Here is an 818206-nt window from a genome sequence, read left to right on the forward strand (position 1 = left end):
ATTATCCTGTCCAGGAGGACCATCTTGCTCAATATCGGTTGATGACCATGCTGGACAAAAGCCCAGAAGAATCTTTGGCGCTTCAAGACTGGAAGAATGCCAGCACTATTATCATCAATAAAACACTGCCCTATCTAAAAGACAAGAAATCTAATAACATTTCGGAATCAGGTCCACCGTCCAGGTTATTTTTGCTAGAGTGCAACGTGTCCCCGCAAAGCCATTTTGGCCTTCAAACTCAAGCCGGTACTACACGGCTCTGTTTCTGGCGGGTATGGAAGACTAGGCTAGATATGATGGAGACCGTAATAGATGCAGGAGAGAAATACATAGCAGGTCACGCTGGCCTCAAAAAACTCGCTACCAGTAACAATGATACTCTTATTTTCCAAAGGGATGGATGTCAATAGTAGACCCAGGGGACCAGATTAAACAGCTTATGGTGCAATCACGCATCTGTACAAAAAGTGGGTTTTACATCGGCTTATTGAATAGGGAGCTGATCGAAGCACTTGAGGGGAATGGGCAAAGTGCATATAGCCGAAAGCAATTGTGACACCAAATTGTTGAAGTTCATGCTCAAAACAGCACTCATCCCTCCATGTAGTGTACCACCGGGTGTGCCTAGCTTGCATAGGATATGCATCATATGGTTAGATCGACTGCTGCATTGTAGACTCTGATCCCCGCAGGAGCTATGCGCTTCAGTCAGATCAGGGTGTTGCACTACCTAGAGAGCATTCGTCAACTTGAAGACACTATTCTGCAGACTTTCAAATCACTCAGAGCAACCACAGAATTCAGTATAACGCAATCCCTGAAATTAAATCACAGATTCCCCATACAGGACGGCAACTAAATACCGTGACGTCCTATGAATAAGAATAACTCCCGGAACAATCCCGCTGTTTCCTGTCTTAGCCTTGCCCTGGTTCACAGCAGGTACTTTAGGCAGCTTGCATATCACATTGGCCGGCATAGGATATCTGTTCCCAGCAGGTATCTCAACCAAATTTCATAACCATCCATCATAGGGACATGTGCATTAAGTCAGGCAAGCCTTCTGTGGGGGGTGGGGGGGGGAGCCAGTCAATATCCAGTGGATACTCTCCACCACACGCCGATTTTAGTGGCGATATCTTATTAGTCTCTGGTAGCCGAGCAGAAGGACCAGCAGCTGTGCGAGCCTAATATGATTAGCCAGTCATCGCGTCTCAGAGCCTGGCCTTCTGTTGCAAACCCGGGTACGATCCCGCTATGGTTTGAGCCGCAGTCTGCGCAATGCATGGGGTTACTCCTGTATCAAGTCTGTCTTTGTTTGTTTCTTTTGTATCAACCCGAGCTGAAAACGAAATTGTTTTCGAGTTTCGTTTCTCAACCCCTTCAAAAGCCGTGCCATCCATGTGGCATACTAGAGCTTGTTTGATTATCCTGAGCCTTAATGCAGTTTGGAAAAAAAGTAAAGAGTATCAGCAGGGGCTACCTGATGCTTTTCATCAACATTCTCATTCTGCTTGATCAACAAAAGGAGGGGAAAAATAAAGACAAACCCGGTATGGAGTCGCACAAAGGGCCCAACAAGTTGACATTTTGTCGAAAGTGACATGTCAAATGTTCTGATCCGCTCACACCGGTCGCCAGACCGCGGCCTTCAATCGGCCTGATTATGAATTGGCACGAAAATTTCAACCCTTCTGTCCAGAGGAGTTCCCCGATACTCCGTTATTGCCCAGAACTCTGTACTGCCCGTTGACAATTGTGGCTCACGCTAATCGCATGAATAATCTTTCTTAGTCATCATAAACAATCAAGAGTTCCCGGCAGCGTTACCAGTGATGCTATTCAAAATATGCCATATAGAGTGCTCCGCACTTAGTATTCAATGTCTTCAATCTTGATACTTCCAATCAGCTTGACATTTCTCACGCGGCATAGGTATCACGAGCGGAGTGTCTTCTTAACTACTAATTTACGGAGTACTCCGTGGGATTAGTTGAATTTAGTGAAATGGCCAGTATAGATGTGAACAAGGAGTTCAGATTTTGCTGTGACAATCTCTGACCTCAGTCCTCGAAACATTAGGTTGAGAACCCCGTATACACACTGCCTCACGGGTGTGGTTCTTCCACACGACAAACTCCTCTGTATGCTTGACTCAAAGAATTGAATGCGAGACCAGAGTGCCAATCAGTTTGACGAGGAAGCAATTCAGAGTACAAAATGAAACTATCTAATGCAATATTGCATGCTGAAATTGAATTGGTAGTTCTGTGTCAGCTTGGGCATGTATTCAGTGTGTTGCTTTAAGAGGAGGATGGCATGGTTACACAAGCGGGAAGTTAAGATGGGATGCGTAGGAGAGCGAGAAGATCCCGCGCCACCCTATATAATATGACGGATCAATCGAAGAAGGCCTTACTATCCCCGCTGATTGACGTCTCATACATATGAATGGCGAGGGGACAGACACCTGATATCCAACGAAGATAACATATTGACATACCTAAATTGGTTGCTCCTCCCAGGTTCTGCAGCACGGCATTGTCGAGTAACCCCGGAATTTGGCTGTATAGCCAAATAATGTGGTGCCCGCGTGGTATTTAAGGAACAAAAGGAGCGGGTGCGTAGGACGCAGGTAACCTATAAGCCTGGGAGTCTCTCTGCCGGCTTAGGATGCACATAGCCATTATAGTCGGACTATATAAAAAGCCATCTTAACCAAATTACAAAGCTCTCTTTAAGCGCCTAGGGTGGGTTTAGGGTGTGAACATAGAGTACCTGAGGGGGTATGTACCCATGTCTTCCCGGTGGACGATTTATCGAATGCTGAATATTTCTCTGAGGCAGTCTGAACTCGTCTAAATCCTTTCTTAGTTGGCAATTTTATATATACCCCTTGATCGTATTTGAATTCCATCTGTGCCACATAGCAGATGCATTTGCTCACTCTACGTAAGCCTGTTTGCCTCTTAACTACCTTCGGAGACGGCACTTGCTGCGGGTTGATCGCCGCAAAGACGCACGCCATGGATGATCGACTTGACATGCATGTTGCACAGGGCATAAGGGTTAGGTCCCTGATGAGACACCGTTACCAATGTTTTAACACACCTATTCATGTAGCCAGATAGTTTTGGCTATTTGTACGTATGATGTATGTACATACAGTCCGTACCCAACAAGAGTGGTCACTATTCTAGCTGTTACTGAGCGTCGCGGCACAACTGGACGAATGTATTAGTAGCATGGATGTTAGTCCTCCTTTTCGTCCTCAGATATTGCTTTCGTCCCCTGTTCCATGCTCTCAGGTCCTTCTAACAAAAAAGGGGGGTTGATGCGGTGGAGAGTATACGGGGTTGCGGAGTGGACTATCTTCAGGTCACATTCGAGATCCCTTGATACGCCTAAGCCAAAAGGTGGTGTGCAAAACGGCCTAGACGCCTATCCTCTCCTTATACGAAGTGCAAGAGAAAGGTCGAGGTCGGAATCTAGCCAGTGTTTAGCAAGCCGAGGCGCCTTAATTCTAGTAAGGTCCCCGTGACCGGATCTTTGAGCTAGGGCTTGCGCCAGTCCATGGACCGGAATGCTCTTAAAGGACCTCGCCCGGACCAAACGGGTCGTGATCAACCAAACGGAAAGAAATCTTTGACTGGCTGAGCTCAAGATGACAGAAGGCGTGGAACGTTACCGCAACGGACTGGATCCGGTAAAGCAAGTCGGGATTGCAAACACCACCTTCCAAGAAAAAGGAGGATAGCCGGTCCGCATTGAGAGTCTGAGAGCCGGACAGGATTTATCCGAGCTCAAAATCGGATTTTCATAATTGACGACTCAGTCGAAAACCAGGGCTTACATACAGATTATTGGAACACATTTATACCCTCCACTTCATTTCCCTAACTTCTTGTTCTGCATAGCGGGATTATTCTTTGGCTATCTGTAATCAACGAAGGAAAACAATCACTCTATCGGATATATAACTTATCAAGTCGTCACGTCACTTCGATCTGATCGCAGGGTGATCGAATCACTAATGTCAGTGATCACAGAAGTTTTCCGCCTCAATGTAAAGACGTCAATCTGGAATGTAGACACAATCGAGAGCTTTAACTGGGTACTGGATATGCATCAAATGTGCCCTAAAGAAGTAATATAGGCAGAATAACATCTTCGGGAGTTGACACAGCGGAGCCACACAAGGCAAAAGATCAACAGTCACGCTGGTGGACCAGACGGAATTCTCACGCATGAGATTATAGGAGTTGGCTAAATCGTGCGATCCTTGGTCATAATCAGGTTTTGAACCCCACAACAAGTAGATATTTCGAACAAACCATAGATTTGATTTTGTAGGTGGATGAAGACCTTGATCCTGATGCAGTCAGCACAAGCCGTTCACGTCGCGCTATCATGGAAAATCCTCCTCGTTGGGGGCAACTGCAAAGGTATTAAAACACCTGAGAAATCCAATGTGCCGACAAAAATAAGAGACAAGCAACTGAACAGTTATTTTCGTATTCCGAAGCGAGCAAGATATATTTTAAGGATGATGTGCAAAGGCTTTTAACTTGCTGATGTGAGAGTTAGCCCGGATCTGAACGGAGTCGGGGGTGGATAGCCAGGGCCAGCTTTCAGGCTGGTTTGATGCTACCAATCTTTTGCCGGCGGCCTTTCACGCGGAAGGCCATGGATAATCCTTCAAAGCAACTAAAAAATGCGTTCAATCTAATAGCGCTCGCTTCTGCTCATTACGCTTCGTTAAACATGTATGGATGACAGCAGTCTGTATCATTGGCACCGATACACCACCCCTTGTTAGTGGCAAGTTGTGAGAAATGTGCAGATAAAGTATAGTTTGTTGATTTGCAATTAGCCTGCTCTCCGATATTTAACCTGTTCAATATCTTCAAAATAAGAAGATCGCACACCAAGGGGGGGTGGCAAAGAACGAACAAGCTAATTGAAGAGCACAATATCCAGGATGCTTGATCACACACAGACATTGCCGACTACTTCGACTACGCCAGAACAGCCGAAACGACTGGCATGTGAAAGATGCAGAGGCCAGAAACTTCGGTGTATTCGAAATCGAGTCAATCAGCTTTCTTGTAACCGCTGTGAGCGGGCAGGAGCGGTTTGCATTACAAAGCCATCAATGCGAATGGGAAGACCGGGACGTTCAGATAGCCAACGAAAGGAAAATATCGCGAATCGAAAACGACGACGAAGCCAGGTAGCCCCCGACCAGAAACTTCCGGACTATATGAACACTCCAGGGAAGATAAGTAACACCGGGAGTCGCTGTAACTCACCCGCGCGTGAAGATTCGACACCGGTATTTCAGGGCCTGAATGGTCCTCGGCCAGGCTTCACTTCTCACCTGCCCTCTACAGATGTGCAAGAAATGTCGGGGGCGAAGTTCACCCCGTTTCCCTTCATGGGAGAAGGTGAAAATAACGGCGCTGAAGCAGAGTCGATGTCTTGGCTCAACTACAACGCAGTTGAGATGAACATCTCTCCGCTTGTAGAAAAATACGATTTCTTCAGGCCTTCGCTGGGTCTGAACGGAGAGAGTGACATTGGGCCAAGCATGATACACATCGGACCTCAATCCCCCCCAAGCCCAAATCGCGCCTCTGAGACGGGGTTTCAGAATATTGTTAGCGATTTTACGCATCTGGACACGGGGCCTGCTGTCGAATTCGGAGAAGTCAACATGCTTGAAGCACAGGACTTATACCAGGAATCGCTCGAACGATTGGCAAGACTCAACATGGACGTGAGCCAGCAACTCAAGCTCGAGACCAGCAGCGATACCCCGCCCAATGAGCACAACGCAACGCTGGTATCTCCATCAGAGCCAGCGCTCCCAATAGCCCAGGTAATTCGTGGGCTTCAAGAATTTCAAGATCTGCTCCAAAACTTCGTCAATTTCCAGAGTGCAAGATCCATATATGAACTAAACTCCGACAACCCAAGGCCGAATATGCGGGGAACCGCGATGAGTGAACAGACCCCTTCGGGAAGCTCTCATTCGTTGGCTGCGCTATCAATATCTCCATCTTCTTCCGATGAGTCTCTGTTGCCTATTATGATTAACGTCTCTCGAAGCGGTGAGAGTAGCACAAGACAAACGCGACGGCACCAGATAGATATTGCGGCATCGCTTTCCATGCTCATGTGTTACATTAATCTCATTCGTCTCTGTCGAACTGTTTTCTCTAATATTTGTCACTGTCTCGTTGCACTGAATCAAAAAGCCATATCTACCGCCCTTTCGGATATACGGATTAGCGGTGTATCACTGCAGGGGGATCAGAACCTTCAAATTCTAGTCCTAGTACAGGTGGTTGTGCGCATGCTTGATTGCATCGGGAATATGCTAGGACGTACGGGTCTCAGCAGTAGCGGACAGAAAAACGAAGAAAAAGGGTTACACCCACTCATTTTGCCGAGGTTGATGGAGACAGTGATGAGCGAAGAAGAAACGAATAGACAAGGTGCACGAGCTGGCGGTATAAAGGCGTTGAGAGAGGATATCCGCAAGTTGAAAAGAGTCCTTAATAGTACATAAATGCTTGGAGAGAAAGCATCCACACCGAGACGTGTTTCGTTATATTTTATTCAGGTTGTTTTCTTTGTCGAATAATGGCCAGATTGCAAGCGAACCAAGTACCTCGTGTTGGCTTTCAGGGGCTGACCATGAATAATCACATTTCACTCAGGGCAAGTAGAGCAAATATCATATGGATTAATTTGGGACCAGACCTTGATGCTTAAAGCTCTACGGTGCAATGTTACCTGTAGGTCTTGCTCTCCGTTATGGTAGATTCAACTGTAGGCAGCCGGCTCTGGCAATCGGACGACCATCGCGACTTCGGTGAAGTAGAGAGGAGAAGCGGTGTCGTGTCTCGAATAATTACTGCGCCTTTCGGAGCTAGAATCAAGGTGTAAGAAAGCTTCCCGAGTCGCATGTCCGACAACTTCAGCAGCTCAATGTTGGGTCAAAACTCTTTCGGTGGATCGGAAGAAATGAGAGCAGATATTCGCACTGTTAGGCCTGTGCACCCGATAGCTTGCGGATTCGGCTCGCATTTGGGACTCGGTGATCCGAAAACAAAGAAATTCGTTTAAGTATCCATAACGTAACCCTCGCTCTGGGATACCTTAGCACTAACTTCTCGGGCACACTTCACGTGTAACAAATGTAATGAAGAGGATCAAAGATAACCGAGGGATATTTGTTACCGAAAACGCTCTGAACGTCGCACGTCATCGGTTCGCAAGCATATGTGTATATATATATATATAGCGCACAAGCTGCAGGTTTCCCCAAAACTGGCGTTAAAATAAGGTAGGTCTCGAGTGAAATACGCAAGCTGGTCGTTTGTTTGACGTTGATCTCAAGCATTCATAGGGGAAGGGCAATATCATGTACGGAGGGACAAACTTCATTTCGGATACAATATTGCAGCTCCAGCAAACGTCCCTTTACTGATATTTCGCTAGTGCTGGATATGAGGTCAAATTGAACTATGGCGCGGGAAGTGCTCCCCAAATCTGACTGGTGTATTGCAGCCAAACTGGAGAATGGTGCCGGGACGGAGTGAGATCCTTGATGCTGGCAAGGATCGTCGACGCTGCGCATTTGAGCTGGTCAACTTGGGGGTGCTCGAAGCTGAACTTTTCGTGGCATAAAGATTGGGATTGGACTATCCGCACTCTGTACCAGCCCTGTACACCCAGCTAACGAAAGATGTTGGGTTCAAGTTCTGGTTTGTTGCTTGATTGATTGACGGCGATGAGCGATAGCCTTGAGATGAGGTTCCAATGTTACCGAGAAGCCCAGCTTACCGGCGTTGAGTTGTTCCGTTGGCCGATGTTTTAGGGCCGAGAATTGGAAGACGCTGAAAGCATTGTGGGCGCTCTCGTCAGCGAACTTTCACTCCTCGATGCCACTGCTGGCACTCCACATGTCCCATTTGCCCATCGCACGATCGCAAGTTAATCCGTTATAACCATAATTAAAACCGTTGCTTGGAGATAGTTACCCTTAACTAGGTGCTCACCACAGAGTGCATTAGTTATATAGCCTCATGATGCTCCCTCGTGCGTTGAAACGCCCGCTGCACCCCAGTGTGTCTTCCACTGCACCACTCAGCTCGACTTGTTTCAACAATAAAACACTTTGCGGTATATTCTCAGAGTTCTATTTGATGCTGAATATTTGAGTATCCGCTTCAGTGATAGTTGTTGGGCTTTCTCGCTGCGATTGACCCCAGTAACGTGCATCCAGTCTGTGTCGGTATGGTCATCCTTCACTTTAAAAATGGCCCGCAAAAGAGCCGAGCAGAGCGAAGCTTGGAGTTCTTCTTCAAATTTGGGCCTGAATCTGCAGCTATTCCCACCCGATTAAAGTCCTAAAGCGTTTGCTATATGAATCCTGCTGGCTTGAGTCACCTTGTATCCCCAGTTACTTCTCGGTTGCAGGGCCAAGCTGCACTTAGTATGGATACCTCCCAGTACGTCGGGCTGCTGATTAATGGGATGTTTCCGTATAATGACGTTCATACAATCCGGGAAGCAATCTTATAAGCTCCCGGTGCAGTTTTCCCTTGTCAGTCTTCTCGAAAGAGCATGCCTGGGCTAGCTTTTAAATTACCACCAGCCCTTCTAAACCATCTGAGATACGGCATTTAAGAAGATAGGTGTTCTTTTTGGGCATCTTTGAGGCATATATTACTCTCCTTTTCTCTATATTTTACTCTATTTTCGTTAGTTGAGGCAATTTAAGCCGTTACCTGGTGCCATGTATTTCAAAATATTTACTGTCTTTAGCTACAGCGATATTTTCTGACGTCGCAAGTGGCCAAAAGTCGGTTTTCGCCCATTTTATTGTATGATGGGCCTCCCAGCTTGAAAAATAAAATGATTTCTTATTTCTAATGTCACGGAGGTCAGAAATGCCGCCTATATGACATTGGATGAATGGAAGTCCGATATCAAACTAGCAAAGAAGGCGGGCATTGACGGTTTTATTTTCAATATTGCACCGCAAGATGACTATACAAACGCCGTAGTGCGGAAGGCGTACGAAGCCGCTAGTGAATTGGGAGATTCCACTTTGTTACTGTCATTCGATTATCTTATTATCGAGTTGATCGATACTTACAAAGCATACCCTGTACGGAGTATAACTAACTAGTTAGTTAGAGTACAGCAACAAACCATTAGCATCGACATTCGAGAGACCAGATAATGTCAGCGACTGGCCATCCGTTAAGAATTCCACCAACTGCCTCTTCGTACCATCTTGGACAAGGCTTGGGCACAAGGAATTATACAATTCCCGGACGCTGTCGACGGAGCGTTCAGTTGGGAGGCTTGGCCTGTTGGAGCAAACTCGAAACCACCCATAATTCTGACCAAGAGTCGACGAGAACCCTTGGTAATCGGCGATTTATAACTAATGCCGGCTTTAATTTGGTTCTACACCAATCTTCCTCAATGCCCAAAAAAAATGAAAAAAATAAAAAAATGAAGCTGAGTGTGGCGTGGCGACGTTAGTCCAAGTAAGTCCTCTTTGTATATATCAACCAGATTGGCTTCAACTAGCAGCGTTATTTGGTTATTACATGGAACGACTACTCCGTATAGTGAATCTCATTATATTGGTCCGATCTACTCCGTACCCCGTACCAGAATGGTGTTCCAAAAGGTGCTGAATGGCATGTCCGCTCTCATCAACATCAATCCACACCAAGGGTAGCGGGCTTCTACCTTATGATACCGATCGATACAAATCAGGAAAATCAACCACAAATACCGCCGATAGTAAAGACATCATCTTTTGCTGGTATCGCCGCAACTCTTTTAATTCTGTGAGTGTGGACGGAAGTATAGGAAATAGTCCTGCAATTGGCCAGCCGGTGCTAGAGCCAGGTTTGGTCTCCCAAGTTAATGTCTTTGTATCCGTTCTAGCTTTGGAACCCAGAGACGGCAGCATTCAAATCGGTAAACCAACCCCTACAAAGCTCAAGGCAAATGTTGCTGGCGTCAATCACTTCAACGTCAATTTTGATGGCAAGCTCGGCCATGTGAACATTGTTGTGTCAACGGCTGGGCGAGAAGTATCTCGTGCTAATGGGGTCGAAATTTCCACCGAACGTTTCGAGGGAAAGGTGGATTGAAATGCTGTTGCTAGTTCGAGCCTTGATGCGGATATGTAGGGTTACTCTGGGTGGAGGACAGACGGGGGATTGTCCCTGATGATCTCGTGTTGATCAGGAGTACAGGCCACTTGACAACATACGGGAACAATAAAACACTCCATCAGTGCCCCTTTAGGCTTTTTTGAACAATGAAAATGACAAAAATGCGAAGTATATGAGCATAAATCACATGGGGGTTGTGATTAATTCTTGACCTGAAGGGAAATAATAACATTCGAAAAGGAACGCGGTGGTTGCTCGTGTTCAATGCTTCGATTCGTCTGATACCGACGGAGTTAATAGTGTAGCTGACGGGCGCGCAGCTGGTTGTGGGTTTCTCTGGCAACCAGGAATGCCAGTGGATGGATTTAACTTCCCCACAGTTCTGGTTAGCATGGGGGAACCAACCTTGAAACCCAACCCCGGAACGCGACCTCTGACCAAACCAGACTACCACAATTCTCATCCAAAGTACCCCTCAGTAACCTCTTCTCAGACTACTTTCGATATCGAGTCCGTAAGCGGCCACCGGGAAGCTCTCAATCGAAGCCATGACGAAGAAACTGCTCTCTCGCCCATCCGAGATTAGTCTCTCCCATCGTCCATCCCCCGCCGAGCAATGCCGTCATCGATCGGAGGACAAAGCTTCCTCCGCCATCGTACCGGAAGCATATACCAAACCCTACTGTGATTTCATGACCGATAACCCGACCATTTTCCACGCTGTCGCGACATTTACCCGCCGTCTCGACGATCACGGTTTCAGCCGGCTGTCGGAGCGCGACGTCTGGACGTCAAAGCTGAAGCAGGGAGGGAAATACTACTGCACTAGAAATGACAGCGCTTTGATCGCATTCATCGTCGGTCGTGATTATGAGTCTGGGAATGGAGTCGGGGTGGTAGCAGGACACATCGACGCCCTCTGCGCTAAACTCAAGCCTGTGTCTAAGCTACCCACGAAGGCCGGCTTTGTCCAGCTTGGCGTCGCACCGTATGCGGGTGCGTTAAGCTCTACGTGGTGGGATCGTGATTTGGGAATTGGTGGACGCGTGCTGGTCCAGAACCCTAGTACTGGCGTTGTAGAGTCAAAGCTGGTCAAGTTGGGCTGGCCGATTGCCAGGGTGCCAACTCTCGCGGTACACTTTGGTGCTCCGTCGCAGGGTCCATTTAACCCTGAGACGCAAGCAGTCCCGGTGATCGGATTGGACAATTCGGATATCATTGGTCAGGATGCCAATGCTGCTGATAGCGGGATTAAACCAGGAACGTTTGCCGCTACGCAGCCGGAACGTTTGGTTAGGGCGATTGCTAAAGAGTTGGGCGTTTCTGATTACAGCACGATCATAAATTGGGAGCTCGAGCTGTTTGATATCCAAGCCGCCCAAGTTGGTGGCTTGGATAAGGAATTCATCTTTGCTGGTCGAATCGACGATAAGCTGTGCAGCTATAGTGCCTTCGAAGCTCTCTTGGCCTCATCGGAAAAGTCCTCGACCGGGATTGTCAAGATGGTGGGGATGTTCGATAATGAGGAGATTGGCAGTTTACTCAGACAGGGTGCCCGATCAAACTATATGAGCAGTGTTATCGAGCGGATCGTCGAAGCTTTTGCTCCGAATTACGGACCGAATCTCCTATCCCAAACCTTTGCAAACAGCTTCCTTGTTTCTTCTGATGTTATTCATGCGGTTAACCCGAATTTCCTGAACGTATATCTGGAGAATCATGCCCCACGTCTTAATATCGGTGTTGCTGTTTCAGCAGATCCAAATGGGCATATGACAACCGACAGCGTTAGCACCGCTCTTCTCCAGCGAGTTGCAGAGAAGTGTGGTTCTAGACTTCAAGTCTTCCAAATCAGAAATGATAGCCGTAGTGGAGGCACCATCGGTCCTATGACAAGTGCGCGAACGGGAATGAGAGCTATTGACTGCGGTATCCCACAGCTGAGCATGCACAGTATTAGGGCCACTACAGGAAGCTTGGATCCCGGACTCGGCGTGAAATTATTTACGGGCTTTTTCGATCATTTTGAGGAAGTTGATAAAGAGTTCCGACAGCTCTAGGCAGAGATGCGTTGATAATTGGGCAAAGTTCTTGAACGGGGTTTCTTTTCGGTTATGAGCACTTCTTGGTTGGTTCAAACGATCACATGCATTCTCCTTACTGGTAGTATAGATATTAATTGGGGCAGCGTTCTTGCAAGCACCTATCGATAATTGCGCAGAATTTGCTGTTACATTAATAGCTATATCATCCAATATATGGGTCCATTGAAATGTAATAGTGGTTGCTATAGGATACAGTGTTACTCTTGCGGCGATAATTCAGTCGTTAACAGTGAGCAATGCTTCTGTATGGCGAGTGGTAATGCCAAATACGGAGGCCACTAAGGATTTGTGTGGACTCGCGAAAAAGCCAGCGTCGTGATGGGGTGTAGGCGATCACTGGGAATGTAGGCCGTCGGCAAGCATATTTCACTTCAGAGTCAGGAGTATTTAACATGGGAAAAAAGGGGAAGGCAGAATAGAATTATTTGCCTAAGGGCACTAACTTAGGCTCCCATTTATAATACTAGAAACCTCTTTCAAGGCCTTCCGGGGCTACAAGGGGAAAAGGGAGCGGGATTTCTCCGTAATGATCGTGAGTTTCAAAAGTGTTCTTGAGCTCGCTACTCCGCATCACAGCAGGAAGAGGTTCGTGCCAAGACTAGCTGATAAGCTTAGCACACGGGCCACCACAAATAATTTCTTATCAGCGGTCGTTTCTCCAGGCTGATATCTGAGATTCGAGACGCTTCCCTGTCGTGAAAGAGAGGTGCTATGAGTTCGCAAACACTGCATAGCACCATGACAGAGCCCACTGAAACTTCTGCACCGCCAAAACCGGTCCACACCATTGTCCTCGATGCCGGGCCACTTATCAAGAACATCCCACCCATATCCACCCTCCTCGCACAGTCCCACGTCCTCCTCACAACCCCAGCAGTTGTTTCCGAAATTCGTGACCCGGATGCCCGCCAGAGAGTGGAAACATTATACCTACCTTTCGTCGAGCGAAGGTCACCCAAACCTGAAAGTCTGAAAGTTGTCTCTGAATTTGCAAGGAAGACTGGCGATCGGGAGGTGCTAAGTCGGACAGATTTGGAGATTTTGGCACTGGCGTATGAGGTGGAGTGTGAGAGAAATGGAGGCGATTGGAGGCTAAGAAAAGTCCCAGGACAAAAGGGAATCAATGGCGTCCCACCGTCAAAAGAGCAGCAGTGGAAGGCGGGGACCGAGCAGAATGAGGCACAGGAAAAGTCGTCCGAAACCTCAGATGAAGCGGCGGGGCCTGTGGCAGTGGATGCTTCAATAGATGATGTCGTGGAAGGTTTGGAGGAAACTACCCTGGAAGAGCCCAGCCAGCCTGCTGAACAGAGCTCTACTCCGCCTACTAATGAGCCTGAACGAATTGCGATGCCCGAAGCTGGCTCTGAAGATTCTGAGGGGAATTCGCAGGACGAGCAGGCGTCAGATTCAGATGACGGCTGGATTACACCGTCTAATATCAAACAACGGCAGGCTCGCGACGCAGCAAAAGCTGCAGCTTCCGTTGAAACAAAAACCATGCAAGTTGCAACGATAACAACAGATTTTTCCATGCAGAACGTGCTACTTCAGATGAACCTTAACCTTCTCTCGACGAACAACCTCGAAAGAATAAGGCGTCTCAAGTCGTACATACTTCGCTGTCATGGCTGCTTCTTTACTACCAGAGAAATGACAAAACAATTTTGCCCTCGATGCGGCCAGCCCACACTCACCCGTGTTTCCTGCTCTACAACAGCGACAGGTGAATTTAAGATGCACTTGAAGAAGAACATGCAATGGAACAACAGAGGAAACAAATTCAGCATTCCAAAGCCTATCGCAGGCACATCAAGCGGAAAGTGGAACGGGGACGGAGGCGGCAAAGGAGGCTGGGGAACGGAGTTGATCCTTGCGCCGGACCAAAAGGAATATACTAGAGCCGTCGCAGAAAACGGAAGAAGGGCTAGGAAAGGACGGGACCTCATGGATGAGGATTACCTTCCGGGTATCCTGACCGGAGAACGAACCCGAACTGGCGGAAGAGTCAAAGTAGGGGCCGGTCGAAACGTTAATTCGAGGAGACGAAGATAATTTGGGACTTTTTTGTGTCACGATAATTTATGATGGCATTGGCGGGATAAAAGTCATGAATCATAGTCAATAACGCATATCGAGGTCGTATTCAAACAAGAAATGTATTTCCAGAACTATGGATACCACTAGATAACGTAGACATTTCTCCCACCCAACAGGTATGATTCAACGCCATTCGCCAAAACTCGTTATCAAAGAACTTTTACACTTTCGGCTCTATTATGAAAACGCTATTAGGGGCCCGAAACCGTTTAAAAGAGAGCATAGAGCTTACCGGGTTGTTGTGTCAGTAGCAATCCATATCGTTTTTTGAGAGTGACTCGGTGTCTATCGTGTAAATTCAGTCAGCTTCTATTCCTGAAACCTGATGCATGGTAAAGGAAGCCAAAGTAGCAGGATAACAGATACCTGGAGTATTTATCATCTGGTGAGAATCGGGCTGGGTGTGCAGACTTTGTCACCTGCCCGTTGAGTACTTTTTTAAGGGTATAGACTCGCTTCCCCTGGTCGTCGAGAGTGTACATCAAATGCATCCTAAAGTAACAGGTAATCAGTGATAGCCCTCCCCAGATCCCCGATAATACATGCAACTCACTTGACGGTAGTGGTTTAAGAACAAACGCCAGAAACTGACCAGAAACTGTTTCTCGAGTTCAGCGCTGAGCTCAGATGCGATTTTGATTTTCGATCCATTTTTGGAGCTCGGATGCGGAGGATTATTTCACCGACCGCACATCACCCACAGCCCTGAAAAACTTCGCATCCTCGCACATTCCTTCGTCGAAGCACCCAACACAATCATTGGACCGCAAGCCAACCAGGCTTTCTCTGTGGCTAGTTATGATACAAAGCCATCCATAAGCTCATACATTTTTTTACTCATTCCTCCCGGATGATCTAAATGTGGAGCTATCGTTTGTAGTGTTTTGAGTTCATTCCAACATCACAATTCTCTGTCCCACTGTGAGTTGAAACATGTTTCCTTGCTCGCCCATTTTAGGTACAAGCTCTTGTCATATTTGTTCCGGTGATGACACCATTAGCAGCCTAGGCAATGGCACTGATTTCTAGCTGTTGACCAATGCTGGCTCTTTTTATGACTACAACGGTATCTGAGGAACATAGCACATAGCTGGAGGCCATTTTCAGCCCCTGAAATCCTATTGTAAATGCGAGACAAAATACTGATTGTCAGTATTTTTAGAACCCTTTTTACTCCAGAACGGTGCAATACCATGTCTACGCCGGCTCCGAGTGGTGTAAAAGATACCATGAGCGGCAACGCCGTCAAGCCAGATTTACAGGTTCCCATTGCCAAAGCTCGGCCGCATCGCCAGCGCCGACCAAATTATAAGCACATCCACCGTCATTCTCTTCCTTTAACTGTCCATCCCTTGCCTCCTTTGCTACCCCATAACCCCTTGTCAATCATCAGCATTGCCCTATCCTACCTTACCTACCTTATTTCTCCACCCTATCGTGAGACATATTCTGCATATTTTGACCCTACCATATCCTCTGTCCACGTGGTGGATCCGAAAGCGATTCGTGCCTTATGGGAGATGGGCTTCTTTGGTAAAGGAAGTCTGAGTAGAAGTGAACCAACTTGGTTGGAGCGCGAGAAGAAACGGAGAGGCTTGCTAGCGTTAGATACCAGCGAGGAAGCTACTGGAAACAGACGAACTGAACGGCGGGAATGGAAATTAGAACGGGCGAGAAAGGAAAAGGAAGCGATTGCCGAGCAGCTGCGAGCCGAAGCGGCTGCGCGCCCGGGCAAGGACGCCATTGCAGCCGAACCCACTGAACAGGTGTCTGGTTCAGATATTCATATTAATGGTTATGTTAACGACAAAAGTCCCAACATGGGTCGCAGCTCAGTTCGGAATTCGGCTTCACTGTCGAGTCACAACGCGGTGAGAGAGGGCGTTGAGAACTCAGCTGTCAATGGAACCAAAATTGTACGGTTCTCATCAGAAGTAGATACTAGAAAGTATGAGAAAGAAGCAATTTTGGAACAACCATCCAAGCTTGAAAAGCTCGATTCCTCGAAAGTTCAAGATGAAGAGCATCTTCAATTATCCAATGAGGAAGCCTTTTTCCTTGCCTACGGACTTGGTGTTCTTCAAGTCTACGATCATAATATGAGTTCTGTTCTACCTAACTCTCACCTTCTATCCTTATTTCGTCGCCATTCCTACTTTCCACCCCGTGATGAGCTCATGCATCTGGAGCCGGATGACCGCTTCATCGTCTCTTACGTTGCTTATCATCATTTCCGCTCTCTTGGATGGGTTGTTCGCTCGGGGGTCAAATTTGGTGTCGATTTCCTACTCTATAATCGGGGCCCCGTGTTCTCTCATGCAGAGTTCGCAGTCGTGGTGCTGCCTGCCTATGAACATCCGTACTGGAGTGAAACTGAAGAGAGACGGGCGGCCGTCGCGAAGAAACTCCCACATACGTGGTGGTGGCTTCATTGCGTAAACAGGGTTCAGGCTCAAGTTAAGAAGACTCTGGTCCTGTTATATGTGGAAATACCGCCGACCGCTCCAGAACCCCAAGATACGTCAGGAGAACTTGATATTGGAGCACTTTTGAAAACATATGCAGTCCGCGAAATGACCATGAGGCGTTGGGTTCCAAATCGGAGTCGGGATTGAGATGTGCCCCATGGATTATTCCAGGCTGACTTGCTGCGAGCGAAGGATGTTCGGGACCTGGGCAGGGCTCGATGAGCATGGATTTGTGTCCACGTGACCCAAAGGTTGGACGCAAAATAATTGTTCCGCAGAGGGCCGATCACTTCCAGGAAGGTTGGAAGGTTTCATCTAATCGTTCCACATCGAACTCTTGATGAATGAAGTAAATAATTCAACATTGGCGCGAAAACATTCCAGTTATTGGATTCTAAGACCATTGGACTTGGAAGACGCGTTCTCTAGGTGTTTATTAACAAATTGAACGCACTGGCCTTCTAACCAATAGGGTTCCTCTTGTCAAATATTATGTCAAAGCATATCCCGAATATTCTTTTATTGGATGGCGCTATGGGGACTGTACTCGAAGAGCCGCCATATGGTTTTACCTTTTCTGCCCAGACTCCATTGTGGTCGTCGCATCTACTCCTATCCCATCCCACCACGTTAAGCGAGATACATCGGTCCTATGTGGATGCTGGGGCAGATATTGTCCTTACGGCAACTTATCAAGCCAGCTTTGAAGGATTCGCTAGGACGGCGATTGTCCCCGCTAATGTACCTGCCGACCATAAACAGGATGAAAGGGATGGCCACGCTACGTATAGACCAATGGATGCAACTCGGTACATGCGTTCAGCAATACCTCTTGCTTATTCCTCCTTCAACTTTTCTTCAAAACCTCCACGCGTGGCTTTGTCTCTGGGACCGTATGGAGCGACCATGTGCCCTGTTTCTGCGGAGTACACAGGAATATACCCAGAGGAGATGAGCAACACGGCGGCATTGGAAGCATGGCACGCAAATCGCCTTAAGGTATATATGGAAGACCCCGAGACATGGAGAAAGATTGAATTTTTGGGCTTCGAAACTGTGCGGCGGTGGGATGAAGTTCTTGCCATCCGTGGTGCGATGGGCAAATTATTGCAGATTGCTGAATCGGGACAGTCAAGGAAATGGTGGATTACTGGTGTTTTCCCCCAGGAAGATATCGATGAGGAGGATGTCAGGCGCTGGACATCCGCCGCCTTTGGTTCAACAAGCGAAAACGGACTCCGTCCGTGGGGAATTGGTGTTAACTGCACACGCCTGGAGAATGTTGAACGTATTGTCGACATAATGGAAGATGAGTTAGGACGGGAAAAACTGACCAATAACGGGGAACGTGCGAGTGTTGGGAGTTCTTGGTCTTCTCGGCCGTGGTTAGTTTTATATCCCGATGGAACCCAAGGGGAAATCTATGATTCTACGTTGAAGACCTGGGTCAAAAAGGATGAGGAGGAAATAACAGAGTCTTGGCCTGAACGCTGTTGGAGGATTGTCAATCACATTTGGAACCGGAACGCTTGGAATGGAATATTAGTAGGAGGGTGTTGCCGCACTCGGGTGCATGATATCCGAGCATTACGGGACAGAATAGACTCGGCGTGGAGTGGGAGCTAATTCATCCTAGCCTTCCACCTGGTTTACAAGTAGTGTGTATGTAATATAAATCCTTTTCGGATGCACAAACAATGCAAATTGATACACTATTTCATTCTATTCTACCTTTTCACTCTTTTGTGTGCATTTTGACTTCTCTGTGCATTCAGGGAGGCGATTGAGCTTGGATATCAGAACAGCCACCCTGAATAGTTACAAAGCCCTCCAGCATTTCCAGCTGGCTGTGTTAGTAGTGAGCAACTGAGATGTAATTTCTTCTGGCTGCAGAATCCATTGTGGAAGAAGAGCAATGATGATAGGGCTAACACAAGGCAGTTCGAAAAAAATGATGCCACAGGATAAATGGCTGGCGAAGTGTCCATCTGTTTGCCGATCTCAAAACTGCAATATTGGATTTCCAGTTTGATCATGTGACTTCGTGACGCGCCCGCCAAACTTGAATGACAGTAATTTAACGTGTCGCGTCCTTATGGACCCACACCTGATTAATACTTTCATGTATGAAGTGGTACCAGCAAGAACAACTGGGAGAAACACATTCTCTGCGAACAATCCTGCGCTGGGTGGGAGAGATGAAGGGTTGGCTACCATGTCTCTAGCTCCAGAAACCCAGGATGATAGCCTTGATCTGACATACCTCAAGGAAGCAGCATTGGGAATCAGTGATGTGTGTCAAATGGACCCCGTTGTGACTGTCATGTTCTGGGGATTACAACTAACATGCGTGTCTGTTAACAGGAACATTGCTGGGCACCCCCAGGCGCCGGGGGAACAACTGATGCCCATGGAGGTCTATCAGCTGCAGCGCAAAAACATGGGAAATTACAAATTGATGTCATTGTCGCCACGGAGATGGTCTCTAACCCACAAAGCCCTGATCCAGATGGACTTCCTCTGTTCTCCTACCAACAAAATGCCGACACGGATATAAGTAGACTGTCCTCTCCACACGCTGAAGCTTGGAACGCAGGTCCTAGGCTCCTACCGCCAACAATGACTTCTACAGATAGCCTACCTGGGGATACTCAGGTAGTCTCGCAGTCTGTGTATGATAACATCTTAAAGCAACGCAAGGTCGAAGGCGAACTATCGATTCCTGACACTTCATGTGGACTTGCAAACGCAGATGGTGGTATCACGCAAAAAACTCTCGGCGAAGGAGATACGGGGCATCTAGACCTACTAGTGGATTTGGACGAAGACTTGTATAGCAAGTTCGTCGAAGATGGGCATACATCTGGAGCCGATGACGAACCCTCCTCCCCAACTCATTATCAGCCATTTCCAGAGTCTCAACGCTTCATTGGTTCCAGCCCTCGGAGAAATGGGGCCCATGATGCTGACGCCAGAACTCCCACTCCAGCCTTGAAACACAATCCGTTTCTAGCTGAAAGTAAGACACCAGGATCTGTGATGGCCCTGAGCCAGCTGTTTAATGCCACGCAAGCTTCATCCTCTCCGTTAGCGAACGTCCCTCGGCCAGAGTTATCCTCGGATATGCCTTCCCCTAATTTCCCTGTTCAAAGCCGGCAGACAGCTACGTCTCTCTTTTCGCCACTCCAAACTACCTCGCCAGCTCCTGGGTCCGGCTGTGTTGAGCCACAGGACGTCTATATCTCTGTAAAAGAATCTCAAGAAGCGCGTGCAAAACTAGTCGACCAGCAGGAATCGCTCTCGAAATCTAATTATGCGTCAGATAATCTCAGTGATGACGGTTTTTTCGCCAACGACGAATCGCTTCAACGTCGACTACGCGAGAAGGAAGCCGAGAATGAACTCAGAAAGCAGTTTGAATGTGTTACGGCTCCATCAAGGTCGAATTCCCGCAGAGCTCGCCAAAAAGCGGCTGGGACGTCGTTACCGAAAAACTCTCCGCACGTCCGGTCCGAAAGCATCTCGTTACCTGTGGCGGATAAAAGCGCGGAGAGGGCTCCTCAGACAGAGATTGGGCCGGAGAGTGAACTGGAGACCGAACAAGAAGATGAAATCATTGGCTCTCGAGACCCTAACCCTTCCACAGTTAATGGAGATGATGATAAAGAAAACGTTGATAATGGACCCGTTCGACTCTCCAACCCAACTGCTCTCGCACATGATGCACTCTCACAGGTGCTAGATGTCGAGGAAGGCCTTTCCACCCCTCGACCAAATTCAACTCATCTCCCGGAGCCCCTGACCTATCAGTCCCAGCCGTTAAGCACCCTTAATGGAGCAAGCGCAGCCAATGAAAGTGACGATTCACATCGGGAAATGGTGCTAAACTCCCAATCATCTACAGGAGATGTCGAGAGCACTCAACTCAAGCCCGGTTCTGGGAGAGACGATGCTGAATCATGTGACCAGCCTTTGGATACCATAATTTTGGGCCAAAATCCAATGGTTTCCAATCCTCACACACAGTCGTCACCAGAGCCCCTTGCCACGGCGGTTCGAGGATCATTAAGTCCTGACAAGGAATCAATGCGGCCCCCTGCACCAGTTACCGAGGTTCTTGCATCTTTTTCCACTGCATCAAAACTTCGGTCTCCGGCAGGACCTCTGGACTGTTCTGAAGACGTCGCTATTCCTGAGAGTGGAGTTCTTGAACGCAGCGGCCAAGCCGAAGCTCACCGTGACACCATCAATCCCAAAGATGATAATATGAACGAGGACACAATTATGGTATCGTTTGTTTACGATACCCCTACCCCACGTCCTGCCGAGACTCAATGTTTCCAGCGCACTATACCGGAAACTAGCCCAGATGATCAAAGGATGCCCTCCTCAACCCTTTTAAGCGATCCCTCTAAATCTAAGGATAGTCACGAGCTACCTGAAAGTGACGATTTACCTGCAATGTCCCATATCAATACTCAAAACGTTAGAGATCCCGCATCAGCAGGTTGGCTCCGAAGGAACATTTCGAATCGGCTTCCTTCTATTCTTTCAAGTCCAAGCGGCCGTCAGCGCCGGTCCATGACAGACATTGCCTCTGACCAGTCTCCACTACGGGCAACGCCTCAAATTCAATTTGATGACATCAGCCTGATGACCACAGACGACAAAACATTCCAGGAAATAATTTCAGAGTCGGATGGTCATGCAGCGAAAAAAAGAAAGTCTAATAGTGGCAGAGGGATTTATGCTTCTTCCAAACTCACTTTGCCTCGGTTTCATGGCCACAAAAGTCTATATGAGACGGCATCTGACCCTCTAGATGGGCCAGGAAGCGAGCGCATCAGTGGGACAGGTACCCTTAGTTCTATTAATTCTGCGACTCTACGAACTCGAAAGAAGATTAACCCAGTATCGAAAAGCATTTGGGAGGTGGATGATTCGCCTCAGAGAAAGGTGCAGGGCTGTGTGCCCCACCGAAACCCGCCAAAAATCAAAAAGCCATCAATTACCAAAGGCCTAAAAGGTGGGAAGAAGGGCTATTCAGTTGCAGAAGCCGTCGTCATCTATACTCAGTCAAGCTCTTCGCCGGTCCCAACAGAAAGGATCTCGTCCGATCCTCCAGTCCGCGAGGAGACTCCGCCCCAAGAATGCGCTGACGCGATGGCAAATCCTTCCATCAAGAAATTTGATTTTTCAAATCAAATTTTTGCTTTTTTTAACGGACAGCCGCATGGCTATTATCCGGCTACTTGTGTTGGTGTATCCAATGATGTTGGTCGTCAACGTTATCTGGTTTTGTTTGAGGATTCAGAGACACCAGAAGAGCTGGATATGTCCAGCGTGAAGAAACTCGAGCTAAATGTGAATGATACCGTCAAAGTATTTTCACTGGACCTGCCAAAAATACCTTATCGGGTCGTTCAATTGACCGATAAGCTTGCCCCAAATGCTCCATGCACTCCTGGAAGTCCGCCTCCTCTAACTGATATACATGGACATGCATCGGTGGTTCTGGCGCCAAAACAAGAACAAAAATCGCTCGGTAGACGACAGAATGTTACTGTACCAATCTCTAGAATATACCTGGACAAGAACCTCTGGTCGAGACTGGGAGTAAGGCCATATTCATTTATATCTCCGAGTAACTTGACGTCGAGACTGCAAACTCCAATGGATTGTGGTGAAACCAGCTTTGCTCCCAGTGCTGCCCGCACCCCGCACAAAGAGACCTCGGGAGTGGGAATTTTCAGTGGTATGGCATTCGCCATTTCATATACTCATAATGGAAAGGAATTATCTCGCTTGGAGCGCTTGATTCTAAGAAATGGAGGTCGAATATTGAAGGACGGGTTTGATGAACTCTTTCATCTCCCATTCTCGTCTTCCGCGGCGGACGAAAAGACGCACGACCTGGTTCTGACATCTCGAGCTGAGCAGCTCGGGTTTGTCTGTCTGATCACTGATAATTATTCCCGACGTCCCAAATATCTGCAAGCACTTGCACTCAACCTACCTTGCTTATCAGGTCGATGGGTTGATCACTGTATCTCTGACAACACAATCATTAACTGGGAACCGTATTTGCTTGCTGCAGGTCCATCCATGGTCCTTCAAAAGGCCGTGAAGTCTAGAATCCTTTCTCCTTACCCTGCATCCACAGCACGTCTGAGTCACACTATCCAACGACGTCCCAGGCCTCTCACTGGACAACATGTGTTGATCATCACGAACAGCAGGCATTCAGCAGAAAGGAACCCATATGCCTTTTTTACGTATGCACTAGGTCCCAATAAGGTTACACATATCCCGGATGTGCAGGGAGCCATTGACCTGTTGAGTCAGGACGCTTGTTCACCAACAAACCGGGAACAGGATACTTTGTCTGACTGTGTCTGGATATATGCCGGAGATGAAGAATCGGAATCGGCTAAAGCAGCGCGCAAGCTGCTCCTATATACGTCCGGATCAGCGGCACCCAGGCCTTCAGGAGCTCGAGGCCGTGGCCGTCCTCCAAAGAAGCGAAAAAAGGCTTCGGATTTGGGGGATGATAACGAATATCACGATATTGATGAGTTTCGGATCAGCGGAAGGAAGGTGAGGGTTTTGGATCACGAATATATTTGTCAAGTTTTGATTTTTGGGAATTTGTTTGATGGATGGGCGGAAATACAGCAGGAGTGTCACGAGTAAATTTGCTACTTTCGTGATTTCAAACCTCTACACCAGCATACGTTTCGAGGGGGCCATGTCTATTATTCCAAAGTTTACCGTTAACGGTCCCTTTAGAAAGACATCTTAATGGCACTTGATGCCTTCTTGTCTCGTATCAATGGGAGTTAAAATGTCGAGTCACATAATCTATCCTCATCCAATCTGCCCAACGTAGTGAGATACCAAGTAATGGCCCCGTTTACCATGGCAGTCATGCTTCCAACGGATAAACAGGGGATAAACTGTCATACGCCGGTTAACCGAGGAGAAAGCGGTAAAATACACAGAAAAGGTCCCGGCTCAACTTCTGCCATCTATGGTACAAGAAAACTAAAAAGCCCGAACTCCACTAAAAGCTAAGTTGGAATAGCATATGGCGTCCAAATCCGCTTGTTCATCATTGTTTCGCCTTGACTTTGGTCTTTTTCCGGTTCTTCAAATCCTTCATCTGAGCAACGCGCTTGATCTTCTCCGTCTTCTTCCTCCATGCCGTCCACCGATCCTTTCTCCTCCATTCTTTCACGGTGATCCCAGCCTTGTCGGGGAGACGACCGATCTCCCAGTTACCTTCACGGTACTGATAACCGGGTCTGAGTGGCGGGGTGGCGCTCTTTTCAGGCACAACAGCTACATCTTCGACCGGCATCGGGGCCGCAACCATGCCCAACCGTCTCTTTGTAGGTGCGTTTCTCGGGTAGGGAAGGACGTCCTCCCTAGCAAACGCGACGCCAATATATTTCCTTGTAGGATGCTTTTGCGGGTCGCGGTAGTACTTCACATATCCCGTCTGTAGTGCATAAATCGTGTGATCGCGCCCTATGCCGCAATTTTCTCCGGGAAACCATTTCGTCCCTCGCTGGCGGAAGATGATGTTTCCTGGGATCACGTATTGCTCGCCGGTCTTTTTGGCGCCCAGACGCCTTCCGGGTGAGTTTTTGGAGTGCGCGTTTGCTGCACCTTGGGTAGCGTGGGATGCGTAACGGAATTGAGCGCCGAGGCGGGACGGGTGTAGAGGAGTGATGTTATGGGGTGCGGTGATGGATGTTCGTTGCTGGAGGAATTGTGACGGCTGTTTAGGGGCCTGAAGGAATGGGACAAAAACTCTTTCGAGTACCCGAAAGGGCGCTCGGAACTGAGGCTGAAGCATTGTCTCCAGAGAGGTAGACCGAGACCAGTACGCAAGTCTCGATCGCGAGTTTGCGCTCGAACGTCGAATTGAGCTTGCGGAGGACGGAAAAAAGTTAAGAGGTCACGTGATACATGATTTTCGCCCAGACGGCTTCTTGGCTGATGACAAGCTTCAGCGGACAGGGAAAAGGGCGACTGCGAATCGAGACAGCTGGCCTGTTGGAGCACATCGTCACCTCCCCAGCATCCCTGTGCAGAAGGCATCGCAGGACAACACGGAGTGTTAGGAAAATGGCTCGCATATCCATCAATGCCATCTTGGCATTGCTCATCTTCATTTCGACGGCACACGCCCAATTCCAGTTCTTCGAGCAAATGTTCGGCGCTGGAGGACAGCACCGGGAATCTCAGGACCAAAGAAATGTCCCCAGCGACAGTGCCTGGTATCAAAAGACGTATGATGGGGGTATGTCTTTTACATTTTCCTAGACAAAGCTTGAAAGTTAATCACGAAATGATGTTGTAGCCCAGTGCTCCAATTATCTTTGTCCTGGAACCCTAGCTTGCGTGCATTTTCCTCATCACTGTCCTTGCCCGCATCCGCAAGTTGAAGAGAAGTTCGAACTCGGCGAGGGAAGCGCCATCTGCATTTCACGAGGCGGCTTTAAAGCCGGCGAAGCCGCACGGAAGGTTGAATTAGCTAGGAAAGGCTTGCTGTGATGGTATGGGAATTTAGTTTGATGGGAGACAAAATCGAGTTTGGTTATATTGGTTTCCTTGCATTCAGGTATCGGGATATCTTGCATGGTGTTACGGAGTGAAGTCAAGGAAGGCATGGCCCCGATAACCTCTTGAATTGACTGTCGGATTGGTTAAAACTGTCAGCGAAGGGCACTGGAGATAAATCAGATGTATAAAATAGAATACGGGTATCAAAATATAGACGTTCCCCTTCAAAAAGTTGGCGGATCCCTGAACAATTTTTGCCCTGGAAATGGAAAGCTACGCTGTGGATCACTTTGTTCAAATGCTCGCAAAATTTATTTAGAGCTTGGAGCAACATAGTTGAATATAATCCAAGTACAAAGTCTACAGTCTGTGGTGTCTACAGTTCCCATTTCTTAAGCCTTTCTAGTGGACTTTACCAGTGATAGAAGCGCCCTCGATATCCACTGGCTGATCAATACTCCTGTCTATCTTTTCTGCTCCAATTTCGTGTGATGTCATCATGTGGCCTAGGCGAATAACACTCAGCACGCCGCGCCTGTCACTCGGTAGAACCGCACGATCATCGCGAGATCCCAGAATCTCGCGGCGCCCAATCCGGAAAAGCTTCCCTCGACCTAATCAACGAGCTAGGAGGGCGCGCCCGTCAAACAGCCAGCCGCGTGATGATACCCAACAGCAGCCCGGCCAGCCCTCAGAGCTTGGTCGGTCAGCGCTTGAAGCTCTCTCCTCCACGCTCCATGATACCAATCCGCAAAATAACAGTTTACTTGCGCCGGTGCATATTCCAGAAGACCCGAGTGCTGTGCTCAAAGATGGACACCCCGCGACTCGAATATTGACCAACTCGGGATTGGTGGTCCAAAGACAGTTGGAGATGATGAACGTCCTGCTGTAGGTTTTTAGATCTTATTTCATATTGAGGAAAGAGGGTATTAAGATTCGTCTAGTGGTTTCGAACAAGCAAATAGATATACGATCCTTGATGCTCATGGAAATCATGTGGGGTATATGGCGGAACAAGACACTGGAATGGGAACCATCATGGGCCGCCAATTTCTTCATACTCACCGACCGTTTGTCACCCACATTTTTGATATACACCAGAACGAAGTATTACGGGCATGTAAAAATTCTAGTTTTATCTTCAGGAGCTAAAAGAGCGTTTGACGGCTAACAAGAATAGTTTCACCGCCCGTTTGCTTTGATAAACTCGCGGATCCGAGTTTACGATCCTCTAGAAGCGGCAGACGCGACACGGTCTACCGCAGCAGTTCATTTAGCAGCGGGGCCTACGGGAGGCGTTGCTAGACTCTCCACTTTGGATCATTCTCAGATGCGCGTGATCGGAGAAGCGCAACAAGAGTGGGCTTTACTACGGCGGAAATACAATCTGTTCCTTTTCCATGAGCCTCCAGTCAAGGAAACCAAACTCTCCACCCAAGCGATTTCTTTCTCAAGTTCTGATTTATCGAAATCTCAACAATCACAAGTATCTCTAGCATCGGGCGGCCCTTCGCAGGCCCAACGAACACAATTTGCCTACGTCAACGAACCCGTGCTTTCGTGGGATTTCTCCCTCCGAACCGCGAATGAGCAATTGATTGGTTCCGTCAACCGCAATTTCGCAGGGTTTGCCAGAGAAATCTTCACTGATACCGGCGTATATGCCTTGCGCATGGATTCTGCCGGTCTGGAAGAGCAACGGTTACGAGAGGCGACAGCGAGGGCGCAGGCTCACCCAAACATTGCACCTCCTGAATGGGAGACGCCGCCCCCTATGACGTTGGATCAGCGAGCAGTAATGCTGGCTACTGCTGTCAGCATTGATTTTGATTACTTCAGCCGTCATAGCGGTTCTCCTGGCATTCTACCTTATGGGATGTTTGGACTCGGTGGCGCAGGTGCTGAAAGTGTAGCTGGCGGAGCTGCGGCAGGGATGGCTGGGGCTGGCACTTTAGCTGGCTACGAAGGGATGAGGAGCGGGGCCTCAGCAGAACAAGATCCAAGCCAAGTCCCGCAGCAACATGAAGGGGAAGATGCTAGTCCTGGCGAAACTACTTGCGATGAGCAGGGCCCCGGCTACTGGGAAGAGCCAGTTGACGAGGAGACTTTCCAAGATCATCATCAGGATGAGTGGCCCGGAGAATCTGGGGAGGGTGACGATTCGTGGTCGGACTTTTTCTAGCCTGATATGATATCAGGGTTGTACGATATGAAGGATATAAAGACGCTTATTAAACGATCAGGAGTATCTCTGAAGCCTAAGCAGTAATGCATATCTGATGAAGTGACACTCGACATGACCCATGTTTTCATGTATTGCTTTTCCACCACAATCATCTTGAACAGTGATAACTTGTTAATTAACTAGTTAACTAGTTAACAAACATGCAGTGGGCGGATTACATAACATTGCCCCGGATTTAGCATCAAACCTTATTCTTCACCGTTCCGAATTGCCGCCGACTCCCGTCAGCATTCGACCAGGTGAGCTTCAAGCTTCCCCCAAACCACCGAATTGGCTCGGCTTTTCCAACGGACAACTCGCCAATACACAGTTTCTTCTAATAAAATTCTTTTTTATAAACACATAGTCCGTCATCTGCACCGATCCACCTCAGGTCACCGCTCCTCAGCTGCCCTCTCACAAAACCCCGCCTCCCGCCTTCGTCATGGCGTCGTCCGTCGCGCAAAGGCGCCTATTCCACGAATACAAGATGCTCTCCACCTCTCCGCCTGACGGGATCACAGCTGGGCCCGTTTCCGAAGATGACATGTTTGTCTGGGAGGCTCTGATCCAAGGACCTGAAGGCACACCCTTCGAGGGCGGCATATTCGCCGCGGAGCTCAAATTTCCCAAAGACTATCCCCTAAGTCCTCCCTCTATGAAGTTTCTAGGCGGAGGAGTATGGCATCCAAACGGTAAGCAGACTACTTGCCTTTTCCTCCCCCCTCCCTTCTCTTTGTCGTCCTCCGGAGGGTCGTCTGTTGCTGACGTGGTATCTGTTTTGTGTGTGTGTATATAGTGTATCCGAATGGCTCGGTGTGTATCTCCATCTTACATCCGCCCGGTGATGATCCGAACCACTATGAGCATGCGTCGGAGCGCTGGAGCCCGATTCAAAGCGTGGAAAAGATTTTGATCAGCGTTATGAGTATGTTGGCGGAGCCGAACGACGAGAGCCCGGCAAACATCGAGGCTGCTAAGATGTGGAGAGAAAGGCGAAGCGATTACGAGAAGAAGGTGAGAGAGGAAGTACGAAGGAGCTTGGGCCTCTGATGCTTACTTCTTTTTGCTTACATTATGGGAAAAACTATCTCGATTTTCGGCATTGCGCCCATGGACAAACCTAAGATGATTATTACTTCGACATTGGCCGAGCGCTTTAGCCAGTACTTTTGTCTTTTACTTTTGTCTTTTCTTTTTCTTTTTTTTGGGTAAGGGAACTGCATGTAAGGCGCTAGGAAATGCAGATTAGAAAGCGTGGATACTGCTTTTCACCTGGGCACTTGATATCATATTTAAATAAATCTCAACCAAGCTGAATCACCTTTTTAACTTCCTGTCCAGCCATCCTTCAATGCCACCAGCTTTCTCATATAACACTTCAATTTCCGCCTTGGCATTCACCATGAGCATTCTCTGTAATTCTAGCCTCCATTCCTGCTCTCTCTCATCTGAGAAGATCACACTATGCGATAGCATTGCTTGGGCCCTGGTCCTATCGCGAAGAGTCATAGGAATAAGCGGACGGTCAACATCCGCGTTTCCAGGTATGGCAGTATCGGAAGCCCGTAACCCCAGCCATTCGACACCGGGAACATTCAGATTCGCATTTTCATGACTTTGGGATATGGATCCATATTTATAAGTTGACATGATCGCCATCCCATCTGGATCACAGTCCACAAGAACATATATTGGGATAAAACGGGCAGGCGAGTTCCTCCATTCAGATATTGAGCGGAGGAAAGCTCTTGTGGATAGGTCCGGATATCCTTTACCCTAAAATTACATACAACCATGCTGGATCAGCACTCAGGTGGAAGCTGATGGTAGAAGGTATTCTTACCGTTATCAAGATACCTCCACCTGCGGCCGATGTCGCATGATAGTTCGATGTGGCCAGACGGTGAAATACAGCCTTCGTTCAAAGTTAGACTTATGATTTTGTCACCCAAAAAGTAAAAACCATCGTTGTTCCCTTTGGGATATTTATGTACCTCCTTTTCAATTATCAGTATCCATCTGACACCCGACAAGTCAAATCCGACTATCTCATGAGCCCTTGGGATAAGAATTCCCTATATCGTCCGTTAGCACACCTCTACATGAGCTCGCGCAGGGCTTCATGAACCTCGCCATGCTCCCCAACCTTCAGTACAGATCCATTTTGGAGGTTAATTTTGTAACGACCAACTGTCAACCCTTTCGCTGCTGCTGACTACTTAAGTCAACCCCGGAATGAGTATCATGGCTAGGGAACGAGTTTCACAATGTACCACATGCAATGCCGCCCGGTCGACACCAACCGTATAGGCGATATCATCAATATATCCATCCACCAGTCTCTGAGAACCGAAGTATGCTGGGTCAAGGTAGTATATATCTCGTTTGGAGGAGATAAATTTGCCCTCGATAGCTTCTGAAATGTGCCCTAGAATCCGCATAATGACACCTAAACTTACATTATGAGACAAAGAGTTGAGACGGCCGATAGAGTCCCAGGAAGTCTGCAACTCTGAAAAAAAGGGGGTGCATGATGTCTTACCAAATTTCCAGGCATCGGTTACCGTCTTTCCGGGCCAGGAATATGTAACACTCCACTCCCTGCCATTCGTATCTACTTGCAATGCCCCAGTCTCCTCGTTCAATGAGCAATTGTTAGCCCGTTTAGACCGGCGTTTCAGCGTCACTGACGGCCGCCCGTCAGGCTTTGACAGCTCATCGAGAACGGAAGCAAGCGTAGACTCGATGAACTGCTTGACTCTTTCCTGATGAGGGCGGCCGTTTGCATCGTCCTTCGGGTCGCCAGAAAGAGCGGGCATTGCAAAAAAAAAAAAAAAAAAAAAAAGGCACGACGAACCCCAGCGTGAGATCTCGTCGCTCTCCCACGAAGGCGATTGACGGAGGGACAGGTCGTCGTTGCGGCTCCTTCCCGCGCGGCACGTGCAATGGATGCGGCTCAATTTTTATGGGATCCGGAGAAGTACACAGCAATTTTTATCAATTATCAGGGCTGCACAGTAAAGATAGATCTCTCTACTCCGTATGCTGCAGTGGCAATGAATAGCCTCTGCATGCCCGGGAACTACAGACATCCCATGGTTAATGGCCCTTTGGAACCTGGTCATTCACCTCATGGTTGGTGAATCTGTCGGAGAACCACATCACAAGAAAGCAAGCACTATTCATATTCATTGGCTCCCAGCATGATATCATATCCGGAGTTCTCCTGTGCCAAGTGAAGAGCTGGGGTATCTCGAGAAGGTCACTTTGGTTTCTAAATGGCATCCTTACACCATGTTGCGTGCTGCGATGGTCGGAGATTGCAGCTTGGCGCCAAGTCACATCAAGCTTTTCCCGATCACCGGTTCAATCTTACTAGCGCCGATACTAATAAATACCGCAAGCCTTGACGGCTTGGCGTTCTCCTGGATCGTCGATTAAGCTTCAGGTGCCACCTGGTCCACGCCGCAGTTTCAAGTTCGCCGAACCGAGATTGGTTGCGCTTTGACTGGTACTAATAATAATACTAAAATGACGGGCCGAAACACAAGAGCGGCCAATGAGAATGGCTCCGTGCGTTCCGGACAGGGTGGAGCGGACGACCAGACCGACTATTCAAGGTGGCGTCTACTCAACGATTGTGGAAGACAAACCTGGCACTACTTGACAGCGGCGCGGGAGCTGGAGCAGTGGCCCCAGTCCATCGCTGATAAGTACCACCTTGGCCTCCCAACTGTTTGTGGTACATTCCTGCCCTGCGGCCTTCCTGTTACTAATCCAAGACTTTTTCTTGAACAGGGCCTTCCCGAGTTACCTCGTGCTACATCTCCGGTTGAAGCCGCCGAGAACGGGCTCTCGTTCCTGTCACACCTGCAATTACCCCCAGGGAACTGGGCCTGCGAGTATGGCGGTCCTATGTTTTTGCTCCCCGGTCTGGTTGTCACCTGGTACGTGACCGGGACATCCGTTCCTCCACAGTTCGCGACAGAGATCAAACGGTACCTGTTCGCACGCCAGCACCCCAAAGATGGCGGCTGGGGTCTCCATATTGAAGCCCACAGCTCCGTGTTCGGCACTGCAATGAACTATACAGCACTGCGCCTCCTGGGTGCCAGTGCAGAAGACCCTCGAATGATCAAAGCCCGTGGTTTGCTTCACAAATTCGGTGGCGCAGTGTATGGACCTCATTGGGCGAAGTTCTGGCTTAGTGTGTTGGGCGTGATGGAGTGGGAATGTGTCAATCCTTTGCCCCCAGAACTGTGGTTGGTGCAACATTCTCTTTGTCGCATTTTAATTTCCACCCCTTGCTAACCCTTGGCATGCCAGGCTCCTGCCCGACTGGGTTCCGTTCGCTCCGTGGCGGTGGTGGGTTCACATGCGGCAAGTTTTTCTTCCCATGGCATATATTTACTCTAGACGGTTTTCTCACCCTCTGGATGGTCTCACAAGCCAATTACGACAAGAGCTGTACACAGAACCATATGAAGCCATTAGCTTCGCCTCGTACAGAGGCACAATTGCAAAAGAGGATAATCACTCTCCCAAGTCCTGGATTTTGAACGTTATCTTCTGGTTTGTTGTCAATATCTGGAATGTGTACCTCCGATGGCCGGCTCTTGTGAAAAAAGCAGAGGATCGGGTGTGGTATCTAATCCAGCGTGAAGACGAAAATACAGATTATGCCGATTTGGGACCAGTCAATGCGTCCATGAATACTATTTGCTGTTACATTCATGATGGTCCTGGAAGCTTCCCAGTCCATCGCCATCTGGATCGCTTACATGACTTCCTGTGGATGAAAAGTGAGGGCATGCTGATGAATGGTACTAATGGTGTCCAGGTTTGGGATACTGCATTCATAATACAAGCGGCGGTTGTGACTGGATTTGCAAATGACACAAGGTGGCGGCCAATGCTGATGAAGGCCCTTGAGTTTCTAGAAGCCCATCAAATGCTGGAAAATATTCCAGAGGAAGAAAAGTGTTATCGCTTCCGGGCAAAGGGAGCTTGGCCATTTAGCACCAAGGTTCAAGGGTACACCGTCAGTGATTGCACTGCTGAAGCTCTCAGGGCCGTACTTCAGCTGCAGAACCAACTTGGATTTACTCCTTTGATACTTCAACGCCGCTTAAAGGACGCGGTGGACACACTTCTAGAGATGCAACATGATACTGGTGGCTTCGCGGACTACGAGCCTACAAGAGCGTCTCGACATATTGAGTTCCTGAATGCTGCCGAGGTCTTCAACGGAGTTATAGTTGGTAGCGATTTTACAGAATGCACAGCGGCAGCGATCACTGCTCTGTCATACTTTAGTAGGTTTTACCCAGATTACCGAGTCGACGATATAAAGAGAGCTCAAGATAAAGCTGTTGCCTATATCCGGCGAGCACAAGAGCCAGACGGGAGCTGGTATGGTAGCTGGGGGATTTGCTTCACATATGCGGCCATGTTTGCTTTGGAAGCTCTTGCAATGGTTGGCGAAACCTACGAAACTAGCCAGAGAGCTCGTCGCGGGTGCCAGTTCCTCCTTGATAAGCAAATGGCGGACGGTGGCTGGGGCGAATCATACCACAGCTCCGTGTCGAAAACTTACACTCATTCAAAAACATCACAGGTGGTGCAGACTGCATGGGCTTCCCTTGCATTAATGGAAGCCGGCTACCCGAACCGAGAACCACTCCGGAGAGCAATGAACGTGATCATGCTGAAACAGCAGCCTAATGGAGAATGGCTCCAAGAAGGCATTGAAGGTGTTTTCAATCAGTCATGGTACGTTGTCAGGCATTTCGATTTCAAGGCGAAAGCAACTGCTAAAAATTGATTACAGCATGATCTCTTACCCTAACTATAAGCTCTATTGGCCAGTTCGGGCCCTTGGACTTTACGCAAAGAAATTTGGAAATGAAGATATTCTATGATTGATGCCCACGCCCACCCTAATTCCCACCAAGTCTTTGGCTATTTCAGATGCATAGCTAGCGTGAACGGCATGAGTTTGGACCTCCAATTTTTCTTTTTCTTTTTTATTTCTTTTTCCCCACCTTCCTTTGTTTCTTTTTGGAGTTTATCCAGGGCGTTTCTTCTTTTCCTTTGAAGACAGATAACTAGATGTCATCCACAATACGGAGTAGACACGTTCAATACAATCGTGATCTCATCAGCTAAATGAGACTTTTGGGGGGGATCATAACCACGTGATCACCAGTTCAATTTACCAGAAGCTGCCAGAACCAACAACAGTGATCAGGAGCATTTTGATGAACATAATTAGTAGCAAAGTGAAGACTCGTGATCCTAGGCCTCAGCATTTCCCACTTCTAGGCCTGATGATTATTTCCATTGCTACATTTGGTCATCTCAAGTTGGTATTGAACTCTCACACCTCTTGAGCGGATCTACAAACCATGACGCTGCTAACCCAGAGACAGCTACGCCCCGCCTTCGTCCTGACGCCTGCTTGCTCTTCCCGCTTCAGCCCGAAACCAGCCTAATTTTCCAAATGGATGACGCTGCCCAGGGTGCAAAGGCGCTGACTGCCTCGGACTTTCCATCTGCCATAAAACATTTCACACGGGCCCTGACGGTCAACCCCCACGCGACAAATTACTACGTCAAACGGTCAACCGCGTTCTCGCGCCTGAAACCAGAGGATGGAGGACCGAACGGCGAAGCGGCTCTTCGAGATGCTGAGATGGCGGTAGCTCTTGGTATTCAGCGCGCAAGACGAGAGTTGATCATAGCGGGTCAAATGAGAAGAGCTATTGTCCTGTATCAGCTGGGCCGATTCGGAGATGCCGATTTCTTGTTTAAGATACTGAGGAATAAGCTGGGCAATGCTGCTGATACCAACTCAAAGGACAAGGCAATGGCGGCAATGGGACTCACGGATGCGACAGCGGCGACTCGTGATAGCAGCGTCAAGGACCAGGAGCTGCAGATCTGGGAGGTCAAGGTCAAGTCTCAACTTAGTAAACTAGCGCCTGGGGATGAGAAAGCGAATGTGACCATTGCGGAAATCCCTAGCGTCGTCGTTCCCGACACAGGGGTGTTGAAAGAATTGCATCAGGCTCAGCTGCGAGAAATGGAAAGTGGCGTTGAACCGTCATCGCTGCAAGTCGAAAACAAGACGCAGGGACAACAGAACCAGCAAGAGACACCTGGTAAAGCTGCCCATGGCGCACCTTCTGAAAGCCAATCGCAATCTGCTCAAGTGTCTACGTCTCAAGGGCCCGTAACCGCAAAGCACAGGCATGAGTGGTATCAGAATCATAACACTGTGGTCGTTACGTTATACGCGAAGGGTGTTCCAAAGGATAAAGCCGAAATTGAGATTCAAGAACACTCTGTATGACGACTCCTTCGATTTTTTTATGTTTCATTCCGGATGTACTGACCTTTCCACCTTTGCAGTTATCAATTTCATTCCCAACAAGCACCGGTTCCGATTTTACCTTTGACTTGGACCCGTTATACGCTGCTGTTGATACCACAGCTTCCAGATATTCAATCATGTCGACTAAGATTGAAATTATTCTCCATAAGAAACAACCTGGCCAAAAGTGGGCATCCCTAGAAGGAACTACGGGTCCCGCACCCCAATCAACCACATCTTCAAGCTTTCCTCTCCCGTCCGTTCCCACTTCGGCTCCAACCAAGGCACCTTCGTATCCCACGTCTGCTCGTGGTGGCGCTAAGAATTGGGACAAAATAGCAGCAGATCTAAGCAAAAAGAAGAAATCAAACAGTGGAGACCAAGGCAAGGATGAAGATATGGATTCCGATCTCGAGGAATACAACTCTGGTGATCCGGTCGATGGCTTCTTCAAGAAACTCTATGCTAATGCTGATGACGATACGAGGCGCGCGATGATGAAGAGTTACTATGAGAGCAAAGGGACGGCATTGAGTACTAATTGGAGCGAAGTCAGTAAAGGGCCAGTTCAAGAGCATCCTCCTTCGGACGACTAGAACATTAAATCAATATTACGACGCGACGCGTACCAATCTCCGATCATATAGTCTTTTTCTTTTTCTTTTTACCATTCTTCGTCACGCAAGGCGCTTTGGGGTTCGGATTTGGTTAATTAGGTGAAATAACTTGAAAGCTAGTGCAAGGTTGCCTTTCACCCCCTAACCTGGCCTTTCTTGCTTTATTGCCCGATAATGATCTGGAGTCAGCTGCAAAGATGTATTCTAATAAACAGAAAACTTCAACTCCAGCTACATGTTGAGATCGAGAATTGACAAGCTTGTCCAATGAATAAACATGACTTCAAGTTCTTTTCATTTGTCATGGCAAACAGCGTGCTCCCCGGACTCCCTATAATGATCAAACAAAATAATAGTATACGTCATTCACGAAGCAATAGCTCAAAGTAACATCAAGTAACCCGCCCAAACTTTCCAAGTTCACAATATGATACAATGAACCATTTTTCTCCTATATTGTACATTCCGTGCAATAAGCACAGCCTCAGACGCCTCTACCATTCAAATCCAACAGAAACGCTCCTTTTTTTCCTTTTTTTTTTTTTTTTTTTTTTCATCTGATCATGGAATCGTCATATTCTTCTTCTTTCTCTCGATACATAATGAACTGCGCGAAAATCGCCAGATCCAAAAACAGTGTTCCCAAGCTACCCAATAGCCATGATGCGTTGACTAGTAAATATCTTCCATATATCCTTCGCTGCTCACCAGGCTGACAATGGCCCCTCGTGTCCGCGCAGATGGGCGAATATGCAAATATCGAGAGCACGTAGGTTAAGTTTCCAACGCAGGCGAAAAGGAAGAAGAGAAGAGACACTCCTTCTGTACTCTTTCGGCGCCAATTCAATAGTAACTGAGGGATACGGCTACCCAGATAGAATGCTGCGCAGAGGTATCCAAATACTTGGCCCAGGGAGTCGAGAGTCAGCGCGGGATGCTCGGGCTGTCGCTTACTGCGTGATGTAGCACGCATGCTGACGTACCAGCCGAGTATACCAGCGGCGCAGACGAGTGCAATGGCAAAAGAGTTCCACACCAGCTTTTGGATTGTAGTTGTAGGTTTCGAGATGGCGCGAACGGATGGTTTAGAAGGTTCAATGAGCGGCATTGCGGGAGAAAGATGAGTGCTGTCGACCAGCCCTAAACGTTCGGAAATCGAGGAGAGAGAAGCTATAGATGTGCGGCGATCGACAGGATGGCGCTGTGGCTGCTGAGGGCCATGGTGTGTGGTATGAGGTGGGAGGAGTGCTGTTCGTTCCGTCTGAATTGGCGACAGTGGGCGTTGTTGCTCCTGCGCCTGGCCGTTTCCCGATGATGCGCCTTGAGTGGATTTCAGGCTGTGATCTGATAGCGTGAAGCCCCGGTAGTAGAAACACTGAGCCAATAAAACAATGTCGGCGAGCGTATAGTAAACCGCAAGGATGATCATAGTCGGGAGCACTCCCTGAAGGACTGCACCAAGGATGTTAAAGACATCCCCAGCCAGCCAGATGACGAGGAATAAAAGTGAGAGCCCATCGGCGGATCCACGACGGAAGTTTTCTATGATCTGAGGAGAGAATACGACGACCCAACAAGCGATTGAGATGGAGCTAGAGAATATTCAGTTAGGGAGCTTTGTTTAAATATATGGCGCCAATCCAACAAATATTTCAAGGAGGTAAGAAGAAATACCCGCAGATACCGCTAAGCGCTTCGAGATTCAGCTGAGCCGCGGGACTTGGAGGGAACATTGCGCCCTTCCAAGACTTCCTGCCAGCCAATGGCGCTTGACAATCTCGCAGTCACAATGCAATGAACTAATCCGTCAATTCTAAACGTTGAGCTATATTTGACAAGTCATAACATATAGAGCGCTGAGTAACAGGGTAAATGCTACACCAAAGCCCAAAACTGCGTTGACTGAATGGTGAAATTGGATACAAGAGTAGAGTTGGAAAAGAAACCCCATAGTCACGTGATATTAAGCTATTGGGATTTAAGGTTTTAGGTTTATGCAAAGGATCCGCAAAGTGTAATTATGACGTAACTAAAGAAACACGAGCATCATGTCCTGTCGATCGCAGCCCTTTTTTGTCTGAACTTTACAAATCCCAAGTTGCGTAGTTATTCACCGTGCGGAATGGCATTGCTTTCTTCATTCTATGAAATAGACACACATGAATGGAATAGAAAGAACTAAAACAGGTGCCAGGCACTTTTCACTGCACATCATCATGGCCTGTTGATGAGGCTATGTCTTTCCATTCATCCAAAAGTGCCAAGGTTTCCCTGCATTTCGTCCCAACACACTGAATCATGTCCGAGCCAAGTGGCAGCCGAATAGGAATATCACGAGCGGATGCCGTCCCGCTCTGAGTCAAGACATCAATAATGACGCTGCAGCCTTTGACCACATTTCCAAGTTGCTTGTTATTAACCTTGTCAAGATGATCTGCAGTCTCGTGGGCCGCAGTTCCGTCGTAATGGGCAAGGCGATTCATCGGTCGATTTCGATTGCCCAGCTGCAATAAATTGGATCTGAAGTATCCTGGTTCTATTGCTGTCACAGTGATGCCGAAAGGGGCCAATTCGTGAGTCAAGGCCTCTGAGATGCAAGACAATGCCGCCTTGGTAGCGGCATAAACTCCACAACCCGGAATTCCAATCCATCCCGCCATACTCGATACATTTGCTATTATTCCGCTTCCCTGCTGTCGCATGTAGGGGGCAACAGCTCGAACAACGTTTAACGCACCAAAGACATTGGTGTTGAAACATGAAAGGACCTCTTCGGGACTTATTATACTCTGTTAGCTAGGTCCCTGGGAATTAGGGAATGTTTGTGAGTGATAGCCTGGGCATACCTTAACTCCTCAACGGCACCTTCTTGAACGAATGCTGCGTTGTTGACCAGGATATCTAATCTTCCGTATATATCGTGGGCGGCTTTGACTGTTTCTTCGATGGTTTTGAGACCCGCTGAGACGTCGAGGTCGAGAACCTCGGCACCAGCATCCCTCAGCGCAGCGATTCTGGAAACATTGCGTGCAGTAGCAATGACCTTATCGCCTCGTTCTAGGACCTGAATAGCAATCTCTTTCCCGAAGCCGGACGAACAGCCAGTAATCAACCACACACGGGGCGCCATGTTTGCAATTGGATATACGGGCGGTATGATCACGTAGGCAACGCTAGGTATTCTAGAGCTTTTCCAGCGGAAGATGGTCCCTTGAAGTAGGAGGTATTAATGCGATGAGATGAGATACGTTCATTTGGACACTGGAAATCACACTGGTTTATATATCTCACTGACATCCTGCAATCTTTGCTTGAACCAGCGAGCGTAGCCTTCGGGGTTAAGCATTATTAATGGGATAAAAGCCGGATATCCGGTTTAAGTCCGTGAAGATGGTCAAAATTCCTGGTCCACATTCGTAGGCAACACGGGACAATGCAAGGACAAGGGTAGATTGCCATCACAATTGCTCTTGTGTGACTCAACCAACAATCAAGCTAAAGGTTCGCATGAGTCGTCTAACTGACAATACAACAGCCCTGTGTTTATAGATATGGTCTGAGGGGGCTTTAATACATACAGAATAAACTATGAGTGTAGAAATTACTGTTTCAAACCACAAAGAACTCTTCTTTTTACTTTATGTAAATAGGGGTATCAGGACAACAAAAATGCACTATAATTGCCATTCCTCAGACGTCGGTGAAGGGCGCATACTCTACAAGCCTGGTTGCTTGGCTAACCAGGCTTCATGTTCCCTCTTCTGCCTCTCCCACTCCTTTTTCAGCTTCTTATATCTGTTCTTATTCAGATCCTCTCCTGCAGCATCCTTGAGCGGGATGCCATTTTCATCCCACGCGCTATATTCGTTTGTCCGGAACATAAGCAAATGGCTAAGTCTACCCCTCTCCGCCCTTTCTCTAGCTTCTTTCTCTCTAGCCTCTCTCTCTAACTGCTTCTTTCTTGCGCGGGCCACTTTCTCCTCCCTCGCTGCCATTAGCTCTCTCGAGACCGTTCGAACGAGCGCTGGCTTCTCATGTCTATCCTCAAGATATACTCCAAGATCAAAAAGATCGACATCCCGCAAACGATCGCACAGAGCCAAAATTTCTTTAGAGACGGTGTCTGACTGTTCAAATGATTCGAGTTTGGTGCAAAAATCGCTTAGCACCCTCTCGTATGGCTTGGCCTCCTCGGAAGGGGTTGGATTCTGCTTCAAAGCTTCTTCTCCTGTCTGCGCAACTGACTTGATAGTGTCCACGGAGAAGCCAGATTTGCTTCGAGCTTTCTCCCGAAGAACGTCTCTCATGGCTGACAAAGGATAAAGGAAAGCTTTGGCGGCTTCTGGAACTTCAATACCAGACCAACCGATCTCTTCTGAAGCTGGCATAGCCGAGCCGTTTAGACCAAATATATTAACCATGCTAGTAACCCATTTAGCAACGTCTTGGACGTCTTGAGCATTTAGTTTTGACTTATCGGCGCTGTTATACTGCGTAACAAGCCCCGAAATTGCTATCATGGCGCCAGCAGTGTTAAACGAGTCGCACAAGCTGTCATGCACGGCTTTCTGCGCAGCTTTCAATTGAAGCGCCAAAGAGTCGTCTGTTGACGATGATAGCTCGTTCTCGGCCGCCAAGTTTCTTACGCTGAGGAAGAAATTATTCAACTTCTCCTCCCAAGCATTTCCTGCCTTTACGAGGTCCTCTGTGATCTCAATTCCGTCTGCCCAATTTCCCATTAAAAACACAATGCGAAGACTTCTGGGAGTCCAGTCTCCCCTTTCGAGGGCCTCGCGAATGGTGGTGAAGTTCTTGAGAGATTTCGACATTTTGGAACCTTGAATGGACAGGTGGCCCATGTGAAGGAAGTAGTTAACCCACTGATCGTGACTACATCCTTTGTGCCAATAAGCCTCACTCTGCGCCAACTCATTGTCGTGGTGAGGAAATGCCAAGTCAATGCCACCGGAGTGAATATCCATCTGTTTTCCAAGTCTGGCAGATGCCATAGCAGAGCACTCTATATGCCATCCGGGACGACCTGGTCCCCAAGGGCTTGGCCAACTCGGTTCGCCAGCCTTGGATGCCTTCCAGAGGGCAAAATCTGCTTTCGATCGCTTCTCCACTGCTTTGTTGATTAAAGCACCTTCTCCGTCAGCCTGGAGTGCAGTATCATTCCTATTCCATGGTTCCAGGCGGGCATACTGATTCCCCGCGGCTTCGAATGCAGCAATATCGAAGTAGACGGATCCATCGGCAGTGGCATAGGCAAATCCGTGTTGGACTATTTGTTCCACGAAACTGACGATCTCGGGGATGAATTCGGTTACTCTGGTGACTTCATCCGCATCCAGGATATTTAAAGCTCGAGCATCCTCCATGAACCGGTCCTCAAACCTTTGGCTTAGCTTTGTAAAGATCGAGTAATCCTCGCCGCGAATAGACGGTCCTTTTAGGTTGTCCAGATATGGCAGCACAACGTCTTGCGCTAAGTCATAGAATGTCTCGCTTAGCATTGCATTCGGATCAGAAATGATATCGGATAGTGCCTTGGCTGCCGAAGTCGCGGTCCTTATGTGCATCTTGATCTTAGCTTCCGCATCTCCCGGCTTGCCAGTTCCACCGAGAGCTCCACCGTTCAGCACAAATCCATATTTGATTTCAACCGCCTCAGGGAACGCTTTCGGTATCGGGACGTGCTCCAGCAAGGGCAGGTTCTTTCTCACGTAGCTCTCGTAGGCGGATGTGATAGTTTCGACGACTGAATCATCGATGGTAGGATGGGACGTGACATATTCCATAAACAAATGCTGCTGTCTGGCTCTTGTGATAATCTATTGCCAATCAGCTATGACTCCTCTCCTACAAGAAACTGGTAAAAGAATCAAGTGTTTTTTGTACCTTGTCGTCCACATCGGTAATATTCATAATAAACTTAACGTCGAACTTGAAGTAATCACGCAACAGTCTTCGAAGTATGTCTGTGCTCACATAGTTGCGCGCATGTCCCAGGTGGGCGTCATCGTATACCGTCGGCCCGCAAGCATACCACGTTACCTTGTTGCCGGTGGGATCGAGGGGAACGAACGGGACCTTGGATCGAGTCAACGAGTTCCATAGCTTCAACGGTGGCAGCTTTGAGGCCGATTCGGGGCTGGGAGAGGGTTGCTTCCACGGTGGTTGCTCACGCGCGGCGGCCATAGCGGGGAAAATGCTGAACGATCTCAATAGGGCGGGGCGGAAACTCGACAGAAGCTCGTGCTTGGGGCTCAGCGAGGAGAGGGTGCGACGGAAGAGGAGCATATATAGACGGGAGGAGAGCAAGACCGCGGGATTGAGGGGCGGCTATGAAGGAAGCGAATGAGTCACTCTTGGACTGCGAGGAAAAGCTAGGTTACAGAGTGGAATCGGCGGCGTTTTTGTAGATTTCTTTTTTGCTGCTCGCGGGAGGATGTGGCACTAAGCCGGACGCGGTGGAGGAAATTTTGGTTGCTTTTTTTGGCGGGGATTCGAAGCAGGCCTCTCGCCGGCGCAGCCTGGAAAGCTTTGCAGGAAAATTTCTCCTCAACCAGGCGAGAACCCACGAATGGGAAGCATCTGACGAGTGAGCGGCCAGTGTCATCGCTGGCGCAATGGTTTCCCCGTTTCTGTCCTCCGAGCCCATCGCCGAAGAAGGGTCGCTGGCCATCCTCCATCTCCGTCGCAATCTTCTCACGCCCACAATCCTGAGCACACACGACGATGAGAACCTGGGCTACAAAGAAGGAAAAGTGACGAACACGCGATACGGTTCCTTCCCACACAGCACGTTAATAAACAAGCCATGGGGATCCCAGATCATCGCCTCCAAAGTTGACACCGGTTCGAGAGGCCGAAAGCCCAAGAATGGAAACGGGGCGAAATCGTTGAAAAGAAAGGCGGACGAACTCGACGTTTCAGAAGCCAACGAAGAGTCGAGGACGACAGAAGCCATTGCCACCACCAGCGGGTTTATTCACCTATTGCGACCTACGCCTGAATCGTGGACGTCCTCGCTCCCGCATCGAACGCAAGTCGTGTATACGGCAGACTACAGCTACATCCTTCATCGCCTTCGAGTACGCCCTGGTAGCTCTATCATAGAAGCAGGTGCCGGAAGCGGATCTTTCACCCATGCAGCCGCCAGAGCAGTCTTCAACGGGTATCCGTCTGACAGCAACAACCCGAAAAGACGGCGATTGGGGCAAGTCTCCAGCTTTGAATTCCACAAGACTCGAGTGCAGAAAGTCCGCGACGAGATCAGAGGCCATGGTCTAGAAGGGATCGTTCGCGTAAATCACCGAGATGTATATAATGACGGTTTCCTATTGGGCCCACCGTGGAATGGCGAATCGCCCAAAGCAAACGCTATCTTTCTCGACCTTCCAGCTCCATGGCTGGCACTCAAACACCTAGTGCGCAACCCTTCAGACGGCTCCGAATCGCCTTTGGATCCCTCCTCCCCCGTACATATATGTACATTTTCTCCGTGCCTTGAACAGGTCCAGCAAACGATCAGCGCCCTGAGACAGCACTCCTGGCTCTCCATATCCATGGTTGAAGTCATGCACCGCAACATCGAAGTGCGAAGAGAAATTCACAGTGTCGAATGCGATGGAGGAACCCGCGGTTCTGTTCCAGGTCCAAGAAACGTCGAAGAAGCGCTTTCTAAGCTCCGAGCGGAAGAGCAAGCCAAAGCGCTTCGTGAAATGATACGAGAAAGCCAAATTCCCAGCGAAACAGACAGCACCAACCGGCCTAAAGGCGAAAAAGACACGAGCGCCCCAGACAGCGCAGCAGCGCAAACGAAGTCCGCCACCCCAGTGTCCATGCTTCAAACCCAGCCTGAACAAGTGAAGCCCTCGATACCTTCCTTCAAACAGGGGAAAGTCATCCATCGTTCTGAGTCCGAGCTTAAAACGCACACATCCTACCTTGTCTTTGCTGTTCTACCCTGCGCTTGGTCAGAGGAAGACGAGCGAAAATGTCGAGAGAAATGGCCATCAGCCAAGGTTGATCCTCCAAAGCTGACTGGAAAAAAGAGTAAAAAGCAAATGAAGCGTGAGGCTAGGGCCAAAGAGGCAGAAGCAGGAATGGTCAAGATGCAAAGTGATACCGAGCCTGAGCCCGCGGGTAAATGAACTATTCTTTATTATGCTTGCAGCCCACTTGTACCATACCATCTTTTATAAGCTGGAGGGTCAAATCTGGGCCAGCCACATATGGGATGTCATATGTATCATCTAAGTCTAAAAATATAACGGTAGAAGCAAAAAGCATGTCATGTGTATCGGGTATCCTCATAATCCGTTCTCCTGCTTAAATTTATCCCACGCTTCATTCAAGGCGCTAAACACAGCTCCAGCAATCATCCTCTGCTCGGTGGTCGCATTCACTGGAATCTATTCAATGAATTAGCATATATCTCTGCTTGTTCCAGCGAAGAGATTGCAAGGATGTCGACTAGCCACTGACCTTATCAGGATGTACCTTGGCAATACCCTTCATGTAATGAATTTTCACTTTGTTCGGCAGTACCAACTCTGCCATACTGATCTTCTTCCATCCGGCCTCCGCCCACAAAATTGTATCTAAACTTGCCAGTAAAGCGCGTAAGTTATCCTGCTTTCCACCCTTCCAAGAAGTAAGCCGTGCATCCACAGAATCTGCAAGAGCAAATCTCTCATTGTCCAAACGATCGGCAGCTTCGTTCGCCGCTCGAAGTCGGCTGACGGCTTCCGCTGGCTTCGCCGGGACTGAAGGTTGCGACCTAATAGCAGGTTTTGAAGCCCTGTTATGCGTGGTTCGCGGCGGAGCACGTGCCGACGGGATTGACTTTGGAATGGGAGCCGGGATAGATCGAATACCCCCTGCTTTTTCGCATCGAGTTCGTCCCTGGATACTTGCACTACCACCGTGACCAGATTCAACGGTCTCTTGCCAGATTTTGGCCGCATCAGTCCATTTTTCTAGCTGCTCCAGAGCTTCCGCTTTTCGCATCATTGCCTTCCCAAAAAATTCCCTCATCTCTTTCATCGGCTCTCCATTTCCTAAGTCTATCTGCTCTAACTCCCCTTTGCTAGGGCCGATTATGGATAATGCACGATCTGCATCGCTGATCGCCGTCTTTGGCTCGCCTATCTTGAGAGCAGTGAGAGCATGATTGGTAAGAAGGATAATAGTAACGGGATGGTTGCTTGGTAACAGTGAGATGGCCGTGGAGTATGCTGCATGGGCAGCAGCGTAATCGCCTCGCTTGAACGCTGCTGTACCATCCTGGCGGTGTTTATGCGAAGACAGCAGCGCTGACGTCGAGACTGAAGGAATTTGCCGTGGGGGTGGTTTGGGTCGCGGAGCAACTGGTGGCGAAGGGGTGGCACCTGTTGGCCGTTGTGGTTGAGAAGGCGGCGATTGATGGGCTGGACGAGCTGGCTGAGGTGGTCTATGTGATCCCCCCAAGAGATCGGGGTCTACTTCTGAATGGGATTGCGGCGGAGGTTTTCTTCTTCTTGCTGGGCTGATGTATGCCTGAGAAGCTTGTTCTTCAGAAGTCAAACGGGATAGTCGGGGGCGAGTATCATTCATAGCTGTATTTCTAACATCCTGCTGCAGCTGACGCGGACGTGGTGATAGCTGTCGAGAGGGAGAGAATCCTTGAATACGCCTGTGGGAGGTTATATGAGGAGGCGGTTGCGGGCTCCTACTTGGCGGTGCTCTTTGCATTTCCAACATCAGCGCCTCGTCTGTAACGCTCGTCGTGGTTGCTGAGGTTGGGCTCCTTTGCTGTCTTACTTCGATTGTTTGACTCCGAAATTCCAACGCCTCCTCTCTCATCCACCTTGGCTGGTTTGGATCTGGATTCGAATTGAATTCTTGGACAGCTTGCTGTACTTTTTTCGTCCCGCTTTTCCATAACGAATTGGCAGACTTAAATAAATTACTCCCAAACTCTGCTGCTAATTGGGCAGCATCTTTCTCCGCAGCTTGTCTCCTAATTCTGCTTGTCTCTTCAAAATGGTGCTGGTCACGCACGCGTGTAGGCAAACTAGAGTCTCGATGATCTTCGGCAAAAAGTTCGCGATGTCGATCCGGAGCTCGCCCCGAGCGCGGTTGTGCCTGCGCACTTTGACTTCTGCCTCTAGCTTTTTCCCGTGCTTCAGCATGGGCCTGGTTGAGCAGCCAGCTGACAGCTGCCTGAACATCAGTACCAGATTCAGTTGTTGATAAAGCCTGGCTGGCCTTTTCGATGGGGAATCCCATATCCACCAGCTCCGCAATAGCCCTGTCAACAGGAGTTGTGCGAGGTGGAGAATCGTTCCTATCATGTAACATGAGCGTCCCATTTCCCGGCTCATTATTTGAATTTTCCGGAACAGGTTTAGCAAACTCCGACACCGGCTTAGCAAGGGGACCAAGAATATCATCGTCATCATCATTTTGCTGCGGCGTTGTTCTAGGTTGGGTTTGCCTTTCGCTCATCTGGCCCAAGCCAAATGGGTCATCATCTTCCAGAACAAGGTCACTGCCGGCGTCGCCTGAGAACTGTAAAGCGGCGTTTGGAGCAGGAGAGGATGTTGAACTTGGAACTGGGAAATTGGTTGATTTATCCACAGGAGCCGACGCATTGAATGCGGCGAGAATATCATCTTCATCGTCTTTTCCACCAGGGCCCTGGCGTGACAAGTCGCCTCCAGGCAGCGGCTGGCCAGAGACGCCAGAGGAAGGCCTTGCCAACCCTGATGACAAGCCCTTTGATAATCCAGACTGCCCCAAGCTATCCCAAAACTGTTCGTTGCTTCCTCCATATTGCGCCTCCAGTTGTGCCCGCTTCTTTTGCTCCTCCAACGCTTTCTGCTCCGCAAGTTGTCGTTGCCGTTCGGCTAGAGAAATATTTTTCCCCGACGCACCGGCCCCAAAGCTTACCAAGCTGGCAAAGCTATCCTTTGGGGGAGCAGATGGTTTGGAGGGCGAGCCTGAGCGCATTGTCAGCCCGGAGAGAGGGGTAGAGCGACCTGAAATAGGGGGCGTAGGACGCGAGATGGGGAGATGGGCATTCGATGCCATCGGCGGACGTCTCCTGGGCCCAGAATTGCCATTGTCTGTCCACTTAAAGCCCGATAGGTCGTCCATAACCGTTCAAATAAAATGACTGCTCGGGAGGTTCTGCTCGACGTTCGCGCGGCACAAAGTGAACACCCTAGAGACAAGGTCTGGAAATCAAGGCTTGCCGAATAGCTGCATTGCTTCACCCGGCAACAACCAAACAAAGAGAAAACAAAAATTCGCTTTTTGAACCAAGTTAGATTAAGACACAACGACATGCGATTGTCACAAGTGCCAGCAAACACCATGTGCGCGCCGCATGTTCCCTTCCAAAAGTTCCTTGCCATGGCCAAAGGGAGGCAAACAAGGCAAACATTTGAGCGATATCTCGGCAACGGAGCGTCTATTCTCCGGATTTCGGATAATCATTAATCCTTCATATAGGGGTGAACGAGACGCGGCCTTCCAATATCACACAGTTGGGAGAGAGATGTTCGCGAATTTTCAATACATAGTTTATTTGAAGTGATCATCTCAATCAGAAGTAAGCCGCAAGTTAGTGTAGCGCCAATAATGCACTCTGATTGCAACATCTTACCCAAATACTCCACAGGGGGCTGATAGAATGCTTTCTTCTCAAGCAACCCTTTTGAGCAGATGGGCTGGCTTGGGGACGCTGAACCACAAACCTTGCTGTCGGGAACTACCTAGCATCCAGTTCAGTCCAGCCTAATCCCGAATCCACAGACTACCAAAATGACATAGAATGCTATCTGAATGGCTAGTTAGCGGATACTTTGCCTCTCTGATCACTGATCGACACTAAACAGACTATTCCTGGCCCAGACTGGCGATTTGACACAGCGAATGCAGAGTTCCATATATGTCCTCAACTCATTCGCCTCGCGCACTGCAAAGGCGGATACTCAGCTTTCAAGCAATTTCATCCCGCTCGTAGAACATTGAACTACATCCTGATCATTTGGCACACTAGCAGAGCAAGACCGTTGAGTGCGGACAATGCTGCTAGTAGCGGTATGTTGCCTGCAACCATTTCTGTGAACCCCTCTTTAGAAGCTCTGTTTACTCCGTACATTCTTCCACAAATCTCGGGCCGTTTGGGTTTTGCGCCATGGCCCCTTCGGCGTCCAGATATCTCCCGACTGTGGAAGATCCTAAAAAGTTCTGATATGGAAGCCACTCATGTCGCAACGCCCACAAGGTTGGCCCGTTCCCGAACCGCTAGGCATAACGGCAGACCGGGATTTAAATATAGGCGGAGGCAGATGCATAACGCCACTTCGGGGTTCTGAAAGTGCCACAAAAAATGGGAAGTCGTTGGGATACTGCGGGGTAGATCACGAAAGAAAGATTTTTACGGTCCAATGTTGCAGAGTCGGGAAGCAAGCGTGCTTTGTTCTCCGATGCTGCTGGGAAAGGCTGATCCTGTTGCAAGCTGGGAAAAGGGGGGGGGGGGAGGATTTGAAAGACCTCGACGGCTGGCTAAACTGGACCAAGAAGAAACAAGGAAGAAGCGGTGTATAAAAGGATTAAGCTTCTTATCGAAGACGAAATAATGCGATAATTTTGATCAACTCGATCAAAAGCTCGACGGAACAAAGAGCAGAGTTCATGTATGAAATGCCAGAAAGGCTGTATCCCGGAGCTTTTCGCTAGCTTTTCGTCTGGGCAATGAAAAATTCCACTATGCGAACGTCCATCGTGGGTTGCCAAAATATGTGTTGCAGGAGAAAAAGTAACCATTACGAAGTACTTCTCGTCATTTCCTCCCCATTTTTACCCCTTTCTTCAGCTGAGAGCAAGCTTTCCTCACAAACATGCTTCCAACAACGCTCGTATACTTATATGTAAATCCGTGGCAGCAAGTGCCTCAAAACATCACGGCAGCCTCGACAAAAAAAAGACCAATCATCGTAGAGGCACGGGAAAATAGAATACCACCTTCTTTTCAATGAAAGATAGACATAACTTTTATCAGTTGCTTACCACCATTCCCAGGCAGTAATATCACCGCTAAAATTTTTCGTCCGTCTCACACACACACTCCCCTCCTGCTCCTCGCAGCCCTGAAGATCGTGGCCGCAGTCTCAATGCGACACAAAACAGCGCCAAGAAAGTGTCAGGTCCACATGGCCCATGCTTCGGGCAAAGCATGACCCTCATTCACGATCGCTGAAGTTCCACTTGGGACCAATCGGGTTGTGATTTGTCATGCGGCGAGAGCGCGGCCCAAACCGACAAGATGACGGAGGCGGCTACAACTTGACTCCGGAGTGTGAACGGAGAACATGGGCTCTCAGGCGACAGCGCCAGTCAACACTGGGAGCGGCCACGCGTTTCAACGGCCATGGAAGCCCGCCCATGCATCGTTAGCCGAATTGGGGCTGCGGCCCTGTGGGCATCGATCAAGTATTTCTCCTGCGCTAATTGCCTGCACTATGGAGCTCGGTGAACAGATAGTCAGAATAGTCCCGTGTCAGCTCATCCACATTAAAACCGTTGCGCCCGCAAAAGGAGACGGCACGCACATCGACATCGCCCGAGTCCGCTATAAAGCTAACGTTGTCATCGAGGGAGAATGGTACCGCCGCGTGTATCTGGCGGGCGGAGTTTTCCGACAAGGTCGGGAATTCGGCGCCTTGCCTGTCGAAAGCGCGTGGCCGTGAGCCGCAAGCTCTTCAGAGGACGTACTAGAGTCCCGAGCCGCTGGTGATACGGGTTGATGTTGAGTACCAGTTCTCCTCCTCCCGCCGCCAAGGTGCATCTATTCAAGTTGATATGGCGGCATGGCGGGAAGCACCATGGGCCTTGGACGGAGAGCGCCCCAGAGATCGCAGGAGACAAATGACGTAAACAGCCTGATCAGGCAGTTTGAAACGCCTCTGGCGGGGCCGCATCCTCGATAGCTCAGAGCAGAAGTTGTCGATCGGCTAGTTATGTAAAACAACGACAGGGGACTCCGCAGAAGAGCTGTCAGCCCGAAGCATGCTTTGCTCGACACTGCGATGATGAGCAGACCCAAAGCAGCTTGCATCTCAGCGTGTGTCCGGTCGAGAACAATGACGGTGCGCTGTGCCTGGACTGATCAGCCCCAGGTGGTCAAGTTATACTTTGCAAGCGCATCCTGCCGCGGACAAGTGACCCTGCAAGGGAGCTGTGGACCAGACTTCTGAGGGTACATATGTTCAAGCCAACCAGCACTACTCCTCCCCGGTGACGAGCTAGTGAGCTGTAAGTTAGCCTGTTCCTCTTTTCGCGACAGCGATTCTGCCTTCGAAATTTGTTCTTGGATCTCCCAGCCTGGCGTCAGGCTTTCCCGGGCCCCCATTTGCTCCAGTCATGCCCCCATATTTTAAGCTCCGGCCGCTGATTCCAGACCGGTGGTTGTGGGCTCGCTCGCTCCATTCCGGCGGCGCTGCTGGCGCTCCCCGGGCACTGGAGGGAGATTGGAGGTGGGCACCGTGCGGCCCATTGCCGGCTTTGCCACGAACCTTCACAGGGTTTCAGTGCCCTTTTGACCAAAATAGGCGAGAGTTGGGCCTGGATAGAGTCAACCGAACCCCATATCCTCTGACTTCCCCGGCACCGTCGACAATGCTAATTAACCTTTGGGGGGAAACTTTGCGCATCCGATGGAAAGCTGCTGACGTGTTGATGACTTGTAGAGTGTATATCCGGGAAAAAAAAAGAAAAGGAAAAGAAACGAAAAAAAGTAATTATACGGCTTGCTGGCGCTGAGCCCTCTCTTGCTCCCATGTCCGGTGCGCGCGTTATCGTTGTGATGGACCGCGTCGGAAAAGCGATCCAGGCGGCCGTCCTGCAGTTGATGCCAGGAAGATAAATTTCTGCACTAGCCCCGAGCATATCTTCCAGCTGCTCGGAGACAGACCATGTAAACCAACTCGGGCTCTTTGAGTACGACGTAGCACAGGAAGAAAAAACGCGAGCATCGAGACAAAACATCGCCGTTCAGCGCAACCCTCCTCCCGGTGAACTCTCTCCCTCGGCTGGGCAGGGGCGTCAGCAGTGGCCTGCCTGGAGTTGCCCCCGTGGCCGGGCCATAAAACCCTCCTCGCGCACGGAATCGCCCCACCAACCTAAACCCGCCCTCGACTCCCTCCACCCTCGTCGCCATCGCCGTCCCCCATCCCCTCCCTCCTGGCTGGCTCTCGCTCTCTCGTCTCTTCTCTCTGCCTCGTCCTCCTCTTTCTACCCGCGTCCTCGATGGCATCTCCCCTGTCAGTTGCTTCATAAGTGGAATTTCGTTTTGTTGCTGTGCCACACCGTCCTCATGATGGGCTTATTCAAGCGCAGGGATGCGAAGCGTTCGGCCCCTGACGAGGATGAGCAAGATTCGTTTGCCTCGATAAGCAGCGCGAGGACGTCGAACGCATCGCTGAAGGCTCCATTGTCGTTGAAGTCCAGCGGCAGTCCTCCGATTCCCGAGATCCCTATCGCCCCTCCCCCGGACCCCAATATCGATCCCGCTGCCTACCTCAGGAGTATCCATTCTGTTCGCCAAAGATCCAAGTTTGTCATGCTCAAGGCCAAGACGAACCAATTGAACCATTTCGACGTGGATCTTGACAAGTTCGAAGCTACAGCACATTATGTCGTGTCTATCATCAAAGTATTTCTCTCCGGGTTTCCTCTCTCACAGCTCTCTGTTCTAGATGCTGATCCTTTCTAATCATTGTGCCGATGCAGAGAGACTACGCACCCGACTATCAATCCATTCCTCCCCATGGCCGCTGGCAGCACTTCGACGCCGGAGGCAGGCCCCGGATAAACCAGCTACTCCAATCATGGCCCAGCACCATCGACGCGCTCGAACGGACAAGGCGGCTGATCGACCTTTTCCTGATCTCAGTCTTGCTTGATGCCGGCGCGGGGAACAACTGGTCGTATAAATCCAAAGAATCGGGAAAAATATATAGGCGAAGCGAAGGCTTAGCTGTTGCGAGCCTGGAGATGTTTAAGGCGGGAATGTTTAGCAGCGACCCCACCGAACCTTGCCAGGTCGACGGTGCGGGTCTTAAGAGGGTGACTGTTCAGGCTCTGGCGAAGGGAATGCAGCATTCCGATGAGAATCCACTTGCTGGTATTGAAGGGCGAGCGGGACTGCTCACAAGACTCTCGGAAGCACTAAACAACCAGGAATTCTTCGGGGTTGATGCGAGACCCGGAAATATGCTAGGTGAGTCAACTCCTCAATAGTTTCGATTTCTTTTCTTTTTCTTTTTCTTTTTCTTTTTTTTCTTTTTTTTTTTTTTTGGGAGGCAAACCACTTATCCCACCATCCACAGACTATCTACTTTCACATCCTTCAACGCTGGTGGCATCTGTTCCCATTATCCTTGTACCGACACTCTGGAATGTTTTAATGGAAGGTCTTTCGCCGATCTGGCCACCTTCACGCACCCAAATAGATGGCGTGTCAATCGGAGATGCCTGGCCTTGCAAGGCTATGCCCCCCTCGCCGCCGACAAAGCCATGGGAAACGATAGTCCCATTTCATAAGCTAACACAATGGCTGTGCTACTCCATCATGGTCCCAATGTCAAAGATCCTGCATATTCGATTCTCCGGCGCTGAACTTCTGACTGGACTTCCCGAGTACCGAAACGGGGGTCTTCTCATTGATATGGGACTCCTTACACTGAAAGACGAGGACATGGAACGTGGTCTGAATGCCTATAAGGCCAACGCCTTGATAAAGGGGCAACCCAATATGGAGGTTGTTCCTCTATTTACAGTGGACGACGACGTGATTGTAGAGTGGCGCGCACTCACGGTTGGGTTTCTAGACGAATTGTTAGATGAAGTCAACAGGCTGTTAGAATTGCCCGAAGGCCAACGCCTAACCCTGCCACAGATGCTTGAGGCGGGAACCTGGAAGGTTAGTTGACTGTAAGGTAACTATCATCTGAACCGTTTTTGCTGACATGACCGTCACAGGGTGGTCGTGAGATAGCAGAAGTCTCGAGACCAAACACCAAGCAGCCTCCGATTATGATCGTTTCGGACGGGACAGTGTTCTGAATTTTTACCTTGATCTTCTTTTTACCCAATCCCGTTTCATTCCCTTTCCGCCTGCGAAGCTTTTTCTTTTTCTTTCCTTTTTTTTTTTCGTTTTCTCTGCGCTGACACTGTTTACGACCCCATGCTTCGACCGATGATCATCACAATCGACGGTTACGCGTAAATCTTTGCTCGGTTCGCCGCTCGGGCTTTTGATTCAAGTCCCCATTTTGTTTCCCTTTTTACCACCAGCTATGCATTTTTGTGCCCCTTCTTCCTGCTTGCGTGGATGGAATCTACATTCTCCCATCACCCTTTTTTTTTTTTTTTTTTTTTTTTTTTTTTTCTGTTTTCCTCGAGTTCAGGGCATCATTGCATACATTCAAAGGCTTAGAGAGCCTGCTGTGGGTATTTATTTGCTCCCTGATACAGGTTATCATGAGAGAAACTGTCATGATGAACGAAGTATCACTCTCAGCTGTATATAATCCATTGTTCTTGTAGCATTGTCACGTGCGGGTCGGATAGCTAAGAAAGGCAGGCAGCCAAGGTAACTGGCTAGTTTAGTTGGTTTTAGCAAGCCCAGCATGACATAATGCACCCTCACTCCACGCAACCGGCCAAGACCACTCACAAACATCCAGCTGCACAGGAGCACATCGCTTGGAATATTGTACATACATATACATCCTGCCATTCTCACCTTCACCAATCGCGACAGCCAAATTATGCACCTGTGTCATTAATGGTTGTCCAGTGAACCAATCAGCTTGACCCAATAAGGCAAAGTAACCATCGAGCAGCCGAAATTCGAGAGCATGGATACGAAGAAAAAGAAGAGGAAGGTCTTGCTCATGGGGAAGAGCGGATCGGGCAAATCCTCTATGCGCTCGATCATATTTAGCAATTATGTGGCCAAGGATGTGAGGCGACTCGGCGCGACGATTGATGTCGAGCATAGCCATGTGAAGTTCATCGGGAATCTGACGTTGAACCTTTGGGATTGCGGAGGGTCAGTCCGTCGACCAACAAGTTTAAACCCCTCCATTGTCTTTAGCAACCAAAGTGATTCCGATCCATCTGAACCGGGAGCACACGAGCTTACTTAATTTCTGTCTCACTCTAGTCAAGATGCATTTATGGAGAGCTATGTCGCAAGCCAACGGCAGAATATCTTCTCTGACGTTGCCGTCCTCGTCTACGTTTTTGACATCGAATCTCGCGAAGTCGAGCGCGACCTGGACACATACAACGCTATCATCTGCGCGCTGCAGGAACAGAGCCCTAATGCCTTCGTCTTCTGTTTGATCCACAAGCTGGACCTGATCCAAGCCGAGCACCGGCAGCGAATCTGCGAAGAGCGCTCGGCACTGATCCGCTCGCGCTCCGAGTCGTTCCAGATCGACACGTTCGGCAGCAGCATCTGGGACCAATCGCTCTACAAGGCGTGGGCGGGCATCGTGCACAAGCTGATACCCAACCTGTCCTTCATCGAACGCTTCCTGCACGCGTTTGCGGAAAAGATCGATGCGGAAGAGGTGGTTCTATTCGAACGCTCGACTTTTCTCACAATCACATCCGTCAAGTCGGATGTGGGGAACATCAACCCGATCTTCGATCGCCATGAACGATTATCAAACATCATGAAGGCCTTCAAGCACTGCGCGGCAAGGAATACGCACACCACGCCCGGTTCCGCTAACCTGGTTGTCATGCACACCAAGACTCCCCAGTTTAACGTGTTCCTGGGCAGGTTCACGGATAATACCTACATCTTCGTTGTCACCCCGCCCGGTGAGGCTGCGTACAATTGTGCGGTGCTGAATACAATGCTGGCGCGGGAAGGTTTTGCGAAAGCCGCGGCGCAAGGACAGGATGCATTCGCGTTGGCATACGGCGACCCAACCGGCGAAGGCGCTCAGGATGGGTCTGTTGCTGGGCCGGCCTAAGGCACACGACGGTTAAATTGCTTGCATGATGGTTCTCTTAGCAATGGCGTTTTATGTGGCAATGGTGGTCTGGCATGAATAGATATCCCATACCCAGTTCTAAGTTTGCTTCCTTTTTTTTAAGTTTGCTTCCTTTTTTTTTTTTTTGCCCCCTTCTTCTTCCCTCTCTCTCTCTCTCTCTCGCGGTTACGCATTCATGGTAGGTTTTACAGGTGTGAAATAGGGGCGGTGGATCCTCGGCGAGGGCGGGAGGAGTCTTCTCATTCGTGCTTGCGACTTGAAGCCTTTTTGCTATCTGATGAAACATACATCGCAAGCTATCCATAATGGTCTATGTAACTTTATCAGACACCCTTTTTTCTTTCTCCTTGTTGTCTAGACCAGCGCTGGATCTTGCAACCAGCGCCCTCTTCCACAAACCAAGGCTTGGACTGTTCGCATGAGGCAAAGAAGCTCGGTTTGCACAAGTACCATTTGGCCTAGGAATATATATGAGATGGCAAGTCAACTTCGCCGGCTGAAGTACTCCCTACAGCTTACGCAAGACGGGCACTACCCGGCAACCGACGGAAACTTCTCCAGCCGGAGTGACTCTAAATATGGTACCCCAAAGGAAAAAAAAAAAAGAAAGAAAGCTACCACATATCTATGGGTTGGCCAGATCTTTCTCAGAAAAAAATTTTGTTTTAAACTCCAAAAGTTTCCATACTACAGATATCACGGGATGGAGCCTAACCTGCAAAGCCCGTTTAGCCCGACGAAGATCGAGCTCGGGTGTGCTCCTGTATAGACTGCTCTGGTATTGATGCATGGAGAGCTAGCTATTCCGTCCCTACTCGATTGATCGGTCACTTAGGATTCAGATCGGTGATGTTGGGTGCTGAGGGGTGGCGGTTCCGATGAGCAGGGTGTTCCCGGAGCATGGCGAGACAGGAGTGAATGGTGTCATGCTGGCTCCTGCTGGATGAGCTGGGATTTTAAAACACCGGCGATTGCTGACCACTCTCCACAGTTAGAATTTGCTGGGATTGGGGGTTATTTGGTCCAAAGATTTCGATCTTGCACATCCGTTCCGAACCGGGTTTCGAGGTGCAAACATGAAGGGAGGAAAGGGGAAAAAAAAAAAAAATAAAAGAAAAGAAAATAAAATAAAATAAAATAAAAAAAGGTTCTTGGGTATACTCTGTAGTGACCCAATGATTAATTACGCGCATATACGGACAAAAATGGAAACCCAATACGGTAAGTTAAATGTCGTGATGCGGGAGCGGGTTACTTTTGTATGGGGGGGAATGGGTTTAGCATTTATATGGGTGCGGAGGAGAAGTTCCCTGGGCCACAGAAAGCAGATCACTGTCGGATTGGTTATATTCTCCATATTTATCCCTGGAAGCAGCCAGGGGTGGCACGATACCGAGCCGGCTATTGGATAAGTTTGCCGAACGAACCATGGAATGGGAGAGCTCAAAGCAGCCAATGTTGCTTCGTCGGTTAACCCTGCCCAGGGTACTCCGTACACATGATTCTTCTCTTTTGGTTGTGGTGGCCAGCCTGCAATCGTATGAAGGGAACAGAGCGCTCCGTACGAGGAGGGATGAAGGGCCCTTGAAATTGAGAGCGGTTACTAGCTCAACCCATCACGCGCTGCCAAGAGGTGAAGGTCTCCGCGCGCCTTAAGCCTGCTCTAGTTAGCTGGTGGGAGCAAGGTATGTGTCGTTACATAGATGTTGACTGTGGGCCGTTGGAGATAGGTTGAGATGACGTTTCTCGGAGGAATTTCACGCGCGAGATGCCACGATGAGGAGGAGGGGGAAAACTTTGAATGCCCAAACTGGTGCTTTTGTTCTGGAAGGATTTGCTGAGCGGAGAAGAATGAACAAGAGGCAGATCACCGTCTTGGCTTAGGTAACTAAATTGAACCCGAGCCTTGGCCTCGTCTGCGTTCAGGCGCCGGGGAAGGGCGATATATAAGTATGGATGCGATGTCGAGCATCAAGCGCAGTTGACAGCGATGGAAGGGGTCTGGGAGAGACATACCGTAGCTTATCTTCCGGCGGGGGATATGTATGTTGGCTTTAATTCTCCGAGTCGCCAGCAGATGAGATTATCACCAACAGCCAGCAGCAAGCGACGCGGGAGGTTGCTGATCGGCCTGGGTGGTGAGGTCGAAAGAAGGATGGCGACCCACTGGCGCCAAGCCCTCCAGCGTCGCATCCTGGATGGGGACGTAACTCAACCTTACTCGACCTCCCACCCCAGAAACGGCTGGGATAGTCCGGATTCCAACCTCCCAGCACGTTGGCCAGACGAAAGCTTCGTCTGCACCAGATCCCGCCGTCCAATACGGAGTACGGAGTACACGCATCATTCATCTCTCCCTCCACCTCTCTGCTTTGTTCCATGCGTGGGCGACTCCTTCACGCTATCCGTGGCAGAACCACCCCTCATTACCCGCTGTCAACTCTGGTCAGTGGATTGCGGGCGGCCAGCACGCAATATTCATGGACTCCTCGACCCCAGCCCGTCCCGACTCTACTCCGCGGATCGTCGCATCGCGCCAAGTTCTATTCTTGGCGGTGCTAGGAGACAAAAAAAATATCGAGGTGACAGGTAGCATCCGGCGGAGGCGCCAGTTGCCAATGCACGCTGGACAATGTCCACTGAAAACATGTTTCAGCCAACCATGACAGAAACGGTGGAGAATCTGCCCAAGGCCAGGAAAAAGGTACACACATGCAAGCACGCGATAACCGGGATAGTTCTCGCGAAGCAGGTTGCCTCCCCCCGCTCGTATCGGGTTCTCTTGGACGGCGCCGTTTCTCGATCTTCAATTATTAACTATCCTTACTGTAATGTGACACGGCTGGGGAATGCCAGCCTTGCCGGGACAAGGGTGTGCTTGTCCAGCCATATATGAAGTTTGGAGCCTTTCCACCGCCACCACGGTTTTTGTCTTTTATGGTTCTGTTTAAATCCCCCAGGGATTCGCTTCTCTCCCTCCCACCACTCCTCCCAGCTTGCGCTGTCTTTTGAAGGGCCTGCCCTCACCTTTTTTTCTTTTCCCCTTCTTTCTCATAGGGTGCTTTTGAGTGGTCCCCTTTTAGCTCCTTTTGTTGCTCTAATCACCTCCGAGGGCTTCCCTCGACTTGGAATCATGGAGTCGTGGGAGAAGAAAGGAGCCGGGGACGACTCCGACGGCCCCGTGACAACAAAACAGGAGTATGTAGGGCAGGGCGGCCCGCAGGTCCTCGAGGCCGAGGAAGAAGGATTTTCCCTTCATCGTGGCTTGAAAGCGCGACACATCACCATGATTGGTATGCAAGGTCTCGTGCCCTAAACGCATCTTTCAACGCTGACTACGGACGTAGCAATTGGTGGTGCGCTTGGAACTGGTCTGATTATCGGTACTGGCAGTGCATTGGCGAAGTAAGTCCTAATTCTTACCATTCTGTTGCTCGCCCATTGTGGGCTAACATTTATCCTCCAGAGCTGGCGTAAGTAGCTTCCGATCTTGAACTTATTGGTCCCCCAACGCCATCCACTTATCCTAAGTCATTGACCAAATACATAGCCGGCATCGGTACTGATCTCCTACTTGATCGTCGGGTTTGTTGTATGGATCGTGATGTGTGCTCTTGGTGAAATGGCTGCATGGCTTCCTCTCCCTAGCGGCTTTACTGGTTATGCTGTTCGGTTCTGCGATCCCTCTCTTGGGTTTGCCCTCGGGTATTGGTATGTTTGAATCACCCTTTTCCCACGCTGTCCATGCCATACATTCTCACCAACCCTGGGCGTCGCTAGCTATTACTGCAAATATATCATCATTACCCCAAACCAGTTGACTGTAGCCGCCCTAGTCATACAATACTGGATAGAGCGCGAAAGAGTCAATCCCGGTGTCTGGATCGCCATATTCCTGGTGGTTATCATTTGCATCAACTACTTCGGCATCCGTTTCTTCGGTGAATTTGAGTTCTGGCTTTCGTCTTTCAAGGTCATCGTTATCGTAGGAATTATCCTACTTTCGTTAATTCTTGCCCTCGGAGGTGGCCCTGATCATGATCGAAAAGGCTTCAGATATTGGAAAAATCCTGGGGCGTTTCGAGAACTTTACCAAACCGGGAATTCTGGTCGATTCTTGGGCTTCTGGTCAACAATGGTGACGGCCACTTTTGCGTACCTCGGGACCGAACTTGTCGGCGTGACCGTGGGAGAGGCCCAAAACCCTCGAAAGACCATCCCTCGTGCCATCAAACTTACGTTCTACCGAATCCTCTTCTTCTACATTCTCAGCGTCTTCCTTCTTGGAATGCTTGTCCCTTACGACTCAAAGGAGCTTGCTTTTGCCTCGCAACAATCCAGCTCTGCTAACGCTTCGCCCTACGTGGTCGCCATCAAATTAGCCGGTATTCCCATCTTACCCGACATCCTCAACGGCTGTATCCTGGTTTTCGTCTTTTCAGCGTCCAACTCTGATCTCTACATCGCCACTCGAACCATCTACGGTTTGGCCAGAGAAGGCAAAGCGCCCCGAATCCTGGCCCGCACCGACCGCAGAGGTGTTCCCATTTACGCCCTTGCACTGTCCAGTTTGTTTGCCCTCCTCGCTTTCATGAATGTTTCGGACGATTCAAAGACAATCTTTGGCTATTTCGTCAACCTCGTGACCATTTTCGGCCTTCTAACGTGGATCTCCATCCTCGTCACCCACATTTACTTTGTCCGCGCCCGCAAAGCCCAGGGTGTTGAGGAGACGTCTCTCGCTTTCAAAGCGCCCCTTGGAGCTGCTGGTTCCTATTCTGCATGCGCTTTTTGCATTCTCGTTTCGATTACCAAGAGCTACGATGTCTTTATTCACAACCCAGAAACTTACGGCAACTTCGACTACAAGAACTTCATCACTGCGTACCTTGGAATCCCTCTTTATCTCATCATGATCTTTGGATATAAGTTCGTTACCAAGTGTCAAGGCGTGAAGCCAGAGGAGGCAGATCTCTGGTCAGGCAAGGACGCCATTGACCGGGAAGAGCAAGAGTTTTTGGCACGGAAAGCAGCTGAGCAGGGTCAACGCTCGCAAGCGAACTGGTTCTATCGAACGTTTGTTGCTTGGTTGTTTTAGAGAGGCGGTGGGTAATGTTGCTTCTTCGTTTGTCTATGCATGCTGTCTATGTCGCTCGCCCTTATTTTACGCATGTATAATGCGGTTTAGGGTCTGTATATAAAAACTAGATATTTGTCGATATGACAAAATTATCAAAACATTCTCCTGGTATATCGCTCCGCACGTAGCTCGTTGGCTCCTTCGCTGCGAGGATGGCTGTGCCGCTAGATAATTATCTCTCGAGAAGCCTTGCGTGGAGTTGCGCTTCGTTATCCCGCGCCCTTCGCGGAACGTAGCCTTGGGGAGAACTCGCTTGCTAAGTCCGCGCTCGCCAGCCTTCTTGCCAATCGAATACGGGCGCTGGTTACCCTATTCTTAGCCCGACCACTCCCGCATTAGCTCCCGATGAGTACCTCAGAGCCAATCCTCGTGTCACTCCGCAGATTCGAATCCAACCCTGCGAATGGCCCTCAATGTCGTGTGTTCTTAGTAGCAATTGCTCCAAAAGCCGGTTGGCCTATCCTTTATCCTGCCTTGCTGGTGTGCATCATCTCTTCCTGCGCAGCTCAGATACGCCACGGCGGCTGCATGGATCCCGAAAGCCACACAGCCCCCTCACCGCTTCAGATGACGCACTCTGCTCCTCACAATTGGATCACGGCGTCCTCCTACGTTCTTTTTCTTTAGCTATTTTCTATCTTGGATCTTTCTTTATGCCCTGCCCAGGCTAAACCTTAGATCCCGCGTCGGACGCGGGCTGACGTTAGGCGGAACTGTCCGTGTTCGTTGTGCCTTGAAGCGCAGGGGAGTTGCCCGCTGCAATGACTCCACTCGGCGGCGCGATCTTAAAAGGGGAGAAATGCGTCTCGACTCTCTAGTTTGCGACGACACCTCTCATGAAATGCGGAGTAAAGCTGTGTTTACATTCAACGTCGTTTCCCGCTGCGAGGTGCGACATTGGTAGACATTCGACGGACTATATCATAGTTGTTTAATATACAGTTAAGCGCGCACAATCGTGAATTGATGCATCAGTTCTTTTTCCCGGTCTTTTTCGTCTAGCAGTTGTCACGAAGAGGTATCGTCTTATTTCTCGTGTAACACGGATGAAGTTTTAACTAACGAACCTTCAGGTCAAACTCCTAGAGTATTCGGTGCCTGATCAGGCCTCCAACGTTTCCTTATGTCGACACCTTACACTCCCAGGACGGCTCGAGGGTGCAACCAGCTCCTGTTGTCCTTGAGCGCCAAATACAATTTAGACCTACCAACAAGTGAGAAAAAAGGAACACCTGCGCAGCGCGACCGTACTCTGGGCCAAAAATGTGTGTCAGGCCTTACTTATCTCCATTTCAACGGGGGCATGGAGCATACGATTGCGGGTTTCGAGGAAATGGCCAACCGAATGCTCTCGGAATGGATACACAAGCCCAACCAGGACTGGGGTACTCTCCCTGCACCCACCCTGGCTACCCAAGGGACGAGGTCTTTTATCAATGGGAGCATGATAGAGAATTCAAAGAACATCTCTTTGGAGCAACGCGATGAACTGCTCCAGTGCTTGCATAAATTGCTCGAAGACGAAATCAGACATAGAAGGCGAAGCCCTCTTCCGCCCGCCACTGTAGGTGTAGGGGCATCTGCCACGGCACTAGGAAATAAATTGAAGGATTTGGAAACTTCAATGGCTAGGACTCCAAGCTATCCGGCGCCTGGCTCGCCAGAGATCTCGCCCTCGAAACGCAAGGCGCCACTTGATAGAGACGAGGTATTTAGCACTGCTCCTAGTTCCCCTATAATTGACCCTTCCTATCCTCCAAAATCCTTTTCCTTGGACTGTGAATTTGATGATGACGATTTGGATGAACTTCTTCCTGTTATTTCAACTGATGTTCCCGGTGAGGATCAGTGCTCGCTGCGGAAAGGAAAGCAGCAAAGGATCGATTCATTTTTTAAAAGCGTTCGGCGGCCATTGATGGATGCTTCTCGTGACTCGTCCTTCAACGATCCATTCTCGTCTACATCGAGAATAGCAACACAGACAAACATGAACGGGTACATGAGGGTCTCCAAAGTATCCACCACGAACAGCCGGCATCAAAACAACGACAAGAGCGGGTTACTGGACACCTTCTCGACTATGCAAACGGGGCTAGCACATTCTTCTTTCATGGAGGGAACTGACACCGTGGCTACGTCGTTTGAGAGCAATATTGCCAATGTGGAACGTAAACCCGATAAAGCACCGTCTCAGGTCAACGATTACACATCGGAAACCTCAACGGTGGCTCTACTAAAGAGTGCCGATTTTCAGGAGCAGTTCGCCATGCAGCTATCACCAGAACCAGCTATGGACCCTGCTGATCTTAAAATGAGGGCGTTCATCGACACCCTGGAAACATCGGGTCCATTCACATATTCGAAATGTGGCGACTGGCCCAGCAATATTCCTCTGCGATACCGGTACGAAGTTGAAAGAGTCGCACATTCTCGAGGGATGGCGATTGAAGAACTTCTCCCACAGTATAGGCTGCCGAGCCAGGACTATTCAGAGTTCTGGGAATACATTACACAAGAGAAGTCAAACAAAAAGACTAGTTTACTCGAGAAGACCAAACCTGTGGCCTGGGAAGTGGCAGTGGGTAACTTCGAGGAAAGTAGCACCAAAGACGTAGTGACTCTGACTGGCGATCTTGAATGGTGTGCGAAATCGGAGCCCGGGTATCTGAAATTCGTTTTGAAGCCACTACGGCTGGAGAGGAGCCATCGATTTGCTCGTCGATTTGGCTCAGATCGTTTCCTTGAAATCACATTCCCAGCCCTAACGAAGAGCCCTGATTATTTGAAGAACCAAGGCCCCATCGTCCTTCGAAGCATTGCAACGTGGCTAGCTACTAGCTCCCACTATCTCCTAGGAAGGACTTGGCGGGCTTTTTACCTGGAAGACGTGAAGGCTAAAAACAAAAAGGATGGTCCAAAGAGCAAAGTGCATCTTTTCGCTGTCAATGGAAATGATTTCATTGACGCTCCGCTGTCTATGACTGTCTCCCCCGCTGGCGAGATGTCTGATAAGCACACCCCGATGACCGTGGAAGCGTTGTTCAATTGGCACATACCAGTTCAGGAAAATAAAGAGTCCAAAGATTGCAAAATCTTCCAGCGTTTGGCACTGGGGCTTTCACGGACTATACCGACTGTAGTCATCCGTCCGGAACATATAATCATCCATCCGAGACATATAGACATCCCTCTAGAAGATAGAGGCAACATGAAATCCTCTCAACCTGATATGAGTGATGGATGTGCACTTATGTCCGTGTCGCTTGCAAATCGCATAAAAGACTGTCTGGGCCTTAAGGAGGAAAATCCCTCCTGCTTCCAAGGTCGGATTGCCGGTGCCAAGGGTATTTGGATGGTTGACGGCCGCAACATAGCGTTCAAAGGCGAAGAGTGCATACAAATCAGCGGCTCGCAGCTCAAAACAAAGCCGCACCCATCTGATTGCAGGATGATGCTTGATGACCATCAACTGACGTTCGAGGTTGTGTCATGGTCGAAAGAGCTTCGCCCTGTGAACCTAAACGTGCAGCTTTTGATGGTTTTGCAGCATGGCGGGGTTCAAACAGACAGACTTAAGAATCTCGTCAGATGCGAAATGAATACATGGTATCAGGAGTTCAAAGGCATTATTACCAATGAGATTGCGTCTCGTGCTTGGGTTCAAAAGCAAGGACTTTATGAGAAGCGAAAAACAAGACGCATTGATGACTTCCCTACCGAAAATGTGGAACAGGCAATTCTACTTTTGGATAGCGGCTTTCACCCATTAAAGTCAGTCTACTTAATGAATCGTCTAAAAACATTCCTTGACGATTACTGCGCTCGTCTCGACAGTTTAAAGATCAGGATTCCCGAATCCACTTATGCCTACTGCATTGCTGACCCTTACAACGTTCTGGCAGAGGATGAAGTTCATTTGGGATTTTCAAGGCCCTGGGATTCGGAGGGTTACACTGACTTGGATGGCATGGATGTTCTTGTCGGTCGAAACCCGGCTCACCTCCCTAGTGATATCCAAAAGAGACGGGCTGTGTTCAAAAAGGAGCTTCGACATTTCAAAGATGTCATTGTCTTTCCAACCGCCGGAGCGCTGCCACTCGCCTCGATGCTTTCTGGAGGGGATTACGACGGTGACCAAGTGTGGACCTGCTGGGATCCTCAGTTGGTAAATCAATTCACAAACACTCCCTTTGACCCTAAAAAGATACCAGAAAGAAAAGAATTTGGATTGATCGATTGCTCCGAAGAGTTGAAGGCAAATTTTGATTTTGATGGGTTTCTGACAAAAATGTTTGTTTTCAATGCAGCACCCTCGCTTCTTGGGCATTGTACAAATGAGCACGAGAAATTATGTTATTATGAAAATGGCATCGCATCAGAGGGCGCCCTCCGGCTTTCCCATCTGCTCGGCTATCTCGCTGACGTTCGGAAAAGCGGCCATGAATTAAGGCGGGAGACATGGATGCGCCAATGGAATGAACTGAGCAAAGATATCGGCCCAGATGCATTGCGAAAACCAGCCTACAAGCAAACAAGGGAAGAACTCGACTGTAGACCCAATGATAAAAGTATCATTGACGTTCTTAAATTTGAAGTTGTTGAGGAAGAGAAGAATCGAATCAAGGCAGATTTCTCTGAGTTCTGCAAGGCCCATCAAGAATGTCGCGATGATCCGGATCTACTTGCAGCCTGGACAGAAACGTGGGAGCGGGCCATATTTGAACGTGACAATAACAAAGATAAAACCTTGCTGAATGCGATCCAAAATGTAAAAGCCCAACTCGAGGCCGTGGCCAACGATCGACCACGCAGAAACTGTGGCAAGTCCTTCGCAACTGTCATCTCCTCGGCGACGGATATGCTTCGGAGCATCAAGCCACCGGAGATTGACCATGAATTAAGCTACACGTGGCGAAACCGGGACGACTCATGGCAGGTCTTTCTAGCATCCTGCGCGTACAGGCTATATCCGAAAGGCGACTTCCCCTGGCTGGCAGCTGGTCCTACACTTTGCGAGATCAAAGCTCGTGCGGTTGGGCCATATCGGATGGTGACTATGCCGGTATATCAGACGCTCAGGGTCAATCATCGAGCCGCAAAGCGAGTGCAGGAAGCTGCTAGTGTTAACCGTGAAGATATTGACCGAACGCTTGATGCATTGGATGTGACCTACCCTGAATTACAGGATTCTGATGACGACGAGGACGATAGTTTTGATGATTGGAAGTCATTTGCGACGTGATTAACAGCTATTCTTCTTCATATTGCCTCGTCTTGTGGGTTTATATTGACTTGGATATTGATTTTTTTTGGAGCATTTGGAGATTTGGCGCCATGAATAGAGTAACTTATTTGTCGATGGCCAGCTCCCCTTTGCATAGTGGCTCCGCATTCATTCCATTTCTTTCTTGTGAAGATATGAAAATGACGATCGAGGAGAGACAAATCGCATGACCATCAAACTAGACTCAAAAGTTCTCATCATTTTATGATTCGCTAATCTTGTAATCGTACATTCAACACACTACTACAGCGTATACGAAGGGTATATTTATGCTCTGATGGTTTCGGTGATGCGATTCGCCAAGCTTCCCGGAAAGCTTTCCAGCCGAGCTCAATCGGCACAAGGATCGGCCAACCGAACCAAGCCTGCTCGGTTGGCTAACGGACTGGCTTAACGAGTGGTTGTGGGGATGGAGGGTTCAGGAATGGATATCCGGCACAGAATTTGAGAGCCGCTTGGGCTCTTCCCCATCAAATAATTATGAGACCCCCTCAGCGTGCAGCTTGATTAATAATATCGGCCTGGGGTGCGCAAAAGCCGGGAATCAAGTATCTCGTCTGGCTAGTTCCGCGAGCATGACTGGAGATTTCTCATTTCACAATTTCCTACAAGATACTTTTGGGTCATTGGGGGAAGGAAGCCATCCTTGCTCCGGATACTAATAACTGTGGTTTGTATGGACTTCCCTGCCGTGGCCGGATTTTGGGATCAGGGTCAAGTTATCTACGGCTAAATTGTATGCATTTCGTATATAAAAGATCCAGCAGCTAGGGCCAAGGTCGTAAGTCAATCCGGGACGAACAAGCGAGAGGGCGTCTTACTTTCCTTGTCAAGCGTCAATGGATTCGGGTGCGCCGGGGCGCGGTTTAGCTGAGGAGGAGAGACGAGGGGACGCAAATATCGCAGAGAAGGGAATGGCAACGGAGCAGATAATCGTGAAGTTCGAGCCCGGTGATAAGGATAATCCTCACAACTGGTCTATGGTTTGAGGATCCGTCTGCTCCCTTTAAGAATTCTATCGAGGCTGACACACGGGCAGACGTGGAGATTGGTGATTTCCGGCATATACATCCTCTTATCCTTGAACAGCACTCTTGGTTCGAGCATGCCGGCTGGTGCGATCAAGGTTATTGCTGAAGGACTTAACGTGACGAACAAATATCAGTTGGTTCTTCCCATATCCGTCTTCCTCATTGGATACATAGTTGGCCCGCTCTTCCTTGCACCACTATCTGAAGTATATGGACGGAGACCCTTACTCCTTTGGACGTTCGTGCTCTATTTATTCTTTACTCTGGGTACAGCACTGGTGTCCAATTTTCCGGGACTCCTGATATTAAGATTCTTCGCCGGTACCGCGGCCGCAGCACCGTTGGCCATCGTGGGAGGAGTGTTTGCAGATTGCTTTCCAGATTCGGTGCATAGGGGCCGGGTCATGTCAATGTGGGCAGCGGGAACAATTTTCGGTCCTACACTGTCTCCACTCATATCAGGATTCTTGGGAAAAGTGTCGTGGAGATGGCCATTTTGGCTTGAGCTGATATTTGGAGGATTCACACTGATACCGATGGTCTTCGTACCCGAGACCTTTGGACCTGTGATATTAGCTCAAAGGGCTGCTCGGATACGAAAAGAGTTGAAAAGAGACGGTATCATTGCACCGGGATCGGCCGAGAATGTTGACTTGAAAGAGCTCTTTGCTGTGACTCTTAGTCGACCGGTAAAAATGCTTTTTACCGAGCCGATTGTGCCGGCGGTTTGCTCGTACATGGCTTACGTCTACGCCATCCTCTATCTTTTCTTCCAGGCATACCCTATCATATTTCAAGGTAAGTCGCAAGTGGTGAGGGTTATTAAGCGTGGACATAGGCTGAGAACGCACACCGTACTTTCGTAGATGAGTATGGAATGTCACCAGGGATCGCCGGGTTGGCCTATCTGCCAGGTGAGTTTCCCAGCACGCATAATCAGTACTACGCACCTTTTTCTTTTTTTTTTCTTTTCCGCTGATAGGGTCACTAGTGGGAGTTGGAAGCGTTATCTCTGCCATGATGGTCGTGCTCTGGGACGAGCGCATGCGGAAAAGGGGGAACAAGAAGCAGTCCATGGAGTACCACCGTTTGACTCTCGCCTGCATTGGGGGGCCGCTTATCATAATGTCTCTTTTCTGGCTGGTGAGCACTAAAACCACTTATCTTGGGTCAATTTCTTTTTAGTTAGCTCGAAATCAAAAATGATTAACGACAAGGGCACGCTAGGGCTGGACCGGTAGGAGATCGGTACATTGGATTGTCCCTATTCTCGCTGGACTCCTCTACGGAACTGGCAACACAACGATCTTTATGGCTTTGTTTAACTATCTGACGGACGCGTACGGGATCTACAGCGCGTCGGCAATGGCGGCGGGCGCGTGCACGAGATCGATATCCGGTGCGCTGCTGCCTCTGGCGGCGAAGCCAATGTACGAGAGACTTGGGATTGGCTGGGCAAGCAGCGTCCTGGGGCTGATGGGCCTCCCTCTGGTCGTGATTCCGTTCCTATTTTTGAGATACGGGCAACAGCTGAGGGCCCGGAGCCCGTTCTGCGCCGAGCTGGCTCGGCGGAAGATGGAGGAAGACGACGGGAGCGCAGGGAGAGGAGATTCGAGCGGTGTCGTTATCTCAGCTGTAGAGCAGACACGGCGCGCTGATCGTCCAGCGGCCTGACGACTGCCGCAAGTTACAGGACCGCGTAACCCCCCCGTACATACGATAGGTAACTACTCCGTACTCCGTACTCCGTAGTTAGTTAGTTACGTTACGGGCTGATAAATACTTTTCACGTGATATATTCCACTGTCACATGAATGGCGCTAGCGTTCTTTAGCGCGGGTCACATGCTTTTCGCCCGGGAACATCAGCATCATCGCCAGCAGCCAGCACGACAAACCCCCCCCCCCCATTCGAGCGCCCGTGTGAGCGGGTGAACTCTGCATCGCCACTAGAGAGCGGATTCCGTTGGGAAGATATTTCCCGCTGTCTGCTTCCTTTTTTCACCTCTGCCCTACCCTGTGCTCTTGTGGCCTGCTCCTCTGCTCCAAAACTGAAATTGCCCACGAGGAACCTCCGTCTTTTAAATTAGTAACCACCTGTGTCTGCTTGCTGTAGGCTATCGTCGGTTGAAACCCTTAATCTCAGTCGCACCGTCTTGCATCCATGTACGTACACCAGCAGCCTCAATTCCTCCTTTCAGTCAAATGCCAGCGTTGATTAATGGCATGGATAGAACTGATATCCATGTCACATCAACCAGCATCCAACGATATCTGGTTCTGGCGCTGGCCTAGGCGTCTCGAGACACCGGGATCGTTGGTCCGCCCTATTATTATTAACTTTCATGTGCTAACAAATTCCCACCTGTTGATGGACACAGCCGTCGTTGAGCAGTCCTCTCTCCTTCCATCTTCACCGTCTCCCGACTCTCCAGCCTCATGCTACTGACGACTCAGTCGTAGCCCCGTTCCTTGGACGCGGAATAATACCACGAATTGCAGCCATGTCGACGGCGAACTCTACCAGAATGGACGTTGACAGCATGTGCAACGACGATAGATCCACTCGCGCCACCAGCGTTCTCTCAATGGATGACATCGAGGCCGCTCAAGCACTAGAGGGTCTCCGATCAGGTGAGACCCTCCTTTCCTTCCTTCCCTTGAAGATATAAAATTCTGACCCTCTCTCTCTTGGGTAGAGTTTGCACACTCCTCCCCTTCATCGCGAAGCAACAACCGTCTGTCATCATCCGCCCTCCCGGCTTCAGAATCTTCACAGCCAGAGCCCCTGCTTTCCCTCTTGACCTCCTCTCACCCCTTGCTCTCTTCGGCCATCAACAGCTCAATGTCCGTCTATTCGTCATCCAAGTCATATTCTCCCAGATTCAAGTATGGTGCCGAGTTTATAGAACGAAACATCGGCACTCCGGTTGTAAACACCGTTGGCAGCGTCGGGCGGAGAACAGGTGTCGAAGGAGGCCTCAGATGGGTCTTACAGCGACGGGAAAACCCAGATGCGAACACTCGCAGCCCACGTTCCAGCGGAGAACGAAATTCGGACGCCATGGATATCGAGAAAGGCGTCGCCGAACCAAGGCCCACTCATACAAGACGATCTTCGGGCCTCTCAAGCGTCGAAACGTTGCCCCCATACGACACCCTTTCATCGCCCAACTATGAGGAGTTGGTGGCCCTGGACAGTAAAGGCGCTCGCACTGAATCTCCTCGAAATCAGACTTGGCAAAGTCGTTTGATGATTTCCACGTCGGGTCTTGGTGTGGCGATGAGCGAAGAATCGCTTCGTAGCTTGACATACTGCTTGAAGTGGCTGCAGTGGGCAAACACTCGCCTTGGTAATTCCATAGTAACTCTCAAGCAGGTGCTAGAGGAATGGGACCAGTCCAGGCAGCACCAATCGTCTGGCGATGCGTCAAATCCAGAGAGTCGGCCAAGGAGCCCGGCTGTTGTCTCTCAACAGATTCAGCAGGTCAAACAAGATGTTCTCCAGACTTTGAAGCAAGCCGTAGACGTGGTGTCGAAATACGCTGGTGGTGCATTGCCGGAAAATGCACGCAATCTCGTTCGTCGACATCTGACTTCGCTACCACAACGGTTTCGAGTTGCGTCGTTATATACAAACAGACAGTCAGACACTTCCGACCCTGAGTCAGACACAACCAGCACCAGTGCCCATCGTGTCCTGGTCCTTGCCGAAGAGGGATTAGATATGATGGCCCAAGTCAGTAGGGTTGTGAACGATACCCTCATTAGCGCCGAAAGCTGGTGCGAAAGATTACGAAGACCGAAGCCGTCGGTCATATCGACAGACGGCCAAGGCCCGGATCCCCCAGCCCCTGATGCTTTCGACACCAAACAGCCATTGGCCGAGCCGACACATTGTCGCGAAGTTGAGATGACAGGAATGGATGAGAAGGCGTGATTGATGAAGCCAGCTCGTGCCAGCGTGGTTATCCCGACGTGGCGCGAACGTGACTCGGTGCAGTGACACAGCCCTATTGAATACTCTCCATACACTCATGGTGTATATGTGCCCAGCTCTACTCTTCATTCCACGCTTATACGTCACCGTCACCCTCATGCTTCCCCTCCATCTTCAATTCCAATAACTCGTGACCTTGTGTATAATCTGCGATCGATTTATACCCATCTTTCTGTTCATTGTTTAATATTTTGCGGCGTTTGTTCTCTTTTGTTGTGCATGTAATCGGAGCGAGCTGTTCTTCTTTCTCTTCTACACCTACCTACCTGCACCCTCTTCCCCTAGCTGTGTTTCAAATTATATTCTTTTCCCACAGGTCGTCTCTGAAAATTGGTCTCTCGTTTGCCTTGCTCATCTTGTTTATTTGATTACCTTGAGGAAGTGCGAGCCACTATACACACTATACTCCCTTACCCCGATTCCTCTCGTCCCATCAGACTACTCTGGGTCTGGGACTGCATTATCAAAAGGCTTTTCGATTCTCTTTTATGCTTTGAATTACTATTTTGATTTAAGATTGACTAGTTAAGTTGATTGAATCTTATCTTCACTTCACAGTTCCAATTTCATGGTCCCATGGATCACATTTCTCTAGGGCAAACTGTGCCTGCGGATTAGTGCCATTTGATAGCACGTTCCATACAGAAGTGTCCATGCTCAGATGAGCATGACAATGGTGTCTGCGAGCAGCTAGATTCATGCTGGTAATGCCTACCTTGCTTGATAAGTACTGTGATTCGATATGCTAACAGACCAAGTAAATCCATTGATATAAAATAGTCGAAAAGATCCAATTATCTCCCACTCAATCCCGCCATCCAAAATCCATATTTAACGAAATTACCGAATTGCCGCTCCGATCGCTCTATTCGAAGCCGGTAGGCTCATCTCCTTTGACTAGACCATTATAGTTATTTCTATTCAGTTGGAATAGGACTGAGATCTTCCCGGGAAAAAAAAAGAAAAGCCCCGATTCCCTGTTACTCGAGCACATCAATGTGCTCATTTCTTGGTAGAAAGCGCAGGAGCAGTTGTATTTCCGGCTTTCCTCTCTCCCAGTCACCCATCCTCAATCCCCGGAACCTCCTTATGTTTCGTTGCAACCTGCGTTCTCCCTCGACCGCATGTAACCCTCTTGCATGATGTTGTTTTTCATTCATTCTTAAAAATGTTTGTCTGCGTTCTTGCGTCCTTCTTTTCATAATGCGCTTCCATCCCTCTCTCCTTTCTGCCAACCGCTTTGCTCGAACGTGTGCGTTGTTCCTCCACCCGTGCACCTGGCGTTGCCATCCACCCTCGCATTCACCAGAGTCGATGGGTGCGTTAAATGTTTCGGGTTTCATCCTGTTTACCCACATGGAATATTCCTGAAGGTCGTTTTCATCTCTGCATACCTGAAGAAACGAGTCGCGGGCGCGTCGGTGCTCGTGCAAGTGTCGATGCAAGGTATACAAGGCGAAGGGTTCTAAAACAAAAGGTGCTCTCTTTAAAAACTCCTTTTGGTCCTCTGTTGCGAACTCCATATATCCTTTATATGTAGTTGGAGGTCGTTGGCTCGTGGGAGAGACCGCATCGTCCTCACCTGTGGCGATTAGATACGCGGGGTCCCTCGTTGGGATATATACTCCGCTGGCTAGATCGGCCTCCATCATGGCTACAGTCAGACTACTCACTAGCCCGCATTGCTCGCCACATATGAGTGTTTCGTCGATAACGGCTCTCTAAAATATGTTAGCCTGGATACAAAATACAAACTAAGGAGGAGAAATAGGGGAAGTAGGGAAATATACGATTTTCACGAACCCATTCCTCTATTCGCTGCTCCTGCCAACGAGTTTCAGTCTTTATTTTCTCTGCCTCCATCAGTGATTCTCTCCAGCGACGTTTGGTGTTAACCAGGGTGACAACGTGGGCTGAGAAGCGGATCTTGAGTTCCTCTTTAGGCTGCTCTCTTTCTTGCCGACGTTGTTGTTTGCGCAGATAGGCTCGTACTATCCGTGCGGGAAAGCGTATTTTGAGGCTTTCTCCAGAGAACTTCTCTATCCGTGGCGCCCTGCGAGATGCCTGCTCCTTTGAAGTCTGGTCGTTTGGTCTTGTTTTAGTGGTGGTCGTGGTGGAAGAAGAAGCATGAGATTTTGCAATCGCGCCGTTTGCCATAACTTTTATATTTGGGCACACCGGGCTTAAGAGTGGGATGTCTTGATGAAGGGTGAATGAATATTAAGGTTATTTGAAGAAAATAATTGTCCGCTGGAGACTAGATCTGACTGTGAACTCTACCTCCGAAACAATAAGGGACGTTCTTAGCTCAGGTGGAATCTTGATTTTCACCTCTTTCCTCAAAAATCTTTTTTATTGCAATGACAAGGTATTTTTGAAAAATAGGCGTGAATGAGCATCGAGGAGTTCTCCGGGGAGTTATCTTTGGGGGTACTTATATGTTTGTCCTATGAATCACGTTCATTCTAAGTTGACCCTGATGGTTGGAATTCAACCCACAATGTCAGCACTACTTCTAGGAAAGGATCCTTTTGTGTTAGCAGCTGCAACTCGGGGTTCCGCTTCTATGGGAGCAATCAGCCTTGTACGGGCAATGAATGGGGTGGGATTGAAAGGCAGCTGTTCGTGTCCAGTGTCGTAAGAACAATCGACTGGCAACACAATGACATTTGGATCACCTGTTTGATATCAACAAGGACCAAATAATAGACACAAGGGCCATGTGGTATTTCGAACAATAGCCATTCTTTGTCGCGTGAACTATCAATGCGAAGAGCCATTCTTTTGTTTCCTCTGGATTCCGTAGTATTGTATCTTTGGCACCATGTCTTTTCTTTATGGGTCTGATGCTGCATTTTGAGCCTTTAAGAGTAATTAATATGTAAGAATATGGTAACTAGTTAATGTGACTTTAGCATGGCGATTGTTTGCTATAAGGCTCGCCGACCTTAAGAGTATTGATATTAAATTTTCAGGAGGCCTCATTTGCGCAGCTGGGCCCTTTTTACATCAAATTATCTTGTGTGAAAGGTCCATCTTCCATTCACTAATAACCACAAATCGCATACAGAAGTAATAGATGACAGTGATAGCAAATAAATCATTCATGTCCTGTTCTTTAGGCGGTCGGAGATCCACATCTAGACTCACTGACGCTATTGACCGAGTCAGAACTGAGTTTCAGAAACCAGAATATTGATATGCCTGTTCTTGACTAGAATAGGTCATAGAACGCATAGAGCTCAATCTCAAAACCCCCCCCAAAAAAAATGAAAAATAAAAAATAAAAAAAATAAATAAATAATGAAGTACTCCGTACTGCATCAAAATTAGCTGCAGAACGGATGAGATACAGCGAATTCCAGCAGGGCATTGGAATTCAACCATGTAACCAGTTAACCAGTCAAAGTTAATGAGTTTAAGGGGCAGAGGTCCCACAACGGCCCGTTACCATGGGCAGTCAACTGATCACTGCGAAAGCATTACGCTGGAGTGCGTACTGTGCAGGGTGCAGATCGCAGGGACTGCAGATCCGCAGGCTTCAGCGTGCAGCAAAGTAATTATACAGCTAACAAGCTGGGACTGTTGAACTCAGGAAGCCTGATGAGAGTTCAATTTACGAAACTCGCCGTCAGGAACTGACACTGATGTGAAGAAAGCAAAGCTGACTGGCTGTGACTTGACTGTGACGATGAGTACTTTGGGGTCATCACTCTTGCACGACGCTTCTTAAGTTAGGAGCAAATAATCCTAAGCGCCCACGCGGCTCTAGCGCCGTCAACTGGAATGCTGTCTTCCGCGCCATTTTCTTTTCGGTGAAATCCCATGTTTAAAGGGTTATAAATTTTGTGCTCCTCTTTTCTTTCCTTCTATTGTGAATAAATAACTACTCCTTTGTCCTCGAGTCCGGAATCGCTGGTTGACCAATTCACATATCCGCTCAAACCTAACCTGCAGAATGTGAAGCTTATGTCCTCCTCATTCTCTAGCCTAAAGACCCTGCAGCCGATGGCAACCACCTCTATTAACGGCTCAGTCTCACACCAGCCCTCCGACAAGCAAGCTAGCCCTTTACGATCAAGCGCATTTCTCGCCGACCTAATACCCATTCTTATAGTGCTGATCTATGCATTTGCTATTACCTGCTATTTTCACGATGGTATAATTTCCAGCTGTCGTGGAACTATCCTCCGGCGATGGAGAAGGAGAACCGGAACTGCGCGGAAAAGAGGCTATGTGAGTGTTGCCAATGACGATGGCGAGGAAGAAGAGGAGGAGGAGGGGGGGGAAGAGGCGAACAGGTCGCATAATAGTCAGTTCGCACAACTACGACATAAGCATGCTGATGAAGAGGCAACCATCGAATTACAAGACGCGAAACCGGCGAAGAAGGGAAAGAAGAAGAAAAAGAATCGACCCAAAAGCTTGGTTCTACGTGGATATACTCCACTTCCATCCTGTCCAGAGGACCTTGATCATGGCGAGGAGACGGAGATGGAAACGAGGATGCACAGGGTGCATCAGGGCTTGGAACAGCGGTGGGAACGGGCTAGTGATGTGCTACGGCTATCAAGGTACTTTGATGGTAACACTGGGCAGCTGAAAAGGTGCATTTTGATGGAGCCTGAGACCGAGTTAAGCCAGATGAGGACGAAGGAGGACAGCGGCCTATTCGAGCACATTGGAGGCCTTGGTGACCACCTGATAGGAAGATGGTTCGATCGAACTGTTCATAGGATGGTGGTTAAAGTTCTGCCTTGGTTGGAGTCAGGGAACAATGATGGCAGCGAGATATATCGGAAATAGCCGTAAATAAGGAAAAAAATCCCGCCTCGCTTTTTTCATTGTTGTCTAGCGCTGGTCACAAGGTTCATAGAAGGAACCGATCTATCTATTTCATGTGGCTTCAAATTCCATTCTTTCAAGTACGCCAGATCCAAGCAAACCCGAAAGAAGTGTGGTGAATCGAAATCCATCAATTTAGGGACAAGTGTATCCACCGTCAACGATGATATCCGTGCCAGTGGTGTAGCTCGAAGCATCAGAGGCCAAGTACACGTATGCACCGGCCAATTCGTGTGGCTGTCCCTCGCGGCCCATTGGGATCTTGCCCTGCAACATCTTCAGCGTGTCTTCACCAAGAAAGCTAGACAGTTCGGTAGCAATATATCCCGGAGAGATGCTGTTGGCACGGGCGAATTGAACCCACTCCATCGCCAGGGATTTACCTAGAAAAAGCAGAATTGAGAGGTAAGTATGATATAATTTCTTTCTTTGGCTCTTTTCCTTTTTTCTTTTTTTATTTTTTTTTGGGGGGGGGGGGGGGGGGGGGGGGGGTCAGGGAGCAACATAAAGTGGCGCCAGAACTGACAGAGATGGATGACTCCGGCCTTTGCAGCGTTATATGCCGCCTGCAATTGCGGGACATTGACAATGTGTCCGCTCATCGACGCAGTCGCGATGAAGCTACCGTACGTGAAGTTGTGGAGCTTGTTTCCATTGATATCCGTCCCTTCTTGCTTCTGTCGCCGCCAGACCGGTGCCACGGCCCGTGCGGCGTAGTAAACTCCGTCGAGGTCGGTGCTGATGACCTTGCGATAGTGATCGAGCTGGCCAGCCGTCACGGCGCCCTGGGTCCAAGGAATGCCAGAGTTGGCGACGAAGATGTCGAGACGGCCGTTGAACTCCTTGAGGACGGTCTGGACGGCGTTTTCGATCTGCTGGGGTTCCTGAACGTTGACCTGGTATGCCCTGGCTGTTGAATAAGTGAATCAGCCCAAGTCCTATGTTGTTGTTCATTGATTGCTGGGAAAGAGGAGAACCTACATCGAACACCGTATTTCTTCTCGATTTCAGCAGCGCGGTCGTGAGCCGACTTGTTGCTGTGGTACCACAGGGCAACGTTGGCACCGGCTTCAGCGTACGCTTGAGCGACGGCAAGGCCTATTCCCGCGGCGGCACCGGCGATGATGGCTGTCTTCCCCTTGAGCGAGAAGAGAGCCATTACCCCGCGGTCTGCGGATGGGGCCTGGGTGTTTTGCAGCGACCACGACGCTCCCTTGTTGGAAATGGCGCTGTCCATGGCTGGTTGACTGGATGAGATAGCACGTTGGTCCAACAAATTTGGCCAGCTAACAGAGCGTCTTGACGAAGAGCTATGAACTGAGAGAAATATACACCTAATAAAGTTTCTGAGAATGCTTCAATCGAGATTGTGGTTTTTGACACCACGCAATGAGGGGCAGATGCGGGCTTTCTATTTTATAGCCCCGCGGTGTGGCAGCTCCCTGCGCTCGCCGGCCGTGCAATTGGCGGCGCTGCACGGAGCACCGCGCAAGGTTGCTGCGTGGGAACCGCGGTGGACAACGCGCGCTGGGATGACGTCACGCGTGGGGTCGCTGGTGGCCGCATCGGGTCTAGTGCGTGGTTCCGGTGTCCGCGATTGGTCAGTAGCGTGCTTGGCAGCTTGGGGTTGTAGTTTGCTGCGTTTGCACTCCCGACGACGCTCCATCCCGGCTGGACAGAGAGCAGGACAGGTTAAACAGGCTTCCTCACGCAAAGGGGAAAAAGATCACGGCCGATGCTTCACGATACGCCGGTTTTACTGCGATTGCTTGAGTATCCGGGCATTTTTTTCTCTCTTTCGCCCCAGCGATGCGAATAGTCCATGCTTGAAGTGAAATCGGGTTGACATTTTATTCAAGGTTTACCCACTAAACAGTGGAACTGTCACCCCCCCGGTCAAGCAAACTTGAGAGGTCTCACCGAACCCAAATCGTATCCAAATTGCGATATTTTCTGTGGCATAAACGGCGAACTATGCCGAAATGCTACCATGACATTCTTCCAGTTGGAATCCTCGAACTACTACCGGTAAACGTGCGATTGAGCTGCTGTGATCTCGAATTAAGATGCTGAGCGCCAAGACAAAGTGAATTTCTAACTAACTGTGAAATTGTCTGGTGCTAATAAGTAATAGGCCCTGCAAGCTCCAGATATCGCCCTGACTGAAACTAGGTCAGGCAAGGTATGGACTGACTTCCAGAAGAGTCAATCATAGCCAAACCCCCCCCAAAAAAAAAGAAAGAAAGAAAGCAAGAAAGGGAAATTAGAAATTAACATAAATATCAGGGATGCGATGGGAGACTCCGGTTGTTATATACAGTGCTGGCCTCGCATGCCCCAGACAGAATTAGAGAGTTAAGGGGCAGTGTTATATACTCTTTCCAGCCAACTGCTTCCCAACGGGTTTGCCCAAAATATCAAGAAGAGCGTGGATTATTGTCAAGGACATCACCCTAAGAGCACCGGGTTCCAACAGTCCAGTCAATTGGGTCTCTTTTGAGCATCCTTTCTCGACAGGAATACCCCTCATGCGCTCATCAAGCCAGATCATAGCCTGAGGTGCTCCCGTGATGGTGTTGCTCGCATGATCCGCAGTCAGATCCGTTCTGAACTCGACATCAGCTCCGCCGGCGCAATAGCGATCAAAGATAGCCACCGTTTCGTTCCAAGGGCTGATTACGTCGTTCTTGGCCTTGTAGATGAGGACCGGGATCTTGGGAACGTGACTGCCCATCGAGTTATAGTTGAGGATCTCGGTGACATATTCGAGGTTAAGGATATCTGGATCCTTGAGGTACGCATACATATCGTCAAATGCGTACGTGAGGATGTTTGCACCGAAACATTGGTTATCGGCCTTCATGAATTTCTCCTTCTTCTCCTCCTTGATCTGCGTCTTAAGGATGCTCTCCACCACCGGATATTCGCGCGAAAGTCCAATAATACCTCCGGGAATCAGACCCGTGAAGATGGATTTATTGATGGAGGCGATGACGGTCGAGATCTTGGGAACTGTACCGCCCAAAGCGACGCCGGCGATCTTCAACTCGGGGGCATATGCCGGCTGCAATTCAGCAGCAAATCCACTTGCCAAACTTCCTCCAGAGTAACCCCACATCGTCACGCGTGCCTTACAGTTGACCCCAGTGATCTTGGTCGAGGCCAAAGTCGCACGGATGCCGTCGAGCACCGCATATCCCGCGCGAACGTTCGCCAAGAAGGCACCCTTGGGGCCTTCGAAATCGGGAACAGTGACAACCCATCCTTTTTCGAGGGCAGCGATCATAAGCAGCAGCTCAGCCTGTGTCACAATCGTTCCGAAGGGTCCTCCGGTCGCCGACTTCAGTTGCAAGGCATACGACGGGGCGCAGTTGATGGATGCTGCATCTTCAGCGACCTGGTAGGAGACGACTTCGTTGTAATCGGCCTTATGTGGAACAAGAACTGTTGTCACAGTAGCAGTGGGTTTGCCGAAGTTGTCCGATGACCTGTACAGGAGCTGGTAGGCGCCGGCCAAATTGATACGGAATGTGGTGAACGCAGCAATCGGATAAGGGACTTCACGGGACCGGAGAATTTCGCCGGGAGCGGCCTTCTCGTACCCCTCCGGGGGAATATAGAAGGGGTCCTTCTCTGGAAGGACGGGTCGGCCCCGGGCTTCGAGAGGTGGTGGAATGGCGTGTGCAGCCAGTGCACACAGATAAAGTACAAGGAGCCACGCCGCGCGGAAAGCCATCTTGGAGGAGGGTAATGATGGGACCGCGGGGACGCCGTTTAGAGAGATAGACGTTCAACGGCCAGTTACCAGACGCCATCTGGGGGGAGCAACCGACCTCTTATATAGGAAGAATCTAAGTATCTCCGCCCCTCCACCTGATGGACAATGCGCTGGGCCTGGCGGTTGGAAAGTCAATGCTCTTCGCATCTCTGGCCCCGCCGTCACATCGTGCCGATCCTCTCCGGAAGTTAGCCTTTTGTTTTTGTCTCCCCGTTGAAGAGCTTGTCTTTATTTTGGAAATGAAGAGCCGAGGCCAATGATTGGGCTCCCCTTGATATGCTTCCTTTTGACAGGTGAAGGTTGGGCCGGCCTATCAGCTTCCATGACGGCCATTGGAAACGCTCTGCTACGATATCTCTTCCCAGGGTTCTCATGGAATTGAGAAATAGAAAACAACACTCGCGCCCTGCGAAGATCATCTTTTCCCGCCAAATCGCTCAAACGAATGTAAAAGAGATGGGAAAAGCATGTGAATAGCCGAAGGGCCCTTATTTATTAGCATTTATTCAGAAGAGAGTGAAAAAAAAAATAAGCATGGAGCGTATCCCAATCGGGCCATCGGCCATGTTCCCTGCCCCAGTATTCCTGGGGTCCGGGTTCTCCGCACTTCGGTCTTCGCACCGGTTAACCCTGAACATCACACATCAATTTAACCAGTAGAAACGCGTGAAAATTTTTTTTCACGCAGCGAGTGAAGACTCGAAATTCGACTTGGATGGTTTCTTTGGCTTCCACAAGGAGTCGCTTGGCAGAATGATCCGAACAAGAGCCAATAATTCACTTGCTCAGTGCTGTTCTTCGGAAGCCGAACTAAAGCCTTAATCCACTTGGCACGGGGTACGGAGTACGGAGTACTCAGAGACATATTTGAGCATGTACGGAGTACTTAATAACTCGCTCCTTTATTCCGTACTCCACACGGAGTACACACCAAAGCATACGGAGCACGAAGTAAAGTGATTACTGGATATTTCGTTGGGACTGCGATTTCAAATTGAGCTCGCAATGGACCGGAAAAATGTTCAGCCTGGACTTAGGACTTGACGAATGGCATGTTCATATTCGTCAAATACGACCATAGAAAATTTAACAGCGGGGGTAGATGGGACAGGGTGTGTCGTAGTTCGTCGTCCATCCCTGGTCATCGATGGTCACACTATCAAGTGACCTTCTTCCCCTTGCAAAGGGTGAGCCTTGAGTGGATAACCGTGTTGAGTGCCGAGTACCTCTTCCATGTCAACATCCTCTTCGCGCTTTTAAACACCACCAATTACGAGAGTGTTTGGTCAACAGCTGATGGCAAAGAAGCCATGTACTCCATATCTGTAGATGGAATTTAGCTGAAAGCTCGAATACAAAAGCAGCCTCTCAGCACTATTGTCCGACTTCGATATTGATGAAAGGACTAGTTCTTTCGTCGATCGAGATCCCTTCGTTCGGGCAAAGTCGAACTCGATTTCCCAAATCGACATAAGACACGGAGAATTGACTTTCATTTTTGGTACTCTGCTTGAAACGCTTTGGCCTTTTCGATGTTCTCAAGGATGCCCTCGATGCTAATTTCTGGGAGCTTGTTCAGCCACCGGTCTCACTCTCGAGCAAGCTCTTATCCTCTTCAGATCGACCCCCGAGCCAGGAAACCGATTCAAACAAGGATGAACCTCCCAGTCGGTCTTTCAACGTTTTCTTCTTTTCCGTCGGGGAAGGGATGTGATATACACTGCACATGCTAGGCGCAGCCAGCCAGACGTACTAGTGCGGGGGAAGTTGAGCCCAAAAGACCGATGACGGAGTCAACTTTTGAAAAACAGCTTATGGACTTTCACGGAGCTGGGCTATCACCGTTCATGACCTCAGCTCTATGGGCTCCTTGTTTTGAGAGTCATGAGCCCATTATGTCGTCAACTGTTTCTCATGGATCATTAGGATATACTCCGTGATTCTACGTTGAATAGTGGCTCTCAAATGCCCAATGGAAATGGCCGTTACGCATTTTAACATTGCGCGACTTCGCATCTCCACCTGCAGCTGATGGGCGAGGTCTGCAGGTATACATTCAAGAGCACACTTGCGACATACATACGAACGGGCGTTCAACACCCAAAGGCTGATGGCCAAAGCTTCCGGCAACTTGGGCCATTGTAGTTTGGATGTTCTCCATTTGGGTTGCCTCGAGCCGGGGACGGAATTCACATCCGATACAAGGAGAGCGTAAGGTAGGCGGAAGGGCAATTCAATGCGATCCACCACGAAACCCCTTTTTCTTTTCTGTTGGGACGACTCATTCCAGGGTTGCTAAAACGCTCAGTCGGACTAATGAGAGGATTTGTTTCAAAGTGAGAAAGTAATGGATCTATTCTGTATTACGGAGTATATGGCGGCTAGCTGCTACAACCTTGGAGAAGGGCATGGCCGTCCAAGCCTAACTCGATATCCTGCGCCAGCAGATGTAGCGCAAACGTCTGAAAAAACTGATCTATCAACATCTGGCCTTTCAAAGTGTGAATATTATTATAGTATGCAGCTATAGTTGGATAGCACAACTTATTGAGTATTCACAGGCTTCGCAACTCATCTCCCTTTAATCTTTGCATTTCGATCATTTTTGAGACAATATTGCTCTATGAAGATATTGATCACCCGGTTCTTCGCCATTTTGTTTCTTCCGTCTCTGCACCACTTCCGTTTTGGCCTCCCTCGTCGTCCTCTCGGGGCCGGGTCGAGCCTGCGCCCGGTCCCAGAGGCCCCTGGTCATCACCAATCCAGTTACCCTCCTCGTCAAAGTACTCGTGCATATTTTCCGCCGTAATCCATCCTCCACTTCCAGGCATCGCAGGAGGAAGCCCGCCTGCACTGTTTCCAGGCATGATCAGACCATTCTGGAACAACACGCTGTTCCCAAGCTGCTGCTCATCTTCACCCTCTTCCTCGCCGGCGGCCGGGTCTGGGTGGAGGTTGGAGCAGGTAGATAAAGCAGCGAAGAGAAGTTCCGTGGGAGTCTGGGAAGGCTTGTCGTCTGTGAGGAGCGCTTCGTCTTCTCCCTCCCCTTCTGCCCGTGTACTAGCCGTTTGCGGGACAATGGTCAAGGAGACTGGCTCTTCCTCTACATCCTCCTCCATGTCCTCAGCATCCCCTCCCGTTGAGAGCTGCATGTATAGTCCTTGTACATCCGTTGTTTCTTGTGAGTTAGGTAGCTTGAGGCGCTGAATGGCATGGAGTGATATCGTAGGGTACGGAATGGCGACGCCGGTCGTCGCAGCCGCATTGTAGAGGAGCAATTTCCTATGGACCGCCCAAAAAAAAATAAATGGAATGGTTAGCTATCAGATACATCATTGGAACCCCAGTGCTGAGAATGTCTCATACTCAGATGTAACCCAAACGTCGACACCATCAATCACAACTTCTTTCTCTTGATCTCCGGACGCTTCGACAGTAGGCGCGCCATTTGTCGCATCTGGACCGGCAGTTGAAGGCCTAAGACCGCTCAATGCTGGGGTGGAGGTCAAATCTCCGTCCAGGATCACAACCTTACATCTCTCGCTCAGGTGGTGCAGGATCGGAGGCCCGGAGTAGAAGGACTCGGGCGTGTGGGATTGGTGCTCAGCGAGCGTGACGAAAGATGCCGGGTTCGGGGCGTCGTGAAGAACTTCCATTCTCGCGTTTAGAGCTTTGGTCGTGGTATACTTTTCTTTTGCGACTCGTGAGGTGCTTCGAATGATCCTCTTCTTTTTCTTCTAGGCGGGGGAGAGGCGACTGGTGGTGGGCAAGTAACAGTGGTTGGGTGCGACCAAGGCTGCATGACGCGAAGTCCCTTTGACTTTGTGCTGAGTATAACAAAACGCATGCGCCCAGCGGTCAGTTATACTCAGAGGTTTACGCTGTGGAAATTCATATATTATTGAGAATTTTCTTAAATATATATAATCCTATAACCAGATACATGTGGGACTTAAGATATGCCCATCTCCCGAATCCTCGACCACGCCAAACTGACCAGACCTCAAGTCTATTGCTACTACTAATAATAAATATTGATATGGCGGGCTGGAGGATCTAAAATGCTTCTAGAGCGTGTCTTACTGATTTGAGAGAAATGTCGTATGCGTTCCCCTTCGGCGATATCTCCCATGGCCCGCTTAAAAACTCACCCCGCAAGGATGGGGACCTTGAGTGAAATCAATCCCACTTTGTACTGGGGAGGGTGGACGACCGTAGCGCAATAATTTGCTACTAGGCGTGCTGAGAGTACCTGTTCCGAAACCGAGCCTTCCCGTGAAGCTCATACGGAGGATGTAAAGGTGACCTTGTGGCATGTTGTAAAGCACATCCGATGGATTTCACCTTAGTGCAAGCCCCCCAAATGCACGATCAAGCTCCTCTCCCTCGTTCTTTGGGATCATCGGAGATGTAGTCACCTTCCTGCTTTGTTCCGCCAACTGTCCTTCTAAAATGCTTGCCTCACTCTGAGCGCCAGCCTTGGATGATGAGTGGATCGGCTGCAGAAGCTTCTCCTCTCGATCTAGCCACCCAGGAGCAACACGTCGCTTTTCCGCGAGCTCGCGAGCCTTGTTTGATTCTTCCCATTCTCGGATTGTAGCCTCTGTCTCTGCCCGTAGTTTGTTTATATGATCCTCAAGCTGTTGACATGAAGCGATAATCTCATCTGGATGAGCGGCGTGGCCACCGGAAGAAACCACATAGCGGGCCTTTTCCGAGCTGGCTCCATCAGCTAGAACAGAAGGTGGGAGAGTAGAAGGGACGGATTTATAGGTGTATGGAAGGGTCATGGCCGTCGGCAAAGAGACGAACGGGGAAACTGTTAAGGGTATCTGGGCTAACAGCGGATGGGGTTCTTTTTGGCGAAAGGTCAGCTAGTTGCCCGTCTTGTCGCGAAGCCGGCTTGGCTGGGGTGAACTCACTGGACAAGTCGTACATGTTGTTCTGGAAGTTCCGGTTGAGACGGGGCTCAGCCAGGAGAAAAGGTTGCGTCTTGTACGGAGTGGACGTGAACCAGAGCAGCTCAAGCGGTAATGACCTTGGCCAGGGTTGTGTTGATGTCGCTGAGTCGGTGGTGGCGTGGAAAGTCGCGATCAGATGCTTGGCCGAGGCGGCCGCTGGCTTTTGTGGTTCTCGAAGTCCAAACAACACTCAGTGCCGCCCTAAGCGGCACTTAAACAACATCCAAACAACCAGAGCCATCAAAATTGATAAGATCTGCGCAGTTCAGCCTACCTTGTTGTCGATTCACCAGCGTCGCCAAATCCCTCGACTGACCTGCAGAGGCTACGGACGCCACTCTCCTTGCCCTGTTGCTGCCTCACCGATAGTTAAACCTTCGACCACACCCAAACGTGTGGAGAGACCTACCGTCCCACTCCCCCTGACCGCGATCACGGACTCGCCGAACCTTGATGTCGCAACGGTTCGCGACGATTCTGAGCCTCGTCGAATTCAAGTTCCTACTGGCCTGACGATATCTGTTACCCCTTGGAGTCTTCCGCGATAATTTCTCTTCACCGGCCATCCTGACCAACCAGGCAAACCTGGGTGAAAAAGGAATAATTGTGAAACAAGCCTGGTACCCCTCCACTGAGAAAGCTATATTTCTTTTTTTCTCTTCTTTTGCAAAACTGCGCGCTTGCACATCTCACCAACTCATTTTTTTCTTGCTCCTTGACCTTCTCCCAGCGCGCGTCGCTGTGTTGAAACCTGAGCCGCCATGGATGGGTCCAAAATTGTCCGGGCTGTCACCGAGAAGAAGCCCGTCCCTGAGATTGACTTCACACTCCATACTATGGAAGACGGGACCCAGGTTTCTACCCTGGAGAGAGTCTGCAAAGGTATATTTTTTCCTGCACTTTCAAGAACGCCTGGCCTCTTAACTCACAAACCACACAGAGGTGCAAGCTCCTGCATTTCACACTCCAACAAACGAACAGTTCTGGTCACCTGTGGATCCCTCCAAGCCTAATCTCGCATTTCTCAAGCAACATTTCTATCGCGAAGGACGACTCACCGAAGATCAAGCGCTATGGATCATACAAGCAGGAACAGAATTGCTGCGTGCAGAGCCAAATCTCCTGGAGATGGATGCTCCCATCACCGTGTGTGGCGACGTGCATGGCCAATATTATGACTTGATGAAATTGTTTGAAGTTGGAGGAGACCCAGCAGAGACACGATATCTGTTCCTGGGAGACTACGTTGACAGAGGTTACTTCAGCATTGAGGTATGCCGAGATCGTATTGTCTATCGTGTGTTTTCACTGACATCGTGATGGTAGTGCGTATTATATCTATGGGCTCTAAAGATCTGGTACCCTAATACACTCTGGTTGCTGCGCGGGAATCATGAATGCCGCCATCTCACTGACTATTTCACATTCAAATTGGAATGCAAACATAAATACTCAGAGAAAGTGTATGATGCATGCATGGAGTCATTTTGTGCACTCCCCTTGGCTGCCATTATGAATAAACAGTTCCTTTGCATTCACGGTGGTCTAAGCCCTGAACTACATACGTTGGAGGATATAAAATCTGTAGGTTTAGCCCCTCCACTGTTCTCCAATCACTTGATAATTAATTGGTGTGAAGATTGATCGCTTCAGAGAACCACCTACTCATGGATTAATGTGCGACATTCTCTGGGCCGACCCTCTTGAAGATTTTGGAACGGAAAAGACGGGGGAATATTTTGTCCACAACAATGTCCGAGGATGTTCCTTCTTTTTCTCTTATCCAGCGGCCTGTGCATTTCTTGAGAAAAACAACTTGTTATCGATAATCCGCGCCCACGAGGCCCAAGATGCCGGGTATAGAATGTATCAGAAGACTCGCACAACTGGCTTTCCCAGTGTCATGACTATCTTCAGCGCTCCTAATTACCTCGACGTTTATAACAACAAAGCCGCGGTTCTTAAGTATGAAAACAATGTAATGAACATCCGACAGTTCAACTGCACGCCTCACCCGTACTGGCTCCCGAATTTCATGGACGTTTTCACCTGGTCACTGCCATTTGTTGGCGAAAAGATTACTGACATGCTAATTGCCATTCTAAACACATGCTCAAAGGAAGAGCTCGAGGAGGAACCTTCGGCATTTTCTTCTGCTCCAGCATCGCCGCCTCTTCCAATGGATACTGACAGTGCAGAGTTCAAGAGACGCGCAATCAAGAACAAGATCCTTGCTATTGGGCGTCTGTCTCGCGTTTTCCAGGTTTTGCGTGAAGAATCCGAACGTGTTACGGAATTAAAGACTGCATCTGGGGGTCGTCTGCCTGCAGGGACGCTCATGCTTGGCGCAGAAGGTATCAAACAAGCGATTCATAATTTTGAAGATGCCCGTAAGGTCGACCTGCAAAACGAGCGCCTGCCGCCCTCACAGGAAGAAGTGATGAGGAAGGCGGAAGAAGATCGAAGACAGGCCCTAGAGCGCGCGGCTCAGGAAGCAGAGAATGACGCTGGACTCGCTACTGTGGCCCGGAGAATCAGCATGTGAGTCGCATTGTGGTATCTGCGCTGTTCTGGCTTAGACTAATCGATCTCAGGTCCTCTGGCTCTGGCAGACCTCGCCGCAAGGAGGCATAAGGGCGTCGTTGCAGACAGTCCAGAAAGTTGTAGACTGCGCCTAAACTTCTTGCCGTCACCTCTCCTCCTCTTGTCCTTTTGCTAAGACTCTCTGGCGCCCCTTCTCGCCAGCTAATCTATCCCAAATAAAATAAAATGAAATTGTATGGAGATGATTCACGAAGAAAGAACTTAATGATTATCCTGGATGAAACCCCTTCAGCACGTCACCAGCACGTCCTCAGCACTGCTTCCCGTTTTCGGGTCGTTTCGTGCATGAGTTGGATCCGCCGCGGGTCTCAATGATACCGATGATTTGTTTCGTGTACATCCTGAAGATTTGAAATAGTTATTGCCAGCGAAAATACCAATGGCCTTGTTAATCTTCCTCGTAGTTCCTCCTGTGTAACATTTCCGGATTATTTCTCCCAACGCGCCGTCATACCAGCCGGATGCCAAGCCCTGAGCTTCCTCGTCCGCCAAAAGTTGACCGTCAACGAAACAAACTCCCAACCACAAGGTGCTCGACTCTTCGCAGGTCCAATGCCCTCAAAACTCCGGGCTGGCCTCTTAAAAGGGCCTCTAGACCTAGCAGATTTCCTCCTCTCCTGTCCGGCGTGCTCCCCAGCCCGCCAATCCCTCCGTTCTACCGTGAATTCCTCTCCGCTTCGTCGCAAATTCCCTAGATTCCACCGACGCCTTACGTCAACAGTCTCCGCTAGTGTCGCATCCCATGAGAATCAGTTTGTTCCGGCCCGGTATAAGGAATTATATGAATCTTTGGGCCGGGTTGGCGAAGTTGCAGCAGAGCATGTTGATCTAGCACGATTGCAGCTGGCGTTGAGGGGCTTGGAGAGCGAGAGGCCTGTTGTGAGAATTGCCGGTAGGTCACGCACATATTAGGCTCAGGTTGGACATAATCAAGCCGAATTGGAGCTGACTTGTGGGTTTTGGTGTGGTGGATAGTGCTTGGAGTGGATGATACTGCGACAGCAGTCAGACTTGTGCGATTGATCCTTGCCGACCCGTTGAGTTCCAAGGCGGACTGGGAGAAGCATCTCGAAGAATACCATCTACGTGACTCGCAGGGGCTGTTGATAAGGTGTGTGCGCTTTCTAGGCTCGGCTGTCTTTGATCGTGGGCTGAATAATGCAGATATGGTGAACCTTCAGAAACTCCGGTAACCGATAGCTCATTGCCAACGATTTCCATACCATCGATAACACTGCGGAATGCGAGCATTGAAATTTTAATTTCGTCAATAAGTACTAGAACATCACATTTGCTTCCTGCTGCTATATCCAATGCCATTGAGACGCCTACGATATCCATCGGCTCATCCGACGGTGCACACCATACTACCGTTCGATATCCCGTGCACAAGACTATAGTTTGTGGAAATGGAATCGACGATCTGTTGGCATACACAAAAATAGCAAAAAATATAAATGGAAACGCCGATAAACCCATCGTCCACGCGACATTCAACCTCAACGCGAAACCGGCACCGAAAACAGGAAGCCAGTCATTATCCTTTGTCGATTTAGAACAAGCAGAATTGGCACTAGCTAGATTCAGGGAGTCAGCTCAGCATGCGACTGAATATGAGCGTGGGTGGACGAGGAGCGGTATTCAACCCCTCATTGAGTGGATGGTTGAACAATACCAAGACTCCGCCCTACGTCCAGAAGTCCGTGGACTCGCCCAGTCAGTCCTAGATTCTACAGAGAGAAATCTCGCTAGGGACGAAAATGCCACTCTACAAAAGCGAGAGGCGGAGTCGGTCTCAGAAAACGTGCGAGCAGCTTTGGAGACAGAAGTCTCGTCATGGGCGGAGAGTGCACATACGGAACTCCGACAGTCTCTTAATGATGCGTTTTCCAACCATAAATGGCGTAATCTAGTGTGGTGGAAGCTGTTTTGGCGAGTTGATGATGTTGGAATGTTGAGTGCAAGTATTCTGGATAAGCAATGGCTCCCGCAGGCGGAACGGAAAGCGATATGGCTCGGCGGGAAATTCCAGCAGGCTGGGTTACTGAACCAAAAACAATCTTTTCCGATTCAGACGACCGATGGTGCAACCTCAAATTTGAAGGAAGGCGAGGCGCTCAAGGCCCTCTCGACCGGGAAATGGCCCGCCACTATTTCACAAACCAGAGATCACCTCCTCAACACAAAGGTGCCATCGCTTCATGCGCTGGCACAAACTCTGGTGCTTAGCAGTGTGTCAACGACGACATTAACGTCCGCTTTGTCGGTATTAACGTACGTGGCAACTTCCGCTACGACTTTGGAGGAGGCCGGTACAATTGCCGCGATTGGTATAATTTATTCCCTACGACGACAACAAAAGCGATGGGATGCAGCCCGCAGATACTGGGAGAGTGAAGTGCGAGAGGAAGGGCGGAAGGCTCTGAAGGATAGCGAGGATGCCATACGGACGTTGTTAAGAGATGGCGGCCGGGCCACAGAGCCTGTCATCGACACTGAGGCCAGAAAGGGGATCGATAGAGCCAAAGTGGCCTTAGAGAGTGTAAAATAGAACTCTTATGTATTCTACGTTGAAATGTATACCCATTTTCTGGAGTCAGAACTTTCATCCATTCATTCGTTAATTCGCTCCAGCCGTCGTCAATATTCGGCTGGAAGGGTATTCAAGTGAGCTCGACGCTGCCCTCAAGGACACCACTTCTACTCCGCAGCCTTCGAGAGAGGAACTGCATCACAGGCAGCATTTCCTCTCTATTTCCCGGCATTCCGTCTCCTCTCCGCTGCCACCGTACCAGCTCCACGAAGTCAAACTCCCCTTTCGTCCGACCCGTCCCTCCGTCTGTCACCGCGCTCTCTGGGCCCCTTCCGCCGACTAGCAGCACAGGAGTCCCTGACTTGCCTCTTCTGCCATCCTCCTTTACAGCGGAAAGAGGAACAACCCCTCCCAGAGCCACAACGCCTCCAAGTTCTCTATATTCCGCTTTCTCCAGGCGATTCAACTCCATGGCCGCGGCAAGCCCCACCGCGGCACCCTGTGCGTATCCAAGGATCAGAATCTCCCTCGCCTTGTACCCCAATTTTTCAATCAACACGTTGACTATAAGCTCATGCACGATTAGGCGACTGGCACGTGTGAAGCCCGGATCCGGATCGATTGTGTCACCTTCAAATACGAGATCGTCGCCCCAGTGGTAGCCCGTGAGCAAGAACGGGAGCTGGGTAGGCGCTTGGAGAGTTATACAGGTCGTTTCCGGGAGATGTAAGGCTGAGGCAAAGGAGTTGTATGGGTTGATAGTGTCGCCGAGACCGTGAAGGATGAGAAGGATGTTTGTGCTGCTGCTCGCTTGGGAAGCGGGAGGAATGATGGATACGGTTAAGGAGGACGGGAAATCAGAGGACTGGGGTACTCGAGGCATGGCTGCAGATGAGCTGCTTCGTTGTTCTTCCTTTGTCGCTTCTTTTCCGTGTGTCTCTTCCCGAAAGCTAGGTAAATCTTTTCGACGAATCGATCTAGATCAGATTGTGAGACTTCGCGACAAGGCTATCGGGAGTTAACAGGACAAATTCAGCATCCGTTCCCGCTTTGGGCACCGCCGTGGTTTAGTCAATGCATTTCTTTTCCCCCCTTCGGATTTCCAACCGATAGGCACGGAAGCAGGATTTTAACACGCGTGACGCATTGCCGCCCGTGGTTTCTCTGAACCTCTCACGCGGCAGCAGTTATGTTAGGCTATCTACAAGCTTGGGCCACTCGGCTTGGCATGCAGACCAAGTTAAGGAGCAGTTTACCTGGGGCTTCGAACTCCCCAGCAATGGACGGAGGACGGAGCATAATCTGTTCTCTTGCTCTGCAGGACCAATAATGTTCATGTGATATCAACAGTATCAAATACCGGCGCTGTGTTCAGATATCCAGCGCACCCCGTAACTACGACCTCCTGTCCCACTCCGTCATGTTGAGACTTTTGTACCTACATAGTTACATACTGCAACCTGTCGAAGAAACAGAGCCCAAAGCACCTCTCAATCAATACAGTAGCGCATTTGGGGCTCTGGAGGGTTGAGTTCTAAACATCTAGGCCCAAGATCGAGAGCCGTGCATCATAAAAAAAAGAAAAAAAACTTTATCGGGGAACAAAATCAACAAACAAGTGTACGGGATACACTGGGAGATGATTTGATTGATCGGGCCTGCAGACGCTGGTTTTGAACCGGACGGACCAATCAGTGTTCCTTTTCTGTACCACAGCTCTAAGCTCGGCACGCGAGTGATATTACCGTCCTTCGTCTATAGTTTGCTACCAAAAAATGGGTGTTTCGGACAAGCTTTTGGGGCTGTTACCGTGTTTCTGCAGGTTGCTCTAGTTAACTGGTTGGGCTAGGGGGGCCAACCCGCGAACCTGAGCCACCAACACATCTTTTGTTAGTTGTCCTATGTCACACGGCCTCCATCGCTGGTGACCTAGACGAGGCTGCAACCGTTGAACCGCGATGCTCACTGCTGCTGAACGAGGCCGGGATGCACCGCCGGCCACCGTTCCCGACTGCGCGTCGGTTCGGCGGTCTGGGACTGTCGGGAACGGTCGCTGAGTCAGTCGTCGGAAAGCCTCCAACTTGAAGCTACACCACGTGGGGGCAAACCGGTTTGCAAATGCGTGCCAGAAAAAAAAGCAATTCTCGGTGGCTTGCTGGTCCGGTGTCAAATTTCGCTAAGGCTACCACTGGTATTCGGTGGAAGACGAGGGGATGGCTGCGGAGTCCTCGCTGCCGTGGAGTTGATTACGCGCCAAAGGATCGTTAAATTTTTCAATTGATCTTAAAATGCCCAGCGTAGTTCCTCATCAATTGCTGCGAATTCCACACCTGACCCCTTCCACTTCTCTTTCATGCCGACTCGAGTGTGCAACCGAATAAGTGGTCTGTCGATCATGCAGCCAATGCCGAATAAAGATGAAGTTTGCAAAGTACGTTTGGCCCGTGTCAACGACGATCAAAGCACAATTGGGCTGATCTTCTTGATAATAGGGAGCTGGAACAAGAACTGGTCCCAGAATGGCGGGCCAAATACCTGGACTATAAGGTACGCATGGGGAGAAATTCTTCGATGATACTTCTGGGGGGCTAATTTCGAGTTCTCTGTCGTAGCTAGGTAAGAAAAAGATCAAAGCCATTGCCCGTGCGCTCCGGGCTCTCGAACAGGCGCCCCGGACTCCAGGTCGTCGTGGTTTTATACTCTCTGGAAATGATTCTCATACGCCTCGCATCGGGCGCCCTGGTCTCCTTCAGCTTGTCTCGTATCGTGGAACGCAGTCGAAAGGTCCCTCCGATAACTGTAGAAGTAATGAGGAGGGCGACGCGCAACAGATTACCAGTTATTTCCAGCCTCATGTTGCGGTCCTACCCGAAACACGGCCGCTGAAGAGCCCTACTTCGCGGTTTGCAGACCACACTGCCGGTTATGGCAGCATTGTGACTGCAAAATCTCATGCTACTCGGTCAACTGGCCTTCCATCTCTGGAGCTTCCGGACCCCGCCCTAGATCCCAATGAGACAAGTTTTCCTCCCTGTAGTCAAATGTTCAGCGGAGGTTCCCTGAGCTCTGGTGAAACCCCTACTGCAGGGCGGGGCCGGGGTCAAAACGGCAATATTCCTCCCAGCATACTTCCGGGGCCGAGAAATGTGTTCAGACCCAGGAGCGGTTCTCTTCCTGTTCGACCTCGCGCCCGGAAAGGTTCATTCTTGCAGCGTATATTTACGTCGATGGACCATGAATCTCCGGCTGCGGATCCACCCGCAGAAGCGTTCTTTGAGCTGAGGAATAGGGAAAACGAGTTTTTCTATTTTCTGGACTCGGAGCTCGCTAAAATAGAGTCTTTCTATAGATTGAAAGAGGAAGAGGCCACGGATAGACTTGGAATGCTTAAGCAACAGCTTCATGTGATGCGTGACATGAGACTCGAGGAGCTAAGGGCCAAGGCCAGGTCACGACACCAGCGAACGTCCACCGGCACCGCAAATAATGACAACAATGACTCGAGTGCTGCGGCGAGATGGAAGAAACCGCTGAGCAGATCATTAACTACCTCGTCTAAATTTGCCAAAATCTCAAAGGAAATGGATGAGTTACCTACACCTGGATCCACTCTACACAGATCTCATGGGCCCGAGGGCTATAGGGACTTTGTTCGCAGTCAGGAGCGCGATGTCCCATATAGATCAGCCAAAGGAAAGCTCAAAGTGGCTTTGCTCGAGTTCTACCGGGGACTGGAATTATTGAAAGCATATGCCTACTTAAATCGAAAAGCCTTTAGGAAAATGAACAAGAAATATGACAAGGTAACTAATGCGCGGCCAACTGGGAGATATATGTCCGAAAAGGTCAATAAGGCTTGGTTTGTCCAAAGCGATCTTGTCGAGAACCACCTCGTAGCAGTCGAGGACTTGTATACTCGATATTTTGAGCGTGGCAACCGGAAGGTTGCTGTCACCAAACTTCGTGGCAAGACCAGAAGGTCACAGGATTACTCTCCCAACTCCTTTAGAAACGGACTCTTGTTCTCTGCCGGGCTAGTATTCGGCATCCAAGGGTTGGTTCATGCTGTTGGACACCTCTTTAATAATGACGACGACGATGATGACTTTGATGACATACGTGTTCGAACAAGCTATCTACTTCAGGTATTCCCTCCCCGCAACCCCGGTTGGCAACGTTCCTATGCTAACTGGTGTTGTAGATCTACGGTGGATATACTCTGATCTTACTTCATTTTATATTCTTTTGTCTAAATTGCAGAATCTGGACGCTTTCAAAGATCAACTATGTTTTCGTGTTTGAATATGATACCCGACACGTTTTAGATTGGCGTCAGCTTGCGGAGGTAAGGGACCTCCTAACGGCTCAATCCGTGGAATACTATTTGCTGGCGGACCTACTAACGTCGGCAGATACCTTGCTTCCTTGTCTGTTTATTAGGCTTGGTCATTTGGTTAAATTTCGGCTGGGTTAATGAAATGTATATTTATTGGCCAATCGTCTTAATTGGATTGACCATCATCATCCTCTTCATACCGGCACCTATACTTTACCATCGCAGCCGGAAATGGTGGGCTTATTCTAATGTAAGCATGCATGCAGGTTCCCCGGTTCGTTCTGTGCAATCGAAACTAACGCTGTACAGTGGCGCCTGATGCTAGCCGGCTTGTACCCCGTGGAATTTCGAGATTTCTTTCTCGGAGACATGTATTGTTCGCAAACATATGCTATGGGCGTAAGTAGATCCCCTTTTCGATTTAGCACATGCTCGAGCTAACGGTTCAAAGAATCTGGCATTATTCTTGTGTTTATATTCTGCCGGCTGGTCCGATCCTGCCCACTGCAACTCCTCTCATTCTCGGGCGATGGGATTCCTGACAACGGTTCCATCCATATGGCGTGCATTGCAGTGTCTTCGACGTTATCGAGATACCAGGAATTGGTTTCCGCACATCGTCAATCTTGGCAAATATTCGTTTTCTATTATGTACTACATGACCCTAAGCCTGTACCGTGTCAATAAAGTCGAAAGTCTTCGCGCCACTTTCATAGCGTTTGCCCTTGTGAACGCCATATATTCCTCCATTTGGGACGTTGCCATGGACTGGAGCCTTGGAAATCCGTTTTCAAAAAATCCGCTTTTACGAGACTTCCTTGGGTTCCGAAAACGTTGGATATACTACGCAGCGATGGTCGTCGATCCAATTCTTCGATTCAACTGGATCTTCTACGCCATATTCACACATGATCTCCAGCATTCTGCAATCCTCAGCTTCATCGTCTCTTTGTCTGAGGTTTGCCGGAGAGGAATATGGTCTATTTTTCGCGTTGAAAACGAACACTGCACAAACGTTTGCCGATTTAGAGCATCTAGGGACGTCCCGTTACCCTATGATATACCTACGCAAGCGTCCGTTGAGCACATGCAACAACCGAATGCAGCCCAACAACGGGTTGACGGATCCCCCATTGCTCGTGTACCGTCCACCAGGCCAGCCACAGGCACCGACGTTGAGCGTCTGGGCGCTGATGGACTCACCGGTGTGCGGCGCCGCCGTGGATCGCACCGTTCCGAAATGCACGTGCCAAGTGGAACGCTCGCGCGCATGGGATCGATACTAGCGAATGCCCACGCGGAAGATTTTGAACGGAGAAAGAGGCCCGGTGTCGTTGGCAGCGCGCTCGATCACGATGCGGAGCAGGTTCCGGCAGATGAAACGGGCCGTGGTCCAGACGTACATCGGAGGGATAGTAGTACCGATGAGGAGGAAGAAGAGGATGAGGAGAGTGCGAGTGAGGAGAATGACATCAACGCCCTAGATGATCCGTGTCGTACGAGCATGCGAAGCGGAAGTATGTTTGACGACAACGACGATGATGATAATGGAGGGTTGAGGAATTAAGGTTTGGATTCGATCCCCTCTCCTGGTTTTTTCGTTCCAAACCGTTTGGGTGTGGTTGTGGTTTCTCTTGACGCCGGCTGTGCGTTCTGCAAAGCCTTGAGACTTCAATAAATGCATTATTTGAAAGTCCTCCTGAAGCCTGGAGGCCATCGAATGTACATAGAGACGATATCTATAGAGATACACTGCTTGACGAATAATGTATGTAATTAATGTCCGTACCGATGCAGTTGATAACTGGAATAATTAGTAATTATACATCGGACATTGTGCTGCTTACACCTTCCCCCGGGGGGGTTCCTGCCTTGCTCGGTGAAGGGTGGATGGATTCAGCCTCCCTAAAGAGGGGGTTTAACTGCCATCCAATGGGTGGTGCTTGCTAAACTCAGAGCTTCATGCACATCATACAACTACACTCGGCAGGTGCCCTGATCTCGGTTGTTCAGCAAGCCCCCTCCCCCCTTCCCCTCTCGTTTGCATGCGACTGATTATAACTTCTTGCTTGGGGTCTGAAGGTCTGGACTGAGATGTGGCTTGTTGCAACACCCGCTCAACCGGGCAAGAGAGCCGGATTTGGCTCGGTTGTTGCTTGAGCTCTACCTAGTCGATGCATATCCAAAGAAACTGGAATATTCCAATGAGGTCTGTCACTGGTTGCGTCTGATTTCAAACATCCCCTTCCATTTGGGCGACCCAACGATTTCCACCGAAGGGCGGGGGAGACATGGGAGCATGATCCACGCTGCCCATCTGGTCTATTCGTGCATGCTCTATGGATCCATCGTAACCAAAAACTACACAGCTACCTAGGTACCTCGACAAAAGATGGGAAGTCACTCTAGATCAACATAGGGTGTCACAGTCTGTGATGTATATAGGAGACAAAAAGCCCTTAGCTAAAAATAATTCATACCCGGCAAAAAGAAAGAAAACACGATAAGCATACTGCAGACTGAGGAGAAGGCAAAAAAAAATGAGAAACGCAGCCAAAGAAAACCCCACGCCCGACGTGATCCACCCATTCATCTCCAATTACACCAGGACTTGCAAGCCCGTTGATTTCGTCACATATAATTAGATGGTGAAGGCATCCTTGATCTCACTGTAGATAGCACCAAGCTGGCTGGCGGTATTTTGGCCAAGTTTCTCGATTTTCTCGGTCAACTGTGCCGCCTTGTTGCCAGGACGGGTGGCTTCATAGCCGCCTTGTTGGATGATTGCGGTGTAGTTGGACGAGCCGCCGCCGTTCCAGGCGAGAATCTAGATTGAAAAAAGTTAGAAAATCTGATCCACTCACAACGATGAGGCTTTGGAGGAAAACTTACGTTGGGAGTGTCCGCTGGGATGTCAGTAAGAGCGTTCTTGGTGGCGATGGCGATCATGTCCTTCTTCAGCTTGGCAGGGCTGATGGGCGAGACAGCGAAGGCGGAATCCTGCTCCGGCTGAAGAGAGAGGAAGTATGCCAGAAGACCAGCAACATGGGGTGATGCCATGGAGGTACCAGAGATCGTGTTGACTGCATATTTGCTTCCAATCCAGGTAGAAAGGATGTTCAAGCCGGGAGCGAAGATGTCAGTGCACTTCCCATAGTTAGAGAAGTACGCACGCTCATCGGCAAGGGTGGACGCGCCAACAGTGACAGCCTTCTCGGCAGCAGCGGGAGAGTAGTTGCAAGCGTCGGCATTGTCATTTCCAGCGGCGACGGCGAAGTGAATACCCGCATCAACAGCAGCATTGACAGCCAAGTCAAGTGTGAAGGACTTGCCGCCTCCCAAACTCATGTTGGCAGCGCTGCCCTTGAACGCTTTGTTACCTTTCTTTCGGGCCTCAACCATCTTGCTAAGATGGGCACCTGCAGCCCATTCAACTCCCTTGACGACGTCAGACATAGATCCAGATCCATTGGATCTCAGAACCTTGACTGCGTAAACGTTTGCTTTCTTGGCAACGCCATACTTCTTACCAGCAACTGTACCGGAGCAGTGAGTTCCGTGACCATTGCCGTCAACATCATCATCACCGGTGGGGATGGTTTTTCCCCAGTGAGCACGGCCTTCAAAATCCACGTGCTCGATGTTGGTACCGGTATCGATCACGTAGACATCGACGCCCTCGCCGCCATTTGCGGCGTACAGGTATTTGTTAAAGGTGCCCATGGTTAAGCTATCGCGGTGGGAAACTCGAGCCAAGCCCCATGGGGCGTTGTTCTCGGTCACAGGCTCATCCCAGGCATGGACTTCAGAGTCCTTCTCAATGTATTGAACCTAAAAAGGAGTATACCTGTCAGTACGATGGTAGATAGTGGGAGGACTGTGGCCAAGCTTACATCTGGGTGTCTTCGAACTTGCTCGATGACTTCCTCATCGAAGTGTCCGGAATAGCCCATTATCGACCCGGCAATGTCATAGGTGTGCTTGAGGCCATCGAAGGCGTCGTTCTTGAAGGGAAACTGGTTGCGTTTTCTGAGGGATCTCTTGGCCATGACGGTAGTATGAAGGTCCTGGACCCAAACTTGGTGTGCCGCGGCCGATGCTGGAGACACATTCTTCTTGAAAACAACAATGTATGAATCAGGAACCTCCTTTGAGTTGTGGGAAGAGAGGATCGGAGCAGCATCCCTGTGGATGGTGTCAACCAAAATGGGGGACGGAGCCGCCAGGAGCGGCAGCAACGAGAGGGAGAGAACGCCCTTCATCTTGCAGGGAGAAAGGAAGGTGAATCTAAAGGCAAAAGACCGTTCACAGGAAGAACATGCAATGGAAACGACGGAGAGATGGGGGTGGTCGATGGATGAAGATAAATCTGGGGAGGAGGAGGAGGAGGAGGTTGGAAGTCGGGTTGGAAGAGAGGTTGGAGGCAGCTCTGGGGTGACTCTGGGAGTCGGAAACACAGGGCGGTGGATGATGCAACGCGGGTTACTCAGCACTGCATCAGGTGGCACCATTATGTCATCGTGTGGTGTGGCGGTGATTGGCTGGGGCAAGCTACCCGTCTCTCATGATTCGCAACGGCCATTCCCCATGCGGCTAGACACCCGTACCGCCACCTCCCCATTGGACGCCTCGTGGGCCAGGCTGTTGCCCCCAACACTTTACTAGTTAACTGTTCTCCGCACGGCTTGGAGAACACTCGGGCGTCGCCTCCTCTCGGGGAGCATCATCCCCAATCTCTCACGATCCAGATGTACACAAACCAACCTTTTCTTTTTTACAAAATATATATATATATATGTATATGTATAGTTAGTTATTTATTTGATTTTATTTTGATGTTTATTTTAAATTTTGTCTCAGTCTGCCCTGTGGTCGTTTGTCGTCGCTCATTAACCTTCTCTCGCATGCTGATCTCACCATCTCCCCATGTAGGCACCCATCTAACCGCAATTCCGATGATGGCAGATGCACCTTGAACGTGAGCTACACGGGACGACCCGAGCTTCAGGGATTCAGGGCATTTTGTTGGACATCTCCTGAGAGAGAAACCGGGGTCCGGGGGTGTCTTGGCTCCGCTCTCTGTGTATCGAGCCACAGGCTCAAGCTCGATCGAATCGGCTTCCATTGCCCAATACTTCCCAGGTACGGAGTGTAGCGTCATATCTTCTGAACTAGGCCACTGGGTTCCATCCTCAAGGTCCTCCGTCCGTATTTAGTGCAGAATACGGTCCAGAAAACGACTTAGAGTATATTCCGTGCCTTGGCGGGATCTATCCTTTCATTGAAGCGCGCTTGAAAAATTCGTCATTGACTATGTATGTACTCTGGACTCCGTGCGGAGTACGGAGTACAGTCCACGCAATTGGGTGCATGGGTGCGATGCATCATTTCTGTTGTGCATCCGCGGCTGCCTCCCGCCAAATGCTTCCTCATCGTGAGACAAATCCCTTAGCTATGTACGGAGTATGTAGAATAGGTATCCAGAAAGTTATATGCGGTAGCACCAGGTGGAATTTGGGGGGAAGGCCGATATTGCGAGCTTTCTGTCCAGCATCAAGGTTACTTGCAGCAATAATGTGAGACCAGAGATCCAATAACAGTGTTTGACTGCAACCCCAAGTCTTCCACTGTGGGAAGCTAGTCAAGCCAAAAGAATAAGAGATCTGCGGTCTGTCCTTTCAGAGGTTTCAACGTGAAATCAGCAGAAACCGCTCGAGTGTTTTGCTGTGTGTACTCCGTACGGAGTATATCTATCTGCCTTTGGAAGTGGGTTTTGGCCCACTGAGCGTTAGTTAGTTAAAAGTCGTAAAAGCAGGACATAACTGGTTAATCAAGTCGCAACACACAGTCCAGTCTAGCCTGTCCTCCCAAGGGGGTGATTATGTATCAGGAACAGAATCATCCCTGTTCTGCTGGTGTGACTTCATTGCCGGTTCTCGCTGGGGCGGTCCAGGAGCGGGCGAAATAAACATTTGGTGCACGTGAGCTGACCGGTAAGCCCGCCTTGCCAGCTACTCCGTACGCGTGCGAGAAAGAGACTCAGGCCGGGTCGCCCACTCTAAACGCACCCGTTGTTCAGTCAGCAGATTTAAGATTTTGCATTCAAGCAGCTTATTTGCATCTTATTACCCGGTGATATTCAGTGAATCCTCTTTCCGATGATAGGAGTGGATTGTTTCGTTCCGAGAGCTTCACAATCATAATAGCCTTCCTCGGGGCTCCTCACGCCTGAGGCAGAATTCCCTCTTCGTGGGGATGATCGCAACACGTCTGATGGTGATCTCTCGCGGTGGATAACCAGTGCTGGGACTGCAAACCCCTCGTAGAGACAATGAGCAGCGTGCTCTTACGTCCCAGGCGGCAATCGTCACCGGCAGCGACCGAACGCTTGACCTCGAAGCTACGCCCCGCAATCGATGCGTTGGCTGGTTCCATACGCGACTCCTTGTGCCTTGATGATGCATTGGCAGCTACAGAAAGCATTATTTGCCTTCGGCACGCGTTCCTCGACGATGCTCAACCCCTCGAAGCGAGAGACGCGTTCCGCCACCTCCGAGGGTTCCAAGTGCTCCTCGACTTACTTGAGCGTTTGGCCCACTTATACGAACCCAAAGCTTTCGATCCACAGCAGCGTAGGGCCGTCCTGGCTCTAGTGAAGGAGGTAATAGGTGTTCTTGGGGAAACCTTGAAAGACCACCATGGTAATAAACGTTACTTTGCACGAAGAGTTCATGGAAGTGGAGAGCCTTCCTTCGAACAAATATTGTCAAGCCTTTCTGGCAAGTTGGAGGAGAATACCGACGGAGACAAGGATCTCGAAGTTGAACAATTCTATGGCGGGCTCCTTGCTGCTGGGCTGGGCCAACAGACTGTTTCGGGCCTATTCACGTCATTGAGAAAGAAGTTTGACAATGACATAGAGGTCCTGCCCGCTGCGATCAAAGAGGCCATAGAGGATGCCATAGGATCCTCGGAGGTCGTGGAGAACCCGGAGTTTTTCGGACCTCTTCTTCAACTTTGGCTCGAACAATCCTTGGAGCTTTCTAAATACCCAATCCAACGCTTGGTTGTCCCAGCCTGTCTTGGGCGTCTTGCCGCGCAGTCTTCTCGGAATCGCCTTGCTCTTCATTCTACTGGAATGCTAACTTCCCTCTCAGGTCTCATTACCAACTCAAACCGGAACAGGGAAGAATTAGCGCTGTATTACGAGTTGGCTGTCGTCCTGAGCTCAGAAGGCTTCGACAATCTTGACGATGCGGCGGAGCTTTATCGCAAGGCCCACGGTTCCGTGGAGGCCTCTAGGTTCCTTCTGGCAACTATTAAATCGTCAAAAGAGCCTCCTTTGGTTCAATTTGACATGTCATCCCACGGTTACTCATCAATTGAATTGCCTACTCTTGGGAGGCCGTTCCCACCTATCGCATCGGCTGGCTACACACTTACTGTTTGGGCTCGATTTGATACTTTCGATCCTAAAGTCCACACCACTATCTTCGGAGCCTTTGATGCAACCCAGACATGCTTTTTGCTTGCATACCTGGAGAAGGACACCCGTAACTTGATTCTTCAAACTTCCATCACCGGTAGTCGCCCAAGTGTCCGTTTTAAATCCACGGTGTTCTCCCCTGGTGTCTGGTATCATATCTGCATTGTGCACAAAAGACCTAGGCCAATATCATCTTCGCGAGCATTACTGTTCATAAACGGGGAGCTCGTAGAGCAGCTGAAAGCAGACTATCCTCAGGTGCCTGCGAGTCGTTCAGGCCAGAAACAAGCTCGTATCCAAGCTTTCTTAGGCACCCCACAGGACCTAGCCCTAAGGGTAGGGAAAGGCCTGTCGGCATCCAGCTGGTCTTTAGCTTCAGCCGTATTGTTCGAGGAGGCGTTTACGGACGATATTATTTCTGTCCTATGCCAACTAGGCCCTAGGTATTACGGAAACTTCCAAGATTGCTTGGGCTCGTTTCAGACATATCGAGCTTCCGCAACATTGAATTTGCGCAATGAGAACTTTCATCCTGGAAAAGAGGAACACTCCGATATCGTGGCTGTAATACGCCAGAAGGCTAGTATTTTGATACCAGAGAATTCCATTTTACTGAACATTTCTCCCACCGCTGTTCTTGATGGCGATGCCAGCAATATTGATGAGTCGCAGCTGGTGAAATCATTATCGAGGAACCCAGCTAGACACCTTAACCATTTCCTGAAAGCCGGAGGGAACTCTGTTGCCATCAATAGAGCCGTTCCCGCCATAAATAGAGCGTTAACTGAGCCCCAGGGCGTTGCCATTCTCACCGGGAATCCTGTGCTGTCCCTCCCACAGTCACTGGACGATGCTGCCTGGCGCATTGGCGGCTGCGCCGCCGTCCACCTTAATATGATCGAGGCTGCCACTACTCCTGAGCATCTCCGGTTAGCCGTAGAGATTTTGTTAGAGTCAGTGCAGGATAGCTGGCGGAATAGCGAAGCTATGGAAAAAGAAAACGGTTATGGAATTCTTGGTATACTGTTGAGAGAAAAACTTGGAATTACAGCTGCCATCCCGAATGCGCCAATAAAGGTTGCATCCGTCTGTTCAAATTTGCAAGAAAGAAATGAGCTTTCGATGGAGCTGTTGATTCTGATTCTAAAATTTGTGGGATACGATTTCAACAATCCGAAGAAATCTATTATTATAAACCCGTTGGCATATCGAGTGCTGCTGGTTGATTTAGACATATGGCGCCTTGGGGATCTCCCCCTATTGGAGGTTTACTACTCTCAGTTTCGTACTTTTTGCATTGAAAGTTATTACCATCGCTTCAACGCTAAGAGGCTATCGCGGATGCGTAAGAAATACCCAAACTCTGCTACACCTCCCAGGGGGAGTACTAACCATCTGTAGGTGTAATCAAAAGATTACTGGATTCTTTGAAAGATGGAATTTTCACAGCCGATAATATAAAGCTGTTTATACCTGCATTCAGCTGCCTGACGACCTGTTGCATGATGGCCGAGATACTACGCTCAATCGCACTCTTCATCACATATTCTGTCCATAACCCGAAACCGCCGAGCAGGTTGCAGAACAAGAAGAGTACGGCAAGCATTACCAGACAATTCCGACGAGCCACTGCCCCTCAATTCCAGGGAAGAATGGCTGTTTATATATCTAAAGAACAGATAGGTGTGGAGCTCCTGCGGACATTCGCGGACATTTTCTGTGCTTCTGAAAATACCGCCAATATCCAAAAGTTTGCCAGGACGGTAACGAACAAGGTATGTACTTTTGTCATTCATACTCAACAAGTCCTAGGGGGATATCTAATTGAGATCCAGTGGCTTCTATATCTGATTTCCGAGGACAATGCGGACGTGGTAATTCAGGCAACAAGAATCCTTGCGAGGCTACTCACTGTCCATGGGTCGAGCTATACGAGAAAGTTCGACAAATCCGGTGGCTTCGTAATACTTCGACATTGTTTAAAGCGGTGGTGGAGTTTACCCGCCCTATGGCTGTTCTGCTTTGCAGTTTTGTTCGGCCAAGATGTGAAAAGTATTGATATGGAACAGGGATTCGACCGCGCAGCGTTTACAGCCTTACTCGAGAATTCAGAAAAGGTGAAAGTCGCATGCCCGGAGGTCTTTCCAGTTATCACTGGGATGCTTCAAAGTGCACTAAAATCATTTATTTTGGAGACACGTGCCGTTGAACGCCCAGAAGAGAGTGATGATGACCTCTGGCTTGGAGGATCGGGTCGAAGAGAGAAGTCGAATTCGATCTCTGGTTGGTTGTCCGCTCAAAGTACCATATCCCTTGTTAGCTGCGGTAAAATTTTGCTAATATTTACATTTAGAGGCAACTAACGGAAGAGAAGGTTTACACGAAGACTTGTTAGAAAACGTCGTCCATTTTTTGGCCAATATACACACCAAATGCTCAGACTTCCGGGACTTTGCGGCAACGTCAAACTATGTCGATGAGCTGCTCCTTGTCTTGTTTCCCGTCGTAGTCGGCTCTGACGCGGTTAATGCGAGCATGGAATTGAACTCACGCAATTCGAGCCTCACATTTGGGAGCGACAGTGTGGTTATCCAGCCACTTTCTAATGCTCGACCAGTTCTTCGTACCAGCACGGTTGAGCGCTGTGGTGGTGAGGAAGGGGGCGACAGTTTCCGGCGAGGGTCGTCTTTCATCCTAGTTTCATCCGACAAGGCTAAATACAACCCGTCCTCCGCGCGTTTGCGACATGTTGTAGAGCCAAAGGCCGACGTAGCAAGTACTGTGCCAGCGCATTCAGTTGTTCAGGAATTGCTCGATTTGGTCGTTTCTGTCTTAATGGACCAATTGTTGACTCGTAAAGAGTTCTCTGGCCTATCGATATTCCTGAAGATGCCTCCCGGGTTCATAGAGCATCAGGTTTACTTCGAGTCCTGGTTACAACGCAACATCTTGCTCCAGATTGAAAGCAATGTTTTGCTAAACCGAAAGGCACTGTTGGAACCGCGAGTTTTAAACAATCTTGCAAGGCTATTGACCCAGGTTGCAGATGCTATTTACGAAGGCTGGTTTATAGACGGAGCTACAGTGACTCTAGATTTCGCGGGCCCGATTTTGGAATACCTCCAAAAGAGCGAAGTGGCATCTTTGAAAAGCATCCGACTTTGCAGTCAAACAATTGGCAATATACGATCTATCGTCTTCCGTACGGTCTTGCTGAGGCTATCGGAAACTGAAGATGCGGCAGCCCTTTCCTTTCTAAAACGTCTTACTTACTGGCAAACAGTGCTGCTGGGTTCTGAGGAAACGCAGGCGGAACATTTGCAGCTGATGTGCTACCTTTTGTACTCCAAAATAGTCACAGAAGAAGAAGACGTCCGACTGCAGGCTGCAGGTCTATGGCGAATCATCATGGTCCAGAAACCGACAGAAACTTTGGCTATGTTGAGTCAAACCAGTTCATCCCTCCATAAACGACTATCTACCGGATTTCAAAAGCTTGTCGCCATGGACAATAGCAGTTTCCTTCGATGGATAGATGACCAACGAGATGATCTTGACTGCTTCTTCTTCGGCACATTGTCGAAAGTATGGGAGAACTTTGTGAGGCAGGAAAATAACAAGACGGATGACACTGCTAGAAATCGATTGTCAAAGAGAAAAGAGAAGTTGAAGCAGTGGAGCCAGACCGATGAAGCGAATGAGGAGATTATCCGTAGACACGATGTTACCTTTGGGCATTGGACTTCAAACATCTCGCTTTCGGAGAAACTCAAACATCAAAGATATGCTCAAGACCAGCAAGACGACTTTACTTTCTTGCTCTCCATTTTTTCTCGCGTTTACCGGAATCTCCGCCGCGAAAATGGCCTTCTCGCAGACCGCAGCGAAACTAAATGGCGTCTAGACCAAACGGAAGGTCGGAGCAGGATGCGTCAGCGGATTATTCCCGACGATACAGTTGGTAAACAGGATTATCAGCCCAAACGAAGGGCGACAGAGTCTCATCCATCAAAATCAGATACCCGGCCACGCTCCAACACAGATAGTGATGGCGTTTCTATCACTCCCTCCGAAATTGCAGCTGAGGGGCTTGAAGAAGGTTCTTTGGTGGATGATAATGGTGATGGGGCGGGAATGGATGATAGCTTTGAGATCATCGAGGAGCCCAAGGACGGCGAGGAAGATTATGAAGATAAGAATCGGAAGGTGATGAGAAGCCTCCATCGCGGAGACCAAGTGCAACATGTGTGCAATATTTCTAGAATTGTTGGCCTAGAAGCGTGCGAAGGCCTTCTAATTCTTGGGAAGGATAGCATCTACATCATGGATAACTACTTCCAGCGCCCGGATGGGGAGATTGTCAACGTCTGGCAGGCCCCGCGTGAGGAGCGTGATCCTTACGTGCGCATGATCTCGGGTCGAGAGTCAAGTGAGCGAAAGTACAACAATGGTGAGCATGAAACCAGAAGCTGGAAATGGCTTGACGTGGTTAGTGTCTCGAAACGTCGTTTCTTGTTCCGAGATGTGGCTCTTGAGATATTTTTCACGGATGGTCGCAGCTTTTTGATAACCTTGATCTCGCCGCCTGCTCGAAACGAACTGCATACCCGGCTCATTTCCCGAGCACCGCAGACCCAAGCAGCCAGCAACTCATCACAAGCTGACGATTCCTGGAGGTTCGAAGCCCTGCGAAGTCAAGAAACCAAGCCACAGTTTTTTGGATCTAAGCTTGTCAACGTGTTTGGTCAAGGAGGCTTGCACCCTGCAACCCGCAAGTGGTTAAAAGGAGAGATGTCGAATTTTCATTATTTGATGCTAGTTAACACATTAGCCGGGCGGACTTTCAATGATTTGACCCAGTATCCTGTTTTCCCTTGGGTGCTCGCGGATTATACGAGCGAAGAACTGGATCTCACAAACCCGAAGACATTTCGAGATCTTTCCAAGCCGATGGGATGTCAGACCCCCGAAAGAGAAGCTGGTTTCAGAAGCAGATATCAGTCGTTTGCCGAGATGGGCGATCATAACGCTCCTCCTTTCCACTACGGAACACACTATTCCTCCGCAATGATAGTATGCTCCTATCTGATACGACTCCAGCCATTTGTCAAATCTTACCTTCTACTGCAGGGTGGAACGTTCGATCATGCTGATAGATTGTTCTACTCCGTCCCCAAGGCGTGGGATTCGGCGTCAACCTCAAACATGACAGATGTGAGAGAATTGACACCGGAATTCTTCTATTTGCCAGAGTTCCTTCTTAATTCAAATAAGTACGACTTTGGCTTGCGACAGAATATGACCCAAGCCATAGATGCTGTGGAATTGCCACCCTGGGCTAAAGGAGATCCGAAAATTTTCATCGCAAAGCATCGTGAAGCCCTTGAGAGCCCGTATGTGAGCCGAAATCTCCATCGATGGATCGATCTTATCTTCGGTTTTAAGCAAAAGGGCGAAGCTGCACTGGAAGCCGTCAATGTGTTCCATCACCTATCCTATCAGGGAGCCAGGGATCTTGATAGTATTGACGACCCGCTTGAGAGGCTGGCTACCATCGGCATCATTCATAATTTTGGACAGACCCCGCATCAAGTGTTTAATAAGCCACATCCTCAGCGAGAAGAAGTGCATCACAAGCTTAATCAGTTAGACATTGCAGCAGAGGGCCTTACTCGGCTTCCGTTTGCGCTTTTAGGTATGGCAATAATCTCTTTATCCCTAGTTGCATCGTCTAACGGCTCTTGCAGATACCCAGGAACGAGTTGCATCTCTATCCTTTTCCGTAAAACATGATAGATTGTTATGTGCGGCTGCTTTCAGGTTAAACATCCCACCGAACTATGACAAATACATGGAATGGGGTTTCTCGGATAACAGTGTCCGCTTCTACGCGTCAGATACTAGAAGGGTGTGTTAAAACTATGCTACCACCATGGAATCGTACTGACGCTTTTCAATTCTTAGCTTGTCGGCCACTTTGAACATCTTCATATTGGACAATTGTCATGCGCACTTTTTGCTGATTCGCAAACCCTCATTACGTCTGGTGTCGATTGTGTTATATCAGTATGGTCGTATACGACGACGACGAAGTCGGTTGAATTGCATCCAAAAGCTTCGTTATTTGGACATCGAACGCCTGTGGCATTGCTGGCGGTGGCTCGGTCTTTCAGCACTATTTTGTCAAGCTCAAAAGATGGTAGATTAATGCTGTGGGATCTTAATCGACTAGAGTTTGTACGAGAGCTACCAGCTGGAGAACCTGTTGATGTGAGTTCCGATCTAATGCCCCCTGATTGATTAGCACTGTTCCTAACAGGTAAGAAGCACGCTCGGATAAATGATGCCACCGGAAATATCATGGTCTGCCGTGGTAGTCGTGTAAGTCTCTACACGCTTAACGGAGCGCTGCTACTCGAGCAAGTTGTCTGTGATCAAAACGAGGATTGCATTCTCTCGTGTGCTTTTTACGAAGGAGTCAGCAACGAATGGCTGGAGCGGGAGCTGATTTTTACGGGCCACCGTCGTGGACTTGTTAACGTGAGTCTGCATCACTCGGAACGCAGCCTTTTCCCCTTGTTAAGAGTTGATATTGATGTCTAAGCGCATCACAGGTTTGGAGCAAGACCATCCGAAACGGTCGATTCGAGTTGGATTTGATCCGTCAACTCCATCATGTCGATCAGGTCCGGGGAGACGGTGCAGTGTCTTCTACTGGTATAACGTACATTCTACCGCTAGCCCAGGCTGTGTATACAGGCGATGAGGCTGGGAGTGTAGTGAGTATTTTATCCAACGCTCGTTGATACCCACCATGTGTGTACTGACTACTTACAACAGTATGAATGGACTTGTGTTCAGCGACGTTGAAGGATTTTTTTTTTTTTTTTTTTTTTTTTTTTTTTTTTTTTTTTTTTCCCTTATTTTGGCATGTTTTATGATTATACTGATGAAGGGAATGATTTACTTTCTTTGATAGAAATGCTCTTACAGCGCGATGAAGGCTAAAGGGGCACTTTTTTATTAGGCGTTCAAAAATAGACTGGACAAGGGCGTGACATGGATGGGCTTGATTCCAAGTGAGATCATGCTGGTATGGATATTCTGTAGACGTATATGTATCTATTGTCATCTCTGTTGTATCTAGCACATTCGTCTCACGTGGAGGGTTTCAGACCCGAGCAAGGTTTGGAATAGCGGTGCCGGTCGCTGCAACCTCATTGCCGGCAGACTCCGAATCGGCGACCATTTCTAACTCTATTATAAAAATATGATGGAAGCATTTAATATTGTATTGTGTGTTTGGGAGTCACGTAGGGCACTCCCGAAAGAGAGGTGAATGGACAAAGGACTGATATCACAGCTGGGGGCTGCAGCAGTTGGTATGGATTGCTAAAGCAGCAATATGTAAATCCAGGCATTGAATCGGGTGATTCCGTGGGGCGTCCAGGCTTGGAGGTCACTTGCTGTAGTCCCGCATACTAAGGAAACGGGTTGGGTACCTCGAAGTACCTCTGTCAGAGAGTGGTTTCGATGGATTTTCCCGGTGAATGCCCCACCATTTAAGTTCGCTGGTGGGATAATGTCATGCAGGGTGGGATGTGAAGTCAAAAGTACTGCATGCCGATGCAAACTGTAAAATGTCAATGAATGGACAGCAGCCGTCTGGGTCTTGTTGAGCTTGGAAAGCAACTTGGAATTTGGAACCCCGCCACGTTAAGTACGAAAAGGTCGGTAGCTTCATCCCGACTTTTATAACTCTGACCTTTTTTCATCTTCAACCTTCTTTCGCCATCAGATACCCCAGATTTGAGCACTCTTTTTCGCTGAAACTGTTCGCAGATTGACAGCTGTCGAGTCTTGATTTGAATTGAATACCTTCCTCCGATTACCTCTTACAATTTGCAAATATGAGTTCCGCTCTCGATCAGTTGAAAGCTTCCGGCACCGTTAGTGATTTCCCTTCGCCTCGTCGGAATTGATCGATCATTTCCGGCCTTACCCTTCAATCCATCGTCTTATTTGAAGGTTACCTTTGCTGACGCCTTGTTTCTAACAATGATGATAGACCGTGGTGTGCGATTCTGGTGACTTTGCAAGTATGCCACCCACCCACCCAACGAGTGCACCGTGACGCTGGCCCAACCGAGATAGCTAACAATTTGGTGCAACAGCCATCGGAAAGTATAAGCCACAGGATGCCACGACCAACCCTTCCCTGATCCTTGCCGCCTCCAAGAAGCCAGAGTATGCCAAATTGATAGACAATGCCATCCAGTATGGCAAGCAGCACGTACGTGGTGACACTCCTTTCCTTTTTTTTTCGGTTGTGGTCAGAGTATGGGTAGCTGATGAGTGCCGCGATTCTAGAGCAGCAACCTCGAAGATCAGGTTGACTCTGCACTTGACCGGCTCTTAGTTGAATTCGGCAAAGAGATTCTGCAGATCATCCCCGGCAAGGTCTCAACGGAAGTTGATGCCCACTACTCCTTCGACACCAAGGCATCTGTTGACAAGGCCCTTCACATCATCGAGGTACGTCGCAAGGGCTGATGACGAAATGACTTGCGTACCTTGCATGGAGCTGACGAACGTCCTTTTTAGCTTTACAAATCTGTCGGCGTTCCAAAGGAGCGTGTATTGATCAAGATCGCCTCCACATGGGAGGGTATCCAGGCCGCACACATCCTCCAATCGCAGCATGGCGTCAATGTGAACCTTACGTTGATGTTCTCTCTTGTACAAGCCATCGCTGCTGCTGAGGCTGGCACCTACCTCATCTCCCCCTTCGTTGGTCGTATCTTGGATTGGTACAAGGCTGCCACGAAGAAGGAATATGCTTCTCACGAGGATCCCGGCGTCCAGAGCGTCCAGAGCATCTTCAACTACTACAAGAAACATGGTTATAAGACCATTGTCATGGGCGCCTCGTTCAGAAACACCGGTGAGATCACAGAACTCGCAGGCTGCGATTATTTGACCATCTCGGTACGTGTTCCTTAAGCTATTATTTTCTGTTGCTATCGTTGCAGCTGGCGTCAACCCGGTCCTAACAACGAGACTTTTTTTTTTCTTTTTTAGCCAAATCTCCTTGAGGAGCTGTACAACTCCACCGCCGCTGTGCCCAAGAAGCTCGATGCGGCGGGGGCGGCCAAGCTTGACATCCCCAAGCGCAGCTACTTGAACAACGAGGCCCTCTTCCGCTTCGATTTCAACGAAGAGCAGATGGCCGTGGAGAAGCTTCGCGAGGGTATCTCCAAATTTGCGGCGGACGCAGTCACCCTCAAGAACATCTTGCGGGAGAAGATCCAGGCGGCATAATTTCCGTCACCACCGATGAAAAGGAAGATAAAGCAGGTCTTTTTGGAGGTTAATAGACTGCATGGCTATCTGTAGTTAGCATTAGCTCCCAGATTGAATTGACTATGGGTTTGACGGCCAGCATCTGCAGCTTTTCGAGATCTTTCAACAGTAATACTCCCGACGAAACTTGGTGGTAGGTACCTAGTTATAAGGCTCATTGTTTCCTTTTGTAGAAGCATATGGCTTTATCGAACAAAGAAAAAACTACGTAATAGAGAAAGAGCATGCCTTCTTAGATGTAGAGATGGATTTTTTTTAACATTCTGCTGGCTGATCAAGCCAAACTCCTCTTCTGGGGGAAATTCGCGTCCCTTCCCGGTTCCAATCCGTTCGACTTCATAGAGTTGTAATCTATTCTGAGTCTATATCACCATTCTCAATTAACAACACGGTTCAAAATCTGGGAATCTTTTCATCGACCATTGAACGCTCGTTCCCCACTTGTTGTCGAATAATCTCCGGGGAATATAGGCCTGGCACACGCTGAACTAGCATCGTTCTTCATCGACTGTCGTGTTGGATACTAAAGAAAGAGATAATATCCTTGACAATATCATGGACTTCCTCCATCCGCGACACGCTCCTGGTACAATGAATGCGGCATTTTATACCGACGAGGCTACCTTAAACGAGCCTAATTTTCACCCATGCTAGCGAACTGCATCTGAACACCTACTTGTTGAACCTGGAGGACCTTGCAGGGGAAGCGCTTAGCAGTCTGCTCCGTGGACGCTTCATCTTATGGTTGAGGATCCAGACTGCGTTGCCACTTTGTGGAGACGTGGAGAGTCTGCGGCACCGAAAGAAGGCGACGATGAGAATCCAACCATGAGGGGTGAATTTGAGGACATGGCTATGGCAAAAGAAAAACCAGGGAGCGCGCTTCCCTGCCCAATGCCGTCGACAGTGTTGCTGGGTTTGAAATTTATGTTTTGTGCATGACGGAAAAATTCAACCTAGCCCCCATCCTCCCAGGCTGGGTGGACGTGGGAAAATTTGTTTGGCTATGCAGGTAGGGCGGCTATTTCAGGACATTTTCACCTTATACTGGGGCAACCTCAAAGAGCGGCGGCAAGCAGATTGAAACCCTAGCTGGAAAGTTTGCCAGCCATGTTCCTGAAGGTGAATTCACGGCTGCGGAAATTCAGAACTATCTTCTACAGCATGGAAAGAATCCCCAAAAAGCTGTGTAAAGAACTGGGTGATGAAGGCACAGTGATTAAGAAGTCATATCGGTTGGGGAAGTAGAGGGGCTTCGGGCACAGTGCCCCTACTTAACTGATTGAACAAAGCATGCTGGGTATCTAAAACTAACAAGTAACAAAATAACAATCCGCAGTAGCTCATCCTCCCATTGCTTCGATAGCTCTGTCAAAAGCCTTGATAATCGGCCCGTACAGAATCTCTGGGTCCTTGGGCGTGCCAGTGAAGATTGCGTTGCCACGTATCGGAAACAGGATCCCACGCAACTCCCTGCAAAGCGATTTGAGGCATTCAAACTCAGGGGGAAATTCCTTTGCCAAAACGAGCTCAAATAATTTGGCGTCAACCATACCTCGCTTTGTAATAGCAATGCCCTCATAACTTCCAGTGTACCACTGCATGAGCAGACTGCGTGTAGGTTGCCTCTTCGGATTGCGGGTGAACTCCCAGCCCCGGCGACCCCACTGCCAAATAAAAATGTAAAAGAATGACTCGAGATCATGCCGATAGGTATGGTCTATATTAAGCAGCACCTCAATAGCCATGAACTCCATGGTGCCGGTGCGACAGTGTGCACCACTTCGCCCGCTGCCAAGCTCCTTAGCAAGGTCCATGTCAATCAGCATTCCCGCGTGGCCAGTCTTCTTTGAATCAGTAATGATGATGTTGTTCTCAGAAATATCCTGATGAAGGATGTTTCCTTTGGCATACAGAGATCTGTGTGCTTTAATCGCATCGCGAAGCGCTTCTAAGAGTTCCGGAGGTGACTTATATTTGTATATCGGCCGGCCAGCAGGATAAATGACCAGACAGCGAAGAATACGGTTGTCATATGGGCCATCAGCGGGAGTGAGCAAACTGGCCCCCTGAGCATCTTCCACATCACATGTAACCTCATTCTGTAGTGGGTTCAATTGCTGGCTGCTGGACCTGGATCGCTTTGATGGTTTGATACTGACATCAGCTGACTTGCGCTTTCTTAATGAAGTACGTTCACCAGTACTCTGTGCGATAGATAGGCCACGCAGCCCACCAATGACTGGGAAAGGACACTGGGCGGCTGAAACTGAGAGAAAGACTGCGAAAAGAACGATGCAACGCCGGCAGTACCACGGAAAGAATAGGGCTTCTTGAACACCAAGCCCAAGCGCATATCTTTCATACTGGTGACTGAGCAATGACTGACCAACCTGGCAATTCCCTCAACTCCTTTCTGATTGGCAAGCCTGAGTAGATCGGCTTCAGGTTTCTGTCTATCAGATGTCCAGGAGAACTTGGTGACATGGTTCCAATCCTCAGAGTCTGGTGCCTTTGTGAGATAGCAAGCCGTTCCGCGGCAGACAATCGCCTGTTGATGTGTGAGGGGATCTGGCTTCAGCTGCAGCCTCTTTGCTGTTTCAGAGCCATCCTGCTTGATGTTTATGAAGCGACGGTCACCATCCCACTCTGTGAAAGTATCCAGACCCAGTTCATCCTCATTCATCATTATATAGCCAGCGATCACCTGCACAAATCGTTTCGGCTCGTCGTGGATATCAAAGCAGCCTGGACTGTAGCATCCTGAGCGGTCAAACACCCAGACCTCCATTTCTCGCCCACAGATTGTACATAGCGGCGCGTTGGTTGACAGGCGAACACATCCTGGACATATCGGGCGATCTGGAGTAACGTACTTTTAACTCCGTCTTTGGATGCCTTGAGCTCACCAATCACATCAATGTCTCTCCAGTCATGTTTCACATCTGAGGGTTCAGGCCCTCCGGTCTTTCGTTTGACAATAAGATCTGTCTGCCACTTAGACTCAGCGCCAGTAAGCTCATTTGGTAGCTTTATCGTATAGTAGCGACGTTGCTCATTCGGGAGAAATTCATCCTGCAGTCGGAATATCCAGCCCACCACATCGTCCTGGGTAGGCGAGTCGAGTAGAGTAGACCATCTGCGATCAATGTATTCGTTCTTCACCAAGTCAAAGGCTTTCTGAGCACGATCCCTCCAGTCCTTTCCCTCAAAGTATTTTTCAAAGAATCCTTCCACATCCCGATATGTGCAGTCTCTGATTTCGTCAAAGACCTTTCGCCGACTCTGTTCGCTATCCAGCTGTGACGCGGAGGAATACTCGATGGGCGTGCTTTTAGACGCGGGCGGAATGTTCGGTGGCGGTGACACTCTCGAGACCTCGCTAATAAGATCAAAAACAGCACTCCAGATGTCCAAGTCGGGTGCATCTTTGATGATGAGATTCACCAGCGGGCGGTAGTACGTGTAGTTGAAGTCGCCTGTGACGCGCGTAAAGTGGCCCGCCAGGTCAGAGGCAACGCTTTGACTATTCACTTTCGACCGCAGACGGTAAGCTGCCCTTGTTACTATCAAGGTAGTCAGGAGATGCGATACCACGTCTTGGAGATCGTGTTCAGGTCCATCTTCAGCGCCGTCAACGGAACTGACCAGCGCATATGAACGCTCCACCTCCTGGAGTAACTCTCGTACGCGGCCAAGAGAATCATTCAAGGGATAGTGCTTGATGACCTTGTGATCGTCTTCTGATAGAGACGCCATTTGCAAAAGGGAAGGGACAGAGATCTGGCGACGTCTGAAATGTTGAAGTACAAGGTGAACTTGGGCCGGGGCCCCGGGGGGTTTGCCTAGTAGTCACGTGACTAAGGTGCAAACGCGGATGTGACGATCGAAATGCCAAGCTTTTGTTCCTGATGTTAAAAACTTGGGCAGACGACGTCATCCGCAAGTGCTCCGAGGAGGATTTGGTAAGACGTATGATCTTCTAAGTTGCAGAGGGTTATTTCTATTCCCCGCGACACTGTTGCGGACACAGACCCAGAATCTGAGGAATCTGAGCTTTGAAACACAAACAAGATCATCTTTGATAGGTATTCCTAGGGCTCAAACAGGAATCGGACACCAGTCCGATGGCTGGTGCACTCCGGTGGTCGGAGATTGACTCAAGCTGATGTTCACAAGAGCTGGCGGGCCCTAGGGCCCCGGGGAAAAGGCTGACTGGGGTCAAAGGCTGTGGATCAAAGTCATTGGTGTGAGGTCACTGGACCTAGTAAAATTTGGCTAGGATTCTTGAAATGAGCGGAAGTCATTCAATTTATGCATTGACAATAGCAGACGGAAAGAGAGTTCCAGGATCATATCCATCTTGGAACAAGGATGAGTATTGGTAGGTTGTGGATACACCATCATGGCGGTCATAGCCGGACGAAATTTGCGAAAAGCATTGAGATTGATGATGGTGATGGACGCGATCTTGATGTAAAGCAGCGGCATGCCAAGGGCACGTGGAGTACGGAGTACATACGGGCTGAAAACAGCGTTGAAAAAGGGACGCTCTGAGTGGCCCCGCCCCCCAACATACAGACTTATCATCGAGGTAGCCGGGAGCTGCTGGACTTTTGTTTTTCCGAGAGTCCGGCCGGGTAAAATCAATCGGGTTTGGAAGTTCGCGGCCGCCGGTAACGTCATAGCTTTCCCCCACCCCACTTCGCTCGCTTCGACCCCTCATGGACGGCACAACCGCGAAACCCAGCAATTGCGAGGTATTAAATTAAAATCACGGGGGCAGGAGAGGGAGAAGAGAAGTATGAGAAGAGGACTGATTTCGACAGAGGAACACGTAGACCTGTCTCAATGGATTCTGAGACGTAAGGTGGCGTGGTTTGGCCAAAATAATCGGAGCAGCCAACCCGTAAACAAGCACGTAACTATGGAGTACTCCGTTATGCTCTCCGTAAAAAAAGGGCTCGACCTGCAGGCTTGGGCTGCCGCTGACTTGCCTGGGGAGGTTGACCCTGCCTTGGTATCCCAAACACTCCTAGCGCTGTGATTACGGCATCGACGCCTTTCCCTTCCGGCGTCTTCCTTTTCCCCCGCGCCATTCGATTGCCTTCCATCCCCCAGTCTTCCTTCGTCCTCAGCCCACGTCTCTCCAAAGCAGTAAAAAGAGCATCCCAAAAATAATTAATAAAAAAAAGGGCCAATAACACCTTCCATCAGCCAAAATGGTCAGAGCAGGTATGTCGCTTTTTCTCTTGTATTTTAAATCTTTTTTTTTTTTATTATTATTAGCCTACCAGCCCACGTGGTTCTCGTCCGTTTGATGGGCGCCGTGTGGATTTGGCCTTGTTCCTTGTAAACCCCCTCAAACCGCCGCTTGTCACTCCGCCACCAAGGTCCCTTGGGAGCGAGCGGGTGGGAGCTTATAGGTGGGCGCTCCGCAGGTTGCTGGTTGCTTTGTTCTGTTCGAGATCGTTCGAACGGATGGTCGACTCACCTGAACTTGGTCTGCCACCCCTCTCGTGGTGGCCGCCAGGTTTGGAATTGTCGGATAGCTATGACCCTGATAAGATTTTCCACCCAGCTTGGGGATCAAGGCCTTTTTTGGGGAGCTCTTTCGTTTTGGCTCCGTTTGATCTTCACGGTTGCAATGGCTGATTTTATGAAAAATTTTTCCCTCTCCAGTTGCTGTCCTCCGCGGTGACTCCCTCGTGAAGGGCACAGTCACCTTCGAGCAGGCTGACGAGAACAGCCCGACCACCATCTCCTGGAACATCTCTGGCCACGATGCCAACGCTCAGCGTGGCTTCCACATTCATCAATTCGGTGACAACACCAACGGCTGCACTTCTGCTGGCCCTCACTGTACGTCAATGCATTCCAGATAACCCGTTTGAAGGGAAGGTCATGAGGCCAACAGGCGGCTTTTTTTTTTTTTTTTTTTTTTAGACAACCCATTCTCCAAGAATCACGGAGCTCCATCCGACGTAGATCGCCATGTTGGTGACTTGGGCAACATCACCACTGACTCCCAGGGCAACTCCACCGGCAGCGTTGAGGACAAACAGATCAAGCTTATTGGGGAGCACAGTGTGCTCGGTGTATGTGCAAAGCAAGCTCTCCTGTAAATTCATGTGAGAACAAATGGAGCTGACTGTGTGATATGTGTAGCGCACTATTGTCGTTCATGCTGGCACTGATGACCTCGGCAAGGGAGGCAACGAGGAATCCAAGAAGACTGGAAATGCTGGCCCCCGTCCTGCCTGCGGTAAGATATTTTTGGTTTCCTTTTTTTATTGTTCTTCCTGATGCAGCAAGGCTGACTGATCCACAGGTGTTATTGGCATTGCTGCATAAGCTTCTCAGAGATCCCGAGAACTCACCCCTAAGGCTTTCACTAGATTGCGCGAAAGCATCAATGAACAGTTAATGAGATTGCTTAGCAATTAACTAGTTACCTAGTTAGCGAGGGAATGATCAAACAATCCAGTTTCTAGAGGTGTAATGAAATTACATGTCTCGGTGAATTAACTCTACAAAATAATCTGTACATAGTTCAATTTGGAGTTGGGATCTCATATGAACCAGTAACTTAACTATCTCAACGCACAGCCATTGCAGGCGCCAGTGGAGGTGCTCAGACGCATGTTGTTTGTATAGCCAGGTCACAAAGTTGGAGTGATTTGCTCTCAACGCAGCTAGACAGGAAGCTAAAAAGAGGACCAAAAGAAAAAAAAAGAAAGAAGAGTCAAGAAGTGTAGCATGAATGATGGGGTTAAGCTACCCCCTTTTGTGTTTGGGTGAGCTCATGAAGGGGGTGGAGGGCGAGGAGGGGGAGAAGACAGCTGGACACATCTCCGCCTTAGCGCACCGCTAAGTTTCAACCCCGGATGTGAATGCTGGCCAATATACTCCGTAGCACACAAATAAACCACCTATCCTATTCCTCTACCTAGCTTTTGCCTCTTTTAGTTCACGCACAGTCCCATTGTTATTCCATAGTTCCTCGCATTCTCTTTTTTTCTATTTACATCAATCCTGCAAGAGGGCTATTTTTTACTTCCAGCCAGCTAGCTGTCTTGTCCGTAGTTATCGTACAGTTGAGCTCACAACCTAACTTCTAGGGGAAGAGAAAGTTCCGGAACAATGGCTCTGCTGGAAGCTCGTGTGAAAAGTGTCCTCTCTGGCGACACGCTTGTCTTGACACATGTGACCAACCGGAGCCAGGAGAGGATCCTCAGTCTCGCCTACGTGTCAGCTCCAAGGTTACGTCGGGAAGGGGATGAGGTGAGTTCTAGTTCCTTTAAATTTGATCCTTGATTGCACATTCAAACTCCCGCCTAATTTTTGTTTTTATTTTTATCTTTATTCCCTTCCTCCTCTCTCCCCTCTTTAGTTTTGAGCTGGTCATTTGTCTAACTGCTGTTCAAATCCCTCTGCTGGCTGCTAGGCGTTTGCTTTCCAATCCCGGGAATTCTTCCGCGAACTCCTCGTCGGCAAGGTGATCCAGTTCCAAATCCTGTACTCCATCCCCACCGGAGCGAAGCGAGAGTATGGTATCGTGAAGCTGCCTGGGGGCAGGGAGTTGCCGGAGCTCTGCGTCTCCGAGGGATGGGCCAAAGTCCGTGAGGATGCCGGTCGGCGAGACGAGTCCGAAGACACTGCGCTGCTGCTCGACAAGCTGCGAGAGCTCGAGTCCCGGGCACGTGCTGAATCCAGGGGCGTCTGGGGCCAGGGTGGGAATATCGAGGTTTCGTATGAGGTTTCGGATCCGAAAGCTCTCGTGGACGGTATGAAGGGCAGTATGATTGATACTGTGGTGGAGAGGGTGCTCAATGGCGATCGACTACTCGTCCGCATGCAGGTCTCACCTGAGAATCATATCCAGACCATCCTCGTGGTAGCTGGCATTCGGGCCCCTTCTGCCAAGCGGGTAAGCGCAGATGGGACGGAGCAGGCCGGTGAGCCGTACGGTGACCAGGCGCAACAATTCGTGGAGATGAGGCTATTGCAGAGAAAGGTCAAGGTGTCTCTACACGGGACCACGCCGCAGAATCAGCTCGTCGGTACCGTCCTTCATCCCAATGGAAATATCGCCAAGTTCTTGCTCGAAGAGGGTCTCGCGAGGTGCGCCGATCATCATTCTACCCTCCTGGGTGGTGAAATGGCTACATTCAGACAGGCGGAGAAAAAGGCCAGGGACGCCCGCAAGGGATTGTTTGCTGCGCATGTTGCACCCAGAGCTACCCCTTCGGCCGGTGCGGACACAGACTTCGTAGTCAGCCGTATCTTGAACGCTGATACCATTTTCGTGCGAAATAAGTCCGGAAAGGAGAAGAAAGTCAGCCTTTCCAGTGTGAGACAGCCAAAACCTTCGGACCCTAAGCAGGCCCCGTTTGGAATCGACGCGAAGGAGTTCCTACGGAAGAAGCTTATCGGGAAGCATGTCAAGGTTACGGTTGACGGAAAGAGGCCTGCCACTGAAGGTTTTGAGGAGCGTGAGGTTGCCACCGTGATGGCTGGCAATACAAATATCGCTCTTGCTCTGGTGGAGGCTGGTTACGCTTCTGTTATTAGGCATAGACGTGACGATGATGACCGGTCTCCTGATTATGATAGCCTATTACAGGCCGAAGACGTCGCCCAAAAGGAACAAAAGGGGATGTGGTCGTCGAAGCCGCCTAAGACCAAGCAATATCAAGACTATTCCGAGAGTGTTCAAAAGGCTAAAATGGCATCTTCGGTGCTTCAAAGGCAGAAGAAAGTTCCCGGCGTTGTTGATTTTGTGAAGTCGGGCGCGAGATTTACGGTCTTGATCCCACGCGACAACGCTAAGCTCACCTTCGTCCTCTCCGGAATCCGGGCTCCTAAATCTGCTAGAAATCCAGGCGAAGCTTCCGAACCATTTGGCCAAGAAGCTCACGATTTTGCAAATCGCAGGTGTATGCAGCGCGACGTGGAGATTGACGTTGAGACCATCGATAAAGTTGGAGGATTCATTGGCACTCTTTATGTGAATCGGGAGAATTTCGCTAAGATACTTTTGGAGGAAGGTTTAGCGACCGTCCACGCCTACTCCGCAGAGCAATCGGGGCACGGCCCAGAGCTCTTTGCCGCGGAAAAGAAAGCCAAAGAGGCTAGAAAGGGAATCTGGCATGACTGGGATCCAAGCAAGGACGTGGACGAGGAATATGATGAACCGGCCCCTGCCAATGGGGCCGAGGCTGCTGAACCTACCCAGCGACGGAAGGACTACCGGGACGTCCTCATTACAAATATTGAGGACGACGGTAGACTGAAGGTGCAGCAGATCGGTGCTGGTACTACTGCGCTGACCGACCTAATGAATTCTTTCCGCGCATTCCACTTGAGTGGAGCGAATGCTAAGCCGTTGGACTCCCCTCCCAAGGCCGGAGACCTTGTGGCCGCCCAGTTCACGGAGGACAATGAATGGTACAGAGCCAAAATCCGTCGCAATGATCGCGAAGCCAAGCAGGCCGATGTCGTGTACATCGACTATGGAAACACTGAGAGGATTCCCTGGAGCCGCTTGCGCCCGCTCTCAGCGCAGTTCTCCGTACAGAACTTGAAGCCACAGGCTGCTGACGCGGTGCTTGCGTTTGTTCAGTTCCCGATGTCTCCTGAATACCTGGCCGACGCTAGACGGTTCATCGCCGAACAGACATTCGATCGTCAATTGGTCGCAAACGTTGAGCACGTCGCACCGGAGGGAACCCTGTCCATTACGCTGCTCGACCCATCAAACTCTGAGAACCTCGAACAGAGTATCAATGCTGATCTCGTCCGCGAGGGCCTTGCGATGGTCCCCCGCAAGCTCAAGGCTTGGGAGCGTTCTGCAGGTGATACAATTGGGTCTTTGAAGAAACTGGAGGAGGAAGCTAAAGAACAACGGAGAGGAATGTGGGAGTACGGCGATATCACTGAAGATTAGATGGAAAACCCCCCGCTTTTTCTAGCTGAACGTTTGATGGTAGCCATGATCTGAATAAGTAAGAGTCGGAGACATAAGAGCTTTTTTTTTTTCCCCCTAAATTCTCATGCTCTCTGTTTTGTCTTCATGCATGTAATGTCACGGAGGACGCTGCGTAAGTGGCTTGGGAGATGCCACTGACAGCGCGCATACCAGTTGAGTTTTGCTTCAACTCGAGCTATCACATACGGAGTCCTCCGAAAGCGATGATAGATACGGCAGATGACCTGTTCGAATCCCACTTTGCTTTGAAGGGTCAGCCGGGATGCTTGATCATGTCTTCCCTGTCAAGGTTTGTACGGAGTACAGTACATACATAAGCAGAGCCAGTGTACACTGCCTAAGGCCAGAACATCATTCGGGCTTTCTTCTTGTCCTACCAGCAGCAGCATCTTCAGCAAATGGCGACGGATAACCAGCACCTTGAGTTGGCCCGAGGAGGCCCGCCGAGCCTTCAGGCGCTAACTTACTCACTAGCGAGGCGAGGCGGCCGGCCTTTTTAGCCCGTTAGCTGGGTGCCCGCCCTTGCATCACACGGCCAATGGGGCTCTCGTATAGCGCGTTTTTGGGCAGCCGGGGACTCCGGTCGGCCAGCAATTTCAACTCCGCCTGGTGTGTCCAATCCTCCAGGCTGACTTGGACTTTTGTTTCTCGCTTCCCCGTCCTCCGTACTGACAAGCATTCCACTTCTGAATTCCTCAGCTTCTCATAACGTTACTCCCGAGTGGCGAGAAGGCCTCGCCCAGAGAAGGACGATCCCTGCATATTAACTTTATCTGCTTCACGGGCTCCTCCCCCAAGGTAGCGGGAAGACATGACGCTCGAACGGACTTCTACCAACCAGTCTCGTCGCAGCAAGCGCTCCCATCACTCTCATAGCAACTCCGAAACCCACTCCCGCTCGCACAACTCTATCCGCAGAACAAGGACAAATCAGTCCCTCAACGGCAAAGAAACCCCAGACCACCTCCAAGGACATCTAAATCACTTAACGCCTGACCAAGAGCGCGCACTTGAAGAGTTTAAGGCGGTTTGCGTTGAGAAGGGTCTATATACACCCGCAGAGGAGGGAAAGGCTGCTAGCCATGAGGATCCTACGTTGTTGTAAGGACACACTTCTCACAGAGTGATCTCTACTAGGGGCTTCCAGTGCAACGGCTGGACAAGCACCCCTTGAAAGGAGAAAAAAGACAAAATATGAAGGTAAAGAAAAGTTTGCTGACTGTGGTATTTTGGCGTGCGCCTCGCTTTCAGGCGGTTCTTGCGTGCGCGCAAATTCGACGTGAATGGAGCATTGGACCAGTTCAAGGCCACAGAGGAATGGCGAAAAGCAAACCAAATTGATGCGCTCTATGAGAACTTTGACGTTGATTCGTACGAGAATGCACGGAGAGTGGTTAGTTATTTTCAGCTTCTGATTCTCGGACCGCGTGACCTTTGGCCTGACATTGTGTTCATATAGTATCCCCAGTGGACTGGTCGTCGCGACCGGAGAGGCATTCCCGTTTACGTCTTCGTGATCAAACATCTCAATAGCAAGAATATGGCCGCCTACTCCTCTGGTGCCGCCTCAACCGCCACGTCCTCTACCCACACTTCCTCCACAGTACCTTCAAGACTATTACGCCTTTTTGCACTCTACGAAAATATGACTCGATTTGTCGTGCCGCTATGTTCGTCGCTGCCACGGCCTAATCCAGAGACGCCAATCTCAAGCACCACCAATATTGTTGATATTTCGGGAGTTGGATTGAAACAGTTCTGGAACCTGAAAGGACACATGCAGGACGCGAGTGTGTTGGCAACAGCACATTATCCTGAAACTCTAGACAGGATTTTTGTGAGAACACTTGAATCTCCGTATTCCCGATATTGCATTCCTTTATAGCATGGGCTAATGCTCTTCTAGATAATTGGCGCACCCTCATTTTTCCCTACCGTATGGGGATGGATCAAACGGTGGTTCGACCCGGTAACGACGTCTAAGATTTTCATCCTCTCCTCTTCCGAAGTCAAATCGACCCTCACATCGTTCATGGACCCGTCCAGCTTCCCTAAACAATACGGCGGTGAATTGGACTGGGAGTGGGGTGATATGCCAAACCTCGACGAACCCGCACAGGAGCTCGTAGGTGCGCTGGAAGAATTGGGTCCAAAGGGGGACGGAGAAATAAGCACGGAAAGCTCAAATAAGACGGTGGAGGAGAGGAAAAGAAACTTTGTCAAGGGGCCGGTGGCCTGGCTAAAGGATCGAATTGAGATTTTTGGTTCTATCGGCGGACAGAAGCGTAGGAAGACGATTCCCGTTCAGGGGGAACAGAAGCCAAGCGAATCCGACCAAGCTGTTGTCAGTGAAGCCAATGGCGTTGTTATTGAAGTCACCCCAGCAGCTACGACTGAAGGCGAAGAGAAGCTTGTTACGACACCAGAGGCGCAGGTTAATGGAACGACTGTGTCGTCGTAGCCTCTGCCGTTTTCACTCCAATTAACTATCCTGGCGTTTGGAAAAAGTTTCTCTGGGCGAATTGACTTCTTGTGCATATCCCTGGTGATATGTTGCCTTTTGGGGGGGGGGGGGGGGGGGGGGGGCTCATCTTTCGGGTTTCGCTTAAGATTTACAGCCCTGAGATTTTGCAGAGTCGTTTCTTTTCCTTCAGTGAAGACCCAAGAAGTAGCAGTAGAAGGCATAGCCATGGAGCATATCTACTACTGTACATATGAGCATCTCCTGTTAGATATAGTTTTCCATGATAAAAACTAGATTCGGGCAAATAGATATCCTGATTGATACTTTTCGCTGTCATTACCTGATGGAGAGATATAAGTGTGTACGGAGTATATCGGCGGATGTTTGCTTTGAAAATCGGTAAAAAATTTGGTTGCTGGCAAACGCCACTCCGATATTCGAGCCGCAAGTGGGCCCCAGCCACACAGGCAATCTTTGGTTATCAGGTGTGGCTAGTGCAGATTATTGTGGCAGAAAAGACGAGCTATACGAAACAGGAAGGCGGTGGGCGGCGCGACATTGAAGCTCGTCGCAAACATTGTGAGCTCTCCATGATTGCACGGCGCATAAAAAGCAATTTCTGGCTGATATCGTACGCAAATTTCCCATTTAACCTCAAACCACCCCATGCCTTTGCTGGCAAATTTTGTCTACCCATCCCAATTCGTCCAAAAACGCACTCAACCCAGCGCATAGCACCAATTTGAAAACAATTCTGGGCCACGAGACGTACGCATAGCTGCTATTCAGGAGCCATGGTCCAAGGAACTGCCCCGGAACAACCGTTGAAACGGAAACGTGGTCGCCCGCGCAAAGAAGGTGGACCAGCGAAACCTAAACCAGTCGTTCTCGACCATACCGGTCAGCCTAGAAAGAGAGGTCGACCACGAAAATACCCTCTTGATACCACTGCCCCACCCGCTGCGAAACCACAGAACGTGAGTGATGACAACTTGCAGAAGAGGGGTCGCGGGAGACCAAGGAAGAGTGACAGTTTGCCTCCAAAGCCTGTCGCAGCTCCAGGGCCAGAGCAAGGCCCAGAGGCAACTCCACGACGAGGAAGGCCCCGCAAAGAACATGGCGCACAACCGGCAGAGGTGGTTCCTGATGTGGCGGCGCAGACTGTCATGCAGTCGAAGCGGGGACGTGGACGGCCCAAAAAAAGCGAAGGCACCATTATGACCGAAGAAGCGACACAACCCGTGAAGGCGCCATCGGCGCTGGGACGTGGAAGACCAAAGAAGCTTAGTACGGCAACTTCCGGGTCAGCGAATGGACTTGCTCAGCAGTCGTCAGCGTCGTCAGCCTCCAATCCCCTTGCGAAAATGGTTGTTGGAAGTTACGAACTCAAGTGTGCTACCGTGGAGAATGAATGGCCCCATGTAGCAGTAGGCATGGAAATGACCATCCTCGAGTCTGAAGAGACCTATGGTCTTGGTTTCATTGCTGGCTTCAACCTGGGGATCGTAGAGGGCACAATGCTGCTCGCAGCTGATAAAGAGTCCCTTGAAAAACTCTACAACAAGATGTCCAAAGGAGAAAATCGGTCACTATATGGTACCTTCGGAAGTAACGAAAACGATGGAGACGATGGCGATGAGGGTCGTACGTTCAAAAAACGCAAGACTTCAGCTGCTTCATCTAAACGACTCTATATGTTCTGGCGAGGCCGCCAAACTGGCGAGGGGGAAATCTACTCCGGACGGAACAACGGCCATCTCGATTTCTCAGAAAGCAAGAAAATCGTCAGATTCAATGGTGTCGGCGGATTCCCCGCTATGGGAAATGAATGCAAATTTTCGGGGGTTAAACGGAGCGATGAAGTTTCTGTGCCTCCCCAGCCTTGGAGCGACTTTTCGGAGAGAGCTGCTGCTGAGGCCAGCGCTGCAAGATGGCGTTGAGATATCCTTTCCCCTGTTCCCTTTTTTTTTAGTATCGAGTATTTGGTTAGGATGTTTTAATTTCTCTATTTTCGTTGAGTTCATCGAGCTGGCTCGGCCGGCAGTTCTATTGACTTCAGAGGTCCAAAGGAGGAAATGTATGTGTCAAAACTAATCCTGTACTCCGTATGAATGACGGGAAACGCGTTAGGGGTTTCTTTGAATTGATGTCTTATTGGTACTTTTGAATCTTAATTTTTCCGATAAGTGAGTTTAAGCAAGTCTCGAAAACTATCGACAAATAAAGTGGTCTTATCTGAGAATCTATTTTGCAATCCAAGTTCATCGCAGGTGTTCTAGTCGTACATACATACATACACAATTAACATGACTACGATCCTACAGTCGTTTATGATTTCCATTTTAAGTTAACTTGCTTTTGTCGGACCTATTGATCTGTTAGTGGCCAAATGGGACAGGATCTACAGTGTGAATATTCGACTCACCATAGGTGCCAACACCGCGACTCCCACAGCCAACGCTACAACGGTGAGGACCAGCTGGATTTTGGAGAATCCCTTACCCAAAAGGTCAAACGGCTGGCTAGGAGCCAGCCTCGTGCCAAAAACATCGAAACCGTACGCAAATACTAGCGTTGAGCTCTCCAGCAATGTCGGGCTGGATTCTATATGTTTAATACCAACCACTTCGCGGGCGTGATTAAGATACCATTTGGGATCAAACCCTAGGAAAGGAGTGTATCTCACTAGCCCTTCCTCTACTTCTTGGGAAGTAGGGTCACGATTAACAGGTCGTCGGGGATCGAGGACGAATCGTGGTATACCGATAATGGCATTAGAGGAAGGAAGTGTGCAGAGCAATTGTCTGACTGTAATTCCTTGGCGAGTTTCTGTAACTGCCATGTTGGAAATCGCTTCTGATATCATGTATGCCTGCGAGATGACATATGGTCGAGGAAGACCCGTGCTAGCGTAAATGCTGGAGTAGTTTGCCGCGTTGTCCAACAAGCCACGATCGTTTGGTATAGACGACTCATACAGCTCAGAGATAACAAGGCGGTAGCCTTTAGCATCTGAGGTATTGGTGATATCAGCCCAGAAAGAATATGCGAACCAATTCTCCGAAATAACGGAAGCGATTGGCTGAGAGACATCAACCCCATCCTGGCTTGTAGTGTACAATATCTGACCAGAAACACCATCTAAAAGGTAAAAGGTGACGGTAGAGCCAGCAACCGCCGTGATTAGGGTGAGATTGGGGTTCAAATATTTGTAAAGAACAGATCTGTCTCCCAATACTTTGCCAATGGATGCAACTGGGTCGTGGGCCGGTCTTGCGGTGGCACGAATGATTTTCTGGCCCTTTGGAGGGAGAAATTCCCATGCCGGACTTTTCATATTCGCACCGTCCCAGCCCATCAATTTCCCATCGTCGCTGAGTGTCACAAGAATTTTATTGCCGGTAAATTGCAGCGATGATTCCGACGGTACGCCATCAGATTTAATTGCGACTGGGATTAACGAGACTGTATCTGGCATCAACACTATTGAAGAATACCTTCCAGTCGACGGTGAGCTTTCAATAATTTTACCAGACGTAATGTTTACCGTAACGAAACTGCCATCGGTCACAAAGACGATCGCGATCTCGCGCTGGGTCAGGATAGTATTTGCACCCCATGGTGCCAGATCGTCAACAGCTTTAATATTCCAAAGAATAGCACCGTGGCGACCGGAGTCCAAGGCTAAAATGCGTCCCTTTCGGGTTGCAACGATGAGCAGTTTTCCAAATCCAAACTTGGTGAGCTCTGTATCCTCACTTGGCAAGAAGCTCGACAAGATTTTGGTTGGAAGTTCTTGTAGCCACGGAAGCAAATTCTCTTGCAAATCTTTTGCATGCCGTCTAACACGGTGAATGTAAGCCGAGAGGACATCCTGATGCCCCTCAAACTCCAGTTCATGAGCGAGGGCTTCACCACCGTCCAAGTCAGCCCAAGCAGCAATAATCGCATCCGTTAATGACTCAGGTCGATGCCACGCAAGTTCACCGTTGCGAACCAGGATCCAGTCTCCACCTTCGTTAACTTGCGCAAAACGAATTGCGTAGCCAGCATCACGGGCAACCACTTCCAGCACTGCATGCTGGGCCTCCCCAGGGCTGCCTTTGATTTTCCATGTTCCAAGGACGTCCCTTGACGCGGATGAAAATAGGTCCACGGCTGAGCTCGTTATGCGGGCAAGGTAAAACTTATCATTGACTGTACGTGAAGCAAGTATGGATTTTGAGTCGAGAAGAGGGAGCTGATATGCTCTGGAAATTGCTGCTGATTTGCTGTCAAGGTGGAGTACATCTGCCCAAGATTTGGTTGCAGTGTTGTATTGCACGACAAAATGCGGCACGGTGGATGATGTTTGGACTTTGATGTCTTGGATGGTTTCCCCGCTGTTATTTTCGATACTGACAGCGTGGACAGATTTGGATCCGATGATATTGACTTTCAAAACCTTTGCGTCTTGATCCGGCCACACAATTAACGGAGTAGCTGCATTACTGCTGGCGTGTATTATTGACTCAGGGGATAAGACCTCATTCTCTGTACTGAGAATGTATTGATTGTTAAAGCGTCCGGTTTGAATATCTAAAGCTACTACTTTGATTTTGTAACCATTTCGGGAAATAGGCTGCAGGGAAATATAATAGGCCGTGGTCGGTGATATCGTCAATCGCAAAGGGATATCATCACTGCAAAATGGGGTTAGTGGGGGGTTCAATGCGCGTCTATCAGGGGACACTGTCAAACCTAGTATCTTTGTACTCCCATTTAACGCTCCCTGATACACCGTCCAGCCTTCTAATAATGCCATATTTGTTTGCAGACAGTACAATGGAATCATGCACAGCTTGCGCCGGATCTGCACTCTGAGATGCAGTGAGCTTTAAATCGACAATTGAAGCGTCATCAAGGCGTGTAGTCCATAGAAGCTTTCCATCAGATGCGCCCCAGGCCAGAACATTGCTCCCCGTCGCACTGACAACGGCGTCTTCTCCGTCTACAGCCTCTAAGAGCCTAGACGAAGCAACTCCGACGGAATAGTCCGATAGATTCTGGCGCCACACAAGGGACCCGTCCTTCGGATTTACGGCGCCAAGTATTGACTGTTCGGAAAGAGTATAGAGTAGCGAGGCACTTGAGGAAGTGCTCGGCCTGTGGAAGAAGGTTGTATGAGCTTGGGGGGTTCCTAGAAGAGCATGGTGATAGTCGATGTGGTAGGCCTCGTCAGCAAGAATTGCCCATGAGGCGGGGACAACAGATGCCAAGAAGAGATAAGTTGCCTGAAGCCGCATTATTCAACCCCTCCTTGCGACGGTCATCTGAGGAAGCGTGGTTAATTCACTGCTCAAGCACTCGCTGCCTCGCTGGCGTTGCAGCTCGCGATCCCAACCTCCAGCATGCATCACGGTCACATGATTAGACATGGGGTCACTTGTTATGACTAAGCAACTAAGGCGGCGATGATTAGTTAGTCAGAAACCCCCTGAGCATGTGATGCAGCACAATGGACTACAACAGGAGTACGCACCAAACCTCTCTCGTTCTGATCAACGTTCGGCGCCGGCGACGACACGACATGCACTGCCTACGACTATCAGGCAAGCAGCTGGTCCCGCTCGGCTGGGTGGAGGTCGTCTCGGCCTGCGCCCCAGGCGTGGGAAATGCCGTATTCCTTGAAACCCCAATGCAAGGTAGCAAGCCCATTGTGGGTTTACGAACAATCGTCGCATCGCTCCATCCTATGTGAAGCCCTTCTTGCTGACATGTGACATTCCTCACCCTGCATAGACTTACTTAAAGGAAATACCGATTTGGACATGTTAAACACGGAAGACGTGCATGATACAATTCCGCCAAAAAGCGCCATGTTGGAGCATCGGTTTGCCGAATCGAGATTCCAATTGGCCGGGTGGACAAATACCCGCCAAATACCTCTCGACGGGCTGGCGGCTGACGACAGTTAGATCTACCCGAAAAGGGCTCCATTCGAAAGGTGGTAGCGTTTCTTTGCAAAGATGCGCAGCAAGGGTTGGCGAAGGAATTGGGGTTGCCCAATCCCTGGCGATGATCATGTTTGATCAACATCTAACTTCAGCGCAGAGAGCAAGTCCATCTATGATGGCCGGTAACTTAGTTATATCAAGTGAAAAAGCTTGAATGCGTGTTCCTCGTCTTCGGCAAATAAGTCGGTCTAATCCTTGAAACCTCATCCTCAGGCAATTCACAATCAAAAAACCGCGGATCAAAATATACCAGCTCCCCTCAGGATGTTTCGCGTTTCATCGGCACCCTTTCAGCGCCAGATGAATTCCATGCAAAATCTCGAAGCTCAATACCAGCCGCATTTAGCCTCACACAAAGGGCGTGCTGCAAAATCATTCGATCCTTTCTTTATCGCATTGCTTTATGGACTCTCACCATCCCCGTACGTTTTGCTAACACACTTCGAAGGTGCATGGCTCGTGAATGGCAAAAGGATCTCCATTTACCGCTGTGGTTCTTGATGATCGAAGGCACGATACCTCCTCCCTTTAACAAATAGGAGCTCACCATGAGCGGGTGGCTTACAGGGAACATATCGGATGTCAGCGATGGAAGGATGCACAGTTTTTCTCAAGAGACACGGATATTACCGGATTCACCCTTGTTAGCAAATCCGACTACATACCCCAGCATACACCGTGCTTCCATGCAGAAGAAGTGCACACGCAAGCTTTGATTCCCCGATAGGTACACCACCATGTGTTGAAGCGTTTCATCCTCGAAGTTCGAGGCACGGCGGATCTCAACCCGAAGACAGTTTCAGAAGGGGATGCGATATATATAAATACCTCTAATGGCTACCCTATACGCCTTCCATTGGCAATATCATCCCACAACTTATCCTCAGGTTTCTTGTCACATATCCATTGCAGGATGCATTTCACTTCTAGTTTGCTCGCCCTGGTGGCGCTAACCACTCAAGCTCTGGCCTTCCCTCTCAACAATTTGCCTAAAAGAGACACGGGTCTTGCTGTCAAGCTTTCTTCCATTGGTAATACCCGAGTGAAAGCAGTTATCACCAACACTGCGGATCATGAGATCTCGTTTCTAAAATTTAATACCTTTTTCGACTCCTCCGCAACTCGGAAGGTTAGCATAGCTAAGGATGGTATGAATATTTGGGCCCCTCTCTTATGACGACGTTTCCCCTAATATTTATTAACTTTAGGGTCGGTGGTCCCTTTTAACGGACTCTATCGCTACTACAATGCTGCAAAGCTTCCTAAGGAAGCTTTCAAGACATTGGCCCCAGGTGCCAGTGCTGAAGCCACATTCGACATTGCGGAGACATCTGATCTCTCCGCCGGAGGTTCTTTCAGCGTATTCTCTGACGGCATGATCCCCGTTGCGGACGGCAGCGGAACCACTCTTACGGGGGCTATCAAGTACTCCACCAACGAACTGAAAATGAATGTGGATGGTGCGCTAGCAGCTAAAGTACAAAGTGCCATCCCAAAACTTGAAAAGCGCACCAGAATCGACCCCGACTGCCCTGGAGAATATCGCAATGTCTTGACACAGGGCCTCCAGACTGCTGCTGGATATGCCAGTCGGGCAGCTGAGGCCGCGACAAATGGTGACCAGCTTGAAGAGTTCTTCAAGACAACTGACCAGCAGACCGCCCAAAACATTGCGCAGCGCTTCCAGGCTATTGCCCAGGAGTGTGGCTCCGACTCGCAAGGAAGCACCACTTATTTCTGCGACGATCGCTTCAACGGTTGTGAACAGGGTGTCATCGCCTACACAATTCCCGCTCAGAGTGTCGTTGTCAACTGTCCAGCTTACTGGGAGCTTCCACCCGTCGTAAACCAAGGCCTCGACCCCGATCATGGATATGTTGTTGTTCACGAATTTACCCATGCTACTAGCATCTTCAGCCCTGGTACTCAGGATCACGCGTACGGCTATGAGAACTGCATCCGTCTCAGCCCCGAGCAATGCATTAGCAATGCTGATAACTACTCACTCTACGCGGCCTGTAGGTTTTGCTCTACTCCTATTTTAGAATGTTTTAACGCTAATATACAAGCAGCTGTCTCCCGTGGCGGATAAATTTACAGCAAAGTTTCTCCTACCGGTGCTGCCCGTACCGGATTAAATAGTCTATTCGCGCGTGCGAATATGTATATAGTTACCTTGACGTTGTTGATGTTGAACATCGCAGCTTGCTTCTTACTTTCTTGCATTTATGCGTTTGTCCATCTATATTTCTTCAAACCGCTCCGTGCTTGCTCGATTCCATTGCTGGAACTCGAAATAACCTTCAAGAAGCTCGAAATGATCTTATTATTACTCCACGGAAAGTGAACCAGTTCGGCTAGTAACGTGTGCAAAGTAGCTGTCTTGCTCTTCTTTATTTAAATCATAGTTCAAAACACTCAACGAAGCTAAGACATGTTTTCGATGATCATAGTTTCGCGGCAGCTGCATGTTCATTTGCTCTCGACCATCAGGATTAAACCATCAATGTCATTCGCGGTTTCAGAGGAATCAATAGTCCTTAAATCCCTGACTTAATCTATACCCTTGTCATATACCCAAAGTTTCATGGTTCAAATCTCCGTTTATATTTCTCCGAAACAAATTCTGTTTCCAGCATTGACAGCCTCAATTTCACCCTGGCCCATGCCATCCTCGATCGCCCAGGGTTTCGAACCCATGCCCATTGCTTGGAGTCCTTCATCTCTCAGGGTAGACCAATCGACCGCACCTTCAAAACCTCGTTCACCAAGCCCCCCAGCGTCCGGGAAGTCCCACGGTGGAGAATAGGCCAAAGCTGCTTCTCTTTGTTTCTTAAGATACTCCGCATTCATTTCGCAGAGAGGTGCTGCAGGGATGTAAAGGACGCTTGAGTCGCCTTTCCCACGATGTTCTTTATCCACAGAGTGAAGGGCGTCACAATGCCACGCCACAAAGTCCCCTGGCTGTACCCGTGGCATTGGAACCATGGTAGTGGAAAGTTCTAAATGAGGGTGACTTGTCTTCGAAAATTCCTGGGCGGCCCCCGGTACCGCCCCGGGAAATGTTGAATCATTCAGTGGGCGTGAGGTTTCAGGGTCAAAGAACGGGCGAAGGATGGTATATGCCGTGCTATGCTTGAGCATTGGGCACACACTTAGCGTCCCTTCTCCAGGCCCAGTGTCTGACATGGCAAGCCAGCCCTGGAAAAATCTGAGCATCGAGCAAGCACCGGGCCCGCCGTATAAATCCATTTTTGCAGTGGCACGGTGTGCGGCATCAAAAGCATCATAATCTTCCCACGATCCCTGGAGTATTTTACGGTAGACCTTTGAATATTCCGGATCCTCCCAGCGCTCCAGAGACCCGCCATCAGCATGTGGCCCTAGAGTAAATTTTGCATCCCCAGGCTCTCGGATACGAAGCCTATCCGCATATGAAAGGGTATGTCGCATGGAAACCGGAGTAGATGGATCCGACGAATGCCATAGGCCTTGCAGAAAGCGCTGGGTCTCAAGCATGTTCGGATGAGAACGCGCTTCTACCTGTGACGGAGACCAATACAGCTCATAGACAACAGGCCAATCGGACGGGAACGCCTTTACCCTCGCCTTATTGGCCATTACATAGTCCATTGCCCGCTGTTTGAGCTCAAGTGCGAACGACCTTGGAAATACTCCGCGTATAACGACGGCTCCACGCCGGCGAATGTCTGAAAGCGTTTGGGCGGACAAATTTCCAGTTTTCAGGTCATTGAAATTCAGTGACGGAATAACCTAAGTGTTCATGTCAATCCCGCTCCCGTTTATTCACTCGAATGGCGAAGCCTTACCTTGTTCCCATTGGCGCGGATTTCTACAATCTCATTCTGCAAGCTTGAGAGGAGCCGGGACCAACTCTGCATCAATGGCTGAGGATTTTGCTCAAATAGATTTTGCTTGAGTTCCTGGAACCGCACATCAAGGGCTTCCGGCTTATAATCGGGTCTCAAGCTAGGAAAAACCGACGAGATGTCCCCAGCAGCTTTGGTAGGCTGGGCTGCTGTGGACGCCGCACGGCGAAGCGGCAGGAATCGAGAGATCCGGGCCAATGCCATAGTCTTTTGACGGCACACCGAGCGTTTTGATATGTTACCGGCTTGATATATCAGGTTTTCTTGACTTGAGCTCGTGGAGACAACCCTTCACGTCCAGGACGAGAGACGTTGGGAAAAGGAGTTCCATCACACGAGGTTTTGGGCGACCGCTGAAATAACAGGAAACTAAATACCTGGTGATCCGTGGAGCTGATGTGAGTTGATCTGGATCGAGGGCGATGGCTTTGACTCTCGGCTTTAACTTAATACTAAGACGTTCCCCCGCCCGCAGTTCCCGTGACCGTGGTTTCCTTGGTTCAGTTTGCGCCTCTCACATCAGAGTTGCACACCTGTTCGTGAAGGCAGGCAGAGCGAGAAAAGGGCAAATAGCTTATAATTTGATCTTGGGTTGCACCTTGTCGTCACACAACATGGCGCAGTCGGTCAGAGGGAAAACTGCGATTGTAACGGGGGCTGGTTCCGGTAATCTCAGAGGATTTCCAAAACCCGTCCATTGATGGCATTATTGCTAACAATGTACAAAGGCATTAACTTTTGCTTTGTCAAATTGCTCCTGGAACATGGATGCAACTGTGTGCTTGCAGATCTAGCATTGCGCCCAGAGGCCAAAGAACTTGTGCTGAAGTATTCAACGTCGGCTCCTCGAGCCATATTTCAGCCAACCGATGTCACCGATTGGTCCCAGTTGGAGACGATGTTTAAGGCTGCGGAGGAAGAATTTGGGGAAGTAGACATCGTCTGTCCCGGGGCAGGTGTCTATGAGCCAGTGCGTAGGCTGACATTAATTCCATTTTAACTTCTAATTCCCATGTCTTATGAATCAAGCCATTCTCAAGCTTCTGGTACCCTCCAGGGTCGAACGAAAGCCGCGATTCGCCTGCCGGGTCCAGGTATGCACAGCTTGATATCAACTTGGTCCACCCAATCCGCACAACACAGCTGGCGATTTCTAAGTTCGCAAACTCTAGGACACCAAAGTCTATAATTCATATATCAAGTATTGCAGGCCAGATAGGATCGTTGAGCACGCCCCTTTATTCAGCGACCAAGCACGCCATCAACGGCTTCGTGCGCTCGCTTGCAAAATTGGATAAGATCGGGATCCGAGTAGCCGCTGTTGCGCCGGGTTTCATCAAAACGCCCCTTTGGACAGAGAGCACCGATAAGATGCGGATGGTCGATGAGAGCAAGGATGAATGGGTGACCCCGGAAGACGTAGCATTGGTGATGCTGGCGCTGATCGAGCGGGACCAAATCAGTGAATCCATCCTTGCTGAGCCGAAGGGAGAAGGCGTGATGATTCCTATCAAAGGTGGTACTATCTTGGAGGTCTCGAAATCTGTACGCAAAGTCTCATCGTTCAATGATCCAGGCCCATTGGGAAGGCCGGGAAACTCGATGGGGGACCACAGAGCAGCGGAGGAGGGCTTTTTGGAATTGGTTCAGTCGGGGAGCTGGGGAGAAGCTGCAAAGAATTAGTGTTCCCATACTGAGATACTCATATTACCTTGGAGTTTAAGATAGCTAGACAGGTAGCCATGTAGCTATGTAACTCGTTACCCGGAGGCCTAGGGAGCGCTTGGATGCCGGATAGCAGCACTTCTGAGACATCCTTGTCACCACGGTGCATGTGCGACCACACCGTAGCCTCAGGGGGGTTCTTCGATAATGCCGCCAATCAAGTGACGGTGCTGCCAACAGGAGCTCAAAATCCTCGAGGTCGACTCTGTATTCGAAGCGGCTTTATTCCCAATACGTGTGCAAGCTCCGAGAAATGAATGATCCCCGTGCCCAGCGTTGGTGACCAGCTTCCCAGCGTTTCCATTGGCCCAAGCGCACCCGGACCAAAATCACCCTTCTTCGAACACCATTCGGATACAATTTTTAGCCTAAAAGAGGAAAAGGAAGAAACACAGAGAACAGTGAATCGCATCCAGTGACTCTTAAAAGCACCGCCAGCTTGAAGCCTTTCTTCTCCGTACGGCACCGGAAACGTCACCTCGTCACCGTCGCGCGCCAAAGCGTTGAAAGCGGACCGCTCCATGATGCCTTGGGCATAACCCGTGCTATCACAACCATCACCCAGCACGAAAGCACTTTTCTATCTGTGCAGGGGACAGCCGTCTGAACCAGAGAGCTAACTTGTAGCCATGGACAATGAAGCTGCAGTTGGAGGGGTTTTCGCGGGGAGCGTCCAAACCACTCGTTCCCGCCGGTACGGCTACCTTGCTATCGAATTCAAGCTGCGCATCCGAAAGCTAATGTGCAAATCCTTCGTTTAGGCGACATGTAGGAAAGCGAGATGTCGGCATTGCCGGTCAGGCAAGCTGGATTAGCAGCGTGATCAATCTGCTGAACACCAGTGAGTTCGAGGAAACTTCCACGTGCTCCATTACCACAAACGGTCGCTAACGCGTTCTAGTCGTCGGTGCTGGAGTCTTAGCGATGCCTCACGCCTTGTCACGGATGGGAATTACCCTGGGCGTGTTTGTGATTCTGTGGTCCGGATTGGTTGCTGGGTTCGGTCTCTATCTGCAGGCGAGATGTGCTGAATACCTGGAAAGAGGATCTGCTTCGTTTTTCGCATTATCCCAGATTACATACCCCAATGCGGCCGTCCTTTTCGATGCGGCCATTGCTATCAAATGCTTCGGTGTCGGCGTCAGCTATTTAATTATTATCGGCGACTTAATGCCAGGAGTTGTTGAGGGATTCATGGGAGACACGGGCATGGAATTTCTTTTAGACAGGCATTTCTGGGTGACGGCTTTTATGTACGCTTCTCCGAATCCAATAGCTATGGAAATTTATACTGACGAGCGTTTTATCATAGGTTGATCATTATCCCTATTTCTTTTTTGCGCCGGCTGGACTCGTTGAAATATACCAGCGTTGTCGCCTTGATTTCGATTGGCTACCTCGTTATTCTCGTCGTTGCGCATTTTATCAAAGGAGACACTATGGAGGGCAGGAGTCCCATTAGGGTAATTCAATGGGAAGGGATAATACCCGCCTTGAGTGTCTTTCCCGTTATTGTTTTTGCGTATACGTGTCATCAAAATGTAAGTCTAGATTCGCTTTTACCCGTTGACTATGATGGTAAGCAGGAGAACTCACCATATACTGTAATCTAATAGATGTTTTCTATTCTTAACGAACTTTCTAATAACAGTCATTTCCGGACCACCACCGTGGTCGCTGCAAGTATCGGAAGCGCCGCTGCAACTTACGTCCTCGTCGCAATCACAGGATATTTGTCCTTTGGCGATGCTATCCAAGGTAATATTGTGGGGATGTATGCTCCATCTTTATCTTCCAATATTGCTCGTGCCGCCATCGTCGTTTTGGTCATGTTCTCCTATCCTTTACAAGTCCATCCCTGTCGTGCATCCGTCGATGCAGTTCTGAAATGGCGCTGGAACTCAAAAGGATCATCCGGTTCTTCAAACGTGTCGCCGCATCGTAATCCGCTTTTACCTCGTTCAGATAGACAGCCTGAGGAAATGGGCGACACTCGTTTTGCTGCCATTACAACCGTTATCATTGTTCTGAGTTATATCGTCGCTATGACGGTTTCTTCCCTTGAAGCCGTCCTTGCTTACGTTGGCAGCACCGGAAGCACGAGCATCAGCTTCATCCTTCCTGGCCTCTTCTACTACAAGATATCGTCTCCAGAATCCGCTCTTCATCAACGAATCATGAAAGAGGATGATGAGGCCGGTGCTGACGGCTTTTCGGATGATTCTGCCGATGAAGAAATCATGGGCAGCGGCCTCCTCGGCGGAAGCGGGCTTCTCTCTTCCAGCGGTATTCTGCGCCGGCGTCGAAGACACTGGAAACGGGGTCTTCTCCGTAAGCTCAGCTTGGCTCTAGCAGTGTACGGAATCGTGGTGATGGTTGTTTGCCTGGTTACGAATACATTTTTCTTGGCAACAAATGGGTCCTAAGAAACAATAATCGCCCCGCTGGTCCTCATTATCTACATTATTTCGTTTACGGGGCAGCCGGCTTTTCACAACGGACGGCAGACAATGCGATTTTAACCAACCGGAGTCATTTGCTTTGAATTGGCACAGTTTAGGCGCATTATCCCGGGTTTTGGGCTTGAAATGGACCTCTGATTTTGCTCACAAACGCTGTCCATCAAGCTGAGCTTGAGAGTATACTCTTCGATACCCTTGACCGGATTACTTTTACTTCGTCGACTAAACACTTATCATTTATCCCATTTATTACAGACACAATCCCTAAACTTACCCGGTTCTCCAGGGCCATTTCTACATTTTTATACACTCCCAGTCTATTCCCTTTCTGCTGAGTGTAAATACAGATATACTTTTCCCGATTTGGTGGAGTTGAGATTTAGCGGCTTGTATGGAGTACACGTTATTGCATTTTCTGATAGTAAACGTTCAAGTACCTTTTGGCTAGTTCAACATTGTTTTTTCGTTGGGTATTATTGGTAGTGAAACGAAATATGAAATTATATTGAAGTACTACTTGAGTGGCGACGAGAACAGTCGAATATAATGCCTAATGAATAAGGAAAAATTGGAAACTGGAAAACTGATGCCGAAAACTAAGGCAACCAAGCAAAAATTCTGCAGCCACTGGGCGAAGTTGTGCTTTCGATTGTTCAAGAGAGTAGAAATACAGAGGGAACGAGATGCTCGGTCTACAAAGGAAAGAAAACATAACTCTCGTCAATTTCTGAGTCATACGCTGCGCCGTGTTTTACACGTTCCGGCGGTTTAGTTGTTGCTCTGGCTATTGAGGATCCTCAGGATAGCCAAGAACAAGTTGATAACATCCAAGTAGAGTGAGATGGATGCGGCAATCTCCTCCTCAACATGATGATGTCGCATAACCAGCTGGGTATCGACGAGGATGTACGCACTGAAGATCAGGGCTGCAATTGAGCCGTAAATCAATTCCATCTTGCTTCCCATCGGGAAAAACATAGTCATAAACCCGAATAGGATCAAAAACCATAGAGCAAAGAATAGGTACGGTATCCAGCTGGTAAAATCATATTTGGTCTGGCAGGCGAAGAGCGTTAGAGCCAGGAAGAGGCCGAGGGTGAGAACGAGCGCTTGGATGACTATTCTCGAATTGTAGAAAGAGGTCACAACGCTGACGGCGTATCCTTCAAGGAGGGTGAAAATGCTGAGGAATAGGAGATTGCTTGGATAGCTCTTGCGTTTCCAGTATGTGAGGAGCATGAATACGAGCGCACCAATAATAGAGACGAACATCATCCAAGCGTTGGATTGGACCCATGTCCGGTAGGTATCGTTGAAGAAAGAGACGGCGCTAAGGCCAGCGGTGACGAGGAGCTGGACGGTCCTGCAGGAAGAATACCGATTAGAAATGCATGAGAACGCATAGTAGAATCCAGAAATACTCTACTCACAAGATAGAATAGACCTTGCGGATAAACTGCATTCGGATAGGAAGAGTAGCTTCAGCCACTGAGCCGCCGAACTGTCCAAAAAGCGTGTTAGAGCTGTGTCACTTTGTTATCCGCAGACTGGCAGAGTTAGCCGTACCTTGAAGTCATCGGGAACATTATCATCCTCACCCCGCGGCGCACCCATCATCGGATCCGAAGCTTGCTGGTAGGATGGAGGGGACTGAGTGTAGCGCTGCTCCTCCAGCGAATCCCGCTGGGGAGCAGGCATATATCGAGTGTTGGCTGCCATTTCTTCTGGGAGCTGCTGTTTAGATAGAAAAGCAGAGATACTGCTGGCAAAGGAAAAAGAAGCGAGCACTCCGGAGGTTGCCTTCGAATTCGATCGATGCAGAGGCGATAAGGCGTTGAGTTAGCCCATCGCGATGAAGCCGGCCAAGCCTGTGGCGCAGCTAGGGCGTCACATGATGTCATCGCTCCCTCCCCAAATTTGGGAGATCATCACAAACAACGGAAGAGGTCTTGATAATAAGTACATTTCCATGAGAACCTTCAACTACGGCAATGTTTGCCAAACTATTTGAGAGAAAATCATTTATACAAGCAACAGGAATAGTTACAGATTGAAAGCCGGCTGTGTTTGCCCGTCCATGATACCCCTCTCCTAGAGTGCCATGCAACCCCCCGGTTTTGTGGCATCCTTCCCACCGTATCTATTGTATGAATCAGTCCACCACAGCAGATTCCTCTTCCTCTTCGTCCTTCTTGCACAATGATCTTAATTCGAACAAAATTTCGTTGACACTCCGCTGCACCGGCTTGATTTGTGGGTGGTCATCGCCGCTTGCATCTCGGCCCATGGTGATGACCCCCCATTTAGCCCTCAAGCTCGCATTCCACCCTTGAGGCTTTGGTTCTCGCTTTGCAAACTTGGCTTTCATATAGTTGACCAATTTGTCGGAATGTGGCTCAAGATATCGGATCGACACGATGCCGTAGTAGTCGCAAAATCTGATATTTGCACGTGGATTACCTGGCACGTCATCTTGGACAAACACAGGGAATGAAGCCGTATAGGTCACGTTTTCAGCGTCGCCATTACCAGCGAGAGTGGTTGCTCCGGGAAGAAGATCGAGGTTTGCCTTGCATAACACTTCGTTCTTGGTAGCCCAAAAGGGGTGCGCATCCTTGTAAACCATGATGTACGCGAGGGCATCCTGGTCGTCTTTTGCGGCGTTGAGAGCCCCACTCTTTCTTAATAAGTTGGTACCGCGGTCATCTTCTCGATGGTAGCCGAAATGCGCTTCAATGTCGGACACATGGTATGTAACCGTGTTGTTCCCAGGCTCTTGGTCCCCCAGAGTCCGTTTACGGAGCGCCGGTGGGATGTATCTGTCTGCCATGGGTTTCATCCTGGTAGAGCAATGCTGCGGATAGTTTTGTCTGTCTAAGAGGCTGCTTGTAGGCAAGCTCTGAGAGAAGGATTCAAAGCTTGTGATATAGGAAGAACATAAGTGTAAATGCAAAGGAGATCAACAAAGGTTGGACTCTGGCTCAAGCAAGGATATGCTAGACCTTTGTTTAAATGAGCAGGATTCACGATATGGTTGTAAGGAAACCGTCAAAACATAGGCGTAGTTTGAGAGCTGGCAAAGACGACAAACACGCAGTCGACGAGGTAATCGCCACGACATTCTTTGCTATGTAATCAAGCTTCACAAGGTCTCAGTGAATATATTGACTGAAAGATTCTGGCTTCTGACATGATGTTTTGATTTCATCAAAAGTTGCCAGAAAGTGATCTAGATGTTACGTGACGGACTGTCACTGTGCCTCCATGATGAAATATATTAATCATACTGATTAAGACATGGCTTTAAGGGAAATAAATTCGCCCACATAGACATACATCTATTCGGCCCCGAAGGTTCCCCTTCAGTAGACAAGACCAGGTTTTGATTGACTACGGGAAGGCATCCATGGTAGGCATTTTAGCAAAACATCGTTATATCGTTATGCTGGCGGAGAAGTATCCTCTTTGCTAAGATGACATAAAATACATGTTGCTGATGGGTATTTATGGTTTAGCTCCTTGTTCCATGCGAAACCCAGTGACCAAGTAGTCCGCTCCATGTCGCCTGCCCCAGTACCCCAACTCGCCAGAGCGCCATCCAAATCAAAATACTGAGGGAAAAAAAAAAAAAAAAACTGCCTGTCGCAAATGCTACGCCTTCCGGCTATGCGTCTAGGAATAGAGAGAGTGCCTGTCGCTCAAAGAAGAACTCAGATGAAGCGTGATGCTTTAGATCACAGCTGCTCTTCAACATCGGTGCTGGAATCATTATCTTCATGTGAGTAGTCCACGGCATCAGAGTCGCTGCCGCCAAAGATATCATCATCCTCCTCCCCGTTGTCGCTGTCTATCCAGAAGTCTTCGTCCACGACTTCGGCTTTCTCGGGCTTGGAGATAGAAGTCTCATGGGTCGGCATGACAAAGCCTTTAGGGATATCGCGCTTAGACTTCTCCACATCATCTCTAACCTTTTGCTTGTACTTCTCAGGGTTGTCCCGGAGCATAACACTGGCGTTGACATTCGCGGCGGAGTTGATTTCGGCGTCGTCGAGCAGCGAAAGGATGGAAATCAAGACTGATTCGACGCGTTGGGCAGGCGACCAACGTTCTGCGGCAGACTCGCCAGACATTTCGTCTTCCCCGGGAGAATGAAGGATAGAAATGCAAAGCTCGCCATTGTCATATATATTTGGATGGAATAGCGGACGGATGAATTTGAAACCTATCATTCGAAGTAATGTTAGCCTCCGCCGAACAGGAACCGCATATCTTCGCAAATAAATTGATGTTAAGAGAGACATTGGTAATGTTTAGCCTTGGGAATTTTGCCAGTACTCACTTGGAGGAGAATAAGGGTAGTTGTTGGGGAAGGTCATACGACCTTTGAAATAGCCCCCATAGTAAAGAGAGTCCGGATTCAAGACAATGAGTGCAATATTCCAGTTGAAAATGTCCTCGTTTTTCAACTATCCCGAACCGTTAGTTCCTATGGCTAGGGATTCTTGGGGGTGGATATCCCGAAAGGCAGCTTAATTCACTCGAATCAAGACCAAAAAAGAGAAAATAATGAAAACACACCTCGACATCAACCCACTTCTCCTTTGACAGGGCCTTGTACTCGTTGAGCAGGATCCGTTGAGCCATCGGGATCCAAGTCCGCACAAAGCTTCAGCTCTGAAGAGTGAGTAACGAGTGGCGACGGGGAGGCGGGGAGGCGGGACAGAGAAATGAAAACAAATCCCGAGGTCACCGGCAAACCAAAAAGGACTTGGGGTCTGCTCAGTGTACAGAGTAAGGAGAAGAAGAAAAAGAAAACGAAGGAGACAGAAGCAAGCAGGGAGGGAAAGAGAAGAGGATCATGGCGAGAGTTTCATATTTAAAGTTGTGTTCGAGAAGGTTTCTGCCACTCACAGTGACGGAATGCGCTTCATTCACCGCCATTCACACGCAGGAAGCACCAATGAGAGCGCAATCCTTGCTTTATTTCCCCCTTGCCTGGTGGGACTATGATGCTATTTTGGGCTTCCGATCTCACCCATACAGGCGCCAGTTCCTCCGCCCTCAATGCATATACCGGCACGATAAAGAGGCTAAAGACTTATGACGACCATCAAGAAGTTCCCTCCTTTCGCACCTTGTCCAAAGAATGAGCTAGATGGAAGCCCTCTGTGTCCAATGAATTCAGGATGCCCAAGCAATGGGGTGCCCTAACCCCATTAGTCAATCGGGCTTTTCTGGCTCAGGATACTGAGCATGAAAGGTTAGCCCTGATATGCGTTTCTGGGGTTGTAGCTACGTACGATTCAAAGGTTAGAGAGGGCCAGAACCTCCCAGCCTGGAAGCTCTTTACCTGCTTTACCCAAAAGCGCCCGCAAAGGTTCACCACACTTCTTCAGCTGAGCATGTGTGTCAAGCGCTATGCCTCCGGCGTTTCCGGGACTATCTCAGGGAGCTGTCTTTTCAGTCTAACTCCTTGAGCACATCTCCGTTTAACCAAATCTTGGAAAAGGCTACCCCAGTACTCCGTGTGCTAGCGCTGACTCCCAGAATTTCTGCCTTTTCGACTGATGTCGCGATGTGTTGTATGGATGTGGCTCGATATAGCCACTTGCAAGATAAACTGGAGGAACAAGGCATGCCAACCATGAAGTTTGCCGGCCTTGATGTCCGATAAAAATCTCGAGCAGATGAATAATAGAAGAAGACCAAAGAAAGTTCGAGCACATGTCAGCATGCATAATCTGGCATTTTGTTTGCAAGTACTCCGTAGTCTACTGCCAAAAAGGGCGCTGAAGCACAAATACCGGGTTAGGATGCGGAAAGGCCAGCACACTCTCCCTGGAGCATGCACGAGGAATTAATTCCCTTTCTTTCTTTCTTTCTTTCTTTTTTTTTTCCCGGTCCATCAATGTCAAGCAACGACCTGACAGCATCGTGACCTGGATGAATTTCCGAGGCTCTCTTGATGCGTTTGTATGTACATCTTGAGCTCATCCTCCAATTGCTGTACCAAAGGTGTAGAACTGATGAAGGTTTTGGGAATAACATAACGATGATTGCTGTAATTATAGTGCGTGAGCGAGTCATTTCGGGGCGGATATTTCCCTGAATTCCATGGGTCTCAACTCTATGTCGTGCGTAATCCACACAGTTGAGCTAGCTCCAAATCCCCGTTTTCCTACGACTTGATACCTGTCTTTGAATATTTCTCCCATCCTAGCACGATAATAGCGGGAAGCAACGTAATTAGTGGTAGTCTCTTCTTCAGTTTTCTGCCTTACGGGTATCCAGATGAAGTTGGGATTGGAGAAGTTGAGTGGCTCCCATATCCGTCCAACCTGCGACAAAACCCGTAGAAGCGAAGACAATATGCTTGAGACAAGGTACAACCGGTTAATCTCACGGACGTGAGAAGGTAGAACAAATTTAATCAATATTATGTATTAGCAAAGATGATGCGAATAATAAGAATACAGAAAGACCAAATGATGCCTCTATTTCCTCATAAATTGCGCCAATACCCCGACTGTATCATCGGCGGTAACTTTTCACAACCTCGCGCGGTTGCTGGTGCATTATTAGTTACTCATCCATATTGCGTATCATTTGATTAAAGCTCGGGTTGGACACCAGACTCATCGCTGCCACATCCTTGTATAAAGCCCCAGAGTTCCTACGTGCTCTACATAAGCCATATTCTGAGCGGCTTTAACAACTCGTTAGGATCAGTCTGAGTCATATCTTTCGAAGTCCATCACATCTCATTGTTTTAGTAGTGAGATTCTTTTGCTAGTGCTTCTTACTGCGCTTTGGATGAACATTGTATAGAGGTGAAGTGTTTTTGTTGCTCAATCCTGAGCATCCACCGTGCCACGCCTTATCAAAGAGATAGAGTAGCAAATATAGACACAAAATCTGCAGAAACTTGATAAAGCACTGACCCAGAGGGGTTCAGAGAAGAAAGTTCTTAAAATAAAAGAAAACTATCTGGTTTATTCGCCCTGAAGAGCTGGCCAGAAGGAGAGGCCTAGGACCCCCTTCACCTAAGAACAGGTATGAGCATTGATAGCTTGTTGGCATCCAAATGTGGTGGCTATAGTAGAATGATATTTGCGAGGAGCGCGTTCAGGGTTGCATGGATGGAGAAGTGATGTTATCTGACGTAAAACAACGTGTTGCCTGCCATGTGTAACAACAGGCGTCAAACAGTGTTAAAAATAGCAGCTCTTGAGGAGTCACATCGCCCAAGTATAGAGAACATAAGGAAAATCTTGGGCTCCTCAGTCAATGGCAAACAACTCGAATGAAAATGCCCCAGGAGAGGGGGTGCAAGTGGACAACCTTTTCTGTTATAGAACTCTGTAAGGTGACATTCAGATATTCTGTTCGAAGGCGGTTTCGTATTCCCCAGGCGGTGGTGGGTGCGCCCTCCATCTATCCTTGCGTTACTTGACATCTTGGTCATAGCCCCAATTACTCACCAGATTGTTCGGAATGGAGGAAGGATTCCGATTCTTTTAACCCCAGGAAAATAACCCCTTAAAGGATGAGAACTCTTGACTCTTTAAGATTGGGATAAGTCATGGGTGCGTTCACAACCGTATATGAGGTGTATAGGCGGGCTTCACATATAACTATGTCAGCTGGGGGCGCTTCGACATTTGATAGGGTGCGATAAAGGAGTTCGTACGGAGTACGGAGCACCGGGATCATAGCATCTTGTCAAGTGCTGCACCAACCCTAAAGATGCTGAACTGCATTCCCGGCTACAGAATCCAGCAGTCGCTCTGAGTCATGGCTGATTTCCTATCAACACGACCTTCCTCACAGAGATACTGCTCTTTTTTTTCCTTCGTATTTGAGACACGGTGGAGCTCCAAGCGTGGGAGCTGTGCAGGTCGGGATTAATGAGTCAAAACCCACCGCGATGCACCGCTAAAACTAACTTCAACCTTCCAAGAAACCCACAGGGCCCAGCTTAACACCAGTGAATTGCTTTTTCCTCCTTCTTTTCTCCTTCATCATCTAGCTAGGCCTGCAGAACAAGCAATCTCCAGCTCTTCCTTTTCACACATCGATTCCCCGTCTTCTCCTGTTCCATTCACATATTCACAGCTTCGATCTCCGCGCGCACTTAGCATATGATAGGGCCCGGCACATATCGGCATCATACCCACAACATTTTCCCGTCGTTCCTGTCGGCTCTGCGCAGACAGTAATGCCAAACCCATATCTCTTGTAATTTTACCTTGGCTGGATTTTTTTATTCCGTATTCTGATGTGTTATTATCAATCCTAATCTCCGGGCTGGTTGGGAAAGGCGATATTGGTTTAATCTGTGTCCTTTGTTGCGACGGTGCAACGAGGGTACGAGCTAGCGACAATGCTACAAGAATGTGACGGCCCTATATGGGTCGTCGATGATATAACCAGGTGTTTTCAAGAAAAGTAAGTGGGATATACCGCTTGTGCGCATATTTTCGTCCCCGTTGGAGTTGAGGGAGAGTCATTAATACCAATGGTCGTAGGTACCTGAACCTCATTTTCCCGCTGGCATCCTGTACCATATCTCTCCTGTTTATCGCTATACGCTTCCTTAGGGATAGGCTTTCTGCGCGGAAAATAAAGCACTACAGGCCAATTCCAACAGATGTCCCTACCCGCAATGGAATGGTGAGAGAAGAATTAGCAGATGCGGAAGACGATGAAGAAAGCGACCTGATGCTTCACAAGGCGATGAGCAGGACTACGGATGCAGCTTTGGATCTGGATGCGCCGCGAGGCAAACTGCTGCTGATAATAATAGAAATACTCGCAGTAGCTGGGCAGGTCGCGGTTAACGCATGTGCCATCTCGAACCTCAAAGAACCGATTATTCCGTCTGTGGCTCGTCTGTCGGCTTGGATATACATTTTTCTATTGGTCGCTACGAGGTTAATCCTGTCACTCCACGAACGCCCTTCGGTTACCAATCTCTGGAATCATACCGCCGCACTTTACGGCCTTCAATGGCTTTTCATAGTCTTCATTTTTCGCTCGGTAATCGTCCACCCGGAAAGGCATCATGATAATTTATTTGTGATAGCCGATTTTTCGTTGTCTTCGTTCCTTTTCTTCCTGGCAGTGTCTACTAGGAAAGGCAACAGAGCAGTCCTCATTCAACATGGCGAAGACCTGATTCCCCCCAAAGACCAGTTTGCGAGTCTTTTGTCTCTCATGAGTTTCTCGTGGATGGATTCTCTGATTTGGCAGGGATACAAGAAGGCCATGGAAATGCCAGATGTTTGGAATCTGAGGCCAAGCTATCAAGCTGCTGCTGTGATCATGGACTTCCGCCGAACGCGGACTGCATCCAAGTTGGCATGGAGCCTCTTTCGTTACTTCGACCGCACACTGTTGATCCAAGGAATTTGGACAATTTTCGCTGGCTTGTTCACCTTTCTACCCACCTGGCTGTTGAAGCTCATATTGGAATATGTGGAGGATCCTTCTTCTGTGCCGCGTAATGCAGCTTGGTTCTATGTTATGCTGATGTTTTTTTGTGGGATCATACAAGCTGTTGGTGATGGTCAAGCACTATGGCTAGGTCGAAAGCTTAGTGTCAAATTTCGGGCTATTATTATCGGCGAGCTATATGCCAAAGCCCTGCGAAGAAAGGCTGGTGCCTCCTTACCCGCCCCCGTAGATGGAGAAGAAGGCAATTCCAAGAAAAAGAGCAAGGTGTCAAAGAAGAAGAAGAATAAGAAAGTTGACGATGATGACGAAGTGGAGCTTTTTGGGGATGAGAAGTCCGAATACCCTGCCAATATTGGTAAAATCATCAACCTCATGGCCATCGACTCCTTCAAAGTCAGTGAAATTTCCGCATACTTACATTTTCTCTGGGCAAGTGTACCGGTTCAGATTATTGTTGCAATATTCCTGCTCTACAGGCTTCTAGGCTCTAGCTCTTTCGCCGGTATTGCCCTGATGCTTCTCATCGCTCCGTTTAACATGTTCATTGCCTCTCAGTTTCGACATGTCCAGAACAGCATTTTGGCTGCGACAGACTCGAGGATACACGCAACCAATGAGGCATTGCAAAATATTCGCATTATCAAGTATTTCGCATGGGAACAGCGATTTGAAGATATCATTAATGAGAAACGACGGGTCGAGTTGAAGAATCTTCGCAGGCGATATATATTGTGGGCTGTTGCTGCAACGGTCTGGTATGGCACACCGTATATCATCACTTTTGCTACTTTCTTTATCTATACAGTCATTGAAGGAAAGAGGCTGGTGCCGTCAATTGCTTTCCCCGCCCTTTCACTGTTTTCGCTTCTTCGAGTCCCCCTGGATCGATTGGCAGACATGGCAGCCCATGTACTTGAATCCAAGGTCTCTATTGATCGTGTTGATCAGTTTTTAAGTGAGGAAGAGACAGAAAAGTATTGTCAACTGCGCCGTACATGCCACAGCGAGCCGTCGAAGATCGCTCTCGAGAATGCAACTCTCTCGTGGGGCTCTAGAAATAGTGCGAAGGTGGCGGATGGCAATGGTGCGACTCCGGATGCATTCCGTCTCATCAACGTCAACGTATCGTTCCAGGTCGGGAAGTTCAATGTTATTTCCGGACCGACTGGTTCTGGCAAGACATCTATGTTGATGGCACTCTTGGGTGAAATGAGACTCGTGGAAGGGGCAGTCTATCTTCCCGGTGGAACCAGTGACCGAGTAGATCTACCCATCGATCCAGTTACAGGTCTTACCGAAAGTGTGGCGTACTGTGCTCAAGAAGCCTGGCTTGTTAATGCCACCATTCAGGATAACATTTTATTTGCCCTGCCTTACGATGACGGCCGATATAACGCTGTGATCAAGGCTTGCGGGCTGGAAAGGGACTTGGAGATCCTTGACGCTGGTGATCAGACTTTGGTTGGCGAGAAGGGCATCAGCCTCTCGGGAGGACAGAAGCAGCGAATCTCCTTAGCCCGAGCTATGTACAGCAATGCTCGACATCTTCTTCTTGACGACTGCCTAAGCGCCGTGGATTCACACACTGCCAAGCATATTTTTCAACAGGCCCTGATGGGGCCATTAATGATGGGTCGTACCTGTATCCTAGTCACGCATAATGTGTCATTGGTGTTGTCACGGTGTGACTATCTGGTTGTCCTTGATAACGGGCGGGTTGTGTCTCAAGGCTCTCCACAAGACGTTGTCTCGTCCGGTGCTCTTGGCAAAGAATTTCTTCAGTCCCGACCTCCATCTCGAAGTCAGTCCCAAGCAGTCTCCGAGGCACAGTCTCGTGCGGAAGAAGCGAGCATTGAGGAACAAGAAAATACGCGCGAAACCAACAATAAGCCAAGCGATGAGAACGAAACCAATGGAGCGGCAAAGAAACCAAAGAAGTCTGGGGTTATCACGGAAGAAGAGAAAATCACAGGCAGTGTCCCGCTCTCAACTATCTTCATGTACCTGCGAGCTATGGGTCCGTGGTATTTCTGGGCCATCGCAATAACTGCCTTTTTTTGCCAGCAGTTTGGCTCTCTCGCTCCCAATATATGGATTAGGAACTGGGCGAACGCATACAAATCTACTACCGATGAGAATGAAAACCGGGGTTTCACGAACCTTCATGTCACCACGCTCAGTAACGCCAACATTCCACGGCCCTACTGGTGGCCATCATCAATGATGAAATCCACTAGTGAGGTCTCATTCAGCGTGAACGTCGATGTTGTGTACTATCTTACCGTCTACGCCCTCCTAGCGGTCATCTACATCATTGTCTCCCTCTTCCGAGAATTAGTACTCTTCTGGGGTTCTCTACATGCATCCTGGAAAATACATGGATGGCTACTACGCGCGGTCGCGCACGCAAAGTTCAGATTTTTTGATTCAACGCCTCTGGGTCGCATTATGAACCGCTTCTCCAAGGACATTGAAGCGATTGACCAAGAGGTTGCTCCTACTGCAATTGGCATGATCCATTGCATGGCTTCTGTCTTGATGATTGTTGTGTTGATATCTGTTATTACACCTGGCTTCCTGATTGCCGGAGTGTTCATCACATTACTGTACTGCGCGCTTGGGTCTCTTTATCTTTTCTCTTCCCGTGATCTAAAGCGGTTAGAATCCATACAACGCAGCCCTCTATACCAACAATTTGGGGAGACTCTGAACGGCGTAGTTACGATCCGAGCGTATGGTGACGGCGCCCGATTTATTTTGGATAATCATCGCCTCATCAACAAATATAACCGACCGTATCTTTATCTATGGGCAAGCAATCGATGGTTATCTTTCCGGGTTGAACTTATAGGAGCCATAGTATCGTTTTTCTCCGCTGTGTTTATCTTACTTAATGTTGGTCGCATAGATGCCGGAGCTGCAGGTTTGTCGTTGACATATGCCATCACCTTTACCGAAAATATCCTGTGGCTGGTTCGGCTGTATGCGGAAAATCAGCAAAATATGAACTCTGTTGAACGGGTGGAAGAATATCTCAGGGTTGAACAGGAGGCACGAGCTATTGTCCCAGATAATAGGCCTCCACGTAACTGGCCGAGCAAGGGAGCAGTGAAATTCGTTGAATATTCGACTCGCTATCGGCCCGATCTCGATCTCGTTTTGAAGCGTGTCAGTTTCTCTGTGCAGCCTGGCGAAAGAGTGGGTATTGTCGGAAGAACTGGTGCTGGAAAAAGCTCCTTGGCTCTTGCGCTCTTCCGTGGCCTTGAGGCTGAGAATGGTAAGATCATTATCGACGACGTTGACATTGGCTTGATCGGCCTTCAGGACCTTCGAGAGGCCATCACGATCGTTCCTCAGGATCCAACTCTTTTCACTGGTACAATACGCAGCAACCTCGATCCGTTCGGAGTCTTCACAGATGAGGAGATCTTTACGGCCCTTCGACGAGTTCATCTCATCGGTGCCGCCAGCTCTGCCCAGCAATCTGATGTGGAATCTCTGGTTCAGGCTACTCGGAGCTCCATCACGTTATTGGAGAGTGAGCTCATGGATTCGGACACGGATATTTCATCCAATGCCCGCTTCCGCGACAATAAAAACCTCTTCCTAAATCTCTCATCTCCAGTCACGGAATCTGGCTCCAACCTTTCTCAAGGTCAACGACAACTCCTATGCCTTGCGAGAGCCCTCCTCAAATCTCCCAAGGTTCTCATGATGGATGAAGCGACAGCATCCATTGACTACGCAACCGATACCAAAATCCAGGACACGCTCCGAGAATTGAAGGACAATACGATCATCACCATTGCGCATCGACTGCAAACAATTATCGATTATGATAAGGTTCTGGTCCTGGACCATGGCGAGGTGATTGAGTTCGATGGGCCATGGCAACTGATCAACAAAGAGGGCGGTGTGTTCAGGAGTATGTGCGAAAATAGCGGGAACATGGAATCACTGATTGAAGGCGCAAAAAAGGCTTGGGAGCAGAAGAGACTAGTTGACGACTCGTGAAGATCTGTTTGTTGACCATTGTGCCTCTTTGGCGTCTGTTTCTTTCTTTCTTTGCTTCAGAAAAAAGCCCTGGGAGTTGCTCTGGTTGAATGGGTTAAATTTTTTTTTTTTTCCCCCCCACCACATCGCGCATGCATTTTGAATACTTCATAGCCAGGTTTAAAGATAGAAATCAAACAAATCCTGATTCATTGATTGCGCGTTGCCTTCTTCATACTGGGCCATTTCCGGATGTGATAATGCCCCGAAAGGCATAAGCGACCCCATGCGGTTCCCTTTGCAATTCCTAGGTTGAACTTTGAACGAAGCCAAAGTTCCCCTTCATCTTGCCTCCGCAACCTTGTCACCAAGCCACCGGCATCGCTTTTTCGACGGTAACAAATTGGCGGTCCAGCTCGCCTTGACAGAGAGCCATCAACTCAATCTCCAAAAGTCCAAACTCAACAGAGACCGAGGGTTGACGTAGACAGCAACCCGTCCTCGAAAGGCTCTCCCGTCGTCTTGCGAGTGTGGTGGAACTCTTGGGTGGCGATTGCAAAGTCCAGAGCGTCGCGAAAAATTCAACTCGCGAGCCCATTCATGGAATAGGAATTTCCACGACACTGGTTTGGCCCGAATGCTAATGCTAAATAATTATGATTTCCTCCGTCCAAAGTGTATGAATTATTAGAGTTCGACGGGCTCTTCCCATTAGCCAGTCCGAAGTGAGAGGGGCTCGCGATGCTTATACAATTGTACTGTGCGCCGTCAGAGTTCGCCATGGGATGTCTAAATTCCGTGGGCGGAAACGGGAAGGGCGCTCTGAAGGAGTGGCGAGCGGCGATGAGTTAACTCACTCCCAAGTTTGGTGGTTGGCCGTCCTCTTATGCAGACTCCAGAATGTAACCTGCTGCGAGGCTCGACAGCCCAAAAAGCAAGTGATGATGATGATATTGACAAATAATAATGATGATGATGATGCTGATGATGCCTTCTCGCACATGGAGGAGTGGGCCTCGGGCCGGTGCACTGACAATTCACTATTGAGATTTGCTGGGTCACAGTTGGTGCTTGTGGAGTTGAGACGCAAGCGATCGTGAACTCTGTTTGGGTCGCCTGGTGAGACGCACCTTTTTTTTAAGCGATGGAGTGGTGGACGGCCAAGGAAGCACGCAGACAGCGACTAACTAGTCGTGAGCGAAGTGACGGAGGACAATTTGGCCGCAAGGCTAATGTCAGCTCCCTGCTTTTCCCAAATGAGGTTAACAAGGGGCGCTGCGAGGGCTTCCCGTTGAGAACCGAAATTTGGAATGCTTTCCTCCACACAGAGGTTCCATCGTTGAGGTTCATATCGACTACCTAACGAAATCTCCGTTCACCATGGCATCTTGCAGTGCCAGCCCTTGGCCCAGACCCAGGCCAAACGGTTCCAAATTTCCTGCGCGTTCTTCAGCTTCAACAGCTGCGACTCCGCATGCCGAGTATCCTGTCTGTGGGCCTCCACCCATGGATCGCCCAATGGCGGACCGCAACCTTGGATAAGGTTGATAGCGTCCATGGCATTGAGTGGGCTTGTCCTTGACCGTTTTAGATCTGTCCAAGGTCGTTTTATTGGCCGAGCTGCCATGCTTTCTCTGCCACTCCGCCACGAGTTTCAGCGCTGGCGTTGCTCTGCATGGGTGCTATATTTTATTATTCTTCCATCCGACTGTTTTGCTCGGCCTTCAACTATTTCGCAAATGCTGTCAGTTAAATCTCCTCCTCGCCCGCGCCCTCTTCCTCTGTCGGCACAGCTTTAACTTGGGCCGATATGTACTCCCAATCATGCGGCACCCTCCACCAGAAGTTATTGCCTCCTGGCCCACTCCGAACTATGTGAATCCGGAGTTTCAAGGCCCTCAGCTGGCCGTGGTTTCAATCACATTGCTCGTGATATCCTTCGTTGTTGTTTTTCTCCGTATGTACGTGAGAATCTGGATAAGACGCTCGGCAGGTTGGGATGACTGGCTGATGCTTCTTGTGCTGGTAATATTTATTTTTCCAGTTTTACCGCCCCTTTACCGCCATTTGGCGATTTCAATGTGGAGAGAAATTATTGTGTTTGCTGACTCAAATAGCCGATCCTGCTTTCGACGTCCGTCATCAGTATTATTGCTACACGCTATGGATGGGGTAGGTCCTCTCAAATGCTTATCTCGTCGATGCGGCACTCGCTACCTTGCAAAGATATGCTCACACTAGAACCCAGGAATCCACATCTGGGACAATAAGAAGGAATGGTTCAGACCATCTCGGATTGTGAGTTCGTTCGCATTCCCGAATATCTGCTTGTATATGATATTGCTGGGCAAGTCAACTCATCGAATCTGCTATTGAACTAGTCGAGCTGGAGCTCGGAGGTCCTATACGTTCTTCTGATCACTCTTCTCAAAATCTCGATCCTCTTATCCTACCTCCGATTCTTGACGACAAGGACCTCTAGGTTTATCACATGGGCGATGGTCGGCGTCATGGTAGCCTGGTTTATAGGTACCTTCTGGTCCTTCTAGCTGCTTTTCGGAATGTTTCCAATTAACATATAGCGGCTAGCATATGAGGTCATTATGTTGCTCAACTGCATGTAAGTGCTCCCTCACCATGAGCTATTCCATAGTTTCTATTTGCTGACATTATGCTTCCGTAGCCCCCTCCAGGATTACTGGGAGAATCCGACCCCAGATGCAAAATGCATAGATGAGTTTGGAAAACTTTTCTCTTCAGCGATTACAAATTTTGTTACGGATTTTGTCGTTCTTCTTCTGCCAATCCCGACCTTATGGACGCTGCGTCTTCCCATACGAGACAAAATCGTTTTGGTCGCTTTAATGAGTCTGGGATTTACGTATGCAGTCCCTCAATTTCACCTTGGGATGATTGCTCCGTTAATAGGGAAATTCCTTGATACTGACATCCTGATTCTATATAGCGCTTGCGCCGCTGCCGCCATAAAAGTATATTATTCTTATAAAGCAGTTCTGCTAACATATGATGTAACATGTAAGTGCCGCTCAGACCGTTGACTGGCATTCTTATCGCATAACTGATGGATCTGCGCGACTCACTAGGGGAGGGATATGGTGTCTGGTTATGGAGTGATGTCGAAATAAACCTCGCCGTGATCTCCCCGTCCGTCCCGATTCTTCGACCTCTAGCGCAGAGATATTTCCCTCGACTTGGATTCCGATCGATGCCGCAATCGTCGGATAGGACGCCCAACCGATCAAGTTTCAAGGCAACCCGGGCTATATACAGACAGGACACCATCCAACAGATCATCGATGACTCACCGGACCATACCAGCTCTACGGAGGCCTTTCAGATGTCGCCATCCCCGATATCAGTGATACAGCCTAAACAAGGCCGTCGGCCTTCGAATGACTGGTCAGAGTGTTAAGAGCAGCACACCGCCTACGGTCTCAAAAAGTTACAGCTCCATGTATTTTATTAACATCGCCGGTCACCGGCGTACATACGCGTGTTCAGCACAAATGTATATATTATAATAACCACGGGATTGGCTAATTTACACTTCCCGGCCCCCAAGGCTAAGTGCGCCGTCCTAACCATCTCCAAGTCTCCCAAAAGGCCCAGTTGTCTTGCGTTCATGCATGTGTATCTCAATTCTGTAAAACTTGATGGGGTTTTAAGTGAAACCGAGCCATGTGACATGAAGCACTCCTGTTCATAGGCAAGCCGGCCCCAAACCGCAAAGGTTCAAACTCCAGCGCGGAACCCCCAGCTGTTCTCAAGCTGTGATCGTGAAACAAAAGCTTTCGCCGGGCTGTCCCTGCTCAGGACTGCCAGACCCAGCCACTAGTCCCAATCTTGTTTAGCCCGGGATGGATAGTTGTTGCGGAATATTGATAATCCGGATGGAGTTCGGTTCGGTGGGGCATACCAGTTTAGGAAGGAGGATAACTTAAAGTTTGGCGCTTGGAAGAGGCAGGCGGCTCTGGGCTGGCCTCTTCTTGGCAACTCCAAGCCAAGCCAGGGGAGATTTCGGTCGGTGCTTTTGCTCTGGACGGGGAGGGTGAATACTTCACTTGGCGTTGGCAGATTCGTCTCACCACCAGACTTCCTCGACAGAAGAGGATCAAAGCTAAGCTCGTCTGAAATAGCCCTCCTGGTGCCAAATGCTCTCTGAGTCCCTGCCTCGCCGTGCAGGGACGATGACCAAAAAGGCCCGCAGGGGAGTCTTTCCATCTTTTGAACGCGGCTCCTCCGTATAGGGCTTAGTTAACTGCTCCTGGATTAATCACACAGCAAGCCCCGAGACAGTCCAGACCTTCGCCGTCGTCAGGCCACTTCTCCAGAATGTCACTGTGCACGGGGCAGATGAAGGATGTCACCCTGACATCCCAATCCTCTGGCAAAACTTCACCCAAGCTGCAAATTCACATCTCCTCCATGGGTTCTCTTTCACCAACTACATGAAGCTGATGGGGTTTATTCGCACCGAGGGGGCGACGGAAAGTAGCACTTATCTCCTATGAGAAGACGAGGATGGCGATTCAACTCGTCTCGCCTGTCTAGAACCCCCCCCCTCTCTCCAAAGTCTGTTGCCTTTTGTATCCTGGGACATCCTGGTCAGAAGTGTGTGTCCATGTTTTTTATGCGTCTACAGAGTAAACAGAAACTTAATCAGAAACAGCTTCATAGGCACTTCATTAATTACGGCAAATTTAATGTCTTCTTGACTATTTGATTGGGTAAGCAGCGCCGGTATGGAGTACAGAGTACATAATTCGGGATTCAAAGACAAATCAAGGACAAGGCTCCTCAGTTCACATGGGGTTAATCCGTTGCCAGCATCAGTCAATGAATTCAACAATTTTCCTAAACGTGTCATCACCACATGCCCATTTTCGAGCAAGAAAGATGTCGCATGTCCAATGGTCAAACGGCTTTGAATGCATCTTCTGGTATCTGTGGTGCTCTCTTGGTCCGCATTTGCTTAAATAAAAAGTTCTCCGTGATACGCACGGAGAATAATGGCAATGCAAGGTTACAGCCCACCCAAAGCTGCTATCTTTCTGATCAAATAGCAAAACAAGCAACCAAATATGCTCAGCCTTTTCAAGCGGATCATATTGCAGGAGAATGATATAACTGCAATACAACCGGCGTGAAAACAATCCTTCCCGGCAATGGCTAAATTAAAGGTCCAGGAGGCTAGGCTCTTCTTTCATCGACCCGCCATTCACTTGAGTAGGGGCAGCAGAGTAGAACTGGACGACACGGAACCGCGACGTGCCGCCGGTATCCGCAACGCGCTCCATCAGAGGGTTTCCTGTCGTGGATACATCGGTGGTTACCTCTCCGAACAATGACGCGTATGCTTGCTCATCCGCAAGCCTCAATTTCTCATTCACAGCTAATCGGCTCGTCTGGAGTGCTAGCTGCGCATCAGCTTCCTTTGCACCCCCATTGGCAAAATCTCGATAGTGCTGGACAGAAGCCATCTGTTCGGCGCTCGTAAGTGGAGCTGCATTTTTCGGATACTGCGGCACCCGTGGCTGAATGGCTGATCTGTGTGCGATACCACAATCGCACTCACAGGGGCGGAAGCACTTCCATTTGCATTCGTGACCGCAAGGAAGAAGCTTTAGGCACGGCCGCTCACACTTGACAGCTTTGTGCGGGAAGCTGTAGAGGCGATGTTAGCTTGAGTATATCGGACGTTTTAGGGTTATTTTGCGGCCCTTACGCGTGACAACGAAGAGGACATTTATGCCCGCAATCCAAGGAAGCCCCGCAAGGGGATAAACAGCCTCCGTCTAGCTTCTTCCACGTCTCTGGGTCTTTTCTAAGAAGTTAGAGAGCTTCGAGGCGAGGTATTCGAGAATAAAACGGTGACAGGAACAGCAGGAACAAAGAAAGGCGGCTTACCTCTCACAAGAGTTTTCTTGTCGTGCCCAGCACAAGTTACGGGAATGTAGTACCCTAACCGCTTTGGTTCCTTGCGCATGATCTGAACAATCTCCCACCAAAGACCATTATGAATTGAGAGGGCCTCTGCATTCCCGAAAATATAGAAGCCGCGTTTGGCTCGTGACAAGGCAACGCACACTCGGTTCTCGATGGAGAGGAACCCGATGTTGCGCCCGCCGCTACGCACAAGTGAAAGTAGAACAATCTCATTTTCTTCCCCTTGGTAAGAATCAACGGTAGCCACCTTGGAATATTGTCCTTGCAGCAGTGGAACCTCCTTTAGAGCTTTGAGGATTTTTTTCCGCTGGCCGTTATAGAATGTCAAAACAGTGATGTCCTCAGCAGGTATTCCGTTCATATAGAGGTATAGGTAAAAGCCTACCACCATTTTGGCTTCGCTTTCGTTATATTTGGACAGAAGGCTGTCCGACGACTCGGGCCATGAATGGCAGAAGAAATACGAGCTCACGTTGCCCATCCCGGGAACACCAGGTCGATTGAGAACATCCTCATGGTCTTCCAGATTATCATAAATTGGTGTGAGAATCCTGCGGATTTCGGGGGCCATTCGTCTTTGTTTGGCTAAGCATTTGAATTCCACGCCGTTATGAACAAGTCTTTCAAACATCGAAATGTTAAGGTAAAATGGGTCACCTTCCAACTCCTTGAGGGCACATTGACCTTGTAGCTGTTTATGATCGCCGACGAGAATGAGATGCTCTAGGCTTTCCACACATGCCGCTGCAACTGGTGCCTCTATAACCTCTGCTGCTTCTTCGACCAAAATAATTCTGGGCTTGAGACTTGAAACGAGTGCCCTGTATTTGCTCAGACCGGTAGTTGTCATGCCTATCACCCTCGCATCTCGTAAGATGATCAGATCTCGTTCCCATTTGCCGATCTTTAGGTTGGAAGCTGTGGTATTATATTCTTTCATGAGGGACCGCAGTTTCTCGCTGATAATCTCCTTGGCACGTTTCTGAAGAATCGAATAGACATTGCCGCGGGCACGCGCTGGGATTTTCCACATATCGTCGTATTTTAAGTATTGATTGCTTACCGTTTTTCCGGCGAGCATGAGGTTCGTGCGACCAGTAAATCCTTCCTTTAAAGCTATGTAGTGGCCTCTGAGATTCTCATAATCGTCGTCGTCAAGTCCTTGCTCGGCTTCAAGCTCTTTCAACTGTTCATATTCGAGATCGATCTCGTCTTCGACAAATCCGAAGTTTTCCATCTTATAGGTCGGATCGTACTTGATCATCTGCTCCCCGAGCCACGCAGAAACGGGGTCTATCTCATCACCAGAGTGAATCCAGCCCTCAGCACCTCTAAGCAGGGAATCGTGTTGGGATTGGGTGATAAGCTCTAACTTGAGAAAAAGCGCGGCTTGAAGTGGCATGCCTGACCTATCCAACGTAAAAGGCTGAATTAATTCTGCAACCTTGTCCGATAGAAGCCTATATTGCTTTCTTGCCAGGCCTAATGCTCCGCCAGGAATGAAAGGAATGTTATATTTCTTCCTCAGCTCATACACGGTTCGTTTCCGAATCTCGAGGTCCATGCTTCTTCCGCCAACTCGGACATAATTCCGTTCAAAGGTTGAGACGTGACGGAGGAGTTGATCAAGAGCATGATTTGTCTGTGCGGCAATGATGATTGGTGGGTCTTTTGGGCCTATATTTGAAAGCAGCGTTCTGATAGCGACGACGGAAACATGAGTCTTGCCAGTTCCCGGAGGCCCTTGCACAACCGACAACCTCTTGGTTAAAATATGCTGCAATGCTCCCCATTGCGATGTGTCCAGGCCTTTGGGAGGATTTGGCCACTCTCGTAGCATGTTTATATGTGATACCCCATTTGCAAGAGGGAAAAGCGGTGACGCATCAATTACAGGGTTACGTTTGACGTATTCCGGTGGCTCCACATCGTGCTTGAGGTCACAAATATACTCATGAAGCGGAAAGCTACCGTTTATTAGAAGCTGAAAAAAGCCCGAGAATAGAAGAACCTGGACATACCTTTCCTTGCTCATCTTCTGAAGGGCTAGAAGTGTATGCCTTAATGCCTCGTAATATCCGTTGCGAGACTCAACCATGAGCCATTCTTGCTGATAATCAAACGCTGCATGGTCTGGGTTGGCGAAGAAAAGGTCAATTTGGCATGGGTGTGACTTGAGACCTTCCAAAGGCCTTGCTGCAACTACTGCAACAACACATCGACTTTTAAAGTTGTCGTTGGCAGGGGTCAATGCAACAATTTTACCGGTTGTCAATCTTTGAGAATATTCCCAGACGATATTCTTGCCTGCTCGAGCAATTGAAAATTGAACCCTGATAGCAATGCCTGACTGGGCGCATGTTATTCCGACGATTCGCACCTACAAAAATAAACTTTTAACTCTTGTTTAGTCATTAGGAACGTGGAAGAGCTTTACCTTTTCGTAAATGCAAATGTCCAAAGTATCCTGCATACGAGGGTCCTGGCGGACATAAGCAACTGCATCGCGAAGAGGAGCAACTGCGTCCTCACGCAGAAGCTCGTAATGTGCCTTAAGGTACATCTCCCGAGAGCGCCAAGGGCCATTAATCTGGTTTGGCAAGAGAAAGACAGCATCGCCAGGGTTGATATCGGCATCAATGCCTAGAATCTCACCGGATGATGGAACTTCGGTTTTTCCTGTCCAGGAGCCGGATTCTGCGACATGGCTGGCAGCCTTGACATATTCTCCAATGCTCCTATTTAATGGCACTGACGCCGGCACATTGGTCGGTGTCCCGCCTCGATGGGGCAGGCCAAAGTGGCGAGATGCCATTTTACTATAGCCGATATCAAATGCTTTTTTTGAGTGAGAGGGGAAAGGCTAGAGAAAGAAAGAATTAAAAGCGTTCCGATATATTGTAGTAGGGGATAAACAAAGCGTCTTTGGTGCTGTTGGGGATCGACTTACAAAAATCAACAGAACTCAAGGAGAGAGCCACCCAGAAAGCTAATAAGTGCTGGAGGTGAACTAGGCTTCCTTCCGGCAAGGAGAGAAAAGAGAAGAACCAGCGAGATTGGCCTGTTCGAAACTGTGGACTGCGGAGCTACAGCACCCTGGCCAAAGAGGTCAGTGGGAGAAGTTGAAGAGGAGAAAAAGAAAAGACCGAAGAGGAGTAGAGAGTGAAAGAAACCCAAGCAACGGCGGCAGGGGAAGCTCCGGCGGGAAGGAGGCAGCAGCCTAGCCCTGTTGGGCAATTTGTTTCTCGGCAAAATCACTTTGCGGATTCACCAATCCTCAGCCAGTTCACCCAGAGAAGATGTCTCCCGTGAGGATATCACACAGGCTTTCCTCCTCAGTCTAGAGGAAAGATGGGTCTGGAGACGGATTGGAGGGAGAGCTTGAAGAAGTAGGCGCCCATGTAGAAAGAGGCAGAAAGTGAAAAGGTGTGTGCGTGCGTTAATGCGAAGAAACGGCAAAAGGGAGTCTCCATATGGCTCCCGTAGAGCAGCATTGCTGCTGAAAGGTAAACAAACACAAGAGCAGGCCTTGTGTGATTGAAAGGACATCCTGGGAGAGACTTCCCGGTTGATTGCATCCAGTGGACAAAGCGGTCCTGTTTTCACTGGCCTGCTTAGTTAACTGGTTATATGTTTGTAACTAGTCCGGAGGCGGCACATTGATCTTTTTAGCAACACAGGTTCCCCCCTGTATGTGCGATCTCCCTGGTTATTTCATTTATCCAGCAATAGGATGCGATCACCAAACATTATGCGGTCCTCTCTGTGGAAGCAGCAGCAGTCGTCGCATTAAAGCTGTTCACGTGGGCTGCCTAGCGCAGTAGTTTAACTGTCGGATGGCTGCTTTCTCCGAATTCCGGCGTCAAGGAAGTTCAGACGAAAGCCAGCAAGCAGATGAATTGAATGGAGATGGGCTTCTAGTTAATTCCTCAGCCAAGTTAAAGAGTATGAAGATGTGATGATCCCATGCGATGTTGCACATTGTTTAAAGCTTTCCGATACCCATCTTCTCTCACGAAAACACGCAATTCAGATGTCATTCTTACCACATGATACATGCCCTTCTTTGAATCCCTGGTTCAGCCATCCTATTAGTGAATTTCCACATGCGGCCTGGTCCCTCCCCGCTAGCCCGTTCCGGCATGGCGCCCTCGGCGGCCGCGCCGCGCCCGTGCGTGCGCCGAAACGCCTACATAAGGTGCCGTCCCTGCTCCTCCTCGCGCTGCTTCAACCACCACCGCGTCCCTTCGTCCCTTCCACCTTCCTCGCTCCCTCGCCTCGCTCTCTCGCTTTCTCGCTCCACGTCCGCTTCTACCCCCGTGCGCGTCCACCCACCCACTACGCTACGCCGCCGCCCCCTCCCTCCTTCTTATCCCTGACTTCGCAAAGCCGTGGGCCGGCCATGCCAGCTTCATGTCATGACAGCATCCCATTGGCGCCCCTGCGGTCCCACTTGGGACGGAGGAGCAAAATGAAGGGAGATACAAGGCCATTCGGGACGTGTCACCTCGCTTAGGAGGGATGCCGTGCCGTGTGGTCGACGGGGATGAGTGAGTCCGGGGCATTGCGCACCCCTCAAACAAATCATCCAATCCTCTTGAGTCGCAACATACGCTCCTGCACGCGGTAAATGGACCAAGATTCGCCCATATTCTCCATAACAAACATACACGGAAGCCCTCAAATCGAGGCACCCATAAGAATGAAACAGGTCTCAAGTCCATCCGCCTCCAGGTGGCAACAATTGGCCATGATAACCCTTTCCTCATTGCAGATGGCGAGCCTCTCTCAAATGAGACCATGGGGGCGGTATCGGGGTCGGGGGTTGCGGCGGGGTTGGGTCTGACATCCATCCGAAACCGACATTGCCTTCGAACGGTTAACCAGGTAGCGTATCCATGGCTATCCATATGTGGCGCTGTATTATGGCCCCCTTCGCTGAGAACAGCAAACCCTGCCACACTCTTCCATGCTTCTACATGGCTTCGATAACGATGGATAAGGTTGGTATCTCCAAAACCCTGCGTCTACGTTGTGATTTACTAAGGGATGTTTGTTGAAGGTTCTTCCTCTGGGTCGTGCCGGTTCGCTGCTTGCCTGGACCAAAGACCTTCTTGCTATTGCCCGCCATCTTCTCGCTTCATTTCAGTGCGGAGGCGGAAGAGTCTGATCGTCAACAACCCTCGTCGAGACGAGGGACTCCTCAAAGCAGCCAGTCCAGTCGCCGCCATCGTGAAAAGTACCCAGTCGACCAAGAAGACTCTCGTCAGTTGAAGAAGAGTATTCTAGCGATCCTGAAGGGCCTCGACACCAGCACCTCACCTACTTCAACCTTTCAACCTTCTGCTGGTGAATGAAGACATGACAATCCTTCCTGGCGAGCATTTTTGATCGACCTCGACCTCGCAATCAGAGTGGAACGGGACGGTTTCTCCGGAGCGCGAGGTAAGACTGGCACTAGGGCGTTATGGCTATTGGTGTGTTATATCGTGAAAAGCATTCCTTCATGCATGATCTTGAATCATTTTTCTGGGTGCTCTTCTGGATATGCATACACTACAATGGCCCTGGGAAGGGAAGGGTTGTCGAGCGCTTCGAGGAGTGGAACTATGTAAATACAGAGAAGCTGGGTGACAAGAAGAAAGGGGTGATTAGTGATGAAGGGGACTTTCTTAGAATTGCTGAGGAGAATTTCACTCCATACTACTTCAGATTTCTTGTGCACAGATGATGTTGCAGCTTCGCATGTTCGGAACATGGCCATATGCGAATGTATGGAGTATGGGATTGCAATGATGATGACTAACATATCAGAAAGACTTCAGTGCCCAAGTGTGCATGATCAAGCTATATTGCTTGGCATGTTATCTGGTGCCCAGAAGCTTCCTTTGTCCGCTTCTGGTTGATATTCCAATTCCTGAAAACCAAGCCTTGCCTTTTCATGGAGGGCAACATCACAGACTGCATCCCATACTGCCAGATGGGCAGAAACTATAGTGGGCAGTGAGACCATGTTTAGAGCAATGCAAGATAGAAGCACTCACCAGTCACCAGCATTCTTCCAGTCCATTCATTCAATTCCTTGGCAAGGATACAAGCCACATCAACCCTTCCATGGAAAACTGTGCCATGAATTCCCAGAGGTTTGTCTTTTGATTCTTCCTCCAGCAGCTGAACATCTCTGCTACCACCTCCATCCAAGCAGCTGACAAGATAAAGAGAGTAATGCAGAATCTAGCACTGAGATCAGCATGACTCTTCTCCAAGTTTTTGGGACAACTAACTAGAATCTTATCATCCTCTGCCAGCAACCAGTCCATCCAATTGCATATCCAGTCTTGATAATCTGGTCATCTTGTCAGCTTCAGTAATACTTGATGGCTCAGTGCACACTGACACTTCTCTTGTACCTCTCAAATCAAGAAGATACAATAGTTGCACAACTCTTCACCCCAATTAATCATGCTCTTCTGTTCCTCAATAAAGCAACACAGTAGCTCTTGCACATATGATAACTGTCTGGTGATACTGATATCTGTTGCAAACAGTGTCACAGCATTATATGCCCACATCTCTTTCCAGTTATTCTGTAGCTTCAGGCCACCATGCAGCCCATCAACCATGACCCTTAGAAATCAGTAAGGTGTCAGATACAGCACTCTCATAAAGCCAGTTTGGGTTTTTGTAAGAACCATGGCTGTGACAGCACCATTATCTGGATCCATGTCCCACCAGATCAGGTACAGCAGGTGGGACTGCCATGATGACCAGAAGTCAAGGCCAGGGACTTTCAAGCATACATACTCCCCAGGGCTTAGCTTCCACAGTCATAATAGGTGGAAGCTCAGCTTCACAGCACCTCTGTGCTTTACTACTTGTGCAGTCAGCAGTGGCTGGCCAGCCACAATGTTGCAGTACAAAAGACACAGCCAATGTACAACTGTCATGCTGCTCAGAAGGCAGCCTGCCAATATAACACACACAGTATCCATGGCCTGCAGCTGCTTCAGATGGAGTCTCACCATGACCACAGCTGCAATGCTGAGCAATATATAACCAAGAACCAAGATCTGATAAAACCATGAGCAAATCCACAGCAGCACAATGACAAAAAGCACTGCAAACATGATTGCAGCCTGAATATAGCAGTAAGCATACACATGTAATAAAGCAAGATGAGGCAAAGGCTTACCACAAAGCCAAAGCACAGAGCTCTGTTGCCAAGGTCAAAGACCATATCCCAAAAGACAGTGGTGATATGCAGGGCTGACTAGAGGACAGCCATGGCTCCAAAGACCTGGTGCAGAAGATGGTACACCTCAAGAAAGATTCTCAATAGGTCTGCAGCCATGCTAAACTGCAAAGTGAAAAACAAAGAAACAACATGAAGTAAGGTAAGAGTTCCTGTCCTTGAGCTTGCTTTATAATGATCTTGAATGCTGATAAAATTACAGGTGAACATACCAGCCCAATGCACAAGCCACCATATCATTTTGGTGTAGGTGATGGGTCCAAAGAACTGCTGACAACATATAAGATATGGTTGGAGCCTCCACTGGAAACAGGCCTGCATCACTCACTCACTGAGTATCAAGGAAAGGAAATGAAGGATCCAGTGATGCAGAGAAAGGCAGACCACAAGACTGGCGGCAACAGCAGCATATAGTGTCACAACATCCATAGTGCAAAAGGCAGAGCACAGGGGAAAACAGGATGGAAGCAGAGAGGATGAGCAGTGCAGGACCATTTAAATGGACTGCATGGACTCCAAATCTTATGACTGTGTCAAAGGCCACAGACTTCAAACATATGGTCGTGGCCCACGCCAGTGCCTCAAATCATGATTGAAGCGCCGAGCACTAATTATGGCAACAACTATTTTGAGAAACATCAGTTTCAAGTATCACTTCAAGCTATTTTTGGGCGAGCAACAATTGCAATAGCCACTTCAGAGGAACATATAAAAGAGCCTCATCTCAAGAGCTGAGATAGCTTTCCAACTCCAAACAATTCCCACCGCTCACCCAAACCCGAAACAGAAGAGAAAATACGAGGTCTCATGATGGCAGGACGTCTTGGCAAACGGAAGAGACTCAGCCGACCCAAGGACCACGACACAAAGAGGAGGGCCGCCAAGGCAGCCCGAGAGAGATTGCGGCGTGGGAGGCTGGCACTCTTCAAAAGATCTGACAGGTTATACCAAGATGCTTGCAAAACACAGGACATACATCTTTTCTGTTGCATTTTTGAGAAAAAAGCCAATGGGAAAGGAAAATATTTCACATACATCTCTCATTCAACATCATCTTGGCCTCCCACAAGAGAACAAGTAGTGAGTTTCAAGACCATTATTGAGGAGAGCCTCTGTTGACCTGTGTGTAAAATAAGGATGAGAACTTTCCACTTACCAACTATTATACACCCAAGGACTTTCTGAGGGAAGAGTCATGTGAGGAAGAGCCTCCAGAACCAACCCTCAAGCCACAGCAAAAATTGTTTGCGATCTCTAAACCCCCATCATTGGCGAGAGTTGAGCCTATGCTTCTACCACCAACCGTGGATGCGACTGGCCTTGGGATATGGGTAGAAGGCTAGACTGGCTCAAATGGTGTCCATATTGTGGTGCTTCGGCAGCTCACATTCTTTGGTTTTTCAGTCTCGGAGGGGCCGATCTCAAAACGGTGACCAGCTAGGAATTCAGTGCCGCGGCACAAGAAAGGTTGGTGGAAATGGGCGATGAGGTTTCTCCGGTCTTCATTGGGTTTATCTTGCGAGGATTTTCAGCTCTCGTACTCAGTCTCTCTCGAGTACTCCATATATACGTTTATTATTCCCATGAGTCGATGGTCATTTGCCGTGAAAGCCGTTGGGCACCCAGGCCGCAAAATGGTGTACTGAAGCTGTGGTTTCGCAACTATTTTTGTATAAAATGTAGAGTAGGATTGGGATTAAAAAGAACGGAACTATCTTTTCCTCACACTATGAAGGTAGAAATCTTGCAGGTCTGGATTGCACTCTTTTGCTTTCTGCTTTGCTGTCTTTTTAGACCAACCAGAGAAGGCAAGAGTCCTGGTAATCATAGAGGTGGTTGCGAGTACACCAAATTCATCCCATAGAAAGACTGCCATCTCATCCAGGTATAAACCCGGCTTATCAAACAATGCTCATGAAGTGTCTCTAATACACCAGGCACTCAAACAAAATTCATAGAGCTGACTGAAAACGGGCCGCCGGTGTGTTTTGCGATCGTGAAGAGCGCGGCGGGCTGAAGTGATTTCGGAGGCATGATTTCGGGCAAGGATGTGCTCAAGTTTGTACTTTGGGGAACCATAATTTATCGATAGGCTAGAGAGCCGGAAGCTGTTCAACAATGCCATTCTTCTTCTCAGCAACATACAGATGCTGGTTTCCCGGTGCAGTCGCAAAGTACAGAGATTGTCTGATGCCATTGCCTGAGAGTCTGCAGGCGCCAGTGGTTGCTGGTGTGACAATGCCCTGCTTCAGGACCCAGTCAGACACAGCATTGCCTTGCGAATCCAGCAGCTGTATCTCAACAGTGATTTGCTGCCGTCTGACCATTCCACCAGCCGTTGTTATTGGGATGTTTGCGCCAAACCCCAAGTAGTCTGGAGGGATGGCCAAAGCCAGGAGAGCTGTATTGAAGACTGTCAAGGTATTGCTTCCGGTGTCATTGAGCATTGTGATATCAATCGAGAACGCAGTGGATAGAAGGCCCCGGAACCGGCCTAATTCGTGCAAATATCTAACTGATTTAAGGTACGTATCAAACGTGTGTATTGCCGAGGAAATCCTCTTTAGAGATCTAAAATACTAACCTCGTGTCCGAGCCCTTGGGCCCGGTAGTAATTGTATACCGTGCGATGTGCGAGTTGCTGGTTCGAAGGCTGAAGGGGGGGTTGGATGTAAGTCAGCCAGTCAGCCTTCACAAGGATGGAGTAAATGAAGTAAAAAGCTTACACTTTTGGACATGGACTGAGGGGGCGCAGTAGACGGCTCTGGCACGACATCTGGAATCGTATTCTGTGAGGATAGTTGCTGGCCATAACCCTAGGTTGAAATGATAGTAAGCACAGGCAGTGGGTGGACAGATAATTGGGGAGGGGAAGGGAAATACCTCAACCCAGTATGGCCGCCGGAAATCGAGATCTCTATGGAGGACAACTTTGCCGTCCTGGATATATAAAAACCGTGCCGGAAGATCCCCTGCATGATACAGGTTGATAGCAGTCTGAAGATTTAGCTTCTGTGATTTACTGGTGGCAGGGTCATTGATCAGGTCTGCAGCTCTGCAATACGGCCTGGCACATCCCACTGGATGGGTTTGGGGCACACAGGCAGTGGGTTGAAAGGGCGGGACGACATAGTTTGCAGGATGGAGATTGAGATGGAGATGGGGATGAGGGTGGAAATGGGGATGGTGATGGTGATGTGGATGGGGATGAGGACGAGGATGGAGATGGACAGAGGATGAGGATGCGGACCGTGTTTGGGGCGGTTGGGATGAGGTCAGCGAGTACCGGGCGGAGCAACAATGTTCCTCCGCCAGCAATGATGATGAACGCATTCTTTAAAAAAGCCATAGGACCTCCCCTTTTGATGTAAGTTTGGGCCAGTGTAAGTTGCAAACCGGTAGTTAATCCCACTCCGAAACATGCCTTCAATGATGGAAGAAGATGACGACCGTGACCTTGCGGGTAAGCAGCAAAACACTCCGTCTTTCCTCCATTCAACCCCTCCTAACACCCACCCCCAGGGTCACAAGATGGCAGCTCTGACAACGACATGGACGAGACTATGAGAGATGCCGATGACATGGATGTCGATGCCGACCCTGAAAGCCCCTCCAACTCCAGCATGGCCTCCGAAAGCCAAAACGCGCAGAATCCGCAGGTCGTCCTGACACAACCCTCTCCATCAACAGCCACTCCCGACGCTTCCTTGCATTTGCGCCCCGTTCCCCGGCCCGAAGCAGTGACCGCCTCCACTTACGATATTGTGCCTACAACAGCAGCACCACACAGCACCTCGATAAATGCAGTGGCGGCCACGGCGGATATGCGCTGGGTGTTTAGTGGGGGATCTGATGGATACATTCGGAAGTTTAATTGGGCCGACTCCATCAACAGCAAGCTCATGTTGACTGTGGCCCAGAGGCATCCCTTTGTCGACAGCGTCGTGAAGGCCGGCGTTTTAATGACATACTGGGAGAACATGGATGGAAATGCGCTGTCGCCGGTCTACTCCTTGGCCCCGCAGTCAGAGGGACTCTGGCTCCTTTCCGGCCTGGAGTCCGGCGGTATTCGATTACAATCAGTACGGCACGACGAAGGAAAAGAAATCGCTCTTCTCCAGCAACATACTTCCGCTGTCTCCACTCTTTGCCTAACGGCGGATGAACAATCCTTGTTGTCTGGAAGCTGGGACAAGAAGGTCTTCGACTGGGACTTGAATACTGGACAAACCCGACGGACGTTCGGAGCCTCTGTTGGACAAATATCCGCTATCGAAATTCGACCAGAATCAGCCTTACCTGTGCCACAGGAAAGTGGAGAATACCCAATAATGAATGGTACATTTTCCTCTAAGGACTATGTGAAGACATCTGGCTCCAGCACACTGAATGGCGGAACGAATGCGCATGGCTCGGGACCAGAGTTGGGTCAATCGGCAACATCTCCTGCCGATTCTCTCTTCGAAGCTGATTCATTATTCGGAGACGATAACGCGACTGGCGACCCAGAGGTTCCTTCCGGAGGTGCTTTCGAGGCAGAGGCCGACGATGAAATGTCGCAAGCGATTACAAACGGCATACGGCAAAGTAGAGAGGAAGAGGAAGCTAATGCGCAAACGGAACCAGACGCTCAACTAAACGGGACTTTAAACCATCAATTCGCCTCTGACTCCGCGACCTTAGCAGGTACTCAGGAAGAAAAGCCACCATCTTTGCATGATGGCAATCTTCCCAATGGCACCATAGAATCCTTGACTAACGGCCTTCCCCATGCAGAAGACTTAGAGTCCTCAACTGCGTCAAAAACAATACCCGATTTATCTCCAGAGTCCGGCTCCAACATCGTTCGCGACACGACGTTCCTATGCGCATCCATCGACGGAACAATACGTGTCTGGGACCGTAGACAGCCAGATCCAATTGCCCGGATAGTGCCCCGAAACACACCACCGTGGTGTATGAATGCTTGCTGGTCACCAGACGGGAATTACATCTACGCCGGACGTCGCAACGGGACTGTGGAAGAGTATAGTTTACACAGAGGCCTGCGAGAAGCTCAGAGGACGTTTAAATTTCCTCAGGGCAGTGGCGCAGTGTCTGCGCTGAAGGCAATGCCGAATGGAAGGCATCTAATTTGGTATGTTGGCCTACTACGCTTCTCTGTCCTGCTCCTTCGCTACGTTTCATACCTTTATTGCGAGTTCTAGCAAGGCTCCAAGCTGACTGTCATAAGTGCATCCCACGACATCCTCCGTCTCTACGACCTCAAAGACGACCAGTCCACCCGCCCCTCCACGGTACCATTCCTTATCATCCCCGGTCACCGCACCGGCACTATTTCCCAGCTTTACCTTGACTCTGCGTGTAGATACTTGATTTCCACAAGCGGAAACAGAGGCTGGGAGGGTGCGACCACAGAAGTACTACTAGGCTATGAAATTGGAATTCCGCCACTTTGAGCGGCGTAACGCACAGTAGCGACCTGGATCTGGGGAGGGGCTAGGCGTTTCCGGGTTGGTTTATATTTGCTTTTTATATACCCCCCTTGCTTCCTACTGCGGCGTTGGTGATCGTGATTATTGGGCATCACAAAGGGAAATGGGCGTGGTAAGAGATTTTGAGTACGCGGATTTGTGAAATGCACCATGCCCACACCGTTGATATATGTTTGTACAGTAAGTACGGAGTAAATACGTACGAAACCATAGTACCATTATTTTACGATAAGAAGTCATGATCAAGGACGTCCCTAGAAAGAATAAATGAATTTCGTGCTCGCCAAGGTACTGCATAGATCCCGTTCCATAGATATCATCTTTTGTCCCGCTAGCTACTTAAAATACAAGATGCCTCCTCTCAGTTTCAGAACTCCCAACCTGTCAATCATCAAACCCATAATATGTAATATGGCGGAATAAATGGCCTAAAGAAAACCTTTAACTATACCGATGAAGCAAGTTGTTCAAAATCATAAAGTCGTCATTGTCTCACACACACAAAAAAGCCAAAAAAAAAAAAAAAAAAAGGAATAGATCAATCGCTCAAGTCAATTCCCTGACAAACGCCTTCCAAATTCTGCCTCCATTTCAAGTAAAACAAGCTACTTCGCTCCTGTAATCGATTCTTATTCTTTTCAAAATAAACGTATGCCGGCTCTTTTTGGCGCGCTCCATCCTTGTAGCCATCGAGCACGCCCATCACGGAATTCACATGATTCGATCGTATTGACGAGCCGAGTACATGGGTGCGACGCGATAGTATCCCAGGGCGAAGATACTTCGATGTAATGAGGACAGCTGGCGGCAAGTCGGCGTTTATAACAGTTAGTTCAGTGGGAATCCACGTCCTCACCCTATTCTTCATGTGTCTATCGAATAACAGCCGCCACCATGGCGATGGTGAAGAAGCTTCTGATGCCAGATCGTCCTTTTCTGGGATATTCATTAACCGATCGAGCTTTCCCGTGTCAACGGCCACCCCAGGAGCCCGCAAATACAGAATTCGCCCATAGGTTTGTAATTTGGCCGACGCTCTTTTCAACAAGCGCGTTATGGAGGGATGTCTATCCCTTGGGTCACTCATGTCTATTGCGTGTAAAATAACATTATATCGCTTGCTAGATGTTCGAAGGATGCGCAATGCTGCAGCGATATTGGCGGTCGGGGAACTCATGTCCCATGATTCTGGATAGATGATTATTCGGTCCGTGGCAAGAGTGCTGTTTGAAGCCAATATTTTAGCCAAAAGGAGCGTGGAACAGATATCCGCCGCGCTTGGTTTGGATAGAACTTGAAGATAGGCTTGCCTATTCGCAAGATTTATGTCTATGCTGCTGCCTATCGGAACCTGTTGGGAGTCCAATTTGTAATTCGGAAGGATGTCAAAAGGACCTGTATCTTTGAGCCCCTGCGGTGCAAACATGTTGCCTTTATCATTGGCAAAGCCATCTTCTCTCTGCCGTCCAGGCTCTGGCGAGATTGTGGCAACGGAAGTTGGAGTGGTAGTAGGTGTGTATCTAGGCAGGGCGGCTTTTATGTTGCGGACTGATTGCTGCTGCAGCACATAGCCTGATAGAAAGAGGAGAAACGTAAAAAGCCCGATGATTGACGATGATATTGCGACCGATATGGTGCCGGAGGTGACCAGGACCATGGCTCTGCTTAAGCTTCCAGTTTGTTGACGCTTCTACTTATCCCGACGGAATGGATAGAGGCGACATCGGCATCGAGGAAATCAAATTTGAAGCGTCTTTCATAAAGAGTCAGGTCTGGGTCCCGTTAGATATCCTCTTGTTGGATCTTTGCGACTATGCGATGATGAGATTCCCGGCGTCATTGTTTTCCTCAGCCCGGTTGCCCGGCCAACAGCCTTATCGATAAAATCCAAGCCTTATCGTTAAAATACGGTATCAAAGTTACGACAACGTAAAATTCGCAGCTTCAAAGCAGCTCAGCCGGTTGAAACCCATCCACTTCGACTCAACGCCCAGTGCTCTAGAAACCGATCTCTCCCATCTATTACCATTCGAACCAGATGGCTACCCACCGCGCCGATGCCAGCGCCCTCCTCGACAACCGTGGCTATACCGGCCCCTTAGTCCGCGGCGTCAATCCCGCCACTCTCTTCGAAAAAGCAGTCCGCGACCGCATCACAGACTCGTACTACTGGAAAGAGCAATGTTTCGGCCTAAATGCTGCCACTCTCTGCGACCGAGCTGTTGAACTTGGTTATATTGGTGGAACGTACGGTGCCAACCAGAAGCCGACGCCGTTTCTCTGTCTGGCGTTTAAGCTGCTGCAGCTTGCGCCGGAGAGGGAGGTTGTGCTCGAATATTTGAACTTTCATGACCCGGCAGAGGATGACGATGATAATGGTGATGAGGATGGTGGTGATGGAGCAGCGGTGTTGAAGTCAGTGGGGGATTTTAAGTACCTACGTGCGCTTGCGGCCTTTTACATTCGGTTGACGTTTGAGCCGGTGGAGGTATATAATGTTCTTGAGCCGTTGTTGTCGGATTATAGGAAGCTGAAGAGAAGAACAAAGGATGGGTTTGTCTTGACATATATGGATCAGTTCGTGGACGACCTGCTTAACAAAGATCGCGTATGTGGTACAAGTCTGTGGAAGCTGCCTGCCAGGCGGATTTTGGAGGATTTGGATATGCTGGAGGAGAGAGTGAGCCCACTGGGCGAAGAGCTAGAAGATATCGATAGGGACAGCGACCAAGATGAGAACGGAGAAGTGAGTGAAAGGGAATCGCAACGGGGAGATGATTGAGCGCGGAGATTATCACCTATGTCTTGATTCCTATGCTCGCCGCCACGCCCTGAGCCAGAGATTCACACGACGAAGATCCCCAAGGACCTGAAATCTCGAGCACGGAGAAATCTCGAGCACTTCATTGAACCAGCATCCTCACACACCTTGCAGTGACCCCTCGCAAAGCCCGCAAATATATATATTGGAAGGAGGACACCTATATTTGGCTTGACGCGGTTCGCGACTCGGGGGACTCAGTGCTCCACTGCAGCTTCTCTATCGGCTTTTACTGAAACTCGATAGCTAAGCCTGTTTCTCAAACTTCTAATGAAAGGTGGACGTGATCGAGCGACATAACCTTAAAACTACTAGGGCTGGTAGTCTCTTGTCATTGTCGCAAACCCTCCTTGGAGAAACGTTTAAAAATCGAACAGGGTGCCATTTGCTTTCGGTATTAACTGGATGCAAAGGATATATGCAGAAAAACCACATGTTTTGATGGTCTATCTCTTGTTCCATCCAATATCCAAAATATTCCAATCTTCGCCGTACGTTCCGAGAATAATCATTTATACAAGACATACGGGCTTCATCCCCTACATATCAAACAAATCCGTCAAAAATTCAAACTCCCTACCTGATGGTTAAGAAAAGAAAAAAAAGGAAACAAACACAACGTAAAAGACGCCCAAAAGGAGCTTAAAACCCTTGCTGGCGGTGCCATTTCTCCTCCCATCCCTTAAAATATGGACTATCCTCCAGAGTCGTAACATTCCAGTCCTTCTCAATGATACCTTTCTCCTCCTGCTCTTTCGCCCACTGGTCCAAGGCTGGCAACACTACATGCTCTACATGCCATGTATTCTTATATTCCATAATATTTCTCTTCCCCTCCCTCAGAATCTTCGCCACAAGCGCTGGAATGCCTGGCTCGTCACGGAACTCTGTTACAGGCGTGAAAAGTGCCTTGAAGTTAAATATGATGGAGCCAGAGAGTGGGAGACGACGGAGAGTTTGCCAGTCGACGCGAAGGTAGCAAGAAGAGAGCTGGAGGGAGTCGGACTGGGAAAGTCGGTGGAGTTCATGAGGGTCACCAGGAGGCATGAAGAGCGGTTGTTCGACTTCAAGTCCCCATGAGCCACGCTGGATGGGCTTATCAGTTGGCATTTTGGCAAAGTACCTATATAGTTAGGTTAGCAAATAAATAATGCACCATTTGGGACATGCGAACGTACCGATCCATAGAGAACTGCATCTTCTCCTTATAGTCTGGAATAGGCTCGTGGATCTCATGTAGCTGCATGCCCATTTTCGTAGTCAAATTCCATCCCAGGGAAGAGCATATCGACCCTGCCCGTAAGACATAGTTTCCAGTTTTGTCGTCTCTCAGCATTATCCCAAAGTCCTCAGGGACATTATCCATCAAGAAAACAAGGGGGTCCTTCGTATGAAGGTCCTCGACTGTATCAAGAATGCCATTTGTGAAATACCTTTTGTCCTCCGAAAGAGAAAAGTATCGTGGGTACCTGGCGCAGAGGAACTGTATCACCATCTCCATGAGCTCCTTGCACGCCAGCTCAGAACCCGGAAGTTTATCGAGGACAGACTTGCCATGTTTGGCATGTAATATTTTTCGGTGCGCAACACGGCTCTTGTATGTATTCTCGAGTTCAAGCCACCAATCTGGCTCCATCTTCGTGAGCGCTTTACTCATCATGTCAGCGAACTTCAACGAAACAGGAGTATGCACAGAACATGCTTACACATAGTTTGATGATAATTCCAACGGAATGGTCGATATGGTCTGGGCAGAGCTTTATCGATATCGAACTCCTCATAAACGCTCGGCAAAGGAATACCGCTCAAAGTTGCATAGTCGGGGAAGTTCCCCAAAGCTCTAATTTCGTCGGTGGAGAATCCTGGGGGAGTAAATTTAACTTCCGTACAAGTCCGATAATTTGCTGTCAGTGGCAGAATCGATCGTACCACATCGGAATCGCCCAGATCTTTCGGAGCGAGGACGTCTTTAACTGAAATGCCGGTCCTAGCAACATCGTACAGTGCTTCCCGGCGCAGGGGCGGTAGAACATCCCCATAAAGTGGGCCGGAAGGCTGCTTCTCAGGGGCAAGGTCTCGAGGAGGAGTTCCTGCCGATGAAACCTTTCGACCACGGGTTTTTAATCCATAAACAAGGCGCTCGCGCTGCGTTTTATGGAGGAATAGATATGTTGCCGTAATGGCAACCAAGATGCCCCCGAAAACAAAAATTGAAGTGTCCATTGTTGTCAGAAAGTTTATCTGTGCTGGTATTTGTTATCAGGCTTGGGTCTAGCTCAAGACATTAGAAAATGAGATGCAAGGCAACAGGCGCAGGATTGTAGCAGAAGCAAAACGTAAAAGATGGCGCCCGGTTTGTCAGAGCATTCCCGTGAGCTGTAGATGGTAGAATGGGATAATTGAAGCAGGTGGGAGGAGCTCCAGCGATGTATGTGACCAGGATAGGACGACACCTATTTACTTCGCATGGAGCGCAAGAAGCCTTGGGAAAGGGCTAGGGCATAAATGAGAAGGGGCGCACAACTCCCGGACGAGTTGATAGAAGACTAGGCCGGGATGACAAAGATGAAGGTCGATGTTGCACAAGGCTCGAAGCTTGACGGACATGATGCGTACGATCCAGTGGGATATCACGGTATTTTTATCTTTCAAGCAGGCAGTAAGGTTAGATGAGCCATGCGACGAGTGTGGTAGATACATTCGTATCTCCCTCAAGATATTATCAAACAAGTCACCTTATCATGGTGGATAAGGGTCGTGTACCCCGGGGGGGGAAGAGGCGAGCATCATTGCCATCGTGCCCTTCCCCGCAACGTCGAGCACAGCAGAGCGAAGGCTTCAATAAGCTAACCAGCTACCAAATGAAGATGAGGATTCCGGTGCGACGGTTAACCAGATAGCGATGCGTCCGTCTCAAGATCAGGCGGCGCGGTGGTGAGCGGGAGGATGTCGTGGCCGCATTGGGGAAAGGTTCGCATGTCCGCCGAGCGCGCACATCCCGAAACGGCAAAACTATCCCGACAAATCAGAACGCCATCCATCTCCGTCGCGGGGACCGAGGGCATCGACTGCGACGTTCTATTATATGATGAATGTCAATTCTGGTCGATTTACAACAGTCTAACGGCAACATCCCTACTATACAAGCAGTGTCGAAACAAAAAAAACACGGCTAGCAACATTTCATATCGTTCCGATCGTCATGCATGATTCGTCCATACTCCAAAAGGAGTCTCCAGAACGTCAGCTTAAAGTCTTCCTTTCGAAAGGCTTTTCCCATCCATTCCCGGCTGTTGCTGGCAACTTTCTTTCCCAGCTCTTTGCCCTCCGGCTCATGGACCAGATATCGGACCATCTCCGGGAGATCCGTCAGATTCATATTCACGGGCAGGTAGTGAACCCAAGGAGCCAGGCGGTCGTCATGCCATTCCTGGAGAATGGTTTGCTTGAGCACGGCGGATTTTGAGCGAAGAAGGCGGTAATATCGTCCGCTTAGGCCATTGCCGTCGATATCTAGGTTGTATCGTGACAGGTAGCCCGCTCCGAGGCTGTCTCGATTGGACGATGTGTTAAAAGCCGCTTCTTGGTCCTTACATGCGTCATCATCGCACTGGATCACGCTCGAGATCCGCACTTTGAGGGATGAAGAGATCTCAGATATCGTTGAATTGTACGCCTGCCATGTGTAAGGGGCCTCGGCAGCTTCACTGCCCACTGGCGCTTTCACTTTCTTCATGAGCTGGATGGTTCGATCTTTATCCTTTACCATCAAGCCAAGTCTCTGTCGCTGGAAGAGTTTCCAGTTCTCCATCGTTGTACGTCCGCCTGTGGTGGAACCTACCCAGTATAGCGTGTCTTCTTTCTCCTCCCAGTCCATATCCTCTTGCTCCTTGTACTCATGCATGTCGACCTTAGCATCATACCACGGAGCTGGGTAGAGAACATCCTGAAAAGATGATGGTTTTGCGGTTGAGAAAATTGGGAAGAGCGAATGGGCCAAATCAAGCGTTTCGGGATGTCTAAGAAAGGCATGTAGGTCTCGGAGCTCAGGAGCAAAGCATACATCTTTGCTCATGCTGACATTCGAAAGGAAGCCGAGCTCCGACATGGTGTACGATGATGGGGGCTTGGAGAACTGTCGCGCTGGAGACTCTACTGGGCATGACAAAACCAGGACATCCCACGGATTTTGGCTCCCCAACTTAAGAAAATTGACGGATTGACCAAGCTTTTCATTTTCGCTGGGTTGAACTACGGAATTGTTCCGTGCGCGCTCGATTGCCTTGTCCAAAATGTCATGAGGGACGACCATTTTTGGCTCATCAAAGCAGTTGACCGCGAAAACAAAATCGGACAAAGTCTCCAGCATTTCTGCGGTGAACCAGCTCCGTACTTGGGATCCCACCCATTGAGCAGCCTCAGCCATAGAATACGAGGCTCGATGGCCTTTGACCTCAAAACGTATCAAAGACCTGTCGCCGGCTGCAAAAGCGGACTTTACTCTACCGCGAAGGTCTGATGGAGATACACCCCAAAATGGCTCAAGTCCTCTCATAATGATATCGAATTCATCAATCAAAACAAAGTTCTGTCGGCGAGCAGCTTCAAACCATTTATCGAAATGGGGTGGAGGTGCTCGGTGGTATCTGCGGATGTATTCTGTTATGGCATCCTCTAGAGTTTCCGACTGCCGCGAAAGCGTCTTTGTGAAAGCAGCCTCCGCTTCAAAAGCTAGTCTTTCAATAGGGTGCATACCGGACGTTCCGGCCTGCGGTGGGGTGGGAACGTTTTTCACGACGGGTCGCGGAAAATGATGGATACTACGAATTATACCAATGATGCTAGGAAGGAGTAGAACGAGGACAATTAGCTGACCTTGGGATCGGAAATATGCAGGCAAGCCTAAAAGACACTGCACGACAGAAACCAGGGAGACTGTTGCTGCAGTTAAACTCTGAGGCGAAGTACCGATGAGGCTTTGTACGCTTGTTGTGGAAAAAGCCTCCAAAGTCGAGGAGGAGACCGTGCATCCGAATGAAATCTAAAGAATAGTAAGCATAAGCACAGAGTTATTCCACTAAAAGCAGAAAAAACACACCAGAAGTAACACAACAGCTGTCTCCAAAGCCAGAATCAAAGCCTGTCCAGCGGCCGCAAGCGAAAGATTTATCCGAGGAGGTAGCACAACCATGAAAATGGTTGTGATACTTAGGACTCGGAAAGCTAACGCCTCAAGACGAACAATCGTCCGTAGCGTTCCGCTCTGCTCATCATTCGAACGAATGCCATAATTTCCATTGCTTGAAAGCAAAACGAAACTAGCTGTCCGCGAAACTACAAATCCAATGCTAACGATATAGGGTGCCATTTTCGCAGAGGAGGCGAAAGAGAGGAGCGTAGAAGCGCAAAGCCCCACTGCCGTCATCCCGATAGCTTTGAACCATGATGGCGAGCTAGATTTTGTGGGTTGTTCGCTGGCAGCCCCGGGGATTGGGAGCACGGACTCAGGTCCTGCCGACTTTTGCAACAGGAACAGATACACCAGGCTGGATACTAAAGGCTTCACGACATAAAAGTCAGCAACATGTTTTTGCGTCCAGCAATGGTTTCCATGAGAAGCAGCAACACTATAAATACGGATAAACGGAATGGGAGTATCAGACCAACCACCAGTTTGTCTCAAAAAATAATCCTAGACTTCGCGACACAGACAGGAAAAAGGCAGCAATCCATAGCTTCCAGCTTACTGTCGTGTTGGCGCTCTCTGGCTGATCATGAATCTGGCTCGAAGTCCCTCCACTACTTCTGCTGGTATGATGTCGGAAAGCCCACAGAGCGACAAAGAGCCCGCACCAACACAGCCATTCCGTCCGAAGGTCCGTTTTCCACCGAGTACTGATAGAGATGCCCTCTGCGACCAGGCTGGTGAAAACGCCACTAATTAAAAGAAGGGAGATGGACTTCATGAGTTCGACGTCTCATTGCATTTCCGAACTCCCAACATAATCGCATTCATGCGCTCCGTAGGGAATGATAGGCCTGAACCAAGAGCTTTCTCTCTGTCCATGACAGGGTGGCATCAGCCGCTCAGGCCCTGGAGGGAGAGTTTTGCTTTGTAATATGCGTTTCGAGATCGTCACCCAAACATCCTTGCGCATGACAAACGGTGTTTGCAACATCGACTGGCGCTGAGTCGCTGACCCCTGCTAGCTCTCCCTCTTTTTATGGAGCCAACAGCTTGGTCCGCTGCTGATTTGTGGTTCTGCACGGGAGCACCGCGCTCGGCTCCGGACGGGCTAGCGGGCCAACATCTAACCCACCAACACGATTGGCCCTATCCAAAACTGCAGCAGGGGAATTGGGCATCGCCTTCGGTCATTAATATTGAAATCTGTTAGTTCGCTTGTGGATGACCCCAAAAGAGACGAAGACTTGCCAAAATCAGAGTTTATGGCGTCGCCCCCTTTCGGATTGTTTAGTGGCTATGGAGCCTCTAAAACAGCCCGGGGCCGCAAGGCTGGTTGGAATTTTTGGTCCTGGAGAGAGGACTTTCTGCTTCATTCCCGCTATCCTGGGCCTGGGGGACTCTTCCTCGTGTGGATAATATCAACACGCTAAGAGGTTCTGATCTCGGCCCACCCCAGCACACTTTTTGGTGTATCTCTTTCTCAACTTTCTCGTCCTTCTCCATATGAACGTGAGATAACAAGTGCTCGTTCAGTCACTCGTTGGCGAAGATATTGAGTTCTCAACGCCGGTCTCGTGAGCAAGAAAACGAGGCCGACCGCTCACTATGAATCTAACTCCTTTGCTTTGGATTGCCTGTCTTCGTGTCGGCTTGGTATTTGGTGCGGCAAATTTTGCAGTTCCATGGAGCTCGACCAAATATGGGCCTGACGGACCCTGGCAGGCAGTTAAGGTATCTGTGGGAGGGGTGGATGAAACTCTGCGTTACAATCTCCAGTCCACAGATTTGGATCTTTACCCGGGCTCAAGATACGCGTCGCAGATTCTGGTTCCCGAGGCATGCGAACCTCATGAAAGAGATGGAATCTGCGGCAAAGGGGGCGAGTGGGATATCACAGCGAAATCGACAATGGCCATCAGTTGGCCAGGCTCTTATGAAAACCCTCCAATGAACCAGACCAGTGGAGAGTGCGATTTCAATATCCAAGGGCTTACGATCAACGATATCACGGTGTGGAATACAAGCCTAGTCGCTGTCGACAATGTGACCATCACCACGGCAAAAGGCATTACCTACGGCCCACCCGTTGGCCTGCTGGCTCTTGGAGGCGACAAAACTGTACAAGAATTTACGACAAGCTCCTCGAGAACGGGTGCATTGCGCACTTATATCTACCCCGGAGGTCTGTATGATCAGGATATCATACCGTCGTATTCATACACGTTGCAAATAGGGTCTGCAGCCCACGACTATGTTGGCTCATTGGTGTTTGGCGGATACGACAAAGGAAGAATCATCGGGCCATATACAACCTCCGCCGAAACTACATTTCGCCTCCTCGATATCGGAATCGGTGTCCAAACCGGCGGCTCTCCATTCCCTTTTAAGAAGAAAGACAACCTGTTGGTTACCGGTACATCCTCCGATGACCATGTTACCGTTTACCCGGACGCGACATTGCCGTATATGTTTTTGCCTGCACAAACCTGCGAAGAAATTGTGAAGCACCTGCCAGTTGAGTGGGATTCAGAATTAAGCTATTATCTGTGGAAAACGGATGATCCTCTTTATAAGTCGATAACGTCGTCGCCTGCCTATCTTAGCTTCACCTTTCCTCCCGCGAGCGGTGCGGAGGATAATGTGGTCATTAAAGTTCCCTTTGCGCTACTAAATCTCACCCTCGAGTCACCGATTACGGAGTCACCGAAAATATATTTTCCATGCTACCCCTTTAGCCTCACAGAGAATGATGATAACTATCACCTTGGGCGAGCTTTTCTCCAGGCCGCTTTTCTTGGGAGAAACTGGTTATCAAAAATGACGTGGCTCGCGCAGGCTCCCGGGCCAGGCAGCCAGCGTGAAGGCCTGGGTAAACAACTTGAAGACATTCCCGACCGCGCCAACACACTTTCATATTTTGACCCCGAAGGCCAGTTTCAGAGATCATGGGAGAATTATTGGCAACCTTTGGAACGTGATTTATCACCGCAATCACCCGAATCGACGCCGGGCTCTCCGACCGACGACAAGGATGACAGCAGTCTCGGCACCGGGGCGAAGGTCGGCATTGCTATAGGAGCCATTGTAGGAGCTCTTATTATTCTTGGGGCTATATTCTACTTCAAACGGCGGAGCAAGCGCCCCGTTATGGGGCCAAGTCACACGTTTACTCCAGTGGAACAAGGAAAAGAGCAGCCAATTCAATACTATGGGGGACCCGCAGTCGAGATTCAAGGCTCAGAGCCGACGAGGTATGAGATGGATGCTGGCACGCGGTAACAAGGGAATATTTGGAAGAAGCAGATCAAGATGGATAGATGGAGTATGAGAAAAGATGCTGGCACTTGGTACATTCAATGTAGATACATAATATCCGGACCTAAATCGTCCATCGCTATACGCTAATTTTGTATGATTTTTTGATTCTATTCGCGACCGGAGTTATAGGGCACAGAAATCGTGAGTTATGAGTATATACATGCGGAGTACTTCATGGGAAAAATTTTACTTAGTTTGTGATTGTGGGAAGTGTTTCCTCAGTTCTCTGTCGCGTGCTCGAGGTGTGCAGGCCAGCTGTGAATTGTGCTTTGCATGAAGATACTGTAGCCCACACAGGCTGGACATGAGATTTCAGGAAGTTCTATGAGAGGCAGGACTAAAGGGATTAGTGCGATTGAACAACCATACTAAACTGCCATGAATTGCGAATGCCCACTGAACCGAGTGAGCAACCGCGATGATGAGGTTGTATCCATGGATAAAGCAGCTAACAATCTTCTCCAAAATAGCTTTTCGCTGAAAGTGCTCGAACTAACGAGCTCCCTTGGCGGGAAGCCGTCTTGGGTCGCCACGATTTGCTGTAGTTATCGAGTTTGTCTCTCGCCTTGGCCAAATTGTCCAACTGGTCGAATTTGTCTCCACAGAAAAGACCTGGCAAACCTGGCTCACACGATCCCGAATTGAAAGAAACAGCACTGCGTATCCCAGGTACTCAAGACGATAAACAAGAAGTAAGCATCTGCCGGATTCTCGGTTCCCTGTCGGGGTTGAATGACCTCTTGCTGTTGTCAGAAATCAACTCACTGGTGAGCCGAAGGAGTTAGTTTGTCAGGGAGACCCAGCAAGCTTGTAAGTAATAGCCTGCTGGCAGCTGTCTCTTAACTAGCCGGATCTCAGCGATCCATTTCTGATGATCACCTAGATCTCTGCTGGCCACGGCTCACGACAGAGGAAGACCAAGAGGCAGAATGCGCTGATCCACGCTGTCATCGATGAATCACTCGTTCGGTCCGTATTCCATGAAATCTCTCAAAACTAATGCAAGAAAGGAGAGCCTCCTTCCGAATAGTGCGGACGCCACACTAGTGGAACTGGCGAGGATCAGTGCAGTATGACAGAAAGTACACAAATATCAGTCACCTTTCATGAGTTGCTTACGAGGTTGAAGTTTCATTCCCATCCCCTCTAATTGATTCCTTTAGCCTCTGAGTACGGAGGTATTATGATAGCTGTTGGCTATCAGTGAGCAGCCCGTGCACCATCAATTAGTCCAGTTAGACATTCACATTTTTGAATGTCATTCCTCCCTTACCTAGTTATGTATAACTACAGAAGATATGGTTACAAAGGTCCTCCAACATTTTCTCTGCCTTTGTTCGGATCACGTACGGGGTATTGCTGTGAATGATCAATGGCAGGCATCTTCCCAAAGATAAACAAGAAAATCATGGCACATGATCAAAAACCCCAGCTCCAATGCTTTAATGCCCTTGAAGCATTTGGGCAGACATCCACTTCGGATATCCTCACTGCGCAGATAGATACCCTTGCTGTACTCAATAGGGTCCTACGCTCCTTGCACGGCTGAATGCTTGATAGATTTCCTAAGGAAAAAGCCAGTTGCCCACACCTTGACACCTTCATGACTAGGCAAACTGCACTAATAATCATGAAGGTTCTCTCAGACATGAACATCCCCACAGGAGCATCCTCTCATTCTTTATCAGTACAATCCAAAATTCTCATTCTAACAATGATGCTTCCTGTTATGGAGTTGCTTCCTTTGCCTAGGCTATCCGCCTCTTACCAAATTGTCACTTCTTCCTATTGTCACTCTCACTTCATGATGCTACTGAATTCACTTTAACATTTTATTTCACTTAAAAACCTTGCTCCAATGAACCTGGCAAGCCTATATCTGCATAAGCAGCAAGCATATTAAGATATTTAGGCTCTTTTCAAGGCAGTAAGTAAGTATGATGCCCTGCTTGTACGTTATTCTAATGGTTATATTTCTATACAGAGTACTACTTCAATTCATGGCTCCCCAAGCATAAAGCCTGATTGTCAACTGAGATAGCATATCAAAGGCAAAGTTATGCTCCATAAGGCAAATACTAGGACTTGTCAGAGCAACTTGCCTCCTATCAATACAGCTAATCATTGATATAGGCTATTTTGCTTGTTCTGACTGTTCTCTGATTTTGCTCAGCTTCAACATTAATCAGATTTACAGCTGAAAATCCATTGTGTTCTCTGCTTCAATATGCAATCATGCGAAGCCACTTACCTACATCAAAACAGGGGGCCTACAATGAATAAAGAGGTTGTGGGCCTAGAGAGGTTTGTCAACAGCCAAGAGCATCAGCTGTTCTAGAATGGTTCCAGAATCAACTCTTGCGCCATCCCCCCAACATACCCATGATATTTTCCATCAGGTGAACTTTGATTCTTATTAACAAGTTCTGTTCAAATTGCTGATGTGTGTGTATAGCTCACTGAGTCCCACAATGATCATGTTTGTAATACAATTGCATTATTTACTTCAAAAGGCTTGATCAGTGACCGCACATTGACATTACCTATGAAGAAAGGTTTATCCAGTACTTTACAACAAGTATCTGGATGGGCTGACCACAAAGCACAAGAAGAGGTTCATGTTGTGAATTTGTAGTCCTCTTCATGTCATGTCCAATTTCTCTTTATTAGCTTTAGCCTTTGCATAATTATCTTCAATACTCAGAAGATAGTCTTCATAGTTGATCATCAATTGTCCTTGGCCCACCAAAAGCACAGTTGTTGACATCTCAAACCCAGCACACTAAAAATCATTATTAGCAATAATGCTCAATGGGCATTCTTTATACTTATTGCTAGAGAACTCAAATGTTTAACAGACTTGTTCATATACATGTGGTGCTTGCTGGTCAATTCATTCCGCAAGCAATGGCTTAATTTATCATCTCACAGATCACAAGTGGGAGCAAGTTGGGTACAGCTTTTTGGAAAAACCACCTCACTCTTGACAAGATTGTTACAGTTTACTGAATGGCTTCAGCCTGTTCAATGGCTCAGGCTCTCAGCAGTATATTAAGTCAGCTTGAATTGAGAACAAGGAATAGAGCTGTCAAAATAATTAACTTTTTCATAGTACTATGGCTCGCAGAGCGTATTGAATGACATATACTAAGATATTGTCTTGCTAGCCTCAGGCAAATTGCCACTAGGAGATAAGAGACATGCATTGGCAGGAAAGAACCTCCTATTTTCACTGAATGCACTTCTGATGCTGCACCAAAAAGTGCAACAATTATCTCATCAAATGCCAACAATGTTGTTTTCCAAAGGAATTGTTGGTTAAGAAGCCCCCATACTGGCAAGTACATATCTATTCAAAATTGAATTTAAATCCACTAAGGGATTGCTCTCTGAAGATATATTACTGGTTGCCTGTTTTCGCACTGCAGTGATTGCATCATGGATAGGCGCCCAACTGGCCAGCATTCATATGTTGCCCTTCAATCACTTGTGGTGGGGATTGACTCTTAGTAAAGCAGGCATTGTCATCTGCATCTCATTCAAGCCTGAGGAGTTCCGCAACTTCACCAACTTTGAGCCCGCGGGCTTTGGTTTAGGATCTCTTGTGTGCCAACTTTCATCCTAAGAAAAGATCATGAGATATAATAGCTGAGCTGTTGAAAGCTTAATGCAAACATAGGTTTTTGGGTTGAATTACTGTAAGGTGTGCTAACCTCCTTAAACTTGGCTGCTTGAATCCCATCACCCCGAATGCCTCGCGTCTGATAACATACCCCAGTGACAGATGGAATGAAAGAAAAAAAAAAGAAAACCCGCCATTGGAATCTGAAAAAAGGCAGAAGTTGATAAGCAGGAATGTGCTCTAGCAGCTGCATCTACTGGATCCTACTGTGTCAGTAAGACTAGGTCATGCTGAACTGATTATACAGCTCTCTTGTGGGCTGGTTCCATGGATTAATGTATTGTTATGATTCCTGTTGGACCATACACCATAAGTCATTAACATATTACTGAAAGAATACATCAAGGGTTGCCTAATGTTATATAGTTGGGAGGCATCTTGAATATCTGCGCATCATATCAAGGCCTGCTTGGTGAACTGATAAACAATCTTGGAAATGGCATACAATGATGGACAGCAGATGGCTACATGATGATGTCCAGACCTGTAACTTTTCAACTTCAGGGACACCTGACCCATACATGAAATTATAATATCATTCATTATAGGTCTTATGCAGTCAGAGACCATGAAGATGGATTTATCTCATATCAGGAGATTTAAAACTAATAAGGATAGTTTGAACAAGGAAAAAAAATAAAGAAAATCAAAAGAATGTCAAGGCAATGGACCCCATTTTCTTACTTGGAAGTGGCCCATATACTTCCACATTCCCTGACACAAGCAGACCCAAATTCCAAATTGGTAAGCCACCTTGTCAAATAGAGACCCTTCCCATGCTAACAACACACATAGGATGATTCCAAAATGGTTGAACTCATGATTCTCAACATTTTAACTATGATCATTTTCATATCTCCTTGACAGTATCAATATTGACCGGCCGTCCAATACTATAAGTTTCACTCAAGAATTTCATCGGGATTTCAGCAATTTTTGATATTTACGGAGTATCTTGAACCTATTTCAGGCCAGGAGCATACTCACTGAATTGAGAGCCTCCTCACTTTTTACCCCACAGAAGCTGATGCAGACCTTCTATTTAATGAAAAATTAGCCAGAAAAGAATATCCTATCTTTTCTTTTCTTGAAGGATCCTAAGACTGAAGGCAGTATTACTACCATTGTTTTCAAGGACAAAAGCCAGAACACAGATCACCCGGACCTCTTATGAGGGCAGCACTAAATCCCTAACAGAAAGAAAAGGGTGGCAGGAAGCAGAAGAGCATGTGTTTTCCCATGGAATCACACAACTGTCCTAAGTTTCAAATTCTGTCACCTTCTGTACAACATTTTAACAAAAGTGTCGACTTGGTCGTTGCAAGCGCCGAAAGGGAAGCGGACAATGTTGCTTGACAAGCTGGGTTGGCCGCCTCATCCTACCATGTGACTAAGCAAAGTTCATCTTACATGTAAATTACTGGTACTTACTGGTAATATTACAGACTGAAGTAACGTGGCAGATTTACAGAGTACTCTGTACGGAGTACTCCGTACAGATTAGGGGGATTGAGGAAGGTTCGGGTATTAGGTGCTAGGCCGGGGGGTTTGGGGGTTAGGGGGTTAGGGGAAGTGGCGATTTGTAAGTTTGGTACTGAAACTTACATTATGTTACAGATGGTCAGGTCAACTTGGGATGAGCTCATCGTATCATATGTTGATCTGTACGCATGGCGGAAAGAGATAGTATACTCCAAGGACACATAGTATACATAAAGACAGAATGGTCATGATGAGTAGAAGCATTGTGTGCAACTTGTGGGGTCCGGTATGATCTGCTCAGGAGTGACGAGTAGCGGCGTGTAAAAACATGGTCTTAAGGTACCCTAAAGGGGCATGCTCTTGGGGCAAACCACAACTGAAAGGAATCTTTTTGAGCGGAAATCGATTCTTTCGATATTGCCATCGTAAAAACTTGAGACTGAGAGACATTTGTCTTTGTAGTTGGAAACGATAATTAGCTCATGTTTGCATCATTTCTCAAAAAATTCCCCTCAATACATTAAATTATCTGTCAAGATCATAAATATCGCGGACTTATGGAGGGGATGCTCTAGATGACATGTAACGATCTCCGCAAAGCAACAGTCTGGATTGCAATCCTCAGACAAATCCTCTACTGTGAAACGATGAATGGAAGAATTGGCGAGCCAATTCCTTGGCCTCTTTGCTTTTTGAGAACCGTTCAGCCAGCCATTTCTGCAGATGCAAGCAACAAAAAGGATATAGTCGCAGAGGGTCGCTTAGCAAAATCGGGGCCAAGAGAAGAGTGGCGATTGTTCATGTTGCAGGTCGGCACTCGTTCTCGGAGCAGCGCCGGGATGCGTTTCATGAAACAAAGATCGATGGCGTAACCCAAGTGCCGAATTTGAATCTCTCCCTTCACCAATGCTTCGTCTCTTCCAATCCTATTTTGAGACTCTTTAAGCGCTTATAGGCCGTATCAGAAGGATGGGATTTGTGGACTATCGCTGGACAAGCAGAGCCGTTAGGATGCATGGCGGTGTGACTAAGTAACTGCTGACCAGCTAATCTGCGGTAGCCAAATATGAGTACATAGGTGAAACAGTGTTGAGCCTGTGAATTTGAATTCAAAATATCAATTTGGAGAGGCGTATGTATCAAACACACAGCATGCATGGGTGATGAGGAGGGTAATGTACCAAGTTCGGGGGTATGGAAGCCCTGTTTGCGTGATGTAACTCTGGAGTGCTTATCCCGAACAGCATTGCAAAAAAATCAAGTCAGAGGGAGGCCAGCCCTCTGCCAAATGTGAGGAATTGCTGCTGCTGATTGGTGGTGCGGACCAGTCGGGGAGCGGCTCGGGGGGATGATTGGGACCGAATCATAACCGAGGAAAGGAGTACATCTCCAGTGTCTTTAGCCAGTAACTTGTTGCTCATCTTGCGAAAAGAGGGCATGGGATAGGAATTAGAGCTCAGGCGCCATGTGATGAGACCAGCAGGTTGACAAGTTGGTTACATTGTTCAAGATCTCCGAAAGGTAGATGAGACCAGAACAGGTCAGAAAAGGTCATCCATCCTTCATCCGGGCTGATGAACTTCCGTTTTGCCGTCAGTGTCATGACTTGATGATCTTAAAATATGGTATCGTCACCTCACAGAAGGTAACACCTACATATTCCAGGCTCCTCTCAAGGTACTCCTCTTATTGCATGTATACATACAGTTATCCCTTCAGCATACATAAAAATGTCAGCCTTTCCCTGCAGATACATAGGTACAGGCACCGACACCGTTGGACAGGCAGTCACATGGCACTGACGTCCACTTGCATTGGATGCTTTATTTCTTTTCTTTTTTCTTTCCTTGTCGATTTGGTGTGCTGCTTGTTAAAAGGTGCAACTCCGTATTTCTCGCCACCTACCTTTGGAGCGGAACCTTCGACCACGAGCTGATTTATTATTATTTGGTTCCGGCTCTGCTGCCATTAACCAGCTTTTACTTCCCACGAGGCCTACGATAAAGTAGAAATTAGATTATTTCCCTTCCCTGCGAGTAATAAGAATACTAATAAAAAATAGATGGGCTTTGCTGGCCAACAGGTGGAATCTGGAGCTGTTAATATTACGGAAGGGAGCTTCGGTCCCGGTCCTGTTGTCAGATTCATCTCGGAGAAAATATGTTCAGTGTTTCTGTAGCGGCAAGTAATTTCTGAGCTTCTGCCAGGGTTTCTCTTTAGCATGACCTCCGTACCCCGGGTACGGAGTCCGATTTGGAGTGTAAAAGGCGGCATGATGAATCATGGATTGGTCGTTCCAAGGAACCAGTCGAGGTGGGTGCGTGTACCTGAGCGTCCCACGGTACGCCCACTCGAGGGAGTGGGAGCGCGAGGGAGAAGAAGAATTGGACAGTGCGAGGGCTTAGAGAGAGCAAGAGAAGAGATCTCTGACATGGGACAAATTCCTGGAAGGCTGTGATCCACTTAAATCCCTGTTGAGCGCGCTGCTGAAACAGTGATAAGGTTGAACATAAGGGCAACTCACCCAGTCGGAAATAAAAAGCCAAGCAAACAGAGCCGGGAATTGAGATCGACCCGTGGTTGTCCAGCGTCAACTTTCCGTAGAGCTTGAATTCTCCACTTGGACACAAGCCCAGTCTACTCAGGTTCAAGAGCCGGTTTGTTCCTGGACAGTCGGATCCTATCAAGCGCGGAGAGATTGCTTGAGTGCAGACCATGAGCGATCCGGGGATTAACTAGTAGTCAATAGTTATGCAATTACGGAGTAACCGGACGCAGTTAGTTTGGACGCAGCCAATTCCGTCTTCTTGGTTTGTCCCCGGTCGCTATGATGCAGCTTAAATAAATGCTGCCCCTTGGCATCGGTCACTCATCTTCGGCCACATCAAAAAACAGAAGTCTTGTCATCATCGCCACCACCACCTCGTCCTCCTCCTCTGCTGCCGGGAACGTGGATCAGGCCTCTGTCAATTCACTGTCGTTACCTGCCCGTTTGTTTCTTTGACGGCTGGTCGCTTTGCTTTTCTTCTCCTCTGCCCCCCCTCCGACGGATGTTCTTCTCTCGTCGCGGCCCAGTTTACGTAGCCTCCCACGTTTTCTCCCGCCGATCACCTTTCATCCTGTACATAATAAGTCGACTTTCTCGTTTAGCGTCTACTCCGTAGCGTCTTGCCGAACCTCCTTCCCCAACCACACGGACAACGATGTCTTCGGCCGTTTGATGTCTCTTTGACTGAGCTCTTGAGAATTGTGGTCATAGCTGCCCCCTGCTGCATCTGTGCTCTGCGTGCAGATGGAGGTCGGGCTGGGGTCAAATACTCAAGGTCTCTCGGCGGTATCTTCGTGAATGTATGCCAGAAAACTGGATGGGATCGCTTCCTCTCCATTCAATGAGCCATTGACTCCCATTCTTTTGCTGAGCCTGTGCTGACTTGTGAATGGCGTCTACTCCCAGTGTAGGGAAAGCTTTTTGTTGGAAACGTCCGCGTTCTTTGTACATCTAAAAGCTCTTGCTCCCTCGTCCCTCCCGCAATCTCTCTCCCTCCCTGTGAGTCTGTTGCCAAAGGGCTATGCGCCTAGTTCATCCAAACATCAACATCACATCGCACCATTCCATCGCCACGGCGATGACCAGTCTCTGGGTTCAGCCCCCTTCCGCCGAGCCTCTCTCTCTCTTTTTTTTTTTTTTTTTTTTTGGCACATATTTTCTCCTTTTTTCGGCTCATCCCCCTCCTCTTCCTCTCCTCATTCTTCTCCCACACCGTTCCCTGCTTCGTTGCTGCTATCATCATCCGTGAACGTACTCATCCCCTCGTTCGATCCTGCTTTAGTCTTTGATGTTGGCTCGTTGTCCACGTCTATCTCTCAAGTCTCCGTCGAAAATCTTGCTGATATTGGCCAAAATTTCCGCAGTCAAGGTCTTATTTGGCTTCCTATCCGGTGATATCAACCACTCGGCCGTACGCAATGGCATCGGCTCTGTTCTTCGTGTTCTTGTACGTTCTCACCTTCCTTCAATCGTCAACTCCAGTCAAAGGGATTGAATTACTTTACTGCTCTCCTCTTAATACTGGATCCGACTTCGACACTGGTAAGTCTTTTGAGACGCGTTTTACCCTTGTTCTATGACGTGCAATGGCGATGTTTATACTGACGCTGCTTTCCCCCTGTTATAACAGTTATCAGTGACTTCCAATCAAATGGACGATGCCGTGAAACGTGTATCGGTAAATACTCGTTTGCAATTCTGCAAGGTAAATCTTGCTGGTGTTCGGATGCCGTTCCTGGAGATATCACGGATGTCAGCGACTGCAGCGATAGTTGCCCTGGATACCCCAAGGACAAATGTGGAAGCGTGAGAAAAAGACTCTATGGATACATCCAACTTGACAAAAGACCAACCACCACCATAGCCGGATCGACCACCTCGTTGGTTAGTACCCTTGGACCCGACACAGTTGCCACCCCGAGTTTTATTTCAGATTCTACTTCCATTTTGATCATTTCGTCGCGTGCTCATTCTTTTGAGACCTTCTTCTCTCTTTCCAGAGGAGTGCCGCTGCCATCAGGGAAACAGGGCACCAGTTCCAATGATATTTCAAGGACAGTTTTAACCACTGTTATACAGACTGGTACCCCCTCCCTATCATCATCATCATCATTATCCTCACCTTCATCAACATCGTTTGCAGACCAGGTAACAGTGACTGTTACCCTCACGCAGACTGGGAGCCCCACTACATTTTTCACCTCAACGAAGTCTTCCTTAGTATGAAAGATCTCCCCACTGAGTCCCCCCGGCACGTTCTTTTCCTTTTTCTTTTTTAATTATTTCTGTTATTATTTCGTTTTATTTTGCGATGCTTGGTTGCTTGTTTGGGGATGGAACTGCACCGCGTCTTTTGCTAGAAACTCTTTAACTTGATGGAGACTTGGCTAACATGTGTTTGTTTTACAACTCTAGACCACCAACCCTACCAGCTCCGAGACTAGCAGCGTGTCAACTCAGACTATTCCAGGAGGGATCGCGACGATAACGATCCCAAACAATACTCCTGTTCACACGTCTGACCCTCAGGCTGGCAGCTCAAACCTTAACGGAGGTCAGATTGCAGGAATCGTCATCGGTTCTCTGGCTGGCTTTGGTATTATTATTGCATTAATCTTTTTGATCGTCCGCGCCCATCGTCGTAGGGAACGACAGCGATCACAGAGAAACGAGCTTTTTAACCCTTTCCACGAACCGGCAGTCCCAACTCCCGTTTTTCGCCCTCACCTTACTACCGAAAAGCCGCCAGCTCAATCGTTTCTCCGAGTTCCAAACTCTAGAGACACACGCCTCAAAAATGGGATTTACCCAAATGGAAGCCGCCGTAGTAATGTGTCTCTGCAGGATCACCAGGATTATTCTCGACCTGTCTTGCGGGTGAGTGTTGATCAACTACTTTCCACCCCAAAGCTGACCCCGTTGAACTACAGTTAACCAATCCCGACCCCCCAAGCTCTGATTAATTGGCGGATTCTTGATGCGGTTCAGAAGCGCGGCGGCGGGTTCTCGAAACAAGCGTACACGCCACATTCCACCTTTTGATACTTGAAACGAATCTCATTTACGGTTGTTGGCTTCTCTTTTATTACAATGAAACGCATTTCAGCTAGACGGCGTAGCAGCGCAAGCTTCCATATTCGGATTCCCAAGTTAATGGCGATAGTTTTGACTCTCGACTCTATCTCGCACTTTTCAAAATTCCCCACCGGAACGAGATTATCACCTGTTGTTTTTGATGCCTCTAGCTAGGGAGAGTCATCCTAGCATGTTTCCGTGGTCCATCGGAATTTCTTATTCATCGTGATTATTGAAGATCTATTTATTTTCCTTCCTTCTCTTGTTTCTACATAGGGCATTTGGGCGAGACAAAAACAAAAGAGTTTCTACATTCCGGCGTCGGCGGCATAGTGATAGTGATGGAGGCTCTTCGGGATGCTCTGGAGTGTTTGGTTTATTATTTTATGGTTCATATCTTGTCTTTCACGCCAGGGACCCGGGGGACGCTGGTTTCGATTTACGACGACGCAGCTTTCGAGGCTCTCGTGTCCTGAACCTGTTGCATGTACTCTGATCCGTTTTCCATTGTTGCATCCCATGTTTTCTTCCGAGATTCACAAGCTTTGGTTTTCTTTAACTGTTAAGAGCATTGGAATGGTATGTGAATCTCCAAAGAAAAATGCGACTCCCCTACGTCATAGCATGTCTTCGGTAGTCAATGTGTCATAGTTGCTAGGGGCAAGGCAGACCCGGCAGAGCTGCGGAAGTTAAAGGCCTTTCCCACAAGTTTGTTCCTCGAGCATCTCGCGGCCATGACACTGGCAGGCCGGAAAGAATTCTGCTCTGTCTCTCTCAACGGTCGTAATAAACCAATGTAACACGGAGTATGAGCACTTCGTACTGCGTGGTTCGAGAGAAGATGCGTTGTGTTCGGAAAAGCCACTGTTGATCTGCCCCACTCGCGAACGACATCACATCCACAACCCCCAGCCAACTTCGTCAACTCCTCCTTTTCAGTTGTCCACCTTGTGCTAGCTCTACGATCACCATCGCTTTGACTACCCATGGTCTCCGGATGAGATAATTTTGTCCGTTATTATCTAACTAGTCTATCGCTCGATATTAATACAATCTGAAGAGATTTAGCCACCAGCAAGCGAAGTCGGACTATATTTTGACCATCTTCATTCCCCCCTTGCGAATTCTCGCCATGCTGACGAGGAAACCCCCTACAATCATCACTACCCCTGAAAAGCATATCAAGCCCTGGAAGTCGGACTTGTTATGCGAGGCATCCTTAATCGCACCGCTGATGGGTAATCCTGTCAGCGACCTGCAGCGACGCGCCTTTGGTTAGCTTTCTCGTTCAAAGCGCGTGATGGTGGAGGGAAGGAGTCAATCTTACGCTATTGCAATCACAAACATGAATGCACCCAGTTTGGGCCCCAGCTCTTCGGATTTACCGTCACAGAGCGTCACCACACACGGCGACATGAGGCTGACAAACCCCCCACTGGCCATACCGTAAACAACGCCAAAGGCGATGATTGCCGCGTTCGTCGGGTGGAAATATACCGGGAGCCAGAATGCGAGGATGGAAATGCCTGATAGGAACGCAACTGAGATCATCACGTTTAGCTGGCCCACGCGATCAGAAATAGCACCGGGGATAATTCTCCCGAAGAATGATGCTGCACTGTTACAGAAAAGAGTGGCCTCAGTTAGGTCTTCTTTTCTCTCTCTTTTTCTGTTCCTTTGGAGAGAGAAGCTGGATACTTACTTGGCGATGGAGATCGTGTACGTTGACAGCATCTTCGAAGCTCCGGCCTTGAGTGCCATCAGAGGTAAGTAATTGATGGGCGCGAACAATCCCCACCTATATCGACCTATCAGCCGGCTTTTAGGTTGAGAAGCGGGAAAGGTTTAACATACATCATCAAAAAGCAGCCCGAGGAATATAGGATCCATGCTAAGCTTTTAAAAGCCTTCGCCCCTGCTAATTTTCGATCCGATTTGCCTTTGGGTGGAATCGGACCGGAAATGCAGAGGTTTCCAATGACCAATACACATGCCATGAGCAATCCAGTCCAGCGGAGAGCGGAAGCGAATCCCACTTGGGCTATCAATCTTGAAACCACGATAGGGAAGATGATACCTCCTATATAATAACCGTGCATATGCGTTAGTCTAGGTTGCTCGGCACGTTTCTACGATAAGCACCAAGGTAGCACCCACCAAGGCTGCTTCCACTCGCAACCAGACCCGTTGCTAGTCCTCGTTTCGTGGAGAACCATTGCCCAACAACGATTAGTGGCGGTAGGAATGTCGCCGCCGCACCAATACCGTAAACAATTCCCTGCGCAAGCATAATCTGCCAATACTTGTTGCACAAGCTGAGCATAAATATGCCAAACAGAGCGAGAATCGACGCAGGAAAGATCAATTTCCTCGGTCCCAAAATATCAACGAGCACCCCCACGATGGGGCCAAGAGAAAACATCAAGAAGATCTGAATGGTGACAATCCATGATATTGCTGACGATGTATGATTGGACAGAATATCCGTTTCATAGTAGAGTTGAAAGATCCCGCATCTAGAATTCTCGTTGTCAGCCAATCGCCGGCTTTCTTATCGATTCCCATGCCGGATTTTTGAGACATACGCATTCAAAAACCCAAATGAACAGAACTGACAGCAGAATCCACCCAGGACACACAGCCAGGCACGAATTCCACCGTTTGGCGGTACATACTTGGGAGCCTCTGGTGGTGATTCCGTGCTCTCGGAAGCGGAGTTTGTTTCGCTGATCGGGGAGCCGACCTGTTTCTCCTCCTGGCCCACATCCATTGCGGTTGCCATCTTGTCCATGAACGAACAACAAGTGAAATCAATAGACTTTGAACAGTGCACTGCTGCTTGACAAAAGCAAGCTTGCGATTTTCAATGTGGGCGACCTGTGACTAAAATACTAACTTTCTGACCGTGGTACGCGGCCGAGGACGGCCGAGGCGGGAGGCCGCCGTATCGTACGCCGCGCACGCGTACAGCCCCGGTTAGAGTAATACGGCCAAACATGCCTGTTGTGAGAATCTTCGCTGTATTTTTTTGGGGCAAGACTAAGCTTGGCTGTATATATATGTTTGTTCGGATCAGAGGTTGGATTCTTCTTGCTGACTTTGCCATAGTTCATCCTGATCTTGCAATTCGAGACGCATGGCCCCAACAACAGAAATCAAATTGTGAACAAGCTATTCTTCTATCTCGTATGGAGTACTCATTCATTTATCCTACTCGCCACCTTTCTTTGTTCTTACAGAGAATATACACCCCCGCGCCAACCGCATTCAAAGGGAGACTGGAGCCCCAAGGGGAATTGTCTCCAGGTTGGCTTCCATGAGTGCCGCCGCTCTTCCAACAGTCTCAAGCACTACATGCTGCCACATAATTGTCTTCAGCGAGAAACCGGTGCCCAAATCGAATGCTTCATACTTGCGCTTCTCCCAATCCCCTCTCAACCACGGATCTGCCTCCTCCATGAACTTTCCTACAACCTCCGCCTCCCCAATCCGGCCATCTTCACCTGTGAGCTCGAACGAATAATGCTTATGCTCGGCAAATATTGCTAACGCGATTCGATCCATATTCACGGCCTTGATTATTTGACAATGCTCGAAGTTATCTGGGCATTGGTCATCATCATGGACATGAGCCGGAGACTTAATTCTCATATAGTCATCGTAAGTACCATTCAGGCTATTCCCTGATATTACAATATGCGGCTCAACATTTGTTGACGACAACAGCTCTTTGGCCGTTACTTTTGTCAGTTGCCAGCGAACGGGTGATCCAAGGATTTTCGGGCAATTCCTAAAACCTGCCTGGTCGTCTGGCTCAGAACGACCTATGAAATAGTTGACGTGAAATCCTTCGAACAGGTTAGTGAAAGCCTTGAATTGCGAAAACGCCGTTTATATATACTGCGTACCTGATCCACAAAATCGCTTCTCCATGATTAGAATTGGGACTATCGTCTGGGCCCAGAACTGCCGGAGAGCTAGGAATCCGATATAGTTGGGAACCGAAGTCAAGCCTTTGGGGCTAATCCTTGTCGTTTGCTCCAACAATCTAGCAAGGATAATTCCCGTGTTAGCTTGCCAAGATGCTTCATATGATAAGAGTTTCCCGGGGAAGCTTGTTTACCTTGGCAGCTTGTCATCTCCAAACCTGCTGGCCAACAGCTTTAGCCATGAACAGCTAAGTTCGCCAACCCAGTTCTGCATCGACGCAAAGTCTTGTTCAAATCGTTTAGGTCCCGTCAGAAGAAGGAACCTTCGATTTGTCGTGTCATAATCCTGTGAGACGAGTCGATCTCTCACGGACAGAGGTAGTTTGGGGTTCAACTCCGCACCCACAACGTGCGTACGTCGACAGAAGCGCTTGTATTTAGACAGCATATAGCTGTAAACGATCAGGCGTACCACCTGGGAGAAGTTCGAAGGATCCCAGTTTTCGGGGGAGCCGGGTGTCATCTTTTCCGCAATGGGACGGCTTTTTGAAGGGTATGGCGAACATTTTTGTCCTGACATAGATATGGTGACACCGATTGTGACATTGTGCCGGCGAAACTGCCACGAAATCTGAGGGCTTTCGTGTCCGACTAACGGCGTTGGTTTTCTCGAAACTTGGGATAACTCAGCGAGGTACGGGCTGAATCCGTCCTGCCCTAACATCACCGGCTCTTGCCAACCCAATTTCTCCAAAAGCGATTGACGACTCTCCCCACTCTTGCTTAATCCTAAAGATTCAGGGCTCTCGCCAACTTTCGTCAGCCTGCGGCACGTGGTTTTCGCCATTTTTATGAGGTCCTCGAGTTGTCCGATTAATAGTGACACCATCGTTCGAAACAATGAATTCGTGGGCTCCTTGCGAAGGTGTTGCAGGAGCATCATGATCATGGAAGCACGGAGTTGGCATGAAGTGTCTCCCACATGCGCGTCGAAAGCCATATATCCCGTGGTGGACACATTTCCGTCGTCATCATTATAGAGAGAAAGGAACAAATCCAGTGCGTCTCTTGCATCCGAGGCCGCGCATACCATGTCGGCAAGGAGACTCGGAACATAACAAGCCTTGTGGTTGGTGACCGTGGTGAGTCTGCTATGTTTTCCAACGGGAAACAGTGCTGTTGCCATGGTGGAGTTTTGAAGGCGAAGATTTCAGGGCAACATTGGCCACCGGTTGTCATGTCTGCAACAGCAACAGTTACTTAAGTACTCTTAAGTTTGCGCCTAGGAAGCCACCGTTAAATCAAGCTTCATGCCTGAGCTTGTCGTCGTCCTTTGCTCCAAATTCGTGATGTGCTTTCGTGTGGGATACGAAGCTTACGGATCCTCCTTAGGCCCTTTACGAGAGCCACAGCGTGCCAATTTCCAATGTCAGAGTGCGGAGTAGCCACGGGTTAAAGGTACCAAGATTGGACCCTACCGGGTTTAACTAAGCTAGGCTTAACATACGGAGTCGTAGAGTTACATGGTGTTGGTATTCCAGCTCTCGAATTTTCCAGCAGGAAGCTTCTGCATAGGATCGACAGCCGCAACCTTTTCTAGCGTGGATGCCCGGTGCATTTCTGTGTAGCTCCCCTATTCCGCGTTTACAGGGTTGAGCGAGTGATACATTTTTTGGGGCCCTACTATTGGCTTCGAATAGCGCCAGTGGATCTGGGGGTGGAGATTTATGGGTTGCTTCGTTTTCCTTGCACGCGTTGTATGTTTAGATGCACTCCGTACGGAGGAGTTCAAGTTGCTGATCTTCAAAAACACGACCTTGTGAATGAATCTAGGGCACATAAGCTGAGCGGCTGGGTGACCGGCCGCTCTCGCTCCGCTTCGGCCGAGCTGCATAAGACAGGGAATTGGGCTGACTCTGTATATTCGCCGAACTTGATCTCTAAATATATATCTTTAGTAACTCTTATGATATGTGTTATAGGAAACGTATTACGCATTAGCAGGAGGCCGTCACACGAAAGAATAGTGCAGGGATAGAATCAGTCAATTCCGTCTGCCACTTCGTACTTTGAAGCTCAAGGGCGTGGGAAAACACGATCCATGAGGAAGCTCCTGGTGAGAGCTTGTTACTGGGTGATTAGATGATGCTAGAAAGCGGGCCAACCGCAGCTGATCGGGTCGAGAATGTATGGGACGGAAGAAATACCGTGATTCATATTACAAGTGACGCGGATGGCGATGCAAAAATTCGACATCGCGGCCGACATGCGGACGTACGGACATGTGCGGCATTGAAACTCTCAGACGGGCCCTCGCCTAGGTTGTATTTATAGAACACCTGCCCCTATAGCTATTTCGACCTCAAATACATCTTTAGCTTCCATAGCCAGTCAAAATTTGTCGTTATAATGAATGGGACAGCAGTGACACACGGCGGACCGTTAGTCTCGTCCATTGAATTCGTCCTTCTCCATCCATTCCTCCAAGGACAAAACAGCTTAATTGCAGCGTTGATCGTGCTAGTGGCCAGTGCCTTTTTCATATTGAATGCGCAAGCACCGAAGATCCCCAACCATTCAATCTACTTCAAGAATAATGCAGGTAAGAAACTCCAGCTGATGGCTGGGGACACGAGATTTCGCAGGTTCCTCAATGGGTAAGCATATATCGAGTATCCGAAAGTCCCAGTCGGAGTGAATCTAGGGTAGCTGACACTTTTATGTTTCACATTGCAGCAAAGATATGTCCAAAGAGGGTTCCGTCAAGTTCGGACAGGACCCATTTATGGTGAAGAATGGAAGGAGGATGGAGCTAGTTGTCTCAACCCCAGAGCAGGTTAGAGATTTTCTTGCTAAAGATGCAACGGGTATATTTGTCCCTGTCCTATTTGGAGGAAAACATCTGCTAACAGTGACAACTGGTAAATAGACCATATGAAGCGGTCTGATTGCAACTTGGGGGACTATTTTGTACGGTAGGGAAATCCTCGGTGTCCACGGAGCCTTGTTGTTAGAGGTAATGGTCATTAACAACTGTGGACTTTAGGACATTGGGTAGCTGTGTCGGTGTAAAGAGCGGAGAGAAGTGGAGGACTGCTCGGCACCATCTGGAACCCCATTTCTCCTTCCCCACGGCGGCATCGATGCTCTCAAATTGTCGTGAGATGATTCTCAACTGGGCTCGAAACCTAGCCGATGATCCCATGGTTACTTCAAAAACGAGAAATGGTTTCGATTTTGATGCTGTTTCAGCTTGTCGTCAGCTTCCGTTCCGGCTGATTGCATTGGCACTGTACAAAGATATGCTCACTGAAGATGTAGGTTTGCCTCTTTGCTGATGCTTGTTCTGCTCCCAGTCATCACGCAGCTAATACGTCTCTTCCTATAGATGTTTGAACAATTATGGGCATTGAATGCATTGCATGAAAAAGTCACAAATATCGCCTTCTTTAGCAAATGGCCAACAAAGAGCTTTTACCGCTGGCTGCCAACAGAAGCAAACTCTCTGTTGAGTGAGTATGAACGAGAATGGGAAAAACTCAACCTCAAGACTATCATGGAGGCAAGAAAGGTAAAAAAGAAAAAAAAAAAGAAAAGAAAAGAAAAGAAAGCAATTCATTCTCGTATGATTGTAAGAATGGTTCTAACAAATTATTTCAAATAAAGACCGGGAAATCTTGTCCTGCTGAAGTTATGTATCAAGGAGTGGAAGCTGGGGAGCTCACATTGGACACAGTAAGTTATGCACAACCTGCAAACTGTGGAAGTACTGACACCTCGGACCGGACAGTATATGCAATCATTGGACGAAATCCTTTTCACAAATATTGATGTGACCTCGGCCATGATGGGCTACGCATTGATCAGCGTTGCGAAAAATTTGGAGGTCCAAGAGTCCCTTCGTTCCGAGATATTGACTGTCGGCAAAAGTGCCGCAGAGATTGCTGAGTATACGCGAAAAGAAGATACGATACTTCACAAGACATACTTGGAAGTACTCCGAAATAACCCCCCAACATGTAAGTTATAAACCTTGGAGATAGTCTTGGAACAAAAGTTCCAAAAAGGGCTCACAGTACACAACAGGGTACTCCCTCCCCGAGCTTACGGCTATAGATAAGCGAATTGGGGGCTATCTAATTCCCGCCGGAACCGCTGTTGTGTTAGATCTTCAACGACTGAACAAAGATTCACCCGTGTGGCAACCGGACGGTAGCGAATTCCGTCCTGGACGCTGGGACTCGATTTCACCAGTCGCAGCCCGGTACAGTCTCCACGGCTATGGCATGGGACCCCGGAAGTGTTTAGGCAAGAACTTTGCCAACATAATCATTAAGCTTCTTCTAGTCACAACACTGGAAGAGTTCACGCTTAGCGCGGGAACCGACGAGACCAAGCTGAGAAAAGATAGGTTCACTCGTACGCCAGATGACGTGGTCTCATTTCAGGTGCGAAGGAGTGGATCTAAGTGAATGTATCAGTGAGGCTTCTATTAGGAATTTATAGCATCCCTCAGCACTGAAATACATCAAGAAACCGGGATTAAGTCAGGACATCTCCACTCCGTAGTTAATGTATGATAATCATATAGTTGATGGTATTAAGATCAAGGGTGGCAATTTGAGGATTGCCTTAAAAAATATCAAGAAAATCCATGCTACTTCCGAAATCCATGTTTTGATATGCTGACAAAGCATTGAATGCATTTGTCATGTCCAAGTCGGGAATCGACAAAGACTCAGGCATAGCGTTGTTGTCGAACACCGTGCCAATAGATAGGCGGGCTCGAACTCGAGTTCTTAGACACTGTAGGAATGTCCAAAGCTTTTCCTCAACGCTGCCACTTTTGGAGGGCCGAGCTGGTTCCATTGCGACGTTATCAATTGCAGCCCATGCTTGCATGCACAATGTTTGGGTCTCAGTGTCAAGCTGTGCAATGTCAGTGGTCGAGAGTTCATTGAGGATATGCAGCATGGCATGAAATTGCGAATGCCTGCGCGTATGCCACTCGAACTGGTGGACAAGGGGATCAGTGAGGGCAGTTTGGTACATATTGATCAGATTAACTGCCGAACTCATGGCCCTAAAATATTCTAATTAGAATTCCTTTGGAAGAGCGTTCAAACGGATATCTGCTTACTGTTGGCGCGCTGAATTCCAGGAACGATCGTCCCTTGATGGCTCGGTTTCTTTCAGGAATCGGTGATAGAATAAGAGCCGAACTTTGTATTCAGTTAATTTTCCAAGTACCAGTGTGTATTTTTGGAATCCTTCATCTTTAATGCAATAGCGTAGATGGGATTTCTCATTACGCTGCACCATCTCTTCAATAATGGCTTCCATGCGAGGGGCAACGGTGCTCTGCGCATCTTTGCTTCCTGCCCGGATATCTTCCACCTTTAGAGAGGTCAGACGTCGGAGGCATAATGACGTATTGAAGCGAACAAGCTGCATAGTCATTTCAGTCACTCGTCCACGGTCTTCAGCTAATTCGGGACTTTGATCCAACAAAGCGTTCCCTGCAAAAATCTCCGTGTCATCAAGATTTGTCGGCAAGGCAGTCCCGACGTTTTTTGGCCAAGGTTCTAGAGGAAGTGGTTCCGGATCGACACCATGTGCTTCGCTAACCATCAAATCTAGACTTTATCGAGTCAGTGGGAAGGATGGCATCAACTGGCTGTGAAGCAATTGACATACTGCAAAATTAGATGCCAAAGCCGTCGGCGCCTCTCAACATCAACAGGCCCCATAATGGCCGGGGTATGATTTCCTCGCCGTCTGTTTTTCCCTGCTATAAGAACCAATGCTTCAGGATCCATGTGGAGTGCAAGGGTGCGCGAAACCCTCATGAGAACCCCAGTGAGAGCGTATAGGGACGGCACATCGGCTTCCGCGCAGCTTACAAACTATACATATTGGGTTAATGAGCCACTTCTAGACATTTTTTAGCGCGTGGAAGCTTACCAGAAACAAGCAACACGCTGTGACTGAGTTAAGAGTCGGCTTCTCGAGGATTTGAGATCTCAAGAGACTTTGTTCCAATGCAAAAGAGAATATTCGCAAGTATGAATGTTTCGTCTGCCTTTCGTCCTGAACTATCGACCGGAGAACATCGTCATTCAAGTCCCCAACGTAGTTATTGACTTGGGAAAACTGCAAGAATTCTTCCTCCGATAGACTGTTCAGAGCACCATAGAACACTGCGAAGAGAAGGGCCTCAAATGCAGCTGCTGTCCTGGTATTCTTCCAATCTTCTTGTTGAGATTCACTGGGGGATGTTCCGAGTTTTGCGGGATTGAAGTAATATGCCCTCATATCCGTCTCAAACGTAGGTTTATGGATTATACGAGTGATGGGATCAACTCGACTGCGAAAAATTGCGTACAACCTCTCTGCTCCTTGAAATTCCGGAAGGCAATCGCGTGGTTGGAAGTTTGGATCTGGCGGTGCAAACAAGAAAGACGGAGTTAACCCGGGGGTCGTGGTTTCGCACGTTGCATCGACACCGTCATCTTGGTCATGGCTTTCTAAAAGAAGTTCCAAGTCCCTATGCTTTACTTTAGTTTAGCACATTGGTGTGATAATTCTGAGAAGAGACTGGTCTTACCTGAGCTGCCAATTTTCTCCAATAGGAACCCACCATGTGCCTGGGTTCGCTATCTATGATGAGCAAGTCTCCCAAGTCCGAAATGACGCCTTCGGACACATCTCTTGAACCCGATGGAAGCGTCTCGGATTCTGGTGGAGTATTAGTAGAAGAAACGGCAGCCAGGCCGCCGCAATGGGCCACCAGCTTGGAGACTAAGGACTCCAAGTGGCTGACTCTATTTCGAAGCTCATCATGGCCCTGAAGGGATTGTGACGAGTTAGCTGGACTTTTATCAAGCGTGCTGTAGCCTGATGCGCCAGCGACTGAATTGAGGTATTCACATTCGTATCCGTAGCGGATACAGTTCTGGCAATGGGGCCTTTCACGCCCGCAGCGGATTTTTCGCCGGCGACATCTGAGGCATGATGTGACAGTTCGTTTGGAAGTAGCCATATCTCCGATATGAGCCATTTTACACTGACAACAGCTGTTCTTTCGTCCTGGCCGCTGGTGCGCTTCAGTTCTGCAGCGGTTTCAATGTGCAAGCGGCGTTTTGGCTTATATTGTCGAGCATTGTTCGGCTCTCGTATGCTGCAGACCGTGCAGATGTCTGCATTAGTCATGCCCTGCGGCGTTGACAATCCCGCTAGTCACTCAAGATCAATCGGCTGTTCAACTGTTGAAAGTTGAACTCAGCAGCCCGAGGAATGCCGATCTGCCGTATGCATAGATGGGGTTTTCATCGACTCTACTATAGTGCTTCTCCATTTTGGATCTTCTGTACTCCGTACTCCGTACTTACATCATTAAGTTACTCGTCGGAGAACTCCTCCGTCCCCCTTAGTGGGAGGTCGAGCACCCGCCGTTGCAGCGATAACTAGTTATCGGGCTCTGCGGCCCGAACTTGTCTCACACGAACCTTCTTGGGCATCATCAAGCATGAAAGTAAGCAGCAGGAATTAGTGATGAAGAGTCCAACCGTTATACCATTCTCTAGTTAACTAACATGCAGCTGGAGTAAAATTGACTTTATCACAGGTAATGTCATATTATAGGAAGGCCAGAAGGTATCATAGCGCCAAAGAATATTAACCGTCACCACAGTGAATCATCCGACGTAAAGCCTGAAAAGTATCATATAACAAGCAGCAAGTGTGTGACAACCAAATATGCGAAAAGAATTGCGAAGTCGTCATAATCCAACATCCCTCATCGGGAGCAGATGGTCCCAGAAGATCGAAACATAGCCGCCCATTTGTAGTACATACATACGGTCCTATGTACGGAGAATGGGCAATATGTCCTTGCAAGAACATACCGGTTCACCACCTACGGCCCTGGTAACCTCTCCGACCAGGCCCGGTTATCACGTCATCGTCCGAGTAGAATTCCTCCTCTACTTCCCTTGTTGTTCGATCCACCAGCACTGTTGTCGGATGTTGAGTGGTGGCCGGGAGAGCTAGTGGTTGAGATTTCACACCACGCTCGGTTTGGAAATCTCGAATCCGTTCACGCTGAGCACGTCTACAATCTTCTGAGATTCGAACAAGGTGGGCAACGTCATCCTATGGGTCGTTAGTATGGATAGACCAAATCATTGAAGCTAATATCATTAATAAAATGGACGGATTGTCTTGAAACCTACATATCGTAAATAAGAAAAGACGTAGTAGAAATCTTCCGTCTCTTCGTAGTCATAGCCTGCCTTCTCAATTGCCTTTTTGGCAACCAAATCCTTCGTTATCTCTGTCCAAAGCCTATCCTTCTTGTTCTTGACCCCCATATAGCGCTTGCCAACGTTTGGCCTCTCGAAATCGGCGTCATACTCTTCTCCGTCAGCACTGAATTTTGATCTTCGAGCGCCGTTATATCGCTGCCATATGATTTCTTGGCTTGCACCTCCCACGCCGTCCAGAGTTACTCTTTTGGTCCCGGGAGGTACATCTATCATGCTCCAATCCTTTGTTGCTCCATTGTATGCTTCACCAATGGTTGCACCAGCGGTGTGGTGACGATAATAATAGTCGGCTTCCGTCATAATGTCGGCCCTCTCACGATGGTCTTGAGCGTTTTCACGGTCACGAATGACTAGGACATCCCGCTCACAATCTTGACCAGCTCTACGGTTCTTCGAGTGCGGTAACATCACTTCATCTCTTTCATTTCGACTTCGTTGGGATAGAGATGGCTCATAATCATATTCTCGGCGATGGATGACCTCCGAGTTGTCGAAACCATGATTATGCCTAAGGGTTAACAATATTAGCTAATAGATCCAATGTCGAAATTTAATCATCATTTAGAACAAACCTTTCTCGAATATCAATTTCATCGAGCTCCTTTTTCTTCGACGATTGTAGAGGGCGCACCGTGGGAGCAGCATTTTCATAGCCTACCATCTCATTAACCGAAATGATCAAATCCAAAAGAAAAAAAAAAAAAAAAAAAAAAAAAAAAAAAAAAAAAAAAGAAAGAAAGAAAGAAAAAAAGAAAGAAATTTTTCTCTTACCATGGTCAATATGTCTGTGATGCGTTACGATGTCTTGATGGATTGGCGGAGCGTGAATAGACCGGGTTAACTCTATGGACGGCTCTGGGGAAAACGATCTATCAATGCGCCTTCTGATGATGACATCGCCTCTTTCTGATCGTCTCCCTCGACCACCTCGTTTATCTTCTGTGGCGATGAAAATACCCTCTCCCTCATCTGTCTTCGGCCTCTGCCGTTCCGTAGATCTACTACGGTAAAAGACTTCATCCTTATGCTCCCCATGGTCTATCTCGACATCTATGTCGTGAGAATGGCCCGCTGGCCTTCTTCTCGGACGCCTGGAGAAGTGATCGCTATCATATTCTCGTTCACGTATCATGACTTCATCTTCATGTCGCAGAGCGGGCCTGCGAGGTCTCGATTTTACTCTCCTGTGAATGATGCGATCATCCAATCGGGTATTTCCGTGCCCTTTCACGGGGGTACGATATGCGGGTTTCGTCAAACTCTCTATCTATTTCTCGGGGCGCATGCACACATTCACCACTGACACGTCGTTGAAGCACCGAAGGCCCTTCGCTCGAGCTCCCCATATGTCCATTAAACGCATTTTTATCCATTTCACGAGATCGTGCGTTGGTAGGCCGCCGGCGAAATTCTACATCTTCCTCGATGACGTGTTTCTGGCGGTCCCCCGGAGTATCCTTTCCTGGATGACGGTAATACCGCTGCTCTTCTTCGTAGAAATCTTCCTCAGATGCTCGTCCGCGACCACGTCGAGCCATTACGTCCGGAAGTCCCCCACAGTTGAATGATATGTAAACAATGGGAAGCTCGGGGGCAAAGGCTATGAGATACCGTGGTCCGAAACCCAAAACCAACATGGGATGCTTGGTATTTGGAACCAAAATGGACCAGCCCCTTTAACCAAGCATAGGTGAGTGAGTAGGGAATTCAAAACAAGCAACAGTTAATCCACACAGAAGTGAAAAGATTGGAGTCAACGAGAAAGAATGGTAAGGATGGCAAAGAGGCCAGGAATGAACCGCAAAGGACCTTCACAGAATCTAGAAAAGCGAAGCGACACGAAAAGCCGGCACAAAATAGGTGATCTTGCAGTGGCGCTCGAAATTGGCTTCCATGATGAGAATATAGTGACTTCTTCTCGCACCCTAAGTGCCAAGAGCTTGGGTGTGGGACCTATCCAAGATTGGTTAGAGTGTATTTGGTAGGACTGAATTGTATGGCATAGAACCAATACGTTACTGAGTCTACTGTATTGTATGTGTATCAGGAATCATACACGCCATGTTGTCCTTGAGGAAGGCGGTTGGCCGCAATATGCCAGACGTCGTAAACAGATCAATTCATAGCAAAATGGCACCGAATCTTCAACCATGGAAGCGCGAATTCATTTGTCATATGATTCTCAATAAATCGTTAACTACATCACAGATGGCCAAGGCTGCTGGTTGTAGCGAGCGTACTATCACGCATATTTGAAGAAATCTATGTTGTTTAGCAGCACCAGTCCGCCTCTAATTCATGCTGGCCAGTCTAGAAGTATTACATCTCTGATGCTTGACACCCTTTGTGATCATCTCATTGAAAAACCCAGCCTCTATATTAATGAGATGGTTGTCTTCCTTCAGGACAAATTTGATATATTAATATCAACAGCTAGCATCATCGCGCAAATTGGACCAAAAAGAAAGCTCAACAGAGAGCAAAAGAGCAGAACCCTGATCTACACAATTTCTATCTGTATAGACTGTCCAAATTTAGTTCATATCATCTGGTCTACATTGATGAATCTGGATATGATAATCAGATAGGATTTAGGCACAGTGGTTAATCTTCATTGGGCATGACACCAATTCAAGTGTCAAGATTCTACAGGGGCCAACATTATCAGATACTGTCTGTCTATATCCAGAATGACATTCTTCTTTCTTATGTCTTTACTGGTTCAACTGATGCAGCTTTCTTTAAAGATTTTATTGGGCAGCTGCTCCAGCACTGTGGACAGTGGCCAGAACCAAACCCTGTTCTTGTGATGGATAATGCATCATTTCACCACTCAGCTAGAATAAAGCAGATGTGCTTTGATGCAGGAGTGAAACTACTATATTTGCCACCCTACTCACCTGATCTGAACCCAATAGAGGAATTCTTTGCTGAGTTGAAAGCTTATATCAAGAAGAACTGGTCATTATATGAGGAGAATCCTGACCAGGGTTTCAGCGTTTTCCTTCAGCAATGTATTGATGTTGTTGGAGCAAAAAAAGAGAGTGCCGCAGGCCACTTTCGAAGTGCTGGGATATCAATTGAGCAGTGCGGTTTTGAATAGGATACTTTTATTATCTTTGATTATGACAAGACCTGTGGCATCAAGTTATATATAAACATAATATCTATCGCGATGTTGTGGATTTTCTCATAAGTCTTCGGCATTCCTTACCTTGGCAGGTGTTTCCCTACTCGGAATTAAATCGGTTGACAGCTGCACGCTTTACAATAATACAATTAACTGCTACCTATCCTATTTACCAGCAAGACTGCCTTGGCCAACCGTCAGAAGACAGGCAATGTCCTCAACCAACCACCAAGTCGTAGGCTCAACAGACGTCCTAAATTTGTTGACCCGTCTTCTTCCACCTTGACATCTTCCATATCTCGAAGGATATTCTCTATGTACTCCCCTGCGCCACTGAGTTTGAGAATAAGAGCAATCGCACGGTGAACTTTGAGTAGTCGAGGGGAAGGGGGATCGATAGTACGGCTCGGGCTAAGGGTAAGCGTACGAGTAATGGGAAGTAATCGATCACGAAGAATAGGGTCCCTTTCTGTCGATCTAATTATGTACCGGTTGTACACCCCTTCTATAGGCTCGAAATATATTTCAAATTCACCGAGTAGCCGATGATAGTGATGGGTTAACGTCAGGGCATTTTTTGGACTGTCAATATCTTGGCCCTCAATAAGGTGAGTGATTCCGGGTTCGAACATAGACAAGATTTGGATTACGTTCTTCTTCGAGTCACTCTAGGAGTCAATGTCAGTAGGGCCGAGTGTGCTCTTATAATAGGATGTCCATACCAATTCTGTATTTCCTGACGCCATAGAGTTTAGCGAATGAGGAAGTATGTGAGCAACTTCTAGATACTCGAAGTCATCAGATTCGTTTCGAAGAAGTTCTCCGTCATCATCTTTGCTCTCAATCCCATCTTGCTTTATTCGCCGCTGGGCTTCTTTCCTATCAAACCGATGGGTGACGACACAACGATGATGGTCGCGGATAAGACAACTCTGTCGGAGGATAGACACGCGCTGCGTTATACCTGTTGGTGCGGACGCCTGCATTGAGGAGAGTGAAACGGGTGTCGGCTGAGGTGTCTTCACCGACGAAGCCCTGACTGAACAGGTTGAGTTAACCAGTTTTATCAGCCATAAATGATATGTACTATAATGAACTTACGTGGAGTAAAAAAATTATCAACCATGTAGTTGGCAAAAAGCTCGACAGCGCTCCGAACTTCGTTTTTCTTGTCTGTATCAAACGAGGAGAACCCATCGAGATAAGCTAACGCAAGAGAGATATCAGGCTCGACAGTATTCCCATCCAGATGTTCGTGAATATACAAAATGAAGAAGTTCAGGAAGGCATCCTTGGATTGCGCATGCACATGCTCGAATGTTGCGTTGATTAGCATCGCGGGCATGTAACCCCTCCGTCCCGGTTTTTCTGCGCCATAATCCTCAATCAGCTTATTGAGAATGCCACTTGCTGCCTTATTTTGTGGCGAAGTTAAGGAAAAGGGCTCTGAAAAATCCAGGAACCCATTGTCGATGGGTTTGCGCATCAATATTGTGGAGCTCTTTGACTGAAGCTGGTGGTCTGAGATTGGGTTGGAGGCCAGGGTTGGCCGAATACCAACGCGGACTCGCGCGGCTTACATGCGCCAAGGCCAGCGCTGCCCCGATCTGTTTGCCCTGTTTGCACGGCCTAGCTACTGTGGAACACGTGGTGAGCTAGGCCGGATTAGGGAGAAGTCTTGGCACACCAAGGCTGACCTCCAACAGAAGGTAATATAATTGCCTAGCGGCGCTACAAAATCTCTCCATGCGCAGAGCTTTCAATACAGCAAATTCCAATTAGGATGATGTATAGCCAGCCATACTTAGTCGTCTACTCTATCCTGATGGTATTCTCTCTGCGGCATATCTGTGCCCACATGTGCAACCCATTCGCGGATGTCCCGAACGAACCGTCGGGCAGTTCCCCTTTTCACCCCCTGTTCAATAAAGAATTCAGGGTTTTGGTCCTCCGAAACCAGCTCAAGGTCGAGATGATGTGCCAGTGTTACGTCGCATGCTTTTCTGAAATCAGCTTTGTATGTCTCGTCATTCACCTTCTATTCCAGCCACTTGCAGTAATCCCTCACAGCTATATCTCGCAGTCCTGGTATCACCAGACGCTCGTTAGAAGCTGAAGGTTTGAGTGACGTAGCCACAGACGCACTCGATGTCTGTGCTGGCAAAACATTGATGCTGATTGGAGGGTATGGCACTCCTGTCTCAGGCAAGCTACTGGCATATTTATACCTCTTATCTGCCTGGTGTCGATTCTCCCGATACAGGTCCCGACGGATGCCACCAGGGACGTCATCATGACCCTCTAGAGTACCGCCATCGTTGACATACTCAACAAGCCGTGCCAGATGAGAGGACTTTAGTTTGTAATGCTGTTTGTCACTGGGGTCTTCCCAGCACCAAGAAGACTGGCATGAGCGCGCCTCACATCGCATACGCTCATAGACAAACCTCCAGTCCGATGGCCGTCCAGTGCTGTTTTCTTCAGCATCAATTTGTGCGTCACGTTCGGTAAGCATCCTTCTAGTCGCTGATACCCGGCTTCTTTTGTCGACCTGTCTTCCCATAGTCATTTCGCCACTATCATCACGCTCATAGTTGAAGGAAATGACGACTCTAAGTTTCTTGCCCATGCGAAGCAGATTGCTCCACCTCCGGAGCTGCCTCTCCACCGGTGTCCAGTCAATGTTCGTAGAGTTATAGTGCTTTTCAAGGTTATTCTGTGAACGATCATTTACAGATACAACAATGTCTGTACCATCCGATCGAACACGCTGATTACGCCTTTTCACGTGTAACGAACTTTCCATCTTTGGCTTCAGAATCTCCGTCCAGTAATCGCTAGGTGTAACAACCAAGTCCTGCTCAGTATCTCTGCACACAGATTTACGGTTGAGTACGATTTTCCACGCGATTGTGTAGCAAATATATCTTGGCGGATTCTCTTCGTATTCGTCCTCCTGGTCCCATCCAGCCAATGGGAGAAAGCCGAGCTGATCTGGTCCCTGCAAGGTAGGGTGCGGGGAGGGACTGAAGGAATATTGGGTTGACTGCGTGCCACCAAAATGCCCTGGGGTGGGGGCGTCATATAGGCTTTCATCCCATGGAACAAGCGTCTGTGCCTGAGAGGTGGTATCAAGGTCGAAGACGCTGTTCGTCATTGTCGGATGAAGTGGCACCGGCAAACCTAGCATTTGTCGTGAGATATTAGCCTGAAATCTACGGAATCAGACATGAATGGCAAGTGGGAAGGGTTTGTTTGAGTAGAACAAGTACTGTACTGTGGATTCTGGCTCTCCTGCTTGCCTCTGCAGAAGCTCCTGAAAATGTTTTGTCTCTTCCAGTGTAACTCAATGAACGTTGAAGAGAAGAAGCCGGAATGGGCACAGTAGCAGATTGCCAGATCAAACTGTTGCCAAGCTTTCATCATATGCATGGGACCTTCCAGCAACCTTGTATATACCATACGTGTATTATTTTTGATACAACAGAACCAGACACGAGACAACGCCGACAGGGGCTCACTCCCCAGAGGTCCACATTCTCGACAATCGAATGTAGAAGCGGACAAGGACTGACTTGTTCTGGAGCCAGTCTTTTGAACAGGTTGGCCTGCTAGACTGGAGCCCTGTTGGCGGCTGGTCCTAGTGATTCCCACCGTTAGTCTCCAAATAGATGTACGATTCAGCTTCAACCGGAATAGCTTGAACAGACAGGGAACTTCTTTCGAATTCTACAAGGCACCAGTGTGGCAATACTGTGGGATCGACAAGCTCATCAGAGCCGGCTGAGATTCACCCGAATGCTAACCGTGTCTGTCGCTTGCCTCTAGACTTGTCAAGACCGCGGTTCGTATTTTTGTAATGCACCATCCTTCTTTCTTGCAATTGCAAGTCTTTCGCAAAGTGCCAGTCTTCGTGCTCATCGAAACCAGCTTCAGGAATCAACTTTCTACATTTGGAGCATGGAAACATCCCCAATTGCGGCTCGGGAGAACTATCAGTTGATAAAACACCTTTGGAACCCAGCATAAGACTTTCAGCGGTATGTGTCCCTTCGTCATCTATCCCTGTGTCCAGAGGAGAGTATCGGTCAAAATCATGGTGGAGCTTCAATGTCTTGCTCGGATGCGACTCGCTCGTATTGTCCTCGCCTTCAAGGTGTCGACGAAGGGATACTGGCGTTTTCCTCTCTGTATCCGTGGCGCGCGTGAAAAAGCTGTCGAGGCTTTGGTTTCCAGAAACTCCATCCTCAAATCCGCTCACTGTAAGTGCTAAATTCATGCAGGGCCACATATGGCCCTCGTTGGTAACTTGCTTCAGCAAATCCTTAGCCAAAGCAAACAGTGGTTCTTCGTCGATGGCCATGCCCGTCGGAATAGGAACCTGGCGAGATTTTGTGTGCCCACTATGCCGATGGTGAATAGTTAGAACTTTCGGGCGGCGCTTATGCTCCAGGACGCCTTCTTCAACGAGCCGCCCATATATCTCAGCCGCGAATATTCGTAGCCATTTCTCCGCCTGCTCCAAAGAGTTGATCCCTGGACGGAATGATTTCGTCGATATCATTGATTTGATCTGGGTTCGAGGATTGACCTCACTCCAGTCATTCCCTCGAATAAGTTCGTATAACCACATCCCCGTATCATCATCCAGCTTTGCTTTAAATTGTTCCAGCGGAACACGCAATAATTCATCCACCTGTTCGGTCTCAAAGGTTGAAGCGATTTGCTTTCCTAACTTGCCACCCAACATCCTGATTTTGGTAAATTTGAAGCCACCAAGGAACTGCTGTATGGCACGATTTCGAACAATTGTCTGCTTATTGGGCTTATTGCAGGCGCTCCCTAGCTTGGCCATCATTTTATTCCGCGCAATTCCTGCAGAACACGTGTAACCTAAGCGCTCCCGGATCATAAAACGAACTGACCTGACGATATCTGCTCCAACGAGCATAACCACATCATCCCAATCCGGGTCATCCTCTTCCGTCTCTCCCTCATCTAAGTCGACCAGCTCATCCTCTTTTCCCCAATCTAGCGCCGTAGTAGGTGGGCGTGGTAGGCGCTCACTCATCTCCCTCTTGACCTCCATCTCCTGCAACATCGGATACCTCTCTAGCAGAGTCGCCCACACCAATGCCGACAAATCAATAAAAACCTCATCAATCCCCGCCTTCTCTATCCTCACCATATTTGTCCAATCCTTCTCTTTCTCTTTCACACTTCCTCCACTCTCCGTTCTCCGTTCCCCAAGTCCACACGGATCAACCTTCTCCGCCCACGCAACCAACCCATCCTTAATCGTACCCAAAATCTTCCTCGACTCCGCCCTATACGGATCCAGCGAAACCTTATCTGTCGCCACATTATGATCACCGTCCTCTCTATACGCCCATTTCCCGCCCTCGCCTTCCCTGAACGTGGCTACGTGCACCGTCATGAGCTGCGGACATCTCGCCTTTGCCTCTTTCGCTGTGATCATCCGCGATATGTTAAACGGCCGGGCGGCGTAGTTCACGGCGATCAGGGACTCCCATTGCTGGACGGCGAGGGGTTGGGTGCGCGGAGTGTTGAGTCGGACCATTTCGCATTGGGCGTAGAAGGCGTCGAGGTCGATGTGGGCGACCACGCGGAGGGGTGTGCGAGGGGAGAATGTCCGGAGGAGCTGTAGGTTGCGGTGGGTAAACTGTGAGATGTAATGGGTGTGCAATGGGGAGGAAGATATGGTGTCCATCGTGATGGCTGCGGGTATGGAAGGGTCAATGAGGCCAGTCAAGACTGAAGGTGCCATTATCTCCTGTGTCCGGTGATATCATGTTTGTGGAAGTTTCTCCATATTCTTCATCCTCCCAATCTAGCTTCAACGCGTTTGTGGAAGCGAAATGGTTTGGGACGGGTGAATGTTGTGGGAATACAGGGTGCATGGCGAAATAAGTCTCTCCCGGTCTTGCTTGGCTTGTCCAGGCGCCCAAAAGCATCCCTAAAGTTCCGGGCAGGCTTGGCTAAGGAATCCCCGAAGAGTGCCAACAGTTTGCAAATCATAGATCTGATCGCGTTTGCAGTATTTTCAAGATCACCTCTACCCTTGACCTATTTTACATTGCTATTTTACATGTGAAAAGGTTAGAAATACAGAAGAGCCTCCTCAAAGCGTGGAGATAAATTAGTAGTTATACAAAGAGCAAAGAGGGACTCATGCGAGCTGTTCAACCCTCAAATATAGGTTGGCTCAGCTCGACTCCCATATCCCTTGCCATATGTTGCATTTGAGCTTCGATCTCATCCTCCATTCCTCCTCCCCAGCCCAGCATCTGCCGAATCCGATACCAGTAGAACAGTATGTCGGAGCTGAGTAGTACAAATCTAAACACGATGTGCCGACCATAATTCTTTATCTTTTCTAACAGCGGCAAGTCGGCCGATTCGACAAGGGCACGGGAGGCCCATGTGCCCGTGATCTTGATCCGGTTAACTGGCGAGCCTAAGAACTGATTGTTTGCTTGCACGATCCTCATGTTTCGGGATATAAAGATGAGCTCGCGCGGCCATCTGGTCTCGTCGCCAAGAATTTCGCGAACGGCTTTTCGCATCGCCTGCTGCATTTCATATTGTAATTTGGCTCTGTCCTTCTTGCTTAAACCTTCGAGTGCTTTTGACGTTGTCCTTTCTCCGCCCTGGTATGGCCGGAGAAGGGTGGCGGACGCAAACAAGTCAGCGTTGTTAACGCCCCAATCGTTGACGATCTTGGTAATACTATTGTTATCGAAAGTCAATAGTGCTTTCCAGAGACGTGCGTATTGGTGCCGGAAATTAGGCTCCATGTGGACGTAGAGACCGTGATCTATGAGCACAAGCTCGGCCTTGCCGTTGGGCTGGCGGCGGACGAACCAGTTGCCAGGATGAGGATCGCAATGAAGCCAACCCCAAAGGAACATTTGCGCGGAGAACAGATCGACCATTGTCGTCATCACTTCGTTAAGTGAGAGTCCCAAACCACCACGGCGAGCTCTTCCTTTCCAGTACTCCCGTCCTGGCTTTAATCTCTCAGGAGTAGAAGTACTGTAGGATGGCCGACGAGGTGTCAACTTCGCACCGGGAAGATCCAGAGGTGTTCCATGGCATCCTGGGCTGCCTTGTCGCCAACCTCCCCGCCAAGGTCTCGTTATGGAATCTTTATCCCAAAGTCGAACACCTTCTATCCATTCAGCAGTCATGACTCGCTTAGAACTTAGTTCGCGGTAGACCTTTGGAATGTATACTCTATTTCGGAGCCGCGGCTCGGCCGCGACAAGCTTGGCCATTCGCTCAGCGTTATCGGCCTCATTTTCAAAATCTGTTTCCAAGAAAAGACGCTCACTGACAAAAGGTACCAAGCTGTAGAACGGGATATCAAAAACACGACTATAGACCCATGTAATAATCCTGCAAAACGGTTAGAGAGGTTTCACTCAGGGTGGGAAATTTGCATCGGGCGCAGGTTTGCTATAGATAATTTAAAAAAAGAAAAAGAAAAAAAAAGAAAAAGAAAAAAAAAGAAAAAAAAAGGAGTTCAAATAAATAAAACAACTCACTTGAAAGCCCACAGATCCCACTTAACTTGCGTCGCAATCTCCTTCTTCTGGATCTTGATAGCAACCTCCCTGCCATCGCTCAACTTCGCCCAGTGTACCTGTGCAACGCTCGCACTCGCCCTCGCCGTCCTCTCCATAACTCCACGGCTCGGATCTCCCGAAAACGATACTCCAAACACCTCCTCAGCGGGCTTTCCAAAATCCTCCTCGATGACGCGCGCCACGTCCTTCCAGTCGTTCTGGGGCGCATCGTCGAACATGCGCGAGAACATCTTTTGGAATTCCGGTGGCAAGATGGCCGATTGCATGGCGATAGCCTGGCCGATCTTCAGGTATAACCCGCCATTGGTGCGGAGGAGTTCGGATAGACGCTCGGCGTTGCGCGCGTGCACTGCGGCTATGGACGAGGCGAGCGGTGGGTTGGGCCGGAAGTTGAGCTTGTAGTCGAGAGCGACCAAGATGCCGAGGGCGAATGTGCGGGCGGTGCGGGTGAGGCATGAGGCGTAGAAGTAGCTGTCAATGGCATATATGGTGCCAACGGAGAGACTGAGGTAGAAGAGGCGACGGAGCCATTTGCGGGTTCGTCGGTAGGTTTTCGCGGCGGTGGGTTTTCCGAGAGAAGAGGGTGGAGGGGGGACGAAAGGCTGGAACTGCTGGGTATGGATGTGCTTTTCGCACTTGATCGGTTGGAGGCCCAATAGAGAGAGGTTCTGCAGTCGAGATCGCGAGGTCAGATGCAAGCTGGCTTTGGGAGCTCGAAAGCAGCCGCGGATCGAGAAGTTTTGGGGCGGCGATCTCAGAGAGTTAGCAGCAAAGATAATGCTCTGGGAAGATCGGAGGCTGGCCGCGAGTGAGCGGGCATAGCTGCAGCCTGCCATAGACCTGGTCCAGCAGAATATCACAGCTTCCGCCTGTGAGAAATTTCAGTGTCTGATGATGAATTCCCGCGGGCATCGAATGCGAATTCTCCCCCAGAGTTCTGCGAATTCTCAGGCAACACCGTCAAGTAACCTCGCTAGCCTGTTGCGTCAGAACCCAAAAAAGCCGCCCGCCAAGCATCCGGCACGCCGCACGGCGGCCGCCCTCGTCCGTCTCGATCCTCTGCTTCTCCACGCCCGATTCGTTTCTCGCTGCGCGAGATTATGACCGGCAGCAGCTCTGCTGGAGAGAAAACCTGCCAGGAATCTCAAAGCTCGAAGACAATCCATCATGCAGGCCGCGATGAGAATCAGACCGAGGAAGCTTCGGTCATCCGCTGTGAATGACTCGTATTCTGATCACTCCTGATTCGCTCGGTATGAGAAGGATATCAGAAGGGTGAACGAAAGCAGCCTCGGTTGAAGAATAATCAAGAGTGCAACAGCCTCTTCTCCGCCTTCATGGGAGGCCCTTGGAATGGAGTAACTACTGAGTAGCGGCCCTGATCCATCGGACGATTGCTTTCATCCATCAACTATCAGCCTTTCTTCTATCGATCTGTGCTGCTACAAAAACAGCCTGGATTTACATTTCGTCCTGCGTTTTCTGTTCAAAATCAATGAGTTATCTTTATCCTTAATTATCCGGAACAGGTCGGGATTCAATCCGCACTGAACACGCTTATCATGGCCCAGGACCCTGAGATCGTTTTGTTCCACTACACCTTCTCGCCATACGCACGGCGAGTGGCCTGGTTTGTTGACCCCGACCTCCGTCTGTTAAATCATTAACGGAGACCAGCTGATTGAACAACGTAACTAAGGTATTTAAATCTACGCGGCATTAGATATTCGCAATGTGTAGGCCAATGGTCCCCCCTTCCTCCTTCTCTCCTCACTCTCTTGAGGATGCAAATGAATACTTGGTGTCCGTTCTTCTGATTAGATGACTGCCAGCTACAACCACCGATCATGCCCCGGCCAGACCTTGCGGCTCTGGGCGTCCAGTACCGGAGAATCCCGGTGCTTATGATAGGAAAGGATATTTTCTGTGACTCCAGGCTGATCATACAAAAGCTTGAGGAGCGGTTCCCCGCTGGAAAATTAGGTGCAGACGATGGGGATGGGAAGGCGATCGAGAAGCTAATCGACATATGGACGACGGATGGAGGAGTGTTTGGCAGGGCTGCCCAGCTGATACCCATGAATACTCCTCTCACCTCGGACCCTAAATTCATTGCAGACCGCCTCGAGTTCTCGAATAGAAAACCTCTGTCAAATGATTCTCAGTCGAATCCGCGGGGAGAGGGAATGGTCCACGCCAAGCAGGCATTTGATATTATGGAGACCACTCTCCTCGCCGATGGCAGAGATTGGATCCTGAAGACAGGAAAGCCTACACTTGCTGATATCCAAGGCGAGTACGACCAGTTTTCCTTGTATCGGTCAGTATTATTGACTGGGTTTGCATGCAGGCGTATGGGTATTCGACTGGATGATTGGGCTCAAAGGAGCCCTTGATCCCGCTCAGATATCAGAACAAACATACCCCATAACCTTTGCGTGGGTTTCTCGTTTCCGGAAGGCCTTATCTGCAGCTAGGTCCACATCCCCCATGCCCCGAACCTTGACTGGCAAAGAAGCGCTAGACGGGCTCAGCCGGGCAGACTTTGCCGAACCAGAAGGCACTGTTGATCCAGCTGATCCGTTGAAATTGGAAAGGGGCGATGAAGTCCTTGTATTCCCGACAGATACCGGTGTAAACAGGAGAGACAGGGGCCATATTGTAGCTCTTAATGCGCAAGAGGTTGTGTTGCAGCGTAAAACAGCAGACAACCGGTTTGACGTGCGCCTCCATTTCCCTCGGACCAACTTTAGGATCCTTAAAGTTGATAGAATGGAAGGAGGGCGCTTATGAGATTACTCCAAGGCAAGCAAAGGAAGAATGTGATCCCCAGCCCAGGCTCTTCGGTTTTATGTTGGGAACCATCGCCCCCACCGCCTTTATTTTCCGCAGTTGAGACTGGATGCCATGGGGTAAATCAGATGCAAGCATAATTGAGAAGAGAACTTAATACAATGAACCATCTGCAGGCAAAGAACCGGGTCAAAAGTGCCGGGATGTATGACGATGAAAGAGGCAAGTTTTGTTGCTCTCCCCTCTCAAAGAGTATCCCGTAAGACTAGATTGCCACAGGTGGCGTCATGCGTAATATGTATTTCCGCCGGGGGTACCCAAAGAGCATTTCTACTTGATAGCATATATGCCAGCTCTGCACAGAACCTTCGCGACACGGGCAATTGGATGGTTGGCAGCCGACACAAACTGTACAATGGGCTGTGGAAACCCGAAAGATCATGGAGCCAGAAATTAAATACCAGATATCTGCAATGACCTAAAGAAAGAGGGGGGAGCGTATTTCCTGTGGTGGCACAGACGTAACGTTGGATCCCAAACAGTGGTCAGAAACGAATTGAGCTTTACTTGTAGAGCGTAGCAGCCGAGAACTCGCAGTGGTTAGACAGATTCGTCCTAGGCCCGTATCGACATGGGTATAAGACGATGGAAAGATTGAAACCAAAAAAAAAAAAAAAAAAAAAAAAAAAAAGGAAAAATTAAAATTGTAATTATTAAGAAAAATAAATGAAAAGAAGAGGTTGAAAAACAAGCAGAAGGGCAGAGTGATGATGCCCAATGCATGTGTGCCTAACCGTCAGAGCCGCTTGCCCAACCACGCAACTCCGAACCCCTGATTGGCCCGTGGAGTCGACCGACACTGCAGGTTTGATTTTCAGCAGACAGAACAAAGTGAAAAGATCCATGTGAGAAGGGTGAGAAGCAACTAGTTTCCGACGCTGTGTGTCCCCCTGCCCGAGAGATCCTTTCTGGTGGCATCAGGAGAGGCTGATCCACCCCGCAGGCAGGGCCCATACAGCCAGAGAAAGTACCGTATACCGGGCTGGGTCTGCGGCAGGGCATGAACGGTTGGGTATCAAGGACCTTATCCAAAGGTTTTCTTTTTTTTTTTAAAAAAAAAAGGGAAGAAAAGGTAGCCAGTAGAAAATCACAGGTGCCCCGTGCCTGGATCCTGATGGGAATGGAAAATGCATTGGGTGAAGCAGCCGGCGCATCGGGATTGGCCGCCAGGTCGCGCCAGGAATGCAATCGAGAACAAGGCCCAAAAAGTAGGTCGTCAGCCGTCGGTTTGGCTCGCAGGCTGATCGGGTGGCGAGAAAGATCCTGATAACGTCGTCCCCATCAGCTGCTGAGGGGAATGCCTTTTGTCGTCGTCGTCGTCTTCTGTCCCTTTTGGCCTCTCACGAACTACTCGGCTGACATAAGCTGGCGCGAGTCCGTGCTTCGCTTAGGCTTCCTCTTTCGTGGCACCAGCCAGGCAGCCCCCGCGCCAGCCAATCGCCCGCCGCCCTGCTGCCCCCATCGCTGGCCCCTCCCCGCGCCGTCGCCTGCCCCAACCCGCTTTAACCACCGCCCTGCGCTCGCGCACCCGGCCTTCCTCTCTCTCTCCCTCTTCCTCCTCTTTCTCTTCTCTTCTCGCTCTCTCTCTCTCTCTATCTTCTCTACCTGAACGTCTGACCACCTGTCCTTTTCCCTGCTCCTCCCTCTTCTCCCTCATACGTTGTCGACGCTCTGCATTCCCCTCTCTCCCTCCTCTCACATCCTTCTTTTCTCGTGGCGCGCCTTAAAAAAGAAAAAAAAAATACATATACAAAACAAACACGCCTCTACAGCAGATTCGCCCCTTTTATGAGGAGGCAGTGAACAACCAGTGTTGCTATTAGGGCTTATTACTCTGTCGTCTTTTTCTCTCTCCTTCTCCAGCTTGATAATATCCGTTCTCTCTCCTCTAGCGAGACGACTGCTCACCCCGTTACCCTGGTTTGACCGAAGGACCACGCTTGATCCGTTCCCTGGACTGGACCATTACCCTTTCGGATCTTAGAAAAGCCTGTTGTTCCCTGGATCCATCGTTTTTCCCTCTGGGAAATACACTTGCTCCCGTCTTGAGATACCTCAGATCCTTGGTTTCCTTTCGCGGCAGCAGTTGAACTGTTACCCGCACTGCCAATCAGCCACAGAAAAGCAAATAAAAAAAGCAAAAGAATAAAAAAAGGATCCGATATCTTGCATCCGGGATTTTCACCAGACCAAGTGATTTTTTATTTTTCTATTCGCCCTCAAAAACAAACCTGACCTTCAGCGGCCTTACTTGCCATCCAAGCGGAAAAAATACTTGCACGTGGATTTGTCCGTCCTCTTTGCCTCAGGGTCTCACTGGATTTCATTTTGTTTAATCCGTTAAAAGCAAGCAGTCATATTTTGAGATTCAACTCCCTACCAGCAAGAGCATATCATGGCACACTCAGAGCGTCAAAATGAATATTTTATTGAAAAGGACGGCATCAGTCGCGAGGTGATCCAGGCTGACATTTGCCGCTATCTTGGAAATGATGCCCTGGTTAAACCTGGGGTCCACCAGGTCCGCTTTCCCAATCCTCAGAGCCCATCAACCATCCTGCTGGCCTCTTTGTTGCGCTCTTCCACAGCTGACAATTTCGTTGCAGGGGCGCCAAGGATACTTTATTCGTGCGTATCGGAACCTGACTTCTGTATGCTCCTCCTCCTCCTTTGAAATCCCTATCCTACCGTTGTCGATTGGCATATCCGCGTTCCAGGTTCGCACTAACATCGATCTTCTCCTGTGTAGGAAATGATTGCCGATCTCAAGGCCGATTCTGCTCGATGGGAGGCGGAGACATCTCGTAGAGCCGAGAGAGGTCACCCTAGAGGTAATTACTATGATGATGCGAACTTGTCGCAAGGCCCTAACGGGGTTCCAGCTTCCTACAATTCATCTGCTATTCACGAATCCCGCCAGCAAGCAACATATGCTCCCGCTACAACCCAACCATACATGGATGTATATGCTTCAGCGCCGAGTGCCTATCCTCCTCAGCCGAGCGGACCTGGATATGGCCAGTCATTCAACCAACCTTCAGGCTATTCGTCAGATCCAGCACCATATCCCCCTGCACCAACTCAATATGCTCAAGGACAGTCATCAATGCCAGTTGTCACAACTGCAGAGATGCAGTCATCTTATACCTACGCTCCTGGGAATCCTGGCAATCCTTACCCCTATGCTGATAGCCGTGCCGCACCCCGTTATACCGGCCAAGGATATGAGAATGACGGCCCGGATTATGCACCAGTCCCCACTACGGGTATGGGCTATCCGCCCACCACTGCTCCCGACCCTCGGATGATGGACCCAAGATATTCCCCTGAGAGCGTTTATCCGGATCCTAGAGGCCCAGTTAGCAGGCCAATGCAAGCAAGGGAGAGAGATCCTCAACGCCGACCCCGCTAATATGTTACCTGTTCCAATATGGGATTTGAACTTATTCTGTGTTCTCCAATTCAAAAAGAAAAAAAAATAAAAAGGTCACATTATACAGTGGCCTCATGGAACAGCCCCAAAGAATGTGGAATTTTTACACTCTCCTTGCAGTCTGCATGACTAGTTTTTTCTTTGCGGCCCACTCTTTGAATCTCTTAGATCCATGTGCTACACTGATTGTCATGGATCGGGCCTCACTGAGATGAGAATGTGTAAAAATTGGCGTCCACCGACGTCAAAACTGTGCATTGCTTTATTCGCAACGATACAGTGAAGGCCAGATTCTCGACGCGCTATTGGAGTGGAGCTTAATTCATATCTCTTCCCGTGGACTACTATTACTTGTTCCTGGATTCGGCGCGTTACGGGCTGGTTTGGGGGTGTTGGCGGAAAAAGGCGGCTTCGTGTATGAACCTGGATCCTCCAGTGATGTTATTGAAAAAAAAAAAAAATTGCCTGGTTGTTCCAAGCTCTTATGTGAAAGCAATGTACAGGGATTAATATCTGCTTTATGTTCTGTTTTCTTTTTTCTCTTTTTCTTTTCTTTCCTTCTTCTTTTTCTTCTTTTGTCTCTTTTAAAAAATTCATGTTGCATCACTGCCTTTGTTACCTCCATGCTGGACTGGACATCTGTACCGAAGACTCCTCCCTATCTCGCTTCTGCTTTGGGAAATCTGCATCTTGGAGCCAGGCTGTCTGTTTTCATAAAGAAGGCGAGGCTATTAATGCTTAGATAATGCATGAGAGGCGTTCATAAACAGGTTAAAATGATAATATGACCTTTATGCTTTTTGTATCCAAGATGACAGCTCAACGTCTTGGGAACCAGGTCCGTTGATAGAATTTGAGAGCATATGCTATCTCTTGAATGCTGCGTTTTGCAAAATCTCGGCTGCAGAGGGAGCTTCAATTGACATCTCTAGACCCAACTACCTCAGAGTACAGATCGATGGTACCCCGTTCACGTCGACTCTCTGGGCTGCACGTTACGTAGCTCGACTCACATTACTGCTAATGCCCACAGCGACAAGTCGCCAATTCCGAAAACGTGACAGACCTTTACACCTTTTACCGGATATGAAATGTTTTAGGCCTTTTTTTTTTTTTTTTTTTTAAATTTCGCCATCGCCGCGCGCGAGAATGGCGTCGTCGAACATTTCGCTAAACTCTATAGATATAAAAATAAAGAGGAAACAGTTATGCATTTATGTACATACATGCGATACAACATAAAGGGAAAGGCAAGAGAGGGCTTCCAAAAAAAAAAAAAAAAAAAAAAAAAAGAATCAAACTCCTCTGCGGGCATTTTATTCTCTTTTTATTCCCCCTTTTTCCGTTTCTTCCTGTTTCCAGGTCTGTAAGAAATGATACACCACACCTTGCGCTCGTGGTATCGAAGGTGTAGCGCATTTTAAGGCCCTGAAAGGATTAAGGGATTGTCGTAGCGGAATGAGCGATAATTGGGTAGGATTCCGTAACTGCGAGATTTGAGAGACAGAGCTTACAGTAGCAGCTCCAGTGTGATCGTAATTTTATTTTATTTTATTTTATTTTATTTTTTTTGGAAGGTCGGCGGGGAATGTACAATGAGGCTTCGGTTACTCGTCGTCGTAACCTTGTGGTATCTTTCTCGGGCCGGGGGGAACTAGAGCGCGACAAGTGGGATAATGTTAGCCTGCTACTGTTCTGAATTATGATGCGCACAATGCCTAGTTCCGGAGGAACGGGCGGATAATTGGAAAAAAAATTGGAAAAGGCGAAGGGTGCCAGGGTTCTCAGGCTAAAGTGATGTGCTCTGAGGTGAAGGTGAAAAAGAAGAGGCAATACGCACTCGGATAACTCATGGGCACGGGAGCAGGATCAACGTCTCCAAAGTATCGTCTAATTGGAGGTAAAGCAACTAATGCGACGGGACCCAATGAGCCCATCAAGATGGAGTAGAAGATAGCCGGTCTCTCGTTCGCTGCCCAGCGCATGTAGCGGAGGGGTGTGGACCAGAATACTGGCTTGGACATGGCTACAACCTGGATGTGCGGTATTTCGAAGGCCTCAATTGAGTCGGGAAAGAGTGTATTCGGGGGGTATATCGCCGGATAGACAAAGCAATTGGGTGTTGAGGGCAAGGAGACGTTCGGCGGGTTAAGGTCTCGGAGCGATGGTGGTGATGAAGGGTTGTGCCCGCAACGGGACTGGATGTGATGCTGCTGGGTCTTGGCATGTTGGACTGGGTTCCAAACACGTAGCTTCATTCCACGCCCCAACACTCAGTCAGTCACCTCCGGATTCATGTTATTGCCAAACATACGATAAGAGAGCCACCGAGCAGTTGGCAAATCTGCCCGTTAGTCTTTCCTCCTCTGCATTGCCCGCGCGCACGGGTTAAATGCCAGTATGCGGTGGTTTCTTTCCTTGCTTGTCCTTGGGATATACTATGGAGCTGTTCAAGCGTTAAGTAGCTCTGGCAGCCGATTACTGGTGATTCAGGAGGAGTCTTCTGAAAAGCCCTTATATTCTACATTTTGGGCTGACCTTGAAAGTGCGTATTTGGTTGCTGCTGCTGAGCGGTATATCTGTCTGACCAGGTCTAACCCGGATGTGCGTAATTAGGTCGGGGCTACTCAATAACCTTTACAACTCCAAAGGACGAGAAGCTCTCGCTTTTCCAGTATGGCGTTAGGGCATATGACCACCTCTTGGTCCTACCCCCGAAATCCAAAGGTAGTGTTTCAAGGCCTCTTCAATTCGAACGCGCTTTGAAACTAATATGAAGTCTAGGACTCGGGCCGGCTTTGACGCCCAAGGCCCTCCTCGACTTTGTCAATGACGAAGGAAACATCATTCTCGCCCTTTCTGGAGGCTCGCCGACTCCCAGTTCCATAACATCCCTCCTCCTCGAGCTCGACATAAGCCTTTCTCCCGATCGGGCCCCCGTAGTCGCGGACCATTTCAATTATGATACAGTGTCCTCCGCCGATTTCCATGACACCCTACTCATTTCCCAACCTGGAAAACTGCGCCCAGGGGTGAAAAACTATTTTGCTGGTGATGGGATTATCGCATTTCCGAAATCTGCCGGTCAGCTTCTCGGGAACGCCAGTCCTCTACTTGCTCCTATCCTTCAAGCTCCGGAGACGGCATACTCGTATGATGCCAAAGATATAGATGCGCCGGTAGAAGATACTTTTGCAATGGGATCGCAGATTGCTCTCGTCTCCGCTATGCAAGCGAGAAACTCTGCGCGTGTCACCGTTCTGGGTTCGGTTGAGAGCTTGCAAGATAAATGGTTCTCAGCTACCGTTAAAGGACCAAAGCAAGGAAAGGAAAGTAAGACGGCGAATAGGGAGTTTGCGAAGCAGCTTACGGCCTGGACGTTTAAGGAAATTGGTGTCGTCAGAATGCGAAAAATACAGCACTATCTAAGCGAAACGGCCACCACAAGTCCCGCTCTTCTGAATGATTCTAGCCCGACTATGTATCGGATCAAAAATAATGTGGTATGTTCCCCTATACCTAACCTGTTACGAGTTATCAATAATACTGATTGCTGCAGACCTTCAACATCGAACTCTCCGAGTACGACTACGACCATTGGGTTCCCTTCAAGGTACCTGAAAACGATGCCCTGCAGCTTGAATTTGCAATGCTTTCGCCTTTTCACCGATTGAATCTCAAGCCTGTCTATGAGACAGAGAGCGGTGCAGTTTACGGGACCTCTTTTATTCTTCCTGATCAACATGGCATCTTCTCTTTCCGAATTAATTATAAACGTCCTTTCCTCACCAATGTGGTTGAGAGACACGAAGTTACAGTGAGACACTTTGCACACGATGAGTGGCCGCGCAGCTGGGAAATTACTGGTGGTTGGGTCTGGATTGCTGGATTGTGGTCGGTTGTTGGTGGATTCTTGGCCTTTGTTATGGCATGGCTCTATTCGGCTCCGCCGAAGGAAGAAGATCCGGTGAAGAAGAAGCAGTAGATCGGGGTATCACACACTTTTGTTGGGCTGTAAGGATTTATCATGTATAACTTGGGTTCCTTGGATGTATATTTTATGTTATAGGGCGTTGTTTTAACCAAAAAAAAAAGAAAAGTCAGCCTCGAGGGTTCATCCTATCTGTCCCTCAAGGGCAAATAAACCAAAGAGCAAGAGAGGAATATACTCTAATCGTACAGGTATATACAAGTTATGTCACGGCATATCACATCAGAAACTAAGGGTTCTTGCAGAGCACTATGCCCGAATGCCCCAACCCCAACGCCTTTCAAATAGATCTACCATCAAAACACGAAAAAACGCCATTATGCAATTAGATTTTCTTCGTCCCACACAGAAATCCCCTTCTTTATCATCATAATCCCCTTGTCTTCTCCGGATCCATCTGTGCCTCGTCGCCGCTTGTCTGCTTTATAGATTGAACGGCGGGTTTTCCGGCATATAGTTGGGGAACGGGGGTTCTCTTTTCCACGACTTCACCCGTGTCTGTATCGGTTTCTTTCGTAAGTGAAACAGGCGCATTGCCTCGGAAGCGTTTGCGCATATCGACCATTCCACGTCTAAAGTTGGACGAAATATCAGTTAGCACACGGGGCTGGAAGAAAGTTGCTGCGCGCGCGCAGGGGGTGATGTGTGACGTACTTGCATTCACTGAGACCCTTTCGGAGCTGTTGGCACTTCACGGGGAGTTGGTCAAGATGCGGTTCGCGCAGACATTCACGGGGGGTGTTGCGCTGGACCATGATGCAGTCCGACTCTTGCAGGCATTGGGCTAAGGCCAGTCCTGGATGTGCGGTATTAGCATGCAAGTTTTACCATCTGGGCTTGGGTGATGGCTTAGGCGTACGGATATCTTTGCAGGAACTCGGCATCTTTAAAGTGTATCCAATGAAAGTCTTGTGCTTGGCTCGCTCCGACCTCTCTGTCGCAATTTGAAGCCCGCTCGGGTCCGTGAACGCTCGAGGAGATATGCCTCAGCGTCGGCGTGTCTCTGATTGGCCAATCTCTTCAATTCACGTGCTTATTATATAATCAAAGGATTCATGATTATATAAGCAAAATGACGTCAGCGGAGCTAGTTAACTAAGTCAGTTTGCGCGCCTCCCCTGGCGCAGGTGCAGCTTCTCTTGAGGTTGCGTCTCGACTTGAGCTGGGGGTTGGCTTGAAGCAGGACGACATCGCACGCTTCCGGTGCCCAGTTTCCTTTCTTCATGTCTTTTTGGGATTGGGGGTTTTGCTTTGGAGTTGTAGTCGGCTTAATGTATAATAATTCCCGTCAGCATCACAATGCCTCGCGTTCCTGTTCTTGGCAGGTTATTCTGGTATGTCCTACTCCATATCCCACATGACGGAGTCACTCGGACAGCGCCTTTGTCTGCGTCGTTTCAAGGCGGCAAGTGGATTTCACTGACAGAATATTTGTTCCTAATCTAGGAATGAATACCTTGCGCTCTTTGGGTCGTTGATATTTATTTTTCTTGAAGGGTTCCTACATCTTATAACTTCCTCACTGCGTAAGCATGCATGGCTCCGATAGCTCCTATTGCGTCGAACTACACTTCATGGAGAAGTCTCCTAATGAGTCTGCTAGCTGCGCCCATCATTAGCTTCTTTTACAGACAGTCCAAGCGGCTATTCAATATCTTCTCTACACCGCAGGTCCTGGCGAATCAGCAAGAAGTTTCCGTGTCGATAGCAAAAGCCCCTGACTTTGTCGATCTGTGTGTCCTATTCGGGTATGAAGCCGAGGAGCATATTGTTCAAACTGGAGACGGATATTTGCTTGGCTTGCACAGGATATCCTGTCGAAAATCTGAAAGAGGCACCAAAGTAAATAGTGGCGAAGGAAGCATACAGAAACGAGTGGTGTATCTACACCATGGGCTTTTGATGAACAGCGAAGTTTGGGTGTGTCTGACGGACGAGGAGAGATGCCTTCCGTTTCGTTTGGTTGAGCAGGGTTATGATGTGTGGTTGGGCAATAACCGCGGGAACAAGTACTCCAAGAAGTCCACGACTCACTCCCCATCGTCAACTGCGTTCTGGAACTTCTCGATGGACCAATTTGCGTTCCATGACATCCCGGACAGCATTGACTATATCTTGTCGGTCACATCACAAACCTCCCTCTCTTACGTCGGCTTTTCGCAAGGAACAGCCCAGGCCTTTGCGACGCTCTCGATTCACCCTGGTTTAAACCAGAAGGTTAACGTATTCATCGGCCTGGCACCTGCAATGTCTCCAGCTGGGCTCCACAATGGTGTTGTCGATTCACTGATTAAGGCTTCTCCCGATGTCCTGTTTCTTGCGTTTGGACGTCGAAGCATCTTGAGCTCGGCGACAATGTGGCAAGCGATACTATACCCGCCGATATTCGTGAGGATTATCGATATGTCCCTTTCGTTGCTTTTCAATTGGAGAGGGACAAATATCAGTCTTGCTCAGAAATTGGCAGCTTATCCTCACTTATACTCTTACACAAGCACGAAATCTGTCGTCCATTGGTTCCAGATTATCCGCAACAGGAGCTTCCAAATGTACGATGACGACGTCGGGCCGACCCTGAATATTGGCGGAGTGGCGCGATATTACAAGCCTGCAAAATTCCCGACGAAGAATATCCGAACGCCAATTGTGTTGGTATACGGTGGCAGCGATAGCTTGGTTGACATTAGCGTAATGTTGAAAGAACTTCCCAACCACACCGTTGCGACGTCGATTCCTCACTATGAGCATCTTGATTTCCTATGGGCAGAAGATGTGAACGAACTGGTCTTCCCTTGGATCTTCGGGGCACTAAGGGACTATGGTCCTGATGGACAAAATTCTTTGGTCGGATCAAAATATGTAAATGGAACAAACCAGATTGACGACTTTGAATAAAGATGACGAGACGCTAGGGCGCCATGTCATGACTCTAACCCAGCAGAATGGCTACCGGCATCAGTGCCACAATGAGGTTCCCCGCCCTGATCTGCCCGCACGGGCATACATGGAGCGTGACGGAAGAACCGGGTCCACCACGATTATCTGGCGCGGGATGGTTAATTCGGTGACACGAACCGCAACTACATAGGTATTCCATGCCTGACTCTGTGATCGGCACCGACAAATCTAGATTTATATATAACTATGGCCCTATGTATTCCAAGGTCACTAGAGATACAAGGTGGGTTGGCAAATTGGTAGTTGGAAATGAGGCCGTGGAGAGTATTTCACCCTGCACACATGCATATTCGCGCCCATTCTCTACAGTGTTTTGAGGAACTTGTAGGTCAGTCTTGCATGCTGTATATTTACCAGACAGGCGTGGCCGGTTCACCGCCCTGCTAAGTCAACATACTTCATGGATACCTTATCTTCCTCTCCGTACTAAATACCTGTAGACACATATGGAGGTGATATTTTCTGAGATCCTCGTCTCAAGGTCACGATAAATCTCCCGATATGTTTTGATACGCATTCAAAGTGAGTGGTTTAAACCAACCTACATGCCATGGCCAGTTACCTCGACATTGTCAGACAGTCCTAGTACATGCTCTGGGAACCTTAACCACTAGAGACCTCATGAGATAGTGATATTCTTTGAGGTATTATTGCAAGCAGTCGGCCCTTTAGTCCATTCGGTCGAAAGGGGACGTCATCAGTGGCTTATGCCGCCTCAAGGGCTTCGAAGCATGATTTCTCGGCCCGAAAAGCTCCTGCATATGATTACAAGAAAAGAGGACGCCCATAAGGCTCTGCTTCGACGCCTATAGGTGCGAATTGTTGCGCAATTCCCCTCTGAAAGACAATTTAATGATCATGAAAGGGAATATTGGGCCATTATGCACGCCCATCCGTCCTGATCTCTATCCCGAAGAGAGAGAGGGGGGAAAAAAAAAGGTAAGGAGAAGAAAGGCGGAAACCAGGGCCGTGGAAGCTCCCCGGATTAATGGCGGCCAATTGCAACCCTAACATTTAGCTTCTAGTCTTTCTTTTTCCCGTCTTGGACAAGCCAGGACAGCGTTGAAGTGAGATGAGAAGATCATCCTGAGACGAAAATGCGCGGGAATGGCTTGGTACCGGTGAACGAGTGGTAGCCGAGCTGCCGATAACTGGGCGCGAGCGAGCAGCTGAAAAGGTGCATTGAGTGCAGTTCAGTTGTTGTGCGCTGGGGTGGTTAAGGTTTGTGTTTGCTCTCTTCAGCTCTCTCCTTCGGCCCCTCGCATCCGACCCGGCAAGTCTTTTTTTTTTCGAGGCTAACCAGTTGTTAACTCGTGAAGCCGACCAGTGACGATTCTTCATTGGCCTGGGTAGAAATTTGACGGAGTGTCTTCATGCACTCTCGATCAGACCTTGGATCCTGTGATAGGTGAGGTACCTTCAACTCCCAGTCTGCCTGTCCCGGTTCAATAATCTGCAGCTCGCTTTGATTTGGCCGAGCTCCCCCTTCAACCCTACCAAGCTTGTGGGAAATGGTCGATTCTCGTCCAATGATCGTCCAGATTGCTGATATCTCTGCCGCTGTTTTAGAGTTCACGAGTTTCAGAGCTGTGACCCTTTCTCTCCAGTCGCGCTTATGACCTAACCTGAGCTCCCAGCTCGAGAGCGATCGACGGGCCGTGTCAGAATCATTCTTTGCTTCGACGGCGAGCGTCGCCCAAGAGAGCAAAAAGCCGCTGTCAAAACGGCGGATGATATAACTACTCCCTTTCCTCGTACGACATCAGGTTCAATCCACATGCCTTTTTTTTTTTTTCTTTTTTTTCCCTTTCTTCTCCTCCTTCACCATTCCATAACTGACTGCTTAGCTGTTGTCTGCCGCTGAAGGTCGAAATATTTCTCCGACAAGGGAGTTACGAAACCGAAAGCCGTCCCCACTGCCTGGTCCTAGACAGCACTCCCCGCCTCCTTAAGACCTGCTGCTGTGCTACAACCCAGACCCTTGTCTTACCTTCACCTTCAAGGTCCTGTTGACTGGAGCAAACCTCCCGTGGATGATCTGCTTTGCCTCACCTCCTTCCGAACGACCGATGCAATCGCCCTCTCTAGGCGGCTGGCTGTGAGAAGGAGCTTGTTCGGCGTTGTGATCCGCCTCACCTTTCGTCCTCTGAGAAAGAAAAAAAAAAAAATAATTTTTTTTTTTTCTTCTACCCCTTCTCACCATCCCTTTCCTCGTCGCGTTTAGGGCCTTTTACACGGGTTAAAATACAGGGAAATAAGACCCTAGCCATCCCTGCGCAAAAGATCGAAGGTACTTTGGGGCCAACCACAAAAAAGGGATAACAAAAAGACTATTTATTCCTCCCACGCGCGAAATCGACACTCCGCGCACAAACATACGACTGGGATCGAGACAGGGCTTGCCCTCCGGGTTGCTTCGGGGAAAATTGCTGCCCAGTAACTGCTGAGCAAGCTCCGCAAAAAAATCATCTACCGAACACTCGGGAATGAACTGCACGCATCATACAACACACCTTGCCTTGTCTCAGTTATTCCTTTTTCGCTGCAATCGGTACACTTTCTCCGCGATTATCTTCCTATCAATTCTGCCATAATTAGTCCGTGCTCATCCGTCCGATCAACGCCGCGATCCTTCCATCCTCTCCCTACTTCCTTACTTCTGCGGTAGTTGGGTTCCGCTATCGACAGATTTGCCCCAGAAAATGGCATCGAATTTAAGGCTCCAGCCGCGGTATGCCATCCTATTTTAAGTGTCTCCTTGCACCTTTGAGTCACTTCTTCTCTCCTACCCCTACCATGTCCTTTCTCCAACGGTTAGCAGCTTGGCTAACGGCTCTCTGGCAAATCAGGCGGGAGTACCACATCGTCGTGCTGGGCGCTGGTAAGTATTCAATTGTTGGATTTAGTGCAACTGTGATCTGAGCTTCTTGATAGCTGATAAATATTTGGCTGCATGCTTTAGGCGGTGTCGGGAAGAGCTGTTTAACAGGTACGGGACTTGTGACCCTGTGTCTGACATCCTTATCGTCTCAGAAATCCTTTACCTCCCATTTCTAACCGCCCACTTCAAAAAACCGTTCGCTATCATCGGCGCCTAATTTGGAATTTCTATAGCACAATTCGTCCAAAATGTGTGGATTGAAAATTACGATCCGACGATCGAAGATTCGTATCGCAAACACCTTGAAGTCGATGTAGGTCCGATTCTTTCTATTCTCCTGCCTTCGCGAGAATTAACCTTCGACCATAGGGACGACAATGTGTTCTAGAAATGTGGGTTAGCCATCTTGGCTCTTTGTGAGCACTAATCTTTTGCAATATCACGGAGGGCCTCGTGTACCTCTGTCGCTACCCTGGCCTTTTAAGGTGCCCCGGTCATAATTTTGAGAATTAGCTGATGGAATCCAAATGCAGCTTAGATACCGCTGGAACGGAACAATTCAGTAAGTTCCTTGAAGACGTTGAAGTTCAGCTAAGTTTCTAGCAAGTATCATGGCTGACTCGTGTGTTTCAGCTGCGATGAGGTACATACCCCTGATTATCAAATCGTTACCAATGCCCATGACTTTGCCATAGGGCTTGAGCGTCACCTGGACTGCTGAAAGGCGAACGGACATAAGCTAACGGAACGCTCGGTTAGGGAGTTATATATGAAGCAGGGTGAAGGGTTTCTCCTAGTGTTTTCGATCACAAGCATGTCCTCCCTCAACGAGCTGGCCGAACTCCGCGAACAAATCATTCGCATAAAGGATGATGAGAACGTTCCTATTGTGATTGTAGGGAATAAATCCGACCTCGAAGAAGACCGTGCGGTTTCGCGGTCAAAGGCCTTTCAGCTCTCACAACAGTGGGGCAATGCTCCGTATTACGAAACTTCAGCGCGGAGGAGAGCCAACGTTGACGAAGCTTTCATTGACCTCTGCCGGCAAATTATACGCAAAGACATCCAAGCAACGAAGGATCGGGACCGAGAACAGAATCCAGCGAGAAGGAAAGATGGCCAGAAGCGAAGTAAAAAACCAACCAGGAAAAAGGGAAAGCGACCCGACTGCGTTATTCTTTGAGAGCACGTCCTCGCTCGTCTTCTATCCTTTTTGGCCTCTCCCCGGTTTGCAACTATTTCTTCCTGTTTCCTTTTTAATTGTCCTTTCTCTTCTCTTCCATTTTTCTTCTTAGACATTTATTCCCCTCTCTTCAGTTCTTCTATATACATGAAGCTCGACGCACATCCGTATCTATTCTCCTTTTCTTTTTTTTTTTTTTTTTTTTTTTTTTTTTCAATGGGCCCCAGCCGCATTTGGATTTATCCTTGGATATCCTCCCCGAACCGTTGGGTCGGATTCGCAGGTATATATATATATATTCTGGTCCTTTTATATTCTTTTTGTCAAAAGAAAAAGTTTCCTTGAAAATTCGATCGTTTACTCGTTTGCACTCATCCAAGCCGTACGGGAGATTACTAAAAAAAATGCTGGTGATGGTTCGCCATGTTTGGAATGCCTGCCTCTGAAATGGATGACTTTGGACTTCCTATGTATATTTCTCATACTGTTTTTCCTCTTGAGGGCTCAATGATGCCGTCATCCATTTTTTTTTTTCTTTCTTAATATACCTTATTTCTTGTTTCTTCTATTTCTTTCTGTTCTATATTATTCTACATTCTCCTTTCTTTATTTCCGGACCGGTTGTTTTTTCAACATTTTGCAGGAAGACTTCTAGGCTGAGCTCGAATTTCTTCTCTTATCGTTCACACATAGAGCCTCAGCTTCGTTTTCTTGCTCTCTACATTCCATATATCGGGCCGAATCTTGCACCTTTTTTTTTTTTTTTTTTTTGGATTCCTTCTGGCGATAATGGTATGAATAGCTTCTAGCATTCGCCTTCTTGGAATATATATTTAATAACCTTTCTTCGCTTGATGCACCATAACGCCTATGCCAGGCTCCCCTTGCCACATTACTGCTGATGCAATACTCTTCAGTGTCACATGGAATAACGCCACTGCTTCCCAATACTCTTGCAGCGCAAACCATCCTCGGGAAAAAAAACCCATGGCCCTCGGCGAGGTCGTGAGATCATCGTTGAGACCAGACCTTTGGAGAATGAAAAGCCAAAAAATCTCAAAAAACCAGGTCGTGTGGGGACAGATGCATGGAGCACTGACTCGTTCTGTTCGTCTGCGCATGACAAGGATGTACTCCGTACATGCAACCCAAACCTGACCAATGGGCCAGTGCACGCCTGAGCGTGCATAAGAGCTTGGTCCTGCATGTTTAATTGGATAGTGGCGATTCGGAAAGCAGAGCCATGCAGAAGCTTGAGTCGCCTGCGCGCTGGGGGTGGTGGTGGTGATTCTCACGGAGTCTGCTTTCCGGAAAAGCAAAAAAAAAAAAGGAAAAAAGGGTATTTGCCCAATGTATGCACAGAGTAACCTAGCCTCTGGAGAAATTGAGGGGAACTTTAAGCGACCTTTTTTTAAAAGAAAAGAAAAATTATTCGTAGCATATTTGAACGGGAACTTGGATATACATTGGTTTACCCCTGTTAAGTCTACATAAACTGGGGACAACAATTGGAAAATCATAAACAGTTGATAACCGGGGATAAAAACAAAACACCCCCATTCCTCTCATCCCTCCCCTGACCAGATGCCACCATCTATATCATACTACTTCGAAATGTTTACATTCTGAACACACCAAACTTCGTCTTCGCATCTTCGGCCCTTCCACCCATGGAAGCGGCCAAGCTCAGGCCTAGGAACTTGCGTGTGTCCGCTGGTGGGATGACACCGTCATCCCATAACCGCGCAGATGAGAAGGTTGCTTCAGACTCTGCGTCAATGCGAGCCTTGAGGCTGGGATCAGCGGATTTGCCGACAGCAGCCATAACTGAGGAGAGCTGCTCGGAGCCCATGACGCCGATCTTGGCGTTGGGCCACATGTAGAGGAAGCGAGGAGAGTAAGCACGGCCGCTAAACACGTATTAGTTTATTACTTCTTCCGCCCATCTGCTGCATAGGAAGGGAGGTGAAACGGCAAGATAAGTAAGGGGGGATATGAGGGCACCGGGGAAATATTTTTTTTTGAAAAAAAGAAATGAAAAATGAAAAAAGCAACAAAAATAACGTACCACATTCCATAATTTCCGGCGCCGGCACTAGAGCCAAAGACAACGGTGAACTTGGGGACATCCGCACATGCGACTGCGGTAACTAGCTTAGCTCCGTTCTTCGCTATTCCCCCCTTTTCTGCGTCTGCACCGACCATGAAGCCGGAGATATTCTGCAAAAATACCAGTGGAATATTTCTTTGTGCACAGAGCTCGATGAAGTGAGCGCCCTTGAGCGATGATTCAGAGAACAGGATTCCGTTGTTGGCCACGATACCGACTTGGGTGCCGTATATCCTGGCGAAACCGGTGACCAAGGTAGTTCCGTAGTCGCGCTTGAACTCGGCGAATTCGCTGCCGTCGACGATGCGAGCGATGACTTCATGGGCAGGGATCTGGCGGCGGAGATTGGTACCTACGATTCCGGCGAGTTCTGCGGGGTCGTAGAGAGGCTCCTTGAATTGAGCGGACGTGAGAAGAGGGAAGCTGGTTTTGGGATAGTTGAGGTTTGAAATGGACCTGCGAGCGAGGACGAGGGCATGGGCATCGTCGACGGCGAGATAGTCAGTAACTCCGGAGATGGAGCTGTGGAGTTTTCCGCCGCCAAGGTCCTCCGCGGAGACGACTTCGCCGGTTGCGGCTTTGACGAGTGGTGGACCGGCAAGGAAGATGGTTCCCTGATTCTCGACAATGATGGTCTCGTCGCTCATGGCGGGAACATAGGCTCCGCCAGCGGTGCAAGGGCCCATGACGACAGAAATTTGCGGGATGCCCAGGGAGCTCATTCTGGCCTGGTTGAAGAAGATTCGGCCAAAGTGGTCTCTGTCCGGGAAAACGTCCGCCTGATGGGGCAGGTTTGCACCGCCGGAGTCGACGAGGTAGATACATGGTAGCTTATTCTCCTGGGCAATCGCCTGAGCCCGTAGATGCTTCTTCACGGTGATGGGGAAGTAGGTGCCACCCTTCACGGTGCTGTCGTTTGCAACGATCATACATGACACGCCTTCCACGGTACCAATTCCCGTGATTATACCTCCAGAAGGAACTTGGTCGGCGCCATACATCTCGTGGCCGGCCAATGGCGACAGCTCCAAGAACGATGTGCCGGGATCGATCAACGCCGTGACTCGATCGCGGGGCAACATCTTTCCTCTTGCAATGTGCTTATCTTTGGCCTTCTGCGGGCCACCCTTGGCGATGGTAGAGTGAAGCTCTGACATCTTTGCCAGTAGGTCGTTCATCTGTTGGGCATTCTCTTTGAAATCGTGTGATGATGTGTCCACAGCTGTGGGCAGGACGGATATGGCGGACGCCTGGTGGGCATGGGTGTAGTTTGATATGGAGCGGGAGGAGTGGCGGAGAACAAAGAAGGCATTGGGTCGCTGTTGTCTGAGGGTGAGATGGGCATTGGAGGAGAGAGCACAGCGAAGGCTGCGGAGGAGCTTGGTGGAGGGAGCGCGGACTGAGGCCATTGTGTCTGAGGGTCCAAACGCGGGAGTGGGAGGGGGAGGGGAGAGAGAGAAGAGGACAATTAGTTCAGACGGGAGGGTGGATGATGAAAAGAGAGTTATGCTAGAGATATTGCTCCAGCCGGGGAGACCGCGAGTTCAAGAATTTTCGCCGTCTCGCGCAGAGGATTCGATCGCCTCAGTTCTCGTGCTCCTCGTCGTCTCGTCTTTCGTCGGCCGGCACATCCACACCGCAAAGCAGCGACCGCACAGAGCGTGTTTGGCGTGTTTGCTGCCGGCGGATCGGCGACAATAGCCGCTGACAGCCGACGGGCCGGCCCCCCCAGACGCGGAAGGTCAGCCGAAGCCCGCAACCGCCTTCCGCGCCGCCTTGATCGGGCATTCGAGTGCGACAGACCGTGATCCTCCTTCGCTCTGCTCATTTTTGGTGATTTTATTTTGTTTTTTTCTTTTTCTTTTGAACCGTCTTCTTGAGTCTCTCCCGTCAACTGCCACACGTCCTCTCTGAGTAACATGGCTTCTCCCTGTCTTCCCCGCCTCTTTGGCCGCACCGCCAGAACCCTCTGCAAGCCCAGACGACAGCTTGTCCCGCGCTCGTCATGGCGGGCGGCGTCCACCAAGCACCCGCAGGGCTTCGTTCCTCCAACAGAAGAAGACCTCGTGGAGTTGAGAGAGCGAGTTCAGGAATTCACCAGTAAGGCCGTTAAATGATTATCAATTGTCGCCCAAGGTGGACGTTGGTTAACCGTGCTCCGTAGGGCGTGAAATACCCGAGGAGGTTGCCGCAAAGACCGACCTCGAGAACAACTTCCCACCGGAAATGTGGCAGAAACTGGGCGAGGCTGGTTTCCTCGGGGTCACCGCAGACGAGCAATACGGTGGTCTGTCCCTGGGATACCAAGCGCACTGTATCGTCTTGGAAGAGATCAGCCGTGCGTCCGGCAGCATTGGCCTGTCTTACGCCGCCCATTCCCAGCTCTGTGTCAATCAGCTGTCATTGAACGGAACTCCCGAGCAGAAGGCTAAATATCTACCCGGTTTGATATCGGGAGAGAAGATCGGCGCCCTGGCCATGTCTGAACATTCCGCCGGATCTGATGTCGTGAGTATGAAGACGACCGCCAAGGCCGTTGACGGAGGGTATATCCTCAACGGCACCAAGATGTGGATCACCAATGGTCCCGATGCGGATTATATTGTTGTCTACGCCAAAACTGAGCCTACCGGTGGCTCAAAGGGCATCACTGCCTTTATCGTGGAGACTTCCTCCAAGGGATTCTCATGCGCACGAAAACTGGACAAGCTGGGAATGAGAGGCTCAAACACCGGTGAACTCATCTTCGAGGATGTCTTCGTGCCCAAGGAGAATATCCTTGGAGCAGTTAACCGCGGCGTCAAGGTCCTCATGGAGGGATTAGACTTGGAGCGTCTGGTCCTCAGCGCCGGCCCTCTAGGGTAAGACACCCCAGGATCTGGTGTCCAAAATCCATTTCCAAAAATTTCTCCTGCTGACGAGTTACATTTAGTATCATGCAAGCTACCCTCGACCTCGTCCTTCCTTACACCCACACCCGCAAACAGTTCAACGCCCCCATCGCCCATAACCAACTCGTCCAGGGCAAGCTCGCAGATATGTATACTAAACTCGCCGTCTCGCGCGCCTACACCTACAACACCGCCCGACAAATTGATAACTCCGCCGCTTCTCCCGAGGGCACTCAGATCCGCACCCAGGATTGTGCGGGTGCCATTCTCTACGCCGCCGAGCGTGCGACGGAGTGTACATTGGATGCCATTCAGTTGATGGGTGGTACGGGTTATATCAATGAGATCCCCGCGGGAAGATTGCTCAGGGACGCGAAGCTATATGAGATTGGCGCCGGAACAAGTGAAATTCGACGAATGGTTATTGGCAGGGCGTTTAACAAGGAGTATGCTTAAGAGAGTTTTGGGGGGGGACCTTTGTTGTCAGCGATGATACCTGTGTATATGGTCATCTACGTTAGAGCTTTATGTATAAAATTTTGCTATCATTTTATTTTCCCAGGCATTGAATTAATTTCGTCAAAATTCCAGTTGATCCCGATTTTTCTCTTTTTTTTTTTTTTTTTTTTTTCCCACGAGACGCTCAAATCCCATCTGCGAGGGTCGTAAAATGCTGTCCAAACCCAGAAGCAAAATAAAACTATCAACACCCATTATTGATCACCGGCGGATCCTTTTTACTTCAAGTTTTATGTTTTCCGCTGTCGTAATGACCTTCTTTTGCCAACTGACGTCGCTGCCGCCGTCGACGTGTCATCCGGTCCTAATTGTGGAGTAACTTTTCTTGTTTTGGCTGGCCTGCCTCTCTTTTTGATCCCCATCTCGCACCGTTGATCACCATCCTCATCTGCAGGTAGAGGGCTAGTAGCCTTCCTCTTTCTCCCTTTGCGCAGAGGCGGCTGCTTTTGTTCCTCACTTGATACAGAGTCGTTAGCGAGCATGGGAAAGCTGAGACAAGAGCTCTTAGGAGGACCCACAACGACCTCTATCCTTTGAGAGGGGAGTGGACGCGATAAATCCCTCCTTTGCTTTGTGGGGGTCGTCTTTTGGGAGGATGAACCGGTGGGAGACGGTGGTAGATCGTTGCAGCCAGCTTCGGCGCCGGGTGGAGGTGTGGGTTCCTCTGCGGTGGTCACTTGCTTCAAGCGGGACGGTGGTTTCCGTGTTACATGTCTGGATGGGGATTTGGGTTTGCGGGATTTGTCACCATGCGTGTTGGAGCGCTCGATGATTTCTTGTTCGGTGTCGTTAAAGTGGCAGGGTGGAGGCGTAAAGGAGCTATTTGGGTTCTCAGGGAAGGTATATGAAGGTCCATACTCAATATCAACACCATCCTCCACGTCTTCGTCACCATGGGATGAGAGGCCTGAGTCGTTCGTTTTAGGTCCTTGCCGTATAGCGTTTCTACCTTTGCCTGGATGATGTCTCTCCTTCGGGGGCCCGGGCCTGCCGGCGGAAGGATGATGGTCAAGAGCTGGGGGTGATTTATTACGGTCTGGGTATTTGAATAATTCACGCCAATTTCCTAACAGGGAAACCGTCTCACCCTTGCCAGCCTCGTATAACTCTTCTCGACGCAAAGAATGACATGGGGTGCGCCATACAACCCCACAGAATGAATCTATGTCCGGATAAGGCCTTCGACTATTCTTCGCGGGTCGCGCGTTGTCTTTGAGAGACGTGCGTTTTCTCTTTTTCCCAGAATATTTACCGTCGCTGTTTAGAGGTGTCTGGTCCTGTTTCTTCAGCAGGGACGGGTCGTCATCGTAATATTCGTCGGTGAGGTAGTCCCAATCCGATTCGCTTTCCAACGCAGCGTACAGAGCTTGGTCGGTAAGATAAACGGGCGAATGGACAGTTCCTTGAGCAAGATCATCCTGGTACAATGTCAACATAGGATATTCCCTTTCGTGAGGCAAAGCGGGAGCGGCTCACCGCAAGAGTGGGATCACCCTCGTCCCAGAAAATCCATTCTTCCTCGAAGGCGTCATCGTAGTATTCCTCTTCATCCGACATGATCACGGAGGGCTCGTTGAGGCGGGAATTGAACCCTGATCTCGAATCCCACACTGAGCCTCCTCAGATAGGTAGTGTGCGGAAACTACCAGCGGAAAACAACGCCAGATACAATGAGACAGATAGTCACACAGAACCGTCTCATCGAGAGCCAATGATGCTTGCCTTTCTCTGTATCTCTCTTATGTTTCACGACCAAGGTACTGCGGGGTTCATCTCTGTTGAATTTAGCTTCCGACAGGGCAAAAAGCAGCCCATGAACTTGACTAAGGAAAACTGTTTATAATGTTAGATTGTGCGTCAGCAGAAAACAGCCGGCAGCAACACGCCAACGGGATTGGCGATGCTCTCGTTTCTCTCCTCCTCTTCGCGCGCCGTCCAAGGCATTCTTCGACGTGTCCAGCTGAGATCTGACGTAGTGAGAATATCACGTGACCTCCCATGTAGAAGGAAAGTTTGCCGAGGTTGCCACGTGACTATTCGGCAGTGTACGCAGGGTACGGTAACCTTACGTCAGCGGTGTAATTTTCGGAGCCCCACGCCGAGGCTCGCTTTCCGTCGGCACCAACTCTATCTGATTAGCTCAGCCAGGCGGCCGCCGCGATCAACACGCCGATTCGGGACTTTTGGGGCGGACGAGCGCTGCGTCTCGGTGTGGGGGAAAAAGCAGGCAGGAAGGAAAAAAAAAAAGAAAAATAAGACTCCTTCATACCTTGCAACCAGCCCGGGAAGGTCATGATTTTGTCTTGATACCCTACCTTCTCAGCTTGTCCAGATACACACCCTTCTTCCAACTCGGCCAGATGTCTCTTCACTCCTTCATATCCCGCCTTCCTCCTGCCTCCAGCCTTAGCCGAAGGGCGCTCCTCAGATCGGCCGCAAGGAACTCTTCTTCCCTTTCAAGCACCGCCGGCCGGGATGGAACACCTCTCAATTCCATTCTGATCGCCAATCGCGGTGAGATCGCGCTGTATGCTCACCTCCCTCCCCGTTTCCTCACCTTTCGACTGCGTCTTGGGCGGTGAAACGGTTCGGATCAAAGCTGACTTTCGGATCAGACGAGTAGGAAGAACCGCCGGCCAGCATGGCGTCCGAGTAACCACTCTGTACACCGATCCAGATGCCTCCTCTCAACATGCGCTGAGCTCCCCTTTCGCTTTCAATCTCGGCGAGACTTCTGCGTATCTAGATGGAGATCGGATAATTGAGATTGCAAAGCGTGAGGGCTGCAAGGGAATTCACCCGGGCTATGGCTTTGTAGGGAACCCCTTTGTTCTACGTGTGTTATACTAAGATGAATCCTTTTTTTTTTGACTGACCAATTGAGCTAGTTGAGTGAAAATGCCGGCTTTGCACAAAAGTGCACGCAGGCAGGACTCGTGTTTATCGGTCCACCATGGAAGGCGATAGAGGCTATGGGAGACAAGAGGTATGAATCAACCCCAAATGCATCAAATCGAATTTTTAACTATCATCTTATAATTACTAACCACATTGCAATAGCCGATCAAAGGAAATCATGACCGCCGCCGGTGTACCCTGTGTACCTGGTTACCATGGGTCAAACCAGGATCCCGACCTTCTTCAGAAGGAAGCCGACAAGATTGGATACCCTGTTCTAATTAAGGCCATCAAGGGAGGTGGCGGCAAGGGCATGCGTATCTGCTCCTCCAGAGAAACCTTCCAGGACCAGCTCATGTCCGCCAAATCAGAGTCGAAAAATTCGTTCGGCGACGACCAGGTGCTCATTGAGAAATATATCACGACGCCTAGACATATCGAAGTGCAAGTGTTTGCCGATAAGCATGGAAACTGTGTGGCTCTGGGGGAGCGAGACTGCAGCATTCAACGCCGACATCAGAAGATCTTGGAAGAGTCCCCGGCTCCACATTTGCCGCAGGCTACGAGAAAAGACATTTGGGAGAAGGCTAGAGCTGCCGCTTTGGCCGTTGGGTATGAAGGTGCAGGAACAGTCGAATTCATCTTTGATAATGACACGGGCGAATTCTACTTCATGGAAATGAACACTCGGTTGCAAGTCGAGCATCCTGTCACTGAGATGGTCACCGGTCAAGACCTCGTCCACTGGCAACTGTTGGTGGCCGAAGGCGCACCTTTGCCCTTGACCCAGGAAGAAATCGAAGCCAAGATCGCCACAAGCGGACATGCCATCGAGGCCAGAATCTACGCTGAAAACCCAGACCAAGGATTCGTGCCTGATTCCGGTCGCTTGATCCACGTCCGTACCCCCAAGCCTACCGAGGATATCCGAATTGATGCAGGATTTGTCGCGGGCGATGAAGTTTCTTCGCATTACGACCCTATGATCTCCAAGTTAATTGTCAGGGGCGCCAACCGAACCGAAGCTCTTCGAAGCCTCGCCGCTGCTCTCGAACAGTATGAAGTTGCTGGACCGATGACAAATATTGAATTCATCAAGCGGGTATGTCGGAGTGCGGATTTCGCAGCCGGTGAGGTTGAAACAGGGTACATCGAGAAGCACCGCGAGGAACTGTTCAGAAAAGAGCCCATCGAACCCGAGGTGCTAGCTCAGGCGACTCTGGCGTGCTACCTGGACGGCAGCCTGACCGGACCGGCTGGCTCCGCCGTCGGTTTCAGCCCTGCTTATCAGCAACGACAGTTTGCTTTTGTGCAGGCCACCGCACCGGGAGAGCCGGAAGGAACCCCGTTCGACACCCAGATCGAGCAGACGGGACCCAACAATTTTAACATCACCGTCGACGGAAAAACGTTCACGAACGTTCAGAGGCGGGTAGGCACCGCGCAAAATGTGTTCACATCGTTTTTCCCCCATACAAGACTCGACACGACGGTGATCCGAGACGAAGATAACGTAACTGTATTTCAGCGGGGAAAACAGTATCGGCTAAGGATCCCACGCGCCAAATGGATGGAGAAAGCACTTGGAATTAAGGATGTTGCAAACAGCGTGATCGCGCCAATGCCATGCAAGATTCTGCGAGTAACGGTCGCAGAAGGCGACACGGTGGAGAAGGATCAGCCACTGGTTGTCATTGAAAGTATGAAGATGGAGACGGTGATCCGCGCTCCTCACAACGGCATAATATCGAAGGTGGTACATAAACAAGGGGTAAGCTCTTCCCAAAGCAGATTTCTCTGGATTCCAACACTAATTGCGGTGTTACATAGGACATTTGCAAAGCCGGGACACCGCTAGTTGAATTTGCCGGCGGCGACGAAGCGGGAAAATAGAATTTTTTGATTTTATTAGTTGATACGGAGTAGTGCGTCTTTTTTTTTTTTTTTTTTTTTTTTTTTTTTCGGTCCCCTTTTCCCGACCTTGATTTTATTTTATTATTATTTTTCCCCCCTCGTGTGGTGCGTTAGGGTAGGTAGATATGATAATACCTCAAATGCGTTTGCCAGCAATGTGTCAGAGTTTATTATGTATGTACAGTATCACATCAGTCACATTATGGAGAGGCTCAATGGGCCGCAGATGTCTCAGATGCCATGCTGTCCTTATCTGTAACAACACTAGGGGAGGTGACAAATGCACAGTTGTGGCGGTTTGCTGCCAGACAAAGAATCTAGAAGGGCTTCGATCACGCCTTCGAAGGTGGAGGCCGCCGGCAGAAATCCCTTCACCTCATCTGACCTATTTTTAACTGGGCAGGCCGATCCCCACAGCAGGTCTCCACCGCCGCCCAGGGTTGACCCCGAGTGGCCCGGAGTTCCAGGTAAAGCTGCGTTAAAGCTCTGCCCTAAACTCCTCCCGCTTCCGGGGGCCTTCGTCAGGGGGCCAGACCATCGTGAGTCTTCCCTGGCTACACGTTGCGAGTCCTCCATCAGATGACCTCCAAGGATCAGCATCGTGAAATAATACTAGGAGCTGCTTAGCCAAACCGGTGTGGCTCGTGAAAGAGTCCCAGGGAGAGAGAAAAAAAAAAAAAAAAAAAAAGGGAGGAGAAAGGCCTTGTTCTCTTCTTCAGCTGAAATTTTTTTTTTTTTTTTCTCTTCTCCCTTTCAGCTCCTCCATCCCTCCCCTAGTCCTCGCAAACTCGGAGAAGGAATCTTCTTCTCTCTTCACTTAACCTTTTGATTCTCGCGCTTTTTTGCTAGCTTTGACTCAAAAACCTTTGTGTCCCTGAGGTCGAAACTCTGACATCTGGCCCTGGTTCTTGGATTGGCTTTCTCCCATAACCACCCCTTCTTCCCTGCTTTCAAAAGGACTGGCTGCGTGAGTGTCCTGGCCGCTGAGATCATTCAACATCGTATCGTACCATTCAAGCCTGTACACTCATCGCCCTCTTCTCAATTGCTCTGATTTTGACTGTTTTTTTTAATTTTTTTAATTTTTTTTTTTTTTTTTTGTTTTTTCAATACTAGGAGTGTCGATCCTAGCCTTCCAGCGGACATAAAAGCTCTGGCCCTCACTTATCAAAAAGAGCCCTCCAGATTTTCCACAACCACCACCGGGAATGTTCCCAGTTTCAGTCTCTCGCCATGTATCCCATGGTTTGAGGACTGCTTTTCCCCGAAAACTCACCATCACAATCCCAACAACCCGTCTAACCCCCGTCGCAACCCGCTTCATCTCTTCTACCCCCTCCCTCTACGATTCCAACAAAAACCCGCCAAATAACAGCAAGAAGTATCCCTCTGAGTCATCCTCTGCAGCTGCCAGTGCCGAGGAAGCCACTGAACATGAAGGCCGCTACGCTCGCACGGACGAAAGCGTTCGCGTGGAATATCCCCCAGACGACGAGATGCCCCCTACTCCTGTAGTCCAAGGCCGCGGAGGAAGGCACTTCAAGCGAACATTGGCGTCATACTCGCTGGAGGACCGTGTCTCGGTGGTTACCGGTGGAGCAAGAGGACTGGGATTGGTCATGGGACAAGCGCTGGTGGCATCCGGCTCGGATTTGGCAATTGTGGACTTGAACAGTAAGTCATGACCTATTCGCTTCTCCACTCCTTTTCTTTTGTGCATGTTCTCGCTTTTTCATTGCCACAATGCAGCAATGTGTCGGAAGAGCCTCTGCTAACTACCGAAAATTTTCAGTCCAAGAGGCGCAAGAACAGGCCAAGAACATGCTCGCCCAGTTCCAAGCTGAGAATCCAGGTCTCGACGAAAGATCGCTTCCTAAAATCACCGCCCATCAGGCCGACGTCGGCAACCCAGATTCTGTGGATAGCAGCGTCGCGGAGATCCTCAAGGAGCACGGCCGTATCGATCATCTGGTCACATCTGCTGGGTTCACTGAAAACTTTGACGCCGTGTCCTACCCGCATGATCGCATGCAGAAACTCTGGTCCGTCAACGTTGATGGGTCATATCTTTTTGCAGTTGCTGTTGCCAAACATCTGATGGCTCGCAAGTCGCCTGGCAGCATTGTGTTCATTGGAAGCATGTCTGGTGCCATTGTTAACGTGCCTCAGCCACAAGCGCCGTACAATGCTGCAAAGGCTGCAATAAGGCACTTGGCTGCTTCCTTGGCAGTCGAATGGGCAAGTGTGGGAATCAGAGTGAACTGTATCAGTCCAGGATACATGTTGACTGCCCTGTAAGTTTTGGTTTTGTTCCCTTCTCTTCTCTCCTTGTTTGGCCCCCTTTCAGCCTTTTATAGCTACGTTACCCAATGATTCACGCTTATTCTAATCGCTGTGGCTACGCAGGACCCGCAAGATTCTTGACGACAACCCTGATCTCAAAGAGAAGTGGACCTCCCTCATTCCACAAGGCAAAATGGGTACACCTGAAGACCTCATGGGCCCAGTGACGTTCTTATTGAGTGATGCGAGCAAATATGTTACTGGGGCAGATTTGAGGGTTGATGGCGGGTACACTTTGACATAAAAGTCAATAAATGCTTACTCAAATCACCCACCCCTTTTCCCTTCGAGTCCAAGTTTTTCTCAGTCGGTTAGGTCTATTGAAGGGATGGTATTGTAACATTGGCATTGGTGTTAGGTTGTTTGAACATGGGTGTGGATATTCAGCTAGACTAGGGGTTTTTTTTGCTTCCTTCATAGAACACTCGTATCGTCCTCACAGACTTAAAACGAAAATGGAATAACAACATCCGCATTAAATATTCCCATTTTACTGGCAGGTAACCACTCTTAACCATCCAAGATAATCTCCTAAGTGCCTGGACACCGAAACCATTTTAATGGCACGCCCAACTCTTCTGCAAGATTTATTGCTGACTGCCCCAGCCCATCACGTTTGTTTGCATTCGCCCCTTTCTGAACCAAGAACCCGATCATATCTCTATTTTTCACCCATACAGCATCATGTAGTGCTGTCCTCCCAGCATATAAGCTTGATACATCCCACCCCAGCCTCATCATGTCCTCTACCAGTATTTTAACAGCGCCCAATTTGCCTCGTGCAATTGCTTGCTCCAAGGGAGGCCGACCAAGCCGGTCAACGGCGCATGAGTTCGCTCCTAACTCAATAAGATATCGAACTTTGTCCACTCTGCCATCTGTGGCTGCAGTGTGAAGTGGAGTGGCGCCGTCAGTCTTGGGCAGGAATAGATCTCCGTTGACTAGTCTGACTCGCCCAATCACGAGTTCCAATGCAGCGGCGTTATCTACTCGAGCGGCATACGCAAACGGAGTGAGGCCGAAATTGTCTTGGGCCATGATATCGGCACCCGAATCAAGTAGGAGCTTTATTACTTCTGTTCTCCCTTCGCAGCACGCCAGGTGGATCGGGCGGCGACCGTAGTAGTCCGTTGCGTTGACGTTGGCACCGCTGTCGATGAGGGTGCGTGCGATGGTGTCGTTGCCGCTTTCGGAGACAATGTGTAGAAGGGTAAGACGTTGGTCATTGGCAGAGGAGTTAATCTTGAATTTCGAAAGATGGTTAGCAAAGTAATCGGTAATGTAGAGTGACTTCCAGGCGCGGAGGCAGGGAAGTGCGCGAAAACGAGAGATGCAGAATGGTTTTGCCTGGGCGCCGCGTTGCTCAGAATCCACGGCGGGCGGATAGGTCATTTTAGCTAGAAGGATGCCGTAGAACTTCATGGCAACCGCCACCTCATCGGCGTTGAGGAGGTGACCCAGCACTTCCGATCGAAAACCATGTTCAGTTGCAAAGCCCTTGTCGTAGAGCGTTGGTGTTAGCATTTCAGCCGCGGTCCTGTTTGTCCGGAGGAAGCTATTCAAGTCTGATTCCTCGAGATAGCCCGCAATCTGAAAGATGAGCTCCCCGGGCAGATCTAAGAGAGACATCCTGTCGCTTGAGGCACATAGTCCCGTGGAGTTGTCGGCATGCGGAAAAGGCTTGGTGGGGCTTTCTCTGGCCGATGCCCAATTACACGCTCAGCAAACCATCAACCTGCGCGCGATCCAACCCAGCAAGGCGAATTTATCCTCGAGCTCGATCAGTTGCGGATGGCGTTTGGCTTTGGATGACCTCACGCCATCCTGTCATTGACTTTCCCCGCAGCCGCATCATGCCAAGCCCTTTAGCGTAACACGTTTGGTGGGGCCCCACAAACTGCGCTAAATTGCTTGGCGTGATCTGATAAGATAAGCCGCAAATCTCAATGTAACGCGTCACGCGTCGTGCGTCAGGCCGTCTTTGCGGTCCCGTGTGAAATGAAATGAATGGATGGATATTTCGGGCCTGAACCCATCGGCAAGCTGATTTGGCGAGGATGTACAGAGTGTACTCTGTACTCCATACTGATCTGGGATTCGAATGATGTGCCTTTATCCCGTCAACGTGCTGCCGGATTACTCGGTGAAGTCTGGGTTCACTAAGCCAATGAGTCCGTCCAAAGCTGTGTTAAACGTTCACGGATGGACAGATGCCTGCTGAAGTTCAGCAGTGTTTCTATTATTAAGATCTTAAATTTCATTTATTTGCTTTCTGGTTTTATTGGTTTATCGAGATCGGCTACATGGGAAGTGAGCTGTAGCGCTTCTATCTCTCTCCTGAATAAATTTTAATACGATTAAAGAATCCCTTTAAGCTCATCTCCTTTATGCCTATTTCTCTATGCAGGATTCATAGTTTCTCCTGATGACGCAAGCTCGAAGATCTAGTCCCGGCGACAGGGCTAGGAGGCATATTAAAAGGTGGCAACGACTGCTTCCCGACCGGTACTTTCGCGCTCAAGAGTCGCATGTATCCTGGAAAACCTCAGTCTTTGTCCTACCAACCCAGAAAAAGCAATGCCTTTTCGGTCTGCTCGTTCAAAGCTGAGAGTTCACAGTTCTAAGTGCATGGGTTATGTGCTGGACTCATGGACACAACGTAGTCTAGGTGCGGAAGGACAGCAGTTCGAATCGCCCTATCGGTGGGCGCCCAAAATGATGTTCGGACATCCAAGAAGAGCTGGTGGTTCGCCCTCCAGCTCCTCTATTGCATTGAGTGTTCGCATGACATGGCATAATGGTGCTGAATGAACCAGGCGTGGTATGTACATTCAACTCTCTGCAGCCCCAAGCATGCCGTGCTCCCTACCTTCCCGCTGCGACGTATCACCTCAGCCACGCCTGATGTCGGGTTGAAATGGGTGGCGGCGGCCAGCCCAGTCTCATAGATAACTAATAGCCTAGGTCAGGGTGTCATCTATACATGTGAATGTGCTCTTTCGCTTCTCCTTAACTGGGTCATCTGCACTCGTGCTTTGTTAGACCAGCGGTAGGTTGTGTTACCAGAAGCCAAATCTTGAACCGCTTCCAAAAAGCGGTGTCCAATTTAATTGCGGAAATATCCGCACGGATATCAATAACCACGTATGTACTCCGTTTCGTGCCTACATAAGGTACGGAGTACATACACATTTGAGCGAACCTTCGCTCCTTGGTATCGGAGATGCGAGGGCAGGGAGCAAAGTGGGTATGAAAAGCTGTTTTTTGGCAGCCACTGTTTAGTTACCTGAGGACCAACTAGCCCTCCCTGAAATTGTGTGCGCTTAACATTTAGTCTCAGCTTCAGATCAGAGTCAACCAAGAGGTGCTAAAGAATGACTCCGTATATGGTGCTCTGAATGATCAGGGTTGAGAAGAAATTGTTCTGCAGAAAGTTCGCTAGCCTGCATTTTTGATTGTAGGAAAGTTCGGGGGCGCTCCGATTCGCTTTGCTGCGTGAGAATGTAAACTTGAATCGTCATATTCATAGGAGCATCACATCGGCCTCGATGCAGAATGCATCGATTTTGGAACATCTTTCATCACCCCAGCCATAAAATGAAGGTAAGCTCAACTATCATTCATAGAGCTCCGTGGGGCAGCCTTCGGCAAATGGTGCTAGGCTCAAGGAAATGAACGCGCGCGCACACATACACACTCGCAGATATCAGGTACATGGATACAGCGTTTCAGGCCCTTGTATGCCGAATGGACGTTCCAGGCGATGGCGAGGTTCGAAAGGCGGCTAGATTTCTGTACGCTCGGCATCGCCGTCAAAAACACAGCGCCCCGCTAAGCGGCATATCCCCGATGTCGTAATTAGATCGTCATCGAGATTCGTCGCCCCGCTCCTGAGATCGAATATTCCCATTATTTATTGTCATACGGGAATCATTTCGATCCCTGTGTTCCGGGATCGTGTTCGTTAACAGGCTGAGCAATCCGAATTGTCAATTCCGGAGGCAAACTACACAGTTAGTCAAATAATGTTTTGCCAGCCATCACTGGATCGTAAACACCATCCTCAATACACTCGCGGCGATGACAGCATCAAGGCAGCTTTCGCTTCGGCCAACCATCCCCTCATAAGGCACTGTTAATTTCAAGGCGGCATGAAGAACTTGCAGGCGAGTTAAAAGGTCCTCATTCCGGCTCCCATAAGCATAGAAGATCAACATGGCAGGGACCTGTTTCCCGGCCACGCAATGTTCAAAAGTCGCGTAACCCCCCGAGTTTCGGGGGGAGTGGTATAACTAGTAACTAGTGAGTTGCATTTCTTGGTATCAGTTTCAAAACAATCTCACCGTCGCATTGGAATGCATCCATGGTGAATCTTGAACGTTAGCACAGATACACCCCAAGGATAGACTAAAAAAGAAACACTGAAACCAGACCGACTGGGTTTTTATTTTGGAGATTTCAATTTTAAACGGTTAGTGGGCTTGGATAAAGTGTATTTATTTGGTTGTCTCGCTGCCAGGCCCAAATGTTTTTCGGGCACGCAAATTCGGCAGAGAGGCCATCTCCTGCTCAATGTGAAGGCGTCCGGCGAGATACTTGACGGATCGGGTCATCAGGCGGAACATATTGAGTTGAAGAGTACCTAATGATAACCGTTGGCCTGCATAAGGTAAGTTTCTGTTTTCGAGCGGCCAGGGTTGGACCGCGGCGGGATCATCATATAATCACCAGGAACATCCTAGATGAGGAATCACGATCCCATCGGGAAAAGCTTCCAGAACATGAAGCTAGCTTCCATCGACTCCCGTTTTGATAGTGCCGATGCAACGTTTTCCCAATAACGTCTTCTAGGATGAGCGGTGGGCAGCAACAAGAGCGCCCACGCCTCACTACGCCATCCACCGCCTCCAGAGCGCGCAAGAACGCAGCTAGGTACTCGGTACGCCTTTCGGGTCATTTAGACGCCAAGGATGGTTCGAAGGAAAAGTGCGTAAGAGGGATCGAGATGTCCACCTGGCCGATAGTGGTTGGGGGTGGGTTTGTGGGCGGAACCAGACGAGCTAGACAGTCAGCCACGCGCAGAGAGAATGAGCTGGGCATATGACCACCTCGGTCCGGCCCTAGCCTTCGCTCTCGCAGCTGCGCGGTGCTGATTTCACAAGTTACAGTAGCTATTGGCCTGCCATCGGCGAGTGGCTGTCAACAAGTAGGTTGCAGTCGCCAACTCAACCGGCTAGTAAGCGTTGCTGTCCTTCCATGCCGCCAGATCCCCAATATATCCATTTGCTATTCATCAGCGCCATCGCCAGCATCCAGACGGCCCTGATTCTCCCCGCGTCTGCCAACTGTCCACCACGGAGATGCTTCCTCTCAGCACATTTCTTGTCTGTGAGCCCGTTCACCCTGACTTCCCTCTTTAACACCTGTAGAATCTAGCTCCCGTCGTTGACCGCCGCGTCTATCGCAGAGCTTTCATCCGAAGGCGGATGAGGCGGTCAGGTGGAGGCCTATATTGAGGACATCTACGCAGATACCCATTTGGCTCCATTTTCATTGCTTGCATGTCTTAATAGCACCCTCAACACAAGGATATCTTTTTTTTTTTTTTTTTTTTTTTTTTTTTTGCTTTTCTTTTCTTTTTCTCTTTCCCCCTGGTTTGCTCCATTCACCTATTCGTAACTCACTCTCCGTCAGCTGAATGTCTCACGTGAGCGACCTCTCGCGAGAATATTTCCTCATTTTCTTGGGCTCACCTTTTGCAATCTTCTGTTGTTCCCTTTCATTATCTTGTGCGCTGGCTTGGTGTGACATCTTCATGATATTTTAGCCGCTGGGCATCTAATTGAACGTTGAACGTACCGTGCTTGTGACGGTTGAGATGTGACGGCAATCCACGTGCAGATACACCTTCTCCAACTCTCTGAAGTCTCTACAGACTTGTTTTAAACTCTGTATCAAGCTTTTGTGCATTTGCTGTCTTTCCCACCTTGTTCCCTTTAACAACTTTGGTGAAAGGGGCTTTGGGGGGGGGCTGTTCTGTCCACCATGGCGGACCCTCTACCTCATGGGTTGGTCTCAAACACCGACCATGTAAGCTCTGATCTGAAAAGTGCGGAGTATGTTGAGATCGAAGATGTCGCCAAGCTGTGGCGAGGTTGGTGCTTTCTGCTATTTTGGAGAAATGTTCATTCACTCACCATTATATCTTAGTTTATACAACCAACAAGACTACATTAAAAAAAGGAGCGGGAAAACGGCTGGAAAACTTGTTCTGGAGAATCTGGAGTAACGGGCGCATAAGTTCCAACATCAGCGGATCGACCTTGGCCCACCTCTTTATTCAAATGACAAATGAGACTCCACTGTGGACTCGGGATAAAGAAGTATGATAGCATGCGCACCGTGTTGAGACCCACGAGCCTCTGACTTCTTCAATTAGGAATTAGGTTCTATTTCAAGGAACTCGCCTTCAACGTTTCCGCGGCTTGCAACAGACTCGGCGTCTGCCTGCAAGGACAGCTCCAGGACACAGCTTTCTGGCAATGAATCCAAGAGTCCCAGCCGGACAAGTCTTCCGCCATCTATTCTCAAAAAGCCTTCAAGGTCATCATCACAACATCGTCGCAAAAGTACTCGCTTTGCATTTGAAGAACTTCAAAATGCCAGGGAACAAGGCGATACTTGGAGAGAGTTTCGTTCATCACCGCGTTGGGCAGAAATGCCATGCAGCGAGAGGTTTAATCCGAGATCTAGATCCTATGTTCCGAATCCCAGCCCAGCTCTCTTTCAGCCTGTTCCGGGTATGCGAAAGTCAGCAGTAATTTCGGACAATAGCATATTCGATGAAAGATACCTGCGCCTCGCTTCAGCTTTCGATGGTGAAATTCGTACTCGGAAATTAACCCTGGAAGCCCGTACGTTGTCCCTTTCTAAATCGTCCCTGAAAATCTTTGTTAATTCACACATCGTCTAGTTTCTCCAACCTCCAGGAGTGCAATAAAACCAAAACCGCCACTCATAATCCCTCCACTCGCAGACACCACGTGTGACCAACCGCTGGATAATACATCACCGCACAACTCTCCGGCGAGCACGCCATCCACAGAAACCCAGCTCACTCCCAGGCCTATCCTTCAACGAGCGCCGCCGTGCCCAAAACCACCACGACCTGCCGAACCTCATCCAACAACCCCATTAGTCGATAAGAATTTTCGGGCCCGTTTTGTCGAACGACAACCCCGCGAATCACCCGTCTCTTCTCTAACCACATTAATTTCCTCGGAGGAACCTCTATCCTTGCCTGGATCCCCCGCAGCCACCGATCCAACTGACTTCATAATCCAGCCTTCGCAGACCTCTCGTATGAGAGATTCTCCTCGCGCAGAAATGGTACTCGGTCAACCACCAGAAGTATCGCTCTCCAGGACGCTCTCAGGCTCTCCACCGGCCCCTATTTCGCGTAGTGGGTCACGACTTTCAGCCCGACATGGACAAGACAGTCAGCTGAGCAAATTGATCGAGGAAAAATGCAAGGAATGATGAATTCTCAACCTTTGAGCAACAGGCCCTAGCACATAACAAATAGCAATAATGACCGTGACGAAGCAGCAAGATAAAGACTGAAGGGAACCATGAAAAAAAGATCACAGATGTTTTTGTTTCTTTTTTTTAACAAAAACAAAAAAAGAGACAAAGCTAAATAAACTACCTGAAAAAATAAGAAAATGGAGAGAAAATGATAGAAGATATGAACCAAGGAAAACAAGTATCCTTGTCTCACCTTCAGATACATGTGGAAAGGGGTGGAAGTGATGATGAGATTGAACTCCTGAAACCCTTATCAAGTAGTTTGTCCTATGTAGAACTACATGAATACAAAAATGATATTAAAGGAGGTTTAACTATTCCTTTTGGTGTATCACTATTATGACTTTTTATCTTGACACCAGCAAGCCCAACTGTTGGACCTAAGAGGTATTAGAACAGTATAGTATGTAGCTTCATCTCGATACAATCAGGACACAAGCCAGCAGAAATAATATCCAGGGCATGAAAACAAACCAAGCAAAACACTTATACAACATAAAATGCTGAGCAGCATAATGCACGTAAAATGAATTGGCCACCCAAAACACCTTGCCAACACCGTGATATGATTAACAGGATAACATGTGAGTATCTGGGGATGTGGCCATAGCCAACGCAAAAGGCTCGCCTCCACAATTATATCTCCCTTACCCATTTGAGGTAGATACCATGCAGAATCACAAGGATTCTAATGGATCTGCTGCATCTGTCCCTCTTCAGCAGCAAACTGTTCGTTCTTCTCCGCCTGCTTCGCCGCCCTGTCGCCCCTCCACCACCTCAGTCCGCACCAGACCGCGGTGATCATCCAGAATGACAGATTGATCAGATCGACGTACACGGCATGGTGCATTCGCTTCAAGTCTGCATCCTTCTTGTAGTCCTTCGAGATGTACATTTTGGCGAAGATGCCAAAGACCACGAGCCAGAGGACGAACATGAGTGAGTCAAATGCGAAGCAGGGTAGTTGGAGAACCCGGAAGCTGGAAAGTGGCCTGTGTGCGGCGCAGGGGAGGAGGATGTAAATTATGGCGGTGATTGAAGAGAGAGAGCCAATGACTGTGGCGTAGATCTAGGGGGTTATTCCGTTAGTTCATGGACGCTGTCTCTATTGGGAGGGGGGAGAGGTATCTTGCGTACCCATTTTGAAACAGAATTCATAGGAAGTCCCGATCTCCTTGCATGATTAACATCCTGGGCGTAGAGCCCAATGACGGCGATACCAAAGACAAACTGCAAAAATCGAATGCAGGACTCGAACAGCGTCGAGATAATATTTCCGGTGCTGTAGCGTTTCTTAACACCGTCTATGACGAGGGACTTGATGAGACCCATTGTATTGTATTCTTTTGATTTTATCTTTCAAAAGAAGTCGTCGCTTGAATGACTCGGAGATGTAGGTCGCAGATGATCTGTACGCAACGTTCAAGAAGGCTGTGTCTCCTTTGCTAAGAAGCAGTGGAAGGTCGATGCTTGAATTCGGAATCCGTGATTCGAGCGCTCAAGTCTTGTAATCGGGAAAGCAAGGAAAGACAGAAATTCGTCAAAGTGCGAAAATAAAAAATCAAGGGGACGGGTGAACTTCTTTCAGTGAATTAAGAGAAAGATGCAGGCAGACTCCCGGTCCGCTTCACAAATGCAAGAGCAAGGAAGCAAGAGCGCAGCACCAGGCAGCGATATGGGCGACGGCAGAGAAAGGAGTAGAAGAAGCTGCAGGTTCCGTCGAGGAACAATCTCGCTATTAACAATTCTTTGCCAGGGAATGAAGTAAAATTCAATCGAAATGAGAGAATGGATCACACAGTGAGAGTGAATACTACCCACAAGGGTGAATGAAAGACACTACAAAGCTGTGAAGAAAACACACAACAAACGGAAAAGAAAAAGGGAAATAGGAACCAGAGCGATGAGAATCGAACAGAAAGACAGGAATCCGCTGATGAAGGGTAAAAGAAGAACACCGTATCGAGAGGAGCGGCCCCGTCTATATATGTTCTTCTCCATCTGAGCAATTTGCCGGCTGCATGTCGTTCCGCGGGCGGAAGCTAATACCTACCTATTCCTGGGCTACCGCTCTTCGACATGGTGTTTTCCTTATATTTAGAAGGAAAACAGAGCATGGGATAGCCAGTTTATCCACAGGGGAGAGGAGCCAGTAGCATTCACTGAAACGGAGAGGACCCATCTGTCCAGGCTGCTTGTCCCTCGATGCTGCTTGGAAGCAGAAAATGCGAGTTTGAGCGCAATGGAGTAGTGACAATGGGCGAATCGTCAACCACCGTAGTGCCCTTGGATCAATCAGGATTCAATATTCTGAAACCGTGCAGCTCCCATGAAACGAAGACAAGGGAGAAGGTTAAAGAAGAGTGTTTAGTTCTGACCGCTTCGGCGACCAGAGCCAGTGTGACATTTGACGCTGAGTTTGTCTGGAGTTGCGATGTCGAGAAGTTGGATGGTTGGCTGGTGGTCAAAGTTGGCTGGGATGGAGACAGTCGAAGCGCTGAGGCCCTGGTGCGGCCGGGAGGTATCTTGTCGAGTTACATTAAGCGCCGGCCCCATCGAACTATGGAGGAAGTACAAAGTAACTAGCATCCTCTCTTCAGTCCTTGGATTTGCAGCTAGTTGGTTTATATTTAGTAGCTTTTTGAATTTAAAATGATAAAATCAGACCCATTTAACTCTCTCTCTCTCTCCAGCGGCAAGTAGGTCCGTTCCAAGCACCAGGTAATCAACATGCAGATCGTCGAAGACATACATTACATTCATCTAGCACCAGACACCGTTGGCATGCTCATTGGCCACCAGCAGGGAATCTTGCACGATAAAAAGGAGGTTAGGTTTCTGATAGTTTACTGGCAGTCCAGATCAGCTACCTATGGGGCATCCCAAGACGAGTCTAATGATACCTTGTGTCCTCCAAGTTGAGGGCAAAGTGATAAGAATTTAAGACACTGACCAGCTGCAGGTGTCAAACAAAAAAGAATGCAGCTTAAATGCTAAGCGGCAGCCTGTACATGGGCGAAATCCGTCGTGATCAACTTCATGTCGAGTACAGGCATCCCGTGATATGCCGAGAGTATGAATCCCCAGACACTATTCAGCGGTTTGGCTCCAATTTCACCCACCCCTTCATACACTCAGCATGCTCATGCGGGTTTTAAGCAGAAACAGATCTCCCTGACTGGAAAATGGAAACAGGGGGAAGAGACATTCCAACATCATGCCAAGGGCTTCAACCAAAAATAATGATGATGATGATGATGATGATGATGATGATGATGATGATGATGATGATGATCGTGATGACGACTATGAGTGGGGATGTGTAAGGGCAGCTTTTAAGAAGCTGAAGGGCAAAATATGGAATTGAAGATGAAGCAAGCAACAAAAAGCAGACAGGAGAGAACACAAAATTTGAAACAGCAACAGATGAAGGAGATAAAGATGCCCAGCAAGCAAGCAAAAGGTGCTATTCCTCGTGGGAACAAGGGATGAACACAATTTGATTGCTCACTTTCCCATCATCCGGCACGCCCCGGACCTTCCCCAGCTAGGCCAGTACTTGATTGCGAACTCGTCTGGGTAGGATTACCTGGATCAAGCGCCGGCGGTTGCTGTACTGAGCCAGATTGCTGGTGCTGGGGAGGTGGTGGAGCTTGCTCGTCATAGTCGTCACCTTCCATAGTTCCTCCATAGTCTTCATCCTGACCCCCGTGTCCTTCAGCAAGCTGATCCGGCATCTGCTGTCGGTCATAGTTCTGATGGTAAGCAGGTTGCTGAGCCGCCGCATTCTTCGCAGCATTTTTCGGCGCCTTTTTGCCCTTGCGTCCTTTCATCTTCGCCTTTTCCAGCAATCTTCGTTTCTCTGCCAATCGCCTCCGCTCCTTTCGATCTTTGATCTCGTATTGCCTAATCAAGGCCTCGGGAGGGTGCCCAAAAATGCTCTCATACTCGCAAAATTCACAGATCCAAATATCTTCAAGGTTGGGCGGGTGGTGTAGGTTCGTGTATTGTTGTTGTATCCGACGCTGACGTGCAGCAAACGCGTATATACTCCGGGCTGAGCGACGGGGTTTCTTTCCCTGAGCTGGGGGCTGGGAAGTCTGAGCAGGATGTGGCGGCGTAGCCCCAGCTTGGCTTTGCGGGTTCGTCTGGGATGCCATGTTTGGGCTGGTTTGTGTTCCTTGGGTTGAGAATCTTCTTTGTCCCGAAGCTGGCCCGGGGGCTGGTTGCGAGGCCGGCCGATGTTGCTGTGGAATCGGGAACGGATTTTGCGTTTGCCAAGACGCCATTCCTTTCGATGAATCCGACTCACACGTAAAGGTGAATTGTGTTTTTGCGGGTGTAGGCTTGGCCGACTCGTCTAATAAGCTTATGTTCCCTTGGCTTTTTGGTGACGATGACGGAAAAGCTGCTGCGTTGGCTATAGCAGTTGAGATTATTCCCTGATCTGGATTTTTTGCCGAGCCTATGGGAGAACACGTTAGTTTTTTCTTTTTTTTCTATTCCAACCATGATACACATGGGGAGGCTCAAAGAAAGAACGGGGCGATACCAGTCTGTTCTTGGCCGAGATGAGATGGCTCTCGACGGCTCCCCGGAGGTCGATTTCCCAGCCAGTTACTGGAATAATTGGCGAGAGGAACCCGGCCCGCAGCAGAACGAGCGGCGTTGCGACCAAATCTTCCGCGTCCGGACCCGGAGATGCCAGAGCCAGCTGGAGAGACGGGGTTTCCAGACCCATAATAGGAGCCAGTCGCACTGTTATCTTCCAAGATCCCCGTGCTTGTGCCGTTTGGACTGGAAGGGCTCATATTCAGGATATCGGCGGAAATTGAATGACAGCCTAAGCTCCCTGAGGTGGGTATTTTCCTCTTCTTTTTATTGTTCGTATTCTCGAACGCATCGTAGCCATCGAGACTATTCGAGCTGGATTTGGATGGAGTTCCCATATGCTTCACGTATTCCGAGTGTGGTAGCGAGGATCTGTCCAGGCCGGCGCTGCGTCGAACAACAACGGGGCCGTCCTCGTCGGAGTCGACACCGTCTTCATAGATATGATGATCGTCTGGGTTGGGCTCGAAGCCATAACTATTTCGTTGAACATAGACCTTGGCGTCGTTCACGTCTCCATTGCCCGCATAAGCACCGTAGAAAAGCTGGGTGACTGGGGGGGCAGGGGGATAGAGGATCGACTCGGCAACTTCGGGGGATATGCGAGAGCGTATTGGGCGCTTGGGCAATGGCCGGATCAGTCGATCAGGGAATACCGGAGACGGTGTGTCGGGAGCGGAGGTATACGTCCCGCCTAAATGGCCAAGGCATCAGCAAGTAGAGTCTAGAAAATTGACGTTACTCTGACAGGGAGGTGCTGCCGGTTTCGCCGCGCAGAGAAATGGTGGCTTCTTCTTCTTCTTCTTTTTTTTTTTTTTTTTCAAATTTTTATTTTATTTTAATTTTATTCCCCTCCACCGTCAGTCATTGTAGGGGGTTGTATATGTGTATGTGCGTTTGGCGGTGTCATAGGCCGCTGGTGTGGGTTGGGCACGTACTCAACGTAGCAGCCATAGTGATAACCCCTTGAACACCGAACAATACACAACGCGTTTGTGCTGGCAAAGAAAGAGTCTAATTCGCAGGAGGTTCTTCGACGAAGGTTGGAACAGATTTTTGTCCTCGGTTTGAATGGGGGACAATCTAATCTCCGGAACAAGCCAAGTTAGCCGCTATGACACAATCACAGGCTCAGAAGGTTCTGCAGCGTCCCAGACTGCGGGCAGGAATCCAACGGAGTCTCTCGCCTGGCCTGGAGGGCAAGCAGGCGTGATACCGACATCACAACAAGCCAGCAACACAGGACTACGATGACAGATCAGAGTGCCGTGCAGAGGCAGATATATGAATGTGTCTCTCTCTCTCTCTCTGTGTGTGTGTGTGTGTGTGCGTATTGACGGGGGACGAGGGCAGTTCCCCAGCAACAACCCGGGTCAACGGAACGGGGGGCTGGGAGGCACGTACAACACTCAGCAGGACGGGACGGGGCAGCGAAGCAGGCGAGGGAAACACTCAGCGGGATGTCTGGCGGGCGGGCAGCGAGGGCGGAGAGGGAGCGAGTTGAGTCGAGTCGAGCTGCGGTTCGGGGATAAAGGTTTCCCTGCGTGTAAAGTTCAGTTGCCAATCATGGGGAGCCGGCGCCGCACTAGCCGCTTTAGGAAGGGCAGCGCCCCCCTCGCAGGCAAACTCGGCCGGAATCAGTGAGCCGGCAGTCTCTCTACGGGACTAGTATGTAGGTGGATGCTCTACGACGGGCTGCGAGGGTCTACACGGCTATCTGTCCGTCCTTCTACGGGGCGTGGTAGTGGGAAACCAGCCAGAGCAAACGTCGGGGGGGGTGCGGATGAAGGTGCCATCTAGCAAACTACGCGCACACATTTTCCGGAGATGCAGGTCCAGATGGCAAATGGAGGCCCTGCTCTGTAACTGATCCCCCATCCGCTGCGCTGCTCCTCGACGTCAACGTGTTCTTCCGATGCCGTCGCTGCGAATTCCCCCCCCCCCCCCCCCCTTCTTGGCCCTGTCCTGTTTCGCACGCCCTCCTCTCTATCTCGAATGCCAGCAAATCAGGCACACAGAACAGCTCCCATAACTGTCACGATTGGCTCTCGATACTGTCCCCAAGGCGTTTCATCTCCTAGTCGAGAAACATCAGACATCCAGCGGAGGCACATACGAAAACACAGAGAAATAGAAACTTGAATCCGTGTGGCCGGTTCTCCCAGATTAAGAGAGCTGCTGTGAGGGAGGATGGGACGAAAACACACATCCTGAGCTTCCTGCACAAATTGTAGCTGAAACCACTACTTATTCACGAACAATCTCCTCCAGCTCCTTGAATTTGGCTCCCATGCTGAAGACAATCACCAATGTAGGAAAGGGTCAGTGTGGCTCTGAACAAACCGTTACAATAGGGAGTCAAAGAGTGTGAAGCAATGATGGGCCGGTGCAACGTAGAGAGCCTGTAGTTGGCCGTAAGACAGCATAAAGGCCGTTGAGGTCAGCGCAACGATGCGATATTTCAGTGATGATGAGCTCGCCCGGTGCTCAGCAGGATAAACAGCTTTCCCTCATCTTTTCTTGTTCACTTTTCCACATACTTCTGCTGCTTCCGTTCATCCCTGGTTTGAGAGCGGACCATTCCACAGACCCATCATTGTGGTGCTTGGAGAGAAAAAAAAAAAAAAAAAAAAAAAAAAAAAATTCAAAACCAAATTCCAAGTTCAAGGTTTGTGGCTTCTCTGGTTCGCCCATTTTCTCGAAAACCCGAGCTCGCTGACTAGCGCTGAGAATGGGCATGACGGGACGGTGCGCGGGGAATCACAACTAGCGAATGGTACTTCGCTCGCCCAGATCTCCGCCCGTCAACTTCTTCTTCCCACCTTCTCCTCCCAACCCAGCACACACCGATCCGGGGCATGTGGTCCTTCGAAAAGTTGCTTGTAATGCCGTCTGACGCTGTTTGAGCCTTTTGACTGCTTGGTCTCTGCTTCAATTGCCTTGCCCTGCCCTGCCGTGATCCGCACCCTTCTCGCGCCCGTCTGCTCCTAGCTTGACCGCCGGGCGAAATCCTCTTGCCCTCTCCTCTCCCGCCTGGAAACCCCCCCCTTTTTTTTTCTTCTTTTTTTTCCTTTATTGCTTATCCTCTTCCATCTGCGTTCTTCTACACGAAGAAGTCCGTTCGCCCAGGTTCCTCTTTCGGATCGACTTTTCAGCCATGACGCCCCGTCGATCCTCTCGAGCTCGCGGCTCGCAAGCACCTCCCAGCGCAATCCATTCCAGCTCGTCCAGTTCCATAACCTCCCTTGGACGCATCGAAAGAAACACCCGCTCGAATAACAAATTGTCCTCTCCACGAAGATCATCCACCCACCTGTCACAGTCCGTCGACGACGCCGACGCACGCTCGAGACACGACCTCCCCCAGACCCGCCAGCGAAACCGCGGTCGCGACGATGAAGACACCCATCAACCCCCGCCCGCCAACGATGAGTACGACGAGGAAGATGGCGACGAGGAAGAGATAACAAGGTGTATTTGCGGCCAGCAAGACTATCCCGGCCTCCCACCATCCTCTCGCGAGACAATCGGTCGTAGTTCCCTAAAGGCTGGAGTCAAGGAAGAATCAAACCAGGATCCTTCTGCCGCTGCCTCCGAAATTCTCTCGGACGATGCTGGAAGCCTGTTCATACAGTGTGACTCTTGCAAAGTGTGGCAGCACGGTGGTTGCGTGGGGATCATGGAGGAAGCTCTTAGTCCCGACGAGTATTTCTGCGAAAAGTGCCGAAAAGACTTACACAGGGTAATTGTCAGTGGAAATGGGTAAGTTCTTCTTCAACTGTGAAGTTCTTTATTCAATCACTTTTGATCCTATTCACTTGCTTGCGTGCTCGCCATTGAGTCCGACAAACCCTTCTCATCGGCCTCAAGCTGGCCAATCTCTCCCCCAAGGCCTTTTTTTCCCTACCATTTTAAACCCTCTCCCCCTCAAGAGCCATCCAAATTGGTCCACTTGAGCTTGACTTCTTCCTCTTTTGTTTTATCTTGCGTTAAAATGTGGTCCACACGCTTACGACCTCGCAGTCAGAAGTCCTCTCAGTACCTTCCGGTCGCCGGGACCCCTTCCCCTATCTCATCGGCCTCCTCTACCCGCGACAACTCTAGGAGCGCGAGAGATAAGAAATCCAGAGACAATGCAGACGCACCCAAACGAAGATCTACTATGAACAGCCGTGAGGCCGCATACGAAGAAGAACTTTTGCGTCGAGCAATTGAGGAGAGCAAGGAGGAGAGCAAGTCCATCATCGAGGAGACGAACAATCGTAGAGGAAAAAGAACCAGAAGCGACAGTGAAATGTATCTTACTTCTCCCCTCCTCAACGCTGCTTTTATGGACCTAGACTAACTACCACCACCCTCACAGAACCAAACAAACTGCCAAAAGGCAGCGCACCAGCTCCCCTTCTCCTTCTTCCATTGTCTCGAAACAGTCCCAGTCCCAGTCCCAGCCAGTGTCCGAGGACGAGAAATCGCGAGCAGCTGTCAACGGCAACAAGAAAACAAGAGGTATCGTGACTCGAAATCAGCGAGAGAAGGAAGCTCCAGCTTCTGAAAAAGAGCCCGAGAAAGAAGCTGAAATAGCTGGCCGACGGAAAGGAAGATCCGAACGAAGAAAAGCTGATGGTATGTTAAAACACGCCCCCTCCCTCCCCGCCCCGGGGCCCGGCCGGTGACCCAACTAATTGATGTTTTGAATTCATAGATTCAGAGCCTGAAGCCAATTCACCAACCAAAAATACTGTCAACGGCTCAGTTCCGCCTCAGTCCGCCCCTGAGACCCCCGATATCCCTCCACCCACGCAGAAGCCATCCTCCCGTAAATCTGGCCGTCCTGCACGCAGAGGCCGCGTCGGTCGCAACCAGTATACTCGAGATCGCGATATTGCCAATGGAAATGGCACGGATAATCAGACAAACTCCCCGCGCCGTGGCCAATCCCGGGATGGAAACGGAGACTCTCCACCAGGAAACGGAGCGAACGGTGTTCACGTTAACGGCGGAGAGTCTGGAAAGCCTAGCAGACCACGATACATGAACCCAAACCGAACGACGATGAACGACATGCGAAGACGAGTTGCGGCGATTCTCGAGTTTATATCCCGTATGCAATTAGAGATGGCGGCCACAGAAGAGAACGCTACCCCTCACAATGCAGCGGGCGCCAATGGCTCTCAGGCGCCGGACAGTTCTACTGTGGTGGCGGCACTGGAGGGTGCTGTCGTGAACGGTAATATTCAGGCTCCATCAGTCGCCGGAAGTGCAGAGACAACACAAGAATCCGCGACGCCCAAACCAAAAGAATTCAAAGATCTATCGAGTGTGGAGATGATGGACGAGTTGACTCGCGGCCTTCTCAAATGGCAGCAGGAGTTCGGGAAATACGGCGAAAAATGAGCCGAAGTTGCCTGACAATTTTGCCGATGACATACATACTTTTAATACCTCCCCTTCGCAAACTACTTCTGTCTACGCATTCAGCCATCCATTGCATTTTCTCAATTGTCGGGATCTTTGGGTTGGGCTCGTATGACTTTGTTTCCATTTTTCTTTTCGCCTTTTTTTTTTTTCTTTTTCGATACCATGTACAATATACGGCTACGTCTCTCACACGGGCGACAACGGGGCGCCCTGGTTTTTCTCATTTTTAACTTTTTTGGCCCTCCCGGCGACGCGATTGCATCTACATAATCGGCCTAAATACATTTCTCACCTGCGGGAGTACATCCTTTCGACATATACCTTTCTGCATATCCGCTACGAACACCACTCATCAACGTACTACCTCGCATGATCAATAACGAAACGGAATGGACGCGCTCCCCCCCCCCAAAAAAAATTATCATGACCACCATAATCTTGCTCTTCAAAAATCAAGACAAACAGGGAACAATGGAGACACGGTGTTATTACTTCAGGAAGCAAGGGGAAAACAAAACACATACATAAGGGGAGAGGAGAGGGCGCTGAGGCATAATGGCATTATACACAGCAATGTCGAGTAATGAATCGGATTACGGCGTTTTCCATTCTCCCAGGCAATTAAACACCTTCGCATACCAACCGGCCCCGATATCTTTCTTCCTTCTCCCCTCCATTGCGATTAATTGCATTTTCTTTTTCCTTCTTGATTCGGTTTACATACTACATCTTTGTGTTATTTGTTGCTTTTTTCGTCTTGCCCATCTGCTCATAAATAACTTTGAAAAAGAAAAAAAATGGAAAAGAAAAGAAAAGAGAAAAGGGGGGTTTCGTTAAAGAAGCTGATGAAACAGCAAACATGAAAATCTCCCCCAGGTCTTTCCCGCCTTTTTGCTTTTGTTCTGGACTGCCGTCTACATAGTTTACTCATTATTATGCTGGGAGTGTTTATTCTTTTGGGAGAGGGAGACCATGTATCTACGTTGCTAACATCGGGAGGGGAATGGAGCTTTTTGAACGCAAAAATATCATGAACGGTGTAACTAGCTAATTTATCGGAATACCGAAGCATTTCATTTTACTTTGGGTCTAGCACATTTGTATTCTGTACTCCTTATTCGTCTTCTAAGTCATGGCTGACAGTAATGGTGGTGGTGATTTGATGCTGAAATGACGATATACTACGCACGAAGTACACATCGGAGGCCGGGAAATCGCGGTAGTTCAGGGCCAACACCAGCATTCTCCACATTACAACCGAAACCATTGGAGTACAAGTCAACGTCATTTGATTCCATCAGTCATCTTGAGAGTACATAATTAAAACCAAAAAGCTACCAATTTGATCCGTCACTCATATCCTTGCATTTCACCGGCGGCAAAGGCAACATAAGGAGAAGAGGAAATTACAAAACGTCGTCCTCCAAAGGAAAAGGCAAATTCTCCATTATTGACCCATTAAGCCCCTCTGCACCAGAAAATAGCGGCCATTTTTTATCCTGTCATCAAAAGAAAATTCGCAAAAATCGTAACTGGTGATCGAGATTAGTAAAGTGAAATCCATGGTTGAGATGTGGGGATAACCTTACCATTGTACAGCTGGTTTAAAGGCGGGATCCATGGATAACCTTGTAGTCAACGACAAGCTCACGACCACCATCATTGATGACGAGAGCACGAACGCTACCTCTGCCATCAGAGAAGGCGTCGCTGATGCGGTTCCAGAGGCCACCCTGGTCAATGACGCGGATGCCCTGCTTGATGTCGCCAGTCTCCGTCATTGCGGTGATGCGGCCGTCATCACGGAGATCAAGGATGCGGTAGGTCTTGTAGACGGGGCCGAGCATGCTCTGGACAACGACAGATGGAGATGGGTTGGAAATGAAGCTCGACTCCTCGTGGAGCTGGCCGGTGAACAGATCGACACCGAGATAACGATGCTGACCGGTCTGGGAGGAGACAGAGACGCGGATCACCTGGCATGGGCGGCCCTGAAGGATCAAGAGGTCGCCGATGCGGATGAAGTGGCAGGGAATAGTGATCGTGTCTGATGGGCGGCCGCCACGGGGCTGGACAACTCTGACAGACTCACGAACGCCTTCACGGACCCGGGATGGACCACGCTCATCAGCAACTTCATCCTTGTGATGGAAGGGATGGAGGATGCGGTCGGCAGCGCGCTCAACACCGCGACGGAAAGAGTGGTATTGGCCGTCGTCGTCGTAGTAACCCATCTTTGGCTTTGGTGCGTCGTAAACGGGGCGGCGGTCGGTGTTTACTTCGATGTGTGTGTCGTACCGGCTGGAGCTGGTGTCGTATTCGATTTCACGAACCTGAGTGCGAGGCTTGTATGTCTCGACTGATTCGTTCACGCGGTCGTAAGACACGTCAATATCACGAGTCTGGTTCGAGTATGGGCGGACAGTTTCGTACTGGACAGCGTAGTTTGGGTCGGTGCGTCGACGATATTCTTGTTCAGTTACGTCGAGTTGAGCTTGAAAGCCTTTTCTCTCGTGGGTGTTGCTGCTACTGCTGGTGCCGTAGTATCTGCCCGGTTGGTCAGGGGCTGTTTGTTCGGAAGGAAAAGCAGATAGAAGAGAAGGATAAAACAAGGGGGGGAAGAGCTATTACCTTTCACGAGCAAGTTCTACTTCAGGATATCTATCCGGGGGGGCAGGTCTCTCCTCGTAGACTTGAAAGTCGTCACGGGTGTGGGTGCGAACAGGACGATACTCGGACGACTCGACGTGGCGGGTGTCGACCTCTTCTCTGGCGTAAGCTCGGGGGTCACGGAGCGGGCCTTCGTATCGAGTATCTTCCCGTCCGACGTGCGAAGCGGTGCCTGCTAACTTGACCTCTCCCTCTACTCTCGTGTGAGTAGTCTCAGAGACAGCGTCACTCCGGTACGAGGACGGGAAGACACTGAAGGGGATGGGGACGCGGGCGTCAAAGTCCAGATTGACTGTCCTTTGGGCGTCCTTTCTCGAATGCCTTTCGAAGTGTTACAGGAATAACAACTCGAAAGGCGAGACAAGAAAAGACTCAAGTCTCTTGACCTTGGTCAGGCTGGAGGGAAAAAGAAAGAGAATTGGAAGTGTTGATTGACACTTCTACTTCTGCTTTCTCGATTGGATGGACGGGGAATTGGAAGTGATGGAAGATGAAATGGGATGAAAGGGCAATTGGAGCGGGCAGATGGATGAAGAAGAAGAAGAAGAGGAAGAGGAAGAAGAGAGCAGGCGGGCGGACGGGGAGGGCGGGTTATATCTGGCGGTGGCCGGGGTGGCTGGTGGTTGCTGGGCCAGTCACTCCTGCTGCTGCGCGGCCGCACCTGCCACCGCTGAACCCCCCCGGTCTGTCAACAGCCGCTTTGTTGATGCTTTTCCCTTTTGCGACAGCTCGGTAAACAACGCTAGACCGCTTCAGGCTAAGCCCTACGGATTCCAGCCCCATGCAGCCGGCCAATCGCCTCCTAGCGCCGTTTTTCACATGATCCTCGCTGCAGCCGCCGTTCAGCTGGAGAGTTTCTCGCTGGAATTTCTCTCTTCCCGTGGTGAAATGACACCCGCAGTCCACCTGTCAATTTCCCTCGTGCTGGCTGCTTCTTCCTGCGCATGTCGTTCTGGCCTCTCAATTCCCCGTCTTCTCCTCCCGCCGTGCTGTGTCGCCGTTCAACCGCTGATATTTGCCAGAAATCAAGTTTGGTGCCTGGTGGGGCCCTGAGTAGCCTCCGTGGACTCCGCTAATTGGGCTGGCTTCGTCGCAACCCAGGCGATTTCTCCCACCACAGGCGATCCGAGCACGCAAGCCATTCCCAATCACTTTGTTGGGAATCTCTGAGAGGTGAGCATCACAGGAGGCCAGGCTCCTCTATTTCTGGCTATTTTGTCCGTACGAAGCTCGGAGTCGTGAGTGACTTCACATATGGACGTCCATTCATAGTACTGTGGCGAGGGGGGGTGCGCGGCGGAAACACGAGCAAGCACCATGGAACCTCAGCCAGCCAGCGTGTTTCCCCATGTCTCAAAGTCAGATTCCTTGTCAATTAATAACCTCGGGAAAGAAAGAGCCTTTGACATTGCTCTCGCCATCTGAGACCGCCGTCAACCTGCGTTGCCGTGTCAACCGTGTCGAACTCTTCTGCAAAAACAAGACACGAAACCCCACCTTGAGAGCGGATCTCCAGAAACACTCGCTCTCTCTCTTTATGAATTCCCCCACCTGCTCCATTTTCCAAACGGTGGTCAACCCGTTTCTGTCTCAACCGGCAATCGCTCTGGAGAACCTAGGCATCCGTGTTCGGAACTGCTTCCTTGCCGTCATATGTGACGGTCATCCTGGGCTTCTTCCAAGGAATCTGGCATTGACGAACTGCTGGGATCAAAATAAGCTCACTCTGCTTAGATCGAGAGCACCCTGGTGCTGGGTAACTTGACGGAACTCAATTCCTGCGAACGCTTCATGCGTTGGCAATAATCCATAGGGCTTCACTGCAGAAGTCCTACAGCCAATTATTAACAGGTAACTGTATACTCAATACACTATGCATCTCGCGGTGGTTTGTTATTGTAGAGGGTCACTTCTCCCTTCGTCAGCCAGTATAGACTGAGAGAGAGCGGTCTGATATGCCCAGCGTTTGGATTCCATGGTGCTGTTGGAAGTTTACTAAGTAGTACAGAGTACGGAGTACAGATCAACTTCTAACCTAAACTCAGCATGCAATCAGATCAGTCATCGTGATGTCTTCCCCCACAAGTACTCTGTCAGCGGCACAAATATGTTGCGGCACAAATATGTTGCGGCACAAATATGTTGCGTCACATTTGACACCACCATGGTGCTGGTTGCACAGCGATCGGAAGCGTTTTCCAGAACTATTACATAAAACGGGAACAATTAATATGATCCCAAGGGACGGTGCAGAGCGAATACCCGTCCAATTCTATGCGTTGAAGTTCCACGACGTAGGGGTATCCGACTGGAACGATTTGACTAAGAACCTGATGCAACCAGAGACGGTCCATCATGAGAGAGACACTGCAAGTGATGTCAATCGAAAGGTTTCGGGAGGCGGGAAGGTTCCAGGATATAAGCTCTCAGTAACCAACTTAACAACAGGATCAGGTCTCAGCTGCCAAACGCTCAGGGCTTTTGAGGCTTGATACCAGCCATACCAGAGCAATGCTTGATGGAATTAGTAATTACGTATGTCAAAAGAGTAGACTTATTCGCATCCATGAGCTTGGGATATCGCAGGAAAGCAAGTCTTCCAGCCTCCAGGAAGGATTTGAATCTCTTCGCAGCTCGGATGTGGTCTAGATCATAGCCAATGATGTCCAAGTTGGCCACCAGCAGTGGCGACTGTTGCTCAGCTTCGTCAAACGGCTTTCGGGTCATCTCCAAAGACGTTGAATTTCGAACCTTCAGCTTATGAAATCGGTCTTTTCCTTAAGTTAGTTATTGACTCTCTACCCTTTACTCCGTACTCCGTACACAGTTACAGTTTAGCTCCAGACTCGTTACTGGGGCCTTGTGCAATAAGTGAGGCGTCGTTTCTACCTGAGACGGACTTGGCTGCGTCAGCGATCGTTTCATCCCATCATCAAGCTGGTGCATACAAGGGCAGCTCAAAAATTCTTTCTTTGACAGCTTTTCCCAAGACACACACCCGCATGGCAGGATATTCTAAGCAATGATATTTTCGTGATGTTCAGGCGCAAACGGAGTGTCTCTCACGGGGTAAGCTGCCTTTCTTTATCAGTCTGCTATCAGCTGTGCGATAATAATCGAGGTCGTGAGCTGTCAAACCATCCCCCCCACAACCCTCCCCCCAGAGTTAAAAAGTAAATGACTGATCTGGAATTCCCTTTCTGCCAGCCTATAAATCCCAACCCGTCGCCCTCTGCACAGTCAGCGGCCGTCCAAGCATTTCGCGCATCCCAAGCCGCACACGCAAATGCAAAATTGTCCTCGTCGGCGGCCGCAGCAGCTCTACGAAAGCACACTCCGACTCCGACATCGGTCGAAGATGTCCAGACGAGGCGCATGTTACAAAGAAAGCAATCCGTTTCGTCGATTGGAACTTCCAAGGAAAGTATCCAGCGCGGACAGGATGTGACTGTGCGTAGGGCGAAAAGTATGAGCTCCATGAGCAAGAGGACGTTCAGGGATAGTTCCCCTGGGCTAAATTCTCCGGTAGGCGTTGGGCATACAGAGCATAAAGATGAGATTGATCCTGTACCTCCTCTGCCACGGGTTTACGCAACAGCTACTGCCCCCACGCATCGACGGGCCATTAGCGGCGGAAATACCGGCCGGCGTGCGATTTCTCCGCAGACACAGCTGGTTGGAACACAAGCAACCAGTGGGAACGATCCGGGTCAGCCAACGCAGGGAAATACTGCCGGACCTTCTCTTGGATTGCAGAGGAGGAGCAGTAGGAGCTCCATTAACTTCTCCTATCCCATCAATGCCCGCCCAAACTCGCCACGGCAACCGTCAATTACAAGCGTTCTTGCGGATACTCCCTCGATACGTACTTTGTCTCCTGCAGGATCGCTCAACACGAACTTTTCGCCCCATGTATACGCTCCCCAAAAGGAAACAAAGGCTGATTCGATAGGGCAAACGAGCCAGGTCGACTGGGAATATTCAACTGGCGCTGGCCATCAGTCAATACACGCGGATGGCTCCAATGCAAAATACCAGATGGAAAAGAATGTGCGGTCCCCAGAAGAAAATAAGGGACAACAATATGATCCCGATTCGCTTGACTCTCATACACTCGCCTCTGGTCACATCCCGCCTGATTTTCTGAGAAGACATCCATCTCCGATCCCTGAGACCCACGAGATAGGGGAGGGAACTAGAGACGGTGGGTTAATGCCAGAGAAACAGGAGCCTGGCTATATTTCTCTGCTTAGGGAAGAAGCGCGAAAAGAGATAAATGCTCTGGAAAACAAAAGATACATACGGAAGCGAAGAGCCTCTCCTTCTACCGTGTCTGATTCATCGTTACACCTTCCAGAGAGACAAACACAACCAGGAGCCAAGGATTGGACTCGGCCGTCAGCGAAGCGCCTTCAGGCCGAAAGGCCCTCGTCTCTTAGTCCATCCAGGTCGACAAGATTCTCAGAGCATTTGGAGATTGCCTTTCCGGGAGATCATCTTCATGAACCTCCACCGCGGTCAAAATCTCCCGTCAAGTCGGCCTTGAAAACCACCGCGCCAACCCACACTGTCCCGTCTGATCCCTCGGATACGCATAATTTGAAGATAGCAGACGTTCTTAGTGAATCCGAGGGGACATCCGTCCTTTCTGACGAAGGGTCGAGGCTGAGCTGGAAGAGAAGACCTGCAAAAGTGACTTTTGAAGATGAAGCTGAAATCCTGGGCGCCACGGCTAGTCCCCCTACCTCTCTTGATTCAATTGTTCCCTCGAGTCCACAGTCGAAGTGGAACGACAGTCTTCGTAGCAGGTGTAGCCATACCGATGACCTTGATGACGTAATGAAACCACGGCCAGCCCTTCCATCATTCGGGAGTATACGAGGTCGAAGGAGGACTGTTGAGGACGATAAATCGTTTACTATCCGACCGGAGAATGGCAGACCGCTGTTAGCAGATTCGGTGTTTGCCGATTCATTTTCAGGTGACTTTGCCATTGGTGAAGTCTTGGAATCTCACTCGCGGCAGACATGCCAGACAAGCCGGGCCGTGCCGTGGCCATCAGAAGTCACTTCACTTGACGGATCAGGATTTGACTCTCCCTCTGAGAGTGAATCATCGAGTGACGAAGCTGACCCTAGTGAGTTCATTTTGCCTGGGCAGGATATCTCGGGCTTGCGACACTTTCGGGGAAATGAATTGGACCAGCCAGACAAAAATTCAATCGCCTGTGTAGGAGAGTACAAGAAAACCGACGTCGTCGTCCCGATAATTGCAATTCAGCCTGCTACTCCAATGTTCGAAGAATATCCAAACGCTAGGCCTGAAAGGAACGGGATCCCACGTTCTTTCCCAGGCATCTCAAATTTAAAAAACAGCTTGGATATAAGCAAGAGTGAACGAAAACTTTTGAACCGACAGAAAATGAGCGAGATTAATGCTGCTAACGAGCCGATCGATACGGATTCTGAGTCCGGAGATAGCGTTTACAGCGATGCTGCAGAGAATCTTGATGACCTAGAAGGCGATGGTTTTGGCTCTATAAATGCGATTGTCTCCGGTCCTACGTCTCAGGGTCGTATCCTCCATGCATCTAGCCCGGCAGACCCTCCCATTTCCTCTGTGGGAGGCGATAAAGATGTTCCTCAGCCCAATGTGGAGATATACTCTACCGAGATTCAGCATCAGTCCCCACCCATTGCTAGCCCCCGAAAGGAAGCAGTCTCCGCTAGAACCGTCTATGATAAGGACAATTTGCGTGAGGAGCAGCCAGTCTCGAAACCTGTCCGTCAACGTTCCTTAAAACAAGCTAAAATGAACGGCGCACCTCGGTTCGGCGGTATCAGCTCGGAGAAGCCAGTTCAGGAGTCAGCCCCCCAGGAACCTAGAAGAAACACAACCGAGTCTCAAAGTCCAGCCTCCGCCACTACTCTAGATACCAGACGGCGGAATTTTAGGAATTCGGCGTTAAGTAGCCCTATTCAAAACAATCCTATATACTCGGACAGTGTGAACAAATCCAAAGCTGTGGGCCAGCAGCCTAGGAGAGCCCAAACTGTATCGTATGGCAGCCTTGCACGGCAGTCTCCTCAACGAAATCCATCAAATGGCAGCGATTCATCGAGCAGTTTCAAGCGAGAAAGACGGTCACCAGCAGGTACTAGAACTTACACCTTACGGCGGACAATGAGAAGTGGCGCTGGACATTCGAAGGCAGATGATCTCGAAAAAAGTAATCACGCAGCTGCCTCATCTTCTATTTCTCATCAGCACCACCCGTTTTCCTCTGGGGATAGCCATCCAATTCTACGAGGGACGCTACGTGGCTCCAGCTCTGTATCACACTTGAAATCGCAGTCGACTTCGTTTTCTGGGTTTAGAAGCCTAAGGTCGAAACACCCATCAGGCTTCAAATCTCGATTTGCTGATTCTAGTGATGAAGAGCTTGACGTGCAAAAGTTCACTCCAGTCCGCGGAATTCCACGGAGAAGGGGCGCGATCGATGGAGACTCAACCGATCTCGAGGATAGCTCTGATAGTGATGCTCCGCGAAACGTCGTCAGAAGATTGCGCTCTAAGCGGCCTACTTCTAAGAGGGGTGCTGCCCCGGTGCTTGCAGTTGCCGCAGGAGACACTCTATCAAACCACAAGCCAAGCGCTACAACCTTGTTGCATGATCAACAATTCCCCACATACCAGGAAAAGCCGAAAAGGGGTGTTCTCAGCCGGATGAGTCTATCGAGACGACATGCCCACGGCGAAACCAAGATCCGGAAATCGGAGATTGAGAGTGCTGCTAGAAGGGATACTCCACTGGAGAGAACTCAGCCTGAGCTTGACCGGGTGCGCGATGCCAAACTCTACATGGGTGGATATGCTTATGTGCCGGGAACTGTTACCAACATTAGCGGTCCTTCTACTCCCGTCCCCAAGAGTAAATGGTCTCGCCTTTCTCCTCGATCTGCGAAACAAACAAACAAGCTCACCCGCCAATCGGGTAATTCCAAAGTTATTTCATGGCCGTTACCTGCTCCAGGCGAGACTCCTCCTCATATACCCCGATTATCATCGAATGCTAGCGATAATGGACGAGGGCCCGGTCTCAACTCCGTTGCTCATAGCAGCGAAAACCCTCATCGACCACATACTTCCGACGGCTTGAATCGGAGTAAATCTCAGATAATTCCGCGTGATACCTCGAGTGACGTGGATTCTACCTGGACATCGCGATTTCTGCACAACCGGCACAATCGCAGAGGCACTGAGAGCGCACTGAACCCGCAAGCTGGCGGGGGTTCATCGGGGGGAGCCACGATGGCCACCGAGGGCAAGAAGAAGAGTAGATTCCCAAGACTACGGAAAGCGTTTGGATTATCATGACTCTCAATCCTGCCTTTTAAGTTATGTACGATCTATATGCCTTAATGTTGCCCCCATCCCTTTCGGATTATGTGTGGTACGGTGCCCCATTTTAACGCCATGTTATGATACTATACATAATATTAATGATTAATTTCACATGGTTGATGTCTCTTATTCTGTATAGCTGCTGCGCTTTATTTCTGGTTTATTTCTAGCTACCTTCAATACTCGCTTAGAACGGATGTGCTTAAAGGGGACTGGATATACCCATACATCTGTTACGCTTTTTGCCCTTCCAGTTTTCTACCTCCCATGAGGAGGGCAAAGCAATTCTGCCCACTGAATGCTAAATATAATGCAGAATAATCAGTTAAGGATATGAAACTACGTATGAGAAATCATTGTGAAGCTCATGATTGCGGCCTGTGGCCGTTGATGGCAATATCATCCAATGGCATGGTCATTTAATATAAATTCATTCTTTTCACCGCTAACTTGCCAATTTCGACTGTCTACGCAGTAGAAAGTCCATGATTCTCGTTATAGCCAAATCGACCAGTTGAATTAATAGCGAGTACCCTGTATTCAGTCTTTGAATACTCGTACAAATGCCTCATGATTGGTAAACAACACCGCCGATATCACGAAAGGGCAATGCAATAATTCGAAATATCACCTCAGTTAACATCTCTCTGTCGCGACCGACCGCCTGGATAACAAGGGGTAAGTTAGCCTTGTGTCATGAGACAGTTCCTCGGTCTCTCGTCTCGGTGTCTCAGGATTGAGAGTGAAGATGTTCCTGACAGTCGGAGCCTTGGCGATCGACGTCAACCTGCTCGACGATCGAGTTCGGTCAGACAACAACAACATCACATCGGTTCACTCTCAATCATCACTCACTCTCTTTCATTGTTCATGGGTATTAATAGTTAGTGTGTTTTATACATTTATTCACTCTATATCCTGTACCCGAGCTTTAATTTACCTAGTATACCATCCTATCTGAACATCATTACGGTCCCAGGCCCTCGTCATGAAGTCGCTCTCCCTACTGGCGCTCGCCGCCATCGCTCCTCCAGCGGCTGTGGCTGCTGTAGTAGACCACCAAGTTCCCTTTGAGAACAGGCCCGTGCAAGGGCTTCCAGAGAAATTCTTAATCCAGCTCGGACCCGAACAGACAAGATGGGTGACAGAAGACGAGAAATGGGCCTTGAAAATGGTAATTCTATCCCAATTTACCGACTTTCTCCTGAATTCTATTGACGGAATATTATCCTTAGGAAGGAGTAAACTTTTTTGACATCACGGCCGAGCCAGACAGAGGGTTCTCTGTTAAGAGCCACGAGCGTATCCAAGTTAGCTTTCCATCGGAAGTCAAACACCAAACGGAACTGGCGCCTCTGCTAGAGCAACTGTCCAAGGATAATATGCGCCAGAACCTTGTTCACTTTACCTCTTTCCATACCAGATACTACAAGTCGGAAACTGGTGTTCAGTCGGCAACTTGGCTGTTTGAACAGGTGGAGGAGGCCATCCAGGATTCTGGCGCTGCTCAACACGCCGTCAAAGTCGAAAGGTTTGAGCACTCATGGGGCCAATTCAGTATTATTGCAACTATCCCTGGAAGGACGAATAAGACTGTGGTCATCGGCGCTCACCAGGACAGTATCAATCTGTTCCTGCCATCGATCCTTCCCGCGCCTGGTGCAGACGATGATGGTAGTGGAACTGTGACTATCCTCGAGGCCTTCCGTGTTCTGCTGCAGTCAGAGGCGGTTCAGCAGGGCAACGCTGCCAACACCATTGAGTTCCATTGGTACTCCGCTGAGGAAGCTGGCCTTCTTGGCTCCCAGGCAATATTCTCGGACTACAGTAAGACTGGCAGAGACATTAAGGCCATGCTGCAACAGGATATGACTGGTTATGTCGAGGGCACAACTAAAGCTGGTGAGGTAGAGTCCGTAGGTGTTATCACCGATTTTGTCGACCCAGGTTTGACAGAGTTCATCAAACGTGTCATTACAGGGGTAAGTTGGATTTAAACCACGAATTTTCATAAAATCCTTTTGGCTGAAAACTTCACCCAGTACTGTACCATTCCGTTCGTCTTGACACAGTGTGGTTATGCCTGTTCGGACCACGCTTCGGCCAGCCGATATGGATACCCGTCAGCATTCGTCATTGAGTCAGAATTTAAGCGCTCCAACCAGCGGATCCACACAACGGGAGACACTGTTGATCTTTTGAGCTTTGACCACATGCTACAGCATGCAAGAATGACGCTTGCTTTCGCGTATGAGCTTGCATTTGCAGAGCTGTAGACTCCATTGACCTTTTTGCGTGCTCCAAATTTGCCCGGACACAGGTTTGTTGGGCATCCTATGATCTCTATGTTTCTGTTTGTGCGAGTTTCTTTGGCTGGAAATGATCATCATGCCCTAGAGTATAAACACCCATAAGCCTATCGATGATGCTAAGATTCACCATATTGTTTACTATCATTAGAGAACAAAGACAATGAAAGAATACACATCTTAGGTCTGACTTCCGCTCATGCTGCTATGGATTGGGTTAATGTTGTGATTTCTTTAGATCATTATTCATTGAAGCCGTAACGCGCTGGGGTTCTTTCCAGTTGCTCAGTGGATTCGAGCAGGCCGGAGAACCTAGGACGGGCTATTTTTCTATAGCGTGTGCCTTGTCTACTCTTAAACCAAATTTGGTTGAGTAGTTGAAATATATATTATTTTTTGTTTTTCGTGGCCCATGCAAAAGCTGTGAGAGACGGTTGAACACAACCATGGTTTTCCATATCCCCGTCATCAAGTAGATGGCTTTATCAAAGAGCGAAGCAACAAGAATTGACGACGTAGCTGAACCCATTAATATGCCAACATGGACCGAGAGAGGTTTGCGTAAAGTCGTAAAGGGGATACGCTTAACGTAATGCCAACCGGACGCCATGAAAAAAAAAAAAAGGAAAAAAAGAGGTATATGTTACATACATCTCGGGGAAGTATTGCCTGAGTGGGATATCAAGAAAAGGGAAAGGATGAAAAAGGGGCCCGGATGACATAGTGCGCTGAGTAACCAGGGAACGCCAGCTTCCGATAAAGTGTACATATCAGAACAGATTTCCGAAATAGCCGACCAGCAGCAACGGAATAAGGAAGAGGCCGGCAGATATCATCTGGGGGTGAGCTGCTGCTGACTTATCGACATCGACGGTATAAATATATTGGGCGGTTAGGTGGGAGGAATTGAAACAATTCCTCCTTGTTACTTGCTCAACATCTTCTGGCTCTGCGAAAGTAATATCGACGCACTATATGGGATAACAGGTCAGTCAAATAAACCTAGCTAGAAATGCGGATATGGGCGCCGTTTACATTATACAATGCAGCTCCGTGCTTAGCAATCTCAACGACTTGGATAGTGGCGTTGTCGCCAACATTCACGGTGATATTAGGGGGCAAAGGGACCTGCGGCATGCAAAACGTGCCAGGATAGGGCTCTACCGTAGGGCCGGTTATTTGGAAGGGAGAAAGCATCGGGAGACTCATGTTCAGCGGGACAGTTCCGATACCGAGGTTAATGTAGATGAGTGCCGTCTTGTGGCCAGGGAACCATCCGGGCTGGAACGACACCGCGCCACCCTTTACGGGCCATTTTGTTCGGTTTTGGGACATGGGCATTCCCCCACCTAGTTGGAATAATTTCATGTCAGGTAACTGGCTCCAATTTCAATTTCCACAAGCTGGTCAACTAACATGGATACAGCCATTGCATCCCGAAAGGATACAGATAATCTCTGTCCCCAGTGGCATTGCTGGCGTATTTCACGCTTAGCCCATCTGTTTCTTCAACTGTTCCATTTGAATATAGGTTGTTCCCGCGCCATCCCGGGTAAACGATAATAGTATGAGCACGGGCGACAGTCGCGAAAAAGAGTGAAATGACGATGGCCCACCACGAGCCTATCGAGTGTTGTCTCGTCATTGTGGGCGTGTGTACGGAATTTGCGAGCGCAGGAATGAGAGGTGGAGGATTTCTGACGGTTGAGCGCCAACCAGAGTTTCCGCACGGTCCAGGATCTTGAAGGAGCGAGGTTCTGTCGAAGCAACTGCAATTTACCACATCTGACCTGTATTTCACTTTCGACAAAGATGAAGGCACCGAGGAGAAGAAATGATGGGAGAGGTTGAAGCTGAAAAGATGACGATATCTTGGGCGGCTAAGAGACGTGCCTATGGGGCTAAGATCGACCCAGGACCCGACTAAAAAGTAAAGACCCTAGAAGAGGAGAAGCGACGAATCGCCCCTGGGGGTAGTACAAGGGTTATCTTGTTCAAAATAGACCATTCAATTGAAGGGGCAACCTCGAAGGTCAAGGCACAGTGGTTGATAGTCAGTTAACTACTCCGTAATCATCGCAAATTCTTAGAAAAAGACCGTGAATCACAAGGATAAAGATAAAAAGAATGCCCACCGGCAACGAAATATCCACCGGAGCCCTAGTACGGAATGAGATTTAAGAACTGCTCTGTAAGGAGTACGGACTTTTGCTTTCTCAAGACAGCCGTTCTCGCTCTTCAGGCCATTGTCCTTGGCCGCACTGGCCCCATGTCCATTCACAAAGCTGGACCTTGCGGAAACCAACGAATCATGGCAGAGGGCGAGCATGCAATCCGATGCATGCAAGGCTGTGATGTGATTGCGACAGGCCAATTGCATCGCTGATCACAAGAGGCCCGTTTCCTGTACCCCTGTCCGACGGCTGCGATTCGTGGAGGCGCACATCATGCAAGCGCCCACACTTGAAAGAAGGTTGCGATCCCCCGCTGAGTTTGAGTGGGGCTCGCAGTCCGACCCAAAGGTCGGTTTCCAGCTGGGAGCGCCGGCTATTGAGTGGAAGTCCTGCCACAGAACCACGGCGCTGACAAAAACCAACCAGCTCCCATCATGGCACTTCATGCAGTGACGAGCAAAAGCAGACCAAAAAAAGAGCTGCATCACGTGATAAGATTACTCAGCGAGTACCTTTGATGACTAATCAAGGCTGAGGATCCCGTGACCTCATCGCTTCCGTTTCCGACGGCAGCGCAAGTTTCCCCAACCTGCTGCGTCCTGCAACCGTCCACTGCCATGTCGCAGCCGGCAAGACGGAGGAAGGTTGTCGATAACGATGGGTGGACACACATCACCTCTACCAAGAAGTCCTCGAGTCGCCACCGCCCGCCGCAGCCCAAGGACCAGCTAGCGCCTGCAGAAATTCCTGACGGACTCACATTTGAAAAGCTGAAAGACAAGTACGATTGGCACAAGCAGCAATGGATGGAATCACACAGCTGGACCGTTCTAAAAGGATTGCTGGAGCAAGAGATTGCCCGTGTTTCGGGAAAGATTCGTAATTGTGTCTGTTTTGGGTTGGGAAGCCCGAGCGGCTTCTCCCGTGGAGGATGGGTTGATCGAAGGAGTATATCAATGTTTCAACTTGCCGCACTCGAGTTGACAGTGGAGCTTTTATGTACGTTTGCTACGATATTTATTGTTGGAGGATATACAGAAATGAGGCTGACGAATGTACTTGCGAAATGCACAAAGCCCAAGCAAAAATTATTAACCCTGATAACCTCTATGCTCAAGATCCTGTTTTTAATGACATGGATAAGAAGCTGCTAAAGTATGCTGGGTTCAACGTAGTTCAAGATCCAGATGCCTTTGCACTTGTTGCCAAAGAGACATTTTTGTATGCTCCTGGGGCTGAAAAATCTCATCTAATCGATCTTCTTTTGCGTGACCCGGGCCTATTTTTCGGAAGTACTTTCGATGACATTCACTCGGCAACCACTGAAGGTGACACATGCGCGCAATTTGTGGGGAGGAGGCGCTCACTTTTGCTTCCGGAGTTTGAACCAAACCCGAGTGCATTCTGGAGGACAACCTTGTATTGGAACGGCGAAGCACACCTACCGCCTTCCGCTGATTGAAACTCTTCTGGATGCCTATTTCGATTTAAGCAATTACACGAGGACATTCCATGTCCGTTCCACATTCCGCCGAGGAAGCCAGAAGGCCTTTCTGGCACGGTATGGGATATTTGTGCCTCCGTTGCACTCAACTTGGAGAAGGAGTAGCGATGCGATATGCTGGAATTAGCACAGAGGCTAAAAAGGCTTTTGCGTTGCCTGCGACACTACCGCTGGTTATCTGATAGTTGGCAAAGGCCGTCCTTTGACTTGATATAGGCGCACTCGCACTCATTCAGTTTCCTTATCAAAACACCGGCCTAACAAGCAAATGGACCCAGAATATTTTGCAGTGATTGGGTTCTGAATCCCTGGAATCTGCCTATGTAAATATGTACAACGAATGTTTGGCAAACTATTCTGTTCGAGGTATATATTTGCAATATTCACATTTATTTTTTGGCGGTGATTTATAATGCCAGTTTACACACCCACCAATTCCCTAGTTGATATCTTTACTATCCACCAAGGTACCAAAGAAATCTGCAATCTCTAGGAGCGCCATCTATAAACACCGCCGCGTTAGTGACATCTAGCAACCAATTTTTGAACCGCTCTGGACCAACATACCTTCTTCACTTCTTCACCATTATATCCCGGGAGATCTCGATCACCAACACCATCCTGAGCAACAACAACATCATATCCGAGCTCGTTCGCACTCCGAGCTGTTGTTGACACACAAACATGGGCCTGCAAGGTTATTAGCGTACTAAATACCATGCAGACGCTCCCCTGCCAGGGGGGAAAAAATAGCAGCCTGATATTAAAAAGTGAAAACCGTACCATGTATCCAACCAACACCACTTTCTTGCATCCCTTTCCCTTCAGCCACTCGTCCAACCCCGTCTTCGCAAACGAACTCGGGAACTCCTTGACAACCACCTTCTCCCCATCCAGTGGTTTCAGCTCGTCGAATTCTTCCGCCAGCGGGGTGCCAGGCGTGAACACTGGAGTACCCTCCGGTACCTTGTGGAGAACATGGACGATGTTTGATTTTTCGGATTTCTGCGCAGCGGCGCGGTATTTGGAGAGAAGAGAAGAGATGACAGCGCGGGATTGGTCGACAGAGCGAACCTTGAGAAGACCATTGGCATATCTGGAGAGTTTGATTGTAAGACTTCTAGGCGGTATGATGCGGAAACCGAAAGGGGCTCCTTACTCGTTTTGCGCGTCGATGATGATCAGGGTACTATCGGCAGTTGACGCCGTGAGGGGAGGGATCCCCGCCATATCTCTAAATAGAGCCATTGCCGTAGATATACTCCGTATTGGTCGGGATAAAACGTTCTGTCAGCTCTGATCTGTGAGTGCCTTCTCGTGTTCTTGCTGGATATCAAAAAATTCAAATTTTCGATCAAGGTGGGAGAGCCCACGAAGAGGAAATTGGATTAATAAACAATCGGGGGAATCTTCCTTTTCCGCCACTCGCGGGTGCTTCGTCCGAGGCGCAACGGTCCCGCCCCCGCATCTGGCTTCCCCCGACGCCAAGGCTTTCCGCCGAAGCCGGCGTCGTCAGGGGCAGGTTTCGGCGATGCGGGAGACCTGGTACATTCACTTTCAACAACTAATAGCCCGCAAGCCGGGATCACGCTGGGCCGTTCCGATGGATGACCGATTAGAGAAGCATTCGAAATGAAGAGACGAAAAAAAAAAGTTTAAATATATTATATATATACGACGCGCGTCGCTAAAATAGAAGAGGCACGATGGGGGAAAAAGGAGGGACGGGCTGAATTGGATAATTACTAAGGAGAGATGACATAGACAAAGGTTCAACTAGTGCCAATAATTGCCTTTAAACAACATGACACCGATCAAGGGGAAAAAAAGGAAAAAAAGGTATATACGCAGAGGAAATGTCCGTACGCCAACCTGCCAAGAAACCGCTTTTAAACAGCAGATGGATTCCAAGGGAGGGTTAGAGATATGAGGTTCCAGTGCTGGAAAACAATAGGAAAAGGAGACTATGTCGATCAGGGAAAACATAGGTACGGGGGAGTGAGCAAGGTGAATTCAAACAATACAGACAGGGGAATCAATATACTGCAGGGATGCATGTATAAGTATATTCACAAAAGGAAAAAGAGAGCATGCATAGTAAATTGCAAACATATGATCAAACACAAAATAGGTCAAGGTATCCAATATATGCAGAGAGATTATGAGCAGAAATGAAATGTATATACTGTACCGCTGTTCTTTGCGTATGTATGCATAGAGAAAAAAGCCAACAACAATGGCTGGATGTCTAAGCGTGTGAAATATTCACTTTATATGGTTTTCCCGCCGCAACTTGGGATCTTAATCCCGGGTTTGAGGTTTCTTCCAGGGTCCATGAGACCCCATTTGTCTTCCCACTCTTTGCCCGGCTCATTGTATTGTTCTTTCCAAGGCTCGTCGAATGCTTCAAACCTGTAGAGATACTAGCATTAGCACTAAGCACAAAAGGAAACGCAGTGATGGAGCCGGCAATTGGCGGTGAAGACCAACCAGAAATAATCCGTGCCCTTTTCCAGGGCAGGGCAGACCCAGTCTTCCATAAACTTGTTCAACTCCTTGATACCAGCAACCGCCCCAGAATTGGAGCTGGAACACTGGGAATTCCCACAGTTGCTCCCACCACCGCTAGGCCAACCGACTTCGGAGATCAGCTTTTTCGTGTTAGGCCCTCGAGACAGGGTAGAGTCTTTGTTGTCCCAAAACTCATACGTCCAATCGGCGGCCTCATCGACGGGGACGCCACCAAAGAAAGGATGAATATTGGACATGACAACATCGACAACCCTAGCGAGCCCTGCAGTCCAAGCATCACCCAAGTCCGAAGTTGTAACTGGCAGGTCGATGTTCATGTCTTTGAGCTTGGATTTGACATCTTCAAGGTAGTCGCTCAACATCTGCAGTGTGGCAGGGGACCGGTGACCGCGGAACAAGACTTCATTGCCAACGATCACTCCCTTGAATAACGATTTATCCGCTGTCGATTTGAGGATATCGTACATTTGTTCCAGCTGACGGTCGTTGGTCGTTTTGTTTTCGTTGTCGATCCACACACCCACCCAGAGTTTCATGTCTTTCAGCTCCAGCTTATCGATCGCATGTAGGACCATCTCCGTCTGGTTGCAGTCCGTGCCGTAGAGTCTCACAGTATTTGTGAGCTGCGAGAGGACTGCCATATCCCGAGTAACGTTGTTCTGGCTGGGGGGATACTTCAGACACAAAGGGTACTGTGTGCCCCAGGGAGTGTAGTCCATTCCAGGGAAGACCCTGTGCAGATTAGGGTTATCCATGAGATCCTTGATCTCCTGAGAATCTTTGTCGAGGTCCCCGTTGATCCTGGAGTCGTCATCTGCCGACTGTCCACCACCTCCCCCGGACGAGGAGGAGTTTGAACGGTTCCTTGATGGCAATAGCCCTCCAGCAACTCCACCAGCGATGCCTCCCAGGACGAGAATGGCAATGATGATACCAACAATCCACTTCAACTTCTTCTTGCTTGCTCTTTGCTCGACCAACCACTCACTCTTTTCACCGGGAAGAGCATCGTAGGATGGACCACCGTCGGGACTGCTGCTTGTTTGACCGTTCACGCGACCGCCGATGGTAGCTGCTGCACCACCGACAGCCGCACCGGCACCAGCCGCTCCAGCGCCTCCAGCCAAGCTTTGATGACTGCTACTTTTCCCAAGAGCGCTAAGGACTGATTTTCGCTTCGGGTTTGGGATGAAACCATCGTCGCCATCATCGACAATATCGTTCGGGTTGATAGGCTGGTTCATCGGCGACCACGAGGTGCGTTGCTGGCTGTAGGGACCATTGTTGAGTCCGTCGTAGTGAGGGTTAAACTGGGAGCTGTGGATGTTGTTGTTGTTGTTGTTGTTGCCGCTCCCATCGGTCGCACGGCTGAGTGGAACATTGGACGAATAGGACCCGGGTGTTCTTGACATCGACGATGCATCCATAGCGACAAGATCCGGGTTCGAAGCGTAGTACTGCGCGTCTGAATGAGGATGGTGGCCGTAGTGGTGTGTATTGTCAGGGTTGCCTCTGATCGCCTGAAGCCCGCTCTGCCGCTCGTGGGTGCTGGCTATGCCCGCCGCGATACCGGTAATGCCGCCGCCGGCAGAGAGAGGACCCAGGTTGTCGGCTCCAGGAGACACGGTGGAATCGGTGCGCGTGGTCTGCGATCGCACGGGTTGGAGAGTGGGATGCGGGCGTTGGGCGTGCGAGAAAGGCTGCGAAGCTGGCGAGTGTTCGTGGCCCTGGTGCCTCTGGTCCCTTAGCCTGCTGTATGCGCTATCCGGGTGGGCCGCCGGGTGGAAGCCGTGAGGCTGAAACGGCGCGGACGAAGGCAGCTCGTATTGGTAGTTGGAAGGAAAGGAGCTCTGTTGGGAGCCATGATTATTGTAATTCTCGTTCGAATCGCCACCGTTGTAGGAGCGTTGCGGGTGGTAAGGCATTGTCGGCGGTGCGGCGTGCACGACTCGCAGCACATGGAAGGTTTCACGGCGTCGGGCGCTGTTCCCGGGGAACGGAGCGGCTTGTGTCCACGGAAATCGACAAGCGGGGTGCCCTCAACCGCGCACCTCTCGAATTCAAGGACGCAGAGACGACGAGAGTCTGACGAGAGCGACAAGTCCGATGAGAGATCTCGTCATGAGAGAGATCTTGTCTTGAGACGAGATGCTGAGACCAGCAAAAGGGGGAAATGAGCGCAGGACACGCCGGGCTCTAGTTTCGCCTGGGACGGGGGTGGTGGGGGCTCGACGAGCTAAGCGTGAACGAGCCGGCAAGCAAGGTTTGGCTCGCGAGATGGCCGGTTACATACCAGGGCAGAGCGAACTCGCCACCCGCCGCTCCGTTCCAGGCCAAAAGGTAAATTTCTCGACGCCTGCTCCGTGCTCCGTGCCGCCACCCGCGCGTGCGCTCACTCTTAAAACGTGCCATCGTCGTCATCATCGACTGTCGTCCGCGGCCAATCCGTTGGTTGTCAAAACCGTTGCACCGGCGCGCTGCACGACATCGCCATGACAACCGCCGCTCCACGGCCCCGGGGCTGCCAATCACGCCGAGCCCTGAACACGAGCCTGCAGCGATCTCCGCATCATCGAAAGAAGGAAAACCGCTGCTGGGCAGCCCACTTGGGTCACTTGTCCTCCATCCTCCGAACTTGGTATCCTCGCTGACGCGCCCGCATAAAAGGTTGCTGCTGCACCCGCCTGCCTGCCACACGTCGTCGGGCCTCCGGAGCCGTCCATCGCAGAGACGAAAGGCAAGGAACGGCCAGCTTCGCTCGCAAACGGACCTCCCTCTTCCCCCCTCTACCTGCGTGCCGTTCAGAATCCTGGATCCGCTGATCACACTGTCTCACACTCCCCCACACCGACACTGAGACATGCTGCACAGCCCAACAACGGTCGCGTGTTTAACTCCCGAGAGAGAAAAAATAAACAAAATATAAAATAAAAAATAAGGTAAAAGGTCAGAAATAAAGGCGTAAAGAAAAATGGTGATTGAGGATTTAAAACTCGTGCTATCTTCCCTTTCTTGAGATACAGGAATCTTCGACAAGCAAGGGTTCCTACGCCCAGTGACCGCATTCCGCTTGAGCAACTATCTTCTTTTGGTATTTCCTCAAAGGACTACGGAATATTACTCGTCTTCTGGCTGGACCAACATCATTCACGCCTTATGATATCGATGCCGACAGAAACGGCAAACCCCGCCACCAGGCTTCTACATACGAACTTTTTCAGCATTTTCTCTCTCTTCTCCTGATCTACCATCCTGTGCAGTTCACAAGGCGACCAAAGCCGCCAATCCTCCGCGCGTGGATGCATTCATCGGATGCGATGGCGCGGTTTTTTTCTTTTTCTATTTCTTTTTCTTTTTTTTCCCCCGCGTAACACTCGGGGCCTCGAATCTACCAGATCGGGAATGACTTCAGGTTCCTTTTCTTCGGAGTAGTTTACAGAGACCTTTGTCGCATTGCTCGTCAATACTATCAAGGGGAGAGAAAGCATTGGTTCCCGTCTGTCCTCATTCGACTTCGATATCAAAATCTAATACGTCCATGCTACTCTATCCATATCCGCGCCATAGTTTACGAAGAGTTTATACTTCCTAGAAAATTGGTCTCTTCTGTCTATCTATAGAGCGTCTATCGACGGTCTACATCTTTTTTGGCATGCCTTCACCGCCAGCCCTCCAGCTTGCCCCCTCCTCGAATCGCACCACCTCGCATTGTGGGAAGAACATGGGTGCCATTTAAAACATCCGCTGGCGGAGTAGAATTTGCCACCAGGATGTGCGTCGATGAGTTTGGTAACATCATGGACAACAACTGGTAATGGCAACAAGAGCTTTGTCATTCTTCAAATCAGTTACGAAACCACTCCAATGGGCAGCACTTCCCAAAGTGGAATATTCCTCGTTTCTAGCCGATGCCCCGTCTTTCTCTAGACCTACTACACAGTCGACCTCATCTCAATGGCGTGAAACTACTGGAGGTTAGAGGCCCGACTAAGCTGCTTCACAGTTGACTACTTTGTGGGGTTATTATCACCATCTTATGGCATTCCGATAACCCGATGGGAATTGGCCGAGACTCAGTTGAATGGACACGATATATCAGATCAGAAGACACCTATTTTCCTTCATTGATGGGAGTTATGTTCGCCCTCGCCCAGGCTGATAAACACGGCAATGATGTAGTCGCGAGGTGAGGCCCCCTCGTCGAATGGCTAGAACTCGCGAGCGGATCCGGGGTGATGACGAATTTTTGGGTATGGGAGGCAGCCGGCTTTGCCCCCCAACCAATCGGCGCGAGAGTTGACGCAGAAGGTTGCCTGCTGGACAAATAAAATCCGAAGAATCTTCGCGTATACCAGACGGCCCTTCCAGTCGCCCTATTCCAAACCCAGCTATCGCCATTTGGGAACATCGTCTCGAACACAAACATAATGGGGCCATAATTCTCACCTTGCCAAACCGCGATGGGATCCCCTTTCAAACTGGAGATGCCCGTTCGACCGCAATTCTTAGGATCCTACTTGATCAGCATCTGCACGGGATGCGATTGCTACCGCACCGGCCAGAAGCCCCTCCCGATGGAATTTGAGAATTTATCGAGAACGGATGCCGAAAAAGCAAATTTACGATAAGAGCATAGCGAAAAGCATGCAAGGGATGCAGGCTGCTCACTCAATATGCAGCTTTCGGCAACTTGACTCCAGTCTCCATTGTTATGGTAGTAAGTTTAAGCATGAATATCTTGCGAGTGGTTGGCACCACAAATTTTGTAAATGGCATGGAAAGCCATGAGGACGAGCTCGAATCTGGCCGGCTCAATTGAATGCAAGAGCTTGAAGACAATATATGGATGAAAAGCTAGGACGGCCAACTCTGGACGTTCCTTTTCTCCAGCAGATATCCCTTGAACCATCGGGGTAGCTAGGGCTCATATCTTCAACTCACCACAAAATAAATTTTTTTTCCCATAGGTCTGGGACTACTGTTCCTGGGGTTGATGTAAAACTCGCTTGCCAGGTCCATGTGTTGGCAGAAGACAACGAGGAAAAGCCTGTTGATCCTCTCCGACATCAAGTCTAGCCTTTGCAAGAGTAAGAGAGCGGTGGACCACCCGTTCGGCGTGGCTAGATTTCAAAATATGAACAAGATGTTAAGGGTTAGCGCTAATACCCTTGGAGTACCTTCATAAAGCAACCTTTAGATGGTCACACGAAACGCAGTTTACAACTGGCACGCGTGGGTGCCCAATTTGCGGTCCTGGTGCTTGCTCAATGTGACAGGTCAGAATTACAGACTGGCCAACTGAATGTCCCGTTTGATGGCCCTCAATCCACGCGTTCGGTACGTCAGAGTATCTGGTTAATTGGAGGACTGGCGGCAACTCGACCGCATTGCATCATATCTAGTGCTAGCCACTAGAGGATGTTCTCCTTTGGCCTAACCAGTGGTCTACAAATACCTCTTTTTTGGTTTTTGGGTTTGCCCAGTGCTCTACTCCGTAGTAGAGGCCAAATCATGCCCGGGATGCCGTCTTTGCTCGTTTATCGTGTTATTTCTAGCTCCTCTGGCTAACTCGTTACCTGCGCGATATTCGTCATGCCATTTCCTTTCTCCTCCCAAAAACAATATTTAGATCTGTTGCTGTCTTACTAATTATAGGTTGCTATTTTTACCATCCTCAAACACGGCTGAGTCAGTGGCCTCAGTCCTAATCATGACTTTGTGACGAGTACATCTATTAGAGATGTACTCCGTAGTTACAGAGCAAACCGCCTAACCTTGATAAAGCCTTGGCAGCGAGCGGAGTAAAATGTGTTGATGCCTTTCACCTCGATTATTTAGTGGGCGTTCTTCACCCTCATAATACATTGCTGGGGGACCAGAGGTTCATATATCTCACCGCCAGATGATATGTTTGGTTTGTTCGCCTCGAGGCGAAACTAAAGGGAGCTTCAATATATCCCTAACAGCATTCCATTCTTCAATTCTAGCTTCACATAAGCCTTTATCGAAATGGACTTGCTCAGAACAAAAGGTGGTCCTCAGATAGAGTTGTGGAGAACCTTTCCTGAGCTAACTATATAAGTACGGCGCGACCAGCCAACTATGGATGCACTGTACAGAATTGCGTTCTCTTGGCAAAATGTGTTCCGGCTGTGATGAGATAGAAACCACTAGGAGCCGGGCTGCTTCTCAGAGAATGGAAGCTCTACAGCCTAGGAGATCATCATGCCTGAAGAAGCCACGGCGGTGGTAAAGAGAGAGGGAGGGGTAAATGGTTTTAATGGACAATGCAAGCATAGCACTTGACTCACTTTTTTGCTGAAAGTACCAACTTCGTTTGAGCGCTGTTGAATCATCTAGTGCAATCCATAGGTAACAAGACATTTACAAGTGTTTCTTGGAGTTCTTGGTCATTACATGGCTACCCACGAACCTGTCTGAACATAGCCTCTCGTGCTAGAGGACTTCTGCGCCTTTCAACATACTTCAAGCTAGTAGGTGAATTTCTCTCTTTCAAAATAAAGCTAATTATAACTAGATCATGGATGAATTGAAATTCCGGAGTTTTTGATCCCCGAGTTTGGCTTTGACCGACGATGACACACGGCTGGTATAGTAACACAGACCTCTAGCATCCGTTCTCCTTTTCCACTTTCATTCATGGACGTATGCAGTTAACATGCACGATTAACCATTTGCATTCTGACAACGCAACGAGGCTGCATAATTCTCATGCACGGGTACTTACCAGCTATATGCCCTTCCTTTGCTACCCCGCTTGAGATGAGGTGATTTAGGGGGCCGTCTGCCATCCCCTCCGTCTCAATCCTGTGGAAATGTTTTCTGTGAACACCCAACGCTAACTAGCCACTTGTCTGACACAATGATCAAAAGGAAAAGAAAACTCAAGAAGTCCAAGGACAAAGACGCACAGGCTGTTGCTGAAAGTCTCATCGTCTCCAGCAATGACGCCGTGCCCCTTACTGACTACGACTATGAGAATGATCTACGGCCTGAGTTTTCGTAAGCCCCCATATTTACCTCACCTAGCATAGGTACCTGCTAACTCGGAGAGCTAGACCATATACAGAAGACTGCTGCTATCTCCTCGTCGGAGAGAGCTGCATTCGCTATACAGTGCCAACTCATCACCTGAAAAAGTCCCCGTATTTGAGCTTCCGAGCACCGGAAAGTCTTTTAAAGTCTTATCGAGACTCTCGAATGATTGAAGTGCCAGAATTGGATGAGGATATCGGACACACACTAGTGCACTTCCTGTACACCGATGAATATCAGACGCTGAAGTATCCGATTTCATCGAAAGCTGAAACCAAGGCAACTGAATACAGGAGAAGCATCCTTGTATATCAGGCTGCTAGCGCATGCGGATTGCCTCTCCTATTGGAGCGTGCAAAGGAGCGCATAAACGAATTTGACAATGCAGTATCGATCTTCGAAGCCCTGGATATTGCGAAACTCGTATACGAGAAGCTCCAAGATGGTGACAAGGAGTGGTTTTGTGGTTACATCAGACGAAAACTCGAGAATGCGTTTGATGCCGATGAGACATTGTTTGCCCAAGACCAATTCAGAGGGTATATCGGCGAGGCTCCCACGTTTAGCCGGATGCTGGTGAAGCTCCTAGTCGAGATATACAGTGACAGACTCTCAAGAACGCGCATCAAGAACGGCCAGCGCGGGACAGATGGGATTGAGCAACCAGCTTGCAATGAGCTGGCGGAAGAGATTTCAGTACCTGACGGCCCTGACCCAGAACCGGAGGAGGTTAAGGCGCTCGAGTACCCTGAGCCAGAACTGGAGGAAGTTAATGTGCTCGACGAGTGCCCTGAGCCAGAACTGGAGGAAGTTAATGGGCTCGAGTACCTTGAGTCAGTCCCCTAGAGATAGGATTGTGGAAAGTTCTCACCACGACAAAACGCAGGAAGGGCGGCGCATACATGAAGGCGTCCAAGTACCTGAAGCAGATCGCCAACGAGAACTGCCAAGAAAGAAGCGCGGAGAAACTGGCCGGATAGGTCGGCGCGCCCGTAACGGAGGCAGGTTTACTTATAGTCCTTTCCTTCTCATATACCGCGCAACTTCAATTTTTCGGGTCGCATTTTTGTTGTACGTAGGCTTTGAATCTCTCGCTTCTTCGCCGGGAGTTTTGATATTGCGTTTCGGTTGTCTCTTTGAATCCTTATAATCTCTAGTTGTATTCTGGCCCAATTCAAGCTGCAACTGGAGCTCTGATTGACCTTCAGGTCTACCTACGGGTTGGGCTAGGTTCCCCTCAGTCAATTCCCTGGTCATAATCGGTTCCAATGAGTCGTTTCACTCGAATGTATTAGTTCACCATCTTTGCCTATTTGTCCCAGGGGTCAACAAGGTGTCTTCCTAGCCTCTGGCTTCAGGGGCTGTCCGCTCGTTCGTTGTTGGCAGCGGGGCTCCTGACCGCGTATTCAACATTTCTGAGGCGTTTTAACGCACTGTGACCCTATACAGGTCATCAAGAGGTGCCAATCAATCTATTCCGAATGTCGAACCAAAATCAACGCGGTTCGATGGGTTGAGCTGCATTACCTAACAATGTTGGAAGCATTCACCAAGGTCACCGACCAGCCACCAATAAAGCTAGTTATGTGACTCATTCAGTCCCCCTGAAGCTGGGAATAATGAGCTTGAGTATTTCGTACATCTTGAGACAGTCAAAACGGATGTAGTAGTCTAATCGATAAATGGCAAAAAAGATATGAATTCTTTTTAACTTATCTAGCTAACGTGCTGGTTCTTCCAACAGGAGGCACAGCGCCATTCCTACAGATTCAGGTATTCAAGGCGGATCGCTGATTTGGAAGGCCTTGGATGGATATTAACGCTCAGTTATCTGCCAAGCTCAGTGTTGTGACGGCGTGACAAGCATCTTCCAATATAAGCGAGCGCAATTCCAACCCTGGTGGCTTGGAATCCTAGTCTTTTGCTGTTGGTGCAGCGGAATATCATATTCACCAGCAACAAGACTCCAGACAAGAATGACTAGGGATCATGTGCAGCACAATATCCTTGTAGCAGAGAGCATCACTGGAGTCTTGCAGGCAATCAACCCTCATTAGTGCACCAGGTTGTGAGGAGGCGAAGGCAATCATCAACACAATGAGTGGATTCTGCACTGTATACTGCTCATGGGTGATAGATGCTCTATCCAAGCACCAGTATTAGTGGACGATGGCCACAAGATCTTCCATGCTCACAACTGGTTTGTGATCAATCAACAGGTCTAGGTCATACTCATTCATCAAGAAGCGCAAGATGTACCTGTGAAGTCCGTGATAATCAGGAACAAGCGCTCCTGTCTTGGATCTCACCTTGCTGATTTATTCTTTTATGAATTCATCCACATTCAAGAGTTGAAGGAATTTTCTATTCCACCCAGATAGTACTTTGTTTCTGGATCTTGAAATTCTTCAGCCACCAGTCGGTAACTATAGACTTGGAGGTTCTCAGCTGTGCATGCTGCAAGATGGGAATTGGCACCAACTTCCATAAAGATTAAAACAGCGTTGAAAAAGGGATGTTCTGAACTTACAGACCGAACAGAGGTAAATTTGTTCTGTCGCCGGCCCCCCCTATCACGTCCCTCTTTTGGTTTTCGTAGTATCTTGCAGGGCCTGGGTGCCCTTACACTTTTTTGGCTTCAATATAGGTTGGAATAAGGTTATGGCCTGCGTCTATTGAATATACCTCGTGGGATTACCCGAGTCTCGCCATGGCTATACTTAGCCAGGGACCCATGGAAAGCCAGGTGGCACAACTCCAGCCCGAAAGGTTAACCTCATACCTGATGCTATACATGGATTCGAAGCTATTAGGTTTTATAATAATACATTAACTACTCCGGGATCCGGTGGATATCTATACCACATCATATATAAAATAACATATCACACCCACATTCCACCCGCGAGCTTCACCTTATATATGCACACATTTACTGCGTCCATGGGCATGTACCACAAATTAGACAATCCCAATCTCCCTGCTTCCCATAGGTATTAACTATCTAAAGCAGCGTCAAAGCACAAACAGAGCAAGCAATCAAGGGAAAAGTTTCATTTCTATGTCCATATCCAACAATTGCAATTCTCTTTCTTCCAAAAAAGATGCCATTGCCATTTCCAATTCCATAAATCAGTCCAAAATGTTTCCTCAAATATATACGGTCCAAGAAGAAATCAGCATGGAGACAACAGCGAGACATATACAAATATATAAGCCCCCGATGAGCACAAGACAACAGAGCCAAACGGAGGAAAGAAAATGAAAAACAGCCCGAGGTATCCTCCAAAACAAGTCATTTCTATTCCCATACCCAGCGCAACAAAAGACCAACAAACAAGTCAAAAAATATGCAGTTTCCCAGTTGTATTCCCAAACAAAGTACGTGTCTTCCTTTATCCCTTTTTTTTTTGTTGTTTTTCTTTCTCTCTCGCTCTCTCAATGGTACATCCTAGTCTGCGAAGATATGTCATAACTTCCCATTAGATTGTGTTGTGCCCCTATGGTTTTGTTTCTTTTATTTCCCACTCATGGCTCTACTTCCTCTGCGTTTCGTGCAGAGGTCGATATCTCGACGGCAGCTGGAGAGTTGGACTTGTCACGTTTGCTGCGCTCCAGCCATCTGCGCTTGCCAGCGCGAGTTTCAAAGTGCGAGGCGATGGTGGTGGGCTCTTGTCCGGCAGTGAGCATAGAATTGCGCATCTTGTTTCTGTACGCATCCACTGAAGAAAACAATAAGAGTCAATTCGAAACCAAAATCACACCACGTGGAGGGAGAAAAAAAAATGGGGGCGGCAACCAAAAAACTTACAAGCCCTCTGAAGGAAGAGCGTCCGTCCCGAAAAGACCCTGCTCTGTCCCCAACTCATCCGATACCCCAAGTCATTCAGCAACACCTCCTTATCCCTCTTCCTCTTCGCGATCTTGGGCACTGCCACCGTGCCCTCGCCCTCTAGCATCGGCACGGGCACGACCGTCCGCCCTAGCGTCGCCTCTTCTTCAGCCACGCCGTCAACACCATCCGCATCGTCCACAAACCTTCTCCCGGCCCTCCCCACAGTCGACCCAAACGGGCCGTGCACGGGGAAATACGTCCGCGGAAACACCGAATTCGACCGCCGATACGAGTCGGGGATCTCCTTCATGTCGACCTGGTCGAGCATCACCTTGACGCGCACCCTGCACCCGCGCTGCGGGTCCTCGACCAGGATGAACTTCCGCCGGCGGCCCTCAGGCAGGTCGCCGAATAACGCGGAGCTATCCGCGTTCGCGTCTTCGCTCCCGTGTGGCCGGCGAGTCGTCGTCGACGAGGAGGATGACGAGGTCGCCACGCCCGTCGCCGTCTTGCCGTAGTGGTCGATGCCGGCGGTGTCGCGGAGCGGAGGGGCCATGGACGGGGCGTTGGCGGTGGACGGCGGGTTCGGGTATGAAGGGTAGCCGTGGAACATGTGGCTGGGGCGGAGATCTGGTGGGCTGGCGAAGGTGCTCGTTGCGGTTGATGGACGATGAGTACCGTTCGTATAATCATGATTGCCTATAACAATGCTCAATACGAATTTGTCGTATTAGCCTACGTTTTCGTTTTCCGTCTTTTTTTTTTTTCTTTTTTTTTTCTTTCTGGGTTTGTAGGGCAATTTCAAAAAAGAAAAAAGCAACCCCCACTTTTCAAACAAAAAAAACGAAAAGTATGGATGAAAAAAGGAGACCGTTATGTCCCAATCAGACAAAATATGGGCATGAAGAAGGATTGCACGGAAATGACCGCTTGGTTTATTTCAATCATCAGGCATAGAAGAGAACACAGGTGCGGAGAGAAGAACAACAGGTATGGGAGAACCGGCTGCCATGGTCAAAAAAGCAAATGAAAACAGCATAGATACACCGCACAAATTCATTGTACAGATACATTGCCATCTCTGGCTCAAGCAAAGGGAGAAAGAAGTTCTTGAATAAAAGCAGATCATCCAAAACCACCACGAGGGAGAATAGGCAAGATCACTTTTATCCACCAAAAGACCAAAAAAAAGGGGGATGACAAGAAAGGACAGAAAAGAAGAGAAGTTAAGGGAAAGAACAAGGACATTTTTGCTTGTACAATGAAATATAATCACATCCGGTGGAACATACCGCTAACATCTTCCGAGCCCGGTGGACCACCATCTGGATGAGCGTGATGGTGGTGAAGCTGAGCTCCTCCCATGGAGAGCGCCGGGGGCCCACCCAGCGTAGCACCACCGCCGGGAATTCCCGTCGGCGAGCCACCGGGGCCCGCCAGGTGAGAAGCGTGCTGGGCAGACACGGCTTTCCTATTATTCAACTTGGCCATCCTGCGCACCCTCCTACTCCGTAACCGCGGGTCTTGGTTACTGTTTCTCCAGCTGTCGACGGCGCGCTGAATCAGACCTCTCTTACCGCGGAGACAAGGGTTCAGCTCCGCGAGCGCCCAGCCCACGGCGTTGCATTCGGTCTCGTACACCAGACGGTTTCCCCGGTACTGATCCTTGCTACAGCAAGCCCGTGGGTACACGCAGTTCTCTGTCTTGAATTCTTGGGTCAGGTTTTCGATGTTGATGTTCTCCACGTCGCATCGGATGGTATATTCCATCTTCACCCGATCCCGAGAATACTCAAAGGCAATCCACTGTACGCCGTTGTTATCTTGCCTTACGACAAGGGGTGTCGTGGCCGGGATCGGGCCGGGAGCGGCACTGGTGTTCGACCCAGGGTTACCAGGATGGCTGTTTGGCGCTGAAGAATTTGGAGGTGCTGGGTGTGACGAGTTTAACGGCGTTCTCTGCGTCGCTGTCGTCTGCGGGACTGCAGGCTCCATCTTCAGATGCGGGCTACCTGCCATTGTGCTGTGTGGAGACGGTTGGTGCAGATGCTGCGGCTGCAGCTGTGGTGCGGTTGTCTGTGGACTTATAAGGAGAGGTTGCGATGTGAGCTGTGTGTGTTGTGGGGCGGCAGAGTGCGTCGCATATGGAGCGGAGTGGATTGGGTTCATCGGTGGGTATTGGGGGTAGCTGTACATCCCCTGTGGGATCTGGGGCGGTTGTCCATAGAGACCGCGGCCATGTTGATCGTGGGTGGGAGGAGAGGCCACAGACGCCGGGGAGTTGGACTGAGGAGTGTGGTAGATCGGGGGGTAAGGACGCTGCATTTGGGCGGTTGCTGCCATAAGATCGGGTGCTTCTAAGCTCAGTCAGTACCAGGGCGCTTCCAATGAGTTGAGAATAACCCTAGAAGAGAGAAACAAAGTAAAAAGAAAAAGAAAAAGACAGAAAAAGAAAGGTTTCTCCATGACCAGAGCTCAAGGGAAAAACCACGGCGACAAGATATGACGCGCAATTCCTTCCCTCAAACCTCGTCACGATTGATCGCACAGTTCCAAACAAACACACACAACAGAGATGAAAAAGAAAAAAGGAAACTTTTTTCTTTGGTTGATGCGTACCGCTAGATGAATAGTGTCCAGCGCTTGTCACTGCATATGCCCCAGGGTGTGACGTGTAGTAAGCTGGTTCTTGGGGAGTTGGCGCGTACGGGGGCTGCCGCTGCACAGGTAGACCGTTTCCCAGGACGTGCTGCTGACCATACGGCAGGCCGGAGGCGGACTGGTGGGGCGACGAGTTGGTGACTGGTTTTGGCTGTGCAATGCCGGCTGGTCGAGTCTGGAGCGATTGGGCGTGTTGCTGTTGTTGTTGTTGTTGTTGGTGGTGGTGGTGGTTCTGGTGAGAGGACTGGCTATGTCGCTGTACGAAAGCCAGCTCCAGTTAGCTATGTCGAATAGAGAGAGCGAGGCCCACAGCGGAAGATCCGAGCTGAGAGAAAGTAAACAAAAAAGAAAAGATGTAAAGTCAATGGAGTGAAACGGGCGGAAGGACGGTGGAGGAACAAGGTATAAATGGGGGGAAAATCCGGGAAACGCCTTGATGTTGGTGACAGGGGTGGGCGCTGGTGGCGGCGGAGAAAGTCTCTGGGGTAAATAAGAAAAATAAGAAGAAAAAAAAAGCCGTTACAACAAGGTAATAATTAAGGTGCAGTAAGGAATAGCAGAGCGGTTTTATCAACAGGTGGCAAGTCCTGGAGCGGAAATTAGAAGTAAATGAAACCGTACAGGATCTCGCGCGTCAAGTGTTTAACGGCCGGAATGCTTAGGGTCTTCTGATCAGAAGCGGACTGCGGAAAGTGGAGGCAAAACAAAGTGCGCGGTGGAATTTAGGCCTCGGGAGGTGTCAATCATGGAGAAACAAGGGTGTTGGAGTCTGTGAGAGACTTGTGTGTATGCAAGCCACCCAGGGCCAATGACGGACGGGGAGACCTTGCTGGGAATCTCTCGTGTGTTCCCGGTCGCTGTCTCTGTCGCTTGCTTTCTCTTTGCGCCTGGCTGGCTCTCTCTCTTCTCTCTTCCTCACACACACACACACACACACACTGGCGGAAGAAGAAGTAGCAGAAGAAGAATAGGACTGGACAGGCTCAGAAAGAAAGACGCAAAAGAAGAAAAAGAAGATCTGTATGTAAGCAGAAACAAGAAGCCAGCCAAGGTTTAAGTAGAAGGATCAACGAAGGCCAACGAAGATCTAGAAAAGGTTTAGGGCTGTTTTGGACTTGATTCAGGCGGGGAGCAAAGAGACGCAAGGGAGGGTCGTCGTGGGCCGGGGGGGGAAGCGAGGGAGAGGAGAGTGAGAGAGAGTGCGAGATAGCGTGTGTAGCGCGAAGGGGCCGATGGAGTCATGCCGGGGCGCACTCGACAAGGATGTAACATCAGCCTGCTGGATCCCTGTCTAGCCCGGCCAGCTTCGCAACGCTCCACCCGGGCTAGTCCCAAGCGACGACGGCCTGCTGCTCAACGGCGCACCGCCCAATCGTATCCGTGGGCGGCTGTGGGCGGCTGGTGGCTTGGATGGAGGATCAGTGGAGCTTGTCTCCTTCGGCCTCGCGCGTGAGAAGGTTTTTTGGCTGTCCTCGGTGCGTTTATTTTTTTTTTTTTATTATGATTTTTTTTTTTATTTTTTTGTACTTTTGTGTTTTTTCTCTCCAATGATGCGTGGCGGTGGTTGATTGTATTTGTGTTCGTTTGACGACCAGAACAGCGACCGGGCGGCGACAGGTGTGTTGTGGCCGGGCACTCCGCTCGCAGGCTCTCTCTCTCTCTCGGAACATTGAAAAAGGAAAAGGTAAAAATAAAATAAAAAAAGAATGAAAAAAGAAAAAGAAAATAGCAAAAATACTGAGAGGTGAAATCAACTGATATACAGAGTATGTGTGTGCATGTTCATCCTATTGCTGTTGGAGAGGATCGACGGGTTTGCTGGGATCGTTGCTTGGTGGGCACTGTGTTCCCCACGTGTGACCTAGCCTGAGAACTATGATCCGCAGCAAGGATGTGCGAGAGAGAGAGAAAATGTGTGCATGTGTGTGTGTGTGTGTGTGTGTGTGTGTGTGTGGGGAAGAGAGAGTGACAAGAGAGGGAAAAGGGGAGGGAATAAGCAGAGCATGAGACAGGACCAGGGAGAATCGTCACCCAACCAAGGAACAAGGTGGTCTGCAGAAACTCTGTATTCGAAACCGCATCGACTTTGAATATTCAATGCTAGCTTGTCTCTGCTCTCGCTCTCTCTCTCTCTCTGTGTGTGTGTGCTCTTTTTTTTTCTTTCCCCTCTGCACTCCCTCTTGGTTCAAAACAGGCTGTGCAGGAGTAAAACCCCCCCGTGTGCATGTGCGTGCGCCTCTCGGGCGACTGGTGCTAAGCGAAATATCGGTGAGAGCGAGAGACAGCGAGAGAGAGCTCAAGAGACTATACAGTTGGTTTCAGATGAAACATCCCGCAGAGCCGGCGAGAGTGTGTCTGGATGATTCGCTCTGGCCGCTCCCCTCTTGGCTTCGCGGGAAAAAGTAAACAAGCACACCTTCTTTTCTTTTTCCTTTTTTAGATACCTTTTTCCTTTTTTTTTTTTTTGTGTGTATGTTTCTTTTTTCCACCCCCCCTCTGCCATGTGAAAAAAAAGCAAGGCTGCATGGGACGTGGAGTAACAAAGCCGAACACGCAGGGACAAGAACATACAAGACAGAGAGCGTAGAAAGTACAAAATGAACAAGATCACTACTCACCGTGTCGTCGAGGGACTGCGGAGGATCGTCCTTTGTGTACTTTGGCGCTGGTGGGCCCGCGCTGGCTTGAACCATGGCTGTCATGGCCGGCGAGGAGGACAGCAAGAGAGGGGGAAATGCGGACGGAGACGGTTGTCGGCAGCGATGGCAGCGGTAAGTACTCTCCCGTAAGTGTGTTCAACGAGTGACAAAGAGACAAGCAAGAGAGAGAGAGAGAGAGAGAAAAGACAACAATAGAGTTAAGTCCAAAAAATATCGAATATAACGATTTGTACTGCACGATGTGGTAGGATCCGAACGGGCAGCTAGGGTTGGTGGAGGGGAAGGAAGGGAAGCTTTTCTGCGCGCTGAACCGGTGCTGCAGATCGTGCGAAGGGGAGGGAGACGGGTAGACGAGGATCAGCCTGGCAGCCCCAGGGGACGGGGGGGGAAGGGCAGGCCAATGGGACTTGGTGAAGAAAAGGGCCTTCGGGGGGAACAAGTGAGGGGCGTTTGGGGGCAGAGAGGTTAAGGGTGGGCGAGAGGGGCGTGTGTGGATGGCAGGCGTCGGGGGGAGCGGCCGGGGGAGTGAGTTTAACGGAGGTTGGCGGGTGTTTGGCAGGTTATATTAACGGGCGCAGTTAAGAAATCCCAACCATTTGACTCTGTGTGCGCGTGTGTAATGATATGCACGTAATTATATTCCCAAATACACACATATTACCCTGTTACCTCCGTAGTTACATACTCGCTCTCCCGCTGGCATTAACCGCCCATCTGCGGTAGAATCTCTGGCAGCCCAGCTGCTTCGAATGTATAAAGTATGTATACATGTTCAGACATGCTCGTTCCTCCATGTCTCGACCGATATTCTGGGCCCAGGCACAGCTGGCTCCCTGGCTACCTAGCTCCGGGTTAGCCTCCCTGTCGACGTTGGACGACGATACCTGCTGCAGGGAAGCTCTCCATATCTTCAAACAAAACCCACCCGTCAAGCTCTATTGTGTCCATATGTAAACTAGCGTGGGTATGGATTTATCAGCGTGTCTTGTCTGGATGCGTGAACCACGGCATTCTACGCGGTCGGAGAAATAGCCGCCCCCAGCTTACATGCCTTTCCATGGTCGTCCGCTGGCTCGTATTCATGGGACTGCGGTCCAGGAACCATGGTCACTAAAACTAAAACTCAACCCCAGAGCTATCGTCGACAATTCCGAGGTAAAAAGTCGTCGGTTGATGATGTACCTGTCTGCTCTCCCTGCCATTCTCTACAATGCCAGCCGCGGAACGTCGTCACAAGGACCAAAGGTCCGTCATCTCGCGGAGAAGAAACACAGATCTCCAGCTCCTCTGAACTATGTGGCGTGAGCCGTGAGCTCCTTGGAACGGAGCACACGTATAGAGTTGCAACCTGGTGCTTTGTTAATCCCTGGTGTCAATAATACTCCAGTTAATGACCAGTATCCCCCGTGCCGTCGGCATCTCAACTGTCGCGGCCGGGCTCTTCGTACCACGAGAGAAGATGAAGACCAAAAGCAAAAAAAAAAATAAAAAAATTTTTGATGAAAAGGCAAAAAGAAAGAAAAGCGACAGAAAGAGGTAAAAGGACACTCGACATCTTGCCCCGTCATTTGCCAGGCATCGCCAGTTCCAGATCCCTCCATCCACGCGCACACACTGGCGCTCACACACACACTACTGAAGCCATTTTGGCTCCGACGAATCGACCCATGTGCTGCGCTCCGATCGATCTGAACCGAATAATCCATGAGGCGATCACCTAGGCCTGCTCCAGTTGCTCACTAACTAGCTGGCTAGTAGGTTCTTAGACTGTTTCAGTGGAGATTAAACTATGTACTGTCGCTATGGAGTATAACGTACATAACTGCCTTGCCTGCGACATCGCCTTCAGCCTCAACGGGCATGGTTTGTGTTTCGATCGTTCGACAGGAAATCAGCCGACGGAGAAACGCGTTTGCTTCATCTTACTTCTCTTCTTCGTCGGCTGGGATCATAATGTAGGGAGCTATCGTATGATTCTGACACTGAAGAAAAAAAGAGAGAGAGAGAGAGGGGGGAAGAGAAAAGAGAACTAATACCGTTCACGAAATTAGCCCTCTGCACGACTTGTTCTCCAGCGGTTTCTCTCTGCTTCACTGCTGTTCCTCCTCCTGCTGCCATTTCTCTGCCGAGCTTTCTTGCAGCCACGCACTCTGGCAGCAGGAGAGCCCGGCCAAGGTTCTAGCGTCGTTACGATCCGCGCGCCCAACAGCCCATCATCTTCACCCGAAACACTCGCCCGCCGCCCATCTTAACCCTTCTGGGAAACTAAAACGGGGCACCTAGTGCAAGCCACCGACCTTTTTCTTTTTTTTTTTTTTTTTGGTCTCCTCAAGTTCTCGGTGTAACCCATCCGCGTCTCTCTCACGGGACTCTATGCTGTCCACGCATTGGTGGAAATAACGAGTCGGCCTCGTTTCTTTTGTTTTGCCGAATGATCCAAAATCTTCTTTCTCGAAGTCGTATTATGTATCATCTTTAGCTGTGCCGCCAAAATTTTGCGCTGTCGGAGATGAGAAGCGTCATCGCCATCTGGGCTCACTCCTGCACTGCCTCAAAACTACTCTGCTTCTGGCTCTTCGTCAAAGTAATCATATGACGATCGTACTAACGGCTCTTTTCCCTTCCCTCTTTCGAGAGGGGGAAAAAAATGCGCGCTCTCTGGTGGAGTCTTTTTTCTTCCCCGCCGGGCGACAGTCGCGGAGAAAGTCGTGGAGTATGCACTGCACATTCCATCCTTCTCGAGACCTGCCGTGACGAACGTCGTCATCAGGATCGAAATGACACCCACCTCGTCCCGGCAGTGCAATTGATCCTGCAGGAGAAAAATTAAAAAAAGTTCACCGAGACGCTTCCCGTCCTGACTGGACCGGACAACTTTCATTCAGCTGTAGTTGTCCCCTCCGCGGGCTTTTTTTTTTTTTTTTTTTTTTTTTTTTTTTTTTTTTTTTTTTTTTTTTTTTTTTTTTTTAGCGCAGGCCTGCGTGCGCTCCGGTGGAAAACGAGTTGCTGGATCGGAATTGATGGGCAAGTTTCCCGTGAGTGATTCCTCACGAGGCGCCTGATGTTGCGTGTGTGTGCGTGTTGCGTACCTTGGTTGCCCATCGTGAAGTGGATTCCCCCAATTTTACTCCCGTAATCAGGGTGTATCCCGTTCTCGACATACTCCTTTTGGGTAGCTCATCTCGACGACGCACGGGGAAGGAAAACAGTAATCTGGATGAAGCAGAAAAATGGGCAGAAAGCATGCAAGCGATTTGGTCATACGGAGTACATAATTTCACCACAAAGTTCCTTTTTTTTTCTTTTTTCTTTTTTCTTTTTTCTTTTTTTATTTTTATTTTTATTTTTTCTTTTATTTCTTTTTTTGAAGCTTCAAAAACTACTGCGTACATTCCCAAATATCCCGCCAGAAGCTCATGTTAGGAAAGGTAACGGGGGACGAAACGACCCGCGACCTCGCGCGAATGCCACCGCCCAAACCTTCGTTGGGCCAAGCAGCCACCGCGTCCCTCGCTAGCCAGATCCGGCTGCGGTTCAATGCGCCAAGTGGGCTGCTCTTCTCGCCGTTAAGGCCAATGATACGACATGATCTCCGCATCCCCTATCCCGGCGATGGCCCCACGCTTACAGGAGTTAATATTACGAGATGCTTCTCTCTCACGCTCGACCCTTCTTTTTTTTCCTTTTATGATTCAAGACGACAAGGCGACCAAGTGCAGGAGCGTGATTAACTATTGGGAATGAATTTTTGAGTTTTTTTTTTTTTTGCTTTTGAATCCTGAAAAATGCGTCGTTTTTGATCGATACCACGCTGGACTACGAATCAGCTTCATTCTCCTCTGTTATTTTATTTTTATTTTTCAAATTTTTATTTTATTTATCTATTTTCGAACATAATACTTTTATGTATCGGAGCGGGTGATGGAAGGGCGCTTGCACAATTCACTAACTCACAGCAGAGGATGGAGGATGCAGACCTGATTCTCAGCTCGCCTCAAACTGTGTCTCCCGGCCAAATTTCAGGAATGTTGCAAATTGCATAAAAAACTCCATTTACCTATTTAAAACTTTCCGGCAATATCCCGTTCTAAGAGCGATCGAGGAGATTAAAAAAAAAAAGGGAAGCTCTAGCTGACTGGCTCTGCTCCCTTTTCTGCTCATGGCCATAGCCGGTGTTGATAACGGGTTATGGATGATGACGCCTAGAGTATATTCATGACATCTCATCCTGTTCCAACGCGCAAAAGATACTCCGAGGGAGAGGCCTGCAATCGAACAGGAACATACTTTGCCAACCTCGGGAGGTGAGACTTGATTCGCTCCGTGTTATTTTTTTTTTTTTTTTTTTTTAACAATTACTCTCGTTCCTCCGCTTGGGCTAACGACGGACTACTGCGGGATCGAACGTATGTATGACATTGGTTTCATCTTTTCTTATTTTATATTAATTTTTGTTTTTTTTTTAGCCTGCGGCCCAGAGGAAGGGTGCATTCCTATTGGCCGATCAAACTTTTGGCGCTCTCTCTCTCTCTCGGGCTGGAGCCTGCAAAAAGTGTGTGAGACTGTTCGAGATTGCAATTCGATCTGTTTCGTTTTGAGGAGTGCTTCGAAAACAGGGGAGATAGAATCCAAAGAAAAAAGTTGAGCAGCAAAGGCTCTTTTAGCTTTTCTTTAATTCGGCCGGCCATGTTTGGACAGGAAATGCTTTCTTCAGTGGAGGCTATTCCTTGTGAGCTCTCTAGAAAAGCTTGCGTCAACAAGCTCAGTTCAAGAGGAACCAAAAGACAGCATCATCCCTGATGGATTATGCTTCGCAACCGCAGCCTCAACTTTCCTTTGTCTTCTCTCTTTCTTCTCTTTCTTTCTCTTCTTCTCTTTTCCTTTTTTTTTTTTTTTTTTTTTTTTATTTTTTTTTTTTTGGCTTCTGGAGAGAGACAGGAAACGAGAAATTGCCTGATTGAAACATAAATTATCGACGTTGAAATATTGGTCCAGTGGGCGTCATGCGTAATGTCATCATTCCAACGTCAGGGACGGGTTCGGCCGTCTTCGACACAGAGTATCCGAAGAGGACAGTCTGGCCAATTTTTTTTTCTTTCCCCGTCGCCTGCGTCCAGCGTAGCATTTGTTGACAAAAAGACCACCTTCTCTTTTTCGCCTCCTGATATCGCGTTGCGTCCGGCCCGTTCCAGCGCTCCGTAACTTATAGCTCAGTCGGCTATTTCATAGCAGCGATGACCAGTCAAAAACGGCCGAGAGAAGTCTGGCTGGCAAGTTCACTAAAGTAACTTACTTAACTTAGCGGCAACCTTGGCAAATTATGGGACAGACTCATTTTGAAACCTAGCGCTGATCATGCACCGGGGGGTTGTGGGAGAGGGGTTGGAGGGCGCGTGAAGTCATCGTCCCCAAAAGTTACGAAACATCTGACTTGTGGTCCGTTTATCAATAATGAGAGAAGCGATACTTCACACAGCGGCCGGCCATTACAACGGGCCGGGAAAGTATTAACCATTGATAGTATGATGATTTCGGATACGCCACCGTGCGCACGCACTCGACTGCATTGCAGACGCCTTGGGCAAGCGTTTCGCGTTCGGGCACTGACAAGAGTTCATAACTACTGGTTATGCACGGCTTCGGAAAAATAAACGACTACGGAGGACATATATTGACTTTTTGTCTAAAAGTCATCCCATTCGATTCCATTCGATCCGATTCATCCGAGGTTCTTAGCGCGATTGCGATATCATCTTGGATTCTCGCAGCGGGCTAGTACTGAAGCACTCTAGCCTGATCAACTTAGAGTGGCCCGCTAACATGAGCGAGGGAAAGGGGAGAGAAAAAAAAAAAAAAAAAAAAAAAGAAAAAAAAGAAAAAAACAGGGCGCAAGAACAAGATAAACCGATATGTACTAACCAGATGATGAGACCATTGCACTTGGGCAAGTTTCTAATTCCCGGCTTCGCAGGCCAACAGCGCATTGAGGTGAGGTTCTCCACTGGCCTGAGAGTCGTGACAATCCAATGGCCAATGGAGGGAGGCGGTGGGTTGGGCGCCTACACGTCCCAAGATGCACACACCGCCGTGTTTAGACCGACGGCCTGAGAAATGGCTTGATTCGAACGAGGGACAGAGAGGGAAGAGATCTGACTTTTGCGTGTTAGTTAGTTAGTTTTTAAGGTTATTATTGACGAGGAACAGGGATGCTATGGGGAGAAAAAAAAAGGTCGTGGGAAGGGAGGAAGCTAACGCAAGTGAAAGGGATGGCGTGAAGCCTCGAGAGCAACTTAATTACCGCCTCTCCGCCGCTGAGAGGTCGAGGCTATTCTAAAATCCCTGCCGTATCCCTGTTAGCGAACCCTCCGCTGTGGACGTTCAAGGGTGCCAGGTAGATGACTCGCAGATTTCGGAGGGCCATCCGGTACGAGACATGATCATCCCTTCTTCCCATTCCCCTCCCATACCACGATGATGATTTTCCCACCTCCCCTTTTGAAGTCTAGCGGTCGTCGGAAGATTTCACCACCAGGAATACTGAGCACTTGGCAGAGCTTGCCTTGCCATTTGTCACTCTGCATATTCGAGCTTGCGTCAATGTTGCCTTGGGCAGGCTGTGTCAAGGGCGCCCTGGTCCCTGCGAAAAAAAAAACCCAAGAAAGACAAAATGCATAATCTTGCCTGGGGAACCGTGAATATCCTTGGGCGGTTCCTGAGTGATTGTTACATGGGGGCCAGAAATCTGAAAGCTTCGATCAGTTTTTGTTTTTCTTTTCATTTCTTTTTTTTTATTTTTTTTTATTTTATTTTTTTCTCTCTCTCTCTCTTTCTCGACATCAATTTCAGGGCTTGCGCCGACGGGGCAGATATCAGTTAGTAATGGTGCGAGAATGGACTGGCCGGTTCACCAGTTAATTCGAAGCAGCGGGATATCCCGCATATTCCCTCCGCCTTCATCTTAACACGATGTACTCCGTACTCCGGCCTCCATACTCCGTATCATTCATAACATGTGTGTGAAGTGTGAATTAAGTTCTAGAACAGCTTCCTTCAGCCGAAATCCCAGTCCACATGCACCATCCATCCCTAATCGCATGTGGCCTCCCGGGCAATAATCGTCCAGAAGAAGGGGGAAAGAAAAAGAAAAGAGACCAAGTCTGACGAACAGCGTGGATGTGGGCAAATCCAGCGACGTTAGTTTAGTTCCATTGCGCATTGGCCTGGGCACAGCATGAAATTTTGATGTCGTAACTCCGTACTCCGTCGATAGTGCCCTCGTTCAGCAACGGCCTGCATGAACCGGCACCGAAGCTGCCACTCAGGCATGCCATGGCATTTGGCCTGGCCGAGCATAGGACCGGGGGGGGCAGAGGGTTGACTGGGATTTGGGTGATCGTGCTTGATTGGGTCCATCCGCAGAACCCCACGCTTCCCGCCGATTCCCTGCCGCGCACTTTCTTGCTTCCCTCTTCCGTCCAAGAGGAATCTCGAGGAAACTGGCTTATGCTGCGACTGGCCGACCAACCAGTCCCTCCCAACCAACTAACCAGCAAGCCACCCCGGCCTTCCCCCCGGTTTGACACGAACTTGACCCTCAATAAGCTCATCCCCTCACAGCACATCCCTTGACTGTTTTCCTTCTTTTTTTTTTTTTTTTGGCCCAGTGCAAAGCCCGGGTGTTACTCAAACGCTAACAGGGGGGAGATTGGACCCCGGGCAGGAGAGTGATTTCTGGTCTCTGCGCCAATGCTTCGATTTTGCTTCTAGCTGAACCTTTTTTGTGTGTGTGTGTGTGCGTGTGCGTGTTTTTGGTTTTTTTTCTTTTTTCGTCCCATTTTTTTTTGTCTCAAGAGATTTCGGACGAGAACGTTGCGACTTAGTTTAGTCGCCCATTTTGCTTTTTGGTTACGTATGTTTCCTTTTGCAGGGTGATATCCAACTCCGAGTCACGAGTTGAACCAGACAGCTAGCGGCTCGACGGCCTGGCTTCACCAACTTAACCTTAAATTTCTGTGTCTTTCTCTCTCTCTCTCTCTCTCTCGCTCCCTCAACCGTCGTCGATGCGCGATTTTCCCTTCGCCGCTTCCGACCTGCCTTGTCGGGATGGCCGCCACACCTGACCGCCCAGCAGAGACTCGGGAGCAGAAGCAGCAGACAGTTCACCCCTCTGCTTGTCCTGCTGCTGCTGCTGCTCGAATCCTTCACGGAGCTACTTGATGTCCTGCACTCATTGGCTTTTCAGGGTGGAGCTCGCCCCGGAATTGGAAAGGCAAAAGTTCTCTTAGGGAATTCACTAACATGTGATGGATTAGACTATTACTCCGTCCGGAGTTCGAGCATTGTGCTCGCGAGTTACATCAAATTCACAAGCATATCAGACAGGTGGCTCTCTCGTCTTTTGGACCGAAACATCCCCCGAGGCTGGAGCACGGGGTGGCCCTCGCTACCGCTAGCCAGCTATTCCGACTAAGCTAGCTTCTTCTCTCTTTTCTAGTCCAATGGGCGCGATATGCGCTGGACTTTTTCTTTGCTCCCCCCTTTAGCCTGTGGATGGAGCGCGCGCTTACTATCTGCGACGTTCTCCCGAAGGAGTATACGCACAATCAAAGTTGTTTCGAAGTGCCCAATCTTGACCCGCAAAAAGGCACACAGAAAACAAAAAAGGATCTCAGGTCTCCACCGAGAGAGAGAGAGTGTGTGTGTATGATAGTGCTACTTAAATCCTTCAACAGGTGGAGACGCATGCTAGCAGGCGACGCACGGTTTTCCGTGCACAGATCGTCCCCGATCAAAAGCAAATCGTTTTTCTGAAGAGGCAAATGTTGTTTCTGGCCCTTTACATTGACACGTGTGAGAGCCTATATCGCACTCTTCAAGCACCCTCCACCCAAACCCCCCCGCCGGGCCAAAAAAAAAAAAAAGGAGGGAATGGCCTAAGAAGAAAAGGCTGTCGGATTCTCCTTTCGCGCAGATTTTCTCGTGATCGAAGCAATGCGATATCCTCTTTCGGTTGTTGCAGCGGAATCGAAAAGCTTTTTTTCGAGCCCCTTGAAGTTTGAGGATGTGTAAAAACAAAAAAAAAAAGTGGACCTTGCTATTCGGTGCGCACGGGCCGGAATCCTATGAAGGCCAGACTTGCCTTTGTTATTCATTGAGCTTCGACCATGTATAGGGTTCCCTCTCATACTTCGTACCCTGTGATGTAATGCTCCCGGTGACAATTCATATACTTTCATCGGCGGGGCTCAGCCCAAAGAACAGCTGTTTTGGTTTTGGCCGGATATCATTTCGTCGGTCGTGCAACACAAGGAAGTTTCTTGAACTGGGCATGGGTCAATGCTTTGCGAGGCATGTCTTTCCTGCTCTTGATTCAAGGTTCCCTTCGGGGGTAGAGGTGAGATGTCGGAATATGCATGACTCCTGGACACGCGCATTGTCGGCATTTTGGACAGACTCCTTCATGTGGCCGGCATGTGAACTTTTGCGAAACTTTCTCCATAAGCCTGTTGAGATCTACTCCGTAAGTTGTTTTGAATTGCTGGAGACTCTGTTTCCAATTGTTTCATGCAAATTCCTCTCTCAGTCTATAACCCCTTTTTTTTTCTGCCTGCGCTATTGGGCCTATCCATTGTATTGCTAAAAGATATTCACACCAAAGATAAGATTTACCCAGAAGAGGATGTCGTTGCGTCCATCTGACCAGACAAGTTGAACTTTGTTTTCAGTGTCTCACCACCGCCTGAACCTTTCTAATTTTCGATCATTGGGAGAAAGTGAAGTGTCACAGTTGCGATATCCCCTTTGACTTCCTTTGAGCCTCTCTAGGCAAATCCTTGCTCGGCCGTTTCAACACCCATCCCTGTTTGAAGTTTGGATCATCAAACGTCCACCTGGGGTGGCATCATCACGCGAGCCTCTCCTCGCTATCTGTCTCTTTCTCCCTTTCTCTCTTTCTACCCCCCCCCCTTTTTTTCACTTTCAACATTCCCTCGGGTAGAGCGCAAAAAAGGGCGATTTTCCCTAACCAGGTGATCCACGTGTCCTTTCCCCCCTTTTTTCCAAGTTACACAGGTTGAGAATACTATGCGCATATTTTCGCCGCGGGGGGCCTGCGGCCCCCCGGGAGGTTTGAACGTCATTTGAACGTCGAGCGTTCCGATACACTGGTTCTCGCAAGATCCTTCCCCCCCCCCCCCCCCCGGTGCGCGGGATATGCAGAAGTGTGTACTCTGCGTCCGCTGGTGGGAGCAGAGCCGCAGGCGTCGTATACACGAAATCAAGCCCGCGTCGATATGGAGGGGTGTTGGCTTTCTGTTTTGTCGTACGGTGGTAGATAATAAATCTCTGGCGAGTTGCTGACGGGGAGTGAGAATGCTTTCCTGGGGAGTGGATAGGTTTAACTGAAATGGGGTCGGCTTCGACATTCGGAGGGTGTGATGGAAAGATGATAAAGGTCGATAAGGGAATATGCTAAACGCTTGGGGGATACATCTATGTTTTGAAGTGAAAGCCAACTCTCTTTTTCTACTGGTCGATATATTGCTTCTAACACAAAAGCTAGAGATGATAGAAAAGATGAAATGCTTGTAATTTGAATAGTCCGATCGTTCGATCTAGCCATTATGATATATATGTAGTGCAGCCCTTGGAATTTGCGGGGTGGAATGAGCGGAAACCTGGGCGGAGCGGGGCGGAACTTGTCCTCGACAAGTACTCCGCATACCAGGGGCCTTGCTCCTTAACCCTGAGAGGGCCACAGCTCGAAGAACAATAACATGAGCTTACCCATGTAGAGTCAGGAACCAGAGCAGGGATGAAAACATGTGTAAAGGTTTAACAAGTATGGTTGAGTTATCCCAGTCGATTCACTACCCATGAGGTTGCAAGGGTAGAATTCCAACGATCAGGTTTGACAGCTTCCTGGGATCCTTTAGGGTTGCGATTAATGTAAGTGATTTCTGAGAACCTTGTAGATACATTCGTATATAATTCATTGGAGTATTAGGTGTCGTGAAGTCTACATTTAGTGGCATTAACTTCGTAGAATCATTTAGGGGAGTTAATCCTTCATAAACGTATAAACAGTGGCAGCCTTTTTTTTTTTTTTTGAGGCATCATAGACAAAGAAAGATCAGAGAGCATTAGGTAGAGAAAAAAACATTCCAGATGCGGAAGATTTTTATAAGTAGAGTGTGAAAGATGTATGGAAAGGATTTGAAAGAATCATATGTGCAGCATTTCCGTGATCGTAGCAGCTCGCGTTTAGGAATGCAAGCTGGTGTTTTGTCGCCTCGAGTCGGGAGAACCAGCGGGTTTTCTGCGGCTCCTGTCGTCCCGCTCGTCCTCGCCCTCATCGTCGCTATCCGTGCTATCCCTATTACGACTGTAACGCCGGCTATCATTCGTATCTTTTTCTCTCTGATGTCTCCGGTAATTTTCCGCTTTGATGCTTATTAGCCATCATAGTGTTCTATTCTTGACATTGAACGGATACACTTACTCCGGATTTCTACGGACCTGTTTGCGTATTCCTGTATCTCGGCTCTTGTCAAGACTCTCAAGACTATCACAAAGCCTGGTCGTACTTCGAATCGTTCCTTGCCCACCAGAGCGGCTGGGCTGACGTATTCCCTGGATATTTTTGTCCAACGCGCCCCAGGAGGGATACCTTTCTTATTGGAATCTTTCAAAGGGGCCACGCCTTCTCGGACCGTGTTGTTATCTTCAGGGAATTTCTCTGTCGGTTGTTTGAGAATCCCCTTGGGAGCCGGAGTCCCTGAATCGTTCTTCTGGTTCAGGTCAGGGGATCCCTTTTGGGACGAAATTAGAGATTTTTGCTTTTGATTTTCGGCATCCTCCTTGCCTCTTTCACTAGGGCGGGGATCACGTCGAGCTGTAGATTTTGCGTTTGCAAGGGATTCTTTCGGGCGCAGAGAGGCTCTAAAATGGCGCGGTCTTGTGCTCTCATCTGACTCAGATTCGTCGGTCTCGCTCCCTGTGTCGTATACTGGTGACCTTCGTTCCCGGGCTTTTCGATGGCTCCTCCGTGGATCGGCTTCCCGATCAGCTCCTCTGTCAGGCTGTTCCAGCGAGTAGCCGCTGGCAAGCCCGGCGGTGGCGAGTCCACCATGCAACATATGCGAAGATTCCGAATCGCTTCGGCCGACTTTCTGATCATTTACGATCCGATGGCCGAACGAATCACGTCTGGGACCACGCGGACTGGGGTGACGGATGTGCGGAATCGTGAAAACATCGTCGTCATCTGGGTAACTTCGATATTTTTGCTCATCTCTCGAGCTATCCTGGCTATCTCGATATGAGGGCCTGTCTCGTTCTTGGTGAAGAGATACAGGAGTGCGCTTCGATGTATGGCGTCGATGGCTCTCAGGTGCACGGGACGCTTCGTTCCCGCTAGCATTGTTGCGGTCCTTAGGATCATCATCCCTCCGAAGCTTATCTTGACCTTTTGAGGCCGATGGTCGAATCTCATGTCTGTACTCACGCCAGGCTTGGGGTACGTATTCTTCCAACCCGGTTAGACTGACAGGCCGTGGCTTTTGGGAACGGGTATCGGGATGACGTGCGTGTTTTGAAGTATCTCCAAGGAATTCCTCCTTTAGGTTTGTATATGAATAGGCGTCATTGATGTCGATATCCTGGGGACGGGGCCCGGATGAGGACAAGGGGTACACCCTGCGTGAACGGCCTCCGGTCGTCATATATCCACCACGTTCACCGTGGGGTGAACGTTCTTTGTTTACCGGAACCAAACGACCAGCCCTTATGCTGGGACTAAAGGTGCGTCGTCTGGGTCGCGACGACGCCGGCGAGAGGAAACGATCAGAGTCATCGTTCGTGTAATAGCCCGGATACCTGGGAGCGTACGGTCGTTCGTAATCCGACGCGCCACTGGGGCGAGATGTGGATGAAGGTATGATCAGGCTCAGTGGCCGCCTGGTCTCTTGAGTGGTGTTGCTTCGTGGGCGGATGGTGTAATTCGATGTTGCTGCAGCACCATGTCCGGGATAGCGGTAGAATTTCGGCTGAGGATCGAGTGAATAGTTCTCAAGTGGCCTTCTTGGGTCGTACTGCCCGCGATGGGATGGGCTAAAGGTGCCATCCTGACGGGGTCTCGGCCGGATTTCTTGGAGATTTGCCTCCATCATATAAGCAACATTTCCAGTGGATGCTTTGGGATCGATGACGGTCCTAGGTTCGACCGGCATCGTAGGGTATCGTGAACTGGCCATGGATACTTGGGGGGTGTTTCGAAATGTGATCTTTTTTAATAATAAAATTGGTATATTTTAGGTCAAAAGAGCTTTCCTGTTCCAAAAATCGCGGGGCAAGAAAAGCAATACTGTCGGCTGGCTGTGCGATTGGGGGGGGGGGGGGGGGGGCTGGTTAAGGATTAGCAATCTGTAAGTGCAGCATAGCGGACCAATGATCGAAAGTCTTGGGAGTCCGGAGACAATACCATGCACTGTTCGAAATATGTCTAGCTAGTCATTTTCCGGTGGAAAATAGGTAGATGAGTTGGTCAGAGTTATCGAGGACGAATGCTTGTGTCAGCTTGGAGGGAATGCTGCGCCTGATTTAGTGTATCTGGTTGGATGTGTGGCGAACAGAGGTTGGCGTGGTGAAGTGGGAAGAGGGTATATTACTGGGAGCTAGTGCAGCAGAGAGACATTGCGGGTGGCCGGGAGAAGTGCTGGCAGACGGGCGCTGGAACATGGACTGGCGACGGCGATGGGCGAAGACGAGAAGAAGAGAAGAGGAGGAAAACGGTCGGTGGAGGGATGCGGCTCTCGCACAAACTCTGTTGGCCGTCGCGCAGAGCAGAACGAGCCAGTCGAGTTCGAAACAGTTTCTCCCGGTTCTGTTCGTGCTCGAAGACGACAGCCGTTGCTTGCAACGAGTAAAGAGGCAGACAGAACTATGTGAGTTAGTTAGCTAAGCTAACTGGTCAACGAGTTTAGTTACTTATTCAATCCTCCTTTTTCTCTCAATACAGGCAACCGATCGAAAGGCAATTCGCACAGCTAAGCACGGCAGGCTAACCATCGCTCTGCCGATCGACCACCACCTCTGGTGGGCCAAGTCATCGCGGGTGCATTTCCTTTGATTGGTGGACTCACGGTCCTTTTTCCTTCAAAAACATGTTCTCATCGAAGCCAGCTTACGGATTTTGCCTCCCCCTCCCCCACAACCAAACCGAGGGCCATTTTTCAGGGCCTGTTGAATCATGGATGATGCTGGCATATCTGCGCTCAACCCTGCCACTCCGTACAGTCCATTGACGTGATAGTTACCGGTGCGGGAGAGGAGGGGCGGTCGCCAGTTTTGGCCAACGGCCCGCCAGGCTGATTGACCATTCCTTTGGTCCGCACTATGAGAAATGAGGCGAATTCACAGCAGTCCGTCAACGGACGTTGGTCGCCTTGTTTCTGCATCTCGCGAACGGTGGAGCCTCGAAAAGGCCAAGCTGGTTCTAACAGGGAAGTGGGGAGGCCGATTGTTGGCTTCTGCTCTGGGTGAATCAACCTGTTTGGCTGGGTACCTTGATTTTGATGGATCCAGCATGAAATTCGCATGCAGGTTTCCGGTGATTATGGCACAGCGGAAAGCTTGTCTTAGCTGATACTTTTTGCAGCGCCGGGGCATTAGGATGGTGCCCGCCCCTTATCCAGAATCATGGAAAGGTCCACGGGAGCTTTTGTGATCCATGGGCCGGAGGAACGCCACCCAATTAATCGGTCTGTCGACAGGTGTGCTTCCACATCAATTGCGTTTCCCGCGTGGCCGTGCTCTTACATGCTTTCGTGGAGCCTGATATCCCGTTAACCCCGTTTTCTTTCAGATGCCTGCGCATCTGCCTCAGGGTACGCCTTGTGTCTTAGCCTCTTCCTCCGGGACCTGTGGCAGCGAGCGTTGGATATGTGATGGTTGCCTTGAGGGCCACATAGAGCGGGACGATGACTGTTGGCATCATTGAAACAGAAATAGAATAAACTCCGTTGCCGAGTTACTTGGATAACCTGATGGTCACGGAGTAGCTACTACGTGCCCTAGTGTGGCATGCGCCACCTACCTTTGAAGCAGAGCTGGCGTCTACTCAGGCAATCAAAGACGGCTCGCATTCTAGGCGCCATATATTTTGATTGCAGAACATCATTGTCCAATTGATTACTATCAGCTTGTTGTGTTGTGACATTGCCGTATCCAGAGCCGGACCGTCGCGCGCCAGCAAATATGCCCTGTCTCAGCCATAGGTGGATCTTAAGCGCGAAGACGGCGAGTCACTTCTTGTTCAGCCGCGACGACGCCTGAAGATACTGAACCTCCTTCCACCAGTTTCCTTTTTCGGAGGTAAGCGATATTTTTGCGACTTTACTGAAATGAGGCCTGGAGCCTAGGGTGCCCTCTGGCCTTTCGTCCGCACATAAGCCAAATTTTGACGGGACTGACAATTTTTCAACCTTTAAAAGCTTTGGAAATTTCTGAGGTTGTTGCGTGTGTGCCTTGCGAGGCCTGCAGCCCTACCATAAACGGTTAATCCTGTGACTCAAGCTCAGGAACCCTGACGCCCTGGGAAAAGCTTCCAGCGCGTAGTGTCGTTTCCAAACAACACTTTTGTGACAACAAGCTCTCTTCTATCTTCATGCCAGGCGCACTAACCACATCAGTTGCTCCCAGTTGATTCGCTTTTACACAGCAATTTATATTATGTGCATCTCGTCCTGCATTTCCTTGCGCCTTTGCCTCCACATACTATTAGGTACACGCTGCTTCCACATTGCCTGTGATTCGTTTGACGAGGAAAGGAAGATTGATGTGTTCGATTTCGCCTGCCTTCTGTCTTCATGGGGCTCCTTCAACCCATACCTGGTGCTCAGCATCATTCTTCTATCGCTTCACCTGTTGCTATATTTTCCCTGTCGTTTGTGGCAATGGCAGGCTGACTCTGGCCCATCTCAATCTACAGCTGCTTGTCCGGCAGCGAGGATGTGGCCTTAACAATTACGTTTTCCCTTCATCCTGCCTAAAGATGCTAAGCTATATAAATATCGGCAGATTTTCCCCCCTTCTCCTTTTCTTCAAAGCAATCATGCATTTTATTCAGGTATATCTATATATCCACATCAATCCAATGTCAACTGCAGTTTCAAAGACCCATCTACACAAAGTCGGGCTAGCCTATCGCTACTCACTTGAGACAACCTCGAACAACTTCCATTCTTTCCACTGTCTCTCGATTCCTAAGCGACACTTGAAGTTCCCGTCGTTGTACTCAGTCTCACATCATGGACTATCCGCGCCAGTTCGAACTCTCAATGAAAGAGCAAACCCCCAGCCGGGATGGTACGGATCGTGGTGCATGTGGCGGAGGGAGCGATACCAGTGTCGGACAAACGGCGCCCCAACTCCACTCATCAAAAGTTCTGCAACAAACCAAGTCGTTATCTAGACTATCCTGCTGCGAGCTTCTAGCTTCACTTCCCAGACTCCCAGATCGCGTTGTTCCCCAACGACCCGCTTATATCGTTATGAGCTGTCAGGTTCAATACCTCCCGCAACAATTTGCGCAGCCTTCTATGCGAGGTTGGTGGGTTTGTTGTCGGGAGGGCCATATCAACAATCCAAGCCTGGCTGCTGAATGCTGCTCCATATGTCACCATTATAGGTGCAGAGAGTGCAAAGTTTACACTTAACGTCCGTTAGACCCCGCCCTAAACCGTTTTGGATTCTTCCTCCCTCGGGTATTATGCTTGCGTGGAGCATAATCAAGAGAAGTTCCTCGTTGGCTTTGCGCTTTCGAAGCCAATTGAACCTGATTTGAGTCACACAGTTTTACTTGGTCCCCCAACGACTCCGGTGACTCGCTTTTGCAGTATGCGTTACTGCCTTTAAAGCATAACTGCTAGAGATTTGAAGTGGTTTTGCTTTGGTTATACTGGCTACTACTCATACAACCTGGTGTCTTTGTCTATTCTGATATTTCCAAATTATCAGGTGGTTATGGGAAGGATAAACTTTGTTCCAGGACTGTCTTAGTAACACTGTTTTTCGGAGATCTTGTACGGAGTAATCATATTTCGCCATTTCGTTTGGTGTTTTGGTTGTGTACGGTAGACTTTGACTCTTTGATACTTTAAATCTCGGTTGAAAACTATTTAGGGATGTATATATTGGGCTGATAGTTTCACTAAAGTTTCTTGCATTCCAGCATCGCCTGCTTTCCTGCTATGTATATGCTTCATAAGAGAACAGGATATCCAAACACAAAGAACTGCCCAGGCTCCACCACAACCTGCACCTCTTACAATTCAAACAAAATCCAACATCCCAAAGCCATAGAACGGTAGCACAGTAGCAAGGAAAATTCACTTACCAATACAGTGATAAAAGTAATCCGAAAGAACAAAATGTGGTATAAATAGACGATGCTAAAGTCAACCTTCCAAAAAGTGAAAAAGCGCCAACACCAGGGTATTTTATGAGTGTATGTCTGTTGCATATATTATCCTGAAATAAACCCAATCACCACGTCATTCTGAACAATCCAAGCCATTCTCTTTCTTTAACCTCTGCACCACAGGGCCAAACGCATACGCGCTTTCCTGACTACCGTAGCCCGAGCACGGGCTATATCTGAGCGGTAGCAGCCAATCAATTAAACTGTGGCCCATGACTTCTTTCAAATTTGCCAGGGGACTTCCCAGATCAAAGGGATTTTCTCCCGGTTTCGTGGATAGGATGGCAAATTCGCGAGGTGGAGCATTTGAGGTGGCTGTTCTGGTAGAACTCGAAGAAGAAGGAATAGGACTACTTGGATATATAACGACGGGAATTGGACTTTTGCGGCGGGACTGGAGTTCGTAAAAGTCCTTTGGGCGGGGAATTAGAACTGCTAAGGTCCAAACTTTGGTATGACGAGTGAGGCTCTCGATGGTGGAAGAGTTGATGAATGCAAGGTGCAGCGAGCTAACTAGCATTCCAAAGGAAAATAAGCAAAATAAACCGCATCTAATTCTAGGTGTTAGTAGCTCATTGTCAGCGCCGTTTATTTGGGGAAGAAAACTTACAGCGCTAAAGCCACCAGCCATTGCACTTCCAGGTACCCAGACTGTTTGAAATCTCGAAGTTAGCCAAAATATGTTCATAAGGGATATAAGCTGAATGATACAGCCAATCAGCAGTTAAAGAAACGGGAAAACATATCGTACATTTCTTCGATATTCGGCGATAACTATAGAAAAGACCACGACGTTGAAAGTCGTAAAGAGAAAGGTATAAAATAAGAACTGTATAAAAAATTTGAATGAACTTTCGCTAATGACGCCTCCGACCCTGCATGCATGTTAGTATTTTCAAAAAAAAGAAGTTCCGACAATGGGTCGACTCACCAGGGACAAAAATGGTCGAGTTTTCTGGTGCAGCGATCGACCTCACTGCAATGGTGAGCCCTATCCGTCTTCCATTGGCAACAGGTTGAGCACCACGGAGGCCTGCCGTCTTGTTCACATACAAATATATCTTTGCAGTAAAACGCCTCCAGGCCGTAGGCATCGATAGGGTAAGGAGCATGTTCGACGTTCGCATTGTCTGGGTAGGAAGTTCCCGGTCTGTGCCGTCGCTTTCTCCGTTTCGTGTTTCCTTCGGGTTTCCCGGTGCGCGATTGATGCCACTGATTCCCGCGCTGGAGGAACCCAGGGTTCCATATGATCGTGGTGATAACTCGGAAGTAGGACACGGCCAACACAAGCAGCAGGAGGTAGAACACGATCAGCAACCCGGTCGCGAGGCCTCTTCGGGGGGAAGGTGCACCATAGTGGAGCGGAGGACTTATAAAATAATCAACTGCGGCATGGTCAGTGCTTTCTTCAGGAGTTACCTACCGCCGGAAATAGAACTCACTGCATAATGGTCTTGTAAAGACATAACTTCCATAGGCAAGTAAACCACCGAGAACCACGGGAATGACTCGCGCCGCACCGATGTTTACTCTCTTATCTGAGGCCATTGGCCACAGCGATCCTTCAGCGTGGGCTACCGATACATCGTATTTTGTGTTGCTCGATAAAAGGCAATATAGGCTCTTCAGCCTCCAGCGGAGCTCCTGACAATGGAGTTGTCAATCAGTCGAATTCATTGGATAGCAGGTCATCACGTGGGGTAGTGCTGATTCAGCATATGCCATGACATCATTGGGCAGTTTCTTGTGCTGGTCACCTGACATGGGGTAATCGACCAACCCAAACTAAGAATAGCGCGAATCCCGTGCTTACTGTGACAACTTCACCCGAATGCTTCACAACGTCTTTGCTCAAGCAACTCTTCAAACTCAACAACTCTCGCGTCGAAGTTCATCGAGTTCCAACCAAGCCCATCATCATGACGATTGGTCAAGTTTTGCCTGCTATTCACATCTTTCCTTACACCTTGTGCGTCCACTCCTCTGCTACAATGTGGTGGGATGTCATGTCACATTCATGCCGATCTGCGGGGTAGCAACACGCTCATCCTGTCACTTCAAAAAGCGCTGTTTTCCGATAATTATAAGTTGGAGAGCCTCGCTTTTCTCGATGAAGCAGGTAGAAGCTAGATTCGATTGATACGAGCTTTGGCTGGGTGTTCTGCACCTTTATCACACTCTCCAGCCTGGCCTCGTGTTGAGCCCTTGCGGCTCCAGCGCCTCATGAAATACACATAAAAGGGACCCTTCGGATCAGTCGTCCCAAAAGCCATGTTTACCTTTCCCCTTGCACAACATCTCCTCTGTCCCGCATGGCATCTTCCTTTCAGTTTTAAACTACCCCCGGAAGAACTCCACTTCCTTGAATCGGCCTGGCCGCAAACATAGACAAGCAAAGACGCGTGCGTTCGGAAGCCACTCAGTTGTTGCCGATGGATTATGTTACCAGTTACCTCCCGGCCCTTCAAGCGCGGCTCGACAAGCTTAGATTTGCTTTACAATGAAAGCCTCCCCAGAACGTGCAACGGATGGTTATCTTATCTGGCTATGCTACAGACATCTCCCGGTGCCTTCATCTCTCATGCCTGAAGCGAGCCAAGGTGGCAGAGCATAAGCTAAAGAGAGCAATTTGCGATATTGATCTCTAATAATCATATCAAACTTTTGTCCGATGCCTGTTTCGAATTCTCAGGACCCGGTGCGTGATCATCGAATGTTTCCTTGTAATTACAATGGTACGCCTTTTTGTTTCCCCCGGAAAATTTGATTTACCATCAAGACATCCGGCCTCAGACGGACCGTCCTGTTTGCGGGTATAATGCAAGATTCCTCTTCTTGTTCCTTTGTACTTCCGCAATTCATATGGACCTCATGAACGAATGGTGTAAGTGTTCACACCGTTCGGATTTATCTTTAAAATATCCTAACTGCTTCGGCACTGTCACTCAGGGTTAGATAAAAGCCTTAAAATGTTCAGATTCGTGCTGGCTTAACGTGGTCTAACTCACCAGTTCGCTTGCTTTACTCGCCTGATAAACAGAGTAGGCGACCGAATGAACATAGCACTACCCAATATGCGTCCCAGCCGATCGGGCCTTCTAAAAAGCCTTTCATGCAGATCAGCTCTTGAAGTTTGAGCGCTCAACCTGTCCAGAGCCGCACCACAACTTTCCTCTACCCCACCAGCAGCCCAGCCGATAATCTTCTACACAATCCAACAGCATGCAGATCAAAAACATTTATACTCATAACAACAATTTGGTACCCAAAAATGCTCTACATATGCCTGGCATTGCTACCAGAAATGTCCAAATTCTGGACTGTATTCATCCATTCGCTGTCTGCGTGTGGGTTGCATTGCTTTAAATGCCCCATAACATCAAACAAAGAGGATCTGAAAAATAACAGACATTTTCACTTACACTTTATTGTGGTTGACAGTTTTATATAAACCCTCTTGTTACCTTTTGAACTGTCAATTGGTCCTTTGTGATATTTGCTTAGCTCTAATTCTATTTTGTGTGATGCTTTTTTGCGGAGCCACCTGGGGTTGTGTCTCATATTGTGTTTGCCTAGGATCTAGGCTATTTTCTCCTCTTTCGAGTGACCATGAGAGCATGCCGGGTCTCTCTGGCTCATCGATTTGATTCCTTCGTTTCGTTTGGGTTATCTCATAGTAGAGACCATTTTCTGCATCTTGAATCCAGATACCAAGCTGCAACCAGCAATGGTGTTTCGGGTAGAATTACAATTTGGTATTATTTCATTTATTTCTATGAAAGAAGGGGGAAGTCCGCGGGCCGAAAGTGGAATTTTGTTGTTTTTGTTGCCTGAAAACCGAGAATTGTCAGAAGGACCACCTTTGAACCTCGAAAATCGGAGGTCACATGACCGTCACCGCCTGCGAAGCCTCGTGAGAGGCAGCGGAATTGGCCGAGCAGGGCGCTGTTGCAGAATAGGAGCGGGAAGCGGCTTTTTGCAGCCTGGGCTACATTCGCGAGAAGTGTCTTGGTAAAGACACCAAATGCCTAGTTAGCGCCTCGCTTGGCTCCGATGACAACGGGGGTGGGGCCCACCCCGACAATTGACTCAAACCCGATGACTTAGCAAAGACTGGAGTGTTGGAATTTGGCTTTGAAGATCTACGCCGGGTGATGCTTGTTATCGCTCTCAAGGCTTTGGAGCGAAAACGCCAAGGTGGAAAGTTCGAGGCCTACGATGGGGCTTTCTGTAGGCACCTTAGCGCCTTTTTGCCTGCTCGCGACACGATGGGTCCTCCATACCAGCTGACTCCAATCGAGGCGATGCTGGTAACTCCAGGCAGTTTCTGCCCGCCGTGTTCTCCAGGCATTCATGGCACTTTGGCCGTTTTTCGCTATTTAAACCCAGCTTGACCCTCAGGTTTGAATCATCTAGCCTGTCACTCCAAACTTCGTCTTCCTTTAATCACATTGAATTCCCCAAATCTATTTGAACTTGAGAGTCAATGTTCTTCTATTAAAGGCCAATTCTTTTGTGCAAAGTGGTCTCCTCTCTCCTGTTGAAAAAAAAGGTCCCGTGTGATGCCGTACGCTACGCACTGGGTTTGCTGTCGCTGCAAATTCGGCCCAATGAGTATCGAAAACTATCCTGCCTGCATCAATTGTCAACACCGCGGAGCAAAATCACCTTGCTGCCACCACGAGTGTTTGCGAGACCACGATAGCTACCACTACGCAGCAGAAATGTCGTCCTACGCAGCACAACGCGAGCCAGAATTTGACAACCCCGCGGTAATCTCAATACCTCAAATGGGCCATGACCGTCGGTACTTCCGCGCAGCGCCAACGTACCTATATGTCTGCTGCGGCTGCGGAGATGGCCCAAAAGTCTACCAGCTCGAGCCTCGATGCGTTAACTGCTCTCATGACGCTTGCCCCTACTGCCGCTATGTCAAATAAGTTTGATAATAGCCATCTAGGGTGTAAGGATACTGTGCTCCTAATAAATTTAGTGACAATGTGCTGACTTCACTTTTTTCTTCCTAGAAATCGGTTGCGATTGTACTTGCCTGTTTATTTCGAGTCGTTCGCCATGCACCCTGCGATTCGACGAAACCTTTTCTTTTGACGAGCGTTTTTTAGCGATGTAATATTGGAATGGATACAATGACGGGATTTTTGATGCACGAGTTACGGAAATTTTCATAGAGGTTATCGGCATTCACTTGACTTGGTTAATGGACATAGCGATGGAGTTGGGTTACTGGTCTAGGCTCGGGATGTTGTGCTAGCATGATAGAAGTCTCAATGTTTAAGCAATCAATTTTTCAAATCCAGTTTCTTCTCCTTTGCTCCCGATTGACACCAATCGATTGTCGTATGATGATTTTAGAGTAATAGTACATACATGAAAGCATCAAACTTCTGTCAGCCTTGAGACCAGACGGAAATTGAGCCCGTGAAGGAGTACATCGAATACATTGCCGGTCACTTTTCAGCCTCTTTAAAACTGCCTCGCCCCACCGGCCTAACTAATTTAGCACCGCCAAGGAGGCCCGCTTTCCCCATGTGTGTTAGTTACTAAGCGTCCCGCTCGAGCCTCAATTACATAAGCGAATTGGCACGCTGGCGACTTTTGCTTTGGGGGAGGATGTACGGAGTAGCGGGCACGGACACAGACTCGTAGGGAAACATTTTTGTCGCATCATATCGTGGGACCAAAAGAACACCTGCGGGAGCCCCGATCCTTTCTTTGGATTGCGATCGCTGCCTGGGGTGGCCCAAGGTTGATACGGTTAGCCTGGTAACTGGCGGGAGTCAGCGAGACGTTGCCTAATGGCCGTTGAGTCAAGGCCGCCTTGTTTGCGTCGAAAAAGGATTTCTGGGCGACTGGCCGGACAAACACTCGGCGCTTGAATCGTTGAGAGTCCCACTATTACTCAATCCTGCATGCGCTTGACAAATTTGCATGCGGCACCCCTCGAGAGAGCGCGGGCTGATTGGAGGTTGACGATGATTGATTTGAGTCACTAGGACCGAATTCCGGCTGAGCAGGAGTCTCATCCCGTCCATGCTGCAGCATGTTCATGCATGGGATTTGAAACAAGAGGTAGGGTATTTTTATCTTCCCACCAAACTTCAGGCCTCAGGATACGGAGTCAGAGGGGCGGAAGTCGCCTGTTCTCGCGTGTGTTGACAGTGCTGGAGTGCCGCTCCCTGACTTAGACCCCACATGACATAACTATGTCGTTAGATGGTTGAACTCTTGTTACATAGTTACCTTGCCTGGGAGCCCCACTCTGAGAAACGGCGTCAGGAACTGCATTTTGGAACAGATGCCGACAGAGGTCCTGTTGCCAGACATGATCGCAAGGTCGGGAGATTCATTGCAAAACAATTATCCGGCTGAGATCAATGAGTTACGAGGGTCGTCCGGCCCAACCCGCCTGGAAAACGCCGATATGGACGCGTCGCGCTCTCCATACTATGAACTGCGATGCTCCTCGACTACAGGCGCCCGATTGGATGCACTAACTCAGACCAATGGGGGCGCATTCAGCGCGACTCAGGAACTCTTACCCTTGTCCCGTTTCTCCTTTGCATTATTGGCCCCAGCGGGCGAGGTATTTGTCGACGTGAAGTTATTTTCCTGAATCCTTCTGGTTGCAGAAATTAATCCCGTCCTTCATCCTCAGGTTCAAGGCGTTTTAAGGCTGAGCGGAGGCCTTTTCAAGCCACGGAAAATGTGATTTCCGCCAAGCGCCGCTCATCACCAAGAGAGCGTGCTCGAGCCCCACCCCCGCCAAAGCTTAAGCCAGGCCGCTGGTTTGGGGAAAGGCGTTCAGGTGGCTGTGCTAGATCGTTAAAAAGTCAGCCATCTCCTGTTCCTCAGGAAAAAACGCCCGACCAGCCCGACCAGCCAATTCGTCTCTCGATTTCCACAACCGTGGGTTGTGGGAAGGCTCGCATTCCTATCCGGCCGGGTATGGCCTCTTGCACCTGGACTGCATGCATCAAGAAGAGTTCTGGCCAAGGGGCTGTCAGGCTCCCGTGATGGCTCTCATAAGGTCGGATCCTGCGCATGGTGCCTTGGGAAATATACCAAGATAAATCGTATAACCATCTCCGCGGTCCAATCCTGACAAAGGGAAAAATAGAAAGTGGCTACCTACCATTGACTAAACTGACAGACAAGGATCCAACTAACTAGTATGGAGCATCGTCATCGCCCTGCGGTCCATGTCGGTTCAAATGATCTTCTGATAATTCCCGGGAGCGAGACTACGACAGCTGTCTCGTTGCTCTTGAATTCAACTTTCACAAGATGAGGCTTCATACCCACGCAAAGGGTTAATCTCGTCAACCTTCAAAACCCCTCACCAAGGTCAGTTTCGGGACAATCCGGAAGAACTTGTGGTCGGTCACCTGGTCGCACATAAGGCCAAGCTGAAGGAGGAACCGAAACTTGCTGATTCACGTTGCCCTTTCATACCACGCAATCTGTCACTTCACGGGACAAATTCCTTGAACCTTGACCAGGTATCATTTTATTCTCCGTTTATCCCGTTCCTGCAGCCCTGGATCCTGGTATTTGTCGCTAGATGTTTTCCAGAAGTTTCCCAAGCGTCTGCTAGCGTAAATTCCTTTCTGCCCAACCAATCAGGCAATGCTCGATGGATTTGAAATTCCTAAAACTCCACTCTTTGATGATCAAAAGTCAATCGTCTCAGTCCCTGTGCTGGCTCTTTCTAAGGCGGCAGGGTCGGCATTTTTACCCTGGTTCCGGCTCTGACCTCGGCGTCCTCCGTACAGGCTTCCCCACACCGGGGAGAGAACTCCAAATCCCTAGCCATAGGGTAATCAGTGATGATTAACTATCGCTGCTGTTCAACTCCCCTACTATTTGATACTGACCTGCAGATCCTGGAAATTGAACGATAAAATCGCTCATCCATCGATTCATAGTATCTATCTTAATGGCTACCTTCAAGACTACCTTGCCGCGAGGAACGGGGGTATTTACGCTCCACAAGCTCACATGAACCTGAAATCAGCAACCGCACAAAAAATAGAGACATAGTTTCTACTTGCAGACACTTCGCCACGATTTCTTGAGCCCGATTCCTATTCCGGCGCTGAATCTTACCCCCACCTTACTGGAGAATTCTCTGTTATGATTAGCTTCAGTCTGTCCGGCAATGGTCACAGCAGGTGACGCACTTTACCAAGTCTCTATCCCGATGCTGAATCGCTTGTTGATCCTAGTCTTGCACCCAAAATCGAGTATCTTGACGAAAATGCTTCATCATCTGACCATAAGGATGCTTGGAAAGCGAATGCTCACTTGGCTATTGATCTCTATAGGCCTGAGGGACTACCACATCAGAAGGCGGTAAGATTTGTGGTCATGACTCGATAATTGTTATTCCCAAGGACCTTGACGCATTCACTTGGGGTTGATGTGAACGGCTTACAAGCTTGGTTATACAACCGGAGGCGTGTGGCAGTGTTTGCCCAATTTACAACCCTCAAGCAATTTTCCTCCACATAAGAATTCCAGCATGAAATAGAATGGCATTCATTATATGTCTCTTACGGTGTTGGCGGCAAATAGCCTTAAAATTGATGTAGAGTAGATAAAACTGGCTACCTCTTGTGCATTCCACCCACGCTTCCCCCCCCAAAGCTTATGGCCCTCGTCGGCCTCGAGCATAAGCGCTAGCACCCTGGAGCCCTACGTAAATTAAACAGGTCCCAAAGGCTGAGTGTTAAGGAACTCTCTTAATCAACTTCGAAACGGAATGTGGCGTCGGAGAACTTCCACTACCAAACTCTGTAGCGGTCAAAACACTTTATCGTCTAAAACTACACTCCTTTTGGGACCTGTTCAAGTCCGAGAATGGCACAATCAAAACAGAATGGAAGATGGCCAGCTGTTCGGTGCACAATTTGGAATTTTGGTGATTGACAACGTCATCGCGAGTTTGATTGGCCTGCCCCAGTTTTTACCCCATGATTTCTCTTCCCCGCATTTCTTCCAAAACCCGGACGACGGCGAATTTCCCCCAACAAATGGAGAGCCAAGCATCAGACGCGATCGCGACAATGCGCAGTTTTGACGAATAATCAAGATTTATTCAACGTTTGATTTGATACTTAGTTAATGTTTCAATCCATCAAGAGAAATTGCACTGGTCGGGTAAGATCCGTAATCCGAAGGGGTATAAAGAGCAGATACAACTGCGTCGGCAGCGGGTAGGGTACGCTTCCGCCGTTATCCAGTGCGCGGCCCGCGCACCTCGTCACTTCGATACTTCAAGACGCTGAAGTAGATAAAGGGCTCGACGGCGACCTAGGACAGAGAAAATGTAACCAAACCTACGAGCTTACTCTCTCGCAGCAGCACAGTAACACTCAGTCCATCAAAATGCCTTCACAATCCGGTTGGCGGCCCCTCGACATTGCCATCGTCGGTGGTGGCATCGGCGGTTTAGCAGCTGCCATTGCGCTAAGACGTGCCGGTCACAAGGTTACCATGTATGAACGGGCGGACTATGCTGGCGAAGTGGGCGCTTCGATCTCTTGCGCTGCGAATGGAACCCGGTGGCTTCATGAGTGGGAAGTCGATGTCGCAAAGGGCGACCCCGTTATCTTGCGAAAGCTAATCAATCGAGATTGGAAGACTGGCGAGCCTGTTAGTGTCTATGATCTGGCTGACTATGAAGAGAAATGGGGACATGTAAGCGTACGCCAGAACGAGGGAGCAAATGAGTGTGCTGACGAAATCACACCCAGGTCTATAACATGTTCCACCGACAGTATATGCATGCGATGTTGATGGACAGTGCAGTCGGAGAAGGAAAAGGCGTACCCGTCAAACTGGTTGTTAACCACAAGGTTCGTCTGGAGACCATTGCGATGTAAATAAACTGACAGACCTGCTAATGTCGTTTTATGGGTGTAGTGCAAGGACCTTGATGTTGACTCCGGCAAAATCTCATTCGAAAACGGAACCACCGCGCAACACGAGGTCGTGGTTGGTGCGGACGGAATCGGATCTGCAGTCCGGTCCCTCATCGGAATCCATCCAGAGAAGAAAGCAGCTTCCTCAAGCTGTCTGCACGCCAACGTCGATACAGCAACAGCTGTGAAGCTAGGCCTTGTCGATTACTCACAGGATAGCGCGATCGAATACTGGGGAGGACATCATAACGTCAATAAGATTGTCCTTTCTCCATGCAACGGTGGTAGTCTGCTGTCCTACTACTGTTTCTTCCCCCGCGAGAAAGGAGACTATGCTGCTCAAAATTGGAACAGTGAAGCAACCGTGGAAGAGCTACTGGCTCCATATCCCGATTTGGACCCTCAGGTATTCGGACATCTAAAGATCGGAAAGGAAATCAGACCATGGCGGTTGTGGGTGCATGAGCCGTATGCTTGGTGGCAAAAAGGTGTGGCGTGCATCATGGGCGATGCTGCACATCCGGTAACACCATTTGACAACCCAGTTGAGTTGAATCCAAAGCTGACAAGCTGTAGATGATGCCTGACCAAAGCCAAGGCGCTTGTATGGCGATCGAAGATGCTGCTTGTCTTGGTCTCGTTTTCAGCGAGAAGCACTTCAACGGGGATATCCGGGAAGCTCTTGAGATTTACGAAGCAGTCCGCAAACCAAGAGCTACAAAAGTGCAAGCTGCTTCTGCTAGAGCGAGGGAAAATATTCATGAGCGTATTGGTAAGTAGCCAAAGGCACATGCTCTGATAGAAGACACGCACTAAGATAGATACAGGGTTTTCCGATAACACGAACAACCCACTGTATAAAGTCAAGGATGAGAGGAATAAGCTCACCATTGAGGAGATGAATACGTTAGTTTGCTTGTGAAACTTGTTAAAGTAGTGAGTACTAACTGGCTTGTAGTTACGATATGCATAAACATGTTGAAGAGGTATTCGCCCAACGTAGGGGTGGAAGCAATAAACTGTAGCCAACATTAGCTATTCTTTTTTTTTTCCTTTTGTTATATTTGTAGTTATAATGATCCATGAACATAATGAGATAATCTACCTTCACACGCTCTCGTCCAATCTCAATTCAGACTTCTCCCAGAGCATGGAGATAGGTCGAGTCTTAACTTTCCATCAAAGGTGAAGCAGCTGTAACCTGCCCCTGGCTAAGATGAGAGGATTTTGAACAAGAGCTCTACAAGCAGTTTCAGAAAAACACCCGTTGCAAGATATTCTAGTTTTACGATCCACTATCCGATATCGTAAGGCGATTTGAGTGGGCGGCTATAACTGGCAACACAGCGCGCTATATTAAAATCAAAGGAGTAGCACAACGTCAAATCGCATAGCTCATCAATTCGTGAAGTGGTAGAGTGCTCGCCGTTTGTCTAGTAACATAGGCCTCGCATAACGGTGAGGACGTATATGCGGGATTGCAGTTCGGGAATATCAGTGGAACGCAAATTTCGATCGCTATATCGCAACACTGTTTAATCACCGGCCGGAATGAATGGGTCTGTCAGGAACGGAAAGTTGTCCCATACGGGTAAATGTAAGCTATCCCACCCAAAGAATGCTTCTTCTTCTTCTTCTTCTTCTTCTTCTTCTTCTTCTTCTTCTTCTTCTCCTCCTCCTCCTCCTCCCTCTTCCAGGGCTTGGACCGGAGTTTCGGGAAGAAAGGTGGGAGAACCCCAGCTGTGATGGGGATCACCGGCTTCACCAAAAGAAGCAATTGAGGGCATAACGTCTGGGTCAATGTCGGCCGAACGGTTGGTGCTAAATGCTTCCGTCTCAGGGGGAATCAAACTGAATATGCGGCCAACATAGGGACTTTTGTTTCGCTTTGGCTGCAACGCGAGTCGTTGCCGTTGCTCGTTAACTGCGTTCGACAACAGTACAAGGATCTCAAAGTAATGTGCAGCTTGGGCCGACAGGAGGCTGAATATCTCGAGTATATCTTTCGCGCTAGCGAAAGCAGCTTCAACCTCAGGGTCTGGCTTATTTTTGGCGAACATGGCGAACCCGAGAACAAGAGAAGCAGCAAATACAAGCGCCCTATAAATTTTCAACAGAATTAGCGCGTGTTTCCTAGCCTATTAGCAAATTTGTAACTGGAAAGCTCTTACGTCATTATACACATATTAGCGAGGAATAAATTAGCTTTACGGGCATCTTGGCAGGCTTGTATGAGGTACACAGCAGAGTCAACGCATGCTGATGCCAGTTTTGCGTGCGTGGGGTCTTCTCGAGCGGTTGGAGTAGGTGGTTCACTTGAAAGACCACCCTGTGATCGAACCAGACGAGCAGTAAGGGTTGAAATTAAAAACGGACGGGTAGCCAACATAGTTGCAAAGTAATAGAAACAAGCAACCTGTATGCTCCCTAAAGTATGCTCTTGTTCCTCTGGTCGGTTAAGATTAGGGGATGCGGTGCGCATAGCATCAGGAAGCTCCTTGCTCCAGCGATCTAGTTTTCGGAGAAATTCTTCGGCTGCGTCGGTAGAAACCGCCTTTTGACCATATAATTCGCTGGTGACGGTATCCATTAAATCAGTTATTGCATATGAAGCTAGAAGGCGAGCCTGAGCTCTATCGTTCGGTTCTATCATTGAAACCAAACCGTCTCCCAGCTCCGAACGCAGCGACAATGTTGCTGATGGCCGCCCAAGGATTGAACTCACAAGCAAGTCCAAGACACATAGGCTCATCCAGGTTTTCAGCCTATAAATCAAGTGGTATCATCAGTCACTGTTCCCTTTATTTTAAAATATGTTCTCACTATATGCACCTTCGTTGTCGGTCGACAGGGGTGAGACATGCATAAGAGTCTTCATGGTGAAGGCCAAGGGCGACAGCAGCTCGAGTGGCCACTCCCAAATACATGAAACCTGCATTTCTTCGACATGCACCGAGCATATAGAATGCCATGAGGAGAAAAGCCCAGACCAGCTCTAAGTTTGGATCTTCTAGCATACCCGCAAAGGCGCGCTTCTGCCCACGAGTAAAGAAAAACTTCTCTTTCTGGGAAACAGCGGTACTTGCCTTGGGACATTGGGCCCCAATTGCAAGGATAAGATCTGCAACAGCCATCCTAGAGCTGTGAACGGACGCTTCTGAGTTGGCTATCTCCTCAAGCAATTGCATAGCTTCAGAGGCCGATAAGACGTCAATTATCCCGGCGGTCTAATGCAATTAACTGCTTAAGTAAATACTGGCTGCAGGCACGGGCGCCCTCCTCACTTACCGCAAGACGGTAGATTCTGAGCAAGGCCACCTTCTCGTCAAAGGTAGTATCATCCTCATTGTGCGACTGTATATCTGTTGCGGCAGATGCATTTTCCAACATACTATCAACCTTGGGGTTGTGAGTAAAGCCTGAAGGCCCTGTATATTGAACGACAGTTTCTCTGATGAACTGCAAGAATGATAGGGATGCAGCACCGCCAATGTAGACTTAGTGATTAAGCATTAGAAAAATTCGCCCTTGCAGCCTAGGGATTAATCTTTCAACATACCCCTTTCGCCTCTAAGATTGCGTAACATCCGCGGATGCGTTTTGTGCGGCGCTTCAGGCGATAACGACCGCGGATTCCCTCCTGTAGAATCCAGCGCTCGCGCCCCGGCCGCTGCTTGGGGAATTGGATGGCCGGCACCACTGTGCAACGGTGACATCTCACAGGCGTGGGCACGCCCGCGTCGGACGCAGTGACCGCATGGCACAGCGCCACTGCATCGCTTCTTGGATGCTCTGCAGAGAACGCATGCCTGGGCCGTCCTCTGGCGCTTGTCGGGATGCACCTTTGGTCGCGGCATACTTAGTGGGGCATGCTCGCCGTCTCTGCCGGCATGGTCGTGCAGTCAGTTATTTTTCTCTCAAAGAGAAGGCCAAAGCAGTGAAAGCGGGCAATGTTGTTGGTCGGCTGTCCGCAGTTCGGCCCCCGGCAGTTCCCCACTTCCTTCCCCCGGAGCCGCGCTGCTGACAAACCCCCGGCCAGAGTCACGCCGCGCTGCCTGGATGCATCGACGATATATATATATATATATATATATATTACTATGTTGGTTCAGAGTGATGTCTGCTGTGCCCCGAAAGAATGTGGCGAGGTATGAAGTTACGACAGGGAGTTTTGTCCTGAGAAACGAATTGCTAGAAACGAATACCTAAACTAGCTTTCAGGGTATTCAGAATAAAAGTGTGTGGATGTATAATAGTTTCGATAGCTAATGCTACAGAGGAGATGGGAAATATGGCAAATCGATGCTTTCGTATGGAACCAAGCAAAAGTGGAAATTGCCAATATCTCGTCTTCAAATTGATAACTACTGTTTCTTTCCTTTTCCACCCTGTTACTTTGCCAATAACGAAGTCCTTCTGGCGAGAGCTTCAGAACAGGACCGCAACTGGTGGCTACAAGGTCGAATTCCAACGAGGTCCGAGACACGACTGGGAGTCCACCCACTGCTGCCACCAGGATCGTCGGGTTATCCGTGCTTTTCTCGTCGACTTCAAATCTTAGAAGACCCTAAGAGTTAAAGCCGGAGGTACCTCTGAATAATAAGACTGCCCTGTCTGAACCGGTTAAACCAATGGAAAACCGTAGGGGGTGCCTAAGTCAAAATTCAAGTTTGGTCAAAGCCCGAAGAATACGACAGCCAAACTCCGCGCCATCGATGCTTGTAAAGGCGATGAGCCGACCTACTGCTCCCAGAGCAGGATAGACAGGCAGTTACGAAAGGGCGATTGATGGAGAATAGAAGCTGTTGGTGCAGCAAAACAAGAAAGTCGGAAGAAGATTGTGATGCGCTGGATTCCCCTCGCAAAGTGCTGGGGAAAAAGACCTTTGGGGTATTTGCTATTCATTCAAACCAATTCGAGCTGGGCGATTGCAACTCCGGCAATCTCACCTCACCTTGGATTGCCCAGGTATCGGGCCACTCTTGGAAAGGGTAAAAGGGCTACAAAAGAACAAAGCGGACCGACCCTGTTGGAAATTATAATGCTAGAACTCGGGAGGGGTCCTGGAGGAAACGCCTACGATAAGCAGCAATTTCCGTCGCAACTGTATTAAAATCTTTCACTTTATCCCGTCGCATGTCGTTGATGATTCGTTTTAGCCCGGTGACATACTCCTCTCGGTCTGCTGGCGTTTTGCCCTCTCGTAGGGAGCCCATTTCAACCAGGATTTTATCATCTGTGAGAGTTAATGGAGATGCTATGTCAGTGATTGAGCATCAGTGGGAAAAATCAAAAAGGGAGGGGAATATAACGGATAGACCGGAAAAGCTAGCGCTAAGAAAGGATAACAAAAGAGAAAAAAAAAAGAAAAGAAAAGTTAGGGTACTGTTGAAGAGGTAAAACGGGGCAATCAGATAACATAAAGAGACAATTAAAATAGTGAGGTATCAACTCCTTCAACGCACCACTCAAAATCATGTCCCGAAAATGTTGGTTCTGGCATGACTGATCGTTGCAAATACCACCTGAAACTTCGAATTCACACAACGGCCTGTTATGATCGATATTATGACTATATGTAAGGGAGCGAAAGCCTCCTTCAATATCAGTTACGAAATTGGGGTGATATCGATATGCTCTGAATAGGCGTAGGGGACTGATGTAGGGAGTAAAGTGATGACCAGTGTCTTCGACATCCTGGATACGGAAGTTAGTGCGGCAGAAAGTGTAAAAAAGGTTCAACAAAAATACCTCCATATTCTCCTCATGAATTGGCTGTGGAGATCTCTGGTCGGATAGGGTTAGTGTTTCAACATCTTGGGTTAATGGCACAGTTTCCGAGTCAACATCCACGGGCTGCGGAGGGGCAACTGGTGCTGGGCTAAAAGGGGGTGCAACAGAAGAATCAGATTGCATTTCTGCGTCAGGCTCAGGTGGTTCATATGTATCAGATGCAACTGACTGTTCTGGAGAGGAAACGAAGTTTGTTTCGCTGTTTTCTTCGGACAACATAGGTGTTTTTTGCATAGATACATCAACGGCCAGGTCCTTTGCGAGATGACCTGACTGGGTCAAGGGCGGGGATCTATCGCCTTCGGAAACTGAAGCAGATGACGATGTTTCATCTTCGTCCATCGCCTCTTGATCATCTGCACTACTTCCCATTGATTCGTCCATGGCTGAACTAGAACGGGAAGACAAAACACTACCCTCCCTCTCAGGAATAGGCATAGTGTGCTCAGACGATTGGGCAGCGACGTCCATCGCTTCTTGGGATGTTTGCGGGACTGTAGCAGCGGTGGAAACGCAGCTCTCTTCAACTAGCCTATGTGGCAGGGATAGAGGTTCATCTGGACTGCTAATAGCTTGCACGGGCGCTGTATGGTGCTCAAGAGCCTCCGGTGCCTGAGTTAAATCAGAGGTATTTTGCGTCCGAACTAGAAAGGGGTCAAGATAAGTGCCTCAGAAATACCATTAGAATAGGAAGCTAACTGACCTGGAGACTGTATGTCAGGCTCAACCTCCAGACGATCCTTGGTGAGCTGTAGCTCTTCGAACGTTAAACCTTCGGTTTCAATACCTAGTTCCTCCAATTCCTCGATTAAGCGGCGTTTCCCTGCCTTTCCTTTGGCAATTTCAGCAAGTAACTTCTTTTCTTCCTCACGAAATTGGGCTAGCCTGGCTTCGGATCTTGACAGTTCAGCCTCAAGTGCTGGGAGGCCAGACTCAATCTCCCTTTTTCGGAGGAACTTTTGTCGAAGATCTTCAGCTTTTTTCGGTTCTAAAGTAGACCACGATCGTGCTGACGGGCTCTTCGGTTGTGCGGTGAGTGGTGAACTTGGTGGAGCCATAGCCGCTGTTGCTCCAAAGGGAATTTGATTAGGAGAAACGACTGGATATTGAGACTCCTGGGTAGGGGTTGGCAGCTTCGCAAAATCTAGGGTTTTCGCAGCTTTCTGCGGGTTAGGCGTTGGTCCAGCAGATGACAGCGTAGAGTCATTCGGTGCGACAGTAGTTTGAGCTTGTGCTGCGCGCTTTGCGTCACGCCGCCTTTCTAATTCTGCGATCCTTTGCCGCATAATCATTATCTCTGATCGTATATTTTCTTCATCTCTACCTTTGCCCGGAGTCTGTGGCAACGAATTCGAAGATGCCGAACGATAAGATTGAACTGGTCGAGCCGCAATGTCCGAAAGTGGTGGTGCATCTCGAATTGTCATTTGCTTCGATTGTACTGAATTAGACACAAACTTTGCACCAGCTTGGTCGATTGACTCATCTGCATCAACATCATACATAGATTCATCTTCGCTGATGTCGATGATGACTTTATGATCAGAACTTGATATCCTGGTGCCCTGACCTTGTTGCTTTTGTGGGGGGATTTCGACAATGTCATCAGTAAAATCTGACGCACGGGGTCGTTTGCGGGGCACTCGCACAACAGAAGAGGATGCCTCAATAATGGCAGATTGGTGGCTGGTTCGGGAGGCAGGAGGTTCTGACATCATTGGCTCAGCTCCGGTCATAAATAAGCCCGGGATTCGAGGTGGACCAGCTGTTTCTGGGTCGGGAGGCCGTTCAGGTAATGGATGTTTCATAGGTAGAGGCTGGAAGGCTCGTGTATCCTGTTGGGTAGCAGCTAGGGGAAGAGTATCAATGGGTGGAGAGGTAGTTGTTAACGGTGTTCCGAAGACCGAGTCGCTAGTTGATTGGGATTGAGACTTCGTCAGTCCCATTTTCTTAAGCTGCTCTATTCGTTGCCGCGCTAACTCAGTCTGGGCTCTATTCTTTTCCTTCACACGATTTTCTTCGGATGTTGGTGCCTGTCCGCTCATCGAGACACAGTGTTCTGGTTGAGGTATGGGCTCCTGAGATGGACTGATGTTCTTGCTTGCAGAGGGAGGCGCGGCCTCTTGGTGTTGGGTAGCAATAGACTTTCCAGCCTTGGCGGCTAACATGCGGGCAATCAAGTCTTTGCGCTCTAACGGTTTGCTTGTCGCTGTATTTGAATTTGCCGTTGGTACGGCGAGCTTGGTGGTACTCTCTGGTGGTAGCATATACGTGCTGGGAGCCTGGCGCGGCGCCATTTCGACTATGGAAGTTGGAACAGCATTGCCCCTCGTGGATTCAGCTTCAGGGGCTTGGTATTCAGTCTCCTGGCTCGATGCCATAGCCTGCTTATCAGCAGAACCCCCGGTTGTGACTTTCAAACCGATACCCTCGTAGAGGTCCTTCAGAATGACTGGATCTATTCCCTCGCTAACTAACTCCCTGTACCGTATGTTGTGAGGTGCTAGATTTAGTAGCGCTCCTTGCGCCTGCATGCGCAGCTGGGTTAATGATCTTCCGTTTGGTACCTGCGGATGAGAGCCATTGGTGGTATCCTTCTCGCTTAAAGTAAAGGGATCCTTTAGAGATCGTAGTGTTGAAGTGTTAATATAGGCTGGGGCATTGGGATCACCAGAAGGGGCATTGAGGCCCGCGTATAGTGCTTGCGTGGCTGTGGTTACATTTTGACTGGACACTTCTAAGGTCGCATAATTAGCACAGCAAAGTACTAGTCGAGCTTCGTGGATTTTTACCTGGGTCGCAGTTGATCAGAGTGGCTTGCTTCTGACTGTCTCCGACTTGCTGGTTTTCAATCACAGGTGACTTATGCGCACGTTGGGAATTGGCTCGATGGTCTGCATGTGAACCATCACCATCTGCCTCCCCATTACTCAATTCACCTTCTTCACGGCCATCTAAATCCATGGCATCATGTGTTTCAACCTGGTCCAAGCCGGTTGGCCGTCCCTCCCCTATTGTCTGCTCGGAGATATTTGGATTGTGGGTGGTTTTGCCATTGCTTCGAGACTGGCTGAGTGGTCGTAGAAATGGTTGAAAATTAACGGAAGGACCAGGTGTCTGCGCGTGTGTTGGTTGGGAGTAGTAAGGGGTCGGGGTAGCATTTGGTATAGGAAAATTTTGCGGTGTTGGTAGCATCCCATTAGTGAACGTGCCCAAGCCTGGGATCTGGGCATTCGAACTGAAGCCTGCCCCGTTTGTCACATACATCGACTGTGGCGGCAGCTGGCTGTATTTCTGGTAAGAATCTGCAGAATGGCCAGATGATTGGTCTGGAAGCCACTGCGGCGGGAAAGGTGGGTGGCCTCCAAAGGAGGGAAGGGGGAAACCCGACATTTCTACGACACCGTCTCTGGCGGCGCGCGTTTGCGATGCTTCACGCAGGGCAAACAGAAGAACGACGTGAAAGCAGTTGTGACAACTGCCTTCTTACACAGAAAATAAATGGAAAAGGGAAAAAAAAAAAAAAAAAAAAAAAAGACAAGAGTTAGCACTCAAATTGCAGCTGCGCAGAAATTATGGGAGCAACCCAAGATGCAGTCGATCAGATCATCATGAAGAATAACATCCACAGCGAAAGCAGATGAGACGCAGTTGACAACTGATACGAGGGAGATGCAGATGTTTCACCCTTCCACCACTCTGTCAACTGTGAACGCGAGGTTGTCAAGGGATGGAGTTGCAAGCAACGACGACGAGTTTTCGAGGAGCAAAAAAGTGCCTGGGGCCTAAACCCTGCGAGGTCGCCCAAAGCGGCAAATCACGTGATGCCTCACCGCGCCAAGGCCCTAAGGCCATGCACGAGCCACATGCAGCCCAACTGGAACAAATGTAAACAAACAGGGTTCATCCAGCAACAATCCGATTATGATGGCAGCCCAGTCGTGTCGCGCCGGTCTGCCTGGTAAAAGCCTGTTTGTGAATTCTACACTGAGGTCCATGTTATGATGATATGAGCTTTTTTGCATTGTGTTATTTTCTGATGGTGCTTCTTTTGTTGCTTTAATTGTTTCCAATCACCTATCACCGTTACCACCTATACTAACCTACACCCACCGCATAGTCATTGATTGCTGTGTTAGCAGGATATCAAAGGAAGTCTGCTTCAAAGCGCGCCCATGCACCAATAATCTACTTCTAGTTTCATAGATACCATGAGCTCCCCTTCGATAAGCGTGGCACAGCGGCGTAAAAATCCATTTGGTCGAAATTCCCTTTCTCCTTCCCCGGCACCACGAGAAACTGCTGCAATGAGATCTGGCAGGCCCAAATCCGTTGCGTTTGCGTCACCGGCTCAAATGCATCCTGCAGGCCATACCCGGACGTCATCCTTCGCCCCGTTGAACTCGAGCACGTTTGCAGGTTCCCTTGATAGGCGGCGGTCCAACTCCGTGCGAAACAACACTCCAGCGTCGGGTACTTTTGCACCAGAGTTTATCAGATCTGAAGAGCTGCGAAGAGGCGCAGATCAGATACGAGGCCAAGAAGGAGATAATGACTTCTCCGGGAAGAGATATGTCTGGCTTAAAGATCGCGAAAAGGCATTTATCCGTGGTCTCGTCCTCGAGGAGATGGAAGACGGCTTGTTGATTGTTCAATGCGACGATGGCAGCGTGAGTCCAGCTCGCCATGTACCCGGTCCACCACTGACATTTGAGCTGCCAGCAACGCCAAATAAATGTCGAGAACGTCGACAAAGTTAACCCTGCAAAATTCGACAAGGCAGATGACATGGCCGAGCTGACACACCTCAACGAAGCTTCCGTTGTCCACAATTTGCAAACCAGATATCAATCAGACTTAATATATGTATGGGATATGTTTCATATGCCCTGAAGCGTAACTTACTAACGTACTGCAGACATACTCCGGACTATTCTTGGTCACGGTTAATCCCTACTGCCCGTTGCCGATCTATTCGAATGAGTATATCAAACTGTACAAGGGCCAAAGCCGGGAGGAAACAAAACCACATATATTTGCGATGGCCGACGAGGCTTTTCGCAATCTCGTGGACGAGGGAGAAAATCAAAGCATTCTTGTGACGTAAGGCATATTTCTGTGTCTCTTTCTAAAAGGCGTCTAGCTTATGTTGATTTAGGGGAGAGTCCGGGGCTGGTAAAACAGAGAATACCAAAAAGGTTATTCAATACCTTGCAGCAGTTGCCGCAGCGGACTCGAAGACGGGTCCAAAGCAACTCTCCAACCTTTCACAGCAGATACTAAAAGCCAATCCAATTCTCGAAGCTTTTGGCAATGCTCAGACAGTGAGGAATAATAATTCTTCACGCTTTGGAAAATTTATTCGTATCGAATTCACCAGCTCTGGTCAAATATCGGGGGCGTTCATAGACTGGTACCTCCTCGAAAAGTCTCGGGTTGTAAAGGCGAACTCTCAAGAACGCAGCTACCATATATTTTATCAGCTCTTGCGAGGTGCAGATCCGAGAATAAAGGAGCTTCTTCATCTCAACGACATGGACACCGATGACTTTGCATATATGCGAAACGGAAACGACTCAATTGCCGGAGTATCAGACGCCGACGAATGGAACACGTTGATGGAGGCCTTTGACGTAATGCATTTCTCGGAGAGTGATCAACTGGCTATATTACGCACTATTGCGGCGGTTATGCACTTGGGAAATATCGTCGTGGGTAAAGAAAGTTCGCGTTCAGACCAGGCTAAACTTCTGCCAGACTCCTATCCAAGCGTGCAGTATGCCTGCGACCTACTTGGTATACATGTCGAGCCGTTCGTAAAAGGATTGCTCCATCCCCGAGTCAAAGCTGGCCGTGAGTGGGTGGAAAAGGTGCAGACACCCGAGCAAGTTCGTTTTGCCCTCGACGCCTTAGCAAAAGGTATTTATGAACGGGGCTTTGGTGACCTTGTTACGCGAATAAACAACCAATTAGACCAGAGTGGAATTGGCGGAGATGATAGCTGTTTTATTGGGGTTCTTGATATTGCTGGCTTCGAGATTTTTGAAAACAACAGTTTTGAGCAGCTTTGCATCAACTACACCAACGAGAAGTTGCAACAATTTTTCAATCACCATATGTTCGTTCTCGAACAGGAGGAGTATGCTAGGGAACAGATCGAATGGCAATTCATAGATTTTGGGAAGGACCTCCAGCCTACCATTGATCTAATTGAATTATCCAACCCAATCGGTATATTTTCCTGCCTTGACGAAGACTCTGTGATGCCCAAAGCCACAGACAGATCATTCACTGAGAAATTACATTCACTATGGGATCGCAAGTCACCAAAATATCGATCTTCACGACTAAGCCAGGGGTTCATCCTTACTCACTATGCGGCGGAGGTTGAGTATAAGACCGAAAACTGGCTTGAGAAGAACAAGGATCCTCTTAATGATAACGTGACGCGGCTCCTGTCCACTTCAAACGACACTCATATTGCAAATTTATTCTCCGACTGTGCTGATGGCGACGATATGCGGAGTATATCGAAGAGCTGCGTGAAAAAGGGGCTGTTTCGCACCGTTGCACAGAGGCACAAGGAGCAGCTATCGGATTTGATGACCCAGCTTAATTCCACCCATCCTCATTTTGTTCGTTGCATTTTGCCGAACCACAAGAAAAAGCCGAAATTGTTCAACAATGTTCTTGTTCTCGACCAACTTCGATGCAATGGTGTGCTCGAAGGGATTAGAATCGCCCGCACCGGCTTTCCTAACCGCTTGCCGTTCGCCGAATTCAGGCATCGCTACGAGGTCCTATGCCGTGGGATGCCTAAAGGTATTCTGGATGGTCAAGAAGCCGTACATATGATGGTCGATAAACTGGGAGTCGAGAAAGCCCTGTACAGAATTGGTCGGACAAAAATTTTCTTTAGAGCAGGGGTGTTGGCCGAGTTAGAAGAACAGAGAGACACGTTGATACGAGAAATTATGACGAGATTCCAGTCGATCGCTCGTGGGTATGTACAGCGACATCTCATTAACAAACGACTCTATCGGGCGGAAGCATCTCGTATCATCCAGCGAAATTTCCACCTCTACTTAAATCTCAAGTCTTCCCCGTGGTGGACTCTTTTCATGAACATGAAGCCGTTGTTGGGTGAAACTCGCAGTGCGAGTGAGGTTAAGAAAAGGGACGAGAAAATCCAGCAGCTTGAGGCAAAGGTCAAACAAGATTCCGCCGACAGACAGAAGTTAGAAGAAGATAGACGGCGAGCAGACGCTGAAATGCAACGTATCAAGAAAATGTTAGAGAGTGAACGGGCCCTGGCCTTGGATAAGGAGGAGATCTTTAAACGGCTCCAATTGCGTGAGGTTGAGCTTACCGAGAAGTTGGCGGGAGCCATTGCGGACCAGGAAAGCTTAGAGGATCAAGTTGACGAGCTTATCGCTGCAAAGAAGAAAACAGAAGAAGAGTTGGATTTGAGAAGATCACAACTTGATCAAGCAGCACAGTTGATGGGACGGCTTGAGAAGGAAAAGAAAGAACTCCATGGTCGCATTTCCGAGCTCGACGATGAGCTTAAAGCCGTAGAAACCACTCATCAGCAGCGGGATAGCGAAATACACAAGTTGAACCAAGAGATCAAGGTGCTCAATAGCCATTTGAGCTTGAAGGAACGGAAGCTACAGGACTTAGAGGCTAAAGTGCTAAAGTCTGGACAAGACCTAGATATCAAGTTGGCGAACACAACCAAAGAGTTGCAACTTTCACAAAGCCAGGTTAAGGGGCTCCAAGAGGAGAACCGCGAGTTCCAGAAACAGATGAACACCCTATCATCGACATCTACAGACTTCGAACAGTTGGTCCGTAAGAAAGAAAGCGAGTTATCCATGCTTCGCATCGACATGAAGAAGTATGAAGCGGACAAAAAGAGCCTTGAGTCGGAGAGAGACAGCCTCTCGGCCCGACATGGTGATATGCAGCGCAGAATCCATGAATTGCAGGCACAAATAGATGCCATGAAATCAGAGAACGCCAACTTAGAGCGGGAAGCTGCGGATGCAAAGAAACTGCTTGAAGCTAGAATCTCCGAAGACGCTCAATCGGGGCAAACAAGAAAGATGCTTGAGCAACAAGTTAAGGACCTGAAAACTCAGCTGTACCAAGTGCAATCTGAACTTAGTCGCGAAAGACAATCAAGAGACGACGTTCAAATGCTTGGGGAGCATAAGTATGCCCAGCTCAAACAGGAATACGATACGCTCAATGAGTCCAAGATAACTATTGAGAAAGAAATGTATATCCAGCAAGATGCGCTGAGAAGGGCAAAGGAAGCACGAGCCGCGGCGGAAGAAGCTCGAAAGGAATTGCAATCGGAAATAGTCAAGCTGAGAGAACGGATCACAAGGGCGGAAAGTGCACGATTGGATGCCGAAACAGCTGCAGAAAAGAAGTTGATGGAACAAGCAAACGATCGTGTAGCCAGTCTACGAAAGGAGCTCGACGCAAAGGTCAGAAAACTCGAAGAAACGGAGGCCGAACGTGCACGACTAGCCAGTCAAGTCCAAAACCTCAGCCAGATAATATCAGAGAGAGAGGACTTCAAAGTTCGAAACGACCAACACAAGGAGCGCCTAGAACGGGAACTGGTCACTGTTAAAGGCAGACTCGTTGCATCAGAGAATGACAACCGGGCTCTTCTCAACAAAATTCAACAGAAGAACCTCGACATTGCGCGATCCAATTCTAGGGCAAGTGACGCACAAAGAACGAGACTAGCACAGGTTCAGGCCGAAAAGTCTCGCCTCGAAGAAGCGAACAAGCAACTCTCTCGGCAAGTGGGTGACTGCCAGCTGACTATAACATCTCTGGAGAAGCAAAAGGAGAAGCTTGCGCTTAGTCTGGAGGATTTGAACCACGAGGTTGCTCGGGAGCATAAGGCTAGTCGGAATGCAGAGAAAGCCGCCAGCACGGCAAATATTCAGCTGGCAGAGGCTCACCGGAACCTCGAAACTGAGCGACAACTTAAGACACAGGCCCAAGCCAACACTCGAAAACTTCAGGATTCTCTCGACCAAGCCCATAAAGAGATACAAGACTGCCATCAGCAGCTAATTCTACTTCATAAAGTTTTCAATCCTGAAGTTACAGAGGTACCAGCCTCGTGGGAAGCTGTGAAACCGGATCTATCTAAACAGGTTGAGATCGCGGCAATTCTGGAATCCGTTCAGGAGAATCTTCGGGTCAGTGAAGAAAAGCGCGCAAGGGCTGAGAGCCAGCTGGCCGAAATGCGTCGTCGCCATGCGGATGAGGTTGCAGAAATTGATGCACGACATTGCTCTTCGAAGCGTGCACTTTTAGAAGAGATTGACCAGAACCAAGTGGCTAACACGAGATCCCCCGGCCATTTCCGCAAGAGCTCAGAGCAATTCAAGCGCTATTCAAATCCTTCCACTCCCAACCGTCGATTCATGGAAGTTGCTGGTGACTCTGGTCGTTCTGATCGGACAGTCGATACAGTATCTTTCCAGAAGCGGATGGACCTTGCGGCTGAAGTAGAAATGCTGCAGAATCAGCTCCAGATGTCTGAGATGCAAAATCGTCATCTCCAAAGTCAACTTGAGCGGGTGAATCCTGCTCGTGATATGTGGCAGGATGAGAGCCCTTCGGTTCGACGAATGAAAATGCTTGAGAAAGAAAATGGTCGCCTGCATGAGAAACTCGACGATTCCGCCAAAAAGGTCTCTGCTTTGGAACGAACTATCCAATCAGGAGAGCTCACGCTTCGTGATGTGCAAGCCAAATCTCACGAAGAACTTTATGAGCTTCTTAACTCGCAGGAGCAATCAAGAAAATCGCTGCTACAGGTTCATAAGTCCACCCTAACCGACTTGGCCGAGGCGAAATCTCAGTTTGAGAGACTCATGCATGCGAGATCTAGCCTGGAGGTGGAATTGAGAGACGTTGCTTCTGAGCTGCACGAGTTGCATCTCGCTAGAGAACAAGATGCTGCTAGCCGTAGCCAGTTACTACAGGAATTTTCTGACCTCCAGATTCGTCTCGATGCCGAGGGTTCTAAGGTCGTAGACTTGACATCCAGCTTGAGTTTGTACAAGAGCCGGGCCGATGAGTATTTCAACAAGCTGGAACAAGCCGAGCTCGCTGTCCTCAAAGCTAGTCGAGCGGAGCAGTTTGCAAAGTCGCAAGCAAAAGAGGCCGAGGACACCTGTGCCACGATCATGGCGGAACGTAAGGAAATGGACAGTCTTGTGGAGGATCTGCAACGGCAGGCACAATTGTTCGAGGAGAAGGTTGAGGATCTCTCTGCGGACCTTGATGCAGCGCTCCAGGCTAAGAGACGGCTTCAAAATGAGTTGGAGGATTATCGCAGTCAGCGAGCAATAGATATCGAGGACAAAGAAGCCTCCATGGAGCAAACTCGAAAGAAATATCAAATGGAGTTTTCAACGATCACGAACGAACTGGAAATTGAACGGGAAAACGTTCTTCATATCCGTGGCGAGAACGCCAGGCTTCGCGAAGAATTGGAAGACCTGCGATCGAAATGGGACGATGAGGTTCTCAACAGTTCAACATGGGCCAAAGAAAAGTCCCGACTGGAGATGACGTTGCAAGACGTGTCTAACTCCCGGGATGATGCCGTCCGCGCCCACACCGACGCTCAGAGTAAAGTGGTGTCTCTCCTTTCGCAGGTGCGAAACCTTCGGACTTCTGTTGACGAGGCCACCGCGGAGCGAGACCAGGTTATCAAGGAGAAGAGAAGCCTTGAGGGACGCCTTGCCGAAGCGGCGGAGAGGTTGGAAGACCTGGCTAAGGGCGAGAGTCCGGCCATGCGGAACGCGGCCGAGATGGATCGTGAATTACTTGATTTGAAGACAAAATTAGCGCAGCAAGAAGATGTTGCGACTGCGGCGGTAGGTAAAATGAGAAGAGCAGAGGCGATGGTGACGGAGATTCAGAAGGAGATTGTGGCGGAGCGAGAGTCAACCGCCCAGCTGTTTAAAGACAAAGCTGCAGTGGAGAAGCAGCTCAAGGAGGCCCAACTGCGCTGTATTGACCTGGAGACGAAGGGCTACTCCTCGGCCAGCCAAGACGTAAGGTTCTTGTACAAACGAATCCAGGAGGTAGGTGATTTTTGCAGTCTCTGAAAAACCCCCATGCCTTTTTCCTTTTCTTTTTCTTTTTTTCCTTTTTTTTTTTTTTTTTTTTTTTTTTTTTTTTTTTTTTGGGAAGATGAATATGTGCTAATACAAGTTTGTTATTTTTTTTTTTAGCTCGAAGCACAGCTTGATGACCATGAATCAAAGCGGAATGCCGAACAGCGCTCAGTCCGCAATGTCGACCGCACCGTTAAAGATCTTCAATCTCAGATCGAACGTCGCGAAAAGTTGAACGCGCAGCTGATGGAGGACATCTCCAAGTCGCGGGACAAGATCGAACGACTGCTGCAGACAATTGACGAGCTGCAGACGAGCGAATCCCAAAACCAGCTGCAGGCACGCCGTGCAGAACGTGAACTGCGGGAAGAAAAGGAGAAGTCCCTCCGACTGGAGAGGGAGCTGGAGGGATGGAAGTCCTTACGTATAGAGAGGGGAAGCGCCATGGCACGCAGCGGCACATTTACTGGATTGAGCGACATCGGCATCGGAGAACGATTTGGGAGTCGTAGAGGCAGTGGGGTATTTGTGGGGTCCAGCACAAATAGCGCCATCGAGGTTCCCCAGAGAAAGGCGAGTAATACGAAGGGTTTCTTGTAGGTGTCTTTGGCTTTTGTTCGGGGAATGCCTGCAACGAGTTGCATCATGTAACATCATTTTTTTGTTTGTTTTTTCCTTTACGGGCGGTTACGTTACGTAGCTTTGCATGTTATGTTATGATAATGATGAAATAATGCTCATGAGCCACCGCTAAACGGGCTTTTAATTCACATTGCCTCTCTCTCTCTCTCTCTCTCTTATATATAAATATATATTGTCTATCACTCTACGGAGTTACGGAGTACAGGAGATATGTACATCTCTATTAGTAATTCTGCGGCTCAGGGCGTATTTCCAGATCGGGCCTAGTTCCATTACATAATTCATTTTTATTGCTGATCTTTACCGCCCTCCAGTTGACCAATCAGAGGCAGACATGATGACGCCATTGTAACCTCAGCTTTTCACACGGCCAATCAGCAACTCCCAGACCGCAACCGGCGGGCGTTGCGGCAGCCAGGCCGGTGGGGGGAATTGCAAGGGACTGAACATTTTTGCAGGATCGTCGCAATCATGCCGGCAAAGGCGCGATGCTAACGACCACGTCTCAGGTGGAGAGAGCCGAGCAGGTTGCATGAGCTAGCACGACACAGAGAAAACGGTCTTTTCTCTCTCGCCATGCCCTGAAGTGACAGCTCTCGTTTATCCGGTCCCCGTCCGTCAGGTACCACAAACTCGTGCCTGGAGAAAACTGAGCTGCAAGACGTAAAAGAGGCAGAAGCTCGGTTCTTCTTTCTTTCTTTTTTTCTTTTTATTTTCTATATATATCTCCTTTGCAGGATGAGGGCAGCAACGCGGAGAGCTGCCTTGAGGCCTTCAGCAGCTGCATGGTCTCGCAATCTCGAGTTCCACGGACAAGCTTCGAGGTTTTGGGGTCCAGCCCCGGTGCTGGCATCTGCGTCTACCTCTTCGACCCATCTAGGCAGACGGTCAATACAGTCTCATCAGCCAAACAGGGCGGCGCAAGCCATCGCCGCCTCCCGAGAACCTTCCGAGCAGCGAACGTACGATTCCTCGAACCCGGCCCTGTCGTTTCCATGCTTAGATGCGTTGGAGGCGAAATCTGCTCTCTTATCCGCGAGATCCCTCTCTTCAGGACCAGAACCCTCATACACAACAGGTCACCATGAACAGTTCCGTTCGCGGGAGCCCTTGCTGCTGGACTGGGGCGGCGTGCTTCCGGAGTTCGAGATCGCGTACGAGACATGGGGGACGCTGAACTCGCAGAGGAGCAATGCCATACTCCTGCACACTGGTCTATCGGCATCGAGTCATGCACATAGCACCAAGGCGAACCCAAAGCCCGGTTGGTGGGAGAAATTCATCGGTCCCGGGGCGCCGTTGGACACGAATAAATATTTCGTCATCTGCACAAATGTGATCGGCGGCTGCTTTGGTAGCACAGGACCCTCGTCGATCGACCCGTCGGATGGCAAGCGCTACGCCACGAGGTTCCCTATCCTCACGTTGGATGACATGGTTCGGGCGCAGTTCCGATTGCTGGATTCCCTGGGTGTCTCCAAACTATACGCTTCGGTGGGGTGCAGTATGGGCGGAATGCAGAGTCTAGCGGCAGGAGTCTTGTTCCCGGAACGAGTGGGTAGAATCGTCAGCATCAGCGGCTGCGCTCGGAGCCATCCTTACAGCATCGCTATGCGACACACGCAGCGCCAGGTCCTCATGATGGATCCCAACTGGGCTCGCGGCTTCTACTACGATTCCATCCCCCCTCATTCAGGCATGAAGCTGGCGCGCGAAATCGCCACGGTAACCTACCGCAGCGGGCCGGAGTGGGAAAAACGGTTTGGCAGGGCACGCGCCGACCCAAGCAAGCAACCCGCCCTCTGCCCAGACTTTCTCATCGAAACCTACCTAGACCACGCTGGCGAAAAGTTCTCTCTAGATTACGATCCAAACAGCCTTCTGTACGTCTCCAAGGCGATGGATCTGTTTGATCTCAGCCGCTCCCAGCAGCAAGCGACCCGTCAGCGGCGGGTGAAAAATGAGGAGAGAATCTCCTCAAGCTCGCGGCCGCCTCACAACGATCCATCATGCAGTCTTACGCTCCCCGCGAAACCCTACGAAGAGCAACCCGCCGAGCTAAGCGACCTCGCGTCAGCAGACTCTGCCTCTTCCCCTTCGTCTTCCTTTCAGCTTTTTCAGCCCCCTCCGGACCTAGTCGCTGGTTTGACGCCGCTGAAGGACCATCCCATCTTAGTTATGGGCGTGGCAAGCGATATCCTTTTCCCGGCGTGGCAGCAGCGGGAGATTGCAGATTCGCTCCGAGCGGCAGGGAGCGAGAAAGTCAAGCACGTGGAGTTGGGGGAGGACGTATCGTTGTTCGGCCACGACACATTCTTGCTTGATCTGAAAAATATTGGGGGTCCGATACAACAATTCTTGCAGTGAAGTGTGATCAATAGATATCTTGGCCACATTCCACCTTCTTGCCTATAAATAGCGAATTTTTTTTTTTTTTTTTTTTTTTTTTTGCTTTGCATTGGCTAGCGAGATGTTTCTATACCATTTGTATCTCTCTTTCTTTTCCTTTTCTTTTCTTTTTTTTTAACTTGAACATTTTTTGGGAACGATTTCATGAATATATATATGTATTGGACATATTTTTCTAAGTTCATAGTTGGGCAGAGGATGAATATAATGTCGACTTTTACATTATATAACCATCGCACGAGGAGCATGACAAGACAAAAAAAGATCAGGGCTGAATGACCGAACGCAACAGTTGGGGGGGGGGGGGGGGGGAAATACACCAAAACCCGAAGCCCTCAGATTAGCTCTCTCCGGTTCTCATCGATTTCCATGCAATTTTCAAAGGGCACGAGATTAGGTATCCCACAACTCGTCTTATTCTTCCATTGGAATGACAGGAATAATTTATACCGTCCATATACGGACGATATGGCTCTCCGAGTTGGGGGTATGAAAACCTTATCTCTCCCTTGAACGTATCAAGTCATCCTATTCGGATGCAATTGCCGGATATCATGCAACTTTGGCTTTAGACACAGGGGTCATCACCGGGCGAGGGGTTGGGTGGGTGTATGTCTAAGTTGGGGAAGCTGTAATTTCTAAAGTAAAGAAGATACTGAAAAAAGAAGAAAAGCAGCAAAAGCAGCAGCAGGAAGAATATGCAGTGTTGTGAGACAAAGGCCACCTATTAAATGTTCTTGTTGTCAGCTCAAATTAAATGGTTATGGAGCCCATGCCACAGAACTCCCGGACGACTTGTTGTAAGCAAATATTCTTTCATCATAGACAAGAGGGTAAATCTAGCACGGTTCTAAATAATGTACTATTTCATTTATGCATGCCATTAGCCAGATATCATTTAAAAAGAGGAATGATTGGGGGTTTGAAAGGTTCGAAAATCAAAACATCAGATTGAAAACTACAATCGAATCTTTCGTCAGTGGCATGCTACAACGCCGTTCCCTTTTGCAGGATACATGCGGAGCATAGGGCAGTTATATATACCCATTCCTCGGTATTATTTGTGTAGTCATCATTGGATCAAGGGGTGGGATCAGAAAGCGGCAAAGAGTCTCTTCAAGGTACTCACCAGAGAATCAGAGTAGTGAGTGGTCCTAGTCGATCAATGGAGATGTATAAATTCTCAGCCCCGTGCACAATGTAAACAGTTTGAGTACGAAAGTTGGCGAAAACTTCCGTGCCAGCATTCACGTATGCTCATACATTGTATGTACATACTACATGCATATATCCATACAGTGATGTAAAGACCGCTGCCTGAGCGCGGGCTAAAGACCGCAAGAATGAAGGGATAGGAGACACGTCTCTAAGATCTCTGTTCATTTGCCAATCACCGATGCCCTCGTAGATTTGTGTCTGGGCCGGTTCTTCCGCCTGGCGCTCGATGGCCGGGGATGAACTCGACCCTCAGGGCAGCTCATGGAAGCTCAGTGAGTGTTATCATCATTGAGACGCGTGTCATTGAAAGGTTGTTCCCAGTTAACTACTAAAGATGTCAGTTAGTGGTGGAAAGCTGGCATCAAGAATGATAAGCTGTTCCTCACTTACCTCTTGGGCTGTCAAACACGCATCAACACCCAACCGCGAGTACGCAGCGAGCGGCGAGAAAGAATGCATCGACGCCCAGTGCTGAGCGCTATTCCAGAACAGGAAAGGTTGCGTAGGGCGAGCGGCATTATCTCATCGCCGCAGTGAAGCTGTCCAGCACAGCAACAGATCTCAGCTCAATTGGCTGGGTATTTTTTTGGCAAACACATTTATAAAGGTTGGGGAACTTGCAAGTCACTCTCAAAATGGCTAAACAAGCAACTGTTCTCCGAAATGGAGCCCCCTTTTGGTAGGTCTCGGCGCTCCAATGACAGGAACCGAATCTGCGGACACACACTTTTTGATCCGGGGTTCGCTCATGATACTGACGACAACAACTTTCAAACCGACTGGAGATCGAATCTACTCTTAACAATGTCTTCTTGGATTCAGCGGCAAACCAACTCGCAATATGCGCAACTGGCAGGAGCGGCGTTACTCTCAGGAACTGCCGTCGCCGGTGCTATTCTTGGATATCAAGCTATTAAGCGAAAAGCGGCGGTCGAGGAGCTGAAGAAATCAATACCCGGACTCGATGATAGTAATCGTGCACTAAAGGTTGGCGAGACATTCCTATTCTCCTCGATTTTTCGTTTCCCTGTCTCTATTTTTAATATCTCAGACCAGCTGACCGACGAAAGTGAAGCTCTCAGAATTTGGCGTCGCACCGCCTCCAAGTGCACAGCAACGTAAAGAGGATGAACACAGAGCCGCCATCGCACGCAGGGCGCAGGATGGATATTATGACGAAGGTATGGCGCTAAGATATTGCTGGCCATCGTATTACGTGTCCTAACAGTTATCTTCAATAGAACTTATCCTCGAACAACTCGCCCGAAACCGAGTATTCTTAACTGATAAGGGTCTAGAAAAGTTACGCTCCTCCTTTATAATAGTCGTCGGATGTGGTGGTGTTGGTTCCCATGCCTCCGCGGCTCTGGCCCGGTCTGGAGTCGGAAGGATCAGGCTTATCGACTTCGATCAAGTAACATTGTCTTCATTGAACCGACATGCCGTTGCGACTCTTGCGGATGTGGGGATGCCAAAAGTTCGTTGTTTACAGAAAAGACTGGAACAGATCGCTCCGTGGGTACGATTTGACCCGCAAAATACTCTCTTCGCTGCATCTGCCGCCGACCAACTCTTGGGTCCTTGGTCAATGCCTGGGGACGATAACACGTCTAAGCCCGATTTTGTGTTGGATTGCATTGACAATATCTCGTCAAAAGTCGACCTGCTACGCTATTGCCATTCTCAAGGCATCCCCGTTATATCCTCTATGGGTGCCGGATGTAAATCCGACCCAACGCGAATTCTGGTTGGTGACATATCCACCAGTCTTGAAGACCCTTTATCACGCAGCACCCGTCGCCGGTTAAAAGCTCTGGGAGTAACCAGCGGTATACCAGTGGTCTATTCTACTGAAAAGCCGGGCCCAGGCAAAGCGGCATTATTACCTTTGCCCGAGGAAGAATTTACAAAGGGCGAAGTGGGCGAGCTAAGCGTTTTACCTGATTTTCGTGTGCGCATACTCCCAGTTCTGGGTACGATGCCGGCAGTTTTCGGATACACGTTGGCCAACCATGTCATCTGCGATATTGCTGGCTACCCGAACGATTACAACTCCGGCATTAAAGGCAGAGAGAAGCTATATGATTCCGTCCTTGGAGCACTTCAAGGAACGGAAGAGAGACTAGCGAAGCATGACAATAAAGACCCAGTGGGGTTGAGAATACCGATTACCAAAGACGATGTTGGCTATCTTCTCGAAGAGGTTTGGAGAGGGAAAAGCGTGGTCAGTGGCCTTACTACCCGGCTGGCCCTAGTGCGATGGGAAAGGCCAGGAGAAGGCTTTGGTGCTGATCCCAAGTGGGATCAACATGGCCAAAAGGGAGTAAAGATGCGTCTCCGTGACCTAGTGTGTATGACCAAGGAGGAAGCGCAGCGACATGAGCGAGAGGTGCTCAAAGGCGGGAAAAAGCCAGCAGAACTCTATGACGAGAGTGTGTTGATTAAGGTGCAACAAAGGATGCGTGAGGAGGAAGAATTTGAGAGGTATAGATAGTCAAGACGCAAATGTCAAAAATCCAAAGTGTACAAGTTTCCCATGGTGATAATCGATGTTCAACCCGATCTATCGAGCTAAAGTTCTGGTGTCTGATTATGTCAATACCGGAGTGACAACTCGTCCATATACGGAGTAACCCTCTCCTCCTCCGGGCTACAAATCAAAGCTCATGATTACTCCGTAGTCAGTTGGTGAATGCTTTTGCTGGCTAGACGCAGGCCGGTAGGCTGTGCTCAGGCGTAACCAACTAGCTGAGCTCCAGCCGCACCATAAATTATTTAGTCAACGCGATTCGGATCAATGAATCAGCCAAATACTCATCAAGGCATGCTTTGTATTGTTTGAGAAATTGTTTTTTTAGCAACACTGCAAGCTTCAACCCGAGTTTCGTTTTCACTAACAATCCCATTGACCAGTCGGATTATTATCCAGGCATTTGAGCGAGCAGTTATTCGGGCTGTCGAATGGTTTTGGGCGCCTGGCTTGCCATAAAATAACCACTAACCAGTTCAGTAACTATTACATTCACTAGCTGATAAACTCTTCATCCACCCATGGGTCATGGCGCCGAGAATCCAGACTCTATCGTCAGCGAGCTCACGATATTCCCGCAGCCACATCCTTCCCCAGAGAATGCCATCGCACGCACCGACTGACGCTCGCATGGTTCGCCCTGTCAACCAGTCCAGGCAGCCACTCCTCAATCTAGCCAGCAATGTCTGGTTCAACAAACCCTTAGACCACAACAAACCATCCATGAGCGGCTCCAACTTGATTCTTGCCCTCATCACAGCCCCGCGCTTCCGGCGCTACCTCATCGTTTACCTGGTGCTTTGTTGTATCTGTGGACTTGGCTGGGTTGGGATTGCTTCGCCCAGGCTAAAGGAGCACAAGGAGGTACTCAGGGCGCTGGACGTGAACAACAGACAGCGGGTAGGCGGATGGTTCGGGTCGAATTCATTGCCGAAATTCACAGATTTGGTGCACTTGGAGGCTTTGGACGAGAGGCTATTACCGTCGGCGAGACAGGGTGGGAACGGCGGAGCACTGACGGAGCAGAGAAGGTTGATTTTTGTGGGCGATGTACACGGGTGTAAAGATGAGTGTATGCGAACTTTCTCTCACTATAATAGCAGATTTGATCTGAATAAGAATCTTGCAACGGTTCAATTTTCTAATTCCGTTTCTTTCTTTCAGTGGATAGCCTCCTCGACAAGGCCTCCTTCAATCGTCAAACCGACCATCTAATCTTCACCGGTAACATTATAACAAATGGCCCGAAGAGCGTCGAAACCGTCCAACTTGCTCGCAAATACAACGCCTCGTGCGTGCGTGGGAACAATGAAGACCGCATCCTACTTTACCGCCACGAACTCCTGACCACAGGCGTTCTTACAGGCCCCAATCCCAGGCCCAACGCCAAATTTGAGTCTGGAGGTAGCGCGTTTGAAGCCGGTAAAACTAAACCTCCCGAAGGAGACCAAGAGATCCTTCCGTACGGAGATTACAAAGAGCACGTTCTAGCACAGAAGCTAAGTGATGATGACGCAGCGTGGTTACACAAATGCCCTGTAATACTCAAGGTGGGACAAATTAACGACTTGGGGGAAGTCGTCGTAGTACATGGCGGCCTTGTGCCCGGCGTCGAGCTGGAAAATCAGGATCCGTTAGCTGTGATGACGATGCGGACTTTGGACGTGGATACGCATGTCCCTAGTCCAAGGGCAAAAGGCATGGATTGGGCAAAAGTGAGAGCCCCTGAGATTTTTCTTTTTATCCCCTCATGAAGCTGAATGGTGACTAGATCTTTAACAAACAACAATCTCTCACTGTTTCCACCTCCAAAAATCCCCCCAGCTCTCAGCTAACAACTGTAATATACGGTCACACACCTCACCGTTCGCCGGCAATCCGAAGGTTTACAAAGGGCCTCGACACCGGATGCGTGAGGGGCGGGAAACTCACTGCTCTCATCATCACTGAAGGGGGTACGACGAGGATTGAGCAAGTGAGATGCAAAAATTACGTTTCAAAGCGAAGATAAACGATTAACGCGGTGATGACAAATTGGGATATACATATATATTTAATTCAATATCTTGTACATTGAGGATATTTGGGGCTAGGCAGGGTAAGCTCCCCGGGTTTTAATCTTGGTTTATACTTTTCTTTTTTTTTGGATCATTGGGAAATTGAAACTATTGTGGCATTGAAGCGCTCTTGTTGGTTGACTCCCAAAACAAGGGGCAGGAATTTTGTTCAAGTGATGGTTGAAAAGCATATCAAGAGGAAAAATAGCACTGAAATGGACCACGTGGATATGTGTCACTTCCTAATTACATATTCATTGAAAATCTCGACTCGAAATAAATAAGCAAGGGTATTCTCGAGTGAAAGGTGGGATCTTGATATTAACATTGCAAGGAGATGCACTTCGAAAATAGAGAGACGACTAGCATTTATCAATCAAAGTGTTGCCCAGTGATGGGAAATTGTGAGGAATTTCATCATTCATAAAGCTCTCTATACCCGGCATATCGTAAGTGAATATCGGGTGAAACACAAGCTATAAAAAGGAAAGGAGAGACGGCCTCTTCATGTCTTCTGAAGATCAGAACGCTGAGCAGCTTAAACATTGTGACGGCCAGGCCATCGACGATGACGACGACCACTATAGCAAAAGAGTTAGGCTCCGGCTACTTCAAGTTGAAATAGTGAGACATACTATACAGCATCCCCAGCAACGGGGCGCGCATGCCGACCATGGACGCGGAAAGTGAACCAAATACCCTATTGAAAAGCAGTCAGCTATCATTCTGGAGCGCCGTGTGTATGGGTTGTCGTATCCCAAAATTCACATACCACAACCGTGGAGACCAGCCAGAAAATCGCAGAGAGGAAGCTAAACGCCTCAGAAGCCTTCCATCTAGAACAGGTAGTGCCCCCGGTGATATTGCCCCATTCGAACACCCCGCCGCAATCCAGGTCGTTGAGAGCGTTGACTAGGAGTCCAAACGCAGCAAACCATGCAAACGACAGGACCAGATCAGCTAATATCGCGTCAGCCCTGGAGCCGCATATATGAGAGGGAGACCTAAATACATACTCGGCCACATGAAGAACGAGCCTGAGAAAGGCAGCAGCCACAGCAGAGCCAGAAGAATGGAGACGCCGGCCACAACTTCGGTATAGATCCAACGTGCCTGTGGCCAGACATCGGTGCCGTCAAAGTCATGCAGATAAGATCCTATAATACCAGCAACGACCTATCAAAATGTATGAGCGACCAGCAGGTTCCGCCTCCAATAGGTCGGAGATAAACGTACTGCTCCGAAGCCTATCTCCCCAATCCGGAGAAAGACAGAAACAACACGAGATAGAAATGGCATATTCAACCAAAGCCCTCAAAGGGAGGTTGGGTTGTCAAATGACAATCAGTTAACTATCACTCTGTTTTTAGGTGTATATCGCCCGTCCTGATCGCTTGTGCCAAGTGAGCTTTCCGCAGCGAGACAAAGGACGATGGAACAGGCTGATGCGACTACACACTGAGCTTAATATTCTTTTTAGAATACTCAATAAAGTAATTTCCAGAAGTACGAATGGTAATGAGATCAAACAAAACGCTCGTTTGGGATAGTTTGAAGCAATCGAAATACGAGGAAACAAATGGCCGGGAACCGACCTTTTAACTTGACTTTATAACATCAGATCATCGTAAGCTCTCTCATCAAGAGAGGCCCGGAAATGGACAAGATATTCAAGCGAAGCAACCTGGGATGACGCATCAGGCGCATCCGTTTTGACGCCGCGTTCCATTTACCTTTTCTTGTCCTGCTGGCCCCACCAATAGGGCTGTCAGGAGTCACGATAGCTTGATAATTCGGAGCAATCAGGGCCATTGTGGGCTTGATCGTCAGTCTTGACAACGCAACGAGCCCAGAGGAAGGGATCCATGTGGCAACAAAGTAAACTCCAAAGGACGGCGGGAAGTTCTGAGACAGGGATCACAAGCTCTTGGAGTGTGATGGAGAAATATGTATAAGAAGCCGTCTGGAGCACTGCTCCGTATCCATCCATTCGGGAAGATAATGATTAAGCTATCGGAAATCCGCGCAGCTGAAGATGAATATTATTAGTTACTTCATAGCAGATGCACCGTCGACAACCCGACTGTTGACCGTCCATCCCGGCACTCCGCACGAAGCTGCACATTTCCTCCTCGTTTCATCCCCGTTGAACACCAAGCCACACTCGAGACGAAATGCTCACATGACTGTACACGGTATGGACGTCATCCGTGGCTTGAGCCGGCCGACGATATTCCGCTCCGACCAGAGGAGTGACGTAACCAACCTTTCACCGCCCGGGAGCTCCTTGGAACGCGAACATTCATAGTATGGGTGGCGTGGAATCCGGGCCCTGCTGTCATTAAGTGGTCGGATGTGCTGGTCTTGTTCAAAGCGCATATCAATGATGACGGCGGGCCAGGTCCCACAATCGGATTGGGTTGTCCCTACTATTCATCCTGGCTTTTGACTCTGAGAGGTATTAGTACAAATCAATTCCACCAATGCTAAAACGAGCGATGGATGCCCACAGGCTGCATAGATGTTGTACTGAATGAAGTATAGATGCATATAATACATTTGGTAGAGGACACATGGAAGCCACAATGCGGCCTCTTGCTTAACCCACTGCAATTACTGTCTCCCATCCAAAAACCATTCGAACACCTTACGAAACACCATCTTCCCGCCCGTCTCTATCACATCGCCATGGCAAGGAATCACCCTCTCAAATCCCCACCCATCAATGATCCTTGCTGATTCCTTCCACTCATCCCGATTCTTGGCAATCATATACCAAAGAAACCTCTTTTGCCAAATTGCATCGCCTTTCGTAGTCGAAACCGGCATAAACATCTTTGTCAAAATGCCTTGATGTTCACCACCTTTCACCTTTTCATACTGCTGCGTGGCGGGCAGATTAAAGAACAGATCAGCTTGAAGCAAGGTCTTGGTTGGTTTGTGGAAAACAACAATCTCCCGGTTTGGATGGCTTGGGATATATTCCGTGTCGAACTCGGCGTTGAAGTCATCAAAGATCTTTGGATTGTGCCGGTTCTCCGGCTTGAATATGTAATCAATTTGCGAGGTACCTCGTGTCTTGGGATTTGCTTCTCTTTTCTCCTTTAGGCCGTGAGGTCCGATGACTTTTGCGTCTGGGTAGGCTTCTTTCCAGTCGCTGATGAACATATGGTGCTCTATATCCGGCGCGATGATGTACTTGATCGGGGAGTTGAGAGCAGTGATGAGCCCCTTGATGTGCTCTGTCAGCGCAACGGGGGAGAAGACGATGCTGGAACCGGACGCCATGCGGACTGTGGAGATGTTAGTATATGCGTGAGCGAGATATTTAGACAGGCTGTCCCTTGGAAAGCTCACCGATCGTGCCCCGACCCCCAATTCTCAGAACCCCGAACCGCGAAAATGGCAAGCTACATGTAATAATATTTTGCCCCTCCAACTCGCGGGTCACCATAACCTCCTCTGGGTGCTGCGGGGTGAGTGCAGGAGACATATTGACTGTCTGGGTCCAAAGCTGAACAGTCGATGGTTATTATCGTTTCTGAAATGATTTTGCGATTCTCCTACGAGAAGGTAAAAAGGGGATTACAGTCGAATCAAGCAAGACTGGAACATGTCGATTATTGTATCTAGTTTAGGGTTTCAGCTGACAAGCTGAAAGCTACACGGCACAAGGTGATGCAATACATCTGAGTTGGGCGGCGAGATTGCACATGTGGCCAGGTCTGTCATCAGACCGCGATCATGCTTTGGATTCTATGATCCCAACATTCGAAATAACATGGTTTGGCCTCCTGTGGCATCATAAGCTATTGTTATAAAGCTTAACCCCTTGGATTTGCCTGTTTTGGATTTCTGATTGGTTGTTCATGTGAGGAATTATCACCAGCCCCCCGCATTGGCGACCAGGAATGGGGTGAAAAGATGCCAGAGTACTTCTATCACAAAATCCAGATATAATATCATACAGGTTTATCCAAGTGCCAACAGTGATAATTGATGATTTTGAAGATGCCAGCACCCACATCAAATCCATTGACCTCCAGTTTTGGGCTGTGAAATTCCCAGCATGTTCTCATACTATTGCTCCCACCACAACATCTAAAGATAGGAAATTAGATCACATTCACATATCCAAGGCTGATGATTGAAGGCTACGGGCAAACTACTTAATGACATGTAAAAAGGCAGGTTGGATGAAGGAGAATCCTGTTAGGAGAGCGCTTCACCGCACTTTGAAGGAGGCTTTGTGAGTAAATTACAAAATAGAACTATGCAAGTAATATATACAGGTTCAATCAAACACAATGGAACATGGCCAACAATAGGCTTGTTCAATACGTCAGCATCGTGAATAAAATAAAAACATAATCTCTAAATCTTCGCAGGCTTAATTGAAGTCAAAAAACTCCGGACAAAGAATCAAATAGCCTCCCAGCCATAGCTCCAAAAGTAATGCTTAAATATGCTGACCTACAAGCATGTCTCTGTTTACCTGTGACGACTCTGCATCTTCATTTCTGTGGGGAATCAATGGTTTCTTGATGTCAAATACTTCGATTAAATTTCTCCAGGTCTCAAAGTCCAGGCTGAAAACGGCCTGATGTTTCTGAAGACCCTTGCGTTGTGCCTCGGATGGTAATGCCGGTGTGGAAGGATCTAGCAAGAAACAGTGGTCAGCTCAGCTTAAAATATGGTCTAGAGGTACACAGGTTGGTGTGCAAAGGGTTCCAACATACGTAGCGTGGGGAGATCACTAGCATCGAGAGCAACTCCGACACTCCCATCTCTGACCAAAAAGCTAACATAGAATAGATTCTCAACCGTCTGCCCGAAGGACCGAGGATTAATGCAAAATTTGAAGAGCGGGACGCCGCCATCATCCGATATATTATACTTATACATGACTTCCAGAATCTGATCTCGTGAAGGTTCACGCATGTTTGAGAGCACGTCGGTGGCGAGCTTTTCTCCTCTCTGCTGCGTGCTCACCAGGATCTTCCGGATCTCAGTGCAAATGGCTGTCAAATTAGCAGTCTCCTGCCGCCCAAGGTCTTCTGCTTGAAGTTGTTGTGGCCGGATAGCCTGAGAAGGATCTATCCTTTCCTGTCTTGCTCTTCGTTGCGTTTGCTGCCGGACTCGCTTCTGTACAGATAAGGGACCATATAAAAACCCCGAGAGTGGAGGGCGCTTATTATGGGGAAAGCAAGCTTGTCGACCCAATACGTCCCAGTTAAGAGCGTCATCATCGTCGTCGCTGTCTTCAGCATTCCTATCATGAGGTTGGCGCTGCGAGCTCAAGGTTTGACTAGGTGATCCCTCTCCCACTGGCATTGCACGCATAAACGATATACATTTTGACACAAACTCCTCCACATCGATGCCTGAATCCGAGTCTCCTAAAATGGCCTGAGCGGTTCGCTTGTACGATAAATCGGCGGCGTTTACCAAAAGACGAGAATCTATCGTTGCATCTGATGTTTGCTTCACTTGCTTGAACAGTTCATTGGCTTTTATAATGGTTTCCCGGATGCCATTGGATCCAGCTTGGATGAACTCGGAGCGCGAATCTACCAAGTGTTAGCGTATCAATACCTATTAAAAGAGGCCGAAGCGCCAGGGGTCACTACCGTTTAATTTCGTTGCAAGGTCTCTTAAGCCCTTACGGACTGCCCTTCTTTCTTCAGGGTCTTGCTCTGGGTCATAGTAATTCGTATCATTGACTAGGGCCAACGCGCGCCTGTGTGCAGCGTGGCCATCCCCACCAGGATCTTTTCCAGAAATCCTCCGTCTCTTATTCGACGCGTCACCCATATCCGACCGCGCATTTGATGATTGGGCCTGCCAGCTCTCTTGCTTCCGCTTCTCTATGCGCGACGCGCCAGGTGAGGCACCGTTTTCCTTGTCTGAGGAGAAAGAGTTTGACGGCGATACGGCATTAGAGCCTGGAGGAGTCGACGACAGATCTGAACCACTATCAGCTGCAGTATCAGCCATTGCTCTTTATCTTTCAGAGATACCCCCGAGTTCAAGGCCCCGGGGGAGTTGGATTGCTGTCCGTGGGGGGGTCTTCGAATTTTGTTGTTACGAACTGAGCAAACACCCCGGTATTTCCCAGACTGAAAGAAAGTTGGAACAAGTAGTAAATATTTTTACCAGTGCACAAGAATTCACATCCACAGCCTCTAAGCCCTCTGCACAACTGCCGTGAGAGATTGCATTGACATTTCATTACCTCACCGCTTGGCCTAATTGAATTGGCTTTCTTGACAGACACGCGGTGGTCCGTGCACATACCCCGGATTTACATAGTTCCGTCGCTGGAGCCGCTGTTAGGGCTTGGGGAAGCAAAAAGCCCTAGCGCTTGTCCCAGTGTGAACGCCAAGCCTGAGAGGAGCCAATCCGCTGGGTCGTCCAAGAGTGACATTGACATCACTCCTGTTGCTTGGATTTGCCGTGAGAAGAACGCCTTGAACCCTGCAGACAAGAGTGGTAAATAGGCACGGGCAGTGGATCAAAGATATCACAAAGAGAAATCCCCATTCCAGGCTAATCCCGCTAATAATACTAGGAGTGAGTATGGAAAGCACCTTGCTGATTTTGTGACACCTGAAGATTGGGAAGTGGTTTAGAAGATGGAGACATTCACTTTCGCGACTTCTGCTCAGGTAGCTCTGCCGATACGCGTCAAAATGTAAGCCAAAGCATTTGTGTGGTTGAGGCCCAGGTTTCCTCTCCTTTTGCGGCTACTAATGATTATTTCTAGATGTAATCTAGAAGGAAGACAGAAACAGATACCCTTTTCCCAACTGCTCCGGAACGAAAAGCTTCGACACCTTGGATCGAACCAGAGCCCGGTTTCCGACCTCTACATTACAGTGCAGCTATGGTCGAGCTGCAAGCCGTTGGGTGTTCCTATGCAAACCTCCTACAAGCCCTTTAAGACCAGTCGCACATGGAATGAATGGTTAGAAATGCCGTTCCTGATTAAGGATGCCCCGCAGAATGCTCAGTTAGGCATTACTATTTGGGACCTTGATCCAATGGGGGAGGATTCATTCCACGGCCATTCAACTCCCTTTGGCGGCACGACAATCCCCATTTTCGAAGAGGATGGAACCTTGAAGAAGGGAAAACAAAAGTGCAAGATCTACAGGCACAAAGCTGCAGATGGATACTCGGCTACCACGACTCCAAGCACTCCTGCTCCGAAGCGTCGGACTGGGCAGTTTGTTGAAGAGGGCCCCACACCCGAGGAGTTGGAATTAGAACGCCTCGAAAAGCTCCTTAAGAAACACGAAATGGGAGAGATTCAGCGGGTTGACTGGCTGGATCAGCTCGTGTTCCGAGCCGTTGAAAAAAAAAAATTGGAAGCGGAAGAAGCTGCGAAAAAACGCGCCTTAAGAAATAAAGTCTCTCGAGAGAAATTCTTAGCTGAGACAAACGGGGAGAGTAATGACATGGAGGATGACACCATAGACGACGAGAATTTTGTGCTCTACATCGAATTCCCGCGCTATGACTTCCCCATTGTTTTCCAAGATTTTCAATATCCAGCACCGCCTATTTCCTCCTTCTCTCAGCATAACCCCTCGATGAGCCAGACACTTCGCCCGCCGCCTGAGGTGCGTTTTGGACCAGGTATTGAGGGCGCTTCCGATGACGAGGATTATCCAATTATTAAGGTATATGACCCCGAAGTTGGACAGAAAGGGAATCCTTGCGAGGACAAACATCGCAGATTAGTCCGTAGCCACCGGACTGGGATTATGGACCGCGATCTCAAGCCCAATCCAAAGATTCGCGACGAGTTGAACGATATCATGTCCTACGGACCCACCCAGGAGTTGAACGCAGAGGAAAAAGATCTCGTCTGGAAATTCAGATACTATCTCACTCGTGAAAAGAGAGCACTCACTAAATTTGTCAAGTCTGTCAACTGGCAAGATGCCAATGAGGCACGACAGGCAGTTGAAATTCTTCCAAAATGGACGGAGATTGACGTCGATGATGCTTTAGAGCTGCTTGGCCCAACATTCGATAACCCGGCTGTTCGGGCTTACGCGGTTGAACGCCTGAGAAAGTCTGATGACGAAGAGCTGCTACTCTACCTCCTGCAACTCGTGCAGGCCCTGAAATACGAAGCCGTCGCACAACATACAGATGATGATCCTGCGCAGGATTCGTCTCTGACTGACTTTTTGATTACCCGGGCGGCCCAAAACGTTCTGCTAGGAAGTTACCTCCACTGGTACCTAATGGTTGAATGTGACGATAATACAGGCAATTCCTCCGCTCACCGTGAGCTTTTCGCGCGAGTGGAATATTACTTCATGGTCGAGTTAGAAAGGGTCAATCCTGACGAACGAAAGACGCTATTGAGACAAGGCGAACTCATCACCGTCCTTTCCAAGATTGCTAAGGATATTCGCTTTTCCAAGGTTAACCGCACCGCTAAGATTGAGCAGCTGAAGAGATGCCTGGCAGATCCTAAAAATGAGATTGTACAGATTGATCCATCACTGCCGCTTCCGTTGGACCCCGAAGTCCGAATCATTGGATGCTTCCCGGACGCGGCCAATGTCTTTAAATCATCACTTTCTCCTTTACTAATTAATTTCAAGCTGTCTGATGGACGAAAGTACCCTGTCATATTCAAAGTTGGGGACGACCTTCGGCAGGATCAGCTTGTCATCCAGATCATCAGTCTTATGGACCAGTTGCTAAAAAAGGAGAATTTGGACCTCAAACTCACACCTTACAGGGTCCTCGCTACCAGCGCGAATGCCGGCGCCATGCAGTTTGTCCCATCCACTTCCCTTTCTGCAGCTTCGGCAAAGTACAAAGGTTCAATTCTTGCCTTCTTAAGGGCAAATAACCCAGACGATAGTGAGCCCTTGGGTGTCCGCAAGGAAGCAATGGATACATATATCAAGTCTTGCGCTGGATACTGCGTTATTACTTACCTATTGGGTGTTGGCGACCGTCACCTGGAGAATCTTCTCCTTGCCCCAGACGGGCACTTCTTCCACGCCGATTTCGGGTTTATCCTGGGTCGTGACCCTAAACCCTTCGCTCCGATGATGAAACTTTCCAAGGAAATGATAGAAGGAATGGGCGGGGCAAACTCGCCTAATTACTTGCAATTCAAGCAGTACTGCTTCACGGCGTATACCACCCTGCGCAAATCGGCAAATCTCATTCTTAACTTGTTCAGTCTGATGGTCGACGCAAATATCCCCGATATCCGCGTTGAGCCTGACAAAGCGGTGTTAAAAGTCAAGGAGCGATTCCACCTTGAAATGAGTGAGGAAGAGGCAATTCGCCATTTTGAACAGTTGATTATCGAAAGTGTTAATGCGATCTTTGGGGCTGTTATTGACCGGATACACGATTTGGTCCAGGGATGGAGAGCTTGATAGAGTTCCCCCATATCATTCTATGCCGCCATGAAAGTTATGACCAGACCTAACGACTTAGATTCTACGTCTTTATCCATGTGGGCAAGTGAACTTACTCCTAAGGTTTTAAGCGCACTGGCCTCTAATTTTACAATACCCTGTAATCCTAGTCTGTACGGAAGAAGGATGCCTGTCGGATTCCCCTTTTTCTCGCGCTATCTTACCCAGAAGCAGAAGTTTTCAAGCATTACAGTGCTGCATCCGCTATGCAGTCCTCCTCACCTTAAGCGATATGGGAGTATTAGGGACTGCTCCCTCGCTGTACTACTAATAATAAGACCAATATTTTTGCACAACGTCCTTTTAGTTCTCTGCCACATGCGACAATGTAAGGGAGTCGAAGTAACCCCCTATTAGTTGAAGCTGAAGTTGAAAGAGATATCTCTGCCCCGGGGAATCTGTAGCAGAGGGATGTATAGAATAGTTATCCGCTTAGATATACTCCGTCCTCAGAACTAGGTGGAGCAGGTATTATTTGTGGCGGAGAGATCTGCCAAGCCTGCGGGCGTCGGCTGCTGGAGCGGCGCAGTGGATCTGCCGAGCTTTGACCGCTCTTTTCTGCCGTTCTCGGGGATATTATTCTCCGGGTATCAAGCACTTTTTTTGACCAACGGCGGCGACGACAAAGTCGTTTAACCCAGGGATAAGGTCCATTCTTTGCATTTTTTTTATTACTCAAGATTGTGTTGGTTAGCTTCCAAAGATGGGGTCGACTTTCGTCCCTCGTCAGGTCTTCAACGTGTCGGAGAATATTCCACGCTCCTACTTCCTAGGTCATCACCGAGCCGGCCTCAGGAGAATGCGCTCCATGCTAGACTCGATCGACCATGTCATTGAGTGCCGTGACTTTCGGATACCGTTTACTTCAATAAATCCGCTCTTTGAACATGTCTTAGGGGATAAGAAGCGGACGATAATCTATACAAAACGAGATCTGGCCGGGGACCGGAAACTTGCGATGCAAAAGGTGTCTTGCGGCAGCATGCTTTTTCATTTTCTTTCTTTCTTTTTTTTTTTTTTTTTTTTTTTTTTTGAGAATAAAGGACTGGCGCGGCTAATGCATTGAATGTTCTTCTTGCTCTGTCCTTTACAGATAGAGAGCCAGGTTCTTCGCTGGGATAAGCGAACGTCGAAAGTGTTTGTCATTGACAATTTTTCGAAAAGCTCCATGGCGCCCTTCATTAAATACCTTCGGACAATACCTCTCGCGCAAGACCAGGTGACCGGCTATAGGATGTTGGTTGTGGGGATGCCGAATGTTGGAAAGTCCTCATTTATCAATTACCTTCGACAACAATGCATGGACCTGCCGTCCATGTCGAAAGCTGCCAGCACTGGCGATGAGCCGGGAGTTACAAGAAAGGTCGGCAGTCCTATTAAGGTCCTTAACAGGAAACAGTGCGGGATGTATGTATATGACACCCCTGGTGTCTTCGTCCCATACGTTGCCGAGCCGGAGAGCATGGTCAAGCTCGCAACGTGTGGGATTATCAAGAGGTCCCTGGTCTCCGATCTCACAATTTCAGATTACCTCCTATACCATATTAACAAGAACAAACCATATGCATACCGGAAATACTGCGAGCCCACGAATGATATCATGGAGTTGCTCAATGCATTCGCTTTGAAGTCTGGCTGCTTGGCGAAGGGGGGCGTGCCCGATATCAATATGGCGTCCCGAAAATTCAATCATATGTGGCGAGAAGGGAAATTCAAATACTTTGTAATGGATGATGTATTGTCCATTACCACAGTCAAGCGACGAGAGTGGCAGGAAAATTTCAAGGAGATGTTTGCGGACGACAAAATCGACACGGAGGAGCAGCCGACTTCCACTATGAGTGTGATATAACCTCCATTGTCATGCGACCCTTTTGATCTACTTTTCACTATTGTTTTATATATATACCCATTACTGTTTTCTTTGGAAATTTTATGTGGTGTAAAAATACATTGATGAATTATGAAAATTGTATAATAGACAGGTCATAGAGAACAAGAAAAAGATGCCCAACTCCATCCGCAAACCATGCAGAAAGCCAAAGGGAATCATCACACAGATCCAAAGCCCCAGAATATCAAATGTGTCAAAGGATTTTATCCAGTAACTTTCGTCTTCGTCTGTCCACCAACTCTTCCTGGACCTCGTCGAGTGTAGGCACTCTCCATTCGACGCCATCGCCCCCATCCCCAGGGAGGGGCTGCCAACCCTCATCGACGGGGCCGTCCCCTCTTTTCAACATATTTTCAAACGCCTCCTTCTCCTTCTTAAACTCGTATGCGAGCAGCGTACCATCTTCCTCATCCAACCCATATCCGAAATACGCAGCGTCGACATGCTTCCTTAACATCTCATTCTGCCCTCCACCCGAGTCCTCCAACTCGTCCGCACTTCTCTTCCTCGCCGCAGCCTCAAACATCTCCTTCACACCGGGTAACTCCCTCGCTCTCCCAAAATATCTATAACCCTTCCCACCACCAGGTATCTCTCTCCCATCTTCATCATACACCCTCCCACCTCCACGCGTATAGTTGGGACCACCCAGGTTCCGTATCTGCACCTCCCACATCCACTTCTCTCGCATCAGCTTGTTGATCTCATCGTTCAGATCGCGAATCTGGTAGTCACTCAGACTCTGGTCCTGGATGCGCGTGACTTTGCGCGAGATCTCTTTGAGCACTTGGCCGCGCCATTTCTCGCAGATGGGTATGGAGTCGACAGATGTGATGGCCTTGGGGCGGCGGGTTCGACCGATGTCGAGGATTCCGAGGTCGGCAGCTTGGGCGGCGCGAAAGCGGAAAAGCATCGACTGTGCTTTTTCGCTATTGCGGGCCTGGGAAGAGAGAGCGGCGTGTGAGAGAGCGCTGGCAAAGGCGCGTTGTGGAGTGGACACTTACCATGATTGCGGGCTGAGAAGGGCAGGAGGATTATTTATCAGGAGACAAGATGGGATTGTCGATTATACATGTAAAACGTCACTCATCCGGTCAGTGGGATGATTCGAAGTGCTACCAGTAAAGATTCGTGGGACTTGGGCAAAGAGTGAAGTCCGGCATGTAGCTATGCGGAGATCGCCTTTGGGTTGGCAGCTGTTTCGACGTTGCAGTTTGGGAAATTTTAGAGTTCTCCCTCTCCCCCACACCCGCCGGACGCCAGCTCCCGTCGAATGGCCACAACGCTGGATGAGGGCAGTTAAGGGCTTGAAATATTTCCTCTACTTTTACATGAGATAAAAACTGTTTCATTTTGTGGTTCTCTAGAGTTGTTAAATGTTGAAATGGGCCGGCAGCTAAGAGGACTAACGCTTCACCGTTTTTCGAGTAAACATTTCTTTCAGTCTTTGTGTTATCAGGACTACCTTAGTTAATTGTTTACCGACGAGGTTGAAATTGAGCTCGCGGTTGGCTAGGCAGTTGGTCGCTCCACTATCAAGGACAAGAAGCTCCCGCTTAGGGGGTAAGTATTATGAACCAAGTGAGATCCTGTTAAAGAACCACCCATTGGCTTCTCTTAAGGAGCCTGGGTAGGCGGCAGTGTACCCTCAATCGCGTAGTAAGTTCGATGGATTTGCCTGCTGGCCATGTTGTCCCTTGACATTCCCGTAGCCGAGAACGTATCTGAGCCTGCCATCTTCACTCCTAACTTTGTAGTCTGTCAAGTCAGAACGTCGGAGCAGCAGTTTCAAGATAATCTGAGTCAACCCACATCAGGATGAGTATGCAATTTAGGTGTCCATGATTCATTCAGGACTTGTGGTGTGAAGGGAACGCAGCTTGGAAACAACAAGGTGTGAAGGCTGGCCAAGTTGGATCAACTGCTCATCCATTAGATCTTCTTCAGTACAGTCGGCATCAACCACAACAGAAATTGCCTTGGACAAAAAAAATATCCTCATCCGAGACCAATGAAATCATCATGCATCTGAGGGTGATTTAAAAGGTCTGAAAGGACAGCAGATTCAAGCAAACTTTAAGCGTTGTCCAAGAGAGAGTATGATGCCTAGCCCGTAGCGAGCACTAACAGCAAAACTGCTCCAAAGGGTAGGAAAAAAAAATCTTTCTTTTTTTTTTTTTTTTTTTTTTAAACCAAACTGACATTGTAGTTTCCAACTTGGGGAGTGAAAAAGCAGCTCTGTTACATGAGGAGTTTGACGGGCATGTTGTCGTCATCAATATAGCATTCTTCTAAGGCGTGTGACACCCATGTCGAGAACGGGCTTGCAGGCTGTTGATTTCGGAACAAAAGCTGAATATTTGACGCCAATCCGTCCTGCGAGAGCATTCCAGATTGGGTTGCAAGGCCGGATTAAGGTAGTTGTATGGGTTCGTGTTTCGCCGCGGGAGAAATGTTACTCTTAGTTAATAGCACCCTAGTCGCTCTTTTGAGCGGACCCTGAAAGGGGAGAACGGGCTTGGTTACGAGCTAAAGGAGCATGGGTGGTCCCGAGTGTCGGACAATCCAGCAGGGTTGCGCATCCTATCACTCGAAGGGGTTTCAACCACCCGACAGTGAGATAGCTCTAGTATTTTTAAATCTCTGGGCGAGTCTGGGCCTCGACTTCAGCCTTGCAGCGCATCTGGGAGAAGGGAGCTTGGGGGTTCACGGAAGTCCCAAGATGGACCGATCTGGCAGTCGATGCAAGGAAGACGAGAGAACAAATTGGCTTCTTGGACGAGCCAGCACGGGCGTTTCAAAAGTGATCTGCTGGTTGGCTTCAAACACAAGTATGACGACGACAGTCGATCAATCGGATGTCACCAGGGATTCGTCAGAGAGCGGTGGAGATCCCGAGCAGGATCTCTTGTTCCCCCCTGGCCGGGCACATCTTTGCGTTGGCTAAATATCAAAAGCGGACGGGCTAATTATCAGCCACTAGATCCGTTGGATGATGCGTTTCCCTGACAGGCTGACAGGACGCCAAACACGCGGAGCAGACGTACGCATCCCCGCCCCAGGGATTTCAGGACCGCTCTCCCTGTGATCAAGTCTTCGTCGCTTGCCTTCGCCGAGTGGGAACTCTAGTAGTTTCTCAAAGAGCCGACTGAGACCGGCCTCAAACTTTTTTGAGCTTCCAAGATATTCTCGACTCCATCCGACGCCAGACCGTCTTTTAAAATCTTTCTTCGAGCCCGTAGATATGAACGGACAATAAGGTTGTGTCCTCCCGAATTTGCGGATCCCGATAGAGGTACCTTGGTTCCATTGAATGCCATGCGCCCTTTTTTAAACACCCCCGACTCACCAACGCACTTTTAGCCACCGCCAACGCACTCGAGGCCCTTTTATACATCTCCTCGCCGTGCACCTCTTCCTTCTCCATGACGCTGATCCTCTTTGACTCTTCTAACAGTGCGGACTGATGACTCTCGATTGTTCCGAAGCTTCCCATCCATACACGTAAGCTGCCGTCATGATCTCCTTTCGAAGATGCCTGATCATTGCGGCCACCTTCCTCGCTTTCATGTACATCCTCCACCTGTCCGGCAGCGGCGGCAGCACTCGACAACCCGAAGAATCGAACGCTGGCCCTGAAGATAAGCTGTCAAGCGCGGACGGTTCGCTCCAGTTTCAGCCCCAGCAGATTCCTCTCGAAGACTTGGCCCGAAAACCTGTCCGTGAACGACTCCGATACCAGTTCCCTTACGACATACAATCGAAGTTCCCGGCCTACATCTGGCAAACGTGGAAGTACACCCCAGCTTCCGGGAAGTTCAAGGAAGAGCTACGCCCGTTCGAAGCTAGCTGGACTGAACACCACCCAGGATTCGTCCACCAGGTGATCACGGACGATGGGTTGATCTACGTGGTGAAATACCTCTACGCTGCTTTCCCGGAAATCATAGAGGCTTTTGAGTCGATGCCGCTACCCGTGCTGAAGGCGGACTACTTCCGATACCTTATCCTCTTGGCCCGTGGTGGGATATACAGCGACATCGACACCTTCGCTCTGAAGCCCGCAACTGAATGGGTGCCTGCTGCTGTCGACAGAACTACGATAGGTCTTATTATTGGCATCGAGGCGGACCCAGACAGGAAGGACTGGCAGACCTGGTATTCACGCAGGATCCAATTCTGTCAGTGGACCATCCAGTCAAAGCCGGGACACCCGATATTGCGGGATGTTGTGGCAAACATCACGGAGGAAGCACTGCGGATGAAGAGCGAGGGGAAGCTTAAAAAGAACAAGATGGACAAAACTATTGTCGAATTCACTGGGCCAGCCGTGTGGACAGACTCGATTTTCCGCTATTTCAATAACCCGAACTACTTTGACATGGGGAGGAGAGATGGCAACTCCACCAGCGAGATTGGCTACAAGCATTTTACCGGCATGGTTGCCCAAAAGGCCGTTGGCGATGTCGTCGTCTTGCCGATTACCAGCTTCAGTCCCGGCGTTCGACAGATGGGTGCCGAAGAGCCTGAGCACCCGATGGCATTCGTTAAGCATAACTTCCAAGGTACTCTCTACACTGTTCTTCTCGGTCTGTCGTTACGTTCTTGTTTCAATTAATTGCTGATCTTTGGAATAGGAGCATGGAAAACGCCCAAAGCATAACTTTCATCTTGAAATGAATGAACATTTTTCCGTGTTAAGCCCCCACTGCGCTCGGCCATCGCCCAAAATTTCCCCCCACGCCGAAGCTAAGCAAAACAGGCCTCTTTCCGCTGCTCTTGAATTGGTGGCAAAAATCTCTTTTTTGCGATCTGTTCAACAACCCGTCGATCCAAGACTCGGGGCAAACTTCCAAGATCGCATCCCCCAGTCATGGTGGCCCCACTCGCTACCCCTGGCGAGGCAGCGACCGGGATACACCCTTCACCTTATCACGTATCCAAATAAGTCATGACGACGACTCACGAAAGCCGCCTCCTGGCGCGCATATTCTCGAAGTTTTGCTGACATCATGTCTTGATCCTTCGATCCATCTGCAAACCTTCGCGTTTGCTGCATCGGTTTTCTCCATATCATCAGCATCACCTTCCTCATCAACGCTTCAATGCTTCATCAAATCCCTTCGCATTAGCTTCATTCGCGGACTCTCCTTTTTGCATTTCCTTTATGCCTGGTGCAATGGGAAGAAAAATAAAGAATGTCGCGAAATCCAACCATTTTAGGATGTTGGTCTTTCTTTTAGCGCCACATCGGCGGGGTGCATATTCTTGACTACTACGGATTATCTATCTTGTTCCTGCATTTACCTTCATTCACGTGGCTATATTTCCTGCCGACGTATTTTGTATGCATGGACCGTCCAGGCAAATTGGGCGGATATAAAGCTTCTTCTTTTTCATTGTCTCTTGGTTCGCGCTCAAGGGTCTGCATGTGTTATTGTTTACAGTATCTTAAAAGGATGGGCGAATGGGCTGGCGGGGCGGCGTATCTTGAAATTTTATGTTCCCCGATGTCATATCATAAAAATTTTTTTTCTTCCTTTGTTTGATCATGCTACGGAGTGCATTACTGTTTTTGTCTCTGGGTCTTGGGACCACGGCATTGGCATACATGTGTAATAATATCTACATAAGAAGAGAGGGTAGCAGGCGAATATGGAGTAAACGGAAAGGTTGTTACATGATCATAATCCATCCAGCGGGTCAAATTGATAGTCCTTGGATCGGCTTTGCATCCTTGTCGCTCATCTGCCCTGAGCCGTCCCAGATCAACAAGTGTGCCGCGAGAACGGGATTGAGAAGAGGATGGAGGGTTGTACTGCACATGCATTGATATCATCCGTTCTGTCCATCAGATGTTTGTTTGCTATTGCTATGGTACGTATGTGTGTACAATACATCCACATGATATGCCCCATGAACATCTGCTAGATACGCCAAGCAACAATCCGCCAGAGGAGAAAGTATCACAGGTGAAAAGCCTTTCTTTTTTTTTTTTTTTTTTTTTTCTTCTCGTTCGGCTAGTTTTTGTCAGGGTAGGAATGTATGGTGATAGGAAGTTATGGGTGAGCGCAGATCTTTGAAGAACAGTCCGGCAATACGCAGTTTAACAGTGGGATGAGAGGCGCGTTTTGAATTGTCGCGCGCGGAGGGGAGTTGTGCGGAGTACGGAGTACATGGGATGGATTATGAAGATCCGGGAGTCCGGGGTAGGGAAAGCGTTGGCAAATTCGGATAAGGCGAAATAATCATCCCCGGGAGGTCGGCTAGGGTCGCTAGGGGATGGGCCGGGCGGCAGGCGCCAGAGAACTGATCGACAGAGAAATGACAGATTTAATCGTTGAAGTCCTTAAAACAGGCCTCATACTTCTTTTTCATCTCTTCCGTATATACAGTTTGCGTACTTGGATCTGGTGGAGGCGGATACTCCTCGAAATTCCCTGCGTCGGCCGGGTGATCAACACGTGGTATTATTGGCCCTGGTATCCGTCGGTGATACAGATCGTCCCAGTTTATTCCTTTGAAGAACGGGTGCTCCTTCACCCGTTTTGTTCCACCCGATATGTACCCCAATCTTTCGGACGGATTGGTCTTGCATAGCGCACTTATTATGTCCCGTGCTTCTGGTGTTACGTGAGACGGGAAGCGCAGGCGGCCCTCGACGATCTGCTCATATATCCGCAAAGGGTTTGGATCCCAGAAGGGAGGCTGTCCTACTAAGAATTCATACATCAGAATTCCTAGTGCCCACCAGTCAACTGCCAGGCCATGGCCACTGTTGTGTATGACTTCCGGCGCGAGATATTCGGGTGTTCCACAGAGTGTATATGTCTCATGACTATAGAGTTGCTTCGCGAAACCGAAATCAACTAGTTTGAGGTGCCCCTCAGCGTCAAGAAGGATGTTCTCTGGTTTTAGGTCACGATATGCAACGCCCTGTACGTCGTGGAGGTATTCAAGGATTAATACTATTTCGGCAGCGTAGAATTTAGCGGTGGGCTCGTTGAATCGTCGTATGCGACGCAAGAAGCTGAATATTTCACCGCCGGGGCAATAGTCTAACTGTGGTCCAGTCAGCGCCTCGACAACGACAGAAAGTGTGAAGTAACTATTGACGAAAGCATAACGGAAAATTGCGCCTAGCCGCAATATTCGGATGGGAAAAAGGAGCTAAATCAAGGTATCACACGTACTAGCATGTAGAGGCATTGGTCGTCGGAAAAAGAGGCAATTAGAGTTGTGATGAACGGATGTCCAGCGACAGCGTGAAGAGCATTGTTCTCATTACGGACATGTTCCACTTGTTTGAGTTCGATGACTAGGGAGAAGGATATCACCGTTAATAGAGGTTTATACAGGGTATAAGGTCGCAATCGGCGAGTACACACCATCAGCTTTGCGAAGGACCTTTAGTGCGAAAATTGAGTTGTTCTTGTCCTTTACATTCTTGAGCCGAACGAGCCATACTCGCGCAAACGTGCCTGGGTTCAACGTCATATCAATAAGCACCATGTCAACCAAATCACACATGCATACATGATGTTATGTAGCACGACCGCTATGATAAAAGGCTGATTAGTTACGCACCGGTCCCCAGCGTCTTCAGTAATTCGAAATCCTCAACCTTCAAGTTGTGTTTAGGCAGTCGCTCCTTGATGTGCTCTCGATTCTCAACAATATCCTGCGGCGTCTTGGGCCTTGAGGAAGGCCAGGGCGGGAACCCGATTTTCTTGGTGTCGATGTCTTGGGGTTCGCAATGTATCTCCGGCCGACATTGCTCCTGCGGCTGCCGGATCGTCTCCATCGCCATCAGGGGAAAATGGAATGCGAGACGCGTCTAGGCGTCGTCCGTCGATGTCGTATCCCAGCTAGACCTCCCACCTTATATGGGGCGCATCCCTGAGCTCCGGGACCGATCTCAAGAACAAGCTCCGAGGGGTTTAAATGAGAAGTGTCTATTTGGCTCACTGGGGTTCAGAAGTGTGACAAGAGCGAAGACTGGTAGACCTGAGAGAGCGCGTTACCGCCATTGACTTCGTGAAATAGGCGTGGAGGTAAGGATACATTGCTCGGGTACTCTAGCTGGAGAGTAGGGAGAGGGAAGAGAGAGAGCCGGGAAGAGGTGGTTCTGGGATGAAGTAGCTAGTGACTTTTTCCAGCGGATGTTGACTCTGAGCTTATCGAGTTGTCTGACGTAGGCGGGGCTGGGTGTTTGAGGGCGGAAGCTTTTTCTCCCTTCTCTCGCTACGCCAAGATCTGGGCTGGAGCTGCGACCCGGCGGTAGCAGCCAGAACACTGACAAGAAACAGCCGAGATGAAGTCAATCCAACGTCAGGTCTCCGCCCGGTGCCCCGGGGTCCCTGATGGGAATGATCAGCTCCTTGAACAAGACCCCTTGATTTAAGCCTTCAAGCAAACTTGAAACCTTGTTGGATACATGTCAAGAATTACGTCTATCAATTGAATTGCTCCAGTTCGCGCCAGATTAAACAGAATCCCAAGAAAAACACAGGAACCACAAATGAAAAAGCCTTCCAAATAGGATCAACCGCTAAGGCGCCGAAAATGTACATCGAGGAAATGATGGAATTGTGCATATATCCCGCAAAAAAAGGGCAGGAAAAAAAAAAAAAAGGATGCTAAGAAGAGTATTTAAAAATTGCTGGGAACGTGCTCAAACCTCAACGCTTCGAATTGAGGATCAATGCGACAATGAGACTGGATTTCATCAAGCTAAATGTCAGCCAGGCTATCGATACGCGGGGTTCCAACGAGCGTGTAAAACGCACCCATAGAGACCCAAAACTTCACCGAAAATCAGGATCAGCACCATGCCCACGAATACACGCGACTGCTGCATGAAGGCTCGTGTTCCCTAAATTGTCTCTTTTAGCATTGACTCCCGCACGCGTGTTTGTTCAGAATTTTTTTTTTTTTTTTTTTTTTTTTTTTTTTTTTTTGGGGGGCGTACCGCATCTCCGACTATCCCGATGGTGTAGCCGGCCGCAAGTCCTGCAAGGCCAACGGACAGTCCCGCCGCAAGATGTACAAATCCGCTATTTTAGGCGTTGTATTAGCTGAAGTTCCTATGAGGGAGGGTAGAAGGCGGAGGGCTACGAGAACGCACGCGTATAAACTGTAATTTTGTGCTGGGGTTCCAATGTCACCAGCTATTAGAACGGCGACGACCAGTCCGTAAACCGCGATAATACCAGCCATGACAACTGGAACAAGCGACTGTCGATGAGTCAATGTGAGCCATCTCGCATGCTGCTGTGAAGGCCGACCGTGGGCACACTCACCTTCATGATAAGATCCGGGCGAAATGTGCCGACATTCGCAATTCCAATGCCGGCCTTCGCGGTGCCATATGCGGCTCCTAACGCTGTGTTATCATAGCCGTGTGAGCAGAAGACATGAGACCAAGCCGTAGGGTTTCCGACGAGGACGTACATCCGAATATCATCTGCGAGCATTGTCAGCAGGGGCAATCGAGTATGTAAAACGGTATGCATGCATGTATCTATAGGCAGGTAATGATGACGAAGGTGGCCGCCGGGGGAGGGGAGGGAAAATGGTCAACTCACCGCTGACGCTATGCCTGCCTATTATTTGCCATTATCAGCTGTGGTAGCTTTGAATGCGGGGCGGCGCAGACAAACCATTCCGAAGAACGGAGCGAACTTGGGTGTAAGCTCGCTCTCAGCCATGGTGGTGGTTGTTCTGGACCGACCAGCTTCGACAGGGAGGTTGCTCTCGACACAGAGAGAAACGTATATATAAGACTGTGTGTGAGAGAGGGCAGGTCAGAGCAGGACACGTGAGCAAGGACAGGCAGGGAGATGAGTGCCTAATCAGGTAGTATGTATTGGCCAGAGCACATTCCGACTGCCAAAAACAAAAACGGCAAAGGAGCAAGGTTGGAAACAGCAAAAACAGAGGGCAGGCGCCGGTCGGGGAATCGGGACGAAAAGCCACATATCACGTGATTTATGGATGATTAGCTTACTAATTTGCCAAGTCAAACGAGCCACAGTGGCTATGAAGGATGGAGAACAAAAGTGGATGAAGTGCCGTGGGCGCGGCTTTCCCATTGGCTGGATTTTTAATTTCTCAGCCGTTTATTGGCTGATCGCCGGAAATACTAAGATGCACCGCCACGGGCAGCCTCCGCCCCAAAGCCGCGCTAAGCCGGTTGCGGACGTGGGAGGAGAGGTCTCCTCACCAATTGAATCGCAAGCCGTGCGCCTGTTCAACCAACTGGCTCGACAACAACTCTCTCTCTCTCTCCCCCAAGGACCCTGTCATCCTCCTTCAATCAAACCCTTCCGCTCCCCTTTGCCTTCGATCCTTCGCGTGCTTTTGCTTGTTATTTTCCCTTCTCTTCTCTCTGCGTTGTTTTAGCTCCGCTCTTTTGGTCGGGCGAGGGTCTCAATTTTTCAAACCCCGGCTCCTTTCGAGAAACGTTTGCTGCCATTGAGGATGTGGATTTTCGGGCTATGATCCCCCCCCTTCCAGAACACCTCCCGTCTTCCCTTGGACCCGAGTTGTATATTTTTACTGCTTCCGTTCTTTTTGGGCATTCGTGGAGTTCTTTTATTTAATATATTTTTGTTTTCTTTCCTTTTTCAAACCGGACTGTCTCCACGACCTGATTATAAGCGTACGATACACCGAAATAGCTACCTCCACAGACATTGGGTATCCGAAGCATGACACCCCAGCGAACTGCTGACATTCACGCTAACTAAAGCTGGCATCTGTCACGCTTCAAGGTCCGTCTACTGTTGGTGTACAGTCGACACAGTCACAACAAGTGATTCGAATCCACTTCGCATTACTTCTCTTCCCAGACCATACCTCCCCTCCGCTTTGCTGCCCGTAACCATCACCTTTTAAACGGATAATGGCGGATTACGGTTCCCAGCAAGGCCGGAACCCTCGACCCAACCCATACGGCCATGCATCTTCCTTTCAACGCGATGCCGCCTTCTCAGAAATATTTGGAGGCGCCCCGCCTCCTGGTCGCTCGCAGACGATGACCTCCCAGACCCCTCAGTTCCACCAGGAACGGGCACACACGATGACCGGCCACTCGCCGGAAGTCTACATGCCTTCGCGTGGCCATCCTCCACCGATGAGACAGGCACATCACAGCTATGGGCCTGGCCCCGAATCGGGATACCACGATCCGCGGTGGCAGCCTAACGGCTCCATGCCACCGCCTCGCAATCCTCCAATCCCTCCGTACTCCAGTCGATCTCAGTATCCCATCCCGCAGCGGATGGACTCCATTGCCAGACCGCCTCCCCAGTATCCACCCATGAAACCTCCAACTCGGATTCCTCCCCCTGCCGCCTTGAATTCGGACCCGTACAGATCACGTTCTATGGCAGGACCCGGACCACGTCCCCCTCAATTCCACGCCCCGCCCAACAATTACAACCAAGCGCCTCCGAGTGCATTTAGACAACAAGGCTATCACCCAATGAGTTCTCGAACCCCTCATGGCCGAATTGTACCCGAGAGGCATGACAACGAGCGTGCAATGTCGCTGAGCTCTTACACCTCCGACCGCGATCATGCGCAGACGATCAGTTCTGGACGAGTGATTCCAAATCGGAGACGAGACTCTGGAATGGAGCGGGACCGTGCCGACCGTATGGACCGATGCCCCATGGAAAGGCCACCCTCTGATCAAATCCCTGGCCTACCAGAGATCACCCCACCACATGATCCTCACTCAAGAATCAGACACCCGAGCGAAAGCTCCATCAATTCTCGTACATTATCTATGGCCTCAACCGTCGCTGCCGATCGCAATAACAGCTTGCAGACTCCCAACTCCGTCAAGTCTGGTCACTCCGCCCCTGCGACTGTGACAGCTCATCGTAGCAGGACCCCCCTTGTCTACCCCGCCTTGCTATCGCGCGTGGCTGCAGTCTTCAAGGAACGAGTCTCCATTGGAGAGCGTATTAAGAACGACTTGGCGTACACCAACGCCTTTACTGGTGCCGAAGCCGTGGATCTGTTATCGTATATCATCAAAACAACGGATCGGAACCTAGCGCTCCTACTCGGCAGAGCGCTAGATGCACAAAAGTTTTTTCATGATGTGACATACGACCACCGACTGCGAGACGCTCCTGGAGAGCTCTACCAGTTTAGAGAAACCATGGGAGAGGAATCTCCGATTTCCGAGGTAAACGGAGTCTTTACACTCTTGACGGAATGCTACTCCCCAACTTGTACTCGAGATCAGCTGTGCTATTCGATTGCGTGTCCGAGACGACTGGAGCAGCAAGCCAGATTGAACCTCAAGCCTCACCCTGGCTTACGGACCTCCGCATCGAGAGGCAGTCTTCATGATCAGGATGAGAGCGAGGACCAGAAGCTATGGATCAACATGGTACCGAAAGAAGTCGCGGATAGCATTGATGATAGGGAAAAGAAACGACAAGAGATCATTTTCGAGGTTATGTACACTGAGCGTGATTTTGTGAAAGACCTAGAGTATCTGAGAGATTTCTGGATGCGGCCGCTGCGTTCCGCGCATAACACCAACCTTTCTCCAGTTCCCGAGCATCGTCGAGAGAAATTCATCAGAACTGTGTTTGGCAACGTTCTCGAGGTCCTGAGCGTCAACTCCCGATTCTCAGAAGCACTGAATGCACGACAGAAAGAAAGCCACGTCGTCCATTCTGTAGGTGATATCTTCCTTCAGTATGTCCCTCGCTTCGATCCTTTTATAAAATACGGTGCAAATCAACTCTACGGGAAGTATGAGTTTGAAAAAGAGCGCGCCTCCAACCCTGCCTTTGCCAAGTTTGTCGAGGAAACAGAAAGGCTCAAAGAGTCGAGAAAGCTGGAGCTCAACGGCTATCTCACGAAGCCCACTACTCGTCTCGCCAGATACCCCTTGTTGCTGGAGAATGTTGTCAAGTACACGAAAGACGATAATCCGGACAAGCAAGACATTCCAAAAGCCATTGCGCTCATCCGTGATTTCTTGTCCCGCGTGAACACGGAGAGCGGAAAATCAGAGAACCATTTCAATCTGATGCAATTAAACATGGCTCTCAAGTTTGCCCCTGGCGACTACGTGGATCTCAAGCTCACAGAAGAGAACCGCACCATGTTGATAAAAATGGCGTTTAAAAAGGGACCAACAGATTCTTCCGAGGTCACAGCCTATCTCTTCGACCATGCAGTCTTGCTTGTGAGAATAAAGGCTGTGAACAAACGCGAGGAGTACCGAGTATACAAGAAGCCGATACCTCTAGAACTGCTTGTTATTGCGCAAATGGATGAAGTCATACCGAAACTAGGTATTGCGAAACGTCCTTCGGCTAACCTGCTAGCCGCTGGCCGCGCAGCCAATGCACCACCAGCTTCCAAAGATGCTTTCCCTATCACGTTCAGACACCTTGGGAAAGGAGGTTATGACCAAACCTTGTGGGCAACGTCGCAAACTCAACGGAAAAGGTTTATCGAATTGGTTGAAGGGCAGCAACGGAAACTGAGAGAGCATAGCAGCAACTTCTATTCGAAGACCGTGCTGTGTGAAGGCTTCTTCACCGCAGTGAACAGAGTGAATTGTTTGGTTCCAATAGGTTAGTTGCTTCCACTAAAGACTTGAACTTGATAGAAAATAGTCGACTGACACTTATATAGATGGTGGTCGGAAATTGGTTTATGGAACCGACAATGGCATCTACTTGTCTGAAAGGTGGCCTAAAGACAAATCTGCTAAGCCAAAACGTGTCCTCGATGCGACTGCAGTTACTCAGATTGACACTCTTGAAGAGTACCAGCTCATGCTTGTACTGGCCAACAAGACCCTCAGTTCTTATCCTCTAGAAGCACTGGATGTGCACGATGGACAAAACCCGCTTGTACGCCGACCTAAGAAAATTCAGGGCCACGCAAACTTTTTCAAATCTGGTATCGGTCTTGGAAGGCATCTTGTCTGCTCTGTCAAGACGTCTGCCTTGTCCTCGACTATTAAGGTCTTTGAGCCTATGGAGAATCTTGCCAAGGGCAAGAAGAAACCTCTAACCAAGATGTTCCAGAGCGGACAAGATGCACTGAAGCCGTTCAAGGTAGGGTCTATGTTCAAAACTTTCTATAAATTTGTTACTAACATCATCTCTTTAGGAGTTCTATATCCCCGCAGAATCTTCTTCGGTGCATTTCTTGAGATCGACGCTCTGTGTAGGATGCTCTCGTGGCTTCGAAGTCGTTAGTTTGGAGACAACCGAACGACAGTCATTACTGGATCAAGCCGACACATCTCTCGACTTTGTCGCGAGGAAAGAAAACGTCAAGCCAATCCACATTGAAAGATTGAATGGAGAGTTCCTACTAAACTATAGTGACTTCTCCTTCTTCGTGAACCGGAATGGATGGCGTGCACGACCCGATTGGCGAATAGCCTGGGAAGGGAACCCAACGGCATTCGCGCTCTCATATCCGTACATTTTGGCCTTTGAGCCCAGCTTCATTGAAATTAGACACTTGGAGACTAGTGAGTTGGTTCATATCATGACCGGGCGTAACATTCGCATGTTACATTCGTCGACAAGAGAGGTATATATTCCCAGTTCCCAACACGATCCCTTTCGCTGGAGGCAGGCCCCGCTGACAATAAGTCGTATAGATCATTTATGCCTACGAGGACGAGGCAGGAGAGGATGTAGTGGCCAGCTTAGATTTCTGGAACAAGCCCCAATAGTCTAGTTAGAGAAAGGGGGGCGGTGTTTTTGCTATCCTTCCTCTTTGCATACTTAAATCAGAGTGCCTTTTTTTTGTTTGAGGTGACGTGTTTTTTGTGTTATTCTGGTTAAACTCAAAATACCCGATTGCCTTCCTTCCAAAATTTTACACCTCATCCTTCAAACTTTTTATTTTTTGTGGTGCCTGGTTCTTTTCTCTTTGTTGTATGCATAAGCATTCTAGTCTATCTCTTTGTTCTTGACATGAGACGAATGCACAGATAATTGCTTGCCTTGAGTGCATTAGGGTTATTATCCGTCTCCGATGCTGCTACAGTTTATACTCAATTTTTCTTTTTATCTCGCACTCCATTTGCTTGTTGTTGAACTAACTTTTCCTTTTTTTTTTTTATATATATAATCATCTTCCCTTTCTTTTCCCGAGTATCAATCTCTCCATGAAAACCCCCCCCCCCCCCCCCCCCCCCCCGGAGTCATTATTGCCTCTATTATTTAGGATTGCGCATATGTTTATGTTCAATGTCTGATTTACTCTGTAGCTCGAGTTGAGAAATACCGGTTTGTTTATTTTATTTATGTATTGCTTTACAGTGGCACCAAAAAAAAAAAAAAAGCCTACTACTTAGCTCCTTTATGAATAGTTCGGATAACCTTCTGCCTCTTGCCTTTTTTTTTTTTTTTAACCGGAGATGGAGGGGAATGTGAGAGCTGGTTTGATTGTTTAGGGCAGGCAAACTTGTCCGAGGAATAATCTATTCCGTCCCTCGTCCTCTTTTATTGCCGCGGTCTATGTCGTTCACGACTCTCATGTAATGCACATACTACCCATTGAGCTGAGAGTTGATTTTTTGGGCTGGGTGAATCATTGGCATCCTTCTCGTGCGGTGTAATAATGTCTAGTGGATGATAATGGGGCTAACTCATCCCACACGCATACGTACCTAAGTAATCCACCGATAGACCTGCTGCAGGCTCGAGGTTCAGCTTCACGCGGTTTGATGTTGTGGTGCTCGTGAATTAAACATGATGATATCGAAAATCCGTATTACGATCTTAAAAATAAGGGTATACATCACCAAGCACCAGGAACAAGGGGGAAAAGAAAAAAATAAAGAAAAAACCAGAAAGGGTTGACGGACAAAACAAATTATACCTCTATCCGGAACAAAGAATTTCATGAAACCAGAAAATGAAATCAAGAAAAAAAGAAAGAAACCGAAGGGTAGTTGGGAGGAAGAAATAAGGCTGTAGAAAGAAGAGAAGAGGTGTCCAGGCAGGCGGGAGGGCCCCTGGAGTCATGGCTAATAAAGCTACACGATTGTGTGTATGTAAAGAAATCGGAATGATCAAAGGAAGAGAATCAGTATTAAGAGCATAGTGAGTATCAGGTCTTAGTATCAAATAAAAACACAAGCTTTCAAAAGTCAAATCCATGGGTACTTTGCCCTTCTCACTGCCTCTCTCTCTCCTATTGGCATCTGCTAGGACTCAGTTGTTATATAGCCAGAACTGAGTGCATTCACACCTACCTCCCTGCTAAACAAAGAATTTAATGGTATCAAATTGCAATGGCCTTTGAATAAAGACGGCCTATGGGGGCCCTACACACGGGTATGGTAATGAAATTTAAGCGCCCACTTCCCCATTTGTTCCATCCCCGTGCTCGAGTTGTCGATTCTGCTCGCGCATGCGAGCCTCGATTTCTCTCAGCTGACTCTCGCGGGCCAAAAGTTCTTGCCGCTTCTCGTTGATTTCCCGCTGCACCTTCAGTTCGATCTCGCGGAGCTTCTCTTCTTCGCGGCGGAGCTGCTCCTCCTTTAGGCGAACGGACTGCGAGGCCAAATCTTCTGGGTTCATCGAGGAATCGTGGTTTCTACGAATACTGTTAGCATTGATGTTTCGAGATGCATAATCAGACTGGGAATCACATACGCAGCAGCTCCACCTTCCACGCTCTTGCTGAGCTTTTCGGTTCGGTAATTTTCGTAGAGGAAATCGTGAGTAATCTCTTTGAGGTCGGCAAGATGGCTATGCAAGAGAGCACTTCTGACAGCCAAGAAATCGGAGTGTCGCTGGTTCTCGACCTCAACTACACCCCATGGATATTGTCTTGCGCGGACCTTACGGCCGTTAATCTCAAGGACATCCTCAGAACCAACAATTGCAAATGGCATAAGCCCTCTGAGCTCGGCATTTTCCTCAACGGTGTCTTCGTCATCCTCTTCAACGTCGTAGGGGAAGTTATAGATGGGGATACGGTAGTGCTCAATATCCTCCATGATGAGCTTTTTCGACTCTGCGAGTTCGGCCGGGGTAAGAGAGTCTGCCTTCCCAATTACGGGGATAACATTGACACGTGGAGACAAGCGCTTCATCAACTCAATATCAAGCTCCCGCAAACCGTGACCAGTGGGTGTGATAAAGTAAAGGAGAGCGTGCACACGGTTATCACGGAATCGAGGATTACGCTTGATTCTGGATTCTTCCGCTAAGATGTCATCATACTGGCGTTCGAGATAACCGACGATTTCGGAGAAGCTGTGCAACCCGGTTAGCATTGGCTGTTCACATGCATGTTCCAGAAAACCCCTCCATACCTCTCTTCATTGTCGATCTGATCGCCAAAGCCGGGCGTATCGACAATTGTCAAGGAAATGCGGGTGCCCTCTTCATCTAGTTCGAGTTCTATGTGAGGATTAGTACAACTGGAACTTCACCTCGGAGACGTTGCCTTAAACCCACCGACAGTGACCGGCTTAATACGCACACCTTCCTCAAGGTGAGCATTTGTAGGATCGTCGGCATCTTTTCCTTGCAAAACCTTCTTTCCACAGAGTGTGTTGACAAAGGTTGTGCGGCCTAAGATGCGGAAGATTGACCCGTGGTTAGCACGCGGCAGGTGAAGTAACGACACACAAGTAAGCGTAAATGGAGTGCCCAATACCGGTTCCACTGGCGCCGCAAACCATCAAACAGAACTGAATTCCCTTCTTCACATTCTTCTTCCGGCGAATCTTGATCTGTGTTTGCAAGGTCAGCATGGGCAGTTAAGGGTGTGTCGTCGTGGCTTTCAGAAGGCCGGCAAAACTACAGCTAGAGCGACAAAGCGGGCAAAGGGCCAGCCATCCACACAAACGAAGGACGGGAACGTACAGCGTTGACTGTAGAAGCCATGGCGTGCGAGTTGGCGTGGAACGAAATCGTGAAGGACGGGGTGCAAGAAACTACGGAGTAGTCTCGCAGTCAAATGAGAAGGGGTGTTGGGTTCAGCGGCGTGGAAGCGAGGGAGATCCCAGCTTCAGGGAGGGGCAGCAGAAGATCTGGGTCCTTGATGGCTGCAATGGCAACAATTGCGAGAGAGGAGGCAGGGAGAAAAGGGTTGAAGCTGACCTGTGATGGCTTGCGAGGGTCAGTCAGGTCGTAAAAAACTAAGTTTAAGGGGCCTTCAGTTGCTTTGGTTGTCCGCTGGCCAAACAGCGCTAGGCGGGATTGGGAAGGGCAGCAGGGAGCGCCGCTAGTCCCGCTCCGGCTAGCCTGCTGTTTTGTGACGATTCCGTTTCAGGTGATTTTTCAGCAAAGGCAGCCAATGGGATCGCTGCAAGGACCGAATATTGCGCCAGGGCCGATTCTGCTTGGCTGGCCGACTGCTTGGTTTGGCTGTTTCCCCGCTCAGCCATTGGCTGAATTACGGGCATGGCGGGTAACCCGATTACCGCATGGTAACTTTTGCGCAACTATTGAGTTTCCCCCCTTTATTTTCCCCAGAGGAACCAAGCGGACAGGTGTGTGTGCCTGAGGGTCGCTCAGTGCTCACCACCACCGGCCGGAGGATCCTAGTGACTTTTTGCCCACAAACACAGTAATCAATTAACAATACGTCTCGCGTACATTAAGTTATTGGTCCCGGCTGGCATTCAGCATGTCGATACATAGGACGATATCCCACGTCCGCCCCGGCCTTGGCTCCCTGCAGCTGGTGGACGCGCTTCTGCAGCTCACGGAACAACCTTTTCCAGGAAGCTCACGGCCGGCGCTAAGCCATATCCGACCAAGCGTCCAATATGACCCCGTCATGTGACCGCACTGGCGGAGCATCGTGGATTACATAAGCCAACCTTCGCTGCGTCTGATCTGATATCATCGCCAGCCATCCATGCATCACGACCGCCAGCTTGAACGTCTGAAGGCCGTCAGGGTGGTTGCCTTAAACAGATAGGTTGGGAAGCAGAAAAGCGGTGAAGTTGAGCCTCCCGGGCGGCAGATCTGTATATGTATCGTTATATATCCTCCTTTTTTTCTTTTATGGACATCTCTGATCCATCTATTTAATCCGGCTTTCTGCGCTCTATATCGAGCCCGATACTTCATGGTATCATGATAAGGCCCTTGTTCTGAATGGAATTATGGACACAAGACAAGTAATAGATACCTCTACGGGGCCCGGCTCTCTCTCGGTAGCTTTCAACAGTGACAGCAGCTGCTTTTCGGTCGGCCTTGACTCGGGATTTTGTGGTGAGACTTCGATTCCCGAGTTCTTATCCGGACGAACCCTTGACTTACCATTGTTTTATGCGCAGTCTTTAATTCCGATCCATGTGAGCTAAAGGTGTCAAGAGGTAAGCAAGTGTGCACCGGGAATTTCAATATATACCCAAATTCTACAACTGCTAACACTGCTCCGTCAGACTTCAATGCCGGAATCGGGGTTGTGGAGATGCTTGGCCAGTCCAACTATCTAGCCCTCGTCGGAGGCGGGCGCAGGCCTAAGTTCCCTCAGAACAAGGTGTGCAACCTGCCCGTCCATCCACCATGAGTACTCTTCCGAATGGCTCACCGTCGTCTAGTTGATCATCTGGGACGACGCGAAGCAAAAGGCGGCCATTACGCTGGAGTTTCGCACTTCTGTCCTGCGAGTCCGCCTTACCAGATCCCGTGTTGTTGTTGCTTTACACAATAGCGTCCATGTTTTTGCATTTTCCGTTCCGCCACAGAAACTCTCCGTTTTTGAAACGGTAGATAACCCCCTGGGACTACTATGCTTAGGCCAGCAACTTCTCGCTTTCCCTGGTCGATCGCCTGGCCAAGTCCAAGTGGTAGAACTCGAGACTGGAAATGTTAGCATTATTCCGGCGCACAGCTCTCCGCTGAGAGCGCTAACTTTAAGCTCTGATGGAGCTTTACTGGCCACTGCGAGCGAAACAGTATGGCTCTCCTCTCCTAGTCCTTGTTACTCGTTTGGGGCCGTTGCGCTAACAATCAATACAATCAGGGAACACTCATCCGTGTATTTGCAACAAGCAACTGTGCCAAGATAGCAGAATTACGGAGAGGATTGGAGCATGCGGACATATTTTCATTGGGCATATCGCCATCTAACACACTACTTGCTGTTACATCAGACAAATCTACCCTGCATGTTTTTGATCTACCGCACGCTCGTAATCCTTCCCCAAACAGTCAGCCACCACAAGTCACAGGGGAAGAGGCATTATACAATAAATGGGGATTCCTAGGAAAGATACCCCTACTTCCGCGACTGTTCTCTGACGTATATTCATTCGCCAGTGCCCCTTTTGAAATTGGCGACGAGACCCCTCCGGGCACCGGATATATTCCGCAGCTGGGTTCTTCCTTTAGCCGACCGCCCAAAGGGGTTATTGGCTGGACTAGTGACGATACACTTTTGTTAATAGGCGCGGGTAAAGATGGAAGATGGGAGAGATTTATCATTCAGGATGGTCAGGATGGGAAGCGCGTTTGCACCAGAACTGGATGGAAGCGGTATTTAGGAAGTTGAAGCCGCTATTTCCACCCTGCAGCTGGGATTTTCTTTCCGATAATTCTCAACTGCACCAGATGCTAGCATTTAACGAACGGGATTTTCCAGTCGACCCCGTTTCCAATATACTACCACCCGGGAGACACTTGGGTGGAATGAAGGAAATTGTCTGCCAACGTGACCATCGATTGGCGGAGGGAATATTGCAGAGCGGGAACAATAGTCCCGGTGGCCTCATTCCACCGTAGGGTCCGATACCCGCGGAAGCATAGGTCTTTCGAAGAGGACGCAAGCCTTTTGCATTCGCGCAAGAATTCTTTGTCTATTTTTGTTCATCATTCCCGACCTTGCGATAGGGTGTTTTATCAATGTTTTGCCTTAATCAGCTGTAGTATAATCAGGATTCGAGATTGAACTTTTCATGGGCTGTAATCTCTTCTTCGATGTCTCCGCCCCCTTGAGGGAGATCGCGATCGCGATCTTCTACGGTGTGCATGACGTCTTTCACGCGAACGGGAACGTTCTTCGCTATGTCTCCGTCGGTGATGACGGCGATGCCGGTGTCGATCCCGTCGCTCGGCGCTATCGTTTCGTCGCCTGCTTGATTTCGATTTTGCCAGCGCTGCTGCAACCTCTTCTTTCTTTTCCTGTATTAAATATTCTTTCATTGGATCCTCATCATCATGCTCCTCAATAAGCCGTGCCAGTTCCACTTCTTCCTTCAGTAACGGCCGTTTCCTTCTCTCATCGTCACTCTTGCTCTCCGATCGGCGCCTTCTAGACGTCCTATAACCATGATGATCACGATCACGGTCCCGTCCACCCCGTTGTCTCTCCAGCTCTTCCTTATCTAATGGTGCAATATTATCTTCCAAGCCCTCCTCTTCTTTTCGTTTGTACCTCATGTGGTCAACCCTCAGCAATCTTCCCATCACAGTCGCACCACAAAGATTGTCCACGGCTAGATCGGTACTTCTCTGATCCTCATACTTTAAAAATGCAAATCCCTTGCTTTTCCCCGTATCCTTGTCGCGAACTAGATTGAGGTGCACCGGTTCACCGAATTGGGAGAATATGGTTAGAATATCACCTTCGCTAAGATCATATGGTAAACCGCCGATGTAGATATAAGCCGTGTCACGATAGTCGGCGTGCCAGGAAGCTTCTGGGGAGCTGGAGAAGAAGATACTGGGTTAGACTCAAAGGGAAGATTAGGCCGAAAAGGGGCTTTTTTTCTCACACTGCGGTTTCTAATTCCCGTTTGTTGAGAGCCTGAATCTGTCGGATGGAGTTCATTTTGACGCTTCGATAGACTCCAACTGAGACGGAATGGCGATTCCGGGAAAAGAATTCTTTCAGGAAAGAAGTGGGGAAGCTATCTTAGAGCTCAGTCTTGATATTGTGGTGAAGTGTAGACTGAGTTCCGTGGTAAAAATGAAGCGACTGTTGCGTTGCTCATCGTAGAGTCAAAACCGGAAATCATTGCATTTAGTTATTTGCAAACTGGTTACGGAAAAACCACAACGCGTGACATCAAGGGTCAGGGTCTCCGCAATGCCCTCCCAGCTCAACACTCTTTAGCTGCCGAGTCCTTCTTACTCTCCTTCGCAATTTATTCTCATAACTAGGCGCGGAGGAATATCTACTTTCATTACGCCACCCACCGTTCGTTCATTCTTCTCCGCTCTAAGCGGACAGTGCTACGCCGTCGTTTTACTTTCTCCCAAGGCACCACAGTCGCGATAACCGCAAATACTTATCCGTGCTGGTGCATAGAACCGTATACCTCCTCTTCTGTGCCCGAGGATCTTGATATGTTGTCGCTAAAATGATCGGAGTCGGACAACGAGCCTCGACTTTGAGCCAGAGCTCCGGAACCAAAAATGGCCCCGGCAGCAGACCGACTAGCAAAGACGGGAAGAAGAACCTGTGGTCCTCGATGTTAGATGGAGTTGCGAGTGGGAAGAGGTTACCGGAAAAGACTCTCCTAGTGCTAGGTATGTATCCTTTGTACTGTAGCTGCTGTGGAGCTTGCATTCATCCTGAAGAAAGGGGGTGGACTGACATCTTGACCAACGGTCATCTTATGGAATAGGAGGTACCCCAGAAAGCCAACGGGAGTTTTTAGATACTCTGTCATCTGATCCGTCTGATCCAAGGCTGCCGTCGGAGAAAAAGAAAGGAAAAGCTCCCCCCATTGCGAACCAATTCGCGCTTGGATACACATATCGGGATGTCCTCGATGCCGACCAAGAAGGTAGGCCCTCACAGTATTGGCGCATCCGATAATGGCTTTTAAGGAACTCTGTTAACAGTAGCGTTTTTGTAGATATCCTCTCCCGAGTATCTATCTATCTCCTCTCCGAACCCTCTCCAGCTTTTGCGCCGCTTCTAAAACCGCTCCTAAACCCGAAGTCTGTCCGGGAGACCTTGATTGTGATCCTTCTAGATTGGGAGTCACCATGGCTGTGGGTACGGCAATTAAGAGAGTGGATTCGTTTGCTAAGATCGGTGTTGTTCTCTCTTGATGATGATACCAAATTGGTCATGGAAGAGATCATGATGGAGTGGAAAGGACAGAGGAGAGGCACGGACTCCACATACCCAGCAGGTTCCAGTGCTCCAGTGTCGATACCTTTGGGACCGGGTGAATGGGATGAAGGGCTGGGAATCCCAATGTGTGTTGTCTGTCAAGGAGTAAGTTTTCCTTTACATTTCCTCTTTGTGTGGTGAGCTAATCAAGGGATAGGCCGAGAAAATTGAAAAGCTAGAAAAGGATCATGGTTGGCGGGAAGAGGAGTTCGATTTTATCCTGCAGTTTATGCGTACAATTCTTCTTAAGCGTACGTTCGCTGCCGTTCTCCAATGTTGACTGTCGCCTTTGCTAATCTGGATGTTAGACGGATCGTCTCTGATATACACTACACCTTTCCTCGCCAACTCGCTGCAAAGCTTGATACACTCGTCGCTTGGGATCCATTCGCTTCTTAAGAGACAGTCGTTTAAACATAACGTCATTGATAGGGACAAGATTCTAGTTCCATCCAACTGGGATTCATGGGGTAAGATTCGCATAATTAGAGAAGGTTTTGACATGGAGGGCGTAGGAACTGCATGGTCTATTGAAATCCAGGAATCTGCGGGCTCAGGAGACGAACCTGCTGAGAGAGAGCCAAACCCGGAGGACGGCACGAGTGCGGTGGCTATATACGAGCAAACAATCCAAGATCCCAAACGGGACACCGCCATCTCGAGGACGAATCAATCTGATGATCACAAAATGGAAGTCGACACGGTCGATTCCCAAACATTTTTAGGGGAACAGCTTGAGGTACTCGAACAATTGAAAGCTGAAGATGAGAAACAGGAGCGCCAGGTGCGAAAAGAAGGAACGCTTAGGGAGAGCCCTGTGATTGATGAGACTGGACGAGTCAATGAGCACATTGGACCAGTACAGTTTAACATGGGTGGTATTCAAGTCGATGCCGATGACATGCTGAGGAGACTAAAGGTAGGTCTTATCTATTCCCTCTATGCACGACGAGACTGTTGGCTTTCGTTCGCTAACAGCCTCGTTATAGGAACGGGAAGCCAGCCGAGCGTCGAACCGCAGGGAGACTCAGTCCGGGGGGGAATCACCGCTCGCAGGATCCGTTGGCTCATCACCCGTGGCTTCAACCGGGGAACCAAAGATGCAAAATCAGGCTTTGGCCAGCTTTTTCGCAGGCCTGGTTAAAAAGCCGGGCGGTAGCCCTCGATCAAACCAGACATGATACTTGATGTCGAGATAAAGGCAATTCACAATGGTTGGAGTGTTTCCTCCTTCGTTTATTGGCGGGACATGTTGTTTGTTGCAGCTCCTTTAGTCTTTTCTTTTTTAACCCGGCATCCATATCCAGCTTTCATTCCTCGCTTGATTTGGTGGACTGCCCTCCTGATATCGGCTTGGTAGATACAGTGAGTCTTCTATACCCCGTTTTCCATGGTTTTCTCTCAAGCTATAAGCTATAATTATATCAGTGCACTTTTGTAAGCCGAATGCGATGTTGCATATGTCTACATCCAGCGAGCCGCTGCTATATTTTGTATCCTATTGTGCGGAGGACATAAACTACGGCAGAGTAAGGAGATAAAAATTGAACAGGTGTCATGTACTCAATTTCTGGAATTTCTTGAGCAGTAAATACTGGTATTATTAATATATACAATTAGAATTGTGAACCGGGGAAATTTATGCTCGCGAAGGGAGAAATCGCGATATGATTATCGACCGGATGTTTACGGGTTGATATTGACGACCGGGACCGTAGTGTCGCTCAGCTTGACAGCATTAGGATTACTCTCCCCAATGCCGGAGTATTTGTTGACCCATCCGAGGACCTGCTGGTGCCAGACGAGGGAGTTCTCTCTTCCAAGGACCCTATGAAGCGGAGTATGTTAGAAAACCTGCGATGCTGGGGAAAGGACGCTGGGGAATATACCAGTGGTTCTCATCCGGGAAGTTGAGTAAGCGGCTGGGAACGCCACGCTCCTGAAGGATGTTGAAAAGACTGACGCCGTCAGAGACAGAGAGACGGAAGTCGAGATCGTTGTGGATAACGAGTTGGGGAGTAGCGAAGCGAAGAATGTTCTCTGGAGCAGAGGGGTCGAAGCGCTCAAAGTTGTCACGGGCATCCCAGAAGGTGCCGTTGAACTATGAAATATGTTAGGAACTAGGGTAAAGATCAGAGAAATGAAGGCCATACGTCGTGCTCCATAAACCAAAGCTCCTCAGTGGCGATCTTAGCAGGAGCAACAAAGGTTCCGTCATGGGAGACCAAGGCCTTGAATTTTCTTCCAAAGTCATTGCCTTGGATCCAGTTGATCATGAATCCGCCGAAGCTGGCGCCTGCAGCAACGCCGTTTTCGGTATCAATGTAGGGAATGGAGCTTTCAATGTGCTCCCAACATTTAATGAGATCCTTGTAAGGAGCGTTTCCTGTAGGCTCACCGTTAGTATGTCTCTATGCTAAAGACTAGACGCCAACTCACCCCAGTCGTTTTGAATGGCATCAGTAAAGGCCTGACCCCAGCCAGTGCTGCCAGTTGGGTTTGGAGCAACGGCAACGTATCCTTGATCAGCCCAGACCTTGGGGTTCCATCGGTAGCTCCAAGAGTCACCCCAGGCACCCTGAGGACCTCCGTGGATAAGGAACGCCAAAGGATACTTCTTGTTGGGATCAAAGTTCTCAGGCTTGACAATCCAGGCTTGGACCTGCGATGGTGTTTATCAGCAAGCATTACAGGTATAATGTGGAAGAGGGCAAGTTTACCTCTTGTCTGAATCCTTGGAAGTAGAATTCGTCGACGTCCTCGGGGCCGAGTCCCTTCAATTCGGGATCGTGTTCATTTGCATAGAACACCTTCCGTGGAGCACCACGTGGGCCAGTCGTGTAATATAGAGTATTGGACCAGAGAGAGGTACCAGTGACAAGCACGCGGTCAGAGCGTCCAAGGAAGCTGTAAGAACTGACAGAGCCGACGTTGCGCATGGCTCGTGGCCTTGTGCGTCTTCCTGCAGTGGCAGAGACAGAGAAAAGTTTCACGGTGCCGCGGTCCTCAGCGGTAAAGTACAAAGTTCTGCCATTTCGAGTCCATTGGATAGAGTCGGGAGATCTATCCCAGTCCTCCGCAACAGCCCTAATGCTTGGGGATGAGCCAAGAGTAGCAACGTAAATAATATTGCGGTCAGATTCGTAGTTTTCGCCATGCATCTGCACATAAGCGATCTTCTTACTATCGGGAGAGAACTTTGGAGAGGTGGAAGCACCACGAACACCCTCGGGGGTCGCTGGGCCATCTCGTGCGTTGATTGGAGTGAATTCAGCAGATCCATCATGGGGACCAACGAAGATGTAGCTAGTGGTTAAGTTGGCCTTAGGCAATTCGGGGGCCTTGCTCATAAAAGCAACAGTTTGGCCGTCTGGAGAGATATCATAGTGATTAGATCCGCCGAATGGTGGGTAGGGAGATTCGGCGTTTCTGATGGGGGCGACAAGGTTGTTGAGATTTCCGTTAAGACTGTACTGGCTATCTCCTTTGCTTAGCGTGCCGGAGAAAACAGCGTTGAATTGAGTTGTCAACCAAGTATCCCAGTGGCGGACATAAATGCTGTCGTAGATACGAGCAGTAGAGAGGGGTTTCTCCGCCGTCTCGGGGTTGTAGAGAGTACCGTCAGGGGTAGACTGGCCGTAGGTGACGAACTTAACGTCGCCGCTCCGTGTAAGAACGGCCTTCAGACCGCTGAGTGGGCCAGGGAAAGCAGCAGCTTTGTAGCTATAGAGTGTGTTAGTATACTGTTACAATCCCGCTTCTTTTTGTGTCTCTTACGCCTTGGAGAAGTCCTTGATATCAGAAACCCAGATTTCACAACCTCCGGGTGTTTCGGAACTGGTGCTGTTGATATAGAGGATTTCTGTGCCTCTACCAAGCCAGACAATCTCTGAAACGTTCTCATCATCGGTGAGCGTGGTGATCTTGCTACTCTCCAAGTCGATGACGTCCCATTCATTCTTCGTGGTCTCATGTTGCTCAAAGGAGTATTGAGACACATGGAAAAATGCGACTTTCTATTCAGATTTGTCAATCAAATACAGATTACACCCAAAATCACGGCCAAAATGGCAAAACTTACTCCTGACGGGTCTGGAATGGCCTCGCCTCTTCGTGGAGAAGAAATAAATTGCCTACAAAGGACCGTGTCTCGTCAGTATTCGATGATCTGGAAGCCGACTTGATTCCTATCATAGCCAGAAATTGCTTACTCTGGGGTCATAGACAGAGCTGGCGATGCCAGCGCGGCGGCCGCGAGCAGCCATTTAGCCATCGCCATTGCTGCGAGTGACGAAGACGTGGGCCCAAACAGATAACTTGCTGTTCCAAGATCTCAATGACCCATAGACAACCCTGGACCCTGTGAGGACTTGTCTATCCATCTCCCCAATGCTGGGAGCATGGGGAGGTTTAAATACATCTCGAACAGACCTCAGCTAGAGAGCCAGCAGCCCTTGTCGGCCCAACAATGGATTCAAGGTACCCGGGATAGTGGATTCCCGACACTGTCCGGAAGCCTCCCCTCATTTCGTTTGTCACGCTAAGCCGTCGAGTGATAAAATTCTACGGAGTACCTCTACGGAAGCCTCTCTGTTGTTACTCCGTACACACGAGGTATCCCGGACCCTGGTCAACCTCCCTCAAATGGGAAAGCTTTGGGAGCGGATCGCGCTGGTTGATCAAGTGAAGCGGGTCCCGTTTCTCTTCCGCGAGAAAGAGAATCCCCATCCTTTCAGGTATCATACATTCATGATATATTAGTTACGTCCTGCACTTTCGATCAACTCGACAGGGCAAATCATGGTCTGAGTGTAGTACGGGACCAGCCGTCGAGAGCCGGTTTTCGACCAGATACGGATTGCGGATCGGATTGCGGATCGGATAAGCTTAGGACGTGACATTGGAGGCATGGGCCATTCAACTCGACCCGTGGACCTGATCGATTGCCATTTTATTGAGAAGGGTATCGGATGACCATAGCGTATCAACTCAAGTCGAGGTTACAATGCCAAGTCCAAAAAGCAAAGTGCGAGTTGTTTAACAAACAGCGCCATCGGCTCTCTCGCAGAAACGTCGTGGATGACCTCCGCAATCAAAATGAGCAAGGAACATGGTGCCAAGGGAAGCCAGAAGTCGGATATTTCGAGAACAATCTGGAGAAGATCAGCACACCAGCTGACGGCATTGGCTGATTTCCCGCTGCTTTCCCTTCAACGGCCTGAAAAGGCTGGAGAGAAACAAGGATGCCCCTTGACCGTCCAGCCATTTAGGTTCGGCTAAATTAAAAGTCGCCACGATCACCAACTAACCCGTGTCTTATTCAAGAGAAGGTGCCTCTCCACTTGACTTGAGTCCTTGACTGCTCAAAACGCCGAGATAAGTTAAAGCAGCACTCCATTGGAAGAATTGCTCAAAATACTAGAGGGCAGCAAAGCTCGTCGTCTAGACAACTGAGGCCGGGGATGTTTCAATCCTTAAGAGAATTTTCCGATATGCATCTTCATGGATCAGTTATCAGGTCGTACTACTCCATGCGGACAGGCAGATGTCGTTCAGCGGGGAACCGTGCCGCTCAGCGGGATGGTCGGCTCCATGTCCTGCGAACCCCGTTCTCCGTACCCCGTATGAGCGTGCCAATCGTATTCAGGCCTTTCGGTGCCATTGACTACACCTCGGCGACCAAATGCAATTAATCCTCTCCGATTTCATCTCCCTTTTTGGGAGGCGGAGAAATTCGGTCATTGCATGGGGATGACTGGCTCATTATTCTATCCACCCTGTTAACATTCTGGAACTTCGCAAAATATACACCTATTAAGGCGGAGGGTTCCTCGGTGTTACGAGTGATCATGTGGCCATGGCAGGGCCTGTAACCACAGTTCCAGAGCATTGGTGGATTGCTTATGGACTATATTGCTGTTGTTAAGCGAAGGAAAATCATGAAGAAAGTTATTCGAGCACTTTTGTCATCAATTCCTTGTTATGGAGGACCTTGATGGCGCTCTGCCGTTACAACGATCTGAAGCCCTGCATTCATTCTAAGCTGGGTCCAAGGGCCACCAAACTGAAGCCGAACCCGGCCTCACCGGTCTCACTTTTCTTCCCAATGAGTGTGCGCACTCCCAGATTTAGGGCATTCTCGCTCAAACAATCCTCGTCAGGCGCCAGGGCACCGCGATCAACAGGGCCTTTCATCGAACCATTCAACTCCCACAAGTGACCATCATCGCCTTTAGCAAAACTAATGAAGTGGAATTCACAACTATCACTGGGAATCGGAGCCCGCGTGTCTCCCATCTGCGCGGCCGAACGATGCGCATTTTCCAGTACCGGGGAATCATAGAGCAATCTCGCACGATCAACGGGAGACAGTGGCACGGCTGCTTTGAGCAGCCTGTCCAAGCCCGACTCCGGCTGAACATAGTGGCGCGCAGGGCCATTACTGATACAGTGTAACAAGGCCATCAAGCCACAGGCATTTCCGATTGTCTGCTTGAACCAAAGGACTGGCTCGTCTGGGCCAAATCCTTCATAATCATTCCTTGATGCTTCTTCCTCGTCTCGAGCTCGATGGTAGACGTCTCCATGGCAGATGAAGATCAACCCATACGCAGGGCGGGGAATAAAGGAGAGCAACTCCGGGTCATCAATGCTGTAGACATCGTAGAATCCCAGCTTTGGAGAGACGCCCAGATGGTGTATCAAATGGGACATCACCTCTGGATTGTTTTCTGGAATGATTCCACAAGATCAGCACGCGATGGAGGTCGCGACTTGAGGGGATGAGAAGCTACCTAGCGGCACAAAGGTCTTCTTCCCATTGATATACTCGACATCTGGCCGTTCAGCAGCAGCCATCATTTAAATATATACAGAGCGACGATTATTCTGGGTTCTGGAGTGGATTCAAAACCGAAGTTATGCAATCTCGAGACTTGTGAGAGCGGATACAGCAACAGACGGCCTCTTGTCTCGATTTTGTCGTCGCTGGACTGGCAGGCAACCGCCGCACTTGCGCGGCCAGAAACACATGACCACATGGCAACGTCCCTCCATCTCAACGCCCAAGACGCCCAACAACGCTCTGCTCTCGCGCAGATCACCACTCCTCTCCAGAATCCGCTTGATCGCAACAACTGCTGTCTTTTACTTTATTCCTCCTTTAGTTGCTGCGGACTAGTCCTTTGGAAGCTGGCTGTCGGGAGCGTTGGGAAGACCTATCTGTTTCCCGCGCCGCGACTCCAACCCCATGCTTGGGCTTGGTCGAGAGCCACAATCCGGATGTAACTCAACCCAGAGCAAAAACATCTCGTTGGATAATTTCCGTCCTCGGCTCTTCCAGCCCGGTGCTACCACCCCGGCTAGTGACGGCATGGGCTGCTCCCCATGGGCCCATTTCACATACTAGTTGACCAAGGCTAGGAAATTTCTGGAAGGAGTGCGAAGGATCTTATTCACATGAAGCCAACATCTCTTGGGCAAATAATCCCAATAAGAGCGCGAGTACGACTATTTTAGCTCGTATGACCGTGACGAGCAGCTCTCGCTTTGCTTCAGGATCAGCGAGCTGGGGAGAAGGGCTTGCATCTGACACGGCGGGGCTCCAGATCCTTCCTTTCAATCAGATATCTAATGCATGCTGTCCACCTATCCTGGTCTTGCAACAAGGAAGCGATAGGTCTACAATGTACATATCCGCGAGAACCTTTTTTTTTTTGGTCCAGAGCACTGTCAGTGATTGAACGGATCGACCAGCGTACCATTGCCTTGGAAAGAGTATTTCGGAGTCATCAAGATGGAGTATCCAATCACTCCCATCATTTTTATCAACTGCGAACTGTTTCCAGCAAGCTTTAATGATCCCGGCGTCATGTCCGAGACTGGATCAGACACCGGTCAGCAAAGCCAATGTCTTAATCAGCTATGCATGTTGCAGTTCCTTGTCTTGAAGAAATCCCGGTCCCTAAATGATCCTTGGCCCTGCGCATGAAAACATGCCCAAGCGTCTGAGCCTGCTCCAAATAAACTTCATTCTTGCCGTTGTTGCGGCAATCTTCGTGGGTGAATATGACCAAAATCTTAACAGAGGCTAGTCCATATCCCTGAACAACTTATACGGGGAGAAGGATCCTATTTTAAGGGACTGGGGAAGCATTTCATCGATGTCATTGAAATTGACCCCTGGGAATTGGCGGGAGCTCCCATCGTCGTTGGTCTTCAACTCTTCAAGCTCGACGGAATGAGCAATTTTTCTCCCCCAAAAAAAAAAAAAAAAAAAAAAAAAAAAAAAAAAAAAAAAAAAAAAAGAAAAAAGAAAAATCTAGTCTCGTATTACTATGCACTGTGTGTCCTGCTAGGCAACATCCATGGATATGATCTTGCAATGCCCTGGATTCCTCTTTACCTTACACTAGCCACGGTTGAATCTTGTCCCTTTCTGTCGAATTAAACTTTGAATGGTGATGACTCTTTTGTCTTCGCGTGTGATGCTTCGTGTGGAAGACCCTGCAAGTTCCCAAAGGGCCAGTGCTGGAGTTCGAAAACTCCGTCCATGTGAGATTTGGGCAGCACTTAGTTGGGCATTGCCATACCATCCTCCGGCGTTATCGACGCCGGGAATATTCACCTCTCCGATGAAAGCCGGCTTAACAGGACCTTTAAATCTAGGGTTAAGTAGTTCCTCTTTAGTCTGAAGGTCGGCTAGAAAGTGCGCACCAATACAACAAGATGGAGACGTGATCCTTATTTGTCGACCGCTCTGGGTATTTATTATCTGAGCACAATCATTCTGATTTGGGATGCTGCTTGGTGTTGAGCTCCATAGTCCAAATATTGACGGGGATAACAGCGTTTTTGGATAATCCCGGGTACTTTGCCATTCCAGTCCACTTTTTGTGTCCAAGTTTGAATTGGGCCGAAGCAGAGGGAACAGCTCATCCTTTACAGCCTGACTTGTAGACGTGTAAATAATGTTCTGGATGAGGAATTTGCTCTGTTGTTGCACTCTGTGCAGAATACATATGTAGATATTCCAGAATTCTGAGGAGCCATTTGTTGGAAACATGTTGGAAATCAAATTTACTACAAAGAACCAGCCAGCCTAGAAAATGCAAGAGAGTGCATAGACAAGGTGAGATAAATGTGAGTATCAAGTTGGTTTCCAGGACTTATGGAACTGCTAGCTTCATTACATTCCCACGTCTCCATCTAAGTGAATATGCTCGATATTGGAAGGAAAAATTTCTCAAGCAGCTGTTCTCTGATGAAGAGAATGCGAACAATATTATCAAGTTGTACTTAGTGCCAAAAGTATGGCTCTCCAAGTGAAAGTGTGCATAGAAGGGACACCTTGTTAACTGCAACTTGTGTTCCAAGGATGAAATATTTGGCAGTGGAAAAAAATTGCAGATGATATCAGTGTTAAGCTTGAAATCCTTCTGATGATGAATTTGATGACCTCTATTCCATGATGTTGTTCCATTTGAGCTTAGATGCACTCTTTGAGGGTCAACAGTCTTCCTGTCCTCAATATATAATTGGCTGTTGAATCAAGAAAGTCTCAGAGAGTGATTTAATAGGTAAGGATGATACTAGAAGAAAGGTGATGGATTTAGAGGCGCTGTGGGGTTTGCATTGAGAGCTGGAAGATTCACAGGGATTTCCTTGAATGGCTTTATATGTCAACTATAAGTGCAACTATAACCCTAGTACAAATGCTGAAGCCACTCTGCAATCATAATCTCATTATAGATAAAGATATAAGGCTAGTAATAGCACCAGTAGAGGCACATAAGACAACAATTTGAAGGCTTTGTTTGGCGGGATCAGCCCTACATTTTATATAGTGAAGCGGGCTTGAAACTTTACGGCTCTTCGAGGCGGCTTGTACCTGGCGATAACCAAGGCTCTACTTGAAAGAATCCGCAGAGGCCATCACTGTAATTCCGGCCCTCCTCCTCGTGCAGAGACAACTCCCACGCCATGCTATTAGGAACAACCGCATATTCAAGCGCCGGCGAAGATGCTTCCCACCATCTGCGCTCCCAGCCGGCAAAGTCCACTAATAAGTGGTTGTAGTTAGAGTTTGGCGGAAACATTTCCATATGGCCTCGGCAAAAAATCGATTTTAAGCAGCAGCATCATCATCACGCAGCAATATCCGAAGCTCCCCCCACAACAGTCGAGCAACGCATGATACTGAAGGCATACGGCCACTTTCGTACTATTTCGCCCTGCCTGCCTTGTTTACTTGGACTGGTGAGCATCAAAGGAGAAATCATCCAGAAAGAAGAAAAATAAATTCGTCTCCGACTGGAATATTAACGAAAAAAGCCGACAACAATGCAAGAATTTCTCCAAACCAGCCTTCCTTCCCCGCCATTCTACATAGCCGATGGGATCTCCAATCTCCGCGACGTAGGAGGATACGCCATATCGTCAACAGCCTCCGTAAGACGCAACTTTATTTACCGCTCTGCGCACCTCTCGCGAGCCACGCCCGAAGGCGCAAAAGTGCTTGCCCAACAACTCGGGATTTCCAAGATCTTTGATTTTCGTTCCGTTCCAGAGACATTAAAAAACCCGTCCTGTGAGATTCCCGGCGCAGAGAGGTTGCATGTACCTGTTTTCACGGACCAAGACGCAAGTCCCGAAAGTCTCGCCTTGAGATATAAGCATTATGCTTCTGAAGAGGGACCCAAAGCGTTCATGCATGCGTACAAGGAGATATTGCAGAGTGGAGCAAGCAACGCATTTAAGACTGTTTTTGAACATATCAGAGACCAGCCGAACCAGCCACTGCTCTTCCACTGTACAGGCGGCAAGGATCGAACGGGTGTATTTGCGGCATTGGTCCTGCGTGTTGCCGGGGTACGCGATGACGATGTAATTGGCCAAGAGTATGAGCTCACGGAAGTGGGATTGGGCTCGTTAAGAGAAGAGTTCATACAAAATCTGCTCAAGCATCCTGCTCTGCAAGACGACCCGTCTGGCGCCCATCGAATGACTTCGGCAAAAGCTGAAGCGATAAAAGCAACGCTAGCATGGTTAGATGCTACGTATGGCAGTGTTGAGGGATACATGAAAAAGGCCATTGGCTTTGGGGACGATGATATCGCAAAAATCAGGAAAAATCTTCTCGTGGAAGAAAAGGCAATTCTTTAAGGCAAAATAGAGGATAGAGGCCAAGCGAAAGGCCTGAACTCGCCTTCATGAGACAAGCTAGAAGCGACATGATTATATTAGAGATATGGGATATGACATACCGGGTAGATATGTTGAACGATGGACTTTTATTGATAATCATTTTACCATTTTTCCCAAACTGCGGCAGGAAGTACAGTTCTCATAATCTTCCAGTGTCCGATGGCGCTTTGCGAATGCCACTTTTGGAGCTGGCCAATTTGGTTTTTGTCCAAGATATCCGGATGGCCACTCCCTGCGTTCTTGAATGTATCTTTTTCGATCTCAAATTTAGGGAACATATACGATTCCCTTGACATACTGCCCAAATAATCAGATGTGATCGGTTCTCTAAATTCTAGGGCAGATTCTGTCTTTGTGCAAAAGATAACCATATTCGTGAAGTCACCTGCTGGACCGGCAGTTGGCTGGCCTTCGCGGAAGACCCTGCACGATGGAAAGGCAGCCAATATAGTCCGTACTATCAGACCAGCTGAAGGTAACGTTAGATCACCAGCATAGTTCTGGAGTTTGATAAACAGTTGGTTAGCGTCTCATCCCATCTTATGTCAATGGGCAGGGGAAAGACGAACAATTGCAATAACTCCATCGTCTTGCAGCAAATCAAGCAGTCCGTGCATAAAGTCTAGCGTAAAAAGGTCCGCGGGTTCGACTCCGCCGGTGAAAACATCATGGACGATAAAATCGTAACGAGGGATTGGATCAAGGTTCCTCGTACGTTGGACAAAAGTAACAGCATCCTCAATCACGGTGTTTGCTTTGCTCGGAAACTTGAAATACTCCGTCGCGAGCTGGTGCACTGTCGGATCTATTTCGACAACCGTTGTGTTTATGCCATGGGCAACCAGCGCGGCAGGCGTAGTCCCGATTCCAAGTCCACTTCAGACGCATTAGCTGCGGAAACATGTTTCATGAGGTTCAATCAGCTCACATTACAAGAGCATTGGTGCCAGATCCTGCCCTTCGTGCCTCCCCTTTATCCGTCTTGATTAACCTAACCGACTCTAGCATTGTGAAAACAGCGTACACGGGGTCGCTAACCAGCTGCTTCGGCATACCAGGAGGCGGTATCCATTCCCCACCGAGAAGACTGTGGTCGCACCTCATGACTCTAAAATTAAGCTTCTTGTTTTCCAGCACCGATATGTATCCGGTTAATGAATCCTGACGGTGAAGTAAAACGTAATCATCCGCTCGAAGACTGGTATTCAGTCTCACCGTGGCAAGTCCTGAAGGGACATGAATATTGAATCCAGCGTAAAAGATCAAAGATGGAATGGTAAGTAGAAGCCACTTCGATGGTAGGCATATTGAAAAGAGTGTCGCTATAGCGAATTGAAGGCCTGTACGGGTCATTAAAACGCTTGACCCAATATGCCTAGCCAGATAGCTCCCTGTCATCCTCAAGGTGGTCGTGAACAATATGTAGGATCCCAGAAAGGTCCCATGATCAGCTATCAAACGAGGTCCGCGGCTAAGATCCAACTCCCTCAAGAACATCCCCGCCGAAGTAGCAGAAAGCGCCACCAAGGGATACAGAGTACTTAGCTCCGTGATGAGTGGTCCGAATTCAGGCCCTAGACGACTGCTTTGTTGAAACAAGAAGTATTGGATGGTCGGGATGACCCAAGCAAGCACTGGCAATAGGCTTGCAGGCCTTCCAAAACAAAGAGCCTTGATTTGATTCATCCCCAGCCAGCCTACAAGGGCGGCAATCATTACTCCTTGACGGTGAAAAGAGCTCGCCGGAACAGACCCGTAGACCGGCGACAATGTCAGTTGAGAAACATATGACGAGCTCGCTGCTAAAGCAACAATGGCTATGGCCGTAGCTGCTGATTTCATTGCGTGCTGAGTATCGACTCGTCGACTTCGGGTGTTTGGCCCCGTCCCTTGAGACTTTTTGTTTCCTGAAGCCTCTCCGCCTCCCCGACGCGGCTTGGATCCTGCCATGTTATGTATGTATGGGTTTAGATCCAAGACGGGCGTAGATAGTGGGCGGGAATAACGTGAAGCAGCCCGCTGATGGGCCTAGGCGGAGGAGTTAAAAAAGGAGACAGACACCAAAGAATAGAACGCTCAATTTTAATAGGATCAAATGTCAAAATCTGTATGCGTTAGAATTTGGACCTCCATCTTTGATATTTCGTTGAAGCATGCCGTGGCCACTGAGGTCGTTTCATGTTACACCCTAGAGGTCCACTAACTAGTTAGTTAGTTTAGCTTTCGTAGAAGCTCAGCACCCCAGCATGGCTTCAAGCTCGCGGAATTGCCACGCGACAAGGGCCTAGCCCTGATTACTATTGAGCTCCAAATGCTCTCCATACAATGTCACTCTCGGCTCTCACTTCATATACCGTGAAATCCCGCCGTTCTACATTATGCCATACTTTCCAATGAACACAGAGGCCTTTGTGGTTTCATGCCAACATCCCAGCGCCGACCACGACAATGAGACCTCATCAGACCCGCCTATACATCCTCCAGCATCTATTCAAGTCAAAAACCGCCGGAAGAGATACCTGGAATTACACCCAGAGTATTTCTCTTCTGGCCTCGAGTTAGCTGGTGTGCTTTTGTCTCTGCTTCTGCGAGTGTCGCACAACATACTAACTAGCCCTTTGCGGCGTCTCCAGACCCTCTACTTTACGATCGCTTGATCCGACGATTCCAAACGGCGAGTGAACGAGAAGAAGAGGGCCGTGCAAAGGGCTACTCCGGCGAGCTGGAAGCTGATCTTATGAGAGCCGAACTGAAAATGGAGGCTCTGACGCATCCTGATCCAAACACAACGTTTACTTACTCTCGTGGGCCGCACGGAGAAATTCTGGCTGAAGAGGAGGACGAGATCCCCGCAACTCGAGAAGAGGGAAAAGAGAGGTGGAGATCAGAGATGGAATTGAGATTTCTGAGAGGAGCAGACCAAGATTTTGATTACGCTACTGTCGACGAGTGCGACGACTACGATGACCTAAGTGAGGAGCAGGAGAAGTACTTCGATGAAGAAGAGCCGGAGTGGTTGGTCGAAATGGATGAAAACGGCAATCCAAGACTGCAAGGAGAGACTGGTGTTCAAGACTTCTGAATGCTTCGATTCAACTGCCAACGAGTTATATACCCGCTGGTTCCAGCCGTCTCATTTGGGCCGAAGTGTGGATATTGAGCATCTGCACACTTGAAAAGCTGTATTTGGCTTTTCTGTTAGTGACCATCTCGCCATTGAGAAATAATTCTGAGTTGTCAGGCACCTCAGAAGGGTGTGATCCCGTTTGGGCGTTTGCAATACGCTGTAGAGTGATTGATCGAACACCTAGGAAAGCCAAGGATCGTCAATGCTACCGCTTGCGAACGATAAATGAAAGGATGTCGGGTCGAGGGCTAGTTCCTTGACAAGCACACATCCGAGCGGGCCAGACAATTGGATTTAGGAGCTCATGGCTTTACCTGGAAGATGGTTATACATAGTTATACTCCGTACTGTTGCCTTGTTTATCAGCATGACGGTTGATGCTGTTAACTTCTGATGACGATGATGGCAGCAACAGATCCTTATGCAACATTAAATCACGATGACAAAGACGATTCTAGCTTCGTCCGCTCTGTGAACAAGGTGTCACATAAGGCCTGACATCACGGTGGATTATTAAGAGTCAGCTCATTTTGATACCCAGGTCCGCCAGTACCAAAATTAAGCATGTAGTTCTTCAAGATGATGGGCTGGCTTTATACAGTTTGTGGGATCATCAGGAGAAGTATGTGCAACCAGGCACATGTGACCTCCGATCATTTGCGAGATGGCGATCGATTCTTTCTTGGAATTGTGGATTGTCGGAGCCATTTCGCTGGCGTAAGGCTCCGCATACGGATGTTTCCCTATGTACAGGAGCACGGAGTAGCTGGTTGCATTTTTCTCATCGAACGACCGCGAGACCTGGAATCGGGCCCTAGTGCTTTTGTCACGGCAAAGGAGTTCGTCCTTGCTAGACCGGAACACCGAAAGCGAGGATTGTTTCCTAGATTCAACGGATTAGCCGTCATATCTCCTCCAAAGCTTCAGGTCATGCTATCCCAGCGACTCAGGAGGTCAGCCCGGCATGGTTCCCCAGCCGTCGCTTGACGGACGGAGTAAGTACATGCGCCAGGGAGGACAGGCAACTCCCCAGCCTTTCAATACCAGTCCGTTCCATACGGTCGATACGCAATTCCAATACCATACCGGCCGATGTTCAGACGTGACGATACGTCTGTGGGAAACAATACGGAGGTGACGAGGGCGGTACTCTCAGCCCTTGGCCGTGTCACCCACCCGCTCCCCCCGTTTCTCGTTTCCGGCGACTCCTTTCTTTTCCACCCTGCCTTGGCACACAGCGCATCGTACGTCCTTCGAGAAAATCTTGGCGCAAATCTCCTCTCTTGGCGCCCTCTCGACGTGGTGACGAATCGCACGGAGCCAATCGGCACCGTCAGACGGCCACCTTGCTGATCTTGGCCTTTTCTCAGTCAAAGAACCGCCTGTGCAACGCCCTCGTCTGGACCTTTGGTCTCTACGTTATAGCCTCAGTACTGCTTGGCGACCCTGTCGACGGCTGGTTGTTGCTTTTTCATTCTGGACTGTGGCCGGCAGACGATGCAGGCGCCCAAGGGATCACTGTCTTGGCGCTGTCTGCCATTTAAGCTCTGCGGTGATCTGCTATTAGTTCCATCGCCAAGGGCAGAGTTGTCAGCCTGGGCTTTGACAAAGCAAGCCTCCACGACATCATTCCTTCTTGTGTTTTGAAGCCATCCATCTTCTGCAAGGTGTACATATTTTTATCTTAACCGCATGTTCGGCGATCAATGAGGCTTTTTGGAGAATTGCGAGCGCTCGCCTCTCCTTTCGACTCAGCCACTGCGAGGGCGTTACCGCCTCGAAGACACCATGCTAGAGAGTTTTTGCCAATTGCTCGGCATTTTTCAAGGCGTAGATTATGAACTAATTTGCCTAGCGTCCAATGTTTCGTTTGATCATTCTCATTTCACTTGGCGGCACATGAGCATCTCGGCCAGAGAGGTATTGTCCCATGTCGCAACCAGGCCAGTACAGCGAATTATACGTACATCATATGCTGATATCTTCTTGACGGACATCCTTTGGAAGCATTGTGTGGGCTGTGTATCTCTACTTGAAAGGTGCAACACAGTCGCGTTTCTGCCCTGTTTTGTGTGCCGCACGTGTCCACACAGCCTTGCAACTACCCAGATTTCGTCTTGTTAGCTGACGAGCTTCGTAGAGGGCACAAGGGCTCCGTCCCCCACACAAAACGCAACGGTCACTTGCATGGGAGCGTGGCCCGTGTGTAGATATCTATTGGACTTCGCCGGGGCACGGCGATACATTGGCGCACTTTCTCGCGAACGGGGGCTACTGCCGGGATTTTGTCTTTGTGTTCTTCTTTTGGAGACTTGGCGGCTCTCACTCTTTATGAAAATCTTCGATTATACAGCGGCTCATATGGTGACGAATCGTTGTTGCAAATAAATCGAGGCTTATCACTTTAGTCTGTTTCATTTTCATGTTGACGGATGAAGTCGACGGCGATGAAACCTGAGCGGGTGGTCCCGCATGCCTTCTCGGTTCATCTCGAGCTCACGGTTAAACCCATAATCCAAGGAGCACATGCATTCCGCCAGGCCGGCCCTGTCAGGCGCGCGGAAAAAGGGAAATCGCTCGTTCAGGACAAGCCTCCTTACATTTCCATCCTTGGGATGAGGATCACAAGGGAAAGGGGGAGGAAGAAAAGGCAGCTATCCTTACCTTTTCCGACTTAACAACCACCCCATTCATCGCTGAAACTTCAATCATCAACCTGTAATAGTGTTTTCAACATGCACCTCTGCCGAAGTCACACAGCCCACCCACACGCCTACACACACAAGCGCGGTGGCGATCTGCAAAGTACACAGTAGCATTTTCCTCATCAGGGAATGCTCTCTCCGCGTTGTGTAAACTGTGTTCATCCCGCGGAAAAAAAGTACGACGAACCAGCAGGCCAGTTCATAGACAAATTTCAGATAGGCTGCATGATGGTGGAGAGGGGGGAAAAAAAAGAAAAAGAAGAAGAAAAATGGGATGACAAGGCGCAGGTCATCGGGCGGCAGATCAGAACCGGCATTTCGCTCCCAAGATCGTCAAGAAGGCGACGAGACAGGGTAACTCACTCATTGCTGCAGACAAAGACATTTTTTGCCTTGGCGCGCGCGAAGCTGGCGTCGAGCTATATGCTTGGGGAACCACTGTTATACAGCTGAGCATGACGCAGCTCGCCAATGCTGACAAGAATCCAAGAATATCTTCTCCCATTTCGTCTGCGTACCGCAGACATGTATTAGCTGCTTTGTAGACACCAAGATAAGTCAAAAAAAAGGAGACAGCTGGGCGGGAAAGGTATAAAAAAGTGAAGTGATTTGCAAGTCAGCAGCATGGACTGGGTAGGAAAACATGTCTAATCGGCTCGAATATATTATAATTATATTTTCCCCACCCCTGTCAAAAACAAGAAAACCAAGTACAATATAATGCTGCATCAAAGTAAAAAAAATCGATTAAAGAATGCAATCATAACAAGTTTACCACTCCAGCAGCCAAAGTATCCGTAAACCAGTAATAAACATGCTGCAAAGCTAAAACTCACATAGGACAGAGGTGGAAAACATTATGCCTTATCATGCCAAGCAAACAACCACCTCTGACAAAGAATTTTCGGAAGAATGTATGTCAGGTACGCTCTGAAATAACAAAGGGAACTTTTTGTATGACGAGGGCTGAGGAAAGATGATTGCTCTCCGGGCAAGGAGTAGGTAGAGCAACAAGTGTGAACCTGGTGAGTCTGGGCCAAGATGGATAAGTGCACCGCCAACAAAAGGGATAGACACGCATTGAAAGAATAAAGCCATTGTGCTGAAACAAGAAGCCGTATCAGATGCATAGCAAAGCACCGACCCAAGGACATCATCACGAAGAAACAGATAGCAATAGGGGATGAATGTCAAACCCACTCAGCCCATCCAGTAGGTAAATATCAACAAGAATTTAAAGTTAATCCAGGCTCCAAATCAGAAAGTCGTAGAGACGGAGGTCATCAAATTCGACGAGTTTAGTCGCTTAAAGTCTCGACATGTCGGTCCTTAGTTTGAAACCATTCGATGACCCCGGTTCATCTCGTCATTAATATCCCTCTCCCATATCAAACCGGTGCTGCGGGAGATACTTTTTCTCCGGTGGAAAATGGTGATGAATCTTTTGTACCACCATCTTGTTAGCGAGCTTACAGCTTCCCTTGCCGGCTGCGTCAATGCCGGTGACCACTTTTGAAGGATCTTTGACACGATCTGGTGAGCAGCATTCGATGGTCTTAAAGTACCGATCGCTCATGACTTCGGCGACCGTGATTCTCTTGGTCGGATCTGGGTGCAACATTCGAAGTAAGAGGCGTTTCATGCCGGAATGGTTCAAACGTCTAAAAATAGGCCCGCAATTAGGCGCTTTGTCATCCGTTACCAGTCCCTCAGGATCAGCCTGAAGAAAGGTTTGCCATCCTTCGAAAAATCTCGCGTAGTTAGTGTATTTGTTGTCAGCTGCGGGCCACGGGTTCCCTCGGTAATTAAGTGTAAGGTAGACGATCGCACAGGACCAAATATCCAGAGGTCGAGGATCATAATCACCTACAGCATTGTAAGCGATTGAACGAAAAACAAAAAAAATTGGAATAATAAATTACCTTTCTTGGCCAAAACCTCAGGAGCGATATATGGCAAGCTACCGCAAATTCCGGGAGCACACAGGCGGACTTCGCCCATGTTTTTGCCACAGATGCCACCTGCAGAGCGCAAGCCTGGATGTATCCCACTGAACACTTCAGACACACCAAAATCAGTGATCTTGATGTAGCCATCATCAGACAATAACAGATTTTCCAGTTTAATATCACGATGGGCAATGCCATTTTCGTGCAGGTATCCGACACCCCGCATTATTTGCTTGAAAAAGCAAGCATTATCCCGAGGAGTAAGGTAGTCCTTTTGCACCAATGAAAATAGTTCTCCGTAGGAACAATACTCCATCACATGATTCCATCGGCCATTGTGGGTGCAAAGGCGGAATGTCTTCACAATGTTCGGGTGGTCTAGGCTGTTTGCGATGCTAAACTCCGACTTGACCTTTTGTTCATACTCCTGTTCATCCTCTTTCTGACCGCGTTTTCTGAACTCCTTCACAGCGTAAGGCACATCCTTGTCACCGCTCTTGCGATACATGATCTTTACGGTTGCAGTCGCGCCTTTGCCAACCTCTTTGCCCCTCCGTCCCGGAAGTCTACTGGAGTTGGTATACTCCTCGTGCAAGTCGCAAGTATCAACAAAGAACCCATCTGGAAGGCTCGCGCTCATGCGTCGCGCTTTCAAGCCGGCTCCCGACACTGCGGGTATCGAAAATCCTGGTCGCTCTGGCTGTCTATGGACATCACCCAGGCTGGGTGATCGTATTCTTGTCTCCTCTCGATGAGGCTTGGGAGTAGGAGCGAATATGATCTTACTTCGTTCTCTTAGGCTCAATCCAGTAGACGATCGCATGGGTTTTTTGTATGGTATTCCATCCGTTTGCGACATCCCTAACGTCGGGTTCAAACCAGCGTTGATCGTACTGGACGGCGATGCAGGCGATGGTGGGGAGTTGGAATGGGTTGTTGTGGGAGAGTGTTGCGCGGTTGAACTGACAGAATTCTTGCGTAGTGATGAGAAGAGGCCAGATTTCGAATACGTGGGGCTAGGATTGTTCGGCTCTATCGCCTGTTCGTCTGCAGAAAGCGAGTTTGACCGACGGAATAACGACTTGAGAGATTTGGAGGCGGATTTTAGGTGCGAAGAACGACGGCGGGGAGACGTCCCAGCGTGTGAACGATCAGGAGATTTCGTGCCAGATGGGGCGGAAGGAGGAGTTGCGGTTGTGTTGATGATTAAAGGGTGTGGGAGAGCAGCTTGTTTAAGAGAGGAGTTGGCGGCCGATTTGGGGTTGCGGTACATATGAGGAGGAGTGGTGCTTCTCGGAGTGATAGGTTCAAGTGGTTCGCTTGCGGTCTCTTCATCTTCTTCTCGGATAGCATCTGGGATATCAGAGGCGCGAAGGGGTTCGGGCATCTCAAGAGCTGGACCTGGGGTAAGAGTCAGGATGACAGGCGATTCTGTGCCTGAGTTGTTCGTATATTCCTCCATGACCCTGGAATCTTGGAGAGATGGACACACTGCCTGGGTCCGACCTCGGTTCGGCATGGTAGGAGCAACAAATCTTCGAATATTCGACTGGCAGCCTACGGTCCCTCAACCTCCCAAGCGACGCTTTATCTCAATCGACCTACACCCAAACCCAGTGCTTCTCAATCCTCTTTCTTCTTCAACTAGAGTGGCGTGCAGGCTGACAAGAAACAACGACAACAGGGAGGATCCGGATTATCGAAGGGCCAGGAGCACAAACGGGGGATATATGATGTCTTGATCACCAGTGACGAGCTAGGACAAACAGGCCACAACGCAGACAGAGACTACTGCCTTTGAAGTGAGCTGACGCGGCCAGAAGCCGAGAGAAGGAGTAATAGGGCGAAGGAGAAGGTTCGTCGGGATATCTTATCCATCGAATGCAGGACCGGATGGCTTAGGCAGTGTACGGAGTAGTGCGGCGGAGTATCAAAAGCCTGCAATATGGGATGCAAGAAGTGGAGAGAGACAAGGGCTGCGAGAATTTGCAAAATAGATAGTATGATCAGATATATGGAGAGAAAGGGAGAGAGAGCTGGAAGGGCAGACAAGGACACGGGAAAGCGAGGAGGAGAGGAAAAGCGAGAACGAGAGAGAGGGACAAGGGAACCGCAGGATCTTGGAGGGGAAGTCTCCAGCACAGGGGATGGGGGCTGTAACTCTCGGTTTAGCGTTTCCCACCAAAACCCAGCGCAGGGGGGAGGAAGAGCCGGCGCGCGGCTTTGGGGGGAGGCCTTGGCCCGGTGGCTAGGGACCGGTTAAGGTTATGACGGGGAAAAATATGTAATGATGATGCGGTAAGGTAACGGAATCCACTCCCTGGGCGTAATTATCGACGATCGTGTCCTCCTGGAGATATACTCCGCACCAGCGAGCTGTCCACGAACAACCCTCACAACGGGGAAAAACGATCGTCGTAATGTATTTTATCGTGGTAAAGTCACTATCTCTATACCGCCCGGAACACCGTATGGATGCTGACCGTGTTTTCAACTGGGATGTGTGATCCTTTGGCAGCGTTGGAGAGTTCGCGATCGATCCTCTTATACGTATTCACCTCCTGTTCGAGGTGGACTTTGCGATGATTTCGTTGTGTACATATGAAGCTTGGCGGCGATATACCGCGGATACCAGTTGTTCGGGATGTCGATGCCAGGTAGTTAGGGGAAACGGGATTGGCGGTCGGCCGAGTTGCGCAACGGAAGCTCGTTACCTGGTTCTGCACCGAACGCCGCTTGTCAAGGGGATGATGGGTCGACGAATGAGTGGTTGATTCAATGTCAGAATGACCCAGGAGAATATCCCTCTGGTCAAGTCACTTTTATTAAGGTGTTTGATTATATATGGAGTAAGAGCAGTATGCTCTTGGGAAAGATGGAGAATTACGGAGACGTTGTAGAATGGATAAGCGCCTGGCTGTGGATCTCCTGACGCCTGAGATCAACCGGCCCTTTTATCTTCTGAGCCATTGCTATGGTTTCTTTGTTTTTTTTCCCTCCTCCATCCTCCGCATGCCGGGCCCTGGTTTTGATTGCCCGGCCGCTTCTTGTTGCTTTGCTGACGAAACTCGTAGCGGAGCCGAGACGACCTTACCCGCGGCAGCAGCCAAGGCGTAGAAGTGCCACTTGTCTCCCGTTCAATCTTTTCTATTGTTGCTCCCTTGTTACGCGGCAAGGCCTTTCCATCCCAAGACAATCCTTCCGTCCAATCTTGGCTCTCTTAGGTGTGCGCTGGGCATCCTGGTTCCGCTCTGCGGTCGATCATGACAGTTCAGGCTGCGCGCTATTTTCTTTTCAGGCTAACAATTAGAGTTGAAGATGAACTTGCATCCCCACATTCATAATTCTTTTTTTGGGTGAAGTTGCCAGGGAACATGTCTGCACTGTGAGGCACGGGAAAATAGTGCCGAGAGGTTATTGAGATACATTACGGCCCTTACGGTACATTACTGAACTGTTCTGTTCCATGACACTACCTTACCACCACCCTGTCATGTCCGTTTCCAAGACCCAAAAAAAAAAAAAAAATAATCGCCATCTCCCCAACCAACCTTGAAACAAATCAATTTGTCCTGTCCAGAGTACATGCTGGACAGCGGCCCAGTCTCGATTCCTTTCACTTCCAGACTCCAAGATCCTGAGTTTCAGTGAGCTCGGGTTGAAACGCCCTGGAACCCTGGCTCCAGGAAGCTACATGGATATGTTCCGCGAGCATTGAGCTATCGGTGCTTGCTTGCAAGCCATCCTGTACGGAGTCCTGTTCAAACATACATAAAGCATCGATGCCATTCCCGTTCAGATCGAGCATAATCGAACAGGATTGAATCTCAGGTAGTCATGCTCGCAGCGTATTTTTTCTAAAACTGACAGAGTTCTCGGGCCTGACTCCATTTTCAGGCATTGAATGCCACTCTTTTCGAGCTTGGGCATTCTTTTCTTTCGCTCAGTCGCCTTTGGTAAACACCGCACCTGCCCGGTGTTTGCTCCACCTCAATCCCATGCTTTTTCGTTGCAGCTATCCGGGAAGGGTAACGTCTCACACGAGCTCGAAGCCGAGTTGCATATTCATCCTCGTGTCGCCTGGACATTCAAAACAGAGCCTTTTTCTTTTTCTTTTTCTTTTTTTTTTTTTTTTTTTTTTTTTTTTTTTTTTGGTTTTTCCCTTCTTCATTGCAGAAAAGACAAAAGATGAATTACTTGTTCTGACTCATCCCCACAATGATAATTTGCATAGTTATTGAAAACAAACTTGCAGTAACCGTTCAGTTTTCCACTGTCAAGCTCAAAATGATTGCACACGATTCGCTGCCACGCATCTTGTGAGCTCCATTAAATGGCTTGCTGGACTTTTCTTCACCTTAGCTGACTTGAGTTAGGCTGTTCCAGCGCCCCTGTCGAACATAAGCGGTATTTGACCGGCTCCGCTTCCCAGTGGTGAAAAGGTTCCTGCGGTTATTAATTATTACCGCCGTCCTCCCCACAAATAACAATTATCAAAGAATAATCCCACACCTTTTTCTTTTCTGTCTTCGTGGACAGTTATTATTGACGTTCGGCCAGGGGCCTATGTTTGGGACTATTTTTGCGTTGAACAATGACTTTCCGGCTCCAAGCGGTGGTCTCAGCCAACCACTGCGTCATGACAGAGCGACATCTCGTCCTCTCACCGCTACTATTTTTCCCTCCGAGCAAATCAAGCACCTGCGGCTTCATCGGTTTCGCTCACGTGGAACACGTCTCGGCCTTCTACGGCTGAAGGGCATTTTTCGCGGCGAATCGTCTACAATTTCATATTGTTGTAATGTTAAACCCGAGCTCAGCAGGAAAAATAAAATAAAATAAAAAGTAAATAAATCCATGCACCCGTCTATGTACATTGGACGCCTAAGAGGCCGGGGGATCTGCGCGCTGTATCGGTTCCCAGACAAGAGTTGGGTAGGTGTCACGTTTGCGAGGCACATTTGACAATTCACCAAGGATTGACGAAAATCGACCGGCTGCTAGATAGGAAATTACTGTCTCAAGAAACCAAGATTCGTACGTATGATAGCACCGAAGCATGCACGCGCACACATGCAAGTCCGAAGCTACTCGGAAACATTCCCCTAAGTGGCTACCCAGAGCGATCACTTCAAAAATTTAAATTTCATTCGAGAGGTTGAGGGAGCCCAGGTTTGGATAGGACTAAACTCAGGGATTTTTCTCCGTACTCCGTATGCAGATTTCCCTTTCGCACGATTTCTTGCGCATCTCTTGCTTCGCCAAGCTGTCAGCCAAGGTGACATTGAGGTCGATCGCAAACCACCCGAGAGATTCGCGTTCCGGTCCGAATATAACACTCTTCCAATTTGGGCGGTTTGACGGACGCTGGGTGCTTGGAGGATCAGATTCGGGATTGTGAAGAATGAGCTGTCACCAAGCGATAACCATCGAGATGAAACCTTGGGCTTTGGTTGCTCCGATCATCGCCTATTTCGTAGGCCTTTCAAGAATGAAGCCGGGATGAACCCTAAGGACAAGAAATGGGCAAAGGCGAGTATGTCCTTCCCGTGCGTTGCGCATGCACTTCCTGATACTGAGAGGCGCATGTCAACAATACATGGGACTCCCGTGGGTTCCGTCAATGCCCTCTATACTCCCGGTTCCACACATCATACCTGTTTAGCGCCAGACACCCCGCCGCAAATGACAAAATGTGAAGGTGCTTGTGAGCGTTTAATAACCCGACAAAGGGGTTCTCCCACTTCGCGTGCATAGACCTAAAGAGGAGTTATCTGTGATCATTATTCCGAGGTTACCTAATGGTGTCTCCTTTTTGGCTCGAGTATCATTTAGAAAACGGGCATTTGCCGCATTATATTGAAGCACTGCAGCACGATGATCCCAGTATGCCATTTTGGCCCCGGCGCAGCTGGCCCAAGCTCTCGCAAATCCAAGTTAGGCTCCTTCCCCCTTGCTATGGGTAGTTAACACTTGATCCGAGCAGCGCCGGCTTTGGGTACCTAGGCAAGACCGTTGTGATCCCAGGCATCCAGACGCGGGTCCTTTGCACGCTGGTTATCGACTCAAGCATACTCTCTCTCAATCTCATGGGGAATAACAGGAATGGTATATCCTACGGCGCATGCCTTCGGAGCATCACGGATTGTATCTGCTTTCCCATCGACCTAGGTAGAGAGAGCTTCCGTGTCCTCTGCAGAGGGTAAAAGTAAGAAACCTGTTCCATTCGGAAGTAACGATTTTCATCCGTTTCTCCCAACTCTCCGGGCCAGCAGCTCCCCTGGCTCTGGCGCCTCACTTTGGTTGAAATCCCACACAGAGAGGTTGATTACAGGATACGGGTGGATTACAGCATCCAAGTCCCACCGATACGGCTTGTTACTGGCGGCTGCGAGGCTGACCGGGCAGAAAACAGTGCGTCATTTTTTTCGAATCGCACGGCACCGCAGCAGGCTTGGCTTGCGATCGAACTATTGGCCTCACGTGATCCACGTGCCTGTCTTCAGTTGGGGGTTGCGTTACCTTACATTACATACCGTTACACGACTCGCCAGCCAATCACACGCAACACCTCGGCAACAAAATCGCTTCGATTACCGTTTCTAGAGTCTTACCATTTGCGGCTAGCGGCAACCTGCTGGATTATGTAACAGCGGCTATTCCGAGATTTTTGCGTTGATCTGGAATCGCTCTGCGACGAAGACAACGGGAATCCGAATTCCAATACAATCGCAAGAACAATGGAGAGGTGAAACAACCTTCTGGCTCTTGAATGTGACCTCAGACGACGTCGTCATCGAGAGTCCTTGAATTCGAACCCAACCCCCCTCATCTTCCTCTCCCCCCCTCCCCCAAAAAGAAAAAGGACCCGCGCACTTAAAGCACAGACCCATTCTAAACTCGTCTGCTTCATGCACCTGTACGTCAGAATCGAAGCCAAGCCTTGCAAGCGCGGCTTGCTTGCATAATTGGACGAACATCAACAGTGGCCGGTCCTCCTCTTGAATCCGGGGAAACGAAGACGCGCTGGGGCCACCCACGTGCCCTCCTGCTTGTGTGGGATTCGCAAAGTCAGCAGAAGGAAGGACGAGGCCCTTTTGACTGCCAGCAAAGGCCTCTTGGACATATAACTATCCCAGGCCCCTTCTCCAGCGGCACTGAGTCCAGACCAGTCTGAAGACAATCATCGTGAGGGTCAGATGACAGAAAGGGCTGCTTGTGGTGGTGTTCAGCTGGGCGATGCTGCAGCCGCGGTTTGTTGGGTTTCGCCATCCCATTTGTTTCTTCCTCCTGGCGATGTCGGGATGAGGCATCCAGTTATTGCTTGTTTCGGATTTTGGAAGCGGTGAAAGTTAAAGCTAAAAATTTTGGGACGGTTGGGAAGTCATTTTTTCCCCACGAAAAAGTCAGGGGAAAGTGAAGGGCTCTGCTCAAAACGGCGACAAATCATCGCTACAGCTTAAATCATTACTTGAAAGGGAGTCGACCTTCCAGCCAATGCTCTACGGTTTAATTGACTAACTTCACGCCGGCGAAACGCCGTCATGGGGAGTCGCCGAGCTTCTCTCACAAAGGCTGATTTATCCCCAACACGGTAATTCCGGAAACACTTACCTAAACAGAGCCTGCAGCCAACCAGTTGCTCAGACATCGCTGGAAAGGAACGATTATTTTCTTGCATTTCCGCGGATGGCGCAACAGGCCTTCATTTCTTCGGTCGCCGGGGTTACATCAACCACCGACACGGGATTATGTAACTTGTCAGGCCCCGAAACGTGCCGTCGCTCTTGAGAAATAGCAGCTTTCGTCTTCAGTACTCCGTATATCCTCAAGATCTCGTACTCCGTACAGGATACTGCTACATAGGCATCTCTTAGGCAGTACGCCGTAGGCCCTTGACTTCTTCTCTCCGCTCATGGCCCAAGGTCCGAAGAAGGAACCATCAGGACAAGCTGTCTGACAACTCCGCTGTGCTTGGAAACGCTTGGGACGCTCCGCCAAGCGGAATTTCAAGACAATGCAGGTGCTCTGCAGCCGTGAGATGTGCGCGATCCATACGCGCATCCATATGCATTGGGGCCACGAGGTGTTTACTGTTGATTCCAGTTAAATCACAAAGGAGTAAGAAAGATGAGACGAATGGGTCAAAGAAAGTCAGGTAGCAATTTCGCCTTTTTTTTTGGGGGGTTCTTGCGCCCAGTTAACTACGTGGCATGTTCGGAGTATCCACCATGAAGAATTGCCGCTCGAATTATTCACGGGTGTTTGGGCTTTTTGCCCACTTTCTCAATCACTATTCCAACTTCGGGCATTTCAGGAACCCGGGGAATATATGAGAAACGTTGCAAAAATTTTGTCGAGCAATGTTCCATGGGAAATGTCTTTTGCTCTATTCTGCAGAACCTTGCTCTTCGGCCCGTTTGCTTCCTTACCTTTTTTTTTTTCCTTGCCGGGTTTGGTAACCCTGCTCGCTTGAGCAAGGCCTTTGAAACCAGAGAATTTACTCAGGTTTCCCGGATTGAGCTTATAAACCGGCCGATAGGTTGTCATGAAAACTTTACTGAGCTGTGAGCTACTGAGCCGATTTCGATAGCAAATCCTGGCCATTAACCAGCGAACTTCCGTTTGCGGTGATTTGACTATCGATTTTGGAACGATGCGACCGCATCTTTTGAAAGGAACCATGCCGGTGCTACAGACATCTTGTTTTAAGTGTTTATGCCCTTTCATACTCGTGTTGACGAACGTCCTGAGAAGGTATGCATCCTGGAGGATAGAAGAAACAAGACAAATGATTGGAAACCGTTTGGGTACCTTGGGTAAATTGAGTACAAGTTAGGGATCGAGAAACTTATCGGCGGGATTTCTTTGCGTCCAGATGATGATGGCAACTCTTGGGATTCATAACCTGGCCTCTTTCGCGTTTTGACTCTCTCAGCGCTTTGCCCAACCAGTTTCGAGGTACAGCAGAGTACCTTGTACGGAGTACATACACACACCCCCTAATGTTACCCCCTCGCCACCAAGATGCGCCGCCCCCAACGTCTCATCGCCAAAAGACACGAAAGTTTCACTCGGCCACTAACGAGAGCGTGGGAAGGGGGTAAAAAAAGAAAACAATTATGTATACTCTACTTATAGGGCTGAGATTGTCCACCAGAAATATGTAACACGTATGTTGCGGAGTTTCCAACCGTGCATATCAGCTCGCCATGGCAAGGATAACTCATCACGAGCTCCATTGCCACTGGAAAAAACAAAAGGCCTCAAGATAACGGAAGCATAGACGAATGAGATGCATAGGTTCCCTTTTAGGGGGGCGGAATCGCTCAAGACCTCCCTCATGCAACAATCCCACGCAGCATAAGGCAAGAGAGCATTTCCGTCCATGTCAATGGCAAGGATTGAGACGCGTCTCGGATACGGATATCCCCACGAGGATTTATGCTCATATCTAGAACCCTGCTTGTCTGTCTTGGGAGTTTTCCGTACTCCGTATAAGGTAAATATTGCTAGGTCAAGAAGAGAGCATAAATTCAAGCACTATCGTTGTTACACTGATATCTAAAAATTGACAGGCTCGCGTATTCCAAACATTGAAGTGTAGGTATCTAACCCGCAGATCAAAAGGTATAAAGCTAAGTACGGAGTACATCCGTATGTACCATACATACACACGCTGCATGCATGTACACTTCACGATGAAGTGGACCAGTCGTGTTATGTCTGCCGCTCTCCCCCTCCAACGACGCTATCTTGTGATGAGGTCCGCGTCGGCGCTCTGCCGCCACGGCCGCGAAAAAGTACCGGAGGTGCCGAGTTACCTTGTCTATGTGCTGCTGCCATTGCTCGCACCATTGGCATTCAATTCGTTATCTTCTCTTAAGAGCTTAATCGCTCTCTCGCGCAGGGCAAATTTCTGGATCTTGCCGCTGGCTGTCTTTGGAAACTCCGTCTCATTTATGTAAAAGACGAATTTGGGTACTATGGTAAGATAGTCAGCGACAAACCTCGAAGTGATGATCAATGCGAAAACTCAAACAAATCAAAGCAAAAAGAGGCGAGAAAACAGCGAGAAGTGACATCGGATCACGGCAATAGACAAGGTGAACGTGACCCATTGGTAAGTTTAACTCAAGATATGCTGTAACAGGATAGATGTAGCCAGTTGGATAATATCCCGATCACACGTGTGTCAAGCTAAAAAGTGAAAGTAGCGAGGCTGATTCACCAGGACATGGAGAAGTGTGAGGGGCTTTCCGCCTGCTGAGGGGTTGAGATTTTTGCAATCCGTTTTAGGGCCCGTGCGGGACCTTGTGGTCCCCTGTTTCCCTGTGCCATTGGCCTAGTTTGGTCGGCAAGGATCGGATCAAAGAGCAGTGGGACTCAAGTCCGTTCCACGACTGTGGGGGGATCATATGAACTCCGACCGAATTCCTGGAGAGATCCTTCGTACCAAAGCAAGGGGAAAACCGAAGTTGACAGAGGAGGGTATTCTCAAAAGGGAAAAGCAAAGATGACGGTATGGTAAGTAATAGTACGGGGAATGACACGAGATAGGTAGCTTTTCAGAAAACGGTTACGAACTTGGGGACTCCCAAGTTTGAGTGAGTAAGCAGGTCGAAAGATCAACACGAAGACGGCTTCGTATCGATTTTGCGGTCTGGTTTGAGTGCAGTTGAAAAAAGAAAAAAAGGGCGGAATCATGAAAGTAAGCGAAAACAAGCATCCCAAGCACTTCCGCCATCGCAAGTACTGGGTGCTTGGCTCATGCATCGCGATATCAACATGAGAAAGCGGTTGACGATCCCGACGTCGAGAAAAGTGGTCGAATAACTCATTGAATGCGACAGAGTCCCCAATCATATGTCGCCATGAGTTTGATTATCCGAGAAAGCTCAACCCGAACACGAACCATGCGTGCAAATGGCGGCGGAAACCGCCGGTCAAACTTCGCAAAGAAATTAAGGAAAATGAGATAGGAGCTTACCGAGATGATTGCTTAATTTTGATCTCACCCATGACCTGATATCATCGGGAGTGACTCTCTTTTCTCCATTTTCTCGTGCGACGACAAACGCAGCGACCACTTCGCCATATCTTTGATCGGGAACCCCCACCACGGATACGTTCAAAACCCCAGGGTGGGCGAAAAGACAGTTCTCGATCTCCAGTGGATGAATATTCTCACCGCCACGAATGATTAGGTCCTTAATACGACCTGTGATGGTGACGTACCCGTCAGGCGACATTGATGCCTCGTCTCCGGTCTAGAGAAAGCAGGGAGGGGGAATTTTTAACATCCTTCTGAAGAGGTCAAAGTAGAAGTAGAAATTAAAAGGGGTACTAACGTGCATCCAGATCTTCCCTTCATCGTCGGCTCTCATGGCTGCGGCAGTTTGCTCTGGAGCGTTCCAATATTCCTTCATGACCAGATAACCACTGACAGCGAGTTCTCCCTTGGAGCCCACCGGGAGAATTCTACTATGGTCTACGGGGTCGACAACCTTCGCTTCCACATGAGGCATCAAGCGGCCAACGGTGTTGATGCGCTTATCGATTGGGTCGTCTGTGGTGGTCATGCAAGAGACAGGGCTAGTCTCTGTCATACCATAACATATGGTTAGCTCCGTCAAGTTTAGAGTCTTGTGGAGCTTCTTCATCAACTCCGCGGGGATGCTGCTGCCGGCGGCAATCCCCGTTCGTAGATACTGGAAGCCCTCGTATGGAATAGTCCCGTTTGCTAGGAGTTCCAGCTCCTCGACAAACATTGTGGGGACACCATAAAGTGCCGTGCACTTTTCCTCTTGGACCGCTTTGAGTGTAGCGACGGCGTTGAATGATTCAGCAGGGAACACGATGGCTGATCCATGGGTGGCGGTAGCCATATATCCTAGAATGCATCCGAAACAGTGGAAAAGGGGTGGTGGACAGCAGACCACATCTTTAGGTGTGAGCATCATCCGGTCACCAATCTGAGCACCATTGTTCAAGATAGATCGGTGTGTTAAACAAGCCGCCTTTGGCATAGATGTTGTCCCCGATGTAAACTGTATATTCACGACGTCGTGTGGTTCGAGGCCCTGGGCTGGCAAAGGTCGCATATCCGATGTGAGTTCGGACATTATTGAAGGGAAGGAGGTGGTGCATGCGAAAGACGATGTATCGATGTGGCCATTGTCATTTTGAACGAGAATAACATGTTTGAGGGAAGGGACCAACGCCGATTCGAGTTTGCCGCTGCTAAGATTTGGGACAAGCTGTGTAAGCAACGGAAGATTTGATCGGGGTTCTCGTCGTGGCAGATTCGCTTCGGTGCTAATGATCAAATGGGTAGCTGCTAAATGGCTAAGAGCCGCAGCGACCTGGCTGATATTGAAATTAGGATTTAATGGAACCTGGAGAGCGATCTTCCGTTAGTCCATGTTGATGTACTTTGGACTCTTCGCCTGGAATCTACTCACCAAGACCGCTCCTAGCTTGAAAAGCGCGTATGTGGCCTATTCACAACAACGATTAGCCGACCGTTCGCGGAGATAGGAACAGGCATCGGGAGAGCCACATTGGCCGTACAATTGCATATTCGATGCCGTTCCCCAGCGAAACAGCCACCCGATCTCCCTTTTTAACGCCAATTGACGCCAGGCCACGGGCTAGTGAATTGCTCTTCAAATCCAGCTCGTTGTATGTGAGTCTTTGATTCTGGTGCTTCGAGACCACCCTGGATGCAGCGGATCAGTGTGTGGAACGCTGGAAGGGAGGTGGACGACGGAAGGGCTGACGCTGTTCTGTCTCCATGCTGGCTCACAATGCCTGCAAAATGATCCCCAACGGTTTGTTCGAATAATGCTGGCTATACGGGCTAAGCGCGCATGCAAAATTGCAGCCGGGAGCAAAGTTAGCTTTAGGTCAACGACGAGCAAGGCGGGTGTGGCATTGGGGAGCAGCGGCTAGACAAGGTGTGCGGAATATAGTAGTTACTGACCTCGGACGGGCCACGCGCGTAGCTGTATGTAAGCAAACCCCTCGACTGAAGCTTTGATCTCACGGGAAGAATTTGCACCTTGCCCAATCGTGGCAGCCTCCAGAGCTGAGACCGAGCCATTGAAGCGTGTTGATGACTGGCGTGACGAGCGTCTGGATTCTGCAGGGAAAACTGAGTCTCGTCAGAGGATCAGGGTCCAGGAAGAGGGACTTTGATCCTTGGGCAGAGCACAAAAGGACATCTTTCTCCCTTGCCCCACGACGGATCCCTGTGGTTAATCCGAGGATAATGCTGAGGCCGGTGTCGGTGCGGGACGCCGACGATGCGGGGAAGCGCGCGGTTCGGCGTTGGGGGAAGGAAAAAGGAGCGCCGGGGCGTGGAGAAGCCGCACCGAAAGGGAAGGTTGTTGCGGCTTGGCGGCCCGACGCCACGGCAGGTCTGGCGGGAAAATAATGTTCGTTGGCGCGGCGTCCATCCGCTCGACGATGTGAACCACGCCGACCAGTTCACCTTGGATGGCTGGCCGTCGGGCAATTTTTCGGGTCAGAGTGTTCTATAACTAGTTATACGTAGCCGAATAGCCGACCAGAGTGTGTTGACGATCACAGTGGACATACCTTGCGGAAAGAATCGAAAAATTTGCAGCTGTATACTCTGGATCCTGGGTGGATTTTACGATATTTAAACTTCATTGAAATGACTTAGCTGTTGTATCGAGTATGTAGCCACTGGAATTTGTGCTGGCTTTGATTGCACAGAACAGAGGTGCCGTGAAGAGGCCGTGCAGGATTCAAAAATTACAGATGTAGCAATGTCCGTCCAAACTGTCTGTTTCCGCCCGCATTGTCTTTACCATGCCCATTGCCTTGATACCTGGACCTTGAGAAACTGCTGAAGCTGTTTAAAAAAAAAAAAAAAAAAAAAAAAAAAAAAATGTGTTTCGGAACAACATGGTGGGCTGGTGTAGATGTTGCTTCTTCATGAAATCATGATTAATGCTTGTCGCCTGCCCCTTTAAACGGAAAGGTTAACTAATCAAACCAGAAACCAATCACTGCCGCATCGTCGTTACTTGAGTCCTTATATCCGGACCTCATCACTACCTTCAAAGCTCTTCAAACCAGGTACACGAACCCATGGGCGTTGGACCTGATCGCAAACTAGTTAAGTTCTGGTGCCAGTCATTCCCACGACCATCGCCAAGGCCTATGACGACGTTCACACTGAATCGAAAGCTTGAGGGAAGACCGACAGTCGCATTCCGCCGCCTCCTCCGCCGAAACGGTTTACGCTCTCAGCGAATACCCTAGCTATGACTTCAGTCCCTTCCGAAGATGCGATTAGCGAATTCGTCACCATCACAAATGCCACGAGAGATCAGGCGATCAGGCTACTGCAGGTAAATAGCTGAATGACAACATCGATATCCGTTTCTTTGCAGAACACGTTTCAGGCACAGCAGGACGACCGAACCTTGGGGCGCTGGCTTGATTTCTCCCATCATCTATGGAATGTATGACAGAGCTGACCCTTCTCTTCACCATGGTAGGCACACAATCTTGACGCGAACCGCGCCGCCAATGCCTTCTACGAGAGCGTTTGTGGCTCCCAAGCTGAGGTGAGCAGCTGCTCAAGCTTCCGAGCCTTCCTAGGAAGAACTTAATCGACGGCGTCATTCTGTTAGGGCGATTGGCCGGCGAGCTCGGAGCCACAGCCAGAAGATTACGGATATCAAGCACATAATGTCCAAAGTGAGACCGCTGCCACCCCGCCATATCCCGTACATCGTTTCCGCAAGTCGCTTCTGACAGGCGCTGTGTTTCTAGAATCGTTTGAAATCGAACGCGGCGACACCAGCTATACGGCCCCTCCGTCACGCCCTCCATCACGAGTAGGTCGCGACCCGGTCTTTGAGAGAGCCAGGGCAGGTGAAGGTGACGGTGCAGCGCATTACCGTGAGAATTTTCGGACAAGATCCAAACTTGCAAAGCCTTTCTGATTGGAAGTTCTAGCGGAAAATACCCGAAAAATGACTCTTGAGGAGCGTGAAGAACACGACGTGCAAAAGGCGGTCGCAGCCTCTCTAAATCGCAATTTTGATCCCGCTGGTCAGGAAACTGGTGTTATAAGCGTTAGGGGTACTCATTTCGGCCCTGCCAACCGCGACCACTACGATAGTACATCGTGGGCCGTCACTCCGTATGTAAATCCCAAGTCTAAAAAAGAATGCATCAACCCAGATCCGGAGGAGCGTAAAAGAGACAACGACCAGCCCCCTTTCCTTCGTCCTTTAAACCACGCCAATTACCTGGCAGCATGCATTACCATACTCCATGCCATTCCACTCTCGAGGGAAGCGTTTATCTCAAGGGATACACTTATATCAGATTACGGCTATCATCCTCAATGGTGGGATGGGGCACGAATAGATCTCCCTGCAGAGGCGTCATTGATCGACCCTGATAAACAAGATGAGAGTCCTGACGAATTATTTCTGGAAATGCAAAGATTGATGGCGTTCCTCGATGGAACAGATCGTGCTTTCGGAAGCGCAGAAGCAGTTGCGAGCATCCTGTCGGTCCAACGGGATGATCGCCTCAGGTTCTTACCTGAGTTACTGGAAAGGTGGGAACATGCGGCATTTACTTTAGAGAGCAGAAGCAATGTTTTTGAGTCAGTCCTTGTCAAAAAAGCTAGTTTTCCCAACTCACCACCCATCCGGGTGCCATTTGCTCTCGCAGACATCACGTTCGATCCTGACCATGTTGAAACCCTATACGATGTGATCGATACATCTCTCTGGCCCGATACTCCAGAATCCAGGTCTCAAGAGGCTTGGCTGGAAAAGATCGCTCCTGTTTTCGTCATGCGTCTAGCTGTTCAAGACGAACGGGAGAGACCCGTTGGAGTGAAAATCCCTGCGACGTGGTATCCGGATCGGTATATGGAGTTAAATAAAGATTTCACTCGACAGCTGCGAACTCGTCGGCTGGAAGCTGAAATCCAATTGGAAAACATAGAAACACTGATTGATACTTATTCGACCGTTGACGCTCCACATGGCCAGAAAATATCCTTCAAAACCCTTCTAGAAAATGCAATCACCGGCACCGATGTGGCCCTAAAAGGTGCTTACTTGGAAACATCTTCCGGAAACGACTACATTTCCCACACGACGACTATTACTCCAGAAGAATGCGAAAAACTGGTGCGCGACCTAAAGATTATTGCAGAAAAAGTTGATCGAAAGCTTGCAGGTAAGGACCATCATTGCTTGATATTTTTACGGAAATTGTGTTTTCTTTATCGCTAACGAGGCACGCCAGCACTACATGAGAAAAAGCAGCATGTGAAGGAAAACCTGAAGCAATTTTCTCGACACTTAACGTTCAAGGACGGAGACGGACCACCATACTACAAATATACCTTGCGTGGTGTCTGCACTCATGAGCATGTCATGTATGTCTTGAAGAGAGTCCCTGGAGCGGAGGCTTTGAGAGACACATTCCCAGATATGACGTTTGAGAGTGAATGGCAGTGGTGGCGTATCAGTTACTCCGTTGATGATGCAAAGGAAGCTATCTCTAGGCGCATGAGAGTGCCTGTTACCACTACGAGAATAGATGGAACTGAATATATTCTGGATCCCACTCAACCGAGGGTTCCATTGCCCAACAATACGGAGGTTACCGGCTATACGATAACGCCAGCTCGTGAAATTGAAGTTCTTCGTGCTGCAAAGGAAGAGAATTCTTCTGTTCTTCTTGTTTACGCCAGCGACGACGCAGTACATTTTAAAGGGTCTGGACTTCCTGAACCCTTGCAGGTAAAGCTGCTAGCTCCATTCTGTCATATATGCAGGACTAACACGAGTGTCTTAGTCTTTCCTGAACGCTGATAATGAGAGCTTCGAGAGTGAAATTCTTCAATTGAAAAAGAGACTGGAGGGGATAGAGGATGAAGACGAGGAAGGTGAGGAAGAAGACGCAGAAGAGGAATTCATCGAGGATATCGCACAAGAAAACAGCTTAAACAGCCCCAAACCAGACCACTCTCGCGAGACCCAACTTGAATTACGCTCCAATGAGGACATTGCATTGACAGATCCGGAAGAAGTGGTGGAATCTCTGTCCAACCGCCTTCGTCCGGCTAATACTCGGAAGGCCTCCATCCCGGCGATGGTCAACGAGGAACCTCGTGTGGTCACAGAGAAGGATGCAGAGAGAGCGAGTTCTGATCCTGGACACGGTGTTCCTCCTGCAGCATGAGTATGTTTATGATGAGTGGAGGACTTGCAAAGTTAACTACAGTATACCTGTATTAGACTGCGAGTTCACGGGCTAAGGAGATAGCTAGCGTCTATGATAAAGAGTATTCATAATAATAGGTAATGATATGATATCGTCTGGACCAGTAGGCCTCAGCATGTTCGTCAGTTCATTTGGACACAAATGCTCTATTTCGATTTCTGGCAAAAGCTGGTGCTATTAATGAGTGCAATAAAAAAAATGGTTTGATATTTGATTGTATCTGTTTATTAGCCTTCTCAGACTCCATACAGAGACGACTCTTGAGACGCATAATGTTAAAAATTTTTGAAGCTGGCGAGCCGTGGACTGAAAAAACTTTCTTGGCAAGGCTGTGGCTGCGTCTTTCTGGAGTTCCTCCGTAGAAGGAGTAATGGAGTAACAACGCAGTTATTCAGGACCCAAACAACCCCAAAATAATACCGATCTCTCAACATAATGGAGACTGATATTCCAGATACCATCGCGTCTACGGCTGCAGAGACAGTTGACCTTCTGGAGACGCGGCTTTGTAGAATCGAATTCCTGCTTACGGGCCGTGCAACCTGGACTGGTAAACCGGAACGGCTTCCTGCACCTCCTGCGTCTGCGTGGGAGTCGGTCGCTGCTCGCTTGGCTGAATTGGAACATGGACTGAAAGTCTTGAGCTCGAAAGTTCCTGCTGTGCAGGATGTGCTGAAACTGTGTACGGATTCATTCCTACCACCTACGTTGGCATTTGATATCCCGAGACACAATTTAGCCTGCTTGCAATACTGATACCGGTTTTCTTTTCTTACTTGCATCTCCGATTCGCGCCGCTCCATGATATCTGATATAGCTGCGTTGAATACTGACATCTATCCTCTTTGTGAACATTTCCAGATTCTCGCTACCCCGACCTTTTCCAGAGCTCCAATCCTACCACCGTCCCCAGCACTCTCTCCACTCAATCTCTCGCCTCGATCGTTCTCTCTTACGCTACCGCCTTCCCCGAGACGGCTTCTCGACTAAGCTCACTACAGGACCTACCCATTCCGCCTGCAAGCGCATCGACGAGCCTGATTGAACTACAACCCCGAATTGATCGGTTACTCAAAGAGCAGGAAAAGCAGGCGAATGAGGTGGCGGAGTTAAGGGCGAGAAGTGCACTGTTGATGAAGAGATGGTTGGAGGTGGGAATTGTAGGTGGCGGTGAGGTTTGGGGGGAATGGGAGGAGAAGGTTCGCATGGCGGAGAGGGCAGTCAGGAGGCTAGAGGCCAAAATGGTGAGGGATGAGTGAACGATGGAAAGAGGTGTAGATATGCTATGCCGGCTTCGACTTTTGCGCCAATTGTCGATGAATTGCGATATCATGCTTTGGGAGGCAGGTATGTGGGCGAACTACGTTTTGCTAATCCGAGAGTGCACTTGCTAAGCTTTAAAGGCATTACTAGGTTGCCTATTACGGAGCTGACTGAAGGAGAGGATGGTGAAACGAACAAAGAGTTCGTAACTCGAGCCGTCGAGCAAGAGTCTCAAGCGCCCCTTCGTTGGGAAAGCTTCTTCAATTTACCCAACGTCTTTGACGAGAACGACGGGGGTATCGATTTTAGTATGACCCCGGTAAGGTTTAATCATTGGCGTTCCTGAACTTCTGTCGAACCGTGAATCTTTGGCAAAAGTGTCAAAGATCCACGGATCGCATGAAAGTATCGAGAGAATGCACCGCGGGACGAAGCTACCTTTAAGAAATGCTGACGTAGTCTATTGTTGCTTAACTGCTACTTTTGTACGGAGAACACTAGATGGGAGGAGTGCTGCCAGTAATGCGGCGTGTTTGAAAAGTACTGAGTACGGATTAACATCCGTGATAAAGATCTAATCCTGTTCCTGGCAGTAGGGAAAGACTCGTGCAGATGGAACCCAAGGACGAAAGTGTCATGCCGCGCTTACTCACACCCGCGTAGATCGCGCCGAAGCATTCTCGCAATTCTGAGCCTCTGGTCTGTGAAGCCCAAGCATTCGAAAATCACGGTTCCGCGCCCACAGTCTGCACCCCCAATCAGAACCATGAATTACTCGACTTGAAACCCGCCCCTTTCTCCACACAAGGCAAAAAGGAGCGGTGCATCCTCATGACCACCGGTCCCTTGCCAACGAAGGTCCAGGATCGTTGTTGTCGGTCTGGCATTCCGGGTGGTTGAACTGTACAGACACTTACTGCACTATGTAACTAAGTTACCTCGAACCATTTTGCTGAATGACAGGTTCGGGTCTCTCCGGTGCTGGATTGAGCATCCTTCTATTCCGGGGTTGGCCAGTTTCCCCAGCGGCATGGCAGTTCGAGACTCACAACAGCTCTCAGATAATTATCTTTTCGGACGATGATATGTCATTCTCTGTCCACACAAAGGTGGTACTAAGCAAGGGGATCGGACCCGGATGCCAAGCCGTTCGGCATGAAGGCTCAATTTATTACCTTGGACTCCCACGGCATGAAGGCTACCCCTCAACCTTACTGTGAATATCTGGGCAATTTTATATTCCTTTTCCATCGATTTTGCCTGAGAGCTATTGTACATATAATTTTCCTAGGTTTAGAATGCTGTTTCCTGCAGCCACCATCTGGCATCCTCTTCAATGCAGGCATCCTAGTAGTGGGTGCTAGAGTTTATGCTTCCTAGGAAGCCGACATGGATCTTCATGCAAGAGGGGATAAAGCCATTGACCCGCTTCGTTTCTAGTCTTTCCTGAGGCGTTCTTACATGTTTACTTTTTCCTTGCAGCATTGACTACACATATCCTATGCGTCAAAATCTGTCAAATACTGCAGGGACACAGGGAGCATGGACATTCGATGTCAGCCTGTTTCACAAATTGGACCAGGCCTCTTCATTGGTGATGCTCTGAAGATTTGCCAGGAACAAGTTCCCTAAGAAGGATCATAGGTCTGCAGCTCTTATGTCTCTATGAACTTAAGGGGGCATCTTTCAAAACCTACCATCTATCATACGGATCAAACATCTCACCTGTTCAGACCAAAGGCTTCCCCGAGGATGAACTAGAGGTATTTGTTTTCTTGATGTCCCCCGCGTGAAGACGGTACCCTAAAGCATCTTACAAAGCTTCCATGGAGGGAAAGGTGGTGTAGCTCAAGGAAAAGGTATCGGCATGAGATGAGCCAATTAGGTGCAAAAAAATATCCGAGAACAAGTAGCTGGAACGGGTATGGGGTACCGCCCAATACAACATATTCCCTCGACAGCTCAGGTTTAGAAAATCGGAATTTTTGTTCTCGAGTTCTAGGTTTCAAATTGGGCGCCTAGAAAGTCGGATTCCAATAACTACAGGATTAACTTGTTATTGTTCGTTTGCAAACCATGAATGCATCAGAAGCAGGCACCATTGAATTCAAGAACACATTGAGTCGAGAAAACGCTTGCTCGCAAGAACCTGTAGTTTCGAAGTCCATCCATTCCTCAAGTGAGAACCGTTACGTGCCCTTTTTGACAGGGGTTGGCAGGGAGGAAAGGAATCGGCTGCATGTATGTTTCAGATCCCGCCTGCCTGCGGGTATTAGCGAACTTCAATTCATTGTGCTGTACGTATGTCTTGGGCGTATATGTTTACATGTAAATGCTTCCACTCCAGTGGTCCGACCTTATTGCTTGATGATGAAGCATTATTATTCCGTCGAAAGTCCCCCGTCCACACGATTAGAGGAGAAACAGCCCTATGGCGTCCTCCGTATGGAGACCCGCAAAAGAGGCGGCTGCAAACGTGATGATCGACCAAAAAAAAATAAAATAAAGGGACGAAGCCTGCAAGCCAGAATTGCGTTCGGCATGTGGAGCTGACCGCCTACCCAGTTTATGGAGACATTGCGTGTACAACATACATTGTCCGAGACTCGCTTGCAATCAACTTCTCTCAGTAGGTTCAAGCACGTCCAGATATATACCATGTTCTCCGTATAACTCCGTTTTTCGAATTTTAAATGAAAAAATAAAATAAAATAAAAAGAATAAAAAGCAGCCAATCCGACAGCGTGACAACCAAAATCAGGATGTTCATCCTAGAGAGATCCTCGGACGGATGAATTCCAGTTTAAGACGGTCGCGTAGCTGCTTGAGGTAGCAGCCGCGAAAATTTGGCCTCATGTTCAACTCACCAGTACTCCATGTTCCGTAAATGTCGAAGACAGACCGCTGCTGGTATTTAGGATGAGTGGAAGTGAAAGCTAGCGGTTAGCGCATACAATCAGTCTCCTGTCGCCGTTCAGGTAATCCTGCTCGCCTGTGCAACGAGGGTTGGTGGACGCTGAAGTCTCTCTCTGCATGATCCGGGGAAGGCCCAGTTGCAGGTTCGCCGCGATTAATATGGCCCAAGTTGATCGTCGTTCATGCTTCCAAAAGTCATGAGCCGGGCGGGCGCTCTAGCCCTCTGCAGCTGGTCGAAAGTAGGGATGGTTATGAAAGGGGCGCATCGTACAGACGAGGGGGGTTGCAGATAGCGTCCTTTTTGCAGTGGTGCACCCGAGGGAAGGGTCTTTTTTGAGACATCGCTTTTTCGTCTCCCTCTCGCTCTCTCTTTTTTTTGCCTTCGTCTTCCAGGAAAACAGTCGACGATGATGGTGTCGATTTGAAGGTGCTCCGTAGCTGGCCAACTAATTTCCGGTTTTTCGTGCAGCTTAGACTTCGGTTGCAGCTGGACGGGCTTCTCCCAGCAGCGTCTTCGGGGCGGGCAGCAGGCCTAAAGTCAACTAACTTCTAAAGGGTTATTTTTAATTTCGGGCCTGCTGCACCCACCAACCACCAACGCCGCACCGCCGGTCGCCCCAATTGGCCAGGCTCAGCCATCCTCTACCCCTACGCTTTCAACCCCCCAAGCCTCCCTCTCTCCACCGCACACCACACCACACATCATCCACCCACCCACCACCCTTCCATCCATCCATCCATAATCAATCCATCCCTTCCCATCGCTCTGTCACTCGTTTCATCGTTCGCTTTCTTTTCTCCCCACCAGACGCTTCTGCCCTCAGCTTCTCTCGAGCTGTCTCCCCTGTGTTGCCATTCTTTCTCTCTTCCCATTTTCTCTTGCTTTCCTTCTCTCCCTCCCTTCTTCAGCCTGGCGCTGCTTCGAACACCCGCGAATTTTTCGATCAAATTTCCCGTTCCCCCGTTGAGGCCCACGTCACCACCTGTCAACGGCTTTGTCTCTTCAAAACTGACAGGCAAGCTCCGTCGGACGGTCGAGAGTTTCGCTTCTCAGCGCATCTGCCACCCTTTCCATGTCGCGACCTGTTAACCTTCTCGAGGCGTCAATCCGTGATTTCAGTTCATTGATAACATCGTGACGGCACACCACCCGCAAGTCCCGTACAATCATCCATACAGAAAATTACCCCAAGACTCGAGCTCGTCGCCAGGGAAGACTCCTGGACGCAAACACCCAAAATTCCCACCCGTCCCATTTGGATTCAATATCTTTTGGTGGTGGGGGAGGAATCGCGTCGAGTTTGAATTCTTTATTTTTGTCTTAAATAAAATTGGAGCCACGACCATCTCGCTGCGATTGCTTTGATGGTTACTCGACCACCAACCCACTCCTCGCCATCCCTTCACAAGCCGCCTCCGTTCCACGATCGGCGTCAAAGCACAATGGCACGCATCAACATAGATAACTTAGTTGGCGACCCTTTTGCATTGGCATCCATCTCGATATCATTGGTACGAGCATCCACCCATCGTCGTTGATGCCTGCTTCGCGCCCTGAGAAATGCACAAATGCTAACCCCCCCTTTTTTTTTCCTCTCATCAGCTTGCATGGCTAATTACGTTCATCTCCGCTATCATCTCCGACGTCCGCGGCTTTTTCCCAAATATCTACTGGTGGACCATTGCTTATCAACTGCTCTGCATCCTCGGTATCTCATATGTGATGGCAACGGGCACGAGCCATATCTATAGCACTGCGGTATAGCTGCTTTACCATTCCATATCTATGTGCCTGGACGCATTTCACTAACGCGTGTGGTCATCTCCAGATTGTCGGATATGTCGCCTCAGCCTTTGCTTTCACCACGTTCGCGGTCGACGTCATGCTAAAAGATAAGTCCGGATCAAAGGAAGCTGCAGGAGCTGGGTTTATCCTGCTATCCATCATCAATGTACGGATTTTTTTTTTTTTTTTTTTAAAAAAAATTCTAGCGCCTATGTAAGAGAAATCATCCTAACAGTCTTCCTTTCTAGATCATTTGGATCTTCTATTTTGGCTCTACAGCTCAGCCACGTCCTCGTACCTACATTGATTCGTTCGCCATGCATAAAGAGCAGCCATCATATCTCAATCCGAGCCAGATGTCCAACCACTACAACAATCGCCCCGACACCACCCTTTCTAGCCAACCGCCGCAGATGTATACCTCTGCTCAATTAAACGGATTCGAAACGTCGTCGCCTATACCAGGTTACGGGGGCGGACAAGCAGGTCAGTCCGGAGCATCCGGTCTGGGCAATTCCCAGGTGAACTTGGCAGCCAACGGTAGCGCAACCGGAGATGCTTCCAACGAAGTTAGCCCGCCTACCGAATACCCTTACCGTGCAAAGGCGATCTACTCGTATGAAGCGAACCCAGACGATGCAAACGAAATCAGTTTTACAAAACACGAGATCCTTGAGGTATCTGATGTGAGTGGGCGGTGGTGGCAAGCGAAGAAATCGACGGGAGAGACAGGCATTGCCCCGTCGAACTACCTGATCTTGCTATAAGCGAAGAAAGGAAAAAGCAGGCAACACCACCGAACTCGATGTGTGAGCAGTTAATACCGTGCACACATCCTCCCTAATTGCTGAAAGAGGTGTTTTCTACACTTGATACCCGTTGCCTCGTTCCCTTTTTTATGCTCTTTTTCTGACCTTTTTTTGTTTCGCATCAACAATTTTTCTGGCGCAATTGGGGGCTTGTGATAAATATGTCATGTCTGATGGGCTCTTATAACTGTTTGGTTCATTCTTACGTTTTTCAATTCTCCGCTTTGGCCCTCCTGTTATTGGGAACTCCCGTACTCAGCTGCCCACCTGTTTTCATGTTTTCTTTATTAATGTGTGATTCATATTTGACCCGGATCCCCCGGAGAAAATTCTCGAACTTGTATTCGTACACCTTACGATCGGCAAAATGCTGCTGAGATTTGACTGGCGCTAAACTCATGTGTCCCTGTAGCCAATGTTCTAGACGGTCTCATCAAATTTGTCGATATCCTATCTACCCTTCTTTTCCCGCAGATGAGAAAGGAACGCATGTGTGGATTATGTATTTTCTGAAGATTTTTGGTTCCTATCAGTTTTCTTTTTTTGGTGGGCATTCTTCACATGCATAAATGGACATGCACTCCTTTCCATCTGTTTTATCCATTCGAGTGTGCAATATCTTCTCTCTTTCTTTTTCTTTTCTTTTCTCTTTTTCTGTGTGACAGGTGGTATTTAGGCCGCCCGCCGAGAATTTGTACATATTTACATATGTTTTCACCAAGAGAAAGATAGGTAGGTTGGAAGGGAATGGGACTATGCGCAGTTTATGTCTATTTGCAGACATTCTATCTACAGCATAATCTTGCACTCATGGGACTTCTGCAGCAATATGAATGTGAGCAGAAAGATATGTGGATCAAAGTGCTATGTTTTCAGCAGTAACCAGTTGTGTTTGAAAGTTGCATGCATCCAATCTGCCTTTGCTTGTTGTCCGGCATTCTTTCTTAGCAGATATATCACATCATGCAAGCATTTTGAGTATTTGCAGAGCATTTGGCGTGCCTGGACGGAATGGGGGCGAGCACTGACAGTAACGCATGATGTGACAAATATTGATATAATTAATACGAGTATAAATGATACAATAGGGCAAGGACATGAGTGATCAACTGACGGGGCAATGGGATGACAGGAACTCATCAGTCAGGAGATACAAGCACCATCATTCCTTGTCAGTGACACAGGAATTCAAACACCATTTTGTTCAAGAACCTTCACGCACGCATGAATGAGAGCTTGTTGATAGTTGACTATTAGGCATGATGCAGAAAAACAACAGGGGGCTGGTTGTTCATGCAGGGACACCGCACAATAACATGATCGACATTACCAAACATACTGCTTAATGCCAGTAAATTTTTAAATGTGTTGTGAGCACAGCAGTTTTTAACTACATTGTCTGAATTACCCATATCCAATTTTCAGTCTTCTACTCCGTACCAGGCTGAGAATTGTCCAATAGATGGCATGATTGCAGAATTTCACCCTGCGGAGGATAAAGCCTTTTTCACATTCCATGTCTTTTCTGATTTTGTGACCGTGGATATAAGCTGATAGGCTAAGTCTCTATGTACGGAGTACTCTGTATATATGTCGTAATGTGCGACATTTGTACCAAAAAGGCTTCCCAGGCATTCTTAAAGTGAGAATGCAGGACCAGCTTATCCAATGTGTTGCTTCTCGACTTGATGGTTAGTGCTAGGAGCCTTCATTTTACTGTTTCTTACTTTCATTTTCTGCCTTTTCTTTTTCTCAGTGGCTTGCTCCCGAAATCTATTCCGGGATATGTCAATCCCGTCCACTCGAACCAAAAAACGCCCTTGAAATTTTGCTCCCATTATTGTCCCCTTTTTGCCGCCCACATTATCCTCTTTCTTCTGACCTTTGCGGGTGCTCTTCCCCACTCGAGTTAAGTTCATTTAACTCACCCTGGGCCAATGGCAGCCGAGCGCGAGCTTATCTCCGTCTTAGCTCTCTTCGCTGGTTGACGGCCGAACTCTGGTACAAAGCTTGGCTTCCACTCCGGCAGCGACAGAAGCACAAAAAAAAAAAAAAAAAGGAAGGGAGATGAAATAAGAGCTCCATCAAAAAATTAAAGGGCCCCATCTCCGCCAGTGGGGATGTCCTCCACACCGGTATGTGGTGCCATATTTCTGTCACAGACCGCGGTTGCTTAAAAAGCAGACGATGAGGTGGATTGAGTATAATTCTTCTCCTCGCTTTCATGCCCGTTTGTGCTTGGGTTTCCCTTGAAATTGATTTCGTATATCCCAGCAGTTTCTTTTTGGCTTAAGACGACCTCACTATATTGATTTGATCGTTCCTTTTCAGTGGTCTCAGAAAGGCGTGTTTGAGCCTTTGTTAAATGGATATCTTTCTCAAGTTCAATTATCAACTTGCGGCTTTCTATTCTCTTTTCAGTTGAGGATAGCGGGAATCCAAGTGACAGAGGTTATCAACCGGCCGTTGCTACATCGACATTTTCATTTCAAAGGGAAATAAAGGGAATTTCACTCTAATTGATTTCATAACCCAAAAAGCAAAGCTGGACAACCGGAGCCCAAGCAAGATATTTCTATTTAGTTGTCCCGTGACGGATACTTTGCATCTGAGTGCCATTGACCGTGTAAATAGATGGCGGAAGGAAAAGAGATACCCGTTGCGGCAAATGTTCTGGGCACCATCGGAACCGTGCTATGGTGCATCCAGCTCGTACCTCAAATATGGTACAACTGGAGGAGGAAAAACACGGATGGCCTGCCAGCGTCCATGATGCTCCTATGGGCCCTATGTATGCTCCCCTAGCCTCCAGTCCCCCTGTATGCAGCAGCATTAGACGTTATATTATCTAAATCGAAAAAAAAAAAAAAAAAAAAAAAAAAAGGAAAGTGAGAAGCAAACCGCTAATGGATCGGGGACTTCAGGTGCTCCTCCATTCGGTATCTATATGATTCTACAAGTGAGTTTAGAAATGCAGTCCTTCGATCATATTTTCCGATCTAGGCCTGACTTAACGGTTACAGGGTGTCAATATACCTATTCAAATTCAACCGCAGATCTTTGGGACATTATGCTTAATATGTTGGGCGCAGATTCTTGTTTATCACCAGTAAGTCAACTGCGTACACGAAGGCTCGTACTCGTACATACAAAGTAACATATTTATATTTGTAGCAATTATACGAGGGTTAAGGCAACTGTAATTACCCTTGCTCTCGCAGTGTTGCTGGGTGGCTCGGAGGTCCTTTTTATTCTTACGTTAAGGGTGAATATGTCTCGCGTCTTAGATCACATTATCATGCCTCTGACCTCCCTTTCCTTCCAACAGATCCCGTACAGAAAAGGCATTACTTGGCCGGCGCTCTTGTTTGGGATTCTCGCCACAATACTTCTTGTGCTAGGGTTGATGTCTCCATACCAAGAAATTTGGAAAAGAAGAGGGAGGGTTGTAGGAATCAGTAAGTTTCGCAGCATCCGGCCAAATGAATAGTGTAGATCATGGCTGACCTATTTTCAGATTGGGTCTTCCTTACCATGGATACATTTGGAGCGCTATTCTCGCTCCTAGCTCTAGGTGAGCGTATAAAGGGACAAAATCCTAAGGATTTGGGTTAAGATTGGCTCACATAAATGGATACATATAGTTGTTGAAAGTTCCTTTGATGTCCTCGGAGGTGTTATGTACTGTGTTGTGTGGGTATCCCCTGGCTAAACCTGTCGCGCGAAAGGAATATGTTAACATACAGGCTTTCTAGGTTGGCTTTGGAAATAGGGATCTTTGGAAGCCACATAGTCTGGAGACTGTTGCATCGTGACCTGCTGAAGGAAGCCAAGGCCGCTGGCGTGACCATCGATGAGATACTTGAAGCTAACAAGCGGACGGTCACTCCGTCTAGCTTGGTGGAGAGTCAAGACCATGTAGGAGTGGCAACGGTTGACACAGTTGAGCAGGCTAGGAGGTAGAGGCATAAAGGGCCACAAGGGCCTCCCTTGCGAAAGGCAATACTTAATCCAATATGGATTACTTCCTCCTGGAGTTAACTACCTTCGCGTATAGCATAACGACAACAAAAGATGACTGAGAGGAAGTAGCAAAGTTGCGACAGCTGCTGTTATTTGAATTCGGATGAATGATGATTCTGAGAAGATATATTTATATAATACTGCACCCGATATTTTCTTTCATCTGCCGGTTCACGGCTCCTTCACGGAGAGAATATGAAAAAAAATAGTCAGCGATAGTTACCCCATGCTGGCGACCCAAGAAGCTTGCGTCATGCGTTCCCCAGCTTCTACTCCGCGGACATGTAAATGGGTAACGCGCGTGCACGAGCGTCTTGTTAAAGGCTATGATTCGGGGGGGTATTCACCCCTCTGCGTAAGGATCCGAGCATTGAACGGATGTACAGCCTCCGAATCGATGCCCAAAAGGCAAAGACGAGCTGGTGGCATGGTTTGATCTTTGCCTGGTAGAGATACGAAGATAATATATCGAAGGGGCTCCCCCCCGGTACTCCGACGTAATGGATGGATGTTCCATTGCATACGGAGGTAGCGAATCGGCTTCTCGGATGACACCCCCTGTTATGTGTTGGAGCCAATCGATAGCTCAAGTTCCAATTTGTCAGGGTCGCGTTGGAGCCAGCCCTCCCGGCGCCTGTACAGACTCATCAGATATCTGGTTGTTATCTTATAGTAGGGCGGAAGGATATATATATATATCACCGTGACGAAGCCTTAGAAATGGAGAAATCAAGGTGTTTGAAGAATCTTGGAGTACGCTTCCCACGCAGATAACGCGAGCAGAAGCCATCACTGCACCGGCACCTGTGTTAAGATACCAGAGCTTGCAAGTATTCAAAACAAGCTACCCGTCACTCTCTTTTTCACACACACACACACACATTCTCGTTCAACTCCAATGTCTGACGAACTTGTAATCAGAAAGTGCTCCCATATCCCGAATAATCATGTCTCAACCGAACGTGAATCAGCCAGAAGACCAACGCCGGGAAGCTGAAGCCCTGCAAGCCCCAAGAACCTGCTGTCCCCCTTACGACATCAATGATCCGGCTCAACAAGAGCTCAGCAACCTCATCCGGCCTCTCAAAATGGACCCGATGGGCGTTGTCTCTCTCGGCCGTGACGGGGTCTATCGCTCGCTGTCTGCTGGCCTCGACGAGGTTGTTGACGCGGTTGGCCTGAGTCCTAGGCTTGTCGAGGCTCTTTTCAAACGACTTCCGCCTGGATTGGGGGCCGAGCACGAAGGGGCCGACGGGACTAACGTGCCGAGGGAGCAGTGGTTTCATCCGGATAAGAGCCAACTCCCGCAAACCAGTATCCAAAGAGAGGCAAGAGGAACTGAAGAGGGAAATGGAGGAGCAGAAGAAGGAAAGGAGTGAGCATGGAACGAGACAGGATTCTATCAGAGAGGGCTGAGATGTAGCTAGTCCGTCGTTTGCTGTGGGCCTTTGGGTTGATGCTCAATGAACTTGGCAAATAGTTGGAAATCCATGAACGCTTTACGCCGATGGTCATCCAAAATGCGTCCCTCGCCTTCTTTATTCAAAAGGTCGTGTTGTCACATATGTATCTTCTTGCTCGCGTAACCTTCCTTCGAGCACATCCACAAGATATAATAAGGGCCACGACGCAGGCTGCTCCCAGGCAAGGCACCATGGCCTGGCTCTGCACATGGATGATTTTACACCCATTCAACTCCTGCCGGCTTAGCCGGAGTATGCGGATTGCTTCTTGATCCGTTCTCGTCATCCAAACAGGGAACTACAAGTTTCCCTGTAGTGATACGATACGTCCCACTGACCCCAGCATATTTACCATAAGTGTAAGAATAAGCATTCTGACTGACGCATACTACCACTGAGATTTCACCATCCTTTGCAGTGTAAAAGCAGGAAGGATTAGGAACATTGCAGCGCGAGCCGGAGAAGCTCCGCGCAACGAGTCCGTCACGCTTGCATCGGTGGAGACCAGAAATATCCTTGCTTCAAGGCCAACACCATGGCATACGGACGTCCATGATCCTAGCTGTTCGTGAGTTAGCGACGTGATTAATTTGATCCCAACAAGGTTTCTTCCACCCAAGCAGCAGAGATTCCGCCAAGTTGATCATTGGAGAGGGAGAGCAGAGAAAAGCTGTTTCGGTGAATGTATGTCCTATTAGTCACTATGTATGTACCTTTGTATGGCTTGTTCCAGGCCGTGTGGGGATGATCGGCGACGCAGAGAGAGGTATGGCTGGAGCGAGGAGGCGGGACAGAATGCAGAACTGCTTGGATTTTGCCTGCTGGTTTTGTTTCGGCTTGATGTGACTGCTCATTGGTTTGTACGGAGCATGGAGTGGTTGGATGATGGGGGTGTGAAGTGAAATGCCCTTAATGAAACATATAACTAACTGGTTAGTTCATAAAGCCTGTAGTGAGCGAGTGAGACAATGCCTCTTGACAGAGAACGTCCTCTGGTCTTTTGTCGCGTCTGCGATTCTGCTGCTGCTGCTGCTGCTGCTTGCTGGCTGGAACGGGACGACGGCGTGTGATTTCTTTTTCTTTTTCTCCTGCACGCCCCAAGCCGCCCGGGCTAGCTCCCAGCTCAACGCCGACCGACCAAATCACCCAATTCCACGAGGCGACGAGTCTCAATCCGCCTGCTCCTGGATCTGCCACCGTCTTCCCCCTTTGAAGGGCCCTGGTGTGAGCGTCCCGTCCTGCTCGTGTCTCTCCGCCACCGTCCCTCCCCTCCCCTCCCAAAAATCCATGCATCTGACAGCTGCGTGAGCCGTTCGAGGATGGATCGCATGACTGGAGACCCTGCTACGACTTCGATCAAGGCCTCTTCTTTGGGATTCTACAGTTAACTAGACACTCCTGCTGCTCCCCCCGGCCTCTCCGCCGCCTTGCTTTCTCCCAGCTTGTGCTGCGTCTGTCCGTCAATTGCTCCTCCTTGTGCTCCGGGAGGAGAGCAGGCTGATACAGACGGAGGCGTCCAGCAAGCCGCCCTCCCCCCCGGCCCAGGCCACGCAGCTGCTCCTCCGTTGCTGTGTTCGTTCCTTCGTTTCTTTTTTCTGGCCTGTGCGTGGATGTATGTGCGTGTCTGGTTCGCGGAGGGAAATTCTATTTTGAGCATTTTTGCTTTGCCGGAACCATGGCTAGCAGCAACACGAACAACAACCACCATCGCCTGTCGAGACTGACCGCGAAGCTGCTGCGACGACCGTCGACCTCCTCCTCCGCCAAGAACATCTCCTTCTCCCCCTCTTCGACCCCTGGCGTCGACTCGCTGCCCGTGGATGACCAGCCCGTTCGTGCCCACCCCGCCGATGGTGCTGCCCGTGCCGACTCGACCGCATCTCGGGTGAGGACCTCGTGGTGCAGCCTGGAGACCGTCGACGGCAACACCGCCGCCAACGGCCCCGACGAGAAACCCCAGAGGCAGACCGCCAACGACTCGCATGCGACGCCTCAAGTGCTCCCGGATCCCAGCCCATGCGGCCAAACTACCACCCAAGCTTGCCCGGCCGCCCGTCTCTCAACCCAGCCCAAAGACGCGCTCTCTTCAACGCCATTGACCGCCGAAGCCGCTCCCAAGAGAGGTCCCTGCCTCCGACGCCTCGAGGAATCCAATCTGGCCGGTGCCTGCAAGGAGGTGTTTCCGTCCGGTCGGTCCCTGTCCGTCCGGAGATCGGATTCTCGATCCACTGCTCCCCGGACACTCAACGCTGTCGACGAGTCCGGTCAGGATACGAACCTGCCATCGCCTCTCTCCGTTCCTACTGCCAAACCGACTCCTGCTCCCCCCAACCCGCCTTCGCGTCCTCCACTCGCCGTTCGACGACAATCTCTCGTCCCAGCGTCCCAGCAACGACTCATAAAAACGCTTCTGGAACCTGGAGTCGTTGGAGCCGGTGGAGACTATTTCTCTCGCGGAACCCCGTCCATCCAGCCAGATATGATCAGCAGGAAGGTATGGGTCAAGCGGTCCGGCTCGTCCCCGACGCTGGTCTCCGTGACGGAGGAAGATTTGGTGGATGACCTACGGGAGGCAATTTTAAGGAAATATGCCAACACTCTGGGACGTACCTTTGACGCGCCGGATATCATGCTGAAGCTGGTACCACGAGAGCCGTCCAGCCGGCAGAGTAATCCAGACCGTCTGTTAGGCCCTGAGGAGCCCGTTGGACGCACCCTGGACCACTATTACCCCGGCGGCCAGACGGTCGGAGAAGCATTGATCATTGAGATTCCTCAGCGGCGCACTCCGAGGCCTTCACCGCGGCATAACGTTTCGTACGTGCATCCGGATGACCTGCGCCCTGGTGAAGCCGATGAGTACTTCCCTCCAATGCACTCTATACAAACGCCCAACGTTTCCAGCTCGATATCCACCGGGAGCGTGCCTAATTCGCATCAGCATTCAATATCAGTCATCACCACCGGCCAGCTACCACCCGTTCCTTCTCCCGGCAGCCGCGGATCCTGGCATAACCTTCAACACCGACCGAAATTCCCTCGCCAACATACCTCTTCTCCCACAATCATCGGCGCAACCCCTGCCGTGAACAACATGACTGGTAGGCGAGCCCCGTTCTGAGCATGCTCCGATCTATGGTTTTCTTTCTTTCTTTTTCCTTTTTTTTTTTTTTTTTTTTTTTTTTTAATCTTCGGTTTTGGTCCTGGTCCAGTGTTAACGTAATCCGCGTCTACTTTGCCTCTTCCGATACATCTAGACACCGTCGACCAATCTGTAAATGGCGGTGTTGCTCCCGTTCCTTCGCCTCCAACTACCAGTACTCCTCCAGCTCCCGCTCCCGAACCACAGACAAAATCAGTACATACCCCTCCAGCTCGCGTCAACTCTCCTCGCCCAGTAACAAAACTCCGCAAAATGAAGAAAATGAGCAGCGGTGCTACTGTAGACTCCAGCCCTGCCTCGTCGAGCCTTCTAGACGGCACCGTCCCTCCAATCAATGTCCTCATCGTCGAAGATAACACGATCAACCTCAAGCTTCTGGAAGCTTTCATGAAGCGCCTCAAAGTCAGGTGGCAGACCGCAATGAACGGCCGTGAGGCGGTTAACAAATGGCGCGGTGGAGGTTTTCACCTGGTTTTAATGGATATCCAACTGCCCGTCATGAACGGTCTAGAGGCCACTCGCGAGATCCGGAGGTTGGAGCGAGTGAACAATATCGGCGTGTTTTCAAAGGGTGTTGCTGCGACGTCACCACACGCGATGGTCGATACGAAGGGCAATGACGTTTTCCCACCGAAACCGGAAGATGTGCTCGATAAAAAGTCGTCCGTCAAAAGCCCTGTTATTATCGTGGCACTTACAGCAAGCAGCTTGCAAAGCGATAGAGACGAGGCCCTGGCGGCTGGATGCAATGATTTCTTAACCAAAGTATGGCGTCATGGTTTTCGTTCGGCAAAATGCCTTTCTTTGTTAGACCTTTTTTTGGAATATCCCCGCTGACTTCCGCATCTACTAGCCCGTGAACATGATATGGCTCGAAAAGAAAGTCACGGAATGGGGTTGCATGCAAGCCCTGATCGACTTTGAAGGCTGGCGAAAATGGCGTGGTTTCGATTCGTCAACATCAAGTGGTGTATCGCAACAGTCTACCTCGACCGCTACTATAACCGACGCACCCTTGACGGATTCCCCTTCACCGCATTTAACAACATCAAAATCTTCGCAAGGGAATCACACCTCTACAGTGAACTCAACTCACGATGAAAAGCCGTCTCAAGACCAGGGAGAGTCCAGTCCAGCACCAGCATCGTCGAAACTCACAGGAACTTGCGTATACCTCAAAGGTAGTGGAAAAGACTCGCGCACTAGTTCCACATCGACGATCGTGCCGAATGGTGGCAGCTCTTCGACTGGGGCGTCACCCACACCGACACTGGCTGGGAGAACTCCTACAGCTGGGACTACGTCGGGAATGACTTCACTGTCATCCGTTATCTCGTCCTCCGGAAAGAGAGGAAGTCGTGCCTCAACTCCTGCAAAGAACCACGCGCTGTGAAGCTATTAGCCCGATAAATGCCCATACCCCCCCTTTTCACCCTCCATTTGTCTAAGTGGATGTCACCATCCTTTAGTAACGCCTTGTTTCTGTGGTTTCCTTGGAAACAGGACCTTTTTTGAATGCATCTAATTACCTATTTCGTTCTCCTTTTGGTTTCTACTACTCTAACCACTTTACATTTTGCTTTCTGGCGTTGAATCAGATTGGTGATGAAGCCATTCTTGGGAAATCTCATTGTTTGTCTATCTGCCTGCTTTTTGTCCTTGTTATTTTTGTTCAATTCTCTTCACAAAAAAAGGTACCTATTCTCTCAGGAAAAAAAGGCAAAAAGAACCAAAAAAAGCAATTTATCCCGCAAAGTCCACTTTTGCTGTTATTTTCTATACATATGTCACACACATGCACACATATACATACCAGTAAGGTTGTTTTTCATTTGTCTTTTTTTTTTTTTTTCTTTTTTAGTCTCTGTATCCTTATTTTCTTTTTGCCCCTAACATATGCTGGGTGGGATATATGTGAAGCGAAGTTCATAATACACCATTTGGTTCTAGTTTTGATCTTGGGAAGGAGAGCTCAACTAGGGTTCCTACGTTCCCAGAGCCAGTTCCTCCATTGAACAAGCAGGAATAAATACATAGTTTTCAACGTGAGATATGGCTTGCTTGTGTATAGTATTGAGTCTGGTGCTGTGTGTATACGTGTACTCGTTGAACCTTTTATCAGCTGGATAATGCATTTGGGAGTGAGCATAGAGGCCTATAAGTATAAAAGAACGGTGGTTACTCTGATTCTGAGTCTTCCTCCCCCCTTGCTCGAGTAGGAATGCTTCAGTGATGATGAACGGGGGAGGTCGTCGAAGGCTCCTGTTGCTGGAAGTTAGCACGGAGTATAGTGTGCGAGATAAGGTGAAGAAGTAAGGGAAAATCTTGAGGGTTCCAAGGACAGTTAAAAGGGGAATTTGTCAACCGCAACTCCACCGGTGAGTGTATGTGCACGACAGTCATTTCACGACGCCATGCCTAAGGCTCTCATTGTCAAACCGAGGGCCCCGGGTATGAACCTGTCAGAGGGAGCGTGGATCAATTATATGGGGTCGTGGACCACAGAAATCATATTTATTTACTCCGTACATTTGTTTAGTATGCATTGCTGTTGACATTACTCCATTTAGAAACTCAACAATCCTTATAGTTGGGCTCTGCTCGCTGGATATATGTAATATAGTACATTTCACAAACATGCAACAGGACATTATGCAAACACGCCATACCAACCAAAAACGGTAAGTAGGTATCTAATATACATAACAAAGGGATGAATGCACACTCTATGTGCATTAAACTTCCACCTTTGTCGGAATCTTAACCATACCTCTCTTCCTTTCATAGCTCGGTACACCGTATCTCCGACCTGGTGCATCCGCTCCACGGCCGTCAGTCCCAATTTTTTCCCGACTCACGACGACGTCGCGGAACCGGAACTCAAATCGGCTTTCGGCAGGTTGAATACGGTGGGTTAACGACTCTTCCTTTTTCTTTTTAATCTCTTTGGCCTCGGCCGCAGCAGCTTCTTCGGCCTCAAGGCGTTCAAAGAATCTTTGGTTGCGCCGGGTCGCTTCACCGCTATATGTGATATGATCGTGTTCGAAGGCTACAAGATGAGGGTGGGGGATACGGACATCAGCGGGCTGAAGGACTTGTTCCGCGTTGGGGCCCTTGCCCACCCGTTCGATTCTATCAGGGCGTTGCGTTATTTTGGCAATGGCTTCTGGTGTGTTGAATGGCTTTCCTTCTTCGGATCGTGGTAGAGCTGGAGCGGCAGAGAACACTCTGCCTGCGTCTAGTCGGGTGAACTGACGAGATTCTGAAACCGGGTAGAAGATTTGGGCTTCCGTAAGACGGTGGACAGGAAGATCATTGATGGGTTCATGGGCTACTGGCTTGTGGGGCGGTTTAACCAAGGGTGTTGTTGGGACCATATCAAGCACAGCGCGCGCGTATGGCAAAGCTGTAGGTTTTTTCTATCTTGTTGTTAGCCACTGACCGTCCAACAACTTGTTCGATATAAAAATAGATCCAATATTAGATAAAGTGATGGTGTCAGAGAGTTGTAATTTTTTCGGTAAGCATTCTCCTTCTGGGAAATTGAAGGAGTCATAAAGACTAATCGAATTTTGCTCATCATTGAAAACACGGTTTTTTGATCCCGCACAAATGGGAGGAATGGGGTAAAAAGCTCAGAAAGGTCAAGACATACCTCTTTGATCATCTTCTTTTCCAGTTCCACCAATCTCACCACTGCCGCAACTCGTCTCATATCCACACCAAACAAAACACTCACTGCCCGCACACTCTTCTCTCTAACCTTGACCTGTTCATAAATCTCATTCCGCAACTCTTCACTCAAAACGCTCTGACTGACAAAGTGTGGGTTAAGCGGGAAGGGCTTCAGAGGCTCTCGAGATTCGCGAGGAACTATGCCATCACCAGCCTCCGCAGAAGAACCCTCGGGCTTCTGCGCGTCCTTCGAGCCTTCTTCGCCTTCCGCATCTAGTGCTTGAAGGAGCCTACCCTGCCGGTCATATGCGGTAAGGTAGTTCGGGCTGCCAGGAAGTGGGTGCTTGAACGCCGCGCCGGGGCCATTGAGCCATGAAAACATGTCACGGCGTAGTTTTGTCCCGGGCGGAGCTGTGGAGCTGAATGTGCGTTGGGACTGGCGGGAGGAAGAACGCAGGGAGCATGATGTGCATGTGAAGGGAGAGAGGGAGGATGCCGATGGCGAAGATGTGGAGGCAGGTGAAATAGATGGAAGAGAGGACTTAGATGAGGATATGTGAGTGGCAAGGGAGGAGGAAAGGCGTTGAGGGTTGGCTATTCTTGGAGGCATTGTGAATGTGTGAGAGCGGGAGAAGAGATAGGGAAAATGGCAATTAAGGGGAGGGAGGAACTGGAATTTCTGTATATGAAGCAATTGATTGGTATTAACAATCCAATGGCTCTATTCCATTCATTGTGATTTCACTTCAGGCAGGGGGTCGAGTGTGGGCGTGTGAGTGTGGGATTGCGAGGACGATGCAAATTGCTTGAAGTTTTTTTTTTTTTTGGCGCTTCAACGGGATGACTCACGTGATCAACCACTTACGGTTAGCGCCATCCATAGCTCTCGGGCGTGGATATACCTATTTCCGGAACAATGTGACGAGCTTCATTTGGAAATGGCCTAGAGAAGATATCGCTTTCGCCATCATAGCACGGAGGTTTGAAAGTTGAAAGGCACAGGACCGAGACTAAAAGTATTGTATTTAAGGTGAACTGGCTTTAATGAGAGACAAAGAATGTCAAGCGCTCGAGAATGAAGTTGGAAAAGGAGGAAAAAAAAAAAAAAAAAAAAAAAAAAAAAGAGATATGCGTAACGCAAAGCCAACGCCCTGGAGATCCTCCCAACATTACCATAGGTATCTTAGTGTCAAAAGCATCATCGAAGCGCCCTTCCTTTTTTCCCCCAGAAAATGCAGTCCGATGCAGAAAAAATTGAGTCTTCTGTTTTTGCGTTGAAGAGCTTCTGATGCGAATGGTTCAATGATATCCACCTTTAAGCGAGAGAACATTGAGATCAAAGGAGGCTATCGAAGCTTGGTAAAGAGCTAAAACGCAGAGGGGAGGTAAATTCTTGACGTCGTCAGGGCACAAAGCAGACAGGTTAACTAAGAGCAAATCGAAGAAGTAAAGGGTAAAGGGGTTACCGGCGCCTACAAGCAGCACTTGTAGGCCTCCCAAATGGGAAGTCATTATGCAGTAAAAAGGCCAAAGACAGAACCACATCATCAATTGGAGGTATTCCTCCTAGTGCATAGGGGCAGCGTAAAATCCAAATAAACGGTAACGACAGCAGCGACATATAAATGGGTATACATGGCATCCTCTCAGATGTGAAATAGAATAATAACCGCCACAGACGATCCTTGCTTTCCTTCCGAGTATTCCACACGCCTTTTTCCGTTGTCCGAGAGTCAAAATGCTAGAATCAGAATGATCCAATGTGCAGTATCGTGGTGGGTGTTCTTGCAAATGGGGAATCACAAGCTCTTTTTGTTCAAGGGAGGGGGACAGGAGGTATATATGTATGCAGCAAAAAGAAAAAGAAAATAAATAAATAAAAAGGACACAAAATTAAAATAGAAATCCCGTAAACCACCCTTAAGCTGCAACGCCATAGATGACTGGCCGTACCCAGGGGCCAAGGTGGGAGAGAGTAGCAGGGGATATGTTCAAAGGCTGTGGATGCTAAATGAAACCAAAATGTGCAAAGCTGGGGACAAGCAAACCTGATAATGACAGAGGGTTAATGAAAAATAAAAAAATAAACAAATAAAATAAAATGCGACATAGACTGAGACATTTGAGAAGAGCAGACAAGGAAGACGCTCCATTCTCCAGAACCGAGATATCGCATCCCCGGGGCCGCCTCTTGAAAGACCAACAAGACACGCGCTCGATGAATATGCATGGACGTTCTTGCTAAATCTGTAACGAGAATCGATCCGCCTGAAATCCCATGCTTAGTTGCACCCAAACAATTCGGAGGAAATTTCCCTGATCTGCAAATGTCCGTGAAGAGGGAGAGAAAAAAAAAAAAAGGAAAGCAAAGTATAATGGAAAAAAAAAAAAAAAAAATTGAACAAGTCGAAGCACCGCAGCCGTGAGCCTCGCATGATCTAGTTAACGTGCAGAGTCCAGAGTTCCCTTACGCCATGACGCTTCAGTATCGCTATACATGCAAATCATGATAAAACATGAGTGGACATATGGTGGGGGCTAACGACCCATCATATAATCAGGATATCCCGCACCATTCATGGCGCTGAGAGCAGGTCCTGCTGTTGGATTTCCAATGATCGTATCGTTCAGAGAAGCCTGTCTGAGTCGACCCATGCCATTTCCGATGGGGTTAATCCCGATCCCAAGACCAGGATTTGGTACAAAGGTGTTGCTTGAAGTTCCGTTGTTGAGGCCGGGGTGGGGAGATGGAAGTCCATTCGTCGCCATTCCCATGGGTATGGGTAATCCCGGCGGTGCACTCAGACCTGGAGGTGGCCCGCTGGCAGTGGAGAATCGAGGAGTGCCGATTAATCCCGGCCCATTGATTGCATTGATCGACGCGTGCGAAGTCATTGGGTTTGTGGAATGCATATTTCCAGCTTGGCTGTTCCGAACCCCAAGCGGATTTTTGGAGAAGCTCAAACGGATACCGCCCTTGATACTGTTCGATAACTCATATCCATAGAGCTCTTTCAGGCTCTTCGTCGCCCAGGATATATCATCAAATTCAACAAAGCATATCGGTCCATTGGGTTTTTGACGGAAGATCATACGCTTATATCCCCGTTGTCTGGAAAACAAAGCTTTGAGTTCGTCTTCAGAAGTATCGGGCGGTAGATTTCCGACGTACAACGTATTGCACGGCGGGTTTTGATCGGCTGGATTGACCGGAGGATAGTTAAGGCGATGATATGTTGTCTGATGGTATCCATTATTCGGTCCGATATTGGGGAAATTGGGTGACATTGCGCTAGAAGGCGTAGGACGCGTAGAGGTTCCACTCCCGAAAGACTGTAAGGATGGGGATGTCAAATTGGTTGATAAACTTAGGTTGCCAAAATTGCTGAGAGGCATAGGAGGGTTGGTTGAACGACGCGGCATAGCCATGGAGCCGGAATGGCCATTTCGTGCGTATGCAATCGGGTCCTTCAAAAGCTCTCCTGTATCCTCGTCGACTTCTTGATCAATGACGGATTTTCCAGTGATGCGGGGTCGCCCGTTCAAGCCATCCCCGAGAGGCGACTGCGAGGAGAAAAGCGACTGAAGCCGGGAGGCTTGATCAGGAGACTGAAAATCGTTATGGCCGACGGTTCCGTTTGACGCTACACCTTGGTCAAATCTCGATAGAAGATTGGGCTGCGACGCCAACCCTGGCGGAGTAACCTGCGATAGAGAATTTATAACGCTTGAACGTGGAACTTGGTCGATGGTATTGCGTCTTTGCAGCATAGCTGTAGCGGATGGAGCGTCTAAAATGACTTCGACGATCATATTGGCTTCATTCGTAGAGTTTCGTTTCCCATTCAGCATCTCCCGCGCTTCCTCAGCAGCTGATCGTGTTTCAAAGAAGGCCACGGCAGTCAGGAGATCCCCATCATCAGGGTATGTGTTGGGAACAAAAGTCGTATTAATGAAATTTTTCGTGAACAATAGCATGGTTCGGAGTGCTTCATGACTGGTATTCCTCGGAAGTCGTCGTATTAGCATGGCAGCATGGCCGGCAGGCAAGTTGATGCTGCCGGGAGCAACGTTTTCGTTATTCATACCCGACAGTGGCCTTTCGGAATCAGCAGCGAGACTGAGGCCCGGGTTTTGTGGCTCAAAGGCAGGCGTTTTTCCGATGGGAGTGAGAGCGTAAGAAAAGGTAGAAGGTAGCGCGGAGGGCTGTGACGCGACGGGAGAAAAGACATCGGAGGGCATTCTGTTCATGGCAGATGGGAGAGGATTGGAAGTGGAGATAGAGAGGTGAGGCGCCGCCGGTGTGGAAACGTTGGAAGAGTTGCGCTGGAGTCCGTTCTCATACAGCGGCGCGGTTTGCCTCGACTGGCCCGTGCTGTTACTCATTTCTCCCGCAGTCCGGTTGACAACAAATCAAAGGTTGAATTGCCGAGTCCTCGCGTCCAATAGAAAAGGCTTCGCAGGGTGAGCGCGATCCTCGCAAGGAGGCCGCGAACTGCAGATATCCGACAATCTCGCGCAACACGCAATGTAGGTCGTTTGGAGTCTTGAGAGGTTAAGAACGAAACCAGAGGACTCCGCTGCAGCGGCACGATCGACGTCGAGGAAGGAGAGGACGAAGGGAGACGGATGTGGTTCGATGGTTCGAGGGGGTTGGAGGATCTGAGGTCAAAACGCGCGCCTGGACTTAAAGAGACGATGAATATTGTCCCTTGGCAAGGCCGATGGAATCAAAAGGACGATAAAATGGAACAAAAGTGGCAAACTGCAGCTCAAGGTGGGCCGGGTGTCTGAAAACAGAGAGGATGGGGTCAGGTTGTGGCCCTGCGGTGTTGATATGGGCAAAATCTGGGTGTGGTTATAAGAGGTATGATCAGGGCAGCGAGTCTCGACCAGGGAAGTACGGAGAGTAGTTAACTCCAATAATGGGAGTGGAGGCGGAGGCGACTCGAAACAAAGCGATCAACGAAGTGTGTTTAGTGGAGTGCTTTGAAAAATGTCGATGAATGTGGGATCTCTCGCGACATGGGCGGGAAGATGATGGGAGGAGGAAGAGGCGCCTTAGAGGAAGGGCAAAAAAAAAAAAAAAAAAAAAAAAAAAAAAGGCAAATGAAAGGGCCGGATAATCAAAAGACTCAAGGAGGGCGAGCTAAGGTATCGGGAGGAAGGGAAAACATGGTTTCGCTGGGGCAGAAATGCGAGCAGATGGGCTGTGTTCACAAGCAAGAGAAGCAAAAGGTCGGGGGCAAGAGTCTCAACTTACCACTCTTCCGTAACCACAGCTCTTGTTCCCTTTCTTTTTTATTTCTTTTATTCCTTTTTATTTTTCTCACTTCTCTTTATTTATTTTTTTTATCTGAATTAATATTGGACAGGTCGAGCAGAATCGGAGCAGGGGAAGAGGAACGCAGGGAGCGGGCACGCAGGAAGAGTTGGATGATGTGTGGTAGTCAGGGTCAAGGTTAAGATTGACGGATTTGATTGAGCAATTTGGGCCGGCAGACTTCCTGGTGTCTGGGAGTTGGTGATTCCTGGGCCGTGCAGTCGGGGGGGTTCAAGTTAAAGAGTCGCAAGGTTTCGAAGGGAAAAAGTTCAACAGGGGCCTGGAAGTCTTACATAGGCCACTTGATACATGAAGGAAGGCTTTTAGTGTACCGTTGATCGGATAATTGCCTTGATTCGATCGTACGCGAGTCCTGGTTGTTTGGTTCAATCAGACGAGACCCTGTTCTGGGTTGAAAGTTACCATCAACCAAACGGCAGGGAAAAAGCCTGTCTGGGGCACGAATTGCTAGGCTGAGGGTCACGCCAATGCTCAAGCCTTTTGATTTAATTGAGTTGTAAAATGTGGCAGATAAGGGCGCCAGGCGTGGCTCAACAGTGTGTTTCCAGGAAGAGAGCAGCGATCCGAGCGGAAAGGCGGCGGGCAGGGGCGAGCTGGGGGAGTTTCTGAGGATATGACACCACGAGCAGCAGCAGCAGCACCAGCCATGCCATCGACCCAGCCGCGACCAGGCAAACCCCTGACGTGGAACTTTCGACGATGTGTGTGGATAATATGCGGTGATTCGATGCTTGGGCAAAGTTGACTAGCGACAAATCAACCCTGGACTTAGTCTCTCAATTTAGGGCTTCGTGCCCCAGGAAGAAACCACAAATAAAACTGACAGGAACTCTGCCAAAGTATCACAAGAAGGCTGGATTGCCAATTAGACACAGCCTGTGTAAGTTTATATATATCTCTAGCTTTTGCGGGTCGAGGCAGAATATGTCTCGGCCAGCCCCCGTTTCCAAACCAAGAGGAGACAGCTTTCGCCGTTAAAAGACCTCCTTCACAGCCGTCCGCTGCATTATTAATATCATCCTCTTCACAGTGTCGTTGACCCATTGGCAGACTGGTAGGAGAGCTTGCCGGTGGCTCACGGACTCCGCCTTCGGCTGAGAGTTGTGACGTGATAGACCTGTTCTTCCCGTCCTATCTCCTGCGTAACCAGCATTGACTAGTTACCAGCAGGATACCAGTGCAGAAGTCAGCAGCAAGTGAGTGAAGAAGCCCGTCCGAGTATTCTCCATGGACTTCCCGGATGTTGCGCAGGTGTGGTACCGGCTTTACAGCTGTCGGGAAGCGTTGGGCACAAGGCGTGAAGACCAGACCGCAAAGGCCAGTGCATGGACGTCAATTTCTTATTATAAACGTACTCATAAAGACGTCTGGCGAGGAAGAGTTGGTTTTCAGCATCGTCTTCAGGGAAGCTCGACCCATGTTCTCACCTGCAGGAAGATGATGGCATCGCGAACAAGGAAAAAAACCTGCCAACCATCGAGCTACCCTTGTTTGTGCCAATTGCGAAAGCAAGCTCTTGCCGAAGCGGCTCCGGACCAACTAGGTGCTCTCTTCTCGCCTTTGTAAAAATGTGGCTACTCTCCCTTTCAGGAGAGCTGAGGGTGCAGCACATTACGGACCGGGTCGCAACCACAAGGCAAAAGCGGGGTGGGAATTCTCTCTGCAAAACCACCTCATGTACTCCGTACTCAAAGCATGTATGTACGCATCTGCAAACAGTACCTACATATAATTACATACGGAGCCTAGATATCAACCCAATGGGCCATGCTCCGGCAGGACGCTCAGATATCGTCAATAATCCAACGAGATCACAGCTGCCCCAGAAAACGAGCAAACGTGCCCACTCTTACCGACAAGTGATTCTGAACCGTTAGACGGACCCTTAACCACACCGACACTAAACCCCGAGCCCCTCCCTCGTCAAACTTAGTATCGGCTTGGCTTCCCCCCCCGTGAAAAGCAGGCCTTGCACCCAGGCCCAACATCTGACCGTGGGCCGCCTCTGGAGGCCGGGATGTTTGGGACCAGACCGGTCCACTGCTAAACCTGAACAAGGAACGCGGATTATGCTCCGACCAATCGCCGGACGGTTCTCAGGTCTTTGCTTCAGCCGTTCGAGGGGTGTGAGCATGTCTCATTTGCTGCTGGGGCGCGAAAGTTGCGGTGTTTCCATGAGAAAGAGGGTTTCTGGTTGGGCGGTGTCGTTTTGGTGTCTACGCCGTGTCGATTAAGACGAGTTCCCACATCCGCCCGCCCATCGCACTTTGGGACCGTGGCTGAATCCCTCATGCATGGGATGCTCTCGCGCACGTGTGGATTCGTCCAGCTGCATCTTCGGGTAGGGAAGGGTGCACAGCAGCAGCACAGGGCGGAGATCTGAGGAGAACGAAGCACTGCCATTAGTTAGTTGCCTCTTGGCGAGAAAGAAGCTATGCTCGACTCCATGTAAGAGTGTATATTATGTGTCCTCCGTACTCTGTTGTGTATGACAGTATTACTTTTCTCTAGAGGATCAGTAGTTAGCCGCCACGCAATGCAATTCGTGGCATGAGTCCATTTCCTTGTTGCGTCTGCTTTTCGCGCGCGGACTCGAATCAGCGGTTACCATGACGGCGATTCCTCGATAGACGCTTCCCAGCATACTGAGTACTCCCGGAAGATGTGTCCTTTTCAGTTAACAAACTAATAATTATTACTGGGCGGAGAATGGAAGTCGATATTGACATACCCCGGCGTTTGTTCAGACGGATGGACATTACCATATCTATATATTCCGATTCCGTGGCTGTCGCCCCTATCGCATTGCTTTCCTCCGGAGCAACTCCTCACTTGAAAATCTAGGGTAAGGTCTGAATGTATTGTTTCTCCGCTGGGTCTATGAGACTCGCCGTGTTATGTTTTTGGCCGGTTTCCTGTTTCTTGGGTGCGAAGCGGCATCGCTCTTGAGTGTTCCCGTTTCCGCGAGCCGCATTCCAACCAAAACATCGGCATTCACCTACCCGTAGAAGGTAGCTTATGCCTTTCGGTAACAGAGTATTTGGTGCAAACAATCCGGGATTTTGGTCTTTTTGGGGTAGCTATGGCTTGGGGGTTCGCTGTATTTGGTGTTGCGCAGGATATGCGCCTTCATCAATATCCGCAAGGACACTGGATGTGCAAGACGGAAAAGCTCGATACGGTACTGAAGTGCTTTCTAGACTCTGCGAAATTTACCCTGGTTTGTGAAACGAAGATACTACTACTCACGGCAAGGTTACTCATTCTGTTCGGTGCGGACATGCCAAATCTCGGCCAGCAACTCCCCGCCTGGCCAGATTATAGATTCCAACGAGAATAGTTGGACGTAGGTTGCAAATCGACCACCTCACCCTGATCTTGGAAGAGAGGGTTGGCACCGTCGTCACCCTCGCGGCGACTCTTAAATTCGTAAAGTAGCCAAACTCAGGTTCGACACTAGAAGAGATGCTGTTTGGATGGTATAAGACTAGAGTGACTTGAATAATACAGGGCAATAGTTGAAAGCCGCTTATGCCTATCCTCTAATGTCCGTATTTGCTTATCCGAGCGATACAAGAAGATGGAACAGTGAAAGAAAGAGCACACCAATCTTTTTTGGTATCCCATCAATAAGGTTACGCTTTCGACATCGATACCGTTCATTCGGTCCCATTTTTCTGACAAAACCACCTCCCAATCCAATGTTGGCTCCATTGTTGAAGGCAGGATTAGCGTTTATATGCCCGGAATTTTCTAGCCACCGTCACTTAGCAATATATCTCCTATGCAGCCTGTTAGCGGATGTGTTCTCAAACAAGTCTCTATAAGTGGATCTGCCTTACTATCCGGTTCCTAAATTCGTTGCAGGTAGATTCGCATGGCCCCTTTATACACTGATCACAGCTTGCTTCTTGATATCTAAACCGACTCTCTTCGCAGTTTTTGCAACCGAAGTCCTATGCAGCAGGTTAGCAGACTGGCCTTTCTTGATTGAGATGGTAAAAAGGGTCTGTCTCACCCTCTTATCCTTAATGTTAAGGCATCTCTGCTTCCTTTCACCACCTCCATTTCTTAGAACGGCAGCACAGTTTTATTCTCTGAGTAGTCTGCTGTACGTTGTACACTGGTGGCCCGAGCTGGAACGAATTTCGGCTGGCGAGGCATATGTAGTAGGAAGCGAGAGGGCAAGGAGTACAGCAGAAGCCAACACAGTGAAGGATTTCATGGTGTAGACACTCCGTAACTTAAGTGGAATACAAAATGGCGAGTAAAATCGTTAGATAGCTTTATTGAGACAACGATGGGAATGATTGAAAATCGCATCCACAGAATGGAAGGGGTTTCAAGGGGTTTACATAGACCTCCCCAAATCGTGCCAGGAATAATAGAATGACTTCGTCCCTCCTTCTCTCCCCCCGCTGACGCCAACAAAGGTCACCAGAGCAAGATTCACACCGTCACGGCAACGGTGACTCCAAGGGACGCCGGTCGTTGATCTCCCTTCCATGCAACGATAGCAGAGTAGATCTTTCAATATGGGCCAGCCTATTTCTCGGTTGAAGTCCAGATTTGTCGAAGGCTTGAAAGGAGACCATGAACTGCCTGTCTATGCTGGTATGCAGGGATCACATCGTCACGCGTTGTTGGCCAAGCGAGCTTTTCACCTCGCATGGCGCCGAAGGAATCACTGGTTGCCTAACAGAGTTCATACCTGCTAGTTTCATTAGCTTGGGCAGAGGCCTTGAGCGCGGGGGGAGATGGTCTTGTTGCTGGCCTCACCTCTTTCGAAGCTCGAGTTTTGCTCGGGCTTAACAATACTTTGTTGTCCAACAAGAACCCTGATCATGCTCTCTCTTGACAGCCCGTGCGGTGTGCAGCCGAATGAGGCTCTGCGTGGGAAGGGGAAGGCGACTGGTTGATCCAGAAAGCTTGCATTGGCGCAGTCCAAAATCGCGCGCAAGCAGCTCGGAAAGCCAAAGGATATTTTTGTACTCCGCTTCTCCAGATTTTCACAAAGCGTTCAAATGATGCTCTACACACACAATTCCCCAAGGCGGTCAATTGCTCTTGAGAGCATTCCAGATGGTGACAAAGCCACTTGGCACAGGTGTGATGTGGCAGAGGACTTGCACGCCCGGGCTATCCGGAAATATGTTGGAGTCAGTGGCTTGCCCAGAACAGGGCAGAGGCGCTTTGTATTTATAGTTAAGACACGCACTCTGTACGGAGTAGCAGCTGTCAAAAATTGGTTGGAGGACGCAATGCAACAGATTTGAGGCGGTGCAGGAATACACAGGGATTCGACCCGGTCATCTTATCATTCATATCCAGCAGGATATCTCCTGACTGCTTGACTTTTAAAGTGCGCTGCTTTTGGCAATGTTCAAGAGACAGGTTAGCTCGCACAGGTAAAAGTTTGGGTTGATTTGCACCTTTCTTGGTACACATCCTTTCATTTTGTATTTGCTGCCGTCCTTGGGGTTCAGGATCCTCGTGGAATGCCTGATGGGGCCTAGAGAAGAGCAGTAAAATGCTCGAGAAATTCATCCCTCTTTGGCGAAGGGGGACCTGGGTACTTTTATAGCGTGTTCGTGTTATCGTACGGATGAAATGAAGGCGGCCCTTTCTAAGGGGACATCGACACCATAGGAGCGCAAATCTCGATTTGCAGCATGGGTCCAACAGTGCGCGCCAAATCTCCTCATGGAAGCTAGGATTCACAAGCACAGCTTCCATCGGGCCTACGATGCAGCATCAGCATCAAAACCAGAAGTGCGTTTTGTTCGCACATTTCTCCGTATCCACCGAGGTTAGAATGAAGATGCGGAGGCCGAGTTGCGATACGCCTACGTCCGGAATCTCGTTAGTGAGGGACATGCCGATGAACATGATGGAAGTATGTATGATTGTTTCCGTGCTCATTTCCACTTTGCATGCAGAGTACCGTTCTGTATTGAAGGTTTGTTGACGTACATACGCTGTACATTCACCAGATTTAAATCAAGTCTCCTAACTCCGTGCTGTTTAGATCTATATGTATATATATATCTATGTCTCGAAGGGTACCCAAGCGCTCACTCCATCAGTAACTCGAATCAAGTCATAGACTCGTCAGCGATCTTCGATAACGGCGGATCAGGAGTCGTCGTAGTCGGTCCTTATGTTCAATGAGAACCGGGGGCGGAAGAAAAAAGAAGAAAAAAAAAAATCTTTTTTGGGAGGACGGTCTGGGTGAAAAGAGAACTGCTTCATGATTTATAGTATCCGAGAGTCTCCCTGCCACACGTGATCACATTCCCAACGTTAGTCCCAGTTACGAATTGAGGGTTGCTGAGTACTCGGGGTGGTTTGGAACATGCGATTAATCCACCACAGCATTTGTTTCCGTTGACAGAAACGAGCTCCGGGAAAACAACTTCATCGGACCATGACTGGATTCGTGACAAAGCTGGCCGAGCCCAATCACAGTTCAATTGTCATCCCCAGAGAACCTGGAGCTGTCTCCTCGAATCCATGCCGTTTGTAAAGGCGTCTTCCAGGCGGGTCAGCAAACAGAGCGACCAAGGCCCCCGGGGGAGCGCGTGATCGGACACAGTGCACAAGTCTCGTCATGATGGCATCGCCCACTCCTCGCCGTTGATGTTCTGGGAGAGTTGCAATGTCTGCAATGAGAAAATACCACCCTCCATCACCGATAATCCGGCCCATTCCCACCACTTCAGCGATCTGCTCGAGATGATCGCCAGCGCCGACGTCAGTGAAGTTATCGGCACTTTCATGGCTCTGCGGTTTGGTGTATGTCACGTAGCACATGTACCAAGTACCCGCTAGCGCGATGCGCGCTTGCTCTTCAGTTTTGGGAGAAAGGCCGCTGGTTGCTCGAAGATGGCAATAGGCGGCTGCATCCGGCGTGCCCTCGACGAGGTGGTAGCCTGGAGGGAGGGCTGGGCGAGGTGGTTCCATGGTCGGAAGAACGAAAACCAGAGAGACAACACGTATCGAGGCTTCGTCGTGCCGACCGAAAAAAAACTCCTAGGCGTCCCATCAAAGCCAGAACCAGCTGGCATCGTGGAAAAGAGCAGCGTTTGATATCACACTCCCCCACGTTCTTCGAGTCAGAGGGCCCGCCTATTGGCCTGGAGCGCGTTGAATTAAGGTGCGCCAAGCATCTAGTGCTGACGCTCTACTGGGACCGACAGGGGGGAATTTGGAATTGTCATCAAATCACCGTTGTGTTGAGCCGCAGCGGGACGCCGTGGTCAGCACATCGCCTTAACCCCTTTTTTTCATGCATATCATTCGCTTTTATCTCCGCTCAAAACGAACGGACAATGCCCGGATTGAGTTTGTGGCTTGATTGGACCACTTTTGAGGCGCAAAACAGAGCGACAGTTTCTTGAGTCTCAGCTGGGCCAGGGTGAGCTTCATGCTCTCTTCCCTGTGGTTGCAGGGATTCGGAGACACAGACCACCCTTTTGGGTGCTGAAAATAGCACAGGAATGGAATTCAGTGTGGGGAGAGTCGGGTAGGAGCAGAGGCCTGCTCATGTACAGAACAAAATCGCCAACAGCAGAAATGAGGAGAAGAACTTCTCCATCATTCGAACATGAGGAGAAATGCCGCTTTTGCAGTGGAGACACTGCAGTGTGGCCGTTGCGTCAAGAATATATTCCACCACTGTTCACAAATCAATATTTCTGCAAATGCTCATTGACAAGGATCCTCACAAGATCGGCATACTTCAGGCCCCAAAGCGTTGATGAGGCTCGGAAACAGGCCCTTCGTTCGATGCCTGTTTTGTCGCATTTCAAATTGATTTGTCGATCTTTGCCTAATACGAGCTCCACAGTGAGATTCCGCCTTTTTTTTTTTTTTTTTTTTTTCCGTCGAGAGACCTCAGAATACGAGATCTGGGCGCCCCTTATTTGGTGCTCCACAGGATCATGAGCCGATTTTCTGATAGAGACGACGTCAACCTTCGGGTTAAGATAAATGGCGAAGGAACATTCATAAAAGCAAGTGTTCCCTTCCACTTTCAAATCCAAAAGGGTTTGTTCGCACATTTTGCGGTCCAGCCGAGGCGAATCGCATCAACTTGCGGCATAGGCCACGTCGGGCACTGTTATTTCCCAGACGATTAGGCCGCGCTTCAGCGTTCAAGATGGTTGACCTCACCGTTGGTCATGTCTCCGGTATCATTGCCGCTGGGGTCTTCGTGCGTGAGTAACAACAGCCTTCTACCCATTCTGCGTTGGGCCGGATATGGCATACTAATTAATCTATAGTCCAATTCCTGATACCGACTGCCACCACACTTATCCTAGCGGGACTTGTAACCGATAAAAACTCATTAGCAACATGGTGAATACATTTTTCTCCACCTGGGTTAAGAGCCGACCTGCTGACTTGACTTAGGACTCAGATTGGAAGATCATTACATGCGTCACATTGGCCACTCCTCCTCCGAGCAGACACCGCCACGGCTCGCGAAGTTAGCCGAGCGGTAAGGCTAGAAGGGATCTTGCGCCCCTTGATCCTACTTATTGTCGGTATTGCTGCCGTTGTCACGCCTCTCGGTTTATACGACGCAGTCGTTCCTGGAACAAAGATGGTACCACAGCCATTTCAGTATCAACCCGACACTTCGCCGTTTGGCAGCGGAACACCCCCTCGCTCAAAGTTGGGGTTTAATCGAATTTGCGGTGCCTTTGAGCCTCGCGCGTGCCCAGGCTCAAAAACCATCATCAAGACCACCAGAAATGCAACCAGAGCTACATTTGAGTGGGACTTATATGATATTGACATCCCCGCTAACTTGACCGAGATGTTCCAAAGTGGTCTCGAACGTATGAAACCAACCGTCTCGAGCATGTTTGACATTCAATGGAGATCGTACTCTGTCACCATCGATGACACCAAGAACAATGGATCCGCTTTCTTGGGAGGGTCGTATAAACAGATGGATACCTTGGTCCTTAAGGACGGCTACATAGTTGTGGAAGGGCTAATTGTCGACAATAAAAACGGAGGCATTGGCTTCCGGAATCATACCACCCCTTCACCACTGAAGTACGGTGGTACATGGTCTGAAGACTTGCTTTTTATCGAGCCATTTACACAATGTGTTGATACTAATATCACCGTCGACTTCGTCATTCCGGATTCTAACGTCAACTTAACCATGCAAAACGTGAAGATAACGGACCGGGGTGGTTTTGAGAAACTTAACACGACATATCCCCAATACGACCGAAGCGATCCCCAAGCAAATCCAGACCTGTATGGGAGGGCATACAAGGCCGCCTACCTTCATAATGCGTACACCATGCTGCTTTTGAACGTGACGAACCCGAGAACTCCTACTATGCGACCGTGGTCCTATTTGAATTCTACTGAGGGAAAGACCTTCCCAGTTGACGTTTTGACTGGCGAGGTCCAGCCCACCCAATTGGGGACTTATTCAGATTGGCGCCTATGGGACGGAGTACCATACAGTCCCGGTGAAAATGCTTCTTCCTTCTTGTCTGATATCGACTACCCGAATCCGTACAACATTTCACAAGAGGACTTCAGGTCAATCAGTATGGTTTTTCCCACCCACAACCTTTCAGTAATGGCTAACATTTTACCTATCTAGGAACTATATGCCAGGGAGCCGGCAACGGGGATATCGCTAACATTACCAATATCGGAGTCGCGTGTGGACTATTCGTTGGTGCTGCGCGGCGCGTTGACGGAGGCTCGTCCCTTGTGACCGAGCCGAGAACAGAGTGGACCACTCCACTCTATAGCTGCGCTTCGTCCACAAGAGCCGTCGTGAAAACTGTCAACTTTCGATACAACGGAACAGATGGATTGAACAGTCTCTCCGTTCTGGATATCCGAGACAAGATTTATAACCAAGAGAGTGACAAACCTCTGTGGGGTGTTGAGCGTTTGCAACTTAAGCTCGGGGAGGCTGCTGCTATGTGGGGATTGGTGTCAGATCGTTACAAAGGCCGTGACGACGTTTCCGTAATCCAGAGCGAAAACCTTTGGCTTCCTGGATTTGTTGGCAGCAAGAGAATGCCCTCTACTGATTACATGAATTTACCTGGTGTCAGTTTCCATATGGATGCATTTGCGTCGATATACACAATGCAAGACCGCCCGTCAAACAGCTTACTCGCCGACTATTCAGGAAGATCGAATCTTGCCTTGTATGCAAGGTGGCAAGAACTATCCAAAGATGCCAAATCTTCATCGACGATTATCAATCAGATATGGACTGACATCGCTGCCAACGCTGTCGTTGGAACAAGAAGTTGGGTTCGAGCAGAGAACGACCGCAACGTACAAAAACGCTCTACAGACCAACCTCCCCAAGAAGGAGATACCGTTAACGTTCCAGTGGATATTTATCACCATAGAGTGAGATATCATATTGCGTATGGTGTTCCGGCCTTTATTGCGCTCGCTCTGGCCTCTGCAATCGCCGCTTCGTCATGCGTACTTTGTGTCTTTGGCCGTGCGAGACCATCGGCTGTAAAAAGGCACTTGTACCACACCGGCGCAGGCCGCATTCTCGGGTCTTTCATGTATCCAGGCGTTGCGGATCGGCAAGCCCCCACCAAAGCATGGAATGCGGCTATCGGATCGAAGATGGCCTCTATGGCAAGCCCTGTTCCCCATCCCTTGGACAACACCACGGCGCATTATTCGAACGGTTCAAGAACTAACTTGGAATCTCCGTTGCTACACAACAAAGAAGGCTTATCTCCAGCTGCTCAGCACCAGCCACAGAGTTAAACATTTGGACTCTAGTTCATAAATTTTCCGATTGGTTGACCTTAGCATCCATCCTTCTTCCTCATTCATAAATTCCATACAGTGTGACTGTCTCATTTTTTTTGTCTATATTTTCTTCCACTATATACCCCTTTTAAATTTTTTTTCACTTATCTTTTCTCTTTGTTGATATCATATTTTTTTGGTTCATAACTCGGGTCCCTCAATCTTTTGATGCAGACATCTGCTAAGATAATTTTTTTAAAGATATATTGACGTGAATAATGGTGCGATCTCGGTAGAATGTCAGATAAGGTCGCATGCGATGCACTTAATAAGACATCCATATGGAGTATATTATATAGCATATGTGTTTTAACAAAGTTCATCAAAATTTTGATACAGTTAAATCTAATATACATATCGTCTTGGGAATATTAAATTTTCCCACAAACGCCTGCTCTTAATGCCTAAAACCCGAAGTACAGGCAGTCCTGCACCTTTACAAACAACTTAGTTTTTGCCCTTGACATAAAGGGGAAAAAAAATCTATCCTGGACGAGAAAGCCAAATCATAGAGTCCATCACCGCGAACCTCGCGTGCAGTGGGCAACCGTAAGGGCCCGAATATCCTCGCAAATCCTACATCTCTCGACAATTATTCGACGTCCAAGGGATGTTTTTGGACACACTTGGGCCTCTATGTCTCGTTCGACAACCTTTGTCCCTCCGTAAATCCACGGGATCTTTCCCGATCGATTCTGCTCCTATATCATGAGGTATTCGTTGCAGCCGCCGGCGGTTCAGCTCGTTTCCGTCCCAGTTTGGATTCAACCAAGCCAGCCTATTTAGCCAGGACAAAAGCACTTGTTAGCAAACGTATCCGCCCGTCGACTTCCTCTGGCTCGAATAGGCTGTAGCCTGTATAACAATGTCGAAAGAAACGAGCAGACAATAGACGCACCAAACTTAATAATCGCCACACAGGTTCGCTCGGCTGCGCACCCACACCGAGCCAGTACTTCGCCCGCGATTGATCGAGAGCAATATCTTTGTATGGCCGGGCAAGCTTGGCCTCTTCTTCCGACAAGCCGACGGGCCTTTTGGGAATAGGGTTGTATGTTCCGATAACTTCGATGGGCTTTGAGTCGCGAGCGGTTCTGCGCAATATGTACACGTTAGCTATGATCCCAATTGGAACGCTTCGAGAACAAGGTTGTATTCTGGAGCGTCGTGAAGGACATTCGGTAACCGGGGGACCATGACCTACCGGGCTTGACACACGACGATGTTGAAAAAGGGTTGATGTCGATTCCCAAAACGGGATAGACGGATTCTTACTACCATAGTCAGTGATTTCAACGGAAGGGAGACTCGTCGAGAATTCGAGTATTCTTGATAACTGTCGTCGCCGGCGAGCATTCGCTGGTTGGGAACATTTTAATGGAGGCGGAAAATCTTGATTCCGATAGGCCTCGCCCGGCGCCGGTTATGTCAGCGTCCCCGTCCGTCGTATCTTATTGACTGGAAGCAGGGAAAAGCAACATGCGATGAAATAAGTGCCGGACCCTACTTCGAAGTTGATATTTTGTTTGTTAAAGCAGATAGAATTATCCATCCTGTCCTTACTATAAAGGCTCATTGCCGCACACGCTCCCGAGTTCAATCATCGGGTTGGCCTATGACGTATTTCCACCATTGACAGCTCCGCACCCTCGCCCATCATTTCGATGCAGCGGGCGCTCAGGAGATCAAGCCAATTAACAAATTCACTATTTAGTTCTGCTCGTAGATACAAGTTTATGTCTACAATGGCGCTGAAAGTCAGTCTTTCCTCCCAAATTTCCTTAATTCCACACAGAGCAATCCCACTGAAGAGCTCATATCCCGTCGAAAGCAGCTCCTGCTAATGAGCGTTTGTTGTACCTGGACAGACAATCACTGCTCAAAATGCAGCAGCGTTAGATAAAGATCTGATGGACTCTGGGGCCTTTTCAATTGATCAATTAATGGAATTGGCTGGGCTTTCTGTGTCTCAAGCCGGTAGTTCACCCATCACACTCATTCTCTCAAGCTGAATGCATCCGAAGAGGCTGGCTTACCTGAGCTATATTGCAGTGTATAAAGTTCACCCACCGTGCAAAGGCAAAAATGTGCTCATTGTTTGCGGCCCCGGCAATAACGGTGCGTTGACCGCCCCAGTTTCCCGCCCGGGCGCTTGGACGGAATGCTAACGAAGCGGATTCCCACCCCTCTATAGGCGGAGACGGACTCGTCTGTGCCCGTCATCTAGCTCACTACGGTTACAATCCAACAATATATTACCCCAAACATGCCAAAAATGAGCTGTATGAAGTAAGTCTTGTCATCTCCGCATCCCCTTCCCCCTAGGAAGCGAGTCACTCAACAAATTGGCACCAAATAAAAACAGCGCCTCAAGGTCCAACTCCACAACCTTTCAGTCCCATTCACTGATGACTTTGCCGGCGCTCTTTCTACCACCACCTTGATAGTCGACGCCATCTTTGGTTTCTCCTTCGGCGGTCCTCTGCGTGAGCCGTATCCCGCTATAATCTCCCAGATAGAATCCGCCAAAGTACCTGTCGTGTCCGTTGACGCGCCCAGTTCATGGGACATTGAAACTGGTCCTCCAAAGGATGGACCTGGGGCTCGGTTTATGCCAGAAGTGCTTGTTAGCTTGACGGCTCCGAAACCCTGCGTGAAGTTCTTTAGAGGGAGGCATTTCATCGGGGGACGGTTTCTAACGAAAGCGACTGCGGAGAAATATGGGTTAGATGTACCTGACTACCCAGGAATCGATCAAGTCATGGAGATTGATGTAGAGGGAAGTGAGAAACTATGAGACGCTTGGACATGGATTCAATACAGCAGAGGATAAAAAGCTGGTCACTGGTCGTTAAACGTCATTTAATTACTGCTAGTCATCAAGCTATTCAATGTCCGTCACGTCTAGTCGAAGCACTATAGCCTAAACTTCCAAAGTATAGAAGAATAGCAGAAGCATGATTTAGCAGTGTTTTCAAATGGCATCCTTAATCTCACTGATCACCCCCTTTACCCTCGGTTCCCTTCCAGCAGCCGTGTTCATGACCGCAGCCAAGGTTTTGTTAAGGTCATACACCTCCTTTGCTGCGGCCTTTACTTCCTCTCCCAGTGCAATAACAAGCGTTCCAAGCGCCACCAGGCCCCGATAAACCGCTTCGGAGTCCTTCTCCTTCGAAATTATCTTGGTCAACTGGTCCAAGAGAACAAGGCTTCGCTCGGCGGAGTCGGCAGTGGTGGATCGTCCATTGGAAGTTAGAAAAACCGCCAAATTGATGTACAAGGTTGTGACTGCGATTGTAAGATTGCGGTTTGCAGTTGCTGCCGAGTCTGAGAGGACAGACTTTAGGCGCGATGTTATCTCCTCGAAATTGTCTGTTACCAGTTGTTGGCCAGCTTCAGTTTCGAAGAGATTCGCCAGCATGCGCACTGCAAGCATCACATTATTTGAATTGAGCGGAGAGTCAAAAATACCACTTGAGATGATAGTCTGCACCAAGTTTCCTCCGCTATATGCCTCTGTAGCCGTCATTGGAGAAGCAGCAGCTAGGAGGCGTAAGAGATCTAGCCCCGGTAAGCGATTGGCGGCAGGCCAGAGAGTGGCCGCCCTGACAACTGAAGGCAATGCAGCTTCAAGAAGCGGAGAGTCTTTCAAGGTCGTGGTTTGTTCCAGTTGGTTGCACAAAGCCGAAACTGTCTCCAGGTCGGATGGGCTGAGGGAGATATCTTTGGATCCGGCGGAAACCAACTGAGCGTTTAACTCGCCAATCTTCTTCTGTATCGCTTTCATGTTTGCAGTTCTTATGGAGAGGTATGATGCTTGAGGCAAAACCTTGGGTCGAGAAGTAGGAAGTGAAGGAGCGTGCTGAGAATCATACCCGGCATGGGTGGCGGGCTGGGACGGCCCTCCAATAGTTGCGCCTTGCGTGTTTGACATGATAAAGTTAGCAACCTGGTCTAGGTAGCTCACCGGCAGTTGATGACTCTGTATGAACTTTGTCGCCACGTCGTAAGGGTTTTGGGATAGGTTGTAAGGGAGCTTGAGTGGTGGTTTCCCATCTTCTATATCAACGTCGAAGACGTAGTCATAGTCTTGACCCTGATACTCCACCTTCTTACCACTGCTACCGACGGAGTCGACTACAGTCCCAACAGCAACCCATTCGCGCGTTGCAGAGGACCAGGTGTGGGCTGTGACGCTTCCGTCATCCTCTTTAATCATTTGCACTTGACCTTCCTTAGTCCCCATCTTCTGCTTCAGGAACTCCGGGCCGGGAAGTTTTTCTTTGTTTATTTTCCCAACTTGTTCTTGAGGAATGGAAGATTCCTTGACAGCGCTTTCGAACTGTTGTATAAGAGCATCGTCACCTTGCCGTTCTAGAACCCGACTGAACACACGTGCGATTCTATCACTTGCACCCGTGATAATATCGCCAGTCTCCCGGCAAACAGCGACGCTCCATACGGAGATTGCTGGATGTGTGATTGTCTGAACACATTTGCTCCCCTGCCATATCCTCACTGTCCGATCCTCACCCGAGCTGACCAATTCACCGGACGGAAGAACTGCCAACGAGTAAATGAAACTTTCATGTCCATATAATTGGTCGATCTGCTGGCCGTGGAGTGTCCACAATCGTATAATACCGTCATTTCCTGCAGAGGCTATTTGCGCACCAGATGCGTGTCCATTCGGCAGTTTGCAGAGAGCACGAATAACATCGCCGGAGCCCTGTATGCTCTCTCGCAATCGGCCTGCCCGGTCAAATACCCGTATAGATTTGTCGGCACAACCTATATCTCCGTAAGCATTGACCTTTCTGTCTGAAAACGGCTTCTACGAACCAGTGACGATGGTATTCTTGTCATACGCCAGAACGGCCCACACACTACCGCTATGACCGTCTAGAACAGTATCGCATTCCCATTTACCAATTGTCCAGAGGCGCGCAGATGAATCCCAGCTTCCGCTTACGACCCAGCCTCCCTCAGGACAGACGTCAATACTGCAGATGTTGTGGGCATGTCCAAGAAGTAGGGCCTCAGCGTCGGCCTCAGCGGGTCGACCCGGCTGTCTGGCTTCGATTATGGTGTCCTGGCCACCGGAGAAGATAAGGCCTTCGGGATAGCCTTGAGTGGGAGGATAGAACGCTAGGGCATTGACGAAAGCAGATCCATGAGCGGAGATTGTATAGTCGAAGGCAGGAGGGGGCGACGACACGAGATTCCATAGGCGAACAGTTGCATCCCTAGAAGCTGTAATTGCCTTTTTCGCATCCGGAAAGGCCACAGCGCGAACCTGGAGAGAAAAAGGCGGTTAGAAATCCTCGAGATTCGCAAGGCCGCGTTACCTGGATGTTGTCCGGCACTTACATCATCGCTGTGGCCCTCCAAAGCAGCGGAGATCTTGAAGTCAGGCATACAACAAGATCTCGACAGATCCACAGCGTAAGCGCAGGTTCTAGAAGCTATTCAGAATATATTTGGAGACGAGAGGTATGAAAAGAGCTGCCGCTGATTATAATGTAATACGTGGTGTTTGTGATGGATGATGTTGTAACAAAGCCGGAGTGGGTTGCCTCTGTATACAAAGTAACCAACCACTTCCATGTGGGGTCGAGCTTGGAGGCAGCATGGGTTCAGTGAATTGCCATGAAAGCTACCTACATACCATCAATTGTTAACATTCTGAGCCAGTCCAACTACCAGGTTTCTCAAAGCCACAACTCTGTTGAATAAATACATATACTCTAGCTGCTGCCGTTGTATATTATCATATGTCCATACAAAAATACCACCTATGTGAATACTTCGTAGTACATATAGACGAATCCCCTGGCGTTTGGGAAAGAATAGGACAGCATTTTAACTAACTGGTGCGACTCAGGCTGACGTGGTATAAAATCCTCAAATCCATCGGCTCTAGAACTGCCATGACTCGTGCGCGTCCATAGCATTAACTGGCAACAGAAATGGTTGGCGGGCCCAACTAAGGGAGTGTGACAATGGGAGAGGGGATAGGGAGCTAACCGTGGACACCGTATGTCTATTTGATACCATGGTCTTTGCCGGAGCGGAGATGATCGTGTAGTTAGAGTGACGGTGAGCACCGTGAGAATCCCATGGCAGCGGCTGCAACAACACCGTCAACGGCCGCCCTCCGTCTGATCGTCGCTGGGCGTGGCAGCCCGGAGTCCATGTAGCTGCGCTGCGGAAATCGGACGCTGGCACGCCTTGCCCGACCGGGCCTAGTGCGGCTGCCCTTGGCCTCCTCCAGCCGGCACCAAAAGTCAAAAATACATCAAACTTACACACTAATAAATGACTTCCAGCATCTCTTCGCTCCATGGATGCGGACTACTAGGGGAGTCCCGAGTATAATTTAGCCTTCCATTGTTTCTCCTTCTTCTTCTTCTTCCTCTTCTTCCTCTTCTTGATCCCTTCTTTGCTCGACGTCTTTGCTTTCACATTTTCCTATCTTCTTGACGTCGCTTCAAGAAAAGACACCGGTGCTCTCTGGGTTGCATAACTAACAGGAAACGCTTTGATGACGTTGATGCCATTTTTCTTATTCTGAGTTATCCGCTGGGAGTTATTGAAATACTATATACCACCGAAAAGTCCTGCATTGGCCTCACTCTGCTTTAAACGCCCATATCTTAAATTCTGCCTACGACTGAAGCCCATCTTCCTTCTTAACCTGCACTATCTCCTGATATCTAAGCAGTTACTTCTGAGTTTCTTTTCTTTTCTTCTTTTTACTTTTTTTATATTCATCTCATTATTTTCGCTCCGCAACATGGCCTCTGGTAAGCTTATCCTAGCCGTACAGGATAGCCCACTTCGATGGTGTAGTGTGCCGCATGCATTTTAACCAGCCAGTGGGAGACGACCTTTTGCTATCAGAATCTAACAACCATTTCATTGCTACAGATTCCCCCAAGGTTGTCCCTTTGACTTGCCATGGGCATTCAAGACCTGTTCCCCATATCAGCTTCTCTCCCGTTGTGGATGATGACCAGTACTACCTCATCTCTGCGTGTAAAGGTATTGCCAGTTCAAGCTCCATGGCATGACAAGCCTGACCAATCTACACAGACAACAATCCTATGCTCCGTGATGGAATAACTGGTGATTGGTAAGTGTCCTCACTTACATTCTGTTCATTCTCGCCTTCTCACTTCTCCCAATAGGATTGGCACTTTCCTAGGGCATAAGGGTGCTGTATGGCAAGCTCGGCTCTCAGCCGATGCCAATATTGCTGCTACTGCTGCTGCAGACTTTTCTGCGTACGTTTATTCTTACAGCTCCAATGTAACATTCATTGCCGGCTTACAACGCATTACAGCAAGGTCTGGGATACCCATACTGGCGTATGCCTATACACATTGCAACATGCACATATAGTTCGTGCTGTCGCCTTTCCTATTCAAGATAACCCCCAAGTGCTTGCGACTGGAGGTATGGAAAAAAGGCTGCGCATTTTCGACCTCTCTCGCAGTGAGTCCGCCAGTAACTCGTCCCCGACATCCGCCAACGGTGGTTCCGCCCCCGTAAATGGTATCGGCTCCAGTGCGAACCTTTCTTCCAGTGCAACGAGTTTTGAGATTGGTCCCGGCGTCCACGATGGCACGATCAAATCCATTATCTGGAATCAGGATTACAATATCATCACCACAGCATCCGACGATCGAAAGCTAAGATGGTGGGATCTTCGCTCTCAGAATCCTTGTATGGAATATGCCATCGAAGGGTTGGTCGGTAGCTGCGAATTAAATACTCTCTCAACGATACCGAACGATCCAGGTATCCTAAGCATTGCTGCTGGAAAAACTGCTTACTTTTTTGACGGCGCTGTTCCTGGCCGTCTGCTGAAAAAAGTGGACTTTAATTACGAACTTGCCAGCGTTGCTGTGAATAGCCAAGCAGGTAGATTCGTAACCGGCGCATCGGGTGACACTTGGGCACGGGTATACGATTTGGAGACTGATGAGGAACTTGGTATGGACGGCCCTAACACTCTTCTCTTCTTTTTCTGCTTTCCATCCCTTAGCCCACACCATTGCTGTCATTTGCTAACCTAATTTCCCATGTAGATGTCCAAAAAGGTCACCATGGTCCAATCTGGTCAGTGAGCTACTCGCCCGATGGAAAAATCTACGGCACAGGAAGTGAAGATGGAACCATCAAGTTATGGAAAGCTTGTCGGGAGCCATATGGTCTTTGGAGATAGTAGTGCCTTTGTAGACACTGTTTCTTCGCACCGTTTTCTCTTCCAGATCTTATTGCAAAAAGAAATTGTGCATGTTTGGTGGAATACAGCGAGGCGTTGGCATTATGATGTTATGCAGATCGGATGTTTTATTCTTTTTTTTATACACACATAGTATTCAATTTAGAATACCTATGAGATGCATGTGTCACCGGGAGACTCATATTTTGTTTGCACACCTGATGTTATGGGATAATTGTCCCTACCTTCGTACGAGATAAGAGGGATACTAAGAATGTCTTTCTTCCCCATTTAGTTTTGAGAAATTGCGTATTTTTTGGATGCTATTTTATCTAGTTAAATGGAATAGAAAGAAAGGACAAACAGCTCTTATCCTATCCCATCCCAATAACAGTTGATGTTTTGGTTGCTTTAAAGGAATACTCTGCTATCAAGCACACCATTCCTATATAACATGACTGTGAGCCTGCCATCATCAAATAATTACCTAACCGTTAAAAGATGAGACACGATTCAAAAGGCAGAACCAAAACCAATATCCCTGACACAGGTGAAATTTTGAGCGGAGATAATCCCAATATGCCCCTTCCCCTCAAAATAAAAAAAGTTCCTACTGGATCATATCGATATCATCATCCCCGGCCGGCGCGCCTGCTTCAGCTACTACTTTGCTTTCCTGAGCAACACTATTGCCCGCATCACCCCCTGTGCCGGCATTTTTGCCCCAATAATCTTCCATCTCCTGGTCCAGCTGTTCCTGCGTTTTCTTCGGTCTCCCAGATCCGTTCACACCCCTGCGACTATCATTTCTGCTCCTATTTTCCCCACCTCGCCAGCCACGACTTCCGTTCCGCTGGCCAGGGACATACCGGTCGATGTTCTCTGGAGGGGGTTTGGAGACATCGCTTCGTCGATAACGGCCACGACCAGACGCGGCTTCATTACCGCTTCCTGGGCTTAAGCTACGAGAATCTCGGCGGGGCCTTTCCGCTCGATCAAATAAGCTGCCTCTTGGCTTTTCTGCAACGTCAAACAGACTACGTCTCGAGGACCTCTCGCCGGTCTGAAGGAGAGTTACACGGATGGGCTGTCCCTTGGCGTTGGCGCCATCGAACTCTCGAATTGCGGTTTGCGCGTCAACGAGGCGTTTGTAAGTGACGAAGGCAACTCCCTCGGAACGCCCAGCACGGTCGTAAACAAGAGATAAGGAAAGAATTGGCCCAATGCCAGTAAATAAGCCCTTTCATGAGAAGATCTATTAGACTTCCTGTCTGTAATAGCACATGGGTTCGAGGAGGCAAACGAGCGTGTCTTACCCTTAAATCCTCCTCGGTGATATCGTAGTGTAAGTTATTAACACGAAGTTTCGCTCCGCTAGATGATCTAGAACAGTTTCTTAGCTACCCGTCCAAACAAACATATATGGCAACTGAAGGGCATACTGCTCAGGAGGCGGCGAAAGACGGCCATCACGACGGGCACGGGGCCCTCGAAAGGAAGCAGGGCGCGCTGGATTTGACACGTAAGGAACGTCGCGATCACTGTAGGTTGAGAAATCAAAAACCCACTGTCTCTGTCATCTTCGAACTTATCATGAACCCAATCACTACATCAGATGCAAACATACCATGATTAGCACTCGCTGGCACAATTGTCCAAAGAAAAACAAAGAATTCGACTCACAGTTCTACATCTGCGCGATCATTTCTGAAGGACTGTTGTTCAAACAGAAGAAGAAGGATAAGGTTAGCCGATAGTCATAATCATATCTGTACATTAGAAGCTATTATATATTCTTTTGCTGAAAAGGAAAGGCAGCTCGCGCCATAAGCTCCCCCTTACGAGGGGATTCCTTGTGGCTCAAACGGCTGCCCTATCACGATACGTCTGGATGAAGCGAGAGGAAGAAGAGGAGGAAGACCTAAATCAGGCAATGGACAGTTAGCTACTGTAGAATTGATCGCTTCAATTTCTCGCTCTAGGGCCAATGATACACCATACCTTGTGAACTCGAGCTTCGTCACGGGAGAAATTGCCGCGACGTCCGGCAGACTGCCTGGTACGTCCACGATTTGAATATCGCTACATAAAAATAAGTCAGTTAGTGGGCTTCGGTGGCTTTACTCGGTTTGATTTATTCCATTAGATGGCGAGTCGACTCGAGACATACCGGTCTTTCAGCTATGATCTCATCCAAACTCCGATCCATGTTTGGGAGCTTCGCAACTCGACAATTCTGAATTTGGGGAACGTGTGGCTTTTTAGTAGTCTGAGGGGTATGCTGCTCTTGAATATGCAGGATTATTAAAGCTCTCACTTTTGTAATCTTGTCAAGGATTGTTTGAGTGAAGCTTGGGATTGAAGAGTTGCCACATATGGGCAGGCTTCCCTGTCCCCGTGACATTGCCAAGAAAAATAAGGATGAAAGGCAAAAGTTGCTTCTGCCCCTTACAACGAACCAATGTGCACTTTGAGATGAAGCATGGTCTACTCCGTACAAGTGTCTAAACCAAGAATTCCTTCAAAAAAAGAGTGTTGTTTCTTAACTAAATATATGACACGGGTTACACTGCAGAGTCATCCAAGCATATCAAGTATATACGTACCTAAGGGTGGGTGCTTGATGAAAGACTTGGCCCCTATCAGAGGAAGCATATGTATTAATGAGCCTTCTGCATGGTCCCTAGCGATGCTGACGTATCGGAATTATAAAAGATCACAAAAAGAAGAGCATATTCAAGCCATAGCTACTCCTATGAGCCTTCAGGTTGTGCCATTTATGAAGCCTTGCCTACTGTCCACTTCATCGCCTCGCCCGCTTGTATTCATCATATGCTCCATGAATGTTATATAATCATATTTCGGCAAATCCCTATCTTCGAGGAGATCAGGACCTTCGTGTTTGGGCATGGTCTGGAGCAAATTGTCAATGAGATCCTCGGGAATAAGCGAATGTCTGAGATCAAGCTCCGTAACATACGGCTTTGAAAGCTTAGATGTTAGCAGGGACATCAAAACTACCGGAAGGAAGAGGCCAGCGTACCTTGCCGTCAGCGACTTCCCGAAAACTCTGGAAAACCTGTTCAGCTGTGTTCTGATCTTCCGTTACGCTAACCATGAATCGGATGAACTGTTCAAAGCTAACTCCCGCGGTTCTTTCCACTCGTCCAGGGCCACAGACTTCGAGAAACACTTCGTGCATTTCATCCTCATCATAGACCAAGCCTAAGCTTGCTAGAGCGGCAGAAAACTCAATTTCGTGTAGTGTGTTGGAGGAATCACGATCAAAGTGTCTAAACACAGATTCGAATTCCTCGAGTTGTATCGGTGTCAGATTGGTCATGTTCCGTGCCACCATCTGATTTTCCAAAAACGCAAGCTTTTTGGATACGCTTGACTTGACAAGGCCAAATTCATAAGACAGTTCCTCGAACGTATAGGTAGTAAAGTCATTCTCCTCAATGTTAGCTTCGACACATTGTTCATCAAGGTCAGCAATGGTTTCCAGGAACGCATCCAAGGGCGGAAGATTATCATTAAGGCGCTGCACATGAGATAGTTGGTCCTCGACGTCGCCCTCAAGGCCCGAAATTGCCAGGGATAATGTGTTCAGTGTAAGGGCAAAGTCGTTGGCCTTATCAGCAAAAGATTTCCGTAGTGCGTTTTTTATATCACGGATTGTCTCGTTGATCAACTGGCTCCTCTCGCGCTCATCCTGCGTTAGATTAGCCCACTCTTGATCTAATACTTCAAGTCGTAATTCCGGAGGAGGTTCATATGGCTTTAGCCGATATGTGCTGAGTTTAGTTTTGATATTTCCAAGCAAGGCCGCAAGATCGGATTTCTCCGCTACCCATTTGCGTTTTTCATTCTTTTTATACGCAGCGAACTCGTGTGCTTGTTCTTTTGCATCAGCATATGTACCCGCAAAAGAAGATTCACGCCACCGAAGTCGCTGATTTGCAATGCTGCGAAGCAGCTCTCTCATCCGGCGCTCGAAAGAATTTTGCATTTCCCAAGCCCCTTGCATATTGACGAGGAACTTTTCAACACGGCGTCCAGCGTTCTCCACTCTCTCGAGCTGTGAAAAGGCATGGAACCAGTACGCGATATAGGTCATAAGGGACCGTTCATCCGGCTTAGCAACATCACACACATCCTCCACGTCAAGCAGATCAGGGATGCCGATTTCTTTCGTTGCAATATCAAATGCAAGCTTCATATTACCCTTGTGGTCATTTTTGTCCAAAGCGTCAAAATCGATGAGGTCGGGTCGATGAATATCCAACAAGGCACAAAACGCCAGTCCATCGTTCCAGCTGGCCGAGAAATCCCTCACTTCTACATCTGGGTAGCAAGCAGTCTTCCTTTGGCACCATAGCAGCAATCCTTCCTTGGCGGTCATGCCCTCTTCGCTGATGTCACTAATAGTGAATCGCAAAATGAGGGTCCATATTAGCCCCAGTATAATTTTCCTATTCCCATCTACAATATCCTCTGCACCAATGTTCGTCATTTGGATCCCCCTCCCTTTTATGTAGTCAAGGCATTTGTTGACATTTTCAAATTTCTGGACTCGGAGTTTGGGTCTGGAAGCATAACGGCCCAGGGATTCGCTACCAAGGATCTCAAGAATATGGATGAGTATAACCTAAGAAATTTAGAAACACCAGTTAGCAAAAACCTTGAAATAGGGCGTGTATTAAAAGAAAAGAAAAAAGAGAGAAAAGAAAAGAAAAATAGAGAAAAGGCCCGGAGACAAATTGTTTTCAAAATCGCGGGACTTACTCCATCGGAAAGGTCCGTGACAAGGTCATCGATGGCGATGTCGCGAACTTTCAACTTATTATTGAGCCTATCAACCAACAAAAAGAAATGTTAGCAAGTAACCAACGACTCTCGGAAGATTGCGGTCGAAATCCTTCAGCTAACCATTTTGTAAACGTCTTTTGCTGTACATTAATCCATTGTTTTTCCACAGTCAACATGGCGGCGCCCGGCCAGCGCAACTGGCAGCGAAGACTCCTCTATCCAGGTTAAAAATGAACGTAAGTAACTGACGGAAAAAAATATATTCAAATTGAAACGCGCTTGAATAATAATTCTTCAACGATGCCTTCTCGTCGAGGCTGTTGAACCAGATAAGAAGAAGTGGAAAGATATGGTACTTCAATCGAAAAGGTCATTGTTTCCCGCGCATGGTCGGGATTGATGTCAGCAGGCCGGTTTAGGGTTCGGTTACGGAAGCAACCAAAAGGCGAGGTCTTTGGCGGCGTTAAGGGGGCGGAAAACGGACGTCGATCCAGCAGCGGCCAACTGGAAACTCTCTTTCAACCATCTATTTATGGAATCAGGGCTGGACTTCCACCCACAACACGGGCCAGCGGGACTATTTGAAGAAATCAAGTTATTGCTCCCTACTAATATACAGATGTAGAGAGTGAAGGCCATATCCTACGTCGCTAGGAAATATAGCAACATTGCAGCTTGCTCCTCTCTTGTACTGAGATTCCTGAAACTCTTACCCAACATTGCACAGCTGCCTTACCACACGTGGTCCCTATCCATTGATCCTTGATCGGGAATTACAACCACACACGGATTCTCTTCTCCGCGTAGAGTGCATACACAGTGCAGTGATGGCAAACGCAACTCAGCATCATAGCTAGATAAACGCCTGCTTCTGCGCAAAGTCGGCATGGCGACCTGAAACAGGTAACTAGGGCCATGATACTCTCTGTACAAACATTGAGCAAAAATATTCTAGACATCTACCACAAACCTGGTTCCCCGTATGGAGCACTGTATGTACATACATACATACTTCGTCCGCTGCAGAATGGTATGACGAAAGGGGATCGAAGTCGGCTTCCGGTCATGGACGCTGACGCAGAAGCGGCGCAGGCAGGATCGATCTTGGAGTGATTCCATGTTACATTCTGTTTAATGGAATGCCAATTAGTTGGGTGGCAGACACCTTTCCGACCTTTCGGCCTGAAAATGGAGAGTTGTGTAACGAGCAATACCCGTGCATGCGGTGGTGTGTTGCCTCGCGCTGCTGTCCGCCCAGTCGCACCCGACAGTTGCTTGTTCCAGCGCTGGCAACACTGGAACTTAGGGGTCGAATGCAAAAACATCGAGTTTGCTCTTCGTGTTCAAAGACAGCCGCATACCGAACCTGTGTGCTTGGATTTGCAACGACTCAAGATATGTGTGTGTGTGTGTGTGTGTGTATGTGTGCGAATTGCTGCTCATTGAGTAGAATAGGGATCGACGTGATTTTGCCGTTGACTGTTGAAGTCTTCTCGCCAACTGGACGGGGTCTCATATGTGTCGGTACCCTCCATGATGGGACCGCAATGAAAGGGGGTCATGTTGAATCGTAATCCCGACCCGAAGGCCCATGAGTATGTACGCCAGTCAGAATATTACGCTGTGGAATCCTTCGAGAACTGCATCGAAGCAGTTTGGTGTGCGTGCAGAGCAGATTCACCAGTGAAAGGAGGGTGTGATGGACTACATGACACTAATCTCAATTTGTCGATGATCCGCAGCTGTCATCGTACACAGTATGTGGCAAAGAAGACGCTGTATGAAGCTGGGATGGAGGGTTTGAAAATGCGAACCGACGTTTCCAGAAAATGGGGCAATAATGAAAAGAAAGAGGACTACAACCAAGGCTCTGCAATGCAGGCAAACGAATTGTATGTACTATACGGAGTACATACCTACAGATCGGGCAGAACGGCTTTCAAATTCGAGCGACTTTTGGGGAGTTTTGCCCTCAGCCTGGAGTTGTTCTTCCCTGGCTATGTATGTGTGTACGTACTCCGTACTCCGTACTGTAATAATATATCCTTGACCAAGGGACACCCATACGTTTCGTGCACCTTCTTTTTCAACGATTGACAATGCAAAGAAACTGCAGCCGCTGAGAATTGCGAACCCAGGAGGGCAGGGAAGAAAGAATGTTCGAAGTTCCCGCTGGGGAGTTGTGTGGAAAAAGCCTATCTCCCAGGCCTTGCTCGATTAATTTCCAGGTGGCGCGCAAAGGAGTCGGAAGGGCCACCTGTTTGCAACCGATCTCTGAGCTCACAGAGATGCACGGGAGACAGGAAATACTCCGTAATGAACCCCCGATTCTCCATCTCGCCGAGCAGGGAGTCTGGGAGAAAAGTCGCCGGTCTTCGAGAGCGCAGGGAAGTCCGCTTCCGTCCTCCTGTGCAGGGAGCTTCCCATGATGCGTCGTATCCATACGGCGTATTTCACCCGCCGCTGTAAGTTACAACGTTCTGCGCGCGGATTAGTAATTCGATGAGGGAACCTTTCCTCGACTCAAAGGTGGGGAGCAAATCAAAGAACCGATAGGTGCCTTGGCTCGGCGAAGCGCCTGGGTCTGGTTGGAGAAATCGATACAAGTGGAAACCTGAATGGTACCGCGTTGGATCCCCGACCCCTTTTTTCCTCCTGCGATCCTGAAACCAGCATGCGGATGTGATTGGCCCACCTTACCATGCAGAACATGCTCCCTGTGATAAAGACGGGACCCCAGTTTTAGTGTTGTGGTAATTTGGGAGTGGGAACGAAAATAACAGTCATCAGCGAGTGATACGCAGCACTGAACGGCCAAGACCCAAGAAAACAAACGGATCCGGCCGCTCATTGGCTGGTTGGCGGGGTGGTGGTGCTGCGCTGCCGTACCAGAAGTGTCTGTAATATGACAATACCGCCAGAGAAGCGCCAATCTCGCTTCTCCCCTACTATGTATTCCCATCCACTCCATCTCCTCATCTTTTCGACATCAGTCCTTCAATCCATCCCAGTCACGCCCCCTTAGAGTTGGGGCAAGCGGCCTTTCGAGAGAACCAGCAATCAATCATACGCTGTTCCCTCCGCTGCTGTTTTGTTTGCAGCCTCATCCTTCCGTGTTGCTCCCCTGAGAGGGCCCTCCACGCCCGCCCTTGATACGGCTCCGCAAAAGCTATCAACACCATCTATCCTTTTTTGATCTATCTGTCTAACACTTGTGCTATTTTATCGTTTCGTGAGGTGCAGGCTGTGTTTGTAAGTCTATGCATTACCCGCTTATGATGTTCGGACAATTTCGTTAGAGTAATGGTTTATTTGATTTGATGCCGCTCGCCCACGATATTCGCCCGCGATATTGTCCCAGTGTCTCATGTCGCTTGAAAGGGCTTTGCTTCTCATTTTATCTCAAGCATTGTTCGGAGTACTTATTGATCTTCTGGTGTCTAGCCCCTCATATTCCCGTCCTTCTGTATTCATCGAAAAGCATCTCCAAACGAGAAGAAGTGACTTTTGACGCACGGCCTACGATAAATCGCCAAAATGGGGTGTGGAATGAGCACTGAGGATAAGGAGGGCAAGGCCCGGAACGAGGAGATCGAGAATCAATTGAAGCGAGACAAAATGATGCAGAGGAACGAAATCAAGATGCTCTTGCTTGGTAAGGGCCCTTAGAGTTTGACCCTACATCTCGATCGCTGACGATCCATAGGTGCTGGTGAATCTGGGAAATCGACCATCCTGAAGCAGATGAAGCTTATCCATGAGGGATCTTATTCTCGAGATGAAAGGGAATCATTCAAGGAAATCATTTTCAGCAACACCGTCCAGTCAATGCGCGTTATCCTCGAAGCCATGGAAAGCCTCGAGCTCCCACTAGACGATCTGCGCGCCGAATATCACGTTCAGACGATTTTTGTGCAGCCAGCCCAAATTGAAGGAGACTGCCTACCTCCTGAGGTTGGCGCCGCCATTGAGGCTCTGTGGAAAGATGCGGGTGTACAAGAATGTTTCCGAAGATCGCGAGAGTATCAGCTGAATGACTCGGCAAGATAGTAGGTTTCTCTATTTTTGTTTGCTTCAAACCCTCAGGCTCCGAAGCTCACCACAGCGGCAGTTACTTCGACTCCATCGGACGTATTATGCAGCCGGATTACTTGCCCAGCGATCAAGACGTGTTGCGATCTCGTGTTAAGACAACCGGTATCACTGAAACAACATTCATTATTGGCGACCTCACCTACAGGATGTTTGATGTCGGTGGCCAGCGGTCTGAACGCAAGAAGTGGATTCACTGCTTCGAAAATGTGACGACGATTCTTTTCCTTGTCGCTATCTCTGAATACGACCAATTGCTCTTTGAAGACGAAACGGTGAACCGGATGCAAGAAGCCCTCACACTTTTCGACTCCATTTGCAATTCTCGGTGGTTTACCAAAACGTCGATTATTCTTTTCTTAAACAAGATCGACCGATTCAAGGAAAAACTTCCCGTCAGTCCCATGAAGAACTACTTCCCTGATTATGAAGGTCAGTGCCATTGTAATTTGGATACCTTAATGATTGTATAGTCTGACATTGGCCTAGGAGGCGCTGATTATGCGGCTGCTTGCGACTATATCCTTAACCGCTTCGTCTCTCTCAATCAAGCCGAACAGAAGCAAATTTACACCCATTTCACATGTGCCACGGATACAACTCAAATTCGATTTGTTATGGCTGCAGTAAACGGTGCGTTCCCTCATACACAGCATGAACTGGATCGTCTCGACTGACAAGTCTGTAGATATCATTATCCAAGAAAACCTTCGACTCTGTGGTCTGATATAGAGAGATGCCTGTTTTCGTTATCATGCGACATGCAGAACCCCAGTTTCGTTGCCTTTCACATGATTTGTATTTGATATCAATTACGCGCCTCTCTTGTTTTTCTCACTGACTCCCTCTGACACCTCACTTCCTTTGCATTTACTGGCTTTTTGTACAGCCCCGCGATCTGATATGCCCTTTCATGCATCCAGACATCGCAAATGATCCCCTTTGATATCCAAGACAGATATTCACTTGCTTATTCCAGCAAACGCGCCTCAAATTTCATTATCATTCGGAGTCCCTCGTTAAGTCCACTTTAGCTTGAAATGCTGGGTTACATTGAACTTCTTGCTTAATGTTTATTTAATCTTTTCACAGGGACTGATATTTTGCATTTACTTTCTATTATCCCCATTTTTTCTCCCTTTTACTCCTAAGTTTTCTTTTGGAATTTGACGAGGCTTGTCTTTCTTATTACGGATCTCCTTGTATTTGTGTCTTGTGCCTAACTTCCATGTCTCCTATTTCCTTTTATAAATTCCCCATATTTTTCTAACTATTGCGCTCATGTACTCGTCGAAATGTCTCGTATGTCGGTCGGATAGTGGAGCGGGAGGAATAACCATCGATGCCTGGCGAAGTTATAGAGAATGAAATTTCAATCCAAAAAGCCACGTTCCTTAGCTATGTCTACTTGCGGGTCGATGGAAGTACTCATTGCACAAAATGGTAGCATATATCAAGCGAACAGCTGATCTATTGCTTGGATCACATACTTCCCACCTTGAACTTGTCCACAGACATGGCCGAACAACCTCATCCATTGGTATATCTACACGCAATGTCAAGGAAATAAAATGAATGGATATCCTGCTAATCACGTCGTAAGTTAGTCGAAGCCATCGTCTCCTTACTCTCAACAAAACAGTACATGTGTTTCAAAGACTTCCAGTACCCATACTCAAGCCCACCACCCTCTTAAAACCTCAACTTCGGCCCCACGAACACAATCAGTACCGCAACGATCCACAGGCCGAAGATCCATAGATACATCAGAACCCGTCCCCACCAACCCCTACCCTCCGTCATCCGTCGCAGCGCTCCCATCCTCTTTCCTGCTGCCTCCAAGCCTGTCGTGTTTCGGTCTAGGCCCTCGGTGGCACGTGAAAGAACGGATTTCTCCGATTCAAGGTGCGTTTGGAAGGATTTGGAGGAAGCTTTTAGCTGTGACGCGAGCGAGAGGAGGGATTCGGTGAGAGTGTCTTGTTCAAGGCGGGAGTTTGTGAGTGTGGTTTCGGTGTCATGGGTCTTGGTTTGCGGAGTTTCTGGGCTGGTGGGTGGGGGAATCGGTATCGTGGATGGTTTTACGGAAAGTGAAGAAGCTGTAGGAATAGCGGTTGAGTGGGATAGTTGAGTTGAAGATGCTTGGTGGTGTCGGCTGCGGAGAGAGCCAGTCGCCTGCAGTTCGCTGGAGATGGACGAGGTTTGGGGGGGTTGTTCCGCAGCAGTTTTGCCCTTGGTTTGTAATGTGGTTTCGATGGTGTTTTGTTCCTGTTCTACTTCCTTTCCATGCTCCATTGGTAGCGTGCCCTCGACGACAGCTCCGTCCTGAGATGGTGCACGCTCAGGGGTGCTTTCGTCCGGTGTTGGCAAAATTTCTTCGTCTTCAGACGAAGAAGCGTCCTCATCAGCTAACATATCTGCTTCTATTGCCAGCTCGTCTATTCGCTGTCTTAGTGCCCCGAGTAGCTGTCGCTGTTCGGCAAGCTCTGTTTGTAGCGCATGCCTGCGGGCGGGTGACTTTGTGTTTGGCAGGGAGCTTTCGAGCTGGGCAAGTAAGGTGCGGCCGTATTCTACGTTCTGGGAAAAGTTAACCTCAAGCTCAAAACTGTCGTTAAGCCAGTAATTCCAGCGCAGACAACTCACCGCTGCGACTCTGGCTCTATGGTACTTCGATTGGCGGAGGAGTCTGAGGTCGGCGGACGGGGATAGAAGATGCGCCTGGAGACGGGATAAGAGATGCGCCAGGTTAATGGTCTCGTACGAAGAAAAATAGGCCTCCGATGAAGTCTTGGTCATTTTGAAGGGAGCGCAATCGTCGGGAATGTAGAATGTAGAGTCCTCCACAAGTCCATCAGCCGGGCGTCGTGTCTCTGACAAACGTGCCGTTTGTCTTGTTTGCATGGTGCGTCATTGAGTTTAACTAACTTAAAAAACGCCCTGATTCTCCAGCAAACACACCCGCCACTGATGAACCACTAGCTAATGGAATGTCGTACCATCCATTCCTTGACTGCCAAAGCTTTGTGTTCTCCTGCATGCAAATGTTGCCCTTGTTTTCTCTGGGAGTAGTTTCACGCATCCTGTTCTCTTGCAGAGAGAGAAGATTGGAGAAAGACATATGGAATATGCTGCGCACTTCGCTATGCCTCAATTGAACCCGAGGATTATGCAATTTTTACATGGATATCGGCTGAACTAGCGGTTCTGGCAGTTATCTATTGAGGGTAGAGGTAGAGCAGAAGGCTAGCAAGTAGCATTAAGGTTCACTGGGCTTTGTTCAGTAAAGCCAGCGTCTCCTGCTTGCATTGGCGTGCCCGTTCAAGGATCTGTTCCCGAGGAGAACAAGTTCCTTAGTCGGCCCAGCTTCTAACCCCTCAGGGAGGACCCTATTTTGTGGATTAACTATCTCTAGAGGTATGCCCCTGGAGATGATACTTCACAAATGTAGCTGGTCTATAAATTCCGCGAGGCTTTGAAAAAGAACATATCCCGCACAGATATGGGGCCGTTCTTCTTCTTTCTCTCCTTTCGGAGACGATAACATTCGGTGATAGTCTCCCCACCGCAGCTATGGGAAAGGCAAGTACATTACCACATGACGCAAAGCAGCCACCGTCAACTGACAAAATCCGATTGTCAAGCGGGCCAAAACATCATCGACTTCGGGCAATTGTCACCACGGGAGCCGGCGCGTAGTGGCATCGAAACGCGATCCGGTCAACGGGATCTGGATGCTTATCGCTTACACTCCCGGCTTCTCGGCTGGCTCGGAAAGATCTTCCTTTCTTACTCTGAATAAAGGAAAGCTATTGGGCATTGTCTATAGAACCGGCATCCCCACGAAATTCTTTAAGCACCACTAATAAATTTACCCTCGAAAACATTGCTGCATGATTTGGAATAAATCTGGCTGCTTGAGTGAGGATACGTGTCGACGGTTGCTTCAATATATCCCGACTGCAGCCCCCTTTACGTTATCCGCTACGCCATCCCAATTAACCCAGGAAAGTCTGGGTAAAACGGGAGATTCCAAAAGCTCCTAGCAGCACAAGGACTGAGAAACGTAGGGGATCGATTGGCAAGAGGAAGGACCAAAATGCGCAGGACGGAACTGTATGGTCCCGGCCACATCGATGTAACCCACCGTGCGAAGCTCGGCTTCAACGGCGTCCATGAATCTAAGCAGTAATCATTTTGGACCAGGACAGCGAGATGATCTAAACTGGGTCCACATGACTATTCTAGTCTTAGTTGGTGGCCTGGCCAGCGGCGTAACATCTGTGCGTAGATCAGTCGATATATGGATTACAGATACGTGAATGAATAGGCAGTCATCTTCGATATCCCCTTCGAACGGTCGATATGATTAATTTTGTGGCCCGCTGAAATCAAACCTGCAAGACCAATGCCGGACTGTATTTGGAGAACACACATATTGACAATGATCATTACACTCTACTTTACGGAATAAATCACACAAGTTGAATCCCGATATTGCTACTGGTACCAGCATGTACGGCTAGGCTCTTTTCAGTGCCACGTTATGTATTGGCAGTGGCGAAAGGATGCAGTATCTCTCTCTATGTTCGGTTTTGGGTAACTGGCAAGAATGTCAGGTCTGCGAGCTATAGGTTGGAAAGCCTTCGACGCGTTTCACTTAAAGCTACAGACAAAATGTAAATATCATTGAAGGCGTTTCCGAGAAATGCATTGAAATTTTTCTTTTCTTTTCTTTTTTTTTGGGTCATCATCGTGTCTATGTCTATCAAGAGAGCAAATATTCGCCTTAGGAAATACAGAAGTTGTGATATCCCAATCCAGAAGAACATGTTTTTGGGTGCTCTTCAGCTCCCATCTCCCGAATTGTTAAGAACTAATAACCTGTCAATAAATTCTCGTCCTACTGGAAAATGAAACGAAGGCGTTTTGAAAAAACTGTTGTTGGGGTATCGGTAAAAGGGATGGTTATCATCAAGATAGGACATGTCATAAAGAACCGAGAAGACTGCCGCCCAAAGGAAACGTATGTATGTACAGCCCATTTTAGATGAAAGCGGCAAATTTTCTGCACCGCTTGAATTTTTTCGCCCTCGTTTCGCTCGATTTAGCTGTATTCGATGACCTTTCGTTTCCAAACCCTCCCTTTATCAGGGCCCATTCCATTAAAAAATTGCACGGTTTCACTCCGCCGGTGAGGATGAGCTAGCATGATTCGCTGTTGGGTTTGAAAATGGGATGATTCCCGAATCCCGCTTTCTGTCACACTTGGGATTTGCTGGCATTCCGCTAAGGACGCCGACGCAAATCTCGCAGGAGGCAAAGTGGCGCACATGTTGCCACCATGGTGGATCGGGGTTTTCGACAATGGGAATGCCTCTCGTTGCTTTTGCTCAGAGGTCTCTGATGTCGTATTCGAGTGTTCAAAGGTCGGCGATTTCATCCCACAAGGGCCGGACACTGAGATAGAATGACTGGCTAGATTTGGTCCCAGTAGACACTTAGTATCTTCGACCACTGAAGCATGCTTGTCACGGGAGGGTATTGGCGTCTTTTGGGTCCCTATTTCGCACGGAGCGTAGCGCGAAGAGGCATTTCTGTATTTTCGAACGCCCAGGAATGTCAATATGACAACCAGGGGAACAGCTATGTAAAGTGGTGTCTTGATCGAGAATTGAAAAATGCCCGATGAAGGCTCGGACAGCTGGTATGTTGGGGCCATTTATCACACTGAGGGCACAGAGAAACACAAGAATTCCTGATTAGCTTTGGAGTTTCGTTGAGGTTTTCTTGATTGAGAAGGGATTGCGGAAGTGAACGACAGAGGTGCTCTGAATGAAAGACTATAAAGGATGGAGAAAAACGTATTATTCTCCGCTCTTCATTGGAACGGCCTCGAGCAAAGGGGCGATCCATAGCTATATAGTTACGTGGGAGAATAGCTCGCAGTATCAAAGTTTTGCGTAGCCAGCCAGGTCATGATCTGTTTTTCACCAACAATCTCGGCCCGTTACTGTGGATGGAACAAGAGAACAAGCAACTTGGTGGAGGCATCAAGTAAAGCTCGGCGTACTCTTGGCCCTAATCTAGACCAATCACGTTATCCTGCGAAGATGCGCGAGCCCTGGGTTCAGCTCAGGCCGATCTGATGCTCTCCACACCATGAACATGGTTTGCTGAGCGCGTTTTTAGCCTCTCGGCTCTGAAGAATGCGACACCGTCTTGATGGATGAGAGGTACATAGTCACTGTGACCAAGGTAAGCAGTTCGGATGCTTACGGCAAGGTTGGATCCCGTAGGGTTGTTCTTTTGAATTACACCACCGGTGCAGTGAGGGGTATCCAGCAAAGAAGCACTCTGTACTCCGTAGCTCGAATTGTTTTTGCCCACGTTTTGATCTGCCTTCGGTGGTTTTTGAAGCCGCCACAGGGCAAAGAGAAAAACAAGTGACCATGGGAGTAGATCATCCACAGACTTGCCGGACAAGCGGTGAGACAAGAAACGCAAGCAAGGATCTGGGTTGGTTTTCCCATGCGAAGGTATCTCCTCAGCTCGAGTGATCACGTCGAGAGATGGTCCATGGATGGATGTGTGAGAGAGGGCGTCGGTGGGTGTGGGGTTTCAGCTGGTATTGCTCCGTACGCAGGTTTCCGTAATTATTCGGCGTTCTTTACGGATTAATTATGGTTGAGGGCACTAGCCACTGAAACGCCACAGTCATGCCTCATGCGCCACATCTCCCAGCCGGCGAACGGAACAGAGACAGCATCGGAGCAACGACGGGCTTTTTTGCCCTCACCTCCAACTGGCAAGCAAAGTTGGAAAAACATGAGGCTTCAGCGCCGTGGTCGTCTGGAAGGGGAACAAAGCGGAAATGTCGTATTCCAAAATGCAGTTGAAATCGCCATCCTGGAATCTCAGGCGACCTCAGTCGAGGGGCGCTGTTCCGCACATGACGTGGCCGGGAGACAACTATTCTGCTGACGGTTCAACATTACAGCCTATCCCTGAAAGATAAGGAGGCTGTTCGCCGTCAAGGCTGTAAACCGTCACTGGAGTGCTTCCTCGCTGGGACGGCTGCAGTGCAGTGGTTGGTGGTTGCTGGATCGGATACAACAACAAACCGGGTCTAAGGCTTCACGATTCTACAATGCTAGTGGATGAAACCATTATTACAGCAAATAGAATTTGGTGCTTTTGAGACAGTCTTTGCAAGGGCAGCCACCCACGACTCTACATTCTTCAAGATACAAGACGTGGATATGGACTGTGTGCCGCTTCTTACAGGTGGAGAGAGGAATTGTGCCGCAAACTAGGCAGGACGTAACCTTGCCAATGTTGAACTCCAGATTCTGTTGCGACAATGTTGGGATTCAAGATCCTACATAGCCAGTTCAATGGGCAGTCGGCTGCACGCAGTTTGACTTTCAGATAACATACCACAGAATCTTCGATCCAGGTTGATTAATGCAGGAGAATCCTTCTCTGAAGACGACTTGTGGGGAAGTAAAGCCCAAGGGCCTTTGACGGGAGGCATGATCACAAATGTACCCGTTTGCGGCTTGGTTGGAAGGCATAATTGATACATGCATTCCGCAATGGCGTTTGTAATCGGCATCGAGCAGGGATATCTAAGCTAAAGAAAACAAAACTATTGGCTAATCCTTATAGTTTAGAGGAAGCGAGCCCTGCTTTGATTTCGCTCCTTGCTCTATCTCGAAGCTCTCTCCTTAAAATTTTGCCAGAAGGATTCTTTGGGATGGTGTCGACAAAAACTATGCCCCCGGTGATTCTCTTGACTGGTGCAACCTTATCTTTCATATAATCGACGATATTTTGCGCTGTTTCGACGGTCGTTGGGCTTCCCGGTTTGAGAATGATGTACGCCCGAGGGTATTCCTCGTTGTCCCTTTTGCACCAGTGACTCGCATCAGTTCGCCTGCTGCGGGAGAGAAAAAGGGGGGGAAATTGTTTTGCTCACTTGGTAACTCCAATGACTGCCGCATCCGCTACTGCGGAGTGGTCTAACAGAATGGCTTCTAGTTCCGCCGGTGCTACCTGGTTTCCTTTCACTTTGATAAGCTCCTGATGGAGTTCGGTTAGCCTATTGCCGGTAATCGTGGAGTGTTCGTTTGCCATATTGAATGTTTACCTTCTTTCTATCCAGGATGTAGAACTTTCCTGCATCATCCACATATCCGATATCACCCGTTTTCAGCCACCTGTCCTCAGTCAAGGTCTCTTTTGTTGCTTCTGGTTTATTCCAATAGCCCTTCATGATATTCGGCCCTCGAACCCAAATTTCTCCCTGTTGATTACGTCCGAGTTCCGTCACTCCGTCTTCTGCCATGATCTTGGCCTCACAATTGGGATTTAACTCGCCAACAGAGGCACTTGTTCCCTTCTGGTTTGGATCCCATCCCAAAATCGAGCAAGTTGTCCTATAGGTGTTGCGGGTCAGTTTTGCATAGTCCTTTGTTTTGGCAGGGATAATTTTCGTTTACGAAGGGGAATCATACTCGGTCATTCCCCAGCCTTGTCTAACAAATAATTTTCCTTTTGGAAACAATCCCTCCAGTTCCTCGCTGATTTCCCTCCCCAGTGGGGCCGCACCGCAGCCGATCTGCTCCAAACTGCTCAGGTCATAATTTTTCACCGCCGGGTGCTTTGCCAACGCTACCGCTATTGGTGGAACCAATATCAAATTGCTGATGCGGAATTTCTGAGTATTTTCAAGCATTTGGATGAAATCGAACCGTGGCATCAGATAGACGGGGACACCCAGGATCAAGGCAGCAGCAATGAAGATATTCTGGGCCATCGCGTGATACATTGGCAAGAAACACATCCATCTTGTCCTCTTGAGTTTCTCTGCATGGTCTTTATCAAGGTAAGTACTGTTTGTGAACTGGAGGGTGTTGGCGACATAATTCTTGTGGGTGATCTGGACACCCTTGGGAACACCGGTTGTTCCGCTGGAGTAATTCAGTGCCAGAGTCCGATCCGCTGCCTCGGGGGTGGACAGTTCTTCCCAGCTGAAACGTTCTCCTTCCTTCGTGGAAGCGAACAGCTCTCCCCAATACCGACAACCTTTAGTTCCCTCCCCGGTGCCTTCATAGACCAGATCATTAAATACGAATATCCGGTCTCGCGCCAATCCACTCTGTTCCGCGGCGGCAATGCCGGTATCCAGGGCGGACTCTGCGCATAGAAGATACGTTGCGCCACTGTCACTCAATTGGTATGCCAGTTCTCGTGGTGTGTATGTTGGATTTGCCCCCGTAAACACGCAACCTGCCATCACAATGCCCATGAAGGCCACGGGATACATGAAGGTGTTTGCGGAAAACAGCAGCACGCGATCGCCGGACTTGAGGCCGGATTTCCGCAGGCCAGCGGCGAGTCGCTTGCACCAGAGAAAATAGCCATGGACGGTGAAGAAATGGGTATCGGGACGGGTGGTGTCAACGTAGCATTTTCTGGTATCTGAATGTGGATGTTGTGGTGACTTGAAGATGAGGCTTGGTAGGGATGTGTTTGGTATAGGAATGGACCACCGGGATCTGAACGGCATGTCGAGAATGTGGAAAAGGGGTCATAAAAGAGCTATATTTGAGGATAATAGGATCGTAATTAATTATAGAATCGTGACTTCGGCCTAGATGACCACTTGCGAGGCCCTGGGAACTTATATCCCCTATGTACGGAGTACGGGGTACTTGGTATGCAACTAGCTTGAAGTATATTATTGAGTACTCCTCTGTTAGTTACACTGCCAACCTCTCTCCGCTCGACAAACGGCCCGAGGTTGATTCTGCTGCTGGTACGGAGGAGGTTGAACCCTTGTCACTCAACCGGTGCGGGTGGCCGTCTTCATTGGGCTGGCTGGGGGACCCCCGACTAAACAAAGTGGTTGAGACCACGTCGACCGGCTTTGTCAAAGACCCCTCTTCAACATTTCCGAACCCTATTCCTGCTCCTTTCCTTTCCCTGAACATTTCGGCCTTCATCACGGAGTACCCGGCGGTATGTTTGTTATTTCAGAGACAGACACACTGCGATATTATAGAAAATTACAGTCGAAACACGGCGATCCAACATTCCGCAAGAGTCATCGGTGCTGTTTTGAAATGTTCATACCATCTCTCTCTCTGATCACCGCTGCGACGAGACCTTGGCCAATCCATTCTCAAACTTCGTAGAGTATTTATAAAAATTGGCAAGCGATGACAAACCAAACCACCAAGAATCAAGGATTCCATCAGCTCGCCACTCCGCCTGCACCATTGAATGAGAAAGAGACAAAGATGATCAGGGGTTCTAAACGCTAGTGGAATGATAAACCCAAGCTTTATGCTAACATGATGTGCCCAAAATAAAATAACATAAAACTACCACAAAGCAAATATCGGGCTCCGCGGACTCGGACAACAAGAACAAGGATATCCGACGTCTCCACATGATGATCAAAAAAGAGCTCCAAAACACCAAAACTACTGTGGAGTGTTTTTCTCCCCTCCCTTTGTGCTCAGCAAGCTTAATCACTACCACCAATACAAGAGAGGACCGTCTGTAGTTCTTTTACAATCTTCTCCTCCAGCAAGCTTTCCGCGCCGACGTCAGAATCGGACGCGATTCTTTGCGCCCACGCCACTTCCTTTTCATTGGTGGGGGCAATGCGAGATCGAAGGATGGATCTCTTCTCTAAAAGAACTTCGATATCTTCCTTCACCCGGTTACGGTCCCATTTCAGCTCCTGCATATTTTGTGAATCAACTCCTGCACTTGGGCCGGCGTCACGAAACTTTTCGATGATCAAGGATATGAGAGCCAGAGAGCACGCCTCGGTTGCCATACCAAGCGAAAGGCGCTTGATTGACTGTCCAGAGGATAACAAGCTGCGAGGGCCTGGCGAGCCGAAGGGGCTCGTCACGCTGGGATGGCCGATGGAAAAAGCTTCAGACGCTCGACGAAGTTGGCCTTCAAATTGGTTGAGAAAGGCGGCTACTTCTGGAGCTGCACGCCCGACGTGGTATAGCAAATTGAGGCAGAGTGGGAGGAACCCGTTGTGCCAGATTGTGAATAGCCTTGGCACTTGGTCAAAGGGACCGCATCCTTGAGGCTGACGAAGTACGTCGGTCAATCGGTATGTCGATAATTTTACGAGAACTCCATCCACCGCTATTTGCTCAGCCATCATAGGAATACAGGAAAGTTCGAGCAGGTAGAGGATGCTAAGCTCTCCATATATGGGATCTCCTTCAACGGTGAGTTTGTAGGACCAGGAGAAAAGGGCGCACGCGTATCGAATTGTGTCGGCATCGGCAAGATGGAAGGCGATTTGCTCGTAGATTCTATCTACGCTTTTGACTTTCAGAGCTGTCTGCAGGATCGCCGTTAACAGCGCAAAGTCCTTTGGCGAGCATTTCTGTGGCGCATCATGCAAATACGTAGTCAAGGAACGGAAACCTCGCGCAGCGATGACCCTGACAATATCAAGCACAATTTCCAGGTGTCCTGAGACTTCTGGCTTCTTGCTGACGGCCTCCGGGACCAATCGACTTTTACCACCGACGTGGAATTGTAAAGCTAGGAAGAGGATGTTTAACAGCATCCCGTAGTAGTCGGTATCGTCGTTCGCGAGAGCTGCTTCGTAGGTTTGATTTCTAAATCGGGCAGCATCCCAAACGGTCTGAAGAAGAGCAAACACTTCACTTCCTTTCGCCTGAACCTCCACAAGTCTTTGCAGAAGACCCAAAGCAAATTCTGCTCGGATCTGATGGAGTTTGCAGAAGATGTTTTCATTCGGAACGCTCTGTGAGTTTGCCGTAAGGCAGTGGCGGACAACAGATGCCATTGACTTTTGAACCCCGCGATCTGGCATGAAGTCTGCGCAGTGTTCGATTGCTAGAAATTTGAAACTGTGGAGAAGGTCCTACACGCTGTTAGAATGGCCTAGTATAGAGCTGAATGGAGTAAAACCGCTTACCATTTGAGCCTGGACAAGAGATAAATTTTCATTGGCTCTTTTAATCTCGTCCACAAACCCTTGATTTCGGCTGCCAGTCCACGCGAATTCATAGCCAAATATTTTTGTGCCCGATGCAATATCGTAAAAATAATTTTCTCCAAACGCAGGGTCATCAAGCGACGTCCTTTTAATTGCGAATAGGCTACACCCTGGGTATTTCATTTCAAAATTCCTCTTGAGGTTTACGTGGAGAGAAGTATTATAGCCGTTGACTTCAACCGCATTCTCAGAGTACCAAGAAATGAGAGGAATAAGCGTCTTAAAAAAGGTCCAGTCCCTTTGCTCCTTGGCACTGTGCAGATATACGGCGCAAATATCCGCAATGAGCGATGCTATCCTCGTGTTCATGCACTGCTCGTATGGCGAATAGCGTCGCATATCCAAATTCGAAACATAGTTGACCATCTTTGGAAAGAATTCGGCGTGGTTTTTTAGCTGTGGTGTAGCCCATGGCCAATTCTCTTGAGCTTTCGCAATGAACTCCAGAGCGGACAGTACGAGCTGTGAGGGTATACTACCGATGAGTGATATTAAATCGAGAGCTGCTTGCAAAAATGGCTTCGATTTCATGGCTGGTTTTTCTCCGTCGACCTTCTTTAAAGCGTCACGTGGTGATGAGCCAGTTAGTAAGAAAACGGCAAGCCATTGTTGCCGCTTGCTAATGACTGTCGTGAGAAACTTCCATATGGCCGCATTAAGGATAGTATCATCAAAAGGTTGGTCGAACTTTGAAAGGACGTCCAAAAATCGACAGGATGACTCTGCACCAAGGTGTCCAAGTAGAGATGGCGGCTCCTGCTCCTTATCCATCGAAGCGTGTGCCAGCAAGAGTTCTAACAATTTCACAACTGGCAGCTGGTAAGCCTGAGAAAATACATACAGGCGGATGAGGACAGGCGAAGCGTCGAAAAGCTGCTTTTCCAAGCCTGTCATTGGAGACTGTGGGTTCCATTCGGACTGTATTAAGGTCGACGACAGATTTAGCGCCGCATCAACCAACCGTGTTTGGAGGTATCGCAAATAGGCACTTCGATCTAGCAGAGGATTGTGGTAGCCATTTAAAATTATACGCAAAACTGGGTTGAAGAAAATGCCTTCTTTGGAGGATGGGCGCAACATTTTAAGTAGGTATCGTGCTGAATTCGCAAAGACCCCCGTGAGTTTCGAATCTAAGTCTTTTTCGTCATCAACTCCATATGTGTAGTGTAGGATATCGTGGAAAGCCTCCGTAAGGGAGATGTTTAACCGCAGCGACTGGCTAGCGTCGTTAAATCTCCAACTGTAACTGCTGTTGTACACGTCGACCATTACGCGCACAAAGGATTGCAGGAGGTTGCTCATCACATACGACGGAGCACCAGCAGTATACTCCGTGACATGGGTAGCTTTCGCTGTAACATTACCCGCTATCTTTCGGACCGCAACATGTCTCACGATATCGTCAACAATGAGCTTAAAGGTACGAGCGGCTTCAAGAAGGAAGGAGAAATCGCCTGTATTCACTTCAATGGCGGAAACAATCGCAGGGAGTGTTCCCCCGTTGCCGTCTCCGGCGATGAAGCTGCTTCGCGTAAGAAACGGCCACACTCGTCCTGGAATAACTGTGACGAGGGAGTTAAGGAATGAAAGGCAAGCAGTTGTAGTCTCCAACCCGCGCTCTGTACCCATCTTGGTGGTTGCACTTTGTAAGTTGCGCTCAAATATGTCGAAAACAACGGAGATTATGTCCCCGTGGTGGTTTAAACCATCACTAGCCATTTCTAGGATCCTTTTAGCAGAAGATTCAACTCCTTGCTGCTTTGCAAGACCTTGCGCTGAAGCAACTAAATCAGCCAGCAGACCAATTATCTCAGATATTATATCTTCTTCGGGCTCGCTATCTGTTTTGCGACTGTACGTTGCTTGCTCCAACCACATTCCAAGGAAGCAAAGACAGTTATATCGATAATGCCACATAATCACGGCAGGCTTAGATTCGTTAACGACCTGGCCTAGAGTTTCGGCGGGTAGAATGGACGCTCCGCTCATCACCATCAGCTCTGATCCGGATTGAGCCGCATAATCTTTTCGTGCTGACGACAGCTCTTTCATCTCTAGAGGCTCAATAAGAGACACATAATTAGCATTTTCATCTTCGCGGGTAGACTGATAACCGTGAAAGCCGGGGGAAACTCTTTGAGTATAGGCTTCCATGTATTCGAGTTCTTGGAAAATCAAAGGATAGCCATCGTCTGTGCTTAAGTTGCAGTCCAGCAGTGACCTGCAAAGCTTCAGAAAGTTAATCGCTTCGTAGGGAAATCGGGATTTCGCAATCTTAAATAGCTTGCTCATTAATATCTCATCACGGAGGAAAATCCCTTTGACACCGCCATCATTTTCGGTGGGAGAGTCACCGACACAATGCCACGCCGAATTCGGCCACGCCATGACCTGTAAGACGGTCGAAAGTAGTTCGGGTATATAGCTCAAATACTCAACGCTCACTCGGACAAGGTCAAGCATCTCAACTCGAGCCCATCGTGTTATCAAACTGCCGTTCACGGAACCGGATATTCCATCAAGTTGACGGATGATGCTCGAAGCGACATCAAAAACTCGACACCTGTCGACAGCGATTGAAATCATAAACTTGACGAAGTCGTCTTCGAACGCTGGATTACGTGCCCGCTCATATGCCTCCTCATAGACAGACGGGTCAGCATTCCGAGGTGCAAGTATGGACGAAGTACCTCCATTAAACGCATCGACAGCGTACTGTGCCTGCTGGAGTTCGCGATCTTCCCTTGTTGCTAGTGCGATCTCCCTCAGAGTGAACATGATCATACCCCATGCAAACATTGCAGGACTTGCACCTGACTTTTCCGCGTCGGCAGCCTTAAGAAAGATTTCATTGATCTCGCCGATATGTTCACAGGATAAGAAGGACGGACGTGTGTCGCCCCACACATCCGGTATCCTCCTTGAAGGGGTCGCAGCAGCAGCTTCAAATAGGGTGGTCGCGGTACGCAATTTCAAAAACGAGAGCGTGATGATAGAAGTGAGAGACTTTAAAGAGTCGAATAATGTTGACTCTTCCTGCGATAACTATAACATAACAGTTAGATAATTTGGCCAGGTGATTATGCAAGATTCATCTTACCGGGCGATTTTGGTCGAAGAAGTCGTATGTAACTATGAGGTGTAGCCACGATAGCAATACTTCGGACGACGGGATATTTTCTGATTCCTGAAGTTGAAGGAACAGGATTTGCATAATTTGCACAACATCTTCTATAATACTCAATTGCTGAGCGTATTCAGCTTCTGGTGAAAGCCAGTCGCTTCCTCCATTCATTTTACTCAGGCACGATTGAATGGCTTCAATACAAGCCTGGATAGTTAACCCCGGTTTGCCTAGGGAGCCGTCATTTTGCCTGGGGAAGATTGATGCTCCAAGCTCATCCAATTTCGTGCATTGTTGGCTTGATCGATCTCCTGCACCTCCCTGGAAACGTCGATATGTCCCGGGCAACCTCCCGTGTAAAGACACACTTAATACATAGAGCGCCACTTTTATAATATTCTGCTTCTCCACAAGGTACAGCCGGAACAGCTTTAGCCGCCTTTCGTCCTCTGAAAGGGATTCAGTAGCTTGTCCTTTCCGAATTGGCCCTTTGAGAAACTCGAGGGCTTGGGTCCCGCCCGCCTGATGCGACAGTTGCCCGACACTAACCACACTTTGAAGGCTTGCTACGTCCTCCTCGGAAAATTGGTTCAATAGATCAAGCTCAGGCCGGCTCTGCCATTCCTGCACAGCAAGTCTCAGGGCAGAGACCTCGTCTATCAACGTTTTTTTGCTGAGCCATAATGCATCTCCCTCGATATCGTTAAAATTACATCGGGCTCGTAAACCAGAAGTAACATTAATCGCTGCTGTTTTCGATTGAAACGCAGATTTGGTTGTGTCCGAAGGTTTCGGGTAAGGATCGAAAGGGTTGGAGAGTATGCGAACGCTTTCGGGGGTTGTCAAAAAGGAGAAAAGACTGTCACATCCAGTGATATTGTCGTCGGAGCTGGTTAGACGAAGAAATGCTGATTCCCAGGGGCTTGTGAGCAGAAAGGTTAGCTACTTCATTGCATAGGGACAATTGAATAATTCAGGCCGTACATAAGCTGGGCATCACCAGATAAACAATCGTCTAACGACGGAAAATAAACCTCCGGCGGCGGAGCCATGTGGGCATCACCTATATCATCGTCTTATATAAGTAGAGAAATAACGAAAGGTCGGGCCTCCAAGGCTCAGCGGTCTCTCGTCGCTGTTTTGGACTTCAAGAAACAAGAGCTTGAAGCTTCGCGCAGATAATGATTGCCTATCTGGGTTTAGCGCCTTATCCCACCCGAAATGGTCGCGACTCGACGGAGTCAGAGGACGACGACAGCTGTACAACTCTCCGTACAATGAACAGTGGGAGGTATTAGGAGCTGATTTTTGAAGACACCCTAGGGCATCGCTTGAGAATCTGAGGTCGTTTAGCATTGTGACTTCAAGATGGCTAGCACCGAGCTCGTCGATCACTCCCCGAATCACCCCACCAAGGCCCAACGCCTCGATAACGCTTCCAACGTCGTCTTGATTGACAACTACGACTCCTTCACGTGGAACATTTATCAATATCTCATCTTAGAGGGTGCGACAGTGACAGTTTTCAGAAATGATGTCATCTCCCTCGAGGAACTTATCGCGAAGAAGCCTACCCAGCTGGTCATTAGTCCTGGCCCTGGCCACCCGAATACTGACTCCGGAATAAGTAAAGAGGCAATTCAGTACTTTGCGGGAAAGATACCGGTTTTCGGGGTTTGTATGGGCGAGCAGTGTATAATATCGTCGTTTGGAGGCGAAGTTGAAGTTACTGGAGAGATTTTACATGGGAAAACGTCTCCGTTGAAACACGACGGGAAAGGTGTCTATGCTACACTCCCGCCCAATTTGGCAGTGACGAGATACCATTCTCTGGCGGGAACCCCCCAAACTGTTCCTGAATGCTTGGAGGTGACATCGTGGACGGAATGCGAAAATCGTGGTGGTCGGGGGATCATTATGGGCGTCAGGCATAAGAAATTGACAGTCGAAGGAGTTCAATTCCACCCTGAGAGCATATTAACCGAGCATGGACGCACAATGTTTCGGAACTTTTTGAAGTGGAAAGGCGGTACTTGGGAGGAAGCTCTGTCCAGTACGAAGAGCCAATCTACTGCAGCTAGCGAACCGACTACCTCGAAACAGATGTCAATCTTGGAAAAGATATATGCCCATCGCAAAGCTGCTGTAGATTTACAGAAGGCGATCCCTTCTCAGCGGCCTGCAGATCTTCAAGCAGCATACGATCTTGGTATTGCGCCGCCACAAATTTCTTTCCCCAGTCGATTAAGGGATTCACCGTTTTCACTGGCTCTAATGGCCGAAATAAAAAGAGCCTCGCCTTCTAAAGGAATAATATCTTCCTCCACGTCCGCACCATCCCAAGCCAGAAAATATGCCATGGCTGGCGCAAGTGTGATATCAGTCCTCACCGAGCCAGAATGGTTTAAAGGAAGTATCGAAGATTTGCGAGCAGTGCGACAAAGTCTGGAGGGTTTACCAAATCGCCCAGCCGTTCTGCGAAAGGAATTTATATTTGACGAATATCAAATTCTCGAAGCCCGACTTGCTGGTGCTGATACCGTTCTTCTCATAGTCAAAATGCTTCCCGTTGACCTCTTGACTCACCTTTACGAATACTCCTGTAAATTGGGTATGGAGCCGCTTGTCGAAGTTAATACTGCTGAAGAGATGGCCATTGCCGTTAAACTCGGAGCCCGTGTAATTGGTGTTAATAATCGCGATCTTACAAGCTTTGAGGTCGATCTGGGGACTACAAGTCGTTTAATGGACCAAGTATCGGATTCCACGATTGTTTGTGCGCTTAGTGGCATATCTGGCCCTAAGGATGTCGAAGCATATCGTGCAAACGGCGTCAAGGCGGTTCTTGTTGGTGAGGCTCTTATGCGAGCAGAAGACACTAGCGCCTTCGTGCAGAATCTCCTGGGGCCTGAGATTCAATTAAGCCCCAATTCTCTGCCGTGTTCACCACCCCTTGTCAAAATTTGCGGAACTCGCTCTGGGGATGCTGCACGTGCCGCCATTGAAGCCGGCGCAGATCTTGTGGGTATAATCCTTGCACAGGGACGCACGAGGACGGTACCCGACGAGGTTGCCCTGGAAATCTCGAAGGTCGTTAAAACAACACCACGTCCTTCGCTGTTGGATAATTACATCCGGCAAGCCCCATCTTCGCAGACTGGCCTGGATTATTTTGATAATGGCTGTCGATTACTGCGGCATCCATCTCGCGCGCTTCTAGTGGGCGTTTTCGCAAACCAACCGCTCTCCTACATTATCTCTCAACAGCAAAAGCTTGGGCTTGACATTATTCAACTTCACGGATCTGAACCTATCGAGTGGGCAAGGCTAATTCCCGTGCCGGTTATCAAAAAGTTTTCTCCTGAAGATAAGGATATTACTAAGCGTGCCTACCATGCCCTTCCCCTGTTGGACTCTGGGGTTGGGGGAACGGGAGAGAGACTCTCGTTACCTGCAGTGGAAGAAGCCCTCGAACGAGATGACGGCCTTCGGATAATACTTGCTGGTGGTCTGAATCCTGAAAACCTTGTTTCCACTGTTAAAGCCCTCGGCGAACAAAGCCGGAAGGTGGTGGGTGTCGATGTCAGTAGCGGTGTCGAGGTAGACGGAAGTCAAGATCTGGGGAAGATCAGAGCTTTTGTGGCCGCGGCGAAAGGCTTGTGAATGCTTATGAACATGGTATATACATCTTTCTGCCAATTCCATCCTTTTTTCGGGCTTGATTAACTGCAACTGAGATCTATGGATCAACTTTTTTTCGGGAATATTAGACTATCGTGTTAGTAGAGCCTAATCAGAATGAAACATAGCCATTGAAGTGCTATAACGGAATATCCTTCTTCTTTCAACCTCTCAAAGATTATTTTTTGTTTTGCTATTACCTCTTCTTCCAAACATCCACTGATCACCTGGGCTTGAGAAAAAGGGATAGCTTATTTCCTGTGGTCTCAGTTTCACCTCGTGGACGAAGATTCAACAGCACTCTCACATATTGACATTTACTCCATTGCTCTTTAATATTTCTAGTTGTGTTCTTGCGTGCTGCCCTGCTGTTATATTGGAAGCTGGACTCCATACATCAACTTCATCCCGAATCTGCTTCAGATTAACACTTTGTTGTCACTTGCTCGCAATTTCCACTTCTACAAATACCCACTCACTCCATACAAACAAGACTCAGCAATAATTTCTTGCTCATATGCCCTAACCCCCATCCCTGTCTTACAAATGGGCAAATCATTTCACAAAGTTACTGTATGCATCGCTGGAACTTTTGGTGCTCAGAATGACAAGATCAAACAATGGGTGGAAGTGAATGGTGGAACTTTTTCAAAGAAGGTGACTGCCGACGTGACCCATTTGATTGCGACCGAGCCTGCAGTTCGCAAGAACGTCCCGGAAGGTAGGGTTTTTATCTATGGCTGCTCTATGATAGGGAACGCTGACATGAGCGCAGTGCGTGCTGCTAAGCGGATCAAGGGTATAAAAATCGTATCTTATGAATGGCTTGAGGACTCCCTTTTATCGAAATCAAAGCGCCCGAAGCGAGAAGCGCCGTATCTATTGACAGCCAAGATGGAAGCTGGAAGGAAAAAGGCACGGGCGCAAAAGAATAAGGGTAAAGACGGTAATACTACGAGGCAACTTTCTGAATTGGGTGAGTATGATATTTTTAAGGTTTTGATTCTCGCTCTCTCATCTGAGTTATAGATGGATACCACCCTTATACTGATAATACCGGGCATCGCTATTCTGCAATACTTGTCCGTCCTGGGCCTCTTCCTAGGCGCAAGGAGAGACACGTCCTCAAGGTACGTGTCCAGTCACCCAATTGCCTGCGAATACCATTCACAAGGAGATATTTACTTAGATCTTCGAGTCCGATTCGGTCCCTCACACATACGCAACTCTTGTCAAGTACACGCGGATTGGTAGAAGTGCTTCTGATTTTCTGGCTCCGCCGGGCAGTATCTTCGACGTGGCGGTTCGTGCTTTTAATAAATTTTTCAAAGCTAAGTCTGGAATAAGCTGGGACCAAAGAGATAGAAAGCCTCCTCTTAAGACAACGGAGGAGGGCACTAAAGTTCCAGTGGACGAGGGCTGGTTTGAATATATGCCGGAAAAGTCGTCCTCTACTGCAGCCCCCAAATATGACGAGGAAACAGCGACTGCCGCCACAGTCGCGATGTTACGGGATGCTATCAACGAAATGGAGTCAAGTGAGGCCCGTGGACTTGTTACTGGTGATCCATGAAGGTGAAATGAATGATACAGCGCAGTTTGGTTTATTGCCCAAATATTAAACCTGGCTGGAGTTCAAGAAGACTGGGTTCATTTCCAGTGTCGTTGGCCCAGGGATCGCGAGAATACATAACAAGCTGGAGCAATTTGGTTCTAGTGAAGTCTTTGAATTCTCATGAATCAGATCAGTGAAAATATGCTTGTAGCAACATATAATAGATATTTCGCCATTGCGCCATTCATAATCTTACTTTTCCATCCCGTCCGGTACTCCAAAGCTGCCCGCTGCGATAGACCATTACAAGTAATCTTTTTTTCTGCTTGTCCGGGTATATTGGGTGAGCGCCCACTCGACGTCTCCGCCCGCTCCTTTCTCGAGGGTCCCTCCACGGATTTCGAATAGCCTCATTGTCATCCGCGGTCCGACTTCAGCGAGCTCAACGTCTCGATACCCGGTCTTCACAAAAACATGGTGGCGAACCTCGATGCTGTCGTCTATATTTTTGAATGTAACAACTCTGCTGCCTACCTTCCCGGCTTCTCGTGGAGGGAACAGGTGTTTAAGTATCTGGACAACCCGCATTCCTAGTTTCGTTTTGAATCCCTCGAATATCAAATGTGGGTAGCTCTCCGACACCGTACCACGAGCAGCATTTGGAATATCGGCTCGCAGAACGACATTGTGGATGGAAAAACTCGCGGTAGGACCGTGAGGAAGATGTGATATTGTAATCGCTGTCGGCGTACCTCTATGTTCATGAAGCAGCACCATGTCTGTTAATGCAGCGGCGTTGGCGCTCGCTACTAGATCTGGGAGGACGAGGGTACCTCGATTTAATCGGATGGACGTAGGGAGGAGAAGGCGGATTTCTTTAGCAAAAGTGCTGAGGCGGGAGGAAGGGCTGCGAGACGTTGTAACAAGTGGACGAGGATCGACGAGGCCGGAAGTGACTGCGTACTCGTCGTCGATATCTACTTGATCGGCGTCTTTGGCATTCGAGGCGGAGGCTTTCGAGTCGGTCTGTAATGACTCATCGTACTTGAAGTCTTGTCTTAGGCTCTTATCATTTGCAATAGAGGGGTCTAGAGGTTTTCCGGAAGCTAAGGAGGCCTTCAACTTGGCCCGCTTTTCAGCAATCGAGGCATCGCGGAGGAGAAGAGCTCTCCGATAAAGGTAATCTCTGCGCTCACGCGCTTGACGACGCTGAACCGCTGTTAGCAGAGCAAATTCAAAATAGAGGCAATCCGGCATGTGACACCTACAATCATTATGCAGCCAGACCCGATGATGGAACTGAACGGCCGTCGAGCTTAGTCCCTATGGGTTGTTCTTTGAGTGCAGATTTTCAATCGCTGGTGCCGCCGTTATTCTGCGCTCCTGGCACAGAATCGCCACCGTAGGATTACAGTTTTCCGAAGTCCGTCAAACGCCATCATCATTATCTTTGGTCCATCCCCATCATTCCAAACTCCTTCAAATATTTCTTTACGTTCACATCGCGGGTAATCAGCTTTTTGTGTGATTACCAGGAGCTCTTTTTTTTTCCTTCCCCCTCTTGTGCCGGGATCATTATTCAAAGTACGTTGCCGGATCCTTCCTTGCCCTCTTCTCTTGTTACGAAGCCGAAGCTTGACATGTCCCCCTCAAATCCCCGTCAGCTTCAGAGCTCTCTTACATCATTTTCACCGCCGCATCCTCCTGTCACCCGTGACGCTGAGGTCTCAACCTCGATTATATTTCATTATACTGTTGGCTAACTCGTCTGATTCAAACATTTGTAGACCTTCCTTGCGCTCGGGGCGTTCATCATCGGCCCGGGTTGGCGAACACTACGGCGTTAATTGTGGATTCGGAGGGTTTCTCGTGTGATTTTTTTAAACACCAGCACATGCGCTGAGCTATGGCAGCGGAGGCGTTCACTCAAATGGGAAACCATATGGTTTCCGATTCTGCGTCAACAATCAATGCCGTTGATGATATGTCAACTGTCGATGGCGACGAAAATATCTTGAAGATGGCCGGTGGGCCGCGGAGGCGACAACATGATGACGAAGATGAAGGCTCGGAAATGTATGATGAAGAAGATGACGATGACTTGGAGAGTCTCTCAAGTATTGCAGTTGATGGAGCTATAAAGACGTCGACCAACAAAGCGGAGGAAGAAAAGGAATTACCACCACATGCTTGTTGGTATGTTTCAAGACTCCCATATCCTACCCTAATCCAATAAATGCCGTTGCTGATGTCGATATACCCAGTTACTGTGGTATACACAATACTAGCAGCGTTGTCAAATGTCTTGCCTGCAACAAATGGTTCTGCAGTGCCCGCGGGAATACGTCCTCTTCGCACATCGTGAACCATCTTGTCAGGGCCAGACATAAGGAGGTCCAACTCCACCCTGAATCTGCATTGGGTGAAACTGTGCTTGAATGTTATAATTGTGGTACAAGAAATGTGTTTCTCCTTGGCTTTATTCCAGCAAAGTCTGACACCGTGGTTGTTTTGCTTTGTCGTCAACCATGTGCCGCAATGCCGTCTTCCAAAGACATGAACTGGGACACTTCCCTTTGGCAACCCCTTATTGAGGATCGCTCATTCCTTCCCTGGCTTGTAGCTTCTCCTTCAGACCAGGAGCAACTACGAGCTCGTCACCTCAGTCCGCAGATGATTGCGAAATTGGAAGAAATGTGGAAGGAGAACTCTAGTGCTACCGTCGAAGACTTGGAGAAAGCGACCGGCGTCGATGACGAACCTGCGCCTGTCTTGCTTCGATACGACGATGCCTACCAGTATCAAAACGTTTTCGGACCTCTCGTGAAGATAGAGGCAGACTATGATCGCAAGTTAAAGGAAGCGCAGTCGCAAGATGGACTGATAGTCAAATGGGACCTTGGTTTGAATAACAAGCATTTAGCGAGCTTCGTCCTGCCCAAACTGGAGTTAGGTGATGTGAAACTGGCTGTGGGTGATGAAATGCGTCTTAAATATTCGGGCGAATTACGACCAAAATGGGAGGGTGTTGGATACGTTATTAAGATTCCGAATAATCAGTCCGATGAAGTCACTATCGAGCTTCGGGCCAAGGGTGATCATAAGTCGGTGCCTACTGAGTGCACTCACAATTTCACAGCGGACTATGTTTGGAAGTCAACCTCCTTCGATAGAATGCAGTCCGCCATGAAGACCTTTGCTGTTGATGAGCTGAGTGTTTCTAACTATATCTTCCATCGGCTTTTGGGAAATGAAGTCGCTGCTGGGCCGATGAAAACTCAATTGCCCAAGAAGTTCACAGCACCCGGTCTTCCTGGCCTGAACCCCAGTCAAATTAACGCTGTCAAAGCTGTCCTTCAAAAGCCCTTGAGCTTGATCCAGGGCCCTCCCGGTACCGGAAAAACTGTTACTTCTGCGACAGTTATTTATCATCTAGCAAAAATTAGTGGTGGGCAGGTGCTGGTTTGCGCTCCATCCAATGTTGCTGTCGACCAATTGTGCGAATGCATTCATAGAACAGGCTTGAAGACCGTTCGTGTCACTGCAAAATCAAGAGAGGATGTTGAATCGCCTGTCCGTCACCTTTCACTTCATGAGCAAGTCCGCAACAATGACAGCAATGTCGAGTTGATGAAACTGACGCAATTGAAAAATGACATGGGAGAACTATCGAGCCAAGATGAGAAAAAGTTCAAACAACTCACACGTGCTGCGGAAAAAGAAATTCTTAGCAATGCAGATGTTATCTGCTGCACCTGTGTGGGTGCTGGGGATCCAAGACTTGCCAAATTCAAATTCCGGACCGTTTTGATCGACGAGTCCACACAGTCATCGGAGCCTGAATGTATGATCCCTCTTGTGATGGGATGCAAACAAGTTGTTCTTGTTGGGGACCATCTGCAGCTTGGCCCGGTTATCATGAACAAGAAGGCAGCTAAGGCTGGGTTGAATCAATCACTTTTCGAGCGCTTGGTGATCCTGGGTTGTGCTCCTATTCGGTTGAATGTCCAATACCGAATGCACCCTTGTCTGTCAGCTTTCCCATCTAACATGTTTTATGAGGGGTCTCTGCAGAATGGCGTGACGAGTGATGATCGTCTTTTAAAAGATGTGGACTTCCCCTGGCCTGTTGCGGATAAGCCCATGATGTTCTGGTCGAATCTTGGCAACGAAGAAATCTCTGCTTCTGGAACGTCGTACCTGAATCGGACGGAGGCCGCGAACGTGGAGAAAATTGTTACTCGATTCTTCAAAGCCGGCGTTAAACCGTCAGCCATCGGTATTATCACTCCCTATGAAGGACAGCGCAGTTATGTCGTCAGCTCCATGCAACTTAATGGAACATACAAGAAAGAGGCCTACAAGGAGATTGAAGTCGCATCAGTTGACGCCTTCCAAGGCCGAGAAAAGGACTTCATTGTGCTGTCCTGTGTCAGGTCCAACGACCATCAGGGAATCGGATTCTTGAGCGACCCACGTCGTCTAAATGTTGCCCTTACACGTGCCAAGTACGGTCTTGTTATCCTAGGAAACCCCAAGGTTCTTTCGAAGCATCCTCTCTGGAACTACCTCCTCCGCCATTTCAAAGAGGGGAATTGCCTGGTGGAAGGTCCTTTGTCGAATCTTCAGACTTCCCTTGTGCAATTCAGTCGCCCAAAGCAGGCGTATCGCGGCCCACAGCGGTTCCAAATGGCGTATAATCACGCTTCAAGCATGGCCGCAGGATTGATGAACGGTCGAAATGGACAGCACACCGACTTCCAGGACTCTGGGTCTGTCGCTAGTTATATTCCGGACGATGTTTCTTCGGTTCACTCTTCCGCCTTTGGCGGTGTTGCCATCCCACCTGGTTACCCGCAGATGTTCCAAAATTTCAGCGAGGTGTGGCCGCAGCTTCCTAACAATCGTCGTGCAAATGGATCCCGAGCGACAGGTGCGCCCAGCGTCGCTGAAGAGTCCGTGGCGGCCACCGAATCCGACGTGACGGGAAGTATGATCGATGGGCGGAGCGTGGGGCAAGGAGGGGTCAGTCTCAGCGGATTAAGCATTCATGATGTGACCAAACAGCCCAGTCTTAGCCAGTCCGATCGCCTGAAACACTATGTTGAATCCAGCGGCCGTGCGGAGCCGTATAGAGGATACGAAAACACAAGCGTGTTTGGCGGAAGTTCAGCGAGCATGCGGATTCCCCGCGGCAACGTTAGCCATGCTACCGACGACGATGACGCCCGCAGCATCTCTACCGCATTCGCGAGCCAGATAGGAGGAACATATGATTGAGGGTAGGATCTTCCATAGCTGTTGCGCAGTTGGATGAAGTTGGATCGGCACATTTAAAATCGTACGGAATTTCCGAGCACCCGGGACGAGAGGGAGCTGCAAAGAAAAAAATGTGCAAGTGGCGTTGTATCGGTTATGTGCTACGGACGCCTGGCTATAGCCATGAACAACATGCTACATGGCACTTTTTTTATTTTGCTCCGGTCGATAATTCTACCCAGCCGTCGTGTGATGGGTAGGTCTGGCGGCCAAGGCAATAGCCTCTCTGTTCGCATCAAGGACATCACCATATATATCCTCCGTTCATCATGGCAACAAGGCCATCACGGCTGCCCCTGCTAATTGTTCCTGGCATCCCCCTTTTTCACATAGGATCTTACGGTCAACTTGGGAGAAAGAGGACGGTTGGAGCTACGAGTGGACAGGGATTTTTGAGTTGTGCTGGGGTTCCAAAAGACAGCACGTTTGGTAGCTGCTTCGCTACAGGGGGCGGGCTACCTTGTTGCAGGCCAGTTGCAGCCAATTTTAGCTAGGCAAGGAAAAAAAAAAAAAAGTGCGCACACACACACACACACACACATGTAAATTGATAGAGCCAAGTAGTCGTGAATCAACATCCTCATCGTGGACATATATATGTATGACCATGTGCAAGCAACCACATGCTTTTCTAAGCTTCTGACCCGGACCCTGCACTCCTGGGCATTTGTAAGGCATGTGTCATCCATCCATGTCACAGCTGGGAGGACCCGCGACGTGCCGGAAGAGGGAAAGGAACGGGATGCAGCGACGCCAACCCCAACTCGGGAATGCGGGCAGTCCATGTGACGTCTCACCGCCGTCTCGAAGTGTGCGAAGTGTTCGAGGAAGTCCCGCACCCGCCAGCCCCTTTTGGCAACCCCTACTCACACGCCGTCTATTTTTGGCCGCCGGATGTGACCGAATCGGTCTCATCGCTCCTGCCACCGCTGTCTGTCCCAATGCGTCCAGTGCGTTCTGTCCCGAACAGGAACATTTCCCTTCTCGGGACCACGGCGGGACCCACACCCCCGCCGCGGGTCTTGGCGCGTCGCACCTGCGGTCTCAAGCCCCAAATTCGCCCCCCGCCGCCGCCGCCCCGCGGTGGCTGTCAAAAGTACCTATGTACTCCGTACTCCGTAGTCGCGACACATTCCCGATCGGCGGGCGTCTCGATCGAAGCCATTTTTCGCTCATTATTCAACTTTAACTGAATATTCAATGCCGTCTCCGCCAGCAAGGTGTTCCCTGGTGCGTCCTCGTGTGCCGGTTTAACCTTTCTCGTCGCCCTGTCCCGCGCAACACTACCACAATGGCCTGGCCCCGGCCCTGGGCATGAGGCACGAAGCGAAAAAAGACAAGCATTCGGAGCATGAAAAGCTGAAAGCTTTCTGCTTCTCTTTTACCAAAGCGGTTCTTCAAACACCTCTCCACCGGATTTCTTTTCTTTTTTTTTTCTTTTTTTTCCCAACAAGGGCGGGTCAATCAAATTCCATTAGACAATCTGCATGTTGAGAGATGTGTTGGCATTGACTGTACGGAGTAGTTTGATATCATCTCCCTTTTCCTTTTTTTTCCTGTCCTTTTACTCCTTTTTTTTTCCTGTCCTTTTTCTTTGCATGCGTCTTGAACCGATCTACTCCCTTTTCTCATCCGTATTCAAGAGACGAGCTGTTTTTCTGCCACTATTGTGGACACTCTTCTTCTGAAAACGCTGGACTGGCCCGCAATTGCTGTCGAGGAGGAATAACGCTACTTGTACTCCGTACAGCACATACGATGGTTCCACCTCCTTTCGGGTAGCCCGCTGTTGATCACCTCTCTCACATACATACATACACACACACACACTCTCTCTCTCTTTCGTTCCCGATGGATACACCACTACCATCGCGTCCATCGAATGGACAACATTCAGCGCAGGGGGGTCAAGCTTCTGGGAGAAGAACCAATTCGATTAATGAGCAGACCACCGGGAAAAATGTGCAGTCGTCCGATGTTATGCCTTCACAAGATGAGTTGGCTCAGGCATTTAAAATACCTATATTAGATACGGACGGAAAAGAGCGACTGTTCGCAGATCTGTTTGATAATTCAAATGCGTCGGAAAAGAGACAAGTTATGGTTGTCTTTGTACGACACTTCTTCTGTGGTGTAAGTTGAATTCTCCCCCCCCCCCCCCCCCCCCCCCCCCCCAAAAAAAAAAAAAAAAAAAGGCCTCTTGGAACTGCTTTCTGCTCGCAAACTTGTTACATTCTCGGAGAACACTCTGGGAGGCCCGAACGCATACATCGAGGCTAACTATGACATACAGAGCTGTCAGGATTATGTTGCTACCCTTTCTTCTTCAATTCCATCTCCGGCTTCTCTTCCGCCAGGCGTAAACCTCGTTGTCATCGGCTGCGGTGCCAGCAGCCTCATTTCGATGTACGCGAACACAACATCATGCTCTTTTCCAATATACACAGACCCGACGGGCCGCCTATACTCCATCTTCGGCATGACACGAACTTTGACTTTGGGACCAATGCCTGACTACCTCAGACACTCCACATTTTCCTTGGTGATTAAAGGCATCAGGCAAGGCTTAGGCCGGACTTTCAACGGCGATGCCTTAAAGTCGGGAAATATGGCTCAAGTCGGCGGAGAATTTTTCTTCGAGATCGGTCCTGAAAAGGAAAACGAAAAGCAAGACATCACTGTCACCTGGTGTCATCGAATGAAAACGACACGGGACCATATCGAAGTCCCGGCCCTTAAGCGCGTGATGGGGTTTGAATGAAATATTTCTATTTCTCAACGCTAAACTTGGCCTGACCGGGGGCCCCAACAAAAAAAAAAAAGCACCGGTCACTTAAAACGCTCGCCGAGGGTAATCCTCATATGCTGGATATCTTTAATACAATGATTGAGCGATCTGATGGCAGCTAAAGTGCGGGCAATATCTAGCTCGGGCATTCACGCAGGCGGACTTTGTCGAGGATTTATTTATCGCTGACAGCTTTTTATTCTCTGTGCATTTTTATGTATATATTTACATTATCTTAATAACTACATTTTTGTTTGACAAGGAAAAGTATTTGACGGCCTTCCTGAAAGCTTTGATACCCATTATTTACCCCAACAGGCTGCCCTCGGAACTACCGCCAAACCCATACCAATTCGAGCCCGAAGGTCATGGCCAACATCAAAACCACTGGAAGCCGGGGTTTTGAAGCAGCTATTTGTCCGCAAATAGTGCCTTTTGGTTCCCTTTTTTTTTTTTTCTTTTTCTTCTTTCTTTTGCCCTTCCACCTCTCTGCTAGCCAGTTTGATTTTCCGGCATTCTCGGCTGGTTCGCTCCGTCCCGAACTCCAACAATGCCGAAGCCAAACATCGCCGCCGGGATCTCCAGTGGTGTGCTTCTACATATATACACGAATGATACCCCACAATGCATTCTGAGCTTCTTTTCGACCCCCTGTTCACCCTAAAAATTTTAAAAAAGACATGGCGACTTCTGCTACATTGCATTCAAGCATGGCGACTTACCCGGATCTCCAGGGTAAAGTCGTCCTCCTCACGGGTATCGGCCAGCAAGGCGACCCGTCGATGTGGGGAAACGGCGCCGCCACGGCTCGAGTACTCGCCCACAACGGCGCCAAAATATTCGGCTGTGACTTGAACCTCTCCGCCGCACAGCACACCCAGCGACGCATCGTAGCAGAAGGGGCTGATTGCACCGTTGTCGCCACGGACGTTACCAAAGGCGACGAGGTCAAAGCCCTGGTGGACGCATGCGTGCAAAGATATGGCCGAATCGACATCCTTATCAACAATGTCGGAAAATCCGAACCGGGCGGACCGGCAGAAATGAGCGAGGAGACGTGGGCCCAGCAGACGGACGTCAATCTCAAATCTGTGTATTTATGCTGCCATCACGTCCTACCCGTCATGGAAGCGCAAGAAACGGGCGGTGTCGTGGTGAACGTGTCCTCGATCGCTGGCATCAGATACATCGGCAAGCCGCAAGTTGCGTACAGCGCGACCAAGGCCGCCGTGCAGCAGTTCACCAAGGCGACGGCAGTCATATATGCAAAGCGCGGGGTCAGATTAAACACCGTTGTTCCAGGACTGATTGACACACCGCTGGTGGGTATTTTGGCGAATAAATATGCCGGTGGTGACCTAGAAGGTTTCACGGCGAAGAGGCACCAAGCTGTGCCGATGGGGAGAATGGGAGATGCGATAGACGTTGCGAATGCGGTGGCTTTCTTCGCGTCAGACTCTTCGAAATACATCACTGGTCAGGAGTTGGTGGTGGATGGCGGGATCACATCGTCAACAGGTTAAGTTCAGGACCGTTACGTGAAACTGAACCAGCAAACCACTCTTGAGGGTGACACCCAGGAGAACAAGTGTCTCCAGCATATTGAATGTGGTAGGCCCTGGTATTGTTGGCACTCTCAGCCTCTTCTAGCTTCAACACGGGTTATTGGTTATTTAGGGAAATGTTCATTTCATGTAATTAATCCATACTGACTATCTAATACAGAATATTAGAATACTGAGAACAAGAAGAATTGTACATGAAAAATCCCACCAGCAGTATGTATGTACCCCCATAAAGCTTTCCACCCATGCAAATAAGCTCGAAGATGCACATGATAACAGTGTTCTTATGCCAGCCCTGATTGATCCCATGTAATATTATGAAGGCCCTTTCAATGCAGCAGTAAAGGAAAATGTACAATGAGCCTCCGTGAGACAGAAAACTATTGAAGCAAATGAAAGGTAAGAGGGCCACACAAAAAAAAAAAAAAAAAAAAAAAAGAGAAAAGAAAAAAAAAAGGAGAAAAGAAAAAGAGAAAAATGGCAGATAGAGCCCAGCTCTAACGGGGAAACCCCTTGAGCGCACTGACAAGGGGCCAGGGATGAAGCAACAGCTCAGAAGAAGACACAATCTGCCCTTTCGCTTTTCACATAGATACACATAGATACACACATATTTAAACACCGTTCCTTTTTTGAAAACGAGCCAGCAACGAACAAATGGTCATCACGTGTCATTAAACGCGGGGTGGGAAATCACGACTGCTTTTCTTGCTTTTCTTTTGTTATGAGTCTTGCTCCTCAACCACTTACTTCTAGTCTATCAAACTTTTGAAAAACCAACAAAGTGGCAGAGCAGCAAACCCACACTCACTGACCTGATGGGACAGTGCTGAGGATAGGGAGAGATGATGATGATGATGATGATGATGATGTCTCATTCTTCTCTCGGTTCAACGAATCGGATTTTCGAATGCTGCCAGTGAGTCTGCTTTTCTGTCGAGCAACATCTTTCTCTCGTTCGGTCGAGAGAGCACGCTTGAACATCGACTGGCCAAGTTGTCGAAAGATACCCTTCCGTTCGCTTTTGGATTCTTCAATGTCGCGCCGTTGCGCAGCTGGGGCAGATTCGAGTTTGGTGATTTTGCAAAATAGCGTTGAAAATAGGTACTGATCGCCGTTGCTGTCATAAAGAGGCAGATATCGATAGCCTTGCGCCAGACTGCTAAGCTTTGCTGTGAATGTAGCTAGCTGTATGCTGTTGTTACCCCCAAAACTACGGCCGTCGGTGGAGTTCCACACGATCCAGCGAACGAAGACGAGATCTGGATATTTAGTTTCCAGAGAAAATTTAAACTCGTCCCCGAAGATCGGATTGAAGCCATTTTTCTGCTCAATCTGTGTTCGACGACGGTGAGGAAGGCCAATGCCCGAAAATCCATTTCGATTAGACGCATCCACACCACCTTCGCCGAACGCCATACCTTTCTTCTTATCATCTGCACACAGTATTTCGATCTCGATGTACGGATTGATACTATCATCAGGCCCCATTCCTCGAGATCGAGGAAGCTGCTGAGCAGAAATCACATCCACGCGGAAACGAACCAATTGTCTGTCGATCTTTGGCTTGCCATCCATTGTATGCCTTGACGATGGTGGCACTCGCAAGCTTTCCGGTTTGAGCACGTATCCTGTACGATCATTGCCAGCGGCAAACATGGCTTGATTCATTTGCATTCCAACATCAAAAGTCTGCCAGTTGAGTGCAGCCATCTGAACACCTCGTCTCCAGAAGCTATTTGGGTCAAAGTTCGATGAACGCAATCGATACCCTGACGGGTAGACCCTTGTGAGATACAATCGATTGTGTGCTTCTAGAAGAGCCTTGTTTTCAGAGTCTCGGCATATTGTTTCAATAGACCGTTCAGCAAAGGAGTATACGTGATTGAATTGTTTGCTTTCCGGCGTATCAAAGCCTCGCCATTTATAGCCACGAGCGTAGACACCAAGATCTGCGAGAACTTTGATCACTCTGCTTTTGGGCATCTTCCTCTTACCAGGAAATGGCATTGTGGCAAAAGCTGTATCACTCTCCTCGGAAGCACTACTCAGACTAGTACCAGTCAGAGAACGCTTCGGTTGAGTTAACACCGGGGGTAGTCCATCGATTGGGCCGATTGTCGGTGGAGACGAGAACGAAGAATTTGTAGGAAATGAATTTTGGGTGGTCGACTGTATGAAAGGGGAGCTCGAGCTTCGTTTGCGGCCCATAACTTTACTAGAACCGGAGATTTTCTCCTCACTTTCGTCAGACGTTTTCACTTTGATCAAAATTTTACCCTTCAATGCCTCCGGGCTTGGAAGAATCGGCCAATCTGCCCGAAGCGGTTCAAGTAGAAGTTTGTCGCCAAATTCATTCTTCATGATGTTGGTCATGGCAATTTGTTGTTCCGCGTTACAATGAACCTCAAGCGATAAGATCAAAGGATAGTCGGAAGATAGGAAGGCATAACGGTCGATGACAGATATGCAGTCCGCAAAGAGGACACTCGTGGTCATTGTCCTACCATGAGAGACGATCGGACGGCCATCTGGACCATCCCAGCAATCAATTTCGACGCAGCGGCAGCCTTTTTGAAGTGCAGCGATATACGCCTCCGTGCTCGAAGCACCAGCAACTTGCCTTCCAAGTAGGTATGTGTTGTGTGAACTTGAGATGAAGTAGTCGTTTAAAGGCAGATCAAACTTCGGCGGGGGTACATGGGTTGGATATATACCGTTCGCAGGAGATATCAAAAAAGACGAGAAAGCATCAAGATCCATGCGTGCAGCCGAGCTAGATAGAGCCTCTGGAAGGCTTTGTGAACGCCTGGATCTTCGAACAAATCTTTCGAAAACCGATGCCCAATAATCCCTATTCTTATCGACATCTTCTCCCTGTGCACTGCGAAGGAACTCAAAGAACTCCTCAATACTTAGGCCGCCCCTGCTCTCAGCGACTACAGAATCGAAAATCTTCCTTATGTCCTTGCGATCTTTTAGATGTTGAACGAAGCTTTGGAATTGAGAGAAATTTATTTTCCCCCTCCCGTCTGCGTCAACTCTCGCAAATTGACCACGTAGAACTCGTTTCGAACAATTGACATGGAGGCTATGGCAGAGATTTTCAACAGCGCCAACGTCGAGGCATTCGTCTTCAAAAGTTCTTGGGCTCCCAGGGAATCTTCGAGCAATTTCACGCTGCCAGTGAGCCTTTAATATAGTTTCACTTTGACCAGAGCCCGCTAACCCAACCATAAGTCCAATTCTATATCTGGAAATTTGTTCCAGAGTCGTAGTCCACAATTCAACGATGAACCGAGTCGGTGCTATCAAATGCAGCGCCTTGACTGGCCTATTCTTCGATCCTTCGGGGTTGGCGAAAATAATCGTAAACCAGCGGCTCTCAAATTCGATAGGAACTTGATGTTCCTCTCGATAGTTCCGCGCGTCTGGACCCAATCTTATTTCTTTGATATCATCGATATAAAATCGTTTGGATGGGTTTGAGAGGTCCCAATACACCTTCGCAGTGTCAACGTCCAGAAAGAAAGTCTTATATTTCTTTCTTTGCTTCGTTACTTTTGTGAGAAGTGAACCACATTGCAAAAGAGGATCCACTCTCGGGGCCACCCCTGCGGTGCTATCCAGAGAAAGTCGGTATTCGTCGCCAAATGAAACTCGATCCGGTCCACACCGGGCCTTAAGAGGGTCAGGTTTGTCGTCCTCCTCAACACTAGAATCGAGTGCGCTATCTTTGGAAACTGATGTCTTACTATCACTTCTTCTGCGCATAATAACGGGACCCGAGCTATGATCTCGTTTATCATGGGAATTTAGCGATCCTCGCCGACCAAGCTTGCTAGCAGCACCCCTAGACAGTCGCCGCATTATGCCAGGTGCTTTGTTGAATGCAACGTTTCCTAAAGGTCCGTCTGTGAAGGTTGATTGCGTTCCTATGCCCATTACCGATTCTGGTAACTCTAATGGCAGGGGCGAGGCAAGGAATGGGGCATCTATTGCATCATTTCGAACGTTCCGAGTTGAGGTGTCTATCGACGTATGCAATGGTGAGGTGACGGCACTAGAGCTTGGAAGCGGACCTGAAGGAACAATGGAAGAGATAGACGCCACCGTGGAGGTGTTAAAGCCCCAGCCCGGAGGCGCAGAGGAGCTGAGGGGAGTGAAACCATCTTGCAATGGAGTTAGCTGGGAGGATTCGGACGACGATTTGGATCCTGATCGATGGCGTCCATCTGACTCGGTTGAAGATCGATAAGCCATGATTTTTTGGCCCTGCGCCTTTCGATAACCACACAGGCACACGAGCTCGCACACAAATATTAATCAAATAGGTTGATCAGGCGTGTACTGAGTCTCCGTCAAGAATTGACTGATGCTCAACGAGGATCAATGCTGGACTCGCAGACTGGTCACGGGAGACGGGAAAAAAGATTAGAGAGCGTGAGGACAGATCATAGATATTGGGAAAAACACGTTCCAGTACGATGGGACGCAAGGCACAGGCCTCAGAACGCGCTACTAGTAAATTTTGGGGTGCATCTTGGCCGGCAATGAGATGCGTATTATGCCCTTCCAGAGAGCGCTGTGGAAGACAACCAGCATGCACACTTTGGGAAAAAGACAGAGGTTGTCGTTCTCGATGAGCTCAGGTATGAAACGGTCCCTCGGTACGGTCACTAGTTTTCAGCATCCGCCAACGCTCCGCTGCACTTTCGGCTTCGACCCCAAGCCACGCTTTCCTCGAGCCAGTATTTGCCTGAGTTTTGAGCCACGAGAAGGAGAAAGTAGTATGAAGAATTAAAGAGGATCGGAGAATCAAGGAAAAGATTAGAGGCCTGGTCAACTATCAATGAATCAGTCTTAGCGATAGAACGACGGGGATCAGGCTCGTGCCTCGCATACCAAGAATTACTACTCTCATCCGGGAGAGAACCTCGAGGCTTTTATATGTCGACAGGACGTCCTGTTACACACGCTCGAACCCCAAAGTAGAGCAAGCAAAGGAGGCAGTGAAGTCTGATGACCAAAAAGGCAAAAAGAACATGCAGAGCTAGGCAATGTCGTGGGTGCTCGGAAACTGCGGCTCAAGGGCAATCTTTTGCTAAGGGGAGGGTCGCCTTGTTAGCACATGCGCCGCAAGAGAAAAAAAAAAAAATCGCAGGACCTCCAGGCAAAGTTTGCTGTTTATCATGATATGCCAGAATGCCTTGAGAGAGCAAGCAGTGCAAAGGGAAGCATGCCGATGTGGAACTTACCACAAGAGCTACGAAAAGAGTGATTGGAATGCAAGAAACAGTGACGCAGAGAATCGAAGTGAGTAACAAAGTGTTGTGTCAAACAAGAGCATGAGACGAAAGGAAAGATGAGAAGAAGTGAAGAGGTGAGAAAGGAGAGGAGGGAGAGGGAAAGAAAAGAAGAAGGAGAAGAAGGGATTGGGCTGACCAGCGCATTCATTGAGTGAGTCGACAACCACCTGCTGCTGTCGTGATAATTTCCATTCAGCACCCGCCTAAGGTGGTAACAGCAAACGGGGAACACCTCAATACTCACTGTTACTAGTGTATTACAGCACGCAGGGGGTTCTTTACACTAAACCCACTCCCTCCTGACACGTTATAATACATGAAAGTTATGTTTCAATGTCTTTCATTACATAATTTTTCACGCTCAAGCCACTTCTCCCGTTGGATGGCTGTTTCATTACTCCGTACATACAGACCTCCATTATTACCCCACATCCTCTGTACAGGGATGGCACTTCGCTTCATCAGATCCAGCGTCTACTGCTGCTGCGGCTTGCCCGTGGTCTGAGAGCTGGCTGGGGTCTATCTGCGACTCTCTCCAGCACCGGGGTCGAAGGGAAGCTTGTCGTTGCCAAATTTAGGCTATCGTGATCTGTCTTTGCAAGCCACAAGGGCAGGGATCTCGCCGTAGCAATGGCGTTTGCGTGTGAGAGTATGTATGTACATACGTACATCTGTCCCGGACAGGTTTGGTCTTCACTACTCTGGGCGATCGCATGAGAAAAACAAACTCCACACAACATGGCTCATCCTAACTGCTTGCAAAAACGAAAAGTGGGCTTTTACGGAGTGGGGGGGGGGGGTTAGAGGGGGCGGGAGGCTTGACACAGGGAGGGCAGTGTCTTCGGGTTATGGAGGAGTTGGGTGGTGGAATCCTCTTTTTTTTTTTTTTTTTTTTTTTTTTTTTGCGTTTCGAACATTGAAAGGGATTGGAAGAGCATCCAAGGACAAGGCTTCAATGGTTGGCGGACAGCAATGCTTGGGTAGAGCCCACAAAGCGCTTCTTTGCTTCTTGGGTGTGCGTGTGTGTGGTCAAGTGGTGCAGCCGATCATGTTTGGAAATCTGCAGAAGCGGTGAGGATTGACACCCCTCCTTTGAATGACGTGCAGCCATTTAGTGGCCACCTTCCGATGTTCATTCTCCCGACTTGACTCCTCCTCCTCCCTCCTCTTCCATTTGTTGCTGCGAATCGAGGGTGTTGTTTTGGTGTGTCACAGCACTGTGAAGCGAACCATGTGACCAGCCGAACTCGGGGCGGCATCTCAGTTGCAGGCTCCTAGGAATGAAGGACGGCTAAGTTCATGGCTTTTCTTAGGATTCCTAATCGAGATGTTTTCCCTCCCTTGAGCTGCATGATCGGTCATGTCTTCCGCCCCGTTTGAACAGCTACTGTCCTGGCAATCTCACGGCAGCATGGGGAATGCATGCCGATGCTCTGCAGAAGAGTCTGTGCATCCGCATCCTGTCCAGTGATAAGTACAGTCCTGCAAGGCTTTTGAAGGGGAAGTTCGTCGTTAGTGAGCTGGAGCCTGCGGCCATGGCGGTAGCTAAAATCTCTCGGTCCAACAAAAAGTGCGCAAGGCAATGCTGGGTTGATTAAAATGTGGGGAAAGCCTTTCGCTGAGCGGGTAGGAGCCGAACTGTTGCCCACTCTCGCGTCTCTTTTTGCCTGCACTCAGCAAACAAACTTTCCGTTCTGTTCTCGGTTCCCTTTTCCTTTCTCTCGCCTCTCTCCTTTTTTCTTTTTTTTTTTTTTTTTCCCCTTCGCACAGACAAGGGTCCGAGTCCGCCTGTCAAAATGCCAAATGCCTTTGGAAGAGGCTCAACGGTTGGCTAGGAACGGCTCGTGCCGTCCCTCGTTCCGGTCTATCAGGCCATTTCGAGATTTGCCAGTTCCAAAGCTGGCCAGGATTTTCCCTTTCGCCCGCATCTGAAGAGGAACTTTTCTTTAAAAAAAAAAAAAAGGATGGCATCTCTCGGAAAGCCGTGCATATTTTGCATTGATAGTTCTCGGTGCGAAGTGAGACATACATATGCTTCTACGACCCTGGTTGTGTGCTTTGACAGTCGGATCTCGCTCCACCGGGATCCAAGGAAGCAATTCCGCCCGCTGCTCAACACATTAAATAATAGGCGCCAGGTTAGGGGAACTCCGCATCCCCGTGGCGCAGTAGTACCATCGAGCCACAGCTGAGACCAGTGAGCTAGTTAACTAAACTTAACTTGTTCTGCTAGGACTCCGTAACTCAGAAGATCGCGAATCTCCCGCGCGAAGTCACAGGTGGGTGAGGCCCTTAGGAGCCCGAGACAAGTGATGAGCGGCTGCTTACATGAACACGCAGCAAGTTCATGCGGGGCACCTGGCTGACTGAGCACAGCGGGAGAGCGCTCTTGGAGAGTGGCTTGTTTGGAGGTCGCAGTGGAGGGGTACATAGTTGGGTGGGCAGACACCGATGCATTGCGCTGGCATGGGTACGCTAGACGACACTGCTCCATCTACTCCGTACAGCATGCTCCACCAAAGAACGACATTCCTCTCCAATTTTGAGGCACGGATTTCTTCTTGAAGAGGCCCGTACGGAGCACTCCGTAGTCCGTTTGGCAATCGTGTAGACTGCTCATCATCATCATCATCATCGCACTGACTTCAAAAGACTAACCGGCCATCCGATGATGCTTCATTCCGGGGTGCAACGGGCCAATGAGTGTCTGGGGCCATGTTTGTATTTTTTTGTGGAAGAGAAAAAAAAAAAAAGGTCTCCTGCGCGGTTGCCAAAAACGTTTCGAAATTAACGGCTGAAAGCCCCGTCAGGAAAATTACCGAAAGATTCGCTTGGACCCGTAAGTTACATCTGACCGTGACGATACAATGTATTATCATTACCATTGGCGGACGTAAATTACGCGCAGAGCTCCGTAAGGCCATCAATGATGTCATGGCCAGGAGGGTAGGCTAGGAAAGGTTAAGGTGCATCCCAAGCCCTCACTGCAAGTTACCTGGAGACTGGAGTGCCCGATCGATGGATCTGAGGCACTCCGGAAAGTACAGTTGGTACATACAACCTGGGATACAGCGTTCAGGGTAAAAATACCGGCCACAGCAGCTGCAGCGCCCAAGCAGCTCTGGCCCTGGAGCTCCGTCGCTGCGTCACCCTGCATTCTCCACCTCGGTAGAGCACCTGAGGCTCAGTTACAGGCGGAGGAGCCCATCAAGGCTCGATTTACATATGGTATGGTTGGTGAAATGTATGCTCCTTGTGCAAGGCGCGGAAGCAGATGGATCCTGGAGCCACCTTTTCACTTTCGGGAGCATTTTGCTGTTCCTTCTGGTGCTTAAACTTGTCCGAACTTGAAGAGGATACTGCTCCGTAGAAGGAGGTGGTATTATTTTTGTTATGGATTTAATGTCTCCTCCTCAGAGGAACCGGGCCCGCTTCGGCTCAATCCGACAGATCTAGCGGAAGAAATCCAGCTTATTTGCATGGCGAGTATATATAGAGACGAGTTACATACGTATTCCCCCCACCCACCAGGAGATTCTTCGGGTGAGCTTATCTTCCGTTCAGCGTGGTGCCCTTGAATCCAAGGAGTGACATAACATGCATGTACTGAACGGAGTACTCCGTACATACATACAAACTGACATTGTACGGTGTACCACCCTGCTGTCGGGTTAGTTGTCATGTGTGCATTCCCCCAAACCACGTTTTACGGGTGAAATAATGGCAGCGCTGTGTAATCTGCAAGTCGATAAAAGGAGTAGAAAGGGGAGCCTTCGGCCATGAGCGTTTTATCATCCGTCGATCAAAATCACGCATTCCTGTTTCACACCCTTCTCTGTGGCAAGGCGGCAGCGGGCTCGGATCTCAGCAAGCATTTTCATGTGGCTGCTGCACAATTTTTTCACTCCGCCTCTCCGTCGGGAGTCGGATGAAGGTATTTCAGCCACACGTTCCCCATGTGTGCTCGTGTTCAAGTGCGGACAGCATTGGTCGGCATTTTCCAGCCCTATCAAGTCCGCTGCGTTTCCAGGGATTAGGTTTGCCGTGCCACTTGGCAACATGACTTTTCCCCAGAGGATTGGCTGGGTATTGAGATCACTAGCCGAAAAGCATGTTGCCCAGCGATGTCCCTCCTGTCGCCAATGGATGGACTCGCCTTTGAAAGCCGTCGACGCTCCATCGAAATGCTCAAAAGCCAACAAGAGTCGGTTCCACCTCTTGTTTCAACACCCTTTGTCTGTGTGATTGCCATCAAGACTCCAGTTGGATGTTGATTTGACTGCCCAACGATGACTAGCCCGGTGCCTGACAGGTGCAGAATCGAGACTTGGCGGACTGGATTGAAATAAAAAGGGGACTTCAACAAAAGAGATCGCTCAAAGGACAAGGCAACAAGGCGACGGACGAACAAGCGAAGGGAATGCACGCCAGAGGGACGGACCCGAAAAATACACGCTTACCCTAAAGCGTGAAAAATATATGTATATATTCTTTTGCCCCAATAGTTAATGGCCTGTGGCTTGAGTGAAGGAAACCTAGAAACGTAAACCATATTATCGATGATACCTTGGAAGTGCCTCCACGCCAGGCTATCTCGGTGACTCTGTATGTAGTGATCGTCACACCTTCTCTCGATTTCGAGGATTTCAACCAATGGGCGGGCAACCAGGCAGCTGTGAATCGATGGAATTCTCCTGATGTGATGTGGTGAGAGTGACTTGGACTTGCTTGGGTCTCCAACAACCGCCGAAAGTCGACACTCAGCATTGGGTGTTTGCAAAGAGCCACGCAACATCCAGAGAGGAGGGGGAGATACACGTATGGGGAAAAGCAAACGGACTATTCTTTTTACCCTCATGATCTACTCCGTACTCCGTGTTATTATGAGTATTATTTTTTTAATCATTAGAATTTTCGGAGTAGTTTCACGATCTTCCACACCGTCGTGGGGGCTTTCTGGAAAATACGATGTTGCTCCGTCTTGGGACCTGCTGACCGGCTTTTGGAGACTTCAAGCCCCCCCCAATGTCGACGCTTTGGCTTTCGAGGAACATGAGACCCGATTCTTGCATGCTATTGGATCATCAACGCGATTTAATACTCTGCACATCTTTTGTTTATCTCAAGAATATTATTGCGAGATCTTCTGCCTTTGTTGACCGACATTCTGTGGATGGTAACCTGGTTACAATACAGCCATCGATACGGTGGCATCGCCGACCCCCCTTTTTCTCGGCGGCCATACCAGCGATATTAGCGATTCTTCGCCTCAGGGCTGAGGGATAAGATAAGAAGGTCCCAATGGCTTGGTTAGCCCTCATGGATGGCGAAGTGAGTCATGTGCGTGACACGTTGCGTGCGATGCACAGTGACCTCATGCAGATGTATCTGTGACTCCTTGCGGTAACTCAACCCCTGGGAATTTGCCCAATTGGATGGTCGGAACATCCTCATCTCCCTCGAGCCCAATCAGACGTGCGCGTGGGATTCGAGAATGGGTGGGTTGCGAATTGCCGTGGGCCGTGAGAGCCTCGTGTTTCATTCGTCCTCCCTGCTTCGGGATTTTAAGGCTTGCTTCGGATTTGGAGGTGGTACGGGATGTGACTGACTTGACTGGCAGAAGCCGCTGGCTTATTCGGATCATCTTCACTTCGGAAAGTGGCTCTTGGAAAATTTTCTTTGAGAACCCCGTTCCATCGACACCATGATACAGTGTCAGGTATGCGCCTATGCCCGTCGAAGCTGAAGGATTCCTAAGAATGGCCAGCATTAAAACCGACTACGTCCTTCGGTGCACAGCATGTATGGCTTTTCTAGAGGTAACCTGCTAAGATTACATACATACATGCGCACATGCATCTTGCACAGCGTGCTGCAGCAGGTTGCTTTTTACACGACACTTGGGGACCCTTACAAAGGCCCCTTCAATCCATCTTCTCCCTCCTGGTTGTACAGAATACTTGGTCCAGTGGTGCTGTACGATTTTAGCCCAAACATTTCGTCATTTTTGACGCCTGACATCGCTTGCTTTCCAAACAAAATGGTGGAGCTGGCATGCAGCATCAAATACGTATCTCTTCCCCGAGATTGAGCTCTCTCTTGTTCGGAATACCCGTTACCTAATCCATTGCTGCCGGCCTCTCTAATGTAAAACTGGTGACCGGGAGTCCCTTTTACAAACTTTCGATGTCGCTCGACATCGCGTTACAAGGTGAATGGCGGAATAACATGCACATTCCCCGACTTGATTGTGAAGAGGACTCGAGAAATATGCGCTCGGATCGCTCTTATGGGAAAAATTTTGCTGGCAAAAGGAGGGGTCTTTCTTTTGGTTGGCCACTCAACCTCCTCCGTACCCCATTTTGGATTCAAATCAGCCTACCAAGAAGAAGGATGAGACGGGAACTAGTGCGATCGATAAGAGCATGGAAGTGCAGACATACAGGCAGTGTTAGATCTTTCGGCCCCGAACGAATGCCATTTACGCAGACGCAAAGCGGATCGTATCCCGCCGGGTGGGGTATGTGAGGCGTTCCTTCAGCCTTTATTTGCCTTCTTTTCTTTTGATGTTTTTCTTTTTCATTTCGGCCGCCTTCCACACTTCAGCCATGAAATTGAACTTGCATGAGACGCCTTCTGCTCGTCCTTATGGTGGAGACGGGATATCCGAACTTTTGTCAAAGTCCAGACCCCTAATACATTTCAATTGGATCATGGTGTTATTGAAGTGTCCACACTTCTTACCTTCCACCCCTTTTTTTTTTTTTTTTTTCGACTTTTGGATTACGGAGGCCCCCGAGAGGCTGCACTTTGCCCTCGACAAGCCAAACTGGGGAATGCGCCATGGAGTCGCTCGTACCCTCAAAATATCAATAACTTTCGGGTAAATCTTGTCTACTCCGCAGAAAGGCCCTGAGTTTTCGCTTCGCAGAAAAATAAGCCCATGCTGGCCACTGAATTCCTTGTCTGCAGCGCCAGCGCGTCCTCCATCACGTGAGGAGTAGCTGGAATTCAAACGGTTGTCAGACAATAAAGAGCTCACTTTTATATAATACATACATTAGTAAAGTCGCCGAATGCCCAAACCTGAGGTGCTTATTGTCCGTTATAAGACCGCTGAGCACATATACCCACACCAGGATTTATGGAGCACAACCCCGAGTCACAGCACGGACCTGACTATCGGTGATATATTTGTGAAATGCTGGCAGACCTCAAAGATGTGATAAGTTCCATCACACCTTTGTAATGGGATCGTAACACATACGTGTGTTGACAGGTGATTCCAACAACATCCATGATGAAGCTGAAAGTGAGACCCACATCGGGTGAGCCTTGCATAAAACAGGTATACACAAAATGTCTATATTCAAGCCAGGGCAGCTAAAACAACCTCAGCCCTTCCCTATCACCCAAGACATGAGGGGAGTTCCAAGGCAAGAATCTTAAATACAAAAAGCAAAGGTAAAGTAACCCATTGTCAACAACCATGGGGTCCGCATGGACAAGGGTTAGAGCAAAAGAATCTGCTATTTCACATAGTGATAAACCAAGGATGTACTAGTCGAAAAGACGCGCCATCAATCGACGCTGCCGGGCAATGGTCAACCGAAAGGACTGAGAATTTGATATACACCGAGATATTGCCTAGCAGTTCGGAAACGGCGGACTGCCAGGCGTCACTTTCCCACCATACACAACATCAACCCCAGGGTTGTTGAAAACTGTCTCTCTTCCTTCGACTGTGGAGCAACCCCTATTTACGTTGGCGACATACATATCGGGGAGGGTATCGAACAGGAGCGTGTTAGTGCTTCCGTTGGAAATTTCGACTTGAGCGCAGTTCATATACATCTCACGGTTTCCGATAAGATTGAACCAAGACCAGGAAATAAGAGCTTTCCCACTTGGAGTACTAGATGGAATTCGGAAGTCGTAGCGTTTAGTCAGCGGGCAACCGCCCATCATGGATTTGATGACTTTGAACGACTTTCCGTTGTCAACGCTCAGGGATATCTGACAGGAACCACCGCCATGCGTGGCAGTGCCCGTGAGTTCCAACGTGTAACTCTGGCCAGCGGAATAAGTAGCAACGCTCCTCCAGGGACCATTCAAATGGTACCCCTTGCAGGGGAAATTTTCGCCTGCTCGAGCGTGTTGTCAGCTTATACCCTTTTCTATACGCTGTGCTGGGCAGTTCTAGATTGAACTTGAGACTGTCCTTACCACTAGCTAAGAGAGGGCTTGTGTTCGAATAGTCGATAAGTCCGTTTTTGTTTGCAGGATCGAACTTGCTGCGAAGGGCGTATGGCATGGTCATTTCCATGTGCCCAAAAGCTGTGGTGACCAGAACAAGCACTAAAAAAGGATACATGGTGATAGGTCAAATCAAGTTAATCGGACGCAAACTAGCTGCTTGAAGTTTGGAAGCACATGCTCTCTCTTCCTCAGCAAGAGGGTCAGGGTCCATCTTTAATATCCTCTACTTCAGAAAAGAAGTTCTCCTTTTCCTGGCTGAAATGCAACCCCCCTCAAGGAACCGGTGTTCGCAGAACAAGAAGATCATGCCACAACTACGGAGTGCGGTGTTTCCATGGGATGAGCATACGCCAGAAATCTCAAGATCAGGGGACTCGGAGATGGCAGTTTTGAGACGTCGATCTTTAGTCGGCAGCTCGATTTCCGCAGCTGTGCTACCACCATATGGTATGAGAACCAAGTACTCTGTAGGGGTTCCAGTTTTGTTCCATGGTATTAAAGGTCCTGTCCAAGCCGTACAGCTGCTAACTGGTGTGCTCCGAGAGCAATGTTGTCAGCCATTTATGTCATATTCTAATTATCACTTCCATGAGTACTATGGAATGCATCTTGATATGAAATGAAACACCGGCAAAATGGAAGGTGTGAAATCGGATGGTCCTAACGTTGTGTATGTAGCTTTCTCCGAACCAGAGCTTAAGGCAAGGTTAATCCTCCCGTCGGGAGGCCAGGGACACAGTTGTTGGCACCTTGACACCTTGACACCTTGGCACCATTTTGACAGCAGTACTTTTTCTGATTGGCATTCGATCAAGTAAATGCACCTCGAAACCCTCTGCCTACAAAGTTTGATTGGTTAGTTAGATAGCCTGTACGGAGTACTCAAGGACTATTTATTGGACAATTTATTGGACAAGGTCATGTCACCTCACTTAGAGGGCGAGTGCATGCCGACTAAGTGTGGGCAATATGCGCGGTGACAGCAAACTTTTTACCGGTTAAATTAGTTAGCCATTAATAGCCGTGACCTTGTTTGTGGCACTTGCAGAGAGTTAAAGTTACAACATTTATCAAAACCTCCTTATGCTTGGAAGGAATTCTGTGGTGGACAACCATCAGCTCCTCTCTATGCCCCATGCCGATAGTACCCGGAGGCTTAGACAATATCAGCATGGCAGCAGTATATCCATTAGATCAGTGGCAGCTAAGCATTTAGTTGAATGAGTTGAAAAGAACAGGATCTGAGATCCGGACCAGCGGGTAGCTAGCACAAGAGCTTTCCCACCAACTCCATAGTCCCATCATACAGCATGTGCGTCACACATTTCCTCCATTTTGTTCTTCTATGGACCTTTAATATTTCCTCACGTCGGTCTCGAAACAATATTTTTAAAAGGTCGGCCCCACAAAAGAGTTGACAATGGATGTCAGTGAGCTGAAAGAGGACCTTGAAAGCCCCAGCATAGACCACCCTACCGGGGGCAGGGACTTCCTGATTGTATTCAAAGGTATTGTAGAAATTTTGATCTTGTCTTCATGGAATGTGGAACTTATGGAAATGATGATTAGTATCTATGGGATATATAAACTAGTGACATAATATATGCATTGCAACTCAGGTCGAAGGGCTCGTACCATCAGTAAAGGATGGCCGCCTCACTCTATAGTAGTCGCAGATAATTGTTACCATTCGTCTCAGGGTTCAAGGCATTGCAAAGATAAGGATGCAGTATTGGGACATGGCCTCCTAAGTTCTTTGTCTGAGCAAGTCTACTAGTTAGGCTTTTGCTAAGTTAATCTGGTGAGCTATCCCTCATCTTGTGATTCGTATCTCATTGCTGCTTTTCAAAACGATTCCGGAATGGGATAGTATCATGTTGCTAGTGAATTCTGCTCCTTCAGGTTCATGCACAATGACCCTAAGAATAGAAAGTAGTGTGTGGAACAACTGAATATAGTCATGCATAGCTCTGTGATTGTCTATGTGGACTGTATCCTACAGCTACATAATAAACATTGAAAATGTGTATCAAATCAATGATAACAGGGACCCCATGAAGCTCATTCCCAAGCTCGCTTCCCGCGAGTGGAGACCCCTGGCCGTAGGGTAAATCGCCAGATGTATGGCGAGTGCATTCAGGATCCGGATGATGAGATGCTGGAGAAGGTGGCTGCTGCTTGCAGCCTGGCAAAGAACTTGATTTCGGGAAATGAACAGATCGGGCTGTTTACTCGATGAATAGGATGAAAACGCTTCATCGAGGTTGGGTATGACCACATCCTGTTGTACCAAGTTTTCCAACTGTATGGCATCACATCTCCACTTCGCTTTGGAATCTGGCTGTGGCTTGATAGTCGGAAAAGTTTGCAAAGTTTCTTAACATCAGCTCGAATTATGTCTATCCGGGTAGGACTCTGAAAGGAAATTCCAATATTTGTGTCTGCTTTCGCGTGACTGAAGATCCGATAAACAAGGATTCCAGGGATCCGTACTCCGTATAATGGGAAAAGATTCATTGAACCACTCTACGCAATTGCAAAACCGCTACTCCGTACGGAGTATTCCGGACTGAAATTTAAATAAGTCCCGTCTTTGCATGGATATTTCTCGGCAAATCTCTGTCTTCGGGAGTCGGCATTCCCGAAGAACCGCCAGTCAGTCAACTAACTAGTTAACTAGTTACTTAATGCCGAATGCCGCCAATCTTGGCGATGTCTATGACCGTGCTTTCCTGTTGTCGCCTTCGGGAAGAACTACTCTGTACGGAGTACCATTCTTGTTATTACTTATGACAAAACAACTTTGATTGCTATACTACCATTCCTTCATACAATGACAATAAAATATTATCTATAAAGGTACGAGTACATAGTCCTTTGTACCTTGCACAGTATAGTTAAAGAAATCCAACGTGGATCTGAAATAAAGGCCTTGCAGAGCCAATTCCAATGATATGAAGTGGCCGCCCGGTAGATCCGGGCCACACAGCCCCCTCTTGTTCAATGCAAAAAGCTTTGTTCATTGCGTAAATAGGGAATACTAAGGGATGGCGACATGGATGTACAAAAAACAGAATTAAAGGTTCGATGCTATTCAAGAGGATTAAACACCCATCAACGCAAAAGAAGATGTACCCGAAAACCAGACACCGTAGAACGACGAGTGCAATGAATGGCTGAAACTCCGAATGCAAGTGTATCAATAAGCCCATGCAATTATGTTCTTTAATCCAAATTGATCAACTATGAATCACCATTAAATAGGAAAGCATCTGGGTGTTTCGTACATATCTCATTTCGAGGCTCAAGATCAGCCTATTTGCTGCTTACAGACCTCACCTTCTTGAAACACGCGAACTCTCCACGTGTCCTTTCTCTCAGTCTCTTGAGGACGCCGCGCATCTCTCCAAGCTCGGCCTGGAGTTTAGCCCTGGCTTCATTATTTGTTCTTCGGTCTAGTTCAAGGTATATCTGACTTTGAACCTGACCTGCTGCTTCGGTTGCGTATTGTGACATTGTTTGAGCAATGAATTCCGTGTCGAGGGTAGCTTGCATCAATGCAGGAAGGGAGTACTTGGGGCGCGACATAAAGCCTTCTAGGAGAGATTTAGATATTTGTGTGAGCAACTCGGCAAGAATTGCGTGCGTCAACGGGTGGCTGGGAGAAGCTGGAGACATTGTAGATGTTGAAGACGAAGCGCCAGGCAACGTGGTGGACACCTCAGTATGCACCATTACCAGGGTCAGCATTGTGGTGTATACGTATGGTCGGAGTTCATCTGGACGGCTCGTTGACGGCACCCAATCTGCTGACGAAATCCCATTTAGAATCATGGTATGCAAGGTGTCCACGACAGAGCGGGTATATGACTGGAATAAGCGGGTATCGATCTGCCCGAGCACATCTTGGATTGTTTTCGATTCATCTGTTAGCTTGACGGCGAAAGCACTTTCAAAACTTGTAATTAGTTGAGGTACATGCTCTGCACGAAGGGCTCTGAGATTAGATAGTGTCAAAAGTATGCGAACATTCTAAGTGGTATAAGTCAGCGACTTTGTAGAATTCCGATCGTCATAGATATTCTTCGGCTTACTCTGTTTTTGGAATCTATCCCACCGTAAACAGACACTGAAGATGGGACATCGCTACCAGTTCCAGAAAAGGAGGGACCAATGAGCACCCACTCGTCCTCACCTTCAACGTTGACAGGCCTTTCAGCATTTTCAACAAGTCCACTCAATGCTTTGTACACACTTGTTACAAACTGTGACCGCACCATTTGAAGGAGTTTCGTGGGTGGAGGCGTGACAACATCTACTGAACCAGGTTTCGTCATCGCTTCAGAAATGTAGAGTATCTTTTGCATCCCCGTAAGAATGGCACTCTCAAATGCCATAAAGTGTCCGGGCATCTTTGTCAAAGCTTTTCGCTCTAGATCACGTGTCCAGTCCTCAAGATATTTGCAGTGTTCAGCATCACTATTCCACGCGGCACATGTAGCACGGACACATCTTTCTCTAGTGCCACTGACAAGGAGCTTCAGCTGATCATATGTTGCACTACCACCTGATATTGGGCTAAGATCCGCCATCTCACTCGCTGCTGTGCCGATGAGTATTAAGAATTGTCCAAGATAATGAACGCCACTAAGTGAATTTGCATGGGGAGGCCAGAATGCAAACTCCGCCCATACTTCTCCTGTCTTGGGTAAAGGTGGTGGAATATCTTTCGGGTCAAGGTTAAATCTAGACCCGGTAGGTGTTAAGGTACCCATAGGGCTGGTTGCAGAAGGAGCAGAGAGAAATGACAAGTCATCAGGAGGAGCATCCGCGAATAGAGACACAATATTGACCTGAATGCGATTGACAAGCTCAATGATCCCATCTTTTAGCCCATTAATACTGTCTGTGGACAAGCGATGGTGCTTCCGACTTTCTCCTTCGAAACCCGTAGGGAGCAGTTTTTGTTTACTCCCGTTAATAAATGACTGCGCCGTGTCCCAGAATTCAATGACATCACCAAGCAGACCGCCTTGTACTGATATCAACTTCCTGAGAAACGTGTGTACGCATTCCCAGAATTCTAGGATCTGTTCAGTGTCGAGCGGATCGGAGTAATTTCTTGCCGCCTCTCGGATTGGTATGCGTAAATATGAGGCGACACTCTGTGGGCTGGGCTTCTCTCTGCTCGCTAGGCGACGCCTCAGAATCTCAATCTCAGCTCTCCCACGCTCACAAAACGACGCTATTCTTGTCTTTAAGTAATCGTAACGACTAAGGAGCCAAACCCAGACGGGATTATCGTCGACTCCAAGTTCTAAGAGAATTGCAATGAGATCCATATATTCTCCATCTTGGCCATTTGCAGAGAGGAGCTGCTTCGTCGATTGCGCATTGCTCAAACGCCGCCACAGGTCCCGCTTAAACGCTTGAATTTGCTTCTCGACGTCCATCCACATTCTGCCAGTAACAAGGATAGTGTGAACTTGATCCTCTGTTAAAGACCTTTGGGTTGACGTAGCGCGGTCTACAAGAAGTTTGGCGTCGTTTGCATATCTTCGGGCAAGAGTATACTGCTCAATAATCGCATCATAATCGCGCTGCTTTATGGATTTTTGCAGATCTGTGCCAATCTCGTAAATCCCACGTTGCTTTTCCACAGCCTCTAAAACTTGCTTCAGACCTTCCTCACGCTGTCGACCATTCAGGGCTTCTCCCCAAAGTTCCTCGGCCATTTCTGACGCTTCAGTAAATGGTGCATTTATTCCTTTGAAACCGTATTCATTTGCTTCTGTGAGGGCGTTCTTGCGGACGCCGGCGGAATTAGGGCCTATCTGTCTCGCATTCTGAGACAAAGATCGGTGTAAACCATTGTCATTTTGAGTGCCATCATCGCGCATCTCTTCATATACGTTGTCGATGGTAGCTTTGATCCTAACGAACTTTTCGAAGTTTGACTCTACTAGCGCTTTCAGTGACGCGGATTCCTGGTCGATTGAATCAGTCAGATAATTCAACCCCTGGAGTAATGACTGCGCTGAAGCAGTCGGACGTGTGTGTGTAAGGAAAAGTGCTGGAGAAAACGACGTTGAGGACAAAACGAATCGACTTCGTAAGCGAGCATCTTCGTCGACTGGGAGGCCTCGCTGTTTCAGTAACTCCATTACGCTCTGCGGGCCTCCGAGAGGGTCCGGTTCGTCCTGTTGAGTGGAAGCAGAAGCGATTATGGTACTCTTCCTGCGATCACCATAAAGGCCAGAGTATCTCCATTTTGCTTGGGCGGCAGTGTCTTGCGTTGAGGGACCAGCCTCATCTCTGGACTCGTCGCTTAGGTCTAGCTCTGCAGGCCATTCGTCTGGGTAGGCACTCGGTAAATTGTAATGCCGGGCGACATCTTGTTGAGCTTCCATTTCTTGAAGCTTTCGCGACGTGATGTGACTTGTGCCGGGAGCGCTCGGCAACCGACCTTCATCGCCAGCTGGTTGATAGTTATGGGCTGAAGTCTACAATTGTCAAACAGGACAAACAATGGATACCCGACAATCATTCAGAAAACAACTAACCGTATACGGTTAGGAATGAGTCCTTGCTGACGTAAATACCCGCATGGAATTTACATAATCAGCGGCGGCCATCCTTCGATGCACCAGCTTTTCAGTCTCGAACTTACCAGCTTTTGGCATTCAATCCTTTGGATTTCACTCAATTGCAGGCTATTGAAAGTTGTAAATTCTTTGCTATATCCAGCGGGCCTGGCAAGATGCTATCAGGTCGTTTTGTGACATCTTCTCTCCGGCAGTGCTCTCGACGAGCTGTGTCCACCTCCAATGTATGCCCGATCCCAGCACCCAGTTCAATACCTGGAAAGCTCCTAACGAGATAAATTTCAGAGCTCCCAGATACGATACTATGCTGTACCTGCCGCTGAAAAAATCGCTAAGTTTCCTGGTACAAAGGGACCTGATGTATGTTCCCTGCTGAACGGATCGCAATTTTTTTTTTCTTGAATTTCCTTTTTTCTCCCATGGCTACATGCGGAAGGCGTCGGAACTAAGACTCGAGTTCTTTTTAGGGCAAATATACCGTGACATTGATCGAAGGAGACGGAATTGGACCTGAGATATCGCAATCTGTTAAGGATATCTTCAGTGCTGCAAAGGTGATGACCACCTAAGCGTCGGCGTTAAATCGCAATAACAGAATGCTGAACTCGTACAGGTGCCAATTAAATGGGAACCCGTCGACGTTACTCCAATCTTAAAGGACGGCAAAACTGCCATTCCCGATGAAGCTATCAACAGTGTGAAAAAAAACTATGTTGCATTAAAAGGGCCGCTTGCTGTACGTTCCGATCCCCGAGACATCTCCGACGCCAACTTACGCTTTAATTTAGACCCCAGTAGGCAAGGGCCATGTTTCCTTGAACCTAACCCTCCGAAGAACTTTCAATCTGTTCGCAAATGTTCGACCTTGTCGTTCAATTGCCGGCTACAAAACCCCGTATGATAACGTCAACGCGGTCCTTATACGCGAGAACACGGAAGGCGAATACTCTGGCATTGAACACGTCGTGGTAGATGGTGTTGTTCAAAGTATCAAACTTATTACACGGGAAGCTTCAGAACGCGTCCTCCGCTTTGCTTTCCAGTATGCGCAAGAGGTCGGCAAGCCCAAAGTCCGCGCTGTTCACAAGGCCACTATCATGAAGATGTCAGATGGGCTTTTCTTGCGGACCGCTAAAGAAATTTCAAAAGAATTCCCGGATATTGAATTCGACGCAGAGCTCCTTGATAACACATGCTTGAGGATGGTCACTGATCCAGCCCCATACAATGACAAGGTTCTTGTGATGCCTAACCTTTATGGAGACATCCTGTCCGATATGTGTGCCGGTCTCATCGGTGGTCTTGGTTTAACCCCATCCGGTAACATTGGAAACGAGTGCTCTATTTTTGAGGCTGTCCATGGATCTGCTCCCGATATTGCTGGCAGGGCATTGGCCAACCCTACCGCTCTTTTGCTGAGCAGTATTATGATGCTCCGACACATGGGATTGAACGACCATGCTAAGAAGATCGAGACTGCTATTTTCGAAACCCTTGCAGAGGGAAAGGTGAGATCCACCATGCTCGTATCACGCTCAGCCTTTTGTCAAGTACTAATGTTTACTCCATAGACCCTCACTGGTGACCTTGGTGGTAAAGCTAAGACACACGAATATGCTGGCGCCATCATTAAGCGCCTATAAATGTGCTCTTTTTCCTCTGTACGTGCGCCGGATTTTGGATTTTCGGTTGCGTGCATACACTCCACTATTTCTTTATAGTTGAATATTAGACGGTGGAATTTCATCGAAATCTTCAATTTACATGTACTGCATTATTGGTTCCTTTGCTTCGCTCTTACGACTCGCTTTTTGATGTACAGTTGCATATATAAGGTAAATGATACGAGACTTTGCGATGTTATGTATGGCTCCTTCCTCCAGGGCAATACAATTAACAAGTGGGTATATCTATTTGTTAGCTTGAGTTAGTAGGATTCAAGCAAAAGTATACAGCATGGAATGGCGGGAAAAGGGTTATCTCCTTCTTCCTCGCCTAGTCGGAGGTCTTCCCCGCCTTGATCTGCCCCTAGTGGTCTGGCCCCTGGTTGGTTTTGAGGCCGCTGAGCCCGTCGCTTGTGACTGTTCTGCCCCGTTGGCAATCGCAGCACCTTCTCTATCTCCCCCAGTGTCGTCCCCATTGACACTCGCCTTTTCGCTTAGCCTTGACGATCGCGTACCGATAGTTCTGCGGGCCGCACGCCCTCTACGTCTACCGCCTCGCGACGGAGCAGGGGACGATCGGGGTTCTGTATGTGTACACGTTAAAAACTGCAAACAAACGGCCCAAAGAGGGAAAGAATTGGAATCGTAGGGGAAGTCTTACCATCCGTGTCTGCAATCGTGCTTTCTCTCCTCGACGGAACTGGAAGACTGGGAGGAGAGGATGAACCTTCTGGAGCTAATCTCCTCTCAAACATCATGTCACCGTATTCACTCTCTTCCAAAGAGAAGGGACAATAAGGTTCGTTGGAGACATCTACTTCTTCAGAGGCATCTGTTGCGAATGGATCTTCCTATTGTCCCACAAGTATAAGCGACTAGATCCACAGCGTGGTAAGTGGGAACTGACTCTTTCGTCCAATGCGGGAAGATTATACAATGAGTCTAATTTTTTCCATATACCCGGTATGCGCGTATGTTCATCTGTTGCGTAGCCTTGGCTTTTCATGTGGTCCGAGATAGCTAACATGCGAAAATGCTTATGCATTCCTGAGATGATATGAGTATCCGATCCAATTTCACCCCGAAGAAATCCGGTGGACAAACCTATAGGCTTCCATCTGATTATACCTTTCAGCAATGATGTCTCTTGATCGTCCGTCCAAGGATCCGCAACAATGGAATCGGCGTCAACGTCGGGTTTAGAAGAGACTTGTTGGCTCGGAGGTATGGAGGGGGGATTGTCCGCTTGCGATGTCGTCGATGGGGCTTGGGATGACAACTTTTGTTTCTTTCTAGGAGGCATTGCTGCTTGCTAAAAATGCAAATGGTTTCTGCTAAGGAATATGGGCAAGTTTGGCAGAAAATACGTAGCGAGTAAGAAGTATGAAGCTGCTGTCACTGCTTCCGCCCGGCAATGACACCATCAAAGAACAAGCAAACTCCCGTTCCTACGTTAACTAATCCAAATACGGATTAGCTCGCAACCACCGCGTTCCCGAACGAATCACAATGGTAATGGCCGTGTGCTTGCAGCAGGTCGGGTGTGTGATGGAGAGCAATCCCTTCGTTACTCTCAGCTGAGAGCTTTGCGTCTGTATATAAGCTTGCGGGCAATGCAATCGCGAGCATGGAGCTCCAAAACATCAATGATCCTTTTACTCTAGAATCCTCCAGAGAGCCATCTTTCTTCAAACTCCAACCTCAAAAGCCGTTGGAACATTTTGCTTGGGACGATAGCTTGCCAGGTAATGTTTACACGCAACATACGGATAAATTCATCGCATAATCCAATAAGTTACTAATTGACCGCACCTCTCTAGACCTTGCTCACGGTATTTTTGAAAGCCAATCGCATGTCTTTGTTAAAGATGACTCAAACATATACGCTTTGAATGTGTTCGGAGATGAGCCGTCGGACCCAATCGAATCAGCGCCGCTTTCATCTTTTTCGAGTCGCGTTGGTGGGGATCATGTTAGTGGTACTGATGCATTGAGTGACACTGGGGATATCTGGGAGCTGAAAAGCGTTTCTGACACCGCTCCGGATGATTGTTTGCTGAGGGCCTGGGACACGTTTCCTGACCACAGACGGTCATATAAGTCATCCAGTCCTACATATCTTAGCGAGTCTGGATCACATGGATTCGATGTCGCACTCACCTTCTGGGCAAGCCAAACCGGCCTTGAGGACTCTGGGCGCGTAGTGAGAACAGATATCTTCATGCTTTCCCTTTTCAAACTTGGCATGGGTTGGAATTCTATCTTTTTCCGATTCAATGAACAAACCCGAAAATTTGAAAAGGCAATGAGGGACATTCGCATATCCGGGATAAGCCTAACATCTTTGGATGCGTTTATCGACGAACTTCTCCACTGCGGATCTCAAGTTCGTCGTGTGAGAAGATTCCTTGCGTCTGTGCCAACTAAGGCTAACTTACCTGCTGCGTTAGCCAATCTCTCACGCGCGCTATATGTGATACTCTATAGCCTGGAGAGTCAACTGTTCGAACGTTTTAAGTCCGGTCCATCATTGCTGGAGACCCAAATGCTTTTTAGACGCTCACAATGCGTGATCAAATGCCTTGTTGATATAATTGACACACTAGAGAATACAACAACAGAAGGTGGTGTTATTTCATCTATCTTCATCAAATGCGACCATCTTGCCCATGAATTTCTTTGGTTGACGGATATCTTGCACGAAATCCTAACTATCACGGCTGGAAGTTGGCTCTTCTATATTGCGAAACTTCTCGGTCTCCCTGTCGGTTCTCTTGGAACCGAGATGTCCAATGGAAACTATTTCCATGTTCCGATCCGCGAAATAAGCCACACCACGCGGTATCAACGGGATTTTGAAACAGGACTGCAAGCTATCTCCAGTGAAATGCCCGGAATCATCAGTTCTGAACATTCTGAAGCTATCCTCGAGAATGCCAAAAGCCTTCGCTTCCTAAGGTGTTTCCATTCCGACCACCCACTTTCTCAGCAATGCAAACCGTATGATCCTGTTTCTCTAGTTTCCCCATCCTTAGAATGTGGTTTCACTTGGGGAGACATGGATCGAATCCAACAGAAAGCCAAGGCTTATGAACAAAACGTGCGTTCCGAAATTTTGAAGTATAATCGGAGAGGCGAGAGTTTTAACCAAGTTGATGGCGAACAAATGGAGACAATCCATGAAGATGCACATGGTATTGATGAACCAATCAGCAGCATATTCGAGCTTTCTGATTTGGACGACATCGCACCCAACCGACCCCGGATCTTGGAGAGGTCTGAATCAATTGCTTCACATAGACTTTACCGTCTAATTTCAGAGAGCCCTTGCGTCAATGCTGAGCGAAGTCTAGGTGTTGAGTTACCCTTTGGGCCGCCGTTGATGTCGGCATTATACCTGTCATTTGCACCGGTCATCTCGGCGCAGACGAGGCTCATTAACTTTTCGTGCCTTCACCTCCTTTTCAAGAAGCATAAGCTTAGAGAGCACCTGCATTTGCAATGGCGCTTTCAGCTCTTCGGGGACGGTGCTTTTTTATCGAGATTGTCAACTGTTCTTTTTGACCCTGATATGCAGAGCGGTGAGCGGAGATCTGGTGTTGCGCGGGGTGGAACGTCGACAGGTCTCCGCCTGGGTAGCAGGGACACATGGCCTCCTGCAAGTTCTGAACTTCGGTTGGTGTTGATGGGTTTACTGACAGAGTGTCATGCTGAATATGAGAGGTCCAACTCTACGAGTCAGTTGGACGCAAACAAGACCAAAAAGGAGCTACCAGGTGGACTGAGTTTCTCTATTCGAGAGCTTCCTGATGAAGAGCTCGTCGAATGCAAAGATCCGAACTCTGTCAAAGCGCTCGACTTTCTACGCCTCCAATATACGGCCCCACCAATGTTAGAAGACGTTGTTACCTCGCGAAGCCTCGGCAAATATGATCGTATTTTTAAACATTTGCTTAGGCTACTGAGACTTCTCTCCACCGTCCGTGGGCTGGTGCGGAGTCAATCGAGTAATCATTCACACCCTAGCCTAGCTTGCGGACACAGATTTTGCTTCGAAGCCGTGCATTTTATACAGGCAATTGGCGAATATTGCTTCCATATCTGTGTTGGCGAGATTTGGCGTAAATTCGAAAGAACTTTTTCAAGGATCGAGAGCTGTATTGACGACGGCGACATTGACGGAACAATTGAGCATGCGAAAAGCCTTCGTCGACTGAGAGAATACCACGAAGACGTTCTCGATCAAATTCTATTTGCTATGCTACTAAGCAAGAAGCATTCCCAGGAATACGCTTTGCTTGAAGATATATTCGGCACCATAATTACATTTTCATTGCATTGGAAGGCAGTTAATTATCGAGAGAATGTTCCAGCTTCCCGCGAGCAGTCGATACGAGAGTTACATTCGGTATTCAGAAAACAAATTGGGGCGCTCGTTCGGTTCTTAAGGGGATTGGGGAGTGTCAGATCAGCCCAAAAAAGGACGAGGCATGACGACTTGGGCGCATCGAGGACCGAACGGGCCATGGATGTTGATATCAACACTATTTTCGATCATTTGCTGTTGAGACTTGACATGACTGAATTCTACTAGTGTAACATACGCGAGCTGTGTGAACGAGTGGACCCCCTTTTCTTCTCCCATCATAACGGCACAGCATGAGATTTATAAATTTAACCACCAGGTCCCAAATAGATATCCGCTCGAGTAATCATAATATTTGGGAATCGCGCCGTGGATTCTTCACCGCTCGTGGTCTCATGGTAATGTATGCGTCGACTTGTTTCTTCTCCTCCAAGGACATAAGCCAAAATCCCAGACAGCGGTCAATATTCCTCTAGCCAATGACTCCGAGAAAGGGCCATCTCCAACCCCTATTTCGTAGCAAGGAACATACTGGCCTAGTCGACCTGTCAAAATCTTTTAGGACTCAAACGCCCTCGAGTCCTCCTTGAAGGACATGGGATTCGACCTCATTTGAGAAATGGTAACACCCCCCCCCCCCCCCCCCCCCCCCAATACTCGTCTAGGGCTCCGCGACTATTCTCTTCACCTTCTCCAACAGGACTTTGCTTTGTCGTCCGAGCCGCTGTTTTCCAAATTGATCTGGTCTCTTCGCTCTCATCATAGCTTGTCGTTCTCTCTCCTTTGCATCTTTTAGCTTCCTTCGTGCCTCAATTTCTTCCTTTCTTTTCTGGGCAATCTGCATCTCTTTGGTGAACGGCGAAGGTTTTGGTCGCCGCTCTCTGCGCCGTGGCGTCTCTCTTATGCTTTTCTTGGCCGGTAGGTAATCAGGATCCTCCTCGGGGGCATCCAACCTCGCCTGACGGTCGGGATGCAGCTCTAGGGACGCCGGTGCTGGCTTTTCGCTTGGTTCTTCGAAATCTCTGTTCGCATTGGTAGATTCGTCATTATCATAAACTGACTTCGACTGCGTAGCCACGAGCTCCTGGGCTTTTATCTTTGCGTAGGACTTTTTGATTTTGGCCTTGTGGATGAGCTCTGATTTGATTTTTTGGACTACAGGTTTAAAGAGTGAGCGTTAGTAAGTGTTACCCCGGCTTGGGGCTTCAATTTCGGCATACCTTTTCTTCGATATGTGCCATCGGGTAGATTCGCGGGCCCAACGGAAAAACCTTTTCTCTTTTTGTGCTGGCCATTTTCAACGTCATCAGCGTTGTCGCGTGGTCTCTTTGGCGCCATGGGCATCTCCTGTTTCGTTCTGGTTCCGTGAGTAAAATTCTGTCAAAAAGACGGGATCTTTGCGCCGAGAGGGAAAAACGTTTGGCTGCAGCCCAGATAATGAGCTAATTTGTTAGATATGAAGGGTAAGGAAGTGTTTCGGATGGCTAAAAAAGAATTTGGTTCATTTGTGGGTAACAAGTTACGGAGCAGAGCTCCTAAAAGATCACGAAACACATTTGACTCGACACGGCCCTGGTCGCATTCAGGACGCAATCGCGGATGGCCCTGAAATAAAAATGTGACGTTAATACAGACTGGCCCGTCCTCTGGCGCCCAAGCCGAAAGCAAAAAAGCAATAACTAATCACTGTCCAAGATTGCTGCTGGCCGGCGCTGGCTTCACCGGAATACGCTTACCTTGATCCACCCGCATCCCCGCCACCGGTGCCACTTCACTCCCTGGCACTCTGAGGATAACTCCGTCATTCCGGCACTGACGAGCCTGCCACGTTTTGCCCGCCCGTTTACGGTTCACTTTTCTTTTGCAGTGTTTGGATGGACTATTTTATCCCGCCAACATGCCCATTTTTCAGGATCCAGATCGCCAGAGAGACTGCTCCGATCCGCCATGGCCTGATGACCGCAGTTATATACAGTGTCCAGCTGATATAGAGCTTAACGGCCGGCACGACAAAGTTATGACTGATATCACGCCTCGAGAATCCAGGATGGAGTCAGAAAATCGGCCAACTCTTCGCACGAGTAGTCGAGAAGAATTAATTCAGCGTATTAAACGAGGAGAGAGCCCTACGTGGGTGCCCAGTCGCTCAGTAAGTAACACCACATATACAGCGCTTTGATGCACTTTTTACGTCCCCAGTGGCCCTTTTGAGTCTATTCAAGTGTGTAAAGCAGTCCATTTTCCCGGATTGAAGGAGAAGAAGCGAAAAAGTGTTCTATTTGTCCGTCTGATCGGCTTATTGGACACGAGCTTTGAGGAACATCTCCAAGTTCATCTGGCAGAATGGTGCTAACATTTTGGATTGGAAAAAGCTGGAGGAATACTTCGCAATACATGGAGATGATCCTCAGACTAGACTTGAAGAATTGCAAAAAAGAGAGAGACTGTCTGTCTCACCATCAAATGAGGAGGGATCGGAGTCTCCAGAGCGGTGCTCGCGAAGTCAAAGTCGGTGTGGCCCATTACTGGATTCTCCTATAGAGATCGAACGTCCGCGCTCAGCTCTACATTCTGGTGATTTTCGTGAGCATTCACCAGAATCCCCAGAAAAGCTGCAAGAGGGCAACCTTGATGGCCAGTCCGGTTATCAGGTACTATCGACGTCACCACCGGCCCCATGGTATTTAGGTTCGCCTGAGTCACGACTAAAGTCTTTATCATTTCAAGAGGAGTCATCACCAATGCCCGCCATGCGGCCTCTCCCATCGCTTGGTCGATTAAGGGCTCCCTCAGTCAGCTCGTTTTCTGCAAACTATGTGCTTAAGCCACCCACAAGCCCCCTTGTACACCAAGCCAACAATCCTGACCTCGATATGCCCCACAACATTGATTCGCTTGACTTGTCTCCATGCTCGGAAAAAGCGAATCGCCGGCGGACACTGCCGCCCGAAGCTTTTCAAACATCACAGCACATCCACAGCTGGGGCCATGGCTATGGAACATCGCCCGGTTTCAACCACCGAGAAGGGGTATTCTCACATCAGGGACACCGGCCACGGAGATCCCTAACCTCTGGATTCACACTTCAGCCAGCGTCGTCTCCTCAGAATTCTTTCTTGTCCCGTATCAGACGTCCTTCTCAGTCATCAGATGCAGCCCCATTATACCATGCATCTATGGTTGGATCTTTTGAAGAATCTATTCTTCGAGGCAGAATGTCTATGTCTCCGTCAAAACCACTTGACTTCACTGCCCAGGTTGGAGTGCTGGGAAGAGGTCAATGCAAGGCTAATTTGAAATGTCCACCCCATGTGACAGTGTTGTTTCCTGCCGTTTTTTATAGCTATCCTACATCGAGCGGTGGAAGGACTATCTCAGACGATAGCCCAAGCCCGTATGTTGGGTACATCGATATCGAAAACTCGTTTCCCGGCGAAGTTCGACCGCCTAGGAAAAGTTCTAGGCAGACAACGATACCCCCTAGAAATCCTTTCCCAACTCACGCAAACGAGGAGCGCATTCCCCAAAAGACCCAATCATCGCCGCAAGAGCGACGGGTTCGGGAAAAGAAGTCGCGTCGACCGCAGTCTGCCAAGTGTCCGCCTGGTGGCTGCTACCGGATCCCACAGCAAGGTCAGTTGCAGATTGTAATAAAGAATCCCAACAAGACAGCCGTGAAGCTGTTTCTCGTTCCATACGACCTTGAAGGGATGGAACCTGGAACGAAGACTTTTGTTCGACAAAGAAGCTACTCCATCGGCCCTGCCGTGGACTCGCCCTTGACATCAGGGACGGTTCTCGATAGCAGCATAGCGGAAAGCTCACAAGGCCCTGGCGGCAGCGCTGACGATAAGCCAGTCCTCAGGTACCTCATTCACGTCAACATCTGTTGCCCATCAAAGGGCCGCTTCTATCTTTACTCTGGGATTCGTGTTGTCTTTGCAAATCGAGTTCCAGATGGTAAAGAGAAGCTGCGCAACGAAGTGCATTATCCTGAGCCTCGGTATAGCCCCTATAAACCGGTGAAGGACACTAGTGCTAGCATGAAGATGGAACCCCCACTGAGGAGAAAAAGTGATGGTCCTGGATTTAGACTGCAGGGCTCAGTCGACGCAGGAGAACGCCTCCCCTCCAAAACAACACAATTCGGCGCTCCTCTACCCACCCCTCAACCGTCAGCTCCATCGATGTTCCGTAACAGAACAAATCCTATTGCACCACGTGAAATGACAATGGCGATTGACCCCGATTATATACCAGAAGGCAGATATGTCCTTGAATCTTCCCCATCACAATCTCTGGCGGGCGTATCATTCCCACGCTTCGAGCCATCCCCCCCGCAGATACGAGCATATATGTCCAGGTCAGACACGCAGGAGGAGACGTGTAGTCTGCGAGAAAGTGACGCTGGCTACGTCAAACAGACCCGACCGCTAGGCTACGCGCACAACGGTGTTGAGAGCCTGTTGGCGCAAAAACTGCGCAATTTTAATGAAACGAAGCAGGAACTTCCAGATCCAGAAATATAATTGACCAGCTTACGACAACCTATACTTTACGCCCCTTACTTACCCCGTCTTATGATATTTATTCGTCACAATAGCTCATCTGAGAATCGATAACTCTACTCGCGGCTCTGGGATACATGCTTTGAATATTGGTCTTTTGGTGTTCTACGGTGTCAGGATTCTGTGAATACTTGTTGGATTTTACTCTGCTCTATACCCACTAATGGACAATGATAGTTCATTTTAGTCCTGGTCGTTTGGAAAAGTATCGTATATGAATTACAGTCACTGGGGAGTGGGTGATAGCTGACCTAGGACTCATTCTAAACTAGCTTGGTAGCCATAATACTTGTGGTAGTTACCCATAGGTTTCGGTAGTAGTTAACACTAGAAACAAGATGGAAACCTGTCTAAGATTTTTTGCTGTTCGCACCCTTCTTGTTCTATACACCAATGCAAACCAGCAGAAAATGTGCATGAGATGGAAGTACAGGTCAAACCTAGCCATTTTCACCAGGAACCATACCAAAATTGTCCAGTTATGTATACGAGACTTTCGCCCGAGGGAGTGGGGTGGGAATGGGCATGCATCCTGCCGAATGATAGGCCGTCGACTGAAACCCATTATCCCGCATGTTCAACAATTTCACTGACCAATACACCATCCTTGACATAGCTTCGGATTTGCTCTGGAACCGGGCATTCCTTAGCATCTGCATCTTCAATACCCTCCTTAGGTGGTAGGACAATATTAACGCTCGTGCATTTGCTGGTTAATATTTCCGTCCCTAAGCTAGATTGGCTAAGGTAGATAGTTCCACTATCTACCTGATCCAGCATTACGGTGGGTGCAACTCCATCAATCTGGAGGGCAAACTTCGGGGACTTGATAACATCCAAGCTGCTCACAAGAGAGTCGACAATGATGGAAACCCCGTTGCAGTTATCGATCGAGATCGCGTTGGCCTTGTTGCTGACTTTGATGACAGTCTTGTTGCAACGAGAGATAAGAATGGATTGAGTCAGTTGAGCAGAAATCTCTATGACACCCTCAGGGCTGTCGTAATGTTCGATAAACCATTTGTTGCCATCGAGATGCTTTCGTGGTGGCTTCTTGGCTCGCATACTCTCAGGCTTAGGTTTCTTGCTTGGTGCAGGAGACTTGCCACGAGCCGTTGGCGATTGCGGGCCGCGGTCAGGAACTAGAGAGGTGGCTCGTAGACTCGGGTTCTTATGCGTCATCTCAGATTTGTCAACTTTGCGTAGACTTGAAGTAATTGCGGAACCCTGGTTCAATTGTTCAAAAACTGCAGACATATCATTGTTGGAGGATGTTTTGAGAGTTGGAGCAGCACCAGGAGGCGGAGGTGGTGGGACACCCAAAAGCTCAAGGTTAGGCAATGGTGGAGGGGGAGGAGCCGCGGCGCCACCCGCAGGCGGTGCGGCGGACGAGACCTGTTTTAGGGCATCAATAACATCAACACCATCTTTGTTATTCCACGTCACGCCTCTCGGGAAATATTCTTTAATATAAGCAATGAGGGATTTGAAAATGCTGTAGTAAGCTTGGATATAGGAGATGTGGGTTTTATCTCTGCAAGCAGGCAACCACGTTAACCTTTTTGAAACATAGAAACTGGAGGGAATCCTTACTTCTCTTTATACTCAGTGAGCACTCTATTTCCGTAAAATTGAGCGCCACCCAATATCTCGGTAACAAATTCTGCAGGTCGGCTCTCAAAAAACCATCCCATCGACATTACTCCCTCCGAAACTGCACTGAGGTGGTTGAACAAAGGAGAGGGTCTGTTGCTGTCTCGGATATTATTAATCTCATCCGATGCTCTCTGCAGCTCGGTCAGGAGCTCCGGAGGCTGGCGGTCGGGCTTTTTAGCTTTTGTTGATACGAGCAGATACTTCCTTTCCGCCTCGAAGGCTTGAAGTACTGCTTTCGACTAAAGGAGATAATTTAGACCAATCGTAATATTTTTCAGCCCATAGGGGGTTCTAGCCTACCTGTTCCGCAACCGCATCTCCAATCTTCTGAGCGATGTCCACAAAAGACTTCACTTCCTTGTTGATGAGCTCGTCGAATGCTTCAATCGATCTTGGGAGTACCTCAGCAGAAGGGGGCAGTGGAGGGGCCTTCTGCAGTGGTTGTTGCGATGGAGCGGTTTGAATAGCTTCTGGAATAGGATGAGTGGTCGAGCTTGGACCCTCGACCGAGCTGGCCATATCCTCTAGGCGAGAGGTTGCGGCTTCGAGCCTGAAACCAGATCACATCAGCAAAAACTCTGCAATTTCAGGAAAATCACAGATAGAGTACACATACCGCTTAATGAGAGTAGTAAAATTATGCATATGACCGTTGGAACTCATGGTTGCGAGGGATGCGAGGTATCCTTTGACTTGACAGTGAAGTTGACTAGATAATTGGTTCGGACGACGATAGAGAGCTAGCAATGACAGCTGAGAGGGGTTATGTCCAGGCCCTCTGCAATATCAGTTCCCTTGGCTTTGGGAGGATTCGTATGGTGTGGTCTGCTCTTGCAAACGAACGGGTCAACCAGGAGGTCTTCAGGAGTTGCACATGAAGCACGTCGATCGTCATAGCTTGGTAATAATACTGCGGATGGGACCAACTTCCCGTAATCCTTCGTACGACGGTAATATTGGTTTGTCCGTCAACACCAGCAGAGACGGAGACTATAGGCATCTACATACTTCCAGAGATCGCATACAGGCAACCGCTTTGATGGTCGATACACGGTGTAGCCGGCTTTCTGCCTCAGAGCCGCAAATTGACTTTTGCACCCTTGGGATGTTTATAATTGGTGAGTCCAGCCACCCGCGCTTCGTTTTGTATTTGCAGGACTAACGTGGTTGAACCGCAGATGAAATCGAGTTCGAAGCTCCAGCACCGCCAGTGAAAGATATTATTGGCGGGGCCGGGGCATATGCAGCTCTGGGGGCCCGTCTTGTTGCCGGAAAAGAATATTCAAACTCTGTAGGCTGGATTGTTGACTGCGGCTCTGACTTCCCGGAAGCCATTAAAGAGACATTATTAACGTGGGATACCCATTGTATATTTCGGGAAGACCCAAATCGTCTCTCTACAAGGGGCTGGAATGGGTATGGTCCCAACGAGAAAAGATGTGGGTGATTGTGCTGCTCCTGGAGATGGGACCGATTGGTAAGGCTCATTTTTCTCCAGATTTTAAGTATTTGACGCCCAAGTTACGTCTGGATCAAAATTCGCTCACAAGGTCATTGTTGATGTCAAACACGTTTCACATGGTTTGCTCTCCACTACGTTGCTGTGAACTCGTCCAAGGCATTTTGGAAAGAAGGGCCGACGTCCTGAGAAGGCTTGACTTCAAGTCTTCTAGAACCATTGCTAGACCTATTTTCGTCTGGGAACCCGTCCCCGATAGGTGTTGTGAAGAGGAACTGCAAAACCTTTACAAAGCTATTCGTTATGTTGATGTGGTCAGCCCCAATGAGAACGAACTAGCTCGATTCTTTGGTAAGACAACATGGGAAAAACGAAATGGTGAAGATCGAGAAATGGCGGAGGCAATTGTTCGAATGGGCATCGGCCCGTCAGGCGACGGAACGCTTGTTATTAGGGCTGGAAAAGATGGCTGTTACACTTTTTCTCGACACGGGGTGTTGCATTTGCCCGCGTTTAAATTTGTGGATGTAGTGGACCCAACTGGCGCAGGAAACACATTCTTAGGGGCACTGTCACAGGGCCTCATGAGCCACGGTCGTACACCCTTCAACATCATACATGAGATGCTTGGTGGTTCAAAAGCGTGGCAGGACATACAAACCAAATGGGGTGATGAAGGAAAGCTTCCTGCTGCATTGATCTGTGCTATTGTGGCAGCTAGTTTTGCCATCGAACAGATAGGCATGCCCAAAATCTCATTGCCAGCCGATGGACTCGAATATTGGAATGGGTCACATTATACAGACCGCCTTCTCCTGTACAAGGAACAATTTATGGACATGTATGATACAGTTTCAGAAAGATAGAATCCAATCATTTCAGCGAAAAAGATATGTCTCTAAGGAAAGCGGGAACGCCATGGGAATGTAGGAAATTGGTGAGAAACCTCCATCAGACTTCCGTTGATATCACGAGGACTCCTTCGCCGATTGTTGTCTTTCGTGTTCGATAATTTGTTTGCTCCACCTATTTGTACGAGTCAGCGACAATGTCTCCCTTCCGTAGAGGTCCAGAGAACATACCATCTGCTTGGGAAGAACCTGCCCGGCTCAGGGAACTTTGTTCGAAATTCTCGTTCAGCGCTCAAGCTGAATGCCATAGCCGATATTCCGAAGATTACCGCACCCATAATGGCTGTGTTGGCTTTCCAATTCGCAGGCTGGCAGTACCAGCCGCCGGCCGGAGACCAGACATGCTTGGGATAACTAGGCAAGTATGGTCTGTTAATTTGGACGCAATTGGACAAATTAAACAGTTATTTGGAGTTGCTTCCTTACCGAACTCGTGGTCCTCCTCCCATTGTGAACGAAGGGCAGGAATGCAGCTCAGAAATGCTCGCGGGGAATGCTGGTTTCTTGAAAATCGCCTTCCATCATCGTAGAAGTCGGTGCCGCAGGTGGTTGCGGCGACAATCTGCACTAGTCCCATAGGGGAATAGTCACAGCATTAGCGCCTCCCTCACCTGACCCCATGCAAAATCATGAAGCTTTCTCTTCAATCCAAAGATTTCGATCGCGATAGAAATCCAGGCCGCCCGTCCTTATCGCTGTACGGCTTCAATTAGAGTCGACGACACAATCTACCGCCGAAAAAGGAATCACCGCCGAACCGGACCCCAATGAAAAGGCTACAGCTCCTGAGATGGAGCGGTTCAGTGCTTTCGCCGCGGATAAGGCAGCCGACCTGTACCAGAAGCACGCAGTCTTTTCTAACTCTCATACGGCACCAATCCTCCGCACCCTCTCCGCCCCTGCCAGAACATGAACAAAGTAATAATCTGGATTTTGCGATACCTTCTCCCTCACAAGAAGCGGTATTAAAGTCCGCGAAACTTGCCGCCCTGCATTCCCGACTTTCCCTCCCCGAGAGACTTCCGCTTCAAACCCTTGCTAGAACACTGGTGGACTCCTCAGCTGATCCCTCTTTACAATTCAACAACAAATCCTTTGCCGTACTGGGAAGCAAGCTCCTATCCTACTATACCTCCGAGCACATTATCTCTACCTATCCGCGTCTGCCAATGGGCGTAATCTGGGCTGCTGTGTGGGCGTACGTGGGACACAAGGCCCTGTCAGCTATAAGTCAGGAATGGGGTATTGAACATGCCGCCGCGCCTGGCTGTGAAGTCGACCCTGGGCTCCTTCAGTTCAAAAGACTGCCTCCACAAACAGATATAGTCGAAAACGGGCACACACTCCATCGCGGTGTGAGCGCAAGGATTGTGTACGATAACGAGTTCGGCGAGCGCCCGTCACAACCCTCTCCCGGCGTTGAAGGAGTCCCAACAACTCAAGCGAATGCAACTTTCGTCCAAGCGCTCATGGGTGCTATCTACCTACACTGTGGACGCCCAGTTGCGAAACAATTTTTCAAAGAGCATTTTATGAGTCGTCAGCTTCCCGTAGCTGACCTTTTTAGCTTTGCCCAACCCACGAGAGATCTCACCAAGCTATGTGCTCGAGAAGGTTTCGAGCGCCCGGTCGCTAGGATTATCAGCGAAACCGGCCGTCTCAGCAGACACCCCGTCTTTGTGGTGGGCATATTCTCCGGGCAAGACCTGCTGGGCGAAGGATCTGGCCCCAGTTTGACAGAGGCTCGTTTCAGAGCAGCTGTGGCTGCCTTGAAGGGATGGTACCTTTATAGCCCCCTTACAGTGAGGGTACCGAGTTCGACGGAAGAGAGTGACGCCAAACCATGGGAACCGGCAATGGTAGATCCCGGTGAAATTATTGTATAAGAAAAGGACATAGAGCAATTGGGGCAACAGGAGAATTTGGGTTTGCTTCTTTGTTTATCATTTTGTACAATATTTGGCGTTGTTTGTTGTCTTGAATTTACTCGTATTTGCCGTATCGGATTTCAATACACGCATACGTTGATATCCTTCAACCGGCGAAGGCAATATTCGAGAGCATTCGAAAGGGAGAGCAACGCGATTTCTGCTCATTACTGGAAAAGGGCCTCTTTAGTATGCTCGCTGGTATTTCCATAGATTTGTCTTGACGATGGAAACATGATTCTTGATCGAACTCACTTCATGACCCTAGAATTGGTTTTTCAGAACCCCACGGGACTTTCCTGTTAGCATGTCGCTCTGAAATTATGTGTTCCATGAGTATATCTTGCTCGCTCTCTCGAGAGTCAGGACCAAGATCCGAAATATAGCGATCTTTAAAGGCAATGGATCAGAAACACTATCCAATGCATCAACAACGGACCTACAGCACATATGGCTCTGTAGTAATTATAAAGATTTTTATTATAAAATAGATCCGCGTGTAAGCCGAACGTTCCCCAAAGTATGACCTTTTTTGGATTGTCTTGTGATTGAAAATGACCAAGCTTCATGTGCCTCGGTTGAACCGAGCATACGGGAGGATAATCGAAGCTTGAATCTACAAAAACCATCTTCGAATCCGCTGGGAGATACCTCATTTTCCTTGATGCGTTTTTGGGCTCGATTATTGAACTGGAAGTCGTTCCCGTGGCTGTGCATGCTCTCCACTCTAACAAGCATCCGCATGGTTTGAGAGAGCCTGGAACCAGCATTTCTCTCATCACCAAATAATTACCATCTAGAGCCAGCAATAGGACTCAACGAACTTCATCTAATTGTTTTTGGATCATGTCTCTCTTCACTATCCCCATCGCCATGGGCGGATCTTTCGAATGCACCTCTCCTGCTGACAGGGTGTATCTCCTGTCTTTTGATTCTCCGCCGGACAATCGTCAGACAACCGCGTTCATCGATGCTTTCAGCCTTGCACTTGATATTATAGAAGAGAAATACCCCATCGGTGTGGTTGTGACCACAAGCAAAATTCCCAAGTTTTATAGCAATGGGTTAGATTTGGAACATGCAATGGGAACCGAGGACTTTTTCGCAAAAGTATACTGGCCTTTTTGGAAGAAACTTCTCACGTAAGTCCCTGTCTTCATATGCCTATCTTGTTGCTGAGCCAGTAACTCGATTTGAATGAAACTATCTTTGGCCAAGATATCCCACCACTACGAGCTGTTACGTCTGTGCACACTGTCGCCATTGCCTCAGGTATCGAACATATATATAGTATTTGAATCTAACAAACCAATAGGTATCCAATGCCGACCGTCGCTCTTATTAACGGGCACGCATATGCAGGTGGACTGTTCGTCTCATTGCTGCATGACTACCGATTCCAAAACCCAACCAGGGGGTATCTGTGCTTGAATGAGGTCCATTTTGGCGCCTGGCTACCGGCCCCCATGGCCAGCATCGTAAAGCAAAAGGTTGCAAACCCCGCAGCTGTGAGAGATTTGATCACGGCAGGCCGGCGATTCGACGCCAAAGAGGCCCTTTCGGCAGGCATTATCGATGCTACCGGAGGGATCGAAGTGGCACTCAAATTCATCGAGGACCGTTCACTAGTCAAGCTCGGCCAGACGAAAGTATACGCTTCCTTGAAGGAGGAGATATATAAAGAAACATTGAAAACCCTTGAGTCACACGAGGAAAACGAAAAGGAACGACTGGGCCGCTTACAGGAAAGGGATGACATGGAGAAAGTGCGAAGTGCGAGAGTAGGTGCATGGGAGAAAACCCATGGTGGATCGAAGTTGTGACACGCCTTTCCGAAAGGCACTTCTTTAGTACGTTGTAATGGATATTAGACTGTCCCCGTTAAATTCAGGCCAGTATACATCCTGAAGAATCTGGTTAGATGTTTCCGAATATAAGAAAGAATTAGATAGCCTACTCTTTCCGACGTTCAAAATTAACATTCCCCCCCTTTATTGTCAAGGTACCGGCCATACTCTTCCCAGAGTTCGAGGACCGGAACACCGAAGAGCCCTTTCCAGAATGATTTGGTAGTGGATGTGCCAGCATTCTCCCCTTCACCGACATATCCTGTCCTGAACAATCTATCATTTAACATACCGATAGCACCAAATCCGACCTTGACATCTTCGATCCATTCCAAGAAAAACGCAGTATGCTGGTATCCCTGATCCCACGAACCAGGGAGATCGGAACTGCAAAGTGGACGGGTCCAATGAGGCGGGGACAAACCAGCCTTCAAGCGTACAAAGTCCGCTATGCCCTCTATCAGACCTGAAGGTGGGTAGGGAACTGTGTCGTGGTCTGGCGGAGAGGTGTGTTGATAGCAGTGCACAAGCTCGTGCGTCAAGACCCCGACGAGCTCGCGCCTGGTGTCTTCAAAAGTAGCGGCATGAGCGATGTACGACAACGAAAAATATATTTCTTTGTGATCAGAGTCAAGGTCGATGGAAGTGGTGTGTGCTACCCCAGAAAAGTCACGAATGATCACTGTGACTGACCGGGTTCCGGGCAAACATGGCTTGAAATGGACCTTGCATGGCCGGGAAGATTGGGAGGTTTCTGGGCTTGGGCTCGTATAGAGATAGGTGATTATGTTCGACAGAGCCGATTTGAGTACCGCATAAGGATCGGGGATGCATTCAAGAAAAATTTTGGCGGACTTATGAGTGATATCTTGAAGATGAAGTCGAAGTTTAGGTGACGGAAGCTTGGAATGCGGTATCAGTCTGTTATTATCCTTGTTTGCTTGGTCTTCATATTGGGCAATTGGGGATTGCGCAAACATGTTGAAGAGAAGCCAGCAAATAATAATATATCGACGAAGGCCAGCAAGAAATTAAGGAGACAGATGGGTGTGATCTTTTTTTGGCTTATCCGCCTTGAATCTATCTGCCCACTACATTTCAGGGCGCGGGCGCGTGGCGTGGGTGACGACTCCGTAGAGTCTTTCTCCCCCCAATGCAGCCGTTGGTGGGGCACTAACTAGTTAACTAGTTAAGTACCTGATGACACGGTCTGTTCGAGTCGAAGAGGGTGATCATACGGAGGAGTGGCGAGTTACTCCATACTCTCACGGATACCTCACACATGCCGCATATCTTCAGCTTTGTTGACGACCAATTGGGCCTTGAAGTTCTCCATCAACGACGTCAACATATGCATGTACTATACTCCGTACAGGACGGGATACCAGCATACATTAACGTTGGGCCAACATGAAATCCCTGGGTCCCGAGGCTCCGTGGTTTGGTCAAGGCCTGCGACGGAGTTTGGGCACCAAAGGTCCATGGATACCCGTCAGGCATCATGAGTAATTAAGTTAACTCAACGCATTCCGTGGGCCGTATGAACACCTTCTGTTTGTTTATCAAAGTCATAGGCCGAGCGAAGCCCATCTATTCGCAAAGAACAGCGCTCTTTTGAGGCCGCTCCGGACCACCACCGCCATAGTAACCCCCCTTCCAATTGGCCAATTCGCGGAAGGGCCTGACTAAGCAAGGGCGGCCCGCCAAGCCCGATCGACTCGGCAACCAGCACCTTTCGACTGTTTTGCGACGACGACCCGGATTGTTTGGCCAGTGTCTGAGGTCACCAGAGGAGCGAAGTAGCAATAACTGCACGCTGTTCAGGCGTATCGACCGGCGCTTCTTGTTTGCTGGGCCAGTTCGGCAGGATACCAGTGATTTTCGGAAATCCCAACCTAAAACTTTAGGTACGGCTCTCACTCTCCTGATTCCTTTAGCTTCGATCTTTTTGCTGCAAAAGCTCAAGGCAGTTTCAACATCAATAAACTGATAACAGACATATATTAGCTAGTGTCAGGTTGCCCGCCATCCTCCTGAAGTAATATCCTACCCCACGCGGAATTTTGACTATTTGATCACACTCCCTCCGTCATCGAACCCCCGCTTTACTTTCCCTGCTCCGCCTGGACAACCATTATTTCCGAGTACCACCGTTTCCAATGAGATTCACCAACCCCGCCATTTGACAATGGATGCAAGGGCAACGGAGCTTCTGGCGACGCTGCGAAACGGCAACGTTTCCGTCGATGTCAAAACCACCTCTCTCGCGAAACTCAAATCAGAAATCAAGCAAAAGCATGTCCCAGATGCAGCTATCTCCCCCCTATTCGAATCGTTCCGACTAGCGATCGCTTCACAGCATTATTCTCTCTCTTCGGCCGGGTTTTCTGCACTTGGACATTTGCTGAAGCGCCTTACACTTCAAGAGCAACATGAAGCGATCGCGCTCCAAGGCCGTGCCACTTATCAGCTGCTGCTCGAAAGACTGGGCGATCACAAAGAACGAATACGGTCTCAGGCTGCACAAGCCTTTACGGACTTTTGGCCAGCCGCCTCAGCTGACGTAGAGCATCATGTTCTCGGGGCGGCTTTGATCGGTAAAAATGCCAGGGCAAAAGAAACGAGCATGGTCTGGCTCGCGAAGGTATTGATATGTGGGCTATATTGGTTTATCTTGCGCTCTTGGTCTTAGCACAGGTTGACTGACGCCGTAATACCTCTAGATGACACGCGAATATGGTCTGCTCTTCCGTATCTATGTGCCCGCCCTCGTTACTTGTCTCGAAGACGCGGATGGGGTCGTGAGAGACACGGCGAAGTCGACAGTGATAGAGCTATTTCAGTATGTGATGAGCTTGGATTTCGGGTGGATTACCAGCCAACTTATTTGTTCTTAGGAGTGCCCCGCCTCGAGCTATATCGGATCTGAAAAAGCAGCTCATCCAAAATAACGTGAGAAAGTCAATTGCGACCTCGATTCTTTCTAGCCTGGGTGCCAATATCGTTGCCGATTCCGAGACGTCTTCCTCATTTCAGTCGCAGTCAAGGTCCGATATTACTAGACCTGCTACCAGTTTTTCTCATCGCCGCGAGGAGGTACCGCGCTCGCAGTCCGTTCTTTCCATGCGTTCACACTCAAACGCTGATGTACACAGTACGTTTAATATTGTTTAAAGGGATGCGACTGTTCTGCTTACTCTAGCTTAGATATTCCCAAAATTGATGCCGCCTTCAAGAGTCAATCGAAGCCAACGAGGAGTGGTCATTCTAGCAAGGACCCAACTTTATCTCACACGGCTAGCTCTGAATCCCTTCCAGCACCACGCCAAGACACAACGGATGGGGAGGGGGTTGAGCCGCTTTATATTAATTCGCACCGGGAATTTGACGATACTATTCGTGAGATGCTCCCTCATTTTGAAGGGAAAGAGTCGGAACAAAATTGGATCCTCCGTGAGAAGAGCATCATGACGCTTCGTAGATTGACCAAAGGCAATGCTCCACATGATTATCAACAGTATTATCTCGCGGGCATCAAAAGCGTGCTGGATGGAATCTTGAAGACTGCCAACTCGCTGCGTACAACCCTCTCAGCCGCGGGTTGCTATTTACTTCAAGACATTGCTCGGACTTGTGGTCCCGCCATTGATCCCATGGTCGAAATCCTCCTCCAAAGTCTGATCAAGCTCAGTGCTGCGCTTAAAAAGATCACCGCTCAAAATGGCAACGTTACGGTAGATGTTATCATTGGGAACGTCTCATACACCGCTCGAATTTTACAGCACATCTGGGGAGCATGCCAAGACAAAAATGTCCAGCCGCGCCAATTCGCAACAGGTTGGATTAAAACAATCATCATCCGACAAGGCAAGCACAAAGGGTCAATCGAGCATAGTGGAGGGCTGGATCTCATCGAAAAATGTATCAAGAAAGGCCTAGGTGACCCTAACCCAGGCGTAAGAGAGGGTATGCGTGGGACCTTTTGGGCCTTTTACAGCGTTTGGCCTGAAAGGGCCGATGTGTGAGTACACCTAATCGATATCCTCCAAGAAGGCCATGCTAACACACATATTTTAGTATAATGTCTGCTTTGGAACCAAAATCGAAAAACCTTTTGGAACGGGATCCTAATAACACCCACCGTGGCGTAGCCTCTCAATCCTTTGATGGTTCTCGAGGAAGTCAGCCTCACTCTACGAAATCAAGTCTCAAAGAGGCCATTAATGCACAGAAGAAAGCCCGTTTAGCGGCATCAAGTAACGTTCCTTCTCGGCCTGAATCTGCACAGTCCTCGTTCCCCGACCCAAAGTCAGGCCGGCCTGCCCCTCGTAGGCCGACGGGCACTTCCACTATTCGTGTGCCAACAGGGGAAAAATTATCGCAAAGTGCATCTTTGTCATCAGCTCCCATGCGACCGGCATCTCGTCCCCGACGGCCAGAACTAGTAAGGCCTGCTACCGCCGATCCCTATTCTTCTCGCAGATCTGCCGCTCCTACCGCGCAATCCAAAGCGTCAAGCCCATCAGACAGCCCTCAGAAATCAAAGTCAAAATTAATGACAACTCCACGCTCGCGAAATCCACTCGCTCGGCCTAAATCGAGAATGGACAACGCAGCAAATGTGACAAATGATAAGCAAAGAGCGGATCCAGCTGCGACGCTGGCACCCAAAATGCGCCGCAGGGGGCCTTCGGAGCCGGACGTTGTGTCGGCGGCTGCCAGAGCAAGAATCGCAATCCTGAGTCCTTCAAGGACGGAAGGGGACTTCAGCGTGGCCTCTTCCCAAGTTAAAATAGATCAGAAGGCCGAAGAAGCTTTTCAGGGTACTCCTACTAGGGGAATTGAGAATGGCACGCCCTTGCCAGCGTCTCCGCTGCGTTCACCTCTGAAAGGAGCTTTTAGCACTCCTACTCGTAACCGTAAGTCGAGCGACGGAGCACCTCCCTCGCGAATTCCCATCTCGCCTTCATATAGTTCCCGAAGAAGTAGCGAGGAGCCAATGTTGCCTCGCACTCCTCTCGACAGCCGACGTTCAAGGGGCGAAAGCGATGAGGCTGCGTCACAAATTCCAGCTCCCGTTGACCAGTCCCCCATTATCGATGCTATAAATTCACAATCCCCAGGCATTTTGAAGGTTTACGAAGATCCCCAGTCTCCACATTCTAAACACTCTATCGTCCTAGGTGATACGGTTCCGAAAACGCCGGGGTCCCAGGCAAAGGTGATGCCGCTTGAAGAATTACCGCTCAACGAGTCTACAACTGTCCCTAACCGGAAGCACAACCAATTACCCGAGCACACCCCTTTGCTTCAACCTAGCCCAATCCTTACTCCATCCAGCGAAAATTCACACCGGCGATGGAAGAAAGTCGAAGGCTCCGAAAGACGAAGAAGCCTTAGTCCACGGTCAAAGGATCCTGTGAAAGCACAGGATATGATCACGCGTGGATTGGCTCGAATTCGCACAGGTGCCTTAGATGTTCATGGATATAGGAAATTCCAGAACCTCATCAAATATCACGAGTCTATATCCAAGGATGACACCAAATATGAAGACATCTTAATGGCACTATTGGAAGCGCTAGAAAAGCCAGATGGAGATAAAGGCGCTCCATCCGGTCGTTCTCTCGACCTCAAGACACAAGTGCTCGTTACCATCCGACTAATGCTTGTTATTAATCGCGAGGCATTTGCGGCCTTTTATCCTAGAGTCATGACGGCCATAATCACAGCACGTAAACAATACGAATTGACTAACCATATTGTCAGTGGTTTGGAGGAGACAGCCGAAGACATTGTTAGCGCTTGCAACCCTCCACAGGTCATAGACGCAATTTTAGACTTGCTCGAGACGGAAGAGAGATCTTTCGAAAGTTACAGGATGGTTGCTATGGGTAGCTACATCCTCAGTGGCCTGTTACGCAGACTAAATAACCAAAAACTATATCTTTCGCAAGCGGAACTAGAAAGACTAGGGAAATTTGCGAACGAAAACCTGAGGAGTACCCAGCCGGATGTCCGGCGAGCGATAATTGATTTCTGCCCGGAGCTGTACGATATGGTCCAGTCAGAAGATGCTTTTTGGTCCATGGTCAATTCGTCTGTGGAAGATTTCCGGCCGCTGTTGACGTACTACATCATGCGACGACCAGAGAAAATTGGGTGATACTGATTGTGGCACTGGTTGTGTTTGGTTGATCCATTACTCTTTTTAATCTGATATCTTCATTTTCCTCTTATTCTTGTTGTCCGGAAAACTCCCATTCTTGATATCCATGTCGTCGATTTTTGAATTTTCTCAACTGCTATCCTTTCTAGTAGTTCACCATGCGGGTCGCTGATTGTATTTTCATTTTTTTCGTTACTAGGTTTGGAGTTTGAAGGTGAGATGAGAGTTATCAGCATTTCACTACTTCGGGGTGTTTAGGAGGATAGTTCTAGCGGGTGCTGGGAGCCTGAGAGCTTGTATGATACTTTTGTGAAGCGTATATGTATAGCTTTTATTAATACCACCTTTTTTATCCTTCTTGTCCCGTAGGGTGAGGGAATAGATTCGTAACGGAAGCGTCCCTGTTCTTGCCGTAGACCGCGGAGGGTTTCGGACCACCGACAATTCCATATAAGGCCCACGGACTGTCCGAGAAGGAGGATGAGGCCATTCTGGCAGCCGCAGAGCCTAGTAAAGGGTAGCATTGTTGCCCAAAGATACTCCAAAGAAGCTGCAAGTTACTTCTCCCAGCGATAACCGCATCGTATTCCGTGACATCTTGCTAGAAATGAAGCGATCGCTGGATTCCACGGAAAGTCCGAAGGCTCCACGGCGCCAGAAGCCAGTCTCATACCAGTTCTGTCGAGCAAAGAAGCTGAGATGTAGTTTCGAACTGCCGTGTGCGCAACATTGAATGTGTCCCTGCCCAAGGTATGAGAATAGCCCCAGATTCCCGTCCTCCAAGAAGGGCGTTAGCCGCCCTAGCTCACTCTGCATCACACCAAACAACAATTTTGGACTGCGATTCGGATGCTGGGGGTGCACTTCTACCTACAGTTTTCCAGGAGCAGCAAGCCCCTTGCTTATTCTATCTCCTTGAATGAATCCTAACGTTGAACCCCAGGTGCGTCACGCGTTGCTAAACTCGAACTTCGACCGTTCCAGCATCAGCCAGCGCCGCAGGCACTGTAAGCCTCCCGATTTTGCAGCCGCCTCAAGCGCATAGATGAGTCCCTAGGTTTTTTTTTTGCGAGCTATAAATCCTGTTGATTACATCTCAAGATCCAAATATTGTCGCCCAATCACATGAATATTACTCTCCATCCCGTTTTTTGAATCTGACAGTCCGCACACGTTGCCTATCTAGTTCGCTACATAGCCTTCATGAGAGAGTTCAGAGGATTGAGCGGTCATTGGGGATTTCATCTGAGAATGTTACCAATCAAGAACGCGGCGGTATAAGGGAATCCAATTCTTTTTCGAATTTGAATACTCAACGTGGAACTATCCAGGTTGAAAAGCGGGATCTCCACGCCGCCAGAACGCTGGAGGAAGAGAGGTTGCAGAAAGAAAGCGATGACTTGACGGTAAGCCCTGCGGGCCATTGCTATGCGTATATGACTGACATTGTTGTAGACAAGTGTAACTACTTCCGGGGTTGACTTTGGAATTGATACATTGTCAGAAGCAACACATTTAGACACACCGACGATTGAGTCTATACAGGCAGTTTGACTGCTCGCAAGCTCTTTGATATTTAACATGGGTGCGATCCCTGTGTTTAGGGTGCTCTTGGCCGCAATGTTCATCTCGGCCCAAGAACTGCAAATGCACCTCGTGGACTCCCCCAAGAATGGAAAGCTGCGGCAGAATACACCATTGACAGGCTAGACCTTGAAATAAAAAGACGCACATGGTGGCAAATTGCTTCAAGCGATTGGTACTTGCTTCTTCCTTCTTCCTTCCTTTTTTTTTTATTTTATTTTATTTTATTTTATAATTTTTATTCCTTTTTTTTTGGGTGGCCAGGCTCGGCTCTGAGGTTAACAGATCCTTCAGGATTTCGCATTCGTTTCTGGTTCCCAGACTGAAACTTACATGGTCCATCCCAATCAGATGCACGTCAATTTGCCAAGTAACTGTGACGATGAAGCAATCTCATGCGGTTCGTGTTCAGACAAGCCCTTGTCAGAGCCAACAGAAATGAGCTATTTCCTGTTCAGATGCCGACTGTCTGTGATATTTCGTGAACTCATAGATGAAGTGACAGCCCAAGGTATAGGAATTGATGAAATCGACTACGATCAGGTCCTGAATTTCGACAGAAAATTGAACACATTCATCGATACCGTCCCATACTTCCTCAAGTCAGATTCCGAGAATCGTCAGCGATGTCGAGAGTTGGATAAAGAGCGGCCTTATCTCATTTGGCAGCGGCTGATGGCGCAGTTCGGAGCCTCCACCCGGATATCTCGCCTTCATCGACCTTACCTTGCGCGTGGGGCACGGACCATTCTTGATTTTGAGCGAACAATACGGAACGAAGCAACTTCTTTAAGTGCCAGAACCCATCCAGGAGAGTATGGGCTATCATGTATCAGGTGTTTCTTGCAACCGTCGTTCTGGTTATGGACTACAACTTCAATAAAGATGAGCCATACGCAGAAGCACGGATCCAGGAGATCACGGAGTGCTGTCACACTTTGGAAGCGGCAAAGGAAGTGAGTGGAATCGTAGCACGAGGCTTAGAGGAACTCAAGAATATAATGAAGAAGTGGGGTCTGTTGACGGATGTAGAACCCAGTGGTGACAGTAACAACGGAGAGAAACGGGAGGCAGCGGCCCCAATGCAAGAAAACAATCCATTGCTTCCTGCTCCAGGGCAAGAAGCCATGCAGATTCAAGCCACCCAGATGGAACGGACCTTTCCTCCGTCATGGATGGAGTCCTGGGATTTTAATGTTGATTTGGATTATCCGCAGTGGGATGCACTGTTTCACGACCTCGAGAGTAGATCTGGTATTTGCTGATGTCTCCGGATCCAACCTTGAAGTTGAATGCCGATGTCGTAAGTCCTGTACGGCAGCCTTTTGTCCTCCATAAAGCGTGCTTCGTATTTGCGCTCCGTCAGAGGAGTCAGAAATCACTCCCAAGCCGCTCGAATTCTTGCAGGCGAAAATTTTTCTCGAGACGTCACGATAGCCAGCGCGGAGCCACACCGTCCACGAAGGTAAGAGAATTTTGGAACGGACACATGCCGCGCCGGAAGCTTCTGCTTGGTGAGATCGGCGAACACAGCCCAAAGCTAGTTGAGCGGCCCAGACCCATCGCACGGTGATCGTCGGCCTCGTGTGCGGGCTCGGCACAAAAAAGGAATTTCGCTCGGGCACGCGTGCACCAATCTGATATGATAAGATGGCTGAGATCAATCTGATTAGATTGACTAAGGAAAACGGGATAACTAGTCGTTCCACTGGATTGAAACTTTCGGGATGGACGTGTTTTTAAGGGATTAACTCGCAACTATTTTTCCCTGCTGTAGTGTGGGACTGAGGGGTTTGTCTTTGGACCTTGCCCTCTAGAATTGTTTAGTTACATAAAATACCGGCTGAGCACGGAAGTCGACATCCCATACGGAGTAACTACACACCCGGCTAAGGGTTTCGATGATCGTCACAAAACAATGACCCTTCTTATTTCCTGAGGATGGAACAATACGGAGTATTGTGTTCGCCGAGGCGGCTGGCGACAATCATTTCCCTGGACGGCATCGTCGATCAGGTTGCTTATCCGTACTGGGGCCTACATTGTGGGGACGCGTTCCGGACTTTGGAGCTGCGTATTTTCCCGGAGACCCTTTGGGCGGAAACAACTGGGGGTGTGGAATTGAATTGACTAAAATATGAAGCATACTTTGAACGTAACTAGCCCAAAAATTTCATAGATGGGCATGGAATCATAAAGTCAATCTCCACTTAAACTAACTAAAGTTTTCGTAGTGAAATGGACACAGCTGGAAAAACCGCTCGCGGGTGCATTTGATCAATGCAGCACGTTTATGAGGCAGGTCGATCCATTTGTCAATGTAGTAGCCGTTTGCTTGATCGTATCCGAGGACTTTAGTCCCTGTGGCTCTGGGTTCACCGACTACCAAGGTGGTTCGGGGTTCATCAAGAAACATATAGTGCGTCAAGCTCGTGTGCCAGGCCTTGACCCGGTGTGGCCCACGGAACCTCGAGTCTCCGACCAGAAAATGGCGACCTCTGTCATAATCTCCCGCATCATAATATGCTCCAACGTGATCCTCCTTCGAAACAGTTAGTACTGGTTGATTTGTATGCGATCAAGCGCCAAAGGAAGGAGAGAAGATCCTTTTGGTGTCGTGCTTCTCTGGTTTCAGCTTACCTTTGCCCAATAAATTTCGAAATAAGCAAAATAATTATCATCAAATTTTCCAAGAACAGCAAACTGGTGCTCGTCTTCATGCATTTTCCGAAGATACTCTCGATGCTGCTCTAGAGTTCCCGTCTCGTTCCAGCTTTGTGCAACGCGCGGATCATTTTGCCAGACGTGGAAATAATTGACGTGTTCTTCATTTTTCCAGTCGAGCGCAACCATTGAAAAGGTCTCCCTTAAATGAGGGATGTAACGAGCGTATATTGTTGACCCAGGGATCGGCTTAGCTGGTCTGATGGGGTGACGTGCGTAAACTCGCGCATCAGGGAACTTAGTTGTCATAGTATAATCCAAAGGACGGATAGGGTAGGAAGAGCCGGCGAGGCTGCCCTTCCCAGACCCTACCACCCAAAATGGTCTTGCTCCAAACGGAGAGCCGGCTCCTTGCCAGAATGCACTCCTGGAGATCACGACGAAGTCCTTGTGGTCGTGGGAAACCGGGATTGGTTTGCCTGGAGGAGCGGACGGGGGAGGATGTTCGATGGCCAAGCCGACCGACTTAAGCTGCTGGACTAGTTCCAAAGCCTGTTCCCCTGAGAACTTCAATCTGAAGACTTCGAGATCAGGGCAGCATGTAATAGCCATATACATGACAAGCCAGATATTGCCGATTGTAGGGGCGACTGAGCCCTCCCATTGAATCACCGCGGATGGGCTTCGCTTAGCTCGAGCCCAGGGGGAATTATTCTCCAGCGGAACTGAGTCTGCATCGACTCTTGAAAACTCGGTGAATTGGAGAGTGTCATGATGAAGAGTTTCGGGTGGAAGGTGATTCTGGTCTGAATCTGATGATAGCCGAAGGTTGAATGTTGGCACGGTCGAGCTTGCGGGCGTGGTCTCGTGAAGTTCGTAGGTGCCGTTGTATGGTTCAGGGAGACGCACGCAGGGGCGAAAGTCAGAAGGTATATGTGATGACATCTTTCATGAGAACGAGGATGATTCTCTAGTCGCAGAGACAACTCGGCTCCGATATAGTGTTGATGTTGGTAATGTTGGATTCAACGTTCGCAGGGACGCTTTAACTTACAGTGTTCAACTCCGTTGAACTGCTGTTGTGATTAATATCGAGTTCACTACCTGCGAGTTACTCTGTAATCTCTTTATGAACGCCGAGTGTGTTTGCAGAGCACCCGCTTTCCAGTCCTCGTTTCGCGGGCTCGCTATTCCTAAATCGTCAGTGCGGAGTGTTTTCCACGGCCTCAACCCACTTCCAGTGGATCTTTATGTGTCTTCTTGGTGAAAGACAATGCCACGACCAGGTTTCCAACGCAACGCGGTCCAAGCATACGAGCAATAGTCCAATGGGACAATGGCTTCGAATGGAGGATTCTTGAGGACGTCCAGCGTGCCCGATTTATTTTCGAGGGGTTCGATCCCTGACCTTGTTTTGTAACAGCAGCGAAAAATTTTATCTGATCAGAACGACGGATGCATGGTGAGACTTGGCGGCACCTTCATTGGAGGTTGGAACGGTGGCTCCGAGAGCTGGCGGGGACCAGCCCTGATCGGCCACCTACGCGGCAGGTTATCTGATTTTCACCATCTCACGCTTTCCCGTGCGCCTTGTGTCTGGCCTTCGACTCCTGTTCTGATCCCGTCAGCAATGTGCAGCCCAGGGATCCCGCGTGGGCCTGCGGGACTGCGAATGCTGAGCAATTCGAAACGGCTCGAGTCCTCCAGATTCGGCAGCCCTGGGCTGTTATGTACTCGAGACCACCACCACCCCGGTCTCGACAGGGGTTTGGCCACTTTATACTCCATCCGGCCGACAGTTTGAAAACAAGAAACAAAAAGTCCACTTTCATTTAGACTTCTTCCAGAGATTCTGACGACGAATCCCTCGGGGCCCCGCGACGCCAGCTATGTAACAATAGTACCACCACCCAGGCCTTGGATGGGACCCATGCTGGTTCTTGACCCAAAGTCTCCACTGGCAGAAGAATATGGATCGCGATTCGATCCCTCATCTCACATGATGGGATTGAGGATGCCAGGGAGGCATTGATCAACCATATTCTTTTTCATTTATCTCTGTCCTTCACTTCAAGGTGTCAATCTCGCCAATAGGTGGGATGCCTTATACCCGTTGTTGATTTCGTTCAAATTCTATGGACACTGCTAAATAAGGCATGTTCCTCTCGGCCGTGTCACGTTCTTTCACACTTTGAGCCTCCTAGGATGATATCGCCAATAACTTACGATCTATAAGACCGTTCCATGCCCTGTTGCAGAGCTCGCTCGAGAAGCTTTCAGTGTCGAGCGCGTTGAAGCATCGAATGGCGATGGCACCGGAAGCACCCAACCGTGGCTCCAAAACCGGTCCGCGGGGATGTGTTACTCAAAGCCGCGATGAGGCCTTGCCGGAGAAGTCATCGGTCATAGAGGTAGTTTAACAGAAAATTGGTCGCTCTATACTGAAAGGCGATGTTAGAACTAACGAATTGCAGCCGAGAAAATGGGGATTCCTACCCACTAAGAAAGGAATGGATCAAACATTTGGTTACTTCCGGCTTCTATTTTCATCGCAGCCCAAAAAGCTCGACGTGTGCCTGATAATCATCGGAACTTTGGCGGCAATTGGCGCTGGTATTCCCTTCCCGCTGCTCGGTATTCTTTTTGGCGAGCTTGTGGACGACCTGAATGCCTCAACCTGCGACAACCAACAGGAAAGCCCGCAGCAATTACAGTCAGGAATCAACACAAAGGTTTTGCAGGTGATATATGTCTCTATCGGTAATTTCGTGTGCATGTATATCCACACCGGATGTTGGAGTTTGGTGGGAGAACGCCTCGTTCGCAGGTTACGGACTCGGTATTTTCGCAGCCTGCTGAAACAAGAAGCAGCGTATATGGACAAGCTACCTTCTGGAGATGTCACATCCCGACTTGTGAGCGATATTGAGGTTATTCAAGCAGGTACCTCAGAGAAAGTCGGCCTATTCATCGGAACGATTTCTTACTGCGTTGCCGCATTCATCGTGGCTTTCCTTAAAGTTCCAGTGATTGCCGCAATGCTCTTGTCTGTGATTCCGGTCTACTTTCTCATGGCATTCGGAGGAGGACATTATTTAAAGAAATACACCAAGCGCATCAATGTTCATGTGGATGCTGCTACGTCTATCACGTCTTCGAGCCTGTCCCACATGGGCCTTGTTCATGCCTTCAATGCAAATACCCGATTAGAGCTCCTCTTCTCTCAACATTTGTTCAAAGCACGACTTGATGCACTGAAGAAAGCTGTTACTCATGCCTCCCAAGTTGGCCTCCTATATTTTGTTGCGTATGCATCCAATGCGCTTGCATTTTGGAAAGGGAGCAGATTGATTGCCGACCTCGCAGATGGGAAAAATACAAATGTGTCAGTCGGGGCAGTATATACTGTCATCTTTGTTCTCTTAGACGGTAAGTTCCCGTTCTCCATAGTGCCAGAATACCGTTGATAACATGACATCAGCTTCGTTTATACTGAGCCAAATGGCTCCTTTTCTCCATATTTTTGCCGCCGCAGCGTCCGCCGCTAGCTGCCTCATGGAAACAATCGAACGCCAATCTGAAATCGACGGCACATCGTCGGATGGAGTCAGAACTGTTTCCTTCTCTTCTGATGAGATTGAATTTCGAGACGTCAAGTTCTCGTATCCTGCTCGGCCCGATGTCCCAGTTCTCCAAGGTGTGAGCTTCAAAATACCGCCAAATAAACACACTGCAATAGTTGGGCCTTCTGGTAGCGGAAAGTCGACTACTGTTGCTCTTATCGAGCGGTTTTACGATCCGTGTGATGGTGATGTGTTAATTGGAGGAATAAATCTACGCGAGATCAACGTCCGATATTTACGAGGCCATATTGGCTTGGTTCAACAAGAGCCATCTTTGCTTGACAGATCAATTCTGGAGAACATCGCACACGGTCTCGTAAGTTCTTCAGCAGAGAAACACCAGCACCTTATTCCCAAACTTCTGGACTCTAGTCTTCCTCGATTCGCGGAGAGAATTCAAGGCGGAGCTTCTGAACACGAAGCTATAGCTGAGCTGGGGAATGAGGTCGGAGAAATCATGATCCTTGCTCGAAAGGCGGCCACTGCTGCCAATGCACTCGAATTTATTGAAGCTCTTCCACATGGGTTTGCTACAAAAGTCGGTAGCACGGGAGGGCAGTTGAGTGGAGGGCAAAAACAAAGGATAGCACTCGCGCGAGCACTTGTTCGAGAACCGCCACTACTTCTTTTGGATGAAGCAACTGCTGCGCTCGATTCAACAAGTGAGCAGCTCATTCAAGCAGCCCTCTCTAGAATATCTCAGAGTGTTACAACCGTGTCGATAGCTCACCGATTGGCGACTGCCAAGGATGCGGATAATATCGTTGTTGTCCAGCATGGGCGGGTGGTTGAACAAGGCACTCATATGGAATTAGTCGCCCAGGGTGGGGCATATGCGGGCATGGTGCGGTTGCAAAATCTCAACAAATTCAGCGCTGCGAGCTCTATTCTTAGCGATTTTAGTCAAGAGTTCTCTAACGACCCTACCTTGACTGCCGATGAAATAGCCAACGAGAAGCGGGATTTGGAAAAAGGGTTCGCTGATGCTGATGGAGAGGACACGAAATCTCCCGAGAAATCTAACACTGTTGAACTGAAGAAAGGTCCCAAGCGACGCTTGTTTAGCACCATTAAAGGATGCATTCCGTTAATCCGCCCGAATCTATTACATATTGCCTTAGGTCTAATAACTTCCTTGGTGATTGGCGGAAGTCACTCCGGCGAGGCTGTTTTATTTGGCCACACTGTAGGGAGCCTTAACCCCTGCAAAGGCGCATCCAGCGTTCGCTCAAGCGGAGAGCTTTTCGGTCTCTTATTTTTCATCCTTGCCTTAGTCGAGCTCTCTGCAACGCTGATTAACGGGTCTGCATTCGGGTGGGCTGCGGAAAAGATTCTATATCGGGCCCGCATACTTTCCCTTCGATCACTACTCAGTCAACCGCTCTCGTGGCATAATTCAGAGGGAAGAACCCCCGGAACGCTAATAGCACATGTTACCAGCGATGCTAGCTCACTGAGCAATCTTACCGGTACAACAATCGGTATATTATTCTCGATTTTGGCAAACCTAATAAGTGGTATTATTCTTTCCCACATTATTGCCTGGAAAATTGCCATTGTTCTCCTTGCCACTATTCCAGTCCTGCTTGCATCAGGGGTTCTTCGCCTCCGTATTTTAGCCCAATATCAAAAAAGACACCAAAAGGCATTTGCGCAAGCGACAGCCATTACAGTGGAAGCAGTGGACAACATCAGAACTGTCTCTGCTTTCTGTCTGGAACAAGAGGCCTATGAGGTTTTTAAGAGGGCGTTACGTGCGCCATATGAAGCGACCTTGAAGACTGTTGCTCATGGAAACTTTTGGCTTTCTCTTGCATATAGTATCAGCAACCTGGTGTATGCGCTCGCATATTGGTGGGGAGGACAGCAAATATTGTCAGGGACCTATTCGCAGACGCAATTTTTCATAGTCCTTCCAGCACTTTTGTTCAGCGCTCAGTCATCTGGGCAGATGTTTGCGCTGGCTCCGGATGTGTCCAAAGCTCGAATCGCCGCTGAGAATATTGTTGGTTTGCTTACCACAGACCCGGAAGAAGGGAGGTCTGGACACAACAATAATAACGCCTACGAGATAACCGGCATTTTCGCGGATGGAAATCCCTCCGACGTTGAAGGCCAGCTCACAACTACGTCATCTAAGCGATCGCCGCAAAATGAAAGTGGGATGGGTGTACAGTTCCGGGACGTGCACTTTTCATATCCGACTAGGCCTGACCAGATTGCCCTTGATGGGTTAAACCTAAACATTCTCCCGGGTCAATTCTGCGCTCTGGTCGGACCTAGCGGTTCAGGTAAATCAACGACATTTGCTGTTTTAGAGAAGTTCTATAATCCAACATCTGGATCAGTTATCGTGGACGGAATAGATATCACAAAGCAAAGAGGGACATCATTCCGAGACAGTATAGCCCTTGTTCCCCAGGAAAACGTGCTATTCGAAGGAACTGTGGCGTTCAATATTGGTCTTGGTGCCCGTCCTGGCCATGAAGCTACCCAAGATGAAATTGAGGAAGCATGCCGCCTGGCAAATATCCATGAAACGATCGTGGCTCTACCAAACGGGTATCAAACGACTTGCAGCCAGGAAGGAAAGCAATTTTCTGGCGGACAGCGTCAGCGGCTATCGATTGCACGCGCGCTTGTCCGCAAACCCCGGCTCCTACTGCTCGATGAATCGACCAGTGCGTTGGATGTCGAATCGGAGAAACAGGTGCAAGATTCTCTTGCAAAGATTGCCCGACGGACAACGATAGTGGCGATTGCGCATAGGTTGAATACGATCCATCGGGCCGATAGGATTTTCTTCATCGAGGATGGGAAATGTGTGGAACAGGGGACTCATGCTGAGCTGCTAGAACGCAGCTCAAAGTATCGGGCAAATGTCATCCACCAGTCACTTGACACATAATATCATAGAGAGACCCGATTATGAACTATTGGCTTAGGAATTCTGATCTCCATTAAACATTGTTGAAAGTCTATCCGACTTTGCTTTCTATTTTTTTTTTTTAGGTGCATTGCTACAAGGTGTTGTGTATTAACTAAGTCGAGGCTACTATTCAAACTATAGAGAGATTTTCCTGTTAATGCACTTAATCACTGTTTGGACATTGAATCCCCAAATTTATACAGAGTATGACACAGTGCTTTTGCCTTTTTCTTAGTTACCATTGAGAGGAAATTGGACCTCGAACAACTGGATTTGATTTGCCACTGATCCAAACATCTTTGTCCCAGGGCTGAGAGAAGCTTTAACCTCCTGTCGATCTATGCACGTAAGCGGCGTGGACCTTGGCATGGATATCCTGGCGGTTAGGGACTTCGCAATTTCAGAACCATTGCAAGAGGTTCAATGGAGTAAATTGCTTTTGATGGAGGGAGATCAAAAAGACTTAAAGTCGAAGATCGTAATCACTTGGTTTGTCGATATTCTCGCTTGGCTATACTTTGCATAGAGGATTCCACATGGGTGGGTAATAAACGGCTTTAGTGGTCCATGTCTCCGGCAATCTTGTGTCCCTCACGGGTACACGGAGGTTTGAGTCTAGAAACCTTGCTCAAATCATAAATAAGGTGTTAGGAGAGAAACGAAAAGGAACAGTATTGCGGAAAGGCGACCGAGATTTGTCTGGCGAGGGATATGGATATTTGAATGGCGAAGACGGGGGCGGCATTTTCCCCCGTACTGGGGAAATGCGGAGCAATGGAAATTCAGAGCGAAGGGGAAAGGAGGTGCTTGACTCCTTGAGCGACTTTGACCGTAATAAAGTCGAGAACTCATAGGATGTTTAGAGGCTCCCAATCCCTCTTCCCTGCTTTCGTTGACCCGGGGAAGTTCTCCAGAAAGGAGAAGCTGGGTTGAGGTGGAAATACAGCTGACTTTTTGCGGGGGAACAGGTGATTGCAGGACGGTCTCTCAGGGGCAGAGTCCAAATAACCTGTGTATCCGTGCTCACTGGGACCCTTGGTGGGCCTGGAGGCACAAGCGGCCCTGGCCACGAATACGGAGCAATAACGGATATTCACGAACCACTGCCATCGAGGTCTGGACAGGTGGACAAACCCGGTTCAATATCGTCGTCCGTGAACTCTCCGAAAGAGTTTTTGGCATAGCTTCCTCTCAGATGGTTTCCACCATGATCAAATGAGTGGGCTCCCCGGTCTCGACCCGGCTGGGCTGCTGGAGTGGTCGAGCAGTGATTTATGAAGGGGCGAGCTCTGTCCACCATACGTTAGGCCAATAGCCTGCCGGGTCGCAGGAGATTGTTCCTCGGGAAGGTAGATTATCTGGCGAAGCCTGTGATCGAAGGATGAACGTGAGATTTGAAGTCTGACGGAAAGAAGAGATGAAAATTGCTTGGGGTCAAGGTATCAAGGGGGCAAGTTTGCTGGAATGTCCACTACGTAATGACAGAGACTTTTTACCTCTATTCTAGCTGCCAAAAATAACGACGAATCCAATCAGTTCCCATCGAAGTTCAAAATGTTGGCACTGTGTTCTCTGTCGTAGAACCAATTGCAAACGCTAGCTGATGCGTACAACCACGCCATTACTGTTAATTTACGGAATACGCTCTGGTTTAACTACCTCCTCGGTAGGTCGGTGGAGGAGCACCGTCTACAAATGCGAGGTAAGGGAGCGAGGCCGAGTTTACACTAAATCCGATCGCTGATTCTTCAGGTTTCACTGATTCCAATAAGTCATTTGGTGCAGGGCTGATCTCTCTAGAGCTGAGCCCGACAGCTTGCTGAGTTTTGTGAGACTCTCCTGGACATGAGCTGTGTCGGCGAGGATGTCTTTGGACACCCCTGACCAGGAATAATACCAAGAGCAGACAAGGGGAGCGCCTAGCTGGCTAACTAATGCTGATAGACTAGCGGCACTATTGACCAACTCGAGCCCCTTAACTAGGTATTGCCGGGAGGAGTTCGACGGGTGGTCTCCAGCACAGATTCACGGCGCTTGACTGACAGTCTGACTGCTGGCGCACAGATACCAGAGGGTCTATATTTAATTCTCTGCTGGCTGATGGGGGGGATGCCGCTGTGCTCCTCCGATGAAACAGTTTCTCTTCCACTCTGCTTCATCTCGGGGCTAACCAACTGGCGGCCTGGCCAATTGTGTGCCTGTGCCAATCTAACCACGGCCACGAATGGGTGCGCTAGTCAACCTTGTCTCAATTTCCCCCCCATAATCTGCGGAATGGCACCAAGCAACATGAAAATCAGTTGTTCTGGAAATCATCGCTCCCTCTTGTTCATGTTTATGTGATGACTATTAATTCGCTATTTTTATTGATGCATCTAGTATTACATACATACCCTCTCTAACTAGCGCTGATTGAGCTTTGACAAACAGCCTGGTCCGGTCTCTGGCGCGCTGATGTGCTGGATGTACTGTACATAGCATCTCTGCCGCTTGCGTGGATTTCCCCCCTCTCCCACTGGCCTCCTGATTGTGCATCTCGTATTATTGGATTGTGGTCGTCGCTTTTGGGAACATCATTCGTCCCTCCATGTCTCTCTGATCCTGTGAGTTCACAGAGTAGTCTCCTCAGATTTGCGCCGAGACTCTCTCAGCGGTGAATGCTTCCTGTCAAAAACATCGGTCGCCCTGGGAAAGCGTCTCACTTCGCATCCTCATCATCCTCCCTCCAAATCACCGTTGGGCACCGCTCATTGGCTTCGCATCATCATTTTCATCATACTGACTGTGACCTCCCATAGCTGGACTTGAGTATACGATACTTCCCACTTCCAATCCCTTCTCGCGTCGCGTGGCCCGCACCCGGGCCCCCCAGGGCTCGGATTACCATATTTTTTTTTTTTGAGTCGAGGTTACACCTGAGGACGCAGCAAACTCAGGGCTTCTAGGACCTATTTCGAGTGTGAAACGCAACGTTCTCTCTAGTCGCTCGTTTCAGCCTTGCATGACCAATTGACCTTCGAGTTAAGAACGTTCGGCCTGTAGATTCATCCACCGCTCCGGCTCTACTCGCATGATTGAGACCGCGATCGATTTAGCGCGCCCTTTCTTTTCCTCTATCCTCATTTTGCCGAAAACTCTGTCAATAATTCCGATAATCGCGTGATTGAAATGATCGAAAAAGGCCAGTTAGAGTCGCCAACGGCTGCTGACTACCTCGAGGATCCTGATGACATCCCAATTCCCTGCAAGGGCTGTGGTGAGGTATGTCGAACGGACTCCAGCCACAGCAAAAGGTTGATAAACGCTGATATATAACCCTTTAAAGATTCTTGAGGAAGGAAAAGCCTTTGAACTAGGTGGGTTGCTCCTCGCACGTATCTGGGCCACACTGTCCTGACCCTGTTTCTTTGCAGCCGGCAACCGTTGGCATATCGACTGCTTCCGCTGTCATACCTGCGGCACTTACCTCGATTCCGACGCGAATCTTCTCCTTCTTGGCGATGGCTCCCTTATTTGCAACAACTGTACCTACAGCTGCAGTTCTTGCGGCAGTAAAATTGAGGATCTCGCTATTCTTACTGGAGATCAAGCTTTTTGTGCAAACTGCTTCAAGTGTCGCAACTGCAAGCGAAAGATCGAAAATCTTCGCTACGCGCGGACCTCACAGGGAATTTTCTGCATGGACTGCCACGAATCATTGATGGCCCGACGTAGGAAGCGCTCTGCGAGAAACGCGACCCAACGCCAAAAGCATCCTAGTTCTGCAATGCACCTAGATAAATCTTTACCCTCGCTTCCTCCAGAACATGAAAGTCGTCTTCCACCTACTGAATACGTTGAACTCCCAGCTGATGTACCTTCGCGATCTGGAGTTGACGAGCGTCAAAACCAGGATAACTCAGCATGGTCTCAATCTCAGCAAGGTAAGTCCCGACTATACGGAGGCCCCCGTTTCAATACTAATCCGGATCGCTCTTTAGATAATCTTATTCTACCAGCCAGCACCTATAATAGCAAGCGTCATTCTGTAGGTTCCCAGAAATCAGACGGATCTGCTGGCGAAGAATTCCTCATCCCTGTTGCATTTGACCCTACGCCATCGGACCACACATCGTCACGAATCACTTCTCCAGACACGTCAAAATCCGCCGATGAGAGATCCCGTGATTATTATCCCCGTAGTACATCCTTGGAGTCACCATCAAAATCGTCGTATGAGCAACGCCCACCACCGGGTTCCAGAGGTTCAGGCTCCGTATCAGATCGACAGCAGGCACCATATCAAGAAAGACGTTCTGAGGAAGCCCCTTCAGGGGTTAGACGTCAAGATGGTGCGAGGCATTCGATGGTACCGTCGACATCTGATGCTAGCCAGTTGACAAGACGAAGCCAGGATAGTAACGGACCACGGAGTTCTGATAGAGAGAAGTTTCAACTTAGCGAGGCCCCTAAATCAAAGAAATCTAGTGGAGAGAGCACACCTCGCAGCAGCAATGAATCCACAATTAAAGATCCCGAGAGTGCAGGGTCGAAACGCAAGGAGAGGAAATCCATCGAAAACTCCCGCTCCACGAACCCTGCTACGCCGGGACAGATGCAACATCCACCCAAACGTGGCGATTCTCTTGAGAGTAAACTCCATCACACTCTGCCCAGGAAAGGGATTGAAAGCACTAAAAGCAACCATGCACATTCCAAAACCGACAAAGATTCAGTCACAGGGGTTGATGGCAATAAGAGTGATGGGAAGACTGCTAGGAAACCCGATCTTAAACCCTCTGTCGATGATTCAACTCCAGTTGCTTCACCGCGCCCACACACCTCGGGTAATAGCACCTTGAAAGACCAAGCAAGCACGCCTCAGTCACTAGACAGAAGGTTGAATCATGACCGAAATGAATCTTTAAGTGCTCTTCAGTCGACATCACGCCGCGCGGAATCTTCCCCGTCACTACCGCGTTATAGTGCCGGAGGTGATTTCTCCCTTGAAGAGGACATGGCTCGAATCATGGGTGACGAGAATCAAAACCACGAATCCTTCCTTCGACGCGTCTCAAACTCCGTTCGTCATGGCAGGAGTTTTAGTGAAAAGGGCTCTCGTCTTTCTAAAGAATTGAAGTGGCCTAAATCTCCTTCGACTGGAAGTACCTTCGCACAAGATATTAGTAGCCCGAGTACTAGTTCACCTGAGGCTCGTGAAGAACTCAACTGGTTCAAGAACGAGCTTCGCAGAGAACGACAGAAAATAATCGAGAAAGACCAGAAAATAGCGGAATTGGAAGCTGCTCTTAACGCCACGGCGAATATTAAGGAGGTAAATACCGAGCTACGCGAGAAACGATCTACAATGGTCTTCCTGGATGCACAAAAGGAGATCGTATTGCGCGAACTTGAAGTATTGAGAGAACATATTGCAACAGAGAAACAGAGCAATGCCCCGCTGGACCTAGGAAAAGTGAGTAATGCGGTTCTACGCGATCTAGCTGAAGCACTTCGGCGTTTGAAAGAATCGTTCATGCCTCAAATCGAAGAGTTGATCCAGAAGCGGAATGATCTTGTTGAGGAATTGGGAAATCTTGGTCGAATGAAAGATAAGAGTTTCCAGGAGTTTGAGCAGCTGTCGCTCAAGAACGCCCAGTTGGCGGAGCTCAACAACCAGCTTGTACACCAAATCCAAGAGCTTTACAAAGCCAATTCAAATTCTACGGACAGTAACCGCCAAGCACCCAATGGGTTAGGTATCTACCATCACAAAGATAAATCGACCGCTTCCGTGGAGCGAGACTTGCGTTCTATAACGAATGAGCCGTCTCCAGGAATAGTCCAACCGGAGGAAGCCGAACCAATCACGGTCGTCCAAGGTCCCCAAGTGGTGAGCATCAGAAAAGGTCAGCCGAAGAAATTTAATTGGAAAAGAGGTGGACAGAACGTCGCGAAGGGTGTCACCAAGGGTTTGAAAGGTGCATTCTTATACGGTGAGGGCAAATCGCAACGAGAGGGTGCTCAATTCACAGAAACGGCCCCATATGGAAGCATTCCTCCGACCAGCGACAACAACTCCGGACCTCAGCGCGCTCAGACTCAAGACCCGTCCCGCCAGGGCTTTGGGTTTTTCGGAAACCAAAAGACCAAAACCTCTCAATGGAAGCCACCAGCCAATGGCAGCTCTTCAGTGCTCAACGAGGGTTCTATTGGTAGGTTTACCTGTTGTTTTCGCCTATTTTGAGATGTTTGGTGCTAATTCTATTTAGGACTATTCGGCTCCGACTTAGAACAAAGACTGGAGGTTGAAAGGGGTGTCATTCCTAGCATCGTCACGCGTTGTATTGAAGAAGTCGAACTACGAGGTGTGCAACCCCGCCCCAAAACTTCCTTTGCATCTTATATTAACAAAAAATTTATAGGAATGGATGTCGAGGGTATATATCGCAAATCAGGTGGCAGCTCACAGGTTCAGATGGTCCGTGACGGTTTTGAGCGCAGCCGCGACTTTGATATTTCCGACCCAGATCTTGACATCCATGCCGTCACATCTGCTCTGAAGCAGTACTTCCGAATGCTTCCTACGCCTCTTATCACCTATGATGTATACGATATGCTTCTCGATGCAAACAATATCACGCCAGCTTCCTCACGCATTGATGTCATGCAACATGGACTCCAAGAACTGCCTCGAGTACATAGAGATGTGTTGGAATTCCTTGTCTTCCACCTTAAGCGCGTTGTGGACCGAGAAAGGGAGAATCTGATGACCAGCCTTAATATTGCTGTCGTGTTCGCTCCTACGATCATGCGCCCTGAGAGTCTGAGTCGCGAGATGACCGATGTCCAGAAAAAGAACGAAACTCTTCAGTTCCTGGTGGATAACTGCCAAGACATATTCATGGGCATGCCAGAGTAGTTTTCTACAACTACTCGTAAATTCTTTGTTTCTAGTTACTTCGACAAATGAGCTCCTTGTTCAGCCCGTTATGCTAATTCGAGTACTTGTCTTTTGCAATTTTTTACGGCTCGTGTCAGAGTTTTGTTAACGCTTTTACGTCTATTTCTTATTGCCCTTGTTGATAACCTGCGAGGAAAGCAGAACATAACGCTGCTGGTCAGATACCCTCTGTTTTTGAAGCCTATTTTCTCAGTTTTGCTTCTTGAGACGGTTATGAAATGCCCCCAGGTGTGAGTGTTGGCTGAATTTTCCTCATGCCACGGTTACCCCTTTCCCTCGCCCCCTTCTTTTTTGAAACCACATGTTTGAGTGGCAGCGACACTTCTATTCCCGAATACTGCATACGGAGAACTTCGAAAATTATCTTCGTGCTGTCCCTTAAGAAGTCTTTTCACCTGCTACACCTGTCCATAGGCCAGATATATTATTGTATGTATGTATGCGTGTACTGTATGGATATGCTGCGGTTAATAGACGCTTAAATCATCTCTCAGGATTGCTTTCCACCAGCCAATGGCTGGATTTGGCTTCTATACGGAGTAGTCCTACGAATATGCATGTCTCGAGTGCTGCGTGAAATCCAAGGCAATCTACCTTTGTTGCGCCTCGTGCACTTGGCTAGGTAATGCTGCTATGGGTCATGCTTGTATGTATGTAGTACTCCATACGCATTATATATTTACTTCGTATAGCTGAAGACAATGATGTAGAAATAGCAAACATGCATATGGAAAGGTACATTTGATGTCGAAGTATTCTTCCAGGCGAGATAGATCTGTCAATGTTGCGCTTGGGATTGCATTTTCCGCTGCATAGGGCCCTATAATTCTTCGCACATCTGCTCCATACCACGTTTATGGTATAGCAGAATTCATCCGTTCTTTCTCTCGCGACTCAGAACGTATCATCATCTAATCCCTCCATCCGACGAACAACGGTGGGACTATATTCAAAGTTATCAAACTCCTCAGTCGTGTCTCCAGCACCAGCTGTATGCAAAAGATCTGACACTATGCGCTTCGACGCTTCCTTTGCTATATGTCACGTCAGTTTAAACAGATGAAACGACTCATGACAGTAAAAATTCATGCAAACATATAACGAGAGCATACCGGGCGTTTTGAGCAGTTTACTTTGTGGAACATGGAATTGCATTGTTTTCGGTGGACTGTGCCCGAAGAAGGCGGTAGGGTCAACGTTGTCGTCGTCCAAATCATCGTCGCTGTCCCAGAGGCTCTGACGGTGCATTCTCGGCTTGGCGGGACTGAAAAAGCTAATTCCTGGCTTTGGGTTACCAGGGTTGCTCGGTCTACGGGGACGTTTGGAAGATTCAGGGGCAACTGGAGAAGAAAATATTTCTGAGTGAAGCTTGGGAGCCTCAAGCTCTGGGCTGGAGAGAGGCGAATATTCGATGTTGTAACGCGATTTAGGAGTCGTAGGCCCATGCCGTGCTTTAAACAACGTGCGAGAGCCTCCAAGCGGTGTCGCTTGAACACGATATGTCTTGTCAAGCGTGCGGTGAAGAACTGGGTCCATTTTGGTCTTGTTTGACTTTAACGAGGTAGGAGGAGGAAACACAGCAGATCCAGGAGTCGTTGGAATATTCCGAGGGCGCCTAGTTGGATCTGTTCCGGGCGTGGATGGGGTGGGTTTGTTCATTTGAGATGGCGTTTCGATTGATGACACTCCTTCGTCAAACCCGTCGGATGTTAAGCTATAGTCGACGGAGCTATCCTCGTGTGATTTAACGTAATCACTAGCTCGGGGGGTACTATGAGAATCTGAAATAGATAGGCCGGAGACATCCGGTTCTGCATCGCGATGATCAACATCTAGATGACCAGAAGGGGCCGTATCGTAGGAATACGACTCGGCCTCTTCGTCAAGGGATGTGTGGGTTATGTCCGTTGAGTCCTCAGTGGCCGTGATGTCATGTCCACTCTCATCCAACGGCTGTTCCTCGTATCCAGACAGAGAGACATTAGCGCTCGACTCGAAAAATTGTTTCCAGAACTGAAGGGGAATCATCGTTAGTAAATGTCAATACTTTCAGTTGCAGAGATATGCTTACTTTTGATGCTTCCCACACGTCGCGCGATTGTTCCGCGTATTGTTCGACAACCGGCAGTATGCTTGAGGTCACAATTCGATGAGCCTTGCTGAAGTTATGGTCGATTTCTATAACTCTACATATCAGCACTCCATCACACCTACCACCAAGCTTGAATTTGTTTACCTTGGAGTGTCAATGTTATTTGCTGTTCTAGCCTCTCCAACTCCTCGGTTAAAGAGAGATTCCGCTGGGCGGAGATAGTGGGACGGGACATTTCTATCGCTTTCGTTGCGTACACCTCAAACAATCAGAATTGGCCTGGTCAATCCAGTTGAATCGAGAAGAACCCGCGCGTCTCCAGTGCGTTGAGTTCGAGAGAAGCCCAGATGCCATCTGCTGAGTCATGCAATCGCCCCATCGGCCGATAACAAGATAAGCTCCCTCCGAGCACCGCAATCAAGGCAGCAGAATAATACGCAGTCCTGCTTCAGATCCTTCTTCCCCCAGGCGCTTCATTTTTCCTTCTAACTCCCCCCCCCAACCCAAAGCAGAGACTGGGAATGCTCTGGACTGTCCACCACGACACAACATGTCAGCCCCTTTGGCCAAAGGTCGGGTTTCCCCCCTTCCCTTTTCCCCCTCTTTTGGAGCCCCTCACCGCTCTCTGCCCGAAATTTGTTGAATCAACGCCTCTATTCTGTTTTGGAGGCCACGCTCCTCCAAGGAAGCTTTCAAAGCTGATGTGCTTGGATCTTTAGGTATTGTGATTACGGTTTCAGTTCTCGTTGCTGCAGGTATTGCTGTCTATGAGAGCCCCCAGCTTCAGGAATGGCTCCGATCCTCCCGTCGGAAGATAGCATTAACGCTGAACAATTGGGGAGATGAGCTTACCTCTCATGTATCCCAGAGGAGAGATGATATCTCTATGACAGAAGAGTTAGGAGAACAAGCCGAACTCAGAAGGAGGAAAGTGCGGGAAGATATACAACGTCGTCGTGAACTTCTGTCATCTTGCAAGCGGCATCGAGCTCCTATAACCAGCAGCAGCAATTTTGATGCCCTCGTCGATAGTGAGGGTCGACTAAAGCCATCAGTAGAAGATGACAAGATCAGCGACTCTGAATCTAAATCCACTGGAGTCGAGATCACTGCCGCTGAGCCTACCAGTCGATTCCTCAATAGAAGTTGCGATTTTGGTCCATCGATATCCAATGTCGATTCGACAGTTAACCCAGAACAGCATCGTGAATTATTTGAAGAAATCAGCAGAAATAGGCTCCTTATACCGGCACTCTCAGAAACGACTTCTGATCATCCTTCAGAGTCTTTGGTGGACTTGACACCAACGTCGGAATTCTCTGAGTCAGAACTATCCTTTTCTTTACACAGCCAGCCAGAGATCATACAGGACACTCCTTCCGATCATCTACCCGTGGCTTCTCCCACAGCTTCCAGTCATACGGAAGAAGGCTTTTACTATGCTCACCCTGATCACCTGACTGGGGATTTTGCCGGTCCCGCACGCTCTGCTCCTACCGGCTTTGCAGAAAACGTCTGGGCCCACGAGGTGTCTTCCACGCCGTCTATAGCATCCAGTCTTAGCCATATCCAAAACGAGACATTTGATACTACTTCAGACGGTACGTTGAGCGATTTGGGCCGGGACCGCGACAATTTGTACACTCCAGTCAGCTGGTCTGAAGTTGGCAGTGTTGTTAGCAGTAATGATGAAGGCTCCCAGTAATATTTACCAGGCGCACGTCTAAAACCCTTGCATAAAGTTGGTCAGGCGTTTTTTTCGGCGATGTACCGTTTTCCCCGTTGCTACCTATATCTTGGGGGACACGTGCCTGTCATACCCTCCAGGGATAGTTGCCCGGTGCGTTTTCCCAGTCAATGGTCTGTATAAGTGTCAATTGGTTGGCAGATTACACTATACATACATGGAGTAAATGTGCTCTTTTAGTTATTACGGAACCATTGGTTTCGCAGTTCAAGTCTTTGTCCAGCGTAGCATTTTGCTGTTTCGTAAACGGGTTAGGGATCCCCCTTCATGGGCCTCATTCACACATCTTGGATTTCTCGTATCATGAGTCGGCCAAGCAGTCCACCCACCAGCCTTTAGATGGTGCTTCGGCTTTCGAGAACCACTAGCTCCCTTCCTTATGTTCCTCTTCTGAGGTTTGGAGGATGAAGGTTGGAATCAATAAAGGATGATAAGGCGCAGAATTTCGTTCTTTTTCTTTTTTCTTTTTTTTTTTTTTTTTGTTTTTTTTTTCTCTGTTCTAACCCCGTCTACTTCGTAGTAAGGCTCCGTACTATCTCCAACTAGACCCCGTCCGGAATAGAAACAGTCCTCAATTATTTCCCGTGCGGAGTATTACCCTTTTCCGGTCCATCTCAAGCTCGATCTAAGCTCTGAGTAAATGTGCTTGTGTCTCTAAAATTCAACGGACACTCAAATTTAGCTCCTATCGCCTTTTTAAGCCAAGACGGAACAGGGTCGGTCTGCCGTTGTCTTGAGTCCTCAGGGGCAAAAAAAAAAAAAAAAAAAAAAAAAAAAAAGCACTGGTATGGATATCCGAGATTGTTACCTGCATGAGGCCATATTGGTTGAATCATAGCCACAGAAACTGTCCATTCGGAGAGTCTGGTAAGTCTGGGAATGGGCGCCAATAACCACCTAGTTAGCTACCGAGGCTGATGGATACAAGGACAAGGGGCCAATTTCCTGGATGCCAGCTGTCATAGAGCTGAATGGGGGCCATCCGTGAATCATTCTGATAAGAAAGGCTGAAGGCAATCTCTTCATTAATACCCACCAAGCTCCAAGTGATACATCTTTCACACAAATTAAAACCACAGTGCTAGGTAAAGTCTCAGTTGCTAAAGAGTACTGCCTGAGAAATCCGGTGTTTCCATGACAAAACAGGAATTGTGCGTTGCCAGAATTGCTGTCGCGTGAGCTTATGTGCGAGTCATTGAGCATCCCTGCACCTGCCAAGCCACAGCCTGAATTGATATCGTCTCAATTTTCACACTTTACCCCGTACTAGTTGAGCCGAAACTACATGAACACGCTAAGATTTCATGGGGACATCATCATCTGATATTTTCCCCCCTCTTACTCTGTCCGTGAACTCTACAGAGGAGACGGAAAGCAAATGATAAGGCCACTGCACCAAGATGTTAGCAAGCTTAGGGCTGGCTCCTGAGGCGGACATCGATATGGGATTGACCCACATTCGACCCCGTACCAGCCAACAAGATCATCATACTTAAAACCGTTGTTATTTCTGTAGTGACATGAGTTCGCTTTGCGAATTGTGTACTCCGTAATCACGTACTTCCTCTGTCGAAGCCACACCCGGAGGGCTGTAAGCTCAACTTTGCCCCAAAAACGTCATCCCTCCTACAAGGCGAAAGACCTGGACGACCGCTCCAACGTAGCCATGCAACAACGGATCTCCCGGCAAGCCAAATGATTTCGAAAAGATCCAGAATTAAGCAGCAATCCTTGGCATGGAAGACCCTCCCAGGCATCACCCAATCATTAACTAGCCAGTGCTCAAGAAAACTCCCCACTCCGCCGCTGAAGAGCTAGTGAAAGGTGAGCTGAAATTATTGGCCTGTTGAAACTAATGGTTGGGCTCTTTCTCTCCGACTTTTTTCTTCAAAACCTTTGCGGATTCCTCAAGGTCGTATTTCAATAGTTATCTTTTACTCCGTAGATGCTTCTCAATCTCGCAACTCAACCGTCCCGCTCGCACTCACTGTTATATCTGTTTGCTCTGCTGCTTGTCGTGAAACCGCGCCGTGCTCCCATGTGCTGGATGAAGGGTCGATCACGGAGAGCTGAATTGAAAGGGCGATATGAAATATAAGTGGGCGCTGCTTGTTACCGCTATCGCGTGGCAGACGGCCGTTGCACTTCCGCAAGTCCTCCTGGAGCTACGCAACATATTGGATCCAGAAGCAAACAAGTATTTCCACGAGCCGGGTCGAGACGATATCCTGGGCCATTATGATCTCAGATATTTTAAGGGCGTGGTCAGCTATGAGGAGCGCACAAACACCTTGACCCACATGATCGGTGCGTATTTGCAGTTTTTCAGGGAAAAAGAGCTGGATACTTGGATCGCACACGGAACACTGCTTGGCTGGTGGTGGAATGGGAAGGTCAGTAGCGCCAGTTCCTATGCCGCAACTGGCGTCTAAAGAGCCTCCCCGTTGCACTCAGACATGAAGGGCTAACCACCAGCCAAGATCCTACCATGGGACTGGGATGTAGACACGCAAGTCACCGGCGCGACACTGGCATACATGGGGAATCATCTGAACCAAACAATATATACTTATCGCCTGGACAAGAACACGCAGCGAAAGTATCTTCTAGACGTCAATCCATGGTCGAGAGAGAGGGAGCACGGAGACGGTCAAAACATAATCGATGCGCGGTGGATCGACATTCGAAACGGTCTCTATATCGATATCACTGGTCTCAGTGAACTAGACCCAGTCGGGGAGCGTGGAGTACTCTCCTGCAAGAACTTCCATAAATATAAGATCACAGACCTCTACCCAATGCGAGAAAGCACCTTTGAGGGTGTCCCCGTCAAGATCCCATACGAGTATGATGAGATTTTGATTAAGGAATACGGACACAAGGCTCTGATCTTGACGGAATATGAGAAGTGAGTGGCTCCGTGTTTCAAACCAGAACCTCTTTTTCCGGTGAAGTTTTATGTCTCTAATCGCTTCGCAGCCACAAGTGGGTCCCTGATTTAAAGGAATGGGTTTCTGACAAAGAAACGATGAAGAAAATCGAGCGCGAAAAACGTACTCGAGGCCGAGCCAGGTGGATGCTCCAAGAATCATGGACACCTATGGGTTAACGGTCGCAACCCAGTTGACTACTTTTCCGATTCACGAACGGGTATATATCAAATTGCCAGGGCTATTTTCCCCTGCCCCGGAAGTATCCCTTAGTCCATCCAAACTCGTGACGAGGGATCAGGAATTGATCAGTAAAATGCACGCGATGGCCCGTTATTTGAGGCCCATCAGTCGGGCTTAAACTGCAGGAATGCATGGTCTCTGGCCTAATTCTGTGTGGGTTGCTCTATTGAACTAAGGGTAAGTCAATCAGTGGTGCAACAAACCCCCCCTTATGTTGTTATTTTTATTATTTTTTTTTATTTATTGTGTCCTTTTTTCCTTCTCCCTTCTTTTTCTTTATCTTGACAACTTGGCCATATATATTCGGGGCTTCTGCATCCTGGATTCCTGGTATTATGGGAGCACTGGAGCTGTACCGGTGTCCATCAGGTTCAGGAACAATTCTCATTTTCAGGGACATATTCTTGAACGTTTCCTGTCAACAGTTACCTCTTTGAGGTGTGATGGAGACGAGAACACACTCAATCAGCTAGAGCTGGGCGCACATGGGCTTTTTAGCGTAGAGAACTGTCACGTGGTGGCTGCTTGTCGGGAGCATCCATGACATATGAACATTTTCTCAAGCGAATATGGGTCTCTTTTCTCTCTGGAAGGGACAGTATGCTTGTAGAAGGCAGAAATCTCTCTCAATCTAGATACTAGGCTCTGTGAATGTATATACAAGTTTTTGGCAGTATAACTGTCCTCAGATGGCCTACAGAATATTTCGTACAGGCAGCACCACGAGAGCCGGGCACAGCTGGATCGGCGAGATAAGATAAACTCGGACCTCGGAGTTAAGATAAGATCCGATTACTAACACGGAGAATATTCGCCACACTTCCACCAGCAAACAGCAATCTGGAGACGTGCTTTGGCGGGACGAGAACTGACAATGGCTTTTAAACCGCTGCCTTACTTGCAAATCGCGTTGCAGCACAAAGGACCTTAGCAATGGATGGCCTTCATGTCGCTCCTTCAGAGAAGCATAATATCTTGGGTGAATCTACTTCTTTCAAAGTTCACTACCACGGCGAAGTTCATGACCTTTCCTTGCCCCCTGCATCAACCCTACAAGACCTCTCAGCACTCATATCAGAGGTCTTTCATATACCTGCCGAGAATCAGAAACTATTGATTTCCCCGAAACCAGGACTGCAGAAGTTTCCGTTTTCTCCCATCTTACTCTCCTCATTTCCTGTAGACTCCTCGCGGTTCAAAATAACCCTCCTTGGGAGTACCGCTTCAGAAATCACCTCCCTCAACAAATCAATTTCCGACCATCAACGCCAACAGCATCAACGCCGCGAGTCTGCTATCAAATCTGCAAAGCCTCTATCCACTCACCGCACACAAGTCCAGTCATCTTTATCCTCACAATACACATTCCACAGGCTCCTTCCACTCCCTTATCTCCCCAACCCCGATCGCAGCCTGGCCTACCTCGTCCGCCTGCGGGATGACCCAGGAATCCGCGCTGCGATGACCAAACACAGATTTTCGGTCCCCCTCCTCACAGAGATGAACCCCGTCGAGCACACGACCCTCTCATCGCGCACTCTAGGCCTCAACCGAAACAAGGGCGAAGCCATCGAGCTGCGTCTGCGCACGGACGCGTACGATGGATACAGAGACTATCGAACGATTCGCAAAACGCTGTGCCATGAGCTGGCGCATTGCGTGCATAGCGAGCATGATCGTGATTTCTGGAATCTGACGGCACGTATTGAGAAGGAAGTTCAGAGTGCAGATTATTGGGGTAAAGGTGGAAAAAGGTTAACAGAAGAGGAGTTTTACAATCCGGCGGATTGGGAAGAGATGAAGAGCGGTGGAGAAGTAATGGATCATGGGGGTTGGACTGGCGGAGAATTCGTGCTTGGCGGGTTGGGAGGGACTGGGAGCGCAGCGGGAGCTGGATTGAGCCGGCGGGAGATCTTGGCAAGAGCGGCTGAATCGCGAATGTCTGCCAAATCTAAGGAGAAGAACACAGATGAAGGAGGAAGCGATACTCAGAACTGACTGATTATTATTTGTTTTTGTGATACCATGCCCTTTTGGATGGCGGTAAACTTCGTATATATACCCTCATAACTAGCATCTCCTTGCTTAACCCAACCACATACATACATTATGAAAGAGAAAAAAAATAACATCCCACATCATAACTTCTTGTATCTTGCTTAATTCTGCTCATTTATAAACAAACCAGCCATGCCCTGGCCAGTTCCAATACACATACTTGTCACAAGGACCTTTGCCTTGGTTCTCTTTGCCTCGCTCAAAATGGTAACAACCTGTCTTGCACCCGTGCATCCAAGAGGATGACCCAAGGCAATGGCACCACCACGAGGATTCACCTTAGCGTGGTCGAGGCCAAGTGTGTCAACGCAATACACAGCCATGGAGGCAAAAGCCTCGTTGATTTCGAAGATGTCAACATCGTCCTTGCGGAGGTTGAACTTGGAGAGGAGCTTGGGGATGGCAGCGGTAGGACCGATACCCATAATTCTTGGAGGAACACCAGCAACGGTGGCTCCAACGAATTTGGCAAGGATGGGCTGACCGAGTTCAATGGCCTTGGAACGCTTCATAAGGAGAACAGCAGCGACTATCAGGTGTTAGCGAGTGGGTGTGTCAAAAGTGGATTGGTTAGATAAAAAAAAGGCCGCATACCTCCGTCGCTGATCTGACTGGCATTACCACCAGTGGTCTTATTTCCAAACTGGGGGAATGCAGGACGGATCTTGCTCAAGCCCTCGTAGGTGGTGCCGTAGCGAGGACCCTCGTCCCGAGAGACGACGATTTGCTTGACTTCTCCAGTCTTTGGATCCTTGACAGTTGTCGTAATGGGAACAATTTCATCGTCGAACCAACCTGACTTCTGGGCGACCTCCGCTCTTCTGAAGGACTCCACAGAGTAGCGGTCCTGCATCTCACGGGTGATGTTGAAATCATCACCGACATTCTCTGATGTCTGACCCATGGGCTGTGTGCAGTCCTGCGCCTCCTGGCACTTCATAACCTCGTTATCAACAGGCTGGAAGCCTCTGTCGGGAGAAAGAGACATCGACTCTCCGCCGAGGGCGATACCGACGTCGATGGAACCTTGGGAGATCTGGTAGGCAACATCCTGGATGGCTTTCAAGCCGGATGAGCAAAATCTGCTAACGGCAGCGGCGCCAGCAGTGTGTGGGATGCCAGCAGCGAGAGCAGCGGTACGGGTAAGATAGGATGCCTTTCCATTGAGAGCCTAGAAATGAAGCAAAAGAGGTCAACATCGCTCATAAACTGGACTGACGGATAATGCCTTACATTTCCCAAGCATACATCCTCGATCAAGCTGGGGTCTATTTTAGAGCGAGCCAACACTTCCTTGATGAGAGCGTAGACAAGCATATCAAGGTCTGTATCCTTGAATCCACCCTTGAAACCCTTCGTCATGGCGCTTCGAACTGCGACGGTAATGACAACATCGTCGGGGTTCTTCTCGCAACTGCATTACAGCGTGTTAGCAGCTGTGGTAGTAAGTTCGGTTTACCCATATCGACATGATATCTGACGACGGATCTTTTCTACAGCATGCGAGGCTTTGTTTGTTGGGACTTACAGTTTATCAACAACACTGCTTCCACCCGTGCCGGGTTTCAACTGCTGGAGGACAGCATTTAATCTCTCAAGAGCCATCTTGGGATGTGTATATTGAATAAAAAACCGTCCTGTCTCACGCGTCAGCTTCTCGGTTAATGTATGTCCTGTACATGCCAGGATAGCAACGAGACCCCTGCGGGAGGCACAACGATGAAAAGAAAAGAAACCAAAGCAACACTCACAGCTTTCCGATAAAAGAAAACGGAGACGCGAACGAACGAATAGCTATAGAGAGAGAGAGTAGCTTGAAAAAAAAAACGAAGGAGAAAGGAAACGAGACAATGCGAGCGACGAGCTCGGCTTTTTGTATGTACGACCGCAACGAAATTGGCCAGCCGAGCCGACTCCCGATTGTTCTTTGTTCTGCGGGACTCTGGGGTTGCTAGTTGCCGAGGCAATTTCCCCTTTGGGACAAGCCCCAAGCCTTGGTCTCCCGTCGATTCGCTCGCGGCCACCGAACAGCCAAACAAATACACGCAAGGCCAAGGGCTCAGACAGAGAACTCTGTACTGTACAGCTCGAATGATGGAAGAAGAGTGAGAAAAGGGGACGATAATTATTCATTGCTCTAGTTCATGTCTAAAACAGCCTCATAATTAAGTGGGAAATCACCCTGCCTGTCCTCCAAGTAATCATTTCTGTAGTCAGATGGATGATTCTAGCTGGTGATGCGACTTTTAAAACCTTCTTCATGCACGCGTCGGGGAGTTAGAATAAAAAGGAGAACCGATGGAACATAACGGGAGTAACCATGCACACGTCTACTCGACTTCTTCCATCTCAGCATCATTATTACCAGCCTTCGGAGCATCGGCATCAGCGTCCTTCATCTCCGTGTCCACTGCCTCCTTCTTCTTGGCTTCCTCCTCTGCCTTCCTCTTCGCTTCTTCCTCAGCTCTCTTCTTTGCAGCCGCCTCTTCCTGGGCTTTCAGCTGAGCCTGTCGCTCTGCTTCAATTTTATCGAGGTGACGCTGAATGATAGGTCCAGCAAGGAAACGAATCTCATCCATCTTGGCGACATAAACGGCTTTGGTGGTATCCTCACCATCATCATATAGCCAATCCTACAACATTGTTAGCCCGTCCTTGGCGGCAGTGAAAACCGAAAAAAAAAAAGGTTAGGGTTCTAGAACGTACCTCTGTTTGGTCAAGTTTGGCTTTGACTTTCTCTTTCTCCTCATCATTTGAATATTCAGCGTAAACACCATCAATCTTGTCTCTCAGCTCGTAAATGTAGGACTCGAGTTCGTTCTTCTTGTCCTCGGTATCCGCAACAAGCTTATCTTCCATGTGCATGGCATTCTCTTTTTCGGTATATTCCTCCACCTTGGACTTGTCAAGCGACGCGGTACCGCTGATAACAGGAAGGTCGCCCTTGCGGACTTGCTTCTTAACTTTACGCATCTTTGGTTTCTCGGAGTCACCGTTGGCACCATCGGTATCCATGGCCTGCGTAAAAAGTTTCTTCACGTTAGAAAAAAACTTTTTCTTTGGGATCATGAAAAAGACAATGAGTCAGTAGGGATCATAATGCTAGGTCGTGCACTTACATCACCTTCCTTCTTTTCCTCCGGAATGGGCTCTTCAATCTCGACATCCTCAACATAGTAGCCGGTCTCGACGTTAAGCACACCGTGCAGGTTGAGTCTCGCCTTGAGCTTGCATACCATGAACTCGTCGTTCGCGTCCGCAACCACATTCTTGACAGAGAAGCGGCCGATCCAGGGATTAGGCTTTCCGGGGATCAACTCAGGCTTGGCATAGCGGGCTTCTAGGTCAAATGGCTGCTTGCGATAGAAAGTAAGGATCTTGGTGGATGGCATGACATTGCCTTTGTTGAAGACTGTCAAGGATGTTGCTTCATCGGGAATATCGGGAGACTTCTCCCAGGTGAATTCGATGGGGTAGTTGACGATGTCATGTACGGAGAAGTCACGAACGCGGAAAACGGGGGAGAGGATAGCACAGCTGAAGGCACAGCCTCGCGCGACGGCCTCGTCTTGGTTGAGAGTGAAAGAAAGTGGCTTTCCAAAGAATTCACTGATCTTCTCCTTGATGATGGGGACACGTGTACAACCACCGACCATTTCAATGCTGTCAATGTCTTCAGGCTTGAGTTTCGCATCGGCGAGGGCCTGTTCCAGAGGAACAGTGACGCGATCGAGGAGCGGACGGACCATTTCTTCCATCTCTTCACGCTTCACGAATGCTTTAACATCAACATCATCCATGAGACATTCGATACTCAATGGGGCAGACACGTTGGCAGAGAGAATCTTCTTCAACTTCTCTGCAGCAGCGAGCGTTCGCGCCATTGCTTTTTGGTTTGTTCTAATGTCAACCTTGAATTTCTCCTTGAATTCCTTGGCCAAATGATCCACAAGGGCCTTATCAAAATATCGACCTCCGAAATGGCGATCATAGGCGACCGACTTGACATTCAATTCGCCTTTGCGGAACTCAACGATGGCACAAGAGTAGTTGCAGTGACCAATGTCAACAAAGGCCACGCGCCTTGGTTTCTCCTCGGGCGCGGGGAGATCGAGCTTGGTGATACCGTACCCGAGAGCAATAGCGGTAGTATCATTGATCAGGCGAAGACAATTTAATCCGGCAATCTGGGCGGCGTCCAGCATGCCTCTCCGCTGGGAATCAGTGAACCACGGAGGAACGCTGAGAACGACATCGGACACTGGCTGTCTTAATTCAGCGGAAGCAGTGATCTTGATCTTACCCAAGTACATCGCGACTAGCTGGGTGGCCGTAAATTGCTCCTTCTTGCCGAGATAGGAGACTTCGACACCGGCCTCGCCATTGACGTCGATCAATTTGGCGCTGTTATATTCTTGTTCCAGCTGGACATCGGGATCTTTGAACGATCGACCGGTAAGGAGCTTCAGGGAAGCGACAGTGTTCTTCAAATTGGAGATCTCTTGGGTTTTTGCGGCCTCGCCGAGAAATCTGTTCTTGGGGCCAAAGGCCACTAAGGAACTAAAGTGCAAGCATATTTCGTCAGTAAACGACTTTGAGTAAATGCACGAGGTTGTTAAGGAGCGTAAACCTACGGGGTGGATCGGTTGGAAACTTCATTTGTGATCTAAAATTGCTCCTCGCGGAGAGTCCTTGGTCAGTGAGACAAGAACACAAAATCGAGCAGTCAGAGCAAAGCCAGTGAAAGTTTTTTGCAGAGCGATTCACATCCGGAGTAGCATACGCCAGCTTACAGCGGAGAGCATAGCTCAACGGGAGGACAACACCCAGCGAAAGACCAGACAACCGACAATGCAATCAAAACAGGGGGAGCACCCACGATATCAATACCCTTGTTCCTCGCAACACCAATCTTGGTGCTCATAGAGCCGATATCTATGCCAACGACACTCATGGCGGCTAGGAACAACGATTTTCAAAACTTCTCTTCGATTGCGCCAAGGTAAGAAAAAAAAATGAGGGGGAACGTCCGGCGAAAGAGGATCGGGGATGTCGGTAGCAAGGCAGGATAAAATAAAAAATCTATACAACGGGCAAATCAAGTCAGTAACAAGAAGATCAGCGAACTCGTCTTGAACAAATTATCGTACTTTGGCAGACTAGGCGGGCGTTGAGTAGGTTAAAGAAAACTCAAGCATCAAAAACCTTGATAAGATATTAGAAGCTGAACGTGGGTCTTTTTTTTTCCTGTTCCCAAGCAAAGTGGGATGGAGGGCGGGGGGGCAAACAGTCGCCCTTTAATACAGCTTCCCTTGGGGCAGCAACGCACAAGGCAAACTTTTTAGACTGCAGCACAGAGGCCAATGAGACAGTCGATGCCACTTGGGGATTTCAAGGCGCGTCAGGAATCCGCCCTCTCACAATCGGGGCCTCTTTGGTGATGCTGGCTGGGTGCGATGGGCTGGGGGAGCGGGCAGGGGTGAAAACAAGAAGCCCAATCAAGCAACGAAAAAAAAAAAAAAAAAAAAAAAAAAACTACTCCGTACACAGGTGCAACTTACATTGAGGTCTTGTTCGTCCTCGGGTTATCTTTTTCTCTTCTTCTTGATATCAGAAAAAGGTGATAATAACTCGAGACTAGGCACTCCTTGCCTGTCGTCACGGATCGTCCTTTTAGCTTTCTGCTTTCTTTGGAGCGAAAATTTCCCAATTTTGCTTCCATTTTTGTCTTGGCGCCTCATCGAACATTCTGGTTCCTCCGCGATGCTTCGATGCACCTCACCGCCCGTCGTCCAGCAACAAGAATGCTCTTGCACACTCTCATTGCATGGCAAATGGCATTCTGGCCGTCATGATTGCTACACAAAAATTTCTCAAATTTCTAGCTTTCTGTTGCTTTTTTTCCACATCATTCATAACATAACATCAGTCGTGTCGCTGCGCCACAGGTACTACGCTCAAAGGTTCCAAACGCCGTGTCAGTCATACCAAGGCCAATGCACAGAGTCTCAAAACAAAAGAAAAAAAAAAAAAAAAAAGGAAAATCGATGGTAACAAAAAAAGAATACACACAAAAAGGAGTAATCACTGCTATGTACATAAATCATCTCATACCATATCATGCGGTTCTCGTGGCTGTTTGGTCAACCTTCTCCGTCTTTCTCTTCTCCCCACAGGCTCCTGCTCAGTATCAGACTCCGCCGCGGCGACAGATGCGTCTGCCGTCCTAGGAAACTCCACCGAATGGGCCATTCCGTTCTCATCATCGTCTGGTTCAGCCGCGCTGCTCGTTCGTAGAGGGCTTTGGCCAGCGCGCGGCCGCAGGGCCGGGTCAAATACCGGACGGCTATATGGACCGCTCCACGATCGCAAGTCCGGTGAAACTGAGCGCCTGTCGGAATTGTATGGCCCCTGGGCACGAGACATGCTGTTTTTTTCCTGGTCTGACACAGAGTCGAAAGGCACTCCGTCGACCGAGGCATTTGACAGCATAGCTTGCCGTGCAAGGTTCATCTTCTGCTGGTCGTCCACTGTGATATAAACCTGCTCCATGCCTTCCTCTTCCGCCACGATACTCTCTAGCCGGCGGGGCCAGCAGATGGAATTGGTCGTTGATCCAGTTGTGAATTCAGAGTCGAACGAGTTGCGTGGATGTAGAGGAAGGCGTGGCACCCCTGGATCAGGCACGAAATGTGTAGGAAGTGAGAGTCCCGATACATTTTTGTTGTTATAATATCCTTGCGAGTTCCGCTCTGGAGGAGCAAATCGACCTTCGATGTTGTCAGAAGGATGCACCGGAACACCATCTGGAAGTGCAGCTCCAGTTGTAAACGTTTCAACTTTTACGTTTAGTTCATCACCCTCTTTTTCTGCCTGTTCGGCCGCTTGAGTTGGTGTCGTGGTTGAGTCCGCCGCTGCGGCATCAGCCCGCGGCCCTCCCCAAGTACGCTGTCCAGCTGTGAAAATTCCGTAGACCATATATAGCCAATTGAAGAACGGGTTCAGGATGAACATCATTGGATAAAGCCATGCCTTATATCGTCGTAGCTTGAGACCAAAATAAAACATTAGCAAATAATTCAGACCTAGCGATACTGCAATGAAGCCCACAGGCAGGTTGGACACGCGATTTGATGTCGTAATAATAGATATAACCATGATGAAGAAGAGCAGTGCTGTGGTCCTGATAGTGTTCTGCATAAACCGTACAAGACAGAGAACTGGATAGCGGAACCAGAGACGGGCATCAGTAAGCATGCAGACCTCATTGGTAATAAATCCCAAAAACCAGCGCCTTCTTTGCTTGAGCAGGCTGCGAAATGTCTGGACGGCCTCGGTTTTGCAGAAAGCGCTTGTGCACATCTGAATCTGGTATCGCTCCCTTGCCCCGATCATAAACAAGTGGGTAAGCCAACGGTCTTCGCCAAGGTGGCATTTACCGAAATCGAAAAGATCTGTGCATTGACCTGCCTTATCCGAAAAGTAGTATTTCGCCATCTTCCGGAAGGCAGAGAAACGTAGAATTGTAAGTGCTCCAGGAAGACATGTCACCGCTCCGCAGCCGGATTCGACGGACCGCTCAAACAGCTGTCCGTGTATGTATTCCATATCCTGCAGTAAGGTGATCAAGGACGTCTTCTGCGTTGTCGACGTAATGACGCCAGTCATGGCTAACATGTTGCGTTTGCTCCCTGGTTTTAATTCCATATCATACATGAAATTTTGTAAGCATACCCGGTCAAGGATGCAGTCCGAATCGATGAACAAAACGAATAGGTCGTCATTGCGTCGAAGGTAATTTTCGTAGACTCTATCGATAAGCCGGAAGGTCTGCTTTTGGCAATGCCTTTTCCCACCATGTTTGAACCGGGAGATTGTTATCCTTGAACCCTTATATGTCACATCAATGCTTTGTGGATACCTCTTCAAGTTTATTGGAACTCCAAGATGCTCCACGACTTTCAGGTAAAGTTCATCCACCTGATCGCCGTCGAAGGAGAGGAACACGTGAATACACTCCGCGGGATAGTCGCAATCAACTACAGAATTAATGGCCTTGATCAACACTGGCGGCTCCTCCTTGTACACGGGCATCACGATGACCGTCTTGGGCGCGATTCGGACATCGAGTACTTCCTTTATGCGCTTCGTTCGGCCTAGTGAGTTCGTCACCAGTCTATAAATGCAGAAGAGCCACGGGACAATAAGAAGAACAGCGAATGTCCAAAAAGCGAACCACTGCAAGAATGAAACCAGGCGTTCTGGGAAGTATCGTGTGATCGTAGATGGAAGAGGAAGCGTAACAACCATGACTGGAAGGAAGATACCACTGCGAGAGCGAAAACTCAGTTTTCTCCAATGGCACAATACCTGGCAACACTTGAACATACCGTAGGGCAGAGAAGAGGACAGCCATTATAACAGCGAGGAGCTTTACACTCCAGTGATCGGCCTTGACGAATACCTTGTATAGGCAATAAATGAAAGCGGCGAGCCAAAGGAACCACTCTAGCAAGGCAGCGCACATAACAGGACCTATGATTCCAACATAGATTTTCTACAGGGCCATTGACGTCGTAAGTATAGGGCAGATTATCAGATCGTTGCAACGGCTTAGCTCACTTACATCCTGAAGACGCCATTCCGGCGCGGGCTGCTGTGCCGCCGCCCTACTCAGAAGCGCCATTCTGAATCTTTCCTTTACGCAGGTCCAAATTTAGTAGTTTGAAGCGATCGAATATATGAGTTTGCTGTTCTTAAAATCCCAAATAAATGAGGCTATGGAGTCGAGCTGTAGGCAAGAGAAATCTGGGGCTCCTTTTTGACTTATCAATAAAAGGGACTTGCGTACAATGAACAGAAGAAGAGTAGTCGATGGGCACTCACTAGTAAACAAATATGTGTGCCCTTTGTCATTTTATTGCTGTAGGATCATCAAACAGTGGGGTAACCAACTGTAAAGTCCGTTGTGTAGCTGGAGAAACGCCGTGGTTGAGCTCTTGTACACTTCTAAGACTGTGAGAATGGGGTAGAGATGTGATATGTTGGAAGGCCGTAGTTACCAGGGATTGGCGATGGTGAAGGAATTCCACCAGCCAAGAATTATAAAATAAATCTTTAATAATTCGTATGCAAGTATGAACAACTTATGAAGGCAAAGCAGGCTCCTTAAGCACTGGGTTGTATCTCAGCCAGACCAGCAGCGATCCCGGGCCAAAGTACAGCACTGACTACCTAGTGGCTCTCGGGCAGACGAAACAAAAACAAACAGGAAGTGAGGCCTGGCTGCAGTTACCGGCAACCATCCAGGTACGAAAGGAAGGTGACTCCACCGACGTCACCCGAACATCGCTGACGTCGCTAGAAGCCGGAGTAGAAGCAGATATGGTGGAGAGATTGACAATAGAGCGATGACTATCCAAGCAGCGGGAAAAAAAGACATTAAGGGGGGGGGAAAAAAAAAAAAAAGGGAAAAATTTTTGTAAAAAAATTGTTCTTCCTGTCAGAGGTAAGCGACCAACGCGCAGAGGACCCAAGAAAAAGGAAAAGCCATTTGTTAAAGACTAGGGAACGAAGATGGTTGTGTTTCACCGGTCTGCGGCAAAACATTGAGTATGCAGCAAGATAGGGTCCATCTTGACTTGGCTTCTTGTCTCCGACGAAGCTTTGTTCTTTAATAAGGCAACAAGCGCCCTTTTGTTGCCCTCCCGAATGAATCATGGGGTCTTTTGTCGAAAGTCCATGCATCTATGGGGTGTGATTCGCCAACAGGCACAGTCGCCTCCCAAGGTCGCATTTATCTCTCTCGACTAGCAAATCGGAGCAAGAGAGTGGCAGCAGAGGAACCAAAACCGATCTGTTGGTCTACTTCCACAAGGGCATCGGAACTGACATGTGGTAACACAGGATAAGTGGTGTCTCACACCGTGCATGAAGTCGTCCTTTGCAGTGGCTGGCCCTATTCGACGCTGTGGAATGACACGCACTTTTCTGAAGTTTATTTCCACGCCATTTTACAGCCAGCTGCCAGTTCTTCGCAGTGGCGCTAAACCAGGTGCGATGGAAATTACAGACGTTCGGTTGTCGTATCCGCCCCAAGCAGGCTCCACTCTCCCGGAGCGTACCTATTTTTGGGCAACAGCCGGCGCCACTGCACACATCTCTTCCAAACCTGAGATCGGTGGATGATATGCAGGCTTGGGGCGTTTGAAGTACGGAGACGATCTGAGGGAAACGTTCCGGAAATTTGGCAAGTCTTCAAGGATCGCCTGGTTAGGAGCATGCATTTGATACATTCCGAAAGCTCAAACATCGATTGGACTTCCGTGGTTCAAAGTCGCAGGCCAAATGTCAGGGACCCTTCGACGATTTTGGCCGTCCAGACCCTTCGTTAGTCTTAGCCTTCGTACATCCCGTCGCATGGTCTCAAGTCCGCGATTCGAACCAACAACTACATGTGCTCATTGGTTAGGGTTGGCTGCGCTGTCAACTTTTTGATCAGCGTCACAGTTTCGTAAAGCGCCCTTTCTGGTCTTCAGAACAGGTACCATATCGATATCGTTGGTTAATTTGTAATTTTCTCTAAAAAAAAAAAGAAAAAGGAAAAAAAAACAAGAGTCTTGGATGAAGCATGGAGGAGACCCAGAAGAATGAAAATTACAACTGTAATTTCCTATACGCCGTACTCCGTACCTGGCCTCGACTAATGCCAGGTCTTGGCGTAAAAAAAGTCGGGTTTACACCAGCCTGCAACGCGCAAAAAAAATGTGTGGAGGCGGCAGACAAAATTTCCCCTCACACAATATCAAAAGGATTCTATCTGGAAAAATACCCAGAGATGGTCTTCTAGTATTAATGGTTTGAACAATCATTCAGGTATGTATCTGATCTTTGGCTTTGGTCTCAATTCTCTTGTGCTAGTGACACCTGCGTGCAAGGAATCTCCTTGTGTACCTTATCCCACTGTACTGATGATTATCTCTCTAGAGACTACTTTTTCAAAGACGCAATTCTGTTCTCAGTTGCTCTACATTTCATTTTCTTGGTCTGACAGAGAGTTCCATTCTCTTAACAACTCTCTTTCCTCCGCTTCGCTTCCCCGCACATAACGGCCAGCGCGGAATGGCAGAGGCACAGAAACCCACTGGAATGGGAGCAAACCCAAATGCTGCGGCAGAAAAGGATGTCCAGGATGTTCTTGCAGAGCTGAAGGCCGAGGAAGCCGGCAAGCAAGAGAAGGAGGAAGAGGCCCCGGCTTCGACCGAGCCAGAAAAGACAGAATCCCCAGCGAACGGCGCTCAAGCTGATGCCGAAGCGGAAGAAGAGGCTAGAATCATTGCAGCTGCGAACAAGTTAGGCCAGGAGTCAGCCCCGGAGGGTAAGTCGAAGCAAGAAAAAGGTGGGCGTGGAGGTTCTCGGAGCGGTCCAGGTGGAGAAAAGAAACGGGTGAACTATAGGGACAATATCAAGTCAGATGTGACTACATTGGAACAAACCAGCGATCCGGAGCAGATTCGCAAACAGGTCGGTGATTCAATTCAAGCAATAGCGTCGCAATGGGAGCTAACCTCTCGTGTTCCTCTTTAGGTTGAGTTTTACTTCTCCGATTCTAATCTTCCCATGGACAAATTCTTGCTCTCCAAAGTTGGTGGCAGCGAAAACAACCCCGTCGAACTATCCCTACTTCATTCATTTAAGCGGATGAGACGTTTCCAGCCCTTCAGCGCCATTGTCGACGCCCTCAAGGACTCTCAAACCCTCGAGCTCACCAATGACAATACCTGCGTTCGGCGCAAGGTGCCGCTTCCAGAATCTGCGACTGAAAGTGGAAAGGAGTCGGTTGCAAAAGTATTCGAGGACAAGGCCATGCACCGCAGCATTTATGCTAAAGGCTTTGGTAAAGAAGAACCAAGTACACAATTCGACATTGAAGCCTTCTTTGCTCCTTATGGACCGACCAATGCTGTCCGCCTCCGACGCACCAACGAAAAGATTTTCAAGGGGAGCGTGTTTGTCGAATTCGACTCTGAGGAGTCTCAAAAAAAATTCCTAGCTCTTGATCCAAAGCCCAAGTGGAAAGGAACCACTGAGTTACTCATTAAGAGCAAAAAGGAGTACTGTGACGAGAAGCTCAAAGAAATCGAAGCCGGGCGCCTCAAGCCGAGCAAGAATCGTGGGCCCTTCAGAGGCAGAGGCCGTGGCCGTGGACGTGGAGATAACCGTGACTGGAAAGACCGGAGAGCCGATGATCAAAAGCGCGGATTCGGTAAAGGCAGAAGTGGCCATCGTGGTCGCGGAAATAGGGATAGAGACGGCGGACGCCCAGAGGTGCTGAAAGATGCCCGGTATGTGCTCCCGCCTTTTTCAAATTCTTCTAGAGTCGAAACTGAAGCTAATATGATCCTTGTGTCGTTAGCGGTGTTCCCATCGTCCAAGTTTCCGAAGGCCTCAAGTCCAAGGAAGCCACCACCACTGCTGGTCAGAAACGCGCTCGTGAGGAAGATGCCCCGGCGAATGGAAACCATGCTGCTTCGAGCAATATTGAAAATGGTGATAGACCCACGAAAAAAGTTGCTACCAAAGAGGGTTGAAAAGATTTGATTGCAAGGTAAAGAAAAAGTACAGGGTCAACGATAATACTAACATGTTTTGATATAAAACACACAGAGGGAGGATGGGACCGGTTTCTCGGCATCACTTCTAGGCGCAAAATGGATCAGGGCAATCACTGGGATCTTTGAATTCACTAGCCAGTCTATGGTCTGTATTCTTTGGGATGTGCAACCGTGTATGTATATACAATATGTACAGGGCGCTACCTATGTCTTCTGATCAAAATGCAATGTGTCTAGGCACTCACTTAAGTTGAATGGACACATATTCAATATGTATTGTCAGCGTTCTGTTATAATATGAATCTGGTATGCTTTTACACTTGTGTGTTGTCTATTGATTTCATTCATCCAATGACACCTAACATCACAGTTGGCTCTTCACTTCTGGCGTTATCAATCGTGTTATCCGTTTCTCAAACTTCTGCTTCAAGCGCTGGGAAGTTATTTTATATGTTTTTGGGAACCATGCAAATAGGCATTGTTCATCATCCCCAAATAACATACTTGTTAACGCCTGAGAACAAAGGAAGCTAAGCACCATTCCTGAATTGAAAAACTGGTTAGCAAATTTACAGCTTGGGTGCGAGAAACCGGGTCTTGAACCCACCATGGCCTTGGAAGGATGCAGAGATATACAAGCCAGTCTCTCCTGGCATTTCTCCAACCAACGGGTGTCCATCCGCGCTGTACCCCATGATCCCTGACCAGTGCATCCGAATACGGCCGGCAGGGTCATCCTTACCCCAGTTTTTTCCAAAGTAGCGCTCCGTGCTTGCAATGAGGTAATCGACGATATCCGTATCACAGACGGTATCGTCAACGGTTCCATATTGATACAAACCCTCCTCTTTTGCGATGGCCAGACCGCCGCCAATAACAATGTCACCAGCATGCTTAGAGCCTGGAGGTCGGGGAATCATGTACTCAAAGCCATTGCCGTAGATGAACGAGTAGGTCCTCGGTAATCCGGTTTTTGGCATGTTTGCTCCTGGCCTATGGGCAGTTATCTGCCCACGAAGGGGCACGATCACCCCTTGAAGTTTCGGGTAGATAGCAGCAGTATAACCGTTTGTGGCCAGGATGACCTTGGGGGCGTATATGGTACCTCTATCAGTTTCAACGGCCCAACCCTGTCCGCCTTGTCGAGACAGGCGCGTCACTGGAGTATTTGTTTGAAGATTTAGGCCCTTCTCGAGACATAATTTCAAGATTCCGATCACAAACTTATAAGCACTTACGCTCCCGGCCTCATAAGTAATTGCTCCAACGGCGCCAGGGCACAAGAACTTTTCTTCTGCGTCTTTGCCGGTCCAAACTGTGTACTGACTAGCTGGATCTCCCGGCATACATTTCCTCATGAGCTCGATTGTTTTGACGGAATCATCCCATGTTTTCTGATCGTACACGATATCCACAGTCTCGAGTTGCCGATTATCACAGGGGATATTGTGCTCTTTGGCGAAGGCATGGATATGTCTGAGGGTATTGTATTCTAATCTCGCAATCTTTATGGCTTCTTCGAGTCCTATGCTCTCGGCATTGGCTGAAAAGGATACGTATGACGCTGGCTTGGTATGTCCGCCTAAAGACCAACAGCTATCAGCAAGTGACTCCACGGTCGATCTGGCTTCTATTGGGTGCATTTGGGAGAACTACTTGAATACGGCGAGTGAGACAGAGAACAAGGTTGTGGATATCTTACCGTTTCTTCCTGTTGCACCACTACATGCTTGTCTTGCTTCTAGCATCACAATCTTCGTATGTGGTGCTCGGGAAAGGATATTGCATGCGATACCAGCACCAGTGATTCCAGAACCAATTATAACGACATCTGCGTCCCCTGGCAATTGCGAGCTGGAGCGTAAGTCCGCTATCTCATCCGGGGGATCTTGCCAATAGGCAACGGTGGGTTTGTCCCTTGGTAAGGTGACCGGAATTGAGACTCTCTTGTCCATAGCGGTTTTGACTGAGAGACCACTCGGGTTGAATGAGAAGTGGATATAAAGGGAAATACTATAGACTCAATATGGTATTACTTTCCAGGGATTTATACCCGCAAATTCGTACATCCGGTTCAACCGAAGAGGATTTTTACAATGCCAGCCGGCGCCGAGCTGTTAGCAAATTGCACAATAGCTGAAATCGAGCTCCACTCGAAAGATGGTGGTAGAAATGGTTCAACCGAAGTGTCCATTTAATATGGTACTAAATCCGGAGATAAAGTGAGGCGCCGAAGCTCTCAGTGAACTATCCGGACCTCCATCCAATCCCAATTCTCCTCTGGATCTCATCCTGTCGTGGCCCCAAGTCGTCGACTCGGCGTGGGGTGCGGGGATGTTTGGGGTTTGGGTGGGGAACATGCTGTATCACCGGTATGGTAAAATTACAGCTTAGTCATGCATAGGCTTGAAATGCGTTTGTACAAAGCTCATAACTGCCAACTCAATCGATTCCACGTCCTGCTTCGTCGTCCTTCTTGCAGACAAACTCGTTCTGCCCTGCTCGCGGGCCTGCTTACTGTGGACACGGAGTTATGATTTAATGCAAACCTTGCATAGATCCACCATTTTGCGAGATTTTACTTCTCAAGTCCTTACTACACTTTCACGGCGCATGAGCATCCAAGGATGATGCAAGAAATGCAACAATGGAAGAGACGGAGCGCGCGCACCCGACAGAACGGAAAGTAATGGACTAGCCTGCCAAACAAATGCAGCTCTTAAGCTTACGAACAGACTATTCGTTCGGCTGGGTGCCTGCCTGCAGCGTAATCGAGCGTGGGCCAACTGACCAGTAACCCGTTAACGTGGGCGCGCTGTCATGGAAGACTCGGCTGAGAATGAAGGGAACATGATGCAGGCTTGATTGTTCGTTGCAAAAAGAGAGCTTTCCTGCTCCTCTTCCCGGTGACTCAATTATCAGGGGCTACGATAAAAAGTGGCCAGAATAGATAAAGCCATTATACCCTCCAAGATTCTTCTTTAGTATCTCACAGTTCACGCTGATCCTATTCTAAAATCTTGCCTTTGCAAAATGCAGTCCGGGTGCTAGAATCCTATCAGGGCGAAATCGCTTCGAGTACTCTGTACTCAACATAGAACTAGAATTGTCACCGGAACAATTCTACCCAGCCGCTTTTCTTATGCCTCGGGTCAATATCCGCTCTCTGGCACTCATATTAAAATAATCTGGGCATGGCTGACCCAGAATTTCTAAAATGTGAGTGCATAGCACAAGTTTTTGAAAGATCAGCTTCGTTGTACGATCGGACCATGTCCGGTCCTGCCATCACTGTTCTTCATTGCGGCAGGTAAATTCCGACTGGCTCGGTTTCCAATTCGCCATACACAAGGCGCGGGATTGGGCATCTTGTTGTCTCCGAACAGCTGAAGCTATCCCCTAATGGCTTGCACAGGCCAGTATTCAGAAGCGCTTGGGCCTCTCACATTTCAGTATACCTCAAGTTTTGCCAAAATGCCCCAGACTCGGTCTCAGCAATATCGCGATTACTCATTTGGAGGATATCGCGGAGATAATGCTGGACGATAACTACCTTGTCCTTTCAAGTTCTCGATTTCCTAGACCTTGAAAAACCACTAGGAGTTGTATACTGAACTCGGGTGCTTCGTACTTGCACCCCCAATTCTCGCCAGGGGTGAACAAGGTTGAATTCTTTGCCGTCATAACCATGCCAACAATCGAGGCCTCGGTGGTCGGCAACGCCCAGCCAATCATTATTTCCATTAATCCGATTAATATCAAAGTTTAACCGTTGTTTCACACGTGGGGCGGCATGGACTTCCCTATCAGGGGATGGTTGCCCTGAACTAGTGTGGACCATGATATCGGTTCCAGTCACTATCAATCTCCCCCGCAAAATGATCAGCTCTGGGGAACCAATTCACACTTTTGTACTCCGTATGGAATGCTATCTGTGGATGGTTAGCTTCAACAAACTGCTAGCTTGGATGCAGGTCCGGCGCGCTCTCTGAGTTATGGCAAGATATATAGATGTGACCGGCGCCATGGAACGCAGTATTCTGACTGCACAGCCTTTTTACATTTCCTTTTCAGCTGAATTCTGGGGTGGACGCTGTCACTATGGAGTTTCCCATTGTCGAGGGGATCAAAATGGTCCCAGGGACCGTCCACATCGTTGACTGTAAGTATTTTGCATCGATCCCATTTCCCAGTCACTTTGCTAATCAACTTTGCCTTCTTGCACAGTGGAGGGCACGATGGATGTTAAACATCAAAAGGGTGGTCAGAAAGACATCATTTTGGTGCCGCAGCCAACAAACGATCCAAATGACCCACTCAACTGGAGTAGGCTGCGAAAAGAATATCATTTTTGGCTGCTGTGGATTTGGGGGTTCATCGCTGCAGTATCCGTCAACTGGGTAGGACCTGTTTGGGTGAGTATTTTACTACTTTCTTGGAAAGCAATCTTTGCACGGAGTAGACACCAAGTCAACTAATATTGGCTACGTCCTCAAGACTCAATTTACAATCGATTTAAACACATCCTTCGGTCGGCTGAATGTGTCGTCGGCATTGTGCTTTTTGTTTCTAGGTATTGGCTGCGTTTGTTTGCAGCCAATTGCCATGAAAATCGGCAGACGGCCGGTATACATCGTTGGTACCGTGCTTAACTTCGCCGGTTGCATCTTGGGTGCTTTCCAAAACAGAGTGGAAATGTACTTTGGCGTCAGTATCCTGACTGGATTTGGTGCTGCGCCTGTGGACTCTCTTGTTCAAGTTACCACTGCCGACATTTTCTTTGCTCATGAGAAAGGCACCCGGCTAAGTTTATACGTCTTTACAATCTATGCTGGCTCATATTTGGGCCCCGTGGCAGCTGGATATATTGCGGATTCTCAAGGCTGGCGATGGTGCTTCTGGTATCTCGTCATTTTCTTCGGTATCCTGCTAGTGATCCAAGCGTTCACGATGGAAGAATCTGTATTCCGGAGGCCCCTGCCCCCTTCGGAACTTTCTACAGATGCTATGCTAGAAGACAAGCTTCAAGCTGTGGAAAAAGGCGGAGACTCTCTCATCCACCATACGGAATCGGTGGCATCTTCACCACCGCCTGCAAAAACCTATTGGCAACGAATGGGTTTATACAATACCAGCTACAGTGATCCCAGGCCTTTATGGCTTGTGGCGATTAGCCCATTCTTTCTTGTCACCTACCCTGCCGTGATGTGGGGAGGCCTTGTGTACGGAGTTCAAATCATGTGGCTCTCCCTTATCACTGTGACCCAGTCCGCTACCTTTAGTGCACCACCTTACAACTTCAGCATGGCCAACGTCGGTAACACAAACTTTGCGGCTTTCATTGGCGGTATTCTAGGTATGGTTTGGGGAGGCTACGTTTCCGACTGGTGTATCCTTCGCCTTTCTCGTCGCAACAAAGGGATCCTAGAACCAGAATTCCGTCTTTGGACCATGCTTATCCCTGCTATCATCAATACCGGTGGCCTCTTTATGTACGGCCTGGGATCACTTTATGGAGTTCACTGGATTCTTCCAGCCGGATTTGGGATGGCTTTAATTGGCTTTGGCATTGGAAGTGGTGCAGCCATTGCGATTACGTATGCGGTGGACTGTTATCCTCGCGTTGCATCAGAAGCCCTCGTCCTGATGCTCTTTATCCGAAATCTCATTGGTACTGGTTTTACCTTCGCTATCGAGTAAGCTTCTGCCCTGTTTCCCTTCTTATCGTTTTCTCGGAATGCGTTGATGCCTAACATATGCCTTTTTATCTTCTCAGGCCCTGGCTGGAACACAATGGTTTGCGAGATACAACTATCATTATGTCGATGGTGTGCTTGGCTACAAACATGTCCTTTCTCCTCATGGTGTGGAAAGGTAAAAGCATGCGGGAATGGACCGCTAAAAGGTATTTCCGTATGGCGCAAGCAAAGAATAAATTGGCTGTTGGATCCTGAGATGGATATTCCCAGCGAATACCTATTTAGGGTGTTATTCGGTCATGTTTGGATTGCATAGCGTATGCATTGTATAACTATACCCTACGGAGTACATTCAGACAATAAAGTTTTCATCTACGCCATATTATACACGTAACAATCTGAAGACCAGAGTCATGATGGTCTGTCTTGAGGATTCCATGTTGTAGCCAAGCATATGCTCTCATTTTTCAACTAGTAGTCCCTTAGTCAAAATAGGGCACTACTGCTCGAAGCAGCCACGGTAAGGGATCCGTTGGCCTGCATTCAGGAAAAAGCTAGTATGCAATCGGACCCATCGCCATATCACAACCAAACGGACAAAGTCGCCGGGCGTCCTCGTGCGAGATAAAGAGCGCAGGCATTCGGCGAGACAAACTCTAGCCTGAAAATTTTCCGGTCACTCGCTTCCAGAGCTGGGACCATTCTTCCAGCCGGGCCTGGGTAACTATCAGTTTGAGAGAAATACTACGTGAGAGCTGATAGTCTTATCTGGGAGGCAAAAAGGTATGGCCCATCGGTCAACTCGCAGTTGTGGAAACGGGTGCTCAGACCTTATGTTTGTGGGATATGAGATAGCGCCTATCAATGTGCCACAGCAGTGAGTGGAATTATTCCGCTCCATCGCACGGGCAAACCTGCCGAGGTCAGACTACTGATAAATTCCAGCATCAATTTTAATGAAAATCCAGCGACGTTGTGATTAAAAGAAATTTACATCGTTATAGTTAAAATCCCAAAATCAACTCGAGTCGTACACAAATCATTTACAGTTCAGCCTTTTCATCTTGTGATAGCAGTTCCATTATCGTGGCATACCTATGAAAAGTAAGCCCTTCCTCAACTTCCCCGACAACTTATTCACTGGACTGGCAGCAAGTTTTGTTCCCAACAAGGACACTAGCTGTATTCTTAACGGCGGGAACATCCAAGGCAGGATTGCGATCAAAGAAATCAGATGGGCGGAACTGAAGCTCAATTTTCTCAACTGGCATGACTGGCCAGTCTTCAACTCTCGGGTTATGGGTAAATCCAAAGACAGACCATAGCACGATGTCTGTATCAACTGTATTCTCGTCGCGAGAAACTGCATCCGCAAGTCCACCTCGTTCCTCGTGGGACTGATTTGTAAAATCTCCTGCGGCGTAAAATTCGCCGTCCTTGTAAGAGGTGACCCACAGATGATGCCTGGCAAATTTGGCTCGACGGGCCATAATAGACTGAGGGTCTGCTAGTAGGAGTTGAGAGGGTGGCGGTGTGAACTTGTAAGACACCGGTTTGCCGGATATTGGGTTTCGTATATTAGTGTTAGACATCTTAACGACGAGGTTAGTAAATGGAGATGCGTCAAATCCGCTGGACTTCTCGATTGGCTGTGATACAACGTTATAGGCGTTCCCGTAAGGATTGGTGGCAGGGTCAATCGGCATAGGCAAGGATTCTTCGCGGAAGATTGTGTTGCTGTGCCCATCAATAGCAGGATCAACCCGTAGGCAGAATAGATGCTGATGATTTTGGCCGAGAACACCGGGTGCGACAACATTTCCCCACGGAGAAGTTTTGCCGGGATCGATGTTAACTACTGAAATAATGCCAGTCGGTCGTACTTCAAGGCTAACGGCTCCGGCCTGGTCGAATTTATACGCAAAAACATATTCGTAGTTTCCAAGCGTGATAATATACTGAATGACCAGTTCCCGGTACCGTGTCACAACGGGCCGATCAGTACGGAAATTGGTATGCTTCCACCCAATGCCATTATCTTGTTCATGAATGCACACCACGTTTGGGGCCGGGATTGGTTGTCCAGAAAAATCAGTATTAAAAGTATCCAAGTACTTAATGGCACCCAAGCAATCGCATCCCAAAGACAAGTTGTTTGCGGAGCGACCAGCACCTCCATCACCAAAATCAAAGGCTTGCTTTCGATGGAAGGGTGGACGAGGGTCACCATAAGGGACAGTCATCTCAGATAAACTCAGACGGTAAAAAACACTGCGACCATCATAGTGGACGTCATGGAGCGTGACGCCCTCGCGAGGGTTGAATCCTACGCGGAGCCGCCATTTCTGCCATTCGACCAGACTTTCGCCGCTCACTTTGAAGGACGGTCCTTCCGGCTGGATAATATTTAATGGTTTGATATCAGTACGGTACTCGACATCAGCGAGTTCAGGAACGTATTCCGCAGGGCGACAATGATCAACGGGATTTTCCTGATGGGTATCATATGCTAGTCCATCCGCAGTTCCACCGGTAGCAAGTTTCTGTATCTGAACAATCTCTTGTTTGTACACGTCTAATATGGCAATCATTGGTATCGGATGTGAATAGTGATTGGAATCCAAGTTTCCGTTGCGTTTGTCTCGCGCAAAACAAAGGCCTTGAATATAGCGAGGAGGAGTTTCTCCTGGAGGCGAGTAGCCATATGGCCAAGGTTCGAGTTCTACCTCGTACCCTTCTGGTAGCTTGAACTTGGATGTAGCCTCCTGGAACAATGGAGATGGAAGACAGAGGTCGAAAAACTTTTTCATTTCCTCCCTAGATGCACATACGACATCGATTAATGCAAACTGTTTATCTCTCAATTTACATATGACTTACATTGTTAAGTAGGGCTGGCAAGAGGTATCGAAATCCTGTCGACTGACTTCGTGTTTCGAGTTAACATCCACAACAGATTCCGTATATCCGCAAAATTTGTTTTCTTTAACCACATCATATTGCACGCGAGCCAACCTGGGTGGACGCGGAGTGTCGTCATTTAATGTACCGTTGTGTTCTGCCTTCAGAAATGGAATCAACAATGACTTGGTGGGCTCTTCAAGGAATATGGAACGGAATTGAAGCAGTGATCCAGGCCACGCTTGGATTATAACGTCTCGGGCCTGGACGATTTCTTCTGCCCGCAATTGATCCAACGGGTGAGGTTGAGCCATGATGTTCTAAGCGGTCTTCCGCCCCGCCGCCGCGTTCGTGGAAGATAGGAAAGAAAGACCCCCTCAGGGTTCTAATAAAAAAGATGGGCAGAGGGATGAAAAGACGCTTGTTAACAAGTCTACGTCCGACCTCCAGAAAGATTTGAGAGATAAGGGCAGACTGTCTCCTGGATAGACTCGATGTCGCTGAGGAATAAGAAAGGATGCCCCAGCTATGTTTTAAAAGTGCGGACAGCCACCAGTTAAAATACTTCCGCGCCTAGTGCTCATGCCCATGCAAATACCCCGCTTGGGGAAACATGTACGGAGGAGAATGCTGTCAATCGCGGTGATATCACGGCAAGCCGGCTGTGAACATGCGTTGATGGGCCAAAGAATCCGATCAAAAAAGGCAAGTCCACGCTTTTTGAGACAAGATGGCCCAAGACGATTGGAAGATCATGGCGGAGATGGCATGGTTCTTTTGGCATTCTGCCTCTCGTATAAAGGAGGAGCAAATCGCATTTGATCCCGGAGGGTCGTCTCGCCAGGCCCCGGCCCTCAAAGCCCAAGCTGTTGGGCGCAGGGCCCCTCGCCGGAATGTAACTCTGAAGGCACGAATGGGTGTTCCATCCATCTGTTTCGGCTTAGTTTGGCGATAAAGACTCCCCGTAGACTCCCAGGAAGTTAAGCGGTGCGGCAGCTGGCAAGGGTGTTAAGTCCAGACAGCAAATCCCTGAACCAGCGGATCCGTTATTAGCCGATCTCGCCATTTGAGTGAAGCACCCTACTCATCGAATAGATGAGGGTCAATTCACAGATAAATTCTTTTGAATTGTTGGATCGGCTCTCAGGCGAGTAGTGAGAGTGTTGGGTTGGGATGGTAGTGCTGATTTTCTTGGGGCAAAAGACGCTCCAAATTCTAACCACACTCTACGCCACCGACATGCGAGTCCCAGGTTAAATACCTATGGACTTATTGACCACGCTTCCCGATTTCGCAATTGAACCATACTCCCATATCGTACCGGCGCTTGAAAAGGCAGAATTATCACTCAAGGAGCTTCTGCTTCTTGACACTCTTGAAATCGCGAAACGAACGCGAATACCAGTCGCGGAGGTCCAAAGGCTCACGAGCCATGTGTTGGAAGAACTTCACCGAGACCTTGGACTAAAAGCTGATCACGCCAGGCCAGAGCAGCACGAAAATGGTAGAAAACAGGTACAATGTGATGATATTGATAGCAACGAGGATGCTCGCGCACCCTTCCAGCCACCCAGCCTGTCCTCTATCAGTACTTTGGACCCCCTCCTTGACGATGTGCTTTCAGGTGGAATATTGACTGGATATGTGACAGAAATAGCAGGAGAAAGGTATGTCCAATGGAGCTCTTTGGTCGCCTAGCCTTATAGCTTGTTACTGACTACAGATGCTTACCCTGTAGTGGCAGCGGCAAGACCCAACTTTTGCTTCACCTGCTCCTGTCCGTCCAACTTCCACCTCCATACGGCCTGCGCAAAAATGCGCTGTACATCTCGACTGAAGCAGACCTAGCTACAAATAGGTTGTCCCAGCTCCTTGACGGGCATCCCCTTTTGATATCGCTTCCCGAGGACGTACAACGTCCGTCTCTGGATAATGTCCTCTCAATAACCACCGTCGATCTTGAAACTCAGGACCACATCCTCAACTACCACGTTCCCGCTGCCATATCGAGATACAATGTTGGCCTGGTGGTTATTGATTCCATCACAGCAAATTACCGAGTGGAGAGCTCCACTAATAATGTGTGTGGGCTACTAGACCGTGCATGGGAGCTCAAAAGGCTGGGACAGCTGCTGCGAAATTTGGCAGTGACGCATAATATAGCCGTTGTTGTAGCCAACCAGATTTCCGACAGGCTTAGCCATTTAGATGGCTCCGTTTGGGCAGAGGAGCCTGAGTATCTTCTCAATCGCTTTGCTGAGCGGCCTTCGGCCCAACCTTCTTCACAGTATCCCGGCTCTTCTCAGCAAATACCCTCATCACTGACATGCCAGTCGCCTACTCATCCGGATGGCTCACCTTACTCGCTACTACGGCAGGCTCAAGCTCAGGTAGCCACCACCCAAGGCCTTCCTGCATTATCACCAAACGATGACCGCGATGATACTCCACAGCTTAACATCCGTAATCTTAGCGCAGTCCTAAGCTTTGCGTACCAGCAGCCATTCTACACTGGGTGGGGGGACCCCTACGAGCGAAAGGCCTTGAAGACTCCAGCATTAGGGCTTGTCTGGGCGAATCAGCTGGGTTGTCGCCTTGTGCTGAAGATACATGAGTCTTCGAATATCCTTAGTACAAGCGTCGCAGTGGATACGGGTACGAATTTATTCGCTGAGCTGTCAGACGACCATCGAACGAACAATGAAATAAAAAAGGATCCTTCGAAGCTCGTGTTGCAAAATCAGAACGGCGATGTTGTCGAAGCAAAAGGCCCGAATCAGGAACCTGGTGGAAATCAGACTAAGTATCGGCGAGCGGTTGGAACCAAGGAAGAACCGGAAAGCCAATTTTTTACAAAAGCTCCCGGACCAGAATCTGGGAATGACAACACCAGTTATTCAACACAGGCAACGGTGCTCCAAACTCGGAAGCGAACAATGCAGGTCGTTTTTTCACCCTGGACGTCAGGTAACCATATTTCAAAGTCTGAAGAGGACCCCAAAAGATCGACAACTGAAGATAGTAATACGTCCGACCTTCCATCGGAAGCAGTGGAGTTTGAGATCTTGCCTAGTGGCATCCGCGGTGTAACATTTTCTGTACATTTTTAACTAAGACAAGAGCCACCTCAGCTGATGTAAGAACTGTATATATTGTTTGAGAGCTTGGTGTCTTAATAGTAAGATTTGTTCTTTAGACGAATAGCGGTGCTCAGCTAGTCTGCCATACTTCTTGTATGATCTGCACAATCTCCCTGCACTGTTTTGCACTGGACGACAACATTCAGTTCCATTCCTGACTGAGACAAAGTCAGCTAGCACATGGAATACCTCTTCATCAATGCTGTTCCTTTCACATCAGAGCGAAATCCTTGCTCTGTTCGTTATCCACAGATTTCTCTGTGTTGTAATTTTGCTTGGAGCTTGTTGAGGTCGTCATCCAAGACATTTTTGATCCACCAGAATCTGGCCTGTCCCCGCAATCTTTCCGCCCGCCTCAATCCTTGGCTCCGGCCCAGCCGCTCAGGCCAGTGTATAGCCACAGCGCCCATTCCCGCGCCGTCTGGTGGACTTCCCGCTGGCTTCCGGACAATGTATCCCGCAGTCTTTAAAAGCCTGGAGTCTTCTCCAGGCTGCTTCTCTAATCTTGCAAGTCTCCACTGCATATCGTGGCCTACAGCGCGTGGCGAAGAGGAAGCAGGATCACGATAAAGTTGGTTCCTCCACCGGCGATTCGGGGCAAGCATAGCTTGCAAATAGAGAAGCCTACCGAGTATGATGTTGAATCCTGAGCAGGCCAGATACGCCTGGATGCGACGAGCTTGTCTGTCGTTCCACATATTGGTACTTTTATCGTTATTTCCAGCGTTAGTTTGCACCTATTGGAGAAATACGACAGATGAGGTATTGGTCTATTCAAAGTATCTATTGGTCTATCAACACAGATTCGTTGCTCATCATGACATTGTGAAAATAGAACGTTCCTAGGGAAGGACGCCAGGGTCGAGGAAGCAGGTAAGTAAACAAGATACTAGGTAAATGACCCCGATGGAAATAGTCGTCGCCTTGTATCACCGACTGCTGATTCCTTGATTATCGAATAGACCGATAACCCCTAAACCCCACATATCTATTAATCTTAAATACCAATTTCGGCGTGGACCTTCAGGATGTCACCATGGGCTATATCCAGCACACAGAGCATTATTAAACTTGCATATACGTGCAAACCTCCAAGTCGGTTGAGAAAATGCGCGCTCCCAACGCCTGAACCCAGATACTTAACGGAACAAAAACACCAGACCCCTTTTTTTTTGTGTATGGATATTAATTCCGGCATGGCTGTGCATCGGCTGTCCCCTCTTATTTGGCCTTTCCTTCCTCTGGCTCGACAACAAGCGGTCTGGGTCCTAGTCCGTTGCGATTTCGGAAAAAGAGAACGTCTTTGCCTTCGCCCTGGGCGCCCTCGGATGGCTCGACCCACTGGCACATTCTAGTGCTACGCCACAGAGCTCTGATGAATCCAAGGCTGCCACCTTTGGTATCCGAACGATAATGTTTACCCATGACTTTCTTGATAGCTTCGGTCGCCTCGTCCGCGTTATAGAATGGAATAGTACTGACATAATGGTGAAGGACGTGGGTTTCAATGATGCCATGGAATAGTTGACGGCCGATGAAACCGAATTCACGGTCGATGGTGGCAGCAGCGCCTCTCGCAAAATTCCACACCGAAGAGTGGTAGTGTGGCAAACTGGGGTCGGTGTGCTGCAGGTAAGTGATCGCGACTAGAAAATATTCCTCATTAGTCCGATATACCCAAGGAAGAACGGAATAACACGAGGTACATACCGAGCCAATGGTTAACCCACAGGTATGGGATGAAGTACCAAACGAGGAGATTGGTCCAGCCAAATCTTTGGCCAAGAGCATACAGGATGGAGCCCATGATTAACAGACCGATGTCACTGAGGACGATAAGTTTAGCATCCTTTGCCTCATACAGCGGACTCGAAGGGTTGAAGTGGTTGACGCCGGTGAACATGCCATTCTTCTTGCCCTTGCCGCGACCCTCGCGCTGGCACTCATGGTTGTTATGCCCGGTGACGTTGGACAAGAGGTACATTGGCCATCCAAACAATTGCTGGAGGATGAGGTTGGTCGCCGCCTGGATTGGAGTTTCTTCCATGACCTCATTTAGCTGGTGGACAAAATATCCCATGCGCGAGGCGTACTGCTCCCTGGTCTTAGGAACGAACACCATATCACGTTCGAGGTTACCGGTTGCCTTGTGGTGCTTTCCATGGGAAATTTTCCATGAGAAGTAAGGAACAAGTAGAGAAGAATGAAGAATCCATCCGACGGTGTCATTGAGAACTTTTGATGGCGAGAAGGACTGATGACCACATTCGTGTGCTAGGACCCAGATACCGGTACCAAAAAGTCCTTGAACGAACGTATACAGGGCCCACAACCCAGCCCGGATAGGAGTGGATGGGATATTTTCAGGTGTCACATAATTGTGGAAGGCATAGAATGTCACTCCCAGGCATGCCAAATCCCTGAAGACATACAACAAGCCTCGGATACCATCCCGCTTGAAACAGTGTGCTGGGATAGCATCCCGGATTTCCTTGATGGTGAAGTTTGGGATTTCGAATTCATTGCCATAGGTATCAAGCAACTTGCTGCTACCTTCTGCTAGTGCCTCGGAAGCGAGCGAGGAGAGAGAGGTGGTGGAAGGAGAGTGTCGTGGACTTTCCATAGGTGAAGGGGTGACGGAGCTCGTGACGGAAGAGCTTTCGGTCATTTGGCGGTGAAGCGCCACGCGTTTTGGAAGAGCGCTAGAAGACATATTGGACGCCGTCGTTAACTGCCTACTATAATTCGAGAATTATTTCCAGAGAATGTGCTCGAGAAGCGAATGGTCGTGGGTATTCGAGATGTCGATAGCCCAAAAGTCCGCCGGGATGCAGCCTCAACCAAAAATTCCGTGTACTCAAAATCAAAGGGATCACAGAAAGACAGTGCTGGCTTTCAAGAAGCACTGAAGATTCATTTATTAGCATGTGTTGGCTTGCAAATGGTATCAAAAGACAGTTTACATGAAAGGCAATCATGAAAAGATTTGGCTTTGGTTCCTGAAGAACTTACCATTCGATGTCCGTGAGGAATTCAGACAGAAAGAAGCTTCAGCTGAACCTCAAGCCGGTGGACGAGAGAGTGAATGGAGGTTACAGAAAAGAGAGAATTGTGAAGGAGGGTGAATAAGGGAAGAGGAGGGCGGGTGGAGAGAGGGATAGGAGGAGGAGATGGTGAGGCCAAGTCCCTTTTCGTCTTTTTATTTTCCTCTCAATTCGCCGCTCTCGTCGTGAAAGCTTCTTTAACTTTTCATCGGCGCCAAGCTTTCATCTGATGCTGCGTGTATCAACACTGTATTACATGTTGGCATGTAAAAATTAGCTCTCTGCCATGCTTCAGCTTAGCCATCTCACAGTTGATGATGTGGCTTCCTGAGTGTTTCACGTCCGCCGGCAACGCCATGGAGTCGCAGTGTGGTCAGCCAGTTGCAGCCTCCAATTTGTTGACTGCGAACTATATATAGAGTACAGCTTGGAGTTGATAATTTAGGTGCACTGAAGGTGCCGACATTTTACAGGGCACTGGCGACTTTACACATGCTGCCATGAGGCCAGGTCTGGTAAGTTTTCCACTTCAATGCTTTCAAGCTTGGAGACCATAGCAATGTTTTGTCTTGCATGCCTGTGAACCACTCTTTTTTCTTCCTCCTCAGGGGATAACTGGTGGACCGCCATGGATTGAGCCAGAGATGACCTACCATGACTTCTATGAAGCTATCAAAGCCGGTCTCTTCGAAGCTTTTTACAAGGGATGAATGAGAAATGGCAACCCGCATACTCAGTATGTCGAATCCAACGGTGAGGAAGAGTTTTCAACTGCTGTCGACCACATGGCTCGGCTGCAGCGACAGACGTCCTGATCCGGCCCAGGTGTCGGTACCGTATTGAAAGCTTATCAGAATTACGATCTGGATACCACTTGTAACCTATTTTCAGGAACGAACCAGCCCGACTTTTCGTGCCACGGGCGCAGAAGTGGACGGCGATTTATTTTCTCCCGCCATGGTTTGATATGAATTCCTGGGCGGTTGGCTCGGTTTTTGAGGGAGATGTGGAGTTTTGCCGTTGCCCCACCACGCATCAAAGGGACCTCGTTTGATGTTGAATTTCTGATCATGAGAGGTCTCATCTGTTTACCTCCGGATAGCGAACAGATAAAATTCAATCCTTAGTGAACCAAGGGACCCGGGAATATGCCTGAATGCCATCGTTCACACTTTCTTGAGCTGGCCAGTGTTCGGCTCCTCACAAGCAAAAGCTGATTAACCCGAAAGGCCCTCTACATATGCATGGGCGACACAAAAGATCCAGCATACATTCCTTCTTGCGAAGTACGGTGTTCAATCTGAGAATACCGCTAAAATGCTGATTAGGTTTTCAATCTTATCATGGCAGCATGCATGGCTCCGTTTAGATAAAGTTTCTGATGTGGCTCATGGTTGGTTCAACTATGCCTCGGGATCGCGCAAGACACAGTCACAGAACAGCAGCCCTTTGTTGTTCCTGGCTGGCACAAAGTACCCCTTGTGGTCTGATATTCCCCCACGGTTATTAACTTCCGCCAGCCTCGAACGGGACGTTCAGGGGGGGGCAGCGGGCAAATGCTCAACGGCGAAGTGCTCCCGAGTAATTTGCCATCGCATGCACACAACAATGGCAGTTGACATCAGGGCCGGGTTGGCATGTGATGGCCGCTAAGAAGGTCAGCCATTTGCGGCCAACGGGCGATCGCCTGTTCACCGGAATTCGGTCGAGAAATTCTACGCCTGCAATGTGGCGTGTTCCTCCAGTCCGCTGGAAGATGCGAAGCTTTAACGGCACTAAACCTAGACGGGCAAGGTCATCTAAAAGATGTTGGGGAGGCGAAGTCACGTTTTGTTGAGAGAGCCCCACACCACCGCCATCCATGTGTTTGGCCTGTTTGCATCTAGTTTTAGCCCCATTTAAACTCTAGGAAGTGGGTCCGTTCTGTGGCTCCGGCGGCGCAATCCCAACGACTCCCATTGGTGGTGCCAAATGCGGATTAACCGCTTTTCCAGCGCTTTGGTCAACCTTCTGGGTGGTGCCTATCTATTGGCGCCACGACGCATTCGAGCATCTGGGGAGCGCGCTCGAGATCATTCCGCCGCCAGCAATCTTTAGGAAAGTAACATGCATTTAACATCGTATGTATATACAGACAGCATGGGTATCATTTGATGATGCGGTAGTTACATACATCACCACACCGGGGCGAATCTGGAGCCCATGGTTGCAAGCCGCAAGCCCAACTTTCTTCCAAAAATCTCATAGCAACATTTCTCAAGCCATTTTCCCTGGGTCAATGGATATATTTAGCTCAGCTTGCCGGAACGACCCGCTTCTCAGAGTCTATTAACCAGGCACCACTCCCGGACGGCCCAACCATGTCTACACTGACCGTTGTCTTGCTCAGATTCGGCGTCACGAGTATCGTCATCCCATGACTGCGATAATCAACCTCCGAAGAGATTGGTCGCCGCTGGGGAAGTGCTAGAGGGTCGGCCTGCGATTGCTGTGCAACGAAGGTCTTAACTTCCACACTGGGAAGAATTAGATGACCGGGTACTTGGGGTATTAGCATGAGCGGAAACGACCGTGTTTGTCCTTCGGAGGCGGTAAAATTCCCGCGTCGCCGGCCGCCCACAAGCCAGATATCTGTATTAGTGATGATCTCGTACATGAATTCCAACTCTGCCTGGGGCTCCCGCACATCTTCAGGGCACCATCGGCGCGTATGTCGCAGGATCAGCTCCGCACGGATAGCCTCTCCCACTGCGGCGTGAGGTTGGCTGGGAGAGATATTGTGCAGTACAAGCTCTGCGGTGTGGACTACTTGGATCTCTGGCATATCCACTGGAATAACAATTTGTCTAAGGGTATTGGGGGGCGGTCTATCTTGAAGAGGTAAGACTTGACGTTGCTGCAGTTCCACGTTAGCTTATGTTTTCAAGATTGCAAAGTTTGCCCTGCTGTTGCGCGTTCTCACCTTGTGCCAAAGGGTCAGCCATTCTGTGACCTGTTGTTCTAACCCTCGGCCAAGCGTTCGAGTGACCGCTTGCCATTGCATTCGTTCGTAAGGGAACACGTCGATTTCTCGTAGCAGCCCTATTTTTTCCAGAGAATCTGCTGTCCATTGAGAACTAAAGGCTCCTAGAAGATGCGGCAACAGGAGGCAACGAAGGTGCGAAAACGGACTTTTCTCCAGATCTTTTTTGAATTGATTTTCGAGGGTCGCAAGGCACTCCTCGTTCAGACAAGTGAAATCAACAGTTAGTCGAAGTGCACGTGAGCCACGTTCTTTGCTCTTTCCTTCAGGTTTGATCTTATAAAGTAAGGACGCAGGTTGTTTGGGGAATACGTCGAATATCTCTCCCGGCAGCATACTAGACTGAACAGAAAATGACTGGGTGCCCGGCATTTGGCAGTCAAACACTTTGAGGGGTATCATCATCGCCGGACTTATCGTAAACCTTGAAAAGAGGGCATCGTGCATGAATACATCTTGGACATTGACGCTCACCGGCAAAGTGGTCAAAACCGATTTCGCCGTTAAATATAGAAATTTTCCGTTGTCGGTCTGATACTCGATTTCTAAACGGATAATCAAGGTGCTCTGGCTTCCTTCCACTGTGTATGGTATGCCCAGTGTGGTAGAAGCGTCGGGGCCGAATTCGGAGAACTCAATATGCCCCGACGTAGCATTCTGGCGAAATTTTATGAAGCCGTTTACAATTTCCATCTCCGAAACAAGGAGCCTCAGGCCAGCCGTTGCGGGCTTTAGTCGAATGACGCCATTGTTAATCCTATTGGATCCGCTGGTTAGATCGATTTCTATTGACCTGCGACCACCCAAGTCGATGAGAGATGGATGGGAGATTTTTGCCTCGATCCCAGCCGCTCGCGGATAACAAATAATAGACGTCCGAATATTCTCGTCTGCGGACTCTCTGTTGGAAAGGTCTTTGTACGTAGGAGAAAGAGAGTCTTCAGTACTCGCACCATGTGCGAAAATAATATTCCCCACGCGCAATTCAATGCGGTCAACAAAGTATTCGCCTTGAGCTGTCGTCTGAATATATTTGTCAGATCAATCTTCCTATACCAGGCTGGGTTGTCTAATAGACATCACTTACAGGGGTCTCAAGCAAGACTTTGGTGGTTGATTCTCTGACGACAACTTGGCCTGGAGTTTCCAACCATAATTCGTTCATTTTAATGTCGGAACTATTAACCAGTCGCACTTTCACGCAATCGATTGTGATGTTTTCTGCAAGAAGTAATCTTAACGACACTTGTAGCTGAAAGCCATCCTTATCATCAAAATGGATAATCCGTGGGTCTATCGTAGGAGTGGCAAAGAAATCTCGTAGCCGGAGGGCGTAATTTTTCGGAAGAGCGCGAGACGCCTCAAAGAGTTCGCTCATATATTCAGGAACCTTAGACTCTGCGGGTAGACTAACTTTTTCACGTTGATTTTCCGGTTTAGATTTCGATATAATCGTTCCGGTATACTTTCCTAGCAATTTAAACGATGTACGAACGAAATCTTCTTTCCGACCCAATTTCTTCAGACATCGCGCATACAACTCAAGCATCACCCCTTCTAGGGCTTCCCAATTGTTATCCCCGTAAAAACTAGCTAGGTGGTTGAAATACGAAGCAGCTGTTGCGTAATCTTCTTGCCGATATTTCCATAGAGCCATATCCGCCATGGCGCTTTCAGCCGATTTGATTCTGGTTGCAGCAACATGATGGCGAAATATTTCATCGGTAAGTTTCTCGTAATATAAATTAAACTGGTCGACAGACTTCAACGCTTCCTGAAGTATTGGTGTCTCTATACCTGCCAGCAGGGGAGGGGGTTTTTGTGCTGTAGCAGGCTGGTCTCTCGATGCGATATCCTGGTTATTCAGGGAAACTTCAATAAATGTCGTAGCCTGAGTGTCGTCTTCGTCAAAGAGTAGAGATAAGTCGTGCCAACGTTGGTCCCATCCTCTCTTGCGGCCCAGAGTTTCGAGAATACGTCTTGCAAGGATACATAAGTCACCTCTTGCCGACGCCAATTCAATTGCACCGGCCCTCTTTATTGTAGCTTCATTCTCAATCAGAGCAGTCAATGACCTCTTCGCGGGCGAACTAGGATTAAATCCAAATGAATGGGGGGAGTCAGGTCTCGGCGAGTTCATATGGCTCGTAGGCGCGGTAATCAGCGAACTCGAACGCTGAGGCACCCCATCCCGTGATTCGCCACCAAAAGAAGTGAGAATTGATGCATCTGCCAGATCTTTACTGGTTCTGAGCGACACACGTGGAACGTCCAAAGCGCCAACAGAAGTTTGGACAAGAACTTGAGACACGGTAGCATATGACCATGAGTATACAAGATTGTCGACAACCTCTGCTACGGCATTCTCATCGTACTTTTTTTCAAGTTGTGATACCGCGTTCGCTAAATCTCTGCGCAATATCCGCGAGGCAAGAGTAACAAATTCGCTGGCACGATCACATATCTCTGCGAGAAGAGCCAAATCATGCGTCTCCTTGGATTTAGTTCCTTGCTGCCCAGAGAGGCTTGTCTTCGCTGATGATGGGACCTCAGCAGCTTTCAAGAGTAGCTGCATCTGTCTTGAAAATATGTAGGCGCGGAAATCAAACACGGAGATGTTGTTGGCTACAATCATATCACGATATGGCCTTTTGTGTGGATTGCAAGGAAAATCTTCTGGGTCTAGCTCAACAGGGTCTGAAAATGTGCTATGCTTTGATGGTGTTTCATCAGCTTCGGGGTTCTCGCCACGGTCTGCAGATGTGTTTTCAGGAGCTGCAACACCCGAAGAAAGAGCAGCTTCAGCGCGGGACTTCATCTCCTCGCTGTATGCAAGAAGTGTTCCTCCATGTTGATCCCCTGCGCCAGACATCTGATCTCGAAGCGCGGCATCAAGACCAGCAGAAAGTTCATCGTAGCCGACCAGCGCATCTTCGTACAGTCCAACATTCTCGAATCCCAGTGCTAAGCCTTCTTTGAGTATGAAGAATGTGCAAAAGTTCCAACCGGGTAGGCTCCTTTGCGAATCCTTCTCTCTGATGTCTTCCTCATATTGCGCCACCCGAAGGTCAAACGACGTCAAGATGGAAGATTTCAGTTTGGTAACAAGATCTTCCAATTGTACAGATAATTCTGGTAGTCGTTTATTGGCATCGGGCGTAGGTATTTTCAGTTGAACAACACGGTCGATTGCGCTTTTCGAAGACCCATTGAAATCTGCCTTAAGCTTCTCAAGAACGGAGGTCGAACTGCGTCCGGGCCACTTTGCCATAGGACCTGGCTTCTCAGGGACTTCAGCACGAGATCCATTGGCCTCAACAACATGTATAACCAGCCATTCACAGGCATCATGGTTATCCTGGGAGCCGCTGCCCTTTGCTTTGACCCACTCCCGCACAAGCTTCCTCGACGTTGCCTTGTAGGTCTCGTTATCATCGCAGCGTAGCAAGTAGATTTTCAAGTAAGGTGTTCGACGTAGGCCCGGTATTTGGTGTCGCCGATGTGTAGCTGCGCCACTGGTGCCATCGCTGAGTCGCTTCCGTTCTTCGGGGGTTTGGGCTGCGACAAAGTCGATTTGTAGACATCCAATGGACCGAAGAGGCCGAGTGGGGGACTTCCAATGAAGATTTCGTAGCTGCCGAACCTCTAGCAATAGAGGCTCTACTAAGGGGAATAGGTTGGAGGGATCCGTGTATTCAACTATAGCCAACACATGTGAGCGTGATGGGAGGTTTGAGCTGGGGGAGATGAGCCTGACCAGTTACGTTGCTAGAATTCGGGCGAGGGGTGGCGTCCATGACGACCGGGATAATGATGGATATAGAATGACCATAGTATAATCTCCCGAGTCATTCAATGGTCAAAATGGAGTGGTCTGATCCACAACATGCTTGAATCTCACAACGGCAGCTGGTTTGGGCGCACCGCGGAGACTCGCCGCCAAGTCGGAGGGCAGCTTCTTGGCATTCCGGAGCAATTAACCAAGCTACAAAGTACCATACCGTTCTCATCTTCACTTTTTCAAAATTCTCTCTTATTTAATGTATTAAGAAAATAATATAAAGAACTCAGGGGTCCCCCGCTATGATGAATTTACAAGCTTCAAAGGAGTTTTGAACACATGAACATTAGTCGTAAACCGGACTCAACACATGGCCTTCCAATAAGTCCCGTCTGACCCGAAGGAATGAAAACAAAAAAGGAAAATAATTACGCTTTGAAAGAAAGACCCTGTAGGAATATTTGAGAAGAAGTTGAAGTAAAGTTACGTAGGGATAGCTTCCACCCGGCCCGTAGCGTAGCGGGTCTTCAAGAAATGGTATCCCTGCGAAGCACCTTGCCAGAAACTCGGGAAAATGTTCTGCAGCATGGCAAAAATAACAATGATCAAAAGGGGGATCTGTTTAATGATTAGTATTAGGCTAAAACGAGATATATGCAGGTATCAGTGCACTTACCCAAATGAAAAATAGATTCCTATCACTGCGAATGCGTTTCATTTTCAAGGCGTGAGCCTTTCGCAGTTGCTCCTGCTGCTGTCGTGATATGGCTTTGCGTCCAATACGTACATCACCGATGTCTTCTTTAACCTCTGTGGCTGTGGAAGAAGAAGATGATGATGAGGAGGAAGCTTTAAGCTGCGCTTCGAAATGCTGATCAACAGCGGCATCAAGTGCAGCTTCAACTATAGACGATTTCTTAACCTCCTGATCTTCACTGGCTTCCTTGACCGGGTATAATTCATCATACGCGGGTGGAGACGAATTGCCTGTCAACCGATCCCAGCCATCTTTCATTAAATTTGTAGACCATGATGTGGCTGGTCGGTGGGGAACAAGAGAACTAATGCGCTGTATCATAGGATAGGCTTGATAATCTGGTAAACCAGGCAATGTAGGCATGGGAGGCAATGCTGGCAAATTCGGGAAAGCTCGGTTCACGCTTTGCTGAAACTGGTTGATTTGAGTGGCAAGCTGATCACGCCAGGCAACCAGTGCGGCCGGCGGTGAAAAGCCCCTTCCAGCTACATTCCCTTCGGTTTCACCAGCAGTCACAGCTTCTGAAGTTTGAAGGATACTCTCACTAGGGCCAGCCATAAAGTATCCAGGTTGATTCTGAAGAACCGCGCTTTGGCGTCTGGAAACCGGTTGGTAAAACGGCGAATCTGCATTATCATTGTTACTCTCAACGGCGTCATCCGAGGATTCCGAGAGATCTGTAGAGATTTCACCCGCTTCGTCAGAAGAAGCAGATTCCCAAAAGTCATTAAGAGAGCCAGAGCTGAGCCGGCGGCGCAATGATGGAGTCGAGCCGACACTTCTTGACCGGTAGTGTCGTGAAGGGATAAGAACAGCCTGATGTACCTCCAATGAGGATGCAAGGTCCGCTGATGTAAAATCGCGCAGGTTCCGTGCAGCAACATTGGCACCGGATAGCCGCAAACGATGAACAATGTGAGTATGTCCGCTGATTGCTGCCAGATGTAAAGGCGTATTTCCGTTGTTATCTTGAACGTCTGGATTGGCGCCTCTTGCAAGGAGCCCCGCGGCAAATCGGGTCAATCCCAACGAAGCAGCAAAGTGCAAAAGGGTTTGTCCAGCTGGTGATCGCATATTGAACTTTGGTGCACCCGGTGTATCGTCAAGATCCATGAACTCAAGGTATACAAGCATTTTTGCATCTAGTTCTGTCATATTACAGTTGTTGCTGCCACCTCTTTGTTGTCCACTCTGGAAACCATTCTGAATATTCCACAAAGTATTCGGGTCTCCTCCCATAATCTGCTGGGCAGTTCTATAGGCATCTGCGGGGTTTCTAAGTTTTTGACCCAAAATACCCAAAGCGACGCGGTACATTTGTAGTTCTCGATCGTCAACATAGCGGAAGAAGGTCTGCTGCTTTGGTATAATTGGCGGCGTTTGTTGAACCTGGCCAAAACGTGGATGCTCATGCTTGAACACAACCGGCACGGTCCCAGGTTGTAAAGCTGGTGGCGTGAGGCAATTCAAACACTTGTCTCCCCAGAATGTAGTAGTTGTAGCTAAAGTGTCTCCAAAGACAACCTCCATTCCAGGATAGAAACCACTGCCCAACAAAGTCACTTCGCTACCTCCTGTAGTTGAACCTTCTGCGGGAACAAGCTTATGGATCATTGGGGGCATTTGCTGAGGCAAGTTTGGCGGAATATTCCAAATGGGCGTTTGAGTAGCAGGATTAGAGGCACCATTAACTACTTGTTCTGTTGCTGCGTTTCGAGAGGAGCTTCCAGGAGTACCGGGACGACTTGGGTGAGCTGAACTGGGTGCAGACAGAAGCGACTGTTGAGGAAGATTTTCAAGCGTTTGAGGTCTATCTCTAGGGCTGAAAAAGTTTGAATCGGTGGTGATCGGTGTTGGCGGGCCATTTCCAAACTGAGTTACCATAGAAGAAGGCATAACAAAAGGTTGTTCCATTTGAGGTGGAGTGGCTTGTGAAGACGGCCCGGTAGCGGCCTGCTTGGGTTTTTGGGTTGCTGAATTTGAAGCGGACTCGACTTTGGTCATAGCAAGACCGCTGGGGATTTTGCCAGGGCTATTTTGTTTTCTTCGCTTTGCCAAAGGGCCAGGCAAGTCCCTTGAGGGAGCCTGCCGCGAAACGCCACGCGGAGCGGCGACACCACTCGTTCCAGACGGGCTTTGTGACTGGCTAAAATTACCAGGAGTTAAGGGATGCTGTTGCTTGCGCAGGGCCTGTAGATCTGTGGCAGAGTGAGATAATTTGAAGGGCGCCTGGTGGATGAATTGCTTTCCCATATCAACAGGCGCGTTTGATGGGAAAAGTCTGGCATTTGCAACTGGGTTCTCCGGTGGAGTAGAACTCGCGGAAGTTTGGTTCGAAGGTGTATGGGTCTTATGGTCATCGGTGATCATTATGGAGTTCGTCATTTCTTGAGCGATAAGGTTGCCTAGATAGTCTTTGATGGTAAAAATCACCCTGAATTGGTGTTTAGCAATGCCCACCCATCGAAACTTGCGTTTGACTTACTGAAATCCCATCTTTTCCCCTTGATGTCGGCAATAGCAAGCAATTCGCATGGGCAATTCAACTTGCATAGATCCAAGAGGGGCCGGAGGGGTAGATGCCTCAGCGCCACTCGATGAAGTTATTCTTGGAGGGTCCACCCAATCTTTCATCTCGGTTGTATTAAATACGATCACTCGCTTGTCTTCCTCTTTCTGAAATAGCTCATCCTCCTCTGGCTTTTTCTGCTTCTTTCGTGAGGCTCTTTTGCGTTCTCTCTGAATACAGCCAGCACAAATCTTCACCTCACCCCCCTTGAGGGGCGTGTTATCTTCTTCTTGGGAGTCTTCTGAGCCATCTTCTCTCATGGATGATTGAGAGGGCAATTGTTCACCGCGTGCTCTGGCAAAAGCTCTTTCCCGTTTTTTCTTGTCCTGCATTGCACTTGTGCAGACAAGACTGACGCTCAACTCGAAGACATCGGGTGAGCGTGGTGTGTCAGGCTTCGCAAAGAACTTTGGTTTCGATATTGTATAAGTTGGAAGACGCAGTTTCTTCACCCCAGAAGGCATGGGATACAAGGTCAGTTTGATCGGTATTTGGGTCTCAACACGGGACTTTAGGGCGGTAGGATGAACTATCAGGCGTGGTGGAATATAATTCTCGAAACCAAACGACGGATGAAACATGGCATTTGCGTCACTCATGGGGAAGACTACGGCGGGGTGATACGGCGTGGATTCGAAGGGCGACGGATATGACTTGAAATTTAGGCTGGGCGCGAGAGTGGCATGTAACGGTGATGTGCCGTTCATGGCGATGGCGCCCAGTCCTCCATCGAGATCAGGGGAAGAGGTGTTATTCCAAAATTTAAGCCCATTTGTCGACTTGGGGAACGTAGAATATAAATCAGCGGTGCGCTGGAAGATTAGTGGAGACACGTTTTGCACTGGGTACTGCAGATTGTTAGCAAAATCGGTACGAAACTCGCGAGATAGGGCAGTACTCACAGACGGATTCTGGCTACTTTCCACCTTAGCCAGGTTTGAAGTATTGAGAGCCTCTTTGGACAAGTCAGTATTCCGCTTCTCCGAAGCGGCTCGCGATGCCAAAGGGCTGGGGCTGCTCGCAGCACTTTCAAAATCAAATGCAGAATCCATCGCTTTATTACTCATTTCAATATCTGTTTCAGTAGCGTATTCTTCTTTGACCGACAGTGACCTCCCATCTTGTGCGACAAAACTTTCTTCGGCAAGCGAGTAATCGTGAGAGTTTGGCCACGTCGGTAGAAACTGATCAGTTCCGACGCTTCCGGGGCTGAAGGCTTCCGAGGGGTTGGAAAACAAGGAGAGGTTTCGAGTATGGCCAAGCGGTGAATTCGCTGAGGATCCGTTACTCGATTCTCCAGGGGATTCTGACCGAGAGTCTGACGGCGATAATCTAGATTCGGCGGCAGGCGGATGACGATGGGTAGTTGCCTTTGAAGTCAAATCCGACATGCACGACATTGCATCGGACATCTGTGCGGAACTAGATGGGCGAATAAAGAGATCCTCGAAGTCATGGACAGTATTGGGTCCTGAAACCTCCAGCACAGAAGGGTCAAAGCAGCGGAGATCGCCCTCCTCGTCCAGACTTCCCATATCGCTATCAACAATAAACGGCTCGCAGCCTGCAAATTTTGGAGAGGCGGATACGTTCACAGGCGGCATGCTCCCTTCGAGACAAGGAAAATGAATGATTGTAGATGGAGGCAAAGCGCAAAACTCGAAACGTCTTCCGAAGAAGAGTCGGTGTGAAGTTGTCGGAGAACTGTTCACGACAAGCACGTTGGGAGAAAAAGCTAGAGCGAAGAACAGAAAAGGTCTATATCGATGATTCGGCTTTATGACCGGCAGACACGACGCTGAGACGGAAAACGCGACTGTAAGAGTGTGGATGGGAGTTTTGATAGCGCGGGTGATAACAGTTGAGATTTCGCGGCCACGCTGCGGCCTCGGCCGCCGTGCTGAATAGCGTCTATCGCAGTAATAGCAATAGCTCGACCCAAGAGACCCTAATAGACGGGTTATCCAGGTCTGAGACGAAAGACACCACTACCACGACAGGCCAGACAAAACCGGAGCGTTGTCGTGATGTTTCGACATTATGAATTATCGTCAAATAAAAGGGCTCTCAGGTTCGATTTCAATCCAGCTGGCGCTAAACCGAATTTGGAAGCACGCTTTCCCCAGCCCCCGGTCTGGACTGAGCCACAGCCGAGTCACGGACGACGCACCGGGAGAAAGAGAACAAAACAGCTTGGCGGCTCGCAATCGTATCTCTGGCTCGCGCGTCTGGTTACAGAAGCAGTGAGGGGGCTAATAATTACATGGTAAAGGTGGATGAGCACACTACTCCATACATGGTGACTATCTGCTCTGGCGAACGTTGGTGAAGATGATGCATTGTGATATCAGCCGGCATCCACCGTGCGCAGAAGGTAGGTGATGCGGTGGCTTCCAAGCTTCGAGCCACAAAATGCCCTTGCCGAGTACCTCCGTACGGAGTGCTCGCTTTTCTATGTACCCCTTTCATGCCGCGGGCGATACATATGTATTTCTATGTCCTATCGCGTTCGCACCCCACCGCCGGCTACTTCAGCTATTATTTTATTCTCGGATTTTCAAATGCCCTCAATGAGTACTCCCGACATATTATCTCTACTGGAGGTATAGGCGGCTGTTCTGCCTCAACCTGTTTCTGACCTTGTTTTTAGCCGGTGAACGAAGCTCGTCATTTCAAATTACGGATTGCGGAGAACCAGCCGCTCCATTTCAGCGAACCGTCGCCAACCTGGACGGGCCAAGCGTTGTGGGGACTACGGGAAAACCCACAATGTCCTATTCAATTTTCTTGTTTGAGCTGGACATGGAGTTCTCAAAACCGAAGATGAGACTCAAAAAAAGGCCAACTTGTCGTCAGCACGGACCGCAGGCACGTTATATCTTGGCATCAGCCTGCAGTGTGCAAGGAAATTTTTGTTTTTCAAAGTTTTCTCAGGATTTTGGAAGATATTGAAGCTGTTTTGCCCCCTTATTATTATTTTTTAGGGGACCAGGGCTTCACTACTTCCCTATTGGAACTCCTTGAGGCTAGAGGCTCTTCTTCACCGGAGTTCGATTACAGCACTTTACTCAGAAAGATCCTCACGGAGAGAATTTTGAGGATAGAAAGTTTTCATTTGAGCGAATAGGGGCTCGGCATCGGGATACTTTCCAGTATCAACCAGATCGCCATTGGTGCATTGCGTAGAGAACAAGATCAGTCATGAGCTTTCCACCCGCTGATACATCGTGATAGTCTTCTGTGTCGCTACTAAGGCAGCCTCCAACCCGCTCGCTACAGTCCCTTTCTGCTCCGCTGCACACGCCCACAATGGTTGGCTGTCCATCCAGGTAACCCCACGTGGGTCCTCCAGACCAACCTGCAGATGCGAAGGTCAGGGATTCGAGTTCCACTCCAAGGTCGGCATGGTATTCGATTTCGAAGAAATTTATACTAGGAATAAACATCTGCGCTTGGCCATTATAGGAGTCTACTGGGTAGCCACTGCTCGACCATGATCTACCCATATAAACGGACTCGTCTTTCCACCATCTTGTCCCCATCCAACCCACCTTTTCTCCTAGAGGTTGGCAAAGATGGCACACAACATAGTCGATTCCGGTCACGTTGAAAGTATTTTTCACCCCACGACAACGGGAGACGTAAGAACCACCGTACGGTTCCGTGTCATTTGCAAAACCCGGCGAGAATCGCATCCATCTATCATCGCCGTATCCCCATGGGAAGCAATGACTAGCTGTGAGTATAAGATCCCTTCCAACTAGCGTGCCCGTGCACCATCCCCCTTTATCGCCTTTAAAGCGTTTGAATGATACTCGGCCGACAGTATTCCAGGGATACGTTTTCAAACTCAAGATCCGATCACGATTAGCTCCGCTATAATATTCCGGGGCGCGGAAAGCAGAATTGTTTAGCTGTGGTCCCGCTTGCGAAGGGGAATTGGTCGCCTGATTCCAACGCGTCGAATCCGGATTATAACCTGGCGTCCCACCCATCCTCACTTCATCACTGGCGCCGAAATTCCAAAAGGGACTCCGATATCCAGCCGGGTCGTCAACATACAACTGTTCTGCCTCGAGAAGAGGAACATTTTGAGGGCAGGCCGGCCTCGATGGCTTGCGCTTCATTAACGGCGCCGCACTAGCTGAAAGAATATAGGACACAACGAAAAGAGAGACAACTTGTAAGAAATGCATTGTGAACGATAGAAGCATAGCATACGGTTCCCTTGAGACTGTGCATCATGGACTGCAGAATATATACATGAAGCTCTTGTTCCACAGAAGCCCAGCTGGCAGGGAAAGATACGACTCCGAGAGCGCCTGGCAGAGCCTTGGGAATTGGCCATCTGAGGGAATGATCCTTCTCCCAGCGGGGGGTTGGTCTTTCCACAGAACTTCATGTATAAGCTTCGAGCAGAGAGCTGCCGGTTGCACCTCGGCTCCGGACCTGTCTGCTTGCCATGGCCTCGTTTCGTCGCGATCGGGCCGGGCTCTCAGTCTATCGGAGGCCTCCTAGTTAAACGATACTCGGCTTTCCGCCATGAGGGCCGTTCATATCATGAAGTTTCCTGCAAAACAGATATTTCTATTATTTATTTATTTATATTTATTTTTTTTTTTAAGAGAAAAAAGGTAATGTAACTTAACAAACACTGATTTTCAAGCGTAAGATAGTCATTGCACTCTTCAGTGTCCCCGTGGAGGATGTGTTAACTGTTTGGTGTTGATAAATATACTTAACCAACTAGTAGCTATATGGAGTGCTGACTGTGACGACATGGGGAATTTTGGTGCTGCAGCCCCGCACTCAAGGCGTGGAGAAAATAAATATTTAAATATCAGCGTCAGCTATCGGAAACACCCATGAGCTATAAACACAAAGTCGGGGGCCCAAATCAATCATCTTTGTCCTCCTGATCCTTCTTGCCCTACATCTACCCTTCTTGGAGACAGCTTCGTCAAGATGTTCAAGAAAAAGCCAGCGGTAAGCTTCATCTGTCCCCGCCGCTGCTGCAAGCTCTGTTTTGGCAGCTTGCCTTGAGTTCCCCATACCTCTTACTGAGTCAGTGAGCATAGATCAAAACGCTTGCTCCTCTCCGTTCATCAGACCGACGCAAGATCGCCGATCAGATCATCCAGCAGTACAAAGGACTGATCCCCGTGACCCCTCCTACCACGAGCGAAGACAACGGAAATTCAGAGGGCCAAACGAGTGGTACGACTATAGCTACCGTCCGCAACGCCCTGCTTCCAGAGAATACCCAATCCGCCCGATTTACTACCACTGCAGGGCCGAATCTACAGTCGGTCCAGGGAACAATCTACGTTGGCACGCATCCCGGAGGTGACGAAAGAGTGTTATGGTTTCGACTCGAGCAAGGCCCCGGCACAGATGGCCGCATCTACCCCACCGTTTATACATTATGGCAAAACCCCGGCATTGTTCCGTTATTACATACCCAATCTTTAGTGATGGATAAACTGTATGGCGGGGCAGATCTTATGATTCCGGGGTTGGCAAACGGCCCACCTTTCCCTGAGGGGGCGACCAAGAATGCAGTGGTTGCAGTGGCTGACATAAAGAAGCCAAGTGCACCAACCTTTGTTGGTGTATGCGAGATTGATGTCTCTGCACTGGACAAGGTCCAAGGAGTCAAGGGACATGCTGTCAGAGGTGTACAATGGCAAGGAGATGAGCTATGGGCCTGGAGCTTGACAGGGCAGGGTGGTCAGCTCGCTCCTGAGAACATTGACGGCTGGCTTGGCGTTCCTGAAGGCTTGCACAAGGCAGTGGATGAACTACAGTTGGAAAAAGAGGACGACGCGGCCATTGTCCAAGAAGAAATAGATGGAGGCGTGTCACTGGAGGACGAAAAGGCAGCTGAAGCAGAGGGGTCTCACGAACCCGAAAGGGAACCGACCACCAAAGGTGAATGGAGCTGATACTGTTCTCTTCTTTACTACTACAGGCATCGAACTCGAGGCTAACACTGAATAGAAATCGACGAGGTACTCTTCAGAGCTTTCCTTTATGCCCTCTACAACCAGAAAGAAAAGAATCCATCCCAACAGCACCACGGCTTATCTTTTCCGATTCAACCATCCTTCTTGATTTCGAATCTCATAACCCCATTCCTACCGATATATACCCCACAGCAAGCCCAATTCTACCAGATCAAAAAGTCTTCCTGGAAAAATGTTAAGAAGTTTGTGAAGTATCTCGACAAGGAGCAACTGGTCAAGTCCAAAGATCGCAGTGGAGGGGAAACTATAATCCTGGATGTTGATTTTGAGGATAGAAGGGTGGCTATGTTTGAGCCATATAGGCTCCCACGGAAATCAGGGCCAGAGAGCAAATCAGCCTCTAAAGCGCCCGTAGAAGCACCCTCTGGACAGTCGTTTGATGTCAAAACCCTTTATCGACCCAGCGGCAAGCTCATACCGGACCTATTCCCACCTCTTGCCAATACCGATCTGAACAATTACTATTCTGCAACCGATGTATCAAAACGCCTGAGTGACTACCTTTCCACGCAAGACCCGCCCATAATTTCTCCCTCAAATCCACGCGTCATCAACCTTAATCCTTTTATCAGCAACAAGATCTTCTCTTCCAATTCCCCAAGCGACCTGGCCATACAAGCACGCGGCACCGTCTTGCGGGATGCTTTGCTCAAGAGATTGCTCGACGACACATCTCTTTGCGCACCATACCATGCGCTTCTGAAGCCTGGTCAGAGCCTAAAGGACGTGAAGCCCAAAGCTGGAGCCCTTCCCAAAGTTTCCGTGGTGATTGAGCGCCGGAGCGGCGCGAAGGTGGTGACAAGAATTATGGGCCTGGAAACATTCGGCGTTTCTCCTCAGACGTTGAGCGATGAGTTACAAAAGAAGTGTGCAAGTAGCACAAGCGTGACTCAAGCACTTGGAGCTGCTAAGGGATCCATGGAGGTCTTGGTTCAGGGTGATCACCGCCGAACGGTGGATAAAGTCCTGAGTAATAAAGGGGTCAAGTCTCAATGGACCGAGGTTGTTGATAAAACGCAGAAGAAAAGCGGGAGATGAATCGTTGGGACGAGGACGGCAAGAACTGTGGGATTTCCATTGCAGCCAATGCCAAAATGCTTACAACGATAGGCATGAGTACGGATAATTTAAAAAAAAAGAAAAAAAGGGACGGCCTATTTAATTTGGTAGAAGTCCGTCAAACGTTAAAGAAGTATGGCAAGCATTCAACACTTTGACTGCACGTCAATGGGCTGAGGATGTACTCCGTAGATCTCACCAATACACGGGAGTAGCCGGCCTCCCTGCGGCGAAGCTCTGAGCACTCGCCCGCACGTTAGCTTGAAGAATTTGGGATTGCAAACAACAAGGTTTCAAGCAGCTCGTTCTAGAATCTAAAACGTAAGAGCGCAGAGCCCACACAGGGTTAGCAGTGTGGCCAATGTGATGAAGTATTGAGTAACTTCCCAACTGCTGCTTGCGGACGGAACAAACTCTCAACCTGCCCAAGGTACAGTGTCACATGTGATTTCTTCCTAGTCACATTCAGCGGTAGGCAGCTTTCCATAGGTTGAAGCACTTGGTCAGCCCTACCAAGATTGTTGAAAAACTGAAGCGCTACCGAAAACGGGGGGCGTGTACGGAGGAAATGCCGTACGTCTAGAAAAGGTCTTGCATAACACGGCTGAGCGGGAAGATTTGAGTTGAACGAAAAAGCTACATTGATTAATAACAAACATCTTTCCCGTAGCACCGAACACAGCCCCCGTGTCTAAGTTAAACCGGGGAAAAACAAAGCAGCTTATCAACTGTGTGACCTGGAAGGTGGTGAAATAAGACCTGTGTACGACTCGAGTCGTACATGAAGCTCCCCCACTAGCGGTCTGGAAAGACGCATAAGCACCAGCTGGTCGCCGAACGCCTCGCCGTTCGAACCCGCCGTTTTTGGTCCAAATGTTTACTTCGAACAGGTTTGTGACACAGGCGAGCCGCTATCAAACCTGGGTAGACGGTGTAACGGCCAGGTTTTGCGAGAAATATTCATTTAAATATCCGAATCAGAAGTATTGCCCGAGCTGCTCAATGATTTCTTTTTCCCACTTTCTGGTATAGATATGGAATTGTTGGATTTAGCCAGACATAGCGAAACGATCATGAGTGAATTTGTACAAAGGTCAGTCGGACGGGCCGAAATACCGTTCCTCCGTACGAAATATACATAGAAAGCCCCGGTTACTAGACCCAGTTCGGATCACAATTCGACCCAACACAAGGGATATTGTATATAAAAAAAATGAAAAGTAAGCACAGGCTAGCCTACGAACGGCGGTAATAGCAATGGTTGCTTAGATGCGGTGTGAACTTGCCATCAAAGGGGGAAGTTCTAGATGAAAAAGACTTGATGGAAACAAGATTGGGAGGGTGGAGGGATGTTTCAACAGGAAAGTTGATCAGCTCTGGAATTTTTCGCATGATATGCGTTAAAGAACATATAATTAGTATGAGGGATACCTATTATGACGATGACGGTGGTTCATGCCGTAGGGAGATTGCCGTGGAGAAGCCCTTTGCCTTCGACTACGGCCCGTCAGTGTGGGACAAGATCCACTTTGACCATAAATTCGGCCCTGGCGCTCCAGTCTGGCCCTCTGTGCTGAGTCTGCAGGGCAAGACAAGAAACGCAACACGCTCTCCTGGTGTTTGAAGACGGATAATCGTTGAAATCTGGCCCGGTTGCACTCAAGATTCATCCTCAGAGGAATGAATCTGTGGAACAGACTACAAGAACCGAGGCACGGGGCACTCGACCCGCTGCAAAGGACGGTTTTATTCCAGCTTGAAGGCTGGGTTGATGATTTGGCGAGGTTCGGCATTTTCAGCACATCGTTCAAGTTGAATAGTCGCAAGAGGTATGGCTAACGCCGCTTTCAACATGCGGTATCCAGACGGGATAAGCTTGTATTTGAACCGGATTGGCTGCTGGAGTCCAGTCGTCTCCGCGGAGTCGCATTGAACAAAGAAACAGTAGAAGATTCCGCCTTGTTCAACCAAGTTTGGTTCTTGGGTCTGCAATTACTTCGCAGCGAAGTCATAGGTACTTCGACAGCCGTCATCGACAGGCATCGCATTTCAAGAGGTCTATACTCCATACTTGCTCTGAAGAGGAAGGTCCCCAGGCGTCGGTTTGGGCCAGAAAATATGACTGAGCATTCAAGTAAAAGATCATCCAACAGCGAGAACCATCTGACTCTTTAGGCAGATGTGGTGTTCTTCTCGTTGGGTGTGCTACCGATGATGGAGGCTGCTCCCTGCTTCTCTCGTCACACGGACACAGGGTACAGGGTGTCCAACAGGTTCGATGCACACACAGTATGGAGGACAGGAAGATTTGTCCTTTGATTGAGAATTGTGAACTCCTTGGGTACAATAACTTGCAAGCCGTGAGGGAACGGAGGATCGAATCAAAAGGGTCTTGAAAGAAGGATGCACTGTACGGAGTACGGAGTACATCCATCCAGATGTATCATCCCCAAGTCCCCCCCGGATTGAGTTAGGCTATCGAACAGATGGCTTTCATTCATTTTTTGGTTGGCAAATCAGACGGAACAATTAGCGACCGAGTATGATTTTTTGGAATCAAAACTTTTTGAACATGCTGCAAAAAGAAGTTGGCCCAAATAAAAAAAAAAAAAAAAACTTTTGCGTAAAAAAGAAGCGCAAAAATGGGTTCAGTTCTCTTTTGGAGCTTCAAGAGTCCTATGAACGGGGTGGCGTGCTGGGCCAAGGCGAGGCACCCACCACGTTCCCCCTCCTTTTTTTCGGTTCCCTTTTTCTTTTTTCTTTCCCTGAGCAAAAAGAAAAAGGGCCTTTTGCAAAGTGAGAGTTACCAAAACCTTCGTGCCCGCTGACCAGGCTGGCAGGACTCCTGACAAAAAGGTCGCTGGGGCCAAACTCATTCCAGCAATAGGGTTTAGCACCGCGGTTCCAGCAAATGGGGACTCAGCATTGCTGTTTCTCGCCGCTCTTGGCGCGGCCTGGCAAACACACTTATGGAACCGCCAAGCTGACTAGAGACGCTGCCGGCGTCGAGAGCGCAGGGAATCATGGCACAAAGTCGCAGGGCTCCCTTGTCGTCCGTTACCACAGCGGTATTTTAAACCAGCCGGCTGCAGCATCCCGCCCTCCTGGTGTGGGGTGAGGTTGGACCGGTTTTCTTTCGCTCTTTTTCCAGCCGGCGACTGCGGGCGACACAGCAGCTCCACTCTGAAACATCCTCCACCACCTCGGCGCTTGCGGAATAATAAGGGCAATATCGTCACGGCCAGCAGGGTAAATTTCAACTCCGTGTGCTCCGTACTGGTCCGATACGGTAAGGAAAGGTAACGGAAACTTTGGACCCTCTGTGTCCAGAGTACCAACAAGAAAAAAAAAACAGAAAACACAAAAAGTTGGTCGACTGAGAATCTGTCATGCACGAAAAAAAGCTTCGATCCTGAATGTGGTTGTTCGAAACAACCCGCAAAGTTGCGAGAAGTGGCGGTATGTAGGATGTCTGCCCGGGTTGGTGGGAATGGCAGGTGATTCGTTCCCGAGCGGTGGGCAGACGCATAAGTGTCAAATGTTGTCGAAGAACCAGGTTGCCGGAAGCTGCGTTGCACATTCTGAAGCCTTGCCAACGTGGGCGGTAACCAGGCGAAAATACAGGAAATACAGCTGGTGCTTCGCTTGCAACCAGCGTATGATAAACCTGTCCTGGCTTTTCGTCCTAAACCCGCTTGTATCGAGTTCCATGCGGGACTGGCCTATCGCTGCTGTCCATTGTCGCCAGTGGGCTGCCCACCGTTACCGCTAGGCTTGGGCGATCACCGTTTTGGCGCTGTATTGGGGGTGTGGTCTCCGTGTGGGCTGTCGATACGGGGTCATTCCCTGATCAAAATTTCCCAATTTTTGAGTCTCCAGCCACCATGCACACCCAGTAGGAAACAATCACAGCCTGAATAATTGAGTTGAGCTATTCCCTTAGCCTAGGTGGCCCAACTCTATCGAGTGGTCAATGGGGTTTGGCCCTTGGGATATCCCCCGTCTCCATATCCCCAGTCCTTCCCGTCCGGCTCTTGACAATCGAGAACTTTCAACATAAGCGAACTCCACGCTTGATGCGCTTTCTCTGATTGCAACTCCTTCAAACCTCGAACATTGCCCCCCTGGGCCTCATCTGCACACGACAAGAGGACGCAGTAGGGGGTGCTGATGCTTGATTTCCGATAGCGAAATCAGAGTCGATTTGAACAGACTTTTTCGATATACTCTCGGTTCGAATACATACACCCAGCGAGATTAGTGACGCCGTTTTAATCCACCGTCGTCATACACACAAAGCATTCACCACGTTGTGAGGCGTTGGAAATCAGAAAAAAAGAGTGCTTTCTGTTGTTGTACGATTGTATCCGTGCGAGATTCAACTGGTCTCCTAGGTCCCTCAACAGCCTATGGTATGCTGATGCAAAACACCATTCCCGGTTTCTTGTCTCCTGGACAAAAGTCATCACTCGGAACGGCTCGACTGATATATGATCGGCAGGTCCGATAATTCTCTCATATTTACCCAAGGATCAATATATCCATCAACATGTCTTCGAAAGAATCGATTCTAAACCCCGAGAATGAGACGGAGAGCTCATTCGTCAGAACCACACGGGAGGGGAAGAAGCTCACCTATACGTTGAAGGTCATCCAGCAGCCTGAACGGGCAAGGGCATGTGGTGCTGGTGCCAAAGGTAAGGTCGTCTCTAGTGGTATATGTTGACGAGTAAACTGACATTGGTCACTGCAGCGTCTGCTGACCGCCGCCCGGTCGACCCGCCTCCTGTGGTTGAACTGCGTGTCTACGAGTCAGACCAGAATGATATGAACAAGACAGACATCACATTCGCGTACAATGCGAATTTCTTCTTGTTTACCACACTGGAATGGGCTCGTCCTATCGCCCATCCAAGAGGCCAAAGCCAAAGTGCCGCAACACCACCCGTTTTGACCGGCGTGCCGGTTGCAGGTGTCGCATATCTCGATCGGCCAGTTCAGGCAGGCTATTTCATTTTCCCAGATCTCTCGGTTCGGCATGAGGGTTATTATCGGTTGAACTTCAGTTTGTATGAAGAGGTCAAAGATCCAAAGGATGAAGACAAGGACCGTGGCGTCCCACGACCGGTTTTGCCCGCTTTGCCCAAGACCTGTGAACCTCGGGAGCCAAACGAGTACATTTACTTCCGCCTCGATGTCAAGACCACGCCGTTCACTGTTTACAGTGCCAAGAAGTTCCCTGGGCTGGCCGAGAGCACGATGCTAAGCCGCACGGTGGCCGAACAGGGCTGTCGCGTCCGGATTCGCCGTGATGTCCGTATGAGACGCCGTGAGCACAAGGGCAACAAGGACTTTAATGGTGGCTACGACGAGCGACATATGACTCCTGACAATTACCCGGGCACGCCAATTGAACGGCCACGATCGGCAAGCAATGCCTCCGTCGATAACCCTTATGCCTACTGCCCGACATCTACACCTCGCCGGGTTCCATCCGCCCAAGGCTTTTCCTATCCCCCAGCACCGTATCAACAGCCGGTGGCCATTCCTCCTCCTCCTCCTCCAGGCCCAAGCCCTGCGCCAATGGCCCAGTCGCATCTGACATTTGGTGCTCCCCAAGTTCAATACAGTGCTCCTCCGGCTAGCATTCCACCGGTCGTCACCCAACCCCCTCCCGCCCTCTATTCTCCTCGTCCTGCATATGCGCATAACAGACAGGCCTCCAGCGGATCAGGACTCGATGCACAGGCACAGAAATATCCCCCCACCCTACCTCTAAAGCCTGACTCAACCAGACCTTATCTGCCACCCCTCTTGCCAACGATCACGTCGGCTTACAGTTCTCGTGTCCAAGACTCTCCGGTGTCTGAGCCTAAGGGATACAGCCAACTATCTCAGATGCCTCCTCCGTCTCCTCTACACAAGGCATCTTCCAGTAAACCCCAGTATAACCTTGTGCCACCAACCATCATTGCCGCAGATACCACACCCGCTCCACCATCGAATCCACCCCGAACCTTCGACTCTGCACGCAAGATGTGGGCATTCGATAAGCAGGTGTTGTCGGGCAAACGATCGCATGGCGAGACGTTCGGATCGGCTCATCTTGATCGCCGCCTGAACGATGGTGCACGGCCTGATCCACTAACAGAAGCGGATAGCTCAGATGCTGACGCTTTCTCTGGCCATAAAGTGACGTATCCACGAGCAGATGGAAGATTGGTCGAGAGAATGGCCGGCATGAATGCCTAAATGCGCATACCCGCCGTCCTAGTCAGCGTCTGGTTTCCGCTTTCTGGTCCTTTGAACTTATACCCTGGACCACCAACAAAAAAAAGCAAAAGAAAAAGAAAAAAAAGCCCCCAAGCGCGTAAACTCATTCTCTTTTCCTTTCTTTTTTTTTTTTTTTTTTTTTTTTTTTTTTGAGTTAATATTTCTTGACTGCATATGGTGTGGGATTACCTATCACTTCCACAAAAATACCTAGTTTTGACAGCTATGCAGCCGTCGTCGCCGATCTTTAAAGATGTATATCTCATTGTTGTTTTCTGTGCTTTACTGACTTCTTTCCCTTGTCGTTTGCTGTACTCGTTTTCCAGTTTTCTTTTATCTTGTCTTCAATTCTGTCTATTATTATTCTTGTCCTTTTTTTTTCCCCTCAAAAAAAAGCCTCGCAATTCCGAGATCTAAGATGGTCCGGTTGTACGCCAGTTTGCACCCCTGCCGAGAAGTAAATATCGAGTGTCGGGCAATGGCTGTCTATCAGAAAAAGGTTCGATAGGCCAGGGCTTACGAGTGTGAAGCTTTTTAACCTGTCAACTCTAGTTGTTGCTGCAAAGCACGTTTCTTTGCCTGCACTGTCGGACTTGACGGGAATCTTCAGCGCGAGAAAGTATATATTTTGGAGGTATGTTCGTGAAAGGGGGAAAAATAAAAGGGGGTGGGTGATTTGAACGCGAAGGGCGGCGAACGAGATATCTTGTTGACACTCCATGGCCACAGGGGACGGGAGGGATAGGATGGGCGGCGAAATTTCAATTGTTGGGCAATGATCATCAGCTCCATGTGTGGTTTTTATTCTATTTTCTTTTTCTTTGCTCCTTCCCTTTCCTCTCATCGTTTCTATGTCGGGGGGAGGGTGCAATCTGCTGGGCATTGATTTTGGTCATCCATTTATTTCTTTCATCCTTGAAGCTGGTGTCTGGCATTTTTCTTGACCTTTTCTTTTTTTTTCTTTTTTATGATATATACCTGACTAAATTGGCCATCTGTGTATGTATTTATCTGTTGTGTCCTCATTTGTTCCCTCTTCTGATTTGATAGATAATATTAGCCATGTTTTTCTCGTGATTCAATTGCCCGAGATCGATGATCGTCTCCAACAGCAAGCTGTGGTGAAGAGCCAGCAGGTCTGGTCGCGAGTTTGCGATTTCTTAAGGTTGCAGGCCAATCAGCGCGGGGCGACCAGACGCACTAGCGCACCCGGCGATCGCCTGGCAACCGGGTAACCACCCGACCCCAATCTGACTTCACTTTATTTGCACCCGCAGGACGCCTCTGCAGAGTCGCGTTCTTTACGCTTGTTGCTGGGCTTTGTGCGCTTGCTGACACGTCCAGCCTGGTGGCCGCCTTGATACTGATATGTTTCAGATTTGACAAGAAGTCAAAAGCGCTTCGAGCTGCTTGCTGAAGCTCCATCTGCGATCCAGGCGGTTGGTGGATAAGCAAAACAAAGCAAAACACGCCCTTTTTCCACCGCCGACAGAACAATTTGCGCCTTTTGAAGCTCTGTGTTCTTCATGACTTAGTTCTCTTTCCTCCTTGTGATGCATCTTTATGCCTTTCCTTGTTTCTAACAGGCGTTATTGTTGCTTTTGTCGCTTTTGTCCCTTTTGTTGATATCTACGACCTGCTTTTGTTATTCACACCCAAGCTCTCAAGGCTTCGTGCCTGGATCGAGTTTCGAAACTGCCCCAGGTATTAACGACACCAAGCAGCTTTTATTCTAACCACGTTGGCTCTTCAAGCCTTCAGGAAACAATGTCGACGGCGCGGGAATCCAATGTAAGTTTCTCCTATCCGGACGAAGTAGAAATCCACCGATCCTTTCTCTTCCAACACACGCGTCTCGGCTCCTCGGGTCGCTAGACTTGGAGCTGCTGTCACATACCAGTTAATGCGTTTATGCGACCACGTTTTCCGTGGTTTTCTTTTCTTTTCTTTTCCTTTTTTTTTTTTTGGCACGTTCTCACCATCGTTTTATATTTGACCCACCATATCGCTATTTCATTATGGAGATTTGCCCCTTCAAATTCTAATTTTCTTCCCAGGATGCCCATCTATATGATGCCGCGTGGGACAGCGTATGCGCTGCCAAGCAACTGAAAACTTCCCTTCGCCAATCTATTGGTGAAGATGATATTGGCCTTCCGAGGAGCTCATCCAAGCGTAAACTGTCGACCGCGGATGACGATAATGAGTCATCTATTTCCCACTCCGGGCTCTCGCTTGCGGACTCGTACTTTGAAGATACGGATTACACGCCGATTCCCGACACGGAGACTCCGCCGAAACGACTTAGACCCAACGATTGGCCGCTCCCAAACAAGAACTCGGTGCTGGCGGAAAATCGGGCCGTCGGGAACAGTACCCGACCTGTACTGAGATCAAAAAGAGGCCAATACCTGCATGATACGCGCTGGCCGTCTGCCATTTCTCCGGGACGTCGATCACGATTCCTAGAAGGTAGCATGCGAGATCGTGCTAGCGTAAAGCCACCTCCAGAATTTACCGGTGAGATCGATGAGGTTTCAGCGTCTTGTTTGGCAGACGAGGAGACAAATCACGAATATTCGCCGCACAAGTCGTTCTATCAGATGCGTGCAAGAACCTCGGCTCATCTAAACTCTCCCCCTTTGCCCACAGAGAATCTCAATGCAAAGGAGCCCGGAATAGTTCGCTTTGGAAAGAGATTTGCTTCTGCTTTCGGCATTCCTAGCGTATTGCAGAATGTTTCTGAAATCTGGAAGGGAACAAACGATGGAAATAAACCCTCGTCTCGCGACATCGCGATGGACAGAAAAATCCGAGCAGAGAGAGCGTATGCAGAACTTAAAGCGTCTGGATACCCTGGAACTAACAAAATGGTTTACACACACACTTACGAGCGGGCAAGAACGACGAGTCCGGTCAAATCTGAGAATAAAGACAACATCCCGGCCACGGACAAGGACCTTCCTCCACCCCCTGTGGACTTCGGATGCCTTGCAGCTCCAACCATTCGACCTTCAAGGTCGTGTATGTCCATTGCACCAAGCAGAAAGAAGGCCTCGGCCGAATCCGACTCGCGAGGTCTGCCCAAACGACCTTCGGTAAAGGATTTATTGCGGAAAGAAAAGCTGAAGGAGCGGCTGACGCGTAGGGTGAGCAAGTTAGAAGAAGAATGGGATAAAGCTCAAAGAGAACTTCGTGCCCTGTCGTCGGAAAGTGAACCCAGCTTCCCTCCTGCCCCCGTTTCTTCGGCTCGAGCCAGAAGGGTCCTCCAGCCGACGAAGCTTCCCTCTTTGCCCTCCGAGCGGCTACTCAACAACCAGAAAAGCCCAATGAAAGAAAATAATAAAGCCAAGCCCGTTATCATGGTAGATGTGAGCAAATCCAGCCGTCGCGTGGCTTCGGCGGGTTCGACTCCGCGTCAAAATCTGCGAAGGAGCGTTGCAACGATTGCTGGGAAAGAAGAAAACGGTAAAAAGCGGCACTCGTCCACTTCAAGCTTCTCCGAATATCGATGCTCACAGGAAATTGAAGAAGATAAGGAAAACGTGACTATCTTAACTGGGAGTAAAAAGCCAGAGGAAAGCGACAGTCCGCCCACGCGCCATCAGCCGCCGAGAGAGGCAAAAACCCGTAAGATGGGCCCCAAGCCGGGATATGTTCATACCCAGAATATGTCCCATGTTTGTCTTCCTGCCTCAAAACCCAGGGACCATGGATACTCTTCACGTCTCAGATCAAAAACATCTCAGGATAAAGCATTTACTGCGACACCGGGGGAAAATGGTGTTCCTCCTGTGCCTCCACTACCAGGCAAGCTCGCTAATAGCCCCAAAAGAGGTGAGTTTGAGTGGCCTGAGGATTGTTTCTGAAGACAAATAACTATGATGATGATACTATTTCCTTTTTTGTTATTTTCCTATGTTCATTTTCCTTTGTCTTTCAATTTTGTTGTGTACCATCTGCTTGGAGGATTCAAATGAACAGGATTCGCTATAGTCAAGTGCAATGGCCTCTTTCTTTTTTTTTTAATAGGCTGTGTCTTTCGGTCTGGGAACTCCCCAAAATGATTGCTATGACTGACCTTATGCGTTTGATAATGAGTGATGACATGATTTAAACCAGAGCAGCAGTGTGTTGAGTGAAATCTTGAAAATCAAATGTTCTAGTATTCTGCAATTCAATCATCTTTATCTCTGTCTTGTTAACTTAGTACCTGCTTGGTTCAATGGGGTAGATACAGGAAGAAAGCAAGTGGAAAATATTAAAAGGCTGCAACTCATGGTTTCTTCGGGCAATACGCTGGAATCTTGTCAATATGTCAGCCATGAAGAGCAGTGAGATGAAACTGAGGCCTAAAAATGTTGCATTTTTCCTTTTGTGAGACATCAGAAGGTCCCATGGGGGTGGGAAGTAACATGGACGGAGCAATCTGCGCAGGCACTCTTTTCTTTCCCCCTAACTGGAAAAAAAAAAAGGAAAAGGAAAAGGAAAAGAAAAGAAAAATAGAGTGGGAGGGCTGTGGCTGTCAGACGATGGGAAGTTTGAAATTTTACTACGCCTTTAGACATAGAAACGTCCCAGCATTGATCCGGTAATTTAACAAAGTCGGCCAACAGGCCAGTTAATCAACTCGAATGCCACTACATACACTTTGGCCGCAGCCTTCTAATAGCCAATCCATGGTCGCCCATGGCAAAAAAGGAGAAGGTATTCTGAGGTAAGGGAGGGAGGAGTTTATAAAAACCATCTAAACTCCGGAGTATCCGGCCCATCTCGTAAATGTTTCGTGGGTATGTCACGAGTATCAATTTTCACTCCTTGCTTCTTGTTCCGTTGGCGGTTGTCCCAGGCCATATAGACACCAAGGCTACCCGCAAGCAACGCACCGGCAGCCCCGAATGTGCCGGTGGTGATTAACGCCGGCTTGTATTTGGGTTTGTCCTCCTCGCGGAAGATGTTGCTGCTGACAAGGCCCATGAGGTTTGCGATTGGAACACCCACGGATGTCAGGAGCATGCGCCGGTTTTCATGAGCAATGTTGTTGTTATACCAAGTGCTGAGGAGAACTGAGGGTGCCGAGGTTCCCCAGGTCATCATAAAGCAGGCATAGTAGGCCAGCTCGAATTGAGCCTTGACATCGTCGATGGCAGCATAGATCATGAAACCGGTGAAACTGAGAAGAAAGCCAAAGGCAATAAAAGGGGATCGTAGACGACAGGCATCAGAAGAGAAGGCAAGAATTAAAAGCATAACAGCTCCAGTGCAATTTGGAGCCACGGTGTAAAGATTAGTTGTAACGGTGTCACGCTCGAGACGCTGGATAATCTGAGGCAAGAAGAGAGCAACGGACTGGATGGGAACACCAATGCAAACCTCAATGGCCAAAAAGATATATGAAGTAGGCTGCTTGAAGACCGTGAGAGCCTCGCGGAAATTGAACTTTTCATTGACGATTGAGCTGGAGTCAACTTGAATGCGATGGAAAGCAAGTGCTTTTTCCTTCGGATCTAGGAACCTAGCTTCAGCAGGAGCTTGGGGAAGATACCAGTACGCAAAAATGGCAAAAATGACGGTGCAAGCACCCTCAATCAAGAACAGATATCTCCATTCTTTTAACTTTCCGCTTTTGACTTGAAAGACGCCAAAAGAAAGCAGGCCTGAGAAAGCATTAGCAATGTTGGAAGCGGCATAGAAGATGGCCAAGCGACGAGCCAGTTCACCGCGACGATAAAACGTGGTTAGATAGTAGATGACCAGAGGAAAAAAGGCCGCTTCGGCCATTCCTAGAAACCACCGAAAGGCAAATATGCCTCCGAAATTGTGGGTCGCCGCCGAAAGGAGAGTTAAAGAACCAAATATGAGCATCAGGATGGGTAGCATTCGCGCAGGGCCAAAATGCTTGCCAATCATGGCGATTGGTGGTGCGAAGATGACATACGGGACGAAGAAAATGCCCAAAAGCAGGTTATATTGGCCAGGTTTGAAATTGAAGTCTGGAACTTTTTCATGAGAATTATTCGACTGCATGAAATGGGAGATAACTGTCGAGTACAGACCCTTGCTTAACCCCGCCGTTTGAGCGTTGCCAATGTTTCCTTTGTCCAGGGCATTGAAGAGGTCTGGAATGGAGGCAAGGGTAGTTAGCATTAAAGAGAGCCAGGAAGTAAACCGTAGTGGTCAACATACACATAATCGCGAGGACAGGAAGTATTCTGATATCAAATTTGAGACAGAGAGCACATTCAGCCTTTTGATCTGAGACTCGTACGGTGTCCTCTTTCAACTCTTCATTTTCAACCATGGAATGCTTCTTGTGACAGTTGAGTTCATCGCGCTGGTGTTCAAGCCCTGAAATATCATCCACATTGTGTATATAATTACCATCCCGCGTGTCCGCCATGGCTGGCAAACAAAGTCCTTAGAGCCTTGAAAACCGGCTTCACGTATCAACGACTTTGGGACACCGAGCTGGAATTGATGAGCACGATTCGCAAGCCACACTACTGAGTAGCTGAAACATAAATAATAGTTCCATCCTTTCCTCCGACTTCATGAAGCAAAGAACCAGCTGAAGAATATCAGTCTCCGCATACATGATTCTGCAAAATACGTTAATTCCACTGATTAATTCATCTCAAACAGTTTCTGGTAATGTAAAATATCTGTTGTATGCAGACACCCAGATTCTACCGGCTTCTAACATACCCCGCATTCAGCGTATGCCTTTGCATGGACATGATGGTCACCGAAGCGACTGTCCTGTATCGGTCTCGCTGAAGTAAAACCACCTTGTGTAACTATTACATTTGGCTGTGGTTACACTGTGCAATGTCCCAAACCGCACTTAAAGGGAGCTTCCCACGGCCCGAGACGTCCACGATACCCTCCATAGGTAAGAACGAAGCATAATCATGCTCTTCCTGTTGATGCATTATTACTCGACCATATATCTCGGTGAAATGTTGGAGAACACTGAAACATCGGCATTGCAGCATCCCACGGTGCGATTAATAGCATCGCATGTCATACCTGGGAACAGAATGGAAGGGCATCTCAACATGGAATCATGTCCACATGAATCTGTACGTCCTGTTGTAAGGAAGTGTGGGAACCTGGCTTTTTCTTATGAATAGGCTCAACACAAACGAACGGCGAGAGCTTGAAGCGCATCTCGACTCGCGAAACCCGAATCCACGGTTTCACTAGTTTCCATGTTCGAGAAAAAACCCGGGAGTGAATTCACCAAAGTTCAATAAATAATAAATAACCACCGCTCAGATAAAGGGCCGGCTCTTATGGCCCACAAGGTCCTGATTAATGGTCTGCAATAGTGCCAAGGCGCCTTGCGCCAGTTTCAACAAACTTGGTCAAGCTGTTGAACAGAGCCGTCCTTTTAAGACTCAAGAGGGCTTAATTGGGAAACATACATGCAGCATTCAGTCTGATTTTCATGGTCCAGTGAGGCTACCCCCAAAGTATCACAGCTTGGCTAGTTGTCTTACTGCTTATCACGAAAGGTAGGAAGCAGTCTTCTATACGTCGATGGGAGGCTAATATAATTTGCTCCTTAGGCTACCAAAATGGAGCGCATAATTGTTTTTGATATCTTTCAGAATGTTCCCAGCGATCCTGGCTTTAAGATCCTTATCGATGTCTTTTCCGAACTCTTGGATAGTGATGAGAATATAAGATGGAACAAGATGTTATGTATTCCGTAATGGCATCCCAACATGATCAGCGAGCACATCTCGATCGGCAAAGAATTCGGCTTTTGTGTCTTGATTCGGCTTCGATAATCCATGGTAAGCATATGTATCATCCAACGGGTAGTTATGAAACTGGGTGTTGACGAAGCGCTTTTAGCGTTTGGCCATCCCTAGCATGGCAGTGAATGCTGATGCCAATGCGCTTGGTTACTCAACTCATCCACGTATGGTGACTCTTAATTTTTGACATTAAACCCAAGGGATTTTAAGTCCAAGCCGCCGCACAGACTTCCCTCAACAAGTCGCGTAAGACGATCAAACCGTCTTCACCACTGCCCCAATAAATCAAAACAAAAGCACCCATGAAACCAAACTGCGTTCGTGCTTGGCGAAAGAAGAGTTCGACGGATCAAGAATTGATCCTTTCCGGATGAGCTTCCAACTACATAGGTAGGTAGGTAACTAACTACTAACTATAAAGCGACTAGTGTAACTAAGCACGACAAGCCTTTAAAAAGCTCCTCCTTATGGCTTATATGTTACCGAGTACGGAGTCCGGAGGAGTAGTATTTTACTTCCGATAGAGCCTTCGGTACTACGGACCAAGCGTAAGCTGATGTGATCAATACTGCTCCGTGTCGAGGCAGTACATACATCATTCCGCGCAGAATGATCCAAGATGTGCATGTTTCCAATCAGCCCTCGACAGACAAATCAGCTAACTTGGACGACCTCGATTCGGTGATGAATTATATAATTCTTAAAATATGTGGTGCTTCGTCCCTGGCCCAGCCTGCAAAATGAACTATATACCCAACACGGTTTGATTATCAAGAATGAAGAGCAGCATCGTACTGAAGGCAAGAGCGCTGACTTTCAGTTCTGTGAATCTACAATTTCGAAAACTCGGCCACGACTGGTTCACTAGAACTGTGGTGGATATACTATCAATAGTGAAACCCTCTGTGCACTGAGTTTTGGTTCATCAACACACAACTTCGTGACATCTCTGTCCTTGGACGATTGAAACAGCTCACATGGTTGTGGAGGTATAGAAAGAAAGAAATGCCCGAAACTATTTGGCATATCACTATGAGAATCCCACCTTACACCCTTCAACCATGTATGTGATTGCTTGCCTCCCGGCCTCCAACACACCATCCATTGCTAGAAACGGATGAGGCTGCCTTTGCATCACGTGCAAATCAGTACTAACTCCGTGACGTTTCAACTTTGCAGCATACTGCTCCCCTTCTTCTCGCAACACATCCAGTTCACCCACCACTACTATCGCATGTGGCAACCCATCCCAGGTGGGAGCATCGTCGGGATACATGAGTGGACTAGCTTCAGGGTTCGATCTGACTGATTCATTCGGCAGATAATGGTGGCGGTACCATATCATTTTAGATGCAGGGAGAGCAGGAGTGTGTTCATAGTCCTTGTATGATCGGTTATTTGATACGTCGGCGGTATTATCCATGACCGGAACATTGAGAAGCTGGACTCTCAGGGGTGGTAAATTTCGTGCGACACTACGGTGAGCCATGATGGCTGCAAGGTTTCCACCCGCGGAGGAGCCACCCACACCAATGCGGCTAGTATCGACATTCAGAAGCTCGCGGCCTTCCCCGTGGATCCACAAGACGGTTTCCCATGAGTCGTCGACAGCGGCCGGAAATGGGTTTTCGGGCGCCAGCCTAAAAAGCAAAAAAAGGAAAAAAAAAAAAAAAAAATTCATCAGTAAGAGCACTCGTCTAAGGGCTATAGAGACGCACCTATAATCCGTCGTAACAACGACACAATTAGCCCTTGCACATATATTTGTACACACTACATTCTCGGTGTCAAGGTTTCCCAGCACCCACCCTCCGCCGTGATAATACAGCAGGACGGGCCATCCACCATCAGGCTCTTTCTCCGCAGCAGGGGTAAAACACCGTACCCTTAAGGCTGGGCCTTTTGACTCCTGCCGCTTGATTGCGAGGTCCTGAGTCTTACCAACGGGGATCATGGGCCCCGCACCGGGAATGAGAATGCCAGACGCTCGTGATACGGCAATGGGCTGGTAATGGACCTGTTGCTTATCGATGATGTGTTCATTGTAAAAAGCGGCATATTCAGGGTCGATGAGGTCACGAACAGATTCGTGAAGGGGGTATGGGGGTTCAGGCATCCTCATGACCAGCTTCACAGGACGCCTAGGTGGACAGCCTAGGAAAAAATACTTGCAAAATATTGGAATATCTCGGACCTCAGGCACTCCGCCTATTGTTCAGCGATACTATGGTATTGACATGGTCAGATGATAGGACTTAACGGCAAACCCCCCCTCTCCGTTTCTCTCGCTTGTCGGGGGTGACAAGCTGCAACCTCATGCAATGATTCCCCGCCCAGTGCAGGACCTGTTTTCCCCGCCGTATTATTATTCGGCCGCGCCGTGACGATGGAAAACTTTCTAGGTACGGCGATAACTTCGGAGTCAAGCCACTGTAACACAAGAGCTCGGGCCAAAATGACGCCACAGAGCACGGGCGTGAGACTGTGGCCGGTTGGCGAGGGTGGGGGTAGGCCAGCACCGCCACCAAATCAATTCTTGAAGCCACCCCCACACAGCACGTACATCCAGACCTGGCCAGCGGCATTTGTTAACATCCGGATGCAGGTTTTCCGTGACACAGCTCCTCCGATGATTCCAGGCTCCGGCAGTTGTCCGGGCCGGCTGGTCATCCAACACCGATTTCTCCATCGAGTTACACGACAAAGCCGAGCTTATACGAGTATCCTCAAAGTTTGGACCCCGAATCTCCTCGCTTAATGCTCCACAGCGGTGTACTGGGGCAATCACCCCAGGAGCTGCGACATGGTGGCCTGTAAATTGAGGAGCTCACCGCCTATAACAGCCTGTTCCAGAGCTCGACAAACGAGTGGGGCTCGCGTGGATCCCACCGTGTGGGTTGCCCCTTGTTCAGGAGCTTTGACCTCACCGGAGAATTAATTTAGCCGGCAGAAGCAAATATGTATACCAGCCTTGGTGCCCGGATTTGTTATTCTTGGTCCTCTGTACGAAGCACGGAGTGTCGATAGTCATCCCGTTTTGACCCCCTGAGGAATGACATATGCTGTCATTGTGATTGGCCCGGACACAGTTACTCCGTACATGGCTGAACGAGGCGTTTGACCAGATCTATCATGGATTTTGATACCTCAGGTAGAAGGAACATGGCGTCAGATGGCCTTACTCTGTTCACAGGTTTTCATACCTGGCAATTTGCTATTTACCCCCCACAAGAATCTTGGCTTGGTGTGAACTAATTATCGTCATTTAGATACAGACACAGAGGACTCCACCGACAGAAATAAACTCTCCAACGTTCCATGTGAATGCAGTACAACAAGTTCGTAGCTAACCCATGGGACCCAAGGAGATACATTAAATCCACAAATACAGGCAGGCCTTAGCTGGAAGCCCCATCCAGTCTTACAAGGAATTCTCAAACTCAACAAGCTCCCGGAACTGCTGCGCATAAACCTTCTGCTCCTCCTCTGTTGGTCGGGGAAGTGGCTTCCTCCCATAGCCTCCGTATCCGCAATGGGACATCATTGCGGACTTAATACCAACCACGCCACCTTGAATTGCAGCCCAGTCGCCCCTAGCCAGAACCTCTTGGACTTTCTGTGCCTCCGCCAACTTGCCCTGGCGGAACAGCTGCTCAACTTGAACGCAGGTTTTTGGAGCTAGATTGCCAATACCACCAATAATCCCGACACCACCACCGATCAGGGTCTGGAGGGTAAAATCTCCCGAGCCGCCGAAACATAAGAAACCTGGAGCCGTTGGTTTCCCTGAGGAGCCTGAGGCGTCTCGACGCTGCGCAGCGACGACGCGGTTTAGCTTCCCTGTATTTCCACAGGTAAATTTGCAACCGATGATATTTGGATGTTTGCTCAGGGTGATCAGGGTGTCAGAGTCTAGATCAAGCCCGCCAACGACCGGTGGATAATTGTAAATGATAATAGGAATCGGGGAGGCGTCTGCAACGTCGTGGAAATATTGAATCACCGAGTCTGGTGTAAACAAGGTACGATAGTAAGACGCCGTCAGGACTAGAGCGCAGTCGGCGCCAGCTTTGTAGGCATCTTGACATTGCTTGATGGTTTCTCTGGTGGAGTTTGCGCTGCAGCCCGCCATCAGGGGCATGGATTGAAACCCGGCGTCGTTAAGGGCCTTTCTTGTCGTACGAATAATCTCGCTCCGTTCATCGTTGGACAAATGGACAGCTTCCCCGTTGGAGCCGTGGATTGTGAGTCCGGTTACTCCAGCTTGCGCAAGTCTCACGGCGTGTTTACCGATGGTTAAAAGGTCAAGATCCTCAGTCTCCGGATTGAAAAAGCAGAGGGTGGGTACATATATACCCGGAACAATGGGATGGAGCTGGCAGTCGCCAGAAGCGCCAATACTCTCCATGTACTTTGAAGTCATGATAATGATATGTGGATAAAGTAGTATGTGTAAAGAAAAATAGTGAGATTGCGCAGGATGAAGAATACAGCTTGAGAAGTTGAAAAAAATGTCAAGAATAGTAAAAGATCAGGCCAGGTTATATAGCAGACAGTCTCTACTAAAGGGCCTCGTTGTGATTGTGTCCAGAAAAACAAATGATCGCTGTGGAGTGAAAGACGGGTGTCGTTCAGCGAGTACGAGAACGGACGCAGTGACATTAAAAATAGCTCCGGTCCAAGGCCGGAGGTTATGTATTATCCGCGGCCACAAAGGACGTTGACCTTTCGGGGGAGAGATGCAGGCAGCATTGACGTGAGAGGGGAGTGTTCCGCGTGCCTCCTGCCCTCTCGCCTTGGATAACCACCTCAGGTACGGACGCTCCCTCTGGAATCGCACGTACGTCCAGCGGTTCTTGGAACTTTGTCCCACCAGCAACCAGGTTGATAGTGCGGTGGAGCCGCTGCCAGTGACGGTCTAGCGGCTTGGCAGTGGAGCGCTCGGACCAGCCGTCACAATCGATTATGTCATCTGTAATTCAATTACCAGGAGACTCTCAGCCTTATCCGTCCGGCTGGTCCTCACCACACTCTTATTCCCACAGCCCGCATTCATTAGATGCGTGCAGCTTTCTCTGTGAAATACGGAGTAGCATTGTCTTAGACACCAAAGCTTGGAAATGTCAGGCCAAGAGACATCTTCGCGTAAAATATATTGTCTAGTATCTTGGTCTGTTGTTATCGAGGAAAGGAGACGAATTTGGTCAGGTCTAGATCACGCATGAATCACCTCTCGTCTAACAACTCATTCTAGTGCTAAGAGCCTGGTGATTGCTTTTATTCGACCACGATATCCAATCTCCAGGGAGTGGCGTTCCTCGGTGTTGGTGGCTTAAATATACGCTGAACATTCAATCTCCACGTCTGTTCCTAAAGGGAGTGACTTGACCGCCACGCAAGTTCGGACCTTCATGGGGCATTGTTAGCTTCAGAATTGCTTTTAATACGGACCATGTGGCGAGATAACGTACCGGCTTTGGTTCCTGGTTCAGGAATTGACTATAGATCTCATTCATGGCGCTAAAATCGTCCATGTTCGCCAGGAAGACGTTGACCTTGATAACCTTCTCGAGACTCGAACCCGCTTTCTCAAGCACTGCAGAAAGGTTTCGGAAGATTTGGGCCTGGGGATTGTAGTCGGTGTCAGTGCCCGCGTATTTTGGTGATGAAGCGGAGCCCGTGTTCTGGACTTACGGTGCGGTCCTGCACAGTACCTTCAACCATCTGGTTGGAAGCAGGATCAATGCCAACTTGACCCGAGCAGTAAACGATCCCATTGTGGATAATCCCTTGTGAAAGGACTGGGAGGGGCGCCGGGGCTTTGTCGGTCAAGACCACCTGTTTAGCCGACATTGTAAGTGAATCTTTGGGTTTAAGCTGGGATACGGCCGGGCGATTGCTAGCTTGCAGTGGGAATACAGTAACGCCTCAATATTTGCTTCTTTCGAGATTGCCAGTTCATGAGCAATTGACGAACGCCAGAAGAAATATGATGATGCCGACGGTTCCCCCCTCCCCCGCACGCGAAGTTACCGAACTTACATACAGTACAGGAACAGAAGCCTATTACTAATATTCAGCGTGGGGGTTTGAAATAATGCCAAGCCAGCAGCAGTCCGGAGTATTGGGGGGGGTCGTACTCCGCATGGAGGGGTCAAACGTCCGCCCACGTCTTTTTGTCCAGCCGCCAATGTCGCCCCATGATTGAGGACTTTCCCACCGAAGTTCTGAAAAAGCAAAAAAAGGAAAATTAAACAACACAAGATAATCATGTCTGGGGTCCAAAATTACCCCAATGCCTCCACGGAAAGCCTCAAGGCCCAGTATGTTGGCCGTCGGCTCCAGGATATCGATGGGCCGGCCGCCATCATAGACATTGCTGCTGCTCGCCAGAACTGCCAAGTTATGCTTGACGCAGCTGAGGAGCTGGGTGTAATCTTTCGTTCCCATGTGAAGACACATAAGGTCTGTCCGTGTTGTATTATGCTTCAAGAGCCGTTCCCTTGTGCAGCTTGTAGCATGAGCCGCAAATATATATATTTCTCTTTTTTTGTTTTCTGAGATGAGAGATAGTGAACATATGCTGATTCCTGGGATCAGACTACTGAGCTCACTCGCTTTCAAGTTGGTGAGAAAGCTGATACCGTTCGACTAGTGGTTTCCACGCTGGCGGAGGCAGAACAATTGCGACCATATTTAGAAGATTGCAAAGGCAATGGAAGATCCATCGATGTCAGAACGATCTCTTAATAGGCGAGCAAGCAGGATGCTAAAATTCGTTGTAGGTCATCTACGGTCTACCTGTTCAACCTTCAAATTTCGTGCGCCTCGCTACCCTCGGCAGGGATCTGGGGGAACTAAGCATTACAGTACTGGTGGACTCTTTGCATATTCTCCCGTTTCTCTCTCGTTATCGAGAACTCACGGGGAATTCACTAGGGGTATTTTTCAAGTTGGATACAGGCTACAACCGGGCTGGCCTTACTCCGGACTCTCCACAGTTTAAAGAGTTACTGGGTGCCATACACAAAGTGGAGACAGAAATGCCCGAAACTATTTATTTCCGCGGATTTTATAGCCATATGGGTCGGAGCTATGGCTCAGATACCACTTCAGAAGCGTTGGATTACCTAGCGTTGGAAATTGAGCGGTGCGAAATTGCTGCCCTGCAGGCATCAAACCTGTGGAAAGATTCTAAAAGGCGCTTTATCATCACCGTAGGAGCCACCCCCACGACTACATCTGCGCAGAACTTGACCGGCCTTGAAACTGCTTCCCCAACAGAGAAAAGAGTCAAGGAGCTGATAAAAAGAGTCCGGCAATCATTCGACGTTGAGCTTCACGCAGGTGCATATGTTACTCTGGATTTGCAACAGCTTGCTGCGCACGCACGCCCTGCGACCAACAATCTCTCTTTCGACAATTTAGCCTTGACGGTTCTTGCAGAAGTTGCTAGCCTATATCTCCACCGAGAGAGGCCAGAGGCTTTGATTGCTTGTGGTTCACTCTGTATGGGCCGTGAACCATGCAGGAGTTATTCAGGATGGGGCGTCATAACCCCTTGGCTTCAGAACCAGGGCGATGCCGAGATGCAAGGCGGAGTGGGATGGTACGATCCTGAAGGAGACCGAACGGGTTGGATAATCGATCGCCTGAGCCAGGAACACGGCATCTTAAGATGGCAAGGTCCCGTGGAGAAGATGCGAGAGCTCCGAGTTGGCGAGAAGGTGAGGATTTGGCCAAATCACTGTTGCATTTGTGCGGCAGGATTTAGCTATTTCCTCGTTGTCGATTCTACTCGCGAGGGAGTAGAAAAGGATAAGGTTATTGACGTGTGGTTGAGTTGGAGAGGATGGTGAGCTAAACAGTATAGTTTAAAGATGATGGTTAATGGCCAGGGTACCTCAGAATATTCATCGTGAGTTATTGATGATTTCCTCCTTTCCTAAGGATGCCTATAGGCAAAGTCCTCTATCATGGCCAAAAACCATTGCTGTCTTATTGTCGGTTCCCAACTATTCAAAAACAAAATTCTCTCAAAGCTGGCATGAGAAAACACAGTACCATGTCTTAATTCTCTGTCTATACGTTTCCTGTCATACCATTGCTATCAAAATCAAGACAGATGTTTGTTCTGAGCCTTGCCAGCGGGATGTCCTTTCTGTTCTCAACTTTTTAAAAGAAGCTTTCTCACTTGCAGTGTCCAGCTTTTGCCCAATGATATTACAACCTGCTTTGCATTCAAATGCCTTGAGCTCCTAGCCAACTATGATCAATCGTCTAATTCAAGCCAAGCAGGACTTGGTCTTAGCAAAAAGAAGAAGAAAGGCCCTAACGGACTCTCTCGAAAATAATCACCTAACAAAAGGATACTGAAAGCTACATGAATCGCTTTAGCCACGCCGCTATTCCATTTCCAGGCAAGGATAATGCAGTTTGTGACAACGCAGCCCAGAATCTACCAAAGAAGTGAGGCTTTCCAGGGCCTAGAGCCAGAGAACTGCAACTAACCATGAGGGTAGCTATTGGACAGGAGGCGATGAGCTCGCGACTTTGCTTTCTGAAAGCGTCAAGTGGACCAGTACCGTTGCTTAATACCTTGCTTTCAAAGTGGAAACGTTGCCATGTTGCAACTGATCAGCCTTCACAGCGATCCATCAGTTAATAACGCATGCCAGATCGAATATCAGCAATCGTTGTTTAGGAACCTTTAATACGCGACTATGGCTGGTGATATAGATTTATTTGATTTTCAGGGGCATATGTAAACATCGATATTCGATGTAGGCGATCATGTTTCGAGGTATTTTCGAAGAATAGGCCTTCATACAAATGTTCAGGGTCTACGGCAACCATGGTGCGACTGAGCACAGCTCTCGAGAGGTAAAGTGGAATCAGATGCAATTGTCAGCATTCTTTTAGTCCCGGCGGGCGGACAATTGTTCGCATATTGGAGACAGCAGTGTTACCGGCCCTTTGTTGACGCCGCCCAATCTACATTCGGGATAGGTACGGATTGATAGCCGTATACTCCGTACTCCAATCCTGGAATGATCCTGGCTCCACGTCTGAAAATATGGTGAGAGGCAGAAAAAATATTGTAGAATCGCCACCGTTTGGGATTTCGCGTTTGTTCTTGGCGGCCCTTCCCCGCACTCAAATAGACCGCACCGAGGATGCGGTTAAACCTGCGGGGAACCCGAGCCCCTGCCTTGGTTCAAACGGTCGCTGGGTCACGGACATCAGAGAATCGAAGAACAGGACCTTACCGACAATTCCATGACGCAACATTAATACCCAATACGGACTCTATCCGTTCTGTAGAACATACCATAGGTATATACTCACGTACAGGACAACTGAATAACGCTTTCGCATCCGGAGTACCCGTACTCCCGCACTGCATCTAGTATTTTACCCCAACTTGCCAATTCGGGAGAAGATGGCCCAAAACATGAATTTCGATATCCCACAAGATTTAACCAAGTACATTGGTTCTCTCGATAAGTTTATCCAAGACACAATACTGCCTTTGCAGCAATCCGACGATAACAATCGTTTCTTTGATCATCGTCGAGAATATTCACGGACGGACTGGGATAATGGGGGCGTACCACGAAAAGAATGGGACGAGCTTCTTGGTATGTGCCCACAACCCTAGACTCACCTTCATGCTACAATGTTTAACATGCATTACGAGGCAGCGAAAGCTCGAGCTCTGGCCGATAAGGCGGGCTTCTACCGCTTTGCTCTGCCAAAAGTATACGGTGGACAAGCCAATCCGAGCTCAAACCTCTGGATGTGCGCAATTCGGTATCATTTGGCTTCCCACCCCATATATGGTGGTGGTGTATCGCTGGCGAACGACCTGCAAAACGAGCACAGCGTGGTGGGCAATTTCCCAGATGTGCTCATGATTCACCACTTTGGGAATGAGGAACAACGCCGTACACTCATTCCCGCAAGGCTTCAAGGTCACTTCCGCACGACCTTCGGCTTAACAGAGCCAAAACATGGAAGCGATGCTACATATATGGAAACGAGGGCCCGCCCGGCTCGTGGGGAATATCCACCGCAATCTGGGCATATGGTGGACGGATTTGTCCTCGACGGAGCCAAGAAGTGGCAGAGCGGTGCGCATCATTGCACTCATATGCTGATCTTTGCACGGACATCAGGCAAGCCGGGCTCCTCGCGCGGAATCACTGCATTTCTAGTTCCGAGAAACACTCCTGGAGTTGAAATCGTTAGCTATGAATGGACGTTTAACATGCCTACAGATCATGCCACAATTGCAATTGACTCGGTATTTGTCCCACGTTCTGCGGTCCTTGGGGAAGTAGACTCAGGCCTTGCCATTGCACAAACATTCGTTCACGAGAACAGAATCCGCCAAGCAGCGTCCTCATGTGGTGCAGCCAAATTTTGCCTTGATCGGTCAATCGAATATGCTCGATCTAGAAACGTTTTTGGAAAGGCGCTGGCAGAAAATCAAGCCATCCAATTCCAAGTAGTCGAGTTGATGACTCAAGTGGAGATGTTACGGCTTCTCATTCTTCGAACGGGATGGGAAATGGACAAAATTGTTGCAGAATGTGGGGGCCATGCAGACGGCCCTGTTCCCACGGGAAGTAAGAAGCCGTGGGTTGAGATCGAGAAGAGGCTCAGCGACAAGGTTGCAATGTGCAACTACTGGGCAAACCGGCTGTGTTGTCAGGCAGCTGATCGGGCCATACAGGTATGCAACGTTTCTCCATTTTTTTTACTCCGCAATTGGGTACAGCTTTCTAGCGAAAGCTTCGTTGCACTCGTCTAGAATAGTACTGATACTAGTAGATCCACGGCGGTAACGGGTATTCTCGCCACCAGCCTTTTGAGCATATCTATCGACATTTCCGCCGTTATCGCATCACTGAAGGGTCTGAAGAAATCCAAATGCGCAAAGTCGCCGCGTACATCTTCGGGTACTCAGGACCGAAGAGGGCTGAGTTTGAGAAAGCTCAGGAGCAATCGAAACTTTAGGCTTGAAATGTAGTTCTGCGATGGAGGTTGGGGACGGAAGGGTAGATAGGTGTAATGTATTCCGCTAGACAAGATCAAAAGGGAATTAAATAAATTTACCCTCTACTCCGTACCTCCCAAGAAAAAGCCAAACCAGTTGTAGCGAGAATGTCCAGCCGTGCTTGTTGGAGGAGAAAGCTGCAGAAACAATCACGTGAAACCGCGTTGATTTGGCGATGGTTTTTCTCGGACGACTAACGCGTCCCCGAACACGAGTCTTTTAACTTTGAAGGATGCGATTGCGAGAAAGCGGCCGGGAGTGCCACAGATCGAAGCAATCGTGACTCATGCAGTCGTATTTAATTTGTCAGTTGAGCATCCAGCCGTTCATATCTCGATTCGGTGGCCCGGGCAAGGCCATGCTTAAAAGGACTTCGAAATCCCTCTTCAGGGCTGCAGCAAGAACACTTGTACCAAGGACACAGGTTATAATCAATTCAAACTCTCATTTTATTAAAAGAAAAATCAAATCTCTAGAATATCGATAAAAAAATGGTCAACCCAAACCCGCTCAATGCGCGTGCCATCCACCTTCGCTCACTTCATAAACCTGGAGACCCTCTGGTGCTTTGCAACGTCTATGACGGTGCCACCACACGCATTGTGCTCAAACACGGCGGCGCCAAAGCCCTTGCGACGAGTAGCTACGCTGTAGCTGCTGTGAGAGGCAAGCGGGACGAAGACCTTGACCCCGACATGCTCATTTCTGCGGCCCGTGATATCGTTAACGTAATCAACGAACACGAAGCTTCACTAAAATCCGGTGATGGCAACGCTGGCATGATCCCGCTTACCATTGACATGCGTGACGGCTGGGGCGACCGGCTAGAATATGTGGTGAGAGGACTGATCGATGCGGGCGTTGTGGGGTGTAATCTCGAAGATGAAGATGCCGAGACGGGCAAACTAATGAGTTGCGACGAGGCAACTGCACGTGTTCGAAGGGTTGTGAAAGAGGCGGAAAGGCTTGGGGTTCCGGACTTTGCGATTAATGCAAGAACGGATGTTCTAGGTCATGGTGGGACTATTGATGAAGCGATTTGCAGAGGGAAAGCTTATCTCGACGCCGGAGCGACCTGTGTATTTGTTTGGGGCGGTTTGGGAGGTAGAGGTGTGTCTGGACCTGAAATTCTGAAGCTGGTCGAAGCGTTGGATGGACGATTGAATGCCAGGTTAAAGACTGGACCGGGATATTTGACAATTCCCGAATTGACGAAGATGGGCGTGGCCCGGATTAGTTTGGGCAAAGAGTTGCATGATATTGCGATGATGGCATATAAACAGACTGTCACTCAGTTATTAGCAGGATAGTTACATGTCTACATATAAAAAGTCAGTAGGTTCATCGGCGCAGGCGAAGTAGCAGCTCCGAACTAGTGAGTGTTTATATTTTGCAATGATGCCCTAGTTAAAAACAAAGCCAACCCCACAGGATGAAATTCTATATTAAATCTGTTTCATTGGTAACCACTTGGCTCCAGGATTGCATAAAATCATAATACAGAATATGGTCAGAAGAAATATGCCCAGCGAGAGATCACCACGTCAACCATTCTTAAAGCCACCCGATGATATCTGTTCATGCACTATTTTCTTTGACTTAGAAGATTGCGGTCGCGTTGGCATGGGAGCTCACACCAGCTGGGGCAAGCAATAGTTAGCAGTCTGATGCAACAGTGAGGGGGACATTCGATGGACATCACGACTTACAAGGAACGTTTGCAGGAGCACTGGTCATAAAAAAGACCCAGCGCTTTGTCTCGCGGCATTTAGCAGCAAGTCTTTCAAGATCCCACATTTCGCCCAATGGCATTCCCCAGAGAGCTAAAATATATTCGTGGAGATAGTATTCTTTTGATGTAGGCCATCTTTCAAACGCAGGAGCATCACCGACAACAGCCGAAAAGTAGGAGTCATGCAGCCAGTCAAGAACGGCATCTTCTTGAGCCACACCGGCATACCTCTGTTCGTCCGCATCGCCAATGACATGATGTCGAAGGGCTAATTGGGTGCGTTCTTCAGGGGAACGTTGATAGTAAGCATCGACGAAGCCAGATCGAATCATCAAGATGTCGCCAACTTTGATGTCACCGCCTTGAGCTTCGGGCCGGATATCAATACCTTGGGCTTTACCGCACTTGTATAGATCATCGAACGTGATGCCGTGGGAAGCGTAAGGATCATATTTGATACCATTGGCATTAGCATACGACCAATAATCGAGAAGAACACCGCGTCCAGCAATGCCATGGTCAGCCCAATGATGGATACTGCAATTATGGTTTGCCTCTGGTCCTAGGATATCCTTTCCTTTCGTCTGCAAATACATTAACAAGATTTTTATAGGTTAGGCAGGGATCAAACTGGGAAGACTTACTCCATTATAGAATGTTTGTGTGGGCAGGTGTGCAAACTATATAGGACGTGGTTAAAATCGACGTGCTTGATGGACGTGCCCAACCGACATACATGTCTAAATCCATCCCATTGTGTGCCACTCTGAGTGTTGAGTTCGTATTTATCGTCATACGCAATATTCTCGGTGAGAGTCTTGATGGTATGAACGAATTTTTCTCGGCCAAAAGCCGGAGTCTCTGGCACGTTAAGGGGTAGGCTGATCAGAGGTTAGCAAGTGTGGGTGAGCACGGCCATTACTTGCACGGCTTTACTTCAAAGGCACTAGTTCTCCGGTCTTGATTTCAGCAGCGGCATCCTTGACGCGTGCTGGGGTCAGGAGATTAAGTCTTCCAAGCTGGAAAAATATCAGTCAGTATATGCAGATAAAGCTCTATCACTGACCAATAAAGGCACCACAACTCACATAGTCATCTTTTCCCCAAACCCAAGCAGCACCTTCTGGGGCTCCTGGAATAGATGGTAAATTCTTACGCGTAGGCAGCTTGGTGTACTCGGGATGCCAGGGGAGCTCGTCGGCGGACTTTGAGACACCCAAGAGGCCTGTTGTTTGAGCTAGTCTCTCTTTGACAGAAGACATTGGACTTTGATATTAGACACTAGCAACTAAAGGGGACGGGGCTCTAGAAAAGGTGATGATGCAAAGAAGATAGAATGAGGACGAGGTCAAGAGAAAGTGAATTGGAAACCACCGATAGATATACCATCCCGGCAAGCTGGTTGATGCACTCAATTAGAGCTCGCCTAAGAGGTTCAAGCTTGACGACCCCCGCATTTCTTGCGGGCTGAATTTCATTGACCTCTCAAAAGTTGAAACAGCTCGGTTAATAGTTCGAGTGCATACCGAAGCGGAGTCGACGTCATGTACCATGGTCTTAGAAACCCGGAGATCTGGCTGCAGAGAGCCGCTCCACCGAACAGTGAAATGAGACGCCGACGAGCGCCTCCTTTGGTATAGCAACTGATATGTGAAGCGGTGCACGCCCACCATTACTCAAGAAGTCCGAACCATCCGTTTGAAGATGGCCAAATGCCCTGAATATCCAATTGGGGATAATCGAAGGATGGTGTTTGTGTTACCCGAGGTATGGGATAGTTGTGTAGGTTCCCAGAAATGTCAACGCCTTCGTCATCTCGTTGAGAGACGCCGAAGATTATTATGGGGACGGGCTTTTAGGGCGCCACCAGTGTAGAGTGGCGACGGGTATACGAACGGTCAGGCGCTTCTCTTCCGGACAAATGAGTAATATCGAGAACTGCAGTCCCGGTGGATGGGATTGTTGGCCAGTTTGCAAGCATGCCACGTTTCTTCATGAGTTACACCTGCATAGCTGCAGCTCAACAGCATAATATGCCCATGGCAACGAGAGAAGCAATTGGGAGGACGTTTATTTGAGAGAAGCTTTATGTCGGAAGCTGGAGAACATATCTGCTTATGGGTCGATGTTTTAAGAACGATGAATAAAACTGCTTACATTCAAGGCTAGTTTTCCCCGCTTCTAGGGAGAACTGTAAAGTTAAACCAGCGAGCTCAGGCAAGCGTGCTTGTTAACCTCGGCATGACTCGAGTAGCAAAAAAAAAAAAAAAAAAAAAAAAAAAATATATATATATATATAACAAGAAGCATTGGCAGGGACAAGCTCTCTTCACCGCACGAATGGCCCATTTACTAAGTTAGTTACTTTTTACAGGCAGTCAAGGCCGCTGACAAGTTCCAGGAACATCGAACGTGGTTTCACTCCCAACCGACAGAGGCCCATAGATGGTTAATTTCGAAACAAACAGCCGCTGGCAGATATCTCGAAAGACTTTTTTTATAACATGCCGTGTGCAGATACATACGTACAAGGCAGCTAAAGTAAGATAATTGCCTCGCTCGTAGTCTAGGAATGCTGATATTGCATGTAGACGTTAGCTCTATTAATGTCTATGCTCCATGCTAAAATGCGTTAACTAGTTATTCTGTCTTCGTATTAACAACATATTGACCTTCTTCGAGGTGGCCTGAGCCCTTCACCGAGTAGACGCCAAGATCACCCGGCGCAGCATCGTCGACCATCACTGGCGGTCCCTTGAACACTTTGCGCGCGCGCACGAAATACCACACCACGCTGATTGTTGCAAAGCCCGCAAACACAACGCTCGCATAATTCATTGACGATGCCGTAACGGGCAGTGAGACTGGCATACAAAAGAGAGCAACGGCTAGGCATATCCAAAGGATAGTTGCAATATTAATAGCATATCCGAATCTACCCAGCGAAAATGGGGCGTCCCTTAACATCTTTCGTCGTCGAACGACCGAGATCAGAATTGGTAGGCCATAGGAGGTAGACAGGCAGATGGTTGCCACACCGGTGAAGGAGTTGAAAGCTGCAGAGGATCCGAAATAGATCAATCCCAGGAGGCAGTCCACAAGTGTCGATAGGACTATCCCCATCAGTGGAACGTCCAGTTTGTGATTCACTTTCCGCCAAATTCTTGATGCGGGAATGGCACCGTCACGAGCGAATGCATACGTGCATCGACTAGCTGCCGTCAATGCGCCAATGCCGGCAAAGATCTGGATGCCAAGGATCAGGAAAAGCATGCCGAAGCCTCCAGCAGCAGATCCGGTCACAGTCTTGAACAAAAGACCGATTGGCTGGCCGTTTGCCACCTCCAGGAGCATTTTCACAGGCGGAAGGACAAAAAGAATTGTAATTAAATACGCCAGACCTGTTATCCCCGCGGCAACAACGGACAGGACAATTGCCTTGGGCACTTCGCGGTGAGGATTTTGGGTCTCTTCGCACATCGCGGCTACCATTCCGTAACCAGTCAGAGTGTAAGCCGGTTGAAGTAAGCCAACAAAAAAAGCCCATCCCGAAGGCCTGTGAGGAGCGTCAGCCGGTTCCTAAAGCTTAAAGGAGTCAAGGCTTGCTTTAATTATAAGAGCCCGCCAGGGATGATCCATACCAGCCACTAGCTGAAGCATCGTAGTGGGTGAACACAAATTCTGCGCTTCTTCGTGTTTTCGCCATCGAGAGTAGCGTTGCCATGAGGATAATGACGCTTGTGGATGTCCAATATATGCAGATCTTGTTAATCAGGTCTAGGTACCGGGAACCAAACACGTTGATCAACGCGCATATGAGCATCAGGGCCCAAAAGGTGAGAATCGTCTGCCATTCGTTCGGCACATATTCCTCATTCCATAGTGATATGGCACTTAGGATCAACTGAGCACCGCCAAAGTTTATACTCAACGTTACAGTCCAGTTTCCAACCAGGGTCAGCCAGCCGTCTATAAAGGACATCATTGGCGCCCACTCTCTTGTCGACAGCATTGCGCTCCAGTAATATACACCGCCTGCCGTGGGATATACGGAACAGATTTCGGCTAAGGATGAAGCAATCGCAATCGAAATCAGCGTAACGAGGATCCATCCCCAAATGATTGTCACAGATTGTCCGTCAGTCAGGGTGATGTATAGGGTTGTGCTTAACCCGTAAGGAGCAGCGATAATCGCAAAGGACCTAATGATCGTACGAGGAACAGCAAATTAGCGAATGGTCACAAACCCTGCGCGGATAACCAAAGGAACGAATGTGCATACAATCCTAGAACACTCAACATGCTTAGATTTCGAGGCAGTTCACTTTTGTAGCCCATCCTCGCGAGGGCCTCATCGGCATTTGCGTTTGCCGACGCCCCCTCCATCTTCGTTCCATCCTTCGTCGCAGTGTCTCCCCGCATGTTCTTTACCAAGGCAAGGATTGAATCGCACTTTTAACGATGCCCGAGGATGTTATGGTATATTTTTGGTTTTGGTACCTGCGCGCACGCAGTTGCTCGTGTGGAGGAAGTGTAATGGCACGGTCGGGAACGTGGGTGGCAGTTCTAGCTCCCTGAACCTTGTTTCTGCGTGCACCGGGATCAGAACACTGTTGATAATCTCTCTGAACCCGGCGGTAGGGCTAGATCGCCCTATTAAGTAGTGATTTATTATCCGGCCAGGGGTTCAGAGTTGCTTTACGCGGGAAACCTGACAGAAAGCGCACAGGGAAGAGTGTGGTAAAAATGCGGAGAAGCGGCAAATTCCATCTCGTATCAACATCCCCACGTTGAAGGTTCGGGGCTGTTCTTGGGCCTGGAAGCTGCGCACGGCCAGGTTTTGCCATTAGACCGACCCCGGAGGGACCCTTGGTTCGTTCGGAGGAGTGCGAGCAAATATCGGGGTGGAACCGGGGTAGCTGATCACTGCTTGGATGTTGCAGCAGCAAACTTGCTGCCATTTTCATCCAATGCTCTTGAAGGTATTGTCCGCCGGTTTTCTGGAAACCTTCCAAGTACCGACATAGTTCACTAACTAACCTACTCCGTAGTTACCTGGGTCGATTTATTTCGGGAGTTGAGTGGCATCCCGGGCGACAAACTCGGGATCATTCCGTCAACCCAAAACGTTGCTCTTGTCCGAGCCACGCGCTAAATCCAATAACATTTCGAGTCCGCGCGACTCAAAGCCCAAATACTACGGACCACAGCGAGCCCCAAGCTACCGAAACGACTTGCCTCAGCGGAAGCCGCGGGAAGCTAAGCTACCTCACTGGCTTTTTTCACATGAAGGAGGGGAGGAGGGAATGTATGTCTTGTATGGATGAGCTACGGAGTACGGAGTGCATCGTCAAGCATTCCAACCCTGTTAAGGTAATTAAGCTTAAGGAAAGGGAGGGGGCCTTTCCGTCGGCTTTGGAGATCTGGGGATGCTTGAAGGTCCGCTCAGATGCAGTTCGGTCGCGTGCATGGACTCAAGGAAAGTAAGATAAGGGCGGCTTGACACCTCATTGGATGAGGACGGACTCCAAGCTTGTTGCCATCCAGCTGGTTCGTGTCGTGAACTCTCCCAAGCTGCTCCAGCGAACTAAGCCATCCAACTACGGAGGAGGCCCGGAAAATTAAACCTAACCAGGCCTAATTCGTCAGTTCGCCAAGCGTCAAGGTCAGGTATTATCGCATCAGCAGTTTTGGAGACATCGGTCTCTTCTAACGCGTTCTTGACTGCAGGACAAGGAATTTGATCCTTTTGTCCTTCTCGCGTTGCGCAGTTAGTTACATCCTCGGGTACAATCGACTGACTAACTAGTTATTTAATGAAAGGGCAGGCTATTTTTGGGTTGTGTCTAAGCCTTAGTCACTCTCTCGCGAGATTATTTGACCACGAAATATTTTTTGTTTACGGAGTACAAGCCCTTAAATGTTATTTACTTCTCTAAGGACGATGATACCCTTCAAGTAATTGCAGTTGGCTCCACGAGCAGCTTCTAGATCAATCGAGTTGGTCGTCGCCAACTCCCAAGGTATAGGCCTCAATAAAAGCTCAACGCCTTTTATTGAGCTTTGGAGAGGAAGCTTAATGCACCTGCAACCAAAGAACACACGCCAATTTGCATTGTGCGCAGCACGTCTGGAGCAAAGAAAGCGGAATGATTACCCGGGATGTCTGATAGCGTTCCATTCTCCTCCGCTTCTTCCCAAATCTCCGCTGCAGTGCACCCAACAAACCAAAAGCAACAAGGTCTTCCAATCGAAGTACCCAAAACTGTGAAATCCTCGCTTGCATTGGACCTAGGCCACTCTGCCGTAAAGTCGGGTGAAAAGAGCGAACCGAACGTCTGCTGCACCTTCTGCGTCACGGTTGGATCGTTGATCGTCAGAGGGAACTGAAGAGTCGTTTCTATTTGAGGGGCCTGGATTGCACCGCTAGCCTCTCCTTCTGCCTTGATAATTCGATCGATGGACGAGAGGACTCTTTTCCTCGTATTTTCGTCGGTGGTCCTCACGTTCAGTTGAATTTCAGCCTGTTCGGGAATGATGTTTGGGGCGCTTCCAGCGTTAAAACTACCAACCGTCACGACAGCGAATTCCTGAGAGACATTGATTTCTCGACTGACTATGGTCTGCAGCCGGACAACTGTGCTTGCAGCCATCACTATCGGGTCAATTGTTCGATGTGGCATAGAAGCGTGCCCTCCTCTACCGGTGAACGTTATTTTGAGACAATCCGAAGCAGCCATCACCGTTCCTGACCTCATCCCAAACCGACCAGCTCGCTGTGGCAAGATGTGCTGCCCGAGTAAAACGTCGGGCTTGGGAACCTTGTCGTATAAACCATCGTTGACCATGCGTATAGCACCGTTTCCCAATTCTTCAGCGGGCTGATAGATAATGACCAAAGTTCCGGACCATTCTGACTTCGCTGACACTAAGACATCTATTGCAGCAATCAGACATGCCATATGCATATCATGCCCACAAGCGTGCATTGTGGGCTTTTCTACTCCATCAGTTTCGTCCCTCACGACATTCTTACTCGCGTAAGGAAGATTCGTTTGTTCTTTAATCGGCAGGCCATCTAGCTCAGACCGTAGAAGAACGGTCTTGCCATCACCGTTGCGGAGGACAGCGGCAATACCGGTGCCGCCGATGTTCTCAAATACTTCAAGGCCAGGAACACAGCGGAGTCTAGCTGCAATAGTCGCCGCGGTTTTATACTCTTGGTGGGATAACTCCGGATAGGCGTGGAGGTGCTTGTAGAGCTCTTCATAGGGCGCAAAATCTACCTCATGATGGCGGATAAGGTCGCCGATTTCCGTGGGGGTGAACTCGGGCATGATATATAGATGCACTGGACCTTCCTGGAGAGGACTATATGTATGAAACCTGCGAGTGAGCAAAACTCTTGAAAGCAAATATCACATTGAATGGTAATCGGAAAGTTGAGCTAGCTATTTTACAGGTTCGTTAAAACACACTGTGCTGCTGGACTGTGTGGCAGTTGGATTTATGCGAGGGGCTGGCGCAAACCCCGCCTTTCAGTAGCACAGGGCATTATCCCGCTGGTAATTAATTATTGGGCAAAAGTCACTACAGTACTCACTCCGTCACGCCGCTTGTATGTAACTAACTCACTGATACGGCTGGTACTGGATCATTGGAAGGCCCCAGCTGCAAGTCTAACCAAAACGGGCTAGTTTGAACATCTTAATTTGACCCGCTTTCGGTCCGATCAGGTCAGTCGAAACTGACAAGAGACATCAAAGAAAAAGAACGGACAAGTCTAAGTTGCTGATCCGATCAGTCCACCAGCTTAGTTAGTTAATAGACACAAGCCGCCCATAGTTAGTTAGCATTCGACCTGCACAATTATGAAAACCCACTGAGACTGTCAAGGTGTCTTCTAAGCCGCTCGACTGGTGACACGCCACTCCTGTACCATTCATATCCTCGACCAACGGCCGGATTGCTCTGCGCCCATTTGTTAATATTGGTTAGAATTTTTTCTTTATTGAGCTTGAAATGCGCCTTGACGATATCACCCCATACTCCGTTAAGCCTTTGCTGTTTTTCCAACCATGCCAGCATGCCGTATTCAATAGTCAAAGGTTGGATCTTCTGGATAGTCATCTGTGCTTCCCTGTCAGCTCTCCTTCCAACCCTGTTAGTGTTTGCTGGTTCATTCCTGAATGGATCTTCTGTGAATATCATTGCCTGGATGCTAATAAGCACGGAGAGAATGGTGGACTTTCCAGGCTGCCATTGCGCTGCGGCGTCACCTTCCTTCCATGTACCGAGTAGCGAGAGGCAAACTGGGTTTACATGTCAGCTTTGAATCAGGTATACGAACGGGATCATTCCTTAGCTTTACAACATACCTTTCCCGTCTGGGTGGAGATTTGGATTAAGCTGACCTCTGCACTCCTGAGCGGTGCGGCATGCCATGATAGGCGGCTCTTGTGGATAAGTTTCTTTGCACAGCAAATCGAAACTGGAACTCAGAGACAAGAATAAGTTAAAAAAGTAATCTGGTGAAGCAGTTAGATAGGGCTACTCACTCAAAGAGACCATACCCATACGGGCTGTCCGGTGGTCCCATGATAAGACACCGCATCAAATCTGGGCGACTCTCGCTTGCTTTAACATATATTCCCACTGGAAGTGACGTTGCCATATTGGCAAGTTCCACCATCAATCGTTTTATCCGTCCTTGCGGCGAGTACATCATGCGTGATGCGAGGGTGTTGAACGTATGGCCCTGATCCAAAATGCTCTCATCTCGCATAAGGCAATACTGTTGATGATATTCCGCATATTTATCTACTTTCTGAGGATTGTTGACAGTCTGGTTTCTCCTCGGGGCAATGATTGCATAGACATCAGTTATCTCTTCGCATATATCAAGCATATTTTTCCCTGCCCTCGACGTCAAATCCTCACTCTCCCTCATACCTAATATTATATCGCTCTGTCTGGCCAGCTTTCGCAGTCTTTCAGCCACTGAAGGTATGGTCTCACCCAGGATCAAGACCCGATCGCCTCCATGGTCGTGTGCAGTTGATCTCAAAATGAGAGACTCCAACCCAGAGGTTTGACGCTTGTGGTGGCGGAGTGTTTGGACAAGTGAAACTAACTCAGGATGAGCACCCAGCTTCTTGACAAACTGAAATGCAGCCGTGTAAACTTCTGCGCGTGATGTGATATCCTCCAACGAGTCGTTGCGTAACAGTTCCGCCAACTTGTCAATTAGAAAGCTGAGCTGGAGCATCCCTCGAAGTTCTGGCGACAAATCTTTATTCGCAGTGCTTGGTGTCAGTTCTTTCACCACGTGAAATGTTACAGTTAAAAACCTATCAGACTTTGAATCCGAGCCATGGAACTCGATGGGGCGTGATAAAGCTGACGGAGGTCCGCCAGGCCCACCATGGAACAAATTCGCCCAGGGATTATAGTTACCACGGTCAGCGTATCCGATGCCCCTTGAATCTTGAGTGTCGCTCGCCCCTCTCCTGGGCAAGCGCCTTCTCAGGCCTGGGCCATCGGAATTCGAGCTGGATGCTTGGAATTCCAACTCAACTTGGTCATACCTAGCCAATAAGGCCCACATTCCAAACATCCTTCCTTCGCGGCAACACCAATCGACATAATACCCGTTAATTTGATGAGGCTGCTTGTTTCTGCGTGGCCTGTGGCCGCAACCAAGGCAGGTGAGGACTCCACACTCGGGGCAAGTCGCAGAGCAAAAAGTAGCGGCGTTTTCGGGGCGATTATTTGCTCTCTGAGACCAGTTGCGGATCCAATTCTTTGCTGAAAACCCGTCCGTCAGACCTGAGCCGCACTTATGGCATTTTTTTGCCATTCGTGCTGCGGCGAATGCCTGAACGGTGTCGAGGCTTTGCTGGATGTCTGGAGGATATCCTGTAAGCTGAGAAGCATTGGCACTTCGTGGTATTTGCATATAATACTGAGACTGGGCACTAGCGCGGCTGGCTCGCCCGCCCTGGTCATATTGACCTCGACTTTTCCTCCGGTAGAGGGACATGACGGAGAAAGAACGTATAGCGCCGGTGTAAGATCCTCAGGAGAAACAATGTTGATTGAGGTTCGATAGCGGATCTCTTACTTTTTGATGGAGCGAATGCTTTGTTGTGTATGGCATATAGAGCAAGACCATGAAAAGAAGCCGCACCTGGCACCTTAAATCTTCGAGATTCTGCGCTTTTTGTTTGGCACACGCCATTTTTTAAGTGTGAATACCATTGTTATTCACACTGAATATTGAGGCTTGTGGTTTTCCTATGTATGTGCTATACTAGAAATTTGTTCGTGTGATCAAAATTTCATGTAAGAATACCTTCACCATAGGGTAATTTCCCTCAATTCACTAACATGGGCAGCATTGGACTACTATTCTTATCTGATGCTACACTAGTCATGATACTGATGCAAAGCTAGGAGGAGTTTTGGGGCACGTTAGCCTAAGAGAAATAATATTTTATTAATGATTATAAAAAGCTATTTATTTGAGAGCTCCTCTTGATTTATATTTTTGTCCATTCAATATCTCAAAGCTACTATAGAACGGGCGGAGAGAAAACAAAGGGAAATATCAAGTGTCGGGAGGTGTTACAAATTCCCTCCACCTTGCCTTAAGAAACAGGCGCTTATTTTCCCACCCATCTCCTTTCCTTCTCGCCTTTCCTCTGTGAGATGTAGACTCAGGGCAAGGCGATAACGAGAGAAGAGAAGTGAAGGGAAAAAGCAATAAAAGTAAAAACAACCAACGGGTCCCAATACAGATAGGACAAAAGATTCTTATTTAAATTGGGAAAGGGGCGAGGGTACAGACAGGACATGAAGAAGAGGGGCTTTTTTTTTATATCGAGGGTGATATCATCGTGTATCATCGCACAACAACCTATAGGTAGGGTGCAGTGAGAGAACAGAAGAAGATGAACAAAGGAGATAGGGGATAGAAAGGAGACAACAAAACACCACCCAATATGTGTAAAAACAATTGATACAGGGGAAAAAAAAGGAAACAAAGGCCATATACATACGAAGCACACCGTTATTTCAGGGTTCTGAGAGACCGTTCCAACTGGGGTACGTACTAGGACCCGAAGTGGAACGGAGGCTTGTATTATTCATGATTGTATTCCTCCAGATGCAAAAGTGATGTTTACTTGGCATCTGTCCAGCTATCGGTGCACGTTTCCCGAGAACTGTCGCCTATGCACGGAGAGTAACATGCTTGATGTCGTGAGCCGCGAATATCGTTGAAGTCGCAACAATTATCCATCAAGCGAATGGTTGGATGGCCAGTCAAATAAACAGCGAAACAAGCCACAAGTCTTCGTAGAAAAGAAAACGAGAACGCTTTTTAAGAATTTTGTCATCGAATCATCGTGAAGGTTTTTTGAGGTCATTAACAGTGTCGTCACGCGGGATATTAATGTATCCGATCAAGCCAGCCGCTAGGAAGCCCATAGGACGCCGGAATTTCTATCATACCATGTACTGGTATGGTCGCAAGGCAGTCAGGAAACAAAGTAAGCAAAAATTGTCGTGCTATTAGAGTATAGAAGGATTCGAGGGGCGTATAAATTTCAAGCGGGGCGATTCCGTTAACTGTGGTTGAACACATCTGGGAATCACCTTGCCCAGGTGATAGGATACCGGGGTGAAGTATCGGTAGAAAGCGAATTACGGGCTGGGATCGGGATACAAATCATCGGGACCATCAAAACCAAAGCCGGCCATGTCCATGGAATGCAGAGAACCGGGGCCCCGCTCGAAGTCCATGTCTGATGAAAGGTAGTCATGCCCGGCAGGTGGCAGATGTGGTCCGAAAAAAGGGCGAGGCTCATCATTATGGGACTGGGTGTCGCCGTCATTCCAAGGAACACTTCGTTGCCAAAAGCGTTGGTTTGTCTGCTGGTCACCGAACAGGTCATGATGATCTTGCAAATGTCTGGGGAGTAACGACGATTCATGTTCTACCTGCGCGGAAAAATCTTGAGGAGACTGGTAATGTATTGCTGTTCTGCTGAAGCTCGATGCCGGAGAATCGGCATGTAGTGTCATGTCAAAGGCCGATAGGTGATGAGGATCAAGGTTCATGGGATCCATAGATGTCGTAGTGACCGGGATGTCCAGGCCTGATACTTGGCTCATTTCTAATCCTGGAGCAATGGATGTGCTTGCGGCTGCCTTCCTCGAGGCGTTAACACTGCCGCAGGCCTGGATGACCTTTTCTTTGTCTTCTTGGGATAACTTGGCAAAGAAATCGGCCGCCGAGTGCTCCTTTTGTGCCAACCGTGGGGGCCCCAGGCCATATTCCTTAATCGCATACTGTGAAAACCCAAATCCAGGGGCGTACGGCGAGTTGTAAACGGAAACGGACTGGCGTCGCGAGCCGTCGAAATTTCCCCACATCGCAACGCTGGACGAGGAAACACGAGGTTCTTTCACCGATGCTCGCTCAGGCTGCTTTCCAGATTTTGTATCATTTCCATAAACCTTTTGGGCAAGGTCGACAATCGCAAAGCGAAGCATCCTTAAAAGATGGTCGACTTCGTCTGCTTCCATATTCAATGGCTGCAAGGGAAGCAACCCGTTATTGGATTTAGGCCTAATCATCGACTCTGACATAGCCTTCTTCAACTTCTCCATTCCGTTTTTTGGCACCGTCAAACCATCGCCCAACAGAATCTGAGCCACAAAATCAGGGTCGACGATGATGTAGCCCGCGCCAGCATTGGCATGTTCCGTGATCGAAGCAAGAAGACGACGAGCCGTTAGAAGCTGCATCCCTTTGTTTTCTCTGAAAACTGGGCCTGGCATATCGGAAGTAGCTGGCAGTTGGAGTTTCTGAGTCATGATAGGGCGTGTAGGGACGGGAGGAGCAGGTGCGGCAATGCGTGCCCCGGAGGAGAATTTTTGTTGGTTCGATGAATAAGTGTTGGGGTGAGATGTAGCCATAGCGGGCGCTCTTAACGACTTTACGCTCTCGAGGAAGTTGGAACGAGGGTTATGGACGGAACGTGCTGGGTTTTCGGTGTATTGCGCACGGCACTCCGTGGATGTTCTTCCAAGATAATACCAGATTTGCTCAGGTTTGAAAACGTCGACTCTGCTGGTGTCTGAGTTAAAGGGAGGTTTGACGCAGGAGAACTCGGCCCATTGGTATGGAAGCCACGGGTCCCCGAACGGTGTACCGTGTGAAGGAATAGTTGAAGCTAGGTCTTTCCGAGCCTCCGGCTTTCGAGCCAAGTGCGCCGGGAGTGGTTTAATGCCAGAAGGAAGCGGGAGGAAATTGGACTTCTTCACGATTAATATCCAACGATATGGTAATTCGATCACGTCACTACCAAAAATATTAGTATCACTGCTACCTTTTGTTCCCTTTTTTTTTTTTTTCCTCCAGCGCATAAATGAGCAACAACTTACCCTCGCGGAAGCACTTTCAGCAACAACGCGCGCTCCTCCGGTCGGTTTTCAAGCACAACCGCACCATTGATCTCTTTATCAGCCTGGAATTGTATTAAATCCCCAGGGCGTAACTTCTTGGCCGTTTCTGTGATCTTGAAATCCATATCCATACTTTCCGGCGACTGGGACCCAAGTCGTTTTGGTCGATGATATTTACACTTGAGGTCAACTCCCGGTACAGTGTATTCGCATCCGTCGTCCGCAGTAACAGAAATTTTGCCAAATTCAACCTGCACACCAGCGAGAAGTGCACATGTTGGATGATACGCCCTAGCGCATTTACCATACATGCACTGGAAGCAAGCCCCTTTCACTTCTCGGCAAAATAAACACTTCAGACCCATTCTCGCCTTTGGTATCTTATCGACATCACATACGACTTCCTTGCCGGACTCGTCTTTGAGAATGGAAGTCTCGTCGATGTAAAGAGCACATCGCCTATGGGCATGATACAGGCCGTCTTCAGTAGGCAGCAGTTCCTCATAATCCAAATTATTAGGACACAAGATGCACGGAACCTTTCTTGGGCCATCTAGATGCAACTTGACTCGCTTCGTTTTGGACTCGCCGCTATCGTGCTTTCGCTTTTTGCGGGGGCCAGATTTCTCAGGAACGCTGCGAGGGGGGGTGAGTAGGTCGGATGCGCCTTCAAACTGATCTTCCATCTCGTCATAGTACTCCGGAGTTGCTTCTCCACATAATTTCCTTTCAATTTCTCGGATATCAATCCAGACGCTATCGGCTTCGCAGTTGCATTTCTTCGCAACCCGCGCATAGTCGAGCCACTTCTCCGTCGCGAAATTCACAGACTCGGCACAATTATAACCTAGATTGAATCCAGAATGGTATCCATAAGGATAAGTAATAACAAACTCGCGTTCATAGTGTACCATCTTATTGACAGTGATCCCATATTGGGATTTGAGGAAGGAAGGAGAAATCAAATAGGTTTTATGACGCAGGAACTGGTCACAGTTTTTTGAATCAGTTGGCCAGATGCCTATAATTGTCAGTAGCTATTGTGTCGTTCTTCAAAAAAAAGGCACTCACTTTTCATGGCGGCCTCGAATTTAGGAAGATCCTGTTGAGAGATGCTATACCACTGCTTTGGGGCTCCAAAGTGAATATAGTTAATGCTGTAGAGGTCCACATCCTCTAGATGCCAGGCAAATGTAGCTTTCCACATTCCCAGGTATAGATATGCGGTGTTCACTCCAGGGACTTTCTGACCAAGGATGTCCAGCAAATTGGGTAACTTAGCAACATTCCAGGATGTGACGGAGTCATCAAAAAGGGAACCCGGCATATCTGCACCGTACATGGGGTTATTGTACATGAGGGACTTCCAGTAAGCGGTCTCAAGTTCTTCACAACGCTCCGGGGTGTATTCCTCACTTCCAGAGAGATGGTAGTCAAAGTCCTTGAAAGCTTCCTCATCAATATAATCTGCTGCATCTCCGCGATTATACTTACGTCGCGCGGTAACAGATTTGGGCTGTCTTCCTTTGGGCTTTGGTGCTGGTAAAGATTCTCCCTCACTCAGTTCCTCGGACTTTGGCTCAACTGGGTTGGATTGTGGGGAGACGGGAGTCGGTGGCCCTTCCAGTTTCTTTTCCCCAGGGCCGTCAGCTGTTTTTTCCGGCTCATTAGATTTGGAGTTAGGAGGACCAGGTTTCCGCTTTTGCGAGTCAGACCTGTTCGTCTGGCCTCTTGCATTGTTACGTGCGGGCTTCTCCTGGGCGCGCCGTCTCTCTCCACGACGAGCGGGAGGCTGGTGACTCGTCTCCTCGCACAGTGCCTTCCATTGGGGCAAATTATAAGATCGTTGCTTTTCAATATTCGCCTGAGTATAAGTTCCGTGGGAACCATGGAATTCTTGCATGATAGGATTTTTCACCCGAATGGACTTAACAGATTCTTCCAGTGATGGAAGGGCATCCAACCTGTATAAACATTAGCGAAAAGTCATTGGACATGCATTGATAAGTAAGAATTGCAGTGCACAGCACGATGCCAGGTGGGCAATATCAAGTCTGATGATACGGGGAGTATTTTTGGCCTATAGGGAGACATCGCTGGAACAATATAAAAAGCACGGGCCAGAATCTTGGTAGTCCAGAATGGCCAGTGGGCAGAAAGCTTTTCAGCTTTTAATGCCCAAAGGAGTTAAAGTAGGTGAATCGTAGGATCCACGCATTGGGGAGATTTGAGGGAAGTATTCGGCTCAACGGTAGAGCAGGGGGGGGGGGTCGGCAACAAAGAACGACATGGAAGGGCTCGGCTTCAATGTTGGGTCATGATATGGGCGCTACTCACCATTCCTGTGGCGGAATAACCTTGACCACACCAGATTCCATGCCATATTTGTCGATCTTGTGGATGAACGACTGAAAATCGCGGAATTGGTCCATAGTCTGTTCAAAAAAAAAACACTCCCCGAGCAAGGGCGACAATCCATTAGTTTCCACAGCTTGTCAAAGGAGTAAGCGCCGCAAGGAATCGACAACATCGAAATTGTCGGCATTGGGAAGAAAACACTCCCTGGCGAGAGAATGAATTATACTGTGAAAATCACTCACCGGCTTGAAGATTGGGATCCTGCCGCCGCCGTAGTAGTGGTCGGGCCGGATCTCGTCGTCGTCGACTGAAGCGCCGGAATCGACGTCCATGTCGGATCCTCGAGGCGAGTCAGCACGAGGCGACGGCTTCTCTCCGTCGGCGCTGGCAGGAGGAGTCATGGACGCCATGTCGCCGACGATGACGGGATGTTGTGTATCGATATCCATCTTTCAAAACCAGGACTGCTTTGCTGCCGTCGGCTCCCAGGCGACCGCTGACCAACGGCGAATTTGCGGGTCCCAGCGGCCGTGGGATAAGAGGGGGGGCGGGAGGGAGGTGGAGGGAGAGAGAGAGGGACGGGGGGTTGTGAGAGAGGTTAAACGCGGATAGGTCGACGAAGGGAGCACGGAAGAGTCGCAGAGAGATCGTGCCCCTTCTGGGCCGCCGTTTTGGACCTGAGGATTCGATGACAACGGATTCTCGTCTCTGTCGATGAGATCTCCCGTCGAACGAGAGCGAAGGGGAGGTCGCTGGAGGGGGATGGAGTGGATAATGCCGTTCGCTCCTAACCGCAGGTCCTGACTGGGCGAGGGTGAGGTACCAGAAGCGGATCGAGCTCAGCGCTAAACCCGATGTGGTAAGCCGGGTTGCTCGAGACGAAAGGCTGCAGGATCAGATATTCACAGGGATGGAAGAGGATCAGGCATGAATGGACACGCTGGGGGAGAGCAATTGGCTCTGCTCCCTCGGATGCACACAGCAGAAGAGGGTGCTGGCGACGGGGAGAGCGAGGATGGGGTTCACGACAGGCGGTGCGGCTGCGTCTGAAAACTTCACTTTTGTTTTTGCTTGAGGAAGAGGGAATTTTGTATGGGCAGCGCCGGCTTGAGGTACTTCACTGGCCGGGCAGGGATCACGTGGGGCGTCACTAGCGCTGCAGTCCCGTTTTCGCTTTTTCCGATGAATTGGCAGGGAAAAAAAAAAAAAAAAGGTGACCTGATTTTTCAGGACGGACACGTCGAGGGCAAAAAAAAATTAAAATTCTCCTGAAACAAGGGAGGGTTCCGTACTATCACGTTGCCTCGAACAATAACAACGATAGCTGATGGGGTACGCAACTAACTCTCTGTATTGAATGACCTACAGATGTGTTCCGACCCCGGATTGAAGGTCAACAAAAAGCAATTCCGGTCATAGCCACTCATTAGTGCGTTCTTGAATGCTCAACAATCTCCCATATCGACATGCCGTGCACAGCCGCCGTACTTCCTGGACAGCAGGATTGGTCGAACTCTTACAGTCTACAGTAAATTATCTCTCGTCGTAATTTTCTTGCTCCTCCTTGCTGTTCCGTACAATCCGATTGCGAAAAAAACCCATCGTTGTTATGACCGCTGTGAGATGACATCATCGGGTCGCTGGCGTCTCAGCCTAAAAAATACCCGAATGCAGAACACAAAGCAAGAATTCTCCCGCCTGGAGCCATCCGCAGTACGGAGTACGGAATACATAACTGTACAAATTTCACCGCGCCAACGCGTAGTTTCTCGGCTTCCCGACACATCATATCGTCGAAGGATCATCAATCATTTAAAAAGCAAAAAAAAAAAAAAAAAGAAAGGGAAAAGAAAAAGAAAAAGGAAAGGAAAAGAAAACAATGCTCATCTAATAATCATTCAATTTCAGTGTCTTTCCAACTAATCTCCGCCTTGACTTCTTATCTCTACCCCTCTCCCGAACTTCCTGGAGCTCCTGCAACGCCTGCAGGAGCATTCCGGCATCGAAGAACCCATCTGTGTTAAATTAAAAGGTTAGCTTTTCACTAATAGCGGTAGAACGAGATTCCAGGGGGGCCAGGGGAAACATACAGCCGCCCATCCCATCGTCATCAAAACACCCACTCTCAGTCATAGGCGTATCGACCTCCCGTGCCGCCGCATCGGTATGAATGAGCCGTCCTCGACGAGGAGTCCGAGTGCCCGTGCCAAGCCGTTCCTGTGCCGCATTTGGCGGCGCAGCAGCGCGAGGCTCCTCGCTTGGGCGAGAGGCGGCCCGCAGTAGCTTCCGGATCTCCAGCAGGTATGACTCCAGTGTCTGCATGAATCGACTGGTTTGCCTGTGCTTCGAGGATGCACATATCGAGATCGAATCATCCTTGATGATATAACCGATGCCGAAACCATCGCCGGATGTCGGCCCAAATCCAAAATGTCGGAGCGATGGGTTCCCACAGTTCGACGTGGACAGGATAGTGTTGTTGATCTTTTCCCACCCGGGATCTTTGAATATCTCTGGTAAATGATTCATTTTGCTACGGCCACTCCGAGAGCTGACTGAGGAGTGACTATCGTCCGAGTTACCACCTTCAATAGGGCTGGAGTAGCCGTCAGGACTGGACCCCCCACTGCAGATGCTGGGCTGCCTCTCGTCCAAGGATCGTTGCCAGAGAGAGTAGAGTGCATAAAGGTGGCGATCATGTCCTTGGCCCTGCGAGCACTCTCTTGTGATCGCAGTATGTTTCTGCGTGGCTTTCCTGAGGGCATTCACCTTCTCTGCGATGGGGTTGTCACCCCAGAACGTTTGCACGAAGTCAACTGATTCCGATGAGACCGTACGGATGGCTTCAGTGCGACCATGCAAATATGTCTTGGTCATGGCAGGCTCATATGTATTTTCAATACGTCCATAGAGCCCATAGTACGCCGCTTGGAATGCCATTTGCACAAATGCGTCCGGAGAGAAACCCATCGACGTTATGAAATTTTTTCCGTAAGCGCGGAAATCCAAAGCTTCAAATTCGTGCTGATGAAGCAGGTCGGCAATATGGGACTCGGCGAACCTTACCGCCGTGCTCAACTCCGGGCCCATGTCCCATTCAAGTTTGCGTGGTGTGGTGCTCGCATGTCGGTAACCGTTTGGCTTGCGCTTGGCGGGAGTTGGGCCAGTGGATGCCCATATACTTGGTGCCTGGCCGTTGATGGTCTTTGCAAAACGGAGGATGGTGTCAGTAAAGACGTCACTCGCGAAACGAAGAACCGTATGTCCGTCGACACCGGTATGTTCAAAATTGATGCCTGCGCTACCATTTTGGCAGACAATTATTTGAAGCTTATCGTACCATCGATTTGTGCATGTACCGATCTGAACCCCTTTGACCACCTCGCTCGTTCCGCAAAGCATATTACCACAGATTTCAGCAATATTCGAAGGTTCCGCATCGTCTAGACATAAGACAAAGAGTGCTGTATCGACAATATTCAAACAATCGGCGTTGTTGGATCCCGACTGCCGGTTCAGTATATCCCTTAACCCGGACCAAACCTTTCTATTTTCTGTGCTTAACACGCCAATCGCCCCTTTCGCAGCCTCTTGTATTGGCGTCTGCTCGGCGTCTTCGATGATCGCGCTCAGGTTGAGAGAGATGTCCTTTTCAGACATTATAAGATCATCATTTTCATCAAGAACGTCAAACCAGTAAAACTGTCCCCTGCACATGATGACGAGATGTTTCGAAGCAGAGTCTTGGCCTATAACACACCCGTTGCTTGTGGGCACCCTTGCTGTGCCAAACAGTCTGGAATATTGGAACATGCACAGTGGCTTTCCGCGAACCGTATCTGGAGTCAGCTCCTCCCTTCTAACTGCTCGCACAAAGGACAAAGCCGATACAACCAATGAAGCCGCTCTCGTCACCTGATGGTTCCGCGCAGGGGTGGGGTCGTCTTCCAGGAGGAAAAACGGGTTTAAATTGAGGACAACAGCTGATATACAATCAGAATTAGCTTTCTGAACAAAGGAAAATAGGGTCATTTATACTCACGATTATCATAATTCAAGTACGAGTCATACCCTTAGCCAAACATAGTTATCAGTCAGCATCGCATTCAAAAAGCCAGGCTAGAGGTAGCGGAAGGCGTACAAAACTCCTCGATATAGCTCGTCTTCGACGATGCATAGAGTTTCAATTTTTCTTGCAGGTCAGGGCCGTCAGACTTGAGAAAATCTTGAACCGAGGCTTTCGTTTCTTCATGTTCGCTCGGACTTTGCAAGGGAGCCAGGCTCTCCAGATATCGTCGGCAGGTGGACTCAAGATCTGGGATCGGAAGCCTTGGTAGCGAATCTTGTTTTGAAAAGGTGACCCTTGTCTGGTTCGTCACTGAGCCATCATTCCCTTCCCCGGAAGGTTTAGGTGAAGGCGGGATTGCACCAGTCGAGGAAGATACCTGAGGACGACTGGGCCCTTCTAGGGCATCACCGAGCGGTTTTGGCATGGTAAAGAAACGAACTGGAGAAGGCGGGTGAGACATTGCTATACCAAAATATGTAGATTCAAAAATGCAAAAATAATCATCAAGTGTACTGGGCAGCGATGAAGGTAGGTAATGAAAGAAGTCGCAGCGCACTGCGATAGAAGTAGTGACAATCCTGCAAGCAGTATGATGGCATTTGCAAGTATTTTGGGGGGTTAGTAAATGGGAACGTCAACCATTTGACAGGCCTTTTACTCTTATTATGAAAACTTGATCAAAGGGGAGGCATTTAAAGTATGTTGAGAGGGGCGTTGTACGGAGTATATAAGCCTGGCTTAGGCAGGGCTGACAGATGACCTCATGGCGGCATGTGAATGCCTCTAGCCGCAGATACAAACGGGAAAAAGATACTTACACTCCGTACACTAAGGGGGGACAAAAAAAAAATAACAATAAAAATGAAGAGGAACAAAGGATTCCGACTCACATTGTGCTATGCGTTCAAGGTGATAGATGATCTCCGTCAGGTGTTGATAGTTGGGAGTGATGGGAGATATGTCCTACTTTTTTTAACCTTAGGATTCCCATAGGACTGCTTCGGCGCAACGGAGTGTCGTTTCAAGGGGTGGGCAAAGGGCCTGAGGAGCTACTGCGACGGAACGAGCGCTACTTCGGCTTTATTTTCTTCTACGGGATGATGTCGGCATCGCAAAGAGGAAAAAAAGAAGAAAAAGAAAAAGAAAATACCGTGGCATCCGTTTAAAGCTGATAGACCCTGTCGTTGGAAGCAGGGACAATACCCGTTTCTGCAAGTCTCCCTTGATTAATATGCAGGTTCGGACAGTGTGGCCGAACTTCCACTTCTCCACGTCTGGGAATGTGTCATGCGGGGGGAAAGATGGCCATCGTGGAAATCCTCCGTGCTCGCCACCGACAGCAACCAGGTAACTGCATCATGCCGTCCGCGCGCCCACGAGCTAATTTGCGTCGGATTAAATGACCAGCATCGCTCCATCTACCACTTGGCTAAATCTTTTTTTTTTTTAACTACTCGTATGTCTGTGCTCATTTGTTATGAAAATAGCTGACTTTTTGAGTATCCTTTTCAAGATGGCCGTTGGCCCTAACAGGAATCCGTGCGCGATCACCAAGCATTAAATAAGTTTTAAGATTCCTTCTCCGCAAAGTCAAACCTTCATCGTATTCCCTATAAAATCCCCGATGACGTCCACTCCAACGGTCTGATTCCGAGACCTCGGGGATCCATAACCATAGGTGCGGTGCCGGCTGCAAGTCTTTCGGCAGTGGGAATACGGAACATCGCTCCTTTAAGCCGACCGGTATGTAGTGTACTTTTCTCCACCACCGTCACCGACTCCTCGAGAGAGAGCGCGCTTAGCGTAACTATTCCCCGCGTGCAAGCAGAATCCGCGCTGCCTCTATCCGGCCAGTGGAGACAGCCCCAGGCGACTATGTAGAACTAGTTCAAATTCACTAGCGGTTGGTTAGTTAGTGCCTCCCTGTGCACGTTCCGGCCCGATGGCTGATCACCCGTCAGCCGCTTGGGCCAAAATACACAAGACCATGTCTTCGGGAGGTGGACAATATGTATGCATGTACTCCGTACAGCCGGACTTTGTACCCCAGTCTGTGCACCTGGCTGTCTTGTCCAAACATGGCTTCGACGTGTACTACGACGGCCACTAACGTTGGGGAATATGGTTGGGCAATCCGGAAGAATACCGTTAGCGGTGACCCAAAATGTGTCAAAAGGGGCGGTAACTGCTTTTATCGTTTTAAATATATACTTCTGCCGTCACCCATTTACCATCATGATCATTGTGAAACAAACCTTCCTGGATAGCAAATACCTTAGAATTGGAATGGAAAGTCACTAAATATTTTCTCTGAAGTCCGAAAGAAAAGGGCCGAAGCTTTGCAAGATCCAGAAGAACCAAGCCAGTATCGGAAAGAAATGAAGAAAAAAATTTTCACAAATCCGAATGACACTCTTCGCAGACCCTCCCCCTACAGGCCTGTCACTGCCTTAAAATCGATATGCGTTGATGCATTGACTGGCAGTTGGGGAGACGTCATAGCAAAAGAGCTGAACAAATTGCGTACAAGTTGAAGGTCTATAAAAGAAAAAGGACAAGGACGCGTATCGGGAAGCGGTCAAAAATCATATTTAAAAGATCCCAAGAAATCCCACAAGATGGCTTGAGAGAAACGGAAAGCAATCATCTCTGGGTCGAAGATGATTCTGGGACAAAAGCTAGGACATCCCTGCAATATACGTTCAAGAAGGGAGGGAGCAAGAAGAAGTTGACAGACTACCCATGACATAGACCGCGACAACGTAAATGCGTTTGCCAAATGGGTTCATGCATTCAGCAAGTACATCGGTTTTACCTTTAAGCAGTGACTGTGGGATGGCCCAGGGGTTTGCCAACATTCTTGTCATATTCACCAGCATAATTACCTATCCACATATTTAGTATGGCCCCTTAATGACCCGAGAAACGCGAGGACATACCTGGAGGACCATAGTTGCAGACAATGAAATCGGCGTTGTTCACAGTGGAACCAGTGGCTCCAACTCTCAAAGTTGGGCAGCGCTTAGTGTAACAAGCAACCTTCTTGGTACCCTTCCAAACAATCTGGGTGAAATGGCCCCATTCATGGAAATTACCTCCAGGGTTGGCTTGGCCGTACAGGCCATCAAATTTGGGAGCCTCGCCGTTATACATGGCATTGCTGAGCATAGCACCGATGTTGCTGAATCCACCTTGGTAACCGATGTTCTGTCCATATCCACCGCCATTGTACTTGCTATAGGATGCTGTCAATATTAAACGAGCATTATACACCTGGGACACGAGTTTGTTCTTACGTATTGTGCTCATAGACACAAGTGTCGGCGAGCTGTTTAGCACTGCTCTCCAAGTTGTCATCCCAGGTCAACGCCTCGGCAGAGTGGTTGGAGCGATGGACGTTGTGGTGATAGAGAACGACGCCCTTGTAGTCATCGCTGGGTGGTGGTACTTCGGCAGGTTTGGTGGTCTCCGGAGGCGGCGGCGGAGCCTGGGTAGTGGTCTCTGCTGGAGGAGGTGGCGGAGGAGCTTGGGTCGTAGTCTCGGCTGGTGGAGGTGGAGGTGGAGGGGGAGCTTGAGTAGAAGTAGGCGGCGGTGGTGGTGGAGGTGGAGGAGCCTGTGAAGTCGGACTTGGGCGTGGAGATGGCTTGTGAGGCGGAGGGTAGATGATACTTGGCCTTCCCGGCCAATGCCACCATGGACGGCGGTTGGCAGCAGCAACAGGGGTGGGAGCTCCGCCAATAGTCACATAAACGGTTCTGGTGACAACGGCAACGTCGGTGACATAGGCGCGCTGCTCGATTGGGGACGCCAGGGCCCCACCAACACAGAGTGCTGCGACAAAGGAGGAATAACGCATGGTTGATGCTTTTAGGTTATGTTGAGAAACAGGCTTGGATATGATATTGCAAGTCACAGTTCAACTGTGTTTTCAACCAGACTTTCACACAAAGGAAGAGCTGGTCGACCAAGAAATATGATCCAAAAGCAAAAAGGACGGTGAAACCCAAGCCGGTTGGAGAGCAAGATATAACACTTCTGTCCAAGGCAGAGTGAGGGCGAAGATGTGCAAAAGAGTGACTTGCTGCTTGGTCACTTTAAAAGAGTGAAAAGTGGCCACAAGGAGCAGAAACTGTGCAACGATGAAGAGAAAGAAGAAAGGAAGGAGAAGGGAAGGTGAGAGAGGTAGACAGAAATGAGAGACTGGGTATATTTTAAAGCCGAGAGAGTGTAATTAAAGGGGAGCAGAAGAAAAGAAGAGCGGATGGGGCATCAAGATGGATTCGCATCTGAGCGGTATCTGGCCCCTGGTGGGTGGAGTCAGGTCAGCGTGGGAAATGTGCCCCATCTCATAATTTGACATGAAACACGCTAGGCTCGCCCCCGATCTGACGAGGGAAACGCTCGATGGGATTTAAAAACATGAGTAGGCTTCGGCAGCTTAGGCGCTGCTGACCCCCCTGATGGATTGTAGATTCGGTGCCATGGCCGGAGAAAAATGCCCGGATTGTGCAGCTGTCCTCGAACCAGAGGAATTTTCCATCTGTTGCATGAAACAAGGGACTTTGGCGAGCTGGCTCGGGAACGTCACAACGTGGCCCTCTGACGGAACGGAACGGTTTGGGTCTTCGATAAAACACCCCGAACCACACGCGAGAAGAAACGAAACCAGGGAAACAGATCCTCCGTCTCTCCACACGCTTTCTGTTCGAAGGCACCAGCCGGTTCTTCCTGCGGTAACTTGTCACACGGAGGCTAACAGCTCCGGGAGAAGCTATCATGCTCTACCGTCTCCTGGCGGTCGTCGGAGGGCGGCGCTTGGGTTCAGGGTCAGATTCGGGCCTAATGTTTCTTCCTCGTTCCGCCATGTCGTAGCACGGAGGATTTCTCGGATTTCAGGGACGGACTCTGCATCGCGGGCTCGGCGGGTTCGTCTGAGCGGGCGGGAAGCAACGCCTAATTGGCTGGCTGGACCCGGCTTGCTGCGAGCAATCGAGCCTGTCTGGTGAACTTTAAACGGACCCATCGCGACGACAATTAATGAAGGGACCAAATAATGCCCTGGGAGTATCAGATCGTTCCAAGTGGTTCTGGACTACGATGGCGGGTCGAGCGAACCGGTCCATTGTAACAAAATTTTTCTCTATGGAGCCGATCAGGACCTTGGGGACGGAGAAATCTTCAACTATGCTCTGCACGTCCTCCGACCGTCCCTTGGGCTACAAATAATTACAGCCAAGAACTCCTGGGAGCAAGCATCATTCCTCTGGAGTACAGAGTGGTTGAGCGCTATCACTGTCGCTGCTGGCGAAATCAGCTCTCTTGACAAAGGGAGTCACAATTTATGAACCAGCGTTGTCAGTGGAAACTTTACCACCTCGAGCATGCTGAGTCTGTCCTCGGGCCGTCGAGAGATGACAACCCAGGGAGAACTGTCTTGACTTGGCATACGGTAAACCCTGGTTCCTTGTCATGGGAGGGACTGAAAATAAGTGGTTGATATCCATCCATAAAAATCGCTCTCCTTTGTGACCATACAGACCTGTGGAGAGTCGTCGTCGGCGGCCCATCTTCACCAGCATGAACCGCCTGTCACGACTGTCTTTAACCGAGATCTCGAGAGCTTCACCACCAAAAGGATCCAACAATTACGCGTACATTTCTAGGCCACTGGCCTTGGTCCGCTCTAGCAACTGCCGGGTCTGCCTTTGGACTCAAGGATTGCCGATTCCGGCACTTGGCTTTATTCCACCTCTTGCTGACCGCGGTATTGTGCTTGGTGGTATCCCTGGGCCTGCTCAATCCTTCGGACTTAGCGCTGACTTGTTCAACCTTTCTCATAATTTCCAAAATTGTCCTTGTTGCTTCTTTGCCATGGAACTTTGAACATCTGCTGCGAGCTCAAGAGCTTTGGCCGCGGATTCTTCCCCCTTCCACTCCCGCTATTCGTCCAGGTGATATCATGTCTCCATCCCGGTCCCTGGTCGAATTAGACTATCCGAGCTCTGTGCAGGGCTATGAATTAATTGTCTCTCTTCTCGGAATGAATCTCCCGCAATTGACCAGACAATGGTCAGGTCCCTGCTCCGTTTGTTCAGGTCAATAAGATGGCCCAGGAATAACCTTTTCCATGTCAAACATTCGTGTCACTCAATTTAACCTGCGCACACATCCGTTGGCCCAATAGTTTCTCCCGGACGGATTGGGTCTCCGAGGAGGAAAGCATGGGTCGGCAAGTAGGCCGCATCACAAAGATTTTCCACAGACACGTCGAACCGGGTAGCGTTGGATAAGCATCCGGGATGTCACATTCTAGGTGCCTAAGATTGAAAGACCCTGATTCCTGACCTCAGCAAATTTGAGAACCGCTTGTCCACTGACGGCACCAGCAGACCCATCATGAAGGCGCCTGAAGGGACCAGCCTTCCAAAAAAAAAAAAAAAAAAAAAAAAAAAAAAAAAAAAGAAATTTGCCATGTCCCAAGTATACCATAAAATCTTCAAATTCAATTCAACTAACAATGGCTTCGGGAATCGGCCATTGAAAAGCCCGGATGTGAATGGCTCACGTCGATCTGAAAAACAGCCATCTCCGGCATAGGACCCTTGGAGCCGTTGTTTCCGTGAGATTGCAAGTGTCCTGTGCCATGTTTGTGACCACTGCTCACCTAACTACTGTAGGGCCATCAGCTTTTCGCTCAACGCCGCTTGAACAACTTCACCATCGCCATCGCTATCACTATCACTATCACCATCGTTTTTCTCAAAGAATAGTGAATCACCACCAACGTGGCCCGCCGCAGCTCCCTCGGGTAATTATCTTCAACTTATCTAATTAACCCGGACTGTCCGTGTGCTGGAATATGTTCCGATCCTCTGGTTCTTGCTGCTGATCTTCGATCGGCCGTCTTGCTTCAAGCTTGCATGTCATGCTTGGCTTGTGTGCGTGCGCGATTGAAACATCTTTCGGTGTCCGGGTGGGGTCGCTTTGGATCGAACAGAATGTTTGATTGCTAGCCAGGGCCGGCGCTAACTCGGTACCTTGTCTAGCCCTCCCGCCGAATCTGCCATGTCGGTTGCCCCGTACAGAGGAAGTTCCTTTCGTGCACTCATCCCGAGTGCATACCCTCATCAGTTGGGCGGATTAATCGCTTTCCCCATATCATTGCTTGGGGGTGTTAGGGGTGGTTGGTTAATATTCGGAACAAAAGCACCTGTGTTCCGAATGTAGACGCACCTTAGTGCTATCCACACAACACTCCGTCATGTCGATGCTGTTCCATACGGCTACGAGGCTCCTAACGAGGAGACTACCCATAAATGTAGTAACATTTAGCCATCTTCAAAGTGTGTGAGACAACTAGAGATCATGCTACGGCAAAGGAAGGAAGCGCACTAAAAGTCATTTTACTTCCGCTCAATTCCAGCGTACACAATATCTACACCATTAAACTAGAGGTGTCAAGCAATCGTATGTACGAGGCGCTGTACTTTATCACTCTCTCCACTGCATTCCGGGAATACAAGCTCTTCTCAAGGAACCGATATCTACTCCCAGGGCCACTTGTATGTAGCTTTCTCATAGCGCCGCAGGCAAATCAATCGTGCGACACGCACCCGTCTCACACACCAACAAGAAATTCTTCCCAGGCCGGAGATCTTTGAGCAAAGTGTTCCGCTTTCCCAGCCACGCAGACAAACCCACGGCCCCGTGTTGGTCAGCGTCGCCCGTGCGTACGTCAACAAGTGCAAGTACAGCCGTGCTAGTGGAGATCGCAGAACCGGCCTCGTCGCGCATTTTCCGAATCACGGAGGCCGCAGTTGGGCTATCAAATACTTCTCTGGCACTTTCTTGACCCTCCACCGCCATGCGGGGACCCTCGCTAGATCTAACCGCTGTGGTGTCGTGCCCAAGAACGCCGATCACGCTTTTCACGCCCACTTCCAGGCCCACAACTACATCCAAGAGACCCACGAAAAGGAAAGGGTGTTGTAACATTTCAGCGGCGAAGGCGCTACACGTGTGCCTTGCAAGGGCTTTGTATGAGTCGTCTTCCAGCAATGAGGCAAGACGAAGGAGATTCTGTGCAATCACTCCGTTTGTCGATGGCGTCGCTGCATCTGTACCCGTTTTGAGTCGGAACAACGGACCTGGGACGTCTCCAGGCATATTCTGCGGGGTCATATAGTAACCCGCTGGTGTGGTTCCGTCAGAAGCCGTAGCAAGGAAATACCTATTCAGGTATTCTGTAGCAGCGGTAAGTATATGCAATAGTCACGAGTCATAATAACTGGAAGGCACTGGGCTACCTACGTTGGAGGTTTTCGGCGAACTGCAAATAGCTATCGTCGAAAGTGGCTTCGTATAGACTTATCAACCCAGAAGCGAGATATGCATAATCATCGCCAAAACCAGGGGTTTCTCCTCTTCTCCCGTCACGGTAAACGCGCCAAAGCTGGCCAGTTTCCGCGTCAAATAGATTTTCCCTGATGAACTTGGCTGCCTTTTCAGCGACTCGCCGACAATGCGTCGCCCTTTCGGCATCGATTTTATCGAGAAGGAGACTGCATTTAGCAAGGGCACCAATAGCGAGGCCGTTCCAGGAAACAATGATTTTATCATCTAGATCCGGTCTGACCCTGTGTTCATCTCTGAATTCCTGAAGCTTCTTCCTAGACGACTTGATTACACGGACGACTTCATCTTCACTCAAACCAAAATCTTTTGCAATTTTGCGAGGAGACGCTCGGATACACAGCACATTCTGATTTATGAATTCATCGTGAGGATCATTGCCCCGCGCAACATTTCCATCTGGAAGTACGCCCCAATGGTGTGCACAAACCTCTGCATCTCGTTGGCCTAATATCTGTTGCATTTCTTTGAGTGTCCACACATAAAATGCCCCTTCACGCTTTTCGGTATCGTTCGAGTTTGGAAAACTATCCGCATCCTCGGAGGAGTGGAAAGCACCTTCAGGGGATAGAATCGGCGGGCTGGTTATATATGCAATAATATCATAGACTGCTTCCAGTAGCTTAGGTTCTTGCGTGATTTCGAAACAGTCAACATAGACATCCAGCAGTTGGGCCTGGTCATAGAGCATCTTCTCGAAATGCGGTAGGCTCCAATCAGGAGTAACGCTGTATCGAGCGAATCCATGGCCAATTTGATCGTGTATACCTCCTCGGGCCATTTGCAAAAGAGTTTTAGATACCATTTCAGTAGCGCGGGCACATTCTTCTCGGCCGACGATATCCATGACAACATCAGGGTATCTTCCCAGACGCAGCAAGAAGCTCAAATTTGCAGGGGTCGGGAACTTCGGCGCTCTCGAAAAGCCACCGTTGATTGGGTCATAACGAGAGACGAAGTGCTGGTGGGCTTCTTCCAAAAGCTCCAACTCGAGATCCTCCTCACTTTCAGTTTCTGGTCGGCGTAGGTGGGTACCCTCTTCCGCAAATTCTCGAAGCTGCCTTGTGATTTCTTTCGCACTTTCCATACATCTGAGTTGCTGGCTGTTCCAGACGTCTCTGAGCTTCTCCAAGATATCAATGAAGGTTATGGGTTCCTCGCCGCCGACTCTAGGCATTGAACTGCTGTATGGCCCTGGCCAGTATGTTCCGCCGAAGACAGGTTCAAGATCTGGAGTTAGAAAAACATTTAAAGGCCATCCGCCGGAGCCTGTGATGGCCTGGACATAGTTCATATACACCTCATCGATGTCCGGTCGCTCTTCTCGGTCAAGCTTGATGGGAACGAAGGACTTGTTCAGAATGGCAGCAACTTCCGGTGACATAAATGACTCTTTTTCCATTACATGACACCCTGTGCAGATGTTAGCGAAGGCGGCTTATATTGGGAATACACCTAGTAGTACAGACAATGGCAGGCTGAGTAGCCGATGCTTAGGAAGATCAGGCGGTTAAGTCTCTTCGCGAGGTTAATGGCCGCTGAATCCCACAATTGCCAGGCCACCGGGTTGTTCATGTGTCCACGAACCTAAAGGGTAATATTTAGCATCTGAATTAGGACTTCAGCTCCTCATCCAATTAGGGGGCGACATACGTATGGAGACCGGCTTTCGGAGAGCCGATTTACGAGTCGCGACGGACCAGCGGTCTCAGTGGCCGCCTCGGCAGACCGTCTATGCGAGAGACTTGCCATTCTGGAAGATATGATACAATTGCAATGGGCCTGCGACTTTAAGTGAAAATGCGTTTTAACTCTTGGAAGCCACCGGGTGCCCTTGATGCGCCATTCGGCGGGGCCTTTGTCGCAGGCGAGTCGCAAAATCTGATTGAGATATGAAATGTTGAAGGATGGAAAGGTCAAAGAGTAGAGAGTTCTTGGTTTCCTTTTGTTATGCTACTATGCATTTGAGCAAACAGCTGTCATGCACGGAGGCCACTAACTACCTGGCAAGGGTACATACAATGGAGAGGCAAAGATGCAACGATCCAACGAAGAGGCGTTGACATCATCACTGCACGTGATTTAGTTCTCAGCGGCAGATCCTTGAGGTTTGGGCCATTTCACAGAGAGGTGCACTGCGTGTATGCAGAACAATATGGGAATTACATCTTTGCTAGCCTTATTGAAGGATGCTTGTGAAACAAAATACTGGGAATTCTGTCCAGCAGGAAATATCCTATCCATTGCTCTGTCAAGTGTCACGAGCGCTGTCCCAGTGCAGAACATTGCCCAGATGATTGAGACCTTAAAAATTTTCATCAAGTGGCTTACTTATGATTTATACTACTTTGTTTAATTATTACTCCTGACCTTTGCTGGAAGATTTCATCTAATATTCATTCAGTAATTCATCGAGCTCGCGTTCTTCCTCTTCCGTCAGCATTCCTCCACCCTGAGCGGTCTCTTCGTCCTTGGGAACCCCCCTGGCTTCTAGTTTTGCTTGATGAAGATCCTCTGGGTGGAGAGACCATTGTCGAATGGTACCATCAATGCTTACGCTGACAACTTTAGATCCAAGTAATAGCAGACCAGTAACTTCTTCAAAATGACCGTGGTATGTGTGGTGGAGTTCGCCAGTCTTGGTTGGTCAACATCAATTTTAGGGCTCATAAAAACAAAAGGTAGACTCACAGCTCGATTCCATATCCTAACATCTTCATCCCTGCAAGCAGTAATCACCCACCCACCTGCTTCGTGTACTACCACATCTCTCACAAAATCTGGGTGCTCTAAGATAAGATCTGATTTCCACCCACTTTCTCGTGTAAGGCATTTAACGGTTTTATCAGCAGAGGCAGTCCATAAATCTCCATCTTCGTCAAAAAATAACCTATAAACACTGGTTTCATGTTCTAGGATAGGTTCCGAGACCGCCAAAGCTCCTGGACTTGACGGTATGCTAAAAGGTAGTATCGTACGGTCGCTGCAGGCACTGAAAACTGTAATGACGCCGCTCGCCTCTGTCGCAACAGGATCTAGAATCAAGTCCTGAACCCCGCGTGAATGGTCTTTGAGGACATGGAGCCTCGTGCCTTTAGATACATCCCAAATGATAACCTCTGCGTCTGCTCCACCGGAAATGAGGATATTGAAGCCGGAAACCCGGGGACAGAGCACTGTTTTTACAAAATCTGTGTGTCCGAGGTACCTGCGCCCAGGCTTGCGGGTCTTCACATCCCAACTCCAAATGCTTTTGTCCCAGCATCCGGAAAATACAGTCTTCCCATCGGGAGAGAAGGAAAGGCTCGTCAATGGTGCCGTAGGCCCTCTATAAACCGCAGTGGTTTCACCTGTCTTGGATATTTCCTTTCTGTTAGACGGCTTCGTGGGGTCGTTGGGCGCGGGGTATCATTCGCTCACCCACTTCGAGGGCGATAGTTCTCAAAACACCAGAACTTTCCGCGATAAAGATAGAGTTCAAGTTAAAAGGATCGGGAGCAATTGCTAGAATCTTGCCTGGAAGCTGAATTGGATTTCCATTTTTATTTCCCGCTTTCTCAGCTTTCCGTCGACTCTCCTCCAACGAGGTCCTAGACATACCAGTGTCAGTAGGAGGATGCGCTGAGTGAGAGAAGCGTAAACAAACGTTGTCTGAAAGAAATCATCGCGGTGCGCCGACTGCATTGTGGATGACCTTCGGAGTTTTCCACAGATTCGCTCTCAATCGTGATAAACACCCCTCCGGCCTCAACAGCTCCTCAATTCACTTCAGGCTTCAGTTGGTGGCGGAGATTTGCACAGCAGGTGCATGCTGCCGGCCGTGGTTAGCTTTTGAGTTAGTTAACTAGCCCCGTTTTACCAGAAACGGCTTAGCTGGATTCTTCCCAGCCCTTCTTCCACCTTACAATCCTCACTCTCAGTCTCACTTTCAGACCTCGCTCGCCCCCATCTCCAGCATCCCGCATCCGCCAACTTGCTCTCCTCTCCTTCTTTACCTTTACCTTTTAGTCACTTATTGTTTATTATCGTGCAAATCTTGCTCTCTCTTAATCTTGCGCTTCTGCGCGCAGAGATTCCGCATCCATGGATATGAACCATTTCATCGGGTATGTGAAATTGCTCCAAATTTGGTATAAGCTGGTTTTCTTTTGCTAATATGTAGCTTACAGGCGTCGCTTCAACTTGATTTCGAAGAGTGATATTCGGTATGATCAATATTCCACAACCTAAGTGACTTGATTTCAGACACCTAACCCGCATCCCAGCTACGTGGGAACGCTCCATGAGATAAATCCCGAAGCGTCTACCATCGCCCTCGAAAATGTCATCTCGCACGGCACGGAAGGTCGACGCGGTAATCCGTCTGAAGAAATAGCCCCTTCCGCTAGTGTTTACGAGTACATTGTTTTTCGCGGAAGTGACGTGAAGGACATAAGCTTCGCGGATGAGCAGAAAGAGAATCAGCAAGCCGAGCCACCACAAATGCCAAATGACCCTGCTATCCTTGGAGTAAGTTCTAAGATTTATCCGATGTCATCTCCGTGCATTTTCTTCAATCCTCCCTCAGTTATCATCCCCATCGCATGATGAAATATTACGGATGTAAATCACAGACCTGTTCCGAAGCGCAATACGATGTGGATATTTTCCGTTGCCTTCCTTCTGACCTAACGTTTCATGAACATAACTTCTTTTTTATATCGTTTAATATCGTTCCGCTGGGCTGATGAAGTTGTTCGTACAGAGTTCTTCCCGTCCTGGTCCTCCGCAGGGGGCAGGCCGAGGCCAGGCAAACCATTTCCCCCAACCACCCCGTCCAGCACCTCCCGGATTTCCTCAACAACCACCCTTCCCAGGCTACTATGGCCCATACGGTCAGCGATATGGTCCACCCGGGTTTCCGCCAGGCCCTGGTTTCCCTAACATGCCATACAACAACCCCCCAGGGTGGTATCCTCCTCCTGGTCAAGGTTTCCAACAACAGCCTGGAAACTTCCCTCCGCCACAAATGCCTATTGGACCCTCTCAGGTTCAGCAAGGCCAGCAACAGCGTCCAAATACCCAACCTGGTCCAGCCATGCCCAAGGCAACTTCTGAACTCCCGGTCGGTGAGAAACCTGCTACCAAACCTTCGAGTAAACCGGCGACGCCAGCTCCGGCGCCTGGACCTGGAGGTGCAGTCGCGCCATTGAGCGGTGCCCCTGAGAAGCCTGATGCAAAGCAAGCCCAACCGCAACCAAGTGTGCCCGGCAGCGCTTCTGCCACCGCTCCATCGGCCCCCGCAATGAATGGCACTGCAACTACTACAAAACCCATCCAGGCTCCCTCCAGTAACGCACAGAAACCAGAACGGGTTGTACCAGCAATCCCCATATCTATCCCTGCAGCAAAACCTCCTGTTCCTGCGACAACCAATATTTCCCTTAACGGCACTGGGGCCTCACAAACAGCTACGCAAAATGCCCGTACCCCTGTAGCGATGCAAGAGGCAACAAAAGCTGCCACAGCAGCTGTTGCTGCGGCTATGGCCAAGTTACCCCAGCCGCCATCTGCTCAGGGAAAGCCGCAGGGTAGTGAAGCAGCCGTTGAATCAGTAACCAAGAAAGTTGGTGAAATGAAGCCCTTCGAGGGTGAACGCCCGGCTCGTGGAGGACATCAAAATGTTCGCGGAGGACGAGGCCATCGTGGTGGATACCACCAGCCACATGTTAAGAAAGTTGAGGTTCCGAGTACCGATTTTGATTTCGAATCTGCAAACGCGAAGTTCAACAAACAAGATGTTGCCAAAGAAGCCATTGCATCGGGTTCTCCGCTCGCGGAATCCGAGGACAAGGCGACCAACGGAACAGCTGCGACAAATGGTACGAATGGAGCCGCTACATCAAGTGGAACTGTCGCCGCCTACGACAAATCGTCTTCCTTTTTTGATAACCTCTCCAGCGAAGCTCGTGACCGGGTAGAAGGTGTTCGTCGTGGGCGCCGTGGTGAAGAGGAAAAGAAAAACATGGAGACTTTCGGACAAGGAAGCGTTGATGGAGGTTATCGTGGCGGATTCAGAGGACGCGGAAGAGGAAGGGGATATGGCCGCGGTCGAGGTTCGTATGGTCGCGGGTATGGTGGTGGACGTGGAAGGGGAAATTTTCGAGGTGGACGCGATGCCTCTAATGTCACCGGTGTCGCGGCGCAAACATCGTAACCGAATTCTCACCCCCTATTATCCGTCGTTTCCACTTATGTCTTCCGTCGGATGCTCTTAATAACATTCTCGACATCGTGAGCCTGCTATAGCGACTGCTTTGATGGTATCGGTTTGAAGTGACATAGATCGAGAGCCAAAGCAGGTTCAATGGATCAAATAAACCTTCAAGCGAAACCCGAATTGCCCAAAACCACGTCCATATTTATCGGGTCAGGTATTTTGGTGGCATCCATCTTTTGACTTCCTTGCCAGCTAAATGCTGTTAAATGTTTTATTTTGTTCTCACTTTTGCCCGAGGTGTTAGGCGGCCGGTTCTGGACTTGCTGGAATGATGAGCAATGACATTGAAAATGCACTAATGTTGTTATGTTATCACCCAAATTAACTCTTTCTATGCCTCCTCGCTGAGCCAACGGTCTGTGTTGAGGGTCTTCTGTTTCCTACTCTCCATAGCCCCCATCTGTTTTTACTGGTCCGCTATTACCTACAAACCCACACCCCCTTTTCCTCTTTCTTTCTTTCTTTCTTTTTTTTTTTTTTCCCTCTTTTGTGGCATTGCAGATTGTTAAGGTTGCTTTTCCCTCATTCCCATCCCTTTGATTCTTAGGGTCTTGTTGATTTCTTGTTTTATGCATTTGCCAAAGGCCATAATGTGAAGAAATTGTATTATGGGGACGGGCATCAGGTGGGCGCTAGAACCTGTAACATATTAATCACAACAGATGTGCAATTAAAACAAAAGCTGTTGCTTCGTTTTGAAAAGAGTACGTACTCCCGAACTCCAGCTTAGTTCTCGCAGTGATCTGTAACTTCTGGGCCTGAAGCAGTGGATCATGGGGTAGCGTCCAAAACCAAACAGCTCCAGTGCTTGTAGTATACATAGAAAGCAGAGCCTGTCCATCATCCACTTAGCTAGTTTCTCCAAGCTTGTCGCAAGCTCGTGAATCTGACTCTATTCAGGAGAAGTCAGTTTCACGTGAACAGCGTGACTTGTCCGGTCGCCCCAGGAGATCCTCATCCAACGATTGGCTGGTCGCCACAACCGCGGCTCAAGCATCCCTAGTTTACCACCTGGGAAGCATGCTGTTCGCACTGTTTCCTCTGTTGCTACCGGCCTAATATATTATGGGAGATAATCTCTTATCTTCAGAGAAATTCCAAAATTGATTAATGTTTATTTTTTTGCAAGGCGGTTTCGCACCTTGTCTTCATCTTTCCGTGACCAATTCGCATCTACCGCCTCCACAGCCCGCCGCGATATCCGGGTTGCATACCTGTAGTCAACGGAGGAAGCATCGCCTCTTGAGTCTCCCCTAACCATGTCGGACTCCGTTGGTAAGAGTTCATCTAACCACGTTTCGAGAATCTCGGTTTATCCGTGGGAGATACGGTTGAATTTCGCCGTTTCGTGACTGACATATGCTCCTCGTTTGTTTATCTAGATCGGGTCTTTGTCCATGCACTTAATACCGTTAAAAAGATTCCACGGACGGGGTCGGCGCGCCCACCCCCGGCGGACCGTTTGAAGCTATATGGACTATACAAGCAGAGCATGGGTATTTCGCACCTTTTCCTGCCTCCCTCCTTGGGGCTTCCTTTTGTGTTATTGTCAGTTGTTTTTTTGGGCACGGAGACACGAAGCTGATAAGAGCCTTTGGCAAAACCGGTTAGAGGGGAATGTAGAAGGGGTTATGGACCGGCCAAGTGGGGATGGGGCGGATGTTCAGGCCGAGAAGGAGAAATGGTATGTGGTGTTTTGGGACAGGGTTCTCTACTTTTCCGAAATCCAAAGTGCTGAGATACGGGACTGACTGGATATACCCATGTATAGGGATGCGTGGTACGCACAGAAGAATTTATCGCGGACGGAAGCAAAACGACGTTATATTACTACGTTGATAGAGACGATGCATCGATACGCCGCTCCAACGCCCGAGGCACGAGAGCTGATATCGGAGCTGGAGTTTGTTTGGGACCAGATAAAATCAAACACCGCATCTTCATCTTCCTCAAGCCCAGTTCAAATGGTGAGGCCACATCATCTACACTCACACGGAAATTATGATTCAATCGGAGGCCGAATGGCGCGAGCCGATGATAATCAAATGGGGAGACATTCAGGGAGGGATTCACGATTGAGAGTCCTGAGCCCAGTCAGCCAGCCTGAAGAACAAATGATGAGAAGACGAAACTATGATCGTATGCCAGGGGAGGAGCAGGGTGACGAGGATGAGGATGATGACGAAGATGAAGAAGAGTTCCAAGAAGCACGAGACAGCTTCTACGGGGACGAGGACCAAGACGAGGATGACGTACGTCAACAGAGACCACATATAGATTTAGATATAGACCGGGAGAAGCGAAGCCGGCGATGGCGAAGACGAGTCGAGCAGGCCTTGACTAAAATGACCGCCGAAATTGCCGCTATGAGGGAACTCATGGAAACACGTGCACAGCATAACGGACGCAGAAGAACTATATGGGTATGGGTGAAATGGCTGGTTTGGCTTGCGATAAAGCAAATATGCTGGGATATTGTGCTCCTCGGCGTGATATGTGTTTGGCTGAGGCTTCGGGGTGACCGACGAGTTGAAGAGAGAATAAAATACATATGGGCGGAGTTCAAGAAGCGGCTGTCCAAAGTCCGGTTTCGCAGATACTTAACCCTAGCAGAGCTCACTCTGTGAGATGGGTGTCTTGTAAATACTTTTCTACAATCTTTTCATTACCTACAATATTAGATAGCGATTCGCTGTATGAATTATGTATGTACATATATAGTGAAGGCTTTCATGTTAGAATCGCCGTGAACCGTTTGAGATACGAAGAGGAATAATGCGACTTCGGGCATTCAACCCAGAGAAGACTTGAAATCCAACCAGCTATCCAGATCACTAACTATTAAGAGGAGCAATTCTTCTAAGTTCATTATTAGCAAGACGAGGCGCCTACATAACCAAGTTCGAGCCCCAGGGGCCGAACCGAGGTCCATAGCAATGAGCCGCAAAACGCGTACATAAAACGGGGCCGGTTCTCAAGCCTGCGGAGAACTTATTGTCACCAGTTTTGAGTAACCCAACTTCAATGTATGGTTTTGATTTCTGTCTATGATTTAAAACAAGGCTGATCTTATCCTTATCCCTTTGTTATTGTAAGTGGGCATATTTTACTGCTTAGCGACATTCGCACGAAGGACACATTAAGGTCCACAATACGTTACCAGAATGGCGGACTCTGAAGCAAGGAAGAAGGCCATGCAAGCGGTGCAGACATTTCTCGATGTGTGAGGTTACCCGTCACCATGGAGAAGAATGATTTGCTCATCCATACAACCCGTACAGCTACCGAGGGTTAATGAAGGAGAATGATTTCAAAGTACGTTTAAAGCTCTACAGGTAATTCAATCTGCTTGAAGTGAGAATCGAGGCAACTCAAAAATTCATGCGATGCTAGGGATACGACCGCCAGTTGATGCATGATTTGCGACTGATCGATGCTGAACCCACGGGCGGCGCGTTATGGGAAATGGATGTCACCGAGCACTGGGTGAATATGAATGGTATACACAAACCAACCATGCCCGTACGGAGGAGAGGATGCTAAGCAACACTGGATATGAGTAGGAGTCATGCATGGAGGAGCATATGCGGTGATATTTGGTGAGTGTGAGGGCAAAAATGGGTGACCCTTGCTCGGACCGATACTAATAGAGTTGAAAAGATATGTGCACAGCGATAGCCATGAATCCAATAGCGAGAGATGGGTATTGGGAGTAATCTATCCCCTTTCGCATTGTAGTGTGCGAATGTTGAAGACCGTGGTGGCTCATTAGAGTCTTCTAGGTTTCTCGCTGGCGTCACCCGTTCCCTGAACATTTCTTATCTCAGAGCTATACCTATCGGTATGTTCGCGTATTGGCTTCAAGAAATGCAGAAGCACAGCGCCTCGAATACACAACCTAATGATTATTGCAGGGACAACGGTACGAATTCGTGCAAATGTGCTTCAACATGGAAAAACAATGACGCTGCTTCGAGGTGTCATGGAATCTGTTGATGGCAAGACAATTTATGCCACAGCAGAGCATCATAAAGTCGCAGTAGACGCAAAACCTCAGCACGCAAACCGGTTAAGGAATTACCGAGCACAAATGCAGAACGAGCCGAGTGGGAAGTTATGATTGCGATCAGTGCTCTTCAAGAACATATATATAGACACATACCCACGGCATGAGCTGTGACCTTAGAGAAAAGACTTGTACCTTTTGGTCACTATAATTGGAAATTATCCGCACGAACCGTTTCTCCATTTCATGAACGTCAGATTTTGGAGATGGAGGTTTATGACTGGAACCCCGTGGGCCGGAAAAATAGAACTTGATGATTTCAAACGACAGGAATAGATTTCGCGACACAACGCGCGTGGGAACAGCATAATGCTGCGAATCCACACGGAGAGGAAGGCATCGCGATGCCTGGTCAAGTGCAAGACGGGCCCGAGAAAAGCGGGGATAAGATTCTATAGGAACAGACGGGAAAAAAAAAGAAAAGGATAACGACGCGATCATTTCGATATATACATCACGGAATCAATTGTAAATGAAATCTACCATTGCGGGGCTTGGGAATTGGCGAATATCTGCTTTCTCCTGAGGTGCACTGGAGTTTGACCTTCTGGAGTATCAGGGATGACCTTTTTTAGTCCCTGTAGGGAGGAAAACACCCGTTAGCACAGGATTAACCTAAAGGATAGGAGCATAGGTGCGGGTCGGCCTTGAAAGGAATACATACGAGCTTGTCAAAGACGCAAGCGTTGAGCTTCTGTTCGGGGCCCCGGCAGTGCCAGAGCTGCTGGTTGTTGTTTTCAAGACACTCCCAATGGCCCCGGAATTCCTTAAGACAGTGTGTGTTGATATCTTTTAGCCTGTGACATCAAATTCAATAAGCAATTATTCCCCGCCAGTCATGCCATGGACGAGCAATGGACGTACACGCTCGCGGCACAGCGAGTGACCTTGCGGCCTTCTTTCAAACATTCCAATTCTCCTTTCCCATTTGCCTCCTCCTTGCATTTCATGTAGTCGTCATTGAATGCTTTGCATCGATCGCCAATAAAATACGAGGCACTCATCAAAGGCGCGGAGCTCGCTCCAATTTCTTCCACCTTCGGAACCTCATCGGGCATGGGCGTGGTGTCGATGAGGACATGTTGATTGAATCTACGAGCGCAGCAGTTAGCGACCACAGAAAGAATGAAATGACAAGAATTGATCGCATTTACCTAGCCTGCCGGTTGCCGGACATTTTGGCGGTTAGACAGTCACTCTCTTTGCAATTGGGAGATAAGATCGATCCGGTCAGATCTGGAGGTTGAATGTCGGCGGCCAGTGTTCTGCTGTTCGCTGATTGGCTGGAAGAAGCTCACCACTGTGCTGACATAATCAGTCCACGGCATTCCGGCGGACGAGGAGCTGAAGCGCGGACGGACAAGAGAACAGCTCGCATCGACCTTCAGACAGGCTCACTTTTACGATGCGGACGGGAGAGCGGTTTCGCTTTTGCCAATTTCGAGATTGGTTGGGCTATTTCTTCCCTTCTTGAACCTCACTGATACCATGCATGTAGATGGATTAGTACATAATTTGTGCTCATCCACCACATTTTTGACGATAGGGTTCTGATATACATACAAACAGAAAACTATCCAGCATGCCGACAGCCGGTTCTGCAGCTGGATGTAAATGAATTCACTGCAAGATCTTCTTTGAGAGCTGCAACAGCATTGCTTGATTATTAACCAGGCACATGATTTTGGGTGACTTGAGGTCTGCTGGGAAGATGCCGCTGCAGGACCTTGCCGTCGTTCCACTCGCCAAACACTTGATCCAGAGGAAGTCACAAGCAAGACTGCTCACCAACCGTCTGGCCAACCCGCCGACAACCCCCCCTCTGGAGCTTCAGACTTCCTTCTCTCAATGTGTCTTTCTTTGCTTGCTCTTGATCGCAGTGGTTTCATACTAGATACTGCAACTATCTCCCTTTGAGACTGCAGATATAGCAGAACACACAAAATGGAGGAGTAAGAGGATGCCTCCCTTTGTGTCCATTTTCTCACCTGCTTTTAATTGCTAACAGCCCACAGATATGAGCTTGTTGGCGCGCAAGGTAAGTAATGCATATTCTGACACTGCCTCTAGACTTCTTTTCCACCACTCCATGTGCGTTCAAGAACCGACTAACAAACAATAGAATGGTTATTGGATGGAGATGAGCCTTCACCAAAGCTTTCAAGAATCAGCTCTCGCCGAAATGACCCTCCTGAAGGTGTCACCTTAGCTGATCTTAAAGACCCAGCTGGTGGCCAACAAATTTCTCGTCCTCGTGTCCAAAGCGGCTTTCAATTCCCAAAAAATTCTATATCCGCTGCCTCTCTGAATAGACCATCTCCAGTTCAAACTGGAATTAAAGCTCCCATCGTCAATAGGAATATACATGCCCAGAATGAACCAGCGCCAGCAGGCGGAATTGCACCGCCATCATTGGCAAATCGGACACGTGCTGTTTGGGTCAAACAAAAAGGTGCCCCTGGAACACCTAGCCAGCGAAATAGGAGTACGGCGCAACCCGAAGATACACCGGCTCAAGCAGCTTGGAGGGCGGGCCTTCCTCACACTGGTATGCTTACTGTTCATATGACTCTTAGGTAGCCTTTGCTTAGTGCTTTAGGTCGTATCGATCTCCCTTTTCAGTACAGGCAGTTAAGACAAAAGTACGATCCTGGAAAAAAAAAAGACTTGAAAAACGCGTTGAAGCTTACTCAATGTCTAGGATCATGAGCCATAATAAACTTCGAGTCCCCGAAGAAGTGGAAAAGGTCCTTTTCGAACAAGTAATGGCAGAGACCGGTGCCTTCATTCCGCCTCCGCCGAACTCTGATCAGGTTATTATGTTACCCAATCAATAAGGTATATTATCGCTGATACACTGTTTACAGCACATAAGAGTGTGGGGCACGTCAGACCAGGTTAGAAAGGCTCGTCTCCTGATTTCACGAGCCCTGGCTGTGTTCAAGCCGCCGGAAGCACAGGCCAAAAAGAAGTCGGCCCAATTCGTAAAAATTCAGTCTTATTCTGAACAGAAGGAGGAGATGATCAATAAAGTTGAAAAGCACGAATCTGTTCTGCAGCTCCTCAGGCAGAAACCGGACCCATCGGCTAGATTTCCAGAGACGGTACGCTCTACAGGTTGTCCTTTTAATGGGGATCATGGACACTTACATTGCTGCAGCTAGCTTTCCTCTGGCCAGCCGATGAGCTTCCGATCGAGTCGTCTCTTGGACCACGGTTAGAGGCCCTTGATCCGCTCCGAGTGGAATTTGGTTGTCCAATCTATGTTGATGATGAGCTGCCGAGTTATATCCGTGTCGATGCTTATGATCATGATACTATTCTTAAGATTGTAAGCCGGCTCCGCGCTGAGTGGATAAAATTATTGGCTACGATCCATGTCAAAATTAAGCTCTACCTTGTTCAACCTCCCAAGGACTTTACGGACTGTGAAGTTCAAGTTAAAATGCCACGCTCTGCTAACGGTGCTGTCCTCTCTACCCCTGTTCTTTACGGCACCCCCCTAGGTCCGAATGCAGTTCAGAGCCAAGGCGATAAGAGGGAGTTGATTCGTATGAAAAATGAAAGCCGATTGCGAGATGCCGTTGAGCATTCATTAAGAGGACTTCGATTTCTCAGAGGCCATGTTCGAATGCGTGTAAATTTCGGACTTTTTGTGCTCGACGACTATCGCATCCCGCAAGGGAAGCCTCGATACTCGTATGAAGAATTTAGGTCTATGCTTTTCCACTCGAGGACAAAAGGCCATTTGATTCCTGGGTAAGGTACTCTCCTACGATTTAGATGTTACCTGATTAACCAAGTGTTGTTGCTCTAGGCTTGACTTTAAACACGGCGACCAGGATATTTTGACTAGGATTGCCGCTGCAACTAATCTCCTTTCGCCCTATGAAGTTACATCGTTGTCTCTTGAAGATGCGAAGCCTTTATACGCGGTGAATTTTGAATTTGCGGGAGAGGACGGCTCTATATTGCGACTTGAAGCCGAATTTGCAAAGTCTCCGGCGTCGGGTTTATTCGAAGTTTTCCAGAGGCGTTGGATACGGCCACAAGAAGAAGGTAGATTTGGGGATCGTCGCCCACCACTACACATAGGTGTCATTGATTTTGAAAGGTATGAATTGTGGGATACATGGTGTGCGACGACAGTTCTCTGACTTTCTCCAAGCTCTGATTGGCAGCTCGAGATTTGCGCTGTAGACTTCCAAGCACCCTCAAGTATTGCACAGGCGCTAAGAGCATTTTCGCATTCAATCCAGTTTAAACCTGGTGCTGATCTGGACCTACGTGAAAATACTACACGGAAAGTCACATTTTCAAACGCTGTTCCAGTCAGCAGACTTGTTGAAAAGACTGCATTACGCTACCGACTGAAGGGCACCAGCTATATTTTGGAGGTTGCGCGCTACGATGAGTATTTTCGCGCGATGCCGGGCACCAATGAATTAACAGAACACCCAGTGGTCTCTTGGGGCGCCTCGATTTTCGACCTACAGTGGGATAATGTGCTTGGACAGCATGCAAATTTTCGACTCGGCCATACGGCGGATTGGGTCCCATCTTTAAGCACTTTTTTCCCTGATATTAATACTCCGGATCCATCTGGTGCATGTACAGGTTTTGATCAGTTCATGGAACTCCTCAAACGTGTTTCGGTGGTGCTTTGCCCCGGGCCCAAGAGTGGTACCGTAGTGCCGATGAATCTCGCTTCCAACCAACGTACGGCGAGTTCATCAACCCTCGCTATTGGGACTACGGCAAGGCCTGGAAATTCATCAAAGGGTAAGTCTTGGGCTCACATTGCTAAATAGCGATCGAATCAAAACGAAGAAAAAGTGCGAAGCAGAGATTCCAACTGTTATTGTGGTCAATTTCTAGCAGCAGTAGTGGGATACCAAACCACAGAAATACCATAAAGCAAAGATGTCACGTATTTTTCATTTATACTTTCTGGACTTATTGCTCTATGTTATCAGTTTCACGTCACAGCCGTGGCATCAGCATATTCAATAGCCAGAGTAAACTCCTTATTACAATATCATTGCCCGTCTCCCAGGGCCATTGGTTTCAAGATAATTCAGAAATTAAGGTATTTTGGGGAAATGGTGGCATCTCTCGGTACATATGAGCGTGACTGATACATTACGCACCCCCTCCACCTCCCGAAGAACTCGGCACAGCAGCCCCTTCGCCAGCAAGAAGCTTCTGCCGCAAGACTACGAGTATGTCAGTATACGTTCGGGGAATTGTCCATATCCAATGTGGCGGGCACATCTGACTCTGTGGCGAAGAAGAATATACATACCATCTTCAATGACTCTATGATTGGTAGTTTTTGCTTGCAGTACTTTCTCCAGATCACGTAAGTTTGTCTGCAACTCCTCTACCTTTCCGTTGTAGAATTCAATAGCTTTGGAGGTCGACTAGATTTGAGCAAATCCCGTCAGCAAAAGTCATAGCCTTCTTGCAAATCAGTTTAACAGTAAAAGTGAACCAGATCAACGTATGATAAGTCGGCTTTGTGAGGGGGCAAACGACTAAATTGATTTATATCGTACTTTCTCAACGTAAAACCCCGTTCCAACATCGACGATAACTTTCTCCCTATCCGCGAGCTGGCCCTTGACGTATAACGAATTGGTCAGCGGGACTAGTATCTCGCTCTTCCCCTCGGCCTTTTCGGTTGCACTCTTGACCACGCCAGCGTCTATTGAGCGAATGCATTCCCGAAATTTGGACTGCGCTGTGCGTAGCTTGGCGTGTGAGGTGGTGAGATGTTCGAGTTCGGTGCTGAGGCGGGTTTGGAGGGCGCGAAGTTGGGGAACAGAGAGGGTAGTGACGTCCACTATAAGGGAGAGAAGGTAACGGGGTTAGAATTCATAATTCACCGTGGGATGTGTGTAGGAGGTGGTTTGGAGAAAGATATTTACCTGCTCCGGCGGGTTCTGAAGAGCCTGACGGTTTGGACATTGTGTCTGGATGCAGGCTAATGGGAGAGCAGCATGGACTTGCAGTGGAGTGACGACCCTGGCCTACAGGAGCTGCTGCGGAAAGTTCTGCGTCAAAAAGCAGATTGTTTGTATACCCTTTGCGCTTTCAGTCTAAATATTTACATACGAAGGCCAACCTTGTTCTGGTGGGGGAGAGAAGCTTGGTTGGCGCCGATTGGGGCGCTTGAACCTCTCCAAAGACCAGATCTGGTACGGGGCACGGAGTACATTCAATCTTCCCCTTCAATATAATCTGGTTACACGCAGTCCATGGAAATGCTATTTTGACAATGGTGTCGCATCTGGATTGAACAATGCGATTCCCTCCCTTCGTGTTCGGCTTGTGACAACGTCGGATACATCAGCTACGTATTGAATTGTTAACCCCTCTGCGTGGTAGACCGATACACCGCGACGTCATCCATACACTGTTAGCTGGGTATAACCCATTGAATGGATGCACGAAAATGGCTATTTACCTTTTTAATGGCGTTCTATAATTTCTAGGATTTGGAGATTCAATAGTTTCGCCTCGAGATGAGAAGACCCAATGAGGCGCACGAGCTCCCTCTAGGAGCCATAAGAAAAAGGTCCAGCAACAAATGGAAAAGTCGCATCGAAGGCATGCCTGATCACTCGGAATGAAATTGCGCGGTAAGGGCTGCAATTCTCATGGCCCGAATGACTATGGGCAAGTGATTGCCCGTGCGGCGTGTCTACTGGCCAACCGGAATTTCCTCCCGTCCAAACTGGTGTCAGGAATTCAACTCACTGGTGAGCCCAAGGTGCCAGCCAGAGAGTGTTCATTTTTTTGGCTCAGCGAGTCGGTGTTCTAGACAGGTGTGTTGTCTGCCCTGTGCATCCTGGATATTATTTCCCTTGGGATATTTCATCTCAAAATGATGGCTTCTCATTACTCAAGAAAAGCCCCTACCGACAGCTATCCAATATCCCTTTCCGAAATGCCCACGAGTTTTCAAGGCTGGTCTGACTCGACCCCGCTGCTAAAAAGACCGTTTATTTGGGCAAACTCCCGTACCTGTTGACCGTGAGCGAAGAAAACATGTTGCCCTTCATTATTATGATTTAGGAAATTTTGCAAGCAAGATTCGATTCCACCGGATGAATCCTTAGGCAAGCCATTCACTGCTAAGCGCGGATCAACTTCTTAGTATTTAGGCTGCAGGGGTTCATTAGATATCACGATCTATACACCATTTGGACATGAGTATGTGAATGTCAGCCTGCAGAATCAAATATCCCCTACAATGCAGCAAGCGTATCTCACATATGTATTGAGATCTCCTAAGAACCTCCTGAAAGTCTCCAAATGGGGGAAAAATTGGTAGTGGTTCATATCTAATCATCCAAATTGTTTGAGCCGGAGGCTTGACCATTTGCGTTGCAGCTTTTCGGTCTGCTGCACACAAAAATTAGGGTAATGCTTTAATATTTATGTTTGCTCTTGAGAGAAAAGATTGCTGGCCTTTGCACAATTTGGGATACAGAAAAGAAGGTTTGGTGAGCCTTGTGAGCCCTACTTTTTGAGAATTTAACAACAGCAGATATGACCACAATTAAGTGAATTAGGTAAGGTAGATAAATTCAGAAATGCCACAACATCCTATACATATCAGCATATCCCAAAGGAATAATGAGTCTATGCCCATACAACGCTCATTTAACCGAGCTTTCACTAAACTCCGAACAACACCGCTGGTCTATTATTGTACATGCATACCATACCACCTGGATATCAATATACTCACTATAACTTGTCAAGGAGTGAGGAAATAAAGGATGGAAGCTCATCGAGGGAGACATCGGTTCGAAGATTATTTAATCGTCGACATTGGACTTCCACGTTTCGATGGCGTTCCCACGATTTCCCGACAACACAGATCACCGGAATGCCAGTAAGGTCGGCGTCTTTTAGTTTCCGGATAAGAGGCTGTTCTCGATCGTCCAAAATTGTATCTATTGAGCCGTTGTGATACGAGGCTATATGGTCGTATATCTTTTTGCTGTCTTCCTGGAAAGCTAGCCCAGGAACGATTATGGCGGAAAACGGCGCCATTGCTCGCGGCCAGTTGAGGCCCCTTGAATCAGCGAGAATATCAGCCACAGCTGCAATCATGCGGGAAACGCCAATTCCATAGCAGCCCATTTGCAGGGGAACGACAGATTTAGGGGACTCCTTCGCTCCATCCGCATTGCCTGACTTGGCAGGATCAATAGCCACAGTCGCTTGCAGCGGCGAACTATACCTCGTGCCCAGAAGGAACGTATGGCCCATTTCAATGGTAGTGTGAGTTGTGACTACACCATCTTCGCACTTAGAACACCGATCCCCAGATTGAACACGAACGAAATCGAGATCATGGTCAGTTCCTGGAAACTTAGTAATTGAAGAAAAGCTAATTTTCTTCTTTTCGGCGGTTTTGCTATCCAACAAATCATTCAAAGGTGGCCTGTCATAAGGTCGTACGCGGAAGTCGTATATATCCAAGACATTAAGACCCTGAGATTCAGCTTCAATACTGTCATGTTGCAGCTCAGTTTCCATACTTTTGCTTTGCAATTGAGCCTCGGCGTCGTCATCTTTTGCCTCAGTTTCCATATCCCTGGCCTGCACCTCAGTGTCAATACCGTTCTCAGCCCGTGCTCTCCAGACGCCTGACGCATTCTTGATGGCAAGGTCGAGAAAAACTCCATGAGCAAGTGCAATTGATCGGACGGCATGTGGATTGACATCTCGTTCGACCGGTTCCGCTGCATTTTCGTTCAACAGGTACTTTGGGTAGTATGCGCGGACGAGAGTCCTCCTATCTTTAGAAACAGCTGTCCACAGCCCGGTAGAGATTGCTGCAGCTGGAGACTGGGCCAATGGCCCAGGTCGAGAATAAGGAGGACTCGACTCTCTTCTGCTCGCGAATTTGGATGCATGGCCATCAGTTACCTCCTCATTAAACTTATAGTTACATTTAGAGCAACTGACGACAATGTCCTCGCCCTTTGAGCTTTCCAAGTGGAATTCATGGTTTAGACTTCCGCCCATGCTCCCAGAGTCTGCTGCAGCAACTATATACGGAAGCTTCAGTTCATCAAAAAGCCGTACGTAGGCTTCCTTAACAGAATTGTAAGATTTCATAGCCTCCTCGGTGCTATAATCAAACGTATAGAGATCTTTCATCAGAAATTCACGTGCTCGGAGTAGCCCTTGGCGAGGCCGACGTTCGTCTCTGTATTTTCTAGCTAGAGTTTGAAATGTATGTTAGCAGAACGTCCATTACAGTCAAAGCAAATAAAACTTACAAATCTGGTATACTCGCAGTGGAAGTTCTTTGTATGAGTTGGTCAAGCCACCCACGAGTTTGGTTATCTCTTCCTCATGGGTTGGTGCAAGAAGGAAAGGTGCATTTTTCCGGTCAAGAAATCTGAATACCTGGCAGGAAATACCGTTCTTAGTAGCCATCCTTATATGGACCCAGCATGATCTAAATACCTCAGAATCATCATGCAGTCTCCCGGATAATTTCCATAGGAGCTGCGAGGATAAAGCGGACAGAAATAACTTTGACGCCCCTTTATCCCGAGATAAAATGTAAGTCTCTATAGAAAATCGGGGGCAATACAGTGGCGTTATATACCTAGAGATTCCATGTGCTTATCAATCAAGTTTTCTAATTTCTTCTGGACTCGGAGGCCTAACGGAAGAAGGTGATATATCCCTGCATAGGCCTGTTTCGCTTATCAGAACGTGGGCGCGGATAACGCGAAGAGGTATCGGCTCCCAGTCGTACCTGACGGATAAATCCAGCCTGGACCAACAGCGCCGTAGAATCTATAGAATACGCTGTTAGTCACCTCCCGGGAACTCCTTCCAGCACTCAACATGCCTTGCGCGGCCAGGTTTTTGGGTACGGGAGCAATTGGCACCCAAATTTTGGATCGTAAGTTTCTCGGCCGGTCCTACAGATCTCTAATGTTTAGACATAGAACTCAAGCCCACGAGGGCAGGTTGGAGTGGCCATACATGAAGCCGACGCCGAATTAGCCTGACATCCCAGGTCTGGGATGGGTTCCATTTGCGAAAATGGCCTACCCCGAACCGGGGATAGAATAACATAGAACCAGACATAATCAGCAATGCCGCTGGAGCATCGGGACGGCCCGACAGCAGCAATTGAAGAAGATATCTCCCATCCAGTCAAGCTCGACGATTGACTCTGGCGAAAGTCGTCAAGCTCTCGTCAAGCTCTCATCAACTTTTTTGGCGGAGAATGGATGATCCGGAAGCCTATGCACGTGATCCGGTGATATTCAGGTGAAAGAGAAGTTTATTTTGCCAAGAAATATCGCAAATATCAGATCGAAGTCTCGCTTTCTTTGGCCAGCAATCACAATGGCGAAGGGCAAGGGAAAAAGGGCATCCGAGGCTGGTGATATGGCTGCAAGCGGACAAGGCAACTCCACCAGCAATACTGGTGCTGCGGACTCCCTCCCAGATTTCTCAGGCGCATCACTCGCGAGCCTCACGGAAAGAATAGAACTAAAACTGCACGAGAACCAGAAATCGAAAGCCGATCCGAAGAAGGCTTCTTCTCTGGCGAAGAGCAGTAAGCAGAAGCGTGACTCGAGTTCCGGAGTGCAGCCTCCCACAAACAACAAAAAGGGCAAGAAAAGGGACAGGAGCGGACAGGTCATCCAGAACCATCCACCCAATACCAAAAATGCGCAGGTTGATGATGTTCTGCAACAAGAAATTTACGCTGTTGGTGGTACGAAGGAAGACTACGAATTACTTGCCGGTGTGGAGTCTGACTCTGAAATGGAAGACCTGGCCGATGGATTGACGGGGTTGATCGGAAAGGGCGCCGACGCGGAAGCTCTTCGCCAGAACATTGAAAAGATCATGAAAGGAGGCGACATCCCTGCGGAACCTTCGCGTGGAGCTAAGGAGCCTATTGCATCGAATATAGATCCGAGTCAGCGGCAACGCAACTCAACAGAGAAGCAAACCAGCAAACAGCTAAAGCAACCTGAAGCGAAACCCAAAAAGGAGAACGAGAAGGCATTGGACCAAAAGTTATCTCGGCCTAAGAAATTGAGCTCGTCGAACCTTGTATGTCTAATACGTACTCTCTTTTTAATTCGCTCTTGCTAACCCATCTCCCCAGGTTCTTGATCCACGTCCGGACTGGTATTCGAGCCCTCTCCCCGAGATAACGGCCGACGGAGAAAGGCGATCTAACATCCCACGCCCTGTGCTGGACCATATTCGCGAATATGCATCATCCTTGTTGGAGGTAGAGAACAAAGCATATGTCTCCTCCCGCGAAGCCTCATCGTCTTCGACTTACAAGTTTTATTCCACCATCGTGTCATCCGGGACACTGAGTGATAAAATATCCGCTTTAACTTTGGAAGTTCAGGAATCGCCGCTGCATAATGTCAAGGCACTCGAACAGTTGGTCGGTTTAGCAAAGAAGCGGAGCCGAGCGCAGGCTGTTGAAGTTCTAAGATCGTTAAAGGACTTATTTGCCCAAGGGACCTTGCTTCCCAGCAACCGAAGGCTAAAGTATTTTATTAACCAGCCAGCCTTGGGCACGGCTCTCTTTGGCTTGAACAATTGGAGCTCAGCAGATCCTCTACCTCGAGGTCTAGAGCGGAGCCACCTTATTCACTGGGCATTTGAAGATTTCCTCAAACAGCAATACTTTGAAGTTTTGAAAATCCTCGAGGTATGGTGCAATGATGAGATCGAGTTCTCGAGGTCAAGAGCAGTCAGTTATGTCTACGAACTACTCAAGGAGAAGCCAGAGCAGGAGTCAAACCTCTTACGCTTACTTGTGAACAAACTCGGAGACCCAAGCAAGAAGATTGCCTCCCGCGCCTCCTACTTGCTTCTTCAACTCCAGCAAGCTCACCCTTTGATGAAAGGGACAATAATTTCGGCGGTCGAGTCAGAATTACTTTTTCGCCCTGGGCAAAGTCAACATGCCAAATATTATGCAGCCATTACCCTTAATCAGACAGTGCTTAGTAGCAGCGAGGATAAGGTTGCCGAAAAGCTTCTAGATATATACTTCAGTTTGTTCGTTTCAATTCTGAAGGCCGGCAAAGAAGGTCATGATAAATTAGCCGATAAACAGGATAAAAAGCCTGCCAAACTCAAGGGGAAAAAACATCGCAGTCTGGCCAAAAATAACAGCCAAGAGGATGAATTGAGAGAAAAACTTATTTCTGCTGTTCTCACCGGGGTTAATCGAGCCTATCCGTTTACTGCATCTAGCACTGAGAGGTATCTCCATCCCCTATATTGGATGCGGACTTAATTCTAACTTCTAGATATCAGGCTCACGAATCACATTAATACACTTTTCCGCATTACCCATTCTTCCAACTTTAACACCAGCATACAAGCCCTAATGCTTATTCACCAGCTATCATCTTCTCACAAAGTATCGGCAGACAGGTTTTATCGAACGCTGTACGAATCGTTGCTAGATCCCCGTATTACAACATCTTCGAAGCAGGCTTTGTATTTGAACCTGCTGTACAAAGCGCTAAAAGCGGATGTAAACTTGAAGCGAGTCAAGGCGTTTGTTAAGCGGCTGGTTCAAATTCTCACTTTACACCACCCATCCTTCATCTGCGGTGTTTTTTATTTGATAAGGGAACTAGAAGTAACGTTCCCTGGCTTGACTACATTGGTAGATCAACCGGAATACCACGAGGATGACGATGAGGAAGTTTTCAAGGATGTTCCAGAAGAAGATGAAGAAATTGTCGAAACTGTTTTAGCCCCTAAGGAGGCTAGTAATACAGCACCTGGCTACGACTCTCGAAAAAGGGACCCTGAACAAAGCAATGCTGACAGAAGCTGTCTTTGGGAACTGGTATGAGCCAATATCCTGATAAAGAAAATTCAAAATGCTAACGTACTCGCCCATAGCTCCCATACTTATCGCATTTCCATCCTTCGGTCTCAGTTGGCGCTAGTCAACTTCTACAACACCAAAAGATGTCTGGAAAACCAGACCTTACGATTCACACGCTTTCCCATTTCCTAGATCGATTTGTGTACCGCAGTCCAAAAACATCATCCAACTTGCGCGGGTCTTCAATTATGCAGCCGCTGGCTGGCGTCGATACCAGTGCCCTCCTCGTTACATCCGGACATACCACTAGAGCCCACGAATCCGTCAACAATGAAGCATTTTGGACAAAGAAGACCGAAGAGGTCGCTGCAGAAGACGTTTTCTTCCACGCTTACTTTAATCGTGTGGCTAAGGATAAATCGAAGAAGAAGCCCAAGAAAACTGCAAAGGACGAACATGACCTGGACGATAGCGACGCCGAGTCAGAGGTCTGGAAGGCTCTTGTTGATTCGCGCCCGGAACTTGAGGGTGGTGCGGGAAGCGATGATGATCTTGACCTGGAAGATTTGGAGTCCGCCATGGAAGATGAGGAAGATGAAGATCTTGGAGGAGATTTGTCGGGCGATGAAGACGTCATTTTCAATGATGAGAGTTCTGAAGGAGAACAGGAAGATCATGCCGGTCAAGCTGACGAAGACGAATTCGAAGGTTTCGATGAAGAAGACGCATTTGATATGGACGTATCAGATGAGGATGCCTTCCGTGATAGTGACGAGGATATTCCTTCTGATTTCGATATGGGCGTTGACGAGGAGCAGGAGAAGGAGACCGGGAAAAAACAGTCTTCTCGAAGAGAGAAGAGACGCAAACTTAAGCATTTGCCCACTTTCGCATCCGTCGAAGATTATGCTACCCTTTTGGATCAGGAGCCTGACGAAAATGTTTGATATTTCATGTACCTCGATTTTCAGAGCCATATCAAAAAAAAGTACTCATCTATACACGCAATACATTTTGACAAGCTCGGGTCAAACTCCCGCTGCACATTCCACAGCAACTTAGATCATTGACATAACAAGGCGAGACAAGATCCACTGTCTGCTACAGAAACCCGCGAGCGCCTAAGCCTGGCATTCCCAGCTCATCCTGCAAGTCACTATGGAACTCCTCGTCATTATTGAATGCACCATTACCTTCTTTTGAATCAACCTCCATCTTCCTTAGCCTGGCAGAGATCACTACACAAGCTTCGGACCATGCGCAGATAGTCCCCCCCAGACCCTCAAATAAGCTGTAAGGACTATCTGGCATCCGGTACCGTCCGCCACCAGCCTCTTGCATGACGAACGGTGGCGTTTTTCGCGCTTCAAGCAGCATAGCTATCGCCCGGGAGAGATAATAATCACCTGAGAGTTCCTTATGCGGTACGCTAGAGGTAACTTGCTTAAAGCAGTTTTTGGCTTCCTCACAGCCCTGTGCGCCATATTCAAAGGCATCATGTAGCATAAGCAATGGCCATGCGTTACCTGCGATGCCATGACATAGAGAACCACCTTTATAAAGGAGCCCCTGTTCCCATACTTTTTCGCTTGCGAGGCAGATCGCCTCATCCCATTCTGGTCGCCAGTATGATGCTGCGAATGCGGCATTTTTTCGTGCATTTGAGAGGAGGATCAAGAGGCCTGGCGCTCCGTGGCAGATCTGAACAAGTGGTGATGTGCGAGAAGAGGAGCGGTGAGGCACTGAGGAAGGCAAGTGGCCGTGGTTTAGAATACAGAGGTTGCATAGGGCGTTAATTGTTTGGGCGATGACGGGGATATGACTGTGAGAATGTCCTGCTCGAAGTTCTTCAGGTTCGCATGCGAGAAGGACATCAAGAATTCCGCCTACGGATTGTTAGTTTTAACGAGGGTGCACGGGGGATTGACATTCTCACATGTGCCATGAATGCTTCAATCAAATCCCCAAGGTCAGTAATGGATTGATGCATAGCGATATGCATAAGCGGGAAGAACTTACGCGCCAATATAATACTTATCGTGCCATGACCACATAAGCGGCATATACTCCCGCTCTCCGTATAACTCAAGGTAATCTCTTGCTCCAAGCTTACCCCCGCTAATAATGGAGTCAATAAGCTGTGGTACCTTTTCGAAGACCGCTGTCAGTGCCTCCACAGGCTCGATGTTGAGCCGTAGCTTGCGGATGTTCAATATAGCGTGTAGTAACCCAATACGACCGTAGAGAAGTTCATCTCCGCCTCTCACATCGCCTTGGTGCAGAGCAACATGCATAGCATCTTGGACTTCAGCAATATCCCGTTTATGAATACGATATTGTCCATCTTCAGAAAGAGAAGCGAGGCCTTGGCCGGCCGCCAAAATTCGTACGACTGCCGCGCCAAACGAGGCAGAGTCTAGCGGCGATAACCTTCCGGCACGGTGATTGACCTTCATAATATGGGGATTCAATCTCGAGCTTGCAAGACGCTGTGTCTCTGAGACCAAACTGTCGATAGACATATTTTCGGCCCGGAGATACTTGGCCTGCCGCTGAAGCCTCAGCGCCATAAGCACCGTACCTAAACGAAATTGTTTAATCTAGCCCTTTTTATTCTTGGGTTAGGAGAAAAGCAAGCCTACCGAGATGGCCATCGTAAATGGTTCCAAATGCACGACTATCGTTAGCGTCAGGTGCTTTGTCACGGGTCAATAGGATTTCAACTCCTTGCCTCACTGCTTCACAAAGCTGTGACAAGGCAAGTGTCAGAGATTCCTTCTCAATTGCAACCAGCTGCAGATCGTTGCTAAAGTACTGAGGCCTAGAAGTAGCCATTCTCTGGGAGGTGAAACTGTATCCGCAGAATCGGCAAGCTTCCTCGGTGTCTAGCTCGTTTGAAAGGATTGTACCGGAGACAACAGAGCGGATTGACTTGGGCGGGAAGCCCACATCTGCGACCGATCCTTAAGGCAGTATTTATAAAGACCAGGATCGAATACCGTCAAGCATCCTCCTCAATCAGAACTCCACCTGATTATCAATCCATTACGAGAGCGCCCGTCGTAAGGTTACCTCGATTCTCCCTTTTCCGCGCGTGCTGCGCGACGGCTTAAACGGTGACGTCATCCGATTACTCGTGATTCGGGTCGGTTTAACTATCTGCCGGGATAGCTTGTGTTAGGTAATCCAACCAGCCGCTCAGTCCCGTGCTGTCAAATCTCAAGGACCCGAGCTCAGCTGAACGACAAGCATACAAGATAGGATTCGAACCCATACTCCGTTCAGTAAGATTAAAAGTCATCATACCAGTCAGCATCTCAAAGGCCGGGGAATAGTTATTCCACTTGAAGGGCGCGCCGACATCAAACATGATGGAGGACTTGTATGCTTGTCATTCGCTAAGCTACCTAAAGGGGAATCTGGCTAATCTATGTGGGTCACGTGAGCGAGGTGCTAGTTGGATTACCTAACACCCCCCCATGCAATGAGCTCCAGCAGTGAGTGAGAGCCACAAAGATCCAAAGCTTCCTAATCTCTCAAATCCATGATAAAAATTAATTACAAAATCCAGATTTATTCCTTCTTTAGGCTTAGCTCCATTCACCACAATATGGTATTTTTGCCAGCTTCACTGATAAACCTCCATATTTTCCTGTATTAACCTGTCACCCCTATCACACTCACAAATTGAGTGTAGGGATCCATTGCAAGAGCCTTCATAAGCCTGTCAGCTTTATTTGCATTGCTTCCAATGTGCTTGATTGAGATTTTGTCCTTTTGCACCCAGTCTCTTAGCATATGGTGCTGAATCTCAATATGGCATGCTCTTCATGTTATAGCTTCAGCTTTGGCTAAGTCAACAGCTCCCTTGTTGTCAACACTTAATTTTGAGCTCCTTAGCCTTGCTGAGCCTTCACTAATTACCCCAGCATCTATCAACAGGTTGTTGATCCAAACCAGTTCACAAGCAGCTTCACTAGCTGCCAAATACTCCACTTCAGTCATAGATTTTGAGATGGACATCTGGCACTGTAATCTCCATGATATTGGAGCTCTGTTCATGGTAATAATATAGCTGCTGGTGGATTTGTACACAGGGTCAGCTCCAGCCCAGTCAGAATCTGAACTGACTGCCAGTTTCAAGCCTTCAGGATCCATATCCCTTTTGAAGACTATTCCTTTTGATTTTGTGCTCTTGAGATAGCATAGAATCTGCTTGAATGCTGCCCAGCTCTCTCTATTGGGCCTGCTGTTGAATCTCACCAGATAATTGACTGTGAATGCAATATCCAGCCTCATACACATAACTAGGAACTGTAGAGAGCCCAGGCCTTTCCTGTAATTTGTAGGTGTAGCCTGCTTGTCAACTCCATCTTTAAGGGTCTGATCTGGTGCAAATTTAATGCTTATTCCTTTCTTCATTGGTGTTTTGGAAGGTTTGCAGTCTTTCATTCCATATTCAGTCAGTAGATTCTTGATATACTGTTCCTGGTTCACAAAAAGGTCTCCATTTGGCTGCTTTTGAACCCACATGCCTAGATAATGGCTCTGTTCTGTAACCTTCTTGATCTCAAAGCATTCCTGAAGCTTCTTGATGAGCCATTCTATCTCAGCTTCATTGGGTCCCATTATACAGCAGTCATTAACATGTAGGGTTAGATAGATTTGTTTCCTCTTGTGGTAGAGTAAGCCCACATCATATGGAGAGATCTGGAATTCTAGAGATTTCAGATAGTCAGTAGCTGCTTGATACCAAAGCCTAGCAGCTTGCTTCAATCTATAGAGTCCCTGGCATAAGAGCCCTACTAGGTTACCCTGCCTGTGCTTGAATCCAGTGGGTAGTTGAACATATACATGTTTGTCCTCTGGAAGAGTTCCATTTAGAAAGGCTGTCATAAAGTCAAAAACTCTGATCTTCCAGTTCTTGACTGTTGAGATAGCAAAGAAGACTCTCATTGTAGATTCACTGACAACTGCTGTATAGATCTTCTTGTAGTGAACATCTTCTTGCTGTTTGAATCTGCATACAACTCAATGAGCTTTGAATCATACTGTGCTACCTGTGTTGTTGAGCTTTCTATTGAATACCCATTTGCCAGAGAGGATCTGCATTTCAGGTTCCTTCTTGACTAGAATTCAGATGCCTTTCTCTTGTAGTTTGGAGACTTCAACATCTAGAGCCTCCTTTCAATAAAGCCACTCTTTGAAGTGTTTGGCTTTGGTGATAGATTTTGGTATATCTGTATGTGTGCTGAGCACTGGAAGCTCAGCTCCATTTGCCTCTTCTTCTTCTGTTGCATCTGAGAAGATTTCTTGCTCTTTGCCCAGGTATGTGGGCTCTAAAGCCTCTAATTTGCTGTCTGTGAGCTTCTTCATGATTTCTGGCTTCTTCTTTGCAAGGTAAGCTAGTAGCTTGTGTTGCCAGCCATTCAATAGATCTATATAATTGTACTCCTCTGAGAGTTCAATGTATTCAGCTTCAGTTAGCAAATTTGTAGGGATTTGATCCAATTTCTTGTTAAATATAACATCTCACAAGATCATTATACTGTTTGTTTCTGGGTCCCAAAGCCTGTAGGTGTGCATGCCATGATATCCTACAAATTTGACCTTCTTGAACCTAGATTGGAGCTTTGAGAATTTGTTCAAAATCTTCACATAAGTGTCACATCCCCATCTATGGACCCATCTGCAATGGGGTTGATGACCCATCCAGGCTTCAAAGAGTGTCAACAGCTTCATGTTCTTGCATCTGTATAGAGGCACTGAGGTAGGTGATAGATTCATCATCATGGAGACTGTGGCAAGAGCTTCACTTCATAACTCATTAAATAGTTCTTAGTCTATAAGTACACTTCTTGTTCACTCACAAAGAAGTTGTATTCCTTGTTCACTCATTTCATCTTGTTGAGATGTATATGGGCATGTAATCTCCTGTTGTATACCCTTGCTCCTGTAGAATTCAGTCAGTTGTTGGCTTGTCAATTCAGGAGCTCCATCAGACAGTATAGTGCCAATTTTTTGTTTGGTAGACACTTCAATCATGTTAATCCAGTTCTTTAGAGTTTCTGGAGCTTCTACCTGCTTCTTCAGGAGGTAGATCCACCTGTATTATGTGGCATTGTCTGTTATAAGTAGAAAATACTTTGCTCTGCCATAGCTTGAAGAATCAGAGTCTGTAGATAGGGTACAGCTGCCACCTGCAATATCAATAAAAATTTTAGCTCCAGGCTTTGTAGAGCATGTTCTAGGTTTGAATGGGTTGCGAGCTTGCTTAGCTTTAGCACAGGTTTCACAGAACTCTAGCTTCTTTACTCCCTTTATTTGCATTGCCATTCTCAGATCTCTAGCTAGAATAGCTATATTGTGGGTGTTGAGATGCCCCCAGCATTTGTGCCAATTGGCCATCATATCCTCCTTGATTTCTGGTGTCTTTGCCAGGTGATTCAGTACCAAAAGTGCATCATCTTTATTCTCTAGAGTTGCTGTTACATAGCAGGGCTCTAGAAGTTTTGTAGGTACTGGAAACACATATGCCAGTAAATTGCATATTCTAGGTGTTTGTAGGACTAGAATGTCATCCTTGTTAAGCACAGCTTCAAAGCTCTGCATTTTATCTGCTGATTCTAGTAGGAAGATGTGTTCTCCATTGACATAGAGCTGTTCCACTGTAAAGCCATCTTGTATAAGCTTCCCAAAGCTTATAAGGTTAATCTGGAGGTCAGGCATGATTCTAACCCCTCCAATGCTCAATTCTCCATTGTCAGTTTGGATACTGGCTGTGCCAAATCCTCTGGTGACTGATTTCAAACTGTTTGTCATAAGCAGTTGTGTTGCATGGCTCTTTGGGTCCATTTGAACTAGATCCATATGTGAGATCATGTGGGATCCAGCTCCAGAGTCAAGAATCCATTTGTCTGTGGATTTGTGTGCTTTTTTTATAGAGAAGGCTGCTTCATGAACTGAATGAATCTTGTCTGTTGCAACTGTAGTTGTTTTCTTGCCTTTGCCTTTAGAGTCTTCCTTAGGCTTGTTAGGCTTTGAATTCTTGTTAGATTTGCAAAATTTAGCCAAATGACCAGGTTTGCCACAAATATAGCAGTTCCAGTTCTGCAGTGAGCTCTTCTCTGAATTGGATTTGGAGTTTGTATTTTTGTAAGACTTTTGGGAATCCAAGCTTGTTGCATTTGTATTTGGCTTTGTAGATCCATCTTTCTTCAGATCTTTCTTGGGGATTTGGTGGAGAATATTCTTCAGTAGGCCTTCCAAATTCTTCTCTGATAGGTTCATTCCACTCTGGCATGCCATATCAAATTAGTTCTGTATGAACTCTCTCCATTGGAACATAATGTTCATCTTCAAAATATCATGTAGGGTGTGGTCCAGTTACTTGAACCCTAATCTCTCAAATTCCCCACAGATTGCTAGAAATCTCTCTATATAATTTCTTTCTGAGCCAGTGGACTGTAGTGTCATTCTCACTAACTCTGTCAATAGGCTTTCCTGCTGTATCTCAGATCTCTCTTGAAAGGCTGTTCTTACAGCTTTTCAGAGTTTGTAAGCACTAAGACTATCTGATTCCTTGAAGTGTTTTCTGGCTTGTGCAGATATTGTACTATTGATTAGACTGTGTAGCCATTTATTCTGAACATTCCAGTATTGTGAAATCTTCAAGTTCTCTGGCCATGGTGAGGTCTCTTGTCTTTCCAGAATAATCTTCTCAGTATCCACTTGACAAGCTACCTTTAGGATGGCTTTGCTCCATGCTAGGTAGTTACTGGCCCCAGCCAGGGTTATAAACTTCTTTACCATTTTCAAGATCTTCATGAATTGATTGATTGCTCTGCCAGTTTGTGTATTCATGTCTATAAGATTGCTGACAAATTCTTCTAGTTTGTCCTCAGAGTCTATTTCTCAGTCCTCTTCTTCTTGTTAAGCTTCTTGCTCTGGATTTTCCTGTACTGTTGCAGGTATGTTTGCTTGACCTGATAAGAGACTCATTTACTGTGCCAGCTGTTGTACTGTCTCCTGTTGCCTTTACATCACCTCCTGTTAATTCAGCATCATTCTGCACAACATTTGGAGTTCACTCTCCTCCCTAGGCTCCTGCTCATCATTTGGCAGGCTGTCTCTGAGTCTACTCAACCACCTAAGCTTGGTTTGGGGTATAGGAAGGTTTGTTGGAGCTTCCCAGTCAGGAGTTCAGTGCTCTGGTTTGTCCATACAGTTCACCATGGCTTTGATGTTGCCAGATGCTCAATTTGCTTGCTAGATGCATTTAGCAGGCATTTCACTCACTCTCTGGTCATGTGCCAGAAAGCTACAGGGTTCAACTCACTCTCCAGCTCAGTGCTAGAAAGCTACAGGGGTTTGCATGTATAAGAGATGTCTATCTCAACATACACTCTCTTTAGTGCTCATAAAACCTCATTATCCACAAGGATAACTGTTCAGGGTGTTGATTGTAAGCTTCAATAACCAATTGAGCTGTAAATCAACCTTATATACTTGCTCTTCAGCGCAAAGGGCTATAACCTGATGGAGGACTTGTATGCTTGTCATTTGCTAAGCTACCTAAAGGGGAATCTGGCTAATCTATGTGGGTCACGTGAGCGAGGTGCTAGTTGGATTACCTAACAAAACAACTATGCCGTATTATTACGGATAGGGACATCCCGCGGCCCTGGGATGTCCAGGTTTCTACCTCTCTCGCCTCGTTAAGCGTCAACTCGATGGCTGAGAGAGATCGGGGTGGCCGCAACGCTTTTGCTCTGGCCCCCTTTTTCTTCCCTTGGCGTTGATTTTGCTGCCCGTTGCCCCGCATAATTTTAGGGCTCGGTCTTTTGGCCCGCTCCTCGGCGGTATAAACTTCAAACTATCACGCGAAAAAATGAAGTCAAGCATTCCGCTGCCGGCTGATTGGCATGATAGGGCCTCACGACTAGTCCTTTTGAAGCAAGATGAAAATATTTCAACGGCCTAATTGGAACCTTGACTATTTTTAATTCCCTGATGCTCCCATTGTTAAGAGGAAATGGTGGCAGCGCACCGTTCCTTTGGATGGAACATGACTCGTATGCCACGCCATCATGCAGGCTGTTAATAGCCCGATTCCTTCTGGGGTTGGGGTTGGATTTCCAGCCCCCATGAATTCATGGAGTGGTTCAAGAGGGGAGGCATGTCCGCAATGGCGGCAGAAACTTGTCCATGCCTGACTATAACTTGGTTTTCAAAGCAAAAGAGTGACCTAGGTTAGCTCCCCAAATAGTTAACAAATATCCGTCATGGGTTCTCCAGAAAACTCCGGCGAGGAAGACCTCGATCAAATGTGGAACGAGGCCCAGATTGAGTTCCAGAAAATAAGGGGAGGGATCCGAAATCATTCACCGTCCTTAGAGTGGATGAAAAATTAGCCAGAAAAAAGAAGCTGATGAAAAAGCGAGTGCGAGATACCGGCGAGCAAAGGATGTTGTCAACAAAACTCTCTTATGCATTCAGAGTCTCGGTTCACTTGCTACCGATGCAGCATCCAACGTAAGATCAACCCTTCAAGATCTCTTTCCACTTCCCTCCTGAATCTTGCTGGGTATAGGCTTTTGGCCCTTCAACTCTTTGTTTCAATGCTGTATCGTACCTGATCACTACTGCACAAAATTATTCCAAGATTTTCGATGGCGTGGCCGACCTCTTCGAGCGCATTCCAGCATTCCCTGACGGGTTTGAAGTATACGCCAAGTCAAAAACCATAGGTGTTCAGATTGACCTGCATCTCCGGAGGATCATTCACGAGCTTTTACGAAGTTTCATACGAATCTGCGCGCTCTCAATTAAAATATCCAAGCATTCCAAAGTTCTTTAGCTCTTGAAGTGTTTAGTTTTGGAACCGACAAAGGGGTCTCCGAAGAGCTGTCGAAGCTTGAAAACTTGGTGCAACAAGAGACAGGAATGAGCGTTGCACTGATTCTGGAATCGGTCAAGGTGAATGAATCAAATGTGGCTTCCGGGTTTGCCGAAACCAAAGGATCGTTAAAGACAATCGATTCGAAAGTTGATGGAATCGCCAATCAGCTGGCGGGTGTTTCAAACGTCTTGGAGAAGGCGGCAACACTGAAGGAGGCGGATGACTTTCCCGGCAGAATCGCGAAAAATTAAGCAAGCGCTTAAAATAGAAAAGGAATTGTGGCGCAATGATCAAGAGGAATTCGTCCGAACAAGAGTCTGCGGCTCGGGTGAATGGCTTCTTACGGACCCTCAGTTCGCTGCCTGGGCAGATAAAACAGGGTATGCGGTTCCAATTCTGGCTTTCGAAGCCAAAGAGGGTTTTGGGAAAAGTTATTTGTGTTCAGCTGCTATAAGGCGCCTCCATCAACTCTACCCTCCTGGGAATACTGAAGATCATATGGCGGTTGCGTATTATTTCTTCCAGAAGGATAACAAGGATGAGAGGTCTGTCAACAAAGCACTTCGAGCTGTGATCTGGCAATTGACACAGCGCGATGCAGTCTATCAGAAATCTGTTGCTGGAGCTTGCGACAAGCCAGAGGAATTTGGAAACACCTTAGAACTATAGAGGCAACTGATTGTTCAATTCTCCACCAAAACCGAGGTAACTATCTTTATCATCCTTGACGGTATTGACGAGGCAAAAGCGGAGACTAGTGACCCTCTTATCCAAATCCTTCGTGAAGTTTCTTTGTTTGCTACTAAAAAACGACCGTTGTCTCTAAGGCTACTCATAACTGGGAGACCGATGTCATTTTTAGAAATCAACAAGACACCAAACATCGCCATGTCTACAATTCAACTTGGAACACGAAATAAGGAAGATATTCTCAAGTTCGTGGAGCTGCGACTAGATACCATGGAAATCTTTAAGAAATCGGACCAACCGGACATTCAAGAACTCAAGGAGCGTATTCGCACTGAGCTTACCCATGGCGCTCAGGGAGATTTCTTTAAACTTAACTACATGCTCACGGAAATTAGCAAGAAAAGAAGGAGGAAGGAGATTGAGGAAGCTTTAGAGCATGCTGATGAGGACCGTCAAGCCACAATTGCCCGTGAAATAGAGCGGCTTAGGCAGACTCTTGGAGATGAAGACATTGAGGATCTAAACGAACTTTTAACTTGGGTCATTGGTGCAAGGGTACTTATGGCCGCTACTAACGACGCTCGAAAGTGCCTTGTTTATTAAAAACGGTGAAAGCTCACTGACACCTTTGGAAAACCAAGTTCGGGAAAAATATTCCGCCCTCCTAGAGGTATCAGAATATCAAACCCTCACAGTTACGTCCCAATCTATCATTGAGTACTTCCGCGCAAAGGCTCAACAGGCAGCCGAGGATAAGGCTACGCACACTGCACTCCATGAGTCAGAGATTGCCATTGTTAAAAGATTCTTACGCAACGTCTGTGACGACGAGCTCTTTAACAAGTTCGGGTTTGAAGAATTTTTTCAGGAGAAACTGAGCCATAGAAATACCTCAATCCATGCTGACTTGGACAATATGGATTTACACATTCTTCTCTCACTCCTCAAGGCTATTTACGGTGAACTAAGAAGCGAAGTGTTCACACTGATAGAGTACACCTGTTACTGGCTTCCGGACCATTTCAGGGAGGTTGACTTGGCACTTACACCACCAGGCCCTCAGAGCACCATTGGCTCTCAACTTATTAAATTATTCACGGAGGAAGAATATGTTGACCGGTGGTGGACGCAAGACCGCATGTGGATGCGGACTGGGTGGGTTTACAACGATGAGTATTGCTCTATTGTTCTGGGGTGGTTTAAGGATTCCGCCGTCGTCAAAGGTCTCACTGTGGAACAAAGGGAGTGGGTAAATGGGCTTAATTCATCCTCGCGTCCCGATGATGATCTTCTTAAGCCCATTGCTAAAATTATGGCCAAAAGGTGGCTACAAGTTTGCGGCCTGTGGTTTGTGGAGGATATATATTGGTGGTTACTCGGGTATGTGACAAAGGTATGGGACTTACGCAAGTTCAAAGGTTGAATATGGTATTTAACCTGCCCCTAGGTCAAGGAGCGAACGGGAGAAGGCGAGCGAGTTACTAGCGATGTTTCGCCGACTTTGGAGCAAATCCTCGAGGTGGAGAAGTGGGCAATGAAGGAGCTTGGTGTAACAGAGCAAGATTCATTATGGACTGTTCAAATGGCAATTACATTTCGTCATTACGGCTTTTACGAGCAAGCCATAGAGAGAAGCACGATATCCAAGAACCTTGATTCGTCATCTAACTGGCGTGCACCGTTTTGTCTGGCCCAAACGCACGCTTTGCAGGGGAGATACAAAATGGCCCTTGAGACTTTGGAGGAAGTCATTGCAATGTTTAGAAAAAATGGAGACATAATGGAAGAGTGGTGCGCTGCCTTCTACAGCGATATACTCTACTATCTCAGAGAGTGGAACGTTGAACTTCAAGAGTATGAGGCAGCCAACGCTCATAATCCAGATAGCTATGAACCCATTCTCAGAATCATTCTAATCCTTGAAGCACAGGAGAAGTACGGTGAAATTATTGAATGTCTGCAGAGTTTGGATGGCGAAATGGATGAAAACGGATTGACGCGACTCGTTGCAATGATGCACCAATATGCAGACTCAAAACTGTACCATGAAACTATCACCAAAGCCGGACGGGCTGCCGGCCAACTTGAGGCGGTTAAGGAGACTTACCAGGTTGCAATTGAGGCGGCCAAGTCTAGTGAGACAAGGCTCACAACACTTACAGCACTCCGCTACTGGTACCCACTGTTTCTTTATTATGACTATCCTAGTCATAATGCACATGAGGAAGCCGTCACGGTCTGGGAGCAAAACATTGCATCTATCCCTCGCATTTCGAACGAGTTGATATCCAACGTGCGTTGGTCAACGGTCGCAAAACTCGCTACCTCCTACCTTCAAGAAGCAAGAGAGGCGGGTCTTGACACCCCTATTGCAGATACATATCGCAGCAAGTTGATCTATCTCTCCACAAGCAGCAGCGCTGGAGCTGGTGACGAATACTTTTCCCACATCGATGCGCAGCTCATTCTAGCGAGGTTTCATTCTATCATGGGATATGAACAAAAGGCAATAGAAGCTATTCGAAGCCATATAAAGCTAGCTCTTGATATTTTGGATGATAATGATGAGAGTAGTGACTGGCAAGGGTTCAAAATACTCTACATTTGCCTGAGCCACATTGAAGACGATGTCAACGCACTGGCAGCGTGGTCACTACTCGGGCCAACGATTGATAGAGAAGCCACTTCAGATTGCCAGGAAATTGGCGAAGAAACCTTTTCAGAAGCCGGAGGAAGCGAAAGTGAAGCCGCTGCTGCCGAAGAGGACGAGAGCTCCGAAATTCTCTCGCAAACCGATGCGGGAGACGAAGAAGAAGGTGAAGATGGACAGTCCGCAAATGGCAGTGAAACTTCACCATCTCCCAGTGAAAATGGCTACGGTGGAGGGCTGGATGGGCACCTCTCTTTTATTTGGGACGGGGGTTGCGGACATGAATGGAGCTATGCAGATGATGTCTACCCTTGCAAAGACTGTATCGATGTCCAATTTGATACTGCATGCTATGAGAAACTGAAGGCCGGTACCTTGGGGCAGAAGGTATGCAATAAAAACCACGACTTTTTGCACGTTCCTAGATGGGATTTTGAGGAGGCGGCAAGTGTTCCTGAGAGCCACGTTCGTGTTGGAGGGGAGACCATCACAATCCCGGATTGGTTGTCTACGATTCGTAAGAAGTATGGATTTGACCAATGGTTGGCGAACCACCGGCTACCTAGCTACTCTGTAGCCGACTAGTTTTATTCCGCTATTAAATAACATGGTACGGAGTACTCCGTACACTTTCCTCTATTCCGTGTGCACACATCTCTTCACAACCTGTCAAGGTTGACACCTCTAGTACCTACTGCCAAGGCGGTGGCCTGTTGGCTCAGCTCGGCTTAGCGACTAGTTATTTGACTGTACCTGTTGAAGCGTCGACAGAAAAGCTTGCATACAAAAGATTGGACTCTTCCATATTTTTGGAAGAATCTGATGGGAGGGTATGTCTAGGCAGGCCCACGCTTCAAGAGCGTTCACTGGCTATTATGATGATCCACCTGTGGGAAATCCAGGGAGAGCTTGAATGAATTTTTTTTTTTTTTTTTTTTTTGGTGGTTACGATGCCCACCACAGTTGATGACTATAAATCCCTCTCGCTCGCTGGCGGGAAGGATATAAGCAATCCAGTTTGAAATCTGGGGCATGCAGTTGTTTTTCAGGCTCTCAGGACCGGACAAGCTGGAAGTAAAATCATGCGGAATTGATTGTCTTTTCTCCTAACCTTCGCTTGCCCAATTATGTTTACCTTGGGAAATGTGGACAGCAAGCATAATAGTATCTGTGCGCAGGCTCCGTACATACTAGGTACCTATGTGGCGGCGTACGGCGAGCTGTACGTGTAGGATAGCCTTTCCCGCATCCTGACCCATTGATTGACTCAATATATGGAGCAAGATCTAAATGCTCCATGAAAGATACGTCGGAACCATCTGTCAAGCGCAGATCGACGTGCGGCAATGCTTCATTGCTTCCAGACTTCTTCTCCGCACTTGAAGCTCTTGCCGCATGGTCAATCTCTACTTCCTTTGCATATTACACCATCGCCCGAGCTTTCCGGACAAGGAGCTGTTTCTAAAGGTTCTATACAAAACACCAGCGCCTTTTCTGTCTCCTATCGCCTGGCTTGTCTTCCCATGTTATCAATTTGGTTTTATTTGATTCCTTGATCAGACACCGAAAGCGGCGTATTTCTTTTAGGAACGGAAACTTTTATGTCATCGGCCACCTATAATATCATTACAAACCATTTCACCCTTCTTTGGAAGGGTTTGATCGGGCTCATAAAATGGAGATCTGGTTGTATTTCAGGTCGAAACGCCCTTATACCCAGCAAGAGCTGGACGTCGAGAAAACTGGGTTGCAGGCTGCCAGTTTGAGAGATTTTGATGCACGCCAACGCTGGAGCATATTTAAATCATGCAATGTTGAAGCGGAGTCTGAATGCAATGTATCCGTGACATTCCAGGTGGAAATGGAAGCAGGAAACTCCATCAAGTACCGCACCTGCAGCTGGCAAAAGGTCCGCTAAACCTCCTATCATATTGCAGCTCCTTCATCGCTAACCATCCTATATTGTGTAGACGGCAGGTCTTCTTTTCTCAGAATACATTTGCCTGGCAATCGTCTCATTTCCCTATTCATATGCAGTTCTAGGGCTGATACCAGGCTTGATTTTGACGGCTGTAATCGCCCTGATTGTCTTATATACTTCGATCATAATCTGGTGAGACCTAGACTCGGCATTTAGAGGGCTCGCACGAGGAATGGAGGCTAACCCTGTAATAGGCAATATTGTTTACGACATCCTACTGTACGGGATGTCTGCGACATAGGCCAGCAACTCTTCTGGAATTCAAAAGCAGCTTGGTATATCACAGCCATTATGTTTCTCTTAAATAATACCTTCATTCAGGTACTGAACCCTGGCATACAACCCTTGACCTGTCTCGATACTGATTTCGGATCGTCAGGGACTGCATTGTCTCGTTGGTGCCCAGTACCTGAATACCATGACAAACCACAGTAGATGCACGGTTGCATTTGCGGCTGTGACAGCAGTCATCTCTTTTGTCTGCTCACTTCCCAGGACGTTCAATTCGCTCTCAAAACTTGGCGGTTTTTCTGCCTTTTTTACCTTCTTGTCGGTACTGCTGCTAACAATATTTGCGGCTCAACAACCGCAACCCGCAAGATACAACCCAGATCCTGACCATGTTGGGCCCGATGGAACTAAGCTTGGCGGCGAACCACGCTTCTCGCTATTTCCGGCACAAGGAACGACGTTTGTTGCTGCCATGGGCGCATTTTTGAATATAAGCTATACTTTTATTGGGCAAATTACGCTCCCGAGCTTTATTGCGGAAATGAACAACCCAAAAGATTTCTACAAAGCATTATTGGCGGTTACATTTGCGGAAGTTGTTCTCTTTAGCCTCGTGGGTTCAATAATCTACGTGTACAACGGCCAGTACACAACCTCTCCAGCTTTCGCGACGCTGAGTAGCGCAGGTGCTAAGGACATTACATTCTCCTTGATGGTCCCCACTTTACTCTTTCTGGGAGTTCTGTACTCGTCCATCTCAGCCAGGTTTATCTTCTTTCGGTTATTCGAAGGCACATGCCACAAAGGCAACCATACCGTTGTCGGATGGCTCTCGTGGGCGGGTATACTGGCTGTCACATGGATATTTGCTTTCGTCATTGCGGAAGTCATTCCATTCTTTGCTGATTTACTGTCCATTATGAGCTCTCTGTTCGACTCTCTTTTCGGATTCATTTTTTGGGGAATGGCGTATATTCGAATCCAAACTGCAGAGGAATCGAAACGGCCGAATGCCTCTCGAAACACACAAGGTTGGATCGGTTACGCTTTCAGCTGGATTCTCATTGGGATTGGACTGTTCTTCTTAGGGCCCGGTACCTATGTGAGTAGCTTCCTTCCAGCGTCGTAGTGCGCCCCAAAGCTCAAAACCAAATTAGGACACTAACGTTCTCTCAACAGGCCTCAATCCGTAGCGTGATCCTTAATTATGAGAAAGGCAATGTTGGCAGTGCGTTCAGCTGTGAGGACACCGGGTTGTAGTTGCCCGGAATACTATGCAGTTTATTTTGCTTTTCCAGTGCTTTAATGTTCTTAATCGCTGCTGTCGGTGACGTATGGACAGATATACTCCATAACCTCCGTCGTGAGCATACTAGCTAGAAGAAAGAGCCGATGGTTTGGAGAACGCATTTCTATCTGGGTTCCCGAACTAATTGTGGCTAGCACTGCTCAGTAGTGCGATAATATTAGATTGTTTTTAAAAATAGCTAGGAATGGCATACTCGATGTTTGAGAGCCGTAAATTCTTCAATCGTGGCGTCTGTTTTGCAGCATCAAACTGGCAACGCTGGTGGGTAGATTGATAAGATAACACCGGCAATAACCGCTGCTATCAGTGCTGACAAAGGCAGTCGACTCGACCGACAGCCGGTCCACGTGGGGAAGCGAACTTCGAAGGACAAGGCGGTCTTTTGCTGTGAAACGACGCTGCAACTTCATTGTCTGGCAGTCGTCTCTGTTCGCCATGAAGCCTGCCATGAGGAACTCCATTCTGAGAAGGGCCAATGCCCTCGGTTTGTCATCCCAGACCTGGAAAGCTTCAAGCTCATTCGGATGCGGCTCCCAACTGCGCTTCCATTGTGCTTCTCAGCGAGGAATTCATGACATCTCAGCCAGAACTTTCGCTTATCCCAGATCATTCATTGCCAATGCCGATCCCTCAGCCAGACTGGGCAAACGATTTGCCTCTTCCACTGCTTCGAAATCTGCGCTGAACAAGACGGAGCTATATGACCTGCATGTGGAACATAAGGCTAAAATGGTACCTTTTGCTGGGTATTCCATGCCATTGCAGTATGCGGACCAGAGCCACCTTGAAAGCCATCACTGGACAAGAACACATGCGAGTTTGTTTGATGTGAGCCACATGTAAGTCATACTCGTATTCACAGGCAACCCCAGTCTCTCAGCCTCTATCAATTGATGGATTGCTAAGTAATTACTACCGTCAACAGGGTCCAGCATCATCTCATTGGGCCTGGAGCGCGAGACCTTCTCATGAAAATCACTCCCTCATCCCTCGATAGCTTGAAAGATAACCATTCGACATTATCCTGTTTTCTGGAGCAGGAGACTGGCGGTATTGTCGACGATACTGTTATCACTCGTCTTGGGCCCGAGTCATTTTACTTCGTTACAAACGCTGGTAGACGGAAGGAGGATCTGGAGTTCTTGACGAATGAAATTGAAGCATTCAGGCAGACCCATGATCCGTCAACTCGTGCCTCTGTTATTCACTGGTCAATTTTGGATAATAGAGCGCTTTTGGCTTTGCAGGGGCCATCAAGTGCAGCTGTACTGCAATCACTTGTTACACAAGGAGAGGCGTCTGTGGAGGGAGATCTCACCACTCTCCACTTCGGTCAATGCCGACAATTACACCTAGACTTCCCTGATGGCTCTCATACACCTGCTCGCCTTTTGATCTCGCGAACTGGATACACCGGCGAAGACGGATTCGAAATTTCAATCCCCACGGACCATGACCCTCATCTTCCACGTCGTGTTGCCGAACTACTTCTTTCCAACCCTGAGGTTCGCCTTGCTGGGTTGGCGGCGCGTGATTCCCTCCGCCTCGAGGCCGGAATGTGTCTCTATGGACATGATATCACCACAAAACAGACACCCCCCGTGGCTGGATTAGGCTGGGTGGTTGGTAAAGATCGCCGAGACCCATCTTCACCGCTATCATCCTTCAATGGCTCCTCCGTGATCCTTCCACAGCTCGCCTCTCCTGCTAAAACATTAAAAGAACGACGGGTTGGCCTCACCATCGAAGCCGGTGCTCCTGCTCGCGAAGGTAGCCCTATCGTTGATATAAACAATCCTGATACGCATATCGGTATCATCACGTCCGGTTTGCCCAGTCCATCCCTAAACGGTACCAATATTGCAATGGGCTATATTAAACAAGGCCTACACAAGAAGGGGACCGAGGTTGGAGTTCTGGTTAGAAAGAAGCTGAGGAAGGCGACCGTTACTCCGATGCCGTGGGTTGAGACCAAATTCTATAGAGGTTAAAACTCATGAGAAGACTTCCTTTCTTCCTTTTCTATCGCCTTGTACTGTACATATAATGTACCCTTTCCAAGTTTTATATCCAGTGCGTTTGCTTGAAAGCGTGAGCGGTTGAATGACGGAGCACGATTCACTATTCCTGGTCTCAACACCCCCCTTACTCCTATAATCTTGACTTTGCAGAGGCAACGAGAAAAAGCAGTTCGGTAGCAGATATGTGAAATGATACCTTCTAAGCGCCGGATGTTATATGTGCTAAATCTGTTGTTCTCGACAAATACAGTTGCGTATAGAAGACAGAAAGACTGGGCATGAAATTCTATTCATAATAGAGGTATGGAAGGTCGAAGGGCTAGATCACTATGGATTGCGCTGGGGTACATTTTCGGGTTTGACAATTGCATCTAGAGTAAATATCTAACGCTTCTGAGTAGAACCACGGATCAAAACGCATATACCTACCAATAATAGTGTTCAATAGCTCTAAGAGCTCGTGTAAAAGGCGGAAAACGCACCTCTGAGGCTATATCACTTATGTTAATCCAGTGGCTGATGGCAGTAATTATAGCGTCACTTGTAATACCCGTCTTTCGGCAACAAAAAGGGTATACCCAACGCTACTGACACGCAGTCTTAACCTGATGAACATGTGTCGATAAGCATCGTCTCTGAATAAGCAGTTATTGCTCCCACGCTATTACGGCAAGCCCCGCCTTGGAGAACAGACTTCACGAGATTTCGTTTCCCTCTACCTTGGGTTGATGAGATCGAAGGCATTGGGACGGCACCATCAAGTGTAAATCGAGGCCATTGAAGAAAAGAAAAAGAGTGGAACGGTTAGACTTTCAGCCTGTGAAAGGTACGTTTGGTATCTAACCAGTTGGTAAATATTTAACGTGTGGTTTTAGGCAAAAGGCAGCAAACAAAATGTGGACGGCAATACCAGTGATGACAGTTATTCCTAAGTCGCACTATCCCGAGTCATTCTATATTGTACTATTGTGGATTGACAAGAGACAAGATGAAAGGGTTACTTTCTGTATTTCTAGAGTTAGCCGGCAGTGATGCCATAAGAAGATGCGATATTCCCTTCTAGCAATATTCCAAGCTGCCAGCCCAGTTGAGGGTAGACTAAGAACACCCAGGGCCCCAAGCAGCTACTTGAGTAGGGTTGTGGCATCCTAAAAGTAGAGAGGTTGTCACAGACTGAAGCTTGGGCGGAACAAATGCTATGGCGTACCTAAGAAGCTATCCTCTGGAAGCTGAAATGGTACTTATCTTCTAATTACCGGTATAAACCTATGTATCATGCTACATCTCTAGGCTCACTGGCTGTATGACGGTTGTAGGAATCATCGCTTTGGCTTTTGTGTCGGCAGAGAAGTTGTGTGCTGTGCCTCTGGTACGAAACCTCAACTTCCATCATGCCTTCGTCAAATGCAGTTAGAAACGGCAGGGGTCGCATAAAAGAAGGCAAACAGAGAAACACAGGAGAGGAGCCACAGGTTCGCATTTATATGCAAGAGTGCTTGGTATCCGGAGCAGGACCTTCGCAAACCCCGTGGCAGTCATCTTGGCGATCAGATAGCAGGGATAAAACGATAGCATGAAATGAAACCAAAGAAAGCTGCGATAATAATTATATAAGACCTCATACTATGGACATGGTTGAAATTGCAACTTGGACACCTATATGCACCATACGAAACATGTATTGGAAATTGTTTAGCATTCTTGGACACCGTACTCCGTAGGGTGTTGGAATAACGGTGGAATGCACGCATTCAAGACTCTTGTCGCGATCTTCTGGAAGTTCCCGCTTGACTGACCACAGCATAATGGTGGAAAGTAGATGTGTGCTCCCAGTCAAACAGCCAGACCAAAAGCCAGAGAGGCTCAAACACGGCGCCCCCAAGGTGGCTCGCAGCATTTCCAATTGAATACTACATTCCCTCACACCCACGCAATCAAGCAATCGATGGACTGATTAAGATTACTGCACTACCCTGGACCAGGATCATAGCAAAACATTCATGCGAGGTCCCCTCAATGCCCAGATTTGCAGTACGTGTGGAGCAAGGGACAACAAGGCCAGGTAGACGGCATCGATCTAGACTCTTTTGTTGGTAATCAATCCCACAACCGAAAGGGGAATCGCTTCGGCCCGATAAGGGGAGCAGATGCGAGCGACAGCCCCTCGTTTTCGCGCGGCAATGGACCGAAGCCGTATCATGCCCAGCAGGGATGATCTGAGCCATTCCCCAGATTCGTTTTGGCCTGTGATGAGACGTGCATGGATTGACGTTGGATTTGCGTTTCTTGGGTCTACGGATATTATATTAATCCGCCCCGAGCGCCGGACGAGGCACACCGACCAGAAACGGCCGGCTTGGCGGGATTTTGCCGTGGACTTACCGGTTTGCAATCACGTCATTTCATCCCATGCTGTGCTCAGATTGCAAATGTGAGAATAGGAGCTGTTGAAAGGGGGGGGATAAATTCATCCTTCACAATGGACTCTGTTTTCTTCCTGAGCATCAGGCGCTGATTTATATGCCCCGTACTCCGTATTTTTGGTTGCATTGTCTTGGTCGATCACCGAAACCCCCCTGTTGACACTTTCCCACCGTACCCCTGCTCAAACATCTTCAGTAACATCTCCTTGCAGTCAGGCCTGTCTCATTATCGCAAGGACTTCCGACTAAAAGGACGATCTTGCGGGACTTGCTGTAGTCGATTGTCAGGATTAAAAACCAGAGAGATACCCCTCAGAGCCAGCGTTCTTTCACCCATCACTCCATCTTTTCAAAAAATCAACCACAATGGCGACGTAAGTATCCCCGCAGTCATTAATGTTTTCCGCAATACGAAGACCTCAAGTAGACTCTATTCTTTTCCACTCCACGTAATTGCTCACTTCCCTCCAGGAACATCACATTCCACGCAGCTGCCTTTACCCGCGCTGAGCGCACCAAACTCCGAGGACAGCGTGGTCTCACCATCTGGCTTACCGGTCTTTCTGCCTCCGGCAAATCCACCGTCGCCGTCGACCTCGAACATTATCTCATTTCCGAGCGCGGGGTAGCAGCCTACCGCCTCGATGGAGACAACATCCGCTTCGGTCTCAACAAGGATCTCGGTTTCAGCGAATCAGACCGCAACGAGAACATCCGACGCATAGCAGAGGTCGCCAAGCTCTTTGCCGATAGCAGCACCATCGCCATCACATCGTTTATCTCTCCATACCGAAAGGACCGCGATACGGCGCGGGCTCTGCACGAAGCTCAGGCTGAAGGAGATGACAGCCTACCGTTCGTCGAAGTCTTCATTGACGTTCCCGTCGAGGTTGCCGAGCAGAGAGATCCAAAGGGCCTGTACAAGAAGGCCAGAGCTGGTGTGATCAAGGACTTCACCGGAATCAGCGCCCCATACGAAGAGCCATTGAAGCCGGAGGTCCATGTTCGCAATGTTGATATCCCCGTGAGACAAGCTGTGGAACAGATTGTCGCATACCTGGATGAGAAAGGCTACCTTCCACCCAAGCCTGAGCCAAAGAACTAAGCCTTTGTTTTTCCTTTATTTTGTCCTGTTATGATAGACACCTCTGTATAGAAATGCACGGCCAAAGGTTGACGACAATTATTTTTATTGCGTTCCCTGATTCCCACAATGATATATTAATCCCTAGGATTCAACACTGTAAGCAATGAGTACACGAAAGCCAATAAAGAGCTTAGCCCGCACAACAAAGAAAGAAAAAGCCAAAATCGAGGTATATAAGCATCCTCAACCATCTACTCAATCTCAAACTCATAATACACATAGGCAGTATACTCGGCGCCGCCTTCACCGCCAGCCAGATGCTGCATATCCGAATCATCCTTTCGGACGCGGCCCTTTTTGTCACGGATAAAAGCGTTTCCGCCTAGGTAGGAATATGAGTCGTCTAGAAGACCCTTTGCTTTTCGCGCATTCTTTGCAGTCGTCTAAAAATCCAGACATATTAGTTTCAACATAGTAATCCAAAGGATGATAACACGAATGACGACTCAAGGATGAGAGCGAAAAAGCGTGCCATACCTTGATCAGTGCGCAAACAAAATCCAGGGGCAACCCATATCTCAAAACCGTTTCAACAAATACCCTGAGGACGAGGACGTGCATCCAGGCCATAACGACTTCGCTCCACGCCGTTCTCCCGAGCCGCAACACCTCTCCCCACAATCTCTTGGAGTCGGCACCGACTTGTTCAACTTGCCTTCGCTCCTCCTCTTCCCCGCCTTCAACGTATTTATACTCTCTGGGTGTCCATTTATGTTCGCGGCATCTGTGAATGAATTCGAGACTATGCTTCTTAAACGTTGTCACACCGTATAGAGTGAACTCATTATCTGATGCAACGCGTGAGGCTGACCGAGGTACAACCATGGGTGATAACGTTTCATAGGAGCGAAGAAAATCCTTGGTGTCCCGTAAGGGGACAGCCACAAGATGTGTTTCTAGGTATTCGGAATTCTGAACGAGTTGGCGCGGGTCTACCACCCCTGTGAGCGATCTGGTGGCTAGATTTCCTCTGCATGCCCCATGAATCAGCTACGCATAATTTTCCCGTAAAGAATTCTCTGCGCACATACGTTTGTTTTCGTTGTAGTGTAGCTAGGCTCGACTTGACTTGATTATACTGCGTAAACTTGGCCCTTACATCGCTATCAATGCTCGCAGTTTCCTATAGGGTCGAGCAAACGTCAGCCTTAAGCGCTGAGGATCCTTCGGTTCAGGGCTATCTTACCTTTTGCAACAAATCGATCAGTTCGGACAATGGTTTATCAGCGCGGTACTTGACCTTGTTCCACGAGAAAGTCCGCAAGTACTGATCCACGGGCTCTGCGTACACACCGTTAGACACAACCACCCACCTCGAACCCAGGAGCCAACTTCCAGGTTCAAAGTAATCCGGAATCTCTCATACTATCATTAACCGTCCGCATCCGCGCTATTTGCTCCTCGTCGGGTTCGAGCACGCTCCTCAGCGCATCTCCAACTTTCCCCACGACAGCCCTACAGGCCGCCTCGACTCTTGACAACTCATCCGCCTGTTGCACCAGCGCATCTAGGGTGCCGATTTTGAATTCCGGAATTGGAAAAGGAATCACTGTCCCGTTATCTGGAGAGATTGTTTTTGTAATGGCCTCGAGGGCATCGTCGCGATGGTGGGATGGTACGATGGAGCTTGGGAGGGAAAGGAGGATGTATTTAGTCTGTTTAGACATGGCTCGAACCTAGGAGGGGAAATAAAAACAGGACGGAAGGAAATTATGATGGTATCACCTTAACACAAACATGGGGCGTCAACTGAGATGCTAAGATGTGATATGATCCTGATCCTGCCCAAGGCATGTACTTTTATACCTTCTTGCACTTTGCCCTCGGGCTGTCCAGAGCAAGCTGTTTGGGGTCGGAGCTGCGATGTGGTCGTTGCTTCCGCGTGATTGGTCGGTGGAGTTCCCCCCACACGTTTTGGGGCTCGCGCTGCGCTACGTAAGTGCAAAAGACGCTGAACACTAGGATGATGTTAAGAGATCTCGGTGAGCAGTCGATAAGAGGATGATTCCTCCTCTTAACAATGTTTGACTGTATAGAGGATATATCTATGCATGCATGCATGTGATGTATGTACTGTACATACATACAGACATGCAATAGTACATATATGCGGTACCGTGCATGGGCAAAAGGGACGTCTATTAAATGTACTATGTATGTAGCGCTCAGTACTCTGTATGGAGTACGAGAATCTATATCTTGATGTCGCTAGAATCCTGTCAATCCGTGCCACTGTTTTCCAAACTGGGCACCAACCTGTGTATGCACCTGTCCGGGGACCAAATACTCTCTATACTGGTATCCAAAACTAACTAGGTATTATCCACACACGCCGCTCAGTTTGAAATGCTAAACACGCTCCAAATTGAAACAGACTCTAACAATGCGATCTAGGATGAATGAAAGAGGTCACTCAGCGCGATACAAGCGGGGGAGAATCTATGTTCCCAGGTTAGCATAGAAATACACAAAACACTTAGTATAGAAAGACATACCGCTGCATTTTTTGGCTCCACAAACAAGGCTTTGGCTTCGACAAGGATAGTTGGGTCGCTTCCATCGTCTGGGAGTGTCTCAATCCAGCCCTCGACCCAAGCCTTTCTTCCCTCCACTTTCGTGGTCTTCGCCCGGAGAACAAAGTAGGATCCAGCAGCGGCTGGGCGACGGTAGTCGATATTCAGGTTCGCGGTAACGCCGATCTTATTTGGAAGGGACGGAAAACAACATCTAGCAAGTCCTTCGTCCAGCATGGTAGCTAGTAGCCCCCCGTGGACGATCCCGGGGTGTCCAGATACGTCGGCACCAAGGTAGAACATCGACACCATGCTCTTACCTCCCTCTTCATTCCATACATATGGCGGCACAACAATCTTGTTTGGCCCGGTCAGTGTTCCTCCTGTGAGGCTGTGTGATCTCATCTCCACTGGAATCTGTAGGTGTGGTCTTGACTCTTTAAAGAGTGGGTTTTCACGCATTGATTGCGTGAGCGGGTGTGAATTAATGTGCTCATCCACTTCTCTCGCAAACTCATCCTCTGCCTTATAGGGATCGGGCTTTGCCTCATCCGAGAGTATCTGAGTGACAGTGGAATGCATGCTGAATAGTTTTGAATTCGCTGTAGTTCCAATAACAAATGACAAAACTGCAATTGCAGAGAATCCTAATAGGCGGCGAAAAATGGACCTTTTCTTGAACGATGGAGGGCTAGGAGATGAGGGAAGTGTCTGACCTAGATATATCCCAAAAGTCAGCCAGCCGGAAAGAAAACAGAACACACGCAAGAACAGGCAATTACGTCCCCTCTGGGGCCGGGTAAGCACAGTTGCACTCACCAGAAGAATAGCATCTGTTGCTCCTTGGGCCAATGTGTTGAGAAGTGAAGCGAAGGAATAATGGACCCTGTTGAGCCAGCGCCACCGATAAAGGTGCGAGGTGCCCGGTGATCAAAAGAGTGGAAGCTGCGCCCCTCCGGACAACGAGATAAGGGCTCCGGAAGATCGTCATGATGGGCTTCTGGAGTGGGAGCCCACTCACGCACTTTCGCCCTTACCTTTGTGGCCAAAAGATCTCGACTCCTGTTGGGAGAATCCCGGGTCAGAGAGGAGCCTTCGATCCAGGAACAAAAATTCCAATGGTCCAACCGCAACCGTATTCGGGTTGGCCGCAGGATGCATACGATTTGATTGGCTCGCGATCTCTGAGCAGCGGAGTTGCCGAGGTTCAGCAAGTTGAGATCCCGTCCAGAGATGGACCGATAACTAATCCAGAAAGGCCAGCCAGCGCTCTTTGATTTGAAAAGGGGAAATACGCTGCCTAAAAGCATAGGGTTTACGAGGAGAGAAGCCAGTCGAATCTCGACGCTATACCTAAAGTCCCGACAACAACGGAGTAATTGCTAGCAGGAAAAGTATTCAGTTGTCCGACCTGCCGGGAAAACGGATGTCTAATTTGCTGTACTTTGTACTCCGTACGGAGTATGCTTTCCAAAAGACACAAAACATGATAGCTCAAGGATGAACTCAGCTAGGATATGTCTGCTTAATCTTTGTTCGTATAGAAAATAAGCCTGTTCATCTATTCACTCTTTGTTGACCCTGCTAAGGTTACCAGATGGACAAACAATGGAGAGTGTTTGTGGCTTGACGGTCGTCAAGTGATTCAAAATGCTACGAAAGGGCAATCCTCAGTGGCCAGTTGGCCGACTTGGTTAACTGCAGTGCAAAAGAGGGGCTGGCAGAAGGGTAATGCGTAGCTCTCCTATTTGATTGGCTGTCCAGTCACTAGGCTAGCTCAAGCTAAGATTGTGGGTTCGAGTCCCACGTCCCTCGCAAATTTCTTTTTTCTTTTTTTTTTTTTTTTGGTTATGTATAGCGTAGTACTTCCGTACCCTGTTGACATGACCCTCTCTGTGCGAAGGATAAAGAAATGTCATGGATAAGGGAATCTCGCTCAGTATGACAGTAGTCGCATTTCAAGGTTGCTTGCTATGTATATACATATTTCCATTACATACAGCGCTCCTCTCGGGTATAGAAAGGTGGAAAACAAACTCATCAACCGCACATTCATCATTCCCAACATTGGGCTGGAACTCGACAAGATGGTGCCCCGGGTCAACTAGTAGCTTATATATGCGCTCATGGGTCGTGTATCGAGCCCGGTAACGGTTGGCTGCTAGATATTACGAGTGCGAAAAGCTGATCACTTTCGCCGCGGCTTCCTCGAAGGAATCAAAAGCATGGAGCGGAAGTTTACTTTCGGCAATCTGCAATCAACATCCAAGTCGTCAGCATCAACTCAAACACAGGATGCACTTAGCAGGACGGGTGTGATGGAGGGCCCATTTACCATTTTCTGACCAAGTTCCTCATTCGTCCCACGCAACCGGACGACGACAGGCACTTTCATACCCAAATCTCGGAAGGCCATGATTATGCCCTCGGCGATCATCTCAGACCTAGTTAAGCCGCCGAATATGTTCACAAAAATGGCTTTGACTCGCGGGTCTGAGAGAATAATTTTAAACGCCGACTTTACTGTCTCTGAGGTGGCTTTGCCGCCTGTATCGAGGAAGTTTGCACAGTGTCCACCACGAATGGTGAGGGCATCGACGGTGTTCATAGCAAGTCCAGCTCCATTCACTGCAGGAAATATAAGCTGCTAATTACTTAAAACGTATCACGACTGATCTCCAGACTTACCGAGAGTACCAATTGTTCCTTCGCCTTCAAGCCTTGGGACACCGAACGTATTAGCCAAGTCGTCAGAACTGGGGCATGGTAAACTTACCTAACATAAACAATTCCATCCTTCTCGGCCTCCACTTCTTCTGGAACTTCTAGTTCCTTGTTCCTCAATTTATGGATATCCTCTTGCCTCTTTGCACTTCTATATGCAGCATCATCAAACCCAAATCGCGCTCCTTGGACTTCCAAAGCGCCAGCACTGGAAACAGCAACTTTCGTTTCCAGTGAGAAAGCTTCCTTGGTCATAAATATATCCGTTAACGCTTCCAGCAGCGTCGATAGCGATTTTTGGACAGGTTCGGCAAGCCCGACATGGGCAGCTATTGCCTGAATTTCAGCGCTATTAGCGGAGAATTCTCTCTTCCCATACTCAAATGGGAATTTCTTCGCAGATTCGATATATCTTTTTGCGTCTATGGTAGGAGAAGCAATAAAGCTTGGGGAATGTGCAGTCCGGTCAATTGAAACGCCCAGGAAAAAGGCACCCGGTTCGTTTGATTCACGAACAGGAATGTTCCTTTCCTTGAGAAGAACAAAGGAGTCGGATTGTTGAAGATAAAGACTTCGGCGCTGCGCGGAAATACTACTACTGCGGAGAATTTGGGGTCGTCTTAACGTATGGAAGCCTCGCTGCTGTCGGGCTATCCTCGGGGTAGAATCCTGCAGGTTTTCTCTGTGTAAGCGCTCAATGTCTTGGTTCCATGATACTTCAAAGCTTACTTCAAATACTGGTCGCTTAGCAGAGCTGCCCAGCAAGGTTTTCATGCCCTCCCCGAATTTCTCTGGGTGGTCTACAATTACAGCCCCGGCATCCTGCAACGCTTTGATTTTCATTTGTGCATCAGGCTCCCCTGGTGCCGTCCATGCGCCCGCGTGGCCCATGATTCGGCCGTGAGGAGCTTCGATGCCTCCAACCAAAGCCATAATGGGCCTATCTCGAGGGGTTAGTTTAGAAAACATCAATATCAGTTGGGGGCTCGTACTTGGGATTTGCAGTCCTTCTACGATAATCTTTGATCCATTCCGCAGCATCCATTTCAGCAGTACCGCCGATTTCTCCAACGATTATTATACCATGCGTATCATCGTCATGTTCAAAGACCTTTAGTGCATCCACAAAATCTGTTCCCGCGAGCACGTCGCCGCCCATCCCAATGCAAAGGCTCTGGCCTAAACCAGCCCTCGTTGTTGAGGCCACGGTCTCATAACTGAGAGTCCCTGACTTAGCAACGATGCCCACATGGCCGGACGAGAAACAGGGCAGTGGCTGGAACCCGATGCGACACTTTCCAATGGCGGAAATAATACCCGGGCAATTCGCACCAACGAGTCGAGTTTTCGATTGCGTTCGAAGTATGGAGTGAATCTACACATCTGTTACTCAAAAGGCACAACCCTCAAGGAGAGGATCTATAAACCAACCCTGAGTATGTCATGGATCGGTACGTGTTCTGCGACTGCGACCACCAGGGGTATTTCAGCTTCTATCGCCTCCTCAATGGCCGCCGCTGTTTGATTGCCAGGCACATAAACCGCGGTCGCATCCGGTCTCGCTTTTTCCTGTGCCTGTTCTCCCTCGAGCGGTAAGAATCCTTCCACTTCTCATGATAATTGCACTTATCCCCGACCTACCACTCGAACAGACGGGAATACAGGCAGTCCTAGATGCTCGCCTTCAACTCCGGGCTTAACTCCTCCTACAATCTTTGTACCCCATTGCAATGATTCTTTCACATTGGCAGTTGCCTATATTCAATTGCTTCAGCTGCCTTGTTCCACTCTCTTTAGAGCCGTCAAGCTCTGGGAGGAGGGCTTTTCTACCTGTTTACCTATTTGCAGCAATCAGTATACTCTTATTTAGATTCATGCATCCACACAAACCATCCTTTTATTTGGTTTTGGATATATTTCTTTAGAAAGGAGAGGTAGGTGTGCGTACCAGTGAATCCTTGGAATAATACCTTTGTGTCAGCACCGATTTTAAGATTTTTCAACGTATCTTCATAACTCTGAAGCCTTGAAGTAGTAGAAAAGGCTGCATTCGAGTTCTTTGCCGTAACAAACCGAGAACGGTAGCGATTTGTAGGTGTATGCAAACGAGAGGGTCTAATGGCGTTGAACCGAGGAGCCCCAGCCATTGCAAGGTCCAGCCGATGAGCCGAATGACAACACGGGCTTGACTTTCGCCCGTCACTCTTACAAGTCAAGAGAAAGACTTAAAAGGAATGCGAACGTCCAAGAACTAGGACGGTAACAACAGTTGACTTGCACTCCAGCATGTTCAGTGAGATGATTATATATTATATAGCCAACTACTTCGGCAATCCAAAATCGCTTGCGGCTAAACGAAGGACAGTTGAGCACGCTCAAGATTCCCGGGCCTTAACCTTGCGAACAGGTGGAGGCATTCTTCTCCACACTAATCCTCGCGATAACTCAGTGTGAGGGATGAAGACCAATCCCATGCCTGCATCCGAGACCTTTTGACGCCTCTTGGCCGACAGTTGACAAAGTACGTCTCTAAATAGCGTCTCGAAATCGGAGCTCTGGGTGAAACCTTCCCCCAAAGTTCGAGGAACAAGATTGCCGAGTCTCGGAATCTCCCGGTCAACGTCATTATGTTCGTTCCGAGGTAGTCTTTGACGAGTTAAGTTGGTGGAACTCCGAGACTTGAGCGGCCAGTGCACATGTTTCGAGACGCATCTACACACAAGAGGTGCCATGGAAACGGCCGACCGGGAGAGCTGCATAGGATATAAATAAGCGGGCGCTTGATTCCTCAGCCGTCGTCGAGATTTGAATGTTCACTACGATGGTTCCGTCCCGAGGAGCGTGATCTCAGGCTAGCTCCCCATCCAATTGTAGGCCCAGTCCAGAATAAAGAGTCTTACGTGCGGAGTAGTTACAGCAGCATCGTCGCATGAGTATCACCCCTCCTCCAGCCACGCTCTTCTGATTAGTCGGGCACATTCCGTAAGAGAGCTGCAAACTCCGGCTGCCTTTGACTCGCAGGGGAGTGAAACGTGAGTTAAATCCAAAGCCACACCCGTGAAAGTGTTCATTGGGCCCATTCGGACTGTAGTTACTTTGTGGTCAGGAGCGCATGCTAGACAATGATTCGGTAATAGCAGCAGAACTATCATAGGTCTTTAGCTGGGGCTTAAGACTAGGTCGCCTGGTTGGGAATCCACCTTGACCAGAGTGATGTTTCACAGAGCAAAAATGTTACCTGTATCCACGCAATGGTGGGGAGGTTGGAATCAACACTCCATCACTTTGTAACTATGATGCAAAAGTTCGACTACCATGTACCTGAAAACTGACGTCCACTGTTACCCAACGATATAGGAGCACCTACTTACTTCCCTAGAATTTCACGGCTACCAAGCTGGTTAATCGACTGCTGACGTTTGGCTACATTGTGGGCTGTCTGCAGTTGCTCTTTTTCTGAAGGATGGCTGCCGAAGGTAGTTCGACACTCCCCCATGATGCCATCGGAGCGCCTCCGAGACCATCTCTTCTCCGATCTAAATCCTAACAAGCAAACGAGAAAAAATAGGTTCTACGCTTAATTCCGGCGCAGCTCACCCCCAGAAACCTAAGCGCAAGTCGAAATCCAAGGTGGCGGACTCCTGGGAAGACGAGTCGGTGTCTTCAGAGCCTTCAGAGGACGAAAAGGATGAGAAGGCGACCAACGCCACGTCCTCGCCACAAGGACAGACGTATCATAGCGACGTCCCTTCCTTCGCGGCCTCATCGACACCCCAATGGAGCTCTCCGGATCCGCGCAACCCAGACTCAGACTCCCCGCGGAGACGACCAGAAAAGCAGGCTGCCGTCGCAAGTCGAATAATAAGCAGCGCTCTGGGTGTGCGCGCGAAGAGGACAGAGGAGCAGAAGGCTTATGATCGCGCCATGTTCGAGAACGAGAGGAGAAAACGCGAGCGCGAACGGGAGCTTGCGAGGCAGAGGCGCGAAGACGAGGAGAAAGCCAAACAGGCTGTTTGGGAGTCGTAAGAATAGCGTTTGCGACCCCGATCTGGCCGCCCGCCTTGACATACCCAATGCAGGGAAATGATTTCCACTTCCGGCCTTTGAGCGGGCCTTTTGCTAGGGGACTTTGGAATTACATGCTGGCAGCCGGTCGAAACATATGGAGACTTGGAAAAAGTGGTTGATGTAACTTGGATATCTACACTGTTGGATTTATAGCCATGGAGGAACTCAAGAACAGTTTTGGGGACACATTGAGATGATATAATTGATCTTGTTTATCCGAATCCCTCATGGTATTGTGTGCGTTGGAGGACTATGAATCGTGATAGTAAAGCGTTTCGTTACTCAAGTTCTCTCACTTTTCAAAATGTAGCCACCAAATCCGAACCCGTCCATAAGGAAGATTTGGATTCTGCAAACATGTGCGTCTCTCCAACGCAAATAAAATCGAAAAAGGACCCGCTTCTTAACTCCAGGAAAATCAGAAACAAGCAAGGTTCGACCAGAGAAATTTGTCGTCAAGTGTATTGGTACAAAATGTGGGCTTTTTCAAATGTAGTGGAAAGTAAAATAGAGGAACCTATGAATACATAAGTTTACGTTAGAAAGATCGCTCTAAGGGATGCGGAATAGTCGATCCGGAGATACGAACTTCATTATCGTAAAAGTGTTCTGGCCCATCAGCCACCAATCTGCTCTTGGTGCACTTCTAGAGTGTCACCATCTTGCATGTCGAGCTGCAGGCAGCCATTTAGTATCCCATAACAAGAATACGCGTAAAAAAGGACGTGTATTGCGGCTATGCTCGAATGCGGACTTACGGTGTCTGGGGAATCCTCTGGTCTAACCCTGGTGCCATCAAAGAGGAAGCGAACTGTTGTGAGCTGGCGGCCCTGCCGCTCACAAAAGGCGTCCATCAACTTTTTCAGCTGCGTAGTTCTCTTGATTTTGAAGAAAACTTCATTGTTGTTGTCCGTGACCTTGATATTCAGGTGTTGGGGGGCTTCATCGACCTGAGGATCCATTTTGAAGGGAAAATGGTATTAGTGGAGGATTATGAGTCGCGTATAGGACGCTGATAAAGCGGTTTCACGAAAATTAGATGGCAGATGTAGGATGCAATGATACGAGAGGAGAAGTGAGAAGACGCATCTTAAGTCGCCCCGCAGACAGCCTTATATAGGCGGCGACGGAAAAATTATTTTGCGGATGATGAAAAAGCCGACAGGCGTGATGTGTTGCTCATTTGCGGCGAAGAAGACATTGGAATGCTGCAAGGAGCCTCAGATAACAAAGAAATCTTATCGATTTGCTTATAATCATCAACGCAGGCACCATGGTAAGATTTCTGGCATCCATTGTAGGGCTTTTGAAAAGGGCACGGCTGACTGTGCGATGCGAAGAAACCCAAGCCAATACCTACTTCAAGTCAGCCATGTCATTCATTTGCGGTATGTACTCCGTAGTGCGCTTCTATCTCCTTCAAGGTTCCTTAGAGCGACTGCTGCTGACTTCTAGGTAGTGCGCTATACAAGGTGATGTTTTCTTTAGACTGCACTCCAAATGTCGCAAGCTAACTGCCTTGGTAGACTGCTTAACAAAAAATTCTTATCAGGAGGAAAGGTGTCGTGATCAGATTATTGCTCTGTATAAATGCTGCGATTTGTTTTATCAGGAGAATGGCCGTGACGCTAGGACTCCAAGCTGCCCCAGGCCAGACTTACTCAAGCTGAAACTCCAACAGTACGGATTGATGTAGTTGATGAGTTCCGAGATTGGCGAACGCAAGTTCCGGACGGATGATTTAGGAGCGTATGACCACACAATTTTCCCGGTGATATGATAGCATGAAGGAAGGGATGTTGTATATATTAATCTACACAGAACTCCGAAGTGTGTATTCCATACTGCAAAGCAAAGTTGCAGCACTAAGGACTGTCACAATGATATTTGTATCCCAGTTCATGACCCAAAAGTTCGGACAAGGACTTTTACTGACCACTGTGCTCGCTCTAAGGCGATCGTGAGCGCGCAAGAGGTTCTTAGGAACCTGAGCAGACATTAAATAACTCTGCACCGAGACTCTAATGATCACCTAAAATGACATTGAAATGAAGAAGAGGGAAAAGAAGAATTGCAGTGTCCGCGAGAAGAGATTTTATGGCGGTTGGCCATCAAGACACTAAACCTATTTGGGACTAGTGTCTGTTTTCCTGTCGCAGAGGTTGAAGCTCAGTTAATTTTGGAGAAACATAAGCTTCAGTGCAGAGGATGGATATGTTCAACTGCAATTGTTAACGCTGGGCTTGCGGGTTGTTTGCCATGGCGGCCTTTTCGCATTCTTTGAGGGATGGCCGAGACTCGGTGCTATCTAATGTAAGCCCCCAAACGGGCCCTATATGCTCCCGGACCTTTGCTGACAAGTTTCAGGGCTCGTCCATGATTCCTCACGACGCGGAAATCATCGAAATAGATGACGATAGCGATGGAGAGGTCCAGGATAAAGAGGTGCCTATGAACGAAGATGATGAAGAGATAAGCGAAGGGGACGAAGACGACGAGGAGGACGAAATGGAGGAAGAGGAAGATTATGACGAGGATGAGGACCACGAAATGAGGTTCGAAAATGGCGAAGAGGATGAAGCTGAGGAGGAAGAAAGTGTCAGAGATTACCACGAAAACGGAGAAGAAGCTGAAGAGCTTCCTAGTGAGTATGGCGGGACCAATGGGACTCACTCGATTGAAGAGCCGTATCCCAACTGGAAAGCCAGGATAGAAGGTTTGACATCCCCCCTTCTTCCCCTCCCCCCCGGGGGAGATCTGGATCTTGTCATTTTCTCATTAGCTGGTATCTGTAATTTATTAGGCCATACACCGCGATCTCCGGCATTTACTCCCTCGAATTTACTCAGCTCCGACATTAAGCAGACTCTACACCCACTGCAAGATATGGCCGAGCGCGTCCTCAAGCAAATCGAATCATTTGCGCATAACCTAGATCAGTTTCGACGACAGTCTCCTACCCCCCATGACCCTAGAGCATTTCGCGAAGCGTGCAAATTGGTCAAAACCTACCAATCTATAGCTGAAAACAATGCCCGCGACCTCTCGAAAGCCGACCGATCTCAAAAACCAAAGAGATCGACCCAAGAAGAAAAGGAAAGCGAGAATGTAGCGGACGAGGTCGAGGAACAGATAGCGCGCTGGCAGCGTGAGGCGGAGACTTGGGATTTACTATCCCAGCTCCTTTTGATCGCCGATCCCGAGACACGAGAGCGGGCAGAACAATGCCAAGAAACCGCTTTACAGTCTCTCCATAGGTACTCTTCCGACCAAGAAGTCTGGGAAAAATTCCTTGAAACCGATCTTTTTGCCCGTGAGTGTGTTATCGTCCTGCAATGGCTTGAGAAGACCGCAAGGTCGGCGAAGGGACGAGATTCTGTTGTCTCCGAATTGGACAAGGACACCGACCGTGACCAAGGGTTATGGGCTCATGGTTGGCTCTACACAAAAGAAACCATTAAAGGGGCAAAACGTTTACGATCTTGGCCCCAGCCGTTGGATCCAGAGGACTCTCGCGTGACGTCGTCACTGCTAGGATCAGAGCGGCAAGCACCTTTAATCACGCAACTGGACCCTGATGCAATTATTCGGCAGGGATTGGGGCTACAGAAACAGGATCAGGTTCATGAACAAGCAGCGTGGCTGACCTGTTGGAAGATGCTAAGGTCAGGCCGGAGTTGGAGTGAAATTCGGGCTTGGTCTCAAGAACGCCTTGAAAGCTGGAGAGCCATTAGCGTTTTTGGCGCTAGCTTGCACCCAAATTCAAAGTCTACTAGCCTCCCTGATACTGGCCTTTCCCGAATGATGAGCTGCCGGTCTCAGCAATCTTGGAAGTCTGCGTGTTCCGTTCTGGCTAGTGATCCCCATGTCGATAGATATGAAAGGGCCGTCTATGCGTTACTTTGTGGTGAAACCAAGCCAGCGTACGCGGTATGCCAGAGTTGGGATGATTTTCTTTACGTCTTCTACAACCATATGGTACTTAGCCGATACAGCGACTTTTGCAAGCAGTTTCTTCGGAAACTCGGTCTTCCCTCCAACACGAAGGTCCTTGTTAATATCGAACCTGCCAATCACGATGGCATCCGTTATTTTCTATCCAACATTAGAAAAGATGAGCGGTTTGCAGAGGAGTCAAAAAACTTCTACCGCCAGATTCAGGCAGCAATTTTAAGCCAGAATTACGATTACTTTTTTTATAACCACGCAATCGCGAAATCGAAGTACGTGGAGCATATCAACGGGCCGAGTTTATTACCATTGCGACCACCCCCTGGCATGACACAAGACCCTCTGTTAACTGCCCCTGACGATGAATCTTCGCTGCGCATTATTGCTCATCTATATTTACTGTTGAGCTTCGTTGGAATTTTCCGTGTTGAATCTCATCTCCTGGACCAGTATGGTCTTAATGTGATCAAATATGTGGAAGTTCTCCGAGAAAAAGATAAGATGGACCTGATACCTCTCTATGCATCTCTATTGCCGGAGACTATGGGTCAAGCCACCCTCGGGATAGTCCTGATCAATGTACTGGGCGAAGGCGAACGACAAGTTTTGCTACAGAGGATGAGAGCTTTCGGAATTAATGTTTCCGGTGTTTTGAGCTGCCAATGGCAGTGGGCTCTCGCTGGAACGGATATTGATGTTAAGAAACCTATCAAGATCGCGGGAAAATTTGTAACTGAACAAAAGCCTGGATCGATTTCTGCCCTGAACAAGGACATTATTGGTCGAGATGTGCCTCTAAGGCATGAACGATTAATCCGCTGTATGGAGTGGTACAGTTTTGTTGGCACTGAATGGCCAACTTTATGCGTGAACATCGCCTACCTGTACAAACGATTCCTCAGTAAGGCTAAATCACATGTGCTATTCGAAGGGCTACGACTAATGGTATATCTCGTTCCTAGGGCGTACGCAGCTCGCGACTGCGCGTGAGCTGTGGAAACGCATACAGTTCTCGCAAATCCCGGTTCCTCCAGAGTTCAACCTAATAGCTCTGAAAGTTGATGCCAATGCCGATTCTGACATCAATCAATCGGCCGATAATCGACCCGCCAGTCCCGTCAAAGCTGGTCGCTCAAAAAGTCCCCTCAAGTCAGCAGCTTATCATCGACAGCACCTTTCTTCGATGAGCTCAGGCAAGACAGTTGCTGAACAGTTATGTATACATGCACGGACCGTGGAAGACCTGGAATTACTCATCAGCACATTGGATGCCATGGAACGCTGGGGTAACCTTAGTGATGAGTACCTTGAGTGAGTTTCTAAGGGAATATATTCCCTGGAGGGAGCCATGTTATTGACTTTCTTACAGACTCTCCAATCCGGAGCGAAAAAGAGAATTCCAGCAAATGTTGCAGCAGGCCATCGACGACGTTACAGAGAACGTCAATCCTCTTTGTCAGGATTGGCTTTGTCGGCCATTAAATGGTAAGCATTGATAGATACTTCTCATATACAAGAAGGGATAAAGAGACTGACAGTTAATAGAGGAGGAAGCCGCCGAATTTGACTTGATACGGACTGCATACCTCCCGGAAATTATCCTCATGTATCACAATTCTCTTTATCTCGCTGGATGCACCATTGGTCGTGAAATTCTTGCCCAGTGCATGAGTCTTTCAATCGCGATTGCAGGGTCACAGACTCTAACTGAATGCTTTGTGTCGGCGGGCCGAATGCGCGAGCTAGCCCGCGCTTTGGCTATGTCTAGTATGGCTATTATGACCTTAAAGGACCCTAAATTAAAGAAGAAACTTCCGCGAAACGCAACGCTTGATATTTGGAAGATTAAGCCTATCGAGGAAGATGCTGTTGGTCTTACTCAACACTGGAAAAAGGGCTAGTTAGGCTGTGTCAAGAAATGGGATCTGGAATGTTCTGGGATTTGTTTTCTTTGTATAGCATTTTCTTTTCTAGGCCTTTGCTCTGGTATACTCTCGCGAACAATAATGTTTTTCTGGGAGATAGACAGCGGATTCGGCATGAAGGTGACAGTGGAAAACAACAATCATCGGGTATGGCGATCAGTTCCATTCTTCATGTGATACATTTACATTTGGGTACGGAGTACGGTGTACTCCCCGGGGAATCAAATGATGGTGCTTGGTGCACCCACTCCAAGGAGGCTGTGAATTTTGTGCAACAACCCTCAATGACATAAAAAGTAGTTTAAGTCCACCCCACTCAAATGTCAGAAATAGGGAGTTCAAACACCACTCCGTACAGTTGGTATCGACTCCGAAGCCGACGACATACGGAGTACGGAGTACGGAGTACTGGTAACTGGAATATGGGGTCGGCGCAAACGGCATAAAACAGCGCCTTCAGATGATAAGCACAACTTTCTCTGCGGCATGTAAATCAAGGAGCCAGTGGCTTGTCTGCAGATCTACGGAACAAGAAGTATTTTGCCCCATTTAGCAAAGCGACCTGCGCGACAAGCCTGAATTTCACATTTTGCCAGGCGCCAAAGACGGACGGGATCGATGTCTTGCAGAAGACGGGAGGAGTTCATACCTTTCCAACCTCAATTGGACATTTCCGGTAGTTACAGAGTCCTCCGTACAAAGCACACCGGACATATATTAGTTTTCTTGGCGATCGTCCGGGTGAATGTACCAGAGTCGAACAAACGCTAAGCTACCTGACTTCCCAATATTTGGGCATCTGATAGTGCAGTTGTTAATAGCCCTCTGTGCTGGCTTGCTGTTTCGAGATGCCTTGTACTGGGTCAACGAAGTGTGCGGTTGGTGATTGGAAACAGTTTCAGCTTGCGTTCGGACGGAGACAGCTTCCGTGAGCTCAACTTTGATTTTTGTTCCTTGGCGTTGCCTCTAACGCCCATTCAAGACTTGGCAGGGATCGGCATCAGTATTGCAACCAGCAGTCGGGGTTGTGCGTTGCCCACTCTCCATCTTATTTAAGTTTCCACTCGAAAGTCTGCCGAAAGTCGATTTTGCCGCCACGACGAACGGAACACCAATCATAGTTGGAGTGTGTTAAAAACCCACCAATACTCGGGGTTCTAGACAATTTCTCGCGGGTCGGGATTGAACGCCTTTGATGGGTCAAAGTTCCTCACGATGGAAGCTTAATGCCCGCTGCGACCAACCTTCGTTCGGGAACTGTGACGGTTGTCAGAAAGGCTATAACGCTGAAACAGCTGGGCCACCACCAAGGAGCTACCTTGTTTTACCATATTATCGACTTGTCTTCGGGCAAGGAAAGGCTTGGAGGATCGGACTTGGAATGCACGAATCATGTTCTAACGGGCCATCTTTGTGCTACCAAAGTCTTTTGCCCTCTTCCTTTTTTTTTTTTTTTCCCCTCCTTTCTTTGTCCCGGAAATGCCTTGTTTCTTGGGCATCCGCTTGGGCGGAACCGGGAGTATTGGCAGTGGCAGTGCAAGCGCGGTTCATTCATTTGTCGGATCGTCCTGCCAGGCAGCCAACCAACCACCCAGATTTTCTTGCACGTGTGGAGAGACAAGAGGGAAATTCTGAACGCCAGGCGTAGTGAAGGCGGAAAGCTGAGTGGTTTTGCAAGTTTTCTTTCGCGATGCTCCGTACTATCACATCTTGGGTGGATGCGCCCGGGCCTTGGTAGTAATAGGGGAAGCTGAGCGCCCTTGGCAACCACCATTCGAAATTGGATGCCCGCCTAGTGTGTTGGCCCAAGCAAATCTTTTGCCTGCGGTTTTCACCTGGATATAACAGTGAATCATGGCCTAGCTGTTAACGCAGCTTTGTGGGAAAGCTCCTTTATTGCCCCCTTTTCTCCCCCGAGGCGCCCAGCTCAAAGGAGTCGAAGGAGCAGTTAGCACACAAGACAGCAAAATGACAACACCGCTCAAAGAACGTAGAGAAAGCTATAGATGAGCACAAACGTGCATTATTTTTCTTGGAGCCAGTCTTCCTCGAAAAAGTGATATGCGGTAAGAACTTTGTGATGGTGTAGAATGATATCCATTGGCTGTGTTCGTTGTTTGGGCCCCTGAGGCGGTCATCATCCCTGAGGCTAGGATTAGCCTTTTCGTTTGAACAATCATTCTCTGGGCATGCCTTTCCACCCGCAAAACTTCCAGTCCCGCCTCTCTTCCTCGCCCAGATCAAGCATGTATCAGTTGTCACTCTCAAACAGGGTTTGAGATAACCCCGATTGAGCTGCGGAGCCCTCAACACCATCCTCGTCCAAGCTAGTGACGCCTTCCCGCCAGATCGCCTCCGTGCGGTCTACACTTCCTCCCAACCCCCATTGACTGTCCGCGGTCTTCGTTTGAAGCATTGGATCGACTTGAGTGTCAGTGTTTCCCCCAGGCCCACTGTTCTGCATCCAAGCCTCGATCTCTGCCTTTTGATCGGGGGATTTCAGCTTCTGGTTGTAGCGGTGAACGCTAACATAGCTCCCCAATCCAGAGTACTTAGGCCCCCTCCAAACGACGTCCATCTCAAGGGCAGTCCATATCCTTACATTCACGAGCCTTTTACCGTCGAGCTTTGTGCACTTAGCAATGCTACACACCCAAGATTCTAACCGATAATTGCGAGTTTCCAGAGGCTACAGCCTAGTTCACTCCTATTCGTCTTTTACTGTGTGGCACGTTGAATGCGAGGGTGGAGAACTGAACTATTGCAATCATGTCGAATAGAGCTGAGCCAGACACACCTCATTCTCCGAGCCCTCTACGACGTGAACGAGCTCCAACGATCACAATCGATACTTCCGCGGTCAATTCCACACAAGCCTCAAATCAGGAAGAAGGGAGAGGGTCATCGAGCGAAAGCACACGGCCCGGTTCGAGCTCGTTGGCTGCTGGGCAACTGATCCCGTCAATTTCACCGACTGAACTACGACCCAGTCCTTCTCTCGAAGGACGAGAATATCGGGAGAGTAGGCCGACTTCACCCCATAACGTCTCGTCACCGACTTCGAAATGGATTGATTCCACCAGCTCGAATTTCCTGGCCGTTCCTGGAGCGCGGTCTAGAGGAAATTCATTGGATTCGGAAGATGCTGTGAATTCGTCTAGTTTGTATGGTGGGGATACTGTCGCTCTGTCTTCGTCTGCAACGGACACGCCGATAAAAGGGTCCCCGGAGATAGAAGATATTACAAAGGTCAAGGATGCGCTCGCACCGGATCCCGGTACTGAAGCCGATTTTGAGGTAGAAAACAACAAATTTGCTTTCTCACCGGGGCAGTTGAACAAGATGTTGAACCCGAAAAGTCTGGCTGCATTCTACGCTCTCGGAGGGCTTGCTGGAATTGAACAAGGCTTAAGAACCAACCGCGATACTGGTCTCAGTTTTGATGAGAGTTTGCTGGATGGAACCGTGAGCTTTGAGGAGGTAACACGCCAAGGTGGCTCCCCGAATTTGAAGCCCAACTCTCATTCACCACCTCCGAGAGTGGATACAGCCCATGCGGAGTCCGTAAGCAAGAGCAGCGGTGCCTTCCTCGACCGAAAACGCATCTTTAGTGACAATCGATTGCCGGCCAAGAAAACGAAGTCTATTTTGGAACTTGCGTGGATTGCATACAACGATAAAGTCCTGATCCTACTCTCTGTCGCTGCAGTGATATCTCTTGCATTAGGTATCTATGAAGCAGTGACAGCCAAACCGGGAGAGCCAAGAGTCCAGTGGGTGGAAGGGGTTGCTATTATGGTTGCTATCTTAGTGGTCGTCGTTGTCGGGGCGTTGAATGACTGGAAGAAGGAACAACAGTTCGTGAAACTCAATAAGAAAAAGGAGGATAGGAAAGTCAAGGTCATACGTTCCGGAAAGTCTGTTGAGATATCCGTGTTTGATGTCTTGGCTGGTGATGTGATGCATCTTGAACCTGGAGATCTTGTTCCGGTGGACGGTATCTTCATTGAGGGGCACAATGTGAAATGCGACGAATCTTCTGCCACCGGTGAATCGGACCTTTTACGAAAAGTTCCTGGCGACGAGGTTTACCGGGCAATTGACAACCATGAGTCTCTCAAAAAGTTGGATCCATTCATCCTATCCGGCTCTAAAGTCTCAGAAGGAGTTGGTACGTTTCTGGTTACGGCAACAGGTGTTAATTCCTCTCATGGCAAAACATTACTTTCGTTACAGGAAGAGGGCCAAACAACTCCACTGCAGTCAAAGCTCAATATACTAGCAGAGTATATCGCCAAATTGGGCCTTGCTGCAGGATTGTTGCTATTCGTCGTGCTATTCATCAAGTTTCTGGTACGTCTACGGGGAATTGAGGGCGGCTCAACGGAAAAGGGCCAGGCTTTTCTTCGAATCTTCATCGTTGCAGTCACCGTTATCGTTGTTGCTGTGCCTGAAGGCTTACCTCTTGCCGTTACATTGGCCCTCGCCTTCGCAACCACCCGAATGTTGAAAGATAATAACTTGGTGAGACTGTTAAGAGCATGTGAAACCATGGGCAATGCTACAACTATTTGTTCCGATAAAACTGGCACACTTACCCAAAACAAGATGACTGTTGTTGCTGGCACCTTTGGCACTGCTTCTCGATTCGGCGACAATGTTGCTGCTGCATCTAGTGGACCTGATCAGTCAGAAAACAGTCAAGGAACCGCAGACTCCAGTGAAGTCCCGCCGGCTGAATGCATTAAAACATTGTCATCAAACGTGAAGAATGTTCTGAAGCAGAGCATCGCATTGAACTCCACGGCGTTCGAAGCGGAGGAGGACGGCGAAATCACTTTCGTGGGCTCTAAAACGGAAACGGCATTGCTAGGGTTTGCACGCGATTACCTAGGATTAGGCTCTCTGAATGAAGAAAGGTCCAATTCTGAGGTGGTACAGCTTGTTCCATTTGATTCTGGTCGGAAATGTATGGCCACGGTTATCAAACTCCAGAACGGAAAGTATCGAATGCTGGTGAAAGGCGCCTCTGAAATCCTTATCTCCAAATGTTCAAGGATACTGAGGGATCCCACGGCCGATCTTTCTGATATTGCTCTCTCAGAAAAACACCGTTCAACTCTCAACAGCATGGTCATGCATTATGCATCGCAGTCCCTCCGTACTATCGGATTGGTATACAACGATTATGAACAATGGCCCCCCCGCGGAGTTCCAACCCAAGAGGACGATCGTCGACTTGCTTCTTTTGACGCTGTCTTCAAAGACCTCGTTTTCTTGGGTGTTGTCGGCATTCAAGACCCGCTTCGCCCTGGCGTGGCTGCATCCGTCCGGCAGTGTCAGAAAGCCGGTGTCTTTGTACGAATGGTTACCGGAGATAATATTATAACTGCGAAAGCAATTGCGCAATCGTGTGGGATTTTCACCGCTGGTGGAATTGCTATGGAGGGTCCTAAATTTCGAAAGTTGAGTTCTTATCAGATGAACCAGATCATTCCAAGATTGCAGGTTCTTGCGCGATCAAGCCCGGAAGATAAGCGAATTTTGGTATCTCGACTCCAAAAGCTCGGTGAAACGGTGGCAGTAACCGGTGATGGCACCAATGATGCCCCTGCTTTGAAAGGAGCTGATGTGGGATTTTCGATGGGTATTGCTGGAACTGAGGTTGCAAAAGAGGCGTCGGCCATCATTCTCATGGATGACAACTTTAATTCTATCGTTAAGGCAATGGCTTGGGGTCGAACCGTCAACGACGCTGTTAAGAAGTTTCTGCAGGTGAGTCGGCATTCAGGGCAGCAGCCGGTTTGGCTATCCACATTTCTGATTTGTCCATCTAGTTCCAAATTACTGTGAACATCACTGCGGTCTTTTTGACGTTCATCTCGTCTGTCGCCAGTAACGAAGAATCTTCTGTACTTACCGCCGTTCAGCTCTTATGGGTCAACCTCATCATGGACACCTTTGCTGCATTAGCTCTTGGTAAGTAACACTTCATTTGCGTGGGAGTTTCCTATAATACTGATCATATCCTAGCAACGGATCCGCCGCCGGATACTATTCTTGACCGCAAACCGGAGCCGAAATCGGCGCCTCTAATTACTCCGACAATGTGGAAAATGATCATAGGCCAGTCGATATATCAGCTAGTCGTGACCCTTATCCTCAACTTCGCGGGCAAAAACATTCTTAATTACGGCCATTCCAAGGAAGACGAAGCACGATTCCGTGCTCTAATTTTCAATACGTTCGTTTGGATGCAAATTTTCAACCAATACAAGTGAGACACCTTTTGCTCTTTCTTGTATATTCAGAAGGCTAACATTGACTAAATTGAAGCTCCCGGCGTATTGACAACCAAATCAATATTTTTGAAGGATTACTCAGTAACAAATGGTTCATTGCTATTCAGTTTATCATCACAGGAGGTCAGGTTCTGATCATTTTCGTGGGTCGCACCGCGTTCGCTGTCCGTCCCCTCAATGGAACGGAGTGGGGTGTTTCCGTGATTCTCGGTCTCATATCGCTACCTGTTGCGATCATCATTAGACTGATACCAGATGAGTTCCTCCGCAAACTGATACCCCGTTTCTGGTCCCGGAAACCTCGCAGTCCTCGAGTGTTTGTCTCTGATGAGGATCAACGATATGAATGGAACCCGGCATTGGAAGAGATCCGTGATCAGCTACAATTCTTGAAAACGGTGCGAGGTGGAAGACTCAACCATCTTAAGTATAAGCTTCAGCACCCAGAGACGTTGCTTCCTCGGTCGCGAAGTGGTTCAAGGTCCCGAGACCATTCGGTTCCTCCAACTCCACAAGGCGATAATGAAACTGAGGTCAACGGTCGCGTCCCATCAACGCCAGATTCACGCATGAGGAACCGTGGTCGCTCGAGATCAAATTCTGCATTTGGTCCTGCTGCTGCTATGGCAGGTATAGTTGCGGGAAGTATTGCAGGCTGGTCTCCTGTTGAAAGAGCCGGGGGTGAAAATGATTCGATTAAATTTTCACGGTCGGGTCCCGGGGCCCTCGATCAGCAGGAAGGTATTGAAATACATCCTGACACTCGGGATGACGACCCCGTTGTCAGCGATTATTCTACAACCAGCAAGATACCTCCAAGCCAGAATCCGGATTTAGTTCCAGACTTCATGCACGCATCCTCTTCTAATCTACAGCAACCTCGCCGGTCAAATTCCCGCCAATCTGCCTCTAGGCATTCGGCGACGTCGTCTGCTGGAAACCAACCAAAGATATAAGTCTTGTGGGCGTGCGGTTGGTATACGCCACTCGATTCTTTTTTTGTTTTTTTTTTTCTATTTTTCTTCGCTTCTTCTCCTTACTCATAGATTTCTACCACCTTGGGCCTCATAATCGATGCCTCCTACCATACTGTTTTATTAATGGTTGGCTGATGTTGAGTTTTATCTGACTTTATCATGGCTTATTGCTCTGCGAATTGGTGTTCTAGACTAATCTTTTATGGCCTCTGGCTGGAGTTCGGACTGCTTTTTATATCCGCTGTCGGGTCCCTCTCTCCGTCTTCCCTTTCCCAATCATACAATTTGATCCGCCTTCTTTTTATTTCTTTGCCTCTATCTTTGCCTCGTGTCAATGGCGAAATGGTGAGTTGTTGAATCCCACAGATATCCCAATTCACTCATCTTTTTCTTTTTTTTCAAATCCACTTCTTTCATTCATGGTGTCAGGTTGGAAGGTCAGGCTGGGGACTCGTGTGTGTTTTCTCTTGAACCGCCTGCTCTCATTTTCTTCTATTTGTTCTAAGATACATACATATTCCCTCTACAGAGTCCGCTCGCATGTGCTATTAATTCCTTTACCTTTTCGTTTACTACTTATCAGTTCAATTACCTCTGTAAATATGACCGGGTTCTATACTTTTGTAAATGACTACTGATCTATAACTTATTCTCTTCATTCTTGGGCTTGACAGATCGAATAATTCTACTGGAATCTTGCGACTGCTTTTTGCCTCACCGAAAATAAGGCATATCAGCTACCAGGCCATTGGACCTGCTGTGAAGAGGTGCACCTCTTGTCTAGGCTATGATGGTTAGTGCTTAAACACTCCATCTGGTGACCAGCGCCGGTCACACAACCCATACCCAAAAAGCCAGAAAAAAAAAAAAAAAAAAAAAAAAAAAAAAGAGTTTTTCATCCGCTCGGCTGGAGTCGAACCAGCGACAACCCGGTAACAAAGAGCACTTTACAGCCGGGTGCCATAACCAACTAGACCACGAGCGGTTAGCGTCCAAATAAGGTTTTGAATCTTAGCTCAATGAAGGGGCAATTTTTTTGTGATCAGGCGCTGCTACCAAGATGATAGTTAATACAAGTCCCATCGGGGTTTGTTGACATGAACGAAGTGAGCGGACTCAGCCGCAGTCCTTGGCTTCAAGTCGAATGACAGCTCTGGAAGTCAAAGCTGTAATGGAATTCGCGCTTCCATTAATCCAGAAAGTTTTTGACCTGTTACAAGAAGAGCGAGAGCGGAGGAGTCGAGTGGTCGGTCTTAACTACGGAGGATGGAGTAGCAGCTCTGCATATGTATTTTGGCTCTAGTGGTGTCTATGTAGTACGAAGTGAAGATCTTGAAAATGAAAAGGAATATATCGCAGAAACATGACATCTTAGTTTACCAAGTGGTACTTTGCGTCCAACCACATTATGTATTCACATGTGTTTTGGGTCGAAGCTTGTCGCGATGTGAGTGGATGAACCTTGGCTTGATTAGAATAAAGTTCCCGAGTACCGAGCCTTGACGCCTGGCCCGCTCGATTCACAGGAAGCTGCCCATTTTATCAACATCCATATGGTTGCCCAGTCATATACAAATTGACAGCCCTAAGCCTCCAAACAAAGGTCTTGCGTCACCAAACTTGGAGCCTCGAACGCTTAGCCGGCGCGTCCAGACTACCTCTTTAACTCAAAGCCATTTTTCAACAGCCACGTTTCTTATATGAAAACTGATGCTTCATAGCTACATCCACAACAACGCTTGTCTCCGCCGATGACAATATGAGTTTCTCATACCTTGCTCAAGAGGGGAGAAACGTCCTCTCAACGCTCACCCATGGAGCTGTTGGACCAACCCTCGTTCCGGCGTACCTGCTGCTGGTCTCCGCACTGCGATACAGGAGAATAAAGCAGATGCAGAAAGAGTTTAACTACCCTACAAGGGAGTCTTTGGCAAACATGACAGATGACGATGCGTGGAAGATTCTGCTTATCATCGGCCAGCTGGAGTTTCCTTTTACATACCTCAAAGCTTTGCAGTTTGCTTTATTTAGAGTAAAGCAACCATATCTACTTGGCATGTCAAACGGCTCTAGACGCACCAGCTAACATATTCTTGTGACATATACTTGCAGACTTATGGCATCCCTACTATATCTGGCCTTCTCACGAAAACTTCTGAATTCTCGAAGCAACAAACTGCGATGAAGCGCTATGCAGATACATCCGTCTTGATTGCCGAATTTGTGGGCAACCCGCCATCCTCTTCCCGAAGCCGCGAAGGTATCGCCCGCATGAACTACATTCACTCTGTATATCGCAAATCCGGCAAGATCCTCGATGACGACATGCTCTACACCCTCAGTCTCTTTGCGCTCGAGCCCGCCCGATGGATCGACCGACACGAATGGCGCAAACTAACCGACTTGGAGAAGTGCGCGCTGGGGACGTTCTGGAAGTCAGTTGGGGATGCAATGGAGATTGACTACGGGAAACTACCATCTTCCAAGGAGGGATTTAAAGACGGGCTACAATGGCTTGATGAAATCCGTGAATGGAGCGAAGCATACGAGAAGAAACATATGGTTCCCCACGAATATAACAATCGGACTGCCGAAGAAACGGTTACGATCCTGCTTTGGACCGTTCCGCGTATACTCCGGCCCTTGGGGCGGAAGATGGTGTATTTTCTGATGGATGGCCGTCTGCGCACTGCTATGATGTATATTGCTCCGTTTTCTTTTGTCGATACTTCTTCCTTGCCCCCTTCTTTCTTTTTAATTATCTTTTTATTTTTTATTTTTATTTTTTATTTTTTTTTTCCTTCTCTCTCTCCGCGTCAATTGGCACTCTGACAGTTTTGCACGGACTAGGTACGAGCGCCCAGGCTGGATCTACCGTTTTATATTTTCGAAGATCTTCACTGTTCGAAAGCTCCTCCTGCGCTATTTTGCCCTTCCCCGCCCAGACCTTTTCAAAGTGAGGCGGATCACCACCGACCCATCCGAGAAACCCCCTCATGCTCTCCTCACGTGGGAGGGTGCACCTTTCTATGTCAAGCCAACATTATGGAACCGCTGGGGACCGTCCGCTTGGGTCAAGAGGCTGCTCCAGCTGCCTCTGCCTGGAGACGGAGGCGACACGTATTTTCCTAACGGCTATTACACACCTGACGTTGGACCCCGTGCGTTTGTGGGGAAAGGGCGTGATCATTACGAGCAGACGACGGCGCGATTGAAGACTGAGCGAAGGGGCCAGTGTCCGTTTGGCGTGGCGAAATAAGTTCTAGTGGGAGGAGAGTAGCATAGTAGTGGCAAATGGGAGAGACCACGAATCATCGATGTAACGGGGCAGGGATGATGGGATCTCTGCGAGTTTATCTACATATGTATGTATGGAGTACGTACGGAGTACAGGGAAGGGTATTCAACCTTCCTCGATGTTCCAGATCCCCCAGCCGGAGGGAGGATCCGAGGCCGTACGGAGTACGGAGTACCCTGCAGGCGATTAGAGAACAGAATCAACAGTCAGATAATGAGAGCAATACTCCCAAAACTCCGCCGTCTGCACCGCGTAACAGTCGCCAGTTAGCCACTATTTTTCGCATTGCCAACGCAACCGGAGTTGGTTGGACAGGCCGGTCTCGGTGCGTCGGCCGCCAGTCGGCTTCCAGGGATATCCAGCAATAGCAGCACCGGCTTATGTCACCAGGGCATAGCGGCCCCACTTTTCCTGCAGCTTCCCCACAGTTTCTTCTTTCGTCACTCGGTCTGGCCGCTTGTGGGACCGAGCATTTCCGGTGGTATCCAGGGCTATCCTGCTAAGCTCGCAGCCAGCTGTTTCTGGCTTGGACGAGTACTTTCGCCCATTGAAAAGGCACCGCTTGGGGATCAAGAACAACTCCCCGGCACAACCTCAACGCCCTTCCCCCTGTCATTGCCTTTCCCCTCCCTCCATCCCGCCAGAAAAGAAAACAAGATGATGCGTCTCGGCGCGAGGCACCTTGCCCGTCATGTGGCAGCACCAAGAGCCACCATATATCAAAGTCAGAGGTCCATAGCACCCCTCGCTTCGTCGTCAGTTCACCACCGCTTCATTGCTACGACTGCTCCAACCATGGCGAATCTTGCTGCTTTCAAACCCCCGGCCATTCAGAATGAGCCAAATGTAGGTCCTGTCACTCTTGGGGGGGGTTTGGCGTCACGCTCGACGCTGAGATAACACTTTTGTTGTGACGGCAGGATGGCTAACCATTGTTCCTTTACCGTAATCTAGCTGCACTACGCCAAAGGCTCTCCAGACAGAGAGAAGCTCCAACGAGCAATCAAAGAGTTCAAAGGAAAAGTTCCTGTCGAAGTACCCGTTGTGATTGGCGGCAAATCCGTAAGTTTGGCTGCCCCGGGATCACTTTGTCTCATTTTCTTTTCCCAAAGGAATCTGACCTGGAATGTTTCTTCCAATTAGATCAAAACCGCGTCTGTCGGTACACAGCACAATCCCTCTGATCATGCTCAAGTAGTAGCAAAGTATCACAATGCCACCCAAGAAGACGTCAAAGCCGCCATCGCTTCTGCATTGGAGGCAAAAAAGAGCTGGGAGACTCTTCCCTTTGCCGATCGGGCAGCGGTCTTCTTGAAGGCTGCTGAATTGATTAGTGGCAAGTATCGATATGAGATGATGGCTGCGACGATGGTAGGCCAGGGAAAGAACGCATGGCAAGCAGAAATTGACGCCGCTGCGGAGACGTGTGATTTCTTCAGGTCCGCATTCCCCATAGCTCCCTTCTTGCAAGCCAAGCTTTTCGATCCTAATAGGCTTCAGGTTCAATGTGCATTATGCTTCTGAATTATATGCCCAACAGCCAGCTCACAATGCTACTGGTGTCTGGAAGTGAGCACTCTCTCCCTTTGGGTTGTGTCTTACCACTAGCGACTAACTTGCGAATAGCCGAGTGGAGTACCGTCCATTGGAAGGTTTCGTTTATGCTATTTCTCCATTCAACTTCACTGCGATCGGTGGAAATCTTGCTGCAGCCCCAGCTCTCATGGGAAATACCGTCATCTGGAAGCCATCTCCATATGCCGTTGCCGCCAATTACTTGACTTACAACATTCTCGTCGAGGCCGGTCTTCCTCCAGGCGTTATCCAGTTCGTTCCTGGTGATGCTGAGATGGTCACTCGTACCATACTGGACCACCCAGACTTTGCTGCCTTGCACTTCACAGGGAGCACCGCAGTTTTCCGTTCCCTGTACGGAAAGATATCCCAGGGTGTCGCAGATGGCAAGTATAAGGGTTACCCACGTATTGTAGGCGAAACTGGTGGCAAGAACTTCCATCTCATCCACCCCAGCGCCGATATCCAAAATGCAGCCCTGAATACCGTTCGCGGTGCTTTTGAATTCCAAGGCCAGAAATGTAGCGCCTGCTCCCGTGCCTACGTTCCAGCGTCGAAGTGGGATGAATTCCGTACTAGCCTCGTCTCTGAAGTTGAAAAGCTCAAGATAGGCGGCCCGGAGGATTTCACCAACTTCATCGGTCCCGTCATTCACGAACCTTCCTTCGCCAAGCTGTCTAAGGTCATCGACAACGCCAAATCCGATAAATCACTCACTCTCCTTGCCGGCGGCAAATACGACAAATCTAAGGGTTATTTCATCAATCCGACTATTTATTCCACCACAGATATCAACCATCCCCTCCTCTCCACAGAACTTTTCGGCCCCGTTCTCGCCATCGTCGTCTATGACGACGCCGCCCCCAATGCTTTCGAGTCTGTTTGCAAGACGATCGATAGCACTGGCCAATATGGCCTAACTGGCGCGGTCTTTGCCCAGGATCGCCAGGCAGTCCGCTATGCTGAAAACAACCTGCGTGCCACTGCCGGAAACTTCTACATCAACTGCAAGTGCACCGGCGCTGTGGTCGGCCAGCAGCCATTCGGTGGATCGAGAGCGTCTGGAACCAACGACAAGGCGGGAAGCCAGGCTCTCCTGGGCAGATTCGTGAGCATGCGGTCTATCAAGGAGGAATTCGTTCCTATCAACAGCGTCTTGTATCCTAGCAACGAGTAAATGGGAGGGAGGGGCGCGAGTCAAAAATGGGGAAGGTTTGGGCGTTGTCATTACCAGCACCTTTATTGTCGAGCAGGTACTTTGATTTGAAATCTAGCGTTATTTTCCATATATCCCATTTCGAAACCTACCTTGTCTCTCTGAATTTAGCTAGACGCATGAAATCTGGGTATTAGTTCGGGAAAGGGCAATGAGTGGCATGATCTAAACGCACCCCTTCTTCTGTATCAATGTCGCTCTAACATCATGAATGTCCCATGGAATATGTTCATCGACCCACTCCGATGACGACGGCCCTGCCGTGGCCTCAACTTCAATTTCTCGGTAGTCCTCCCTGGTGTTGCAATGCCTCAAGCCGGCTCCGTGAAATATGTTTGGAGCATGATCAACAGGGCCCTTTTCTCACGCATGGTATGAACATGGGCCAGATAGCACTAGTGACGACAAAGATAAAGATGGGTAAAACGGGACTTCAATGTCAATATTGAAAAGGCAGAATTGAAAAACCTTCGGGGCTAGGTTGCACGTTGAATTAATATTTTGTATGGTTACGCCTGCATGATTTGAAAAGTACAAGTAGCTGTGTTAGTCACTCATCTGGTGCATTAAATTTACGGTGAAAATCCCATGCTTTTCTTCAACGGCCAATTAATGAGTATCAAAAAAGAGGAAAGTAGTTATCGCTCAAATTAATGTTGGTTGATACTAACATCAGGCTTGAAAATCACGCACAGGGGTATATGTTGTGCTGTTTACTCCTCTCCCTCCAAGATTTCCTCCTCGACACTGATGGAAAGTTAGCACTAATTAAACTAATGGCAACTAAGGTTCTGTGGGACTTACTACTCCTCCTCACCCTCCGAGATGCTGGCATCCTGGTACTGTTGGTATTCACTGACCAAGTCGTTCATGTTACTCTCGGCCTCAGTGAACTCCATCTCGTCCATACCCTCACCAGTGTACCAATGCAAGAAAGCCTTGCGACGGAACATAGCAGTGAATTGGTCACCAACACGCTTGAAGAGCTCCTGGATGGAGGTAGAGTTTCCAATAAAGGTGGAAGCCATTGGGAGGCCACGTGGAGGAATAGAGCAAAGAGCGGTCTGGATGTTGTTGGGAATCCATTCAACAAAGTATGTGTGGTTCTTGTTCTGCACGTTGCGCATCTGATCCTCAACTTCTTTCATGGAGACCTTGCCACGGCTTGAAAGTATGTTAGAGAAGATCAACAGCGGAGGACAAAGTGCGCGGAACTTACAAGATCGCGGAGCAAGTAAGGTAGCGGCCATTACGGAAATCAGATGCAGCCATCATGTTCTTAGGATCGTACATCTGCTGGGTCAATTCCGGGACGGTGATGGCACGGAAAGAGTAGGCACCGCGGCTGGTAAGAGGAGCGAAGCCAACCATGAAGAAGTGGAGACGAGGGAACGGAACCATGTTAACAGCCAGTTTACGGAGATCAGAGTTGAGTTGGCCAGGGAAACGAAGACAGGTTGTAACGCCAGACATGACAGCGGAGACCAGATGGTTAAGGTCACCATAGGATGGATTGGCAAGCTTGAGAGTCCTCATGCAGATGTCGTAAAGAGCCTGGACCCAGTCAGATTCTGAAAAGACAATCATCGCCCACACTGATATGTTTGCCTTACCTCATTGTCAATACAGAAGGTTTCATCTGAATGTTCAACCAATTGGTGAACAGAGAGGGTTGCGTTGTATGGTTCAACAACAGTATCTGAGACCTTTGGGGATGGGACAACGGAGAAAGTGGCCATCATACGGTCTGGGAACTCCTCTCGAATCTTTGAGATCAACAAGGTACCCATACCGGCACCAGTACCACCACCGAGGGAGTGAGTGATCTGGAAACCTTGGAGGCAGTCGCAGCCTTCGGCCTCACGACGGACAACATCAATGACCTGGTCAACCAGTTCAGCACCCTCAGTGTAGTGGCCCTTTGCCCAGTTGTTTCCGGCACCGGATTGACCGAAAACAAAGTTATCGGGACGGAAAAGCTGGCCAAAGGGGCCGGCGCGAACGGCATCCATGGTACCGGGTTCAAGATCGACGAGAACGGCGCGAGGAACGTATTTCCTGCCAGCGGCCTATAGAAAATTATTTAGCCGAAAGTGCTCGCTGGACGAAGTTGGAAGAGTAATGTTACCTCGTTGAAGTAGACGTTCATACGCTCGAGCTGAAGGTCAGAAGACCCAGCATACCTATATCTGTGTTAAACATCTCTAATTCGCGTGTTATGTGATTGTGGGCAACGCACATGCCGGAGCTATCGAGGCCATGTTCGCCAGAAATGATTTGCCTAAAAAGGACACACATGTAAGCTACAGCGTAAATGCAGGTTGTGCGATGGCCGGGTAGCTGAGCTTACCAGAAAGCGGCACCAATTTGGTTACCCTACGTGCAGAGGTTGGGTCAGATATCAACACTCCCAATCCAAAGGATTCGATCGAAGCTATTTTCAAAACTTACACACTGGCCAGTTTGGAGATGAACCTAAAGATATGAGAGAAGGTTAAGTTAGCAATGGCGTTGAGTTGAAAATAATTTCAGGGATCTTGAGTATTCGGTGCAGGGACTGGCGGGGTTTGTAGGATGAAGGAGACCTTGCTTGACAAAAGCAAAGCGTGTTATGATATGAGAATCGACTTACAATTTCACGCATTTTGGACTGAGTTTAGATCCGAGAGAGGTCTGATGAAAGATGCGAGGGTGTAGGCGGTGGTTGAAGCAGAAGCACACTGGGAGACTGCGAGAATGTCGTTGGGTAGGAAGAAAAGAACGGCGGTGAGGTTGAAAAAAAAGGGGAGGTGGAAGAAGGTACGCCTAAAGGGCCAAAGCTAAGCCGGTCTGAGTTACGATTGTTTACATTGTTTGTGTGGCAGGCACCGCGAATCCAGTGAAGAGCGGGCGTTTGGTGGGTCGATTATGTAACTATGTCAACAATCCGTATCCGGTTTAGCGCCCTCCGACGCTCTTGGAGGCTTTTGATGGGCATCCTTTGGTAGAAGCTCTTTCAGGCAGCCGAAGCAATCTGTCCAGTTACATATACATAATGCGCTGAATTTGCCCTCTCAACAGACTATGAAGTGGTTGCCTCGGGCTCTGCCTTCTTGTTTTCAATCCACGATCCGAACTCCTCCAGCCGTTTAGCCTCTTCATCATCATTGCCAACTTCCCAACCTGCACCGTCATCTTCATAGTCATGGCCCTTCGTGCTCGACTTTTTGAATCGCTCCCGCCCGTCAGCAATGTACGCTTCGACTTGAGTACCGCCAAAGAATCGGCCATGCATCATCTAGATGGTGAGATTAGATTGATCCAGTGCTATCATTTCGCTACAGCGATCAACAAAGGCGGGGATACGCACCCGCACGCATGCTTGCGCGGCATCGGGATCCTTAAACCTGACTGTCACAACTCCAGATTCTTCTTTATCGTACATCACCACATTGGTAACCTCTCCTAGCTTCGAGCATTCATCTCGGATATCCTCCTTAATGTCAAGGATTGCGGCCGGATCTTCCTTTTATTATGGTTGTCGAGTCAGTGAACCATCAAAACTAACGGCACTCCCTTCCCTCATATATCAAAGGGAAAGAAAGAAGAGAACTGTAATAACTCACCTCAAGCTCCTGGAGCGTAAACATGTGCTTAAGTATCACAACCTTCTCCCATCGTCCTGATGGCTGAGTAGCTGCATCTTCTTCGTCCCAATCCGCAAGTTTACTAACGACAAGCATCTTAGCGTCAAGGTAAGGAAATTGAAGGATGTGCTGAAGGGCTGAAACAGCACGGCACCATACTTCTTAAGCTTCTGGGTCTTTCTAATAATCTTTGCCTTGTCTCTCGCGTTTGGTTTCTCGGGCGCTTCTTGTTGTGCTTTGAATGAAAAGTCCGCTTGCTGGACTTTCATTTTCCCTTGCGGGCCGGGTTCGCCGAATCGGAAATCTGAATCGTCAAGCATCTGAATCGCAAGATTGACGGATTCGGGCCGGAAATATACCACCAGCGCATCTCCCTTAAAATTTCCGTTCTCGTCTGTATACATCTTTATACGCGGTCGATGGCTATCAATTTCTTCGGCGATGACCCCGCATTTGCAAAAAACATCATTTATCTCATCGACGGTCGCATCTAAGGGAATTGAAGTGACATATACTGCAGTGTTCGTACGGGGCTTTTTGGCTTTGTGCGTATTATTGCCGGCTCCCTAGATTAGAAGTAAGACCAAGGAGTTAGACAATACTTTGATCTGGTGAGGTGGCGCATGGCAGACAATGGACTTACGTCGTCGTTCTGCTTCCGCTTCTTCCTTTGTTGCTTAACGGCTGGCTCGTTCTCATCCACGCCTTTAACCTTGTACGCTTCTCTCTGTTGCTCGACAAGAGAGTCATCCAGCTATGCATTCGTCCAGCGGCCGTAAAAAGGGGTCCAAGCAGTTAGAATCATGATCCGTCCAGCTCGTGGTAACTATGAAAGCATTGAACCCACACACATGGAGAGAGAGCACACGCGAAATGTGGAAGAGGCATAGGAGTGTTTGCCCAGGGCCCCAATTGGTGTACTCATCTCTCCATGGAGAAAAGGCGCTTCATAGCGACACGGGGGAGTTCAAGGACATGCGGAGGCAAAAGTGGAGTAGTTACCCAAGGTATCCATCTCTTTAAGACCGTATCGTATGAATATTCTTCACCATCTTCCGTTTCCAGAATGAATTTATTATCAAGTTTCGAAAAAGAGATTCGGGGATCGCTGTCAAACTGCGAAGGATCGGTTGGAAAGCTCGGGCGGTGGGCACTCTCAGCAGTGAGGCTTGGTGGCTCGTCCATATTTTGGTATTTATCAAAGGGATTTCGTGAAGCGAATGGGATAGCAATATTGCAATTTCATATGGATAGGGCACAGATCGGAACAATGAACATTGAATTGAGTTAAAGAGGGTTCAGCGGTGAGGCGACAATCCTAAGCTCAAGCATCTGGAGCTTCCAAGGTCTTGATCGGGTCATTTGCTCTTATGGTCAGCTTGCTGATAGCTAACTTCGAGCCGCTTTTACCGTGATTAGTCACCTAGTTCCTTGCTCGTGGTCGGCCATCAGTTACAAATCGCCATTTAAGACACGAAAGTCAAACAGAAGCAAAGTCGAAAAGGCAATATATGGAAGGATGATTTTAATGTCCAGATCCTCTAGGCGTGATTGAGCATGGATAAGGGAGTCTTCTTCTCTCACTTGCACCAGCCACGGCAAAAGAAATATCTTCATTGTATAAACTTTACGGAATACTCCGTACAGGGTACAAAATTGGTGATTGTTCTCGTAAACAGGTGACTGGCGGGGAATATCGATACGGATGACGGGAACTGTGGAGGATGAGTGGGCTGAGATGAGGAGAGTGATAAATAGCAGCAAGCCTGTCGCACTACGGAGTGGTTAACTTCTAGATGAGAGATAACTACCTAGACCTCACAAGAATCCACTGGCTTGAGGAGGAAAACCGACTCTCTTCGTTCCTTATTTCGTTCCAACGTACGGAGTACGGGACGTCCTTTTCCGGGAATTCATAGTCAACTTATGTCTTACCTGGCTAAAGTACTCCATAAATATTAATAGATACATATCGAAAAAAATCAATCTTTTACTAATTCTCCATCAGGACTCCTTTCCAGACCCATGTCTTTTTGTCGAATTAACCGAGTCATCGTCGGATTTGGGCTCAGACTTGTCCGTCTCAAATCCACTGCTTACGTCTCGTGCAATCTCCACGTAGTCATACTAAAGAGATTGTCAGTATGACGAACAGCCATGTCATCTTTGTTTATGAAACTTACTGCAAACTCCCCAATTTCTGCGTCATCGACTCCCATGATCTCATCCTTTTCACTCGCGCGAAGGTGTAGACCGGGGATCAAGTTGATCAGAAATAGAATGATACAACTTCCGATGAAGGAATAGGCTGCCCCAGTCACAGAGTCTGCGAGCTGGTAAGCGAGCTGAATATAGTGCTTATTGAGCCAACCTCCATCGATGTAGGTGGCACCATCGAGCCTTGCGATATAGTCCCTGAGATCCAGTTAATGCATGAAGGGAAAGAAACTATATTTGGACGAGCCGCCGTTTCACTTACGCTGCGAATAAACCCGTGAGTAAATTTCCGACAATTCCTCCGACTCCATGAACGGCAAAAATATCCAAAGAGTCGTCAATGCGCATCAGATACTTCAATTTCGTGGCATAGTTGCATGCAGTCGCCCCGACTAACCCGAATATCACAGCCGCCCATGGCGGGACGTATCCCGATCCAGGGGTAATTGCCACAAGACCTGATATTACCCCGGAGGAGAAACCCACTGCAGAGAATTTCCCGTCCAGGCGATAATCTAAGAGGCACCATGTAACACCACCAACGGCGGCAGCCAAATTGGTCACAATGCCTGCCATTACCGCTCGCAAGTTTGCACTCAACGCAGAGCCGCAGTTAAACCCAAACCATCCGAACCACAGAAACACCGTTCCAATGACAACGTGAGTGACGTTGTGTGGACGATGATTGAAGTCGCTGGTACCTTGCCCTCGTCTCTTCCCGAGCATGAGGGAATACGCGAGGGCAGCGGCACCGGAAGCGATATGCACGGGAGTTCCACCAGCAAAATCGAGTGCTCCCATTTTATATATCCAACCAGAGGAGTTCCATGTCCAGCACGCAAGAGGATCGTATATAATTGTGGTCCAAATGAACATAAAGACGATGCATGGAGCCATTCGACCACGTTCTGCAACAGCTCCCACTGCCAATGCAACTCTAGATTATAACGCATTGTGAATATTTGAATCCTCTCCAAAACTAGCAGGCTCAACTTACGTGATTGCCGCAAACATCCCTTGGTATAAAGCAAACAGTATATCCGGGATCTTTGAGCTTTCAACGGAGGGCTGAGCAAGAACACCCTTGAAACCAAAGTTCTCAAGGTTACCGATGTAGGCTCCAGCAGAATGGGAAAACGCGAGAGAATAGCCCCAGAAAAACCACTGGAACGAGACAACTCCAAGTGACATAACGGATAGCCATATCAGCGAAAGCGCGGACTTTCTGCGAGCAAGCCCAGAATAGAAGAATCTGCGATACCATTAGGACGAGAAAATTGGACATAAACTCAAGAAATGCAGGAAAGGACATCGTACCCAACACCAGGAATCATTAGCAGTACTAAGGCTGCACATGTAATGATCCATGTAATATCACCTGCCTAAAGGAAGCAATTTATAAGTGGGTGCCGTGTTTGGACAAAGCTCACATTAACGCACGTTGTAGAACACATTGAGGTCAACTTCCATCGAGTTTCCCCCAGTAGCAATGCTCCCGTTATAGGGCACTAGCACTGTATAGTTCAAAGTGCTCAGGTCTGGCAACTCTGACATGGCTGTGGGTCTCTTTCGGTTCGTTATTGCCCGGGGGTCTTTGCAATATGCAAAAAAGTCTCTGTTATACGGCCTAGTTCGTTTCTAAGAAAGCCCGATGTCGAGAATGCATGGGAGAGACTTCGGTATGAACATGTACCAAGATTAAAAACCTTGACTGTCAAGGCCAGCGGGCACATATATACCCGGGGCTATGAGCCACATTGTCGACCTCGCTCCCGAATTCATCCTACGCCTATGGCAACTCCGCTGAATAGCAACAAAGTGGACTATTCTTATCATCAGACGATAGACAATGGGAAGATGAGACATCCATATACTCATGGAGACAGAGTGTGGGAGTGCCGGGTGTTTTCCCGGGGCAATGTTCAGCCCCGATAGTTATCGTTGTTGCGAAATAGCCTTGACGAGGAGCTTTTGTCCATTCCAACGGGAGTGGGATTTTTACCTAACTCAAAGATCTTATCAGCTCCCCGATTAGGCAGTGCTTGGCTAACAATGTTTTTCGACGGTAGCGTCTTTCTTTCAAGTGAGCTCGTGTTCTCCCAGCCTTATCTTGCGCTGTGGGTTTATCTGGAGTTGCGCTTGGGAGTTTTGCTGATGGTCAGATAGAGAAAGGCCCAGCCAATCAGGCTCAGGATGCGCGACAACCCAAGATAGCAAAGCGTGGCGACCAATCAGGACAACCATCTCCGCGAGGTATTCCGAGGAGTCATCCGTCGAGCTTCCACAGACCGCGGCGGGTTTTCTGGCAAGTTCAAAACCCGCAGCTGGGGATTTTAGGTGTCAACTCCCTGGTTCACCAATTCTGTGATGGCAGATATCACTTCTTTCGGGTCAACATTCGCCTCAAGTCGACCCGCCAGAAGCCTTGTTTCAATTTCGCTCATTCTTTTAACGAGCGTTCTTCCTCGGCACTAAAGTCAAGATGTATGTCTAGGACATACATACATGCGGACGATGCTAACATTGGAGGATTACATGTTCCACTTTGGAGGTTGCATGGAGCATAACGAGAGACAAAATAAGGAATGAGGCGATTCATTCCCCAAAGTAGTGAGAATTTGCCCACCTTGTACAGTTTATCCCGTATAAAATATAAAATCTTTTCACCGCACTCCGTATGGGGTACATAGGATCGAATTTCTCAAGGGGGCATTGTGCAATCGATATATGCCTCGTCTCGTCGAACCGACCAGTAGGTATTTTTGATTTCGTGAAATTATCGTTTAATCGTTCTCTTATTCCTGAAAAAAGGTCCTGCCTTGGTCAAACTGCTGGCTGAAATGGGTATTTCAGCCATGAGGAGTTCCAATGTAACTCCTCTGGACCTGTTAGACACGCGCTGGAGCGGGTTATTCCGTAAAGTTTCATTGGGAATAATAATTCTCAAATGTCTCAATTGTAGGCAACCAATAACCTAAGTTCGGACGAAACCTAATTGCTGTGATCATTTTGTATGCTCTGCTGAGAAATAGGGAGAAACCAATCCAACTGCTAGGGCTGTAGAAGCGTTCTAGTTAGTCAACCGTGCCAGCAATTGGGGGGGCTGTCATCATCAAACAGGATAGTTAGTCAACTATATCACTGTCTTTGTGGGATATGTTCATGGTTAAATTGCTGATTTAGGATTCAGGGGGTCTGTACTCCGTACAGAGAATGAGGTCTGTCTACACACGGAGAGTAGCGCTTCTTCTTCACACAAAGCCACGCCCACAATAGGATTCTCCAATACGGCGCGGAAAAGGCCATTCAGCAAGGTTGTGGCGGCGAACGCTGCACGCCAGGCTCGGCAGAGGCTAGTCCTGATTCAGTTGGCCTGCTCGTAGGAAAACCCAAAAACTCCACATGATCGTGGCACCTTGTAAACTAGAGGACCCCATGAACAGAGAGTCCAGACTCGCTGCCAATACATAAATGCGGCGATGACCCTGCTTCAAATCTACGGACTATGGAACGTCGGAGACATTCCCTACACGGCTCGGACTCTTCGACACCCACCGACTTCTATCCTCTCCACCCTCCATTCGTGCTCCCTGGACAGGAAGATTTCGAAGTCGATATCCGGGACGCGGATGACCAGCACGACACGCCCTTGGTCACCTCCTCGGGAGCCACTGTGAGCCAAGTGAGCTCGGGCTATCGCAACTCTCCAGTTCTCGCGCCACCTGCAATATATCCCCAATGGACGCCAGAAATCCCCAGGCACTCTCGAAGTGGTAGTGCGGGAGCTTCTGCCGCCACCTTCGAGAGACATACCCCTTCCGACATGTCTGATCGAGAGCTGAGACCGCAGCGGCCGAGTGGTCCAGCCAGAACGCCATCTAATACATATGCTCCCCCACGCAGACCTCCCCAGTTCTCTACTCATTCGAGTAGCCAGCTTTCATACTCGGCAAAACGACCTTCCCGGCGTGACCCCAATGCCCAGTACCGCGCCCAAGAAAAGGCGTATGTCCAAAGAGTAAGACAAGGACCGCCAAACGAATGGCTCAATTTTGGTTCTCAGATTCCGGGCGTGCCTGATATTGATCTGGATCTCGAAGACGAGTCGCCATCGTCCGAGCCTTTCGACAGCGACCCTTACGACGTCGAGGCGCACTTGGTACTGGAGGATGAGAACATACAACCCACTTTGGAAGAACTGCAAAACCCAAAAATCCGGGAAAAATTGGAATGGCACTCTATGTTGGCATCCGTCTTAAAGGGAGACGTCGTTAAGCAGGAGAAGCGGCGACTATTTGGGACTGGCGAGCCTAAAAGCCTAACTGATATTAACGATGAAATCTGGCTTGGAATTCGGGCAAGGTCCTGCGGCCGGCTAGAAGCACTGCAGAAAAAGATCATCGAACACGAGAGGGCTCAAGTAGGCCCTATCCTAGAAGAAATTATTTCGTTCAAGATCAAAGGCGAAACGGAAATCGGTAAACCTCCCGTGAAACAGGTGGAAGGTATTGTTGCAAAGATCGAGAAAGTCGAAAGCCTGTACTCAGTCATGCGCGAGCTCAAGGCTCACCATAAGCGTGCTGACTCTGAGGAGTTTACCGCGAGCTGCGATGCCATCATCTCATGGCATAATACGACGCAGCTTATTAACACTCAGTTTGCTATCCTTCAACGATGGGTCGGCAATGAGGAATTAAATTTTAATTTACCTATCACCAAGCCTTCCCATGCTGCTGATCTCGCAGATGAAGGGTCTTTCCTTGATCGTATCATGAAGGAGGATGGCTTAAAATCTTTGCAGGGAGACGGCAATGTGGTGGATGGAAACGGCCAGACTAGAAAAAACAGTATGTTGGATGGGATTGGCGAAGTTATCAAGAAAGCAAAGGCCACCCTGATTGAGAACTCCGAAGCATTTGTGGAGCGACACCTGCCTCCATACATCGAAGAATTGCTCATCTTGATTAGTTTTCCTTCTCGCCTCATCGTGGAAGTCATTCGTGTTCGGCTTTCCTATGCCAAGAAAATGAAGGACCCTGGACAGCAGTCTCCTATGTTGCTTGACCAGATGATTGCACAATTTCAGATTTTAATGAAAATTGCTGTTGAAATTAAGCAGCGATACCTTGTTATCTCTGAACCGGAGCCTGGATGGGAGCTTCCTCCATGTTTTGAGGAGAGTTTTGATACTGTTGTTGTTGACGCGTTGAAATACTACTTTAAGCTCTTGAATTGGAAGCTGAGCGCGAACAAGAATACTTTCAAAGAAGCGGAAATTTTGGAGCAGGAATGGGACTTTTCCAACGAGATTGGCCGCCAGTTTGAGGGAGGGGATATCGAAGTTGCTGAACAATTTAGGTATGTCAGCTGACCCCTTGGATCCATATCGATCAAAGCTAAAGCAGGTTTTTAAGCACCCTAACTGCGAAGGCTCTTCAGCGATTGATGCTTCATTTTGAGCGGGAACTTCTCGGTAAACCGGAAGGGGATGCCGTTGAATCAGAAAAGCGCTATAAGCAAATTTTGGACTCCGTCCGAGTACGCCAACGAAAACTATTCCGATTTTCCCGATTCCTTCGTGAACGGTTTGAGAATGCAACCGAGTTCCACCTAAAGGATGATATCGTAGAGACTTTTTCGGAGGCTCTACTGGCATCAGGCCATTTCCTTGTTACGTCGCTCGATTCTGTCGGGCAGAAGGGTGTGTCTCTGATTGCATCACCTTCTTTATATGGGCGTCCCAAAGATATTCAATCAATCCTTGGAACTTCATTCCGTGCTGAAGATGTCCCAGAGGATCCGTCAAACCCATATATCCTTGTCATTCGTCCTGAGAAACCTTTCCCTTGGAGCGGGAAGAGGATGGAAGTCGACCTTTTGGAGCATCCAACGGACGTGCGATTGGGCAAGTTGCGTTTAGTGGCTGATGGCTCTCAAAAGCGTCTCCAAAGTGCCCGGGCCGAGCTCACTCGACTAACAGGCTTGGAATTCGACGTCACAGTGGAACAGCGGGCGAATTTGGGTCGAGTAAATGTCGAATTGAACAAGATTAAGAAAACCGCATGGAAGCTTTCAAATACGATCATTGATAGCGTGGAAATCATTCGAAAACAAAATCAGGGAGCCGGCAATCAGGAACTGATTCAGTCCTGCTTTGCTTTCGCCACTGAGTTCGGCAAAAGATCTTTGATGTACTTGGAGCCTACCCGTCGGTCAATGAATCACGGTAAACTAGTAAGACTGGGGGTTGATTGGGTTGCGTTTGTTTGTGACGACTGTGACGCTGCAGATCGAAGGACCTTCAAATGGGCTGTTGCAGCTCTCGAGTTTGCCATGGCCATAACGCATGGACATAGCATTCTCTCATTGAGCGATGAAGACTACCAGTTGTTACGTGCCAAAGTTGCAGGCTGCATGTCAACGCTGATATCACACTTTGATATTATGGGAGCACGGTCGACTCTAGCTGCGAAAGCGGAAAAATTACAGCTTCTATCCGGGAAACTGGACCTCAGCAAGGCCATGGACGATGCTGAGGCGGAGCAGGCTGTACACGAACAGCGATACTTGCGTGTAGCGGAGTTGGAACAGGCAAGGGCGGAATTGGACAGTAAGAGGCGGCCGCTGGGCAGAGTCCTAGAAGGTGTGAATGAAGCGGATCGATCTCTCACAGTGCTTTCTTCGTCGGCCACGAACGTCACCCTCCGGTGGCAGCAAGGCCAATTTATTGGCGGAGGTACCTCCGGTTCAGTCTACGCTGCTATCGATCTCGATACAAGTTATTTGATGGCTGTGAAAGAAATTAAACTTCAAGAGCCGTCTGTTATTCCTGGTGTCGCCCAACAGATTCGGGACGAGATGGCTGTTCTTGAGGTTCTTGACCATCCTAACATTGTTTCCTATCGCGGTATTGAGGTTCATCGTGATAAGGTTTATATATTCATGGAATACTGCTCTGGTGGATCTATGGCCACGCTCCTTGAACATGGCCGAATTGAGGATGAAACCGTTATCATGGTTTATGCACTTCAAATGTTGGAGGGTCTTGCTTATCTGCACCAAGCGGGAATTGTCCACCGGGACATCAAACCTGCTAACATTCTCCTGGACCATAATGGGGTCATTAAATATGTTGATTTCGGGGCGGCCATGATAATTGCCCGCCAAGGCAAGACTCTAGCTGCTATGGATCAATATGGAGGAAATCACAAAGATGCTACGAAAGAGCCCCACGCCCAACGCAAGAATCAAAAATCTGTCACGGGCACTCCTATGTATATGTCTCCGGAACTCGTCCGTGGAGAGGTTGGGCATGCAGGGGGCCGGCATGGCTCCATGGACATATGGTCTCTCGGCTGCGTCATTCTAGAGATGGCCACCGGGTTACGTCCATGGGCGGGTATCGACAATGAATGGGCGATCATGTACAAGATTGCACAAGGAAATCAGCCTCATCTTCCGACCCCAGACCAATTAAGCGAGCTGGGCATCGATTTTATTAAACGTTGTTTTGAGCTTGATCCCGCCAAGAGGCCCAGCGCGGTAGAACTGTTGCAGCATGAATGGATTGTTACCATTCGACGCCAGGTTGTTGCTGAGCCGCCAACCCCAAGCAGCGAGGTTGCAAATAGCCAGACGTCTAGTTCGACGAGCAGCAGACAAAATTCAAGCATGTTTTGATTTAGATCCTTGTTTGATGTTGCTACCCGTTATATACCTCTTTGGGGAAGATTTACTATCAGATCTTTGACTCTCGGTACTCCACTTGCTCAGCACAAAATATCCCATGAGCGAAATTATATTTTTGTTTGCTATTTTATACCACAAAAATGCAGCCAAATACTCCATATCCCTCTTCCCTCATTCCTCTTCAATTCCGCATCCGTGTATATGCCTTTTGCTTTTCCGACGATTGTTCCTATCTATCTTTAAACTGGGTCATCTTTATTTGCTAGTCACGGTACATTGCGTTCCATTTCTTGATATTCCATGACTTTTTAATATTTGCATGTGTATAATCCGTACGCGGAGCTCTCTGTTTTTCTTTAGCACAATGCGCTGATGGGACTTTAACAATGCACACTTCTCTGTGACCATTGTATGGCAACTGACCACTGCATTGATATCCATTTGTCCTTTTTCGGGTTCTAGATATAACATTTGACATGACAGATATGAATGTAAAGAAGTTTGAAGTGTGACTTATATCTACATTTTTGGTGGTATTGTACAGAAATGCCCGGGAGCCAAAGCTAAAGCTGCACAATGAGAGATTTCAGCCTAATTTTGAAGAACTGACCAAAGCTTATTAACCATGTAAGAGAATAAAATCCAAGTTAGAAGGTTTTATGAAAGACTATATGTGGTGCTTTCAATAAGCAATAGAGCTAAGAGTGGAAAAATGAGACACAAACGGGGGTCCAGCGTACTCAACAATGCAGGAAAGAAGGAACACCAATTCCCCAAGCAATTATTTACCTGCAAGTAAAACAAAAAGGCATGATCAACTGAGATTGAACATCAACCGGGAACGAATAAGTCAGATCAAAAAAAAACCAGAGGCCAGTGGATTGACTGAAAAGAAACGACATGGATATCATCAAGGGAAACAAAGTGTTAGAGAAAATGATCTTCTCGCACATAGATGTGGTAGAGCTGGTGCACCACTGGATATGTAAACTGCACCTTACTTGCTTCAGCAACAAAAGAGAGGGGGAAAAGAAAAAAAAAAAAAAAGAAAGAACTCCATGTTCGCCCCTTTTAAAATTGGTCCCTCCAAGTAAGACATTCCTAGCATAAATCATGAAACGCTGCCACATAATTCTTCGATATTTAACCCAATTGCGCTTTGAACGCCAGGCATAAAGGTCTTCAGCGAAATTCCATGGCGCCGAAACACCCGCGATTATCAACATGCTCAAGCTCGAGTTGCTGATACCTGTACATTTCAAAACATTGTTAGCGGTGTTCATTTACAGGACCCATGGTAGATCTCACTTTTCACTCTTCGCATGGAAGTAGATACCGCTAACGGTACCCTTGGACTGATTAAAGCAAATATAATAGAATCCTTCAAAACTTGCACCGTTTATGGTTTTGACACGATGATCGGGGACCAGGAAGTATTCCTTCCACCTCATGAAGATATGCTCTCTCTGCGCAAAGTTCATATCTGTAAAATCGGGCTTCCTAGCCATTTTAGAGACAGAGCGCCATGCAGGGAAACGATCCCAATGCTGCAGGTCAGTTTTATCCGTCGCACCCCATGATGGGTTCCGCGTTTGGAACTTATGCTTTGTGCCTATTAGTTCGCCTTCAAAGTACGTCGTGAGCGTAGGATGGTCTTCGGTAAGGCCTAGTGTGCGATTGAAAATTAGTGAAAGAGCGCGTGGGAGTAAGACGAAGCTAGACTAGTAATTCATCAAACGCACCTTGGATGCGGAGATAGCCACAAAGAAAGGACTCCTCCATGTTGACGTTTTTGATTTCTACATCCACATTGTACTTTTGACGGTCCGACTGCTGCGTCCCAACGAACTTGCTACCTGCTCTAAGGTACGAACAGGGGTGATCGGGAAGCAACTGAGAGCGAAGTGAGTAAATATGTCCTTCTAGCTTCTGAAACAATTCATTCAAGGTAGTCCTACCCTGACGTTGGAAAAATCATGACTGAGTGAAGTCATATACGAAGGTGTAGCCACGGTTGAAGATCCGGCCGGGGAGAGCGGTGGTTCATCCTTGATTGACTGGGTGGATACGGACGTTGTAGGACTTGAAGCTTCGTGTTCACCGTCCGATCGGGCGTCTTTATTGTCAGTGGAAGAGGAGTCTTGTAGAGTAATAGGCGTGTCCAGCTCTGGCCGCAACTCTGACGTCGCAATTAGACCCGGAACATCGTATGCATCATGCGCGAGCGGGTTGATTTCTGTAGGCGTATTCCGGCCGTCGGCTCGATCGACAATGTCTGGAGGGCAGGTTCCTCGCGCAGAGAGCGCATCCAGGGAGAGCGAGGCTAAATGTGGAGAGGTGACGCTCGGGGTCGGCATGGGAGGCAATCAACCAGCTGCTATTCAAGCGAGGCACGAGGACATCAAGTATGGCGGAAAGGAACCACAGTTAGAAGTGAAAGAGAAAGAAAGATGATGAAATTCAATTCAAAGTAAAGAAGTAGACCATTGTGCGATTCATGTGGTTATTCAGGCCGTAATGCTGGGAAGAGGCGAGTTCGGCGAGCTGAGCGCGGCAGTTCAATGATGGTCTTGGATTGCCTTTGGTTGAACGGGGGAAGCTCACTAACTTCTAGTTGGCCCACGTACGCTAAAAAAAGTAAGGCGGTCATGCGATGATTGCGGGGAAACCATCAAACCTAACCCTGTCATGAAGATTATTGCTTCGGCTTGCAGAAGTCCAAGAGTAGACCTGGATGAAGATAATGCATCTAATGGGGCAAAAAGATTGCAAATACTACAGCTCAACTGTGATTTGTGCCATGCTGGTTCACAAGTCGGACCCTACACCTGCTTGTTACATGCTAATATGTGCTGCTTGACATGGAATGGAAGACCAGACCTCCTTTTTGTGTGCTCAAAAACCCCTGACAACTCCAGGAAACCCATATTCTTGCAAATTATCCATACCCATGAACAAATACCATTTTGCCACCCTCATAATCTTCTTCATGTATTTAAATGGGTTTGATCTATCAACCATGGTTAAATTGTGGGAATACTGAAATAACATTGCGAAATGGCCACACTCACCTTGAAATGCAAAGAGATCAAGGAGAAGATAAAAGCTTTCAGATCTTGGACGAGATAGTAAAATACCCGTAGACCTTCTGGATCCGCAGACTCGGTCACGTCGACAAGAGATCCTATCTTTGCTGTCTATTTGTGAAGGGTTGTCAGTCTGCTTTCGCGCAGCATTGATAGAGGCTGGCTACTGTACCTCAAACGAGATATGCTCATTCCCAAGCTTGATCTCTAATTCCTGGCGCCCGTCCTTATTTTTCTGTGGCCACTTCGAATCATCTTCCCTGATGATGTTTTGTTAACAGACATACACTCGCCCATGCAGATTCGTCTCTGCGTACTTCATTATCTCACTCTCCTTGATAATCCGTTTAAGCTCTGCAATCATAAGAGAGCTCACGCACACTGCAAAAAGAGAAAGTGATAAGAGCTCAGTTTCACACCCCAGACCACGAAAGGAACTTTGGTAGTCTCACTTTCTTTACGGATCAACGAGTCATTTCGATAATTCGAGTTATTCGCATAGCGTACCGCGGCACTGCGACCGTCGCCGAGAGTGCGAAAGTCGAATTCTGATCGCTGTCAGCTGCTAAGAACGATAGAAAGACCTAGTGATGCGGATTTCTCACCTAGAAACTCATGCCCAAACCGCCCAGAATGCCCTGAGCTTGACGGGGAAGTCAGCAGCTGGGGAGATCTGGGCATCTGTAGGGTCACATCTTACTAGTAACGAAGGTAGAAAGGCTCGCTCTGATTGTTTAGGTTCGACATCCTGCCTGATTTTCCAGACGCAAGAGAAAATGCAGCGCTTCGAGATTGTTCGTCATATTCCCCCAGTCGGGCTTCGATGGGAGATGGATAGCTTCTTGCTTAGTCATCCGCACCGCGAGTCTGGCTGATAACAGCGCTCGTCAATACTGGCCAGGTGTGCAGCAACGACACTCGGATCAATACCCCTTGATCGCAATTGTCTTACGGATACGCAAATGGTGCTCTCAATGCCGAGAGAATTATATTTATTACCACAACGCTTCTCTTAATCTACAAAATAGTCCAGTTTACAACGTTGTTCAGTAGGCGATATATTCGAGGAACCGGTTCTCATCACGGCTGACGACCCTCCGTCCCTCCCCCGGACCACATCACCAAGAGACACTTCCCCGCGCGTGTGGACGTCAATATGGCGTTATACCTTGAAAATGCGTACAGCCTGGTGCACCAGGACAATTCCGCCGACCAGCCCACATTGCAGGAGCTGAAGACGCAGTTGGAGAAGGGGACAGACGAGTCGAAGATGGAGACTATGAGGCGGATTTTGACAATAATGCTCAACGGTGATCCGATGCCCCAGTTGCTCATGCATATTATCCGCTTTGTCATGCCTTCAAAAAGCAAGCCTCTGAAGAAGCTCCTTTATTTCTATTACGAGATATGCCCGAAACTCGATAGCAATGGAAAGTTGAAGCAGGAGATGATTTTGGTCTGGTGAGTAAAATGCTCCGGTTCCGAGTATCGTTGGCTGATGAAATGTAGCAATGGCATCCGCAATGACCTCCAACACCCCAATGAATATGTCCGAGGAAATACTCTTCGATTCCTTTGCAAATTACGGGAGCCCGAGCTACTAGAGCCTTTACTCTCTTCGGCGCGACTATGCCTGGACTATCGACATGCGTATGTGCGAAAAAGCGCTGTTTGGGCTATTGCATCAATATTCCAGCATTCCGAATCTCTTATTCCCGACGCTCCAGACCTCATCTACACCTTCCTCGAAGAAGAAAGCGACCCAGCTTGCAAGCGAAACGCTTTCGCTGCTCTGCTTACCATCAGCCATCAAAAGGCTCTTGAGTATCTCAATAAGACGCTTGATAGTATACCAAATGCCGATGAGCTGCTTCAGCTCGTAGAACTGGAATTTATCAGGAAGGATGCTGTGCAGAATACGCAGAACAAGGTTAATATTTCCTCCACCCGACGAGGACATGGATGAGAACTAATTTATTATAGGCCAAGTACCTTCGTTTAATATTTGATCTCCTTGATGCTGGCGATAGCACTGTTGTGTATGAAGCAGCTACCTCTCTAACAGCTCTTACATCGAACCCAGTGGCAGTTAAGGCGGCTGCTGCCAAGTTGATTGAACTGAGTATAAAAGAACCAGACAATAACGTCAAATTGATCGTTCTTGACAGAGTGGACCAACTACGGATCCGCAATGAAGGAGTTTTAGAGGATCTTACCATGGAAATTTTACGAGTTTTGTCGAGCCCCGATATTGACGTCCGACGGAAAGCTTTGGGGATTGCGTTAGAAATGGTATCGAGTAAGAATGTTGAAGAGATCGTCCTGCTTCTAAAGAAGGAGCTCGCGAAGACCGTTGACGAGCAGTACGAGAAGGTAAGAGAGGGTTCTCTAATTACCTCGTTCCAGGCTAATCCAAGCGATAGAATAACGAATATCGACAATTGTTGATCCAATCTATTCATCAATGTGCCATCAAATTTTCAGAAATTGCAGCAAGTGTCGTTGACCTTCTTATGGACTTCATTGTTGATTTCAACAATAACTCTGCAGTTGACGTTATCACGTTTGTAAAGGAAGTGGTGGAGAAGTTCCCTCAACTCCGTCAATCTATCTTAGAGCGCTTAGTGTCGACACTGGGCGAAGTAAGAGCTGGAAGGGTTTATCGCGGAGTTCTATGGGTTGTCGGCGAATACTCTCTTGAGCAGAACGATATTAGAGAAGCCTGGAAAAGGATTAGAACTAGCTTGGGAGAGATTCCGATCTTGGCCTCGGAGCAGAGGCTGTTGGACGAGGACTCGGATGAAACCGCAGAGAACAATGAGCAGCTTAATGGTCACCCGAAACCATCATCCGGCCCGAAGGTTTTAGCGGATGGTACTTATGCACAGGAAACAGCCCTGACGAGCCAATCTGCGGCAGCGGCTAAACTGGAAGCTATCAAGGCTGCTCGGAAACCTCCACTTCGCCAACTCATACTTGATGGCGACTACTATCTTGCGACAGTGCTTTCTTCCACATTGGCTAAATTGGTGATGCGTCATTCCGAGGTCTCACAGGATGTTGCCCGAACCAACGCTCTTCGCGCAGAGGCGATGTTGATCATGATCTCCGTGATTCGTGTTGGACAATCTCAATTCGTCAAAGCTCACATCGATGAGGACTCGGTCGATCGTATCATGTCGTGTGTTCGGTCTCTGGCGGAATTTACAGAACGGAAAGAACTTGAGACCACGTTCTTGGAAGATACACGACAAGCGTTCCGTGCAATGGTTCAAGTAGAAGAGAAAAAACGGGCCACCAAGGAAGCCGTTGAAAAGGCGAAGGCAGCGGTACAGGTCGACGATGCGATCCACATCAGACAATTCGCAAAGAGATCTGGGGGTGACGAAGGTGATGAAATTGAATTGGACTTGGCCAAGGCTACTGGTGGCGATTCGACTGTCGAGGATATTTCTTCGAAGTTGAGTAAAGTTGTCCAACTGACTGGTTATTCCGACGCAGTTTATGCTGAGGCCTATGTCAATGTCCATCAGTTTGATATTGTATTGGATGTCTTGCTCGTCAACCAGACGACGGAAACTTTACAAAACCTATCCGTCGAATTTGCAACACTTGGTGACTTGAAAGTTGTCGAGCGGCCCACGACACAAAACCTGGGTCCGCATGATTTCTTGAATGTTCAGGCTACCATCAAGGTCTCATCCACAGATACGGGTGTCATCTTTGGTAATGTTGTTTATGATGGGCCTAGTTCGACCGAGTCCCACGTTGTTATTCTCAATGACATCAAGGCAGACATCATGGACTATATCCAGCCCGGGAGCTGTACAGAAACTCAGTTCCGAAGCATGTGGACTGAGTTCGAGTGGGAAAACAAGGTTAATGTCCATTCGAAGGGCAAGAGTCTAAGAGGCTTCCTACAACAAATCATGGAACGCACCAACATGAGCTGTTTAACTCCGGAGGCTTCGCTTGAAGGGGATTGCCAATTCTTAAGTGCAAATCTCTACGCAAAGAGTATCTTTGGTAAGCTAGCATCCTGTTGCCATTTTCAAGTCCATCTACTAATCGCTATCCTTCTAGGCGAGGATGCTCTTGCAAATGTAAGCATTGAGAAAGAAGGTGAAGAAGGCCCGATTACGGGCTTCGTGAGAATACGAAGCCGATCTCAAGGTTTGGCATTAAGTTTAGGGTCCTTGAAGGGATTAAAGGCGAACGCGTAGATATCACTTGAGGCGTGCTTTTGACATTCGATACTAGTTTAAATGGCGGAGTTGCATATTTTTCTCTTTGAATGCTTTTCTTTTACTCTTCAATATGTAACAACTTCTTTTATTCCCAGTTCCAGGTTGTGTCCATGGATCGCCTTAAAAAATGAAGGGAGCAGCTGACCATCCAACTGGTTCCAAGGCACAGAGCTTTTGCCTCTTCAAAATTCTCCGTAGATTTTTGGACGGAGTCCGTATTAGCAATCAGTTGCCCAGACATCCGGGACTGGCAGCAACCAAAAAGAAACAGCCTTTGATTGATCCAGCATGCTATGGCCAGGGGTAACTATGTGCAGGCACAGTGAGTGGAGGCTCGGTTCGTTCTTTCAGTTTCAGCCGAGCTACAGGCAACTGAGTGACATAACATATGGTCAGCGATTTCGCTGCGTCAACATTGACATGTGAAACCAAATATCACTCACTAACCGTCTCCTGACCTAAGGACCTTTTACACTCTTCCTATATTACCTGAGTCTGCTCTCCTACCCCAGGAACCACAGTTGCCATCAACATTCCAGGGCTCCAATTCGGAACTTCGGGATCAGACCCACCCGCCCGCTTTCGGCTCCTGGATCCTTTCAGCCCCAGGCGGCACTGATACGCCTTCAGAAACCTTTTAATCGGCTCTTCTGGAAAGCTGCAGACTGGAAGGGAGGAGAATCCCGGCTCCTAGGATAACTACTGAGCTAGTCTTTCCCCCCAGGATGGTGTAGTACCAAGTCGACAAGACAATGACGCTCAGTAGTTTGCTTGATTGCGATCGCTCGCCAGATGGATACTCGTCGTCTGAAGAGGAACAGCTGCAGCGTGTGGATATAGGGAAAGATTCTGTCCTTGCTGTTGGACCGAAAACATTGTTGATTTTGACCGCTAAGTCTCTTGTCATCGCTGGCATGTCTCCCACCTTTTGGACATGGCGCATTTATGCGCTGTCAGCATTTGCTGTATGGGGCTAATCGAATTACAGATGAAAACGCGAAGAAAAAGGATTCCCGTAGCTGCTGTTCCCCATATTGGTGCTGTATGCTTACAACTGCCTTTGTCCTTCTCTCCTTGACTTTTATAGCCGCTAACTTGCCTTCTCTCTGTAGCTGGGAAATTGCAAAGACTATCTATTCCGTATTTTAACGTCTTATGGGCGGACGTATCCCACGAGTACATCACCATAAAATATGCAGAATCAACCTCAAACGACGATGTCTCAGTTGCGTCAGTGTACTACCCAGTTGATCCGGCGCACAAATCGAAAACTAAACAATGGCTCGAGGAGCTTATGAACGCGGCTTACGGGAAGGCACAGCGCGAAAAGAAAGTCAAAGTGCTTATAAATCCGTTCGGCGGGAAAGGTCGAGCTCAAAAGCTGTATTCCAGGGAGGTTGAGCCTGTATTCGCAGCAGCACAATGCGAGGTTGATGTTGAAATAACTACTCATCAGGGTCATGCGGTAGAGATTGCACAGAATATTGACCTTCAAGCGTATGATGTGATTGCGCCTGCATCTGGTGATGGTGTTGCCTACGAAGTTTTTAACGGGTTGGGTAAAAGAGCTGATGCTGGCGAAGCACTCCGCAGTCTTGCGGTAGCCCATATTCCATGTGGATCCGGAAATGCAATGAGCTGGAATCTTTACGGTACGGGTTCTCCGAGCATGGCTGCACTTTGTATCGTTAAGGGTTTGAGAACGCCCTTAGATCTCGTCTCCATCACACAAGGAGATAGAAGAACGCTGTCGTTTCTGTCGCAGTCATTTGGTATAATTGCTGAGAGCGACCTTGGAACGGACCATATCCGATGGATGGGTAGCGCTCGCTTCACATATGGATTTCTAGTTCGGCTTTTTGGGAAAACAGTGTATCCGTGTGACCTTGCTGTCAAAGTTGAAATTGGCGATAAAGACGACATCAAGGATCATTATCGAGCCGGGTTGGAACAAAAGTCTTCTCATTCACCCCGAGGTTCTAAATCTGAAACCGTTGGACTCCCGCCTCTCCGGCACGGTACGGTCGCTGATCCCCTCCCTGACGATTGGGAGCTTATCACGCACGACAAAATGGGTAACTTTTATGCTGGAAACATGGGATATATGGCACCAGATGCCAATTTCTTCCCAACTGCGCTACCAAATGATGGGATGCTCGATTTGATAACAATTCGCGGCGATATTTCTCGGCTAACTGCGCTTCAGATGCTTATGGCTGTTGAAAATGGTACGCTGTTTGACATGCCTGAAGTACACGTCCAGAAGGTTTCCGGCTATAGGATTATTCCCCGGGAAAGGGAGGATGGCTATATTAGTATCGATGGGGAGAAAGTGCCATTTGAGCCTTTTCAAGCGGAAGTCCATAAAGGACTCGGGACCGCTATTTCGAAATCCGGCCACAGGTACCAAACACCGGAAATCCGGTGATTTTCCGCTGCCTTCTTTGAAGATGATACAGGAATCCGCCCCCGACGATTCACAAAATCCTGTGGCACCGATACTATGTTCGTGGAGCTATCCGTTTTATTTCCATCAGCATTCCTTTTCTGCCTTGGCTTGATGGCATATTGGAGGGTGCTGGCGTCAAGAGATTCAGATTTTGTACTTTTATTCCGTTGGTTTCTCCTTTCAAAATCTCCGCCCAAGTCTTCCACCTTTCCTTGGCAGAGCCCTTTCTAAGCTCTTTTCCCTGATTGTCCGAGACCCATCATGGTGGTTCCATTGTGTTGTTGTTGGACGCTGTCACGACGTGTTAGAAATAAATTTCTATTCTTACATTTTTCAGGCCTTTTGATGCCTCCTAGCTGGGATAATGGCGTTTTCCCAGCGCCCAGCAGGTGCATGTACATTACTGCAAGGCAGGGACGAATTTCTTCGACGGATTTCAGCCTGATCGCTGGATGATGTGGCTTCTGTTAACCTCCTGGCACCCGGATATGAGATATTAAGGGCCAGAAACACATAGCATTGTATGTAGGAATAATATATTCCTTTCTAAGGAGAAATAGCCTAGTTTAAATGCTTTAGATAGTCGCGGTTTTGCTTGTTCGAATTCTCAAATAAGTACGGAATAGAGCATGTCTAATCCTCTATCCCTCCCCACCCTTCCTCATCCTCGTCAGAATCTTCTATCCCTTTGAACTCTTTCACACCCCATATCACTAATCGGCTATCTTCAAGAGTCTCCGCCGCCCTCTTCCGAACTGTCTTGTTTGGACTCTTCTCCTTTAAACGCTCAATAGGTCGAAGTATCAGCTCCATTGGTACCCCATCCTTCAGTTTTGTTCTCGGCAAATCCCCTTCAGCGACATCGGCATTCTCATCATCCTCAACGGCATCGGTGGCGCATTTTTCAAGCTCATCGAGCCAAATGTCCATAATATGATAGCGAATGCCGTCCGGACCTTTTGGCATGGCTGAGGAGTCCGACTGCTTGCTGTTAAAATTGATGGGACACAGTGGGCTTTCTTCAAGCAGGTCGAGGTAAGTTTCTAAATCAGCCCAATTATCCACTTGTTCTTCGTCATCGTCCGTTCTTTTTCTCTTTTTGCTGTTTTTGCTATTGATTTTCTCCTCCTTTCCCGTGGTCTTCTGAATCCCTTGTTTTCTAGCTTTGAGGCCCTTTTTAATGAATATCTCAAAGGCAACACCCACATAACAACGTATTAAATACAGGTACTTGTCTAGTCTGAGTCGGTCCAGGGAATGGAAGTCTCTCGACATCGTTATCCAAAATGCACGGAGGAAAGGTTGTAGAATTTGCCCAGGTAGACTGGGTACGAGTGTGTATGAGAGTGAACGGGAGAGAGATTGCTGGTTTAGAGGTCGATCGCAATGGTACATACCTGTTTGTTATACAATCAGTAGTGGTCGCAATATCTTTACTGCATCTTTGAAGCATAAGGCGAAGACTGAACCATGCAAAAGGTATATCTAACATACAAAAGAATAAGCCCTTCCATATCTTTAAAAGATCAATCAACTGTAAATCGCGGCGGCTTTTCAGGAATAATGTTAACGAGTCGAGGGCTTTCTCGCGGGTCCGTCGATCTGAGACGCAGTTAGACGTGAGCCAATCTAGCTAAAACAAAGCTAGAGCACAATAAGAACGATGACAAGCTTACCACTCGACGTGAGTTCCCTTAAAAACGGAGACTGCTGTACGTCTGTCATATTGAACTAGCTCCTAGGCGAGACCGGATGCACCGGCGAAAGCGCTTGCAATCGGTGCTTTTGTGGACAGGAAAAATTGAGAAGACCTAGGATATTAAGTACATCAAAGTTCCGCTCTAAACAGTGAGAAATATTTCTATATTCTCTGGATATATAGCAGTAACTATGGCCGTGACCTTGCCTCAAAAATTTTGGTGCCATTCGCGATAGGTGACGGTCTTAACAGCCGAAGTTTGCATTGTTTGTGTGGTTTGTGCGGTTTGTATCATGAACTTGAGTTGCTTGCAAAAATTCCCGGTCACCACAACACCGCGCGATGACGGGCTATGATACTTTTGCTATTATTGTAGCTTCACAGAAAGAAGAAAGAAAATAGGCACCGCGATATACACTTTGGCTAATATTAAACACTTGTTGTAGAATCGAAAGTCACAGACATAGTACAAACTCAGGACATTATCGGAACAGAGCGCAAAATCATAATAGGCATGGCCGGCGAGCTTCAAATCAACCGTAACGCCCGGCACACCACGCTTAAATACCTGATGGAATGACAGACAAAGTGGGAACAGGGCCCTCGTGAATTAGGTGATATAGGGTATAATTGCACAATGGAACAGATCATTAAACAGGATTAGGCGCAAAGGGAAACAAGCAGGAAAGGTAGATCATTACAAGGTGGCATTTGGTGCCGAGGAAAAAAAGCCGTAATAAACTTCAAGCACCGGGCGCCTTGTATGCGTTGTGACGGCCAATTTCAACTGCAAGAGGTTGGGAAAAAAGGACATGGTGATTCGCGGATACGGAGCTATCGCGAGGCGAGACTGAGAGGGTGTTGAAAATCGGAGGCAGCATGGTACACTAATTAAGAAGAGCGCTGTAGGACGAGTGCATTCACGAGATGGCCTTCTTTCCATCCCTGGGAAAGTAGCGTTTCGTTCTCTTTCAATATCTTGCCCAAGTATGCGATTCGAAGTCTGTGCTGGCCCGTGAGCTAAACAGAAACCAAAGATTTAGCATCGACACTCTTGACATGACTACCCAAGATCAGATGCAGATACATACCGCTGCCCCGCTCTGTATCTTTCGCACTAGGACGCCGACCGATTGATCTTTGCCAATCTCAATAGTCAAGTCAGGACCACCTCGATCGCTAAGTCTTGCACAGACTTTGATCATATCTCTCTCATTTCTCTTCCCCTTTTCTTCGCGTTTGTCTTCAATATCTTCCTCTAGCTCGTCGTCCGAGTCGATATCCATTGCCAGCTTGGTATTTGTAACCTCGTCGTCAGCTTCACCGCTTCGCATGTCTTCCTCTCCGCCTCTCGCATCGACAATGTTTGAAGGATCTGAAACGATAACTTGAGGAAGTCGATACAATGCTCCATTTTCGTCATAACAGCCATCACAAAGGTCACCTGTCGGGACAGTCACCCCAGCAGCATCAATAATGCTCTGTGCTGTAGGTAAATCACCACTTCTCATGAGCGAGATTGCTAGTTTCAATGCCGCCCATACTTCCGGTCTCCCGGTCACTCGGGTGTCAAAAAATTCTCGACGTTCGCGATCTATCTGAGGTTTCGACCATGCGCGACGCTTGCTGCGCCAGACATGGAGGCGGATCGGTTGGTTATAGTGTTCGCTCAGAGCAACAGCCTGGTGGCGACGGCGAGTCGAATGTGGCGGACGAGAGGTAGAGGCATTGGAGCGAGAGCGAGATAGAGACCGGCTCAAGCCTGGGGGGTTTGGACCAGCTCCTTCAGTAGCGGGATTGGTGCCTTGAAAGGATTCGGCGTGCTGGCCTTGGTCGGCATGAGCAGCATGCGGGAAGCCAGAAGGGTCTCGCGACAAGCAGCAGCCCTGGATGGAAGAAATCATGGATTAGCAACGAGCAAGACAGACCAACACATTGATCACCCGCAACAATGTCCGTGAAAATGCGCCTATCGTCCCGGTACCCGATGCTGGAGGGGCTCTAAACTCTAGACTCGGGGACACATCTCATAAAACCGCCCTCCATTTTGATGGAAGAAGAATCAAAGTCCATCCATCGCTTTAAAATAATGGAATAGGCACACAATACACTCTCAAAACATTTCCCCTCACTCCAGGGTTCCCAACATCTGTCAAGTTGATCAAACAACCCACTTACCATGGCTCATGATGCAAATCAATGGTCTATCTGTCCCAGAACCTTCTCCACAGACTGTAACAGGCTATCACGAGAGGATGGGGAGGAAGGATGCAAGAAGGAGAGAGCAAAAAGTGGGCTGAAGACGCCTCTCCAAGTGAAATGTTCTTGATGATTTGGGTTTCACTGGTCTCCTCAGAACTGGAAGTTTGGGACTCCATCGCCGAGACCATGCGCAACATACCGACACTAACAACTGACAGCTGAGAGTGTGGAGAACATTGAACAGTAATCAAGTAACTAACAAGTTAACTAGTTTAGTTAGCTGCCGTGTCTGCTGTGGTGAGTTGCTCTGTAACTAATGCTCCGCAGCTACCATTGAAATTAATTCCCACCATGAGGGCTGGATGTTTGTGATTACTCCGTACATGTAGCCCTGTATGGAGCGACCCTTTACTCTGTACATCTGTCTGTTTGGAGTAGTCAGTTAACTAGCAAGTTCTCCAAGAATTTTTCTAGCTTGATGCAGTGCATCACTTGCAATTCAACACCATTCTGTTGGTCTCCTTAACAACAACTATTGGTTTTTCCCTGTGGCATTTGGTAGGGGAGGCAACTACCTGTGAGGAAACCAAATACAAAGCCTCTCAGTACATACATACACGGAGTACGGAGTATATAAATACGTATTGTTCGCAAGGAATGATCTGCGCTAGCTGGCCTCCGTACGGAGTACTCCGTAGACTATTAGTTAAGTGGTAACTATGGAGTACATCCTGAATGTACAGTACTTTGGTCGTTTAAACCCCCCATCTTACTCAATAGATCCAGTGTATTTAGCTATGGAATTACAGAGCTGCAACTGCTTCATTGGGATAAGTCACGACAGTTGGTCTGAGAATTCTCTGTTATTAGTGGGGGTCTCAAAAAGACAGTGAATGGCTTTTTAATGCGTAAGTTAGTCAAAGTTACCGCCGTCTTCATCATCGCTACCAAATATGGCTTTGAATACAGCATCACCAGGACGCTCAGCTTCCAGCACCTCATTGCGCTCCGGGTCAATCGGTTTCTTAATTAACTCCGGAAGAGGCTGGTCCTGCGGCAGCTTCCCTAGGTGAATGCTGGATACATTATTTTGGGATTCCATCATCAGTTTATTCATGGTATCTTTGGAAACGAGCTCGAGATTGCGCTCCTTCACCATTTCTGCCGTCTCCCTGGCATTATCGTTGCCGGAACCAGAATCTGTCCTGCTTGGAGCATATCGAAGGTTGAATCGTTTATACAGCAGCCGCGTCGGGGAGAATTGCAGGGTTATCCTGGTCATCGGACCATACATTCCCAACTTTGCGGCCGCTTCTGCCGGGTCTTCTGGTTTCTTCTCTGTTTTTCTGAGTAACGGCCCTGATGGATCTGCGCCATTGGACGGGGAAAGGGTACTAGAAGTAGACGAAGTAAACCGAGAAGCCATCAATCCGGACATGGGTTTGAACACTTCTGCTGCGCGGGCGAATTCATTAAGCTCATTTAACCAATCATCAGTTGACGCTCCTGGGCATTTAGGTGGAAAGTTGTCCGTCAACCCAGCTTGAATCTCAAGGAATGCGCGATAGCGATCTCGCTTGGACTCGTCCTCCGAGTAAGGCATCCACCCACTGGCACCACGGTTAAGTGCTTGTATCGCAGTTTCTTTGTCAAGACGGGGAACAAGATTCCACAAGTCTCTTTGTTTTTGAGACTCCAACCTCTCGAAACCTTTGGGTGGCCCTTCGCCTAAAGCGGGTGGTAGGTCGGTCCTCCCCGTGATTTTCACCAGTTTTTCCCGGCCCTCAGGCGTTATATAATCGAATACCGACTTCCCGGGAAGCTGGGCTTCACCAAGAATGGCGGCTCTTGATTTGGGGTCCAGGGTTGAAGATTTTGCGGCCTCTGCTACTGATATATAGCCAGCAACATCGCTGGTAACAGACTGCAGTTTAGAGGATTTCCAGTCTGCAGGAACCTCGGGAGGTGCATATTTATTTGCATCCGTGGATAGCGACAACGCCGACATGCGATTCCCCAGCAGGAAACCATCAATTGGAAAGCGACCATCGTAGCATTTTCGAAACCCCGGTTTTGCTTTCTCTGCTGCTGCCTTTTTCGAAATAAAAACAGGCTTTTTGTCTAAGAGAGGGTTGGAGGACCTGATCGCAGGTCTCGATTCTTTTGATTTTCGGTCATCCACGAGGACTCTGTTATAAGCAAGTTGGGGCCCCATTTCGTAGGGATCTTCCTCATCTGAGCCTGTGTCATTGAGTATGCCAACCCCAAACCCACCTCGTTTTGGAAACTTGTGTTTTTTATTAGCTGCCATTTTACTTAGTGACAGATTTGGGCCGCTGAACGTCCCTGCGCCACCATCTTCATCGTCCGACCTTATTTCCCGCTTCGACCTTGACGAATATTGTAACCGAGATTCTCCTTGAAAACCAATTCCTTTATAGTCATCTTTCCGATCAAACGATATCATCGGCGAATTTTCGGGGGCAAAGAGGTAGGTCTGACCACTATCATCAACTCCGTCGTGTAAATTGGCCCTCCGCCTGACTTTTGGCCCGACTCCCTGGCCTTCTTTCCAGCCCATCCTTTTCAGAAGTTTCACTCCCATAGTTTCCCCGCTCACTCTGAATATATCCATAAGGCCAGCCTTCCTATTCGGATCCGTTGCTGTTGACCCAAAACCGGCAAACTCGTCTGTAGTGTGCAGCTTCCGTGCCTCTTCAGCTTCGCGAAGGTCTTCTTCGTCCATGAAATCTTCGGGACGCTGTTGAACCGGCTGTTTTCGGTCCTTTGCGCGATCCAGGCGTGAGGAGATGTACGTTGAAGGTGTCCATCCTTCCTTCGAACCCACAGTATTAAAATACCTGTTTGAAAAAGTCATGAGTGAGAGATTTCGCTGATAAACCAGCGGAACTCACCCTGCGCTGAATCCACCAGTAAATGCACCGTGGAGCCGTTTCCGGCCTCGTTCATCAGTCACTTCTTGTTTCCAAACTGGGACGTACGAGCCATCATCCCGGGATTGGCGATCCGCAGCCGGCAATGGGGTGCCATAAAAGACAAAAGGAGAATGCGACGACTGAAGAGAGTCCTCTTCAAATACATCCCGTGATCTCTTAAATGACATCGTTTGCCGGAATGTGAAGAAGGCCAAAGCAAGAATCCGGTTATCTGCTGTGTTTTCCGCTTTTACTGCTTCGCTCCACCGCTGGAGATCGGAGTATCAAAGAGCCGAAAGATCCTACCGTCGTATATCTTTCTTCAATTGTATTTCGAGGTGGCTAGGCGTGGCATTTGGAATTGTCAGCAGGAGAAGCGGCGCGGGAATCACTGCAGAAAGGTATCTTGCTGATACTTACAAGTGACGAACTTGAACAGTCCGTGCTCCGTCAAGCATATGTACTCTGGAGGTCATCTCCCTTCCAGGGTTTAATCACCGTCGTTCCATGCCAACACAGCTGATCAATTCATCGACCCGCTTGACCGCTCTCTGGCAAAAAAACTGATTATATAATACAAATTAATGATCGGCGGCGGTCACCTGGATGATGCAAACGTGACAAACATCTGGGCAGGCGCTGGAGTCACGGGGCCGGGAGTTGTTCCCGCCTGGCGCAGTTGCAGGAGCGACGCTTACGGTACGGAACGCATACTTAAGTTACATCCCTAGCAACGTCCCTCGATCTCTCGATACCCCCCAGACGAGTTGCCAGGCATCGTGTTGCAGCACGGGCACCCAAGACTCGCCGTCAGATTCGACAATCCTCCAAATTGGCTCGCATCGCCGCCTTCTTCATTCCGTCTCACCTCGTAATCTTTGCAGAGTGAGAGGCGAGTTCAGTATCGCATCTGTTGGGAACCATGGTTCTGTGAGGCGGTTCAGACTTTGGACCATCGTTCCTCTCGTTACTTGCTTACGCTCTCTTACCGACGAAAACAGCCTCCACCACTTCTCCACACTTCGTCCTAGTGTATGTAAGTTACCCCAAGTGACGAACCTGGTTCAGACCAGCGATTCATCGAAAGCTTTTGAGAGCCTAATAATACTCGAGAAGATATGCAGCGGCTACCTTTGAACGAATTGACGAGCACTCAAAAGCAGCGTGAATGACATTCTTTGCTGTCGACAGCTGACCCGTTATTCCTGCAGCCTCCACTTCTCGCTCCCTTGTTCAGTTTCAAATCGCTTGGTCCCTCCCCTCCCTCGTTCCCAGCCAGCTGGCCGGGTAGGGCCCGTCGTATCCATTTCACCACTGGACAACCCGCGGAGGCATTACGGGGTTCAGTGCCTCTGTGCCCAGTCTAGTTTCAATTATTCGTCGCAATGTCCACAGCAGCATCGCAAGCTTCTCCAGTCGTAGTTCGCAATCCTGCTACTCAACACCCGCATCCATCCTATCGACCTCCTGCTGCTGACACCCCCCAAAGAACTCGCACCAGCGGTGGAGGGGCGGCACAATATTCTCATTCCCAGAGTCGTTCGGGCTCGCGATCTTACGGGCACGATCGTTCGGCGTCAAATAAAGGCCCTCCATCTGGCCACCCGCGACGCGACTACGAATCGCTCAAAGCCGCCACGGCTCCTCGCAGCGCATCCCGCGATCGCACTCAAGAACCCAATCTGCCATACCGGACTGATTCTCGTGCTCATCGTCGCCAGTCTTCCAAACCTACATACTCTCGGAATAGTACCGACATGACCGGCCCAAGTTCCGGAGTAGCCGATGGATATGGTTCTGTGCATGCGTCTCATCATCCGCCAAACGGGTCTGGTATCACCAACCAGACCAGACGACGCACTACAATCACTGCTTCATCGGGCCAATGGGCTTTAGGCAAAACGATTGGGGCTGGGAGCATGGGAAAGGTGAAACTTGCTAAAAACGTAGAGACTGGTGAACAGGTATCGTGGAAGCCGTTACAATTACGAAGACATTAGGACAGTTCCGATGCTAACGCTTCCCTCTTTTTTAAGGTTGCCGTAAAGATCATACCAAGACATTCCACCGAAGAACATAGAAGCACTCGGGAGAGTGAACGCGCAGACCGCTCGAAGGAGATTCGAACAGCAAGAGAAGCAGCAATAGTCACTCTATTGAACCATCCTTATGTGTGCGGAATGCGCGATGTTGTGCGAACGAATCATCACTGGTACATGTTTTTTGAGTATGTGAATGGTGGCCAGATGTTGGACTACATAATTTCGCACGGAAAGTTAAAAGAAAAGCAAGCACGCAAATTTGCTCGCCAGATTGCGAGTGCTCTTGATTACTGTCACAAGAATAACATTGTACACCGAGATTTGAAGATCGAGAATATCTTGATCAGCAAAACTGGGGACATTAAAATCATCGATTTTGGTCTGAGCAACCTCTTTTCTCCAAAAGGCCAGCTCAAAACATTTTGTGGAAGTTTATACTTTGCGGCTCCTGAACTGCTTCAGGCTCGACAATACACTGGTCCCGAAGTTGATGTCTGGAGCTTCGGGATTGTTCTATACGTGTTGGTGTGTGGCAAGGTGCCGTTCGACGATCAGAGCATGCCGCAACTCCATGCAAAAATCAAAAGGGGCGTGGTAGAATACCCGCAAGGGCTTTCATCTGGTAATTTGGACTACTTAACTTTTCTTAGAAGACGGTATCACTGATATCTTTTCCTCATAGATTGCCGAAATATCATCTCCCGAATGCTTGTTACGGACCCCAAGCAACGGGCTAGCTTGACTGAGATCATGAACCACCCTTGGATGACAAAAGGATTTAGTGGGCCACCCGAAAACTATCTTCCGCACCGCGATCCACTACAGCTCCCGCTAGATTCAGAAGTGATCCGTAGAATGACGGGATTTGATTTTGGGCCCCCAGAATTCATCTCTGCCCAACTCACCAAGGTGATTGAATCAGAGGATTACCAAAGTGCTGTTCGTGCGTTTGTTAAGGAGCACCATACTCCGAATCCTGTGAACGACAAAAAAAGAGGCGTATTCGATTTCTATAAACGCCGAAACTCGACCAGCAAAGACACGCTTTCCAACACCTCGCTCGAAGCAATGCCCCATGGTCTCGATCCAGCTAATGGCTACCACCCACTTATTGCTGTTTATAATCTTGTCAAGGAAAAGCTTAACAGAGAAAAACAGGAGGTGCATCCTGGTGGCTTGGCTATCCCACATAGCCCCGGCGAGGCACCCGTTAAATTCCCCGATATCTCAGCACCTGAGGCTGCCCATACAAACCAAAGATCATATGAAATTCCTGGAGAGAGGGATACTGGGGGGAGGTCCCGGCCAAGAGCTCGGACACACGGCGACGACGAGATATCCGAAGGGATCAAAAACCTCAAACTTGCCAAACCCTCGGGCCCAGCTTCCCCTGCCATCGTTACCCCGCAGATTGAGCAACCCCCAAGGAAGGAAAATGCAGCTGTTGGTTTACTACGACGCTTGAGCACTAGAAGAACCCGTGATAAGGGCCGTGAAGAGAAAACCACTGCCCATCATGCGCAAACTTTGAATGTACAGTCACCAGATAGTCTTCCTCCACCGCGAAAGAGTTTTAGTATGAGAAGGACTAGACGAGGGGAAGCTTCACCTGCTACTATTCACCACGGGGGAAGTCAGCCTCAGCAACAAGAGGTTTCCCGTGGGGAGCTATCTTCCAGAGCTATTAATCTACTGGGAAGGTCTACCAGCGTTAATTCGGCAGATTTTAGAAGCCGAAAGAATCCCAGCCGAGGAGGAACAGATACTCTCTCTCCAGCAACCGCACATGATCCGCCATTGACAAGTGGCTCAGATCGGTCGAGCCTAAACGTTCAAAGATCCAAAGCATCCGATAACGCCAACTCGGATTCTAGGTCAGGGTACAAGCCTCAGACGTTGAGAACAAAGTCTTTAGGCCATGCCAGACGCGAAAGTATTCAGGCTCGGAGGGCTCGCCGAGAGGAAGCGAGGGAAGCCAATGTACCTGAAGAAACCGATGCTGAGCTGGCGCAGGCAAGCACCAACATCGAGAATGGCACTACCGCCGAGGAGTCCCTCAAGCCTGTGTATCTCAAGGGCCTTTTCAGCGTGTCTACAACGAGTAACAAACCATTACCGTTTATCCGATCTGATATCATCCGAGTCCTGAGACAGCTGGGCGTTGAATACGTTGAAATCAGAGGCGGATTCAGTTGTCGACACGCTCCCAGTATAGATCTGAAGCGTGTTATCGATGCGCGCCCACCAAGCCCAGAGCAGCAGGGCATGGTCGCGGGCCACCGTCGTAAAATCAGCTTTGGAGGTCTTCGTGGGCACGAACGTGAAGAGAATAAAGATGATGCCAAGAGTCAACAACGGTCCTCTCGGCGACATGCTGATCAAAGCTTCATCAGTAACTCGGATGGATCCGAGGACTATGCCGCCAACCGTGAACACAATGCTGGAGAACGCGTGTTAGGCGAAACAACGACTAGGGTACAGAGTGATACCGGCGAAAACTTAGTACTTCGATTTGAAATTCTCATCGTCAAGGTTCCTCTCTTCTCGCTTCATGGAATTCAGTTTAAAAAGGTATCTGGGGGGATGTGGCAGTACCGGGAAATGGCTAAAAAGATTCTTGATGCCTTGAGACTCTAAATCCGTGCATCGTCACTGCGAGCGTTGCTCCAATGATTTTACCAGTCTCGGTTCCGCCGATTGTGTTTCCGCAGTTAATACTCGGCACTCATCGTTAAACTGGTTTTGTTCGAGTCCCAACTCGAGCGTTCCTCCGGTCCTCTGGCAGCTTCGATTTCTATAGCCACTTTGTCCCCACAGGGCTTGCAACCCTACCGTTTAAAGCCTGACAAATGATAGCATACTTTCAACTGGTTTCGGCTAATTGTGTCGAGTCGAATCCCCTGGACAGCGAAGCAAGCTCACTGTCACCGTCGCTGTCAGCACAGATTCCTCTAGCGACTCTTTTCTTCTTTTCCCTCAAATATTGACTTTTCTTCGAACACAGTTATTTATGGACTGTCAATGTGGGCCTTATGCTACCTTAGCAGTGTATGATTTTTAATTACCCATTTTCGCCTCATGTGGTTTATTTGATGAAACGGAGTGCTTAGTGACTATATCCACCCATACTACATCAGCCTTTATAAACATTGCTTTTCCCATGATATTGTCTGTTTTGAGAAATGATGATTTAGCTTTTCATTTTTTTTTGAAGACTTTAGCCTCTTGATGTTTGTACCGTATCTCATGCTACAATCAGAAGTCTTGATAAAGATTTGATTGTAACTATTGTGTCAAGCATGCATAAAACAGTTTCAAATTGATCTTTGATGTCACCAGCATTGGTCTGAAATTGAAAATGGTAAGGCAGGTGTGTATTGGCAATTGAATGAGCATAACTAGCAAAAGCTATAAGGCGCATTCATATTTGTCTGCTTACTAGTTTATTCTTATGACCTGTGTAGTATCTATCTCAATACGTACTTGACTGATGTGCTCTATTGGGAGAATTCTATAATGATCATGATTGAACAACTGGGACAGCTACAGGAGTTGACTCAGCATATATTTTTGTGATTGACATTGGACTGTTCTTGTCTTCAGGACTTCATCTTCATGCTGGGCTGAATAAAATACCTAACATGACAGAAACCTAGGCTCCAGCGAGTGTATCTTGTGGATGAGGCTGAAGCAAGTCCTGGATAATAACTATTTCTCAGCTGTAGTTAAGGCTTAACCTTGTTGGTCAACCCGGAACTTTGTACCTGGAAAGGGAGTCTGTGCGGGGCACGGTGCTGCAAGAGGGCCAAGCACTGTGCAGCATGGTTAAGAGTTAACCCAGTCTCACAAGGGAATTTCCAACTGGGATGAGTGACGCAAAATAAGAAAGAAGAGAAGAGAAGAGGAAGAGGGAGCAAGGGACAGGCTTTTTAATATACAAATGAGAGGTTTAAGAGAAAATGCTGGAGCAGAAACAGCTATCCCTCACATACCGTTGCTCTTTAATTCTTAATCAGCCAATGACTGGAATCCGGTGCAAACAGGATGTCTGGGCAACTATTGCTTATGGTGTTTATTTACCAGCTGAGTGAGACTTGAACCTTATTCATACTATTTGAATTGGGTCTATGCAAGATCACAGTAAAGCTCCGCTCCTTTTCAGATAGAATGTTAAGATGTAAGGATTCGCCCGCGAACCCCTTACACAGACTAACAACACTCGCGAGGGCTGGGAGCCGCTCGCGAGATGCTGAGTCACGTGCTCGCGAGCGCACATAAAAGGCCACTGCGCGAACCCCTTAATGGAGGCCAGTAGCAATCTTGTCTACAGTCATACACAGTTGCTAGGAGAATATAAGACTTTTTCTTTGTGTATTCCTTTTCCACATACAATTCCTACTAGAGATCCATTGTCACGCTGATCCGCGAAGTACAATCCTCACATACGATGTGTGAACCTGCATTGAAATACCGTTTCCTACAACACTAATTACAATCTGAAACCCAGCTGACGATCATTGTAACAAAAGAGAAGGGAAAAAAATGAGTATAAGCAAAGAGGGACTGTGAAACCATACAATCTGTCAGGTATATATGCCACTGACATAGTTAATCAAAAAGTTCACAAGAATAATCCTTGTTTGATACTGCCAGAGATTTCTTGATATACTTATAGTAAACATGACCACTGATATCCATTGCAAGTGTATGTGCAATCAACATTAGATTTTTGATCTGACTCTCAATCTTAGCAGAGACTCTCAACTAACCAGACAGACTTACCTTTTACCTGTTAAGGTCTAAAATCATGAAGCAATCCAAGTCAGTATTGTTATGTATTCATGTGACACTCTTGGATCTTTGGAAGTCAAAGAGTATCACAGTGAGTAATAACAGATTGAGGTAGTGATCAATAGTCCAATGGTGCTCTGGTTAAGCTGACAATCTTGCTCTGATGACAAAGAGTTTCTGTGCAGATATAACAGAGTCAGAGCAAGACTATAAGATCTTCTCAAGAGTAGCAGAATTAGATACAGTTATACAGTATTACAGAACTTCAGTAATATAAAAAGTAATCAAGATATGAAAGTATCTGATTTAAAAATATCTAGTAGATAAGTAAGAAGATTAATTATAATAAACAAGTTTATTAAATCTCTGATAATAAGTGTTCTTATATATATAATGCTTCTTTAATAATAGTTCTGCTAAGCTATTCTATCTGTTTTATTATAATATGTTTGCTATATTTTTTAATTAATTTTATTATGCTTGATGCAATCAGTCAGCTTATTAGTTCTATTACTAGTCATGTGATTCTCATCTCAAGATTCTTCTGTAATGATTCATGATTTCATCTTGTCAAATATTATCTAATTATTCTGTATGTTCTGTTATTATACTGCAGAATTTATAATATTATCTTTTTCTTTTATAGTATATTGTTCTTAATCACTCTGTCTGTTATTTTATAAAGTATAAAAAAGTATTTTTCTCTTTTTGAATTTCTGGTTTTTTCTTGTCTTTCTTCTTAGTAAGTATTCTCATAATTTTCTTTCATTATATTATCTGTTTTTAATATTTGCAAGAATAATTTTCTTTCTGCTATTAAGCAATCTAAATTTATAATACTTTCTTCTTGCTCTTGATACTTTTTATTAGATAAAACTTGCTTAAAATTAAGTTATTCTTCTTAATATAGTAAGTGTATTTATCCTGATTACTATTATGTTCATGATAATAATTCTTCTGCTACTGATTAGCAGAAATTATTTAAGATTCAGAACATGCTTAAGTATACTAAGTAAGAAACTTTCTCTTATTTTCTTTATCTTTAAAAATAAAAAAAGCTGCTTTATAATTAGGCTGACAAATTTCTTTGAATCCAAGTTAAAGTCTGTAAAGAACTTGAAATATCTTGAGAAGAAGAAGTAGAAAAGAGTAACTAAGCAGATAGAGATTCAGAGTCTGCTTGCTTTATTAAGTAATCTTTCTTTCTTAAATTTTCTTCTGATTATCTTTAATTTGTTTATTAATGCTTTGCTGAATAAAAGTATTATTAATAATATATTACAATAATTATCTGAATGTTTCTGAGATTTTCTGTTAATTTTCAGATATTTTTCAAGATATTATACTCTTTTCATTTTACTAGATAGTGAAGTTTTCTGCTGATCTTCTGATGATTCAGTATTTATTTAACTTTGTATTTCTGTTTTTTATTAATCTCCATAAGCATCTCTTTAATATATAACAGTGCTTTCTCTAATAATAAGACATGAAATACTGAATGTATTCTCATCTTTTTAAGTAGTTAAAGTTTGTAGTTAACTTTTCTGATCTGTCTCATGATTTTGTATGATCTCAATTTTTTGAAATTAAGTTTTTCACTAGATCTTTTGATTTTGATATTTCATTAAATTAGAAATACTTTTTTCTTCTCTTTCAAGATTGGTACCTTCTGGTATCTTTTATTATAGTAGTGCTTTATTTTCATGTTCAGAAATTTGATATCTAGTCTTATCTGGTTTTGCAGTTCTTATAGTTATGTTGCTATAAGTTCTGCTTCTTGAGCTTTTTATTATGTAATTCTTGATTGTTTTTGTATTTCTAGTTTTCTATCATAATTTATGTAAAATAATATCATTTCTGTAGTAGTGTTCTTTGCTTTGTTATAAGTTAATTGTGCCATAAATAGTAGCATAACTTAATTATTCTGTTAATAGTTAACATATTCTTGCAAGTATTGTTTCAAGATTTGATTTAATCATTCTGTCTGTCCATCTATTTATGAATGGTAGACTGTTGACATTTTTTGTTTGATTTCCAGTTGTGCCATTAATATTGTTCAGAATTTGCTTGTGAATCTGATATCTCAATCTGTAATTATCTCTTCTGGCATTCTGTGGTTGATAAGTACATTTTGTAATACCACTATTGCTGTATCTGGTGCTGTTATTGTCTTTCTGAATAGTATGAAGTATCTGTATTTTGTTAATCTGTTAATAACTACTAGTATTAAGTTGTACTTCTTTTCTTTCATATTCTTTGAGTTTGAAAGTTTTATAATAAAGTTCATTGCTATAAATTTCTATAATTCTTACAGTTGCAGTATTGATTGCAGTTTTTTATATAATTAGTTTTTGTTGGTTTTGCTTTATGCACACATCTTATATTCTTTAATATGTTGTCAAATATCTGTTTACATTTCTGACTAATAGTAAGTTCTTGTAATTTTTGTCATTGTCTTGTTAGTTCTAAAATATTCTGAAGTAACTATATCATGTTCTTGTACCATTACTTGTTTTCTGATCTTTTTGAATATATATATCAATTTATAATATAATATTATTCTATCTTCTTTCTTGAAGTTTTCATTTTCTTTATTAATCTTTCTTGTATATTTGTCTTTTCTTATTACTTTTTTGATTCTTTCTTTAATGTTCAATTCTTCTGTAATAATTCTTGTTGCTCTTAATATCTGTTAATCCAGAATTATATTCTTTATTTCTTTCAATTCTTTAAAGAGTGTTCCTGAATCTTGTTCTTTTTTCATCAGATCTGGTTTTTGACTTAGTGTATTCATTCAGACATTTTCTGTATCTTTGCAGTATCTTATCTTGAAGTTGTAGTGTATTAGTATATCTGTATACCACCTAGCTTGTCTTCTTGTAAGCTTTTTTATTATCATAAAATATTACACATTGTTGTAGTCTGAAATAATTTCTGTTTAATATTAGTTTTCTTACAGTTTAATCTTCCATTTCTTTAGTGACACTACTATTACTAGTAGTTCTTTGTTGTGAATGTTGTAGTTCTGTTCAGCTGGTGTTATTGTTCTTGTATAATATGTAACTAATCTCAGTCTTTCTTGTTTATCTGATTGTTGTAGTCTTTCTGCTATTATACAGTCTGATACATCTGTATTAATCATATATCTTTTTGTTAAATTGTAGTGTCTTCTCATTTCTTCTTTTCTGAATTTGTTTTTTATTACTTTAAATGCTTGTTGGTACTTTATTATTTATCTGAATAGTTTGTCTTTCTTAAATAGCTGTATGAGCAGTCTTGCTTTCTTTAAAAATTCATGTATAAATTGTTGATAGTAGTTTACTAGTTTATAAAATATCTGCACTTCTCTAACTTCTTTTGATATCAGTCACTGTAGTATCTTATTGATTTTTCCTAACTCTATCTGTATTTCTTCTGTTGACATGATGTGTCTAAGATATCTGATTTTTTTCTTATAAAAGTTACACTTTTTCAGTTTTGCTGGTAGATTGTATTTCTGTAGCTTTTCTAGTGTAGTGGGGATTCCAGTACCATATTAGGACAAAGGTTGTTCCAGTCTGAAGCACAAAACCCCTCCAGCTACTATCTCTGAGCTATATAAACCACCTATAGCTCCTGCATCTTGCTCAATACTTTTGTGCATCTTTGTACTTTTCTATACACTCATTCTTTATTGCTAGTTTGGTTATTAGTTAGAGAATATGAAGATCTCTTGTTCATGAAGCTTGCCACTGTTTCTTATTAGAGCTGCCTGTATTAGTACAGGCTCTTTAGTACTATTATTTCTTATGAGCTTAGGTGTCTGTTAAGGCATGCTTCTCTGTTCTTACTACTTGGCCATTACCATTCTTACTATGTTGTGATTTTTCATCCTTCTTGCACTCTCACCATCTCAACCAACTCACCTACTTTGATAAGACATTCATCATACCCCACTTCATTTGGTGATCAAGCTGAGACCTGAAGATGATGATACAGTGATTTGGTGGCTGCCAAGAAAGAAAAACAAATTCTGAGACATATGAAGCAATACACTATTTTAAGGTAAGATCTTATGGACTAGAAATACAGTACTAATCAGGTTTTTATTTAGGAATAAGATTAGGGAGCTTAGATTTAAATGACTCTTATCTAAAGCTTGCCCAATAAATAGGTTTTTTGGAAAGATATTGAATCATTGAGAAACAACAGAATATACTGTGTGACATGATCAAAGATCAAGAAATCAAGAAATCAGAATCAGAATCAACTATGGTTGAAGGTACTACAGGATTGTACACAATTATATTACAAGATGAGAACAGAAGAATTGTGGTTCACTCCCACATTTCTATGCCTTCCTCTGGCACAGCAAATGCATCTTGGTTTGATGGCAGAGATGCTATCTTGTTTATTAAAAGATTTTATCAAATGTGCAAGGATTATGAGGTAATTGACTCTAAGAATATTATCAAACAGTTGGCTAGATACTGTATTACATGAATTGGAGAATGGATGAAGATCTGAGAAGACTACAAGAAAGATAATTAGAAAGTATTCTCTAAAGAGATTATTCATGAATTTCATGATCAGAACATTACTTACAAGATTCACTGTCAGAATTATCTTTAAGCAATTACAAAGAAACTACATGCTTGAGATAGCAACATTCACATCTATATTTGAGAATACACTACTATCACCAGTACAGTACAAGCCAATGGAAGGCTTGATAAATTTACTAAGATGTCTTGATTTCTTCAGAAGCTGCCTGAGAAGCTCTGAAATAAGATTATTGACAAGACAAAGCTCAATTTTTCAGATGATATGTCATCTATTGATTTTAGAAAGGTTGTTTGAGTGACCATGAATTTGATTGACCAGTATGAAGAGAATAAGAAGATCTTTAAAGAAGATGAAATGAAGCAGAAGAAAATGAAGAAGCTTGATGAGTAATATTAATTAGCTAACAAATCTTCTACAGTTGAGACTCTAAAGAAAACAGCTAGTTCTGTGAAGACTGAAGAATCTGAATTGAAATTCAAAGCCAAGAGCTCTGAGAGCACTAATATTAAAGCTGTAATTGAAAAGATGATCAATAAGTTTACAAATTTGGTATTAGTCATAAGAGTACAGTCAAATCAGATACAAGGAAATTCTGATCAGTACTATATGCTGCAGAGAGAAGGACCTCTGAAACCCATATCAAATTATACAACAAATATGACTACTAATTCTGCAATAGTACAAGAGAACATCCAACTGCAATTAGTCAATTCTTATGTGGCTTGAAATGATTCATCAATAACAAGCTATTGTTCTAGTGGCTAAGAAGAAGCTTGAACTGGAGAAATTTCAACATGTTTCTCATACTTTTACTGTGGAAAACCTGGACACCATCAATCTCAGTATTATGAATACTAATCCAATGCAAATAACAGGTTCTGTCATATTAATGATAAAGAGAACTTGTGCATGGGTTCTTCTGGTCAAAACTATCAAGTTGTCACTTCTAAATCTGAAATATCAAATATATATATTGTATGGTCTATAGGAGAGAATGAATAGATGATTCTGGAGTTGACAAGCCCTAAAAAGAAGACCAATCAGCAAGAAGAGACACCTCTAGCAAATTTAACCAGTATGAAGATTCAAGCAGGACAACTTGCATACCTAATATCTGATGAAGAATCTGATTCAGATAAGAAATATGAACCACTGGAAGAAAGAACATCAGTTAATGTTGGAACTGTTGAAGAAGCTAAGAACAGTCAAAAAGCTAAAATTGTAACATTTCATACTCAGTATACTGGATAATTTATTATCTACCAGGATAATCAAGCTAGTGTCAATAATAATATCATGGAAGATGTTGAACTGATTAATCAGAAGAAGCCTGAAATTTAGAACAAGACTGTACAGAAATAAAGATCAAGATATTCTGCAACAGATTATTTATCCTCTCAGATCTGTGATTCAACAGATGCCAATGAATTAATGGGTTGAATTCTCAATGGAAAGATTGAAGTATTAGTCAAGAAGCTTATAGATGTATTACTAAAGCTTTATTGAGTGTTCTTTGGATCAGGTTGGAATAACAGTACTAGTAAAAGTTATGCAAAGGTTGAAGTCTCTGAACTGGTTCAGTCTGAGCTAAAGATTAATTCTGGTCAACTTACATCAAAGCCCATGGTACCAAAATCCAAAACAGTATATGGAATGCATTCATTATATGCATCAGTCACTATAAACCAACAAGAATTAATGATATTAATCAATACTGGTTCAGAAATCAATTTGTTGTCTCAGAATTATGCTAAAATATTGAATCTGCTGATGAAAAATAAGCTACAAGTAATCATGGTTGTTCAAATGGGAGAAGTTGCTTCTTTTTACACATTTTGTGATGAAGTGCCTGTTCAGATTGGAGATATTATTATCTATACCTCTTTTCTTATATTTGAGAAAGGGGATCAGCAACTTATTCTTGAAAGATCTTGGCAATTTGCTGTCTGTTGGAGATGCAACATCTCACATGATGGAGGAGTGAACTGTGAAATTTATAATAAGAAATGAATATATCATCTAGTTTTTGAAGGCTTTAAGTCAAGCTTGAGCAATATGAGATATACAACTGATAAATTGAACAGTGATTATTTAAATAATTCAATGAGTATTTAATCAGATGGGTGTCCATGAATACAAGACCTGATAAGAATAAAGAAAATGCAATGAAGATGATAGATATAAGAATTAATAATGAGAAGATTGAAGGTCAGGAGGTTGAAAAGAATAGAGAAGTTGGAAGTATTGGCAGCAGTACTGGTGTTGATGACTATAATAATAAGAAGAAACATAGTTTCAGTAATGATAAATTCAAAAGTGTGCTAAGTCTAATTGAATTGACTAGTGTGCTGGTGAATCAAATGAATCAATCAGAGAACAAGAATAATTTTACATTAGAAGTTTAGATTTTCTGTCCTCTGCTTCCTGATCTGGACAGTGTTACAGCTCACTGTAAATATTACACACATGATATTAATTTCAGCTTAATTTGAAAACCTATTCCACAAAGTGCTTAATTAATTTATGCATCTCTGAACAAAAATCATGATTTTGTCACAAAGAAATTATGTCAAGTTGATATTTTCAATAGTGGCTGGAACATTGGGCTGCCTTCTTCAGAAGTCTGGAGAGTGTGCACTGCTTATAAGTGGAAAGCTGATAAGATAAGATCATTAGCACCTGGAAAATCTGATGGAAGCAAACTGGAATGTCTAGATAATTAAGTGGATGTTTGTTTGAATAAGTATTATTCTGAGGAGAAATGCATTGTGTTTAATTATAAATTTGATGACCATATTAGATCTAGAATTGTGTCTTTTCCTGTTGGAGAACAGCTAACAAATGAGAGAATTGAGAAGCTCAAAATTGGATTTAAACTAACAAGTTAAGAAAAGGAATTTTTCATATCAGTTCTTTATAAATGTGAAGGGGTGTTGGTGTGGTCATTCAAAGATCTATATGGTGTTTATTCTGAATGCTTGCCTCTGCAGATTATTAAGACAGAGTCTCATGAAGCTTGACAGACTAAGACTTGCTGAATTTCTTGTGCTCTACATAATAAGCTAATTAAAATCATTCAGAACAGATTAGAAGCTAAAACATTAGAGTCTTGCCATGATTCATATATCAACCTCTATTTTCTGGTTGCAAAGAAACAGAAAGGCAAATATCATTTAGTTAATGCAGCACATATGTATAATAAAGTTACTATTTGAGATGCTTTTATTCCTTCTAATATTAATGAATATGCTGAAGACTTCAGCAGACTTGTTATGGCTAGTCTATATAACTTGTTCTCTGGATATGATAATTTTCCATTAGCTGAAGAGAGCAGGAATATGACAGCCATTGCAACCTCTATTGAGCTCTTTTGTCATACAACCTTAGTTCAAGAGGCAATGAATTCACCAGCTCAAGCCTAATATAGGATAATGAAGATTATACAAGAAGTTTTTCCAGAGATTACTTGAGCCTTTATAGATGATCTTGAAGTAAAGAGATCATATGTTAAAGATGAAACTGAAGTTCTTCTAGAAATAAGAAGATTTATTTATAATTATCTGCAGAATCTGAACTATATTCTATGGCTTGTTGAAATCTCTGGAGCTAGAATCTCTGGTGCCAAATCTCAATTCTGCATGTCTGGAGTTAATGTTGTTGAATAAATCTGTAACTATAACAGACAACAACCTGAGAAAACTAAGATAGCTAAAATTGCAAATTAGCCTACTTCTACAAGTATTACAGAATTACAAGAATTTTTAGGGCTTGCTGGATATTTCTGAATACTTATAGAGCATTACAGTTGGATAACTGAATCTTTACATTATCTGCTTCAACAAAATATTATATGATCATGGACTGAAGAGCAAAATGACATCTTTATACTTTTGAAGAAAAAGTTATGTTCATTCCCTATCATTCTTTCAATCAATTATGGACAAGATTCTTTACTTATCACTGTGGCTGTTGATGCCAGTAAATTAGAATGAGGAGAATATATTATTCAGGAGCAACAAGAAGCTTGACATTCTGCATAATATAAATCTGGAGTATGGAATGATTCAGAGAAAATATATAATGCTGGCAAACAAGAATACAGAGCTGTTTTGAAAGTCTTCAAGAAATTCCAACACCATATCTATAAAGTACCCTTTATCTTGAAAATCAATGCAAAAACTCTTGTCACTCAACTTAATAGAACTGCTACAGATGTTCCAGAAGCTTTGATTACTAATTAGATAGCTTGAATACATCTCTTTGACTTTACTGTTAAACATGTTTCTGGAACAAAACATACAGCTGCTGACAGACTGTCTTACTGAGAACTAGATACTGGAGAACAACCTGAATCTGAAGAAGACAAAGATCTGTTTGTCTTTATGGATTCTATAAGAGTTTTAGCTAGCTGAGCTCTCAATAGTGAAGACCTTAGAATACTGGACTCCACATATTCAGAAGAATCAGAGAAAATTGCATGATATCTAATCACTCTATCAAAACCATTGGACATGAAAGGAAAAGAGTATGTGAGATTCCAAAAGAAAGCAATTAAATATGTGGTGGAGACTAATTAACTATTTAGACAAGCAGGATCTGATGTGCCTCTAAGATGTATCATGAATAATAAAGAACAACACAAACAAATTTTACACATGATGCATGATAAATTTGACCATAAAGAGCAAGAGAGAACATACTCTACCTTACAAGCTTGATACTGGTGGTCAGAAATGTATAAAGATGTGTCTGCTTATGTGAAGCACTGTTCTCAATATTAATAAAGAGATTTGCAAAGATTAAGTGAAGAGCTTCATTCTATCTGAATTTCTATCTGTTGAAAGAAAGTTGAAGTAGATATCAAACACATGTCTTTCTGTTGAGAACAAAATTATTTGGTTGTTGCAAGATGTGACTTTACTAAATAGATGAAAGCTAGAGCATTAAAGAAGGCAACAGCTGAAGCTGTGGCCAAATTTCTTTATAAGAATATCATCTGTTAATGGGGCCTGCCTGCCAAATTTGTTATAGATGGAGAACCAGAGAATAAGAATGTTGTGGAGACCTTACTGAAGAAATTCAACATCAAACATATTATTATTTCACCCTATAATTCTCCTGTAAATAGTATGGTGGAAGTTGGTCATAAGTCTTTAGCTGATGAATTAGCTAAAGCCACTAATAATACTGAAAGAGATTGGATTAAACATCTTCCTGTAATTCTGATGGCAGATTGAATAACAACTAAGACTAGTACTGGTATCTCCTCTTATAAATTACTAATAGGCCAGAAGGCAGTTCTTCCAGTTAAACTCAAGATTTCCACTTGGCAAACAATTTTATGGTAAAATGTCCAAACAACTGAAGATCTTCTTCTGATGTGTGCATGCCAAATTGAATGATGAGATGAGAATATTCTGAAAGCAGCACATCATCAGCTCTGAATGCACACTAAGAATAAGAAATACTTTGATGATACTCATAATATTTGAACTAACTCTCTTCAATCTAGAGATCTTGTCTTCCTTCACAATACTAAAGAAGAACAGAATATATCTAGAAACAACACTTTGTGCTTTTGATGACTAGAACTCTATAGAGTTAAGTCTGCTGATCAAGAACTAGATTTCTATTATCTTGAAGAGTTAGACAGCACTGAAATCAAAGAATCTATTGCAGAAAGCAGATTAAAGAAGTAGCTTATGAGATCTGGAATGAAGCAGCTTAGTGATAGTTCAGCAGATTCAGATGAAGAGATGAAGAATGTTTCTCAAAGATATACCACAAGAAGCCAGTCTAATATTCTCTCTAGCAGTTTCTTAGATGTTAGCTTCTTGGATAGGAGAGATGATCAAGGTCAGAGTGAGAGCAAAAATAAAAATGATCAAGAAGAAATGGAGCAAATACAATTACCAATTATTATACTAGATAACTGAAGCTTTGCTGTTGTTATATCTTCACAAGATATTTAATTTGTTGTGTTTTGTTTGCAAAAGTGAAGTTTTTGCTTGCTCTTTTGAGAGGTTTCTTTTATTTGTCTGCAAAGTGAAGTTTTTGCTTGCTTATTTGGGAAGTTTCTCTTTCTTTGTTATTTGCAGAAGCCTTCACTTTTTCTGAATTTTTCAGAAGATATTTAAAGACTGATTTTTCTTTTCTGAAGCTTCTACTGTCTTTTACATTCAAGCTTGATTCTTTTTACAGATTCAACATTTTCAACACTTCTTCTTGCATTCTATTTTGTTATTCTGACATTTGCAATTTTTTTTGGATTACTGATATTCTTTAAAATGGCTGGATAAAGCAACTTGCCTCCTCTAGCCCCTGCACCTGAAAACCAAGACCTGGTCATTACCAGAGACAGTGGAGTCAATCTGGATGACTATTTCTTCAATAACCTAACAGCAGCTATGGAATACATCAATAATCAAGCTCTGCACCATCACTACAGCCTACAGATTGAGCTAATGAATGCACTGATGCAAGTAACTGATGTAATTACTGACTTAGTGGCCCATTTCTATTGATATGTTAAAAGATCCAGAGCTTGGCAACATGTTACACATGCTAATTTTGAAGCTGATTTCCATGATGCTTGAAAGATTACCCTGAATGTTGAATGATGTTGCATTAATATGCAAAAGATCAAGAATAGACTTGTTGCTACATGGAGTATTGACAGAATTAATACCATATGATCAAAAGTAGAGAGCCTGTGGGCAGCATAAAAGCTTTGCCATACTTTAAATGTTTACAAGAATTGGAATAAGTTTATCAATAATATTAACAGTGCAGTGCTCCAAAGACTAGATGCTACAGGGGCTGGACATCACTGGAGCTTAGCTATATTGCCAGATGATTATACTACAGCTGATAAAGAAGTTGACTGTATATGTGAACTTTCTTCAAGAGATGCTCTATGCTGACAGGGTCTTATCATTAGTAACTATAATCTTCTACAGCTGTTAGCTCTTCCACAGTCATCCAGCTCTCAATATTCAATTCAGAATATTACTAGGAGTTCTTCCACTGCAAGCAGCTTCTGAGATCTACTGGAAGAACTACAGTCTTCAAGATTGCTAAGAGATGTTCCAATAAGTGGAATATCTATGTCATATAGCTGCAATGTGTTGGGAGCCTCTATACATAGCACAATGTTGATTAGATTGTGTGGATTTGAAACTGACCAATCACAGCTGCTATTTGAATTTACCAGCATGCTGGCCAATCCATCCAGCCAATCAGAAGCTCCAAAGTATCACAGTGAAAGAATTGCAGCCATGTTGGCACACCAAATCCTCCAAGACTTAGATGATAATGATGAGTCTGTTATTCCTCCTGAAAGTGATGAAGAGATACCTTGACATGAGTATGAAGAATCTGTCATAACAGTATGCTCTGGTACTTGCTGTTGCTGTAGATTTGAACAGCAACTCCTGCAAAAGATAAAGAGTATTAAAATGTGTTCAGAATTGGAGCTTATTTGCATTCTGGAGCAATTAGAAAAGGTATTTAGTGATAAGAAAGCTAATATCTATCTATACTATGATCATGCAAAACTAATGACTTCAAAACTTAGGTTGCAGACTCACACACTTAATAGAGAGAAGCTTCTCAACTATTTGACTCACATCTATAGAAATTGTTGCAACATTGACTCAGTCAAGACCAATGACAGCATCTATCTCTGGTTCTGTTTGACAAATAAACTGGCTAGAGCTGAAGATGCTTTAGACATTTACAAATTCAATCATCAGCCAATTATCTCTCTGGTCACAAACATGAGAATGTTTGACTTTAACTGATATGTGTGAATTACTGGAGTTAAGAAGTTCACCACCAGCAATCTTCAGAAGAAATAGGAGATCACTGAATCTATTGTTATTCCTCAGCTAATGCACTGGTGGAATGATAATTTACAAGATGCCACCACCACAGTACTTACTCAGGTCAATAGTGAATATGATATGTACTATCATTATCAGTAAATGATGGGAGGTCATGACAATTATGAATGGTTGAGAATAATGTATTACAGTATTGGCCAACAACTCATGCATCAGAACCCTGTATACTATCTATAGTACATGCTGACAAGACCTGACCATGCTTGGAAATTAATCTCCTATCCATATTATGCTAAGTATGCTAAGTCAGGGAATAAAACTGGATTTCACCATATTGATGTCAATGTTCCAGATGCTATTACTACTGGAAGAGGTATTAACATGATACAAGAATTCTTGACCTTAATGGCAGAAGAGCCTGGTGACTGCACAGAAATCTTGCCAGAAATGCATAATCATCTAGAGAATTGGTGAAAACTAGTTGAAGAATGAGACTTATTCACTGATAGCTATATTCACTGCATTAAGAATACAATGTATACCAAAGATGATGAAAGAAAATTTGGTATTAGATGGATTAACATCATTTGCAAATCTGGTGATGTCCAAATTACAAGCTCTCTGCTGCCCTGTGGAGCTCATGGTCCATGCAAAAAGGTCCAGCATACTATGCTACCCTGGTATGTGGCAATGCAGAAGAACCATGAACATCTTGAAGTCAATGAAGCTGATACCTGGTCACAGCTCTCTGCTGCATATAGAAATCTAGTTCCAGGGCCATCATCACCTTCCAGCCATTCAAACTGTTACACATCAGTTTCATATTGATTCTCTACTGCTATTCAATTGCAAGGCTTAGAAGCTATATCAGATGCCTTGATAGACTGAATTAGATGGAACAACTCTATAGTAATTGAGAAGCTTGATACTCTCTTTAGACCAGAAGAGAAGAAGACTCAGAACTTCATTAATAACTGAGGCCTAAAGGCCACACAAATTACTTTGGATGCCATTATCAAGACATACCAAATTGAAAAGAAAGCTTTTGGTAACAAATTCTATTGGCATTGCATGCACAACAACATTGACCCAGTGTTAGTTCAGTCTTCTCCTCCTCCCAAGAACTTGGTGGAAGAAGAGAATCATGGTGATTACTATTAGAGATTGCTGCTGTCACTCTCTTTATTCTTATTTCCTATCTCTTTTCTTACCAGATTATTACTAATTCTTAGCCTCTTATTTTCTTTACTAAATTGCCTTTGTTTTGTTTCATATGTTGCCTGTTGTCAGGGGACACCAACATTAAAAGCCAGGAAAAAATGTAGTGGGGATTCCAGTACCATATTAGGATAAAGATTGTTCTGATCTGAGATGTAAAACTCCCCCAGCTACTATCTCTAAGCTATATAAACCACCCATAGCTTCTGCATCTTGCTCAATATCTTCACACATCTTTGTACTTTTCTACACACTCATTCTTTATTGCTAGTTTGGTTATTAGTTAGAGAATATGAAGATCTCTTGTTCATGAAGCTTGCTACTGTTTCTTATTAGAGCTGCCTGTGTTAGTACAGGCTCTTTAGTACTATTATTTCTTATGAGCTTAGGCATCCATTAAGGCATGCTTCTCTGTTCTTACTACTTGGCCATTACCATTCTTACTATGTTGTGATTTTTCATTCTTCTTGCGCTCTCACCATCTCAACCAACTCACCTACTTTGACAAGACATCCTATTATACCCCACTTCAGTAGCTTCAGGTAAGCTTTCATAACTTGTTCTTTGAATATCTTTCTGAACTGTTATTGGAGTTCTTCTTTAGTTTGCTCTTTCTGAGTTATCACTCAGAAATGCTGTTTCACTTCAGAGTCTTCTTCATTTTCTTTTAAGATTACTTTAAGTTTCTTGTCTTTTTGATCTGCTTTCTTTGTTCTGCATTGTCTCACTTGGTGTTCTGGCTTGACACAATAGAAATATAGTTTTTTCTTTTTTCTTTATTCTTTCTCTTTCTTATCAAAAGTATCAAACTTCATCACATCCAGCTCTATAAGTATGTATTTATAAGAATCTGGTTGTACTTGCTTGTTCTGGCCTTGATTTTCTATATAATTTAACAGACTGGCTCTCTTTCATAATACTTTTTCTTGTTTTTCCATCTTTCATTCATAAAGTCAGTTTCTGATTCTGACTGCCACTTCAATCATCTTGATTAGAGTGCATGGTCATTTCTTCAATTACACTATTTCATCTTTGATCATATTAAATAGTTCTTGATAAAAGATGTTGGCTAAGACTTCATCATCTCAATCAGTATTGATACAGACTTGCTGGAATCTCATAATATAGTCTTGTGGTGATATCTTTTATTGTATGTAATGTAACTGCTGGGCTGCTGTATTTTGTTTCTCAATCTCTCTGAAAGTGGTTTTCAATGTCTGAATAAAGATATCATAACTGTTAGTAATCTTGAGCATGTTATCATTCTGATCAACTTCATCTTTTTTGTAGTAATTTCACAGATAGATGTTGAATAAATCAAATACTGCTTCACAAAGATATGATACTGCTATTATCATCTTGTTCTTGTCACTGTTGAGTTCTTTGCCTTTCATATTCATGTAGATGCATAGTTGTCTCAAGAAAGCTTGTAATTTTCTCTGTTTGCTCTTGAAGAGTTCTGGTGGATTGACTTTAGCTTTGTCTTTCTTTTCCTGTTGTCTGGTGAATGGGATGACCATAATCTGGATCTCAAGCTACTTATTATGGTCTTTCAATTTACAGTTCTGCTCTTCAAGTTTCTTGATAATCTGTTTGAGCTGCAAGATTCTATTCATAAGATCTTGAGTGTTGATGACTGATGTTTTGAATGCAGATATAGTTTCTATATTCTGTTAGATCTTAACATGAAGTGGGATTGTATCTTTATCTTTTTGATGTGATGTGAAAAGTTCTTTTTTTGTATATAATCTCTGAGATCTCAGATGTATTCTCTTCTAAGTCAGAAGTGATTAATGTATTATGTATTTATATGACACTCTTGAGTCTTTAGGGGTCAAGAAGTATTACAGTGAGTAATAACAAATTAAGATAGTGATCAATAGTTCAATAGTGCTTTGATTAAGCTGGCAGTCTTGCTCTGATAACAAAGAGTTTCTGTGCAAGTGTGACAAAGTCAGAGCAAGACTATAGAGTCTTCTCAAGAGTAGCAGAATTAAATACAATTGTACAGTATTACAGGACTTCAGTAGTATGAAAAGTAACCAAGATATGAAAGTATCTGATTCAAAGATATCTAGTAGATTGATAAGAAGATTAATTATGATGAACAAGTTCATTAAATCTCTGATAATAAGCATTCTTATATACATGATGCTCTCTTGATGATAGTTCCACTAAGCAATTCTATTTATTCTATTGCAATACATCTGCTATATTCTCTAATTAATTCTATTGTGCTCAGTGTAATCAGTCAGCTTATCAGTTCTATTACTGGTCATGTGATTCTCATCTTAAGGTTCTTCCACAATAGTCTGTGATTCTGTCTTGTCAGATGTTATCCAATCATCCTGTGTGTTCCATTATTGTGCTGTAGAATTCATAACAGATGATCAGAACAACAACATGCTCAAAATCATTAATAATTACAACATCATTATTCAGATATTGAAAATCACTTTTAGAGAAGTTGAGGAACAGAATACAGCAGCTCAGCAGCTACATTATATATAATAAAAGACATCACCACAAGATTATACTATGAGGTTCCAGCAAGTCTGTGTCAATACTGATTAAGATAACAGAGCCTTAGCCAACATCTTCTATCAAGAACTATTTAATGAGATTAAAGATGAAATAGCATAATTAGAAAAACAATCACACACTCTGATCAAAATGATTGAAGTGACAGTCAGAATTAAAAACTGACTTTACAAATGAAAGATGGAAAAACAAGAAAAAGCACTATAGAAGAGAGCCAGCCTGTTAAATTATACAGAAAATCAAGACTGAAACAAGCAAGTACAACTGAATTCTTATAAACATACATTCATGAAGCTGAACATAACAAAGTTTGATACTCTTGATGAGAAAGAGAAAGAATAAAGAAAAAAGAAAAAACTATACTTTTACTATATCAAGCCAGAATACTAAATAAGATAATACAGGGTAAAGAAGACAGATTAAAAAGACAGAAAACTCAGAGTAATCTCAAAAGAAAATAAAGAAGACTCTGAAGTTAAATAGTAATTCTGAATGATAACTTAGAAAGAGCAAACTGAAGAAGAACTTTAATAATAGTTCAGAGAGATATTTAAAGATTAAATTATGAAAGCTTATCTGAAGTTACTCCAGCAGTCAGAAAGTGAACCAAAATACTGAAACAAGCTGAATGATGAAAAATGAGAGTTATATAAAGAACTATATATGAGAACAAGAAATGAATCAAGTGATAATTGAGGGATTCAATTACTTGACTGTGAATATCATTACAGATAAAAAATGGATGAAATTCAAGACCCAAAACACGCCAGGTGGCTCACTGGTAAAATGAGCTGCAGGTGCACTCTAGAGTGTGGGATTCAAATCCTTCAACTGGCATACTTTTTTATTCACCAGAGTTGCAGTGTAAAAAGCAACATATGTATGCTCATGACTTTACTAAGCTACTTACTACCTCTTACCTAATGATAACTGATGATTGACTAGAGATAGTAGGTCAACCTAGCATCTGGTAAAGCTAAAATGAATACAAGTGGGTAGGCTCTACTGCACTACTAAAAGCTACTCCACTTAGAAATCCAATAATAACTAATAATTGGGTAACTAAGTAGGGTGCCAATTCAGGGGAATGGATTTGAAAACCACCTGACAAGGGCACCCCTGGTTATCTCTGATAGAGGTAATTGGTTAGTCATTATATGGCAAGACTGTAATGGCTAATTGGTAGGCTAGGATGCTGAGATTAGCAACTGAAAGGCAGGGTCTAGTAGGTAATAGGCTAGCTTAGCTTCTAGAGAACTAGCTACTAGATCAGGAGGCTGGGCAGTAGTGGCTTAACTAGAATCAGAATAGTTAATGCTAGCTTGAAAGAACAGTTTGTGACAGTCAGTTATTATAGGTGCATGTATAATAGCTTAAAGGTGTATCCCCCTGCATTTGCATTCCCTACAGGCCTGGTTGACCCCTGGATGGGCCTAGGACTCCAGGGCTAGGGTAGCTGAGGGCCAGGGGTCAGACAAGAAAACAGCTAAAGATAGTCACATAAATAGAATTAAAAAAAAAAAAAAAAAAAAAAAGGAAAAACTGGCTTATATTATCTTCAATCTATAAGAAAAACTGCTAAGTTTATTAAAAATCAGCAAATTAATCTACATCTTCATTGGATTCCAGCACATGTAAATATACATGAAAATGAAGAAGCTGATCTAGCAGCAAAAAAAGCTACAGAATTAAATCAAGTTTGTTCTGAAAGATATATATCTCTTACTTATATAAAAAGACAAATAAAAGAACAAGCAATAATAGAGTGGTTTGAAGATTTTTTTAATAGAGAAAGTTTTACAAATTACTACTCTCAATTCAAAATAAAATCCAGATGGAAAGCATTTACTCTTTCTATATCTAAGAAGATATGGTCAACTATTTATCAATTAAAGCTTGATCATGAATATTTCAGATCTTATCTAATAAGATTATCTGACTACTCTTCCAATTTATGCTATTTCTGTAATTGTGTTAAAAATCCAAAGCATCTACTATTAAACTGCTCAGCTTATTATACTGAAAGAAGAAAAATTCAACAAGAACTTGATATTTCTCAACTATCTTTAAATTTTATTTTTGAAACTGAATTAGGCTTAAAATAGCTAGTTTTATTTCTGAAATGTACTGGAATAGCTACTAGACAGTGGCTTTCCCAAATATGCTAATTTTATTTCTTTTTGATTTGTATCACATTGCTACAAGAATTATTATTTTTCTTTAAAATTAATATTATGTCCTATCTGCTATTTGACTTTTGTGGAGAAAGAACATCTTATATTATCTTGAAATACTTTGAATTTTTTTCCTTTATTCAGTTTCTACAATATATACTAAATAAATCCTAACAAAGAAGCTGTTAGGTAGTCTTCATAGTTACTAACTGCATAAGACTATAATGAATAATAATAATAATAATAATAATAATAATTATAATTTAATTTTTGAATATCTTTCTGAACTATTGTTAGAGTTCTTTTTCAGTTTGCTGTTTCTGAGTTATTACTTAAAGATGCTGTTTTACTTTAGAGTCTTCTTTATTTTCTTTCAATATTATTCTGAGTTTCTTATCTTTTTGATCTGTCTTCTTTGCTCTGCATTATCTTACTTAGTGTTCTAGCTTGATGCAGTAGAAGTATAGTTTTTTCTTTTTTCTTTATTCTTTCTCTTTCTCATTAAGAGTGTCAAACTTTATTATGTTCAGCTTTATAAGTGTATATCTATAAGAATCTGATTGTACTTGCTTGTTCTGGTCTTGATTTTCTGTATAATTTAACAGACTAGCTGTCTTTTATAATGCTTTTTCTTGTTTTTTCATCTTTCATTCATAAAGTCAGTTTCTGATTCTGACTGCCATTTTGATCATTTTGGTCAGAGTGCATAATTATTTTTCCAATTATATTATTTTATCTTTGATCTCATCAAATAGTTCTTAATAGAAAATGTTAGCTAAGACTTCATTATCTTAATCAGTATTAATACAAACTTGCTGAAATCTCATAGTATAGTCTTGTGATAATATCTTTTATTGTATGTGATGTAGCTGCTAGACTGCTGCATTCTGTGTGAGGATTGTATGTGTGGATCAGTGTGACAATAAATCTATAGAAGAAATTGTACATAGAAAAGAGTATGCAAGATAAAAGATCTGGTATTAGCAGCTATGTATGACTTGTAGACAAGATTGCCACTGGCTTTCAACAAGAGATTTGTGCAGTGGTGATCTTTTATGTGTGCTTGCAAGCACATGACTTAGTATCTCATAAGAACACATGTACTTCCAACAGCTCACAAGTCCAGGTTCTGGGCTCTCACAGGTGTTGTTCATCCATGTAAGAGGTTTGCAGGCAAATTCTTACAGATTCCCCTTTCTTGTAAGTCTTGGTCTCTCAAGGCAGCTGTCTCATTAAAAACCTTCATGAGTAGAAAAACAAAACCTCTTGAGAAAAATAAAAATTTCCTCATAAGGAAAAGAGTACAGTCTCACTAGAGATGTGATATCAACATAACTCTAATAACACAACATAATATAACAACACAACAGAGCTCAATAACACAACAATATGTAGAGAGTCTCTATTGTTCTCACTAGCTCCATATCACTATTAGATAATGAGCACTAGCTTAAGAGAGAGCTTTCTCTTGCTTTCTCTTTCTCTTCTTTTCTTCTCTTTCTTCTCTAGTCTATATTACCATTATCAAGGTAAGTGAACCCTTCAAGTGCTGCTTTGTGTGGGAGGCAGGCTTGCAGGAGGTCTCTGATGTTTGGAAGAAAACTATGGCTACACCTTGATGCTCTGCCTGTCTGACTGCAAGGCCACAAGTTGGTGAGTTCACCCCTGGTTGTGCCTTTGCTTTGTGTGATCATAAGGTTTTGCCTTCACATGGGGTTTGGTTCGCAGAGATGCTGATGCTTGCTAGAAGCTGCTGGTTTGCTCTCTCCCCCTCCCCTCTCCCATGACTCCTCTGATGTCAGCTTCTTTGTTGTAGGGATAAAGTGAGCCATCTTTGTGAGTCAGTTCACTACAACCAGGATACAGTCAAACTGCACCTTCTCAAAATTCAGGCTCACAGGGAGATCTGTAATAACATCCATGCTAATAGATTCCCAAGAGCAATTTGGAATTGGTAAGGATGATAGTTCTTCTTGGGGTTTTCTGCAAACTCTTCTTGAGTTCTGGCAGACCCCACAGGCTTCACAACACTCCTTCATCAGTTCTCTCATTCTTGGCCAAAAGTATTTGCAAGCTATTGTAGTGGGGATTCCGGTACCATATTAGGACAAAGGTTGTTCCGGTCTGAGGCGCAAAACCCCCCCAGCTACTATCTCTGAGCTATATAAACCACCCATAGCCTCTGCATCTTGCTCAATACCTTTGCGCACCTTTGTACTTTTCCACACACTCATTCTTTATTGCTAGTTTGGTTATTAGTTAGAGAATATGAAGATCTCTTGTTCATGAAGCTTGCTACTGTTCCTTATTAGAGCTGCCTGTGTTAGTACAGGCTCTTTAGTACTATTATTCCTTATAAGCTTAGGCATCTGTTAAGGCATGCTTCTCTGTTCTTACTACTCGGCCATTACCATCCTTACTATATTGTGATTTTTCATCCTTCTTGTGCTCTCACCATCTCAACCAACTTGCCTACTTTGACAAGGCATCCCATTGTACCCTGCTTCATTTGGTGACCAAGCTGAGACCTGAAGATGATGATGCAGTGATTTGGTGGCTGCCAAGGAAGAAAAACAAATTCTGAGACACATGAAGCAATACACTATTTCAAGGTAAGATCTTATGGACTAGGAATACAGTACTAATCAGGTTTTTGTTTAGGAACAAGGTTAGGGAGCTTAGATTTGAATGGCTCTTATCTAAAGCTTGCCTGATAAATAGGTTTTTTGGAAAGATATTGAATCATTGAGAAACAACAGAACATACTGTGTGACATGACCAAAGATCAAGAAATCAAGAAATCAGGATCAGAATCAACTATGGTTGAAGGTACTACAGGATCATATGTGACTATGTCACAAGGTGAGGACAGGAGAATTGTGGTTCACTCCCACATTCCTATGCCTTCCCCTGGCACAGCAAATGCACCTTGGTTTGATGGCAGAGATGCTACCTTGTTTATTGAAAGGTTTTATCAAATGTGCAAGGATCATGAGGTAATTGACCCTAAGAACATTATTGAATAGTTGGCTAGATACTGTGTTACATGGATTGGAGAATGGATGAAGATCTTAGAAGGTTACAAGAAAGGTAATTGGGAAGTATTCTCTAAAGAGATTATTCATGAATTTCATGATCAGGACATTACTTACAAGATTCACCATCAGAATTATCTTCAAGCAATTACAAAGAAACTGTGTGCTTGGGATAGCAACATTCATGCCTATGTTTGAGAATACACTACTATCACCAGTACAGTACAAGCCAATGGAAGGCTTGATGAATTCACTAAGGTGTCTTGATTTCTTCAGAGGCTGCCTGAGAAGCTCCAGAATAAGATTATTGACAAGGCAAAGCTCAATCTTTCAGACAATATATCACTTATTGATTTTAGGAAGATTGTTCAAGTGATCATGGATTTGATCAACCAGTATGAAGGGAATAAGAAGATCTTTAAAGAAGATGAAATGAAGCAGAAGAAAATGGAGAAGCTTGGTGAGCAATATCAATTAGCTAACAAACCCCCTACAGTTGAGACTTCAAAGAAAACAGCTAGTTCTGTAAAGACTGAAGAATCTGAATCAAAATCCAAAGTCAAGAGCTCTGAGAGCACCAATATTGAAGCTGCAATTGAAAAGATGACCAACAAGTTTACAAATTTGGCATTGGCCATGAGAGTACAGTCAAATCAGATACAAGGGAATTCCAATCAGTACTATATGCTGCAGAGAGAAGGGTCTTCAAAACCCATACCAAATTATACAACAAATGTGACTACTAATTCTGCAACAGTACAAGAGAACACCCAACCACAATTAGTCAATTCTTATGTGGCTTGAAACAGTTTGCCAATGACAAGCTATCATTCTAGTGGCCAAGGAGGAGCTCAAACTGGAGGAATTTCAACACATCCCTCATGCTTTTACTGTGGAAAACCTGGACACCATCAATCTCAGTATTACAAATACCAATCTGATGCAAATAACAGGTTCTGTCATATTGATGATGAAGGGAACTTGTGCATGGGTTCCTCTGGTCAAAACTATCAAGTTGTCACTCCTAAATCTGGAATACCAAACATGTATATTGTACAGTCTATAGGAGAGGATAAATGGGCAATTCCAGAGTCAACAAGCTCTAAAAAGGAGACCAATCAGCAAGAAGAGACACCTCCAGCAAATTCAACCAGTGTGAAGATCCAAGCAGAACAACTTGCATACCTAATGTCTGATGAAGAATCTGATTCAGATAAGGAATATGAACCACTGGAAGAAAGAACATCAGTCAATGTTGAAACTGTTGGAGAAGCTAAGAACAGTCAAAAAGCTAAGATTGCAACACCCCATACTCAGCATACTGGACAATTTATTACCTACCAGAATAATCAAGCTAGTGTCAATGACAATATCATGGAAGATGTTGAACCAATCAATCAGAAGAAGCCTGAAATTCAGAACAAGACCATGAAGAAACAAAAACCAAGATATTCTGCAACAGATCATTTATCCTCTCAGATCCACAATTCAACAGATGCCAATGAATTAATGGGTTGAATTCTCAATGGGAAGGTCAAAGTGTCAGTCAAGAAGCTTATAGATGTATCACCAAAGCTTCATCAAGCATTCTTCAGATCAGGTTGGAATAACAGTACTAGCAAAAGCCATGCAAAGGTTGGAGTCTCCAAACCAGTTCAGCCTGAGCTAAAGATCAATTCCAGTCAACTTACATCAAAGCCCATGATACCAAAATCCAAAACAGCATATGGAATGTGTTCATTATATGCGCCAGTCACTATAAACCAACAAGAATTAATGGCATTGATTGATACTGGTTCAGAAATCAATTTGTTGTCTCAGAAGTACACTGAAATGTTGAATCTGCTGATGGAAAATAAGCCACAAGTAATCATGGTTGTTCAAACAGAAGAAGTCACTTCTTTTTATGTGTTTTGTGACAAAGTGCCTGTTCAGATTAAAGACATTATTACCCATACCCCTTTCCTTATATTCAAGGGAGGGAATCAGCAACTTATTCTTGAAAGACCTTGGCAATTTGCTGCCTGTTGGGGATGCAACACCTCAGATGACAGAGGAGTAAACTGTGAAATTTATAATGAGAAACAAACACATCATCTAGTTTTTGAAGGCTTTAAGCCAAGCTCAAGCAACATGAGGTATGCAACTGATAAATCAAACAGCAATCATTTAAACAATTCAACAGGTATTTAATCAGGTGGGTGTCTGTGGATACAAGGCCTGATGAGGATAAAGAAAATGCAACAAAGACAATGGGTATAAGAATTAATGATGAGAAGGTTGAAGGTCAGAAGATTGAAAAGAATAGAGAAGTCAGAAGCATTAGCAGCAGTACTGGTGTTGATGACTACAGCAATAAGAAGAAACATAGTTCCAGCAATGGTGAATCTAAAAGCACACTAAGCCTAATTGGATTGACCAGCATGCTGGTGAATCAAATAAACCAATCAGAGGACAAGAATAATTTTGCATTGGGAGTTCAGATTTTCTGTTCTCCACTTCCTAATCCAGACAGCATTACAGCTCACTGCAAACATTACACACACAATATTAATTCCAGCTTAATTCAAAAACCTATTCCACAAAGTGCTCAATCAATTTATGCATCTCTGAACAAAAATCATGATTTTGTCACAAAGAAATCACATCAAGTTGACATTTTCAATAGTGGCTGGAACATCAGGCCATCTTCTTCAGAAGTCTGGAGAGTGTGCACTGCTTATAAGCAGAAAGCTGATAAGATAAGGCCATTAGCACCTGGAAAATCTGATGAAAGCAAACCAGAAGGCCTAGATAATTGAGTGGATGTTTGTTTGAATAAGTATTATCCTGAGAAGAAACACATCACATTTAATTGTAAATTTGATGATCACATTAGGCCTAGAATTACATCTTTTCCTGTTGGAGAACAGCTAACAAATGAGAGAATTGAGAAGCTCAAAATTGGATTTGAACTAACAAGTCAGAAGAAGGAATTTTTCATATCAGTTCTTTATAAACATGAAGAGGCATTGGTGTGATCATTCAAAGATCTATATGGCATTCATCCTGAATGCTTGCCTCTGCAGGTTATTAAGACAGAGCCTCATGAAGCTTGGCAGACTAAGACTTACCAAATTTCTCATGCTCTACATGATAAGCTAATTAAAATCATTCAGGACAGGTTAGAAGCTAAAACATTGGAGCCTTGCCATGGTTCATATACCAACCCCTATTTTCTGGTCACAAAGAAACAGAAAGACAAATATCATTTAGTTGATGCAGCACATATGTACAACAAAGTTACTATTCAAGATGCTTTTATTCCTTCTAATGTTGACAAATACACTGAAGACTTCAGCAGACTTGTTATGGCTAGCCTATGTGACTTGTTCTCTGAATATGATAATTTTCCATTAGCCAAAGAGAGCAGGGATATGACAGCCATTGCAACCCCTATTGGGCTCTTTCACCATACAACTTTAGTTCAAGGGGCAACAAATTCACCAGCTCAAGCCCAATGCGGGATAATGAAGATTATACAAGAAGTTTTTCCAGAGATTGCTTGAGCCTTTATGGATGATCTTGGAGTAAAGGAATCACATGTCAAAGATGAAACTGAAGTCCTTCCAGGAATAAGAAGATTTGTTTATAATCATCTGCAGAACCTGGACTATGTTCTATGGCTTGTCAAAATCTCTGGAGCTAGGATCTCCAGCACCAAATCTCAATTCTGCATGTCTGGAGTCAATGTCATTGGATGGATCTGCAACTATGACAGACAACAACCTGAGGAAACTAAGGTGGCTAAAATTGCAAATTGGCCTACTCCTACAAGCATTACAGAATTATGAAGATTTCTAGGGCTTGCTGGATATTTCCAAATACTCATAAAGCATTACAGTTGGATAACCAAACCTTTACATTATCTGCTTCAATAAAATGTTATATGGTCATGGACTGAAGAGCAAAATAACACCTTTATGCTTTTGAAGGAAAAGTTATGTTCATTCCCTATCATTCTTCCAATTAATTATGGACAAGATCCTTTGCTTATTACTGTGGCTGTTGATGCCAGTGGATTAGGATGGGGAGGATGCATTATTCAGGAGCAACAAGGGGCTTGACATCCTGCACAGTACAAATCCAGGGTATGGAATAATTCAGAGAAAACATATGATGCTGGCAAACAAGAATGCAGAGCTGTTTTGAAAGCCTTCAAGAAATTCTGACACCATATCTATGGAGTATTCTTTATCTTGAAAATCAATGCAAAAACTCTTGTCACCCAACTTAATAGAACTGCTACAGATGTTCCAGGAGCTTTGGTTACTAATTGAATAGCTTGAATATGCCTCTTTGACTTTACTGTTAAACATGTTCCTGGGACAAAACACACAGCTGCTGACAGACTGTCTCACCAAGAACTAGATACTGGGGAACAACCTGAATCTGAAGAAGATGAAGATCTGTTTGCCTTTATGGATCCTATAAGAGTTTTAGCTGGCCGAGCTCTCAATAGTGAAGACCTTAGGATACTGGACTCCACATATTCAGAAGAATCAGAGAAAATTGCATGATACCTAACCACCCTATCAAAACCATTGGGCATGGAAGGAAAAGAGTACATGAGATTCCAAAAGAAAGCAATTAAATATGTGGTGGAGGCTGATCAACTATTTAGACAAGCAGGATCTGATGTGCCTCTAAGACATGTTGTGGACAATAAAGAACAACACAAACAAATTTTACACATGATGCACAACAAATTTGGCCATAAAGAGCAAGAGAGAACATACTCTATCTTACAAGCTCAATACTGGTGGTCAGGAATGTATAAAGATGTGTCTGCTTATGTGAAGCACTGTTCTCAATGTCAACAAAGAGATTCACAAAGGTTAAGTGAAGAGCTTCATCCTATCTGAGCTCCTACCTGTTGGGAGAAAGTTGGAGTGGATATCAAACACATGCCTTTCTGTTGAGGACAAAATTATTTGGTTGTTGCAAGATATGACTTCACTGGATGAGTGAAAGCTAGAGCATTGAAGAAGGCAACAGCTGAAGCTGTGGCCAAATTTCTTTATGAGAATATCATCTGTCAATGGGGCCTGCCTGCCAAATTTGTTATGGATGGAGGACCAGAGAATAAGAATGTTGTGGAGACCTTACTGAAGAAATTCAACATCAAACATATTGTTATTTTGCCCTATAATTCTCCTGCAAATGGTATGGTGGAAGTTGGTCATAAGCCTTTGACTGATGGATTAGCTAAAGCCACCAATGGTACTGGAAGGGATTGGATTAAACATCTTCCTGCAATTCTGATGGCAGATCAAATGACAACTAAGGCTAGTACTGGTATCTCCCCTTATAGATTGCTAATGGGCCAGGAGGCAGTTCTTCCAGTTGAACTCAAGATTTTTACTTGACAAACAATTCCATGGCAAAATGTCTGAACAACTGAAGACCTTCTTCTGATGTGTGCACACCAAATCAAACAACAAGATGAGAATGTTCTGGAAGCAGCACATCATCAGCTCCAAATGTGTGCTAAGAATAAGAAATACTTTGATGATACCCATAATATTCAGACCAACCCTCTTCAACCTGGAGACCTTGTCTTGCTTCACAATACCAAAGAAGAACAGAATATGTCTAGGAACAACATCCTGCACTTTCAATAGCTAGAACTCTATAGAGTTAAGTCTGTCAATCAAGAACTAGGTTCCTATCACCTTGAAGAGTTAGACAGCACTGAAATCAAAGAATCTATTGCAGGAAGCAGATTAAAGAAGTACCTTATGAGACCTGGAATGGAGCAGCTCAGTGATAGCCCAGCAGATTCAGATGAAGAGATGGAGAATGTTTCTCAAAAATATGCCACAAGAAGCCAGTCTAATATTTCCTCTAGCAGTTCCTCAGATGTTAGCTTCTTGGATAGAGGAGATGATCAAGATCAGAGTGAGAGCAAAAATGAAAATGACCAAGAAGAAATGGAGCAAATGCAATTACCAACTGTTATACCAGATGACTGGAGCTTTGCTGTTGTTATATCTCCACAAGATGTTTAAGAGCAAATGTGATTACCAACTGTTATACCAGATGACTGGAGCTTTGCTGTTGTTATACCTCCACAAGATGTTTAATTTGTTGTGTTTTGTTTGAAAAAGTGAAGTTTTTGCTTGCTCTTTTGGGAGGTTTCTTTTATTTGCCTGCAAAGTGAAGTTTTTGCTTGCTTATTTGGGAAGTTTCTCTTTCTTTATTATTTGCAGAAGCCTTCACTTTTTCTGAATTTTTCAGGAGATATTTAAAGACTGATTTTTCTTCCCTGAAGCTTCTACTGTCTTTTACATTCAAGCTTGATTCTTTTTACAGATTCAACATTTTCAACACTTCTTCTTGCTTTCTATTCTGTTATTCTGACATTTGCAATTCTTTTTGGATCACCAATATTCTTCAAAATGGCTGGACAAAGCAACTTGCCTCCTCTAGCCCCTGCACCTGAAAACCAAGGCCTGGTCATTACCAGAGACAGTGGAGTCAACCTGGATAGCCATTTCTTCAATAATCTAACAGCAGCTATGGAATACATCAATAATCAAGCTCCACATCATTGCTACAGCCTACAGATCAAGCTAATGAACACACTGATGCAAGTGACTGACATGGTTACTGACTTAGTGGCCCATTTCTATCAATATGTTGAAAGATCCAGAGCTTGGCAACACATTACACATGCTAATTTCAAAGCCAATTTCCATGATGCTCAAAAGATTACCCTGGATGTCAAACAACATTGCATTGATATGCAAAAGATCAAGGATAGACTTGTTGCTACATGGAATATTGACAGAATTGATGCCATATGGTCAAAAGTGGAGAGCCTGTAGGCAGCATAAAAGCTTCATCATACTCTAAATGTCTACAAGAATTGAGATAAGTTCACCAATAATATTAACAGCACAGTGCTCTGAAGACTAGATGCTACAGGGGCTGGACATCACCAGAGCTTAGCTATATTGCCAGGTGATTATACTACAGCCAACAAAGAAGTTAACTGTATATGTGAACTTTCTTCAAGAGATGCTCTACACCAACAGGGCCTTACCATTGGCAACTACAGTCTTCTACAGCCATTGGCTCTTCTACAGTCATCTAGCTCCCAACATTCAATTCAGGATATCACTAGAAGCCCTCCCACTGCAAGCAGCCCCTGAGATCTACTGGAAGGACTGCAGTCTCCAAGATCACCAAGAGACATTCTAATGAGTGGAATGTCTATGCCACATAGCCACAATGTGTTGGGAGCCTCTATACATAGCACAATGTCAATTAGATTGTGTGGATTTGAAACTGGCCAATTACAGCTGCCATTTGGATTCACCAGCACACTGGCCAATCCACCCAGCTAATCAGAAGCTCCAAAGCACCACAGTGAAAGAATTGCAGCCATGTTGGTACACCAAACCCTCCAAGACTTAGACAACAATGACAAGTCTGTTATTTCTCCTGAAAGTGATGAAGAGATACCTCAACACAAGTGTGAAGAATCTGTCATGGCAGTACACTCTGGTACTTGCCATTGCTGTAGATTTGAACAGCAACTCCTGCAAAAGATAAAGAGTATTAAAACACATTCAGAATTGGAGCTTATTCACATTCTGAAGCAATTAGGAAAGGCATTTAGCAATAAGAAAGCTGATATCTATCTATGCTATAACCATGCAAAACTAATGGCTTCAAAACTTGGGTTGCAGACTCACACACTTAATAGGGAGGAGCTTCTCAACCATTTGGCTCACATCTATAGGAATCATCACAATATTGGCTCAGTCAAGACCAATGACAGCATCTACCTCTGGTTCCATTTGGCAAATAGACCAGCTAGAGCTGAAGATGCTTTAGGCATTTACAAATTCAAACATCAGCTAATTATCCCTCTGGTTGCAAACATGAGAACATTCAACTTTAACTGATATGTGTGGATTACTGGAGTTAACAAGTTCACCACCAGCAATCTTCAGAAGGAATGGGAGACCACTGGATCTGTCATTATTCTCCAGCTAATGCACTGGTGGAACAATAGGTTACAAGATACCACCACCACAGTACTCACTCAGGTCAATGGTGAATACAATATGTACTACCATCATCAGCAAATGATGGGAGGTTGCAACAATTACAGATGGTTGAGAACAATGTACCACAGTATTGGCCAACAACTCATATGCCAGAACCCTGCATACTACCTATAGTACATGCTGACAAGACTCAACCACACTTGGAAATTAATCTCCTATCCATATTACACCAAGTATGCTAAGCCAGGAGATAAAACTGGATTTTACCATATCAATGTTAACATTCCAGATGCTATTACTACTGGAAGGGGCATTAACATAATACAAGGATTCTTGATCTTAACAGCAGAAGAGCCCAGCAACTGCACAGAAATCTTGTCAGGAATGCATAACCATCTAGAGAATTGGTGGAAACTAGTCAAAGAACAAGGCTTATCCACCAATGGCTATGTTCACTGCATTAAGAATACAATGTATACCAAAGACAACAAAAGAAAATTTGATATTAGGTGAACCAACATCATTTGCAAATCTGGCAATGTCCAAATTACAAGCTCTCTGCTGCCCCATGGAGCTCACAGTCCATGCAAAAAGGTCCAGCATACTATGCTACCCTGGTATGTGGCAATCCAGAAGGACCATGAACATCTTGAAGTCAATAAAGCTGGTACCTGGTCACAGCTCTCCACTGCATATAGAGATCTAGTTCCAGGGCCATCATCATCTTCTGGCCATTCAAACCATTACACATCAGTTCCATATCAATTCCCTACTGCTATTCAATTGCAAGACTTAGGAGCTATATCAGATGCCTTGGTAGGCCAAATTAGGTGGGACAACCCTATGGTGATTGAGGAGCTCAATACCCTCTTTGGACCAGAAGAGAAGAAGGCTCAGAACTTCATTAATAACTGGCACCTAAAGACCATGTGAATTGCTTTGGATGCCATTATCAAGACATACCAAATTGAAAAGAAAGCTTTTGGTAACAAATCCTATTGGCATTGCATGCACAACAACATTGACCCAGCATCAGTTCAGCCTTCTCCTTCTCCCAAGAACTTGATGGAAGAAGAGAATCATGATAATCACTATTAGGGATTGCTGCTGTCACTCTCTTTATTCTTATTTCCTATCTCTTTTCTTACCAGATTGTTACTAATTCTTAGCCTCTTATTTTCTTTACTAAATTGTCTTTGTTTTGTTTCATATGTTGCCTGTTGTCAGGGGACACTAATATTGAAAGCCAGAAGGAAATGTAGTGGGGATTCCAGTATCATATTAGGACAAAGGTTGTTCCAGTCCAAGGCACAAAACCCCCCCAGCTACTATCTCTGAGCTATATAAACCACCTATAGCCCCTGCATCTCACTCAATACCTTCACACATCTTTGTACTTTTTCACACACTCATTCTTTATTGCTAGTTTGGTTATTAGTTAGAGAATATGAAGATCTCTTGTTCATGAAGCTTGCCACTGTTTCTCATTAGAGCTGCCTGTGTTAGTACAGGCTCTTTAGTACTATTATTCCTTATGAGCTTAGGCATCCATTAAGGCATGCTTCTCTGTTCTTACTACTCGGCCATTACCATCCTTACTATGTTGTGATTTTTCATCCTTCTTGCGCTCTCACCATCTCAACCAACTCGCCTACTTTGACAAGGCATCCCATCATACCCCACTTCACTATAAGCTTGTATGTTCTTGCTGTAGCAAAATGCCCCACAAGAGATAGATCATGATAACACCTGATCAGCTCTATTTACAAGACCTTATTCTGAGGAATGTACTGTAGTGGGGATTCCAGTACCATATTAGAACAAAGATTGTTCCAGTTCAAGGCACAAAACCCCCCCAGCTACTATCTCTGAGCTATATAAACCACCCATAGCTTCTGCATCTCACTCAATACCTTTGTGCATCTTTGTACTTTTCTACACACTCATTCTTTATTGCTAGTTTAGTTATTAGTTAGAGAATATAAAGATCTCTTGTTCATGAAGCTTGCCACTGTTTCTCATTAGAGCTGCCTGTATTAGTACAGGCTCTTTAGTACTATTATTCCTTATGAGCTTAGGCATCTGTTAAGGCATGCTTCTCTGTTCTTACTACTCAGCCATTACCATCCTTACTATGTTGTGATTTTTCATCCTTCTTGCACTCTCACCATCTCAACCAACTCACCTATTTTGATGAGGCATTTCATCATACTCCACTTCATTTGGTGACCAAGCTGAGACCTGAAGATAATGATGTGGTGATTTGGTAGCTGCCAAGAAAGAAAAACAAATTCTGAGACACATGAAGCAATACACTATTTCAAGGTAAGATCTTATGGACTAGAAATACAGTACTAATCAGGTTTTTGTTTAGAAATAAGATTAGGGAGCTTAGATTTGAATGGCTCTTATCTAAAGCTTGCCTGATAAATAGGTTTTTTGGAAAGATATTAAATCATTAAGAAACAACAGAACATACTGTATGACATGACTAAAGATCAAGAAATCAAGAAATCAGGATCAGAATCAACTATGATTGAAGGTACTACAGAATTGTATGTGACCATGTCACAAGATGAGAACAGAAGAATTGTGGTTCACTCTCACATTTCTATGCCTTCCCCTGGCACAGCAAATGCATCTTGATTTGATGGCAGAGATGCTATCTTGTTTATTGAAAGGTTTTATCAAATGTGCAAGGATCATGGGGTAATTGACTCTAAGAACATTATCAAACAGTTGGCTAGATACTGTGTTACATAGATTGGAGAATGAATGAAGACCTTAGAAGGCTACAAGAAAGATAATTGGGAAGTATTCTCTAAAGAGATTATTCATGAATTTTGTGATCAGGACATTACTTACAAGATTCACTGTCAGAATTATCTTTAAGCAATTACAAAGAAACCACATGCTTGGAATAGTAACATTCATGCCTATATTTGAGAATACACTACTATCACCAGTACAGTACAAGCTAATGGAAGACTTGATGAATTCACTAAGATATCTTGATTTCTTCAGAGACTGCCTGAGAAGCTCTAGAATAAGATTATTGACAAGATAAAGCTCAATCTTTCAGACAATATGTCACCTATTGATTTTAGGAAGGTTGTTTGAGTGACCATGAATTTGATTGACCAGTATGAAGGGAATAAGAAGATCTTTAAAGAAGATGAAATGAAGCAGAAGAAAATGAAGAAGCTTGATAAGTGATATTAATTAGCTAACAAACCCCCTACAGTTGAGGCTTCAAAGAAAACAGCTAGTTCTGTGAAGACTGAAGAATCTGAATTGAAATTCAAAGTCAAGAGCTCTGAGAGCACCAATATTAAAGCTGCAATTAAAAAGATGATCAACAAGTTTACAAATTTGGCATTAGCCATGAGAGTACAGTTAAATCAGATACAAGAGAATTCCAATCAGTACTATATGCTGCAGAGAGAAAGACCTCCAAAATCCATACCAAATTATACAACAAATGTGACTACTAATTCTGCAACAGTACAAGAGAACACCCAACCACAATTAGTCAATTCTTATGTGGCTTGAAATGGTTTGCTGATGACAAGCTATTGTTCTAGTGACTGAGAAGAAGCTCAA

At 48.2% G+C, this 818206-nt stretch overlaps 300 protein-coding genes and 2 non-coding genes across 303 annotated transcripts; 153 read left to right on the top strand and 149 right to left on the bottom strand.

Annotated features, from left to right (window-relative positions):
- Positions 1-4981: 4981 nt before the first annotated feature.
- Positions 4982-6574, top strand: CIMG_06634 (uncharacterized protein; the record flags this gene model as incomplete). The annotated part of the gene is made up of 1 exon (XM_001242737.2): positions 4982-6574. The coding sequence occupies one exon, from the start codon at positions 4982-4984 to the stop codon at positions 6572-6574; it is 1593 nt and encodes a 530-aa protein (XP_001242738.2).
- Positions 6575-7968: 1394 nt separating this feature from the next.
- Positions 7969-10190, top strand: CIMG_13070 (uncharacterized protein; the record flags this gene model as incomplete). The annotated part of the gene is made up of 5 exons (XM_001242739.2): positions 7969-9184; positions 9235-9448; positions 9601-9674; positions 9703-9856; positions 9904-10190. The coding sequence occupies exons 1-5, from the start codon at positions 8975-8977 to the stop codon at positions 10188-10190; spliced, it is 939 nt and encodes a 312-aa protein (XP_001242740.2). The 5' UTR covers positions 7969-8974.
- Positions 10191-10665: 475 nt separating this feature from the next.
- CIMG_06637 (aspartyl aminopeptidase) lies at positions 10666-12549 on the top strand. The gene has a single exon (XM_001242740.2). It carries the CDS (start codon positions 10763-10765, stop codon positions 12272-12274), a length of 1512 nt encoding a protein of 503 aa, XP_001242741.1. The 5' UTR covers positions 10666-10762; the 3' UTR covers positions 12275-12549.
- A 508-nt stretch (positions 12550-13057) lies between these two features.
- On the top strand, positions 13058-14371 carry CIMG_06638 (RNA-binding protein NOB1; the record flags this gene model as incomplete). The annotated part of the gene is made up of 1 exon (XM_001242741.1): positions 13058-14371. The coding sequence occupies one exon, from the start codon at positions 13058-13060 to the stop codon at positions 14369-14371; it is 1314 nt and encodes a 437-aa protein (XP_001242742.1).
- Positions 14372-14456: 85 nt separating this feature from the next.
- On the bottom strand, positions 14457-14988 carry CIMG_11787 (H/ACA ribonucleoprotein complex subunit 3). Its single transcript, XM_012358694.1, has 4 exons — positions 14970-14988; positions 14783-14908; positions 14649-14701; positions 14457-14590 (listed from the first exon to the last, which is right to left on the bottom strand). The coding sequence occupies exons 2-4, from the start codon at positions 14905-14907 to the stop codon at positions 14577-14579; spliced, it is 192 nt and encodes a 63-aa protein (XP_012214117.1). The 5' UTR covers position 14908; positions 14970-14988; the 3' UTR covers positions 14457-14576.
- A 194-nt stretch (positions 14989-15182) lies between these two features.
- On the top strand, positions 15183-17031 carry CIMG_06639 (tRNA-intron endonuclease; the record flags this gene model as incomplete). The annotated part of the gene is made up of 2 exons (XM_001242742.2): positions 15183-15337; positions 15579-17031. Exon 2 carries the CDS (start codon positions 15610-15612, stop codon positions 17029-17031), a length of 1422 nt encoding a protein of 473 aa, XP_001242743.1. The 5' UTR covers positions 15183-15337; positions 15579-15609.
- A 345-nt stretch (positions 17032-17376) lies between these two features.
- Positions 17377-18510, top strand: CIMG_11788 (homocysteine S-methyltransferase; the record flags this gene model as incomplete). Its single annotated transcript, XM_012358695.1, has 1 exon — positions 17377-18510. One exon carries the CDS (start codon positions 17377-17379, stop codon positions 18508-18510), a length of 1134 nt encoding a protein of 377 aa, XP_012214118.1.
- Positions 18511-18979: 469 nt separating this feature from the next.
- CIMG_11789 (homocysteine S-methyltransferase) lies at positions 18980-23577 on the top strand (the record flags this gene model as incomplete). Its single annotated transcript, XM_012358696.1, has 2 exons — positions 18980-19177; positions 19249-23577. The coding sequence occupies 2 exons, from the start codon at positions 18980-18982 to the stop codon at positions 23575-23577; spliced, it is 4527 nt and encodes a 1508-aa protein (XP_012214119.1).
- Positions 23578-23995: 418 nt separating this feature from the next.
- CIMG_06641 (ribosomal protein L27) lies at positions 23996-24745 on the bottom strand (the record flags this gene model as incomplete). The annotated part of the gene is made up of 1 exon (XM_001242744.1): positions 23996-24745. The coding sequence occupies one exon, from the start codon at positions 24743-24745 to the stop codon at positions 23996-23998; it is 750 nt and encodes a 249-aa protein (XP_001242745.1).
- A 272-nt stretch (positions 24746-25017) lies between these two features.
- CIMG_06642 (long chronological lifespan protein 2) lies at positions 25018-25446 on the top strand (the record flags this gene model as incomplete). The annotated part of the gene is made up of 2 exons (XM_001242745.1): positions 25018-25192; positions 25253-25446. The coding sequence occupies 2 exons, from the start codon at positions 25018-25020 to the stop codon at positions 25444-25446; spliced, it is 369 nt and encodes a 122-aa protein (XP_001242746.1).
- Positions 25447-25846: 400 nt separating this feature from the next.
- On the top strand, positions 25847-27748 carry CIMG_06643 (scramblase). The gene is made up of 3 exons (XM_001242746.2): positions 25847-26346; positions 26403-26574; positions 26639-27748. The coding sequence occupies exons 1-3, from the start codon at positions 25955-25957 to the stop codon at positions 27638-27640; spliced, it is 1566 nt and encodes a 521-aa protein (XP_001242747.2). The 5' UTR covers positions 25847-25954; the 3' UTR covers positions 27641-27748.
- Positions 27749-27991: 243 nt separating this feature from the next.
- Positions 27992-29001, top strand: CIMG_06644 (ubiquitin-conjugating enzyme E). Its single transcript, XM_001242747.2, has 2 exons — positions 27992-28377; positions 28482-29001. Exons 1-2 carry the CDS (start codon positions 28128-28130, stop codon positions 28733-28735), a joined length of 504 nt encoding a protein of 167 aa, XP_001242748.1. The 5' UTR covers positions 27992-28127; the 3' UTR covers positions 28736-29001.
- Position 29002: 1 nt separating this feature from the next.
- On the bottom strand, positions 29003-30504 carry CIMG_06645 (meiotic recombination protein spo11; the record flags this gene model as incomplete). Its single annotated transcript, XM_001242748.2, has 6 exons — positions 29003-29461; positions 29529-29600; positions 29680-29760; positions 29814-29900; positions 29959-30134; positions 30228-30504. The coding sequence occupies 6 exons, from the start codon at positions 30502-30504 to the stop codon at positions 29003-29005; spliced, it is 1152 nt and encodes a 383-aa protein (XP_001242749.2).
- Positions 30505-31216: 712 nt separating this feature from the next.
- CIMG_06646 (squalene/oxidosqualene cyclase) lies at positions 31217-33786 on the top strand (the record flags this gene model as incomplete). The annotated part of the gene is made up of 4 exons (XM_001242749.2): positions 31217-31420; positions 31484-31947; positions 32012-33457; positions 33516-33786. 4 exons carry the CDS (start codon positions 31217-31219, stop codon positions 33604-33606), a joined length of 2205 nt encoding a protein of 734 aa, XP_001242750.2. The 3' UTR covers positions 33607-33786.
- A 167-nt stretch (positions 33787-33953) lies between these two features.
- On the top strand, positions 33954-35962 carry CIMG_06647 (co-chaperone SGT1). The gene is made up of 3 exons (XM_001242750.2): positions 33954-34053; positions 34117-35033; positions 35099-35962. The coding sequence occupies exons 2-3, from the start codon at positions 34188-34190 to the stop codon at positions 35654-35656; spliced, it is 1404 nt and encodes a 467-aa protein (XP_001242751.2). The 5' UTR covers positions 33954-34053; positions 34117-34187; the 3' UTR covers positions 35657-35962.
- A 268-nt stretch (positions 35963-36230) lies between these two features.
- CIMG_06648 (PQ loop repeat protein) lies at positions 36231-37579 on the bottom strand (the record flags this gene model as incomplete). The annotated part of the gene is made up of 2 exons (XM_001242751.2): positions 37352-37579; positions 36231-37269 (listed from the first exon to the last, which is right to left on the bottom strand). The coding sequence occupies exons 1-2, from the start codon at positions 37408-37410 to the stop codon at positions 36231-36233; spliced, it is 1098 nt and encodes a 365-aa protein (XP_001242752.1). The 5' UTR covers positions 37411-37579.
- A 207-nt stretch (positions 37580-37786) lies between these two features.
- Positions 37787-38891, bottom strand: CIMG_06649 (short chain dehydrogenase). Its single transcript, XM_001242752.2, has 2 exons — positions 38524-38891; positions 37787-38455 (listed from the first exon to the last, which is right to left on the bottom strand). The coding sequence occupies exons 1-2, from the start codon at positions 38805-38807 to the stop codon at positions 37879-37881; spliced, it is 861 nt and encodes a 286-aa protein (XP_001242753.1). The 5' UTR covers positions 38808-38891; the 3' UTR covers positions 37787-37878.
- A 393-nt stretch (positions 38892-39284) lies between these two features.
- On the bottom strand, positions 39285-42077 carry CIMG_06650 (cysteinyl-tRNA synthetase). The gene is made up of 2 exons (XM_001242753.2): positions 41579-42077; positions 39285-41511 (listed from the first exon to the last, which is right to left on the bottom strand). Exons 1-2 carry the CDS (start codon positions 41978-41980, stop codon positions 39394-39396), a joined length of 2520 nt encoding a protein of 839 aa, XP_001242754.2. The 5' UTR covers positions 41981-42077; the 3' UTR covers positions 39285-39393.
- A 232-nt stretch (positions 42078-42309) lies between these two features.
- CIMG_06651 (tRNA (adenine-N(1)-)-methyltransferase catalytic subunit trm61) lies at positions 42310-43836 on the top strand (the record flags this gene model as incomplete). Its single annotated transcript, XM_001242754.1, has 1 exon — positions 42310-43836. One exon carries the CDS (start codon positions 42310-42312, stop codon positions 43834-43836), a length of 1527 nt encoding a protein of 508 aa, XP_001242755.1.
- A 159-nt stretch (positions 43837-43995) lies between these two features.
- Positions 43996-46971, bottom strand: CIMG_06652 (UBA/TS-N domain-containing protein; the record flags this gene model as incomplete). The annotated part of the gene is made up of 2 exons (XM_001242755.2): positions 44171-46971; positions 43996-44097 (listed from the first exon to the last, which is right to left on the bottom strand). Exons 1-2 carry the CDS (start codon positions 46823-46825, stop codon positions 43996-43998), a joined length of 2757 nt encoding a protein of 918 aa, XP_001242756.2. The 5' UTR covers positions 46826-46971.
- A 1375-nt stretch (positions 46972-48346) lies between these two features.
- CIMG_06653 (uncharacterized protein) lies at positions 48347-49840 on the top strand. Its single transcript, XM_001242756.2, has one exon. The coding sequence runs from the start codon at positions 49048-49050 to the stop codon at positions 49423-49425; it is 378 nt and encodes a 125-aa protein (XP_001242757.1). The 5' UTR covers positions 48347-49047; the 3' UTR covers positions 49426-49840.
- A 271-nt stretch (positions 49841-50111) lies between these two features.
- On the bottom strand, positions 50112-51011 carry CIMG_13071 (uncharacterized protein; the record flags this gene model as incomplete). The annotated part of the gene is made up of 2 exons (XM_004445339.1): positions 50112-50250; positions 50662-51011. The coding sequence occupies 2 exons, from the start codon at positions 51009-51011 to the stop codon at positions 50112-50114; spliced, it is 489 nt and encodes a 162-aa protein (XP_004445396.1).
- On the top strand, positions 50983-53050 carry CIMG_06654 (uncharacterized protein). Its single transcript, XM_001242757.2, has 4 exons — positions 50983-51389; positions 51467-51956; positions 52066-52658; positions 52718-53050. Exons 1-4 carry the CDS (start codon positions 51051-51053, stop codon positions 52799-52801), a joined length of 1506 nt encoding a protein of 501 aa, XP_001242758.2. The 5' UTR covers positions 50983-51050; the 3' UTR covers positions 52802-53050.
- A 425-nt stretch (positions 53051-53475) lies between these two features.
- On the top strand, positions 53476-55198 carry CIMG_06655 (small GTP-binding protein). Its single transcript, XM_001242758.2, has 2 exons — positions 53476-53792; positions 53907-55198. The coding sequence occupies exons 1-2, from the start codon at positions 53599-53601 to the stop codon at positions 54727-54729; spliced, it is 1017 nt and encodes a 338-aa protein (XP_001242759.1). The 5' UTR covers positions 53476-53598; the 3' UTR covers positions 54730-55198.
- Positions 55199-56638: 1440 nt separating this feature from the next.
- CIMG_11791 (uncharacterized protein) lies at positions 56639-57094 on the bottom strand (the record flags this gene model as incomplete). Its single annotated transcript, XM_012358697.1, has 3 exons — positions 56639-56666; positions 56767-56802; positions 56841-57094. 3 exons carry the CDS (start codon positions 57092-57094, stop codon positions 56639-56641), a joined length of 318 nt encoding a protein of 105 aa, XP_012214120.1.
- A 673-nt stretch (positions 57095-57767) lies between these two features.
- On the top strand, positions 57768-60001 carry CIMG_11792 (amino acid permease). The gene is made up of 5 exons (XM_001242760.2): positions 57768-58043; positions 58098-58155; positions 58217-58223; positions 58301-58461; positions 58531-60001. The coding sequence occupies exons 1-5, from the start codon at positions 57884-57886 to the stop codon at positions 59846-59848; spliced, it is 1704 nt and encodes a 567-aa protein (XP_001242761.2). The 5' UTR covers positions 57768-57883; the 3' UTR covers positions 59849-60001.
- Positions 60002-60544: 543 nt separating this feature from the next.
- On the top strand, positions 60545-65331 carry CIMG_06658 (uncharacterized protein). Its single transcript, XM_001242761.2, has 2 exons — positions 60545-60908; positions 60964-65331. Exon 2 carries the CDS (start codon positions 61014-61016, stop codon positions 65130-65132), a length of 4119 nt encoding a protein of 1372 aa, XP_001242762.1. The 5' UTR covers positions 60545-60908; positions 60964-61013; the 3' UTR covers positions 65133-65331.
- A 278-nt stretch (positions 65332-65609) lies between these two features.
- Positions 65610-67879, top strand: CIMG_06659 (multidrug resistance protein; the record flags this gene model as incomplete). The annotated part of the gene is made up of 6 exons (XM_001242762.2): positions 65610-65844; positions 65933-66157; positions 66214-67003; positions 67072-67119; positions 67197-67348; positions 67433-67879. Exons 2-6 carry the CDS (start codon positions 66014-66016, stop codon positions 67877-67879), a joined length of 1581 nt encoding a protein of 526 aa, XP_001242763.2. The 5' UTR covers positions 65610-65844; positions 65933-66013.
- A 261-nt stretch (positions 67880-68140) lies between these two features.
- CIMG_06660 (clock controled protein) lies at positions 68141-70768 on the top strand. The gene is made up of 3 exons (XM_001242763.2): positions 68141-68370; positions 68586-68838; positions 68904-70768. Exons 2-3 carry the CDS (start codon positions 68709-68711, stop codon positions 70142-70144), a joined length of 1371 nt encoding a protein of 456 aa, XP_001242764.1. The 5' UTR covers positions 68141-68370; positions 68586-68708; the 3' UTR covers positions 70145-70768.
- Positions 70769-70955: 187 nt separating this feature from the next.
- On the bottom strand, positions 70956-72361 carry CIMG_06661 (uncharacterized protein; the record flags this gene model as incomplete). The annotated part of the gene is made up of 2 exons (XM_001242764.2): positions 70956-71925; positions 72008-72361. 2 exons carry the CDS (start codon positions 72359-72361, stop codon positions 71185-71187), a joined length of 1095 nt encoding a protein of 364 aa, XP_001242765.1. The 3' UTR covers positions 70956-71184.
- Positions 72362-74212: 1851 nt separating this feature from the next.
- CIMG_06662 (uncharacterized protein) lies at positions 74213-74909 on the top strand (the record flags this gene model as incomplete). Its single annotated transcript, XM_001242765.2, has 2 exons — positions 74213-74789; positions 74869-74909. 2 exons carry the CDS (start codon positions 74213-74215, stop codon positions 74907-74909), a joined length of 618 nt encoding a protein of 205 aa, XP_001242766.2.
- A 107-nt stretch (positions 74910-75016) lies between these two features.
- CIMG_06663 (sorbitol utilization protein SOU1) lies at positions 75017-76501 on the bottom strand. The gene is made up of 3 exons (XM_001242766.2): positions 76031-76501; positions 75576-75959; positions 75017-75432 (listed from the first exon to the last, which is right to left on the bottom strand). Exons 1-3 carry the CDS (start codon positions 76284-76286, stop codon positions 75185-75187), a joined length of 888 nt encoding a protein of 295 aa, XP_001242767.1. The 5' UTR covers positions 76287-76501; the 3' UTR covers positions 75017-75184.
- A 916-nt stretch (positions 76502-77417) lies between these two features.
- On the bottom strand, positions 77418-78785 carry CIMG_06664 (secretory lipase; the record flags this gene model as incomplete). The annotated part of the gene is made up of 1 exon (XM_001242767.1): positions 77418-78785. One exon carries the CDS (start codon positions 78783-78785, stop codon positions 77418-77420), a length of 1368 nt encoding a protein of 455 aa, XP_001242768.1.
- A 1715-nt stretch (positions 78786-80500) lies between these two features.
- On the bottom strand, positions 80501-82573 carry CIMG_06665 (chloride channel, nucleotide-sensitive, 1A). The gene is made up of 2 exons (XM_001242768.2): positions 82194-82573; positions 80501-82109 (listed from the first exon to the last, which is right to left on the bottom strand). Exons 1-2 carry the CDS (start codon positions 82481-82483, stop codon positions 81464-81466), a joined length of 936 nt encoding a protein of 311 aa, XP_001242769.1. The 5' UTR covers positions 82484-82573; the 3' UTR covers positions 80501-81463.
- Positions 82574-82728: 155 nt separating this feature from the next.
- Positions 82729-83872, bottom strand: CIMG_06666 (uncharacterized protein). The gene is made up of 2 exons (XM_001242769.2): positions 83750-83872; positions 82729-83682 (listed from the first exon to the last, which is right to left on the bottom strand). Exons 1-2 carry the CDS (start codon positions 83763-83765, stop codon positions 83168-83170), a joined length of 531 nt encoding a protein of 176 aa, XP_001242770.2. The 5' UTR covers positions 83766-83872; the 3' UTR covers positions 82729-83167.
- Positions 83873-84031: 159 nt separating this feature from the next.
- On the top strand, positions 84032-86734 carry CIMG_06667 (serine/threonine-protein phosphatase 2B catalytic subunit). The gene is made up of 5 exons (XM_001242770.2): positions 84032-84670; positions 84729-85060; positions 85115-85372; positions 85428-86329; positions 86383-86734. Exons 1-5 carry the CDS (start codon positions 84550-84552, stop codon positions 86420-86422), a joined length of 1653 nt encoding a protein of 550 aa, XP_001242771.2. The 5' UTR covers positions 84032-84549; the 3' UTR covers positions 86423-86734.
- Positions 86735-86944: 210 nt separating this feature from the next.
- Positions 86945-88994, top strand: CIMG_06668 (uncharacterized protein; the record flags this gene model as incomplete). Its single annotated transcript, XM_001242771.2, has 3 exons — positions 86945-87284; positions 87368-87503; positions 87557-88994. The coding sequence occupies 3 exons, from the start codon at positions 86945-86947 to the stop codon at positions 88941-88943; spliced, it is 1863 nt and encodes a 620-aa protein (XP_001242772.2). The 3' UTR covers positions 88944-88994.
- CIMG_06669 (phospholipase/Carboxylesterase superfamily protein) lies at positions 88934-90233 on the bottom strand. The gene has a single exon (XM_001242772.2). It carries the CDS (start codon positions 89806-89808, stop codon positions 89056-89058), a length of 753 nt encoding a protein of 250 aa, XP_001242773.2. The 5' UTR covers positions 89809-90233; the 3' UTR covers positions 88934-89055.
- A 600-nt stretch (positions 90234-90833) lies between these two features.
- On the top strand, positions 90834-95072 carry CIMG_06671 (signal transduction protein Syg1). The gene is made up of 7 exons (XM_001242774.2): positions 90834-91356; positions 91418-91472; positions 91538-93070; positions 93127-93270; positions 93338-93511; positions 93571-93660; positions 93713-95072. Exons 1-7 carry the CDS (start codon positions 91343-91345, stop codon positions 94826-94828), a joined length of 3126 nt encoding a protein of 1041 aa, XP_001242775.1. The 5' UTR covers positions 90834-91342; the 3' UTR covers positions 94829-95072.
- A 440-nt stretch (positions 95073-95512) lies between these two features.
- Positions 95513-97772, bottom strand: CIMG_13072 (subtilisin-like protease; the record flags this gene model as incomplete). The annotated part of the gene is made up of 3 exons (XM_001242775.2): positions 95513-96088; positions 96154-97092; positions 97155-97772. The coding sequence occupies 3 exons, from the start codon at positions 97770-97772 to the stop codon at positions 95903-95905; spliced, it is 1743 nt and encodes a 580-aa protein (XP_001242776.2). The 3' UTR covers positions 95513-95902.
- A 302-nt stretch (positions 97773-98074) lies between these two features.
- Positions 98075-98422, bottom strand: CIMG_13073 (uncharacterized protein; the record flags this gene model as incomplete). The annotated part of the gene is made up of 1 exon (XM_001242776.1): positions 98075-98422. One exon carries the CDS (start codon positions 98420-98422, stop codon positions 98075-98077), a length of 348 nt encoding a protein of 115 aa, XP_001242777.1.
- A 915-nt stretch (positions 98423-99337) lies between these two features.
- On the top strand, positions 99338-107617 carry CIMG_06674 (beige/BEACH domain-containing protein; the record flags this gene model as incomplete). Its single annotated transcript, XM_001242777.2, has 9 exons — positions 99338-102092; positions 102149-102522; positions 102583-103030; positions 103101-106442; positions 106495-106655; positions 106712-107021; positions 107067-107287; positions 107362-107526; positions 107588-107617. The coding sequence occupies exons 1-9, from the start codon at positions 99593-99595 to the stop codon at positions 107615-107617; spliced, it is 7551 nt and encodes a 2516-aa protein (XP_001242778.2). The 5' UTR covers positions 99338-99592.
- A 916-nt stretch (positions 107618-108533) lies between these two features.
- CIMG_06675 (transaldolase) lies at positions 108534-110189 on the top strand. The gene is made up of 6 exons (XM_001242778.2): positions 108534-108696; positions 108816-108846; positions 108922-109040; positions 109118-109282; positions 109352-109735; positions 109829-110189. The coding sequence occupies exons 1-6, from the start codon at positions 108658-108660 to the stop codon at positions 110066-110068; spliced, it is 978 nt and encodes a 325-aa protein (XP_001242779.1). The 5' UTR covers positions 108534-108657; the 3' UTR covers positions 110069-110189.
- Positions 110190-111453: 1264 nt separating this feature from the next.
- CIMG_06676 (uncharacterized protein) lies at positions 111454-113869 on the bottom strand (the record flags this gene model as incomplete). Its single annotated transcript, XM_001242779.2, has 3 exons — positions 111454-112317; positions 112347-112954; positions 112987-113869. 3 exons carry the CDS (start codon positions 113867-113869, stop codon positions 111454-111456), a joined length of 2355 nt encoding a protein of 784 aa, XP_001242780.2.
- Positions 113870-114778: 909 nt separating this feature from the next.
- Positions 114779-116798, top strand: CIMG_06677 (superoxide dismutase [Cu-Zn]). The gene is made up of 5 exons (XM_001242780.2): positions 114779-115345; positions 115793-115972; positions 116057-116208; positions 116279-116375; positions 116442-116798. The coding sequence occupies exons 1-5, from the start codon at positions 115333-115335 to the stop codon at positions 116462-116464; spliced, it is 465 nt and encodes a 154-aa protein (XP_001242781.2). The 5' UTR covers positions 114779-115332; the 3' UTR covers positions 116465-116798.
- A 274-nt stretch (positions 116799-117072) lies between these two features.
- CIMG_06678 (transcription factor) lies at positions 117073-120437 on the top strand. Its single transcript, XM_001242781.2, has 2 exons — positions 117073-117394; positions 117558-120437. The coding sequence occupies exons 1-2, from the start codon at positions 117254-117256 to the stop codon at positions 120057-120059; spliced, it is 2643 nt and encodes an 880-aa protein (XP_001242782.1). The 5' UTR covers positions 117073-117253; the 3' UTR covers positions 120060-120437.
- Positions 120438-120912: 475 nt separating this feature from the next.
- CIMG_06679 (phosphatidylinositol transporter) lies at positions 120913-122659 on the top strand (the record flags this gene model as incomplete). Its single annotated transcript, XM_001242782.2, has 4 exons — positions 120913-121202; positions 121353-121494; positions 121561-121938; positions 122008-122659. The coding sequence occupies 4 exons, from the start codon at positions 120913-120915 to the stop codon at positions 122560-122562; spliced, it is 1365 nt and encodes a 454-aa protein (XP_001242783.1). The 3' UTR covers positions 122563-122659.
- A 700-nt stretch (positions 122660-123359) lies between these two features.
- On the top strand, positions 123360-124505 carry CIMG_11798 (uncharacterized protein; the record flags this gene model as incomplete). The annotated part of the gene is made up of 1 exon (XM_001242783.2): positions 123360-124505. The coding sequence occupies one exon, from the start codon at positions 123360-123362 to the stop codon at positions 124503-124505; it is 1146 nt and encodes a 381-aa protein (XP_001242784.2).
- Positions 124506-124893: 388 nt separating this feature from the next.
- Positions 124894-127929, bottom strand: CIMG_06681 (uncharacterized protein; the record flags this gene model as incomplete). Its single annotated transcript, XM_001242784.2, has 3 exons — positions 127306-127929; positions 124991-127247; positions 124894-124932 (listed from the first exon to the last, which is right to left on the bottom strand). Exons 1-3 carry the CDS (start codon positions 127848-127850, stop codon positions 124894-124896), a joined length of 2841 nt encoding a protein of 946 aa, XP_001242785.1. The 5' UTR covers positions 127851-127929.
- An 822-nt stretch (positions 127930-128751) lies between these two features.
- On the top strand, positions 128752-130653 carry CIMG_11800 (metalloproteinase 5; the record flags this gene model as incomplete). Its single annotated transcript, XM_001242785.2, has 3 exons — positions 128752-129709; positions 129770-130579; positions 130634-130653. The coding sequence occupies exons 1-3, from the start codon at positions 129475-129477 to the stop codon at positions 130651-130653; spliced, it is 1065 nt and encodes a 354-aa protein (XP_001242786.2). The 5' UTR covers positions 128752-129474.
- A 210-nt stretch (positions 130654-130863) lies between these two features.
- On the bottom strand, positions 130864-132821 carry CIMG_06683 (uncharacterized protein). The gene is made up of 2 exons (XM_001242786.2): positions 132392-132821; positions 130864-132335 (listed from the first exon to the last, which is right to left on the bottom strand). The coding sequence occupies exons 1-2, from the start codon at positions 132653-132655 to the stop codon at positions 131166-131168; spliced, it is 1434 nt and encodes a 477-aa protein (XP_001242787.1). The 5' UTR covers positions 132656-132821; the 3' UTR covers positions 130864-131165.
- Positions 132822-133065: 244 nt separating this feature from the next.
- On the top strand, positions 133066-134251 carry CIMG_06684 (NAD-dependent 15-hydroxyprostaglandin dehydrogenase; the record flags this gene model as incomplete). Its single annotated transcript, XM_001242787.2, has 3 exons — positions 133066-133117; positions 133180-133421; positions 133481-134251. The coding sequence occupies 3 exons, from the start codon at positions 133066-133068 to the stop codon at positions 134132-134134; spliced, it is 948 nt and encodes a 315-aa protein (XP_001242788.1). The 3' UTR covers positions 134135-134251.
- Positions 134252-134805: 554 nt separating this feature from the next.
- CIMG_06685 (amino acid transporter) lies at positions 134806-137980 on the top strand (the record flags this gene model as incomplete). Its single annotated transcript, XM_001242788.2, has 5 exons — positions 134806-134870; positions 134938-135017; positions 135078-135429; positions 135489-135717; positions 135793-137980. The coding sequence occupies 5 exons, from the start codon at positions 134806-134808 to the stop codon at positions 136600-136602; spliced, it is 1536 nt and encodes a 511-aa protein (XP_001242789.1). The 3' UTR covers positions 136603-137980.
- CIMG_06686 (bax Inhibitor family protein) lies at positions 136062-138466 on the bottom strand. The gene is made up of 3 exons (XM_001242789.2): positions 138205-138466; positions 138069-138139; positions 136062-138001 (listed from the first exon to the last, which is right to left on the bottom strand). Exons 1-3 carry the CDS (start codon positions 138355-138357, stop codon positions 137407-137409), a joined length of 819 nt encoding a protein of 272 aa, XP_001242790.1. The 5' UTR covers positions 138358-138466; the 3' UTR covers positions 136062-137406.
- Positions 138467-138790: 324 nt separating this feature from the next.
- CIMG_06687 (uncharacterized protein) lies at positions 138791-139468 on the bottom strand (the record flags this gene model as incomplete). Its single annotated transcript, XM_001242790.1, has 1 exon — positions 138791-139468. One exon carries the CDS (start codon positions 139466-139468, stop codon positions 138791-138793), a length of 678 nt encoding a protein of 225 aa, XP_001242791.1.
- A 579-nt stretch (positions 139469-140047) lies between these two features.
- On the bottom strand, positions 140048-141454 carry CIMG_06688 (ubiquitin conjugating enzyme). The gene is made up of 3 exons (XM_001242791.2): positions 141217-141454; positions 140978-141104; positions 140048-140860 (listed from the first exon to the last, which is right to left on the bottom strand). The coding sequence occupies exons 1-3, from the start codon at positions 141280-141282 to the stop codon at positions 140373-140375; spliced, it is 681 nt and encodes a 226-aa protein (XP_001242792.2). The 5' UTR covers positions 141283-141454; the 3' UTR covers positions 140048-140372.
- Positions 141455-144711: 3257 nt separating this feature from the next.
- On the top strand, positions 144712-150321 carry CIMG_06690 (ATP-dependent bile acid permease). The gene is made up of 2 exons (XM_001242793.2): positions 144712-145086; positions 145167-150321. Exons 1-2 carry the CDS (start codon positions 145022-145024, stop codon positions 150106-150108), a joined length of 5007 nt encoding a protein of 1668 aa, XP_001242794.1. The 5' UTR covers positions 144712-145021; the 3' UTR covers positions 150109-150321.
- A 201-nt stretch (positions 150322-150522) lies between these two features.
- CIMG_13074 (uncharacterized protein) lies at positions 150523-151645 on the bottom strand (the record flags this gene model as incomplete). The annotated part of the gene is made up of 4 exons (XM_004445343.1): positions 150523-150733; positions 150945-151203; positions 151276-151316; positions 151467-151645. The coding sequence occupies 4 exons, from the start codon at positions 151643-151645 to the stop codon at positions 150523-150525; spliced, it is 690 nt and encodes a 229-aa protein (XP_004445400.1).
- A 185-nt stretch (positions 151646-151830) lies between these two features.
- On the top strand, positions 151831-153640 carry CIMG_06692 (uncharacterized protein). The gene is made up of 8 exons (XM_001242795.2): positions 151831-152112; positions 152205-152259; positions 152336-152385; positions 152469-152616; positions 152677-152707; positions 152771-152968; positions 153053-153123; positions 153192-153640. Exons 1-8 carry the CDS (start codon positions 151912-151914, stop codon positions 153518-153520), a joined length of 1083 nt encoding a protein of 360 aa, XP_001242796.2. The 5' UTR covers positions 151831-151911; the 3' UTR covers positions 153521-153640.
- Positions 153641-153939: 299 nt separating this feature from the next.
- CIMG_06693 (uncharacterized protein) lies at positions 153940-154329 on the bottom strand (the record flags this gene model as incomplete). The annotated part of the gene is made up of 1 exon (XM_001242796.1): positions 153940-154329. The coding sequence occupies one exon, from the start codon at positions 154327-154329 to the stop codon at positions 153940-153942; it is 390 nt and encodes a 129-aa protein (XP_001242797.1).
- Positions 154330-154767: 438 nt separating this feature from the next.
- On the bottom strand, positions 154768-158898 carry CIMG_06694 (DEAD box helicase). The gene is made up of 5 exons (XM_001242797.2): positions 158492-158898; positions 158076-158434; positions 156016-158021; positions 155834-155927; positions 154768-155772 (listed from the first exon to the last, which is right to left on the bottom strand). The coding sequence occupies exons 1-5, from the start codon at positions 158867-158869 to the stop codon at positions 155283-155285; spliced, it is 3327 nt and encodes a 1108-aa protein (XP_001242798.2). The 5' UTR covers positions 158870-158898; the 3' UTR covers positions 154768-155282.
- A 1420-nt stretch (positions 158899-160318) lies between these two features.
- CIMG_11803 (uncharacterized protein) lies at positions 160319-161778 on the top strand. The gene is made up of 2 exons (XM_012358698.1): positions 160319-161057; positions 161117-161778. Exon 1 carries the CDS (start codon positions 160685-160687, stop codon positions 160898-160900), a length of 216 nt encoding a protein of 71 aa, XP_012214121.1. The 5' UTR covers positions 160319-160684; the 3' UTR covers positions 160901-161057; positions 161117-161778.
- An 87-nt stretch (positions 161779-161865) lies between these two features.
- On the bottom strand, positions 161866-163291 carry CIMG_06696 (uncharacterized protein; the record flags this gene model as incomplete). Its single annotated transcript, XM_001242799.2, has 8 exons — positions 161866-162045; positions 162099-162288; positions 162339-162400; positions 162485-162681; positions 162747-162769; positions 162859-162925; positions 163036-163190; positions 163247-163291. 8 exons carry the CDS (start codon positions 163289-163291, stop codon positions 161897-161899), a joined length of 888 nt encoding a protein of 295 aa, XP_001242800.2. The 3' UTR covers positions 161866-161896.
- A 141-nt stretch (positions 163292-163432) lies between these two features.
- Positions 163433-164409, bottom strand: CIMG_13075 (uncharacterized protein). The gene is made up of 3 exons (XM_004445344.1): positions 164342-164409; positions 163987-164289; positions 163433-163929 (listed from the first exon to the last, which is right to left on the bottom strand). The coding sequence occupies exons 1-2, from the start codon at positions 164348-164350 to the stop codon at positions 164026-164028; spliced, it is 273 nt and encodes a 90-aa protein (XP_004445401.1). The 5' UTR covers positions 164351-164409; the 3' UTR covers positions 163433-163929; positions 163987-164025.
- A 562-nt stretch (positions 164410-164971) lies between these two features.
- Positions 164972-166501, bottom strand: CIMG_13076 (uncharacterized protein). Its single transcript, XM_001242801.2, has 4 exons — positions 166190-166501; positions 166033-166122; positions 165891-165959; positions 164972-165817 (listed from the first exon to the last, which is right to left on the bottom strand). The coding sequence occupies exons 1-4, from the start codon at positions 166282-166284 to the stop codon at positions 165400-165402; spliced, it is 672 nt and encodes a 223-aa protein (XP_001242802.2). The 5' UTR covers positions 166285-166501; the 3' UTR covers positions 164972-165399.
- A 225-nt stretch (positions 166502-166726) lies between these two features.
- CIMG_06699 (transcription factor) lies at positions 166727-168973 on the top strand (the record flags this gene model as incomplete). Its single annotated transcript, XM_001242802.2, has 3 exons — positions 166727-166769; positions 166829-168443; positions 168540-168973. The coding sequence occupies 3 exons, from the start codon at positions 166727-166729 to the stop codon at positions 168763-168765; spliced, it is 1884 nt and encodes a 627-aa protein (XP_001242803.2). The 3' UTR covers positions 168766-168973.
- Positions 168974-169192: 219 nt separating this feature from the next.
- CIMG_06700 (uncharacterized protein) lies at positions 169193-170593 on the bottom strand. The gene has a single exon (XM_001242803.2). It carries the CDS (start codon positions 170456-170458, stop codon positions 169340-169342), a length of 1119 nt encoding a protein of 372 aa, XP_001242804.1. The 5' UTR covers positions 170459-170593; the 3' UTR covers positions 169193-169339.
- Positions 170594-170780: 187 nt separating this feature from the next.
- CIMG_06701 (RNA binding protein) lies at positions 170781-171583 on the top strand (the record flags this gene model as incomplete). Its single annotated transcript, XM_001242804.2, has 1 exon — positions 170781-171583. The coding sequence occupies exon 1, from the start codon at positions 170840-170842 to the stop codon at positions 171581-171583; it is 744 nt and encodes a 247-aa protein (XP_001242805.1). The 5' UTR covers positions 170781-170839.
- A 681-nt stretch (positions 171584-172264) lies between these two features.
- CIMG_06702 (uncharacterized protein) lies at positions 172265-173845 on the bottom strand (the record flags this gene model as incomplete). Its single annotated transcript, XM_001242805.1, has 3 exons — positions 172265-172745; positions 172801-173269; positions 173329-173845. The coding sequence occupies 3 exons, from the start codon at positions 173843-173845 to the stop codon at positions 172265-172267; spliced, it is 1467 nt and encodes a 488-aa protein (XP_001242806.1).
- An 863-nt stretch (positions 173846-174708) lies between these two features.
- On the bottom strand, positions 174709-177588 carry CIMG_06703 (uncharacterized protein; the record flags this gene model as incomplete). Its single annotated transcript, XM_001242806.2, has 3 exons — positions 174709-176663; positions 176721-177314; positions 177370-177588. The coding sequence occupies 3 exons, from the start codon at positions 177586-177588 to the stop codon at positions 174795-174797; spliced, it is 2682 nt and encodes an 893-aa protein (XP_001242807.2). The 3' UTR covers positions 174709-174794.
- Positions 177589-178415: 827 nt separating this feature from the next.
- CIMG_11804 (uncharacterized protein) lies at positions 178416-180322 on the top strand (the record flags this gene model as incomplete). The annotated part of the gene is made up of 1 exon (XM_012358699.1): positions 178416-180322. One exon carries the CDS (start codon positions 178416-178418, stop codon positions 180087-180089), a length of 1674 nt encoding a protein of 557 aa, XP_012214122.1. The 3' UTR covers positions 180090-180322.
- A 184-nt stretch (positions 180323-180506) lies between these two features.
- Positions 180507-181335, top strand: CIMG_11805 (uncharacterized protein; the record flags this gene model as incomplete). Its single annotated transcript, XM_012358700.1, has 5 exons — positions 180507-180533; positions 180674-180895; positions 181012-181097; positions 181176-181198; positions 181292-181335. The coding sequence occupies 5 exons, from the start codon at positions 180507-180509 to the stop codon at positions 181333-181335; spliced, it is 402 nt and encodes a 133-aa protein (XP_012214123.1).
- Positions 181336-185939: 4604 nt separating this feature from the next.
- Positions 185940-186164, top strand: CIMG_06705 (uncharacterized protein; the record flags this gene model as incomplete). The annotated part of the gene is made up of 1 exon (XM_001242808.2): positions 185940-186164. The coding sequence occupies one exon, from the start codon at positions 185940-185942 to the stop codon at positions 186162-186164; it is 225 nt and encodes a 74-aa protein (XP_001242809.2).
- A 2059-nt stretch (positions 186165-188223) lies between these two features.
- On the top strand, positions 188224-191619 carry CIMG_06706 (uncharacterized protein). The gene is made up of 6 exons (XM_001242809.2): positions 188224-188640; positions 188752-188843; positions 189210-189382; positions 189471-189724; positions 190256-190717; positions 190771-191619. Exons 3-6 carry the CDS (start codon positions 189259-189261, stop codon positions 190801-190803), a joined length of 873 nt encoding a protein of 290 aa, XP_001242810.2. The 5' UTR covers positions 188224-188640; positions 188752-188843; positions 189210-189258; the 3' UTR covers positions 190804-191619.
- A 385-nt stretch (positions 191620-192004) lies between these two features.
- On the bottom strand, positions 192005-193706 carry CIMG_06707 (MFS transporter; the record flags this gene model as incomplete). The annotated part of the gene is made up of 6 exons (XM_001242810.2): positions 192005-192170; positions 192243-192533; positions 192618-192713; positions 192770-192995; positions 193073-193431; positions 193501-193706. 6 exons carry the CDS (start codon positions 193704-193706, stop codon positions 192005-192007), a joined length of 1344 nt encoding a protein of 447 aa, XP_001242811.2.
- Positions 193707-194182: 476 nt separating this feature from the next.
- On the bottom strand, positions 194183-196030 carry CIMG_06708 (uncharacterized protein; the record flags this gene model as incomplete). Its single annotated transcript, XM_001242811.1, has 3 exons — positions 194183-194763; positions 194824-194963; positions 195039-196030. The coding sequence occupies 3 exons, from the start codon at positions 196028-196030 to the stop codon at positions 194183-194185; spliced, it is 1713 nt and encodes a 570-aa protein (XP_001242812.1).
- A 1223-nt stretch (positions 196031-197253) lies between these two features.
- CIMG_11806 (uncharacterized protein) lies at positions 197254-199316 on the top strand (the record flags this gene model as incomplete). Its single annotated transcript, XM_012358701.1, has 8 exons — positions 197254-197501; positions 197581-197711; positions 197774-197819; positions 197891-198161; positions 198233-198415; positions 198511-198579; positions 198635-198863; positions 198931-199316. The coding sequence occupies 8 exons, from the start codon at positions 197254-197256 to the stop codon at positions 199314-199316; spliced, it is 1563 nt and encodes a 520-aa protein (XP_012214124.1).
- A 131-nt stretch (positions 199317-199447) lies between these two features.
- On the bottom strand, positions 199448-201981 carry CIMG_06711 (uncharacterized protein). Its single transcript, XM_001242814.2, has 5 exons — positions 201452-201981; positions 200809-201396; positions 200542-200750; positions 199985-200485; positions 199448-199927 (listed from the first exon to the last, which is right to left on the bottom strand). The coding sequence occupies exons 1-5, from the start codon at positions 201902-201904 to the stop codon at positions 199477-199479; spliced, it is 2202 nt and encodes a 733-aa protein (XP_001242815.2). The 5' UTR covers positions 201905-201981; the 3' UTR covers positions 199448-199476.
- Positions 201982-202755: 774 nt separating this feature from the next.
- Positions 202756-204709, bottom strand: CIMG_06712 (uncharacterized protein; the record flags this gene model as incomplete). The annotated part of the gene is made up of 5 exons (XM_001242815.2): positions 202756-202998; positions 203079-203679; positions 203744-203825; positions 203943-204438; positions 204476-204709. The coding sequence occupies 5 exons, from the start codon at positions 204707-204709 to the stop codon at positions 202756-202758; spliced, it is 1656 nt and encodes a 551-aa protein (XP_001242816.2).
- Positions 204710-209798: 5089 nt separating this feature from the next.
- On the bottom strand, positions 209799-212243 carry CIMG_11809 (sister chromatid cohesion protein). Its single transcript, XM_001242816.2, has one exon. It carries the CDS (start codon positions 212087-212089, stop codon positions 210092-210094), a length of 1998 nt encoding a protein of 665 aa, XP_001242817.2. The 5' UTR covers positions 212090-212243; the 3' UTR covers positions 209799-210091.
- Positions 212244-212336: 93 nt separating this feature from the next.
- Positions 212337-214906, bottom strand: CIMG_06714 (Atypical/ABC1 protein kinase). The gene is made up of 2 exons (XM_001242817.2): positions 213870-214906; positions 212337-213720 (listed from the first exon to the last, which is right to left on the bottom strand). The coding sequence occupies exons 1-2, from the start codon at positions 214745-214747 to the stop codon at positions 212505-212507; spliced, it is 2094 nt and encodes a 697-aa protein (XP_001242818.1). The 5' UTR covers positions 214748-214906; the 3' UTR covers positions 212337-212504.
- Positions 214907-215170: 264 nt separating this feature from the next.
- On the top strand, positions 215171-217240 carry CIMG_06715 (uncharacterized protein). The gene is made up of 4 exons (XM_001242818.2): positions 215171-215541; positions 215611-215647; positions 215744-216203; positions 216262-217240. The coding sequence occupies exons 1-4, from the start codon at positions 215474-215476 to the stop codon at positions 216702-216704; spliced, it is 1008 nt and encodes a 335-aa protein (XP_001242819.2). The 5' UTR covers positions 215171-215473; the 3' UTR covers positions 216705-217240.
- A 1155-nt stretch (positions 217241-218395) lies between these two features.
- CIMG_06716 (transcription factor RfeG) lies at positions 218396-220658 on the top strand. Its single transcript, XM_001242819.2, has 3 exons — positions 218396-219285; positions 219371-219415; positions 219514-220658. The coding sequence occupies exons 1-3, from the start codon at positions 219160-219162 to the stop codon at positions 220174-220176; spliced, it is 834 nt and encodes a 277-aa protein (XP_001242820.1). The 5' UTR covers positions 218396-219159; the 3' UTR covers positions 220177-220658.
- A 661-nt stretch (positions 220659-221319) lies between these two features.
- Positions 221320-222353, bottom strand: CIMG_06717 (NADH-ubiquinone oxidoreductase 9.5 kDa subunit). Its single transcript, XM_001242820.2, has 2 exons — positions 222038-222353; positions 221320-221851 (listed from the first exon to the last, which is right to left on the bottom strand). The coding sequence occupies exons 1-2, from the start codon at positions 222219-222221 to the stop codon at positions 221805-221807; spliced, it is 231 nt and encodes a 76-aa protein (XP_001242821.1). The 5' UTR covers positions 222222-222353; the 3' UTR covers positions 221320-221804.
- A 172-nt stretch (positions 222354-222525) lies between these two features.
- On the top strand, positions 222526-224308 carry CIMG_06718 (dolichyl-di-phosphooligosaccharide-protein glycotransferase). The gene is made up of 4 exons (XM_001242821.2): positions 222526-222742; positions 222814-222924; positions 222982-223700; positions 223757-224308. The coding sequence occupies exons 1-4, from the start codon at positions 222598-222600 to the stop codon at positions 224180-224182; spliced, it is 1401 nt and encodes a 466-aa protein (XP_001242822.1). The 5' UTR covers positions 222526-222597; the 3' UTR covers positions 224183-224308.
- A 30-nt stretch (positions 224309-224338) lies between these two features.
- CIMG_06719 (cytochrome c oxidase assembly protein) lies at positions 224339-225151 on the bottom strand. Its single transcript, XM_001242822.2, has 3 exons — positions 225048-225151; positions 224843-224984; positions 224339-224760 (listed from the first exon to the last, which is right to left on the bottom strand). The coding sequence occupies exons 1-3, from the start codon at positions 225070-225072 to the stop codon at positions 224556-224558; spliced, it is 372 nt and encodes a 123-aa protein (XP_001242823.1). The 5' UTR covers positions 225073-225151; the 3' UTR covers positions 224339-224555.
- A 201-nt stretch (positions 225152-225352) lies between these two features.
- On the top strand, positions 225353-227572 carry CIMG_06720 (triglyceride lipase-cholesterol esterase). The gene is made up of 3 exons (XM_001242823.2): positions 225353-225522; positions 225635-225714; positions 225792-227572. Exons 1-3 carry the CDS (start codon positions 225488-225490, stop codon positions 227081-227083), a joined length of 1407 nt encoding a protein of 468 aa, XP_001242824.1. The 5' UTR covers positions 225353-225487; the 3' UTR covers positions 227084-227572.
- Positions 227573-228452: 880 nt separating this feature from the next.
- Positions 228453-229349, bottom strand: CIMG_06721 (uncharacterized protein; the record flags this gene model as incomplete). Its single annotated transcript, XM_001242824.2, has 4 exons — positions 228453-228885; positions 228987-229072; positions 229137-229292; positions 229347-229349. 4 exons carry the CDS (start codon positions 229347-229349, stop codon positions 228453-228455), a joined length of 678 nt encoding a protein of 225 aa, XP_001242825.2.
- A 92-nt stretch (positions 229350-229441) lies between these two features.
- On the top strand, positions 229442-231210 carry CIMG_06722 (small GTP-binding protein; the record flags this gene model as incomplete). Its single annotated transcript, XM_001242825.2, has 8 exons — positions 229442-229877; positions 229996-230027; positions 230109-230135; positions 230261-230340; positions 230397-230419; positions 230561-230589; positions 230661-230670; positions 230787-231210. Exons 1-8 carry the CDS (start codon positions 229849-229851, stop codon positions 231208-231210), a joined length of 654 nt encoding a protein of 217 aa, XP_001242826.1. The 5' UTR covers positions 229442-229848.
- Positions 231211-232630: 1420 nt separating this feature from the next.
- On the bottom strand, positions 232631-234746 carry CIMG_06723 (methylcrotonoyl-CoA carboxylase subunit beta). Its single transcript, XM_001242826.2, has 2 exons — positions 233279-234746; positions 232631-233120 (listed from the first exon to the last, which is right to left on the bottom strand). Exons 1-2 carry the CDS (start codon positions 234727-234729, stop codon positions 232829-232831), a joined length of 1743 nt encoding a protein of 580 aa, XP_001242827.1. The 5' UTR covers positions 234730-234746; the 3' UTR covers positions 232631-232828.
- Positions 234747-235133: 387 nt separating this feature from the next.
- Positions 235134-236738, top strand: CIMG_06724 (isovaleryl-CoA dehydrogenase). Its single transcript, XM_001242827.2, has 3 exons — positions 235134-235420; positions 235485-236181; positions 236253-236738. Exons 1-3 carry the CDS (start codon positions 235240-235242, stop codon positions 236665-236667), a joined length of 1293 nt encoding a protein of 430 aa, XP_001242828.1. The 5' UTR covers positions 235134-235239; the 3' UTR covers positions 236668-236738.
- An 82-nt stretch (positions 236739-236820) lies between these two features.
- On the bottom strand, positions 236821-238651 carry CIMG_06725 (uncharacterized protein). The gene is made up of 2 exons (XM_001242828.2): positions 238207-238651; positions 236821-238148 (listed from the first exon to the last, which is right to left on the bottom strand). The coding sequence occupies exons 1-2, from the start codon at positions 238285-238287 to the stop codon at positions 236961-236963; spliced, it is 1269 nt and encodes a 422-aa protein (XP_001242829.1). The 5' UTR covers positions 238288-238651; the 3' UTR covers positions 236821-236960.
- A 436-nt stretch (positions 238652-239087) lies between these two features.
- CIMG_06726 (3-methylcrotonyl-CoA carboxylase subunit alpha) lies at positions 239088-241781 on the top strand. The gene is made up of 5 exons (XM_001242829.2): positions 239088-239257; positions 239346-239544; positions 239619-239716; positions 239791-241399; positions 241459-241781. Exons 1-5 carry the CDS (start codon positions 239091-239093, stop codon positions 241519-241521), a joined length of 2136 nt encoding a protein of 711 aa, XP_001242830.1. The 5' UTR covers positions 239088-239090; the 3' UTR covers positions 241522-241781.
- Positions 241782-242285: 504 nt separating this feature from the next.
- Positions 242286-244365, top strand: CIMG_06727 (D-arabinitol dehydrogenase ArbD). Its single transcript, XM_001242830.2, has 3 exons — positions 242286-243216; positions 243335-243836; positions 243949-244365. Exons 1-3 carry the CDS (start codon positions 242751-242753, stop codon positions 244127-244129), a joined length of 1149 nt encoding a protein of 382 aa, XP_001242831.1. The 5' UTR covers positions 242286-242750; the 3' UTR covers positions 244130-244365.
- CIMG_06728 (uncharacterized protein) lies at positions 244240-245642 on the bottom strand. Its single transcript, XM_001242831.2, has one exon. It carries the CDS (start codon positions 245512-245514, stop codon positions 244417-244419), a length of 1098 nt encoding a protein of 365 aa, XP_001242832.1. The 5' UTR covers positions 245515-245642; the 3' UTR covers positions 244240-244416.
- A 4255-nt stretch (positions 245643-249897) lies between these two features.
- CIMG_06731 (uncharacterized protein) lies at positions 249898-251811 on the top strand. Its single transcript, XM_001242834.2, has 4 exons — positions 249898-250039; positions 250096-250268; positions 250325-250799; positions 250859-251811. The coding sequence occupies exons 1-4, from the start codon at positions 249931-249933 to the stop codon at positions 251422-251424; spliced, it is 1323 nt and encodes a 440-aa protein (XP_001242835.1). The 5' UTR covers positions 249898-249930; the 3' UTR covers positions 251425-251811.
- On the bottom strand, positions 251772-253914 carry CIMG_06732 (uncharacterized protein). Its single transcript, XM_001242835.2, has 2 exons — positions 252610-253914; positions 251772-252541 (listed from the first exon to the last, which is right to left on the bottom strand). Exons 1-2 carry the CDS (start codon positions 252802-252804, stop codon positions 252161-252163), a joined length of 576 nt encoding a protein of 191 aa, XP_001242836.2. The 5' UTR covers positions 252805-253914; the 3' UTR covers positions 251772-252160.
- CIMG_06734 (uncharacterized protein) lies at positions 253729-254394 on the top strand (the record flags this gene model as incomplete). Its single annotated transcript, XM_001242837.2, has 2 exons — positions 253729-254050; positions 254240-254394. 2 exons carry the CDS (start codon positions 253729-253731, stop codon positions 254392-254394), a joined length of 477 nt encoding a protein of 158 aa, XP_001242838.2.
- A 596-nt stretch (positions 254395-254990) lies between these two features.
- On the bottom strand, positions 254991-257593 carry CIMG_13077 (uncharacterized protein; the record flags this gene model as incomplete). Its single annotated transcript, XM_001242838.2, has 4 exons — positions 257304-257593; positions 257022-257166; positions 256025-256777; positions 254991-255937 (listed from the first exon to the last, which is right to left on the bottom strand). Exons 2-4 carry the CDS (start codon positions 257035-257037, stop codon positions 254991-254993), a joined length of 1716 nt encoding a protein of 571 aa, XP_001242839.2. The 5' UTR covers positions 257038-257166; positions 257304-257593.
- A 1328-nt stretch (positions 257594-258921) lies between these two features.
- Positions 258922-261477, top strand: CIMG_06737 (transcriptional regulator; the record flags this gene model as incomplete). Its single annotated transcript, XM_001242840.2, has 4 exons — positions 258922-259845; positions 260107-260379; positions 260447-260706; positions 260786-261477. The coding sequence occupies exons 1-4, from the start codon at positions 259241-259243 to the stop codon at positions 261475-261477; spliced, it is 1830 nt and encodes a 609-aa protein (XP_001242841.1). The 5' UTR covers positions 258922-259240.
- A 1296-nt stretch (positions 261478-262773) lies between these two features.
- Positions 262774-266245, bottom strand: CIMG_06738 (woronin body major protein). Its single transcript, XM_001242841.2, has 3 exons — positions 264833-266245; positions 264133-264492; positions 262774-264048 (listed from the first exon to the last, which is right to left on the bottom strand). Exons 1-3 carry the CDS (start codon positions 264952-264954, stop codon positions 263106-263108), a joined length of 1425 nt encoding a protein of 474 aa, XP_001242842.2. The 5' UTR covers positions 264955-266245; the 3' UTR covers positions 262774-263105.
- Positions 266246-266643: 398 nt separating this feature from the next.
- On the bottom strand, positions 266644-266898 carry CIMG_06739 (uncharacterized protein; the record flags this gene model as incomplete). The annotated part of the gene is made up of 2 exons (XM_001242842.2): positions 266644-266685; positions 266707-266898. The coding sequence occupies 2 exons, from the start codon at positions 266896-266898 to the stop codon at positions 266644-266646; spliced, it is 234 nt and encodes a 77-aa protein (XP_001242843.2).
- Positions 266899-267348: 450 nt separating this feature from the next.
- On the top strand, positions 267349-271945 carry CIMG_06740 (uncharacterized protein; the record flags this gene model as incomplete). The annotated part of the gene is made up of 1 exon (XM_001242843.2): positions 267349-271945. One exon carries the CDS (start codon positions 267349-267351, stop codon positions 271546-271548), a length of 4200 nt encoding a protein of 1399 aa, XP_001242844.2. The 3' UTR covers positions 271549-271945.
- A 458-nt stretch (positions 271946-272403) lies between these two features.
- Positions 272404-274015, top strand: CIMG_06741 (leucine aminopeptidase 1). The gene is made up of 3 exons (XM_001242844.2): positions 272404-272749; positions 272811-273557; positions 273618-274015. The coding sequence occupies exons 1-3, from the start codon at positions 272564-272566 to the stop codon at positions 273849-273851; spliced, it is 1167 nt and encodes a 388-aa protein (XP_001242845.1). The 5' UTR covers positions 272404-272563; the 3' UTR covers positions 273852-274015.
- Positions 274016-274654: 639 nt separating this feature from the next.
- CIMG_06742 (uncharacterized protein) lies at positions 274655-275718 on the bottom strand (the record flags this gene model as incomplete). Its single annotated transcript, XM_001242845.2, has 3 exons — positions 275301-275718; positions 274920-275233; positions 274655-274855 (listed from the first exon to the last, which is right to left on the bottom strand). Exons 1-3 carry the CDS (start codon positions 275527-275529, stop codon positions 274655-274657), a joined length of 744 nt encoding a protein of 247 aa, XP_001242846.1. The 5' UTR covers positions 275530-275718.
- A 918-nt stretch (positions 275719-276636) lies between these two features.
- Positions 276637-277968, top strand: CIMG_06743 (uncharacterized protein). The gene is made up of 2 exons (XM_001242846.2): positions 276637-277057; positions 277135-277968. The coding sequence occupies exons 1-2, from the start codon at positions 276676-276678 to the stop codon at positions 277518-277520; spliced, it is 768 nt and encodes a 255-aa protein (XP_001242847.1). The 5' UTR covers positions 276637-276675; the 3' UTR covers positions 277521-277968.
- On the bottom strand, positions 277168-278975 carry CIMG_06744 (isochorismatase family hydrolase). Its single transcript, XM_001242847.2, has 4 exons — positions 278722-278975; positions 278346-278658; positions 278130-278252; positions 277168-278064 (listed from the first exon to the last, which is right to left on the bottom strand). The coding sequence occupies exons 1-4, from the start codon at positions 278808-278810 to the stop codon at positions 278002-278004; spliced, it is 588 nt and encodes a 195-aa protein (XP_001242848.1). The 5' UTR covers positions 278811-278975; the 3' UTR covers positions 277168-278001.
- A 226-nt stretch (positions 278976-279201) lies between these two features.
- On the bottom strand, positions 279202-282019 carry CIMG_06745 (endo-beta-1,3-glucanase; the record flags this gene model as incomplete). The annotated part of the gene is made up of 2 exons (XM_001242848.2): positions 279202-279974; positions 280053-282019. The coding sequence occupies 2 exons, from the start codon at positions 282017-282019 to the stop codon at positions 279833-279835; spliced, it is 2109 nt and encodes a 702-aa protein (XP_001242849.2). The 3' UTR covers positions 279202-279832.
- A 352-nt stretch (positions 282020-282371) lies between these two features.
- Positions 282372-283025, top strand: CIMG_06746 (uncharacterized protein; the record flags this gene model as incomplete). Its single annotated transcript, XM_001242849.1, has 2 exons — positions 282372-282434; positions 282762-283025. 2 exons carry the CDS (start codon positions 282372-282374, stop codon positions 283023-283025), a joined length of 327 nt encoding a protein of 108 aa, XP_001242850.1.
- A 1180-nt stretch (positions 283026-284205) lies between these two features.
- Positions 284206-284870, bottom strand: CIMG_11817 (delta9 fatty acid desaturase; the record flags this gene model as incomplete). Its single annotated transcript, XM_012358702.1, has 2 exons — positions 284206-284607; positions 284790-284870. The coding sequence occupies 2 exons, from the start codon at positions 284868-284870 to the stop codon at positions 284206-284208; spliced, it is 483 nt and encodes a 160-aa protein (XP_012214125.1).
- Positions 284871-286977: 2107 nt separating this feature from the next.
- CIMG_06748 (uncharacterized protein) lies at positions 286978-287996 on the top strand (the record flags this gene model as incomplete). The annotated part of the gene is made up of 2 exons (XM_001242851.1): positions 286978-287117; positions 287150-287996. The coding sequence occupies 2 exons, from the start codon at positions 286978-286980 to the stop codon at positions 287994-287996; spliced, it is 987 nt and encodes a 328-aa protein (XP_001242852.1).
- Positions 287997-293640: 5644 nt separating this feature from the next.
- CIMG_11819 (uncharacterized protein) lies at positions 293641-295345 on the top strand (the record flags this gene model as incomplete). Its single annotated transcript, XM_012358703.1, has 9 exons — positions 293641-293712; positions 293753-294001; positions 294096-294131; positions 294204-294251; positions 294373-294432; positions 294618-294666; positions 294771-294835; positions 294942-295121; positions 295247-295345. The coding sequence occupies 9 exons, from the start codon at positions 293641-293643 to the stop codon at positions 295343-295345; spliced, it is 858 nt and encodes a 285-aa protein (XP_012214126.1).
- A 1973-nt stretch (positions 295346-297318) lies between these two features.
- CIMG_13078 (uncharacterized protein) lies at positions 297319-298168 on the bottom strand (the record flags this gene model as incomplete). Its single annotated transcript, XM_001242854.2, has 3 exons — positions 297319-297416; positions 297489-297598; positions 298125-298168. 3 exons carry the CDS (start codon positions 298166-298168, stop codon positions 297319-297321), a joined length of 252 nt encoding a protein of 83 aa, XP_001242855.2.
- Positions 298169-298863: 695 nt separating this feature from the next.
- On the bottom strand, positions 298864-299467 carry CIMG_06752 (uncharacterized protein; the record flags this gene model as incomplete). The annotated part of the gene is made up of 2 exons (XM_001242855.2): positions 298864-299163; positions 299396-299467. 2 exons carry the CDS (start codon positions 299465-299467, stop codon positions 298864-298866), a joined length of 372 nt encoding a protein of 123 aa, XP_001242856.2.
- Positions 299468-302596: 3129 nt separating this feature from the next.
- On the bottom strand, positions 302597-302887 carry CIMG_13079 (uncharacterized protein; the record flags this gene model as incomplete). Its single annotated transcript, XM_001242856.2, has 2 exons — positions 302597-302656; positions 302774-302887. 2 exons carry the CDS (start codon positions 302885-302887, stop codon positions 302597-302599), a joined length of 174 nt encoding a protein of 57 aa, XP_001242857.2.
- Positions 302888-307568: 4681 nt separating this feature from the next.
- CIMG_06755 (uncharacterized protein) lies at positions 307569-309559 on the bottom strand (the record flags this gene model as incomplete). The annotated part of the gene is made up of 2 exons (XM_001242858.2): positions 307569-307747; positions 307807-309559. 2 exons carry the CDS (start codon positions 309557-309559, stop codon positions 307569-307571), a joined length of 1932 nt encoding a protein of 643 aa, XP_001242859.2.
- Positions 309560-309969: 410 nt separating this feature from the next.
- Positions 309970-311461, bottom strand: CIMG_13080 (uncharacterized protein; the record flags this gene model as incomplete). Its single annotated transcript, XM_001242859.2, has 3 exons — positions 309970-310245; positions 310622-310869; positions 311401-311461. 3 exons carry the CDS (start codon positions 311459-311461, stop codon positions 309970-309972), a joined length of 585 nt encoding a protein of 194 aa, XP_001242860.2.
- Positions 311462-311608: 147 nt separating this feature from the next.
- CIMG_06757 (uncharacterized protein) lies at positions 311609-312211 on the bottom strand (the record flags this gene model as incomplete). Its single annotated transcript, XM_001242860.2, has 3 exons — positions 311609-311848; positions 311988-312013; positions 312082-312211. The coding sequence occupies 3 exons, from the start codon at positions 312209-312211 to the stop codon at positions 311609-311611; spliced, it is 396 nt and encodes a 131-aa protein (XP_001242861.2).
- A 402-nt stretch (positions 312212-312613) lies between these two features.
- Positions 312614-313031, top strand: CIMG_06758 (uncharacterized protein; the record flags this gene model as incomplete). Its single annotated transcript, XM_001242861.1, has 2 exons — positions 312614-312911; positions 312994-313031. 2 exons carry the CDS (start codon positions 312614-312616, stop codon positions 313029-313031), a joined length of 336 nt encoding a protein of 111 aa, XP_001242862.1.
- A 418-nt stretch (positions 313032-313449) lies between these two features.
- On the bottom strand, positions 313450-315398 carry CIMG_06759 (palmitoyltransferase pfa5). The gene is made up of 5 exons (XM_001242862.2): positions 315228-315398; positions 314717-315170; positions 314537-314660; positions 314396-314436; positions 313450-314336 (listed from the first exon to the last, which is right to left on the bottom strand). The coding sequence occupies exons 1-5, from the start codon at positions 315331-315333 to the stop codon at positions 313859-313861; spliced, it is 1203 nt and encodes a 400-aa protein (XP_001242863.1). The 5' UTR covers positions 315334-315398; the 3' UTR covers positions 313450-313858.
- Positions 315399-317558: 2160 nt separating this feature from the next.
- CIMG_11825 (uncharacterized protein) lies at positions 317559-318140 on the bottom strand (the record flags this gene model as incomplete). Its single annotated transcript, XM_012358704.1, has 2 exons — positions 317559-317813; positions 318003-318140. The coding sequence occupies 2 exons, from the start codon at positions 318138-318140 to the stop codon at positions 317559-317561; spliced, it is 393 nt and encodes a 130-aa protein (XP_012214127.1).
- Positions 318141-318347: 207 nt separating this feature from the next.
- Positions 318348-319096, top strand: CIMG_11826 (uncharacterized protein; the record flags this gene model as incomplete). Its single annotated transcript, XM_012358705.1, has 2 exons — positions 318348-318748; positions 318813-319096. One exon carries the CDS (start codon positions 318348-318350, stop codon positions 318723-318725), a length of 378 nt encoding a protein of 125 aa, XP_012214128.1. The 3' UTR covers positions 318726-318748; positions 318813-319096.
- A 1032-nt stretch (positions 319097-320128) lies between these two features.
- On the top strand, positions 320129-321029 carry CIMG_11828 (uncharacterized protein; the record flags this gene model as incomplete). The annotated part of the gene is made up of 3 exons (XM_012358706.1): positions 320129-320389; positions 320479-320749; positions 320977-321029. 3 exons carry the CDS (start codon positions 320129-320131, stop codon positions 321027-321029), a joined length of 585 nt encoding a protein of 194 aa, XP_012214129.1.
- Positions 321030-321313: 284 nt separating this feature from the next.
- On the bottom strand, positions 321314-322479 carry CIMG_13081 (uncharacterized protein; the record flags this gene model as incomplete). The annotated part of the gene is made up of 7 exons (XM_004445350.1): positions 321314-321454; positions 321577-321611; positions 321681-321810; positions 321913-321934; positions 321987-322027; positions 322111-322140; positions 322363-322479. The coding sequence occupies 7 exons, from the start codon at positions 322477-322479 to the stop codon at positions 321314-321316; spliced, it is 516 nt and encodes a 171-aa protein (XP_004445407.1).
- Positions 322480-323193: 714 nt separating this feature from the next.
- On the top strand, positions 323194-324841 carry CIMG_06761 (salicylate hydroxylase; the record flags this gene model as incomplete). The annotated part of the gene is made up of 6 exons (XM_001242864.2): positions 323194-323505; positions 323562-323663; positions 323731-324252; positions 324306-324501; positions 324557-324635; positions 324688-324841. 6 exons carry the CDS (start codon positions 323194-323196, stop codon positions 324752-324754), a joined length of 1278 nt encoding a protein of 425 aa, XP_001242865.1. The 3' UTR covers positions 324755-324841.
- A 259-nt stretch (positions 324842-325100) lies between these two features.
- On the bottom strand, positions 325101-327586 carry CIMG_06762 (C6 transcription factor; the record flags this gene model as incomplete). Its single annotated transcript, XM_001242865.2, has 5 exons — positions 325101-325829; positions 325901-326494; positions 326562-326956; positions 327018-327226; positions 327289-327586. 5 exons carry the CDS (start codon positions 327584-327586, stop codon positions 325265-325267), a joined length of 2061 nt encoding a protein of 686 aa, XP_001242866.1. The 3' UTR covers positions 325101-325264.
- A 456-nt stretch (positions 327587-328042) lies between these two features.
- On the bottom strand, positions 328043-333209 carry CIMG_06763 (uncharacterized protein). Its single transcript, XM_001242866.2, has 5 exons — positions 332315-333209; positions 330226-332259; positions 329481-330166; positions 329195-329426; positions 328043-328965 (listed from the first exon to the last, which is right to left on the bottom strand). The coding sequence occupies exons 1-5, from the start codon at positions 332913-332915 to the stop codon at positions 328766-328768; spliced, it is 3753 nt and encodes a 1250-aa protein (XP_001242867.1). The 5' UTR covers positions 332916-333209; the 3' UTR covers positions 328043-328765.
- Positions 333210-333733: 524 nt separating this feature from the next.
- On the top strand, positions 333734-341404 carry CIMG_11829 (myosin type II heavy chain; the record flags this gene model as incomplete). Its single annotated transcript, XM_012358707.1, has 5 exons — positions 333734-334192; positions 334245-334388; positions 334441-334625; positions 334681-340654; positions 340805-341404. 5 exons carry the CDS (start codon positions 333734-333736, stop codon positions 341285-341287), a joined length of 7245 nt encoding a protein of 2414 aa, XP_012214130.1. The 3' UTR covers positions 341288-341404.
- A 636-nt stretch (positions 341405-342040) lies between these two features.
- Positions 342041-343696, top strand: CIMG_11830 (homoserine O-acetyltransferase; the record flags this gene model as incomplete). The annotated part of the gene is made up of 1 exon (XM_012358708.1): positions 342041-343696. The coding sequence occupies exon 1, from the start codon at positions 342068-342070 to the stop codon at positions 343694-343696; it is 1629 nt and encodes a 542-aa protein (XP_012214131.1). The 5' UTR covers positions 342041-342067.
- Positions 343697-345182: 1486 nt separating this feature from the next.
- On the top strand, positions 345183-345431 carry CIMG_06765 (uncharacterized protein; the record flags this gene model as incomplete). The annotated part of the gene is made up of 2 exons (XM_001242868.2): positions 345183-345228; positions 345298-345431. 2 exons carry the CDS (start codon positions 345183-345185, stop codon positions 345429-345431), a joined length of 180 nt encoding a protein of 59 aa, XP_001242869.2.
- A 113-nt stretch (positions 345432-345544) lies between these two features.
- On the top strand, positions 345545-347505 carry CIMG_11831 (ThiF domain-containing protein). The gene is made up of 3 exons (XM_012358709.1): positions 345545-345943; positions 346032-346137; positions 346198-347505. The coding sequence occupies exons 1-3, from the start codon at positions 345761-345763 to the stop codon at positions 347448-347450; spliced, it is 1542 nt and encodes a 513-aa protein (XP_012214132.1). The 5' UTR covers positions 345545-345760; the 3' UTR covers positions 347451-347505.
- A 509-nt stretch (positions 347506-348014) lies between these two features.
- Positions 348015-349789, top strand: CIMG_11832 (Ser/Thr protein phosphatase; the record flags this gene model as incomplete). The annotated part of the gene is made up of 3 exons (XM_012358710.1): positions 348015-348558; positions 348651-349201; positions 349258-349789. The coding sequence occupies 3 exons, from the start codon at positions 348015-348017 to the stop codon at positions 349495-349497; spliced, it is 1335 nt and encodes a 444-aa protein (XP_012214133.1). The 3' UTR covers positions 349498-349789.
- On the bottom strand, positions 349640-351610 carry CIMG_06767 (uncharacterized protein). The gene is made up of 5 exons (XM_001242870.2): positions 350780-351610; positions 350560-350719; positions 350316-350503; positions 350179-350243; positions 349640-350124 (listed from the first exon to the last, which is right to left on the bottom strand). Exons 1-5 carry the CDS (start codon positions 350840-350842, stop codon positions 350082-350084), a joined length of 519 nt encoding a protein of 172 aa, XP_001242871.1. The 5' UTR covers positions 350843-351610; the 3' UTR covers positions 349640-350081.
- A 392-nt stretch (positions 351611-352002) lies between these two features.
- Positions 352003-353150, bottom strand: CIMG_06768 (uncharacterized protein). The gene is made up of 2 exons (XM_001242871.2): positions 352901-353150; positions 352003-352836 (listed from the first exon to the last, which is right to left on the bottom strand). The coding sequence occupies exons 1-2, from the start codon at positions 353034-353036 to the stop codon at positions 352157-352159; spliced, it is 816 nt and encodes a 271-aa protein (XP_001242872.1). The 5' UTR covers positions 353037-353150; the 3' UTR covers positions 352003-352156.
- A 628-nt stretch (positions 353151-353778) lies between these two features.
- Positions 353779-355727, bottom strand: CIMG_06769 (nuclear protein Qri2/Nse4). Its single transcript, XM_001242872.2, has 3 exons — positions 355174-355727; positions 354283-355113; positions 353779-354202 (listed from the first exon to the last, which is right to left on the bottom strand). Exons 1-3 carry the CDS (start codon positions 355538-355540, stop codon positions 354003-354005), a joined length of 1398 nt encoding a protein of 465 aa, XP_001242873.2. The 5' UTR covers positions 355541-355727; the 3' UTR covers positions 353779-354002.
- A 293-nt stretch (positions 355728-356020) lies between these two features.
- CIMG_06770 (phosphoinositide 3-kinase) lies at positions 356021-359302 on the top strand. Its single transcript, XM_001242873.2, has 2 exons — positions 356021-356237; positions 356310-359302. Exons 1-2 carry the CDS (start codon positions 356179-356181, stop codon positions 358960-358962), a joined length of 2712 nt encoding a protein of 903 aa, XP_001242874.1. The 5' UTR covers positions 356021-356178; the 3' UTR covers positions 358963-359302.
- A 350-nt stretch (positions 359303-359652) lies between these two features.
- On the top strand, positions 359653-361023 carry CIMG_06771 (mitochondrial GTPase). The gene is made up of 2 exons (XM_001242874.2): positions 359653-359971; positions 360098-361023. The coding sequence occupies exons 1-2, from the start codon at positions 359708-359710 to the stop codon at positions 360854-360856; spliced, it is 1023 nt and encodes a 340-aa protein (XP_001242875.2). The 5' UTR covers positions 359653-359707; the 3' UTR covers positions 360857-361023.
- Positions 360936-362082, bottom strand: CIMG_06772 (pre-mRNA-splicing factor isy1). Its single transcript, XM_001242875.2, has 2 exons — positions 361903-362082; positions 360936-361838 (listed from the first exon to the last, which is right to left on the bottom strand). Exons 1-2 carry the CDS (start codon positions 361903-361905, stop codon positions 361092-361094), a joined length of 750 nt encoding a protein of 249 aa, XP_001242876.1. The 5' UTR covers positions 361906-362082; the 3' UTR covers positions 360936-361091.
- A 1050-nt stretch (positions 362083-363132) lies between these two features.
- On the top strand, positions 363133-364143 carry CIMG_06773 (uncharacterized protein). Its single transcript, XM_001242876.2, has 2 exons — positions 363133-363327; positions 363379-364143. Exon 2 carries the CDS (start codon positions 363438-363440, stop codon positions 363843-363845), a length of 408 nt encoding a protein of 135 aa, XP_001242877.1. The 5' UTR covers positions 363133-363327; positions 363379-363437; the 3' UTR covers positions 363846-364143.
- A 170-nt stretch (positions 364144-364313) lies between these two features.
- Positions 364314-366553, top strand: CIMG_06774 (alpha-1,6-mannosyltransferase subunit). The gene is made up of 2 exons (XM_001242877.2): positions 364314-365463; positions 365536-366553. Exons 1-2 carry the CDS (start codon positions 364416-364418, stop codon positions 365559-365561), a joined length of 1074 nt encoding a protein of 357 aa, XP_001242878.2. The 5' UTR covers positions 364314-364415; the 3' UTR covers positions 365562-366553.
- A 187-nt stretch (positions 366554-366740) lies between these two features.
- On the bottom strand, positions 366741-369008 carry CIMG_06775 (AGC/PKA protein kinase). Its single transcript, XM_001242878.2, has 4 exons — positions 368486-369008; positions 368287-368379; positions 368092-368216; positions 366741-367960 (listed from the first exon to the last, which is right to left on the bottom strand). Exons 1-4 carry the CDS (start codon positions 368706-368708, stop codon positions 367232-367234), a joined length of 1170 nt encoding a protein of 389 aa, XP_001242879.2. The 5' UTR covers positions 368709-369008; the 3' UTR covers positions 366741-367231.
- A 330-nt stretch (positions 369009-369338) lies between these two features.
- CIMG_06776 (V-type proton ATPase proteolipid subunit 2) lies at positions 369339-370791 on the bottom strand. Its single transcript, XM_001242879.2, has 8 exons — positions 370561-370791; positions 370486-370503; positions 370352-370364; positions 370201-370283; positions 370026-370135; positions 369870-369954; positions 369688-369773; positions 369339-369616 (listed from the first exon to the last, which is right to left on the bottom strand). The coding sequence occupies exons 1-8, from the start codon at positions 370606-370608 to the stop codon at positions 369580-369582; spliced, it is 480 nt and encodes a 159-aa protein (XP_001242880.2). The 5' UTR covers positions 370609-370791; the 3' UTR covers positions 369339-369579.
- A 471-nt stretch (positions 370792-371262) lies between these two features.
- Positions 371263-375632, top strand: CIMG_06777 (rho guanyl nucleotide exchange factor; the record flags this gene model as incomplete). Its single annotated transcript, XM_001242880.2, has 4 exons — positions 371263-374511; positions 374573-375000; positions 375056-375487; positions 375558-375632. The coding sequence occupies exons 1-4, from the start codon at positions 371805-371807 to the stop codon at positions 375630-375632; spliced, it is 3642 nt and encodes a 1213-aa protein (XP_001242881.1). The 5' UTR covers positions 371263-371804.
- A 1229-nt stretch (positions 375633-376861) lies between these two features.
- CIMG_06778 (septin-1) lies at positions 376862-379040 on the bottom strand. The gene is made up of 6 exons (XM_001242881.2): positions 378787-379040; positions 378578-378653; positions 378376-378492; positions 378231-378318; positions 377566-378171; positions 376862-377506 (listed from the first exon to the last, which is right to left on the bottom strand). The coding sequence occupies exons 1-6, from the start codon at positions 378805-378807 to the stop codon at positions 377260-377262; spliced, it is 1155 nt and encodes a 384-aa protein (XP_001242882.2). The 5' UTR covers positions 378808-379040; the 3' UTR covers positions 376862-377259.
- Positions 379041-379811: 771 nt separating this feature from the next.
- Positions 379812-382462, top strand: CIMG_06779 (SVP1-like protein 2). The gene is made up of 5 exons (XM_001242882.2): positions 379812-380145; positions 380211-380249; positions 380319-380416; positions 380478-380834; positions 380903-382462. The coding sequence occupies exons 1-5, from the start codon at positions 380037-380039 to the stop codon at positions 381428-381430; spliced, it is 1131 nt and encodes a 376-aa protein (XP_001242883.1). The 5' UTR covers positions 379812-380036; the 3' UTR covers positions 381431-382462.
- CIMG_06780 (U2 snRNP component IST3) lies at positions 380959-382855 on the bottom strand. Its single transcript, XM_001242883.2, has 2 exons — positions 382653-382855; positions 380959-382585 (listed from the first exon to the last, which is right to left on the bottom strand). Exons 1-2 carry the CDS (start codon positions 382706-382708, stop codon positions 381832-381834), a joined length of 810 nt encoding a protein of 269 aa, XP_001242884.1. The 5' UTR covers positions 382709-382855; the 3' UTR covers positions 380959-381831.
- Positions 382856-383240: 385 nt separating this feature from the next.
- CIMG_06781 (dynein light intermediate chain) lies at positions 383241-385601 on the top strand (the record flags this gene model as incomplete). The annotated part of the gene is made up of 6 exons (XM_001242884.2): positions 383241-383409; positions 383508-383669; positions 383742-384109; positions 384162-384255; positions 384313-384923; positions 384994-385601. The coding sequence occupies 6 exons, from the start codon at positions 383241-383243 to the stop codon at positions 385183-385185; spliced, it is 1596 nt and encodes a 531-aa protein (XP_001242885.1). The 3' UTR covers positions 385186-385601.
- Positions 385602-385690: 89 nt separating this feature from the next.
- On the bottom strand, positions 385691-388283 carry CIMG_06782 (secreted dipeptidyl peptidase; the record flags this gene model as incomplete). Its single annotated transcript, XM_001242885.1, has 8 exons — positions 385691-385832; positions 385894-386105; positions 386158-386390; positions 386444-386666; positions 386725-387727; positions 387782-388020; positions 388086-388137; positions 388216-388283. The coding sequence occupies 8 exons, from the start codon at positions 388281-388283 to the stop codon at positions 385691-385693; spliced, it is 2172 nt and encodes a 723-aa protein (XP_001242886.1).
- Positions 388284-389878: 1595 nt separating this feature from the next.
- CIMG_11835 (ubiquitin C-terminal hydrolase) lies at positions 389879-390942 on the bottom strand. The gene is made up of 2 exons (XM_001242886.2): positions 390799-390942; positions 389879-390735 (listed from the first exon to the last, which is right to left on the bottom strand). Exons 1-2 carry the CDS (start codon positions 390863-390865, stop codon positions 390038-390040), a joined length of 765 nt encoding a protein of 254 aa, XP_001242887.2. The 5' UTR covers positions 390866-390942; the 3' UTR covers positions 389879-390037.
- A 1472-nt stretch (positions 390943-392414) lies between these two features.
- Positions 392415-393068, bottom strand: CIMG_06784 (uncharacterized protein; the record flags this gene model as incomplete). Its single annotated transcript, XM_001242887.1, has 1 exon — positions 392415-393068. The coding sequence occupies one exon, from the start codon at positions 393066-393068 to the stop codon at positions 392415-392417; it is 654 nt and encodes a 217-aa protein (XP_001242888.1).
- Positions 393069-394345: 1277 nt separating this feature from the next.
- Positions 394346-395167, top strand: CIMG_06785 (uncharacterized protein; the record flags this gene model as incomplete). The annotated part of the gene is made up of 1 exon (XM_001242888.1): positions 394346-395167. One exon carries the CDS (start codon positions 394346-394348, stop codon positions 395165-395167), a length of 822 nt encoding a protein of 273 aa, XP_001242889.1.
- Positions 395168-395224: 57 nt separating this feature from the next.
- CIMG_06786 (spermine/spermidine synthase) lies at positions 395225-397159 on the bottom strand (the record flags this gene model as incomplete). The annotated part of the gene is made up of 3 exons (XM_001242889.2): positions 395225-395709; positions 395779-396085; positions 396138-397159. The coding sequence occupies 3 exons, from the start codon at positions 397157-397159 to the stop codon at positions 395311-395313; spliced, it is 1728 nt and encodes a 575-aa protein (XP_001242890.2). The 3' UTR covers positions 395225-395310.
- A 356-nt stretch (positions 397160-397515) lies between these two features.
- CIMG_06787 (uncharacterized protein) lies at positions 397516-398798 on the top strand. The gene is made up of 2 exons (XM_001242890.2): positions 397516-397774; positions 397843-398798. Exons 1-2 carry the CDS (start codon positions 397588-397590, stop codon positions 398289-398291), a joined length of 636 nt encoding a protein of 211 aa, XP_001242891.1. The 5' UTR covers positions 397516-397587; the 3' UTR covers positions 398292-398798.
- Positions 398799-398894: 96 nt separating this feature from the next.
- Positions 398895-400333, bottom strand: CIMG_06788 (uncharacterized protein; the record flags this gene model as incomplete). The annotated part of the gene is made up of 5 exons (XM_001242891.2): positions 398895-399219; positions 399423-399701; positions 399771-399883; positions 400026-400127; positions 400304-400333. The coding sequence occupies 5 exons, from the start codon at positions 400331-400333 to the stop codon at positions 398895-398897; spliced, it is 849 nt and encodes a 282-aa protein (XP_001242892.2).
- A 1193-nt stretch (positions 400334-401526) lies between these two features.
- Positions 401527-405027, bottom strand: CIMG_06790 (HAL protein kinase). The gene is made up of 2 exons (XM_001242893.2): positions 402964-405027; positions 401527-402907 (listed from the first exon to the last, which is right to left on the bottom strand). The coding sequence occupies exons 1-2, from the start codon at positions 404507-404509 to the stop codon at positions 402411-402413; spliced, it is 2043 nt and encodes a 680-aa protein (XP_001242894.1). The 5' UTR covers positions 404510-405027; the 3' UTR covers positions 401527-402410.
- CIMG_06791 (uncharacterized protein) lies at positions 404673-405574 on the top strand. Its single transcript, XM_001242894.2, has one exon. It carries the CDS (start codon positions 404936-404938, stop codon positions 405251-405253), a length of 318 nt encoding a protein of 105 aa, XP_001242895.1. The 5' UTR covers positions 404673-404935; the 3' UTR covers positions 405254-405574.
- Positions 405575-405609: 35 nt separating this feature from the next.
- Positions 405610-406323, top strand: CIMG_13082 (uncharacterized protein). The gene has a single exon (XM_004445352.1). The coding sequence runs from the start codon at positions 405965-405967 to the stop codon at positions 406298-406300; it is 336 nt and encodes a 111-aa protein (XP_004445409.1). The 5' UTR covers positions 405610-405964; the 3' UTR covers positions 406301-406323.
- A 1524-nt stretch (positions 406324-407847) lies between these two features.
- On the top strand, positions 407848-408747 carry CIMG_13083 (uncharacterized protein; the record flags this gene model as incomplete). The annotated part of the gene is made up of 5 exons (XM_004445353.1): positions 407848-407925; positions 407995-408031; positions 408212-408314; positions 408471-408526; positions 408656-408747. 5 exons carry the CDS (start codon positions 407848-407850, stop codon positions 408745-408747), a joined length of 366 nt encoding a protein of 121 aa, XP_004445410.1.
- Positions 408748-412712: 3965 nt separating this feature from the next.
- Positions 412713-413699, top strand: CIMG_06793 (uncharacterized protein; the record flags this gene model as incomplete). Its single annotated transcript, XM_001242896.2, has 5 exons — positions 412713-412802; positions 412901-412979; positions 413092-413113; positions 413290-413517; positions 413687-413699. 5 exons carry the CDS (start codon positions 412713-412715, stop codon positions 413697-413699), a joined length of 432 nt encoding a protein of 143 aa, XP_001242897.2.
- Positions 413700-417287: 3588 nt separating this feature from the next.
- Positions 417288-420255, top strand: CIMG_06795 (uncharacterized protein; the record flags this gene model as incomplete). The annotated part of the gene is made up of 7 exons (XM_001242898.2): positions 417288-417374; positions 417525-417593; positions 417660-417726; positions 417802-417930; positions 417988-419232; positions 419302-419801; positions 419857-420255. 7 exons carry the CDS (start codon positions 417288-417290, stop codon positions 420241-420243), a joined length of 2484 nt encoding a protein of 827 aa, XP_001242899.2. The 3' UTR covers positions 420244-420255.
- Positions 420256-420696: 441 nt separating this feature from the next.
- Positions 420697-422004, top strand: CIMG_06796 (nuclear distribution protein RO10). The gene is made up of 3 exons (XM_001242899.2): positions 420697-420967; positions 421147-421632; positions 421689-422004. The coding sequence occupies exons 1-2, from the start codon at positions 420721-420723 to the stop codon at positions 421542-421544; spliced, it is 645 nt and encodes a 214-aa protein (XP_001242900.2). The 5' UTR covers positions 420697-420720; the 3' UTR covers positions 421545-421632; positions 421689-422004.
- A 1620-nt stretch (positions 422005-423624) lies between these two features.
- Positions 423625-424101, top strand: CIMG_06797 (uncharacterized protein; the record flags this gene model as incomplete). Its single annotated transcript, XM_001242900.2, has 2 exons — positions 423625-423789; positions 423976-424101. 2 exons carry the CDS (start codon positions 423625-423627, stop codon positions 424099-424101), a joined length of 291 nt encoding a protein of 96 aa, XP_001242901.2.
- A 517-nt stretch (positions 424102-424618) lies between these two features.
- On the bottom strand, positions 424619-425635 carry CIMG_06798 (uncharacterized protein; the record flags this gene model as incomplete). The annotated part of the gene is made up of 3 exons (XM_001242901.2): positions 424619-424996; positions 425179-425447; positions 425497-425635. 3 exons carry the CDS (start codon positions 425633-425635, stop codon positions 424619-424621), a joined length of 786 nt encoding a protein of 261 aa, XP_001242902.2.
- Positions 425204-427895, top strand: CIMG_06799 (high osmolarity signaling protein SHO1). The gene is made up of 4 exons (XM_001242902.2): positions 425204-425976; positions 426068-426223; positions 426294-426416; positions 426499-427895. Exons 1-4 carry the CDS (start codon positions 425908-425910, stop codon positions 427015-427017), a joined length of 867 nt encoding a protein of 288 aa, XP_001242903.1. The 5' UTR covers positions 425204-425907; the 3' UTR covers positions 427018-427895.
- A 1288-nt stretch (positions 427896-429183) lies between these two features.
- CIMG_06800 (PQ loop repeat protein) lies at positions 429184-431022 on the top strand (the record flags this gene model as incomplete). The annotated part of the gene is made up of 8 exons (XM_001242903.2): positions 429184-429850; positions 429984-430018; positions 430083-430168; positions 430234-430324; positions 430388-430517; positions 430577-430633; positions 430704-430752; positions 430815-431022. Exons 1-8 carry the CDS (start codon positions 429694-429696, stop codon positions 431020-431022), a joined length of 813 nt encoding a protein of 270 aa, XP_001242904.2. The 5' UTR covers positions 429184-429693.
- A 1007-nt stretch (positions 431023-432029) lies between these two features.
- CIMG_06801 (uncharacterized protein) lies at positions 432030-432461 on the top strand (the record flags this gene model as incomplete). Its single annotated transcript, XM_001242904.1, has 1 exon — positions 432030-432461. One exon carries the CDS (start codon positions 432030-432032, stop codon positions 432459-432461), a length of 432 nt encoding a protein of 143 aa, XP_001242905.1.
- Positions 432462-434220: 1759 nt separating this feature from the next.
- CIMG_11840 (response regulator) lies at positions 434221-437539 on the top strand (the record flags this gene model as incomplete). The annotated part of the gene is made up of 3 exons (XM_012358711.1): positions 434221-435646; positions 435803-436473; positions 436562-437539. The coding sequence occupies 3 exons, from the start codon at positions 434221-434223 to the stop codon at positions 437099-437101; spliced, it is 2637 nt and encodes an 878-aa protein (XP_012214134.1). The 3' UTR covers positions 437102-437539.
- Positions 437540-438216: 677 nt separating this feature from the next.
- CIMG_06804 (uncharacterized protein) lies at positions 438217-440154 on the bottom strand. Its single transcript, XM_001242907.2, has 2 exons — positions 439364-440154; positions 438217-439127 (listed from the first exon to the last, which is right to left on the bottom strand). Exons 1-2 carry the CDS (start codon positions 439991-439993, stop codon positions 438444-438446), a joined length of 1314 nt encoding a protein of 437 aa, XP_001242908.2. The 5' UTR covers positions 439994-440154; the 3' UTR covers positions 438217-438443.
- Positions 440155-440719: 565 nt separating this feature from the next.
- CIMG_06805 (RNA binding protein) lies at positions 440720-444425 on the bottom strand. The gene has a single exon (XM_001242908.2). The coding sequence runs from the start codon at positions 443767-443769 to the stop codon at positions 441922-441924; it is 1848 nt and encodes a 615-aa protein (XP_001242909.1). The 5' UTR covers positions 443770-444425; the 3' UTR covers positions 440720-441921.
- Positions 443702-446339, bottom strand: CIMG_06806 (uncharacterized protein; the record flags this gene model as incomplete). Its single annotated transcript, XM_001242909.2, has 7 exons — positions 443702-444064; positions 444647-444914; positions 445000-445472; positions 445574-445821; positions 445903-445998; positions 446083-446154; positions 446213-446339. The coding sequence occupies 6 exons, from the start codon at positions 446337-446339 to the stop codon at positions 444713-444715; spliced, it is 1218 nt and encodes a 405-aa protein (XP_001242910.2). The 3' UTR covers positions 443702-444064; positions 444647-444712.
- Positions 446340-448178: 1839 nt separating this feature from the next.
- CIMG_06807 (uncharacterized protein) lies at positions 448179-449825 on the bottom strand. The gene is made up of 4 exons (XM_001242910.2): positions 449507-449825; positions 448746-449438; positions 448570-448683; positions 448179-448509 (listed from the first exon to the last, which is right to left on the bottom strand). The coding sequence occupies exon 4, from the start codon at positions 448439-448441 to the stop codon at positions 448184-448186; it is 258 nt and encodes an 85-aa protein (XP_001242911.2). The 5' UTR covers positions 448442-448509; positions 448570-448683; positions 448746-449438; positions 449507-449825; the 3' UTR covers positions 448179-448183.
- Positions 449826-449965: 140 nt separating this feature from the next.
- CIMG_13084 (uncharacterized protein) lies at positions 449966-450616 on the bottom strand (the record flags this gene model as incomplete). The annotated part of the gene is made up of 2 exons (XM_001242911.2): positions 449966-450468; positions 450517-450616. 2 exons carry the CDS (start codon positions 450614-450616, stop codon positions 449966-449968), a joined length of 603 nt encoding a protein of 200 aa, XP_001242912.2.
- CIMG_13085 (uncharacterized protein) lies at positions 450011-452419 on the top strand. Its single transcript, XM_004445356.1, has 2 exons — positions 450011-450623; positions 450756-452419. Exon 2 carries the CDS (start codon positions 451525-451527, stop codon positions 452125-452127), a length of 603 nt encoding a protein of 200 aa, XP_004445413.1. The 5' UTR covers positions 450011-450623; positions 450756-451524; the 3' UTR covers positions 452128-452419.
- On the top strand, positions 452301-455936 carry CIMG_06810 (uncharacterized protein; the record flags this gene model as incomplete). Its single annotated transcript, XM_001242913.2, has 5 exons — positions 452301-452575; positions 452748-452946; positions 453013-453088; positions 453143-454308; positions 454365-455936. Coding segments are annotated over 5 exons (2867 nt in total), but the record flags the coding sequence as incomplete, so codon positions are not given.
- CIMG_06811 (mitochondrial 37S ribosomal protein MRPS16) lies at positions 455844-456876 on the bottom strand. Its single transcript, XM_001242914.2, has 3 exons — positions 456765-456876; positions 456459-456654; positions 455844-456338 (listed from the first exon to the last, which is right to left on the bottom strand). The coding sequence occupies exons 1-3, from the start codon at positions 456839-456841 to the stop codon at positions 456267-456269; spliced, it is 345 nt and encodes a 114-aa protein (XP_001242915.1). The 5' UTR covers positions 456842-456876; the 3' UTR covers positions 455844-456266.
- A 159-nt stretch (positions 456877-457035) lies between these two features.
- On the top strand, positions 457036-458539 carry CIMG_06812 (NAD(P)H-hydrate epimerase). The gene is made up of 5 exons (XM_001242915.2): positions 457036-457317; positions 457429-457537; positions 457613-457678; positions 457755-457849; positions 457926-458539. Exons 1-5 carry the CDS (start codon positions 457225-457227, stop codon positions 458355-458357), a joined length of 795 nt encoding a protein of 264 aa, XP_001242916.2. The 5' UTR covers positions 457036-457224; the 3' UTR covers positions 458358-458539.
- On the bottom strand, positions 458391-461083 carry CIMG_06813 (polyubiquitin binding protein). The gene is made up of 3 exons (XM_001242916.2): positions 460931-461083; positions 460403-460856; positions 458391-460351 (listed from the first exon to the last, which is right to left on the bottom strand). Exons 1-3 carry the CDS (start codon positions 460976-460978, stop codon positions 458535-458537), a joined length of 2319 nt encoding a protein of 772 aa, XP_001242917.1. The 5' UTR covers positions 460979-461083; the 3' UTR covers positions 458391-458534.
- Positions 461084-462023: 940 nt separating this feature from the next.
- CIMG_06814 (WD repeat protein) lies at positions 462024-464148 on the top strand. The gene is made up of 6 exons (XM_001242917.2): positions 462024-462366; positions 462491-462604; positions 462656-462695; positions 462751-462846; positions 462906-463558; positions 463654-464148. The coding sequence occupies exons 1-6, from the start codon at positions 462357-462359 to the stop codon at positions 463788-463790; spliced, it is 1050 nt and encodes a 349-aa protein (XP_001242918.1). The 5' UTR covers positions 462024-462356; the 3' UTR covers positions 463791-464148.
- On the bottom strand, positions 464081-466119 carry CIMG_11845 (RNA binding protein). Its single transcript, XM_012358712.1, has 7 exons — positions 465961-466119; positions 465792-465872; positions 465474-465505; positions 465359-465396; positions 465233-465299; positions 465107-465173; positions 464081-465030 (listed from the first exon to the last, which is right to left on the bottom strand). The coding sequence occupies exons 1-7, from the start codon at positions 465997-465999 to the stop codon at positions 464401-464403; spliced, it is 954 nt and encodes a 317-aa protein (XP_012214135.1). The 5' UTR covers positions 466000-466119; the 3' UTR covers positions 464081-464400.
- Positions 466120-466311: 192 nt separating this feature from the next.
- Positions 466312-468828, bottom strand: CIMG_11846 (alpha-actinin). The gene is made up of 4 exons (XM_012358713.1): positions 468723-468828; positions 468579-468645; positions 466834-468441; positions 466312-466772 (listed from the first exon to the last, which is right to left on the bottom strand). Exons 1-4 carry the CDS (start codon positions 468776-468778, stop codon positions 466554-466556), a joined length of 1950 nt encoding a protein of 649 aa, XP_012214136.1. The 5' UTR covers positions 468779-468828; the 3' UTR covers positions 466312-466553.
- A 200-nt stretch (positions 468829-469028) lies between these two features.
- CIMG_06816 (uncharacterized protein) lies at positions 469029-469721 on the bottom strand (the record flags this gene model as incomplete). Its single annotated transcript, XM_001242919.2, has 4 exons — positions 469029-469128; positions 469316-469350; positions 469419-469455; positions 469615-469721. The coding sequence occupies 4 exons, from the start codon at positions 469719-469721 to the stop codon at positions 469029-469031; spliced, it is 279 nt and encodes a 92-aa protein (XP_001242920.2).
- On the top strand, positions 469325-470699 carry CIMG_11847 (uncharacterized protein; the record flags this gene model as incomplete). The annotated part of the gene is made up of 2 exons (XM_001242920.2): positions 469325-470017; positions 470058-470699. Exon 2 carries the CDS (start codon positions 470163-470165, stop codon positions 470697-470699), a length of 537 nt encoding a protein of 178 aa, XP_001242921.2. The 5' UTR covers positions 469325-470017; positions 470058-470162.
- An 874-nt stretch (positions 470700-471573) lies between these two features.
- Positions 471574-474178, top strand: CIMG_06818 (guanine nucleotide-binding protein subunit alpha). The gene is made up of 6 exons (XM_001242921.2): positions 471574-471854; positions 472047-472257; positions 472309-472651; positions 472714-473126; positions 473184-473327; positions 473383-474178. The coding sequence occupies exons 2-6, from the start codon at positions 472140-472142 to the stop codon at positions 473424-473426; spliced, it is 1062 nt and encodes a 353-aa protein (XP_001242922.1). The 5' UTR covers positions 471574-471854; positions 472047-472139; the 3' UTR covers positions 473427-474178.
- A 31-nt stretch (positions 474179-474209) lies between these two features.
- CIMG_06819 (uncharacterized protein) lies at positions 474210-475489 on the bottom strand (the record flags this gene model as incomplete). The annotated part of the gene is made up of 2 exons (XM_001242922.2): positions 474210-475268; positions 475335-475489. Coding segments are annotated over 2 exons (1037 nt in total), but the record flags the coding sequence as incomplete, so codon positions are not given.
- Positions 475490-477407: 1918 nt separating this feature from the next.
- On the bottom strand, positions 477408-479267 carry CIMG_06820 (uncharacterized protein). Its single transcript, XM_001242923.2, has one exon. It carries the CDS (start codon positions 478408-478410, stop codon positions 477796-477798), a length of 615 nt encoding a protein of 204 aa, XP_001242924.1. The 5' UTR covers positions 478411-479267; the 3' UTR covers positions 477408-477795.
- A 1086-nt stretch (positions 479268-480353) lies between these two features.
- CIMG_06821 (4-coumarate-CoA ligase) lies at positions 480354-482262 on the bottom strand (the record flags this gene model as incomplete). The annotated part of the gene is made up of 4 exons (XM_001242924.2): positions 480354-480630; positions 480670-480773; positions 480841-481129; positions 481193-482262. The coding sequence occupies 4 exons, from the start codon at positions 482260-482262 to the stop codon at positions 480354-480356; spliced, it is 1740 nt and encodes a 579-aa protein (XP_001242925.2).
- Positions 482263-482990: 728 nt separating this feature from the next.
- CIMG_06823 (nucleoporin) lies at positions 482991-489336 on the bottom strand. Its single transcript, XM_001242926.2, has 4 exons — positions 488867-489336; positions 487859-488804; positions 484678-487803; positions 482991-484623 (listed from the first exon to the last, which is right to left on the bottom strand). The coding sequence occupies exons 1-4, from the start codon at positions 488932-488934 to the stop codon at positions 483226-483228; spliced, it is 5538 nt and encodes a 1845-aa protein (XP_001242927.1). The 5' UTR covers positions 488935-489336; the 3' UTR covers positions 482991-483225.
- CIMG_06824 (anthranilate synthase component 2) lies at positions 489251-491545 on the top strand (the record flags this gene model as incomplete). The annotated part of the gene is made up of 1 exon (XM_001242927.1): positions 489251-491545. One exon carries the CDS (start codon positions 489251-489253, stop codon positions 491543-491545), a length of 2295 nt encoding a protein of 764 aa, XP_001242928.1.
- A 219-nt stretch (positions 491546-491764) lies between these two features.
- CIMG_06825 lies at positions 491765-493347 on the top strand. 2 transcript variants are annotated; one of them, XM_004445358.1, is made up of 4 exons: positions 491765-492284; positions 492339-492539; positions 492593-492693; positions 492753-493347. In XM_004445358.1, exons 1-4 carry the CDS (start codon positions 492110-492112, stop codon positions 493134-493136), a joined length of 861 nt encoding a protein of 286 aa, XP_004445415.1. In that variant the 5' UTR covers positions 491765-492109; the 3' UTR covers positions 493137-493347. The 2 variants fall into 2 exon arrangements, with proteins under 2 accessions (XP_004445415.1, XP_004445416.1); XM_004445359.1 differs by having other exon boundaries at positions 491791-492220; positions 492362-492539; positions 492593-493347.
- Positions 493251-494435, bottom strand: CIMG_06826 (U3 small nucleolar ribonucleoprotein IMP4). The gene is made up of 2 exons (XM_001242929.2): positions 494387-494435; positions 493251-494327 (listed from the first exon to the last, which is right to left on the bottom strand). Exons 1-2 carry the CDS (start codon positions 494390-494392, stop codon positions 493422-493424), a joined length of 912 nt encoding a protein of 303 aa, XP_001242930.1. The 5' UTR covers positions 494393-494435; the 3' UTR covers positions 493251-493421.
- A 205-nt stretch (positions 494436-494640) lies between these two features.
- CIMG_06827 (ATP-dependent helicase NAM7) lies at positions 494641-498936 on the top strand. The gene is made up of 2 exons (XM_001242930.2): positions 494641-495314; positions 495383-498936. Exons 1-2 carry the CDS (start codon positions 495025-495027, stop codon positions 498396-498398), a joined length of 3306 nt encoding a protein of 1101 aa, XP_001242931.2. The 5' UTR covers positions 494641-495024; the 3' UTR covers positions 498399-498936.
- Positions 498937-499128: 192 nt separating this feature from the next.
- Positions 499129-499626, top strand: CIMG_06828 (uncharacterized protein; the record flags this gene model as incomplete). Its single annotated transcript, XM_001242931.2, has 1 exon — positions 499129-499626. The coding sequence occupies one exon, from the start codon at positions 499129-499131 to the stop codon at positions 499624-499626; it is 498 nt and encodes a 165-aa protein (XP_001242932.2).
- Positions 499627-499673: 47 nt separating this feature from the next.
- CIMG_06829 (uncharacterized protein) lies at positions 499674-501492 on the top strand. The gene is made up of 2 exons (XM_001242932.2): positions 499674-500570; positions 500731-501492. The coding sequence occupies exons 1-2, from the start codon at positions 500289-500291 to the stop codon at positions 501196-501198; spliced, it is 750 nt and encodes a 249-aa protein (XP_001242933.1). The 5' UTR covers positions 499674-500288; the 3' UTR covers positions 501199-501492.
- Positions 501493-501905: 413 nt separating this feature from the next.
- On the top strand, positions 501906-502783 carry CIMG_06830 (short chain dehydrogenase; the record flags this gene model as incomplete). Its single annotated transcript, XM_001242933.2, has 1 exon — positions 501906-502783. One exon carries the CDS (start codon positions 501906-501908, stop codon positions 502746-502748), a length of 843 nt encoding a protein of 280 aa, XP_001242934.2. The 3' UTR covers positions 502749-502783.
- Positions 502784-503342: 559 nt separating this feature from the next.
- CIMG_06831 (phosphoinositide-specific phospholipase C) lies at positions 503343-507053 on the bottom strand (the record flags this gene model as incomplete). Its single annotated transcript, XM_001242934.2, has 1 exon — positions 503343-507053. The coding sequence occupies one exon, from the start codon at positions 507051-507053 to the stop codon at positions 503598-503600; it is 3456 nt and encodes a 1151-aa protein (XP_001242935.1). The 3' UTR covers positions 503343-503597.
- Positions 507054-509919: 2866 nt separating this feature from the next.
- Positions 509920-510764, bottom strand: CIMG_13086 (uncharacterized protein; the record flags this gene model as incomplete). The annotated part of the gene is made up of 4 exons (XM_004445360.1): positions 509920-510027; positions 510129-510301; positions 510428-510574; positions 510758-510764. 4 exons carry the CDS (start codon positions 510762-510764, stop codon positions 509920-509922), a joined length of 435 nt encoding a protein of 144 aa, XP_004445417.1.
- A 4609-nt stretch (positions 510765-515373) lies between these two features.
- Positions 515374-516712, bottom strand: CIMG_11853 (endoglucanase). The gene is made up of 2 exons (XM_001242937.2): positions 516326-516712; positions 515374-516243 (listed from the first exon to the last, which is right to left on the bottom strand). Exons 1-2 carry the CDS (start codon positions 516471-516473, stop codon positions 515747-515749), a joined length of 645 nt encoding a protein of 214 aa, XP_001242938.2. The 5' UTR covers positions 516474-516712; the 3' UTR covers positions 515374-515746.
- Positions 516713-517778: 1066 nt separating this feature from the next.
- CIMG_13087 (uncharacterized protein) lies at positions 517779-518469 on the top strand (the record flags this gene model as incomplete). Its single annotated transcript, XM_004445361.1, has 3 exons — positions 517779-517866; positions 518026-518134; positions 518361-518469. The coding sequence occupies 3 exons, from the start codon at positions 517779-517781 to the stop codon at positions 518467-518469; spliced, it is 306 nt and encodes a 101-aa protein (XP_004445418.1).
- Positions 518470-519355: 886 nt separating this feature from the next.
- CIMG_06835 (exocyst complex component Sec5) lies at positions 519356-522822 on the bottom strand. Its single transcript, XM_001242938.2, has 2 exons — positions 520453-522822; positions 519356-520390 (listed from the first exon to the last, which is right to left on the bottom strand). Exons 1-2 carry the CDS (start codon positions 522766-522768, stop codon positions 519674-519676), a joined length of 3033 nt encoding a protein of 1010 aa, XP_001242939.2. The 5' UTR covers positions 522769-522822; the 3' UTR covers positions 519356-519673.
- Positions 522823-522994: 172 nt separating this feature from the next.
- Positions 522995-524727, top strand: CIMG_06836 (isocitrate dehydrogenase, NAD-dependent). Its single transcript, XM_001242939.2, has 6 exons — positions 522995-523187; positions 523249-523323; positions 523431-523517; positions 523577-523699; positions 523752-524471; positions 524535-524727. Exons 1-6 carry the CDS (start codon positions 523119-523121, stop codon positions 524604-524606), a joined length of 1146 nt encoding a protein of 381 aa, XP_001242940.1. The 5' UTR covers positions 522995-523118; the 3' UTR covers positions 524607-524727.
- Positions 524728-524887: 160 nt separating this feature from the next.
- On the bottom strand, positions 524888-525947 carry CIMG_06837 (CT20 family protein). The gene is made up of 4 exons (XM_001242940.2): positions 525732-525947; positions 525535-525674; positions 525289-525478; positions 524888-525211 (listed from the first exon to the last, which is right to left on the bottom strand). Exons 1-4 carry the CDS (start codon positions 525928-525930, stop codon positions 524940-524942), a joined length of 801 nt encoding a protein of 266 aa, XP_001242941.2. The 5' UTR covers positions 525931-525947; the 3' UTR covers positions 524888-524939.
- A 289-nt stretch (positions 525948-526236) lies between these two features.
- Positions 526237-529221, top strand: CIMG_06838 (gamma-tubulin complex component GCP6; the record flags this gene model as incomplete). Its single annotated transcript, XM_001242941.2, has 2 exons — positions 526237-526372; positions 526448-529221. Exons 1-2 carry the CDS (start codon positions 526255-526257, stop codon positions 529219-529221), a joined length of 2892 nt encoding a protein of 963 aa, XP_001242942.1. The 5' UTR covers positions 526237-526254.
- Positions 529193-530529, bottom strand: CIMG_06839 (uncharacterized protein). Its single transcript, XM_001242942.2, has 2 exons — positions 530214-530529; positions 529193-530148 (listed from the first exon to the last, which is right to left on the bottom strand). Exons 1-2 carry the CDS (start codon positions 530335-530337, stop codon positions 529655-529657), a joined length of 618 nt encoding a protein of 205 aa, XP_001242943.2. The 5' UTR covers positions 530338-530529; the 3' UTR covers positions 529193-529654.
- Positions 530530-530890: 361 nt separating this feature from the next.
- CIMG_06840 (uncharacterized protein) lies at positions 530891-533918 on the top strand (the record flags this gene model as incomplete). The annotated part of the gene is made up of 2 exons (XM_001242943.2): positions 530891-531142; positions 531366-533918. The coding sequence occupies 2 exons, from the start codon at positions 530891-530893 to the stop codon at positions 533520-533522; spliced, it is 2409 nt and encodes an 802-aa protein (XP_001242944.1). The 3' UTR covers positions 533523-533918.
- CIMG_06841 (adenylyl cyclase-associated protein) lies at positions 533758-536028 on the bottom strand. Its single transcript, XM_001242944.2, has 4 exons — positions 535834-536028; positions 535518-535767; positions 535155-535456; positions 533758-535095 (listed from the first exon to the last, which is right to left on the bottom strand). Exons 1-4 carry the CDS (start codon positions 535878-535880, stop codon positions 534126-534128), a joined length of 1569 nt encoding a protein of 522 aa, XP_001242945.1. The 5' UTR covers positions 535881-536028; the 3' UTR covers positions 533758-534125.
- Positions 536029-536133: 105 nt separating this feature from the next.
- On the top strand, positions 536134-537583 carry CIMG_06842 (PfkB family carbohydrate kinase; the record flags this gene model as incomplete). Its single annotated transcript, XM_001242945.2, has 3 exons — positions 536134-536335; positions 536396-536656; positions 536716-537583. 3 exons carry the CDS (start codon positions 536134-536136, stop codon positions 537540-537542), a joined length of 1290 nt encoding a protein of 429 aa, XP_001242946.2. The 3' UTR covers positions 537543-537583.
- On the bottom strand, positions 537347-538068 carry CIMG_06843 (uncharacterized protein). The gene is made up of 3 exons (XM_001242946.2): positions 538014-538068; positions 537759-537941; positions 537347-537702 (listed from the first exon to the last, which is right to left on the bottom strand). Exons 1-3 carry the CDS (start codon positions 538034-538036, stop codon positions 537645-537647), a joined length of 264 nt encoding a protein of 87 aa, XP_001242947.2. The 5' UTR covers positions 538037-538068; the 3' UTR covers positions 537347-537644.
- A 203-nt stretch (positions 538069-538271) lies between these two features.
- Positions 538272-539778, top strand: CIMG_06844 (mitochondrial 54S ribosomal protein YmL3). Its single transcript, XM_001242947.2, has one exon. The coding sequence runs from the start codon at positions 538355-538357 to the stop codon at positions 539471-539473; it is 1119 nt and encodes a 372-aa protein (XP_001242948.2). The 5' UTR covers positions 538272-538354; the 3' UTR covers positions 539474-539778.
- A 396-nt stretch (positions 539779-540174) lies between these two features.
- CIMG_06845 (enoyl-CoA hydratase/isomerase) lies at positions 540175-541338 on the top strand (the record flags this gene model as incomplete). Its single annotated transcript, XM_001242948.2, has 2 exons — positions 540175-540657; positions 540831-541338. The coding sequence occupies exons 1-2, from the start codon at positions 540362-540364 to the stop codon at positions 541336-541338; spliced, it is 804 nt and encodes a 267-aa protein (XP_001242949.1). The 5' UTR covers positions 540175-540361.
- CIMG_06846 (PBSP domain-containing protein) lies at positions 541276-542342 on the bottom strand (the record flags this gene model as incomplete). Its single annotated transcript, XM_001242949.2, has 2 exons — positions 541276-541419; positions 541473-542342. The coding sequence occupies one exon, from the start codon at positions 542340-542342 to the stop codon at positions 541491-541493; it is 852 nt and encodes a 283-aa protein (XP_001242950.2). The 3' UTR covers positions 541276-541419; positions 541473-541490.
- An 808-nt stretch (positions 542343-543150) lies between these two features.
- Positions 543151-547920, top strand: CIMG_06848 (protein STU1). The gene is made up of 6 exons (XM_001242951.2): positions 543151-543269; positions 543370-544006; positions 544086-544204; positions 544260-544516; positions 544570-545383; positions 545440-547920. The coding sequence occupies exons 2-6, from the start codon at positions 543551-543553 to the stop codon at positions 547526-547528; spliced, it is 3735 nt and encodes a 1244-aa protein (XP_001242952.2). The 5' UTR covers positions 543151-543269; positions 543370-543550; the 3' UTR covers positions 547529-547920.
- A 218-nt stretch (positions 547921-548138) lies between these two features.
- Positions 548139-549085, top strand: CIMG_06849 (uncharacterized protein; the record flags this gene model as incomplete). The annotated part of the gene is made up of 4 exons (XM_001242952.2): positions 548139-548250; positions 548475-548538; positions 548718-548937; positions 548987-549085. The coding sequence occupies 4 exons, from the start codon at positions 548139-548141 to the stop codon at positions 549083-549085; spliced, it is 495 nt and encodes a 164-aa protein (XP_001242953.2).
- A 381-nt stretch (positions 549086-549466) lies between these two features.
- Positions 549467-550584, top strand: CIMG_06850 (uncharacterized protein; the record flags this gene model as incomplete). The annotated part of the gene is made up of 3 exons (XM_001242953.2): positions 549467-549944; positions 550001-550369; positions 550424-550584. The coding sequence occupies 3 exons, from the start codon at positions 549467-549469 to the stop codon at positions 550582-550584; spliced, it is 1008 nt and encodes a 335-aa protein (XP_001242954.2).
- Positions 550585-551251: 667 nt separating this feature from the next.
- CIMG_06851 (siderophore biosynthesis acetylase AceI) lies at positions 551252-553130 on the bottom strand. Its single transcript, XM_001242954.2, has 2 exons — positions 551756-553130; positions 551252-551657 (listed from the first exon to the last, which is right to left on the bottom strand). Exons 1-2 carry the CDS (start codon positions 552722-552724, stop codon positions 551331-551333), a joined length of 1296 nt encoding a protein of 431 aa, XP_001242955.1. The 5' UTR covers positions 552725-553130; the 3' UTR covers positions 551252-551330.
- Positions 553131-553766: 636 nt separating this feature from the next.
- On the top strand, positions 553767-558510 carry CIMG_06852 (ABC multidrug transporter Mdr4). Its single transcript, XM_001242955.2, has 3 exons — positions 553767-554190; positions 554254-555208; positions 555261-558510. The coding sequence occupies exons 1-3, from the start codon at positions 554083-554085 to the stop codon at positions 558308-558310; spliced, it is 4113 nt and encodes a 1370-aa protein (XP_001242956.1). The 5' UTR covers positions 553767-554082; the 3' UTR covers positions 558311-558510.
- Positions 558511-558698: 188 nt separating this feature from the next.
- On the top strand, positions 558699-559550 carry CIMG_06853 (uncharacterized protein; the record flags this gene model as incomplete). Its single annotated transcript, XM_001242956.2, has 3 exons — positions 558699-558759; positions 558893-559162; positions 559300-559550. 3 exons carry the CDS (start codon positions 558699-558701, stop codon positions 559548-559550), a joined length of 582 nt encoding a protein of 193 aa, XP_001242957.2.
- Positions 559551-560010: 460 nt separating this feature from the next.
- On the top strand, positions 560011-565769 carry CIMG_06854 (rho GTPase activator Rga). The gene is made up of 9 exons (XM_001242957.2): positions 560011-560033; positions 560104-560159; positions 560276-560934; positions 561130-561592; positions 561657-561687; positions 561745-562254; positions 562312-564525; positions 564583-564678; positions 564736-565769. Exons 4-9 carry the CDS (start codon positions 561500-561502, stop codon positions 565230-565232), a joined length of 3441 nt encoding a protein of 1146 aa, XP_001242958.1. The 5' UTR covers positions 560011-560033; positions 560104-560159; positions 560276-560934; positions 561130-561499; the 3' UTR covers positions 565233-565769.
- A 158-nt stretch (positions 565770-565927) lies between these two features.
- Positions 565928-567645, bottom strand: CIMG_06855 (DASH complex subunit ASK1). The gene is made up of 4 exons (XM_001242958.2): positions 567511-567645; positions 567346-567452; positions 566387-567287; positions 565928-566308 (listed from the first exon to the last, which is right to left on the bottom strand). The coding sequence occupies exons 1-4, from the start codon at positions 567599-567601 to the stop codon at positions 566169-566171; spliced, it is 1239 nt and encodes a 412-aa protein (XP_001242959.1). The 5' UTR covers positions 567602-567645; the 3' UTR covers positions 565928-566168.
- A 166-nt stretch (positions 567646-567811) lies between these two features.
- Positions 567812-569325, top strand: CIMG_06856 (uncharacterized protein). The gene is made up of 2 exons (XM_001242959.2): positions 567812-567938; positions 568086-569325. The coding sequence occupies exons 1-2, from the start codon at positions 567917-567919 to the stop codon at positions 569069-569071; spliced, it is 1008 nt and encodes a 335-aa protein (XP_001242960.2). The 5' UTR covers positions 567812-567916; the 3' UTR covers positions 569072-569325.
- Positions 569326-570407: 1082 nt separating this feature from the next.
- On the bottom strand, positions 570408-570781 carry CIMG_13088 (uncharacterized protein; the record flags this gene model as incomplete). The annotated part of the gene is made up of 3 exons (XM_001242960.2): positions 570408-570503; positions 570675-570702; positions 570744-570781. 3 exons carry the CDS (start codon positions 570779-570781, stop codon positions 570408-570410), a joined length of 162 nt encoding a protein of 53 aa, XP_001242961.2.
- Positions 570782-571012: 231 nt separating this feature from the next.
- Positions 571013-572962, top strand: CIMG_06858 (mannosylphosphate transferase). The gene is made up of 3 exons (XM_001242961.2): positions 571013-571506; positions 571594-572021; positions 572093-572962. Exons 1-3 carry the CDS (start codon positions 571201-571203, stop codon positions 572220-572222), a joined length of 864 nt encoding a protein of 287 aa, XP_001242962.2. The 5' UTR covers positions 571013-571200; the 3' UTR covers positions 572223-572962.
- A 186-nt stretch (positions 572963-573148) lies between these two features.
- On the top strand, positions 573149-574427 carry CIMG_06859 (zinc metalloproteinase). Its single transcript, XM_001242962.2, has one exon. The coding sequence runs from the start codon at positions 573220-573222 to the stop codon at positions 574282-574284; it is 1065 nt and encodes a 354-aa protein (XP_001242963.1). The 5' UTR covers positions 573149-573219; the 3' UTR covers positions 574285-574427.
- CIMG_06860 (acetyl-CoA C-acetyltransferase) lies at positions 574275-576171 on the bottom strand. The gene is made up of 5 exons (XM_001242963.2): positions 576096-576171; positions 575873-575981; positions 575578-575758; positions 574939-575515; positions 574275-574873 (listed from the first exon to the last, which is right to left on the bottom strand). Exons 2-5 carry the CDS (start codon positions 575947-575949, stop codon positions 574446-574448), a joined length of 1263 nt encoding a protein of 420 aa, XP_001242964.1. The 5' UTR covers positions 575950-575981; positions 576096-576171; the 3' UTR covers positions 574275-574445.
- Positions 576172-576478: 307 nt separating this feature from the next.
- Positions 576479-579594, bottom strand: CIMG_06861 (hsp88-like protein). Its single transcript, XM_001242964.2, has 6 exons — positions 579495-579594; positions 579224-579426; positions 578979-579010; positions 577464-578904; positions 577051-577362; positions 576479-576977 (listed from the first exon to the last, which is right to left on the bottom strand). Exons 2-6 carry the CDS (start codon positions 579296-579298, stop codon positions 576675-576677), a joined length of 2163 nt encoding a protein of 720 aa, XP_001242965.2. The 5' UTR covers positions 579299-579426; positions 579495-579594; the 3' UTR covers positions 576479-576674.
- An 858-nt stretch (positions 579595-580452) lies between these two features.
- On the bottom strand, positions 580453-583859 carry CIMG_06862 (chitin synthase class VI; the record flags this gene model as incomplete). Its single annotated transcript, XM_001242965.2, has 5 exons — positions 583407-583859; positions 583231-583350; positions 582971-583161; positions 582735-582901; positions 580453-582673 (listed from the first exon to the last, which is right to left on the bottom strand). The coding sequence occupies exons 3-5, from the start codon at positions 583028-583030 to the stop codon at positions 580453-580455; spliced, it is 2448 nt and encodes an 815-aa protein (XP_001242966.2). The 5' UTR covers positions 583031-583161; positions 583231-583350; positions 583407-583859.
- Positions 583860-584974: 1115 nt separating this feature from the next.
- Positions 584975-587485, top strand: CIMG_06864 (RNA-binding La domain-containing protein). The gene is made up of 4 exons (XM_001242967.2): positions 584975-585219; positions 585331-585867; positions 585931-586688; positions 586760-587485. The coding sequence occupies exons 2-4, from the start codon at positions 585466-585468 to the stop codon at positions 586932-586934; spliced, it is 1335 nt and encodes a 444-aa protein (XP_001242968.1). The 5' UTR covers positions 584975-585219; positions 585331-585465; the 3' UTR covers positions 586935-587485.
- CIMG_06865 (uncharacterized protein) lies at positions 587257-589050 on the bottom strand. The gene is made up of 3 exons (XM_001242968.2): positions 588661-589050; positions 587566-588540; positions 587257-587501 (listed from the first exon to the last, which is right to left on the bottom strand). The coding sequence occupies exons 1-3, from the start codon at positions 588911-588913 to the stop codon at positions 587323-587325; spliced, it is 1407 nt and encodes a 468-aa protein (XP_001242969.1). The 5' UTR covers positions 588914-589050; the 3' UTR covers positions 587257-587322.
- Positions 589051-590246: 1196 nt separating this feature from the next.
- CIMG_06866 (uncharacterized protein) lies at positions 590247-590799 on the bottom strand (the record flags this gene model as incomplete). Its single annotated transcript, XM_001242969.1, has 2 exons — positions 590247-590357; positions 590590-590799. 2 exons carry the CDS (start codon positions 590797-590799, stop codon positions 590247-590249), a joined length of 321 nt encoding a protein of 106 aa, XP_001242970.1.
- Positions 590800-591059: 260 nt separating this feature from the next.
- On the top strand, positions 591060-592912 carry CIMG_06867 (major facilitator superfamily transporter protein; the record flags this gene model as incomplete). The annotated part of the gene is made up of 4 exons (XM_001242970.2): positions 591060-591120; positions 591186-591373; positions 591555-592654; positions 592735-592912. 4 exons carry the CDS (start codon positions 591060-591062, stop codon positions 592910-592912), a joined length of 1527 nt encoding a protein of 508 aa, XP_001242971.2.
- A 696-nt stretch (positions 592913-593608) lies between these two features.
- CIMG_06868 (copper amine oxidase 1) lies at positions 593609-596312 on the bottom strand. The gene is made up of 2 exons (XM_001242971.2): positions 595538-596312; positions 593609-595474 (listed from the first exon to the last, which is right to left on the bottom strand). Exons 1-2 carry the CDS (start codon positions 595870-595872, stop codon positions 593791-593793), a joined length of 2019 nt encoding a protein of 672 aa, XP_001242972.1. The 5' UTR covers positions 595873-596312; the 3' UTR covers positions 593609-593790.
- A 335-nt stretch (positions 596313-596647) lies between these two features.
- CIMG_06869 (DNA repair protein RAD57) lies at positions 596648-598850 on the top strand. Its single transcript, XM_001242972.2, has 2 exons — positions 596648-597225; positions 597297-598850. Exons 1-2 carry the CDS (start codon positions 596822-596824, stop codon positions 598666-598668), a joined length of 1776 nt encoding a protein of 591 aa, XP_001242973.1. The 5' UTR covers positions 596648-596821; the 3' UTR covers positions 598669-598850.
- Positions 598851-598940: 90 nt separating this feature from the next.
- CIMG_06870 (uncharacterized protein) lies at positions 598941-599396 on the bottom strand (the record flags this gene model as incomplete). Its single annotated transcript, XM_001242973.1, has 1 exon — positions 598941-599396. One exon carries the CDS (start codon positions 599394-599396, stop codon positions 598941-598943), a length of 456 nt encoding a protein of 151 aa, XP_001242974.1.
- A 67-nt stretch (positions 599397-599463) lies between these two features.
- On the bottom strand, positions 599464-601836 carry CIMG_06871 (oleate delta-12 desaturase). Its single transcript, XM_001242974.2, has 3 exons — positions 601711-601836; positions 600409-601603; positions 599464-600344 (listed from the first exon to the last, which is right to left on the bottom strand). The coding sequence occupies exons 2-3, from the start codon at positions 601409-601411 to the stop codon at positions 599920-599922; spliced, it is 1428 nt and encodes a 475-aa protein (XP_001242975.2). The 5' UTR covers positions 601412-601603; positions 601711-601836; the 3' UTR covers positions 599464-599919.
- Positions 601837-603832: 1996 nt separating this feature from the next.
- Positions 603833-608655, bottom strand: CIMG_06872 (TMEM1 family protein). The gene is made up of 4 exons (XM_001242975.2): positions 608522-608655; positions 605852-608463; positions 604705-605787; positions 603833-604638 (listed from the first exon to the last, which is right to left on the bottom strand). The coding sequence occupies exons 1-4, from the start codon at positions 608559-608561 to the stop codon at positions 604036-604038; spliced, it is 4338 nt and encodes a 1445-aa protein (XP_001242976.2). The 5' UTR covers positions 608562-608655; the 3' UTR covers positions 603833-604035.
- A 266-nt stretch (positions 608656-608921) lies between these two features.
- On the bottom strand, positions 608922-613891 carry CIMG_06873 (membrane-tethered transcription factor). The gene is made up of 4 exons (XM_001242976.2): positions 612774-613891; positions 611788-612719; positions 609222-611736; positions 608922-609163 (listed from the first exon to the last, which is right to left on the bottom strand). The coding sequence occupies exons 1-4, from the start codon at positions 613473-613475 to the stop codon at positions 609029-609031; spliced, it is 4284 nt and encodes a 1427-aa protein (XP_001242977.1). The 5' UTR covers positions 613476-613891; the 3' UTR covers positions 608922-609028.
- A 523-nt stretch (positions 613892-614414) lies between these two features.
- CIMG_11855 (uncharacterized protein) lies at positions 614415-615186 on the top strand. The gene is made up of 2 exons (XM_012358714.1): positions 614415-615053; positions 615106-615186. The coding sequence occupies exon 1, from the start codon at positions 614641-614643 to the stop codon at positions 614821-614823; it is 183 nt and encodes a 60-aa protein (XP_012214137.1). The 5' UTR covers positions 614415-614640; the 3' UTR covers positions 614824-615053; positions 615106-615186.
- CIMG_06874 (uncharacterized protein) lies at positions 615027-616482 on the bottom strand (the record flags this gene model as incomplete). Its single annotated transcript, XM_001242977.2, has 1 exon — positions 615027-616482. The coding sequence occupies exon 1, from the start codon at positions 616065-616067 to the stop codon at positions 615027-615029; it is 1041 nt and encodes a 346-aa protein (XP_001242978.1). The 5' UTR covers positions 616068-616482.
- Positions 616483-616740: 258 nt separating this feature from the next.
- CIMG_06875 (RNA binding protein Ligatin/Tma64) lies at positions 616741-619119 on the top strand. Its single transcript, XM_001242978.2, has 3 exons — positions 616741-616857; positions 616950-617802; positions 617872-619119. The coding sequence occupies exons 1-3, from the start codon at positions 616837-616839 to the stop codon at positions 618933-618935; spliced, it is 1938 nt and encodes a 645-aa protein (XP_001242979.1). The 5' UTR covers positions 616741-616836; the 3' UTR covers positions 618936-619119.
- Positions 619120-620029: 910 nt separating this feature from the next.
- On the top strand, positions 620030-621082 carry CIMG_06876 (uncharacterized protein; the record flags this gene model as incomplete). Its single annotated transcript, XM_001242979.2, has 4 exons — positions 620030-620049; positions 620226-620462; positions 620633-620785; positions 620971-621082. 4 exons carry the CDS (start codon positions 620030-620032, stop codon positions 621080-621082), a joined length of 522 nt encoding a protein of 173 aa, XP_001242980.2.
- A 785-nt stretch (positions 621083-621867) lies between these two features.
- On the top strand, positions 621868-622728 carry CIMG_06877 (uncharacterized protein; the record flags this gene model as incomplete). The annotated part of the gene is made up of 3 exons (XM_001242980.2): positions 621868-622070; positions 622130-622245; positions 622424-622728. The coding sequence occupies 3 exons, from the start codon at positions 621868-621870 to the stop codon at positions 622726-622728; spliced, it is 624 nt and encodes a 207-aa protein (XP_001242981.2).
- A 566-nt stretch (positions 622729-623294) lies between these two features.
- Positions 623295-625315, top strand: CIMG_06878 (uncharacterized protein). Its single transcript, XM_001242981.2, has 3 exons — positions 623295-623368; positions 623458-623653; positions 623710-625315. Exons 2-3 carry the CDS (start codon positions 623506-623508, stop codon positions 625206-625208), a joined length of 1647 nt encoding a protein of 548 aa, XP_001242982.1. The 5' UTR covers positions 623295-623368; positions 623458-623505; the 3' UTR covers positions 625209-625315.
- A 39-nt stretch (positions 625316-625354) lies between these two features.
- CIMG_13089 (uncharacterized protein) lies at positions 625355-626306 on the bottom strand. Its single transcript, XM_004445364.1, has one exon. The coding sequence runs from the start codon at positions 626110-626112 to the stop codon at positions 625615-625617; it is 498 nt and encodes a 165-aa protein (XP_004445421.1). The 5' UTR covers positions 626113-626306; the 3' UTR covers positions 625355-625614.
- A 690-nt stretch (positions 626307-626996) lies between these two features.
- On the top strand, positions 626997-629703 carry CIMG_06880 (uncharacterized protein; the record flags this gene model as incomplete). Its single annotated transcript, XM_001242983.2, has 2 exons — positions 626997-627020; positions 627287-629703. The coding sequence occupies 2 exons, from the start codon at positions 626997-626999 to the stop codon at positions 629096-629098; spliced, it is 1836 nt and encodes a 611-aa protein (XP_001242984.2). The 3' UTR covers positions 629099-629703.
- On the bottom strand, positions 629376-631629 carry CIMG_06881 (MFS transporter; the record flags this gene model as incomplete). Its single annotated transcript, XM_001242984.2, has 2 exons — positions 629376-631348; positions 631416-631629. 2 exons carry the CDS (start codon positions 631627-631629, stop codon positions 629964-629966), a joined length of 1599 nt encoding a protein of 532 aa, XP_001242985.2. The 3' UTR covers positions 629376-629963.
- Positions 631630-632249: 620 nt separating this feature from the next.
- Positions 632250-632947, top strand: CIMG_06882 (uncharacterized protein; the record flags this gene model as incomplete). Its single annotated transcript, XM_001242985.1, has 3 exons — positions 632250-632311; positions 632561-632687; positions 632801-632947. 3 exons carry the CDS (start codon positions 632250-632252, stop codon positions 632945-632947), a joined length of 336 nt encoding a protein of 111 aa, XP_001242986.1.
- Positions 632948-633787: 840 nt separating this feature from the next.
- On the bottom strand, positions 633788-635355 carry CIMG_06883 (lipase). Its single transcript, XM_001242986.2, has 2 exons — positions 634714-635355; positions 633788-634635 (listed from the first exon to the last, which is right to left on the bottom strand). Exons 1-2 carry the CDS (start codon positions 635115-635117, stop codon positions 634026-634028), a joined length of 1014 nt encoding a protein of 337 aa, XP_001242987.2. The 5' UTR covers positions 635118-635355; the 3' UTR covers positions 633788-634025.
- A 95-nt stretch (positions 635356-635450) lies between these two features.
- On the top strand, positions 635451-635753 carry CIMG_06884 (uncharacterized protein; the record flags this gene model as incomplete). Its single annotated transcript, XM_001242987.1, has 1 exon — positions 635451-635753. One exon carries the CDS (start codon positions 635451-635453, stop codon positions 635751-635753), a length of 303 nt encoding a protein of 100 aa, XP_001242988.1.
- A 663-nt stretch (positions 635754-636416) lies between these two features.
- On the bottom strand, positions 636417-637418 carry CIMG_06885 (dihydrodipicolinate synthetase; the record flags this gene model as incomplete). The annotated part of the gene is made up of 1 exon (XM_001242988.2): positions 636417-637418. The coding sequence occupies one exon, from the start codon at positions 637416-637418 to the stop codon at positions 636417-636419; it is 1002 nt and encodes a 333-aa protein (XP_001242989.2).
- A 693-nt stretch (positions 637419-638111) lies between these two features.
- Positions 638112-638989, bottom strand: CIMG_06886 (endoribonuclease L-PSP). The gene is made up of 3 exons (XM_001242989.2): positions 638690-638989; positions 638467-638619; positions 638112-638402 (listed from the first exon to the last, which is right to left on the bottom strand). The coding sequence occupies exons 1-3, from the start codon at positions 638846-638848 to the stop codon at positions 638328-638330; spliced, it is 387 nt and encodes a 128-aa protein (XP_001242990.1). The 5' UTR covers positions 638849-638989; the 3' UTR covers positions 638112-638327.
- A 276-nt stretch (positions 638990-639265) lies between these two features.
- CIMG_06887 (D-serine ammonia-lyase DSD1) lies at positions 639266-641134 on the top strand (the record flags this gene model as incomplete). The annotated part of the gene is made up of 3 exons (XM_001242990.2): positions 639266-639460; positions 639596-639727; positions 639781-641134. 3 exons carry the CDS (start codon positions 639266-639268, stop codon positions 640852-640854), a joined length of 1401 nt encoding a protein of 466 aa, XP_001242991.2. The 3' UTR covers positions 640855-641134.
- Positions 641135-642437: 1303 nt separating this feature from the next.
- On the top strand, positions 642438-644017 carry CIMG_06888 (acyl-CoA dehydrogenase; the record flags this gene model as incomplete). The annotated part of the gene is made up of 3 exons (XM_001242991.2): positions 642438-642636; positions 642700-643733; positions 643832-644017. 3 exons carry the CDS (start codon positions 642438-642440, stop codon positions 644015-644017), a joined length of 1419 nt encoding a protein of 472 aa, XP_001242992.2.
- A 411-nt stretch (positions 644018-644428) lies between these two features.
- On the top strand, positions 644429-645475 carry CIMG_06889 (carboxyvinyl-carboxyphosphonate phosphorylmutase). The gene has a single exon (XM_001242992.2). It carries the CDS (start codon positions 644549-644551, stop codon positions 645365-645367), a length of 819 nt encoding a protein of 272 aa, XP_001242993.1. The 5' UTR covers positions 644429-644548; the 3' UTR covers positions 645368-645475.
- A 21-nt stretch (positions 645476-645496) lies between these two features.
- On the bottom strand, positions 645497-647051 carry CIMG_06890 (uncharacterized protein; the record flags this gene model as incomplete). Its single annotated transcript, XM_001242993.2, has 6 exons — positions 645497-645697; positions 645767-646373; positions 646434-646469; positions 646526-646670; positions 646726-646808; positions 646878-647051. The coding sequence occupies 6 exons, from the start codon at positions 647049-647051 to the stop codon at positions 645657-645659; spliced, it is 1086 nt and encodes a 361-aa protein (XP_001242994.2). The 3' UTR covers positions 645497-645656.
- Positions 647052-648314: 1263 nt separating this feature from the next.
- On the bottom strand, positions 648315-650303 carry CIMG_06891 (amino acid permease). The gene is made up of 3 exons (XM_001242994.2): positions 650072-650303; positions 649431-649991; positions 648315-649345 (listed from the first exon to the last, which is right to left on the bottom strand). The coding sequence occupies exons 1-3, from the start codon at positions 650209-650211 to the stop codon at positions 648430-648432; spliced, it is 1617 nt and encodes a 538-aa protein (XP_001242995.2). The 5' UTR covers positions 650212-650303; the 3' UTR covers positions 648315-648429.
- Positions 650304-651534: 1231 nt separating this feature from the next.
- CIMG_06892 (amidohydrolase) lies at positions 651535-653126 on the bottom strand (the record flags this gene model as incomplete). Its single annotated transcript, XM_001242995.2, has 2 exons — positions 651535-652726; positions 652826-653126. 2 exons carry the CDS (start codon positions 653124-653126, stop codon positions 651843-651845), a joined length of 1185 nt encoding a protein of 394 aa, XP_001242996.2. The 3' UTR covers positions 651535-651842.
- A 493-nt stretch (positions 653127-653619) lies between these two features.
- Positions 653620-654981, bottom strand: CIMG_06893 (baculoviral IAP repeat-containing protein 6 (apollon)). The gene is made up of 4 exons (XM_001242996.2): positions 654742-654981; positions 654348-654634; positions 654168-654280; positions 653620-654101 (listed from the first exon to the last, which is right to left on the bottom strand). Exons 2-4 carry the CDS (start codon positions 654572-654574, stop codon positions 653659-653661), a joined length of 783 nt encoding a protein of 260 aa, XP_001242997.2. The 5' UTR covers positions 654575-654634; positions 654742-654981; the 3' UTR covers positions 653620-653658.
- Positions 654982-656282: 1301 nt separating this feature from the next.
- Positions 656283-662612, bottom strand: CIMG_06894 (jumonji family transcription factor). Its single transcript, XM_001242997.2, has 5 exons — positions 661863-662612; positions 661600-661697; positions 660334-661226; positions 659242-660283; positions 656283-659158 (listed from the first exon to the last, which is right to left on the bottom strand). The coding sequence occupies exons 1-5, from the start codon at positions 662067-662069 to the stop codon at positions 657496-657498; spliced, it is 3903 nt and encodes a 1300-aa protein (XP_001242998.2). The 5' UTR covers positions 662070-662612; the 3' UTR covers positions 656283-657495.
- Positions 662613-663365: 753 nt separating this feature from the next.
- On the bottom strand, positions 663366-666299 carry CIMG_06895 (carnitine acetyl transferase). The gene is made up of 4 exons (XM_001242998.2): positions 665762-666299; positions 665663-665692; positions 663711-665603; positions 663366-663635 (listed from the first exon to the last, which is right to left on the bottom strand). Exons 1-4 carry the CDS (start codon positions 666147-666149, stop codon positions 663508-663510), a joined length of 2439 nt encoding a protein of 812 aa, XP_001242999.2. The 5' UTR covers positions 666150-666299; the 3' UTR covers positions 663366-663507.
- A 1000-nt stretch (positions 666300-667299) lies between these two features.
- On the bottom strand, positions 667300-667916 carry CIMG_06896 (uncharacterized protein; the record flags this gene model as incomplete). Its single annotated transcript, XM_001242999.2, has 3 exons — positions 667300-667572; positions 667713-667783; positions 667901-667916. 3 exons carry the CDS (start codon positions 667914-667916, stop codon positions 667300-667302), a joined length of 360 nt encoding a protein of 119 aa, XP_001243000.2.
- A 147-nt stretch (positions 667917-668063) lies between these two features.
- On the bottom strand, positions 668064-669906 carry CIMG_06897 (uncharacterized protein). The gene is made up of 3 exons (XM_001243000.2): positions 668986-669906; positions 668629-668924; positions 668064-668574 (listed from the first exon to the last, which is right to left on the bottom strand). Exons 1-3 carry the CDS (start codon positions 669543-669545, stop codon positions 668507-668509), a joined length of 924 nt encoding a protein of 307 aa, XP_001243001.1. The 5' UTR covers positions 669546-669906; the 3' UTR covers positions 668064-668506.
- A 57-nt stretch (positions 669907-669963) lies between these two features.
- CIMG_06898 (uncharacterized protein) lies at positions 669964-671034 on the top strand (the record flags this gene model as incomplete). The annotated part of the gene is made up of 4 exons (XM_001243001.2): positions 669964-670010; positions 670161-670422; positions 670562-670614; positions 670761-671034. The coding sequence occupies 4 exons, from the start codon at positions 669964-669966 to the stop codon at positions 671032-671034; spliced, it is 636 nt and encodes a 211-aa protein (XP_001243002.2).
- Positions 671035-671513: 479 nt separating this feature from the next.
- Positions 671514-672798, bottom strand: CIMG_13090 (uncharacterized protein; the record flags this gene model as incomplete). Its single annotated transcript, XM_001243002.2, has 5 exons — positions 671514-671666; positions 671847-672006; positions 672206-672353; positions 672475-672516; positions 672720-672798. The coding sequence occupies 5 exons, from the start codon at positions 672796-672798 to the stop codon at positions 671514-671516; spliced, it is 582 nt and encodes a 193-aa protein (XP_001243003.2).
- Positions 672799-672995: 197 nt separating this feature from the next.
- Positions 672996-675998, bottom strand: CIMG_06900 (uncharacterized protein). Its single transcript, XM_001243003.2, has 4 exons — positions 675755-675998; positions 675571-675688; positions 674000-675514; positions 672996-673932 (listed from the first exon to the last, which is right to left on the bottom strand). Exons 1-4 carry the CDS (start codon positions 675851-675853, stop codon positions 673265-673267), a joined length of 2400 nt encoding a protein of 799 aa, XP_001243004.2. The 5' UTR covers positions 675854-675998; the 3' UTR covers positions 672996-673264.
- A 324-nt stretch (positions 675999-676322) lies between these two features.
- CIMG_06901 (WD repeat protein) lies at positions 676323-677882 on the bottom strand. Its single transcript, XM_001243004.2, has 4 exons — positions 677748-677882; positions 677526-677691; positions 676793-677455; positions 676323-676739 (listed from the first exon to the last, which is right to left on the bottom strand). The coding sequence occupies exons 1-4, from the start codon at positions 677783-677785 to the stop codon at positions 676491-676493; spliced, it is 1116 nt and encodes a 371-aa protein (XP_001243005.2). The 5' UTR covers positions 677786-677882; the 3' UTR covers positions 676323-676490.
- A 166-nt stretch (positions 677883-678048) lies between these two features.
- Positions 678049-680971, top strand: CIMG_06902 (uncharacterized protein). Its single transcript, XM_001243005.2, has 4 exons — positions 678049-678207; positions 678271-678306; positions 678367-678610; positions 678846-680971. The coding sequence occupies exons 1-4, from the start codon at positions 678185-678187 to the stop codon at positions 680295-680297; spliced, it is 1755 nt and encodes a 584-aa protein (XP_001243006.2). The 5' UTR covers positions 678049-678184; the 3' UTR covers positions 680298-680971.
- A 556-nt stretch (positions 680972-681527) lies between these two features.
- Positions 681528-683085, top strand: CIMG_06904 (acyl CoA binding protein). The gene is made up of 4 exons (XM_001243007.2): positions 681528-681635; positions 681743-681856; positions 681972-682044; positions 682132-683085. Exons 1-4 carry the CDS (start codon positions 681620-681622, stop codon positions 682985-682987), a joined length of 1059 nt encoding a protein of 352 aa, XP_001243008.1. The 5' UTR covers positions 681528-681619; the 3' UTR covers positions 682988-683085.
- Positions 683086-683428: 343 nt separating this feature from the next.
- On the top strand, positions 683429-684596 carry CIMG_06905 (uncharacterized protein). The gene is made up of 7 exons (XM_001243008.2): positions 683429-683583; positions 683642-683675; positions 683754-683859; positions 683924-683959; positions 684021-684063; positions 684143-684201; positions 684275-684596. Exons 1-7 carry the CDS (start codon positions 683525-683527, stop codon positions 684478-684480), a joined length of 543 nt encoding a protein of 180 aa, XP_001243009.2. The 5' UTR covers positions 683429-683524; the 3' UTR covers positions 684481-684596.
- On the bottom strand, positions 683932-685655 carry CIMG_06906 (NADH-ubiquinone oxidoreductase 20.8 kDa subunit). The gene is made up of 4 exons (XM_001243009.2): positions 685581-685655; positions 685291-685518; positions 685091-685223; positions 683932-685004 (listed from the first exon to the last, which is right to left on the bottom strand). Exons 1-4 carry the CDS (start codon positions 685601-685603, stop codon positions 684906-684908), a joined length of 483 nt encoding a protein of 160 aa, XP_001243010.1. The 5' UTR covers positions 685604-685655; the 3' UTR covers positions 683932-684905.
- A 192-nt stretch (positions 685656-685847) lies between these two features.
- CIMG_06907 (uncharacterized protein) lies at positions 685848-689372 on the top strand. The gene is made up of 10 exons (XM_001243010.2): positions 685848-685875; positions 685925-686378; positions 686442-686464; positions 686549-686974; positions 687026-687068; positions 687128-687239; positions 687294-687530; positions 687587-688185; positions 688244-688540; positions 688595-689372. The coding sequence occupies exons 2-10, from the start codon at positions 686371-686373 to the stop codon at positions 689235-689237; spliced, it is 2388 nt and encodes a 795-aa protein (XP_001243011.2). The 5' UTR covers positions 685848-685875; positions 685925-686370; the 3' UTR covers positions 689238-689372.
- CIMG_06908 (prefoldin, alpha subunit) lies at positions 688603-690539 on the bottom strand. The gene is made up of 4 exons (XM_001243011.2): positions 690357-690539; positions 689985-690271; positions 689732-689849; positions 688603-689642 (listed from the first exon to the last, which is right to left on the bottom strand). The coding sequence occupies exons 1-4, from the start codon at positions 690394-690396 to the stop codon at positions 689569-689571; spliced, it is 519 nt and encodes a 172-aa protein (XP_001243012.1). The 5' UTR covers positions 690397-690539; the 3' UTR covers positions 688603-689568.
- A 1443-nt stretch (positions 690540-691982) lies between these two features.
- CIMG_06909 (proline-tRNA ligase) lies at positions 691983-694636 on the bottom strand. The gene is made up of 7 exons (XM_001243012.2): positions 694453-694636; positions 694316-694388; positions 694220-694260; positions 694067-694157; positions 693922-694001; positions 693732-693861; positions 691983-693671 (listed from the first exon to the last, which is right to left on the bottom strand). Exons 1-7 carry the CDS (start codon positions 694555-694557, stop codon positions 692185-692187), a joined length of 2007 nt encoding a protein of 668 aa, XP_001243013.1. The 5' UTR covers positions 694558-694636; the 3' UTR covers positions 691983-692184.
- Positions 694637-694787: 151 nt separating this feature from the next.
- Positions 694788-698280, top strand: CIMG_06910 (CCAAT-box-binding transcription factor). Its single transcript, XM_001243013.2, has 4 exons — positions 694788-695541; positions 695597-696720; positions 696775-697318; positions 697375-698280. The coding sequence occupies exons 1-4, from the start codon at positions 694822-694824 to the stop codon at positions 698245-698247; spliced, it is 3261 nt and encodes a 1086-aa protein (XP_001243014.1). The 5' UTR covers positions 694788-694821; the 3' UTR covers positions 698248-698280.
- A 121-nt stretch (positions 698281-698401) lies between these two features.
- On the bottom strand, positions 698402-700387 carry CIMG_06911 (lanthionine synthetase C family protein; the record flags this gene model as incomplete). Its single annotated transcript, XM_001243014.2, has 4 exons — positions 699943-700387; positions 699320-699881; positions 699237-699250; positions 698402-699186 (listed from the first exon to the last, which is right to left on the bottom strand). Exons 1-4 carry the CDS (start codon positions 700133-700135, stop codon positions 698402-698404), a joined length of 1554 nt encoding a protein of 517 aa, XP_001243015.2. The 5' UTR covers positions 700136-700387.
- A 6197-nt stretch (positions 700388-706584) lies between these two features.
- On the top strand, positions 706585-711126 carry CIMG_13091 (uncharacterized protein; the record flags this gene model as incomplete). Its single annotated transcript, XM_004445368.1, has 8 exons — positions 706585-706688; positions 706744-706834; positions 706893-707100; positions 707160-707375; positions 707470-707801; positions 707871-708438; positions 708533-709284; positions 709339-711126. 8 exons carry the CDS (start codon positions 706585-706587, stop codon positions 711124-711126), a joined length of 4059 nt encoding a protein of 1352 aa, XP_004445425.1.
- A 1090-nt stretch (positions 711127-712216) lies between these two features.
- Positions 712217-714013, top strand: CIMG_11858 (neutral amino acid permease; the record flags this gene model as incomplete). The annotated part of the gene is made up of 5 exons (XM_012358715.1): positions 712217-712450; positions 712512-712654; positions 712717-712843; positions 712902-713855; positions 713933-714013. 5 exons carry the CDS (start codon positions 712217-712219, stop codon positions 714011-714013), a joined length of 1539 nt encoding a protein of 512 aa, XP_012214138.1.
- A 430-nt stretch (positions 714014-714443) lies between these two features.
- On the top strand, positions 714444-716515 carry CIMG_11859 (glycine cleavage system T protein). The gene is made up of 2 exons (XM_012358716.1): positions 714444-714901; positions 714988-716515. The coding sequence occupies exons 1-2, from the start codon at positions 714498-714500 to the stop codon at positions 716051-716053; spliced, it is 1470 nt and encodes a 489-aa protein (XP_012214139.1). The 5' UTR covers positions 714444-714497; the 3' UTR covers positions 716054-716515.
- A 1963-nt stretch (positions 716516-718478) lies between these two features.
- Positions 718479-719706, top strand: CIMG_06918 (adenylyl-sulfate kinase). The gene is made up of 2 exons (XM_001243021.2): positions 718479-718880; positions 718978-719706. The coding sequence occupies exons 1-2, from the start codon at positions 718873-718875 to the stop codon at positions 719609-719611; spliced, it is 642 nt and encodes a 213-aa protein (XP_001243022.1). The 5' UTR covers positions 718479-718872; the 3' UTR covers positions 719612-719706.
- CIMG_06919 (vacuolar ATP synthase subunit C) lies at positions 719682-721474 on the bottom strand. Its single transcript, XM_001243022.2, has 5 exons — positions 721020-721474; positions 720840-720934; positions 720685-720776; positions 720131-720623; positions 719682-720036 (listed from the first exon to the last, which is right to left on the bottom strand). Exons 1-5 carry the CDS (start codon positions 721318-721320, stop codon positions 719845-719847), a joined length of 1173 nt encoding a protein of 390 aa, XP_001243023.2. The 5' UTR covers positions 721321-721474; the 3' UTR covers positions 719682-719844.
- A 295-nt stretch (positions 721475-721769) lies between these two features.
- CIMG_06920 (thioesterase) lies at positions 721770-723605 on the bottom strand. The gene is made up of 3 exons (XM_001243023.2): positions 722986-723605; positions 722149-722882; positions 721770-722092 (listed from the first exon to the last, which is right to left on the bottom strand). The coding sequence occupies exons 1-3, from the start codon at positions 723155-723157 to the stop codon at positions 722063-722065; spliced, it is 936 nt and encodes a 311-aa protein (XP_001243024.2). The 5' UTR covers positions 723158-723605; the 3' UTR covers positions 721770-722062.
- Positions 723606-723877: 272 nt separating this feature from the next.
- On the top strand, positions 723878-723981 carry CIMG_15056. Its single transcript has one exon. It is a non-coding gene; the product is annotated as a tRNA-Arg (tRNA).
- A 264-nt stretch (positions 723982-724245) lies between these two features.
- Positions 724246-727037, bottom strand: CIMG_13092 (succinate-CoA ligase, alpha subunit; the record flags this gene model as incomplete). Its single annotated transcript, XM_004445369.1, has 10 exons — positions 724246-724418; positions 724502-724794; positions 724855-724886; positions 724943-725559; positions 725620-725830; positions 725883-726265; positions 726322-726465; positions 726532-726645; positions 726721-726728; positions 726839-727037. The coding sequence occupies 10 exons, from the start codon at positions 727035-727037 to the stop codon at positions 724335-724337; spliced, it is 2085 nt and encodes a 694-aa protein (XP_004445426.1). The 3' UTR covers positions 724246-724334.
- A 1316-nt stretch (positions 727038-728353) lies between these two features.
- CIMG_06923 (uncharacterized protein) lies at positions 728354-728916 on the top strand (the record flags this gene model as incomplete). Its single annotated transcript, XM_001243026.1, has 2 exons — positions 728354-728366; positions 728459-728916. 2 exons carry the CDS (start codon positions 728354-728356, stop codon positions 728914-728916), a joined length of 471 nt encoding a protein of 156 aa, XP_001243027.1.
- Positions 728482-729997, bottom strand: CIMG_11861 (ubiquitin-like modifier SUMO). Its single transcript, XM_012358717.1, has 3 exons — positions 729717-729997; positions 729548-729632; positions 728482-729475 (listed from the first exon to the last, which is right to left on the bottom strand). The coding sequence occupies exons 1-2, from the start codon at positions 729918-729920 to the stop codon at positions 729576-729578; spliced, it is 261 nt and encodes an 86-aa protein (XP_012214140.1). The 5' UTR covers positions 729921-729997; the 3' UTR covers positions 728482-729475; positions 729548-729575.
- A 155-nt stretch (positions 729998-730152) lies between these two features.
- Positions 730153-730827, top strand: CIMG_11862 (uncharacterized protein). Its single transcript, XM_012358718.1, has 4 exons — positions 730153-730234; positions 730299-730346; positions 730418-730430; positions 730485-730827. The coding sequence occupies exons 1-4, from the start codon at positions 730232-730234 to the stop codon at positions 730652-730654; spliced, it is 234 nt and encodes a 77-aa protein (XP_012214141.1). The 5' UTR covers positions 730153-730231; the 3' UTR covers positions 730655-730827.
- Positions 730828-731160: 333 nt separating this feature from the next.
- CIMG_06924 (nuclear pore complex protein) lies at positions 731161-734974 on the top strand. The gene is made up of 6 exons (XM_001243027.2): positions 731161-731271; positions 731326-731674; positions 731762-733810; positions 733872-734220; positions 734279-734394; positions 734455-734974. Exons 1-6 carry the CDS (start codon positions 731218-731220, stop codon positions 734808-734810), a joined length of 3273 nt encoding a protein of 1090 aa, XP_001243028.1. The 5' UTR covers positions 731161-731217; the 3' UTR covers positions 734811-734974.
- A 2096-nt stretch (positions 734975-737070) lies between these two features.
- CIMG_06925 (calcium-translocating P-type ATPase, PMCA-type) lies at positions 737071-742774 on the top strand. Its single transcript, XM_001243028.2, has 4 exons — positions 737071-740609; positions 740672-740813; positions 740868-741111; positions 741171-742774. Exons 1-4 carry the CDS (start codon positions 737604-737606, stop codon positions 742090-742092), a joined length of 4314 nt encoding a protein of 1437 aa, XP_001243029.1. The 5' UTR covers positions 737071-737603; the 3' UTR covers positions 742093-742774.
- A 237-nt stretch (positions 742775-743011) lies between these two features.
- On the bottom strand, positions 743012-743098 carry CIMG_15057. Its single transcript has one exon. It is a non-coding gene; the product is annotated as a tRNA-Tyr (tRNA).
- A 613-nt stretch (positions 743099-743711) lies between these two features.
- On the top strand, positions 743712-745521 carry CIMG_06926 (uncharacterized protein). Its single transcript, XM_001243029.2, has 3 exons — positions 743712-744145; positions 744226-744812; positions 744964-745521. Exons 1-3 carry the CDS (start codon positions 743873-743875, stop codon positions 745370-745372), a joined length of 1269 nt encoding a protein of 422 aa, XP_001243030.1. The 5' UTR covers positions 743712-743872; the 3' UTR covers positions 745373-745521.
- Positions 745522-746003: 482 nt separating this feature from the next.
- Positions 746004-748740, top strand: CIMG_06927 (1-pyrroline-5-carboxylate dehydrogenase). The gene is made up of 5 exons (XM_001243030.2): positions 746004-746257; positions 746366-746473; positions 746555-746850; positions 746912-746980; positions 747038-748740. Exons 1-5 carry the CDS (start codon positions 746069-746071, stop codon positions 748161-748163), a joined length of 1788 nt encoding a protein of 595 aa, XP_001243031.2. The 5' UTR covers positions 746004-746068; the 3' UTR covers positions 748164-748740.
- Positions 748741-748757: 17 nt separating this feature from the next.
- CIMG_06928 (tubulin beta chain) lies at positions 748758-750959 on the bottom strand. Its single transcript, XM_001243031.2, has 9 exons — positions 750835-750959; positions 750654-750677; positions 750553-750578; positions 750442-750483; positions 750331-750385; positions 749816-750271; positions 749422-749756; positions 749007-749366; positions 748758-748949 (listed from the first exon to the last, which is right to left on the bottom strand). The coding sequence occupies exons 1-9, from the start codon at positions 750844-750846 to the stop codon at positions 748916-748918; spliced, it is 1344 nt and encodes a 447-aa protein (XP_001243032.1). The 5' UTR covers positions 750847-750959; the 3' UTR covers positions 748758-748915.
- A 304-nt stretch (positions 750960-751263) lies between these two features.
- On the bottom strand, positions 751264-753146 carry CIMG_06929 (nuclear mRNA splicing factor-associated protein; the record flags this gene model as incomplete). The annotated part of the gene is made up of 6 exons (XM_001243032.2): positions 752831-753146; positions 752472-752582; positions 751988-752394; positions 751808-751910; positions 751552-751707; positions 751264-751479 (listed from the first exon to the last, which is right to left on the bottom strand). The coding sequence occupies exons 1-6, from the start codon at positions 753011-753013 to the stop codon at positions 751264-751266; spliced, it is 1176 nt and encodes a 391-aa protein (XP_001243033.1). The 5' UTR covers positions 753014-753146.
- A 686-nt stretch (positions 753147-753832) lies between these two features.
- Positions 753833-755599, bottom strand: CIMG_06930 (ammonium transporter; the record flags this gene model as incomplete). The annotated part of the gene is made up of 6 exons (XM_001243033.2): positions 753833-753955; positions 754012-754243; positions 754308-754982; positions 755043-755297; positions 755363-755427; positions 755486-755599. 6 exons carry the CDS (start codon positions 755597-755599, stop codon positions 753833-753835), a joined length of 1464 nt encoding a protein of 487 aa, XP_001243034.2.
- A 1880-nt stretch (positions 755600-757479) lies between these two features.
- CIMG_06932 (STE/STE11/SSK protein kinase) lies at positions 757480-762252 on the top strand. The gene is made up of 2 exons (XM_001243035.2): positions 757480-759403; positions 759460-762252. The coding sequence occupies exons 1-2, from the start codon at positions 757551-757553 to the stop codon at positions 761723-761725; spliced, it is 4119 nt and encodes a 1372-aa protein (XP_001243036.1). The 5' UTR covers positions 757480-757550; the 3' UTR covers positions 761726-762252.
- Positions 762253-762475: 223 nt separating this feature from the next.
- Positions 762476-764283, bottom strand: CIMG_06933 (vesicle-mediated transporter Vid24). Its single transcript, XM_001243036.2, has 4 exons — positions 763693-764283; positions 763477-763627; positions 763043-763400; positions 762476-762983 (listed from the first exon to the last, which is right to left on the bottom strand). The coding sequence occupies exons 1-4, from the start codon at positions 764089-764091 to the stop codon at positions 762917-762919; spliced, it is 975 nt and encodes a 324-aa protein (XP_001243037.2). The 5' UTR covers positions 764092-764283; the 3' UTR covers positions 762476-762916.
- A 218-nt stretch (positions 764284-764501) lies between these two features.
- On the bottom strand, positions 764502-765606 carry CIMG_06934 (mago nashi protein). Its single transcript, XM_001243037.2, has 7 exons — positions 765521-765606; positions 765426-765463; positions 765273-765368; positions 765138-765201; positions 764993-765080; positions 764806-764931; positions 764502-764744 (listed from the first exon to the last, which is right to left on the bottom strand). Exons 1-7 carry the CDS (start codon positions 765565-765567, stop codon positions 764730-764732), a joined length of 474 nt encoding a protein of 157 aa, XP_001243038.2. The 5' UTR covers positions 765568-765606; the 3' UTR covers positions 764502-764729.
- A 370-nt stretch (positions 765607-765976) lies between these two features.
- CIMG_06935 (coatomer beta subunit) lies at positions 765977-769043 on the top strand (the record flags this gene model as incomplete). The annotated part of the gene is made up of 5 exons (XM_001243038.1): positions 765977-766281; positions 766330-766750; positions 766804-767193; positions 767244-768846; positions 768904-769043. The coding sequence occupies 5 exons, from the start codon at positions 765977-765979 to the stop codon at positions 769041-769043; spliced, it is 2859 nt and encodes a 952-aa protein (XP_001243039.1).
- A 284-nt stretch (positions 769044-769327) lies between these two features.
- On the top strand, positions 769328-772073 carry CIMG_06936 (sphingosine kinase). The gene is made up of 3 exons (XM_001243039.2): positions 769328-769458; positions 769531-770109; positions 770180-772073. Exons 2-3 carry the CDS (start codon positions 770013-770015, stop codon positions 771493-771495), a joined length of 1413 nt encoding a protein of 470 aa, XP_001243040.2. The 5' UTR covers positions 769328-769458; positions 769531-770012; the 3' UTR covers positions 771496-772073.
- CIMG_06937 (ribosomal RNA processing protein) lies at positions 772038-773413 on the bottom strand. The gene is made up of 3 exons (XM_001243040.2): positions 773193-773413; positions 773011-773118; positions 772038-772913 (listed from the first exon to the last, which is right to left on the bottom strand). Exons 1-3 carry the CDS (start codon positions 773239-773241, stop codon positions 772150-772152), a joined length of 921 nt encoding a protein of 306 aa, XP_001243041.1. The 5' UTR covers positions 773242-773413; the 3' UTR covers positions 772038-772149.
- A 208-nt stretch (positions 773414-773621) lies between these two features.
- Positions 773622-775496, bottom strand: CIMG_06938 (ubiquitin domain-containing protein). Its single transcript, XM_001243041.2, has 3 exons — positions 775394-775496; positions 774307-775101; positions 773622-774235 (listed from the first exon to the last, which is right to left on the bottom strand). Exons 1-3 carry the CDS (start codon positions 775394-775396, stop codon positions 774107-774109), a joined length of 927 nt encoding a protein of 308 aa, XP_001243042.1. The 5' UTR covers positions 775397-775496; the 3' UTR covers positions 773622-774106.
- An 834-nt stretch (positions 775497-776330) lies between these two features.
- CIMG_06939 (G-patch domain-containing protein) lies at positions 776331-778852 on the bottom strand (the record flags this gene model as incomplete). Its single annotated transcript, XM_001243042.2, has 3 exons — positions 778774-778852; positions 778333-778695; positions 776331-778278 (listed from the first exon to the last, which is right to left on the bottom strand). The coding sequence occupies exons 2-3, from the start codon at positions 778539-778541 to the stop codon at positions 776331-776333; spliced, it is 2157 nt and encodes a 718-aa protein (XP_001243043.2). The 5' UTR covers positions 778542-778695; positions 778774-778852.
- A 242-nt stretch (positions 778853-779094) lies between these two features.
- CIMG_06940 (CAMK/CAMKL/KIN1 protein kinase) lies at positions 779095-783714 on the top strand. Its single transcript, XM_001243043.2, has 4 exons — positions 779095-779389; positions 779470-780317; positions 780390-781017; positions 781078-783714. The coding sequence occupies exons 2-4, from the start codon at positions 779739-779741 to the stop codon at positions 783030-783032; spliced, it is 3162 nt and encodes a 1053-aa protein (XP_001243044.2). The 5' UTR covers positions 779095-779389; positions 779470-779738; the 3' UTR covers positions 783033-783714.
- A 13168-nt stretch (positions 783715-796882) lies between these two features.
- CIMG_13093 (uncharacterized protein) lies at positions 796883-797533 on the top strand (the record flags this gene model as incomplete). The annotated part of the gene is made up of 2 exons (XM_001243046.2): positions 796883-797052; positions 797149-797533. 2 exons carry the CDS (start codon positions 796883-796885, stop codon positions 797531-797533), a joined length of 555 nt encoding a protein of 184 aa, XP_001243047.2.
- Positions 797534-818206: the final 20673 nt, after the last annotated feature.

The sequence above is a fragment of the Coccidioides immitis genome (genome assembly GCF_000149335.2).
Source record: "Coccidioides immitis RS genomic scaffold supercont3.2, whole genome shotgun sequence".
Lineage (NCBI taxonomy): Eukaryota > Fungi > Ascomycota > Eurotiomycetes > Onygenales > Onygenaceae > Coccidioides > Coccidioides immitis.

Bases quoted from the DNA above. Each gene is read 5' to 3' on its own strand.
- CIMG_06637 (XM_001242740.2), top strand. From the start codon at position 10,763: ATGACGAAGAAACTGCTCTCTCGCCCATCCGAGATTAGTCTCTCCCAT.
- CIMG_11787 (XM_012358694.1), bottom strand. From the start codon at position 14,907: ATGCATTTGATGTACACTCTCGACGACCAGGGGAAGCGAGTCTATACC. The intron at 14,702-14,782 runs GTATCTGTTATC...TTTACACGATAG, and splicing joins CCAGATGATAAATACTCCAG to ACACCGAGTCACTCTCAAAA.
- CIMG_06643 (XM_001242746.2), top strand. From the start codon at position 25,955: ATGTGGCCTAGGCGAATAACACTCAGCACGCCGCGCCTGTCACTCGGT. The intron at 26,347-26,402 runs GTAGGTTTTTAG...AGATTCGTCTAG, and splicing joins GAGATGATGAACGTCCTGCT to TGGTTTCGAACAAGCAAATA. The intron at 26,575-26,638 runs GCATGTAAAAAT...TAACAAGAATAG, and splicing joins ACCAGAACGAAGTATTACGG to TTTCACCGCCCGTTTGCTTT.
- CIMG_06644 (XM_001242747.2), top strand. From the start codon at position 28,128: ATGGCGTCGTCCGTCGCGCAAAGGCGCCTATTCCACGAATACAAGATG. The intron at 28,378-28,481 runs GTAAGCAGACTA...GTGTGTATATAG, and splicing joins AGGAGTATGGCATCCAAACG to TGTATCCGAATGGCTCGGTG.
- CIMG_06647 (XM_001242750.2), top strand. From the start codon at position 34,188: ATGGATGACGCTGCCCAGGGTGCAAAGGCGCTGACTGCCTCGGACTTT. The intron at 35,034-35,098 runs GTATGACGACTC...CCACCTTTGCAG, and splicing joins TTGAGATTCAAGAACACTCT to TTATCAATTTCATTCCCAAC.
- CIMG_06649 (XM_001242752.2), bottom strand. From the start codon at position 38,807: ATGGCGCCCCGTGTGTGGTTGATTACTGGCTGTTCGTCCGGCTTCGGG. The intron at 38,456-38,523 runs GTATGCCCAGGC...GAGTATAATAAG, and splicing joins GGTGCCGTTGAGGAGTTAAG to TCCCGAAGAGGTCCTTTCAT.
- CIMG_06650 (XM_001242753.2), bottom strand. From the start codon at position 41,980: ATGCTCCTCTTCCGTCGCACCCTCTCCTCGCTGAGCCCCAAGCACGAG. The intron at 41,512-41,578 runs GTACAAAAAACA...GATTGGCAATAG, and splicing joins TTACCGATGTGGACGACAAG to ATTATCACAAGAGCCAGACA.
- CIMG_06653 (XM_001242756.2), top strand. From the start codon at position 49,048: ATGGGCTCTCAGGCGACAGCGCCAGTCAACACTGGGAGCGGCCACGCG.
- CIMG_06654 (XM_001242757.2), top strand. From the start codon at position 51,051: ATGATGGGCTTATTCAAGCGCAGGGATGCGAAGCGTTCGGCCCCTGAC. The intron at 51,390-51,466 runs GTATTTCTCTCC...GTGCCGATGCAG, and splicing joins ATGTCGTGTCTATCATCAAA to AGAGACTACGCACCCGACTA. The intron at 51,957-52,065 runs GTGAGTCAACTC...CACCATCCACAG, and splicing joins GAGACCCGGAAATATGCTAG to ACTATCTACTTTCACATCCT.
- CIMG_06655 (XM_001242758.2), top strand. From the start codon at position 53,599: ATGGATACGAAGAAAAAGAAGAGGAAGGTCTTGCTCATGGGGAAGAGC. The intron at 53,793-53,906 runs GTCAGTCCGTCG...GTCTCACTCTAG, and splicing joins AACCTTTGGGATTGCGGAGG to TCAAGATGCATTTATGGAGA.
- CIMG_11792 (XM_001242760.2), top strand. From the start codon at position 57,884: ATGGAGTCGTGGGAGAAGAAAGGAGCCGGGGACGACTCCGACGGCCCC. The intron at 58,044-58,097 runs GTATGCAAGGTC...CTACGGACGTAG, and splicing joins GCGACACATCACCATGATTG to CAATTGGTGGTGCGCTTGGA. The intron at 58,462-58,530 runs GTATGTTTGAAT...GGGCGTCGCTAG, and splicing joins GGGTTTGCCCTCGGGTATTG to CTATTACTGCAAATATATCA.
- CIMG_06658 (XM_001242761.2), top strand. From the start codon at position 61,014: ATGTCGACACCTTACACTCCCAGGACGGCTCGAGGGTGCAACCAGCTC.
- CIMG_06660 (XM_001242763.2), top strand. From the start codon at position 68,709: ATGTCGACGGCGAACTCTACCAGAATGGACGTTGACAGCATGTGCAAC. The intron at 68,839-68,903 runs GTGAGACCCTCC...TCTCTTGGGTAG, and splicing joins ACTAGAGGGTCTCCGATCAG to AGTTTGCACACTCCTCCCCT.
- CIMG_06663 (XM_001242766.2), bottom strand. From the start codon at position 76,286: ATGGACAGCGCCATTTCCAACAAGGGAGCGTCGTGGTCGCTGCAAAAC. The intron at 75,960-76,030 runs GTAGGTTCTCCT...CTTATTCAACAG, and splicing joins GAAGAAATACGGTGTTCGAT to CCAGGGCATACCAGGTCAAC. The intron at 75,433-75,575 runs GTCAGTTCTGGC...TGCTTTTTCTAG, and splicing joins GGCCGGAGTCATCCATCTCT to GTAAATCCCTGGCGATGGAG.
- CIMG_06665 (XM_001242768.2), bottom strand. From the start codon at position 82,483: ATGGAAGTTCTTCACGACGCCCCGAACCCGGCATCTTTCGTCACGCTC. The intron at 82,110-82,193 runs GTATGAGACATT...GGCGGTCCATAG, and splicing joins GACGTTTGGGTTACATCTGA to GAAATTGCTCCTCTACAATG.
- CIMG_06667 (XM_001242770.2), top strand. From the start codon at position 84,550: ATGGATGGGTCCAAAATTGTCCGGGCTGTCACCGAGAAGAAGCCCGTC. The intron at 84,671-84,728 runs GTATATTTTTTC...CAAACCACACAG, and splicing joins CCTGGAGAGAGTCTGCAAAG to AGGTGCAAGCTCCTGCATTT. The intron at 85,061-85,114 runs GTATGCCGAGAT...TCGTGATGGTAG, and splicing joins GAGGTTACTTCAGCATTGAG to TGCGTATTATATCTATGGGC.
- CIMG_06669 (XM_001242772.2), bottom strand. From the start codon at position 89,808: ATGCCTCGAGTACCCCAGTCCTCTGATTTCCCGTCCTCCTTAACCGTA.
- CIMG_06671 (XM_001242774.2), top strand. The intron at 93,071-93,126 runs GTATTCCCTCCC...CTGGTGTTGTAG, and splicing joins GAACAAGCTATCTACTTCAG to ATCTACGGTGGATATACTCT. The intron at 93,271-93,337 runs GTAAGGGACCTC...TAACGTCGGCAG, and splicing joins ATTGGCGTCAGCTTGCGGAG to ATACCTTGCTTCCTTGTCTG.
- CIMG_06675 (XM_001242778.2), top strand. From the start codon at position 108,658: ATGAGTTCCGCTCTCGATCAGTTGAAAGCTTCCGGCACC. The intron at 108,847-108,921 runs GTATGCCACCCA...TTGGTGCAACAG, and splicing joins CGATTCTGGTGACTTTGCAA to CCATCGGAAAGTATAAGCCA. The intron at 109,041-109,117 runs GTACGTGGTGAC...CCGCGATTCTAG, and splicing joins TCCAGTATGGCAAGCAGCAC to AGCAGCAACCTCGAAGATCA.
- CIMG_06677 (XM_001242780.2), top strand. The intron at 116,209-116,278 runs GTATGTGCAAAG...TGATATGTGTAG, and splicing joins GGGAGCACAGTGTGCTCGGT to CGCACTATTGTCGTTCATGC. The intron at 116,376-116,441 runs GTAAGATATTTT...ACTGATCCACAG, and splicing joins TGGCCCCCGTCCTGCCTGCG to GTGTTATTGGCATTGCTGCA.
- CIMG_06678 (XM_001242781.2), top strand. From the start codon at position 117,254: ATGGCTCTGCTGGAAGCTCGTGTGAAAAGTGTCCTCTCTGGCGACACG. The intron at 117,395-117,557 runs GTGAGTTCTAGT...GCTGGCTGCTAG, and splicing joins TACGTCGGGAAGGGGATGAG to GCGTTTGCTTTCCAATCCCG.
- CIMG_06683 (XM_001242786.2), bottom strand. From the start codon at position 132,655: ATGGCATTGGCCCGGATCTCTCGATTCCTGCCGCTTCGCCGTGCGGCG. The intron at 132,336-132,391 runs GTAAGGCTTCGC...ATGAACACTTAG, and splicing joins TCCGCGCCAATGGGAACAAG to GTTATTCCGTCACTGAATTT.
- CIMG_06686 (XM_001242789.2), bottom strand. From the start codon at position 138,357: ATGGCAGCCAACACTCGATATATGCCTGCTCCCCAGCGGGATTCGCTG. The intron at 138,140-138,204 runs GTACGGCTAACT...CTTTTTGGACAG, and splicing joins ATGTTCCCGATGACTTCAAG to TTCGGCGGCTCAGTGGCTGA. The intron at 138,002-138,068 runs GTGAGTAGAGTA...TTCTTCCTGCAG, and splicing joins CGCAAGGTCTATTCTATCTT to GACCGTCCAGCTCCTCGTCA.
- CIMG_06688 (XM_001242791.2), bottom strand. From the start codon at position 141,282: ATGGCTCAACGGATCCTGCTCAACGAGTACAAGGCCCTGTCAAAGGAG. The intron at 141,105-141,216 runs GTGTGTTTTCAT...GGTTCGGGATAG, and splicing joins AGAAGTGGGTTGATGTCGAG to TTGAAAAACGAGGACATTTT. The intron at 140,861-140,977 runs GTGAGTACTGGC...TTCGAATGATAG, and splicing joins CTACCCTTATTCTCCTCCAA to GTTTCAAATTCATCCGTCCG.
- CIMG_06690 (XM_001242793.2), top strand. From the start codon at position 145,022: ATGCTACAAGAATGTGACGGCCCTATATGGGTCGTCGATGATATAACC. The intron at 145,087-145,166 runs GTAAGTGGGATA...CAATGGTCGTAG, and splicing joins ACCAGGTGTTTTCAAGAAAA to GTACCTGAACCTCATTTTCC.
- CIMG_06692 (XM_001242795.2), top strand. From the start codon at position 151,912: ATGCGGCACCCTCCACCAGAAGTTATTGCCTCCTGGCCCACTCCGAAC. The intron at 152,617-152,676 runs GTACCTTCTGGT...TATAGCGGCTAG, and splicing joins CATGGTAGCCTGGTTTATAG to CATATGAGGTCATTATGTTG. The intron at 152,969-153,052 runs GTATGCAGTCCC...GATTCTATATAG, and splicing joins TTAATGAGTCTGGGATTTAC to CGCTTGCGCCGCTGCCGCCA.
- CIMG_06694 (XM_001242797.2), bottom strand. From the start codon at position 158,869: ATGGCATCTCGCCACTTTGGCCTGCCCCATCGAGGCGGGACACCGACC. The intron at 155,928-156,015 runs GTAAGCCGCCTT...TTCTTAGAAAAG, and splicing joins CAAGAAAACTCTTGTGAGAG to ACCCAGAGACGTGGAAGAAG. The intron at 155,773-155,833 runs GTAAGGGCCGCA...TCGCCTCTACAG, and splicing joins TGTCCTCTTCGTTGTCACGC to CTTCCCGCACAAAGCTGTCA.
- CIMG_11803 (XM_012358698.1), top strand. From the start codon at position 160,685: ATGGACCAAGATTCGCCCATATTCTCCATAACAAACATACACGGAAGC.
- CIMG_13076 (XM_001242801.2), bottom strand. From the start codon at position 166,284: ATGCAGGGGATCTTCCGGCACGGTTTTTATATATCCAGGACGGCAAAG. The intron at 165,960-166,032 runs GTAAGCTTTTTA...CCCCCCCTTCAG, and splicing joins CTCAGTCCATGTCCAAAAGT to CCTTCGAACCAGCAACTCGC. The intron at 165,818-165,890 runs GTTAGTATTTTA...TAAATCAGTTAG, and splicing joins CCCAAGGGCTCGGACACGAG to ATATTTGCACGAATTAGGCC.
- CIMG_06700 (XM_001242803.2), bottom strand. From the start codon at position 170,458: ATGGTCCTGGTCACCTCCGGCACCATATCGGTCGCAATATCATCGTCA.
- CIMG_06706 (XM_001242809.2), top strand. From the start codon at position 189,259: ATGGCATCGGCTCTGTTCTTCGTGTTCTTGTACGTTCTCACCTTCCTT. The intron at 189,725-190,255 runs GTTAGTACCCTT...TTACAACTCTAG, and splicing joins CCGGATCGACCACCTCGTTG to ACCACCAACCCTACCAGCTC. The intron at 190,718-190,770 runs GTGAGTGTTGAT...GTTGAACTACAG, and splicing joins ATTCTCGACCTGTCTTGCGG to TTAACCAATCCCGACCCCCC.
- CIMG_06711 (XM_001242814.2), bottom strand. From the start codon at position 201,904: ATGGCTCATATCGGAGATATGGCTACTTCCAAACGAACTGTCACATCA. The intron at 201,397-201,451 runs GTAAGACCAGTC...ACTAAAGTAAAG, and splicing joins GGAGAAAATTGGCAGCTCAG to CATAGGGACTTGGAACTTCT. The intron at 200,486-200,541 runs GTATGTCAATTG...GACTCGATAAAG, and splicing joins CTTTGGCATCTAATTTTGCA to TCTAGATTTGATGGTTAGCG.
- CIMG_11809 (XM_001242816.2), bottom strand. From the start codon at position 212,089: ATGGCACCTTCAGTCTTGACTGGCCTCATTGACCCTTCCATACCCGCA.
- CIMG_06714 (XM_001242817.2), bottom strand. From the start codon at position 214,747: ATGGCAGGCTGCAGCTATGCCCGCTCACTCGCGGCCAGCCTCCGATCT. The intron at 213,721-213,869 runs GTGAGTTGTTTT...ACCGTTTTGCAG, and splicing joins TGGGATCTGTGGGCTTTCAA to GATTATTACATGGGTCTATA.
- CIMG_06715 (XM_001242818.2), top strand. From the start codon at position 215,474: ATGGCCCAGGACCCTGAGATCGTTTTGTTCCACTACACCTTCTCGCCA. The intron at 215,542-215,610 runs GTTTGTTGACCC...AACGTAACTAAG, and splicing joins TACGCACGGCGAGTGGCCTG to GTATTTAAATCTACGCGGCA. The intron at 216,204-216,261 runs GCGAGTACGACC...GTTTGCATGCAG, and splicing joins TACACTTGCTGATATCCAAG to GCGTATGGGTATTCGACTGG.
- CIMG_06716 (XM_001242819.2), top strand. From the start codon at position 219,160: ATGGCACACTCAGAGCGTCAAAATGAATATTTTATTGAAAAGGACGGC. The intron at 219,286-219,370 runs GTCCGCTTTCCC...ATTTCGTTGCAG, and splicing joins TTAAACCTGGGGTCCACCAG to GGGCGCCAAGGATACTTTAT. The intron at 219,416-219,513 runs GTATGCTCCTCC...TCTCCTGTGTAG, and splicing joins CGTATCGGAACCTGACTTCT to GAAATGATTGCCGATCTCAA.
- CIMG_06717 (XM_001242820.2), bottom strand. From the start codon at position 222,221: ATGTCCAAGCCAGTATTCTGGTCCACACCCCTCCGCTACATGCGCTGG. The intron at 221,852-222,037 runs GTGCGTATTGCC...GTCGCGCTCTAG, and splicing joins CGTGCCCATGAGTTATCCGA to TTCCCCCCGGCCCGAGAAAG.
- CIMG_06718 (XM_001242821.2), top strand. From the start codon at position 222,598: ATGCGGTGGTTTCTTTCCTTGCTTGTCCTTGGGATATACTATGGAGCT. The intron at 222,925-222,981 runs GTAGTGTTTCAA...TATGAAGTCTAG, and splicing joins CCTACCCCCGAAATCCAAAG to GACTCGGGCCGGCTTTGACG. The intron at 223,701-223,756 runs GTATGTTCCCCT...TGATTGCTGCAG, and splicing joins ATCGGATCAAAAATAATGTG to ACCTTCAACATCGAACTCTC.
- CIMG_06719 (XM_001242822.2), bottom strand. From the start codon at position 225,072: ATGCCGAGTTCCTGCAAAGATATCC. The intron at 224,985-225,047 runs GTACGCCTAAGC...CCGCACATCCAG, and splicing joins GAGTTCCTGCAAAGATATCC to GACTGGCCTTAGCCCAATGC. The intron at 224,761-224,842 runs GTACGTCACACA...GTCCAACTTTAG, and splicing joins AAGGGTCTCAGTGAATGCAA to ACGTGGAATGGTCGATATGC.
- CIMG_06720 (XM_001242823.2), top strand. From the start codon at position 225,488: ATGCCTCGCGTTCCTGTTCTTGGCAGGTTATTCTG. The intron at 225,523-225,634 runs GTATGTCCTACT...TTCCTAATCTAG, and splicing joins GTTCTTGGCAGGTTATTCTG to GAATGAATACCTTGCGCTCT. The intron at 225,715-225,791 runs GTAAGCATGCAT...TGAGTCTGCTAG, and splicing joins TCTTATAACTTCCTCACTGC to CTGCGCCCATCATTAGCTTC.
- CIMG_06723 (XM_001242826.2), bottom strand. From the start codon at position 234,729: ATGGCCTCAGTCCGCGCTCCCTCCACCAAGCTCCTCCGCAGCCTTCGC. The intron at 233,121-233,278 runs GTACGTTATTTT...ATACGTGTTTAG, and splicing joins GCCGGAAATTATGGAATGTG to CGGCCGTGCTTACTCTCCTC.
- CIMG_06724 (XM_001242827.2), top strand. From the start codon at position 235,240: ATGGCTTCTCCCTGTCTTCCCCGCCTCTTTGGCCGCACCGCCAGAACC. The intron at 235,421-235,484 runs GTAAGGCCGTTA...CGTGCTCCGTAG, and splicing joins GCGAGTTCAGGAATTCACCA to GGCGTGAAATACCCGAGGAG. The intron at 236,182-236,252 runs GTAAGACACCCC...AGTTACATTTAG, and splicing joins CTCAGCGCCGGCCCTCTAGG to TATCATGCAAGCTACCCTCG.
- CIMG_06725 (XM_001242828.2), bottom strand. From the start codon at position 238,287: ATGTCGGATGAAGAGGAATACTACGATGACGCCTTCGAGGAAGAATGG. The intron at 238,149-238,206 runs GTGAGCCGCTCC...ACATTGTACCAG, and splicing joins AGGGTGATCCCACTCTTGCG to GATGATCTTGCTCAAGGAAC.
- CIMG_06726 (XM_001242829.2), top strand. From the start codon at position 239,091: ATGTCTCTTCACTCCTTCATATCCCGCCTTCCTCCTGCCTCCAGCCTT. The intron at 239,545-239,618 runs GTAGGGAACCCC...CAATTGAGCTAG, and splicing joins TTCACCCGGGCTATGGCTTT to TTGAGTGAAAATGCCGGCTT. The intron at 239,717-239,790 runs GTATGAATCAAC...ACATTGCAATAG, and splicing joins GAGGCTATGGGAGACAAGAG to CCGATCAAAGGAAATCATGA.
- CIMG_06727 (XM_001242830.2), top strand. From the start codon at position 242,751: ATGTTCCCAGTTTCAGTCTCTCGCCATGTATCCCATGGTTTGAGGACT. The intron at 243,217-243,334 runs GTAAGTCATGAC...GAAAATTTTCAG, and splicing joins GGCAATTGTGGACTTGAACA to TCCAAGAGGCGCAAGAACAG. The intron at 243,837-243,948 runs GTAAGTTTTGGT...GTGGCTACGCAG, and splicing joins GGATACATGTTGACTGCCCT to GACCCGCAAGATTCTTGACG.
- CIMG_06728 (XM_001242831.2), bottom strand. From the start codon at position 245,514: ATGTCTCTCTTAGATCTGCCCGGGGAGCTCATCTTTCAGATTGCGGGC.
- CIMG_06731 (XM_001242834.2), top strand. From the start codon at position 249,931: ATGGCGGACCCTCTACCTCATGGGTTGGTCTCAAACACCGACCATGTA. The intron at 250,269-250,324 runs GTATGATAGCAT...TTCTTCAATTAG, and splicing joins TGTGGACTCGGGATAAAGAA to GAATTAGGTTCTATTTCAAG. The intron at 250,800-250,858 runs GTACGTTGTCCC...CACATCGTCTAG, and splicing joins GAAATTAACCCTGGAAGCCC to TTTCTCCAACCTCCAGGAGT.
- CIMG_06732 (XM_001242835.2), bottom strand. From the start codon at position 252,804: ATGGGTCTCATCAAGTCCCTCGTCATAGACGGTGTTAAGAAACGCTAC. The intron at 252,542-252,609 runs GTACGCAAGATA...ATAACCCCCTAG, and splicing joins TGAATTCTGTTTCAAAATGG to ATCTACGCCACAGTCATTGG.
- CIMG_06738 (XM_001242841.2), bottom strand. From the start codon at position 264,954: ATGGGGCTGGAATCCGTAGGGCTTAGCCTGAAGCGGTCTAGCGTTGTT. The intron at 264,493-264,832 runs GTGCGGCCGCGC...ACACTTCGAAAG, and splicing joins GGGGGGTTCAGCGGTGGCAG to GCATTCGAGAAAGGACGCCC. The intron at 264,049-264,132 runs GTAATAGCTCTT...CCAACCGGGCAG, and splicing joins GTAGAACTTGCTCGTGAAAG to ATACTACGGCACCAGCAGTA.
- CIMG_06741 (XM_001242844.2), top strand. From the start codon at position 272,564: ATGAAGTCGCTCTCCCTACTGGCGCTCGCCGCCATCGCTCCTCCAGCG. The intron at 272,750-272,810 runs GTAATTCTATCC...TATTATCCTTAG, and splicing joins AGAAATGGGCCTTGAAAATG to GAAGGAGTAAACTTTTTTGA. The intron at 273,558-273,617 runs GTAAGTTGGATT...AACTTCACCCAG, and splicing joins TCAAACGTGTCATTACAGGG to TACTGTACCATTCCGTTCGT.
- CIMG_06743 (XM_001242846.2), top strand. From the start codon at position 276,676: ATGTCGCAGCCGGCAAGACGGAGGAAGGTTGTCGATAACGATGGGTGG. The intron at 277,058-277,134 runs GTACGTTTGCTA...AAATGCACAAAG, and splicing joins GTTGACAGTGGAGCTTTTAT to CCCAAGCAAAAATTATTAAC.
- CIMG_06744 (XM_001242847.2), bottom strand. From the start codon at position 278,810: ATGGCTCTATTTAGAGATATGGCGGGGATCCCTCCCCTCACGGCGTCA. The intron at 278,253-278,345 runs GTACGGTTTTCA...ATAACCTTGCAG, and splicing joins TGGTGTTGGTTGGATACATG to GCCCATGTTTGTGTGTCAAC. The intron at 278,065-278,129 runs GTATGTTGGTCC...CGGTGTTTATAG, and splicing joins ATGGTGAAGAAGTGAAGAAG to ATGGCGCTCCTAGAGATTGC.
- CIMG_06759 (XM_001242862.2), bottom strand. From the start codon at position 315,333: ATGGCCTCAGATAAGAGAGTAAACATCGGTGCGGCGCGAGTCATTCCC. The intron at 314,437-314,536 runs GTACGATATGTT...GATTTCAAACAG, and splicing joins TCGCCGAATATCGAAGAAAT to TCTGGGTACCTGGAAGTGCA. The intron at 314,337-314,395 runs GTAAGTTTTCTT...ACCTAGAATTAG, and splicing joins TGGCTGGTGGCTTTAGCGCT to ATGCGGTTTATTTTGCTTAT.
- CIMG_06763 (XM_001242866.2), bottom strand. From the start codon at position 332,915: ATGTCGGGTTTCCCCCTTCCCTCCTTTGGAGGCCACCCACCTTTCCCG. The intron at 332,260-332,314 runs GTAAAAATCCAC...ATGCGACCTTAG, and splicing joins TCTGATCAACTGCGACCCAG to AAGTGTCCAGTCAAAATGTA. The intron at 328,966-329,194 runs GTGCGTTGAAGG...TAACTCTCACAG, and splicing joins TCGGGACATGATTTTGAGTG to ATGATAAAATCCTGGTTGAA.
- CIMG_11831 (XM_012358709.1), top strand. From the start codon at position 345,761: ATGTCTTCTTGGATTCAGCGGCAAACCAACTCGCAATATGCGCAACTG. The intron at 345,944-346,031 runs GTTGGCGAGACA...ACGAAAGTGAAG, and splicing joins ATAGTAATCGTGCACTAAAG to CTCTCAGAATTTGGCGTCGC. The intron at 346,138-346,197 runs GTATGGCGCTAA...TATCTTCAATAG, and splicing joins GGATGGATATTATGACGAAG to AACTTATCCTCGAACAACTC.
- CIMG_06767 (XM_001242870.2), bottom strand. From the start codon at position 350,842: ATGCCATTTCTATCTCGTGTTGTTTCTGTCTTTCTCCGGATTGGGGAG. The intron at 350,720-350,779 runs GTACGTTTATCT...ACATTTTGATAG, and splicing joins GGGAGATAGGCTTCGGAGCA to GTCGTTGCTGGTATTATAGG. The intron at 350,125-350,178 runs GTATGTCTCACT...CTTTTGCTATAG, and splicing joins GTTGCTGGGGATGCTGTATA to TGGTCGTCGTCATCGTCGAT.
- CIMG_06768 (XM_001242871.2), bottom strand. From the start codon at position 353,036: ATGTCTCCTGCACTCACCCCGCAGCACCCAGAGGAGGTTATGGTGACC. The intron at 352,837-352,900 runs GTGAGCTTTCCA...ACATCTCCACAG, and splicing joins TGGGGGTCGGGGCACGATCG to TCCGCATGGCGTCCGGTTCC.
- CIMG_06769 (XM_001242872.2), bottom strand. From the start codon at position 355,540: ATGGCTGATACTGCAGCTGATAGTGGTTCAGATCTGTCGTCGACTCCT. The intron at 355,114-355,173 runs GTAGTGACCCCT...AACACTTGGTAG, and splicing joins CCTTGCAACGAAATTAAACG to ATTCGCGCTCCGAGTTCATC. The intron at 354,203-354,282 runs GTATGTTGGAAC...GTTTCTTGCTAG, and splicing joins TAGTGATCTCCCCACGCTAC to ATCCTTCCACACCGGCATTA.
- CIMG_06770 (XM_001242873.2), top strand. From the start codon at position 356,179: ATGGAGACATTCACTTTCGCGACTTCTGCTCAGGTAGCTCTGCCGATA. The intron at 356,238-356,309 runs GTAAGCCAAAGC...GATTATTTCTAG, and splicing joins CTGCCGATACGCGTCAAAAT to ATGTAATCTAGAAGGAAGAC.
- CIMG_06771 (XM_001242874.2), top strand. From the start codon at position 359,708: ATGGGGTCGACTTTCGTCCCTCGTCAGGTCTTCAACGTGTCGGAGAAT. The intron at 359,972-360,097 runs GTGTCTTGCGGC...TGTCCTTTACAG, and splicing joins GGAAACTTGCGATGCAAAAG to ATAGAGAGCCAGGTTCTTCG.
- CIMG_06773 (XM_001242876.2), top strand. From the start codon at position 363,438: ATGGGTGGTCCCGAGTGTCGGACAATCCAGCAGGGTTGCGCATCCTAT.
- CIMG_06774 (XM_001242877.2), top strand. From the start codon at position 364,416: ATGATCTCCTTTCGAAGATGCCTGATCATTGCGGCCACCTTCCTCGCT. The intron at 365,464-365,535 runs GTACTCTCTACA...TCTTTGGAATAG, and splicing joins CGTTAAGCATAACTTCCAAG to GAGCATGGAAAACGCCCAAA.
- CIMG_06775 (XM_001242878.2), bottom strand. From the start codon at position 368,708: ATGGCGATGGAGACGATCCGGCAGCCGCAGGAGCAATGTCGGCCGGAG. The intron at 368,380-368,485 runs GTGCGTAACTAA...CGTTGAACCCAG, and splicing joins ACTGAAGACGCTGGGGACCG to GCACGTTTGCGCGAGTATGG. The intron at 367,961-368,091 runs GTACGTGTGATA...ACTGGACCACAG, and splicing joins ACCAATGCCTCTACATGCTA to TTAGACTATTGCCCCGGCGG.
- CIMG_06776 (XM_001242879.2), bottom strand. From the start codon at position 370,608: ATGGCTGAGAGCGAGCTTACACCCAAGTTCGCTCCGTTCTTCGGAATG. The intron at 370,136-370,200 runs GTGAGTGTGCCC...ACTCATCGACAG, and splicing joins GCCCGGATCTTATCATGAAG to TCGCTTGTTCCAGTTGTCAT. The intron at 369,955-370,025 runs GTGCGTTCTCGT...CGCCTAAAATAG, and splicing joins CAAAATTACAGTTTATACGC to CGGATTTGTACATCTTGCGG.
- CIMG_06778 (XM_001242881.2), bottom strand. From the start codon at position 378,807: ATGGCTTCTACAGTCAACGCT. The intron at 378,654-378,786 runs GTACGTTCCCGT...TTGCAAACACAG, and splicing joins TGGCTTCTACAGTCAACGCT to ATCAAGATTCGCCGGAAGAA. The intron at 377,507-377,565 runs GTATGTGATTCC...CAGTATTCGTAG, and splicing joins GTGGAAGGTGGAGCTGCTGC to AAACCACGATTCCTCGATGA.
- CIMG_06779 (XM_001242882.2), top strand. From the start codon at position 380,037: ATGGACACAAGACAAGTAATAGATACCTCTACGGGGCCCGGCTCTCTC. The intron at 380,146-380,210 runs GTGAGACTTCGA...TTTTATGCGCAG, and splicing joins CCTTGACTCGGGATTTTGTG to TCTTTAATTCCGATCCATGT. The intron at 380,250-380,318 runs GTAAGCAAGTGT...CTGCTCCGTCAG, and splicing joins TGAGCTAAAGGTGTCAAGAG to ACTTCAATGCCGGAATCGGG.
- CIMG_06780 (XM_001242883.2), bottom strand. From the start codon at position 382,708: ATGAACTCCATCCGACAGATTCAGGCTCTCAACAAACGGGAATTAGAA. The intron at 382,586-382,652 runs GTGAGAAAAAAA...CTTCTTCTCCAG, and splicing joins CGGGAATTAGAAACCGCAGT to CTCCCCAGAAGCTTCCTGGC.
- CIMG_11835 (XM_001242886.2), bottom strand. From the start codon at position 390,865: ATGATGGCTGCTGCTGAACGGCCAGATGTCGAGTATATCAATGGGAAG. The intron at 390,736-390,798 runs GTAGCTTCTCAT...GAATCATTCCAG, and splicing joins GAAGACCTTTGTGCCGCTAG to AAAACAATCCAGAGGTGATG.
- CIMG_06787 (XM_001242890.2), top strand. From the start codon at position 397,588: ATGCCATACTTTCCAATGAACACAGAGGCCTTTGTGGTTTCATGCCAA. The intron at 397,775-397,842 runs GTGTGCTTTTGT...CGGCGTCTCCAG, and splicing joins TTCTGGCCTCGAGTTAGCTG to ACCCTCTACTTTACGATCGC.
- CIMG_06790 (XM_001242893.2), bottom strand. From the start codon at position 404,509: ATGCCGAACCGAGGTCGGACCCAGGCAGTGTGTCCATCTCTCCAAGAT. The intron at 402,908-402,963 runs GTAATTTATTAT...ACAATGCTGTAG, and splicing joins TGAGGTTTTGGCCAAGAAAG to GTGATTATGATCCTCGACCT.
- CIMG_06791 (XM_001242894.2), top strand. From the start codon at position 404,936: ATGGGATGCAAGAAGTGGAGAGAGACAAGGGCTGCGAGAATTTGCAAA.
- CIMG_13082 (XM_004445352.1), top strand. From the start codon at position 405,965: ATGGTTTCTTTGTTTTTTTTCCCTCCTCCATCCTCCGCATGCCGGGCC.
- CIMG_06796 (XM_001242899.2), top strand. From the start codon at position 420,721: ATGGAGACTGATATTCCAGATACCATCGCGTCTACGGCTGCAGAGACA. The intron at 420,968-421,146 runs GTACGGATTCAT...GAACATTTCCAG, and splicing joins GCAGGATGTGCTGAAACTGT to ATTCTCGCTACCCCGACCTT.
- CIMG_06799 (XM_001242902.2), top strand. From the start codon at position 425,908: ATGGCACGCATCAACATAGATAACTTAGTTGGCGACCCTTTTGCATTG. The intron at 425,977-426,067 runs GTACGAGCATCC...TCCTCTCATCAG, and splicing joins CATCCATCTCGATATCATTG to CTTGCATGGCTAATTACGTT. The intron at 426,417-426,498 runs GTACGGATTTTT...CTTCCTTTCTAG, and splicing joins TCCTGCTATCCATCATCAAT to ATCATTTGGATCTTCTATTT.
- CIMG_06804 (XM_001242907.2), bottom strand. From the start codon at position 439,993: ATGCCTCCAAGAATAGCCAACCCTCAACGCCTTTCCTCCTCCCTTGCC. The intron at 439,128-439,363 runs GTATGTCTTGAC...ACAACAAGATAG, and splicing joins AAAAGAAGATGATCAAAGAG to AAAAAACCTACAGCTTTGCC.
- CIMG_06805 (XM_001242908.2), bottom strand. From the start codon at position 443,769: ATGAGTAACAGCACGGGCCAGTCGAGGCAAACCGCGCCGCTGTATGAG.
- CIMG_06807 (XM_001242910.2), bottom strand. From the start codon at position 448,441: ATGGAGCCAACATTGGATTGGGAGGTGGTTTTGTCAGAAAAATGGGAC.
- CIMG_13085 (XM_004445356.1), top strand. From the start codon at position 451,525: ATGTCACGTAGCACATGTACCAAGTACCCGCTAGCGCGATGCGCGCTT.
- CIMG_06811 (XM_001242914.2), bottom strand. From the start codon at position 456,841: ATGGTAGTAAGAATCCGTCTATCCCGTTTTGGGAATCGACATCAACCC. The intron at 456,655-456,764 runs GTAGGTCATGGT...CATATTGCGCAG, and splicing joins ATCGTCGTGTGTCAAGCCCG to AACCGCTCGCGACTCAAAGC. The intron at 456,339-456,458 runs GTGCGTCTATTG...CTGGCTAAATAG, and splicing joins TGTGGCGATTATTAAGTTTG to GCTGGCTTGGTTGAATCCAA.
- CIMG_06812 (XM_001242915.2), top strand. From the start codon at position 457,225: ATGCAGCGGGCGCTCAGGAGATCAAGCCAATTAACAAATTCACTATTT. The intron at 457,679-457,754 runs GTGCGTTGACCG...ACCCCTCTATAG, and splicing joins TTGCGGCCCCGGCAATAACG to GCGGAGACGGACTCGTCTGT. The intron at 457,850-457,925 runs GTAAGTCTTGTC...AAATAAAAACAG, and splicing joins CCAAAAATGAGCTGTATGAA to CGCCTCAAGGTCCAACTCCA.
- CIMG_06813 (XM_001242916.2), bottom strand. From the start codon at position 460,978: ATGCCTGACTTCAAGATCTCCGCTGCTTTGGAGGGCCACAGCGATGAT. The intron at 460,857-460,930 runs GTAAGTGCCGGA...TTTTCTCTCCAG, and splicing joins TGGAGGGCCACAGCGATGAT to GTTCGCGCTGTGGCCTTTCC. The intron at 460,352-460,402 runs GTTCGTAGAAGC...ACGGAGATATAG, and splicing joins CAAGAATACCATCGTCACTG to GTTGTGCCGACAAATCTATA.
- CIMG_06814 (XM_001242917.2), top strand. The intron at 462,605-462,655 runs GTATTGCCAGTT...CAATCTACACAG, and splicing joins CCTCATCTCTGCGTGTAAAG to ACAACAATCCTATGCTCCGT. The intron at 462,696-462,750 runs GTAAGTGTCCTC...TTCTCCCAATAG, and splicing joins GATGGAATAACTGGTGATTG to GATTGGCACTTTCCTAGGGC.
- CIMG_11845 (XM_012358712.1), bottom strand. From the start codon at position 465,999: ATGGATCGGAGTTTGGATGAGATCATAGCTGAAAGACCG. The intron at 465,397-465,473 runs GTGAGTCGAATT...CATCTGATGTAG, and splicing joins GATCGCGCAGATGTAGAACT to TGATTGGGTTCATGATAAGT. The intron at 465,031-465,106 runs GTAAGACACGCT...TTCTCATGAAAG, and splicing joins TCACCGAGGAGGATTTAAGG to GGCTTATTTACTGGCATTGG.
- CIMG_11846 (XM_012358713.1), bottom strand. From the start codon at position 468,778: ATGTTGACTGTGGAAAAACAATGGATTAATGTACAGCAAAAGACGTTT. The intron at 468,646-468,722 runs GTTAGCTGAAGG...GTTGGTTGATAG, and splicing joins CAAAAGACGTTTACAAAATG to GCTCAATAATAAGTTGAAAG. The intron at 466,773-466,833 runs GTACGCTGGCCT...AAGCTTTCAAAG, and splicing joins GGGAAGTCGCTGACGGCAAG to CCGTATGTTACGGAGCTTGA.
- CIMG_06818 (XM_001242921.2), top strand. From the start codon at position 472,140: ATGGGGTGTGGAATGAGCACTGAGGATAAGGAGGGCAAGGCCCGGAAC. The intron at 472,258-472,308 runs GTAAGGGCCCTT...GACGATCCATAG, and splicing joins AATCAAGATGCTCTTGCTTG to GTGCTGGTGAATCTGGGAAA. The intron at 473,328-473,382 runs GTGCGTTCCCTC...ACAAGTCTGTAG, and splicing joins TGTTATGGCTGCAGTAAACG to ATATCATTATCCAAGAAAAC.
- CIMG_06820 (XM_001242923.2), bottom strand. From the start codon at position 478,410: ATGGCCCCAACATACCAGCTGTCCGAGCCTTCATCGGGCATTTTTCAA.
- CIMG_06823 (XM_001242926.2), bottom strand. From the start codon at position 488,934: ATGGCTCCGCCGCCGGAGGTTTATTTTCCGTCGTTAGACGATTGTTTA. The intron at 487,804-487,858 runs GTAAGATGAATC...GTTATGTTATAG, and splicing joins TCTTCGACCAAAATCGCCCG to TTATCGCAGGAAGAGTCAAC. The intron at 484,624-484,677 runs GTAAGCGGTTTT...AACAGCGTGTAG, and splicing joins CTCTTGTCCAGGCTCAAATG to GACCTTCTCCACAGTTTCAA.
- CIMG_06825 (XM_004445358.1), top strand. From the start codon at position 492,110: ATGGGCAAATCATTTCACAAAGTTACTGTATGCATCGCTGGAACTTTT. The intron at 492,285-492,338 runs GTAGGGTTTTTA...ACATGAGCGCAG, and splicing joins TCGCAAGAACGTCCCGGAAG to TGCGTGCTGCTAAGCGGATC. The intron at 492,540-492,592 runs GTGAGTATGATA...TCTGAGTTATAG, and splicing joins GAGGCAACTTTCTGAATTGG to ATGGATACCACCCTTATACT.
- CIMG_06827 (XM_001242930.2), top strand. From the start codon at position 495,025: ATGGCAGCGGAGGCGTTCACTCAAATGGGAAACCATATGGTTTCCGAT. The intron at 495,315-495,382 runs GTATGTTTCAAG...CGATATACCCAG, and splicing joins TTACCACCACATGCTTGTTG to TTACTGTGGTATACACAATA.
- CIMG_06829 (XM_001242932.2), top strand. From the start codon at position 500,289: ATGGATACACCACTACCATCGCGTCCATCGAATGGACAACATTCAGCG. The intron at 500,571-500,730 runs GTAAGTTGAATT...TATGACATACAG, and splicing joins TACGACACTTCTTCTGTGGT to AGCTGTCAGGATTATGTTGC.
- CIMG_11853 (XM_001242937.2), bottom strand. From the start codon at position 516,473: ATGTATCCTTTTTTAGTGCTTGTTCTGGTCACCACAGCTTTTGGGCAC. The intron at 516,244-516,325 runs GTAAGGACAGTC...ACGCTCGAGCAG, and splicing joins AAGCCCTCTCTTAGCTAGTG to GCGAAAATTTCCCCTGCAAG.
- CIMG_06835 (XM_001242938.2), bottom strand. From the start codon at position 522,768: ATGGAAGCTCAACAAGATGTCGCCCGGCATTACAATTTACCGAGTGCC. The intron at 520,391-520,452 runs GTAAGCCGAAGA...TATACCACTTAG, and splicing joins GGATAGATTCCAAAAACAGA to AATGTTCGCATACTTTTGAC.
- CIMG_06836 (XM_001242939.2), top strand. From the start codon at position 523,119: ATGCTATCAGGTCGTTTTGTGACATCTTCTCTCCGGCAGTGCTCTCGA. The intron at 523,324-523,430 runs GTATGTTCCCTG...AGTTCTTTTTAG, and splicing joins CTGGTACAAAGGGACCTGAT to GGCAAATATACCGTGACATT. The intron at 523,518-523,576 runs GTGATGACCACC...GAACTCGTACAG, and splicing joins ATATCTTCAGTGCTGCAAAG to GTGCCAATTAAATGGGAACC.
- CIMG_06837 (XM_001242940.2), bottom strand. From the start codon at position 525,930: ATGCCTCCTAGAAAGAAACAAAAGTTGTCATCCCAAGCCCCATCGACG. The intron at 525,675-525,731 runs GTTTGTCCACCG...ATATCATCTCAG, and splicing joins AATCAGATGGAAGCCTATAG to GAATGCATAAGCATTTTCGC. The intron at 525,479-525,534 runs GTCAGTTCCCAC...GTGGGACAATAG, and splicing joins TTCCCGCATTGGACGAAAGA to GAAGATCCATTCGCAACAGA.
- CIMG_06839 (XM_001242942.2), bottom strand. From the start codon at position 530,337: ATGCCCATGGCGCCAAAGAGACCACGCGACAACGCTGATGACGTTGAA. The intron at 530,149-530,213 runs GTATGCCGAAAT...TTAAACCTGTAG, and splicing joins TGGCACATATCGAAGAAAAG to TCCAAAAAATCAAATCAGAG.
- CIMG_06841 (XM_001242944.2), bottom strand. From the start codon at position 535,880: ATGAGTTCCAACGGTCATATGCATAATTTTACTACTCTCATTAAGCG. The intron at 535,768-535,833 runs GTATGTGTACTC...ATCTGGTTTCAG, and splicing joins TTTACTACTCTCATTAAGCG to GCTCGAAGCCGCAACCTCTC. The intron at 535,457-535,517 runs GTAGGCTAGAAC...TATCTCCTTTAG, and splicing joins GAGATGCGGTTGCGGAACAG to TCGAAAGCAGTACTTCAAGC.
- CIMG_06843 (XM_001242946.2), bottom strand. From the start codon at position 538,036: ATGGGAGGAGGACCACGAGTTCG. The intron at 537,942-538,013 runs GTAAGGAAGCAA...ATACTTGCCTAG, and splicing joins GGAGGAGGACCACGAGTTCG to TTATCCCAAGCATGTCTGGT. The intron at 537,703-537,758 runs GTATGTTCTCTG...TCGTACAAATAG, and splicing joins AGGTTCTTCCCAAGCAGATG to GTGGAGCAAACAAATTATCG.
- CIMG_06844 (XM_001242947.2), top strand. From the start codon at position 538,355: ATGAAAAGGCTACAGCTCCTGAGATGGAGCGGTTCAGTGCTTTCGCCG.
- CIMG_06848 (XM_001242951.2), top strand. From the start codon at position 543,551: ATGGATGCAAGGGCAACGGAGCTTCTGGCGACGCTGCGAAACGGCAAC. The intron at 544,007-544,085 runs GTATTGATATGT...TAATACCTCTAG, and splicing joins GCATGGTCTGGCTCGCGAAG to ATGACACGCGAATATGGTCT. The intron at 544,517-544,569 runs GTACGTTTAATA...ACTCTAGCTTAG, and splicing joins CTCAAACGCTGATGTACACA to ATATTCCCAAAATTGATGCC.
- CIMG_06851 (XM_001242954.2), bottom strand. From the start codon at position 552,724: ATGTCATCACATATACCTTCTGACTTTCGCCCCTGCGTGCGTCTCCCT. The intron at 551,658-551,755 runs GTAAGCTGAAAC...ACTGTTTCGAAG, and splicing joins TCGAAATTTATTGGGCAAAG to GAGGATCACGTTGGAGCATA.
- CIMG_06852 (XM_001242955.2), top strand. From the start codon at position 554,083: ATGGCGATGGCACCGGAAGCACCCAACCGTGGCTCCAAAACCGGTCCG. The intron at 554,191-554,253 runs GTAGTTTAACAG...AACGAATTGCAG, and splicing joins AGAAGTCATCGGTCATAGAG to CCGAGAAAATGGGGATTCCT. The intron at 555,209-555,260 runs GTAAGTTCCCGT...ACATGACATCAG, and splicing joins CATCTTTGTTCTCTTAGACG to CTTCGTTTATACTGAGCCAA.
- CIMG_06854 (XM_001242957.2), top strand. From the start codon at position 561,500: ATGATCGAAAAAGGCCAGTTAGAGTCGCCAACGGCTGCTGACTACCTC. The intron at 561,688-561,744 runs GTGGGTTGCTCC...GTTTCTTTGCAG, and splicing joins AGGAAAAGCCTTTGAACTAG to CCGGCAACCGTTGGCATATC. The intron at 564,679-564,735 runs GTGTGCAACCCC...AAAAATTTATAG, and splicing joins TGAAGAAGTCGAACTACGAG to GAATGGATGTCGAGGGTATA.
- CIMG_06855 (XM_001242958.2), bottom strand. From the start codon at position 567,601: ATGTCCCGTCCCACTATCTCCGCCCAGCGGAATCTCTCTTTAACCGAG. The intron at 567,453-567,510 runs GTAAACAAATTC...GTAGAGTTATAG, and splicing joins AATAACATTGACACTCCAAG to AAATCGACCATAACTTCAGC. The intron at 566,309-566,386 runs GTATGCTCTCGT...CGTGACATATAG, and splicing joins TAAACTGCTCAAAACGCCCG to CAAAGGAAGCGTCGAAGCGC.
- CIMG_06856 (XM_001242959.2), top strand. From the start codon at position 567,917: ATGTCAGCCCCTTTGGCCAAAG. The intron at 567,939-568,085 runs GTCGGGTTTCCC...TTGGATCTTTAG, and splicing joins GTCAGCCCCTTTGGCCAAAG to GTATTGTGATTACGGTTTCA.
- CIMG_06858 (XM_001242961.2), top strand. From the start codon at position 571,201: ATGAAATATAAGTGGGCGCTGCTTGTTACCGCTATCGCGTGGCAGACG. The intron at 571,507-571,593 runs GTCAGTAGCGCC...CCACCAGCCAAG, and splicing joins GCTGGTGGTGGAATGGGAAG to ATCCTACCATGGGACTGGGA. The intron at 572,022-572,092 runs GTGAGTGGCTCC...ATCGCTTCGCAG, and splicing joins ATCTTGACGGAATATGAGAA to CCACAAGTGGGTCCCTGATT.
- CIMG_06859 (XM_001242962.2), top strand. From the start codon at position 573,220: ATGGATGGCCTTCATGTCGCTCCTTCAGAGAAGCATAATATCTTGGGT.
- CIMG_06860 (XM_001242963.2), bottom strand. From the start codon at position 575,949: ATGGCTCTTGAGAGATTAAATGCTGTCCTCCAGCAGTTGAAACCCGGC. The intron at 575,759-575,872 runs GTAAGTCCCAAC...GCTGTAATGCAG, and splicing joins AGCAGTGTTGTTGATAAACT to TTGCGAGAAGAACCCCGACG. The intron at 574,874-574,938 runs GTATGCGGCCTT...AACACCTGATAG, and splicing joins CAGTCAGATCAGCGACGGAG to TCGCTGCTGTTCTCCTTATG.
- CIMG_06861 (XM_001242964.2), bottom strand. From the start codon at position 579,298: ATGAGTGTCGTTGGCATAGATATCGGCTCTATGAGCACCAAGATTGGT. The intron at 578,905-578,978 runs GTAGGTTTACGC...CTTGCACTTTAG, and splicing joins GTTTCCAACCGATCCACCCC to TTCCTTAGTGGCCTTTGGCC. The intron at 577,363-577,463 runs GTAAGTGCACGA...CTTTTTACGCAG, and splicing joins AGGAAAAGAAGGAAGGTGAT to GCCATGGATACCGATGGTGC.
- CIMG_06864 (XM_001242967.2), top strand. From the start codon at position 585,466: ATGGCAGAGGCACAGAAACCCACTGGAATGGGAGCAAACCCAAATGCT. The intron at 585,868-585,930 runs GTCGGTGATTCA...GTTCCTCTTTAG, and splicing joins CGGAGCAGATTCGCAAACAG to GTTGAGTTTTACTTCTCCGA. The intron at 586,689-586,759 runs GTATGTGCTCCC...TTGTGTCGTTAG, and splicing joins GAGGTGCTGAAAGATGCCCG to CGGTGTTCCCATCGTCCAAG.
- CIMG_06865 (XM_001242968.2), bottom strand. From the start codon at position 588,913: ATGGACAAGAGAGTCTCAATTCCGGTCACCTTACCAAGGGACAAACCC. The intron at 588,541-588,660 runs GTAAGATATCCA...GTTGGTCTTTAG, and splicing joins TGGTGCAACAGGAAGAAACG to GCGGACATACCAAGCCAGCG. The intron at 587,502-587,565 runs GTGGGTTCAAGA...TTTTCAATTCAG, and splicing joins TGCATCCTTCCAAGGCCATG to GAATGGTGCTTAGCTTCCTT.
- CIMG_06868 (XM_001242971.2), bottom strand. From the start codon at position 595,872: ATGGCTCAACCTCACCCGTTGGATCAATTGCGGGCAGAAGAAATCGTC. The intron at 595,475-595,537 runs GTAAGTCATATG...ATGTGCATCTAG, and splicing joins TGCCAGCCCTACTTAACAAT to GGAGGAAATGAAAAAGTTTT.
- CIMG_06869 (XM_001242972.2), top strand. From the start codon at position 596,822: ATGGACTTATTGACCACGCTTCCCGATTTCGCAATTGAACCATACTCC. The intron at 597,226-597,296 runs GTATGTCCAATG...CTTACCCTGTAG, and splicing joins ACAGAAATAGCAGGAGAAAG to TGGCAGCGGCAAGACCCAAC.
- CIMG_06871 (XM_001242974.2), bottom strand. From the start codon at position 601,411: ATGTCTTCTAGCGCTCTTCCAAAACGCGTGGCGCTTCACCGCCAAATG. The intron at 600,345-600,408 runs GTATGTACCTCG...AATATTTTCTAG, and splicing joins GTGGGTTAACCATTGGCTCG to TCGCGATCACTTACCTGCAG.
- CIMG_06872 (XM_001242975.2), bottom strand. From the start codon at position 608,561: ATGGACGCCACCCCTCGCCCGAATTCTAGCAACGTAACTG. The intron at 608,464-608,521 runs GTCAGGCTCATC...TGTTGGCTATAG, and splicing joins GAATTCTAGCAACGTAACTG to TTGAATACACGGATCCCTCC. The intron at 605,788-605,851 runs GTAAGTGATGTC...AAATATATTCAG, and splicing joins AAGTCTTGCTTGAGACCCCT to ACGACAGCTCAAGGCGAATA.
- CIMG_06873 (XM_001242976.2), bottom strand. From the start codon at position 613,475: ATGCCGCCTGTGAACGTATCCGCCTCTCCAAAATTTGCAGGCTGCGAG. The intron at 611,737-611,787 runs GTAAGTCAAACG...ACACCAATTCAG, and splicing joins GGGGAAAAGATGGGATTTCA to GGTGATTTTTACCATCAAAG. The intron at 609,164-609,221 runs GTAAGTGCACTG...ATCATTAAACAG, and splicing joins GGAATCTATTTTTCATTTGG to ATCCCCCTTTTGATCATTGT.
- CIMG_11855 (XM_012358714.1), top strand. From the start codon at position 614,641: ATGTCCTATTCAATTTTCTTGTTTGAGCTGGACATGGAGTTCTCAAAA.
- CIMG_06875 (XM_001242978.2), top strand. From the start codon at position 616,837: ATGTTCAAGAAAAAGCCAGCG. The intron at 616,858-616,949 runs GTAAGCTTCATC...CAGTGAGCATAG, and splicing joins TGTTCAAGAAAAAGCCAGCG to ATCAAAACGCTTGCTCCTCT. The intron at 617,803-617,871 runs GTGAATGGAGCT...AACACTGAATAG, and splicing joins AAGGGAACCGACCACCAAAG to AAATCGACGAGGTACTCTTC.
- CIMG_06878 (XM_001242981.2), top strand. From the start codon at position 623,506: ATGTCTTCGAAAGAATCGATTCTAAACCCCGAGAATGAGACGGAGAGC. The intron at 623,654-623,709 runs GTAAGGTCGTCT...TGGTCACTGCAG, and splicing joins ATGTGGTGCTGGTGCCAAAG to CGTCTGCTGACCGCCGCCCG.
- CIMG_13089 (XM_004445364.1), bottom strand. From the start codon at position 626,112: ATGCCCAGCAGATTGCACCCTCCCCCCGACATAGAAACGATGAGAGGA.
- CIMG_06883 (XM_001242986.2), bottom strand. From the start codon at position 635,117: ATGAGGATGCCTGAACCCCCATACCCCCTTCACGAATCTGTTCGTGAC. The intron at 634,636-634,713 runs GTGCGTCTCTAT...TTTGCTTTTTAG, and splicing joins GTTGTTACGACGGATTATAG to GCTGGCGCCCGAAAACCCAT.
- CIMG_06886 (XM_001242989.2), bottom strand. From the start codon at position 638,848: ATGTCGGCTAAACAGGTGGTCTTGACCGACAAAGCCCCGGCGCCCCTC. The intron at 638,620-638,689 runs GTAAGTCCAGAA...TACAATCCCCAG, and splicing joins GTACTGTGCAGGACCGCACC to GCCCAAATCTTCCGAAACCT. The intron at 638,403-638,466 runs GTACGTTATCTC...TGCCCCATGAAG, and splicing joins TGAACCAGGAACCAAAGCCG to GTCCGAACTTGCGTGGCGGT.
- CIMG_06889 (XM_001242992.2), top strand. From the start codon at position 644,549: ATGGTCAACCCAAACCCGCTCAATGCGCGTGCCATCCACCTTCGCTCA.
- CIMG_06891 (XM_001242994.2), bottom strand. From the start codon at position 650,211: ATGCGGGGAGACACTGCGACGAAGGATGGAACGAAGATGGAGGGGGCG. The intron at 649,992-650,071 runs GTATGCACATTC...TACGATCATTAG, and splicing joins ATGTTGAGTGTTCTAGGATT to GTCCTTTGCGATTATCGCTG. The intron at 649,346-649,430 runs GTATGGATCATC...CGCTCCTCACAG, and splicing joins GATGCTTCAGCTAGTGGCTG to GCCTTCGGGATGGGCTTTTT.
- CIMG_06893 (XM_001242996.2), bottom strand. From the start codon at position 654,574: ATGCGAGATGAGAGCATTTTGGATCAGGGCCATACGTTCAACACCCTC. The intron at 654,281-654,347 runs GTGAGTAGCCCT...TCTGAGTTCCAG, and splicing joins TATGGGTATGGTCTCTTTGA to TTTCGATTTGCTGTGCAAAG. The intron at 654,102-654,167 runs GTATGTTGTAAA...ATGTAAACCCAG, and splicing joins TCTCCACCCAGACGGGAAAG to TTTGCCTCTCGCTACTCGGT.
- CIMG_06894 (XM_001242997.2), bottom strand. From the start codon at position 662,069: ATGGATATCGATACACAACATCCCGTCATCGTCGGCGACATGGCGTCC. The intron at 660,284-660,333 runs GTGAGTGCCTTT...TGACAATTATAG, and splicing joins ATTCGAGGCCGCCATGAAAA to GCATCTGGCCAACTGATTCA. The intron at 659,159-659,241 runs GTAAGTTGTTGC...TATTTTTGGTAG, and splicing joins CTGAAAGTGCTTCCGCGAGG to TGACGTGATCGAATTACCAT.
- CIMG_06895 (XM_001242998.2), bottom strand. From the start codon at position 666,149: ATGTCTCACCCGCCTTCTCCAGTTCGTTTCTTTACCATGCCAAAACCG. The intron at 665,693-665,761 runs GTACGCCTTCCG...TGTTTGGCTAAG, and splicing joins GAGCTATATCGAGGAGTTTT to GGTATGACTCGTACTTGAAT. The intron at 663,636-663,710 runs GTATGTTTCCCC...AATTTAACACAG, and splicing joins TGACGATGGGATGGGCGGCT to ATGGGTTCTTCGATGCCGGA.
- CIMG_06897 (XM_001243000.2), bottom strand. From the start codon at position 669,545: ATGCGTTATTCCTCCTTTGTCGCAGCACTCTGTGTTGGTGGGGCCCTG. The intron at 668,925-668,985 runs GTAAGAACAAAC...AGCATCCTATAG, and splicing joins TGTGTCTATGAGCACAATAC to CAAGTACAATGGCGGTGGAT. The intron at 668,575-668,628 runs GTATGTCCTCGC...ATATGTGGATAG, and splicing joins CTGCAACTATGGTCCTCCAG to GTAATTATGCTGGTGAATAT.
- CIMG_06900 (XM_001243003.2), bottom strand. From the start codon at position 675,853: ATGGCAAGTCTCTCGCATAGACGGTCTGCCGAGGCGGCCACTGAGACC. The intron at 675,689-675,754 runs GTATGTCGCCCC...ATTACCCTTTAG, and splicing joins CCGAAAGCCGGTCTCCATAC to GTTCGTGGACACATGAACAA. The intron at 673,933-673,999 runs GTAGGTAGCCCA...CCGCTGCTACAG, and splicing joins GTTCGCCGAAAACCTCCAAC to AATACCTGAATAGGTATTTC.
- CIMG_06901 (XM_001243004.2), bottom strand. From the start codon at position 677,785: ATGCAGTCGGCGCACCGCGATGATTTCTTTCAGACAAC. The intron at 677,456-677,525 runs GTGGGTGAGCGA...GAAATATCCAAG, and splicing joins TGAGAACTATCGCCCTCGAA to ACAGGTGAAACCACTGCGGT. The intron at 676,740-676,792 runs GTGAGTCTACCT...TGACCAACCAAG, and splicing joins TTAGGATATGGAATCGAGCT to ACTGGCGAACTCCACCACAC.
- CIMG_06902 (XM_001243005.2), top strand. From the start codon at position 678,185: ATGGATATGAACCATTTCATCGG. The intron at 678,208-678,270 runs GTATGTGAAATT...TGTAGCTTACAG, and splicing joins GATATGAACCATTTCATCGG to GCGTCGCTTCAACTTGATTT. The intron at 678,611-678,845 runs GTAAGTTCTAAG...TTGTTCGTACAG, and splicing joins ATGACCCTGCTATCCTTGGA to AGTTCTTCCCGTCCTGGTCC.
- CIMG_06904 (XM_001243007.2), top strand. The intron at 681,857-681,971 runs GTATTTCGCACC...AAAACCGGTTAG, and splicing joins ACTATACAAGCAGAGCATGG to AGGGGAATGTAGAAGGGGTT. The intron at 682,045-682,131 runs GTATGTGGTGTT...ACCCATGTATAG, and splicing joins CAGGCCGAGAAGGAGAAATG to GGATGCGTGGTACGCACAGA.
- CIMG_06905 (XM_001243008.2), top strand. From the start codon at position 683,525: ATGGCGGACTCTGAAGCAAGGAAGAAGGCCATGCAAGCGGTGCAGACA. The intron at 683,676-683,753 runs GTACGTTTAAAG...ATGCGATGCTAG, and splicing joins TGAAGGAGAATGATTTCAAA to GGATACGACCGCCAGTTGAT. The intron at 683,960-684,020 runs GTGAGTGTGAGG...AGAGTTGAAAAG, and splicing joins AGCATATGCGGTGATATTTG to ATATGTGCACAGCGATAGCC.
- CIMG_06906 (XM_001243009.2), bottom strand. From the start codon at position 685,603: ATGTCCGGCAACCGGCAGGCTAG. The intron at 685,519-685,580 runs GTAAATGCGATC...CTGCGCTCGTAG, and splicing joins TCCGGCAACCGGCAGGCTAG to ATTCAATCAACATGTCCTCA. The intron at 685,005-685,090 runs GTATGTATTCCT...TCCTCCCTACAG, and splicing joins CTTGCGTCTTTGACAAGCTC to GGACTAAAAAAGGTCATCCC.
- CIMG_06907 (XM_001243010.2), top strand. The intron at 686,465-686,548 runs GTAAGTAATGCA...AACAAACAATAG, and splicing joins TGAGCTTGTTGGCGCGCAAG to AATGGTTATTGGATGGAGAT. The intron at 687,069-687,127 runs GTACGATCCTGG...CTCAATGTCTAG, and splicing joins TACAGGCAGTTAAGACAAAA to GATCATGAGCCATAATAAAC.
- CIMG_06908 (XM_001243011.2), bottom strand. From the start codon at position 690,396: ATGTCCAAACCGTCAGGCTCTTCAGAACCCGCCGGAGCAG. The intron at 690,272-690,356 runs GTAAATATCTTT...TCTCCCTTATAG, and splicing joins TTCAGAACCCGCCGGAGCAG to TGGACGTCACTACCCTCTCT. The intron at 689,850-689,984 runs GTACGATATAAA...GCTCAAATCTAG, and splicing joins CGGGGTTTTACGTTGAGAAA to TCGACCTCCAAAGCTATTGA.
- CIMG_06909 (XM_001243012.2), bottom strand. From the start codon at position 694,557: ATGTCTGGTTCTATGTTATTCTATCCCCGGTTCGGGGTAGGCCATTTT. The intron at 693,862-693,921 runs GTATTTAGATCA...ATTTCCTGCCAG, and splicing joins GACTGCATGATGATTCTGAG to GTATTCAGATTTCTTGACCG. The intron at 693,672-693,731 runs GTAAGTTTTATT...TTCAAACTCTAG, and splicing joins ACTGCGAGTATACCAGATTT to CTAGAAAATACAGAGACGAA.
- CIMG_06910 (XM_001243013.2), top strand. From the start codon at position 694,822: ATGGCGAAGGGCAAGGGAAAAAGGGCATCCGAGGCTGGTGATATGGCT. The intron at 696,721-696,774 runs GTATCTCCATCC...TCTAGATATCAG, and splicing joins ACTGCATCTAGCACTGAGAG to GCTCACGAATCACATTAATA. The intron at 697,319-697,374 runs GTATGAGCCAAT...ACTCGCCCATAG, and splicing joins GAAGCTGTCTTTGGGAACTG to CTCCCATACTTATCGCATTT.
- CIMG_11859 (XM_012358716.1), top strand. From the start codon at position 714,498: ATGAAGCCTGCCATGAGGAACTCCATTCTGAGAAGGGCCAATGCCCTC. The intron at 714,902-714,987 runs GTAAGTCATACT...TACCGTCAACAG, and splicing joins TTGTTTGATGTGAGCCACAT to GGTCCAGCATCATCTCATTG.
- CIMG_06919 (XM_001243022.2), bottom strand. From the start codon at position 721,320: ATGTCTAAACAGACTAAATACATCCTCCTTTCCCTCCCAAGCTCCATC. The intron at 720,624-720,684 runs GTATGTGCGCAG...TGGGGCATGCAG, and splicing joins ACACTACAACGAAAACAAAC to AGGAAATCTAGCCACCAGAT. The intron at 720,037-720,130 runs GTATGGCACGCT...CTGGATTTTTAG, and splicing joins TTGTTTGCGCACTGATCAAG to ACGACTGCAAAGAATGCGCG.
- CIMG_06920 (XM_001243023.2), bottom strand. From the start codon at position 723,157: ATGACGATCTTCCGGAGCCCTTATCTCGTTGTCCGGAGGGGCGCAGCT. The intron at 722,883-722,985 runs GTGAGTGCAACT...GGATATATCTAG, and splicing joins CAACAGATGCTATTCTTCTG to GTCAGACACTTCCCTCATCT. The intron at 722,093-722,148 runs GTATGTCTTTCT...CTGGGAACATAG, and splicing joins TGGAGCCAAAAAATGCAGCG to ATTCTCCCCCGCTTGTATCG.
- CIMG_11861 (XM_012358717.1), bottom strand. From the start codon at position 729,920: ATGGATCCTCAGGTCGATGAAGCCCCCCAACACCTGAATATCAAGGTC. The intron at 729,633-729,716 runs GTAAGTCCGCAT...GGCTGCCTGCAG, and splicing joins CAGAGGATTCCCCAGACACC to CTCGACATGCAAGATGGTGA.
- CIMG_06924 (XM_001243027.2), top strand. From the start codon at position 731,218: ATGGCGGCCTTTTCGCATTCTTTGAGGGATGGCCGAGACTCGGTGCTA. The intron at 734,221-734,278 runs GTGAGTTTCTAA...ACTTTCTTACAG, and splicing joins CTTAGTGATGAGTACCTTGA to ACTCTCCAATCCGGAGCGAA. The intron at 734,395-734,454 runs GTAAGCATTGAT...GACAGTTAATAG, and splicing joins GCTTTGTCGGCCATTAAATG to AGGAGGAAGCCGCCGAATTT.
- CIMG_06925 (XM_001243028.2), top strand. From the start codon at position 737,604: ATGTCGAATAGAGCTGAGCCAGACACACCTCATTCTCCGAGCCCTCTA. The intron at 740,814-740,867 runs GTAAGTAACACT...ATCATATCCTAG, and splicing joins CTTTGCTGCATTAGCTCTTG to CAACGGATCCGCCGCCGGAT. The intron at 741,112-741,170 runs GTGAGACACCTT...ACTAAATTGAAG, and splicing joins CAAATTTTCAACCAATACAA to CTCCCGGCGTATTGACAACC.
- CIMG_06926 (XM_001243029.2), top strand. From the start codon at position 743,873: ATGAGTTTCTCATACCTTGCTCAAGAGGGGAGAAACGTCCTCTCAACG. The intron at 744,146-744,225 runs GTAAAGCAACCA...ATATACTTGCAG, and splicing joins TGCAGTTTGCTTTATTTAGA to ACTTATGGCATCCCTACTAT. The intron at 744,813-744,963 runs GTATATTGCTCC...TGCACGGACTAG, and splicing joins CGTCTGCGCACTGCTATGAT to GTACGAGCGCCCAGGCTGGA.
- CIMG_06927 (XM_001243030.2), top strand. From the start codon at position 746,069: ATGATGCGTCTCGGCGCGAGGCACCTTGCCCGTCATGTGGCAGCACCA. The intron at 746,258-746,365 runs GTAGGTCCTGTC...ACCGTAATCTAG, and splicing joins CCATTCAGAATGAGCCAAAT to CTGCACTACGCCAAAGGCTC. The intron at 746,981-747,037 runs GTGAGCACTCTC...ACTTGCGAATAG, and splicing joins AATGCTACTGGTGTCTGGAA to CCGAGTGGAGTACCGTCCAT.
- CIMG_06928 (XM_001243031.2), bottom strand. The intron at 749,757-749,815 runs GTAAGGCAAACA...GACTGGGTCCAG, and splicing joins CCTTCTGTATTGACAATGAG to GCTCTTTACGACATCTGCAT. The intron at 749,367-749,421 runs GTAAGTTCCGCG...CATACTTTCAAG, and splicing joins CTTACTTGCTCCGCGATCTT to CCGTGGCAAGGTCTCCATGA.
- CIMG_06932 (XM_001243035.2), top strand. From the start codon at position 757,551: ATGGAACGTCGGAGACATTCCCTACACGGCTCGGACTCTTCGACACCC. The intron at 759,404-759,459 runs GTATGTCAGCTG...CAGGTTTTTAAG, and splicing joins GAAGTTGCTGAACAATTTAG to CACCCTAACTGCGAAGGCTC.
- CIMG_06933 (XM_001243036.2), bottom strand. From the start codon at position 764,091: ATGCCGACCCCGAGCGTCACCTCTCCACATTTAGCCTCGCTCTCCCTG. The intron at 763,628-763,692 runs GTAGGACTACCT...CTTCGCTCTCAG, and splicing joins ATGATTTTTCCAACGTCAGG to TTGCTTCCCGATCACCCCTG. The intron at 762,984-763,042 runs GTGAGATCTACC...TGAAATGTACAG, and splicing joins TTCCATGCGAAGAGTGAAAA to GTATCAGCAACTCGAGCTTG.
- CIMG_06934 (XM_001243037.2), bottom strand. From the start codon at position 765,567: ATGTCGAACCTAAACAATCAGAGCGAGCCTTTCTACCTTCGTTACTA. The intron at 765,081-765,137 runs GTACGCAGAGAC...AAACATCATCAG, and splicing joins AAGGAGAGTGAGATAATGAA to GGAAGATGATTCGAAGTGGC. The intron at 764,932-764,992 runs GTACAGTAGCCA...CTTCACAAATAG, and splicing joins ATGAGCATATCTCGTTTGAG to ACAGCAAAGATAGGATCTCT.
- CIMG_06936 (XM_001243039.2), top strand. From the start codon at position 770,013: ATGCGCTGTCAGCATTTGCTGTATGGGGCTAATCGAATTACAGATGAA. The intron at 770,110-770,179 runs GTATGCTTACAA...TTCTCTCTGTAG, and splicing joins CTGTTCCCCATATTGGTGCT to CTGGGAAATTGCAAAGACTA.
- CIMG_06937 (XM_001243040.2), bottom strand. From the start codon at position 773,241: ATGACAGACGTACAGCAGTCTCCGTTTTTAAGGGAACTCACGTCGAGT. The intron at 773,119-773,192 runs GTAAGCTTGTCA...ACTGCGTCTCAG, and splicing joins AAGGGAACTCACGTCGAGTG to ATCGACGGACCCGCGAGAAA. The intron at 772,914-773,010 runs GTATGTTAGATA...TATAACAAACAG, and splicing joins ATGGAAGGGCTTATTCTTTT to GTATGTACCATTGCGATCGA.
- CIMG_06938 (XM_001243041.2), bottom strand. The intron at 774,236-774,306 runs GTATGTATCTGC...GTTTCTGTTTAG, and splicing joins AGATACAGAGCGGGGCAGCG to CTCACGGGCCAGCACAGACT.
- CIMG_06940 (XM_001243043.2), top strand. From the start codon at position 779,739: ATGTCCACAGCAGCATCGCAAGCTTCTCCAGTCGTAGTTCGCAATCCT. The intron at 780,318-780,389 runs GTATCGTGGAAG...CTCTTTTTTAAG, and splicing joins ACGTAGAGACTGGTGAACAG to GTTGCCGTAAAGATCATACC. The intron at 781,018-781,077 runs GTAATTTGGACT...TTTTCCTCATAG, and splicing joins CCCGCAAGGGCTTTCATCTG to ATTGCCGAAATATCATCTCC.